Source organism: Giraffa tippelskirchi, chromosome 5 (genome assembly GCF_054371585.1).
Source record: "Giraffa tippelskirchi isolate mGirTip1 chromosome 5, T2T-mGirTip1v1.2.pri, whole genome shotgun sequence".
NCBI classification, from domain to species: domain Eukaryota; kingdom Metazoa; phylum Chordata; class Mammalia; order Artiodactyla; family Giraffidae; genus Giraffa; species Giraffa tippelskirchi.
The window spans coordinates 115652378-116805810 of NC_137279.1; the positions used below are offsets into that span (position 1 = coordinate 115652378).

Below are 1153433 nucleotides of genomic sequence, written 5' to 3' on the forward strand. Positions count from 1 at the left end.
CACACACAGTCTACATAGGGGCTGGTGTTGTTGTTCATTTGCATGATCGTGTACGACTTTTTGTGATCTCATGGGCTGTAGCATGCCAGGCCTCCCTGTCCCTCACTATCTCCCAAAGTTTACCCAAGTTCATGTCCACTGAGGCTCCCACATAAAAACACCCCCTCAATACCACAGCAGATAACTGTTTCATCTAAATTCATAGAGAAATAAAAAGTTAAATAAAATGAAAATTTAGGGGGCGGTCCTAAGATGACAGAGGAATAGGACGGGGAGACCACTTTCTCCCCCACAAATTCATCAAAAGATCATTTGGATGTTGAGCAACTTCCACAGAAGAACTTCTGAATGCTGGCGGAGGACACCAGGCACCTAGAAAGGTAGTCCATTCTCTTTAAAAGGAGGTAGGACAAAATATAAAAGAGAAAAAGAGAGACAAGAGTTAGGGACGGAGACCTGTCCTGAGGGAGGAGTCGTGAAGGAGGAGATATTTCCAAAGAGCAGGAAACCCTCTCACTGATGGATCTGTAGGGAGTTTAGGAGTCTCAGAAGGCAACATAACTGGGAGGAAAAAAAAAAATCCATAGAATACACGCCTAACCTCAACTCTCAGAGGAGAAGTAGCCCAGACGCTCACGTCTGCCACCAGCAAGTGGGGGCTGAACAGGGAGGCACGGGCTGCATTGCTTAGGGTAAGGACTGGCCTGAATGCCCTGAGAACAATCTGAGGGAGCTAATGTGAGATAGCAACCCAAACTGTGGGATAGCCAGAGAGAGAGAAAAAAGAGAGAGAGGGAGAACTTTCCTGTGAAAAGCTCTAACCTAAGGTGCAGCCTGGCCCGCTCACAGAGCAAAGGATTGAGCCAATTCCAGAGGAAAGCTAGCCAGCTGTGGACTGGCCCCTCCCCCCGATGGAGGCAGAGACGCAGGCAGGCGACAGCCAGAGCTGGAAGGCAAGGGGCAATCACGACCCCAGAGATGGCATCCTCTGCCAAACTGTGAGCAGGCTCCCAGTTGCTAACCAAGTCTTCCTGGGATCCTGGATGGTTGACATCTGCCAGGAGGGTTGCAGCCTGAGATCAGCTCGCAGAGGAAATGCATGGCACACCTGAGATGGTGCTCTCATGGCACACCCGGGAAACTGAGTGACGGGGACCAGGGAGGTGATTAAGATGCACGGTCCACCTGGGACAGTGTGCTCACCAAGCACCTGGTCGCCTGAGTTGCTCAGATCTGGGAAGGGCACAAAATGCACACCCAACCAAGTCTGTGCCTTTGTGGAGTACCCGAGAACCAGAACCTGAGCAGCTTAGACTTGGGAAGTGCACAAAATGCATGGCCTGCTTTGGACACCACCCCTGCAGAGCAACCTGGAGCCTGAGCAGTATAGACCAGGAAAGCACATGCCGCCATGAGCTGGGGCAAACCCAGTGTGGTCCATACACTGCGAGCACTCCCCACACATGCCAGTGATATTTGTTTGCAGTGTTCCTCCCTCCCTACAACACAACTGAACAAGTGAGCCTAAATAAAGGACCACTTTTGCTCCCTTGTGACACTGAAGAGACTTGGAATCAGAGGAAGCCAAAATAAACAAGGAAGAGGGGACTGTTCTGGAAGTGGCAGGTGCAATAGATTAAAACCCTGTAGTTAGCATTAACTAAGCATTGGAAGGGGCCTATAGACCTTGAGAAGAAGTATAAGCTGGAACAAGGAACTGAGCTGACCCCACATTGCCCTCAACAGCTCCAGAGAAATTCCTAGATATATTTTTACTATTATCATTAAAAGTTTTTTAGTTATTTATTTTTAAGTTCTTTATTACTCTTTAATTTTCACTTTTACAGCCTACTATTACCTTGCAAAAAAAAAGAGACACTATTTTTAAAGCAAATTTCATATATATATATATATTTTAAATTTTGTGATTGATTTTGATTTGTATTTTTAATATTGTAGTTTTGAGAGTCTACCTCTACACTAGATTTTTAATCTTTGCTTTGTGGTATTTGTTATCCATTTTGTACCTTTAAGAATCTAATCTTTAGTACCCATTTTTACTTAGGGATGTGATTACTGACTTGATTGCTCTCCCCTTTTGACTCTCCCTTTTCTCCCCAAGATCACCTCCATCTCCTCTCTCCCTCTTCTCCTCTCTGCTTAACTCTGTGAATCTCTCTGGGTGTCCTGGGCTGTGGAAAACATTTAGAGAACTGATTACTGGCTAGATCGGTCTCTCCCCTTTTGACTCCCCTTCTTCTCTTCCTAGTCACCTCTATCTCCCTCCTCCCTCTTCTCTTCGCTGTAAAACTCTGTGAACCTCTCTGGATGTTCCAGATTGTGGAGAGCACATAGGGAATTGATTACCGGCTAGATTGCTCTCCCCCCTTTTGATTCCTCCTCTTCTCCTCCTGGTCACCTATACCTCCCTCCTCTCTCTTCTCTTCTCCATGTAACTCTGTGAAACTCTCTGGGTGTCCCTTACTGTGGATAATCATTTCACCATCAACCTAGATGTTTTATCATTTGTGCTGGATGGATGGAGAAGTCTTGAGGCTACTGTAAGAATAAGACTGAAAGCCAGAGACAGGAAGCTTAACTCCAAAATGAGAACACCAGAAAATTCCTGACTCCAGGGAACAGTAATCAACAAGAGCTCATCCAAAAGCCTTGATACCTACACTGAAACCAAGTTCCACTCAAGAGCCAACAAGTTCCGGAGCAAGACATACCACACTAATGCCCCAAAACGCAGGAACACAGCCCTGAGCATTAAAATACAGGCTGCCCATAGTTACACCAAATCCACAGATACCCCAAAACTCACTATTGGACACTTCATTGCACTCCAGAGAAGAGATCCAGCTCCACCCATCAGAACACAGACACAAGCTTCCCCAACAGGGAAACCTTGACAAGCCACTTGTCCAACCCCACCCATAGGGAGCTACCTCCACAATAAAGAGGAACCCCAAACTTTCAGCCTACAGAATGGCCACACCAAACACAGCAATCTAAACAAAATGAAAAAGCAAATAAATATTCAGCAGGTAAAAGAGCATGATAAATGCCCACCAAACCAAACAAAAGAGGAAGAGATATGTAGTTTACCTGAAAAGAATTCAGAATAATGATAGTAAAGATGATCCAAAATCTTGAAAACAAAATGGAGTTACAGATAAATAGACTAGAGACAAGGATTGAGAAGATGCAAGAAATGTTTAACAAGGACATAGAAGAAATAAAGAAGAGTCAATCAACAATGAATAAATGAAATAACTGAGATCAAAAGCACTCTAGAGGGAACCAACAGTAGAATAACTGAGGCAGAAGATAGGATAAGTGAGGTGGAAGACAGAATGGTGGAAATAAATGATGCAGAAAGGAAAAAACAAAAAAGAATTAAAAGAAATGAGGACAACCTCAAGGACCTCTGGGGCAATGGTAAACACCCCAACATTTGAATCATAGGAGTCCCAGAGGAAGACAAAAAGAAAGGCCATGAGAAAATACTTGAGGAGATAATAGTTGAAAACTTCCCTAAAATGGGGAAGGAAATAGTCACCCAAGTCCAAGAAACTCAGAGAGTCCCAAACAGGATAAACCCAAGATGAAACACCACAAGACACATATTAATCAAATTAATGAAGATCAAACACAAAGAGCAAATATTAAAACCTGCAGGAGAACATCAACAAATAACATACAAGGGGATTCACATAAGGATAACAGCTGATCTTTCAATAGAAACTCTTCAGGCCAGAAGGGAATGGCAGGTCATACTAAAAGTGATGAAATAGAAAAACCTACAACCCAGATTACTGTAGCCAGTAAGGATCTCAATCAAATATGAAGGAGAAATCAAAAGCTTTACAGACAAGCAAAAGCTGAGAGAATTCAGCACCACCAAACCAGCTCTCCAACAAATGCTAAAGGATCTTCTCTAGACAGGAAATGCAGAAAATGTTTATAAACTCGAACCCAAAACAACAAAGTAAATGGCAACAGGATCATACCTATCAATAATTACCTTAAATGTAAATGGGTTGAATGCCCCAACCAAAAGACAAAGACTGTCTGAATGGATACAAAAACAAGACCCCTATATATGTTGTCTACAAGAGACCCACCTCAAAACAAGGGACACATACAGACTGAAAGTGAAGGGCTGGAAAAAGATATTTCAAGCAAATGGACAACAAAAGAAAGCAGGAGTCGCAATACTGATATCAGATAAAATAGACTTTGAAATAAAGGCCGTGAAAAGAAGAACACTACATAATGATCAAAGGATCAATCCAAGAAGAAGATAGAACAATTATAAATATATATGCACCCAATATAGGAGCACCACAGTATGTAAGGCAAATGATAACAAGTATGAAAGGGGAAATTAACAATAACACAATAATAGTGGGAGACTTTAATATCTCATTCACACCTATGGATAGATCAACCAAACAGGAAGTTAGCAAGGAAACACAAACTTTAAATGATACAATGCAACAGTTAGACTTAATTGACATCTATAGGACATTTCACCCCAAAACAATGAATTTCACCTTTTTCTCAAGGGCACATGGAACATTCCCCAGGATAGATCACATCTTGGGCCATAAATCCAACCTTGGTAAATTCAAAAAAGTTGAAATCATTTCAAGTGTCTTTTCTGATCACAATGCAGTAAAATTAGGCATCAACTACAGGAAAAAAACTATTAAAAATACAAACAAATGGAGGCTAAACAACATGCTTCTGAATAATCAACAAATCACAGAAGAAATAAAAAAAGAAATCAAAATATGCATAGTAACAAATGAAAACACGACAACTAAAACCTATGGGATTCAGTAAAAGCAGAGCTAAGGGGAAGGTTCATAGCAATACAAGCTTACCTCAAGAAACAAGAGAAAAATCAAATAAATAACATAACTTTACACCTAAAGCAACTAGAAAAAGAAGAAATGAAGAACCCCAGGGTTAATAGAAGGAAAGAAATCATAAAAATTAGGGAAGAAATAAATGAAAAAGAAACAAAGAAGACTATAGCAAAAATCAACAAAGCTAAAATCTGGTCTTTGAGAAGATAAATAGACAAACCATTAGCCAGACTCATCAAGAAAAAAGGGAGAAGAATCAAATCAACAAAATTAGAAATGAAAATGGAGAAATCACAACAGACAACACAGAAATACAAAGGATCATAAGAGACTACTATCAGCATCTATATGACAATAAAATGGGCAACTGGGAAGAAATGGCTTAATTCTTAGAAAAGTATAACCTTACAAAACTGAACCAGGAAGAAACAGAAAATCTTAACAGACCCATCACATGCACAGAAATTGAAACTGTAATCAAAAATCTTTCGACAAACAAAAGCCCAGGACCAGATGGCTTTACAGCTGAATTCCACCAAAAATTTAGAGAAGAGCTAACACCTATCTTACTCAAACTCTTCCAGAAAGTTGCAGAGGAAGATAAACTTCAAAACTCACTCTATGAGGCCACCATCACCCTAATACCAAAGCCAGACAAAGATGCCACAAAAAAAGAATACTATAGGCCAATATCACTGATGAACATAGATGCAAAAATCCATGAAAAAATTCTACCAAACACAATCCAACAACATTTTAAAAAGATCATACATCATGACCAAGTGGGCTTCATCCCCAGGATGCAAGGTTTCTTCAATATCCACAAATCAATCAATGTGGTACACCACATTGACACATGGAAAGATAAAAACCATATGATTATCTCAATAGATGCAGAGAAAGCCTTTGACAAAATTCAGTAACAATTTATGATAAAAATCCTCCAGAAAGCAGGCATAGAAGGAACATACCTCAACATAATAAAAGCCATATATGATAAATCCACAGCAAATATTATCCTCAGTGTTGAAAAATTGAAAGCATTTCCCCTAAAGTCAGGAACAAGACAAATGTGCCCACTCTCACCACTACTATTCAACATAGTTTTGGAAGTTTTAGCCACAGCAATTAGAGAAGAAAAAGGAATAAAAGGAATCCAGATTGGAAAACAAGAAGTAAAATTGTCACTGTTTGCAGATGACATGATCGTCTACATAGGAAACCCTAAAGACACCACCAGAAAATTACTAGAGCTAATCAATGAATATAGTAAAGTTGCAGGATATAAAATTAACACACAGAAATCCCTTGCATTCCTATACACTAACAATGAGAAAACAGAAAGAGAAATTAAGGAAACAATTCCATTCACCATCGCAACAAAAAGAATAAAATACTTAGGAATATATCTACCTAAAGAAACAAAAGACCTATATATAGAAAACTATAAAACACTGGTGAAAGAAATCAAAGAGGACACAAAGAGATGGAGAAATATTCCGTGTTCATGGATCAGCAGAATCAATATGGTGAAAATGAGTATACTACCCAAAGCAATCAGTAGATTCAATGCAATCCCTATCAAGCTACCAATGGTACTTTTCAGAGAACTAGAACAAATAATTTCACAGTTTGTATGGAAATACAAAAAACCTCAAATAGCCTAAGCAATCTTGAGACAGAAGAATGGAACTGGAGGAATCAACCTGCCTGACTTCAGGCTCTACTACAAAGCCACAGTCATCAAGACAGTATGGTACTGGCACAAGGACAGAAATGTAGATCAATGGAACAAAATAGAAAGCCCAGAGATAAATCCATGCACCTATGGACGCCTTATCTTTGACAAAGGAGGCAAAAATACGCAGTGGAGAAAAGACAATCTCTTTAACAAGTGATGCTGGGAAAACTGGTCAACCACGTGTAAAAGAATGAAACTAGAACACTTTCTAACACCATACACCAAAATAAACTCAAAATGGATTAAAAATCTAAATGTAAGACCAGAAACTATAAAACTCCTAGAGGAAAACACTCTGACATAAATCACAGCAGAATCCTCTATGACCCACCTCCCAGAGTAATGGAAATAGAAGCAAAAAAAAAAAAAAAGGACATAATTAAACTTAAAAGCTTTTGCACAACGAAGGAAACTATAAACTATAGCAAGGTGAAAAGATAGCCTTCAAATTGGAGAAAATAATAGCAAATGAAGCAACTGACAAAGAATTAATCTCAAAAATATACAAGCAGCTCCTGCAGCTCAGTACTAGAAAAATAAGTGACCCAATCAAAAAATGGGCCAAAGAACTAAACAGACATTTCTCCAAAGAAGAGATGCAGATGGTTAACAAACACACGAAAAGATGCTCAACATCACTCATTATCAGTGAAATGCAAATTAAACCACAATTAGGTACCATCTCACACCTGTCAGAATGGCTGCTATCAGAAAGTCTACAAATGGTAAATGCTAGAGAAAATGCAGAGAAAAGGCACCCTCTTACTGTTGGTGGCAATGCAAACTAGTACAGCCACTATGGAGAACAGTGTGGAGATTCCTTAAAAAACTGGAAATAGAACTGCCATATGATCCAGCAATCCCACTGCTGGGCGTACACACTGAGGAAACCAGAATTGAAAGAGACACGTGTACCTCAATGTTCATTGCAGCACTGTTTACAATAGCTAGGACATGGAAGCAACCTAGATGTCCATCAGCAGATGAACCGATAAGAAAGCTGTGGTACATATACACAATGGAATATTACTCAGCTATTAAAAAAGAATGCATTTGAATCAGTTCTAATGAGGTGGATGAAACTGGAGCCTATTATGCACAGTGAAGTAAACCAGAAAGAAAAACACCAATACAGTATACTAATGCATATATATGCAATTTAGAAATATGATAACAATGACCCTATATGCAAGACAGTAAAAGAGACACAGAGGTAAAAACAGAATTTTGGAGTCTGTGGGAGAAGGCGAGGGTGGGATGATTTGAGAGGATGGTATTGAACCATGTATATCATCATATGTGAAACAGATCTCCAGTCCAGGTTCAATGCATGAGAGAGGGCGCTCAGGGCTGGTGCACTGGGATGACTCTGAGGGATGGGATGGGGAGGGAGGAGGGAGGGGGGTTCAGGACACATGTACTCCCAAGGCTGATTTGTGTCTATGTATGATGAAAGCCACTACAATATTGTAAAGTAATTAGCCTCCAATTAAAATTAATTAATTAATTAAAAAAACAAAGAAAAGGTAGAGGAGTTATACCCAATTGAAAGAGCAAGAGAAGACCCTTGGGGGGAGAAACACTGAAACATAGATAATTAGTCTATGTGATAATGAATTTACAAAGCTGGTAATAAAAAATTCTTACTGAACTAAGGAAGAGGATTGAACTAAGCATGGATTATTTTAATAAGGAACTAGAAGCTATAAAAAAAGACCTAATTAAAAATAGACTATTTCTGACATAAAAGCACTCTAGAAGCAATGAAAGCAGACTAAATGACAAAGAAGAATGCATAAGTGATCCTGAAGATAGAATTTTAAAAAAATCTCCCAGTCAGAACAGCAGAAAGAAAGACAAATGAAAAAAATCAAAAGCAACACATGAGATCTCCAGGATACATTCAGTGTTTCAACATTCACAATATATGGTTTCCAGAAGGAGAAGAAAGAGAGAAGGGGATTGAAAATGTATTTGAAGACGCTATGGCTGAAAAATCCCCAAACCGAAAGAATGAAACAGATATCCAGGAATAGGAAACATAGAAGGTCCCAAACAAGAACTCAAACAGATCCAAACCAGACATATAATTAAATTTCAGAAGTTAATGGTAAAAAAAGAATTCTAAAAGCAACAAGAGATAAACAGAGAGTCGAAGACAAGGGAACCACTATAATGCTATTAGTTGGTTTCTCTGAAGAAATATTGCAAGCCAGAAAGAAGTGGCATGATATATTCAAAGTCCTGAAAGGGAAAATCTTGCAATTTAGGATATTCTCCCCCAACAAGATGATCATTTAGAACAGAAGGAGAGATAAAGAATTTCTCAAACAAGTAAATTAAAATAATTCAAGAGTCCTAAACTTATCCTAAAAGACATATTGTAAGGTCTTCTCTAAATGGAAAAGAAGAATTTATAGGAAAGGGAAAATCTCAACAGAAAAGACAAATATATACTAAGAATTGAAGATCATTTGAATAAGCCATAAGCAGAATAAAAACAAACAAAAAACTATAAAATCACCTACCTATAGCATATTAAAAAGGAGAGACATCACTTTGCTGACAAATGTCCCTATAGTCAAAGCTATGGTTTTTCCAGTAGTCATGTACGGATGTGAGAGTTGGACCATGAAGAAAGCTGAGTGCTGAAGAATTGATGCTTTTGAACTGTGGTGTTGGAGAAGACTATTGAGAGTCCCTTGGACTGCAAGGAGATCAAACCAATCAATCCTAAAGGAAGTTAACCCTGAGTAGTCATTGAAAGGACTAATGCTGAAGCTGAAGCTCCAATCCTTTGGCCACCTGTTGCAAAGAGCCAACTCTTGGGAAAAGACCCAGATGCTGGGAAAGGGCCCTGAGGGCAGGAGGAGAAGGGGGCAACAAAGGATGAGATGATTGGATGGTATTGATTCAGTGGACATGAGTTTGAGCAAACTCTGGGAGATAGTTAAGGACAGGGAAGTCTGGCATGCTGCAGTCCATGGGGTAGCAAAGAGTTGAACACAACTGAGTGAGTGAACAGCAACAACAAATAACTATGATAAACAGTAAAGTGATAAGTATGAGGATGTTAAGTAAGTATAATATCAAAAACACAAAATGTGGATGAAGTGAGTAAAAACATAGATCTTTCAGAATGTGTTTCAACTTAAAATGATTATCTATTTAAAGGAAGTAGATATGATTCTGGGTCAATATATATGAATCCCATGGTAATCACAAATCTAAAACAGTTTGATAGATACACAAAAACCAAAAAGAAAGGAGCTCAACAATACTACAAAAAACTCATCAAACCACAGTGGTAGAAACAAAAAGAAGAAATAAAGAAATAAGAACTACAAAAACAACAGGAAAACTAGAAATAAATTGGCAATAAGCACATACTTATCAATAATTTGAATGTCAATGGGCTAAATATTATAATCTAAAGACCTGGAGTGGCTAATTAAATAATTAAAAAAAAAGACCAGTCAATATACTGCCTATAAGAGACTGACTCATTTCAAGGCAAGAAACATGCACAGACTAAAGTCAAAAGGGTGATAATAGATATTTCACACAAACAAAAACAATAAAGCAAGGGTAGAAATATTCATATCATACAAAATAGACTTTGAAACAAAAGTTATAATGAAAAATAGAGAAGGATATTATATAATGATAAAATAATCAATACATCAATACATAAATATTACATTTATTGATATATATACACTTCATGGCGGAGCAAATAAATGTATAAAGCAAGTATTAACAGGCATAAAGGAAGAAACTGATAATGCTACAGTAATAGTAGAAGAGTTTAACACTCCACTGACACTAAAGAACAGATCATCCGGACAGAAAATCAAAAGGAAACAGGTTTTAAATGACACAATAGGTCACTGGACTTAATTGAACAATATACTAGTTGGGCTTAATTGTTGACCTCTTAGAGAAAAACCCAAATGAACTTTTTGGTCAACCCAATATCTACTGGACATTACATCCAAGAAAAGCAGAGTATACAGTAAGTCCCCTGGGCTTTCCAGGTGGCTCAGTGGTAAAGAATTTCCCTGCTAATGCAGGGGATGCAGGAGACACAGGTTCAGTCCCTGGATTGGGGAGATCCTCTGGAGGAGAAAATGGCAACCCACTCCAGTATTCTTCCCTGGAAAATCACATGGACAGAGGAGCCCGTCAGGCTAGAGTCCATAGGGTTGCAAAGAGTTGTACATGACTTAGCAACTGAGCCTGCAGAGTAAGTCCCTTACATACAAACCTTCAAATTGTGAACTTTCAAAGATGTGACTGTGCATTTGCATGTGGAATCATATTAGTTCACGTGTCTGGTGTACATTGTCACATGTGTGCATCCTCTACAAGTGGTTGTGCTTTTGTGTATTTTACTGTATAGTACTTTTTCTGTACAACATGAGGAGCTTACTAATGAAGACCCGATGGAATTGGAGGCCCAGAGAAAGGATGAAGAGAGACAAAAGGAAGAAGAAGAAACAGAACTAAGAGATTCATGATGCAGGAAATGGCAAGGGAATTTTCTTTATTTGAGGAGCACTGTTAGTTTTGAGTCACAGGAAGTGAATGCAATATGGTACACAAAGGTTGCAGCAGCCGTTTAGAATGCAGTACAGTGCTACCGTGTCATCTATGACAAGAAAAATAAAGCTACTACCAAGACATCACTGGATCATTTTTTTTCAAGAGGGTAGATAGAATTGAATTCAGCAAAGAAATGGAACCTGTGCCATCAACATCAGGCATAAGTGAAATTGCAGCTTGCTCTCCATCTCCTATTGCCAATGAACCTTCAGCTCTACATCTCCCACTTCCTCTCCCTCCTCCAATCAGTAACTCTTCTTGCCTGTTCACTCAGTGCCAGCCTGCATGCCAGCTGTTGTGCTGTACTACTGTACTTTTCAAGTTACTGTATTATAACATCTAAAATGTTTACTTTTGTTTGTTTTTGTTTTTTATTTGTGTTAAAGTATTATACAGCGTAATACTATATAGCTGATTATATTTGTTGGGTACCTAGGCTAACATTGTTGGGCTCATGAAGAAATTGGACTCACAAACGTGCTCTTGGAACAGAACTTGTTCATATGTAGGGGACTTACTGTACATTCTTTTCAAGTTTATATGGAATGTTCTCCATCACATAATAGGTCATAGAGCAAGCCTCAACAAATTTAAAAGGATAAAAATGATCTCAAGCATCTTTTCCAACCACAATTGTATGAAACTAGAAACAAAACAGGAAAAGAATAAACACATGGAGACTGAACAACATGCTATTAAAAACATGATCATCAAAGGGTCAATGATTAAATCAAAGAGGAAATCAGAAACTACCTTGACACAAATGAAAATGGAAACACAACTTCCCAAAATTTATGAGATGTAGCAAAAGCAGTCTTAGAATGAAGTTCATAGGGAAAGAAGCCTTCTTCAAGAAACAAGAAAAACTTCAAATAAGCAACCTAATCTACCACCTAAAAAAGAGATGACAAAAATACAGAGAACTATAAAAAAAAAGGCCTTAATGATACAGATAACCATTGTGGTGTAGTCACTTATCTAAAGCCTGATATCCTGGTGTCTGAGGACAAATGGGCCTAGGAAGTATTACTGCAAACAAGGCTAGAAGAAGTGATGGAATTCCAGCTGAGCTATTTAAAATCTTGAAAGATGATGCTGTTAAAATGCTGCGTTCAAAATGTCAGCAAATTTGGAAAACTCAGCAGTGGCCACAGGACTGGGAAAGGTTAATTTTCATTCCAATCCCAAAGAAAGCCTGTATCAAAGAATTTACAAACTACCTTGCAGTGCTCATTTCTCATACTAGTAAGATTATGTTCAAAATCCTTCAAGGTATGCTTCAGCATTATGTGAACCCAGAACTTCCAGATGTGCAAGTTGGATTTAGAAAAGGCAGAAGAACCAGAGATTAAATTGCCAACATTTATTGGATCCTAGAGGAACCAAGGGAATTCTAGAAAAGCATCTGCTTCATTGACAACACTAAAGCCTTTGGCAGTGTGGATCACAACAAACTATAGAAAATTGTTAAAAAGATGGGAATACCAGATCATCTTCCTGTCTCCTGAGAAATCTGTATGCGGGTCAAGAATTGACAGTTAAAACCTTACATGAAACAGCTGACTGGTTCAAAATTAGGAAAGGAGTACAACAAGGCTGTATATTGTCACCCTGTTTGTTTAACTTCTATGATGAGTACATCATGTGAAAAGCTGGGTTCAATGAATCGAAGCTGGAATCAAGATTTCCAGGAGAAATATCAACTACCTCAGATATGCAGAAGATACCACTCTAATGGCAAAAAACTAAGAGGAAATAAAGAGCCTCTTGATGAAGATGAAAGAGGAGAGTGAAAAAACTGGCTTAAAACTCAACATTCAAAAAACTAACGTCATGGCATCTGGTCCCATCACTTCAAGGCAAATAAAAGGGGAAAAATTGGATACAATGACAGATTTTATTTTCTTGGGCTTCAAAATCACTGTGGATGGTGACTGCAGCCATGAAATTAAAAGATGCTTGCATCTTGGAAGGAAAGCTATGACAAACCTGACAGTATGTTAAAAAACAGACATCACTTTGCTGACAAAGGTCCATCTAGTCAAAGCTATGGTTTTTGCAGTAACTAGGTATGGATGTGAGAGTTGGACCATAAAGAAGGCTGAGTGCCAAAGAACTGATGTTTTCAAACTCTGATGCTAGAGAAGACTCTTGAGAGTCCCTTGGACTGCAAGGAGATCACTCAATCATAAAGGAAATCAATCCTGAATATTCATTGGAGGAACTGATGGTGAAGCTGAAGCTTCAATATTTTGACCACCTGATGTGAAGAACTGACTCATTGGAAAAGACCTGTTGCTGGGAAAGATTGAAGGCAAGAGGAGAAGGGGACAACAGGGGACAAGATGGTTGGATGGCACTATTGATTCAATAGACATAGGCTTGAGCAAGCTCCGAGAGATGGTGAAAGACAGGGAAGCCTTGCGTGCTGTAGTCCACAGGGTCACAAAGAGTTGGACACGACTGAGCGACTGAACAAAGCAACGTGTATGGATATTAAAGTTGGACCATAAAGAAGGCTGAGTGCTGAAGAATTGATGCCTTCAAATTGTGTTACTAGAGATAGTTCTGGAGGACTGCAAGGAGATCAAACCAGTCAATCCTAAAGAAATCAACCCTGAATATTCATTGGAAGGACTGATGCTGAAGCTGAAGCTCCAATCCTTTGGTCACCTAATGTGAAAGCCAACTCATTGGAAAAGACCCCCATGCTGGGAAAGATTAAGGGCAGGAGGAGAAGGGGGCAACAGAGAATGAGACAGTTGGGTGGCATCATCGATTCAATGGACATGAGTTCGAACAAATGCCTGGAGATAGTAAGGACAGTGAAGCCTGGTGTGCTACAGTCAATCAGGTTGCAAATAGCTAGACAGGACTTAGTGACTGAACAACAAAAGAATTAGGAAAAAATAAAGTGCAAAGTTATCAGGAAGAAAGACATAACAACTATAGTGCAACTACTAATTAGCTATGCATAAGGCACTGTGCCTACACACGCATGCACAAACACACACACACACACACACAGACACTTATAATTTAATTCTTACAAAAAAACAACATTTCACATCTGTTTTATCCAGAAGGAAACTGACACACAGAGAAATTATGATCAAATTCCTAGGCTCATGTTCTTTTGTTTGTTTGGTTGGTTTTTATTGAAGTATAGTTGATTTACAATGTTGTGTTAGTTTCTCATGTACAGCAAAATGATTTGTTATGTTTTTTTCAGATTATTTTCCATTATATGTTATTACAAGTAATTGAACATAGTTTCCTATACTAGATGGTAGGATCTTATTGTTTATTTTATATACAGTAGTTTGTATCTGCTAATCTCAAACTCCTAATTTTTACTATCTCCCTCCCTTTTCTCTCTGGTAACCATAAGTTTATTTTCTATGTCTATAAGTATGTTTCTGTTTTGTAAATAAGCTCTTTTGTATCATATTTTCTTAAACATGATTTAATCAGTGCCTTCTAAAGCTATGAGTTAATGTTGAACCTTTATTCAGGAAGGAAGTAAACGTTTGTGGAATATTTTCATATACAATTATTTAAATAGACATTTCTTTCAAGACTTTGGTACTAGAGCAATATAAATATGCACACATATTCATGTATGTGTATGTAATATACATGAATGAAACTTTTATATCTATGCATATTCTTATGTCTCAACATGTTTCCAAGTGTCATAATCGTTAAAGTTTCAGGAATATGATAAAATATATCTTAAAGTCAATGAAGTACTAAAAAGAGACTAACTGACAATCTTTCTGGTTTATTGTTTCCTTGATGCATGAAACACTTTATGTCAGCTTTTTCAAAGAAAGGAAAAACTAACAATAATGTAATTTCCTAAATTCTCTTCAGTATTTGAAAATGAAAGCCCAGTTCCAGATAATGAAGTTGAGCATGGTGAGATTTAAATTCTATCCAAATAAGTTACATTAACTCACAGTTATTTATTCTAATAAAGGAGAGGGGTCCCTGGATAATTGAAATCCATAGATAATTGCTAAAACTGCATTTAGCAATATTTCTCAACCTCAACCCATACCAAATTTTTTATTGGCATTATAATCATGTAACAAAACTTTCTCATTTAAATTTCACTTCCTTTCTCTTTTCTTCTCACTTCAGTGAGAATAGAAATGCATAAGTTAATAAAGAGCAGAAGGCAAAAGGCACCTGTCTTCTATCTAGGGGCAAGTCAGAGATTGGATGCCAAGACCATTTCTAGTATTTAAAACAGTGATTAAACCAAAACCTTTTAAAAGTAGTTAGTGGAGTAATTTTGAAAACTTTATGAAAAAAAAAAAAGAATTTTACCTTTAACTGGTTTTTATTATCATTAGAGGCTAATCTTTATAATACTTCAACTTTGAAAAAAATAGTTTCATACTGGTATAACATAGGTTTTTATCAGGCAAAACGGTCCTGTGAACAGAATAGCATGTACATAAACTGTCACTGATTAGTCAGTAAATTTCTTAACATATCAACATCTCAATGTGGGTATAAGAGGGTAATGAATCCTATGGCAAATTTTCAAATGGGTATTATGCTTTGTTCAGCCATTTAAGAGTTGCAAGATATGTTGCAATACTGTCTGTTTGGCCTTGTGTTATAGTCACATCAAGATTTAATTAAATCATGCAATAAATATTTTTTCAAGAACCTATTCTGTTCCCAGAAGTAGACTGATGAATGAGAAAGTGCTTGCCTACCTCTTCCCAACTTGATGTATGTTTGGCCCTATGTTAAACAGATAACCAAAGGATACTAATGCTTGAGGTCAAAGTGGACTTCCTGAGAAATGATCTCTAAAGTCAATCAGGAAATACTTTGTTTAAAATCAATTTGTGTTGAGATCAACACAAATGTGTTATTACTCAAAATTGCTTTTATACTTTTTGTTTGTCTATTTTTTGGCCATACAGAGTTTCTTTAAATGAAAACTTAGACATCTTAGCAGTACAAAATCAGACACTAGAGATCTCCTTTTATTGAAACATGGTGGGTGGAGAGGGAATACTGGATCCTTTCCTCTTCAGCTTTTCATCCTTCTTTGTGTACATTTCTCCTTAGTAGATGTGTGGGTTGGGGTTAGAAAAGTCCTTTTATCACCTTTACCCTAGCTCACTCAGCAAATGTTCAAAGCCAGGAGAAGCAAGCTGAGAAGAACAGAGGCTACTGCCACCTCCCATTGTCCAGAGCAGTTGCTCAGGGACAATCCAGAAAAAGAGAACTCCAAAGCTTTCACCAAAGGAATTAATTCAGTAGAAAGTGTGAGAAATTTTAATACTAAGAACACTCTCAAAACAATGGAAATTTAGGTGATAAATAATTAAGAGGCTGTTAGCTTTGTGGGATCACCAAGCTAAACCATTGGCCAGCTAGTTTACCAGAGACAAGCAGGGATGAGAAAAGCCCTCCTGGAGTCAGAAGAAACTCGGCCTTAAAACTACACCTGCCCATATTTAATTGGATCAGGCTGTGGAATAGTTTATGTCTGAGGATATTGTTAAAAACAATAGAGAAATCAGTCCATAACTAGCAGAGTCTAAGAGCTGGGTGTGGTAACAGTAGAGGCAGACAGCTTGAGATTAGGGAAAGACAGATAACAGAGGCCCTGATCTCACAGTGATGTGCATTTACCCAGGGCCATACCTTAGGACCCTGGAAAAGGAAATGGCAACCCACTTCAGCGTTCTTGCCTGGAAAATCATACGGAGGGAGGAGCCTGATGGGCTACAGTCCATGGGGTCGCAAAGAGTCAGACACGACTGAGTGACTTCACTTATATCTTAGGAGGAGCAATTCAGAGATTTCACACAATGGTATTAATACATTTCATAAAAGTATTCTAACCTAGTCACTAAACAAAAAAGCCAATAATAATGAAAGCTAGCACTGGAGAGGGGGTTGGAAAGCAAAAGCTAGAGTTGCTGCAATATATTACCTAACTTGTCCAGTTGCCAACAACAAGAAATGATATATGAAAAGAACAAACAGATATGACCCATACCTAGAGAAAGAAAGCACAGAAATTTCATGTGAGAGGGGCCAAATATCATATTTAGACAAAGATCCTTCTGGAAAGAATCAGGTTCAATCTGGCTGGAATGGAAAGGCTTTCCAGAAGTTTAAGTCTACATACTCTTGTCCGCCACCGCAGAATTGATGCTTTTGAGCTATGGTGTTGGAGAAGACTCTTGAGAGTCCCTTGGACTGCAAGGAGATCCAATCAATCCAGCCTAAAGGAGGTCAATCCTGGATGTTCATTGGAAGGACTGATGCTGAAGCTGAAACTCCAATACTTTGGCCACCTCATGCGAAGGGTTGACTCATTGGAAAAGACCCTAATGCTGGGTAGGATTGGGGGCAGGAGGAGAAGGGGACGACAGAGGATGAGATGGTTGGATGGCATCACTGACTCAATGAACATGGGTTTGGGTGGACTCTGGGAGTTGGTGATGGACAGAGAGGCCTGGCATGCTGCAATTCACGGGGTCGCAAAGAGTCGGACACGACTGAGCGACTGAACTGAACTCTTGTCCAAAGACTTCTGGAAAAGGACTGGAATGACAGTAATGGAAAGACTGGTGTCTGGGGTAGTGAGTAACTACAATATGTTATGTGGACAGTTACTATTTAAAATGTTTTAAAAAATATTTTGTCTTTCAGATATTAACATGTATAAACTGGCTCAGATGGTGAAATATCTGCCTGCAATGCAGGAGACCAGGGTTCGATCCCTGTTGGAGGAAATGGCAACCCACTCCAGTATTCTTGCCAGGAGAATTTCACGGACAGAGGAGCCTGGTGGTCTATAGTCCATGGGGTCGTAAATAGTTGGACATAACTGAGAAACTAACACACATTTTTAATACAGGGCTTCCCAAGTTGCGCTAGTGGCAAAGAACCCACCTGCCAACACAGGACACAAAAGAGACATGGTTTGATCCCTGGGTTGGGAAGATCCCCTGGACTAGGAAATGGTAACCCACTCTGGTATTCTTGCCTAGAGAATCTCTCGGACAATGGAGGCTGGCAGGCTACACTCCATAGAGTAACAGAGTCAGATATGACTGAAGCAACTTAACACACACACACAACACACATTGATAATATAAAAGTATACAAATAACAAAACAATAAAGTACATTTGTGTATAAAAAGCCCATTTAGGTCCAAACTTCAAAAGGAGCTTGCATGGGTGCTCAGACAACTTCTGTCATGTCTGACTCTGCAACACTATGGACTGTAGCCCGCTAGGCTCCTCTGTCCATGGGATTCTCCAGACAAGAATACTGGAATGGGTTCCCATTCTCTTCCCCAGTGAATCTTCCTGATCCAGGAATCGAACCCAAGTCTCCTGCATTGCAGGCAAATTCTTTACCATCTGAGCCACCAGGGAAGCCCTCAAAAGGAGCCTACTTTATTCTAAACGCTAAATGAAATAATACATAGAAATATCGTGGATTGGATTAAATTTCATGATTCAAGAAAATATACTACTTTAAATTCTTGTCTTTATTATTACACATTGAATCCCAGATATGCTTTTCTAATTATATCAAGAATATAAAGCACATTTTGTGTTAATTTCTCACTTAAAACTTATTTTTCTTCCTTCCTATCATGGGATTGTTCTAATCAATTTTTCTCAGAACACTACATTAGATATTTACAGAGATACCTGTCATCTTATGCATTTGACAGATTTTCGGTAATATACTAATTGTGTGAAGAGACTATTTAATCAAAGAAAAATATGATGTTCTATAGGGTGTCCATTGCTTCATAAAAATGTCTGGTACATGAGCTGCCCCATGTTTAATGTTTTGTGATGAGAATACCAGATGTCAACTAATAAACTGATACAAAAGTTTCAAGAACACAAATTAAAAAATAGTTCTCAAGTTTTCCACAAGTGAGCAATTCAAAATTTAACTAGAACTATGAAGGCCATTCATTTAGGAATGGAATCATTGCATTCTCAGATGATCCCATGTGTTGCTGCAGAAAAGACTCTTTATGACATTTGCACACATATAAATGTTTCTTCTGTACACCCAGGTTTGATAAAACAGAAGCATAGACAATCTGAAAAACACATTTGGATATTCTTCTGTAATAAAATTATGTTTATAAAATGCAACTGTACTTTACCTGTTTTTTCCTTTTTTAAATCATGGAGATCTATACCACAAAGGTTAAAGATTTTAAATATTTAGCAAAATGTGTCTTTTAACCTTCTGTTTCTCAGAAGGCAATCCAATATATTCAATTCACTAAATTAATCCTTGGTGGCCACAGCAGAGTAAAATTTCATTTCTTTAGCATGCAAATTATGCTATTAATGTGTGGAAATATACAGCACAAAAGTCATTTACTTGACTAAGTGAATTTTGTTCTGAAAACTGCAATGTATTTCATATACAAGCAATAAAGATTAAAAGAAATTAAAATTTAATCTAACAGAAAATGCACATTAGTTTTGACTCTATGGATAAAAAATGCATTTTAAAAATTGTTTTGGACATGTTTTGGGGCTTGTCTTTTGGCATAAAATTGGCTTAGACTATGTACTTAGAGCATCCTGTAGGTTTAATGGATTTGAAACCTGAGTATAAGATCTTTAAATGATATTTGGGGTGTGATTTTGTTTTCTGTCCATAGATATTTCAAATTATAAACATATATGTAGCTCTACAGAATGTATTGTTTTTAAAAATAGCCTCTTCATTTTAGAATAGTTTTAGGTTTGCAGAATTACTATAAAAAGACTAAAGGGATCCTCATATACTGGATCCAGAGTTTCCCCTATTATTAACAACTTGGATTACTTGGTACATTTGTCACTATTTGTAAACTAATATTGATATATCATCATCATCATTATTATTATTACTAACTTAAGTCCATATTTTAGTTAGAATTTTTTTTGCTCAAGTTATTCCAGCTTTAACCATTGGGAGCTCTTTTAGTTGGCTGTGGGGCTCCTTTTATACAACCCCCTCACTATTTTCAACAGTACATGAACTGTGAACTTTGAGATGTTCAAGCTGGATTTAGAAAAGGCAGAGGAACCAGAGATCAAATTGCCAACATTCTTTGGATCATCAAAAAAGCATGAGAGTTCCAGAGAAACATCTACTTCTGCTTTATTGACTATGTCAAAGCCTTTGACTGTGTGGATCACAGCAAAATGTGGAAAATTCTTCAAGAGACAGAAACACCAGACCACCTGACTTGCCTCCTGAGAAATCTGTATGCAGGTCAAGAAGCAACAGTTAGAACTGGACATGGAACAACACACTGGTTCCAAATCAGGAAAGGAGTACATCAAGGCTGTACATTGTCACCCTGTGTATTTAACTTATATGCAGAGTACATCATGTGAAATGTCGGGCTGGATCAAGCACAAGCTGGAATCAAGATTGCTAGGAGAAATATCAATAACCTCAGATATGCAGATGACACCACCCTTATGGCAGAAAGTGAAGAACTAAAGAGCCTCTTAATGAAAGTGAAAGAGGAGAGTGAAAAAGTTGGCTTAAAACTCAACATTCAGAAAACTTAAGATCATGGCGTCTGGTCCCCTCACATCATGGCAAATACATGGGGAAACAATGGAAACAGTGAGAGACTTTATTTTGGGGGACTCCAAAATCACTGCCGATGGTGGCTGCAGCCATGAAATTAAAAGATGCTTGCTCCTTGGAAGAAAAGCTATGACCAACCTAGACAGCATATTAAAAAGCGGAGACATTACTTTGCCAACAAAGGTCCGTCTAGTCAAGGCTATGGTTTTTCCAGTGGTCATGTATGGATGTGAGAGTTGGACTATAAAGAAGGCTGAGTGCCAAAGAGTTGATGCTTTTGAACTGTGGTGTTGGAGAAGACTTTCGGGAGTCCCTTGGAATGCAAGGAGATCCAACCAGTCTATCCTAAAGGAAATCAGTCCTGAATGTTCATTGGAAGGGCTGATGCTGAGGCTGAAACTGCAATACTTCGGCTACCTGATGTGAAGAACTGACTCATCGGAAAAAACCCTGATGCCGGGAAAGATTGAAGGTGGGAGAAGGGGACGACAGACAATGAGATGGTTGGATGGCATCACCAACTTGATGGATATGAGTTTGAGTAAGCTCCAGGAGTTGGTGAAGGATAGGGAGGCCTGATGTGCTACAGTCCATGGGTTGCAAAGAGTCAGACAGGACTGAGTAACTGAACTGAACTGAACTGAACTGATTATTATTTTCTTTGGAGTGCTTGTTTTCTGGCACTAAAGATGTTCCAGGTTCATCTTAAATATTTCCTACCCCATTTCTAGAATCAATGCTTTTTAATGGAGCTCTGATTCTTCTCATAGGAAAATGGTATAAGAAACCAAGATCTGTACACTGAGTGTCTTTATCACTACTGAGTTCTTGTTGTTTTTAGGCCCTCTAAACTGACATGGATGTAGGTACCTATACTAACTCTCTTATACACACACATCTACAAATATTTCTCTGTAAATACCTACCTGTGTCTGTATTAAACCAAACATGAATTCACTCGAGTCACAGACTCTAATCTCTTAGCACATGGATCATTTTAACCTCCTCCCTTTGCTTACCCTCCCACTCAATAGCGAATAAAATTCCTAATGCTTTACCCACAAAAGAAGTAAACATCAAATTCTGTTGTATGGCTTTCAAGGTATTCTATAATATGCCATCAACCCATTACTTCAGAAACATTTGTCTCTGCATTTTTCAAAATAAACATTAAACATATAGCAACTGACTGCGTGAACAAGCCAACACTTCCAGCTCAACTTGAAAAGTTCTCTATGGAACTGGAACTCATCCTTCAAGATGTAAGTAATTTACGTATTAACTCACCTAAAAGCTAAAAGGTCATCTGTTAGCTCAGAGCTCTGTGGATAGGCTTAGGAAATACTGTGATGAACACTTAATCCCACTTATAAATTCACAGTTTAGTGGGAGAGGCCGAGAAATAAACAGTTGCAATGGATAAATATTTCATCAGAGGTTAATATAAAATCTTCCCTTGTCCCTATGATTGAAATAATTTCATCATTTCCTTTTGCTTATACTAATTTTAATTTTATTTATTTTAATTTATTTTGCAGTATGTTACACTATTTTCATAATGTATCAACATGATACATTAGTTTCAGTGTTATAACATTTATGCATATAGATAAAACAACTTATTTACTGGTTAATTTCTATAGCATCTAACATAATGTTTTGACAAGGTAACACCTCAAAGATTCACAGAATAAAACTTTAGTATTTTACTAGTATATAACGGTGGTTCTTCTTGAAATAATCTTTCTATTACAAAGAATGTGAAAAATTTTTGAAGCGTTTACATTTAAGACTATTTGATATAGCTTGTAAGTAGGTGTTTTATGTTTTGTGTTTCATAACTCCTTTTAATTAAAGATTAGGAGTTATTATGGCAGCATCATTAAACTTTCTGTAAAGGAAAAATATGGAATTATATGGAATAATAGCTCAAAAGTAAACTGCTTCTAAAGGATAATCTTAAAATCTAAATATACTTGGTAAATATTTATCATTCTTCAAAATTTTAATATACCTGCAAACAAAAAAAGGTATAATTTGATATGAATACAAAGGAAACTAAGAAAAAATTCCTTTGGTTAGAAGTGAGGAGATGTTATTTATATAAATTATGGTAATGGTTGAATATTTAAAGAGTTATTTCAATGCACATTTAATTACTGATTTTAAGATAACCATTAACATGGCTAGATATAGACCAATGAAGACTACAAAACAGTTTACTAAATATGTCTCATTTGCTTCAGTTTTCTTTTCAAAAAAGTAAAGCCCAGTTGTCTGCTTTGTATTGATTAAGGAAAGTAAATTTCCTGTCAAATGTTAAATATGTCTATATAAATTAACTTTTCCTATAAGATAACATTCAGAAAAGTTTACAAGGAACCAAACTTCTATATTCAGAATGACAGTGAGTGAGGCAGACTTTCTTGACTGAAGATGTTTATAATCTAAACATCAAATGCATGTGATATTTTTATAGAATGAAAAGAGTAGCTTTTTTCATTCATTTATTTACTCAGCATCTCTATTATATATAAGGCATGATGTTTTGTGAAAATAGATATATAAAGATGTTACCTCATCCTTCTCTTTCTCTCTCTCCTTTGCTCTCTTCTCTTCCTTTGATCAGAAAACACGCAATGTAATATTTGTTCCAGAATTTTATCTGGATATTTTCTTCATCTTTCCATTTTTATTTTGATGGTTGAAAGAGCCTTGTGTAACACCTGCCAATTTCACCTAGAATATTCTCTCCAGAGTGAAGGAACTTACAGCTAAGGCTGCCAAGCTGCTTGCAGATGCATTCCTTCAATTTCCCCAATTAAAGGTGTGCACCTTCCTGTGAAGCAGCCTGCATCCAATGTCTGTTTGTTGTGGGGACAACAAGTCCTGGACCCTGTGCTCTAATTTGGAAAAACTGAAGTGCCACCTCAGCTCCTGAGGTCTCCATGGAATTGCCTGAGGGCCTCTGGTGGGTTTGGAACTGGACCAGATCATCTGTCCAGTGTACTTCCTCTTAAAGATTAGAGGTTGGTATCTGAATCATTTTCTTCTCAGATGGGTCTTCATGTCGTATGCTAATTTTCTTATATTATACCCAGAAAATTAAATTCTATATCCCAAGAAATTTGGGGTTAATTAACCTCTGTTAAAAACAAAGACAAAAATGAATAAAACATGCAAAGCTTTCTCCAAAGCTTTGCAAAGTAGGCACTCACTGTCTTGTATCTGTTATTCAAGAAGTCACATGAATTATTCTTGCCAAAGCAAAAACGGTAATATCAAGGAGACTTATGTCTGTGTTAGAGCTAGATGGTTTGATATCTTTAAATACCAGGCTTTTGCTAACAGTGCTAACAAAATATTAGATGACCACCTAAGCAGACATTCTTTAACACATATATTAACTTTTATCAGTGAGAAAGGAAAGACAAAATGGATACATGTTCAAAGGTAGATTAATCATTATTTGTTGTGCTGTCAGATTAATCCATTCAAAAAGATAATCCATACTAATAACTTGTTTCATTTAGCTTTTTCACTATTTAATATATTTTCAGTTTCATTTTCACCCCATGTTTGTTACAAACTCTCTGTATATCTTATTATATTAATATATGCACATACACATGCCTATATTAAATATATATTATTTTTCTTAAGCAGGATATGATAAAGACAAAGTAAATGGTGGTAAGTTTGTGGTAGAAATAAAAATGTTAGAACATTAGAACACTGGCTATATATGATGGATATAATGATGGATAGGAAGTGAAGTCAGAGTTTAAATAAAGTATTTTCCCATGAAATACACAGATTGGTTGTCTGCATTTGATAAATATATTTTTATAATTGTTCAAATCATATTTCAAACTGCCTCTATGAATACAGCCTCCCTGGAATATTTTAAATCTTTCAGTGTGCTTATTAGGTGCATATATTATAAAGTGTGAAATGATTATTTAATGAACTTTCTCTTCTGCTTCAGCTCCTACTATGACGCATCCACCCACAAAACTATATTGAAATGAGAGCAATGTGTCATAAATACAACATTCCTAAAGACTATGATACAGTATAATTTTAAAACTTTAAATTGCTAGCAGATGATGAATGAGGTTCTAGATCTAAAAAAAAGACTTTGGCTGCTGTTTTGTTGGATGTCAATGTGTAGACTGTCTGATAGAGAACGTGGTGTTTCAGAAGTCCAGAGCTGCTGCATACAGCAGTGAGAATAAGATAGGAGGTGTTAGGAGACTCATAACTGCTGCATGGAGGGAGGTGAATTTCACTTATATACAAAATGGAAGTTTTTGATAAAAGGACAGGAACTATAAAATCTTCTAATCACTGCAGTGAAACTCAGAAGTTGCTGTTTGAGATATGTTAAAATCAAAGACCCATTAAGGAAAGGCAGAGAAGTATACCACTATATGAAAGAGAGAGATGCCACTTACTAATAGCAACTAGTAGCTAGAGTTTGGCAGAATGTATTAGAAGAAGAAAAATCTCAATAATGCAGTCAAAGGTTGCTGATTATTGTCTCTACCTCTACCCTCTAAATTTGTTACAGAAGTGGGGATTTCAAGGAATAAAAAGAAATATATAGGGGTTGGGACTTCCCTGGTTGTCCAATGGTTGAGGGTTGGCCTTGCAATTGACACGGGTTCAATTCCTGGTCAGGAAACAAAGATTCCATTCACCGTGGAGCATCTAAGCCTGCCTGCCACCACTGGAGAGTTGTGTGTCACAGTGAAAGATCCTGCATGATTCAACAAAGATTCCGAGTGCTGCAACTGAGACCAAATGCGGACAAATAAATAAATAAATAGAAGAAAAGAAAATATCAGTTAAAAAACAAATATATAGAGATAATTCTGAAGGTAGCCACTGGAGTGCACCTGAAGGCTGCACTAAGGTATTTTAATGGCCTATAGGTAAGAAGAGAATGTTGAATAGAAGCATCTTGCCTGTGCTTTGAGAGGTATATTGTTAATGACAGGACTGATGATTGTCTTTAAATGGTCCCCTCCCTGTTCTTTGTTGCTTTCATAGGAAGATTAATTATCACCATAGAATAAGGGGTGAGTTTGAGGATGGAAGGTGCATTTAAAATGGATAATCTACTTAATTCTATTAAATCTCTTATATTCTGTGTTTTTTTTCCCCCAAGCAAAACAAAACCAAATTCTCTAGGATAAAGAAGATATGATATGCATATACACAATGGGATACTACCAAATCATAAAAAATAATTAAATTTTTCCATTTGCAGCAAAATGGATGCTCTTGGAGGGCATTATTCTAAGTGAAATGAGTCAGAGAAAGACAAATACTCTACGCTATCTCTTATAAGTGGAATCTAAGAAATACAACAAACTAGTAAATATAACAAAAATGAAACAGACTCACAGATATTCAGAGCAAATTGGGGGTTATCAGTAGGGGAGGAGGAGCAATGTAGAGGTGCGGGAATAAGAGGTACAAACTATTGGGTATAAGGCTACCGGATGTATGGTACAAATGGGGTATATAATCAATATTTTATAGTAACTGTAAAGGGAGCAAACCTTTAAAAATTGTATAATAATATATATAGAAGAAAAATAAGTAAATAAAAATCAATGAAAGAAAAACCAAATATTTCAAGTTTACATAATAATATCCAAAGCCAAACAATGAACAAGACCTATTCTAGTTCAGAATGGTTAATGAGTTGAGTTTTCACTATAACTACTTTTGGCTTCCTCTAGAAAATAATTTTTTTTAAACATTAAGGATATAAAACTGAGAATATAAATTCAGACTGGAATGGTTCTCACTAATGAACAAATTTCTTCAATTAGATTGTGTCCTTGCTGACCTTATTACTGGACTTGGAGAATTAGGCATAGAGTAGGAAGAAAATTGCTGTTGAAATAAAATTGCCAATTTCTGTTATAACAACATGAAGCATAAAGTTACTGTAGTCCAGAATTATCTTTTAATTGTCTTTTAACAAACTAATACTGTACATTTATTACCTGCCAAACAATGTGATAGTTGCTCAGGATTAAAATGTAAATACGACACTATTTCCTGCCCTCAATCTGCTTATAATAGAGCTATAAAGTCAAGCACCTGTACAACAGCTCAGTAAATAAGGTCTAGGGTCCCTGTCACCTGGTAATATTGTGAACCTGACTGAAAAGATGAGCCAAAGAAACCTATAATTTTTTTCAAGCCATGGCTCTTGAAAATGATGAGTATATAGTCTGAGAAGGAAAGGATGCTGTCCATTACTAGCTTGAAGATCAGGCAGAAATAGACAAGATGAATAAGACAGGGACTTTCAATTTGACAATATGGTTTCATTATTTGAATGGGAGTAAATTCCAAGATTATTGGAAATACCTATATACTATACTACCAAACAAAATAATAAACTTTTTTTGAATTATATGATATTTGGTGCTATTCATGCTTAATGCTTCTCTCCACTAAAATAAAGACTGCATGTTGAGTACTGGGAGACTTGCTTTCCATTTCCCTTCTGTCAGCGTGATTAAAAGGTGAACACATATTATTTAGCCCCAGGCAACATCTTGCACAGGATCTCTGGCGTTCAGTAGGGAATTACTTTGCAGTTAATAAACTACTGAAAACATTTCTAGCCAAGCCAAATATTTTATCAAATTCATTTTCTTCTTTTAAAATATATGCTTATTACTTTTGGCACATGAGCAAAATGCCAATTTTAAAAAAGTCATTTAAAGTTAAAAATGGTTTGTAATCAAACATGGTTGGAGGGTGGAGGCATGGTAAAGAGAAAAGCATTAAAACAGCCCTATCCTGAGCAGACTCATGAGCACACACTTCTCACTGCTAAGTCCTCCCATGAGAGCCTGAATAAGCAAATGGCTTTGAATTTTACTTAGCAAGTTTGAGTATGTGTTTTTAAAAAATGGAACACTGATAATACTGATTGGAGAGAGTAATCAGAAATAGAGTAACTTGCTATTTTCTTTTTCCCAATGTGAATATTTTTGTTGTTTTCCATTGTAGAAGTACCTCATGCTAATTGCAAAAATCCAAACAAGTATGGAAAGAAAACTAGCTCCAGGCATTCAACTATGAACATTTGGATATGATTTACTCTATTGTGGCCACCCTGACCTCCTGCTCCTCCCAGAACACTCCACAAACTCCCAAACCTCAGGCTTTTTCATTTGAAATTCCTTCTGCATAGGATTCTATTCTCTGGAAATCTGGGGAGCTTGCTCTCTGCTCCCCCACTCCTTAACAGTTTTTCTCTTGAGACCATAACCACTCCAACTGATCTACCGTCATTCTCTATTCTTCTTACCCTGATGCACTTTGCTTCATAGCATTCTTTTCCACTGAGAGATCACACGTGATTTGCCAAAGTCCATAGGGCAGTTACGGAGAAGGCAATGGCACCCCACTCCAGTACTCTTGCCTGGAAAATCCCATGGATGGAGGAGCCTGGTAGGCTGCAGTCCATGGGGTCGCTAAGAGTCGGACACGACTGAGCGACTTCACTTTCACTTTTCACTTTCATGCATTGGAGAAGGAAATGGCAACCCACTCCAGTGTTCTTGCCTGGAGAATCCCAGGGATGGCGGAGCCTGCTGGGCTGCCATCTATGGGGTCGCACAGAGTCGGACACGACTGAGGTGACTTAGCAGTAGCAGTAGCAGTAGGGCAGGTAAGCAGCAGATTTGGGATTCATTTAGGCTATCTGTCTGCAGGGAGGGTACTTATAACCACTATATAGTGCTGGCTTCTCTATTAGATGCTCAGTAAATATGTCTGTAGGAAATTTAATATATTTCCAGACACACTTCTATATACATATAGTTTCATTAACGGAAGCACATGAAATATTTTATATTCTCACCTCTTAAAATATGTAAAAGTTAACAAATTTCTATGCCTATGTGTGGATATCTCTCTATATATCTAGATCTTTATATATCTATACATCATAATTACTTTAACCAATCCATTATTGTTGGATACTCAAGTGGTCTTCACAATTTCACAAGACTGTTTTAAATACTCATCTGATTATTTTCTTAGGGTTGATTTCTACATGTGAGATTGCTGAATTAAAGGGTAGTCATATTTTAAAGGTATTTTAATTATTTTATAGATTTATGTCCAGAAATTCTGAACTGACTTAAACGTTTACCAGTAGGGCCTGAGCGAGTTTGTTGTGTCCTGACTCTTGGCTCTGTCTTGCCCCTATGGCCAGCACTTGCTAGTTATAAGTGGGCGGCAGGTGGTCAGGCCTTGAACCCTAAACTGATGCTGCCTGAGTAAAATTCCAATCTTACCATATATTTGCTTTCTTAGCTATATAATTTTGGAGAAGCTATTTAAACTCTCTTTATTCTACTTAGAACTTTTAAATATTATAATATGTATATATGTATGCATATATCTAGTGCTTTCTTATGCATGTTACATGCTTTTGTTCCTTCAATTTCTTATGATATTTGTTTTCCATATACTTTTTCTTTTCTTTTCTTTAGTGGTGGGAGCTGTTCTGTAGTTTTAGTTTTTCTAATGATCAAATTTATCAAATGTCATGATTTCTGCCCAAGTATGAAAATTGTAACTCATAAGGATATTGGTTTTTTATTATTGTATTTTTCCCACCATTTTTGGAATATCCATATTTCTTGGAAATCTAGCCTTTACTCATAAATATATTCTAGTATAATTAAAAAAAATAATACTAGAGAAGTGTTTGCTATTTGTGAAAAAATCAAGAATTAAACAAATGTGTCAAAGAAAGAGTGGAAGTTATCTCCCTTTACCAATTCTAAGATTAATTGCTATTAATGACTTTTTGTGTATCCTTTGCACTTATCTGCATATGCAAATTCTATCCATTGTTCTGCAACTTGCTCCTTACTTAATGTATAGAATCCTTTCTCATAGCACATTGAGATATCACTTTTTCTTTTAACTGCTTATATAGATTTCTATAATATGAAAATATTAAAGTGTATTTAACTATTCATGGGCAAGAAGACCCTAGGTTGTCTCTAGTTTTTGCTACACAGTGCCACAATTTTTTACATATGTCCTTGCACATGTGTGCCAATATTTACAGAAGATAGCTACCAGAATAATCATCTCATTACTCAAAGGATATGCACTTTTAACAGTTTTGTAAAATGTGTCAAATTATCCCCAATTTACACTCCATCCATAGTTAAAATCAAGTTCATTTTTCACTCTTAAGTAAATGTTAGTTATTTATGGTCTGATTTTCTATCTAACATAGGTAACTAATTTTTCTTATTTTGAATATGATAGAAATTTTTCTTTATCCTTTGACATCCCAGATTACGTGAAGGTTTGTCCTAGATACGTGTCTCTAAGGGAAAGTTTTCCATGTTAACTATTTGATGTTTTCTCTTCTTCCATGATTTCTATTCTTTGTTTGTAGAATACTTACATTGCTTGTGAAATTTCTATTATTACAAATATTGGACCTTTCAGATCTACCCTCTATGTGTTTAAATTTTCTTTATAGTTTTATGTTAGTTTTATTTTGTACTATAGTATGGAAACAAATGGGCTTCCCAGGTGGCTCAGTGATAAAGAATCCATCTGCCAGTGTAGTAGACACAGGAAATGGGGGTTCAAACCCTGGTCAGAAAGATCCTCTAGAGGAGGAAATGACAATCCACTCCAGTATTCTCGCCCAGAAAATCCCATGGACAGAGGAGCCTGGCAGGCTATAGTCCATAGGGTCTGACATGACTGAGTGATTGAGCATGCATGTGGAAAAAAATAAATATTTCTTCTAGATTACTAATTGCATTTTAAGTATTATTTGTTCTTCAAGAAGTTATTCTCTAGGTAGAGATTTGAAATTATTTTAGTAATCAAGTTTTTAACTTCCAAAAACTAAAATCACATCTCTCTGTGTATCAGTTAGTGTTAGTTTTCTGCAATTCTATCCTCTCTGCCACCAAAATATGGGATGGAAATATGATCAGCTTAGAACAATAATGAAAAGAAAAGCTTTTATTTTCCAGTCTCCCTTGCAGCTTAAATGTTTAATGATCAGCTCTGTGAAAGTAAAAAGAGCTTTTTTGTAACCTTTGCTTATTCCATGGTAAAATTACCCAAGGAACCCCACTAATTCTCTGGCTGCAAAATCTATCCCTGAACTTGATCAAGAAACATGTTCTACATTATTTCAAGAGTTAATTTCACAGCATTCGCTGAGAACAAACATCACAGCCAAGCATATGGAAGACGGGGCTTGACATGAATGAACCACCTGCTGACTACTCTTTGGCTTACTTCACTCCATCCTGTAGTGGTGGATCTAGACCTTGGGTTCAGGTTTTCTAAAGGCAATTTTATTTTTTGTATTTGGTTGATGAAATTATTCTTTCTTTCTTTTTTTTGGTGCTCTAAGGTTTTGTTATTGACCCAATGCAGTTTCCTAAAATTTTCACAGTTTTTCTCAGAGCTGCTTAGAAAAAGGCCCCTTTGTTTTCCATTGAAACTGGATTATTTAATACTTATATTTTTTCTATTATTAAAATTTGTTTTTTTGTAGAGAAGAGGGATATATTTCCCATATGGAACTAGGATCAGGAAAATTTAAGAGTCAGACAGTGACATTTTAAAAAAAGTAGGATGCTGAATGGAATTTCATGAATGCAGTATTCAAGGAAAAAGATAGTAAAGTTATAAGTTTACTGTGAGACTACTCTGTAAGCTTCTTAGTACTTATAAACACTTAAGATTATATACTTGGTGAACACTTTACATGTCATTAATATTTGAGAATACCCTGTATTTCATAATATTTTTAACTGCTTGCCCATTTTGGAATTTTAGGCTGTTTATATTTCTGTTATTTGTTGTTTTATTTTTAAACAATATTATGATAAGTATCATTTTAACTAAAACTTTATTTACATATAAAGTTAATACGTTAGTATAATCTTGAAGAAATGAAATCAGACCATGAAATTCTACACATCAAATAAATATTGGTTTAAATACCTAAATTAACTGGGTAGTAGTATTTCAGATAGAGATGCTAAATGAAAAGGAATTGAATCAACTCTAAGAATCATCTAGGAGTTGACAGATGCAGTTTTAATTTCAGCTCCACTGTTTACTAGTTGTGTGAGCTTGGGGATACCATCTAAACTTTGTGTACCTCAATTTCCATTTCTGGAAAGTGGAGGTTGTAATGTCTTGCTCATGAGATTGCTGTTAAACAAAATCTTGTATGCAAATCACTCTGTGCTTGGCAAATAGTGATTCATCATTCACATTCAGGTATACAAATTGCACACTGAGGTTGTATAGTACACATCTATGTTGTCATATATGTGAACTCTGGCCAAAAATAAATGCTTGCTCTTTTTATTGATATGTTGTCATTATAGATACAAAAGGTTTTTAAAATTATTTTTATTGGTATCTGAGTTAAAACATTCAGTCAATTATCTCAGTCTTCTTTAAGCTATAGTTCAAATTAATTTATAAATTTATAAATCAAATTAATTTATAATTTGATTGAACTTAATCTTTAATTTTTTAAGAACAATTTTTGTTTTATGGTAACTGACCTTGTGCATGTTTGCTCAGCATTTTTTCAATGGAAATTTTGTATCTTCAGAAAAATTATTGTAATTGTTTCCCCCACTCTTTCGGGCTTCTCCAGATTGTTTAAGAGGGTTAGGTTGACTTTACAGATAATTATGCATTTTATGGATGATTATGTGAAAAAAATGCACTTTTTGAAAAAAAAATATTAACGCATGGTAACACTTGAGATGGACAAGGACATTTACACCAACAAGAATTCATATTATTATAGTGAGAGAATAGAAAAAGTAATCAGGCTATCACCTAGTTCTGAGGCAAACACTGACTACCTACCATATAGCAAGGTTTACTCTAGGGGCTGGTAAATATCCGGTCCCTAATCTTCTGGATCTTACATCTAAGAAAAGGGATAACAAGAGTAACCAAAAAACTTTCCAGACCCAAATGACTCCATTTCTTATTGAAGTCATATGTGAAAATTAAATTCTACTCATCAATTGGCTTCCCAAGTGGCTCAGTGGTAAATAATCTGCCTGCCAATGAAGGAGACTCGGGTTCGATTCCTGGGTTGGAAAGATTCCCTGAAAAAGGAAATGGCAACCCACTCCAGTATTCTTGCTGTTCTATGGACAGAGTAGCCTGGCAGACTACAGTCCATGGAGTTGCAAAAGAGTCAGACACAATTTAGCAACTGAACGATAACTCATCAATTAGAAGGCAATCAAATTAATGGCATGTTTAAACACTTACAAAGGGAAACCTGATAGTAAATATTCTTGCCCATTATCTACATGTGAGAAATAAATCACAAGCTTCTCCTTAAACTTTATATATTAATATATATTTCAGCCCTTAAAGGAACAGGCTTTATTGATTAGAACAGCACTGCTACTGTATTGCTTTCTACTGAAGTCTTTAGCATTCCTCAATCTGCAAAATGACTGACTAGAATTCTTACTTCTCCCTGAATATTATCCACATCACAAGGGAAAATCACTGTTTTTTGGCAATGGGGCAGAATATTTGAAATGTTTCATATTTATATATAAATAAAATTTATATTATATATTAAGTATAATGAATATTATGTATTAATATATAAAAATAAGTTTGTATGTTTCCATGCTCTGCAATCATGCTATATAACCCATTAAAATCTCTTTAGCTATCTTACATTTTAAGTCTCAGCTCCCTATTAAAATTTTTGTCATATCATTTAAATCTCAAAGATTGATCTCAATGAGAGAAAACATCTGCAAAGTCATTTAATTCTAGTATGATCTTACCATAAACGTGCATGGACATGGTAGTCTTTGAGTACAGCCTAATATTGGATTGACCTTTCAAGCAAATTAATTTCACTATTGGCATATATTGAACTGGCTGTAAGTGAAAGCCTTTCGGAGTATCTTCACATGTGTTGCTGTCAAGTCAAGTCTCTGTAATGATCTACCTGGCTCCTGTCCCCATCATATGCCAGTCCTGAGGACCTGAGTAAGAGCTCCTAGTAAAGTTTAAAAATGCTATAATTGGGGCTTGGCAATTTAGCATTTATTAATCCATGGTTTTGTTGACTGATATTGTAACTAGCTCAACTGGAATTCCATCACCTCCACTAGCTTTGTTCATAGTGATGCTTTCTAAGGCCCACTTGACTTCACATTCCAGGATGTCTGGCTCTAGGTGAGTGATCACACCATCGTGATTATCTGGGTCGTGAATATCTTTTTTGTACAGTTCTTCTGTGTATTCTTGCCACCTCTTCTTAATATCTTCTGCTTCTCTTAGGTCCATAACATTTCTGTCCTTTATCGAGCCTATCTTTGCATGAAATGTTCCTTTGGTATCTCTAATTTTCTTGAAGAGATCTCTAGTCTTTCCCAATCTGCTGTTTTCCTCTAATTCTTTGCACTGATCGCTGAGGAAGGCTTTCTTATCTCTCCTTGCTATTCTTTGGAACTCTGCATTCAGATGAGAATATCTTTCCTTTTCTCCTTTGCTTTTCACTTCTCTTCTCTTCCAAGCTATCTGTAAGGCCTCCTCAGACAGCCATTTTGCTTTTTTTCATTTCTTTTCCATGGGGATGGTCTTGGTCCCTGTTTCCTGCACAATGTCACGAACCTCTGTCCATAGTTCATCAGGCACTCTGTCTATCAGGTCTAGACCCTTAAAACTCTTTGTCACTTCCACGGTATACTCATAAGGGATTTGATCTAGGTCATACCTGAATGGTCTAGTGGTTTTCCCTACTTTCTTCAATTTAAGTCTGAATTTGACAATAAGCAGTTCATGATCCGAGCCACAGTCTGCTCCTGGTCTTGTTTTTGCTGACTGTATAGAGCTTCTCCATCTTTGGCTGCAAAGAATACAATCAATCTGATTTCGGTGTTGACCATCTGGTGATGTCCACGTGTAGAGTCTTCTCTTGTGTTGTTGCAATAGGGTGTTTGCTATTACCAGTGCATTCTCGTGGCAAAACTCTATTAGCCTTTGCCCTGCTTCATTCTGTACTCCAAGGCCAAACTTGCCTGTTACGCCAGGTGTTTCTTGACATCCTACTTTTGCATTCCAGTCCCCTGTAATGAAAAGGACATCTTTTTTGGGTGTTAGTTCTAAAAGGTCTTGTAGGTCTTCAGAGAATCGTTCAACTTGAGCTTCTTTGGCATTACTGGTTGGGGCATAGGCTTGGATTACCGTGATATTGAATGGTTTGCCTTGGAAACCTCAAAGGTGATGCTGTGAAAGTGCTGCACTCGATATGCCAGCAAATCTGGAAAACTCAGCAGTGGCCACAGGACTGGAAGAGGTCAGTCTTCGTTCCAATCCCAAAGAAAGGCAATGCCAAAGAATGCTCAAACTACCGCACAATTGCACTCATCTCACATACTAGTAAAGTAATGCTCAAAATTCTCCAAGCCAGGCTTCAGCAATACGTGAACCGTGAACTTCCAGATGTTCCAGCTGGTTTTAGAAAAGGCAGAGGAACCAGAGATCAAATTGCCAACATCTGCTGGATCTTCAAAAAAGCAAGAGAGTTCCAGAAAAACATCTATTTCTGCTTTATTGACTATGCCAAAGCCTTTGACTGTGTGGATCACAATAAACTGTGGAAAATTCTGAAAGAGAAGGGAATACCAGACCATCTGACCTGTCTCTTGAGAAACCTGTATGCAGGTCAGGAAGCAACAGTTAGAACTGGACATGGAACAACAGACTGGTTCCAAATAGGAAAAGGAGTACGTCAAGGCTGTATATTGTCACCCTGCTTATTTAACTTATATGCAGAGTACATCATGAGAAACGCTGGGCTGGAAGAAACACAAGCTGGAATCAAGATTGCCGGGAGAAATATCAATAACCTCAGATATGCAGATGACACCACCCTTATGGCAGAAAGTGAAGAAGAACTAAAGAGCCTCTTGATGAAGGTGAAAGAGGAGAGTGAAAAAGTTGGCTTAAAGCTCAACGTTCAGAAAACTAAGATCATGGCATCTGGTTCCATCACTTCATGGGAAATAGGTGGGGAAACAGTGGAAACAGTGTCAGACTTTATTTTTTGGGACTCCAGAATCACTGCTGATGGTGACTGCAGCCATGAAATTAAAAGACGCTTACTCCTTGGAAGGAAGGTTATGGCCAACCTAGATAGCATATTTAAAAGCAGAGACATTACTTTGCCAACAAAAGTACGTCTAGTCAAGGCTATGGTTTTTCCAGTGGTTATGTATGGATGTGAGAGTTGGATGGTGAAGAAAGCTGAGCGCCGAAGAATTGATGCTTTTGAGCTGTGGTGGTGGAGAAGACTCTTGAGAGTCCCTTGGACTGCAGGGAGATCCAATCAATCCATCCTAAAAGAGATCAATCCTGGGTGTTCATTGGAAGCACTGATGTTGAAGCTGAAACTCCAATACTTCGGGCACCTCATGCGAAGGATTGACTCATTGGAAAGGACCCTAATGCTGAGTAGGATTGGGGGCGGGAGGAGAAGGGGACGACAGAAGATGAGATGGTTGGATGGCATCACCGACTCGATGGACATGGGTTTGGGTAGACTCCGGGAGTTGGTGATGGACAGAGAGGCCTGGCGTGCTGCAATTCATGGGGTTGCAAAGAGTCGGACATGACTGAGCGACTGAACTGAACTGAACTGATTGTAACTAGTTCTTTTTTGTTATTGTTGCTTAATTTTTTTGCTTTGCTCTTTGAAGTTTTTCCCAGAGGGATTAATATTAACAGCTGGTATCATCTCTTGTCGCTCCAAGTCCTGAGACCTCTGTCTTCATTCCTTGTCTCAGGTCTTGCTCTTAAAACCCCATTTATGTCTAATCAATAAAGTCCTGTTTCTCACCATTCTCCCCTCCACCTCCCCAGCTGTCTGATCTTGTCCATAGTGATATCAATTTTCACATGTAAGCATACATCTCAGACACATATTGTTAACACATTCTGGTTTACTTTGGTCTCCTTACCTTAGTTGCCCTTAAGTATACACTTCACTTTAATCCTATTTCTAAAGCTTCTTTTTTTTTTTTTTCAAAGGGCCAGCTTATTGGGATATAATTTGTGCAGTGGACAGGCTGTAACTTGGTACTCAGTGATCTACTTCCAGGTATTCATGTCTTTGTGTAATCTCCTTCCCTCACTTGTGAGCTAGATGTGGCAACTTGCTTCTAATGAATAGAATATGACAAAAGTAAGTGGTAGGGAATCTGCTTGCAATGCAGGAGACCCACATTCAAACCCTGGTTCAGGAAGATCCCTTGGAGAAGGGAAGGGCAACCCACTCCAGTATTCTTGCTTGAGAATTTCATGGACAGAGGCTACAGTCCATGGGATCACAAAGAGTCATACACTACTGAGCGACTAACACTTTCACTTCAACAGGAAGTCATTACCAAGGTTAGACTTAAAAAACACTGTGGCTTCTGTCTTGAACTGATCTCTCCGTCTCTTGTTTACTCACTTTATGGAACCAGCTTTCATGCTGTGAGCTACTCTATGGAGAAATGCCCTTACAAGGAACTGAGGGAGGCGTCTGGTCAATAAGCAGTGAGGAATGGAATACTGCCAACAGCTATCTGAGTGGGCTTGGAAGTGGATCTCATCTCTACGTTGAGAACCTTGAGGTGACTGTACCAGCTCAGAAGTTAACATGCAACCTTGTGAGAGAGACTCTGAGCCAGAGTTACCTGAGTTTGCATTTCTGACCCCCAGAAATAGTGAGATAATGTTTATTGCTTTAAGCCACTAAGTTTTAGGATGCTTTGTTAGACAGTAATAGATGACTGGGATAGTTTTTTACAGTATAGTTCATTCACCTTTTTAGGTATACAGTTCTTTGAGTTTTGGCAGATGTGTACAGCTTTGTGCCCTCACCACTATCAAGATACAGAACATTTCCATCAACCTCACCCTGAATAGTTCTCTCTTGATGTTGTAGCCACGCGTTTTGGGAAACAAACTCACTCAGGACAATGCAGGTAGTGGAGTGCAGTTTATTACACCGGCGGGCCCAAGGCAGAGTCTTCTCTTAGCCAAGGACCCCGACCAGCATTTGTGAAAATCTTTTATACCCCATGTGTACGTGTCCGAACTCACCACCCCAAATTCCTTGAGACTTACGTAAACAAAGGAAGGGTAAATACAGTCACAATAATCTCATCATTTATGTGTTATGTGTTCAAACAGTTAAACAATTGGCCAATAATCAATAAGCCTGAGGTTACACTCCGATAGGTACAGAAAATTTATGGCCTGTCCAGAGACAGGGGTGACTAGTGTATGTTTTCTCTTAGGCAATGAGTAACCTGGATACGATCTTCAAGGTTCCCTTGTCCGTCGGGGGTCTTATCCTTTTATTGTCGTTTCCATAGGCACTAAGCACAGAGTTTAGAGTCCATTAGAGAGGTGGCCAAGCATGATCAGCATAAACAGGCCTAAGATGCAGTCCAGGTCCTATGAATTCCCTCTTCATTGATACTTTCTAATTGATCCCTTCCTGCCCTTCCCTCACCCCTGGGAAACACAGATCTGTTTCCTGTCCCTCTGATTTTGCCTTTTCCAGAATGTCATATAAATGGAATCATGTAGTAAGTAGCCTTTTGTGTCTGCTTTCTTACACTTGATATATAATGTATTTGAGATTCATCCAAGTTGTTGAATGCAGCAGTAAATTCCTTTTAATTGTTGGGTATTATTCCATTTTAGGGCTTTCCCAGGTAAAGAATCCATCTGCAATGCAGGAGCTGCAGGAGACGCAGGTTTGATCCCTGGGTCGGGAAGATCTCCTGGAGAAGGGAATGGCAACTAACTCTAGTATTCTTGCCTGGAGAATCTCATGGACAGGGAAGCCTGGTGGGCTACAGTCCATAGGGTTACAAAGAGTTGGACACAACTGAAGTGACTTAGCATGCGCACAAGCATTCATTCTATGTTTAGCACACACCCATGCATTCCATTCTATGTATATGCCACAAAAGATGTGCATATTGTCTTTCCCATTCTTTGTGACTTCATGGACTTGGCCCTCCAGGCTCCTCTCTCCATGGGATTTCCCAGGCAAGAATACTGGAATGAGTTGGTATTTCCTTCTCCAGGAGATCTTCTTGATCCAGGGATTGAACCCACATGTCCTTTGTTAACAGGTGCAGTTATTTATCTATTATCAGAAGATGAGCATTTGGGATACTTGGGTGATTATAATAAAGTCACTCTAAATGTTTATAAACACTTTTTTTTCGTGGGCATATACTTTTCCCATCTTGGTTAAACACCAAAGGTAGAATTTATATGGTTTCATGGTAAGTATAGGTTTAACTGTATAAGAAACTAGCAAACTGTTTTGAAAAGTGGCTGTAGTTTTCGTTCCTATCATTAATGTGTTAAGAGTTCCAACTGATTTGCAGCCTCAACCGAGACTTGTTGTTAGCAGTTTTACTTTTTGTTTTAGCCATTTTATTTGTAGAGATATTTCACTGTAATTTTAATTTTCATTCTAATGATTTATGATACTGAGCATATTTTCATGGGTTAATTTTTCATCCATATGTCCTCTTTGGTGAAGTTTTTTTATGAATGTTTTGCTCAATTTTTATAAGTTGAAATGAGAGATCAAAGAAAATATCCTGGACTTGTCCCTGGTCTTAGTGAGAAACATTTTTACTTTAATGGTAATTATGACCATAGCTGTTAAGTTTCTTTTGTACATGCTATTAATCAGGTTAAAGAAGTCCCCTTTAATTCTTAGATAGCTGAAATCTTTTCCGTATCATTAACGAATGCTGAATGTCATTAAGTGTTTTTCTGCATCTTTTGAAATGATCATATGATTTTTCTTCTTTAGTCTGCTATTAATAATATGGTGAATTAAATTGATTTTCAAATGCTGACCCAAAATTGCATTCTTGGAATGAACCCCACATCATCATGGTGGATTTGATGGATTCAGTTTGCTAATAATTTGTGGGGTACTTTTGAATCTATGTTTATGAAAGATACTGATCTATAGTTTTCTTGTAATATTTTTGTCCACTTTTCATATTAGTTTAAATTGATGAGTTGAAACTCACAAAATGAGTTGGAAAGTGTTCTTCCCTCTTCTGTTTTCTAAAAGAGTTTGTGTAGAATTGGTATTGTTCTTATGAGTAGAGTTATTGTCAGAGATACATCAAGACTTTTTCTGTTATTCTGCTTTTAGTCAAATGAGTCTTTGAGAAGTTATTTTTCCTCCATAAATACTCAGTTTCTTCCTTTTTGCTCCTTTCCTCATATAAATTAAGAAAATGTAGCCTCTCTCTGACTTCTCTTTAAGAAATCATCAATGTACTATCCTAACAATCCTCTAACCACAAGGATTTAGCCTTAGATTAGTGATACACATATGAACACACACAAACTTCTTGTTAAGTATTGCCATTCCCCTTTCTATAAAACATATTTATTTGAAGCACCTCCTTCTATTAACATGTTTGCTGTCAACTCCATAGCACCAAACAATGTTATTATGTAAAAACTATATTTGCATACTTGTGTTAAAAAGTTAAGCCACCAAATTTTTACTTACTCTTTGTGCAATGACATAAATATAGTTTAGGCTTAGTTAGAGTTAACTTATTGAGTTAGAACTCTGTGCCAGGCATTGTGCTAGGTGATGAAGATAAGACAATAATGATAGCCATGTTTTTTGCTGTTATGGAACTACAGGCAAGTGGGAAAGAAAATGGAGTTAAGTAACTCCAATTTGGCTTAGATCATCTCTACATTTTTTTAAATCCTAAGAATGTTGAAAACATTCTTTATTTTGATTTTCTGTCTCACCAGTTTTCTTATTTAAATTTAATTTGCTTCCAGGTGAAAAAATGGATGCTTTTCTTCCTTCCCTTTGAATTTTAATTGAATTTTTTGATTGGTCATTGAAAATTCAGCAAATGCATTGCATCTCATTTAGGATCCATGATGTTGTTGGCAAATGTGGCATAGAAGTAAAGCCATTTTTTAGTGGCTTCTACATTGTTGAATCTTAAAAGTCTCAGACACAGTTCAGTTTCACATTCCAGGAAGCATATGTACCTTCTGCTTATGCCAGCAGCTCTAAATAGCAGCATTTTATCTCTCTCTCAGTCATTATGTCCTTTCTTTCATTTATTGGTGCAAACATGAGTTTTCATGTTCTAAATGAGAGGATCTGAATTCTTCTTTCTTGAGCAATATTACTTAGCATTGTTTTAACTTGAAAAAGTGCACAATTCCTTTTTAAAGATTTTATTGAAATATAGTTGATCTACAATGCTGTGTCAATTTGTTAACTTCTGCTGTACAGCAGAGAAACTCAATTACACCTATATATTCTTTTTCATTTTCATTTCCATTATGGTTTATCACAAGATATCAAATGTAGTTCCCTGTGTTATACAGTGGGAACTTGCTGTTTATCCATCCTGTACATAATAGTTTGCATCTGCTAATCTCAAATTCTGAATCCTTCCCTGCTCCACCCCTGCTTGGCAACAAGCAGCCTGTTGTCTGTATCTGTGAATCTATTTCTGTTTCACACATAGGTTCATTTGTGTCATATTTTAGTTTCCACATATTAATGATATCATGTATTTCTCTTTCTCTTTCTCACTTCCTTCACTTAGTATACTAAGCTCTAAATTCATCCATATAGCTGCAAATGTCATTGTTTCATTCTTTTTAATGGCTGAGTAGTATTTCACATGATTCTTTTTGACATTTTACACAATCCAACTCATGCTCCTTGGTTTCTTAAAACTGGATTTTATTTCATTCCAAACTTATTGAAAATTTTGTTTTAAAAATGTTTAGTGTTTTTATTATAAAATAATACCCATAATATAAAATAGATGGTAGAAAACTTTATGCAGTTGAAAAGTAGTCCCTTCTCAAAACTACTTTTCAGTGGAGTACTTATAGAAATTAAGAATATTTAACAAAAAAGAAAACAACATATATACATGTATACACACACATACACGTATACCTATACACAGACACATAATCAAGTTTTCAGACTCTCAGTAATAGATATCATAGGGCAGTGATCACTGAAGAAGGGAAGTAAATGAGATTATATGATTGCCCTAGCCAACTGGCTAGAGCATTTCCAGGCCACAGCCTGGGAAGGAGACCATAAACAGAGACTGGTGGTCATCCTGAATCAAGGAGATATTGCTGAGAATTCAAGGAGGAAAAGGCAGGCAAAATATACAGAGAAGATAATAGAGAGAAGAGAAACTTCCAGAGAAAATTTAGGAAAACCTGATAATTTGCCCACAAGTTTGCTTCTGAGTACTTACGAACACAAGAGTGAGAAAAGGGTCACAGGAAAAGAACTGGAGGCAGAATTCCTAGGGCTAACATAAGACTAGATATATGACATGACCTAACAGTCAGTGGCAAACTGCACAATACATGGACCTGAAGAGTACTTAGGTGGTGCTGATTCATTAGTGAGATAAGACTAAAGACTACTTTAATCCAACCTAACAAAGCTTGAAAACTAGCTTTGAAAGGATCAACCTATTTCAAAATAACTGTATCTTAGAACACAACTCAAGTATGTATACAGGAATACATTTTTTTTTCTGAGTATAGAATTCCAGTTCTAAAGCTTAATAGAAAAGGGGCCCAGAACAAATGGATGAATTATAATTGGTTTAAATAAATCACAGAAATTCAATTTCCAATTTCCAAGCCTTCTTGTGTCTAGGGTTGGCAATGTAAACTAATTCTAGCCAATAATGTATAGGGGAAGTGAACTGTGAAGGGGCAGTTTTTCCCTGATAAAAATGTTTTCCCTGTTTTGTTCTCTGATAAAAGATAAGATTTGAATCATAAGTTTTTTCATGATTGTTTCCTGACTTTGAATATTCTAATGATATCTGACACTGTGGTAGCTATCTTGAAACCATAAGCTGATGAAAACACCCCCAATTTTTTTTAAATTTATTTATTCAATAATATTTGGTCTATGGAAAAGAGGAAAATTGAGTTGTCATTCATTGTAATGGGAATCCTATAAATGAACATATTTTCAATGATAGGTGAAGAGTTTAGTTTTAGACATTTTAAACATGTCTAGTGAAGCAGTGGGAAATATTAGACCTGGGGAGAGAGCCACTCATTTGAGAAGAATGTAAAAAGTATGAAATAAATACTTATCTAGGAATATGAGAAATTGAATAGATTAGGGAAATTCAGGATTATCTGAAAACACTAAGAGGCATTTGACCTTGGGGGTCATGAATTTGCATGAATATGGTTATAATGAATGACAATGGTTAAGGTTAAAGTTAATGAAGATGGAAGTCAGAAACTGAGGAAAATGGATGGTCATTGAAAAAGTAAGTTCAATGCTTTAAATTCCCATGGAAGTGAGACACTAAGATGGAGTAATAGGAGGTTATTTTCAGTGGCGTAAATGCTTGAAATTGAGTTTATGAATGGGATGTAATTATTATTAATATACAAGTCTAAGGAATAAACCATGGGATCAAGTGGCTGAAGTAGGATAGGAGATGAAATTTTTGGAGAATAAGAGGTCAAGGAACTGAAAGGCCAAGAGACTGGAAGAATTATATGAATGGATAATTAAATCACTAAGAATTATGATGAATGACAGGAGGCAGTGACAAAACCATCCCAAAGAAAAAGAAATGCAAGAAGGCAAAATGGTTGTCTGAGAAGGTTTTACAAATAGCTGAGGAAAGAAGAGAAGTGAGAGGTAAGGGAGAAAGGGAAAGATATACCCAACTGAATGCACAGTTCCAGAGAACAGCAAGGAGAGATAAGTAGGCCTTCTTAAGTGAACAATGCAAATAAACAGAGGAAAACAATAGAATGGGAAAGACTGGAAATCTCTTCAAGAAAATTGTAGATGCCAAGGGAACATTTCATGCAAGGATGGGCACAATAAAGGACAGAAACAGTAAGGATCTAACAGAAGCAGGGGAGATTAAGAAGAGGTGGCAAGAATACACAGAAGAACTATACAAGAAAAGTCTTAATGACCCAGATAACCACAGGCGTGTGGTCACTCACCTAGAGCTAGTCTAGCGGGCCTTGCTGCTGCTGCTAAGTTGCTTCAGTCGTGTCTGACTCTGTGCGACCTCATAGACGGCAGCCCACCAGGCTCCTCCGTCCCTGAGATTCTCTAGGCAAGAATACTGGAGTGGGTTGCCATTTCTTCCTCCAGTGCATGAAAGTGAAAAGTGAAAGTGAAGTCGCTCAGTCGTGTCCGACTCTTCCTGACCTCATGGGCTGCAGCCTACCAGGCTCCTCCGTCCATGGGGTTTCCCAGGCAAGAGTACTGGAGTGGGGTGCCATTGCCTTCTTCCCTAGTGGGCCTTAGGAAGCATTAATACAAACAAAGTTAATGGAGGTGATGGAATTCCAACTGAGCTATTTAAAATCCTGAAATATGATGCTGTTAAAGAACTGCACTGAATTGAAAGAGACGCGTGTACCCCAATGTTCATCGCAGCACTGTTTACAATAGCCAGGACATGGAAGCAACCTAGATGTCCATCAGCAGACAAATGGATAAGGAAGCTGTGGTACATATACACAATGGAATATTACTCAGCCATTAAAAAAATACATTTGAATCGGTTCTATTGAGATGGATGAATCGGTTCTATTGAGATGGATGAAACTGGAGCCCATTATACAGAGTGAAAAAAGCCAGAAAGAAAAACATCAATACAGTATACTAATGCATATATATGGAATTTGAAAGATGGTAACGATAACCCTATATGCGAGACAGAATAAGAGACACAGATGCATAGAACAGTCTTATGGACTCTGAGGGAGAAGGTGAGGGTGGGACGTTCTGGGAGAATAGCATTGAAACATGTACATTATTATATGTGAAACAGAACACCATTCCAGGTTCGATGCATGAGACAAATGCTCAGGACTGGGGCAATGGAATGACCCAGAGGAATGGGATAGGGAGGGAGGTGGGAGGGGGGTCCAGGAAGGGGAATACATGTAAACCCATGGCTGATTCATGTCAATGTATGGCAAAAACTACTACAATATTGTAAAGTAATTAGCCCCCAACTAAAATAAATAAATTTATTTAAATAAAAAAAAAAAAGAAAGAACTGCACTGAATATGTCAGCAATTTTGGAAAACTCAGCAGCGGCCACAGGGCTGGAAAATGTAAGTTTTCATTCTAATTCCAAAGAAGGGCAATGCCAAGAAATGTTCAAACTACTGTATAATTGTGCTCATTTCACATGCTAGCGAGGTTATGCTCAAAATCCTCCAAGCTAGGTTTCATCAGTGCATGAACTGAGAACTTTCAGATGTACAAGTTGGGTTTCAAAGAAGCAGAGGAACCAGAGATCAAACTGCCAACATTTGTTGAACCATGGAGAAAGCAAGAGAGTTCTAGAAAAATATCTATTGCTTTTTCAACCACACGAAAGCCTTTGACTGTTTGGATTAAACAAACTCGAAAATTGTTACAGAGATGAGAATACCAGATCACCATACCTGTCTCCTGAGAAATCTGTATGTGGGTAAAGAAGCAACAATTAGAACCGGACATGGAACAACCGATTGGTTCAAATGGAAAAGAAGTGTAACAAGGCAGTTTACTGTCATCCTGCTTATTTAACTTCTATGCAGAGTGAGTGCATGCTAAGTTGCTTTAGTCATGTCTGACTCTTTGCAACCCTATGGACTGTAGCCTTCCAGGCTCCTCTGTCCATGGGATTCTTCAGGCAAGAATATTGGAGTGGGTTGCCAGGCCCTCCTACAAGGGATCATTCCCACCCAGGGATTGAAACCAGGTCTCTTGCGTTATCTGCATTGCAGGCAGATTCTTTACTACTGAGCCCCTGGGAAGCCCCTCTATGTAGAGTATATTTTGTGAAATGCTGGGCTGGATGGATTACAAGCTGGAGCCAAGATTGCCAGGAGAAATATCAACAACCTCAGATAAGCAGTTCAGTTCAGTCGCTCAGTCATGTCTGACTCTTTGCGACCCCATGAATTGCAACACGCCAGGCCTCTTTGTCCATCACCAACTCCCAGAGTTTACCCAAATTCATGTCCATCGAGTCGGTGATGCCATCCAGCCATCTCATCCTCTGTCGTCCCCTTCTCCTCCCGCCCCCAATCCTTCCCAGCATCAGGGTCTTTTCAAATGAGTCAGCTCTTCGCATCAGGTGGGCAAAGTATTGGAGTTTCAGCTTCAACATCAGTGCTTCCAATGAACACTCAGGGTTGATCTCCTTTAGGATGGACAGGTTGGATCTCCTTGCAGTCCAAGGGACTCTCAAGAGTCTTCTCCAACACCACGGTTCAAAAGCATCATTTCTTCGGTGCTCAGCTTTCTTCACCGTCCAACTCTCACATCCATACATGACCACTGGAAAAACCATAGCCTTAACTAGATGGACCTTTGTTGGCAAAGTAATGTCTCTGCTTTTTAATATGCTATCTAGGTTGGTCAAAACTTTCCTTCTAAGGAGCAAGCGTCTTTTAATTTCATGGCTGCAATCACCATCTGCAGTGATTTTGGAGCCCCCCAAAATAAAGTCTGACACTGTTTCCACTGTTTCCCCATCTATTTCCCATGAAGTGATGGGACCAGATGCCATGATCTTAGTTTTCTGAATGTTGAGCTTTAAGTCAACTTTTTCACTCTCTTCTCTCTTTCTTCAAGAGGCTTTTTAGTTCTTCTTCACTTTCTGCCATAAGGTGATACGACAAAGGTCCATCTAGTCAAGGCTATTGTTTTTCCAGTAGTCATGTATGGATGTGAGAGTTGGACTCTGAAGAAACCTGAGTGCCGAAGAATTGATGCTTTTGAACTGTGGTTTTGGAGAAGACTCTTGAGAATCCCTTGGACTGCAAAGAGATCCAACCAATCCATCCTAGGGGAGATCAGTCCTGGTTGTTCATTGGAAGGACTGATGTTGAAGCTAAAATTCCACTACTTTGGCCACTTCAAGCGAAGAGTTGACTCATTGGAAAAGACCCTGATGCTGAGAAGGATTGGGGGCAGGAGGAGAAGGGGATGACAGAGGATGAGATAGCTGGATGTCATCACCGACTCGATGGACATGAGTTTGGATAAACTCCAGGAGTTAGTGATGGACAGGGAGGCCTGGCATGCTATGATTCATGTGGTCGCAAAGAGTCGGACACTACTGAGTGACTGAACTGAACTGAACTGAATGGCAGGAAATGAAAAGGAACTAAAGAGTCTCTTGATGAGGGTGAAAGAGGAGAATGAAAAAGCTGGTTTAAAGCTCAACATTCAAAAAATTAAGATCATGGCATCCAGTCCCATCACTTCATGACAAATACAAGAAGGAAAAGAAGAAGCAGTAACAGATTTGATTATCTTGGGCTCCAAAATCAGTTCAGATTTGTGAATGCAGCCATGAAATTAACAGACTCTTGCTCCTTGAAAGGTAAGTTGTGACAAACTTAGACAGCATATCAAAAAGCAGAGACATCACCTTACCAACAAAGATTGATAGTCAAAGCTATGGTTTTTTCCAGTAGGCATGTACAGATTGAGAGCTGGACCATAAAGAAGGCTGAGTGCCAAAGAATTGATGGTTTCAAACTGTGGTGTTGGAGAAGACTCTTGAGAGTCCCTTGGACTACAAGGAGATCAAACTAGTCAATCCTAAAGGAAATCAACCCTTAATATTCTTTGGAAGGATTGTTGCTGAAGCTGAACCTCCAATACTTTGGCCACCTCATGGGAAGAGCCAACTCATTGGAAAAGACCCTGATGCTGAGAAAGATTGAAGGCAAGAGGAGAAGGAGGTGGCAGAGGATGAAATGGTTGCATCACTGACTCAGTGAACATGAATTTGAGCAAGTTCAAGGAGATAGTGGAGAACAGGGGAGCCTGGCATACCACAATCCATGGAGTCTCAAAAAGTTGGACAGGACTCATAAAGTGAACAACAACAGCATGATGAATGACACTGGAGAGAGTGATCATGATTCAGGACCTGTGGATGATGGCGATCTGAGAGGATGCTAGTGGTGTAGTTTAATGGCATATAATTTAAAGCTGGGAGATTTAAAGAAGAAGGAAGGCAATGGTCATGATTCGCTAATGAACAGCAGGGAGGGCATCTAACAATCACAGGTTCAAAGTGTGAGGAGCATGGGAGAAATGGAGTCAGTACTAACAAGTTAGTGCAAAGAAAGCAGTCTTCCAAGGAGAGCAGATAAGGATTCAAACAACCAAAGGAAGGAAACATTTTAAGAAGTTAAAGTAATCTAAGGATTTTGATAATAATGATTTGATGATTTTGAAATGCAGAAAGCAGAGTGCAAGGATAAGTAGAGAAGGGGTAGGAAATAGCGTTGTATTAATCTGAAAATGGAGGAGTAGATTCATGGATTTAAAGCAGCCAGTCACTGTTGAGTTGCCGACCTATGTGCCTCTAATCCCCATTTGAAGTGACATTAAGCCTCATTAAGTGACATTTAAGCCTCTGATATTTGGATTTTTTGTTTCTTGTAAGCAAACTGATCCTAATATGGCACATATTGGTTGGTTTTTTTAGCAGGAGTTTGATTTGATCCAATACTTTTTAAAAGAACATTCTTGTGCTCAGTGGAGAATGGAATACATGATGGCCAAGATGGAGGCAAAATTACAAATGGCCAATAATTCATAAAAAAGATGCTCAAACTGACTTTTCGTTTTTATTGACTGCTTGTGCTGTTTTTGTTTTTGTTTTTGTTTTTTTTTTTATGCCATTCGCTTGGTGTGTTACTTTCCTAGGGTTTCTGTAACAAATTACCAACTCCGAATAGCTTAAAACAACAAATTTATTCTCCCACAGTTCTGGAGACCAGAGCCTGAAATAAAGTGCTGGCAGAGTCACGCTCCCTCTGCAACCTGTATGGCTGAATAGTTTCCTGCCTCTTCCAGCTTCTGTTATCTCTGGAATGGTTTGTGACAACATTAACTATAATCTCTGCTCCTTCTTTAATGCCCTAATCTGTGCCTCTGTGAGTCCCATGGTTCTTTGTCTTCTGAAAACACTAGATATTGGATTAGGCCCAAAGTCAACTTATACTACTTCATTATATTCTTTATTATTTTTACTGGACTAATTATCTTTCTTACTATTGTTTTATATATTCTTTAAAAATGTACATGTGCTACAAACATTTTTTAAAGTAGTCTTTATACCCTACTTAAGAAAAATAGCCACTGGAAATTGTTAATTTTTAATAAGTAATGGTCTTTTTAAAATTTATAGCAGTGAGTTACTTATAAAAATGTTTATCATTCCAAGATTATCTTTCAATCCCCCTGTTTTAATCAATCATATTTTTTTAATATTTAAAGAATTGATTTGTTATTATTTCAGAATTTGATTGGGATCTTAATTACATTGTCTTCCTTCATGCCCTTTATTAGCAAAGAAATCAACTTGCGTTTACTACCCAGTAATCAATGCCTGCTTCAGGCCAGAAAGATGCAGAATCAGGCCCTTTCATCATCTGCTCTGGGCCCCTAATGTTCTTTCTTTCTGCTTATCAGGAAGAGCTAAGTTATTTATGATATAGTCCCAAGAGCTTCTGAGTAAGTAGACTGGGAAATTTCTAGCCTATTCCTTCCAGTCTGAATCAGAGGCTCCTCCTGGGAGATTCAACTCTTGCAAATTTAACTTTTCCAAGTGTGTATGGAGACAGTCACTAAATAGGTGCACTTGAGGGATTTAGGGGAGGAAATAGCCTTGAGCAGAGGGGCAGGGCATGGAGTATAGAGTAGAAGAAACTCCAAGTCTCAATGCTCAGGAGAAAAGTGTTAGTGAATAGAGCATTCTTGAACCAATATGAATCAAGGAGTTGTTACTGTTTGCTCATAGATTTTTTTTTTTTTTTAATTTAAGAAAGGACTTTTCGTCTTATGGTTGGTAGCAGGTTTCCTTTAGTGGCCATAAATCTCTCCCAAATGCTAAGAACCTGTTCAAATTTGGCCAGCCAGCTGAGTAAAAAGGTCATCTTCTTGCCTAACGGCAGATGCTGTAGTTTTTACCACACAATTCCCTTTATGGTCATAATTGTCCCTTGCAAAAATATAGTGCTACAGCCGAACTCATAAAACTGCTGCCTCTGGAATAAACAGAAAAGGGCACATTCTCATTTCAAAACAACAAATGCACCAATAGAGTTTAGCTTCCATTTAAAATGGAAAGCAGTGACTCCACTAACAATGCAATAGTTTTGATAGACTGCTCATTTGACCTTTCAGTGCAGAGATGTATCTGTTTGCTTTTGTTTTGATAGGTGTATCTTTTAGATTATAGAGTCAGATTTGATTCTCACATATATTTACAGTTTCTACAGGGCAGCGATGCTGTCTTTTTGATTAATCCAGGACTCAGCACAGTTTTAAGTGTAAGGAGGAGCTTCATAATACATGTGTTTTCAGCATTTTCCATACTGAAAAGAAGCAAAAAGAAAAAGAAAGAAATAAACAGTGACTGGTGAAGAATGGGTGCAACCTCAACCTAAAAGAGAATTTAAAGTGACCTCCATGCTTTGAAGTTAGCAAGAACATGATGTGTGGAAAAAGAAAGGAGGAACAGCAAAAATCCACATATGTAAAACTATTTCTAAATCAGACAGAGTTTTAGTGGGTTATTAAGCAGAAAAATTGGCCAGAGGCCTCTTTTTTGATGGGCAAGTGGTAACTTTTACATTGTGGGATATGCAAAAGGAAATAAAAATTTTGAGAGGCAGGTTAACTGGGCGAATAGCCTTCTTTCCAAAGGAACCTGATCTCTAGGGGAAAGAACATACCATAGGTATGTAGCTACAGGGAGGAGAGGCCATTTATTGTTGTTTAGTCGCTAAGTCATGTTTGACTCTTTGCAACCCCATGGACTGTAGCTCAACAGGCTCCTCGGTCCATGGGATTTCCCAGGCAAGAATACTGGAGTTGGGCTGCCATTTCCTTTTCCAGGGGTTCTTTCTGACTCAGGGATTGAACCTGTGTCTCCTGCATTGCAGGTGGATTCTTTACCACTGAACTACCTGGGTAGCTACCTCACTGAGGCCATTAGACCACATGAAAAATACAAGATACTGTTTAGCTTTTGAGTTTTAAACCCTGTGGCCCAGCTGTACTTTGTTTTTTGTAACTGACTGTGATGTATAGGTGTTGAGAGCTCTAGAGTATGGATTCAAAACAATATCCTTAAATCTATGCATGTGAACCAGTTACTTGTTATTTGTTGTTAGTTACTCATTTATTGGAAGGCGGAGTCAGGGGAGGGGTGCTTCCCCAGTGGCTTAGCTGTTAAGAATCCACCTGCCAAGACTCTGTCTTAAAAAGCCTTTCATGATCTGTCATTTGTGTTCTAATCTGGGCTTTTCTCAGACCACATCTTCAGCTGTTCTAGAGCCTCCTTTCTATTCCCTACCTCCTTTCAACTCACTCCTACTTATTCACACTAGTTTCTCTTTCCCTGATACACTCTCCTGATCTTCTCATGACTGGTTCCTTTCTGTCATTCTGATTTCAGACAGACCGCACATCAAAAGCCGCTTCCTGTTCACTTCTATAATGTAAAGCTATTGTAATTTTAAATTTTAAGACTTTATGCTATTTGACATTTTCTTGTTAGTTTGTTTACTTGAATGTGTTTATCATTTATTTTCTCACTCCATTTTGGTAGAAAGTAAAATATCCTAAAAGCTAGACTAAACTTTGTCTTGTTGTTGGTTACCTCTTCCCTCCCCAGATCTCTTGTAATCACAAGCTTTCAGTAGATAACTTTGGAATGAATGAATAAGAGCATAGCAAGTAGCTTGAAGTGACTGTGGATTGGCAGAGCTGGCAATAATTGAACTTAAGCTCAAATGTAACAGAATAAATATTTGAAGGTAGTTGGCTAGAGTTCAAAATGCATTAACGATAGCAGGATGTAAAGCAGGACATTTTGATAGGGCCATTTTGATGCTCTAGTTGTTGTTTTTTTTTTGTTGTTTTGATGTGTTTGCATCAAAATGGTTCTGGCAAAATAGATGGAACAATGACAACTATATCAAATGACAGATATTCAGAGGCTTTTCTTCTCTTACAGCTGCAGGAGAAGTCCCTGGATTTTCTCTTTTTCCTTTCTCCATTTTGTTGTGGTGATCAGATAATGATAATTATCTCCCATTAAAGACATATTGCCAACATCTCTATTTCCAGTAGAGAGGATCTGGAGGACAGGAAAGGTGTGATTGATTTATGTAAAAAAACAAGAACATTTATTCCGAGGGCAAGGAGTCAGAGAAAGGGGGCTGGTGATCTGAGAGAGAGAGGAGGTTTAAGGAGTAGCAGCTGTCTGGCAAAGAGGATTTGGGGGGCATCATATGGGTAAACAGTACTGGTTAGGGTTTGGAGGGCTTTGTGTGATATTCCTCACCTCCTTCACCACCTCTTCAAGGTACTTCTGTAGAGAATTGTATGATTTTTTTTCAAGGCTACTGGAGTTAGATTTGTTTCTTTAGATGTGACAAGGCCAAGATGAGCCTCTAATCTGTTTTAAAACACAGACTCATTTGGGCTACATAGGTTGTTTGTTTTTATTAGTTCGTCAAGCTGCAACACATATCTCTGATCCTGACTTCTTTTTTAACCTCCATTTCTGACTCTCAATGAGCATTACTTTTTTACAACAAGAAAACAACCAATACCAGGAAAGCAATTTAGGAGTTTAACACCTGATATTTTTGTTATTATAAAAATATTTAACAAAATGCAATATATGAAGGCCATTATTATTAAGAGAAATGATAGAAATATCACTGAGAATTTTCTGTGCAATTTGATGCAGAGATAAGTAATCATATTATGACCCAACTCTCTCTCCTATTTCCCCATAAATCACCTTTCTCAAATAAATATTTTCAATGAAATAGCATTGGCCTGTTGACTGAAAAATATGCACAACCTAAAAGTTGAGAGTTATGTTTTATTTGGGGGACAAAACTGAGGACTTAAACCTGGGACACAGCACCTCAGATAACTTTTGAGAGGCTGCTCCAAGGAGGCAAATGGGAGATCCAAGATGTATGGGAGATTTGCAGCAAAAACCAGGTACTTGGAACAGTGATTATTGTCACTTAAGGAAAACCAGATATCTCAACTTAGTGAATGTAGTGCTTTTCTATGTATTGGAAGATACAAGAGTCTGGGCTCACTGAAATAATTCCTTTGATATGCACCTCATCTATCTGGGGCCAGTATCCTGTGTTTTGAGTCTCCTTAAGGTTATACCCTGAGGGTGACTGAAGCAGCTGACTGCTAGATAGAGACAATATCCTGCCTCCATCCTGTGGTCCCTCAGGGCTCACTAGATCCCTCACTGGGCAGCTGTAGTGTGATGGCTTGATGGTTGCAGCATCATTGTTTACTTATACGGCAGGCAATAGTTTTCATTGACAGGCCAAACAAGGAAGCTTACCAAAAACAATTTCCTGTATATATAGGAAAAGTATCATTATTAGGCTGGCTATTTATTATATCTCCAATATGAAGTGCAGTTTTTAAGTGAGAAATCAAAGGCTAAGAGATAGTTCATACAAGGTATATGTTACTATGGAGAGAGTAAGTAAACAGTTTATTTTGATTTATGGTTTTCCTGGGGGGGGGGGATATAGTGACGTGACTCCTGACTATATGTGGTTTGTCTGCTAGGTGTTTCTCACAAGTCATTTCATTCTTCAGCCCATTTCCTTCCACACCCACCCTGGCCTCTGCATTATTCCATTCTCCACCTTGAGTTGACCATAAAGTGGTGAGATGGAGTGAGGCTGAAGGATAAGGTAAAAAATAAATGTTTTCCAGAATCAAATAGTTGAAAGTTGGTATTTTCACTTATTTATCTCAAAATAACTCCCATCAAAACACTCAGTTAAAATGATCTTGTTGGAAAAACTTTGATATGAATAAATAGCTGTAACATAGAGTCTCTCAAAAATACCATGTTTCCAGGGGAAGGGCTGGGAAAGGTTCATAAAGAATCAGGATTAGATTTTAAAGGTACATTTGTGTTAGACTCTGGAGGGTTGAATGGAAAACTTGTGCATTTGGCCTTGAATTAGTAAAGCATAGGAAACTAGAAAAATTTCCTTTCAATTCAAGAGTGATAGGAATAAGGTGGCATTTTAATTGCCGTATTTAGTAGATTGAAGTCCAAAGTTAGTTTCTTGGGTATGGAAAACCTTACTTCAAAAAGTAAGAATAAATAATACAGCATTTCTGTAGTCACATAAATTTGGGAAATGCTGAGTTAAATGAAGAGAAGCATATATCTAAGCTACAGGGCTTCCAGAGCCTTCCAGAGACAGTTGATATTTCACATTAATATCCTAGACGAGGAGATAGACAGCATTTCTTCGACTTGAAGAATCAGAGATGTGAGAACACACTACAGAATGCAAATGATTTTGAGGGTAAACAGACTGGAAGCAGAGGGAATGGTGAATGGGTTACTCAGATAGTCCAGTGGGGAGATGATCATACCGTACCTTAAACATGGGAGAGTGATAGATTAGGAAAGAAATCTTCAATACTGTGGTCTATAAGAAGTGTTCCAAAAAGTCGGTATAAACTAGACATTGTTTAGATATCAATTATCCTTATCTTGATACAAGTCTACATGTCTACATTCTTATTTTTAATTAACCAATATTTCTGCCAATTGAACATTTCTACTTGTAATTAAAGTGGTATGTACCAAATGTATTATAGCTTGCTCTGCCTACTCTCTGACTATGTGATTTATCTATCTCATGCCTCAATCTCTCAAGTTCTAACATATCAGCTTCATTTTTGAGTTCTCCTTTTTACCACCTGAAAACTCACCAAAAACCTGTCCTTTAGGGAAGGAGAGAGTAAGAAGAATATAGAGAGTAGCATGGAAACATATACATTACCATATGTAAAATAGATAGCTAGTGGGAATTTGTTGTATGATGCAGGGAGCTCAAATTGGTGCTCTGTGACAACCTAGAGGGGTGGGATGGAGTGAGAGGTGAAAGGAAGGTTCAAGAAGAAGGGGACATTTGTCTACCTATGGCTGATTCATGTTGATGTATGGCAGAAACCAACACAATATTGTAAAACAATTATCCTCCAATTAAAAATAAATAAATTAAAAAAAAAACCTGTCCCTTTTACCTTAATTGTTGCTAATCTCTGTCAACTCTTCATCTCTTCTGACTTCCATTCAAATTCTATTTCCAAAATTATTTTCTTAAAGAAAGTCGAATAGCATCACCTCTATTCTGTGCTTGGAAATACTGTCCTTCCCTGTTGCCTAAAGGACAGAGCCAGTTTCTAAGTGGGGGCTTATTTGGTCCAGGCAAAACTCCACTCTTGCCATTCTTTGCTTATTTGGCTGAGGCTGTTCCCTGATACAATACAAGCATTAAATCTCTGTATCCTTGAAACATCTTGTCTCCTGCACTTGAACTGTCCTCTCTCTTCTCTATTTGGCAAAAGCTCACTCATTCTTTAAAGTTGTTTGCATCCTCTTTGAAATCAGTTTTGAAGATATTATATATGTATGTATGTATGTACATATATATGTATACATCTGTCCTGTCACTATTCCTCACATACTTCAATGTCACCATTTATACAGATAAAGAAAAACAATTTAGTCTTACCTTTGTTTCCTCTATTGAAGTCAGGTTTCTCTTCATGAGTGAGCATTTTCCCTAATTTTCTAGTGAATTTGTTGGTCTGGAAATGTCCCAAGACTTTCTAAAGGTTGAAATAAATGATTCCCATTGGTTCCCCCTTTGTCCTCTTATTCGTCAAAATACACACACCATTTAGTTAAATTTAATTCCATTTTTGGCCTATTTTACCTTTCTATAAAACAACTAAAAACTGCTTATTTCATGACTAATATTTACCACATAATTTACTAATTTTCAACTCTGTAGCAGCAAACCAGTTCCAAGGTCACTTTCCAAGTCTTTTCAAAACCCGAGATGGCGATGTGCCAATGGATTGGTACACTGTCCAATCCTAATGAAAGATTAAACATTTCAGCCAGCAATTCCAGTGTCCTCTGACTGCTTTAAAAACATTTGGTTGGATGCCATCTGTTCTTGGTGATTTATTTATGTCTTGTTTGTCAATTTTTTTCTAAAGCATCCTCTAGACTTATTTACTTATTGATCCATTCCTCTGGCCTATGCACTATGAAACTCAATATGAACGTAAAACAACTAACCTGTCCCCAGCACAGTGCTGGGTAATGTGAGAAATATAAAACATTTGAGCAATACAAAACCTTTGAGGTGTGCTCCTATCTCGAGGAGTTTGTCTTTCGCTAGGGTATTAATAAAAAGCAAAAACCACCACCACCACAACAAAATGGAGAACGTGCAACTCAAACAACCCAAGTACTATTAGTTGCAGGTATCAAATACATTAAGCTCCAGATTTTAATGTCTGTCTAGTTCCTTCTAGTGGGCCCTTTTCAGTTCTCTACCAAGCTCTTCCATTGCTCTGGAATTTCTAAAACTTTTCTTAAGAAGCAACCTAGATGTCCATCAGCAGACGAATGGATAAGGAAGCTGTGGTACATATACACAATGGAACATTACTCAGCCATTAAAAAGAATACATTTGAATCAGTTCTATTGAGATGGATGAAACTGGAGCCCATTATACAGAGTGAAGTAAGCCAGAAAGAAAAACACCAATACAGTATACTAATGCACACATATGGAATTTGAAAGATGGTAACGATAACCCTATATGCGAGACAGAATAAGAGACACAGATGCATAGAACAGTCTTATGGACTCTGAGGGAGAAGGTGAGGGTGGGATGTTCTGGGAGAATAGCATTGAAACATGTATATTATCATATGTGAAACAGAACACCATTCCAGGTTCGATGCATGAGACAAATGCTCAGGGCTGGGGCAATGCAATGACCCAGAGGGATGGGATGGGGAGGGAGGTGGGAGGGGGGTTCAGGATGGGGAACACATGTAAATCCATGGCTGATTCATGTCAACGTATGGCAAAAACCACTACAATATTGTAAAGTAATTAGCCCCCAACTAAAATAAATAAATTTATTAAAAAAAAAAAGTCTACTCATATTCTTTTCTGTTAGAATTCTCTTGAGTATTTATCACCCAAAAATGTTCTGAAAGAGATTTCACCATGGCCACTACTGTCAGTGGTATTGAAATTTTTGCCTCTCTGTCAGGCATAGCCAGCACTACTGATACTTCTTGTCTGCTCTACACTCTGGCTTGATGCTGCCACTTTGGTAGAAAAATGGGAAGGGTTTTGCTCTTCCTAAATCTCTGTTCCCTAAGCCCTGATGTGTGGCTGACTGCACATCTAGTTTTTCACTGTTGTGCTAAGTCACTCAGCCTTGTCCAAGTCTTTGTGACTCTATGGACCACAGGTATGCAGCTCCAGGGAGGAGAGGCCATTTTTGTTGTTGTTGTTGTTTAGTCACTCAGTCGTGTCTGACTCTTTGCAATCCCATGGACTGTAGCCTCCCAGGTTCCTTTGTCCATGGGATTCTCCAGGCAAGAATACTGGAATGGGTTCTCATGCCCTCCTGGAGGGGATCTTCCCAACCCAAGGATCGAACCTGCTTTTCTTACATCTCCTGCATTGGCAGGCATGTTCTTTACCACTAGTGGCACACCACTCTTTGTTAAAATAACCCCTTGTCTTCTGCCTCTCACCTATTTTTTTAGAACTTGAGGTGGCTGGATAATTGACTTCATTTTCTATTTTCTCAACTTGGTATCCTCTGCCTCTGATCATCCTCTTTCTTCCTCTTGCAACCCAAAAATAAAATTATTCATTCATATAGATTTATGCAAAGAAATGCTGAGAGCTATCATTGGTCCTACACATCCCATCTTTATTTGCTACCAACCAAATAAATCCATGGTGCATCTTAATTAATCCTCACAGCAACCCTACAGGGTGGGCACTATTATTTGTTTTATAGCAGAGTGTACTAAACTTTAAAGAAAACTAGCTCAAGGGTATACAACTAGTAAGATTCCATTACTCTAAAATGTTGGCAGCCTATTCCATGAGTGGGAAACTGCAGCAGTTTGATTACTTTGATTTGCATTCCTCTTTTACATATATAAAAAAGTAATATCTTGATTACTGGGAGACCAAAAAAAGTGGATTTAAGATATGATAGAACTTTAAGTTAAATTCACATTGACCAATTGGTCCCTCCTCCGAAATCTTTTTTTTTTTTTAATCTCTAATATAACCCTCTAAGTCAAATTTGAAATAATAAACAATAAGACTGCTGCTCAAATAAGGCATTGCCTGTTTCAGAACTTGTCATGTCTCAGTTTCTGATTGGCAAGTGAATCACAGCCAAGTACTTATTAGACTGTTAGGCTCCCTTCCAGCCCAGTCTTCAATTATCTTTGTTATTGTACAGCAAAGTACATTTGCTTGATGAAGTAGGGCTGATTTGCTTATTGTATGTCTCTGCATTCCCATTAATCTCTCCAATTCTGCAATTCGTATTGGTTTTGTAGTTATTAGTGTGAATTCATGAGAGCATGCTTTATTATTAGTGCAATCTCCTAGCAGTACCTAACCCTTTGGAATATGCAGAAAACATGACAAACTCCCAGTCTTGCTCTGAGGTCTTTATAGGCTGAGTATGAATGGCTACATTGCAGCACATAGCATGGGTGCTAACACTTTAACTGATGGGGCTAAAGAGCAAATAAAAATGTATTAATTTTCTTAGTCATTGAAACAGTCATCTCTTCCTTCTTTTCATCCCTGTGTCTTAAATGAGGTTTACAAATGTATATTTATGTGTTTATGGATTCTCAATTCTTCATTTTAGTCCTTTGGCATTTTGGTAGTGTATTTATTCCATGATGACAGTGGACCCAGGCTCAGTTTTACTGTAAGACTTTAATTGAAGAGCCTCTTGAGTCTCTTAGCAAAGTGATCCCTGTTAGGTGACTCACATGGACTCTCCAGTTTATAATTAAATCCTGATTAAAAAAGGTTATGATGTCTCTTTGGAAGATCCTAAACATTAGAAGTTCGTATTCTTTGACTTTGGGGATAACCCATCTTTTCCATTCACTGGACTTTCCTAGGCAGCTTCACACAGTACTTGATTTAGGGGAGATCTGGGTAGGGAGCTTGACCTCTCTTGACTACTACTTAAACAAAAAGGGAAGCAAGGAATTACAAAGATTTTCTATTGAATTTCTCTTCTTCTTAGTAATATATTATTTCCATAGGACAGTAGAACTCTTGCTTCCACAGAACTCATTTACTCTTGAAAATGTAAATTTAACACAGGATACAGGGATTCACACACTGCGTATAAAATTGTAGCATGTGAACAATATTAAAGTGGCAAGGTTACTGGAAATAATTTTTTGGACAGAATTGAAACATTTCTAAAGAATGGATTTTAAGAAGAGGAATAATGGGGGAAATAAAATGCTCTTCAGAGAAAGATGGTAGTAATCAAAGTATTAGTGCTTTTGTACATGGAAGTGCCTTCATGTTTAATCTTTCTGAAAAATATAGCTCCATTCTTTCCAGGTAAATATCCTGAAGTAAGGGAAACATATTTTTGGTTAATATCTCTTGTCCTTTATTGACTGATCATTTATTATCTTGTGTATTTTTGGTGTTGACTATTAAAACCTTTTCAGATGCCAATAGGAATGACCATTTCTCCATTTTTTGATTCAGGATTCTCATAGTCAATATTATGCAGAGATGCCCTGGGAGGTGAAGTATATTAATAATGATGTTTTATGACTGCAATTATTCTCGAGTTGATTATTCATTACTCATAGTGCGAAATCTGAGTGAAATTTAAATTCTCTTCCTATAGTTAAATGTTACTGTCAATTTAGTATTATAAATTTCTGCCAGATATAAAGTAATCATGCTTCATTTCCAATATTGAATTGTCTTTGAGTGAGTGATCATATTTCTTTACCAAGCCTTTTGTATTAATTACTAATATTTTCAGTCTTGTAGAGTACCATAAATCTTACTTGTTAAGTGAAAATCATGGTTAATTCTGAATCATTAAATGAAAACTGACGACTAAATCTTACTCAGCTTATGATAGTATCTTTCTAAATTCCATGTTTGCTCCAGTCTCCATTAAACCAAATGAATTTATACACTTGCTTCACATTTGTGTTTTAGCTTTTATCCTGGCTAATTTTTCCCGAATAGTTCTGTGTTTGTACCTTGAACTCTTTCAAAAGGTTTTAAAGCAGCTTCTTATTGGGTTCACTATGGCTTAGATAGCTCTGATTACTTTTCAAATCTTTATTCTTAGGAAAATCTGAATAACTTGATTTTTATTTACTTCTCAAAACACTTTTAATAGATTTTTATTTTGTTTGTTTTCTATACCAAATCATGTTCACATATTTGGCCAAAAACATTACACAGTGGTTATATAAGACATTCATTGCAAACACAAGGGAACATTTTAGTTGCACGTACCCTTTTTCTTAATTTTTTTTCTATTATAAGTAAATAATGCTCTGATGTATATCCTTATACATATTTTGGTGTATATTTCTGCTTATTTCCCTGAGATAAATATTTAGAAGCTGTATCACAAGGGAAACATTCTTACTTGGACAAATTTGTATCTATGCCAGTTTGATGTGTAATTCCATATATGTGTATGTGTGTATGTGTGTACATGTGCATGAGCATGTATGTTTCCATATATTGATTGAACACTGATGTTTCTTCAATTATGAATTGCCTGTTTATTCATTTCCTTTGCCTACATGTCTATTGGAGTTTTCATATCATTGATTGGTAAGTTCAGTTCAGTTCAGTCGCTCAGTCGTGTCCGACTCTTTGCAACCCCATGAATTGCAGCATGCCAGGCCTCTCTGTCCATTACCAACTCCCAGAGTCTACCCAAACCCATGTCCATAGAGTCGGTGATGCCATCCAACCATCTCATCCTCTGTCGCCCCCTTCTCCTCCTGCCCCCAATCCCACCCAGCATCAGAGTCTTTTCCAATGAGTCAACTCTTCGCATGAGGTGGCCAAAGTATTGGAGTTTCAGCTTCAACTTCAGTGCTTCCAATGAACACTCAGGATTGATCTCCTTTAGGATGGATTGATTGGATCTCCTTGCAGTCCAAGGGACTCTCAAGAGTCTTCTCCAACACCACAGCTCAAAAGCATCAATTCTGCGGTGCTCAGCTTTCTTCATCGTCCAACTCTCACATCCATACATGACCACTGGAAAATCCATAGCCTTGACTAGACGGACTTTTGTTGGCAAAGTAATGTCTCTGCTTTTAGATATGCTATCTAGGTTGGCCATAACCTTCCTTCCGAGGAGTAAGCATCTTTTAATTTCATGGCTGCAATCACCATCTGCAGTGATTTTGGAGCCCCCAAAAATAAAGTCTGACACTGTTTCCACTGTTTCCCCATCTATTTCCCATGAAGTGATGGGACCAGATGCCATGATCTTAGTTTTCTGAATGTTGAGCTTTAAGCCAACTTTTTCACTCTCTTCCATCACTTTCATCAAGAGGCTTTTTAGTTCTTCTTCACTTTCTGCCATAATGGTGGTTTCATCTGCATATCTGAGGTTATTGATATTTCTCCTGGCAATCTTGATTCCAGCTTGTGTTTCTTCCAGCCCAGCGTTTCTCATGATGTACTCTGCATATAAGTTAAATAAGCAGGGTGACAGTATACAGCCTTGATGGACTCCTTTTCCTATTTGGAACCAGTCTGTTGTTCCATGTCCAGTTCTAACTGTTGCTTCCTGACCTGCATACAGGCTTCTCAAGAGACAGATCAGATGATCTGGTATTCCCATCTCTTTAAGAATTTTCCACAGTTTATTGTGATCTACACAGTCAAAGGCTTTGGCATAGTCAATGAAGCAGAAATAGATGTTTTTCTGGAACTCTCTTGCTTTTTCGATGATCCAGCAGATGTTGGCAATTTGATCTCTGCTTCCTCTGCCTTTTCTAAAACAAGCTTGAACATCTGGAAGTTCATGCTTCACGTATTGCTGAAGCCTGGCTTGGAGAATTTTGAGCATTACTTTACTAGTATGTGAGATGAGTGCAATTGTGCAGTAGTTTGAGCATTCTTTGGCATTGCCTTTTTTGGGGATTGGAACGAAAACTGACCTTTTCCAGTCCTGTGGCCACTGCTGAGTTTTCCAAATTTGCTGGCACATCAAGTGCAGCACTTTCACAGCATCATCTTTCAGGATTTGAAATAGCTCAACTGGAATTCCGTCACCTCCACTAGCTTTGTTCGTAGTGATGCTTTCTAAGGCCCACTTGACTTCACATTCCAGGATGTCTGGCTCTAGGTGAGTGATCACACTATCTTGATTATCTGGGTCGTGAAGATCTTTTTTGTACAGTTCTTCTGTGTATTCTTGCCACCTCTTCTCAATATCTTCTGCTTCTGTTAGGTCCATAACATTTCTGTCCTTTATCGAGCCTATCTTTACATGAAATGTTCCTTTGGTATCTCTAATTTTCTTGAAGAGATCTCTAGTCTTTCCCAATCTGTTGTTTTCCTCTATTTCTTTGCATTGATCGCTGAGGAAGGCTTTCTTATCTCTCCTTGCTATTCTTTGGAACTCTGCATTCAGATGGGAATATCTTTCCTTTTCTCCTTTGCTTTTCGCTTCTCTTCTCTTCCCAGCTATCTGTAAGGCCTCCGCAGTCAGCCATTTTGCTTTTTTCATTTCTTTTCCATGGGGATGGTCTTGGTCCCTGTTTCCTGCACAATGTCACGAACCTCTGTCCATAGTTCATCAGGCACTCTGTCTATCAGATCTAGTCCCTTAAATCTATTTGTCACTTCTCCTGTATACTCATAAGGGATTTGATCTAGGTCATACCTGAATAGACTAGTGGTTTTCCCTACTTTCTTCAATTTAAGTCTGAATTTGGCAATAAGCAGTTCATGAACTGAGCCACAGTCTGCTCCCGGTCTTGTTTTTGCTGACTGTATAGAGCTTCTCCATCTTTGGCTGCAAAGAATATAATCAATCTGATTTCGGTGTTGACCATCTGGTGATGTCCATGTGTAGAGTCTTCTCTTGTGTTGTTGGAATAGGGTGTTTGCTATTACCAGTGCGTTCTCTTGGCAAAACTCTATTAGCCTTTGCCCTGCTTCATTCTGTACTCCAAGGCCAAATTTGCCTGTTACGCCAGGTGTTTCTTGACATCCTACTTTTGCATTCCAATCCCCTATAATGAAAAGGACATCTTTTTTGGGTGTTAGTTCTAGAAGGTCTTGTAGGTCTTCATAGAACCATTCAACTTCAGCTTCTTTGGCATTACTGGTTGAGGCATAGACTTGGATTACTGTGATATTGAACGGTTTGCCTTGGAAATGAACAGAGATCATTCTATCATTTTTGAGATTGCATCCAAGTACTGCCTTTCGGACTCTTTTGTTGACCATGATGGCTACTCCATTTCTTCTAAGGGATTCTTGCCCACAGTAGTAGATATAATGGTCATCTGTGTTAAATTCACCCATTCCAGCTGTGTCCAACTCTATACAACCCCACGAACTGTAGCCTGCCATGCTTCTCTGTTCATGGGATTCTCTAGGCAAGAACACTGGAGTGGGTTGCCATTTCCTTTTCCAGTGTTAGACCTGGTGTGGCAGTTCACAGTTCATCCTGGAGTCATGTGTCCTGCTGTTATGTATCAGCAGTTATTAAATTTATCTGTGAGTTCTAAATAGTTTATTTAATTTCCATGTTCTGGTTGCATAACTGATCTATCTAATAATATACTCCTTTTGAAGTCACAAATAAAGTTAGGTCAATAATTATTGTAACTATAAAAATATGAGATAGATCATTCAAATACAAGGCTTTATATCAACATAAACTTTTTTTTAAGAGTCCATTAGGAAAAGGACAGATAAATTAATTGTTGAATTTTTCACTTATATGCAGAGGGTCTGTATGTCTCGTTCTTCAGCATAGTTGCTCTTACAACACGTTTTCTTTGGTTTTCACAGCCTTTGGACATGGGACTGTGGCTGACAAAGCAGAAGTGTGTGAGAAGGGAGACAGTGAGATACAATGACCAGCTGTTCAATATAATGATACCACTGAAATGAATAAATCCATCCTCCTGTGGGAGACAAAAAAATACCTTGCTCTACAACAGTGATGTGTGTAGAGAAGAAATAGTCTGAGTGCTATGAATGTGATGACCAAAAGAGGGGTGAAAGCCACAGATGAATTTTCAGCCAGAGAAGACCCTCGCCCCCTACTAAGTAAATGCTGTATCAGCCTGGCCTCAGCATCCCACAGATGGGGCCTGCATTTCACTTACTGAAAGGGCAGCAATCACACTTCTCCCCCTAACAAAAAGGATAATTGGGAGGCCTGGAGGGGTGAGAGCAAGGAAGATTGTTCCAGTCAATCCTGGAAGTCCAATCAATCTAAACCAAAGGAAGTCACTTTAATCACCTCTATGATCTTCCTCACCTTACTCAGTACACTTCTGGCTTTTCAATTAGTATTTCATTTCTTTGGCAAATGATTCACTATACTTTTGCTGTTTTGTGAACCTATGTCCTTCTCCTCCAGGTGATCTTCCCACATCTCCTGAGTCTCCTGCATTGCAATTAGCATTTCGTTTCTCTCGCAAATAATTCACTATGCTTATGATTTACTTTTATGGTAGTCACTTATTATCAGTCTTGGGTCATGGTAACTCAGCAGAAATTCCAGCTGAGAGATTTCAGCATTCTCCTAATCAGCCTCCTGGCTTAACTTTACAAATTCATTCTTCACCCAGATACCGGTGGGATAGCTCATAAGAGCAAATGTGATTGTGATCTTATTGCCTGTCCTCAAGTCAAAATTCAGCTCAGAATAAAAGTCTCCTAATATTTACTGTGAGGAGAAATTTCACATTCCTCAACACATCCTCAGAAGTCTTTATGCCCAGGGTACCTCTTTCTTAGGGCTTCCCAGGTGGCTCAGTGGTAAAGAATTCACCTGCCAATGCAGGAGCACACGTTCAATCCTTGAGTTGGGAAGATCCACTGGAAAAGGAAATGGCAGCCCACTCTAGTATTATTGCTTGAGAAATCCAATGGACAGAGGAACCTGGCAGGCTACAGTCCATAGGGTCATGAGGAGTTGGACATAACTGAGTGGCTAAGTAACAACAACAACAACAGAATGGATTTAAATGACTTCAGACTGTGTTTTCGTAATGCCTTAAACCTTCCTCGTTTTACATTCAGCAATGATGAATAGCATTTGGCTATTTTCTGTCTCCCTCAGTAGACCACAGGTTCCCTGAGAATATGACCCATCTCTTGTGCCCATCACAGTGCCTGGCACACTGGACAATGAGCATCTCTTTGTGTTAAATGTTTCTGTTAACCTGGTACACTCTCACCACCCAGTGTTGGTAAAGCATTTGGGTTGATCAGTTAAATCTAAATCCACAAGATAAAAATTCCAAAGTTATGTTCTATGAGGTTCCAAATTGCCTTGCCACTGTATATCAAATAATTAGAATAATAAAAAAATCAATTTTTTCTGCAGTTCATTTTCCAATTTATCATCTATATGTCTACATGAGCAGGAGCTGAAAAACTATGCAGTCTGGTAGAAACTGTTGCCATCATGTCACATAATTACTTTTTCATAAGCTAAAAGTGTATCTTTTCCTTAATAAGATGAACGATAATCCTTGTATGGGTACATGCATCTGTTTATCTTTGTTGATGGTGATTTCATATGCATTGTGTTATATATTCCTCAAAATACCACCTTGAGGTAAATACTACAGTTTTTATTATCTCTATTTTATAGATGACACAACAGCACTCAATGTGCTTAATGTTTAGCCTGAGTCACCAGACAGTGAGTGACAGACTAGCTACATCCAGTTCACAAAGTGGAGTCTAGTTTATTTTCAATTCTGAGTTATTTTGAGATTCCTTGAGTTCAAAATGTAAAACAATTCACACTGTAAACCTCGTGTGAGGGCTTCCCTGATAGTTCAGTAGTAAAGAATCTGCCTGCCAATTCAAGAGACACAGGTTCAACACTTGGGTCGGGAAGATCACCTGGAGAAGAGAATGGCAACCCACTCAAGTATTCTTGCCTAGAGAATTCCAGGGACAGAGGAGCCTGGCAGGCTACAGTCCATGGGGTCACAAGAGTAGGACACGACTTAGTGACTAAACAACAAAACCCCATATGAACAAAACCCATATGTGTTTTCTTCACCACTGTGTTGCCCATCACTAGGCTCGACAAAGAGCAGGTACTTAGTAATTATTTGTTAAGATGGTGATGGACAGGGACGCCTGGCGTGCTGCGGTTCATGGGGTCGCAAAGAGTCGGACATGACTAGCGACTGAACTGAACTGAACTGAACTGAATGAATGAACCTATAATGGGAATTCTTTTCATTGCCTTTCAAGGATTTTGTGTTTGCACATGGCAAACAGAGAAGAGATGGAAGCTTCTAAGGCAGCTAATATGAAAAGGGATGCAGGATATTGAAGCGACTAGACAGACTAAGTGATGAATCTTGACTCGGCTATTTATTAGTTCTCTGTTTTGGATCATTATTTGAATTTTAAATCCCATTCCTATCATCAGGGTTTTCCATCATCTGGCCTGAACATAAAGACAGCATTACTTGCTTCATAGGGTTTTTATGGGAGGTAAGTGAAATAATGTATAAAAAGCATGTACCACAGGGTCTAGCATATTTAGTAGATGCTAGATAAATATTAGTAGCTCTCTTCCTGCTGTGAGGGAACCATGTTAATTCACAGCCATTTAGGTCAGCAAGGGAGTCAATCATTGAAGTTTTTTTTTTCCTAAATAGTCATTACATATTTATAATTCCAGACTGCTTGATTTACATGTACCCCTCTTAGCTGTTTCTAAGCAGTTTCAAGCTTTTACATACCCCCAGAGTTTATCTCATTCTGCTATATAGGTTGAAGATAAATTTTGAAATCATACCAATGTAATTCAGCAATCTTTCAGGCTAGTGGATTTAGTTGTGAGTTTTAGCCAGGAAAAATAACAACCATAGTAAAATGTTTTGTAAATCCATAACTGATTGGAGAGAGGATATTAGACGTTAAGCTTTTGATTTTAATATATCTAGGCATTAAGCTACATTTTGTATTTTGCTTGGTATGCTAATCCACATAGAAAGCATTACAGAAATTATTTCACGAAGTCCTCTCTAAATGATTCTTTTAACCTTATGAGTGCTGAAATGTGCAGTCTTGCCATCCATTCTAGCTACTTAAGGATTCAGAAAACAACATTAGTTTTGCTTTTAGACAAAAATTATTCTAGGCATGACTTGTGTCTAGGGAGTTAAGAAAACAGTGATACCATTTTTGGATTCCTTTACGTTGATATATTAAGTTAGTGAAATTAACTTACAGTTCGTTTGTTCCTTTTCTTCAAATACATTAAAAAAAATAAGTTGAAAAAAATATGTTCTTAGCCATTTCTACAGCTGATTATTGCTGCTTGTTAAGTTTGGGCAACTCCTTTTCCAGTGAAAATGTGTGTGGATTTCTGAAGCAATGCACAATCTGCATCAACTGTTTTTGTAAGTTTTTGCATGAGACTGACCTTGTTTTGCATAGTAGCTCTAAATCATTAGCTAAGTCATTTTAACCAATGAGTCTCAATTTTTCCATAGTCAAAAGCAGTCATTACTGTTTATCTAACCAGTTTGTTGTATGGATGAAATAATATATGTAGATCTCTTTATATGGAGCAGAAGCTCTATAAACATTAATCCCTTATCTTTAAGTATTCTTTAACCATTTTCATGCCACTGATGGTTTCATGTCTAGTGATAATACCACTTTGCATATGTATCACTTTCCAATTGTGCCAATCCCTCTCTCATGCAATCCTTTTTCCCTCATAACACACCTGAGAGACCCCTTCTGTTTGGAGGATGAAAAAATTTATTAAATTGTAAACTTCTTAGATGTAAAGGACAATGTCTTCTGCTCTTTTCTTTGTTCTTCAGGCCAAGCTTAGCCCAGTACTTGGCATACATTTGGGGCTGTATAAATATTTGTTGCACAGAACTGATTGATGTGAAGAATAGTAACTTGTCCAAGGTCACACTCAAGGTTTTGATGGCAAGATAAGGACAGGGTTCCTTTGACTTTTGGATTTTTCCGTTAGACAAGTGGTGAGCAACGTTTGAAATTTTTTTTTTTTTCCAACAGCGTCAATTCAGGGAAAATAAAAATGTTTATGTGTCACAAATTCCCAATTAAAATGAAAATAGCCTTATTGAGTCTCAAGGAAAAATATATTCGTTCTACTTAGATTACTTACTTCTGCAGTACAAAAGTGCCAATGAGAAATATTAGCACTCCTTTTTCACCACTAAAATGTTAATATCTGGGCATATTTGAGAAGGAGCCACCCAGAGGCCGCTTTCCAATCTTTTATCCTTTATATTTGCAGAGCACTTTAGAGTTCTCAAAGTGCTTTCGTAGGCATTATCTAATTACATTTTTGAAACAATCCCAGGAAGAGGTATTATTACCAACCACACTCTACAAGGGTGCACTGAAGTTGCGAGGAGGGGGAATGACTTGCCTAAGGTCACAGAGTAAGTGCATAAACAAGGCATTGCCTCCCATACCCTTTATCCTGAGGACTTGCCCCCTTTGCCTTTACTGGATACTAGGAGTTGAGACAAGATAGATTCCCCAACCCAAAACAAAACAAAGCAAAAAACACAAAAATCTGAGTATTTCTCTCTCAGTTCTGCTCATGAGGCCTTTTTATTAATCTAGCTCAGTACAGGAGCCTAAGAATGAGCCAATCCAAAAAAAAAAAAAATACTGTATTGACATGAAGGTTTTCTGCTCTAAAATCTTTGCTTTGTATGGGCAGAAAGGCTACAGTGAGAATTATACTATGAGCTACAAACTGAAGTGTGGGCTTTAAGCTGCTCCACATGACCTAGTTAGATGATTGATGCCACCAGGTCAGAGTTCTGTTCTGGTTTATGGAATGCCAGTGATCTGGTACTATCTTGACTTAAAATATCTAGAAATGATCGGTTTTGTTGTAGTCTGCACATATGATGAGGCTTTAGACATTTCTTTTACTAAATATGCATGTACTGATCTTTCCTTCCCACATTTATACATCTTTTTTTCCCATATACTCCTCATTTGATTTTATTTACTGTCAATTGAAGATTGCAGTAAAGCAAGCTTATTTAACCAGGTTGTCCACCGTGGGCAAATGAATAGAGGTTTCCCCCCCACAATTCCTCTTCAAGGAGTTCTCCAAGCAGTTACATATTTGTATAAAGTGCCAAGCCAGGAAAGTATGAAGCAAGAGTGGGAATGGGGTGGGAGAGGAGGTGGCATGGCTTTCTGATGCTGTTCCTGTCTCTCTTCATTCAGTCTCCCCCTCACTGGTCTCCTTCTCTATTTCTCTTCTATGGTTTCTTATTTGTCACCATCACCTGTACATGAACTAAGAATAAATTTGGAGGTTGTTTTTTTTTTAAGTTATTTTTCTTCTTTTGAGTCTACATCTGCTTCCTTTCTCATTTATATTTCACAGTTCAGTGTTGTAAGTGACATCATTTTCCAAATTCATTTAAAATGACAGAGTTGTCTACAGTTGTGATACTGATAAGATCTTTTGCAGGGAGAAGCAACATTTGCAGAAAGTTTTGTTGACCTCAGACAATTTGCCATTCTTGAAGAAATCCAGAGCTGCTACATATTTGATTTTCTGCTTTCTGACCCAAAAGAAATAATCATTGACTTGTTTTAGACTTGGCTGTGTTTGCCAGCTGATTGATGAAGCCCACATTTAGTGGACTTGCTGAGGTTTTCTGTTTGTTCTTTGAATAATGTTGCTGAAAGTGAAATGAGACCCTCTACAACAAATACTGTCTCAGTGGATGAGTGGATACATTTAATCCATGGTAGGGAAGTCACCTTCAGTTCAGTCGCTCAGTCGTGTCCGACTTTTTGTGACCCCATGAACCGCAGCATGCCAGGCCTCCTTGTCCATCCCAACTCCTGGAGTTTACCCAAACTCATGTCCATTGAGTCGGTGATGCCATACAGCCATCTCATCCCCTGTCATCCCCTTCTCCTCCTGCCTTCAATCTTTCCCAGTATCAGGGTCTTTTCAAATGAGTCAGCTCTTCACATCAGGTGGCCAAAGTATTGGAGTTTCAGCTTCAACATCAGTCCTTCCAATGAACACTCAGGACTGATCTCCTTTAGGATGGACTGGTTGGCTCTCCTTGCAGTCCAAGGGACTCTCAAGAGTCTTCTCCAACACCACAGTTCAAAAGCATCCATTCTTCGGCACTCAGCTTTCTTCACAGTCCAACTCTCACATCCATACATGACCACTTGAAAAACCATAGCCTTGACTAGATGGACCTTTGTTGACAAAGTAATGTCTCTGCTTGGGTATATGCAATTTTTTCTTCTTATATTTTCTTACTTCTGTATTTCTAGTATATTGTTTTACACTTTTTAAATAAAGAAAAAGAACAAGTGCAAAGATAAATCAATGAGTTCACTGAGTTGGAAATCTTCATAATGTGTAATTTGCAATTACTTTGTCACTTTTTTGATGTTTATTAGTTTCCATATTTCCAACACACTAAAAACCATGTAAACAAAATTTTGTTCAATGTGCTTTCTTTTAATGAGAATCAAAATTTCAAAAACCCATGCTTATGGCCAGAATTTTTCCAAAAGTTAATTCATATAAATAATGAGAAAAGCTTGTGCTTTCTTTCCTCCATATGGTAATTCAGTTTATTTTCAAAGATAGCATTCAGTCTAATGTTGTTCACATTTAACAAATATTTAGAAATCACCTAACTGCTCAAGGCACAATACCCTTAACTCTTAAGATACGATCCTTGTAGTTTTATGGTAGTTCCTTAACTGATTTCCTTTCATTTTGTCTCTCTATGTATCTAATCAATCCTCTACATTGACAATTCCTGTATGAAGCCATTTCTGTTTTCTCATCAAAATTATTTCAGCCTCTCTTCCTTCATTTATGGCATAACACTTATTCTTGTTTAATGGCATATGATACCTGCTATCGTTAGACAATGTATCTGTTACAGATAATGCAGGTGATTAATTACTGATGTATGGCACATACAGATGCAATGTGGTTACCCCTACATTCCACACATTTTTAAGATAAGCTATTGAGTATAACAAGCATGTAAAGAACTGCATAAATCACATATGCAGTTTCATAAATCACATTTCTCAATAAATTTTCACGTAGTGAACGTGTTCATATAACACCTTTCCAGAGCGATAAAGAAAAGCTTCCCAGTTCCCAAGTGGGGCCTTTTGCTCCCTGCCAGTCACAAGTGCCCTCACCGAAGGTAACGCTAGCCCACTTCTCTTCACCATAGATGAGTTTTAGTTTTGTGGCTGGATTCTTTCACTCAATGTTATGTGTGTGAGTACTGGCATTGTTAGTAGTTTATTCATTAGTGCTGTTGTTTAATATCACATTTTGTGGATATACTACAATTTATCTATTCATTCTGCTGTTCTTGAAAATTTGCTTTTGCTACTTGTTTGGTTTACTAGCTTGAGCTATTAGAAAGAGTGCTGCTATCTATATTCTAACATATGGCTTTCAGTAACCATTTAATAAGTACATTTTTGTTCATTCATTTATCCTTCCCTTGGGATGTTAAATTGCCAACATGAAATTGAGAGTTGTGTTGTATTTTTTTTTTTTTAAGAGAAATGTGTTTCTGAAAATATTTGAGTTTTGAAGGCAAGTAAAGGGAACTTCTTAAGCTGGTCCACTTTCCAGTTACAAACATTGGGACTTTTATGTCTGTTTCAAGTTCTGTATCCCAGAAGTAAGCATGCTAATTAATAGAGAGTATTAATTTTTAAAATTCAGTTCTCACTTTAAAACAAATAAGCAAACAAAATATTCTATAACATCAAAGAAAAAGAAAAATCACAAAATTTAAAGGTAATATGAATTCTTAAAGAGGGACTTTCATATGGATTCCTAGAAAGTTTTATAAAAACAACTCATATCAATGGCTAGTAAACTGAAGCTGGATCTTAACAATGATCCCAGAAAGATGGAAATAATTTCTGTATAAAAAATAAAATCAGCAATGAAAACGTTTAACGTAGTGTCATAGAATTAGCCTTGAAGAAAATCAAGTAAGCGAAATAGAAAACAGATTGGAGCAATTTTATTCCACTAGGAAATGGATAATAAAAATATACTGTGTAAGTAAGAGAAGTCCCCAGAGAAAAACACAGAACAAAGAAGGATGAGTAAATAAGCAAAGATGTAATAAATAAAATAAAAAACCTAGAACTAGAAGAAATAAATTTTCAATATTGGGAGCTAAGAGAAATTAAAAAAAGACCTAGTATGTTCAAAGTAGAATGTAAGAATATAAGCTACTACTGAAATACATTAACAATTTTAACTTTAATTTTCAATGCTAAACACAATGAAATAACATAACAAACAAATATGGATAGCACAATTTATTTAAATATCCTCTCCTGAATAAAACACTGGGAGATGTAATCTACAATCTTAAATGTAGAATTCCACAAAACGTTAAAAAAATGTAAAAAGAAAAAAGACATTGTTGTCTTGTTTATTTTTACATTTTTTTTAGCATTTTGTTCACTTAGAACAAATTCCTGTTTTATGTAAATTGATTGTCCTTTAGTCTTATATATAAAAACATACTGTATAGGGTATACCTAAATATGTCTCCAGAAATTCAAAAAGACTCATGGAATCACTGATGAACATGAAGAGTTAAATAATTGATTTTTCAAAGTTATAGGTACTATTTTGTACCAATAATGGAATATCCAGTAAATGTAGCTATTGTTTTTGAGAAGAAACAATTAGGTTTAGTTAAACCACATCGTTAAGATAGGAGAAAGACTAATAAAAATAAATTAGAATACAGAACATCAAAATGAAAGGAGAACTAGTACTGAAATCTTAACTTCTATAACTGCTGGATCAGAGTAAGATACAAAAGAAAAACAAATGACAATTAATGGACTCTAACTTCAAGATAAAATACAGATATATGGGAAGAGTCAGAAGGTAAGGGAGAAGCTATAAGCTACAAAAATGTTCAACTCTTCTTTTTTTGAAGGCAGCATGGAAAAAAGAATACCCTAGTATTTCAAAACTTGTAATACATTACAAAATAAGTAATTAGGTAATTAAGAAGAAAACAGTAAAATAAGAGCATAAAATAAGATTATAGAAGATGACATCTAAATAACAATTAGAATAATAAATTTGAATGGTTTGAAACCTCTATAAAAATCTGAAGGATCTTAAATTGAGTTGATGATATATACTGAAAATATAAAATAGATTTTTTTCTGAACTCTACATATAAACACCCATGGGGAGTGCTCCAAGCCCCACGCTGAGGTCCCTAGGTCAGTGCCTTCTCTGAGGTCTGCTATCGTCATAATCTGGGGCCCCAAGCACCAGCCTAGGTTAGGCAGACTCTCATTTGCTTCCCGTTGTCCTTTCTTTCCAGGGCCAGATTGATCTCCATCATGGACATGCCGGCCTAAGTAGGATTATACTTGGCGACTGCTATTTGTAAGGAACCATTAAAGAAAAGTCACTATTTCTTGAAATGGACCATTCAAAGAAGGTAAAGATCACTCACCTATAGCCAGACATCCTGGAATGTGAAGTCAAGTGGGTCTTAGGAAGCATCAGTAGGAACAAAGCTAATGGAGGTAATGGAATTCCAGTTGAGCTATTTCAAATCCTAAAAGATGATGCTGTGAAAGTGCTGCACTTAATATGTTAGCAAATTTGGAAAACTCAGCAGTGGCCACAGGACTGGAAAAGGTCAGTTTTCATTCCAATCCCAAAGAAAGGCAATGCCAAAGAATGTTCAAACAGCTGCACAATTGCACTTATCGCACATGCTAGCAAAGTAATGCTCAGAATTCTCCAAGGCAGGCTTCAACAGTACGTGAATTTAAAATTCCAAATGTTCAAGCTGGATTTAGAAAAGTCAGAGGAACCAGAGATCAAATTGCCAACATCCATTGGATCATCAAAAAAGCAGGAGAGTTCCAGAAAAGCATCTATTTCTGCTTTATTGCCTACGTCAAAGCCTTTGATTGTGTGGATCACAACAAACTGTGGAAAATTCTCCAAGAGATGGGAACACCATACCACCTTACCTGCCTCCTGATAAATCTGTATACAGGTCAAGAAGCAACAGTTAGAACTGAGGACATGGAACAACAGACTGATTCCAAATTGGGAAAGGAGTACATCACGGCTGTATGTTGTCACACTGCTTATTTAACTTATATGCAGAGTAGTACATCATGCAAAATGCCAGGCTGGATGAAGCACAAGCTGGAATCAAGATTGCCGGGAAAAATATCAATAACCTCAGATATGCAGATGACACCACCTTTATGGCAGAAAGTGAAGAACTAAGGAGCCTCTTGATGAAAGTGAAAGAGGAGAGTGAAAAAGTTGGCTTAAAACTGAGTATTCATAAACTAAGATCATGGCACCCTGTCCCATCACTTCATGGCAAACAGATGGGAAAACAATGGAAATAGTGACAGACTTCATTTTTGGGGGCTCCAAAATCACTGCAGATGGTGATTGCAGCCATGAAATTAAAAGATACTTGCTCCTTGGAAGGAAAGCTATGACCAACCTAGACAACACATTAAAAAGCTGAGATATTACTTTGCCAATAGAGGTTCATGTAGTCATGTATGGATGTGAGAGTTGGACTATAAAGAAAGCTGAGCGCTGAAAAATTGATGCTTTTGAACTGTGGTGTTGGAGAAGACTCTCGAAAGTCCCTTGGACTGCAAGGAGATCCAACCTGTCAATCCTAAATGAAATCAGCCCTGATTATTCATTGGATGGACTGAAGCTGGAGCTGAAACTGCAATACTTTGGCCACCTGATGCAAAGAACTGACTCATTGGAAAAGACCCTGATGCTGGGAAAGACTGAAGGTGGAAGGAGAAGGGGACAACAAAGGATGAGATGGTTGGATGGCATCACAAACTCGATGGACATGAGTTTCAGCAAGCTCTAGGAGTTGGTGATGGTCAGGGAAGCCTGGCGTGGTGCAGTCCATGGGGTCGCAAAGAGTTGGAGACAAGTGAGGGACTGAACTGAACTGATTCAAGGAAGGATTTTTGCTGGAACAGGTAAGACAAGATGAAAGCTTTAGCACTGGTAACTTGCAGATGAACAACATAGAATTTTTGCAAGTAATTGAAACCATTAGCCTTCTTCAAAACTTTTTAGCTTTTATCACTAGGCAAGAGCAAAGTTAATGGAGACAGTTTGCATGATATCCTTAAATATGAGACAAAGAAATTTACTGATAAGTACAAATTCTGGCAAAACATGCAGCAGAAACACTCAGAGAGGAGTTTTTCCACAAGCAGCTCCCCAGCTTTCTCCCCAAGCCCAAGCTTCTTTTCATTCTCTTCAGTTTCATATCCACAGCCATCAATTCCCCTTATGCTTTAGAACAGTTTCTGTACAGACTAAATGAAAAATATAATCAAAGGAAATCCTTTGCTATTCCCAATCTAGGCAATGTTAGCCAGCATGAGTACAAAGTGCCTTCAGTGACAAATATTAAGTCATGCCAGTTGCTAAAGAACATGGCACTAACTTTGACTTTTTTAACAATGATAGAGTAATGAAAGACATCAGGGTTATTCATAGGTTTATATCTTCCTTCACACAGGCAGTGTGTGCAGATGTGGAAAAGAGTGAGTGAGTTGTTGAATCTTGTCAGGCAGAAGTGAACAAATTAAGAAAACTAATCACTCAGATGAAATACAAAGAAAAGAACAAGAAAGACGATTGCAGCAGGTGATGCTAAGGAGAGAGATGCTGTCTGAAAGTTTGGAAACCAGGTTTGCTCCTCAGATGCCCAGAATTTGTAGCTGAAGGCAGATGTATACTAGCAGACACAGAGGCTTGTGATCCTCCTCCTTCTTACTTTGATTTTCACCCATTCAGTCAAAAAACCACATCCAACCCTTCTCACAGGGAAAGTGTATTTATGCCTTGATCTCAAGCCATGGGCCCTGCCAATTATGCTTTCACTAATGCCAGACTGAAGTATCCTGGAAGTGGAGCAGGATGAAACTTTGATTAACTCCCATTGGCTCCCACACACACATAAGGGAATATTCACATTCTAGGAATTTGCCACTACTGACATGTACCCATGGGGGCTCCAGGAACACTTAGATCTCCCAGATTCAACTAAAGAAGATGAACTCTTCACTCAGCACTGTTTTTTTTTTTTTTTAATTACTTATTCAGACAGTATTTTAAAACATATCCTGGGGGAGAATTGCTTTCTCAGACCCCTGAACTCTCCCAAGGAGAGTCCTTATGCTCAGAACTTGTTGGAACTTCACGTATGTGGGTCCTCGCCTTTCATCCCAGTATGCAGATGTCAAGGTGCAAACATGAATCAAATTGTCTAATTCTGATGTGATTCAAGGGTATCTGGTTAACTTTAGGCAAAGTAAATTATAAATTGAGAATTAGAGAGGAAGCACAAGAAGTCTATAAATGTTCTATAATTATAAATGAAAAACTTACCTCTTGCACTATGGTGCCTTGAAATTTACTTTTTTTCAAAAGAAAATGAGTTAAGCAGCAGATTTCAAAGAACTTTCTTTCCATAATAAGTCAAACTCATCTTTACCAGAAGAAAAGTTTTGATAATTCTAGGAAGACTGATTGGGACAAATCAGATGTGCCTTCTCTTGGTTTGTTGGATGTGACTTTGTGGGATCGAAAGAGAGGGCTTTATTTCAACTTTTTTCCACTAGCCTAATATTTATTGGCACTTAAAATGAATGCCTTGTAAGTAAGGTTGACATGTTAATTACCAGTAAGTAATCATCCAAATAAGTATGTCATCAAATAAATTACTTTTACTTTTGGAGGAGTACAGTGATTGCTGTGTTGCATTAGCCAATTCATGGTCTCTGTTCAAGAGTCCTAAAAGAAGGGCACACAGCAGTAACTGAGGACAGAAAGGAGTTATGTAGCAGACTCAGATTTTACAAGGAACAGATTTCAAACACAGTGGATCTGCTAAATGTTTAATTCATTTAGCTTTTCTGAGAAATCCTAGTGTTAATTCTAGTTGTGGAGGAAAGATATTTAATAAAATGTTTGAGAAGTAAAAATTCATTTTAAATCCAGGAAAAAAATAAACCTATGGCATACAGGTAAAAAAAAAGTACTCAGGGTCTGTATTTTTAACTTCTTAATATTTTTTTCCCCAAATACAGAGATTGAATCACCATTTTTCAGATTGGAGGAAAATGAAATAACTCTTTTGATCTGGGCTATAGCTCAACTTAAATTTAGGGAATATTAAACTAAACACAACTTTCCACCTTGAGTTCATAAAATTAGGAGTGAAAGAAGAAAAAAACTGAATGCTTCACTAAAAATCATAGACAAGTAAGGATAAACATAAAAGGAAGCAAATTGTCAACAGTTGTTTTCAGGATATTAGTCAAAGTGGATAAATTTGCATGTAAATATTGATCATATTACCTGACAAATTGCCTTTACATCACTTTGTAAAGTACAGTTGTGATAACATTGGACAATGTTGGTGTTCATTCTTATGTAGACTTTCAGAATACTTATTGAGGTTGTAACTCAGGAGATTTTAGTGGCACAGTAGGTTAAATGTATGGCATGAGTCAAAGGTACTAATTTTCTTATAATGTTGAGTATTTAAACTTATTAATATAGTAGATAACATTTTCAGAGAAGACTGGTGATGCTCATAGTTGCTATGAATGAAGATTACCAGCATAAGGTTTATACTAGCAAGATTCTATACATTTTATATTATTATATTTATTTTACAAATTTATTTTGAACATAAGAAATCCAACATGAAGTAGAGTTTTCTGAAAGCTGTGTTTTCCTTAGTTTGTGGCAGTTGCAGAAATTCTAGGAGTATTCATGAAAATGAATATAATAATATAAGAAATACAATAGTAAGAAATTCATTTTATGCATGAAGTTCTTAAGTTCTTTTTTGAATGATTGTCATGCTCAGTTTCATCAAGTTCAGAGCATAATTTAGGTATTGGAAGCATCACTTCATATCATCATTTGGTTTTAACATCTACCCTGAGTATTTCCCAGGTAACAAATATATTTGACACTGTCATATATAAATTTTTTTGCTTAATTGCATACTGACCTGCCATTCCTCCAGTGCTTTGTTTTAATATGTTCAGATTATATACAAATCATATCATTCTACCTAAGCCATACTGAACTATAGAATTCCAAAATACAAGCTATAAAACTTAATACAATATTTTAAAGTGATGATATGCTTTTATTTGTCACCTAGGAGGTTGGTTTGACAGGGCATTTGTCATAGAAAGTTTGAAAGCATAGGTACTTTAGTCCATTTATGTTTGATTATGTTCTTTACAGTCAAAATATCAAGTTAATTATTTTTGTTATGTGTTTTTTTATATCTGTTACTTAAATAATATTTTCACTCCATCTCTGCTAGTAAACATATATTTAGAGTCACTGTTAACTTCTTCCAAAATGTTTAAAAACATTTTAGGCACTATGTAATCTAGTGAATTAGATTTAACCTTGAATGCCTTTGTCTTCACATTTTTTCATTAAGGCTGATCAAGGTATATTTGGAGAAGTAAACCGTATTTTAAGAGGATAAATATAATCCTATAAATGTAGTAGGATGCAATGAATTTATAGAAAAGAAGTAGGAAAAAAGTTGCCTTTTGAGAATTAAACTAGTAAGATACACATATAAGGAGTGTAGTCAGAGGCTTATTGCTGATGTGAAGATGGAGAATACTTGAATATTTGCATGAATAAGGAAATAATTTGGATATGTGGTAGGAGGGGAGATATTACAGTGAATAATTGATAGCCAAGACCCTCTGGGAAAGGAGTCAGATATCTGTATTTTTAACAAACTCCCCATGTAATTCTTTAGTAAACTTGAATTTTGTATGGAATTTGAGTCTGATGTTTATATTTTGCTCAGCTCATTTTTTTTATTGTATTCCTGAATCTTTAGAAAATGTCTTGGTTTAGGAAACTTGTCTTCACAGAACTCGCTAGCTATGTCACAGAGCTTTTTCTTCTACCTGTGTGTTTATGTCTAGTGTTAAAAAAATTATATAAATATTGTAGCTTGCTTTCTTGGATGCTTTAGCTCCTTCAGCTTTCCCACAGATGGTTTCCCTTTCTTACTTCTCCTTAATGTGGATTTGTATTCTAGAAGGGAGCTCTCATGGGTGAGGTTGAGAGTTCATAGGGGACAAGTTGCTTCAGCCCCTCCAGTAATCTCACCTGGTACCCCTGGAGTTCACTCAACTGCTATTGTGGAGGAAGCTGCCTCATTTTTAGCTGTTGTTCTCAAATTGTCCTGCTGCATGTTCCAAAGAATATCTTTTGGCCATTTGGTGTTCTCTCATTTTCAGGTCAAACACCCCTTTGCTTCTATCAGATCTCATGTCAGTAATACACGTTTCTGGGTTGTTGGCAATTTGTGTCCCCCTGTGAATATACAGGGCTTCCCTCATAGCTCAGTTGGTAAAGAATCTGCCTGCAATGCAGGAGACCCCAGTTCGATTCCTGGGTCACAAAGATCCACTGGAGAAGGGATAAGCTACCCATTCCAGTATTCTTGGGCTTCCCTTGTGGCTCAGCTGGCAAAGAATATATCGGGGTTTCTAGGGATAACTCATAAAATAGTTTTGTCTTACATGTTTTCTGTGTGGTTTTGATTTTGCAGTTAGTTTGTCCTTTTGTGTGTGGGAATTCAAGATACAAAACTATGCATGATATTCTAAATTTACCTTTGTAAAGAGTTCTGCAGGTGATTCTTGTATACCACTACTTTACATCAGAGTATTTTAGCCTAGTACCCACCATCAACTAACCTCAGCCTGTGTTTTTCTTGCTTCCAACATATAGGAATGAAAATTTGAGTAATTATTAGTGGTAAATGTTTGCTTGTCCTCAAGTCTAATCACGGTCTAATTAGCAATGGGTGGTGACAGGAGCTGATACACATTTTTGTGTAAGATGAATGTTAAGATCAGTAGAGGAAAAGGAAATGGCTGTTTAACATTTATTATAACTTGCATTCACAGTTTTCTCTGAAATGTTAAAACATGTGACTAAAAATATAAGGAATACTTTTTTTCTCATGCTGTCGTCTTTGCTTTAACTCATCCTGTGCCCTATCACTTTGCTGACTGATGCCAACTTTGTCTTCACATGTCAATCCTGATCTCTCCTAGGAAATATCCTTGACATCTTCCTTCCCCTCAATCATGAGTTACATGTTTTCTCATTCACCCATCACATTTCACTTTTTTATCTTTCTTCAAATAAGACACTAAATTCCTTAGTATAGGGATTGTACTTTTCCCCTCTGTATCTCTACTACCTAATACAGTATTTTCCATGTAGAAGAAATGAAGAATAATGAATGAGTAATTTGGAAAAGACCCTGATGCTGGGAAAGATTGAGACCAGGAGGAAAAAGGAGTGGGAGAGGTTGAAGATAGTCAGATAGCATCACTGACTCAATGGACATGAGTTTGAATGAACTCTGGAGATAGTGAAGGACAGGGAAGCCTGGCTTGCTGCAGCTAATGGGATTGCAAAGAGTCAGACATGACTTAGTGACTGAACAGCAATAACTTATGAATGAATGAATATAAATCATAAATAATTTTACCACAATATTTATCATTGGTGATTTAATAATATCCCCCCAAGGGTACCTACTGCCTAATCTCTAGAATCTGCAAATATGTTACCTAGTATGGCAAAAGTGGCTTTGGAGATATGATTAAGGATTCTGGGACGGGAAGATGATCCTGGATGATCTGGGTGGGTCCTAAATATAACCACAATGGCCCTTTAAAAAGGAGATGATGATAAGTAGGAGATGTGATGACAGAAGGAAGAAGTCGGAGTAACATGAGGAAGGAGTCACAACCCATGAAATGCAGGCAACCTCTAGAGGCTAAAACAGACAAAGAAAAAGATTTCTCTCTGAAGACTTCAGGAGAAACATAGAAACATAGCCCAGATGACTCATTGATTTTAGACTTTGGAACTTCAGAACTGTAAAAGAATAAATTTCTATTGTTTTATGCCACTCTGGTTTGTGGTGATTCATTATAGAAGCAAGGAGAGACCAATACACTGTTATATTTCTCCTGTTGTTTCTGATCAATAACATATATACTCCTAGTTTATTGAATTAACTGACAATTGTTTGGGCTTCCCTGCTGGCTCAGGAGATAAAGAATCTACCTGCAATGCAGGAAACACAAGTTAGATTCCTGGGTTGGGAAGATCCCTGGAGGAGAGCATGGCGACCACTCCAGTATTCTTGCCTGGAGAATCCCAAGGATTGAGTAGCCAGGTGGGTTACTCTCTAAAGGGTTGCAAAGAGTCGGACATGACTGTGTGACTAAGCAAGCATGCACAACAATCATTTCATATCATGGGAAGAATATATTCTCATTTTTCCTGTGAGGTTCGGTAAGGTACATAAAGATAGATTCTAGTCCCATAAATATGATAGTCACCACCAGATTTTTTTTCCTTTGAAATGTTTTTGCTGCAAGCAAGCTTTTATTTTCTTCCTCACTGTTACTTTGTATTTTCAACCTCTGACCTTCAGAGACCCAGGCATCTCCCAGTATACATTAGACCATACAAGGGCACTTAAACATGTAAACACTGAAATAAGTCTCACTGCTAATCTTTTATCTAATGGCAGATTTCTTGGCTGTGAGTACTTTGATGGTGATGAAAGGAAATACTTTTTATTATTCTACAAGACACATTCCAACTTGAGAATCTCAACCTGCATTGGTTGTAATTGTAATTTAAAAAAAAAACTTGTCTTTTTTTCTTTTTTGATTGCAGGTACATTCTCATTATTTTGGAATACAATGCCACTCCAATTTCACCTTTCTCTTTGGCATACGTAATGAAAGAAAGAAAATGATGCACCTACTAATATTTTGTCCATGAGAAGGACATTAGTTTTTCCTTTTTGCTTTTATTATGTTATGAGCTATGTTGGAGATAATGGCTTACAGTGAAGCCATCTTCACTGTAATTCATCATTCTTGAGGGGGCAGGGGCAACATCCACTCTGCTCTTAGTGACTTGCTTCTAAATGACATGACCTTTTGTGACATGAAAAAGGAAGTTTGTTTCCAAGGCTTTAGAATTACATTTAGCAAGAAGGCAGAAAATGTACTTGTTGTCAGTGAGTAAATCAAGATGACAAAAAAAGAGATGTGGGACTGTTTAGGTTTCATCTCCTTTCTGGGACTCCCCTGGTGGATCATCGGTAAAGAATCTGCCTGCCAGTGCAGGAGACATGAGTTGGATCCCTGGGTTGGGAAGATTCTCTATAGGTGGGCATGGCAACATGCTCTAGTATTCTTGCCTGGGAAATCCCATGGACAGAGGAGCCTGGAGGGTTACAGTCCATGGGATCACAAAGAGTTGGATATGGCCAAGCAACTCAACACACATACACACACACATACACACACGCATCTCTTTTGGAGAAATGAGTTGAATGGTTTCTCACATAGTTACATGTCCCCAACCCTTTTACCTGTGGAATTACTAAATACCAAAAGGATCTTATGGTTTAGATTTCACATTTACAAGAGCAGCCAAATAGAACTGTTTGATTTAAGCCACTAATTCTAGATCCCTGGCTTAACTCTGAAAAAAAAGGTTTAGATACAAATCTGGTTTATAAATTATCCAGTTTAAATAATTGATAATTGACAAGGCAATTAAAACAGCTGGATTAGCTCTTATTTTAATATGTTAATCCTCCAAAATTTAAAATGCTTTGATCATTACATATGATAGACTCAGTCACGTTTTAATGCCATCAATCACAAGCTTTAAAATTCTTCATATTATTCATTTTTCAATTCTATTAATGAGTCTTCTGATTAGCCTCATTTTCCCTTTCACTTTTTTTGCAGAGTTTAAAATATCAGCAGTTATAAGTTATACACTTAGGACCCCAAAGTGAATCATTTGCAAGTGAGTCTTTTCACCATAAAGCTCTAAAAGACACCTAAAATTTAGATTCTGGAAGATTAAGTTTCAGTGATTTTCTTCAAGACAACAAATTGATTCTTCCTATAACTGCATCCCATCTTTGGACAATTTCTCACTGTTTTGTTTTCTGTTAGATTATATTCCTGTTGTCAAAGCAATGCCAACAGTCATATGCCTCCAGCTCACTATTTCATAGAAGGACCAGGAAAGGGGAAAATTAAATAGCTGGGAAGAATTGACTACAATTTACTGAAAAGCTACCTATTCACTCACATCTCTTTTGGTGTCTGACCTCATTTTTGTAACCCCTTGGGTTTCAACAAAATTTCTTATTAATTGAAACACTGAGATGATTATTATGTTAATTAGTCATTATTTTTAAAGAAGAAGTCTGATCCCCTTAGGATTTCTAGTGCACTCCTCTGAATAGATAAAGTATAATTATGCAGTATTTCTGATGAGAGAAGTATATGAGATAGAAACCATGGCCATCCTGATTAGGCTTCCTACAGTTCTACCAAGTTGACCCCTTTATCAGCCCTGTAAGATGTATTTGAGAAAGTTCACATTCAGCTCATTATTTACTCTTTAGGATGTTTCATTACACCCCAAAGTCAGACCCACCAGTAGCAGGTGAATTTAACAGATTTAACAAGTTTCTAAATTGGTTTGCGTTTATACAAATTGAGTCAAAGCAACCCAAATCCTTTCAAGAAAAACTAAAAATAAAGGAAGCATTACTTCCTCCACACTCCCAAAAAAGGGCATTTAAGATTAGAGGAGAAACAAATCTTTTTACTTAAGCTCATTCATATCGGGGCACTGAAAGTGAGGGATTTTATCTTTGGATGGCTAATGATTAAATTATTTTTTTCATGTGACCATTCTCTCAGCCTCTCAAGATGGAAAGCTGGATGGTAGAGCTGTTAAGGACTTTGGCGTTGGCATTAAACTCTGCCTGATCCAGGCTCCATCATTGCAATTTGGGCAAACTCCCTCATCTCTGATCCTTTCTGTTAAAAAAAAAAAAAAAAAAGTACCTCATTTGTGTATTGTGAGGATCAAATGACATAGTCCATATAAAGCACCTGGTACACTGGCAAAAAACAAGCACACAGTATATTAGATATATTTATTATTCATGGTATCACAATTCATGGTCATACACTGGCATTCCAAATCTGTTATCAGAATGTACAGTCAGTTCAGTTCAGTCACTCAGTCGTGTCCGACTCTTTGTGACCCCATGGACTGCAGCACGCCAGGCTTCCCTGTCCATCACCAACTCCCGGAGCTTACTCAAACTCATGTCCATTGAGTCGGCGATGTCATCCAACCATCTAATCCTCTGTCGTCCCCTTCTCCTCCTATCTTCAATCTTTCCCAGCATCAGGGTCTTTTCCAATGAGTCAGTTCTTTGCATCAGGTGGCCAAAGTATTGGAGTTTCAGCTTCAGCATCAGTCCTTCCAATGAATATTCAGGATGGATTTCCTTTAGGATTGACTGGTTGGATCTCCTTGCAGTCCAAGGGACTCTCAAGAGTCTTCTCCAACACCACAGTTCAAAAGCATCAATTCTTCAGCGCTCAGCTTTCTCTATAGTCCAACTCTCACATCCATACATGACTACTGGAAAAACCATAGCTTTGACTAGACAGACTTTTGTTGACAAAGTAATGTCTCTGCTTTTTAATATGCTGTCTAGGTTGGTCATAGTTTTTCTTCCAAGGACCAAGTGTCTTTTAATTTCATGGCTCCAGTCACCATTTGCAGTGATTTTGGAGCCCAAGAAAATGAAGTCCATCACTGTTTCCACTGTTTCCCCATCTATTTGTCATGAAGTGATGGGCCTGGATGCCATGATGTTAGTTTTCTGAATATTCAGAACAAAAATCCTAATTAGCTAACTCCTGATTCTGTTCTGAGGAGATACAAGTTCATAAAATAGGTAAAAGGGAAAAGCCACTGAATTTTGGCATTTTGAAGACAGGTTGAACTAAGGATTCCTTTGACTCATTAGTCCTTCCCACGATTTTAACATATGACTCAATTTACAAAACTCCAACTTAGGAGAAAACTTTTCTGGAATTAAACTGTTGTGTGGAAGTGGTACACCTCCTTTGAAAATATGTTGATATTACTTTTTTCTCTTGTTTTGATGGTGATTGTTCTACCAGGTTGTGGAAAAACCTCCATGAAGAATTCAAGTGATTTATTATCATATTTCTGACTCTCAATTTGCCTGTCTTTAAAACAGAATTAACTTTTTGTTCATTCTTATTTTAAAATGAGAAGGCTGATGGTTTGGAAGAAAATTAGCAGAGCAGGTTTTCTGAATCAAAGTGCTATATTTCTTTCAGTGTGAACACTCAGATGTGTGTAGGTAACCAGCTGGGTATCACAATGTCTCTTAATTTCTCCTGCATCATTCCTTGTATTTTTTATATAATCATTAAGATAAAAAGTTCTCACTGAGTAAATCATATTTTCATAAAGATAACTATCGTATTTTGATGGTTTTTTCCTTTGGAAAAATGTTAATAATATCTGGGTAAGAGGGTCTGAAGATTACACAATTCCAAGAAATTCATTTAATGTAGTTTATAAACTAAAAGAACAAAGAAGGAAACTTATAAAACTCTTTTGGAGCTAAATTTTTAAAGAAACTTGAATTGCTTTGTGAATTACTCTGATTAACATAATTTCATAAAGTAAAAGATTTGTACTTTTTCACCATCTGCTTTCAGTAGGACTTGAAACTGACATTTTTGACTCTCATTTAAGAATCTTTCCATAGTCTAGTGAAATATACCAAGTCATACATATATACACATTCTGAAAAATTCTCAGAGCTCAGAGTTTAATCTTGTACACCTAAATTTCACTTCCTTCTATATTTTCTATGTTCTTGATATTACTACCATTTCTACTATTATTTATTTTTTCCTTATTTAATCCTCACGTAAAATTTGTGCTAGACATTATTCTCATTTAGAAGATGAGATCAATAAAACTCCAACTGGTAGATAATTTGCCTAAAGTTATATAGCTACTAACTGATGGAGCCAGGCTTCAAACCTTCTAATTATAGTGCAACTTGGTTGCACTGAGTGGTACTTAGTTTGTGATATTTAGTTCATAGTGATATCTATGGTTCTGTATGTTGAGAATACTATTAGTCATGGAAGAGAAAGACAAGACATACAGAACTACTACCCTCTTCATCTAAAGTATGATGTAGATGATGTAACAGAGAAATCTCAGAGAGTTTTCATGGAGGCATTCAAAACATTTTCATACAGGAGATGGCAACTGGGGTGAGTCTTGACAAATGAGTGTTTACCAGTAACTCGATAGTTTCAGAAAAATTGTCTAAGGCATGGAAAAGTAATGTCCATCATGTTTTGAATGAGTACCACAATGATTTTTTAAAGTGTGTGAAGTTCATAAAGTACATAATAAATGCTCAATAAATGCTTAGCTATTATTTTCACTTTGAAATAACATGTGGGTGCAGCCACCAAAAGAGAAATAGATGTTTGAAAGCTCAGTTTTCTGTTTCATGCAGCCTTAACTATCTTAACAGTGATTCTGAAAATAATTTAAAAACAATAACAAGAAATGGTAAGATACATATATGAATACAGTTTTGAAGGATTCTAAACATTTATATAAAAATTCATTGCCAAAATACGACTACTTTCTGACATAGTCATCTTGAGTTACTACACATTTTTTATTTTTTTATTACCAAACTGATTGGAATTAATTTTGTTTGCTCTTTTTTCAGTTCCCAGGCATCAACATAATTGATACTGTGTTTCTGCTTCAGTTGATTAGTTTTTCTGTTTATATGCAATTTGGGGTTTGAAGGGAAGCAATGATAAGCAGATTGAATGTCAGTAAGTTTATCAACATACAACTTTCCTGTCTAAATTGAATGTGGAATGTAAAAAAATCATTAAAACTCACCTTTGAAACCTACAAATAAACAGTTCAGAAAAAATGTCTAATGAGACAGCAACAGATTTCTCTAAATACAACTTTAACCATTATAGTCTTTATTAAAATAAACAAACCAACTGACACATTTTCCTTTGAAACTATTCTAGCAAGGATAGATATACTACACCTGCAAAATCCTGATCACAAGAAGTATGTGGAATTCTTGTTTCCTAGAGAAGTGTTTTGTTTTGTTATCATCTTTCACTCTTTTAATTCTTTGTTGTACAACCTTCCCCAATCTTTCCTTCTGTTTTTAACACTCATCACCAAAACACTTGAAGTGCCATAGCATGCCCATGTATTCATCTTCAATGTGATTATTTTTGATGACTTCAAAAATCCAAAAAATCAAAAGTTTTTTCTTCTCATTTACTTTATCTCCTAAATTCTAATGAAATTTTTCAGCATTTCATATCTGCAACCCACTATCTTTCAGCTCATTGTCAAACAACAAATCAAAACAAAAAAACCCAAACCAAAACCTACCACTTTCAAGACTTGAACCCTGAGTTTTCTTTCTAAGGAATTCAACATGGTGATTATATTATTATTTGCCCTTCATAGTTCCTATTTCCCTTTAATTGCAAAATATTGTACAGTGGTAGCTGTTGAGTGATGCTATAAAAAACTGATTTAAATACGTTAAAAGACTTCACTATGGGCAAAGGGAATAGTGGAAATCTCTGTATCCTCCGCTCAATTTTGCTAGGAACCCTATGAAAACTTCCCCCCAAAAATAAGGATGAATTTATATGGTTTAACTTTATACAAGCTCTTTAAAAATGGCTCATCAACCCCTGTGTACATACACCTATAGCCTCGTAACAGTCTGTTACAGATTTTTTTTTTCAAATTATCTCAAGACCCTAAGCTATTTCCTGAATCCATAGAGAACATTGTGTATTGTGTCACTGAAAGTATTAAGACCAGCTGGCAATGTTTTCTCAAACCTCGCTTTTCTCCATCTTTCCATGCTTCTTTCTTCCTCCTCTTTCCCTTCTCGTTGTTCTTTAGTTGCTAAATCATGTTTGACTCTTTGAAACCCCATAGATGGTAGCCTATCAGGTCCATGGGATTTCCCTGGCAAGAATATTGGAGTGAGTTGCCATTTCCTCCTCCAGGGAATCTTCCTGACCCAGGGATCAAACCTGCATCTCCTGCATTGGCAGGTGGATTCTTAACCCTGAGCCACTAGGGAAGTCCACTCTTTCCCTTAGGGATTTCAATAATTCTCACAGTTTTAGTCTCCCTCAGAACAAAATGATCAACATATTTATATCTCAAACTGTCTTGTCCTCTAGGATGTCTGAGATCCAGAGTAAACTCAGTTGGATAGATCACCTCAAACCTTACATTTTTTAAAGATTTTTTTTTTTTAATATGGGCCATTTCTAAAGTCTTTATCGAATTTGTTAGCAATATTGCCTCTGTTTTATGTTTCATCTTTTTGATTGCAAGTAGAATCTTTAAGTTCCCCAACCAGGGATCAAGCCTGCACCCCTTGCAATGGTAGGTGAAGAGTTAACCACTAGAACGCCAGGGAAGTCCCAAACTTTACAGTTTTTAAGTGCCTCTATCACCATCCTCCCATCCTCCCAACCCTGCTCCTCCTCCTGCCTTATTTACCTCACCTAATGAAAGGACATAATATGCTCCAAGGCAAGGATCTTCCAGGTCATTTTGCCTTTTCAGTGTGTCCTAAGTGCTATGTCTAGCATCTCACCAAGATGCTGTGAGTTTTATGTGAGGAAAACAATGTGGCTTTCTTTAAAAAGCTATGAAAAAGATTTTTTCCTCAGTCAAGTCATAATATAGATATTCTAGAATAGGATTTAGAAAGTAATCTACAAATAACCTTTATTTCAAGTTTTATTAAGGTGCTAAAATATTTCAGGGAAGCAACAAAACATTATGTCAATCTTGGTCGATGGCTCAACAATGAAAGGCAGAAGAACGAGACATAACAGTTTTTAGCACCCTCTGTTGAAAACAGTGCCCAGCTCTGAACCTGAATATTTAAGAATTATGTCTCTAGTGAGAATGGGTGAATTATGCTCTCAGGGCTCAATTACACCAGTAATCAATTTTGTTTTAATAACGTTATTTGTTCTGATTCCATTTTCACCCAGCCAACTTCTGATTGTATTTTGGGTTCTTACATAGTTTTACCTGCAGATTCAGTTAAGACGATTTTTCAGTCTAAATAATACTTGCATTTTTCACTATAAATTAAAACAATGGCCTTCTGGCTTTATATTATAAGTTTGGTGAATGTTGATACTTTTCAGAGAAATTGGTCAACTTATTTTGTTTTTATTGGAATAATATATCTACACAAAATTATTGTATGGCTCCATGAGTTTAGACACTGACAATAACCAGTAACCAGAATCCTAATGAAAAAAAAGAAATGGTTAGCACCCTAAGCCCCACCTAACCTAAGTAAGGCTATGGACTGCTTACCTGGGTCATTGAAATGGACCTCAAAGTAATTTCCATTTCTCTTCATTGCTGTTTTCTAAACTATAATCAAGGAATTTCTCTGCTTAAAGACACTGTGCTTCCCAATTGCCTAATTTCTAAGGCTCTAGGAAGCCGTTAGAGTAATAAAAGTAAATACTTTTCCAGTTCCAAATCCCACTACATCTCTGTCTAAAATTGAAATTTTCTAGGTCTAGAGGTTCATCAGAAAAGCAAAGCAATGGGGATTGCATCAGGGTAGACAAACAGGAACTGCCACAAGACCAGTAATGCACTTTGGAATTATCGGAGATGCTTATGTGTGTGTGTGTGTGTGTGTGTGTGTGTGTATGTGAATATACACACACACACATATATACATATATATATATATCTGGCCCAATTTATATTTTTGAGTGCTTTCTTCCACATCTGACAGCCCATATGCCAGAAAATTATGTCGAGTTCTACTTTCAAAATAGATCCAGAATACAAACACCTCCCAAAGTCTCCACCGTTGTCACCTCAGCTACTATTCTATCTCACATGGGATATTGCAGTAGTCGCCACTCTTCAGTCTTTTAACACCGTAGTCAGAGTGATCCTTAAGAATATGTGAGTCAAATATCACCTCATTTTTGTTCTAAAAACCCTCCAGTAGCTTTTTATCTTATACTAAAATCCAAGGCCCTTAAAATAGCTCTCAAGTCACTAATCTGCACTGTCCAGCACAGTCACCTCCACACGTGGCTACTGAACACTCCAGATGTGGAGTCTAAATTGAGATGTGCTGTAAGTAAAAAATATATGCCAGATTCCAAAGACCTACCTGGTACAAAAAAAAAAATGTAAAATATGTCAATATTTGTAATTGATTGAAGTTAAAATGATAACACTTTTCATATATTGGATTAAGTAACATTTTACTAAAATATTAATTTCACATATTCCATTTTTCACTGTACTAAGTAGCTGAAGAAATTTTAATTACTTCTGTGACTTATGATATCCATTAGACAGTGCTGCTCAAAACAATCTGTGCTTCATTATCTTTCTGACCTGCTACTTCTTTACCTTTCTTACCAAACTGTCTTCCTTGCTTGTCTCTGAACTCATTTTGCAAGCTCTTGATTCAAGGCCTTTGTGCTTTAGTTTTCCTTCAGTCTAAAAGGTTCTTTTCCTAACATTTCATGATATCTTCCTCATTTCCTCTACCTCTTTTCTTTAATACTATCTTTTCAGTGAAAACTTCTATGACTACTTGATTTATAACTGAAGTCCAAGAAACTTTGTGTTTCTCTTCTCTGCTTTACTTTCCCCCCACAGATTTTGTCTTTATTGAAGTTTGCAGCAAACTTTACTCAAAGTTAAGACAAAAAAACAAAAAACAGGGGCTTTAAAATAAGGAGAAGTTCTCTCCAGGACTTCAGAGCATCTGAGTAGAAATGCAGGTGTGAGCTGATATTCAGTAGTCAACATGAGTGTGCCTTTATATTCAGGAGGAATGATTATGAATAACAGAAGCCCAGATCTTCATCTCCTGGGAAAGATAACTGCAAGAATGTCATGGTTACACCATCTAAGAGATGTCAAACAGGGGCACTTACAATGGAGATTGAAATTGAATTCAACCTCTTTTGGTACCAATGGACATGATAAATGGTGGATTATCAAGAGTGAGAAGCATTATCTGAGAGAATGGGTTGATTTAGATTGTTAATAATACTAGAGATCTCTACTCAGTGATCCTGACCTCTCAACACCAGAATAATAATACTAAGAGACCTAAGGAAGAGAGCATGCCTACCCACTCCAGGATTCTTGTCTGGAGGATTCCATGGACAGAGGAGCCTGGAAGGCTACAGTCCATGGGGTCTCAAAGAGTCAGACACCACTGAAGTGACTTAGCATGCACACACAGGGACCTAAGGGGACCATTGCTCTATGATGAATACTTTAATGATTAATATTTTCTTGCCTGTCCAGCATATTACAGGTCAACTGATAATCTGCAGCTTCACCTTTTCTCTTGGTCACTGCATGTGTCCCAGTACAATAGCTGGCTCACCAAGTGTCTCACAGTGGGAGCAGTGGTGACTACTTCTCCAACTTTATTAAAAACCAGAAGGAATTTGCTGCTCTTAGCCATTGTGTACAAAATCACTCTTTTTATCAGAAAATACATTACATGTTTCCCTTGAAAGGGTGGTGTTGGTGACATTGCCCCCAAAGCAGAGCTGGACAGAGGAGCCTGGCAGGCTACAGTCCGTGGGGTCACAAAGAGGCAGACGTGACTTGGCAAATAAGCATACAAAAACAGCTGAGAAAGAAAAATCGCTCATCTCTGGTTTAACCATGCGTTAGTGTGATTTCTGTTCACTACATACAAGCTTCACAAACCAGCAGATGTGGTCATGCTAACAGTGGGAAGAATAAAGCAGAAGTCTTCCAGATCTATGCTGGGTCATTTTATTGTAAATATTAACAATAGCACTTTATTAAAAAAATGAAAAATACAGAGCAGTTGCTAAATCAGGGCATATGAGTACTGTATCCAATTAGTCATTCACTATAAATACACCTGTGCTACATAACAAAAATGGAGGACACAAAAAATTCCAAATCTAAATAATTAATAATCATCAACAGAGACTTTAAAGCATTTTAAGATAAGATAAAATGACCAAACTAATGGGATTGCTCATTACATCCATTGATTACATTTGTTTCCTCTGGTCCATATTTAAGAACAAATAAGAGACTCTGGGTCAATCCCTGGGTCAGGAAGATCCCCTGGAGGAGCACATGGCGACCCACTCCAATATTCTTGCCTGGAGAATCCCATGGACAGAGGAGCCTGGGGGCTATGGTTCACAAGGTCGCAAAGAGTCAGACATAACTGAAGTGACTTAGCACTGGTGCACGCAGGGACAGATAGCTCCAGTCCATATTTGACACTCTCCATATCCAACATGTGCAATGTTATATCTGTTTACATAGCATCCCTGCCTACAAGGAATTTGCAATCCAATAATACAAGTAATTTTTACACATGTGAAACAACTTAATGTCAATACAAAGGGCTTTATTTCTCTCTGCTGTCAAAAAAGTAATCTTTGTCAAAAATGTGCTAAACATGTTTTAATTGATTTATCATATTTACCCACCTAGATTTTTCTATTTCCTAGAGAACTTCTCTTCTTCTTTAGAGCACCACACTTTTTAAAAAAGAAAAACCACAAACCAAAAATACTTTGTGCATTTAAAAAAATTATGATGTATTAAATATTGCTTTATAGTCTAGGAATGGACAGAAAGATGGAAGCAGAAAGACAGAAAGACAAACACAAAATAAAATATAAAGTGCTAAGATGTTGTAAGCTATGTTAAAATCTGGGAATCACTAGCCTGGAAAAGTATGGGTGGAATAAGAAGTGACTTTGGACAGCTTACTTAATACTTCTGACTCAGTTTCCATAAGGATATAGTATATGTATATGAAGTTGTTGGTATGAGAATAAAATAATATGATCTATGACTGAACACAAGCACGTGGAACACCATCTGATCTCTAGGAATCATTCTGTCAGTGTATATTTTTATTATTGTACTTATTGCTCATCCATTGGATGGGATTCTTCCCTGATTCTTCACCCTTTTTAATGCATACATCGAACAACTAACTTTTATCCTTGCTAATATTGTGACCACTAGAAATGATGCTACAGTGTCATAATGAAGGAGAAATTGCTCTTCACAGAGTTTCTGTTTACACAGAATCCCTGTCTCCAAGGAATTTGCAATCCAATCATACAAGTAATATTTACACATTTGAAACAGCTTTATGTCAACACAAAAGGCTTCTATGTACTTACCATGGATGGAATACATGGGAATAGTGTTTTTTTTTTCAAGTAGCAAGGTTAAGAAGTAGCAAGAGAATAAGAAAAAGAATATCCTTTACTGAGCATTTGCATGCATGCGTACCAAGTCCCTTCAGTTGTGTCTGACTTTTTCCAACCCCATAGATTATAGCCTACAAGGCTCCTCTGTCCATGGAATCCTCCAGGCAGGAATACTGGAGTGGGTTACCATGTCCTCCTCCAGGAGATGTTTCCAACTCAGGGATCAAACCCATGTCTATTGCAGCTCCTGCCTTGCAAGCAGATTCTTTACTGCTGAGCCACGAGGGAAGCCCTACTGAGCTGAAAGGGAAGCCCTATGTGGCAAAAAAAGTGCTAAGCTTTTAAAATTGATTGACCGCTGATAGCACACTGCATAAGAAAGCACTCTGATTCCTCCCATTTCATATATAGTGAAACTGAAACTTGAAGGGGTAAAATATCTCATTCACAGTCATGCACTGTGGAAAAACCCAGAAGTGAGCTCAGTTCTGACACCAGACTCCACTTTGCTGTCCATGATGTACACAGGGGACCTAGCATGGTGCTTAGAACACAGAGTATCAAAAAGCTTTACGGTAGAAGAATGAATGAATGGATAAATACAATGTGAAGTACCAGTTACAAATGTTTTAAGAATTCCAAGAAATTATTTCACTTAATGATTTAGTTAACATAGATTTACCAAGCATTTAACAAAGGCCAAGCATGGTAATAAAACCTTGGAATACAAGAAGGATGAGACATGATTTGTGTCTTTCATAAATTCATATTCAATAAATAAATACTTTGATAAGTGCCGTCACAGAAGGATACTCCAAACAATGTGGGACAGGTTTCTCTTGGCTCTATTGTGGTGGATAGAAAAGATCTTAGGTGATCAGAAGATGTTCCCCCAAGTAGAAGAAAAAAAAGAGAAATCCGACATAAAGAGAAAGAACTCAAAAACTAGGAATTGGGATGAGTGTAACTCCTTCGGGATAATAATCATCTCTGAGTAATTGGTATGTGAGTAGAGTAGGAAAATGAAAGGTTAAGGTTAACCAGATGTGAAGTTGGTCCCCTACAGCTGCAGCCCAGAGGAAACAGGAGTCTTAAGCATAGAAGGACTGCTTGGAAAGGGAAAGTCAATAAATGGAAAAAGACATAAGGTGTGTGTATTCTAGTAGACCACCTAATAGATAGAACAAGATTTCACCACCTCTTGCTCCTCTAAGTGTAAGCCTTGGCCAGGAACTGACTCTTTCTAGAGGAAGCACTAGTGTTTCCTTTAACTTAAGATAATAAGTCCGACAGTACAAGGGCCAGGACCCCTCTCCTTGTCGACAAGTCCTGCTAAGTCCCTTTGTGCTTCCTCAGAGCTGTGGACAATGGGAGGATTGTGAACTCATTACTAAGTTCTCCCAAGTGAACACTCTTCCAGGTGAGATCAATATACTATCTGCATATGGACCCTCAAGTCATCAGTAGCTGATGAAGCTAGAATGGCAGGTTGGTCATTTAATGACAGATGTTAACTTGGACATTAACATTAATACCCGTGGGAGGTGGAGGGGAGGTTCAAGAGGAAGGGAACATAAGCATACCTATGGTTGACTCATGTTGATGTATGGCAGAAACCAACACAACATTGTAAAACCACTTATCCTCCAATTAAAAATAGATAAAATAAAATTAATGGTGGTGGTAGATTAAAAAAAAAAACAATACCAATAACATGGACAGAATTGCGTACCCCCCAAAATTTGTATGTTGAAGCCCTACCCCCAGTATGACTGGATCTGGTGAAAAGGTCTTTGGAATATAATTAAAGTTAAATGAGGTCATAAGGGTGGGGCTCTCATTCAGTATAGAGAAGGCAATGGCACCCCATTGCCTGGAAAATCCCATGGACGGAGGAGCCTGGTAGGCTGCAGTCCATGGGGTCATGAAGAGTCGGACACGACTGAGCGACTTCACTTTCATTTTTCACTTTCATGCATTGGAGAAGGAAATGGCAACCCACTCCAGTGTTCTTGCCTGGAGAATCCCAGGGATGGGGGAGCCTGGTGGGCTGCCATCTATGGGGTCGCACCAAGTCGGACACGACTGAAGTGACTTAGCAGCAGCAGCAGCAGCAGCAGCTCATTCAGTAGGAGTGTGGCCTTATAAAAAGAGAAAGAGAGATCTCTCCACCATTTGAGAACCAAGACAGAAGGTGGCCATCTGCAAACCAGGAAGAGAGTCCTCATCAGAATCAACCATGCTGATATCCTTATCTTGGATTCCAGCCTCTAGCCTGTGAGGAAATGAGTTTCTCTTGTTTAAACTACCCAGCCTATGGCATTATGTTGTGACAGTCTGGGGAGACTAAGGCAATTAAGGATTAGAAATGCGGTTTGGAGGCACAGAATCAGTCACAAAGAGTGAAAAAGAAATGTAATCTAGAATTGTGAAGCAGCAGGGACTGTAAAGTGAACAAAACTTTCTAATACACATCCCCCATCCTTTTCTGAGGTAATTCATCCTTTGCCTACAATCTCTGTTAAGCTTCCAATGGAAGAATGTATTTTGAAAAAAAAAAAAACAACAAAAAACAAAGCACAGTTGCACTAAAAGGTTGAATATATTATGTTTTCCACAGCTATTTTAGAAATATGACTTAGAAATAAAAAAATATGACTTTTATTTTAGAAATAAAAGAGATATAGTCAGTGATAAGCAAAAAGGAAGGAATATGGTTTAGAAAATTCAGCCATTAGCTGGAGACTATTGTTGGGAAAAGGGATTTTAAATTCTTGAAATTACTTAAAATATTTTAAGACAAAAATAATTAACTTCACTTATAAACCCCTCTTGTTTGGAAAGCCCTCTGTTTGCCTTGTTTGGAAAGCTTAAGTGAATGAAGATCTTGACAGAAAAGAACTTTCCTTCTATTTAGAGCAAAAAGAATGCTTGCTTCTGTTTGAGGTTTATCAGTTCATTTTTACTAAAATCCTGTCTCCTAAAGAACATCATTCAAGCAGTTGTCCTCTCATTTTATCCTTAACTTTATACCCTGACATTTTCTCTTCAAATTTCAGCTGTCTGAAAACAATGCCACGATAAACCAACCTATTCACCAGATTTTGCTAGTCTTTCCTCTGCATCCGCAGCAAAGCTACTTTAAAACTTCATTTTTGTCTCTTTTGATGTCTCGCATACAGGGTTATCTTTACCGATTGACTAAATACCATATATATGCATTAGTATACTGTATTGGAGTTTTTCTTTCTGACTTACTTCACTCTGTATAATAGGCTCCAGTTTCATCCACCTCATTAGAACTGATTCGAATGTATTCTTTTTAATGGCTGAGTAATATTCCATTGTGTATATGTACCACAGCTTCCTTATCCATTCGTCTGCTGATGGGCATCTAGGCTGCTTCCATGTCCTGGCTATTATAAACAGTGCTGTGATGAACATTGGGGTACACGTGTCTCTTTCAAGTCTGATTTCCTCAGTGTGTATGCCCAGCAGTGGGATTGCTGAGACATATGGCAGTTTTCTCTCTCTGCTCTCTCTTCCCCAATCATGCCGTACACTCTGTTACCTGACTTCAGACTTGAAAATTCCAACACCCTTTCTCTGCACCAAGCTACTCCTAACATCAGTTCAGTTCAGTTCCGTCGCTCAGTCGTGTCCAACTCTTTGCGAACCCACGGACTGCAGCATGCCAGGCTTCCCTGTCCATCACCAACTCCCAGAGCTTATTCAAACTCATGTCTATCCTGTCGATGATGCCATCCAACCATCTTATCCTTTGTCATCCCCTTCTTCTCCAGCCTTCAATCCTTCCCAGCATCAGGCAGGGTCTTTTCCAATGAGTCGGTTCTTCGCATCAGGTGGCCAAAGTATTGGAGTTTCAGCTCCAGCATCAGTCCTTCCAATGAATATTCAGGACTGATTTCCTTTAGGATCGACTGGTTGGATCTCCTTGCAGTCCAAGGGACTCTCAAGAGTCTTCTCTCCAAAGCCATAGTTCAAAAGCATCAATTCTTCAATGCTCAGCTTTCTTTATAATCTAACTCTCACATCTATACATGACTATTGGGAAAACCATAGCTAACATACTAGATGCTCAGTCCAGACGATGCACTCCATGCTATAGTACCTGATCAATGTGCCGATTCTCAGCTTTAAAGAATTTCATCCTTAATAATGTTTCCTACACAGACTTCCTGCCCTTGTACATCCTGCCTTTTCACTCTGTTCCTGGGAGATTGTTATTTCCCAGAGGTATGCCTTTGGACTTCCCTTCTTATTCTATACATTATATCTGGGTGGTCATATCCACTCTCATGACATCAATGACAAAGCTAGTAAGTTCTACACTTAGCATGTTCTCTTCTGAAATTTAACTGTGTATTCACAACAGTCTACAGGGCATGGAATTTAAGTATTTGGGTAAACTTGAAACGATTACTTAGCCGCTTTAAAATTCCTTATTTGTAACATGGAGTAATAATAATAATAACATCACAGAGAAAATGAGGTAAAGATAAAAGTAGATTAGGATAGTGCTTGTTAGCCTGTATTATTCATTTTATTATTATTTTACAGCCCACAGTTTAATTAAATTCATCATTTCCACCCCACCCCCTAAATCCACCTTCTGTTTCTCTGAGTCTATATCTCTGTAAATAGTGAAAAAAGTAGTGAAAGTGTTAGTCACACAGTTGTGTCTGACTCTTTGCAACCCCATGGACTGTAGCTGACCAGGCTCCTCTGTCCATGAAAAAATTTTCCTCTGTCCAAGAATATTGAAGTAGGCAGCTGTTTAATAGTGGTATCATCTATATAGTGTTTCAAGTCAATGACTAGGGAATCATTCTGAATTTCTCCTTCTCCATTATCTTCTCCATCTTGCTAATCACTAATCTCACTGACATTTCTGGAATCCATCCTATATCCATTCTCATAGTCATTGCCTTGGTGCAATTGGTTGTCATTTCTCCCTGGGGAAGAAATGTATTTTAGTTTACTAAACTAAGTCTTTAGTCTTAATTTGATTGAATCTATTCTCCACATTGCTTGCAGAGTTCTCTTTCTAAAATACCATTGGATTCACTTTCTCTGCTTTAGGTAAATTCTTTTTTGACGCATTCCAATGTTCTGGATAGAGTCCCGACTTGGTATATCAGATAAGACCCTCCAGAACCTAATCCTAGCCAATGTTTCTTACCTTCTCTCCTATAAAATACCAATTCTTTATTCCTTTTGACATAATTCTTCTTTTTTCTAAAGTGTCAATTAATCATCCCCTGGCTAAATACAGTTCTCCCCCTCAATGTCTCTCTAACCATCTGAACTGGGAACATGGACTTTGGCCTGCCAGGCTCCTCTGTCCATGGGATTCTCCAGGCAAGAATACTGGCATGGTTGCCATTTCCTTCTCCAGGGGATCTTCCCCACCCAGGGATCGAACCCATGTATCCTGCATTGCAGGCAGATTCTTTACTGACTGAGCCACCAGGGAAGCCCTTTTGTATATGAGAGAGTCAAACTGTCAGTTTTGGAGAATCTGGGGCAGATTCCCCAGTTCATTAATAATGATAATATTCCTTCCAAATAAATTGAGTCCCTAGCCACTCAGAAGATCATTACACAAGATAGAGGATATTAAAGGAGAATTACATATAATTCTTTCTTTTCTTTTGACAAGGGAAAAAATATGTTGAAGTGACTGTCATATTATTTACAATATGGCATCTGGAGTAAGAATATTTAATTTTTTAATTTAAAATATCCCTTGGAAATATATAATAGCCTCTTACAAGTTTTTAAATAATTCATGATGGTAGACTTCAAAATTGTTTGCCAGAATAGTAATCTGCTTCTTTTCTTTTGTAGTTTTCTTTCAACTGAATAATATAAAGCACTTAACATACATTGGTTTATTGTAAAGTTGATTTTGCTTTAAAATAAAAATGTTGTACTATTTGGTACTAATTGGGACTTTTGACAGTCTCTAAAGACTGGCTTAAATTAAAAAAAAAAAAAAATCACTTCAGAACTTCATCTAAAGGTCCTTCTGTATCAGAGGTCCTGAACCCCCAGGGCATAGACTGCTACCGGGTACATGGTAGTTAGGAACAGAGCTTCACAGCAGGAGGTGGGCAGCAGGCAAACTGTGTTTACAGCTGTTCCCCATTGCTCCCATTATTACCTGATCTCCATCTCCTATCAGATCAGTGGCAGCATTAGATTCTCATAGGAGCTTAAACCCTAACCCTACAGTCAAGGCAGAATACTCTGAGATTGCCACAAAGTAGAAATAAAGTACACAATAAATATAATGTGCTTGAATCGTCCCCAAACCATCCTTCCTCTCCCCATCCCCTCTGCATGGAAAAATTGTCTTCCAGGAAACTAATCCCTGATGCTAAAAATGTTGGGGACTGCTGCTCTATATAATTCACATTGAGAACATGGAGACAGTATCCCTTTTTTAAAAAGTTTAGCCTAGTGTTATCTCTTTATAGGTGAAGAGCTGGGGTAATGAAGGGTCTTATGACAACCAATAATCTTCTGCTTTATTTTTTTCCTATAAGGATAAGGATGAACCATCCTATAAGGATGATTCAAGTGCATTAAAATTTTCTCCCTTGACCAGTGTCATAGTCTATTATTAGTCTTCTTCAGGAAGTCCCCTGTGTGAATTAAGTAAAACAAAACCAAAAGCAAAACATGCAAAGTCTGTGAATTGTACACAGTCTGTACACAGAGAGAAGAGGTCATTATCTCTATGCTAATATAATGAGAATTGCAGATCTTTCAAAGCAGGCTTTGTGATGTGGTTTCTTATATAAAAATATGAGCTGATGTTATGTGCTGATGTGATTCTGAATGTAAGTCAGGGACCCCACCATTCTATGAGCCTTTGACCCTGAGGGTTTGTCCCTCCTTGAGGCTTTTGAGAGCTCTTAACATGAAGGTATGCTTAAAACGAATAGAAGAGGCAATGGCAAGTTATGTCCACTCTCTGCTTCATTTCTAGTTTAGATTTATTGTAAAAAGTATTACTTGCTCTAGGAGTAAACCATAGTAAATACAACCTTGAATTGGGTTTGTCCTTTGAACTGGGGCTGGAGTTTTTGATTAATCAATCAAGAGTAACAAAATCTGCAGTATTTGGAGAATAAGATTTAAAGACTAAATACTGATATATTATTCTAGTTGTAAAACCTATTGTTTCAGATCCTTTTCCACTGTACACAACCAAATTCCAGAGGAAAAAAGATCCTGGGAGTTTCTCACAAAAGTTTCCCTTTTATGCTAATTATACATACATGCAAAAATAGAAAATTAATTTGACTCTTTTTCCATAAAAGAGATATATATTTAAAAAGCTATTCAAGACAAAAACCTTGGAACAAAGTTATCATAAAACAAACAAAAAATTCAGCTCAGTTCAGTTGCTCAGTCGTGTCTGACTCTGCGACCCCATGGACTACAGCACGCATACTGCAGTAATTCAGGCATACTATAATTAAGTTTATTTGGAAACCAAAGATAGTCTTAATAATTTTAATTTAGAATTATGCCTGTGTCATTTCCTTAATGTTTTTAAAGACTATTTCTTAACATATGTCCCCTTGCTTTTCAAGAAAAGGACAAACATAGGTTAAGGTTCTGGATCAATCACATTTATGAGTAATTTTGCTATTTGTTCAAATGTTTTTAATTGGAAAGTAGTAATTAGCTTACCTTCACTCATGGTAAATGTTCATTGTTAGATCTCTAAATGTTCTTTGGTATGATCACATATATATCTCATAGCTTCTTGGGGAGAAATTACTATAGTTATTTCTGAACAATGCCCACTGTGTGTGTGTGTGTGTGTGTGTGTGTGTGTGTGTGTGTGTGATTAAATAATGGAGGTTATATATACAGATGGCTTTTGTCTTGGAAAATTCAACTCTCATGCAATTAACCTGTTTGTGAGAAGGGTATTAAGAAGCTCAGCTCTCTGTGTGGCAGTTGTTAATCTCACTGCACATTCAGGAGACAGAAGTATTTCCAGCTCCCACTAAACATTGTTCTGGCTGAAACAATTTATTGCAAGAAACCTGATCATTCCATTTCTTTTTATTGAATAAGTACAGGATGGTTTTAGACTCCTATGAGGAGAAAGGAATTGGGCTTGTGATTCATATTATTTCTAAATTAAATATTGTATTAGCTTTTGTTTCTACTCAGGCAGAAATATTAACCTGGTAATCAAAATGTCACTATCATACATAGCTGGGGAAATAGATATTTTTATCTTTGTACATCATATCAAATGTCTGTGCAAGCACTGCATTGTGGAGAGGCTGAAAGGAGAAGCTAGGTATGGAAGAATCAGAGAAGCAATGCAAGAAAATGGAGAGTGGGCAAGGCAGGATTCTGGGTGCTGACTAGGATACTTAAAATCTTCTTTTGGCTCAAAAAATAATTTTAACTCACTTGACATTAGTTTCTTCACCTGTAAAATTAGGTTAATTTCAAAGCTCATTCCAGATTTAATTATTTTTTTAAAAAAATCATTAACATTCATATGTGCTTCTTATCACAGCTTTTTATTTGTAATCCAATTGTCCACTTCAGTAAATCAACATGATAATTAATTAAGAGATTTATTCAACAAGCACTTATTGAATGTTTACTATGTGCTGAGCAGTACAGAAGATACAAGGTGTAATAAATGAATCACACCTATCTGTCCATAAAACTTTCTTAAAAAGCCAAAAAGACATGGTTATTACTGTGAAAAGTACTATCTTGGAGACATGTGAATAGTGCTAAGGGTTTCTTTTTGAAGTACGGATGGGATTGTCTTAGGTGAGGACACATAAGCGCCATAGAGGAAATGACATTTAAGGTGAGTCTGGAAGGATGAGAAGGGGTTGGACAATTCAGGGACTAAGGAGAGTGTGAGAGTAGCATGAGCAAACACATGAGAATAGTTCAGGCATGCGCCAGGAAACCACAAAGTCCCCCATTACTTTCATTTCAGTTCAAAGAGCAGCCATGGCTTGGCCTGCATGTGCCAAGAATATACTCAGCCTTGAAAAGAGAAAAATGTACCTCTTGGAGCTGTAGTCCACTGGAGAAATGTCTAAACAGATCATTTCAGTGACAGGCATTGACTACTATGATAGAGAAGAGTGAGATGTTATAAGAGCACAGATATGGAACATCTTACCCAAATCTAGAGGAGACAACGTCTGAGCTCTGCCTTTTAAGATGGGGAAAAATTAGCCTTTCACAAAAATGGGACTAGAAGGAGCTAAGTAAGGAATAGCAGCTAGGAAGAGGACTGCCAGGAATTCGTTATTGTTAGATCACGAACTTAAAGATAGAGCATATGAGACGTGAGGCTGAAGAGAAAGAGAAGCCTCACATGCAATAAAATCACATATAGAGTTTACACTGTAGGTTGTAATGGAGCTATTGGGAGACTTTAAACTGGAGAATGACTTAGTAGGTTCTTTATCTTAGGGGTGTTGAAGATGACTATGAAGGGTTCAGACCTCAGGTGGAAAGCTCAGTTAGGGGGCTACTGTAATCAACAAGAGATAAAGTGAAAGTGAAAGTCACTCAGTTGTGTCCGACTCTTTGCGACACCATGAATTATTCAGTCCATGGAATTTTCCAGGCCAGAATACTGGAGTGGGTAGCCATTCCCTTCTCCAGGGAATCTTCCCAACCCAGGGACAGAACCCAGGTATCCCACATTGCAGGCGGATTCTTTACCAACTGAACCACCAGGGAAGCCCAAGAATACTGGAGTAGGTAGCCTATCCCTTCTCCAGTGGATCTTCCCAACACAGGAATCAAACCAGGGTCTCCTGCATTGCAGGCAGATTCTTTATCAGCTGAGCTACCAGGGAAGCCCATTAAGAGGTAAGGAAGGCTGGAAAAACTAGGTGGAGGAAGAAGGGGGAGAATTCAGTTCAGTTCAGTCGCTCAGTCGTGTCCGACTCTTCCCGACACCATGAATTATAGCACGCCAGGCCTCTCTGTCCATCACCAACTCCCGGAGTCTACCCAAACCCATGTCCATCGAGTCGGTGATGCCATCCAACCATCTCATCCTCTGTCGTCCCCTTCTCCTCCCGCCCCCAATCCTACCCAGCATTAGGGTCTTGTCCAATGAGTCAACCCTTCGCATGAGGTGGCCAAAGTATTGGAGTTTCAGTTTCAACATCAGTCCTTCCAATGAACACCCAGGATCGATCTCTTTTAGGATGGATTGATTGGATCTCCTTGCAGTCCAAGGGACTCTCAAGAGTCTTCTCCAACACCATAGTTCAAAAGCATCAATTCTGCGGCGCTCAGCTTTCTTCACCGTCCAACTCTCACATCCATACATGACCACTGGAAAAACCATAGCCTTGACTAGAAGTACTTTTGTTGGCAAAGTAATGTCTCTGCTTTTAAATATGCTATCTAGGTTGGCCATAACCTTCCTTCCAAGGAGTAAGCGTCTTTTAATTTCATGGCTGCAGTCACCATCTGCAGTGATTCTGGAGCCCAAAAAAATAAAGTCTGACACTGTTTCCACTATTTCCCCATCTATTTCCCATGGAGTGATGGGACCAGATGTCATGATCTTAGTTTTCTGAACGTTGAGCTTTAAGCCAACTTTTTTTACTCTCCTCTTTCACCTTCATCAAGAGGCTCTTTAGTTCTTCTTCACTTTCTGCCATAAGGGTGGTGTCATCCGCATATCTGAGGTTATTGATATTTCTCCCGGCAATCTTGATTCCAGCTTGTGTTTCTTCCAGCCCAGCATTTCTCATGATGTACTCTGCATATAAGTTAAATAAGCAGGGTGACAATATACAGCCTTGACGTACTCCTTTTCCTATTTGGAACCAGTCTGTTGTTCCATGTCCAGTTCTAACTGTTGCTTCCTGACCTGCATACAGGTTTCTCAAGAGACAGGTCAGATGGTCTGGTATTCCCATCTCTTTCAGAATTTTCCACAGTTTATTGTGATCTACACAGTCAAAGGCTTTGGCATAGTCAATAAAGCAAAAATAGATGTTTTTCTGGAACTCTCTTGCTTTTTCAATGATCCAGCGGATATTGGCAATTTGATTTCTGGTTCCTCTGCCTTTTCTAAAACCAGCTTGAACATCTGGAAGTTTACAGTTCACGTATTGCTGAAGCCTGGCTTGGAGAATTTTGGGCATTACTTTACTAGCATGTGAGATGAGTGCAATTGTGCGGTAGTTTGAGCATTCTTTGGCATTGCCTTTCTTTGGGATTGGAATGAAAACTGACCTTTTCCGGTCCTGTGGCCACTGCTGAGTTTTCCAGGTTTGCTGGCATATCGAGTGCAGCACTTTCACAGCATCATCTTTGAGGATTTGAAATAGCTCAACTGGAATTCCATCACCTCCACTAGCTTTGCTTGTGGTGATGCTTTCTAAGGCCCACTTGACTTCACATTCCAGGATGTCTGGCTCTAGGTGAGTGATCACACCATCGTGATTATCTGGGTCATGAAGATCTTTTTTGTACAGTTCTTCTGTGTATTCTTGCCACCTCTTCTTAATATCTTCTGATTCTGTTAGGTCCATACTATTTCTGTCCTTTATCGAGCCTATCTTTGCATGAAATGTTCCTTTGGTATCTCTAATTTTCTTGAAGAGATCTCTAGTCTTTCCCACTCTGTTGTTTTCCTCTATTTCTTTGCACTGATCGCTGAGGAAGGCTTTCTTATCTCTCCTTGCTATTCTTAGGAACTCTGCATTCAGATGGGAATATTTTTCCTTTTCTCCTTTGCTTTTCGCTTCTCTTCTCTTCCCAGCTATCTGTAAGGCCTCCTCAGACAGCCATTTTGCTTTTTTGCATTTCTTTTCCATGGGGATTTTCTTGATCCCTGTTTCCTGCACAATGTCACGAACCTCTGTCCACAGTTCATCAGGCACTCTGTCTATCAGGTGTAGTCCCTTAAATCTATTTGTCACTTCCACTGTATACTCATAAGGGATTTGATCTAGGTCATACCTAGATCCAACGGGCAGAAGGGGCAGTTTAACTAGATAAATGTTTAAGAATAAAATCAGGAGATTTTTTTCAACCAACTGCTTGTGGGATTGTGAGAAAAAGAGCCCCTCCCCACAAACATCTTTCCTCTTCTGGGTTGTTTTCATCCAGTCTGGTATCTCTTGTCTTTAAAAACTACCAATCCGGTGCTGTCCAATAGAACTTTCTGAGCTGATGCAAATTTTCTACACAGATGTCTAATATAATAGCCACTAGGCACATGTGCCACCAGCCCACCAAGCACTTGGCATGTGGTTAGTGGGACTCACTGAATTTTTTATTTTTTTATTATTCATTTAAATTTATTAATAAATAGCCATATGCAACAAGTGACTACCATGTTGGACAGCAAAATGACAATTTCTAAATTTCTGTCTCTAGCTTAGGTATTTCCTTTTAACATAAAGCAATCTCCAACTATCTACTCAGTATCCCCCCTTAGATTTCTAATGGACATTAGATTAGCAGTTTAAAATCCAACTTCTGCACAGAGAACGGACATGTGGACTTGGGGTGGGGAGGGTAAGGTGAAACGAATTGGGAGAGTAAGACTGACATATATACACTACCAATTATAAAATAGATAATATATAAGCTGCTGTATAGTGCAGAGAGAGCTCAGCTCTGTGTTTTCTGAGGACCTAGAGGGGTGAGATAGGAGGAAAGTGGGAGGGAGGTCCAAGAGGGAGTGGATATATGTATATTTATAGCTGATTCATGTTGTTAAGCAGCAGAAACTGACACAACGTTGTAAAGCAATTATACTCCAATTAAAAAAAACCTAAATAAAATAAAATCCAACTTTTGGACTTTCCCCTGAATCCTGCTTCTCCTAACATCTTTTCAATATCAATAAATGACAACCTGATTTTTGAGTTCTCCTTGGGTTCGTTCATACTCTAATACCCCACATCGTATCAGTGAATCAATCAAAACTTCATCCAGAATCTAACCGATTCTTCCCACCTGCACGACTGTCACTTAGTCCACAATAATAATGCCTCTTGTCAGGTTATTGCAATAGCCTCCTGACTAGCCTTTGATCTTTGCATTTTGTGGAAGTCTGGGTCATACTGTATTATTCTTTTACTCAGAATTCTTGCTTTAATGGTCCATGCAGTCTGGCCCTACATTTCCTGTCACCCCATCTTCTGCTTCTCCCCACCACCATGCTCACTCTGCTCTGGTCTCACTGTGTTTCCTTGCTGTTCTCAGGATACCCCAGATCCTGAACATGGTCCCACTGCTGTGCTTTGCACTCACACTCTCTGAGTCTGGGATGCTCCTCTCTAGGATATCTGCATGGCTTGCTTCTTCATCTTCTCCAAGGTCTTGCTTAAATACAGCTTGGCAGTAAGGTCTTCCCTGACAATCGCTGCCAATATCCTGACACTCTTAATCCACCCCATTCCCTCTCCCACTTCATTGTTCTCCACAGGGCTTAGAGTCATCTGGCACAACAAATATTTTGCTTACTTTTCTTCTTGACTTTGGTCCCCCTACCTCGACTGAAAGTCCCCAGCAAAGGTACTTTAATCTATTTTGTTCATTACCACATTCCCAGCACTTAAAATATTGCCAGAAACAGGGTAGATGCTCAGTATATTTATTAGTTACGTAACTAAGTAATTTTCAGATTTCAAATTCCTATTGAGTGGGTGTATCACTAAAATAGAGGAAACAGGAGGAACAGGCATGGCACATAGTAGGCACTCAATCAATAGTTGTTGACTAGGATTTTTAAATAAGTTAGTGAAAGTGGCATGATAAGATTAATCCTGTGTGTCAAAAAATAGAATAAGTGTGCTGGAGATCACTCTGAGAATGGGAGGTTTAGAATAGCAAAAATAAGGCAGAACTTAATTCTTTAGAGAGCAGAATCATTAAGGATTATTTTAAGTTGCTGAATGATACCTGTGGATTCTGGCTAAGCAAAAAACTGTGTTTGTATTCCCTCTTGTGACATCCAAATTAATCTCCACCAGAGATGGTCCAGTTCAGGCCTTCATCCTTTCTTATCAGCTGTAATCTCACAACTGATCACCGTGTCTCCAATTTCTATTCTTCAAATCCATCCTTCATCTTTTCACATATTGATGTTATAAAATATACATTGGTTCCTGTATCATTGACTTTTTGCCCTACTGACATTCCACATCTTTACATATAAACCTGTAGTCCATTGCCTCTGATTCTCTACAGGAAAATAACAGGATATACTGAGAGAAATTGTTAACATGGAATAAAGACTAGACCCTCATATAAAGACAGGGACTTCTCTTTACTTACTAATTTATATGAAAATGGATATTTACTTGTAAGGTTCATTCTCTCCAAAAACATGCTACCCTGATTTGCTATTCACTAGAAGTTCTTCAAGTGTAGGCACTTGTCAAAAGTCACCCATATTCTCTAATGATTTCACTTCATGATGACAAATGCTTGGCATTTGTAGCAGGGCTTTGGGGGATAGGTACAAGGTGTACCATTAGTGCATGTGTAACGGGTACCTTTGCCAGCTTCAGTGTTAAGGTGTTTCTAACACAGCCCTGTAATTAATGAGAATGCACTTTTGGGGGTGTGTGTCAGTAATTTGGCAATGACAGAGACATATACCTTGTTTGATGAACCTGAAAGTGAGAGGAGATGGGAGAAAACTTGCTAGAAAACTTATTTCAGTTGACAGTCTACCCTGGGTGACATTAATGAGGCTTTAAATATGTTAATATAAATCAGGATATAGCCAGAAGCAAGGCCAGGGCAGACTGAGAAAACTGTGAAATCAGCTGTGTTAGTGTCCCTGGGGCAGAGGAAGTAGTGATGTTGCTTTCAGCATAGAGAACATTGCCCACCCCCTTAGACAGTCAGCTAATGAAAAGGGGGAAATCCAGCATCTGTTATCATCACCTAACAAAGCAAACATCTGGGACATAGTGAGGGGAATTCGCTAGAGAAACCCCTAGGGACCTAAGTGAGAAGTCCAGGAGCCATCCTCCTTCTCTCACTCCCAACATCCAATCATTACTATACTCTGTAACTTTTTGCTTTCAATATTTTTCAAATCTGACCCTCCTCCATTCCTCCTCAAAATGTATACTCTTGGCACCCGTGAAATGGTCTTCTAACTGGTCATTTTGTTTTCAACATTTTCCCCATTGAATCTAACCACTAAAAGGAGACCAGATGGACTTGGCTTAAAAATTACTCAGGGGCAACACATTGACTTCAGCATAAAATTAATGCCTAATGTTTAGTATGCGCTTATGTTCCAGGCAAATAATGAGTCTATAAGGTAGGATTACTATCTCCAATTATAGATAAAGAAAATGAGTCACAGAGCAATTAGGTAAATTATCCATAATCTCAAATCTGTTAAAAGAAGTGCTTGGAATTGACTACAGGTAGTTTGTCTCCAGATCCCCTGTTTCTACACACTACGTGACAATCCTGTTGAGGACGGCAAATAGGCCTCTCATGATCAGGCCTCTGTCTGCCTCTCCTATTAAATGCCTGCATATCTCCAAGTGTGTGTGTGAAGTGACTTCGTGTCGGACTCTTTGTGACCCCACGGACTGTAGCCCATCATGCTCTGTGCATGGGATTCTCCAGGTAGGAATACTGGAGTGGGTTGTCATGCCCTCCTCCAGGGTATCTTTTCAACCCAGGGATCAAACTAGTATCTCTTATGTCTCCTGCACTGGCAGTCAGGTTCTTTACCACTAGCACCTCATGGGAAGCTCCACACATCTCCATACCCACCCTAAATCCCCTCTGCATTCACTGTAATTCCTGGGGCATACAGTGTGTACCTAAGGTACATGTTTTCATGTAAATTGTGATATTGCCCTAGGCTCTCTTCTTCCCTTTCTCTTTACTATCTGATTTATATCTTACGAAGTGTTACTTCTTTGAAGAAGTCTTCATTTTTACTTCTTCCTAAAATTGAATATATAGTAACGTGCCATGTTACTTAAAGTCCTAAATGCCCCAAATCAGACTCAGTCAGATAATTGCCTTCTTTAAAAGTGTATTTCTGAGCTTCTCCTAGATCCCTAGAGAAAAATCTCTAGAATTCTCATTTTAAACAAACTCTCCAGCTGATGCTTATTCACATTAATGTTTAAGAACTAATAGTAGTGGTTGTATATTTGGCTCTAGAATTAGGTGTATGTAAGTCCAATTCTCAATTTGATCACTTACTACATGACCAGGCGTTTGTTATCTAAACTCTGTAAACCTAATTTTCTTCAGCTCTAAAACAGAGCTGGGAACAGTGGAGAGAAAAGTGACAAAATGCATGCAAAGGGCTTTGCAAGAGGTTGTGGTACCCAGCAAATTTCAGTAACACTAGCTTGTTGCTACTCTTGTGGTTCTTTGTTCACTTGGCTAGTCTCTCTATGATGGAATTCTTTGTACTTTTACGCAATATCGCGGAACTTGTGTGTCTCCCACATTTGGACTGAAGAGTAGAGAGAAGTGAGTCTCCTTTTTCTCTGTATTCCCCAATACCTGGTGTAGTAATCCACTCGCTGGAAGTTTAATATGTTAGTTCAGTGCATGAGTAAATAATTTTTGAATGTCCTACTTTTGTTTAAAAACGAAAGAACTTTCTAATCAAAATTTAAAATAGAACCATGGGACAGAAGGTACCCAATTCTCTACAAATTAATAGGCCATACATTTTAAAACATGTTATATTTAATTTTATGGCAGCTTTGATATAAGATATATTCACTGATGAAAACACAACTTTATGAAAATATTTGTTCACTTAACACATATTTAAGGAAAGCTTACTAGGTGCTGAGTAATCTTTTTGGCGATGAAGATACGGTAGTTTTAAAAATACACACAAAAAAATCCTGTTCTTATAATGCTCATAGGCTGATAAAAGTGTTGGGAGGGAGAGAGGGCAGACAATACCTGTAAAGATATATAGATGAATAAATCACAGAGTGTTAGTTTTCGATTGCTATGTAACAAGTTACCACAAACTTAGTTAGCAACAACATGTACTTATTATCTTGCAGTGTCCTTGGGCAGGAGTCTGTGCCTCGCTTAGCTGGGTCCTTTGTAGGGTTACAGTCAAGGTGTTAGCTGGGTGGCATTCCTGTTTCGAGCTTGGGATTCTCTTCCAGGTCCAAGCGGTTGTTGGCAGAAGACTGTTGCTTGAAGCTGTAGGACTGAGCTCCCTATATCCTTGTTACCTGTCAACAAGAGACTGCTCTACGCCCCTAGAGGCTCCTACCGTTCCTTAACATGTGGTCCTCTCACAGCCTCTCACAAACTGGTAGCTTCCTTCTTCAAGGCCATCAGGAGAATTCCTTGTACCTACCTGTCTGCTGAGGAGTCCTAAATAACATAACCTACTCAAGGAAGTAACATTGCTTCACCTGTGTATTTTCTATCCTCTAGAAGCAAGTCACAGGTCCTACCTGAATTCAAGGGGTTTAGGGACTTCCCTGGTGGTCCAGTGGTTAAGAATCTGCCTGCCAATGCAGGGAACACAGCTTCAGTCCCTGTTACTGCAAGAGCCCACATGCCACAGGGCAACTAGGGTCCTGTGCCACAAGTACTGAGCCCACATGTCTAGAGCCTGTGCTCTGCCACAACAGAAGCCGCCACAGTGAGAAGCCCAAGCACCGCAACTAGAGAGTAGACCACACTTGTCACAATTAGAGAAAGCTGGCAAGGAGCAACGAAGACCAAGTGCAGCCAAAAAGAAGCAAATAACAAAATTCCAGAAGAAAAAAAGACACTTAAAGAAAAAGAGTAGGGATTTATTCTGGGAATCCCAGGTAGCACTAGCGATAAAGAACCTGCCTGCCAGTGCGGGAGACATAAGAGATGTGGGTTTGATCCCTAGGTCAGGAAGATACCTTGGAGGAGGATGTAACGTACTACATGATATCTATAGAGTTAATACTGCTATATAATATATCAAAGAGTTGTTAAGAGAGTAGATCCTAAGAGTTCTCATCACAAGGAGAATTTTTTTTCTTTTTATTGTATCCAAATGAGGGGATGGATATTAGCTAACCTATTGTGGTAATAATTTTACAATACATGTAAATCAAACCATCAAGCTATACACCTTAAACATATACAGTGATGTTATGTTAATTATGTCTCAATAAAACTAGAAAATAAACAAATATCAATTTTTATAAAGGGCAGGAGTGTATACTTGGATGTGATTCACTGGGGGTCATCTTAGAACTATGCTTACCCACTACAAGGGCTTCCCTTGTGGCTCAGCTGGTAAAGAATCTGCCTGCAATGTGGGAGACCTGGGTTTGATCCCTGGGTTGGGAAGATCAGCTGGAGAAGCGAATGCCTACCCATTCCAGTATTCTGGCCTGGAGAATTCCATGGACTGTATAGTCCATGGGGTTGCAAAGAGTCAGACAATACTGAGCAACTTTCACTTTCACACTACCCACTACATGGCATATCATTTGGTGATAAATGTTATGGAGAAAATTAAAATGAGGGAGACAGGATCTGTCAAGCTGATGTGTGGAGAGCAGATGTTGCCATGTGAATGAGAGTGGGTTGAGGAGGAAAAGTTCTCTTTGTTATTTTGGTGAGTGTGTATTTTATGCATCTTTGTAATAGCTTCTAACATGAATGATAAGTCAATTAAAAGATGTAAAGAACTGATTAAATATTGTAGCACTAAGTAAAGCTGAGTTAAAATAACTAGAATAGTTATATGACAGTCTTCTCTGTCCAGACAAATCTGAGAGCAGAAAAGTGGTGGCTCATACAATAAAATTAACGTTTCAGAAATCAGCCTCACACAAAAGGAGAAAAGTACAAATGAGAGCTTTTCTCCTCAGCGATTGCCATTCATCAGTTAAAAATGTGGCTTTCTTCTTCTATTACTTGTAATTCATCTCAAAAAGTTCTTTATTCGCAGGAGGAGCCCTGCTTTACTCATTCCTACTCACTGTGGGATTGGGTCCTTATGAGGTAGTTATTTTTCGTCAACAATTTATACTCCTAATTTCTTTCCTAAATATTATCTATCATTGGTTAAGCCACCAATCTTCGCAAAATTTATTTATATCCCAATCAAATGAGAATCTCAAAAGCCACTAGCATTAAAAGAGTGAACTTGTCTTCAGAGTAAGTTTTCTTTCTAACTGAGACAGGTGAAACCTAGATGTGACAGGAAATGTCTGAGCCATATGTTTCATGCTGAAAACATCAAAAAATGGCCAAAAAGCAATAATGACACACACGCAAGACTTTCATCCTTTTTTTTTTTTTAGGAGCAATGACTATTGTTTCCACTCTTGGTATTTTTTGTCATAGACTGTTCAGGCTGCCTTACCCAAAATACCATAAATTGGGTAGCTTGTAAACAACATAAATTGATTTATCACACTTCTGGAGACTGAGGATCTTATATCACAACACCACCAGACTCACCAGACTCACCACCATCATGAGGACCCACTTTCTCATAGAAGGCTGTCTCCTACTAGAACTTCACAAGGAAGTGGAAGAGCTCTCTTGGGTCTCTCTTATAAGGGCACCAATTCCATTCATGATATGATCCCCTTCCAAAGACCTCATCTGCTAATTGGGCTTTAGGTTTTTAGTATATGAATTTGAAGGGATTACAAACATTTAAACCACAGCAGTTTTCTTGTTCTTGGGTCAGGTAGTACAGATACTTTGATCTCTGTAGGAGGATCCTCCTGGGGATGAAAATGTGGATAAAAGAAGATGAAACTAAAGTCAGTTAATTTTGCTACCAATTATCAGTACCAATCAATGGCTAGATAAGGAGAAAGGTAACCCTAAAAAGGAATTTTGATTTTTATCTTCAACTTTTAGTTATCTATTGTCTGTTCACATTATAAAAATTAAATGAAGGGAATATTAATTGTTTTGTACAAATTCTGTGGTATTGCAGTACTCCCATTTACAATTCAGGAAGCAGTTATAGTGTAGGAATTTACACTTTTTCTTCTAAAGTACAACTTGGAAGGAGCATGTTTGATCTAGTGATTAATGTCTCCTTAAACATGAATTTCTTTGAGGTCTTAAGTTTATGTTCAAAATTGACATGGCTTTTTTATATAAACATACTTTCATAAACCAATGCCATATAAATGATTCAGCATCTCTTTATGGAAAAAAATTTGTTCACATATTGAATGCAGCACTTTCATAGCATCATCTTTCAGAGTTTGAAATAGCTCAACTGAAATTCCATCACCTCCACTAGCTTTGTTCGTAGTGATGCTTCCTACGGCCCACTTGACTTCACATTCCAGGATGTCTGGAAAAGGTCAGTTTTCATTCCAATCCCAAAGAAAGGCAATGCCAAAGAATGCTCAAACTACTGCACAATTGCACTCATCTCACACGCTAGCAAAGTAATCCTCAAAATTCTCCAAGCCAGGATTCAACAATACATGAACTGTGAACTTCCAGATGTTCAAGCAGGTTTTAGGAAAGGGAGAGGAACCAGAGATCAAATTGCCAACATCCACTGGATCATCAAAAAAGCAATAGAGTTCCAGAAAAATATCTACTTCTGTTTTATTGACTATGCCAAAGCCATTGACTGTGTGGATCACCATAAACTGCGGAAAATTCTGAAACAGATGGGAATACCAGACCACCTGACCTGCCTCTTGAGAAATCTGTATGCAGGTCAGGAAGCAACAGTTAGAACTGGACATGGAACAACAGACTGGTTCCAAATAGGAAAAGGAGTCCGTCAAGGCTGTATTTTGTCACCCTGCTTATTTAACTTATATGCAGAGTACATCATGAGAAACGCTGGGCTGGAGGAAGCACAAGCTGGAATCAAGATTGCTGGGAGAAATATCAATAACCTCAGATATAGAGATGATACCACCCTTATGGCAGAAAGTGAAGAAGTACTAAAATGTCTCTTGATGAAAGTGAAAGAGGAGAGTGAAAAAGTTGGCTTAAAGCTCAACATTCAGAAAACTAAGATCATGTCATCCGGTCCCATCACTTCATGGCAAATAGATGGGGAAACAGTAGCTGACTTTATTTTGGGGGGGGGCTCCAAAATCACTGCAGATGGTGATTACAGCCATGAAATTAAAGAGATCTTTACTCCTTGGAAGGAAAGTTATGACCAACCTAGACAGCATATTAAAAATCAGAGACATTACTTTGTCAAGAAAGGTCCACAGAGTCAAGGCTATGGTTTTTCCAGTAGTCACGTATGGATGTGAGAGTTGGACTATAAAGAAAGCTGAGCACCGAAGAATTGATGCTTTTGAACTATGGTGTTGGAGAAGACTCTTGAAAGTCCCTTGGACTGCAAGGAGATCCAACCAGTCCATCCTAAAGGGGATCAGTCCTGGGTGTTCATTGGAAGGACTGATGTTGAAGCTGAAACTCCAATACTTTGCTCACCTGATGTGAAGTGCTGACTCATTTGAAAAGACCCTGATGCTGGGAAAGATCGAGGGCATGAGGAGAAGGGGATGACAGAGGATGAGATGGTTGGATGGCATCACCGACTCAATGAACATGAGTTTGGGTAGGCTCTGGGAGTTGGTGATGGACAGGGAAGCCTGGTGTGCTGCGGTCCATGGGGTCATAGAGTCAGACACGACTGAGCGACTGAACTGAACTGAACTGAACTATGGAAAAAAATATTCCTCTATGTGTCTAGTCTCCTCTCAGTTCTGTGCTCCAATTCTGGCACTACTGATCACCAAATGTGTAGTGTTTTTACCTACACAAACAATTCTCAGATTCTTAGGACAGCAACTGAGTGTCCTAAAATTTAACTCAATTCCAAGTCTATCTGCCTAGAGATAGTATCAGATCCCACAGGTTAAGGGCTCAGTTACCCAAGACTACCCCTTCTCTTCAGATGCTAATTCCAAGTCCAGGTTGTCACTTGTGCTTCTGGCAGACCAGGTAGAAATCACAGGTTTCCATGACTCCTTCCACAGCTTCCATTAATTTGCTAGAGCAGCTCACAGTGTTCAGGAAAATTATTTCCTAGATTACTCATTTATTGTAAAAGGATATAACTCAGGAACACCCAGATGGAAGAGATGCATGGAGCAAGGTATGGAGGAAAGGGCACAGGGCTAGGGTTTCCACGGTCTCTGGAGACCACTCTCCCCAAAGCTCCATGTGTTCACCAACGCAGAATCTCTCTGAATCCTGTCCATTTAGTTTTTATGGAGGGCTCATTACACAGGTAATTTGATTAATTATTGACCATAGGTGATTTAATTCAATCTCTAGCTTCTCTCTCCTCCCTTGGAAATCAGGGGATAAACCTGAAAATCACAATCCTCTAATTTTGATTGGTTCCTCTAGCAACCAGTCCCCATCCTTAACTAGCCTAAGGGCTTTCCAAAAGTCACCTTATTAACATAAATTCAGGTATGGTTGAAAGTGGCTTAGTATGAAGAACAAAAGACACCTTCATCTCTTTCATCATTTTAGAAATTCCAATGGCTTCAGGAGCTCCATTGCCAGACATGGGGACAAAAACCAGATATATATTTTTTACTATAAATCACAATGGCACACACACATACACACAAATCAGTAGCTCTAGCGAAGATACTAAAGCATAAAGGACAACCAACAGAACAAGTACCGCTAGGTAATGCAGCCTTAGAAGAGCAAGAGTCTTCCCAGGCACCACTTTAATGACCAAATTTTGATAGCAAGTAGACAAACTTAGATATTTTGGACATAACCCTCTACCTGCCATTAGTTTTTTATTGGAGTATTTATGTGGTTATGTATTATTATCACTGTGTGTAGACTTATAAAATAAATGTACCAATCATTTGTATTCAGCATGAAAAATTAGATCTGTGAAAGCCTTTATGAGCAGAATTTGTTCAGGTTGTTAATTCTTTCTTTCCCAAGGAGTGAGTTAAAATGTATGAACACAGGTGATTTAGATGGTCTCTGGGTCTACTTTACTGTCTTTCCTTCTCTATTGTTCCCCCCCTTCTTTTCTCTGCTCATTATCTATATCTCACAATATTATCATCAACCTTTGATTTTATCCCATGAGTTGTGTTAGTATTTTAATAAATTTTGTTTCTGCAATTTCTTTTTTGTTCAAGCTTTTATTTCATTCATTGGATTCTTCTATTTGCATTTGTCCCATTTATGTCATCACTGTATTGAATTATGTCCTCAGTTATTTCTCTTTACTTCCTCAGTTTTCTTTTCTTCTTTAGTTATTTCTGCTCTGGTTATTTGTTACAAAAGGAAATTCTGTATTTGGTATTTACTAGTTTCTTATTTTTTTAAGGAAAATATCTTGATACATTAATGTACTGAAACACACTTAACAAATTCAATTGCAGTTTTAAAAATCATTAGCCTCTTTTCCTTTCTTGTATAAGTTGTATGCATTACAAAAGCTCAATATGTGGTAGGGATCTATTAGGAAACTTTACTAAACCTTCTGGATAGATGTGGCATTCATCCATTTACTTAACAAATGTACTATCATGTGCTTTGCTAGATTCATGGAGTTCTGCTGTGAAAAAAAATCATAAATAGCCATTTGTTTCATGAAGCTTACAGACTAGTGGAGAAAATAGATATTGGCCAAATCATTGAATAATAATTATTTGAATACAAATTTGTCAAGTGTTTCAGGGAATAAGACACACCCCTCCAGGACTACTTTGATCCTCATTTCAAACAGGAAAAAACTAGCCTAAACCCTTTTTTTCTGGCTTTTTTTTTAGACGTTGTAGCAACTTATAGGTCTCTTTTTTTAACACTTACTACAAACATAATTCAACCACTAATTGTGGAATTAGTTGAGTAATGGCTCTCTCTCCCCAAAACATAATTTCCAAGGCTGTAGGAACAGCATCAATCATATTCATTTCTACTCCCCAGTGTCTAACAATAAGGCCTCGCACTGAGTAGTTATAATAATAATGTTTGTTGAAGATATGAGTATTGTATTCTTTCTCTAAAGCAATCCTATGGGATATGACTTCAGATTGGCCTTTACTCTCTTGCCTTTTTAGGAACACATTTTGATGTCTGCTGGACGCACTGCTTTCCTAATGGTATAGCTGAATCTGGGAGGCAGGGTGTTAAATGACGCAATTTACTTATTAAGCAAATATTGCCTACTTATGGAGCTCAAAGCTGGTCTTAGAAGTTATGGTGAATACAAATAAATATAGAACAAAGGATCTTTTGGGAAGTCTCAGCTTATAGGCTTTGGCTGATTATTCTGTGTAGGATAGGTGGGAGGTTAAACATTCTGCCCCCTTGCATTTTGGAAATTAAAAAGACATGGATATTGGTTTAAAAGAACATCTTTTGAATTTTCAGACTCAAGATTCCTTTTCATTCTTAAAAATTCTTGAGAATATCAAAAGTGTTTTTGCTATACATCTTATATTTATAGACATTTTCTATGTTAGAAATTAAAACTGAGAATCGAAATATTAAGTCGTTAAAAAAACTGAAATAAATCCATTACATATTAATAGAAATAGTATATTTTTATGAACAATAATTGCATTTTTCCAAAACAAAATGAAAAGGTGGCATTGTTTAATCTTATTTGAGTATCCCTTTAATGTCTGCTTATCAGTAGACAGTTGAATACTCATAGAGAAACAAAGAATGAAACCTTTCAGTTTAAATAAATTAATTTAGAAATGCATGCTGATTTGTTCTGTTATCTAGTGATGCCCAATTGTCAAACAAAAAGTTGCTGTGATCACTGGATAACTGAAAGGAGCATGTATGAAGTGAGAAAATTACAGGTTTCACAGTCATATAAATCTACCTTCGAATTTCAGTTTTATGAATGCACTAGCAATATTTACTCAGTTGTTTTACCTCTGAGCCTTAGTTTCCTCATTTTTAAGAGGTGCAGTAATGCTTACATTAAATGGGACTTGATAAAATTAAACGAAATAAAGTATATGAAATGGCTGGCATATTGTCTGCTCTCAGACTATCAGTCCAGTTCAGTCTCTCAGTCGTGTCCGACTCTTTGTGGCCCCATGAACCGCAGATTGCCAGGCCTCCCTGTCCATCATCAACTCCCAGAGTTGACTCAAACTCATGTCCAATGAGTTGGTGATGCCATCCAACCATCTCATCTTCTGTTGTCCCCCTCTCCTCCTGCCCTCAATCTTTCCCAGCATCAGGGTCTTTTCAAATGAGTCAGCTCTTTACATCAGGTGGCCAAAGTATTGGAGTTTCAGCTTCAACATCAGTCCTTCCAATGAACACCCAGGACTGATCTCCTTTAGGATGGACTGGTTGGATCTCCTTGCAGTCTAAGGGACTTTCAAGAGTCTTCTCCAACACCACAGTTCAAAAGCACCAATTCTTCTATGCTCAGCCTTCTTTATGGTCCAATTCTCACATCCATACCTGACCACTGGGAAAACCATAGCCTTGACTAGACGGACCTTTGTTGGCAAAGTAATGTCTCTGCTTTTTTAAAATGCTGTCTAAGTTGGTTATAAATTTCCTTCCAAGGAGTAAGTGTCTTTTAACTTCATGGCTGCAATCACCATTCACAGTGATTTTGGAGCCCCTCAAAATAAAGTCAGCCACTGTTTCCCAATCTATTTGCCATGAAGTTATGGGACCAGGTGCCATAATCTTAGTTTTCTGACCGTTGAGTTTTAAGCCAACTTTTTCACTCTCCTCTTTCACTTTCATCAAGGGGCTTTTTAGTACTTCCTCACTTTCTGGCATAAGGGTGGTATCATCTGCATATCTGAGGTTATTGATATTTCTCTTGGCAATCTTGATTCCAGCTTGTGCTTCCTCTAGTCCAGCGTTTCTCATGATGTACTCTGCATATAAGTTAATAAACAGAGTGACAATATACAGCATTGACACACTCCTTTTCCTATTTGGAACCAGTCTGTTGTTCCATGTCGAGTTCTAACTGTTGTTTCCTGACCTGTATACAGGTTTCTCAAGGGGCAGGTCAGGTGGTCTGGTATTCCCATCTCTTTCAGAATTTTCCACAGTTTATGGTGATCCACACAGTCAAAGGCTTTGGCATAGTCAATAAAGCAGAAATAGATGTTTTTCTGGAACTCTGTTACTTTTTTGATGATCCAGTGGATGTTGGCAATTTGATCTCTGGTTCCTCTGCCTTTTCTAAAACCAGTTTGAACATCTGGAAGTTCACGGTTCTCTGGCTTGGAGAATTTTGAGCATTGCTTTACTAGTGTGTGAGATGAGTGCAATTGTGTGGTAGTTTGAGCATTCTTTGGCATTGCCTTTCTTTGGGATTGGAATGAAAACTGACCTTTTCCAGTCCTGTGGCCACTGCTGAGTTTTCCAAATTTGCTGACTGATTGAGTGAAGCACTTTCACCGCATCATCTTTCAGGATTTAAAATAGCTCAACTGGCATTCCATCACCTCCACTATCTTTGTTCATAGTGATGCTTCCTAAGGCCCACTTGACTTCATATTCCAGGATGTCTGTCTCTAGGTGAGTGTGAGTGATCATACCATCGTGATTATCTGGTTCGTGAAGATCTTTTTTGTACAGTTCTTCTGTGTATTCTTGCCACCTCTTTTTAATATCTTCTGCTTCTGTTAGGTCCATACTATTTCTGTTCCTTATTGAGTATATAGCATCTCATATATATATAGATAGATATACCATATAGTGTATACTATATGGTATATCTCAGACTATAGTTCTTTTTCCTCTTTCTCTCCCCAATCCCCAAATCGTTAAATAATTTAACAGAATTGAAGCATAATAGGCATTGTATTTGCAAGTATGGTTAATCATTCTGTGCATTAGACATGTTGACATTTATAAAATATTTTGTGTGATTTCATAATATAAATATTATGAACTAATGTCTGTGAATCTTTGGGAAATGTCAAGGATGGTACTGTGATTACTCTCAAGATGCCTGATATCCAGTTGAAAAGACAAGACTCACAGACTGGAAACCTTAGGAACCTATAAACCTATAAGCAAGTGGGAGTACATAGGACAAAGTACAAAGCTTATATCAGAGCTGAGGGATTATGAAATAAGGTAATTTAAACCAAAGATGGTCAGCCTCCAGAGATTCCACGGAGAATGACCTGAGTATATTAAACGTACACGCCCAGTCCAAATATATGTGTATTTGATGGGATTTTAGTGATCTGAATATGGCAGAACATCAGATGAGAACAATTCTGATTTTAATTTCTAGTACTTCCTTAGGAGTCATGTGATTTTTAGTAATTATGGGTTCAGAGCTTCATTTACTTACCTAATGGAATTGAAATAAAGGTTATTATGTGCAAAATAGTAATAATAATAATATGTATCCATTAGATTACTACAGAAGATTGCATGTTGTAATGAATGAAAGACCTCAGCACTGTGGTAGGCAGACAGTAAATACTCAATAAATATTAGATATCATCAGTATCATGTTGTGAGTATACATTCATCTTGGTGAGCATAGAATGGTAGCCATGTATCTTGAATCATTTATAGCAATCCTAATTTTGTTTTTAACTTTTGTCAGATGATATTCCAGATATCCCAGTTTTTGAAACCACTCACTACAATAAGATAGCTGAGAACATTTCATATCAAATAATGGAGCCACATGATGAATATGTTATTTTAATTATCTGAGAAGTTTGTTCTATTTTTTCATTCTGCAGTAAGAGGCTTCTGCTGCTGCTCTTAGCCCTTCCTTCCTTGACTGGATGACACTTGCCAGCTATGAAGGACATTTGCACATTATGCATGAGGGACTGAGTGAGGCTTTTAAGCTCTAGTGCTAATTGCTGCCAACATCTGTCCTTCATCACACTGTATTCCTAGCTCTGAAACAAGTCCCAATTTCTGCACATTGTCCTTGATCTTATCTTCCCCTTGAGTTTGGCACAGAGTTTCCCTCCCAAGTAGATATCTTAGCTATTGATCCTATGTATTGCAATATTATTGACTAAGTCTTCACAGCTGTGTATTTACCTTTGCTCTCTCTTGACCAAACTTCAGTTAGGCTTCTCTCCTTCCTATGGGTCCCCAAACTCATCTTGGCCCACAAGTCTGAGAAAGCACTAAAAGTTGAACCTGTTCCTTATTAGGTCTCCTGGGAATCAGCAAGGCACTTTTCCTGCCATAACCTATTATCATTTTTTCTTGCTTGTCCAAATTCCTTTGCTAAAATTCTTTTTATTTTTGCTTACCATCCCTTACCTTATGGGGACTTCCCTGGTGGCTCAGATTGTAAAGAATCTGCCTTCAATGTGGGAGATCCAGGTTCAGTCCCTTGGTCTGGAAGATCCCCTAGAGAAGGGACTGTTTATCCATTCCAGGATCCTTGCATGGAGAATTCCATGGACAGAGGAGTCTGGTAGGCTACAGTACATGGGCCACAAAGAGTCAGACACGTCTGAGAGTGAGTAACACACCTTACGTTATAAAAGAACAGTTTTTCTTTGTTGATTTTGAGATATTTGCAGATTTTTGAGATTGGAATTTAGTCCCTAGTGCAATAGTCTTTCTTCTCAATAAGGGTTCTTCCTGTCTAGGTTCAGATTGTCTTTATTTTGGCAAAATCGTGGTTCTGCTCTCCTGGGAAATTCCCCAATATTTTGGCTGATTCTTGACAATACCCAGCAACATTTTCTCACAAGTCCTGTTGTCTTGGCCCTAACTGGATAAAAGTGAAGTTAACTGGATAAAAGTGACTGGTCTCTCAGTCGTGTCAACTCTTTGTGACTCAGTGGACCCCAGAAGCCTTCCATGGTCCTTTGTCCATGGGATTCTCCAGGCAAGAATACTGGAATGTGTTGCCATTTCCTTCTCCAGGGGACCTTCTCCACCCAGGGATCAAACACAGGTCTCCCACATTGCAGGCAGACGCTTTACCATCTGAGCCACCAGGGAAATTACCCATTTTTATTGCAGCTCCCAATGTTTTGGCTGATTCTTGCCAAAAATACCCAGCAACACTTTCTCACAAGTCCTATTGTCTTGGCCCTAACTGGATGGATAAGGGTTATTAGATACAACATTTGTGTTAAATTTGGAGCATATTTCCTTTTAGACTAAGGAAGATCACCATCATACATCAAGCAAAAGTCTAAACATCTTCCCAAGTTTAGGGGAAAGTATTGTGTGATTCAATGAAAAGAACAACTGGCTGAGTATCAGGTGGCCTGTCAATTGAGTTAAGGCAGGGTTTTGTAGATTAATTTCCATACTGAATCTAATTAATATGTTGGTTCACAGGGTTAACATATAGGAATTACTGCTTTGTTTTTCTAGACCCATTGAGACTATTCAGTTCAGTTCAATTCATTTCAGTCACTCAGTCATGACCGACTCTTTGAGACCTCAGGGACTGCAGCACGCAAGGGTTCCCTGTCCATCACCAACTCCCGGAGCATACTCAAACTCATGTCCATGGAGTTGGTGATGCCATCCAACCATCTCATCCTCTGTTGTCCCCTTCTCCTCCCTCCTTCAACCTTTCCCAGCATCAGGGTCTTTTCCAATGAGTTGGTTCTTCGCATCAGGCGGCCAAAGTATTGGAATTTCAGCTTCAACATCAGTCCTTCCAATGAATATTCAGGACTGATCCCCTTTAGGATGGACTGGTTGAATCTCCTTGCTGTCCAAGGGACTCTCAAGAGTCTTCTCCAACACCACAGTTCGAAAGCATCAATTGTTTGGCGCTCAGCTTTCTTTATAGTTCAAATCTCACATCCATACATGACTACTGAAAAATCCATAACCTTGACTAGACAGACCTTTGTCTCTGATTTTTAACATGCTGTCTAGGTTGATCATAACTTTTCTTCCAAGGAGTAAGCATCTTTTAATTTCATGGCTGCAATCACCATCTGCAGTGATATTGGCACCCCCCAAAATAAAGCCTGTCACTGTTTCCACTGTTTCTCCATCTATTTGCCATGAAGTGATGGGATCGGGGGAGAAGGCAATGGCACCCCACTCCAGTACTCTTGCCTGGAAAATCCCATGGACAGAAGAGCCTGGTAGGCTGCAGTCCGTGGGGTCGCGAAGCGTCGGACACGACTGAGCGACTTCACTTTCACTTTTCACTTTCATGCATTGGAGAAGGAAATGGCAACCCACTCCAGTGTTCTTGCCTGGAGAATCCCAGGGACGGCGGAGCCTGGTGGGCTTCCGTCTATGGGGTTGCACAGAGTCGGACACGACTGAAGCGACGCAGCAGCAGATAGGATCGGATGCCATGATCTTTGTTTTCTGAATGTTGAGCTTTAAGCCATCTTTTTCACTCTTCTCTTTCACTTTCATCAAGAAGCTCTTTAGTTCTTCACTTTCTGCCATAAGGTGGTGTCATCTACATTTCTGAGGTTACTGATATTTCTCCTGGCAATCTTTATTCCAGCCTGTGCTTCTTCCAGTCCAGCTTTTCTCATGATGTACTCTGCATATAAGTTAAATAAGGAGGGTGACAACATACAGCCTTGACATACTCCTTTTCCTATTTGGAACCACTCTGTTGTTCCATGTCCAGTTCTAACTGTTGCTTCCTGTCCTGTATACAGGTTTCTCAAGAGGCCAGTCAGGTGGTCTGGTATTCCCATCTCTTTCAGAATTTTCCAGTTTATTGTGATCTCTACAGTCAAAGGCTTTGGCGTAGTCAATAAAGCAGAAAAAGATGTTTTTCTGGAACTCTCTTGCTTTTTTGATGATCCAGTGGATGTTGGCAATTTGATCTCTGGTTCCTCTGCCTTTTCTAAAACCAGCTTGAACATCTGGAAGTTCACGGTTATTGTCGAAGCCTGGCTTGGAGAATTTTGAAGATTACTTTGCTAATGTGTGAGATGAGTGCAATTGTGCAGTAATTTGAGCATTCTTTGGCACTGCGTTTCTTTGGGATTGGAATGAAAACTGACCTTTTCCAGTCCTGTGACCACTGTTGAGTTTTCCAAATTTGCTGGCATATTGAGTGCAGCACTTTCATAGCATCATCTTTCAGAGTTTGAAATAGCTCAACTGGAATTCCATCACCTCCACTAGCTTTCTTCGTAGTGATGTTTCCCAAGGCCCTCTTGACTTCACATTCCTTTGGAATGTCTGGCTCTAGGTGAGTGATCACACCATCGTGATTATCTGGGTCCTGAAGATCTTTTTTGTAGAGTTCTTCTGTGTATTCTTGCCACCTTTTGTTAATATCTTCTGCTTATGTTCAGATGGTCAACACCGAAATCAGATACATTATATTTGCAGCCAAAGATGGAGAAGCTCTATACAGTCAGCAAAAACAAGACTGGGAGCTGACTGTGGCTCAGATCATAAACTCCTTATTGCCAAATTCAGACTTAAGTTGAAGAAAGTAGGATTTGACCTAAATCAAATCCCTAACGATTATACAGCAGAAGTGAGAAATAGATTTAAGGAACTAGATCTGTTAGACAGAGTGCCTGATGAACTATGGACGGAAGTTCGTGACATTGTACAGGAGAAAGGGAGCAAGACCATACCCAAGAAAAAGAGATGCAGAAAAGCAAAATGGCAGTCTTAGGAGGCCTTACAAATACCTGTGAAAAGAATAGAAGCCAAAAGCAAAGGAGAAAAGGAAAGATATACCCATTTGAATGCAGAGTTCCAAAGAATAGCAAAGATAGATAAGAAAGCCTTCCTCAGTGATCAGTGCAAAGAAATAGAGGAAAACAACAGAATGGGAAAGACTAGAAATCTCTTCAAGAAAATTAGAGGTACTGAAGATAAAGAACTTTAAAAGGACTTGTGCAGGCACTGTTGTATTCAGTGTCCCTGACCCTGAAGCAGGCCACTGTTGACCCATGCCTCTGCTGGAGACTCCTGGACACTCACAGGCAAGTCTAGTTCAGCCTCTTTTGGGGACACTGTTCATTTCTCCTGGCTTCTGGTGCACACAAAGTTTTGTTTGTGCCTCCCAAGAGTCTGTTTCCGCAGACCTGTGGAAGTTCCGTAATCAAATCCCTCTGGCCTCCAAAGTCATAGATTCCCTGGGGGTTCTCAGTCCCTTTGCCAGATCCCCAGGTTGGGAAATCTATTGTGGGTCCAGGAACTTTCTTAACAGTGTGAGAATTTCTTTGGTATAATTGTTCTGCGGTTTGTGCGTTGTCTGCTCAGCAGCTCTATGGTGGGGCTAAAGGCAACCTCCTCCAAGAAGGCTTATGCCACATGCTGTGTGACCCATGTTTGCTGCAGCCCGAGCCCCTACCCCCATGTCAGGCCACCCATGCCTCCACAGGAGACACTCAAACACTCGAACGCAGGTCTGACTCAGTCTCTTTGGGGTCTCTGGGTCCTGGTGCACACAAGGTTTTGTTTGAGCCCTCTGAGTATCTCTGGTGGGCATGGGTTTTGATTCTAAATGTGATTTTGCCCCTCCCACCATCTTGCTGGGGTATCTCCTTTGCCGTTGGACGTGAAGTATCTTTTTTGGTGGGATCCAACATTCTCCTGACTATGGTTGTTCATCAGTGAGTTGCAATTTTGGAGTTCTCCCAGAAGATGAGCCCACATCCTTCTACTCCACCATCTTGTTTATTTTACAAAGTGTAATTTTATAAATTGTGTTTTACTATCCAACTAATTAGATTATAAGGAAATAATTGAAAGTCAAGTTTTGACTCCAATTCTATTAGCAATATTTCCCCCAAATTACATTATCATTTTACATTAGTAAGTTAGATAAAAAATTATTGCCCATTATCTTCACCTCATTACACAGTTAAAGTGAGAGACAAAATAAATTTCTAGAAGAAATAAAGCAGAATACCAATTATAACAATATATGATTTTCATAGTTTTATATCATTGCTTATTAGTATTTAGCTTTCATAGCTCATTAAGATACTGTTTGGATAATTTCAACTTTATGCTTAGAATCCTTCAAAACTCTTTTTTGTATTACCTTCAGAAGGTATTATTTCATTACCCTTAAATCCAGAGCCTTCTGCAAAAGGGACAAAAAACTTGTCTCTTTTGTGATATCCAATAGAGCAGACCACACAGAAGGCTATTAAATTTAAAGCTAAAATAATTAAAATTGAGTAAAATTAAACATTTTATTTCTCCAGGGCCCTAGTCACACTTCAATAGCTCAATAGTCTAGGTAGCCTGTGATTACTGTATTAATGCCAGATAGAAGATACTCATCACAGAAAGTTCTTTCTAACAGTCCTGCTCCACATTCTTTCCAGGTTTGTTATTTTCCATTCTCATCCAGAAAAATTCTGTTCTTGCCAAATTAGACCCCTTTCTATCTTCTGACAGGCTGCGCCTTGTTTGTTTTTAGCCATTTTGATCAATGTAACAGTATGACATGAAGTTCTTCTACTACTTCAAGATTTCATGTACTTATTCATATAAAAAATATGAAGTTTTCTTTTATTCCAAGAAGCCTGTTAGGTATTAGAGAAATAAAAACAAGAAACATAGTCCTTGCCATACAAGGTCACAGTCTAATAGGGGAGAGTGACAGGTAGGTGAGTGACTACAGATGGTAGCTGCCAAGACGGCAGTAGGCAGTGAGTATCATGGGAGAACATGAACACATCTATCAGAAGTGAGAAGAGAGTCGGGAAATGCTCCTGAAAAGATGGTGTATGATCTGAACTTAGAAGCATAGAAGAAGTTAGGAAGATGAAATGAAGCAGAATGGAGGAGAGTAGAGGGATCTGAGGAATATGCGCTAGCTGGGAATTTTACACTGCTTTCAGTAGCTAGATATCAGCATGCAGGGAGCTCACTACATTACAGCAGGCCACTTGGATCATGCCAGAGCTCAAATGCCATGCTGAGAATGTGGGCTCTACTTGCAAACCAAAAAACCGCTGACAGGTTGGATGCAGGCCTGTGATAGGATCAGATCTGTGTTTTTGCATAGATCACCCTAGAAACAAAGAGGAAAGAAGTTGAGTAGAAGCCATTTAGAAGACCTCTTCATAATCTAGGTGACAAGTAATAAGGGCATAAATTAGTGTAGTGACTGTTGTGCAGAGGGGAGATTTTGAGCGATTACAATGTGTAATATATTGGTAACAGTTGTTAGGTATTGGAATGAAGGTCCACTGGCAAACTTCTAGCAATTATGAAAAGTCCAAATGCCATCTTTAGATTTATTTCCCATCTAGGAATCTTTGCTTTTAAATGCCCACAGCACTTATTTACTCATATTTAGTAATAATTTCCACTCAGTTCTTCGACACCAAAGACTATAGTGTGCTTCCTAGTGTCCCTTATAGTGAATAACCCGGTTCTTTACTTTATTTTATACTTGATATATATTTGGTCACTCATAGACTGACTCCAATAATCCATTTAAATTAAATAAATGATTAAATTTGAATTAAATATTTACCTAATTTAATTAAATAACCAAATGTATGACTGTTTATTGAACCTTGATTTTTCCTATTAAGTTATATAAATTCTACTATTGGAAGAATCATATTTGTCTTGTTTACTGTTGGATTATAGTTCCTAAAATGGTTTTTGTATCATAATTGGGGCTTAATAAATATTTGAGGAATGAATCTGTAGTTTATAGCTGGGAAGAAAGAAAATTATCCTTTATGGACCTGGCATTATCCAATTATGTAGTTTTATAAATATTGTACATTTTATTTCTCAAAATATTATAAGTATTAGTAACACCAGGAAAATGAGTATATTAATTCCTTTTTACGATTGACAAAACCCTAGCTCAGAGAATCTAGATGACTTACAGTATAGCAAATGAAAAGCAGACCAGGAAATTGAGGGCAATTTTTTCTGTGTCCAAAGTCTACAGTTTTTTGCTATAGTAACTTGCCCTTTATCTTCTAAGCATGAAAATCCCATTTGGGAAAGGATATTTGTGTTGCATAAGTATCAGTGAGCATTAGATCTGCATAGTGGACTTAACAATCATTTACTCAGAGCTTTTAAGCAGGCAGGCATGGCTTGGGACCAAAAAAATCAATAATAAATGGTCTTTGTACTAAAGAGCACACACTACTGATGGAGACAAATGCTTATGCAAATAATTTTGGTTACACACACACACACAGAAATGGGTACAGTCACAAATGGGTACTCATATTCAAATTTCTATGGGTGTCCACAACATTGTAGGCTTAATTAATATAAAGCTTCTGAGAACATTGTGTTTCTTTTTTTTTTTTTTTAAGAAATAGGTTATTAATTTAAACCTTAAAGAATAAGAATTATCTAGTAAGGAATGGGTAAGTGAGCAATAGAAATATCTCAATACAAAGCAATACACAGTATTCAAAAAAAATTAGTCCAGTAGCTTAATATTCCACAGCATTTTGATAAATATTATGCAAGAAGTGAGATTAGGTGAAACTAAGGAAAGGTGATTAAGTTTTTCTTCCCCAACTACAATGCTTGAACTTAATTCTGTAGACAATTAGAAATAGCTACTTTATGCAATTGGGCCTTAGGAAGCATCATTATGAACAAAGCTAGTGGAGGTGATAGAATTCCAGTTGAGCTATTTCAAACTCTGAAAGATGAAACTATGAAAGTGCTGCACTCAATATGCCAGCAAATTTGGAAAACTCAGCAGTGGCCACAGGACTGGAAAAGATCAGTTTTCATTCCAATCCCAAAGAAAGGCAATGCCAAAGAATTCTCAAATTACCACACAATTGCACTCATCTCACACGTTAGTAAAGTAATGCTCAAAATTCTCCAAGCCAGGCTTCAGCAATACGTGAACTGTGAAATTCCAGATGTTCAAGCTGGTTTTAGAAAAGTCAGAGGAACCAGAGATCAAATTGCCAACATCCGCTGGGTCATCAAAAAAGCAAGAGAGTTCCAGAAAAACATCTATTTCTGCTTTATTGACTACGCCAAAGCCTTTGACTGTGTGGATCACAATAAACTATGGAAAATTCTTAAAGAGATGTGAATTCCAGACCACCTGAGGTGTCTCTTGAGAAACCTGTATGCAGGTCAGGAAGCAACAGTTAGAACTGGACGTGGAACAACAGACTGGTTCCAAATAGGAAAAGGAGTACGTCAAGGCTGTATACTGTCACCCTACTTATTTAACTTATATGCAGAGTACATCATGAGAAAAACTGGGCTGGAAAAAGCACAAGCTGGAATCAAGGTTTCCAGGAGAAATATCAGTAACCTCAGATATGCAGATGACACCACCCTTATGGCAGAAAGCGAAGAACTAAAGAGCCTCTTGATGAAAGTGAAAGAGGAGAGTGAAAAAGTTGGCTTAAAGCTCAATATTCAGAAAACAAAGATCATGGCATCCAGTCCCATCACTTCATGGCAAATAGATGGAGAAACAGTGGAAACAGTGGCTGACTTTATTTTTCTGGGCTCCAAAATCACTGTGGATGGTGATTGCAGCCATGAAATTAAAAGACGCTTACTCCTTTGAAGGAAAATTATAACCAACCTATACAGCATATTAGAAAACAGAGACATTACTTTGCCAACAAAGGTCCATTTAGTCAAGGCTATGGTTTTTCCAGTGGTCATGTATGGATGTGAGAGTTGGACTATAACGAAAGCTGAGTGTCGAAGAATTGATGCTTTTGAACTGTGGTATTGGAGAAGACTCTTGAGAGTCCCTTGGACTGCAAGGAGATTCAACCAGTTCATCCTAAAGGAGATCAGTCCTGGGTGTTCATTGGAAGGACTGATTTTGAAGTTGAAACTCCAATACTTTGGCCACCTGATGCAAGAGCTGACTCATTTGAAAAGACCCTGATGCTGGGAAAGATTGAGGGCGGGAGGAGAAGGAGACAACAGAGGATGAGATGGTTGGATGACATCACTGACTCAATGGATATGGGTTTGGGTGGATTCCGGGAGTTGGCGATGGACAGGGAGCCCTGCATGTTGTGGTTCATGGGGTCGCAAAGAGTCGGACACGACTGAGCGACTGAACTACTACAGCTATTAATACTTTATGCAAAGTATTTAAATAGTTCAATTTTATCCAGTGGGCACTGGTTGCAATTTAAAATAATGATGCAAAGAATGTTAAAATTTAAGAAAGGAGGTTTATCTAGGTAAGTATCCAAACTAAAATAATAGGCAATAATAGAGGCAGAGAGGAGGAGCTAGATACAAGAAACAGGAAAGAAATCTATTTATAAAATTTGATGGAGTATGAGAGAGACAAAGGAGGGTTGAAAAGTTTCCACATCCTAGTCATGAGGGATGGAGTTGATAGTGGTACCTTAACAGAAATCTGGAACAAACAGGAGACAGTTTCATCTGTCTTAAAAAATAAAATCAAACACATACAACAAACAAAAGGCACAAATACTCTCCTGATCTCATTTCTTCTTCTAGTTGCCACCTAATTTCACTGCTGCCCTGACTGCAAAACTTCTTGAAAGTGCTATGTAGAGCTACTGACTCCACTGCCTCTCGCCTTGTCCTCGGTTCCTCTTGTAGGGTCCCTGCCTTCACCATCTAACTGAGACTGTCCCTGGGTAGGTCACAAATAACTTCCACTGTGCCAAAATTGAATGTTTTCTTCACTTATCTGACCCAAAGCAACAGTAAACCAGTTCATTCTGTCTTTAAAATACATTTTTCTCTTAACTTTTGTAATACTCTACTGCTCTGTTTCCTTCTTAATCTCTGCTCCTAGTTCATTCTCTTGTAATGACTAAACCTTGGAGTGAACTTCTGCTGCATCCTCCCCTCCTTCTATATCAACATAATCTCCCTAGTAGACCTACCTTGTCCTAGCTCTAAATAAAAGTCCTCTGCAGCAACTTCTAAATTTACATCACCTGCATTGTGTTTTCCCTCAAATTCCAGACTAGACTTTTCCAAATTTTTGGCACCTCCATTGGCATATCAATAATAATTTCACACATTGTCAAATCAGATATTTGTTTCTCTGCCATTGTAACTACTCACCCATCCCCCGTCTTAATGAATTGTATCATCTGTCATACATTGATCAATCCAATGCCTTGATTCATCCCTTTCAATCACTCTTTATTCTTAATTTACCAGCAATTTCTGCCACTACCTCTGGATGTATCCCCAAATGTCCACTGCTGCCACCTCTCTTGGTACCATTCTAGTCTAGGAAATTATTGTTTTATCTTAAACAGTCCACTACAAAAGCCACCTAACTGGTGTTCTTGTTGCCACTCCTCCCTGATTGCAATTTGTTGTCCTCAAACAACTTGAATCTATAAAGATATAAATTCCATCATATCACTCCACAGGTTTTCACTAAACCCTCCTCACTCTGGCTTTCAAGCCTCTAGAGATCAAGCACACTCTCTGACTGCAATGGGCCTCATTATCCACTAGACTTGCAATCCAATAAAATCTCTGTCCTCAAATGTGCTCAGGTCATTTACAACTTGGAACTAGCCATTCTTTCTGCTTGAACTGCTCTTCCAGGCAACTTCGCATGGCTGCCTTCATCTTGTCATTCAATTTCAACTCAGATGCCACCTACTCAATGAAACCTCATTAGACTCCCAATCACTTTCTGTCACATCAGGTTAATGTAATCCTTTGCATAGCACATATCACAATCTGTTGGTTTCCATTGTTTATTTTGTTACACATTGTCTCTCCATCTCTGGCCTCACTTACTACACACAGACACAAACTTGAATGCAAACTACATGAGAATAGGAACTTTTTGTTACTCATTGCTGCATTGCTGAGCCCTTACAACAGAGAGTCTGATAAATGAAACTAAAGTGAAGGCTAAAGGTAGAACCTGGAGACCATGATAAAAAGACTAAAAGAAAAAGGCAAAGATATGAAAAAGACTAACGTAGTATTTAGTTAGGTGGAACATTATTAGGTAATAAGTGGCATGGGAACCACCAAAATAGAGAATTTTTTTTAAAGAAACCAATGCAAACCTCTATCAAAACTAGCAGAAATCCAGTAAGACAGGAACTGCAAGGAGTGTCCATTGGACATAGCAAAATCGATGGTCTGGTGTCTTGTAACACTGATCATAGTAAATTCAGAGAAGTGGAGACAGCTGAAGGCAGGTAGAATGCAGGTGCTGCAGGAGCAAATGGGAGAAATTATGGAGGAAAAGTTAAGTGTGATATTTTTTTCAAGACATTTGGCTGAGAAAGAAAAAAATGGAGTATCACTCGGGGAGATACTCTGGACAGAAAAATGGCATTGTGTCCTGAGAGAGAATTGAAGAGGAAATAATAGAAAGACCTTGAGGATTTAGGAGAGATGGAGCATAGTTCCAAAAGTGGCCAAGAAGAATAGGATTAAAACCAAAGCCGGAAGTTGGTCTCAAAAGTAACAAGGTGGATAAAAGATAGATGCTTTGAGTTTGAAGTAGTTTATGTTGAAGTTTTTAATTTTATTAAGTGGCAAGTCAGCCTTATGAAAAAGAGTTGAATATTGGATAGAATGTTTGTAAGGGGTGACAAAAATTTTGAATTTTTTGTGGAGAAACAGATCTGAACAAGATGAGTAAAAACATTTTAATATGGCTTAGATTGAGACCCACTGAATGTGAGAACCATCCACACTACTGTGATGTTAAGAGCCATCCACACTACTGTGATGTTAAGAGAAGCTCAGCATGCAGGCATAGAATTGGATAAAAGGGATTCGAAAATTGATTAAGAGCTAGAGGATTCCTGGGAAGTTCTGGAATCAGGATTCACGTACTGAAGGAAAATAGTTCAGATGGTGCATCATGTCATCTAAACTGGACAAAATAGGCACAGCCAGTAAATACCATTAATTACCACAGATTAGAATCAGATAGTTAAAGTATAAACTTAATTGTGGTTAGATAGGAGAATTTATAAAAAGTGGGTTTTTATTTATTTCTTTTTTTCCAAATAAAATACATTTCATTTAATGTATTTAAGTTAGTGATTTAATGTATTTAAGTTAAAGTATAATACCATCCAGGATTATAATAGCCATCCTGGTGGCTCAGTGGTAAAGAATATACCTATCAATGTACGAGATGCAGGAGATGAGGGTACAATCCCTGGGTCAGGAAGATCCCCTGGAGGAGGAAATGGTAACCCACTCCAGTATTCTTGCCTGGAGAATTCCATGGACAGAGGAGCCTCATGAGTTATAGTCCACAGGATCTCAAAGAGTCAGACATGACAGAGCAACTAACACTACCACTACAATATTAATGTTGCAATTATTATTCCTTTATGATGCATATTATAAATAAATGTTTATTATTAATATATACATTTAAACTTCTCAGTGTATCTGTCAGAGTCCCAACAAAATACACATGGTACAATTAAACTGACTTCCCTGGTGGCTCACCGCAGGAGACCCGGTTTCAATCCCTGGATCAGGAAGATCTTTTGTAGAAGGAAGCGGCAACCCACTCTAGTATTCTTGCCTGGGAACTCTCATGGACAGAGGAACCTAGAGGGCTACATACAGCACATGGGGTTGCAAAGAGTCTGATACAACTTAGCAACAAACAACAACAACATCAATGATGAAATTAGAACAATTTTAAAAAAAATTCAGTGGCAAAACTCACAAGAACTTGTTTTAAAACATATGCTAGGGCAGAGCCACAAGGGATTATGCAGCAAACCAGAGATGACTGTCTCTAAAGTGAAAGGAAGAGGGTAGGGAGACGTGAAAACAATGAACATTGACTGGGTGGCACAGCAAGTTTCCTGTGACCACAGAGCCTGCTGGGAATCACCATGGCTGAGGCCAGGGAAAGCAGAGAGACTCCAGGAGCCACTAATTTAGTCCATTTCTGCACTTTCTGGAGATTCTAGAGGTCCACTGTTCAGTCACAGAGATGGAAAGCAGATTGAAAAGCAGATTGGTGGTCAAAGGGCAAATCTACAGTGTCATTTTTATCTTTGCTCTTGCCTTTTGTCAAATTTATATGTCTAATTGGTTAAACTTCTTTATAGTTTCTGGTACTGATGTCACATTTAGGCTATTCTTACTTCAAGATTATTAAAAAAAATTTCCTCATTTTTTCACATTTATAATTGTACAGTTTCCTTTCTAGTATTTAGATATTTGATACATTCAGAATATGTTCCCCACTCTTTTCATGTTTCAGATGTCTAGGTATTTGAATGTGTATGTGTGTTAGTCACTTAGTCGTGTTCGACTCTTTTCGACCTCATGGATTGTAGCCCACCAGATTCCTCTGTCCATGGAATTCTCCAGGCAAGAAAACCGGAGTGGGTGGCCATTCCCTTCTCCAGGGGATCTTCCTGACCCAGGGATAGAACCCAGGTCTCCCGCATTGCAAGCAGAATCTTTACTGTCTGAGCCACCGGGGAAGCCCAGGTATCTGAATACATTATATTAAATTGTTTTCCAGAGGTATACTTGGATTGGATATTTTATTGTGGTGGAGTAATAACTCAAAGAATAGGAGCTAGAAGCAAGCATTAATTTTTTAAGCTGTGCCAAGGATAAGTGAGAGGTTCTGACAGAAGAGTTGAGAATCTCTGCTGTAAAATATATTATAAAATCATTATTACTGGAATCAGCAATATTTTTGGCTTTTATAAATATTATTTCCTTTGCCTAAAATGTGTTTCTGATTGCACCCACTAAATCTCCAACCTTTTTCTTTTTTAAGAAATTAATTCATTTATTTTAATTGGAGGATAATTACAGTATTATGATGGTTTTTGCCAAACATCAACCATTGGTCTCAGGTATATATGTATTGCCCCCATCCGGAACCCCCCTCCCACCTGCCTCCTTACCCTGTTCCTCTGGGTTGTCCCAGAGCAACAACTTTGGGTGTTCTGCTTTATTCATTGAGCTTGCACTGGTCATCTATTTTACATATGGTAAAGCACATGTTTCAATGCTATTCTCTCAAATCATCCCACCTTCACCTTCTCCCACTGAGTCCAAAAGTCTTCCTTATGTCTGTGTCTCCTTGTCTCCTTTGCTGCCCTGCATGTAGGATTGACAGTACCATCTTTCTAAATTCCATATATATGTATTAATATACAGTATTTGTCTCTCTTTCTAACTTAACTTCACTCTGTATAATAGGCTCCAGGTTCATTCACCTCATTAGAACTGACTCAAATGCATTCCTTTTTATAGCTGAATAATATTCTATTGTGTATATATACCACAACCTCCTTATCCATTCATCTGCCAATGGACATCTAGGTTACTTCTATGGCCTAGCTATTGTAAATAGTGCTGCAATGAACACTGGGGCACCTGTATCTCTTTCAATTCTGATTTCCTCGAGGTGTATACCCAGCAGTGGGATTGCTGGGTCATCTGGCAGTTCTATTCCCAACGTTTTTCTGCTATTGGATCTTGTCTTGTCCTTTTAGACTTATCTCAAGTGTCAGTTCTAAGGAAGTTGCCCCCATCTCCAAGAAAAGGCAACTTAAAGCAAATATACAGGGAATTGTTTCCATAAAATCGGGGGCTTGCCTGGTAGCTCAGCGGGTAAAGAATCCACATACAATGCAGGAGACTCCGTTTTGATTTCTGGGTCAGGAAGATCTGCTCGAGACGGGATAGGCTACCCACTCCAGTATTCTAGGGCTTCCCTGGTGACTCAGCTGGTAAAGAATCTACGTCCATAAAATCAATGCAAAAATCAATTGAGATTCCCAGATGCTCATTATCTAAGTGATGTTATCTGCCACATAATCCTCCCACTGCTCTTCCTACTCTGCTGCTGCTGCTGCTAAGTCGGTTCAGTCGTGTCCGACTCTGTGCGACCCCACAGACGGCAGCCCACCAGGCTCCCCCGTCCCTGGGATTCTCCAGGCAAGAACACTGAAGTGGGTTGCCATTTCCTTCTCCAATGCATGAAAGGAAAAGTGAAAGTGAAGTCGCTCAGTCATGTCTGACTCTTAGCGACCCCATGGACTGCAGCCTACCAGGCTCCTCCGTCCATGGAATTTTCCAGGCAAGAGTACTGGAGTGGGGTGCCATTGCCTTCTCCCTTCCTATTCTATCCCCCCATAAGTGCTTAAACTCCATGTCTTCTCACCTCAATGAATATACAAGATCATATATTCCAATTCCCATATGGTCACTAAAGTGTCACATCATATGACTTGTACTTACCTCTTTCACTTAATTTATCATTGCTCAAACACTGACTCAATCTGTTCTGGCCACACAAGCTTTTGTTCTGCTCCTTGACAGTGCCTAACTTTGTCCTATCTTACACTTATGCAAGAAGCTATTCTTTCTGCCTTGAATACATTTTTCTAACCTTCCTATGAATGACTCTTTCTTGTCATTAAATCTTAGCTCAAATATTATATTGTCAGTGAAGCTTTCCCTGACCATCCACCCTATCTTATCACTGAGGATAACATTAGCCAAATTACTTGTATGGCTTATGCCAATAAAGTTATGGCAAAATATGGATACTGATACAACATGTCTCATTGGTAAAGAATCTGCCTGCAATGCAGGAGACGCAGGAGACACAGGTTCCATTCCTAGGTTGGGAAGATCCCCTTGAGGAGGGCATGGCAACCCACTCCAGTATTCTTGCCTGGAGAATCCCATGGGCAGAGGAGCCTAGCAGGCTACAATCCATGGGGTCACAAAGAGTCATAAACGACTGAAGAGAATGAGCACACAAGCACGCAAAAACATATTATGTGTATAAGTGAGAAACGTAATTATAAAAAAACAAAAGCCTATAAAGGACTGACACAATGTAGTTAGATCTCCTTCACCTGATAGAGAAGTTTTACACCCAGAAATTCTGACTTATTTGGACTGCCTGGGACCTGCCAACTGATATTTTTGCTAAGCTATCCGGGCTGTTAAAATGAGTTGCCATTGTTAAGAGCCACTGACATACAGCAGTCTCTTTTTAGTTCAAATATAACTCAAAGACTTAAGGTATGTTTACATAATGTTCTCTGTGCTTTCTATTGACATTTTGTATGGGAATTTTTCAACATTTAAAAAAATCATAAAGTTATGCCCAGTTATAAAAACCTGATAATGAATACCAGACAGACATGATTTTTAAAGCCCTTTTGATTACATTCCTAATGTTATAAACTTCTAATTTTTCATTTAATCAATAATGAGCATAGTAAGAGATGTCATGTTTTTTCTTAATATTCTTTTGAGAGTTTAATATAAAAAAGTTTTCATAGAATCTTATCAATAAAGCATAATTATATGAAAGCAAAATATTTCTAAAGTCTTTTTTAATTTGTGTTCTGAAGTCATACATTTATAGTTTTTCTAGTTTTGTACATACATATGAAAAGATAATTTTACTTAAAACATTATAAATAATTTTAATATTTAATAGAGATTAATGAATAGCAATATCTTTTTTTTAAAATTATATTTCAAATATAATTCCCCAAGAATTCAAATAATATTCTCAAACAAAATGGTAACTCTTCTAGTTAATCTAAGTATTATTTTTTTGCATGCCCAGAGTGGGATGTTCTCTGGATGTTTTAAAAACTTGTGCCTCCTTTTTAGCTTACGTACTCAGGAATTTCCCCTGTGCTCTATGTGCTTAGCAATGGACTGCATTGTTTTCTTTAATGAACATTTATTGATCACATATCAATGTTGGGAGACTAGTCACTGGAGATCAGCCATGAAATATATATAGCTAGGATTTCTGCCCACTTAGGCCTTGTTGTTTGATTCAGTATTTCTTGAACATTTATTGTGAATATAAGGCAACTAGTCTAGTTTAATCTTGTTAAAATCTTATTTATTTATTTATTGATGTAATAGATCTGGCCCATAACCTAAAATTCTGCATTCTAACAAGCTCTCAGGTAATACTAATGTGCTGGTCTGTGGCTCACACTAAGTTGTAAGATTTTATCCTTCCTTGGTTATTTTTAAGCTTCAGAGACTCTTAATTACTTAATTGATACATGCCTATAGTTTTATTATGAAATACTCCATTTCAATCATATTTGATATATATCTTTTTTTTTTTAACCTCACATTATTTTGGTTGTAGTTCTGCTCTCTAACTCAGTTATAACCTGTTTGAGGCAGCAATCAAGTTTTGTATTTCCTTATCTCTCATAATGCCTGGTATGTCTGGGATTGTAGAAAATGATTCAATGAATACTTAAAGGATGATATTCCATGATTTAGGTTTAACTTCATAAAGGCCAAAGGGAGCATTATAAGATTTCTCAAAGACTCTAATATAACCATACTGAAGATCAAATGGATTTGGATATGGTAATCTTCCCATTGAAAGGTCTGCTGATTCCCATGTCACGCAAACCCCGTCAGTTCCTTCTTTGGTTCCAGCATACATTTCAAGCAGATGATATGCTCTGTGAGCAGCAGCAATTGCTATGGTACAAATCACCTCTCACTATCATAAGGTAGCACCAGCATAAAGAGAGAGTGCCCATGGACTAAAATACGTTTGTGGAAAGAAACCAGCTGTGTGTCTAACCTAGAGGAAATGTTCGTGGAAAAATACAGGTCTGACTATTTCAACAGTGCCTCTTCTGAACAGAAATGGGAATTGTGGACTTCATTTTATTAATTTAATTAGTCTTAAGCAGGGCATTAAAGTCCCCAAATGGTCAGAAAGCCATAGTGACTCCATGAGTATATGTCATAGCTCTGTGTGTGTGGCAAGTGGCTTTCAGATTTCAGGTTATTTCATCCCAGGGCTTTGGTTATTTATGACAGTAAGTAAGTGTGCATAAGCATACACTGTTATTTATTATATAAATGCCCATCAAATGCTATCCAGCATCCTCATTTTTACTGCTTTTTTTTTGGGGGGGGGCGGAATACCTTCTCTCAAGCTGACCTTACAGAAATGTATTCCTGTGTGTTAAACTGCCTTCTTAGAGCACTGACTCTTACATGCATAGAGTGAGATTTCTGTCATGTTGGAAAGAGGCATTTTCCTTGGTGACACAGAGCCATTCTCCATTCTCAAACTGCTTCACACACGCAGCTGCCTGCTGCTTTGCTCCTATTGCTGTCACCCAAGGAGTGCTGCTTCTTATTTCTCTAGCATGGGTGACTCAATATGACAATGGCAATGAGTTCTCAATACTGAATGAATTATAAAGAAAGCGCAGAAAGCCAAAACTCAAGAAGAAAGGTGTTGTTTGAAGGGTAGTGAAGCTTATTCTAAACCAGTGTTTGTTTGTTTTTAATCACAGATGAATAACACCAATAGCATCATCTCACACACTTTGCCTGCGAGAGTGGGTCTTGAGAGTTGAGTCAATGCTGAATACTTTATTTAGATTGCAAATTATCTAGCTACCTCAGCAGACTGCAAAATCAACTGGAAGCTTTTCAGGATTTAATTAAGTGGAACAAAAGAAAGTCCCAATAATAACAGTGTGAAACTGCCAGAGAAAAATTATGGATACAAAGGGAAAAATCATCAGTAATTAACCCCAATCTGCAACTACAGAGGAGACTCCAAAACAAGAAGGAAGCATATGCAAATAATACTAAATTTGCTTGTCTTGACTGATTTCATCATGTTTAATTTAACTATAAATTCACAAAAACAGTGATTCAATTGCTAGGGGGAAAATGCTCCATGTATTAATTCCCCAAACTTTAATAAAGGAGATGAGTTTAGTGTGAGCTTTTCTGCTTACTTCATGGTTGGCTTTTTACAGTATTACAAGTTATCATCCCCTGCTGAGATATTGTGAGGAAAAAGAAAAAAAAAAGATATGGTGTTTTAGGGTTGAAGAAAAGAGGGAATTTTGTGCAAATAGATCTGCTAAGAAACTCATTTCCCCACCACTTGCCAACCTGGAAAACTTGTGCCCTTTTTCAAAATTTAAGCTAATTTATCATCTTCTTTAATGACATCTTCCATGACACCCCAGGATTTGTCTGCTCTTAGCATTTTTGAACCATCTCTGTTAATTTGTGTTCTCCCATTGGCTTATGATTATTTATTATCTGTTGTGACTCTTTTTTTTTCAGCTCTTTTAGGGGGTAGTCTAGATCTCATATTATTCATCATTGTATTCCAGCTCCTAGTACAGTGCCTGGAAACATACTAGTTTCTTAATAAAAGATTTAGAATTTTAATTTCTGAGGTTTGTACTCCCATGCTATTAGGGATACTACAGATGCTAAAGAGTTAAAGTCATATAATAAAGTAACATTAATTACATATTAGAATGAGTTGATTTTCAATAAAAATTCAATATCACAAACAGACTGAGACTATGAGAAAATCATCTTGAAAATAAAAAGAAATATGCCATGAATTAAAGAAATCCTTGCTTCCTAAACACCTATAATATATTAACATTGCCAAGTAGATTTTGAGAGTTCAGTAAATATTGATTAATAGAAGTCTGTTGTCTGTTGTTGGAATAACATAATTATAGAGGTAAAGATAGTGGCTAGTAAAGTTTTGCATTCAGAATTTTGAGACTTAGGAAAGTTAAGTTGATTAAATGGTCCTGCAAATCATACAACAGGACATATAGTAAAGCTGTTTGTTGAATTATCAGTTTATCAGTTATCAGATTTATATGAAACTTTATTCATCATATATATGTATATATATACATATATATATCAGTTCAGTTCCATTCATTCGCTCAGTCATGTCTGACTCTTTGTGACCCCATGAACTGCAGCACGCCAGGCATCCCTGTTCATCACCAACTCCCAGAGTTTACCCAAACTCATGTCCATTGAGTTGGAGATGCCATCTAACCATCTCATCCTCTGTCGTCCCCTTCTCCTCCTGCCTTCAATCTTTCCCAACATCAGGGTCTTTTCCAATGAGTCAGCTCTTCGCATCAGGTGGCCAAAATATTGGAGTTTCAGGTTCAACATCAGTCCTTCCAATGAACACCCAGGACTGATTTCCTTTAGGATGGACTCCCCTGGTATGCACCCTCATGCTTGAAGAAATTCAAATTTTAAAACTTTTGGAATTATTATTTCAAAATTGCTTCCTAAAAATATGGGAAATGCAGAGTTTTATCTATTTGTTAGGTAAACTACAAATCGTGTAGATAAACTGGCTTTTATTTAGATGCCTCAACATGATGATGCACAAGAAGCCCTTTATATATTCCTGACTATAAAATAACAACTGTTATTTTCTATAAATTAATTCAAAGTTTATCATCCTAATGCCTGGATTGCTTGCTGATTATTTTAAGCTTGATTTTTCCTACAGTGTCAATCTACTGTTGGAATGTTATCTAGTGTTCAATAAACATATTTGTAATTTAAATAAATGACACATAGTTAGATCTTATAGTGACTCAAAGTATATATTTTTAAGTGGGGTGTTACTTTGAAAATAATTTGTTAAGCCATTGTTAAAACTGTTATTTTGAGAAATAAAAAGAATTTGGCCTAATGATTGTTTAAGCAAATTCCTGTGCTAATAACATTCTACATAGTAAATATCAGCTCTGAATGACATTACATATTTCAGTAAAAATAACCCCCTGGTAATTGATTCTTGACTCTTATTCTTTAACTTATTATGAATTGGAATTAGTCTCAGTTGTTTAATTTTCCTGCCTCTGTGCATTTGTTCAAGCTGTTCTCTCCACCTGGAATACCCTCCCTTCATGTTTCTATTTAAATACCTGCCATTTTTTAAGTTTCAGCTTAATTGTCATTCATACAGTGTACACCAGCATAGCGCCTTACCTTTGCAGGCATCCACTAAGCATCCATAGGCTTTCTGTCCTCCAGGAAGGATTTATATTCTGGTTGAAAGTTATTTCTCCTAGTATACATCTTAAATTACTGCACTGAACATTCACTTAATAATACAAATTCAACTAAATGTACATGGATGATATTGGAGATAAAGAGAGACAGAGATGCAGAGAGATACAGATATATACAGAGACAGGGAAATACTGATTTTAAATTGAAGATGATTTTACAGTAACCAGTCATATCCCATTCCTTTCAAAGCAAATGTCCTGTGAGTTCCTAGATTGTTTCCCTTAGCTATTCTCAATTACCTACATCTCAGTAAAATCTCACCACCATGCTGGGCACATTTAACATGACCCCCGTATACAGGCTTTTATTTAATTTGGTGATTGACCAATAAAATGATGGCTTGTTTCAACACTGAAGAGAAACCTGGCATAACAGCATTTAATGAACAACTCTGTCTCTTCAACAAAGTTTGTTTTCTGGAAATTTTTAAGATTATATACAATTTTCCTCTGACTCACTGACTTTTCTATTCTAACTTTCACCTGAAATGTGACTTCATTGTATCAGAGTTTACTTCCTCAAACCTTTACTATTGGTCTTAATAGTTATGTGACACAGGCAGAGATTTTTAATGTGTTATTGAACCTGGCTTTTTCTCTTGTTTTCTTGTGATTCACTATGAGAAGTAAAGGTTCTGAGAGCAACAGTTCCAAGAATAAACCATTGGAGCAGTCCTGAACTCACCTTATAGCCTGGAGTAGAGTCATCTGTCCCAGTCAAGTGCATCAGAATCATGGCCAATTGACTGTGGTATGCCATTGTTTCTCTTCTGCTTAAGGATATGATGGTGGTAGTGTTAGTACAATGCATAGGGTCTCTGCATATGTTAAATGAGTCACTATGAATCTCAGAACAATATCTGACCCAAAGTAAGTGTTCTATAAGTGTCACTCCTCATTACCATTATAAAGCATGGTTGATCACTTTGAGTATATCTCCAGGTGGCTCTAGTGGTAAAGAACCCACCTGCTAATGGAGGAGACATAAGAGACATGGGTTCAATCCCTGGGTCAGAAAGATCCCTTAGAGGAGGAAATGGCAACCCACTTCAATATTCTTGCCTAGAGAATTTCATGGACAGGAGAACCTGGTGCCCATAGGGTCGCAAAGAGTCAGACACGACTGAAATGATTTCACACACACACACACACACACACACACACACACACACACACACACTAAAACTTTATGAGCTAGATACTATCACTATATATAGCAGATGAAAAACTGAAGAACAGAGTTAATTGTTTTACCCACGGCCACACAGCGATTAAGTAGCCAGTGAGACTTAGAATGAGGGCTTATTGACTCTGGTATCTACTCATAACTGCTAAGTCATTTTCTTTATGTTTCTTTTGCTACTTATCACATGTATAACCTAAGGCAATGTGGAACAGAACCAGCTAACTGCCAAAATGGATGGGAACAAAAGGAAATGTTAAAGCACATAAAATGAATAATATCTCAAAATATTGTCCAACCACACTAAGATTGCTGAGTAACCATAATAATTTTTACTTTCATCTTGGTTCTAAGGGGGGATGCTACAATTTCTAGAAAGCCAGTTCTCATGAATTTCCTTTTTGAAAATGTGGTTCTCAGTGGCTAACACAGAAGACTGAGATATTCAGAAAAGAAGGAAAGCAAAGGTTTGTCTCTTTGCAAGCCAAATATATTTAAAATATTCACTTATTGCATATGTAGATTTTTCACAATATAATTTCAAGGCAAGTGAAGGGTCCTTTGTGGGAACGTGCATGTGTGTATGCATGCCCAGTCACTTTAGTCATGTCCAACTCTTGTGATGCTATGGACTGTAGCCCTCCAGGCCCCTCTGTCCATTGGGATTCTCCAGGCAAGAAGAGTGGAGTGGGTTTCCATGCCCTCCTCCTGGGGACCTTCCTGACCCAGGGATCTAACCCACGTCTCTACACTTCTCCTGCATAGGCAGAACCCACCTGGTATTCTAAATTCTAATGCTTTCTGTCCAACAGTGGTAGAGACATTGAATTTCCTTTTGGAATCAAGTCTCTTAATTTATGCAATCCAGTCCTTATCTAATGTCAAGTTTAGTAGACTAATATTCAGTTGACAGCTATTCTCTAAGATATCTTGTTTCCCCAAAGTCATTAGTGGTTGAATGTGGAAGGAAGAAAATATGACAGCATCTGAACAGGATTATAAGTATTTCCACAAGAAAACATCTCTTGTTGCATTTCAAAGTTATGCTGGGATCCCAGCAGAGTCTTATTGACCAATGGGATCTGACCAACCATTGGTAGATAAGAGTAGAACATTCTCTCTTGATAAAAGGGGAATAACCAGTTTTTCTGGCAGATGTTTTGACATGATGGTACACTAGAAAACTTTTGGTAAGCTTCTTTTCTAGAATAGAGAGCTCCTTAAAATTTTAAAAGACATAATCCAATGTTTATGACTCCTTGCCCAAGGCTTGAAATAGTGCTCACCTGGAGCCAGACCATGATTCTAGCTGACTGTACGTAAGTCGATAGGCAAAGAGAGACAATGGTCCCCAGTTCTTCCTAGTCAGCCTGTGAATTAAGGTCTTCAGTTGCCTGTAGAGAGATTTGTCCAACATTCACAAACACTGCTTACTATCTTTATATATTTGGATTTTAGGAGCTTTGGAAGGAATTTGGAAAGTGACACCTCACTCTAAGGATAAATGATCCTGCCATAGAACCAAAGAGCATGAATCTTCCCACATCAAATTCAGAGAACTAGGAAGAACTATCTTGGCAACATGTTGAGATTTCTGCCAGTTGAAGAGAAATCAAGATAGGAAAGTGAAGGGTAACAGAATATATCACCACAATATATGAGGTCAGAATATACCATTGCAAAATATGCCACTTTGGTATATTGATTATGTTGAGCTGTAGGTACTTGAAATACAGCAAATTCAAGGAGAGGCTCTCACTGAATTCCCTTTGTCTGCCTAAAGACAAGTCCTCTAAAAAGAAGTGAATTGTCATAAATCCTTTCTCTGGGAGTTTCATCAACCAGGAAAGATTTACTCGTCACAGGAGAGGAGACTAGAAGTCAACACCACACACACGACAGGCTTTGTCACACACTGTCATTCCTCCCATCTCTTCTTCTAAAGGCCCGTTCATCTTTCCTAAAAATCCTCTAGTTTCTTCTAAGAAGCTTGTAGCCCTCCTCTACTCTCAGTAGCAGATGGTATTTTACTCTGAAGTCTAAGCTACTTGCTGAGCTAAGCATTCTTCCCTTTGTATCTCTCGTGCATACATGAGGTATATGTGTTAATAAATTTTGTTTATTTTTCTCTTGTTTATCTTTTATTATAGGGGTCTCAGCTAAGAACTCAGAAGGGTAGATAAATTGTTTTTTCCTCCCTTACAAAGACATAGTCTATTACTCATCATTCCCTCCTCCCCCACTCCCCAGTGGTAGAATTAAAAGTGGTATTTGATCAGATCCAAGAGAAGAGGAACTGAAGGATGTGCATCTCCTTTGGCTCTCAAAATGCAATTTCCCTTTTGTTTGGAATGCAAATGTTTTGTTCCACTAGTTGGTTAGCTAGTTAGTTTTGAGTATGATATTGCTTATATGAGAAGCTGAAACTTATTCTAAATTCCCAGAAAAATCAATACAATCCCACCACAGCACATATTACAGCACCTCTTTGGCATTGAGATTTTTCAGCCACATTTTTCATCCTTTTCTGGAAAGTGGAAAAAAAAACACTGAAACCAAATTTTACCTTTTGGTGAGTATGCTGTAATTCTGCTAAGACATTTTGCTGTTAGTCTTTTGACCTAACATAATACCACAAGAGAAAATATTTACAAAATCTAGTCAAAGCAAAAAATATGAATGAGAGAAATAAATCTAACCTATGAGAAGATATTTTGAGTAGAATCTCTAATAAGTGATCAAATAATAGGTTTTTATATGAAATGGTCTCTATGACTGGGGTGGGGTGGGAATGATATTTGTAATAAGAATATTCAAGTTTGCAGGGAAAAGAGAAATTTTCAGAAAGCTTCCCCACTTAAGGAAGATTCCTATTAAATTCTAAGAGATTGTGGTTCTTTTGAATTGCCTTCATCCCCCCATGATAATAGAAATATGAACTCATTCATTCTGGCTTGATTCCCCTGGCCACAGACACTAGGAGAAAAACATTGTGGTAAGCATATGGAGGGCCACATCATCCTTGGGACAATGCTTTGCAAGTTGCTTCATTTACTTCTTTGCTGAATGCAGCAGTTGACCCTTGAACAACATGGGGTTAGGAATACTGACCCTCCTGGCAGTCAAAAATCTAAGTATCACTTATGTGCTTGTATGCTAGTCACTGAGTTGTGTCTGACTCTTTGCAACACTTTGGACTGTAGCCCACCCGGCTTCTCTATCCATGGGATTATCCAGGCAAGAATGCTGGAGCAGACTGCCGTTTCTTTCTCCAGGGGATCTCCCCGACCCAGGGATTGAACTAATGTCTCTTGTGTCTTCTGCATTGGCAGGTAGATTCTTTACCACTAGCGTCACCTGGGAAGCACAAGTATAACTTATAGTTGGCCCTTCATACCTGGTTCCTCCATCTCGATGGTTTCTCATCCTTGGATTCAACTAGTCACAGACTGGGTAGTCCAGTAGTATTTACCATTGAAAAAAATATATATATGCCTATAAATGGGTTAGCACAATTCATGCCCCTGTTGTTCAAGGGTCAACTGTATTGTGGACCCAGGTAAGGCTCTGAAAAGGCATTATGGGGTAGTATGCTCCAACAGCCCACCCAGTTCAGCTTACATCCTGCGAAATTAAAGTGATTATTGTGCTTCCGGATCACTGTAAGTGTGTGTGTGCTAAATTGCTTCAGTCATGTCTGACTCTTTGGGACCCTAAGGACTGTAGCCTGCCAGGCTCCTCTGTCCATGGGATTCTCCAGGTAAGAATATTGGAGTGGGTTGCTGTGCCCTTCCCCAGGGGATCTTTCCCACCCAGGGATCAAACCCACATCTCTTACATCTCCTGCATTGGCAGGCAGGTATTTTATCACTAGCACCACCTGGGTGCTCAAATCTATGATCACAGAGGGGACAGTAAGGAACTTTTACATCTGTAGCTTTGGTAGCTGCTTAGGGTCCTGAAACGGATACCCCATGGATATTGAGGCAGGACTATAAGACATTTTTAGAGGTAAATGACATTTAACTAAAATACATAGAAAAGTTATCACTACTTTAAGATGTATATATGCCAAATTTCAATCGTGTAAGAAAGTATGCTAAAAAATGAATCACTTGATCTTCTAACTCTGAAAGGTCTGGGATGTTCCTCTTAAAATTCCATTAGGAGTACATCCAAAAAAAAAGTATTTTCCCCTTCTAAGTAGGTAACCATTTAACTTCTGACATGAAATAGCTAATAACCATTGCTTCCTGTTAAAAAGATTGAAATCACTGTTGAAGGCATGGTTAATTTTTAATGTGCTTTCTCCAAAAGTTGGACTAACTTTTAAAAACCTAAGTCAGAAACTAAAATTGATGTTATCCCATGAATGGATGACATCAATTGAAATGTATTTTTTTCTTCAAGGAGATTGATGTAATCTTCTATTAAAGTGACCTTTGCTAGAAATGTTTCTCCTGTAATGATTTCCTGTCCTTTGGGTTCAGCAACCAGAACAGAAAAACTGGCTTAAGCCTTTCAGCTACTTGATGTCGAAGTGGGAAGAGAAGTTGATTCTGAAGGGAAGCAAGCTGAGGTGCCATGTGAGATCCTAACCCAATACAGCCTTCTAGCTCCTAACTCCAGAGCCCTCTTTGGCCATATCTCAGAGATCCCTGATAAGTTAATGGAATCTCACTTACCTTTCTATTGTGAAGCATGTGGGGCCATAAGTGCTACATTCTGAGAATTCTAGATGGATATGCTAATGTAATCTGTGTCAGTGGTGGTAACATAAATATGTACATAATGAGGAAAGGACTGTAATCTAAAGAAGAATTAGGAAAGGAGAATACTGATATCCAGATAGGAAAGGACAGTGTAGGGGGATGGAGTGGGAATATACACATACATCTTGCAATAGTCATTCTTGAATTTCTGTTTTGGAAATCAGAGTGAGAGTGTGTGTGTGTGTGTGTGTGTGTATAAATACAGTCTCCAAAGTCTAGATAACGCAAGAATTACAAAGAAAGAAAAGTAGAAGAGGGTCTTAGTCAATTCAGGGTGCTATCTACAAAACCATAGACTGGCTGGCTTATAAACAGCCGAAATTTATTTCTCATAGTTCTGGGGGTTGGAAGCCTGAAATTAGGGTGTCAGCATGGTTTAGTTCTGGGAAAACCCTCTTATAGGATGGAGACTGTAGACTTCTTGTATTCTCACATGGTGGAGAGTAGAGACCGGAAGAAAGCTCTCCATGACGCTCATCAGGGCACTGATTTCATTCATGAGGGTTTCCCCTTGTGACCTCATCTAATCCTAATTGTCTACCAAAGGCCCCACCTCCTGATACAATCAGGAGGTAGAGTTTCAAAATATGACTTTTGGGTAACACAAATATTCAGTGCACTGTAGGAAGAAAACTGTGAAAAAAAATCAAGTTACTTCTGGGGTACCACAGAGATATTTGAGGACCCAAGGAAACTTAAAATTTCCAGGTACACATTTGACTCAGTATTTTACATGACCCTGGGTTGCCACTCTTCCCTCTCCCAGATATTTTATTATGTTGTCTTCTATCTGTGACAAACCATCAACCTTGGCATTTTGGATATCACTGCAAAGCAGTTGGTGAGGTATTTCTCCAATAAGTTCAGTCTGACTAGCTCGTTCTGTAGAAGACAAAGAGTTGCTATTGCTCTCATTCTCTCTTCGATTTGTAGGTCAACTAGATTTAGTAGACACCAGAGAGATCTATTTGGAGGGTAGGATGCTCCCCACAAATGCATTTCTATTCAGAAAATATTATTCTCATGGATTGACTAAAAAGCCGAATACAAACCTTTAGCAGCAAATTATAAATTAGATGTACATAGGTAATATTATATAAATATTTTACACAGCCATAATTTTTCTGTTATATCTTTTAACCTCTATGACTTTATTTTAGTATTTTCTGCCTTCTACTGTTTTGATTGTTTTATTGCATGATCCATTGAAAATCACAGATACTACCTTATCTGTGAAAGAATTTTGAAGCTTGAACTGTTTATTAGGTGTTTAGTGGCATTTTCGTGGGGATAAGTTTGGTAAATGCAACCATTCAAGTTAAATGTTACACATTTAGAAATCACTTCTTAGAAGAAATAAATCATATCATCAAGGCATATTAAAAGAAAATTCTCTCATATACATAAATATTGTTCCTACATTTTCCACAACTGGGCTGTAGAACTTAGTGTGTAGACTCACTATTTACTAAGGATAAAATAATCTTGGAGTTGGAAATGAAAACTTCCCCACCCCCCCACCCACACAGATTTAAGCAGGAGAGACGGCTGTGTGAGGAGATGACCTTTCAGTTCAATTCAGCTGCTCAGTTGTGTCCGACTCTTTGTGACCCCATGGACTGCAGCACACCAGGCTTCCCTGTCCATCACCAACTCCTGGAGCCTACTCAAACTCATGTCCATCTCGTAGGCGATACCATCCAATCATCTCATCCTCTGTCATCCCCTTCTCCTCCTGCCTTCAATCTTTCCCAACATCAAGATCTTTTCCAATAAGTCAGTTCTTCACATCAGGTGGCCAAAGTATTGGAGTTTCAGCTTCAGCATAAGTCCTTCCAATGAATATTTAGGACTGATTTCCTTTAGGATTGACTGATTGGATCTCCTTGCAGTCCAAGGGACTCTCAAGAGTCTTCTCCAATGCCACAGCTTTCCACAAACAGCTCTGTCAAGGCCAAGCATATTACCGAAGCACCAAATTTGCAAGTTAGGAACATGCTAGGCTAACTTATTCATGCTGATGTATGATCTAATTTCAAGTTTTTCATTTTGTAAAAGTTCTTGTTTCAAGGAAAGCAATTCTCCCTGCCTACATCATATTTTTGTCTCTGAAATAAATTAAAAAAAATACATAATACCCTTGGAATGGAATTTTTATTGAGTCGAATTTGCCCTTCTTTGAACTACAGCTGCGCATCATCACTTATCAATAAATCATCCCAATGGCTTCCGTCACCCCCTCTCAGGCCAGAAAGTCACTTTCTCTGTTCTGACAAACCTCTTAGGTGACTTCTTCTTTAATGTATGTCAAATGTATCTGTGTATCAAATGATACTTCAAGAGTTCCAAATATCTCAGGCCTAAAAGCAGAATGGTGTTCTAAAATAGCTGGATTCTATTTTGCTTTACAAAAGGAAAAGGATACAACTTTAGGTCACAATATATACCCTTTGGGTGTTTTTACCTCTCTCCCTTATTAGATTATGAGCTTAAAAGTGTTAGGTCTCTGCCTTAATTTACTTTTAAACATGTTCCCTTGGTAGAGGGTTTTGAATGGAGCAGATGACCAACAAATTTTGAGTTGAACTTTGACACATGTTTTGCCTATCTCCTAGCCCCAGGAATATGGACAAAAGGAGGAGCATAAGAAAAGAAGATCTCACTCATAATATTATGAAATGTAAGGAAATAGGTTTGGTTTACCTTAGCTCTCTTCTCTCCATCATGCACACACACACACACACACATACACATGCACACACACACAAATGTGCACGTACGTACACACAGTATTACCATGTCCATTTTCACTTATAATCCAATATTAATATTAGTCAAAAGTTCTGTGCTTTATTGATACTTGATTTACTTTATTTAGGGCTTCCCTGGTGGCTCAGATGATAAAGAATATGCCTGCAATGCAAGAGACCCAGGTTTGATTCCTGGGTCAGGAAGATCCCCTAGAGAGGGGAATGGCTAACCACCCCAGTATTCTTGCCTGGAGAATTCCATCAATAGAGGAGCCTGGTGGGCCACAGTCCATGGGGTTGCAAAGAATTGGACATGACTGAGCCACTAACACTTTCACTTTATTTAAAATATGTGGGAAAATACAATATTATGTGGGACAATGATCAGGAACTTGATTTAGTAAATTATCTAATGTCTAATGTCAAAATTCTAAGTGGCAGATAGTAGAATTGGACATGCTGTCTTTGCCCTTTTTCTTCTCATCAATGAGTTCTCTCTCCTCCTCCTCCTTTGCCTCTGCTGCTCTCAAACAATTCCTCTTCTCCCAGCTGACCTTGTTCTGTCATTCACCACTATCACTTCCTTTCAAAATATTCCCATTCTAGTGTTTCTTTTTTTTTTCTATAAGTTCTCAAATCTCTTCTATCCTAAATTTGCCAGTCTTGACCTTGTACTTCCTTGTGGTTTCAGCCTCAGTGCCCTCTTCTCCTTCATGAAAACAGTCTATACTCTTTGTCCCCACTTCCTCATTCCCCATTTACAATGCAACTCACAGCAGCTAGCTTTCGTGCCAAACAAACTGAAATTACTCTGGCAAGGGTCAACAATCAATGGCCATGTTTCAACTTTTATGTTCCCGGAATAAAGGCCTACAGCAATAACTTTTATTGGATGGATGTATAAGCTCTTTGACTTTCTTGAAACTCCTAGTTTCCCTCTGTGAGATGAGTTATCCTCTCACTGGCTCTGACCTCTACTTCTGAGTTTCTTCCATGAGCAACTCTTCTGCATACCACTTAAACAGTGGTAATTGCTTGTATTCTGTTCTCACAGTTTATTACTCTGTGCACTTTGAATCTTAGTCTCCTTGGACACCATGCTCTTCTCCTTTAGATGGAACCCTCACCTTTTATGCATGTGAGAGACAAATGTATTTCTAGAGTTCCAATTGTCCGCAAGGCAATTGAACTTCTTTGGAGAAGGCAATGGCACCCCACTCCAGTACTCTTGCCTGGAAAATCCCATGGATGGAGGAGCCTGGTAGGCTGCAGTCCATGGGGTCGCTAAGAGTCGGACACGACTGAGCGACTTCACTTTCACTTTTCCCTTTCATGCACTGGAGAAGGAAATGGCAACCCACTCCAGTATTCTTGTCTGGAGAATCCCAGGGACGGTGGAGCCTGGTGGGCTGCTGTCTATGGGGTCGCACAGAGTCGGACACGACTGAAGCGACTTAGCAGCAGCAGAATTTAACTTCTTCCTGCACATTTCCACGCAAACATTGTAGAAATACTATTTAACAGGTTCTTCTTGAAAGAGTTTATGATTTTTGTCTTCCATATTCTCTTTCCTGACTCCCATACTGCAAAGTTTTGTAAAAAGCATCACCATCTCACCGGTCTTCCTATGTTGGAGTCACCATTGAATCCTGTTCTTTATCCACAACATCAGATCAATTTCCAAGTTTATTTGAGCTCTTCTCTAAATTGTTCTGAAATTTATTTCCTACTTTGCACTACACCCATCTAATATTAAGTTCAAGCAGGCTCTCATTCTCATTCTCCCCCCAAATAGTGGTATAATAAAATAGCCAACTAACATAACTTAACTTTCAATATGCTCCTTCCTTTCCACCTCAACAGCCAGTACTTCATCTTATAGCCAAAGTGAGATTTCCAAAAAGAAATTTGTCCATATCACTTTCCTTTTTAAAGCTCTTGAGTGGCTCCTTACCACCTTCAGGATGAAGTCCCATCTCTTTGGCTTGATATTAAAGATTTACATAAGCTATGTTGTTTATATTTCACTGTATTTTGCTGATTGGTATATCCTTAAGGTTGGTATTTCAGCTTCTCTATCTACAATGCATTTATCAAAATTTTTGCTTTTCTCAATTGTGTTCATCCTTCAAGTTTCAAGTTAGTTTTAAAATCTTCAGGAAGCCTGTGGCTCATCATAACTATCTCTATCTTGCCATCTTATAACATCTTAGGTTAAGATCTCCCTAATAGCTGTTCTACTCCTTATGAAAATAATTTAGGTATCTTTCTCCCCACTAGATGATAAACTCCTCAAGGCCAGAGATAATACCTGGTTTGTCTTTGTGTTTCTGTGTATCACATACTTCACACAATAGGCACCAATAAATGCATTGTGAACTGAATTGACATTTATTGTGTATATTATTCAGTTATTATTCATATCCTTTGATAGCTTACAGTGAATGGTGTTGGATTCATGATCTCCAAAGAAGAAGATTTAGCTTCGAGACCAGGGACCAGCCTTGATCACTCAAGAGCTTTTGTGTAGCAGAATTTTATTAAAGTATGAAAAGGGACAGAGAAAGAGACAGAGATATCAGAAGGGGGATGGAGAGTACCCCCACTCGCTAGTCTTATCAAGGCCTTACATACTTTTACCAGACCCGCTCCCACAATATACATCTTAAATTAACAAGATTAGAATTAACAATAGAAAGGTCTTACCAGACCCCCCTCTGCTTCTTAAGATAACAAGATTAGTCAGAAAACCTTCTTGTTAAGGAGAAACATGTCCTTGAGCAAAACACATTGTTATATTGACTAAAACAATGTAGAAAATGTCTTTTTCTCCTTGAGAGCCCCAGACTCCTTTCTCCTCAAGGGCTCCAGACCCCTTTCTCCTCCTCAAGGACCTTGGACTTCTTATCAACTTACCTAGGAATTGATTCTCTCACCTTCAGTGCTTCAGAGACTTTTGAAAATTTTTCTGACAACGTGTAACTAGGGTGGTGATTAAACCAGTCTTGCCTGATATAGCTTGTTCACTACAACTCTGTGGAGGAGATAATAGAACTTCTAGGTTGGAAGTGAGGGAAGTGAGTAGCAGAAATTTTAACAAATATGTTTAAAGTCACACAGCTAGTAAGTGGAAGAGCTTCAATTTGTACCCAGAGAGTCTGCCTTGCTCAAAACCAGATCCATACAAGAAAATAAATAGGCTTTTCATACACTTTATATATCTCAAGAAAATCAAGAGGACTTTTTAAATCATATTTGTTCTCATAGATATTCCTTTGGTGTAGAATCTAGATGGATTTCCTCTATTCTTTTGAGAATAACAAAACTGAATTTCAGGTAAACTGAAATCAGATTATAAACATGTTCAAGAAACAACAGTGAGTCAAAATTCTCACAAACCAGTCTCCTCTGGGTTTGACATCATGCCCAGAATATATTCCATATTGTAGGTGGTCATATTCCAATTTTGGAATGACATTATTGGATGACATAATTCATTCAAAAAAAATAGGACTCTTCCCTAAGCATAGTTGTATTTCCCTAAGCATTATCCATCCCCTCAGTATTGCAGGCAGTAATATAAAAAGATAAGTATAATTTGACTCAGCTGGAATATTCAGAAACAGTTTTGAAAAGTTTCCTTCTTTCCCTTGTATATTTATTCAGACACCTACTATGTCCATCTGCACAGTTCTCTCTGCCACCCCTCAGTGTATAAAATGGGACAATGATATATGTCTTTCAGTTGTATTAGGATAGGTACATGAGCTCACTTTTATATGGTTTCTGGCCCTTAACTTGGAAAAAATGAAGTGCTAAATACATGCATATTTCTCCCTCTCCCTCATTCACTTCCTCTTTTCCATTCCTGTCCTTTTTGGCTTCTACATTACTCACTAGACTATTGCCATAATGTCCTCGATGGATTCTCACTCTCTAACTCTTTTGCAATTCATCTTCCACTGTGCTGTCTGAGCACAAATTGAACTAATTATAAGGCAACTGGAAAGGTCAGGCTGCTAATCCCGAGAAATGTTTATTAATAATGAAATCTAGCATGAGATTTAATTTATACTTTGAATGTTGGAAGAAAGATAAAAGACATTTGTGAAACTCTAGTCCAAGCCATTTTCATGACATTTTAAAACATGCATTGTGGCCCAGCCTTAATCTACATCCAAAGCTTTCTTCTTAAGGACACAATCTCAGAACCTCTGACTGTATGTTAGACAAGAATTAGGATCACATTTCCCTCTCTTTGCTGAGGTAGAAGAAATGTGTAAGTCATTCCCAGTTAAATGATTATTTAAGATCAATTTGTTTATCTAAAAATTAAAAAAGTATATTATTGTGCATGATCTAGAGATCTCAGAAACAAGTTCCTAAATGATCATAAAATATTGTAATACTGTACAATTTTTTGTGACTGTGACTCATGCAGCAAAAACACCTTCATGTAGGGCACTTGCCAAAATGGATGGGGTTATTTTCTGTCTCACCCCTTGCAGAGTTCACTCCCCACAAAGATGCCTTTGTTTCCACAGGCAACAGGCTGCCTGTAGCACGCTGATTCTAAAGCACAGGACTGACTCCCATGCCCGGAGGTAAACAGTTGCCTGCTGCACTATATAAACACTAAGAGCAAAACTCTCTTGGTAAAAGACCTGACCAGCATGAATTGAGGGGTAACTACAGGCTGCTCCAAAAAGCCCACCTCCAACTGTTCCCTGATAAAGATTCCCAGAGAGAGTGCTATATGCCCTGTGGTTTCAATAATTTCTGCCATTTAGGGATGGGAGTCTTTTGACAGATGTTTGCAGCTTTTATATCAGTTTGAAATAGAATAGAGTGTCATTAATGTCATCAGTGCCCTTCAAATTCCAGGGAGAACGACATTTCTAGCAGATTTGTTTGTTTCTACATCAAGGTGAGTTGGAGGAATTTTCATCATTCTTTGAAACCAAGGCTTTGGGGCATATACATGTAACCGCACATCTTTGGCTATGAATAAATGAAAGACTAATTATTTTAACATGAACTTTCACAGTTTATCCTTTTTCTTTCTCCTTTGTGGGTCCAAATGTGTTCCATTATATGATATTAGAGCGTTTAATATTGGACATTTAATGATAATTACAAAATTCAGGTGTTGTCAGAAATATTGTAGACTATCTGAGTAAGAACTCAGTCAACCTGGCTGTTTTGCTTATTTTTATCTCATCAAAATGAGCAGATACAAAAGTTGAGATAATAGCTCTGGGAAGGAGAGATTCCCCAAGTCTAGAGGTATTAGGCTTTACATAATGTCTCTTCAACTCTAATTGCAGTTTTCTCATTTTCCAAACACTTTATCTCATGGAGAGGCACTGAGTAGTAAAGAATAACTTTGCAATGTTTTGATGGTTTATTTGTTCTGTGAGGACAAGGGGTTGGGCAGCTAGCTCACCATTATATTCCCATCCCCTTGCATAACTTTCACTTCATTCTGGCACATGGTAATACTTGCTGAAAGACTGATGCAAGTTAATAGAAACATTTACAGAAACCCTAAAAATATTAAGCCACACGACCTGTACTAGAGAGAAGAGACACATAAGCCAATACTCATAAGATCTAAGTGTTATGGTAGAAATACACATTCATCTAAGAGTCTGCCATCAATGCCTGAAACAATATCAAAATGGTGACCTGGTGTTCAGAATAATATTTTACTACAACTACTGAGCCCACTTGCTCCAATATTGGAGCCCGTATGCCTAGAACCTGTGCTCTGCAACAAGAGAAATCACTGCAATCAGAAGCCTGCACATCACAAGGGAAGAATAGCCTATTAACTTCTGGTGGCTCTATGAACACTGACTGCACAGCATTTTACACAGTGAGTTCTTCAGTTTCATCAGTGACAGGGTAAAATAGTGTGAATCCATTAGCCCAAATCCACCCTATATAATGGAAAAGAGTTGGAAAAGTGTTCCAAATACTTAATAAGTATTTTCTGTATGCCAGGTACAGTGTCATATGTTGCCTTTGTTTTATACAATATAAAGCAGTCTGTGTTCTAAATCAGATTATCAACCACACGACAGTTTAATCACATTTCTATATAAAGAAGAAAACATAAGTTTACAACAATTAGGAAATGTCTCATGCAAAATTTCTAAAGAGTGAGTTTGCTAGATGAAGTCATGGTGGTTGATGTTATTATTAGATTGCTTATCACCTAAAATATTTGTCACAAAAATTCAAATTTAGTCTGCAGGTGTCAGAAGAATATTTTATTTAAAGTTACAGTTTAACAAGATGATGTCTTTTGTAAGCATTAGGGCAACTTTTATTTTTCCATTGGTAAAACTAATTTCTTTTAGTTTACCAGGAGTGTCTATTAATATAATACATAATAGATGTTATTGTTCATCTCTTAGGATTTGTTCCTCAAGCAAATGATCTGGTTTCTGGTTATTCAGTAGCCTCCTCTTTTCCAACTATTGACAAGTTGATTTTATGATACCTCTCCCGGTACTCTTACAAAGATATATATTAACATCTCAAGACCAGATATTTTAAAATGTGTTCAAGACATGATTAATGTAAAGGAACATGGGTTTCAGAAGCAGATAGATGGGATTTTGGACTTGTTCTATAGATAAGTATTTATATTTACTTTGGGGATCCAGCTATCTTTTCTGGTTCTCAGTTTCCTCATTTGTAAACAGAGGTAAGAATTCCAATTCCTAGGTTTTATTCAGATTTATAAAGCAAATATCAAAATAGTTATAAAGAAAATATTTAAATGTTTATTATAATCCTTTACATAATTATCATTTTAATTCTTTAGTGATCCTTATATAGATAGATGATGGCAGTTCTTACAAGTCTGGGTTATCACAGTAAGCAGTGTAGCAGATTGCTGCTTTCAGTGCACAATGCACGTGGAGAATGAAATCCTAAGGCTGATCTCCACAAAGTAGACAAAGCACTGAAATATGTTTGTGTTCCTCTGTTTAGGCATCCTTTGCCTATGTACTCTCAAAAACCCTGCTTCACTATTGATTTCTATATAGCAAAACTGAATAATGAGTATTCATTATTGTATTTAGCACATTGCTAAATAAATTTATTGATAATATCTAATAAATAGACAAAAGCCTCTAGAATCTTAAGAGTTTTTATGTAATGTTGAATATTGAAACACTTTGACAGATGAATTGTGTAGCAATGAAAAGAGGATTCTGACTTGCTTTTAGTCAATTTTCCTAGGACTTCCCATTTCAATGAAACTTTTTAAAAAGATAATATTATACTCTTTTATGTGCCATTACGCATAACAAGCTATAATGGTACGTTGTTACACTGATATGTGAAAAGTGATCTTCTAACTGATGTTTATTAATTACCTATCATGTGCCAGGAGCTCTGCTGGGCACTGCAGAAATTATATTGCATGAAAAATGATACTGTGGTATCCACTGAAGCAGAGACCAGCCAGGGGTTTGTGCAGCACCAACCAGTTCTCCAGGCCACTATTAACTGGGCCAGAGGTCAAGAAACCAGGTACATGTTTGGCTATTTATGGTATATCTCAAAATTTGAAAATCTTAAAAGAGGCATCAAAATTTGGGGTTTGTTCAGATTGAGTCATGTTCATGTCACCCATGGAGGACCACAGATTGATCCAGGAAGATACCTGGAGGTCAGATCATCTTTTAGTTTTGCTGAGCTAAACTAGCCCACTTCCACTAGATCCACTCTTATATTTAAGCTGACTTAGAGCAAGCAGTTTCTTGTGATGCCTCTTCCCCACAAAATATACTATACCAATAGTATATTGGTTAATATAGTATGTTGGTCAGTATATAATATCACATATTACTATATTGATCAATATATTCAATAAGGTAGAATATGTTGTTGTTTAGTTGCTAAGTCATGTCTGACTCTTTGTGACCCCATGGACTGGGGTCACACCAGGCTTCCCAGTCCTTCAGTATCTCCTGGAGTTTTCTTGAGTTCATGTCCATTGAGTCGGTGATGCTACCTAACCATCTCATCCCCTTCATGGATCACAGCCTTGTCATGGCAAAGGGGCTTGCATAGCTCAATGAAGCTATGAGCCATCCCATGCAGGGCTACCCAAGACAAAGGGGTCATGGTGGAAAGTTCTGACAAAATGTGGTCAGCTGGAGGAGGGAATGCAACCATTGCAGTATTCTTGCCACAAGAACGCCATGAACAGTATAAAAAGGCAAAAAGGTAGACGCTATTGGCTAATAAATCAAAATCAGGAATGTACAACTTCTAATTTATGAGTTAGATAAATTTAATTTGATTATATTCACTCTTTATGATAGTGAAAATTTAAAAATATTTTCTCACTTCCTCTGTTTTTAGCACTCAATATCTTATATGTTTGTGGTAATGTCCTAGGCCTTAAAGGAGATTGTGAGCCTGACTAATACTGTATATATCAGAAAGTGTACTGTCCTTGTGAATTAAAACCCATTTTGTACCTGGAGGGATAAATGAGTACCAAGCTATTTACAGTGACTTCGTTTTCATTATAATTAGGAACTTGGTATCTCTTGACAGTAATACAAGTGGAAAAAATAAATGCCTTAAATATTTCAGCAAGATAATATTCATTGACCTTCTGTTTGTCTGTTAGTTGCTCAGTCGTGCCTGACTCTTTGTGACCCCATGGACTGCAGCCCACCAGGGTTCTAGGTCCATGGGATTTTCCTGGCAAGGATATTGGAGTGGTTTGCCATTTCCTTCTCCTCAGGTTATTATCAACCTCAATATAGTATTCTATATCACCCTCATCTACTCTTTTTCTTCACAGCACCAATTAAAATATGATTTCTATACATATCTTTCTTATTATATTTCTCCCAAAACTAGATAGCTGCAGAGGAAAAGGGACTTTGGTTTGCTTCTGTTTTTATCACCAGCATCTGAACTATGCCTTATACTTCTTAACCACTCAATCATTATCTGTTTGTTTCTTTGTTTTATTGAAGTATCAGTTCAGTTCAGTCGCTCAGTCGCGTCCGAATATATGAATGTGTGTATATGTGTGTGTGTATGTGTGTGTGTGTGTGTGTGTGCTCAGTCGTGTCTGACTCCTGCAACCCAATGGACTGCAGCTGTCAGGCTTCTCTGTCCATGGAATTTTCCAGGCTGGAAGTAGGTTGCTATTTTCTCTTCCAGGGGATCTTCCCAACCCAGGAATCAACCCATGTATCCAGCATCTCATGGATTGGAAGGTGGATTCTTTACCACTGTGGCAACTGTGAGGCCTATATATGTATTTTTCATATCAGTTCAGTTCAGTTCAGTTCAGTCACTCAGTCACGTCCTCCTCTTTGTGACCCCATGAATCGCAGCACACCAGGTCTCCCTGTCCACCTCCAACTCCTGGAGTTTACCCAAACTCGTGTCCATCGAGTCAGTGATACCATTCAGCCATCTCATCCTCTGTCGTCCCCTTCTCCTCCTGCCCCCAATCCTTCCCAGCATCAGGGTCTTTTCCAATGAATCAACTCTTCGCATGAAGTGGCCAAAGTATTGGAGCTTCAGCTCCAACATCAGTCCTTCCAATGAACACCCAGGACTGATCTCCTTTAGGATGGACTGGTTGGATCTCCTTGCAGTCCAAGGGATTCTCAAGAATCTTCTCCAACACCACAGGTCAAAAGCATCAATTCTTCAGCGCTCAGCTTTCTTCACCATCCAACTCTCACATCCATACATGACCACTGGAAAAACCATAGCCTTGACTAGACGGACCTTTGTCGGCAAAGTAATGTCTCTGCTTTTTAACATACTCACACCTATATGCATGTATAGCTGAACATAATCACACACACATATATAAATATATACATATATTTATATACATATGTATGGGCTTTCCTGGTTGTTCAATGGGTAAAGAATCCACCTGCCTTGCAGGAGATGCAGGAGGCACAGGTTTGATCCCTGGTCAGGAAGATCCCCTGGAAGAGGGCATGGTAATCCACTCTGGTATTCTTACCTGGAGAATCCCATGGACTAAGAAGCCTGGTGAGCTACAGTCCATTGGGTTGCAAAAGAGTTGGCCATGGCTGAAGTGTCTGAGCACAGAGAACATATATATGGGCTTCCCAGGTGATGCTAGTAGTAAAGAACCCACTTGCCAATGCAAGAGACATAAGATATGTGGGTTTGATCCCTGGGTCAGGAAGATCCCCTGGAAGAGGGCAGGGCAACCCACTCCACTATTCTTGTCTGGAGAATCCCATGGAAAAAGGAGCCTGGAAGGCTACAGTTCATAGGGTCACAAAGGGTTGGACATGAATGAAGCAACTTAGCATGCACACACACACACATACACGCACACGCGCATATATATATATGTGTGTGTGTGTGTATATATATATATATATATATATTTCCATAACAATAAAATACATTTTTATTTTAAAAGAGGAATGACAACAAATCTACAAATCTATACATAATGTCATGGACTCTTTAACTATAAGAAAAATCTCTACTCATTGGAAATGTTATTTGTTTATCCCACACAAACTGCATACACTGCAGTGTAGCAGGTCCTTGTCCCCATAGAGCTTATGATATAGGAATCTCTGAGTCCCTTTTCATTCTTATATTATCTGCAGATTCAAGAAATGTATATAATTGGTACCCAAACACTTTTACTTGTTGCCATTCAGTCTCTAAGTTGTGTCCAACTCTTTGTGACCCGGTGGACTGCAGCACTCCAGGCTCCTCTGTGCTTTACGATCTTTCTGAGAGTTTGCTCAAATTCATGTCCATTGATTCGGTGATGCTATCTAACCATCTCATCCTCTGCTGTCTCCTTCTCCTTTTGCCTTCAATCTTTCCCAGCATCAGGGTCTTTTCCAGTGAGTTGGCTCTTTGCATCAGGTGGCCAAAATATTGGAGCTTCAGCATCAGTTCAGTTCAGTTCAGTCCCTCAGTCGTGTCCAACTCTTCGCAAGCCCATGAACCGCAGCATGCCAGGCCTCCCTGTCCATCACCAACTCCCGGAGTCTACCCAAACCCATGTCCATTGAGTCGGTGATGCCATCCAACCATCTCATCCTCTGTCATCCCCTTCTCCTCTGTCCTCAATCTTTCCCAGCATCAGGGTATCTTCAAATGAGTCAGCTCTTCGCATGAGGTGGCCAAAGTATTGGAGTTTCAACTTCAACATCAGTCCTTCCAATGAACACCCAGGACTGATCTCCTTTAGGATGGACTGATTGGATCTCCTTGCAGTCCAAGGGACTCTCAAGAGTCTTCTCCAACACCACAGTTCAAAAGCATCAATTCTTCGGCGCTCAGCTTTCTTTATAGTCCAACTCTCACATCCATTCATGGCTACTGGAAAAACAATAGCCTTGACTAGATGGACCTTTGTTGACAAAGTAATGTCTCTGCTTTTTAATATGCTGTCTAGGTTGGTCATAACTTTCCTTTCAAGGAGTAAGCATCTTTTAATTTCATGGCTGCATTCACCATCTGCAGTGATTTTGGAGCCCAGAAAAATAAAGTCAGCCACTGTTTTCACTGTTTTCCCATCTATTTGCCATGAAGTGATAGGACCGGATGCCATGATCTTAGTTTTCTGAATGTTGAGCCTTAAGCCAACTTTTTCACTCTCCTCTTTCACTTTCATCAAGAGGCTCTTTAGTTCTTCTTCACTTTCTGCCATAAGGGTGGTGTCATCTGCATATCTGAGGTTATTGATATTTCTCAGCATCAGTCCTTCCCCAAAATATTCAGGATTGATATCCTTTGGGATTGACTGGTTTGGTCTCCTTGCAGTCCAACAACCTTTATTATCAGAGCTCAAAAGGTAGGTCTGCTATAGTTAAGTTAAGTGAAACCACGTATCTTATCCATAAGCACATACTCATTGAATGTGATTTAATGTAGTGTCTTTGGTGCTAGAAATTAATTAATCATATCTTGAGTTATGGAGTTCTTTCTAGTTCTAATATAATGAAAATATTTCTAGGGATGCATTTATTTGGTTCACAAGTACTTATTTATTTCTTAAAATACCTAAGATGGTATGTTAGATTACTTCTATCTTGTTTTCTTGGTGCCCTGAGTTGCAGTGAAAGAAGTCCTCTAATTTTGCAGGGTAAACCTTGTTGAGAGGCCATCAGTCTACACGGAGTAGAAATAGGTTCAGCTGAGCTCAGCCTTCCATTCCTTGCTTCCAAGATACTGGTCATGTGAGTGACAATCTTGTCTCCTCTAGACTAGCTGAGACCCTGATTCAGTACAACTAAGTGACCCCAGTATATGGCACATGGAAAAATAGAGTCACCCAATAAACTCTAAATTTCTGATCCAGAAAATAGTGAAAAACAGTCATATTTTTGTTGCTTCCAGCTATTAAATTTTTGAATATTTTATTGGGCAACAAAATATCACTGGAATATGAGTAGTCATTCAAATTAATATAGTTATATGTTACAGCAACTATAATCAGTGGAGAGAGAGAGCATTCTAAAAGAGATCATAATGGAGACCCCTAGGGTGGTGTGTTTGATTTCTTTTTGTTTGTTTTGCATAAGCAGTATCATGGTAGTAGTGCATATTTTGGAGAGGGGGTGATTGATAATGGACTATAAGATTGCTGAAAATAGTACCTAAATGGGAAGTAAGGGAAGATGAAAGTTAACATCACTCACTTCATAATTTTCTCTAATAATTTCTATTAACTCATACTATATAAGAAAATAGGTTTATTGACAATAAATTGGTATTTTTAAAATACCAATTATTAAGCTTTCACCATGTATCAGAAAGTAAAATAATGAGTATCCTATAGCTATTGTGCCTTTAGATTCATTTAAAACACTAATCTTTTGTGGAGGTAGAATTTAACTGATTTTTACACTTTATAGATGTTTTAAAGACTTAGAATAATGAGCCAGTAATTTTCTCAAGACATATACATAATTTGAAGGTGAAAAATCTGGGATTCAAGTCTAGCTCTTTGATTTAAATATCTTCCTTGAAAACAACTGCACTATTTTACTTTAAGAGGAACATAATGGTTATGACCATTATAACCTGGAACTAGGGTGTTTGAACAGTAACTGAATAGAAAAACTTTTTAAGTTGTTGTGTTGTCACTGAGAACCAATAAAAAGGTTTCTATGTTTTTCATTGAAGTGCTCTATCTTACTTTGAACTTTGAAGATGAAAATTTGGCTTTCACAAAACTACTAAGAGGCACACAGAGTTTCACACACAGAAACACATACACATACACCCTTGAGGTTTCCTCAGCAACTTTGCATCAATTTTTCTTTTAACCTAAGAAAAACCTTAAGTAAGATCTGAAATAGTGCAGCAGGAGCTCAAAAGAAAGGCAAATCAAGTAAACATTGTGCAATTGCAGGGCAAAAAGAAAGCTCTGAGTTGGCTTGTACAGAACTGGCTGTTGCAGTATTTCCTTGATTCTGAATATGTCAGAAGTTCTTCCAATTCTGATTGACTTTAAGTGCCTTTGGATACCTAATAACCTAATTCAATTCATTGTTCTATAAAATATTTACACCAATTATAAGTAATGGAAGATGTAACTAAAACATTAACAATTTTTGCAATTGGAATCACTTTTAGAGATCAAAGATTGATTCATCTTAAATATGATATATTTTAATCTGATTTATGGTGAATTAAATAGATCTGGCTTTTCTTAATGATATACTTTTAGAAGGCAGGGATGTGTCTAGTAATGCTTTAGTATGAGTCTTCCGTTGGGCTTCTTTACTTACTACTGAGCTTGATTTTAAAGTACTGTTTGAGACAGCTGCTGTAGAATCTAGTCTATTGTCAATGACATCTATTTTACTGGTTACCCTCTGAGGACATAGATTCCATACCTCTATGTCTGTGCTGCCAAAAGAGAACTAGAGTCTAATAAAATGTGTGGTAATGCCAACCCTATTTCATCTTTGATTCTTTCACTGTTATTAGAAAGTCTCATACATGGTTCTTCGTACTAAAAGGACATAACATTTTATTTCAAAGACTTTAACTTTCTAGGTGGTTCAGTGATAAGGAACCTGCCTGCCAATGAAGATGTAGGAGACACGAGTTCAATCCCTCGGTCAGGAAGATCCCTTGGAGGAGGAAGTGGCAACCCACTCCAGTATTCTTGCCTGGGAAATCCCCTGGACAGAGGAACATGGTGGGCTGCAGTCCATGGGGTCTCAAAGAGATGGACACCACTGAGCATATATGTACTCTGTCTATCAGATCTAGTCCCTTAAATCTATTTCTCACTTCTACTGTATAGTCATAAGGGATTTGATTTAGGTCATACCTGAATGGTCTAGTGGTTTTCTCCACTTTCTTCAATTTAAGTCTTAATTTGGCAATAAGGAGTTCATGATCTGAGCCACAGTCAGATCCCAGTCTTGTTTTTTTCTGACTGTATAGAGCTTCTTCAGATTTGGCTGCAAAGAACATAATCAATCTGATTTTGGTGTTGACCATCTGGTGACTTCCATGTGTAGCGTCTTCTCTTGTGTTGTTGGAAGAGGATGTTTGCTATGACTAGTGCGTTCTCTTGGCAGAACTCTATTAGCCTTTGCCCTGCTTCATTCTGTACTCCAAGGCCAAATTTGCCTGTTACTCCAGGTGTTTCTTGACTTCCTATTTTTGCATTCCAGTCCCCTATAATGAAAAGGACATCTTTTTTGGCTGTTAGTTCTAGAAGGTCTTGTAGGTCTTCATAGAACCATTCAACTTCAGCTTCTTCAGCTTTACTGGTTGGGGCATAGACTTGGATTACCTTGATATTGAATGGTTTGCCTTGGAAACAAACAGAGATGATTCTGTCGTTTTTGAGATTGCATCCAAGTATTGCATTTCAGACTCTTTTGTTGACTCTTGATGGTTACTCCATTTATTCTAAGGGATTCCTGCCCATAGTAGTAGATATAATGGTCATCTGAGTTAAATTCACCCATTCCAGTCCATCTTAGTTTGCTGATTCCTAGAATGTCGACGTTCACTCTTGCCATCTCCTGTTTGACCACTTCCGATTTGCCTTGATTCATGGACATAACATTCCAGGTTCCTATGCAATATTGCTCTTGACAGATTGAACCTTGCTTCTATCACCAGTCATATCCACAACTGTGTGTTATTTTTGCTTTGGCTCCATGCCTTCATTCTTTCTGGAGTTATTTTTCCACTGACCTCCAGTAGCATATTGGGCACCTACCGACCTGGGGAGTTCCTCTTTCAGTGCCCTATCTTTTTGCCTTTTCACACGGTTCATGGGGTTCTCAAGGCAAGAATACTGAAGTGGTTTGCCATTCCCTTCTCCAGTGGACCACATTCTGTCAGACCTCTCCACCATGACCCATCCATCTTGGGTGGCCCCACACGGCACAGCTTAGTTTCATTGGCTGTGGTCCGTGTGATCAGATTGGCTCCCTGTCTGTCATTGTGATTTCAGTCTGTCTGTCCTCTGATGCCCTGTCTCAGTGCCTACTGTCTTACTTGGATTTCTCTTACCTTGGATGTGGGATATCTCTTCAACGCTGCTCCAGCAAAGTGCAGACGCTGCTCCTTACCTTGGACTTGGGTAGCTCCTCTTGGCTGCCACCCCTGACCTTCGATATGGGGTAGCTCCTCTTAGCCACTCCTACACCTTTGCAGCTGCCACTCCTGTGCCATTACAAGACCATGCCCAAGAAAAAGAACTGCCAAAAAGCAAAGTGTCTGTCTGAGGAGGCCATACAAACAGCTGTGAAAAGAAGAGAAGGAAGAAGCAAAGGAGAAAAGGAAAGATATACCCATTTGCAGAATTCCAAAGAATAGCAAGGAGAGATAGAAAAGTCTTCCTTGGTGATCAATGCAAAGAAATACAGGAAAACAATAGAATGGGAAGGACTAGAGATCTCTTCAAGAAAATTACAGATACCAAGGGAACATTTCATGCAAAGATGGGCTTAATAAAGGACAGAAATGGTATGGACCTAACAGAAGCAGAAGATATTAAGAAGAGGTGGCAAGAATACACAGAAGAACTGTACAAAAAAGATCTTCACGACCCAGATAATCATGATGGTATGATCACTCACACTCACCTAGAGACAGACATCCTGGAATGTGAAGTCAAGTGGGCCTTAGGAAGCATCACTATGAACAAAGCTAGTGGAGGTTATGGAATGCAAGTTGAGCTATTTCAAATCCTGAAAGATGATGCTGTGAAAGTGCTGCACTCGATATGCCAGAAAATTTGGAAAACTCAGCAGTGGCCACAGGACTGGAAAAGGTCAGTTTTCATTCTAATCCCAAAGAAAGGCAATGCCAAAGAGTGCTCAAACTACTGCACAATTGCACTCATCTCACACGCTAGTAAAGTAATGTTCAAAATTCTCCAAGCCAGGCTTCAGCAATATGTGAACCATGAACTTCCAGATGTTCAAGCTGGTTTTAGAAAAGGCAGAGGAACCAGAGATCAAATTGCCAACATCCACTGGATCATCGAAAAGCAAGAGAGTTCCAGAGAAACATCTATTTCTGCTTTATTTACTATGCCAAAGCCTTTGACTATGTGGATAGCAAAAAACTGTGGAAAATTCTTAAAGAGATGGGAATACCAGACCACCTGACCTGCCTCTTGAGAAATCTGTATGCAAGTCAGGAAGCAACAGTTAGAACTGGACATGGAACAACAGACGGGTTTCAAATAGGAAAAGGAGTACATTAAGGCTGTATATTGTCACCCTGCTTGTTTAACTTATATGCAGAATACATCATGAGAAACTCTGGGCTGCAGGAAGCAGAAGCTGGAATCAAGATTGCCGGGAGAAATATCAATAAACTCAGATATGCAGATGACACCACCCTTATGGCAGAAAGTGAAGAACTAAAGAGCCTCTTGATGAAAGTGAAAGAGGAGAGTGAAAAAGTTGGCTTAAGGCTCAACATTCAGAAAATTAAGATCATGGCATCCGGTCCTATCACTTCATGGCAAATAGATGGGAAAACAGTGAAAACAGTGGCTGACTTTATTTTTGGGGGCTCCAAAATCACTGCTGATGGTGATTGCAGTCATGAAATTAAAAGATGCTTACTCTTTGGAAGGAAAGTTATGACCAACCTAGACAGCATATTAAAAAGCAGAGACATTACTTTGTCAACAAAGGTCAGTCTAGTCACGGCTATGGTTTTTCCAGTAGTCATGTATGGATGTGAGAGTTGGACTATAAAGAAAGCTGAGTGCCGAAGAATTGATGCTTTTGAACTGTGGTGTTGGAGAAGACTCTTGAGAGTCCCTTGGACTGCAAGAAGATCCAACCAGTCCATCCTAAAGGAGATCAGTCCTGGGTGTTCATTGGAAGGGCTGATTTTGAAATTGAAACTCCAATACTTTGGCCACCTGATGAGAAGAGCTGACTCATTTGAAGATACCCTGATGCTGGGAAAGATTGAGGGCAGGAGGAGAAGGGGACAACAGAGGATGAGATGGTTGGATGGCATCACTGACTCAATGGACATGGGTTTGTGTGGACTCCAGGAGTTGGCGATGGACAGGGAGGCCTGGGGTGCTGAGGTTCATGGGGTCGCAAAGTGTCGGACACGGCTGAGCGACTGAACTGAACTGAGCATACATACAGATAACTTTTTAGTGACCTTTTTACAATGGCAGATAGAAGAAAGTCTTTTGTTAAAGGTGACAAGAACATTAAAAACAATGATACCAGGATCCATTTATTAAGTAGCATAAAACAATGTCCCAGGAAAAAATTTCATGAATTCTACAAACACACAATATTTTTAAATTGTCAAGATTGATTATCTAATATCCAGCATTTAATTTTTACTTCTAATAAAAGTGCCTATGTATCAAGTGCTTAGGAGAAGCAAAACTGAGGATGAGGAACTATAAATACAGAAAGATAAAAACTATCCTGCTTAGTCACTCAGTTGTGTCCAACTCTTTGTGATCCCATGGACTGTAGCCTGCCAGGCTCCTCTGTCCATGTAATTTCCCAGGCTAGAATACTGGAGTGGGTTGCCATTTCCTCCTCCAGGGAATCTTCCTGACCCAGGGATTGAACCCATATCTCCTGCATTGCAGGTGGATTCTTTACCATCCGAACCATCAGAGAAGCCTCATAAAAGTATCCAATGCACCTTATTGCTACTGGTGACTATTAAGTGCTTTTTGCAACAGGTAGAACATAAATATGCATGGGGTAAATGGGTAACTCTAGGAAGAGTGTGGCTGATATTTTTAGACAGCTATAGAAATTCAACATTCCAAAATTAAATGCAGTAACACCAAGTGTTGAGCACAGTGATCGATGCAGCAAGTACTTAATTACAAGGTATTAGGAAAGCAGAATGTGCGGTGATGCTCCTGCTACAGACTGATTTCATTTGACACATGTAACAGGCAAGTGGACAGTCCTTTCTTATCAGTCAGTAATACGTGTAGTGTGATATAACTTTCATGTGGTAATGTAAAGGCTATAGATTCTGGAATCAGACAAGTTACATTTGAAGTTTGGCCAGGATCTCACTTCTGAGCTGTGTGACCTGGAGGATAGAAGAGCTGAGGAGAATTATTTAAAGGAACTATTTGGAGATACAAGAGACATGGGTTCAATCCCTGTGCTGGGAAGATCCCATAGAGAAGAAAATGGCAACTCACTCCACTATTCTTGCTTGGGAAATCCCAAGGACAGAGGAGCCTGGAGGGCTACTGTCCATGGGATCACAAAGAGTCAGATATGATGGAGCAACAGAGCACACATTCACAAAGAGGTGGACAGAGTTTAGGAAACCCAGGATAGCTTAGTACTCTTGGGCTCACGACAGGTAGGAGTTATTATCTTATGCCTGAAGGTATGGGAAAGGAGCAATTGGAAGAATTCTGAGGGCTATCTGAAAAGTGCCCTATGATAAAGTGACAGGGGTGACCCACAGTGACTCAGCAGGGAGGGTACAGAGAAAATATATACTGTGACCTCACTCTCCTACAGCTAGCCCTCACATCTCCTGCCAGTTTTCCATTGGACAAACCTTTCAGAAGGCAGAGGGTAAAGAAACACATCAAAGCAAGTTGTTAAAAGTCAGCTGCTCAGTAAGATGGAGGAAGAGCACAGACAAGTGACCAGGGAAGACAATGGCGTAAACCCAGTAGCCATACCTATGTCTGTGAACATTAAATCACCAAAGAGAAATTCTTCACCATTCAATTTTAGTCACAAGTATATCTATATTTTAGAATTCTTCTCCATCTTGACAAAGTCAGAAAAAGGAAATTACCAGATCTACCATGATTTCCATCTCAACTTGGTTGCCATCAGGAAACCCCGAGTAATTGTAATACAATAATAATATCAGCAATAACTCTGACTTATTTGTTTCCTGTTCCTCTTCATGCTTGTGACTTTTTCAAACATTTTCCACAGCTTAACTGCATTTGTAACCAGTGGCTCTATATTCATACTGACTGAAATCACTCACAGCTCCAGTGCCTCTTAGCTATGTGATCCTAGACAAATGACATGCTTTCTAAGTCTTAGTATTGTTGTTCAGTTGCTCAGCCATGTCTGACTCTTTGCAACCCCATAAACTGCAGCACACCAGGCTTCCCTGTTTTACTATCTCTCAGAGTTTGCTCAAACTCATGTCCATTGAGTAGGTGATGTCATCCAACCATCTCATCTTCTGTTGTCCCCTTCTCCTGCCCTCAATCTCTCCCAGCATGAGGGTCTTTTCCAATAAGTTGGCTCTTCGCATCAGGTGGCCAAAGTATTGGGGCTTGAGCTTTAGCATCAGTCCTTTCAATGAATATTCAGGGTTGATTGGCTTTAGGATTGACAGGTTTGATCTGCTTGCAGTCCAAGGGACTCTCAAGAGTCTTCTCCAGCAGTGCATTTTGAAAGCATCAATTCGGTGCTCATCCTTCTTTATGGTCCAACTCTCACATCCCTATATGACTACTGGAAAAACCATAGCTTTGACTAACGGACTTTGGTCAGCAAAGTGTTGTCTCTGCTTTTTAATATGCTGTCTAGGTTTGTCATAGCTTTTCTTCCACGGAGCAAAGGTCCTTTAATTTCATGCTGCAGTCACAGTTCCCAGTGATTTTGGAGCCTGCAAAGAGATCCAACCAGTCAATCCTAAAGGAAATCAGTCTGGAATATTCATTGGGAGGACTGATGCTGAAGCTGAAACTCCAATATTTTGGCCACCTGATGTGAAGAACTGATTCACTGGAAAAGACCCTGATGCTGGGAAAGATTGAAGGCAGGAGGAGAAGGGGACGACAGAGGATGAGATGGTTGGATGGCATCACTGACTCGATGGACATGAGTTTGAGCAAGCTCTGGGAGTTGGTGATGGACAGGGAAGCCTGGCGTCCTGCAGTCCACGGGGATGCAAAGAGTCAGACATGACTGAGCAACTGAACTGAATTGAATTTTCCATGAAGTCTTAGTCTGCTTATATGAAAAAGAAAGCTATCTTGATTTAACTGAGCAAGTGGGCTCCTTGCACACTGGGCAACGAGAACACCAAGTCATGAGGCAATGTTTTGTTGTAGAGAGGCAGGATGTGCAAGTAAGGTGACAGGAGGTGAGGCTGACATCTGTCTTCCCCACAGGCTCTTGAGTGGGATGCTGCTGTTAAGTCACTAAGTTGTGTCTGACTCTTTACGACTCCATGGACTATAGCCCACCAGGCTCCTCTGTCCGTGAGATTTCCCAGGCAAGAATACTGGAGTGGGTTGCGATTTTCTTCTCCAGGGAATCTTCCTGACCCAGGGATTAAACTCGGGTCTCCTGCATTGCTAGCAGATTCTTTACTGTTTGAGCCACCAGGGAAGCCCCTTGAGTGGGATACTTCTTGGAAAGTGGGGAGCAGGAGGGAGAGGAGTCTACAAAATGATTGGTGGAAAGTAATGGAAAGTTTGAAGAGTTCTCGGTGGAGGTACTCCTGTTCTTCATACCTCTTTGTGGGTCACGTGCAAATTTAGGGGCATTTAGTATGTCACATGGGCTTCCCAGGTGGTGCTAGTGGTAAAGAACATGCCTGCCAATGCAGGAGACTTAAGAGATGCAGGTGGATCCCTGGGTCAGGAAGATTCCCTGGAGGAGGGCAGGGCAACCAACTCCAGTATTCTTTCCTGGAGAATCCCATGGACATAGGAGTCTTGCAGGCTACAGTTCACAAGGTTTCAAAGAGTCACACAGGACTGAAGTGACTTAGCACGCAGCCAGAGTGTGTTACATATGGTGGATTTTTGGTCTGTAACATCTAAAATTCAGTCAGTCATTCTAATTCCTCAGTGCTTCTGTGCAATGCCCAGCCGAAGGGGCTGTCAGCAAGTTGCTTCTGTAATACTCTGCAAGATGAGCCTGGGGGAGGGTCTCAGCGAATCATTTTGTTTCTATCTTTTGGGCCTTGAGAATGTAAGGTCCCATGCATGGTTTCATTAATATGTCTTAAATATTTTTTCATGAAGATATATAGGAGGAACTCAATAAATATTAGCTGCAATTATTGCTTCTGAGAAGTTTTTCAGAGTAATTAATTCATAAATAATTAATATGAACCATTTATTTGTATAAATAGTAAAAAATTAAAATATGATCATATTTTCTTAATCTGAACCCCAAAATAATATCTTCCGTATAGTATTGTTGTGAATATCAGATGAGAAAAAGCAGAAAATTCTTTGTGATCTCTGGCACACTTCTAAATGCCAATTCTTATTGTTATTAACAGAAATAGACCTACTCTTTTGTCAATCAGTTCTCTCCAGTAGGAAGGGTGAACTGGCTGAGCTTTGATCATGTCTCAAAGGCTCAGCACAGTGTATCTTTTGTCCAAAATACCAACAGAAAGAGGAGTTCAGTTAGTCACCTACTTTATCACTTCTACTCTAGAAAATGAGAATTTTGACCAAAAAAGAGAGACTGAATTAGAAGCACGTCTTTGTAGACTGAGAATAGGATTGTAAGAATAAAGAAATGAGGATAATGTTTTATAAATGTACTTACCCAGAGATGTTTTTCAATGGTTAGAACTAAGAAAAGCAAAGTGCTTTTCCAAGGTTATATTTTAGGTGATTATGCCAGCAAAGAAAATGATAAAGGGCAATCTAAAAAACAGCAGGATAATAAGGGCATTTCTTTGGCATAGATATTAAATTCCAGTAGCAAAGCAGTTATGATTTACTATTGTCCCTTAATGGAAGTATTAAAATATGCATATGTTATTTATAATGTATACAAAGCCTTATAGTTTGTAATTTCCAAAGAGAGCCCATGTATTTGAGAAGAATAAAATCCTGGCCTAAACCAATCTATTCAAATACCCTTTCCTTATGATCTGTACTGGCACATATATAACTCCATCAAAAATACCTTGGTACGTATTTGAGACATAACACAGGTTCGTGTATATGTGTCTGTGTGTGTGTGCTTATATGTGCACATGCTGACATGTGCTACTGCAGTGCTAATCACTCTACGAATCTTTTAAAATTGAGGAAGATTTGGAAATTTTATGACCCAAATGAACATGGAGTTTTCTTCCAGTTTGGGGACTTTGAATGTGTGTATTTGTAGTTTGTCATGAGAGCTTCATGAGAGTGGTAGAATTGCAATGAAGCAGTTTCAGGAGTTCTTGGTTCTACTCCCAGGGCAGTTGTAGATGAGCACTGTGACCTTGGACAAAGTCATTTAACCTCCCTGGATCTCAGTTTATTCATCTGTAAAGCATTGGAGTTGAACTCTGTGATCTCTAAGGTCCTTATGAGAGGTAAAGTTTTATGATTCTCTGTGAGTTAATTATCGAGGTCTTCTGTGGTCAAGTTTGCATCCTTCATTTTTTCCAGCAGCAATAAACAAGAATGACCTCTGCTCTAAAATTAGAATATTCTGTAACTTACTAGAAATAGATGCATATATTCTAAGGAGAATAATGATTGCATCATTTGATCTAGGCTCAAAGCTGAAAAATTCAAAACAAAGCCTATTTACCATCTCCTTAAGTGTTTCCCTTGTTCAAAAACAAATCAAGACTGAGACTCATTATTCCCTATAGCTCAAAGCTACATAACACAGTGTGTGCTTTGGTTAATGCCTTTGCTGTAGTCTGACACAGTCTTTGGATCTGCCTCTGTTCCTTGTCAGTACCAGTGACAAAGCCTGCTTTTTTTTTTTTTTTTTTTTTTTTTAACACAGAGAGTGGATTTAAAAGAAAGGCATGACAGCATCTTTTCTGTGCTTAGATTTCTTTGGTCTCACATCATATCTCACTTCCCTAGTGTGAGGCCGCTGGCCTGTGTTCCAACTTTAATTCCCTCACAGATGTTAAAGAGACTAATAATATCCCCAGAGCCTGTCTCAGACAGAATAGCACAAGAGACAAAGGCTATCTTGGGGACATTTTAACCTTCATTTTCAGAACCATCACCAACTGCCTAGCTTGTGCACCACTCTCTCAGGGCTGGATTTGGATACTGTATTATCTATTACCTGGCACGTATTTAAGATGGTGCCCACTCAAGAGAGTTAGCCTTATGGTAGTGTGTGCTCTGCACTAAAAAAAAAAAAAAAAAGAAAAAGAAAAGAAAAGCAAGCCTTGAAAACTAAAGGAATTAAAGGGTTTAATTTTACCAGAAATGAAGGCCATTTCCAAAAAAGAAGTCTCTTCAGGGTAGGGAGGTAAATTAAAAGTCACTATGAATATATGTGGAGAAGGAAATGGCAACCCACTCCAGCATTCTTGCCTAGAGAAGCCCATGGCAAGAGTAGACTAGTGAGCTACAGTCCATGGGGTCGCAAAGAGTTGAACACTACTGAGTGACTAACACACCTCCTCACACATGGATATATATAGCCTTACATATAGCTTCATTTAGGTATTATATATAGACAGATCGGGTAGGTAATATAACACTGAGAGAAACAGAACTACACTTAAAAGTTTAGCCCTCAGCAAGATTTTTTTTTCACTTCCTTGAGCCTCAGTTTTCTAATTAAAAAAAAAAAAAAAGGAAATTATATAACCCCATATGGACTTTCCATTAGATTTCACTGAAATGATTTATTTAGAATCCCTGGAAAAATTGTCATGCTATTCATATGGTATTTCCTAAATATTCATTCTTTTCTCTTAGAAAACTATTATATAAAATAAGAAGCTGGCCATTTTCATGTTTCAAGTAATAGTGACCGCAGTTAACAGCAGCATAACAGATTTTCTTATGTCACAAAAAATCAGATTGCTAGGAGATTTGGCCACCTGATGTGAAGAGCCAACTAATTGGACAAGAACCTAATGCTGGAAAAGATTGAGGGCAGAAAAGATTGAGGGCAGGAAGAGAAGGGGGCAACAGAGGATGAGGTGGTTGGATGGTATCACTGACTCAATGGATGTGAGTTTGAGCAAACTCCAGGAGATAGTGAAGGACAGGGAAGGCTGGCATGCTGCAGTCCATGGGGTCTCAAAGAGTCAGACACAATTTAGTGTATGAACAAAACAAACAAAACAAAGGAGCTGGCATAGGTTCAGGAGCTCAATAATATCAGGGTTAGACTGTGTAGGTTTTTTGCTTTCTTCTCCTGATTACAGAATGGCCGTAATTTTCTGGTCATCTATATTTTAGATGAGAAGGAGAAAATGGTGGGACATCCTTAGTTAAGAAAGTATAAAAATTTGTGAAGTCCCACAGCAGATTCCCCTTTAACTTCATTGGTTAGACTGGGTTACATGGCCAGATCTAACCACAAGGGAGGCTGGGAGGTAAAGAACAGGATGTCATATTAGAATCAAACCAATAATAGCCAAATTCTGGGGCTAACAAAACAAACTCCGTTCTGGAAATAGGCTTCTTTCTGTCAGGATGGAAAACTACTATGGAGAACCTTTTGGACTTTTCTCAACAACACAAATATATAAAGACTACAAAAATAAAACATGGAAGTTAGGAACTAACAAAAAATTGAGAAATATTTGGGAAAACTGAAAGTTATCCTAAGCTGGTGTGAGCCTATTTAGTTCTTTGTGGAGAGATAGCTGCAGTCAAAGATGGCAACCAAGGTGTAAGCTTCCCAGATGGCGCTAGTGGTGAAGAACCCACCCGCCAGAGCAGGAAACATAAGAACCATGGGTCAGTCCCCGGGTCAGGAAGATCCCCTGGGGAACTGCAGTGTTCTTGCCTGGAGAATCCCATGAACAGAGGACTCTGGTGGGCTACAGTCCACAGGGTTACGAAGAGTCAGACATGACTGAGTGACTTAGCACACATACAAGAGGATAAGGAAGTAGAATTTCCATTTCCACTTTCCCCCTTCCCAGCAGTTCCTTGGGTTATCATGGTCCTCCTTAGTGAGAGGAACCAGTAGCAACAGCAGGTTTTGGGTGAGTAACGCCAGAGAAGCAAAAGTCTGGCTGGGTGGGGAAAACAGGTATAGGACTTCCTTCTTCCCCTTTCCTCAAAACCAAAGGTACTCTGATTGTAGCCTAAGGAAACTGACTCTCCCAATGTTGCATGTTTCTACAAGATCACATAGGAGTTAGTACCTTTCTCTAGAACCTTCCAGTCTGGATTTAAGTCTATTCAATCTTTTAAAAGTTACTAGGAAGGATACTAGGTAAGATTTGGCCTTTAGAAATTACCAAGCATGTTTTACCCAAAAGAGTAGCTACAACTCCCAGGAGGTCATGAGTTCATAGGTTAAAATAACTAGATATCTCTGGTTGGCAAACAACAAACGGAGCAATACATGTGACATAAAGCTGAATTATTAGAGCACACAAACAACAATTTAAAATAAGTATAATAAATGTACTCAAAGACAAAGCCAATTGGGGAAAGAACCAGAAGTCATATAAAGGATGACATGGGAATATTAGAAATAATAAATATAAACATTAAAATAATTGATTGAGTAGTGAGAAGGATGCATGCATGCATGTAACTCACTGCATGCTTCAGTCATGACCGATTCTTTGTGACCCTATAGAATGCCGCCAGGCTCCTCTGTCCGTGGGATTCTTCAGGCAAGAATACTGGGGTGGGTTTCTGTGGTCTCCTCTAGGGGATCTTCCTGACCCAGGGATTGAACCTGTGTCTCTTATGTTTCCTTGCTTTGGCAGACAGGTTCTTTACCACTAGTGCCACCTGGGAAGCTCCAATAAGTAGAATGGAGATAGAAAAAAAAATAAACTTAGTAAACTTGAAGATTGAGGAACTTTCTCAGAAGACAGGACAGAGACACAGAAAAAAAAAAAAAGCTAAGCAACTGTAGCAGGCAAAAGAGGTTTTGACGATGTGATTAAGAGTTTTGAGAAAGAAGACTGGAACAGGAGGAATCAACCTGCCTGACTTCAGGCTCTACTACAAAGCTACAGTCATCAAGACAGTATGGTACTGGCACAAAGACAGAAATATAGATCAGTAGAACAAAATAGAAAGCCTAGAGATAAATCCATGCACCCATGGACACCTTATCTTTGACAAAGGAGGCAAAAATATACAATGGAGAAAAGACAATCTCTTTAACAAGTGATGCTGGGAAAACTGGTCAACCACTTGTAAAAGAATGAAACTAGAACACTTTCTAATTCCATACACAAAAATAAACTCAAAATGGATTAAAGATCTAAACATAAGACCAGAAACTATCAAACTCCTAGAGGAAAACATAGGCAAAACACTCTCTGACATAAATCACAGCAGGATCCTCTATGACCCATCTCCCAGAGTAATGGAAATAAAAGCAAAAATAAACAAATGGAACCTAATTAAACTTAAAAGCTTTTGCACAACGAAGGAAACTATAAGCAAAGTGAAAAGATAGCCTTCAGAATGGGAGAAAATAATAGCAAATGAAGCAACGGACAAAGAATTAATCTCAAAAATATACAAGCAAATCCTACAGCTCAATTACAGAAAAATAAAGGACCCAATCAAAAAATGGGCCAAAGAACTAAACAGACCTTTCTCCAAAGAAGATATGCAGATGGCTAACAAACACATGAAAAGATGCTCAACATTACTCATTATCAGAGAAATGCAAATCAAAACCACAGTGAGGTACCATCTCATGCCAGTCAGAATGGCTGCTATCCAAAAATCGACAAACAATAAATGCTGGAGAGGGTGTGGAGAAAAGGGAACCCTCTTACTCTGTTGGTGAGAATGCAAACTAGTACAGCCACTATGGAGAACAGTGTGGAGATTCCTTAAAAAACTGGAACTAGAACTGCCATATGACCCAGCAATCCCACTGCTGGGCATACACACTGAGGAACCGGAATTGAAAGAGACACATGTACCCCAGTGTTCATCGCAGCACTGTTTATAATAGCCAGGACATGGAAGCAACCTAGATGTCCATCAGCAGATGAATGGATAATAAAGCTGTGGTACATATACACAATGGAATATTACTTAGCCATTAAAAAGAATACATTTGAATCAGTTCTAATGAGGTGGATGAAACTGGAGCCTATTATACAGAGTGAAGTAAGCCAGAAAGAAAAATACCAATACAGTATACTAACACATATATATGGAATTTAGAAAGATGATAATGATGACCCTATATGTGAGACAGAAAAAGAGACATAGATGTATTGAACAGTCTTGGACTCTGTGGGAGAGGGTGAGGGTGGGATGATCTGAAAGAATAGCACTGAAACATGTATATTATATGGGAAACAGATCGCCAGTCCAGGTTCGATTCATGAGACAGGGTGCTCAGGGCTGGTGCACTGGGATGACCCATAGGGATGGGATGGGGAGGGAGGTTGGGGGGGGATTTCAAGATGGGGAACACATGTAAACCCATGGCTGATTCATATCAGTGTATGGCAAAAACCACTACAATATTTTAAAGTAATTATCCTCCAACTAAAATAAATAAATTTTTAAAAAAATTAAAAAAATAAAAAAGACAGTATAGGAAAGAAAAAAAGAGTTTTGAAATGGGAAGTTTATCCTGGATTATCAGGGTGAGTCAAAATATGAGGAGGGAAGCAGAAAGAGATTTGAAGAGGCCATGCTGCTGACCCTGAAAATAGAGGAAAGGACCAAGAGCCAAGGATGCAAGAAATGAAGCTCCAGAGGCTGGAATAGGAAAGGAAGCAGATTTTCCCCTACAGCCTTCAGAAGGAGCACGGCCCTGCCTACCTCTGTGGTTTTGGCCCAGTGAAATACATCACAGACTTCTGACCTCCAGAACTGTAAGATAATTAGTCTGTGTTGTTTTAAGCCACTAAGTCTGTGATAATTTGTTAGAGGAGCAATAGGAAACTAATACAGATTTATCCAGGGTTGAGGTAGGAATATTAACATCTTGAAATTGGAAATACAAGAGGAAAGTAAAGGGACGAAGGATAGAAAATATTTGTAAAAACAGGAAATATTTCTAAAATAATGGGGAAAAATCTTCACAGTTAAATATAAAAATTCTCCAATTGAAAGTACTTATAGAACAACAAAAAGGAAAGACAGAGAAAGACCGATATTAAGAAATTGTAAAAATGGAGTATGTATTTGGTCATAAAAAGGCAGTGCTTCATCAGATTCCTGAAGTCAATATCCTCTAAGTTACAATAAAATTAGAAATTGATATTTAAATGATAGCATTAAACAGGTTATTTTTGGAAACAAAGTATCCTACTAAATAATACTTAGCTTGGAAAAGATTCCATGCAAAGGCTTTAAAAATTAGTTATATGTGGAATTCTTTGATATTAAAAAAGTTATGTCAAATTCTGTGAGACATAGCTAAAGTCTTTATGTGAAAACAATACCTTTAAATATGTTTAAAATGTATTTTAAAATATGTAAAAATGTTTAAAAATATGTTAAAGCATTTAACAAAAGAAATTAGAAAGTAGAAGAACAAGGAAACAAGAGAAAAGAGTAAAGATAAAATAGAAATCAATAAAATGGACAAAGATCAGAAAAAATTAATTAAAAACTGGTTCTTTGTAAAGATAAGCATATCTCTGACAAAACTAAATAAGAAAAATTAGAATAGGTGCAGATAAACAAAACCCTGACACCAAATATTTAAAAGCAAACAATGTTATCAATAACTACATAATAATAATTTAAATTTTATAAGCTTAATATAATTTGATTTCAAAAATCAGATAAATATAACAAGAAAAGTAAAGATGCATTTTGTTTATTAAAACAAGAAAAGTTCTAGATAACATATTAGCTAAGGGAATCCAGCTGTGTGCCTTAAGAATTAGCATTCCATGATTGTCTTCCTTGAGTTGCCTCAGAAGAAGGCACTAAGACAAAGTTTCACTTAAAAATAGGACCTTTAAGGGGCTTCCCAGATGGCTCAGTGGGTAAAGAATCCACCTGCAATGCGGGAGACAGAGGCAGATGCAGGTTTGATCTCCAGGTTTGGAGACTGGAGGAGGGCATGGCAATCCACTCCAGTATTCTAGCCTGGGCAATCCCATGCACAGAGGAACTTGGTGGGCTATATTCCATGGGGTGGGACACGACTGAATCAACTGAGCTCACATGATGGCAGGATATTTAGGAGGTGAGGCTGGGAAATGTTGGTAGGAAAGTAAGAAAGTGATTCAACGAAGTGAAAGCTGCTAATAAAATCTCGTTAGAGAGCAAGTCACTTCTGTGGGCTCCTGGCATTATTTCAGCAGGGAAACCTTAGGACCCACCTGACAGAGATCAACCTCATCTGCAAAGTGTGTCAGTTTGGTCCTTTGTAAATGAGTCTCCATCATTCACTGATTGAGAGCTACTCTCTGTAATTAAGTCATTACCAAATAAATCAGTATGTTGCAGCCTTAAATATTACCTGAAATAGTCTGAATCAGTTAATACAATTCAAAACATATCATTCTTTCAGATAACATCTGAGAAAAGAAAAAAAAAAGTGCTTTTCTTCTATACAAAGTAAGCATGCAAAATACATATACAAAGAAAGTTTTCTTCAGTTTTCAACATGATTTTATTTTCAGTCACTGTAAGATGTAATTGAATATTCAACTTTTTGTGGAGTTTTATTTCTGAAGAAAAGGATGCTGTTGGCTTTTTGTAGGAGAATGTTCCCTGTCCTTTTCTTAAAAGCAAAATTTAAAGTGTCATCTTAATGTTTTTACTTCTTTCAAGTGAAATTTGGTTTAAGGGTGAGAAGTTGAAGAAAGAAAAAAACAAAAATCTCTCTTCAATACACATGCACACACAATGCAGTCTTTGAATTAAGCTGCTAGAATGCTCTCTTCTTATGGAGATTGCTTAGGGCTAGGTCTATTTTCCCTGCAATGCCTCATTAACTCTAAACACATTTTTCCCTAGATAAATTTAAAAGCTCATCCTAATTAGACTTCACTGGGGTGGTCTGAATTATTTGATTCATTCAGAAAGACGATAGCAAAAAAGATTTCCTTGGGCAGCTATCATGAATGAGACTGAGGATAACCATGGTGATTTTAAGCCTTGGATAAGGTTTCATGGAATTTTCAACAATACGGCCTCAACATCAGGCAATAAATAGTACTCACAAGCAATCTTCTCTTCCATCTTACTAAGTGCTTTTGTAACTGTAACACTGTTTTCCTCTTGCCTGGACTCATTTTGTCCCTGACACCTCTCAACCCTATCAAGTCCTTCAAAACAGCAGGTAAATTAATTATTTAAAGATAAGTGGACTTGCAATTTAGGATGACCTAATTCTTTAATTTTCTATCAATATTCTTCATGAACTTTCTCCTTACCTGGACTACTGCAATGACTTTCAGTCTATCTTTTACAGTGATGGCAGAGCTTTTCCTCTAAAGCTACCCATTCAGGACATCCACTCTAGGTGTTTCCAAAGTTCTTTGTCCTTCATGCACCATCCTACATTATCTTTTAGTTTCTATTTATTAAAATGCATCCACTATATATTTCTCTTTTCCAGTTATGTAGTCAGAATATAGCAGGTGGGATGTACAGTGCATAGCAAGGCATATGGAAAATAGAGTTTTTAAATGATTAAATAAATGAATTGACCACATCACCAGATGGTCGACACCGAAATCAGATTGATTATATTCTTTGCAGCCAAAGATGGAGAAGCTCTATACAGTCAGCAAAAACAAGACTGGGAGCTGACTGTGGCTTGGATCATGAACTACTTATTGCCAAATTCAGACTGAAATTGAAGAAAGTGGAGAAAACCACTAGACTATTCAGGTATGACCTAAATCAAATACCTTATGACTATACAGTGGAAGTGAGAAATAGATTTAAGGGACTAGATCAGATAGACACAGTGCCTGATGAACTATGGATGGAGGTTCATGACCTTGTACAGCAGACAGGAATCAAGACCATTCCCAAGAAAAAGAAATGCAAAAAAGCAAAATGGCTGTTTGAGGAGGCCTTACAAAACTGTGAAAAGAAGGGAAGTGAAAAGCAAAGGAGAAAAGGAAAGATATTCCCATCTGAATGCAGAATTCCAAAGAATAGCGAGGAGAGATAAGAAAGCCTTCCTCAGCAATCAATGCAAAGAAATAGAGGAAAACAACAGAATAGGAAAGACTAGAGATCTCTTCAAGAAAATTAGAGATATCAAGGGAATATTTCATGCAAAAGGCTCAATAAAGGACAGAAATGGTAGGGACCTAACAGACGCAGAAGATATTAAGAAGAGGTGGCAAGAATACACAGAAGAACTGTACAAAAAAGATCTTCATGACCCAGATAATCACGATGGTGTGATCACTCACCTAGAGCCAGACATCCTGGAATGTGAAGTCAAGTGGGCCTTAGGAAGCATCACTATGAACAAAGCTACTGGAGGTGATGGAATTCCAGTTGAGCTATTTCAAATCCTGAAAGATGATGCTATGAAAGTGCTGCACTCAATATGCCAGCAAATTTGGAAAACTCAGCAGTGGCCACAGGACCTTGGAAAGATCAGTTTTCATTCCAATCCCAAAGAAAGGCAATGCCAAAGAATGCTCAAACTACCACACAATTGCACTCATCTCACATGCTAGTAAAGTAATGCTCAAAATTCTCCAAGCCAGGCTTCAGCAATACGTGAACCGTGAACTTCCAGATGTTCAAGCTGGTTTTAGAAAAGGCAGAGGAACCAGAGATCAAATTGCCAACATCTGCTGAATCATTGAAAAAGCAAGAGAGTTCCAGAAAAACATCAATTTCTGCTTTATTGACTATGACAAAGCCTTTGACTGTGTGGATCACAATAAACTGTGGAAAATTCTGAAAGATTTGGGAATACTAGGCCACCTGACTTGCCTCTTGAGAAATCTGTATGCAAGTCAGGAAGCAACAGTTAGAACTGGACATGGAACAACAAACTGTTTCCAAATAGGAAAAGGAGTACGTCAAGGCTGTATATTGTCACCCTGCTTATTTAACTTATATGCAGAGTACCTCATGAGAAATACTGGGCTGGATGAAGCAGAAGCTGGAATAAAGATTGCCAGGAGCAATATCAATAACCTCAGATGTGTAGATGACACCACCCTTATGGCAGAAAGTGAAGAAGAACTAAAGAGCCTCTTGATGAAAGTGAAAGAGGAGAGAGAAAAATTTGGCTTAAGGCTCAACATTCAGAAAAGTAAGATCATGGCATCTGGTCCCATCACTTCATGGCAGATAGATGGAGAAACAGCAGAAACAGTGGCTGACTTTATTTTTCTGGGCTCCAAAATCACTGCAGATGGTGACTGCAGCCATGAAATTAAAAAACGCTTACTCCTTGGAAGGAAAGTTATGACCAATCTAGATAGCATATTAAAAAGCAGAGACACTACTTTGTCAACAAAGGTCCATCTAGTCAAGGCTATGGTTTTTCCAGTGGCCATGTATGGATGCGAGAGCTGGACTATAAAGAAAGCTGAGTGCCAAAGAATTGATGCTTTTGAACTGTGGTGTTGGAGAAGAAGACTCTTGAGAGTCCCTTGGACTGCAAGGAGATCCAACCAGTCCATCCAGAAGGAGATAAGTCCTGGGTGTTCATTGGAGGGACTGATATTGAAGCTGAAACTCTAATACTTTGGCCATCTGATGTGAAGACGTGACTCATTTGAAAAGACCCTGATGCTGGGAAAGATTGCAGCAAGAGGAGAAGGCACGACAGAAGATGAGATTGTTAGATGGCATCACCAACTCGATGGACATGGGTTTGGGTGGACTCCGGGAGTTGGTGATGGACAAGGAAGCCTGGCATGCTGTGGTTCATTGGATTGCAAAGAGTCGGACACGATTGAGCGACTAAACTGATCTGAACTGAAACACTGGTGTTGGACAGGGAGGCCTGGTGTGCTGAAGCCCATGGAGTCACAAAGAGTCAGACATGACTGAGAGAACTGAAATGAACATATTTCATTAGTATTTTTCCATAGATGACAGAATATAGTAAAATATTCAAAGTAAGACCTCAAACTTCCTTTAAAGTAAAATTATTATTACTTCTCAGGCATGTTTTTGATTAGTCTTTCCTCAAGTGATATGTTCTAATGGCACTCAGCTTTCATGTAACAGGTCCTTCTGTTTCTCTTCTTTCTACTTTATCTTCACATTTTATTATGAAAATTATCAAAAACATAAAGAAAAATTGTAAGAAATATCATTGAATACTCATATTACCTCTTGCTTAGGTTTCACAATCAATAATTTGTTTTGTACCACATATCTATTCATCTACCTACCCTCATGAGCCCATTTATTTTTAACTATTTCAAGGTAAATAATGACTATCACTATACTTTATATCTAAATTCTTCAGCATGCTTCCAAGTTAAATATTTGTGGTTTTTTTTCTTTTACATAAAATTAATACAGATGGAAAAGCAAAAATCTTAAGTATAACATTCAATAATTTTTAAAAATTTTACTGAAATATTGTTTATTTATAATGTGTTTAATTTCTGCTGTACAGCAAAGTGACTCAGTTTTACATATTTAAATATATGTTACTTTTCATGTTTTTTCCATTATGATTTATCATAGGATATTGAACTTAATTTCCTGGATAGTATAGGACCTTATTGTTACCATTCAATAAATATTGGTGAATACATACATCTGTGTAATTTAAAATTATGAAGATACCAGCCCACAATTTTCTCTCAGGTCTCTACTCAATCAATCCCAACCTTCTCCCCTTTTAGCTACAATTACCATTCTATTTTATTTCTTTTGTCAGGGAAGTTTGTAATTTCCTCAGTTCTGTCTCACTGCAGCAAAAATTTGAAGGGACGAATGGACCAGTGTTACAGCTCAGTTTAGGTCGTGGGAGTGTGTAATTTCCCCAGTTCTGTCTCACCACAGCAAAAATTTGAAGCGATAGATGGGCCAGAGTTGCAGCTCAGTTTTATTTGGTAAGCAAAGGAAAATACATCCTCAAGGCATGAGGGTGGGCTGATGCAAAAGATACAAAGAGAAGAGAGGCCAGTGGTTCAATTTTGGCTTCTCTTTTTATATACTTTTTTCTCCTCCCCCAAGCCTACGTAAATTGGGCTAGCCAGGAGGGCTATTTGTCTCACCTGAGGTTCTCACTCTGGTCCTCAGACCTTCCTTTGTTCCACTTTTGTGGGCTTTTTCCTTTCTTTGTCTTTTACCCACCACTATTTTGGACTCCTTTTTCCTATTCTAACTACCTAACATTCTCCCCTCAAGAGATGGGAATAGGGGCATCATTGTCTCTCTGGCTACTTCCTGCTGAACTGGGACAGAACAGGGCATTGGCCTCCCCCTGTTCCTAGTCTCAAGCCTTAGAGTCCTTATACTGGTGTCCATCTAAGGGTGATAATTTCCACGGTTGGCTGTAGTTTTATATATCTTTGTTGAACCAGCACTGCATGTTTTAGCTTGTTGACCTGGGCAGAGAAAAAATGGGTTAGACAATTGGTAATACATGGAGCAATCATAAGCAGCATCAATATGGTGATAACAAGGATTAGTAGGGGCATTTGCCAACTCCAAATTCCCTCTCGCCAGGAGAAGGGTCCCCCAAAGAGAACCTGTAGCCACCCTGAGAACTCTCCAGCTCATTCTTTGAGATTCTGTAGGATCTGAATGTTTTTCTTGAGGACAGGAAGACTTTTTTAACTTGGCCTGAGGTATTTACCCAGAAACAACACGTCTCATTCAATATGGCTCAAGTCTTTCCTTGTTCAGGAATCAGGAGATCTATCTCCTATTTTGTGTTGTCCCTGCCAAACTGTGTTGGCTCTTTAGAGCTGTCCTGAGAAATCTTATCCCCACAAACTTAATTTTGGGGGTATTTCTTAGAATGACACTCATTTGTAGTTCTGAATAGGAATCAGGGATCCCCCAGGGGTCACAGGTATATTGAGTGTCCTCTTCTGTTTTCTTCCATGGCTTGACTCATGAATAGTGAATCCAGGAGTCGTGTCCTGGTACCTTGACTGCTGAGGGGGTAGAAAGTATTACAGGGTAGGGGCCCTTCCATATGGGCTGGAGTTGAGCCTTTGGGACCCATCTTTTCAGAATTTAATTAGGACTTGCATCCCTGGAGCATATAGTGGTGGCTTTTAGAATTTTGGGGGTCCTGTCAACCACACCCTACAAGTGTGTATCTTGTTGGAATTGCCCAATGGCCATGGTATAAGATTGGAGGGTCTGAGCCTCTGGATCTAGGAAGAGGTCATTGACATAAACAAAAGGTCTCCCATACAGCATCTCATAAGGACTAGGACTGACCTGTTTCTTAGGGGCAATATGGGTGCAGAGGAGAGCTGCTGGTAAAGCCTCCTTTCATCCCAGGGAAGTCTCCTGGGTTATTTTTTTTTAATCATTGATTATAAGAATTGCTTGGCTCTTTCTACTTTTCCTGAAGACTGAGGCCTCCAGGCACAATGCAGATAATAAGTAATGCCTAATGTTCTAGAGACCCCTTGGGTAACCTTAGAAGTAAATGATGTCCCATTGTTACTTTGTAATGACCTGGGCAGAACAAATCTCAGAATAATTTCATGGAGCAGTGTTTTACAACCTCCTAAGCCTTCTCAGTCTGGGTGGGAAAGACTTCAATCCGTCCTGTCAATGTATCTATCATGACTAATGGGTATTTATACCCTTGAGAAACTGGCATCTGGAAGAAGTCCATCTGCCAGTCCTCTCCTCGGTAGGTCTCATATTGTTGGATGGGCTAGACCAGCTGGGGTCTTCGAGCTGCTTGGGGGTTGTTTAATTGGCAAGTGGGACAAGAGGAGACCACTTGCCTTATAGTCATTTGGAGGCCTGTTCCTCTGAAGGATCTTTCTAGTAATCTTTGGAGTGCCTTTTCCCTAAATGAGTAGTGGCATGTAAGAAGTTAACTAACTTCCACTGGAGGTTCCCAGGCAGGCAAAGGAGTCCCTCCTTGTGGAACCACCCCATATGATCTTCTTCAAAGCCCTCACTCTTAGGTTTAAGAGTCTCATCTTCAGTACATGAAGGAGTTTCTGGCAAATTAGTCTGTGGAACTAGGGTGGCAACCCCTATTAGATCATTGTTCTGTAATGCTGGTCTCTTAGCTGTCTGATGGGCTGCTTGGTTCCCTTGTGCCATTTGTGTGCTCCCTTTTTGGTGGCCTTTACAATAGGAGACTAAAACCTCAGTGGGCAGAAGAACTGCCTCCAAGAACCTAAGGATTTGATCACCATGTTTGAGGACCCTCGGGTGGTCAAGAGGCCTATTTCTTTACAAATAGTAGCACGTGCATGTAGCACCAGAAAGGCATACTTGGAGTCAGTATAAATGCTACTCTTTTTCCTTTTCCCAGCTCTAAAGCTTGAGTCAGGGCTATGAGCTCAGCCAATTGGGCTGAAGTGCCTGGTGGCAAAGGTTTAGCCTCTATGGTCTCAAAATTGGAGACTTTTGCATTTCTGGCTCTTCTTTTTTCATCCAAGACAAAGCTGCTTCCATCAGTGTACCAGATTCTCTTAGGATTGGTTAGAGGATCTTCTGTAAATCACTCTTGGGGTTTTGTCCAGTGGTCCAAGGTTTCTAGGCAAGAGTGAAAGGGGAGAGAGCCCTCAGGCGTAGGCAGGAGGTAGCTGGGTTAAGAACCACACAAAGGGATATAGTCAGGCCTGGATTTTCCATCAGCATTACTTGATATCTGAGGATCCTTTGATCAGACATCCATAAATGGCCGCTCCCATTCAGGAGTTGTTTCATTTGATGGCTGGTAAAAATAGTTAGTTTGCCCCCAAGAGAGAGCTTTAAAGCATCTTCTATCAGGACTGCAATAGCTGCAAGATTTCAAAGGCAGGAAAAGTTCTCTTTCCAATAAGGGAGTAGGATACTCAGGGACCACCAGAAACTGGTGGGAAAATATTTGTCTGTCCCAACAACAAAGTGCTCAGGTGAATTTTTTGTAATTGCTTTTTCTGTAGCACCAAAAATGGCACAGGTTTGGGAGGAGAAGGCTCTGGACTAGGAGGTCAGGACAGAGTAGGTAGCCCCTGTGTCAACCAAGAAATTCTCAGACTTACCTGCCACATCCAGTTGCACCCTGGGCTCCAGCCCCATGATGGTTATCTGTGACAGGTGGGCAGGCTGGAGTGGGCCACTTCATTGTGAGGGAAGGCTTGGCACTTGACCTTGCAGCTCTTGGGTCCCGAGGGCAGAGTGCCGGCCAATGTCCCAGTTGATGGCATTTGTAGCAAGCTTTTTTAGAAGACTTGTCATGTGTTGACACTGTTTGGCCCAGTGTCCTGCCTGTCTACAGATAAGGCATTTGCATCGTGCCTTGTCCTTCAAGGACTCAGGGTTTGCCATAGGGTTTCCTTGGAGGATGGCCAGGATCTGGGCATGCCTTGTCTCTTTCCTTTTCTCCCTCTCCTGGGCCTTGGCTTCCCTCTCCTGTTCTCTGTTTTGAAAGGTATTGGTGGCTCTCTGAACCATCTCATTAAAAGAGGCAGTAGGGTCCTGCTGCTGTAAATGTTGTAACTTTATCCTGATGTCTGATGTGCACTGGGACAGGAATCTGTCCTTTAAAATCACCTGTCCCTCGTAAGAGTCTAAGTCCAGATTGATAAACTATTAGAGGGCCTCTTTTAGCCTTTCCAGAAAGGCAATGGGATTCTCACTGGGCTCCTGAGTTATTGCTGAGACATGGGCATAACTGATTACTTTTTGCTGACCTGATTTTAGTCCAGCCTTTGCACAGGTCAAAAAATGATTCCTTTTCCAGATGTGCTCAGGGTCATTATAATTTCAATTAGAATCTGAGGAGGGGACTGAAGTTTCCCCTACTGTGTATTTATCCCTTGACATGTGAAGCCCTGTGGCATAGCTTTGGGTTTCCTTTAAGACCCTAGCATGCTCAGGGTCAGGTAAAGTTTGACTAAATATAACCATGATATCCCTCCACATCAAGTCAAAGGCCAAGGTAATGTGTTGGAATGTATCTATATATTTGCCTGGGTCATCTGTATAGCTTCCCAGGTCTTGTTTGATTTGTTTTAGTTTTAATAGGGAGAAGGGCTTATGGACCCGGGTTGGTCTGAATTCTCCTCCAGTTTCAACTAAAGGACATACTCGAGTTGGCTTTTGTGGAGGGGTGTTCCTGGACATGGGCATATATTTGGATACAAGGAAGGAGCACCAGGGCAACTTAGGAGCCATGGGAGGTGAGCCATCAAGGGGGGCTTCCTTCTCTTGGTTGTCTGTGCCTAACACCATTTGCCTAGTAGGCTCACTTTAAGGGCACACAACAATCCCATACTTAAGACAGAGTTCCTTCATATCTCTTAGTCAGAAGAAAATTTGGATATTGGGGACCTCTGTCCATTTCCCTTGTCTTTTGCAGAATAAGTCCAGCTGCAGAATGATGTTGTAATTTAAACTCCCATCCTCAGGCCAGTGATCCTTGTTCCCCAGAGGGTACCATGGTCATGCAGTGGCACAAAATAATTTTAAGTGACTTCTCCTTAGGGTTAGAGGATCAAACAGTTTCCAGTTATCAAAGACATCTGTCCTTGCATCTCAAGGGCATCTGTTGGGGAGTGGATTGGTTATTTCTCATCTGAAAGACAGCAATGACAGCAAGGAAAAGAAAAAAGAAAAAAAAAATTAGTAGGCCTCCTTCTATTTCCATTGGGCGACTTCCTTAGGGATGAGTCTTTTTGAAGCTTATTCTACTCAGTACTGTTGCAACCTGAGAGTTAGGCATCCCTGGATCAGGCTGCATATCCCCAGGCAGGCTGAGATGTGACAACCTCCTGGAGGTCGAATCCCCGGGCAGGTCGAGGCAGGTCGGCCTCCTAAGAGTTGGGTCCCTGGGCAGGTTGAGGCATGTTGACCTCCTGGGATCCCTGGACTGGTGGATCCCTGAGCAGGTTGAGGCATGACAACCTTTTCAGGACCAGATCCCTAGGCAGGTTGAGGCAGGTCGATGTCCTGGGACTCCCAGACTGGAGTTGGGCATCCCCAAGGTCTCCAGCATGACCAGTGCTGGGTAGGATTAAGATGTTGTAATCTTAACTCATTGCTGGTTTGTCCGCTGTGGATGGGAATAGTTATCATGATATAAAGCAATATAAGCCTGTGCCCTGAGACTGGGAACATGGTGAAACAGCCATAAGCCTTATCCTCTTATAGCTTTGAGGGAATGTAAATCACTGATTTCCTCCCCTAGTCCTCTATAAGAGCAGTTTAGGGTGTTTCCATTGGTAAACATTTCATTGTCATAAATCCACTTTGGGTAATAACAGAAGTAATGACAAAGGAGTGAGTTATCTGGTCCTGTTAGGGGCATTAAGAGTATTTTAATAATAAGTGGGGTGGAGCTAAATTGCCTACAAGGGGGCAGGGTCCTGGTTGTAGGAGTTACTAAGTAGCTTAAGAACAAATTGATGAGGCAACAAACCAGATGTTCCATAAAAGTGGAGTGGAGATTTGATCCAGGGATATGTTTGTAACTTTAGGAGAAGGGTAATAACGGTTTGAGCCCAAACGGTCTGCAGAGTTAACTCCCAAAGTGGCAAACATTATCCCTGGAAGCCCAATTGCCCTTGAAGTGATGTCACCAACAGATGTACTTCTAGGAGGCGTTATGTGCCTGTCACCCACCTTAGCGAGTTCACTGAGAGATGCTCTTGTTGCACATGTTGTGGGAAAGATGGTAGATGAAGGCCTGAATATCTAGAGGGATTGGATATTATACAGTATTTCCCTCCCAAGGGTCAGCTATTTTCTGGTTGTCTCTCCAGAAGATTGTAGAGGCAACATTGTGGGCCCAGACGGGCCTCAGGAAAAGAGCATGAAACAGGAGGGAAGGGGACAGGGCACAACTTTTGAAAGAATGACATAGCCCAAGGGAATAACATAAACCAATTAAAATCAAATGGGTCCAATATGACTGGTCAAATTCAACTAAACCTTGATTCTCAATCTGCAAGCTAAATGACACACCCAGAGGTGCCAGGACAATTCCAAGGCACTGTCAAAAGACTGAAGAGTGGATGGTTCCCCAATTTTTGGAATGATCTTCCCACTTATTAGCATATGAAATCACCCAGCTTGCAAAAACTAACCCACCACATTCCATGGCCACTGCACTCCCCTCTGTGATGGCCCACATTCTATGGTCTGTGCTTCTCTCTGAATCTGAGGATGAGATGGTTGGATGGCATCACCGACTCAATGGACATGGGTTTGGGTGGACTCTGGGAGTTGGTGATGGACAAGGAGGCCTGGCGTGCTGTGGCTCATGGGGTCGCAAAGAGTCAGACACGACTGAGCGACTGAACTGAACTGAACTGATACCATAAAAATCATTATTTAATTGGAAAAACTTGGTATGAAGCTGCAAGTTTCAGAATTCTAAAGATGACGTTATCTTTCTCTGTAAAAATTTTAATATAAAGTTTTTAATCATTAAAACATATTTGTTACTTAAAACTGCAGCAATAAATAAATTTATAATAAATAAAAAGCAATAAATTGTTGATTATTAATTTTATTATATGATCAATTAATTTTATTAAAATCTATCACAATAAATTAAATGCCATTAACGTAATATTTAGCAACACAAAAAGATTAAAACTTATCATCTTTGCCTTTATTCTTTATAATAATAAACCATTATAATAACAACTCAAATTGAATTTGATTGTCTGAAGGAAAAACAAAAAATATAAAATATGGTTTGTAATGACCATTTGTAAGAGAAAGATTATATATCAATGAAGAGTCACTCAGAACTGTTTTACTTTGCTGCATCTGATCAGCTTTTCCTTAATTTTAACCAATTTTCTAGCAGTGGTCTTCTCACTGAATTCTTCCGCAAGTATTACCGAGTAACTATTAAGTGCAAAGACAACAGGGAGAAGCAAAAATGAAGTTATTATGTTGTTGAGCTTCTCTTCTGGTGGGAAGAGAGAACCAAATAGATATTTAAAGGGTTAGAGAGTCTCATGAATAATTCAACAGACAGAGTGCTGGAGCTGGTAGGTGAGTATGGTTTCTAATGGAGTGGCCTCTGTGATGGGGTGGCATTTGAGCAGGAATCTGAATGATGGAAGAGAGAAGCCCAGGGAATATAATTGGGAAGAAGACATTTGTCTTTTGTACAGATACTAATTCTGGTTCTTCCATTTATCTTTATCTGATTGCCATACCCATCAGTTTTCTCTAATATTTTTTATCCTAAATGAGTATAAATCTTACTACTTTACTACTTACTACTTTAATTACTACTTTAAATATGAAAGTGAAAGTCACTCAGTCCTGTCCAACTCTTTGTGACCCCATGGACTGTAGCCTACAGTCCATGAAATTCTCCAGGGAGGAATAGTGGAGTGGGTAGCCATTCTCTTCTCCAGGGGATCTTTCTGATCCAGGGATCCAACCCAGGTCTTCTGCATTGGCAGGTAGATTCTTTAATATCTGAGACATCAGGGAAAAACCAACTTTAAATATATTTCCATTGTATTCTCACTGTTCATCTTCAACTAAAATTATCTCTATGTTAGCAGAAGAAATCAGTGTTTGAATTTGGCTTAAGTTTAAATAACCTTATTTAGAAATGCAGACATGTAAGATGCCTTCTGGTTAGGTTGCTGCTGCTGCTGCTGCTAAGTCGCTGCTGCTGCTAAGTCGCTTCAGTCGTGTCTGACTCTGTGCGACCCCATAGACGGTAGCCCACCAGGGTCCGTCATCCCTGGGATTCTCCAGGCAAGAACACTGGAGTGGGTTGCCATTTCCTTCTCCAATGCATGAAAGTGAAAAGTGAAAGTGAAGACGCTTAGTCATGTCCGACTCTGTGCGACTCCATAGACAGCAGCCCACCAGGCTCCTCCGTCCATGGGATTTTCCAGGCAAGAGTACTGCAGTGGGTTGCCATTGCCTTCTCCGCTGGTTAGGTTACTGAAGTTTAATTTTATTCTTAGAAATTACCACTGTAATATTATATTCTTTACAGTAAATAGTACTGTATTTTGCTATGTCCTGTTCTTAGCTGGGAAATTATGCACTTGTTGGTTTAAATCTGTTTTATATATTAAATAGTAATGCTAAAAAGAAATCCATAAAATAAAAAACCCAAGCTAAACCATCAGCAATGAGAAAAAAAGGTAAAATTTTTAATAACAGGCATAAAATTGTATAGATCTAGTTTATTAGGTTTAACTGCAGGCTTTGTGCTTTAGAAAACCATTTGTACAATAAATAATTCATATATTTTCATTTTTATATTTTTTGATGGTGCTATCTGGGGCTTATAAATAAGTATGAATATATAACATTGTTATTTATACTAAATGAAAATATGGGTATATGGCTCAAGTTATAAAATACCAATATAAATCATTTATACATTTATACAGTTAGGATAAATACCAACATTTATTTTTTGTACCTTTTCTCTTTTTTAAAAACTGTTCTTTTATTGCATTTATGCTATACCACTTCCTTACCTTCTTCAGAGTAAACAAAAACTATATTTTTCTAGAAAATCTTTGCAACACAATATATCACAACAGTATTTTTCCCAGTGTGTATAATAATCACCTTTTTATTTGACCTTTTATAGCTACTCCTAATTTTGTGGCTTGCCAAGTTTTTAAACTATCCATCCATGTGTCAGCTGTAACATTACCTTTTCATAGCACTTGTCTAGGTTATCATCATGTATTATGTTTTATTCTTCTTCCTGGGCCATATTCTCTCTTTTTATTAACCTTTATTCTATTTTTTAAAACTAATATTTATTGGGGGTATAGTTGCTTTACAATGCTGTATTAGTTTCTACCGTACAGCATTAACCAGACATACACATATACTCTCTACCTTTTGAGCCATATTCTCTTACTTTAAATTTCCCCCTAGTCTGGGGCATCTTTAACCATTACATTAATGATTCTAGCTGTTAAATCTGATGATACAATCCTTCTAATCTATTTGTATGGGTTGATATGTCCTGCTGAACCTGGAGTACTGGACTTGGAAGTAGAAATCAGAGTTAGGTTACTGGGTTGTATCATCATTTACTATTCTGGAATGATATTGGAAAAGTTACTTCATCTCTGAGTCTGGTTTTCTTATCCTTAAATTATTATACCAATTCCATCTTACTATTATGAATATACAATTATACAATATGTTTGAAAGTATATAAACAGTAAAATGCTAGGTCAGTTATTATTGACTTCTATTATAAAACTTCAGTAAACATTGGTGTTATTATTGACTTCTATTATAAAACTTCAGTAAACATTGGTGATCAGGGATATTATGTAGGTAAGAGTTAAAAGAAAGCTGTGATAACTTCAGAGACCTTAAGTGCATTAAAAACCCAGCCAAAGATTATATTTAAAAACTCAGTTTAATATGTTGAAATACATTGGATGGGAAAGAAATCAGCAAATGCCTTTAATCTATCCTTATATAAAGTTGATTAAATTTTTAGAAAGGTTGTGAAAAATATTTAATAGAGTACAGTCATGTCTGGGCTTCCCAGGTGTCTCAGTGGTAAAGAATCTACCTGCTGATGCAGGAGACACAGGTTTGATTCCTGGACCAGGCAGATTCCCTGCAGAAGAAAATGGCAACACACTCCAGTATTCTTGTAGGGGTAATCTCATGCCCAGAGAAGCCTGGTGGGCTACAGTCCATAGGTTCACAGAGTCAGACACAGCTAAGAGACCGAGCATGCAAGGTTTACCCTAGTATCGGTGAACGGAATAATCTCATATTATAAGCAAGCTTTGAAGCATATATATGTGAATTATAGTCTCTATCCTTGTTACTCAAAGTGTAATCAAGGACAGGAAGCATCAACACCTCCTGAGAGTTTGTTGAACATGTGGAATCTCTGGTCCCACCCAGACCTAGTGAACCAGAATCTGCATTTTAACAAGATACCTGGGTGACAATACACTGTTTCAGAAGAATGGGCCTACCTTTTATTTGTTAATAATAAATATCTTCTAAATGTCTTCCCCAGGAAGTGTCATGATACAATTCAAAGGAGAATTCATTTGCAAGATTCCAGGAGGAAAGTGACTACCTCCAGTAAAGAAGTTAAAGAAAAAAGTGTACATGATATGATCTTTATTCTGATGTTGGAATTTAGTCAACTAAAAAATACTTTTTTTAGAGCCATAAAATTTAGGGGTGGAAAATAGGCCCAAGTATGGTAACATATGAGGAGGACATGGCAACCCACTCCAGTATTCTTGCCTGGAGAATCCCATGGACAGAGGAGCCTGGCGGGCTACAATCCATGGGATTGCACAGAGTCGAACACGGCTGAAGTGACTTAGCACACACGCATGCATGCATGGTAACATATAAATAATAGGGTTTACTTAACCCTATTATAACAAAGATGGGAGAGAAAAGAGGATAAACTGAGAGCAGTAACCCTCTCACAGCAGTGTTGCTCAAACTCTGATGGCCAACTTGCTCAGACCTTGCTATACTCCTACTGAATCAGAATCCCTACTCTGGCGGGGTGGGGGGGTGGGGGTGGGGTGGCGTGGGTGGGGAGTTAACTTATAAGGTTATATTACTATAAAATGGTTGGTTATTTGACTTTTAAAAATCCTTTTTAGGTGATTCTAATTTACATTTTAAAACAATTACTTAAAAAATCTAAAATAACATGGCTTTATTTTATCTGTCTCTGCAACATGCTATATAGGTGCATAATTAATTTTAAATTTTTGACATTTTCAACTTCTTTAGTTCCATTGCTGGTTTACTAATAAATATTTTTTTGGTTTGCTTTTATTTATGTGTTCTTATTTTTTCTTTTTTTAAAAAATGTATTTTTAATTGAATGACAATTGTTTTACAAAATTGTTCTGGTTTCTGCCATAAATCAACATGAATCAACTATAGGTATTTATGTGTTCTCATTTTATAAACTTATTTTTCTGACCTTATTTTATTGGAGGACCCCTTGTATGCTATTATGTTGTATATGGATAATATTTAAAATTATTACATAATGCTTAATGAATCAGAAAATAGATTCAGATAAAATAATTAAAATACCTTAAAATTGCCTTTAATAAATGAATTGAAATTAGGAGATGTTTTATCTGAAAGTTCAGATAGTAAACAATACTAATTTATTAATCTTATCCAAGGTTAAGTAAAATGAATCTTGAATTATGTTTACCCATAAATCAGAATAGAATAGGAGGAGCCAGGGGTGGGTTCTAGGAGGTGAAAGGATGAAATGGCAAAACCATGTGGGAACAGAACCTATGGTCCTAAGGAGGGTTTGTATGAAAAGATAGACTCTGATATTAGATGGCTTATCACAAACAGTGGATCTGTTTATGCAGGTAATAAGTAGAGTTTTTTTCCTCTCAAATGGAACCAACAAAACAGATCTTAGCAGTGGAAGCACTAGAAGACAATACCATGAAGAGCTAGAATAGAAGAGAAGAAATGGGTGATGGTTCTGCTCTTCAAGAGAGTTCTTCAGGTGACTTCAGCTATACCTGGGAATTTAGAAGGGATTGGTCTGAGTTGGAGCAATAAAAAGGAAGGCAAGACTTAATTTTACATATAACCAAGGAAGGAAACAGAATACTAATTTATGGCTAAAGTTAAGATAGAAAATGTACCCAGAGAAATGTGAGGTATCCCTCACCAATTTTAGGTCTAATACACTATATCCCCTTTTATGTTACCTATCTTTGTTATCTGAGATCTCCATTTTCAAAAGTTACTACGTATAACTGAATCACTTTGCCGTATATCTGAAATTAATACATCATTGTTAATCAATTATACTCCAATATAAAATAATTTTTTAAAATATATGTACAGATAAATCAGAACCACACAAAGTTACCATGGAAATATTCACATCCTTTTAAAAGTGATTGACTCTAGGTGACAGTAGATTGTATAAGTTTGGAGCGCTGTACCTGAAGTGGATGAATTAGTTTCTTTTTGAAATATTTGGATGGGAGACTAAGGAACTCAAGTAAAAGTCTTTTCCACATAGCTACATATACACCTGGATTTTGTGGCAGCCATATCTTTCTCCATGAGAACTTGTCGGCAATAAGAAAAAAGATAATGATTTGGAGAGGAGTGCTATAATGGTTAATTTTGCTTGTAATTTGACTGGGTCAAAAAGTGTCCATATGTTTGACTAATCATTATATAATCTAGTTGTGCCTGTGACTATTTCCTGATAGATTAGCACTTTAATCAGTAGACTGCGTTAAGGAGATTGCCCTCTCCAATGTGTGTAGGCAACTTGAGGGCCAGAGTAGGACCAAAAGGCAGAAGAGGGAGAATTCGTTCTCTCTGCCTGTCTGCTTGAGCTGAGGTGACAGTCCTCTCTGGCCTTCCAACTGACTGGGACTTATACCATTGACTTTCCTAGTTCTCAGACCTTTGCATTTGGACTAGAACTATACCACTGACTCTCCTCAGTCTCCAGCTTGCAGGTGACAGATCATGAGACTTCTCAGTCTCCATAATCACATGGGCCAATTTACATATATATATGTATTATATATGTATATATATTTGATTCTGCTTTTTTCTGGAGATCGAGACTAATATGAGTATTATAAAAATAAAAATAGAATCTTTTTCAAACATGACTTTTGCTCTTTCCTTGTGCAAAAAGTGAAGCTAACTATGACAATTTCTCACATATCAGTTTTACGTTTTCTTTTCCACATATGGTATCAACTACCCATTCCTATACACATACACACACATAATCTTCCAGAATTTGTTTTGTGATCAAGTAAGAGAGGTCATCATATTAACAAGCATATAATATAATCTACAAGTGACATAATATATATGAAAAACAGTTAAGTATATATTTGGAAGCAAAGAGAATAACAGTACATGGGCTCAAATATACATTTGAAAATATATTAACACTTTCACTTTGAAAATAAATACAGTAAATATAGGTAAATATACATTTCTGAAAGCCATTCATATATGCATTTGTAAAAAAAAGTATTCATAGTATTTATTCAGAGTTTTTAAATTTTAAACTATGTATCATGAATTTAAGTATAATAGAGTGATGGCCTTCACTGGAATGCAGAAAAAAGAAATAAAGAATTCCCTTATTTCCAGTTTGTGATTCCATCTGTTTCCAAAATGTGGACAGATTTACTTTAATAGATTTTGGGAGACTTTTTAGTCTTTCTTACCTAGAATTTGTTTCAATCACTATGACCCAAAAAATCTTTAAAAGTATAGAAGAAATACATGGTCTGTTGTCAAAGATTCAGAGGTCCAAGTCAGTTAGGATGCAGAGTTCTGAATAAGAGGGCACAAAGAGTCTCAGAATTTGACTTTAAGTTCCATAAGGTCAGAGGCAGAGTTTGCCTTGTTTTCTGTTATGCCTCAACCTATATTTGAGATGGAGTATGTCTTCCAAGACGATTTTTCATTGGATGAGCTATGTTCAACATAAATCTCTGTCCTGAAAATCCATAGGGTTTATTAGAAACTCAAAGTCCTAGCAAGGACTGTCTTCAAACATAGTTAAAATTTTTATTATCCCGTTTATAACATGCTTGCAGGAAATGATCCTAAAGAAACAAAAAAATCATTGTGGGCAAAGAATACATGCACATTTAATTTGAGTTTACTTTGTTTCTACTAAAGAAGCAGCAACCAGTATGATAGATAAGTTTGATCACCAAGGGAATAACACTGAAAAATAGTATTCTTCTATCTCAAGAACATTCAAGTGGAACTTTAATTATAGATATTCCAGTGATAATTAATTTGTTGTTGTTATATGTTATAAATCACCAAAATACAGGAAAAGTCTTAAAGCCATGTTGAAACAACTAAAAATTTATTACACTTCAGATAACTTAAAGGGAAATGTGAATTTGACTCATTACCAACGTATCTTTTAACAAAATCGTTCATTCTTCATTCACTCATTTATACATTCACTAAATATTTACTGTATAGCCACTGTGTGTTAATTAACATAATTATTTTATGGAAGTTAAAACACAACTATGTGTGTTTGTGTAAGGAAAGTCAGAGTGCATGTCTAAACACCTTCTCTCTGAGATATACTATGACTGCCTGAAGGTTCAGCCTCTAGTGCATCGTGTGTGAGAGGAGCTCTGCAAGATCAGTGCTTTATCTTAGTTTCATTACGCACTGTAGATAGGGCACAAGGATGGACTGCATGGTGTCTCCAGGTGTAGATATGTTTGGAAATTATTTCCCAATTCTGAAAATACTCCGCAGAACTCCTAATAGAGGTATCAATTCTGTTATGGTATGGGCTTCCCAGGTAGTGCTGGTGGTAAAGAACCCACCTGCCAATGTAGGAGACATAAGAGACACAGGGGGATCAGGAAGATCCCCCTGGAGGAGGGCGTGGCAACCCACTCCAATATTTTGTCTAGAGAATCCTCATGAATAGAGGAGCTTGGTGGGCAACAGTCCATAGGGTCACAAAGAGTTGGACATGGCTGAAGCGACTTAGCACATCTGTTATGGTATAATGTTGGACTTGCTCAAAGGGTGAAGATCATATGGATTCTTTTATCACCAACAGTTTTGAACTATGAGTTCTGGAGGACTTGTGTCCCTTTTTGGATTCTTATCTCTAATTTTAATAAGTATAAATGAAAATAGCTACTCATTTAAAAAAAACTAACAAAACCTCATGCTGATAATGGTGACAGGGTACAAGAAGGGGACAGAATTTTTAAATGTTACAGATTTTGGCATTAAAGCACTCTTCGCGTGACATTAATCCTAGCCCAAATGTGTAGACAGAAAGACTAAAGTTCTGCCTGCAATTAATTGGATGTATAGATGACTAAAGAATTATAAACATGACCAAGTCTCAAAAGATCCCACCTCCCCCCCAATTGCTTCTGAAATGTCAACCCCAGGGGCATCATCTTGAAGAAAAGAGTGATTTAAAGGATTGTCTAGGTTGCTCATGTGTCTGTATCATATTCAGAGTTAAAATCGTAATAATTTCAAATATATGCTTGTGCTAATCACTGATACATAACATATTATTTTTTTTAAAACAGTCATGGCAAGAATATGTTGGATTTGGAAAGTAAGATTTTAGTTTTTATCTGCCACTAATTGATTTTACCCGAACACTGCAAATTGCTGATGTCTCATAGATTGAATTAGGTGGATGGAATATGTCTTGCCTAAAGTCTCTTTCAGCTCTGATGTTTCTGTTTCACAACTGCCATTAATAATCAAGTATCTTAGGAAATAATTACCACCAGGCTCTTTCTATATCCTTTTACTTTTTCATTCACTTTTAAGGAAAGATTTTTTAAAAGTATAATAAAGATAGAAAAATATATGCAAATCTCAAGTATCAAACTTGATGCATTTTCATGAAGCAAACATAGTCATGAAAACAGCAACAGACTAAAAAAAAGAAAAAAAAGAAAATTACCAGAAACTTGGTGTCTGCTTTGTGTGCTATTTTAGTCACTATAACTGGAATAGACACTACTCTGACTTATAACCCAAACTTCTAAAAATATAGCTTGATTTGCCTATTTATATAAATGTTGTCATCAAATGTGATTTAAATTACATCCAATCTATAGGTCAACTCAGAGGATATTGAGATCTTACCACTATTGAATCTTTTAACCCAGGAACATGATATAGTTCCCCCATTTAATTAAATCCTTATTAATTTCTCTTATCAACCTTTTAAATTTTCATGTATTGATTTTGCACCTTTTTAGTTAATGTTATACCAAATCACTTCTTAATTGTTGATGTTGTCATAAATGGGATTTTTAAGTAACTATCTTCCAATTAAAATAAATCAATTAATTAAAAATAAATATAATTAAAACACACAAAAAGTAAAACTTAAATTTGCTTATTGCTAATATATAAAAATACAACTGAGTTTTAAAATTGATACTGTATGCTAAAATCTTACTAAATTCACTTATTAGTTCTAGTAGTTTATATGTAGACTCCCTGAGATCATTTACTGATATGACCATGTTGTCTTCAAATAATGATAGTTTTACTACTATTTTAATCTTTAAAATTTTCCCCCTTTTCTTGCTTCATAGAACTTTCTGAGACTTACAGTAAAATGTTGACTAGGTACGGTAAGATAAGACATTCTTAGCCTGTTTCTGATCTTAGGGGGAAATAATTTAGCCATTTCCTATCAAGTATGAGACTTGTTTAGTCACTAAGTTTTGTCTGACTCTTTTGCAATCTCATGGACTGTAGCGTGGCAGGCTCTATGCATGGGATTTCCCAGGCAAGCATACTGGACTGGGTTGCCATTTCCTTCTCCAGAGGATCTTCCCAACCCAGGAATCAAACCCCCATCTCCTGCATTGGCAGGAGGATTCTTTACTATTGTGTCACCAGGGAAGCCGAAGTGTGAAGTTAGTTATAGAAAACCTATAACAAAACGTACCAAGTTCAGGAAATTTTTTTACTTTTTTCTAGTGTACTGATTGATTTTATTTTTTATTGTGACTGCTTAACTTTGTCAAATGCTTCTTAATCTATTCACATTAACATTTCTCATAGTTATTTATTATAATGATTTACATTGATTAATTTATGAATTTTGAATCAGTCATTCTTAGCATAAGTTCCACTTGCTAGATTAATTTGTTAATATTTTGTTAAGGAGTTTTGTTTTAATGTTCATGAGAGATGTTTTCTTGTAATACCTGGGGTTTGAGTTCAAGGTATAACTAGCTTAATAAATTGGTTGGGAGGTGTTATCTATTCCTCTATTTTCTGAAATAGTCTTTGTAGATTTTTTTCTTAAGTATTTTGTAGAATTTACTGTGAAAAGTGAAAGTGAAAGTCGGTCAGTCATGTCCATCTCTTTGCAACCCCATGGACTATACAGACCATGGAATTCTCTAGGCCAGAATACTGGAGTGGGTAGCCTTTCCCTTCTCCAGGGGATTTTCCCAACCCAGAAATGGAACCCAGCTCTCCCACATTGCAGGTTGATTCTTTACCAGTTGACCTACAAGGGAAGCCCAAGAATACTGGAGTGGGTAGCCTATCTTTTCTCCAGGGGATCTTCCTGACCTAGGAGTCGAACCCAGGTCTCCTGCACTGCAGGCAGAGTCTTTACTAACTGACCTATCAGGGAAGCCCTAGGACTGGGGTTTTCTTTTTTTTTTTTTTTTTAATAAATTTATTTATTTTAGTTGGGGGCTAATTACTTTACAATATTGTAATAGTTTTTGCCATACATTGACATGAAGCAGCCATGGGTTTACATGTGTTCCCCTTCCTGGACCCCCCACCCGCCTCCCTCCCCATCCCATCCTTCTGGATCATCCCATTGCCCCGGCCCTGAGCCCTTGTCACATGCATCGAACATGGAATGGTGTTCTGTTTCACATATGATAATATACATGTTTCAATGCTATTCTCCCAGAACGTCCCACCCTCACCTTCTTTGTGGGAAAATTTTTATGTTAGAAATTCAGTTGGTTTATTCAGGTGCTTTAATTGATACTGATTTTCTCAGGTTGTCTATTTCTTTATATCATCGAGCTTTGATAGGTTTTTAATTTCCAGACATTTGTGCTTTTAACTTAAATCAAATTTATTAATGCAAATTGTTCATAACAGTCCTTTCTTTCCTTTTCCATCTCGATGTAGTTCTCTCTATCTTTCCCAATACTAGATATTGATAGTATTTTTCTCCTTGATCCTTTGACTTATTTCACAAGTATTGCTCTTCTCTTCCATCTGTCAGAGCACCGAGGGACTATATCTCAGCTCTTCACAATAAGAACTTGTGAGGATCCTGAAAATAAAACCCACAAAACTGTGGGGACCCCAAGGTTGTAGCCCTAGGAGTTTCTCATTCTCCCATCAGTGCACACTCAGCCATCAGCAATTCATCAAAATTACAATCTATGTGTCTTAGTGCACTCTGCTCCAGACAAGCAAAGCTTGATTGTGACTCTATGGATTACCCTTTATCTCCAGATTGTGGGGTGGCAGTTTGCCCTGACATCTCAGTTCTCTGGGGAGGCCAAGTAAAGTTACTACGTTTCAGTTGGTCCAGCATCATATTTTGTCATAAAGATGGAGGTGATGACTTCCAGGCTCCTGAAGTCATCAGGAGCTGAAACTGGAGGTCAACTTAGTAAATTCAGTTTCCTTTTCAGTATCATTACTAACCTTTCAGTTACACCATTTAAAAACTACTTTTTATTTCGACACCCATCTTTAGCTTATCTCAGTTATTCATAAGTATGTTGTTATATTTTTCTTTATATGGTTATCTTTTAAAGATACTAAAATAAGAATTTTTTAAAAATATTTGTCCACATTTTTAATTGTTCCTTAGGTTTTTAAATTTCTTTGTTTAGATTCATATGTCCATGTACCATATTCCTTTTGCTAGAAAAACACTCAAAATATTCTTGTAATTCCTATCTGATTGCTACACACTATCTCAGCTTCTAGTTTTCTGAAAAAGTTTTAATTTTTCCTTGATTTCTGACAAGTTTATTTTCGGAGTATACAGTTATAGGTTGATAGTTTTCTCTTTAATTATTTAGACATTTTACTTTTTCTTTTCTTTTTTACAACATTCAAGGTGTCACCTAGTTCTTTATGAGATGTCTGTTGGTGTTAACTTTACTTCATTACAATAATAGTTTTTCTCTTCAAGATCTTTTATTTCCATTGGATTTTAGCATATTTGTGTTTTTATTTGTATTTTTACTGCTCAAGTTTCTCTGAGAATCTTGGATTTGGGCTTTTTCTTTTCTCTTTAAATTAATTTTGGAAAATTCTCAGTCATTATCTATTCAAACATTTCTTTTGGCCTGTTCTGTATTTCTTCTAGGGGCTTCCCATGTGGCATAGTGGTAAAGAATCCACCTGCCAGTGAAGGAGACACAGGAGACACAAGTTTGACTCTTGGGTCAGGAAGATCCCCTAAAGTAGGAAGGGCAACCCACTCCAGTATTTTTATCTGGAAAATTCCATGGACAGAGGAGCTGGCAGGCTACAGTCCTTGGGATTGTAAAGTGTCAGATGCGACTGAGCACATGTATTTATTCTCTGACTGGGAGACTGACTACTTGTATTTTAGACTCTTTGATAATATCTCACAGATATTGAAAGCCTGTTTCTGAGTTTGGTTTATTTTTTCTTCTGGCTTAGTTTGTATAGTTCAGGTTGACCTATTTTTCAGTTTTACTTGTTTTCTCTGTTATACATCGCCTACTCTTAAGCTTCTTGCAGGGACTTTTCATCTCCAATACCTATGGGTGGTTCTTTTTCTCATTCTTTTTTTTTTTTTTTTCTTTTTTTAGCATTTTCTTTTCATCTCTGTATTGAAATCCGCCACTTCTCACACATGTTGGTCACCTTTCCCATTAGAATCTTTAACAAATTTTTCAGAGTCATTTTAGAGTTTCTTTTTGATTGCTCCAACTTCCTAGCCATATCTGTTTCTCTTTCTGTTCACCACTTCCTCTCTTGACAATGGATTGTTTTCATTGCTACTGTTTTGTACGTTTTATGTTGGGTATGACGAAACATTAGAGGCAGAAGTAAATAGTATTTATGTTCAGAAAGGGCAATGACTCTTATTCTTTCAGGCCATTTTTTTTTTTTTTTTTTTGCAGGGAGTGGGGGCGGGGAAACTCAAAATCAATCTAATCAGTAGCTGAGCTGTATTTAAGTGTTTCTCAATTATTGACAGGGAGTTTCAGTGGTGGGCTTGTGCTTTCTTGTTCATAGTCTATACAAAAAGGGCTTTCTCTCTTGATCTGCTCTGTGTTCCAATCTCAGCTTTTGGCAGGCATTGTACACAACTTCCTTTGAGAGGTTCTCTCATTCTTAGTTTTCCCTAACTTTTTAAGGTTATCTGTTGCTGTCACCTGTAGCTCTGTACTAAGGTTAATGGTCAGGGTGGGAGTCGAAAGTTGGTTCTCTTGCTCAGTCTCAGTGGTGGTGTTGGCTCAGGATTCCTGTCCTCCATCTTCTTGCCCCCAGTGTAGCTGGTGCTCAGACATTTCACTGTGTCTGACTCTTTGCAACCCCACAGACTGTAGCCTGCCAGGCTCCTCTGTTCATGGAATTCTCCAGGCAAGAATACTGGAGTGGGTTGCCATTTCCTCCTCCAGGGGAGTTTCATGACCCAGGGATTGAACTCAAGTCTCTTGCATTTCCTATATTGCAGGTGGATTCTTTACTGCTGAGCCATTAGGGAAGCTCCTGCCTGAAATCTGGTATAAGTCTGTACCTTGTCTCTCTTCCTCCTCCAGGTTTCATGTGGATTTTCTGCCTTTTTTCCAGTTGTTGTTACTGTGCAGTCACTAAGTCATGTCTAACTCTTTGCTACCCCATGGACTGCAGCATGCCAGGCTTCCCTTGTCCTTCACTAACTCTCAGCTTTGCTCAAACTCATGTCCATTGAGTAGATGATGCCACCCAACCATCTCATTCTCCTGTCACCCCCTTCTCCTCCTAACCTCAATCTTGCCCAGAATCAAGGTCTTTTTCAGTGAGTCAGCTCTTTGCATCGGGTAGCCAAAATATTGGAGCTTCAGCATCAGTCCTTCCAATGAATTTTCAGGGTTGATTTCCTTTAGTGTTGACTGGTTTGATCTCCCAGAGTCTTCTCCAGTGGTGGACAGCTTTTTCTTCTACCTCTTTCTTAGCTCCGCCAACTTGTGCCTAGGATCAAGGAGCTTTCAGTCCCCCAGCAGCAGATGGCTTTTATTTCTACTACTTTTCCAACAGCAGTGAATATTTTCTTGGAAGTTGGAAAAAGAGGCATCTTTTCACTTCTCTAGTGTCAGATGGCTTTTCGCGTTCCATGAAAGAAACTTCTGTGCACCACTCAGGTGAGTGTTGTGTCTTTGTCTATCCCACAGTCTTTCTTGTAATCACCAGTGGAAACCAATGGTTAATATTTGGTCATTAGCTGTTAACTGACTCCTTTTTCTCCTTTTTCTTTTTATTGAAGTATAGTTCATGTTCCATGCAATGGACATGAACTTGGGCAAACTTCGGGAGATGGCGAGGGACAGAGAGGCCTGGCATGCTGTAGTCCATGGGGTCGCAAAGAGGCAGACAAGACTGGGCAACCGAACAACAACAACACAGTTGATCTAAAATGTTGTGTTAATTTATGCTGTACAGCAAAGTGCTCCAGTTATACATATATATGTGTGTGTATATATATACACACATTCCCTCTTAATATTCTTTTCCATTATGGTTTACCATAAGATATTTAATATAGTTCCCAGTGCTAAACAGTAGGATCTAGTTGTTTATCCATTCTATATATAAAAGCTCATATCTGCTAACCTCAACCTCCCACTCCATCCTTCTTTAACCCCCACTGCCTTGGCAACCAGCAGTCTATTCTCAATGTAAACTGATTTGTTTTGAACATGGAACTCCCAAACTGCTACTTTGGCCTTTGGTGGTCTTAAAGAATTCGATAAAGTTTCAGTTATTTTTATGCTATCTACTTTTATGACTCCTTGTCATTCTTCCCATACTCCACTAAGGGGTAAAACAGTTCATATACTAAGATGTCTGTCTCTACTTGTCTCTAATAAGATGGTCTTGTTACACTGAAGAAGTCACTTCATCTGATTATCTTGTGACTATAGCTCCCTTTGTATTTAAAGTTATGATTTTTTAGAGTATCTTGTCTTAATCATCATTAGAGAGGGCAGAGATGTTAACTTGTGATTTTTTACATTCTAATTCATTTGTATCTATAGGACAGCTTTCTTGAATTCCAGCAAATATTTAATTTGAAGCCCAAGCCAGACTTCAACAGTATGTGAATTTCCAGATGTTCAAGCTGGATTTAGAAAAGGCAGAGGAACCAGAGATCAAATTGCCAACATCCACTGGATCATCGAAAAAGCAAGAGAATTCCAGAAAAACATCTACTTTTGCTTTGTTGACTATGCCAAAGCCTTTGACTGTGTGGATCACAACAAACTGTGGAAAATTCTTCAAGAGATGGGAATATGAGACCACCTGATCTGCCTCCTGAGAAGTCTGTATGCAGGTCAAGAAGAAAGTTAGAACCAGACATGGAACAGTTCAGTTCAGTTCAGTCACTCAGTTGTGTCCAACTCTTTGCGACCCCATGAACCGCAGCATGCCAGACTTCTCTGTCCATCACCAACTCCTGGAGTCCATCCAAACCCATGTCCATTGAGTCGGTTATGCCATCCAACCATCTCATCCTCTGTTGTCCCCTTTTCCTCCTGCCCTCAATCTTTCCCAGCATCAGGGTCTTTTCAAATGAGTCAGCTCTTCACATCAGGTGGCCAAAGTATTGGAGTTACAGCTTCAGCATCAGTCCTGCCAATGAATATTCAGGACTGATTTCACAACAGACTGGTTCCAAATCAGGAAAGAAGTATGTCAAGGCTGTATATTGTCACCCTGCTTATTTAACTTATATGCAGAGTACATCATGTGAAATGTTGGGCTGGATGAAGCACAAGCTGGAATCAAGATTGCTGGGAGAAGTATCAGTAACCTCAGATATGCAGATGACACCACCCTTATGGCAGAAAATGAAGAAGAACTAAAGCGCCTCTTGATGAAAGTGAAAGAGGAGAGTGAAAAAGTTGGCTTAAAACTCAACATTCAGAAAACTAAGATCATGGCATCTGGTCCCATCACTTCATGGCAAATAGATGGGGAAACAATGGAAACAGTGAGAGACTTTATTTTTTGGGGGCTCCAAAACTACTGCAGATGGTTACTGCAGCAATGAAATTAAAAGACACTAGTTCCTTGGAAGAAAAGCTTGACCAACCTAGACAGCATATTAAAAAGCAGAGACATCACTTTGCCAACAAAGGTCTGTCTAGTCAAAGCAATGGTTTTTCCACTAGTCATGTATGGATGTGAGAGTCAGACTAGAAAGAAAGCTGAGTGCTGAAGAATTGATGCTTTTGAACTGCAGTGTTAGAGAAGACACTTGAGAGTCCTTGGACTGCAAGGAGATCCAACCAGTCCATCCTAAAAGAAAGAAGTCCTGAATATTCATTGGAAGGAGTGATGCTGAAACTGAAACTCCAATACTTTGGCCACCTCATGTGAAGAACTGACTTATCGGAAAAGACCCTGATGCTGAGAAAGATTGAAGGTGGGAGGAGAAGGGGGCGACAGAGGATGAGATGGTTGGATGGCATCACCAATGTGATGGACATAAGTTTTAGCAAGCTCTGGGGTTGGTGATGCACAGGGAAGCCTGGCGTGCTGCAGTCCTTGGGGTCACAAAGAGTCGGATATGACTGAGTAACTGAATTGAACTGAACTGAACAATAGATAATTTAAAAAATGTAATCTATAATTTTAGTACCTTCTTTATAATTATCATAAGTTAAAATAAAAATATGAATTTAATTTAACTGCAAGTAAACAATCAGTTGGGGCTTCTCTGATGGCTCAGACAATAAAGAATCTGCCTCCAAAACAGGAGACCTGGGTTTGGGTTTGATTCCTAGATCGAAAAGATTCTTTGGTGGAGGAAATAGCAACCCATTCCAGTATTCTTGCCTAAGAATTTCGTGGACTCCCACCTGGTGGGCTATAGTCTATGCATGGGGTTGCAAAAGTAGGACATGACTGAGCGACTAACATTTAACACTAAATAATCAGTATGCTTTTATGTTTAATAATTTAATAATATTACTGAAACTAACAAATATTTTAAATGTAATTAGAAACAAACTTTTAAAAATTACAATAATTGATGATTTAATGACTAGAATAAATTTTCAAAACATGCAAATCCCCTTTTGTGTAATTACCTGGGCTTACAATGAAGAGTTATGATGGGAAATAATTTTTCTATAATAACTTCTGTTTTTCTTAGTAAGACATTGTTATTTGTGATGCTCATGTAATTATATGCCACTGTAACTCAAGTATGTAATGACATTTCTCTTTGAAAGCATTTAAATAACTCAGGAAATTGCCTTACTGTTCTGTTTCCTGACTTAAAACCCACTTTTGCCATGTTGATTTTATTATACAATCTGTCTCAACTCATCCAGGCAAAATATATTCCACGAAATATAATGTGCACTGAATGTTATACTGGTTGATAGCCATATAATTGCATCCATTCTTGCATTTATATTTGTACATAGACATTTAGCATACTGTATATAAACAGTCATGTTTATAGATGTGCATGCAAATAATGTCTGAATAAGGACTTATACATTCATTTTCCTTTCTTTAATGATTTCAGTTGATTTTAAAATCAGACATTTCATGAATTATGAGTTACTTATGGATTATAAAAGGAGGGATGGAAGAACAATAACTCCATAAAATTGTAATATGTAATTAGTTTAATTAGGAAGTAAAAAAAAAATCAGAACTTCACCTTCATAAATGAATTGTTGTTAGTTTTTACTCCATAACACATGAACATATTGCCTACCAATAACAGTTTGAAGTAATACAATTTCAAGTGACCATACAAATTCATGTTTTATGGCAGTGACAAAGTTATTTTCACTCAGATGGCACTAATTGTATATAAAAAACACTTTGAAGCAAGTGCTCACTCAATCCCTTTCCTGTTGAGCTCAACAACTGCTATTGGCCAAGAATGTGGATTATGTTACATGGGGTCAGGGCCTTGCTTTTCCTCATTTTTACTGTGAAATTATTTTTTGAATAATGTTTCTACCTTCCCATCAAGGTGAGCATGGAGACCATGATCTTATGCTGTTTGTCAGTTCCTTTGCATGGGTCTATAGAAATAGTTTGCAATACCAGTGAAAGCATATTTGCTTATTTAGTTAGTAAACTGACACAGACTCAGAGAAAAGTAGAAGGTACACATGTTAACAATGCTGCAAAATCAAGCATTGTCAGGAATGCCTTTTCCATTCTGGGAGGAATATCCCTCTCTTCTCAATTCTATCTTGAAATTTTGACATATGTACCATGGCACTTAGACCTGAACCCTAATATTTTGATTACATATCATTTGATTTAAAATATATTTTGAAGTAGCGGTGATTCTTTTCTTGTGGTGGTGGTTTGGTCACTAAGTCATGTCTGAGTCTTTGATTCCCATGAACTGTAGGATTTCTCAGGCAAGAATACTGGAGTGTGTTGCCATTTCCTTCTCCAGGCGATCTTGCCAATCCAGGGACCAAACCCACTTCTCTTGCCTCTCCTGTTTGGCAGGCAGATTCTTTACCACTGTGCCACCTGGGAAGCCCCTCTTTTCTTATACCTACAAATATTTACTGATAAAATGTTTAAAGAAGACTAAGGATTTCTATTTTGTGTCCTTGATGTGTATGTATTAATGGGCATCTTTTTAAAAGTTCTAAAGCAGAGATGAAGTTAACCTCATAATCAATTGCTGGTCATTTATAAATACTCATTCACATACTCCTTCTCTTCTCAATTCTATCTTGTGTTTTCTTTATTTTTCATGTGAATTTACCAATTCAGTGAGATCAAGCAAAGTGAAGATGGCATTGTACTCTGTCATTAACTGATATATATGAGATTAAACTGATATGTATAAGATTAAACATTTGTCCACTGCAGGTATCATATTCTTTATCTGTAAGGCTGCATATCTAAAGACAATTCCAGTGGTTATGGAAATGAGGTAAGCTGGGTCTCAGACAGGCATGTGAAGTTAGCTACCACCTCTCCTTTTAAAACCAAGTGTCTGTTCACATCCACTGTTTTATATGGTTTCCAAAGGGAGAAAATTAGTAGTACCATGTCTTCAATCCAAGATTAGATACATTAAATTTGTCTGAGAACTTGGAATGGAAAGAGTCTATCATCAAATGAAATCTGGAGTTTTGCAAGGCACTATGGAGAAGGAAATGGCAACCCACTCCAGTATTCTTGCCTGGAGAATCCTAGGGACGGCGGAGCCTGGTGAGCTGCCGTCCATGGGGTCGCACAGAGTCGGACACGACTGAAGCGACTTAGCAGCAGCAGCAGCAGCAGCATTGTCCTTTGCGGAGAAGGCAGTGGCACCCCAATCCAGTACTCTTGCCTGGAAAATCCCATGGACGGAGGAGCCTGGTAGGCTACAGTCCATGGGGTCGCTAAGAGCTGGACACAACTGAGCGACTTCACTTTCACTTTTCCCTTTCCTGCACTGGAGAAGGAAATGGCAACCCACTCCAGTATTCTTGCCTGGAGAATCCTAGGGACGGCGGAGCCTGGTGAGCTGCCGTCCATGGGGCCGCACAGAGTCGGACACGACTGAAGCGACTTAGCAGCAGCATAGGGTCTGCAAGTTAAAATTTGTTGCAAAGGAAGAAGAAAAGCCAACCAAAAGAGAGAGTTTAGGTGGTTCTGAGATCTGAAGGACAGCTAATTCAAGAATCCTTCCAATTCCTCATAAATTTAGCTACATACAAGACACAGAGGACAGATAATATGGCTCTCTCTCTGAAGTAAGAAAGATCTAGTTCTAGCAAGCCCACTCTGAGTGTGGGCACATAAAAGACTGACACATCTTCTCTTTGCCACAATCTGAGAATCCACCAGAATGCCATGGGTTTTTAGTAATGCAGTGGAACTGTAGAAATATACAACTTCTCAGTGACAAAGGACTAGATGGCATGCAAAAGTCAGCTGAGTGAAGTAGAGATTTAGAAGAATGCTGTTCAGGTTACAGAGTGGCAGAAGCCAGTGATGAGTACCAGCTTAAACTCTTATGTGATGGCCTAGAAGACAAGCCTTGTGGTATATTGGTGAAGAATACATTGAGTTTTGTCACCATGCACATGGGAGCTTGGAGCCCTATAATTTGGCCATTAGACATTTTGTGACCTAATTTGTATCTGTAGGTTAGAGAACACTGCAGTTACATTCTGTGTATCTCATCTTCACTATGCACTCCCAAACCAGAAACTTTTTTGTTAACCTTTTAAAAAATAAACATTTTTGCACTAACAAATTTGAAAAGATCTTAAAATTCACACTTTTCCTTCCATAGTCCCAGCAAACAAATGACACTTTAATGAGAAATATATGGTGAGATTGCACTGATTTCTTTAGAAACTTCAAAGTTCTATATTTCTATCTAAGATATATAGCAGTGTTAAATTAGGCAAGGAGGCCATTACACTGAGATGGTTCTAGTGCTGTAGTGACTGACATAAGCAAACTGAACGTAAGCCTTATAAATGCCTCAAGGTTATGAAATCAAAACTCAAGGACAACCAATCACAAGCAGCCATTGGTTATTGTTTAGATCATAGCCAGTCTCATAATTTTCTTTCTGAGCTTATGCACTTTCCCTATCTGAGTCTTTCCCTTAGCTCCTGTCTGTGGAGCACTCCTAACCACTTTTGGTTTGGTGCTGCCCAATTCAAATAGATTTTTGGTTAAATAAACTCTTTAAATCTTTAATATGTCTCAGAAAGAAAAAGAAATGAGAAGAGGAGTTTAGTTGGCCATGCCTTTCACAGTATGAATAAAGGAGATAAAAAAGTATGGCAAATGCCCCTTTAGATCTTCCTTAAGTAAACCAGAGGCAGAAGCTGAGGGTTGTCATATACCATTTAAATTGATTTTAAAAAATTAATAGCTTCTGTCTTTCACCCATTTTTTGATTGGGTTGTTTATTTTTCTGGTATTGAGATACATGAGCTACTTATATATTTGGGAGACTAATCCTTTGTCAGTTGTTTCATTTGCAATTATTTTCTCCCATTCTGAGGGTTGTCTTTCAATCTTGTTTATTGTTTCCTTTGCTGTGCAAAAGTAGTTAGCAAGTGGGAAATTATTGTGTGACACAGGGAGCTCAACCCAGTGCTCTGTGACAACCTAGAGGGGTTGGATGGGATGGGAGATGGGAGAGGGGTTCAGGAGGGAGGGGACATATGTATACCCGTGGCTGATTCATGTTGATGTATGGCAGAAACCAGCACAATGTTGTAAAGCAACTGTCCTCCAATTAAAAAAAAGAGAGAGAGAGAAAAAAGAATGCAAATTCTAAAAAAAATTAAGGGTTCCCATACCACTCATCCTAAAGTCCAAAAGACTTTGCAGATATGGAATAAAAGCATTTATAAAACGAAAAATAAGTATGCCCCTGGTGGGGGCCGGGTGTGCAGTTAACAGCCATAAGTTGGACAGTCCCTCCTTTTCCTGGTGATAACACAGTGTTCCTTCAGGGGCTGGTGGCCCCACTCATCCATTGAGTATCCTTGTGGCCTGTTGTGGCATCATAATAACCCCACATTTTCTTCACAGCTTCTGCAAAGTTTTTCTCCTTCATATTTTTTCCCTTTCTCTTTAATGTCCAGGAAACATTTGATTCCCAGAAAACTGCACTGTAGTCCCTGATTTAATTTCTTGTGGTCCAGATGGAGGTGACTACACGTAACCTGAATTTTTTTTTTCCAGCCCTGAGATCAGTTCCTTACTGCTTTAGAAAAAGCCATAAAATTGTTTTCCTATTATTTTACTGTAGTTGTTTTATCTTCCATTTGTTTTACATTTTGCTGTCATATTTTCAGCTGTTTACACACAGTGGTTTATTTCCTTCTAAGTAAACACATTTCTGTGGGGCTTCTCAGGTAGCTCAGCATTAAAGAATCTACCTGCAATGCAGGAGACCCCAGTTCGATCCCTGGGTTGGGAAGACCCCCTGGAGAAGGGCATGGCAACCCACCCAGTATTTTTGCCTGGAGAATCCCATGGACAGAGGAGCCTGGAGGACTATGGTCTAGAGAGCTGCAAACAGTCAGACACTACTGAAGTGACTGGGCATGTTTTTCACATATACACAGTAATACAACAGAGAATATGCTGCAATCCATGGGGTCACAGAGTCAGACACTACTGAGCGACTGAAAAACAAAAAGTGTACACATCAGAGAAATCCAAAAATATATTAACTTTGGGCATTTGAACATTAAAATATCAGGTTATCTTCATTCAAAGAATAAAACAGAAAGTTTATCCATCAGAAAATAATGATTTCTTAAAATAGTGGATTAAAAAATACAAAAGTTAAGGTGATTAGACAGTGATAGATGCATAGTAATTATGCCAAATATTGATGGCCAGGAAAGACAGGTTGTATTGTGTGGCTTATGTAAATCTCTGTAAAAGGACAAAAATATGAATAGCCTGAGATCACCTTATTTTACGAAGCCCAAGCTGCATGGAAAATCCCTGGAGAAACCATAGAGAGAGAAAAGGGGACAGAATGCAAGAGAGTTCATGTAAGTTACTTAGGTTTGACAGTTACATAGCCAACATGGACAGCAAAGTCACCTGACTAAAATCATATGGATGGGTATATAAGTATTGGCACTGAGGCTCAACACCATGCCATCAATTTCCAGAGATTAAATGCTTCACTTCTAGGCTGTACAGGGAAGTTTCTCAACTACAAAATGGAGTTAATAATTGTATATATCTGACCAACTTATTATAAGTATTTAATAAGTTATACATTTGAAGCATTTAGAATAGAGCCTGATACATAGAAATGAGCATATAGGTTACTCTGATTTTTTTAATAAATTAAGCAAATATTACAAAAAAACAAATTTTAAGATGTAATTTTTATTCTGATCTAGATTTGTTTAAAGTTATATTATGAACATATCATCTTAAAGTAATGAGCCAAATTTAACTAATCATAAGCAACAAGGCTTGTCATGAAAGTATGAAGCCTATCATGCCAAGTATAGATTTTGAGATCAAAGGGTAAACCACTAAAAATGAGAGTAAATGATTCCAACATATGCTGATTACTTAAAGGACATAATTTTAGAAATGTGTTTTCTTCTAAATGACATTAAATTAGGTCTAACTGCTTATTCAATTAAGTTTAAATTTATTTTGAAGGTAATGATATGCTTTTACATCATAATTTGATAAATTCTTAACAGCTTTCCTGGAAAAATATGTGCCCACATTCCTCCTACATATTCACTTATGTTTTAGAATTTTAATAGTAGTTTTAGAAATTTTTTTTCTTTAAAGATATATCAACTTAAATCCATTTGGAAATAACCCAATGAAAATCCCCCTTTCTTTAATTTATTTATATACTTTTCTCAAAAAAAAAGTAGTTACACATATATATATGGGATGTCCCAGTGGCTCGGCAGTAAAGAATCTGCCTACAGTGTAGGCGATGGAAGAAATGCAGGTTTGATCCCTGGGTCATGAAGATCCCCTGGAATAGGAAATAGCAATCTATTCCAGTATTCTTTTTTTTTTTTTTTTAAATAAATTTATTTATTTTAGTTGGGGGCTAATTACTTTACAATATTGCAGCAGAGGAGCCTGGCAGGCTACAGTCCAGGGGGCCACAAAGAGTTGGACACAATTGAGTGACTGAGCACCTTGTATACCACACACACAAGAACACCACTTTAGATTATTGCTCAGTCATAAAAATGAATGACATATTGCCATTTGGGACAACATGGATGGATTAGAGGGTATTATGCTAAGTGAAGTAAGTCAGACAGAGACAAATGTTATATTTTCACTTATATGTGTAATCTAACAAACAAAGCAAATGAATAAACATAACAAAACAGAAATAGACTCATAGAGCCAGAGAACAAACAGGTGGCTGTGGTAGGGGAGAAGGCTGGGGTGGGGGATGAAACAAAAAGTTGAGTTAATGAATACTAATTAGTTTGATTGTAGTCATTATTCCACAATGTATGTATATAGAAAACCAATCACATTGTCCACCTTAAGTATATACAAGTTTTTCAATTTTACCTCAATAAAGCTAAAAAAAAAATTGTATACTTAATTTTTGCACACTTTAAAGTATATAAATTTTACATAAAATAACTGTGATTATAATGATCATATGGGGGGTGGGTGAAACAAAAACTAAAGAGGATGATGACTGAAGTTTGATGATACATATGTGGAAGTGTGATGCCCTATTAAGTTTATCTTGCATGTCTTTGAAGTTTTCCTTAATTAAGAGGCCACAACCTTAATTCAAATTTTCCACGCAAAGCAGAGTCAGCATAATTATCATAATCTTATTAGAACACGACTTAAAATCAGGAAAAGTACATGCTTTCTTGATATTGATGCCTTAAAGAAATTGGATAAATAAAAAGGATATGTGTGATATATTTGGCAACATTTTCAGTAAATTTAACAGTATGTCTTTAATAGATGTCTTAACCTTAATCTCTCTAGTCAAACAGATGGCAAAAAAGCAGTTCTTAAAGGTAAAAGAACAACTGAATAATGTTGATGGGTGTTTCTCTCCAACTAATGAATTTTTTCAACTTTGTAAAAAAATTAATTTGCAAGTTTCAGTAATTTATTAAAAATATCAGTTGATTCTGACCACCATTCTACTTTGTCATAGCAACATCAAACACTAACTCAGAGATACAAGAGGGTTTTACATTCTTCAGGCAGTCATGGAGTTTCCTCATCAGAGGTGAGCCACAGGGTGCAGCAGCTAATTTTTTCTGACAAGAACTTTGAGTGAGGACAGTCAGCGTATGCAGGCAAGAGTCTAAATGTCTGCTTTGCTTCACTAAGTGATTGAAATGGGGGGTGTGGGTGGGCATGACATTCTCAAGGAAATTAGCGCAATTAGCCAAATCACATACTGTTCTACTACTTCAGAGACATGGCTTTAAATACTTATTAAAAAGGAAGGAAAAAGAAAGAAAGGGAGAGGGAGGGAGGGAGGAAGGGAGAAAGAAAATGAAAAGGAATCTGACCATAGACCAGACCGTAGGATGGGGATGGCTAAAAGGCAACAAATCCGAGGGCACGTACTACGTACTAAAGGGTTTTTTTTCTACTTACCTTGGAGATAATCTCATAACAATTATTCAGTAGTTCATCCTTGTTTCACAAAACTCAGTAAAATTTGAGTCCTGATTAAGTTATGAGATATGTAGCTGAGAGTGGATGGTGGCAGTGGGTGCTTCAGCCCCACCTGACTGCAGTTGCTGTACTCAGTATAAGAAATTTATGGTAACTCTTCCAACCCACCTGTCAACTTACCCAGCTGTGAAGAAATTATAATTACCTGTTAAAAAGATAGCTTTGATATTTTCAGAGAAAGACCCTCCCCCATCACATTCTTTAATTGCTTAAAATTCTTATGCTCATCAGTCTGTTGAATATGGGCTCTGTTATAAACACAATAACCTTTGATTTTTTTTTCTCTTTTTTTCACACTTAGCAACTGATTGCATAAAAATTAGGGTAACTCATTTTTACAATCTAAGAAGAAATTAGCTTTATTCTAGTAATTCTCCTGGGCTTTTCTTTTGGAATAATTTATTAAACTTAATTCTCAGTATGGTGATCTTTTGTTCTAGTATATTTATTCATTAGTCAGGCTTTTCACATTTCATTGTTCTTGGGTGAAATTATATTTTGGAATAACTTTAAGTAATTGGTTGTACATTTCTACATTGTTACTTCTGTATTAAAGCATTAGAAAATTAGTTTAAAAAGAGATATTTATATTACTGATGGAGAGGGGCTCAGTACTGAATTTAGTATTAGAGTAAAATTAATTAAGTCAGAAAATGGTGAGCAATTACGTATAACAGCTTTATCATTCTCTGACCCCCAAAGCATTAAATTAAGCATAGACATCTGCTATCTTTATCAAGAAATATTGACAGGACCTCAGTTTTTGACTTTGCATAAGATGACTTCCAGAGGAGGCACACTTGAGAATATCCAAGCCCCGAGGTCTTTATTTCTGCAAAGTTCAGGGGTCAATGCTTTTCCAGACACGTTCCCATTATTCAGATGTCATATAAAGTCTATGTCAAACTGATGAGGTTGAGAACTGACCCTTCATGACATTCTCTCATTGATACAACTTTGGCCTAAAGTGAAAAGCATCAATATATGGATTGCTAAAGATCCACACAAGAGCTAGAACAGTTGAAAAAAAAAAAAAAAACAGCACCCACGGAGAAGCAAAACAAACTCTGACTGCAGACCTGACCTATGCCAATACCATGCTAAATATACCTATCTTGAGGCTCTCCAATATTATAAGTCCACCAACAGCACTGTATTTAGTTTCATTCTTAACTTATAACTTGCCATGCCTCCCAAGTAAATTTCTTTCCTCTAATAAATAATTTTATGTTTATAATTAAGACACACCTCCAATATTATCTACCAGTCCTCATTCTTGTTTGGAATTTCCATTATTGAGAATTATTTTCACATATAATTGAAAAAAAATTAAAGTGTTAGTTGTTCAGTCATGTCCCACTCTTTGTGACCCCATGAACTGCAGCCCATGGGGATTCTCCAGGCAAGAATATTGGAATGGGTTGCCACGTCCTCCTTCAGGGGATTTTCCCAATCTAGGGATTGAACCCAGGTCTCCCACATTGCAGGCAGATTCTTTACCATCTGAGCCACCAGGAAAGCCCAAGAATATTGGAGCTGGTAGCCTATCCCTTATCCAGGGGATCTTCCAACCCAGGAATTGAACTGGGGTCTCCTGCGTTGCAGGCGGATTCTTTACCAGCTGAGCTACCAGGGAAGTCCAAACACACAGTGTGCTACATTGGCTGGGAAATGAACCCTAGCTTCCAAGGTGGCAGGCAAGAATTCTACCACTGAACTTAAAGAACTTATTAAAATGAACTCTATGATCCTTGAATTGCAATGTGTTAAACTTGATTGTCATCACAAGAGTTTATCAGAATGGTTATTGCATTTTAGTACACCATCAAATGCAGGGAATTTATCATGGGAGATGAGAAAGAGGTTCAAGACTTTATTATTGCATTGAGGGCCAAGAGGTGTTCATTAGAGTCAAGTCTCAGCTGTTAGGGTGACTTCCCTCCCATGTGGAAGTTGAAAAATATGAAAGGTGATTTCATAAAGGTGAAGAAAGACTATTAGAAACACATTATTACACTTTTGGAGTAGTATGATATCTTCACAGCCATATCAAAATATCAAAATAATTTATGATCTTTGTTTTTTCCTATCCTAAAGCAGAATTATTTCCAGATTTCTCAGGAAACAATTCACTGGTTTATGGATTATCCTATCTCTTTGTTTCTGCCTTCATCTCTTTCCTCTTTTTGTTTTTATTTCTCTTTGGGTTAGCATCTCCTCTGAAGAGTGGCAAAAAAGAGAGAGAAGGCCATGTCAGAAATTTCCCTCAGGTAGACCTAGGAAAGGCGAATTTATGAGACTTTTCTAAGATATCAAATTGAATAGAAATAGAAATGTAATTATAATTGTATCTAAGATCTAGAAGGAAGTATGTTGATGTAACCTAAACTCCCACCTAATATTCTCATTCTCTTTTCAATCATCACTTTTTAAAAAGCTCTCAAGTCTAATATTTCCCAAAGCAGTAAATCCATCACTCTAATAATAATAATATTAATGATGAAAATAAGAAGGATAAAATAATACACCTACTATTTACTAAGTATTAACTGCATACTAGATACTGCATTAGGTGATGAACATAATTTTTATGAGGTAGATGTATGGACTTCCCAGGTGGCCATAACCTACTAGGTTATTTACCTAGAACCTAGGTAATGCAGGAGATGTAAGAGATACAGGTCCAGTCCCTGTGTTGAGAAGATCCCCTGGAGAAGGGAATGGCAGCCCACTCCAAAATTCTTGTCTGGAGAATCACATGGACAGAGAAGCATACATGCATGCTATTATTATGCCCCTACACACCTCTATTCAATAGAATATTTTTATTTTATGCAAAATAACCACAGAGAATTTCATTTTTATATGAACTAGCTATATGCTCAGAATGACTTACACATTGGTTGTAACTCTTTATGCAAATGTACTGTAATCCTTCTCCCAATGACATCACTTTATGATAATTGTTGAGAACAAGTATCATATCCCCCCAGTTTTTCCTTTTAGCCTATAAACATTCCCATTTCTTCTTCCCTTTGTATCATTCTTCACTTACGTGTCTTCTTTGAGATTTCAATATTTCCTTTATCGTGTACATCCCAGAACCGAACACAGCGTTACAAGTAGGATCATATAATTGTCTTCATTTCCACTCTGTTGTCTAAAAACTGGCTTTTCTACAGTTGCACAATGTTCCTTGTAATGTTTCGGGGGATTCTTTGAGGTTTGGGAGCAAGTTTTAAGACCTGATTATTATTCTACTGTTGCTTACAATATCAAAATATTGGAAATCCTTAATCTTAGGGAATTAAATTAGTAATTATAGCTATGGAATAATGTATTGTTTAAAATAATGTTATGAAAAACTTGTGTAAAGTACATTTATTTAAAAATGCATAACGTTTGTGTTGGAAAAACCACTCTCCGTGTTTCTCCTTTCTTCACTTATTCACAATACTTCTAACATCAGATACCAATTAATTCTCTAGGATGCCAGCCGAGTATCCCACAGTTTAACTCAATTTGATACCATCTACCTGAAATCCTGTCCCCTAGGTTAAGGACTCAATCCTACATGACTGTCCCTCTACTTTAGATGTCCATCACAAGTCTCAGGTTGTAACCTGTACTTCATATTGACCAGCTATAAGCTGGGGTTTCTATGACCTCCTCCTGGGGGTTGATCACTTGCTAGGATGGCTCACATGACTCAGAGAAACACTTAACTTTATCAGTTTATCATAAAAGGCTATAATAACGATCCTGGAGAAGGAAGTGGCAACCTGCTCCAGTACTCTTGCCTGGAAAATTCCATGCATGGAGGAGCCTGGTAGGCTACAGTCCATGGGGTCGCAGAGTCGGACACGACTGAGCGACTTCACTTTATTTCTTTCTATAGTTCCTTTTGGAGAAGGAAATGGCAACCCACTCCAGTGTTCTTGCCTGGAGAATCCCATGGACAGAGGGGCCTGGTGGGCTACAGTCTATGGGGTTGCAAAGAGTTGCACATGACTAAGCAACTAACACACACACACACATAATAAGGATCCAGGTGAACATCCATGTGAAGTAATACAGTGGGCAAAGTATGGCTAAGAGGCCAGGGCTTTCATATCCTCATGAGTGTGTCTCCCTCAGTACCCCCATGTGCTCAGCAGTCTGGCAGCTTTCTGAACCCCAAACTTTGGGGATCTTTATGGAGCTTTCATCATGTAGGCATGATAGATCATGAACTCAATTTCCAGCTACTCTTGTCTCTTTACAAGATTCTAGGTAGGGCTGAAACTTCCAAACTTCTAACCGTGGCTCTGTCTTTCTGGTGACCATCTCCTGTCCTGGAGCCTTCGTTAGAACAGCAGACACTCCTATCGATCACGTGACTTCAGGAGATTTAGGAGCTCTGTGCCAGGAATTAGGGACAGAGATCAATATATCTATTTTCTATTATTTCACATTTATATCTTATTTAAACATTTAATGCTTTATTTAAATATTTAGATCACATTTTATTTCAGTCACTGCTATAGCCACTTTACAAATACACATTTGGTTTAGCCCCCTGACAGCCCAGTAAGGTGAGTAACGTTAAAAGTTTCACTTCAGAGATGACAAAGCTGAGGCCAGAGAAATTAAAACAAGTGTTCAAGGTCACATAGCTTGAGTGGCAAAGCTAGGATTTGAATCCAGTTTGGCTCTGAAGTCCACACTTTTAACAACCACATTAATTTTCTTCACAAACTATCAAGTGGGAAGAAAATAAGTTGTACACTATGATTACATGATCTGGCAAAGAAAACAGGGCTCCAGATATTTTAAATCAGAGTCATCGTTGTCGCTTTTACTCTAAAACCACCTACTAAGACAGCCATCCCACTCTTTTCGGAAGTTTTTACAATATGTACATGGGTTAAAATTTTCAAAAGGGGGAAAAAGAGATAATCCATTGGTGATTTTGTTGTAGCCACGCGTTCCGGGAAACAAACTCACTCAGAAGGACAATGCAGATAGTGGAGTACAGTTTATTACACAGGGGGGCCCAAGTAGCCAAGGACCCGGACCATTTTTTGTGAAAACCTTATATACCCTAAGTGTATAAGGTTCCTGGAAACTATTCTGAACAAAAGAAAAAGATACAATCAAAGTTAACCTATTATCATATGCCTTAAGCCCAGGTAGTTAACAGTGGACAATTATCAATTAACAATTATCAATAGGCCTGTGGTCATACCCCAATAAGCATAATAGAATGTATGGTTCTATTTTGTTACATAGAAAATTAGGGTATTCTTTTAGGTGTCAGGGAGCCTTGGGGCTCTTCCTTGGGGGGGGGGCCTGGTTTTCTAGTTGGTATGTAGTTTCCATAGATACTGGACATATAGCTCAAAGGCCACAGTCTGGCCCAAGATGGAGTCCTGCTTTCAAGATAGAGCCTGTTCTGTTTCCTCCTTCAATATCATTTGAAATTAAAGTGAATAATAGAAGGCATATAGGAATCTTACATTATTTCTTACAAAAGAAAGTTATTACCTACTTTGCATGTAACAAAAAATTAGAGTCAGTTGTTTAGTGATAGACTCAGTAATTAAACAAAAACTAAAGGACAGAAAGTGGGAGTATCCTAAGCTTTTTATGTTGACTGGAAAGAAAACACAACAGACAAAATCTGTTCCATGTGATAGAGAAGGAAATATATTTAAATAGAGTCTTATTGTGCCCTTTGTTCAGTTAAAATAATCAGCTCACTGAAAGATGCTGTGTGACTCACTATGTTGTATTTAGTTTCTTATCAGTACAGACTAATATATTTCAAAGCACAACAGCTCAGTGAACAAGTATTTTTATACAAAATAAAGTTGCTTTGTGTCTGTGTAATATTATTTTTAAGCTTATGGTTCCTTTTTAATACAAAGCACGATAAAAAGGAAACAAACAGGGAGCTACTTGGCAGTTCAGTGGTTTAGACCTCTGTGCTTCCAATGCAGGGGGCCTGGGTTTGATCCCTGGTCAGGGAACAAGGATCATACATGCCACGGGGTACAACCAAAAAAAAAAAGAGGAAACAAATTTTATTCCACATTTCTGTTTAGGAAAAAACAATACTAATTATATCACTAATGTAAGAGATAATTTTAACTATTGAATGCATTCATAGTCACATTTATAGTATTTCCTGTTTCTCAATTCTCAGCAACACATGTTAGGTAAATAGCAAATACCCATCATTTTAGGAGTTATGATTCGTCAATACTTATGAGTCCCCAATTACTTTTGTGTATACAGTCTGACATTCCTTAGACTCCAACAGTTGTGTGGTCAGAGGCAAGGTCACTATTCAGTTTTCCTCTAGGACCACAAGATTAATAGCCCACATCTCTCCAGCAGTCCCCAAGGAGGGAGGCTGCACCGCTTCTGCTCAGAGCCTTTGCCTGCCCTTTTCATCTCTTGTGCTCGTGCTCTGGCAGTTGCTTAATAAGCTGCTCTCTTTCTGCTCATTTCAGGATATTCTTTTTACAATTTGCTGAGCAATCTCTACAACTGTTCTCCATATGATCCATGAATTTCTTGCCACCTTCTACGTTCATCACCATTTGGATCATGAGACATCGCTTTCTCTGCAGTGACACCCTGGGGGAGGAAGGGTCCTCATTCCTCTCGTTCCCCTCCTTGCTGGTAGAAAATCATCTTTCCTGTGTCCAATTCTCTTAGGTAGGGTTCCCATAGCTGAGCTGTTTTGTGTCGTATGTGGTATGTATATGTGCATATATATATATGCTTAGTGAGTTTGTTTGCTCAGTCGTGTCCAACTCTTTATGGTATATGTATATATAGTTATACCTATAATATAGCATATGATCAGTCTATTGTATTTGTATTTAAATTCTACCACAGTCTTTTATTCCAGGAGAGAGAGGTACTCAGCGATAGAAGACAGTGTTGGAAAAGAAAAACTCATAAGATAAAGATAGAGCTACTAAATAGTATTATTATTTCATACTATTAAAGTGGTGCTGTTTGCTTAGCATTGTCTTAGTTGCTACTGAGCAAACAAAAGAAATATAGGGGCAGGTCTTAAAACTTTATGGGACCTTCCATCGTATTGAGAAGATAAGATTAGCCATAGAGCAATAATCTACACTTTTGGTTCTAAATATGGATAAGCATCAGGATTATTGGGGAGCTTCTTAAATGCAGAAATGCACACACATGGTCCCCATTGTTGTTATTTTTTTAGTCACTAAGTCATGTTCAACTCTTTTGCGACCCCATGGACTACAGCCTGCCAGGCTCCACTGTCCATGGGATTTCTCAGGCAAGAAAACTGGAGTGGTTGCCATTTCCTCTTTAAAGGGATCTTCTCAACTCAGGGATCCATCCCCTGTCTCTTGCCTGCAGGTGGATTCTTTACCACCAAGTCACCTGGGAAGACCATGGACCCCATTAAGACACACTAATCTGTATGTAAGTTACAGCAACTTACAGAAGATTATGGATGATGTATAAACTCACAAGAGGTTTGCCTTTCTTCTCAGTACAGAACAGCTCCATCATAATACATAAATATAAATAAATGTGGTTGAAAGAGTCAAACACTTATTACGAGGTTAATAAAATGACTGTCAGCCATTGGCCCTCAAGCTGGCCTGCTGGAATTCCTGAGTTCCATTTACAATACTTCAAGTTTTATTCTATTGCTGGCTATTCAGTGCCTTCTAGTGTTTCTTGTGGGTGTTGCCATAATTGTAGGAAGGATCCAGGTTCTGGGCCGGTTGGGAGTCCTAGTCATTAGCAGACATTAGATGTTTCCATGGAGTGGAAACTTAAGTCTCACTCAGGAAGATTTAGGCTAGGAGGATTTGTGAGAAACCAGGTTCTACCATTTTTACAATCCCAGCTTCTGAAAACAGAGTTTCCTACCCTTTCCCCCTTCATGCCTAATCTGTCTATCTCTACCCTCTCACCACACACAGGGGGTAAGTTAAACATGTCCCCATTTGAGAAAGTGGGGGCTGGGAGGCAATTAGGCACCAATTGTCTATGACCTCTCATCTGAATTACCAGTTATATGAAAACTTGTATTAACACATATGTGTTAAGTATTACTGTAGTTTTATTATAATTATAGAGAATTTTGCTTGCCTAAAATTCTTTAAATGTTTATTTCATATCAATATTCAAATATGCAAATATAAAAAATATATAGTATAATCATATATATGTGTGTGTGTGGACATACATACACACATTTAAGAAATTTTTTAAAAAATTCGTCCAAATAATTTCAAATGGACATTTGCAATAATGACTCCAAATGAATTCTAATAATTGAATCATGGATGCCTAAAACATGCTTTCTTAAAAAACAACTGGCATCTAAGCAGAAATTCAGGTGTAACAGCCAGGATCACTCATAGAGTTTTTATCTGTTTTGAGTTTATTAAATAAAAACATATCTATTGTCCCATCCCATACAGACTCAAGCCGCTCTTTAGGATGAGTGATTAATAAAAGCTTTACCTAAATCCATAAAGAGAAATTGAGGTCAAATCCTAATCTGAACACAAGCCCTGTTTGCAAATTAGAACTCAAATCCTAATCCTTCTGAAGCTTGTCCATCACAGCTCGAAATGGCATTGTTGTTCTGATTTAAAATCTAGGCTCTCACATCTTTAACAAGTGATTGCTATTTCTTTGTATCATTAAACACAAAAGCTTTTAAATGATTTTTACCTAAAATGTACTCATAAACAGAGCTGAATATTCAGCTTGTCTTAAAAATGGGGAGGGATATGCTTTAAAATTCAAGCATTTAACAGAAAACATAGTTAAAGTATTTTTAGTTCAATATGACTCAATTTTCAGGTACAACTTTCAGAGATGAGCTGGAACTGATGCAATGATGTAAGGCCAGACATTTATATATATGATCTCCCTAAATTGATGGTAATTCTTAAGAAGGCTTATCAATGAAGATTAGGTTTGGCTAATAAAAAAATGAGATGTGTCTTTTTTTTTTTTCCTGTTGATTAAAACACAGAGATAGAAAATTCAAGACTGAGAGAATGGTTCCAGGTAATCTCCAGCTCAATTACTCCACTATCCCTTTAGGCTGCTCCTGTTTTTGTGGTTCAAATTATCTGCTAGAACCCCAGTCTCCCATTCACATTCCAGGCGGCAGATGCAGAAATGGAAGTGGAAGATAAAAGGATATACACCTTATCTTTGAAAGTAAGCATCTCCCAGAAGCATTACTTAACAATGTAACCCTTCCATTTATGTTACCAATTCATGGAGTTGTAACTAGTGACAAAGGAGGGTGGGGATTGAAACAGGAAAGCCATGTGCCTAGATAGTTATCATTTTTAATTAAAAAATAAGGAGAAAATATATGTATAGAGTATAACCAGAAGCTTCTCTTACTGAAGTGTGGTGTAATGGTTTTTGGGATAAATAAAATTTTGCCTGTGAAATTAAGATCCTAATATTTGTGTTTCCTGGGCCTGGCTTGATGAGCCTGGCAGGTACTGCATTTTATCCACAGTCTTGGACTAAGAATACTGGAGTGGGTTGCCATTTCCTTCTCCAAGGGATCTTCCTGACCCAGGGATCAAACTGAGGTTGCCTTCATTGCAAACGGATTCTTTACCATCTGAGCCACCAGGGAAGTCCATTTTGTTGGAAAATATATATACTGGACAATATTAGACAAATGAGGACAGATGGAAACCTTAGAAATAATGGAGAACCTAGAATACTATAATTTTAGAGTAAATATTTGTGGTTACACTTCAACTGGGCAGGATTCGGGAATAAGTTGCAACAGGAGACTCTAACAGCCACAGCAAAGAGAGTTAGTATTAAAAAAAAAAAACTCTGAAAAATAGAACCAACAAAATATTATAAAGGCATTCTGTGACACAGGCATGAACTGACTGCAACTGTAATAGCTCCCCAGACTATGTTTCTATAAGTTTGATAAAACATGGTGAAGATTTTTGCCTCTTTTTATTTTTTTGTCTGCTTTCTTTTTGTGCAAAGGCAGGGGGCGGGGGGCAGATTATATTAAGCAGCCAGTCTTCAACATTGCCAGAACCAAGAAACAAGTTGAACACTGCAGCTATAACTTTAGAACCAAAGGAAAGCCTTTATATGTTTGAATTACAGTAATGGTGGGGTGAAAGGCAGGGATAGTCACTTCAGTTGGACTAAATGATATAAAAATATATACATTTATACACATATAAATGTATACATACACACATATATATATTACCATACACATATATATGTATATAATATACATATACTGATCCATATAATATACATAACTGATCTGTTAGTGATTACTAATTATTTATGACCAAAATTTGTGAGCAAATCTGATGTAATTTTTAAAGAAGGGCTTCTTTATGATAATAATTCATTTTACTTATCATCTACTCTTTATTTCTATGCTATTAACGTCTCCCACAAACACTGAAACCCACTCTGAAAATCTAGCATCATAGAATGAAAAAACTGTGGTGTTTAAAATAATGACTTAAAGGAGGGAATCTGGTGCCAATATGTACGTTCTTATAATTATCCCAGAAAAGTTCCTAAGGGTTCTAAACTGCCTGAAGTTTCATTAATCTGGGCTAGGCTAAATTAAACATAAGATAGTTCAGCTGTGTTTGTTTTTAATTTGCAAAGGAATTTAGTGTTCCCAAAAGTGAGGAACTAGCAAACCAAGCTTCAATCAATCAGGAATATTTTGGGCATCTCTGCCAGTAGCATTAATGGGAAAGACCTGCTGTTATAACCCACAGGGTCTTTGGCAGGTCCTGAAATAAGAAAAAGGGAAATTTAAAAGAGAATATGAAGTCTAAAAAGCTGGCCAAAGGAATAAGTGGTAAAACTAGGATATGAAAGATTTAACTAAGTTGAGAGGGTTCCAGAGTTGAGGGAGACTTACATCAGAGAGTGAGAAGGTTTCAGTGAAATATTATTTTATAATTAACCTATAATTGTATTTATTTAACACAGATACATAATTAAAAATTTCAAGTCATACTATAAAACCTAATAAGAGTAAATTTCCATTCTCCCTGACCTCTGTCATGTTACCCATCAACAGATTTTAACTTGTTTTGTGTTTTCTTGTTATTTAGTACTCTATTTCTAAATATTAATACTAAACTTTTACTTCCTTCTTAGCTCTTAAGTGTTAGACATTAGCCAACTACAGCCTTTTATAGAAACTAACAATTTTCTTCACCACCTGCCCCACTCTTTGGGAGAGCTACAGCTAGGGATTTAGTTAAATACTATGATTTTGTAAATGGAATTCACTTCTGAACCAAGTAATACAGTATGTTTTATTTTCTTATGCATGTTATTGTTTTTCTACCAACTAATATTTGCATTTAAAAAATCATTTAATTTTTATTTACAGTGAATCATCCATAATGCTCAGACTCATGGGTTATACCTATCTCAATAATATTTTCCAAATGGTCCAATACATGAAATAATTCTTCAGTTCTATTTATTTATCTAACAATCTGTTTTTCTATAGACATCTGATGCACTCATGAATTTACCGTGGTTTCTAGGCCTGCTGCACAGCTATTATCCTGAGACTTCTTTTACTACTATCCTTTGTTGGATAGTAGTTGGATATCCTTTGCTCTTGATTCTGGTTTCCCCAAATCTTCTTTCATTTATATTCTTGTGTTGAGGTAGCGTGTCTTCAAGGAGAGCTTCCCAGGTGGCACTAGTGGTGTAGCACCTGCAAGGTTTGATCCTTGGTTTGGGAAGATCTCCTGGAGGAGGGCATGACAACCCAGTCCAGTATTCTTGCCTAGAGAATTCTACGGGCAGAGGAACCTGACTGGCTACAGTCCATGAGGTTGCAAAGAGTCAGACACAACTGAAGGGACTTAGCACACACGTACACATGTATGTCTTCCTGGAATTTCCTAAATAAGAATGTGTGGATGTTTAGCTAAACAAAACAATAAAAATGCTACAATTCTGAAGCTATAAAAATACTTTCATTCTACCCACATACTTAAATGTTAGCTTGGCTTCTAAAATCAGTTTAGTTCAGCTGCTCAGTCGTGTCTGACTTTTGCGACCCCATGGATTGCAGCACGCCAGGCTTCCCTGTCCGTCACCAACTCCCAGAGCTCACTCAACTCCCGGAGCTTAATCAAATTAATGTCCATTGAGTGGGTGATGTCCACTGAGTTGGCTTTTAAAATATTCTAAGTTAAAAATATTTTTCCCTCAAATTTAGGAAAGCATTGCTTTATCTTTTTTTCTACTGTCTTGTTTATAAACTCTGATGCCATTCCAGTTCCTGACGCTTTATATGTAAACTCTTCCCATCCCACCACCAAATCTCTTATGATAATTGTCATAACAATTGATTCTGATTACTTACTCTAAGATAGTACTTCATGAACTTTGTGTGCCTTTTAATAATAATTTAATCCTCACAATGGCCTTAGGTGATACATATTATCAATGTCAATCACACGTTACTGATGAGGAAACTGAGCACTAAGATGCCAAGTGAATTGTCCAAAGTCACGCATCTGACGAACGGGGCGATGGTGATTCCAGGCTGTCTGGTGCTAGACTCCATATGCATAAGCACTCTCCCTTTCTTTTTCATGTGTTCTGAAATGAGTACTTGGACTTTCAGTTTGGAGAAAACATTCAGTTATGGGAAACAGTTGTATGATTGGTTTTCTCTGATTTCTTTTTTTTCTATTCATTGGATTTTGAATACTCTCAATTAAATCTCTAATTAAATATTTTATTTTACTTTAAACATTAAATAATAGATTTATACTGCTTTTCAGGAAATTCTATGAATGATCCAACATTTCCATTTTCATTATTGTTAGTAGTCATAGTACTTAATTTCAGTGATCCTGTTTTTAATATGCAAGCATCATTTCCTGTTTCCTGGTTACTCCTTTTACTTAAAAGCACCTTGTTTCATTGATGGATTATCTTCCTTTCTTTTAGGATACAAAGTAGACATTGAGGTTTCCTGCTCCCTACTTTGTTTCTGTATCCCCAGAGTTACTTTTTTCTATTGTGTGCTTTGGTCTCTCTTTTTTTAGGCTAAAATCTTTCCTCAAATGATCAGAGCTTGTTGACTGTTACCATGAATGACCCAAGAAGGGAACTTCCAGTGTTGCTAATTGGGAGTAATTGAGTTTTTCAAGGTAAGCATTCTTCAGTCTCCTGCTTGGGGTTCTAAACCTTGAAGGAAGTGTTCTTTTAGTTAGGATAAAGGATAGACATTCCGAGGGTTCCACTGTTCAACACTAGACCTTTCTATATTCTAATTTCAGCCTCATATCCCAATCCTCTGCTGAGCCTGGAGTCCTTGAGACCAAAGTCTGTCAGTGTTGTTATTTCCAGAAACACCACACTGTTTCAATATGTATGTTTTGAGGGGTGAGGAAGTGAGTATTAGTCACCTGACTGTATCTACATTTTTGACTGATTTCTCTGTTTTGAGCTTCATACCTATTTCTTGTACTGGGATTCTAGTCACAGATTATTTCTTGCAGATAACTTCCTCTATAGAAAATTAGACTGTGGCTTCGATGGCTACCCACTCCAGTATCCCTGTCTAGGAAATCCCATGGACAGAGGAGCCTGGTGGGCTACATCTGTGGGGTCACAAAGAGTTAGACTCAAATGAGTGACTACCATTTCACTTTCACTTTTCCTCCTCTATGCTGCTGCTGCTGCTGCTGCTAAGTCGCTTCAGTTGTGTCTGACTCTGTGCAACCCCACAGACAGCAGCCCACCAGGCTCCTCCGTCCCTGGATTCTCCAGGCAAGAATACTGGAGTGGGTTGCCATTTACTTCTCCAAAGCATGCATGCATGCTAAGTCACTTCAGTTGTGTTCCACTCTGCAACCCCATGGACAGCAGCCCAGCAAGCTCCTCTGGCCATGGGATTGTCTAGGCAAGAATATTGGAGTGGGATGTAATTTCCTTCTCCTTCCTCCTCCATGGTAAGGCATCTTTCCATTCCTTCATCTGCTTTCTAACCCATGAAGATTTTTTTGCACTCCTTTATCCATTTTTATTCCTCTTTTCTCTCTCCTTTTTTTTTAAACTTTTATTTTATACTGGTGTATAGTTGATTAACAATGTTGTGTTAGTTTCAGGTGTACCATAGTAGGTCAGTTATACATATATATGAATCTATTCTTTTTCAAATTATTTTCCCATTTAGGTTGTTAAGCAATTGTGAGCCGAGTTCCCTGTGCAATACAGTAGGTCCTTGTTGGTTATCCATTTAAAATACAGCAGTGTGTGCATGCCCCTATTCTCTTTAATTTCTTTTATGAATTGATTTGTTTACCAATTTAATATTGTCTTTCCTCTTAGCTTAGTGGAATTTTAGGAGAGAGTAGAGATAAATGTTAAAAAATCAATGTATGTTTTCAAAGTTTGTATATTTTTAATGCTGATGTGTATACTTCATGCAGGTAAAATAACAAAGTGTATAACAAAGTACATAAAAGACATGTAATTAGAATCTTGGGCTCATGTTGCTAGGTAATAGATGATTAAAATAGTAAAACCCTCCACTATTTTTTCTTCTTTTTGTAAACTAGTTAATAAAGATTTCATAGGGGCATGGATTGGGACCTTTGTTATGGGGACAATGAGTGATACAACCTGACATATATCAAAATGTACTGGAGCAAAGGAAGAGAAATGGGCCACCAAGGAGGACAAATTGTAAGAAAATAAGATGATGTCTTATCAGAATGGATGAAATTAGGGGAGAGGAGTGCAAAATAGAATGAGAATCTTGATGCCAATGGCTACTAATATAAAATTCCATGACTTGAGCAATCACTGTTAGGAAAAAGCTTAACATATTTATTAAATTCATACTCACCATTACTGATACCATGTTACTAGCAAGTTCTCCCAAGCATTGCTCTTTTGTCTCTTATTAATACATGTCCCAAGATTTCTCTGAGTTGTCCTCTTTTCCCCCTAAGTCATGAATATCCAATTCGAGAGTGAAAGAATTGGTCAAGATAAGAAGAAAACGTGGTCAAGGTGCTTAGCCTTCTTTATGGTCTGACTCTCACATCCATACATGACTACTGGAAAAACCATAGCTTTGACTATACGATCCTTTATCAGCAAAGTGATGTCTCTGCTTTTTAATACACTGTCTAGGTTTGTCATAGCTTTTCTTCCAAGGAGCAAGTTTTTTTTTTTTTTTAATTTCATGGCTGCAGTCCCCATCCTCAGTGATTTTGGAGCCCAAGAAAATCAAATCTTTTACTGTTTTCCATTGTTTCCCCATCTATATGCCATGAAGTGATGGGACCAGATCTTTGTTTTTTGAATGTTGAGTTTTAAACCAGCTTTTTCACTCTTCTCTTTCACCTTCATCAAGAGGCTCTTTAGTTCCTCTTCACTTTCTGCAATAAGGATGGTGTCACCTGCATATCTGAGGTTATTGCTGTTTCTCCCAGTAATCTTGATTCCAGCTTGTGCTTCGGCCGGCCTGGCATTTCACATGATGTACTCTGCATATAAGTTAAATAAACAGGGTGACAATAGACAGCCTTGACATACCCCTTTCCCAATTTTGAACCAGTCTATTCCACATTTGGTTGTAAATGCTGCTTCTTGACTTGCATACAGGTTTCTCAGGAGGCAGGTAAGGTGGTCTGGTAGTCCCATCTCTTTAAGAATTTTCCACAGTTTATTGTGATCCATACAGTCAAAGGCTTTAGTGTAGTCAATGAAGCAGTCTTTTTTTTTTTTTTTTTTCTGGAATTGTCTTGCTTTTTCTGTGATCCAGTGGATGCTGTCAATTTGATCTCTGGTTTCTCTGCCTTTTCTAAATTCAGCTTCAACTTCTGGAAGTTCTCGGTTCACATACTGTTGAAGCCTAGCTTGGAGGATTTTGAGCATGACCTTGAGCATGTGAAATGAGTGCAATTGTGTGCATGATTACAAAGCAACTCATTGCAGTGTCAGGCATCAAACTCTGTTCTTTTAAACTTTAAGTTCCTTTATTACTATATACCTTGACCCTTTTCATAAATATTACCAATGAAAATTCATTTTGATTTTTAATATGTACCAATTCTCTTAGTTAAAACTCAATGTACATTCATTTGTGGGACTTTAATTTGGCCTTTCTAAATGAAACTGCTATTAAAAAACTTGCCAATACAAAACAAAACAATGACATTCCCTTGTGTGATATGCCTTATTGGGTGCACATTAACATTTCTGATTTTCTATGCATATTTTCTCCTTATTAAAAAATGTATGCACAGCTAATGTTTACTCAAGAGATGAATTATTTTGCAAGTGAAGAATTATCATTGTTATATTCAGTCACATTTCAACCTTACCAGCACCAAAACGGAGTCTTTGCTAGAAACTCTTTTGCAACAATGTTTTTTTAAAGCTCTCCAGCCAGCTTTAGTGATTGTAAAATATTTAGGTATTTTTTAAATGTTGGAGACCAAATAGAATAATGCATGAAAGCAATAAATAAATAAGCAGACAAATCACATCTAAAGACCAACAGATAGTGGGGCTTTTACAAAAGGATCGACCACAGAGGTTTTAAAATCCGTTTGATGGTTTTTATTTGTGGTGGAGAGATTCTTAAACAGATGAACCTCTGCCCTCAGAAGAGTACAGAGGAAGCAGTGAGGAAGGGTATTAGCAAACTAGCGAGACATGGTGACCACAATTATTGAGCTTTCTGGAAGGAACATATAGTGAAATTACTCAATCTGGCCATGCCCCAAAACCCAACTTATCTGTGGGCATGCCTTCCCCCAAGGGAAATTGCGTTCTTGAACGATCACATATTTTCTGCTCATCGCTGTCAGCAACCTGAAGAGGCTCCTGAAAGGATGGCTGGAAGAAGCACTCTTAAAGGGGTTCTATGAAACCACTTATCAGGATGGAGTTGGGTCACACTGACACAGTGCTCTTTGACTGTAGATATGTCCAACTGTTGAAGAGTTTACAAGAAGGCGCCCTTTAGATTTTGAATTTCTTTCTCACTCTCTTGCCTTCTCTTGTGGCAATGCTTTTTGTGTTTTTCAAAAATATCCACATTGACATTTATATGGATATCCGTGAGTTTTTTCGAGTAAGTAGTTTTCTTCACTTTAATCATTTTTATTTTCAAAAAATTTCTCATATGTCAAATTTTTGATGCACAATTTTCATTGATTACTAATTCATTTGGCAAACATGCTACCTTAGCCTTCACATTAATATGTTCATTGAAAATGACATAGAAGTAAGGGCATTTAGACCTACAGAGAATTAATTAGCATGTAATTCTCAGTATATCATCTAGTGTTAATTAGCAGTTAAACCATCTTCTTGTGCATGACCTGCTGATTTCAATACAGTGTTCTATTTTGGAGGCTCTAGGGGAACAAAACTTGAAAGGATACTTGGTCATCTTTTTTTGAAAATGAAATATGGAATCACAGTTTCAATTCTCCTGTGCTTTCTTTAACTGCTATATATTTTCTTCATTTTGTTCCTTTCTTAAGTCTAAGTATGAAGTATTTTGTCTTCTCTTTCTAATAATAACACAGGAGTCAGACCATTACTAGTTGTTAAGAGGGAAATAAATATTCACATTTAAGCCATTTTAAAAGTTAGAACTTTTTCCAGTTTTTCTTATTCACAAGTCTCACAAGAATGTTGAATATGATTGCTAGATAAATTTTTGTTTGAGATAATTTTACTGTTGTATGTTTTCTCATGTTTTTACACATATATGTTTTAGGGGCATACAGCTTTTTGAAGCAAAGAAATTTATAGAGAATCAACAAGTCATCAATATCAAATACTTAATTTTTTAAAAAAAATTATTGTTAATGTGGGCAGTGTGTATCTGAGAAGTTTGTTTATGTACATAGAGAAATAAAATAACCCATTTGAACAATTGCTATGGAAGTAAAAAATTTTAGCGCATTGATATTTATTCATTATAATAGATAACAACAGTGTAAGAGTGGTTGACCTACTCAAGTCATTCAAATTTACCTTTGAATGGCATAATTAACTATATCTAAAATACCAGAAATTAAGAACTCTTTAAAAACTGAAGAAATAGCATTTATGTCTATTTGAAAAGTGCTAGCATGACACCCAGACCTGCTGCCTCAGCATTCATGGGGTATTTTGTCCTCACTAATCTTCCTCCTTTGAATTGAGGCATGGTCCTCCCAATACTGGAGCCAAATCCTGGTGTCTGCATCTGTTTCTTTGATGACTATCACTGTGGTTCACAAATGTTTTAGGTTGATAATAAGATCAAGGATGCCAAAATACATTATTTAAAAAAAAAAATTCTATGACTTTTGGATATATAATCCTATTGAGAAGGGTTTCATTATAAAATTATCCTCTTCACTCAGAAGAACAACTTAGTGTCTGGACTCTCCACAAAGCATTTTTGCACATATTACCTCATTTGATCCTCACAGAAACTCAGAGCAGGTATAATTACAGTCATTTTACAAATGAAGAGAGAGTCTCCGAGAAATTCAGTCATTTCCCAAGGTAGTAAAGCTAAATAGGCGGTGCTGAAATCAAAAACAACACTTAGGGTTTCGATTTCTAGAACAAATTCCCTTCCCATTTTATTACTCTTCAGGATGTAGACCTCAAACTCTGTTTTTTAACTGACTTCCCTTGGGCTGGAGGACTTGGGAAAAAATAAGGCAATAGAGGGGGAAGGAAATGAAGAGCAGAAAGAAAGCTGATCTAGAATGAATTTAACACAAAGTTTCCAATCACATGACATTTCTGCATCCCAGGGAGAAGGAGGGGTTTTGTTCCTTCCAAGACCATTTCTCCATTTAGGATAATGTTTGCTGTGGGTTTGTCATATATAGCTTTTATTATATTGAGATATGTTCCTTCTATTCCTGCTTTTTGGAGGGTTTTTATCATAAATGGTGTTGAATTTTGTCAAAGGCTTTCTCTGCATCTATTGAGAAAATCATATGGTTTTTATCTTTCAATTTGTTAATGTGGTGTATTACATTGATTGATTTGCAGATATTGAAGAATCCTTGCATCCCTGGGATAAAGCCCACTTGGTCATGATGTATGATCTTTTTAATATGTTGTTGGATTCTGTTTGAATATACAAGCAACTCCTGCAGCTCAATTCCAGAAAAATAAATGAACCAATCAAAAAGGGGCCAAAGAACTAAACAGACACATCTCCAAAGAAGACATACAGATGGCTAACAAACACATGAAAAGATGCTCATTATCAGAGAAATGCAAATCAAAACCACAATGAGGTACCATTTCACACCCATCAGAATGGCTGCTATCCAAAAGACTACAAGCAATAAATGCTGGAGAGGGTGTGGAGAAAAGGGAACCCTCTTACACTGTTGGTGGGAATGCAAACTAGTACAGCCACTATGGAGAACAGTGTGGATTCCTCAAAAAACTGGAAATAGAACTGCCATATGACCCAGCAATCTCACTGCTGGGCATACACACTGAGGAAACCAGACTTGAAAGAGACACGTGTACCCCAATGTTCATCACAGCACTGTTTATAATAGCCAGGACATGGAAGCAGCCTAGATGCCCATCAGCAGATGAATGGATAAGGAAGCTGTGGTACATATACACAATGGAATATTACTCAGCCATTAAAAAGAATACATTCGAATCAGTTCTAATGAGGTGGATGAAACTGGAGCCTATTATACAGAGTGAAGTAAGCCAGAAAGAAAAACACCAATACAGTATACTAACACATATATATGGTATTTAGTCAATTGGTAAAGATAACCCTGTATGCGAGACATCAAGAGACACAGATAAATAGAACAGTATTATGGACTCTATGGAAGAGGGCAAGGGCGGGATGATATGGGAGAATGGCGTGGAAGCATGTAAACTATCATATGTGAAATGAATCGCCAGTCCAGGTTCAATGCATGATACAGGGTGCTCGGGGCTGGTGCACCGGGATGACCCGGAGGGATGGGAGGTGGAGGGAGGTGGAAGGGGGGTTCTGGAAGGAGAAAACATGTACACCCATGGTGGATTCATGCCAATGTATGGCAAAACAAATACAATATTGTAAAGTTAAAAAATAGAAAATAAACTAATTTAAAAAAAAAATAAAAAAATAAAGAGTCAAACACTAAAAAAAAAAAAAAAAAGACCATTTCTCATATTACTTCTATTTTTTTTTTTCCTCTTGGCCTCTCCACTGTGAAGCATGTGTGCCCTATCTTCATTCCTGGCCAGGGGTCCAGGGATTGAACCCGTGCCCCCTGGAGCGGAAGCATGGAGTCCTAAACATCGGAGCACCACAGAATTCTCATCTCATATTACTTCTTAATGGAACTTTTAAAAAGAGCTAAAATGTTTTTATCTTCATTTTAGAATTTGAATAGAAATGGTTCCTGACTCAGATGAGGAACTGATGAGACTGAGGCTTAATATCCTCAACCACTAAACATTTTAAAACTGATTTCCTATGTTGCATATTTAGATTAACAAATGTTTAAGGTAAGGACCTGGAAAATATTAAAAGTGCAATATTTTTATAAGCAGTCCCATCACTTTGAATCAGTTAGAAAGGTGAGTTAAATGTAATGCAAATTCTTTACACATCAGACTTCATATTTTTAGAGCTCTCTTATAGGGACAGAATAAACGCTCAGAGCACTGGCTCTGTACTCAGATGACAGAAGTTCAAATCCATGTTCTGTCAGTTACTAGATTCTTGACTTCCAGCAATACGACTGATGTCTCTGTGTCTTAGTCTGTTTTAAAAATTAAGTGAGGCAGTGTGCTTGCAATTAAGCAAAAAACACTGGCTATTACGCTTACCATCAAATATTCAAAGAAAATAAAGTGCCTGGCATCTTATGTCATCTCATAATAGGGGTGTTCTAGAAAAGGCACTCTGTTCTTTATTATTTTATTAGTTAACTTTGTGTCACCATGGTTTTCATGTTTCTATATAACTCTTAGATGATTTTTACCATATTAGTTTAAATGTATATATACTTACATTTTTGTATTTATATATTACATGGGTAAAGACACATTTCTGCAACATTTTTCAAAGTCTTTTAAAGTAAGGAAACCATGGAATTTCATCAATTTGCCAGTCATTTGGCTATAAAATACCAAATAATTGATTTTATTTTTTGAATTGTGCTTCATAAATGTAATTGATATTTTTTCTTTTTACCTTATAATTGAGTTGACTTGTTGATGTTGGCATTTTATTCAAATAGCCCAAGTTGGACATTTTTGGAAATTGCTTATTGTCCAGCCTCTTGAAGTACCATTAACACATTTTTTTCTGACAGTGCTTTGAAAATATTCATGCAGCTTTCAAAAATTCTTAATTTATTTCCAGATAGGATATCATATATTGGAAAGATCTGACTCAGCATGAAATATTTACAGTAAAAATTATTTTATCCTAATAAGTGTACTTAAAATGTGTTTGTGCAGAAAATTTCTTCCAGCTTTATTTCTATTATAGCTTTTTTATTCAGCCTCTCACCTTGAACACAGGGAGTTTTATGAAGAACTGTGTTATCACTTCGATTTCAGAAGTTAAACGCAAATTTCACAGAGGTGGTCCTCTCATATCCCTTTTCTCTTCCTTCCCCTTAAGGAAATTATTTTAAAAATGTTTGGTAACTATTTCCTCCTCACAACTCAGAGTCACCCTGGTTTAGTCCTTGGAGAAGAGGACATGTTATTGAACATATGATTACAAAATCTTAACACAGAAGCTGAAAGAATTCAATCTGATTCACAGTTTCCAAATTAAATATTGCACATATCTAGAGGAAACTGGAGATAGTAACTTTTATCTCTGTCTTCCTCTTGCGTCTATTGTCTTTGAATTATTTCAGCCAACTTTTTATTCCTTTCAAGTCCAAAGTTCCAGTGAGATCTATTTCTTGCATGGTAGTAGCATAATAGGGTTTAATGAAGTGGCCTGCAAGTCTATAGGAGTCATAAATTTAAACTGGTTGGCTTCTTTATTAAGTCATGGTAGGGGAAGTGGTGATAAGGAAGTAATTCTTAAAACATAAACTTCCTTCAGTGGTTTCTGAAATGAGTTGTTTTATAAAGTTGAAAACAATGTTTTACATTTCTTGCTGTATTGGGTGACAAGGTAAACTGTAGTATATTATTTGATATGGATAAGTTACAAGGGATCTTTCTCTTATTATAAATGCCTGAAGGAGGTGGTCTACATTTGTTGAGATAGCCTCAGGGCTTTCTCCTGAGATACCTCAAAGAGTTTGCCAGGATGTCTTTATTGAAATAATAAGTATTTGGAGAAATCTATCTTTCTTTGATTTTATGATTCCTTATCTTTTGGAGTTTTATTTAAAAGAGGCCTCTTTAAAATTATAGACATGTTCTTTTTAAAATGATGGCATTTCTTTTTCATTCATTTCTGTACATTTAATATTCTTTGCTTAAGCAATATGTGGTGGGAACTTTGTCAGGGACTGGGGGAAATAACTTGAAATGGAAAGAACCTGCTTTCAAAGTATTTACCTATGACTATTAAGTTGCAAGCAAGATATAGCTGGTGATCACTTTCATTTTTCTGTTTCATGTCATACAATCACGTGATAACTTTTAGTTTCTTTTGGTCTTCAAGGAAATTAACACATTTATATTCTGGGAAGATACAATTCTCTTCATAGAATCCAAATTGGTATGTCTTGCATTACCTGGGTAATTCTTCTTTCATCCCAAGTTTAAAACGCAAATTGTCAGTTCATTACTTTTTTAACCCCGCGTTAACAAATTTTTATTGTGAAAAAATACACTTGGTATGAAATTTACTACTTTAACCTTTTCTAAAGGCACAGTTTAGTGCCACTTAATATTTACAATGTTATACAACCATCACCAGGCTTCCTTGGTGACTCAGTGGTAAAGAATCCGCCTGCTAATTCAGGAGACATGTGTTTAATACCTGGATCAAGAAGAGCCCCTGGAAAAGGATGTATTCTTTCCTGGGAAATCCCATGGACACGAGAGCTTGGTGGGATACAGTCCATGGGTCGCAAAAGAGTCGGACACAACTTGATGACTAAACAACCACAACCATCTATCTAGTGCCATACTATCTTCATCACCCATACTCATTAAGCAGTCATTCCCCATTCTCCTTTGCTCCCAGTCCCTGGCTACCACTGATCTGCTTTCTGTCTCTGTAGATTTGCCTATTCTGGATATTTTATATAAATAGAATCATCCATTGTGCGGTCTTTTGTGTCTGGCTTCTTCACTTAGTATGCCGTTTTCAAAGTTCATCCATGAGGGAACTTATACCACTATTCTTTCTTATGACTGAACAATAGTCCATTGTATGGCTATACCACATTTGGTTTATTCGTTCATCAGTTAATAGACATATAGCTTGTTTCCACCAGTTACTCTTTGTTTTTTTGGCTGCTCTGAGTTTTCACTGTTGAGCGTGGACGATCTCAAGTTGCAGCGAGCAGGGGCTGCTCTCTAGTGCGGTGTGCGGGCTTCTCATTGCAGTGGCTGCTTTTGTGGAACACAGGCTCTAAGGTGCATAGGCCTCAGTAGTTGTGATGCACAGGCTTCGTTGCCGTGCAGCATGTGGGATCTTTCCCAACCACGGATCTAACCAGTGTCTTTTGCATTGCAAGGCAGATTCTTAACCACTGGACTAATAGGGAGGCCCTCCACCAGTTACTCTTATAACGAACTGTGCTACATACTCAAGTAAAATTTCAGTATATTTACTTGCTTTAAGTAGTATGCAAATAATAAAAATTCATTTGAAATCAGATAGAAATGTTTCTTATACTGTATCATGGACTATTTTATCTTCTTTCAAGGCTTGTAATTTAATGTGGTGTAAGAAATATAGACTTGGTATTTTAACCAGTGGGGGCTGCTATGCCTCTTTCTTATAATGTCCTAAGTTACTTAGGTAGTAGGTTCTTTTTTTGTGTGCTTCTTTTTTTAATTTATTTAGCTTAATGGGAGACTAATTACTTTACAATATTGTGATGGTTTTTGCCATACAATGACATGAATCAGCCACAGGTGTACATGTGTCCCCCCTGTCCTGAACCTCCCTCCTACTTCCCTCCCCATCCCATCCCTCTGGGTTGCCCCAGTGCACCAGTTTTGAGTGCCCTGCTTAATGCATTGAACTTGGACTGGTCATCTATTTCACATCTGGTAATATGCATACTTCTATTGAAAGGCATCCTGGTAGACAATTAAAATCAAGCTATAATGGAAAAGTCTTTTCTCATCAGATTAGTGATATGCCTCTTCCTCTTACAGCATTGGAAAATAGAATAAAAAGAGATTGCATGATGTCTCATAATTTCAAAATATTATAAAGTGAAATTTGAATTCATTGTTTTGATTCTGAAGATTCCACAGCTCTTGGAAGTCAAGTTGGCAGCTTCAGTTATAAAGCAATGACTTACCCCTGGCCTTGTGTGTTACATGTTTTGAAAATGAAGGTCAGGATTCTGAGGTTGCCCCTCCTCTTTCAGAAAAGCATAATGAGATCTTTCACTCTACTACAGCAGCCCCTAGAGGCAAGCAGATGAGACCTCAGTTTAATGTCTCAGCTGAAGGGCAGACAAGCAGAGCCATCACTAATACCCAGCAAGCTGAGAACTCTGCCTTGGTGGTGCAGTTAAAACCTCAGCGACAGGCAGCAGCAGTTTTTAATTTATAAGGATGAAAATGGATTGAGACTTTTTTTCTGGGAAGAAAATAAAGTCATAATACATTTTTCAAGATATGCTTAGTTGCACTTAAGTGTCCCTCAGGGCATTCCATTAATGAGGAACAGAGATTACAAGAAACAGATATAGATATGTAACAGTGTTGAACTAACATGTTTTTCCTTTCTTTAAACCTGAAAAAGCACATAATGTCCTTTCAGTATATTTGAAAAACATTTACTTAAAGTTAAATCTGTTACTTACAAAGCCATAATACTATGTGAAACCATATGGTACACTGTCTATCATGGTAATTACAAATCCTGATTTTATAGCACCCTAGGGATATCATAAAATTTGAAAATTATTTTTAATTAAAAATGCATAGTAACTTCAATGTAACACATTCTCTATAGACCAGAATTCCTCTTAAAATAGATTTACTTTAGCCTCTGCCTACATGGGTTTTGTATCAAAATGACTTCATGTTAGATGCATTTATTTATAGAAACAATTTAAAGAACTGGCATTGAAGCCTGTATTAAATCATTTATTCATATGTTCTTTAGAACTGAGATAACTACAAAATCAAGTAGCATACAATAAGATATGTCAAGTAATAATGATATGTTAAATAATAAAGATATATCAAATAATATGAAATTATTGAGGATAGTTGGGGCTAGGAATCATATATTTAATTTTGTATCCTTTTTTAAAAAAGTTTTTTAATATCTGTCTCTCAGATAATATTAGAAATTTTATGTATTCTCAGGAAGAGAGTGAAATTGTAAATCACATCAATTGTGTGTGTGTGTGCATTTGTATATACACATTTTTCTGTTCAACACACTCAAAACCATTCAGTTTTATTAATTAACATATATTAAGTTCAGAATAGTCTAAATAAAGAGTTTTAAAATCTCTGTGTGATCCTTGATCAAAAGACAGATTATAAGCATTCAAGAGACATTCTTTTTCTTCTGATATAATGATCTGAGAATTTTACTTTTCAAAACAGAGGCTAATTATTTAGTAAACATAAAGGTACATCAATTTTATGATCTTTTATACTTTTCTTCAATATCTGTGAAGATTCCTTTACGAAAACCATGTCAGCTAATATTGATAACCTCTATCTACTGCTATTATGAAGAAACACTTGGATTTTAACAAACTGCCAACTTTTTATCCTTGTAAAGCAATTTGCAACATTGTATGTGTAGTATACAAATACATATACATCTGGTTAAAACCAGAATACTAGAATTTCATTCTCCCTTTGCATGAAAACCAAGAGTCCTCTTGGAAACATTCTTCCTCTTATCAGGTCAATTTTAATTTTAAATGTGCATTTAAGTTACAAAAAATGTGTAAATTTTTGGTTTATTTGGTCCACCTCTAAGACACACCAAAGAAAGTCCTTCAACTTTCAAATGATATGAAAGAATCATCAATAGAATGAAAAAAACAACAAAAACTGAAACTGAAACTAAGAGATATCATTTGTTATAATAGTCAGCCCTGAGGTAAACGTTTCTTTTACAATACTAATGAGTTAAAGAAGAAAAACTTTTCTTAGTATGTATCTCAACTTATCCATTTATTAAAAATGAAAAAAAAAAAGGCCTGACAATAGCCAGGATATAGAAACAAACTAAATGTCCCTCAACAGTTCAGTTCAGTTCAGTTCAGTCGCTCAGTTGTGTCCGACTGTGACCCCATGAATCGCAGCACACCAGGCCTCCCTGTCCATCACCAACTCCCGAAGTTTACCCAAACCCATGTCCATCGAGTCAGTGATGCCATCCAACCATCTCATCCTCTGTCATTCCCTTCTCCTCCTGCCCGCAATCCTTCCCAGCATTAGGGTCTTTTCCAATGAGTCAACTCTTCGTATGAGGTGGCAAAAGTATTGGAGTTTCAGCTTCAACATCAGTCCTTCCAATGTACACCCAGGATTGATCTCCTTTAGGATGGATTGATTAGATCTCCTTGCAGTCCAAGGGACTCTCAAGAGTATTCTCCAACACCACAGTTCAAAAGCATCAATTCTGTGGCGCTCAGCTTTCTTCACCGTCCAACTCTCACATCCATACATGACCACTGGAAAAACCATAGCCTTGACTAGATGGACCTTTGTTGGCAAAGTAATGTCCCTGCTTTTAAATATGCTATCTAGGTTGGTCATAACCTTCCTTCCAAGGAGTAAGAGTCTTTTAATTTCATGGCTGCAATCACCATCAGCAGTGATTTTGGAGCCCCCCAAAATAAAGTCTGACACTGTTTCCACTGTTTCCCATCTATTTCCCATGAAGTGATGGGACCAGATGCCATGATCTTAGTTTTCTGAATGTTGAGCTTTAAGCCAACTTTTTCACTCTCCTCTTTCACTTTCATCAAGAGGCGCTTTAGTTCTTCTTCCCTTTCTGCCATAAGGGTGGTGTCATCTGCATATATGAGGTTATTGATATTTCTCCCGGCAATCTTGATTCCAGCTTGTGCTTCTTCCAGCCCAGCGTTTCTCATGATGTACTCTGCATATAAGTTAAATAAGTAGGGTGACAATATATAGCCTTGATGTACTCCTTTTCCTATTTGGAACCGAGGATGGATAAAGAAGTTGTGGTATATATATACACAATGGAATATTACTCAGCCATAAAAATGAATGAAATCAGATCATCTGTGGAGATGTGGATGGACTTAGAGACTGCCATACAGAGAGAAGTTAAGTCAGAAAGAGACAAACAAATATTAACCCATATTAATATGTGGAATCTGTAAAAATGGTATAGATGATCTTATTTGCAAAACAGAGACACAGACACAGATGTAGAGAACAAATACATGGACACTAAGGAGGAGAGGGGTGTTAGATAAATTGGGATATTGGGAATGATATATATACTTTATTGATGCTATGTATAAAATAGATAACCAGTGATAACCTGGGCTTCCCAGGTGACGCTAATGGTAAAGAACCTGCCTGCCAGTGCAGGAGATGTAAGAGACACGAGTTTGATCCTTGGGTTGGGAAAATCTCCTGGAGGAAGGTATGGCAACACACTCCAGTATTCTTGCCTGGAGAATTCCATGTACAAAGGAGTCTGGCGGGCAACAGTCTATAGGGTTGCAAAGAGTTGGACATGACTGAAGCAATTTAGCATAGCACAATGAGAACCTATTGTATAGCTCAGGAACTCTATTCAGTGTTCTGTGGTGACTTAAATGGGAAGGAAATCCAAAAAAGAAGGGATATATGTATAAGTACTACTGATTGACTTTGCTGTACAGTAGAAACTAACACACACTCCAGTGCTCTTGCCTGGAAAATCTCATGGATGGAGGAGCCTGGTGGGCTGCAGTCCATGGGGTTGCTAAGAGTCGGACACGACTGAGCGACTCCACTTTCACTTTTCCCTTTCATGCACTAGAGAAGGAAATGGCAACCCACTCCAGTATTCATGCCTGTAGAATCCCAGGGACGGCGGAGCCTGGTGGGCTGCCGTCTATGGGGCCGCACAGAGTCGGACACGACTGAAGCGACTTAGCAGCAACAGCAGCAGAAACTAACACAACATTGTAAAGCACAACTGACTTTGTGTGTTGATTTTGTATTCTTCAACTTGCTCCATTTTTTTATCAGTTTTAACAGTTTCTTGTGGTGTCTCAGATTTTCTATACATAAGATCGTGTTATCTGCAAACGTAGATAATTTTACTTTCTTCTGTTCAATATGGATGCCTTTTATTTCTTTTTCTTGACTCATTGCTCTGACTAGAAGTTCCAATACTATGTTGAATAAAGGTAGCAAAAGTGATCATTCTTGTCCTGTTTTTTGACCTTAAAGGAAAATATTTCAGTCTTTCACTGAAGATGATGTTGCTGTGGGATTTTCATATATTGTAATGTTTGTTATTTTAACTACAAAGTGTGTGGTAATTTGCATGTAATAATAGAAAACTGATATAATAATTTAAAATGCTATTCAAATAAAACATAGTTAGAGGTGGACCATATGTGTCTTGTTATCTCTTCTCTAGTACAAGATCCAAAGAAGAATTTAAATAGGGGAAATGTCACAAAATAATATATTTCTAAAGAGAAATAACTTTGCTTTCATGTATAAGAGTCAACTTCATCTGTGCACTCAGAATATCCAGTATTATGTCTCCCAATTAGGTTAGTTTAGATGAAACATCTTACTATAATCTATCTATTCTACTCAGTATCTCTACTTAGAAAGTAGAAACTTTCAATACTGAAAAGTCATGTATATTGGTCTGAGTTTGGCTATCTAGACACTAATATCCTGCTTTTTCTATCTTTCAAAGAGTTTAGTTTGAGATTAAGACAGAATAACAGCATAATGTGTATATATACAGATACACAATCTCACTGTGAAAATATAAACTGTATTACAAGTGCATAGACATATTTAAAAGTGGAATTTATACTTTCTCTTTTCCTCTCTCTCTCTCTCTTGATTTAAAATTTCCTCTTCTTCCTAATTACTCACCAAAATATTTACATTATATTGTTGGTCTGTTCAAGATCTTTAATAAGATATGATGAAAATTCAGGAAATATTCTTATTACTAAATAAATATAATATGTTCTTTTAAAAGGACAACCATTAGACTAAATTATATGGAATAGAGAAAAAGTGTCATGAAGATTTCATGGAAAATATAATTTAATATTTATTAACTAAATCCTAGGCTTCTCTGGTGACTCACTCAGTAAAGAATCCGCCTGCAATGCAGGAGACCCAGGTTCAATCCTGGGTTGGAAAGATCCCCTGGAGAAGGAAATGGCAACCTGCTCCAGTATTCTTACCTGGGAAATCCCACAGGTAGAGGAGCCTAGTGGGCTATAGTCCATGTAACCGCAAGAGTCAGAGATGACTTAGCAACTAACCACCAACAACTAAATCCTGGGTTTTCTTTCTTGTCTCATTTATAACAACTGCCTTTTAAATTTATGGTTTCTAATATGGCTGAAGCCACAGCCTTTTGTCTCTAACCATATCACCCTTAAGAATAAGGACTCGGTCAGATTACTTGGGCTCAGATCTTAAACACATTATATATTTGTTTTGTAAATTTGAATGAGTTTTGTAATCTCTCTGCCACTCTTGTTCATTTGAGATTTCCAATTTGCTGTAGAATATTTACTTTAGAGTATCCATATCAAAAAAGATAAATCCTATATTAAATTTTCTTTAACCTGATTCAACATCCATAAGATCCATTTCCATGCATGTTCCCCAGGTTTATGACAAATCAGCAAAATTTGCAGTCATTTCAATGTGGCTTTCTCCTTCTTATAAGCCATATTTAAAGTCCTGGTCTCTGTGGCTACAGTCTGATTATAAATCTGGAAGCAATGGGAGGTTATGGGGTATGTTATGAAGAGGATTAGCAATTCCCAGTAATTCAACTATTTCAGGATTGTCCTTTACAGTTTCCTTAGGTAGGATGAGACTAATTTTTTTGAACAAGGACAGAAAATCTGCTTATACAGGCAAGGGAGACTCAGAAGTATTTAGGTATCAAGCTCCGCAGCTTCATTAGAATCTGTTCCATAGAATTCCATCCATATTTTCAGATAAAACTTCTTCCTAATGAATGTCCTAACTTTAATATAAGAGATTCTTTGAAGTTATAAATTTAATTTGATTTCTAATTAGCCAAAAAACAGTTTTAGACTTTGGGACTGTTTTTCAGGAATTTCAGTCCTCTAGCTATAGAAGATAAAAATTTATTTAGGACAGATTTGAAAGTGTTCATCTCTCTTATTCTTGACTGAAAAGTTAAAACTTTGAACTCATGTGTACTTCTCCCAAGTCTTCATGAACACTTAGAAGCAACCAGCCAACCTTATTGTACTCTTTATTTTTATAAACTATTCTGCTGCAAAAATTACATGGTCACCCAATTCCATCTACAGACATTTGATTACAGATGTCTCCAGGTGATATTTTAAGTAACCACTTTGCCATGTCTACTTTACCACTGTCCATGGGATCATCAATGTCTTGAAGTACAATTATATCAAATGACCAATTCTAGAAAGCTCAGAGCCATTTCAAAGAATAATTTCATAAGATTCTTCCTCCCTAAATCCCTATCTGGTATGAATTTCTCTATCATTTAAGGTTCACTTAGGGCAGAAGAACAACTCTAAGTGACACAATAGAGGATCAGTTGTAAGGAGAAAACTGTAGGAAGTTGTGGCTACTGTGGAAAGTATCTGATGAGAACGTGAAGTTACTGTAGATCAGGAGGATCAGCAGTCAAGACGAAAAGTGAGGCATGATGTAGAGGAAAGAAAAAAACAACTGTAACTCATGAAAACAAACTATCTGCTCATGGCTTCTCATCTTGATGATGTAGTGATATGCAAAAGAGGCTGATGCTCTTACCTGGCCCACAGTTTGAAAAAGCTGAGGAGTTTTACCTGATGCTCTTCACCTGACACACTGGGATCTAGAATCTCTGCAATTCTTGCTGTTGCCCCACACCCTCTTCTGTAAGATAGAAGATCAGTGACAATGTGCATGAGCCCCACTGACCTTTAGAGAGTGATGGCTGCTGCTTCATTTCAGCTCTGCATATCTCACAGACATGTCTCTTGTGGCCAAACCTAAGCTGGAAAGGAAAAATCAGAGAATGTAGTTCCATTTAACTAAGTTGATGATGTACATAGCTATCATAGCAGGAAGTTATCATTATGTGAAGCCAAAGAATTCAATAACTTTTCAAACATTTCTGAAATCAGTCTCCTCTGCTCTCATTATTCCATGGAACTCATCATCTCAGCCCTTCAATCCTTCAATTTGTGGAGAACTGTATTGCATTTTGACCTGTTACTTAAAACTGCTAACATTTCATATCTTACTTATGGGTTTAATTTCCATCATGTGTGCTATTATTTCTCTTGGTCAGGTTCCCTTGTTTCTATATTTAATATTTTGTTTGCATATAATAGAGCCCAAATTTGTGAAAATTGTGAAAAAATAAAACAGGACTAAAAATAAAGACTATATAATTTAATAACAATTTTACTCATGCCATTTAAGTTCTAGGATTAAGGTTTTTCCTTTCAGGTACTCCATGACCTAGCCAGATAATACTAACAAAACATGGGGTCTGACTAGATTTGGAAGTGTTTCCATAATCTTGCAAAGTCTGAAAGATCTATCATTGGAAAAAGTTCTTAAAATAGGAAAAACATATTACCTAGTGCCGAGTGAATTTGACATAAAAACTGACATTTAAGAACTTGCTCTGCTGCTTTACTTTCTCCAGAAGTTTTTTGTTTTTTTTTCAAAGTAGCAGGGGACCATCTCTGATTATGGTATCAGTCAACATGAAAGCTATGCTTTAAAGGAAACCATGTCTTGTTACAATTGTTATCAGTGTTTCCTGCCATTACTACACACCCAGGATTCTCAATGAGTTTATTTAATGTGAGAAGCGTGATGTTGCTGACTCTGAAATGGTAAATAAATTTTAATGAAATAGCCAACTAGCCATTTAAAAAGTTTGTATCCTGGTCTAATGGGTTTAAAGCATGTGCATATTTTAACTTGCATTCCATATTGTCCATTTTTGTGATGATTAAACAGTTGTTACTACAGAATTAACAAACAGATTAAAAAGTAATATATCTGCTAAAAGACATTATTGATTCCAGGCATCCAAACTGAACAGAAAAAAGTAAAATTATCTACGTTTGCAGATAACATGATGTTATGTATAGAAAACCCAGGAGATACCACAAGAAACATCCCTATACTCATGAGGTGAAAGACTTAAGAAACTGATACTCCTCAAAGCTATCTAACAGATTCAATGAAATACCTGTTGAAACTCTAATAATGTTTTTAGTAGAAAAAGAAACCCTTCCTAAAATTCATGTGAAATCTTAAGGGAACCCAAAAAGTCAAGATAATCTTGATAAAGAACAAAGTGGCTGTCTCATAGTTTCTAATTTTAAAACTTACTACTGCTGTTAGTGCTAGTCGTGTCAGACTCTCTGTGACCCTATGGACTGTAGCTGCCAGGCTCTTCTGTCCATGGGGACTCTCCAGGCAAGAATATTGGAGTGGGTTGCCATGCTGTCCTCCAGGGTATCTTCCTGACCCAGGGATCGAACTCGTGTCTCTTATGTCTCCTGCACTAGCAGGGGGGTTCATTACCATTACCACTAGTGCCACTCAGAGCTCCAGTAATCCAAACGGTGTGTTAGCAGCATGAACATAGATATACAGACCAACGAAATAGAATATGTAGTCCTGAAATAAGCCCTTACATATATGGTCAAGTGCCAAAGACATTCAGTAGGGACAAGATACCCTTACAACAAACAGTATTGGGAGAACTGAATATCCACACACAAAATAATGAAGTTGAAATGTTATATACATCATATACAAAAGAGTTTGTGTTCTCAATAAGCTAATTTATAAATTTTACACAATCCCACCCCAAAACATCAACAAGTTATTTTTTTGTGGAGCTAAACAAATTATGAAGCAAAGCAAACTTGCAAGAAAAGATAGGATAACACTGAGGGGGGAAAAAAAAGCCCATGAGGGAATATACTCTTCTCAGGCATTAACATACAGTAAAAATTCTATAATTACAACATTGTGGTACTAAGCATATGAATGGGCAAACTTTGTGTTAGAACAGAATCGAAAGTTTAGAAATAGATAAAAACACAGTTTAAAAAATAAATATGAAAAGTCCCTGAAGTATAGGAAAATACACAAAACTTCACTTGTAATCAGAGAAATGAAAATTTAAAAAACTGTAATATCATGTCTCACCTATCGAATTGCTGCAAATTTAAAAGAATAGCAACATTTCTGTTAGGCAAGTCTGTGGGAAAGCAGGCATTTTCATATAATTTCTGGTAGCCATGAAAATCAGTACAAACTTTGCGGAATGGAACCTGAAAGTCCATACTGGTAGCAGTCAATCAACCAATAAACATAAATAAATAGAGTAGGAAAGCTTTTCCTTACAGTAGAATGTCAACTAATAAATGTGTGCTCAGTTGCTCCGTCGTGTTTGATTCTTTGCGACCCCATGGACTGTACAGCCTGTCAGGCTCCTCTCTCCATGGAATTTCCAGGCAAGAATACTGGAGGGGGTTGCCATTTCCTATACGTATATGTATTTAGTGTTTATGGGAGACAGAGTGTGGGAGAAGGGGGGACACATAGGGAGAAGGAAGGGATCCATGGAACACAAACCTGGGCTGCATCAGGAGGACTTCAGTGGAGCTAATAAACTTGAAAATTGTAAGAAAGGGGCCACTAGTTCTAGGAGGCTAACGCATACAATTACCTGTAAAAAGATTTTTTAAAAATTCAAACTAGTAATGTGGCAGTAAAAATAGGACGGGTGTAAAAACAAGGCTGATTGTTTTCAAGTTATTAACAAGGAAAAGGGGTAATACTAATGAATACTTGGAATAGGAGAAGGTAGGGAAATGATTTGAAAAAGAGAGAGATCTATTACACAAATTTTGAAAAAAAATTAGTAAGACCAAAGTTTACCTTTTAATATACCAAATAGAGAAAATTTGGAAATCTAAAACAAATTTCTAGATCTGTTTTGGAGGGGATTTGTCTCTGGGAAGAATTTACATTAATTAAAAAGGGATGTAACATAATTTTTTTTAAACTTTCTATAGTTGAAATTTTTAAGACACATCTCCTCTACTATTTAATAAGCTCCTTAAATCTAGGCTTTATTATACATTAAATTAAGTCCATTCTCTAAAACATGCAAAAAAAAGCATATTTTAATATTTATATAGGGTTATTTTGCTCACAACCCTTCTTCATTATCTGCCAGACTGCTGAAGTAGAAGAGAAATTCCTTTAAATCTTAATATATAGATGTATGTTTTTATGTAACTGTAAGATATAATCACTTAGTTTTATACCTGTATAATTATGAAAAATCACATACACCAATGGGTGGTTTCCATCCTAAAGTACAGTGATAACTTGTTTGCCATGCTCCATTAGTGAATCTATGTTTAAGCACTAGATATATTCAAGCAGAACTGTTTAAAAGTTATGAGAATATTAATGTAGCAGATAATTCAATGTATACAGAATCTATTAATATGTATAATTAAGATATAACATCATTAGAGTATACTATGAAATTATAATATCCTGTAATCATCCTGAAAGGGACTTCTTGTCATGTTGTATTGCTTAATTACAGCCAAGTAGTTCATATAACTTGAAGTTGCAATGATTAAAACAATTAGTATAGAGCTAGACCAAGTTATAAAAGTTGTAATAAAAATATTAACAAATCTAAATATGAGCATAAGACTAGATTTTAACATGCAACATTTCTTTGGAAATGGGTTGAATTTATTATATTGCACTGTTCTCAATTAGCAAGAGATGGCAGTTCTCCATTCCACTTAATAGCTGTTAAATGCATAATATTGGAAAATACTTTTATGTACTTTAGAATTGCTAAATCTAAATGGAAACTTATGAAAGGAAACATATCAATAAATTTACAAATTATGTCTCTTAATGGCTGTGTATTTTCTAGGCCTCAATGTCCTGATGTGTAAAATGGTGCTCATCCATGAAAGATTTTATCATGAATATAAATTACATACATATAGTTATGTACATAATTATATATTAATATAGTATATATCTCAGTATATGTATATGACATAATAAAGAGTGAGTGTAAAACTATTATACTATAATTATTATAATTGCTATTAATATTACTACTATTATTACTGATTTATTATCCTTTGTTCCTTTACACATTTTATTTGACTATCTGCTTAGAACTCAGAAAAAGACATTTTACTGGCTTACTGATTTAATACATCAGGCATATGTTCCTTCCTTTACAAGTATTATGACTAATGGAATATGGAGCTTGGATGATCCTCGAAGTTGGGTCTATAAATGGTGTGTGAACTAAATGATTATGGAAATAGTTTTTCTTCATTTGTGTCATCGTCCATTTTATACAAAAGAATAGGAAAGCTCACATATTCCACCATTAGTCTTTACAGAGACTCATGCCTAAGCTAACACATGATGTTTAGAATGTATCTTATTTTTTAGAGCTTTTCAGAAAAGGAGATTCTATGAATCTCAACAATTAACTCTTCTCTCTCCTATATCGTCAGTTTTTCTCTTCTACTCGTGATTTTGACAAGCGTGGTTTCATGGAGTTGTGGAGGTAAAACTATGATCAGAGTGGATTCAAGAGAGAAGGGAAATAACAAATTCCTAATGTGGAAGTGTACGTTTGGGTAAACTTGTTGTAAAGTAAAAGATTAGAAACACGGGGATAGAGAAATGCATCGAGTATGCATAGAGGTCTTATTAGTTTGTCTGTTTGCTTTTTAATATGTTTGCCTTCACTATAAGTCTAGAAGAGACAAATCCATTTGATATGGAAGGTTTGTCTGGAAAGGTCTGAGGGAGAAAGTGTCTATCAGAGTAGCCCACAAGAATGAAAAAAAGAGGAGGTTTATATGCCCAGCTCTTTCCCATTTCCCACTGGTCAAATTATTCTCTAAGAGCTTTCCACTACCCCAGCATTTTGGAATGGTACCAACAATTCCTTGAGTTTGTTGCTCAGGAAACCAGATTCCTGTCCTGAGATATGAAGCTCCATCCAAGACTCAGAGAAGGGGTGAGTTGGAGTATTAGTAAGAAGGAAAGGTAAAGAGAATCTCAAAAGTTGCAAAAGTTTAGGGCCCAAATAGTCCGTCACACTCAGCATGCCTAATTCTCCTTCCCTGCGTTATTTTCTCCATAGCACATATTGACTTGTTGGTTGTCTACTAGCCTGTCCTAGAACATACGCTTCACAAGCCAGGGGTAGAGGTCCATTATTATTTGTTCCTGTTTTTGTTTCCGCTTCTCTATCTCCAGTTTTTCAGCGGGCTTCCCAGGTGGCACTAGTGATAAAGAACCCACCTGCCAATGCAGGAGACTATGAGAGAAGTAGGTTCGATTCCTGGGAAGATCCTCTGGAGGAGGGCGTGGAAACCCACTCCAGTATTCTTGCCTGGAGAATCTCATGGACAGAAGAGCCTGGCGGGCTGCAGTTCATAGGGTTGCAAAGGGTTGGACACGACTGAGCGACTTCTCCAACTCCTGTTAGATGTTAGGCGCTCAGGAAATATTCATTGAAAGAATGAAACTCTCTAGGAGATTCAGTTGAGCTTGTCCATACCAGAAAGGATATATCAAAGCAGCAAGTCACACGCAGATGAACTGTACTAGAGTCAGACCAACAATCCCAGGCAACCAACTAAAACACAGCCCTCCTCCCTCAGATCTTCAAATTTAATGTCCACTTACCAATTCTGACAGTATTTAGGATTCACATAGCACAAGTCCTTGGAAAGGAAAAATCATAAAAAAACAAACCATTCCTTTTTTGTTTGGGCCTGAAAGATCTGAAAGAGATTTTGAGTATTTCTTATATTTTGGGACTTAGAGATACAGAAGTAAATTTCACTTTGCTAATTCTTTATGCAAGTGGGCCTTAAGAAGCACTGTTGTTAATAAAGCTAGTGGATGCGATAAAATTCCAGCAGAATTATTTAAATCCCTGAAGGAGGATGCAATCAAGATTTTGCATTCATTATGTCAGCAAATCTTGAAGACACAGCAGTGGTCACAGGACTGGAAAAGGTCAATTCTCATCCCAATTCCCAAGAAGTGTAGTGCCAAAGAATGTGCTAACCATCAGACAATCACACTCATATCCCATGCTAGTAAGGTCATGCTTAAAATCTTGCATGCTTGACTTCAGCATTATGCAAACCAAGAACTTCCAGATGTCCAAGCTGGATTTAGTAAAGAGGAACCAGAGATCAAATTGCCAACATTTGCTGGAATATAGAGAAAGAAAGGAGATTTCAGAGAAACACCTATGTTTCATCGACTATGCTAATGCCTTTGACTGAGAAGATCATGAGGAACTATAGAAAGCTCTTAGAGAGATGGGAGTACTAGACATCTAACCTGTTTCCTGAGAAACCTGTATGTGGGTCAAGAAGCAACAATTAGAACCCTGTATGGAACAACTGATTAGCTCAAGATCAAGAAAGGAGAATGACAGAGCTGTCTGCTGTCACCCTGTTTGTTTAACCTATATGCTGAGCATATCATGAGAAATACCAGACTTAATGAATTACAAGCCAGAATCAAGATAGGTGGGAGAAACATCAACAACCTCAGATATGCAGATGATAACACTCTAATGGCAGAAAGTGAAGAGGAACTAAAGAGCCTCTTGAGGGTGAAGGAGGAGAGTGAAAGAGCTGGCTTAAGACTAAATATTACAAAAACTAAGATCATGGCATCTGGCCCCATTACTGCAATGCAAATAGAAGGGGAAAAGGTGGAAGTAGTGACAGATTTCTTCTTCTTGGGCTTCAAAATCACTGCAGATGGTGACTGCAGTCATGAAATCAGAAGACAATTGCTTCTTGGGAGGAAAGTGATGACAAACCTAGACAGTGTGTTGAAAAGCAGAGACATTACTCTGCTGACAAAGGTATGTGTAGTCAAGGCTATGGTTTTCCCAGTGGCCATGTAGGGTTGTGAGAACTGGATTATAAAGAAGGCAGAATGCCAAAGAATTGATGCCTTTGAACTGTGCTGCTGGAGAAGACTCCCGAAAGTCTCTGGATGGCAAGGAGCTCAAACCAATCAATCTTAAAGGAGATTAACCCTGAATAATCACAGGAAGTATTGATGCTGAAGCTGATGCTCCAGTATTTTGGTCATCTGATGTGAACAGAGGACGCATTGGAAAAGTCCCTGATGCTGGGAAAGATCGAGGGCAGAAGGAGAAGAGTGAATCAGAGGATGAAATGGCTGGACAGCATCACTGATGCAATGAACATGAACTTGGGCAAACTTCAGGAGATGGTGAGGGACAGGGAGGCCTGGTGTGCTGCAGTCCATATGGTTGCAAAGAGTCGGACACTACTGGGTGACTGAACAACAATAACAAATCTCTGAAACATCAAACAAATGCTTTAAATGCATTCAAATGTGACAAAAGCAATTCCTCTCTAAACAGTTCGCTGTGTCTGCGCTCAGTTGCTCAGTTGTGTCCAGATTCTTTGTGATGCCATGGACTATAGCCTGCCAGATTCCTCTGTCCATGGAATTCTCCAAACAAGAATACTGGAGTGGGTTGCCATTCCCTTCTCCAGGGCATCTTCCCAACCCAGGGATTGAATCCACATTTCCTGCATCTCCTGCATTGGCAGGCACGATCTTTACAACTGAGCCACCAGGGAAGTCCAGTACTGAAAATGAAAAATTTATTCTGGTTTTAGCCCAGGTGAGTTGGTCAGAGCTGAAAATCCCTGTTTTCTTCCAAGCTGTGTCTGGACTTTGAATTTAACTGCACGCATGACTGAGATATTTGGGTTTCAGTTCCAGACCACTGAAAAAAAAGTGAATATCACTATAATATGAGTCATACAAATTTTTGGTTTCCCAGTACATATAAATGTTTACACTGTACTATAGTCTATTAACTGTGCAATAGCATTATATATAAAAAGCCATGTACATACTTTAAAAATAATGCTGTTGTAAAAATGGCATCTATGGATTCACTTTATGCAGGGAAGTCACAAATTTTCAGTTTGCAAACAACCCACAGTATCTGAAAAGTGCAATAAAAACGAGAGATGTCTGTATAAAGTATTTGTCACTATCACATATGAGGCAGCCATAGGAGCAAATATCTACCCATTTTGGCTTGAGGTTGCACATTACAGACAAGAGGATTTTATTTCCTTTAACAATATACAGTGGTAAAAGGAACTATGGGAATTCTTCCAAATTGATTATTTTCATAGGCCTCTGCGTCCCAACTTAGACACCAATGGAAAGATATATTTACTTTAATGAGAATATGCTTTCCTATAGTGAATTTTTATAGCAAGAAAATGGAGATGTCATTGCTAACAGGGGAAAAAAAAAGACCTCTGAGATCTCAGCTCATCCAGCTCTCTTGATTTGAGATGCCATTAACCACTAAATTAATGCAAATATAGCTTAATGAAATGTTTCTCATACTGTGATCATAAAACATCCCCACAAAACACCACTCTGCTCTTAATAAATAGGCAAGCCAATCCAGACTACTCTACATATTGATCTTGAAAAGAATATGAGTATTTCCCACAGATTCCTCAAATGCTCAGATCAACACAAGCCTCAAAGGTCAGTCTAATTATAAGATGAATTTGGATTGATTTGCAATTATCTGTGTCAGATGGAGAGCAACACATTCAATGATGATAATTCTGGTTACAGTGAGACCATATGACAGGATACCAGATAAAAGCTATCTTAGAAACTGTGTTCACTGCATGGCACATAGTGTGGGGCACTCGCTAAATGAAAGTTTTCTTCCTACTCTCTTGGACCCAGTTTCTGTGGGCATATACAAAACAAGTGACACCTAACCTGTGCATCGCAGACCAATATACTACTAGTATTTAGTGCCAGCATTTAGAAACCTTCATAACAGTTTGATATTGTTACACTATATAAATGCATATTTTTCTACTAATTTTCCAGCATTTTATAAAAGGGTTGGAACGCACAGAATTCTACATAAGTTTGGAGACTACAATGTAATAATAATTCTTAGTCAAAGGTAACGAGAAATACTGTCTTAGGGTTTATGTTCGCTTTGAGGGAAAACTGGAATGCACTTACTGAGTGTGACCCAGAAATGTTTGCCTAAAATGTTCTGTGGAATACGAGGAAGGAGAATGGAAAAAATTAACCTTGGCCCCCAAAAAACATTATTTGGAATTAGATGCATAAGACTCTTAAGATCAAGCCAAAATGACAAGAGGTAGTGATATTTGAAGAATAGACACTTGAAAGTTATATTTTAATTTTACAAATATTTTTAATGTATGGATTTTTGGAATCAAAAGAGTAGAAAGTAGTGAACATTAGATTGAAGGAAGAGACCATTATGATAGGTTTTAATATATAAATAGTATCAGAATATAGAAACCATGTCATCTTTTTAGAGTATCATGAGTGTTATTAGCCAGCTGTTCAATTCACCAGCCCATAAAAACCAAGTATATTGGGGATTTCTGAAACCTTAACAAAGTGTTTTCGGCAAATGAAGAAGTATTAAAGTTGAAAAAAAGTCTAACAAAGTTAGTTATAACCCCCATAGTGGGGATGATTTTCAGAAAGTAGAAAAAAGAAACTTTGAATATTTAGTTCTCTATTGAGGTAGATGGGTATGATAAAAAGAAGATACTGAATCTGACAATGTCTCTGTCCACCACGGACAGTCCTTTTATCCTTCAAATTTCAGATCAAATGCTATCTTTTGTGAGAAACCTCCTCATAATAGCCTAGACAGACTGTTTGCCCTTTTAATATACCTACATTTTATCAACTATCTTATATTATAATCATTTATAGATTTTTTAAAAAGAAACCCAGTCTGTAACCTAACTTCAGGTAGGCAGATTTTCTCTTTTCTTATCTTTATAGTTATATTTCTGCAATCTGGGAATTTCCTTAAACTTGGTACCTATTAAATAACTAACAAGAGGATTCTAGGTTCTGTAGAGCAAGAGTCATACATGAGAGTAGATAAATGACAATAATATTAATGATGATAACGATGGATAACATAATCAATAGTTACTATATGCTCATGTGCATGCTAAGTGGCTCAGTCATGTCTGACTCTTTGCGACCCCATGACTGTAGCCCACTAAGCTCCTCTGTCCATGGGATTCTTCAGGCAAGAATACTGGAGTGGGTTGCCATGCCCTTCTCCAACTATACACTAGACACCGTTCTAAACATGCTACAAGTATCAATTCATTTAATCCTCTCATCTATGAGTGACAGAAACTCAAAGTAACTGTGGGTTAAACAAAAGAGAAAATAACTTCTCTCATATAAAAAAAAAAGCCAAAGACGAGTAGCCTGCAATAGCAAGGTACTGTAATGAAGAGGTTAAGTCAGCCCTCCCACAGACAACGGACAAAATCTTGAGAAAGATAGATTGTTTAAGACAATTGCATAAAGACATGAGGAAGTATTTGAAAGCACACATAAGCCAGAACAGGGTATACTTCTGAAACTCTTCAACAAGAAAGGATAAGAGGAAGATAACAAGAAACATAATGCAAGTTTGTGACTTTCCTGTTCAAGTGCATCCTCCAACCCTGGTGTTTACAGAGGACAAAACTGCAGATTTATTTACTTGAAGTGGAAGAAATGAATTTTAAAGTTGAAAAAACAGGATGAAAATTAAGAAAGATATTTTGAATATGAGAGCTGCCAAACAGCTGAGATCCCAAATTGAAAACCCTCCACCCAAATACCTGACTGCTACACTACGTACACAAGAAAACTGCTGGGAATTGAGTAAAAAGAAATGAACAACAGCAACAGAAAAAACAACAACAACAACAATAAAACAGGAAGAGATTGGAAAGGATATCAGTTGGAATTAGTAAATTGTTTCATTTTTTTCCTTTTTCATCTATTTTTCTTTTTAACTGAATATATTCCTCAGCTGTTTGCAACTTGGTCAGAAGAAAGTTGAAGTTGAAATGGCTTGAAGTATAGGAAGACAAAAGCGAAGGCTAGCAGAGGAACCAGACCATTAGAGCAGATTTCCAAGAAGTAAGAAAATCACAGACATGGTGAGACCTGAAATTTAAATATATAATCTACCCAAATCCTTCATGGACCCCAAATTATGAAAACCTAAGGGGAGTTTTTGCCAACAAAGGTCCATCTAGTCAAAGCTTTGGTTTTTCCAGTAGTCACATATGGATGTGAGAGTTGGACTATAAGGAAAGCTGAGCACTGAAGAATTGATTCTGTTGAATTGTGGTGTTGGAGAAGATTATTGAGAGTCCCTTGGACAGCAAGGAGATCCAACCAGTCCATCCTAAAGGAAATCAGTCCTGAATATTCATTGGAAGGACTGATGCTAAAGCTGAAACTCTAATACTTTTGCCACCTGATGTGAAGAACTGACTCATTGGAAAAGACCCTGATGCTGGGAAAGGTTGAAGGCAGGAGAAGAAGGGGACAACAGAGGATGAGATGGTTGGATGACATCACCAACTCGATGGACATGAGTATGAGCAAGCTCAGGGAGCTGGTGATAGACAGGGAAGACTGGTGTGCTGCAGTTCATGGGGTCACAAAGTGTCAGACATGACTGAGTGACTGAACTGAACTGAACTGAAGGGTAGTTTACCAAGGGCCCAGTCTAGATAAAATAAAATAAATATGCAGCTGAATAACTGAGCAGATATATCAGCTACCGCACACTGTGGAAGAGAGTTTACAGTTTGAGTCTATGTGAATTAATCACCACTGGAATTAAACAAACAAAAAGTCAAGTCTTCTCTAAAAAACACTGCAGGATATATAGTTACTATTTACCTGCAACACCCAGTTTTCTGCCAAGAATTATTAGACAACCCCCACCCAAAAGACCCTAAAAGTATTATTCCTATTACTTCAAATCAGTTACTATGTTTGAAAATTTTTATATGGTTATAATAAGGAAACAGATGGGAAATCTTAACAGAGGAATTTAAATAATTTTAAAAATGAATTTTTTAAAGATGAAAAGTATAATAACTTAAATAAAAATGTATAGAATGATCTTAACAGTGGACAGGAGTCATCAGAATCAGTGAAGTTAAAATTAGAGAAATAAAAATTACCCAATCCAAAGAATGGAGATAGAAAGATTGGTGAAAAGTCAATGGAGCCACAGAATTCTGAAGAGTAAAAATCTAACAGTATTATATACATGTACTTGGGGTCCTAAGAAGAGAGGAGACTGAGCATGAGGCAAAAAAGAAAAAAGAAAAAGCAGAGATAATAAATGGAAAATTGACAAATAAGATTGAAAACATTAATTTATAGTACCCAGAAATCCAATGAACCCTTATCAATATCAATAAAAACAAAACTTTCCCAAGTACATCAGAGTTAAACTTCTGAAAAGCAAAGATAGTGAGACCCATTCTTGAAAGCAGATAAAAGAAAACATTTTACATAACAGGGGGGTGATAATATGTTTAGTAAGTGACTTCTGTTTGGAATCAGTGGAGATCATAAGATATTAGAATAGCATATTTAAGATAGTGGTGATGAAGAGAAAGCCTGTTAACAAAAATTCTATATCCAGAAAAACTATCCTTCAAAATAAGTTGGACATAAGGCATTTTCAGATAAACAGAAATGGAGAATAAGTGCTGGAGAGAGACCTTTGAAGTGATAAAGGAATTCTTCAGATTCAAGGGAGCTGGGAACACATAGCAACCCATATTTCCAGGAAGGAATGAAAAAATACCAGAAATATTAAATATATGAGCACACACACACAAAAAAGAACTAGGAAGACTGACGTTTCCTCAGAAATTTAAACATAGAATTACCATATAACCCAGTATTCTACTTCTAGATATGCACCTCAAAGAATTGAAAACAATTACTCATACAAATACATATGTACCTATGTTCATAGCAGCACTAGTCACAAAAGCCAAAGGTAGAAAAAAAACAAATATTCATCAATGGATGAATGGATAAACAAATTGTAGTACATATATACAATGGGATGCTAATGCATAAATAAAAATGAGTGTAGTACTGATACATGATATAGTATGGATGAATCTCAAAAATATACTCAATTAAATAAGTCAGGCACAAAAGGTCATAAATTTCATGTATGTTTCCATTAAATGATATAGCCAGAATAAGTACATCCATAGAGACAGAATGCAGATTAGTGATTGCCAATAGATTTTGGGGACAACGAATGAGGAGCACCTGCCTAATGGGTATGAGATTTCCTTTGGGCATGATGAAAATACTTGGAATAGATAGAGTTGGCGGTTTCCCAATATTATGAAGGCACTAAATGCCACTGAATTGTTCATTTTAAAAACAATTTTATGTTATATGAATTTCACCTCAAAAAATATAGAAGTCTACAGTATCTCTAAGGGCTTCCCAGGTGGTTCAGCAGTAAAGAATCCGCCTGCAATGCAGGAGACAATGCAAGAGACACGGGTTTGATCCCTGGGTCAGGAAGAGCCCCTGGAGGAGGACATGACAACCCACTTTAGTATTCTTGCCTTGAGAATCCCACGGACAGAGGAGCCTCTCACGCTATACTCCATACAGTTGTAAAGAGTCGGACATGACTGAAGTGACTTGGCGTGCACACACACAATATCTATGAAGTGTTGCCTTATTATTTTTTAATTCTTTAGCATATCTATTAGAGTATGCTATTAAAGAAAAACATACAACGTTATATTGTTAGGTTTATAACATTTATATCTGTATTATATATGACAACATTAGCACTAAACATAGGAATAAATGGAAGTTTCCTACATTTTACTTGAAGTAAGTCCCAAATAATTCTGGTTTGTAATAAGAATATTTATTTTATTACCTATACCAATGGTTCCCAAACAATTTGGTCTCAGACTTTCTTTACACCATTCAATATTATTAAGAAACTCAACAAGATTTTGTTTACGCAGTTTAAATCTATCAAATTGAGCCTACTGGAAATGAAAATTCAGGAAATTGAAATTCATTTACTTACCAGTTTATTTCAAAATAGCAATAATAAACATACTAATTGCAAACACAGAAATATTGGGTCAACCAAAAAATTACTTTGGTTTTTAATGTAAAAAGACATTTTTCATTTTCACTAAGAACTTTATTGAACAACATATTCACTGTTTTGTTCCACTACCTTCTGCCATTTTCCAGGCAACTTCATAATTCCATTTTCCCAAAACTTTCTATCTTCTTGAGCAAAGAACTATTTCAGGTGCCTTTTACAATCTTCCAGGGAATTGAATTTTTTTCCATTAAGAGAATTTCGTAAGGTCCAAAAAAAAGGATGTTTGAAGTTTCAATGATGTCTGGTAAATATGGTGAATAAATCAGAATTTTCTAACCAAGTTGTAGGAGTCTTTGCCTAGTCATCAAAAATATTTGGTCTTGTGTTATCTTGGTGGAAGATTATGCATTTCATGTTGACTACTTCTGGACACTTTTCATCTAGTGCTTTCAGGTAGTCTTGTTGTGAACAGTACTTGTTGGAACTGATTGTTTTGTTTTCCAGAAGAAGTTCATAATAGAGGACTTCCTTCCAATCCCACCATATACACAACACCACTTTCTTTGGATGAAGACTTGTCTTTGGTGTAGTTGGTGGTGGTTCATTTTCCTTGCCCCATGATCTCTTTCATTCCATATTATTGTCCAGTATACACTTTTCATTGCTGTCAAATTTGTTTTAAAAATGAAATGTTTTCATTATGTTCAAGAAGAGAGCCCCACGTGGAAATGTGGAAATATGGTCAAGAATGTGTTTTTCACTCACCTTGTGTGGAACCCAAACATCAAAGATATTAACAGAACCATGCTGGCACAAATGATTTCCAGTGCTTGATTTGGATATTTTAGTATGTTGGCTATCTCCTACATGGTATAACATTGACTGTTCTCAATTAATGCCTCCGTTTGGTCACTATCAACTTCAGTTGGTCTGCCCAACCTTGCAACATCATCCAGTGAAAAATCTCAAGCAGGAAATTTCACAAACCATTTTTGACACATTTAATCAGTCACAACACCTTCTTCATACACTGCACAAATCTTTTTTGCATTTAAGTTGCATTTTTACCTTTCTTGAAATAATAAAGCATAATATGCCTAAAATGTTGTTTTTTCTTTCATCTTCAATATTAAAATGGCTACAGAGAAATTCATCTATTTTGATAAGTTTTTTTTTCAAATGCACACTAATATGACAGCTGTCACAATAGAATCTAACAAAATTGTTTCAAATAAAGTTAAAGACACCTCAGCACTACTAGAGAAAAACATATGTCTGCTCAAAGCCTTATACTTAGAATGTTCATAGTAGTTTTAATCATAATAACCAAAATCTAGATACAACCATTTCATCAACAAAGAAATGGGTAACTAACTTCTAGTATATTTACATAATGAAATACTTTTCAGGATTAAAAGGGACATACTACCAATGCATGTAACACCTACTAATACATGAAACTACATTATGCTGATAACCTCCCTAACTGAAATTGTATATGCAAGGAAGACCTATTGACTAATATTAGTAATTGTACACTGATAGCTCAAATGCAGGTTCTTCTTGGGTCAATAAAATGTAATATTCTGATCTAAAATTTAAGGAGAAATTCAGTATAATCAATGTATACATAGAGTTTTGCAATTGTCTCCAAAGTAGAAACCCATGCCCCAGAATTTTATAGGTAAAATCTTGCAGTTGTTGCTGATAACATCTGAATTAACAGTGACTTCTTTACACCTTTTGAAGCACAGCCATGGTGGAGCAGTTCTGCATGTTGACTTTTAAAGATATATGTAAGAGATTATTACATATCTTGGTTAGATGTACCATTTTAAGTTCAGTGTTAATATGTACATACATTATGTCAGAGAATACAGTATGGTAAACAAAAGTACCCACAAGCAGTAGCACAGTTTTTATGATCTTTGCCTTCACAGGATAACACAAAGATATTCTTAAAATTGCTGCCATAAAGCTAGAAGAAAGTTTTTCAAAGATCAGCTATTGAGTCCATACTGCATGTGTCATTTATTTTACTTCAACACAGAAATTGTATTTGAAGTCATAAACTGGTGACTTATACCTAAGGTGATTTAATGACCATTCCAACTCGTCTGGTGTATATATGTATATGTACCTTGGGAGAGATATCTGGGTGGATTGGCTGTGGAAATCTTTAAGACAAAGGGGAAAAGGCAGGAGGAGCTGGACACAGTAGAGAGGAGAGCCAGAAAGAGACATGTGGTTTAGGATTGGAAGGCATCTGAGTGACGTAGAGGTTTTGCCTACCGGGTGCCATATGTTGTATACTATTTTATTCTCTTCATTTCTATTCAGAGTTCTTTTTCATTCAGGAAAATGGAAAAAGTTCCAGAATTTAAAAAAATAAAATGGGAGACAAGCAAATGTAATACATTTCTAAATGTTTTACAGCTTCCATATTTGAAAGCAAAAAAGAGGGAGACAAAGAGAGGGAGAGAAAGAGAGAGAAGAAAACATTCTTAGAACTTCGGAAATACTTGAAAAGGTATTTTTCATGCCTTAATAGTTTGTAAACCATAAACTTATGGCAGAATGGAAAAATATATTCATAGGGGAGAGGAAATTTAGGAATTATTTTCTTAAAGGGGGGAGACAGTGGAGAGAAATCACTCTGTATATAGCACATACTGTGAAACAAAGACCAATAACCTTACAATCCAGAGGAAACCTAGAGGTCTATGTCCACTTTCAATGTCACTCTGAGATATTTAGCTTTACAGTGCTATTGAAGATACTGTTAAAAGAAAACCTGCGGCATATTAAAAATTTTAAGAGCTTATTTGAGCAAAGCTTGATTTGAATCCAGTAGAAGCCAGTCTAGCAGATGGTAAGAAGCTTCATGGGGCTGTACAAACTGAAAGACTTTTATAGCCAGAAGAAGCAGAAAGAAGGAAGTCATACAAGGCAAAAAAAAAAAAAAAATGGAATAGTTACTGCAAGATTACCTTCCTTTAGTAACTTTTCAATAGACAGGGGATCGATCAAGCAAATTATCTCACTAGTGCTGATCAGGTGATTCCTGGTTGACTGGTTTAAGATTCTGTTTCTGGAGCACTGAAACTGTAATTGAGTTTGGTTTGACAACATGGGGCTTAACATAAGTGATTCCATTTTGGATCTGTTTTCTTGTTTTTAACAGTATTCATGCATTTTATTTTTTCTTAGATTTAAGAGTATGGTGCCCCAGGGTCAAACAGAAAACCAGATGTTAGGTTTTCCTTACTCTGATTTTAACTTATCCCACAGAGATAGTTTACTTACTTTTCAAAGACTTACTGTGATCTCGACATTTGATAGATAAGATTAGATACAGATACAATTGTGATTTGTGGCTAATAAGCTTTTTTAAAAAAAAAAAAAGGTCTAGGATTTAGTAAGTTGAACAGCTGATACATGCCCTTATGAAGAATTTTTATTAATGACAATTAAGTCTAACGTACTTAAATCTGTAGTTAAAAAGAACTTTTTGTTCCAGATTTATAAATAGATTTTTTTTATTAACAATTCCTAAGATATTCTGCATTTCTTTTGCCTCTGTGTGGGAGGACAGCGTTTTTGTTTTGTTTTGTTTTGTTTTTTTCAGATAAAAAGAATATAGTTATCATTACAGGAGATACAAAAATCTCACAGATGGAGAGAGGATAGAACCCACCTGCCGATGCAAGAGACGTAAAAGACACAGGTTCGATCCCTGGGTTGGGGAGATGCCCTGGACAAGCGCATGGCCACACATCCCAGTGTTCTTGCCTGGGAAATCCCATAGACAGAGGATCCCGTTGGGCTACAGTCCATAGGGTCTCAAAGAGTTGGGCATGACTGACGCAACTTAGCACAGCATAGCAAAGTGGGATGTGGTGGAAGGTGTGAGCGAGGTTCAAGAGGGAGGGGACAGAGGCATACCTATGGCTGATTTATGCCGATATATGGCAGAAACCAACACAATATTGTAAAGCAGTTATATTCCAATTAAATTTTAAAAAATAAAGTGAGTAGATAGACGATGGATTGCTTTATTACTGTTATCTCAAGTGAAGTCTTTCCACTGTGGAGGCTGAGTTCAAGTCTGCCATCATTTGCATCCAGTTGGTAGTCCACTGACTATTTTCTTCAGACGAGGCAGCTGGTATTTTACAGAGTAATTCCCAGGAGATGCCAAATAAACAATCAGAGTAGGATTAGACTCAGTAATGGCTAAGGAACTGACCAGGACAATAGCATTTCAAATGAAAATGCTATGAATGATCAGCATAATAGTAGATTCCCTACCATTTAACAACAGGTGTATCAATGAAACTATAACAAGTTCCTGTTTGGGGTTCTTCCTCTAAACAAGGTGCCTTCGTTTTGTCAATAGGATTAACTCAAACTAATTCAACTTTTATGCTGTTTTAATAGCTGTGGAAGGAAAAAAATCAGTGTAGTGGAAATAATATGAGTTCTGAAAAACTTGGTTCCCAATCCTGGCTCCACTCTTTCTTAGCTCTGTACCTTGGATATTGAGAGCTTCTCAGACGGTACATTGGTAAAGAATCCACCTGCCAATGCAGGAGACGCAAGAGACATGAGTTTGATCCCTGGGTCAGAAAGAAAGATCCTCTGGAGTAGGAAATAGCAACTTGCTCCAGTATTATTGCTGGGAGAAACCCATGGACAGAGTTAGACATGACTGACCATACACACACAGCACCTTTGACATTTAGTTTACTTCTTTGAACTTCACTTTCATTTCAAGAAAATTGGAATAATAATAAATACAGAACTTGGTTTCAGGGAATATTATGTGGGAATATCAAGATAAAGAGTTTAACATATTAACTGACTCTCAGATGTTTCCTGACGCTTAGAAGTAATTGCTGCTGCTGCTGCTAAGTCGCTTCAGTCGTGTCCGACTCTGTGTGACCCCATACATGCCAGCCCACCAGGCTCCTCTGTCCCTGGGATTCTCCAGGCAAGAATAGTGGAGTGGGTTGCCATTTCCTTCTCCAATGCACGCGTGCATGCTAAGTCGCTTCAGTCGTGTCCGACTCTGTCCGACCCTATGGACAACAGCCCACCAGTCTCCTCCATCCACGGGATTCTCTAGGCAAGCATAATGGAGTGGGTTGCCATTTCCTTCTCCTTAGAGGTAATTGATCTTATATAAATTATCTGCTTCTAAGACCTTTAAAAAAAAAGCTCAATTTTTCTAAAAGAAAATTTTTACAAAATTCCAAGACCAATATGTAAACCAGATCTACTCACCCACCTTTTTTGTGTCATCATCTGAGTTTAAAAGAGTACTAAAAGACATGCCAGGCACTTTATTTTGTTGGGGGAGAGTGCAATTTCCTCTGTTCTGCCTCACCGCAGCAAAAATTTGAAGCAACAGATGGGGCAGTGTTATAGCTAACATTTATTAGGAAAAACAAAGGATAGTACAGTATCGAGGAGTGAGGGCAGGTCGAACCAAAAAACAAGAGAAGAGAGGCCTCAATCCTTCTAGGCGTACTCCTTTTATACATTTGTCTCCTCCCCTCTGAGCCTGCCCTTTGGAAACTGGGCTAGACAGGGGGGCTGTTTGTTTTCCCTGAAGTCCTCACTCCAGTCCTTGAACCTTCCTTTGCTCTATTTTTGCGGGTTTTTCCCTTATTTGTCTTTTAGCCACCACCATTTTGGACTCCTTTTTTCTATTTCAACTACCTAACATTTCCCTCTCAAGAGGTGGGAGGCCCATTTCTTTGGGACTAGGGGCTTCGAGGTTTCTCTGGCTACTTTCTGCTGAACTGGGATGGCGAGGAGCATTGGGCCTCCCACTCTTACTAGTCTCAAGCCTCAAAGTCCTTATAGTGGTGTCCATTTAAGGGTGAGTGATATTTTCCATGGTTGGCTGTAGTTTTATGTATCCTTGTAAACTGGCACTGCATGTTGTAGCCTGTTGACCTGGGCAGAGATAAAATGGGTTAGACAATTGATAATACATGGAGCAATCATAAGCAGCATCAACACGGTGATAACAAGGATTAGTAGGGGCATTAGCCAATTCCAAATTCCCCCTCTCCAGGAGAAGGATCCCCCAAAGAGAGATTGCAGTCACCCCAAGAACTCTCCAGCTCCTTCTTTGATATCCTGTAGGGTCTGAATATTTTTCTTGAGAGAAAAATATTCTTGAGACTTTCTTTAACTTAGCTGGAGATATGTACCCAGAGACAACACATCTCATTCAAGATGGCTCAAGTCCCTCCTTGTTCAGGAATCAGGAGATCTGTCTCCTATTTATTTTGGAGTACAATTCCTGCCAAGCTGCGTTGGCACTTTAGAGCTGTTCTGAGAAATCTTATCCCTACAAACTTAATTTTGGGGGTGTTCATTAGAATGGCACTCGTTTGTAGTCATGAATAGGTATCTGGGATCTCCCAGGGGCTCACAGGTGTATTGAGTGTCCTCTTCTGTTTTCTTCCATGGCTCGACTTGTGAATAGTGAATCCAGGAGTCGTGTCCTGGTACCTTGACTGCTGTGAGAGTAGAAAGTATTACAGGATAGGGGCCCTTCCATGTGGGCTGGAGTTGAGCCTTTAGGGACCCATCTTTCCAGACTTTAATTAGGACTTGAGTCCCTAGAGCATACGGTGATAGCTCTTTAGAATCTTTTGAGTCATGGTTGACACCCCACAAGCGTGTATCTTGTTGGAATTGCCCAATGGCCATTGTTTAAGACTGGAGGGTCTGAGACTCTGGATATAGGAAAAGGTCATTGACATAAATGAAAGGTCTCCCATATAGCATCTCATAAGGACTAAGATCAACCTGTTCCTTAGGGGCAATACGGGTGTGGAGGAGAGCTCTTGGTTAAAGCCTCCTTGCATCCCAGGGAGGTCTCCTGAGTTATCTTTTTTGTTGCTGATTTTAAGAATTGGCTGGCTCTTTCTACTTTCCCTAAAGACTGAGGCCTCCAGGCACAATGGAGATTATAAGTAGTGCCCAGTGCTTTAAATACCCCTTGGGTGAACTTAGAAGTAAATGATGTCCCATTGTCACTTTGTAATGACCTGGGCAGACCAAATCTCGGAATGATTTCATGGAGCAGTGTTTTTTTACCATCTCCTCAGCATTCTTGGTCTGGGTGAGAAAGCTTTCAATCCAGCCTGTGAATGTATCTATCATGATGACCAGCTACTTATACCCTTGAGAAACTGGCATCTGTGTGAAGTCCATCTGCCAGTCCTCTCCTCGATAGGTCTCATATCATTAGACAGGCTGGGCCAGTTGGGGTCTTTGAGCTTCTTAGGGGTTGCTTAATTGGCAAGTGGGACAAGAGGACACCACTTGCTTTATAGTCATTTGGAGGCTTGTTCGTCTGAAGGACCTTTCTAGTAATCTTTGAAGGGCCTTTTCCCCTAAATGAGTGGTGGCATGTAAGGAGTTAACCAACTTCCATTGGAGGTTCCAGGGCAGGAAAAGGAGTCCCTCCTTGTGGAACCATCCCTTATGATCTTCTTCAAAGCCATCACTCTTAGGTTTAAGAGTCTCATCTTCAGTACATGAAGGAGTTTCTGGCAAATTAGTCTGTGGAACTAGGGTGGCAACCCCTATTAGATCATTGTTCTGTAATGCTGGTCTCTTAGCTGTCTGATGGGCTGCTTGGTTCCCTCGTGTCACTTCTGTGCTCTCTTTTTGGTGTACTTTACAACGGGAGACTGAAACCTCAGTGGGCAGATGAACTGCCTCCAAGAACCTAAGGATTTGATCACCATATTTGATTGGGCACCCTCGGGTGGTCAAGTGGCCTCTTTCTTTCCAAATAGCAGCACATGCATGTAGTACCAGAAAGGCATACTTGGAGTCAGTGTAAATGGCTACTCTTTTTCCTTTTTCCTGCTCTAAAGCTCGAGTCAGGGCTATGAGATCAGCCAACTGGGCTGAAGTACCTGGTGGCAGAGGTTTAGCCTCTACGGTCTCAAAATTGGAGACTACTGTATATCTGGCTCTTCTTTTTCATCCAAGACTAGCCGAGGTTTCTAGTCAAGACTGAAAGTGGAGAGAGCCCTCGGGGGAAGGCAGGAGGGTAGCTGGGTTAAGATCCTCACAAAGGGTTATAGTTGGGCCTAGATTTTCCATCAGCACTACTTGATATCTGAGGATCCTTTGATCAGACATCCATAGATGGCCTCTCCCATTCAGGAGTTGTTTCACTTGGTGGCTGGTAAAAATAGGTAGTTTTCCCCTAAGAGAGAGCTTTAAAGCATCTTCTATCAGGACTGCAATAGCTGCAAGATTTCAAAGGCAGGAAAAGTTCTCTTTCCAATAAGGGAGTAGGATACTCAGGGACCACCAGAAACTTGTGGGAAAATATTTGTCCATCTCAGCAACAAAGAAGTGCTTGGGTGATTCTTTTTGTAATTGTTTTTTCCTGTAGCACCCCAAATGGTACAGGTTTGGGAGGTGAAGGCTTTGGAGCAGGAGGTTAGGACAGAGTAGGTAGCCCCTGTGTCAACCAAGAAATTCTTGGATCTACCTGTCACATCCAGTTGCACCCTGGGCTCTAGCCCTGTGATGGTTATCTGTGACAGGTGGGCTGGCTGGAGCAGGCCCTTCAGTCCTGTTGAACCATCATGAGGGAAGGTTTGGCACTTGACTTGTGGCTCTAGTGTCCCGAGGGCAGAGTGCTGCCCAATATCCCAATTGATAGCATCTGTAGCAAGCCATTTTAGGAGACTTGTCATGGTTTGGGCACTCTTTGGTCTCATGTCCTTTGTCTCTACAGATTAAGCATTTGCCCTGTGCCTTGTCCTTCAATGACTCGGGGTTTCCCATAGGGCTTCCCTGGAGGGTGGCCAGCATCTGGGCATACCTTGTCTCTTTCCCTTTCTCTCTTTCCTGGGCCTTGGCCTCCCTCTCCTGTTCTCTGTTATAAAAGATATTGGTGGCTCTCTGGACCATCTCATCTAAAGAGGTAGCAGGGTCCTGCTGCTGTAGCTGTTGTAACTTTATCCTGATGTCTGATGCACATTGGAACAGGAATCTGTCCTTTAAAATCACCTGTCCCTCATAAGAGTCTAAGTCTAGATTGGTAAACTTTTAGAGGGCCTCTTTTAGACTTTCCAGAAAGGCAATGGGGTTCTCATTGGGCCCCTGAGTTACTGCTAATATTGGTCATAGTCCCAACACTAATAGGCTTCCTTCTATTTTCATGGGAGGATTTCCTTAGGCATGAATCTTTCTGATGTTTATCCTATCCAGTACTGTTGCAACCTGAGGGCCAGGTGTCCCCGGGTCAGGGTGCAGATCCCCAGGCAGGCTGAGGCATGACAGCCTCCTGAAAGTCGAATTCCCCAGGCAGGTCAAGGCATACTGGCCTCCTGAGAATTGGGGCCCTAGGTAGGCTGAGGCAGGTCGACCTCCTGGATCCCTGGACTGGTGGATCCCACAGCAGGTTGAGGCATGACAAACTTCCAAGGACCAGATCCCTAGGCAGGTCGAGGCAGTCTGAGGTCCTGAGACCCTCAGACTGGAGGTGGGCATCCTCAAGGTCTCCAGCACGACCAGTGCTGGGTAGGATTAAGGGGTTGTAATCTTAACTTATTGCTGGTTTGTCCACCACGGATGGGAATAGATACCATGATGTAAAGGAATATAAGCCTGGGCCCTGGTAAAACAGCCATAAGCCTTATCCTCTTACAGCTTTGAGGGAATGTAAGTCACTGATCTCCTCCCCTAGTCCTCCATAAGAGCAATTTATGGTGTTTCCAATGGTAAACATTTCATTGTCATAGATCCACTTTAGGTAATAATGGAAGTAATGGCAAAGGAGTGGGTTATCTGGTCCTGTTAGAGGTATTAAGATTATTTTATAATAAGCGGGGTGGAGCAATGTTGCCTACAAGGGGGCAGGGTCCTGGTTGTAGGAGTTAGTAAGTAGCTTAAGAACAAATTGATAAGAGGCAATAGACCAGATGTTTCATAAAAGTGGAGTGGAGATTTAATCCAGGGCTATGTTTGTAACTTTAGGAGAAGGGTGGTAAGGGTTTGGGCCAAATGGACTGCAGGGCTAAATCCCAAAGTGGCAAACATTATCCCTGGAAGCCCAATTGCCCTGGAAGGGATGTCAACAGATGTACTTCTAGCAGGCATTGTGTGCCTGTCACCCACCTTAGCAGGTTCACTGAGAGATGCTGTTGCACATGTTGTTGGAAACATGGAAGATGAAGGCCTGAATATCTAGAGGGATTGGATATTATACACTATTTCCCTCCCAAGGGCCAGCTATTTTCTGGTTCTCCCTCAAGAAGATTTTAAAGGTAACATTGTGTGCCAGGACTTGGCTCAGGAAAAGACCATGAAATAGGAGGGAAGATGGCAGGGCACAACTTTTGAAAGAATGACATAGCCCAAGGGAATATCATAAACTGATTAAAATCAAATGGGTCCAAGATGACAAGTCAAATTCAACTAAACCTTGATCCTCATTCTGTAACCTAAATGACAGACCGAGGTGCCCTAATTGTTGGAATGATCCGCCCACTGATTAGCATATGAAATCACCCAGCTCACAAAAACTAGCCACACCACATTCCATGGCCACTGCACTACACTCGCCTCCTCTAAAGCTGAACAAAGCCACCTCTTACCTATTGATGTGTCTCTCACTGAAATTTCGCAATGAGACATCAAGAACCTGAGCTTCATTAGTTCCTAAAGCCAGGCACCATGGTTTTGGTCAGGCTCAAGTCCCAGTCGGATATCACTGAGTGACTAAGCATAGCACAGAATCCCTGCCACGTGGGTTTGAGTCCCAATCTTAGGTAAACGGTTTCAAACACAACTTTCAGAAATGGAAAGATGATGACCTGCCCAATACTTTGTAAGCAGTGGCATAGATAGAGACAGGAGCTGAAGGACAGGAGGAAAAAGCAGTGAGAAAAACATGCCAAGGAAAATCCTTCATAACCTGCCAGAAAATCTGCTAAATACCTGACCTATGCTCACAGTTTTAATTGGCCTGATCCTTGGCACAAAGAAGATTAAGGACAGAAGAACCCCCACCCACTTGGGCAACAGCTACTAGAGTGCAGAGGATAGTGGAGCCTTCAGGACACACTGGGGAGTAGCTTCTCCAGAGCCCCTCAATTGCACCCACTGCCACTCGCTTGTTCACGGGGGGTTCGAGGAAACAAGAAATGACAGATTGTAAAGGAATGAAGATTTTGTCAGCCATATGTCTTTCCAGCCATAGGAGCGAGGACCTCCTAACTTAACTGGAGGTTTTCTGGAATCTGAGACTGAGTCGCGTGAGCTTTCTGCCACATTTGCTTTTGCTGTCCTGGGTGCCAGCATGCTGGGCTTCTTGTCACTTTCACTGTGCTGTGTTTTCTTTGCATTCAGCTTCCGCCGCAGGAGCTTACATCAGATTGGGCTTCTGCTGTGCTTGGCCTCTGCCTCGCAGGGGCTGGGCTGAGGTTGTTTCAGCAGGGTTAAGCCCGAGTCACAGCACCATAGATGTCAGGGGAGTTTGTAATTTCCTCGGTTCTGTCTCGTTGCAGCAAAAATTTGAAGCGATGGATGGACCAGTGTTACAGCCCTTGGACGGATCAGTGTTACAGCCCCATGTTGCAACTCAGTTTTATTCAGAAAGCAAATGAAAAGACAGCCTCTAGGCATGAGGGCAGGCGGACCCAAAAGACACCAAGAGAAGAGAAGCCCCCGGCCCAATTTTGGCTCCTCTTTTTATATGTTTTTTCTCCTCCCCCTAGGCCTGCCCTATGTTAATTAGGCTAGTCCCAAGTGCTATTTGTTTTACCTGAGGTCCTTACTCTGGTCCTCAGACCTTCCCTTGTTCTATTTTCGCGGGCTTTTCCCATCTTTGTCTTTTAGCCACTGACATTTTGGACTCATTTTTCCGCTTCTAACTACCTAACAACTTGCAACATGAGAAAATTGAGTTCTTTAAATTTAAAAACAGATCTACAAATTCCCATAGATGGTCTCTTATCCTTCAGTTCAGTTCATCCTTTTGTCCTGCAATACACTTGTGTTCTATCTTACATTAATTTAAATACTCTCTTTTAATTTAAAAAGGGTCAAAAGTAACCATCTTTCTGAGAATAATCTCCAAGTATATTTGCAAACCAAATGAGAAAACTGGTTTATAAAACTCTTATAAACTTTAAAACACCAACATATAATGTGGTTTTCTTTCATTTATATTTTACTATTATTATTGCTGCATATAGGCATGAATTCTGTAGTCAAATGCCAGTGTCATGTCTGCCATCAACATGATGCACATTTATCTTCATGAGTTTCTCTACTTGTAAAATTAGCAAATAATGCATCCCTATTGGATTCTTATAATAAATATAAAATACTCAACACAGTGCTTGGAATAGAATGGACATTACAAACATGCATGCATAATTTCACTGGGCACTCAAAACTATTTAGATAATACTTTATCATTGAAACCTATCATATAAATAGGGAGCAACATGACAATCCTTGTAATTTCAAAGAAAAATTAAGATTATATCTTATCTGCTCCATGATGTTCAGGATAATTACATTGCTATCACTAAAAATAGGATGAGCATTTCAGCTCAGTGTTCTGCCCCTCTAATTGAGAAATTCTTGGTTTTGAAGGCTCAAGGATCTCTGCAGATCATGTAATGATATAACAAAAGAGATGAAAACCAATGTTTAAGAATGGGAAAAGAGAATTACTTACAGCTAATGTATACGCTTAGCTGGCATAGGGCATACTCTGTGCCATTTCCTCTTCTAAGTGCTTTATTTCTATTGCATTCTTTAAGTGTTCATACACCAAACAACCCTCAGAGGAAATTCTCATTAATGTGATAATAATTTTACATATATAGAAATGGAAGAATAGAGAATTAAAAACCGGACCTAGATTATATAGCTGGAGGGTAGAACAGTCAGGATTCTAATCCAAGGTGTCTGAATCAAGAGATGGCTGTGATGGTAACCATTACATTAACTTGCCTTCCCAAAGTGAGAGCATTCTTATAACAGTTTCAGTTCAGTTCAGTTGGCCAGTCATGTCTGACTCTTTGAAACCCCATGGACTGCAGCACGCCAGGCTTCCCTGTCCACAAACAACTCTTGGAGCTTGCTCAAATTCATGTCCGTTGAGTTGGGGATGCCATCAAACCATCCCATTCTCTGTTGCCCCCTTTTCCTCCTGCCTTCAATCTTTCCCAGCATCAGAGTCTTTTTCAATAATTCAGTCTCCGCATCAGGGGGCCAAAGTATTGGAACTTCAGCTTCAGCGTCAGTCTTTCCAATGAATATTCAGGACTGATTTCCTTTAGAATTGACTGGTTTGATCTCCTTGCAGTTCAAGGGACTCTCAAGAGTCTTCTACAATACAGTTGAAAAGCATCAATTCTTCAGTGCTCAGCTTTCTTTATAGTCCGACTCTCACATCCATACATGACTAGTGGAAAAACCACAGCTTTGACTATACGGACCTTTGTTGGCAAAGTAATGTCTCTGCTTTTTAATCTGCTGTATAGGTTGGTCATAGCTTTTCTTCCAAGGAACAAGTGTCTTTTAATTTCATAGCTGCAGTCACCATCTGCAGTGATTTTGGAGCCCCCCAAAACAAAGTCTGTCACTGTTTCCATTGTTTTCCCATCTATTTGCCATGAAGTGATGGGACCAGATGCCATGATCTTAGTTTTTTGATTGTTGAGTTTTAAGCCAGCTTTTTCACTCTCCTCTTTCACTTTCATCAAGAGGCTCTTCAGTTCCTCTTCACTTTCTGCCATAAGGGTGGTATCATCTGCATATCTGAGGTTCTTGATATTTCTCCCAGCAATCTTAATATAGAAATTCACTCATAATAATATCAAAGTAGGTATTTACATAATTAAAACCACTGAATACTGGATCTTTAAAATTATCAGACATGAATTTATTAATCTCTTCTTAATTGTCCTTTTTAGTTCAGAAGTTTTGTTGATATTTCTTCCACTACTTTTACAATAGAGAGGGATGTTCTCAAAAATTTTTTAACAGAAATTCTTTTCTGAGCTGGAACATACCACGTAATATCTTTATCCTTTCATTTGTTCTCAGAAAGAGGACAAAAATTCTTGTGGCCTAGAAGCCTCAGGAAGGAAAGAGGAGGTCCTCAAAGGTCATTTTACTGATTGAAATACCCTCTGGCAAGCACACAGACATCTCCACTTCAAACTTTCTCCTCTTAAACACCCTTGAGGTGGTAGGAAGGATGATTTGGAGCCTGGGAGGAAGATAATCTAGGTTGTTCATTCGGCGCTAGAAGCATTTCTTTGGATTAGAGCTGAATAATAAAATAAAGTTGCAAGGAGACTGTAGTCTCTGGACGTTGATGATAATGTGAATAATTTAAATGTTGTAAGGGACTGAGTCTGGTGTTAAATAATACAGGCCCTTTTGGGCCTACATCTTTTTCTGTTCTTGTACTTTCTTATTGTTAGGGAGAGAACATAATTTAGCAGGAAAAATTAACCCTGTGAATCTGTAATGGATAGCATTATACACATTTAACTAGAAACATATTTCTAAGTTATTTCTTCTTGAGTTATAAAATTGTTTCATGTGAATCATTATATATTCTAATGCACTTTGTAATATTTGTAATAGATTCTGAAAAGCACCATATTTTGTTACTTATTGACACATCTTGATGCCAGCAATATATATTTGGTTTAATGGGTAACCTCCAGGGAAACATGACCAAAAGAGGGAACTTGTACTTCCTTTCCCACTCAGTTTTCTCTCACTCAGTTTTCCCCATCATAATTAAAGCTATTACAATTCACTATGTAATTTTTGCCTCCATATGACAGAGTTATCTTTGATTTTCTTCTTTGTTTCCAATGCCATTTCCAATTCATCAGCAAGTTTTCATATCTCCATGATCTCTCTGGCTTCTTCTTACCACCATCTTCATTATCACCATAGTCATGTCACTAAACTCTGTGTTTTGGCTTATTCTATAGTCCCCCTGCTTTCTCTCTTACTCCTCCATATCACACCAAGTGTGATCTACTATACATAGATAATCCTAAAGACACCACCAGAAAACTACTAGAGTTAATTAATGAATTTATTAATTTTGTATCCTTCAACTTTACCAAACAGAAATCTGTTGAATTTCTATACACTGACAATGAAATATGAGAAAGAGAAATTAAGGAAACAATCATATTTATCATAACATCACAAAGAATAAAATCCCTGAGAATAAGCCTACCGAAGGAGGCAAAACCCTGTACACAGGAAACTATAAGACACTGATGAAAAAAAAAAATTGAAGACGACACAAACATACAGAAAGATATATTATGTTCTTGGATTGAAAGAATCTATACTGCTAAAATGATCATACTAACCAAGGCAATCCACAAATTCGATGCAATCCTTATCAAAATATCAATGGCATTTTTCAAAGAACTATAACAAATCATTTTAAAACCTAAATAGAAGCACAAAAGATCCTGAATCACCAAAACAATCTTGAGAAAGCAGAACAGATCTGAAGGAATCATGTTTCCTGACTTCAGACTATACTACAAAGCCATATTAATGAAAACTGTATGATATTGATACCGAAAAGGAGACACGTAGATCAATAGAACAGAACAGAGAGCCCAGAAATAAACTCATGAACTTGTGGTCAATTAGCCTATGACAAGGCAAGAATAAACAGTGGAGAAGACAGTCTCTTCAATAAATGTTGCTGGAAAACTAGACAGCTACATGTAAAAGAATAAAATCAGAACAGTCTCTAACATTATATACAAGCCTGTGGAGAAAAGGAAACCCTTTTGCACTGTTGGTATGAATGTAAATTGATACAGCCACTATAGAGAACAGTATGGAGATTCCTTAAAAAATTAGGAATAAAACTACATAAAACTACTACAATCTCATTATTGGGCATACACCCTGAAGAAACCATAATTGAAAAAGACACATGTACCCCACTGTTCATTGTAGCACTATTTACAATAGCTAGGACATGGAAGCAACCTAGATGCCCATCGACTGATGAATAGAGAAAGAAGCTGTGGTACCTATATACAACAGAATATTACTTATCCATAAAAAGGAACACATTTAAGTCAGTTCTAATGAGGTTGATGAACTTAGAGTCTATTATACAGAGTGAAGGAAGTCAAAAAGAATAACAAATATCATATATTAATGCATATATATGGAATTTAGAAAGATGGTACTGATGAACATATTTGCAGGGCAGCAGTGGATATGTAGGCATAGAGACAAAGAGAACAGACTTGTAGACACAGTGGGGGAAGGGGAGGGTGGGAAGAATGGAGAGAGTAGCTTTGAAACATATATATTACCATACGTAAAACTGGATAGCCCAGTGGAAATGTGCTGTATGACACAGGGTGCTCAAATCAGGTGCTCTGTGACAACAGAGAGGAGTTGGATGGGGTGGGATGTGGGAGGAGGTTTAAGAGGCAGGGGACATATGTATACCTATGGCTGATTCATGCTATTTATGGCAGAAACCAACACAATATTGTAAAGCAATTATGCTCCAATTGAAAATAAATAAATTTAAATTAAAAATTAAAATAAACTCAAAATGGATTAAAGACCTAAATGTAAGATTGTATACTATAAAGTTCCTAGAGAAAAACATATGCAGAACATATTTGGACATAAATCATAGTAATCCTTTTTTAGGTTTGTCTCCTAAAGTAAAGGAAATGAAAGTAAAAATAAACAAATGGAGCCTAATTTACACCCTGATGGATGGAAAAAGATATTTGCAAATGACAGGACTCATAAGAAGTTAATATCCAACACATGTAACAGGTCATACAATTCAATATCAAAAAAAATAAACAACCTGATTAAAGATTGGCCATAAGAACTAGCTTTTTGCATTCTATCAGGTGGTGTATGTCTTTGACTTGTTCCATTAATGATAAATTCTCTTTAGTTGCTTGATTAAGTTGTTTGTCATGCTTATCCTCACAAAAGTTTTCTATTCCCTTTGGGTATGAATATGGGCAGGTTCTTGAAGCTATGTAGATAGTAAGTTTTTAATTAATAATTCATTTATTTAAATCAGATGGATTCTGGTTTCCTATTTTATTCAGTTGGCTTAATCTATTTTTATCATTATTTATTTTGATGCCCATATTATCCTAAATGTGGCCAGTAAAAGCCCTTTCTGTGCCTGTGTGTGTGCTCAGTTACTTCAGTAGTGTTCGACTCTTTGCTGCCCTATGGATCATAGCTTGCCAGGCTCCTCTGTCCATGGGATTCTCCAGACAAGAATATTGCAGTGGGTTGTCTCCTCCATGGGATCTTCCCAACCCAGGAATCAAACCCAGGTTTCTTAAGTCTCCTGCATTGGCACTCAGATTCTTTACCTCTAGTACCACCTGGGAAGCCCATATTACCCTAAATATAGCCAGTAAAGCCCCTTCTAGTTAGTTTCTTTGTCTTTTGGATATACCCACAACATTCTTTGAGTACTTCCTTGCATTCTGGCACTATAAGATAGTCCAGAACATCTTCCGTTGCTTCAGCACTTAAATCAATCATTTCTCTAAAAAGACCTGGTCCATTTTAGTGGAAAAAAATAAATAATATTTAGAAAATATCATTGCTTTTAAGTTACTGCCGCTCTTAGTGGATAGAATACAAATATATGTGTGTGTTTATGTGTAATATATGCACATATATATATATATATACACAAATTCACAAACTTAAACACACATTTAAATCTATATTCATTTTCAAAGTTACTTATATATTAGAAACCATTAGTTCACACCTGTATCTCTATTCCAATCTAATATACCAGTTCACTCTAGCTTTTTGTCTTCTTCTATGTTTGTAACTCCTTTCTCCAAAGCAAGAAACCTGGTTTTCATTGTCCTTAATATATTTATATAACATATTACTTAATTCATTTTCTTAATTCTCCTATTGTCATGAGTTTCTATTACTGCTACACCTGCCCAGGTTAACTGCTCTCAATCACTCTTCCACTCCAACATCTCTTCTGAATATGACCTTGACATTTCTATTACCTAACCCACCATTATTAAAAGAAGAATTCATCTATCTTTCTATATATAATGTGATATATATATAATAATTTATATTAACATTTAGATTCTGCTACATTCTATAAAGGAGTTAAAGATGACTGAAGTGTGATGATTTGGAAAGAGTGATATATGAATTAATTTTGGAGAATATGTATCAAAAACATATTTTTGAACTGATTCATTATAAAACATGTTCCAAATATAGTCAGACATCTGTGTCAAGTGAAACCCACAGGTAAAAGAGAAAGCAAAATAAATAAAACAATTTTAACATAATTAAAAAAAAAAGGAAAAGACTTGTCATAGGAAAGAATCATGCAAGTCTTGGGATGCAAGGATTGCATATGAGGACACGTTCTCCTAGACATAAACCTATAATGCTCAAGAACATATTAAGGCCTCAAAGTGTCCTGAACATTAGCAAAAGTGGTCCGATATGCAGAGACTTTGCAAGAGACGTAAGTGGAAGAGAAGGATAGAAAGAAGGTTGGTGTCCAGAAGGCTGGTGAACTCTTCTACAGCTGATCTTTGAACCTAGGTCTAGTTGCTTTGAAGCTCTAATAACATTCAGGGGCATAGTGAAAAAAGAAAGCTAACAAAATCTAGGCAAGAATTTGGTTCTCGTATTTGCAGACTGAGTAAAGAAATTACAGTTAATCCATGAACTGGCAAATAAATCCAGCTATAGATATAGGAAACACATATATGAAGAAAAGAGAAGAGTGCATTTCATAAGTAAGCAGATCACCAAGGGTGATGGCCTAGACTCCCTGGATACCAGACTGTAAAGGAGCATGATTTGTTCTAATTCCTACCTACTTTTGTGGCTGATGTTCTGAATATTCTTTCAAGGTTGGTTAGGATTGGCTCATACACTGGATGGGGCTATGTCTGCAGTTGATGGTTTCCTGAATTTAGACAAGCAAACTGGGAGGGTAGTAAATGTCACATCTCCACAATCCATATGTAAATTAAAACAAAAAAACACTGTATGGATTTACTTTTGAATTGAGATTTGCTCCTGAACCTAATTACTTTATACTGCTTTTAAATTTTGTTTTTACTTTTCGACATTTTAATTATATGTTTTTCCACATATTTGATGAACTATGTACAATAAATGCTTTCAGTGATATCAGAATCACCAGAAATTTAATCCTAGCTAACTTAACTTTTTTAAAATATGAGGAAATGGCAGAAAATGTGATCTTTCAAAAAAATAGAATAACCATTTCCAAAATATATTTATTTCAATCTGACAAGGAAGGTTGGCTCTTCTTTTTAAAAGCTTCATTGAAAGATTTATGACTAATATATTTGAAACACAAGTTATAGTCATGTGACTGCCTGCTCAAATGATGGTGGTGTGGAGTGAATATTAATGTTCAGTTTTACTAGGACAGATAAAACTCACACAACCTTATGACAGAAATAATTACTCTCCACTTATATATGTGCCAATATAGAATAAACTTCCACTGCTTCAAAATGAAAGGTGAAATTAAGTAGCTCCACATTTGTTAGCTGAAAATTCACATCTACTACCTGCTTCCAGGTATTAAGTACAGTTTAATTCAAGTCTTTAATCACCAGATTTCCCAGATCCTTATTTCCCTTTCACTAATTGAGCTTATAGTTCTTGTAAACTCAGGTAAAAATTCTCTTAAATTACATATTCTTTTCAGCAAGTTTCCTAGATTCCAAAGATAAATTTAGTCTTAAATATATTCCATGAGAAGGTACTCCAGTTTTACCTTGTTTAGTTAGCATCTTGTAATCCAATGTTTTCATTTCCTCCTTTGACCCAAGGAGACTGAATCATGTCTAATATTTGGAGACAGATATTTGGTGCAGGAACAAAAGAGAAAATCAAATTTGGGGTCATATTAATTTTTTTAAAATTTACTTCCTAGAAAGCTGCTCTCTGATTCTATTTCAAGTTATCTGAATCTTGGAATTAACTGTTAATTGGAATTTATAAGCAACTGAATGAAATGGTAATTAACATTTATTGAAAATCAACTGTATAGGTTCCAGGTTCTAAGTTAAACCCTGAATAATTCTTAATGTCTTCACTACAATCTCAAAAGAAACTGACATATTTACTTCTGATTTGTAGAATATTTAAAACAAAGTATATAATAATTTTCCCCTACTGATATTGGGTATGAAATTTTTTCTTTAAAAAGGCATAAAAAGCAGAAACAATAAAGGAAAAGATTGATAAATTAGCCTACAATAATCTAAATAATATTGCAATGAATTAAATCACCACAAATTAATTTAAAAGCTAAATCACAGCTGAGAATATGTTTATAACATCTAAAGTATGTAAGGGCTTAATACTGAGACTATTTAAGAAGATTCTTAAAACTAATAATAGATGACTAGCTATTCTAATAAAAAGATGGACAAAGATTTTGATCAGAAAATATACAGAAGAAACTGAAATGGCCAGCAACCATATGAAAATATGCTCAATTTTACTAAAAATTAAGAAAATGAAATAAACAATAACATTGGTAAAGTTAATTTACATTTGATAACTTAGTATGTTGATAAGTGCAATCTGAAAGCACAATTTGGAGCTATTTATTAAAGTTGAAGATACATATCCCAAATGATATAGCAAATCTACTTCTAAGCATTCATCACAGGAAAATTTTATCACATATGCAGAAAATGTACAAGGATGTTTGCTGGCAAACTTCTTTACAAAACCTAGAAACAATCTAAAAATCTATCAGTAGAACAGATAAACATTTATTCATAAAATGTAGTTATTTATAACAGTTAAACAAGAATTAACTAGATCTATGTGATTAACTGTGAATGGATATTTTAAAAACATAAAATATCCTTTATATAATTTTCAACCAAGGAGTGAACTATATATAGCTTATGGATGCAGAAACATGTAGAAAAGATACAAAAAAAAACATACATAGCAATTAAATTAAGTAATTAATGCTAGCTGACATAACATACATAGTAGAAGTTAATTTATCATTCTTACAAAGCCCCACACTGGCACCCTTGGTGAGTAGTCTTCTCCAGGTGATGATTTAGGAGAGAAGCCTGCCATTGCTTTATATGGATAACTGATAAATACAACACCAGATTCTTACATATTACTTATTACATGCCAGACATTTCTAAGGCATTTCATGTTTTAATTTATTTATTCCTTTTAACACTGTTAGGAGGCAGGTAATATTTTCAAGCCCATCATCTAGATGAGAAAACAGGACCACAAAGAGATTAAATAATGTGCTCAAGTTCACTGAGCTGGGATTTTTAATTCATACTGTCTACCTACAAAGTCTATGTGCTCAAATATGAAGATATCCTGTTTACTGCTGATATACTTACTACTCACCATGATTCATATTCTGTCATGACATATAATCATTGTATGGATAGGAAAATCCCCAATAGAATCCAAAGCCACATACTAATCTTTTTTCATAAGTTTTATTGAAATTCTCCCTTCCCAATGGTAATGGAGATACAAAAAGCATAGATTAAACTTGATGAACTGTCAAAAAGAAAGAGGGGCAGCAGAGAACAAAAAGTTAATATTGGATAATTAAAAGCAGTTAAGTTTTACTTTACATTTAGTTAAACTGATGCAGATGACATGATCCTCTACATAGAAAACCCTAAAGACTCCACCAGAAAATTACTAGAGCTAATCAGTGAATATAGTAAAGTTTAAGGATATAAAATTAACACACAGAAATCCCTTGCATTCCTATACACTAACAATGAGAAAACAGAAAGAGAAATTAAGAAAACAATTCCATTCACCATCACAACGAAAAGAATAAAATACTTAGGAATATATCTACCTAAAGAAACAAAAGACCTATATATAGAAAACTATAAAACACTGGTGAAAGAAATCAAAGAGGACACAAATAGATGGAGAAATATACCGTGTTCATGGATCGGAAGAATCAATACAGTGAAAATGAGTATACTACCCAAAGCAATCTATAGATTCAATGCAATCCCTATCAAGCTACCAACGGTATTTTTCAGGGAACTAGAACAAATAATTTCACAATTTGTATGGAAATACAAAAAACCTCAAATAGCCAAAGCAATCTTGAGAAAGAAGAATGGAACTGGAGGAATCAACCTGCCTGACTCCAGGCTCTACTACAAAGCCACAGTCATCAAGACAGTATGGTACTGGCACAAAGATAGAAATATAGATCAATGGAACAAAATAGAAAGCCCAGAGATAAATCCAAGCACCTATGAACACCTTGGAGAAGGCAATGGCACCCCAATCCAGTACTCTTGCCTGGAAAATTCCATGGACATAGGAGCCTGGTAGGCTACAGTCCATGGGGTCGCTAAGAGTCGGACGACTGAGCGACTTCACTTTCACTTTTCCCTTTCATGCACTGGAGAAGGAAATGGCAACCCACTCCAGTATTCTTGCCTGGAGAATCCCAGGGACGGCAGAGCCTGGTGGGCTGCTGTCTATAGGGTCGCACAGAGTCAGACACCACTGAAGTGACTTAGCATGGACACCTTATCTTTGACAAAGGAGGCAAGCATATACAATGGAGAAAAGACAATCTCTTTAACAAGTGGTGCTGGGAAAACTGGTCAACCACTTGTAAAAGAATGAAACCAGAACATTTTCTAACACCATACACAAAAACAAACTCAAAATGGATTAAAGATCTAAATGTAAGACCAGAAACTGTTAAATTCCCAGAGGAAAACATAGGCAAAACACTCTCTGACATAAGCCACAGCAGGATCCTCTATGACCCACCTCCCAAAATATTGGAAATAAAAGCAAAAATAAACAAATGGGACCTAATTAAACTTAAAAAGCTTCTGCACAACAAAGGAAACTATCAGCAAGGTGAAAAGACAGCCTTCAGAGTGGGAGAAAATAATAGCAAACAAAGCAACTTTGTCTGATGCTTCAACAGACAAAGAATTAATATCAAAAATATGCAAGCAACTCCTGCAGCTCAATTCCAGAAAAATAAATGACCCAATCAAACAGTTGGCCAAAGAACTAGACAGACACTTCTCCAAAGAAGACATACAGATGGCTAACAAACACATGAAAAGATGCTCAGCATCACTCATTATCAGAAAAATGCAAATCAAAACCACAATGAGGTACCATTTCACGCCAGTCAGAATGGCTGCTATCCAAAAGTCTACAAGCAATAAATGCTGGAGAGGGTGTGGAGAAAAGGGAACCCTCTTACACTGTTGGTGGGAATGCAAACCAGTACAGCCACTATGGAGACCAGTGTGGAGATTCCTCAAAAAACTGGAAATAGAACTGCCATATGACCCAGCAATCCCACTGCTGGGCATACACACTGAGGAAACCAGAATTGAAAGAGACACGTGTACCCCAATGTTCATCACAGCACTGTTTATAATAGCCAGGACATAGAAGCCACCTATATGTTCATCAGCAAACGAATGGATAAGGAAGCTGTGGTACATATACACAATGGAATATTACTCAGCCATTAAAAAGAATACATTTGAATCAGTTCTAATGAGGTGGACAAAACTGGAGCCTATTATACAGAGTGAAGTAAGCCAGAAAGAAAAACACAAATACAGTATACTAACACATATATATGGTATTTAGTTAATTGGTAAAGATAACCCTGTATGTGAGACAGCAAAAGAGACACAGATGTATAGAACAGTATTATGGACTCTATGGGAGAGGGCGAGGGCGGGATGATATGGGAGGATGGCATTGAAGCATGTTAATTATCATATGTGGAACGAATCGCCAGTCCAGGTTTGATGCATGATACAGGGTGCTCGGGGCTGGTGCGCAGGGATGATCCAGAGGGATGGGATGGGGAGGGAGGTGGGAGGGGAGTTCTGGAAGGGGAACACATGTATACCCATGGGGGGTTCATGTCAATGTATGGCAAAACCAATACAATATTGTAAAGTTAAAAAATAGATAAATAAACTGATTTTAAAAAAAGTTAATATTGGATAATTAAAAGCAGTTAAGTTTTACTTTACATTTAGTTAAACTGAAAGAAAGGATAGACTTGTTGAATGGTTTGATGATGCTTCAAGCATTCAATATTATTAGATATTCAAAGTAAAGAAAATATAAGATAAACATCTCACTCATTTTGGAATGGTCATGTACACACTGCTATATTTAAAATGGATAACCAACGAGGACCTATTGTATAGCACACGGAACTCTGCTCAATGTTATGTGGCAGCCTGGGTGAGAGGGGAGTTTGGAGAAGAATGGATACATGTATATGTATGTCTGAGTCCCTTGGCTGTTCACCTGAAACTATCACAACACTGTTAATCAGCTATACCCCAAAACAAAATAAGTTCAAAGGAAAAAAAAAAGTTTCACTCATTATCCTGCATTGGTTAGCCCCTTTTCCTCCCAAGGAGGACATTTAAATGGCTTGAGAGTTGCTGAGACGCAACTAAAACTTTGAATAAATTGTGATCACAGAAAAGAAAAATGTCTGCTACATAATTAGAGCTAGTGAGGCTTAAATTCCTTTGGATTTTGCCTCAGCAATTCTTTACCTATACCTCTTTTTCTTCTTTTACTTTGACTGATTAATTTACAGTCTGCAGTTTGTTTTCACTCATTAAATACTTTCTATATATTTCTGAGAGTTGATTAAATTTTGTCCCAATCTACAGAATAAGCTGTTACTTCTCATTCCTCACTTTCTCCCATTTTAGAAAGACCTGGGGAAAGATTTTGCAATTCTTTTGCATGGTCATTAATACATACATCATCAAACATGGCTTCTGATTGAAAACATCTATCAGGCTTCCCAATCAGAGGATCATTTGCCGAGCATTTTCCTCTGACTCTGGATTCTGTAATCAATATCTGTAATTGATATTAGATACTGAAAGGAAAATATTGATTACAGACATTGAAAGGATAATAAGGAAAACTTTGAATGAATTTAAGGCAAATAAATTTGATAATTTAGATAAAAATGGATGTTTTATATAACTTATTTGAAAGCTCACTTTTTAAAAAGATAACATGGATAACATTAATAAATAACATATTTATTAATATTCAAAAACTTGGGGCCCTAGTTTTAACACATCCCATGAAGAAAAATTCATGCCAAGATGAGTTCATTGATAAACTGTACTAAATTTCAGTATTTTTATTTCAGTATTTTGTCTTTTAATAAAAAGGAAGAGAACTTCCAGGAATTATATTTACACAGAATTAATGGATGATTTTTTAAAAGCTACACTTAAAAAAATTCCCCTATATTTCAATTATTTCCAGGTAAATCATCTATAATACATAAAACCTTTAGACATTTTCTGACAGTGATTTGTTGAGTCTCCTTTGCCCATCTGCACAAGGGACATCATGACTTTATTTTTAACTGTTACTTTTGCAAAAGATAAATATTTTACTCAATAGATCATTTCTCTAAGGAATTAGACAACATATATAAACATTCTTCAGGCAGGAGTGAAAATTCCTTCCTTGCATCTTTGATTCAAGCTTTATTGCTTATTTACTTAGTCTGATGGGAATAAGCCTTTTCCTTTATGTTTTAAAGAAAGAGCAAAAAATTTTTAGCTTACTTGGAAAGAAAGGCATTTTCTTTCACATTTGTGTAGAAAGAAGCTTGTGAGGAGCAGGGCATTCCCTAAGGGCTTTTAGGGAGATCATAGACATGTCAGTGCCTGGGAAGGGAGAGCTGAGTGCTTACCAGGAGAGTGGGCTGTTTGGGCACAAGTTTGAGAAACAAAGTTATGAATTGGTTGCAGATAGAAGCTGGCAAGGAGGAAAAGCAGAATTAATTTATATCGACATTTCAGGTTATCCAAATACCACAACAAGACCATTAGTATTCTTTCATGGCCATTGGGGAGGCAATGTCAGGGTGAAATTTGACTTAGGCTAATCATATTGATTTTTTGGTGTGTCCTTTAAGTATGAGAGAAAGGAAAGATTACTTCTGCCATGGTTATATTCATAGAACACAGGAACTTGGGTATGAAGTTGCTTTCTACTTCTTTGTTTGAGTTTTACATTATCATCATTCAGAAAATGCTTTTCCACTTCATCTGGTTTTAGTAACTTTACCTCATTTTCTTGTTTTCCATCAGGGTTATTTTCTAAGTTATGATTAAATGTATATAGATTAAATTTGATCACAGATATTAATTGAGTGCTCCTGTGTGTCTGCACTATGCTAGGCACTGAATATACAAATGTAGAAACTAATTCCGCCCTTCAGGAATTTACAATCCACTCAGAGAGAAAAGGTAACAGCTGCGCAATGTGAAGTAAGGTAAAGTGCTGTGAATATTTCAAAGGACAACAGTTGACTTCCAGCCTGGTGAATTGGCACCCGTGCTGAAGGAGGGAAACACACTGAATTGCGGTTGGGAGGTGTTGTTGTTGTTGTTTAGTCACTCAGTCATGTTCAGCTCTTTGTGATCCCATGGACTGTAGTTTGCCAGGCTCCTCTGTCCATGGGATTTCCCAGGCAAGGATACTGGAGTGGGCTGCCATTCCCTTCTCCAGGGGATTCTCCTGACACAGGGATCGAACCCATATCTCCAGCATTAGCAGGTGGATTCTTTACCACTGAGCCACCAGAGAAACACTGGAGAGGTGGATGAGACCAAGAGAAGAAAGTCACTGCTGTGTCCTCTGGGTCCAGATGCCAGACCTCAGAGTCCCACAGCTCCTGATGCTGAATTTATGTCACTGTATGATGCAGCCAAAATACTCTAATTTTCTCCTGAGGTCTAGGGAGACCACCTGAAAAGCACTGCTTATGCATTCACTCAACCATTTCTTCCACTTCCATGAAATTCCTACCCCTTTCCCAGAGTTTACCTGGGAGAACAAGTTCACAGGTCAGCCCTGCAGTCAGAGCCATCCTAGAGGTATGTCTCATTCATAGTTAGTTTCTTCCCTTATGCTATTTGCTTCCAGCACAGAAGAAGTCTATTTAAAGCATCTATATCATGACACTTCTAGACTTAAATTTAGAAAAATTAAAACCCTAAGCTTACAAAGCAAATTTATTTCTTCAGTTTCCTGAAGCAATAAATGCACCTGATTAAATAATAGGATGAGAGAACATGATATTATAAGAATGTACTCAGTCGCTTCAGTCATGTTTGACTCTTTGTGATCCTATGGACTCTAGACCTCCATGCCCCTCTGTCCATGGGATTCTCAAAGCAAGAAAACTATAGTGGGTTGCCATGTCCTCCTCCAGGTGATCTTCCTGACTCAGGGATTGAACCCACACTCCTGCACTACAGGTGGATTCTTTACCTACTGAGCCAGCTGGGAAGCCCCAGAGGTTAATGTTTCAGAAAATGATCTCCTTACACATCTTTAGGTGGGATGAGGGGGACTGAGAATTGCCCTGGGGTGCTAATATAAATTTCTTCACTGTTAAACTGGGTAGATCATGGGAAGTAAAGGTATAAAGAAAGTACTCTGAAAGCATCTAAGTGTGGCATGTATGAGCAGGGAAATAGAAGAGGTGCTCAAGAATGACTTCCTGGAGGAGGTTGCATTTAATCTTATTTCCTCACTGGACATATGAGGAAACAGGCTCAGAGATCACTTCTTAAGGAAGTTTGTGTTTTTCTATCTCAATATAAAGATGACTTTACATTGTTGAGACAACAGTAGAACTTGATGTTAGTCAAAAACAAATATTTTCCAAGTTCTTAGAATATCCTATCCTAGACAAAGATTTTGGGTCTGTCTGTAGTGACATACAAGCAGACTAACATTAATTAGTCTATGCCAGCCTAATTGTTTTTCCCCCAAATCCCCACTGGCTGTTTTGGAAAGAGGATCTATTTAAATGTCACACATTATTTATCCAAACAAAGATCATAACTCTGCCAAGCAGAAATGAAAACACTATTGTTTCCAGATGCACAAAATGAAAGCTTTCCATGAGAAATTTTGCTCTCTAATTACAGGTAATTTTATTATAATTTTGTTTAGATCATTGTGGTGTCAGATAGAGTTTCAATATTTGCTAAAATCACTTCGAATGCACTGGCATAGCTGATGTCCCTGCGATGCATTTCCTTTTTAAAATCAGTGTTTGCTTTTCAGAGCTTATCTACAATAGTCACAGTCTTTATTTCACAAAGCCATTAAAGCAAAGGCATTTCAAAGGGAAGGCAGCTATAATAGCAGGGACCTAGATTTTTATTAGCATAATTTACAATTATTTTTCAGTTCCCAAAAAAGAGGCATTTCACAGCTATTCCAACATTTCTGCCTCCATAATATAATGTACCTAGCTCTATTATAACATTTTACCAGGTTGTGCTACAACTGTTTATTTACATTTTTATTCCCCTTACCCGGCTGAAAGCTTCAACACAGGCAAGAATGGAATCCTATTTCCTCTTTCAGTCCCCTCTCCCAGTGCCCCAAAGAGTGCTGACCATATTGTTAGGGCTCAAGAAAGATGTTTCTGGATTAAATAATAATAGACTCATACATTAAAGTATTGGAAGTCATGCATTTGTGTACTTAAAGTGAAGCTTTCATTTCCTGAAGTGTGCCTAATCATGTAAATTTCAAAATCTGCTATATAAAAATTGGCACAACTGAGCTGATAAAGTTTAAGTTGCTTTAGCAAGAAGAGTAAAATAATCTTGCTTCTTATAGAGGGTTATTCATGCTTCTATTTTCTACGAATTGAATGTTCATAGAAAATTAGTGATATTGAGATCCTATGTGCAGGTAAATTTCCTAGTGTTTATTTAACACTTTTGAAAATCTCTTTATTTTAAATACAAGGACTTCTGCTGAAAAGTTTATTATGATGGTGATCTTAAATCATCATCTGCTCTAATTTTCATTGACTCAATGAATTCTTTTGGATTTTTACTATACTGTATTTAATGATAAAAAGATCAATGCCTTACTGCCCTCAAGGATCTCAAAATCTAGTTTATCAGTTTGGCATACCACAAATATAAAAGTAGATGGGTGAATATTAAAGTAGAACTATAAATACAGTTCTGTGTGAGCATAGCAGTATGATAAAACTTGCAATAGAAAAGGATGTAGGATCAGAAAAGACTGCACAAAAAGCTAAAACTGAACCTTATCATTTGCTCTCCAGAGATTCTAATACTCCAACTTGACTTCATAGTTGGTAAGTGATATTTGAATCTATGCAAGTCTGGCTATAAAGACCATTCTTCTTCTATTCTGCTTGTCCCACTGTTCCCCAACCCCATAATATAATGACTATTTCAAAGCTAATTCAATTTGATACACAATTCATACCGTGGATGATCGTCTCTTTATGTGATATGTTTTCTTGCCCACATTTTCCCTGTTATGGCCTTAAGTTAGCAACTCCATGCACATGTGGCATTACAGCCCTGATGAAAATGATGAAAACATGATGAGGTATGATAAGCACATAATAGTTCCCAAGAAAAGAAAACAACCGCATAGTGCTATAAAATTCAGGTGAACAATAGATGTTTATTTATAATATATAACTTCATTATATTACAAAACAAGTCATGTGCTATTAAATGGAAATGTATTATATGAACCACGAGCGAAAACTTTCTTTCCAAGTACCCAAAATATTATGAAGTTAACATTCTCAGGCATATGCATGATAGAAAATTATTATTTAGAAAGCTAGACTGATACGAAGGGCAAGTAATACTGATTTTCATCTTTGAAAATGACGGTGAATTTAGAAGTCCCACGGAAGTTTGTAAACATTAAAAGCTTATTTGTATTGCAAAGCCTGTTGTCAACAAACCATTCTATTCTCTCTCTTGTAAGAAAAAACTCTCTTTCTTTTCTGCCAAAGTTTTACTTTGTGATTTTAAAAGTGTTATACAGAAAGTGTTGGATATTTTTACTAGCCCATAATGGAAAATTGACCAAAATTGGATTCTAACCAACTTCTAATTTCAATATCCTGCTTTTTGTTTTATTATATGTTCTTTTCCAATTACTTGGTTGGTAAAACCTTGAGATTAGAGGAGTTATGAAACCTGAAATGATCTTCTAGCTGGTTCTGTCTAAAACAAAGAAATTATTTGAAATGACAGACCTTTACACAAATGTAAATTTTCATTAAACATTAACAAAGTAAGCATTTATTGAATCAACAGATATATTTTGTAAAGTAGGTCCTATAGTTTATCTTTCAAAATGGTATTGCCTCGTGGGTGGACCTAGAGATTGTCATAATGAGCAAAGTAATCAGACAGAGAAGGAGAAATATCATATGACATCCCTTGTATGCAAAATCTAAAAAGAAATTATGTAAATGAACTTATCTATAAAACAGAAACTTTTTATTTTAGAACAGTAACAGACTTAGACAATCAACTTATGGTTGCCAGGGGGCAAAGGATGGGGGGACGTTAGGGAGTTTGGGATGGACATGTATGAACTGCTATATTTAAAACAGATAACAATCAAGGACCTACTGTATACCACATAGAAATCTGTTCAATGTTATGTGGCAGCTTGGATGGAGGGGAGTTTGGGAGAGAATGGATACATGTATATGTATGACTGAGTCCCTTTGCTATCCACCTGAAACGATCATAACATTAATTGGTTATACTATAATATAAAATAAAAAGCTTAAAAAAATAAAATGATGTTCCCTTCTAAGTTTGTATTCTGTTAAATATATTTCCACTTACTCTTTAAAGGCTGTGATGGACTGAATATATTTTTCCTCCCGCCAAATTCATATGTTGAACCTCTAACCCCCAAAGTGATGGTATTAAGAGGCAGAGCCTTTGGGAGGTGATTAGGACTAGATGAGGCTGTGAGTCACGAATCCTTAATGGGATTTAGTTCAGTTCAGTCACTCAGTCGTGTCCGACATTTGCAACCCCATGGACTGCAGCACAACAGGCTTCCCTCTCCATCACCAACTCCCAGAGCTTGCTTATACTGATGTCTATCGAGCTGGGGATGCTATCCAACCATCTCATCCTAGGTCGTCCCCTTCTTCTCCCACCTTCAATCTTTCCCAGCATCAGGGTCTTTTCCAATGAGACAGATCTTCGCATGAGGTGGCCAAAGTATTGGAGTTTCAGCTTCAGCATCAGTCCTTCCAATGCATGTTCAGGACTGATTTCCTTTAGGATTGACTGGTTTGATCTCCTTGCAGTCCAAGGGACTCTCAAGAATCTTCTCCAACACCACAGTTCAAAAGCATCAATTTTTCAGCAGCCAGCCTTTTTATAGTCCAACACTCATATCCATACATGACTACTGGAAAAACCATAGCTCTGACTAGACAGATCTTTGTTGGCAAAATAATGTCTATGCTTTTTAATATGCTGTCTAAGTTGGTCATAGCTTTTCTTCCAAGGAGCAAGCATCTTTTCATTTCATGGCTGCAGTCACCATCTGCAGTGATTTTGGAGCCCAAAAATATAAAGTCATTCACTGTTTTCATTTTTTTCCCCATCTATCTGCCATGAAATGATGGGACTGGATACCATGATCTTAGTTTTTTGAATGTTGGGTTTTAAGCCAACATTTTCACTCCTCTTTCACTTTCATCAAGAGGCTCTTTAGTTCTTCTTCACTTTCTGCCATAAGGGTGGTGTCATCTGCATATCTGAGGTTATTGATATTTCTCCCAGCAATCTTGATTCCAGCTTGTGCTTCAGACAACCTGGCATTTTGCATGATGTACTCTGCATATAAGTTAAATAAGCAGGGTGACAATATGCAGCCTTGACGTACTCTGTTTCCAATATGGAACCAGTCTGTTGTTTCATGTCCAGTTCTAATTGTTGCTTCTTGACTTGCATACAGATTTCTCAGGAGGCACATAAGGTGGTCTGGTATTCTTATCTCTTTCAGAATTTTCCACAGTTTGTTGTGATCCACACAGTCGATGGCTTTGGAGTAGTCAATAAAGCAGAAGTAGATGTTTTTCTGGATCTTTCTTGCTTTTTAGATGATCCAGCAGATGTTGGCAATTTGATCTCTAATTCCTCTGCCTTTTCTAAATCCAGCTTGAACATCCAAAAGTTCACAGTTCGTGTATTGTTGAAGCCTGTCTTGGAGAATTTTGAGCATTACTTTGCTAGCATGTGAGATGAGCTCAATTGTGCTGTAGTTTAAACATTCTTTGTCATTGCCTTTCTTTGGGATTGGAATGAATGGGATTAGTGTTTCCATAAATCCTGAGAGCTTGCTTCCTTATTCTATTCTCCACTGTGTGAAGCTACAAGAATTTGGTAGTCTGCAACATGCAAGAGACTCTCATCAGAACTCTGAACAGTGGTGGCACTGATCTTGGAATTCCAGTCTCCGGAACTGACAGAAATAAACCTCTGTTGTTGATAACCCACCTATTTTAAGATATTCTGTTATAGCAGCTCAATCCAAGACAAAAACCTTATGGTCAAAAGGGAGGAAAGCTTTTGTAATACCCAACACATTTTTGTCAGATTTTCAAGCCTTTCTTGTCATCTCGAAGCTGAATAAATGATACTGGTCATGCTGCCTGTAATGCCATTTTCCTCCAGGTAAAATCCTCATTCCTTGAGGCTCAGCTCACAGTTTTGTACAATGTCAGATCTCTGCTTTCTCAGGGCAGGTTTAGTTTCATCTCTCTCCTGGCTTCATTGCACTTGGTATCAATGAGTATTATAATTCATCTGTTTGGCTGAGTGGTACTGCACTGAACAAGCAAAAACTCTGAAGTCAGAAAATTTTGGTTGTTCAGTTGGTGAGTCATGTCTAACTCTTTGAGACACTATAGACTGCAGCATACCAGCCTCTACTGTTATCCACTACCTCCCAGAGTTTGCTCAGATTCATGCCCATTGAGTTGATGATGTCATCCAACCATCTCATTCTCTCTTATCCCCTTCTCCTCCTGCCCTCAATCTTTCCCAGCATCAGGGTCTTTTCCAGTGGGTCGGCTCTTTACATCAGGTGGCCAAAGTATTTGAGCTTAGGCATCAGTCCTTCCAATGAATATTCAAAGTTGATTTCCATTAGGATTGATTGGTTTTATCTCCTTGCAGCCCAAGGGACTCTCAAGAGTCTTCTCCAACACCACAGTTCAAAAGCATCCGTTTGACTAAATGGACTTTTGTCAGCAAAGTGATGTCCCTGCTTTTTAATACTCTAAGTTTGCCATAGTTTTCCTTCCAGGGAGCAAGCGTCTTTTAATTTCTTGACTGCAGTCATCATCCACAGTGATTTTGGAGCCCAAGAACATAAAATCTGTTACTCTTTTCACTTTTCCCCTTCTATTTCCCAGGAAGTGATGGGACTAGATGCCATGAAAAGCCTGAGTGCAAATCACAGCTGCACTGACTGTTGCTTATGCATGCTATTTCATCTTTCTTGGGCTCGAGTCACTTACTGGGCAAAAGGGCACATATACCTACCTTATTAACGGGTAGCAGTGAAGCCAAAATAATCTATATACCTGATCCAGTTGGCATGCAAACACTAAATAAATGTCATTTTCCCTTTATGTTTTTTTCTCTGTCACAGCTATAAAGGAATTCCTGCAGGACACAGAATGCTGTTTACTTGTATGTGTAACCTCAGCATCTAGTACTATGTCTCATATAGGCTCAATGAGTTTTAATTTCACATATAATAAAATGTACTCTTGGCAGATAACCTGGTAATGTTTAAGGAGGATATAGTTTCTTGTGGTAGCAATACTTTTCTTAAAGGAATTTCATTTAATTTCCTGGGTAAATGAGGCTGCAAGGGATTCACTTAACAATAGAAGTTAATATCTCCTTCCTCCTTGTTGTCTGCCCACCAGGCATCTCTCCTTGAATGAGCCCTTTAAAAAAATGCTATTGAGGGAGCATCTCATAAGCAAGGCTACCTTTCTCTTTCTCTGTAGTAATCACTTTTCTAATAGCAATTTACTCTCAATTTAAAAGAACTGATGAGGAACATTTTTATCTTGAACCTACAAACTAAATCAGGCCTCAAACTCATTGTCAGCCTTTTTTAAAAAATAAATATTTCACTACTGATGAGCTAGTGGGCCCAGACTACCCTATAGAACAGAAAGTAATAGTACTTATTTCCTTAAAGAAAGAGAGGCAACCTCAAAAGAGAAGACTTTTAAAGGATATGCACTTATTTTTTATCCATAAAATGTTATCACTAGAAGATAACTTAGATCCTTCATTTTACAGATAAAGAAATACCTAAAGATGTGCAAAAGATTTCCCAGGATATTTATACAACTGGCTGTCAGAGGGACCCCTGAAACAGAAATGTCTGGAGTCTCAGATCAGTTTTCATTTACTGAAACTCTTTTGACACCTTCTAAGTTTCCACTATGGACTTAACAGTGGAGCTTCAGTAAAATATTATTATATCAACAGTATATATATATATATATCATTGTTGTTGTTCTGTTACTAAGTCATGTCTGACTCTTTGCAACCCTGTGGACTGCAACACTCCAGGCTTCCCTGTCCTCCACTATCACCTGGAGTTTGCTCAAATTCCTGTCCATTGAGCTAGTGATGCTATCTAAACATCTCATTCTCTGTCACTCCTTCTTTTGCCTTTAATCTTTTCCATCAGGCTCTTTTCCAATGAGTTAATTCTTTTCATCAGTAGGCCAAAGTATTGGAGCTTCAGCCTCAACATCAATCCTTCCAATGAATATTCAGGGTTGATTTCCATTAGAATTGACTGGTTTGAAGGGACTCTCAAGAGTCTTCTCCAGCACCACGATTAGAAAGCATCAGTCCTTCACTGCTCAGCCTTCCTTATGGTCTAACTGTCACATCCAGACATGACTACTGGAAAAACCACAGCCTTGATTATATGGACCTTTGTTGGTAAAGATATATATCATATGTACACACATATATGTACATATATTTGTGCTTTCCTGGTGCCTCAGACGATAAATAATCAGCCTTCAACGCAGGAGACCCAGGTTTGATCCCTGGATCAGGAAGATCCCCTGGAGAAAGGACTAGCAACCCACTCCAGTATTCTTGCCTGGAGAATTCCATGGACAGAGGGGCATGATGGGCTACAGTTCTTGGGATCACAAAGAATCAGACATGACTGAGTGACTAACAATTTCACTTTCTTTCATATGTATATACACATACACATACACACACATATATACATACTTTCGTCTTTCAAATATAGTCATTTTTCTCTCCCTCAGAAAACTTTCCTTTCCAATTATATATTCATTGGACTGATGTTATAAATGTGTCTTTATTTGCTGTGTGCACACATTGGAAGTATAGCAGGGTTAAGGCCTAAGAATGCACTATTTTTGGAAAGCTAGCATGAGATAAAGCAATTGGTCTTGGAAAACCCATAATTATTAGGAAATAGATAATTCACATACCAATAACAGTTGAATCGAATAAGGAAGAGAGAAAATGCATTTGTGCCCAATTGGTAGTCTTACTGTTTAAACTTGCAGAAATCAATCTACAGGAAGAGTTACTGTCTTTAAAATAATGTTACTTTTAAAATTTGGAAAAGAAATGCATGTGATATTAACAAATGGTACAACTCTCTTTTGGGGGCATTGCTAATGCTATAACCAACTCTCTTTTTTCTCAATCTGAAATTGCAGTGTTTCATTTTAGGACATATTTTGGCCACCTGTCTTGTGTTTCAGGTCATCTTATGTTCTAAGACTGTGCCAGTCAAAATGTCCAAACACCAGCAGAATTGGTATCGCCAGAAATAGGTTAGAAAGGTAGGACCTAGGACTTCCCTGGTGCTCCAGTGGTTGCAGGTCTCATCCCTGGTCAGGAAACTAAGATCCCATATACTGCAGGGCAACACAACTTCTGAGTGCACACTCTGCAGCCTGCCCACCACAAAGAAGAACATTCTAGAGAGTCTGTGTGCTACAACAAAGAACTGACACAACCAAATAAATATTAAAAAAATAATAATAATAATACAGGCAGAACCTAAGGCTCTACTTCACACCTACTAACCCAGAAACTTCATTTGTTACAAGATTCCAGGACATCGTATCATTTGAGAAGCACTCCTCTAAGAGCCCATATACATTTTTATTTTCAATTGCAGCATTCTCAATCTCCCTCTCAGACTGATAAAATGATTTACTAATTTACTGAGCCATTTCTAAGGTTTTAAGGAGACACAAAATGTTAGGAGCAGAAGAAAACCTTCAAAAAAGGAAAACAAGTGGTGTTTTCTGATTTCTTCCTTGTGTTCCACCCTTTATGTCCCTATAGTTGGTCTAGAATGGGCCACTAACTGTGAATTACTGACATACAGAGATACATTTTTGAATAGTGGTGCTGGAGAGTACTCTTGAGAATCCCTTGGACAGCAAGGAGATCAGTCAATCCTAAAGGAAATCCACCCTGAATATTCATTGGGAGGACTGACACTGAAGCTGAAGCTCCAATAATTTAACCAACTGATGCGAAGAGCTGACTCTTCGGAAAACATCCTGATGCTGGAAATGAAGGCAAAAGGAGAAGAGGGGCAACAGAGGATGAGATGGTTGGATGTCATCACCGACTCGATGGACATGAGTTTGAGCAAACTCTGGAAGATAGTGAAGGACGAGGAAGCCTGGTATGCTACAGTTCATAGGGTCTCAAGGAGTCGGATACAACTTGGCAACTGAACAACACCACCTTTGGCACTGAACTTATTTCTCTCAATCTTTTTCCCGCTTTCATTTTGTTTGTGAAAAAGGTTAAAAGTGGTTTCCATATGCTCTGCTTTCTTTATAAACCTTAAAGATAGTAGTTACTGGGTTTTGCCACTATGAATCAGGCAGTTCCTTACATCACCATTAAATTTAGCTGGAGGTCCTCACCTTAACATGTGAAGTAAAATGTAGGCGGCTGAACTCAGAGCTTTACCAAGTGCATGGACTAAAAGTGAGGAAAACCCCATTGAGACATATATTTATATTTTAGTCTATAATACTCAAACTTAGACTCTAAAGTGTTCAGTGTTTATTCTTTTATAACAGAAGTATCCTTTAGTATATTTTAAGTCTCAGACAGAGAATGCCCACCTTTCATTGCAGTTATAGGATAGTGTTATCTTTTGCCATAAAACATATAGATTTTAAAATACCAGGATTAACAATTTGAAAGTGGTGATGAGTATCATAAGAGTCATGAGATTCTTTAAGAATCTTAACTCAGTTTAGAAAATGGACCATGAAAAGAAGATTATTTAAAAGAAAAGCATAAAATTACATTGCTAGTCTAACAGTGCTAAATTTGACTCATGGTATTTATTATCCTTCCCAGATAATTGTTATGGGTAAGGGCTGATCAACTCTTTCATTTTGAACCTACCACTTACTTGCTATGTGATACATAGCTAATGTGATATATATATATACACACTAAAGATATCGAAAGTAAGAGTGAATTATATGATATAATTAAACATTATAATTTAATTTAATAAAATTTTCTTGCTCCTGATACCCTAATTTGTAAACTCTCCGCTTGTGACACTGGCAATAACCATTTTGACACTTCAGAGAGTTTTATTCATTGTGAGGATCTTTCCTCCTCTTTGTAGAAATACAGGCTGAGGCACTAATGATTTAATTAAATGCATTGCTTTTCAAATAGTCAAAAATATTGTTTTTAATTCAATCAATTCTAAGCTATTCCTCCCTGTTAGATTGCGATTTGGGGGAAAAAAAACGTTATAACCAACAAGCTTCTTCCTTTTCACACCCTTAAAATATGATAAGACTTTTTAATTCCTTCTGTCTTAATTTTATGCTATACAATTATCAAGTTTCTTTAGGAGCTTATTCACATATATATGGATACAGTTCAGATGCAAAGTTATCTCATTGGTAGACAGACATTATGAAAAACTCATCTTTTATCTTCACTAGTGCAGGGGTATTTCCAGGCTATCAGAAGAGGGACCATTTCACATCCAGTTGATACAGAATCATCTTAGTTCCTTCCTTACATTAAAGCCTCAGCATCTTAACGGAAGCAGAAATATATTTCTGAAAAGAGCTACAATTTCCTCTGTTAGATTTTAAATGTTTTATTTAAAGTAGAAATGCCCCTTTTGTTTATGTATTTAAAATCCAAGAATCATTGTAAAATATCCAATACAAAGTAGAGATTCAATAACTGATGAATAATCAAATCCTTATGATACAACCAAACACATAACTTCACAGGAGAAAATCTAAATTGGCTCCAAAGAGAATATATTGCCATTGGTATGTCTTCAAAATTGAGTCTGCATCACAGTGGCCTGAAATAATTGATTAATTCCCATAATCTGATGATACTGCCTCTGCAGTTGCTGATATATGTATTTTTAAACAGCAGAAAGAAAAACCATTGGTTAGCATCTATTTTTGTCTAAATTAACTTCTTAGGGATCATGCAACAGCACAAAATATTCAAGCAATGATTTATGTCAAATTTTGAGGTCATTCCCTTGTTGCAATCTTGAAATACAGGTGATCCTAAAATATCTGGGGACTGGATTTACATCAGGACAATGCAAATACTATAATTTAGCATTGAAAGGTATTAACATATTGACTGATTATAGCAAAAAAAAAAATGCTATTTGCTTATCTGTAATAGAAACATTTGTTAGCAACAATTATTTCAATTGTTACTAAAAATTACTTAAAATTTAAAAATTATTTCAATAGCAAGAGACACACAAATGTCTGCATGTATGTATAATTAATATAGTAAAAATCAGGTTGTCCTTTCTCTAATCATACAATACATTCTGAGAATAGAACTTTTCAAATGTGGATTCATATTGGAATCACCTGAGAAATTTAAAAAATATAGATGACTGGATCTCAAGTCAAGAAATATTGATTTGTTTAGGCTAGGATGTGTTTTGGACATTTGCATTTTTAAAACCTTCCAGATGATTCTAGTATGCACCAGGATTGAGAACTATTGCTTCAACACATTATACTTTTATTTTATTTTATTTTTTTAAATTAGTTTATTTATCTATTTTTTAACTTTACAATATTGTATTTGTTTTGCCATACACTGACACAAATCCACCATGGGTGTACATGATTTCCCCTTCCAGTATACTTTTAAACACTTCTACATTATGACCAGGACATTAATTAAATAGTATTAGTGATATCACCACATAGAAAGATATTTGGATTCATAGGAATCCCAAATTAAAAAGACATTTAGGTACACATTTTATTCCTAGGAAGATTTTAAGAAACAAAGAGGTATAATTGTGGCACTTTCTCACTTACAATTTAATTGAAATGCCAAACGTGAATGTGGCCATCTAAAAAATATGTGTGAGGCCCCATCATTTTAGAATAAATAACCCTGTCAGCTTTCCTAACACTGCCTGATGTTGGTCATATAGTTAATGATGATTATACGTGTGTGCTGGTGGGAAGTAAAGGTTTACTTGAAGGAGAGGTTCTCCACAGGCTGTCTTCCCAGAGAGAGTTCATGTCCTGCAAAGCAGGTTAAGCACTGAATCCGCTCCAAGGAAACTGGTCAAATCCTCAAGGCAACAAAGCCAGGTAGAAAGCTGAGGCTGCAGATCAGACTGGAAATCCTTGACTACCCAGGTCCTAGAGTTGCAACTGCAAGCCTTTGACCCCAGTAGTCGCAGATCACAGCCCGCTCAGGAATGTTATGTCCTTGACTGGAGGTGAAATCACGAGACTTTGACCCCAGACCATGATCATGCCAGAGGAGGGGTTGACAAGTACCAAAGCCTGCAGACTCAAAAACCTCGCATCTCAGGGGTTGAGGCCCCTCTTCTTTTTTTCTTTTTTTTAATTAAGTGCTTAAAAAAAATAGAGTATAATTGCTTTGCAATACTCACTTTCTGCTGTACAATAATGTGAATTATTCACAGTCCATGGAATTCTATACAGTTCATGGAATTCTCCAGGCCAGAATACTGGAGTGGGTAGCCATTCCCTTCTCCAGGGGAACTTCCCCACCCAGGGATCGAACCCAGGTCTCCTGTATTGCAGGCAGATTCTTTACCAGCTGAGCTACCAGGGAATTAGCTAGCTATGTGTATACATCTATCCCATTCCTCTTGGACCTCCCTCCCATCCCGCCTCCACGCTAACCAGTAAGTCATCACAGAGCACTGAGCTGAGCTCCCTGTGCTATACAGGGAGTGCTTCCCACTAGCTATCTATTTTACACATGGTAGTATATATATAAATATGTCAATGGTACTCTCTCAATCTGTCACACCCTCTCTCTCCCCACCTGTGTCCACAAGTCTGTTCTCTGTATCTGTGTTTCTATTCCTGCCCTGCAAATAGTTTCATCAGTAACTGAGGTCCCTCTATTGAAGCTGGATTTTGGAGCTCTTTGCAAGCCTATAGACTGTATGCCGCCAGGCTCCTCTGTCCTTGGGATTGTCCAGGCAAGAATACTGGAGTGGGTTGTTATTGACTGCTCCACGGAATCTTCCCGACTCAGGGGTCGAACCCACGTCTCTTGGGTCTCCTGCATTGGCAGGCGGGTTCTTTACCACTAGCGCCACCTGGGAAGCCCAGAGACATAACAATAAATAAGTGCTATGTTTGCCTTCTGCAGCTTATGTCTTAGTAGGCGTTTGTGTGTGTTTTCATGAAAAACTGCTTTAAGGTAGGCTGTGTTTGGCTGTTTATTTTACATAGGTGGCATGGTGAAACAAACATTTGGAGTCCAAAAACCCAGGAATAGAATAGAATAGAATAGAATAGAATCTGCAGTGTATTCCACACATCATTAACATGAGCTCTGTGGTCCTTGGTTTCCTCTTCTATTAATTAAAAATTAGCAAAATGATGAATAAAATCTGTCCTTCTTTTAAGAGCTGACAGTTCTACCCAGTGTCTATCTAGGATGGGATGGTATCTGCTTCTGCTCGCTGGCCCACAGTTCTTTTGGCTCACTGACCTGGATAGAGAAACAGCTCTTTTTTTTGACCACTGTTAATTACCCTTTATTAATTGTGAAATTTAGTGAGGAATCAGCAGGGCAGTAAGAAAAAGGAATCATGATGGAAATAAGAGAAGGGCAGACTTTGTCACTGAACTTAAGTGCAAGGCTTTTTTCTCCTTGAAGTGGTGACAGTCCAGATTCAAAGTCAAGCTCCTACCTGAGGTCCTGGCTCCCTGAAGTGACAGGAAATCCAGCTAAATGACACTAGAGCAAATCTAGTATTTCTGCAAACCCTTTCATTTTTATTTCACCCTGTAGATATCACAAAATAGACATCTGGGAAATTTTTACTTTATCCCCAATAGTACATGGGAGTACTTCATAATCAATACATTTTACAAAGAAAATAATTATTTTCATTATTAAAAAAAATAACTTTGCCAACCTAGTAATTTTATTTTGTAGACCAAGTTTTGCCTTCTTTCATGGCAATGTTCAATGTATATACTAAAGAATTAAAATTTAAAGGTACTATTTTATTTCTTTAAGATTATAGCCTTTAAAAACAGTGCAAAATAGATTTGAACCTTTGGTTCTGCATCAATTAAGTGGGATAATTTTAAGCAGATTAATTTATCTCATAAGATTTAATTTTCATTTGCAAAATCTAGTTAATATTTTCTTCATACTGTATTTTTGGTATCAGATAGGAAACAGAATACAAAACACTTAGCACAAGGCCTGTCATGTAGTAAGATATTTATAATTAAAATTATATAATTCAATATTTTATCAACTATTATATATGTATGCCACTGGTATTATAATTACGTTCATTATACAGACCACTTTACCTGCCTCTTGAGAAACCTGTATGCAGGTCAATAAGCAACAGTTAGAAGCAGACATGGAACAATAGCACACCTCACCTTCCCACCTCTCTCCACCCATGAGTTAACAAGCTTTCCAGATACAGGGAGGATTTCATGAACACAGCCAAAAGTGAGAGGTTCAGGAGTTACCCCAGTCACATTAACGCTCCCTAAGATGAGGTCTAAAAGAGTAACTGGGAGTTCCTCAAATCAGACAAACGCAGCTCACAAAACTAAGCAGGTCAGTCACCATTCTACAATACTTCTCATCTACTGGCGGAGCTGGGACTGCCAAGAGACAATCTGAAGCCACCAAAGACAGAGAGCTACCCAAAGAGGGACTGTTCTTTTTCTAACTGACATGAATTTCAGGGGACTAGTTCGAGTGAGATAATTCGGACCTAACTTATGGGTGCTTATCCTGTGCCTTATCTTTCTATTCATCATTTTTATTCTCAAGTTTTGCACACAAGGTGTTATAGCATCAATTCAATAAATATTTTTCAAAAACTTATTACATACCAGGCACAGAAGCTATATTGTATTCTTTATTAGTTCTTGTTTGCACTATAGAATTATATACCATTCTTAGATATAAGAAGAAATAGAAAATCATAGAGTTTTCAATCTTCCAACTTACCTTCATATTATAATTACATACATTATACAGACCACTTTACCTGCCTCTTGAGAAACCTGTATGCAGGTCAAGAAGCAACAGTTAGAAGCAGACATGGAACAATAGACTGGTTCCAAACTGGGAAAAGAGTATGTCAAGGCTGTATATTGTCACCCTGCTTATTTAGCTTTTATGCAGAGTACATCATGCAAAATGCCAGGCTGTCTGAAGCACAAGCTGGAATCAAGATTGCTGGGAGAAATATCAATAACCTCAGATATGCAGATGACACCACCCTTATGGCAGAAAGTGAAGAAGAACTAAAGAGCCTCTTGAAAAAGTGAAAGAGGAGAGCGAGAAAGTTGGCTTAAAACTCAATATTCAGAAAACTAAGATCATGGCATCCGGTCCCATCATTTCATAGCAAATAGATGGGGAAACAATGGAAACAGTGAGAGACATTATTTTCTTGGCTCCAAAATCACTGCAGATGGTGAATGCAACCATGAAATTAAAAGACGCTTGCTCCTTGGAAGTAAAGCTGTGACCAACCTAGACAGCTTATTAAAAATCAGACATTACTTTGCCAAACAAAGGTCTGTATAGTCAAAGCTATGGTTTTTCCAGTAGTCAGGTATGGATGTGACAGTTGGACCATAAAGAAGGCTTAACACCGAAGAATTGATGCTTTTGAACTGTGGTTTTGGAGAAGACTGTTGAGAGTCCCTTGGACAGTAGGGAGATCAGACCAGTCAACCCGAAAGGAAATCAACCCTGAATATTCATTGGAAGGACTGATGCTAAAACTGAAGCTACAATACCGTGGCCACATGATATGAAGAGCTGACTCATTAACAAAGACCCTGATGCTGGGAAAGACTGAAGTCGGGACTAGAAGGGGACCACAGAGGATGAGATGGTTGGATGGCATCACTGACTGGATGGGCATGAGTTTGAGCAGACTCTTGGAGTAGGTGATGGACAGGGAAACCTGGCATGCTGCAGTCCATGGCGTTGCAGAGAGTTGGACACGACTGAGTGAATTAAGAACATTATACATATAAAAATAGGCAAAGATCAAGAAATTCTTGAAAAGAATAATAGGTTGTTCCTTTATTTTTCCCATTTATTTATATCATTATTTCTTAAAAAAAAAAACAACTATTCTGGGCTAAACTGTGCCCTAAATACTTGTAATATACATTTGTAAAAACATGAAAATTATGGAAACTCTAACATTAGATCTCAGTAAGTCAAGGATTCTTAACATAAATTGAGGTCCAGAATCATTAAACTGCTTGCCCAAGTTTTACTGATTATAATTAATTTTACTATTAATTTTCTTTTCACAACTTTTTATACTGTTGTGGCTTGATAAATCAATTAAATCCTTTAAGTTTATTTGGCATTTTATTTGGCTTCATTTGGGGAATTCTATTTATTGCATAGACTTTTCTTTTAGTTTCCTGCCTGAAACCCATCCTTGGTTATGTTTTTTAAATTATGGGGGGAATTTTGTGTTTGTTGCTTTTGTTTTTCACTACAAATTTGAAGTCATCAAAGATGCTCATTGAAATCAAGCTGAGTCAGAAAAGATTTAGCACCGCACACTGGTTATACTGATACAGGACAATTGTAAGTTAGTATTTGACGAGAGAATGGCCTATATGTCATGGGGGTATTATTCCTGCATAATAGAAGCAAATGTACCTTGAAGCTAATTTAAATTCTCCCTCACCCCTGTCATCACTCTAGAGACAATCAGGAATGGCTCTTAGCAAAATAAAACTGCTTTGGAGTCTAAGAATAACTAGAGAACTGAGTGGCTGCTGAAGACTAATGATTTATATACACAGTAAAATTACCTACCTGGGGCTATTAAGATAGAAAAGGAAAATGGAACATGACTGTTATCATTACTTTATTATTGTACATTTATATTTTTTCTACTTGAGTATAAGAGTGCATAAAACCAAGTCAACTGAACAAAATGCCCATTCTTTCTACCACTAAGGGTAAAGGAAATTAGCTTTTTTTTCCAGCTAAATATCTGTCCATCATACCGAAGCTCTGAACATACAGCATTTTAACTGCAATCTCCCTCACAGGGCAGGAGATATATTGTAAATTATGCCATCAACATTTTTAGCATCTTCTATAATCTAGTCATTTGAAATTGGGTAGATTAGATAATTGGTTGTTTGGCTTGGCTCAAAAGTTTTAAAATAAAAAGTCCTGTCTTTATATGTTAGTGAAAATAAGATGTGAATTCACAGTTGACAATGTAAGCAAGTGGCTATGGGTCTCATGAATTTGGGAAGAGAGTAAAAATGCTTGATTTAAATATATACATTGTATGTAGAACTAGAATCAAGACTTCTTTTCTTAGTTTTCTTCTGTAGTGAGCCTATAGTTTACAGAGCACCCCTTTCACTGGTATAGAAGGTGGGAGAGGAAGGTACATAAACCCATTGTATTTATTCATAAATATCAGGTCAATTACAGGGCTTCCCTGGTGACTCAGTGGTAAAGAATATGGCTGCCAATGCAGGAAACACAGGTTCCATCTCTGGGTTGCAAAGATCCCCTGGAGGAGGAAATGGCAACCCACTCCAGGATTCTTGCCTGGGAAATCCCATGGACAGAAGACCCTGGCAGGCTATACTCCATGGGATTGCAGAGTCAGACACAACTGAGTGACTTGGCACACACGCACAGGTCAGTTAAACAGTGAATTCTGAAAGACACATGATAACTGCTCAGTTGGAAAAAACAAAAACAAAAACAAAAACTTAGTTGAATAGAAGAAACAGGAGGTTAGCAAACAGGAGTACTGCTAAGGTGTATTGCTCAGCCCAGACTTTCTCTGTGACGTAAGGACTCTGTGCCATAGATCCTCCAAATGTAATCTAGAAAAGAAGACTAACAACACCCCTCTTACCAATTCTATATAATTATTTGGATGGGGGGAATTATCTCAAAATCTCTGTTATTACAGGAATTTTAACTTTTTCCCCACTTTTATATTACTCAGGTAACAATAGCATTTCATGAGGAAAAACTATTCTATTACATTGCTGTTTTCAGTTTGATGTCAGGGAGAAATCCATAACTCATGTTATCAGACAGCAACTTTTACTCTCTCTTTTTGAAGTGAATCTCAGATACTGTATAGTTTGAAGGAAAGCTGCTTTATGTCTTTTAGGAAATTAGTATCTTATGTCATAAGGATAAATGTTAATTTTCTTTTATCTTTTCATGTTTCCTTCTGCTTGGAGTAAATGGAATAGAGAAGAATGAGAAAAAAATGAGAAGAAAATTTGTTTCTTTAGACATATAGTTTAAATTTACTAATCAAGCCCCCAATTTTATCAAAGAAATTCTGGAGAATGTTGAAACAAAATTTCTAAATTCAGCTGATTCTTATAAGACAGTACAGGTTTTGAAACTTAGTAAGAACTTATCTAAAGATTCAAGTATTTTACATATTTCTATGCTGAAGATACACATGTACATACATATAAATATTTACATGCATGTGTGCATGCTCAGTTGCTCAGTCATGTCCAACTCTGCGACCCCATGGACTGTAGATAGTCCGCCAGGCTCCTCTGTCTATGGAATTCTAGAGGCAAGGACACTGGTGTGGGTAGCCACTTTATTCTCCATGATATCTTCCTGACCCAGGGATCAAACCACAGTCTTCCACATTGCAGGCACATTCTTCACCATCTGAGCCACCATATAAATACTTGGTTCAGTTCAGTTCAGTTCAGTCACTCAGTGGTGTCCGACTCTTTGCGACCCCATGAATTGCAGCACGCCAGGCCTCTCTGTCCATCACCACCTCCCGGAGTCTACCCAACCCCATGTCCATCGAGTTGGTGATGTCATCCAACCATCTCATCCTCTGTCATCCCCTTCTCCTCCTGCCCCCAATCTTACCCAGGATTAGGGTCTTTTCCAATGAGTCAACTCTTCGCATGAGGTGGCCAAAGTATCGGAGCTTCAGCTTCAACATCAGTCCTTTCAATGAACACCCAGGATTGATCTCCTTTAGGATGGATTGATTGGATCTCCTTGCAGTCCAAGGGACTCTCAAGAGTCTTCTCCAACACCACAGTTCAAAAGCATCAATTCTGCGGCGCTCAGCTTTATTCACCGTCCAACTCTCACATCCATACATGACCACTGGAAAAACCATAGCCTTGACTAGATGGACTTTTGTTGGCAAAGTAATGTCTCTGCTTTTAAATATGCTATCTAGGTTGGCCATAACCTTCCTTCCAAGGAGTAAGCGTCTTTTAATTTCATGGCTGCAATCACCATCAGCAGTGATCCTGGAGCCCAAAAAAATAAAGTCTGACACTGTTTCCACTATTTCCCCATCTATTTCCCATGAAGTGATGGGACCAGATGCCACGATCTTAGTTTTCTGAACGTTGAGCTTTAAGCCAAATTTTTCACTCTCCTCTTTCACTTTCATCAAGAGGCTCGTTAGTTCTTCTTCGCTTTCTGCCATAAGGGTGGTGTCATCTGCATATCTGAGGTTATTGATATTTCTCCCGGCAATCTTGATTCCAGCTTGTGTTTCTTCCAGCCCAGCGTTTCTCATGATGTACTCTGCATATAAGTTAAATAAGCAGGGTGACAATATACAGCCTTGACGTCCTCCTTTTCCTATGTGGAACCAGTCTCTTGTTCCATGTCCATTTCTAACTGTTGCTTCCTGACATGCATACAGGTTTCTCAAGAGACAGGTCAGATGGTCTGGTATTCCCATCTCTTTCAGAGTTTTCCACAGTTTATTGTGATCCACACAGTCAAAGGCTTTGGCATAGTCAATAAAGCAGAAATAGATGTTTTTCTGGAACTCTCTTGCTTTTTTGATGATCCAGCGGATATTGGCAATTTGATCTCTGGTTCCTCCGCCTTTTCGAAAACCAGCTTGAACATCTGGAAGTTCACGGTTCACGTATTGCTGAAGCCTGGCTTGGAGAATTTTTGAGCATTACTTTACTAGTGTGTGAGATGAGTGCAATTGTGCGGTAGTTTGAGCATTCTTTGGCATTGCCTTTCTTTGGGACTGGAACGAAAACTGACCTTTTCCAGTCCTGTGGCCACTGCAGAGTTTTCCAAATTTGCTGGCATATTGAGTGCAGCACTTTCACAGCATCATCTTTTAGGATTTGAAATAGCTCAACTGGAATTCCATCACCTCCACTAACTTTGTTCGTAGTGATGCTTTCTAAGGCCCACTTGACTTCACATTCCAGGGTGTCTGGCTCTAGGTGAGTGATCACATCATCATGATTATCTGGGTTGTGAAGATTTTTTTGTACAGTTCTTCTGTGTATTCTTGCCACCTCTTCTTAATATCTTCTGCTTCTGTTAGGTCCATACCATTTCTGTCCTTTATCGAGCCCATCTTTGCATGAAATGCTCCTTTGGTATCTCTAATTTTCTTGAAGAGATCTCTAGTCTTTCCCAATCTGTTGTTTTCCTCTATTTCTTTGCACTGAGTGCTGAGGAAGGCTTTCTTATCTCTCCTTGCTCTTCTCTGGAACTCTGCATTCAGATGGGAATATCTTTCCTTTTCTCCTTTGTTTTTTGCTTCTCTTCTCTTCCCAGCTATCTGTAAGGCCTCCTCAGACAGCCATTTTGCTTTTTTGCATTTCTTTTCCATGGGGATTGTCTTGATGCCTGTCTCCTGTACAATGTCACCAACTTCTGTCCATAGTTCATCAGGCACTCTATCGGATCTAGTCCCTTAAATCTATTTGTCACTTCTACTGTATACTCATAAGGGATTTGATCTAGGTCATATAAAGGTTTACATATACATTAATCATTCAATTTCCAAGTATTTTTTTAAAGGTTAGAATTGAACATAATTTAGTTATTGATTATTTGCCCTGTAACTTCACTATTTTGATATTTGAAAGACTAAAGATCTCTTTAAGAAAATCAGAGATACCAAGAGAACATTTCATGCAAAGATGGTCACAGTAAATGTGAGAAATGGTATGGACCTAACAAAAGCAGGAGACACTAAGATGAGGTGGCAAAAATTCACAAGAATTATACAAAAAAGATCTCCATGACCCAGATAACCACAGTGTTGTGATCACTCACCTAGAGCCAGACATCCTGAAATGCAAATTCAACTGGGCCTTCGGAAGCATCATTATGAACAAAGTAATGGAGGTGATAGAACTCCAGTTAAGTTATTTCAAATCCTAAAAGATGATGTTGTGGAAGTGCTGCACTCAACATGTCAGCAAATTTGGAAAACTCAGCAGTGGTCACAGGACTGGAAAATATCAGTTTTCATTCTAATTCCCCAAAAAGGCAATGCCAAAGAATGTTCAAACTACAGCACAATTGCACTCATCTCACACGCTAGCAAAGTAATGCTCAAAATTCTCCAAGCTAGGCTTGAACAGTACGTGAACTGTGAACTTCCAGATGTTCAAGCTGGATTTAGAAAAGGCAGAGAAACCAGAGAGCAAATTGTCAACATCCGTTAGATCATCAAAAAAGCAAGAGAGTTCCAGAAAAACATCTACTTCTGCTTTATTGACTATGCCAAAGCCTTTGACTGTGTGAATCACAACAAACTATGGAAAATTGTTAGAGATGGGAATACCAGACCACTTTACCGGCATCCTGAGAAATCTGTATGCAGGTCAAGAAGCAACAGTTAGAACTGGACATGGAACAACAGACTGGTTCCAAATTGGGAAACAAGTACGTCAAGGCTGCTTATTTAGCTTTTACGCAGAGTATATCATGCGAAATGCCAGGCTGTTTGAAGCACAAGCTGGAATTAAGATTGCTGGGAGAAGTATCAACAACCTCAGATATGCAGATGACACCACCCATATAGCAGAAAGCAAAGAAGAACTAAAGAGCCTCTTGATGAAAGTGAAAAAGGAGAGTGAAAAAGTTGGCTTAAAACTCTTCATTCAGAAAACTAAGATCATGGCATCTAGTCCCATCACTTCATGGCAAATAGATGGGGAAATAGAGGAAACAGTGAGAGACTTGATTTTCTTGGCTCCAAAATCACTGCAGATGGTGATTGCAGCCATGAAATTAAAAGACGCTTGCTCCTTGGAAGTAAAGCTATGACCAACCTAAACAGCTTATTAAAAAGCAGAGATATTACTTTGCCAACAAAGGTCTGTCTAGTCAAGGTTATGGTTTTTCCAGTAGTCATGTATGGATGTGAGAGTTGGACTATAAAGATATCTGAACAACAAATAATCGATGCTTTTGAACTGTGGTGTAGGGAAAGACTCTTTAGAGTCCCTTGGACTGCAAGGAGATCAAACCAGTCAGTCCTAAAGGAAATCAGTCCTAAATGTTCATTGGAAGGACTGATGCTGAAGCTGAAACTTCAATGCTTTGGCCACCTGATGTGAAGAACTGACTCATTAGCAAAGACGCTGATGCTGGGAAAGATTGAAGGCAGGAGCAGAAGTGGATGACAGAGGATGAGATGGTTGGATGGTATCACTGGCTTGATGGACATGAGTTTGAGCTGACTCCAGGATTTGGTGATGGACAGGGAAGCCTGGTGTGCTGCAGTCCATGGGTCGCAAAGAGTCAGACACGACTGAGTGGCTGAACTGAATGTAAAAATGCCCATAAACATGTAAGGCTATTTTCTAACAAAATAATAATTCAAGCTGAATTTTTACATGGTTCTTGAATTGACTTGAATTGACCCTTCTTACAAAGGGTCTTTGGAATCATATTCTACAAAATACTAGTGCCCACTAGGACTGCCACTCTGGCATGGTTTGTTTCTTGGACATTTTTATTTTTCTCTCTCTGTAACCCGTCTTGGCCAGAGTTACATATGGATTATTCCTTTTTGCTATTCATACAAAAGTTCTCACCTGAGTTCCTCACTATACCACCTAATGTTGCCCTACCTCTACATAGCGATTACAACTATCTGAAAAAAAAATAGCTTAGTTATTCCTATGTGCTCGTGTTCATGCTCAGTCACTTCAGTCGTGTTTGATTCTTTGCGACCCTATGGATTATAGCCTACCAGGCTCCTTTATCCATAGGATTCTCTAAGCAGGAATACTGGAGTGGGTTTCCATGCTGTCCTCCAGGGGATCTTCCTGACACAGGATTGAACCCGTGTCTTCTGCATTGCAGCCAGATTCTTTCCACTGAAGTTACTCCTTCATACCAACAAACATTTGCTGAATGTACAATTGTTGACTATTATGTGGATTTTTGGGTCATCTTTCAAGTAAGAATAGTGCTAATGCCGTATGCTACAATTTTCTACCCATCCTTCTTTTTCTTGTTTTGTCTGTCTCTTTCACAGGATTCTGGACAAGGAAATGGAAACTCACTTCAGTATTCTTGCCTGGAGAATCCCATAGACAGATGAGCCTCATGGGTTACAGTCCATTGGGTCACAAAGAGTTGGACATGACTAAGCGATTGTCACACTTCACGTCACAGGATTTAACATTTTTGAGATTAACAACTTTAACTTATCTTGTTCATAAAAGTTATATATCCTGCAAGGTCATAGGGACTTTAAAAATTAAATAAATCAATAAAACTTAGTCCAAATTAATGTTTCAAATATTGAATTGCTCATCTGTTAAATTTCCATAGCAGAAGAATTCACCTGGTTGAATTGCAATAATACTTCATTTAATTAATAAGCAAATTTTATTGAATACGAGCTATATCAGAAACTTTAGAACTGAACAGGAAACAATCTTTGTCTTCAAAAACTCTGTAGCATAGTGAAATAAAATATGTAACATACCTAGGATACTCAGGGATTTAGTAGGTATTAATATATGCTAGTTTCCTTTTCTTCGTTCAAATGACTCCATAAACCTACACTGTTTATGGGGCTATTAACAAGACACAATTAACAAATTTGTTGGTGATTATTATTTACTTATTCACATTCACTTAAGTTTGGCATTTAGCCTAAGCATAAGCCATCTGCCTGTATTATATTAATACATGCTTACATGTATAGAAGCCCAGAAGAAATGTGAGAGATCTCATTTAATCTGGCTTTAGAAAGAATACCAGCCAAATTCTCAAACATGCAATCATACTCCTGAGGCTTTTTTTTTTCTCATAAATCACTTGATAAAATATATTATATAGACCTAAGTAAGAAACGGACTTCCCTTGTGGCTCTGCCGGTAAAGAACCTGCCTGCCAATGCAGGAGACCTAAGGGACATGGGTTCGACCCCTGGGTTGGGAAGATTCCTTGGAGGAGGCAATAACAACCCACTCAAGTGTTCTTGCCTGGACAATCCCAAGGACAGAGGAGCCTGGTGGCATACAGTCTATAGGGTCGCAAAGAGTCGAACACGACTGAAGCAACTTAGCACTCACTGTCATATTTCTAGCATAGTCTCAGGCTCCAAAACCCAGCTCATTAGAGGGACCTCAGTACTGATGAAACTATTTGCAGGGCAGGAATAGAAACACAGACACAGAGAACAGACTTGTGGACACAGGATGGGGAGAGAGAGGGTGTGACAGATTGAGAGAGTGCCATTGACATAAATATATATATATATATTTACTACCATGTGTAAAATAGATAGCTAGTGGGAAGCTGCTGTATAGCACAGGGAGCTCAGCTCGGTGCTCTGTGATGACCTAGGAGGTAATGTGGAGGTGGAGTGGGAGGGAGGTCCAAGAGGGATGGGATAGATGTATACACATAGCTAGCTGATTCCCTGGTAGCTCAGCTGGTAAAGGATCTGCCCACAACGCAGGAGACCTGGGTTCAATCCCTGGGTCGGGAAGATACCCTGGAGAAGGGAACAGGCTACCCACACCAATATTTTTGGGCTTCCCTGGTGGCTCAGCTGGTAAAGAATCCACCTGCAGTGCGGGAGACCTGGGTTTGATCCCTGGATTGGGAAGATTCCCTGGAGAAGAGAAGGGCTACCCATGCCAGTATTATGGTCTGGAGAATTCCATGGATGTATAATCCATGGGGTTGCAAAGAGTCTGATGTGACTGAGCGACTTTCACTTCAATTAAGAAATAACGCAAACCAGAAGTAGCCTTAGGGATGAATGCAAGGGAAAGGGTTGCTTTGAGATCAGGTAGAGGGAGGTGAAAGGAAACGAAGTGGGTGTTGAAATGTGATGAGGTAAAGGAGAGGGAAAAATCAAGAATGAAATTTTTATTTCCTAGGTAGGCACAAAAGTGATTACTAATACAGTTCACTGTGAGACTGAAACACGATAAAGACAAATTCAGAGTTGTGAGAAAGGATGAGCTCACTCAGAGGAACCTATGTAGACTAAAAAGAAAGGGAACAAAAGTAATATTTTGATTTACACCAGCATCTAAGAATGTCTGGAATATGAGTAGCCTCCAGCCTCAGAAACAAAACATTGGTTGAGGAGTGTTGAGGGAGTTGGAAAGCAAATCAAGAAAAAGTGGTGTCTTGAAAGCCAAAGGAAGAGAAAGTTTCAAGACAGATTGTTTCTAGTATAACATAGCACTGATATATTACGAAAAGTGAGTCACTGAAACAGCTCATTCTAAAGTCACTGATAAATTTACAAATATTCAGTCCAATGGCCACCTGGATACACAGATTATTCCATTTGTGTCCTATTTTCTCAATGGCTCAGCAGTTAAAGAATCTGCCTTCAATGCAGGAGACACAGGAGACATGAGTTCGCAGGACTATGTTCAGGACTCTGGGCAGGTTCTTACATTCATCCTTCAACTCCTTGTGACTATGGTGGTAGGTGCACATGAGAGCTGATGTGAAAGGTGGTCTTTGGTAATTAATGGGTTAGGATGCCTTGTGTGATGTCAGCCAGAGACCTTAGAGACTGGGGGTTTTATTGCTTTGTCCATTTGTTTTGTCATTAAGGAGAAAAAGATGTTATAAAACACGCACTTAGGTAATGCCTTAAATGCAATCCTTTACAAAAGATGGTGGCAGCCTTTTCAGTTGCTCACAGTTAGATTCTATGATGATCTTTAAGGGTGAATTGTTAGAAGCCTTTCCATGTGGATATTTTAAAAGGTATAATTGTTTACCTCATTATGAAAGGCATAGTATTCATTTATTTTATGGTTTACTTTTTCTCTTTTTTCTTTTATCACATATTACAAGCCTAAAGAGAATCATCTTTGAGTGCCTTTTAAAAAATTTCCTTTAGAAAAAGGTTCTTTTTTGTCTTTCATCATAGACTTTTGACATAAAGAAAAAATATCATTGATTTTTTTTTTCCTTAGCAAACATTTCTTTTAATGGAAACCTTAATTTGGCATAGATTTTCTGCTTTCCTGTTTGCAATTATTTGTGTTAATGCAAGCACAAAAAACAAGCATGTATTTATTTTCTCATCCATTTTATTTCCATTGCACTTCAGTAATTCCAATCTAATATCAAATGAAGTATTCTCCTTGAAAATGACTTCTGAGATTGTTTTTTTTTTTCCCCAGCATAGATTTGGTCTATCCAGGAGATGATCAAAAGATACTTAACTTCCTTGTTTGAACGTCAGTTTTTGTTTCCTCAAAATGGGAATAAGGATATCGTCTACTGAGTTAGATTGTTGTGAATATTACTATGATCATCTGTAGAAAGTACTCTGCACAGTGTATGGCACGTTATGAACATCAAATACACATTAGATATACTACTATTTTTTCTCAGAGTGACACATAGTGCACCCTCTCTGCCCCCTGACCTTATCCTTTTTGGGTGTGTTGTAATATATTAACATGGCCTTCATAGCTTGTGCTGTATTCTGATATGGTGTTACTATATCTAGTAGTCTATTTTCAGGCAAATGCTGCAGTAGAGTGACTCCACATAAACCTGAGATATCCCCTAGATGAATCCGTAAACACAGGTCAGATCATTACTTCAGTGCTTTTCTTTGTTCCCAAATCCTTGTTCTGTAGGTTTCAGTAGAATCAGAATGGAGAGTTTTGTAACATGAAGTCAGAGCAAGATTTCCTAAAGAAATTGTGGAAATATATTGCAAATGGAAGATGACAACAAGGAAAAGAATGTTTTATGAAATGATTGCTTGAAAATGTAAATGATTTGAAAGATACTATATATTGATAAAATATGACATATAATGAAGGCAACAATAAATTCTATAATGACTTTATAGTTTAAAGTGACACATTTGGATATTCTAATGGCCTGAAGGAGTTCATATATTTCCAAAGTGCCCAAGCTCCCTCATTGACATTACTGATTCACTGAAGAAAGTGCCAAAAAAGACAAAAGAGTCAATGGTACTATTGGTAAACCAAACTCTTTCTCTCCAAATACAGGAGAATTTTAAATGAGCTCCACTGTATTTACTCTTACTAGCGAGAGTGGAAGGCTATTGTGATGAAATACAGCCCCTCAATAAAACTATGTCCCCAGCACTTTTGCTCACAACCAAATGTTCAAAACTACAGCCTTAAAGTACCAGGCTTATCTATTACTTGGCTACACATTTATAACATATTACCCTCATAAAGCTCAAGGAAATAAAAATACATTTCAGCTTTGCACTGTGGAAACCTCAGCACTGGCATTAAGATCTTAAGTTTGCATTTAATATTTCTTCTGGATGTCTGAATTGGACTGGCCAGCACTGTTTTTATGAGATAGAGTTCCCTTTCTCAATTAGAACATGGGATGCAAGTCTCACCTCTTATGGTGCACAGGTGAATATATGTGCATGAGTTCAAAGAACTTGTGGTTTGGTGTCCGCTTGACATTTTATTGTGTTATCTTGTTTCTTTCTAAATTGTCATTGTTGTTAAACCCTGAGAAATATTTAGCTTGGCAAATCCTTGCCAACATTTGATGATGAATGCCATCCAGGTTTAATATGTTCATTTTATTGACTGCTGACATTAAAGAATAAGGGCTAGAGTGCTAGAATATGACATGTTAGATGCTCCTAAAACTGTGTTTTTTTCACAGTATCTGATAGATTTTATAAGTTTTGGTCATAAAGATATCAATTTTATTATTATTACAAATAGTTTGAAAAATACACATCAATTTATTTCTAGGTGACTTTCTTCTGTACACTTTTCTAGAAAAAAAGAATTATTAGAAAATCAATGGCACCATGAGAGAGATATTACTGAATATTTCAGGAAGCATTTATGTTTATCAATGGAATACTAGTAATTCACACTGTAACACCGCTATGTACTATATTTGTATTCTATAGGTTCTATAGGTTGAGAAATGTGTCCTCTCGAAATTTTTATATTGAAGTTCAAACCCCAGTCCCTCAGAATGTGGCCTTATTTGGGTTCTTCCACAAGCTAAAAAATGCTAAAGATTCCCAAAAAATTACCAGATGCTACAGGAGACACAGGAACAGATTCTTCCTCTTAGCCCTCAGAGGGTACCAACACTGGCTAAAACCTTGATCTTGGATGTCTAGTCTCCAGAACATTGAGACAATAAATTTCTGTTGTTCTAAGCCACTCAGTTCATGGCACTTTGTTACAGCAGTCCTGGCAAACTAATACATTACACAATCAGAACACACCAACAGAAGCATAATCCATTCCAGCCAGGAAGTGGTCACATTAACCCATTACTGTTCTGTCCGATGGGTGCCCCTGCTTGAATAGTTACTAAATTTGTGAATATCACCCCTGTTACTACTGTCTCAGGAATAATCTTCATACAAGATACAAGATTACAGTTAAACTCTGATGCTGGCCTTCAGTTTCTGAATTCAAAATAAAGGGATTTGAATAAATACATTTTAAGCTGTAGTGGAATTCTGAAATCCTCTGAATGTTACAATCCCAGGAATGGAAAGAACTAGTATTTCCATGTTACAGATAAGACAAATTGAGACTCAAAGCTGTTGAGATGGATTAAGTTCAAATGGCAAGGAAGTATCAGAGGAGGAATTCAGTTTAAGACTTAGGACTCCAGTGGTTTGGCTGTTTGCCACTCTGTCCTCCAAATGGTGACTTGTCATACAGGCATTGACTATGCAGTAAAATATAACATGGATATAAAGTAAAGCCTAGTCAAGTGGGTTTATTAGTTACTGTTAAGAAAGTGTTATTTTGTTTTTTATTAAGGGATAGGTGTTTCAATACCCTGTAATCGTAAGCTTTATTGTAATGTTGCTATATGATGGATGTCCTTGAAAGAAAGGAACTGCTCAAGCAAAGCCTGCTGAAAATCAGCAAACTGTACTTAAGGATTACATCTATGGCTGTAAATAGATTTTTAGAGTTCACAATTTATTTGTGTGTTTTTATAGCAATCAATAGGAAGCCATCTATAACAGTTAGGTGTTCCCATGCTGATTACTGTGACAGCTCCTGAATCACTGCTAGGAAATTCAATGTGTTAACAGGTTATATTGGCTAGCTAAACACATCACTTGAATAGACTAGAAAACAACAGTAGAGGGTCAGTGCAAACAAAACAAAACAAAACAAAAAAAACAACAAATGTCTAGTTGAATAGTGAATGAAGGAGGAATAGAGGCAGTATCTAAATTTCTTTTAAGGAGTAGGACTCTCCAATGGTACTATAATAATATTTAATATCTTGTCAAGGAGACACATTAACAAAAATTCCAGGTCTGCCCATTGAGATTCCGGTTTGGTAGTTATTGTGGTTTTTGACAGTGGAAAGAGTAGTGATGGCCCAATGACATTCCCACATACCACTCTCAGTAAGTGAAAGGCCATGAAAGTTCATTAGTCCATTGCCTTATTATGAAGAAATGGGTGTTCACTGGGGCAAATCAAATTTCATGTAAGATGTCTCCAGTTTAAATTAGAATTCTGGGAAAAAATGATTCAGTGATTGCAATTTTCTTGATTAGAATTTTAGGAAGTACTCTCTAAGCTGGCTAGATCTAAACTACAAAGGAATTTATATTTTAAATCAACACCTTGGATCCACTTACAAGTAACCTTAGCATGTTTATTCCAACAGGTGCTATCAGCTAAACCTAAGTGACAGAGCAGCTCCCACTGGATTCACATTCACTTTGCAGTGGTTTACAAAGGACACCTTCCAGGGATGAAAGCTGCAGTGTAACTAATCTAGAAAAAGTTTTCTAAAAAGTGACATTTTGAAAGTTCTTAACCAGGACATCACAAAATAGTAGAAATAATTTAAAAATAATATTTTACAATAATAATTATTTTTAAAATAATATTATTTTTAAAATAATATTATTTTTAAAATAATAATTTAAAATGATAAAGAGATCAGAGACAAATTAAAACTCAAATATAATAGTATGTTTGCATGTTTGTTTTAAAACTTATTTGAAAAAATCTTTAAAAATTGTGATGAATACATTTGCATATTTAGAATTTTAAAAAAAGAAAATTTAGATATTTAGAAGAGAAATATATTTTGATGTTTATACATGAATACTACTTATTTGGAGACTAATAAAGGGAAGCAATGTAATTGTTTTTTTTAAAGCATACAGCAGGAAGGTAGATGGGTGATTTAATTTGATGTTTTTATTCAAACACATGGAAATGCATGGGAGCTTTATAATTCAAAATGATTAAAATATCAAAAAAGAAACCACCATTTTAAACACAATTTAATTGATGATTTTCTATTTTGGAGAAACAGAGTTCAGTTCAGTTCAGTCGCTCCGTCGTGTCCAACTCTCTGTGACCTCATGAATTGCAGCAGGCCAGGCCTCCCTGTCCATCACCAACTCCCAGAGTTTACCCAAACCCATGTCCATCGAGTTGGTGATGCCATCCAACCATCTAATCCCCTGTCATCCCCTTCTCCTCCTGCCCCTAATCCTTCCCAGGATCAGGGTCTTTTTCCAATGAGTCAACTCTTCGCATGAGGTGGCCAAAGTATTGGAATTTCAGCTTCAACATCAGTCCTTCCAATGAACACCCAGGATTGATCTCCTTTAGGATGGACTGGGTTGGATATCCTCGCAGTCCAAGGGACTCTCAAGAGTCTTCTCCAACACCACAGTTCAAAAGCATCAATTCTGCGGCACTCACCTTTCTTTACCGTCCAACTCTCACATCCATACATGACCACTGGAAAAAACATAGCCTTGACTAGACGAACCCTTGTTGGCAAAGTAATGTCTCTGCTTTTAAATATGCTATCTAGGTTGGTCATAACCTTCCTTCCAAGGAGTAAGCATCTTTTAATTTCATGGCTGCAATCACCATCAGCAGTGATCCTGGAGCCCAAAAAAATAAAGTCTGACACTGTTTTCACTGTTTCCCCATCTATTTCCCATGAAGTGATGGGACCAGATGCCATGATCTTAATCTTCTGAACATTGAGCTTTAAACCAACTTTTTCATTCTCCTCTTTCCTTTCATCAAGAGGCTCTTTAGTTCTTCTTCACTTTCTGCCATAAGGGTGATGTCATCTGCATATCTGAGGTTATTGATATTTCACCCGGCAATCTTGAGTTTAGCTTGTGTTTCTTCCAACCCAGCGTTTCTCATGATGTACTGTGCATATAAGTTAAATAAGCAGGGTGACAGTATACAGCCTTGACGTACTCCTTTTCCTATATGGAACCAGTCTGTTGTTCCATGTCCAGTTCTAACTGTGGCTTCCTGACCTGCATACAGGTTTCTCAAGAGATAGGTCAGGTGGTCTAGTATTCCCATCTCTTTCAGAATTTTTCACAGTTTACTGTGATCTACACAGTCAAAGTCTTTGGCATAGTCAATAAAGCAGAAATAGATGTTTTTCTGGAACTCTCTTGCTTTTTCGATGATCCAGCGGATGTTGGCAATTTGCTCTCTGGTTCCTCTGCCTTTTCTAAAACGAGCTTGAACATCTGGAAGTTCACGGTTCCCGTATTGCTGAAGCCTGGCTTGTAGAATTTTGAGCATTACTTTACTAGCGTGTGAGCTGAGTACAATTGTGCGGTAGTTTGAGCATTCTTTGGCATTGCCTTTCTTTGGGATTGGAACAAAAACTGACCTTTTCCAGTCCTGTGGCCATTGCTGAGTTTTCCAAATTTGCTGGCATATTGAGTGCAGCACTTTCACAGCATCATCATTGAGGATTTGAAATAGCTCAATTAGAATTCCATCACCTCCACTAGCTTTGTTCGTAGTGATGCTTTCTAAGGCCCATTTGACTTCACATTCCAGGATGTCTGGCTCTAGGTGAGTGATCACACCGTTGTGATTATCTGGGTCATGAAGATCTTTTTTGTACAGTTCTTCTGTGTATTCTTGCCACCTCTTAATATCTTCTCCTTCTGTTAGGTCCACACCATTTCTGTCCTTTATCGAGCCCATCTTTGCATGAAATATTCCCTTGGTATCTCTAATTTTCTTGAAGAGATCTCTAGCCTTTCCATTCTGTTGTTTTCCTCTATTTCTTTGCATTGATCGCTGAGGAAGGTTTTCTTATCTCTCCTTGCTATTCTTTGAAACTCTGCATTCAGATGGGAATATCTTTCCTTTTCTCCTTTGCTTTTCGCTTCTCTTCTTTTCCCAGCTATTTGTAAGGCCTCCTCAGGCAGCCATTTTGCTTTTTTGCATTTCTTTTCCATGGGGATGGTCTTGATCCCTGTCTCCTGTACAATGTCACGAACCTCTGTCCATAGTTCATCAGGCACTTTCTCTAGTGGACTCAGATCAGGACTCAGATCTAGTCCCTTAAATCTATTTGTCACTTCCACTGTATAATCATAAGGGATTTGATTTAGGTCATACCTGAATAGTCTAGTGGTTTTCCCTACTTTCTTCAATTTAAGTCTAAACTTGTCAATAAGGAGTTCATGATCTGAGCCATAGTCTGCTCCCAGGCTTGTTTTTGGTGACTGTATAGAGCTTCTCCATAAGCATCTTTTTTAACCTTTGTTTTTATAAAAAGGGAGATAATGTGCATTTTAGGTATGGAAAGTATTTTGATATTACAAAACTAATGAAAGAAATGCACCATTTAATTTATATTAAGAACAAATGGAGGATATTAAAGTATCTTTTGCAAAATGTTATGTTTTCTTATCAATTGTGGTATTTATACATCTTATTTCTATTTGAATTATCTGTAAATTATGAGCAAAAAATCCACATGTCAATTTGTAATCATATTAAGTTATTGAGTTCCTTACTAGTGTGATTTATCTTGTTATAATCTTAACTTTCCCATTATTATTTTGTAGATCTTTATATATATATATTTAGGAAATGGAAATAAAAAGCTGTAGAAACATTTAGAATCAAAAATGTATTTGTATGTATAGAATACTATATTATGACTTTTTATAAATTATGTATCCTTTAGTAATTTTTAAGAAGAGTTAAGAGCTGAATTTTTAAAAACCTGGTTATTAGGTTCTATAATCCCAATTCATTATGGGTTTTGAATTTCAACAAACCTCAAGGAAAACAATGTTTCATCAGCAAAATTATTGCATCTTAAGGCAATATTTAATTATTAATCTTATAAGGCTTCTATTTTGGTTTCTTTAGCTGCCTTGGTAAAGAAAGTAATAGCGGGTACGCTAAAACTGCAGAAAAAGTGTAGAGTAGTAGTAAAAGTCACTCAGTCATGTCTGACTCTTTGCAACCCCATGGACTATACATAGAATTCTCCAGGCCAGAATACTGGAGTGGATAGCTGTTCCCTTCTCCAGGGATCTTCCCAACCCAGTAATTGAACCCAGGTCTCCTGTACTGCAGGCAGATTCTATACCAGCTGAGCCATCAAGGAGGCCTGAAAAAGTACATAAACTGGATTAAATGAAAAAAACAAACAAAGCCAGCCTGGCATTTTAAAATTCATTGGTCTTTGGGAAAGTCTGAACTGTCTTCTGAATCAATGCTTTTAAATCAAAGTCTGAAGTGAGAAATTCTTTTTGTCATTTGAAAAATTGTGCTGTGAATTATTGCCATTAAAAAATGTTGCTTCTGATATGAAAATAAACTTTAGACAATCCTGAAAGAATTTTCTGGCATGTTTAAAGTATCTTGAAATTTTAAATCATTCTAGGAAGTACTTTAAAATGCTTAAATGTTAATTTTTAGAGTCAAAGCAGTCTGCTCATTAATGTTGTATTTATGTTTTAATTGTAATTATATATGAGGCTTTAGTGGTTGGAATCCATTTATATAACAACACAATGTTATATCATAGAGTTTGCAGAATAAATAGCACATGGGTTATATCTCTAAGAAACAATGATGGTTTGAGTAACTTAACAATAGTAAGGTCAATAACCAAACTAATGATGATAGTTTATTTTTGAGTGCTTAATCTGTGCTATGCTCTATGCTTAGCAGTTGATAAAGACAATCTCATTTTTCCCTCACAACAAATCCCTGACCTATTTACTACTATATCACCCTCTGTTTTACATTGGAGCAGGAGGTTCCTTGAGGTCACACAAAGTTAAAAGATTTTCTTTCTTGCCCTCATTTTTTAAAAATGTTCAAAACCTAAATATTGAGAAAACTGGTACAACTGAAACATCTGTTGGATTTTAAAGCCTGTATTCAGAAGTACTATCCTTTTGTTGTTGTTGTTTAATCACTAAGTTGTGTCCGACTCTTTGTTTTCCCATGGACTGTAGCCCACCAGGCTCCTCTGTCCATGGGATTTCCCAGACAAGAATACTGGAGTGGGTTGCTATTTCTTCTCCAGGGGTCTACCCAGTCCCTTATGTCTCCTTCACTGGCAGGCAAGTTCTTTGCCACTAGCACCACCTGGGCAGCCCCAGGGATCCTTTACAATCTCATAAGTTACTGTACCAAAATTATCCTACTTTACTTGGCCTTTTAAGTTTATATTGAAAAGGTATTGAGAATTTATCAATGCCTATTTCAGCCACTCTCTGATGGAAAGGTATATATACTTTAGGAAGCTCAGTTGTCTTTGTTTTAGTGATACAACTGTAAACAGTTCTTTTTTGAAGAGTCTTCAAGGATTTGAATATGCTTTGCCTTGAGAGTGTGGGTATGTAGCTGGAGGACAGGTGATACTACTGTACTAATCCTCCAGTTCTTATAGGTGGGACGTGAAACACTAACAGCTTGAGAAAATTGTTACGGGATCTGCTTCTTATCATTAAAAACTCTCATTTATTTTACAAAGTTTTCTACTTTTAGTTTTGTGTATCTAAGAAAAATTACTAACACTCTGTCTACAGGGATAACAGTCCTTGAGTAATTTTGTAACTGCCATTGGTTCATGTTTTATCATTATCATCATTATCATCATCATCAATGTGAGGTATGGTGTTTCTTCTCATTCTTAATCACAGGCACTATTATCTGATGGAAAGAAAACAACTGGGATTAAAGAAACTGAAATCCAGTCTCAATTTCCTTTCTCTTTTTATGACACTGCATTGCCTCAGGATACATCTGTTAAGACATTTAATGTGATATTTCATCTCTTTTCTAAAATTCCAATGTAAATTTAGCATTATCTATAGTATCTCATGAAATTATGAAATAACAGATCAGTTATGTTAATTGACCTTCTCCAAACTATATGATTCTCTAATCGTATTTTCAGTGGCTGATTTATAAACATAAACATAAACATTTGTTTTACAGCCTAGACAGTTACTACTGACTGAGACCTAGTTTTTTTCTTTTTTCTTTTTGTATCTAAAAATTTGCTGGTTGTGATTATTTGACTTAGGTTTTCAAAGTACAACATTAAATTGATGGTGACATTGTCTGGGGCTTTTTTTTTTTTTTTTTTTTGCTAAGGAGAGAATATACGGACAATGGAGGCAAAGAGGATTTATACAACAGCAGCAATTTTTATCTGGTTTGATATTCCCTGCATTCAAACAAAGAGAAATGAGTTGCACTTTACTGTATTAGAAGACACCATCCCCATAGGTGTGGATAAAAATGTTAAAGACTTTCCACTTGTACTTTATTTGGAATTATTTGGCATCAGAATATTGAAACAAGTGAGAAAAACATTAAGTTTGGAATATGGTCCCTACTCTGCCCTTGAATTTCATATTCAATACTCCTTTCTAAAAGCTCCCATAAGAGACCATTTCCATATTATTTCTCTTTATGTTAAACTTGATAGTCAAATATGACTATTTGAAGTCTGATCTTCAAATATAAGAACCCAACCTGGAATTTCAAACACAATTGTATAATAATCTTTGGGCAGAAGAGAATGCAACAAACTTCCAATGAATTGAAACACCTGTTTCACAGATATCCCATGGAGGACAAGACATCCACATGTGGGCCATTCAACAAATTTAACAAGACCTAATGAACCTTGAAACTGTAATTTAATTCTTAATTTCTGTGAAGTAAATTTAGTAATGACTGATAAGGACCATCATGATCCACACTTAGAGAGTCATTAACAGGGAAGTGGAAACACCTGTCCTTTTATGTAAGACGCTTAGCTCACTTTAGCATCTGAAACTGCTGTCCCTTGTACAGGAACAACAACAAAAAAATAATCTTAAAAACAAAATTCCATAATACATGGAATTTTGCTGTTTAAAATCAAATTCCACAGCTATGAGGTTAAGACTGACAAATGCCTTATAATTTGTTGTATTGCCAGGGAAGAGAAGGTCTGGTGTGATCTATATAACCTTGGGCGATTGCTTGCATGCATGACAGTAGTTACACACAAAGGTGTCTTTGCTTTGTACAGTTGAGTTCCAGAAGAGACTACTTTCTTGTATTGGGCTTCCTTTGTTAATATTACAGTACAAGCTCTGACGTTACTGTTTTAGTGTAAGAATTTTGTTTTTGTTTTTAAATAAAGACACTGGTCATATCTTGGTGTTAACTAAGACTATGATTGGATAAGTCGGAGACCAAAAAATTTCCAATTGAATGTAATATTTGTTAATAACATGCAATAAAAATGTTACAATACCCATTTTCCTCTCCAATTTTCTTCCCATCATGACTTCTCATTGCCATGAAGATGCTTCATGGAAGTACTAACTGATGAAAATATTTGCTGTTCTACTTGCTCTAATACACTTTTTAATAAGTAAACACCGATAAATTAAGCACCCAGGGATACTCTGAAGGAGGAAATTTGTCACAAAAGCTGCAACGATAGTGTGTATTACTGGAAGGGACAGAACTCTAAAATTCAAGACTTGCTTCTCCCATTTCCCAGCCTTCTAGTTCAGTGACACCACTTGAAGAGTAGGTGGCAGGAATGAGTTGATATCCTTTCCAATTTTTAATTTCTCTGTGACTCAGTTTCCTCACTTATAAATAATGATTTGCTCAACTCAAAATTCTAGGCTTTCTGCTCTGTTTCACTGATCTATTCGTTGATCTTTATGTCAGTATCAGGCTCTCTTTCTCTTTTATTGAGCTAAAATTGTCACGTACTATTATATTAGCTGTTAGTTTAAAGTATACAACAGTACTCACAGAACACTTTGGTAGGGAGCCAAAGCTTGTGTTTCTGAACAATTTCAGGTCATCAAACCAGTGCTGAGTCTTGGGGTACCGGCAGAGCTGTGGCTCGAATTCCCAGGGTTCGAGGTGGCGGGACTCACCGTTCTGGTCAGGGTGCTTTTGGAAATGTATCCTTTGTTGCACCACCTAGACTGGTCAGCTGTAGCATTTGGCAAACTGAACCTGGCTTATTCATTTTAGTGATGTGAAAATATTTGTGCTCAAGACACTAATATCCAGATTAAACACTTCTCAAACAGATTTGATATTTGGAAGATTTTTTTCTGTTATTCTTAAAGTCTACAGGCTTGGCATTAAAAGGTTTTGCTTGCAATGATGTCGTAATTTGCGTCTTACTCTGTTCTCAGCGACAGTTGCCTGCTGTCAGTAGGCTGGTTCAGAAGGGTGACGAAAATTCTTACTGAGCAAGGCATAACCTGTTTGTAATTGCTAAAATTTGAGAAATGTGATTCTTAACTGGGAAAATAGATGTGTCGTGGGGGCCGCATGTTTGCACCAACCAAGACCTGGCGACGTTGGCACCGCAGAGTGAATACAACGCAGAAGCGATATGCCATCTGCTCTGCACTGGCTGCCTCAGCCTTACCAGCGCTGGTCATGTCTAAAGGTTTGTGACACTTTATTTTCTAGAAATCCTGTAAATCTTTCTAATATCTGAAGCTGATGGCCTGTGTAAATTCTCTTCATCCTAGAGTGTCTGACTACATTTCCCTCTACTAAATGCTAGTTATAACCACTTCAGTCTAACAACTCAGTGAATACTATGTAATGAGGTAATTTTTACATCATTTGTCAAAATGATGAGATTCCACTTCATTGGTCCGTGTTTCTGAAACACATGATCTTCGTGGTAATTCTGATTTGGAAAAAAATAAAAAATAAAAAAAAAAAAATAAAGTATACAACATAATGATTCAATATTTGTATACACCAACACATAATAATGGCAGAAGCGAAGAGGAACTAAAAAGCCTCTTGATTAAGATGAAAGAAGAGAGTGAAAAAGCTGGCTTAAAACTCAGTATTCAAAAAACTAAGATCATGGCATCCAGTCCCATCACTTCATGACAAATAAAGTGAAATTAAATTAAAAGGAATTAAAAGACTCTTGTTCCTTGGAAGAAAAGCTATGACAAACCTAGACAGTGTATTAAAAGGCAAAGACATCACTTTGCTTACAAAGGTCCATATAGTCAAAGCTTTGGTTTTTCCAGTAGTCATGTATGGATGCGAGAGTTGGGCTATATAGAAGGCTGAGTGCCGAAGAATTGATGCTTGTGAACTGTGGTGCTGGAGAAGACACTTAGGAGTTCCTTTCACAGCAAGGAGATCAAACCAGTCAATTCTAAAGGAAATCAACCCTGAATGTCCATTGGAAGGGCTGGTGCTGAAGCTGAAGCTTCAATACTTTGGCCCCCTGATGCGAAGAACCGACTCATTGGAAAAGCCCCTGATGCTGGGAAAGAATGAGGGAAGGAGAAGAAGGGGACAACAGAGGATGAGATAGTTGGATGGCATCACCGACTCAGTGGACATGAGTTTGAGCAATCTCTTGGAGATAGTGAAGGCCAGGGAAGCCTGGCGTGCTGCAGTCCATGGGGTAACAAACTGTTGGACATTAATGAGTGACTGAACACCACCACCACCACATAATCACCACAATAAGTATAGTTATTGTCAATCACCATACAAACCAACAAAACAATTTTTTTTCCTTGTGATGAGCATGTTTAAGATTTACTCTCTAAGCAACTTTCAAGTATACACTATTAATTACAGTCACACTGCTGTACTTTGCATCCCTGTGACTAATTGATTACAAAACTGTAAATCTGCACCTCTTGATTCCCTTCACCCATTTCACTTCTCCTCTTAACTCTCCTCTTCTTTGGCGTCTATGAGTTTTGTTTTGTCTGTTTGGATTCCATATATAAGTGAAATCATACAGTATTTGTCTTTCATCATCTGATTTATTTCATTTAGCATAATACCCTCAAGGTCTACCCATGTTTTCACAATGGCAAGATTTCATTATTTTTTATGACTCAGAAATATATATATGTACATATATATCACATCTTTATCAATTCATCCATAAATATTCAGGTTGTTTCCATATCTTGGTTATGGCTACAATGAACATAGGGATACATATATATCCTTTCAAATTAATGTTTCCATTTTCTCTGGATAAATACACAGAGTGGAATTGCTGAATCATCTCATGGTTGTTTTTTTTTTCTATGTTATTAACTGTATAATAAGATTTTTATTTGAAATTTTCTTGCATCCTTAGAATAAATCCCACTTCATCATGCCGCATGATTCTTTCAGAGTTCAGTTTGTGAATATTTTATTGCCAATTTTTGCCTCTATGTTCATTGAAGATACTGGCCTATAATTTTCTTTTTTGTGGCATCCTTTGTCTTGTTTTGGTAACAGGGTAATACTGACATTGTAAAATGAGTTTAGAAGTGTATCCTCTAAATTCCTTCATTTTTTTGGAGGAGTTTGGGAAAGACTGATATTTAGTATTCTTTAAATGTTTGGTAGACTTCACCAAGGAAACTCTCTGGTCCTGGACTTTCATTTGTTAGGTTTTTGATAACTCCTTACTAGTAATTGACATATTCAGATTTCCTCTTTCTTTGTGATTCATAGAGCATAAGATTATGTTTCTAGAAAATTATTCATTTAGTCTCGGTGGTACAATTTGTTAAATTATAATTGTTTATTATAATGTATTATGATCCTTTGTATTTCTGTGGTATCAGTTGTAACTTCTACTCTTTCACTTCTGATTTTATGCATTTGAGTTTTTTCTTTTTCCTTGGTGACTCTAGCTAGAGACTTGTCAATTTTGTTTATATTTTCAAATATCTAGTTTGGTTTCACTGATCTTTTCTATTGAACTTTTGGTCTCTATTTCCTTTATTTCTACTATAAAACTTATTTCCTTCCTTCTACTAACGAGGCTTCATTCATCCTTCTTTTTATAGTTCTTTTATTGGTATAATTAGATTTTATTTGAAATGTTTCTTGATTCTTGAGGTTGATCTGTATTGCAATGAATTTCCCTCTTAGAAGTGTTTTTTATGCATCCCATAGATTTTGGCATATTGTATTTCCATCTTCATTTGTCTCAAGGTACTTTTAAATTTCTCCTATGATTTCTTTACTGACCCATTGGTTGTTCAGTAGCATATTATTTAAATTCCACATACTTTTGATTTTTCCAGTTTTTTTCTTGTATTTTATTTCCAGTTTTATACCATTAGCACTTTACTAATAATGTGCCTTGGCATGGATCTCTTTTAGTTCATCTTATTTAGAACTTTCTGGACTTCCTGGACAGTCCTGTGGGACTGCGACCGTAACCCTGCTGCCTTCCAAACAATGTGATTTGGAGGTATCCCCTGGGTGTCAGTTGCAAAAATGAATGATCCAGATGAGTGTACAAGTTCCTTTCTGGGAGGACCTGGCAAGCTGTAGTGAGGCTGAGGAAGAGTGCAAAATGGCTATTTGGCTTACTTTCCAAGAGAACTTCTGAGGCCCTAGTGTAGCAAATTTGAACTTTTTGACTCTCAGCTGGAGATTCAAGTATAAATAATTTTTCCCCCAGAAAAACAGGGGATGGATTTCGATGTGCTGTCTGTGCAGCACCCTGGTGGTGGCAGCCTCCTTAATCTGTGTTTCTGATTGTTACAGTCCCTTGGGACTCAGGGATAAAGGAGGATGTCCTGTTTGGACTGAGCACATCCACCAGCTTTAGTGGGACAGTGGAGCAGGCGGGCACTACATGCAACTATACCTATGAGATCTAGCAAGATAGAGGGAGAAGTAAAACTGGCATCTGCCAGCACCTCCGTCCTGGAGAGGCTCATTAGTTCCTACCACTCCAGCAAATGCTTTAAGATTAGAAATGAGTCTCCCAATCCAGGCACCTTTCACATATAGTCTAGGTACTTTTCAGACTGCTGTTTTTGCACTAGTCCCTGGAGCAGACGTCTGTGCACAAGTTCTTTAAGAGGAGTATCTCAGTTCTTTATAGCCCTTTGGGTCTCCTGGATGAGAACCTCTGTTGGTTTTCAAAGACAGACATTTCTGAAGTTCTTCTTTCCGGTGCAGATTCCAAGGACTGGGTTGCATGAAGTGGGGCACAAGCCCCTCACTCTTTAGAGAGAAGCTCTGGATTTGGGAAATCCCTCCCAATTGTGGGTCACCATGCCAGGGATGGGGTTTCTGTTAAGGCCTCATCTCTGCCTCTCTTACCTGTCTCAATGTAGCCTTTCTACCCTTTGTTGTGAAGGAGCTGTTCAGCTAGTCTTCAGGTCTTTTTCAGAGGGAACTGTTAAACAGTGTAGCTGTAGAGTTGTCTGTTCATAGAGGGAGGTGAGTTTCAAGATTCTCCCATGTCACCATCTTGCACTATCTTCCTTCCCAGGTTCTCTTGATCACTGTAGCTTTGTTTACATGTCCTGAAATCAGTTAATGTGAACATTCCAATTTTGTTCTTTAAAAAAAATTGTTTTGGCTATTACATTTCCTTTGTCTTTCCACATACATTTTAGTTCACCATATTGATTTCTATGAAATATTCTGTTAATATTTTGACAGATTTTGTCTAATTTATAGAGCTAATTGAGGCAAGTTAATATTTTAATGGGCTTCCCTGGAGGCTCAGATGGTAAAGAATCCACCTGCAATGCAGGAGACCCAGGTTTGATCTCTGGGTTGGGGAGATCCCCTGGTGAAAGGAATGGCAAGCCACTCCAGTATTCTTGCCTGGAGAATTCCATGGACAGAGGAGTCTGGTGGGTTACAGTCTATGGGGCTACAAAGAGTCAGACACGACTGAGCATGATATCTTAATACCAAGGCTTACAATTCATGAACACATAATTTCTCTTTATGAATTTAGGTCTACTATGGATTTTTTCAGTAGTGCTTGTGATATCACCATACTGAATTTGCATACATTTTATAATGTTTATATGTCTCATAATTTTGGTGTTATAGTAAATGTTACTGATTTTTACTTTAATTCCTGACTATTTATTGATAGTATATTGACCTTGTATACTGAAAACTTGCTAAATGCACTGATTAGTTCTGGAAGCATTTTGGAGATTACTGTTTTGTTTTGTTTTGTTTTTTTACATAGATCATGTCATGTATGAATAGAGGACATTTTATTTCTTCCTTTTAAATGCCTATGTTCTTTTTAATTAGCTTGTTATACTAGCAAAGAAACCCTGTACGTTGTTGCATAAAAGTATTGGAAGCAGTTATCTTTCTTTGTACCTGATGCTGGGGGAAAAATATTCAGGCTTTCACAATAGTTAAGGGTAGCAATGGATTTGGTGTTTTTAATTTATTTATGTTTAATTGAAGAATAATTGCTTTATACTATTGTGTTGGTCTCTGGCAAATATCAACATGAATCAGCCATAGGTACACCTATGCCCCCCTCCTTGAACCTCTCCATAAATCCCACCCTGTCCTTCTTCCCCACTCGCCATGTCTGTAACTCTATTCTCTATTTGTCTGTGACTCCATTGTTGCCCTGCAAAACATTTTATCAGTACCATCTTTCTAGATCCGATACATATGTGCTAGTATATGATATAATTTTTTCTCTTTCTGACTTACTTCACTCTGTATAATTAGCTCTAGGTTCATCTACCTTATTAGAACTGACTCAAGTGTGTTTCTTTTTATGACTAATATTTCACTGTAATATGTACCACAGCTTCTTCATCTGTTCACCTGTCAATGGACATCTGGGTTGCTTAATGGATTAGTTTTTGATACTGTTTCTATTCCTAGTTGGTTGAAATGTTTATCAGGAATGGATTTATTTTGCTGTTCTCACTAATTTTGTTTTTACATATGACATAAACTCACAACATACTGCTACTCTTTGGGCTTTAGTTACTTTTAGAGTAACTGCTGCTGCTGCTAAGTCGCTTCAGTTGTGTCCGACTCTGTGCGACCCAATAGACGGCAGCCCCCAGGCTCCGCCATCCCAGGCAAGAACGCTGGAGTGGGTTGCCATTTCCTTCTCCAATGCATGAAAGTGAAAAGTGAAAGTGAAGTCACTCAGTCGTATCCGACTCTTAGCAACCCCATGGACTGCAGCCTACCAGGCTCCTCCGTCCATGGGATTTTCCAGGCAAGAATACTGGAGTGGGTTGCCATTGCCTTCTCCTTAGAGTAACTAAAAGTAACGAATTTAAGTAACTAGTTTTAATTTAACTAATTAAAAGTGAAGAAAAATCATTTATATTTACATTCTTTTAAAATTTATCCAGCATTATTCATATGTTTGTGTAGATCTAAGTTTCTCTTTGGTATCATAATAGTAGGCCTGATAATTTCCTTAAGCATTTCTTGTAATGCAAGTCTGCTGGGTAATGAATTCTCTTGCATGCATGCTTTGCTCAGTCACTTCAGTCAAGTCCAACTCTTTGTGGCCCTATGGACTATAGTCTGCCAGTCTCCTCTGTCCATGGGATTTTCCAGGCAAGAATACTGAAGTGGGTTGCCATGGCCTCCTCCAGGGGATCTTCCTGACCCAGGAATTGAATCTGTATCTCCCGTGTCTCCTGCTTTGCAGGTAGATTCTTTACCACTGAGCCACCAGGGAAAGCCATGAATTCTCTTATTTTTAACTAAAAAGACTTTCTTTTCCCTTCATTTTGGAGCCTATTTTCACCAGCTGCATAATTCTTGGATAACAGTTCTATCTCTTAACCTTTTAAAATGCTTCTCATTGTCTTCAAGGTTATAGAATTTCTGATAAGTAATTTCCTGTGATTCTTCTCTCTTTCAGTATGCGGTGAGATTTTTCTTTCTCAACAATTTAAATATGACGTGTATATGTTTACCTTTGTCTCTTTTTTAAATGTATCTTGCTAAAATATATCTGCTGGAATTCCCCATCTGATCCCATATTTTGGTCATCTTTCATTCTAGAGTTTTCTGCATATTACTTATAGCTATTTTAAATACTTCTGCTGATCCACCATCTGTGTCATTTCTGAGTTTGGTCTTTTGGATTGCTTTCTCTTTTGACAATGAGATGTTTTTCCTTGGTTTTTTTTTTTTTGTGAGTGTGTCTCTAAATTTTTGACTCAGTGCTAAACATTATGTATAGGAGAGTAAGCTCAGGAAAATAGTATTCATGTTCGATAATTGCTATACTTGTGCTAAGCCATCAATGGGAGAGTCAATACGGTTGGGAGCTAAGCTAGGTTTGTGTTTGATGCTGTTACCTTATTGCCAGTCAACTATGCAGTGCAAATTCTTTCACGATTACCAAGTATTTAAGGGGAAGGTTTGCTACAATATTTCTACTAAAAACCTCATATTTAGTACTTAGGCACTATGCTTTGGAGAGGGAGTTCTTCACATTTTTGCCCTCCGATAGCAGTAGACTGTTACTTCTTTTTACTCAGTGCTTAGAGGTCTGGTATTGGAGTAGGGGGTGTTTTCTGTTGTCCTGGAACAACCTTAGTCTTAGGCTGGACTAGAGAGCCTTGGGTGTGGGCCTTTCTCAATGATCTGTCCCTTGGACCAGTAGCAGTAGACCTCTGACAATCTGAGTTCAAGACTCTTCCTGTTCTTCCTGCAAGGGTAGAGGGTTTAATTTCTTTTCTCACTCCCCAGCTACACTGGACATTACCTGTTCCCTGGGGGAAAGGGAGGAAGCAATAGTTTCTGCTGCCCTTCCTCTCTAGCTTAATCAGATGTCATTTAGGAGAAGACACTCTGAGGGTTCACACCTTTCCTGAAGTTGGAGTCCTTCCTGTTCTCTAGGACTTGTACCACTGTCTTATTCCTAATCTTTCCTTGAGTGCCCAGTAGAGATCCATGCAGATGAGCCTATAAGTGGTCTAATCTCCCCTCCCCTGTGTCTATGGTTCCTTGGGTTTTATATTCTCATGATAGTCAATACAGATTTCATCAATTAGTTAACATTTTAACCTGAATTCTCACTCACTTATGTGTCTGGCTGATCATTCGCCCATGGTCTATGACAGATCATATAGTACACAAGCCCTGTTTCCTCTTGTGAGATCCTGACTTTCTTTAGATTACACAGTATTTTGTTTGTGACCTCATTCCTCTGAAAGTTTCAAGGAAAGCCATAATTTTGTAGATTATCTGGTGTCTTTATAATGCATGATTCTTCCCAGCTTTCTACACCCCAGTCACTTAGAAGACTCTGCTGTGCTTTTCAGAGGATTTCTTTTAACTTTTTAGCCTCTAGTTCTGAATTGCTTTCAAATTTTATAAATGTCTTAATGAAAAAGCAGGCCAAATAGCAGTTTCAATTTTATGCCTCTCCATTTTCAGAGATTCTGGCTGCTCAACTGTCTTGTTTCCGAGACTTTAAACTAACAGAATTGCCACAAACTCTGCTGGTTTTTCAAATTAGATGTTGATCTTCTTTTTCAGATTCTCAGCCTCTTGTCTGGTACCCAGAAGCAACAAACATTCCAAACAGAATGGGCCTCCCTACTGTGTGATCCTGGCCTTTCAAACTGTGTCTGTGTCTTCAGTTCTCACATGCTTCATTGATTTATTTAGTACTTATTTATTTATAACATTTATAGTTTATACATGGAGGCATTAGTTTGCCATAAGCCATCCCATTGTAGTTAGGAGCAGACACCTGTTTTTTTTCTGTTTTAATAAATAACTGTTCTTCCCTATTTTTTCATTAATCTATCCATTTTATAATGCACATAGCATCTTAAACAGTTCATTTAGTATAATCTGGCAGTTCCATTTTGCCCCTTTATGGTGTATTATATGCAAGTGTAAGGAAAAGACTACCCCATAAACTCTATTGGCTAATATATTATTTTTCCTCCTATGGAACAATCTAGATGTAGGGTCCTGGTCAGAGTGGCTCTGTCCTGCTCCACAGGAACATCAACATACTCTGTTGTTCTCTACCTGGTTCCTCCACCTGCTAGAATACTGTTCTACTCTTTATAGTCACAAGTGGCTCAGCAGAAAATTAGCTTTCAAAGTCTGCATGCTGCTGGTGTAGTTTTTGAGGCTAGGACTGCTTTAGAGGCAGAGCAATCTGAGGCTTTTTGTAGGCAGGGCTTATGTTTCCTTTGACAATAAAATCCCCTAAAATCTTAATTGGTTTCTGTTTGCTTGTTTGTTTTTTTCCTTCTTCCAAATCTCTTCTGAAAATAAGCCCAAACTTGTCATAATTCTTGAGCTTGGCAAAGATTGTACTTGTTGGTCTTTGTTGCACATTTCTTTCTTCCTCAACTTAATATTGACTAATCTGTGGCACAATGAAAAAAAAAATTGGCTGGAAGCAAAAGGAAGTTTCTCTTAACTGGGTTGTTTCCTCTTCAATCTTGTTTACAAATTCTATAATTATTGTCTGACTTCAAGAACTGTAGAATTTTACTAAAGCAACTATCAAATATTATCATTGTTACTGTTGCAAGTTCCCCCTAGAATAAGTGATAGGCTTGGTGGGAATAAGATCTACTCTCTATCAAGAAAGGCAATAATTTTATCAAGAGCCTCCTCAGTTTTCCCTGCTGCAGTATCTATTTTTACCACCAACAGTCCAACCTGTGAGACAATTCTACACATTTTAGGTTTATGCTTCTCTAGTCCTCCGCCTTCACGTGAAATTTTCTGTACCAGTAGTTTATAACACATTATTCACACATATACATCCCTTCCCATGCAACCATATAATTATCATGTTAAAAATGAAGTAAGAACTATAAGTGACACCTTAACAGAAACTTTACTAGGTAAAGAACTTTAGAACAACCTTCTTATTAGAATAACAATGTCAAGTATGAATAATAAAAATAGTTTTCATGCAAGAATGGATTTCAGAAGTCAGGAAATGTAAATCTGGAAGATGTGATGTATTTCCAACTACAGTAGAATATTTTTTTCTGTCTCATTTAACTGTTCTGGATGTTGAATAATTTATGAGTTAATTCTATGTTAATGAACAAAATTGGCTTATTGACACTCTTAAGACTTAAAAGTCAATACTGAGAAAATAGTAACATATTTTCAATCAAAACAATGGTATTTTAAATTTGATTATTGATTATTTTGCCCTGATAGGCATTTTAGGTTAGGTCTTGTGGTAAATGCCCACAGTTACATGTACCTTTCTTCCAGGCATGATTTGAAATTTAATTATAACAGTTGGTACAGGGCTTTTTTCATAAATGTGCAACTTTAGTCAAATTATTAAACTGATCACCAACTGGTTTATAATGCTTTGGTTCCTAGACTAATGAACCATATATCCTTGTCAATTTCAGTAATGTTTTGACAGTTTTTGCCTCAGTGCCTTTGAATTACAAGTGTGTACAGCTGCATTGCTAACTGCTACAATAGGTCTCCCTCTAAGGATATGGTAGGTCATGATTTCTGATTTTGAATTTTTTAGCCAGGCAATAATATTTCTTTATTCCATCACAAAGGAATCAAAACAATGTAGTTTTATGATCATCATTAAATACTTAGTTCATTAGAAAAGTCTAAATAAGTAATTTAAATTTTAAATGCATGGCAAAATAGGTATCTTTAAAAATAAAATATTTATTGCACATGAGATAGCCTATATAGGTTCACATAGCCTTTTATGCAGTTGCAAAATCTACAAAGGTCTGAGAAGCAAAATATTTAAATAACTCATTTGACAGCAAAATCTGTTCTGAACTGAAGTGAAATTATTGACTTTGTTATACTCACTATGGTTTGTTAAAAAATATTTATGTGTTTGAACATGGGACATTGCTATAGACTCTGTTGTGGGTGATTTAATATTCCATAAATATACATTATTGCTTTAGCTAAAATAAATATATATGTATATGTATGAATGCATGTATATATATAGGGGCTTCCCTGGTGGCTCAGCGGGTAAAGAATCTGCTTGTAATGCAGAAGATCCAGGTCCGATCTCTGGGTTGGGAAGATTCCCTAGAGGAGGAAATGGCAACCCATTCCAATATTCTTGCCTGGAAAATCCCAAGGACAGAAGGGCCTGGAGAGCTTTAGTTCACAGGGTTGCAAGAGTTGGACACAAGTTAGAGACTAAACTACCACTATGACATCATGTATGTATATATACATATACACACATATATGCATATATATATAGTTAAATATAATATAGTTCAAATTAGTTTGAACCAAAAAAATTTGTCATTATTCATATACCAAAAGTTAGACAGAGGCATTTCATATAGTTCAACAGTGCAATTCAATCTATTATGTTCCTTGATTACTTAAATATACTTATTAGCAAATTATTTTACAATATGTATGGATACAGATCATAAAAACTACTGTTAGTAAACTTTATATTAAAGCTACTCACTTTAAAGAGAACTCTTAATTCACAAATAATTATAAACTGCTTTTCCATTTATAGCACAAATCCTCCATCTAAATTCCCTTTTGTACTTCTACTCACTATACAATTTGATTATTATTTTCTCTAATGTTTGTAACCTCACTGCACCTACTAATGACATTATGCCATTCAGGCTTAAAACCTTAGTCAGACTTGACACTAGCTTCTTGTCTGCTACTTGTAGCCTAGTTTTTCTTGCAGTCTTTCTCACATTTTGTCTTTTGCTTAATTAATCTGGTTTGCTCATTAATCTAGTTCAGAAACTTTCAGGCTCATACCTAGAATATTGTAATAGTTTCCCAAATTGACCTTGTTATATTTAGTTCTTTCACATTACAATATACCCTATCCATATTTACTTGCTTAACAGAATTTAATAATTCAATTTTCTGTTTATGTTTGAAGTCTGTAACTTTGCAGCTAATGTTCTCTACAATTTAGTCATAATTTTATATAAAAATCTTATGTCCTTTAGCATGGTAGTAATATAAGGGAATTTCTTAACTAAATAAAGTAGTTTAACAAAAATTTACAGCTAAGACCATATATGCTGTGTACTTAGTTGCTCAGTTGTGTCCAACTCTTTGCTACCCCACGGACTGTAGCACACCAGGCTCCTCTGTCCATGGGGATTCTCCGGGCAGGAATACTGGAGTGGGTTGCCATGCCCTCATCCAAGGGATCTTCCCAACCCAGGGATCAAACCCAGGTCTCCCACATTGCAGGCAGATTCTTTACTGTCTGATCCACCAGGGAAGCCCATATTTACTGGTGAAAGATTAAATGTCCTTCTTTAAGATCAAGAAAAAGGCAAAGCTGCTTACTGTTACTACTTCTATTTAGCATAATATTGGAAGTTCTAGTCAGTGCAATAAGGAAGAAAAAGGAAATAAAAAGCATACAAATTAGAAAGAAAGAAATTAAAACCTTCTCTACTTACAGATGAAATAGTTATTTATGTAGAAAATCCCAAATAATCTACAAAAAAACCTTCTAGTAATAGTGAGTGACTCATCAAAGTTTCATTTTATAAGACTAACATACAAAATCAATAGTATTTCTATATAAAAGTACAGTATCATTTATAATTATACACCCAAAATATAATGACTAAAATATAAGCTTAACAAAACATGTACAGGGTATGTATGCTGAAAACTAAAAAATGATAATGAAAGAAAGGAAAGAAAATCTAAATAAATGGAGAGACCTATTTGATTTATAGATTGCAAGACTCAACACAGTGAAAATATTAAATCTCCCATTAATTTTAAAGCAATTCCTATCAAAGTGCCAGCAAGACTTTTTGTAGATATAACAACCTTATAATAAAATGAATAGCTAAAACAGCTTTGAAAGAGAAACAAATGTGGGAGAGACTATTTTACCTAACTTTCAGTTCAGTTCAGTTACTCAATAGTGTCCAGCTCTTTGCAACCTCATGGACTGCAGCACGCCAGGCTTCTCTGTCTGTCACCCATTCTCGGAGCTTGCTCAAACTCATGTCCATCGAGTTGGTGATGCCATCCAACCATCTATTTCTCTGTCATCCCCTCTCCTCCTGTCTTCAATCTTTCCCAGCATCAGAGTCTTTTCCAATGAGTCAGTTCTTCGCATGAGGTGGCCAAAGTATTAGAGTTTCAGTTTCAGCATCAGTCCTTCCAGTGAATATTCAGGACTGATTTCCTTTAGGATTGACTGGTTGGATCTCTTTGCAGTCCAAGGGACTTACCTAACTTTCATACTTGCCATATAGTCTACAATCAAGACTTCACATTAGTAGCAGGATAGACAGATCAATAGACATAAGAGAGAATCCAGAAATAACCCACACAAGTATGAACAACACAATTTTGACAAAAATGCAAAAGGAATTGATGGAGAAAGGATACTGTTTTTAAGAAACGGCACTGCATTAATTAGGCATCCATAGGCTGAAAAGGACTTCCCTGGTGGCTCAGACAGTAAAGCATCTGCCTACAGTGCAGGAGACCCGGGGTTCAATCCTTGGGTCAGGAAGATCTCCTGGAGAAGGAAATGGCAACCCATGGATGGAGGAGCCTGGTAAACTACAGTCCATGGGGTCACAAAGAGTCCAACACGACTGAGCAACTTCACTTCAGGCTGAAAATATTAACATCAGCATAAACCTCAAACACTGTAGAACAAATAATTTGAAATGGATCATGGACTTCAGTGAAAATGTAAAACTATGAGACTTCTAAAAGAAAACATAGGAGAAAATCTTTGATACCTAGAATGTGATGAGGCCTTCTTATTATATGTGAAACAGAACACATGATCCATAGAAGAAAATAATGAATAAATTGAACTTGATAATAACTGAAAAAAAGACCCAAGTAAGAAGGCAAGAAGATGAGCTACAGATTGGGAGAAAATATTTGCAAACAGTATATATGACAAATGACTCATATCTTGAATATATGAAGAACTGTCCAAACTTAATGGTAAGAAAACAACCCAAACAAATAATGGGCAGTAGAAGTGAACGGACATTTCATCAAAGAGGATAAATAGATGACAAATACACACAAGGAAATACATTCAACATTATTAGTAATTAGGAAAATGAAAATGAAAACCACAATGAAGGATTATTGCACATATATTAAAATAGCTAACAAAATATAACAGTAATAATATCGAATGCTAGACAGTATGCAGAACATTTAGATCTATCACACTGTGCTGTGAGAATGTAAGAAGGTATAGCCATTCTGGGCATGGATGCAACTATAAAACATAACACAAGAGATTTCTGTGTGGGACAGTTTTATTGTGGTGATGCTTACCTGAACCTATACACATGTGATAGTTGTGGTGGTTTCAGTCACTAAGTCGTGTCAGACTCTTGCAACTCCATGGATTATAGCCTGCCAGGCTTCTCTGTTTATGGGATTTACCAGGCAAAAATACTGGAGTGGGTTGCCATTTCTTTCTCCAGGAGATCTTCCTGACCCAGAGATTGAGCCTTGGCCTCCTGCATGGCTGGCAGGTTCTTTACCTTCTGAGTCACTAGAGAAGTCCCACACATACGCGATAAAATTGTTTAAAACTATATACATTTATTGGAGAAGGAAATGGCAACTCAGTCCAGCATTCTTGCCTGGAGAACCTCTTGGACAGAGGAGCCTGGAGGGTCCATGGGGTCACAAAGAGTCGGACACGACTTAACGACTGAACAACCATATGCGTTTATAAACACTCACAAATGAGTAAATGTAAAACTGGAGCAATCTTGAATATGTTTCCTAGATTTTTAATGCTATTACTTTCTTGAATTTGTTCTTTTACTATAGGTATGTCAGATATTACTATTGGAAGAAACTGAGTTAAGAACACACGGCACCTCTCTGTGTTGTTCTTGCCACATTATGTGAATTTTTAATAATTTTTAAAGGAAAATTTCTTCTTATCACTTGTTAGAATAAATCATCTGCTTTTCAAAAATGACTTATTTACTTCTACAAAAAGAGTCGATTGCTCTCTATAGTACATTCTGACTGCACCATGAAATATAATGAAGGGGAATTAGGGTCACAGAGATTTGGGTTTAATTACCAGATCTTCTACTTTAACTCTTGATTTTCCAAGTACTCATCTATATAGTGGGACTTTCCAGGTGGTGCAGTGGTAACAAATCTGCCTGCCAATACAGGAGACACAAGAGATGTGAGTTTGATCCCTGGGTTGGGAAGATCCCCTGGAGGAGGAAATGGCAATCCACTCCAGTATTCTTGCCTGCAAAATTCCATGGACAGACGAGTCTGGTGGGCTACAGTCCATAGGACTGCAAAGAGTTGGACAGGACTGAGAGACTGAGCACAGCAGCATCTGTAAATTGGGCTGAAAATAATATATTTAACTTGCAGGGATTTGGCTAAAAAATAAATGAACTGATGTAATATACCTACTGCTGCTGCTGCTAAGTCGCTTCAGTCATGTCCGACTCTGTGCGACCCCACAGATGGCAGCCCACCAGGCTCTGCCATCCCTGGGACTCTCCAGGCAAGAACACTGGATTAGGTTGCCATTTCCTTCTCCAGGGCATGAAAGTGAAAAGTGAAAGTGAGGTCGCTCGGCCATGTCCGACTCTTTGAGACCCCATGGACTGCAGCCTACTAGACTCCTCCTTCCATGGGATTTTCCAGGCAAGAATATTGGAGTGGGGTGCCATTGCCTTCTCTGAATATACCTACTACAATGGCTAATTATAATTTTTTATACTTCTCCTATTTTCCATAAGGCATTCCTCTATCCAAACCTTTTCTTTCCATCTAAATGTATTGAATATATTATATACATTAGAGCTAAGAAACTTATTTTTAAAATCTCTGCATTCCCCACTACCTCTATTGTATATGTGAAATGAAGAAGTGAGTGAATAATTCTGTGAACCTACTACTATGTTATAATCTAAAGTCTGTTAAAAATTGAGATTTGGTAGAATTGAACTTTAGTTAGGGATAGTGGTGGTTTAGTCACTAAATTGTGTCCGGCTCTTGCAACCCCATGGACTGTAGCCCACCAGGCTCCTCTGTCCATGGGATTTTTCCAGGCAAGAATACTGGAGTGGGTTGCCATTTCCTTCTCCAGGGGTCTTACTGATCCAGGAATCGAACCCACATCTCTTGCATCTCCTGCATTGGCAGGCAGATTCTTTACCCACTGGTCCACTAGGCAAGCCCTTAGCTAGGGATACAGGATACAAAAAGATCATTAGCTTTCAAAGCAAGTATCTGTCAGTAATGCAAGTAATTTAGCATCCTTACATTTATTTAAGTGTAATTAAAAAAATATATATATATATATATATTTAACTGTGCTGGGTCTTTCTTGCTCCTCAAGGGCTCTCTCTAGTTGCAGTGAGTGGGGACTACTTTCCAGTTGTGGTGTGTGGGCTTCTCAGAACAGTGGCTTCTCTTGTTGTGGAATATGGGCTCTAGGGTATGCACTGGCTTCAGTAATTGCAGCATGCAGGCTCAGTAGTTGTTTTACATGTGCTTAGTGGCCCCACGGCATGTGGAATCTTCCTAGACCAGGGATCAAACTGTGTTCTCTGCATTGGCAGTCAGATTCTTAACCACTGGACCACCAGGGAAATCCTATTTAACTGCATTTTTTTGGGAAAATGTACATAGCCATTCCAAAACATTTGTTGGCTTTCTGCCATAGGGTGTTATTGAGCGCTGGAGATACAGTGGTAGAAATGATGGACCTTCTGTATACGGTTTTCCAGATATTTTGACTAAGGAAGTCGTCAGGTTCAACTGACTCTTAAGACACATAAGAACACTCACCAAGGATTTACATAATTTACTCAGGGGAAACCTAACTAAAAAGGCTTAAGTAGGAGGAATTAAATTCAAATAATAATGGTGTAAAACAAAAGATGTCTTAGGACCTGTGTTAGAAAAGGAAGGTACAATCTAAAGACAGTCACAATTTAACTCTTAAAATGCTGTAGCAAAGCAAAACACCTCTGAAGGGTTACTCCACCTGCAGGCTGACTATTTGCACTCTCAGTGGACATGAATTTGAGCAAACTCCTGAAGATAGTGGAGGACAGAGGAGCCTGGCAGGCTACAGTTTGTGGTGTCACAAAGAGTCAGACATGACTTAGTGACTGAACAGCAACAACAGCATGTTCATAACTAGTTGGTTTATGGTAAAGTTGGTTCAAGATCCTGGTGTCCTTTCTCTTGCTTATACCCCTTTATTATCTCCCCAACTTCCAGTTAGATAACTTATCAACTCTAAGAGCTATTTGGAGGTGATTTCACTTCCATCTTTATAGTTCCCATTAACCTAACTTTTTTTTATTGTCTGAGTGTTGACCTAGATTACTTTAAAGTTGCATCCAGGATGTTTAAAAATGCACAGAGATGAGGTACAACCAATTCAGGCTGGAGGTTCTTTCTTGGGGTAGGGCAGAGGATATAAACATCTATAATATTTATTGGGTAAACATTTCTGAATTAAATATATCAAAATGTTAAGATTTATAAAAGCTGAATGAATATGTGGTGTTGATTATGCTATTTCTTTACTTTTTTGTAAGCTTGAAATGCTTCAAGGAAATAAGATTCTCTGATTTGCTTCTAAATGTACCTGACAAGTGCATGTCTCTTTATGTGTATACTTGACAATATTGTTAAGTAGTATCATATAAATAGAATAATTTGTAAAACCTTGGACAGTTTACTATGTAAGGCACCAAAGTGTAAATCATTTTTTAAATAATAGAATTTATTCATCATTGAATCTACCTAAAACAAGGCATACATGTAGACTGACATGCTCCACAGTAGGCACATCAGGGCAATTATGTGATGTTTGTACTTCTATCTCATGGTTTATGTTAGATATGCCCTTCTTATTATGAAGTAAATAAGAACAATCCATGAAAAAATATTTTGAATTAGGTATGTCATTCTTATGAGAAGTCGCATGATTTTATGAATACTTTGTTGTGCTTCCATTATCAATTTACTGAGAATTAGAATATTACATTCTTTTAGAATTTGCTGCATTTTTAATTTTTTCTAATTGGAATTAGTTGTTGCAAAAGGAGAAAATGTTCAAAAGATATAGTAACAAACATTTTGTTTCACTTACTACTGGAATTTTGACAAGCTGATATTAAGATGAGCTAAAATTGTTGGTAATATCTCTGCAATAACAGCTGTGCTTACATTCTGTGTAGGAGTTGGAACTAAGGGTGAACCATAGAGCTCAAGAGTGCCTCTGGAGAAGTGGTTGGGGGTAAAAAGATATAACCAATTAAATAACCATCTTGTTGATGTCATTGTAATTATAGCTGCTGCTAATCTTAAAAAATATAGTTTTTCCATTTATCATTTAAGTCAAATCCCTCTGTCCTTTGAGCTGGATTAAAGACAGCAGCAATAATTTGAATGAAACTTAGGATATCAATATATAGACCCACACAGAAGACTAAAGATAAGATGGTTCACAATGTTGGTGATAGCAGTTGGCATCATATCCTTCTACACACCTACCAGGATAGCTAAACTTTAAAAAGTCAAACAAATAAAGTTACATGATCAATAATTATTGATGAGCATATGGAGTAACTGAAACTTTCATTCTGCTTTTGTCATTCTAAGTCAACACAACTGCTTTGGGAAAATGTTTGTCAGTGTCTATTAGAGCTGACCATATGCATACCTTAAGCTGCAATTCCACTCCTACTCAGTAGAGTATGTGCACGGAAAAAACATGTACAAGAATGTTCATCATAGCAGTACCTGTAAGAACCCAAAACTTGAAACAACAGTTGAATGCAGAATCTGTGGTATATTTATATTCTACAGTAGAATATCAAAGGACATTCAAAATGAATAAGTTATTGCTTCACGCAACAATAAGAGCTACTCATATAAATAAAACAGTAAGTGAAAGAAGTCAGAACACAAGAAGGTAATTTGGATATATTAGTTTTCCATCACTGCTAACAAATTAGCACAAACTTAGCAGTTGAACACACTATGCATTTATTATCTCACATTTTCCATAGGTCAGGAGTTCATGAGTGAGTAGCGGGGTCTTATGTTCATGGTCTCACCAGGATAACATCAATATTCACTGGTATTGCGATATTATATGAAGATTAGGGTCCTCTTTCAACTCATTGAGGCAGTTCTTTGCAATCATAGGACTGAGGCCTATGTTTTCTGGCTGCCTGATGGCCAGGGTATGCTCTCAGGTCCTAGCCACATGGCCTTCTCATAACATGGTAGATTACTTCTTCAGGCCAGGAGGAGAACATCTATGGCTTTGAAACTCTCTCTCTCTCAGGAAAGGCCCAGCCACTCTTAAAAACTCACTTGATTACCCCATTTGGATAATTCAAAGTTATTAATTCATAATCTAATCACATGAATGGAATCTCTCTGTATTCACAAATTCTTGCTTATACCCAAAGGGGGACATGGAGATCATACACATCACGGAGAATAACTCTTGGAAGCCATGCTAGAATTCTGCTTCTTTGTATTGTATAATTCTGCTCATATAAATTTCAAAGGCAAAATATTGGGGAAAGAACTCATACCAGTGTCCATCTTTAGGGGAGGATAGTAATGGTTGGGATAGAGTTCAAGGAAAGCTTCTATATAATGTCTCCTATATTATAATCTTCTGATTTTCTGAACTGCTCAATTATGACTTGATAATTTTGGCATATATAAGTTTATTTAATTTTTTATTTATAAAAAGCATTACTGCTTCCCTTCTTTCCAAGGATATATGTAGGTAGACATGTACAGAATATAACAGAACTCTCAGTCAAGAGTAAGTGGTGAGAAATTACTTGTATGCTAGGAATTATTTGATGATGTAGCTCTGATTTGTCATCTAACATATGGAGTAGTCAGTCAAAATATTTTTTGTCCTCTGTCAAAAAAAAATCAAAACAAACGTGTTTTTATTCTAAAGAGTAAAATTTATATGTCCCTCTTTCAGGAATCATTCTTTGCTATGCATAGTCAGCAAGAAATAGAACAAATATTGCAAAGAAAATTGCTGTGCCACTGTGCCAATTTGGACATAATTCAATTGATGATTGACTTTCAGCCTCTAAAGCCCTTTCCCTCCAAAAAATATGGCTAATTTTATCTTACTGGTGAAAATGGGGAGGAGGGCTAGTTAGTAAGTGACTTCCTGATGATCGTTTGAGACTTTTTCAGTTCAGTATATGGACATTCATATATTATACAAATTCCAATGTCTTTGTATTGTTTTAAATAGTACAGTTTATTTAAAGCAACTTTATTTTAACTTAACCTTGCAAGAATACAATTATCTCATATAAGTCAGTAACTTTTGAATACCAGCTCCTAAACTGTGATGAGTTTAGCCATATATATGTTCTGTAACCTACTAATTTGTGATTTCCCTCTTAGATTTTGTACCATTAGGAATGAGTCATTTCCTAGCTCATTGTCACTCTCTAATTATTTATATCCTGATTCTTGGTGATTTCAATTAATGTGTAGGTAATACTTCACCCATATGGCCTCAAGTTCCTTAAAATAATCTGTTATTAATAATCTTGTCCTCCACCATATCTCCGATACCCACTCTCTAGATACAATTGTTACCAATAATTATACATCCTCTGCAACATCACCTTTTCACAGCTCACTCTCTGACCATTGCCTCCTGTCTTGGTTTGCTCTGTTTCCTTTATAGGACTCTTCCTACAAATCATTACCCTACAATTTTTTGACGTTATCAACTTTTCACTGTTTATCATCTTCTTAATACCTTCTCTCTTTTGTGTAAATTTTATGTTCAATCATTAAAATCATGATTTGCATATTTGCTCCTTTTATGTTTTATCACACTGGCATAAGTCTAGTTAACTTCAACTCACCATCAGTTTTCATTCCAATCCCAAAGAAAGGCAATGCCAAAGAATGATCAAACTACCGCACAACTGCACTCATCTCACATACTAGTAAAGTAATGCTCAAAATTCTCCAAGCCAGGCTTCAGCGATACATGAACCGTGAACTTCCAGATGTTCAAGCTGGTTTTAGAAAAGGCAGAGGAACTAGAGGTCAAGTTGCCAATATCTGCTGGATCATCGAAAAAGCAAGAGAGTTCCAGAAAAACATCTATTTCTGCTTTATTGACTATCCCAAAGCCTTTGACTGTGTGGATCACAATAAACTGTGGAAAAGGAAGGCTGAGCACCAAAGAATTGACGCTTTTGAACTGTAGTGTTGGAGAAGATTCTTGAGAGTCCCTTGGACTGCAAGGAGATCAAACCAGTCAATCCCAAAGGAAATCAACCCTGAATATTCATTGGAAGGACTGATGCTGAAGCTGAAGCTCCAATACTTTGGCCATCTGATGCAAAGAACTTACTCCTTAGAAAACACCCTGATACTGGAAAAGACTGAAGGCAGGAGGAGAAGGGGACAACAGAGGATGAGATGGTTGGATGGTATCACCGACTAAACGGACATGAGTTTGAACAAGCTCCAGGAGTTGGTGATTGACAGGGAAGCCTGGTGTGCTCAGTCCATGAGTCACAAAGTATTGGACATGACTGAGCAACTGAACTGAATATATGTAGAGTTGGCTCATGTTGACATTCTAAAAATGACAAAAAAGCAATCTCTTTGTAATACTAAATGCAAAATATTTTTAATTATGATTAAAATAATTTTCAAATGGTTTTATAAATAGATAGCCCTGAAAACAATATTTAGAACAGTGACAGTAATACTCAGGATATCATTCCAGGCACTCTGAACACTCATCTACTTACAGATCATCATATTATAAGAAATACTGGGTTTGACAGCATTGCTCACTGGTTCTCTACCAATGTATTTGTAATATTTATGTGTACCTTTCAAATTTGCTCCCTACTCTGGATTTCTTAGGAAAAATACACATCTGATGGTTAATAAAATTCATTCTGCTTTCCATTTATTAGAAGCTATACTAGAAAAAATTTATTGAGCACTGAACTACATACTTGATACACTGTTATAGAAATGACTCCTCATTGTGCCTAAAGAAGAGAATGTAACACTAATTGCAGCATGAATTAATTCTTGGGGAAAAAAGGAAAGGAAAATGATGGGAAACAATTATTAACTTGGAGTGGTAATGATGCTTCTAGTCCGAAGAGAGAAAAGTCCCAGAAACTCTCAGTATTTATTATTAAGTAAAAGAGTGTTTATTTGTTCCCCAGGCTTTATTCCTGTAGAGATCTCAATGGAGACATCATAAAATGATGCCTTTAAATTATGATAACTAATTATAAGTTAATTTCAGAAAGCAAATTTGGGATCAGAGGCTGTGCATTATTTGTGTCTCTACACTTTAAAACAAACATAAACCAGATAGCTTTTTTTCAAATGTGGTATCATTTATCTCTTGGTTTATTTGAAAATATAACCTTTATTTTAGGTTAATTTTAGATTCACAGGAAAGTTACTGAAGTAGTTCATAGAGTTCACATACACCTTTCACATGTTGTTAACATCTTACACTAGTATGATACAAATCACATAATTAATGAACCAACATTGATGCATTACTTCCTAAGTTCATACCTTATTCAGATTTCCTTAGTTTTTACCTTTTTTTTTCTGTTTCAGGATCTTATCCAGGATACCATATTACATTTCATCATCAAGTCTTCCAGTATCCTGTCCTTTATGACACTTTTTCTGACTCCTTGCTTTAGATGACCTTGAGTGTTTAAAAGAATGCTATTCAGGTATATGAAGAATGACCTTTAGCTGAGATTTGTCTAGTATTTTCTTATAATTAAACATGAGTTATGGGATTTAGGATGGGGGAAAGTGCTGTTCTTTTCATACTATATGAAGGATAACATTTTTGTTATTATAATTTAGGCTAAACATCATCAGTGGACTGAGAGATTGTCTCCACTGTGAAGTTGTTCTCTGCAACATGATATGCACAGCTCATATGTAGGGGTAAAGAGTTACATTCCACCTCCTGGTGAGACCATACTAACATAAACTATTTGGGATTATTTTGAGCGAGAAATCTATTACTCTCCCATTTATAGTTTCAATCATTTCATTGGCATGGAATTCAGGATACCGCTTTTTATATTTAGGGTTATAATCCAATACAGGGCTTCCCAGGTGGCAGTAGTATAAAAGAATTTACCTGACAATGCAGGAAACACAAGAGACGTGGGTTCAATCCCTGGGTTGGAAAGATCCCCTGGAGTAGGAAATGGCACCCTACTCTGGTATTCTTGTCTGGAAAATTCCATGGGCAGAGGAGACTGGTGGGCTACAGTCCATGGAGCTGCAAAGAGTCGGATGTGACTCACCATGCAAGCACACACACCCACCACCGCCCCCCCAATATGATGCTATACTATTTATTTCAGTTTTCACCACTGGAGTTTGTTCAGTCAGCTTCTTCATTGCTTTGACATACTTCAATAGCTTGTTCCTTTTTTTGAACACTTTCTTATTTTTGACATATATCCAAGATCATCTTGTGTATTTCCTGTTCTGGTATTAGACTCAGTCATTTCTCCAAGGAGCTCTAATTTCTTTTATTGGAGAATGGTATTAGAAACCAAGATCTGGGCATTGGGTATGCTCATTGCTACTTGGGTGTTGTTGCTTCCAGGGTCTCTTAGCCACAGATTTTAGAATTATATGTGGAATTATATTACATATATATATATATGTATGTATATATATATATATAACTATTTCTATACTTATCTATCTGTATATATATTACACTAAATATAAGTTCAGAGTAATATCACCAGCTCTAATCCAGTAATACATGGCTCACCCTAGCATTCACCCCTCACTTATATTACATATACCACTACAGCAGTGAGACATCTGGCTCCTACCACCTGCGATTATTTACTGATTTATTTTATCCCAGAATACAACTACAGTGGTTCCAGAATTGTTAACTCGTATGGCATAAGAAATAACTGACAACTAGATGACAGTGCACGTGCACAGTTGCTGTTGTCTTCAGTGTTATATAGTCTCCATGAATTTCTAGTTACTTAAGTTAGCCTTTATTTTCCCCTACTTCATCAATGAGGTGATGTCATATAATTGCAACAGGTTATTTTGTCACAGTCTGCATTTCATCATGAGATCTTCTGATCTAATTTATTTTTAATTTGCAAGTATCAGTTTAATTTGTATACATGAATATCTTTGTGCTTTAAAGTCTTATGGGGTTTAACAAATGTACAACATATGTATACTATCATAGAATCATGCAGAATTGTTTCACAGTCCTTAAAAAAAATCAATCCCCAAAACAGTACTTCAACCCTTCAAAACTACATCTTATGCAAACTCCCAGAACTCACTGATGATTTTTCCTTCTACATAGTTTTACCTTTTCCAGAATAGCATATAAATTGAATACTACAGTATTAACAGTTTTACACTAGTTTCTTTCATTTAGCAATATTCATCCAAGTCATTGTTTGGATTGATAGTTCATTCCTTTTTCACACTATGTAATATTCAGTTGGAGAAGGCAATGGCAACCCACTCCAGTACTCTCGCCTGGAAAATCCCATGGATGGAGGAGCCTGGTAGGCTGCAGTCCATGGGGTCGCTAAGAGTCGTGTGTTTGTATCACAGTTTTTTGTCCATTCACTGGATAAAGGATATCTTGTTTGCTTCCTTTGGGGGGGCAATTATGAGTAATGTGGATGTGCATTAGTTGCTCAAGTTATGTCTGACTCTTTGTGACATCATGGACTGTAGCCCGCCAGGCTGCTCTGTCCATGGAATTCTGCAGGGAAGAATACTGGAGTGGGTAGCCATTCCCTTCCCTGGCGGATCTTCTCAATCCAGGGATCAAACCCAGGTCTCCTGCACTGCAGGCAGATTCTTTATCATCTTGGTCACCAGGGAAGCCCTTAATTATGAGTAAAGCTGCTATAAATATTTGTTTGAAGTATTTCATTTCAAATACATTGTATAAATAGCTAGTATTATGATTGATGAATTTTATTTTAAGATTTTGTTAGGGTTCTAAAAAATCTGCCAAACTGTCTTTCAAAGTGGCCATACCATTTTGCATTCCCAACAGCAATAAATGAGTATTCCAATTTCTCCACATCCTTGTCAGCAATTTGTATTTTCAAATTTTTGAATTCCATGCATTCTGGTGGATGTATACTGTTACATTGTTATTTTAATATATTGTTAATCTAATGAAAAATGATATTGGGCATCTTTTCATATGCTCATCATCTATCTAGCTTCTATTTAAAAAATTAAAACTTTTATTGAGGTATAGACTCATAACTTTACACTAGTTTCAGGCAGACTACATGATTTGATATTCATTTATACAGCAAAATGATCACCATAATATATTTATTCAACACATTACCATATGTAGTTAAAAGTTATTTTTCTTATAATAAGGACTTTTAAGAACTTAGCAACTTTCAAATATGCATTACAGTATTATTGTCACAACTGTGGTTGTACATTACACCCCCATAACTAAATTATAAGTAGAAGTTTGGACCTTTTGATCTTCACTCTATTTGCCCACACCCTATTCCCCAACATCTAGTAACTATCAATAACTGGGTATATGAGCTTAGATTTTTTTCTTTTTCTTTGGTTTTGTTTGTTTGTGTTTTTTTTGTTTGTTTATCTTCTATGTTGAAATATTTGTTGTGATCCGGTGCCCGTTTTTTAAATTACAGTTTCCTTATTAAGTTTTGAGAGATCTTCGTGTATTCTTGATAAAAGTCCTTTATCAAATACACAGTTTGCAAATATTTTTCCAAGTGTCTTTCACAGGGCAAAGTTTGGATAAAGTCTAAATTTTCAATTTTCTCTTTCATAGATTATACATTTAATGTTGTAGCTAAAAATGGATTCCAATATCCCAGGTCACTCAAATGTTCTCCTATGTTTTTTAGAATATTTTAGGCCTATAATCCATTTTCATTTAATTATTTTGAAAGGTATAAGATCTAGGTTGATTTTTTTGCATGTAGATGTCTAATTTTACTGAAAAAATTTCCCTTTCTCAGTTGAGCCTGATCAACAACCAGTTGACTGTATTTGTGTGGAACTATTTCTGGCCTGTTTGTTCTGTTCCATTAATCTACATGTCTAGACATTCACCAGTAACATTGTCTTGGTTACTCTAGTTTTGTATTATGCCTCAAAATTAAGCAGTGTGGGTCTTCCAATTTTGTCCTTTTTAAATACTGTGTTGGCTCCTCTACGTCCTTTCTTGTGTAAATTTTCAAATGTTTCTTTTATACCTGTTTTTAAAAGTGTGCTGAAATTTTGATTGACAATGTACTGAATCTGTAAATAGTGTCAAGAAGATTTGACATTTTAACAATATTGAGTCTCTCAATATATGAATACAGAAAATCTCTCCATTTACTTAAATCTTTATTTCTTTCTTCATACAGATTTGATTCCTTTCAAGTTAGATTTATGCCCATGAACTTTATTCTAGATGTTGTTTTAAATCATTGTTTTTTTTAATTTTATATTCCAATTATTATTTGCTAGAACATAAAAAAAATGGACTTTGTATAATAACCTTGTATTCAGTGACCTTATTATACACACTTATTAGTTTTCTTAAATTCTTTGAGCTTCCCTACATAGACAATCATATCATCTGCAAATAAAGATAGGTTTACTTGTTTCTTTGAATTTATATTCCTTATTTTTTCTTATCTTATTTTATTACATACGACTTCCAGTTTATGTTGAATAGAAGCGGTAAGAGAGAACATACTGCTTATCTTTTTCATATTTGGCTGTGCTCTGTGGCTTGTGGGATCTTAGTTTCCCTACCAGGCATCAAATCTGGATCCACAGCAGTGAAAGCGCCAAGTCCTAACCACAGGACAGCCAGGGAATTCCTATGTTGCTTAAAATTTGAACTTGATATGAATATATTCAGTCTATCCTTATTAAGTGTGGTATTAACTATAGATATTTCTGTATATATTCTTTATTAGTTTAAGAGAATTTGCTTCTATGCATAGTATTTTGGCCAGTTTTTATCATCAATAATAAATTTTTAATGCTTTCTCTGCATCTTACAATGTGATCATTTGTTTTTCCTTTTTCAGCCCATTAATATGATGGATCACAATAATCTGAGTACAACTTTTCATAATTTCTATCCCTTTAAACTTATTAAAGTGTGTATTATGCTCAGATGTCATTATTGGTAACTGTTCCATGTTTTTGAGAAGAATGCAAATTCTGCTAATACTTCTATCAATTAACTATTCTGTAATTATCAATTAGATCAAGCTGCTTGATAGTGCTATTCAAGTCATCTATTTGCATACTGATTTTCTGCCTACTTGACCTATCAATTACTAACAGAGAGGTGATGAAATCTCTTAACATAATTGTGGATTTGTCTATTTCCCCTTTTAGTTCTATCAGTTTTGCCTCATGTATTTTGGTCCTCTGTTGTTAGGTGCTTACATATTTAGGATTGTTACATCTTCTTGAAGAAATAATCCTTTTGCCTTTTTATGACTCTTTTATCTTTTTTTAATCACTGATAATCTACCCTGCTTTGAAGTCTTCTTCAGATTACTATAACTATTCCAGTATGATTTTAACTGTATTTTCAAATTATATATTTCTTCATATCTTTAAAGTTATTTAAAATGAAAAATATTTATAAATGTTTTAAAGTATGTTTCTTGTAGATAACATACATTAAAAAATAATATCATATGTGAAACAGAACACCATTCCATGTTCGATGCATGAGACAAGGGCTCAGGGCCAGGGCAATGGGATGACCCAGAGGGATGGGATGGGGAGGGAGGTGGGTGGGGGGTCCAGGAAGGGGAACACATGTAAACCCATGGCTGATTCATGTCAATGTATGGCAAAAACTATTACAATATTGTAAAGTAATTAGCCCCCAACTAAAATAAATAAAAAAAATAAATAAATTAAAAAAAAACAAATTAATCTCAATAAAAAAAAATAATTCCATTTTCTCTTTTATTTTCAGTTTCCATCTCTCTGCTGACATGAACCATTTGGTCTTGCATGTTGCCTACATTTTCTATTAAAGCTTCTATTAATTAGCTACTTTAAAATCTCTGTTGTTGGATACTTCCAATATTGTGTCATATCTGAATCTGGTTTGGGTGACAGCTTTATATCTTCAAACTGTGTCTTTTCTTGTCTTTTGGTATGTCTTGTAAATTTTAGTTGAAAGCCATATATGTATGTATTGAAGTAAATGGGCTTCCCTGATAGCTCAGCTGGTAAAGACCACCCCTGCAATGCAAGAGACCCTGGTCCAACTCCTGGGTCAGGAAGATCCCCTGGAGAAGGGATAGGCTATCCATTCCAGTATTCATGGGTTTCCCTGGTGGCTCACATGGTAAAGAATCCACCTGCAATGCGGGAGACATGGGTTCAATCCCTGGGTTGGGAAGATTCCCTGGAGGAGGACATGGCAACCCACTTCAGTATTCTTGCCTGGAGAATCCCCATGGACAGAGGGGCCTGGTGAGATACAGTCCATGGGGTTGCAAAGAGTCAGACATGACTGAGCAACTAAGCATACAGCACAGCACACATTGAAGTAAATAGGTCTTTAGTTAAACATTTACATTCACCTTACTAAAAATTTAGCTTAAAATTCCTGTGGCATTCTTATTTTTGTTTCTCCTTTTTACCTTTGGGACTTCTGTTTGTGTGCTGCTCTGATGAGCTCTGTGTCTTAAAACTCCTTTAACTGAAGTCCACTGGAAGGCTTTGTGGTGTAGTGTTAGAGTGTCAGAGACTGAAGTAAGTGTTCTATAATCTTCTGATTGAGTCTCAGTTTAGTGGGCCTGTATGTTGGGCTGTGGCTCTCACCAGTGTGTCTGTACCTCTAGGGATTTGACCTTTTATCTGTTCCCTGGCCCTTACTCTATTCTTAGGCTACAACAGTTCCAATATATTTTCTTGAAATCCTCTCCCCTGATTCTGTGTCTTTTGTCTTTGGGTTTATCCTTAAGGCGAGAAAGATAACCAAGGGAGGGTGAGTCAAGTGGAAATCCTTCTCCTGGGATCCAGGATCAGATAAAGTTTTTATATTATGCTCTCTCAAAGTATTTTTTTTTTTTCTTTTAAGAAAGATCTGGGAGAGTTTCACAGTGGCTTCTCTTCTGCTGTCTTTGTCAGGGTTATTTGTTTGTTTTCCCAGATCTTCACTGTGAGAAACAAATAGGGTGCCTAGGGGGAAAGACTGAAAAATTATGTGGATCCTAAGATTGTGGCCCTAGATGCTTCAAACTCTTAAGCTAGTCTAGTTCACACTCAGCCTCCAGTAATTCATCACATTTACTATTGAAGTAAGTTAGTTTTTTTGCTTATAATATCTACAGTTTCTGCTCCAAGGTGAGCAGATCCAGGGTGAATCATTCTGTCTATTCATATTTAGCAATGCCAGTTTGTTCTGCAACCTCAGTTCTCTGATAAATTCAAGAAAGTCACTGATTTTACAATTAATCCAAGTTTTTTTTGCTTATATTAAAGTCAGAGGGACAGTTTTCAAGCTCTCTTCATATCAGAGATGAAAATACATTTTCTATTTTAATCTTGCTTTTTGGCAATGCAGTTTTGGTCATTCTAAGTCCCCCTTTTTCGTAGGTAACTGTTAATAATACTTGTTTGGTTGGATTAATGAGAGCAAAAGAGAGAGGGAAGGAGAGAAAAAGAGAAAAGGGTATGCATCTATATCTTTATAAGAAATTTTTTGACATGCCAGTATCGGAGAAGGCAATGGCAACCCACTCCAGTACTCTTGCCTGGAAAATCCCATGGACAGAAGAGACTGGTAGGCTGCAGTCCATGGGGTCGCGAAGAGTCGGACATGACTGAGCGACTTCACTTTCACTTTGCACTTTCATGCATTGGAGAAGGAAATGGCAACCCACTCCAGTGTTCTTGCCTGGAGAATCCCAGGGACTGCCGAGCCTGGTGGGCTGCCGTCTGTGGGGTCGCACAGAGTCGGCCACGACTGAAGCGACTTAGCAGCAGCAGTATAGGAAATCATAAAAATTATGATTAAATATTTTTGAATGCTTACTATATGTTTGCCATTCTGCTCAGTGTTTTCCTGTGCTATTTCATTTAATTCTTACATTAACTAAGGGGGAGTTAGCACTATTACAGTTCTATATTATAAACAAGAAAATGAAGCTTACAAAAAATCAATAAGATTTTCAATGAAGTACAACTAGAAGTGGTATTATGTGTTCAAATCCAGGATTATCTAACTCCATGTGCGTGCGTGCTCAGTCGTTTCTGACTCTTTGCAACCCCATGGACTGTAGCTCACCAGGTTACTCTCGGAATTTTCCAGACAAGAATACTGAGGTGGGTTGCCATTTCCTACTCCATGGGATCGTCCCAATCCAGGTATCAAACCCACATCTCCTTGCATTTGCAAGTGGATTATTTTACCACTGAGCCACCTGGGAAGCCCACCTAACTCCATAGCTGTGCTTCTAAACCTCTTTGCTCTACCATCTACTGACACCCTCACCAATCTCTGAGAATTTCTCTTTTAAAAGGAGTAACATAAGAAACATATATTTTAGTTGTACTTTTCACTTATTTTCTGTGTGACACTGATCTTTGGTTTTTCTTCCCTGTCTGACCCAGAATAGGTAACTAGCAACAATTCATGGAAATGGGTTTCAGTGGAACTCATCTACATTTGTGGTGCATAAAATGAAAGGAAAAAATAATTAATATCATGTCCTAAAAATGTGCCAAACAATTAAGATGAGAAAGTAGTGGGATCCAAGTGGATTATTTTGAGACTAAATACAAATACATCCAGGAACATAGGTGTTGATATGGGAGGCAAGAATTTTTGAAAAATCAAGGTACTTGAAACAAAGAATAGCAAGGTGAGCAAAAAAAAAAAAAAAAAAAAAAAGATAATGTGGAAGAAATGGAGAGTGAATTTTCAAGATTTCTTTTTAAAAAAGATGTACCTATATGATATTGCATAGAGTATCATTTACTCAGGTAGGCAAATACTTACACTAGAGTGTGGGTAGTAGCCATTGTCAAACATTGGTGGAAACCCATTTATGCCTAGTACAAAACAGTTACATGATTTCTTTCAAGTTTTAAATGTTTTATGTCTTTTCAATTGTGTTTAAATGAGTATTTAATTTTGGATGCATAGGATGTTTTTGATTGAAACAGGTGAATGGTTTTCCTGCTAAGTGATGAGATCTGCGATACATGTAAAAAATTAAAATAGAGTAGAAATAAGTAACTAATATAACTATCTCTCATGGTTATAGATTTTAACATTAAGCTGTCAGCCAAATTAAGAATAAAACAATTAATAATGTTCTTTTATTATTAAATTTATTTTTAGTTACTGCACTTTATGTTTCATTTAGCTACTGTGTAATTATATGTTCATTCTAGGATGCTCTTCTACACTTTCTTTTTTGTCTAAAAATTGTGTGAATTTTCTGACACCTACTACATTTAGAAATATATTTTCCAACTTTTCTAGAGTTAAAAATGGGGAAGGTCTTCATGAGATCAAAACTCAGATCTACACTTGTAATAAAAAGTATGTTAGAACACAATGTTGTGTTTATGACACATCTATTAACCCTTAACAGCAGGAAGCAAGGATTGATAAGTGTTGTCTTTATTTTGTAATAGAAGAAACTGAGATATAGAAATAGTCAGCTATTTAAGGTTTATATAGGTAACCTGTGCACAAAAAATACTGTTTTTGAGCTTCATGATTTGTACAGAGCATTCCCAGGAGGCTCAGTGGTAAAGAATCTGCCTGCCAATGCAGGATCCAGGTGGGGAAGCTCCCCTGGAGAAGGAAATGGCAACCCATTCCCATATTCTTGCCTGGAGAATTCCATGGACAGAGAAGCCTGATACACTACAGTCCATGGGGTTGCAAAAAGTTGGACATGGCTTAGCGACTAAACAACAAATAACTCAATTTAGTACACTTCTTTGTGGCTAATTTTATCATTATTTCTAAAACAGTATCAAAGAATGCATCTCAGAATTCTTTGAGTGCTACATAAAAATACTTCTCAATTAAAGCTAATAAAAATCAGTTTTTATATCTTTTAATATCTGAATAGCTACAGAGAACTAGAATATGTATGCTTTTAAGGCCCATCTAATCTCTGTTTACTACTGCATTTGTTCCCAGCTCTATTGTTGCTTAGTAATTGTTAGCCAATTAGAAAAGAACACAGATGATTTTATGTGTAAATGATGCACTACACAAAGGATTTTGCAGTGGTTCTAGACATTAGATTTGGTGCTAGAAATGATGCTTAAAAAGTTAATAAGAAATGCCAAAGGGAAGTGATTTACTCTTCTCTTGAAAGGATTAATATTTTTGTTGAAAATGACATTTGCTATTAGTAAAATATCACCCACAGTGTTATGGTCATCTAATGTTATTACTTTGAGGTTTCATCATTTGGCTTGACTGTATTTAACTTGTTAAAATATTCTGATTTTAAAATTATAAAAGTATGATTATGATAAGGTGCATGCATGCATGCTAAGCTGCTTCGGTTATATCCTACTTTTTGCAACCCTATGGAATGTAACCCACCAGGCTCCTCTGTACATGGGATTCTTCAGGCAAGAATACTAAAGTGGGTTACTAAGCCCACTTCCAGGGGATCCTCTCAACCCAGGGACTGAATCCACATTTCCTGTATGTCCTGCATTGTAGGCAGATTCTTCACCACTGAACCACTGGGGAAACCCTATTATAAAGTATTTAATCTAATTTTATATTTTTATTTTCATATTTATATTTAAATATATACTTTTTGTTTATACTTAAAATTTTACAATAAAATAATTTATCACTGAAGAGTTTATGATTTTTCCCCTTGATAAATATTTAAATTTGAGGAACACAGCTATTTAGGAAATATGCAGGATTCAGTTGTGTGATGGAGCCTATTACCATTCAATTATCGGTTCTATGAGAACAGTGATTAAAGATACAGTAGTTTCTAGCACATGTATTTTATAACACATCAAAGTATTTGTTTTTGGCTTTTGATGGAACAAAACACACACAAAAATGCCATCAGGTCAACGGCCTAGTAATTAAAATCTTATTTCTATTTTTGCATTCAAAATAGGAGGAAAACAGTATTTCATTAGTAAATCAGAGCTGTCAAATGTGAGAGAAGCTGTTCTTCAGATCTCAACTGTTAGCACTAAGTTGAATTCAGTCACATATATTAGTTTTATTTTGAAGTGTCTAATGTGTGGCTAAAGATTCTAGTTAACATGAAGACTGTTGTAGAAGGGACATGGACTAGGAAAAAAATAAATTCATCAAAGAAAAATTATTGGACAATTCAGGTAGCCATTTTCACCTTCAACATAGGAGTATTTGAAACAGTAGATTGTGATTTATTTTCAATTTCCAACAAATATATTAACCATAGTTTTCTTTCTTATTCGTATGACAATATGTACCAACATTGTTTAAAGTGTTAAACCATTATGGTGCTTAGGAGTACTTCAAATTTACCTACATCTGATCTCAGTTAGGTCTTCAGTGTGTTCAGCAGTCATTGCATCTACCATGAGTGGCCTCCTAACTCTTTACATGCAAATCTATTTTCAAACCTTTTGTCAGTGCTTTTCAACCTTGGCTGCACCTCACAGTCACCTGGGAGGTTTTAAAAAATTGCAATGCTTCAATACAATACAGATCAATTAAATTTGTAAATCTGAGAATGGACAGCAGTCATCAGTGGTTTATTAAACTCTCCAAATTGTACTAATGTACAATCAAGATAGAGAACTACAGCCCAAAGCCATACTATTTCCTGTTTATGGAAGATTTGTTTCCATCTTTTAAAAGTGAGAAGCACCCAGACACCATGAACTTTTAGTGTCTGTTGTCAATCCAGAACAAATATTCTATGTTCATTATTCCACTTTCTTTGCTTCATTCAGAGTGTCGTGTGTACCTTAAGAAACTTAGTTCTGTATCCTGGCTCTTGATCCCAGTACTCTATGTCTGGCCTTCCCTGGTGGCGCAGACATTAAAGAATCGGCCTGCAATGCAGGAGAACTGAGTTTGATCCCTGGGTCAGGAAGATCCCCTGGAGAAGGGAATGGCTATCTACTCCAGTATTCTTGCCTGGAGAATTCCATGGACAGAGGAGCCTTGTGGACTACAGTTCATGGGGTTGCAAAGAGTTGGACACGACTGAGCAACTAGCATGTCCACTTTTTTTTTTTTTTTACTCCTTAATACATCAATTAGTTCCTCACTCATTTGCAGTTTTCCTTTGTGTGGAAAATTCTCAAAGAGATGGGAATACCAGACCATCCGACCTGTCTCTTGAGAAACCTGTATGCAGGTCAGGAAGCAACAGTTAGAACTGGACATGGAACAACAGACTGGTTCCAAATAGGAAAAGGAGTACGTCAAGGCTGTATATTGTCACCCTGCTTATTTAACTTATATGCAGAGTACATCATGAGAAACGCTGGGCTGGAAGAAACACAAGCTGGAATCAAGATTGCCGGGAGAATTATCAATAACCTCAGATATGCAGATGATACCACACTTATGGCAGAAAGTGAAGAAGAACTAAAGAGCCTCTTGATGAAAGTGAAAGAGAAGAGAGAAAAAGTTGGCTTAAAGTTCAACGTTCAGAAAACTAAGATCATGGCATCTGGTCCCATCACTTCATGGGAAATAGATGGGGAAATAGTGGAAACAGTGTCAGATTTTACTTTTTGGGGCTCCAAAATCACTGCTGATTGTGATTGCAGCCATGAAATTAAAAGACGCTTACTCCTTGGAAGGAAGGTTATGGCCAACCTAGGTAGCATATTTAAAAGCAGAGACATTACTTTGCCAACAAAAGTCCATCTAGTCAAGGCTATGATTTTTCCAGTGGTCATGTATGGATGTGAGAGTTGGACGGTGAATAAAGCTGAGTGCTGCAGAATTGATGCTTTTGAACTGTGGTGTTGGAGAAGACTCTTGAGAGTCCCTTGGAGTACAAGGAGATCCAACCCAGTCCATCCTAAAGGAGATCAATCCTGGGTGTTCACTGGAAGGACTGATGTTGAAGCTGAAACTCCAATACTTTGGCCACCTCATGCGAAGAGTTGACTCATTGGAAAAGACCCTAATGCTGGGTAGGACTGGGGGCAGGTGGAGAAGGGGACGACAGAGGATGAGATGGTTGGATGGCATCACTGACTCGATGGACATGGGGTTGGGTAGACTCCGGGAGTTGGTGATGGACAGGGAGGCCTGGCGTGCTGCAATTCATGGGGTCGCAAAGAGTTGGACATGACTGAGCAACTGAACTGAACTGAACTATGTCACTTTTCTCCCAAATGCTTTCCTATCTAAAATGTAATAACTGATAATTTTTTAGAAGTTGGTGAAAAGGTGAGCTGGAAATAAATTGACCCAATAGCAAAACAGGTTGACAAGAAACTTTATATGTCTCAGTGAAAGTATAGGATTGTAGATAAAATATTTCCCACGAACGTTTTTACCCCATTCTGTTCTCATGCAAGTTTGCGTTTAAATAACATTGCATACATAGGGCAAAAAGGACAAATGGAGAAAGCAAATATATATTCATTGATTAGGTCTAGTAGTTTTCTGGTGGAGTCGTTAGGGTTTTCTATGTAGAGGATCATTACTAGAGCTAATCAAAGAATATAGTAAAGTTGCAGGATATAAAATTAACACACAGAAATCCCTTGCATTCCTATACACTAACAACAAGAAAACAGAAAGAGAAATTAAGGAAACAATTCCATTCACCATTGCAACGAAAAGAATAAAATACTTAGAAATAAATCTACCTAAAGAAACAAAAGACCTATATATAGAAAACAATAAAACACTGATGAAAGAAATGAAAGATGGCACAAATAGATGGAGAAATATACCATGTTCATGGATCAGAAGAATCAATATAGTGAAAATGAGTATACTACTCAAAGCAATGTATAGATTCAATGCAATCCCTATCAAGCTACCAATGGTATTTTTCACAGAACTAGAATAAATAACTTCACAATTTGTATGGAAATACAAAAAGTCCTCGAATAGCCAAAGCAATCTTGAGAAAGAAGAATGGACCTGGAAAAATCAACCTGCCTGACTTCAGGCTATACTACAAAGCTACAGTCATCAAGACAGTATGGTACTGCCACAAAGACAGAAATATAGATCAATGGAACAAAACAGAAAGCCCAGAGATAAATCCACGCACCTATGGACACCTTCAGTTCAGTTCAGTTGCTCAGTTGTGTCCGACTCTTTGTGATTCCATGAACCACAGCACACCAGGCCTCCCTGTCTATCACCAACTGCCAGAGTTTACCCAAACTCATGTCCATCGAGTCAGTAATGCCATCCAGCCATCTCATCCTCTGTCATCCCCTTCTCCTCCTGCCACCAATCCTTCCCAGCATCAAGGTCTTTTCCAATGAGTCAACTCCGCATGAGGTGGCCAAAGCATTGGAGTTTCAGCTTCAACATCAGTCCTTCCAATGAACACCCAGAACTGATCTCCTTTAGGATGGATTGAATGGATCTCCTTGCAGTCCAAGGGACTCTCAAGAGTCTTCTCCAACACCACAGTTCAAAAGCATCAATTATCTTTGAGAAAGGAGGCAAGAGTACACAATGGAGCAAAGACAATCACTTTAACAAGTGGTGCTGGGAAAACTGGTCAATCACTTGTACAAGAATGAAACTAGAACACTTTCTAACACCATACACAAAAATGTACTCAAAATGGATTAAAGATCTAAATGCAAGACCAGAAAATATAAAACTCCTAGAGGAAAACATAGGCAAAACACTCTCCAACATAAATCACAGCAGGAACCACTATGACCCACCTCCCAGAATATTGGAAATAAAAACAAAAACAGACAAATGGGACCTAATTAAACTTAAAAGCTTTTGTACAATGAAGGAAACTATAAGCAAGAAAAGACAGCTTTCAGAATGGGAGAAAATAATAGCAAACGAAGCAACTGACAAAAAATTAATCTCAAAAATATACAAGCAACTCCTGCAGCTCAATTCCAGAAAAATAAATGACCCAATCAAAAAATGGGCCAAATAACTAAACAGACATTTCTCCAAAGAAGACACACAGATGACTAACAAACACATGAAAAGATGCTCAACATCACTCATTATTAGAGAAATGCAAATCAAAACCACAATGAGGTACCATCTCACGCCCATCAGAATGGTTGCTATCCAAAATTCTACAAGCAATAAATGCTGGAGAGGGTGTGGAGAAAAGGGAACCCTCTTACACTGTTGGTGGGAATGCAAACTAGTACAGCCACTGTGGAGAACAGTGTGGAGATTCCTCAAAAAACTGGAAATAGAACTGCCATATGACCCACCAATCCCACTGCTGTGCATACACACCAAGGAAACTAGAATTGAAAGAGACACGTGTACCCCAATGTTCATCACAGCACTGTTTATAATAGCCAGGACATGGAAGCAACCTAGATGTTCATTGGCAGATGAATGGATAATAAAGCTGTGGTACATATACACAATGGAATATTACTCAGCCATTAAAAGGAATACATTTGAATCAGTTCTAATGAGGTGGATGAAACTGGAGCCTTTTATACAGTGTGAAGTAAGTGAGAAAGAAAAACACTAATACAGTATACTAACGCATATATATGGAATTTACAAAGATGGTAACAATGAACCTATATGCGAGACAGCAAAAGAGACACCGATGTAAAGAACAGTCTTTTGGACTCTGTAGGAGAAGGCAAGGGTGGGATGATTTGAGAGAATGGCATTGAAACATGTATATTATCATATGTGAAACAGATCGCCAGTCCAGGTTCGGTGCATGAGACAGGGTGTTCGGAGCTGGTTCACTAGTATGACCCTGAGGGATGGGATGGGGAGGGAGGTGGGAGGGGGATTCAGGATGGGGAACACATGTACACACATGGCTGATTCATGTCAATATATGGCAAAAACCACTACAATATTGTAAAATAATTAGCCTCCAATTAAAATAAATTTAAAAAAAAAGAAAGCAAATAGCACATTGGGTCCTACCTTGGAAATTACTGAGGTACTTACCAAATATATATATACATACATGTATATACACACATGCATATATATTCACACACATGTTTTTATAGGTGATAAATATATGTATAGAAAAAAAAATATATATCACCTTTCACTTTTATTTATCTAACTTTTTCAATATTTTCTCAAGAATTCCCAATATTAAATTTTCTTCCTTTGGAAAACCTGGAGAGGTTATTTATGTTAAAAATGATATATATTGAAATTTATACCTTAGCCTTTTCTTTTTATTTGCCTGATATATATTCTCTCATATTTTAATTTTCAGTCTGTCTCCATTGTGGACCACATATGCCAAGATTTTTATTTATATTTTGATCCAATCTGAAAGCCTCTTTAATCTTTATGCTATTTAGATATATTTTAAATCTCTGGTTGTATTAGAGAATAACTCTGCCATCTTATTTATATCTTATATTTGAAGTATTTTGTTTTCCCACTTTTATCTCTCTTTTCCTGCTTTCCAGTGGTTTGGATTTCCTTCTGCTGGTTTAAAAGTTGTGCTTTCTTTTTCAGATTTCCTTCTTAGCCTTTGTCCTAGTCTTTAACATTTCTACTGCTGCCTCCTCCTCTACATGAGTATTAATTTCTGTTCCTTTTAGCATATGGCAGATGAAGTGTATGGCAAACTGAAATTTCAAAAACTTAGGTTTTGATATAGAAGATTTGTTGTAGGATCTTTGTGTGGTTGAATTTCAGTCATGTTATACTCAAACCCTGAAGTAGATGTTAGGGAGCCTTGCATTGCAATATATCATAAATAATATATATATTTAAATAATATATATATTGAAATTTTAATGTAGTTTTATTAAGCATGTCACCCACTTAGTCACCTAGATCCTGTTTCTTAAAATGTCAATGTGCAATAAAGCTAGCTATTTGCTAGAGATGTTTGGGAATTAATGATATTTTGCTATTATACAAGCCTGGCACATAGTAAGAATTAAATAAATGATGATAATGGTAATTTGTACTATTGATATGTCATGGGTTATAGTTTTGTTTTTGTTTGGTTTGGTTTTGGTAGTTGCTGACTTTTTCCCACTCAATGTAATGTGTTCTGAGAATCAGAGAATAAATATTCATGGAAGGGGCTAGTGGACAGCATTCCTCCTCACTTTTGATTCACTTAGAATTCACTGGAAGATTAAACATGCAGTTTACAGATTATGTGTTCCAATGTGAAACCTAGAAAATAAAGTTGGCAAGCACATACACTACTGTAGATGTCCTTTTTTTTTTTTAGCCAATGATAAGTGGTTGTGAGTAGATACTCTGCCTTCATAAATTTTTAAAGAGATCAGTTTACTTGATAGTAGTTTATTCTTGAAGCAGGCTGGCATTTATCACATTGTGGGCCTCTTTCTCTTATGATGCCTTTCATAGTGTATATATTTTTGGAATCCGTGTTCTGAAGAACAAGATAAACAAACTATCATCCAGGACATACAGTGCTTTACATAAACAGTATAAATCTCTTGTGTTCTCCCATAAATATTCCTCTGTGACTGAGTTGTGGAATTTCCTAGAGCAGAATGTGCTTTTGGTAATTGATGCTCCTCGGCTGACATCATTATTCAAATGAGTTTATAAGCAGAAAATCTAAAATGCCCATTGACATGTTTCTCTGATTTGGTTGATGGAAAGAAGACTTGAACAATTAAAATGGCTAGATTGTTTCAAGATTTCCATGAGAATTTCACTCCCTTCCCTTCCTGTTCAACTCGTCCATCCACCCCAAAACTTAACCCCCATCTTCAAGTAGTTTTTACCAGGATGGAAAAAAAAAAGTATATTTCAAAATTATATTTTGTAAATTTATGGGTGTTTCTAACTATTAGAGACATGCTAGTGGGAGAAATCCAAGTATATGGGATCTGTGTGTTTCATATGTAGTCGATCCTAATTATCCAAAGTTTCCATATTAGCAGATTTGACCACTCTCCCAAACTTATGTTTAACCTCCAAATCAATATTCATGGTGCTTTTACAGTCATTTCTAGACATGTAGATTGGCAAAAAATACGAACTACCCAACTTTTTACATTCCCAGTAAGGTCAAACAAGGCAACACCCGGTCTTCTGTTCCAGCCCTTATAAATGCTCTAATACTTATAAGTCCTCTTAGTTCCTTGTCCTTCACATTTTTGTGCTTTTTGTTGGTGCTTTTGCTGCTTAAAATGGTCCCAAAGCATAGTATCAAAGTGCTTCCTAGTGTTTCTAAGTGCAGGAAGGCTGTGATGTGTCTTGCGAAGAAAATATATGTTACAAAACTTCCTTCAAATACGAGTGATAGTTCTGTTGCCCATGAGTTCAATGTTAGTGAATCTACAATATATACCAAATAAGGTGTCTTCAAAAAGAAACACACATAAAACAAGAATGTTTTACTCTGTGGATGAAAATGTTGTGATCACGGCCTTGCAGGAATCTAACCCTGTATTTCCCCTAGGAGTCATGGTCCACTGTATGTGACAACTTTATAGACCTAACTATAGCAAATACTTAGACTTGATTGTATCCCCATTCATGTTATCCCCTGTATGATTTATCTTTTTATCCTGTATTTGAAATATACTCCTTAATATATGTTTCAAAATAAAATTTGTAAGATTTTGCCTTGAATGGCCATGATCACTATTTAATTTGTTTTTATTATAACATCATTAGCAGGCGATAGAGTTTTATAACCAAAGCAACAGAGATCACTGTCTACTCAGGTTAATCCTGGCTCCCATTGTATTGTACCCTGTTATATAAACCCACCTATTGTTTTTAAATCTGCATATTCACATATCTCATTTGTATTTTCACATATCTTTCTGTCCCAGGCATACTAGCCTAAATCCACTAATTTGGTACATTCTACTTCTAACAACATTAGTTAAGGTAGATTTGAAATCATACATAGGTTTGGTGGTATGCTAATTTAATGACTCTTTCTTTCCCAATATGAGACTAGAAACCCAAATTCTAAGCAGGCCCTGTGATCAGGGTACAAGCATATGACCTAAGGTCTGTCCATAGTTGTAAATCAATAAGACTGCAGTTTAGAAGTAAGCTGTTTCAAAAATCATTATGCATGGAGCTTCCATTTTTGAGGCTATATGTGATGGCAGAAGGTTTGGATGTTTGGCGGTTGCAATTACAATGCCAATGGCTGCACTTTACCGATGGCTGTAAAACAAAGTTCCTGGAGCAAAGTTGTATGAGTAGGCAGAGACAATAATGATTTACTGATAGTTCACACAAATAACAGATTTGTTATTGAACTAGATCTTTGGTCTGGTTTTGGGCTTTTATCTTGGACGTTTGCTTTAAAATTAGTTTGAGAACCTTCCTATTGAATCTATGAATTGGCATATATCATTTTATTAAGCTTTATTTATGTAAAATCAGTTGAGATTATCTTCTCCTGCTTGTAACTATGAAAGTACTGACTCATAGATTATATTAGTTTTCTAATGCTATCCTAACATGTCATCAAAAACTTAGTGGCTTAAACAACACAAATTTACCTCACAGTTCTACAGTTAAGTCTGTCACAAAGTTTCGTCAAGCTAAAATCAAGATGTTGGCAGGGTTATATTTCTTTATAGAGGTTTTATTGTTGTTCTTGTTGTTTAGTCACTATGTCATGTCCAACTCTTTGTGACCCCATAGACTATAGCCCACCAGGCTCCTCTGCCCATGGGATTTTCCAGGTAAGAATTCTGGAATGGGTTGCCGTTTCTTTCTCCAGTGGATCTTCCTGACCCAGGGATCAACCCCACACCTCCTGCATTGGTAGGCGGGTTCTTCACCAATGAGCCACCAGGGAGGCTTTTAGGTTGTTGGCAGAATTCATCTCCTTGTGATGGTAGAATGCTGAGGGGCATTCCCAGTTCCTAGAGACCACCCGTGTTCCTTGGCTCTTTTCTCCCTTCCATCATCCCCAAAGCAGTAATGAAGTGTTGAGTCCCTCTTACCCCTTGAACATGACCTGCCTCTTTTCTCATTATCACAAGGTTGCATGTTACAAGGTTAATTTGCAAAAGTCAATTGCTTTATTGATAAAAAATTAGAATTTAAATACACAATACTGTTTATATTAACACCAAAACAAAATACTTAGGCATACATCTAGCAGAATATGTATAATATCTATATGAGAAAAATTATAAGATCTATATGAGAAAAATTATAAAACTTCATAAAAGAACCTAAAGAAGATCTAAATAAATGGAGAATTATTCCATGTTTATGGATATGAAACTTAATATTTCCAAAATCAGTTCCTCCCAATTGATCTATAAATTCAGCAATCCTAATCCAAATGCTGGCAAATTGTTCTGAGGATACTGATAAACTCATTTTTAAGTTTTATATGTGAAGGCATATATAATCAACATGATATTAATATCAGAAGACTGACACTACCTAACTTAAGGAAATGGCAACCCATTCTAGTATTCTTGCCTGGGAAATCCCATGGAGAGAGGAGTGGGGCGGGCTATAATCCATGGGGTCATAAGAGTCAGGCACGACTTAGCGACTAAACCACCACGACCATTAAGTTATGGTAAATGAAATAGTGTGCCATTGGCAAAAGAATAGACAAATAGATCAATGGCATGAAATAGCACAGAAATAGACATACAAATATAGTCAGCTGATCTTTGACGATGGAGCAAAGGCTATTTATTCAATAATAAAAGGATAATCTTTTCAACAAATGGTGCTGGAACAACTGGACATCCACATGCAAAAAAATGAATATAGACACAGAATACACATTAAAAAAAAAAAACTCAAAATGAATCATAGATCTAATTGTAAACTGAAAAGCTATAAAACTCCTAGAAAATTACTTAAGAGAAAATCTAGGATTTGGTGATGAATTTTTTGATACACCAAAAGTAAAATTCATGTAAGAAGAGTATCATTAAGTTGGACTTCATTAAATTTTAAAAATTATGCTGTGTAAAATACACTACTAAGAGAACAAAAAGACTGGCCACACAGACTGGGAGAAAATCATCTCAAAAACATATCTGATAAAGAACTGTTACCCAAAATATAAAAAGGAGCTCTTAAATCTCCATAATAAGAAAAAAATAAGCCAATTGAAAGACCTTAAGCCAAAGACCTTAAGACACATCTTACCAAAGAAGATATACATATGGCAAATAAGCATATGAAAAGATGCTCATCATCACATATTATCAGGGAAATGTAAATTGAAACAACAAAGAGATACCAATACATACCTATCTAAATGACTAAAATGCAAAACTAAATGCAAAACACTGACACCAAATGCTTGCAAGAATGTAAAGCAGAAATTGCATTCTCATTCATTGCTGATGAGAATGCAATTTAGTACAGCCATCTTGGAAGACAGTTGGCTGTTTTTTTATAAAGCTAAGCATATTTTTTTTCTATAAAATCCAGCAATTAAACTCTCTGGTATTTATTCAAATGAGTGGAAAACTTACGTCCACGCAAAAACCTGCACACAATTTTAGAGTTTTAGTCATGATTTCTGAAACCTGAAAGCAACCAAGAAGTCCTTCAAAAGATGAATGAATGAATAAACAAATCATGGGGCATCCATACAATGTAATATTATTCGCTGATAAAAAGAACTGAGCTATTGTGACATGGAAAATCACGGAGGAAAATTAAATGCATATTAATAAGTACAAAATGCCAATCTGAAAAGGCTACTTACTGTATCATTCCAACTATATGGCCACCTAGAAAAGACAAAAAAATAAAAAAATAAAAATTCTCTTTTGTAACAAATACATAATAAAGAATGATAAATTAAAAGCTTAACTGCTTAATAAACTTTGATTTTTATGTCAAATAAAATAGCATTAATAAAGAGGCAAAATAAAAATATTTTCATTGATAAAAGATTAGGGAAATTTGCCACCAGTTTCCTCAGTCAAGGAAACACTAAAGATTAGATTTTACAAAAAGAAAATAACAGAAGGACAAGAATTTCAAGAAACCTTAGGTATTTTATTTAAGAGATTTAGAGTCTAAAAGATTAATGAAAATAGGCCATTGTTGGGAACTAAGCCTCATGAAAAATAACTGTTAAGAGATGTAGAAATGGAGTGAAGTAGATCAGGTAATAAAGATTATACACTAGTGCATAAGAATCAGTTATTTCATATTGATGACATTGTTCTATATGTTTTAACATCCAGCATTTTTTAAAAACTCATTTTGGTTCACCAGTTGTGAATGACTGCCTCTACGTATAGGTGATATAACAACCCTCCTGTATTTTCCAAACTAACTGCATTAAAATTCTATCTATTAAGGTGTAATAAGCCCTAAACCATTAATGGCCAGCAATCCCAGAAGCACCTTCTCATCCCAGAAGTTATTTACATACTGGGTCACACCATTCTTCATTAGCATCTTTCCAGGTAGTAGTATTTAAAATTGAAGTTCCATTTCAAAGTGTAAGAGTTCCTTACTTAAATCGTTATTTTTTAAAAAAACACATGTATAAATAAAGCACTCTCTTTTCTTCCCTGCAAATTAATTCATAGTGATATTTCCTTCTAGTTAGATATGCTGATATTTTTTCGATCCTTTTTTTCTCCTTTTAGTTATTTCAACCTGACTAAAATTGCACTCTGCCTGGGCTATTTAGCCTTTAAATGTTAGTAGATAGCTGTCATTTATAGTTCTCATTTAGCTAAGCCACACCCATTGTGGTTTGTTTCAGTCTTTGTCCATAAATCAATCTCTCTGCCCTTAGTCACAAAACTGTCACCTGCTTTCTAGTTTGATGGTTTTTCTCACTGAGTTCAGAATAGCAACTCTCAGTACAAAATTGCAGACTCACTTCAAAAACTTACCCCTGGCTGCAAAGGACATGACAGTGTAACAGCACTGCAGAAAGACCCTTAGTCTAGTAAGTGACATTTCTGCAAATCGTTGCCTGACCTAATAAGCAAATCAGTTCTTGGTGGGCAAATGGGAGTCAGAAGGAAGGACTGTAGAGAAGAATGTTATATAGTCTTATACTAGCTTGTAAAATGATCCTTTAAGCTAATAAGAGAAAGATTTATATATTATTTCTTCTCCTTTTTATTTTTGTTGAGTTTTAGTGCTATAAATCTAATACTAATGAATAGCTTATGTTTTTGCTGAAGTTTATTTAACTTTAAATGAAATATTCCATCTTATTACAGTGAAACTGAAGCCTTTAGGAATCAGTATATTCAAAACTCTATTTTTAATCATATTATGTAGAATTTCTTCTTTCATAATCAGGGGGTTTTTCATTGATCATACCTCATAAAAAATACTCATATAAATTTTTAGGAATTCAATAACTATTAATATGTTATTGGATTTAGAATCAAATATTCCTCCATGAGGCAGAGGAGAGCCTGGGATGTTTCCTAGTCTAATGTTTAAGAAATGTAGGAAGATGGTTAGGTTCTTGCCATCAGTTAACCTTTTTGTGCTCTATCTATTCTGGACCCCAGTGAATATCTTACATTGCCCTCCCTACTCTTTCCAAAAAAACTCCTTTCCCCAAACAACAGCCCTCCCATAAAAGAAGTATTTCTCCAACTTACCTTCTCCCTTCTCAACATATTGTTTGCTTATTTACCATTAATATTTATAGGTGGAGTGTATATTTTTTTCTCTCTAGGATTATGATGTTTTGCTTTAACAGTATTCCCCACCCCACCTTACTCATTTCAAACCTAGCTAAAATTACACTTTCTGCTGGGTGGCTCAGCCTTTGAATAATAGTGGAAAGCTATCTTTTACAGTTCTCATTTAGCTAAGCCACACCTATGGTAGATCCAATCTTTGTCCATAAATCAATCTCACTGCCCTCAGAAAAATGCTTTTCTTGTATCACCTGCTTCTTGCTGAGATCAGAACACCAAGTCTTAATACAAAATTGCAGTGCTCACTTCAAAAACTTACCACTGGCTGCAAAGGAAACGGTATAACAGTAAGAACTTCAGAAAGATCCTTAGAAAGAAGACCTGTCCCTTCAGAGCTACTGTTCTTGGAACCAACGGTGAGTGAAAGTTAAATGAGTCAGAGGAGATATAAACAAAGGGTAATTGACAAGAGAGGACCAAAAGTATTTTCCTCTGCTCTGCTGCCGCTGCTAAGTCACTTCAGTCGTGTCCGACTCTGTGTGACCCCATAGAAGGCAGCCCACCAGGCTCCCTGGTCCCTGGGATTCTCCAGGCAAGAATACTGGGGTGGATTGCCATTTCTTTCTCCAATGCATGAAAGTGAAAAGTGATAGCGAAGTCGCTCAGTCGTGTCCGACTCTTAGCGACCCCATGGACTGCAGCCTACCAGGCTCCTCCATCCATGGGATTTTCCAGGCAAGAGTACTGGAGTGAGGTGCCATCGCCTTCTCTGTTCCTCTGCTCTACCCCTCTTCTTTGGAGCCCATTTCTTCCCATCCTGGGAAGAATCTCATTACCTAAATTAGAAAGTGAGGGGTCAGATGAAATTGACCTTGATTTTAGTGACAGTATTTTCTTTGTTTTGAAATACCAGCCAGGCTAAGGTTTATTCATGCTTTCTGTCCTATAACATGATCCTTAGCAGGACGCCAAGCACTAATTTTCAGGAAGCAGTCTTCAAAATCAGAAGTGATACTGAGTCCTAGCTTTGCAAATAAGAATATCTGTGTTTGTATATAAATCATTTATTTCCTGTATTTTTCTTGTTCTATATCACAGGTCTCAAGTTATCGGTCAGGAAATCTAAATGAGTGAGAAAGGATAGTAATTGTATAATTTAAAGTGGTCAGTGAATCCATATGTGCCCCAACGCTCAAGTGTATACTGAGTAGAGAAAATATCTTGAAAATGTGTGTGTAAATTTAATAACACTATAGAAATCATACTAGATTTATAAATCTTTTTTTTCTAAATCAATGGAAATAGAAAACACAATTTTTGGTTTGATGTTATTTTTAAAAAGGTTCTCAATGTTCATACAATTTTGAAATCTCCAAACTAGGTGTTCTTCATAGGTCTTTCCTGTCTGAAATTACAGGATTCACTGACACTCAGTAAACTGATTGTTTTGGACAAATATATGAGTTGAATCCACCCTTGACACTGCTAACACATCTATCCAAAAAATGCATAATTTTCATTACCATTTTATTACCTTTGTCCAGTAAAGCACACAATGAAAACTCTTGCCTATTTATTAATCTTTTCTATGTAATGTTTTCTGGGACTGTCCAGCATTTCCTGTGACACTGCTTGAAGCTTTCTTTATTTTTCCTTGTAATGCCAATGAATTGCTGTCTAAGTGTCAGGTCCCTGAGGTTTGTACTGGTTTTGACATCCAAACACTTGACTTTTAAATGAGTTCTAATGCAGACAATGTGTTCTATCCCTGGCCAACCCTACTCTTTCAATAGCAGTTACATTAACAGGTACTGCAGGGCATCTAAGTGGATGCCGTGCAGTAAACAGAATAGGGATGGACCACAGCAAGCATGGCCTTAAAGTGAAACTGGATCAGAACACTTTGAAAAGTCACTTCTAAGAATGATGCATCACTGTTTTTACAAGTCTGGAAGCCATAGCAGTGCACTCACTATCCTAAGCTCTAGTTATCTGAGATGAGGCATTTGAAAGGAATTTTGTCCAAAAATTTAGAAAAAAGAGAGCCATAATAAGATATCTTCCCTTTGGTAACTCATATGTGTACTTTCAAAAAGCAAACATATATTTTCTACTCTTCATCAACAGTAATTCCCTTATTTGTGTATTTAGCAATGCAGTGTGTGTGTGTGTGCGCGTGTGTGTAGCTACTGTGCCCTTATCACTACACCAGTCATCATTATGACACTTTATCTTAGTTTTTTATATGGTGTCTTCTTATCTTCCAGGAATTTACAACCTACCTGGGGAGATAAGACTTATGGAATGTGACTTGCCAAATGCATTCATGGGCTGGGAAACAACCAAAGAAGCTACCAAGGTGCCAAATTTACTCTCAGAAATAGCATTGCATTACCTTGAATGAAGTGGCCCAGGGTGTTCTGTAGGGAGCAAAATTTGAAATCTGGCTAATTTTTTTTAACCAGAAGAATAATGAGTAACTTCATTACCTTTTTATTCATGAAGTTTTTTAATTAAGAGAAACTTCTTTGACTAGAAATTTGTTTCAAAATAAGGTATTGGCAAAACATGATTTCTTGAAGAGAAAAACAATAGTGAAATCCAAACAGGTGGATTTATTAATATCCTTATTCAAAGTAAAGCCTCTTAACTAAATACAGTAGCCAGAAATTAATTGTATAACAGAACAACAGATGAGGATATTAACTCATCAATGATCTATTTAAATTCTCTTCCTAGATATCACCATTGGCTTGAGATATTCTGTAGCATAAGGCCTACCTATCTATCATCTATCTATTTATCTATCATCCATCTATCATCTATCTATCTTCAGTTCAGTAGTGCTATGAATAATGTGAAGAAAAACAATTAGTTAAAATTGTCAATATTCTTAAACTACTGGGACAAAATATTATTTTATGTACATGTTTAATGACTTATTTGGGGGGTGCTGATTGATAACTGGAGTACAAAAGTAATCAGTAGCAAATTACCACATAATAATTAATAGTAATGGAGAGGAGGGGTGTTATAGAAGTTGACCACAACTTGAAACCTAACTACGAGGAAATTTCTGAAGTGGAAAAAATGATCATGATCTAAGATTAAACAAGTGCACAGACAAGTGAATCGTTAGGAATGCTCAGATAAAAACAATGCATGTCAGAAATGACAGTCTCTGAATCCAGAGCCTCTCCGCTAGCCAGACTGCTTGCTCATTCACTGTGTCACCCACCAGGAGGAAGCTTCCCCATGTTGTAGGATCTGAACTAAAGACTCTGGGATCTAAGTAAAGAATTAAGAGTCTTCTGGATTATAAGAACAGAATGGACCTGCTTTATAAATCACAACCCAGAACTGCTTCTGGTAAAGTTTGCACAGTAAGAAAAATGTGACCAAGACCACCTCCAGATATGATAATTTTCTAGGAGGACTTGTGAGACAGCATAGAGTCATAATCAAGGCTATAGCTTACTACAGTAAAAAAGAATACAGAGAAAACGCATAGGAGTGAAGTCTGCGCTAAACCCAGCACAAGTTTTCAGAGTTCTGCCCCAATGGCATTACACAGGATGCACTTACTTCCCTCAGCAAGATGCTGTGGTAACACATGTGAAATGTTAACCTCTCAAGCAAATTGTTAGTTTAAAAAAAAAAAAAAAAAGCTTATTAGTAACTCCCTGCTCTGGGACTTTTATTGGGGGCTAGTTACATAGCTGCCCTTTGCCTATCATGAACCAAAATTCTAGAGTCTCAGAAAGAAAGCAGGTATTTGATATAAACCACATTGTTTGTCCAAACATTTTAGGAACAGTGAGCCCCTTTTAGCAGGTCTGAGCATGGTGAAACCTTCTGGAAATCCTTGTCCCCAGATGCCAGATAAGGACCAACTTTGTAAACAGGCCTTCCAGAGAATAACAGTCAAGCTTGCTGTGTTAACTCTTTCCTGCACATCTCCTTAGCAGAAAGTATACTTTTAGGCTATATAAGCTAAATGGCATTTTTCAAATATTTCCTTGTCAAGAAAATGATGTTTGAAAATCCACTAGAGTAAATAAATTGTACTGTTCAAGGGGCAACCAGTCTGGGCTCTTTCCCCTTTGCTACCAGCTGCTCAGAGGCCCAAGGGTGCTACCATATTAGTGTACCCTAAATCCATTAGTGTCACACTGGGAATATTCTCTGCCTGAAGGGAAATATTGAATTTGTACACAAAATGACCATGTAGGCAAAAGTTCTTTGTAACCTCATTTTTAATATTGAAAAACTTGAATGACTTGAAAGTCTAAAAATTGGAAAAATGAATTACTGTATTACATTAATGCATTATAGCATATTTCCAAAAATAAAAGCAAATGGTCAAAAAGCACATGTATCAACATGGATCTAACTTTCACAAATATAAAGTTAAGTGAAAATGATTGAATTGTGAAATGTTACTCTTTAGATACAGCTAGTATACTTGCAAAAATATTAGAGACTGTTTTTGAGGTACAGGGGAAAATTAAACACCAAGTCAAGGTAATTATTATTTTGGGGATAGGCCAGAAGAATGAGATCTGGGAGAGGCCCATAAGGATGTCAAATGCATCTATAATCTTTTATTTCTTAAAAAATTCTGAAGCAATTATGCAAAAGTGCTAATATTATTATTTGATAAAAGTGGATGGTAGGGACATAAATATCTGTGGTTCTGTTCTCTAGGTCTCTCTTTTGTTAGAAATGTCTTCTAATACAAATTCAAAATAGATTGGAGCACCTATGTCTCCACTCATGTTGAAAGCACTTTAGCCTATCTCACTAAAGATAATTTGAAAGGCTAATTGAAATTCTCCACAGTAGTCTTTGACACAAAGTTATTCACATTTGTAAACACCATAGACGATTTTAGAAGGATTCTAGCTGAGTTAGAAAGTATATTCTCTAGACCTAAATATAGAAACAGTTTTGATTACACAGGGAGAAAAAAGCAGAAAATCTTACCAAGGTGTTTTTTTGCTCTGAGTGGCTACTTGAATAAAGATACCTCTTATTAATCTAATTTTGTCTTTAATGAAACATAAAGAATTGATAAGGGAACTTCTGAATCCTCAATTTCCATACATCCACCCCTTGTAATAAATGCTAATCCAGCAAATGCCAGATGCTGCTACTTTGAAAGGGATTTTGTCTAGAATACTTTCAGCCTTCAGTGCTGTAGTGCTTCTGTCCCCATGCAGCACCTTCACCCTTGCTCTTCTGTGCACATATTCACCTTCTCTGTCACTGTTAAGTCAGATCATGAGGCAAAAATAGTCATAGAAATAGCTGTAATTCTTTGAGTTCTCACAATGTGCAAAATATAGTTTCAAGACTAATAATTATTAGATATTCTTAAAATCTCCACTTTGATCTCCACTCAAACAGAACTCTTGATACACGATCCCTCTCTCCCAGCACTGACACTTACTTCAAAGCAAAAACTTCTCATTCACACTTCCTTCATACCCTATATATAATCTATTCATGAGACTATTCTTTTAGTTCTGCCATCCAGTTATCTTTCTAAACTTTTCCTTCCCCATTAGTTTACATTTCTGCTCCAGTCTAAGCCATAATCACTGCATGGGCCACTCCTGTATCTTCCACTATTTCTCTGCATTCACTCTTGACTTTCCAATGTTCCATTGTTTACAAATAGTCAAAATGGATGTTACATCACTTTCTGCTGAAGGGACATACCTTCTCCTCACACAGAATAAACACTTAAGTTCTTTTAAGGGCCCCAAAGGACACCATATTATTTGTCACCTGACTTTTGCTGATCACATCACTTATCCTTCTTCTTGCTCAGATAATTTCAACAACTGGAATTTCAACACACACCATCTCAAGGTCTTTATACCTTATTTTTCTTCTGCCTAAAAAAAATTTCCTGTTTTTGCACGGCTTGCTAATTTGGAGTTGACTTTCTCAACAAAATTTTACCTTTAATTGTATTGATAGCACTTAAACTGACATATCTCTTTTGCTTGCTGTCAATGTCCCTCACTTGTACATAGTTTGTGTAAACTGGGTGTTTGTTGATCAGCATTATATTCTAGAACCTAGAATAGTGTCTGTCAAGAAGCAGGGTCTCAATCAGTATTTGATGAAGAGGTGAATTAGCAACCTTGAGAAATGCATTTTTATAATCTCAGTATCACAGGTCAGAAAATAAGCACTGAATGAATAAATAATTTATCCAAACTGGTACAACTAGCCAATGGAAGATCCAAAATTTGAACTCAAGTTCTGAGCAAACACTACTGTCACAGAGAAGAATAAACCTAACTCCATGTTGGATCTATTTCTTTAGTTCTAACCCTTGCGCTCTGTTGCCTGTGATTAATCATGCTGACTCTGTACCTCTGTGAAAGAATGTTGAATATAGCATGAAATATACTGGACCACCCATTCTCAAGGCTTGAACTTTGAAAAGTGTAACATATAGAAATAAAACGTTGCAGAATAAAGAGTAACATTTGTCTTGTTGGAGGTTTACAGGATCATCTTGACCAGATTTACTTGGACAGCTGCAAGAACAAAGGATTCCGGCATCAAGAAGTTTGCAACAACCAGTCACACTCTCTCTTTTAGTAGAAACAAAGCCTGAATTCTAACTCAAGTAAGATGGTTCTTTGGTTCACAAGTCTACCATCTTGATTTACTAGCTTTCCAAATAAAGTTGCTATTCTTTTGTCCCAAGGCTTCATCTCTTGATTTATTGGCTTGTCATATAGCAAGCAGTATGAGCTTGAACTCTAACACTACTGCCTATAGGAGGAAACAGATGTATAGAAAAATGATTGTTTTTCCTGGAAACTAGGATCCTGAAAGCTCAAATATTGAACATTTTCATGTATCACCAAGTTACAAGCTAGCTTAGACTAATACAAGCTTCCATGTATTAGCATAAATTCTGTGTTCAGCTCTTAATGCAATCCCCTTGTGCATCAGCCTGATCACTGTGGGGTAACAAACACTCCTCTTAAGAAAATGAAAAACAAATTCTAGCACCTGTATATGCCAAGAAATCTACTTAGTTTCCTTCTCCCTAACCTATTTCCAGATCACAGTCCTGAAAAAATTACTGCTCCAGTGAAAATACCAGACTAAAGGAAAAACAAAAAGTGTTTTTTCCCTCCATCGGTGTTTAGGATAAGACTGGATGAATCTACCCATCACAGACCTTCTCAAAGATGTGCTTCTTCATAGTCAAATAAGTCTTCATTTTACCCAATTATCTCCTAAGGTAAGAGTAGGGCCTTAGTGCAATGAATCTTAAGAGAGGCTGCATTGGGAGGGTGTGAGAGTCTTAAGGCTGAGAGAGACAAATACTCCTATTACCTGGGCCTTACCCTGTCCAGGGTCTTTCCAGGGGGCACTAGTAATAAAGAACCTGCCTGCCAATGCAGGAAACATAATGAGACACAGGTTTCGATCTCTGGATTGGGAAAATCCCCTGGAGGAGGGAATGACAGCCCACTCCAGTATTCTCGCCTGGAGAATCCCATGGACAGAGGAACCTGGCAGGCTGGAGTGCATAGGGTCATAAAGAGTTGGACATGACTGAAGTGACTTAGCATGCATGCAAAGGAAAGAATTGGGTCTTCTCTGGTGACTCAACGGTAAAGAATCTGCCTGCAATGCAGGAGACATGGGATTAATCCCTGGGTGGAGAAGATTCCTTGGAGAAGGAAATGGCAACCCGCTCCAGTATTGTTGTCTGGGAAATCTGGTGGTCTACAGCCCATGGGGTTGCAAGAGTCGGAGGTGACTTAGCCACTAAACAACAGGGAAAGAATTAGGGATGAAGAAATCTTGAGCTCCTCCCTGTGGTCAGCATCTGCCATTAACTAATCATTCTCAATTTAATGAGAAAAATGAAATTGAGTAAAGAGTGTGAATTATTTTTGTCTTAGATAAGTGTGCTTTGGGAAAATGCAAGCATTCAAACCATAGAATTAAAGTCAAAACAGTCTTATCAACCTGTTAACAGTCTATCTAAATTTTAGTTTAAGCAATGAGCAGAATATAATATTCTCAGGAAATTCAGACTTACCAAGCCAAAACTATAATTAACACTTGATGCTGTCTCTCTATTCACATGTATCACTTCTAATCCATACCTTAGGCAAGTAATTTGGGTTTTATTATCACCTTCTTACAGGGAGCAACTCAGAATAAAAGAGTTTAAGTAACCATTTCAAGGTCACAGCATCAGTAAGTATCAAAAACAGGATTTCAATCCCGGTCTATCTGATCTCAAAGCCCTGTACTCTTTTCCACTATGCCATGTGACCCCTATTATGTTATGACAAATGTCTCAGTGCTAACAAAATTAAAAATATATCATTGGTGTTTCATATCTCAGCTTAGTTATTATTGCTGATGCTGTTGCTATTTATGTGAGGATGGCTAAAAGTGGAAAAATAATGAGTCACAGTATATACATCACCGTTGCTAATGTAGTCACTGTCTCCAGAGCCTGTCACCATTTGTTGCTCTGCCATTTTCCTTCACCAGCTGTCCAGGGCCTTTGCACAAAATGAGCCAATCTATATCTGATTGCTAAATTCCCAAGTTAGTTGGCTGCTCTTGCCCTTCAGTATCCTGCAGTTATGCCTCAGTGCTTGAGGTTAGTATCTTGTATGCATTGTAGATCATCTATGCAGCCTGCCCAGAGCTACTAAACAGGCCACCGTTTGAAGCACTGAAGCAGTAATCTGAAAAACAGGATCAGGGCTCCATCAAAGATTTAGTGATCTTCCAAAGGTACTGGATATAATTTGCTGGGAAAATTTGCCTTGTTCTGTAAGAAATCAATTCCTGTATTAAAATACAAAAATAGGTGGTTTAAATATTTTAAATGAATTATTTCATCCTTAAAATGTATTTTCCCCCAGACAGAGTTGACTAAATATTCAAGGAGTCACATATGCTGACAGTATGACATGACAATGTGATGTTGAACATGCTGATGGTCCTAGTAAATAGACTTTGTCAGTAACAAAGTTCATTCACTTAATTCTCACAGGGTAAGAAAATGGGTAATATGTGGTTGTGACAGTCCTAGGAGGAGGACACTTTCCCCCAAATGACCTAGCACTGTGACTTCTTGAAATCTGAAGAGCAAATGCCAGAAAATTGGTTCATTTGCATCATTGCACAGTGTTTCAATATGACACTTGCTGGTCCTGTTTGCTTGCTGGCTTTCTTATACTGTAGATCATGTGTTGTGCATTTTGCCATGCACATCGTGCTTGAGTAAGGCCAGGAAGCAGCTAGGCAAAGAAACATCAGAGAACTTGGCGAGTCCCACCATACCTGTGTGTCTCTTAAGGCATTTGGTGTTTTTCTGAAGCATCTGAGCTAGAAGGGAATTAAAGCAGCAGTGCCGCTGAGATTGGGCAATTTGTAATCCTTGCTGTGAGTTATCACAAATGAATCTAATTCCTCTGTGGGTCACCTAGGCTGTATTTCACCTGAGTTATGAAAATAATCATATTGAACCTGCTAGAATACAGACTTTTATGTGGATTCTTAAGCTTTAGGATTTTGTTAGTCTATCACAGAGTTCATCAAGTGCTTTCTTTCTGGGACTTGCTTTGCACAGTGCTGGATGGCAAAATTTGGAGATTAATTTGAACTCTAATGAAAATTAGCTGTGCTGTTTGGTTTCATGTTGTGATTGTCATCGTGGAGGTCAGTGCTAATGAAGTGTCAGGCTCTCTTTGACAGTTTGCATACAGGCACAGTTTGCTTAGGACTCAGCAATGCCATTCTCAGAAGATGAGGAGGTATTGAACTGTCAAACGGGGCTGCCCAGGTGACAGCTGATGCATTTTACATCAGCTCCTCAACAAAGTGAATAGGCTTTTCTCCTCTTCTCCCACTAATAGTAAAATAATTTATTCTACCAAAGTTCCTAGTATGTTTATGGCACACATTTTTCCACCAGACTTTTCTGAAATCCTTATGAAAAGAAATGTAATCTCTTGTGAGCTTTAGGAAACTTTATTTAATAAGAGATAAAATATTAGTGCTACAGTGTTCTTGACTACAAGTATTTATGTGGATACAGAATTTTCTGAAGCAGGAAAATATAGGTAAATACAGATGTTCACAAAAGTGTAATTGTTTGGTTGTGACATAATTCCATATTAATAATTTTTTACAAATTTATATGTCAAATAAATTTCTGTTATTCCTTACTATGAATGTTTTAATGCTTTGGAAGCATAAATATTATTAATAAGAGTAGAAATTAAATTTTGTTCAATGCTTACTTTATATTACCAAAAACAAAAACAGAAAACACTATACGAAACAATTCAGAAAAATATTCAGGCATTCCTAACTGATTTTGTGTGTATTTTATTTCCACCTCTAAGCATAAATTTCTAGACAATCTACATATGGGGCTACAAGTCATCTCACAGACTAATTTGTAATATGCATTTGGAAGATTCTTTTATCATTGGGGGAAGATCTCTTTAGAGCTTTAGTCATTAACCTTTCCTTATGGAAAAGGAAATGGCCACCCACTCCACTATTCTTGCCTGGGAAATCCCATGGACAGAGGAGCCTGGTGGGCTACCATCTATGGGTTGCAAAACAGTTGCACATGACTTAGTAACTAAACAACAACAACCAGAGATAAAAGTCCTATTTGCAAAGAAAATCATTATTGTTTGTAATAATTTAATAAGTATATGTACATAAGTAAAGGTATTTTAGGAAATCTATGTGATCAGTTTCTAAAAGATTTAAATGTCATACATATATTTAATTACATTAATCTACTAATTTAATATATATTTTGAATTATTAGAAATAGACCTGTGATTCCTCAAATTATGTTCATTAGACTAGACAAGACACTACAATTCCATTTAGACACAAGATTAATAGCATTTACTCTGAAGTCACTTAAATGGTATTCTCTTTATCCTCCAGGCAGTCGGGAATACAATAGAAATAGAGATGATTGACACTTTTCCCTAACCTCTCTGTCCTTTCCTCATGAAAATGCTTAGCTGCTTCTGAGAAGCACAGCTGTTGGACAAAGCACAGGGTCCAAGGTTGTGCCTTTGGGAGGGCTAACAGAGAAATTTAGCCAATCAAAAAGCAGGCTGGAAAATGTCAGATGAGATATGCCAATCACCATAAAAAGGTGATGACCCAAAGAGGTGATAGTGCCAACTTGACGTTGAAATCAATCTATAAAGCACAATTCTATTGCTACTGATTTTACTTGCTTATTTGTCTTTGTATCGGTGGAAACAGTTGCAGAAAATATGAACTGATATAAAGTACAGAGTTAATGCTTCAGAAATGGTGAAAAAAAATCCTTTGTTAAAGAGAAGGTAAATTTTCTTTTACCCAAAGAAAAAGCCTTATTGTATAAGTGGAAAAGAAAAATAATAACGTCAAAACATGAATATTTCTATGAAAGAAAAAATGTCCCACATATCTCTATCCTACCTTTAATGCAACAGAGTTATGTTACATAGCCTTTAACATAAGAGTTCAAATTTATTTTAAATATAGGAAGGTATTTTGTCTGATAATGTTAACAATTAATTCAAAACAGACATTACTGTATGTTAAAAATTAAAAAACAGAACATCATAATTATTGAACTAATGTAATAGCAAACTAATGTCCAGTGAAGAGATAGTTTTACCCTAACTTAACTTGCATTTAATAATTTTCCAATGTGACTTTATTTTTTAATCATTTTTTAAACATTGAAATATAGTTAATTTACAATGTTGTGTTAGTTTCAGGTGTACAATAAAGAGATTCAGATATATATATATATATATATATATATACACACACACACATATATGTATATATGTATAGGTATGTATATATGTATATATACATATATACATATTCTTTTTCAGATTCTTTCCCACTATAAGTTATTAGGAGATATTGAATATATACTTCCTATTTTCCTGTGTAGTTTCCCTGAGTAGGTTCTTTTTGTTTACCTGTTTTATAACATGGTAGTGTGTATATTTCAATCCCAATCTTTTTTTAATAGAAAAATGTTGAACTCATGGCTACTTACCACACTTGTTACTATATTTACATTTTCACATTAGCTGCAAAACATCCTGGGCTGTATATAACATTACCAATTACATTGTTGGTGGGTTATATAATCTGCCAATTACAACTAAAAATAAATGCCAGGTGTTTTTTTCCCCAAGTCATTAAAATGTGCATGATGGGCTGGAACTGACCTTGGAGCTGTCTGACTAACATTCAACATAAAAATCACAAAAGAAAGGAACAATAACAAAAAACAAACACATGGACAAAAAGGAAAAAAAAAAAATAGGGGGGTGGGCAATAAAGAGAAAAGTCAGTGTATGGCTGACTTTATTCTTCCTGTTTGTCTCTCCATGAGCTCTTCTTGATTTTTGTCTTATAGTTGCACTTTGTCCAGCAGTAGAACATATTTTGCGAGGCTATGTTGTAACACAGTATAGGAAAATGTATTTTCTATCCAAAAGAAATAATCTGAATTTAACTTGTGGAGGAGGAAAAATAATTTTCCCTCTACTCTTCTAAATTCTTTCCGGCCCCCCTCCCACACTCACGATAAAATGACAGATTAACAGGGGAGAAACAAATTTAATAATATGTATATATCCTGTTCACATGAGAGATACTCAGGAAAAATGAGCAACTCCTGGAAACTGTGGAAACCTTCACCTTAAATATCATCTTCAGTTAAAAACAAAAGGAAATGTTGGGAATGGGTAGTCAGCTATGTGTAAGTTAACTGAAGATACACAATAAACAAGTGTACGTTTATTATGCAATGTAGTCTCTGCCTTCTCCGTTAATAAGTTTTTCTTTTTTTTAATTTATTTTAATTGGAGGCTAATTACAGTATTGTGGTGCTTTTTGCCATACGTTCAAATGAATCAGCCATGGGTGTACATGTGTTCCCCATCCTGAACCCCCCTCACCTCTCTCCCCATCCCATCCCTCAGGGTCATCCCAGTGCACCAGCCCTGAGCACCCTGTCTCATGCATGGAACCTGGACTGGCGATCTGTTTCACATATGATAATATACATGTTTCAGTGCTATTCTCTCAAATCATCCCACCCTTGCCTTTAACAAGTTTTTCAAAAGAGTTAGTCATCCCGTGTTCTTCTTTGTACAGTAAAGGAGACACCCTTACAAATGGAGATTTTCCTTATAAATATAAATGTCTCTTACAAAAGGCTAACTTCTACTTGGTTTCCAGAGCTTCTGTGTCTGCATGCATGCTAAGTCACTTCAGTTGTGTCCAACTCTAGGATCCTCTGAACTGTAGTTTCCAAGGCTCCTTTGTCCATGGGATTTTCCAGGCAAGAATACTGGAGTAGGCTGCCATTTCCTTCTCCAGGGGATCTTCCCAGCACAGGGAAGACACACAGGAAACCGTCTTTTGAATCTCCTGCATTGGCAGGCGCGTTCTTTACCACTAGCACTATCTGGGAAGCCCTAAATGTGCCATGTGCCGCATGTGCTCAGTTACCCAGTCACGTCCGACTCTTTGATGCCCCATGTACCGTAGCCCACCAGGCCCCTTTGTCCATGGGGATTCTCTAGGCCAGAATAATGGAGTGGTTGGCCATTTCCTCCTCCGGGGTATCTTCCTGACCCAGGGACTGGATCCATGTCTGAATTGGCAGGTGGGTTCTTGACCACTAGCATCCCCTTTTCTGTGTCTCCTGTTTCTTAAAAACAATCAGTCTAAAATAATCATTATGCTTAAGATGCACATTTGCGGGTGACAAATTCCACTCTCTTTCTCATTAGATGTTAGAATGTTTTCTCCTAAACATGAGAAGGAAAAAGAAGAGTAGAACATCTAGATGCTTTTCAGAACAAATTTACCAATTCAAAATGTGAGAAAACTAAAATACTCCAAATTTATGAGTATTAAATGTTGTTATGTTAACTATAGATTTTAGATTCTTAATTACCTTCCAGGAAATTTAGAATCTCAGTCAATTTTTTAATTCACCTCAATTTTTGTTATGTGATGGTCTCTTCTTTGGCCTATGTGAGGATACCAAACTAAAAATGCTCAGCAGGAACTTCCCTGGTGGTCCAGTGGCTAAGACTCCATGCTCCCAATGCAGGGGGGCCTGGGTTTAATCCCTGGTCACGGAACTAAATCCCATAGTAATGAATTTATGTCCTCAGTGATGTCTGACTCTTTGTGACTCCCCCACCAGGATTCTTTGTCCATGGGATTTTCCAGGAAAGAATACTGGAGTGGTTTGCCGTTTCCTTCTACAGGGGATTTTCCCCACCCAGGGATCAAACCTGAGTCTCCTATAGCGGGAGACTGATTCTTTACTGCTGTGCCATCAGGGAAACCTAAAGTTCATTTCAAGATGAATAGATCCCATATGTTGCAACTAAAACATCCTGTGTGCCATTTAGCCAAACAAACAAATATATATTTATTTGTTTTATTTTAAAAGTCCTTTGCTTGTAAAAAAAAAAAAAAAGAAAGAAAGAAAGAAAAAAAGCTCAGCAAATAGTGGCCAGGTACAATGGACGATTGTGTGAATGAGCTGTGATGCTGGGTATGAAATATGTAGTTCAAATCCATATCTAAGCCCATATAATTTACCTTCCATGACTCCAGCAAAAATACCAGCCCTTCTGTTGCAGCCTTTCATATGCCTGATGCATATGAGGCCAAACAAATCTAAGCATCAGAGTATGGAGCAGAGAAACTTTTATTTCAAGGATCAATCAAGGAGAACAGGTGACTCATGCTTAAAACCCCCCAACTCCCCAAGGGTTTTCAGGAAAGAGTTTTCATAGGCAAAATTTAGGATGAGGCTGCAGGATGTGTGACTTTTTTCTGATTGGTTGGTGGTAACAGGGTAATATTCTAGGAACCCTGTGTTCTGCCTGAAGGTACAACCTCCTCCTGAGTGGGGGCCTTAATTCCTGCTGAAGAATTTGAGAATATTATTGTGTATATACCCTGAGGAGGAATCAGGACTCTGCTTTAATTGCTGCACTACTATGTCTTAACTGCTCCTCCTTGGTTTCTTCATTCCCTTCCTTCCCTGATTAGCAATTCTTTGAATCCACTCTTTGGAATTTAGGAAGGTCTAGGTGGCTGGAGCCTTTTTTCTACAAACAAAAAAGGGAGACATGGAAATGCTTTGAAGGTTTTGTATCAGGAGGTCTGCACAGGGTCCTGCTGGGTTTCAGGTGGCGGGGGAACATGTGATTCTCTGTGTTTATTGAAAAATAGGGCCTCCATAGTTCCCACTTGTGCTTTCTTTAACTCTAGAAGTGAACGTTTTAGATCTTGTGAGGACTCCACATTTTGCACTCTTTTGCAGGATGCCACTTGCATGCTTGGTTAAGCCATAGGTTGGAGTCTCTATTGATATTAAAATAAGATCCTACTCATCAATGGCCAGATCCTCTGAACTGGCTATACTTAAAAGTGTTAACTGTCTTATTGGTACTGCCAATTAAAAATTGGCATTTGTCATCCACATCTACACAGATTAAATCATGAACCGCTGCAGCTGTGACCTTCAACACACCCTGAAAGGGATTCAGGGTGGAGATCAGAAATGAGGCACTCTGTGCTCTGGGAAAAACTGGCAGAACAGGCCTTTAGATAGTTATATATTTTCAGTAGAAAAATTTAAAAGCTCAATTCTTGCATCTCATATCTAGAAAAAAATCAAAATTATTAACAGTAACATCTGCTCTTGGTGACTGGCAGCAAACTTCTGCCAAAATGTGTGCTTTATGGCATGTACACCCTCTTCACTAAAATAGTATGTAGCATCTTCCCCACTATCACTTTGGAGCAGTTTCTCAAAGCTATCTAAAATGCTCTCTCCTAGGCTATAATCCTCATTTTGCATCAAACAAAACTTAACTCACAATTCTCACATTGTGCATTTTTTGAAGTCAGCAACACCTTTTATCTCCAACTCTCCAGCTCCCAGTGCCTGACCCTCCAAAAGATCTTTTTGGTTTCTAGTTGTATTCGGCCTTGCAGTCATGTCCGAGTCTTTACGAGCCCCTTGACTGTAGTCCACCAGGCTCCTCTCTCCACAAAATTTTCCAGGCAAGAATACTGGAGCAGGTTGCCATTTCCTATTCCAGGGGATATTCCCATTCAAGGGACTGAACCATGTTCCTGCATCTCCTGCATTGCCAGGTAGGTTCTTTACTTCTGTGTCACCTGGGAAGTGCCACCTGGATTCTTGGTCGCTGGTCTAAAGCCCCCCATGTTGGAAATTGAGTCTCAGAGCACTAGTTTAGTTGGCTTCAATGAAATGGGAATTGATAGAAAAATCCTGGCTCCCAGAAACATGTAATTTGGGAAGAGAAAAGATAAAGAGGTGGGAGATGAAGAACCTCTTATTCCCAGGTGGCCATGTAGTCACTCAAAGCTGCCTCTCAAGGTGAAAATCAAGGTGGGGGAAGGACAAAACCTAGAAGCTCATTAAAAGCAGAGGATATGGGACTTCCCTGGTAGTACAGTGAATCCACTTGCCAATGCAGGAGACACGTGCTGGATCCCTGGACCAGGAAGATTCCACATGCCACAGAGCAACTAAGCCTGCAAGTTGCAGCTACTGAAGCGTCATCCCTCAAGGGCCGGAGAGCCACAACTACTGTGCCCATGTGCTGCAACTATTGAAACCCGTGCACCTCGAGCCTGTGCTCCACAACATGAGAAGCCACCACAATGAGAAGCCTGTGCACAGCAAGGAAGAGTAGTCCCTGCTTGCTGCAACTAGAGAAAGCCTATTCACAGCAGTGAAAACCTAGCACAACTAAAATTAAAAAAAAAGAAAAAAAAGAGCAGAGGGTGTAATGTGAAAGAACTGCTTCTATCTCAACCTTTTTTTCTTAAATGTAGGACAGTTCTATTTCCAAGGCCCAGTGCATGCTCAGTTGTGTTTGAGTCTTTTGTGGCCCTTGGACTGTAGCTCTCCAGGCTCCTCTGTCTGGAATTTTCCAGGCCAGACTATGGGAGTGAGTTGCCATTTCCTCCTTCAGGGGATCTTCCCAATCTAGAGATCAAACTTGTGTCTCCTGTATTGCAGGAGGATTCTTTACTGCTGAGCCACCAGCGAAGCCTAGGAGGAAATATAAGGGACTGCAAGGTGAGCGTTACTGTTTGTGCCAGGTGTTTCTGATAAATTTCCTTCCTGACCTATATCTGTAGGTCCTGAGACTTTGGAAACAGAACTGTCCTACATTTAAGAAAAAATTACAAAAAAAATAAAATATTTTAAAAATAATAATTACCCAATATATATCTGCCTGCAGGTAAAGAACGTGCCTGCAGTGCAAGAGACACAGGAGACAAAGGTTCGATCCCTGAGTCAGGAAGATGCCCTGGAGGAGGGCACAGCAAAGTAACCCACTCCAGTATTCTTGTCTGGAGAAAACATGGACTGACAAGCCTGGCGGGCTACTGTCCATAGGGTCACAAAGAGTTGGACATGACTAGTGACCAAGCACATGTATATGAGCTCAGTGACTCTTTCATGCCTGACTCTTTGAGACCCCATGGATGGCAGCCCACCAGTCTCTGCTGTCCAGAAAATTTTCCTGTCAAGAATACAGGGTTTGGTTGCCATTTCCTACTCTAGACTTCTAATAATAGGCATATATGCTTAAAAAACTCCTTCTTGGAAAACACTCTAGTATGTTCTCTTTGTGATAGAGATTTTTCTACCTCCATTGCCTGTAGAACACAAGAGCCATCTTTTGAAATGCAAACTTCAGGAAAATAACTGTCTTTAAAAAAAGAAGAAGAAGAAATGGGAGGGGGAGGAGGTATTGGAAATTGGATAAATGAAAAATCTTAAGTGTGTGTATGTTTGCTATGTGTGTCTATCTATGTATGCAGTAGATGGGTAATATTTTTTCTACCTACATACAGAACTGCCAAAATCAATTTATAAAATGCCCTATTTAGTTCATTTGAAGGGAATGTTTGTAAGAATTGAGCATTCTAAAACTGTTAGTTTTTCTCTTGTTAAACTGTTTTATGTCAATTTAATTATTCAGTTCATTACAGTTCAGTTCAGTCGCTCAGTCGTGTCCGACTCTTTGCGACCCCATGAACCGCAGCATGCCAGGCCTCCCTGTCCATCACCAACTCCTGGAGTTTACCCAAACTCATGTCCATTGAGTGGGTGATGCCGTCCAACCATCTCATCCTCTGTCGTTCCCTTTTCCTCCTGCCTTCAATCTTTCCCAGCATCAGGGTCTTTTTCAATCAGTCAGCTCCTCGCATGAGGTGGCCAAAGTATTGGAGCTTCAGCTTCAACATCAGACCTTCCAATGAACACCCAGGACTAATCTCCTTTAGGATGGACTGGTTGGATCTCCTTGCAATCCAAGGGACTCTCAAGAGTCTTCTCCAACACCACAGTTCAAAAGCATCAATTCTTTGATGTTCAGTTTTCTTTATAGTCCAACTCTCACATCCGTACATGACTACTGGAAAAACCATAGCCTTGACTAGACTGACCTTTGTTGGAAAAGTAATGCCTCTGCTTTTTAATATGTTGTCTAGGTTGGTCAAAACTTTCCTTCCAAGGAGTAAGCGTCTTTTAATTTCATGGCTGCAATCACCATCTGCAGTGATTTTGGAGTCCAAAAAAATAAAGTCAGCCACTCTTTCCACTGTTTGCCCACCTATCTGCCATGAAGTGATGGGACCAGATGCCATGATCTTAGTTTTCTGAATGTTGAGCTTTAAGCCAACTTTTTCACTCTCCTCTTTCACTTTCATCAAGAGGTTCTTTAGTTCTTCTGCCAGGCAAAAAACCTAGAAAGGGAGAAGAAAAAATTTGCCTCCTCTACAGTGCATTTTCCACCTTCTCAAGGACAACAGTCCTACAATTGTACCCTCTGACTCTTGCATCACCAATTCTTCCATGTTTACTGTATCATTTCAACATCTCCCAAATATGCTACAGTATTTCTCAATTTAAACAAAAATGGACCTCACATCCCTTTTAGTTACTGTGCCACTTCTCTGTTCCCATCTGCAGTGAAATTCCCAAGTGAACATATTTTATTTCTATTCAATATCTCTTGCACTCACTAATGAGGTTTTTTTTCCTCATTAGTGGTTACTCCATTATCAATGACCTCCAGATATTAAACACAATTTTTAGTTCACCAGTAATATCTTCCTAATGCAATCATAAGTAATTGATAGAATTGATTCTACTTTCCTCTTGAAACACATTTTTTCCCACTTATTTTTGATATATCATTCTTATTTTCTTTCTACCTCATTGTACGCTTTTCGACTTCATTGCTGGTTCCTCCTCCTTCTCTTCTTGCCTTCTCAGTTTTCAACAATATTGGTCCCAGTCTTCTGAACTTTTCTCCTTTATGTACATTTACATCCTAGGTAATATGATAATCTTCCATGATTTTCAGTTCAGTTCAGTTCAGTTGCTCAGTCTTGCCCGACTCTTTGCAGTCCCATGGACTGCAGCACGCCAGGCTTCCCTGTCCATCACCAACTCCCAGAGGTTGCTCAAACTCATGTCCATTGAGTTGGTGATGCCATCCAACCATCTCAACCTCTGTCATCCCCTTTCCTCCTGCCTTCAATCTTTCCCAGCATCAGGGACTTTGCCAATAAGTCAGTTCTTCCTATCAGGTGGCCAAAGTATTGGAGTTTCAGCTTCAGCATCAGTCCTTCCAATGAATATTCAAGACTGATTTCCTTTAGAAAACAATGATTTTAAACAATATTTATTCTGACGACAACCAGAATATATACAATAGTATGTATTCAACTCAAAACTCCTAAATTCTAAATTTGTAAATAAGATTCTCTACTCAGCATTTCTATTTCAATATCTGCATTTCCAATGTAATATATCCCCAAATGTGTGTGTATCTATCTATCTATCTATCTACATCTTGATTTCTCTTGTTGAAAGTCTTTCCCAACTGCAAAAGAAGTCATTTCCATTATTTCAATTATTGTAGCCAAAAATCATGGAATCCTCCAACAATTATATACTCCTATACTCCAGGGTTTTGTTTTGTTTTTTTTCAGTCTTTACCTCCTGTCATTTCTTTCCATTGTCACTGCTGTCAGCCAGATCTAAACATTCATTACCTGGGCATTTGTAATAGTTCTTTAATTGTTCTCCTTGATCCATTCTGGCCCCATCCTCTCCACTGTTTTGTCTCCTCAAGGCAGCCATATTATATTTTAAAAACATAAATCAGATCATATAAATGTGCATCTCAGACCTTTCCATTCATCTCATTCAGAATAAGAGAACTTATGCTGGTCTACAAGATTGTACATGATATAGGTCCTTGAGAACTCTCTGATAACCATCTCCTACTTCTCTCTCCTTTGCTCATTCTGCTCCAGCCATGATGACTTAGTTGATATTCTCCAAATATGCTCAACCTGTTTCTGCCCTAAATTCTTTCATATCTACTGTTTCATCTTGTTAGGTAGTTAGAATAGGAAAAAGGAATCCAAAATGGTGGTGGCTAAAAGACAAAGAAGGGAAAAGCCCATGAAAATAGAACAAAGGAAGGTCGGAGGTCTGGATTGAGGACCTCAGGTGAAGCAAACAGCCTCCAGGCCAACCCAATTTACATAGGATAGGCTCAGGGGGAGGAGAAAAAACATATAAAAAGAGGAGCCAAAATTGAGCCTCAGGCTTCTTCTTTTCGATTGGCCAGCACACATGCCTCAAGGATGTATTTTCATTTGCTTACCAAATAAAACTGAGCTGCAACAGAGCTGTAACACAGAGCTGTAACTGTCTGTCACTTCAAATTTTTGCTGTGGCGAGACAGAACCAAGGAAATTACACACTCCCAGGACAGTCTGATATAATATTCTCTTGCAAAGTGTTTAGCTTTCATTCACTTTCATTGGGTCTCTGAACAAATGTCACTTTATCAGCAAAGTCTTTATCATACCACTTTATATAAAATTACATCCTGTAACTCTCTATTCTCCTTTACCATGCTTTACTTCAAAGCCCTTATCGCATCTTATATATCATGTAGTCATTTGTTTACACCTTTATGCCAGTCTCTTCAATACACAAACACAACAGACTAGTGACTTCGCACTTTGTTTCATTCCTATAAGACTCAGTTTCTAGGGCAGTGAATGGTGCATGATAAATGACAGATGCTGAAAGATGAATGGATAAGTAAATTGAAGAGGGAATTCTTTAGGGTACTACAAGAGATTTCAGGCTTTATTAAATATTTGCATAATAACTTTCTTTGGGTACAATTTTTCCACCAACAATATATCAATACAATAACATGTCAAAATGTGTAAAATTAAATCTCTACCAAGTCTAAAAGGACATTAAAACCTGAAGGAAAAAAATTATATTTTAAATATATATATTTAGGACTATATACTACTAATTCCATGGGGTATATGTGTTTGAAAATTCTATGAGTGCTTTTGGAAAACATAATTTTGAATTTTTTTTTCTTTTTCTTTTTTTTGCTACAGGGCTTGCTATTGATGAATCATTTCTCTTCTAGCACTTCCAAACTATCTGTGTAACACTCCAGGTTAGATTTTATTATGGTGTTTTTAGTAACACCCTTTAATTTTAGAAATAAATGAGTTTAATTTGAATATTGCTCCCTTTATCCACCACCTCCCTTTAAGTGACTCTGATTCTCCATGATTGTAAAACCAGTATTAATTAGAGTAGAACTGCCATAAAGTCAACCCTGTTCATCAGTACTTTATGATGTAACTTATAAAAGGAATGAAAAATAAATGCACTGAAAATAGCTAAGGATTTAGGTATTGTGTAGATAGTTTTGAATTCTCTCTTATTTTCTTGTGTTTATGATTTTATTGTGTGCTCACATCTGTGAGAACTGTTGAAAGAAAAGTTCAAAGACACTGATGTTAGATTGAAGATCTTTACATCCTAGGTGACATCATTTACATGTTATGTGTGTATTGGGATCTATTTTTCCCAGAAGACGTGTGCTTGATTTTTCTTGGTACTCTCAGAAGTACCATCCTAATTAGATGGTTAGTGGAGGTAAACATTCAGGCTCTAAATGCAGAAGAGTGAGTGTGACTAATGCCTTTGAAATTCTAGGGAGGAATTTTTATTTATTTATTTATTTTTGATCCACTATCCAGAGCCCACAAGAAAAGCTATCTATTTCTGTTCTGTATAGTTCTGTTAGATTCAATATTTCTGAACTAACAGATACCTAGATTTTCCTGGGTCCAGATTTGTGAGGATTGGTTTCTCCTTTGTCTCACCAACTAATTTAAACCCTAGGTTCAGCCTATAATACCTCCCTCTCTTGCCCTCTCTACAGTTTCTAGACATGAAAGCTATAAGCACCAAAGCTTAAAACTATCAGGGTATTTTGACAATTCTCCCACTTAGTACTTTCCTTGATGGGTGTTCTTCCTTCATCGTTAGCTTCAAATGATTCTCCTACTTCCTGGCAGTCTTTTTCATTACTTAAAGATAATATTTTTTAAACTTTTGAATATCTTTCTCCTGCTGGTGCTCAGTCATATCTGTCTCTGCAGCCCCATGGACTGTAGGCTGCCAGGTTCCTCTGTCCATGGAATTTTCCAGGCAAGAATACTGGAGTGGATTGCCATTTCCTATTCCTGGGGATCTTCCCAACCAAGGATTGAACCCATGTCTCTTGTATGTCTTGCATTGGTAGGTGGATTCATTATCACTAGCACCACTTGTATATCTTGTGCATGCTTGGCCGCTTGTGTCCAACACTTTGTGACCCTGTGGACTGCATCCTTCCAGGCTCCTCTGTCAGTGGGGATTCTCCAGGCAAAAATACTGGAATGGGTTGCCATGCCCTCCTCTAGGGGATCATCCTAACCCAGGGATTCAACCCAGGTCTCCTGTAGTGCAGGAGGATTCTTTACCATCTCAGCCACCAGGGAAACTAAGAATATTTGAGTGGGTAGCATATCCCTTTTCCAGGAGATCCTCCTGACCCAAGAATTGAACTAGGATCTCCTGCATTGCAGGTGGATTCTTTATCAGCTGAGCTACCAGGGAAGCCCTTGTATATCTTATAGGCAGTGAATTAGGGGATCTCCAATCTAATATATTACTCTAAAACAGAAATCCCTTCTTTAATTCTCCCTTTAAAACACTTTATTTTTGTATTTGCATATGCTTCTCATTAATAAAGTAAATTGAAGTGAAAGAGAAATTAGGATAGTTCTGTCTCGAGTTCATTTTCTGATAACACCATTTTTCCTTTTCCAGGAAGAATGATTTTTGAACTGCATGTTATATTCTAAAGCCACTAACTGCAGGACACATAAGAAAAATTCTAATTGCTGCAATAACGTTGATGGCCATTGAACTGAGAAAATTCCTGTGACTGAGGATAAATGGGGAATCCAAAATAAACTGAGGAAAAAAAAACAATAGACAGTGACTCTTAAGTAAATCATTCATTATAAGTAGGAGCTCTTTGAAACTTCTGGCTTACATAATAAAATCCTCTAATATACCAGACATTAGACACAAGATAACACAATTACAATTTAAAAGGTTCATATAGATGGAATAACTATCCACTTCTCTTATATGGATTTACTACAAATCACATTAAATAATTACAAATGTTCCAATTCCCAGAGTAGGACCAATTATACCTTTTTAATTCTGGAAACTAAGTAAAATTAGCTTTCCTTAGATCTTTTTACAACCTTTGAAATATACTAATTTTTATTCCACTGGTGAAGTAAGAGTTTCAGATATTGACCTCTTGTAGTTCTCATTTTTAATTTCTGTTCTGCACAAAGATATTAAACTACAGGGGTAAGTTATAACTACAATTAAAGTAGTTTGTTAACTTAAAAGCAAGGTTGATACTAGGCTGATATTAACCTATGAACTTTAAAAGAACTGACAAGATAACGAAACTATAAATTCCTGAGGACATACTAAAAGGGTAGGGTAAAACTTTAGAATTTCTTACCTATTCTATGTACTCTAAAATATTAGTAAATTACTAAACAGTTATAGACACATATATTATTTAAAGTTTTGAATATATTTCTTACAACAGAAAAATTCTTTGCTTTATCACAATAATATTATTCTCTTTCAAAGATCATTTAAACAATGACATTAATAATTTATAAATGTGAATCATATCATCATATATATTTCGTTTTCTTTCTTTTTCTCTACCTATCTCTATTTTTCTCTATATATATGCTATTAGGAAATAGATATTTCATACCATTTGTTCTTTCATACAATTTCATGTATGCTATATGTTAAACAATGAAATTAAAATATTCTATAACACTATATACAAAAAATAAACTCAAAATGGTTTATAAGACTAGATAGTATAAAATCCCCAAAGGAAAGCATAGGTAGAACATACTTGGATATAAATCACAGTAATTTTTTAGATCTGGTCCTAAAGTAAAGGAAATAAAAGCAAAAATAAATAAATGTTATCTATTAAACTCAATAGCTTTTGCACAGCAAAGGAAGCCATCGACAAAACAAAAAGACAATCCATTGAATGGGAGAAAATATTTTCAAATGATTTGACTGATAAGGGATTGTTATACAACATATATAAACAGCTCATACAACTCAACAGCACAAAACAGTCCAATGAAGAAATGGACAGAAGAACTGAATAGACATTTTACCAAAGAGGAAATTCAGATAGCCAACAGGCACATGAAAAGATGCTCAGCATCTCTAATCATAAGGGAAATGAAAGTCAAAACCTCAGTGATCTCACACCTGTCAGCAGAATGGCTAGCAGTAAAAAGAACACAAATAATAAATGCTGGTAAGGATGTGGATCAAAGGAAACCCTCTTATACTGTTGGTGATTTAAAGTAATGTAGCCATTATGGGAAAAAGTATGGAGGTTTCTTACAAAATAGAACTACCATATGATCGAGCAATTACACAGCTGAGTATATAACTGGAAAACCAAAACCAAAATTCTAGTTTGAAAAGATACATTTAGTCCATGCTCACCACAACTAAAGAAAGTGCACACACAGCAATGAAGACCTAGTACAGCCAAAAATTTTAAAAAGCAAAAAATTTAAAAAAATCCATCAGCACTTGTTGACATTAGTTTAATATATATTTATTCTCATCAGTTTTCACTGTGTTCACTAAAACTATAATTAAAAAAAAAACCACAATTATTTCTATTTCCAAAAATTCTAGGCAGTTTCAAAGAATATTTATGGAATTTCCAGTTCCTGCTGGAGAAGGCAAATGGCTGTGAATCAGAATCCAACAAGTCAAAGTGATTTTATTTATGCCTTTCTTTGCTGCAATAAAAGCAAATTAAAGAGCATGGTGTCTAAAACAAGTTCTAGATTATATCTGGGAATTTCCCCTTCAGAACTGCTAAACCAATTTAGTGTGAACTTCTAAGATCTTAACTTAAAGGCTGCAGGCTACCACCATTCTATATGGTTCTTCATGTGGACTTAAGTTCCAATAGTGTATTTAGTCAAATTTCCATAGAGCAGCCATACCTGATCCTTTTTCTTTCTAAGTCCTGATTAGTCTCATCAATATGAGAGTGTGGGGTGTGCTGTGGAAGGAGAATTGCTTAAAGCTGCAAAAAATTCAGGGTTATTTACTAAACATTGATTTAAAAATTATTCCTATATGAATTGATTCAGGCGTTTCTGAGACTACATGCTTTGCTAGCAGCCAACCTCTGTGCACATGGCTTCTTACAGTAACTCTTTCACTTTGAATGCAAAGTCAGACCTGTTTCCTTCTTTGAATCCTAACCACATTGATTTTAGGTCATACGATTGTTTGAAAGAAGAGAGACTTTCAAATAAATAGAAGGGTTTATGGTCTGTGGCCTGAAATGATCTGACTTGTGAATCTTGGGGACTCCTACTTAGGCACTGTCAGGTTTTTACCTCTGAAGATATTCACAACAATGTCTTGTTGATGGTTTGCTCTCAAATACGGTTCAGCACTGTTTTTCTCCAGTTTCTAGTATAATACCATTAGACTAGTAAGAAATTGGCTTTTACCTTGGTTCCAAAAGATGGTTGATTAAAACTAAAACACCACCCTCAGATACATTGATATTTTCAATGTATCTTACTGTCTGTGGCCAGTATTCAGTTCAGTCACTCAGTCTTGTCCGACTCTTTGTGACCCCATGAACTACAGCACACCAGGCCTCCCTGTCCATCATCAACTCCCACAGTTTACTCAAACTCATGTCCATGGAGTCGGTGATGCCATCCAACCATCTCATCCTCTGTCATCCCGTTCTCCTCCCGCCTTCAATCTTTCCCAGCATCAGGGTCTTATCAAATGAGTCAGTTCTTTGCATCAGGTGGTCAAAGTATTGGAGTTTCAGCTTCAGCATCAGTTCTTACAATGAATATTCAGGACTGATTTCCTTTAGGATGGACTGGTTGGATATCCTTGAAGTCCAAGGGACTCTCAAGAGTCTTCTCCAACACCACAGCTCAAAAGCATCAATTCTTTGGCACTCAGCTTTCTTTACAGTTCAACTCTCACATCCATACATGACTACTGGAAAAGCCATAGCTTTGAATAGATGGACCTTTGTTGGCAAAGTAATGTCTCTGTTTTCTAATATTCTGTCTAGATTGGTCATAGCTTTTCTCCCAAGGAGTAAATGTCTTTTAATTTCATGGCTGCAGTCACCATTTGCAGTGATTTTGGAGCCCAAACAAATAAAGTCTGTCACTGTTTCCATTGTTTTCCCATCTATTTGCCATGAAGTGATGGGACCAGATACCATGATCTTAGTTTTCTGAATGTTGAGTTTTAAGCCAACTTTTTCACTCTCCTCTTTCACTTTCATCAATAGGCTCTTTAATTCTTTGTTTTCTGCCATAAGGGTGGTGTCATCTGAATATCTGAGGTTATTGATATCTCTCCCGGCAGTCTTGATTCCAGCTTGTACTTCATCCAGCCCAGCATTTCTCATGATATACTCTGCATATAAGTTAAAAAGCAGGGTGACAATATACAGCCTTGACATACTCCTTTCCTGATTTGGGACCAGTCTGTTTTTCCATGTTCAGTTCTAACTGTTGCTTCCTGACATGCATACAGGTTACTCAAGAGGCAGGTCAGATGGTCTGCCCACCATCTCTTGAAAAATTTTCCACAGTTTTTTGTTGTCCACACAGTCAAAGGCTTTGGCATAGTCAATAAAGCAGAAATAGATGTTTTTCTGGAAATCTCTTGCTTTTTTGATGATCCAAAGGATGTTGGCACTTTGATCTCTGCTTCCCCTTCCTTTTCTAAATCCAGCTTCATCATCTGGAAGTTCACAGTTCATGTATTGTTGAAGCCTGGCTTGGAGAATTTTGAGCATTACTTTACTAGCGTGTGAGATGAGTACAATTGTGCGGTAGTTTGGACTTTCTTTGGCATTGCCTTTCTTTGGGATTGGAATGAAAACTGACTTTTTCCAGTCCTGTGGCTACTGCTGAGTTTTCCAAATTTGCTGGCATATTGAGTGCAGCCCTTTCACACCATCATCTTTTAGGATTTGAAATAGCTCAACTGGAATTCCATCACCTCCACTAGCTTTGTTCGTAGTGATGCTTCCTAAGGCCCACTTGACTTTGCATTCCTGGATGTCTGGCTGTAGGTGAGTGAACATACCATTGTGATCATCTGCGTGCTGAAGATCTTTTTTTGTATAGTTCTTCTGTGTATTCTTGCCACCTCTTCTTAATATCTTCTGCTTCTGTTAGGTCCATGCAATTTCTTTCCTTTATTGTATCCATCTTTGCATGCAGCCAGGTAGAATTGAGAAATTATCTAGGCAGGCATCACATTAGTTTTACCTATTAAAACAGTAACAAAAAGGCCTAATAGTGTATGAAAACTCTTTGCCCTCAGAAACTGGTATAAAATCTAATCTCCAACTCATAGCTTCAGAAAGTATTTAGATTTCTCCACACACTCACAGTGTGTGTCAGTCTGGTATCTGAGTCAAGTCTTAAAGCATTATGTTCCAATATTATTGTTATCACAGTGATATCCCCATGGTATTGCTGGACTCTCTCATGTTGTTTAGAATCATAATCATATTATATCTTATATATAAAGTCTGTAGTTATAATAAAAACAAAATTCTGGTTTATGGTAGTAACTTTAATAGCAGGTCCAACTGCACTGTTGGTCAACATGTGTTAAAACGGTTCTAAAATATAATCAGAATAAAAACCTAATCTGAGTACAATATAACAATCAAAGAAACACACTCACACAACAGATAGCATATTAAAAGAAATTCCAAACTTCCTTGAATTTCTTGAACAATTATTCATGAATCTAGCTAATTAACTAGAACACTTTTTTTTTTAATGTTTCTTTCTCCCCACCATTTTCTTGTGAACATAAATCATCATATCAGGCAGTTGGTACTCTGTGGATGTCAGATCCTTCTCCTCCTTTCTTGTGACCTTGATCTTTAATAATCTGATCTCCAGCTTCTCTAAGAAATTTCTTAGCTTAGATTGAGGTAATTGGAATATTTAAGAGAAGTTAACAAACGAAGATTCATTCCTTTGGACCCTGTTTCTTTTGGTATATGAAAATGCAACCTCAGAAATTACTGTAATTAAAAAATATTCCTCAGCTCTTTTGAGAACTAATTTTATGAAAAGTCAATATATCTATATGAATATCTTTTCTGCTTCTTGAGAAAACTATATTTGAAAACAATATGCCTTTTTCACTTGATGGCAGTGATAGAAAAATCTATGTAATTAGTCCTTTTGAGATTTTTTTACAGAAAATGAACAATTTCTCCTAACCAGCTAGTATTACTTCTTACTAATAAATAATGAGAATTTTGTAACTAATTATATTTTCATTTATGCTTGCCACTCTAGGAAATACAGAATTAACTTTTATGCTTAATAGCAGCAATTATGCCTAACCTACTTTTTTTTTTTTTTTTTTTACAATACTACTGTCTACCCTCACTTTAAAAAATGTGACTCTTTTAATGGGATAATTTAATTAATGGGTTATGAGATTATCAGTGTGTATATGTTTCTTGCAAATGGGTGGGTACAATTAACTAGTTAATTAAACTATTATATAAAAGAATATACAGAAAATCTTATACAAGTTTTTGGTTATACTCCACTTAGTGATGTCCTTTCCATGAACATATGTTTTTGACAATTTTCTCTCTACAACTTAATTTTGAAACAGAATAACAATAAGATAATGTTCTTTTCATATTAAGTGACATCGTTTTTCAACAAATTTTTTGTACATTTCAATTTATATCTAAATCTCAATATACCACTTATTTGCTGCTGTAATATTGCAGCGTTTCAGGGAAACATTTGTTAGGGTAGGTAATTCTTCAAAGTATTAAGAATCAGCAGAAAGCATAAGAAAAATATTTTGGGGGCTAGGTGTAGAGTTCTGAGACATCACATTAAAATTGTGATTTGTTTTAAAAATGATAAATTGAGCTTCATCAAAATTTTAACAGATTATGCTGTAAAAGACCCTATCAAGAGGCTGAAAAGACAACCTACATACTAAGATAAAATATTTGAAAATCATATTCAATAAAGGTCTCATATGTAGACTTTAAAAAGTACTCTCAAATCTCAATAGCAAAAAAGTATATCTAATTATAAAGTGGGCAAAAGGCATCAATAGATATTTCACTGTAAAAGGGATATGGAGGGCAAATACATAAAGAGAGGGTCAACATCATTAGCTATATAGGAAAGGCAAACTACAGCTACAATGATATATCACTAAATATCTCTTAGAATGTCAAAAATGAAAACAAAACCAATAGTGATAATATTAAACAGTGTTGAGGCTGGGGAGAAATGATCTTTCACACATTGCTGGTAGGAATGAAGAATGGTACAATCACTCTGGAAAACAGTTCAGTAGTTTCTTTTAAAACCGAATATACATTTTCAAAATAAGTCAGCAATCATACCCTATGACATCTATCCCAGAGCAATAAAAACTTATGTTCACACAACAACCTATACACAATTGTTCATAGTGACTTTATTCATAGTAATCTAAAACTAGAAACAACTCAAATGTCCTTGAATAGCTGAATTGTTAAACCAATTCTGTAACTATAGAATATCATGCAATGGAATACTACTTAGGAATAAAAGCACTGAATAAATAAAAAGTATTGACGCATGCAAAAACCTGGACAGATCTCAATGGCATTAGGCATAGTGAAAAAAGAAAAAAATTCTCAACAAGTTACATACTGTATGATTCAACTTTTAAAATGTTCTCACAGGGAGAAAAATATTACTGAGATGAACCCCGGATGGAGAACAGACCTCTAACTCCACTTCATCATTAATTCTCATTATCCTATTTTGCCTGATTTCTTAGCACTTCAGAATGTTCCAGAAATTTACCTTACAGTTTCTCATATCTGTGAAACATTGAGGGCCACCATCTATGACAGGAACAATTTACAGACTGTTATTTGGGTCCCCATGATGGGGAATCTTGTCCTAGATCTGTGAGAAATTGGAAAGTGTATCTCATTACGGCACATGATTCAGATCATGTGTACCTATCTACCATTAGCTTAACAAGTGTTGAGGGTCTATTGCATTTCAGGCACTGTATTGTGAATTACTGATACCAACATTATTTGGGCAGATGCCTTCGTATCAGTGTGTTCAATGCCTAAAGGCAGACTCAGAGAAATAAATAATTACTTATTGTACTCTTTAATGAGTATTACCACATTCAGTGAGAGAACTGTAGGGATAGTGAGCAAACCAGGGGAAGAAGACAAGAGTTATAGACAAGTCAAGGGAAAACTTTGTCTCTGTCTTTTTCACAATATTCACATATGCCATTCCCGACATCTCCAATAGGAAAAGTAGAGAGATGTTTCTTAAGTGACTTCAGAGTATCGGCAAGTACACTCTGCATTTGTAGCAGCCTTAGGTGACCTTAGTCACACTAGAGTACAATTATCAAAAAAACATTTCCCCAATACTGCAGGTGGAAGAATACAAGATATCTATTTGTTCCAGTTAGAATTAAGGGTGTGTATATATTTTATAAGCTCAGAGAAATGGCCAAGATAATTCTGGCTCCCTGTCTGTCCTAGTCTGGATGCACAGTAAATTCTGCACTTTGATTTATTATAATGCAAGTATAATGGTCAAAAGATAGAAGATTTGTTTTAGTTCTTCTACCTTCCCAGTTACCCAAGGCTTCCTGTTCTTTATGGGAATAAAATTTAAATGAGACAGTGGAAGTGAAGGCCTGCATCATTAGCTCTCAGATTGCAGAAAATACTTGCTAAATATAATTCATTTAAATAGATTCAGAACAAAAAAGTCAGAGCACAACTCTTAGGTATAGATCTTCAAATAAGGAACCAGAAAGCTGAAATTTTAAGAGCTGAACTAAAAAATAAATTATATAAAAAAAGAAAATTAAAATATGCCAATAATGTTGTAACTCCAATGAGCATTGTCAAAGAATAAGAAGAAATGACACATATTATAAAAGGTTATTTGGGGCTTCTTTTAAACTTGCAAACCCGTTTAACTCTGACTCATCACTATGGTAATAAAATTTGAAATTTAGCAGAGTATCTTCTATTCTCTCTCCCCTCTCACTCTCTCTGCCTTTTTTCACTTTCTATTTCACTTTTCACTATCATGCACTGGAAAAGGAAATGGCAACCCACTCCAGTGTTCTTGCCTGGAGAATCCCAGGGACGGCGGAGCCTGGTGGGCTGCCGTCTAAGGGGTCGCACAGAGTTGGGCACGACCGAAGCGACTTAGCAGCAGCAGCAGCAGCAGCAGCAGCTTACAACAACTGGTCCTTGGTATCACTGGTATCTTTAAACCTTCGATTCTTCAACTTCATCCTTTTACTTCCAGTTTACCCCAACCTACCTTTCTGTACCCTTCCCCACCTTTACAGTTGTACTGCATTTGTAACATTGTTCATAGAATCTCTCACTTTCCTATTATTCTCTGTCACCCATCTTGCCCAGTCCACCCATAGGGGTCACCTCCACACCATACAACATAGGTTGAATTTCCCGACATGTTACATATTCCTGTGATATCTTTCTCAATTTGTCTGGAGTTTGTACACTGTCCCTGGAGCTGCTGGTTCACACACAGCACCAGAAACCTACCTACCCAATTTGCGAGCTTCTGAAACTATGTCTCCTGACTTCTCTACAGCATTAGACATGCTTTGTCTCCATATATCTGCATTTTCAAAGTCTTCCCACCTATAACATCAGTGAGTCTTTACTGTTCTGATTGATCTTTTAAAATATTCTTCATTAGATCTTTTTTCTCTCCTCTAGTCTTAGGTGTTGATATCTTCAAGGTTACAAGCTAAAATATTTTCTTACTCAAATATCTTTTCATAAATTATCTCATTCATCTTCACCTTTAATTCTGACTTTCAAATAGATGATAATGTATGCAAGTCTAGGATGAGAAAATCAGTATATCATCTGAGAATAATTTACTCCATTGATTGTAAGGATTAATTGTTTGAACAATTTAACCTAAAAGAGGACAACCATTATCTCCTTAAGCTATATAATTTTAAAATACTTATTCTTTTCCTTAATAACATTTTTTTTCCCCTTCTGGTATCTGATTGCATTTCCCTGGCTACTTCATATATTTTTCTATCCAGTTGTACTTTGGCATCCCTCAATTAAGATCAGCATCAGTTCAGTGTCCCCCTAAAATCAGCTCCTCTTTCTGATTTTTTTGTTGTTGTTGTTGGTATTTGCTTTCTCTTCTAGTCATCCAAGATGAAAATGTGGACTCATCTTTGGTTTAATTCTATTCTTTATCTTTTTAGCTAGCTATTGTCTATTAACTATTATGGATGATTTGTTTTCACTTTGTTTTACATATCATAAAATTTTATTCCCAATAATTAGGCTTCTTTAAGCTTTTCTTTATGATTCCACTGTTTTTTGATTGTTTTCCTTTTCCTATTTTCTTACCCTCCTATTTATCTTGGGTACTCTCTCTAGATCTATTTTCCTTAGCAAAATGTGCTCTCATTTACTCCAGAACTCACCAACAGGACAGAGGATGAGATGGTCGCATGGCATCACTGACTCCATGGACATGAGTTTGCATAAACTCTGGGAGTTGGTGATGGACAGGGAGACCTGGAGTGCTGTACTCCATGGGGTTGCAGAGTCAGACACAACTGAGCGACTGAACTGCTAATCTCATTTCCTCAAAATTTTACTCAAATTCTATTTTCCATATCATTTTTGTTCTTTATTTTGCTCTTAGTTTCCATATTCTTGAGGTATATCTCTCCTTTAAAATAAATAGTATGATGTTTATTTCTTTTTAAAGAAAATATTTATCAGGTTTCCTTTATTTTTTCTTTGAGTAAATGTCTTATTACAACAGACTGAAAACTACATGAAGATAAAGATAAACTCTCTTATTTATATATCGCTTATAGTGCTTAATAACGCAATTTACTAATATAGCATAATTTTAAAATTTTGGTACACATGAAAACTCCTTCTCAATTTATAAATTAATAAAAATATGAAAGTGCTTGACTTTCCTGATTTCCTAGCTATACAGTGTTTGCTTCTGAATGGAATGGAGGAAGGGTAGAAATGCAGGCCACCAAAAATTCAGTGATGGGCAAACTTGAAATATAAAGGAAAAGGAGAAGGAAAAGAAAAGAGAGGGAAAAAAATGGGAATACAGACACAAACATGTCAATTCTACTGATTAACATGTTCCCTAGTTGTAATCACTATCCCTCTCTGACATTCCAGAAAGGTGATATATGATTCAATGTACTTAGTCTAGAACAGTAAAAGGAGAATTTAGGAAATAATGCTGGAGATGATGTAGCTTGCCTCCAGCATTTTATGAGAGCATCTATTCATGTCTGCTTGGGCTTGTTGAGTAATATCCATTCTGTCCTTGAGTCATAGATCAAGGAATGAAATTTTGTTATACTAGTCCTGTCTGGTTCTCTACAGATTCAAGAATATCTGGAAACTTCTTAGTGCAAGGTGGTTATATTTATCAAATCTGCTATTTCAACTGAAGTTTGTTTGTTTTTTCACAATGTTAGATAAATATTAGAAAATGAAAAGGAAAACTATAAAGAGTGAAGAATTATGACAAGAATAAGAACAAAATATAAGTGAGAATATACATTTTCTAAGTGGAGTGAAACTCAAACACCATTCAAACCAGTTCAATCATTTAGTTCCCTAATTATCCTCATTTCTCATCCACTATTGTTTCATACCACGATTGCTTAAATAAATGCATATTTAATTGTTAGAGAAGAAAACTTGAAAGTCAAGCTTAAGCCTTTATTATAATTATGTTTAAACTATTCCTATTCCAAGTATCCTTCTACCATTTAGAAAACAATTTTGATGTGTACAGAAATACAGTATCAATATAAAAAAGCAAAACAAATTATTTGTGAAGAGGATAAATGTAGGTACATATCAAGATCCTATATAATCATCAGTGTTTTTATCTCATTCTTTCAGTCAATGGATATTACCTTTGTGATACAAAGAGGGAGAAGCAAAAACCATGCAGTTTTTCAGTGACCCTTAAACTTTCCCTCTTGGAGATCCTAGAGAAGAAATACTGAGGCACTGGGGAACGTTAATCCTAGAAGAGACCATGGAATTCACCTAATTTTTCCTCCAAATTTACCAATAAATGAAAAAATATAAATGTATACAATTTTGCCTCCTACTTTCCAATGTTTATACTACATTTCCATTTCTTTTTTGTAATTGTTGTCTCAGCATGTTTAAGACAATGTTAAATTATGGTAACTATATATACAACAATATGTATAAATGAATATATATGCATACTATATTTATATACATTTTTAAATCCTATTAAATGGCATTTCAACATCTGTTGAGATTTTTTCTCTTTTTAGTCTATTAACATTACACTAATTGTAAAACATGATTTAGAAGAGTTTCAGTATTCTCTGTCATGTCCTTATCCCTCTTTTTCTTATGTAACTATTAGAAACCAATTGTCTGAGTTATTTGTCAACCTATATTTTCATTCCTGCACTGATGTGAATATTGCCTAATGTCAAAACACGTGAGGAAGATCCAATAACTACTGAGGGTCTTGCATCTTGATCTCCTTGGATTTGCTAACATTTCATCCACCACTCTTCAGATATAACCTAGACTTTGTTATCACCAATAACAGCACCTCATTCAAAACCTTGATTTATTATCTGCTGATTACCTCAGCATCTTCCACTATCCTTCCAGTTCAATATTTCATTCCAGCATTTCTTCAATCTCACTGAGAACTTCTGATCTCAAACCTGCCACCTTTAAGTCTTTAATCCTTTTCCCTAATAACTCAAGTTCTATTTTTCTTCTGGCTCAGATTCCATGATTCATCGTTGTAACAAGTATCTTATAAATGTCATTAAATCCCATATCCTTCTATAATATTTGCCTGGAAAAATGACTCTAATAAATCCCAAGTATTTAATCATTGCATGTCTTTTTAGGAGCAGTTGAACACGTTGGGTGAATATTATATTAACTGAGTACACTTTAAATTTAGGATCATACATTTCAAATGAGTATCTATGGTAGCTGTTGAGATGCGCAAGTTCATGAAACCTAGGAAGGTGGTGCTTTGGTGGCTGGGATTGATTGCTATCTCTGCAAAGTGACAGCTGCCATGGGCAAGAAGAAAATTGCCAAGAGGTCAAAGATCAAGTTTTTTTGAAAGTTTGTAATTATAATCAACTCATGCCCACAAGGTATTCTGTGGATATCCCCTTGGACAAAACTGCTGTCAACAAAGATGTCTTCCTGCTCTCAAATGCAAGGCCCGAGAAGAGGCCAAGGATAAGTTCGAGGAGAGATAAAAGACTGGCAAGAACGAATGGTTCTTCCAGAAGTTTGTGCTTTTAGGCCTGTTTAATATTTTCATTAAAATATTAAAAATAATTAAAAATTAAATGAGTATCCACATTATCCAACAATCCTACTAATCCAACTAATCCAAGAATAGTTATCTTAAACAGTGATTCAGCAACTCTTTTCCATACAACTTTACAACTCACCTTCTTCTCACTCTGAGCTGATGATCTTGCTTTTTACTTCATTATAAAAAGTACAGTAAAAACTGTCTCATCTTCTTAGAAGCCTGCCTGCATATGAATATTTGCCTCCTTCCTTCAGTAAAAGTTTCTGTCCCTATCCTAGGCAACTCCATCTCTCACATATGCACTAGATACCATAAACTCTTGACATGAAAGAAATTTTTCCTGAAATATTCCCTTTCCCTCCATCATCAGTATTCCCTTTCTACTGGATTATTCTTATCAACATACATACAAGCTGTAATAGTTCCCATTTTAAAACAACTAATCAGAACTCAAAACAATGACAACAAAAACATATTATTACCTTCTGATTCATCTTCAGATTTTCCTTCCCCATTTCCTTGTTTACTATTTATTTATCACAAAAGTTTTTGAAACACTTGTCTGAGATTCTTGAGTCTGTTTCTTCACATTTCATTTTCTCTTTAACCCACTTGTTATTCCAACAATTCATTGAAATTATTAAAGTTGAGTTCATCAACCTCTTCCACTCTTTCAGATTCAGTGATTTTCTGGTGACAATCTCTTTATGAATCATTTGACACTTTTGAGCAACTCCTTTTTATAAAATTTTTATTGGAATATAGTTGATTTACAATGTTGTCTTAATTTCAGGTCTACAGCAAAGAGATTATACACACACACACACACACACACACACACACACGTATACATATATATATGGGGTCACAAAGAGTTGGACATGACTTAGTGACTGAGCATGCACACACACATACAATATTCAATTATATATATGTACCACATCTTCTTTATCCATTCTTCGGTTGATGTATATTTAGGTTGCTTCCATGTCTTGACTATTATAACCAGTGTTGCAATGAACATTGGGGTGCATATATCCTTTAGAACCATATTTTTCTCTGGATATGTATGCCTGCGAGTAGTATTGCTGGGTCATATGCTAGCTCTTTTTTTTTAGTTTTTTAAGGGATCTCCATTCTGTTCTTCATAGTGGCTGTACCAATTTACATTCCCACCAACAGTGTAGGAGGGTTCCCTTTTTTCTATACCCTCTCCAGCAATTTATTATTTGTAGACTTTTTGATGATGGTCATTTTGACTGGTGATACCTCATGGTAGTTTTTATTTGCTTTTCTCTAACAATTAGCAATGTTGAGCATCTTTTCTTGTGCTTTTTGACCATCTGTATGTCTCCTTTGCAGAAATGTCTATTTAAATCTTCTGCCCACTCCTTCTTCTTGATATACTTCCTCACTTGAATTTTATGATAGCACTGTCTCCTAATTATCCTCTTTTCCTTCTCAGTCTTTTATTGTCATTGCCGTCATTGTCATTGATATATATATATATATATATATATGTATATACTTTTTTTCCTTAATCTCTAAATGAAGCATCCCCCAGATCTTGTCCTCAATACTTTTCTCCTGCCTATTTGCACTCTCTTTCTACGGAAACCATATTAGCCCTATGGGCATTAAATTCCATTTATTCATTGAGGACATCAAAATATAAACACTTAGATTTCCTTTTACCTGAACTCCAGCTTCACATATTCAGTTGTCAGTTTTATGGCTTAAGATTGACAGACTTAACAAGGGATACTTATTTCCCAGGATTAAAGAAATCAATCCTGTTTCAGTTGTCCAAAACACAGTGAATTTATCTTTGTGTTGGATTTCACTTAAATTTACTCCTTTGAAATCATCCACAGAGAAAGAGATACAAAAATTTTATAATACTGTGTTGACCCTATATAGTTCTGCCCTTAGACTGCTTTCTCATTTACCTTAGATTAAATCAAGATGAATCATTGAATAGTAATGCTTACAACAGTCACAAACCACCAAGGTTCACTCAATTGAATTTTTAATAAGTAATTCTTAAAACCTAGTTCAGAAAACCTCTGATAACATATTCTGAACATTAACAAATCTAAAATTTAATAACTACTTATTTATTCAAAATTCACATTGGTTGTAAAATAGATGGGGCTATAGGAGAAGTCCTATTTAAGAAAAAATAACCTGAAAATAGTGTTGAATTATGGTAGGAAACATTGGAGAGAGAGATCAGCTCATTCAGTTCAGTCACTCAGTCGTGACTGAATCTTTGCGACCCCATGGACTGCAGCATGCCAGGCTTCCCTGTCCTTCACCAACTCCCAAGCCTTGCTTAAACTCATGTCCATGGAGTTGGTGATGCCATCCAACCATCTCAACCTTTGTCGTCCTCTTCTCCTACCTTCAATCTTTCCCAGCATCAGGGTCTTTTACAATGAGTCAGTTCTTCTCATCAGGTGGCCAAAGTATTAGAGTTTCAGCTTCAGCATCAATCGTTCCAATGAATATTCAGGACTGATTTCCTTTATGATGGACTGGTTGGATCTGCTTGCACTCTAAGGGACTCTCAAGAGTCTTCTACAACACCACAGCTCAAAAGCACCAGTTCCTGGGTGCTCAGGTTTCTTTATAGTACAACTCTCACATCCATACATGACTACTGGAAAAAACCATAGCTTTGACTGGACGGACCTTTGTTGACAAAGTAATGTCTCTGCTTTTAAATATGCTGGCTAGGTTGGTCATAGGTTTTCTTCCAAGGAGCAAGCCTCTTTTAATTTCATGGCCACACTAACCATCCACAGTGATTTTGGAGCCCCCCAAGATAAAGTCTCTCACTGTTTCCACTGTTTTCCCATTTAATTGCCATGAAGTGATGGGACCGAATGCCATGATCTTAGTTTTCTGAATGTTGAGTTTTAAGCCAACTTTTTCACTCTCCTTTTTCACTTTCATCAAGAGGCTCTTTAGTTCTTCTTTGCTTTCTGCCATAAAGGTGGTGTCATCTGCATATCTGAGGTTACTGACATTTCTCCCAGCAATCTTGTTTCCAGCTTGTACTTCATCCAGCCTGGCATTTCACATGATGTACTCTGCATATAAGTTAAATAAGCAGGGTGACAATATACAGCCTTGATGTACTCCTTTCCCAATTTGGAACCGGTGTGTCGTTCCATGTTCGGTTCTAACTGCTGCTTCTTGACCTGCATACAGATTTCTTAGGAGGCAGGTAAGGTGGTCTGGTATTCCATTCTGTTTAAGAATTTTCCACAGTTTGTTGTGATCCACACAGTCAAAGGCTTTGGCATAGTCAATAAAGCAGAAGTAGATATTTTTCTGGAACTCTTTTGCTTTCTCGATGATCCAATGGATGTTGGCAATTTGATCTCTGGTTCCTCTGCTTTTCCTAAATTCAGCTTGAACATCTGCAAGTTCACAGTTCACATACTGTTGAAGCCTGGTTTGGAGAATTTTGAGCATTACTTTGCTAGCATGTGAGATGAGTGCAATTGTGTGGTACTTTGAACATTCTTTGGCATTGCCTTTCTTTGGGATTGGAAAGAAACCTGACCTTATACAGTGGAAGTGACAAATAGACTCAAGGGATTAGACCTGATAGAGTGCTTGAAAAACTATGGATGGAGAGGGATGGATATTTACAAAGCTATTGAATCCAATAGTGAGGTCATAGAAATATTTTTAAGAATGTGGTAATTACTTATCCATTAACTTGGTTAATGATCTGTCATTGAGTTTCTACTATTTGTGTCAGAGTGTGCCACTCAAGTTGTACTACCAAGGACTGGATTTGATGCTTGGCCAAAACCTCAAATAAGTTTTCAAAGAAATTAGTTAACTAAAATATGTTAAATGAATCCTTTTCTAATTACCAGGGGACATCAGGTTGGAGGTGTATGGGTGTTCAGTGTGTAAGGAGTCATGTTTTTCCAGTTTCTTAAGTGGAAATGTGCTGGTATTGGTGGTGATGAAATTCTGCCTCCCTGGGTAAGATCTTGCCAGGCTATGAGAAGCAGAGACTGGGGGCTTAAAAAACATCCTCTTACACTCCAACTGTGTCATCTTGAAAGTCCACTGCTTATTTGCCAACTTGCCTTTTTCAAGCCAGAATACTGGATCTAATATCTGGATTTTAAATGTAAGCTGTTATGCCATCAGCATTATACAGCTTCATTGCTCAGGGTTACATAATGATGACTAAGCATTCCATATACACGGTTGCATCAGGACTATATAAAGATGGTCTGTCTGTACGCTTACATAAGCAGTTATTTATAAGGCCTAGAAGCAACTGATCATGGCATTTCTTGGCAGGGCTTCCCTTAGCTAAGCATTTTAGAAATACACAAACAATTAGAATATAGGTACTAAATTAATGCTTAGCAAAGCAAGGATTGAATAATACATATAGGAAATACCAAAGTAATTTTGAAGTAAAGCAGACATATTCAATGCATGTTTGTTCTCTTAATTTGGTATTATGGGGTTCAGAAATACAGGCTATGTTGTATAGAAGGGGAAACTTTATTATTGAGAGAGAGTAGATATCAATGCAAGTTTTGAGACTAGTGCTGCTTGCTGAGATTTAAATATATTTTATGTCTAATGTATCTACAAGTCTGAATTAGAAAGTCTCCCTGAAATTTGATTACATGACTATAAAACTGATATATTAACAGATATAAGAATCAATAACTCCTTTTCACATAAGAACAAATAATATGTGTGAATAGCTGAGTACTATACTTTATGTTTGGAGTTCTATTTCACTGCAAACAGTCATATATCTAGACAGTATTTCAAAGTGCTGGAACTTGCCATTCAATTATGAAATTAGTTGATATTGTAAAAGATCAAAAAGGAATTCTCAGTCAAGAATAATCTAAATAGTTCCTTCTTTATTTTGTGTTCAATAAAATATCTTAAGTACCCAAAACTGTGCAAAATATTTAGCTTTCCTTGTTTTTGTTTTTGAGCAGTAAATACAAGTAGTTGAAACATCAGAGATACTTAGTATCTTTGTAAAGGAAATTTTCCATTTTTATAGTTGAATAGAATTCAAGAAGTTTCAATTTACACTTAGAAGAGAATCTTTTGTCTCCGTCCCTCTATCTCCCTCTCTTTCTCTCCTCCTTCACACACACACAATTTAGGAGGAGGCCAGAGACTCCTCTGACATCCATATCATGACAGACTGAATCAAGGACTATGATTCCATGGTTAATTCATGGATCAGGCTGGGTCTGTGGTCTATAGGTTTTATAAGTTAGACAAAGACAGTCTAGCACCAGACCTATCTAAAGACTAAGGAGATTTGAGATACTGAATTTTTTAAATAGTAAGTCCATCTATTTTTTAGTTTTATGTTTTTGAAATAAAAAAACATTTAAATTAATTAAAATGCCTTTTCATCAACTAAAAATAATAACAGCTTCTCTACTTTGACATCTTAATAGAATAGATTGTGGCTAAAGAGTTCTTCAGTAAAATACCTTTAGGTTTATAAAGTGAACTGAACTTGAATATGGTGCTTTGAAAGTTTCCTTGGTGGCTCAGATGGTAAAGAGTCCACTTGCAATGCAGAAGACCTGGGTTTGATCCCTGGATTGGGATGATCCCCTGGAGAAGGGAATGGCCACCCCACTCCAGTATTCTTGCCTGGAGAATATCCATGGACTGAGAAGCTGATGGGTTACAGTCCACGGAATAACAGAGTGTCATATGTGACTGAATGACTGCTGCTGCTAAGTCGCTTCAGTCGTGTCCGCCTCTGTGCGACCCCATAGACGGCAGCCCACCAGGCTCCCCCGTCCTTGGGATTCTCCAGGCAAGAATACTGGAGTGGATTGCCATTTCCTTCTCCAGTGCATGAAAGGGAAAAGTGAAAGTGAAGTCGCTCAGTTGCATCCAACTCTTAGCGACCCCATGGACTGCAGACTACCAGGCTCCTCCGTCCATGGGATTTTCCAGGCAAGAGTACTGGAGTGGGCTGCCATTGCCTTCTCCGGACTGAATGACTACCACTTGACTATTTATGTGTCTTTTAGAATTCAGATTGTTAGTATTCTAGATAAAAATATTTTTATCAATTATATTTGTTTGATCTGTTGTTTTCTGTTTGTGAGTATATTATCCTGTTTTGATGTCTGCATTTTATTAGCTTCACTGACTTAAAATTCAAATACATAGGTAGTAAATAACTATTGGATTATCTGTTCAACCTGTAACTCCTTCTACTGACCCACTCTGTGACTAGATATGGATATTGACAACCATGTTTTATTTATTTATTGGCTGCACAGCATGCATGTGGGATCTTAGTCCCCCAACCAGGGATCAAACTCATGCAATGTACGATGGAAACATGAAGTCTTAACCACTAGATTTCAAGGGAATTACACAATGTTTGTTTATATTACTTATCTCTCCCCATAACTTTTTGAGCTTCCCTGGTGGCTCAATGGTAAAGAATCCGCCTGCCAATGCAGGAGACGCTGGTTTGATCCCTGGGTTGGGAAGATCCTCTGGAGAAGGAAATGGCAACCTACCCCAGTATTCTTGCCTGGGAAATCCCATGGATAGAGGCCTGGTGGTCTATAGTCCATGGAGCTGCAAACAGTCAGACATGACTTTGTGACTAAACAACAAACATAACTTTTTGGATACATTCAGATTCTCTCTCCTGAAAACTTAGAAATGGGATTCAAAATTAGTCATTTTTCTTGGTCTCTGAAATTAGGGCAAATAAAGTCTAGTGCTGAGACTGCCTTTGTGAGTCTCAAATTATGAGGTGGAAAATAGTGGACTTCACATGGCTGCCTAAGTAGAGACAATATCTTCCAATCTCTCTTATACCAAATGTGGCCATGTATTAAATTGTCACCATTGAAATGTTTACCTTTGTCTTATGACATTACACTATTTCTGTCTCCATGCATTCCAGAGTGTTGGAACATAAAAAAACCTCATAATCTAGCCTGAACTTCAGAAGATAATATCAGAGGGTATACAGAAATCAGAGTTTTGAAAGAATCTGGGTCTTTGAATGAGTGCTGCCTTCAGACACTCACTTTGGGACATTTATATTTGAGAGGAAAAAAAAATCTTTTTTTCTAAGCTCCTTCACTTTGGGCCTCTTTTTTTCAATAGCAGTTTAGCCTTTACCCTAAGTAGGCCAAGCAATGAAATAATACTAGATAGAAAGAAGAAAATGAAGCAAACTGATGGAGAAACAGAAGCTAACAAACATATGAATCCAAAGGGACAGTCTAAGAGATACATACTCACTTCTATTTTTCTTGTTTCTTATCTAATTTTTGTATCATGAATTACTGTATTCTAACAGAACTGTTTCCCAGGGTTAGGCTCTGTACATTATAATAAGTTCTTTTTTGATTTAAGCTAGATTGAGTTTTCCTTCTGATAAAGTCATTTCTAATTCAATACTTGATCTGGTCTGAGATTGCAAGTAACATACCCCAGAATCATGCCTGAATGAGTAGTAGAGAGAAGGAAGTTTCCTCTATCCTGGCTTATTAAACTGACTCAACATATACATTATGCAAGTGATTTTCTATTGCCTTTGGCATCCAGATCATATGCTCTCATAAAATAACATTTTAGGGGACTTAGAAGCCAAATATAATTAAATTGTTTTGATTAGATTTCTACATAGTAGAAAAGGGTCCAATTAAAGTCCCAAGCTCCTTTGGCTGGAAGTAGAGAGAAAGAAAAACAGATTGATGCTCTGGAGTTACTGAGATCCAAATTAATTACATGGATAATAATTATAATTATAGAGACAATTTATATGCCTGATTCCTGGGAGCCAAGTCTTTTGTATTCATTGTCTTATTTAATTTTCACCAAAAATTTAAAAAGATAGATTCTTTTATCATTTCCTTAATACATCTGAGTAAAATGAGGTCTAGAGTGTTAGGAAATTCGCTCAAAGTATTACAAATTGATTTTATTCCAGTTCTGACTTATGCAAACATTATTACACTTTTAACCATTATGCTACATTGAACATGGTCAAGAAACTAACCATTTGTTGTTGAAGTGACTGCATCCTCTCCTTCTATTTGTGCTTGTGGCACAGGCTGATTTCTGAAAGAAAAATGAGTGAAATTCTGGAGATATTCATGGGAATGATTATGAAAAGTGGTGGAACCATGAAACAAGAGCCCCAAACACTTTCTGCAATGATGTTTAACTCCATACAGAATGTGGACACTAATCCACATTCTATTATTAAAGCACATTCTACCATTCTGCCTTACCACTCTCCAAGGCTATTTTAAAATATCAACTCTGTTCTAGCTAATCATTTTCCATATAGATTCCTAGGCTACAGTTATTAAGAATCACTCAGAGAAGTTTCCAAGTACAGTTTGGTTTTTATCCCATTAAAAAAAGTGCCAAAGTATTGCTAAGAGAGTAAATCTGAAAAGTTCTCATCACAAGAAGAAATGTTAGTTATGTGAGGTGACTGATGTTAACTACACTTATTTGGGTAATCACTTCACAATGTGTACATGTATACCATTGTTATATTTTATACCTTGGATTAATATAATATGTCAATCATATCTCTATAAGACTGGAAATAAAACAAATATTATTGTACATGGACTTTGCTTGATTCACACCAAGAGAACAGAAAATCTAGGTTATTCAGGCTATTCCTAACCTGATTGATGAGTAAAAAGAACATCAAAGCAGGGTGGAAGCTGCCTACTACAAACCCTTTGGTGTTACTGTGCCTCTTCACTGACAAAGACTAGATAAGGGACATTTTTACCAATTGTCAGAACACAGATCAATCAGATTTGCTGATCAACAAAATTATTCCCCCAAACAAACAGTTGTGTCAATATAATGAGACCCATGTGAGTCACAGTTTCTATCACTTATCTCATTATATCTCCCTGTTCAGTTCAGTTGCTCAGTTGTGTCTGACTCTTTGTGAACCTGTGGACTGCAGCACACCAGCCTTCCATGTTCATCACCAACTCCCGGAGCTTGCTCAAACTCATGTCCATCGAGACGGTGATGCTATCAAACCATCTCATCCTCTGTCATCCCCTTCTTCTTCTGCCTTTAATTTTTCCCAGAATCAGGGTCTTTTCCAATGAGTCAGTTCTTTGCATCAGGTGGCCAAAGTATTAGTTTCAGCTTCAGCATAATTCCTTCCAATGAATACTCAGGACTGATTTCCTTTAAGATTGACTGGTTTGATCTCCTTGCAGTCCAAGGGACTCTCAAGAGTCTTCTACAACACCACAGTTCAAAAGCATCAATTCTTCAGCACTCAGTTTTCTTTATAGTCCAGCTCTCACATCCATACATGACCACTGGAAAAATCATAGCCTTAATTAGATAGACCTTTATTGGTAAAGTAATGTCTCTGATTTTTAATATGCTGTCTAGGTTGGTTATAGGTTTTCTTCCAAGGAGCAAGCGTCTTTTAATTTCATGGCTGCAATCATTATCTGCAGTGATTTTGGAGCCCCCCAAAATAAACTATCTCACTGTTTCCATTGTTTTCCCATCTATTTGCCATGAAGTGATGGGACCAGATGCCATGATCTTAGTTTTCTGAATGGTGGGTTTTAAGCCAACTTTTTCACTCTCCTCTTTCCCTTTCATCAAGAGGCTCTTTAGTTCTTCTTTGCTTTCTGCCATAAATGTGGTATCATCTGCATATCTGAGGTTATTGTTATTTCTCCCAGCAGTCTTGATTCCAGCTTGTACTTCATCCAGCTTGGCATTCTGCATGATGTACTCTGCATATAAGTTAAATAAGCAGGGTGACAATATACAGCCTTGATGCACTCCTTTCCTGATTTGGAATGAGTCTGTTGTTCCATGTCCAGTTCTAACTGTTGCTTCCTGACCTGCATACAGGTTTCTCAGGAGGCAGGTAAATTGGTATTATATTCCCATTTTTGAGAATTCTTGAAGAACTTTCCACAGTTTGTTGTGATCCACACAGTCAAATGCTTTGGCATAGTCAAGAAAGCAGAAGTAGATGTTTTTTCTGGAACTCTCTGGCTTTCTTGATGATCCAACAGATGTTGATAGTTTGATCTCTGGTTCCTTTGCCTTTTCTATAACCAGCTTGAACATCTGCAAGTTCATAGTTCACATACTGTTGAAGCCTGGTTTGGAGAATTTTGAGCATTACTTTGCTAGCGTGTGAGATGAGTGCAATTGTGCGGTACTTTGAACATTCTTTGGCATTGACTTTCTTTGGGATTGGAATCCTGAAGACACTGCTGAGTTTTCCAAATTTGCTGGCATATTAAGTACAACACTTTCACAGCATCATCTTTTCGGATTTGAAATAGCTCAACTGGAATTCCATCACTTCCACTAGTTTTGTTTATATCATGCTTTCTAAGGCCCACTTGACTTCGCATTCCTGGATATCTGGCTCTCGGTGAGTGATCACACAATCATGGTTATCTGGGTCGTAAAGATCTTTTTTGTATAGTTCTTCTTTGTATTCTTGCCACCTTTTCTTAATATCTTCTACTTCTGTTTGGTCCATACCATTTCTGTCCTTTATTGTGCCCATCTTTGCATGAAATATTCCCTTGTTATCTCCCTGTACACTGTAAATATCTTAACTAATGATCGCTATGTGTTGCTGTTCTATCAGTTTTATTTGTTTCAGCTTTTGAAATGGAAATTGTTATTGTGGTTTGGCTGTCGTCTCTTCTCTTGTGTTTTGTATATATGGCACAAAAAATATCTGGCTATTGGGGCACAGTTTATCAAATTTCTAAAAATCTACTAAGAAAAGAAAAAATAATCTGAAAAGACTGCTCTGAAACAGATATCCTTCATAACCTCCATCCTATCTTAATAGGTGTATGGTATAGACTGTGTGTTCATGTATATTGCACACTTAAGTTTAAATACTCATTTAAAAGATTATGGTAGATGGATAGTGAATAGTTCTCAGCAGGATCAGTTTTAGTTCATACCAGAGAAGAAAAGTTCCAGAAACAGAAAAAAATGACCATGTTTGAGTGTAGAAATTTGTATGTATTTCACAGAAGTCAAGAGTTTACTGGTGTAAAATCCTGCATGAGATGTGATGAAACCAAACTTGAGCCCTCTGGCACAGCCTACCCACAGGCAGGGGTATCCCTCCTCTTCTCAGTCCCTTGCCAGGCACCATTGTTCTAGAAGAAATCACTCCTCTCCCAGATCCCTTGGCTTCCTGGGGAGCTCCTTAGGTTTGTAATCTTTATCGATGACATAGAGTTATTCATACATACTGATACTCAGTGTGGAGTTGCTGACTTTCCTCCCTTCAATGGGACATCCTTAAACATAACCAAAATATCCCAAACTAACTAAACATCAGGCAGTTATATTATTTTTAAACTTCTTTAAGAAGTTAGAAAATTGGTAGAAAAAGCAATCCATTAACTAAACTGCAACTTATAAAATTATTTTAATAAATATCAGAGAAGTTTCCATCTTAGCTTCTATTCTTTGGTGGAAATTATCACAAAAACAGAATATTGCATTGCAAAAATTGCTTCCAATTTTGATAATTGCTTTAAAAGCAATAAAATAATATACCTCTATAAAAAGAGGTGATTGGTGTAATAGAAATAGTGCTTATATCACTATTGAATTTAATATTTATGTCACTATATTGCTAGACCTAACTGTTAACCCCAAAAGACACTTTACTCAACTGATTGTGCCCTTCCTTAGAAATTTTCTTTTTTCTTTTTTTACCTTGAGTTTCAGGTTATCACAGTTCCTTTGTTTCCCTTTTCACCCACTATTAAATCCTTTTCATTCTCCCTATTATTTTCAGTACTATATCCCCTCTAATTTGACAACTCTGACAATAAGATTTATAGCACATTACTCAATCCCACAAGCCATAGATGGTTAGGCAGAGGCCTTTGCCAGACCCTAATTCAATCATTCTGTCTTAATCCCAAGAATTTAGAATTCATTCTTAAATTAATTTTTACTAGCTGTTTATCAGAACTAAAGCTTCCCATTTTGGGGCCACATTTGGCAATTGATAGGAAGAATTTTGAGATGGCCACAAAGATTCCCACTCCCTGATGTTAACACATTGTATAATCCCACTAAAGTTCTAGAGACGGACATGGCAACCCACTCCAGTATTTTAGAGAATCCCATGGACAGAGGAGCCTGGCAAGGTACAGTCCATAGAGTCACAAAGAGTCAAACAAGACTGAAGCGACTTAGCACGCACTAAACCTCAGTTCTTGGACTTCATTCTTCTTTCTAGATATACTCACTTGGTGATCACTTTCTGTCTTAAGGCTTCATATGTCATCAACATGATTAGTTTTCCAAAATATATATCTTCATCCGAAATCTTTCTATGAGTTCCACTTTTTGTATGTGCCTCCTTCACATTTCCACTTATATGTCTGATAAACATCTCAGATTTAACATAACATAAGACTTCTGATATCCCATACTCTTCACCATCACAATACATGGAAATTCATTTTTCCCATTGTTTAGACCTCAAACTTCGGTGTCATTTTAACTCCACTCTTAATCTTACATATCCAAAAGCTACACATAAATCTACTTGGCTTTTCCTTCAAAATGGATCCAGACTCAGGCCACTTTTCATCACTCCTATAGCTACCATCTTGTTTTAAGCTGTCATCATCTCTCAGCTGGCACCTGCAATCATTTCTGAACTGGTATGCTTTATTCATCCTATACCAGCTTAGACCCTCCCTTTCCAAAGTCAAAGTCTTATAAATTCCAACCAACATGGTCTGGTTTTCCATTATCTCTCTGATTTTACTTCATATTACTCATGCTTAAATAATTCCTGTACAGCCACATTGGCCTCTTTGTTTTTTCTTGAATATGTTAAATATGTTTCCTCTTTAAAATTGTTGCCTGAATCATTTCTCTTCCTCAGAATGTTTCTCTCCAGATAATCTACTTCACCTCCTTCAAATGTCATCCTCTCCTCAGAGTCTATCCTGACAATCCACTATGTTCATATATTACTAAACTTAAAATTTCCATTGCCTTACTTTATTTTTCCATTACTCTCATTGACTTCTAAACTACAGTATACTTAGGTATGTGTCAGACATTAGTTATTATCTGTCTTTGTTCACTGAAGTGTAACCTCCACAACATGGACATTTCCTTGTTTTGTATTTTGTCTTCAATGTCTGTAACAGGGCCTGGCAATAGCTGGAAATAACAACTGTCTGACACATAAATTAAACCATAGCTAATTTTCCTTAAAATTCTTCTACACAAGTAAAATTATATATTGCTTAAATTGAGAAAAATAAAAACCATCCTAGGCATTTCAAAAAAAAGTGTCTTAATCCATGGAATTAGCTGATAGGTGACAAAAGGACTGAAGACTCAAAGAAGAGATGGTATAACAACCTAGAAATTAGAACAGCAGGAAGCTTGAGAGACAAATAGAAGAGGTACTGTTATCAGATTCCAGAAGCTGCTCTCTCTAAAGGGAACTAGAACCGCAGTGAAAATAAGACCTGACAATAACTGGGACTACAGAAGCTGGAGGCCTGGAACTGAAGACTGAAGACCAGAATATTCCACTTTCTTATTCACAATGATTGCTTTGCATTCTCATCTTATATTTCTCCTGGATGCACATGACTCAGATTGGACTAATCAATGTCATTACTGGATATTTCCAAAATAACTGGGAGAGTTATTCTCTCTTCTTGGATGTTGGCTTAGACAGCTGGATACAGCTTTCCCACCACACTGAAAGAATCTATCTCAGAATAACACCAAATAAAGAAAAGTGGAGAGATGGATGGACAGATACTGATGACATTGTTTAACCATATGAACCTTGTGGTTTCCCAATCACACTAGCCAACAAATTGTTGTCCAGTATTTTGTCCACCTGATGTGAAGAGCTGACTCATTGGAAAAGACCCTGATGCTGGGAAAGATTGAAGGCAAAAGGAAAAGAGGACAACAGAGGATGAGATGGTTGGATGGAGATAGTGAAGGACTAGGAAGCCTAGAGTGCTGCAGTCCATGAGGTCACAAAGAGTCAGACTCGACTTAGAAACTGAACAACAACGACAAGTTGTTTTTGTTCTTGAGCTGTTTGAATTGCATTTTTGTCACGTGCAGCCTGAGTCCTAACTAATACATGTGGGTACCCTAAGTTTTAAATCCAAAAATGTTCACTGAGATATTGTTATTCAAGTTAAAAAATATTAATGATTTGAATTGTTTTAATTCATGAGTTATTTAATAAATTGTGTTAAAGTTAGACTGTGGAATGTCATGAGTCTATATGTGCTGCTGCTGCTGCTAAGTCCCATCAGTCGTGTCCGACTCTGTGCGACCCCATAGAAGGCAGCCCACCAGGCTCCGCCGTCCCTGGGATTCTCCAGGCAAGAACACTGGAGTGGGTTGCCATTTCCTTCTCCAATGCATGAAAGTGAAAAGTGAAAGTGAAGTCGCTCAGTCGTGTCCGACTCTTAGCGACCTCATGGACTGCGGCCCACCAGGCTCCTCCGTCCATGGGATTCTCCAGGCAAAAGTACTGGAGTGGGTTGCCATTGCCTTCTCTGAGTCTATATGTAGTGACATGTAAAAACAATAATATACCTATTAAATAAAGAAAAGAAAAGTGGAAATGAAAGTGACTCAGTCATGTCTGACTCTTTGCGACCCCATGGACTGTAGCCCACCAGGCTCCTCTGTCCATGGAATTCTCCAGGCAAGAATATTGGAGTGGGTAGACATTCCCTTCTCCAGAGGATCATCCCAACCCAGGAATCGAACCTAGGTCTCCTGCATTGCAGTCAGATTCTTTACTGTCTGAGCCACAAGGGAAGCCCATTTATTATTCAATAAAGAAAACAATTGCCAAATATAAGTGTGATCCTACTTATACATGTGTGAACACATATGTAAATGTATAAAGTATTGCTGCTGCTGCTACTAAGTTGTGTCAGTCGTATCTGACTCTGTGAGACCCCATAGATGGCAGCCCACCAGGATCCTCTGTCCATGGGATTTTCCAGGCAAGAGTACTGGAGTGGGTTGCCATTAGTGGTTATTATGGCAGAAGGAATGGGATTGACATTAGTTTTGAGATGAAACAAAATTTTCATAATTTATTATTTATGCTTGCATTTTTTTTCTTTTAACATACTCCTAATACTTTTTAAATGATATCTTTGAGCATCTGAATTACTCCAGCTCACAAGGCCAAGTATTCAGTAGATACATAAGAGATGTTTATAGATACATGTATTTAAGGGTATAGTGGGCAGAATGATCTCCCTGCCACCACCAAGATGGCTACTCCTTATACCATGCAATCTGGGAATATGTTAAATGAGACTTGGTAGATTTGATTATGGTTAAAAACAATATAGGAAGATTAGCTTGGCTTATCCAAGTTGACAGAATATCGTAACATGATTTTTTTTAATCTTTTAAAAAACTTTTTATTTCATTTTGAGTATAGCTGATTAACAATGTTTTGATAATTTCAGGCAGACAATAAAAGGACTCAGCCATAGATATACGTGTATCCATGCTCCTCCCAAATTCTCCTTCCATCCAGGCTGCCAAGATTGAGTAGAGTTCCCTATGCTATACAGTAGGTCCTTGTTGGTTATTAAATACAGTAACATGGATTTTTAAAAGCAAAGAATCTTTCTCACCCACAGAGAATCAGAGAGAAGGCAACATTATTAAAACTAGCCATTACTGCTGGAATTGAAGAAAAGGAAAGGGGCATGAACTGAGGAATGTGCACGATCTCTGGAAGGTAGGGGAAAAAAAAGAAAACAGATTATTCCTTAAAATCCCCAAAAAAGAATGCAGCCATGCAACCGGATCTGATTTTTGCCAAGTCAGACCAATGTTGCACTTCTTACCTACAAAACTATAAGATAATAAAACTGAATTGGTTAAGCCAAGTTTGTGTCTAATTCTTACTACAACAATGAAAAAATCAATAAAAGTTTTTCAGAATTTACTATAAATTATATTAAAACTGTAGAAACTATCTTGACACTATCATCACTTCATTTATTATCTATTTTGTGCACCTTTTATGTGCCCAGGCCCTCCATATATCTCATTATTATAGAAAATCAACATCTGCAGAAAAGATGGACTCTGTTCAGTTTGCAGACTAACACAAACACACCATACATGTTGAAAATGGATGATTCATCTTGGATATTTAAGTAATTAAATAGCTTACATGTTTGAACTTTAAGTTGTAGAACATTTCATCAATAGGAAGTCAAATAAGAAAATGCCTTAGATTTAAAAATGGAACAAGGCCCAGATGGATTCACTGAAAGGTTGCAGTTCTATAAAAGTTCAGACACAGATTGTGAACTAGATATAAGGGAGCCATTCAACAGAAATTAAAAAATGCAAAAAATAACAGTTTCAGCTCAGTTCTCTTGTGAGCAGGAAATTGTTCTTTAAGTAACTAAAATAACATGAGCTCAGGGAAGAGAAAATTAATTTCACAGCTGTATTTATAATGAATATAACATTGAAAAGAATGGAAATAAACCAACGGCAGATGACTGTATAACAGGTTGAGATCGCGACATAGAAGGATACATGCATAGTGACATACCTGTCAAAGTTTCACTTATAGATTTATTAATTAGATGAAGCAGGTGAGAAAGACTTGAAAGAGATAAAAGATAACGCTTTCCTTTTATAGTGACAGTGTTCAAGTAAGGATATTAGATGTGATTGTAATAATGATAAGAATGAAGACTACTGCCTACATCTTCAGATACACATGATCAATGTACACAAAATTAAGAAATTACACATCTTAATTACTGCTGGAAAGGAAGCATAATTAATTAGCAAATCAAATGCTGAGCATACATTCATGATACAAGCAGTTGATTTCCTGCTATTGTACTTTAAACTTTAGTATGTAATTTGAGCATATAAAAGAGCTTGGCTCTATCATTATTTCCCACTACAAGGTATTATTCTGCATGTTAATAGTTCATAGTTATTATTTTTCTACTATTTCATTGCATATCACAGAGCTTCAGAAATATGTGTGCTATTACTTATTAGCCATTTGAAATTCCAGGAAGTCACACTCATTGTCTTCAAGGAGCTCAAAGCTTCAATTAACTTTTCTTTCTGCTCCTCATCTTTTCTAGTCTTTCTTACCTTAAGTACCTAATCCCCATCACTTCCTCATATAATTACACTCTTCTTTTTCAGAACTTGGCTGTCTACTCTATTCTCCTTCTCTTCCTTTTCATGTTCTTTCCCCCTTTACTTCCTCCTCTTCTGAGTTTGAGCATTTACCAAGAGTTAGATACTATGCTAAGCCTGGAGGATACACAGATGAATGATAACTTCAATGAACTAACATTCTTTGCCAAGATAGGCTAATAAAATCAGAAATTATAGTGGATGGTGAAAAGTATCATAAGACAAAATGTTATAGGAACACAGAAAAGAGACAGCATAACTATGGGAGTCAGGTAAAGCAAGAGAGGGGGTGATGCTTGAATTGGGGTTTAATCCACAATAAGGTGTATATGTTACTCTTAAATTCTTAATTTATCATTCCCTCTCCTTTCCTACTATATATAAAAGAGATAAACAACATGGACCTACTATATAGTACAGGGAACTATACCCAGTATTCTATAATAACCTACATTGGAAAAGAATCTGAAATATATATAACAAAATCACTGTTCTATACATCTAAAACTAACACAATATTGTAAAGCAACTATACCTCAATAAAAATTAATTAAAAAACAACGGGTTTCCCTGGTGGCTCAGAGGTAAAGAATCTGCCTGCAACGTAGGAGATGCAAGCAGGAAATGTGTGTTTGATCCCTGGGTCGGGAAGATCCTCTGGTCAAGGAAATGGCAAACCACTCCAGTATTCTTGCTTGGAAAATCCCATGGACAGAGGAGACTGGTGGGCTACAATCTAAGGGGTGGCAAAAGGGTCAGACATGGCTTCGCAACTGAACAACAACAACATCAACAACAAAAGCAATAAGGTTTGTCAGGTGAAAAAAAAGTGTTTTCACATCTGGGCACGTGTATGTGTGTGTGGGTGTATGTGCACACACACACGTGTGCATGTGTGTGTGTTTATCTCAGAACCCTAAAGGAATTAGATACCAACACTTACAAAAAATTGACTTTTGATAGCTATATCACTAAAATTATGGTATATATTCTGAATGTAATGAGGTCGATGAAGAGTCTGAAAAAATACTCTGGCAATCAGTTCTTTTAACTGCTGCTTTCTAGCCTGCTTGTTCTAGTAGGTGATGAATTCTGAATGCTGAATTCATGGTTGGCAACTTGCACTTCCCCTAGTTTTGTCTGGAAGTTTGACTCTAACCTCATATAGCTTAATATAATATTTTCAAATAATTATGGCATGATAAAATTAGATAATACATATAAAATACTCAGCACAGTGCTTCACAAATGTTAGCTCTTACTCAGTAAAATATCTTAGAGGAAGAAAATTTAAAACATGGAATAGGAAAGAGATGATGGTTTAAACTTTTAATTTTGAATATAAAACTTCACCATTTAACTCATTCTCATACCAACAAAAGCTTCTATATTGTTACAAAATACACAATTATCTCTCACTATTGTGGTATTAAAGCATAAAGTCCTCTTTTTAGGAGTTTGTTTCTAAAGAAAAACTGGAAGATAGGTTGATTCTACAAACTGAATAGACCAGGTGAGGATGAAAATTTGGGGTGAGGTAAAATGTGGATTAAGATTTTTTAAAAATAAACAAGGCTTGTGTATTGACAGAAGAAAACAGCAGGTCTTTGAGAGATTCAATAATTAGGGACCAAACAGATCATTGTTCCAGGAAGATCCAAGAGGAGATATTAGGTGACATGATTCAGGAAAAATTTTTTACTAGAAATCTCTTACTCTTGGATGGCAAGGAATTCACTTGTCTCTTAATTAGGGGAATATGTCCTGAAAAATTTATTGAGCTCCTACTATAGGCAAGATACCTAATCCATATGGGACTCAGATTCTATATTTAAAAGTTTACTTAACTAACACAGTATAATTCTGAAGACAGAAGGCGCCAAATAAAACTTTAAGCTGATCCCACTTTCACTTGTGATATTTCTAGTTGGGAATATTTTTATTTTATATAAAGCTTTATTTTATTGACTTTACTTTGAAATTAAGAATTCTGATATCATTTACTTGTTTTCGACAATTACCGATCTCTTTAGTCTTGATTGTTTTAGTACCACCTTTAAAATTCTTTCTAAAACAATTTCAATTGCCATGAAGAATTATATAGAGCTAAAATAGGAAATTAATCAAATTTGTTCAGGTGAGTGTACTTGCCCCTGCTTTATTCTGCAATATTCCTTCTAAGCTATTTCTCTCATGCTAATTTGGGGAAGAGTTTAGACAAAGTTAATTTTTAACATTATTGCATCCCAGGTTTTCTGCCTCCCACCTCAGGTCTCTGTTGTGTTTTATGCTCTGGAAACACCTGTTTTTAAATTGTTAAAGTTGAAATTGTACATAAATTATTTCATTTATACACAATCTATGTCTTCTTATCTCTGCATTAGTTCTCAATTTTTGATCATCTGTTAACTTAGTCATGATGGAAATTACTGAAAAATAAAAGTAGAACGTCAAATTCATAAATTCTTCCAATGTGGCAGTAATATTTATAATAATACATGAAGAAATTTAAGAAATTTGGAGTCTAAAAAACCGTTAGGTAACATGTAACAATAAATGTATTCTGATGGAACCAGCAGCCTCTGCAAGACAGAGGTTGCCACCTCACGGCCTGTGACTCAAATCCTGCCATATATACTATAGGTTAATTTTATAGAATGCTTTAAATCCATTTGAGTTACATGCCAAAATTTTGAAATCTGAAGTTCATATGCAATTTTGAGCTCTAGGAGCTATCCACACGTGGATCTGTATTTGCATGGCTAAGACTGGCTGGACCAAGTTTGGAAGATGAGTTCTATAGGTTGCCTCTGTCAGTACCCAGCTGGCTTGTTCAGGACATCAGAAAAAGAGGAGGGCAAAAAAACAGCTTATGCATAGCTTGTAGGACCTACTGAAAAGTTGTTCGCTGCACTATGCTATTGTGCTATGTGTAACAGGGAGCTACTAAAGGATTTTAAGCAGACAAATGGAATAAAGGAATTTTTAGTATTGGAACAGTCATTTTGGTTGCTGTGTAGCCCCCAACCTCCAGGATCTAATGCCTGATGATCTGCAGTGGAGCTGATCTAATAATAACAGAAATAAAGTACACAATAAATGTAATGCGCTTCAATCATCCCAAAACCATCCCTCACCCCTGGTCCATGGAAAAATTATCTTCCATGAAACTGGACCCTGGTGCCAAAAAGGTTGGGGACCACTGTGAGGAGAACAGATTTACAGTGATAAGAGTGGAAGCAACAAAGCCAGTCAGAAAGCTACTGAAATGTTCCAGGAAAGATATTTTGTGAGTGATGGTGGAGATGAGAAAAACTGACAAATTTGGAAAAAAAAAAATGACACAAATTATTAGTGTCCAGTGAACTGAATAGGTGGGATTTATAAGAAATAGGTTCTGAAGGAAATTTTGCAGTGATGAGGCTGTTTGCTGAGTTAGGGAATGCTGGAGAACACCCAGGTTTGGCAGATTTTAAATATGTTTGAGGGTATGTTGAGGTATCCTACTGTACATGAGAGATTTTGACTGGAGGTGCCAAGATAAACGCTATGGATTGAAAGGAGAATGGGAGGTCTGTAAGGTGGCAGTAGTCAGGAAAAGTGAATGAGAGGGAATGGTTAGGGAAGTAATAACATCAGGACAATGAACAAACATGGAAATTAAGAGAAGAAAGCATATCAATAAGGAGGGAATTTTAAGAGTGGCAAATGCTTTAAAATATCATGTAGAATCAAGAATGAAAACTGTTCATTGTGTATATGGACACGTAGGGCATTGGTAAAAGTGGATTTTTTGCAGTCTCTCTGTGTGTTGTGGGTGGGGGGATTTGAGGTATATATCCATAAACACTTTATAATTAACTTTAAAACAAACCTTGAAATTTATATTATAAGGTTCTAATATTAGTTCTCAGTTTATCCCTCAAAAAGAAACGATTAATCTACCTTAGTATGCTCCATTTTGAATTGTTTTTACATTTGACCTCAGGTTGACAAAATTAAATAGACCATAACTTTCAGAATCAGAATATTGGTTTGTTCCCAAGTAGAATCCTTATATATTAATTTATTTCCTTGTTTATCTTTCTTCATCTCATTTTTCTTATTCCCATTTTTACCAAAAATTCACAGAAAACTCATGTATGTCTTAAAATCATTTATATCTCTATTTAAAAAATAATGTTCTGCATGATCTCATGTCTATAAAATTATATTAAAGGCACTGTAACTGTGTTTTATTTTTTGTCTTAATATTGGCCTTTGACCCATCTTCAGATTCTTGCTGGTATCTGTGCATGCTAAGTTGTTTCAGTCTTGTCCGAGGCTTTGCAACCATATAGACTGCAGCCGGCCAGGTTCTTCAGTGCATGGGATTCTCCAGGCAAGAATACTGGAGTGGGTTGCCACGCCCTCCTCCAGGGGATCTTCACGACCCAGGGACCAAAGCTGTGTCTCTTACGTCTCCTGCATTGGCAGTCAGGGTCTTTTCCACTAGTTTCACCTGGGAAGTCCGTTGGTATCTGTAGACGCAATTTATTTTAACTGCTATGAGATATTGTTTCTTTATATTCCATTTTATCTAGCCATTAATTTACTGCTGAACACTTAGACTGTGTTCTTCTCTTTGCTATTACAAAATACATACAGAAACACATACACATACAGTCATGAACATCCTCATATGTGTCTATTTACTTAGCTTAAATTTTGCTAGGCTGTGTAAATACTGGGGCATAGAGTTCCTGGCTTGTAAAATATGCATAATTTAAGGTTCACTTAAACACTTGCAAAATTATTTCGAGAATGGCTGCATTCATTTTCATAAACTTTCCTGTGCGAGAACCTGACGATCTTTATCATAATTTGGAGAATATTTGTATGTTTTATAATTCAGAATTTCTCATGATTTACTTTTTTTCAAGTCTGTCTTGAAGATTTTTCAATAGATGTTTTTCCAAGGATATGCTCTGAAAAAAATCAGATTTAATACGAACAATTATTTTCATCAAGAGTTCTTAGAGCTGTCTCTTTTATTTTACAAATGTATTTATTAGTTTTAAGTGTTTATCACTTTATTTTACTTTTAGACATTTTATCTATTTTATTTAAATGTTTTGTGTTCTGCTCAGGACTTCTGTATGCCATGTAGTTAGCGGAAGTGTTTATTATGATGTCCTCTGAAAATAGATTGGAGAAGAGAAGAGTGTGAGAGTTCTTGAAATAAAGGGGAAAAATTGGTGGATGTTTTCATTGAACTTTATTCATTGCTTTTATTTTTTTGTCATAAGCTGTCAGAAGGAGAAAGGGTACAAAGCATGCCATTAAGCTCTTGGTTCTAGAAGGGTCTCTCTGTATTGTCTGCTGAGAAATCATTCTTATACTAAGGAATAGTCTGAAATTGATTTACTTTCAATAAAAATTGTATACATCTCCAGTTGAACAACCATAACACAACATACCCATAGATGGAAAACTGAGTTCATTTACATTTGTTTTTATGAGCTTCAGAGAAATATTTGTTGGATGAAAGTATCTCTTTTTTTTAACTCTCAGAGGTGAAAATGTTTTTTCAATTGTTTCCCTTCAATTTTAGCAGAATGAAATAAAGCATAAAAGATATCAAGTTTTTAAGGAATCTCCATACTGTTCTCCATAGTGGCTGTACTAGTTTGCATTCCCACCAACAGTGTATGCCATACGACCTAGCAATCCCACTGCTGGGCATACACACTGAGGAAACCAGAATTGAAAGAGACACGTGTACCCCAATGTTCATCGCAGCACTGTTTACAATAGCCAGGGCATGGAAGCAACCTAGATGTCCATCAGCAGACAAATGGATAAGGAAGCTCTTTTACATATACACAATGGACTATTACTCAGCCATTAAAAAGAATACATTTGAATCAGTTCTATTGAGATGGGTGAAACTGGAGCCCATTATACAGAGTGAAGTAAGCCAGAAAGAAAAACATCAATACAGTATACTAATGCATATATATGGAATTTGAAAGATGGTAACGATAACCCTATATGCGAGACAGAATAAGAGACACAGATGCATAGAACAGTCTTATGGACTCTGAGGGAGAAGGTGAGGGTGGGACGTTCTGAGAGAATAGCATTGAAACATGTATATTATCATATGTGAAACAGAACACCATTCCAGGTTCGATGCATGAGACAAATGCTCAGGGCTGGGGCAATGGGATGACCCAGAGGGACGGGATGGGGAGGGAAGGGGGTGGGGGGTTCAGGATGGGGAACACATGTAAACCCAGAGCTGATTCATGTCAATGTATGGCAAAAACCACTACAATATTGTAAAGTAATTAGCCCCCAACTAAAATAAATAAATTTATTAAAAAAAAAAAAGACATCAAGTTAAGATGCAGTAAGGAACAGTTTTGCCCAATTTTTCCTCCCAGCTCTTACTGAAATTACTAATAGAATGTTCAAATTTGAAAAAAAAATCCCTCAGCTCTGCTGTAAATATATATATAGGTATAAAGAATAAGTATGAGATTAGAGTATATTGAACTAGGCTTGAGAACATCTTACACCTACTTCTTCTCCTAAGAAACAAACCATTCTGGGGAGGCTGTGAGAGAACACCTAAGCAGAATAACACTAAAAATTTCTGATTTGTAGTGGGATATGGAAACAAGGGAAGCCTTGAATTAAGATATGGAACAAAGGAAGTGTATGCTATGGTTTCATTTTTTTTCTTCTTATCCAATGTAGTATTTGAAAATAGTGATGATGATTATATATCCTTATTGGTCAGTGGTTAAAAACAAAAGACAGTCAGGAGTACAGGAAGAGGTATGACTAGAGACAATAACAGGTAGGACCTGCCACAAGGTTGCCTAGTGACATTAGGTTGTGCCCAAACAGAATGACAGAAATAATACTGAGTATCTTTGCTGAGGTTCACAATTTCCAGAGAAGGAAAGATGCAGATATGAGTTTCCTCTGTTAGGTTACTCTAGGTTTTCTACTTATGGACCTCAGGTAGCTTGATCTCTGAACTGATAATACAATTTTATATCAACTACCTCTCCAGCTCACATTTCTGTTTTGGTGGGACCTAGGTGAGGTTTATCTAATAAGATGAGAAAAAGCAGTCTTTGGCTTTTGACAGATGATTTAATGACATAAACAAGAAGGAGAAATTATATTTGTTATAACGCCAGTCAAGTCACATAACATTAAGATTTTTCCTTGTTCTAGGTTTTCTGTAAGTCTGGATATAGAAACTTATTTTTAAACCTTAGAGGATAAGTTTTTGGGGATGGTGGGTTAAAAGTTCCTTGACTTTTTCAATATAAATTAATTCAAAGATAATAGATTAGCCTATTCGCCACACCAATACAAAAAACCCACGCACTAATTTTATAAAATCTCTGAAATCAATCAGATCCAAACATCCTTTTTGTGTGGGAATTTTTACAAAAGAACTTTGACTTTATTGGTGGTAGTTCTGGAGGTTCAGATGATATATTTGAACATTTTCTCCTAGTCCCAGGAAACGATATATTCATGTCTGATTCTGAGTGGTATAAGCCCGTAAACTACATGTGTGTCATTTTTCCCTGCTAGTAGAGACTGGCTTTTATCTCAGAGGTTAAAAATTCTGAATATGCACCTTCTTTTTCTTGTGGCTAAAGCACGTAACGGAACCAAATCCTGACCAGTGGTACCTTTCTGGGCAACTTTTGGGAAGTGTTTTTCTTAAAAAAATAAAGATATTCACCAAAGTGTCCCCTTCCTCATGGTAATCCATAATTGTTCCTATATGTGATACTCACAACTGTTGCAGTGATGTTCAAAAGGAGAGACTTCTCTAGCACATGGGAGACTGTAGAGCAACTGTATGCCTGATATATGATTGAGCATCTGTACACCTCAGGAAATTCTCTGCCCTCGTCTTTTTGACACACGGTACAAGACATAACTATGTGCTAGTTTTCTGGTCTCTGATGATTCTCTGCCCTGATGTTTACGCTGGAGAAGATGAAGAATTGTTCTAGTTTTCAATACCTTCCGAACGCATTTTCACTGTAGCACAAATGTCCTATTCATCAATTACTGGTTTCATAGTTGTGATTTCTTGATTCTGTCATCATAAGCAAAGAGTTTACATATATATTAAACTCAGATGGTGCACCAGCTCCGAGCACCCTGTATCATGCATTGAACCAGGACTGGAGATTTGTTTCACATATGATAATTTACATGCTTCAGTGCCATTCTCCCATATCTTCCGCCCTCACCCTCTCCCATAGAGTTCACAATACTGTTCTATTTATCTGTGTCTGGAGGGAGGTGGAAGGGGGGTTCTGGAAGGGGAAAACATGTACACCCATGGTGGATTCATGTCAATGTATGGCAAAACAAATACAATATTGTAAAGTTAAAAAATAGAAAATAAACTAATTAAAAAAAAAAAAAGAAATCCCAGGTAAACTCAGATGGTGTGTATATATATATATATATATACTGTGCTTAATCACTCAATCATGTCTGACTCTCTGCTATATAACTAAGATGGTAAAAATCTGACTGCAATGCAGGAGACCCAGGTTTGATCCCTGCTTGGGAAGATCCCCTGGAGGAAGTGATGGCAACTCTCTCCAGTAGAATTCCCATGGACAGAGGAGCCTAATGACTTACAGTACTTGAGGTCGCAAAGATTTGGACGTGACTGAGCAACTAACACTTTCACACTTTCAAAATCTATAAATAACAATATGTAATGATAATTTATATTTATCTGATATTAGGATTCCATGTGTATATGGAATATGTATATGTATATGGAATTATAATATCTGAAAATATGATAGGAACTAAATTTGAAAAAATAAAAATATTAACATATAAACATTTATATCACAGCTCATGTTTTGTTTAACTCAAATTTAGTCTCATACTTTTACATCTATAAACCTGGAAAACTTTCTCAACTATAGCCAGGTAAAAATCAGGGTAAATTATTCACTGTAGGTTTTCAGAATGGTGTCAAAGTTTCATGAACCTACATGTGATAAATACTTGAGACAGAACTCTGCATCACTGTGTTTGTGATGCAGATTCTAACAGCAATATACCAGAAGATGGAAAGAAGCAGGAGGGTTTTTCTACTTGGTGCAAATGATATCCCTAAATAGATCTTTCTAGTAGTAATATTATTAAACAGAGAAGAAAAAAAAAACCTCATTTTTAGCGTGTGAAAAGATTCCACAATTACAAAAGGAAAAAAAAAAGTACATATAGTTATAGCATTCAAGAATGAAGCTTTGAAAGAAATCTTACTGTAAGAAAAAGAATAAATGTTAGAATATATCTGTGTTTTCAATATAATGCAATATAACTTGGATTCTCTGTAACAAGAAATGAAATGTGGAATGATAAGACAAAAGACATATGACAAAAGTTCTGGCTGAGAGTCAGATTGAAATAAAACAGAGATGGATGAGATAGGGAAATACTGAAATCAAATTAAATATAGCAGCAGGGAGAAAATTCTCTTATACTACAGGAAGAAGAAATAACAGAGAATATGAATAACAGTTCTTTGTGCTGTAGAAATTGACATGAAGAAAAGATATGTCCCAGAATAGGGATAGTGGGGCAAAAGGATGAAAATAAGAAGCAGAGAACACATGCATGGAGCACCAAGAATGGAATTAAACTTGGAGATTCTTGCTGCTCTCTAGAAGCCCTCAGAGCACAGTGGAATGGCAGCTACAGTAAAAAAAAATACAACAGAGGAAAGAAAAAGCACATCAGATGTCTGCAGACAGAAAGGGTTCAACAGGGCCTCAGGGAAGATTAATGCAAGTGTACCAATGTTTACGTCAGTTATGGTGATTTTCTGTAAATTTCAAAAATAGAAAAATAATTTTGCAAAAAGCTAAGCAGAAGTTTTAAAACAAACCTGAAAGATATCAGTTTACCACAAAAAATGAGGGCTTCTTTTAATATTCTCACCTATAATATTAAATGACAGAAGATACTAAATTAATAATTCATCCATTTTGTTTTGAGGAAAATATTTATGACCCAAGAATATCATTCTCTGAATACTTCTCAAGTGACTACAAAGAATGAAAGAGTATTAAACCCTATCATTTTTTAATTCAACTTAAATATATATATATGTATATATGTGTTTATATATATAGGTTTATATATATATAGTGTAAGCCTTATACAAGTTTTAAGATCAGTTCAGTTCAGTCGCTCAGTTGTGTCCGACTCTTTGTGACCCCATGAATCGCAGCACACCAGGCCTCCCTGTTCATCAGCAACTCGCGGAGTCTACCCTAACTCATGTTCATCAAGTCAGTGATGCCATCCAGCCATCTTATTCTCTGTCGTCCCCTTCTCCTCCTGCCCCCAATCCTTCCCAGCATTAGGATCTTTTCCAATGAGTCAACTCTTCGCATGAGGTGGCCAAAGTATTGAAATTTCAGCTTCAACATCAGTCCTTCCAATGAACACCCAGGACCAATCTCCTTTAAGATGGACTGGTTGGATCTCCTTGCAGTCCAAGGGACTCTCAAGAGTCTTCTCCAACACCACAGTTCAAAAGCATCAATTCTGTGGCACTCAGCTTTCTTCACCATCCAACTCTCACATCCATACATGATCACTGCAAAAACCATAGCCTTGACTAGATGGACTTTTGTTGGCAAAGTAATGTCTCTGCTTTTAAATATGCTATCTAGATTGGTCATAACTTTCCTTCCAAGGAGTAAGCGTCTTTATATTTCATGGCTGCAATCACCATCTGCAGTGATTTTGGAGCCCCCCAAAATAAAGTCTGACACTGTTTCCCCATCTATTTTCCATGAAGTGATGGGACCAGATGCCATGATTTTAGTTCTCTGAATGTTGAGCTTTAAGCCAACTTTTTCACTCTCCTCTTTCACTTTCATCTAGAGGCTCTTTAGTTCTTTACTTTCTGCCATAAGGGTGGTGTCATCTGCATATCTGAGGTTATTGATATTTATTGATATTTCTCCTGGCAATCTTGATTCCAGCTTGTGCTTCCTCCAGCCCAGCGTTTCTCATGATGTACTCTGCATATAAGTTAAATAAGCAGGGTGACAACATACAGCCTTGACATACTCCTTTTCCTATTTGAAACCAGTTTGTTGTTCTATGTCCAGTTTTAACTGTTGCTTCCTGTCCTGCATACAGGTTTTTCAAGAGACAGGTCAGATGGTCTGGTATTCCCATCTCTTTCAGAATTTTCCACGGTTTCTTGTGATCCACACAGTCAAAGGCTTTGGCATAGTCAATAAAGCAGAAATAGATGTTTTTCTGGAACTCTCTTTGCTTTTTCGATGATCCAGCAGATGTTGGCAATTTGATCTCTGCTTCCTCTGGCTTTTCTAAAACCAGCTTGAACATCTGGAAGTTCATGGTTCACGTATTGCTGAAGCCTGGCTTGGAGAATTTTGAGCATTACTTTACTAGTGTGTGAGATGAGTGCAATTGTGCGGTAGTTCGAGCATTCTTTGGCATTGCCTTTCTTTGGGATTGGATTGAAAACTGACCTTTTCCAGTCCTGTAGCCACTGCTGAGTTTTCCAGATTTGCTGGCCTATTGAGTGCAGCACTTTCACAGAATCATCTTTCAGGATTTGAAATAGCTCAACTGGAATTCCATCACCTCCTCTAGCTTTGTTCGTAGTGATGCTTCCTAAGGCCCACTTGACTTCACTTTCCAGGATGTCTGGCTCTAGGTGAGTGATCACACCATTGTGATTATCTGGGTCATGTACATCATTTTTGTACAGTTTTTCTATGTATTCTTGCCACCTCTTCTTAATATCTTCTGCTTCAGTCAGGTTCATACCATTTCTGTCCTTTATTGAGCCCATCTTTGCATGAAATGTTCCCTTGGTATCTCTAATTTTCTTGAAGAGGTCTCTAGTCTTTCCCATTCTGTTGTTTTCCTCTATTTCTTTGCATTGATCACTGAGGAAGGCTTTCTTATCTCTCCTTGCTATTCTTTGGAACTCTGCATTCAAATGGGAATATCTTTCCTTTTCTCTTTTGCTTTTCGCTTCTCTTCTTTTCACAGCTATCTGTAAGGCCTCCTCAGACAGCCATTTTGCTTTTTTGCATTTCTTTTCCATGGGGATGGTCTTGATCCCTGTCTCCTGTACAATGTCACGAACCTCCATCCATAGTTCATCAGGCACTCGGTCTATCAGATCTAGTCCCTTAAATCTATTTGTCACTTCCACTGTATAATCATAAGGGATTTGATTTAGGTCATACCTGAATGGTCTAGTGGTTTTCCCTACTTTCTTCAATTTCAGTCTGAATTTGGCAACAAGGAGTTCATGATCTGAGCCACAGTCCACTCCTGGTCTTGTTTTTGCTAACTGTGTAGAGCTTCTCCATCTTTGGCTGCAAAGAATATAATCAATCTGATTTCGGTATTGACCATCTGGTGATGTCCATGTGTAGTGCCTTCTCTTGTGTTGTTGGAAGAGTTTGTTTGCTATACATGTTTTAAGAGCTCTAAAAAAGGCAGTTATAGTATGGCATTTGTTTTAGGATGGATTCAAATCATCTATAAATATAATTAAAAGAAAGTATTACAACTATTGTTTTCAAAACACAGTACAAATGTCCTTTATTCCCCCTACTTCTTTATCATTTGTCCAAATATTGAGCCTCTATTGAACTCTGATCTCCTCTGAAACGTTTGCTGGTGTTCATTTTAGTGAAGGCTGTTTATTTTCCAATAGAGAGAATATCACAATTTTATTTAAAAATTATCTTAATAACCTCCTTAATTTCACAAATGTCTCCTCCAGCCCAGTGCTCTTGAACCTGCATATAATAGCCTCAGACTGCTATTATGATAACATCAGAAACCACTAGCTCCTATTTCAGACATTGACACCTACTTCTACTATCTCCTTCATCTTGTCTTGCTATGATCTTGGTGGCTTTGTAATCTGTAATGATTACTCAGCAAATACCTTGATCTCTCAAATCTTTGGCTTCTTTATCTGAAGAGGTTTTACCAACACTTTTCTTCTACCATATGAACTCTCACTGCTCTAATTGTGAAAGAAAACGTTTCCATGCTTAGACTCCACTGAGTTATGATTTTATATCCTCTAAATTTATAAAAGTTATGGCAAGGATGTAAAGTTAACAAAAACTCTTATAAAACTAGAAAACAAGGTGAAATAGTTGAAGCATTTCACATTATTTTGAATCTATGGCTATCCTATCCTACGTGTATATACTGGGAAAAGCTTTTCATACATGTCACACAGTAATAACTATATTGTGTATTTTTCACTAAAATATATCCTGGAAACAGCCCAAATGTTCACTGTAGAAGACCGGCTAAATACATTGCAGTATAATGCTTGGCAACTAAATGCTTACTTTTAAGATAATTGTCCACAATTTACCACTTTTTTTTTTCTGTAACACATCACATGTTACATGTCTTTTGGTTTCTTGATATATTAAGCCAGCTATAAGAACTGGATGATTTGAGGGTATGAAGAAGCTTTATCTCAGCCAGTGTAGAGACAGAGCTTATCTCTGTTCCATGGCACAGTCTCTCTCTTTGGCCTCAGTTCTACATGGCAGTCCCAACTAAGACTCTATAATCTGTAATAATAACAACTCTTATCATTATTTGTGATCTGATGTGACAGGGACCAAAACTTAAAGCTTCAGTTGAAAAAATAACTATGTAAGTGGTGAAACTTCCGAATATCTCTGATGCTATGATTAGACCATTATTTGGGATAAAGTAGGACCCCGAAACTTGGGACATGGACATTTGGGAAGAACTGGATGAAGCTGAGAACCTGGACCCCCAACTTCCTCTTAATTTTCCTCATCAGCAGAAATGTCATCCTTGACCACTGTCTTTGGAGACTAGCCTGAATGACTGCAATCACCTGGCACGAGACAACTGCCCTATCAGAAAGTATCTGTCCTTTTAAAGACTCAACTTGACATTACTAATTTTTATTGTCAGGTTGCTGAGATATAAGTTTTCCAGGTGGCGAAGTGGCAAAGAATCTGCCTACCAAGGCAGGAGATGTGGGATGCGTGAGTTCGATCTCTTGGTTGGGAAAATCACCTGAAGTAGGTATGTGGAAATTAATTCTTAGGGTTTTAGTCTTAGGAGGATAAATTATAACATTGGATCAGACCAACTTTATTCATATGAGAGCATTTAACATGAGATTTGGATTTAATGCACTAGCCTCAAGATGCTAGTGATCTTAGTTGGCTGATTGAAACCTGGACTCAATAATAGCAATACCAGTGAAGTTGACATACCAGAACATAACATTTCTGGCCTAATGTGGAGGGAAGAATTATAATACTCAAGAAAATGAAGATGTTGGAGTGGATTATTACGTGCCATTGTTCATCCTAACCTGAACTGTGTCTCTTGAGAGGGCTTAGAAGCCAACTTATTCACAGAGACAATGAGAAAAGGCACAACAAAACCTGGTTTCTCAAAAAGTTATTTTGGTGGCTCTGTTGGCAACTGAAGATGCCACTAATGACATAGACTTCAAGAGCTTCAATAATTCTTTCATGTAAATGCTAAGGAATTAGTTGGAAAGGAATGAGACTCTCAGATATGGGATGGAAACTTGAAAGATAATTTTATTTTTAAATAAAATAACAGCTCTTTTACTGGACCTTCATATAATCCTACTATTTGGCTACTGAGTCACACATGATTATGCAACTTAAGCTGCCCATTTGAACTGAGCACTGTGTGATGTGCCAAGCCACAATGGGTGAATACAGAAGCAACCTCTTATTAAGTGGATATAGTATATATGATATAGTACTTGAACAGGTTCTGAACACATAAATACATTTCATTGGTAAGTAATTCAGGCTTTAATAATACCTACTCCTTCACTAATTTCTGTGCCTTCATGGGGAATTATTTATTATCAGTTGATGGAGGAAGAAAAATATCTCCATTATGGTTTACAGATGGAAATGCTGGCACCAGAAAAAGTGGTCTAAAATTACATTACTACTTATTCAGGGGTGATCCTGAAAGACAGTGGTAAATAGGATTTGTTCCAGTGAACAATAGTTCAGACAGTATATCTAGTATATCTCATTGTCTGCTTTGCCTGAAAGAAGTGATAGCCAGAGCAACAGATTTTCATGGTTCATGGGCCATGTCAATTTTATGACTCATCAGGGACTGGAGATAAACAAGATTTGGTGATAAGGAAATATTTTTAAAACATTATGTAGATTTATTTCTCTGAATGGTCAAGAAATGTTTGTGAGTATAATTTTCCTCTGTTAGTTCTCATCAAAAAGTCTGCTGAAAATGAGTTTTCCATAACCAGATAGACAAAATGGTCCATTTCTTTGAGGTCTATCACCTTAGTACCCTATCTGTCTACAAAGTGGTCATGGTGAAAAATTTGTTACGCACAGGCTCAATAACAGGGTTCCCCACTCCTCAAGATAATTTCACTACTCACATCTACGTATCAAAATGCTAAAATCAAAGGTCGTTGCTGAGCCCCTGATATGGTCCTTCCATAAAGATATCAGTTAGACTCTTACTGAAAAATTACGGAGGGGAGAGGGGATATAGATTTTATTTCCCTCACTGTAATGCTTCTGCAGTGACACTATTCATGGTTTTAGGAAGCCATTTACAATCTTGATACCACAAACTACATTGCTTTAACCAAAGTGTACATTTCATAAAACACAAACAAACCATAGCCAAAAACAAAAACAACCAATGCTCATGGATCATGGACTTCACTCATCCTATCTATCAAATTTACCATAACTAGTGTCAGCAAGCCTGATATAATTATGGAATAGTTTATTAAGGATTCAGTTATGGCACCTGCTGAGAAAAAAATATCCAGTGAAGTTTGGGTACTATCGTATACAATACAGTCTACGCTTCAAAACAATAACATTTATAGTGTTATTTCTTCTAGCGCAGAAAACACAGGCCTGAGTCCTAAAGAATGGAATGCAGGTGATCCCTCTTTCTATATTATCTATTATCTTACAAAACTTTTGCTTTCTTTTCCCACACTCTTGGGCTTTTTTTTTTTGCCTATAAGTCATATCTTAAAGGCAGAAAACTTTCAAACTGGAATACAACATTGGTTTTCTTATTTTTAGTTGAAACTGCCAATAGGCTATTAGGGTGATTGATTAAAATACCAAGTGGAAATAGGCTTCTGATATTCAGTGGAGTGTGGGCAAACTATGAATGGAACATAAATGCTTTACTGGACACTTTTTGGTAAGTGTTACATGCTAATAGAAAAACAGTAATCCAATAAACACAAAATCATAAAGGACTCAGAGTCTTCAAAATTGATTTAAGTGACACCATCAAGTAGAGTATCCTAACCAGTTGGGAAGTTAGCTGTGGGTGATGGAAAATGGTGTCACTAAAAGATCCCCTTCATGGATCATAGCCTTGTCATGGTGGAGGGGCTTGTTTAACTCAAAGAAGCTATGAGCCATGCTGTGCAGGGCCACCCAAGACCAACAGGTCAAAGTGGAGAGATCTGACAAAATGTGGTCCACTGGAGGAGGGACTGGCACACCACTTCAGTATTCTTGCCACGAGAACCCCATGAATGGTATAAAAAGTAAGAGAAAGGAAGTAATAAATATCAACTACAATCTGTATTTAGGTCTCTCTCTCCCTCTCTCTTTTTTTTTCCCAATGTATCTATTACCTCTCTACTCAAACATATAAAAGAAAATACCGTGGAGAAAAAACATCAAAGTTTTAAGAGCGTTTCTCCCTGAACTAAGGAGTTATGAGCTATTTTTCTTTCTTGTTTATGTGTTCCTAAGTTTCCAAATTATCTATGATTCATGTCTGTGCTTTCCATGTTTTAGTATATATTTCTACTGACAAAATAAGAAAAATAAGTTAAAGAGATAAACAATGTATGATTTCCCCTTTTAACCTCCTAGTTGATAATGGATTTTCCAGTTTTCTTCAAAAGGAACAGAAAAACAGAGAAAAATATACCAATAGATCCTATGAGATTCTGTTGATTTAATCCATGCTCCTTTGTACGAAGTAAATGTCAGCTAACTTCACTTTGCCAGATGTGAGGCATTTATCCATGAATGTTTGCTCGTTTGACAATATTAGCTCTGGCTTAAGTCAAATGTTACTTATAGGGGACGGGGAAGACACTGATATTTAAAGCAAAGTGAAAGTGAAAGTTGCTCAGTTGTGTCCAACTCTTTGCTACACCATGGATTATATAGTCCATGGAATTCTCTAGGCCAGAATACTGGTGTGGGTAGCCTTTCCCTTCTCCAGGGGATCTTCCCAACCCAGGGATCGAACCCAGGTCTCCCGCATTGCAGGCAGATTCTTTACCAGCTGAGACACAAGGGAAGCCCAAGAATACTGGAGTGGGTAGCCTATTCCTTCTCCAGGGAATGTTTCTGACCCAGGAATCAAACAGGGGTCCCCTGCACTGTAGGTGGCTTCTTTACCAACTGAGCTATCAGGGAAGCCTTCACCAATATTTAAAGCATCCTCACCTATATATGCCTCACACACACACACACACACACACACACACACACATCCTCCCACACACACACTTTTCTCTGTATTTGTATCCAGATAGTATCCAGCACTTGCTTTCCTGCTTCTGCTCCAAACAGGATTTTGAGGGTCTTTCTTGCAAATTATTCTGTATAGATACTACCACCTAATTAGTGGTGATGATCATCACACTATGGTAGTGTGAACAAACACCGGATTTCCAGATTATAGATTAGGCCACTATATTTGAAAGTTTTCCCTCTCACATTTCTGTACCACTCCCACTCTACCCCCATCTAGAAAACTTAAAAAAGTGCCCCATGGGCAGATGAAGCCTCCAGAACTCTTTTGATTAGTATACTTTGAAAATGATGTTGCTCCACTGTTTCCACATTTTTAGCCACCCTTATGCTGAACCCTCTCTTTCAGCAAAGGGTCAGTCCAAGTACATTCTAGGTGATTGACATTATTATTGGTCCTGGACAAAGCATGGCTCAGTAGGCAAGAAACCAAGCCTTCAAAGAGATCTCTCATTTGGTTTTTTAAAAATAATACTACTGGTACATCTATAGCAATAGCTTTATATTCACGCCCATGCATTCATTATTAAGTCTTGTATTGCATATTGTTCATGAATAAAATTTATTTCTCCTGTCTTCCTTGAAGATTTTTAAAGAAAATTTAAGATGGCCACTCCAAGTTATTTTTCATGAGAAGAAAATCTACATTCATGTTGTACCTACTCTTTCCCAAGCTTTAGCATAAATTTCCAAAATGATACTTTAAGACACATAATATAAATTACATTTTCACTTGAGGAAGACGTGTGCCTATATAGCTCAAGAATTCCTATCACCATAAGGAAAATTTGGATATCCATCATCTTAATTTATGCTACTACATACAGATTTAAGGTACTAGAAAGACTGAGGTTAAAATTAAAATTGAAACAGAGGCTTTGTACATGCAATAGTAGTCTGTTCACTGGTTGAACGAGTAATCAAATATGCACTTTGAGACCAGATATATCTGAGTTTGAATATTTTCTTTGTCAATGACTAGTGCTATAAACTTTGATAAGTTACTATATTTTAATTGGGACAATAGTAATTAATATAATTAATTAATTTATATTTTAACTAGGGCAATAACAATCACCTTACAGAATTTTGAGAAGTATTAAATGAGGTTATACATAAAACGTTACTATCTTGTGAAAAGGAAAGAACTCAATAAGTAGTAGTTTCTCTCTATTTCCATGAAAGAAATTTAAATATTAAGAGGATGGCAATTAGAGCACTTTATGTGCTCATATCATACCCTATCACTGTGATTCTTTGGTAATCTAATTTAAAACTTTTGATTTTAGAGATGGTGAAAGGATTGAATGAGTTTTGATATATAAAGAAGAGTGGCCGGAGTGTAGTTATGGCTATTATTATTATTTTATTTAATGTACAAAGGGAGCCCTCTCCACTAATGGAATCTCTGTGTAGCTATGTCTGTGAATTTGGTAACATATGAAGAAGAACGCAATACATTTCCCAATCCCTTTGCTAAAGTAAACTAAGAAACCAAACAATATTTGTACATGATCATGTCCCATAATTCAATCCTAATACTTATTCTTGGGGAACTAACTCATGAAAGAACAAAACTGCCCTGTAATTACACATGCTTGTGTACATGTGCCTGCTTAGTTGTGTCTGACTCTGTGACACCATGGACTGTAGTGCACAAGACTCCTCTGTCCATGGGATTTTCCAGGCAAGAATACTGGAGTGGGTTGCCATTTCCTACTCCAGGGGATCTTCTCAACCCAGAGATTAAACTTGAATCTCCTGTGTCTCCTGCGTTGGCAGGCCAATTCTTAATTGCTGAGCCAACTGGGAAGCCCCTTCTGGGACAAAAAAAATAGCATAACCACAATCAGCAAAAACAGCCATTACCTCTTTAAGTCATCAGCACAGTACATCCTCCTCATTTTGGAATTTCCATAGTTGTGTCTAAGATGTCGATTTACTTTGCTTCAGTTCATTATTATTAATAGCTCAATTATCTCTCACTCTTGTCTTTCTGTCTCTTCTCTCCACTCCTTTTACTCACAGGGAGACAATTTCTCAAGAATTTCCTGAGCCTTGTTTCTTGCCTAAGAGCTATACTTTAGTCTGCTCACCTCTGAAAAGGTGCTTTCTAGCCTTCGATAAGCTATAATCTCTGATAGCCTTCTTTAATAAGAAGGCTTTTATCCTTCAGCTAAGTAAGTTTTCCAAATATCTTATTTTTATTTGAGAAATCCTTAAGGAAGTATCTTGATATTATTTTACATACCAATGAAAAAATATCTTGTAAAATTATTTCTTTTCTAGCCTTATTTTGAAAATAAGGATTGCAAATACATTGTGAAAAGGTAATAAATATGTGTGTATGTTATGTATGCATATGTGTGTGAATATAATATAGTGACTATAGAGCCAATAACCCTTAGAAACATTTTTCTCTGCCTTTTAAGGCTGCTTGACTAGTTAAATATATTTTCTAGGTAACAACACACATTTCCAGGAATGGATGGGGATGATGGAATTTGCAATATCTTAAAGGTGGCTATTGCGAACACTCATATGTATGCATGTGTGCATAGCTATACATATACATTTTATTGTACATTCCTTACTTCAACCTAATATCCAACCATGTCAAATTCTTGGCTGGCTATATTAGGTGAGAGGGATGAAATTGGTGACTGAAGTCTTGATCATAGAAACACAACACTCTGAGGACTTCAGGAAAGCTTTTTACTCAGCTCCCTTCTTCAGGAGTTTACATTCTCTGTTTCATCTCTGGGATTGAGTTTAGTGACAAGCACACACTCAAAGTTTGTGAGAAATGTCATGGGAACTGCTTAACAACATTCAGATGAGGAAATGGCATTTGAGTCCCCAGCATCAGACCTGCCTCTTTCATATTAGAAATCTTAATCAGGTAGACTTATAGGGTAGTTGGGAAAAAGCCCATCTATATATCTGCATCCCATTTTTGAATCAAATCTAAAGGTTAGACACCTGAATAATTTTCATTTGATTGGCATGCCTAAGGTAGTAAAATGGCTAGATCTTTGAAACAATATGTAGAACTTATATTTTTCTGTAATTGTTGTACTACATGGACCCGTTTTATAAATTATATTTTGGTTACAGTCCTGTTTGTGTTTTTCATCATTTTACTCAATATTAAGTAGCCAGTACATTTCAAATTATACCATTATAGAATTTTTTGGTATTTTATGAAACAAAAATTAAGCATTTGACTATGATCTGTAATCAACATCAAAGTTGCATTATAATTAATACTCTGTGCTTGAAATGGGTATAGATTTGATTGCAAATTATATGTTATTTAATTGAAATGCTGCAATAATCCTTCCACTATTAAATATTTCTAGGATTCCAAATCTACCTGAGATGCATAATGTTATGAGCAATTCAGACATTTTCTGTTCTATTCAATAGTAAATAATTCATTCAGGAGTGTGAAATTAATAGATACAAGAAATGAATATAAAAGTAAATGACTGAATTGGAAAAGTAATAAAAATGTAATCACTGAACCTGTGAGGTAAGGTACTTTGTAATGTTAGCACTTTGAATTGTTAAACTGTAAAATAATTCCATTTTGCATGATATTTTTAAATTCACACAAAAAATTGATTTACATTTGAAATATTTGCAGTACAAAGAACCTCACCCTCTAGACAAGATGTTTAAGGTTAAATATAATAGAAACATAAATCTTCCTAAGCCTTATTAAAGGAGAAATATCTGCAGTATCTGAGTTAGATTTCTTTCAACCAAAAACTCCCATTCTGAAATGCTAGCATTCTGACACAGTGACAAATTGCTTGAACAAATGCTAAATAGTTAAATGGACAGGTGATGGATAGCCTCATAAGCCTTGCAGGGCAGCCTGTGTAAGATACTAATTGGTTCTGTGGAACTGGTTTTAGTCAATAAATTCACTTGAGAGTTTTTTTGTGTGTTAGACATCCTTAAAGAATGCATGCTGTAGGTGACAAAACACTTGCAACACATTAGGCCACCAACAACTTTATTATACCCAGTGTGCATGATATCTCTTTTCTTAAATAAGGCCTATATTCAAATAATAAATATTCATTATTAATGCCCAATAGTGATATCCTTTATGAGTTCTCAATTTTACTGTTTGACTTTTGAGACTACCTATTTTTCTTACAAAAAAAAATTCCATAATTTTTTTCTTATTCTAGAAAGCAACCCAAATTAGGCTTTTCAAATAATAAGTTAAGTGATATAGTTTTTTAAAAATTTTCCTATAGGATCAGAATAAAAAGATTATTTTTTCCTTTCAATATATGTAAAATATTACCAGATCTAAGTTTTTAAGGGCAAGTTGATTTTCTTTTCCTCTTCTTTTTAAAAATACTCATGATAAAATTATATAATATGTGTCAAATTTATTTTTCAAATTTCCAGAATCTTGACTAGTGGATGGAAGGAAAAAACAAAGAGGGAAGGAAGGAAGGAAAGAAGTGAGAGATAAAAGGATTAATTTCCAATTGTGGGCTTGGGAAGTCACTAAGAAACTAAGACTATACATTTTGGATTGAGAGATAAATACTAACAAACCAATCTGTTCATTCTTTGCAACTGCTCCAGACCTTTTTTATACAATAACAGAGAAAATCAATTACCAATTCCAGTAGTTCATTGGAGAATGAAAGTTCTTTTGAATATCAAATCATATTTCCACTTTTGAAAAATTACAAACATCTCCAATCCCTCCTTCAAGACTGAGCTAGTACTATAAGTTGGAACATTTCCTCTACCCAAAGATATCCCGTCTCTAAACAAAGAAGAAATGAGATGCTCTGTAGACAATAAGCCAACAGTCTATGCAACTGGATTGCCTCAATGTAGACTGAAGTTTAAGATTTACTGTTTCCTCATACTGAGGGCCTCAGTTTCCTCATACACAAAACTGAAGTAATATTAGTATTGGACTCATAAGTTCACGATTAATTTATATATAAGTCAATTACACTAGCATCAAGAACAAAATAAGAACTCAAAAATTTCAATTATAATTATTACTGCTATCATTATGTATATTTTTTCCTATTTAACAAACTTAGCTTTATAAACCTTCTGTGAAAAGAAATTTTTAACGTGGAGATTTAGGTTTTTTATTATTATAGTCATTATTAAGTAAAAAGATGGAGAAGGAAATGGCAACCCACTCCAGTGTTCTTGCCTGGAGAATTCCATGGACAGAGGAACCTGCCAGGCTACAATCCATGGAGTCACAAAGAGTTGGACACGGCTGAGTGACTAACAACAACAACAAAGTACAAAGAAAAGTAAATAGGGAACAGAATATGTATTAACATATATCTAATTTCAATTGAATATCTTTGAAAAATTATTTTTCTGTTTTAAGGATACTTTCAGCATGCCCAATATTTTCTCTGTATGCATGAGATATAGCAAAATCTATGCTTGCTAACCGTGGGTTGGGAAGATCCCCTGGAGAAGGAAATGGCAACCCATTCCAGTATTCTTGTCTGGAAAATCCCTGGATGGAGGAGACTGGTAGCTCAAATGTGATCACAGGTGGTCCATGTGGTCACAAAGAGTTGGACATGACTGAGCTATTTCACTTTCACTTTCATGCTAGCTAAGAAAAATGAGTTTATCTAATTAGCTTAGAAATTTCTGGTAGCATGTTCAATTAACCTGGTAACACATTCCCCTGACCTGAATTAACCTGATTGCTGCTTTTATGTTGTGAATTTTATTAGGAAATCATAGCTTTTTTTCTGCTTTTCATGAACAGCCTAAATCTAACCATAGCCATAATGCAAGTAAAAGAAAATTTCCTCATTAAAATTGTCAACCTGAAATAAACAAAACAAAAATGTATGAGTTCAAAATACATTTAGCTGTCTATAACATCAAATTCAAAAAGAACCAATCCTGACAAATAGGAGTCAATACTTCTCACATATGAAGGAATACGAAAGTATGCAGCTTGCAACATTAAAAAAAAAAAAAAAGATGGCAGGGTAGAAGAAGGTGCACTTATCTGTTCCTATGACAGCACCAAAATCGCAACTAGCTGTTGAACAATCATTGATAGGAGGACTGGGGAAACAGACTCCACTATTATGATACAGTGTTATTAACTAAAGTACAGATTTGGTTCAAGTTTCACAAAATTTTATGCTTGTGTCCATTATTTTTTTCATATCTTATTCAAGATTCTACATTGTATTTAGTTGCACTGAGCAGCTTCAGCTGCATGTAACAAGTTCTGATAAATTCTCTTTTAATACAAATATTTTTTAAAATTTTCCTTCTTATGGCTTCTTAGATACACCTGTCATTTAAAAGCAGATATTTAATTTCTGAATAAATGGGATCTTAAAGTATCTTTGATATTAATTTCTCATTTAAATGCTTTCTTCTCTGTAAACACCCTCTGTGTTTTTGTCTTTTAACTTTATTGAAACTTTCAGTGGCTAAGTCAAAATCTCTCTTGGTAAATGTCATATTACACTTGAAAATATGTAGGTTATTTTCAAATATTTTTGATATTGATTTCTAACATAATTTCACAGTGATAAGAGAATAGACTCGTATGATCTCAATATATATAGACCATGAAATTTTGTAGCTTGTTTTATGTCCCTGGATATGTTCCAGTGTCTCTTGATTTATACTCTACGGGAACTTTAATAGAATTTATATCATGCTGTTGTGTGAAAATTGTATAAATCTTAATTATGTTGAATTGGTTCACAGTGCTTTTCAGTCTAGTATATCCTTCTAATTTTCTGTCTATTCATTCTATTAATTTTTGAGAGTTTTATATTGAAACTCCAACTAAAAATCTTAATTTACTTAAAAATTAACTGTAATATACAGTAGAACTATATGTAACTTTTTTCTGTATTTTCCAAGTCTCCTGAAAATGTTATCACACTTTCACAATTTAAAAAATAAAAAAAGAAACTGCCACAAGAAATAAATAAAGAGCTAAATTTTCTGTCTATGCATGGTGACATGTTAACTAGACTTATTGTGGTGATCATTTCACTATATACATGTATTGAATCACTGTAGTGTACATATGAAACTATAATAATGTTACATGTCAATAAAAATTCTAAAAAAAATAGTTCAAGAATATTGGTCTCAGAATCCCCATGTTTCTCTTTTCTTTTCTGTCACAGTGACACAAAGGTTGTAGCAACTCTAGACTTCATGTGTGGGTTTGAAAGAGGAGGACAGACATGATGACACCAGCTGCATTTATTTCTATTTTAGGAAATGCAAAGTCATTCTTGAAAGTGTTCAGTACCTTCTGCTTACGTTTCATTGATCAGATCTGTGTCACATGGCCATGAAAATGAAAGTCACTCAGTCATGTCTGACTCTTTGTGATCCCATGGACTATACAGTCCATGGAATTCTCCGGGCCAGAATACTGGCGTGGGTAGCCTTTCCCTTCTCCAGGGGTCTTTCCAACCCAGGGATCAAACCCAGTACCTCTGCATTGCAGGCAGATTCTTTACCAGCTGAGCCACATGGGAAGCCCATCACATGGTCACAGAACTGGGAAAAATGAATTATGTAACCTTTCCAGTCTTGAAATTGGAAGTAGCAAGAAAGAGCAGCTGGTCTGTATTTGGTAAACCAATAAACAATATCATCACAAAAATATTATTCAATTTTTTTAAAAAAACCTTATGATTATATTTGAAAAGAGTTTTTTTCCTCTTGTCAAATTGAGTTTTTTGAAAAATTATTGTCATCCTTGGTCTGTAGTAAATATCAATTTTATTTGTACTTTCATATATTTAAAACATTTTAAAAAGGTTAGATGAAACTGAGGGTAGTTTCTTAACCTAAAAATTAAATGACCAAGTAGACAATATCAGAAAAATCATTATTCTTATACCACAGTTAATCAATAAGTCCACTAATTTATATGTAATAGATTGAATGGAGAAATTGCATATCTGACTTGCTAAAGTGAATGTATTGACAAATTGAATTGTTGTGCTTTGATGTATAAAATTGTGAATTAATCTTTTCATTATTCACAAATTTCTCAAGAAAGTCTTATATGTCTGTTATTCTTTGAAAACTTTCACAACCCTTTCTACCAGAATACCATGTAAAATCACAGAATTGTACCTGGGGAAGTAAAAGTGTAAAAAAGTAGAGTATCATAAAGAAGGCTAAGCATTCAGATTAGAAATATTTCTTCAGTAAATGGAATTAAATGTATATGAACGCAAAATCGGGTTTGTATCATTAGTTTCTGACATATATCCATAATAAAATAATTTGGGAATTAAGACTAAGGAACTTCATTCTAGCAGGAGTTGGAGATTATATGATTTGGGGTTACAAATAAATTATAGCCAGTAGCAGAATTTACAAACGTTGTATTTGCAAGAATGGAATTGAAAATAATGAGTGACTGTGCCACAATTTGTTTACTCATTTACCCATTGATAGATGTTTGTGTTGTTTTACTGATTTTTGTTATTACAAATAATGTTACTGTGAATATTCATGTACAATTGTTGGTATGAACATATGCTTTCTTTCCTCATAGGTGTATGGTCCAAGAGTGGAACAGCCAATCAGATAGCACATGTAGGTTTAACTTTTAAGAAACTGTCAAATGGTTTTCCAAAGTTGTATCATTTTACATTTTCACCAGCAGGGTATGAGAGTTTCAGGTGCTCCAGGGCATTGCCAGCTCTTGCCTCAATCAGTGTTTTTCATTTTACCCATCCTTGCAGGTGTTAGGTTGCCTATTTGAAGTTTCATTTGCATTCTCATAACAATTAATGACACTGAGCATGTGTTCATGTATTTTTGCTACTGTTACTCTTCTCTGTTGAAGTGCCTTTTCAAATTCTCTGCTCATTTAAAACTTTTCTTACTGAGTTTTGAGAGTTTGCTTATATAGTATGGATACAAAAATATGCTTAGTAAGTATTTTCTCTCAGTCTTTGGCTTGTCTTTTTATTTACTTTCAAAAAGTATCATTTCGTATTTTTAGGAAGTCATTTCATCAATATTTTCCTATAATGAATTATTTGGTGCTGTATCTTAAGAATCCTAACATAAACCAAGGTTAAAAAATGTATTCCTGGGCTTTCTTGGTGGCTCAGTTGTAAAGAATCCACCTGCCAATGCAGGACACAAAGGTTTGATCCTTGGTCCAGGAAGATTCCACATGCCACAGAGCAGCTAACTCCATATGCCACAACTATTGAGCCTGGGCTCTAGAGCCCGGGAGCCACAACTAATGAGTCCACGTGCCACATCTACTGAAGTCTGCATGTCCTAGAACCTGTGCTCCACAGCAAGAGAAGCCACTGCAATGAGACGCCTGTGCACTGCAACTAGAGAGTAGTCCCTGCTTACCGCAATGAGAGAAAAGCCCACACAGCAAGGAAGACCCTGCAAGCCAAAATTAAATAAATAAGCAAAAATTTGAAAATGTACTCCTATGTTTTATTTTAGAATGTTTATAGTATTAGGTTTAACATTTACATGTATGATTAACTTAGGTTTAATTACAAGATACAAGTTGAATTTAATTTGTATTAACCCTTTTTTAAAATCAGATTTCCAATTGTTCCAGTATCATTTGTTGAAAATAGTTACCTTTTCCTACTGAATTCTGGTAGAGTATTTTCAGAAATAAATTGTTCTTGGGAAAGGCTACCCACTCCAGTATTCTGGCATGTCTTGGGAAAGGCTACCCACTCCAGTATTCCGGCCTAGAGAATTCCATGGACAATGCAGTCTATGGAGTTGCAAAGAGTCAGACACGACTGAGCGACTTTCACTTTCACCTTCATTTTATTGCACTTTGTAGATACTGTGTGACAGCTCTATGTCAAGTAAGTCTATTGTCTATTGGCACAAATTTTCCAACAGCATTTTCTCATTTCCTGTCTCTCTTTTAGTAATTCTCCTAGTATTTCAAGCTTTTCATTATTATCATATTTGTCATAGCAATCTATCATTTGTGATATTTGATGTTACTATTGCAATTATTTGAGGTGGCACAAATCGCTTCCATATAAGATGGCAAACTTAATCAACAAATGTGTGTGTTATGACTGACCAGCTATTCCTCTACCTCTCTCCTTCTCCTCTGGCCTCCCAATTTCCTGAGACCCAACATTATTTCAATCAGTCTATTAATAACCCTACAATGGTCTCTAAGTATTCAAGCCACATCTCTCACTTTAAGTTAAAAGTTAGAAATTATTAAACTTGGTGAGGAAGAATTGTTGAAAACCAAGATGGGCTGACAGCTAGGCCTCTTGTGCCAAACAGTTAGCCAAGTTGTGAATGCAAAGAAAAAGTTTTTGAAGGAAATTAAAGTGCTACTCCAGTGAACATACAAATGATAAGAAGTGGAACAGCCTCATTGCTGATATGAAGGAAGTTTTAGTTGTCTGAATAGAACATTAAACCAGCTACAACATTCTCTTAAGCAAAAGCTTAATCCAGAGCAAGACCCTAACTCTTTAATCTGATGAAGGCTAAGGGAGGTGATGAAGCTGCAGGAGAAAAGTTTGAAGCTAGCAGAGGTTGGTTCATGAGGTTTAAGGAAAGTTGCAATCTCCAAAACATAAAAGTACAAGGTAAAGGAGCAACTGCTAATGTAGAAGCTGTAGCAAGTTATCCAGAAGATCTAGTGAAGGTCATTAAAGAAGGTAGCCACACTAAAAAACAGATTTTCAATACAGATGAAACAGCCTTTTGGGGAAGAAAATGTCATCTAGGACTTTCATAACTAGAGAAGAGAAGTCAATTTCCAGCTTCAAAGCTGTAAAAGACAGGTTGACTTTCATGTTAGGGACTAGCAACTAGCACAGCTGGTGACTATAAGTTGAAGCCAGTTCTCATTTACCATTCTAAAAATCCTAGAGTCCCTAAGGAAGATGTTAAATTAACTCTGCTTGTGTTCTATAAATAGAATAAGCCTGGATGACAATACATCAGTTTACAATATCATATACTGAATGTTTTAAGCTCACCCACTATTGAGACCTACTGTTCAAAAAAAAGAAACTTTCCTTCCAAAATACTACTGTTCATTGACAATGCACCTGGTCACCCAAGAACTCTGATGGAGAGGCACAATGAGGTTAATGTTATTTTCATGCCTGATAACACAACATCCATATTCTCACGCCATTAAGGGCATTTATGATTCATGGGGAAAAGTGAAAATATCAATACTAATGGGATTTTGGAAGAAGCTGATTTCAACCCTCATGGATAACTCTGAGGGGTTCAAGATTACAGTGGAGGAAGGAACTGATGATGTGGTAGAGACAGCAAGAGAACTGGAATCAGAAGTGGACATTGAAGATGTGACTGAATTGCTGTAATCTCATGATAAAACTTAAATGGGTGAAGAGTTGCTTCTCATGGATAAGCAAAGAAAGTGGTTTCTTGAGATGGAATTTATTACTGATGAAGATGTTATGAAGTTGTTGAAATGACAGCAAAGTATTTAGAATATTACATAAACTTAATTGATAAACCAGCAGCAAGTTTGAGAGGATTGACTTTTGATTTTGAAAGAAGTCCTACTGTGAGTAAACTGTCTCAAATAGCCTTGCATACTACAGAGAAATTGTTCATGAAAGCAAGAGATAGATCTTCCACATTAAAGATCTATGTGACAAACGTCACTGCTATCTTATTTTAAGAAATTGCTATGGTTACCTCAACCTTTGGCAACCACCACCCTAATTAGTCACAGTCATCAACACTGAGGAAAGATCATCCACCAGCAAAATGATTATGACCCAATAAACACTCAAATGATGGTTAGCATTTTTTACCAATAAAGTATTTTTAAACTAAGTATATTATTTTTAGACATAACTGTATTGCACCTTTAATGCACTGCAGTATAAACACAACTTTTATATGCACTGGGAAGCCAAAAAAATTTTGTGGCTCACTTTATTACAATATTTACTTTATTGAAGTGGTCCATAAACAAACCTACAGTGTCTCTGAGGTATGCCTGTATACAGATCTATCACTAGATTCTCTATTCTGTTATTTGATCTATTTGACTACATTTAAGCCAAAACCCACATTTTTTTTTTTAATAGTGTTGTGGCTTTATTCCAGCTCTCCAATTTTTTCAAAATTATTTGAGCTATTCAAGATCCTTAGTATTTCCATATGAATTTTAAGACAAAAGTGTAGATTTCTACAAAAAATTCTGCTATGATTTTTATTAGGATCGTGTTGAATCTATAGATATAATCTAGAGACACATTTTGGAAAAAAAATGATCATCATACTGAGTGCTCTGAACTAGAAACATGATAAAATCTATTTAATTGGGCCTTCTTTAAATTGTGTTAGTGATGTTTATAATTTTAAATTTATAACCTTTACCCATGTTCTGCTAGATTTATTCCAAAGTAATCATATTTCTCAGCTTCCCAGGTGGCTCATCAGTAAAGAATCAGCTTGCAATGCAGGAGCCACAGGAGACAAAGGTTTGATCCTTGGGTCGGGAAGATCCCCTGGAGGAGGGCATGGTGACCCACTCCAGTATTCTTGCCTGGAGAATCCCATGGACAGAGAAGCCTGGAGGGCTACAATCCATGGGTCCAGAAAGAGTCGGATACAACTGAAATGACTTAACACACATGCAGAATCATATTTCTATTCTATTGAAAATGTTACTTTTAAATGAAATTAAATCATGACTACAATCATGATGTCTTATCGTGCAACCTGGCTAAACTTGCTTATTCTAGTAGCTTTTCATAAATTTGCATGTCACTTATTTTATGCCTTATTTCACTGATTAAAATCTTCAGTACAATGTTGAATAGGGGTGCTGAGAAGAGTCATCCTCTTCTCATTCCCAATTTTAGGGGGAAAGCATTTCATATTTTTAACATTTAGCAGGATATTTAACATTATTGGTGCATGTATGTGCTAAGTCGCTTTAGTCATGCCCGAATCTTCGTGACCCTATGGAGTGTGACCCATCAGGCTCCTCTGTCGATGGGATTCTCCAGACAAGAATACTGGAGTGGGTTGCCATGCCCTCCTCCAGGGGATCTTCCTAACCCAGGAATCCAACCTGCCTTTCTTATGTCTCCTGTATTGGCAAGCAGTTTCTTTACCACCAGCACCATCTGGGAAACCCAACATTATTCATAGGTGCCCATTATCAGAAAGAAGACATTCTCTTTCATGCTTAGTTTTTCAGGATTTTTAATTTATTTAGTTTTTACTTTAAATAAGAATGGATGTTGAAAAGTCCCACCTGGTCATAATGTTTTATTCTATTTATATATTGTTGGATTGAATTAGCTAGAATTTTCTTTACAAGTTTCTTTAGAAGTTTTGCATCTATGTTTATAAAAATTATTGATAAATTATACTTCTCTAAACTTACGAACTTTGATCTCGAAAATAGTCTTTTAAGAGAATGAAGCTACTTGCTCTTAAAGCCACAGACTAGAAGAAAATAATTTCAATTTAGATACTGGATAAGGGACTTATATCCAGATTATAAAACGAACTCTCAGAACACATTAGAATGAAAACAAAATGACCCACTAAAGAGTTTGGTGCACCAGGATGACCCGGAGGGATGGGCTGGGGAGGGGGGTGGAAGGGGGGTTATGGAAGGGGAAAACATATACACCCATGGTGGATTCATGTCAGTGTATAGCAAAACAAATACAATACTGTAAAGTTAAAAAAATAGAAAATAAACTAATTTAAAAAAAAAAGAGTTTGGCAGAAAATCTGAACAGACATCTTATTTAAGAAGATGTCAGTTCAGTTCAGTTCAGTCACTCAGTCGTGTCCGACTCTTTGCAACCCCATGAATCACAGCACGCCAGGCCTCCCTGTCCATCACCAACTCCCGGAGTCTACTCAAACCTACGTCCATCGAGTCAGTGATGCCATCCAACCATCTCATCCTCTGTCGTCCCCTTCTCCTCCTGTCTCCAATCCTTCCCAGCATTAGGGTCTTTTCCAATGAGTCAACTCTTCGCATGAGGTGACCAAAGTATTGGAGTTTCAGCTTCAACATCAGTCCTTCCAATGAACACCCAGGACTGATCTCCTTTAGGATGGACTGGTTGGATCTCCTTGCAGTCCAAGGGACTCTCAAGAGTCTTCTCCAACACCACAGTTCAAAAGCATCAATTCTGCGGCACTCAGCTTTCTTCACCATCCAACTCTCACATCCATACATGACCACTGGAAAAACCATAGCCTTGACTAGATGGACATTTGTTGGCAGAGTAATGTCTCTGCTTTTAAATATGCTATCTAGGTTGGTCATAACTTTCCTTCCAAGGAGTAAGTGTCTTTTAATTTCATGGCTGCACCATCTGCAGTGATTTTGGAGCCCAAAAAATAAAGTCTGACACTGTTTCCACTGTTTCCCCACATATTTCCCATGAAGTGATAGGACCAGATGCCATGATCTTAGTTTTCTGAATGTTGAGCTTTAAGCCAACTTTTTCACTCTCCTCTTTCACTTTCATCAAGAGGCTCTTTAGCTCTTCTTCACTGTCTGCCATAGGGTGGTGTCATCTGCATATCTGAGGTTATTGATATTTCTACCAGCAATCTTGATTCCAGCTTGTGTTTCTTCCAGCCCAGCGTTTCTCATGATGTACTCTGCATATAAGTTTAATAAGCAGAGTGACAATATTCAGCCTTGACGTACTCCTTTTCCTATTTGGAACCAGTCTGTTGTTCCATGTCCAGTTCTAACTGTTGCTTCCTGACCTGCATACAGGTTTCTCAAGACACAGGTCGGATGGTCTGGTATTCCCATCTCTTTCAGAATTTTCCAGTTTATTGTGGATGTAGTGGTGACAAATAATTATATGAAGAGATCTGAGAATCTCTTATAATTACTAATTGGGAAATGCCAAATAAAATATAATGAGAAACCATTACACACCTCTTATAATAGAATTTTAGAAATTTACCAAGCCAAGTACTGGCAACTATGTGGCGCGAATGGAGCTCTCATGCACTGCTAGTGGGAATGTAAGAAACAATTCTGGAATCGGTGTGGCAGTTTCTTGAAGAATTAATAACATAACCACCAAATGACTCAGCTATTCTGCTAGCCATTTACCCTAAAGGAATGAAAGTGTATGTCTATACAGAGCTTTGTATCTGTGTATCTATTCAGCATATTTATTCAGAGTAGCCTCAAACTCAAGACAATCCGAAAATCCATCGACAGCTGAGTATATAAACAAATATGGCATATCCATACAAAGGAATGCTCCAGGGTAACACAATAATAAGCTATTAAAAAACAGCATGAGTAAACCTCAAAATAATTATGCTGAATGAAAGAAGACATGTAGCTGTGGTACATATACACAATGGAATATTACTCAGCTATTAAAAAAATACATTTGAATCGGTTCTACTGAGATGGATGAAACTGGAGCCCATTATACAGAGTGAAGTAAGCCAGAAAGAAAAACAACAATACAGTATACTAATGCATATATATGGAATTTGAAAGATGGTAACGATAACCCTATATGCGAGACAGAATAAGAGACACAGATGCATAGAACAATTTTATGGACTCTGAGGGAGAAGGTGAGGGTGGGACGTTCTGGGGGAATAGCATTGAAACATGTATATTATCATATGTGAAACAGAACACCATTCCATGTTCGATGCATGAGACAAGGGCTCAGGGCCGGGGCAATGGGATGACCCAGAGGGATGGGATGGGGAGGGAGGTGGGTGGGGGGTCCAGGAAGGGGAACACATGTAAACCCATGGCTGATTCATGTCAATGTATGGCAAAAACTATTACAATATTGTAAAGTAATTAGCCCCCAACTAAAATAAATAAATTTATAAAAAAAAAAAAAAGAATACATTTCTATGACTATATATTTAAATTTTAGAAAATGCAATTCTCTCACTATAACCTATAGTGAGAGGAAATGGGTCAGGGTTGCCCATGGTGGGGAGGAGGGGCTTGAGAAAGGGATTACCAAGGAACATGAGGAAACTTTCAGGGGTAATGGATATGTTCACTATCATTATTGTGATAATGGTTTCAAGGATGTATAATATATATATATATATATATTCCAACATATCAAATTTGTATATTAAAATTATGAGTTTATTATACATCAAGTATACTATAATAAACTGTAAAAAGCAAAATTAAACCAAAAGATTACACGGCTTAAATTTTCCACTTTCATAAATACTAGTAACCCAAAGAATAAACTTTTAATTATATGTAAAAACATAATGAGAACAGATGCACTATAGACATGAAGGGTCAGATGCAGGAAACTCAACTTCAAATTTGATGAACTCATTACAAACAGGAACTTTCATTACTAGTCATCCAATTATTGTTTCAGTTTTATTTTGCCAAGTAGTTTAATATTAGTGATCTTTTTCTTAATTATTTCTGCTTCCTCATTTTATATAGTGACAATATTTTCTCAGTTGTCTGCTATATACCGCTACATTTTTATTTGACCAGTATTTCATGTATATGGAGAATGATAGGGTCAATAACATTTTGACTGCCTCGCTCCACATAGTTGTTCCTCGGTGCTTCATCCTTGCCCTCTTCCCCTGTTCTCTCCATACACAAACAAAACAAAAGATTTCTAATCAGAATTTTCATATTGCAAGATATAGTATTTTGTTTTACTGTTTTGTGTGGCTACTGATTATTAAGCATCAAAGCCCATATTTGGATGTGCAATTACATCCCTGGCTCCACTGAATAGACAGTAAACTTTACAGTGACAGGAGCACAATTACTCATCTTTGTAACTCTTTTGCTTGATACAGAGACTGGCACATAGTAGGCATTGTTAAATATTGATTAAATGAATGAGTGAAAAGAATTTTAGCATTCAGTACTGGAAAGAAGCTAATAGAACTGATATTTCCACATTGCTGCTGTCATACATTAGTAGAAGAGGAGTCACAGAATAAGCATTATGTCAAGGTAAACAGACAATGGTAAGGTGTTCACCTGCCTTTTAAGTACTATTTGAGGATTTGGACAGAAACAAATTCTTTCCTATTGATCTAGCATCTCCACTGAGTACACTGTAGGAAATTTTACAGACATTGTTACTGATCCATGCACTCATTCTATAAGATAGGTATTATTTCTATCTTAGCCTTGAGGAAAATGGATCTTGGAGAGGTAAAATGAATGGACCAAATATGGATCTTTTGAGCATGTGCTCTTTCTATTTTGTATTTAAATTAAAATATAAAATGATAAAGCTTATATCAGGTACATTTACTAAGTAACCAGGTAATCTGCAGCATAAGATATTTTCCAGTGTCACACATTGGACAAATTAATTTTTTTCAAATATAATTACATTCTGGTTACAGCCCAGCATTTACGGGAGCAAAACATTGCCCTATGGAAATTGTCATTCATTATTGGTTCACTCTTTGACATCAGATATTTGTTAGGACTTCTTGGATCTCAAATTCCATACCTCAAAGCAAAGTACAATAGGTGCTGTTCCATTGATCTGAAAAACCTCCTTGTACAAGTACAGTACTTCCCAGGTAGGGTAAAGTGGCTTGAGTGAGAATTCCTAATTCCTTGGCTGATTGATGCATCTTGCCAAAAATCTATTAATCCTGGCTGCCTCCCTTCTTGCAGCTCCTAAATTGCAGGCCCATATCCAGAGCATTTTTCTCCTGGCAATTGACTGATATGATACTATGCTTGAATATTAAAGAACTAACTAATCTTAAATAAATGAACATCATATTCTTTGCTAGACTCAAAGGTAAGAATATTGCCTTTTACTTCAAAACCACGTATAGAACATACAGTTTTATAAAAATACATTTTCAGCTAAACCGTTTTATGCATGTTAAAGATGTATAGGATTGAAATTTTAGATGGTGAATTATATTAATGTGACTCAGAATTGAAAATAATAAATGTCAATAATAGCAATCTATTTTCATCAAAAGTATCTTGAGTTTAAAATTCACTAGAATAGGATTATTTTTCAGTTAAATATCCATATAATTTGATTTGATGTCAAAGTAAAAGCACACTGCTGACTTATGTGTATGCGTTTTATATAAATAGGAGCTTTATCCTGCAATTTAGCCACTAAAGACATACAGTAAATTGAATTGATTTGTAGTTGAGTTTTCAGATTTGCTTCTTTTGTTTCAATGCTGTGATCAAATTGAGGACATATTACAGGAGATAAAAGCTAAGCTGTTAAAGAAGATGAGCTGGATTTGTAGCCAACTGAGAGTCCGTAGTAATGCTATGTACTTTCCTGCATTTAATCAGACTTTGTGGCTCCACAATACAGGTCCCAGGTCTCTCAGGAACTATCTATAATGAATATTTTATTTTATTAATACTAAGAATTGTGGCCAAACACCAAACTGAACAAACAACTCTTATGTGATTTCCAATACAACACTCTATATTTATGTGCCACAAAATCCAAAGGTAGACTTATCTAGAATATTGAACTATAAAGCTTAACTACTGAATTAAATATAGCCAAGAGATAGAAATTGTCTAAATTAGTAAAATAATCTTGTAGAATCATTTGCTTTAGTTTTTATTTTTACAAACTTTTGTCTGTATTCTGAACATAATTTTAAAATTCACACGCTGTAACATATACCACAATCTGTCCATGTTCAATGCTAGCAGCTAATTAATGCTTCTTTTACAGTGAGATATAGTGCATTATTTCCAATTAGTTTTTGTCAAATGGGAAGAGGAAGTTTCAATAATGCTATTGTTTAAGTCATATTATAAAGCTTTTTCCCTTATAAATTCATAACTGTTTCACTCTTATACCACTTTATTTAATAATTGAGGTAGACATATAAAACTAAACCCAAATAAGTTAAGGAATCCTGAAAAACTATAATTTTACACAAAAATGTAACAAATAAAGTTGGGCACATTCAATACGTAGCCTTTATCCATGGGGAACAATGTTTATGGGTTTTTCTTGAGATTAAGTTTACACTGGACATTAACCAAACTCTTCAATTAATGTTAAGCTTTGCTAGGGATATGTATGAAAATTACCTAGAGTTTACCATTCTTTTTCCTTCCCACAAATTTCTATGCCTTTTGAGTAATAATTGCTATTAATTAAGAAAAATCACAGTATGCTTACATTCATGTCAGTAATTTTCAAAGGAATTTCAAGTGAACAAAAAATGAATGTAAATAACTAAAAATGATGACTTTTAAAATGATGAAGGTTGAAAACTTAAAAATCTAATACTGTTACTACATTCATGGTAACTTACTTTTTCTTTTCTTCCTGGTCATAAATGCTTAAAGAAAAGACAAAATTTTGTGGTTTTTTTTCACTTTGCTTAATTTTAGCTTTCTACTTTTTATTAAAAGCCGCCTACAAAATTATAGTTTATATACAAAAATATTCTCTAAAAGGTAACAAATGACAAATTTAATATTTTCAAAGGATATAAATATATTTGTACATTTCTTTTCTACTACTGAGTGGAAAAGTCATGCTAAAATCCAACAAATTGTCCATACAGTCTTCATCTTTGTTTTCTAGCTAACATGTTTAGGGTGTTATAAAAGGAATTACATAAAATGAAGGGAGTAATAAGACAATAAATGGTGATGAAATGCTTTGGAAGAAAAAGACGATCTAGAGATATTTTTTTTTTCTGTGCTGGTCATATCTAATTCCTGTTCTTAATTATCCATCAGATTTACTAAGTTCTGCCTATATCATGCTACATCAGAAATCTAAAAGAAATAAAATTAGTTTCTGTCATGGTCATTTTTCTTTAACATTTTGCTCTTTATAACTGGAGTGTCTCTTGAGAATGCCAAGCTGAGTTTACTCAGGAATATTTCTTAAGAGATATTACTGATGTCAGTACAGAAATTTCAAACACTGTGATGCTAGTCTAAATATCTCAAAGTCAAGATGAGTAGATAAAGTGTATTTCCCCTCTAGACCATGCGTTCTTTGAGGACAACTGTTATCTCAATCCCCTTGACCCTTTAGCTTAGATCAGAGTATCCAAAATGTGCCAGGGACTAATGTTTGTTATATTGACTTCAAACTGCAGCTTGAGAAATGAAGTAGTAGATAGCAAAGAGTGAATGACAAGTAGATTGCAGTGTAAAAGGGTGTGTGTGTTGTGTGTGTGTGTGTGCACACATGCTCAGGTGTATCTGACTCTTTGCAGCCCCATGGACTATAGCCCGCCAGGTTCCTCTGCCCATGGAATTTTCCAGGCAAGAATACTGGAATGGGTTTCCATTTCCTTCTCCGGGTGATCTTCCTGATCCATGGATCAAACCCCCATCCTTGTGTCTCCTACACTGGCAGGTGGATTCTACCACTAGTGTCACCTGGGAATCCTATAAAGTCTTGAGGCAGGGCTAATAAAACCAAGAAGCTGGAATGACATGAAGAAACTGGCACTGCAGCAAGGTATGAATGCATAAAATTTTTAACTTTGAATTCAGACAGTAGTATCCCTGCTACTAGGCAATGATGGGATGTTTCAGTAAGAGCTTCTGATTCTGTGTTTCTTTATGCAGTAATTACTAATCAGACTATGATTTCTCTAATTTTCATCACCACAAATCCCCATCATAGTCAAGTCAGTTATTACAGCTGATCTCATAACCCAACATATTTTCTTCCCATCCATCTCTCTTTCTTACAGAAGCTAGCAGCTTGTTCCCATCCTCCAGCCCCTTTTACAAATTGGGTATGCAGTAGAGTTTGTGTATGAGCCTCAGAAAGAAAAGGGGATAGAGGTCCTGTGAAATGATTTGAATTTCTCCATGATTTGGTTTAAGCAAAACCCACTGTTATCAAAGAGGCTAAAGTGATCTCTTAAGAGAAATGGAGTAGCCCTGAGTCAACAAGCATCCAAAATGCAGTACTTGGGTGATTTTCAAAAATTACAGAATGATCTCAGTTCATTTCCGAGGCAAATCATTCAACATCACAGTAATCCAAGTCTATGCCCCAACCATGAATGCTGAAGAAGCTGAAGTTGAGTGATTCTCTGAAGACATTCAAGACCTTCTAGTGTTAGTGATCAGTCATGTCCAATTCTCTGTGACCCCATGGACTGTAGCCCACCAGGATCACTTGTCCATGGAATTCTCTAGGCAAGAATATTGGAGTGTGTTGCCATTCCCTTCTCCAGGGGATCTTCCAGATCCAGGCATTGAACCAAGGTCTCCTGCATTGCAGGTAGATTCTTTACCATCTGAGCCACTAGGGGAGACCCTCTAGAACTAACACCAAAAAAGAGATGTCCTTATCATCATAGAGGATTGGAATGTAATAGTAGGAAGTCAAGAGATACTTGGAGTAGCAGGCAAGTTTGGCCTTGGAGTACAAAATGAAACACGACAGAGGCTAACAAGAGTTTTGCCAAGGGGACACACTGGTCATAGCAAATACTCTATTCCAACAACACAAGAGAAAATTCTACACTTGGACATCACCAAATGATCAATACCAAAATCATACTGATGATACTCTTTGAAGCTGATGACAGAGAAGCTCTATATAGTCAGCAAAAACAAGATCTGGAGCTGACTGTGGCTCAGATCATCAGCTCCTTATTGCAAAATCCAGGCTTAAATTGAAGAAAGTAGGGAAAACCACTAGATCATTTGGGTATGAGCGAAGTCAAATCCCTTATGATTATAGAGTGAAGGTGACAAATAGATTCAAGGAATTAGATCTGGTAGACAGAGTACCTGAAGAATTATGGACAGAGGTTTGCAATATTTGGAGCAATACGTGAACCATGAACTTCCAGATGTTCAAGCTGGTTTTAGAAAAGGCAGAGGAACCAGAGTTCAAATTGCCAATTACCGCTGAATCATCGAAAATGCAAGAGAGTTCCAGAAAAACGTCTATTTATGCTTTATTGACTATCCCAAAGACTTTGACTGTGTGGATCACAATAAACTGTGGAAAATTCTGAAAGAGATGGGAATACCAGACCATCTGACCTGTCTCTTGAGAAACCTGTATGCAGGTCAGGAATCAACAGTTAGAACTGGACATGGAACAACAGACTGGTTCCAAATAGGAAAAGGAGTCCATCAAGGCTGTATATTGTCACCCTGCTTATTTAACTTATATGTAGAGTATATCATGAGAAACACTGGGCTGGAAGAAACACAAGCTGGAATTAAGATTGCCAGGAGAAATATCAATAACCTCAGATATGCAGATGACACCACCCTTAGGGCAGAAAGTGAAGAAGAACTAAAGAGCCTCTTGATGAAAGTGAAAGAGGAGAGTGAAAAAGTTGGCTTAAAGCTCAACATTCAGAAAACTAAGATCATGGCATCTGGTCCTATCACTTCATGGAAAATAGATGGGGAAACAGTGGAAACAGTGTCAGACTTTATTTTTTTGGGCTCCAAAATCACTGCGGATGGTGACTGCAGCCATGAAATTAAAAGATGCTTACTCCTTGGAAGGAAGGTCATGGCCAACCTAGATAGCATATTTAAAAGCAGAGACATTAATTTGCCAACAAAAATCCATCTAGTCAAGGCTATGGTTTTTCCAGTGGTCATGTATGGATGTGAGAGTTGGACGGTGAAGAAAGCTGAGTGCCGAAGAATTGATGCTTTTGAACTGTGGTGTTGGAGAAGACTCTTGAGAGTCCCTTGCAAGGAGATCCAATCAATCCATCCTAAAGGAGATCAGTCCTGGGTGTGCATTGGAAGGACTGATGTTGAAGCTGAAACTCCAATACTTTGGCCACCTCATGCGAAGAGTTGACTCATTGGAAAAGACCCTAATGCTGGGTAGGATTGGGGGCAGGAGGAGAAGGGGATGACAGAGGATGAGATGGTTGGATGGCATCACTTACTCGATGGACATGGGTTTGGGTAGACTCTGGGAGTTGGTGATGGACAGAGAGGCCTGGTGTGCTGCAGTTCATGGGGTCGCAAAGAGTCGGACACGACTGAGCAACTGAACTGAACTGTACCAAAACCATAGCAAAGTAAGAGAAATGCAAGAAGTCAAAATGGTTGTCTGAGGCGGCCTTACAAATAACTGAGAAAAGAAGAGAAATGAAAGGCAAGAGAGAAAGGGAAAGATATACCTATCTGAATACAGAGTTTCAGAGAAGAGCAAGGAGAGATAAGAAAGCCTTCTTAAGTGAACAATGCAAAGAAATAGAGGAAAACAACAGAATGCGAAAGACAAGGGATATCTTCAAGAAAATTAGAGATGCAAAGATGGGCACAATAAAGAACAGAAACTTCAAGGACTTAACAGAAGCCAAAGAGATTAAGAAGCAGTGGCTAGAATACACAGAACTATATATATATATATATTTAAAAAAGGTCTTAATGACCCAGATAACAACAGTAGTGTGATCACTCACCTAGAGCCAGATATATTGGAATGTGAAGTCAAGTGGGTCTTAGGAAGCATTACTATGAACAGTTAGTGGAGGTGATGAAATTGTAGCTGAGCTATTTAAAATTCTGAAAGATGATGCTGTTAAAGTACTGCACTTAATATGCCAGTAAATTCGGGAAATTCAGCAGTGGCCACAGGACTAGAAAAGTTCTGTTTTCATTCCAATCCCAAAGAAAGGCAGTGCCGAAGAATGCTGACACTATCATATGTTTGCACTCATTTCACACACTAGCAAAGCGATGCTCAAAAACCTTTCAAACTGGGCTTTAGCAGTATGTGAACTGAGACCTTCCAGATGTACAAACTGGATTTAGAAAAGGTGGAAGAACCAGAGATCAAATTGGCAAAATCTTTTGGGTCATAAAAAAGCAAGGTAATTCCAAAAGAAACTTCTGCTTCATTGAGCACGCTAAAGTCTTTGACTTCACGGATCACAACAAACTGTGGAGAATTCTTAAAAAGATGGGAATACCAGACCACCTTACCTGTCTCCTGAGAAAACTGTGTGCAGGACAAGAAGCAGCAGTTGAACCAGACATGGAACAACAAACTGATTCAAAATAGAGAAAGGAGTATATCAAGGCTATATATTGTGACTCTGCTTATTTAACTTATATGCAGAGTACATCATATGAAATGCCAAGCTGGATGAGTCCCAAGCTGGAATCAAGATAGCCTGGAGAAATATCAGCAACTTCAGATATGCAGATGATACCACTCTAATGACAGGAGGGAAGAGGAACTAAAGAGTCTCTTGATGAGGGTGAAAGAGGAAAATTTAAAAAACTGGCTTAAAATGCAACATTCAAAAAACAAATATCTTGGTATCCAGTCCCTTCACTTCATGGCAAATAGATGGGAAAAAAAGAGGAAATTGCGACAGATTTTATTTTGGGGGGGCTCCAAAATCACTGCAGACAGTGACTGCAGCCATGAAATTAAAAGGTCCTTGCTCCTTGGGAGAAATGCTATGACAAACCTAGACAGTGTATTAAAAAGCAGAGACATCACTTTGCTGACAAAGGTCCATCTAGTTAAAGCTATGGTTGTTACTGTAGTTATGCACAGATGTGAGAGTTGGACCATATACAGAAGGCTGAGAGCTGAAGTATTGATGTTTTCAAATTGTTGTACTGGGGAAGACACTTGAGAGTCCCTTGGACAAGCAAGGAGATCAAATCAGTTAATCCTAAAGGAAATCAACCCTGATCATTCACTGGAAGGACTGATGCTGAAGCTGAAGCTCCAATACTTTGGCCACCTCATGTGAAGAGCTGACTCATTGGAAAAGACTCTGATGCTGGGAAATGCTGAGGGCAAGAGGAAAAAAGGGGTTACAGATTATGAGACAGTTGGATGGCATCACTGACTCCATGGACATGAGTTTGACCAAACTCCAGGAGATAGTGAAGGACAGGGAATCCTGGCATGCTGCAGTTGACGGGGTTGCAAACAGTCAGGCATGTCTTAGTGACTGAACAATAATTTATATATAAATAATATTATTATGTATATATTAACATACAGTATATATTAATACACATTGATGTGCTGAACATTAGGACCTTGTTTTGCTAAAAGTTGTAGAACAAGCTTTATTACCAATTGCTGATTTTATATCAAGAAACCTTGCTAATCTGTTTTATAGGTTCTAGTAATTGTTGATCTATGGGACTATCTATATGGGCAAGTATTTAATATGCAAATAAAGACATTTAGTTTTCTTCCTTCCAAACTTTACATTCTTTCTTTCTTTTTTTCCCTTTATTGTGCCTTTTAGAACCTGCAGGACAATACTGAATAGAAGTGGCGTTGCTAGAAATCCATTTTCAGTTTTTATTTTTAATAGGTAATGTTTCTCATACTTCTTTGAAAATAAATGTGCAGCGATATATTTGAACAATATACCCAGAGGTATTCCCACCTATTATCATTGGTTGTTCGCTAACAAGATTTTTTAAAATTCTAGGTTGTTGTTGAGTTTTATTGATGTCTCTTTCATTTATCAAAATACTTATATATTTTTTCCTTTTTAAAAAAATGGTAAAAGTGTCATGATGCTTGATTATAATTTTACACATACATACACATGTCTCTTCATTTTTTATACACACATGAATTTATATGCTTGTAAACACACATAGAACCATTCAACTTCAGCTTCTTCAGCATTACTGGTTGGGGCATAGGCTTGGATTACTGTGATATTGAATGGTTTGCCTTGGAAACGAACAGAGATCATTCTGTCATTTTTGAGACTGCATCCAAGTAATGCATTTTGGACTCTTTGGTTGGCCATGATGGCTACTCCATTTCTTCGAAGGGATTCCTGCCCAGAGTAGTAGATATAATGGTCATCTGAGTTAAATTCACCCATTCCAGTCCAGCTTAGTTCACTGATTCCTAGAATGTCGATGTTCACTCTTGCCATCTCCTGTTTGACCACTTCCAATTTTCCTTGATTCATGGACCTGGGGATACCAGAGCACCTGACCTGTCTCTTGAGAAACTTGTATGCAGGTCAGTAAACAACAGTTAGAACTAGACATGGAACAGACTGTCTCCAAATAGGAAAAGGAATATGCCAAGGCTGTATATTGTCACCCTGCTTATTTAACTTATATGCAGAGTACATCATGAGAATTCTGAGCTGGAAGAAGCACAAGCTAGAATCAAGATTGCTGGGAGAAATATCAGTAAACTCAGATATGCAGATGACACCACTCTTATGGCAGAAAGTGAAGAGGAACTAAAAAATTTCTTGATGAAAGTGAAAGAGGAGAGTGAAAAAGTTGGCTTAAAGCTCAAGGTTCAGAAAACTGAGATCATGGCATCTGGTCCCATTACTTCATGGGCAATAGATGGGGAATCAGTGGAAATAGTGTCAGACTTTATTTTTAGGGGTTCCAAAATCACTGCAGATGGTGATTGCAGCCATGAAATTAAAAGACGCTTACTCCTTGGAAGGAAAGTTATGACCAACCTAGACAGCATATCAAAAGGCAGAGACATTACTTTGTCAACAAAGGTCCATCTAGTCAAGGCTATGGTTTTTCCAGTAGTCATGTATGGATGTGAGTGTTGGATGGTGAAGAAAGCTGAGTGCCGCAGAATTGATGCTTTTGAACTGTGGTGTTGGAGAAGACTCTTGAGAGTCCCTTGGACTGCAAGGAGATCCAATCAATCCATCCTAAAAGAGATCAATCCTGGGTGTTCATTGGAAGGACTGATGTTGAAGCTGAAACTCCAATACTTTGGCCACCTCATGAGAAGAGTTGACTCATTGGAAAAGACCCTGATGCTGGGAAGGATTGGGGGCAGGAGGAGAAGGGGACAACAGAGGATGAGATAGCTGGATGGCATCACCGACTCAATGGATATGAGTTTGGGTAAACTCTGGGAGTTGCTGATGGACATGGAGGCCTGGCGTGCTGCGATTCATGGGGTTGCAAAGAGTTGGACAAGACTGAGCAACTGAACTGAACTGAACTAAACACACGTATTTCTGCATTTGGTCTTATAAAATTTTGTTTATAATTTTTGCATGTATATTTATAGGTGATATTAGTCAGTTTGCATTTCTTCTTGTATCTATGCACACCTTTGAAATTACCTTTACTATCCATATAAAGGTGATTTGAGAACTTTTGTTCTATGAAAAAGTTTAAATAATTCAGAGATTATATGTTTAATTAATAGTGGTGATATTTGACCTGTAATGTAGATAAGAGATGGCAACCCACTCCAGTACTCTTGCCTGGAAAATCCCATGGACGGAGGAGCCTGGTAGGCTGTAGTCCGTCAGGTCACTAGGAGTCGGATACGACTGAGCGAATTCACTTTCACTTTTCACTTTCATGCATTGGAGAAGGAAATGGCAACCCACTCCCGTGTTCTTGCCTGGAGAACCCCAGGGACAGGGGAGCCTGATAGGCTGCCATCTATGGGGTCGCACAGAGTTGGACACAACTGAAGCAACTTAGCAGCAGCAGCAGTAGATAAGAGAAGAAAAAATATATATGAATACTACAGCATAAATCCAGAAATCCATCAGCCTTCACCTTCTAACCAAGGAAATATGTTCTTAATGCTACCAGCAGCTTGTGTTTATAGGTGTTGGAATTTTGGTTAAACTCAAAATGAAATCTGTGCTTTGTGGAAAACTAGTGTACTTAGTTGAATGCCTGAAGAAAATTGTATTTAGAACATCCTGAGCTGAGAGAGACTGTTGTTCACACAGGGAAATATATTGAGGAAATGAAGAAATCAGGTACTTTATATAGGACATATTGCACATGTTTGTACTTTTGTGAATTCTCATTACTTTAAATGGTAAGTGGAGTTTTGAGGCCTCTGGGGTTGGTTATTATTAGTTTCACGTCTAAACACTGAGAAGAAGAACCCATGTAGTATACTCCTAATTTAGTGTGGCCTAGTTCAGTGCTGTCATCCTTGGAGTCAACTCACTAAAATGGTTTAAAGAGGCATTCGGGATAGCCAATTCCAGCCAGATACTTTTAGCATTCCCATCCAGAACAGGCTCTTAATGTCTCCTGTTAACCTCTGCGACTACTCCTGAATTGAAGACTTTTTCTCAGTTTATGCACACACCATAGGAAGTGGTCCCTGACAAATGGAAAGTGGAGCTCAAATACCCCCCAGCCTCCTGGACCCTTTAGATTGAAGTTGGAGCAACGCTGAAGCACTTTCTACTCTGTCTTCCAAAGTTCCCCAAGAAGACTGGCCACAGTTTTCCGTAGCATTAACCTGTTCAATATCATACCTTTATTTTTTGGAGGGTGGGGGATGTGTAATAATGTCTTTGTTTTTCCAGCTTCCTATTTTGCATTTCTTCGAGTCATTTGCCAAAACAAACTATATCCTCCCAGTATTAGTGTATCCTCCCACAACTCTTACTCTGTAGCTTCTTTTATGTATAATATTCAAATTACTCCTGAACTCCAAGGCTGACTACATAAATTCTGAGGCTCAGTACAAAATTAAAATTCAGAGCCCTTTGTTCAAAAAGCTAAAAAAAAATCCCTTTAAAGTTACTAAAATGTAAAACCTTTTCCTTTATTCCTGCCAACTCTCTCCCAACCTGTTAAGGTGCTTTTTATCTGCAATTTAATTTTGCAGAATGCAGACTCTCCGAGGTACCAGAGAGCCTCACCCTGTGATTCTGTAAGTTTAGCTCATAGCCACAGGCTGCTGGATTCCTCTTCTCCCCACTCACTGACATGCTGTACCCTAGCTGGTGTGGAGAAGTCGGTCCCCCTTTCTCATGAACTGGCTGTCCCAACCCATGGTAGATGGGCAGTCCCCAAGGAATTGCAATCTCTGTACCAAGACCCACTGGCTGCCTGGATTTGGGATTGGCTAGAAGCTTGCTCCCAACAAAGTACCCATTAAACATACTGTGGTGTTGCAAGCCCCAGATAGGGATGGGCACAGCCATACCCATCTCAGAGATGCCTTGAGGTATGCAGCGAAACTTGGCTCACCTTAAACCTATGCTTAGTCTCCTACCAGGAGTGGAAGGCAGTAGCAATGGCTGGATGGATGTAGGGAAGGGAAGGTCAGACAAGGCCTGGGACACCAGGGGGCAGGAGGTGGCAGGTGTCACTGGGTAGGGGTTAGTAAAGAGGAAGAGGCTAGAAGGGACCCTGGTGCTAGAAGATGATGGAGTTGGAAGTGATGAACCCTTCCTGGGATGGCAGGAAGTAGTAGAAAGTGAGACAGTATTTGAGCTGAGACCTCAGGCTACTGGCACACGTTCTATTGCCTCATAGATAATATGTGGACTTTTGCGGACTTCATTCACAAAATACAAATTCAAAAATCAAATTGTTATGAATTTAAAGATGGTAGCTGGAGAGTATTCTAAGTCCCAAGCATAGACCCTTCCAGCAGGAGGCTCTGTGCTGATTGACTGGTCTCAAATCCATGGCATCGACTATGGTGAGACAAATCCTAGACCTCACTCTCCCAGCAAACTGTATTTTGATCTTTCCCAATCCTGTCACACTGTTCACATCTATCACCTTACAAATCCTTTACACTGACCCTTCTGCATTTCCTACTTCCCAGTGGCCTTTAAAGAAAAGATCGACATGGTATTTAGTTTAAATTACTTACTTCCAAATCACAGTCATATCACTTTACTTCTTCTCAAGTGCACAAAACTTCCTTGTAACACTGTGTTCCCTTTCTACCTCTATTTATCAACAAATGTAAAAAGGATATTCACCCACTGCCTTAGTGGATGTGGGCATCTAATTTATACTTTCTTTCTCAATACACTTCCTGACATTATCCTTAGTGACTTTAATGTGTCCAATAACATCACTATAATGCTAAATTTCTTTAATTATGTTTCCAATGACTACCTTCTTCAGTCCACAGCCAAGTTTCTGAGGCTAATCATTAGAACAATGCTCTCACAATCATTCCTATTCTCTTTGAGACCTTGAGTGGTTATTACCACATGGCGCACTGCAGACATGGTGGTGGTTCTCTGGGTACTGACTCATCATTCAGAGGACCCCATGTGAGCCATCACTGGTAGCACCTACAAGATCAGGTAAGCAGGGTTACTTCTGAGAGCAGTCAGTGAGACTGAAAATCCAGGGAGACTTTTAGAAGATGGAATTTCATCTGAGTCTTCAAGATAATTCCTCTATAGACAAGATCAGATTCTAGGGGAATTCATAACTTCATAAAAAGTCACAATTTATAACCTTCACTTTTACTACTAAATAAGGTTGGAGACAAATGGGAAACTATGCTAGCTGGCTGGACTTACTACAGGTTAGTGTCATCTAACTTCATCTCTATTTTCATTAATATTTGGCAATACTTCTGCTCATCTATAAGAGATTCTTTGTGTCACTTCCAGGTTTTTCCAAACTTTCCTGCTATCACTTCAAACCTCTTATCTCTCAGTTTGCCTGGCTAACTGCTTTTGGAATCACTTCAACCAATAGCCCACAGACTCTCCAGCAACATTCATGTGCTAGTCACGGCAGCCACCATTCTGCATTGACTGATTTTTCCATGCCTTCCAATCACTCAGTGGAGTGAGTCTTTATGCTAACAGTTAGTAGTGTTTATTAAATACACAAGCTTCCTTAATTCAATTATTTCCCTTCTGATTACCAAAAAGATTACCTCCAGTTTTATTAAGGAAATGAAGAGCAGGTAACTGAAGGTGGCCTAGCTTTGTCCTGCAATTTCAAATCTTTATATTTCTTTAGCTGCCTTCTCTTCCTCTTTTAGATTAACTATTCTACAATGTGGACTTCCCAGCTGGTGCAACGGTAAAGAACCCACCTGCCAATGCAGGAGACCTAAGAGATGAGGGTTTGATTCCTGGGTTGGGAAGATCCCCTGGAGGAGGGCATGGCAACCCACTCCAGTATTCTTGGCTGGATAATCCCATGGACAGAGGAGCCTGGTGGGCTACCGCCCAGGGAGTCACAAAGAATCGGACTAGACTGAGCGACTGATCATACACACACACACACACACACACACACACACACACACACACTCTCTCTCTCTCTCTCTCTCTATAGTGTCCTATCACTTGTGACAGCAAGTAACCTCTAACTTAGCCCTGTAGGAAAGATTACACAGACTGTATATAGCATGTAGCAATTAGTTTCTGTTACAGCAAACTGACCTCCCCATAGGTCAGCAATATCAATTTCAGAGTATAATCTGGGTTATTACTCCACAAGTTGGGTGAATTAAAACTAAAAGTACAGGTTTTTTTTTTTTGCAATGTGATTTGAACATTTTTTTTGGCTACCATAAATTATAAACCAAACTGTATGCTATTAAGCAGAGAACTAAAGTTCATTCCATGTATTAGAAGAAATAAATTTAAAAGAATTCTATACTATTAAAAAATATTGAATGATATATCTTTAGTATAAAGATTTCTAGAACATTATTGTGGGCATCTCTTATGTCACAGTACCTAGATCTTATTGCTATATTTTTTATTCCAGTTTTACTTACCAGAAATTATTAATTAATGCCTGAGTACATTCATTACTATAGTTACTGCAATGTTATAATAGGATGCTCTTTATAGGATTCTCTTTATACTTTAAATGGAATATTATCTAAATTTTTTTCCTACTTGCTTTTATTCATATGCCCTACTATCAGGCAACACAGATAGACAAGGTATATATAACTGTTTTGATCATCAAAGGTGTAGTGCAAACATATGTTAAAATTTTCTCTTTTATCTCCTACATTCCCTGAAGTGAAATGCTAAAGGTGATAAAGTGAGAGAGAGAAACTTGATAATAATAGGAACTCAGGAAACAGAGAAGTTCACACTCTTCCACCTTCAGGTTGTAGCACTTTTAGCTTGAACTGTTAATTGCTCTTACAGCTTAACTCCTTAGTGCCAGAAAAGAAAAAAAAGTAACATATTTCCATGGAAAATAATTATCATTGTGTTTATAAAGCAAGCAGGATTTCCATTTCAAAAAGTTTAATCAATTTTCATTCATGAAAATAAATGCAAATACCCCTTTTTCTAGGCTTCCAACGTGGCTCAACAGTAAGGAATCTGCCTGCAATGCCAGAGATGTGGGTTCAAATCCTGGGTCAGGAAGATCCCTTGGAAAAGGAAATGGCAACCCGCTCCAGTATTCTTGCCTGGGAAATCCCAGAGAAAGAGAAGCCTGGTGGGCTAGAGTCCATGGGGTCACAAAGAGTCAGACACGAATTTGTGACTAAACAACAACCCCTCCTTCTGCCAAACAAGTAGTCTGAGGCATATTCGGAAACAGTTTTAATATTTGTCCCTTAGAGCTATTAGAGAAATGTAAGTAATGTGTATGTTTCTCTCCCAAAATTATTTCCATGCAAACTGGAAATATAAATAACTTTTCTAGCATAAAGAACTTTTTCACTCTTGGAAATGAAGTATAAAAAGCTTAAAAATGTCTTTGAATAGGAAATAAATTTCTTCAAACAACAGCTTTGATTTTATCCATTATTACATCATCATTTCATTCTCATCAAAAGAACCAACCACTTTCTAGTTCCAATTTGTTCCTTCACATCTGACTTCCTTCCCGCTTCAAAAGATAGCAGTTAGGGCCACCAGAGCCCTACTCTGCCTTCTCTCTACCAGGAAGACAGAAACCGGCCTAGAGCCTTGACAGTCAGCTTCACAAAGGCCAAAGTCAAGGCTCTTCCAGTTCTAGTTCCAGTTTGTTCCTTCACATCTGACTTCCTTCCCACTTCAAAAGATAGCAGTTAGGGCCACCAGAGCCCTACTCTGCCTTCTCTCTACCAGGAAGACAGAAACCGGCCTAGAGTCTTTACAGTCAGCTTCACAAATGCCAAAGTCAAGGCTCTTCCAGATGGCCAACTGAAGCGGTTTTAGGTAAGACTGGGAAGAAAATTTAAGGGCAGTATTGAAAATTATGTAATGGAAGTCTAGAATTTTAGTGTACACATTTTCATATTTAGCACCTCTTGAAAGGAAATTTTTATAACAGGACTGCTTTATATTTAGATCAGTATTATCATTGGTTGCCTTGTCTGGTTCTAATCCTCTGAGGGTACTCTATAAATAATAGTGACACAAAAGCCTCAGCATCTTTTGCAAAAGTGAATGTACTTTGGTATACAAAGATGTAGCTGCAACTGGTCCATTCTTACTAGAACTCTCACTGTGCCTATTTTTAATGTGTTCCTGCCTTGTGACTCTTACAATAAAAAGTAGAAGGAAATAACTTCTGTAAACATAAGTCCATGATATTTGCTCATTTTTACCTTTGAATATTTGCAACATAATAGCTGCAAAGCCTTTGACTATGTGGATCACAATAAACTGTGGAAAATTCTGAAAGAGATGGGAATACTAGACGACCTGTCCTGCCTTTTGAGAAACCTGTATGCAGCTCAGGAAGCAACAGTTAGAATTGGACATGGAACAACAGACTGGTTCCAAATAGGTAAAGCAGTATGTCAAGGCTGTATATTGTCACCCTGCTTATTTAACTTATATGCAGAGTACATCATGAGAAATGCTGGGCTGGAAGAAGCACAAGGTAGAATCAAGATTGCCGGGGGAAATATCAACCTCAGATATGCAGATGACACCACCCTTATGGAAGGCAGAATGTGAAGAAGAACGAAAGAGTCCCTTGATGAAAGTGAAAGATGAGAGTGAAAAAGTTGTCTTAAAGCTCAACATTTAGAAAACTAAGATCATGGCATCTGGTCCCATCACTTCATGGCAAATAAATGGGGAAACAGTGGGAACAGTGGCTGACTTTATTTTTTGGGGATCCAAAATCACTGCAGATGGTGATTGCAGCCATGAAATTACTCCTTGGATGCTTACTCCTTGGAAGGAAAGTTACAATCAACTTAGACAGCATATATAAAAGTAGAGACATTACTTTGTCAACAAAGGTCCATCTAGTCAAGGCTATGGTTTTTCCAGTAGTCATGTATGGATATGAGAGTTGAACTATAAAGAAAGTTGAACATCGAAGAATTGATGCTTTTGAAGTGTGGTGATGGAGAAGAGTCTTGAGAGTCCCTTGGACTGCAAGGAGATCCAACCAGTCCATCCTAAAGGAGATCAGTCCTGGGTGTTCATTGGAAGGACTGATGTTGAAGCTGAAACTCCAATACTTTGTCCACCTCATGAGAAGATCTGATTCATTGGAAAAGACCCTGATTTTGGGAAAGATTGAGGGCAGGAGGACAAGGGGACGACAGAGGATGAGATGGTTGGGTGGCATCATCGACTCAATGGATATGAGTTTGGGTAAACTCCGGGAGTTGGTGATGGACAGGGAGGCTTGGTGTGCTGCGGTTCATGGGGTCGCAAAGAGTTGGATACAATTGAGCAACAGAACTGAACTGAAATGAAATGAAATTTTGTTGAGTGAAAAGGACCATTGTGCCCTGACATTGGTCTGTGACTTCTTGTCACAGTATTTTAGGTAAATAGGTTTAAAAACAAACATCTCATATTCTTTTTCTTGTTCTTTTTATTATTACTACTATTATTTATATTTTTCTACCCCAAAGTAATATAATACATTGTTCAGTTTCAATTTTATATATCTTCCCAGAGCCATTAATTTACTTAATTTACAAATACTTATTAAGAATCTGCAAATAAAATGCTTGGGGAATATAGCCTAGCCCTCAAACAGCTTACAGTCTAGAGGAGAAGATGTGAATTAAACCATCACCTAATTTATTTTAGCCATAATAAATTTTATGAAGAAATAGCTCAGGTACCATGATGCCATTACATGGGAGAAAAGTACCTTCATCTTATTATATTCTTATTAAATAGATGCTGCTTTAGTGGGCAACATTTGTCATTGTTTTGGTTTCTTATATTCTGGGGTACAAATTTCCAATTTAAGTGCTGCTTATGTCCGTTTCTATAAGATTTTGTTAACAGACTGTTTTAAAAACACTGAACAAAAGAGACTTTTTTCAATGATGCCATCCACAGTGAAGTGAGGCACTTAAGGCAGATATTTTATTTTTATATGGTTTAATATTTATCTTTAATTTCTATTTTTCAAAGTTCTAACAAATATAAATAATAAATGCCCTTAATGTGATATAGTAATTTATAAGAAATATATAGTTGATCTTCCTCTTCTAGCACAAAGCTTCTAAAACCCTTTGGATTTCCTAAATGATGAAAGAGAAAAAAAATTTTGTTATGTTAATGAGGTGACTCTTGGAATGACCCCAGTAATTAAAATCATCAATTATGCATCTTTTCTGAAAACTAAAACCTACTCTTATCATAGCAAAGATGCTCAGGTTTCTCTATAGTTAGACTATTTGCAGATAACAAAATCTGATCTTTACCTAATTACCAACAAACTATAATAAGAGACTCAATTCTTAGGCAGGTTGATAAGAAGTCCAGGGGGTACCCGAGGAGAAAGGGGTGTGGAATTCTCAAGGAGGAGGAAAGGACAAAATTATTTTATTTTTATTTTTTTCCTCTACATTCCTTAGTCTTAGTCACATAAAAGTTTTTTATCTTTAAGCCTGGAACTGATTATTAGAGAACAAACAACTCTGTTTAAATTGTCTACTAAGGATTATATAACAATAATGTATCCTGCTTGAGGACACTTTCTGGGAAAAACCTTCTGGTTAATCCTGTTATCTTAAAATGTAAATGATGGGAGTGGGTATAGAAGATCCTTACAACCTGCAGACATTCTTTTGATTCATTGTAATAACTAACTATAACATATATAACTCCATTGCTAACACTAGTGAGGGGGTACTCTTTCTGCCCCCTTCTGATGTCTATGTCAGAAGCTTTTTCTATCTCCTCTATATTTTAATAAAACTTTATTACAAAGAAGCTCTGAGCGATCAAGCCTCGTCTCTCAGTTCACTTCATTCGCTCAGTAGTGTCCAACTCTTTGCGACCCCATGAATTGCAGCACGCCAGGCCTCTCTGTGCATCACCAACTCTCGGAGTTTACCCAAACCCATGTCCATCGAGTCAGTGATGCCATCCAACCATCTCATCCTCTGTCATCCCCTTCTCCTCCTGCCCCAATCCTTCCCAGCATCAGGGTCTTTTCCAATGAGTCACCTCTTCGCATGAGGTGGCCAAAGTATTGGAGTTTCAGCTTCAACATCAGTCCTTCCAATGAACACCCAGGACTGATCTCCTTTAGGATGGATGGGTTGGATCTCCTTGCAGTCCAAGGGACTCTCAAGAGTCTTCTCCAACACCACAGTTCAAAAGCATCAATTCTTCGGTGCCAGCTTTCTTCACTGTCCAACTTTCATATCCATACATGACCACTGGAAAAACCATAGCCTTGACTAGACGGACCTTTGTTGGCAAAGTAATGTCTCTGCTTTTAAATATGCTAGCTAGGTTGGCCATAACCTTCCTTCCAAGGAGTAAGCGTCTTTTAATTTCATGGCTGCAGTCACCATCAGCAGTGATTTGGAGCCCCCCAAAATAAAGTCTGACACTGTTTCCACAGTTTCCCCATCTATTTCCCATGAAGTGATGGGACCAAATGCATTGATCTTAGTTTTCTGAATATTGAGCTTTAAGCCAACTTTTTCACTCTCCTCCTTCAGCTTCATCAAGAGGCTCTTTAGTTCTTCTTCACTTTCTGCCATAAGGGTGGTGCCATCTGAATATCTCAGGTTATTGATATTTCTCCCGGCAATCGTAATTCCAGCTTGTGCTTCTTCCAGCCCAGCGTTTCTCATGATATACTCTGCATATAAGTTAAATAAGCAGGGTGACAATATACAGCCTTGAAGTACTCCTTTTGCTATTTGGAACCAGTCTGTTGTTCCATGTCCAGTTCTAACTGTTGCTTCCTGATCTGCATACAGGTTTCTCAAGAGACAGATCAGACGGTCTGGTATTCCCATCTCTTTCAGAATTTTCCACAGTTTATTGTGATCCACACAGTCAAAGGCTTTGCATAGTCAATAAAGCAGAAATAGATGTTTTTCTGGAACTCTCTTGCTTTTTCAATGATCCACTGGATGTTGGCAATTTGATCTCTGGTTCCTCTGCCTTTTCTAAAACCAGCTTGAACATCTGGAAGTTCACGGTTCATGTATTGCTGAAGCCTGGCTTGGAGAATTTTGAGAATTACTTTACTAGCATGGGAGATGAGTGCAACTATGCAGTAGTTTGGGCATTCTTTGGCACTGTCTTTCTTTGGGATTGGAATGAAAACTGACTTTTTCCAGTCCTGTGGCCACTGCTGAGTTTTCCAGATTTGTTGGCATATCGAGTGCAGCACTTTCACAGCATTATCTTTGATTATTTGAAATAGCTCAACTAGAATTCCATCACCTCCACTAGCTTTGTTCATAGTGATGCTTTCTAAGGCTCACTTGACTTCACATTCCAGGATGTCTGGCTCTAGGTGAGTGATCACAACATCGTGATTATCTGGGTCATGAAGATCTTTTTTGTACAGTTCTTCTGTGTATTCTTGCCACCTCTTCTTAATATCTTCTGCTTCTGTTATGTCCACACCATTTCTGTCTTTATCGAGCCCATCTTTGCATGAAATGTTCCCTTGTTATCTCTAATTTTCTTGAAGAGATCTCTGCTACTGCTACTGCCATGTCGCTTCAGTCATGTCCGACTCTGTGCGACCCCATAGACGGCAGCCCACCAGGCTTCGCCGTCCCTGGGATTCTCCAGGCAAGAACACTGGAGTGGGTTGCCATTGCCTTCTCCAGTGCATGAAAGTGAAAAGTGAAAATGAAGACGCTCAGTCGTGTCTGACTCTTAGCGACCCCATGGACTGCAGCCTACCAGGCTCCTCTGTCCATTGGATTTTCCAGGCAAGTGTACTGGAGTGGGTTGCCATTGCCTTCTCACAGATTAATTCATTGAATTCTCACAGCACCTGCATGCTGCTGCTAAGTCGCTTCAGTCGTGTCCGACTCTGTGTGACCCCATAGACGGCAGCCCACCAGGCTCCGCTGTCCCTGGGATTCTCCAGGCAAGAATACTGGAGTGGGTTGCCATTTCCTTCTCCAGAAGAGATCTCTAGTCTTTCCCAATCTGTTGTTTTCCTCTATTTCTTTGCACTGATCGCTGAGGAAGGCTTTCTTATCTCTCCTTGCTATTCTTTGGAACTCTGCATCCAGATGGGAATATCTTTCCTTTTCTCCTTTGCTTTTTGCTTCTCTTATTTTCCCAGCTATTTGTAAGGGTTCCTCAGACAGCCATTTTGCTTTTTTGCATTTCTTTTCCATGGGCATGGTCTTGATCCCTGTCTCCTGTACAATGTCATGAACCTCTGTCCATAGTTCATCAGGCACTCTGTCTATCTGATCTAGTCCCTTAAATCTATTTGTCACTTCCACTGTATAATCATAAGGGAAACTAAGCCATGCCATGTGAGGCCACCCAAGACGGATGGGTCATGGTAGAGAGGTCTGACAGAATGTGGCCCACTGAAGAAGGGCATGGCAAACCACTTCAGTATTCTTGCCTTGAGAACCCCATGAACGGTATGAAAAGGCGAAAAGATTGGACACTGAAAGATGAACTCCCCAGGTCGGTAGTTGCCCAAAACGCTACTGGAGATCAGTGGAGAAATACTTCCAGAAAGAATGATGGGATGGAGCAAAAGCAAAAACTATACCCAGCTGTGGATGTGACTGTGATAGAAGTAAAGTCCGATGCTGTAAAAAGCAATATTGCGTAGGAACCTGGAATGTTAGGTCCGTGAATCAAGGCAAATTGGAAGTGGTCAAACAGGAGATGGCAAGAGTGAACGTCGACATTCTAGGAATCAGCGAACTAAGATGGACTGGAATGGGTGAATTTAACTCAGATGACCATTATATCTACTACTCTGGGCAGGAATCCTTTAGAAGAAATGGAGTAGCCATCACAGTCAACAAAAGAGTCTGAAATGCAGTACTTGGATGCAATCTCGTAAACGACAGAATGATCTCTGTTCGTTTCCAAGCAAACCATTCAATATCATGGTAATCCAAGTCTATGCCGCAACCAGTAATGCTGAAGAAGCTGAACTTGAACGGTTCTATGAAGACCTACAAGACCTTTTAGAACTAACACCAAAAAAGATGTCCTTTTCAGTATAGGGGACTGGAATGCAAAAGTAGGAAGTCAAGAAACACCTGGTGTAACAGGCAAATTTGGCCTTGGAGTACAGAATGAAGCAGGGCAAAGGCTAATAGAGTTTTGCCAAGAGAACGCACTGGTCATAGCAAACACCCTCTTCCAACAACACAAGAGAAGACTCTACACATGGACATCACCAGATGGTCAACATCGAAATCAGATTGATTATTATTCTTTGCAGCCAAAGATGGAGAAGCTCTATACAGTCAACAAAAACAAGACCAGGAGCAGACTGTGGCTCAGATCATGAACTCCTTATTGCCAAATTCAGACTTAAATTGAAGAAAGTAGGGAAAATCACTAGACCATTCAGGTATGACCTAAATCAAATCCCTTATGATTATACAGTGGAAGCTGCATCTCTGGCCCTGGGTTGAATTCTTCTCCTCCGGAGGCCAAGAATACTGGCTTCTTTCCTGGTTTAGCAACATTTCATATAAGATGTTCCATCGTAGAAGGTCAAGCTCTTGACTGATATGCAACTTGGTGTCTCGCATAGTTTCCCCAAATCTTTCTCTCTACTCATTACGAATGTTGTTGCCCCAGGCTCTTACCTTTGCCCAGTGGAAACTATCCTTCAATTGCAGAACCAAACCTCAAAAGGAAGGAACTAAAGGGAAAAAATCCAGCTGGAACTTAAGTCACCATCTTGACTTCTAGTCAGCCCGAGGATTATTATACAGTGTAATATGTTATCATGCTACTGGCAGACTAGATAGCAAACACCAGATCATAGACAGAAGAACAGGTAGCACTCCAGGTACAGGGAGAACCTCACCTTTTCCAAGAAAACCAATACATACGCCTCCCCCTCATTAATGCTACGTTTAAAAATCTTGCCTTGGGAACTTCTTGGTGGTCCAGTAGCTAAGACTATATGCTCCCAATGCAGGGGGCCTGGGTTCAAACCCTGGTCAGAAAACTAGATCCCCCCCGATATGCCACAACTAAGAGTCCACAACTAAGAGTTCTCAAGCTGCAACTAAAGATCCTGCATGACAGAATGAAGACTGATGATCCCCATGGGCCTCAACTAACACCCGGAACAGCAATTTTTAAAAATTTAAAAAAGAAATCTTGCCTTGGTTGCTCCCCATGAGTAGTTGATTGGCAAACCAAGTCCCTGATTCTCCACTTTCTGGCCTTTCAAGAAAGCTTGTGCTGTTTCCGTCTCCTCACTGGTTTTGTTATTGGTTTTGTACATTTGGTGGTGCAGACAGTAAAGAATACACCTGTAATGCAGGAGACCTGGGTTGGTTCCCTGAGTCAGGAAGATTCCCTGGAGAAGGAAATGACAACCCACTCCAGTATTCTTGCCTGGAGAATTCCATGGACAAAAGAGCCTGGAGGGCTACAGTCAGTTCAGTTCAGTTCAGTCACTCAGTCATGTCCAATTCTTTGTGACCCTATGGACTGCAGTATGCCAGGTCTCCTTGTCCATTACCGACATCCAGAGTTTACTCAAACTCATGCCCATTGAGTTGGTGATGCCATCCAACCATCTCATCCTCTGCCATCCCCTTCTCCTCCCACTTTCAATCTTTCCCAGCATCAGGAACTTTACAAATGAGTCAGCTCTTCGCATCAGGTAGCCAAAATATTGGCGTTTCAGCTTCAACATCAGTCCTTCCAATGAATATTAAGAACTGACTTCCCTTATGATGGTCTGGTTGGATCTCCTGGCAGATCAAGGGACTCTAAAGACTCTTCTCTGACAACATAGTTCAAAAGCATCAATTCTCCAGCACTCAGCTTTCTTAATAGTCCAACTCTCACATCCATACATGACCACTGGAAAAATCAAAGCCTTGACTAGATGGCATTACTTTGTTGGCAAAGCAATGTCTCTGCTTTTTAATATGCTGCCTAGGTTGGTCATAACTTTTCTTCCAAGGAGTAAGTTTCTTTTAATTTCATGGCTGCAGTCACCATCGGCAGTGATTTTGGAGCCCCCCAAAAATAATCAGCCTCTGCTTCCACTGTTTCCCCATCTATTTCCCATGAAGTGACTGGACCATATGGCATGATCTTTGTTTTCTGAATGTTGAACTTTAAGCCAACTTTTTCACTCTCCTCTTTCACTTTCATCAAGAGGCTCTTTAGTTCTTCACTTTCTACCATAAGGGTGGTATCATCTGCATATCTGAAGTTATTGATATTTCTCCCGGCAATCTTGATTCCAGCTTGTGCTTCATCCAGCCCAGTGTTTCTCATGATGTACTCTGCATATAAGTAAAATAAGCAGGGTGACAATATATAGCCATGACATACTCATTTTCCTAATTGGAACCAGTCTGTTGTTCCATGTCCAGTTCTAACTGTTGCTTCCTGACCTGCATACAGGTTTCTCAAGAGGCAGGTCAGATGGTCTAGTATGCCCATCTCTTTTAGAATTTTCCACAGTTTATTGTGATCCACACAGTCAAAGGCTTCGGCATAGTCAATAAAGCAGAAACAGATGTTTCTCTGGAACTCTCTTGCTTTTTTGATGATCCAGCAGATGTTGGCAATTTGATCTCTGGTTCCTCTGCCTTTTCTAAAACCAGCTTGAACATCTGGAAGTTTACAGTTCATGTATCGCTGAAGCCTGGCTTGGAGAATTTTGAGCATTATTTTGCTAGCATGTGAGATGAGTGCAATTGTGGGGTAGTTTGAGCATTCTTTGGCATTGCCTTTCTTTGGGATCAGAATGAAAACTGACCTTTTCCAATCCTGTGGCTACTTCTGAGTTTTCCAAATTTGCTGGAATATTGAGTGCAGCACATTCACAGCATCTTATTTTCAGATTTGAAATAGCTCAACTGGAATTCCATCACCTCCACTAGCTTTGTTCATAGTGATTCTTCCTAAGGCCCACTTGACTTCACATTCCAGGATGTCTGGCTCTAGTTGAGTGATCACACCATTGTGATTATCTGGGTCGTGAAGATCTTTTTTGTACAGTTCTTCTATGTATTCTTGCTACCTCTTAATATCTTCTGCTTTTGTTAGGTCCATACCATTTCTGTCCTTTATTGAGCCCATCTTTGTATGAAATGTTTCCAACAACACAAGAGAAGACTCTACACATGGACATCACCAGATGGTCAACACCAAAATCAGACTGTTTATATTCTTTGAGCCAAAGATAGAGAAGCTCAATACAGTCAGCAAAAACAAGACCGGGAGCTGACTGTGGCTCAGGTCATGAACTCCTTATTGCCAAATTCAGACTTAAATTGAAGAAAGTGGGGAAAGACACTAGACCATCCAGGTATGACCTAAATCAAATCCCTTATGATTATACAGTGGAAGTGAGAGATAGATTTAAGGGACTGGATCTGATAGACAGAGTGTCTGATAAACTATGGAGGGAGGTTCCTGACATTGTACAGGAGACAGGGATAAAGACCATCCCCAAGAAAAAGAAATGCAAAAATCTAAATGGCTGTCTGAGGAGGTCTTACAAATAGCTGTGAAAAGAAGAGAATTGAAAAGCAAAGGAGAAAAGGAAAGATATACCCATTTGAATGCATAGTTCCAAAGAATAGCAAGGCGAGATCAGAAGTCTTCCTCTGAGATAAATGCAAAGAAATAGAGGAAAACAATAGAATGGGAAAGACTAAAGATCACTTCAAGAAAATTAGAGATACCAAGGAAACATTTCATGCAAAGATGGACTCAATAAAGGACAGAAAATCAAAGTAGCAGGTACATTGATAAGCTTAAATACTTTTATATAGCTCTTTCTTTCCTGATTTGTAAATAAACGAACAATTATAAAACTGATTTCAGATGACAGCACCAGGCTTCAATAGAAATTATGTTTCCATGTTAATACTTTATTATGGATTTTAATAGAATTTGTTAAAAAAAATCTCATTATGAACAAAATAGAATAAAGAATTCTAGCAACAAAGAGGTCAAACAATCATTGATTAGTTTTAAATTACTGCACTGGTCCTTAGGAGAGGTTAATATTCTGAAGTTAATATTGTATGCTGGCCTTCAACTAGTTCTGGGTTCTGCACTCCAAGGTTGAAATATGAACATCTTATTTCCAAAATATGATAGATTGTACCACCATCTGGGAGGATATTATATAGCTCTATCTCGTTAACATCAGGCTGGGACATGAGATTTGCCTTAGTTCATGATATGAGAATCAAAGTGCCACATGTCTCTTTTGAGCATAACATTTAAGATTTATCAGGTGATTTGGCTTTGCTTTCTTCCCTCTGTAAAAGAAACTTATGTCCCAGGTAGGATCTTCTTCTTTGGCCTAGATCCCAGAAAGAAGAAGACATCTGGAGCAAAGTCATAGATGACTGAGAGCCAGCATGTTTTAAGAACAAGAAATAAACCTCACTTGTTGTAACTCATTAACATTTGAGTGATGTTGCTACCATAGAATAACCTACTCTATCCTAACAAAAATACTAAAACTTGTCAGATTGACCTTGGAGCCTAGCATTAAGAAAAAAGGAAATCATTATAAAAGGCTGGGAAAATGGTGACTGTACATCATGCATTTGAAGAGCATTTACTAAAACCATTCCTCAAACTAGTTGAAAGAAAGATAAAAAGTCTATGGCTTCAGGTAAACGTTGTGAAACAGAATGGTACTAATATGTATTGGTGATTATTGACTGTACTTGACAAGATGCAATGACAAAAGAGATGACCAAAGGAAAGAATTATCTGGTTTAAAACTGTGGAATACAGAGAATCCAGAAATTCTGGGATTTATAGGGTGAATGCAATGGCAACCCACGCCAGTACTCTTGCCTGGAAAATCCCATGGACGGAGGAGCCTGGTAGGCAGTCCATGGAGTTGCAAGGAGTCAGACACGACTGAGAGACTTCACTTTCACGTTTCACTTTCATGCATTTGAGAAGGCAATGGCAACCCACTCCAGTGTTCTTGCCTGGAGAATCCCAGGTACAGAGGAGCCTGGTGAGCTGCCGTCTATGGGGTCGCACAGAGTGGGACACAACTGAAGCGACTTAGCAGCAGCAGCACATGGTGAAAGAAAGGGGTAACTGTTTCTCATAAATAACTAGTAAAAGATAAAGCTGAGAATTGCTTTAAATGGAAAAAAGCAGTTAAAACAGCTTTGAGGCAGTTCTTTGCCTGTGATAACATCTCTGACTATTTTAAGGTACTGCCTAGTAGACCACTTAAGGTTGACAAAATGGCTCAAGGGAAAAAGAGCAACAAAGGAGGAACTCTCCTACTTGTGTTTGATAAGCTCACATATAGGTAAGATGTCTAGAGAGACAGGCATGTCTGAAAAAGTTATGATTGTGGTTTTGCACATACAACTGACTGGAAGCAAAGAGATTAAAACAAAATTATGAGATAGTTGGATTTCAGAAGAGCTATCCACCTGAATCAAGCAGCATGTGATTGCTTGCGACTTAAAATACATTCCAGGTCTCTAACTTTCTCTGAGTGGGAAGCAGGATAAGAAAATTGCTTGGTGCCCAAGATTGGCATATTCTCTAATGCTTTTTAAATATGTGGAGAAGAATGTTGATAGAAAAGTAAAGACTATTCTAAGAATAAATGCAGGGCCATGCAGAGCAATAAACTGAGGAGCTATCCCAAGGAAAGCATCAGCTATCTCAAGACAGAATTCCTTAACACTGGAAAAGGAATATTTCCCTTGGTTCCTTGAAACATTTGCCTAAGGAAGTTTTTGAAATTGCTATGGACCAGAGTAGATACTATTGCGAGATCCTAGACTTTCAGTCTCCGTCACAATTGGATGGAACTTTGGGGAGAAACAAGTGTGGCTGAGGAAGGGAGAAAAAAAATTATTTGCTTGCAATTAACAGGATGAATTATCTGTAACCAAGATCATACAGTTTTGTCTAATTACTTGCTGTTCCCCCATAAAGGAGGTTATCTTCCTCCAATCTATTTTCACAGACTTTTGTGATGGCCTTGCTTTGGCAGGAAATGTGAGTGGAAGAGACAAATGCCACTTCTGAGCAGGAGCTTTCACAGCTACCACACAGGACCAGATTGCCCTTTTCTGTCTGCCATGAGACTAGTGTGATGCTCCTTTGGCCTTTATTCAAGAATTCTTTTAAAAGCCCCATGTTGCAGTCACATTGAGGAAGAGCCTGCAACGTGCTCTAAGCAACACCTCTTTGCTTATTTCTACTATGCTTATCATTGTGGGAGACAGAAAATAAATTTACAAAAACAAACGCTACCAATAGTATTTTATTGGAAATTTGAGGTTGTGTGCATTTTCTGCATGCCTAATACAAATGATATGATTGGCTTATCCAAATCATAAAAAATGGAATCCTTATATTAAAAGATGCAGCAAGAGTTGTGTTAACTAAAGGAATCATTGAATCCTGCACCATTCAAAAAGTCTTAAGCAAAACACAAATGTTTTAAAAGGAGTTTCCTTTTTTAAATTCATTATTTTTGCGTGTTGGTTGGTGATTATTAAGAAAACAAAGGTATGTTTGTTCTTTTCCTTTTCAGGCTGCATAAGAAGACAATCACCTTTTTTCTTTATTTAATTGCTTAATGTTAAAGTTTCCCTATGAATCTGAATTATTGAATAATTAAACCTACTTAAAGTTCTGAAGGGAGGTAATACTGACGAGTTAATTGGTGTGTTCTCCTTCTATTTAAATCTTTGCCAGGCTTTCTCTTTAAATACCCACATTAAGATGACTCCAAAGCTGTATAAACCCTGTTGTTTTTAATAATAACTGAGGAAATGTTTTTAGAGTGCATGCAGGAAAATAAAACCTGATAAACTTAATCTGGACAAATACATAAACAGACTTGCTTGCAGAATGTATCTTTTCTATATAGGTTTAGATTGGAAATTACATCACAGCTCTTAGGTATTTATAAACTAACAAAAAAGATCCCTTTTTATATAAATATGACTTTTTAAGAAGCCAAGAGAGAGGCTGTAGGGATAGTTGCTCCCAAAGTCTGCAATAAATCCACAATTAGAAATCTGTTAGCTCTGTTAAATTTGTTTATAGCCTAACAAGAGCAGCCAACTTTATATACGGATGTCTCTTCATCTTCTGTGTTCACGTATCTACCTTTCATTCTTTTATCATTACCTCTTCTTCTGAAAGCTAATATTTTGCTAATATAGCATATCTTTAGTACCTAGGTTTAAAATCTGATAAACTAGAAGTTGAAGCAACACTGGGATTCTATCATAGATATATATTTGTTTAGGGTTTATGTCAAGGAATTCTTATAAACAGATCCTTCTAGATTGTGGTTGTGGAAACTAGTACTAACTCAAATATTTTTTATGAATTCAAAATTCTTTCAGTGTGAAAAGCAGCTATTGAGGACACTTCTGTTTACTTTTATTGTAAATTTTTATATTTATTTACATATTTGCATCCTTTGTGCCATTTTATTATTTCTTTCTTGAAAAATTATGTTGACTGCTCTTTTTACAAAGTGGGCAGGGTAACCTGTGTTTTCTTTTCTCAATTCACTTCCAGATGATTGACTAAAAGGATAATTTAAAAAAAATTTTTTTGGGTGATTATGGGGGATCATCAATAATTTCAAATTAAATGTAAACTTCCAGAAACCATTTTAGATATTTCTTCTAAAGTAGTAAGTAGGTTATAAAGCAAATGCAAATAAAAAGAAATACTGACATCACATAGTACCTAGTAGTATTATAGTGAAAGTTGCTTGAGTGCTTGTTTTAGATTACATTGTAAAATAATTTCCTTGAAATTTTCAAGTTTATCAACAAGAAAAAGAAGGCAAATGAGATGAAGACTGAAAGACAACATTATTTCTGCCTTATCAGTAAATAGGTTTGCACATTCAAGGTAAAATATATGGGGCAAAATTATTTTTTCCAGCAATTACAGTGTCTTAAAATCATAACATTATTTTTAGTGAACGTGTCAAATGTTGGAGCATACTTTTTTTTACAAGACTGAAAATTACTTACCTCATCTTCCAAAAGTATCTGTGAAATTTTCTTTCACAGATACTTTTGGAAGATGAGGTAAGTAATTTTCAGTCTTGTAAAAATCTGAGGGGTTATTCAAAATAACTGTGAAAAAATTATTTTAGCAGCTATGAAAAGAAAATAATGATATCACACTAAGTTTACAGCTTCTAAATTTGATATTAAACTATATTTAAAGTAATTATTATGATCTGAAATAATGACTTACTACATTTTTTGTTTACAGTTAATGAGTTGCCATTGAATTTTAATCAAAATATTAAAAATGCATCTCTAATAATAATGAATGTTTGTTCAATATTTGAGCTCTGTAATTTTACTTAAATTAAGATATTAATTGCAAAGTTATTCATAAAGTGTCATTTATTGACATTTATTTTCATATACATTTTCATATACATAGATGATAATAGATGACAGATGGAATTCTGGCATTTTCATATGGATTGTAAGAATGTGTGTGTGTGCTCAGTCATTCAGTCATGTTTGACACTTTGTGGCCCCCAGACTCCAACCCATCAGGCTCCTCTGTTCATGGGATTTTCCAGACAAGAATACTGGAGTGGGTTGCCATTTCCCACTTTGAGGTAGTTGATCAGATTATGTTGCCTACCTCGCGGAGACAGAAGAAAGCACTGCAAGGTAGATAGAGCCCACAGCCAAGCAACCATATAAAACATATGGTTCAGGAGCTCAATATATACTGCAGCCTTAACTTTAGTACCCGGATTTTTAAGCTTCCTCTTCAAAACTTCAGTATAATCTGAGGATTCAAATTCAGAGTTATTTCTACTTTCGTTCTTGCTGAGAAAGAGTAAAAATTGCTAATCTCACTCAAATTTTTACCAGGTTTGTTCAGATTCATTTTTTTCTATCCTTCGTACTAAACTTCATCCCTTGAGGAGGGGGAAAAGGTCTGTGAAGCATGCAGCATATCTATCCTTGTGTTTCTTGTAATAAAATGGTGAAAACTAGAATGTGGAATCAGAGACTATGACTACTGCCTCAGTTTCCTTCTTTATCCTTTATTAGCATAACTGAAGGGTAGCACAAATTGAAGCCTGTAAGTTTTTACTGTGCTTAGTCGCTCAGTCGTGTCTGCCTCTTTGTGACCCTATTGACTGTAGTCTGCCAGGTTCCTCTGTCCATGGGGATTCTCCAGGCAAGAATACTAGTGTGGACTGCCATGCTCTCTTCCAGTGGGATCTTCCCAACCCAGGGATTGAACCCAGGTCTCCCACATTGCAGGTGAATTCTTTACTGTCTGAGCCACCAGGGAAGCCCTGGTGTTTTTTACTATGTTTTTACTATGTTGATAAAAACCTTGGGACTGAAGTCAATAGTTTAGCATTCAGTGAAATACTAATTGCTAGTGATAAGATTGTTGTTATTGTTGTTTAGTTGCTAAGTCATGTCTGACTCTTTGCCACCCCATGGACTATAGCCTTCCAGGATCCTCTGTCCATGGGATTTCCTACGCAAGAATACTGGGGTGGGTTGCCATTTCCTTCTCCAGGGGATTTTCCTGACCCAGGGATCGACCCATGTTTCTTGCCTCTCCTGCACTGGCAGGTGTATTCTTTACAGTCTGAGCCACCAGGAAAGCCTAGAACAAGACAAACTAGGAACTAAAACCACTGTCCAGAAACATGGACAGGATTGGACAGGATTGATACTAGGCACTGCACGGACCATAACCTTGTCTTCAGAGTCATTTACTTTATGTTTTGGTCCTGACCTTTTGACACACAGAAAAACAGTGAAACCTCTCCCAAAACTATATCCCCAGCCTGCTCATCCTTCTTACATGTTCATTCTTTGGTCACAGTAGTGGCAGGGTGAGATGGGGAAAGGAGGAATAGGCTCTAGGTAATGGATTCAGTCAATAAAACTCATTATTAAATGAATAATGTTTGAAGTCTTCCTTTCCCTTCTCTCTCTCTCCTCTCCCATATGTCTATAATATCTAGAAAAACATACTGTTTTCCAAAATCTATTACACTGGGAGCCTAAAGAAATTCTTCTTTGTGTGAGAGGTTATATTCCAGTAAAGGAGACATTAACAAAATAATCACAGAATACAAAATGTATCTGGTAAGTTGGATTGGTATTCATAAAGTAGAAATGAGGATCTGACATTGTTGGGCCCTCAGGGTGGGGAGCAGCAGGAGATAGAGGGCATGATTGAATATCAGTGTCTTTTTTTTTTCCCCCAAAGAATGACTTTTAAACTAAGATCAGAAGGAATGGTTGCTTTTATTATCTGAGTATGAAAGACAAAAGTATAAACTTACTGAAAACTGCTTTTCCTTTACATACAAAGAGTTATTTTTAATCTGGTAATCAATAGTTTGCTAATGGATTTAACTATGAATTCAGTATCAGGAAAACTACAGAAAACAATTAAAACTTAGTCTCCGTTTCAACAAGTTTGCAAATTAATGAAGGTGCTAAAATAGATATACATTAAGTCTATATTAGTGTTCATGGACAAGTTTGGGAATGCATATGAAGGAACTCTTCATTGTCTAAATTCTTTAAATTAATACAATACTCCCACACTGATTTATAATACTTTGTCCTCTTTTAAACTTTAGACATTGAAATTCAATGAAAAATAGAATTCTTGAGAAAACACACACACACCCATACACATACACCCATGAACTTCAGAACTTCAGAAATTCTTAAAATGCTTTAGTAATGTTCTAAGACCTTGTTGGTTGCAGTTGTTCAGGTTCTCACTTAAAGTCCAACAAATGTTTCCTGATATAGGATAATGAGCCACCACACTTTTACAATGTTTTCTGATAGAAAGCACACCTATGTACCGTTTTCCTAATGTTGTATGTTATACTTCTTTCTCTGTATGATACAATTTTATCTAATGAAAACTCCAAATAGATCATTTTTGACTATAGAGAAAGTAGAAGTATTGGAATTCATTTTTAAGTTTTGAACTTTAATGAATCATGATTGACTCCTAACAGAATGCTTGTTGTCTATAACTCTTCCTTGTTGTTTTTTTTAATTTTTTAATTATTTTACTTTTAATTGGAGAATAATTGCTTTACAACATTGTATTGGTTTCTGCCATATATCAACATGAATCGGCCTTAACTATATGTATGTCCTCTCCCTCTTGAACCTCCTTCCCACCTTCCACCACATCCCACCCCTCTAGGTTGTCACAGAGTTCTTCGGTGTTTTAGACTAAAGATATTTTCAAGACTCTAAATGATCTTTTTTTCCCCCAACAATGACTGCATTGAGAAAAGTAATGTAATCTCTCTTTGGTCTTTATTCTGCTTAATTTCCTTTTTTAAATTTTGGCTACATCTAATTTATACTTCAATTTTAATAAATTTTTAAAATTCCTTACTGTTTGGAAAGTATAGAGAAAGTACAACTAGTTTTGTTGTTAGCCAACTGGTTATGTAACTAATTAATTTCATAAAAATATGTTCGAAGAATAAAAGATGAAACAGAGTTTGGTTAATCAGTGCCAGTTTACTTGTCTGTGGAGAAGCAAGAGAGGAGCCTATGGACACAGTTAAATGGTTTTCAAAGGTGTTCTTAATGTCAGATGTCTCAAAACATACTTCAAGTTGTAAGTAAAGAATTATATTGTTAATTCACTATTTTAGAGCTTTTTTCCTGTCATCATACTCAATGTTGATTTACTTAACCAGAAATTGAATGATGTTCAGTTTTAGCTCTTTCTGAAGATATGTCTTTTCTTTTTGTTTTGCTTTTTTATGAGCTACATTGTCTTTTAGCCTAGTGCTGCTGGTTTAGCTATTAATTTTTCAGAGAGAAAATTTTCTAGAAGTACACCTACTCTTACTCATTTGAATAAGTCCCCAAATCTATCACCTGACAGACTGTAAACCAAGTTTTGATCATTTTAGTTTCAAATAAAGGACTTCACCCAGTTGGTTAATGCTGCTGCTACTGCTGCTGTTAAGTCGCTTCAGTCGTGTCCGACTCTGTGCGACCCCATAGAAGGCAGCCCACCAGGCTCCGCGGTCCCTGGGATTCTCCAGGCAAGAACACTGGAGTGGGTTGCCATTTCCTTCTCCAATGCATGAAAGTGAAAAGTGAGAGTGAAGTCGCTCAGTCGTGTCCGACTCTTTGCGACCCCATGGACTGCAGCCTACCAGGCTTCTCCCTTCATGGGATTTTCCAGGCAAGAGTACTGGGGTGGGTTGCCATTGCCTTCTCCAAAGTTGGTTAATAAAGGTATCTAAATAAATGACTAGTATGTTTAAACATTATGCATGTATTTCTGCAAAACATTATTTGATGTTTGTGAGTATACACTGTATTTAAAAGATATCACTGCTTCCATGAAGCCAATCCTTGACAATACATAGATTTTTCCAGTTCTTTTTGTCTCTATTCTACTCTAGAAAAACCTATCAAGAGAACAGAAGTAAGGCAAGTCAAGAAAACTACAAAAACAGACAGAAAATGTTGGCACACAGTAGACCATCAAGCCATTGAAAGATCCAGTGAAATTCAGCTGCAAGAAACTGAAGCCATTCTATCCATCTTAATGAAGAAGTTTAAACACAGGAAATTAGTTTCTTTCAAAAATCAACTGGAGGACAGCAAGAGGCATTGTAGGCTGACTTTCCAGAAATTACTCCACCGTTCCACAAGGTCCAAGTAGAGAACTGATATTTCTGCCACTACACAAGTGGTTATTTGGGGGCTTATGATAGAAGCTTTGACTCAGAGAGCTTCTTATGCTTGTCAAGTGGAAGCCATCCCACTTCTGCCTCCTATTCCTCAACCTTTTAGAAAGAAGCTGGAAGAATGCAAATTATAAGCTCTGACATATAGATAGGCACAGTCAAAGGAGATCATGGCGACTCAACATATCCACTACATACTCATCCTTCTTACTCTTTTATAACTGGACATTCTATTCAGAATATTTTAATCCTTTTCTCATTTTCATGTAAACTAAATTGTTCTGAGCTGGAATTTTGAAGCCCATCATATATGTTAGAAAGTGAGCCTACTTATAATTAATTAACTGGGTCTTCTTACAAATTTGAAAGACATAGGGTTTAGTAACTGTCTTTAATTTGTTTTTTGAGTACTAGAAACTAACAGTCAGGTTACAGTGTTATTTTTCCTTAGGAAAATCTGCAAGTCACTTGAGTCATTTCTCAGTTACATAATGACTATATTTCTAATCATCTTACATTCTATTCATTTGGTTCATAACATTTCTATTGAACTCACAGTTTATGCATTGGAAACATTTTCATTGATCAAGGTTCTATTCTCTTCATTATTCCCATCTCTTTTTTCTCTCTCTAAATCCACGACAAATAACAAGGGAACAATCCAGGACAAATTCAGAAAATAAATATTTATTTAATTAGTACACCATAGTGCTTTCAGACATACAGATATGTATAGTGTGCCCTCCTACCACAAAGTTGGAGTTTAACAGAAAGTTTAAATGTCATGATACTGTAGTACAAAATATAAAAGTGCATGTATAAATTACAGTTGTTTCTTCCACTTACTTTCTCATCCACACTCTGTGCCTCTTTTGCCTCATTTTAAAGATCTTATTCCTGATCTTTAAAATGCTTTAATGTAATATGGCAGTCAGGACAATTAAATTCAGCCATAAGCAATAAAACTGCTTAAATTCAGTTCCATAGCAGAGCTGCAGACAATAAAGATGTTTGCAGATATGTCTTAGAATTCTCCCTTACTGATATTCAGATACCAAGTGCCATTGATGTTTCTTTTAAAACACTGTCACATCTGTATTTTTCCTCTTTATGCATCAATACCAGAGGCTTCACCTAAATGACTCTTTAAGCTCCACTTTTCCCAGCTTTCAATTTCTGTGTATATGTATGTATCTGTTTCTGTTTTTCTCTGCTCATCTTGTCTCTGACTATAACTCTTTCTTCTCTCTCTTTCTGATTCACATTGTAAGTCCTTGTCAAAAATAATCTTGATCAAATAAAACTTTCTGACATCTCCATGCTTAATACTTTTTAGTAGTTTGCTCTTCTCCCTTGGATCAAGTCATAGGCTTATAAAAAGGATATATTAAAATTACTTATCCTGTACTCTCAATTTGCAGATGAAGGAATAAGCTTCAGAGAGTGATTTTTATATACACTTAAACATTTTGTGCTCTCTATATGTCCATTCATTCACCATTCATCAAATATTTATACAGTGACCAGATTGATTCAGCAAACAACCATACATTTTCATCTTGTTTTACACAGTGCCTAGCAGTGAACTTGACTTCTGCAATGTGTGCAAACAATATTGATTGGATGGATAAAGGAGTGTATGGTTGGACGAGTGACAGAATGATTGCAAAATATTCTGGGAATCCAAAAATTACAACAGTCTTTCATTATAATTCATCATTAGTGACTTTTTCCAATTTCAAAATAGAAGACAGAAGGGTTGGAAACTTCCTTGGAAAGGTTAGATTACTAACTTCAAAGCTGTATTGGTAGAGCAAACCAGCTTTATATATTTCAGGTTGGTTTAAATAATTTAATGGAATTTACAAACTAATGTCCTCCAAGTCAAACTTTAGTGCTACCAGTGCCCATGACGACCTCTGTGTTGCCCTGCAAAGAGACATTTATAGCATATATCTGAATGCAGAGTTCCAAAGAATAGCAAGGAGAGATAAGAAAGCCTTCCTCAGCGATCAATGCAAAGAAATAGAGGAAAACAATACAATGGGAAAGACTAGAGATCTCTTCAAGAAAATTAGAGATAACAAGGGAACATTTCATGCAAAGATGGGCTCCATAAACGACAGAAATGGTATGGATCAAACAGAAGCAGAAGATATTAAGAAGAGGTGGCAAGAATACACAGAAGATTTGTACAAAAACGATTTTCACGACCCAGATAATCACAATGGTATGATCACTCACAGTCAGCTAGAGCCAGACATCCTGGAATGTGAAGTCAAGTGGGCCTTAGGAAGCATCACCACGAACAAAGCTAGTGGAGGTGATGGAATTCCAGTTGAGCTATTTCAAATCCTGAAAGATGATGCTGTGAAAGTGCTGCATTCAATATGTCAGCAAATCTGGAAAACTCAGCAGTGGCCACAGGACTGAAAAAGTTCAGTTTTCATTCCAATCCCAAAGAAAGGCAATGCCAAAGAATGCTCAAATTACCACACAATTTCACTTATCTCATACGCTAGAAAAGTAATGCTCAAAATTTTCCAAGCCAGGCTTCAGCAATACGTGAACCGCAAACTTCCAGATGTTCAAGCTGGTTTTCGAAAAGGCAGAGGAACCAGAGATCAAATTGCCAACATCTGCTGGATCATCGAAAAAGCAAGAGAGTTCCAGAGAAACATCTATTTCTGCTTTATTGACTATGCCGAAGCCTTTGACTATGTGGATCACAATAAACTGTGGAAAATTCTGAAAGAGATGGGAATACCAGACCACCTGACCTGCCTCTTGAGATATCTGTATGCAGGACAGGAAGCAACAGTTAGAACTGGACATGGAACAACAGACTGGTTCCAAATAGGTAAAGCAGTATGTCAAGGCCGTACATTGTCACCCTGCTTATTTAAATTATATGAAGAGTACATCATGAGAAACGCTGGGCTGGAGGAAGCACAAGTTGGAATCAAGAATGCTGGGAGAAATATCAGTAACCTCAGATATGCAGATGACACCACCCTTATGGCAGAAAGTGAAGAACTAAATAGTCTCTTGATGAAAGTGAAAGAGGAGAGTGAAAAAGTTGGCTTTAAGCTCAATATTCAGAAAACTAAGATCATGGGATCCGGTCCAATTACTTCATGGGAAATAGATGGGGAAACAGTGGAAACAGTGTCAGACTTTATTTTTGGGGGCTCCAAATCACTGCTGATGGTGACTGCAGCCATAAAATTAAAAGACACTTACTCCTTGGAAGGAAAGTTATGACCAACCTAGACAGCATAATAAAAGCAGAAACATTACTTTGTCAACAAAGGTCCGTCTAGTCAAGGCTATTGTTTTTCCAGTGGTCACATATGGATATGAGATTTGTACTATAAAGAGACCTGAGCGCTGAAGAATTGATGCTTTTGAACTGTGGTGTTGGAGAACTCTTGAGAGTCCCTTGGACTGCAAGGAGATCCAACCAGTCCATTTTAAAGGAGATCAGTCCTGGGTGTTCATTGGAAGGACTGATGTTAAAGCTGAAACTGTAATACCTTGGCCACCTGATGTGAATAGCTGACTCATTTGAAAAGACCCTGATGCTGGGAAAGACTGAGGGCAGGAGGAGAAGGGGACGACAGAAGATGAGATGGTTGGATGGCATCACCGACTCAATGGACATGGTTTGGGCGGACTCCGGGAGTTGGCGATGGACAGGGAGGCCTGGTGTGCTGCGGTTCATGGTGTCCCAAAGGGTTGGACACAACTGAGCAACTGAACTGAACTGATAGCATGTATTACTTGTATCCAATCATAAATACAAACTTACTGAGTGGGTATATTAGCGGATAGAAGATTCCCAAATTTTTGGAGCTTACATTATAATACATACAATAAACATAATAAAGTATTTAATACACTATCTTGGAAACTAATACCTGCTAGAAGAAAAAGAAAAACTTAAAGCACATAAAGTAAGGTTGATTGGGTGTTCTGGGCAAGTGAGGGGGACAGATTATGCCATTAAACTATGCAGTGGGAACCAGCCTCACTGAGAGGTTGAGGCATGAGAAGAGGCTTGGAAGAAGATGATGTTTCTAGCAAAGAAAAGAGTTGAACAAAACTTGAGGCAGAATTTTGCATATAATATTTGTTCAAAAAGAAGGATGTCAGTGTGGTTGGAGCCAGGGAACATGGTACTAAAGAGGTCAGAGATATTAAGATGACATTTGATAATGTGGTGTATTACATTGATTGATTTGCGGATGTTAAAAAAACCTTGCATTCCTGGGATAAAGCCCACTTGGTCATGATGTATGATCTTTTTAATATGATGTTGGATTCTGTTTGCTAGAATTTTATTAAGGATTTTTGCATCTATATCAAAGAGGACACAAGCAGATGGAGAAATATACCGTGTTCATGGATTGGAAGAATTAATATAGTGAAAATGAGTATTCTACCCAAAGCAATCTACAGATTCAATGCAATCCCTATCAAGCTACCAATGGTATTTTTCACAGAACTAGAACAAATCATCTCACAATTTGTATGGAAATATAAGAAACCTCGAATAGCCAAAGCAATCTTGAGGAAGAAGAATGGAACTGGAGGAATCAACCTGCCTGACTTCAGGCTCTACTACAAAGCCACAGTCATCAAGACAGTATGGTATTGGCACAAAGATAGAAATATAGATCAATGGAACAAAATAGAAAGCCCAGAGATAAACCCACGCACATATGGACACCTTATCTTCGACAAAGGAGGCAAGAATATACAATGGAGAAAAGACAATCTCTTTAACAAGTGGTGCTGGGAAAACTGGTCAACCACTTGTAAAAGAATGAAACTAGAACACTTCCTAACACCGTACACGAAAATAAACTCAAAATGGATTAAAGATCTAAACGTAAGACCAGAAACAATAAAACTCCTAGAGGAAAACATAGGCAAAACACTCTCCGACATAAATCACAGCAGGATCCTCCATGACCCACCTCCCAGAATATTGGAAATAAAAGCAAAAATAAACAAATGGGACCTAATTAAAATTAAAAGCTTTTGCACAACAAAGGAAACTATAAACAAGGTGAAAAGACAGCCTTCAGAATGGGAGAAAATAATAGCAAATGAAGCAACAGACAAACAATTAATCTCAAAAATATACAAGCAACTTCTGCAGCTGAATTCCCGAAAAATAAACGACCCAATCAAAAAATGGGCCAAAGAACTAAACAGACATTTCTCCAAAGAAGACATACAGATGGCTAACAAACACATGAAAAGATGCTCAACATCACTCATTATTAGAGAAATGCAAATCAAAACCACAATGAGGTATCATTTCACACCAGTCAGAATGGCTGCTATCCAAAAGTCTACAAGCAATAAATGCTGGAGAGGGTGTGGAGAAAAGGGAACCCTCTTACACTGTTGGTGGGAATGCAAACTAGTACAGCCACTATGGAGAACAGTGTGGAGATTCCTTAAAAAACTGGGAATAGAACTGCCATATGACCCAGCAATCCCACTGCTGGGCATATACACCGAGGAAACCAGAATTGAAAGAGACGCGTGTACCCCAATGTTCATCGCAGCACTGTTTACAATAGCCAGGACATGGAAGCAACCTAGATGTCCATCAGCAGATGAATGGATAAGGAAGCTGTGGTACATATACACAATGGAATATTACTCAGCCATTAAAAAAAATACATTTGAATCGGTTCTACTGAGATGGATGAAACTGGAGCCCATTATACAGAGTGAAGTAAGCCAGAAAGAAAAACAACAATACAGTATACTAATGCATATATATGGAATTTGAAAGATGGTAACGATAACCCTACATGCGAGACAGAATAAGAGACACAGATGCATGGAACAATTTTATGGACTCTGAGGGAGAAGGTGAGGGTGGGACGTTCTGGGAGAATGGCATTGAGACATGTGTATTGTCATATGTGAAACAGAGCACCATTCCATGTTCGATGCATGTGACAAGGGCTCAGGGCCGGGGCAATGGGATGATCCAGAAGGATGGGATGGGGAGGGAGGTGGGTGGGGGGTCCGGGAAGGGGAACATATGTAAACCCATGGCTGATTCATGTCAATGTATGGCAAAAACTATTACAATATTGTAAAGTAATTAGCCCCCAACTAAAATAAATAAATTTATAAAAAAAAAAAAAAAAAAAGATGACATTTGAGACATGGAATAGACTCCTGTTGAGTCTATTCTATCCTGTTGAGCCTTGAAGAAAATTTTAAGTGCTTCAGCTTTTACTTTGAGTAAAATAAAGAGTTCAGGGTTTTTAACATTGTTCGGTTCTGTTCTGTGATATTTATTATGTTGCTCATTCATTCATATACTCACTCATCTTCCATACACATGTGTCCCAAATTGAAAGACTGAGAAGAAAGGAGAATTACAATAATCAGTAAGTTTGAATAAAAGAAAATTGTAATAAAGGAACTGAAGTGTTAGAAGGATAAGAATGGGGTTAAAGTGAGGTTTGGAATTTATGATTTCTGAAGTGAAAGGGTTTCAGTGATAATAAGAAATCTTTTTTTTTTTTTTCCTGTTGCTTCAAAGCTGAAATTGCATTAGAGTGCTAACTCATGCACAGTGCTAATTTAAAGTGAGACTGATCTCATCTCTTCTGTTTTCTTATACTTAAGTAGTTTGTACATTTAACTGAATTGGATCCAACTCAATACATTTACTGAAGCTGTGTGATATAATGGTTAAGAGTTTCAGTTTCTCAAGTAGGTATGTGCGTATATTATGAGTGTGTGTGTGTGTTCAGTCACTCTGTCGTGTCTGATTATCTGTGGCCCCATTGACTGTAGCCTGCCAAATTCCTCTGCCCATGGAGTTTTCCTGGCAAAAATACTGGAGTGGGGTGTCACTTCCTACTCCAGGGGATCTTCCTGACCCAGGCATCAAACCTGCATCTCTGGCATCTCCTGCATTAGCAGGTGGATTCTTTACCACTAGCGCTACCTGGAAAAGCTATGACAAACCTAGTGAAAGTGAAAGTGAAGTCATTCAGTCGTGTCTGACTCTTTGTGACCCCATGGACTGTAGCCTACAAGATTCCACCGTCCATGGGATTTTCCAGGCAAGAATACAGGAGTGAGTTGCCATTTTCTTCTCCAGGAGATCTTCCTGATGCAGGGATTGAACCTGGGTCTCCCGCATTATAGGCAGATGCTTTACTGTCTGAGCCACCAGGTATTACTTTGTCGACAAAAGTCCATCTAGTCAAAACTGATTTTTCCAGTAGTCATGTATGGATGTGAGAGTTGGACCATAAAGAAAGCTGATCACTGAAGAATTGATGCTTTTGAACTGGGGTGTTGGAGAAGACACTTGAGAGTCCCTTGGACTGCAAGGCGATCCAACCAGTCCATCCTAAATGAGATCAGTCCTGAATATTCATTGAAATGATTGATGCTGAAGCTGAAACTCCAATACTTTGGCTACATGATGCGAAGAGCTGACTCATTTGAAACGACCCTGATGCTAGGAAAGAAAGAAGGTAGGAGAAGAAGGGGATGACAGAGGATGAGATGGTTGGATGGCATCACCAACTTAATGGACATGAGTTTGAGCAAGCTCCGGGAGGTGGTGATGGACAGGGAAGCCTGGTGTGCTGCAGTCCTTAGAGTCACAAAGAGTTGGCCATGACTGAGCAACTGAACTGACAGAGCACCACCTGGGAAGCCCTCTCAAGTAGGTATGCTTCGTTTTAAATATTGATTTTTTGATTATTGGCAATGTAACTTTGCTGGGTTACTTGACTATTCTGTGACTCTGTTTCCTAATCAATAAAAGTGGATAGTTATAGTATCTATCTCACCAGTTTTTGTGAAAATAAAATAATTAAATACTTGTGAAGGGCTTAAAACAGTGTATTTCTTTACTGAAATAATGACATCGATGATATAGATGACCATAATATTTCCCCAATGAGTACTGCAAGGGTTTCAGAGATTCTTTAAGGAATTGTCCCTATCTTCATGATATTTTAAACTGTTGCCTCATTGAAAGTTGCCTTATGTATGATCAATTGTCTTATATGTATATTCTGTTTTCTTAAACAGATTACATGTTCCAACAGGCTAGATATGTAGTAACTAAAAGAAAAAATTCTGTATTTATGTATAACTATTATATTTTCTGTTACATATTATACATTCTTATTTCCATTTTATATTTATACTCTGGAAAATACATTAGTTATACATTGGATTTCTATTAACTCAATCACTTTATTTCTTTGATGGTTGTTATCTACTCATAAGCTGAATTGTATTCTCACTTATGAATATGATTGTATGATCAAATATGATATCAGAAATAGAAACCAAACTTAAGTGTTTGGTTTCCTGGATACATTATAATTTGTCTTCCTTATAAATGTCTTGTTCTATCAGGGTCCTTGCCCTGGGAATTAATCATCAGATCTCCTCAAGCAGACATGTTATTGTTCATTGCTTTTAAATGTTAAATGGTGAATTTTCTCGGGCTTTCTAGCAGCAGTATCTTCATCATAACTCTTTGCTCTATAATTATCTAATTTTTTCATAAGCATCTTCCCAATTGAGTCAATAACCTCCTGTTTTTTCAAGGTCTATATTCTTTAGGGATATAACTACACAGTTATATATAGATGATATGTATCTTGATATTTCTATGTTGATGACTACATTCTCCTTTTACTTACTCTCTACTCTTCAGACTTAGAAAAGTATGATTTATCCATTATGGATCACAGGCAGCAACACAATAACAATCATGTTTGTGTCACGATTTGGGCCACATGGATAGCAATACTTAATATCTCTTCCAGTCCAGTTAGAATATGGAAATGTCACAAACACACTGGTAACAAAAATAATATTATGCCTAACATGATACCATAGTAGTTTGGCAATCGACATTTATGAGCTGTGCCAAATGGCAGTTTGGAAATGTTAAGAGCCTCTTAACAATCTTAAAATTCTTAGTTATTTGCCATCTGAGTCATTTCTAGATTTTAGTAGTGAGACACAAGATTTAAATGTATCTACTTATTCAACAAATCAACAAAAAATATGTGTTAAAATACCACGTTTCTTGAAAAAAATTTAGGCTCAATATAAACTAGTATGTGTTTTTAACTGTCTCTGCATAAGAGAAACAAATAGAGAAAGACAAATTTAATGATACATGTGCCATTTTAAATACTTGTTTAAAAATAGAGTCTGGTTCTGTGACTTAGTTTTGTGAAAAAGATTCTACTATTATGTTTGGATAGAAGGGAACATTAAGCATTATCTTGCCAAGTGTAACAAGCACCTAGAAGAACGTGTTGGGCAAAGCAGGAGCTCCATGAGCATTTGTGAAAAACTGTGTGAATTCTAACACAATATGTACTTCTTCTCTGCTTCATATGAGCAATGTATGTTTGATTCATGTTCTTATCTCATAAATACTTTGAATCCAGATTGCTTATAAACTATAGTCTACAGCAAATTTTTATTTCAAAAAATTATTTTATTTTATTTTTTTTAATTTATTTATCTATTTCTTACTTTACAATATTGTATTGGTTTTGGCATACACTGACATGAATCCACCATGGGTGTACATGTGTTCCCCTTCCAGTACTCCCTCCCACCTCCCTCCCCATCCCATCCCTCTGGGTCATCCCGGTGTACCAGCCCCAAGCACCCTGTCTCATGCATCGAACCTGGACTGGCGATTCATTTCACATATGGCAAAAAAATATTTTATATTTATGCTCTTGTGTGCATTTGTTGCTTTATTTTATTTCAGTTCAGTTCAGTCGCTCAGTCATGTCCGACTCTTTGTGACCCCATGGACTGCAGCACACCAGGCTTTCTTGTCCATCACCAACTCCCAGAGCTTGCCCAAACTCATGTCCATCGAGTTGGTGATGTCATCTAACCTTCTCATCCTCTGTCTTCCCCTTCTCCTCTTATCTTCATTCTTTCCCAGCATTAGGGTCTTTTCCAATGAATCATTTCTTCGTATCCAGTGGCCAAAGTATTAGAGTTTCAGCTTCAGCATCAGTCCTTTCAATGAATATTCAGGACTGGTTTCCTTTAGGATTGACTAGTTGGATCTTCTTGCAGTCCAAGGGACTCTCAAGCGGCTTCTCCAACACCACAGTTCAAAAGCATCAATTCTTCAGTGATCCGCTTTCTTTATGGTCTGTCACATCCAGACATGACTACTAGAAAAACCATAGCTTTGACTAGATGAACCTTTGTTGGTAAAGTAATGTCTCTGCTTTTTAATATGCTGTCTAGGTTGGGCAAGTGAAGAACTAAAGAGCCTCTTGATGAAAGTGAAAGAGGAGAGTGAAAAAGTTGGCTTAAAGCTCAACATTCAGAAAACTAAGATTGTGGCATCTGGTCCCATCACTTCATGGCAAATAGATGGGGAAACAGTGGAAACAGTGGCAGACTTTATTTTTCTGGGCTCCAAAATCACTGCAGATGGTGATTGCAGCCACAAAATTAAAAGATGCTTACTCCTTGGAAGGAAAGTTATGACCAACATAGACAGCATATTAAAAAGCAGAGACATTACTTTGTCAACAAAGGTCTGTCTAGTCAAGGCTATGGTTTTTCCAGTGGTCATGTATGGATGTGAGGGTTGGACTATAAAGAAGGCTGAGGGCTGAAGAATTGATGCTTTTGAACTGTGGTGTTGGAGAAGACCCTTGAGAGTCCCTTGGACTGCAAGGAGATCCAACCAGTCCATCCTAAAGGAGATCAGTCCTGGGTGTTCATTGGAAGGACTGATGTTGAAGCTGAAACTCCAATACTTTGGCCACCTGATACGAAGAGATGACTCACTGGAAAAGACCCTAATGCTGGGAAAGATTGAGGGCAGGAGGAGAAGGGGACGGCAGAGGATGAGATGCCTGGATGGCATCACTGACTCAATGGACATGGGTTTGGGTAAACTCTAGGAGTTGGTGATGGACGGGGGGCCTGGCGTGCTGTGGTTCATGGGGTCGCAAAGAGTCAGACAGGAATGAGCGACTGAACTGAACTGAACTGAACTAGGTTGGTCATAGCTTTTCTTTCAAGGAGTAAGAGTCTTTTAATTTCATTGCTGCAGTCACCATCTGCAGTGATTTTGGAGCCCACAAAAATAAAGTCTTTCACTGTTTCCCCATATATTTTCCATGAAGTGATGGGGCCAGATGCCATGATCTTAGTTTTCTGAATGTTGAGTTTTAAGCCAATTTTTTTGCTCTGCTCTTTCACTTTTAACAAGAGACTCTTTAGTTCCTCTGTACTTTCTGCCATAAGGGTGGTGTCATCTGCATATCTGAGGTTATTGATATTTCTCCCGGTAATCTTGATTCCAGCTTGTGCTTCTTCCAGCCCAGCGTTTCTCATGATGTACTCTGCATATAAGTTAAATAAGCAGGGTGACAATATGCAGCCTTGACGTACTCCTTTCCCAATTTGGAACCAGTTTGTTGTTCCATGTCCAGTTATAACTGTTACTTCATGATCTGCATACAGATTTCTCAGGAGGCAGGTAAGATGGTCTGGTATTCCCCTCTGTTTAAGAATTTTCCACAGTTTGTTGTGATCCATGAAATCAAAGGCTTTGGTGCAGTCGATAAAGCAGAAGTAGATGCTTTTCTGGAACGCTCTTGCTTTTTCGATCATCCAATGGATGTTGACAATTTGATCTCTGGTTCCTCTTCCTTTTCTGTACTTCCTACTTTCTGCCTTTTCTCCTCAGTTCCTCTGCCTTTTGTTATTTAACATATATGTATTGAACATCTACCCTGTTCTGGTACTGTACATATTTCTAGAAGCCTTTGCTCTCCTGTAGCATATGATTTAGTGATGCATAGAGGCAATAACACTACAGGTTAAAAGTGTTAAGATAGGCTTATTAAGTAGTGCAATGGCAGTATATGGGAGGGCCAGATAATAAAACCTGGGAAGGTAGACTAGAAAGACTTCTTAAAGAAAATAACAAAAGCACTATGATGGGAATGACAAGGAGGTGTAAAACAGTTTTTAGGAGAGACTGAGATTATGGTGCTGATACCAGCTACTGAGATCCACTGTGTACATTGCCTCTCAACTCTGGGATCAGTGACGTGGAATTAATAGCTTGAAAGAAACCATAGTGGAAAACAGCTTTTTGTTTATTGTGAAATAAGCAGAAACCTGATCACAAAGTAGCCAGTAAACCACAAAATGTACTAAGTACCTTACATAAAACACATTTGATATATTTTGAGAAAAATTCATAATTTTGTGTGTGTGAAAAATAATATGTTCAATAGAAAGTGAATTTTCTGTAACTTTCATGTACATACTATTCCATTTTTTTTCCCCTAAGGAGAAATGCAGTGTTGTATTAATATCTCCTGTATGGTGAAGTGAAACTGTTGGTCGCTCAGTAGTATTTGACTGTTTGCAACCCCATGAACTGTAATCCACCAGACTCTTCTGTCCATGTAATTCTCCAGGCGAGAAAACTGGAGTGGGTAGCCATTCCCTTCTCCAGGGGATCTTCCTGACCCAGGGATCACAGCTGCATCTGCTATGTCTCCTGAATTGGCAGGAGGATTCTTTACCACTAACACCACCCAGGGAGCCCATTGTACCTCCCATCTCTTATGATAGGGAGCTGCCCTTGGAACAGTGTCTTTATTATTTCTTATTAAGAGTTTCACTATTGGAATTTGTTTAACTTTCTGAAAATAAAAATCATTGTTATTATCATTGTCTTTTTGTCTTCATATCCATGAACAGAAGGATCATATCCTTCTGTTACTTGCTCCAAGGAATAATTCATTGTTTTTACATACACTCCATTTTTATTTCTCTTCTATTCCTACTTTCCCATACAGATAGTAAACAGCGATGAGATTACTTAACTTTATCATTGCCATGACAAAGTCTGGAACCAGAAAATCCTGCACAGGGATAGCTTTGCCCAGAAGAATGTTTGTTTTTCTATAATTTATTATAGTCATTCTCAGGTAATCTGAAGTTGTTTACTATATGGATGAAATACCACAGACAAATGCAGATTGTTATTTTGGGATAATTTCTTTTTATTCTGATTTGACCAGGATGAGTTCCAGTCCAGAGCCTATACCATTCATGGGACCAATTACTTTTTGAATAATTTGGACACCCCAGTGATTAACCTAAAGTTTATATTTATTCTATTAATAAAAGAGAACAATATCCTAGAAGTCATAAGAATATGTTTCCCTGAATTTACCCTTCCCTTAGAGGTTTCATACCTTTTATTCTAATACTTTGGAAATAATTTTTTGTCCCTTATTTGTATGTGTTTGAGGAGTTGTGTTTTTCTTTTTTTTTTTTTTGTTCTTTACTTGTTTGCTATTGGAATTTTCCTCCATTCCTAATAATTTACACTTATTTATTTGTATTAATTTGAATTCTGGCTTTTAGAATTTGTTTATAAGCTTCAGTATTTCTTAATTTTAATATTTTATGACACTTTCCACGTATTTTTCTTTTCCTTTTTTTTTTTTAAGTTTTGTAGATATTGCATGGCCCCAATCACAAGTCTCCATTTCTCCTATATTGACAACATTTTCAGGAAGGCATAAACACAACAAATAAGATTATATTCTAAGCCTCTTTTGTATTTAAGGTTAGACATGTGTCTAAACTTTGGCCAGTAGAATGTAACTCAGATATTATGTGCAATTTATAGGGACTTCCCTAAGAGACATTATTGCATGCCCATTGCCCATTCTAATTCATTAGTATTTCCATCCTACTGTTGAAATACAGATGACTCCTAAGACATTAAGATTTTAAGGAATAGACGAGTGATGAATTTCGTGGAGCAGACCCACTATACAAGCCATTGACTGTGTACCTCCAGAATAAACTTCCAATATGTTCGATCCACTGCTAAGTTTTTTCCTGACATTCAAACCTAAACACTGTTTTAATAATACAGGTGGTTAAACATATTTTTTTCATTTATGAGTATGTTCCTTTGTATTCCCCTTAAGACCCTCCACCTTAGTAGAAACATAACTTTAAAAATAGTAAATTATTGCATCATTAGAGGACAAAGATTCAGTGAATGAGAAAAAGAAAATAAAATAGTAAGAGAAAAGACCACCTACTGTTACAGAAGTGGTGAGAGAAAAATGTTGCAAGCAGTGAATAGTTGATAGTATAAAATGCTTCAGAACAAGTGAATCTGAGAAATGTACACTGAATGTGGAATTATGAGGTATTTTGTAATTTTCAATGCTGCAATTTTAAGCTGTGTTGTAGCTGTTGCATGTTAGCATCGATACCCTGTTCTAGTCAGTATATACAGTGTATAATAAACTTTCCCATTTTTATTCACTTTACGTTTATAGTACATAAAAATGTACTATACCTGTACCTTTTTTGATATCCATAAGCAGATTTTTGTATACCTATAGTTTTTACAGAAATTGCTATATCCCCTTTTCCCATGGTTTTCTGTAAATAGAGTATACATTCCCCTATTTTTGATGTTAGGTTTAGCCTTGGGGCTTGCTTTGGCTAATGGACTAGAGTTAAATCCTTAAGAGGTGTCATGTGTTTCTACTCACATATATTGCACTTTCCCCTCAGAAATGAAAAGAGCCTGGCTTGAGCTGTGAACCCAATGCACAATCTGAAGCAGAGCCACCCCAGTCAAGCCACAGATACTAGAGAGAACTGACTATAAGTCATAAGGTTCTGAGATTTAGAAGTTGTTTCTTACACACCATTATCATAGCAGTAAAGTAGTATACATTTGGCAAATACTTATCTAAGTAATGGCGATACAAATGGTGAACAAAATGGTGCATATATCTTTCAATAAACTTCTTGGTGAAACTGAAAAAAAGTATTTCATTTTTACTTGAAAAATGAAGGAAATTTTTGGTCAGGCCAATACATGATGACCAGACTGTACTAATGACATAAGTTGCCACAATGCCAAGAACTGGTCTCAAGAAAATGGGGACAAACTGACCCTGGAACTGAAGACTAAGTGTACTTAATTAAGATGATGCTGATCAGATCACCTCATGACCAATTTTGAGATGACTGTCAGAGCTGACTGTACAGTTTCTGCATGCAGCCTTTAGCCTAAAAAAGCTCTTGCCCCTCTTCTCGGGGGTGAGGATGAGTTAGCCTTTGGACAGACATAAATATACAAACACACACACACATATATATGTATATACATATACACACATATATGTATATACACATGCATATGTACAATAATCTGTTTAGTTGCAGAGGGCTCTGCAGAAGCAGATTGCATTTGGTTTAGTGAATCACTGTTTACATTTCTAACAATTTTTAGACAGTGGGTTCCATATTTTAATTTTGCACGGAGCATCACAAATTTTGTAACCATTTCTGACTACATACACTAACCAGAGAGGTTAAAAAAATGTTTCAATCTTACTCTTCTGATGATAAGACAGATCCATAGATGTTAAGTAAGTTGTGTGAATTTCCATATACTGTATAGCAAGTGGTAGAGTAGGATTTATAATTCCAGATTTAGTATTCTTTTTATTACTCCATTTTATTTTGATCTTTTTTTTATAAAATTGGTCATTTTCAAGTTTAAAATAAAATTTTCAGAATTTTATGATGTGTCTGTTATTTTTCAAGCTAGGAACTTTAAGACAGGTCATGTATAATTAAAAATACTATTCTTTATTACCATTATGTTAGAAGGGGGAAAATTCTCTCTTTAGAAGCCATAGCAGTCACTTGAAAAAGAACCTGGATTGGTTCACTTTGGTCACATGCCCATCCTTGAGCTCCAACTCTGAATAGCACATTTTTATTAACTAGTTTCCTGGCCAATCCCTAAACTGGAAGTTATGCAAAGTACCACTCAAATCTTATGAACTAATATGGAGGACAACTAGTTCCCCAAAACCACAGTTGACAGGCTGATACAATATTTCTACTAAGTAGTTAAGATGGAATATTAAGCCATATTTATCATATTATAAAATCCATGTTATTTTTAAAACCACAATGCAGATTTCTGGGGCTAACTCTATGCTAGAACTACCATCTCATGTTTTAATATATTCTTAGTGATATGATGTGGAATGATCTGCCTGTGTTAGAAAAACTCCTTACATATAGTCATTGCTGAAATGTGATATCTCATAGGACATTTATTAGTAGTTATTGTTAGCAAATAGGCCATCCTTATACCTTATGGGTTTCTATGTGATTTGAGGCTAGTCATTTGTAGATTGCATAGTTTATGATGTTTCTTTGTGTACAGAGTCTGTGATCATGGCCAAAAGAAAGATGGTATTGCAGAAATGACTGAAAAAATTAACTGTCATCCTTACCTCTCTGCTTTATACCAACTTCTATACTAGCTAATTTTTGCATTATTCATTGTAATTATACTATTCTAAACTGCATGTGGAAACTAGATGTCTTATTTATATCATGAAATATTTTGGTTCAAAGCATTCTTGTGGGTTTTCCTTTCTTCAGTGTATCTTATTTCTTGTAATTTTTAGTGAAATATATAACCTTATATAGTCATTTCCTGGGTAGAAATATATATATATATATATATAGTGGACATTTTAAGTGAAATATTACTTTTTATATATAATCCACTTATACTGAGACCAAGCATTAACACAAATAAAATATGTTGATAAAACCAGGGACAAAGTTATTTTAAATTGAATTTAAAGCCTAACCAGAAAAAAACATTTTTCAACATATCACAGCTAGAACCAGTCCTGACTTGGTCCTAACGAACTTCTGAGTAGTTACGTTTTTGATTTTTGATTTTTTTAAATCAGAACAACGTCTTTGCCATCCTTTCCAAGGAGTTCAACAACAGAGTAGAATAACTATCCTCTCAGTTCAGTTCAGTTCAGTCGCTCAGTCGTGTCCGACTCCTTGCGACCCCATGAATTGCAGCACGGCAGGCCTCTCTGTCCATCACCAACTCCCGGAGTCTACCCAAACCCATGTCCATCGAGTTGGTGATGCCATCCAACCATCTCATCCTCTGTCGTCCCCTTCTCCTCCTGCCCCCAATCCTACCCAGCATTAGGGTCTTTTCCAATGAGTCAACTCTTCGCATGAGGTGCCCAAAGTATTGGAGTTTCAGCTTCAACATCAGTCCTTCCAATGAACACCCAGGATTGATCTCTTTTAGGATGGATTGATTGGATTTCCTTGCAGTCCAAGGGACTCTCAAGAGTCTTCTCCAACACCACAGTTCAAAAGCATCAATTTTTCGGCGCTCAGCTTTCTTCACCGTCCAACTCTCACATCCATACATGACCACTGGAAAAACCATAGCCTTGACTAGATGGACTTTTGTTGGCAAAGTAATGTAATTTAACCTATCCTGTAGGTTAAATAAAATTTTAAACTACTTTATCTTCTTACAATGGAGTTTACTATTGGTACTTTTGAATTTAGTATATACATTCTTTCTCTATTTTTGTTTTTATTTGGATGGAGAAATGTAATAAGCTTAACAACAACAACAAATGAATGAAAAAAAATTCTCCAAAATACCCTTTTACATAGGTTGGACAATGTGACAGTATTGAAATTTCTGGAAGTCTTTAAAAGTGATTTTCTCATCTGGAAATGGCACCCACTTGCGCTTCCTGCAATATGTACCTAATGGTAAGTGTTCCAGTAGCCATACTGTGTACTTGAAATTGAAAACTATGGCAATCAGAGAGAAAACAAACAACAAACTCCCCACCCACCACCACCCCATCGAAACTTTAGTCTTTCAAGTGTTTTCAGAACCACCAAACTAGCCCTGGACTAGCTACTTCTGGAACTCTTTTGCATGGGATTATAAACTCTTACTATAAACTGAAAGCCAAAGTACTCCTTTATTTACTTATTGAATGAAATCCCCAGGTTATAAATTTGTTCTCTTTGTGTATTTGAGATTCTGTTTTCTTCTTTTTAAATATTCAAATCCTCTCTCCACGCTAACATCAACATAATTAATTATTATGTTTCAGTTCTTTTCAAATTTGCAATATTTTTCTTAGAATAGAACTCATGTAAATGGATTGGAGAATGTAAATTATCCAAATGGATTGAAGCAACACTAGTTAATTGATGCTTTTAGTAATATAGTTTTAAAGCACAGAGATTCTTTAAATATACTTATGGGTTGATATAGCACTTTTTAAAAACCCATGTATTTAGGATTCATATATAAAATCTAAGTCATGGTTGCTATTTACAAAGAAAAGTGTGATGGACTTAAATCTAGATATACGAGTGAAATAATAGTGATCAGCCACTGACAGAGTTCTGCTCTCTGAAGCATACAGAGTCTCAGTTGTGCTTTACCCACAGCTCTTCAAAAGATTTTTGATCCTTAGATAAAGAATTTGTTAATACTTTAAAGTTTTAAACTTAAGATCTATAAAGATTTTTCTTTTTCTGAGTCTCATATGTGATAGTTTTACTTAAGCAAGAAAATTCCTTCAGTATTGAGACCAACAACTCACCCCAGGCATTTTTGGCATACTAACATTACACCAAAAAAATAAAAGAGATGTCTGGAAAAAATGTAGCTTGGGGCTGGTGCACCAGGATGACCTGGAGGGATGGGATGGGGAGGGAGGTGGGAGGGGGGTTCTGGAAGGGGAACACATGTACACCCATGGTGGATTCATGTCAATGTATGACAAAACAAATACAATATTATAAAGTTAAAAAATAGATAAATAAACTAATTTAAAAGAAAAAAAAAGAAAAAAAGGATATAATGCAATGAAAGAAAAGAAATGACCTAAAGACTGGGTATTTTATGAATTAATACTGAGGGAGATTTAATTCTTTTCCTGTCCTGAAGACTTCTATTATTGCCCCTTCATAATATTGCCTAACTCAAGGTGTAAATTTAATTTCATGCTCATCAGAAAGGATGTTCTTAATATCTCTTAATGGCAATGGATTTGATTTTTTTTTTTCTTTTTTGTCTCATTGCATGCTGGTTTTGCCTTTTTTCTGGAATCTATCTCATTTTAACTTACATCATTGACACCTGTGATTTTATTGGATTTTAAGTTTTCTGAACCCATCTACATGTTATTCTTCCTTGTAAATCCTCACCATTCAGCTTCTTTCAATGGCAGCTGCTCAGTTGATATGCTTGAGAACATACATGAATGACTAGAAGAAATCTCACATTATAATTGCATCTAGAGAGGAAAGTATTATCACAGCACCTAAGGCCAAGAGAGATTATGAAGTACACATATCCAAGGACTTGGCGTTCGTAGCTCAGGTGCTTCCTTAAGACATCTAATAGCTACAATTGTTCTTTCCACTGGCACCTCCATTGCCTGAGGGATATGAATAAAGGACAAACATTCTTTTGCTTGATCATTATTCTATAGACCTATAAGATTACTTCTTTAAAATGAATATTCCTGGGAATAGTCACCCTTCAATTTTGATTCAATTACAGGTATCACCCGCTTTTTGAAAGGCCTACATTAGTATTTATTTCTTTCCACATACCCAGAGAAATCCAAAATGGATTTTCCCTTTTACAAAAAACAGTGAAGAGTGAAAATGGCAGTCAGATTATTTTGCAGCTTGCAAGAACCCCAAGCAGCAAGAGTGGCACCACCAAGCTCCTTTCCTGGGAACTGTAGTCAGCATCTCATCCATAGCTTAATGAAACATCAGTAAGCATCTGTATTTTAGCTTGATGTCTCCAAAGGTAATTGCTTCTTGTTTGAACAATATTCTGCTTACCACTGATGTCATATTAATGCTCTACTTTTTGGATAATGGGGAATCTCTCTATTATGAAGTGAAGCCCTGGGATCTGAATTGTTAAAAACAGTGTAGACAATATTGATGTAGGTGGCCCAGACACTATCTTTTGGGAAACATTGTTCTAATTATTTTCTTCCTCATATGGTTGGTTGTTAGCATCTAAACATATCCCAGAACCCCTTTACATCAGTTACTGCAAAAGAAAAAGAAAATAATTAAAGAAAGGATGTATCCTGCAAAACTCCAGTTGTAATGGTAGTAAAATTATTTGACAAGAACTCAAACAGAAATTATCATTTCTTACTATTAACCCAGCTACAAATGAATCCCACCTGTGAACAAGGTATTAGTTGCTCAGTCGTGTCTTAACTCTTTGAGACCCCACGGACTGTAACCTACCATTCTCCACTGATCGTGGGATTTCTCAGGCAAGAATACTGGAGTGGATAGCCATTCCCTTCTCCAGGGGATCTTCCTGACCCAGGGATGACCCAGAAGACCTTTCCAGGAGACCTTCCCAGGAGACCCTTCCAGACCCAGGAGACCCTGGGTCTCCTGCATTGGCAGGCAAATTCTTTACTGTCGGAGCCACCAGGGTGAACAAGGTAGTGCATCTTACTATTATTACTAACATTTCATAATTCACAGCTTTATAGATGAGAAATGCATGACAGACAATTCTGGATATGTAGTTGAAACAATCATGACCAACCACTGGCATTCATATGACTCCAACTCAAGATGCCCAATAATTTCAACATTATCATAAATTTTTACTGAGAATTAGAAAACACAAACTTGTTTTAAAATGACATTTCTTTATTTTGTGAAACCTAAATCCTCTATAGGAATATTGCAAATAACAGAATTTCCATTTTTGCTTCTTATATAATAATTTCATATACCACAATTCAATATTAAAAATTAGAGGATATTAAAGCAAAAATCCAGTATATGCTTGGTAGAAATTGTTTTTTCAAAATCCAACACAATGTATTTTATTTATTTATTTTTATATTATGATTTACATACCATTTTGGGGGATCTTTATTTAATTTTTAAAATTCTCATTGTATAGGGTTACATTTTGTTTTAAATATTATTTCTCTTTTCTGACGTTTAATTATTGTCAGTAAAATTAAAATTTAATTAGTATCTCATTGGTTGTACTAAAATATTAAATTTATTTTTCTATCTGTATCTTACATAATGCGATTTATCAGAAAGTTAGATCATTTTCCATGTGAAAATATAGTCTATTTTAAAAGGTATTCTATTTAACACTGATATAACATTTGTGGTATAATCTTAGTAATATATTTCATGATAATAATTTTTATGTCACATATATTCATTTAAAAAATGTACTGAGGATTTCCCTGGTAGTCCAGATGTTAAAACTATGTTTCCACTGCAGAGGGTGCTGGTTAAATCTTGGTTTGGGAACTAAGATCCCATATGCCACTGGGTGCCACCAAAAAAAAAAAAAGGGTTCTGGTAAAGTTGTACTATGGGATAAACTGATTTCTAAACTGTTAATCCAATGACTGCATCATTTAAGTAGTTATTATTCTTCCAGCTAATAAATTTTTGTTCAATATTGTTTTTAATCCATAAATTATTTCCTATACAGTCATGCACACATGTGAGAGTTGGACCATAAAGAAGGCTGAGCATCGAATAATTGATGCTTTCGAATTGCGGTGCTGGAGAAGACTCTTGAGAGTCTCCTGGACTCCAAGGAGATCAAACCAGTAGATCCTAAAGGAAATAATCCCTGAATATTCATTAGAAGGACTGATGCTAAAGCTGAAGCTCCAATACTTTGGCCAACTGATGTGAAGAGTCAACTCATTGGAAAAAGACTGATGCTGGGAAAGATTGAAGGCAAAAGGAGAAGGGGGTGGGAGCAGATGAGATGGTTAAATAGCATCACCAACTAAATGGACATGAATTTGAACAAGCTTTGGGAGATAGTGAATGACAGGGGGACCTGGTGTGGTGAAGCCCATGGGGTCACAAAGAATCTGACATGACTTATGGACTGAACAACAACAACAAAGGAAGTAGGAGTTAGAATTTGAATCCAGCCAGCCTAACTCAATGGACTTTACTATATCTGTAACGACAATGGATATGCATGTAAATGTGAAGTCAAGCAGGCCTTAGGAAACATCACTACCAACAAAGCTAGTGGAGGTAATGGAATTCCAGTTGAGCTATTTCAAATCCAAAAAGATGATGCTGTGAAAGAGCTGCACTCAAAATGACAGCAAATTTGGAAAACTCAGCAGTGGCCACAGGACTGGAAAAGGTCAGTTTTCATTCCAATCTCTGAAAAAAGGAATCCCAAAGAATGCTCAAACTACCGCACAATTGCACTCATCTCACACGCTAGCAAAATAATGATCAAAATTCTCCAAGCCAGGCTTCAAAAATACATGAACTGTGAAATTCCAATGTTCAAGCTGGTTTTAGAAAAGGCAGAGGAACCAGAGATCAAATTGCCAACATCCACTGGATCATCAAAAAAGCAAGAGAGTTCCAGAAAAAAATAATCTATTTCTGCTTTATTGACTATGCCAAAGCCATTGTGTGGATCACAATAAACTGTGGAAAATTTTGAAAGAGAAGGGAACACCAGACCACCTGACCTGTCTCTTGAGAAATCTGTATGCAGGTCAGGAAGCAACAGTTAGAACTGGACATGGAACAACAGACTGGTTCCAAATAGGAAAAGGAGTACGTCAAGGATGTATATTGTCACCTTGCTTATTTAACTTATATGCAGAGTATATCATGAGAAATGCTGGGCTGGAGGAAGCACAAGCTGGAATCAAGACTGTCAGGAGAAATATCAATAATCTCAGATATGCAGATGATAGCACCCTTATGGCAGAAAGCGAAGAAGAACTAAAGAGCCTCTTGATGAAAGTGAAAGAAGAGAGTGAAAAAGTTGGCTTAAGGCTCAACATTCAGAAAACTAAGAGCATGGCATCCAGTCCCATCACTTCATGGCACATAGATGGGGAAACAGTGGAAACAGTGGCAGACTTTATTTTTCTGGGCTCCAAAATCACTGCAGATGGTGACTGCAGCCATGAAATTAAAAGACACTTACTCCTTTTAAGGAAATTATGACCAACCTAGACAGCATTTTAAAAAGCAGAGATATTACTTTGCCAACAAAGGTCTGTCTAGTCAAGGCTTGGCTTTTCCAGTAGTCTTGTATGGATGTGAGAGTTGGACTATAAAGAAAGTTGAGTGCCAAAGAATTGACGCTTTTCAACTGTGGTGTTGGAAAAGACTCTTGAGATTCCCTTGGACTGCAAGGAGATTCAACCAGTCCATCCTAAAGGAGATCAGTCCTGAGTGTTCATTGGAAGGACTGATGTTGAAGCTGAAACTCCAATACTTTGGCCACCTGATGCAAAGAGCTGACTCATTGGTAAAGATCCTGATGTTGGGAAAGATTGAAAGTGGGAGGAAAAGGGGACACCAGAGGATGAGATGGTTGGAAGGCATCACTGACTCAATGGACATGAGTTTGAGTAAACTTCGGGAGTTAGTGATGGACAGGGAGTCCTGACATGCTGCAGTCCATGGGGTCACAGAGAGTTGGACATGACCGAGTGACTGAACTGAACTGAAATGAGCTGAACACTGGCTAAGATTAAGCAAATACTGCCCAAGTTAGGTGCATGCAAATCTCTGACTTCAAATGAAAACAATGCTGATCCAAAAGATTTAGTTCCCTGATACAATTTTCTGATTCAGTGAAATGGATATTTATTGGCTGTTTTAAAATATCTTCTTTGTTTTAACATTTGAATTTAAGGTTATATATTTTCCTAAAAACTTGCATTTTATGAATAAAACACACTTTATATATTATTTCCATTATTATTCCACTCAAAATAACAATGGTTAATACTGTGATTTCTTCTTTAATCTATGTATTTCTTAATTGAAAATTTTATAGGGAATTTTATAATTATTTCTTTGGTACTGTTTTTAACTTATTTCCACTGTGGTTAGAAAGTACACTTTGTATAATATTAATCCTTTGAAATTATTTGAGACTTGATTAATGGCTGAAGATATGCTTATTTTTTGAAAATATTCCAAGTATACTTGTAAAGTATGTGCATTCTGACTTCTGGGAAACATTTTCTTATAGTTCTCAATTAGATCATTTTTGTTAATCAAGCTTTTCTAATTAATAAGTATGCCAAATCTCATACTATGAATATAAATTGGTCTGTTTCCCCTTTTACTTGGATCTGTTTTGTTCAATCTATTGAGAGTGTTTTTGATTGCATATAAATTTATAAATTTAACTTTTCCTAATGACTGGATCCTTGTATTACAATGAAATGTTCTTCTTTATTAGAATAATTTTTGCTTTAAAATCTACTTTTCTGATATTATTATAACTTTTTCACTTTGATAAATTGTTTAGTGGTGATATTTTTAAAATTTATTCATTTACTTGGGGTGCAGTATGGAGATTCCTTTAAAGAAATGAAAAATACAGCTAATATACGATCCATAAATCCCACTTCTGGCCATATATCTGGAGAAAAACACGGTTAAAAAGGATACATGCACATCAGTGTTCACTGCAGTACTGTTTTTTTATAGCCAAGACATGGAAACAATCTAAATGTCCATTTACATATGAATGGATAAAGATGTGGTACATATGTACAATGGAATATTACTCAGTCATTAAAAAGAATGAAATAATACTATTTGCAGCAACACAGAAAGACCTGGAGATTATCGTGCTAGGTGAAGTAAGTCAGACAGAAAAAGACAGATAACATATGATATCTCTTACATGCCAAATCTAAAAAATAAATGATAACATATGAACTTATTTATAAAGCAGAAATAGACTCACAGACTTAGAGAATGAACTTAAGTTTACCAGGGGGAAGAGTGGAGGGGAATGATAGATTGGGAGTTTGGGATTGACATGTGCATACCACTATATTTAAAATATATAATCATCAAGGACCTAGTGTATAGCATAAGGCATGTGTCCATGCTAAGTTGCTTCAGTCATGTCCAACTCCTTGTGACCCTATGGACTGTAGCCCACCAGGCTCCCCTATCCATAGGATTCTCTAGGCAAGTTTGCTGGGTTGCCACGTCCTCCTCCAGGACAGCATAGCAAACTATGCTCAATATTCTGTACAAACTGTGCTCAATATTCTGTACTAACCTAAATGAGAAAAGAATTTGAAAAATAATAGATATATGTATATGTATAACTGAATCCCTGTGCTGTACATCCCTAAAACGAACAGAGCATTGTTAATCTACTATTTTTTTTAATAGTGACTATTGATTTAAAAAAAATAGATTCATATATCCAAGTTTTTCCAAATGTTTTTACTTCAGTGTTTTCTAAAAACCAAATCAAATGCCAAAAAGTATATATATATACTTTTTGTGTATATATATATATCTATTGTCATATATATAGTTTTCCTTAATATCTGTATTCTAAATAAAAACTAGTTCATTTTATTAGGTAGAATTGATTTGGATTTAAAATAAAAGCATATATATTGAAAAATTCCATATGTCTGAATTGAACAACTTCTCTAATTCTTTTGTTAGCTTAGTGTTATTTTCCTCAAATTCAAAATGGTGTTGCCTAAACTGAAAGCCATGCTAACTTTAGCAATGAAAAACAAAACAAAACTCAGAATCTTTCTTTTTGCTGTTTTACAGGAACAAAAATCTTTTATATGTAGATTCATGCTAAAAGGAATACACAGAATCATTATTATTCCCTATATTATGTACTGTTTCCATCTCAACGGTGTATCTTATATTACACAACTTAAATTGTCCAGCTAGATCACAATAAGCACCATTCATTGGTGCTTCAGATTTTCTTGTTTGTATGCAGTGTGATGTCAGTGAAAAAATATGAATCACACTGATTTTTTGGTCTGTGGTTACTGAATAACTACAAACATTCATTTTATAAAAATTCGTGAACTTGAATTAATAGCATACTAAATCTTTTAGGACTCTTCATAACTCAACCTATGAACATGGACAGTAGATAAGCTATCAATAAATAGATTGCCTATCATTTCTATCAATGGTTCCAAAAACTTGATTTTTCATGGTATTTATATATATATGTATATATTTTTCAGTATATATATATATATATATATATATACACACACATATATATATATATTCAGTGTATAGAAAAATATACTGAAAAAAATTAACAACTACACCCCCGCCATTTTTTATATTTTTTTACTTCATAAAATTGAGTACAAATATTTTCAGTATGGATGATACAGTGGAATAAAACAAGGTAAGCATTTGTCTCTTCTTTTAAAATTCCAATAAATCTAGAACACAATCTTCAATCTAGTAGTAATTTTTCTTCAATAGACGTAAATGTAAATTTGAGAAAAAAATTCAAACATTAGTTGGTCAATGTCTCTTAGAATGCATAATTAATCTAAGTCTAAAATATGTAAACTTAGAAATTCTGAATCAATTGATCATTGATATTACTAGAAAATGTTGAATTATGTAAGGAATTTTTTGTTAACTGAAAGTCTTTCACTTTTAAAAAATATATATATTTTTTTCTTTCATAATTTCAAGCAGAAATTTCACAATAATAATTTATTTTTGTCCTCTCTCCATATAATCATAATATTTTATTATTTTGAATGAGTTTTGAAGGTCAAACATTTAAATGAAAATTAAACAACTGGATATGCACACAGCAAAGCTATTGCCCGAGATATCTGGTATACTCTTACAAGGAAGTTTTATGATTTGTATTGTTTATCTCAACCTATGTTTTACCATATCTTAGATGTCTGCTATCTAAAATTATTTAACTTGGTCCACGATCTGCCCTTCTGCTTAGGAAACAATAATTAGTGTCTTTCTGAAACAGATTCATATTAAGTGTCCCCCAAAAACTTCAGTATTAAATCATAAATTTTATGCATTTATGTTTCAGTTCAGTTCAGTCGCTCAGTCGTGTCCGAATCATTGTGACTCCATAAATCGAAGCACACCAGGCTTCCCTGTCCATCACCAACTCCTGGAGTTTACCCAAACTCATGTTCATCGAGTCGGTGATGCCTCCAACCATCTCATCCTCTGTCATCCCCTTCTCTTCCTGCTCCCAATCCTTCCCAGAATCAAGGACTTTTCCAATGAGTCAACTCTTCGCAGCAGGTGGCCAAAGTATTGGAGTTTCAGCCTCAACATCAGTCCTTCCAATGAACACCCAGGACTGATCTCCTTTAGGATGGACTGGTTGGATCTCCTTGCAGTCCAAGGGACTCTCAAGAGTCTTCAATACCACAGTTCAAAAGCATCAATTCTTCCGCACTCAGCTTTCTTCACAGTCCAACTCTCAGCATTTATGTTTAGTCTTAGATAAATTTGTCACATGAGTGAAAATACTGATTTCAGTGAGTGTGGAAATCTAATAAACCCAAGATTTGAGAGTGAGGATATTATGCAAAGTAAATTAAATAAGGGAAGCTTATATCTCTCAATGGAGTTATTAAGTCAAATTTTTAGAAAACACTCAAAATGCCCACATCTCCTTACATATTTTTAAAACACAAAAAGTGAAAGTGTTAGTCTCTCAGAATCCCTTGGATTCTCCAGGCAAGAATACTGGAGTGGGTAGCCATTCCCTTCTCCAGGGAATCTTCCTGACCCAGGGATCAATCCCAGGTCTCTGGCATTGCAGGCAAATTCTTCATGGTCTGAGCCACAAAGGGAGCCCTTACAACACAAACAGCTATTCTAATAGCACCAAAGCCTCTGCACTCTGTATTCTGCTTCAATGTTACCTGTCTTCCCCACTACAGCTTGACTGAAAACTATTGACTTTTAATTCTTTTACTTTCCTTCTTCTGCGAATCTAAACTTAATCAACTCACCGCTTCCCTCCAGCCTTTCCCCTTCCTCCACTAGTTTTTCATTGGTTATGAAAATTCAACAAGGATAGTCAATTCCCACAAACCTGGGAGTTCTTTTCCTTGGGATGACTTTGCTTGGATATTAATGTATTATTTTTACAGTTTAAATTTACAGTTTGTGCTTATATTTATATTTCCAATTTTTGAGAGAAGTCTCACTGTAATTCTCCAAGTAATGACAAAAGGCCTAAAAACAAGGATATATACAGGAAATTTAACATTTCTCTGCAAGTGCTGTGTCCACAGAATAAACGTGTGAGATCTGAGAAGTATTTGAAGGTATCAGTTGATCCAACTCATTGTCTTCACTTTCACATATTCCGCCTTTACCTATGAAACTTTTAGAGTGAAAGACCCTTAATATTAATTCTCAGGATTGTGGTTTCTGATACATGAATGTGGACAAATGATCAGAAACTGCCTCTCAGAACTTCCATAAAAATTTAAAACTACACAAAATTAAGTAAAACAGAATTTGTTCTAAAGTGTTGATTTTCTCTTTTGTTCCCCTCTTTGAATACCACATAAGCATTATTTACGGTAGAGACATAAGTTTAATGAAAATTAGTCTTCAGGAGGAATTCAAACATGCCAGATTATCATTCATTGAATTTATATTATAACCTTGTAATAAGAGCTAGTTCTCAAAATTCCAGGTTGGTTTTATACTAATTTTCTTTTCCAATATACCTAGTCATTTAATAAGTGATTATACTGTGACAAATAGTATCTTTTTTAAAATCAAAAAATAACATCGTGATTTTTTATTAAGAAAAAACATATTAGATTCATCATCTCCTGGGTTATGGAGAAATATGACAATATTTCCATACTCTTTTTTTATGAAAAAATATTACACTAGCAAAGTTTAACACCTTGGTTTCTTGGCCAATCAATTTTGAGATTGTTTCCCATACAGTCAGTGTTTTGTTTCTAAGCTGTTTTACTGCAGCAGGCAGGACATCTAACGGAATGCATTGCTTCACTGAAACAGCCTGGACTTTAATTCTGTAACAGTCCTGTTACATTACCATCTTTCAGGAGGCCTGTCACTAAGCCATGGCAGTAGGAAAGAGGAGCAGGAAAGGAACATTAATGAAGGCAGTTGTATTCTGGTGATTTCCCAAGAGAAGACAAACACCAATCTACTGAAGGACTTTGGCTGCCAGCAGGTAAAATCAGGACATTGCCTTTATTTCCAGCGTATTAGGGATGTTTCAATTCTGCCTTCCTCAGCTCAATGGAGAACATGCTGACAGACCCTGACCTTTCATCAGTGGAAGCAGGGAATCTGAAGGTTATTTTAGGACTACCTAGCAACAAATTCATAAGCCTGACAATTCCTAAGAATTAAGTTTGTGGCTTCCTCATTAGGGAATGTGGTAATCTATTTGCTTCTGTTATAATTTCAGGAAAAAAAAGTGCCTAAGTTAACATATTTGTTAGTTTTTTTTTTTTCCCTTTTGTCTATTAAAAGGAGATGGTTACTCTTACTTCAGAAGAAAAGTTTTCCCACATTTCTGGTGTTCATTGGCCCATTTTACAGTCCATAAGAAATGTATACATGTCATCTAAAACCTCAAGATGCAAACTGGCTTTTACTCATTTGTGCAACTGGGTACTGAGGCTTATCAGTCTCCAGCCAGCTTCTTGTCCTATTGTTCACCTGTGAGCATTCTTCCCTCCTTTCACGCTGAAGTTGTCCTTGCATCCATCCTGTGCTTTTCACACCTTGGTGATTTCACCCATGCTGCTTCCCTGCATGCAACATTCTCATCCATCTTTGGCCCTCTGCTAGACCACTCTATGGCTCCTCCAGTAAATGCTATAATTAACTGGATCATATTTTTGTCTCCAATGCATAGCACACCTGCTGAAATGTAGTAGGCTCTCATTAATTATTTAAATAAATGCACTAATGGTGATTTGTTATTTAATGTTTCCTAAACAAAAGAATAATGTGTATAACTTTTTCTCCTGAAAGTGGGCCTCATTTAATAATTTAATGGTTAAGTTTTTCTACAAAAAGATTTTTAGAAAAAAGATCTACATATTTTTATTTCCATATAAATATTACGCCATCTAAGTTTTAGAGAGATTTACCTCCATTACTTAAACCTTCAATTATACAAAAATATTTATATACTATTTATTTAAAGGTAATGTTATATACTATTTATTCACAGATTTTTACCAATTTTTTACTGCCTTATGTCCTCTGTTTCATGTTTTCAAGACAACAGCCTCAAATTCCTTGTATCTTTTATCCAATTACCCCAATTGGCAAAAACCCATGAGTTAAATCTGACTCTGCTAACACATCCAATCGGCCTACAAAACCATCATGTGATCTATTTGATCAATGATTTCACTCTTTTTCTCTATTTCTCTATGTCCTGTGATTTTTGTTCATCTCTTTTCACCCCTCTCTGCTGAATGATTGGGGCTTCCCTGATAGCTCAGTTGATAAAGAATCTGCCTGCAATGCAGGAGACCCCAGTTGGATTCCTGGGCCAGGAAGATAGGCTACCCACTCCAGTATTCTTGGGCTTCCCTTGAGGCTCAGCTGGTAAAGAAACCGCTTGCAATGTGGGAGACCTGGGTTCGATCCCTGGGTTCAGAAGATCCCCTGGAGAAGGGAAAGGCTACCCACTCCAGTATTCTGGCCTAGAGAATTCCATGGATTGTATAGTCCATGGGTTGGCAAATGGTCAGACATGACTGAGCAACTTTCATTTTCACTCCTGAATGATTTACCCTGAGCATGGAAATATGCTTATCTCTTTTATCTCTATAAATATTTTTCTACTCTATATCCTTTCCTGCTGTTAATTAATTTCTTTTCTTTCCCCTTTTCCAGTAGTCATGTATGGATGTGAAAGTTGGACTAGAAAGAAAGCTGAGCGCCAAAGAATTGATGCTTTTGAACTGTGGTGTTGGAGAAGACTCTTGAAAGTCCCTTGGACTGCGAGGAGATACAACCAGTCCATCCTAAAGGAAACCGGTCCTGAATATTCATTGGAAGGACTGATGCTGAGGCTGAAACTCCAATACTTTGGCCACCTGATGCGAAGAATCAAGTCATTGGAAAAGACCTTGATGCTGGGAAAGAATGAAGGAGGGAGGAGAAAGGGACAACAAAGGATGAGATGGTTGGATGGCATCACTGATTAGATGGATAGGAGTTTGAAGAAGCTCCGGGAGTTGGTGATGAACAGGGAAGCCTGGCGTCCTGCAGTCCATGGAGTCATAAAGAGTCGGACACGACTGAGTGACCAAACTGAATGAAGAACCCCTCAGTAGTTATCTATGTTCACAAATTCAATTCCTTTTTTTCATGCACTCTAGAACCTACTCTAGTCAATGTTTTCCCCACACCACTAAGCTGCTTTAGTCAAGGTCACCAGTGACCTCCATTTTCGTGATTATAGAAGTTAATTCTCACTGCTTACTCAGTGTTCATTATAATTAACCATTGGTGAAATTTAACTTACTTCCTCCTTAAGATAATTTGTTCATTTGACTTTTATAACACCGCATTCCTGGTTTCCAAAAGGGATGCATTTGCCCAGGTGCAGAGAGAAAGATTATGCATAGTCCACAGAGAATTTAAAAATAATAACACAACTTACTGAAATGTTCTGTTTTTACTATCATAATTCACCAACAATAGTTTTTACTGAAAAAAAAGTGCATTTTGTTATGCTGATGTTTAAGAACTGCTAAGCAACTGAGCACAGCATAGCACATAGTTATTGCAGAATTTTAATAATTTAATCTTCAAGTTAGCATCTTTTTTGCCTGTGACTCACACCATGTTACCAGTCTTCTTTTCAGAGTAAGCTTTGATGATTCAGAATTGTTTGAGCTCTTTTCTAGCATGGTATGTATCTCCAACTCCTATGGATCCTGTCTTTATAAACAATGGATTCAAATAGGAGTGATGCTTCAGTCACTGTAAAAGTGTGGAAACTGAACATGAATTGCTTGGATTCTATTATTATTATTATATCTGGATTGTTAATTTGTGTATATAATTTAAACCAATGAGATAGCTAGGAAACTTCAATGTGTGATGTTTTTGTTCACTCTATGTGAGTTTTAGGTCATAAGGGAAATAGTCCACTGGGTTTTAATAATTTCTTTGAAATTTGAACAATTTAGAATTTAGACTTATTTCAATAATTTGCTTTAAAAATAAAAATTAAGAGAACTGTACTATTAGAAATTATTGTGATAGACCAATATGTCTTCCCTTTTTCCAAAAAAAGTTATTAAAGATGATAAATTAATTTCATTAGTTGTAATATAAAATTATTTTTACTTTTTTCTGCTTATTGAAACTGACTACTTTAACAATAAAAATTTATGATCTCTAGAAGTTCAAAGTCAAATATCAGCAGAGTCAGCTCCTTCCAAGGGCTGTGAGGGGAAGATTCGCTCCAAGCCTCTCTGTTTGGCTCACAGATGGCTGTCTTCTCAAGGAGGATGTGGGTGCATGCTAAATCACTTCAGTCATGTCTGACTTTTTGCAACTCTATGGACTGTACCTGTCAGGCTCCTCTGTGCATGGAATTCTCCAGGCAAGAATACTGGTGTGGGTTGCTATTTCCTCCTCCAGGGAACCTTCCCAACCAGGGATCAAAGGCAGGCAGATTCTTTACTACTAGTGCCACCTGAGAAGCCCTCCCAGGAGGACATGTTATGTCATCTGCCTACAAAGACAGTTTTATGTCTTCCTTCCTGATTAGCATATACCATTTGTGTCATTTTCCCGCCTTATTACCAAAAATTTCAGTATGTTGTTGAAAAGAAATGGTGAGGGGGGCATCCTTGACTTGTACCTAAAGGAAAACTTTAGGTTTCTCATCATTAAGTTTGATGATAACTGTAGGTTTCTTGCAGACTTTACCAAGTTAAGAAAGCTCTCCTCTACTTCTAGTTTCCTGAGATTTTATCATGAATGGGTATTGGATTTTGTCAAATGCCTTTTATATACTTATTGATATGATCATGAGATTTTTTTATTCTTTTAGTCTACTGATGTAATGATTATATTTATTGATTTTTGAATGTTGAAACAACTTTACATACCTGAGATAAGTCCCACTTGGCCATGCTGCATAATTATTTTCATACTTTTTTGGATTCAATTTATTAATATCTTGTTGAGGATATTTACATTTATTTTCATGAGGGATATTAGTCTGCAGTTTTCTGGTAGTATCTTTGTCTGGTTTGGTTTTGGGGTACTGATAGCCTTATAGAAAGAGTCAGAAAGTATTCTCTCTGCTTTTATCCTCTGAAAGAGATTGTACAGAATTGTTATAACTTCTTTAAATATTTGGTTAGAATTCAAAAGTGAACTCATTTGTGTTTGGTACTTTCTGTTTTGGAAGGTTATTAATTATTGATTAGTTTTTAATATATAAGACTACTCAAATTAATTCTTCTTGGGTGGCTTTTAGTAGCATGTGTCTTTCAAGGAATCGGTCCATTTCATTTAGATTATCAAATTTGTAGGCATGGATTGTTCATAGTATTCCCTGATTATCTTTTTAATTTCCATGGGGTAATGATGCCTTTTCTTCAGTTTCTCATATTAGTAACTTGTGTTCTCTTTTTTCTTAATTAGCCTGCCCAGAGTGTTAATGATTTTATTAATCTTTTCAAAGAATCAGCTTTTGATTTTGTTGATTTTCTTTATTGTGTTCTTGTTTCAAATTTCTTTGATTTCTACTCTAATTCTTACTTATTTATTGCTTACATTGGATTTAATTTGCTCCTATTTTTCTAATTTTCTAAGGTGGAAACTTAGATATTTGGTTTTAGATCTCTCTAGCCCAGGTCACGGAGAAGGCAATGGCACCCCACTCCAGTACTCTTGCCTGGAAAAACCCATGGATGGAGGAGCCTGGTAGGCTACAGTCCATGGGGTCGCTAAGAGTCGGACACGACTGAGTGACTTCACTTTCACTTTTCCCTTTCATGCACTGGAGAAGGAAATGGCAACCCACTCCAGTGTTCTTGCCTGGAGAATCCCAGGGACGGCGGAGCCTGGTGGGCTGCCGTTTATGGGGTCGCACAGAGTCGGACACGACTGAAGCGACTTAGCAGCAGCAGCAGCAGCAGCAGCAGCCCAGGTCAGTTAGACTTCGCTATGGCAGGTTAGACTCTGGTTAACTAGTTTCTCCTGAGGGCAAACCTTGTTAAGAAGGACAAGGTGCTCTGAATTATTTCAAAATGATTCCTTTCCCTCTCACTGCTGGAAGGTCAAGGAGATTTTCCTTTTATATTTACTATGGGAACCTGGTTAAACTCCTAGAGATAAATTTTAAAATATTGAAGGGTTCCCCTATGACTCTTGGAACTAATAAGTAATTACACCAAGGTTACTGAATACAAGTTTAATATACAAAAGTCAGTTGTTTTCCTATACAACAAAAAGAATTTGAAATTAAAAACACAATACCATTTATATTAGTATCATTCAAAATGAAATACTTAGGTATAAATCTAACAGACTATGTGTAAGATCTAATAGGAGGAAAATAATAAAACTGAAATACAAAATCAAATAAAAATAATAAATATAGAGCTACTCCATGTTTATTAATAGGAAGACTCTGTATTGTCAAGATGTCTGTTCTTCTTGAGTTGCAGATTCTATGTAATCCCAATCAAAATTCCAACAAGTTATTTTATGGATATAGATAAACCTAACATTTATATGGAGAGACAAAAGACCCAAGAATAGCCAAAATGACATTGAGGAAAAAAACAAAGTTGGTGGACTGATAATACCATCTTAAAGACTTATTATAAAGCTATAGTAATCAAGACAGTGTGGTAACACTGATAAAACAGACAAAATAAGTCAATAGAACAATATATGGAACTCAGAAATAGGCTTCCCTGGTGGGTCAGATGGTAAAGAATCTTCCTGTAACGCAGGAGACGTGAGTTTGATCCATGGGTTGGGAAGAACCCCTCGAGAAGGAAATGGGCAACCCATTTCAGTATTTGTGCCTGTAGAATCCCCATGGACAGAGGAGCCTGGCAGGCTACAGTCTATGGGGTCGCAAAGAGTTGGACACAACTGAGTGACTAAGCACATAGCACACAATTTTATATTTGGTGAAGGACAAAGACAGTGCAATGGAGTCAAGACAGTCTCTTCAACAAATGACGCTGGAACAATGGTTCATCCACTTTCAAAAACGAAACAGACCTAACAACTTTCACAAAAATGGACTCAAAATGAACCATAGATATAAATGTAAATAGAAAAGTAATGAAATTCCTAGAAAACAACATATGTGAAAAATCTACAAGACCATGGCTATGACGCTAGCTTTTTAGATATAAAACCAAAGGCATATAAAAGAAATAAGTTGGGCTTGATTAAAATTAAAAAAACTTCTGTTATGTAAAAGAGAGTGTCAAGAGAAGTCAAAGATGAGCCACAGACTGAGAGAAAATATTTTCAAAATACACTTCCGAACAATGACTACTATAGAAAATACACAAAGGACTCATGATATTAAAATAAACAGCCCCCTTTAAAAATGGGCCAAGGACCTTTAATAGACATCTCATCAAAAAAGATGTAGAGATAGCAATTAAGCATATGAAGAGATGGCCCACATCATACCTCCTCATCAGACAGTTCACTTCAGTTCAGTCGCTCAATTGTGTCCAACTCTTTGCGACCCTATGAACTGCAGCATGCCAGGCCTCCCTGTCCATCACCAACTCCTGGAGTCCACCCAAACCGATGTCCATTGAGTTGGTGATGCCATATAACCATCTCATCCTCTGTCGCCCCCTTCTCCTCCTGCCTTCAATCTTTCCGAGCATCAGGGTCTTTTCAAATGAGTCACCTCTTCGCATGAGGTGGCCAAAGTATTGGAGGTTCAGCTTCAACATCAGTCCTTCCAATGAACAACCAGGACTGATCTCCTTTAGGATAGACTAGTTGGATCTCCTTGCAGTCCAAGGGACTCTCAAGAGTCTTCTCCAATACCACAGTTCAAAAGCATCAAATCTTCAGCGCTCAGCTTTCTTTATAGTCCAACTCTCACATCCATACATGACTGGAAAAACCATAGCCTTGACTAGATGGACCTTTGTTGACAAAGTAATGTCTCTGCTTTTTAATATGCTGTCTAGGTTGGTAATAACTTTCCTTCCAAGGAGTAAGCGTCTTTTAATTTCATGGCTGCAATCACCATCTGCAGTGATTTTGGAGCCCAAAAAAATAAAGTCTGCCACTGTTTCCACTGTTTCCCCATCTATTTCCCCATCTATTTCCGATGAAGTGATGTGACCAGATGCCATGATCTTAGTTTTCTGAACGTTGAACTTTAAGCTAACTTTTTCACTCTTCTCTTTCACTTTCATCAAGAGACTCTTTAGTTCTTTGCTTTCTGCCATAAGGGTGGTGTCATCTGCATATCTGAGGTTATTGATATTTCTCCTGGCAATCTTGATTCCAGCTTGTGCTTCATCCAGCCCATCGTTTCTCATGATGTACTCTGCATATAAGTGAAATAAGCAGGGTGACAATATACAGCCTTGACATACTCCTTTTCCTGTTTGGAACCAGTCTGTTGTCCTCATCTCAAATATAAATTAAAACAACCATGAAGCACCCCTACACATCTATTGGAATGGCTAGAACTCAGAACACTGACAAATGTTGGTAAGGATGTAGAGTGAAAGGAACTCTAATTCATTGCTGGTGGGAATGCAACGTGTTATAGCTACTTGAGGAAACAGTTTGACGATTTGGTACAAAACTAAACATATTCTTAGCATATGATTCAGCAATCATTTACTTGGCATTTACTCAAAGGATTTGACAGGTTGTGCCAACAAAAAACCTGAACACAGATGTTTACATCAGCTTTATTCATAATTGTCAAACCTTGGAAGTAACCAAGATGCCCTTCAGTAGGTGAATGGATAAATAAACTGTAGCATGTCTAGAAAATAGGATATTATTCAGTGCTAAAAAGAAATGGAGGAATCTTAATTAATACTATTAAGTGAAAAAAGTCAGTATGTGAAGTTTACATATGTTGATTCATACTATATAACATTCTGGAAAAGGCAAACTGTGGAGGCAATAAAAAGGTCAGCGGTTTCCAGGAGTAGGGGTTTGGGGGAAGATGAATAGGCACAACATAGATTTTTAGGTCAGTGAAAATACTCCGTATGGTATAATAATGTTGGGTATATGACATACTTTTTTTCAGACCCATAAAATGTCAAAATCAATCCTCAGGTAAACTATGGACTATGGGTGATGTGTCAATGTAGGTTTATCAATAGTAACAACTTTGCCATTCAGGTGAATGATACTGATAATGGGGGAAGCTATGCACGTGTGGGGGTATAAGGAAAACCTCTGTTCCTCTTTCCCATTTTTGTCATAAACCAAAATTTCTCTGAAAACTTAAAGACAAAATAAAATTATCCACTCTGGATATCAAGTATGCCAGGTATGCTGTTACACAGTAATCTGATTTTGTACTGAACTCACTGCTTTGACCTCAACCTTATGTTTTTAAATACTTCTATGCACTGTCTTGCAAATGTGTATCTCTAAGCCCAACTTCTATCCTGAACACTAATTTAATAATTTCAAATGGCTTCTGCTATACCACTTGAATGTCTTATAGATGACACAAAACTAACAGGTCCAAAAATGAACTCCCAATATTCCCCTTGCACACTTGATTTTCCCTCTTTGATCCTCGTCGTAAATGGCAACTGCATTCTTCCAGTTACTCAGGTCAATTTCTGGAGTCATGATTTATTCTTTCTTTTTGTTCTATACCATATATGGACTATTAGAAAATCCTGTTACTTTTAGCTTCAAATACATCGAGAATTCGACCATTAAACCACTGTTAAAACCATGATGACAATGATCATCTTTGTGCTTGAATATTTCATTAGATCCATATAACTTGCCTCCTTTCTTATACTCTTACCTTTTTGGCCTAATCTCTTCAAAGCTGTCAGAGTGATACTGTAAAATATTAGATACACATGAAGTTTCTCTCTCAAAATATTCTAATGGTTTCCCATTATTCTTAAAAGTAAAAACTACTGTTCTTAATTTACGATGGTCTATACGGTCCTGAGGTGTCTCGTCCTTATTGCTTTCCTCTTGCTTCTTAATTATTCTCATTGCCATTTACTGTTTCATGTTTGTGTCTATCTTTGCTTATCCTTAACGTATCAGGTATGCTCTCTCCTTAGGAATTTTTCCCCTGGTACTTCATAGCTTACAAACCTTTTTCTCCAGATATCCCAATAGTTTCCTCCCTCTCCCATATTTTAATAAGATGTTCATGAACAATCCATTTACAACAGTAATATTTCCTTTCATATCTGCTGCCCCCATGGTGCTCTATTGTATTATTTTACTATATTTTATATAGTAATGATTTACTATGTAGTTTATATATTTATCTACTATTCTATTTCCACAGCAGCCTCGCTAACCTCCAGTGAATGGAAACTTCAGGAATATTTTGGTTGTTTGTATTTTTTTTTAATTCCTTCATCTAAAAGGGTTTATCTAGCACATTACAAGTGCTCAATAAATATCACTGAATTAATTGAAAAAAACCTGAAAATTTAAAAACAAATATCAAAGTTGTAAATAGATCTCAGTTTGTCACATACCAAAGCAAAAAAAAAATGACAGAGATTTTCATTAAGGTTAATACCAGCTGATATAACAAATATACCTGAACTGTCAATAGCTAATCTTTGCTTAAGTAGTAGTTTGAAAAAATATGTTCTAAGTCAGCATTTCTTCTCCAAATCATGATTTAAGGATTCTGACTCCTTCTACAGTGTGGATGAACCATTGTCATATGCAGTTTCTAAGATTATATGGGGAATTGTACTCATTCTAGGAACATTCTGGGTACATTTTAAGTAAGCCTTGAATTGGCTTACAGCATTTTTCAAACATATTCTATGGGCTAGCATTCAGTCTGTTGGCCGCATTAGCTATAAGACCAGTTAGAAGAGGAAATGAGATTGATCAATAACATTCTCTGATACAGCAAGTAATGAAAAGCACAAAAGAAACTTAGGGTGTCTGATTAAATTTAAATCTAATAATACCCATTATATTGCAACATATCATTAAGCCATAATTATATACATGTCTTAGATGATTTTTCTAATTATCAGTGCTTAAAATAAATAATTTTGGCTATCTTGCTTATCCCATGCAAAATTCAAGGAGAACATGTTTAGTAGGAATCTTACCCAACCAAATATTTTAATTGTTGCATTTGGTGTTGCTTTATGTTTACCTAGCAGGTGGATTCTTGAAACTAATGTAGTATTATGTTCTTACAGATGTTCTTGCCAACCTGAGCATCTGGTTTTGTGAACTCCACTTTTAACAAAAATTTCTCAGACTGAGAGTTATGCTCAAGTGCACAGTTGGCATTCAGAGAAGTTCTAATGAAAACATACATTAAGGCTAAAGAATGACTCAGAATTAAAAGGTTCACAGATTCAACCTGGGGGAAAATGATATCCTTTGAGTTTTCTAAGTATTATAGGGATTATCTAAATTTAAACACTCTATGCTGGCTTTCCACAAATTATGTACCATACAGCAGTAGTTATGAGACATGACCAATGTGGGAAAAGCTCTGCACCAATAACAAATATGTTTAGAAATATTTTATTCAATAGTTTCACTCTAGGAACATCAAAATAAAAGTTGACACAGTGAAGTCACTAGGATACCCTTGACTTCTATTTAGTTATATGTTAAGTATGTTCCTCACATTGTTTTAATCGTGAAACTATTTTCTCACATCACTACCTATTTTGTTAGTTTCCTAGAGCTGCCATAGCAAAATACCATAACTGGATGTCTTACAGCAACAGAAATTTATCATCTTACAGTTCTGTAGACTAGAAATCTGAAATCAAACCACTGGCAGGGACACACTTCTTCTGAAACCTATAGGAAAAAGATATTTTCTAGCCTTTTCCAGCTTTTAGTAGCCCAAGACATTTCTCAGTTTTTGTGGCAGCATAACTCCAATCTCAGTCTCCATCTTCACTTCTTCAAAATACCCCTTTTAATCATACTGGATTACAACCTAGCATCTACAAATCTACATATTTCCTGAGGAATACAAACTAGAATATATTATGCTACCTAATTGCATATCTTAAATATCTCAATAGAATATATATGTTGCATGACTTTTTAAAAACTTCTAGTTACAAAAATATCAGTGCTAAATACAGATCAAGCTAATAATTGTTCCATAACCACAATTTATCTGAACTATCTCCACTGTCTACTCACTTACTAATATCATTACTAAAAATGACTCAAAATTTATTACCTGCTGATAATTGATTAGCAATATCTATATAAAACACTATAGCAAATCATATCCCTTTGTACTATACAATCTAATGTTATGACATAAGCTTCATACTCAGTCATTAACATGTGAAAATGTACATACATTTTAATCTTCATCTTGAGTCAAAGCCTCTTATATACTAGGATGTTAATACGTATATTGGGTCACTTGTATATTGAGTCACTTTGGGCCAAATTGTCCTTGAATAATTTAGTTAATATCTTTTCCCATATACCTTTCAATCTATAGCAACATATGCACATTGAAACCCCACTCACTATCCAACCCTTACTGAAATGCTATCCACGAACATGGAATATCTCCCTATTTAGTTCTTTTTCAATTTCATTCATCAGAGTTTTATAGTGTCAGGCACAGAATTTTCTTGCCACTGTAATTCTGTCATGTAAGTTAGGAACTGGACATGAAGAAGAAAATAACTTTTTTGTACTTTTTCTAAAATCTCAGATACCAGCTCAGTACTACTTCACTATATTCATGTGTTATCTCTTCCAATCAACATCTTGTTTGAGCCATGTCTTTATCTTTTTCTTATATTTTTCTTGCTGCTTCCTATAATTTCTGTCATCGCACTTAAGGTTTGGCTTCATGAATATGATAGGGAAAAAATTCTGTGCTGAACTGTATCCAACATAGAAATTTATAGTACCAAAATTTAACAGAAACATTAACGCATTTTGTTCCAAGATTCCAGAAACTACCCCCATATTGGGAGGAAGACTGGCTGCAAAATTTCCCTTTTTTTCCGTGTGTTTTTACCAATATTTGCAACAATTGCAACTGGTGAAGCAAAGACAAAACAAGGATATCCTCTAGGAATTATGAACTGCATATGTTCTGAAACTGCATTTTCACTGACCTCAGACTCTATACATCTTTATTCAAGTTCATCAAAAGCTACATTTCTTGGTATTTGAACTTCAAAACTGTCCTCACAGCTAAGAACTAGCTCAATAGGTTTTCCCTTTTTTAACTCACCCTAACTTATTCTATCCATGAAAGATTGAAAAATTTCAATGTGATGAGACTGTTGTAAATTTCAAAAAGAAAATTAGAATTAATATTTTTCAATGTATGTTATACTCATTTTCATTATATAGTTTTAAGATAGTTAATAATCATCTGCCTTGTCCCTTGTACTCCAGTTCTGTCATCTGATTCCTAACCTTTTCACTTTCTCTATCTTGAACAATTCTAATAACCTAATGATTTCATTAGTTCCACCAGATGTAGAGTAATACCTTCCCCCTCACCCACTGTTTCCCTATTTTATTCTTTCACTTTAAATAATGCTTTAATTTGGACTCCCCAGAAGTAGAGCCAGAGAGGAAGATCAGTGTGAGAGAGATTAATCTGTAAGTGTTCCCAGGGGAAAGTGGTAGGAAAATGGGGAAGTGGGACAGAGAAAGGAGGAAGTCCAAGTAAGGGCACTCCACTAATCTATGTTTATGAATATTACTTTTAGTTCAATAATATAGGAAATTTGAAGATGGTATGTGTTACAGCTCAGACTTCTCTTTATTAGTGTACAAGAAACCTGAAATATTTACATCTCTTAATCTTTCAGTCATTAGTTAAATGCTACCTCTGGGGAAATAGTAATTCCCAGGGATTTCCAACTCTTCTTGAATGCAGCCAAATGGATATGTGAAGCCCAACAACAAAGAGCTGCAAGTACTGCTGTTGGGAGTGAAAGCATACTAATTCAGGCAAAGACTTCTTTAAGGTGCCTTATACCACTCTTAGGATTCCATGTTATAATGCTCCAACTATTTGTTCGAACCTTCATATGATCTACCTCTCTCTAAAAAAGCTGCTATACCTTCTAGATATAATGCTGTCTTTCAATCTGAATTATGTAGTGTAGTGTGTATTAAAAACCCACTGATGGCAGATCTAATCTATTCCTCATACCAAGCAGTTAGTTTTCAAAGTCAAATCATATGGCCAGATAGTACACTCTGTGCCCAAAATAGTATGTAACATCTAAATATAATAATAAGAATAATATAGTACCCTGTGTTCATGGAGAACATTAAATACCTGGTTTTCCTAAGGGGAGAAACATTTTAAAATCTAATACTCTTTTGATGTATACTTTAGACTTGTTTATTCAAAACCAACTTTAATCCTTACTTTTAGGACAAATTTAAATTATACATATTCACATACAAACATATGCATCCCTGCATATATTCTTATATTAATACATAAATCTGTATTAATATAATTAATGTAATATAGTTCTAAGTCGTGTCCAACTCTTTGTGACTCCATGGACTGTAGACTGCCAAGTTCCTCTGTCCATGGGGTTCTCCAGGCAAATATACTGGACTGGGCTGCCAGCCCCATCTCCAGGGGTCTTTCCAACAGAGGGACTGAACCTGGGTCTCTTGTATTGTCAGTTCAGTTCAGTCGCTCAGTCGTATCCGACTCTCTGCGATCCCATGAATTGCAGCACGCCAGGCCTCTCTGTCCATCACCAACTCCTGGAGTCCACCCAAACCCATGTTCATTGAGTCAGTGATGCCATCCATCTCATCCTCTGTCGTCCCCTTCTCCTCCCGCCCCCAATCCTACCCAGCATTAGGGTCTTTTCCAATGAGTCAACCCTTCGCATGAGGTGGCCAAAGTATTGGAGTTTCAGCTTCAACATCAGTCCTTCCAATGAACACCCAGGATTGATCTCTTTTAGGATGGATTGATTGGATCTCCTTGCAGTCCAAGGGACTCTCAAGAGTCTTCTCCAACACCACAGTTCAAAAGCATCAATTCTGCGGCGCTCAGCTTTCTTCACCGTCTAACTCTCACATCCATACATGACCACTGGAAAAACCATAGCCTTGACTAGACGGACTTTTGTTGGCAAAGTAATGTCGCTGCTTTTAAATATGCTATCTAGGTTGGCCATAACCTTCCTTCCAGGAGTAAGCGTCTTTTAATTTCATGGCTGCAGTCACCATCAGCAGTGATTCTGGAGCCCAAAAAAGTAAAGTCTGACACTGTTTCCACTGTTTTCCCATCTATTTCCCATGGAGTGATGGGACCAGATGCCATGATCTTAGTTTTCTGAACGTTGAGCTTTAAGCCAACTTTTTCACTCTCCTCCTTCACCTTCATCAAGAGGCTCTTTAGTTCTTCTTCACTCTCTGCCATAAGGGTGGTGTCATCCACATATCTGAGGTTATTGATATTTCTTCCGGCAATCTTGATTCCAGCTTGTGTTTCTTCCAGCCCAGCGTTTCTCATGATGTACTCTGCATATAAGTTAAATAAGCAGGGTGACAGTATACAGCCTTGACGGACTACTTTTCCTATTTGGAACCAGTCTGTTGTTCCACGTCCAGTTCTAACTGTTGCTTCCTGACCTGCATACAGGTTTCTCAAGAGACAGGTCAGATGGTCTGGTATTCCCATCTCTTTCAGAATTTTCCACAGTTTATTGTGATCCACACAGTCAAAGGCTTTGGCATAGTCAATAAAGCAGAAATAGATGTTTTTCTGGAACTCCCTTGCTTTTTCGATGATCCAGCGGATTTGGCAATTTGATCTCTGGTTCCTCTGCCTTTTCTAAAACCAGCTTGAACATCTGGAAGTCAACGGTTCACGTATTGCTGAAGCCTGGCTTGGAGAATTTTGAGCATTACTTTACTAGCATGTGAGATGAGTGCAATTGTGCGGTAGTTTGAGCATTCTTTGGTATTGCTTTTCTTTGGGATTGGAACGAAGACTGACCTTTTCCAGTCCTGTGGCCACTGCTGAGTTTTTCAAATTTGCTGGCATATCGAGTGCAGCACTTTCACAGCATCACCTTTGAGGATTTGAAATAGCTCAACTGGAATTCCATCACCTCCACTAGTTTTGTTCGTAGTGATGCTTTCTAAGGCCCACTTGACTTCACATTCCAGGATGTCTGGCTCCAGGTGAGTGATCACACCATCGTGATTATCTGGGTCATGAAGATCTTTTTTGTACAGTTCTTCTGTGTATTCTTGCCACCTCTTCTTAATATCTTCTGCTTCTGTTAGGTCCATACCATTTCTGTCCTTTATCGAGCCTATCTTTGCATGAAATGTTCCTTTGATATCTCTAATTTTCTTGAAGAGATCTCTAGTCTTTCCCAATCTGTTGTTTTCCTCTATTTCTTTGCACTGATCGCTGAGGAAGGCTTTCTTTCTCTCCTTGATATTCTTTGGAACTCTGCATTGAGATGGGAATATCTTTCCTTTTCTCCTTTGCTTTTCGCTTCTCTTCTCTTCTCAGCTATCTGTAAGGCCTCCTCAGACAGCCATTTTGCTTTTTTGCATTTCTTTTCCATGGGGATTTTCTTGATCCCTGTCTCCTGTACAATGTCACGAACCTCTGTCCATAGTTCATCAGGCACTCTGTCTATCAGGTCTAGTCCCTTAAATCTATTTGTATTGTAGGCAGATTCATTAACACCTGAGCCACCAGGAAAGCCCATATTAATACATATATACATATCCTTATAATATATTCCCATATTATTATGTTATAATCCTAATATTAACATGTATACTTATATATGTATATATACATATATTAATTTAAATAGTCATATATATTTGTGTGTGTATATATACATATACACACACACATATATATCTATATCTATATCTATCTATCTATCTATATATATCTCACCCTACATATAGTCATCAAGTTAATCACTTAATACTGATCTGAAAGGTGGTAACACTATAGATCTGACTTGGTACAGATGGAAGAAATTTTCACAAATTGAAGTCAGGATAAGTCATTCAGGCTTATACATGATTTAACTTAAGTTTTAAGCTAACCAAAACAGCCTTTTTGTGGTCTGTTAAGCATGCATTATATATCTGCTTTAACCAGTAAATAAAACAAAGCATTTAAGACTCAGAATGGAGTTCTGTGGTTCAGGCATTCAAAATGCATCTGGGTGGTCACTGTGGATGTAGTTTCAGATATGTTCCTGTATTACCGGGAATTTGAATTTTCTAAACTGTATCAGACTCAAGGATATTACCAGCTTTTCTTAAAACAGTGTCTGCTAGCAGCTGCAGGGTCTTACTTCTTGCCAGCTCCAAACCAAATTCTAGACAAACAATTTATGTAATTTTGTGGGTTTTGCCTTTATAAGTCTCATTCATTTTGTAGTCCAGTATAATACAATTCAAGCGCTTCTTGAATTTTTATTTCCCAGGCTATAGTTCTCAGTTTGGCTCAGAAACACTTTTTTATTCCTATTATAGATTGATTTATATACTTCCATTGACAGTTCTAACTACAAGACGTACAGATGCATTGTGAAAATATGTATTTTTATTTTAAAGTAAATGTTTGCAATCAAAAAAATTATTGCTTTAAAATATCATACTTAATTGATTAATTGGAGATATAAACATAATTAATTGGAGACATAAACTACATTTTTTAAATAGATAATTTCTTACGCCTTTTTATTTTTTTGAAAGTCTATAATCATTTTGCACGTGTTGAGAGGCACATAATTAAAAGAAAAAAACTACCACGAGGCAACTTGTCCTCAGAAACTAGATTTTCTATATAAATAGTACTAAATAACATTTTGTATAAAGGATGTGATATTGAGATTTATAACAATAAATATATAGTTGGTCATCATCCTTGTTTCTGTTTCTGACACACAACTTCTAAAACCCTTATAATTTCCTCAGTGATAAGAGCAAAATGTGTCTTTTGTTATTTAATATGGTGACTTTTGGTAAGCACCTAAGCTTGTTGCCTGGCGGGTTACAGAGTCAACCATGTAATTAGCGGGTTGGAACCTTCTGTCTTCAGTCCCACCCTTCTGACTTCCAGGGACAGGTGGTAAGCTGGAGGTTAGATCAATTACCAATAGCCAATGATTTATTTAATCATTATTACAATGAATCCTCCATAAATACCCAAAGGATGGGGTTATGAGAGCTTCCAGTTGGTGAACAAGTGGAGATTTAAGGAGAGTGATGCACTCAGAGACAGCATGGAAGCTCCATACCTTGCTCTGTGCATCTTTTCCATCTGGCTCTTCTTGAGTTGTATGCTCTTATAATAAACTAATGATATAGTTAGTAAAATGTTTCTTTGAGTTTTGTGAGCCAATCTAGCAAATTAATAGAATGAGGAGAGGGTTAGTGAAAAACTCTGATTTATAGCTTATTGGTTAGAAGCACAGGTAACAGCTAAATGGCTGGGAGGGGGCAGTCTTGTAGGACTGAATACTGAACCTATGAAATCTGATGCGATCTTTAGGTAAATAGTGTCACAATTGAGGTAAATTATAAGACACTCAGCTGGCATCGGGTAAAGTGACTCTACTCCTGTATGTTGAAATTGGGTCAAGGAACCCACACAGAAAGGGTAAAATAGTATTTCTTACACATTTGTATTTAATGATAAAACAAACTTGAGAACAAGCAGAAATGGAATGCAAACTGGTTAAAGAATTGTATTATATTTTGCTTGCTTCCTTCCATCCAGAAAGAGAAAAGAACAAAATTTGTTATTCTTCTGTTCTAATCATTGTTTTATTCTCCACTATATAAATAGGATATTTTAGAGTATTCCTCAAATTTTGTAAAACAAAATATTTTGTGACATCAAAAGATCCCTATATAAAAGAATGCCTGGTTGTGGCCCATGCACTTGTTCTAATAATTGGGTGTTGAGATATGATGCCTTTAATAATCCTTGTAATTCTGATACTATTTTAGACTTGTATCCTCTGCAGAGGGATAAATAGGTATTTGAGCAACAAAGTTATATGAAAAATGTTGTATGTAGACCTGGTAAAACATGTACTATTTGCAGGATGACACTTTCTTGGAGAATTCTTTTCCTTAAACTATAAAAGATAATATCTGTGTTTGTATTGTTCCTTATGACATGATGGTTGGCCCAGTATCATTCCAACCCAAGAGCTCCTACTCTTCCTGTTGTGGTTAGAATCTTCTGTGGTTGGAGTGCCAATGTCTAATTGGGCATTTATTTTCCCAAAAAGGGGCCACACATCTAAACTAAGACCACCTGAAAGCTAGGCCAGGACAACCTGGCCTTCATCATCACATTTAATCATTTTTCATCTGTTCTCACTCTCATACATTTTATATCCATACGTTGCCATCTATCTATTCAAGCTCCTATTCATTTCTAAAGATTTCCCAATTTCTCCTTGAATTTTTCTTGATTTTTTGTGTTATTTTCCACCACTTATTTTGCTTCTCAACTCTTATTTTCTATAGAGCTATTGTTTCTCTTTCTCAGTGTGCCTTTATTATTCCTAGAGATAAAGAACCCCTACTTACTTGTATAGCACCTATCTGAGAAGATTATTAATAAATACTTTTAGAACTGAATTATCAAGAGTGTTCTTCAGTAAGTTGGGGGATAGGAGATGTACAGGAAAGTAAGTCTGCATCCTTAGAGACTACCTTGGTTACCATCCCTTCATCCTCTCCTGTGTTATTCCAGCAATTTTATATATTATTTATCTGTATTGATGCTCTGTGAAGACAATAGAGAGGAATTCATTATGCTTTCAAGGCAGGACATAGTGCTAAATGTGGTTACAGGTCACCAATTTTTCCATTATTCTTGGGAGCTCTTAATTGCACACACTATTAGTATCATTTCTTTTCAGGCAATAAAAAAATGAGTCTTCATAAAAGCGAAGCATATCAGTCCATAAATGTGTAAATTGTATATGCTGCTTAATGTAGTGTTGCTGATGTAGCCCAACTGGGTTTATGACATGCATATCCCTCACTCACTAACAAGGCTGGAGGAATCCATGAGTACGTGTTTCTGACTCTTACTATTTCCCTTAATGTATGAATAGAGCCATGGTCTTGATGAGGTTTCTTTTTTCAAAACTAAAACCTGGTTTTCCAAAATATAAAGGCTAAAAGGAAATATTTTTACCTATTTTTATAAAATTTTTTACTGAATTTAAAACTTCTGTAGGTTTTTATTGGTAAGTTAATAGTAATTTGAAAAAAGAATTGAAATCTGTTAATAGGGCATTTATGAGCAACTAGTTTATAATTAGTTATACACCTATTAATCTGAGTCTCTTATGAATGTTCACCAGATAACAACTTAATTGTAAATTCTGCTGTTAATATTAAACAGCCAAGATAACAGTGTTCCAAGAGAGATGTTTTTACTCACATTATAATCATAACCAATTTCACTGAATAAGTAGTTATATGCATTTCTAATAACATTGCTATTTTCCTAAGAAATGAAGGGCAAGAGAATATAAAGCCATAGTACATATTTTTAAACATAATTCGTAAAACCTAAATTCTGTATGGAACTTGTGCCTACATTAGATTTATCTGTGCACCTGATACTCCATAAATATGTGCTGCCTTGCTGACTGACCACAAGCACTTGGGATAAATCTTAAGAATGTCGGGAAGCAGTTGATCATAAAACATAGATAAATTATTGAAATGTCTGAAGGTTAAACTCACTTTCCAATAAAATGGAAAAGGTTCATATAAAAAGTAAAATGTGATAATTTAAAGCCATTTATTTTCTTTATAAGAACTATGGAAATTCAATGAAAAAATTGGAGATATATTTCAGGTGAAAAAATGAGAATGTTCCTGTGGTTTCTAAAAAAGGAATTTTTCTTTAGAACACACTCCTTTTTATTTGAGAGAAAGAGATTTGTCTGCTTTTAGTTATAAAATGTGCCCTCTGCCATTCCTTTTAAAAGGCACTGAGTGTCCCCTCTTCAAACTCAATCACAAGAACTGCTAGAAAGTATTATTGTGATGGAAATAATTGTTTTGTTTTTCCCACAGAAACAAACTCATTGACTACATGCCTTGTTTATTAACAAAGGGAAAGCTTCTTTATGGATATAAATTTACTTCATGAGTGGGGAAAAAGGGCTGTTTTGATGCTCATATAGCAACACTGTGTAACATTCACAGTACCTAGTGAAATGATTTAAATGATAGAGCTGTATACAATTTTGTTGAAAAGATTTTAATTTATAGAAAGCTTAGGCCTAAATTGTAATTGATAATAAACATTATGTGACACTGTAAATATTTATGGATACTTCCATAGTTTTATCTATTTTAAACAAATGTAAGTATGTAATGATTAGATGCTTTATATTGAGGGTAAACATTGAATGAAACTAAATTATCTAAGAATAAGCTATTCCTTGTCTGCGTGTGTATTAAATTGCTTCAGTTCAGTTCAGTTCACTTCAGTCGCTCAGTCGTGTCCGACTCTTTGCGACCCCATGAACCGCAGCAAGCCAGGCCTCCCTGTCCATCACCAACTCCCTGAGTCCACCCAAACCCATGTCCATCGAGTCGGTGATGCCATCCAACCATCTCATCCTCTGTCGTCCCCTGCTCCTCCTGCCCTCAATCTTTCCCCAAATCGGGGTCTTTTCAAATGAGTCAGCTCTTCGCATCAGGTGGCCAAAGTATTGGAGTTTCAGCTTCAACATCAGTCCTTCCAATGAACACTCAGGACTGATCTCCTTTAGGATGGACTGGTTGGATCTCCTTGCAGTCCAAGGGACTCTCAAGAGTCTTCTCCAACACCACAGTTCAAAAGCATCAATACTTCGGTGCTCAGCTTTCTTTATAGTCCAATTCTCACATCCATACAGGACCACTGGAAAAACCATAGCCTTGACTAGACAGAACTTTGTTGGCAAAGTAATGTCTCTGCTTTTTAATATGCTGTCTAGGTTGGTCATAAACTTCCTTCCAGGGAGTAAGCATCTTTTAATTTCATTGCTGCAGTCACCATCTTCAGTGATCTTGGAGGCCAGAAAAATAAAGTCAACCACTGTTTCCACTGTTTCCCCATCTATCTGCCATGAAGTGACGGGACCAGATGCCATGATCTTAGTTTTCTGAATGTTGAACTTTAAGCTAACTTCTTCACTCTCCTCTTTCACTTTCATCAAGAGGCTCTTTAGTTCTTCTTCAATTTCTGCCATAAGGGTGGTGTCATCTACATATCTGAGGTTATTGATATTTCTCCCAGCAATCTTGATTCCAGCTTGTGCTTCATCCAGCCCAGCGTTTCTCATGATGTACTCTGCATACAAGTTAAATAAGCAGGGTGACAATGTACAGCCTTGACATACTTCTTTTCCTATTTGGAACCAGTCTGTTGTTCCATGTCCAGTTCTAACTATTGCTTCCTGACCTGCAGGTTTCTCAAGAGGCAGAGAAATTTTCAACCAAAAATTGCTCCAATATAAGGATATCCAGAGCATTATGCCTAGAGTCCTATACATATTGATAATGCTGCCATCTTGCTCAGTCTTGGTAGAGACAATGGATCTTATGCTATGAGATGAGAACAAGTGAGAAATCTGCAGTTCACTCATAATACTACCTGGTGAGCCTGTGTGAGGTTGTGAAATTACAAGTGGAAACCAGGAGGCTTGTGCTGGATCATGTTTTGCAACTAACATTGACGTAAACTTAGAAAAGTCACACTTTTCTTCTTTGGGTTTCTATTTTCTCATCTTTTATATCTTTGGGTTATTATATAATCTCTGACTTATACATTGTGTACAAATCAAAATGTGAGGGCTTCCCTTGTGGCTCAATGGTAAAGTGTCTGTCTGCCAATGTAAAGGACCCTGGTTCAATCCCTGATCTAGGAAGATCCCACATGCTGTGCAGCAGCTAAGCCCCGGTGCCACAATTACTGAGCCTGTGCTCTGCAGCAGGAAGTCATCGTAAAAGATGCTTGTGCACCATGTTTATAGAGTAGTCCCCACTCACTACAATTAGAAAAAAGCCCCTGCAGCAATGAAGACCCAGCACAGCCAAAACTAAGTAAATAAATTTTTTAAAAAAGCAAAATGTGAAATTCATTGACCAGAACATAAATACATATATGTTATGTTTATACTTAATTTCCTAGCTCTAGGCTAGGAACTGCTAATAATACATAATTCAAAATACTATCCCTCATGATAGACTTTAAGCCAAAGAAAGAATACAGAAACTACTCTTGTGTATTATAACTTGACTTTGCTTTTAACTGATTTAAACACATATGACAATTTATAACTTCTTAGGTAATCTCTCCTTTTCACCTTCTAAACTTTCAGTTGCAGACATGAAAAATGTTGAAAGAAGGTTGAATTTATTTTCTATTCAAGTATTTTCAAACAGATTTTACTGAAAAAAAAACTTTCATGTTTTAGTGTATAATAGTTGACCATTCAGGAGAAGGAAATGGCAACCCACTCCAGTACTCTTGCCTGGTAGGCTGCAGTCCATGGGGTCGCAAAGAGTCGGACACGACTGAGTGACTTCACTTTCACTTTTCACTTTGTTGCATTGAAAAAGGAAATGGCAATCCGCTCCAGTGTTCTTGCCTGGAGAATCCCAGGGACAAGGGAGCCTGGTAGGCTGCCATCTATGGGGTCGCACAGAGTTGGACATGACTAAAGCGACTTAGCAGCAGCAGCAGAAGTTGACCATTCTTACCGATGGTTTACCCACCAGCACATATCTTAGGAGAAGTCCAGCTGTTGAATTAAAGCCATAGTATTTTTAATAAAGCCTGTGAGCCAAAAAAAAAAAAGCAACTGAGATATTACAGATTAATAAGCGAGAAAGAAAACTAGCTAATCTGATCACACGGACCACAGCCTTGTCTATCTCAATGAAACTAAGCCATGCGGTGTGGGGCCACCCAAGACGGATGGGTCATGGTGGAGAGGTCTGACAGATTGTGGTCCACTGGAGAAGGGCATGGCAAACCACTTCAGTATTCTTGCCTTGAGAACCCCATGAACAGTATGAAAAGGCAAAAGGATAGGACACTGAAAGATGAACTCCCCAGGTCAGTAGGTGCCCAATATGCTAATGGAGATCAGTGGAGAAATAACTCCAGAAAGAAGGATGGGATGGAGCCAAAGCAAAAACGATACCCAACTCTGGATGTGACTGGTGATAGATGCAAAGTCTGATGCTGTAAAGAGCAATATTGCATAGGAACCTGGAATGTTAGGTCCATGAATCAAGGCAAACTGGAAGTGGTCAAACAGGAGATGGCAAGAGTGAACGTTGACATTCTAGGAATCAGCGAACTAAGATGGACAGGAATGGGTGAATTTAACTCAGATGACCATTATATCTACTACTGTGGGCAAGAATCCCTTAGAAGAAATGGAGTAGCCATCATGGTCAACAAAAGAGTCCGAAATGCAGTACTTGGATGCAATTTCAAAAACGACAGAATGATCTCTGTTCGCTTCCAAGGCAAACCATTCAATATCACGGTAATCCAAGTCTATGCCCCGACCAGTAACGCCGAAGAAGCTGAAGTTGAACGATTCTATGAAGACCTACAAGACCTTCTAGAACTAACACCCAAAAAAGATGTCCTTTTCATTATAGGGGACTGGAATGCAAAAGTAGGAAGTCAAGAAACACCTGGCGTAACAGGCAGGTTTGGCCTTGGATTACAGAATGAAGCAGGGCAAAGGCTAATAGAGTTTTGCCACAAGAACGCACTGGTAATAGCAAACACCCTATTCCAACAACACAAGCGAAGACTCTACACGTGGACATCACCAGATGGTCAACACCGAAATCAGATTGATTATATTCTTTGCAGCCAAAGATGGAGAAGTTCTATACAGTCAGCAAAAACAAGACCGGGAGCAGACTGTGGCTCAGATCATGAACTGCTTATTGCCAAATTCAGACTTAAATTGAAGAAAGTAGGGAAAACCACTAGACCATTCAGGTATGACCTAGATCAAATCCCTTATGAGTATACAGTGGAAGTGACAAATAGATTTAAGGGACTAGATCCGATAGACAGAGTGCCTGATGAACTATGGACAGAGGTTCATGACATTGTACAGCAGACAGAGATCAAGAAAATCCCCATGGAAAAGAAATGCAAAAAAGGAAAATGGCTGTCTGAGGAGGCCTTACAGATAGCTGGGAAGAGAAGAGAAGCGAAAAGCAAAGGAGAAAAGGAAAGATATTCCCATCTCAATGCAGAGTTTCAAAGAATAGCAAGGAGAGATAAGAAAGCCTTCCTCAGCGATCAGTGCAAAGAAATAGACGAAAACAACAGATTGGGAAAGACTAGAGACCTCTTCAAGAAAATTAGAGATATCAAAGGAACATTTCATGCAAAGATAGGCTCGATAAAGGACAGAAATGGTATGGACCTAACAGAAGCAGAAGATATTAAGAAGAGGTGGCAAGAATACACAGAAGAACTGTACAAAAAAGATCTTAACGACCCAGATAATCACGATGGTGTGATCACTCACCTGGAGCCAGACATCCTGGAATGTGAAGTCAAGTGGGCCTTAGAAAGCATCACTACGAACAAAACTAGTGGAGGTGATGGAATTCCAGTTGAGCTATTTCAAATCCTCAAAGGTGATGCTGTGAAAGTGCTGCACTCGATATGCCAGCAAATTTGGAAAACTCAGCAGTGGCCACAGGACTGGAAAAGGTCAGTCTTCGTTCCAATCCCAAAGAAAGGCAATACCAAAGAATGCTCAAACTACCGCACAATTGCACTCATCTCACATGCTAGTAAAGTAATGCTCAAAATTCTCCAAGCCAGGCTTCAGCAATATGTGAACCGTTAACTTCCAGATGTTCAAGCTGGTTTTAGAAAAGGCAGAGGAACCAGAGATCAAATTGCCAATATCCGCTGGATCATCGAAAAAGCAACAGAGTTCCAGAAAAACATCTATTCCTGCTTTATTGACTATGCCAAAGCCTTTGACTGTGTGGATCACAATAAACTGTGGAAAATTCTGAAAGAGATGGGAATACCAGACCATCTGACCTGTCTCTTGAGAAACCTGTATGCAGGTCAGGAAGCAACAGTTAGAACTGGACGTGGAACAACAGACTGGTTCCAAATAGGAAAAGTAGTCCGTCAAGGCTGTATACTGTCACCCTGCTTATTTAACTTATATGCAGAGTACATCATGAGAAACGCTGGGCTGGAAGAAACACAAGCTGGAATCAAGATTGCCAGAAGAAATATCAATAACCTCAGACATGCGGATGACACCACCCTTATGGCAGAGAGTGAAGAAGAACTAAAGAGCCTCTTGATGAAGGTGAAGGAGGAGAGTGAAAAAGTTGGCTTAAAGCTCAACATTCAGAAAACTAAGATCATGGCATCTGGTCCCATCACTCCATGGGAAATAGATGGGGAAACAGTGGAAACAGTGTCAGACTTTACTTTTTTGGGCTCCAGAATCACTGCTGATGGTGACTGCAGCCATGAAATTAAAAGACGCTTACTACTTGGAAGGAAGGTTATGGCCAACCTAGACAGCATGTTTAAAAGCAGAGACATTACTTTGCCAACAAAAGTCCGTCTAGTCAAGACTATGGTTTTTCCAGTGGTCATGTATGGATGTGAGAGTTGGACGGTGAAGAAAGCTGAGCGCCGCAGAATTGATGCTTTTGAACTGTGGTGTTGGAGAAGACTCTTGAGAGTTTCTTGGACTGCAAGGAGATCCAATCAATCCATCCTAAAAGAGTTCAATCCTGGGTGTTCATTGGAAGGTCTGATGTTGAAGCTGAAGCTCCAATACTTTGGCCACCTCATGCGAAGGGTTGACTCATTGGAAAAGACCCTAATGCTGGGTAGGATTGGGGGCGGGAGGAGAAGGGGACGACAGAGGATGAGATGGTTGGATGGCATCACCGACTCGATGAACATGGGTTTGGGTAGACTCCGGGAGTTGGTGATGGACAGAGAGGCCTGGCGTGCTGCAATTCATGGGGTCGGAGAGAGTCGGACACGACTGAGCGACTGAACTGAACTGAAGCGAGAAAGAACTCATGAGTAAATAAGTTTTAACTTTTATATTCCTAAAAGGTCACTGGCAATTTATTTTTGAATCTTATTCTGTTTAAGAGCATGATAGATAAAAATATTTTCAACTGTAATCTGTCTTGATTCTTTCCCATAATATCTATAACTGTGTTAAGAAGTAAAAATTAGCCTAGATGATACTATATTATTTTATAAAGAATTGACCATACAAAGATTTTATATGTAATTGAAGATACACTGACACATATTTAGAGACAATGACCTGTTAAGAAGTATACCTTAGGTCCCGATATTTAGTTGTTTTTTTCACCTAAAGATATTTATCTTTTCCAGGTTAGTCATAGGAATGTAGTTGAAACTTATAAATATATTTTAATAATAACCAATATTTAAGGGCCTAATATCAATCCCTGAAAATGAGTCCACAATTAGGATAGCCAGAATCATATGCACATACATAAATAAGAGTTATTCTTTCACAGTAGTATCTATTCAGCACATCTCTGATTTCTGAGATAAATATCCCTTTGTTTGTTAAACGTCCTTCAACTGGAATATTCCCCCAAAGACTGACTTTCAATAATAATGTTTTATACCAGCTAATCAGTTCAAGTATATTTTTTGATCTATGGTCATTTCTCTGAGAATTCAGAAAGAAGATAGAAAAGACTGTACTGTCATCATGTGCTGGCAGAAACAGAAAACCCAACGCAGAGAGTCAGAGAAGAATGAAGTAGATGCTAAAAGGGGAGAAGAAATCAGATGGCAAGAGTTGTTCTTCCTTTCGTTTCATGTATTCTCTCTCCATTCCCATAATAAACTTGATTATCTTTTGCTTAAGCTAGTCTCAATTGGTTTCTCTGACTCATAAGCAATCTTCCATAATAAATGGAGTTTCTAACTAAAATTAATAATGGTGGATTAGAACTTTATTTCTAGAGAAGGAAATGGCAGCCCACTCCAGTATTCTTGCCTAGAGAATCCTGTGGACATAGGATCCTGGGGGGCTGCTGTCCATAGGGTCGCACAGAATCGGGCACAACTGAAGTGACTTAGCATGCATGCATGCATTGGAAAAGGAAATGGCAACCTACTCCAGTGTTCTTGCCTGGAGAATCCCAGGGACAGAGGAGCCTGGGGGGCTGCTGTCTATGGGGCCACACAGAGTTGGACACGACTGAAGCGACTTAGCAGCAGCAGCAGCAGAGCTTTATTTCATTGGAATACAGTTACTTAGATGGTCCAAGATCCAAAGGAAACTGTGTAGTCCAATCTCCTTTATCCCACAGACCAATAAAAGCAGGTCTTGAAAGAGGTCTAATTAATCCTATAGAGAACAAAAGCAATAGTCAGTTCCACTTAAGGTTCCCAAAGAAGAACATTCTTTTGGCCTAGGTATCCTCCCTCCATAGGTATTGCAGGGATGCCTCCCTTTGAACCAAGGTTTGCATAGATATGGTCCACAATTTTAACTTCTTTTTCACAGAGAAAGCAAAAAGAATTGACTTATTCTCAAAGTCTCATTCAAACAAGATATGCATTACAACCTGCCAAACCAAACTGAAATATCACTTACTATAGTGTTTTCTCCCCAACTCTTTTTCCTGAAAATTGTCAGTAGTCCTTATCACAAATGTTATTAATATCAGAAGGAATACTTTATCCATGCACTTATTTATTTTAAAGCTACAAATATATGTTGTTTCAATTTGTTCAATGAGAAAATAATTGAGTATAGTGTGAAGTGAAAGTCACTCAGTGATGTCTGAGTTTTTGTGACCCCATGGACTATACAGTCCATGGAATTCTCCAGGCCAGAAAACTGGAGTGGGTAACCTTTCCCTTCTCCAGGGGATCTTCCCGACCCAGGAATCAAACCCAGGTCTCCTCTCCCACGTTGCAGACAGATTCTTTACCAGCTGAGCCACAAGAGAAGCCCAAGAATACTGGAGCAGGTAGCCAATCCCTTCACCAGCGAATCTTCCTGACCCAGGAATCGAACTGGGGTCTCCTGCATTGCAGATGGATTCTTTACCAACTGAACTACCAGGGAAGCCTATAATTAAATATACTAAATGTTTAATATTAGTGCCAGTAGTCAGAGTGTTGTGACATTGATATTTCACTTGTTTATTTTCAATACACTTTCAGTTCATAAACAAGCACCACTTTCTTTTCCTTAAAAGCACAGTTTTGAGAAATTCTTAATTGAATACCACCAACAAAACAGAAATATAATACAATTAGCTTCTGTACTGTATAAATTAAACAAAGTAGTTAAAGAAGTCTGCTAATCCATCATAAAGCGAAAAAAAGTAAGCTAAGAAGGAGAACAACTCACAGTATGATATTACTAATAATCACACACATGAGTATAGGCATATATGCAAATTTGTATGTATAAAATCATTATAGTAAATATAAATGAATGAATACAGTTAATAATAAAAGCTAATGCTAAGTATTTTATACAAACTAGTCACTATTCTAATATATTGAATATTTTACTTCTCCAAGCAAACCCATCATATAAGTATTATAATTATTCTTATTTCTAAAAAGGAAATCATAGCCTAGAAAATTTAATTGAATTTGTCCAAGGTCACAAAACTGAATCCAGAGAACATTTTGTTGATGACCATTCTATTTTGTCTCATAAAAATATAGACAATCACAATCTAGATAAAACAATATCCATAGATGGTCACTTAGGTTGTTTCCATATCTTGGCTATTGTGAATAATGCTACAATAAACATGGGAGTGTGGTATATTTATATGATGGAATACTATTTGGCCATGAGAAAGAAAGAAATTCTGCTATTTGCAACATAGATAGACCTTGAGGACATTATGCTAAGTGAGACATAAATCAGATAGAGTAAGACAAATACTCTATAATATCTTTTTTATGTGAAATCTAAAAGACCTGAAAATGTAAAGGAAGAGAGTAAAAGAGTGGTTACCAGGGGTTGGGCCATGGAGGGAATGGGAAAGATGTTAAGGGTACATACTTGTAACCAGTAGATCACTAAGTCTTGGAGACTTAATAAACAGTACAATGATTACAGGCAACCAACATGTATTATCAGCATTAAACTTTCTAAGAGATTAGGTTTTAATTGTTCCCAAGGCAAAAAAAAATAAACAGTACAATGATTACAGGCAACCAGCATGTATTATCAGCATTAAACTTTCTAAGAGATTAGGTTTTAATTGTTCCCAAGGCAAAAAAAAATATGACAATTATATGAAGCAATACAGGTATTAGCTAAAACCACTATGGTAATCATACTGCAATATAAATCAAGTCAATGTTGTACATCTTAAACTTTCAGTGTTGTATGTAACATATAACTCAATTAAAACAGACAAGTAGCAAGGTGCTCTTTAAAAGATATATATGAAACAAAATTACCTATACTATATCAAAATAATAGGTGGAAGAAAAAATGTCTAGTAAACAGTAATAGAAATATACTTCAGCAGATTTAACAGACTCTAGTAGCTTTTAGCACCAAATGGATTAAAGCTCAAATTAAATCCTCTGCATGGCTTACCTCTTCTCACACCATTTTATTCCACATTTCCTATGGCTCAGTCTAGTTAAGTCATGTAGCCTTTCCATTACTGAAACTTTCCTTTAAGCCTACCTTCCCCAAACCTTTGTGGTTACTGGAATACTATTTGCCAGTAACTGACATAATTTAATCTATCAAGCACTCTCAGGATTATATTCCACAACATTGCCTCAAAGTGGCTTGCCATCACACACTATTTCTTTATCTAGCTTTATTTTTCCTTATATTATATTTCACTATACAATATTACAAAGTAATCAGTTTTAATTTTCATTGTCTGTTTACCCCAGTAAAAGGTAAGTTAATGTAAGCTAATCCTTCTTTTAAAAATATTTGTATAAATATTTTTATTATAGAAATAAAATGAAATGTTTTTAACAGCAAAAAGAACAATATACTAGGATGCTAGTAAAATTACTATCAGAGATATTTTTAAATAATGCTAATAATTAAAAAGAGAAATTGGCAAATCCAGTCATAGTGGGAGACTTTCCAAGCATTTGTCTCAGAGACTGATAAAGCAGTTGAAAGTGAGTAACGTAACAGAATAGCACTACAAAAAATCACTTAAAATGAGTTGTTAGATAAAGCCTTGCAACTGTAATGAGGCATTATGAGTTGAACAGAAAAATTTTAAATTTTGATTTTATGTCTGTGTCTGAATACATTGATATATTGATCCTAGTCTTGAAAAACAGAGGAAACATATTCTCTTAGTGCTTTGTGGAATAGGTCACAAAGGATTTTCAAGCAAACAAAAATCAAAAACGGGCCTTTCATGCAAATTTCACTCTCCAAGTATAATTCAATAAAGTTATTATTGATAACTAATAATAAAACAATATCCCAATCTCTGTCTCAATGCACTTAGAAATTAAGAACACATATATTGTATACCCTATAATTCACAAAAGTGTACCTATTTTTTTCATAGGTGTCCTGGCTGGCCTTTAATCAAATTTCTACTTGTATTTCTGCCATATGTGGTATGTAGCTTCTTCATTGGTTGATGCTCCATTTAAATGCTTTTCATACTAGTTAAGGTATTTACGTTTTGGACACAGTCACAAAGACAGATTAAAAGCCCAATATATGAATAAACAACACAAAATAAAAGATCTGATTTATTTTGGAGGGAAAAAAAAAAAGATAGCAGGGAGGATCAAGTTGCACATATCACCTTGAAGTAATACATTTCTCGTGAAATCTCTTGTGTGTTTACTTTCACACCCCCCAGAAAACTGTACAGAATAGAAAGAAGTGCATAAGGAATAAAAATGACACCTATATTTAACAGAAAACTCTTTGCTAGTGCTGCCCTCTTAACACAAGAAGATGGGTGAAGCATTGAGGTCTAACTTTATTATTCTTTAATCAATATTTCAGTTAGTAAAGTGGAGTTGAAGAATAAAAAATAACTCTGAGGTCACAACTATTTCTCATTTTAGAGTTTCTCTTGCCCTGTTAATTGCACATTGAATAATCTACTAACACTTTTTTTCCTCCTAATTCTCTTATATAGGAGTAAACAATACTATATACTATGATCTTTTGATCAATAATTTATGAAAATCTAAGCAACATAATACTGAATTGAATATTATTCTAAAATCATTACTAATGTAGATGAATACTGTAAAACAAGCAGTTTTAGGGTGGAGCCTAGCAATCATTGTTTTAGTTTTCAGTAAAGAAGAAAACTAATTCTGGGTGATTTGTGATCATGTAACCAGATGGAGGAGCCTGGTGGGCTGCAGCCCATGGGGTCACTAAGAGTCGGACACAACTGAGCGACTTCACTTTCACTTTTCCCTTTCATGCACTGGAGAAGGAAATGGCAACCCACTCCAGTACTCTTGCCTGGAGAATCCCAGGGATGGTGGAGCCTGGTGGGCTGCTGTCTATGGGGTCGCACAGAATCGGACACGACTGAAGCGACTTAGCAGCAGTAGCAGCAGCAACCAGTTACTGAAGTCTTTGTGGAAGGGGGGGTTTCCCCATAATTTTTAATAGAAACACACAGAAACACACACAGACAACCACACACAATTTTCTGGCTTTTTAAGTCTGTGATGCAATCAAGATCTATCGTGGATCCCAGATTAGGGTCTTTGTTAGATGCGGTCTTATGTCAATAAAATGTGTCACTGTTGTCTTAATAATTGCCTCAAAAGTAATAAATGATTGTTACTAGTTTTACCACTAATTCCAAACAAGACCATTCAAATGATCATGTCTAACATAAAAGTGCTAATTTGTGAATTTGAGTAGTTCGGTTTCAAATTGTGGAGAACAAATTGCATTTCACAATAAGAGATCTTAGTACTAAAATGATGGTGATAAAAAATTAGATGAATTGGAAAGCTTGAATTTAATAATTGAACGCAGTCACCCTATTGTATCTTTTATCTGTAATGTAAATTCTCACGTGTAAAACAAGTTTGGCAAAGGTTGAATGATAAAAAAGATATTGAACAGGAAAATCTCAATTTGGGGAAACAATCACTGGTTTATTGGTAGTTTGTATTTTTTTTTTTGGAAACAAGTGAAGAATTAAGAATTTAACCAATTGTGTGTGTGTGTGTGTGTGTGTGTGTTGGTGTGTGTGTGTGTGTAGTCTTTTCTAATGTATATAAATGCATTTATATCCATTTGCTTATTTTTAGGAATGATCATATTGTCTATAAAATGACTCTTTGGAACAAAAATTGTAAAATATATTTATATACAATGAGTTACTTTAGGTTATTTATTTTCTCTTTTGAAATTAATGGTGGTGGAAAACAATACTCATGGTTCCTTTTTAAAAGTTACTATGTATTTGATATAGCCTCTATTATCTGAGTTCAATGTTTTCACTGATATAACAAAATTTACTATTACTAGTAATTACTTCATGACCCTCAACTGAAGTTTTAAGATTTATATATTTAGTCTTTGGGTACTGATATTAGGACTTATTTTCTTCTTTTAACTGATATAACAAAATGTATTATTACCAGTAATAACTTCATGACCTTCATTGAATTTTAAGGATTTGCATATTTAGTCTTTCAGTACTGATATTAGGACTTTCTATAGAATTAACTATCATGAAGTAGTTCCACCTCTTGTTTTTATAGTTGAAAAATTAATTATTTTGGACATCCTGATTGCTTCTGGAGTGAGTGTTTTACTTTTTATTTTTTAGGTATTTAAAAGATCTCATTAAGAATTACTCTAGATGGATAAAAATTACAATTTTGAAAAAATAAACAGTAAAAATTGAAATTATTAGTGAGCTAAAATAATTAAATGCAATAAAATGTTTATTATTCTATATAATAGCCAGATAACATAGGAGGACCTAGTGAAATCTGACCTAACAGCAATAGAATATGACTGAACAAAGCAGGTCATTATTCTGAAAGTGAAAATGTTTATTCCCTTGTTAAAAAAGATGGCATTTATAATTTTTCAGTCTCAAACAATATCAGATTCAGCATACTAATTAAGGAAAATTAAATCAGCTCTGAATTTAATGGCAGTGAATTTAATGGCAGCAAGCAGCAGAATTTTCTTAATATTATTAAATATATTAATACTATTATGAAAGAAGTTTACACCATGGGACAAACAGTGGAAAGTAAAAATTCATGAAGCTCAAACAATACCACCATCATCAAAGATTTGTAGTGAATTATTTCCTAAATTTTCTATGCAAACACAAAATGTAGGTAACTATATTTTATAAATGATTGAAATAAGTGATATTTCCCTGCTTAATCTGGATATTATGTAAAAAAATTATGTATTATTATGAATCAGATGTTTTTAATTAAAATATATTGGAATATTTTTCTACATACTTACTTATAACCCACTTTACATTTATTTTTACACCCTCCAAACACTGCACTGTTACTATAATATATATAAATATATACTTGGCTATAAGAAACAAAGTCATAGAAATTATTCATGCTTATTTTTCTCTATGTATTTGTTTTTGATTAGAAAAATATAAACTTCAAACTTTTGATTAGAAATAGTATAAATTTCTAGATAAAGAAATATCTATGTTCAGATATTCATTGCTGCCTATGCCCCCTAAACTGTGTCATCCATTAATACTCTCAGTAGTAGTATGAGTGTGCTTTTTCCCACATACATTGTGTAACAAGAAGAGTCTTAATACTCCAGTCAGATAGATACAAATGGTACTATCATTTATGCTTTTTAAAATTATTTATTAATGATATTGACCAACTTTCTTGGTCAATGCATTTTTAAATTCATTCATGCCTAAGTCTTGGTAAGCCTATTCTAAACAATTGAACTTTACAGCGGACATATGAGAGTAGCTAATTTAAGCTTTTTGAATATCTTCTGATTAAAAGTAATTTAGAAAATGCAAAAATCCTGGGAGAAAAAAATCGCTGTTCAAAATTCCAGAAATAAAATGTAACCCTGATTAAAATATCATATATTTATCATTAGCCATTTCTTCCCTACGTACACCCTGACAGTCTCTTTGTTCACACATTCCCACACCCATATCCATACATGTCAAAGATACAGCAGACTTCATAATGTAGAGACACCATTACATTATGATTTTTTAATCTTCTGGTATTATAATTGTTCAAAACTTATTTTAATAAATGCATATCACATTCTATGGCTGCATGATAGTTTATTTCTTATTGTAGAATATTTAGCAGGCTTCCAGTTATTTACTATAGTAAATCACTATTGTAAGCATATTTGATCATATCTATAAAAAATACATTGGCTTCTGCTTCTAGTTTTCCTTTTATTTTTAGCTGTTGTTAAGATGTTAGTTTTATTCTGCAATATTTTGATAAGTTGCCTTGCAGGTATCATAGAGTAAGCTTACAGCTCTTTTTAGATAGGTGTGGGCTTCTCCTGCATACAGGGATCTCTAATAGGGAAACTGGATACAGGAAGAAAGTAAATCTGGTTTTAGAGTGGAGGGAGAACACATTTTTCAGAATGATGCTTTTGAATCTCTACTTTAAAAATATAATCATACTTGAGGGAAAGGAAGACCTTACTTCCTGGTGGTAAGAGAAAAGCAAATTTCCATATTACTTTCTACAAAAATATTGTACAATTTTAGTTTTCTGCCTATAGTGTTTAGCTCATCTGTTTTTACCTCTTCAACATTGCATAGTATGCCTGCATTTTATTTAATTTTTGTCAAATTTAGAGTTGAACATTTTATAATGGTTACACTTACATAGCTTTAATTGCTTAAGGTTATGAATAATATTCTCATGCTTAACAATTATTTATAGTTATTTGATGGGTTGCTTGTTCTTGTTCTTTCCCCACTTTTCCTTTTTATTTTACATACACTCATTTATACAGAGGTTAACTTTTAAAAACTGATTTAAATGCAGCTTACCAAAAATGTTTGCTATTGTATTGAATTCACTTTTACTTTACATGTCATTATTCTAACTTTTCAATATAAAATATGTAGCTTTTAAAATGTTTGGTAATATGATTCTAATTATAATATAATACATATCTATTGGTGAAATTTGAAAAAATATAGAAATATAATGAATGGAATAAGGTATGGATATCACACAGTACAATCTACTCTAAAAGTGTGGTAATTTGTTGTATTGTTTCATGTATAAATGTATAGGTAATAATATAAGCAGGTAAATTAAGAGAAATATGAATGGGAAGTCAAAAGTATTAGCCAGGTTCTCACATATACAACATGCCTTTTAGTACTGGGGTCAATGAAATGCATATTCAGAAGGGAATGCCAAGCACCCCTCATAAAATAAAACAACACATCCTTTGACAGACTTTTATTATTTATCTATCAATGAACAAGATTAATAATCAACTAGTGAAGTCAGTGTCAGCTACAATTTTTGGTATTTATGAGGTCCTCATCTACAGTTAGCACTTTCATGAACCTCTTCCCAAGATGAGTAGGATATATAAATTCTACCCAGTCTACACACCTTCTCTTACTCAGGTGACAGCTATGACACCCTAGGGAGATCACTGGACTTTACTTTTGTTTGAGTTTGTGGACTGTCTCCTCCAATTACCAAGATAAACAACGTTCAGAATTTGTATTTCTATAAACTCAAAATACAGTCTGCCCATAGATATATTGTGAAGATAAAATATGATCATGTATATAATTAACATAATGTGAAAATTTTAGTTTTATGAAAAAAGTAAATACAGACAGATACATATAGGAATGAAGCTAATTAATCCAGACAGCAGGAAATGTTTATTTTTTGTGAAGACATATAATTGTGATGTCCATACTTCAAGATCCTTAAGGGGTACAATATAATAAGTAGGATGTTCAAAGAGTAGGTTTATCAAGGCCTTTGAATAGTTAACAAAGCCAGCATCAGTAAATCCTACCTTTCAGTTCAGTTCAGTTCACTCAGTCATGTCCACTCTTTGGGAGCCCACAGACTGCAGTATGCCAGGCTTCCCTGTCCATCACCAACTCCTGAAGCTTACTCAAACTCATGTCCATTGAGTCAGTGATGCCATCCAACCATCTCATCCTCTGTCGTCCTCTTCTCCTCCCACCTTCAATCTTTCCCAGCATCAGGGTCTTTCAAATGAGTCAGTTCTTCAGATCAGGTGACCAGCGTATTGGAGTTTCAGCTTCAGCATCAGTCCTTCCAATGAATATTCAGGACTGATCTCCTTTAGGATGGACTGGGTGGATCTCCTTGCAGTCCAACGGACTCTCAAGAGTCTTCTCCAACACCACAGTTCAAAAGCATCAATTCTTTGGCGCTCAGATTTCTTTATAGTCCAACTCTCACATCCATACATGACCACTGGAAAAATCAAAGCTTTGACTAGATGGACCTTTGTCGGCAAAGTAACGTCTCTGCTTTTTAATATGCTGTCTAAGGTGGTCATGACTTTTCTTCCAAAGTGCAAGCATCTTTTAATTTCATGGCTGCAGTCACCATCTGCAGTGATTTTGGAGCCCAGAAAAATAAAGCCTGTCACTCTTTCCACTGTTTCCCCATCTATTTGCCATGAAGTGATGGGAGCGAATGCCATGATCTTAATTTTCTGAATGTTGAGTTTTAAGCCAACTTTTTCACTCTCCTCTTTCACTTTCATCAAGAGGCTCTTTAGTTCTTCTTCACTTTCTGCCATAAGGGTGGTGTCATCTGAATACCTGAGGTTATTGATATTTCTCCCAGCAATTTTGTTTCCAGCTTGTGCTTCATCCAGCCCAGCGTTTTTCATGATGTACACTGCACATGAGTTAATAAGCAGTGTGACAATATACTGTCTTGACGTACTCCTTTCCCAAATTGGAACCAGTCTGTTCCACGTCCAATTCTAACTGTTGCCTCTTGACTTGCACATGGATTTCTCAAGAGGCAGGTCAGGTGGTCTGGTGTTCCCATCTCTTTAAGAATTTTCCACAGGGTGTTGTGATCCACACAGTCAAAGGCTTTGGCATAGTCAATAAAGCAGAACTAGATATTTTTCTGGTACTCTAGCTTTTTCAATGATTCAACGGACATTGCTAATTTGATATCTGGTTCCTCTGCCTTTTCTAGATCCCGCTTGAACATCTAGAAGTTCATGGTTCACGTACTATTGAAGGCTGGCTTGGAGACTTTTGAGCATTACTTTGCCAATTGTACCTTTAAGGTGGTTAAAAAAACAAAAAAGAATGCTTGGAAGGCAAGAGTTTGGTTATGTCAGGGGCGTGTAATCTCCTCGGTTCTCGTCACAACAAAAATTTGAAGCAACGGATGTTCCAGCCCTCGGCCTCGGGGTGTCACAGCTCGCAGACAGCCCCTGTTACAGTTCTCAGCTCTTGGACAGACCATGTTATAGCTCTCAGACAGATCAGTTTTATTTATAAATAAAGGAAAATACAACCTCGAGGTTTGAGGGCATGCCGACCCAAAAGACGCAAAAAGTACAGAGAGAGAGAGAGAGAGAGAATAAGCATGAGTGCAGCAGAGAGAGAGACCCCTGGCCCTTTCGCTCCTCTTTTTATGTTTTTTCCTCCCCCTGGGCCTGCTTTGTGTAAATGGGGCCAACTGGGAGTGCTGTTTGTTCTACCTGAGGGCCTCACTCCTCCTGGGACCTTCCTTTGTTCTATTTTTGTGGGATTTTCCCTTCCTTGTTTTTTAGCTACCACCATTCTGGACTTCTTTTTCCTATTCTAACTACCTAACAATTACAAAAGGAATTATTAATCGCTGTAATCGCTGAAGATGAAAGGACCAGAGGCAAATTATCATCATGCCCTTGCAACCATACATTGGAGGTTATTGGGACCATTTCAAAAAAGAAATGATTATGGTAAACTGTCAGTGATAACAAAATAAAGTTAAAACAAGGAAGAAAATGGGATCAAAAGAGTAATAAGTTAAGATTTAAAATTTGTTAAGTGTATAACTGCTATTAAAACTTAATTTCAGTAAATCAAGCACAATAAAAAAAGAAATCAGTAAAGCTTCTCAAAAATTTAGAGTAGCATGTAATAACCAAGCGAAAAAGACAATATAAAGTGAGCTGAAGGGGAAAAGAGTCAGGTACCTTGTTTGCATTTAGTAATAGACTTTTAAAATTGAGTTCTAATTTTAAAAATTCATCATGTCACATAAAGTTGTAAATTTCTATTTTATTTTAAGAAAGTGCAAAAGTTATTTGATTTTTGAAAAATTCATGAAAAGAATAGTTATGTTTTACCCCATAGTTTGTTGAAAATAAGAGTTTCAAAAAAAAAGACAAAGAAATATAACTTCTAGAATATGTCTTTTTTTAAATAAAATAGAATTTTTTAAAACTGTGAGAAAGAAAGAAAAAAAAATGTGGTATTGTTACTCTCAAGCCTTCCCTTGATCTTATGAATGCAGCCTTTCCAAATGGCCTGGGGTGACGGTTGGCATTTTATCACAGTTAAAAAAAAAAAGAAAGAAATATGTCAGAACCCAACATTTAGGCTGTCTTTTTGTGAGTTCTAGAGACTTAAATAAAATAACACAAATGAAATTGGTTCTTTGTTTTAAAATCAAATTATATTTACTTTATTGAATTTGTTGATTCTTTACTCATTTGAGCCACAGATCTTGTTTGCAAAATCAGCTTCACCATTGCAAATTTACTTCAGAGTTGCTTTATTTCAATACTACTTGAAAGGTATATGTTTGGAACTATATACTGGTGTTCAAGTTTATAATCACAAGTACCAAATACAGTATTTAAATGTTTAGAATTAGTTTTAACTACTTAGAAACACATTTTCTTATGAAGGGACAACCAATCCTATTACTTTCCTGATAAAGAAACACACTCACACACACAACACACACACACACACACACACAGAGTCTTACATATCAATGTGTAAAATTAAAAGTTTTTGGTGGTTATAATACTTATAATATCTTTTCTTGCTATGATGTTATTAAAACAAAAACAATAGAATACAGCATGCAATTTAACTCAGCAATTCTAAAATTGCTCATGAATATAAGTACATACATACAAATTTTAAAAAAATACGTCAACCAAAATCTAACAGTTCTACAGTGAATCATCCCATGAAGTCAATAAAGGGCTCTCCTTTTTTCTTTATTTGTAGTTTTCATAATAATTATCTGAGGTAAACTAGGCTATTGCCTGTTTCTGATTTAAAAAGCCACAATTCTTAAGCAATTGGACAAAGAGATGCTAGCTTCTTAATTACAGGTAATGTTTCAAAATACTTCTTATAAACTTATTTACATATGAATCCAAAGTAACAACATGCAAATGAATCTGTTTCAGGTAACAGCTATCTCCATTTTGTGTGTGTGGGATTTGGGGGGGGAGAGGCAGTGGCTTTGGTTTACTAGCAGCTTTGTTCAGACTACGGAAGATTAAATGTTGGTATTTCATAATTAGAGATGCTTCTCCTTTTTTATGGAAAACCTCATGATTTTGAAAAACATTTTCAAAATGAGTTACAGCTGCACAAACAGACAATGTAATAGATTAGTATCACGTTTTATCCCACTTTATATTTTCTGTTTAGTGGGATACGAAGCAGATCAAAGAAGGTAGTCTCTATTCATTAGTTTTTACCATCCTCTGCAGACTATTTTTTCAAAAAGAGAGAAATGGGGCATACATCTCCGAAGGTGACTGGTGTATTATCTGGGTTATCACACTGTCTAGAATCTTATGTTAATTTCTATAAGATATATAAATATTGTACCATAAAATAAATAATGTGTAATAATTGGTAGAATAACATTCACTGTGCCAGTTTGGGTCATTTTGCACACTCTTCTAAGAAGGTTGTGCTGGGGACTACTAATTTAAATATAAACAATTAAAAACATACTCTTCTCAGTAGAAGTACGTCACAAATGTGGGGGGATACTTTTAGTTTATATCATCTTTAAATCAAATTAACAAGTCTTATTGATCAAGATAATAGCATGCAGGGAAAAAAAAAAAGGGGTTTCTTTTCCCTGAGCAAATTCTTTCACTGCATTTTCCAAACTTGGCATGAAAGTCAAAGGTCCACAATATCTGGCATATATTCAAAATTTTATTTAATTTTTCAAAATTAACTAACCAAAAGCATTTGCTAAGGGCTACCCTAATGGCTCAGATGGTAAAAAAAAATCTGCCTGGAATGTGGGAGATCTGGGTTCAGTCCCTGGGTGGGGAAGATTCCCTGGAGGAGGGCATGGCAACCCACTCCAGTATTCTTGTCTGGAGAATCCCATGGACAGAGGAACCTGGTGGGCTACAGTCCACGGGGTCACAAAGAGTTGGACACAGCTGAGCAACTAACACTTTCACTTTTCATTTTTTCCTCTGTGCTAAGCACTGGACTAGGAACAGGGAACTGAGAAGTGAACATTATTACCAAGCTTACCTAATGAACTAGATTCTCATGCAAATTACAGTACAATGTGCTCCGGTTCTAATAAAGGTTCCTGCAAGTTGCAATGAAATGCATGTGGGTACAAGTATTAGTTCTCTTAGAGGATTTTGGGGAGTGATAGTCAAAGGATTTATAAATGCAGCCTCAAATCTTGCCTAAGAGGCAATTGTTACTTGTCAACTGGTTTGACTCAAAGTTGAAGTGTATTTACTACACCTTTTCTGCTGGTAAAGATTATATAGAGGCTAGAAGTAGAAACCAAGAATTAAGATGATAGTACTATAGTGAGAAAACTTCCAGTAAATTTAATAATGAGGAAGTGCTCATAAATGTTGAAATCTACAGAGATGTTAGATCAAAACTTTAAAGGGGGCACTGTATACAGCTAAAACAAATGGGAAGACTTTACAAGCACACAGTCTGCAGAATGGAGGCACCAGTGAGAATACAAAGGTTAAGAAGTGCAGATTGTAACAGTTCAATTTGAGACCCCTTAGACTGTAGCCTCTATTCATGAAATTTTTCCAGGCAAGAATACTGGAGCGGGCTAATTCTAATTTGCATGAGAATCTAGTTCATTAGGTAAGCTTGGTAATGTTCACTTCTCAGTGCCCTGTTCCTAGGGAGTTCAATTCCAGGTCTGTCCCCTTTCTTCCTTCTATTTGTAATCTTTAATCATTTATTTGGAGGTAAAAATATTTTTCAGTATGTTTTAGAGAACTGTGTTGCTGCTATGCCATTGAAATTAAATTTAAACAGTAAAAACCTAAAAATTTATTTTGAAGGAAAATAATTTACGAGCGATTATCATATAATGGAACTAAAAACACTTTTGAAAATAATCAGAGATTAAAGATGTTGTATAACACATAACTATTCTACCTTTAAAGACTCCAGATCAATCTCTGAGTTGGGAAGATCCCCTGGAGAAGCAAATGACAGTCCATTCCAGTATTCTTGCCTGGAAAATTTCATGGATAGAGGCAACCATCTAACGGGTCACAAAAGAGTCAGAACAGGACTGAGCACACATACATTCCATCCGTAAACTGTTATTGTTGCACTGAGAAAGTTTTCTGTTTGAGCTCTGTTCAAGCATGAGAAACACTAACAGGAAAGAGCATACCTAGTCCTTAAGAATTTATGTGTAAAGTTGTATAGATTCAGATACCAAAATTATATTTTAATGGATATATTTTGTGTGTATACAATGAAGAACGAAGATCAGGTACAGTGTCCTAATAAGAATGAAATTAGGAAATTTGAAGGGTAAATAAAGGACTTTTAACAAATTAAGATACATAGATTGGATGATGATAGGAATACAAAATATGCTGTCAACTTGAATTATTTGTAACACATGGGTATTTAGGGAGGGCATTTTTTCTCCTGTAGTTAGGCAACTCTCAGTGCCCTTTACAAAGGTCAGCAAGTCTCAGGAAGATGGATTATATATAGGTAGAACAATCTGGCATCTATTATGTTAAATTCCTGCTAACACTAATAAGATTATCTCTGCCCTTTTCCTCCATTTCTAAATAGTTTTGGCGATCTCATTTTAGAAAAGTATTTAGTATAGTTTATATGCCAAGATTATTCCCTTTTCCTGTTATCTGATAATAAGTTAAGATATTTTATAAGAAATATTAGTTAGAACAAAGCCCTTTTGGAAACGAAGAAGGTACTAGAGTATAAAGGGCATTTCTCAATTTGTAACTAAACTCCATTCCATTTTAGTTGGAAAAACACTAGTACAATAAAAATACTTACTACATAGTAATCAGTCCCCTTACAAACAAAATAAAGTACATTATCAATAATATCTGGCTTCCCCAAGTGCTTCCCTACTAGGTGAGCCCTGTCATAGACTGCTGACCATGCTGTTATCTTTTCTGGGCTTTCAAGGTGCTTTGCAGAATACAGAACAATGTACCACTTGTAAAAGTAGCCTGTTTACTGAGTGAGAACTAAAGTGATGACTATTTTCTCTTCATGCAAAGGCTTGTATGAAAGAAAACTGTCATGAAAAATTTAGTTAGTAGTTAGACCAAACTGGTACAATCTCATTTCACTTGTGTTTGCAGACGTAGAGTGGACAGAACATTTATTGTCGGGGCACAGATTGATATTTGAATGAACATGAGTGGAAAGATATCTTTCACAGAACACACATAATAAATGATGATGCTGTGCATAAAATAAAATGAGAAATAGCAAAGATTATACTTAATTTATTCCAAGTAGTCTCTTCAACAAACTTAAAAATATCAAGTGCTAGTCTATTCATTAAGAATATTACATTTCCTAATAGTAACTAGTTTGTTGGCAGCAATCCCTTGAAAACAAACAAAAGCTTAATTGTATTATTTATTAATCATTTAAGATAATAGTGAAAATGGTAATGGATATATTAACTTCTTTACCATCTGAGCCACCAGAGAAGCCTTTATATTACCTTAATTAAGAATTATTCTGAATCCGAATTTCTCAGTTATATATTTTAAAAATTTTCAAGAGCACATTCTGCTTACATCCCTATGTCTTCCACTTACAGTTTTATAGTAAAATCGTATTTTCAAACTAATTTCGAATCATACTTTTGGAGCAAAGAGTAACAACGTCTTGGTTTTTATGCCTCTGATTTCTCCATATGGAAAGTAGCACAACACAAATTATTACAGTGATATAGTTTTAAATAGACACACCTTTATCATCAAAGTAATACACACTTAAGAGCAAAACAAGTACATAAAATGCACTAAAAACCCCACTACCCATAGACTGATATTCTTACTCTGTGTAACCCAATCTAGGCATTTTTCTATGCCGAAGGTGAAAACTGAATCATTCAACAAATTTCTGTAATACTTTTTTTGCTCCTGCATTGTTATAATAGTTTGACATGTTCTTGTGTCATAATGTATTTAATCAAATTCTTAATGGAAGTGATGGTAGCTTTTAAATCTGGATCTTTATAAACAGCTTTGTGAGATGCACTGTTGTAGCAACATCTATTCTTTCACCCTCTGAAAAGCCTTTGGGAGAGTGTACAAATGGCCTTCAGAAAATCTTACATGTGAATTTTTTAAGCAGTTCAGGTAAGTACTTTGTACTTTCAATAAAAATTAGGAGATTTCTTAACCTAATTGTACCACAAATGAGTTGTGTGACCTTGGGCAATTCATTCAGTCTTTCCAAGGTTTACTTTCTTCATCCAAAAAAGAAAATGATATACAAGGCCCAGGATTAAATTTATGTAATTCAATTTTGAAATAAATTTAAATAAAAAAGGGAAGTATTAAATGCCTTGAATATCTTTTGATGATGCTTCCCACCATCTTCTAGAGAGGCCATTTTCTTCCTTCTAATACCTAATGCTTTGTGGCTCAGAAGGTAAAGTACCTGTACAAGAAAGTACAGGTACTTCTTACATGCATTAATTATCCTATTGAACATATTAATAATTTTGTTTTAATTTGCTTTTCTGATTTTAAAGAGTATATAATTTAAATAAACTTAAATAGATATTCATAAAAATAAAATTATCTTCCAAGTTACTTCTCTGTGCTTCTACTGGCATATTCATCATTTTCTAATGAATTTGTAAATGTCCTTTATGTATTTTAACAGAAACTGATTTCTGCAAAATTTCTCATTATGAGCTATGTGAGATACTCAATATTGAATTAATAAAATTTGCATTTTTAAAGAATTAGCCATATAACTGATCAACTTAAATGTTACATGAAACTTCTTACTATGGGTGAGTTAACATTAACTTGAAATAATGTAGTGATTTTCTGTATCATATAGCATATTATTTAGGCAAATAATAAAGCTGAATAAACTATAAAATATAGATGTTGAAAATGAGTCACTTGTGGTCTTACAAAATAAGTTTAAAATTAACAAAGATTATGTTTAAGAAGAAAAATAATATCATGCTAACAAAGTAAATTTAAAAGAATAATTAATAAATAGTATATTATGAGAACTACAAACTGGAAGAATATAAAGCTTGTTGGTCTAGTATTTGGGATAGAAAATAATATTTATGTCATAGTGGACCATAACCTTGAAGTGTTTCAATGATAAGCAATGGTGATGAAAAAGCATGATATTTCATAGCATTAATGACTTATGTAATAGGAAATTGATTTCCTAACACCTTTCCCTTGCATAGTGTCTTTTTCCTTAGATTGAAAGAGAATCAATATGTGAATATCTGAGTATATGAAAGGCAGCCAAGTGCAAAGAAAACATTATTCAATTAGCAATTAGGAGACCTGATTTCTTAACCTAATTGTACCACAGAAGAGTTGTGTGACCTTGGGCAAGTCATTCAATCTTTCTAAGGTTTACTTTCTTCATCCAAAAAAGAAAATGATATCCAAGGCCCAAGACTAACTTTATGTAATTCAATTTTGAAATAAATGTAAGTAAAAAGGAAAGTATTAAATGCCTTGAATATCTTTTGATGATGTTTCCCACTGCCTTCTATAGAGGCCATTTTCTTCTTTCTAATACCTAATGCTTTGTGGGTCAGAAGGTAAAGAATCTGCCTGCAATTCAGGAGACCAGAATTCAGTACCAGTCGAGAAGATCCCATGGTGAAGGGAATGAATGGCTACCCACTCCAGTATTCTTGCCTGGGAAATCCCATGGACAGAGGAGCCTGGTGAGTTACAGTCCATGGGGCTGCAAAATAGTCAGACAAGATTTAGTGACTGAACAACAATAACTGTTCTTACTGAATGCTCACAAAACTCTAGAAGGTCAGTATTGCTCCTGTTTCATTTTATAAATGAAGAAATCAACCTAAGAGAAGCTAAACAATTTGTCCATCTTCACAGTGTTAGTGAGCAGTCAGACTAAGATTCAAAGGCAGGCAGTCTAATTCCACAATCTGTGACTTCAAATATCACCTACACTTGCATCAATATGTATTTTTACTCAAATAAACTTGGAAAACACTGGCTTCAACAGAGCAAAATCAGTTGAATCCAAGATGTTTTAGAATAGTTAAGATTTGTTTTGATATTCAAGAGAGAATTATGTGCAGAGCTGCCTACATTTTTTTTTTTTTTTGACTATGGAATTCCTATGAGAAGGAATACTGAACATGTCAAAAGCAGTAAAGTTGGAAAATGCTAATTTGAGATATCCAATGGTAACTTCACCCAGGAAGATCTTTATAAAAAACAATTCCTTAAATAATTTGGAGAAGTATTAAAGATGAAAAATCTGTCTATGGGATTTGCTTTCCCATAAGACTAAATTTCATTTCCCATGTCCTTTTTTTTTTTTTCCTTTTTAGTACATTTTAATGTAAGTAATTTTACCAATGCATTAAAGATATGTTACTGGGAAAATGGGCTTCAGAATGGTGACTGTTCTGAAAAGATGTGAATATTTTTATACTAAGAGCATTCTTTCCCAGCAGTTTTGCTTAGGACATTGGGAGAACATTGTTTACCATTTCTTAGTAGTTCTGAAATTCAAACACTGATTGTTTGAAAAATATTTTCTATAATACATTATGTCAATGTATAGCAAAACACTACCATATTGTGAAGTAATTAGCCTCCAATTGAAATAAATAAATTTATTTAAAAAGGGATAAAAATAACCCACAATTTACAGCATTATTCTGTGAATGTCTAGGTATGTTATTTATATTCATCAAATAAGCAAACTATAATAAAACAAAAATCATAATTATTCCAAATTAGATACTTCATCATATTTAATCATCTGAGGTTTTCTAAGTATCACTTTAAAAAGAAATTTACAAAAAAGTCACAGAAACAACAACAAAAAAGAATTTATATCTCCTGAGACTTACAAAATATATTTAATCTCAGAAAAGACCCCAAAATTCAAGTGCAGGGAACAACATAATACAGTTAATCCTCATTATTCATAGATTCTATACTTGTAAATTAGCCTGCTCACTAAAATGTACTTGCAACCCTAAAAGCAATACCTACAGGTACTTTGTGTTACTAGCAGACATGCTCAGAATGGAGAAACTCAACTCGTTCATTCCCAGTTCAGGTTGAAGGAGATGATGCTCTGCCTTCTTGTTCCAGCTCTCACACTGTAACAGTACCCTTTCCTTGATCTATTTATTACCAATTAAAAGAAAAAAGGAGATGGAAATGGCAACCCACTCCAGTATTTTTGCCTGGAGAATCCCATGGACAGAGGAGCCTGGTGGGCTACAGTCCATGGGGTCGCAAAGGGTTGGTCACAACTGAGCAACTAACATACACACTAAAAGAAAAAACTGTGCCTTTGTTGGTGATTACACTGCTTAAAATCCCCCAGAAGTGTACTGCTAAAGTATGGTCTAGTATTCCTGAGTGCAAGAGGGCTGTGATACGCCTTCTGGAGAAAATACTCCAGATACTTCTCTGATATAATTTTAAAATGTGTAGAAAGAAACCTTGCAAATAAAAGCTGAAATACTTTTTTGAGCCATAGAAATCACTGTTCTGGGTTCCTAATAGAAAAACAAAATGCAGCATCAAATGGGGTGACTAGATTGTCCCCACTCTAAAGTGACTTGTTTATAGTGAGGACTGAGGAACCAAAGTTCCACTTTGCAATCTCAAAGGAGAGTAGAGAAAGAGAACCCATGACATAAAAGTCAAAATTCTTCAAGCAATGGGAGTAAAAAAAGACCCTCCAATCTCCTAAACTAGATTTTTGGACAGGAAACTGCCAGAATGGAAGAATATGACAAGATGGGTCTTGAGCATGAATTGCCCCAGTTAGTGAGCATTGCCACAGAAAAATTAAGAAGGAGCTGAGTTTATTCTTTATTCAAATATAACCATAAAGTTTATTCTCATTCATATGATATACTTAACTCATTTTAGTGAGTACTATAGCTAAGGAAAGCTTGTAAAATCTAGGATAATAGCAGACATATGAGAAGACATACCAGATTTGATGTGGTGGATAGGCTGCTATATATATGATCTAGTATTATACATACTTCCTTTGTAGCTCAGTCAGTAAAGAATCTGCCTGCAGTGCAGGAGACCTGGGTTCGATCCCTGGGTTGGGAAGATCCCCTGGAGAAGGAAATGGCAACCCACTCCAGTATCCTTGCCTGTAAAATCTCATGGACAGAGGAACCTGGTGGGCTGCAGTCCATGGGGTCACAGAGAGTCGTGCACAACTGAGCGACTAACACTTACTATTATACATACAAACTTTAAAATGAGAAGTTATTTGGAAAAGCAGATCTCTAGTTCAAGAGAAAGTGGTATAGATTTTTGATGATTATAGATATAGCTATAGAGAAAGCAAGAGAATTTCAGAAAAACATCTGTTTCATTGACTATGTGAAAGCCTTTGACTGTGTGGATTACAACAAACTGTGGAATGTTCTTAAAGAGATGGGAATACCAGATCATCTTATCTGTCTCCTGAGAAACCTATATGCAAGTCGAGAAGCAAAAATTAGAACCTTAATGGAACAACTGATCGGTTCAAATTTGGGAAAGGAGTATGACAAGGCTGTATATTGTCACCTTGTTTATTTAACTTCTATGCAGAGCACATCATGCAAAATGCTGGACTGGCTGAATCACAAGTGGGAATCAAGATTGCCAGGACAAATATCAACAGCCTCAGATATGCAGATGATATCACTCTACTGGCAGAAAGTGAAGAGGAACTAAAGAACCTCTTGATGAAAGTGAAAGAAGAAAGTGATAAAGTTGGCTTAACACTCAGCATTTGAAAAACTAAGATAATGGCATCCAGTCCCATTGCTTCATGGCAAATAGAAGGAGAAAAAGTGGAAGCAGTGATAGATTATATTTTCTTGGACTCCAAAATCACTGTGGGCTTCCCAGGTGGCGCTAGTGGTAAAGAACCCACCTGCCAATGCAAGGGCCATAAGAGACGGAGGTTTGATCCCTTAGTCAGGAAGATCCCTGGAGTAGGAAATGGCAACCCGTTCTAGTATTCTTGCCTGGAGAACCCAAGGACAGAGGAGCCTGGTGAGCTACAGTCCATAGGGTTGCAAAGAGTCAGATATGACTGAAGCAACTCAGCATGCAAAATCACTGTGGACGGAGACTGTAGTCATGAAATTAAAAGACTCTTGCTCCTTGAAATGAAAGCTGTGACAAACCTAGACAGTGTATTAAAAAGCAGAGATATCACTTTGCACACAGACAAAGGTCCCTATGTCAAAGCTATGGTTTTGCCAGCAGTCATGTATAGATGTAAGAGCTGGATCATAACGAAGGTTGAGCACTGAGTAACTGTTCCTTTAAATTGTGGTGCTGGAGAAGACTCTTGTGAGTCTCTCGGGCTGCAAGGAGATCAAACCAGTCAATCCTAAAGGAAATTAATCCTGAATATTCATTGAAAGGACTGATGCTGCAGCTGAAGCTCCAGTACTTTGGCCACCTGATGCAAAGAATGGACTCATTGGAAAAGACCACGATGTTGGGAAAGATTGAAGGCAAAAGGAGAAAGGGGTGGCAGAGGATGAGATGGTTAGATAACATCACCAACTCAAAGGATATGAATTTGAGCAAACTGTGAGAGATAATGAAGGACAGGGAAGCCTGGCATGCTGCAGACCATAGGGTCGCAAAGAGGTGGACATGACTTAGGGACTAAACAATAAGATATAGCTATAGTATAGCTACAGAGAATTATAGATACTAAATATACATGTGGTCAGTCAGTCAGTCATGTCTGACTCTTTGTGGCCCCATGGACTGTAGCCTACCACGTTCCTCTGTCCATGGAGTTTTCCAGGCAAGAATACCAGAGAGGGTTGCCGTTACCAACTCCAGGGAATCTTCCTGACCCAGGGATCAAATCCGCATCTCTTATGTCTCCTGCATTTGGCAGATGGGTTCTTTACAACTAGCACACCTGGGAAGCCCTATACACACACTTATACTAATATATATTATTAATTACATATATATTTAGCATATATTTATATTATATATTATCTACCTATCTATCTATATATATTATTCATACAAACCAAGTACATAGATTTGGTAGTTAGCAACAAATAGGGGTTATTGAACACAAAGCTGCAGTTGAAACACTAAGGCAAACTGCAAAAGAAATGGGTGTTAGTAGCAGTTAACTAGAGGAATGTCCACTCCTAGGGAGTTATAGAAGAAAATTAACAAAACAGAAGATGTCATAATGCTGTGAAGAAAGTAAGACAGAATATAATGATGTGACCATTGGGACTGGATGTCATTACCAATGTGATTTTCATATCAGCAGAGGTAACAGGCTGAAACAAGGTATGTTATATTTAAGGCAATCAGTGTGCATCACAAAAATGAAGCTGAAGGAACATTATGTGGAAAACTTTTGACAGCAAGGTGGGATGAGAGCGATGAGAGAAGCAGTGAAACTAGCCTTCCTCAAGCTTCTACATCCTACTGACTTAAACTTTTAAAGAGAATTTCACGGTGCTTGGGACTTGAAAATACTCAGCAGATTTTATTTAAATAAAATATTTAGGCTCAAGTAAAAAAAAAAAAACAACCATGTGATCTGTATATTATCAATTTCTTACTAACACAGGAAGAAAAACTGAGACAATGACTTTAAGAAACCTGTATCAGGATACACAGTACAGACTCAGGTGTGAATACAGGCAAATTCAGATTCGAACTGTGTATATGTGGCTGCGTTCCTTCACTGTTCACCCTAAACTACCACAACATTCTTAATTGGCTATACCTCAATACAAAATAAAAAGTTTAAAGAAAAAAAAATGTGACGTTTGAGCTCTAACTCTGCTATAATGCCTAAATATCTAAATTGGTAGTATGGAAAATTCCCTCTCTAAAAAATGATTTGTTCATTTATCTAAACAGACTATATTTTTTAGATTAGTATTAAGTCACAGCAAACTTGAGGGAAAAGTATAGAAATTTTTTTATATACCCCCTGTCCCTACACATACGTGTGTGTGAGTGTATTAACCACTCAGTCATGTCCACCTCTTTGCAACCCCATGGACTGCAGCCTGTCAGGCTTCTCTGTTCTTGGGTTTCTCCAGGAAAGAATCCTGGAGTGGGTAGACATTCCATTCTCCAGGGGCTGTTCCCGACCCAGGGATCAAACCCAGGTCTCTTGCTTTGCAGGCTTCTTTACTGTCTAAGCCACATATATAGTTTCCCTAATTACGATTAATAGCAGAGTGGTAAAATTGTTACAGCTGATGAACCAACATATCATTATAATCCAAAGTTCACAGTTTACATTAGATTTCACTGTTGGTGTTACACATTACATGTATGTGTTAGGTCACTTCAGTCATATCCAATTCTTTGCAACCCTATATACTGTAGCCTGCCAGGTTCCTCTGTCCAAGGGATTCTCCAGGCAAGAATACTGGAGTGGGTTGCCATGCCTTCCTCCAGGGAATCTTCCTGACCCAGGGATGGAATACAAGTTTCTTTTTAAGTCTCCTGCATTGGCAGGCGGGTTCTTTTTCACTAGCCCCCCCTGGGAAACCCTACACATTGTGTGGGTTTGGACAAATGTAAAATGGCATGTATCCACCATTATAGCATCATATAGAACAGTTTCATCGCCCTAAAAATTCTTTGTGTTCCACCTTTTCTTCCCTCTCTTCCCCTGAACTCCTAGCAACCACTGATTTATTTACTGCCCCATAGTTTTGCCTTTTCCAGAATGTCATATAGGTGGAATTATATACTATGATTACACCCACTAAGTTTATATCCACTATGTAGACTTTCCAGATTGGCTTATTTCACTTAGTAATACCCACTTAGGGTCTCTCCATGTCATTTCATGGCTTGATACCTTTGAAAAACATTCCATTCTTTGGATGTACTGCAGTTTATTTATCTATTTACCTTCTGAAGAACATCCTGGTTGCTTCCAGGTTTTGGCAATTTTGAATAAAGGTGTTAAAAATATTTTTGTGCTGTTTTTTGTGTTGATATAAATTTGGAACTTCTTCAGGTAAATGCCTGGGGCACCCCCAGTGGCTCAGATGGTAAAAATATGCCTGCAATGCAGGTGACATGGGTTTGATCCCTGGGTCTGGAAATCTCCTGGAGAGAGGAATGGCAACCCACTCCAGTATTCTTGCCCGGTGAATTCCATGGACAGAGGAGCCTGGCGGGCTACAGTCCATGGGGTCACAAAGAGTCAGACACGACTAAGTGACTACACTTTCTTTTCTTTCTTTGAGGTAAATACCAAGGAAAGGCGTATGTTTTGTTTCTTAAGAAATGGCCAAATAGTCTGCCAAAGCTGCTATACCATGTTGTAGCCCCAGTAGCACTGTGAGAGTTCCCATTATTGCACATCCTAACCAGCATTTAGTGTTGTCAGTTTCTTGGATTTTGGCCATTCTCTAATAGATGTGTGGTAGTATCTCATTATTGTTTTAATTTGTATTTCCCTTGTGACATATTATGTGGAACATCTTTTTCATATGTGATTCATCATCTTTATATTGTCTTTTGTAAAGTGTTAAGGTCTGTGGCCCATTTTTAAATCAAGTTGATTGTTCTCTTATTGCTGAGTTTTAAGAGTTCTTTGTGTATTTTGGATACATATCCTTTATAAAATATATTTTGGAAATATTTTCTCCCAATTCATGGTTTGTCTTTTCATTCTTTTGACATAGTCTTTGGCAGAGTGGGCATTTATAATTTTAATCAAGTCTAGTTCATCAATTCCTTCTTTCATGGATTGTGTCTTTTGTGTTGTATCTAAAGTCATCAACAAATTCAAGGTTGTCTAGATTTTTTCCTGTGTTACCTTCTGAGAGTCTTATAGCTTTGGTTTTACATTTAGGTTAGGTCTGTTACTCATTTTGAATTAATTTTTATGTATGATAAAAAGTCTGTTTAGATTAATTTTTTGCACATACATGTCCAGTTGTTTCAGCACCATTTGTTAAAAAGATTATCTTTGCTCCACTGTATTGTCTTTGCTCCTTTGATAAAGATCAGTTGTTGATTTTAGGTGATTCTATTTCTGAACTCCCTGTTCTGGTTCAGTAATTTGTCTATTTCACCAATGTCATAATGTCTTAATGACTATAGCTTTATAGTATGTCTTGAAGTTATATAGTTTCAGTCCTCCAACTTTTTCTCTTTCAATATTATGTGGTTATTTTGGCTCTTTTGTCTCTTCGTAAAAGTTAAGAACTAATTTGTTTATATCCATAAAATAAGTTGAATTTGATTGGGATTCTCAGAATATATAGATCAAAGTTAGAAAGAACTGACACTCACAGTCTTGAGTCTTCCCATCCACAAACAATTATGGAATATTTCTACATTTATTTATTTCTGTGATTTCTTTCATCTGTGTTTTGGAGTTTTTCTCATATACATTTTGTACTTTTTTTTTTTAGCTCTATATCTAAGTATTTAATTTTGGAGGTGCTAATGCAAATGATACTGTGGTTTCAATTTCAAATTATCTTAGTTCACTGCTAGTAGATAGGAAATCAAAGGATTTTCATGTATTAAACTTGTAACCTGCAAACTTGCTATAGTCACTTATTCATCCCAGAAGGACTTTTTTATTTTGTTTTTCCACTCTTTTGAATTTCCCTTGTAGTCCAGCATACATCTTTGAACAAAGTCTGTTTTGTATTTTTCTTACTAATCTTTATACTTCTGATTTCCTTTTCTTGTCTTACTGATTAGCTAGGACTTACAGTACAATGTTGAAAAGGTGAAGTAAGAAGGGACATTCTTATCTTGTATCTATCTTAGTGAAAAAACTTCTAGTTTATCACTAATTATAACATTAGCAGTAACTTTTTTGTAGATATTCTTTATCCAGTTGTAGAAGTCCCCTTCAATTCTCAATTTACTGAGAGTTTTTATCTTGAATTGGTCTTGAATTTTGTCCATTTTTCTGTATCATGTAATTTTTCTTTTTTAAGTTTTTGATCTGTTGAATTATATTGATTTTCAAATGTTGAACTAGACATATTTGGGATAAATCCCACTTTTCCATGGTATATAGTTCTTTTTATACATTGTCGGATTCAGTTTCTTTTTTTTTTTTTTGAGTTTTGTTTTTTTTTTCCATCTATGTTCATGAGAGATATTGGTCTGTATTTTTCTTTTCTTGTAATGATTTTATCTGGAATTGGCATTAGCTATGGTTCTCATAGAATGAGTTAGGAAGTGTTACCTATGTTTCTATCTTCAGCAATAGATTGTAGAAAATTGGTACAATCTTCCTTTACATGGTTGGTAGACGTCACCAGTGAACCAATTTGAGCCCTTTGTTTTCTCTTCCAGTAGATTATCAATTATTGATCAATTTATTTAATAGATAAAGGTATAATAACATTGTCTATATCTTCTTATATAATTTTGGCATATTTTCATCCCTCTTTTGTGGTGCCCCAAGGACAAAAGGACAAAGTGAGCAAGAGGGATCTTAGAAAGCAGGAACAAAAAAAAAAAAAAAAGACCCTTATCATCCTTCATTCCCCCATGTTGTAACTACTGAAGAATTTTATACCCTCCTGACCTATGTAGCCTGCTTCCTCTCCTACCCCATATAAGGAGAAGGTATTTGCCTTACTCCTCTCCCACCTAGTATACATACCTCATCCCATCAGCAGATAACTCACAAGACCCCTATCCCACTCCTTGAACCCTGGCTATAAAAACAGACCAAGGACCCATGTTCAAGGCCGGCTCTCCCAGACTATCAAGAAGCCGGGCCACTGTGTTGGCAGCAACTCTCCCCTCCCCCACTCTAACAAACCGTATTCTTCTTTCATTCTGCCTCTCGTCTGAAATTCTTTTCCAACCCCTCCATGATCACAACATCTTATCTCTGATAACATTCTTTAGTTGGTAGTGTACTTTTCTGAAATTAATATAGCTATTCCTGCTTTCCCTGGTTAGTTTCAACATGGTATTTTTTAAATCAACTTTTACTGTATATGTATCTTTATATTGAAAGTGGGTTTCTTGAGGACAACATATTTGTGGTTACTCAGTCACTCAGTCGTGTCCAACTCTTTGATACTGCGTGGACTGCAGCACGTCAGGTTTCCCTGTCCTTCACATCTCCAAGAGCTTGCTTAAACTCATGCCATTGAGTTAGTGATGCCATCCAACCATCTTGTCCTCTATTGTCACCTTCTGTTCCTGCCTTCAATCTTTCCCAGCAGCAGAGTCCTTTCAAATGCGTCAGCACTTCATATCACATGGCCAAAGTATTGGAGCTTCAGCTTTAGCATCAGTTCTTCCAATGAAATTCAGGATTGATTTCCTTTAGGATTAACTGGCTTGATCTTGCAACCCAAGGCAAAAGTCTTCCTGGTTTGAAAGCATCAATGTTTGAAAGCATCAATGCTTCAGTGCTCAGTCTTCTTTATGGTCCAACTCTCACATCCACACATGATTACTGGACAAACCATAGCTTTGACTAGATAGACCTTTGTTGGCAAAGTAATGTTTCTGCTTTTTTAATACACTGTCTAGGTTTGTCATAGCTTTTCTTCCAAGGAGTAAATGTCTTTTAATTTCATGGCTGCAGTCACCAACTGCATCCAAGTAAACAAAGTCTGTCACTGTCTCCATTGCTTCCCCATCTATTTGCCATGAAGTGATGGGACCAGATGCCATGATCTTAGTTGTTGAGTTTTAAGCCAGCTTTTTCACTCTCCTCTTTCACCTTCATCAAGAGGCTCTTTAGTTCCTCTTTACTTTCTGCCATAATAGTGGTGGCATCTGAATATCAGAGGTTATTGATATTTCTTATTACTCATTTTAGTAGTGAATAATTTACTTTCATTTGTGTTTTTACAACTAGACTAGTTTTTGTAAATGTACAGTTTTCTGACTTTTATATGTAAAAAGCCTACATATCCACAAAAGCAATGCCCTTTTTTATATTTTTCATTATAAAACTCATTTTGACATGGTTAACTTTAAAAGTTTATTCTTAAAGAATTTATTTCCAATTACAGAATAAATGTAAGCATTCATTTTAATGGTATTTGTGTTTTAAATCAAAAGTACTGAGTGTCCCCTATTATTATGTCTGATATCTTACCATTCACATTTTAAGTATTCAACCATCTGTTTAAAATACATATGCAAGTCAAAACATACATTCCTTTGATATATGCAATTATACATTTCTAGGACAGGAAGCGTCATTTATAAATGCTTCCCATTTTATGAAAACTTATTGCACAATATAAAAGTAATATTCTTATAAGTCAGAAAAATTAGAAGCATTTTATAAAGCTATACAAGTATCTAGCACATTCCAGTTTAGTTTAGTTGCTCAGTTGTGTCTGACTCTCTGCAACCAACGGACTGCAGCATGCCATTGGGTTCCTTGCCCATTCAGGCTTCCTGGGCCATCACCAACTCCCGGAGCTTGCTCAAACTTATATCCATTGAGTCGGTGATGCCATCCAACCATTTCATCCTCTGGCATCCCCTTCCCCTCCTGCCCTCAATCTTTCCCAGCATCAGGGTCTTTTCCAATGAGTCAACTCTTCGCATCAGGTGGCCGAAGTATTGGAGTTTCACCTTCATCATCAATCCTTCCAATGAATATTCAGGACTGATTTCCTTTAGGATGGACTGGTTGGATCTCCTTGCAGTCCAAGGGACTCTCAAGAGTCTTCTCCAACGCCACAGTTCAAAAGCATCTGTTCTTCGGTGCTTAGTTTTCTTTATAGTCCAACTCTCACATCCATATGTGACTACTAGAAAAACCATAGCTTTGACTAGATGCATCTTTGTCAGCAAAGTAATGTCCCCACTTGTTGATGTGCTGTCTAGGTTCATCATAGCTTTTCTTCCAAGGAGCAAGCATCTTTTAATTTCATGGCTGCAGTCACCATCTGCAGTGATTTGGGAGTCCAAGAAAATAAAGACTTCTCATCTCTGACACCTAACTTCTCTTGAATATTAGGCAGTGGGGTGGGTTTTCTTTGTATCAAACTAGCTAAGCTGGAACCACCTTTTCTGGAATTCCCTTCCATTTTTATTTCTAATTTTGATGAGCCACAGATTTTTTTTTTTTTTGATTATGAGAAAAGAAAAGCAGAAAAGAAAAAAATGGGCATTCATTTTTACATAAAAGAGTTGGTGCAGGGCCCAGGGACCTACTCCACACATTTCACACATTATTGTTTTTCTGCTGGCTCACTTCGTTGGTGCAGGGCAGCAGTTAGGACTGCAGGTTTTCCAGCTTCACCAGTCCTTTCTTCGGCCTCACCTACACCTTGGTCAGTCAGGTGCATATACAGTTGGCATCAGCCTTTCATACAGATCACCTCAATCATCAGGTTTTCGAGTTCAGAGGTGATCATACACTGACATGCCAACGATTTTGTCCACTGTGGTAGATTTCAGCTTACCTTTGTAGGTTCCGAGATAGTAAAGAATCTGCCTGCAATGCAGGAGACCCAGGTTTGATTCCTGGATTGGGACGATCCCCTGGAAAAGAGAATGGCTACCTACTCCAATATTCTTGCCTGGAGAATTCCATGGACAGAGGAACCTGGTGGGCTACAATCATGGGGTTGCAGAGTCTGACACAGCTGAGCAACTAATACTTTCACTTTCCCCCATTTCATATTTACTTTTCTTCTGGACCATCTTATCTTGTGACCATCATCTCCTAGTGATTATGCTTCTCCACTCAAAGCTGACTAAAAGAAGCAGATTCAAATTTGGGTGATATTTTCTGCCTCAGCAGTACTTTAGCTATACCTTTATCTCAACATTTACCAGGTTATTCTGTACTTATTTGTCTCTCCCACTGCACTGAGGGAAACAAGATAGAGATTTTATTTATATATCTTTTTTATTGTAATAGACCAGTTCTGGGCCTTATTCATTAAAATACTTAATAAATTCAATGAGACCCTTTACAAATTTATGCTTACTTAAACATTTATTGACTATTCCAAAGCCTTTGACTGTGTGGATGACAACACACTGTGGAAAATTCTTAAAGAGATGGGAATACCAGACCACCTGATCTGCCTCCTGAGAAATCTGTATTCAGGTCAGGAAGCAACAGTTAGACTGGACATGGAATGACAGACTGGTTCCAAATAGGGAAAGGAGTACGTCAAGGCTGTATATTGTCATCCTGTTTATTTAACTTATATGCAGAGTACATCATGTGAAACGCCAGGCTGGATGAAGCACAAGCTGGAATCAAGGTTTCCAGGAGAAATATCAATAACCTCAGATATGCAGATGACAGCACTCTTATGGCAGACAGCGAAGAAGAACTAAAGAGCCTCTTGATGCAAGTGAAAGAGGAGAGTGAAAAAGTTGGCTTAAAACTCAACATTCAGAAAACTAAGACCATGGCATCTGGTTCCATCACTTCACGGCAGATGGGGAAGCAATGGAAACAGTGACAGACTTTACTTTTTTGGGCTCCAAAATCATTGCAGATGGTGACTGCAGCCATGAAATTAAAAGATGCTTACTCCTTGGAAGGAAAGTTATGACCAACCTAGACAGCATATTAAAAATCAGAGACATTACTTTGCCGACAAAGGTCCATCTAGTTAAAGCTATGGTTTTTCCAGTAGTCATGTATGGATGTGAGAGTTGGACGGTGAAGAAAGCTGAGCACTGAAGAACTGATGCTTTTGAACTGTGGTGTTGGAGAAGACTCTCGAGAGTCCAGTGGACTGCAAGGAGGTCCAACCAGTCAGTCCTAAAGGAATGCAGTCTTGAATATTCATTGGAAGGACGGATGCTGAAACTGAAACTCCAATACTTTGGCCACTTGATGCAAAGAACTGACTTATTTGGAAAGTCCCCGATGCTGGAAAAGACTGAAGGCAGGATGAGAAGAGGACGAGAGAGAATGAGATGGTTGGATGGCATCACCGACTCAATGGACATGATGAGTTCGAGTAAACTCCAGGACCTGGTGATGGACAGGGAGGCCTGGTGTCCTGCAGTCCATGGGGTCACAAAGAGCCAGACACGACTGAGGGACTGAACTGACCTGAACTTAACATTTCTAAGAATTTTTTTTTTTAATTAAGTACTTTAAGGAAGTCTGTTGTTATAGTTTTTATCTTCATGGGTTCTTGTATGTAATAGCAGTAAGGTGAGCTGGTGTTTAATTATAAGGTAGCCCTTAGGTCAATTGCTGATGTTTTTAGTAAAGACTATTTTCATGTCAAACCATCTGTGAATCCTAGCTTTCATCATGCAAGGACTGTAGCTTTGTTCTTGATTACAGTTGGGGATTAATGATATAATAGGCTATATCATCCTATAAACCTTCATCTATTAATCTATTATAATCCTTGCTTTTATTTTTATGACCAAAGAAGGTTTCAAAGCCTGTTCTGTCCTGAATACACATGCCAACTCAGTCACTGTTATTCTGTTATTTAGGGCAAGATATACAACTCAAAGTGTATCAGGGATAATATCTATGTTATAAACAGGGTTATTATAAGGAATAAAAGAAAATATGGAAATAAAACTCATACACAGTCCTTAGCACATAGTATTCATCCAATGAGCATTACCTATTACTATTATTATCAGATTTACTTTAAGAAAATAGAGTAATAGCTGAACAATTTATAGGTGCCCATGCAACATCATAGTTTAATTCATTGCTGATATATACACTTGGGTATAATAAAAAAAAGTTCATTGCTCGGTTGAAGTTATGAATTTTTCATATCTGTTACCAGATCCTACTAAATTAAGAAATCACTTCTGACTACAAGCTAAGCAATTTTTAAAATTGCTATTCTTCCATTGCTGACAGTATACCAGCAATATATGCAAATTCTAAAAATAAAATTCTCAACATTTGTATGTATAGCCCATGAAATATTATTTATAATAAGAACTTGACTCATTGTCTTTCAATGCACTATCTCTTTAAAAAAAAAAAAATTCCACTGTAAGGTAGATTGTGGAATTTCTTTTAAATTTAATATTTCTGTATGTGGCATTCCAAATAAGTTGTAATTTAATAAAAAAATTTCCAAGGAGGAAATACCTATTTTTAAAATAGTCATACATAGTGATATTATATTGCTACTTGTTTTGGTATCCATTGAAATCTGAATCTAAATAAATACTGATGATGGTATCCTGTTCTCAATAATATAGATGCTCATTTTGTAAACTCCACAATATCTACCAAGAGAATCATGTATTGTTGTTAGGACACTAATATATAACTAAAACAAACAGCAATTCTTTCAGGGGTTTCCGTAAATCTCATGCAAGGACTGCCATTCATCATTACCATTTGTAAACAATAAACTGTCAAATGTGGGGGAAAATGGTGGTGGTTTCATCATGTGATTTTTAAGAACCAATATAATCCTTTTTAAAATGTATTACATGTTATGTGTGATGAATATTATTAATAATAATTTTAATACAATCTGTATTGTGACACTATGGCACACTTATGGTAATGTGATTAAAAGTGACCAACTAATTGACATTATATAATACCTTCCTGGAAGGGACATTACCTAGGAGAGGGGATTTTAAAGGGAAAAAAAAAATCCTGTAAGTAAGAAATTGTTATGGTCAGAATATTCGTATTAAAAAAAAATCTAAAATCTTTTCTCTCTATGATTAACAGTTGAGGCTTCCAAATTCAGCTCATCCTTATTATTGTTAAATACCACCTGAGAATCCACCATGCCATTTCTCTCTCATCTGTGAGCTCAACATTTACGTGTATCATCATTATAATTCTAACTAATTAGTTTATTTTAATTATAATCAATACACTAAGGAGACATTTGAGACAGCTGATATGATTTATTAGCAATTCTAAATGCATTTGTCCTGCTTTTGGCAGTTGTGCTACCTCTGGAATGCCCCGGCTTGCTTGGCAGCAGCCTGTCAGGGTCATTATGATTGCTGTTTGCAGAGACATTAGCTGACAGTTCTTCCTCCACTCCTTATAAATGTAACCCCTGCCATGTAATCACACCCACAAGGTCTTGACTTAGTGTTCACCCATAGCATCATCAAATATTAGAATATGTAGCATAAATATATTATAGCCATACATATATATGAATCAAACATAACATCATATGTAGATGACAAGATGTTTATGTGATAGCCCCTTTTGAAACGCCAAGCTACATGAGGCTATACAAGTGCCTGTGTTGGCAGAAACCCTTCTCTTATTATGTTAAGTATACTTGAGGGTTCTTAAAAACTGATAAAGTGGAAAATAATCTCAGAGGCATGAGAGGATTTTTCCCAAGAGTAATACTAAAAAAATCAGTGATTCTGAAATATTCTAGGCTTTGTGTTGATATAGGAATTTCCTATATTAAGTTATTAACAAAGACCTGCACTGGATACATTCAAATGTATAACTTTCCTCTGATGCTGCTCTAGCATATACTTATATTTTAAAGCTCTACATCAGGAACCTGACCCTGTTTTTATTGATAAATGTTTTATTCTTCTCTCATGAATTATTCAAGTGTTGTGCCAGGCTAGCTTATTCCCAGTGAGTGAAAGGAGATCCTCACATCATACACCATCTTTGCTTTTAATAAAAACCAAACTCTTTTTTTAAGCGATTGATAAAATTGTTATGTATTTTGGTGACCTAACATTCTTTATTGTTGAGATAAACATCATAACTTGAAAAGTATTTGATTCATCAGATCAATCTTAAGTGAATTAATTTTCTCAAGCTATTGGTCAACACCAAAAGTATGGCTCCATTAGAAATATGTAACTTGTCACGCTGATATGCTGGAATCAGTACTGCTCAGAGAAGAAAAGAGAGAACTGAAACCACCAAAGACTGTGTAATTGCATGATAAGAAAGAGACAGAATGATCTTCCCAGGTGATAAGGGTTGAAGTATGCCCTGGAAGAAGGCACTGATCTCTGGCCTCCTGACTGAATGTATATTAAAATGAGAGATAAAAGTTGTCAGATAAGATATATTTTAAGAAGAAGAAGAAAAAAAGCCAAATCAGCTTTAAAGAAATTACAGTCAACCTGATTAAGCAACTGACTTTGACTACAGAAAATATCTGATACTAAGTTAAATAAATGTGAATATTTTACCATGAAACTGGAGGAAGGGAAACAGCCAAATGCATTTTTTTTTTTAAAGGGAAACACTCTGTATTTTAATTTCTTCATCTGTATATTTGGTTTACTTTTTTACTGACTTTAGACTATCAAAAATGGATGGAAACTTTAAAACACTTCTAATTTTATGGAAGAGAAGACTGAAGAATCTATATGATAATCCCCCAAACCTATTTATTATAAGGGGTGCCTAGATTAGAAGGATGTTTTCAGCTTCAATCCATGCTAAACAGTCTCTATGGTGTTTTCTTTTTTTAATGTGACTTTTCTCTTAAATGTGTATTATCTCTGCCTTGCTTTAATATTTAATATATATGCATTTGGGACTTCCATATGTATACAATGGGTTTATTTACTTTAAAGCCATTACATTTTATAATTTTTAAATGAAATAATTTGGTATATATAAAGAATCAGAAATATAGTTAATTTCCCAGGATAGTATAAGAATAATTTTCCTAGGAAATATCTACAGTTCCATGTATTCATAGTGCAAATATTCCTTAACATTAAAAATGTTTGAGCTCCAATCACTTATCTATATAGAAAAATTCAATATATCAAAACCTATTTTCCTATTGATAGTGAAAGTGCAAGTCGCTCAGTCATGTCCGACTCTTTGCGACCCCATGGATTATACAGTCCATGGAATTCTCCAGACCAGAATACTGGAATGGGTAGCCTTTCCCTTCTCCAGCATCTTCCCAACTCAGGAATTGAAAGGGGGGTCTCCTGCATTGTAGGCGGATTCTTTACCAACTGAGCTATCAGGGAAACCCATTTTTCTATTAACTCTCTTTAAACAGACACATTTACTCTATATGTTTACCAGAATAGACAGAGTGTCAGCCTTTATTTTCTGTAACTCATAAAATCATTTATATTACAGGTTGCATTAAATATTTTCTAATGTACATGCGGTCATCTCCTCCATACTCTTTCTCAAAGAAACCAAAATCTCCTTAGAGACATAGGACTGCTCTCCTTCCACAATTTCTCTAAGTGATGCAAGCCACTCTTCAGAGAAGGAGGAGGGTGAGCAGGGGGAGAAAGAAGAGGAGATGATGAGAGAGGGCAGTGGATGGTTGCTCAAGACTATACTGAGGATGATGTTATTAACTGGCTTTGAAAAACAGTGTTGTGTTCATGTGCTAAAGCCATTACCCACTTTTCCCATATTAGCCGAATTTGCATTTGAAGGGGCTGAGTCTATCCCAGTCCCATGTGATTTATGATTAAATTCTATTTAATCTAAATTAACTATGCTAATCTCATTCAGGCTCCTATTTTGACTTCCACAGATTTGAATACCTTGCCTCTGTGGGCCTGCTGGGAAATGTTTCCTTACTCATAAAAGAAAGAGCATAAGAAGGTATAATCAACGTTCCCCCAATAAACATATTAGGACCTGCTCCTAGATTGTGGAGTACACATTCATGTACATTGTCATGGCAGTGTGGGAATAGTCATGAAAACAGAGTTTGAATGACTCTTTGGGTAGATGGATTAAATGTGTATGTTTGATAATACTGTTGAGTTCCTAGAATCAGCTACCCCTGGGGCAAATAGCATATGGTTTTTAATTGTGAAAAATAATATACACTTCATATTTTAAGATAAAACATCAGATTTTTAAAATATTTTATTCTGAAAATGTCTTAACTGATTCAAAGTCTAAGGCATTTCAATTTGATTTTGTAGGCATGAGATAGCAAATAAGTTTTATACATGGAGAAACGACCTATAAGGACATGCCAGACAGACAAATCTGGCAAAGTATATGTGAAGAACTGAGATGGAGATAGAACAGGAGATTTGTCATTTGGGTAAGAGAATATTATCTGATGCCAATGCAATTTTTTTGTTAATAAGGTTTGTCATTTAATAAAAAGTTCCAGGCACAGGAGAATACCAGACCATTTGGACAAAAAAGAAAAGAAAAACAGACTAAAAGTACACTGACAGGTGAGTCAGTTATTTAAGTTAGGATAGAAGGACTCTAAAAAGTTTATTCACAAAATAGGAAAATATATAGATAAAATGAATGAAAGTAACAAAGAATTAAAATTCACAAAAATAAGCAATTCATCTAGAACTGAAAAAAAAAATGAATTTAAGAACAGTTTGGGTAAGTTTAAATACAGATTAGACATAACAGAATATAGAACTAGTGAACTTTTTAATAGACATGCAGAAATTGAAACACAGAGAAAAAAATGAACAGAAAAAAATATGAGACAAAATTTAAAAAGCTAACAAAAAATTACAGATCCACATGAAGTGGGAAAACATAATGAGATTAAAAATATGAAAAAGATAAGGCTAAGTGTTTGTTAAAACTGAAGAAACATATCAACTCACTGATTCAGGGAAAGGTCAGTGAACCCCAAGAGGTATTTCTGGACAACTACATCTAAGCATAACGTTGCGAATCTGATGTAGGAGATAAATGGGTCCCAGAGTGAGCAGCTGACGTTGGTCTCTGTGGACCTATACTCCCAAGATGAATATAACAGGAGAATAATAGGAGAGACTAAGCCCTACTCAGATAAAAGACCACATATTTCTCATTCTCAAAGTCGAGGAGTCCTTTCTGACTAAAAATCTCCTTGGAGGTCAAAAGGGGAGTGGTGTCAAGTTAACCATAGGTCTCTTTGTTAGAATCCATCTTGGCTAAGAGATGTGGGCCCACACATGGGAGGATCCTGGGATGCATCAAACAGGGACTCAGACCCAGGGAAATCAAAATGATTGGCCAAAGGAAACCCGGAAGAAATGCCCCATATAAGTGATTTAAACTACCACGAAGACGCGACTCTCTAAGTCGGCCCATGTGTCTATCCACGAGTACTGTACTCCTTTTCCTTTAAATAAACACTTTGTTTCACTGCTCTCTGTCTTTGTGGGAGTTCTTTTCAGTAAACCTGAAGGGCTGGGAACGAAACCCTGCTTCAGGTTGCTGCAGGTCAAGGCCATTCAAGATCAAAACTGCCAAATGTCAATGATGATGAAAATAAAATCTTACAGTAACCAAAAAAAAAAAAAAAGATACACTATCTCCAAAGGCATACAAATAAGATTTACAGCTGACTTTACAGTAGAATATGGAAGCCTGAAGACAACTGAATAACTTATATGCTGAAAAATACTGTTAACTTGAAATACACACCAAATATGGCCTTCAAAAATAAAGTATCATAAAGGTGCTTTCAGACAAATACAAACTAAATTTATTTCAGGCCTACTAAATGTTATAATACTATTCTCACTTTCCCCAATCATATGATATAGACGTCTGCAGAAACGAAGTTTACTCAGGCATCAGAACCCTAAACCAGGCTGATGTTAAATCTACAAATTATCTATCATAAGCAAGGCAAAATGAGATTTAAGGTTCAAGTTATCTTCTACACTTAGGAATCAGAGGCTCTGGTGCATTCAAACTCAGGGTTCAAAAGCTCAGGACCCTGGCCATGAACTCACTTAATACTACCTTCTGTGAAGGAGAGAATACCCTTTGAAAACTAACTGTTCTGTTAGGCTTTGAGTTTCTTTAGGATTGAGAGCATATCATACCTATGTATCAGGTAAATGGCATTTTGGACTGTCTGTAAAAGACTATGGGATGACACAGTAAATGAGGAAGAAGATAAGACTTCCTTGACAAATCACAGAGATTAAGACTGCAATGGAACATTTACTATTCCTAAATTAACTGGGACAATCATCATGATGCAAAAACAGAAAATTCTTGGGAGAGAAGGATAAGAGGCTACAGCTTCTTGCAAAGAAATCCACAAGTCACATGCATAGAGCACCTAAATCTATGGATTTAATTTGTTTACAAAATATATATATTGCAGAAAATATAGCCAAAGTGAGAAAATGATTATAAACAAGCAAAAAATCCATTTAAAATTCACTACTAAGAAAAAAACTCCTACTAACATTTGTTTAAGCATCTTAGATAAGTGTTTTTAAGTACATATGTACTTATTTTAACTTTTGTTTTTACTGTATGGTTTATACCTCTTTCCCTCTTTTTTTATTTTATTAGCAGTCACTTTGATAACTTTAAATAGCTTTTCTATTTTTGTCATTATTGTTTCCTCACTGTTGTGTCTGACTTCTTTGCGACCCAATGGTCTGCAGCCCGGCAGGCCCCTCTGTGCATGGGATTTACCAGGCAAGAATACTGGAGTGGGTTGCCATTCCTTCTCCAGGAGATCCTCTTGATCCTGGGATTGAACCCACGTCTCCTGCATTGCAGGTGGATTCTTTACCACTGAGCCACCAGGGAAACTCAGCTTTTCTATTACTATGTGTATAATTGCTATAATTAGTTTATTGTTAAAGCATTATTAAGATACAAAGTCATAATGCTTAGAACTTGGCAATGTAACTGCTTTGTGTGTATATGTATTCATGAAGAATAACTAGTATCACTGGTAGGCTTATTCTGGTGTTGAGTGTGGAACACGTCTACATTTTTTTTTTTTTTTTAGATGAATGTTTTCCTTAAGCGCTCTCATCTTACAGTCTGTGTATTGAGAAATCTGTTCTCACCCAAATAAAAGCTTGACCTTTGTCCTTGGCTCCTGGAAGACAATTTCTAGACCCTTGAAATTTCCATAATAATAAGAGTGTCTTTGTTATTCATGTGGGCCTCTATGACCATACCTGATATTTTATGCTAACAAGGTGATTCAGGTTGAGCCACTCATACCCATTAGTCTTAAGGTAGATACTGGGCATATAAAAAGATAAGCATTATAAGTATCATTAGGAGAATATGGATAATAGGATTTTGGTGCCTTCATCAGATTTTTCCAAGACCAAGATACTTTTATGTTGATATCTTGGACTCTAGGAATAAAAATTGTCCATATGCTTATGGAACATACAACTCTGTAGAACTGGGTTCCTTTTATTTTGTGAAAGCTGTTACTCTCCTCTAGAAAGATTTTGATTTAGTAGTTTGTTTTTAATTCCCTTTTGTATTGTATTTGGTAAGACATCAGTGCAACAAACAGGTTTCCCAGGTGGTGAGTGGTAAAGAAACCGCTAATGCAGGAGACTCAAGAGACCTGGGTTCAATTCCTGGGTCGAGAAGATTCCCTGGAGTGGAAATGGCAACCTGTTCCAGTATTCTTGCCTGGAAAATTCCATGGACAGAGGAATCTGGTAGGCTATAGTCCAGGGGGCCACAAAGAGTCGTCACAACTGAGTGCAGCATTAAGTTCCTAAGTTAGTGAGACAAAAGCTACTGCTGCTGCTGCTGCTCAGTCGCTTCAGTCATGTCCAACTCTGTGTGACCCCATAGACGGCAGCCCACCAGGCTCCTTTGTTACTGGGATTCTCCAGGCAAGAACATTGGAGTGGGTTGCCATTTCCTTCTCCAATGCATGCATGTGTGCTACGTTGCTTCAGTCCTATGAGACCTTATGGACAGCAGCCCACCAGGTTCCTCCACCCACAGGATTCTCTAGGCAAGAATACTGGAGTGGGTTGCCATCTCCTTCCCCCAATATAAGGTAGTACTGTGTTCTGTTGGAATCTGAATTCATTCATTGAGATATTTATTTTCAGATTATCAAAAGTTCATTTTCACCTAACATTTAAGCATGATAGTTTGTAACTTAAAGGATTCCAGGATGGGAATTGAGCATTTTCATTCTTAAAAGAAAAAAAATTTATTTTAAAAATTTATGTCAGTTAAATTCCACTTCAGCATTGTGGTTTAGTAAATTTCTTTTGCTCTATGGAGGAAAGAGTGTTAAATTTGATATTTTAAAATACCTTTCTCCATGGTTAAACATGATTTCTAAATATTTTTACTTGGATTTCCTTCTGGTATGGCCAAATATTTAGCTTCATGTTTACAGTTCCTGATGTTTTCAGAAAAAAACAAAATAAATACATTCCCCCACCCCACCAAAATAATAACCAACTATAGTGCAACTAATCAATCAAACATACTTTAGTAATAAAACCTTTGGAATCAAAGCTCTCATAAGCATTTCAAATTAGTAATATTCTGTGCAGATGGTCATACAATAACTTTGAAAGAATAAAGCATCTTGAGGGAGGTTCATATGTGTTACTTTCTTTGGCTCAGCCCTATGATGAAGCACAAGCTGGAATCAAGACTGCCAGGAGAAATACCAATAACCTTTGATATGCAAATGATACCACCCTTATGGCAGAAAGTGAAGAAGAACTAAAGAGCCTCTTGATGAAAGTGAAAGAGGAGACTGAAAAAGCTGGCTTAAGGGAACTCAAACAGGGGCTCTGTATCAGCCTAGAGGGGTGGGATGGGGAGGGAAATGGGAGGGAGATTCAAGAGGGAGGGAACACATGTACACCTATGGATGATTCATGTTGATGTTTAACAGAAAACAACAAAATTCTATAAAGCAATTAGCCATCATTAAAAAATAGATAAATTTTTTAAAAAATTAAAAAGATAAAAGTTGGCCTGAAACTCAACATTCAAAAAACTAAGATCATGGCATCTGGTCCCATCACTTCATGGCAAATTGATGGGGAAACAATGTAAACAGTGAGAGACTTGATTTTCTTGGGCTCCAAAATCACTGCAGATGGTATCTGTAGCCACGAAATTAAAAGACACTTGCTCCTTGGAAGAAAAGCTATGACCAACCTAGACAGCATATCAAAAAGCAGAGACATTATTTTGCCAACAAAGGTCCATCTAGTCAAAGCTATGGTTTTCCCAGTAGTCATGTACGGATGTGAGATTTGGACTATAAAGAAAGCTGAGCATTGAAGTATTGATGCTTTTGCACTGTGGTGTTGGAGAAGACTCTTGAGAGTCCCTTGGACAGCAAGAAGATCCAACCAGTCCATCCTAAATGAAATCAATCCTGAATACTCATTGGAAGGACTGATGCTGAAGCTGAAGCTGAAGCTCCAATACTTTGGCCACCAGATAGGAAGAACTGACTCATTGGAAAAGATCATGAAGCTGGGAAACATTGAAGGCAGGAGAAGAAGGGGACAACAGAGAATGAGATGGTTGGATGGTATCACAGACTCAGTGGACATGAGTTTGAGCAAGCTCCAGGAGACGGTGATGGACAGGGAAGGCTGGCATGCTGCAGTCTATGGGGTCGCAAAGAGTCAGACACGACTGAGTGACTGAACTGACGGACTGGGCTTTGCCCTATGCATCTCTTCCTTTGCTAACTTTTCTGCAGTCTTTTCCTATTAGCAGCAGCGATAATAGCTTTCAGTTAGTTCTATCTTCCTAGTGAATTATCAAACCTGAAGTTGGCCTTGGACGGATCCTTCCTTCTAACTTTATATTTGGGGCCTAATTCCCTACAATGGAGGTCCTGGGCAGTTGGCAGTCAGGGAGACTGTGCCCTCAAGCTCACTGTTTGCCTAACTTGGGGCACTGCTGCATCCATTGTTTCTAACCAAGGAGTTGGATTGATTTAAATGATTACTTGGGAATAATAATTTTAGGAAAATAGAAAAACAATAATTTTATGTTTAAATGTGTCCTTTAAAAACTAAAACATGTGATTTATTTTCTGCAATCTAACTTTTAATGTGGGGCAAATGTTACAGTACTTATTATAGGCAACCATATGAAGCTGGAATAACAATCTTGGGGTTGAGGATATTTAGTGTACACGCTAAAATAAACTTTAATTCATAATTTTCCCTTTTTGTTTCCTATCTGTGGTCTCACTCCAAACATAGTAAACTTTTTTCTCCCCCCAAATGTAATAAAGTTTAAAATATATTAAGGATAATATGTGTGTATGCATATATATATGTGTGTGTGTGCGTATATACATATATATATATATATATAAAGTTCCATGAACCACTTGGACCACAGTTTTGAGGCAGGTGCTCAGAGAGGAAACCCCTCGAAATCTGCATGATAAGGTATCTGAAGAAAATTTGAAAAGTGCAAGTCAGAGGTTCGTATCCTGGAACATTTACCAACCATTGTTCTCCCACCTGAGACTGTTCTTTAAACCGTTCTCTATTCAGGAGCCTCTGAACAGTTTTGAGTTTGTGTTCATGAAAATGTATGTAAGATAAGAGTAAGCTTTGATGGTTCCTTTGGATGATCAGTGGCAATGCATAAGGTTGGCATAAAGATGGAGGTGACACAGTGAGGAAAAATGACTTGTCATTTTCTTTGTAGGTCTTTATATGAAATCAAATATATGTAACAAATTATAATAAATCACTGCTGTGAGACTTTTTTAATTACCATTATTTAGACATATATGCCTTCATATGTGCCATATATATGCCATATATTGCATATATATACATCATATATGCCATATGCCTACAAGTCTTGTTTTTATTATATCACTTACATATATTCTCTTATATATCTCATTATATCACTTACATATATACATATAACTCATTCTCTTTTGTTCACTGTATTGATTTTTTAAGAAGAAAATAGCCCCAAAAAATCAAGTCAGTAAGATTTTAATAACATCACAATCTTTAGAAAAAGGAATGTAAAATATCAATCCCTCTCTAGGAGTTTTATTTTTAAATAACAAACATTCACTAACTAGCTTTTCTTCATGTTGGAAATATTAGATTTGACTTAATGATTGTTCTTTGTTCTCAGTCATTTATAGTAAGCAAGACCAGGAATAGAATGGTATTTGCATCAAATGCATTTAAATTAGTAAACAAAGCAATTTACATATTTTTATCTACCATGTAATCACTCTTTTTCCTGTACATTATTCTTATGGGAGAATGTTGCTTTAGCATATTATTTCTTTAAATATTAATCAAAGTCTCACATTAAAATCTTCCTATGTCTCTCATTCCACCAAGTTAATTTCTTAAAACAGTCATTGTTTGTGATATAGTAGGAATATTAGACTAAATGATAGAATATTTGGTTGTAGGTGATTAATCTCCCTAAACTATTTTTCCAGATCTATAAAATATTCATTCAAATACTTACCTGAAACCTAGATTTACTGTGAAATCAAGTTTAATAAAGTGTAAAAGCTCTTTTTAAACTGCTGTAAGTATCGTTTTATAAAACTTCCAATTTTATATTGGAGTATAGCCAATTAACAATGTTGTAATAGTTTCAGGTGAACAGCAGATTAAGCCATACATACACATGTATTCATTCTCTCCCAAATCCCCTCCCATCCAGGTTGCTACATAACATTGAGTAGAGTTTCCTGTGCTATACAGTAGGTCCTTGCTGATTATTCATTTTAGATATAGCATAAACCACCATAAATATCTTAAAATAGCATCAATGGTTTTGTCAAATTATACCTGTATAAAAAAAAGAAACAAAAACATTCCCCCTTGATCATATATGTAGTATCTTAACTCCTAATCCTAGCATATAAGACATTGTAAAATCAGACTCTACTTAATACTCAGTAGAAAACTATTTTTTCAACATCTCCTTCATTCATCTATTCATTCATCCACCCATCATCTGTATATTCATAGAACAAATAATCTTTAAGATTCATTTATTATCTCAAGGTATACAATAGATCCAAGAACTCTAACTGCAAACAATGTATTGTTTCTGTTTCAAAGATACACTGGTCTTGAGTGGATGTATCAGTTATCTACAGCAATGGCAATGCTACCTAATAACCAACCTCAAAGCCTTTGGTGGCATACCTACCATAAATATTTTAGTTCATTACTCTGTAAGTCAATAGGGTGACTAATGATATGAGCCAGGATTAGCTCATCTCAGCTGGCACCTCCCCTATGTTTGTAGCTATCTGGAAAGTGACCTAGGGAACAGCTGCTCTAAAATGACTTTAGGTAGGACAACTTGTCTATTCATCATGCCATCTCTCATCCTCCAGTGGACTCGGCTGATCTGGTTGTAAGAGTCTAAATAGATACACAAGAGAAAGCTATCCTGGGCATGTCCTCATGGTGAAGGCAAAGGAGTGAAATGGAGGAACTGTTCAGGAAATGTGAGAACAGGGTTAGAACTGACATACTTTCACAACAGCCTCATTCTATTCATTAAAGAAGTCATATAAATATTATTTAAACGATGGGGAAGTAGACTCCCTTCTTGATGGAAATTGCTGTAAATCATATTTAAAGCCTGTGGATACAGAGTGGGTGAATTTTGTAATCAACCCCCCGCATTAAGAGACACAGTAAATGAATACATAATATAGTAGAAAGTGAAATGTTAGTCCCTCTGTCATATCCAACTCTTTGCGACTCCATGCACTATAGCCCGCCAGTCTCCTCTGTCCATGGAATTCTCTAGGCAAGAATACTGGAGTGGGTTCCATTTCCTTCTCCAGGGGATCTTCCCAACCCAGGGATCGAACCCAGCTCTTCTGCACTGAAGGTACATTCTTCACCATCTGTATCACCAGGGAAGCCCAATATAGTAGAAATAACTCATACTCTCTACAACTTTTGTCTCCAACTTTATCTTTTCTCTTTGTCCAAATTTTTCTCAACGGCATTTTAAACCATTAATTACTCTCTCCCTTCTTTCTTCTTTCCCTCTCTGTTGGCAGCTCATTGGAAAACTTCAAGTGTCTCCTCTCCTAAAATAATCTAGAATCAACTTTTCTTCTTCAAGCTCTCACTTTATACCTTTCCCTCTACACGTCTTCCCTTGTAGCTCAGATGGTAAAGATTCTGCCTGTAATGATGGAGACACAGGTTTGATCCCTTGGTCAGGAAGACACTCTGGAGAATGAAATTGTAACCCACTCTAGTATTCTTGCCTGGAGAATCCTATGGACAGAGAAGCCTGGGAGACTACAGCCCACTGAATCACGAAGAGTAGGACACGACTGAGCTACTAACACTGCTATCAAACACTAGGAAATTGTTCTTGAGCACCCATTCCTGATATTCTAAGTGAGATTTTTTAGATTTGCTTTTTCTCCTTCCAAACCACATATTGCCTCTCAACCTTTGCCATTTAACTTCAGTCCCTACCCCTCTACTGATAGTATTTGCAGTGATTCCCACACCTCAGTCTAGGGCTTATGACCTTATTCACTGGCACGTTGACTTTCCTGAAACTGCATCTTTGGTTCTCTACTGCCTCTTATCCCAGGAGCATTAATTCTCAATCTATTGCTTGCCTTTCCTTTATTTTCCAAGTGAACAGAAATAACAAAATGCAAGAGGAAACAAGCACAGAAAATATAGGTGATAACTAAAGTTGGTTTCAATTTACTGTGCATATTGACATGGTTTTTCAAGTATTTGAACCTAGTACACATCAAATATCTTAAGGTTAGTTTTATTAAAAACTAAAATCCATCTTTTACAGTTATGTGTTAAAGATTTTTAAACTAAAAATATCTGGAAAGGAAATTTTCCCAAGAAGAACAAAATAAACATTCTGATGCAGAGATTCAGCTTTACCTTGGAATACATATTCATTTGGCCTTCCCTGATGGCTCAGATGGTAAAGAGTCTGCCTGCAATGTGGGAGACCCATGTTCAATCACTGGGTCAGGAAGATCACCCTGGAGACAGAAATGGGAACCCACTCCAGTATTTTTGCCTGGCAAATCCCATGGATTGAGTAGCCTGGTGGGCTTTACTCCATGGGGTTGCAAAGAATCAGACACGATTGAGTGACTAACACTACCACTACTATATATTCATTTGGTTTAAGAGTTAAGTATCCTGGCATGATATCCCTATTTATTATAGTCAGTGTATCTTAATTTTATTCCACCCTTAATACACCTACTATATCCAGCAAGAATGAGCAAATGCAAAGAAAAAAGAAGAATTAAAACCTTGATGCTAATTTTATGGCATCATTATATTACTTCCTTATTGTACATTAACTAGATTTTGCTCATTTATTTAGTTTAAAAATATATATACTGCAAAGTGCTATTTTATCTTCTCATTTTAAAAGCAGTAAAATTTCCTACTGGGAGAATAGTTGGTAAATTGCGCTGGGGGCTCCCTAAACAGTATGTTTTGGTAACATGTGCTTCTACCAAAAGTCTTTCATAACAAATTTATTGTTTAAGCCTGGAGGTGTCTAACTATTCTCCTTTGAGATTAGCACACAAACTGTTTTTCAGTCTCAACCATTTCTTACACCTATGATTTGTTATAGATGTTTTACTTTAGTCTTTTTAGATATTTTTGAATTGCCAAAAATAACAGGTGAACATAATTACAAGTGTAAAATTTTGTAAAGAAACATATATTAGCCAATGATTTTGAGCCAAAGCTTTTCATGTTCAGTCAAGTTATTGTTGTATTTAATATCTTTAGAAAGATATTTTCATACAGTGACATAAAACAATTTTAAAAAATGGCCATGGCTTTGTACTGTAAAACAGTTTTCACAGTGGTTAAAAAAAAATAATAACTTTATTCTCCCCAAGTAATCAAGACACATCATCCTCACCACCAGGTATATTATTCACAAGGCTTTCAATAAGTAAAGTGGTTATGATGATTGCAGATGATTATTTTTTTTATTCTAAGATTTCCTAAGGACTAAGCCTGAGGAGCAAAAAAAGGACAGTTTCCCTGATACTTTAATGTGTTCTGCAGCATATATAAAGATTGAAAACATAAAATTATTAATTTTGGATAAAGGATGAGAGAGTTATACTTGAATCATTGTTGATTTGAATTGTAGGACATTTTATACAGAATGGAGTTTTAAATTGAGTTCCAGGTGCTAAACTATACATAAATAAAACAAAGAAATAAGCAAAATTCTAATGATTGAAAAAGATATGCTTACAGTTAGGTTAAAAAATATCTGATTGTTGCCTGGAGAAAAATTCACAATGTAAGAGCTATGAGTTGAATTTATTCAGTGTTTTACTGATGACTATAGCCAGAGAGGCAAGTTTTCAGGTTGTTCTCAGGAACTACACTGAAGGGGCAGGAGCCAGCATACATGTGAAATCTTTGGTTGGGAAATACAAGTAGTCAAGCATATATCTTGATAAAAGTTTGCTGCTAGTTGTATGGATGAGGTAACTCAGTTAGTGATTTTTAGTGCTTATCTATGTATAGAAATATGCAAGAATCTGAGGTCATTGAAATTCTTCCTTAAATAGGCATTTCAACTATCTAGGGCCCCATATCACTAATACTTCACCATGAATTCTTTTTGAGAGTACTTATAAGTCAGTGACTGTAGTGGCTAATGACTAACTCCTTGTATAATCTGAATGGCAGGCAACATTCTTTGCTTACAAAAACATTATGAGTTTGTGGTGGTATGGTGGTTTTCATTAAATGTTCAATGGATGAATAAATGAATGCAGCCAATATTTGCTGCTGCTCAGTCGCTTCAGTCGTGTCCGACTCTGTGCAACCCCATAGAGGGCAGCCCACCAGGCTCTGCCATCCCTGGGATTCTCCAGGAAAGAACACTGGAGTGGGTTGCCACTTCCTTCTCCAATGTATGAAAGTGAAAAGTGAAAGTGAAGTCGTTCAGTCGTGTCCGACTCTTGGCGACCCCACGGACTGCAGCCTACCAGGCTCCTCTGTCCATGGGATTTTCCAGGCAACAGTACTAGAGTGGGGTGCCATTGCCTTCTGCAGCCAATATTGAGGAAAATGTGAATACTGATTCTAACAGCAAGAGATAAAATTGTTCATTATTGAACATGTTTGTATTCTTTTAATTGAAAATTAAAACAGACACATGCACTGAAGTTGGAGGTGGATCCATTTAGACTTGGAAGTCTCCAGATTAAAACAAATAATAAAGTGCAATAATTTATAATAATATTGTTTCATTTGACTGATCCTCAGGAGAAGTATATCCTCTAGGACCAACTGCTCATCTTCTTTCTGTCTCTGTGTGTATGTGTGTGGGTGTGTGTTTGTGTGTGTTAGTCGCTCAGCGTTGTCTAACTCTCTGTGACCCCATGGACTGTAGGCCACTGGGCTCCTCAGTTCATGGAATTCTCCAGGCAAGAATACTGGAGCGGGTAACCACTCCCTTCTCCTAGGGATCTTCCCAATCCAGGGATTGAACCTGGGTCTCCCACATTGCAGGCAGACTCTTTACCATCTGAACCACCAGGGAAGCTTAGTATATTTACTCACCTCCTTGTTTTTCTGAGTCTTCAGCTCATAAATAATTTTCTAAAGCTTCACTTGTTATTGCCTTACTCTGCCTCATTTAGAGCATCAGTCCTCCTGATTCCAATAATATTCTTGACTTCAATCTGTTCAGCACATCTTTATCTAAATAACACTCTAATTTTTCCTTGCTTAATCTTGTGCTTGCTTGACCTTCCTCGCAATTTAAACTAAACTTTTTATCTGAGACTGAGTTGCTATTTGCTACTCAAAGTGTGTTCCCAGATTAACAGAACTAACATTATCTGGAAGCTGACTGGGAATAAAAGAATTTTAGGTCCTATCCAAGACCTATTAAGTCAGAATCTATTTTCAAGGATCTCTGTGTAATATACCTGAATATTAAAGTTTCAGAAGCACTTAACTATGAGTTTGTTGGCTTAAACAATTGTAATAGTTTTTCTGTTCAGTGAGTTCAGTTCAGTAACACAGTCGTGTTCGATTCTTTGCGACCCCATGGACTGCAGCACGCCAGGCCTCCCTGTCCATCACCAACTCCTGGAACTTACTCAAACTCACATCCACTGAAGCGGTGATGCCATCCAACCAACTCATCCTCTGCATCCCCATCCCCTCCTGCCTTCAGTCTTTCCCAGCATCGGGGTCTTTTCCAATGAATCAGTTCTTCACATCAGGTGCCCAAAGTATTGGGGTTTCAGCTTAAGCATCAGTTCTTCCAATGAATATTCAGGACTGATTTCCTTTAGGATGGACTGGTTGGATCTCCTCACTATTTAAGGGACTCTCAACAGTCTTCCCCAACACCACAGTTCAAAAACTCAATTCTTCAGCACTCAGCTTTCTTTATAGTCCAACTCTCACATCCATACATGACTACTGGGAAAACCATAGCTTTGACTACATGGATCTTTGTTGGCAAAAATGTCTCTGCTTTTTATTTTATTTATTTATTTTTTTATTTTATAAATTTATTTATTTTGGTTGGGTGCTCATTACTTTACAATATTGTAATAGTTTTTGCCATACATTGACATGAATCAGCCATGGGTTTACATGTGTTCCCCTTCCTGGACCCCCCACCCACCTCCCTCCCCATCTCATCCCTCTGGGTCATCCCATTGCCCCGGCCCTGAGCCCTTGTCTCATGCATCGAACATGGAATGGTGTTCTGTTTCACATATGATAATATACATGTTTCAATGCTATTCTCCCAGAACGTCCCACCCTCACCTTCTCCCTCAGAGTCTGCTTTTTAATATAATGTCTAGGTTGGTCATAACTTGTCTCCCAAGGAGTAAGTGTCTTTTAATTTCATGGCTACAGTCACGATCTGAATTGATTTTGGAGCCCCCAAAAATAAAGTCTGTCACTGTTTCAACTGTTTCCCTATCTATTTGCCATGAAGTGATGGGACCAGATGCCATGATCTTAGTTTTCTGAATGTTCAGCTTTAAGCCAACTTTTTCACTCTCTTCTTTCACCTTCCATGCCAGTACTCTTGCCTGGAAAATCCCATGAACAGAGGAGCATGGTAGGCTACAGTCCATGGGGTCGCAAAGAGTCAGACAAGACTGAGCCACTTCACTTTCACTTTCACTTTCTTCAAGAGGCTTTTTATTTCTTCTTTGCCTTCTGCCGTAAGGGTGGTGTTGTTTGCATATCTGAGGTTATAGATATTTCTCCTGGCAATCTTGATTCCAGCTTGTGCTTCATCCAGCCCAGCATTTCTCATGATGTACTCTGCATAGAAGTTAAATAAGCAGGGTGACAATATACAGGCTTGACGTACTCCTTTTCCTATTTGGAACCAGTCTGTTGTTCCATGTCCAGTTCTACTTTTGCTTCCTGACCTGCATACAGATTTCCCAAGAGGCAGGTCAGGTGGTCTGGTATTTCCATCTCTTTCAGAATTTTCCACAGTGTGTTGTGATCCACACAGTCATAGGCTTTGGCATAGTCAATAAAGTAGAAGTAGATGTTTTTCTGGAATTCTCTTGCTGTTTTGATGATCCAGCGGACGTTGTCAGTTTGATCTCAGGTTCCTCTGCCTTTTCTAAAACCAGCTTGAATATCTGGAAGTACATGGTTCACATACTGTTGAAGCCTGGCTTGGAGAATTTTGAGCATTACTTTACCAGCGTGTGAGATGAGTGCAATTGTGCGGTAGTTTGAGCATTCTTTGGCATTGCCTTTCTTTGGGATTAGAATGAAAACTGACCTTTTCCAGTCCCACGGCCACTGCTGAGTTTTCCAAATTTGCTGGCTTATTGAGTGTAGGACTTACACAGCATTATCTTTTAGGATTTGAAATAGCTCAACTGGAATCCATCACCTCCACTAGCTTTGTTCATAGTGATGCTTCCCAAGGCCCACTTGACTTCACATTCCAGGATGTCTGGCTCTACGTGAGTGATCATACCATCGTAGCTATCTCGGTCATGATGATCCTTTTTGTACAGTTCTGTGTATTCTTGCCACCCCTTCTTAATGTCTTCTGTTTCTTTTCCAGTGGTCATGTAAGGATGCGATAGCTGGACTACAAAGAAAGCTGAGCGCCAAAGAAGTGATGCTTTTGAACTGTGTTGTTGGAGAAGACTCTTGAGAGTCCCTTGGACAGCAAGGAGATCCAACCAGTCCATCATAAAGGAAACCAGTCCTGAATATTCGTTGGAAGGACTGATGCTGAAGCTGAAACTCCAATATTTTGACCACCTGATGCAAAGTCCTGACTCATTGGAAAAGACCGTGATGCTTGGAAAGACTGAAGGTAGGAGGAGAAGGGGACGACAGAGGGTGAGATGGTTGGATGGCATCACTGGCTCAATGGACATGAGTTTGAGTAAGCTCTGAGAGTTGGTGATGGACAGGGAGGCCTGGCGTGCTGCAGTCCATCAGGTTGTAATGAGTCGGATATGACTGAGGAACTTAACTGAACTGATACCATTTCTGTCCTTTATTGTGCCCATCTTTGCATGAAAAGTTCCCTTGGTATCTCTAATTTTCTTGAAGAGATCCCTAGTCTTTCCCATTCTATTGTTTTCATCTATTTTTTTGCACTGATCACTAGGAAGGCTTTCTTATCTCTCCTTGCTATTCTTTGGAACACTTCATTCAAATGGGTATGTCTTTCCTTTTCTCCTTTGCCTTTTGCTTCTCTTCTTTTCATAGCTGTTTGTAAGGCCTCCTCAGGCAACCATTTGGCCTTTTTGCATTTCTTTTTCTTGGGGATGGTCTGATCATTGCCTCCTGTACAATGTCACAAACCTCCATCCATAGTTCTTCAGGCACTCTGTCTATCAGATCTAATCCCTTGAATCTATTTGTCACTTCCACTGGATAATTGTAAGGGATTTGATGTAGGTCATACCTGAATGGTCTAGTGGTTTTCCCTACTTTCTTCAATTTAAATCTGAATTTGGCAATAAGGGGTTCATGATCTGAGCCACAGTCAGCTCCCAGTGTTGTTTTTGCTGACCTCCTTCGAAAGGTCTCATGTTTGTACTGCTACACTTTGTGCCCCCAACCCTGCAGCAGGCCAACGCTGACCCTCACCTCCACCAGAGACTCCTGGACACTCATGCACAATTCTGGGTCAGTCTCTTGTGTGGTAACTGTTCCTTTCTCCTGGGTTCTGGTGTGTACAAGGTTCTGTTTGTGCCCTCCAAGAGTCTGTTTCCCCAGTTCTGTGTAAGTTCTGGCAGCTCTATGGTGGGGTTAATTGTGACCTCCTATAAGAGGGCTTATGCCATACCCAGGTCTACAGCACCCAGAGACCCTGCCCCTGCAGCTGTCCACTGCTGACCCATACCTCCTCAAGAGATACCCAAACAGTTCTGTCTCAGTCTCTGTGGGGTTTTTCTGTTAGGTGATCAAAATCATCTTGTGTTATCTTGTATTATTTTTAAATTTTTAATTAACTTGCAATGTATCTTCAATATACAAAGCAATTAATGAGTAACAGACAAAGAAAAGAGAGAGTCTTACATGATCTTCAGAAATCAAAGAATGACAATAGAGAATATATAAGTTTCTGTTCTGGGTGCACAGCTGCTTTAAACATTTTATTAGGAACTTGATGTCATAGGTGTATTTTTTTCATTAATCCATTCATTATCTCATTCATTCATTTAAACAGTATTTCAATAAATATTTCCCTAGAATCTAGTGTGTGTTAACTCTGTGTCCTTGATAGCTCTTAGTCTAATGAAGGTAAAAAAATAGTGATTCATATAATTTTTTTTCTGTGCTATTGTCAGACAGCTAAATTCTTGAGTGACAGTTTGAAAACTAATATAACATTGTATAGTAAACAGGAAATGCATCATATTGAAATAATAAAAACAACAATAACAAGAAAAAAAATTATTTTACTATCAGTCCTTCCCTGTCCTGATTTAGTGGGTTTTCTTCATAACTGACTTAAGAGTTAACATAGGTGCTTTTATTTCATAGATTAATATTCCTTAGCAATCTTCAACTGATGAGAAAAAAATAATAAATTAAATGGATAAAGAAATAAAATGAAAATCACCAAGAATTTAATGTCTTCTCAAAAAGCATCTGAAAGGATCACTTCATTTTGTTTTGTACACTCATTTGACAGCAAGCTTTATTTGCCAGGCTTCTCTGTCTATGGGATTCTCCAGGCAAGAATACCGGAGTGGACTGCCATTCTCTCCTCCAGGGAATCTTTCCCTACCCATGGATCAAACCCACATCTCTTATGTTTTCTGAATTGGCAGGCAAGTTCTTTACCATTAGTGCCACTTGGGAAGTCCATGTATACATGCTAATGATAATGAAATAAGTAAAACCTTATTTTCAGGTAAAGAGGATACATTTATATGTCCCAATATGATGTATTCTGTTTATTTGTATAACACAGAATATGTGTGTGCGAGTCAAAATAACAGAGAAAGAGAGAGAATGTACAAAAGAGGAGGTCTAGAGAGAGAAGTCTTAATAAGTATAAATATATATATATACATATATATATTATATATAGTATGTTTTTAACTACACATGTATTACTCACTACTTTCCCAGGCTCTAGAAACTTCACAAGTATTATCTCACTTTACCCTCACAAGGAACCCATGAGATAAATAATACCATCAACCCTGTATTTCAGATGAGGAAACTGAGGCTCAAAAAGGTAAAATAATTCAGTAAACGTCTTTCAGATATTAAATATTAATCCAGGATTCAAATTTCAGATGCATGAGATTCCAAAGCTTCCTCCCCATGGGAAGGTTGAATTAATTGTATTACTCCTTCTAGCATGATATACAAACTCCTCATTTTTCAGACTGAAGGACACTGAGCTTCACACAGATGGCTCTATGATTAGCAGCAAATTGGCTTTTAATTGGAAAGTAAAAAAATGATCCTTGAAATTCCATGTAGAAAAATCACTTAATATCAGTCACATTGCTCTCTGGCAAGAGTTAATGAATTAATTATATTTACATAAGCAAAACAATGAAGCAGAAAGTAACTCTTCAAATTAAAAAAAAAAAAAAGATAGCTTTTAAAATATATTACCAAAGCAGAATCCTCAATGAGAAGATGATCTTGAATACTCCTAAATCAGCAAGTTAAAGAATCTGCATTCATGTGTCTATCACACTTAACCTTTGCACCCATTCCTTTTACTTATGTAAAGGTGAAGAAGAAACCACTAATTAGAAAGAAACAAAGTACTGAAGACTTTAACTGAGCATTAAAAAACAAAATAGACAAGCAGAATAAGGAAACTGCCATGGGTTATATTTGGAAATTTATGTGTAAGGTTCCTGCTAGTAATATCAACAAACGAAAAAAAAAAAAGATTTGAGAACAAGCAATCTATATAGTAAGGGTGGATAAATAATCACTTGTATAGCTTGTTAATAGCCACATAGAAGCTTCCCTAGAGTACGAGAATAAATGTGACTGGAATATGGCATACCAAATATTCTTTTGGTATGGTCACTTACTGTGACTGAGAGAGACAGTTGGGAGTTGAGAGAGCGTGGAGGATTGGATTATTGAGAGAAATTTAACCAAGCACAAAGGGATAGTAGAATTGTACCTGTATGAGTTCCCCTTCTGTACGAGGCACACATAATGTATTTACCACAACCGAGTGAGCTTGCTTAAGAGCCATTTATGATGTGTAATGCTCTGTGTCCTCTGTTTGAACGGAGGATGACAGGTTAACTGAATAGTGGCAGGGCAAGCGATCAGGGTCACGCAAGATGGCTAGTGTACATGATGGCTAAAGACAGTACTTACTAAAAAGCTTTTAGACACAGGTACAATTTCAAACAGTTATTTTAGAAAAGTATTCAGTCATCTCTTCTGAGGCATACAGAAATTTATTAGCTAAAAATTTCAAAAGGAAAATTTTAAATAGTGAATCAGTCTTGTGGATTGGACAATTAATGAACAACTCAGAAAAATTAAATACTTGCTTGTTCAATATTAACTATCTCAAAACCATTATAGCTCTCTGTGGTGTATTGACTCACCTTCTGGGATCAGTTGTATTAAAGCTGAAAAGCATGTGTTTTTTTCTATGAAAAAAATCACTTCATTTTCTTTTATATATTTGTCCCTATATATAGAGTTAAAATATACACATGGGGGTGTGTACTTTAGACTTTTGAGAAAAATCATTAAAATATAAAAATAGTGTGCAACATTACTAGTATGAACCAATTGTCAATAACTTTCAATTCAATACAGTTTTAAAATTATTTGTTCCTGCCACTTCAAACGCATTAGTTAATCTCTAAAACCCCACTTTATGGCTTATTTTTGTGTTCATATTTATTATCTACCAGTATAAATTTAATATTTTATTCTAAAAGTTTTCATGCCTATTTTTACCCTTCAGGTATATACTTATTCCTTTCAACTGAAATCCATTTTACTTTTTGGAATGGCACAGTAAGGACAAACAAAAATTCAGCCTTCCATACAAGGAATGAAAACACTGCCCAAAATGGTCAGCATCAACTTTTTTTGCATCCCAGCAATTCACCAAAGTATTGATGCAATCTTAGCATTATTTTCCAAGGAAAATAATGAGCATGAGCAGAAGAGCAAGTTTTGTGGATTTTAACTTGTCCTTTTCCCATCCATTTCTCTGTAGCTCCAGGGTAGACTTGAAAACCATTCATCATGTAACCAAGTGAGCTCTGAACGTCAGGAGTTTAGCAGTAACTGAAGGATGCCAAATGGGTTGGAAGATCCTCAGAGAACTGTTATCTGACCTGCATACTAGCTCTCTGGAGAAGACCCACTCCCAGGCCTTCTCTTTATTTGATAGGATTCAGAGCACACTCAGTAAGGAAAGGGTCCTGTCCCCAGGGTGTTGTTTAAAAACAAACAAAAAAGCAACAATGGTTTAACATTGCAGCTGCCTAAGGAGGCAATACCAGTTGGACAAACAAGAAACTTGGTCAAACTTAAAAGGAAAATCTGTAAAATTAGCTATATGTAAAGGCTTTGAAAAGCTATAACATACTCCTAGGATCTGAGGCTTCCCAGGTAGCACTAGTGGTAAAGAACCTGCCCGCCAATGCAAGAGACACAGGAGACTCAGTTTCAATCCCTGGTTGGGAAGATCCCCTGCAGGAGATGGCAACTGACTCCAGTATTCTTGTCTGGAGAATTCTTTGGCAGAGGAGCCTGGCAGGCTACAGTCCACAGGATTGCAAAGAGTCAGACACAACTGAAGAAACTTAGCACACGCACTCCTAGGATCTAGAAGGACATTCTGGTGTGCAAGTGTGTGCATACACAGGAAAGAAACATCTCTTACTACTTGTTAACCTTGAGGCCCTGAATTAGGAAGTGAGAGGTAAGGCAAAGTTTCAAATTGCTAAAGTGTTAAAGTTGTGCCCCAACATATACAGAAAATCCTAAGGAAAGGATAGAGCCTTATTAGTTCAATGCATTTAAGGAAATATTTGCTCAATCATTAGCTGACCACTAACCTAACTGAGCATATATTTCAGTGGCAACACAGGAAAAAGAATTCAGTGGGATAACATATTCAAAGTGCTAAAAGAAAAAGAAAGTCAAATAAGAATTCTATAAACCACAAAATTATCTTCAAAAATGAAAGCGATATTCAGACGTTTCTAGACAAATGCTGACTGTCAGTAGCAGTCATGCTCTACAAGAAATACTAAAAGGGGTCTTCAGGTTGAAATGAAATTACATTATACAGTAACTGAAATCTGTGTGTACATACACATACATTCACAAAATTAAAATATCAAAAAAGGTAACAACAGTGTTACATATAAAAGACAGTACATTTTTATTTGTAAACTCTTTGCATATCCGATTTAAAAGGCACAGAGATTTAATGATTAAACTATTTTAATGTGTTTGTAATGTAGAAAGATGTGATTTATATGATAATAATAGCACAAGAAGAGTGGAAGGGCCAGAAATATATTGGACACAAATTATTATACAATGTTGAAATTAAGTTGGTAGTAATTCAAATGATATTGTTTTAGGTTAAGATGTTGCCTTATTCTTACCAGGTTGTCATAACAAAATACCATAGATTGAATTTCTTAAACAATATAAATTAATTTTTTGCAGTTCTGGAGGGCAAGAAATCCAAGATTAAGGGACTGGCAAGATAGGTTTCATTCTAAAGTCTCTTCTCTTGGCCGGTAGATGGCCACCATCTTGCTGTGTACCTGCTTACGTGCATGAACAGAGAGAATAAGTTCTGGTGTCTCTTCTTATAAGGTAGGGCCCTCATGACTTCATCTGAACCTAATTATCTCTCAACAACCCACCTCCTAATACCATCGTGTTGGGGTATGGGACTTCAATATATGAAACTGCTGAGGTGGGAAGAACATAGTCCACAGCAAATATTAATGCAATCCCCAGGGCAACTAATAAAAATAATGATAATTCAAATAATAAAAGACACAAGAAGGAATTTAAAAAAAAGTACTGCTGCTGCTGCTGCTAAGTCGCTTCAGTCGTGGCCGACTCTGTGAGACCCCATAGACGGCAGCCCACCAGGCTCCTCCATCCCTGGGATTCTCCAGGCAATAACACTGGAGTGGATTGCCATTTCCTTCTCCAGTGCATGAAAGTGGAAAGTGAAAGTGAAATTGCTCAGTCATGTCCGACTCATAGCGACCCCATGGACTGCAGCCTACCAGGCTCCTCAGTCCATGGGATTCTCCAGGCAAGAGTACCGGAGTGGGGTGCCATTGCCTTCTCTGAAAATAAAGTACTAGAAAATATTTAATACTAGAATGACATACCACTTTGCACTCACTAGGATAACTAAGAACAAAAGGAGAAATAACAAACATTGGTGAAAGCTTTTTAGAAATTAAAAATGTTCATATTGGCATTATTCCTAATAGTCAAAAGTGAAAACAATTCAAATGTCAACTGATGAATGGATAGACAGAATGTAGTGAATCAATAAAATGGAATGTTGTGTGTGTTAGTTGTTCAGTCATGTCTGACTCTTTACGACTACATGGACTGTAGTCCATCAGGCTCCCCTGTCTATGGAATTCTTCAGGCAAGAATACTGGAATGGGTTGTCGTTTTCTTCTCTAAAATGGAATATTACACAGCTTTAAAAAGAATAAAGAAATTATATACACTATAACATGAATAAATCTGGGAAACATTATACTAATGAAATAAACCTGTCATGAAAGGCAACATATTGCATAATTCCATTTATATTGTGTGCAGAATAGGGAAAACAGGAGACAGAGGATAGATTTAGTGGTTACCAGAGGCTGGAGAAAAGAGAGAGTGGAGAGTGACTATTAATGGCTATAGAATTTCTTTCAAACATAAAGAAATATTGTAAAATTAGATAGTAGTGCTGGCTGAGCAATTTTGTGAGTATAATCAAATCCACAGAACTGTATACTTCAAAAGGGTAAATTCCATGGAATTTGAAATATATAAAAAACTTTCTTAATCTGTCCCCAAAGATATTCTTCTTGGTAAAGAATTTTCCCTTTTGATTTTCTAGTCTCAAAGATCCAAGGTGGGGAAGGAGTTGGGGTGGATTCAGCTCAAACTCTCATTACATTTACTGTGGATAGAAAGTATTTACTCAGAGACAATCAAAGGAACACTTGCAAGAACTTAAAATTTATACATCTCTGTTCTACTTGCTTCGCAGAAATAAATGATACATGTTGTAAAGCCTGTATATGAATTACTATAATATCAGGCAGATATAGTGAAGTCTATAAAAGCATACAATGTTATCCTGTAGGAACTCAAAAGAGTGAAAACTCCAATCCATTTAGTGCTTTAATTTTTTTTACATTAAAAAAAAACAAGGTGGCTGTCAAAGCTTCTTCTCAAAGTCTGTGAGTCTATTTCTGTTTTGTAAGTTTATTTGTATTATTTCTTTTTAGATTCCACATGTAAAGGATGTCATATGATTTTTTTCCTTCTCTGTCTAACTTATTTCACTTAGCCAGGGGGAAGGATGGGGAGAAGAGACTGTCTTTTGCTTTGCATTTCTGAATTTCAGCTTTATTTTTTTAATTTCACACTATATGGATTTACAGAAAACAGGAATATATATAAAAGTTCTGCTTAAGCTTTTAAAATACATGATTGATGGCCGATTCCTAAGCCCATGGAACTTTAGCCAACCAGACCTAGAGAACTCTGCTTATCAGCTCTTCACTTCTACCCTCAGCTCTGCACACAATTACTCTCACAATTACTTTACTGTCTGCAGACATCTGCTTGTTGACTTAACCAGTGAGTGGTTCACTAATTAGGGCAGGCCTTTAAGGACTGATACTAAAATTATGCAATTCTGTTCCTTATTTAAAGCACCACAGGACAAAATTCTCCTAGAAATTTGGTTAAAAAAATAAAAGAAGAAATTTCTCTTAAATAATGGACATTTTTTGTTATAAGGAATAAGGATATATTGTACAGCACAAGGAAATATAGTCATTATTTTGTAATAACTTTAAGTGGAGTACACTCTATAAACATACTGAATCACTGTTGTATACCTGAAACTAATATGACATTGTAAATAAGCTATGCTTCAATAAAAAAATTAAAATAATAATATTTATTAAGCTTTTTATCATTGGGTATCTTAAATGATTGGTGGTACATTTATAACTCACCTCAGATTTCTACAAAACTATGGCCTTACTCCTTATAATTCTTATTATTTTACATTTCTTATCCATCTTGTATATTACAATACCTATACCTAACTCTTGACACCTTAGCCTATACCTACATTCACTTCTATTTTCACATCTGCACATTCTCCCATATCTATATCTGTACCTATATATCATCTATATATCTATCTCTGTTCCTATTACTTTTACTATTTCCATACCTGTACCTATGCCTATAAATTTATATCTATCTGAGACTGAAGTGTTCTTCATGGTTTGACTACAGTTTTGCTTCAACCTAAGAACTAATGGGGTAGTAACAATTGGCATGTATTAGGACAACACAACATTTTACTTACTAGTTGACCTGAAGATTTGCAATAGGCAATTAATTTTATATTTCTTGTATTAATTTTTAGTAAGTAAATGTATCCTCATCCAAATTTCCTTTTGCAAAATTGATTATTTTTTATCTGACTTGCATATAAAACCAGAAGTAATATTGGAGATTCTGGTGAGCTGCTGACAATGTCTTGAAGAATTAAAGGATCCTTAGAGATCCAGCAAAAGAAGAATGGAGACCGGGAATAAACACATAGTAGGCAGTTTTTTGACATGGGTATTTTTTCTTCTCTCTGATGTATATGCCTAATTTATACAATAGTGATACATTCAGTTCAGTTCAGTCGCTCAATCGTGTCCAACTCTTTGCAACCCCATGAATCGAAACAAGCCAGGCCTCCCTGTCCATCACCAACTCCCGGAGTTTACTCAAACTCATGTCCATCGAGTTGGTTATGCCATCCAGCCATCTCATCCTCTGTCGTCCCCTTCTCCTCCTGCCCCCAATCCTTCCCAGCATCAGGGTCTTTTCCAATGCATCAACTCTTCGCATGAGGTGGCCAAAGTATTGGAGTTTCAGCTTCAACATCAGTCCTTCCAATGAACACCCAGGACTGATCTCCTTTAGGGTGGACTGGTTGGATCTCCTTGCAGTCCAAGGGACTCTCAAGAGTGTTCTTCAACATTACAGTTCAAAAGCATCAATTCTTTGGTGCTCAGCTTTCTTCACAGTCCAACTCTCACATCCATACATGACTACTGGAAAAACCATAGCCTTGATTGGGCAGGGCTAATTTCTTCTAGATTTATTTTTCTTCCTTCTATCTTTTTCTTAAACTTCTTACCTCTCTGTAGAATGACTGAAAAGGTAAACTGTTACATCATCAGAGGAGTTTAATGAACAGCAAACCTATTGAATTTAACTAACCTGAGTGCGTAAGCATTTTTTCCTTTCTTTGAAGAACATGTTAGAGAACTAACGAATGGCAAGCATGTGCACCGTGTTTAATCAGGTCCCTGGTGAGTAATTTAAAAATAATAAACTTTGCATAAACATAGGTGATTATAATTACAACAAAAGCCAGGAGAGGCCATACTACTTCCTACTTCCAAAACCACTATGAGATTTCTTATTGCCAAGCTAGTGTTTAGTGACATTTATTATTTTGGGCATTTTAAATTTCAGCTATTTTGTCTAGTGTACAGTGACATTTTGTCATGGTTTTAATTTGCTTTCTCCAGAAAACAAATGATGTTAAATTGGCCCTGAATATTCATTGGAAGGACTGATGCTGAAGCCAAAGCTCCAGTATCTGGCCACCTGATGCAAAGAACTGACTCATTAGAAAAGACCCAGATGCTGGGCAAGATTGAAGGCAAGAGAAGGGGACAACCGAGGATGAGATGGTTGGGTAGCATCACTGCCTTGAAGGACATGAGTTTGAGCAAGCTCTGGGAGTTGGTGATAGATAGGGAAGCCTGGCGTGCTACAGTCCATGCAGTAGCAAAGAGTTGGACATTACTGAGAGACTGAGCTGACTATACCAAATGGTCATTTCTATACTTGTTTTGTTCAAGCCTTCCCTCTCCCCCTCCCCTTTTTATTGAGCTGCTTTTTTTTCTTTTTAGTACTAAGTTCCAATTTATTCCTTTTTCTTCAGGTACTGTTATAATTTTCAGATGAAATTATGTTGTTACATTTTAGCCATCTAGACATTGAATTTACTCTACCTCCCTAAAAACATGCAAGTGATTCTGAAACTCCAGGTCAGAATGAGAATTAAAATTTTCAGCATTATAAAGATTTTACAGTATTATAAGGATTCACCTGTCAACTCCTTTCCCTGGCTCTCTCTTTCTTTGCTCCAACTGGGATGTCCATCACCTCTGACCCATGTCCTTTCTGTGGCCTTTGAAGTGGTCCCACTACCTTGTCTCTTGCTGTTTTGGTCTGTCTTTCTCAATTATATTGGAGTGATTTATCATAACATAAATCTCCACCAGCAATTCTTCTTCTTTTAATCAGTCACAGCTCCTTATTAGCAGTACCATTTCAGTGGCACTGAGCCAGATTTAACAGTTTTATCTTGTTCATTTCTAGTATATGGGATGTAACACCTGTGAATGCTAGGGGCTGATGGCCAAAGGGATATTCATGTGGCTGCCCCCAAGATGCTCAGTGAGAGAACCATAGCCCAATGGTGACACCAGCCTGCCATCACTTAATTCCCTCCATGTACCCCCTCTGTCACCAACACACTCCCAACCATCACTGCTCTATCTTTAATATTTGATTTCAGAATTTGGAAAACTTTACAATTTTTTTAAATTTTATAATATGCAATAACCAAAAGTAATTAAGTGAGTGTCTCTTTTGTGTGAGGCATTAGTGAAGTGAAGTTGCTCAGTCTTGTCCAACTCTTTGCGACCCCATGGACTGTAGCCTACCAGACTCCTCCATCCATGGGATTTTCCAGGCACGGATACTGGAGTAGGTTTCCATTTCCTTCTCCAGGGGATCTTCCCAATCCAGGGATCGAACCCGGGTCTCCCGCACTGTAGGCAGATGCTTTTACCATCTGAGTGAGGCATTAGGGTTAGGAAATAAAATCTAGGGAAGACTAAGATTATAGCAACTCAACGAAGGTAATGCAGATGCAAGAATATGTACAGTATGTTTGAGAAAAATACTGAATAGTATTTGGAACATTCCCAAATTTTTTCCACTTTGCAACTGGACCATTTGACACTCCTGTACCCATGCTTTGACTCTGATTTTTAGCTTTATCCAAATTCCCTTCTCTTTTACAGCAAATTCTACAAAACAATCAAATCTCCTTACAACAGTTTCCCTGAATCTTTCCCATGCTAAAAGTTATTTGATGTCCCTTCTAGACATTGTGAGAGTTTATTTTTATATTTATCTTTTGTCATTGTTTCCTTTCTACCATGACTTACACTATTCTGTGCTTTTATAGACTCTCCCACTTGATCTGGACTCCACATACTTTTATAGCATAGGAACTCAACAGAGGTTACAATTTCGTTGAACATGAAATATATGACCTTTGGTATGAAGTGAGGAATAAAATTCAACTTTTCATAAAATAGCTCTTTAGGATGATAAATAGGTTTATCACTTTCATAGAATACTGATCTGTAATACTGTGGTATATAGACACTGAAGCAGAGAAATATTTCATTCATTCATATATAGTTTCATTCAATAAGTAGTCATAAAGAGATTACTATGTATCCACCACTTTTAGGCCCAGGACTCAAGTGATACTAAGGACTGCATTGAATCCTCTCAAAATTTATATGTTGAAACCTTAACCCCACAATGTGACTATATTTGTAGTAAGGAAATAATTAAGGTGAAATGGAATCATAAGGGTAGGATCCTGACCCAACAGCATTAATGTCCTTATAAGAGGAGACACCAGAGAGGTGTCTCTGTCTCTTTACCTTGTGGTGACACAGGGAGACAGCAGCTATTTGCAAGCCAGGAAGAAAGCGTTCACCAGGAACTGTATCAACTGGCACCCTGAGCTTGAATTTTCCAGCCTCCAGAACTATGAGAAAATAAATTTCTGTTTTTGAAGCCACACAGTCTATGGTGAGCAGACTAATACAAGTGGTAAGCAAGAAAAAGTCCTATACACATCCTAGTGGGAGAAACTAGTGTGAATGTTATTAGAATGAATTATGTATGAGTGCCAATTCCCCAACTTAAGTCCTTATTAAAAGCAATAAAGGAATGAATCAACTGAAAGAAATTTTAAAAGTTTATAGATATCTCAGAAAAGAAAAATAAGGTAGTTAACTTGAAAGAAGAGAAAACTATCAGAGCACTTCTTGAAAGAGGTATGAATGAAGAGAAGACTCTAATATTTGAAGAGGTCTGGGAACCATTGCCTATTATGAGAAGATGAAATTGGGAGACATAACTAAATCATTTTTGGTCAAGTGCTAAGATAGGGAGAAATATAAAGGGACTGTCCTGAGCTCCATAGGAAGTTTCCCCAAAGGTTGAAGGGAATGAAGAAATGAGAGAAGGCTGCTTTAGGATCATTGAAATGGTTTGTCTGATTCTGGTTTCTGATTTCTGGAAGAACAGTTGCTTTATTGCAAGGCAAGGCAAAGGCCTCAACATTCAAGAACAGTAGAGCAGATGGTAGAGAAACTACTTTTCAGACAATAGCACATATGTGTGTGCTGATGGGGTTTTGGAAGTATTACTCAGAGAGTAGCAGCAATTCTGTGTAATCTGAAAAGCTAGATAGACCTCCTATTATCCTGGACCTTCATCCTATATTTAGGACATTATGTCCAAGAGAAGTCAAATTTACAATTATTTCAAAATTAAAGAATGGTTAGCATCTATGTAGTAGATTCTGTTTGGTCGTTTGGTAGCATGGAGAGTTAAGAGGGCAGATGGTATACAAAGAGAACATGAGAAATTTAACCTTAACTTTAGTAATTATTAACCTAAGGATCCATGCAATTATCATAATAGTAGGAAGAGCTAACATTTGTTGCACTTTCACTGTTTGTCAGATCCTGTGTTCTACATAAATGATCTCAACTAATTCATTCCTTTGGAGTGTTTATGTGATATTTGTCTTTTCAGCATTTGCTGAAAAAACAACATAGAATATTTCATAAACAAATTGTGAATGACTCTATTTAAACCGAAAAGGATATTCACTCATGGAAAGACTCAGACTTTGTTATTGGCTCTCTATTCTTCAATAGGTCTATCATTTACTCAAATAAAGGCAAAATTAGCACAATCGTCAGATTTTTAATTGGCATAGATCTGGGTGGAAGAGGTAATACAGTAATAAGAGAGTGATCTTGAAGATGATCTACCTAGCTCTTAATGATGAGTTTAAACAAATAGGTCCAAAATTAAATATATTTTTATTATCATCTGTTTTATCATTCTTCTTACTTGGAGGGTAAATGCATAATTATTTCACGTATTTTGTCACTTTCCACACACAAAGATGTTAATTTAGCAGTTTTAATTGAGGAGCAAAGAGACCATAGATATATTTATGGAACTCTAAGCTGGGATATCACACTAAGATGAATATTTTGAAGAAAAATAATCTGGTTACATAATTCTTAATTCATTATCTACATTCAGACTCTTAAAGAATTATGTCATCCACGATTAAAAGAGATTTGAAAGATATGTTTTGGAGATAGCTATTGGCAAACTATTGTGAGTCAAATAATTCCCAAGTGTAAAGAATAATGGATGCCTGACCTTTATCTCAAGATTAGTGAGATAAGCTTCAAGAGAATTGAGTGGAGAACTTGGCATGTATGTACTGAAGTTGGGATGATAAAGAGGACACTTTGACTCCTGCAATTAAAAGGGAAGAAGTGGGATGACTAGGCCTTCAAAATGTGGGAGCAAGGAAGGGATAACTGAATTGGGCCCAGCTTATATTTCCCAATTTGGACAAAAGATATATTTCCCAGAGATGAAGTATGGGCCACATGAGTAAGACAGGTGGCTTTAGGTTTTCTTGGATCATGTCCAAGAGGGCTGCCCATGGGCTGGAAACCTCAACAAAGAGAAGTCATGGTTATCAGAAGATTCTTTGGGGCTGCTAAATAAGTAAGCAGCAAAACAGAGGAAAGTGCAAAATCTCTATCAAGAGGAAAAAAATATGACAGATCACAAGGGACTGAATCTCTGAAGAAACCATATGTGATAAATTGCTTCAAAAACCTTTGACAATTTGTCACAAGTCCCTATAACCACACCCTTAGGTAATCCTTTCTCATGTGGACTCTGTGCTTGGTCACATGATTTTTTGTTTGCCAATGGAATAAAAACAAAAATGACACAGGCAGCAATTTGAAAACTACTGTGCATCAGGGATAGCCTTCCCTTTTCAGGTTCTTTGTACTCTGCCATGTGAAGAAGCCATATTACCTTCTTGAAAGATGTGACATTAAACACAACCAAGCCTGCTGTCCCAGGTTATACTAAACCTACCTCCAAACAAATGAGTAAGGCCTTCTGAGACCATCCAGTCCCAGTGTAGCCATGATCTGATTTATGAGCCAACCCAATCAAGAGAAGAAAAGTCCAGCCCACTCAGCAGAAGTATATAGCTGACCTGTAGACTCATGAAAAATAATAAAAAGCTGCTGTTTTAAAACACCAAGTGTTGGGACAATTTGCTCACAGGGAAAGTTAGTTGATAAACCATAACCGTCCCATCTGAAATAAAGGAAGCTTTAAATATTAGCCAGGTCTAAACAGCTTAGTGTCAGCTCATGGCACAAGCAGTGATTCAAGAATTTTGCTGTGCTTCCTTATCATTCTTGACTCTCTTCACTTTCCATTCCAGAGAGTTCAGAAACATCAAAAGTGAGCTGGGAGGGAGAAGGAGAGAAGGAGCAGATCCCTCCATGAGCAGCCCCCTCCACCAACTGCACGTCTAGAGGCTGGAGGGAATTAAGAATTGGCTTTAAACACATCAAATGGTTAGAGTTTTGAGTATTATATAGGAGTGAACAAAATAACTTACTGTTCAGCAGCTCTCAGTGAGGATGATGAAATTAGGTGTTATTTGAAAACGGCATGAAACAGCCTGAATTTTCATCCAGGAGCAAAGAAAAAAGCTTCTTCAATACATTTCAAGAAATGATTTTTTTCTACCCAGTGAAAGCTCTTTTCCTGATACCCTGATTATTTACAGATCAATTAGATATCCAGCAATTTTTAGTAGCCATATATATGTGTGTGTGTGTATATATATATGTGTGTGTGTGTGTATGTGTATATATATATATATGTATATATATACATGTATATATATTTGAGGTTTAGTTGTAAAACTCTAAATACCAATATCATTAAGGATTCTTGGGAAATGTATGGTTTTAAAGATAATTTATAAGCTATAGTTTCTTTAGTGTTCTGTTTTGAAATGTATGTACCTGCCACGGAATCAGTGAACCTCGAAAAGCTTTCTTCCTTCGTAGATTCACTGCTTTACCTTACAACAGAGTGACAACTTAAATGTCCTTAATGGCATTATGCTTCATTGATTCTGGAAAGAGATGAGCCTTAGTAACACTAATCCTTTTCCACACGGCATAATTATAAAATGGATGGAGTCTTACTCACATTTTCTATCTGAAATTTAGACACAATTAGCAAGGTAAAGAATAAGTTATTTCACATTTTGTGTGTTACACTATGAATTCTATATCAGGATATACTTTATTTTTACCCTATTATTCCCTACTCAAGGAAAAAAAAATGAGCACTGTTCACCAAATGTATTTGTTTATTAACAGCTGAAAAAACAATAATCACAGAGCTGAGCTTCATTTCCTGTGTATGTAGCACACCTAGTATGGAATCTTGATTTATGTGGAAGTTTTCTTTATTTGAAGAACTACAAGAATCGTCTTTTCCCAACATTTATAACCTGATGGAATTATCTGAAATAGAAAAATATGTTGCTCTCTAAAAAATAAAATCTTTTTGTCTTCACCTGTGATGAGGTTAGATGTTGCCATTTTTACTGTTAAAAGGAAAACCTTAAGTCAGATGTGTTTTGAATGAATTCTTGATTCACAATGGAAGTTGCTCACAGCTAAAATGAAACATGTGATACATCCACTGCTGTTTGTTCTCTCAGATTTCTAAATACAAAGGCAAAAAGGACAGAAAACACTTTGTGTTTGGTATAACCTTGAGAATCAATCCTAACAGTTAAATGTCAAATTGCTGAGTTACTTGCTCTTATTATCTTCCAACTATTCCACATTCTTTTAATTGATTTGATGTTGTAAAGATAAATGCCTTGGGTTACATATAACACAGAATGCAGCACAACATAATGCAATTTCATACATAATCTTCTGTAATTGCTTATTACACATGGCTGTACATGAAAGATAGAAACAATAATAGAATAAGTGAAAAATATTTAGGCCAAACCTTATTACTGAAATTATATTGTGAAAGATCCTGAGATAGTTTTTGATCTACCATGTCCAGATGTAAGCAATGAGATGATCAAATTTCCCAGATCTCCCTGGTTTTACATTACACACAGTAGGGGATAACTGGCAAAGGGACTCACGTAACCAATAGTTAGAAGGAATTCTGGGCATTTTAAGAAGGCAAACAACTAATTCACAGTGAAAGTTCTTACATAAGGAGTAAGACATCATTAAATTGCCTGAAGACCTGCCACTGTATGAAAAAAGCAAAGTATCAAAATTGACCTTGCTATCAGTATGAGACTCGACATACCTTAGGCATGAAATGGATGTCAGCTCTTTGAAACACAAATAAGTACACAGGTAGTTTAACATCATTTTGTTGTTGTTGTTGTTGTAAATCATATCTGACTCTTTTTTGACCCCATGGACTGTAGCAGGGGCTTCCCTGGTGACTCAGTGGTAAAGAATTCGCCTGCAGTGTAGGAGACACAGGAGACGTGGGTTTGATCCCCAGGTAAGGAAGATCCCCTGGAGGAGGGCATGGCAACCCACGCAAGTATTCTAGCCTGGAGAATCCCATGGTGAGAGGAGCCTGGCGGAATATGGTCGATGGGGTCGCAAACCGTCTGACACGACTGAAGCAACTAAGCACACGTGCACGGACTGCAGCCCTCCAGGCTCCTCTGCCCAAGAATTTCCTTTTCCAGGGGATCTTCCCAACCCAGGGATCGAACCCATCATCTCCTGCATTGGCAGAAGGATTCTTTACTCCTGAGCCAACAGGGAAGCCTTAACATCATTTAGCCAGGACCAAATTTTGATGGAGAAAGGGTGGTAAAACACATTCATTTAAGTTGAACATAAATTTTTATTAATTATCAATGTTCAACAAAATACACAGTTCTAAAAGCATGTAATGCCTTATTAATTTTTCACTGTTATTGCTCTCATTACATTGCCAACCTCTGAGGATTCTGTATTCTGCAGATACAGCTTAGTAATGATCTAACTCTTCTAAATTGACAAATTATCAGATTTGACTAGAGAAATTAAGAGACTCATACAAAACTAATTCTATGATGAGTTCATAACAGTGTTACTACAGAATTGAGGATTTTGTCCCTATCTGAGGCTGTCAAATGTTTCCTAATGGTAAAAAGGTTGGAGGGCATGAATCCAAGGACTACAAGGGGATGATCTGAATAACATTTCTATGAATGTGAACTTTTAAATTTCTAGTTATAATAAGACAGATTATTAAAGTTTCTTTAATTGCAACTCACACTGCTTTAAATAAAATTTGTGTTATAAATTCCCTTGAAAAAACTCTCACACATACATAAACAATTTCCTATCTGTTTCATTGATTAAGTGGTGCTGCAATCAAATTATCAAGATCAGAAAATGAATGTGCAACTCGCTCGGTCATGTCCAACTTTGTGATTCCATGGACTGTAGCCCACCAGGCTTCTCTGTCCATGGAATTCTCCAGGTAAGAATATTGGAGTGGGTTGTCATTCCCTTCTGCAGGGGATCTTCCTGACCCAGGGATCAAACCTGGGTCTCCTGCACTGCAGGTAGATTCTTTACCATCTGAGCCACTGGAGAACATTGAGTTAAACTGGCAGGAGTTGATACTGAATTCTTAAAAAAAAAAAAATTCTTTGTACCTTTATTGAGATATAATTGATATATAATAAGTTTAAGGTGTACAATTTGATGATTTGATGCACATATATATTGTGAAGTGATTGCCACAATATGGTTAAATAACACATTCATTAGTCTATATAGTTGCTTTCTTTCTATTTGCCAGCGAGAACATTTAAGATCTACTCTCTTAGGAACTTTCAAGGATAAAATGTAACTGTTAACTGTAATCATCATGCTGTACATTAAATCCCCAGAATTTATATATCTTATAGCTGAAAGGATGTGAAAAGATATCCGTAAGTCATTTGTATATCTTCTTTGGAAAAATGCCTATTAAGGTCACTTACTCATTTTTAATTGGATTATTTCATTCCTTTGCATGGGGATATACAGCTGTCTAAAGTTCACATTTTGAAGAGATTGTCTTTTCTCAACTGAATATTCTTGGCTCCCATGTCAAATATTAGTTGGCTGTATATGCATGAGTTTATTTCTGCGCTCTCAATTGTGTTCCATTAGTCTATGTGTCTTTTTAAATGCACATATCTTTTTCTATCCTTTTACTCTCAGCCTATATGGCCTATATGCAAAGCAAGTCTCTTATAGGCAGCATATCATTGAATGTTGATTTTCTTTTAGTCCATTCAAGGTTTTAATGTTTTTATTAGATAATTTAATTTCTTTACAGTAACAGTGATAGATAAGGACTTACTGTTGCCATGTGACTCACTGTTTTAAGACTATTTCAAATAATCTGCCTTTGAATTAATTTATTCTTCTGCTTGTCTGAGCCTATTATTAAAGCTCTTTAGTAAATTTTTCAATTTAGTCATTGATTCTTCAGCTCTAAGAATTCTGTTTGGATTTCTGAATGAACTCTATTTTTTTTTTTGTTCAACTTTTTTCTTTTTGTGTTATTTTCCAAATTTCGTTCAGTTTTCTCTCTGTGTGTTCTTATAGTTCACTAAACTTTAAAAGTATTATTCTGAAATCTCTGCCAAACAGTTCATAAATATCTGTATCTTCAGGGTCAGTTATTAGAATTTTATTAGTCACTTTGATGGTTTCATGTTTGTGTCATTTTTTGTGATCCTTGTATCCCTGTGCTAGTATTTACACATTAAAGTAAGTGATCTCTTCTTCCAAACTTGCAACCCTGAATTCCAAGTTTGTTGTTGTTAGTTGCTAAGCCATGAATGACTCTTTTGCTACCACATGGACTGTAGCCTGCCAGGCTCCTCTGTCCATGGAATCTTCCAGGCAAGAATAGTGAAGTGGGTTGCTATTTCTTTCTCCAAGGGATCTTCCCGACCCAGGGATCAAACCCACATCTCTTGTGTCTCCTGCATTGGTAGGCAGATTCTTTACTGCTGAGTCACTGGGGAAGCCCAAATTTCAAATTTAGATTTAGGATAATCCATTTCTTTTTGTTCATATCAGTTCCAGATTGAAACATAAACACACATAAAATATAGAGCAACAGTTTTCCATTGCTTTATATATCAGTATAATTAAATAAAAATGCCCAAATTGCTGTTCCCACATATGTCACAGTTGAGTTACATAGTTTTATAAATTCAATAAATAGATTTCATGACAAAATGAATTATTTTCATCCTATGATTCTCTGAATGGTCACCAGTGAACTTGTCAATATCTTTTTGCCTCAGTAAAATACATGAAAACAAAGTTTTCAAAGAGAAAAAACAGTGACCTATTCACTTCATTGTAATTTAAACCTTCAGGTAAACTCAGTTTCGAAAAACTCATTGACTTGGCAATAGATACTTTTTATTATTTATTTTGTATTTATGGCATTTCATATTCAGTACCACCACCTATTTTCCAGAGCCTCATTTCCCTTGTATCATTGTCTCTTGCAAATGTCCCTTTACCTGTCTCTCACCATCACTGCTAACTCTTCTTATGGAGTACTGTTATATGAATATTGTCAACAGGGCATTCCTACATCTCCAAAGTAAAATCCAAACTCTTGAGTGATAGTCAGAAGTGGCTCCAACATAATTTGTTGTCCCAATCTTTTCTCAGATATAGCTATATACTCTAATGCTCCAATCACCAATTTCCTGAAGAAAAAAAAGATGTCTATTTTCTGCCATTTTATGATCTCCTACAGCAATTTTCAGTCTCTCTCCAAACATTATAAAGATCGAGTTTGCCATGTCTCAACTCAATTCCCACTTACCCACAAACTTTTCCCTAGTTATTCAGTATATGCAACTCCTTCTCTCTGAAGATCTCTTAAATATTCAGCAACTACTCAATGCCAGGCTCAATATTAGTCATTGTGGTCACTTCTTTTATGGAGATTTTTGGCTGAGTGTGGGAAAAGACACAAGTAAAGATATAATAAAAATATAATACAGCAGGTTATGGTAGCAGTCCAGGTTGGTGTGAGAGTATAAATAGGCGATGCTGACATAATAAAGGGAGAGAAAGGAAATCCTGGAGACCTGTTCTGAGTCTTGAAAGATAGGGAGTTGGTGAAGTGAGGATAAGAAAGGTATTCAAGCTATGCTGTGCTTAGTCGCTCAGTCAGTCATGTCTGACTCTTTGTGACCCTATGAACTTTAGCCTGCCAGGCTCTTCTGTCCATAGGGATTCTCCCAGCAAGAATACTGGAGTGGGTTGCCATGCCCTCCTCCAGGGGATCTTCCTAACCCAGGGATCAAACCCAGGTCTCCCACATTGCAGGCAGATTCTTTACCATCTGAGCCACCAGGGAAGCCCAAGAATATTGGAATGGGTAGCCTATCCCTCCTCCAGGGGATCCTCCGGACCCAGGAATTGAGCCAGGGTCTCCTGCAGATTCTTTACCAGCTGAGCTACCAAGCAGGACACCTATTTTCCACACTTGGAAACAAGTCCATGTACTAGGTGTATTGTTTATTATGCACTAAGCATATATACTTTTCATTCATTCAAGACATAGGTGTTGAGTATATATAAATATGAAACTTTTGGCTGCAAAGAACAAAAAATTCTCTTGATGGGTTTCAAGATTTTTTATATAAAACAAGATTTTTGAAAGTAATATAGCTTCAAAGTGGACTAACTTGGTGGCTTTAACAGTGTTAACCATTACCAAGATTCATTCCACCCTTCTATCCTGCCATTTCTGTTTCACTCCCCTTAGGGACTCAAAAAGGAATCAGAGGAGATACTGTTTCTTTTCATGTATCAAATTTTAACAGTAAGGGACTTTTTTCTTTAAGTTCGCAAACAGATTTTCAAGTCTTAGTGGGGAGAATGTGTCACATGTCAAACCCTAGCCAGTCACTTGCAAGGGGAGTTGGATCATGATGATTGATTTAGATCAACTAATAATTATCCTCAGAGCTTGAGAGGAATGCAATTCCTTGAGTCTTGTGTATATGTAGGGCCTACCTAAACCAAACTGGACTCTGCTAGTAAGGACAGCTATCTACAAGACCGACTATTTGCCATGCGTCGTGTATAAGGCTAGGAAGGTAATGTTGAACAAAATATATCATTCTGACTTTAAGAGTCTTTGAAAATGCTGAGTATATTATTTTAAAGTCACACAAGTAATGACAAATAACAAATTTTTATTTTTTAAGAAAAATGTACAGGGAGATATAAAATAAGATATAAGATATAATGCTAGATTTTATTTAACATGGTGTACCAAGTAAAGTTTCTATGATGAAATGCATATGATCTATACTTTGAGATCTAAGTCAGAGAAAGGAAGCAAAGAGAAGACAATTTAAGGGAAATTATATTCCTAGCAAAGGAAAGAGCATTTGCATAGGCTATGAGGCTAGTTTTAGTATAGCACCTTTGAGGAATGGAAATTCAGTGTGAATTCAAAAGATGATGATGAAAGAGCTTATCAATAAGATTTTGTCCTTTTCTTCTAAAAGCCTTTCATTTGTGATCTCACCCTCATTTTACCTATGCTATATTCAAGCATCAAGATGATAAGGAAATGGGAGTGTGAATTGAAGAAACTCTACTGATAGCATATCAGATTCCTTACCATAATAGTTAATATACCTTGTGCTGAGTGTCAACCTTTCACTGCTCATTAATTACTCACCTGTAAATCAGTCTTTGCTGTGATGCTTCTGGGAACATAAAATACCACAACACATCTGTTATTCTCAAGAATGTAGAGCAGGACTTCAAAGCCCAAAATTTAAATAGGTCACACCTCTCTAAATATTGTTTGGTATGATTAAGCTATAGGAGCATTTCCTGATTTCCTCATGCCCCAGTGTTGGCTGGGGCAAGTGGGGTGAATAGTAGAACTGCTGTTTTCTACTGTGGATGTTGACCAGATATCAGCAAAAAGAGTATTACTGTGCTTTCAATTAAAAAAAAAAAAGATAAAATAATGGTAAAGTTAATATCAAAACATTTAGAATATACTACAAAGGTTAAATTTTAAGAAAAAAAAGTTTTCAAAAGGAAGAAATGTATAATTTCAAACTAAGGTAAAACTGCTCGTCTATAAAAATACTGCAAACAAAATTCATCTTAGTTTAAACATAATGGGTCTGAGGTTGCATTAATATATTCTGATCCCTGATTTTTAAATCTAATATTCCCAGTAGAAAAAAATGTGTGTGCAGATTATTTAAAAAGTAAAAATTTTCTCAAATTATTTTGTCTTCTATTTGCTTAAATTTTCTCAGCTCATGCACAAAGAATTTGAGTTCATTTGAGTTCATTTGAACTCAAATTCTTTGTGCAAGGTACAAAATTTCAAGTAATTTAAAATGGAAAGGAAAGAAGAAAATGAAATCCTCTTTAGCATTATTAGAAGCTTACAGTAAAAGAACTAACAAAGGAAGAAGAAACAGAGAGAGATAAAGAAAGGATTAAAGAGAAAAATCCACAGATAAAGCCATATTAGTGTCAAGCTTATTCCTGAAATGAGAGTTGACACATCAATACCATCTAGAAAAGGTAAAGGTAATTTTAGTATCTCTAAACATACAGAGGCACTGCTTGAACAAAAGCTGGAGATCTATATCAAGAGTGTAGCTGCAGCACTTTGTATGCATTGTGAGATTTTTTTTTTTTTTTAAATAAGTTGATCTGAACAAGGCCTGCCAGCTATTCACAGTCTCTGTTACCTGAGTGTTACTTTGAAGAGTAAAATAGGTGCTTGGAAGTGTTGGTTTCAGAAGACATTTTATAGCGAGGTTATCATTTAAATGATTTTTATTCTGCTCTCAAAAAAAACAGTGATACATAGTAAGTGGTTGAAGCAAAAAAAAAAAGATAATGAAACTTAACTATCTTTACTGAAGACAGGTATAGCCAAAATTCAGCTTATTCCACTATATAACCTTTGATTTTTATCTCTAAATTTTCTTCTTTGTTTCATTAATAATGTCTAAATACATTATGAAAAGTCAGTCCAATCCTGATTTTAGTTCTGCTCTTATTATTTCTTAAGTCATAGCAATGCTTTTTAAGTAGCTCTGTGGTTATCCTGGTAACTTTCAGCTTTCACCATGTTGAATAAGCAGTTCACACAAACCACATTCCTAACATGCTGGGCTACAGGATCTACTGCTTTATACTATTAAGTGTATCGGTCAAGGTACAAAGAAAAGCAGAACCAAGATGAATAATATAAAGTAAGTGATTTATTACAAGGACTAGATCTTAAGGAACTGTTGGACTTCGTGGACTGGTTTCTGTGGCCAAATATCTGCATGTATACTCTTCAACCTGAGTCACTATAGCTTAGCCAGAAAGTAATAAAAAGAGCAAGCTGGATATGGAAAAGAATAAGGGGGAAATGGAACCCAAAAGGACACAATAAAACTCACAATTGTCTTGCACTACCTCCAACTTTGATGCTACAGGTGACCTGTTAAGAAAGTTCCTGCCCCAACATCAAAAACAAAACAAAAGAAAAAAAGAAAAGAAAAATAACTCAATTAAAAAATGGGCAGAGGATCTGAATAGCAATTTTATAAAATCGACATGCTGATGGTCAACAGGCTCTTGAAAAGATGTTCAACATCACTAATCATAAAGGGCCAGCAAATCAAAACCACAATGAGATATAACCTCACACCTTCCAGAATGATTATTGTCAAAAAGCCAACAAATAACAAATGCTGACAAAGATGTAGAGAAAAGGAAACCCTCATGTACTAGTGGTAGGAATATAAAATGGGGCATCCACTATGGAAAACAATATGGATATTCCTCAAAAGTGAAAAATAGAACTACCAGATGATCCAACAATTCCACTTCTGGGTATTTATCCAAAGAAAGCAAAAACACTAATCTGAAAATATATATGCAAACTTGTGCATAAATACAAAGTCACTATGTTGTATAACAGGAACTAACACAGTGTTGTATGTCAATTATAATCCAAAAACAAACCAAAAGAATACATCTGTGGTTACCAGAGGTGAGGGGTGGGGAGAGGCAGAACTGGATGAAGGCAGTTAAAAGGTACAAACTTCCAGTTATAAGATAAATAAATAGCAAGGGTATAACATATAGCATGATAAATATAATTAACACCAGTATATGTTATACATAAAAGTTATTAAGAGAGTAAATCCTAAGAGTTGTCATCACAAAAATTTGTTTTCTAGTTCTTTAATTTTGTATATACATGAGATGATTGATGTTCATTAGATTTATGGCTCAGCTGGTAAAGCCTGCAATGCAGGATACCTGGGTTTGATCCATGGTTTGCGAAGATCCCCTGGAGAAGGGAATGGCTACCCACTCCAGTATTGTTGCCTGGAGAATTCCATGGACAGAGGAGCCTGGTGGGCTACAGTCCATAGGGTTGCAAAGAGTTGGACATAACTGAACAATTAACACTTTCAAACTTATGATAATCATTTCAAGACGTAAGTCAAGTTATCATGCTATATACAAACTTATACAGTACTGTATGTCAATCATATATAAATAAAACTGGAGATAAATAAATAAACAAATAAATAAATCAAGTTGGTCACTTTCACCAGGGAGCTATACACTCTCTTAGGACAAGTGCACTTGTCTTAGGACTCAGAGAAGTTGAAGGAGGAGATTTGGCAGAAGCTGAAGGTCCAGAAGCTGAAAGTCCAGATACTGCCTTGCACCAATGAGATGAGCTATAGCATCAGTGTCAGTGCTAGAGTCATTGTGGCACCTTACAAAGGTCTTCAAAGTGTAAAGAGACACAGCCGCTGTTTCTCTTTGCCTTTCCCAAAGCATTTGAATGCATCTTATGACAATGCTAACACAAAACCACACAGTGAAGGAAATCTGGGGAAACACAGTTCTAGCTTAGCTAAACTGATACAGCACTAATTCACTCAAGTCCACTTCCTGGCAGATATGCATACTTTTAATTTCTAAATAAAGAGAGGAACAAACCATGATTTTGCCTAACATGCTGAAAGTACTCATGCAGTAGAAAATATGCTAAGCGTGCCCCCCAAAAAGAAGCAGTTTCTTTCCAAAATAAAGTTTTTCTAGATGAAGATAACTTTAGGCATCTTATAACTTAAACACTGAGGTAAACTACTATTAATACATCTTATTTTAGATGGTAGGGGAAAGATGGAGAAATACTTGATTCATTTATGCACAAGATATAATATCAAAATGAGGAAGAAATATTCATAATTATTGCAATGCCTGATTATGCAACTGCTCATGGTCAAATTTCTTGCTTAAGCCATACCATATTCCCTTGGCTAGTCATAGTTCCTTACATGGTTGGTTGTCTCATACCTTCATTCTTGAAGAATCTGGGTCATTTGTAAGATTAGATTGTAACAGTTGTCTAATTACTTTAATCAGAAAGAGGCTCTGGCGGTAGCAGCCCTGGGAGGCACCACGTATGGCATAAGTCCTCTTGGAGGAGGTCGTCATCAGCCCTACCATAGAGCCCTGAGCAGAAGACCCACAAACTGGAGAACAGTTGTTCCAAAGAAATTCTCACTTGTTATGAAAGTTCTAGGACTCACAACATATTTCCCAACCTGAAGATCCGGCAAAGGGACTGAGAATCCACAGGGAATTTGACTTTGGAGGTCAGTGTGATTTGATTACAGAATTTCCACCGGACTGGGAAAACGGACTCTTGGAGGGCACAGACAAAGCCTTATGTGTATCAGGACCTAGGAGAAAGGAGCATTGATCCCACAAGAGACAGAGCCAGACTTGCCTGTGTGTGTCCAGGAGTCTCCAGTGGAGCTGTGGGTCAACAGTGGTCTGACATGGAGTCAGGGCCACTGAATACAACAGTGCTGGTATAAGTCCTTTTGAAGGAGGGCTCCATTACTGCCATGACCCCTAACATAGTTTGGCCTCAGGTCAAACAACAGGGAGGGAACTCAGCACCCCCATCTACAGATAATTAGATTAAATCATTACTGAGCATGGCCTCACTCATCAGAAAAAGATTCAGATTCCCCCAAAGCCAGTCTCTCCCATCAGGGAGCTTCCACAAGCCTCTTATCCTTATCCATCAGAGGGTAGACAGAATGAAAACCACAACCACAAAAAACTAACCAACTGATCACATGAATCACAGCCTTGTTTAACTCAATGAACCTATATGCCATGCTGTGAAAGGTCAACAAAGACAGGACAGGTCATGGTGCAGAGTTCTCACAAAACATGGTCCATTGGAAAAGGAATGACAGACCACTTCAGGCAGGTAGGTGCCCAATATGCTACTGGAGAAGAGTGGAGAAATAACTCTGGAAAGAATGAAGAGACAGAGCCAAAGTGAAAACAACACCCAGTTGTGGATGTTACTGGTGATGGCAGTAAAGTCTGATGTTATAAAGAACAATATTGCATAGGAACCTGGAATGTTAGGTCCATGAATCAAGGTAATTGGAAATGGTCAAACAGGAGATGGCAAGAGTGAACATCAACATTTTAGGAATCAGTGAACTAAAATGAACTGCAATAGGTGAATTTAAATAGGATGACCATTATACCTACTACTGTGGCAAGAATCCCTTAGAAGAAATGAAGTAGCCCTCATAGTCAAAAAAAGAGTCTGAAATGCAGTACTTGGGTGCAATCACAAAAATGACAGAATGATCTCTGCTCATTTCCAAGGCAAGTCATTCAATATCATATTAAACCAAGTCCATGCCCCAACCACTAATGCTGAAGGAGCTGAAGTTGAATGGTTCTAAGAAGGCCTACAAGACCTTCTAGTCAGTCAGTCAGTTCAGTTGCTCAGTTGTGTCTGACTCTTTGTGACCTCATGGACTGCAGCATGCCAGGCTTCTCCAGTAGTATATTGGTTTGGGAAAGGAGTACAACAAAGCTGTATATTGTCACCTTGCTTATTTAATTTATATGCAGAGTACGTCATGCAAAATGCTGAGCTGAATGAAGCACAAGCTGGAATCAAGATTGCTGGGAGAAATATCAATAACCTCAGATATGCAGATGACACCACCCTTATGTCAGAAAGTGAAGAGAACTAAAGAACCTCTTGATGAAAGTGAAAGAGGAGACTGGAAAAGCTGGCTTAAAACTCAACATACAAAAAACGAAGATCATGGCATCCTGTCCCATCACTTCATGGCAAATAGATGGGGAAACGGTAGAAACAGTGACAGATTTTATTTTCTTGGGCTGCAAAATCACTGCAGATAATGACTGCAGTCATGAAATTAAAAGCTCATTGGAAGAAAATTATGACAAACCTAGACAGCATATTAAAAAGCAGAGATATTACTTTGCTGACAAAGGTGCATCTAGTCAAAGCTATGGTTTTTCCAGTAGTCATGTATGGATGTGACAGTTGGACTATAAAGAAAGCTGAGCACCGTAGAATTGATGCTTCTGAACTGTGGTGTTGGAGAAGACTCTTGAGAGTACTTTGGACTGCAAGGAGATCAAACCAGTCAATCCTAAAGGAAATCAGTCCTGAATATTCATCGGAAGGACTGATGCTGAAGCTGAAGCTCGAATACTTTGGCAACCTGATGTGAAGAACTGACTCACTGGAAAAGGCCTCGATGCTGGGAAAGGCTGAAGGAAGTAGGCGAACAGGATGACAAAGGATGAAATGGTTGGATGGCATCACAGACTCTATGGACATGAGTTTGAGCAAGTTCTAGGAATTGTTGATGGACAGGGAAGTGTGGTGTGCTGCAGTCCATCGGGTCATAAAGAGTAGGATGTGACTGAGCAAGTTAACTGAACTTAATCAGAAAACATGGAACTCAATATTGTAGCAGTGGGAAGCTAACATTTTCTCAGGAAATGAGAATAAGAAAGGACACTTATTTCCCAGACTTGTGAGTCTTGGCTATGGTTAAAAAAAATAGTTATAAGTTAATCACTGATTTAAGGCATATGTTCTACTCTGGGCTACATAACTATAGTGTAGAATTATAACTCAGACTTCAATAGGCCACTGAATATCAGGCAAACTATTTCAAGATGATGTGTAAAAAAGTAGAAGTAGATTAAACGAGCATGATCATATTACTGCCTTTTACTTGCTATAAAGTGGTATTTGAAGATGAGTTAGGCATCCTTTAAGCCCACAGATTTTGGCAAACGCATTATAGGTAAAGAAGGCAAATCCAGATGCCAAGTATCCGTTTCTGTGAGAAAAATAACAGTGTCACTCCTTCCATGATAGATATAGCCCAATGTAATTAACATGACACAGTGCCTGGTTAATTCTTTGAGGAAATGAAAACATCATGAGATTCTGTTGGCCTCTTCTTTTACCAAGCAGGCCACTTTGCAATGTTTATTGTCAGATTAGCTTCATTAAGTGAAAGGCTATGGTGTTGAACCCACAATTAAGCTCGATCTCTGATACTCTGAGCACTTTATTCATGAGCTCATTGGAAAAAAAAAAAAAACTGGGTTGGCTGGAGGGAGAGCCACTGAATGAGTCTTCTAATATACCTTAATTATAAACGCCTTAATTATTCTCTTCTGCTAAGAGACTGATCTTTGGTCAGCCTTCATGAGTGGCACAAACATCCTCATATCCTTGACCATTCAGAAATGTCTATCCACATATATATTTCCTCAGTCATCCACCTCACCAATTTTCAATTATCTTCTTTACAATCTCTGACCATTCATCCAAACCACCAGCCACTGTTTATGAATATCTGTATATCTCTAACTCTAGCTATCTCTTCTTTTAGGAAAAATTAACAATGCAGCACACTATTTGAAGTTCTGTCCAGTGGAAGAGTTTGCCTTCATCACTCTCTTTTAAGACCACCCTAAAGTTGGGCTGCAGACATATATTTTTGGACAGGGAGGCCTGGCATGTTGCAATTCATGGGGTTGCAAAGAGTCGGACACGACTGAGCAACTGAACTGAACTGAACTGAACCCTCCATTATCATTTGTAAATAAAAACTCATATTTTTTCCTCATTTAACTGGATAACATAGAATACCCTAAGAGGCCATAGTGTAGGCTGAGAGATAGGAAGCAATGTAACAGGGCCTATTTGAGATGGACTTAAACTAAAACTCTCTTTCTAACCGACTTCCATAGTTCCCAACTCTGTTGGTGGACCATGAAGATTTAGGTATTAATGTCAGATCAAAACATGTTTAGTGATCACCATAAATTATGATAATTTCTCTACTCCATATAAAGACTGGGAGAAATGGCTTCAAGTAGCATAGGAGAAGGCTAGGAGGAAGAGAACGTTTTAGCTGTGTAGCACGGTCTTTCCTCTAAGCGACTGAACCTCCATTTGATTCAAAGAACACTGGCACTGTGAAATGGTACAATCAGGGAACTGGTTGAGTAGCCAAAATTCCCTACAGTGGTGATTCAAGTCATATTTCTATTCACTAGACCTAGAGCTTTTCAACTCACACAAATCAGTGAAATCTTTAACAGGCTGTCTATCTGTGGAAACTTGGTACATTAGTCAATGCCAAATATATCTGCAGATGAGACTATTTTAGATTATTCCTTTGACTCTGTTTATCCATAAAATTAACAGCACCTATGTCTTTGATGATTTAGAACCTCCACTTGGCTATAGTCACTTTGGAATCTCATCATCCCTATTGCATACAGGGATTGTGGTTTGACAGTAGCATTTCTCATATTTATTTATATGCTACAGAGAATAACCACAACAGCTCTTCAAGAATAAAGAGCTATAACACAGCTCTTCAAAGTTCCCCTCATGAAGGAGTGTCTTCTGGATCCTTCTGGGGTATAAGCTAACAAACTAGTAGGCAAATTTTACATGACAAATTTTATTTAGCATGCCAGTCTCCTTAAAACCTTGGGCAACTTCATCTACAATATACCCCCAAAAGTTCTGGCATTTCCTTTTTCTTTAGGGTAAGCCACATTTACATCCACAAATCAGTCAACATGAAACAGAGCCACTACTTTCTGTTTGAGCTAACTGATTCAGTTGAGAACCTCATATCAATAAATTTATCCCAAGCAAACATTATATTCTTTCCAACTGAATCCAGGACCCTTAGGAAAAAATTTCCACATATTCTCTCCCATAATTTTTTTTTGTCATAAGTGTCTGTCATAAATTGGGAAAATAAAACAATTAGATTGGTGTGGATTACAGTACCAATGGTTCATACTTTGTAATTAATTCTCCAGGACCAACTGGACTTAAGTCTAGTTATATATCTAGAAGCTATGAACTTCCTGAAGAGGATCAACAGTCCCTTAAAAACATACAAGATCTTCAGGCATAAGAAGACTAACTTCTGACAAAGAAGGAACAGCTATTCTTACAATGAAATGAGGCTCAGTAGAAATTAAGAGATTAAGTCCCCCAGCTTCAACAAATTCTGCCTGTATGTTCCTATTCCAGTTTTCAGAAACTAAGTCCTTCTCAATCAATTACATCTAATATAAGGGATCCTATTACCAGGAGAACTCAATTTCCATTGCAAGTCAGCTATATACCCTGATCTCATGATTTCATTTCTACAAGTTCTCCACTGTATTTATAACCAAACAACCAACTCAATTTTATTGTTTATTTTCACTAAAATATTTCAAGGCAGCCACTACTTGTCATGCACTCTTCCTCTTTCCAGGTGTCTACAGGTGATAATTCTGGGTAACTGCGTCATTACGGCATGACAAGACTACCAGAGTCTACAGATGGAAACAACGGCAGTTGGAAACTGAGGCAGTTTGGAATAATCACGCTTTACTGACTTTTTTCTGACAGGTAAGTGGGTAACGGAGGTAGAAGCCTTTCTGAAGAACAGAACAGAATTCCTTATTTACGATTATTCATTGAGTGGAAAACTGATTTATTTTTCACGAAAATAGAGCACTCAGATAGACTACTGATTAATTTGTTTCATCAGCTACAGAGATCAAACTCTCAGCATTTATTTTTACACCAAAATAAAATTATCTCTTTCATGTGTTAATTTTTGTGTCAGCTTAGTCTAAATGCCTTAAGAAAAGTACATCTTGTATCTTTTACCAGTTAAGAAAAAAAGCGGCTATTTGGTCCCAGTTAAATCTGACAAGAAAGAGGCTGATTAGGAATGTTACAGGGCACCTGCTGTTTAAATCGGTTCTACTGAGATGGATGAAACTGGAGCCCATTATACAGAGTGAAGTAAGCCAGAAAGAAAAACAACAATACAGTATACTAATGCATATATATGGAATTTGAAAGATGGTAACGATAACCCTATATGCGAGACAGAATAAGAGACACAGATGCATAGAACAATTTTATGGACTCTGAGGGAGAAGGTGAGGGTGGGACGTTCTGGGAGAATAGCATTGAAACATGTATATTATCATATGTGAAACAGAACACCATTCCATGTTCGATGCATGAGACAAGGGCTCAGGGCCGGGGCAATGGGATGACCCAGAGGGATGGGATGGGGAGGGAGGTGGGTGGGGGGTCCAGGAAGGGGAACACATGTAAACCCATGGCTGATTCATGTCAATGTATGGCAAAAACTATTACAATATTGTAAAGTAATTAGCCCCCAACTAAAATAAATAAATTTATTAAAAAAAAAAAAAAGAAAAACTGTGGATTCCTATTGCCTTGAGTCATGCAGTCAGTAAACACTTGTGGGTTTTTTGTTTTTTTTTTCCATTTTTTTTAAAGACAACATTTAGAGAGACCACAGATTTTAAAACTTCAGAATGGTCATAATTTAAAAGGGAAATAAAACACTACCACCAACAACAACAAACAGTAACAAGATTGACACCAGTCAGGAAAGTCTTCAAAACAGAACAGTCTTTTGGCAGCACTGTCAGTTTTCTTGTTCTGAAATAAATGGGGGTCTACTGCTGAGATGGCAGAGAAACACTTCATTACCCCCCTGAGTCCTGGATGACTGACTAAATAAATTGATAATAAATTGATTACACTGGATATTTCTCTGTTTACAGTTAAACATAGTGAAATGCCAGCTAGGCAATCTTTGATGCAGCCAGCAAAGTAAGGCTAGTTTGGGACACAGAGAAATTCTACTGCCTGTGGTTACTCTCCACTGGTTCAGAACAGAAGAAATCAGTTAGGAATCACAGAGGGAAACTGAAGTACTAAATTCCATTTGGTTTCAAAGTTGGGGGGGAAAAACAGTGTTAGTTACCAAGAAAGGAAGAGCATATAGAATTCAGAGTGGCTGCACCAAAAAAGACTTGGGAGATTACTGAAGCTGATAAAGATGAGGGCTTCCCTGATAGGTCTGTTGGCAAAGAGTTCTCCTGCAATGCAGGAGACCTCGGTTCAAACCCTGGGTCAGGAAGATCCACAGGAGAAGGGATAGGCTACCCACTCTAGTATTTTTGGGCTTCCCTAGTGGCTCAGCTGGTAAAGAATCTTCCTGCAATGCAGGAGACCTGGGTCTGATCCCTGGGGTCCATGGGGTTGAGCCACTAGGTACCCTTATAAGGATATTTTGCCCAATTTAGTGGAGGGGTACCTAATTTCAAGATTTCTAAGCTAAAAATAAATTTAAATTTTAGTCATATGAAATCAAATTAAACTACTAGAAAAAATTATTTACGATGATAGAGCCCAAAGAATGAATACATTAGAAATAGTTGAATAAACAGGTGGGTTCATGGAAGAAATAATTTCATATTTTTTTGACAAGTAGACAGGTAGTCTAAATGTTAAGGTCACTGACTTTAGGGTCAGACTAATTTGAGTTTGAATCCTAGCTACATACCTCCTACTACCTACATGACCTGAGCAATTAACTTCCCTACTTCCTGCTGAAAATACTGGTGGTTACTGGTTATATGGCCCATTAAGAGTTATTGTAAAAGTTAAATAATCAAATGCATAAAAGGAACTTAACTCTGTATTCACATTGAATACACTCCTACCCTCACATCTGTTTGGTCCCAAACCTTAGTATTTACATATAGGTTGATCTATTTGTCTTCCATTTGCTACTAAATGAGATGATTTCTTAGTTAAAATTTTAGTAAATTATAGATTGATGTTATACTGCATCCTAGTAACATTAAGGCATTAAACATTAATAATAATAAGTACTAATAAATAATAATTAATATATAATAACAATAATAATTGGAGGCACAATCATCTAACAGGCAGCAAGTTTGCAGAATCAAACTTTTCAAGAAATCATTACTCCTTACTGGTAATGAACTCTACCATTATCTCAGAAAACTCCCTTCTCTTCTCTCCAGAGGACACTTTATGTCTTTTCAGTCAGGGAATTTCTGACACTTCAAGAAAATCTCTTCAATTTTGGTCTTCTCTTTATGGGAAATGATTGTTTCAAATTATCTGTGCTGGGATGTAAAATAAGTTTTTAATTAATTTTTGGAATAAATTCTTGCAGGCCCACAGTGAATAAGTCTCAGAGAAGGTACTTGTGTAAGAAATACTGATGAGACTCCCTGGGCATCTGCATATTTACTGGATTAAGTAGCTAGGCTTCAAGTATTTCAGATATAAATACATAATAGTATCTAAATAGCATTATTCAACCCAGAACTTTAACATAGCAGAAGGTATTACTGACAAATACTGTGTTCATACTTAGTAATAAAACCATAAGTTGGTACTACGTATAAATACATAGCTCAGTTGGTAAAGAATCCACCTGCAATGCAGGAGACCCCGGTTCAATTCCTGAGTTGGGAAGATTCCCTGGAGAAGGGATAGGCTACCCACTCCAGTATTCTCAGGCTTCCCTTGTGGCTCTGGTAAAGAATCCGCCTGCAGTGCGGGAGACCTGGTTCGATCCTTGGGTTGGGAAGATCCCCTGGAGAAGGGAAAGGCTACCCATTCCAGTATTCTGGCCTGGAGAATTCCAGGGACTATACAGTCCATGGGGTCTTAAAGAGTCAGACATGACTGAGTAACTTAATATATTCTACATGCCGGGTGCTAAGTCACTTCTGTTGTGTCCAACTTTGCAACCCTGTGGACTGTAGCATGCCAGGCTCCTCTGTCCATGGGACTCTCCAGGTAAGAATACTGACTGGAGTGTATGGCTGTCCTCCTCTAGTGGATCTTCCCAACCCAGGGATTGAATCTGCATCTCATTATGTCTCCTGCTATGGTAGGCAGGTTCTTTAACATCCTACAGGGCTGAACTGTCCTATATGGCAGCTACTAATCCAGTGAAGCTACTGAGTACTTTTGAAATGTGGCCAGCTCAATTGACATGCTCTTTAAGTATAAAATACACTTCAGATGTTGAAGACTAAAAAAAAAAATTCCAATAATTTTTTTAACCATTTATTACATGTCGAAATGGAGAAGGAAATAGCAACCCAATCCAGTGTTCTTGCCTGGGAAATCCCATAGACAGAGGAGCCTGGTAGGTTACATTCCACAGGGTCACAAAGTGTTGGACACGACTGAGCAAATAACACACACACACATGTTGAAATAATGATTTCATCATTTTGAGTAAAAATATATTGTTAAAATTAACTTTTCCCTTTTACTTTTTCTATGATATCAGTTCAGTTCAGTCGCTCAGTCCTGTCCGACTCTGCGACCCCAAGAAGCGTAGCACGCCAGACCTCCCTGTCCGTCACCAACTCCCTGAGTCGACCCAAACCCGTGTCCATCGAGTCGATGATGCCGTCCAGCCATCTCATCCTCTGTCATCCCCTTTTCCTCCTGCCCTCAATCTTTCCTAGCATCAGGGTCTTTTCCAATGAGTCAGCTCTTCGCATGAGGTGGCCAAAGTATTGGAGTTTCAGCTTCAACATCAGACCTTCCAGTGAACACCCAGGACTGATCTCCTTTAGGATGCACTGGTTGGATCTCCTTGCAGTTCAAGGGACTCTCAAGAGTCTTCTCCAGCACCACAGTTCAAAAGCATCAATTCTTTGACGCTCAGCTTTCTTTATAGTCCAACTCTCACATCCATACATGACCACCGGAAAAACCATAGCCTTGACTACATGGACCTTTGTTGGCAAAGGAATGTCTCTGCTTTTTAATACGCTGTCTAGGTTGGTCATAACTTTCCTTCCAAGCAGTAACTGTCTTTTAATTTCATGGCTGCAATCACCATCTGCAGTGATTTTGGAGCCCAGAAAAATAAAGTCAGCCACTGTTTCCACTGTTTCCCCATCTATCTGCCATGAAGTGATGGACCGGATGCCAATATCTTAGTTTTCTGAATGTTGAGCTTTAAGCCAACTTTTTCACTCTCCTCTTTCACTTTCATCAAGAGGTTCTTTAGTTCTTCTTCACTTTCTGCAATAAAGTGGTGTCATCTGCATATCTGAAGTTATTTATATTTCTCTCAGCAATCTTGATTCCACCTTGTGCTTCCTCCAGCCCAGCGTTTCTCAAGATGTACTCTGCATATAAGTTAAATAAGCAGGGTGACAATATACAGCCTTGATATACGGCTTTACCTACTTGGAACCAGTCTGTTGTTCCATGTCCAGTTCTAACTGTTGCTTCCTGACCTACATACAGGTTTCTCAAGAGGCACGTCAGGTGGTCTGGTATTCCCATCTCTTTCAAGATTTTCAACAGTTTACTGTGATCCACACAGTCAAAGGCTTTGGCATAGTCAATAAAGCAGAAATAGATGCTTTTATGGTACTCTCTTGCTTTTTCGATGATCCATCGGATGTTGGCAATTTGATCTCTGGTTCCTTTGCCTTTTCTAAAACCAGCTTGAACATCTGGAAGTTCACAGTTCACGTATTGCTGAAGCCTGGCTTGGAGAATTTTAAGCATGGCTGCTGTTAAATTGAATGTTACATATGTGACTATCATTATATTGAATAGTTGTTCTGGAGAAAAAAATGTGGAGTCTAATAGCAATCATAATTTTGCATTCATTTAGGGATTTAAAACACTTAAGTAGTATAGCTAAGAAAGGTAGTTCTGGTGTATGATTTCTTCAATTCTCTCTTTCTAACCTGAAAAACCGTTGCTTCAAACTTTCCTATTATTACATTACCTTTAAAAGGCTGTATTTTTTTTCCTGAAAAATGGGTAAAGAAAAAAATTTAAAAAATTTTAAACTTTACTGACAGTGTAAGCTATTTTCTACTTGAATAGGCGCTAAAAACTTAATTCCCCCATTCAAGAGTACTATGACGTTTCTATAAAATAACAGTTAAGTTTTTCTTGGTAGATGAAACTTAGGAAGTCTTCTATTTACTGTTTCTGTCATCATTGTTATCACCACAACTGTGAATACTATGATTATTCACAATAATATCTGTCATGTATTAGATATATAAGAACTTACCGTGCTAAGCACTTTAAGTCTATTATCTCACAACAATATTGTAAGGCATTAAGTCTATTTCACAGGAAAATAAAACAAATACTTTGCTCAAGGTCACAAAACTAGTAAGTAATAGAAACACGATCTGCTGTAAAACCTGTACCTTTAACAACTACGATTTACTGTCCAATATTAGCATGGCAATAAAAGTGCTATTTGAGATACCACTCTAACTTTTGAGATGGAATAATCAAATTATCAATTGTACTTATGTTTCCATTATGAATGCCTGACTACATATCATAAAAAACAATGTTCTATTTCTACTGCTTTATGAAAAATGATTCTAATTATTTAAAATATATTTATGTTAACTCTTCTGCTTAATTCAAGTATTCACCCAGCCAGTATATTTTGAAGGCAGCACTAGGGCATTTTGGATATACATTCAATTTCTAGAGAAGCATGCTTGCTGTTGAAGTCCCTACTCAACCTGTTGAAGTCCCTACACAATCCTAACAGCTCCTCCCCATTCATTCTAATGACAAAGAACTCTCCCATGCATTTCCACGTAGCTTGGTAGAGGATAAGGTAGAGAGCAGAGTGTGTCTATGGTTGAATACCATTGAACATATGATTCAAATATTAACATTTAACTAAAACCTTATAGTCACATCCTTGTCATTACAGTTTAATACTCCCTTGTGTATAGCAATCTACAACTCTCCCCCAATCTCCCACCCTCTAACAGATATAATGTTTCTCCATTTCCATATTACAAAGTAGTATCAGTTAGATCCTCCTGGAAATCTCCACTTACAAATTTAGGTATTCATTTGTTTGCTTACTTTTGGTTTTTAAACCATTACAGACTAACAGAAACTTCGCAAGAATTGAACATTTCTGTCAGACACCTTTCCTGAGTCATTTGTGTGTAATTTGCTGATTTGATGCTCCATCACGCCTGAATATTTAACTAGAAACTTCTACATTTAAGGTGACTGTCTATAAAACCACAGCACAACTATCAAAATCTGTTAACTAGCATTACACATAAAGAAGATTATTTTCTAAAGATGAGGACAACCCAGTATCTCTTCCATCTCACATGATCTTCTTACAATGTGAGTTTCACATTCCTCGGGGAATGTATGGTTTTGGTCTGGAGGAGGAGGAAGCAGGGGAAAAAGTCTTTATTTCCTCTCCTTGTATTTGTATAGGCTCTGTGACTTCTGGATGAGAGATCTTTCTGATTCTCCAGGTACAACTGCTATTAGGATCGAGCCACTGTGCCATGAGGAAGTGAAAGCATGGACGTGGAGAGTCCACAGTGAGGTCCTGGATCTGAGCTAACTCAGAATCAACCACCAGAAATGTGAATAAATAAGCCTTCAGATGATTCCTGCTACCAACCAGCAAATCTTTTTAGCTGAAACCCCTGATACCATGGAGCAGAAAGAAACATCTTCACTGAACCCTTTTTAAAGGAAAAAGGGTATTAGGAAATCCATAGAATCCATGATCATGATAAAATCATTATCATTTTATGGAAAAATAAGATGTACAGGCTCATTTTTCAGTTCCCTACTCTAGCCTTAGAATCAATCACTTCTCCAAGGAGATCTATAAACTTTTAGTGGGAAACAGTGTTTAAAAAATGTTTGACCACTAAGTGTGTTTGTGTTTTATGCTAACCTACACGCATATCTATTTCCTGGCTTTGGCAATTTCAATTCCCTACTAACGTATTTCTCCACTATTAAAACAATAGGTGTGTATGCATGTATGTAAGATAGCTTTACTTTTTCTCTCTAGGAAATAAACAGTCTTTTTTCATAAATGTACATTTCCAATCTTTTTTCCCAACTTTGTTATTCTAAAGCAATAATTCTGTTCATTTATTAATTTATAGACATCATAATTCTGTGCAGGGCAAATACATATACACATACACTCACATACACATTTTATGCCACAGATAGCTTTACTAGCAAACTAAACAGTTAAGTACATTCTGAAAACTGAAATACCATGAGAGTCAATTGTGCAAATCTGTTTTTCTATGCTAAATGACCATACAAAACCTGAATTACAACAATATAGAATGATTTGGAATTATATTTAGACAGTCCCCTATGTCAACAGGAGAGAGTTAGATTTAGTCGATGGAATTTTAATTTTCATTAAAAATGCAGGTTTTTAACTAAGCCACATTTTCTAACAAAATTCAAGATAGGGTTATGAATATAGACGAACCTTGCTGAAAATGATATAAATAGTCAAAGACTAACGAGTAGAATTTTATGTCAAAAATAGTGTTAGGTAAAGGGGACACAGATTTAATATACATTCCCTATCTCAAGGAGTTTACTGTCTAGTGAAAAAAAGAAGCTGTATAACTAAACAAAGTACCTTATGATGAAGGCAATAGTAGTGACGCACATACAGTGGCTAGATGTGCAAAACTTCTCCCACCAGTTAGCAGGGAAAGTGTTTGATGGGAAGGAACTCCTACCAAACTCCTTGAAGCAGATCAGACAAAATCCACCTGCAGAACACTTTATAAGTAGATTTTGGGAGTATTTTTACCTCAGTGAACTGATATAAACACAGCTAAGTTGCAGAATCAGAAATATGTTCAAAGCAGCCAAGTTCATAACAAGAAGAATAATGTCAATGTCTGAGCTAGTCTCTGAAGAGCTGTTGTTTTCCTATATTTAAAAACCAGAGCTTTTAATCCCTTCAAATCATGACTGTGAATTTAAGAAGAGAGAAAGAAAAAATGGCATCATTTTCTTACCCTGAACACAGATATTATGCTAATAATTTACTCTTATCTTGCTAACATGATAAGTCTTCAGAATATATCATTTAAGGAAAACATACTTAATTAGAAATATATTTCTACACTGGCAGAGTGTGTGTAACATACTGTGTTTTTTTAAAAAGAAAGTCAACAAAATTTCTCATGCTGGTTCTCTGTTTATGGAACAAGGTGGAGAATTATAATTAACAAGTCTTCTTTATCCACATTTTTTAAAAATGTCACATTTCTTTAAACCATTTATGAATTACTCATTACTTCAATTTTGTCTGTCTCTCAGGAGTGTTGACTATATTTAGACTGACTATGTTTTAGTGCATTTTAAGATATTAAAGATAAGTAGGAAGCCAAATAATGTCTTCTACATCAAGTTAAGTCATAAATTTATTCAAAGCTGTAGATAACTTCTATTTTAAATTAGTTGTTTCATTTCATTATACTGAGTTCTAGGACAAACATCATTGGATATATACTGTAAACATTTACATTTCTTCACAATAATGGGAATCAAAATGCTAAATCCCTTTGTATGGCTCTAAATATTTGTCCCCATATGCTAGTAAATACACTCAAGGACAAGAGCAATCATTCTCAGTGTTCACAATTAGTAAGAGTTGATTAATCTAGAAAATAGGTATTTCCTATGTACAACAAGACAATGTAGAAACAAAAAAAACCTGAATATGCCATCAAGTTTTTCCCCATACACATATATAAATATATATAGATATATATAGTTATAATAATATATTAAAATATATATAGATATATAGTTACATGATAAAAATATATTAAAATATATTTAATATATTATATATATCACAAGTGTTCAGGACCTCAAAGACAGCTCTAATTCTTGCTACTTGTAAAGGACATGGTGAAATGGGAAGTCAGGATAACGTAAAGTCCTTAAAATTCAGAGTAAAGGGACTTTAGTCACCCTCAGAAAGTAACTCGCACTCCATGAAATGTCCTGGCAAAACAGAAAGCTCTTTTCCTTCTCCTTTTAATCAGACAGCTGATTAACACTGAAATTTAAAAATCTCTCTCTGATTATAATACTTTATAATTACAGCTTTGTTGTTATTGTTGTTATTCCCGGTATACTCAAGCTGTTCTTTTAATAAGGTTCTTCAGTCTTAAGCCACTATTTTGTGTTTTTCCCCCTAATCTGCTTAATCCAATTAAATTTTACTTCAATTTCTATTTAGAGTAAACTTTATGGAGTACTACTTCATCTCAATCTTCCTGAATTTTTATAAATCAGTACAAGATCAAAGATAAACAGAAATATTTGAAAGGAAAGAAAAAACATAGCATCTGAAGACTGTACCTTAAAATATAAACTTACAACAAATAAAAGGAGACAAAGCTCTGATACAAAAATATATTCAAATAATAGGAAAAAAATGTATAAACTGAACGCTATGGACACATGAATTTCAGCAAATGACAGAAAACAAATTAAGAGAGAATAAGAAAATTTGAATTAGAATATAATTAGGATATGTATCCTAGTCATATCTGGCTTACAGTTTCATCAGATGTTTACAAAGAAGGGTTTGAGCATTTTACACATAAAATCTCCTAACATTAAAGCTAAATAAGTATTTGTAGTTGCTATTATGTGATGTGCATGAAAGTGTCTATATATATTTCTGAATATATGTTACATAGTATATAAATATACAGTATAAGCAAACACTTGAATAAATAAATACACATAATACAGATATCCTTGAAATCTCCTGAATTATTTTCCAATATAAGCAAGAAGAATTTTTGAATCTGACAGACTCTGTAGCCATTTTCATATAAGATATTGAGGCCAGGGCTGGCAGGCCAAATAAGTAGCACTTCTTAAAGACTATCACTGCCCAAGAGCACTTTTGTTAGTTTGATATCATGCTTTTTATTACATATTTTTATGATATAGCTTGAACTTATTATGTTGCAGAATCATTTGGCAAAACATTTGTTCTCCATTTGCTGGTATAGTTGCATAATCCAAAAGCTGAACATGATATGCTTTTTTCTTAGCTGGTCTGAAAATCAGTCATAAGCTAATCAAAGAACTTTATCTCATAAACATCAAAGTTATCTGTTTTATGTGCTTTTACTTGCACTGGTCATTTAAGGGCTTAGACTACATTTAAAACATCTTTTTATACCCAGCACTGGGCATAATACAAAAAAAAATTAGGTCCCCAAAAAATGTTTGCTGAAGACTTAATTGAGAACCAAGTTGTTGGTTCACTTTTCTCCATATATCATTTTAAAATCAATACTACATTGATTTGAAATTGAATAAAATAAAATCATACACAATACAGATATTATCATAGTAAATGATTAGTTTTTCCTTGATTTTTTTCTATCATTATTATAATAAAGATACCAATTGCTATTGAGTATCTATTCTCTGGAAGGTCTTACTTTGCTTGCTGACCTACAGTGGACAGAATCTTGAATCTGTACTCAAAGAGCTCACAAGCCGTGTGAGAGCAATTCTAGCACAATATTTTACATTCTGAGATGGAGGTAAGGACATAGGCACAAAGGAAGTGCTCAAATTCATCTCTGTAAAGGGGATTTAAGGTCAGTTTTCAAAAGAAAATAATATCTAAAATAACATGTCTTTCTATGTCTATCCTCAGGGTCTAAAAAAGGTCAACAATTAAGAAATATTTAATGACTGCTTAACCTAAAATGATACTTTGACAATATAATATAATTTCACTATTATTCCCTGTGATGTCCTTCTTGACTAAAAAAAGAAAAGATATCTTCTCCTATACTTGAACAAACCAGGGATTATTCAGACTTAAAACAGCATCATCTGTCCTTCAACTATTAATATCCTTTCTTAAGGTAAAAAAAATTTTGTCAAGTAGGATGGAATTTGAGGTTTTTTTTTTTTTAAAAGGACTTCTTAAATGATTAGAATGAAATTAATCTGAATGTGCCATCATATAAAAATTGCCTTTCAGAAAGTTAACAAAAATGTAAATAGGATGGTATTTTGTTAATCTCATATTAAGGAAATAAATTTAAGTAAAATTGAGAAATAACCCTGCCCTCTAGTGGTGCTTGATAATGGTTAAAAATATACTGAAACACCATCATGTTGCTACAGCAAATCTTACATTTACACAAATTTGAGTAGAAACATTAAAACCTTCTATTTTACATGAAAACATTTACATGTTTAAACTAATGATTTGGGATGTTGTTGGAACATTTCAGTCCCTTCAGAATTTAGTAAAACAAATTGCCCTACATGAAAAGTGTCACCATGTCTCTGCTTGTGAATGGTATTACCAAGATTGAATTAGATTCTCGGATGCAACCATCTTCCCATTTGAATTTTGATTAAAAATTCACTATCTAAGAAAAAAGTTTACAAAGTCTCACAGTTTGTTTTTCAACCCCTTAACCAATTTACCTTGCCATCCAGTTCTCCACATTGCTCCGAGAAGCCTTCTTCACACTGTGTCTCAGCTTGAGAACTGGTAAAACCATGGCTCTCTTTACTGGCATAGAGCTCTGAAGATCTGTAAAAAGAATGTAAATTATAAACTTAGTATTTTCTTTTTTATCATTGCAATCTCTATATACTTGATTACATGTTAGATGCCATCTAAAATGCATTTCTCCCATGGGCTTTTACTACAAGAAAAGCAACATTTTTTTTTTTCAGGCAAACATAGCATAATTGTACAAACAGATTATGTTATAAAAGAAAAGACACATATACTGAAATACAAAGACAGAAACAGAAATCTAAAGTATCTGCACTTTTTAAATCAGCACATATTTTACCTTTGACTGTCATAAAAACATCAGAGCTAGTCTCTAGTTGTGGAATCAAATTAAGAACTATTTGTTATTTTAGAATAACTAAATCAATCACTCCATTTAAATGAAATAAATGTTCAAAGAGATCTACTGATTTAGCCAAGGTTGTATAGTTGATTTGTTGCCTGGTTCACTCAAAGCATTACATATATACATATAAAGTTCATTGCTCAGTTGTGTCCGATTCTTTGCAATCCCAAGGACTGTAACTCACCAGGCTCCACTGTCTATGGAATTCTCCAGGCAAGAATACTGGAGTGGGTTGCCATTTCCTTCTCCAGGGGATCTTCCTGACCCAGGGATTGAACCTGGGTCTCCATACACATAATCTTTTGGTTGAACGCTACTTTCAACTTACCACCATACCTACAAGTATGATTTTCTATGGTTCAGAATTGTGTCATATCCACATTCTCATCCCAAGAATCTCTGACTCTGTTGCCTCACAGAGCAATTGATAAGGAAGATGGAAGGATTATTTTGGAGTAGGTCCAATGTAATCACAAAGTGACTATTAGGGAAAAGCGGGAGGATCAGAACCAGAGAAGAAATGGTGACAAATGACAAGTGCAGGGGAAAGAGAGAGAGAGGGATATGGAAAGTACTGCTCCTTGAAGATAGGGTCATGAGCCGAGGAATGTAGGAAGTCCCTCAAAACTGGAAAAAAGAAATCTCACCTCAAGCATTCAGAATGAACGTGGTCTTGCCAACCCATTTTAGACTTCTGACCTGAAGAGTTTAAGATAAATCTGTGTTGTTTTATACCAGTAAAATTTGCTGTAATTTTTTACAGAAGTAATAGAAAACTAATACAACCCTAGATTACGAATTCCATGACGTCTGGAATTATTCCTTCTCTTTTACTTAGTCCATTGATCGTCAAAGTATGGTGCCTGAATTCAGTCTCAGCATCATCTGTGAGTGTGTATGTGCATTAGTAGCTCAGTCCTATCTGACTCTTTGCAACCTCATGGCCTGTACTCTGCCAGGCTTCTGGGGACTTACTAAATGGTAACTAAACCATTCCAATCTAGAAAAAACTACTCATAGACACCAATACAGGGGCTCAGAAATCTGTGTTTTGAGAAGCCTGCTAAGTGACGAATGCTAAGTTTGTGAACCACTGACTTATAAAAAGTATTTCCTTTACAGAGTAGAGGAAAGAACACAGAGTAAGGAGATAAATATATATTTGGATACATAGAATTACTGAATTTTATATCTAACAATCAATACCTTGGCTGTCACTTCTCAATATTGTTAATTGATTAATACAGTTTAAGTATTCCAAAAGACTTCTTAAATGAAGAAATAGGAAACATAAAAATTCCCCTCTCTACCATGCACTTTCCCATTAAGAAGAAGAAATGGGACAAAGAAAGAAGTTAAATCTGGAGCAGCTGGTGGAATACTGTAAATACTTCCTGATCTACCAAAATGAGACTGGGAGATAGGTGAGAGTGGAAAATTTTTTTCATTAATAATATGTGTATTAAATGCATCAAATTAATAAATTAAGGTTTCAAAGAATAACATAGTTCTATTTTTGGTTCTTTTTAAATATATAGGTATATGTGAAAATACTCTCTATGAAACACTCAACCACACAGAAAGAAACAAGAAAACTAAAAATAACTCATCCCAGTCATCACTTTCCCAGAATCCTCACTCTGGCTGTAACCATCCTTAATGGTTTTACAGTTTTAAGTGCATGTTAAGGATTATGAATTTATATCAAAGGTCACTCTTAACACTCACTAATCCTCCCACCTAAAGGAATGCACTCATGTTTGAAGATTTATTATCTCTATAAAGGTAATATAGCTATTGTGCATGAATAAAATAATTTTATAAGGAAATAGAATGTTTATGTGTATGTTTATATGTATAAAATAAAATATATTCACACAATACAATATATGCATATTATATAGGGCTTCCCAGGTGGCGCTAGTGGTAAAGACCCCGCCTGACAATGCTGGCAGGCCTGGCAGGGTACAGTCCATAGCATCGCACAGAGTCAGACATGACTGAAGCAACTTAGCCTGCAAGCATGTATATGTTATATATACATTTCTTTGTCATAAAGCTCTATTTTGCAGTATTTAGGTACATCTTATTTGTTTTATTGACTACATATTTCTCTAAATATTGGGCATCCTAAAATGTTTTATTAATGATTGCTGCGCATTTTTACTTATGATTGATGCACATTGGAATGTTCCAAGTTTTCAGAACTGTTGTACACACACACGTATGTACAGATATACATATACATTTCCCCGGTGGTTCAGATGGTAAAGAATCCGCCTGCAATGCAAGAGACACAGGTTCGATTTCTGGGTTGTAAAGATCCCCTGGATAAGGGAAAGGCAACCCACTCCAGGAGTCTTGCCTGGAGAAGTCCATGGACAGAGAAGCCTGGCAGGTTACAGCCCATGGGGTTGCAAAGAATCAGCCACAACTGAGCAACTAACACCTTAACTTTTTATACCCTAGTACAATTACATATTTCTATAGAACAGACTTATATACAAGTGTTTGAGAGTCAAAATATACTCTTATTTAATATTTGACTGAATATCACTAAACTGACTCTCAGAAAGACTTTATAAGTTTGCACTGACACAAAAGAGATAATGAAAATGAAAGACAATGGCTTATGTTTAAATTTAGGTTTAGATAGTGAATCTTAACAAAACTGAAATGTATAAATGTTTTTTCTATTTTTAAAGCACACTTCAATGATTACTTCAGTAATGTGTATTTTTAAAACTTTCCATATTTTATAAAATCGTATTTTGGTAGACTTTACAGTAGGAATGACATCTATTAGGATAATATCTTTATCCCTGAAATCCCCCAACTGTCCTAGTACCAGTACCACTTTGCCAATGGACTCTAATGTGTCAGTGAATGTTGTTATTATTATTGTGTCTGCTCACTGCATACTTTCTAAAATAATTCAAAATGGGTGCATCTACACAATCACATAAATAAATATAATTCCTCTATACACCTCTGACCGGTGTGTAATAAAGTACAAAATGCACCTTCAAAACCCAGAGGACATAAAGGAAATGTAATGTTGGATTAGATGAACTGCTAAGTGCTTAATCTGACGTTACAATTTAATTTTCAAATGAATGTTAAATGAAGGGTCTAAACGGATGGTGAACAAGAACATTAGAGTATTTTTAATATTTAGACAACAAAGATTTTTCTGTACATTATTTTGAATGCTATTTTGGAGAAATCATGGTAATTCTTCAAATAAATTAACTAATTAATTAATTTATATCAATATCTGCAGAAGGGAAGAATCTTGTCTTATAAGTTGTATGCATATTCAATATATAATTGCAAGATGAATTCCAATCAATGAAATATGTTACCAAATTCTAAACTTTATTTGAATTAAAATAGGAAAAAGGTACATTTTAAGATGGGAAAAATTTGTAACTTTTTTTTAATTTAGTCATTTAACGTTTCCCATTATAGACATTTTCCATGACTGCAGGAACCTTATTATTCTTGTTCAGTGATGTTTTATCAATGCCTAGCACATAATATGTGTTTAATAAACACCTTGAATAAGTGGAGGGTTGTATGCTCCAATAGTAACAGAGTACAATGGTCTCACCATTTTCTTACTAGTACTAACTATTATTATTAATGCCAGTTAATTTAGCAGATGGGAGATTAACCTAATCATATTTTTATTTGGAGTACTGGTGAAGTTGAACAACTTTCCATATGTTTATATATAAACATATTGCTCATGTCAAATTGTTCATATGTTTTGTCTTTATCTACTAAAGCTGTATTTTATTTATTTTTATTTTTAATTAGATTGATACTTGTCTGTATTAAACAAATTAGCCACCTATTGTTTTGAGCAGTCTGCTGTCCTTTAGTAAGTAAGGTATCTCTCTCACTGAAAGTGTTTTTAGTAATTACAAAATTAACACTTTTTACCCAGGACAGATGTCTAACAAGTCTGAGTTTAGGAAGAGGAGTACATGAAGGTTAGGTAGATATCAAGCTTCTTTTCTCCCATGCATTCCTAAACAGGACAAATAATTTACTCTTTTATATTTTGTAAATTAGTTTTAAGGGCCAATGAAAATATATAAAGCTGCAATGTAAAACCTATTCTGCAAAGGTGGAAGTTTCTACTAGAATATTTTGATCTATAAGTAAACTGAAGGCATTATTTTTTGTCAGATAAAAACACCTTGAGAAAGATGAGATCAAAATGAGGGGAAAATGCATTTTAATTACTTGGATTCTGCTAGATATAATGAGAGCTTCACTTGGGAAAGTCAGCCAATATTTTACAGAATGTAGAAATGCAATGAAATTTACACTGCCATAGATATGATTTAAAACTGCTGAGAGCCTTAATATGAAACCAAAGTAGATGCTATTTGGAAAATGGGCTATTTCAGGAAGATCTTTCTGGCACAATTAGGAGCCATTATTTCCTATTCCTTCAGGTTTGATTTCATTAGTAAAGTGAAATTCACATTGTGTTAACACATTCAAAAAGGTGGGGAACTGCTTAGGAGAGTAAGAAGTAAACACAATCCATCTGTTCATAGTCATATTTTCTAAATAATTTCATCCATAGTAGTATGTGCTAAGTTGCTTCAGTTTTATCCAACTCTTTATGACCCTATGGACTGTAGCTGCCAGGCTCCTCTGTTCATGGGATTCTCCAGGCAAGAATACTAGAGTGGGTTGCCATGCCCTTCTCCAGAGGATCTTCCTGCCCCAAGAATTGAACAGGTGTCTCTTATGTCTCCTGCTTTGGCAGGCAGGTTCTTTACCACTAGCACTACCTGGGAAGCCCTACCCATAGTAGTAGTCCCTAAGAAATCCTAACTGTATTTATCTTAACTGCATCTTCAAAAACTCTTTGGAAAGAATTTAGTCTAAATAGATCCAATTTTATGAATCCCTCTATTTTTTATCCTTAGGAAAAATAAGTATACATTTCAATAAACATTTCCAAATAGAAGAGGAAGGACAAACCCCATAAAAGTTAGTAACTTCCATTTTTCAGTAGTTTGCATATGTATGTTTAAAATCTAGTGAATATCTGGTGAGCAGTGTGACACATTAATGTACTGATAAATGATGCTTAGGATATCAAAATTCCTCCTAAAGGGAAGTTCTGGAGAAGGAAATGGCAACTCACTCCAGTATTCTTGTCTGGAAAATTCCATGGACAGAGGTGCCTGGCAGGCTACAGTCCATGAGGTCTCAAAGAGTCAAACATGGCTTAGTGACTATAGAGCAAATGGCAATTTAGCACCATTTTGTAGAAGGAAAAGCAAGGAAAGGAAGAAGAAATATTATATTGGCAGTGTGGCAGTGACAGAGGAAGGGGCAAATAAAAATAAGCTGGAATTTTAAGACACTTGTAAAACACACATGTAAAACAATGTGCTCTGGACTAGTCAGTGTGTAGCAGTTCAATCACTGACTAAGCTCTATTTTTCTGACTTTCTGAGTGGCCAGGGCCAATCTTCATTAGTCATTGTGCTCAATTCATTTATTCAAAAATTACTACATATCAATCAGTAATTGTGGGCCTTTATTTTGTCAAGTGGTACAGAAAGAAAAGACTAGATACATATTCATATTCAGATGTTTTAATTCTTTGACCCAAAGCAATTTACCTAATCCTTCAAATATCTTTACTCATGTGTGAAATAAGGAAAATTGTATCTTCCTTATAGGAGTGGTCAAAAGATTTAATGAAATAATGCATGTTAAACATTTAGCACAATACCAGGCATATGGCGACAAAAAAGTAAATGGTAGATTTTAGATGATGATGATGATGTTATGTGCTTAGGGATTGAAAATAAATAATTTACTGAACTTTCTCCCAGGCTGTAATTCATCTATCCATTCCCTTAACACTGTCTGTTGAAAACAGGAGGTTTAAATTATTGATTAAAACTAATTTATCAGTTTCCTTTCCATGGACCATGCTTTCAGTGTTATATTATTATTTATGTATTAAGTATTATTCAGTGATAAGTATTATTTGCCTAAGCCAAAATCACAGATATTTTCTCCAATATTTTTTTTCCTACAAGCTCTGAAATTTTAGGTATTATATTAGATCTATGATCCATTTTCAGTTATTTTCTTTATATGGTACAAAGTTTTTATTGAAACTTATTTTTAAGCATATGAATATCCAATTATTGTACCTATGTGTTGACAATAACTTTTATCACTTGATTGCTTTTGCACCTTTGTTGAAAATTAGTCATTCATATGTAGGGCAATTTATGTACTCTCTATACTATGTCTCATTATTCAATTTGCCTATCTTATGCCATTAACGCTGTCTTGGTCAAGGAAATTTAAAACAAATCTTGAAATCAGGTAGCGTTAGTTTTCCATCTTACTAGTTTTGGTTATTCTTGCTTATTTTCATTTACATACACATTTTAGAATCAATTTTCATCAATTTCCAAAACTAGACTTTTTTTTTTAGAGTAGTTTTAGGTTCACAGTAAAATTCTCTATATATTCTCTGCCTTTGCACATTGACAGGCTCTCCCATTCCAGCATGCTCCACCAGAGAAATAGTCACCATAGATGAACTTCAGCTGATATATTGTTATCACTCAGAATTCACATATAGTTTACATCAGGATTAATTCTTGGTGTTATACATTCTATGTGTTTTGACAAATGCATAATGACAGGTATACACCATTGTAGTATCACACAGAACGGTTTTACTGCCTTAAAGTCCTCTGTGCTTCATCTATTTCCCCTACTTTCCCCATAACCTTAATCCCGGGCAGCCACTGGTCATTTTCTGGTCGCCGTGTTTTTCCCTTTTGTACAATAGCATATAGTTGGAATTATACAATACACAGTCTTTTTAGATTAACTTCTTTCATTAAAAATATGCTTTTAAGTTTCCTCTTTCTTTTTATGGCTTGTCACTTCATTTCTTTTTAGTGCTGGATAATACCATTTTCTTGATGGAATATTTAACCATTCATGTATGGAACAACACCATAGTTGCTTCCAAGTTTGGCAGTTATAAATAGAATTTCTACAAGCATCTGTGTGTAAGTTTTTGTATGGACATAACTTTTCAAATCATTTGAGTAAATATGGGGTAAGAGTATATTTAGTTTTGTAAGAAACCACCAAAATATCTTCCCAAGTACCTGTAAGTTTGCATCCCCGCTAGCAACAAATGAGAGTTCCTGTTGCTGCACAAACTTGCTAACACTTGGTATTGTCAGTGTTCTGCATTTTGGCATTTCTAATAGGTGTAAGATTGTATCTCCTTCTTGTAATTTGCATTTCCATGATGATATTATAGATGATGTGGGACAACTTTTTATATGCTTATTTGCCATCTGTAGATGGCAGTAGTGGTAAAGAATCCACCTGCCAATGCAGGAGATGTGAGTTCCATCCCTGAGTTGGGAAGATCTCCTGGAGAAGGAAATGGCACCTTACTCCAGTATTCTTGCCTGGGAAATCCCATGGACAGGGGAGCCTCAAGGGCTACAATCCATGAAGTCACAAAAAGCTGGACACAAATGAGCATCTCAGCATATCTTCTTTGGCAAGGAATCTGTTAAGAACTTTGCCCTAATTATTCATCAGGTTGTTTGTTTTCTCATTGTTGAGTTTTAAGCATTTTTCGTACATTTTGGTCAACAGTGCTTTATCAGATATGTTTTTTTTGCCAATATTTTCTTCTAGTTCGTGGCTTGTCTCCTAAATCCCTTGTTAAGTGTCTTTCACATAGAATAAGTTTTTAATTTTAATGAAGTTCAGGTTATCATTGTTTTCTTTCATGCCTCTGGTGTTGTATCTAAAAAGTCATCACCAAACCCATCTAGATTTTCTCTTCTGATATCGTCTAGGAGTTTTATAGCTTTGCATTTTACATTTATGTCTAAGGTCTATCTTGAGTAAATTTTTAAAAATATAAAGTTTGTGTCTAGATTTACAATTTTTTCTTTTTTTTTTTTTACAGTTGAATGTCCAGTTGTTTGAGCACCATTTGTTGAAAATACTATCTTTACTCCATCGTATTGCCTTGTTCCTTTGTCAAAAATCAGTTGATGGTATTTAGATGGGTCAATTTCTTGGCTGTCTATTTTGTTTCCTTGATGTATTTCTCTATTTGTTCACCAATACCATACTGTCTTGATTCCTACAAGTTTATAGTAAGTCTTGAAGTCTCTACTGAGACTTTTACTGAGATTGAATTGTATCTATCAATTAATTTGGAAAGAATGGATATCTTGACAATATTGGGTCTTTAGACATATGAACTAGCTACAGTCCCATTTATTTAGATCTTTAAGAAAATTCACTGATATTTCATAGTTTTCAGTGTACAGGTTGTGCACAACTTATTTTGGATGTGCAAACATGAAATATGTTGAAGTTAAGTCTGATTAAAAAAAAGCAATACCTATACACTGAAAATGGCAAAACACTGCTGAGAAAATTTAAAGAAGACATAAGTAAATGGTGATATTTTTACATGTCCTGGTTTAGAAAACTCAATAAGCATATTTTTATACTATTGGAAATTATTTTTATCTCTAATCATTCATTGCAAGTATAGAGACATACAGTACATTTATGTATGTTTCTCTTATATTTTTATTATTTCTAGGAGCTTTTTGTAGTTTTCCTCAAACTTTATACCTAGCAAATAATGAAAAATTTCTGAAATAAACAGCTCTATCAATGGGTTTATTGACTAATAAAGGATCACATTATTTTGGAATTAGTAAAAATTTGTCATGATTAGAGAAAGCATTGAATCACTAGTTTTGACAGGGACAAAAGGGCTTTACTATTTAATACATGACATGCAGAACTTCCTTGGTGGTCCAGTGATTAAGAATCTGCCTGCTAATGCAGGGGACACAGATTCAATCCCTAGTCCAGGAAAATCCCACCCACTGTGGGGCAACCAAGCCTGTGCCCCACAACTACTGAAGCTTGTGTGCCTAAAGCCTGTGCTCTACAACAACAGAAGCCACTTCAATGAGAAGCCTGTGTACCACAACTAGAGAGTAGCCACAGGCAAAAATAAATAATAAATAAATATTCCTTTTAAAAATGATATGCAAATATGTCTAGAGATTCTACTTAAATGTATATTACTGAAAAATAAATAAGAGTAATATCTTAGAAAATAGATGTATACAAAAACCTCTCAAGGGGACTCTCTTTACAGTGGCAATTTTCCAACCACTATAGTACTGGCCTTGAAAAGATGATTTCTCTAGGGAGGAATGCCATGTCTGTTGGTGTTCAACTTGATAGTATTTTAAAATCTTTTAGTAACCAGTAATTATTAAATTAATTATATTAACTGTCTAGAGTTGCTAAAAAACAACTATTATTAAAATTAATATTAGTACTTCAGAGAGTTGCATAGTTTAGAAGGAGCTATCACGTATATAATCACTTCTTACTATCACAAAATTAAAGTTGTTAAATTAATTATTAGTTGTTAAAGGTATTCCTTTATACAGAGGAGAAAACTTTTGTTTACATTATTTGTCTAATATTACATATCATATGAGCCATAGCCAGTACCAAGATCCAGGTATGTTAAGAAAATACTTTTTGATCATGATGACAATGATAATTTCCTTAAAACAAGTAAGAAACAAATAAAAAATGAATATGAACAATATTTTTCACTAAAGCACACCTTCCAAATAACACACATTTTAATAAACTCATGTTTTTTATTTGGTAACACCCAAACAGCCCAAATGTAGACCTCAAAGGAAAATGTTTATTTTACTGGCAAAGAATTTATAAAAGCACAGTTTGTTCCAGTATTTTATGTGAAGTAAATAGCTATGTCTAGCTAAGATGGCCCACAATTCCAAAATAGAAACAGAATTGTTTTCATGGGATATCTGCCATGGGCACCCTTCTTGACTGCTTGTTTTTTGTACTACACTACTCCAAGTGTTTTCAGTTAAGCATTATTGGCAAAATGTGTTGTTTCAATTTCTCCCTCCTTTGGATACTATAAAATGCAGGAACCTGAAGCCTTGGCCCTCCTCTGTCTATAAGTAAATCCTCAACAAGTCAACTTGGCTTTCCTGATGACTCAGATGGTAAAGAATCTGCCTGAAATGCAGAAGCCCTGGGTTTGAACCCTGGTTTGGGAAGATCCACTAGAGAAGGGAATGGCTACTCACTCTAGTATTCTTGCCTGGAGAATTCCAATGGTCAGAGGATCCTGATGGGCTACAGTCCATGGGGTCACAAAATTGGACACGACTGAGCGACTAACACTTTCACCTTTATTTTGGTTATTATAAAATATAGGAATTGATATTTATCTGAAGCATCGGCCCTACTCTGTCTATAAAGAAATTGTTATCAAGTCACCTTATCAGTGGATTCAGACTCAATATCCAGTGTAATGTGCAATTAGTCTTCTGATCATGAATTTAGTATCTGCTGTGACTGAAGTAACTGCTGGTCTTCTATGTGCCCACTGTAGGCACTTCTGACCTATTTTCATATTGGTCTGATTTATATTGCTGACCTTCTGCCTCAGTGCCACACTCAGGTCTTTTAATGAGACTTTTAACCTGACAGGTGATGAGGGGAAGTGCCTTTTATATGTCTTGGTACAAGAGAAAGAGTATCTCCTATGCACTTCTTGTGATGAGAGCAGTTAATGAATAAAGATATCACATTTTCAGAATGGGTTTGAGAAGTTATGATTCAAGCTATGTGACATTCTGTTAAATCTAGAAAAGAATTCCAAAATATGGAAAATGAACAGGAAAGACACAAATATGGCATAAGTAAAACAGCCTGTAAGACTTTCTGAGCTAAAGTTCTGTTGCCCATTTTCATATATCCCCTTAAAGTGGAAAAGTGCATTCCTGAGTGACAGTCACTCAGTTGTGTCCAACTCCGCAACCCCATGGACTATGTAGTCCAAGGAATTCTCCAAGCCAGAATACTGGAGTGGGTAGCCTTTCGCTTCTCCAGGGGATCTTCCCAACCCAGGGATCGAAACCAGGTCTTCGGCATTGCAGGCGGATTCTTTACCAGCTGAACCACCAGTGAAGCATGCATTTCTGTAAGAGGACCAATAATGGGGTAGAAAATAGGTTCCTAGTACTTGGAGACAGATCTTTGACTACCTGATCTGTCTCCAAGCTGTTATCAAGTTATTTGGGGGGGGGATGCTCTATAAACTTGTATTTTTCAAAAAGAGCTTACCAAGAATAGGATTTCAAAAATTAAAGTGCAATAATAAACATGCAAAAATTAGCTAGGTCCATGTAGAAAAGATATGCTATATCCCAGCACTGACTACTTCTTCAGTTAGTTGTCAAGCTACAAAAATGTCAAGATATAAAAGGAAAGCTGTAACCTGAGCACTTTCACAAATTCAGAGAGAAGAAAGCACAATCAGTGATTTTCCATTCTACTTTTCAAAGTTGTCAAAGTCTTATTTGTTGGTTTGCTTGTTTTAGACTTAAAATAATAAGCTTATATTCATTTTAATCACACAGGCAATGCACAAAATGTATCCTTGTAAATAATCTTAAATATCATGGCCAAAGCTATATTTTTTATGCAGTGAGATATAAGATAATTCTAAGAGCCTTAATCATGTAAACAAATTTTCAACTCTTTCCTACTGCTAGATTAAGCATAACATGTAAAAAAATCTGTGAGAATATAAAGATTTCTGCTTATTTTATTAAAAATGGAATGCTTAATGTTATCAAATTTTTCTTTGCATCTAAACTTTTTAGGCTTTGAATATTATGTGGACAACTCTAAGACCAGAAAAATTTTCAGCCCTATCCCTTCTTACCTGGACACCCACGTAAACATATCTTCTTTTTAAAAGTCAGTAACTTACAAGGAGATGTATTTAGTGTCAATCATATTAAACCAAATTTTCCTGGAACTTTCTATGTCCTTCTAGTTTACAAATATAATTTTTCTTAATTTCAATAAAACTTTCTCCAATCATATAGCAGATTACATTTTTGTTCCATGCACTGGGGATTTCAATTAATCTTTCCTTGAATGATTGTGCCTGTCTTCTATATTAAATTTTTTGTGAATTGATGTAATCTCTTTATATTTTCTTGTCTTTAATTTTCAGTTAACTCAAAGATTTTCCTCAATCAGTAAATAAAAAGTCAGTGGAGTTTATTGCCTCCTTTTAGTTTCTTTTCTTTTTTTGTTCTGGTTCTATATTAATGGTATTTTTGTCTTCATCTTGTTTCCTGTTTTTCAATTTACATTTTAATCTCATTCTGTTGTTTGAATGTATAATGTCTCAGCTCTCCCTTCCTCACAAAATCCACTATCTCATTAAGTAATTCTATATTATGACGTTAGCACTAGGGAATTTTCTTCTGTTTGTTGAGTTACATATTATTTTATGATAGATATTTGCATCTCATTTTTAGATATCCTTTCCCTTTTCTTTAATATATTTGCTGTCACCTTATACCTTTCCCTCTTTTGAGTCATATGGTTTTCTTTTATTCATGGAGAGTTCAATTCAGATTATATACTGGCTTTGATCTATGGATGGCTTTTTCTTCTTGAACTTTCCACATTATTTGAGATGTGTTTGTGTTCACTTCTTATTTACAAGCTGAGAATCTACTCTGTCCCCTAAACCAAAGACAACTATGGAGAAGGACAGAAGTCAGCTAGAGCTAGCGGTGGACAATAACTATGTTGTCTTTTCTAGGATTTCATTAAATATCTTTTCCTGGGTTTATTCCACCTCAGTTCAGTTCAGTCACTCAGTAGTGTCCGACTCTTTGCAACCCCATGGACTGCAGCATGCCAGGTTTCCCTGTCCATCACCAACACCCAGAGCTTGCTCAAACTTATGTCCATTGAGTTGGTGATGCCATCTTATTCTACCTAGAAGAAGTTATCTTATTCTACCTAGAAGAAGACTATTTTATTCTTATAGAGAAATACTCTCAGGATGGGGATAACTCTTTCAATTCAGGATGAAACTACTTCTATATAATCTCCTTCTTCATTTTGCCTATAACATTACAACCACAGTTTTTCTTCTGCCATCATATGCATTTAACCAATCTATCAACTTCTATTAGAAGATACATAAATGTAGCAACAATTTTGTAGATCCTCTTGACATATCAATTCCATTTTTGATAAGTGGGAGGTTTATAAAAAGTGTCACTATTATGTGTTAGAATCTTTCTTCTCTTTTCGTTGGACTTTTGCATCTTAAAACTTATGGCATAGGGTTGAGGTATTTTTTCTTGTTTAATAATAGCTGCTGCTGCCGCTAAATCACTTCAGTCATGTCCAACTCTGTGCGACCCCATAGACGGCAGCCCAACAGGCTCCCCCATCCCTGGGATTCTCCAGGCAAGAACACTGGAGTGGGTTGCCATTTCCTTCTTCAATGCATGCAAGTGAAAAGTGAAAGTGAAGTCGCTCAGTCGTGTCCGATTCTTTGCGACCCCATGACTGCGGCCTACCAGGCTCCTTTGTCCGTGGGATTTTCCAGGCAAGAGTACTGGAGTGGGGTGCCATCGCCTTCTCTATTAATAATAATAGCTAGAGTCTTTATTTTTATTTTTCATATCTGAATTATTTAAGTATATGTGGTGTATTGAAAATCTACAACTTGACTTCCCACTATCAACTTTACTTAGAAATCCATAAAGAAAGATGAGAAGTGAGATTAAATTTGCATGAAGCTTAGTCATCATCTTCTTATTCAAAGATACAATGTGTGCCAATTTCATAGCAATATTTTCTATACTTCCTGCACTCTATAAATAAACTACTATTTTTAGAATTTAAAATGTGCTATACTTTAAAGAGCCTCTTGATGAAGGTGAAAGAGGAGAGTGAAAAAGTTGGCTTAAAGCTCAACGTTCAGAAAACTAAGATCATGGCATCTGGTCCCATCACTTCATGGGAAATAGATGGGGAAACAGTGGAAACAGTGTCAGACTTTATTTTTTTGGGCTCCAAAATCACTGCTGACAGTGATTGCAGCCATGAAATTAAAAGACGCTTACTCCTTGGAAGGAAGGTTATGGCCAACCTAGATAGCATATTTAAAAGCAGAGACATTACTTTGCCAACAAAAGTACATCTAGTCAAGGCTATGGTTTTTCCAGTGGTCATGTATGGATGTGAGAGTTGGATGGTGAAGAAAGCTGAGCATGGAAGAATTGATGCTTTTGAACTGTGGTGTTGGAGAAGACTCTTGAGAGTCCCTTGGACTGCAAGGAGATCCAATCAATCCATCCTAAAAGAGATCAATCCTGGGTGTTCATTGGAAGGTCTGATGTTGAAGCTGAAACTCCAATACTTTGGCCACCTCATGCGAAGGGTTGACTCATTGGAAAAGACCCTGATGCTGGGTAGGATTGGGGGTGGGAGGAGAAGGGGACGACAGAGGATGAGATGGTTGGATGGCATCACTGACTCGATGGACATGGGTTTGGGTAGACTCTGGGAGTTGGTAATGGACAGAGAGGCCTGGTGTGCTGCAATTCATGGGGTCGCAAAGAGTCGGACACGATTGAGCGACTGAACTGAACTGATACTTTAAAAAGCACGACTCACTAGATTAAAAGTTCAGCTCAAAGAGGTCTTTCTTGAAATATTCATTGATCATGCACATTGACTGATTAATACACTATGCTTCATGCTTAAAACACAAAAGGAAAAGCAGGAAGAAGAAGGAGAAATAATGCAAAGGAAAATTTGTAAAAGATCTAATTGGGATAGAGACTATTGATTCATTTCCAGGAATCATGGTCTACCTTACTGATGGAACATCAATCTATCCCTCTAACATTTTTTTAGCTGCAAGATGGTTACCCAAATAAAGCTATATTTTCCAGCATCTTATTGTAGGTAGATGTAGGTATGTGGCCAAGTTTAGGTCAATGGGATGCCTATGCAACTTTCAGATGGTACTATTTGAAAATGAAAGTTTCCTTTTCTCCATTTATTTCTCCTTCCTCAATGGAAAAAGGAGGAACAAAAGCACCACCATGAACCTGGACATGGAAGCCCAACATACCAAGGATGACAGAGCTGCCTCAACAGCCATGTAAAGTTCATCTCTGGACTCCTTCATGTGAGAGACACTTCTGTCTTCTTAAGTACCATGTATTCTTGTTACAGAGTGATTTTATTAAACACAGGAGTGTTCTTGTCACAAAAATCTAGTCTCTATCCTTACTAGAGTACAATGTGTGTTAACATTTATTCATTTACAAATAATGGAAATCCACAAAAGAATATATTATGATAGCAAGAAAGAATCAGAAAAATACATAATTATAAAGTTACTGGTGTGTGCATGTATGCACATGAGCGTGTATGCACTTGCTCAGCTGTGTCCAACTCTTTACAGCCCACCAGGCTCCTCTGTCCTTGGGATTTCCCAGGTAAGATTATGGAGTGGGTGGCCATTTCCTACTCTGGGGGATATTCCCAGCCCAGAGATTGAATCTGAGTCTCCTCTACTGGCAGGCCTGTTCTTTACCACAAGCGCCACCTGGGAAGCCCTACAAAGTTATCTAGGTTCCCATAGAAAAGAAATGAAAAAAAAAAAAAAGGAAAGATCTATTTTTTTTTCCTTGCTCCATTCTTCTCTCTTTCCCTCTCTTTAGTATGGGCTATATTTTACAGGATCTTAAAAGTTATGGTAGAAATTAGGTGAAAGTAAAATAGGAAACCATTGAAAAATTCAAAGTAGGATATTGAACAACCATGGTAGCAGTAGAAAACAAGAGAAATAGATTCATTTGATATTTATGTTGGATGTTAAATCTATAAGGTTATAATGAAAGTGAATTTGCAAGAGAATTCTCATTGTCTGTTGAAAGACTGGACATATTAGGGCATAAACACTCTAAAGGCAAAGATCATTCTTTTGTTTAAAGCTATTACCTAGCACCTAAATCAACGCCTCTTATATAGCAGGCACTGAATTAATACCTATTCAATGCATGAAATAAGTGGTACTATTCACTGAGATAATAACAACTATGGATTTGGATAGTTTCATGTGGAGCATTTGGACACATTAATTTGGAAATGTTTCTGAATCTTCATAATGGAGATGTGGATTCATCAGAGTTGAGAAACAGAAAGGGAGAGAAGCAATACAGATAGAAGATAAAGATTTACAACTTCTGTATACAGGTGTAACACAAAGCCATGAGTAAAGATAAGAAGGCTCTACATTCTCCCCAAATGAAAAATAAAGAAGCTTATGGCACTGCCTGAGAAATCCCATGGCCTAGAAAGATGGTAGATAAGAAAAGTTCAAAAGAATAGCTTTATCAAGAAGTTATTGCCTCCACATGTCCTCAGCATACTAAAACCATCTACCTGTGAATAAAAGGCCATGTGGGCCATTAGAGAACTTCCCAGTGGCAGAATAATAGAAAATGACAAGAAGAAGCAATGTATGGGCTTTCTTTCCAAATTGTGAGTAGCTAAGTTTGGTTCCTGAGCAACATAATATGATGCCTGAACACATATGAGAAGGATTTAGAGTTTTAATCAAATACAATTTACAGCAAAATTATTGTGCATATTTAATAATGTGACTAATCCTTATTGCGCTTCATGGTAATTAGGCACAATGTTAAGCAGCTTGAAAAAATGAATGTGATTAGCATGATGCTAATATAGCTAAACTCATTTTTTATTGTCAGCTGAAGAATAGAAAGGCAAAAATGTGGAAAGGAGGATGCTTTTTGAGGCCTCTTTGAAACTCTTTTATTAGTAACCTGGTAATAACCTTCTTTGCAAAGCAAAGCTCCTCAATCAAAAGCCTTGCTAATTGCCTTACAAGAAAAGCCAGTAATAGTTGGACTCTGAGCTTCATTTCCTGACTTGACGTAAACTCTGTCATCTCACTGACAGTTAAAGATGCTTCAAAGATGAGAAGGAAGTAGTTTTCTAGAATTTACACAAACTGGCATCAAATAAGAGGTAGGTCAGACCAAGGAAGTCCAGGAAAAAGCCAAAGGCAAAATCGGAAAGACATCATAATAAATGTAAATGTTAGATTGAAAGAAAGATTGTGAAAGAAAACCAGAAATGACTTTTCTTTTTTGTCTTTCACAGTGCAATCAAATCTACTTCTTCTTTTTTAGGAAAATCAGAGAAATTTCCATAGCTTCTATATACACTTTTAAGATAACATAAATTCCTACAGTCATTTGCAGTCACAAAAGTAGTGTCATTTCAGTAGTTAATAGTGCCAGTCCAAATGAATAATTAAAGTTTATAAACTCTAATGAAAAAGTGCTTACATCTCAACTTGGTCTTTGGCAGAGTACACTCCTTTAGTGGAAAAAGGAGTTATGACAGGCCTCTTTCTTTCCAAAATTTGTTCTTCTATACTCTGTCATTCACATTGCAAACTCTGGTTTCTACTTCTTCATAATTCAGAGAGAAAAAAATGAGGATGCTTATTGGGAGCCAGAAAAGTTCTTACTTGACTAAAATAGTCATGATGTAACAGTTATTTTGTTCTCTGAACTTATTATTGTATTTAGGATCGAATCTATCTTTGTTTTACCTTTTTGTCTTCCTATTTCCATACTCAGAAATGCTACCAACTCCCTTATCAACTGTCATTTTAATTTAGATCACTGTTTTTAGGGAGTCATTTCATAATGACAGGAGAGGGTCCTTTAATTCAGAGGACACAATAATGCTAAATAGTTGTATGCCTAATAAAGAATGAAACAAAAACTAATGACATTGTAACTCATCAAATAGAGTTGGATATTTTAATATTCCTCTCAACAACAGATATGATATCAAGCAGAAAATTAGTAGGTATAGAAGACAAAACAAGAAAAAACAAACAAAAACTGTTAGCAAACATGACCTGAATAACATTTACATAACAACATAAACATCTGAAACTAACATAATATTGAAAATCAACTATACAAAAAAATAAAAAATATCCAATGAACAATCCAAAAGGGAATTTAAGAAATAATACCATTTATAACAGCATCAAAAAGAATTATATATTTAGGATTAAACTTAATCATGGATGCAAAATGTACAAACAAAAACTACAGAAATTTAATTATAGTATTAAAGAGCTACAAATAAATGGAAAGGCAACTCAGATGGAAGTTAATATGTTAAGATGTCAATACTACACAAAGTGATATACAGATTTAACATAATCTTTATCAAAATCCCAACAGTGTTCTTTTGAAGTAACAGAAAAAAATCTAACCTAAAATTCATAAGAAGTCTCAAGGGTTCCTGAATTGCCAAACAATCTTGAAAAAGAAAAAGATAGTTGGAGGACTCACACTTCCTGATTTCAAAATTACAAATCTACAATACTTAAAATCATGTGGTATTGTCAATAAAACAGACATATAGACCAACAAAATAAAAATATATTTTCACACATATGGTTGAATGTTTTTGATAAAGATGTCAAGAGCATATAGTGGGAAAAGGACAGAGTTTTCAACAAATAGTGTTGGAAAAACTGAATATCTAAATGCAAATAATGAAATCGGACTCTTCTCTTACACCTTACAAAAATTAATTCAAAATGGATCAAAGACTCAAATTACAGAGCTAAACTTACAAAACTTAGAAGAAAACACAGGAATAAGTTTCATGACACTAAATGCAGTAGTGATTATGTGATACAAAAGTATAGGCAATAAAAGTAAAAATAGCTAAATTTGATGACACCAACATTAAACACTTGTGTATCAAAGGACACAATAAAGTGAGAAGGACATAAACGAAAGAGGGAATATGATTTGTGACTTACATACATCCGACAAGGGATTAATATTCAGAATGTGCAATGTGTCATAGCGTTAGTCACCCAGTTGTGTCTGACTATTTGCGACCCCACGGACTATAGCCTGCCAGGCTCCTCTGTCCATGGGATTCTCCAGGCAAGAATATTGGAGTGGGTTACCATTCACTTCTCCAATAAAATGTGTAAAGAATTCTTAATCATAAGAAATATAAATCAAAGCCACAATGTGATCACTTCACACACATTACGATAACTATTATAAAAAAAAACAAAAACCAACAACAAAATAATAAATGTCAGTGAAAATGTAAAAAAAGTGGAACTCTCACATACTACTGGTGTGAATGTAAACTGGTGCAGTCCCTATGGAAAAGAGTATGGCTGTTCCCCAAATAATTAAATAGGGAATTTCCATATGATCCAGAAATTTTACTTTTCAGTGTATATAACCAAAAACTTGAAATCAAGGTCTTCAAGAGATAATTGTATACCCACTTTCAAAGCTGCATTATTCATATATCCAAGGGGTTGAAGAGACCCAAATGTCTATCTGTGGATGGATAGAAAACAAAACGTGGTGTATAATACAATGGAATGAGATTCAGACGTAAAAAGGAAGCAGATAATGGAAATTTTACTAAGGAAAACAAGCCAGTCACAAAAGGAAGAATACTCTATGGTTCCATATATATGAAGTACACAGAGTAATCAAATCCATAGAGACAAAAACAGATTGGTGGTTACCAAGGATTGGTAGGGGTTGGAGTATTGCTGTTCAATGAATATACCATTTAAGGTATGCAAAATGAAAAAGTTTTGGAAAGTGACTGCACAACAGCATGAGTATATTTGATACTACCGAACAGTAAAATTGAAAATAGATAAAATGGTAAATTTTGTAATGTCTCTTGCAGTCCAACAGACTCTCAAGAGTCTTCTCCAACACCACAGTTCAAAAGCATCAATTCTTTGGTGCTTAGCTTTGTTTATAGTCCAACTTTCACATCCATACATGACTACTGGAAAAACCATAGCTTTGACTAGACAGACCTTTGTTGGCAGAGTAATGTCTATGTTTTTTAATATGTTGTCTAGGTTGGTCATAGCTTTTTTTCCAAGGAGCATGATTTTAATTTCATGGCTGGTCACCATTTGCAGTGATTTTGGAACCCCAGAAAATAAAGTCTGTCACTGTTTCCACTGTTTCCCCATCTATTTGCCATAAAGTAATGGGACCAGATGCCATGATCTTAGATTTCTGAATGTTGACTTTTAAGCCAACATTTTCACTTTTCTCTTTCACATTCATCAAGAGGCTCTTTAGTTTTTCTTCCCTTTCTACCATAAGGGTAGTGTCATCTACATATCTGAGGTTATTGATGTTTCTCCCAGTAATCATGACTCCAGCCTATGCTTCATCCAGCCAAGCATTTCTCACATATAGTCTGCATATACGTTAAATAAGCAGGGTGACAATATACAGCCTTGATGTACTCCTTTTCCGATTTGGAACCAATCTGTTGCTACATGTCCATTTCTAACTGTTGCTTCTTGACCTGCATACAGATTTCTCAGGAGGCAGGTAAAGCGGTCTGGTATTCTGATCTCTTGAAGAATTTTCCACCGTTTGTTGTGATCCATGCAGTCAAACGCTTTGGTGTAGTGAGTAAAGAAGTAGATGCTTTTCTGGAACTCTCTTGCTTTTTCAATGATCCAACAGATGTTGGCAATTTGATCGATGGTTCCTCTGCCTTTTCTAAATCCAGCTTGAACATCTGAAATTTCACCATTCATGTACAATAGAAGCCTGACTTGGAGAATTTTGATCATTACTCTGCTAGCATGTGAGCTGAGTGCAATTGTGTGGTAGTTTGAACATTCTTTGGCATTGTCGTTCTTGGGATTGAAATTAAAATTGACCCTTTCCAGTCTGCGGCCACTGCTGTGTTTTCCAAATTTGCTGGCATATTGAGTGCAGCACTTACACAGCATCATCTTTTAGGATTTGAAATAGCTCAACTGGAATTCCATCACTTCCACTAGTTTTGTTTGTAGTGATACTTCCTAAGGCCCACTTAACTTCGCATTCCAGGATGCCTGGCTCTAGGTGAGTGATCACACCATCGTGGTTATCTGGGCCATGAAGTTCTTTTTTGTAGAGTTCTTCTGTGTATTCTTGCCACTTCTTAATATCTTCTGCATCTGTTAGGTCCATACAATTTCTGTCCTTTAATGAGCCCATCTTTGCATGAAATGTTCCCGTGGTATCTCTAATTTTCTTGAAGAGATCTCTAGTCTTTCCCATTCTGTTGTTTTTCTCTATTTCTTAGCATTGATCGCTGAGGAAGGCTTTCTTATCTCTCTTTGCTATTCTTTAGAACTCTACATTCCAATGGGTATATCGTTCCTGTTCTCCCTTGCCTTTCGCTTCTCTTCTCTTCATATCTGTTTGTAAGGCCTCCTCAGACAACCATTTGGCCTTTTTGCATTTCTTTTTCTTGGGGATGGTCTTGATCACTGCCTCCCGTACAATGCACAAACCTCCATTCCTAGTTCTTCAGGCACTCTGTCTACCAGATTTAATCCCTTGAATCTATTTGTCACTTCTACTGTACAATCTAGTAAAGTAATGCTCAAAATTCTCCAAGCCAGGCTTCAGCAATACGTGAACCGTGAACTTCCAGATGTTCAAGCTGGTTTTAGAAAAGGCAGAGGAACCAGAGATCAAACTGCCAACATCCGCTGGATCATTAAAAAAGCAAGAGAGTTCCAGAAAAACATCTGTTTCTGCTTTATTGACTATGTCAAAGCCTTTGACTGTGTGGATCACAATAAACAGTGGAAAATTCTGAAAGAGATGGGAATACCAGACCATCTGATCTGTCTCTTGAGAAACCTGTATGCAGGTCAGGAAGCAACAGTTAGAACTGGACATGGAACAACAGACGGGTTCCAAATAGGAAAAGGAGTACGTCAAGGCTATATATTGTCACCCTGCTTATTTAACATATATGCAGAGTACATCATGAGAAACACTGGGCTGGAAGAAACACAAGCTGGAATCAAGATTGCCAGGAGAAATATCAATAACCTCAGATATGCATATGACACCACCCTTATGGCAGAAAGCGAAGAAGAACTAAAGAGCCTCTTGATGAAAGTGAAAGAGGAAAGTGAAAAAGTTGGCTTAAAGCTCAACGTTCAGAAAACTAAGATCATGGCATCTGGTCCCATCACTTCATGGGAAATAGATGGGGAAACAGTGGAAACAGTGTCAGACTTTATTTTTCTGGGCTCCAAAATCACTGCTGATGGTGATTGCAGCCATGAAATTAAAAGACACTTACTCCTTGGAAGGAAGGTTATGACCAACCTAGATAGCATATTTAAAAGCAAAGACATTACTTTGTCAACAAAGGTCCATCTAGTCAAGGCTATGGTTTTTCCAGTGGTCATGTATGGATGTGAGAGTTGGATGGTGAAGAAAGCTGAGCATGGAAGAATTGATGCTTTTCAACTATGGTGTTGGAGAAGACTCTTGAGAGTCCCTTGGACTGCAAGGAGATCCAATCAATCCATCCTAAAAGAGATCAATCCTGGATGTTCATTGGAAGGTCTGATGTTGAAGCTGAAACTCCAATACTTTGGCCACCTCATGCGAAGGGTTGACTCATTGGAAAAGACCCTGATGCTGGGAAGGATTGGGGGCAGGAGAAGGGGATGGCAGAGGATGAGATGGTTGGATGGCATCACTGACTCGATGGACATGGATTTGGGTAGACTCCGGGAGTTGGTGATGGACAGGGAGGCCTGGCGTGCTGCGATTCATGGGGTCGCAAAGAGTCGGACATGACTGCGTGACTGAACTGAACTGTACAATAGTAAGGGATTTGATTTAGGTCATACCTGAATGGTCTAGTGGTTTTCCCTTCTTTATTCAATTTAAGTCTGAATCTTGCAATAAGGGGTTCATGAAATGAGCCACAGTCAGCACCTAGTCTTGTTTTTGCTGACTGTATAATGTTCCTACACCTTTGGCTGCAAAGACTATAATCGATCTGATTTCAGTATTGACCATCTGGTGATGTCCATGTGTAGTGTCTTCTCCTGTGTTGTTGCAAGTGGGTGTTTTCTATGACCAGTGTGTTCTCTTGGCAAAACTCTGCTAGCCTTTGCCCTCTTTGTTTTGTACTCCAAGACCAAATTTTCCTGTTACTCCAGGTATCTCTTGACTTCCTACTTTTGCATTTCAGTCCCCTATAATGGAAAGGACATCTTTTTGGGGTGTTCTAGAATGTCTTGTAGGTCTTCATAGAACCATTCAACTTCAGCTTCTTCAGCATTACTGGTCGAGGCATAGACTTGTATTACTGTGATATTGAATGGTTTGCCTTAGAAACGAACAGAGATCATTCTCTCGTTTTTGAGATTGCCTCCAAGTACTGCGTTTTGGACTCTTTTGTTGACTATTATGGCTACTCAATTTCTTCTAAGGGATTCTTGCCCACAGTAGTAGATATAATGGTGATCTGAATTAAATTCACTCATTCCAGTCCATTTTAGTTCACTGATTCCTAAAATGTCGATGTTCACTCTTGCCATCTCCTGTTTGATCACTTCCGATTTGCCTTGATTCATGGACCTAACATTCCAGGTTCCTATGCAATATTGCTCTGTTTACAGCATCGGACTTTACTACTATCACCAGTCACATCCACAACTGGGTGTTGTTTTTGCTTTGGGTCCATCTCTTCATTCTTTCTGCAGTTATTTCTCCACTGATCTCCAGTAGCATATTGGGCACCTACCGACCTGGGGAGTTCATCTTTCAGTGTCCTATCTTTTTGCCTTTTCATACTGTTTATGTGATTCTCAAGGCAAGAATACTGAAGTGGTTTGTCATTCTCTTCTCTAGTGGACTACATTTTGTCAGAACTCTCCACCATGATCCATCCATCTTGAGTGGCCCTACATGTCATGGCTCATAGATTCATTGAGTTAAACAAGGCTGTGGTCCATGTGATCAGATTGGTTAGTTTTCTGTGATTTTGGTTTTCTTCCTGTCTGCCCTCTGATGGAGAAGGATAAGAGGCTTATGGAAACTTCCTGATCAGAGAGGCTAACTGAGGGCGAAACTGGGTCTTGTTGCAATGGGCCAGCCCATGCTCAGTAAATCTTTAATCCAATTTTCTATTGATGGGTGGGGCTGTTTTCCCTCCATATTGTTTGACCTGGGGACAATCTATGGTGGAGGTAACGAAGATAATGGCAACCTCCTTCAAAAGGTCCCATGCAGGCACTGCTGCACTCAGTGCCCCCAGTCCTGCAGCAGGTCACCATGGACCCACACTTCTGTCGTTGACTCCTGGACATTCACGCAAAAGTCTGGGTCAGTCTCTTGTTGGGTCACTGCTCCTTTCTCCTGGGTCCTGGGGCACACAAGGTTTTGTTTGTACCCTCCAAGAGTCTATTTTCCTAGCCTGTGTAAGTTCTGGCAGCTCTACGGTGGGGTTAATGGCGACCTCCTCTAAGAGGGCTTATGCCATACCCAGGTCTACTGCACCCAGAGCCCCTGTCCCTGCAGCAGTCCACTGCTGACCAGTACCTCCAAAGAGACACTTGAACACAGTTCTGTCTCAGTCTCTGTGGGGTCTCTGGGTCCTGGTGCACACAAGGTTTGTTTGAGCCCTCCGAGTATCTCTGGTGGGTATACGGTTTGATTCTAAATGTGATTTTGCCCCTCCTACCATCATGCTGGAGCTTCTCCTTTGCCTTTGGACACGGGGTATCTTTTTTTGGTGGGATTCAACATTCTTTTGTCAACAGTTGTTCAGTAGCAAGTTTTAATTTTGGAGTTCTCACAGGTGAAGATGAGCGCATGTCCTTCTACCCAGCCATCTCGGAGTCAAGTTGTGAACTTTAGTCAGGCAATGATTTCTTAGGTACAGCACCAAAAGCATAATTTATAAAAAACAATATACTGAAGTTTATCTGAATTAAGAACTTCTACTCTTTAAATGATACTGCTAAGAGAACAAAAAACAAAGCATAGACTATGAGAAAATATATTCTAACCTAATATATTCCAATTATAAAGGTCGTATTTTCAAAATATATATAGAACTCAAAATTCAAAAAAAAAAAATGAAGGCATACAAGCCAATTAAAAGTGGGCAAAAAAATTAAACATTTAATCAAATCAATACATGGATGTCAAATAATACTAAAAGATGTTCCATATTAGCTATAAAACAGCAATGAGATATCTCTAAAAACATAATAGGTCTAATACTAAAAAGACTTGACCACACCACATGTCACCAAGAATGTGGAACAACTGGAAACCTCATATTCTTCTGTTGGAGTGGTAAGTAATTTGATGGTTTCTTAAAAAAAGTTAAATTCACACCAACTCTGCCATTCAGTCCTTCTACTCCTTGATGGAATGAAATGCTCAGCAATTTGCTTCATGCAATAAAATGGGTGAACTTCAAAGTAATTATACTGAGTTGAAGATGCAAGATAAAGTATATACTGTAAGAATCCATTTATATAAAATTGTAAAAAAATGCAAACTAATCCATAGCAACTGATAGTTGCCAGTGATCAGAGTGAGTTGTAAAAGGCAGTAAGGAGGAATATGAGAAAAACCGGGGTTGACGGGAAAGTCCATTATCTAGACTGTATACATATATCAGACTATATACTAAAACATGTACATTTATTTTATGCATTTATAAATTCATATTTTAATAAGTAAGAAATAAAGACTTCTTTCAGATAATCAAACATTAATTGAACTTATCAGCAAATATGCACTACAAAAATTTAAATAAAGGATTTTTGCAAAAGAAAAATAATAACAGAAATTTGGATTTAAATGCAGTAACACTAGAAATAATAAATGTGTGATAATTTTTTTTCCATTTAAAAATCTCTTTCTTTTAAAATGTAATTCACTGGATAAAGTGAATTTTTGTAGATATATGACATATGTAGAAATAAAATACATAATAAAAATAGCACAAAGGATGGGAGTGGAAAATGGAATTACAGTGTCATAAAGTCCTTACACTATAATTGAAGTGTTATAGTATTATTTGAGAGCAGACTGATAATTTTATGATGTACATTATAGACCCTAAAGCAACCACCAAAAACAAAGTGCAAAAGAATTTGTAGTTAATAATTAATAGTTGAGATAAATAGACTCATAAAACTAATTAGTCCAAATGAAGGTAGGAATGGAGAAGAAAAGCACCAAAAAATGGATAGGAAAATAATATTTAGTGAGATACAGGACTAAATCCAACTACAAAAATCAAATTTCACAAACAATTCAATTCAAAAGTAGAGACTGATAATTTTTATTTACAAATGAAGATCCAACTATATGCTGTCCACAATAAATCCATACTAAATACAACTTTGCAGTTAGGCTAAAAATTAAAAGATGAAAATATATAACATGAACATTTTTCTTTAAAAAATGGATAAATTACCTATATCACTATCAGGCAAAGTAGATTTTAGAACACGGACTATTGCCAAGATTTGAGATTTGTATTTGTAGTTCCTGAAGTCATTAAACTTAGTGGCATTTTACTGAATTTTAAGGGAGTTACAGTCCCAGACATACATTAACCTGGAAATGTAAGCCTAGTATAGCTCACCCCTAACAAAATCCCCAGTTCTTAAATAAACAAGAACAAGATTTCTGCTAAAAGGTCACTGGCTCCACTTCCTTATCTTAGATATAGTCATAGATAAATTGAGCAAAAAAAAAAAAATTTTTTTTTTCAGAGAATAGAAATAGAGGTAAACGTATATAGAACCAAGAATTCATGCCATGGCCAAGACAGGGAATAGCTGATAGCCCACTCCAGATAAACCTGAAATAAGCTACAATCCTGCCTGCTGTATATCTTCTATTCTCCTTCAAATGGTATTTGATACTCTTACCTTGCCTGTCTGTTTTGTTGCTATTTCCCATGATCATATATTGAAGGTATTATGAGTGAAATTTTACTATTTAGCCAAAGGTTTATGGACCATGATAAATAACATCCATACCCGATTTGAGAAAAACATACTGATTGAGCGTTCTAGATTCAGAGAACACATGTCCCATGACATCAATTTGGGGTCTAGCAGATGATGAGATACAGCGTCATCTACTTTTGGGCATTGGTGAGGGCATTTTTCACTGTGTGTGGAGTAATCATAACAATAATGATATCAATAGCAACTATAATTTACTGAATAACTATTATTTGCCAGGCATGATACCAGCCTTTCAAGTTAGATCATTTCATTTTGGCCTTCAGGCAATTCTGAGGTAGATACCATTATTCTTTTTCCTGCAGATGTTGGCTCGGAGGGTAAAGTGTCTGCTTGCAATGCGGGAGACCTGGGTTCAATCCCTGGGTCGGGAAGATCCCCTGGAGAAGGAAATGGAAACCCACTCCAGTATTCTTGCCTGGAGAACCCCACGGACGGAGGAGCCTGGTAGGCTACAGTCCACAGGGTCGCAAAGAATTGGACACGACTGAGCGACTTCACTTTTCACTTTCGCAGATGTTTAAACAAAGTCTCAGATCAATTAAAAAAAAAACAAAAACTAGCACCGAGTATTACAGTTAGGAAAATGAGGTGCTGAGGTGGTTGGAATATGAAGCCAAGCACCTCGATTCTTAGATGTCATACCATATATAAAATAGGCATGAATGTTGATTCCTTTCTACTAAGCTAAAGTAATGATGATTTAATTAAGATGAAATACATTTTGACCCCTCTCAAGCCTCATGTGGGTTTTCCTGGTGGCTCAGATGGTAAAGAATCTGCCTACAATACAGGAGACCTGGCTTTGATCCCTGGGTTGGGAAGATCCTCTGGAATAGGAAATGGCAACCCACTCAAGTATTCTTGCCTGGAGAATTCCATGGATAGAGGAGCCTGGTAGGCTACAGTCCATGGGGTTGCAAAGAGTTAGACACAACTGAATGACTTTCACTTCACTTCAAACCTCATGCAGAGTAAGGCTTTAATACAAAATCAATAAATGGTTATTAAATAAATGAATTCATTGCAAATTCAATATTTATAAATCAAAAGCTTCAAACTACAGTTGGACACATGGTTTTAAGATTTGAGTGTGAGCAGTAAACAATAGAGATATAATAGAGACATGAAGACATAAAAGCCAAAACACTATTTTTTGTCCTCATTTGTAGCCCAAAAACTGATACAAAGAAAGATTATTTTATTTGAAATTTGACTTTTTAAATTTAGGCCAACAGTCAAATAAATGAGCAAAGAAGGTTTTGAAGCCAAATGTGGCCTAGATTTTTTTTTATTATTATTTTTAAGACATAGCTTTCCTTCTCTTTATATTTTTTTCTTTTTTCTTGACCTGACTTAAAACTCACAGCTTCCACATCCAGAATAGATAAAATAGTATGGAACAGGCATTTACTTATGAAACAGCTCCTCACAAGTCACGATTAACCTCAACCACAGATTTTGTTTCTAAGTTATGCCCTTTCTTCCCTGTGTCCAATCAGAAAGGACATTTCTGAAATTCTGTTCACTGAGGGCTTACATTTTGTGGTATTTTAAAATAAGTATCAGTTGACCTGATTTTTCAAGATATATGAAATTCTGGCAGGTTATGCTATGTGCACTTTTGTAAAATCATGGTGTCTAAACTTTATAAAACTCATTTATGTGCATATTATTTCATAACCTGAGATGACCTAGACTGACTAAGCAGTCACACTTAAATACTGGGATTATTCTATTTCTTGATTGTTCATTATTAAGCATCTATTAGGTATTTAATATGATTCACATTTATAAGAAAAAATATTGACCCCAATTTCTGTGAGTTTGAGTTTGAAGTGGAGATAAGACACACAGTGTTTGCTACAAAAACAATGGTAGATTCAGAAAGATCTTTGAAATAGAATGAGACTAGGACTGGCCAATATTAGGCAAATGCAATTGAGTTCAGGAGTTCTGATTTTAGAGTAAAAAGTATTACATAAAATTATCTGGCTATAGGGCTTAAAGGAACAAAATAATGTTTATTCCATATTTAAGTATGTCTATATATCTTCATTATCATCATAACAATCATCTTCATAAACTAACATTTGCTGAACACTTGGAATATTCCAGGCCCTGCTCCAAGGGTTTTTCATATATTAATTCATTAATTCTTACCAAACTCCAGTAGGATAAATGTAAACATCATATCTATTTTAGGGATGAGGAAGCTGAAACAAGTGAGAATAAAAGAACTTCTCCAAAACCACACATGTAATAAGTCATGGAGGTGGATTTATATACTTTATGACATCCAAGTGGACCACTGGAGTGTATGCGTGTGTGTGCACTGTTTAGGATATAAATATACAGCTTAAATGTGTGTGTGTGTGTTTTTTTAATTTACAAAATGCACTTCTCTGTACCTTAACCATGTTGAAGTGCTTACCATGGCTCAATGACAGAATGCACTTTTGAATTCTGTACTTGACCGCTTATTCGTTGTGTGTCTGTGTGTTGGTTGCTCAGTCATGTCCAACTCTCTGCAATCCCATGGACTACAGCCCACCAGGCTACTCTGTCCAGGGAATTCTCCAGCCAAGAATACTTGAGTGGGTTGCTATTCCCTTCTCCAGGGGATCTTCCCAACTCAGAGATCGAACCCAAATCTCCTGCATTGCAGACAAAGTCTTTATCTTCTGAGCCAGCCTAGTTAAGACAAGTTAATTCAACTTTCTGCTCTTCAGAAAGTAAGTCAATGATAAAATACAAACCGCATAGGGTTTTGAGAAATAACTGACTTTGTATAAATAAAAGCTCTTAGGATACTGCGTGGGACACAGCAAGTGCTCAGTAAAGACCAGTTCAACAAAAGAGTCCAAAATGCAGTTACTGGGTACAATCTCAAAGACCACAGAAAGATCTCTTGTTTGTTTTGGAAGGGAGGCAAACCATTCAATATCAATGTAATCCAACTCGATGCCCCAACCACTAATGCCAAAGAAGCTGAAGTTGAACAGTTCTATAAAGACCTACAAGATCTTCTAGAGCTAACACCAAAAAAAGATGTCCATTTCATCACAGGGGACTGAAATGAAAAAGTAGTAAGTCAAGAAATACCTGGAGAACAGGAAAGTTTGGCCTTGGAGTACAAAATGAAGCAGAGCAAAGGCTAACAGAGTTGTGCCAACAGAACACACTGGTCGTAGCAAACACCCGCTTCCAACAAACAAGAGGCAAATCTAGACACGGACATCACCAGATAGTCAATACCAAAATTAGATTGATTATATTCTTTGCAGCCAAATATGGAGAAGCTCTACACAGTCAGCAAAAGCAAGACCAGGAACTGACTGTGGCTGAGATCATGATCTCCTTATTGAAAAATTCAGACTTAAATTGAAGAAAAGATCTCCTTATTGAAAAATTCAGACTTAAATTGAAGAAAGTAGGGAAAACCACTAGACCATTCAGGTATGACCTAAATCATATCCCTTACAATTATACAGCAGAGTGACAAATAGGTTCAAGGGATTAGATTTGATAGACAGACAGCCTGAAGAACTATGGACGTAGGTTCATAATATTGTACAGGAGGTGGTGATTAAAACCACCCCTCAAGAAAAAGAATGCAAAAAGGAAAAATGGTTGTCTGAGGAGGCCTTACAGATAGCTGAGAAAAGAAGAGAAGCGAAAGGAAAGATATATCCATTTGAATGCAGAGTTACAAAGAATGGCAAGGAAAGATAAGAAAGTCTTCCTCAGCGATCACTGCAAAAAAATAGAGGGAAGCAATAGAATGGGAAAGACTAGAGATCTCTTCAAGAAAATTAGAGGTACCAAGGGAACATTTGATGCAAAGATGGGCACAATAAAGGACAGAAATATTATGGACTTAACAGAAGCTGAAGATATTAAGAAGAGGTGCCAAAAATACACATAAGAACTATACAAAACAGATCTTAATGACCCAGATAACCAAGATGGTGTGATTACTCACTTACAGCCAGACATTCTGGACTAACAAGTCAAGTGGGCCTTATGAAGCATCACTACAAACAAAGCTAGTGAAGGTGATGGAATTCCAGCTTAGCTATTTCAAATCCTAAAAGATGATGCTGTGAAAGTACTGTACTCAATACGCCAGCAAAGTTGGAAAACTCAGCAGTGGCCACAGGACTGGAAAATGTCAGTTTTCATTATACTCCTAAAAAAGGCAATGCCAAAGAATGTTCAAACTACCATACAATTGCACTCAGTTCACACACTAGCATAATAATGCTCAAAATTCTCCAAGTTAGGCTTCAATGGTACATGAATTGTGAACTTCCAGATGTTGAAGCTGGTTTTAGAAAAGGCAGAGGAACCAGAGATCAAATTGCCAACATCTGCTGTATCATAGAAAAAGAAAGAGAATTTGAGAAAAACATCTACTCTGCTTCACTGACTATGCTAAAGCCTTTGACTGTCAATTATATCTCAATAAAACTAAGAGAAGAGGAACAAAGAAAAAAAGAAACAGAAGTATACCTAAGGGATATGATGAGCTCAGTTCTAGACCACTGCAGTAAAGTGCATATTTCAATAAAGAGAGTCACATCATTTTTTTGGTCTCAGTGCACATTAAAGGTTTTTTGCACTATGCTATGGGCTATTAAGTGTGCAGAAGCATTATGCATTAAAATGTGTTAAAATTATGTGCTAAAAATACCTTAGTTAAAAATACTTTATTGCTATAAAGTGCTAACATCATCTGAGCCTTAAACTAAGTGTAATCTTTTTGTTGGTGGAGGGTCTTGCCTTGATGTTCATGGTTCTGACTGATCAGAGAGGTAGTAACTAAAGGTTGGAGTGGCTGTGGCAATTTCTTAAAATAAAACAGTAATGAATTTAGCTGTATTGACTGACTCTTCCTTTCATGAACAATTTCTCCATAGTATGCAGTTGCTGTTTGATAGCATCTTACCCACAGTAGGACATCTTTTAAAATTGGATTTAACCCCCTCAAAGCTTGTGCCTGCTTTATAAACCATTCTAAATTCTTTATTGTCATTTCAACAATCTTCACTGCATCTTCACCAGGAGATGAAGACAAATTGAAGATAAATTTCTTGAGATAAATTCTATCTCAAGAAGCCACTTTCTTTGTTCATCCATAAGAAGCAACTCCTCATCCATTCAAGTTTTATCATGAGACTGCAGCATTTCAGTCACATCTTCAGTCTCCACTTAAAATTCCAGTTCTCTTGCTATTTCCACCACATCTACAGTACTTCCTGCACTAAAGTTTTGAACCCCTCAAAGTCATCCATGAGGATTGGAATCAATTTCTTCCAAACTCTGCTTATGTTGATATTTTGACCTCTTCTCATGAGTCATAAATGTCCTCAATGTAATCTAGGATCACAAATCCTTTCCAGGTTTTCAGTCTACTTTGCCCAGATCCATCAGACTAATCACTATCCATGCCAGCTATAGCCTTATGCAACATACTTCTTAACAGATTATTGACTGGGGGACTTCTGTAGAAAATAATACCTGCGGCTGGCAATTTGTTTTGTAAGTGAATGTTGAAATGTCTCTGGTCAATAACATTTTGGGTAACAAAGGACATATTAATAAGTCTCTGGTCAACAAGTTGTTGAAAATCTTAAGTTGAAAACAGTACGTTGTTGATACAACTTGAAAATCAAAATTACTCTTTGATGCATGGGCTGCAGAATGGATGTTTTGTTAGCAGGTTTAAAACCATAATCTCATTGCACATCTCCATCAGAGCTCTCGGGTGACCAGGTGCATTGTTAGTGAGCAGTAATGTTTTGAAAAGAATCTATTTCTGAGCAGTAGATCTCAACAGTGACTTAAAATATTCAGTAAATCATGCTGTCACAGATGTGTTGCCATCAAGACTTTGTTGTTATAATTACAGAGTATGAACAAAGTCATTTTAGTGTAATTCTTCAGATTTCCATAATGGTAAATGGGCTTCCCTTGTGGCTCAGTTGGTAAAGAATCCGGCTGCAATGTGGGAGACCTGAGTTCGATTCCTGGTTTGGAAAGATCCCCTGGAGAAGGGAAAGGCTACCCACTCCAGTATTCTGGCCTGGAGAATTCCATGGACTGCATAGTCCATGGGGTCACAAAGAGTCGGAAAGGACTGAGTGACTTTCACTTTCACTTTCAAATGAACACCGGCTTCAACTTAAAATCACCAGCTACATTAGCCTCTAATAAGAAAGTCAGCCTGTCCTTTGAAGCTTTGAGGGCAGGCATTGACTTCTCCTCTCTGGCTATGAAAGTCATAGATGGCATCTTCTACTAGAAGGGTGTTTCATAAACATTGAAAATCAGTTGTTTAGCATAGCTACCTTAATTAATTATCTCAGCTAGATTTTCTGTATAATTTGCTGCCGCTTCTATATCAGCACTTGCTACTTCACTTTGCACTTTTATGTTTTGGAAATGGTGTCTTTCCTTAAACCTTATGAATCAACTTCTGCTAGCTTCAAACTTTTCTCCTGCAGCTTCCTCACCTTTCTCAGCCTTCATCAAATTGAAGAGAGTTAGGGCTTTGCTCTGGATTAGGGGTTTTAGTTCAGGGGAATGTTGTAGCTGGTCTGATCGTCTATCCAGACAACTAAAATTTTCTCCATATCAGCAATAAGGCTGTTTCATTTTCTAATCATTCATGTTCACTGGAGTAGCACTTTTAATTTCAAGAACTTTTCTTTTGCATTCAAACTTGGCTAACCTTTTGACAAGAGAGACTTAGGTTTCAGTCTGTCTCAGGCTTTGACATGTCTTCCTCACTAAGCTTAATCATTTCTTCATTTTGATTTAAAGTGAGAAATATGTTACTCTTCATTTCACTCACACATTTAAAGGGCATTGTAGGCTTGTTAATTGGCCTAAATTCAACATTATTGTGTGTTAAGGAATAGGAAAGCCCAGAGAGAGAGAAAAAGAGGGGGGAATAGCCACTCAGAGGAACAGTTCAGTTCAGTCACTCAGTGTCCGACTCTTTGTGACCCCATGGATTGCAGCAGGCCAGGCTTCCCAGTCCAACACCAACTCCTAGAGTTTGGTCAAACTCATGTCTACTGAATCAGTGATGTCATCAAACCATCTCATCCTCTGTCATCCCCTTCTCTTCCTGCCTTCAATCTTTCCCAGCATCAGGAATTTTTCCAATGAGTCAGTTCTTTGCATCAGGTGGCCAAAGTATTGGAGCTTCAGCTTCAGCATCAGTCCTTCCAATGAATATTCAGCACTGATTTCCTTTAGAATGGACTGGTTGGATCTCCTTGCAGTCCAAGGGACTCGCAAGAGTCTTCTCCAACACCACAACTTCAAAAGCATCAATTCTTTCTTTGATGCTCAGCTTTCCTTATGGTCCAATGGTCACATCCATACATGACTACTGGAAAAACCGTAGCTTTGACTAGAGGGACCTTTGTTGGCAAAGTAATTCCTCTGTTTTTTAAAATGCTGTCTAGGTTGGCCTTAGCTCTTCTTCATAACTTAACGAACGTTTTTTGTGTTTTCACTGTTCCTCTGCCTTGCCAAACAGTATGAAAAGGCAGAGGAACAGCGGAAACACACAAGACATTCATTAAGTTTGAAGTCTTATATGAGAGCTCTCCAATTACAATAGTAACATTGAAGATCACTAGTGATCAGAGATCACCATACAAATATAATAAAATTTAAAATATTACAGGAATTATCATAATGTGACACAGAGACATGAGGTGAATAAATAATGTTAGAAAAATGATACAAATGTAAGGTTGCCACAAAATTTCAATTTAGAAATGCAGTATCTACAAAGCAAGGTAAAGTGAAGGGCAGTAAAATGAGGTATGCAGAGGCCCCTGTTTCCCCAAACACACACACACACACACAGTTCTACTTAACCTAGAGGTATGTGTGTGTGTGTGTGTATATATATATATATATATATATATACACACACACATCTGAGTAGAAACCTAGAAATCTTTGTTTCCTTCACCAGTTGAATATATCTATACGGTCATAGCTTGTTATAAAAAGAAATAAATGAATCCTTCAGCTCTCCTTGCCTTCATGAGTTGGACTGGGGTAGAAAGGAATCTAACACTTTATAAGAAAATATTTTCTCATGTATCTTTTCTCTCATTCCCAGTACGAAGAGAACAGAAAACATTCTGAATTTCTCTGAACTAGCTGCATACAAATTCCACTTCTTTCTCATTCCCTTTTACTAACAAGGCAAACAGACTTTTCTATAATAACACTGTCACGATTTATTTCATTTCCAACTACACAGACTTTTTTTGACTAATGTCAACACTGTAGAAGTCTAGGTTCTACCTATAATTTAAACAAATATATACACACATAAACATTCTCAGCTTCATATTATCCTGACATTTGCGTGTGTTTGCATGTAAATATTCTCATTTTGATTTCTTGGTCAAAGCTCTGTGTAACCAATCACCTGCCTAATTCCAAATTCAGCTTCTGTCATTCTTCCTTCACTGGCTATGCCTCAGTTATATCCTTCAATGTCCTTTCTATCATGAGTGCTTAATATATGCTGGTCTCTTTTTCTGGCATACTCCCCATTTTATTGTCAAAGAATTCCACATTCAGATTTCCAGCATAAATAAAATTTCCCTAAATAAATCATTAACATGTAAGTTTTCTGTAATTTGTCTCTTAGCACCTTATCACAAATAAAAATGTATTTGTTTATTATTATTTCCCTTTTTTCACAACTAGACGGTAAGTCCTGCATCTTTCTATTTGAGAATAATATTTCCAGAATCCAATTTCCATGTCTTTTGTATTGAGAATAATCTTCCTAGAATCTACCATAATGCTTAATTCTCAATAAGCAATTTTTGAATGAATGATTCTCTTTCTGAACTAGACAAAATAAAATAGTATCTTTTAAATGGAAATTGAGGAGAAGGCCTCTAGATAAAATTTAAAAGAATGATTTTTTACTAAGCTAAAAGAATATAAATTATTGGATGAATATTCTTGCCAGTATAGCTTCAAACAGAGAGAGTCTAACATCTATATTTGACAGGCTACTGTTCTGAACACATATTACTTTGATCAGACTAATAAAAACAGATAAATATAGTCTTTGCCCACACAAACAAGGCATATTTTATTCCAGAAATTAGTTTTTCACATATTTGTATAGAATTATTTCCTGAAGAATTTAAGTATAAAAAACAAGGTATGCCAAATAATTATCAACTGGCATTTTATCTATGTCACTGATGTGTTCAGCAGCATAACAATAATCCATAAGGATTATCCATGCCTATTTTTAATCAAACAATCAAATAAATCCTAATAATGTTATTACATTTAGTGAAATACATTTCAGGAACAAAAAATGCTCCAATAGCACAATGCATTAATTTTCTACCGAGGTAGCCAGGAGACTTAGAAATCAAACGTTACATTTCATCTTCGTGTTAAAAGCCAAATCATTTCAAGGCTAACCCAATCATTTCTGTTTCTCTTAAGAGGAAACTTGAATCTTTAGGGTTTTCTATGTAGAGGATCATGTCATCTGCAAACAGTGAGAGTTTTACTTCTTCTTTTCCTATCTGTATTCCTTTTATTTCTTTTTCAGCTCTGATTGCTGTGGCCAAAACTTCCAAAACTATGTTGAATAGTAGTGGTGAAAGTGGGCATCCTTGCCTTGTTCCTGACTTTAGGGGAAATGCTTTCAATTTTTCACCATTGAGGATAATGTTTGCTGTGGGTTTGTCATATATAGCTTTTATTATGTTGAGGTATGTTCCTTCTATTCCTGCTTTCTGGAGGGTTTTTATTATAAATGGATGTTGAATTTTGTCAAAGGCTTTCTCTGCATCTATTGAGATAATCAGATGGTTTTTATCTTTCAATTTGTTAATGTGGTGTATTACATTGATTGATTTGCGGATGTTAAAGAAAACCTTAAAGATTCTACCAGAAAATTACTAGAGCTAATCAATGAATATAGTAAAGTTGCAGGATATAAAATTAACACACAGAAATCCCTTGCATTCCTATACACCAATAATGAGAAAACAGAAAGAGAAATTAAGGAAACAATATCATTCACCATTGCAACAAAAAGAATAAAATACTTAGGAATGTATCTACCTAAAGAAACAAAAGACTTATATATAGAAAACTATAAAACACTGATGAAAGAAATCAAAGAGGACACAAACAGATGGAGAAATATATCGTGTTCATGGATTGGAAGAATTAATATAGTGAAAATGAGTATACTACCCAAAGCAATCTATAGATTCAATGCAATCCCTATCAAGCTACCAATGGTATTTTTCACAGAACCAGAACAAATCATTTCACAATTTGTATGGAAATATAAGAAACCTCGAATAGCCAAAGCAATCTTGAGAAAGAAGACTGGAACTGGAGGAATCAACCTGCTTGACTTCAGGATCTACTACAAAGCCACTGTCATCAAGACAGTATGGTACTGGCACAAAGATAGAAATATAGATCAATGGAACAAAACAGAAAGCCCAGAGATAAACCCACGCACCTATGGACACCTTATCTTCGACAAAGGAGGCAAGAATATACAATGGAGAAAAGACAATCTCTTTAACAAGTGGTGCTGGGAAAACTGGTCAACCACTTGTAAAAGAATGAAACTAGAACACTTTCTAACACCATACACAAAAATAAACTCAAAATGGATTAAAGATCTAAACGTAAGACCAGAAACTATAAAACTCCTAGAGGAAAACATAGGCAAAACACTCTCCGACATAAATCACAGCAGGATCCTCCATGACCCACCTCCCAGAATATTGGAAATAAAAGCAAAAATAAACAAATGGGACCTAATTAAAATTAAAAGCTTTTGCACAACAAAGGAAACTATAAACAAGGTGAAAAGACAGCCTTCAGAGTGGGAGAAAATAATAGCAAACGAAGCAACAGACAAACAATTAATCTCAAAAATATACAAGCAACTCCTGCAGCTCAATTCCAGAAAAATATATGACCCAATCAAAAAATGGGCCAAAGAACTAAACAGACATTTCTCCAAAGAAGACATACAGATGGCTAACAACCACATGAAAAGATGCTCAACATCACTCATTATTAGAGAAATGCAAATCAAAACTGCAATGAGGTACCATTTCACAGCAGTCAAAATGGCTGCTATCCAAAAGTCTACAAACAATAAATGCTGGAGAGGGTGTGGAGAAAAGGGAACCCTCTTACACTGTTGGTGGAAATGCAAACTAGTACAGCCACTGTGGAGAACAGTGTGGAGATTCCTCAAAAAACTGGGAATAGAACTGCCATATGACCCAGCAATCCCACTGCTGGGCATACACACCGAGGAAACCAGAATTGAAAGAGATGCGTGTACCCCAATGTTCATCGCAGCACTGTTTATAATAGCCAGGACATGGAAGCAACCTAGATGTCCACCAGCAGATGAATGGATAAGGAAGCTGTGGTACATATACACAATGGAATATTACTCAGCCATTAAAAAAAATACATTTGATTTGGTTCTATTGAGATGGATGAAACTGGAGCCCATTATACAGAGTGAAGTAAGCCAGAAAGAAAAACATCAATACAGTATAATAATGCATATATATGGAATTTGAAAGATGGTAATGATAACCCTATATGCGAGACAGAATAAGAGACACAGATGCATAGAACAGTCTTATGGACTCTGAGGGAGAAGGTGAAGGTGGGACGTTCTGGGACAATAGCATTGAAACATGTATATTATCATGTGTGAAGCAGAAGAGCATTCTGGGTTTGATGCATGGGACAGATGCTCAGGGCTGGGCGGTGGGATGGCCCAGGGGGATGGGATGGGGGGGTGGGAGGGGGGTTTGGGATGGGGAGCACGTGTGAACCCATGGCTGATTCATGTCAATGTGTGGCGAAAACCACTACAATATTGTAAAATAATTGGCCCCCAACTAAAATAAATAAATTTATTAAAAAAAAAAAAAAGAGGAAACTTGACTCCTGAGATAGTCCTGCTGACTGATTCTCAGGCTAACATTTTTACATTGCTTTTATTGTTATTAAAATTTAAGTAAGTTTCACATGTGCAGTATTTGGTCTTTAGAGTTTTAAATTATTTTCAGGTACCAAAACTCTTTCTTTCCCCCCTCCTTAAGGATTACCAATTCTATATTCCCCTGGGTAGTATGCCTTTATCATCTCTGCTTTTAATTTTATCCTTTTACATCCTGAAAGGATGATTTTGTGTGTTTATTTACTTACTTATAAAACCTAACAGATATTTTGGTACTAAACACAAGTAATCTCCTTCCTTACAGGAAATTTCTCTTCAGTAACTGCCATTACTAGAGCCCTTCACTAAACACTCTACACAGAAAAATCTCTTGACCTTTTCACATTTCTTCCTTTATTTGGCAAACTGTGATCTATTCATGCAAAGGTGGAACATCATCAGATCTAAGAGTTTTATTCCAGGATCCTAAAAATTTAGTTAAAATAGTGTTTTTATAATTTCTTGAATTCATGTCAAAGAAATTCATGATTCATACTGTTTCTATTTAAAAGCATGTAGGAGTTTACACAAATTATTTTTGAAAGGAGGTTAAAATATCTTCAGCTCAAGAGAACTTGTTGTCCATTTCCTCTATCAGCACTGCTGTAGTAACGATAGCCCAAATGGGAATGAACATCATTAGCCTAAACTGGTCCAGCACTATGGACAGTGGCCTAACAAGAAATGATGTTTCCTCAAGCAAAAATAGCAGAAAAGGCAATCTGACTTTTTGCCCTTTCAAAATGTTCCAAAATGATCCAGCATCCTATCTTTTCTCTCACTTCGCAATTGCAAATTCCTTGTTATTTTATTCCTCAAGCAGAGTAAATGGTGAAATTGAAATAGGCTACCTTTCTAATCAGACTCAAACTTGTTTTGCTTTTTTATTTTAATTTATTTTTAAATTCCATAGCAACAAAGGCCATACAACCATGAGTAAGAATGTTATTTTAATTTGGTCAAAGTTCTGTAATTTCCTATTAGTCCATAAGAGAATTTTTTGTCTACTAGAACCTCAAAGTTATACCTGAGAACTAGAAAACTTTCACAGTAATACATCTATGACTGTACAATATTTTTTCTTGGCATTTAAATGTATTTTCTGACCTAAAAGCTTTTATTAAATATTAGACTATTCACCTGGTCAGTGTACCTTTAGATCTATAGAAAATCTTATCCTAGGTGAATGACAATTCTAAGTTTATCCTCTGTAATTTACTAAATACTTTGAACTAAAAAAAATTCAGCCTCTCCAATCATGATACAGGAAGACTCAGAGTACAGATGCCAAGGCACAGTTACTGTACAAGGAAGCTATTGCTCAGACTCTAACTGCCTGTCACAAATAATGTAGGGCTCCTGGTTCTCCATGTCTATAAGTTCTGGAGCTTACTAAACCATTCCTTCATGGTAATATCACAAAAATTATGTGACCTCTCACCCATAATAAGCCACTAGACCTCATCTGAGAATACACCCTAAGGAAACATTACCCTAATCCATTTTCTATTTAACAGATGGGAAGTATTGTAATCATTTCTTACTATATAAGGACTTAATTCCCATGTTCTACTTGGACCTCTGAAAGATTGATTCCAGTGGGAATGGAGAATTTGCCAAACTAATACACTTCCCTATGTCAGTAACCAAAGGTTTGATCATATTCCATCATAAATACTCCCCAATCTCAACAGCTTAAAACAAAAGTGTATTTCTCCCCTTTATGTTTTGTGTCTACTAAAAGTCAGTAATGGGTGGAGGATGGGCAGCTTCCTAATCACCCATCCTTGAACAAAACTGATAGAGAAGCCTCCATCAAATGTTGTTGAATGCCATTCCAGAAGAAATGTTATTCCAGAGGTCTTTAGTTTAAGTAAATTCCTGACATGAGAATGTCATGCATCACTTATGCTTATGTAAAAATCATGGGCTAGAACAACTCAATTGTTCCCGCTCACGGATAAGCAGGTCCAAAAATTAAATCCCTGCATTTTCCCCAAAAGGGAAAACCGATATTTGGTAAACAGTATCTATTATAGTTCTCCTCTCTGGCTATCAAAAGATCCACTTACACTCCTTCCCACACTCAAAATGTGCTACCCTTCCCTCACTTTTCAAGGGACCATCCAGTTCCTGCATCAAGCCAGAGTCAAGGAAGTAGGGGAGATAAATGCTAGTTTCTACATGAATTCTGGGTATCATATCCAGAAGGTTGTCAAAAGTTGTTGAGATTTTAGGTCACAAAAAGCCCTAATCCCATTTATGTGTGTGCGAGTTTTTTTTTTTTTTTTTTTTTGGTGCTTTCCACAAGCTTAGCCAACTTCCTACTAGAATAGCTTCTACTCAGTTTAATGTGGTAATAATTTTGCAAATTACTTTTCTTTATGTTTTTGGAGATATACCTCTCTAGAACTTGGAAAAAAATATCCTGGCACATGGGCCTATCAGCTTTTAGAAGGAAAGCCATAATTCCTTCCCCTGAAAGAATTTCCTGGACATTACCTCACACAATTAAGAGGGCTTAGTAATGAGAATATGAGTGTGAATACAACTAGTGATCTCAATCATGCAAAAGGGTAAGTTCTAAGTAGACTTTGTTGCTCAAAACCTTTTCAGTTTTATATTTTACACATTGGAGATGAGAGCAGTTGTCTCCTCTAATTCAGCCGCCAAATCTCTGAACCCTCTATTTCTTTTCATTTTTCTTTGTAACAACAGCCAATTATTTCATGTTTGTCTCTTCCTAGTAGTACTTTGTAAATATAGCCAATACCCATGAGCAAAGGCTACTAGCCTTCTATTTTCTAACCTCTTATTTTAGAATATAACTCCTTAAGCACATTATTTCTTTTTAACACCATTTCAGGCAACATGTTTACCAAGTGTTTTGCCACTGCATTAAAAATCCCATTCTCCAATTCTCTAATTATAGCTTTTGCCCTGCTTACCACACGGTCTATAATCGATGCTATTACAGCAGCATTACCCTGTCTCAGTACCAATCTCTGTATCATAAGGATCAGCTGAATCATGCTATGTACTAAGTCACTTTAGTTGTGTCCGACTCTTTGTGACCCTATGGACCTTAGCCTGCCAGGCTCCTCTGTCCATGGGATTCCCCAGGTAAGAATACTGAAATGAGTTGCCATGCCCTCCTCCAGAGGATCTTCCTGACCCAGGGATCTAACTCATTTCTCTTACCTCTCCTACATTAGCAGGCAGGTTCTTTACCTCTAGCGCCACTTGGGAAGCCTGAATCGTGCTATAGTAACAACAACAACAAAAAAATTCAAAATCTTACTAGCTTACACAACACAAATTTATTTGTTGATTACACTATACTTTATCAAAGATGGAGAGAGAATTTTCTCAGGATGATGGAGTAGGCACAACTTTAAACATTGCTAGTTATCATGGCCAAGGAGGGAAAAAAAGGTTTTGGAAAGAATAAAAAAATAATAATTAAATGCTCAGTCTGGAAGTATCATTCTCATTAGCTATATTCAATCACATAGTTACAAAATTTTATAACAAAATAAAAAAATGCACATCTAATATGTGACTAGAAAGGAGGAGAAATTGAAATATTTGGCCAATAACCACAATCACTGGTAGGACATACTCTTCAAAATGATCTAAAGTGGACTGGTGAAAAACTATATATAACAGTATAAGTGCAAAGTATATAATTTATGGGCATAAAATTTAAGTTAAAACTAAACACATAATGAATTGGAAACATTAGGCTACTAACTCTTACTGAAACTAAAATAGACTTTTAAATACTAACTTTAGGCATTAATTGAAATTTCTCAATTGAATGATGAAAAATTACATACTTCCTCCATTTAATGAAGTCTTATTGAATTATAAAAACCTTTCTTCCAGAAAGCAATGACTATAGAGTAATAAGTCAGTTTCTATATTTAGAAAAATGTAAATATGCATTGCATATGTATTACATATGCCACTTTATTCATGACTCTTAATATAGAGCTTTTAGATATTTTACAGAGATATTCAATGTTACTGAGATGTATTTTAAATTAATTTATTTATTAAAAATTTATATTACTTATTATAAATAAAACAACTATTGTAAATAAAGTTCAAATTTGGAGATTAGTTGAATAAATGTTAAGAAAAAGGTAAACTATTAAATATATCAAAAAGACTGTATTAGTTCTCATGCAATGCATAAATCATATTAAGTTCTTATCAACTTTCGAAACAAGAATACTTTAAACTGTTTGTTGTTTCTGTGCTGTGCGCTGTGCTTAAGTTGCCCAGTCATGTCCGACTCTTTGTGACCCCATAGACTGCCGTATGCCAGGCTCCTCTATCCATGGGGATTCTCCAGGCAAAAATACTGGAGTGGGGATCTTCCCAACCCAGGGATTGAACCCAGGTCTCCCATATGGCAGTCAGATTCTTTATCAACTGAGCTACCAGAGAAGCCTGAAATGAAAAGTGAAGGTGTGCTGTGCTTAGTCGCTCAGTTATGTCCAACTCTTTGCGACTCCATGGACTACAGCCTGCCAGGCTCCTCTGTTGTTTCTGTAAATGCACATTAACACTTAATCTCATATTTACACATTAGAGATCTGCATTTAATATCAGCATTCATCTTAATATAAAATGAGTGTCATTCTTTGGGGGTGCAGAACTGTGATTTGAACAAATGTATATATGAATTTTGTCAGTACTTTAATGTGACCAAATCAGTTCATTCTAGTCTCTCTCTGTTGAGGTACCTCAGCTCTCTGCTTCCTCTCTTCTAGCCCTACACATTCTATCTGGGAAATAATTCCTATTCACCTGTGAGGATCCTATTAATAATTCTTTATTTTCAATCAAGTCTTACTTTAGAGTATTCAGGTGCATATGTCATATAGCAACGATTATTTCCTGATGTAGAATGAATACTTTAATTGAGAAGAAACCTATCACTCCAACTTCATAGACTTTTAGACATCTGCCACATGCTGTAGAAATCTTATTTTGGAGGATTAAAGTTTTTTTAAAAAAATGGTTTATTTAGATATTATATATATAATATATATTGTACATATAACTATATATTTTCTATGTACTAAAATTACTTTTTATAATTTATATAAAAATAAATTTGTATTTTAAAATTATAATTTTAAAAATCTTTAAAAATTTTTCTGATACTTTTCTGCTATTCTGTTCCTTGAGTTTTGTAGCTGCTTAAAATTAGTCATATGCTCCAAAGAAAATTATTAATCTAGTCATGAAAATGACTTCTTGATTTATGGGTTCAATGGATTCTTGAATGTTAAATGACACAATACTGTCCATTAAAGTTCTTGAGTACATGATTTTCTTATTGCTCTATTCAGAAATTTAAAGATTAAACTCTTATGAAATACTTGCCTTTTCTGGGCACCTTTGTGACATCAGCATCTTCATGCACATATGAATGTTGTTGTTATTGTTCAGCCCTTCATTCATGCCCGACTGTTTGCTACCCCATGGACTATAGCACGCCAGGCTTCCCTGCCCTTCACCATCTCCAGGAGCTTGCTCAAACTCATGTCTATTGAGTTGGTGATGCCATCCAACCATCTCGTCCTCTGTCGTACCCTTCTACTCACTGATATTTAATGAATTGATATTAAATAAGGATTGCCCCTACATATTTTTAAAATTATGAGGTAAGGGTGATCATCAGGAAGACACAAAAGTCTTCTTTGGTCACTGTTAAGCATTTTATTGATGTAATCTCCACCTCAATTTCAATATATAGGTTAATACACAGCTAATAAAAAGGAAAAATACTTCTTTTCAGTCATTATTTGTTTACTGATGACTTATTTATTTTCCAGGTACACAATCAGTAAAATCCTTGTCCTTAGATAATTTACCTCACTGATTACAAACATGTGCAAAGAATTCTAGAATGTAGAGTTTTCTTAGTAATTTCTCTTTTTCCTCTTTGACTGAACATGAACTCTTTTGGTAAAGTAATAAAAAAATAAAGTTGTTTAACGACAAGTGATATCAAGGATGTGAGTAAGCAAGCAAATCTATTACCTTGTTTATCTTCCTAGTACCTCCCAAAGACTAACAGATACATAGACACATAAGCTGCCCCATCTTGCACCTATTAGGTTGGTACAAAAGTAACTGCAGTTTCGGACCATGAATTTTAAATTATTATAAATAGGCTCAAACACATCTTTGTTAATCAAAATGGGAGCCATTGCAATCAACACAGTTGTGTCTATGAGAAATAAGTTTGTTTTTCTGGTAGCATAAAAATCCATGCTTCAGGATTTAACAAACTCTTAGAAATCATTTTTTTGCATTCTGCTGGTTGTGGAAGCATTTTCCCTGCAAAAAGTTGTCAAGATGCTGGAAGACGTAGTGGTCAGTGAGAGGTCAGGTGAACATGGTGGTTGAGTCAAAATTTCATAGCCGAATTTAGTCAACTTCTGAAATGTTGGCTGTGCAACTTGCAGTTGGGCACTGTCGTGGCGAATTGGGCACATTCTATTGACAATGCCACCTGCAGGCACTGCAATTTTCGGTACATCTCATCGATTTGCTGAGCATATTCCTCAGAGGTAATGGTTTTGTCAGGATTCAGAAAGTTGTAGTGGATCAGATGGGCAGCAGACCACCAAACAGTGACCATGACCTTTTTTTTGGTACAGGTTTGACTTGGGGAAGTGCTTTGGAGTTTCTTCTCAGTCTAACCACAGAACTGGTCATTGTTGATTGTCATCACATGTCACAATCTGATCAAGAAATGTTTTGCTGTTTCTGTGTAGAATAAGAGAAGATGACATTTCAAAACAAAATTTTTTTTTTTATTTTCAGTCAGCTCACAAGGCACTCACTTATCAAGCTTTTTTACCTTTCCAGTTTGCTTCAAATGCCAAATGACTATAGAATGGTTGACACTGATTTCTTCAGCAACTTTTCAAATAGTTGTAAGAGGATCGGCTTCAATGATGGCTCTCAGTTCATCGTTGTCAACTTCCAATGGCTGATCATTACACTCCTCATCTTCAAGGCTCTTGGCTCCTTTGCAAAACTTCTTTAACCACTACTGCACTGTATGTTCATTAGCAGTTCCTGGGCCAAATTTGTTATTGATGTTGCTAGCTGTCTCCACTGGAGAAGGAAATGGCAACCCATTCCAGTATTCTTGCCTAGAGAATCCTGTGGACAGAGGAGCCTGTCGCTGTCCATAGGGTTGCACAGAGTTGGACACGACTGAAGCGACTTAGCATGCATGCATGCATTGGAGAAGGAAATGGCAACCCACTCCAATATTCTTGCCTGGAGAGTCCCAGGGACAGGGGAGCCTGGTGGGCTGCCGCCCATGGGGTCGCAGAGTCGAACATGATGGAAGCAACTTAGCAGCAGCAGCTGTCTCTGCTGCTTTACAACCCATTTTGAACTTGAATAAAAAAATTGCTCAAATTTGCTTTTTGTCTATCATTTCTATAGTCTAAAATAAATATAAAATAAACAGCATGTAATGTTGTTAGCAAAAAAATAAAGCAAGAAGTGTGCATTAAAATGAATGTAGAAACATAATCACATTTACTTAAGAAGGTCTTCCAATATCAAACCGCAAAGTTCAACAATGTAAAACTGCAATTACTTTTGCAACAACCTAAATTTCAGTGTGAGTTGAGTTACTTCACTTTATACATAAATAGCACTGGGGTTTATTTCCATTTGTTTATCTGCAATGACTTTAGAAAAAAAGTCTCTGTGAGATTCTGGAATTAATGTCTGCTTCTAATCAAATTATGTTCTTAAATATTTTGTATCCTGAGTTTCTATAGAAAGTAGCTGCACAACTAATTTAAAAAAATGAATTTTCAATAAAACTATTGACATAATTCCATGTACCTATATTTCTTCTTTTCATATTTTATATAAATGTTCAGAATTTATGTTGAATATTTTCATTTTACAAACACAACCAAATTTATTGTATTTTATCATTCATTCACTAATATCTATTAGCTCCTTTAATGAAGTCAGACACCATGCTAGGTACAGTACATAGAACTGTGACTTAAGTTGTCACAGTTTCTGTCCTGGCAACAGAAACATATAAAATAACAAGTAACTCAATTAATCCGTATTACCATCTAACCTTCACTTACGTTCAGAAACAACATCAGCGAGTGATGGGAACACTGGTTCTTTGAATTAGTTATAAAAACAGATCTTAGCTTTGATATTAGGTTCCTCATAGATAAATATTTATCACTGTATTACATTTTACACATATTATTTGTATTTTTGTTTTAATTAATTCAATATATATACAATACTATAAAACTAATGAATATAGGTAAATTTCTGTTTATAAATTCATAATGAGAAGTTATAAAGTTCACTGATATAATTTTGATGGTTCTGAATAAAATATTCAATATTCATTTTGAGGGGATTAAGCATATATCTTTTTCTTGTAAACAAAGTAGGGTTGCACATTATTTTCATGTTTTCAGTAGACGATTGCAGAAATTTACATGCTTCAAATGTTTCTATAATTATATATTTGGGAACTCACACTAATTTTCCAGAGTGAAAGTAAAGTGAAAGTGAAAGTCACTCAATCGTGTCTGACTTTTTGCGACCCCATGGACTATACAGTCCATGGAATTCTCCAGGTCAGAATACTGGAGTGAGTAGCTTTTCCCTTCTCCAGGGGATCTTCCCAACCCAGGGATCAAACCCAGGTCTCCCACATTGCAGGCAGATTCTTTACCAGCTGAGCCACAAGGGAAGATCAAGAGTACTGGAGTGGGTAGCCCATCCCTTCTCCAGCAGATCTTTCTGGCCCAGGAATCGAACTAGGGTCTCCTGCATTGCAGGCAGATTCTTTACCAACTGAGCTATCAGGGAAGCCCCAATTTACCACAATAATTGATCTTAATTTCACTTTTTAGTGAATAAACACAAATTATATTGGACAAGATCTCAGTGTGAAGATCAGTAAGTCTCAGTTCCATACTACCAAGAGCTAAAAAGACAGAGAATTTTGGTAAAAGTCTAAACATCAGTCTGAGAGGAATGACAACCTCTAGATCACTTACAAAATATCTTTTTTTTTGATGGCAAATGAAAGTGAATAATATTGAGGGATGATAGGAAACTTGCAGCCTTTCAAGGGCAACCGATTGGTATCGATGTGGGAGAAACGTAGGGACCCAAGGATATAGACAGCAGCAGAGCAGAGTGGTTGAGGTATCACCAAGTAACCACACAACACAGAGTGAGACAGGCACATGCTGCAAATAAAGCAATCAAGCAGTAGTTTAAAGTAGGGTCCACAATATAATACATAATCCAAAAAGTCCTATTGAAATATTATTGGATGAAATAACCTACAGAAATAGGACATTAATCAATCTATCTATCCATCTCTAAGTCTAGAGGTATATCCTCCCCACCACACACACACATACACATATACCATAGCAGTGTAAGAAGAATGCAAGGGAAATCAATTTCCTCCCCTTAATAGAATATAAGTTTGGTAAGGGCAGAGCTGTTGCATACTCCAACTATTTCTAGTTCCCCACTAGCCTAAACAGTCCCTATCTCACAATAAGCTATTAAACTATTTTTTAATGAATGATCGAACCACTTTTGTTTCAAAAGACTGGAGAACCTAACAAGTGTCTGTAGTTTTGACTGCAAGGCTCAAGGGTAGATGCTCCAAGTCTATAACATAGAAACACTGATTTGTGACTAAATTGTCTATCATGTGGGCAACTCTAGTTGAGCAAGGATTTGTTTCATATACGTTCTATGTAGTAGATTGTAAAATATAACATATAGATAATATTTATACAAAGTAGTAAATCATATCAAATCTGTTAATTCAAAATTGTTTAAATTCAGATTTTAAAATATTTTTCTCTAGTAAAATCATATAATTAGGAGATTACAGAGTATAATTAGTAAATATTTGACAGAAGAAAAGCCTATGCAAAAATTCACTAAGGCAGGATTGGAAGAGAGGGTAATGACAGAAAAAGAATCAAGCTTCATACTTTTGTCAGAGCTTCTTCAATGGTAGGAAATGAAGTTATGCCTTGCAGAACTCTAATTTATTATACTAATTTCCACTGAACTTAACTGTCCTTCCTCTATATTTTTAAAATTAAAACAAACACATTTAGATCCAATGAATACTCTAAATTATTCATTCTATTAGTAACCAGGTAAATAGCTGCTGTTTAAGGTTTATTATAGGATTTTATATATATAATAATAGAGATACCAAGAAAATTATCTATTTTCCATTTCAAATACTCTAACCTTATTTTCATCTAATTTGTTTTAACAATTGTCTGAATGTCCAACAGTTGGTGATATGAAAAGCTCTGATCTTGGCCTGTTACATACAGACATATGACGTTCAGACCCATAGAACAAGAAAGTGTGTCCAGTTACTCTACCATATTTATCTCCTATCCATACACAAACTGGTCAAGGCACCCTTGGATGAATTGCTTAGATAAAGCTTCTGAGAAAACGGAGGTGTGGCCAAAATAGCATAGCAGTATTCATACTGTTCAGAAGACATGAGGATCTATTACTCAGTATGATGTAGCTGTAATGTGATAAGGGTAGCAACTTGGCACGCTTTTCGTAGGAGCTGGTTTACAAGAAGTAACCAAAACTTCAATTAGATGTTTTAACTCCATAGGCCATTACCATTTCACTTCAATAGACAATATGACACAAGCTCACACTCTAGTCTCCAGCCACCCTTGAATCTGGAATATAAGAATAACTTTCCTTTCTCTGTGCAGCATTCCCTCACCCTGAAATTTCACTCACCATTAATGTTATGACATTGTTTGTATCCTTTTGATACCAATTATCTGATTATTCCTTTGACTGTGGATCATCACATGAAAATCTTTCTGTCCCACTATATTTTAGGCTCATTATTGGAGTATCCCATTCATTTTCTATAATTTTGAAACATTCGGATATTCCTGGCACATGTTTTCTCAAAGTTTATTAATGATGAAATGTGTTTTTAAGTTTATAATTAAAAATTTCAGTATTGAAGTATAGGTATATCACATAAAAGTGATATTTAGAATCAAGAGAAGTACTTCGTTTACATACATATTTGAAGATATATCTATTTATGTATTAAGATTTTCAACATAAACTGCTTTTTTCATTTCATACATGCTTCATATTCATTTCATTTACATGTTTCAATATATCATTTTATAATATTGGATAATTATTTCCCTGTGTCTATGTATTTTTATATTGAATAAATATAATCTAACAATGTTACATATTAAAAGCATAATAAAAAGCAGAGACATTACTTTGCCAGCAAAGTTCCATCTAGTCAAGGCTATGGTTTTTCCAGTAGTCATGTATGGATGTGAAAGTTGGACTATAAAGAAAGCTGAGCACCGAAGAATTGATTCTTTTGAACTGTGGTGTTGGAGAAGACTCTTGAGGGTCCCTTGGACTACAAGGAGATCCAACCAGTCCATCCTAAAGGAAATCAGTCCTGGGTGTTCATTGGAAGGACTGATGTTGAAGCTGAAACTCCAATATTTTGGCCACCTGATGTGAAGAGCTGACTCATTTGAAAAGACCCTGATGCTGGGAAAGATTGAAGGTGGGAGGAGAAGGGGACAACAGAGGATGAGATGGTTGCATGGCATCACCGGTTCAACAGACATGAGTTTGAGTAAACTCTGGGAGTTGGTGATGGATAGGGAGGCCTTGTGTGCTGCAGTCCATGGGGTCACAAACAGTCAGACACGACTGAGCGACTGAACTGAACCGGAACCAAATTACAGACCTGTGACAAGAGGAGTTTCATTTAATGAAGTCATACATTTCATACTGCATTGATACAATATGCTATTGTTTACTCATTGTTTTATCAAGGGATATTTTCCCCATACAGTGTTTTAAAAACAACAGACTTTGCAGTTTTTTAAAATAAATGAATCAATATTTAACCCTAGTTACAAACATTAAAATTGGGTAGCCTTCTAGTCAGTGGCTCTGACTAGGAAATATTAATTAATAGCCAAAATTTTCCATGTTTTCATGAGAATGTTATATTCTTTTCAGCCATAAATTTTTAGAGTTCACAGTAGCATATTTAACCATTTTCTCTTTAGTTTTATTTCCAAAAGTAGTTAAATACGTGACAGTTTTGTCATTTCCATTTCTGTTCTTGGTTTCATCACTTGGCAATTTGTATGGATTACCCAGCCTTTCCCCAAAGAACAGTGAGGCTTGAATATAAATTAAGTCCCAGAGCATTCCCTTTCAAGTGCAGGATCACTGGGTTAATCTCTACATGAAACAGTCTGGTTGCAGAATGGAAGAATTGCCATGTGGACTAAGGTTGGCAAAGTCAATATATTATAGGGGATTTATCATGACACTCCTTTCAAAAGTTTCTTCATGAGAACCCTGTGCGGTCTACGCTAATCTAACGACTTTGATTTTCTTTGAAATGTAATTGAAACACAGCTTTATCTTGTATCTTTATGTTTTCTGGCAAACAAAGAACTAAAGAAACTGATCCCTTTGGACCACTGTGTTTGGCAATAGACAGATTAGACTCAAAGTAGGCACACTATTTCATTTTAGTGTTTGTTTTATTTTAGATAATAATTGCATGATGACAATAAGTGTCATATAAATACTGCAATTAAAGGTTAAAGGAATGGTTATACATTTTCAACATAATAAACCTACTAAACTTAACTGATAAATGATGCGGGATATATCAAGTCTTTCTTTCAAAATCTCTCTATCCCTAGATATGAATGTTTAAGGAAGCATGAGGATTATATATAACATATTTAAAAGATATATTAAGATGTAATCTGAGGAATATAATAGTATATTTAGAAATCCCTCTTTGAGCTAGATGCTCACTATTTTTCTCTGTTCATACTGGTAATATTGTTTACAAAAAGGATTAGTTGTTGTACAATCTAGTATTTCTAGAAATCTTTTAATGTTACTAGGTTAAGGTAGTATCTAATAATAACTAAAAAAGTAATGTGTAAGTTAATAATAAAACAGCCTTGGCCTGAAATACCCAGGTTACTATTTGTTTGCCTATTACCACTGAAGTCCAAACAATATATCTAATTGGCCCCCAACTCAGAGAAGATTCTCTAAGACATAGCATCACAGAAAGTTTTTCATCAATGGTTAAAACACTAATTCACATGACAAAAGGAGATTATCAGAGGACTATTTTTTTCAGGTTTAATAGCTACTCAGTATGGTTTTCACAAATAAAAGTTTAAAATAAATCTTTATTATGGTTTCATAATGTTTTAGTGATATTACAATATTAGTATATGAAATGTATAAAATGCACAGAGAATAATTACAAATTTAAATTATATTTATAAAGTGAATACGATAATTTAAACCTTACAACTAGAGTATTTACCCATTTTAATAAATAAATCTAATTATAATTTTGTTGCCTAAAGAAAGACTATCATATCAGATTAGTGTTATATAAAATAGTTGTTTTGCCAGATATGCAAATCAGGATGGTGAGAAATGTAGCTCCCAAAGGCTGAACACTGATCAATTGGATACCTCAGATGAGAGGTAACTAGTAAGAATCCCACCTCCTTCAACTCTTGTGTGGAAGGCACCAAAATTTCCAGTTGCAAGGTTTCTACAAAATCCCACAGCACAAAGCAGACATCCAATCTGCAAACTGCTTTTTTTGGTCACTTCTCATGAAAGAGTAAGCCAAAGAGCGATGGTTCACAACTTTTCTTGCCTCACTTCCATTTCTCTTTATCTCTTTCCTTTTCTGTACTATGCGTCCCAGATCGAATATCAGCTTACATCTGTGTGTCAAATTTGGTACCTGGATGATAACACCCTGAAAACTGGCAAACTTAGAGCAATCTCTCATTCTATACATAGATCTGTTATTTCTTTTATGTCTTTCATGTACTTTCCAAATTAGAGCATTGTTATGGGGTGGATTACATCCCCTAAAATTTAAATGTTAAATCTCAGTACTTCAGAATGTGAGCTGACTTGGAAACAGAATCTTTGCAGATGTAATTAGTTAAGATGAGGTCATTAGGTCCTAATACAAAATGGCTGGTGTTCTTGTAAAAAGGGGAAATTTGACAGACGTAAGGCTGAACGCTATGTGCAGATAAAGGCAGAAGGGTGATACCTCTGCAAGCCAAGAAACACCAAAGACTTCCACCAAAAGTTTGGGCAGAGAAATGGAATATATTTGTCCTTACCACCCTCGGCAGGAACTAACCTTGCCAACATCTTTGATCCAAGACCTCTAGCCTCCAGAAATGTGAAACAGTAGATTTCTATTGTTTATGCCAACTAGTTTGTGGCACCACTTTGATATGGCAACCCTGGGAAACTAATGGAATACTTTATATTTCTCTTTAATTAAAATGTTCAACAGGATATCCAATATTGTAAAGAAGAGCAAACAGATAGTAGGAATCCATGTGTTTTATACCTGGTCTAACTAGAATGTCTGTTATCCTTACTAACTGAGTTTTGTCATAGAGTAGGAAAATCAATTCTCTACCTCATAGTTCTAGAATTTTTAATCTTAGTTACATTTTGAAAATTTTCAGATGATATTTTTGAACAAATATTGAGATTACAATGTGTTATTTTCCTCCTTCAGAATACTGTTATGCTTACATTAGTGAGACTGCTGCTGCTGTTTGTTTGCCAATTTTGTGTTCTACTCTTTGTGACCCAATGGACTTTATCCCCACGAGGCTCTTCTGTCCATGGGATTTTCTAGACAAGAATACTGGAGCCACTGGGGGAAGCCCATATTAGTAAGCCTAAATATACATAATTACATACAGCTGCTGCTGCTGCTAAGTCGCTTCAGTCGTGTCCAACTCTGTGCGACCCCATAGACGGCAGCCCACCAGGCTCCGCCGTCCCTAGGATTCCCCAGGCAAGAACACTGGAGTGGGTTGCCATTTCCTTCTCTAATGCATGAAAGGGAAAAGTGAAAGTGAAGTCACTCAGTCGTGTCCGACTCTTAGCGACCCCATGGACTGCAGCCCACCAGGCTCCCCTGTCCCTGGGATTCTCCAGGCAAGAATACTGGAGTGGGTTGCCATTTCCTTCTCCAGTGTATGAATGGGAAAAGTGAAAGTGAAGTCGCTCAGTCGTGTCCGACTCTTAGCGACCCCATGGACTGCAGCCTACCAGGCTCCTCCGTCCATGGGATTTTCCAGGCAAGAGTACTGGAGTGGGGTGCCATGGCCTTCTCCAATTACATATAGCAATATTATATAAATAATTAACACTACTTTTTTTTTCAGTTCTTAGAATAAGTCTTGCTTGATCATGATAAAAAATTTTAAAATTTATATTTGAATCTTTCATTCATATTAATAAATGAAATCAGTTTATTTCCCCCTGGTAGTATATTTGTCTGGATATAGTATCAAGGGTTATACTTACTACACAAAATGAATAGTTGAGATTCCTCATTTTTCTATTTTCTGGAACAAATTTACTTTACAATTTCATAGAGCTCATGTTTATAATCATCTTGGCCTGGGTTGATTTGTATTTATTTATTTATTTAAATATTTATATTTCCTTTATAGGATTTTTTCACTTTATATTTTCAAGGAATGTTTCCATCGTATCTGTATCTTCAAATTTATTGGTACATTGGTGGCTCATATGGTAAAGAATCTGCCTGCAAAGTGGGAGACCCAGGTTCGATCCCTGGGTTGGGAAGATCCCCTGGAAAAGGGAATGGCAACCCAGTCCAGTACTCTTTCCTGGAGAATTCCATGGACAGAGGAGCCTGATCTACTACATTCCATGGGGTCATAAAGAGCCACACATGACTGAGGGACTAACACACACACGTACATACACACATATTATTTAAGGAAATTATTTCATAATTTGATTAAATTTTATTGTAATTATTATGATTTATCTATTTTTAATCTGAATTCTTTTAGGTAACTTTTATTGCATAGAAAATCCCCTCAAAATTTAGTGAATTAAAATAAGCACCATTTATTTCTCTCAAAAATCTGTTGATCAGCTGTGGGTTCTTTGTACTAACGTGCAATATAGTATTATGTTATCTGTCCATCCAGTCAAGGCTATGGTTTTTCCAGAGGTCATGTATGGATGTGAGAGTTGGACCATAAAGAAAGCTGAACACCGAAGAATTGATGCTTTTGAACTGTGGTGTTGGAGAAGACTCTTGAGAGTCCCTTGGACTGCATGGAGATCCAACCAGTCCATCCTAAAGGAGATCAGTCCTGGGTGTTCATTGGAAGGTCTGATGTTGAAGGTGAAACTCCAATACTTTGGCCACCTGACGCAAAGAGCTGACTCATTTGAAAAGACCCTGATGCTGGGTAAGATTGAGGGCAGGAGAAGGGGACGACAGAGGATGAGATGGTTACATTGCATCACCGACTCAATGGACATGAGTTTGGGTGGACTCTGGGAGTTGGTGTTGGACAGGGAGGTCTGGCATGCTGAAGCTCATGGGGTCGCAAAGAGTCGGATACAACTGAGTGACTGAACTGAACTGAACTGGAAATAAAATACTTTACATTTTTATAGTAAAATATTAAATGCTATATGGCCTATTGTAATTTCAGTTTTAATAAAATGTTAACACTAAATAATTAAAGTTACTTCATAAAAAAGTGATCTGCATCAATCTAAAATTAACACTTGTTTTGTAGATTCATTAATCCTACACAGATATCCTCTGTCATTGATGGCAACAGACCTGAAGAATCTATTTTCTAATTTCATTTTTTGATATACTAATGAATGTCAACTTCAAAGTTGATTTTTCACTTTGTGGTTGTACATGCGTTTTGGCATTAAACACTCTCTGTGTCTTATTCATGTTGTTGTTGTTGTTGCTGTTTTTCTTATTCAGTCATGTCTGCCTATTTGTGACCCCAGGGACTGCAGCATGCCAGGCTTCCCTGTCCTTCGCCATCTCCCAGAGCTTGCTCAAATTCATGTCCATTGTGTCAGTGATGCCATCCAACCATCTCATCCTCTGTGGTCTCCTTGTCCTCCTGCCTTCAGTCTTTCCCAGCATCAGGGTCTTTTCCAATGAGTCAGTTCTTTGTATCAGGTGGTCAAAGTATTGGAGCTTCAGCTTCAGCATCATTCCTGCCAATGAATATTCAGGACTGATTTCCTTTAAGATAGACTGGTTTGATCTCCTCGCAGTCCAAGGGACCCTCAAGAGTCTTCTCCAACACCACAGTTCAAAAGCATCAATTCTTTGGCACTCCAACATCTTTATGGTCCAACTTTCACATCCATACATGACTATTGGAAAAACCATAGCTTTGACTAGACAGACCTTTGTCAGCAAAGTAATGTCTCTGCTTTTTAATTCACATTGTGCTATTAATAGGTACGAGACTGCCTCTGAAGTTAAGACCAATGAACAATGAGTGACTATACTTGCTTAGTACCTCTCAGTACATGCCATAGTCCTTCATTTATATAAAATTATAGTATTTATCAGGAATAATATTTATTTTAACTGGTGTATGCAGGCGTGTTAAGTCACTTCAGTCATGCCCGACTCTTTACAACTCTATGGACCATAGCCTACCAGCCTCCTCTGTCCATGGGTTTCTTCAGGTAAGAATACTGGAGTGGGTTTCAATGCCCTCCTCCAGGGGATCTTCCTGACCCAGAAATCGAACCCTTATGTCCTATGTTTCCTACATCAGCAAGTGGGTTCTTTACCACTAGCATCACCTGGCACAAGTTTTTTTCTTTTTCCCTGTGGGGTCATCAAGCTTAAATCCAGGTCTGTTTTCTTGTGTGGACCAATTATTGTTGAGACGTAATGCCTGAAATCATATCACATAGAAGGCTATATAGAGAGAACAAATCTACTGCCCCAGAAAAACATTTTATTTTGATTAAAATTCTACTGCAATAAAACATGGTTAACACATTTGTGATTTCATTGAAGAGAAAATCAAGAAATTAAAACTGTATCATACTTAAAGCCAAGATCCATTTACCTTTCACATTTTAAAAATGTTCGCTAACACATTTACTAATTGTTTCAACATTTCTTCTTATGCTAGTTAATTTTCCCCAAATATATCAGTCTTTATATGTGATATGACATTGTTGTCACAATGTTGAAATTCTGGCATCATAGCAGATGGCATCAGTTTAGTGTGTCACCAGCTTTAATATTTAATTCAGTGAAAAGTCAAAGAGTAAGGATGAAATAAGATGGATTTTATATTTTGCTAAAAAAAGCCAAGCATAATTCACTCTAACTTTTATAAAGAATTAAAATTGTCGCCATGAAAAAGACCTAATAATTTTCTCAATTATGAAGATTTCATATTGTCTGTTGTAAAATTCTATGACTAAAGTAAAAATCTGTTTGTTAATTCCAATTACATATTATCACTTGAAAAGCATGCATTATAAACTGTTGGAAACATAAGATATTCTTAGTGAATGTATTCCCTAAAACTGACGAGTATTTACCAATATGATTGCCAGGAGAAATATCAATAACCTCAGATATGCAGATGACACTACCCTTATGGAAGAAAGTGAAGAAGAACTAAAGAGCCTCTTGATGAAAGTGAAAGAGGAGAGTGAAAGAGTTGGCTTAAAGCTCAATGTTCAGAAAACTAAGATCATGGCATCTGGTCCCATCACTTCATGGGAAATAGATGGGGAAACAGTAGAAAGTGTCAGACTTTATTTTGGGGGGCTCCAAAATCACTGCAGATGGTGATTGCTGCCATGAAATTAAAAGACGCTTATTCTTTGGAAGGAAGGTTATGACCAACCTAGATAGCATATTTAAAAGCAGAGACATTACTTTGCCAACAAAGGTCCGTCTGGTCAAGGCTATGGTTTTTCCAGTGGTCATGTATGGATGTGAGAGTTAGATGGTGAAGAAAGCTGAGCGCCGAAGAATTGATGCTTCTGAACTGTGGTGTTGGAGAAGACTCTTGTGAGTCCCTTGGACTGCGAGGAGATCCAACCAGTCTATCCTAAAGGAGATCAGTCCTGGGTGTTCATTGGAAGGACTGATGTTGAAGCTGAAACCCCAATACTTTGGCCACCTCATGCGAAGAGTTGACTCATTGGAATAGACCCTAAGCTGGGAGGGATTGGGGGCAGGAGGAGAAGGGGACAACAGAGGATGAGATGGTTGGATGGCATCACCAACTCGATGGACATGGGTTTGGGTAAACTCCAGGAGTTGGTGATGGACAGGGAGGCCTGGTGTGCTGAGATTCATGGGGTCGCAAAGAGTTGGACATGACTGAGCGACTGAACTGAACTGAACTGAACACTGATAAAAAGTGAAATAATAAAACCCATGTAGTTCTTAAGCAAAAAGTTATATTTCTTAAATAGTACTCTGAGCAAGTAAAGGCTTAAGAGGGAGGAGTCAAAAAGATAATCTATTTTAGTACAAAACTTTACACGAAAAGTTATCATTATCATGGTGAAAAATGTCAAAGTTCATGCTGGCCAATATTCAATGCAACTGCTTCAAAAGACAAATAAATAAGTTTTAAAACTCTATTTTATCAAGAAGGATGGGACATATGTTTACCTATTCATGTTGATATATGGCAGAAACCAACACACTGTTGTAAAGCAATTACCCTCCAATTAAGAATCAATGAATAAATAAACTACTTTCAAAAAAACAAAACTGAAGAACTGTGGAATCAATCAAAAACCAGATGAACTTAAAATAGGGAGTTATTTGCCTTTTCTAAGCATAGGTTGAATTGAAGATCTAGCTTGGCCCAGGCAAAGTCTTTACTGTTGGGGCAAAGAAAAAGCAATGAGGTTTTTGCAGCTGAGTACAGTTGGTATGATGGACTGCAAGCAAGCAGAGCCCCAAATTCAGCTCGGCTTCTAACCATGACTTCTGGGAGTAGCTAGGAAGACTAGAGAGCTGAGCTGTCTAACAGTATTTAGGAGACAAAGTTTCAGTAGAAGGAAGAAATCTACCATGAAAAATAAAATTTCCCTTTATCACAGTTGAAGCTTTGTGGGACTGCAGGACAAAAAGCTAAGCACAAAATCATCATGGGTAGAACTGAAACTCCTGTAGTCTCTTAGGTCTAATGTGTCAGATACCCAGGAGGGGGTCTTAAAAATACCAGAAGAGGGACTGCCCTGGTGGTCCACTGGTTAAGACTCCAGGCTTTCACTGCAAGGGGTGTAGGTTCCATTCCTGGTTGAGGAACTAAGATTCTACATACTGCATGATGAAGCCAAAATAAATAGATTGAATTTTTAAAAATGCCAGGAGAGTCACCCTGAAGAACAAAGTGAGCTGGGTCTTACCAAAATAGCAACACAACTCTGATTGAATCAAAGTGAGCAGGTTCTCAGCCTCAAAGGAAAACTGTCTCTAGCAGAAAATATTGTTTCCCACTTCTATGGTTCTTCGTCTAGCCACATAATTAAAAAAAAAAAAATCACCATACATGTAAAGAGTTTAATAATCTGAGCAAAAATCAAAAGAGAGATAAAAAGAGAAGCAAATGCAGGGATAATCTGGACAAGAAAATTTTCTTTAACTTATGATTAATACTTAAAAAAATAGGAAAAAACTGAAAAATACGAACACTGATAATTTCAACAGAAAATTAAAACAGATTTAAAAAGCCAAATGGAATTTTAGAACTACAAAATACAATTAAGCACTTGAATTTAAAAGCAGAATATAGAATTAGTAAACAGAAGATATCTCAATACAAAAAATATAAACATAAGCACTGAGAGGAAAAAAAAAATGGAATAAAAAATAAAGAATGGAGCAAATAAAAAACCCTAATTATGACTATGATACTGTGTTGTGCTCAGTCGCTCAGTCACTCTGTCATGTTCACGACCCCATGGACTATAGGCCACCAGGCTCCTCTGTCCATGGGGATTCTCAAGGCAAGAATACTGGAGTGGGTAGCCTATCCCTTCATCTAGGAAATCTTCCCAAACCAGAAATCGAACTGGGGTCTCTCACATTACAGGTGGATTTTTTTTTACCAGCTGAGCTACTAGGGAAGCCCCAGTCTATGACTATGGAAGTCAGAATAATTACTTAGCTCTGAAGATGTACTGATTGGAAAAGAAAAGGAAGAATCTTGAGTGGTGTGGGAAATGTTCTGTGTATCCATCTGGTTGGTTATTGCAAATGTACTACCATATAAAAAAAACTATTTGAGTTGTACGTTTAAGGTTTATGCATTTTATGTATATTATGAGTGCTTTCAGTTTGTGGAAATTCATCAAGTTGTACAGTTGTATGTTCACTTGTATGTAATCTCATATCTCAATCTCATAACATGTTAAAACATATTTTAAGGATAATTTATTTCTAACACAGGTATAGTAAACAGGATGGATTCAACGAACAGATTTCTTAAGTACAAGTACCTCTTGTAGAGGAAGATGAGTTTTCTGTTCCTGCATGGTTTCAGTTTTCAGTTTTGAAACTGAAGAGAAATGACCAGAATTTGCCATTTCCTAAAGTATTATGGATATGTGTTAACAAGCTATCATATGTGGTATATATTTATATGCTACTTTCTTCTAAATATTTAACAGATTAATAAATGCTGTTTATGACATGATGCTTTCAGTTACTTATTTCAAATATACAGAAAACCTGGGTATATAAATTACTCCACTGGCACTGTCAATGTGGGTCTTTCAACACACCCTCTGTAGCCTGCAGCACTACAGGGAATGTGGTAATGGGTCCCGTCTGTCAGCACTATCTGATATTCATGTCATTTTAGTGATAGGTCCACCACCTCCTCTTTTGGGGGAAGACTACTTTTAAGAATGACAAAACGAAGGGTTTGAAATGTGATAGACCACTTTATAATATGGCTTCATGAATGACTGTGACTAATAATTTATGTCACTTTCTGACATACTTTTAAAATACAACTGTTGGAAATGCTAATAATTCAATTCGGTTGAGAGTATTTTCTTCTTTTCAAAGAAGTACTACACTTGATTGAGACATACACAAAAGCTATATCCTGAAAGGTTATCTAGTAGAATAATCGGATTTGCTTTAAATGACTTGTCATTACTTATGAAGGAGAGAGGTAAAACATTTAATGAACTCAGTATACTAGACAAGGTGAACAAGTCAATTTAAAATATTCAAAAGTAGAATAGACTAGTGATTGGTCTTTTTCATACACCACTAATCTAAAGTCCTTTAATGAACCGTTTGTGTATTTAGATACAGAATAGATGACTGGCTGTATACTAGTGATTTGGGGTTGAAAAACATACATTTATAAATGTATGTACACACTGTGCATTAATCACCCTACATTAGGTTCTGATGTTTGCGTTCTAGTATTTGGCACTGGAGCACAGCTTTATTTTTCACTCATAATCTGTAAGTCCTTAATGTCTGTATATTAAACATTCTACTTGTATTCTAGAAGACAAAAGTTATGAGTCATCTCACACTAGCTGCTGCTGCTGCTTCTAAGTTGCTTCAGTCGTGCCCGACTCTGTGCGACCCCATAGATGGCAGCCTGCCAGGCTCTGCCGTCCCTGGGATTCTCCAGGCAAGAACATTGGACTGGGTTGCCATTTCCTTCTCCAGTGCATGAAAGTGAAAAGTGAAAGTGAAGACGCTCAGTCGTGTCAGACTCTTCACGACTGCATGGACTGCAGCCTACCAGGCTCCTCCGTCCATGGGATTTTCCAGGCAAGAGTACTGGAGTGGGTTGCCACTGCCTTCTCCGTCTCACACTAGAGGTCTATATAAAGTTGAGTAAGGGAGCATGAGGTATGGAAACACAGGACAGATATTCAGCTAGGAGTACATTAGACATTTGTGCTGTTTTGTGATCTATTATGGGTGTTACATAAAAAGGTTGGTTCTTCAACTTTTCCAAATAATATGTCAGAATACCTCAGAACCAAATACAAGGAGTATCCCTAAGTCCCTGTCCTTCCAACAGTCATCTTTTGAGAACAGAGAGGTTATAAACAGCCCTTTATGCATTACTGGCCATGTATCTTGAATCTTGTGACCCTGTTGTCATGTTCACAAAGCACTAGATGAAACATTCTTCTCGAATATTAAAGGCATTCCTTGATGTTTTGGTGTCCTGTCTAGAGAAATCAGTCCCTTAGGTTGTGTGTATATGTATGTGTGTGTGTGTGTGTAGGTGTATCAGATTTGTTCTGTTGAAAAAAAAAAAAAACGGCTTAAGGAGGCTTCAACCTCAGGGAAACGGATGGCACACTTAATCAGATGTCTGGATATCAGTGATTCCAGGACTAATCAAGAATAGCACTGAGTCAAGTATTACAGTTAAGAATAGCATTGAGCACATAACTATATTTAGCATTGCCTCCACATCTTCAGCATATTGTCTTTAAATCTAAGGCTTGAAACCTCATGGTTTAAGACTGTTGTCATAGTTTCAGGCATTATATCGTTCCAAGAATACGCAGAAAAAATGGAAGGGAATAGGAGCAAAGCAATTTTTCCTCATGACATTCTCAATTTTTTCAGGAAATAAAACCTTTCTCAAAGCTCTCTAATAGGCAATCCCTAATTTCTCACTCACAATTGATTTAATTGGGAATCAGACATGCAGGACTGAACTAAAACAATGATGAGTAATAACCACAGCTGAACATTGTTGTCTAAACCAAATAAAGCTACTGTCAGTAAGAAATGTGGCTGATGGCTATCAAGTAGACAATCAAAAATGTCATCATCTCCCACAAAATATCATTATATTACAATAAAACCTATATCGAAAAGTTTAAATGCAAAGCTAAACAGATAATACAGTAGAAGGAGAAAAGTAGTTAAGAAGTCCTGAAAGAAATAATAGCAGACAAAGGAAGGAAGAGTCATGAGTGTGGCAAGTTACTAGACCAAAAAGCAATAGATGTCTGATTTAAAAGCATCAGCAAAATTACTGGCTTACTATATCTTCTGTCTGGGTCATTAGAGCTGCTTATGGGTCACTGGAGCTACTTTTATGTTTTGAATGGTGATAAACGATTTTCCAGTGCTCTTGGATATCTTTCCCTTTTGATACACTGTTGGTTTTCTCTCTCCCTGACTTCACCTGTATTCTCTTAAAACAAATACCACCACCTGAATGACATGAGAATACCCGTGCCTTTTGAAAACTAAAAGCACACATATAGAGGGGATGATTAGACTACCGTTCTCACAAAAATCATTCATTCAATGAATATTTACTGACTCCTCATTGTGTGCCTGATATTGTATTTGACTCATTGTAAAGGATATAAAAAGACGAAGTCTTTGGCCTCATAGGACTTCATTCTATTCTAGGCGAGACAAATTCAAGAATGCATATAAATTAGTAAAATGCTTTTTTGTGGGTGTGATGTTGAAGATGACAATAATTATTAATGTTATGTTCTGGAAAAGATCCTATGCAATTTTCTATTGCATTTAATTACAATTTTAATATAGGCATCCTGTGTTCCATTTTACAGATGAGAAAATGAGGCACAGATGAAACACTTAAAAATTAATAATTAGGTTAAGGGAAATTTCAGTGAATGCTGAAATAACCATCAGCATGCGTATAAGAGAAGGAAATGCACAAAAGGATAAAAGATAATCTGGAGAAAGATTTATTAGACAGAGAGAAGAGAAGGACTATTTCCTATTCACCTGCAACACATGGCATTTTGAAGATCAGTTAGGAACCAAACTAGTGAGCAAGAATAAGAATGTAAAAGAATAGATCCCACAGTTATGTAGTGAGAGCTTTTATGTAAAGCTTCATAGACCATAAGAAGAGGTTTAGTGTTATTCTGGGAGCAGTGGGAAGTCATAAATTGGTTTAAAACAGAGGATGATGTGATTAAACTTCTTAAAAGATCATTCTGGCTGCTAGGTGGATAACAGAGTCTAAGGGAACCAAATTGGAGTTTTTTTAAAAAACAGTTATTATGGTACTCCTGGCACTGGGTGATGGTATAAACCCAGATGGTTACAGAAAAAGTGAGGGCATGTAATCAAATTCAGCACATATTTGAAGACAGCCTCACAAGTACTTGTTGACAGATTGAATATGGAGTAGAAATGAAGCAAGGATAATTCTTAGCTTTGTGCATAACATAAGTCAGTGAATAGTAGCCCCTTTTACTGATCTGAGGATACTAAGAAGAATCAGTGTTACTTTTTTTTAAGTGTGAAGAGTTAGTGCATAGAATGACTACAATTGAGAATTCCTTTGGAGATGTCTATTAAGGCTCTAAGCAAAAATGTCAAATATACAAAAAAAAATTCTTTCTTGAATCAATAAGATAATTCCTAGACCTGATTTCTCACTATAGATAATATTACCCATTTTTGTTTATTCATTCACGAAAAAATGTACAAACTGTTTTAAGTCCTGGGTAATGGCTTCAGATACAGTATTTTCAACCCTCTCCTCTCCACAAAGCTTCATCTTATCAACCGTCTAGAGTACATCTTCGGAGAAGGCAATGGCAACCCACTCCAGTACTCTTGCCTGGAAAATCCCACGGACGGAGGAGCCTGGTGGGCTGCAGTCCATGGGGTCGCGAAGAGTCGGACACGACTGAGAGTCTTCACTTTCACTTTTCACTTTCATGCACTGGAGAAGGAAATGGCAACCAACTCCAGTGTTCTTGCCTGGAGAATCCCAGGGATGGAGGAGCCTGGTGGGCTGTCGTCAATGGGGTCGCACAGAGTCAGACACGACTGAAGCGACTTAGCAGCAGCAGCAGCAGAGTACATCTTTACTAAGATAATTTACTAATAATGTACGAAGTTAGACCTCTCTTTCCTAATTTAGACCCTCTCTTCTGTTTTTCCAATGGCCATATTGAAATTTACCCAAGCCCTGTGATGCTAAAAAAGAGAATACGCTAAGACATTCTCCCACAATCCTGTGTTTCAGGAAATGGCTTACTACACAGAACCACCCTTCCCCATATGACCTACATGAGATTCACGGGTGTCTCCCCTTGTGTACCTATGACAAGGCTAGACACTGACCCTCCAAATCTCCATGTATTGCCTCATAAATAATTAGCTGAACTGTTTGGTCCCCATTGATCAGAATAAAATGTTTATTACCCAAACTTTGGTTAAGATTTTCTCCTTCCCCAGGTCCCTGAATTCTTACACCCTCAGTCTGAGCCAGCATACAGACACTTCCTAATAGCCTCTTCCAAGAACAGACTTATGTTAGACTAAAACATTCCCTGATCTATTATCCTATCATGCCACTCTTTCATCCTATTCTCAGTTCCTTCTAGCCTTCTTCACTCCTCTCTATACAGTAAAGCCCCACTTTACATTACTCTTCAGACCTTTTCAGAGCTTATGTCCAGTGTTCTCCCTAATCCAATTGTACTCCCTCTATTTCAACAGTCCCATCCTCCTCATTGCAATAATTATTTCAAGCAGCATCTCTCCTTACAAAGTCTGGATTTGTTTGTTGGATACTATACATTCTGACTTCAGTCTAAAAAATTCTGAGCAGTCTTTGACTCATTATCCTCTCAACAAAAACTTCTAAATACTAACAAAATCCTATCCCACTTTTTTTTTCTATAAAATGCACTTCTCTTTACCTTTTGTTTATCCACAAAGCTTGAATATTACTGTCACAACACAAAAAGCCACAAAACAGGGAGTCAGTCACTTTGAGTGTAATCATTTCACTCATTGCTCAACACTGCCCAGGGATTTTTCCTTAAGACCTCTACCTCTTGTGCTCTTATTGGCTAAACATAAAATCTTCAAAAAGAGCAACAACAACAATATCAGACTTTCTACCATGTCAAGCAAGAGGTCCAGGGAAAATAAAGCAGGTGGGAAAAACTACTCTAGACCAGGATTTGGGTAATAGGTAAAGAGAAGCAGACTCAGGATATAAATTAAAGCATCACTGAAATGAATAACCACTGAGTCTAGAACGAGTAACAGGAAAAACTGGATGGAATAAATAGAATTTGAGAGTATGAAATTCCAGTTAAAGAAGGAACATTGGACACATGTACACCCGTGGCTGATTCATGTAAACGTATGGCAAAACCCACCATGATATTATAATTAGCCTTCAGTTAAAATAAGTAAATAAATTTTTTAAAAAAAGAAAATTATTTTTAGAGTTTTCTTGAAGGAAGGTTAACCAAGATAGTGACATAGGAGGTTCCTGAACTTTCCTCCCATGGACATATCAAATGTAAAGCTACATACGAAACAATGACCTCTGACAGAAATTGAGAAACTAACTGAACAACTCCTACATGTTGGGTGAATAAGAAAATACCCACATCAAATTGGATAGAAAAGGTTGAAACACACTGTTGCTATAAACCCTAAGCCTAGTCCCAGGTTTACAGCCACTCAGGGGACAGGTACCTGGATTACTGGGCTCTAACATCTAACATGGCTTTCATTCATGAGTCTCAAGGACTATAGCAAACTAAGAAAGGTTTCTTAACCAGCTATCTCCCCAGGGCTTAGCAGAGAGGGAATAGATAAAAACACCCATCTCCCAGTCTTTCCTTGAAAGGGGTCAATCTGCAAATAGTGCAGGGTCAATCTCCCTATAGTGCAGGCTGTCACCTGTATCTCCCTGGAAGGAGTTTGTGACACACCTGTGCTGCAGCTTTTGCAGATGAATATCCAGATCAGTTGGCTCTTACAGCCAATCGGGCTTCCATTTATGAAACCCACAGGACAGTAGCAAATGAAATAGTACTTAATATGTACAAGTGTACCCCCACCCCTGTGGCTATACACTCAGGCTCAGAACAGAAGGAACAGGCAAAATGTTTCATCTCCCAGTTCCTCCTGGAAGGCATTTAAACCTACTATCCCAGTTGCTGCCTGTGGGTCTGGTTTCCAATAAGTCTGCATCTAGCAGTGACTATGATTCTTCCCTTTGGGACACTGACAGGTCCTGGCACATCCTCAACTACTGGGGGGCACTAAGAATAAAGAATGTATCTGAGACAAAGGACTGAGAATCAACCAGGTACTTGGGTTGAGCTGACTGACAAGGTTCATCCCCTACATGAGAAACAGCATCCCCCGCCCCGCAGCCCAACAAAGACTAACATTGTTTTTTCTACTGCACAGAAACCAACAGAAAGTCAAGGAAAATGAAGACACGAAAGAGCATGTTCCCCTCAAAAAAGAACAAGATAAATCTTCAGAAAAAGATCTTAATGAAACAGAAATAAGTCATTTAACTGATAGAGAGTTCAAAATATCAGTCATAAATATGCTCACCGAGTTAAAAAGAGCAATGTATGAACAAAATAAGAACTTCAACAAAAAGAAAATATTTTCAAAATACCAAATAGGAATCACAGCACTGAAGAAAACAATAACTGAATTGAAAAATTCAGTAGAGGGCTCAATAATAGACTAGGTAAATCAGACAAAAGACAACAATAAGTCCATCCTATTAATAATTACCTTAAGTGTAAATTCCATAATGAAAACATAGAGTAGCTGAGTGGGGAAAAAAATATCAGCTTATGCTGCCTATAAGAGACACACTTCAAATTTAGGGATGCACATAGATTAAGAGTGAAGGAATGGAAATATATTCCATGCAAATGGAAACCAAAAGAAAGCAAGGGTAGTAATACTCATATCAGACACACCAGACTTTAAGTCAAAAACTATAGCAAGAGACAAACAAGATCATTATATAATGATAAAGGGATCAATTCATCAAGAAGATATAACATTAATAACTGTTTCCCCAATATACGTGCATCTAAATATATAAAGCAAGTATTAACATATATGAAGGGAAAATAGACAGTAATCCAATAATAGTAAAGAACCTAGATACCTCTATTTCAACAATGGCTAGATCATTCAGCCAAAAATTCAATAAAGAAACAATGGACTTGAAAGATACATTAGACAAGATAGTCCTAACAGACAATTACAGAACACTGTATCCACCAGCACAAGAAAACAGGTTCTTCTCAAAAGCACACGGAACATTCTCCAAGATAGATCATAACAACACACAAAACAAGTGTTACTGAACTAGAATTTAAAATGCTTAGAATCTTATTAAACTAGTTCTATGGAACTAAGAACTGTCTAACAGATATACAACATGGACAAAACTTTAGCTAGACTTACAAAGATAAAAGAGAGAAGATGCAAATAAATAGATTATAAATGAAAGAGGAGACATTACAACTGATACCACACAAATACAAAGAAAGGATAATAGGCAATCATTATGAAAAAATTATAAAGCAACATATTGGACAACCAAAAAGAAGTGGATAAATTCTTGGAAACATAAAACCTACAATGACTGAATTGGGAAGAAACTGAAAATCTGAAAAGACCAATTACTAACAAGGAAATTAAACATGGTGAATAATACCAAGAATTTACATAAGAACTAATGTCAACTTTCTCAAATTGCTCCAACAAATAGAAGAATAAAGAATACACCTATGCTCATAGGCCATCATTACCCTGATACCAAAGCAGACAAAGATACTACAAAAAAAAAAAAAGAAGAAAATAACAAGACAATATCCCTGATGAACACAGATGCAAAATGTTCAACAAATATTAGCAAAACAAACTCAACAGGATATTAAAGGAATCATACAACATGGTAGAGCGGGATTCATTCCAAGGATGCAAGGATGGTGCAGAGGCTACAAAACAATCAGTGTGATACGTTACAGTAACAAAGTGAAGGATAAAAATCAATGATAATCTCAATAGATGCACAAAAATTATTTCACAAAATTCACCCTTCTTTCATAACAAAACTCTCAACAATATGGCTATGGAAAAAATACCTCAACATAATAAAGTCTATATACAACAAAACCACAGCTAATATCATACTCAATAATGAAATGTTAAACCTTTTCTTTCCTAAGACCAGGAATAAGATTGGGACTTTCCTCGTGGTCCAGGATGTCCACTCTTACCATTTTTATTCAACCTAGTACTGTAAATTCTAGCCAGAGCAATTAGGCATTAAAAAGAAATAAAAGGCATTAAATTAGAAACGAAAAAATAAAACTTTTTCTATTTGCAGATGACATTATATACAGAAAATCAGAAGACTCAGTTTTTAAAAACTTAGAATAAAAAATTCAATAAAGTTACAGAGCACAAAATTAATAAATAAAAATAAGTTGCATTTCTATACATTAACAATGAACTTTCAGAAAGAGAAATTAAGAAAATCACATTTACAATAGACTCAAAAAGAATAAAATATTTAGGAATAAATTTAACCAAGGAAGTGAAAGATCTATACACTGAAAACTATGACACTAATGAAAGAAACTGAAGAAAACACAATTAAATGAAAATGCATTCCATGTGGCTAATATATGAGAAGGACAAACATTGTTCAAAAAGTGTATACTACACAAGTGATCTACAGATTTAAAGCAACTCTATAAAAATTCCAATGACATTTGAAAAAACTCCTAAGTTTTATATGGATTTCCCTGGTGGCTCAGATGGTGAAGAATCGGCCCACAATGCAGTAGACCTGGGTTCAAACCCTGGGATGTGAAGATCCCCTGGAGGAGGAAACAGCTGCCCACTCCAGTATTCTGGCCTGGAGAATTCCGTGGACACAGGAGCCTGACAGACTATAGTCCATGCAGAGACATTACTGTGCCGACAAAGGCCCATCTACTCAAAGCTATGGTTTTTCCAGTAGTTATGTATGGATGTGAGAGTTGGCCCATAAAGAAAGCTGAGCAGTGAAGAATCAATGCTTTTGAACTGTGGTGTTGGAAAAGACTCTTGGGAGTCCCTTGGACTGCAAGGAGATCAAACCAGTCAATCCTAAAGGAAATCAGTCCTGAATATTCATTGGAAGGACTGATGCCGAAGCTGAAGCTCCAGTACTTTGGCCACCTGATGTGAATAACTGACTCAATGGAAAAGATCCTGATGCTGGGAAAGATTGAAGGCAGAAGAAGGGGACAACAGAGGATGAGATGGTAGGATGACATCACTGACTCAATGGACATGAGTTTAAGCAAGCTTTGGGAGTTGGTGATGGACAAGAAAGGCTGGTGTGTTGCAGTCCATGGGATTGCAAAGAGTTGTACACAACTGAGGGAATGACTTGAACTGAAGTTTTATAGGGAACCACACACACATACACAAAACAAGTAGTCAAAGCAATCCTGAGAGAGAGAACAAAACTGGGGGCCTCACACTTTCTGATTTCAAACTGTACTACAAAGTTACAGTAATCAAAACAATTTAGTATTAGATAAAAATAGACCCATGGATTAATGGAACCAGATAGAGCCCAGAAATAAGTAAACCTGTGTGTATATGGTCTGTTAATTTTTGACAAAAGAGTCAAACATACAGTGGAGAAAAGATAGTCTCTTCAATAAATGATATTGAGAAAACCAGACTGCCATATCAAAAAAAAAAAAAGAATGAAATTGGATGCCAAATCTTACATCATATACAAAATTCTACTCAAAATGAATTAAAGATGAAACCATAAAACTTACAGAAGAAAATTTAGGAGGCAAGCTCCTCAACAGTGTTTCTGGCAAGGACTGTTTTATTTGATACTGAAAGTAAAAGCAACAGAAGTAAAAATAAACACGTGGCACTACATGAAACTAAAAAGTTTCTGCACATCAAAGGGAATTAACAACAAAACAAAAAGGCACCTATGAAATCTAAGAGAATATTGCAAATGACATATATATAAAGGTTTAATATCCAGTACTGGCAGGCAGATTCTTTACCACTGTTGCCACCAACACATGCAGCCTTAAAAAAAGGAAATTCTGTTCTTTGCACGGCATGGATGAACCACCTCAGTGGCATTACAGTAAATGAAATAAGCCAAACACACACACAAAACTACTGCATGATATTACTTTCAGGTGGAAATCTGAAAAAAAAATAAATAAGTTGAACCCACAGGAACATAGAGCAGAAAAGTGGTTGCCTGGGGCTTGGGGGTGGAGGGAAAATGGAGAGATTGGTAAAAAGGCACACATTTTCAGTTATAAGATTCCTAAGGTCTGAGAATCTAATGTAGAGCATGGTGACTATAATTGATAATACTTTATTATATAATTGAAAGTTACCAAGAGTAGAAATTAGATATTCTCACAAAAAAGTGACAGAGGTGTTAATTAACTCAATGGGTGTAATCCTTTCACAATGCATAAAAATATCAAATCATCACATTGTATACTTTAATCTTACAATTTCATCAATTAAATCTCAATAAAGCTGAAAAAAAAGGATAAGTTTTGGATAACCCAGATATTAAGTAAGGTACCTCCTAAGTACCTCCAATTGATAAAGTTGGAAGACATAGATATGAAAATATAGTGAGGCAGTAGAATTGGAAGGACCTTTCCACAAGTTCACACTTGTTCAAGCATGAGATATAGAAAAGGGAGATCTGAAATTATTTTAGATTTCAAGCTTCCACAGACACACAAGGTGGTATAATTTATTAAACTGATATTTAGAAAAAGAAACAAACTTTGGAGAACTGATAATGTGTGCAGTTTTAAACATACTAAAGTAGTGGGAAAACTAATCTAAAAGGAAAGTTTCATTTATAATTATGAAGATCAAAGAAGCAGCTAAGACTGGAGATTTAGGTTTTTTACTTATCACCATTTTTAGCTATAACACAGAAATTGGTTTAAAATTCTGAGAGTGGATAAGAAAGACAAGAGGTAAGACTACACTGAAATGTTTTTGTGACATCTCACGGGATTGTTGTTATTATTCAGTTGTTAAGTTGTGTCTGACTCTTTGCAACCCCATGGACTGCAGCATACACATCAGGCTGCTCTGTCCTCTACTCTCTCTCAGAGTTAGCTCAAATTCATCCATTGAGTTGGTGATGCTATTTATTTATTTATTTAACCATCCCATCATCTGCTGCCCTCTTCTCCTTTTGCCTTCAATCTTTCAAAGCATCAGGGTCTTTTCTAATGAGTTGGCTCTTAGCATCAGGTGGCCAAAGTACTGGAGCTTCAGCTTCAGTGTCAGTCCTTCCAATGAATATTCAGGGTTGATTTCCTTTAGGAATGACTGGTTTGATCTCCCTGCTGTCCAAAGGACACTCAAGAGTCTTCTCCAGCACCACAATTTGAAAGCATCGATTCTTCAGCACTCAGTCTTCTTCATGGTGTAACTCTCACATACACACATGACTACTGGAAAACCCACAGCTTTGACTATATAGACCTTTGTCAGCAAAGTGATGTCCTTAATCTTCTCCTTCATTAACCTGCCTATTGTTCAAGTCAGTTATATTAATTCCAATCAGGAAATATATAATGCGGTCATTCTGTGCCAGGTGCCATTCTAAATTCTGAGGATACAATTGTAAAAAAAATATAGACTCACTGCCTTTCCTCTGAGTCTATAGAATTCTTTGAAAACATTTCTTTGTATTCATGATGATGGTTTCCTACTATCTAGAACATATAATTTCAACCTCTACTTTAGGCATTTAATTATCTACATGAATTGAATAAATCATTATTTATCTCTAATAGGCACATATATTTTTTGTTCCCTCAATGCAGTTTTACCCTTCTTCTGGAAAGAGCACAAGTTTTACTTAAAATCTCTCCCCAACCCTCAATGTATATGTTTACTTGATGGAAGGGTAGAGTATTTACCCTACCTGCAGTTCACAGTGGGGATGTAACTGAAAGCTGACCCATCTGAGCCTTATATATCAGAGAGCACAGTTCAGACGGGAACAATAGGCCCTAATCACACCATTCAGACCTGAAGAGCCTTCTGCAGAAGGAGCATAATATTGGAGGAGGTCATGGTATACTAGGGAAGAACAAATCTGATTCCATAAAGGATCTACTTCTTTTAATCTTTGTATTTCATTGCTTTTGCTATAAGAATGTTGTCTGCAGCTTGAAATACACAGGGTAGCCCATTTTCAAAGCTCTGATCTTTAAAGGTATATAACACTTTTCCAGTTATACAGAAATAAAACACTGCAAAACAGAGAATACCATTTGCCTTGTTGGAAGCTTATAGGAATATTGTGACCAAACCTGCATGAACAGCTGCAAGAACAAAGGATCCCTGCATCAAGAAGTCTGTAGCGGTCAATCACACTCCCTTCCCTTTCAGTATAAAAAAGTTTGAATTCTTAACTCTGGAAGATGGTTCTTTGGGATATTAGTCCACCATCTTCTGGATCTGCTGGCTTTCTGAATAAAGCTGCTACTCTTTGCCTCAACAACTTGTTTCAGTATTTACTTGTACAACAAGCATCATGAGCTTGGACTCATCAACAATGGAGAGGATGTAACCACAGACTGATCAATGACATGGACCTGGGCAACCGGGGGTTACTCAGCCCCTCCCCTGTCCCTGGAACTTACATTCTGCTCATTATTCCCACAGATGGAACCATTTTCAAATATTCAGCCTTGAGAGAGTGAGATATTGTTGAGACCACCTGGATGATATATGTGACTGAACTTAGTTAAGTCTGTGGGCAGGTATGGAGATCCACTCTTCTTGAAGCCGCCCAAAACGAGCTGCAATGCATAAGTTTCCTTGCTTATTAAATGTGCCATCTACAAATCTGAAATGGCCTTCCTCACTGATCTCTCCTTCCCTTATGTGTATGAAGTCTTCAGTTTAGTTGCTCAGTCGTGTCCGACTCTTTGCAGACCCATAGACTGCAGCACACCAGGCTTTTCTGTCCATCACCAACTCCCGGAGCTTGCTCAAACTCATGTCCATCAAGTTAGTAATGCCATGCCACCATCTCATCCTCTGTCATCCCCTTCTCCTCCTGCCTTCAATCTTTCCCAGAATCAGGGTATTTTCCAATAAGTCAGTTCTTCGCATCAGGCGGCCAAAGTTTTCGAGCTTCAGCTTTAGCATCAGTCCTTCCAATGAATATTCAGGACTGATTTTCTTTAGGATTGAAGTGTATGTATGCATCTATGTATGCAGTCTAGTTCGTGATACAAAAGGAAATCTTTAGAAAAGATCATGTCCCTTTTATAACTGATGTTGCTATGGGACCATGAATATAGAATATAGGCTGAAGCTGCTAGGAGCTCAGTATGCAGTGTAAAGAAAAGAATCTGCCTGAGATGGAGCAAGTGGACATTAGCAACAGGATATAGAGGCTACATAATGTTTTTTCACTGAATCTAGCTCTACTTGAAACCATTTTGCTTTATAAGTGTTTCTAAGTAGGTTGAAATAGGGATTTCGTTATTGTAAGCAAAATCTTCCACTCTATTTTGTAGCACAGGTTTACCAGTATAAATTATGGAATCAGATGTTATATGATCTAACTTCTCTTGTTTTTAAATGAATGAAGATGAGTAAGTTGTTTACCTTTTCTATGGCTAGGTTTTCTTATCTGTAAAATGGGAATGATAATAGTATCCACATCCAAAGATTGGTATAAGGACTAAAGTGGATAATGTGCCCTTCTATCAATTAGCTGGCGCAAAGATAGGCAGAACAAAGTGTAAAGATGGTTTTTATCATTGCCAGGCTTCCCCAGTGGCTCAGCTGGCAAAGAACCTATCTGCCAATGCAGGAGACACAAGAGACTCAGATTCGATCCCTCCAAGATCCCCTGGAGAAGGAAATGACAACCCATTCCAGTATTCTTGGGTGGAAAATTCTATGGACAGGGGAGCCTGGAAGGCCACAGTCCATGGGGTGTCAAAGAGTTGGACACAACTGAGCGCGCATGCACACACACAATCATTGTCATTTACATGTTTTAACCTTTAATGCAAAAGGAACAACTCAGTTTCTGGGATTTACTTGCCTGCCTCAATGCGTTTAGTGTGTTTAACTTAACAATATTATTCATGTAACAAATATTTACTACACTCTTATGTGTCAAATGTATTGTATTTTACCAATCATAAAAGGATGAAAATATGTGATTATTGTTTTTGACATGTTCAAATCAAGCTGCAATGCAGTATGAAATGCAATTCATATGAAAAGCAGCATTCATGTAAGAGTGTGTTTATACCTGTGTGTATAAGAACAGACATATGCAAGACAATAGAGGAATGAAAATACAGAATATGGAAGTAAAGCAGGGGCAAAAAGTGGACTATGCCACTGAAAAGAGAGGACTGTAACCAGATAGAAAGTGAGGTTGAGGGAGCCAAGTTTGTTCAATTTGCTCTGAAATAAATTATACCATGAACCAGTTGTTAAAAATATATCTATAATTATTATGCAGACAGAAACCTGTTTCCCCATTACAAATAGAGGGAAGGTAACTGTGAGGAATGTGTAATAAGGTAGAAATGCTGAATCTCTCCATTGCTGTCTGTAGAGCTTCTCTACCTCACATCACTACAAGACTATACACAATAAGCTCCATATCATGAAACAGTAAATTTCTATCTTCTATGCACTCTTGCATTTTTTTAGCTTGTTCTATTGTCAAAAGTCTCAAAGACACAGATGAAATGAAAGAATGGGAGAGATTCATACACATTTGTTGACAGAAACTATGTCTCCAGCCCCAGACTCCAAACATTGTCTGCAGCTTTCTAGACCTGTAGTTGACACCTTCTCTTCCTGAAATATTCTCCCTCAGATATTTGAGATGCACACTCCCTCTGTTTTAAAATATTTTCACCTTAGAGATAATTTTCATCATCATCTTATCAAAAATGGTACCACCTACTGATATCTTACATTTTATTCCACTTTATTTTCTTCTAGAACTCTTATAAACTTTTCATGGGAACACAGACATTGTTTTTGTTTTTTCAAAATTCTAACACCAGGTTTTAAACACCATACTTATTCTGGACACTTGTGACATATATGGGAAATGCAATAGCTGCTAAAAAAATATTTATTAAATGGATAAGTAAAAATGAAATTAGGTAAAATTAATTTTAAAATCATTTTATCTTGAGATAATTATAGACTCACATGAAGTTGTAAAAATAATTAAATTTATGTTTAGCCAAAACGCTATTAATTAATTAAATTTCCCACAATGGAAGGTAGTCAGTTTTTATAATATTATCTGCCCCCTTCAAAACTACTGAAAGGAACACTGCTCTGCCAATCAGTCAAGCTGAATATATTGTCTATTTTTCTTATGTTATGTACATGCTTTGTACAATTCATAAAATGTAATAATTTTTAATTATAAGAAACAAATTACACATCAAATAACACACACAAAAGTAAGTGAAAAACTTTTCTATTCTTTCATTTTTATATGGTCATATTTTATAAAGACTCAAAGAAAATCATGACATTACAAACCCATCAGGTCACATCATTTTCAGATTTTTTTTCTTGTATATGACTATTACAGATATTTTAACTAAAAAAAACAGAAAAGAAATAGAAATTATAAAAATAGAAAAAATTCTCAAAATATACATTATAAGGATGAGATCTGTTTAAAGTAAAACTTTACTACCTAATGATTCAAATTGATTTCTTTCTAGTATGCTCCCTTTATTTATTCAACACATATATATTGCACACTTAAAATATGCCAGGAAATATTATAGGGATTTTATGACTCAGAAAACAAAGGAATCATCTTGCTTTCATGAATCTTAAATTGGAGATGGTAGACACATACCCAGCATACACATGTCCACATATACAGTCACAGACAAATCAATAAAATATGTAATCTAACAGTAATCTATCGATAAATCTGTGGAGGAATAGAAAGCAGGGCAGAAATAAAGAATGACAGGATGATGGGGAATGGGCAGCTGTAATTATAAATAGTTAAATAGTATGGTTAGAGAAAGTCTTCTTTGAGGTGATTCAAAGACGGGAAGGAAGTAATCAATGAACCACAGTCGGTGGGAAGAGTAGGCCAGACAGTAGTGACCCTGAATCAGTTACATGCCTGTTGTGTTTGAAACAGTGGAAATGATATAGGGGTAGGGAAGCAGGTGGTTTGGTTAGATAGGAAATAGAAACTGAACAATTTAGGGCTTTGGGCCAATGTGAGGCCTTTGAATCTGATGGAAGGGATCTGAGTATTCTGAGCAGAGGAGTATTATGCCCTTTCTTTTGCTTCTGTGCGATCACTCCAGCTTGCCAATAGGGACACAGGGGCAAAAGCAAGACCAGTTAGAATTGAGTTGTAAACTACTCTCAAACCATCATCAACCTGTAAGAGTTGAGAAACAAAAAATAAAACCTTTTCAATACCGTTTGTATGGAGAACAATGAGTATCTTGGGAAGCTTTAAGTGACTACTAAGTAGCTGAAAAAAATTTCCCTGGAAGAATGCTCCAGGCTGCCCCTTTCATCCTTGCCCTAACTCTCTAACTATATAAAGCTTCACACACATCCTCCTTAACTATGTGTAAAATACTTGTATTTCTTTCTTTCTCGCCACTGTGTTCACCTTTTTGTTTAAGGGAGCATAACTGTTAAGCTTCTGTTACGCTTTTCATCTTTCAAAGCTTTGTGCATTAAGCATAATCCATACTTTGTATCATACATCAAAACACTTAATGTACAGTACTGAATTACAGAGTTAAACATAAAAAGAACTTCATCTCCACTTGATGTACAATATATGCTAAATTTCCATTTGAATTAATGAAATTCACTAATGAGCTCTGTGAAGAGATAATTTTCAAGAGCTAGATTTATCAGAATATGTATATTTATATATTGCTTAATTGATTTATAAAGTGCTAAAATTGAATACAAAATTTTTACTATTTCAATGTAAAATAGAGTATCTTCAGGTATAGTATCTGTAAGACTAATTGTTAAATGTCTGGCTTTTACATATATGACTCTGATTTTTTAAATTTTTTTCCTAAACATCCATTTAGTGTTCACAGTCCTCAAATACTCTCTTTAACAGTGTTTCAATTTCAATGTTTCCCTTCTAATGCCAGACCATTTTGGATGTCTATCCAAATATAAGGCATCTTATTAGATACCATGGGAGACTTAAAATAGAGAATATTTGTCCTGATGGAATTTGTAATCAGTTATTTTAATGCAAATTTGGGCACATAACAGTTATCTTCCAGTTATTGGTTTACAAATTTTGCTAGTAAAATAATAACTGAACTAGACCTGAAGAAAGAATGAGTTCAATAATCACAGATAGAATGTGCCCATCTCCCATCATCCCCCACCTTAAGGATAACCTATCCCTTTGATAGCCTGTTTCAAATCATGTGGCTGTTTTTCGAAAGTCAAAAGCACTGTGTATTTGTAATTCTTAAAACAAATAATAAGGCATTTTTTTAATTTAACACACATTTTTGTAGTGTTTGGGCCTCCCTGAGGGCTCAGATGGTAAAGAATCTGCCTGCAGTGCAGGGGACCTGAGTTTGATCCCTGGGTTGGGAAGATCCCCTGGAGAAGGGAATGGCTACCCACTCCAGTATTCTTGCCTGGAGAATCCCCGTGGACAGAGAAGCCGAGTGTTTATTATACACTAAACACTAGTCTATGAGTTTCATGTACATCCACTCATTAAATACTTATAACAATTTTCTGAGGTAGGTAGGTACTATCTTGATCTCATCTTACAGATAAGCTTATTCTACACTTGCTTCCTGCCCTCCATACACACACACACAGCACATTATCCACAGCAGTGAGCCACTGGGATCATATCCCTTACTGGCTTTAAACCCTCCAACTGCTTCCCAAGCCAACCAAATGATAGTGCAAATTCCTTACTGTGGTCTCTAAAATATTACATAATCTGGTTCTTGACTGATTCTCTGTTCTATTATTCTCTTGACTCCCCATGGTCTGGCCGCATTGATTGCCTTTCTGTACCTGCACACACCAATCTCATTCTCCCCTTAGGGTTTTTGTACTTACTCGTTCCTCTGCTTGTAAATGTTCCTCACAGTGTTGTCCTGGTTGCTGCACTGGTGGCTTTGAACTGGAGGTCCTTCGGTATGCAGTTCAAGGGCATCTGGACCTGTCTGGTCCAGGAGTAGCACGGAGGTGACCCTTCTCTGGCACCACAGCCAGCAGAAAATATTTTTCATCTACTACCCCGACACTGCCTGGGCCCTGGCGTCCTAGAGTCTGACTTTTATGACTAGGCTTTGCCCTTCCCGGTGGAATGCTGATGTAGAACTTCGTTACCTGGGATAAAGATGCTGGGATGGCGCAGCTGATGGACCATGACCTCTGGAAGCTCTCACAGTCAGGATGGAGGAAGCACATTTAGGGACCCAAAGTCAACTTTCGGTAAGAGAACCTAAGGACCGCTGGCTTCAGTCAGAGGCTGCCCCAGGATCAGCCGTAAAGTGGTATTGAGAATGGTCTACCAGCCCTAGAGGACCACCGTTGCAAGCAGGGCTCAGCCACCGACCCTGCCTGGACCACGCCTGCCTCTGGGGAGCAGCAGGTGAGCTCTCAACCTACCGTCCCCACAGTGCTGTCCGTCTCTCATAGGCACAGGTAGCCGGCTGCTTCGCATAAACCCTGTCTGGCTTCCCAGAGACTTTGGTAAAAAGTGTGACGGCCTGGGCACATCTGTCCTAGGCCAGCAGGTGGAGGTAGCCTTCCCCTCACCCCGCAGGCCTCTGCTGAGCTTGGAAGAGCCGTATGGACCGGAGGCAGCACGCCTTCCTCGTGGTCAAGTGGTCCGCTGCGCATGCGCCACCTTTGAGCGCGGTGGGTGTGTTTGCCCTGCGGGAGGCTGATATGACTGAGAAGCGAACCAGGAACGCCCATAAGTCTCTCTCCTTTCTTCAAAGGAAGCCCAGGTAACCTGCCGCCGAGACTGGCAGCGTTGACCTTCAGCCAGGACTGAAGGAAGGTAAGTCCAACCTAAGCGGCTCTTTTCCCAGCTTCAAAAACTCACACTTCAGCAAGTGAGTCCTGCTCAAGACTAGTTGTGATACAGTGTGCGTCAGATCAGATCAAATCCCTTTTTCACTGAGGCCATTCCTTTGGGCCATTTAATTTCTTCCCCTCCACCTCCTCTAGTTTTGTAATAGATCTTGTTTATTTTATTCCACAAGGTCCCTTTGGCCGTGAGAGCACCTGGCAAAGAGTTAGGCTCTTGGTTAAGTAATGACTAACTGAGTGAATATATGAAGTAACTTCAAATTTATTTTTAAAACTTTAAGTTTCTAAACAACTTCTTGCCATTCATAGACAGAAATTTTAAATGTTTACTTGATTTCGGACCATTGTTATCAGTTAACGTGTTCGCCAAGAGTTGGATGCGACTAAACCACCACCACACATGTATTACTTCTATGGTTTAGTTTAGTCTCTAAGTCGCAGCCAACTCTTGCGACCCCATGGACTGTTGCCCTCCAGGCCCCTCTGTCCATGGGATTCCCCAGGAAGCATACTGGAGTAGGTTGCCAGTTCCTTCTCCAGGGGATATTCCAGAGGGAGCTAAAGATTACCCTTTGTTCAGCAAGCATTTTATCTATTGGAGATAATAATGTAATCTTTAGCTAGAAAAGCACTGAGGTAGATTTTCACCTGAAATATTCTTCTAGTAAATAGTTTTAAAATATTTTAGAATTTTACTTGAATTGGCAGGAGGATTCTTTAACCACTGAGCCACTGCAGAAGCCCAATAAATGTGTATCTAACACTCATTAAATAAATGGTTGTTGCTTCCATGCACAGTGCTATGGTCAATCTCAATAATGTAATTTTTAAAACAGTAATGTTAATCGGGTGTTATTATATATGAAGAAACTGAGGTAAACTGTTGTTCAAGAGGCCACAAAGGAATAGGCAGAGTTGATAGTATAGGTATTTTAACCTGCTTGCTGGGAAAGATTGAGGGCAGGAGAAGAAGCGGACGACAGGATGAGATGGTTGGATGGCATCACCGACTCAATGGACATGGGTTTGGGTGGACTCTGGGAGTTGGTGATGAACAGGGAGGCCTGGTGTGCTGCAGTTCATGGGGTCGCAAAGAGTCAGCGACGGAGCTGAACTGAATTGTCTAAATGACCCCACTAGAATTTCTCTTCAGTGTAAATATTCACTATCAAGGTTTCCAATAATAAGAGGGAAGAAACTCTGCATTCTATTACAAGTTAACCACTAAAGGGATGTTGTTTGCAAGCTTAAATTATACATAACTGCCCATCTCTGGGACTCCTACTTCCCAGGTGGCAAGCATTAAGCTGAAATACCTTTTTTTTAGCTTATAAGAAACATCCTGACCAGGCTCACCTGTGAATGGCTACAAGCAGAAAGATATTAACACATCTCATCTAGCATCTGGGTTTCCCTGATAGCTCAGCTGGTAGAGAATCTGCCTGCGATATGGGTAGACCGAGGGGTCAATCCGTGGTTTGGGAAGATCCCCTGGAGAAGGGTAAAGGCTACCCACTCCAGTATTCTGGTCTGGAGAATTCCATGGACTGGACATGACTCAGTAACTTTCACTTTTCTGAAGTCTGGTCTTAACTTTACTCCCTCCCTTTTTAGTGTAAAAGAAGCCTGAATTCTAACTCAGGAAAGTTGGATCTTTGGGATTCTAGTCCACCATCTCCTTGATATGCTGGCTTTCCAAACAAAATCACTCTTCCTTGCCCTAGTAGCTCATTTCTCCATTATTGGTCTGTTGTGCGGGAAGCAGTATGAGCTTGGACTTAGTAATGATAACTTGCTTTTATGATTGGCATCAGTGTCCTAAGTAAAGGCCCTCAAATATGAAACATGTCTGTGAGTGGACTTGATACATATCACTTGCATGTGCTGTGGCAGTTACTGACTGAGATCCTTGTTGTATAATGCCCTTATTTCCTAGAAGGGGCCTTCAAAGCCATGTGTTACAGATGGAGTATCCTCAAGAAGGTATAAAGCTGCAAACCCACATCTGACTTTACTCTAGCAAAAAATAAACCTACATTCTGTTATATGACTATGATCTCTTGGTAAATTTGTTGTCACAAAACCACAGCATACATAGTCTGTTTTATTCCCATAACACTGGTAAATTTTAGTTTGGAAAATATGCAATTACTTTCTAAAATCTGTTATGTCTAACTGATAGAGACAGGTAATAGCACAAAGTATAGTTTTTGAAAATACATAATTATTTTCCAAAATCTATGAAATGCCTCTCCAGTAGAGCCATATACTAGCAGACAAATTAGTGAACAGTGCTCTCTCTCTCCCTCTCTCGTTATTTATATTTTTATATATATATATATAAAATCTCCATCCTTTTTACTCACAGCCTCTTGGCCAAAATTAGTGCCTACCTGCAAGTGCAAACACATCAAGAATGTAATGGTGAGCTCTGTCTCTAAGAATTCTAACAGTAAGAGTGTTGCATTCTCAGAGGAAATACTATGAAACAAACATTGACCCTAATTGTATTTCAGTAGGCATAAAGCCTTCAAGTAAAATTCTAAAATATTCTAAAATTGTTTACCAGAAGAATATTTCAGGTAAAAATCCACCTCAATGTTTTTCTAGCTAAAGATTACCCTTTGTTCAGCAAGCATTTTATCTATTGGGGACAATAATGTAAAGATCTGGGTAGAGAATTAAAAAGAATACACTTCAGTAACCACATTTCTATTGACAGAAGTAATTGGAAGGTTGCAATGAAACAGTTCTCATAATTATGCAAGTCATTATAAGTCAACTTGGCTTGGAATTTGCACACCTAAAATAATAATTTTATGAATTTAATTATTACCACATGAAAGAGTACAAAATTGTCTTGCTTACTAGAATCATATTTACACCAGTATAAAACAGTTTATCTCAATTTTGGTATTTTTATGGTTGTTTAATATATATTGAGTATCTATAATGAACAAGTTTTAAAAATCCAATATTGTAAATTTCTTTGATAGTATCAGCAGATGCCATTTTTAAAAATTAACAATTTGTTCAATGGAGTAAAGACAATTTAGGATGCTGTATAAAAAGAGAATGGATAATTATTTTCATCAGTTAGGGCTGCTGTAACAAAGGTACCATAGGCTAGGTGGCTTAAATAACATTTATTTCTCACAGTTCTAGAGTCTGAGGTGTCCAGGTGCCAGCAGATTTAGTGTCTGATGAGAGTCCTCTTCCAGTTTCATAGATGGTGTTTTCACTGTGTCCTCCTCACATGGAGGGAGAGAGCTCAGGACTCTTAAATCTCCTTAAAATGGTACCAATTCCATCATGAGGGCTTTACCCACCCTAACATCCTCCAAACTTAATTACTTCACAAAGGCCCCACCCACTTCTAAATAATCTCCACATCGCATTAGGTATTGGGCTCCAACAGATGAATGTCTTGGGGGACACAAGATTTCAGTCCAGAATGATGCAACAGTATTGGATTACTTTGCTTTCTCTTTATAAGAACAAAGTTAAAACAATTCTATATTTCTATTCCTTTTAAAAACAAAAAAACATCACAAATTAATTCATTGCCATAGCCAAGATATACCAAAGATAACATAGTAATTAAAGTTTGTATGGTATTCTAGATCAGAAAAAGTACATTAAATAATATCTAAGAATTTCTGAATAAAGTGTGGACTTAAAAATAATGTATTGATGTTGGTACATTAATTGTGACACATGTATAATAGAGTAATATAGTAATGGAGGAAACTAGGTGTGTAGTATGTGGGCACTCACTGTATTATAATAATTTTTTGTAAGGCAAAATATTTTAAAATAAAAGTTTATTTGAGAAAGCAACTCATAATATAATCCTGAAAATAATGTTTTTTCAAAACAACATAATTCTTTCTTTATGAAGGCAAATTTTGCCTTTTTCTACCTGAGTATTATGTTATGATGTTTTTGATAGTAATCCTTTATATTGCATAATTCAAAAACCCATAAGGTAGAACAGAATTAGAAATCTTATCGAATATAGTGAAAACAACAATTATGGATATAATATTCCCTGTATACTTCAAAGTGATATACTTGAAAAAGTTACGTGCTGTAACTTTGGCATATGTACAGTTTGACCACGGATATTAGACTGATATTTTCTTTCCCCCAAGAAAAACCTCAAAATGCTTTCACATTGATTGTAAAATATGTCAAATAAAGAACAAACAGTTATCAAAGGAATTATATGATTGAAATGTGTTGTTGGGGAAATACAATTAAAACTAAATCTCCTATCATCCCTGATAACTTCCACAAAACTAGAAGAGAAAGAAACAGTTTCATTACTGAGTAAACATTGAATCAGAAGGTGATGCCTATCAGAGGCAATCTACTAAGGAGACTGCAAAGACAGAAAGACATCTCACCCTTTAAATAGTCAAGTATATACCCATCATCTACTTGTTTTCAAGATAAACAATATATAGTCCTCAAGTGAGAGGATTTGCCAATATCACCCACCACACATATTCATCCTAAATTCAGCTAGTAACTGGATGACAATCTGTGTTAGTTTATTGGTTTTCTCCAAAGGAAACATAAACTCCTATCTGTTTGACAGGAGATAGTTATGGAGTAAGGTGCCCACAAGTTTAATTTTCAACCCTATGATAGAAATAGAAGTAGGGGCAGTATGTTCTTGATTTTGTTTTGAAGACATATTTCTCAGGTTCTTGACAAAGATATTTCTGGGTTACAATGCTCTAAGATTTGTCCTTAGAGGTTTTAAAGGTATCTGAATACATTTCAAAGAGATTACAAGGGGAAAAAAAAAACGTAAGTTGTTAATTTTTTTGAAGTAAATCCTCTAAGAAAAGTGAGAAAGTAAAGTGTCTTCTCTAAGTTTCAAAAGGGAGAATAAAGCCTCTTATTTTTTTTTAATTAATTTATTTTTTATTGAAGGATAATTGCTTTACAGAATTTTTACTGTTTTCTGTCACACCTCAACATGAATCAGCCATAGGTATATATATATCCCCTCCCTTTTGAAGCTCCCTCCCATCTCCTTCCTCATCCCACCCCTCTAGGTTGATACAGAGCCCATGTTTGAGTTTTCTGAGCCATACAGCAAATATTTGCCCTTACAGTGTCTACATGCACTTCAGTCATTTGAACTATCACTCAGAAATATCAGTGGAAACTCAGAAATAGACCCAGAAAATGAATGCACCTAAACTGACTTTGGAGAAGAAATAGTAGAGAGAGCCAAATTATTTAGATGTTTAAGTTACAATAATATGACTATTTTAACAATATATCGAAAGCCAAAATAATTACCTCTTAAGTACGATGTTCTTGAAAACATGTAATTATTATACAAATTATTATTACCCTAATATTCTAATTATAAGCAGTTAAGCTAAGTGAGATTTCAATACCAGAAGTCCTTAACTGAAAAGTTCCACTCCTGTTAAAACTTTTTGTAAGCTCATTTCAAAGTAGAAGATATCTACAGGACACTGTATACTTTGCACATTCACATTTTACATTTATGATCCACTGGAACTTGAACAGGAATGCTTTTCCCATATAAATATTCAAATGATCCCATCACCACATATTGAAAAGAATATCCATTTTCTCACTCACTGCATCACAGTGATAGTTTTGTCATTATTCAGTTTACCATATATAAGTGGTTCTGTTTCTGGGCTACAGTTTATAATGAATCTTCATGTCTGGCACTGTAAAGCCTCCAAGTTAATTGTTTTTCAAGCTTGATGATTCTAGGTTGTAATGATTCTATATCATAAAGGTTCTGTGTTATAACAATTACCATATTTTTCTCTTTTCTGTCTGTTTCTTTCCTCAATGAGTCAGTGTTACAAACAGTTGTTTTGCTTGCAGTAGGAATAAGAACATGGAGAATGTTGAGGGTTGTTAATTGGTCTTTGCTAATCCTTCCTATGCATGTGTATTCTATTATTTGATTAAAGTGTTTATGAGAATAAGACATTTTTCAAAACTGTGCAGAGAAATAACAAGATCCCTCCATAACTTAATTTTAGGTAGGCTCCTCTAAGACCTCTAGGCCTGGACCTTGGCCTTTCATCCTTGTTGGACCTACATGGCCCAGTTTTAGCCAGAATCCTCCTTAGGACAGTTTAGCCAGAAACCCCACCCTTGATATCTTACCTGATGAAATTCTTCATGCATACCATACCTCAGGTGATATGTGACAACCATGGCCTACCTTTAATAAGAATCCTGTTTAAACAGAATCCTCACCCCTGCTCTGATGATTCCTCTTAGAAATTTTCCACCCACTGAGTCCCATCCCATTCCTTTCTTTTCCATGTTGTATTTGGATTGAACTAAATTCTATATTGAGATTTCTTTTGCCCAAATACAGTAGTTGCTGAATAATATCTGTTTTTATCATGGTCCAGGTGGAGAAGAGGGTGGCAGAGGATGAGATGGTTAGATAGCATCACTGACTCAGTGGACATTAATTTGAGCAAACTCCGTAAGATAGTGAAGGACAAGAAAGCCTAATGTGCTGCAGTCCATTTGGTTGCAAAGAGTCGGCTATGAGTTAGTGACTGACCATATACACACAGCTCTGGTTACCTTGAACAGTAGTGGTGCTATGACTTGGATAGGATGAACTTCACCATTTGACACCAGGGCCTCTCACCCAGGAACCCAAATGCTTGCCTTTGAAGACTTTGTCTTCACTCCTGGCTGATTGAGCAGGGATCAGTTGGTGAGTCTGTCTCCTAAACCAGTGCTCTGAATGATAGTCCACTGAAGCACAGTAAAGACAGATTTTGATTCCTAAGATTCCAGTTATTCTCTGAAGATGGATTAGAGGTCCAGGCTTCCTTGTTTGAAAGGTACCTACTGAGTTATAGAGAAGTCTTTCTTGCTAGCTCTTTGTTTGGTGTGGTGATTCACACCGTGACTCGTCGATTGGAAATTTTTCCTGGCTCATTGTTTCAGGTGACATTTCATTTCCTGACTCCTTGGTCTGGAAAATTCTTTCTGTCTATTTGTCACATGTGGGAACTCACACTCCAGCTCCTGTTCTGAAGTTTTCCTATCTCTTTGTGAGGCCTCTTTGTTCTCTTGGTCCTGCTTTTACCATGGAAATGTCTCTAGTAACTGAAAACCCCATTCTTAAAACCATATTGACCTCATGCACCATCGGCTTTTTCCCTTTGTTGTTGATATAACTTTACAAATGATAGCATGAAACGTCAGTAATCTCTTTGGGATTTAAGATCTCCCAAAACTGGCTCCACGAGGAACTTTCCCTTCCCATCTTCTGTTCCTCTCTCCTTTTATCACCTTCCGTCTTCCCTTAACCTCCCTTGAGTTCTCTGTTATATCCTGCTTCAAACCTCTAGCTCCTCCATCCCTTTGTCAGACTATTCCTTTCCCATCATTATACAACCCCTCAGTTACTGGCCAACATCATATCTCTCAAGAAACTAAGGAACCCCCCAAAGCAACTTTTTGAGGATGAATGAAACAAAAGGGAAAAAAGATTACATAGACACACACTGGGTACCTTATTTGTTCATATGAGCTTTGGAAACATCCAAACAGCTATTTGTTGTTCCCTTAGTCTCTTACCTAAAACAAAGCCCACAGTCTCCAAAAGATTACTTATTAAGGTAAAGAAAATCTTAAAAATCACCTTCATAAATACTGGTAAAATGCTGTAGCTTTCAGATTGAACAGGTACTCTTAACTTGTTCCATCTGCTATAAACACAAGAAAGAAAGAGAAAGTGAAGTTACTCAGTTGTGTCCAACTCTTTGTGACCCCAAGAACTGTAGCCCACCAGGCTTCTCTGTTCATGGGATTCCTCAGGCAAGAATAACTGGAGTGGGTTGCCATTTCCTTCTCCAGGGGATCTTCCCGACCTGGGTCTCCTGCATTGCAGGCAAATTCTTTACCAGCTGAGCCACCAGGGAAGCTCCAATAAACGCAATTCACACACAAACATAAAGTAAAGAAAGGATAAGAGTATATTACTCTGTTCATCTAATGAATTATTAAAATTTTATTTAATTAAAAAAATGGAGTATACCTACTTTACAATGTTAGTGTCTGCTCTACAATGTGTATCAGCTATGTATATATACACACACATACACATACACACACACACACACACACACACACACACACACACACACACACACACACACACACACACACACACACACACACACACACACACACACACACACACGCTCTGAGGAGTAATGCTGGAGAAGCTGAGTTGAATGGTTCTATGAAGACCTAGAAGAACTTCTAGAACTAACACACAAAAAAGATGTTCTTTTCATTGTAGGAGACTGAAATGAGAAGTAGGAACTCAAGAGATATCTGGAGTAACAGGCATATTTGGCCTTGGAGTATAAAACAAGGCAGGTCAAAGGCTAACAGAGTTTTGCCAAGAGAATGCACTGGTCATAGCAAACACCCTCTTCCAACAGCCAAAGATGGAGAAGTTCTACACAGTCAGCAAAAGCAAGCCCCGGAGCTGACTGTGGCACAGAGCATGAACTCCTTATTGCCAAATTCAGACTTAAATTGAAGACAGTAGGGAAAACCACTAGACCATTCAGGCATGACCTAAATCAAATCCCTTACCATTATACAGGAGAAGTGACAAACAGCATCAAGGGATTAGATCTGATAGAGTGTCTGAAGAACTGTAGACAGAGGTTTGTGACATTGTACGGGAGGCAGTGATCAAGACCATCCGCAAGAAAAAGAAATGCAAAAAGGCAAAATGGTTGTATGAGGAGGCCTTACAAATAGCTGAGAAAAGAAGACTGGCTGAAGGCAAGGGAGAAAAGGAAAGATATACCCATTTGAATGCAGAGTTCCAAAGAATAGCAAGGAGAAATAAGAAAGCCTTCCTTAGTGATCAATAAAAACAAATAGAGAAAAAAATAGAATGGGAAAGTCTAGAGATGTCTTCAAGGAAATTAGAGATACCAAGGGAACATTTCATGCAAAGACGGGCACAATAAAGGACAGAAATTGTATGGACCTAACAGAAGCAGAAGATATTAAGAAGTGGCAAGAATACATAGAAGAACTATACAAAAAGATCTTCATAACCCAGATAACCATGATGGTGTGATCATTCACCTAGAGCCAGACATCCTGGAATGGGAAGTCAAGTGGGCCTTAGGAAACATCACTATGAGCAAAGCTAGTGGAGGTGATGGAATTCCAGTTGAGCTATTTCAAATCCTAAAAGATGATGTTGTGTAAGTGCTGCACTCAATATGCCAGCAAATTTGAAAACTCAGCTGGGACCACAGGACTGGGAAAGGTCAGTTTTCATTCCAAGGCAATGCCAAAGAATGTTCAAACTACTGCACAACTGCACTCATCTCACACGCTAGCAAATTAATGTTCAAAATTCTCCAAGCCAGGCTTCTATAGTACATGAACCGTGAACTTCAAGATGTTCAAGCTGGATTTAGAAAAGGCAGAGAAACCAGAGATCAAATTGCCAACATCTGTTGGATCATCAAGAAAGCAAGAGAGTTCCAGAAAACTATCTACTTCTGCTTAATTGACTGCCAGTTGAAGGCAGGAGGAGAAGGTGATGACAGAGGATGAGATTGTTGGATGGCATCACCAACTCAATGGACATGAGTTTGAAAACTCCAGGAGTTGGTGATGGACAGGGAGGCCTGGTGTGCTGCAGTCCATGGGGTCACAGAGTCAGACAAGACTGAGCGCCTGAACTGACTGACTGACTGACTAAGCCAAAGCCTTTGACTGTGTGGTTCACAAAAAGCTGTGGAAAATTCTTAAAGAGACGGGAATACCAGACCACCTGACCTTCCTCCTGAGGAATCTGTATGCAGGTCAAAAAGCACCAGTTAGAACTGGACATGAAACAACAGACTGGTTCCAAATAGCGAAAGGAGTACATCAAGGCTGTATGTTGCCACCCTGCTTATTTAACTTATATGCAGAGTACATCATGCAAAATGCCAGGCTGGATGAAGCACAGGTTGGAATCAAGATCTTTGGGAGAAATATCAATAACCACGATATGCAGATGACACCAGCCTTATGGCAGAAAGTGAAGAAAAACTAAGGAGCCTCTTGATGAAAGTGAAAGAGGAGAGTGAAAATGGTGGGTTAAAACTCAACATTCAGAAAATTAAGATCATGACACCTGGTCCCATCACTTTATGGCAAATAGATGGGGAAACAGTGACAGACTTGATTTTTTGGGCTCCAAAATCACTGCAGATGATGACTGCAGTCATGAAATTAAAAGAAGCTTGCTCCTTGGAAGAAAATCTATGACCAACCTAGACAACATATTAAAGCAGAGACATTACTTTTCCAACAAAGGTCCATCTAGTCAAAGCTGTGGTTTTTCCAGTAGCCATGCATGGATGTAAGAGTTGGACTATAAACAAAGCCAAGCACTGAAGAATTGATGCTTTTGTACTGTGGTGTTGGAGAAGACTCTTGAGAGTCTCTTGCACTGCAAGGAGATCCAACCAGTTAATCCTAAAGGAAATCAGTCCTGAATATTCATTCGTTGGAAGGACTGATGCTAAAGCTGAATCTCCAGTACTTTGGCCACCTGATACAAAGAACTGACTCATTGGAAAAGACCCTGATGCTGGGAAAGATTGAATGCAGGAGGAGAAGGGGATGACAGAGGATGAGATGGTTGGATGGTATCACCGACTCGATGGAAATGAGTTTGAGTAAGCTCCGGGAGTTGGTGATGCTCAGGGAAGCCTGGAGTGCTGCAGTCCATGTGGTTGCAAAGTGTTGGATATGACTGAGCAACTGAACTATATGTATACATATATCCTCTCCCTCTTGAGCCTCCCTCCCACCCGCTGTTCCACCTGTCTAGGTCATCACCAAGATTAGCTCTCTGTGCTATGCAGCAACTTCCCACTAGCTATCTGTGTTACATATAGTGATGCATACATGTCAGTGCTACACTCTCAATTCATCCTTCCCTCTCCTTCCTGCCTTGTGTCCACGAGTCCATTCTCTATGTTTGTGTCTCTGTTCTTCCCTGGAAATATGTTAATCAGTACCATTTTTCTAGATTCTACATATATGGATTAATATACAATATTTGTTTTTCTCTCTCTGACTTCACTCTGTGATAGACTCTAGGTTCATCCACATCACTACAAATGGCCTTCTTTTATTCCTTTTCATGGATGAGTAATGTTCCATTGTATATATGCACTACATATTCTTTATCCAGTCATGTGTTTATGGACATTTAGGTTGCTTCCATGTCCTGGCTATTGTATTTAATAATAGTGCTGTAATGAACATTGGGGTACATGTATCTTTTTGAATTATAGTTTTCTCAGAGTATATGCCCAGTAGTGGGATTGCAGGTCATATTGTATTTTTATTCCTAGTTTTTAAGGAACCCCATACCATCCTCCATAGTAATTATTATCAGTTTACATCCCCACAAGCAGTTTCAGAGGGTTCCCATTTCTCCACATCCTCTCCAACATTGATTGATTGTAGATTTTCTGGTGATGGCCGTTCTGACAATATGAGGTGATACTTCATTGAAGTTTTTATTTGCATTTCTGTAATAATGAGCGATGACACACATCTATTCATATGTTTGTTGACCATCTGTGTATCTTCTTTGGAGAAATGTCTGTTTAAGTCTTCTGCCCATTTGTTTGATTGGGTTGTCTGTTTTGATATTGAGCTGCACGAGCTGCTTGTATATTTTGGAGATCAATCTTTGTCAGTTGTTTCATTTGAAAATATTTTCTCCCATTCTGAGGATTACTTTTTCATCTTGCTATCTTGTTTATGGTTTCCTTTGCTGTTCAAAAGCTTTTAAGTTTAATTAGGTCCCATTTTTTTTTAATTTCATTACTCTAGGAGGTGGGTGAAAAAAGTTACTGTGATTTATGTCAAATAGTGTTCTGCCTATGTTTTCCTCTAAGAGTTTTATAGTGTCTGCTTTTACATTTAGGTCTTTAAACCATTTTGAGTTTATTTTTGTGTATGGTGTTCACAAGTGTTCTAATTAAGGGCAAAAGGGATGACAACTCAATAAAATTAAAAATGAAAAAGGAGAAGTTGCAACTGACACCACAGAAATACAAAGAATCATAAGAAACTACTGCCAGCCACTATATACCATTGAAACAGACAACCTGGAAGTAATGGCCAGATTCTTAGGAAAGTACAATCTTCCAAGACTGAATCAGGAAGAATTAGAGAACATAAAGGGGCAAGTAATAAGCGCTGAATTTAAAACTGTGATTAAAAATCTTCCAAGTAAAAACCCAGAGCCAGATGGCTTCACAGGTGAATTCTATCAAACAGTTGTGCTGTGCTGTGCTTAGTTGCTCAGTCGGTTCTGACTCTTTGCAACCCCATAGACTGTAGCCTGCCTGGTGCCTCTGCCTGAGGGAATTCCCCAGGCAAGAATACTAGAGTGGGGTGCCCTGACCTCTTCCAGAGGATCTTCTCAACCCAGGGATCAAGCCCAGATCTCCCACAATGAAGGTGGATTCTTTACTGTCTGAGCCACCGTGGTTAAAGAAGAGCTAACACCCACATCCATTATAGGGGACTGGAATGCAAAAGTAAGGCATCAAGAAATACCTAGAGTAACAGGCAAATTAGGCCTTGAAGTACAGAATGAAGCAGGGCTAAGATTAATAGAGTTTTGCCAAAACAACGCACTGGTCACAGCAAACACCCTCTTCCAACAACACAAGAGAAGACTCTACACATGGACATCACCAGATGGCCAACACCGAAATCAGATTGATTATATTCTTTGCAGCCAAAGATGGAGAAGTTCTACACAGTCAGCAAAAGCAAGACCGGGGGCTGACTGTGGCACAGACCATGAACTCCTTATTGCCAAATTCAGACTTAAATTGAGGAAAGTAGGGAAAACCACTAGACCATTCAGTCGTGATCTAAATCAAATCCCTTATGATTATACAGTGGAAGTGACAAATAGATTCAAAGGATTAGATCTGATAGGCAGGGTGCTCAAAGAACTATGGATGAAGGTTCATGACATTGTTCAGGAGGCAGGGATCAAGACCAACCCCAAGAAAAAGAAATGCAAAAGGCAAATGGTTGTCTGAGGAGACCTTACAAATAGCTGTGACTAGAAAAGGAAAGATATACTCATTTGAATGAAGAACTTCAAAGAATAGCAAGGAGAGATAAGAAAGCCTTCCTCAGAGATCAATGCAAAGAAATAGAGGAAAACAATAGAATGGGAAAGTCTAGAGATCTCTTCAGCAAAATTAGCGATACCAAGGGAAAATTTCATGCAAAGATGGGCACAATAAAGGACAGAAATGGTATGGAGCTAAGAGAAGCAGAAGATATTAAGAAAAGGTGGCAAGAATACACAGAAGTACTATACAAAAAGATCTGATGACCCATATAACCATGATGGTGTGATCACCAACGTAGACAGACATCCTAAATGCGAAGGCAAGTGGACCTTAGGAAGCATCACAACAAACAAAGCTAGTGGAGATTATGGAACTCCAGTTAAGCTATCTCAAATCCTAAGAGATGATGCTGTGAAAGTGCTGCACTCAATATGCCAGCAAATTTGGAAAATTGAGCAGTGGCCACAGGACTGGAAAAGGTCAGTTTTCATTCCAATCCCAAAGAAAGACAATGCCAAAGATGCTCATACTACTGCACAATTGCACTCATCTCACACACTAGTAAAGTAATGCTCAAAATTCTCCAAGCCAGGCTTCAATGGTACATGAACCATGAACTTCCAGGTGTTCAAGCTGGATTTAGAAAAGGCAGAGGAACCAGAAATCAAATTGCCAACATCTGTTGGATCATCAGAAAAGCAAGAGAGTTCCAGAAAAACATCTACTTCTGCTTTATTGTCTAATCCAAAGCCCCTGACTATGTGGACCACAACATTCTGTAAAATTCTTAAAGAGATGGGAATACCAGCCCACCTGACCTGCCTCTTGAGAAATCTGTATGCAGGTCCGGAAGCCACAGTTAGAATTGGACATGAAACAACAGACTGGTTACAAATAGGAAAAGGAGTACATCAAGGCCGTATATTGTCACCCTGCTTATTTAACTTATATGCAGAGTACATCATGAGAAACGCTGGGCTGGAAGAAACACAAGCTGGAATCAAGATTGCCGGGAGAAGTATCAATCACCTCAAATATGCAGATGACACCACCCTTATGGCAGAAAGTGAAGAACTAAAGAGCCTCTTGATGAAAGTGAAAGAGGAGAGTGAAAAAGTTGGCTTAACTCAATGTTCAGAAAACTAAGATCATGGCATCTGGTCCCATCACTTCATGGGAAATAGATGGGGAAACAGTGGAAACAGTGTCAGACTTTATTTATCTGGGCTCCAAAATCACTGCTGATGGTGATTGCAGCCATGAAATTAAAAGACACTTACTCCTTGGAAGGAAGGTTATGACCAACCTAGCTAGCATATTTAAAAGCAGAGACATTACTTTGCCAACAAAGGTCCGTCTAGTCAAGGCTATGTAGCCAGTAGTCATGTATGGATGTGAGAGTTGGGCGGTGAAGAAAGCTGAGCGCCGCAGAATTGATGCTTTTGAACTGTGGTGTTGGAGAAGACTCTTGAGAGTCCCTTGGACTGCATGGAGATCCAACCAGTCCATCCTAAAGGAGATCAGTCCTGGGTGTTCATTGGAAGGACTGATGTTGAAGCTGAAACTCCAATACTTTGGCCACCTCATGTGAAAAGTTGACTCATTGGAAAAGACCTTGATGCTGGGAAGGATTGGGGGCGGGAGGAGAAGGGGAGGACAGAGGATGAGATGGTTGGATGGCATCACCTACTCAATGGACATGGGTTTGGATAGACTCCGGGAGTTGGTGATGGACACAGAAGCCTGGCGTGCTGCGATTCATGGGGTCGCAAAGAGTCGGACATGACTGAGTGACTGAGCTGAACTGAACTGTTGTTCCATGTCCAGTTCTAACTGTGGCTTCCTGACCTGCATACAGGTTTCTCAAGAGGCAGGTCAAGTGGTCTGGTATCCCCATCTCCTTCAGAATTTTCCACAGTTTATTGTAATCCACACAGTCAAAGGCTTTGGCATAGTCAATAAAGCAGAAATAGATGTTTTTCTGGAACTCTCTTGCTTTCTCGATGATCCAGCGGATGTTGTCAATTTGATCTCTGGTTCCTCTGCCTTTTCTAAAACCAACTTGAACATCTGGAGTTCACGGTTCACGTATTGCTGAAGCCTGGCTTGGAGAATTTTGAGCATTACTTTACTAGCGTGTGAGATGAGTGGAACTGTGTGGTAGTTTGAGCATTCTTTGGCATTGCCTTTCTTTGGGATTGGAATGAAAACTGACCTTTTCCAGTCCTGTGGCGACTGCTAAGTTTTCCAATTTTGCTGACATATTGAGTGCAGCACTTTCATAGCATCATCTTTTAAGATTTGAAATGGCTCAACTGGAATTCCGTCACCTCCACTAGCTTTGTTCATAGTGATGCTTCCTAATGCCCACTTGACTTCACATTCCAGGATGTCTGGCTCTAGATGAGTGTGAATGATTGCGTAGAGAAGCCAAATATGTTTTGTTCAGTTAATAAATATATATTTAATAATCATATTCCCTTTGTCACTTTGATAACGTATACCATGAGGAAGTGTAAACATACAGAAATTGTGATATACTATCTTTGTAACATTTGCCAGTCTGCTACAAAATCCTAGTATGTGAGAGACATTTTACAATTATCTACTTCCTGTAACTTTCTGTACAAAGAAGTTACTTGTGGTTTTAGAATGAGACAGAAGAAAATATGGGGGGAAAATAATCCCTAAATGAATGTGAAAAAATAATGTTGTGGAAGTTTTGTGGCAAAGGACTCTTAGAAAAGGGTCAAAAGGTTTTTTCTTTTTTGTTTTGTTTTAATTTTTTATTATTTATTTATTTTTGGCTGCACTGGGTCTTTGTTGCTGTACACAGGCTTTCTCTAGTTGTGGATAACGAATGCTGCTCTCTAGTTGTGGTGTGGGAGCTTCTACATTGCAGTGGCTTCTCTTGTTGCAGAGCACGGGCTCTAGGGTGTTCAGGCTTCGTTGTGGTGCACTGCCTCGGTTGTCTGGCAGCATGTGGAATCTTCCTGAACCAGAGATCAAACCTATGTCCTCTGCATCAGCAAGTGTATTCTTATCCACTGGGCTACCAGGGAAGTCCTGTTTTATTTTGTTTTAAGTGAGTTAAGTAGTGGACTGATACAAAACTAGAGTTTGGTTTTCTCAATGTAAAAACAGCAAAGTTTTTCTTGGATTGTTTGCCTACTATTAATAAAAGATGATGAAATATTTTTCTATCGCTTTTTAAGTAATCTGTCTACAAATCCAAGATTTTATATCTTATTAGAATATTTTTCCTGTGATTTGTGTTAAACTTTATCATGTTCTCAGTTATTTAAGATAAACTAAATATTTTTTCATAGTGATCTGTGATACCATTTAATAAAGTATTCAAAATTTTGACATTTTTACAACTTTCCAAAATCAATTTCTAAATTAACCTTTTTTGTTCTCAAACTGACTTTTAAATCTCCCAGAGAGCTCTTGGAAAAATCTAAAGGATTTTTTCCCTTATATTTTAAAAAAAGAGATTCTAAGCTAATTTGGTTTATTTGATATGTCGAATTACATAAAAAGGCATTATCACATAAGAAGGGGTGCCTTAACCTACCCCAGATTATATTGACATAGGTAAACATTAGTAATATAAGTATTTTAGAAACTGTATGAATTTCATCGAAATTTGTCACTACCCGTGATAGTTTGGGTAGGATGTTATCAGTCATAATTCAAATTATTATTTTTAAATATTTTATGTCATGGAAATAACCAGAATTTTTTCTCCCGTGAACTCTCAAATCTTTTGACATGGCCATGGCCATTTTTATTTGTCACCTGCAAATATTCTCTGTCTTACTCTGATTCTCTTTGAATGAATTTGCAATCAGTTAAGGCCAGAATGCTTCCTCTTCAACAGCAAGTGACTTTCTCAGGGACCACTGAAAGGACTATGACAGATATCTGATACACAGCCTTCTGACAGCATTGTTTAATCTTAAAAGCATACCACTGGACTGAGTACAGATTTCCAGAACTCTGTGAAGAATTAATGGAATCATAAAACTGTTAATCCAAGATCAGGCAGAATAAGAATAAATTACATGCTACTGAATGGACTAATAAAAGATGATTACAGTTTTTCTTTGAGATATTGCTAGTTCTTTAATGTCCTATTTTCTGTATATAAGACATCCTGTTCCGCAGGAGACCCCGGTTCGATTCCTGGGTCAGGAAGATCCACTGGAGAAGGGATAGGCTACCCACTCCAGTATTCTTGGGCTTCCCTTGTGGCTCAGCTGGTAAAGAATCTGCCTGCAGCACAGGAGACCTGGGTTTGATCCATGGGTTGGAAAGATCCCCCTGGAGAAGGGAAAGGCTACCCACTGCAGTATTCTGGCCTGGAGAATTCCATGGACTATATAGTCCATGGGGTCACAAAGTCTCAGACATGACTGCATGACATTCACTTTCACTTTTCTCTTAAAATCTAAAAAATCAGTAGATTATACTTTTATAAACAAAAATGAAACATTTATCTTTCACTCTGCTCCTCCAGAATTTGAAAACTAGAATGAAGTATTCTTCTTTTCATTAAAAATATAATTATTTGTGAAAGTTCAATGGGAATCTCTCTTCCTTGTAACAGGATATAATTGGAAATATCAATTATATTGCCAAAGTTTTCCTGAAAATAATGCAAAGATCCGGATCTGACCAGATAGCTTTAAAGATCAAAGGTTGATTTTATGGAACCAATGCTTATAAGTCCCCTTTGGAAAAACTGGCCTGGTACCTGGCTTATAGGATTCCTAGACTTAGAGGTTAATACTGAAGGTTACCTCCTCACAGGCCTGGGAAGGTTAGGCTGTTTTGGGATCTCAAGGAAAACCAAATACACCCAAATGTGTAGGTAATGCAAAGTCTGGTCGTGAGTTCTTGATGTGGTGATCTAGGCTTAAGAGGATTTTAAAAGTCTAATCTGAGACTGAAAAGTTTCAGCAAAGCAAACTTAAAAAGGCATATCTGGTCAGTTACCATTCTTGTTCCCCTTGTCTAAAAAATCAGGCCAAATCTGATGAGATCACACTTACTTGGTAAACAAGAATCAAAAGAGGGGTGGCTATGGAGAAATTTTTTTTTTTTTAATGATTCAATGGGAAACTATAAGACACTTATGTAGATTATTAGGTTATAATTTTGTTCATTTTCTCTAAGGTACTTTTTTTCCACTTCGTAAACTATATTACTTTCTATTTCTTTTTTTACCTGTAAGTTGACCTGGTACTAATTCTGTTCAGTTAAGTTTAGTTGCTCAATTGTGTCCAACTCTTTGTGAACCCATGTACTGCAGCACTCCAGGCTTCTCTATCCATCACCAACTCCTGGAGCTTGTTCAAACTCATCTCCATTGATCTTAGTTTTTTGAATATTGAGTTTTAAGGCAACTTTTTCACTCTCCTCTTTCACTTTCATCAAGAGGCTCCTTAGTTCCTCTTCACTCTCTGCCATAAGGGTGGTGTCACCTGCATATCTGAGGTTATTGATATTTCTCCTGGCAATCTTGATTCCAGCTTGTGCTTCATCCAGCCCAGCATTTCTCGTGATAGATTCTGCATATAAGTTAAGTCAGCAGGGTGACAATTTCAGCCTTGACATACTCCTTTCCCATTTTGGAACTAGTTGGTTGTTTCATGGCTGGTTCTAACTGTTGCCTCTTGATCTGCATACAGATTACTCAGAAGGCAGGTAAGGTGGTCTGGTATTTCCATCTCTTTAAGAATTTTTCACAGTTTGTTGTGATCCACACAGTCAAAGACTTTGGCATAGTCAATAAAGCAGACGTAGATGTTTTTCTGGAACTCTCTTACTTTTTCAATGATCCAATGGATGTTGGCAATTTGATTTCTAGTTCCTCTGCCTTTTCTAAATCCACAATTACTAACTAATTTTGTTAGTAATTATTAATAGCATTTCCAATTTTTCTCTTATTCCCATCATATGGCATCCCTGAGAATTAAAGCTGCCTTTTTCCTGAAACCCTGTAAACTGAAGCTGAATTGATGAATTAAAAAAAAAAAAAAATCACAAAAACTGATCCTTTATGAGCAACCTCAGTCCTCTTTCTGTGAAACACTCAGAAAGTTTGTTGGAACACGCAGTGCCATCATCAAACACATTCAACTGCACACCAAGGATATCCAGTGAACTGTCGCTGCCATCCTCACTAACTCCACCAAAGATGCTTCCAACCCAGCATCTAGAAACTTCCCGATTGACTGCCCTCAGGACTCAGAAGCTAGGGGTCCACCTATTAATCTCTGACTTAACTTCAGGCAGGCTCCTCAAACTCCTCTAAGTCTTGACTTTGGCATCTGTCCTGTGGGGCATACATGGTTCAAATTTAGCTGATTTCAGTACAGCCAGAAGCCCCCACGCTTCATGTCTGATCAAATTCCACATCTCCCACCATCCTCCATGATATCTGATCACCTTTGCCTATCTTTAACAAGAATCCTGCTAATCTATTTAACTGAAATCTCTCTCCTAAACTTGATATTTTCTCTTGATTTTTCATCCAGTTATTACCACCTTGCTTGGTTACATTTCCTTTTGTCCATGTCATATATGGAATTGAATTCTATCCTGAGGTCTCTTTCACTTGTTGTGATACTTCCGGAATAAAACGATTTTTTTAATCACTCTATCTATTGTTGAGTTCCAGTTTTCTTTAACAATTATTAGCCATATATACAAAAATCATTTTAGCAATAAAAAATAATTAAGATGCCAAGTGAATGATATAAAAAGTACTAATTAATTGAATTTGAGCTAATTTATTTAGATCTAGAAAGCTAAATATGATTTTATTTATTTATTTATTTAAGACAGATTGTAATATAAATTTGGAGATAAAAGTGAAGTGATGCAATCAGGTGAAACTTAAAAGACTGGCCTAGCTGATACTACAGCTTTTGTAATGGACATAATGTTATTTGTGCTAATAAGAGTTGAGATTTATTGAATAAACTCTTCTAAGTACTTTGCAGGTATTATGTCTTTTCATCCTTACAAGCACCTTATGCAGTAGAGACTATTATCCCCATTTTGATATGATTCTAGATATAGATTTTAAAATAAAACTCAAATCAAAATGGAAAATAAAACATTAAAGTTCATAAACCAAGTACCTTGTGTATGTCAGGGTTGGAGAGAGGTCTGGAATGAGAGAGAAACCATGGTTTTAGAAGGCAAGTCCTAAGTGCAGAAGTGACACATTCTAATGCAATTGTAATTTTCACAATCAGATAATTCATTTCAAAATATCTCGTTATGAGCTTGTCTAGCTTGTTGTAAGCCAGCTCACTTAGAAAAACAAGTCTCCATTTGGTGTTTTTCATCTCATTAATTCTTGTTTCATATAAACACATTTCCCTGTGGCCATGGAGGTGTTAACAGCTCCTGCCAGCACCAGCAGGATATTGCAATATTCCCTATACTTTTATCCATCCTAAAAATAATTTTGTAACTATTCCCTCCACATTGTGGGACGGGGGCAGGATAATGACTAGGCTGTGGTAGAGCCCATTTCCTGAGCCTTAGAACTCTTTTATAGTGTGCCAGGAAAGTTCCAAATTTTTACTTCATTAACTGTAGGTCATATTGAGTCCAGGCCTTAATAGACTAACATAGTTAACATCTCTCATAATTATGTCTCTCCCAGGTGTTCAGTCCAATCCATTAAATTCAAAATTCTGGATAAGGTACACTAATGACAAGGAATGCTGCCAACTGAGCCTTCTATTTTGTCCAACTTGCTCTCTCACCCTTATAATATCCTCACTTTGTACCTCATATTCCTAAGAGAATAGATTTGTGAAATCCTGTCTTTCCTATATAGGCTATTTCCCTACATAGGCCTTTATCTGTCATGCTAGGGTATTCTGGGAAGAATATCACTGAAGGCTTGGGGGCAACGAGAATGGTAATGGTAGATTCTGAGGAAAACAATCTTCAACTTTTGGAGAAACTGCTCCAGATGAAGTTATGGGAAGTCTTTCACATAGAAAAGGACTGGTTCCTTCAAAAAGAGGAGGGATATCCACCTCTAGTGGCAAGGGAGGCTTGGGGGAATTTGTGAGTTTGGTACTCTTGGCCTTATCTATGTCTGCCTAAATTTCCTCACCCCATGTTTTAGGGTCCTATTTCTTCCCTACTCGCATCCTTATTTTAGCACAGGAGACTTGGAATGTGGAGTGGGGGGGCATTAACTGGCAATCTAACTCACTCTCTCTTACTCTCAGATTCAGCCTGACATTCCTTTCCTGGCTATTATAGGAGATGAAGAACTTTTAAATTTCCACGGATTTTTTAAATTTTTCATGGTTTCTCTTTTCTTAATATCTGATTAGAAGTCTGTTTTTCCAAGCCTAGTAGACCAAAAACTAAATTCTTCCTTGAGTTCTCCCTAAATCAGTTTTAAAAAATCACTGAAACATTTGTTAAAATGAGTTTGGTGTTATCTTTGACTCCTAAACCTATATCATATATCATTTCAGCAAAATGTATTGATTACATTATCTGAAAATATTTGAATGAAAAGAAGCTGACTCAAACCATTTACTGATTTCTCCACTACTTCAGTCTAGTGAAAATCACCACTGAAATAACTTTCTCACTGTTTTCACTGCTGTCAATCTTAGATGCTTGTAGAATATTTTACAGTCAATGTGATCCTATAAAAATATAAGTCATTCCATGATTTCCATTCTTAAACTTCTACAAAGACTTCCATCACATGTAAAATAAAATACACATCCTTACTATGGCATATAAGGCCCTAAAAATCTAAAATGTGGTTTTCTTTATATACTGATTTTCTACTTCTTTTATTTCACAAGTTCTGCTTTTGTCACACTAGCCTTCATTTTCCTTGACCTCTACCGAGCTGACTTCTGTCCCTGGAACCCTGCCACTTGCTTTGCCTTGAATTCTCGTTCCCCAGTTTTTCAAAGGCTCACAAAATTCATTCAAGTCTCTGCTGAAATTTTACCTTCTCAGATAACCTATCCCTAATCAATATATGATTTTATACATTATAATTTTATATACATAAAGAATATAGGAGAATATGTAATCCGTGCCTGCGTGCTATGTCACTTCAGTCGTGTCCAATTCTTTGTGACCCTATGGGCTATAGACTACCAGACTCTTCTGTCCATGGGATTCTCCAGGAAAGAGTACTGGGGTAGGTTGACATTTCCTCCTCCAGGGGATCTTTCCAACCCAGGGATCAAACCCAAGTCTCTTACATCTCGTGCATTACCATGTAGGTTCTTTATCATGAGTGCCACCTGAGAAGCCCTATGTAATCAGTAGTTATATATAATATATATGTTTAGTAATTATAAGGTACACATTATGCATATAACATGATTATTTACTCTATTTATATGATTATAATATATTAAATAATTTATTTAGCTAATACACATATATCAATATGTATGGTTTATTTATACATAAAATGTATAATTTTGTATATTTTTATACATATATAATCTTATATATTTAAGGGCTTCCCTCGTAGCTCAGTTGGTAAAGAATCTGCCCACAGTGCAAGAGATCGGGTTTGATCCCTGAGTCGGGAAGATCACCCGCAGAAGGAAATGGCAACCCCTCCAGTTTTCTTGCCTGGAGAATCCCACGGACAGAGGAGCCTGACAGGCTAGTCGATGGTGTCACAAAGAGTCGGACAAGACTTAGCAACTAAACCACCACCAAAGGGTATAGGAGGATGTATGTATAATAATAGTTATTATAGTAATAATTATTAAGAGAGTATGATATGACCAAGTGATCTAAATAGTAACTCTTAAATTTTTATTAAGATTTCATTGTTATAAAAGATAATTTTATAAAAATATTCTCATTAAACATATAGATATAAAGCACATTTTTTTCCTTACAAAAATTTTTAAAATAATTGGTATAAGTGAAAGAGTCTGTAGACTATAATTCGATACCTTTGAAATAATTTGATAAATATATCTTAATTATATTCTAATTATTTTTCTCTAATAATTTATTCTTGTTTTTTAATTGAAAGCTCAGATACTTTTGGTTCTTCAAAGCACTAGGTTTTTTTTTCAGTAGGTAAAATTTACATTGAAACTTAGGTGGGGAAGAGTCTTGTTGGCACTGAATTAGGTCCATTCTTTTACTTTAGCCAAATGTTTCATATAACTTCTTAAAGTGGTGTGAGGCAATTGCAAGGACAAATTTGCTTTATTCACTTAAACTTCCTGTTCCAGAGTTTATAATTTATTTATTTGTTTTGACTTTAAGTAGAAAAAAATAAACAAGAGAAAATATGCAAGGTAAAATATAACAATAATTATGAAAACTTTATTTAAAGAAGTACATATTTGGCTTAACTGTCTAGACTTTACTTAAACTTTTGTACTCTCAATTACTGTGAACTTTAATTCAGTCTATAAATTCTATCACAAAATTCTGTCACTTTTAGACAAGAGTATCTTGTCTTAGACTTAAGTTTTGTTTGAAATTTAGGAGTGTATCATTTCAAAACTGTTTCAGAAATGAAAACTCTTTGAAACTCTTCTCTAAAAGACTTATAGTCCCCTAAAAAAAGTGGGAAGGGAATATAAACTCATTTAATCAATTTTTTTTTTATTTTTTTAACCAGAAACTTAAATTGGTTTCATCATAGTTGGAGATATCTCTCTTATGAAGTGACTACTGGGGAAGATAATGGCATTTGTTTCTCATAGGGTTATATTTATTTCCAAATTTAGAAAATAAGTGAAATGATAATAATACTCCTGCCATTTAAATGGCAGTGGTATAGATGTTGAATTACGGTTCCCTTTAAGGCAGCAATTGGAAACTAACCTATTAAAATAAAGAGTTAACTGGAAGCTCTGTGGTTTCATAGATGCCTATGTCTTCTTTCTATTGTTCTAATTTTGTAACAGCAAGTATCAAGAGGAACTGAATTTTTACCTGGGTGGTGGTAGTGACTCAGCCTTGACTAGTTAATGTGAAGTAGGCAGGCATTCAGCTCAGATGCTTTTTTCATTATATTGTGGGCTATGCAGTGCTCTGACTCACAATTTCTTTCTGTAAGGGTAAAATGAAGGTAATTATACTCATAATTCCCATCACTTCTAATTCCATCAGCATTAATAGTATTTGCTTGGTTCCTTATTAGTATGAAATCACTGGCCTCTATACTGTATACAAACAAAATAATAAAATGTACACAGATATATTCATAAGAAAGCTGATTTATGGAAAATATTTAATGACAGCTAATTAAAATAGAAAAGAATGTTCTTATCCATGTTCTTTTCATAATTTACAAACAAGATTGTAGCATCAAAAGATCTATTACCTATGTTAACAACTTTTTGTGTAAACATTTTATTCATTTATTACCTTTCTTCCTATTATTTTATTGTGCAGATGAAATATCTTTCTCAGAATAATATATATGGTTTTTATAGAAAAGTACTATGTCTATAATATATATATTTATAGTAATTTTTCTTTTCAAATCTGAAAGACATTTCAGAGACAATTTGTAAACTATAATTTCTGATGATTAGAAATTTATAACATATATATAATGAATCTAGTCTATGACAGAAATATTCTACAGGTTAGTCTTTTATTTAAACTCATTGCATTTGCCAGAAAAAAAAAACTTTTTCCAAATTATTAACAGATAACAATTTAGAGTCAATCATGTTAATAATCTGAGTCACACATTTATTTACTGGTTTAAAGGAAACAAAGTTTTCTGATATATTAACCCAGTCTTTTTACATTACAATATAATAAAATAGTATCTGCTTAAATGGCAAACCATCCTCCCACCTAATCTTGTTAAAGTCATATATTTTAACCAGTTCATTAGTTACTCATATCTAATAATTGTATATTAATAGAATAATTTTTAAATGATACTCTGGGGCATAAATATATATCCCAGAAAGATTTTTGCTTTGAATTAAAAGTAACCAAACCACATTGATTATATTATTTATTGTAAAAAATAATTATCTTCTATCACTAGGAAACATTCATCTCAGTGTCAAACTTTAGTGGTTTCCCAAATAAAAAATTACCAGAAATTATGTACATAATGTAGGCCAGTGTATATGCTGTATAATCCTATCTCCTATAGCTTTTGTCTTCTGTATTATTTTAAGATGTACCATGCTTTTTTTTTATAAATAAGCATCTAAAATATGGATATTTCTTTTCTGAATGTGTGATTAGTTTCTTTCTAGCCAAAGGAGATTACCCCCATGATCAAATTCCATCATTTTTCTGTTTTGGGATTCTGCCTGAAATATGCTTATTTTTATTTATGAAAAATGTGCCTGAAGATCTGCAAGTGCAATTTTGAAACACTTATATAAGCATATTTTTTTCTAATTTAAAATTGAGCTTACAGCTAGAAATAGCAGAACAAATGGAAGAAATAGCATTATGAATTTGTAAATGCTGTGAATTCAATAACGTGGCTAAGAAAATGAATGACAATACTTTGGCAATATTTTGTTGAATATCATTCTAAGAGTAGACAGAATATGTTCATTAAATAAAGCATATATATATGGAATATATCATTCTAAGTTTTTCTCTAGACATACAAGTGTTAATATAAAACATTGGAAACTGAGGTTGCATAAACTGCATATATTAACATGATCCCATCATTTTTTTATTTTTATTTTTTCAATGATATGCCAGTTATTGATTTATTGTCCCTCAGCTATAAAGTCACCCTTTTTGCCTGCTCTGTGAAAATGAATCTGACACTTCTAAATATTTTCCTGTTAACACCTGACACAAGATCTATCAGTAGAGAGAAAAAGACATTGGAGAATAAAGGTTTGATTTCCTGTCCCTGTTGCGCTCATTTGGCACGCTCCTCCAAGTGTGCTGGACTTGCTCTAACACGAGGCTCCTACAGTGCTTACGGTTTTCTCCACCACCTGATTCCTGCTTTGCATGGAAGCCAGCAGCATCTAGCAACCAACAGCTTTCCTCTGATACCCTGGTGAGTTACTTCCCCATAAATAGCTTTCACCACACCCTGAGGAGCAGATTTCTGGCAGGATCATCACCATAGCAATTTCTCTGCTCTTCGATGAGCCATATCTTTGCCTTCTCCAAAACCCAAGGCCCATATGTGTGTTTTATGATGGGGTGCTATTTCTTCGATGCTCTGTCTCAGCCCTAGAAGTAATACCTGTTCTTTTATCTGTTATGCCTGTAGTCAGTGTATTTACTAAAGTGAATGTGAAGTTGCTCAGTCGTGTCCAACTTTTTGCAACCCCATGGACTGTAGCCTACCAGGCTTCTCGTCCATGAGATTTTCCAGACAAGAGTACCAGAGTGGGTTGCCAGTTCCTTCTCCAGGGGATCTTCCCAACCCAGGGATCGAACCCGGGTCTCCTACATTGCAGGCAGATGCTTTACCCTCTGTGCCACCAGGGAAGAGTCTGGAGTAAATGTTAGCTTGTGCAGCTTGGTGTGACTGTATCAGTTAACTTGATTGGTGGACTGAAACTTGGACTCAGAAGTAGATTACAGTTAATGAGACTCAATTACCAGAGCAACTCGGCATAATTTGGAGGAGGAAATGCAGAAGCTTGGGGGATGGGTAGGGGTGGGTAGGATAGTTGGAGGGGATTTGTCACATAATAATACTCAATTGTAAATGTGGCATCTTCACAGAAACAAATTAACATAGCTGTTATTTTAGTTTCCTTGATCTACTCTAGCAAACTACCAGAAACTTAGCAACTGAAAACAACATGAATATATCTTCTTACAATTCTTAGGATCAGAAGTTGAGAATCAGTCTCAGTAGGCTAAAATCAAGGTGTCTGCAGGCTATATTCTCTCTGAAAGCTTTAGGGGAGAATCTCTTCCTTTTCTTTTACATCTTCCAGCAGTCACCTAGATTTTTTTTGGTATATAGCCCTTTTCTCCATCTTTAAAGCTACTGTATTACATCTTTTCCCCAGTTGAGCTTCTACTTCTGTCATCACATATTTTCTCTGTTTCTGATACCTCTTTCACCCTCTTATAAGTATGCTTGTGATTACATTGGACCCATATGAATAATCCAAGATAATTTTCCCATCTCAAGATTCTTACACACCTACAGCGTTCTTTTTGCCATATAAAGTAAGCAATTTGTAGGTTCCAGGGTGGAGACTTGGACATCTTTGAGGGACCATTATTCAGCTTACCACAACATCTGACATTTGGCATGCATCTACTGACCTGACTGATCCTTTTTTTGTCTATATTAATTTGAAGGGCTTACCAGAGCAGTTTGCTTTTACCTGGAAGGGTCATCAGTGCTGTTCCAGAATGTAGTTTCAGAGCTATGCTAATTTTTCTTCTCCTTGAGATAATAGAGCCTATAGATCTTTTTTAAAAATTTTATGTATTTTTTAATCGAAAGATAATTGCTTTATGGAATTTTATTGTTTTCTTTCAAACATCAACATGAATCAGTCATTGGTATACATATGTCCCCTCCCTCATGAATTTCCCTCCCGTCTCCCTCCCCATCCCACCCTTCTAGGTTGATACAGAGCCCCTGCTTGAGTTCCCTGAGTTATACAGCAATCCCCACTGGCCATCTGTTTTACATATGGTAATGTAAGTTTCCATGTTACTCTCTCCATACATCTCAGCCTCTCCTCCCAACCCCCCACCCCATTTCCATAAGTCTGCTCTCTATGTCTGTTTCTCCATTGCTGCCCTGCAAATAAATTAATCCGTTCCATCTTTATAGATTCCATATATATATATACATTAGTATATAATATTTATCTTTCTCTTTCTGACTTACTTCACTCTGTATAATATAGCCTATAGATCTTGATCATCTTCACAAAACATCTAGGTGATTCACTACCCTAGTGGCATTGTACTGATGGGATCTGATGAGCAGGAGTAGCATATAGAGTTTGCATAGGAGAGGATAAGAAGTGATATATACTCCAAATTTCATGAGCCTGCCTATTCAGTGTACTGATACTTCAGTGGTCTGGAACATGTCAAGATACCCCCTTTAAAGAGAACAACCGGCTGCTGCACCTTTCACCATCTAATATGAGGAAAGAGGCACAATACTTGATAGGTCATTTTGGATTTTTTAGGTAATATATACTCCATTTCAGTGTGTTACATTGACTTATCTGCAGAGTTACTCATAACATTTCCATTTATGAATGGGTACAAGAAAAAGAGAAGACACCATAGCATATTTAGGCTTCAGTATAAGCCATTCTTGGACCTTATTATTTAACAGATCTAATAATGTTTGTAATATAAACTGCTTTGGCAGTTTGTCTTTCAGGGATTTATTTTTTCCATTTCATCTAAATTATCTTATTTATTGGCAAAAGAATATGTTGACCATTTCCCTATTATTCTTTTGAAAGTGTGAAAGTGTTAGTCACTTAGTCATGTCCAGCTCTTTATGACCCCATGAACTGTAGCCCACCAGGTTCTTCTGTCCATGGAATTCTCCAGGCAAGAATACTGGAGTGCATTGCCATTCCCTTCCCCAGGGAATCTTCCTGACCCAATGATCAAACCAAGGTCTCTTGCATTATAGGCAGATTCTTTACCATCTGAGCCACCATGTATAAACTGTAATCATTTTCACCTATCTCATTCCTGCTACTAGTTAATTTGTGTTTTCTCCATTTTCTTCCAGTCCTCTAAAGTTTCATAAACTTTGAACTTTGTTGATTTTCACAAAGAACCACTGCTTTCTCTGTTTTTTGTTTGTTTCTTGCCCCAATCTCATTGTTTTCTGTGCTGATCTTTAGCATTTATTTTTTCATATTTATTTTTGGTTTAGTTTACTTTTCTTTTTATACTTTTATAGATGGAAGCTAAGATCACTAATTAAGAGTCAACCTAAGATCTTTTCTAAGATAGGGATTTAGTACCATAAATTTTTCTCTATACACTGGTTTAGTGGCATTCCACAGAATGTGATGTGTTATGTTTTTATTTTCATCTAAGTAAAATAAACTTTCTGACTTCCCATTTGTTTTCTTGATTGATCTACAGTGTTGGAAAGTGAAGGTGAAAGTTGCTTAGTCGTGTCTGGCCCTTTGGGACCCCATGGACTGTATTCTCCAGGCCAGAATACTGGAGTGGGTAACCTTTCCCTTCTCCAGGGGATCTTCCCAACCCAGGGATTGAACCCAGGTCTCCCACATTGCAGGCAGATTCTTTACCAGCTGAGCCACAAGGGAAGCCCAAGAATATTGGAGTGGGAAGCCTATCCTTTCTTGAGCAGATCTTCCTGCCCCAGGAATCAAACCAGGGTCTCCTGCATTGCAGGCAGATTCTTTACCAACTGAGTTATGAGAGAAGCCCATACAGTGTTGGAGGAGGCCATCAATAAGATTTAACTTCCAGTTAACCCTCAAGCTGAGCCTGGGCAATCAGAGGCTCCCCATAGCTCCTCTTGCAATGTGTGTTCACTTGCTTTCTCTGCTCCCAGAAGCTGCTCCAAGGATACAGTCTTGAAATAGAAATGTGGTGTTGAGGCTTTCTGGACAGTTATATGACTGAACCTAGTTCAGTTCTTCTGTGCATATGACTGAACATAGAGAAGGAATATATATAAATTCTAAGATGAGAGATCTACTGAGCCACACAAGATTAAGCCTTTTAAGTTGTTTTGCTTACTAAAATTGCCACCTATATTCTGGGGTGGCATGCCTCTTCAGTCTTTCCCTGCCAGTTGAGTAGAGGGAATGGTTTCAGATTACACACAGTAACTCCTGAAGAGATCATGAAGCAACATGTGGGTTATTATCAAATTTCCAAACATTTGGGGATTTTCCAGAGATCTTTTTTATTGTTGTTGACTTCTAGGTTAATATTGTAGTGTATTGTTATATTAGTGGAAAATACTTGGTATGATTTGTATCTTCTAAATCAGTTGAGATGTCTATTACCCAGAATATGATAATCTTCATAATATTACATATGCACTTGAAGAAAGTATGTATTCTGTTTTGTTGGATGGAGTGTTCTGTAAATATCAACCAAGTCAAGTGGTTTTAAGTCAAGTTATTTGTGTCTCATGTCACTAATGATTTTATCTATAGTTCTATTGGTGAGAGACTACAACTTTACATTTTCCCATTTCCTTTGCAGTGTTATCAAATATTGCTTCATGTGTTTTGAAGCTCTGTTATATACATAAATGTCTGGGATGGCTAAGATTTCTTAATGATTATGTACTTCTGCCTTCTATCACTATGACATTACCTTCTTAATTCCTGATATTATTATTTACTCTGAAAAATAATTTGTCTGATATTAATATAGTTCCTCCATCTCTCAATTTGTGTCATGTGGTATATCTATTGCATCCTTTTACTTTTATTTATGTGTACCTTTATAAAGAAAGTGGGCTTTTTGAAGATAGCATATAGTTGGATCATGCTGTTTTATCTACTCTACAATCTCTGCCTTTTAATCAGGGTGTCTGTACTATTTTAAATTTAATGTGATTATTAATAAGGTTAAGTTTAGATCTATTACCTTGCTATTTATTTTCTATTTGTCACATCTATTATTTGTTCTCTGTGATGGTTAAATTTTCTCTGTAAACTTGGTTAGGCTCTGGTGCCCAGTTGTCTGGTAAAACAATGGTCTAGATGTTGTGGTGAAGGCATTTTTTTAGATGCAATTAACATTTAAATTAGTAGACTTTGAGTAAAGAAGATTACCCTCCATAATGTGGTTGGGCATCATCCAAATAGGTGAAGTTCTTAAAAGAAAGACTGTAGTCCCCAGAAGAGTAAGGAAATTTTCTTTCAGATTGCCTTTAGACTCAAGACTGCAGTATCCACTGCTGCCAAAATTTCCAGCCTACTGTGGCCTGCTCTGCAGACTGCACACTTGTCAGGCCCCAGAATCATGAGCCAAATTCTTAACATAAATCTCTGTCTATCCCTAATCTAAAACAAATATATTTATTTTATCTTTTAGATAATATATGTACATATATAGTGCATATACATACACACATTCTCCAGGGGAACTTCCCAATACAGGGATTGAACCTGTCTCCTACATTACAGGCAGATTCTTTACCATCTGCACCACCAAGGAAGCCTATATATATATATATCTCCTGACTTCTTTTTCTCTGGAGAACTCTGACCTACATTGCATTTTTCCATTTTTTGCCATAATGTGGCTTGTTTTTCATGGTTCAATTTTAATACCAGCAATTGAGTTTTAATTAAATGTTTGCTTTAGAGTTTATGCTCTATATCTCCAAGTTATCATAGTCTACCTGCAAGTGATGATATATCGCTTCATGCTTGTATAAAGCCCTTATGAGAATATAATTCCAGTTCTCACTTATTGGCCTTTGTACTATTTTTTCCTACCTTTTACTTATACATTATAAGCCTCATATAGCATCAATATCGTTTTTGTGGAAACCTTCAATAATTCTTAATTAATTTACTATAAAATTATACTACATATATTATACATAGTACATATATAATATGTATTATATAAATTATATAACACTATAAATTTACTATAAAATTATAAGTAATTTACTATAAAAATGTCTTACATGTACCAACATGGCTACCATTTGGGGAATTCTCCATTCTATTATATATATCCATGTAGACCCACATTTCTATCTGGTATCCTCTTCTTGCTGTGTGAAGAATTTCCTTTAACATTTGTTGTCATAATGCAGGTCTACAGGTGATGAGGTTTTTCATCTTTTCTGTCTGGAAACTATTTTATTCCACTTTAAGTTTTGAAAGATATTTTTACTGAATGCAAGTTCTAGGTCTATAGGCCTTTTTTACCTTTCTAGGACTTAAGTATGTAGTTCTACTCTCTTTTCATTTTCTCCAACCAGAAAAAATACTGCCGTCATTATTTTGTCCCTCTGTACCTGATATGTTTTCTCTATCTACTTTAGAATATTTCTCTTTATTAGTTGTCTCAACAATTGTATTTAGTGTGTCTTGATATAGTTTTATATAGTTTTATTCATTTGAAAATTTGGGGCATTATATCCAGAAATATTTTTTGTTTGCGCCTTTTTCATGTGGGAACTCTAATTATATATATATTAGGTCTCTTGTTGTTGTTGTTGTTCTTAAGCTTACTGATGCACAAATTTTTAAATGATTATTTTCCTTGTCTTTTACTTTGGATAGTTGCTATCACTGTCTTTAAGTTTCACATGTTTTGGTGCAGTGCAGTGGTTTAATCACCATTAATCTCATGCAGCCCTTTTATTATTTCTGATATTATAATTAAGAAATTCAATCTATCACCTAGCTTTTCCCTAATATTCCCCAGAGAATAAATTCATTAAAAAGTTTGAATACCCTTTTTTTTAAATTAGTTTATCTATTTTTTAACTTTACAATATTGTATTTGTTTTGCCATACATTGACATGAAACATCCTTGCCAATTGTGGTTAAGTTTCATTGCCTTTTCCTTTCTGATTACAGGTTATATTTTTCTGGGTCTTTTCATGTCTTACAATATTTGGTTGGCTCCCAGACATTGTGAATTTTACTTTGTTGGGTGCTAGATATTTTTGCATTCCTAAAAATATTTGTTAGCTTCCTTGGGAGGCATATTTAGGTAGCTTTCAAATGGTTTGATCTTTTTAGGTCTTTCTTTTAAGATTTGACAGGAAAGAACTAGAGCATTTGGACTTGGTTAATTATTCCTCATTACGGAGGCGAGATTCTTCATAGTATTCTACCCAACTCCTGTGGATGATGATATTTCCAGTCTTTCTAGAAAGCAGTGCACTATTCTTAGTCCTTATATGAGCAACGGGTACCATTTCCATGGCCTGGAAATTCTTTTAATACAGTAAACTGGGCAATCGTAGGATTCAACTCATTTATTTCCCATCATTTAGCAATCAGTGTTTTTTTATTGTTATCTAATGACCAGTCTCCACTGTTTCATAGGTTTTGTCTATTTTCTTAGTTGTTTAAAGTAGAAGGGGAAATCTAGTTCCTGTTACTCCATTTTGATTGATAAAAGGACAACTCATTTACAAAATAAAGTTTCTGTTTCCCTGAAAAAGAATGCAAAAACAAAAATTATCCTAGTTCAAGTGTAAAATATACTTAGCAACATTATTAAATTTGCTAGAGCCGCTGATTATTCAACTGTAAACTTAAGCAGGAAGTCATCTCCCATTTACCGTTTACCATTTTAAGTTTAGGCTGCTCTGGTGACTTAGACGGTAAAGAATCCGCCTGCAACATGGGAGACCTGGGTTCGATCTCTGGGTTGAGAAGATCCCCTGGAGGAAGGCATGGCAACCCACTCCAGTATTGTTGCCTGGAGAATCCCCATGGACAGAGGAGCCTGGCGGGCTCCAGCCCATGGGGTCACTGGACACGACTGAGGGACTACGTACACACACTGTAAGTTAGTTGTTCCTTTCTTGTGGCCCTCCAGCCCTCCTCAGAGTTCTATAATAGAATATAAATTACATGAGTGAGCAAAAACAATTGTGACTTCTTTTTGTGATTTTAACCCTTCAACTTCCTCCTTGGACAAAGTAAATGTCAGCATGTTTTATGAAATCACAATTATATGTCTGAAAGAGTGATTTTTCTGCGATACCCTTTTGAGAGAGTGGATGTATTTGTACCTCTTGGAAGCAGCTTAAATAAATGGCCATTCACAATATGTGGTTTGGATTTCTCTCCTCGAAGCTGGAAGAAGGTAGATATCACAGGAAGCTCAAAGAGACATTTTTTTTTAAATTGATCCTTAGAGGAGGAGGTAAATTCCCTTGAGTTTGAAACACATGTGAAAGGGGACTCTGTGAGTTAAACTCTGATGAAGTTTCAAAACTCCAGAAACAAAGAATATACACTTCAAGGAGTGTATGCACTTCAGTAGGGGAAAAATAGGATCTTAAAAAGGAAAGAGATTTGTACTAATACTGAATTTATCAACAATACTGCATTATAAGAAACTGTAAAATACCATCTATAGACTATTGAGAAAAAAGACTGATACCAGAATATTACAGTCATTAGAAATAACATACATCCATTGGAAGGAGCAGTGACGTACCTTTGGGACATCTGACATAATGGAATGAGTTGCTCAGTAAATCTCTCTGAAAACAATGCTAAAACTGGATGAAATGATGAAATACAAATATATATTCAAGTTCTAATAGTTGACGTGCGTGCTAAATTGTTTTAGTTGTGTCCCACTCTGTGCAACCCCATGGACTGTAGCTCTCTAGCCTCTGTCCATGGAATTCTCCAGACAGGAATACTGAAGTGGGTTGCTGTGCCAAGGAATACAAATTGAGAATTGTTGATGCAGGAATATTATTAAACTTCTGGTTAAATAAAAACAGTGTGAGAATGCAATATTCTTACTAAAGACTATTTGAAGTGAAAGTGTTAGTGGCTCAGTCTTGTCTGATTCTTTTCAACCCCATGGACTAGGGCTCACTGTCCCATCAGGCTCCAACTGTCCATGTGGAATTCTCCAGGCAAGAATACTGGGTTGGATAGCCTTCCTCTCTCCAGGAGATCTTCCCGACTGAGGGATCAAACCCCGGTCTCCTGCATTGCAAGGCAAATTCTTTGCTATCCGAACCACCAGGGAAACCTTAAGAGACTTGTTTTCATCCTCCCAGCTCCCTTTCAGCCATTGAAGTAGTACTACCGAAGACCAGCCATGTAAGACAACAGCTTCACCACCAGAGGGAGCCCGATTCATTTGCAGAGGCATGGGCATTAAGCTAGTAATGTTAGTGATCTCAGGACAAATAAATGTAAAAATCTGCAATCCATGAGGCAGGGCTTTGATCCTGGTTGAGGCAAGCAATGGACTAGCAGACTAGCTAGAAATGTAAATGAAAGATCCAGGACATAAAGTGGCCTTAAGGGTCATGGTAAGATTACCATTTATCCAGTAGTTGATTGGAAGACTGCATTTTCAGGAGAAAATGGAGAGGATCTCACTTAACCATATATTCCTGACTAACTGTGAGGATCTCAGAGAACATATAAGATGGTCAGCTAAAAGTAAAAGTGAGACACATTTGAAAAGTACCTTGAATATCACCACCTGCCCACCCATGGGCATGCAAACATATAATATCCGTCAGCAGAGGGTATAAGCATTTCACACCAGAAGTATTTGAGCACAGCCTCTGCCCAGTGACTACTTGAATTTAAATTTTTAAAAATCTGATTAGAGGCATCTGTGGCCAAATAACATGAGATTTCACAGATCTAGTTCAGTAAAGTTATTAAATAAAAACAACACTGCAAAACCCAGTAACAAAAAAAATAGGAGAATAACCAGAATGCAAAGTTGCTAAAATATAACATCTAAATTTTCAGTTATTCAACAAAAGTTAGTAGTAATGCTCAGGCAGTCACATCTCACTGTTTGCAACCAAAATTCTCCTGGCAAGAATACTGGAGTGGGGTGCCATTTCCTCCTTCACAGAATCTTCCCAACAAAAAGATCAAAATCACATCTCTTATATCTCCTTCCCTGGCAGGTGGATTCTTTACCAATCATGACACCTGAGAAGCTCCAACAAAAGTTAAGACATTTGCAAGGAAACTAAAATGTCTAAAACACATTCAAGTAAGGGCATTCAATGAAACTGTTTTATAGTGAAGTTAACAGATTTTTTAAATCAATATTATAAAGATGTTGAAAAAACTAGTGTAAGCCACCTTCAAAAAATTAAAGAAAACCATGATAATAACGACACCACACATACAGAACATAAAATAAATTACTAAAATAAGCAGAAGAAAATTCTGGAGTTGTAAAGAATAAAAACAAAAGACACAATTCTCTTCAGTTCAGGTCAGTCGCTCAGTCGTGTCCAACTCTTTGCGACCCCATGAACTGAGCACGCCAGGCCTCCCTATCCATCCCTAACTGCCAGTCTACCCAAACCCATATCCATTGAGTCGGTGATGCCATCCAACCATCTCATCCTCTGTCGTCCCCTTCTCCTCCTGCCCCCAATCCTTCCCAGCATCAGGGTCTTCTCAAATGAGCCAACTCTTTGCATCAGGTAGCCAAAGTATTGGAGTTTCAGCTTCAACATCAGTCCTTCAATGAACACCCAGGACTGATCTCCTTTAGGATGGACTGGTTGGATCTCCTTGCAGTCCAAGGGACTCTCAAGAGTCTTCTCCAACACCACAGTTAAAAAGCATCAATTCTTTGGTGCTCAGCTTTCTTTAGAGTCCAACTCTCACATCCATACATGACTACTGGAAAAACCATAGCTTTGACTAGATGGACCTTTGTTGACAAAGTAATATCTCTGCTTTTTAATATGCTGTGTAGGTTGGTCATAGCTTTCCTTTGCAGGAGTAAGCGTCTTTTAATTTCATGGCTGCAATCACCACCTGCAGTGATTTTGGAGCCCCCCAAAATAAAGTCAGCCTCTGTTTCCACTGTTTCCCCATCTATTTGCCATGAAGTGATGGGACTGGATTCCATGATCTTAGTTTCTTGAGTGTTGGGCTTTAAGCCAACTTTTTCACTCTCCTCTTTCACTTTCATCAAGAGGCTCTTTAGTTCTTCTTCGCTTTCTGCCATAAGGGTAGTATCATCTGCACATCTGAGGTTATTGATATTTCTCCTGGCAATCTTGATTGCAGCTTGTGCTTCATCCAGCCCAGTGTTTCTCGTGATGTACTCTGCATATAATTTAAATAAGCAGGGTGACAATATACTGCCTTGATGTACTCCTTTTCCTATTTGGAACCAGTCTGTCGTTCCATGCCCAGTTCAAACTGTTGCTTCCTGACCTGCCTTCAGCATTCTCAAGAGGCAGGTCAGGTGGTCTGGTATTCCCATCTCTTTCAGAATTTTCCACAGTTTATTGTGATCCACACAGTCAAAGACTTTGACATAGTCAGTAAAGCAGAAATAGATGTTTTTCTGAAACACTCTTGCTTTTTCGATGATCCAGCAGATGTTGGAAATTTGATCCCTGGTTCCTCTGCCTTTTCTAAACCCAGCTTGAACACCTAGAAATTCATGGTTCATGTATTGCTGAAACCTGGCTTGGAGAATTTTGAGCATTACTTTACTAGTGTATGAGATTAGTGCAATTGTGCATTAGTTTGAGCATTCTTTGGCATTACCTTTCTTTGGGATTGGAATGAAAACGGACCTTTTCCAGTCCTGTGGCCACTGCTGAGTTTTCCAAATTTGCTGGCATATTAAGCACAACACTTTCACAGCATCATCTTTTAGGATTTGAAATAGCTCAACTGGAATTCTATCACCTCCACTAGCTTTGTTCATAGTGATGCTTCCTAAGGCCCACTTGACTTCACATTCCAGGATTTCTGGCTCTAGGTGAGTGTGAGTGATAACACCATCATGATTATCTGGGTTGTGAAGATCTTTTTTTACCGTTATTCTGTGTATTCTTGCCACCTCTTAATATCTTCTACTTCTGTTAGGTCCATACCATTTCTGTCCTTTATTGAGCCCATCTTTGCATGAAATGTTCCCTTGGTATCTCTAATTTTCTTGAAGAGATCTCTAGTCTTTCCCATTCTATTTTTTTTTCTCTATTTCTTTGCATTGATCACTGAAGATGGCTTTCGTATTTCTCCTTGCTATTGTTTGAACTAGATGATCTCAAAAGCAGATTTGAAATGGCAGAAAAAAGAACCGGCATATTTCAAGAGAGAGAAATAGAAATTGTCAAATCTAAAGAATAGCAAGAAAAAGAGAAAGAAAATGTTTTAGAGATTTATGAGACAAAGAACCTTATTTTAAAATTGAGAAAAGTATATGAATTCACTGGAGGATAGACATTTTACTGGAGAATATGTGTCAAGTGTAATAAGGACATGAAAAATGCTCAACACCAACAGTCATTAAGAAAATACAAATTAAAGTATAATGTACAATCATTATATTAATATACCCACAAAATGACTATAATAAATAAAAAGACAAACATAACAATGTTACGATGCTGTGGAGAAGCTACAGTCCTCAAGCATTGCAGTTAGGAATATTAGGTGGTACAGCCATCTTAAAGAACAATTTAATATTTATTAAAAATATTAAACATAAATTTACCATATAACCTAGTTATTTCATTGTTGGGAATTTACATATAATGAACAAATGTATATCTACACCAGATTCTTATACACAAATGTTCATAATGGCACAATAGAATTTGAAATATCCAAATGTCCATAAACTGGTGAATTGGTAGAAAAACTAGTATAAAGAAAGAATGTTATTCAGCAATAAAAAGGAACACAATATGCATTATTCATCATACTGTATTGATGAATCTAAGACAGTATGCCAAGTGAAAGAAACTGGTTGCAAATCCTGTTTATTGTTTAATTCAATATATGAAACATCCAAAAAAGAAGTTCTATCTAGACATAAAGCAGAACAGTGATGTCAGGTTGAGGATAGAACCAGGAACTGACTACAGGGCAGGAGTGAGCTCTTTGGAGTGATGGAAATTTTCTGAAACTGAATGGTGAAATGGTGAAGATGGTTTCACAACTGTGCAAGTTCACTAAATAAACTCATCCTCTGCCACCCCATTTGTCCTCCTGCTGTCAATCTTTCCCAGCATCAGGGTCTTTTCCAGTGAGTTGGCTCTTCACATGAGGTGGCCAAAGTATTGGAGCTTCAGCATCAGTCCTTCCAATGAATATTCAGGACTGATTTCCTTTAGGATTGATTGGTTTGATCTCTTTGCAGTCCAAGGGACTCTCATGAGTCTTTTCCAACACCACAATTCAAAAGCATGAATTCTTCAGCATTCAGCCTTGTTTATGGTCCAGCTCTCACATCTTTACATGACTACTGGAAAAACCATAGGCTTTCACTATATGGACCTTTGTCAGCCAAGTGATGTCTCTACTTTTTAACATGCTGCTTGGTTTCATTATAGTTTTTCTTCCAAGGAGCAAGTGTTTTTTTTTCTTTCTTTCTTTTTTTTTTTTAATTTCATGGCTGCTGTTACCATCCCTAGTGATTTTGGAGCCCAAGAAAATAAAGTCTGTCACTGTTTCTACTTTTTCCCCTTCTATTTGCCATGAAGTGATGGGACCAGATGCTATGATCTACATTTTTAGAATGTTGAGTTTTAAGCCAGCTTTTTCACTCTCCTCTTTCACCCTCATCAGCAAGTTCCTTACTTCCTCTTCAGTGGAAGCCCCAAATAAGACATAAGAATATATAATTCTAAAATAGTTTGCTTCACTGAAATTGTCTGTACATGTATCAGATGCTTTCTAGTGAGCACAAAAATGCTGATATACCAATGCAGATTTGTGAGCTAATTGAATTTAGTAGATTAACCTTTTATGATAGAACTGGGAGTTCTTAGACTGAAAAGATTGTTCAACATTAGAAATTAAAATACACAGTTCACTTCATAAAATGATTATTTTTAAAATAGAATAATTAGTGAAGCCTTCATTCCGTATTCCATATATGTGCTGTACTTAGTCGCTTAGTCTCATCCGACTCTGTGTGACCCCATGGACTGTAGTCCGCCAGGCTCCTCCGTCCCTGGGATTCTCCAGGCAAGAATACTGGAGTGGGTTGCCATGCCCTCCTCCAGGGGATCTTCCAAACCAGGGATTAAACTCAAGTCTCCCACACTGTGGGCAGATTCTTTACTGTCTGAGCCACCAGGGAAGCTCATTCCATATATAGTGTATCGTTAACAGGTTCTTTAGGAATAACTTGTTTCTAAACACAGGGAGCAAATGGATCATTATGATATGACAAAAGCTGTAGCTTCTTAGGCTAAAGGACCTAGAAAAAAACATATTGAGAATGATTTCAGGCAATCACCAATTCTGTATCCAATAACAATAGACCCTGGTAGAAACATACATCTTGCTTCAAGCTTTAGGCTGAGGATGAAATACACTGAATTACAGCAGAGGAGAAGAATGGAATCTACTGAAATTCCTTAATCTCAGCTTCACACCTAAGTTTTTCCATAGATTTTTACTGAGTTTACGAAACCAACATTTTAAAATCATTGTATTGGTTATCTATTGTTGAATAACACATTTATTCAAAACTTAGAGGTTTAAAAAAAGCACATTTATTATCTTCCAGTTTCTAGGAGTCAGGAATCCAAATGTGACTTAGCTGCGTGCTTTGTGTCAGGGTCATTCCAAAGCTAAAGTTAAAATGTTGGTTGATCTATAATCTCATCAGAAGGCTGCTGCTGCTAAGTCGCTTCAGTCGTGTCCGACTCTGTGCGACCCCATAGATGGCAGCCCACCAGGCTCCTTCATCTCTGGGATTCTCCAGGCAAGAATATTGGAGTGGGTTGCCATTTCCTTCTCCAGTGCATGAAAGTGAAAAGTGAAAGTGAAGTCGCTCAGTTGTGTCTGACTCTTCGTGACCCCATGGGCCGCAGCCTACCAGGCTCCTCCGTCCATGGGGTTTCCCAGGCAAGAGTACTGGAGTGGGGTGCCATTGCCTTCTCCCATCAGAAGGCATCAGAAGGCACAACAATCTTATTATGTGGTTATTGTACCTTGGAGGTTGTTGTACTGAAGGATACAGTTCCTCACTGACTGGTGGCCAGAGGCCACCCTCAGTTCCTTGCTATATGGGTCTCAGCATAGACAACTCACAGCATTAACACTGGCTTCATCAGAGAAAGCATATGGGGAGGAAGGTGGAAGGGGTTTCTGGAAGGGGAAAACATGTACACCCATGGTGGATTCATGTCAATGTATAGCAAAACAAATACAATATTGTAAAGTTAAAAATAGAAAATAAACTAATTAAAAAAAAAAAAAGAAAAGGCAGAAGAGTGTGTGAGCAAGACAGAAGTAGTAATATTTTATAGCTGTCTCTCAAAAGTGACATATTTGCCTTTCTCGTTTTTTAAAAGTGGATCACTAAGTATGGCCCACACACCAAGGAGAGAGGATCACACAAGTGCATTAATATCAAGAAGCAAGAATCATTTGAAGCTATTACCACAGGCACCCATGATAATTATTAATAAAATCTGTAAAATAAAATGAAAAAATCAGCTGTTAAGCAAAAATCTATAGAAATGATACAGCCTATACATAAATCAAATGAAGAATATTCTGGCATAATTTGTAGAAGTCAATTTTCATATTGATTAGAATATTTAGTTTCATCACACGCATATAGAGATCCAATTAATAGTTAAAAAATTTATCATTGATTTTCTTGAAATATTTCAAATATCATGCTTCCACCATGACTTTTCCCATATTATTTTCTTCTATTTGACTTTATCTAAAAGACTTGTACTATGGTTTCTTGAGATCTATAATTTTTTTCAATGCCCTATTAACCCATCTTATGTTATAGCACTTGTGTTTACAAATGAGCATGCTTGATCAGAAAAGTTGCACTTCAGTAGTCAGTCTGTTTTTCTCTATACTTTTAAAATATAATTCAGGATTTCAAAATTCAAATGAGAAAAAATGTTAAATTAGTATAGAGTGATTTGTTACTTTAAGCTTATTTAGGTTTCAGGAAATTAGGTGGAATGTAGCACTTTAAAGTAAAAATTTAAAGACTAAGTATATAAATTTAAACTTCATTTCTTAAACAACAACAGCAATAAATAAATATTCAACACATCATCTCCTAAAGGCATAATATGACTGTGTTATTCCCACAGCATCAATCCAAAAAGAAATACTTGGTTTCCTATCACATCCACGGGGTATTATGATTTTCATTTTTCACACTCTAGGAAAAAGTTATTGTAAAATCTTATTAAACATTTGTAGAAATATTATGTTTGTAGATGAATGATTTTATCAAGTAATCTTGGAAACAAACCTTTAGGGAGAATCCCAAAAGAAACACTTGTGTTTTATTCTTCAGTGAAAAAATATGGGAAAATTTGTATCTTATTAGTAAAAGTAGATTAGGAATATTAATTTAACTCTTGACAAACCAGTGAACATAAAAGATGGTTTTTAATTTACTTAAAAAATCCTTACTGACCTTCCAAGTAAAACACACTTACCTAGGCAACATATTATACAGTGATAATAAAGACATCTCTCTGTAGTCCTATGGAAAATGTAATAGATCAGTAGAAAATTATTTTTTAAAAGCATGCCGTATATGTGCTTCCTTAAATATATAAAATATGAAAATATTCATATAGTATATTAGAATAATGGCCTCAAGATTTTGCTAAGTACCCTTGAGTTTATATTTATCAATGTTACATGCTTGTTAAAAGGTTTAAAACTAAGTTTTATACATTTAAAAATATATTTTGAAATCAGAAAAAATTTAACTCTAGTAGTTCATTTTAGGGGGAATAAGGTTTTAAAATTGTTAGCCTTTATTTACACTGAGATCTTAGTGGTGTTTACATTTTGATTTAATAAAATTATCTTACAAAAATTTTTACATCTGTTTTTCATACATTTTTAACAATCATTTAAAATGAATTTATGTTACTAAAACTACTTTGCTTTCTTAAATGGAATATTTAGATGCTTTTTATCTATAAATTTACAATTATATCAATATAGCTGTAACAATATAGCTGCATGATTTTATTGGACTTTAATTTTCTTATTTCTTAATGGATGCACATTCTGAATGAATAGCAGAAATATTCTATTGTGATCTGTCTAGTTTTATGTGAATTCACTTCAAAAAGTACATCTGGATTGCCAATTTCAAGGGCATTAGCTGATATTGCCTTAGAACTAGATTAGATCTGACTTTAAAAGTGGTATTTTTGTTGTTGTTGTTTTAATTTATTTATTTTAATTGGAGGATAATTACTTCACAGTATTGTGGTGGTTTTTGCCATACGTTGACACAAATCAGCCATGGGTGCACATGTGTCCCCTCATCCTGAACCCCCTTCCCTCCTCCCTTTCTACCCCATCCCTCTGGGTTGTCCCAGAGCACCAGCTTTGAGTGCGTTGCTTCATGAATTGAACTTGCGCTGGTCATCTATTTTACATATGGTAATATACATGGTCCCATGCTATTCTCTCATGTTATCCAACTCTCACCTTCTCCCACATAGTCCAATAGTCTATTCTTTACATCTGTGTCTCTTTTGCTGCCTTGCATATAGGATCATTGTTACCATCTTTCAAAATTCCATACATATGTGTTAATATTCTTTATTGGTGTTTCTCTTTCTGACTTTCTTCACTCCATATAATAGGTTCCAGTTTCACACACCTCATTAGAACTGACTCAAATGTGTTATTTTTATAACTGAGTAATATTCCATTGTGTATATGTACCATAACTTCCTTATCCATTTGCCTGCTGATGGCTATCTAGGTTGCTTCCATGTCCTAGCTATTGTAAGCAGTGCTTCAATGAACATTGGGGTACATGTATCTCTTTCAATTCTGGTTTCCTTGGTGTGTATGCCCAGCAGTGGGATTGCTGGGTCATATGGCAGTTCTATTTCCAGTTTTTTTTAAGGAATCTCCACACTGTTCTCCATAGTGGCTGTACTAGTTTGCATTTCTACCAATATTGTAAGAATGTTCCCTTTTCTCCACACCCTCTCCAGCATTCATTGTTTGTAGACTTTTTGATGACAGCCATTCTGATTGGCGTGAGATGATACTTCGTTGTGTTTTAAATTGTACTTTTTTTAAATTAATGATTCACAGAGGAAATCTGAATGTCTTTTGTAGTAAAAAATCTTATAACCACTTAGGTAGTTTAGATAGTCACCAAGTGACCAATCGTGGTAGGTTAGACATGGGGGGTATTCACCAACACAAGTGACTGTCTATATGTTCATTCTTGATTTTTTGCCCACAAAGCTAATCCAGCTTTGTTCTACCTCTGCAAGTTAAGAGCTACTGCAATCTCAATGGTCCTGCTCCACTGTAACAGTGAATTTGGCCTAGGAATGTTTTATTCTTTTCAAACGATGAGAGAAGCTAATCAGTTGAGGATCAGAACAGCTGTTTTGGAATCTGGAGAAAACTATGTTTGTAGAAACCCTAAACAGGAGGAAAAATGTGATGAACATGCAGAGATGAGTTTCATCAATCATTGGTAATTTTTTTCTGTCACCTGAGTGCTATGGAAGAGCTGATTAGCTAAACAAAAACTGTTAGTTATTACTAACATGTAATATTACATTAATTACGGAATACCTAGAAGTTCCCTGATACAGGAGACATGAAGAATCAACATAAGACACAGAAGAGATGGTATTCAAGGAGTCTCAATATATATTCCTGAACAAATTAATTTTGTTTAAAATTTATAAAGATATAAGATTATGTTTAAATTATTTGCTTAGAAATTAGAAAAGATTTAGAATACATTTTTAAAGGAAACAAGAGGTAAATGTCTGGTGTTAATGAAATGGGCAACAAAGAAATCCTGAACTCAGTGATTGAATGAATGGATCAATAAGATTAAAAAGAGAGAAAAAAAAAAGATATTTTAGAAATTTAAAAATGTCAGCTATAATAAGAAAAAGAATAAATATTATGGTAAATCAGAAATCCTAAAGGAAACTATTGATATCTTAGCAAAAAATAACAAAATTTACCCAAGAAATACCCATACTTAACCTGGTTATTATATTTGGAAAAAAAAAAAAAGATTCAAAGTTAATCTTTTAAAATAGGCATTGGGAACAGGCATTTCCAAAACCAAGTTCCAGCTACCTAGTAAAGCACAGATAATACAATGTCATTTCAGTAATAAAGAACATAAATATATGCACAAGCCAGTCAATATTAGAAAACTAATATGTAAATGTAATAGTGAAACTGATATACTAAATTAGAAAAAAAATGCTTATATTTTGCTTATGACTATAAATGTAAATATTTTAATTAAACATTAGGAAATAATTTACAAAAACAATATACTATTTTATTAGCATAAACTTCTAGTAAGACCCTGCAAAATACAGTAGCTCAAAACAATAAATGTTTATTTCTTTTGTTTTAAATGTTACAGTAAATGGCTCTTCTAGTGACACAGCCTAGCAGGACACTAATGCTCTTCATAACACAGGACTTTTGGTATTTACCAGCTATTGCTATTTGCAGCCAGTGGAACAAAGAAAATCAAGGACAAGATTCTTGGTTTTTAATGAAATCAACTGAAACTTAAACATGTCATAGTCCATTATCCTGAATTCTGCCATAAAAACACAGTTAGCTGAGGGAGGAATAAAAACTGCAGTGTTTTATCTAATGACCATTTTTACAACATATGTTGTAGATTCTACTACCAAAAGAAAAATAAGTAGATATTAGATACTCTGAAAATTATTTTCTGTTAAGAAAACTGAGTAGATTTTATTCCAAGAAAGCAAAAGGAGTTTAAAATCTATTAAAACAATCTGTTACACTCTCAAATTGTGTGTAGGGAAAACCAAAGCCATGTTAACTTCATGACCAAGCATCTCATATAGGCCCTTAGTGCCAAAAGGCATCTTACTATATTTTACTAAACCATTCACTCTCTACTCCCATAGGCATTTTATAGTTTGTACTCTCTTCAAAAACCTCTTAACACATGCTTTCATTTTAGATATCGATAAATTTGCTCTTTATTTAATTGATAAATCACATCACCAGCAATTTCTCAGCTACATATAACTGAACCACATGTACTGTACTCTCTTCCCATTATAGCATATGAACTGTCCGTGTTCCCCAAGGGCAGCACCTCATTTGCCTTGAGGACTATGCTTTTTTCATTATTATCTTATTATCCAACATCATCACATTTTACTTCTCTATAGGACCCTTTCAACAGCAACAGAACATGCTGTTATTATTTTCCAACTAACAAAGTAAATCCTCCCTTTAACTCAATTGCTGTTAGTTACATTTCTCTCTTATTTAAAGTAAAACTCCTCTTTCTCTAGAGCCAACCCAGTCAAGTCTAGAGTCAACCTTCTATCACTAGTACACTAGTGAGTCAAACTATGATCTCAGCATCACATACTCTGATCAAATTTCAGTCTTTTTCAGCAGCATTTAATACAGTAGATCACTCCTTCCATTTTAAAACACTTCCTTCATACCCCTTCTGAATTTTCATTCTCTCCTGATTATCCATATAACCACTAGATATTCCAACTTCATCTTCTTTATCAGATCCTTCTTTTACCTGCTTGAAGTGCTTTTTTGTTTGTTTGTTTGTTTTGAAGTACTATGTCCTGCCATGTTTTCTGTCTATATGATCTCCTTGGATTACTTCTAATTACCTAAATACTATCCTAAATATTATCTCTATAGGACTACTTAAGGTCTTAATTTTCTTGGATTCCAGACTTGTATGTGCAACTTTTATTTGTGACCCCATGGACTGTAGCTCACCAACCTCCTCTGTCCATGGAATTCTCAAGGCAAGAATGCAGAAAGTGAAAGTGAAGTCGCTCAGTTGTGTCCGACTCTTAGCGACCCCATGGACTGCAGCCTACCAGGCTCCTCCATCCATGGGATTTTCCAGGCAAGAGTACTGGAGTGGGTTGCCATTGCCTTCTCTGAAGAATGCAGAAGTGGGTTGCCATTCCCTTCTCCAGGGAATCTTCCCAACCCAGGATTTAACCTGAATCTTCTGCATTGCAGACAGATTCTTAACTGTCTGTATCACCAGGGAAGCCATGTATTTTCAACTGCCTATCCCAGTAATTCCCCTTGGATTTTGAATAGGCACATGATCCCAAAACTAAATTCTTTACATTTTTTAAACTTTCTTCTTCACCTGTTCCCCAAGGCCAGTGGATATTGTTTATTTACTCAGGTGTTGACCGAACCAAAATTTTAGAATCATACTTCTTTTCTTTCTTTCACCTCATCAAATCTATCAGCAAATCTTGTTGGTCCTGCCTTCAAAGCCTGATGACTCATCAATATTGTCTCTTCTGCAACCTTGGAATACATTAGTATCATCATAACCTCTTGCTCAATACTGCAATGGTCTTCCACTTGGTCTTCCAGCTTCTGTTCTTACTGGCTTATAATAGAGCAAACGATTCAGGTAAATCAGATATATCAGAATTTTCACTTCCTAGAAGATGGACTATTTGGGAGTAGATTAATGCATCAATATCATCACCTAGAAAAAAACAGGCAAAATAACCTCCAAAATTATTTGAAGGCAACAGAAATGTCTTGAAGTAGTCTAATATTCTAGAAATATGAAATTTTCATGCCAGTAGATTTTAGACAGTTTTCTAGATAAGCAGTTACCATTTATTGGTACAAGCATAAAGCTCTAGCAGAAAGTCACCCCGGGAGACAAAAAGGTATATCTCTTTTTCTTTGATATTAAAGATTACTTCCCATGTATAGTTATTACAAAATTACTGGCTATATTCTCTGTGTTGTACAATACATCCTTGGGACTATCTTATACCAGATAGTTTGTACTTTCCACCCCTACTCCTATACTGCCGCTCCCCCTCTGGTAACCACTAAATTGTTCTCTGCATCTGTGAGTCATATATCACATATATGTGGAATCTAAAAATACAACAAACTAGTGAATATAACAAAGAAGCAGACAAGTAGACATTTTGAATATTAGGTGAAAATAGAGATAAGATTAGAGACATAAGATGATCAAATATAAATAGAAGGTTAATAGAAGATATACAAACCAAATAGAGAGGAAAAAAGTAGAACATCACAGAAGAGTATATGACAGCCAAGTATGAAACATTTAAAAATATCTGTCTCATAATTATGATTTATTATTTTCCTGCCACACAAATGTCCTTGCTTTTCTTGAAAATTACCATAGTCCCCACCATAATTTAAAACTTTTGAATGTTAACTACATTTTTCTTTAATGTCAAGAAAATTACAAGGATATTGACTATCATTGTTGTTTAGGATGTACTAATGAATGCTGCTGCTGCTGCTGCTAAGTCGCTTCAGTTGTGTCCGACTCTGTGTGACCCCACAGACGGCAGCCCACCAGGCTCCGCCATCCCTGGGATTCTCCAGGCAAGAATACTGGAACGGGTTGCCATTTCCTTCTCCAGTGCATGAAAGGGAAAGTGAAAGTGAAGTCACTCAGTCCTGTCCGACTCTCTGCGACCCCATGGACTGTAGCTTACCAGGCTCCTCCGTCCATGGGATTTTCCAAGCAAGAGTACTGGAGTGGGGTGCCATTGTCTTCTCCAACTAATTAATGCAGTTAGACAAAAATAAGAATCATTTATACAAATATTGCATATCAGAGAAAATTATCTCCTTCGATGATAACTTGCTTACACATTTAGAAAGCCTGACAACAGATAAAATATTCTATGATTATTATTCAAAGAGTTGTCATTACAAAATAAATCAAAAACTTATAAACTAGTACAATTCATACATTTTATTTATAGAGGAAGGATTAAACAATGGACCATACTAGACCAAGTACTTTCTAGGTACCTGCAAAACATCAGTAAAGTATATAAAGATCCCAGCCTCCTTGCAACTCACACTTAAGGGCTTGAAATCAATAGAAATAATGAATAAATTATAGCACACATGAGAAAGTGATAATTGTCACAAAAAAAGGAAATTTAGAAGTGGATTGTTACAAGCAGAATAACAATTATATCACTTCCCTACAATCCATCCTCTCTATTCAAACTTTAAAAGAGCTTTCTCAAATGAAACATGGCTATATGAGTCAATTGCTCAGAACCCTTCCTCAACTTTCAGGTTGTTAGCATGATCTAAATTGTGCTTCATGATTTTGCTTTAGTGTGCATATTCAGAGTCATCTCTAACTACTATCCACAGGTGATGAAATAACTTAGAGATACTGAAATTCTTCCGTTTTTAAATTATTTTGTTATCTTGAGGACTAGATAGCTCATATTTGAACTACAATATCCTGCCAAGTTTTATTATCTTTTCTGAAACCTTTTGTGAGCTTTCCCAATAGAGGTAATCAGTATTTCAATTTCATCTATGATATACATATGTATATAATTATATGCATTGTATGTTTTTGTTTAACTTACTTCACAGAAATCATATATTTATATAATATATAATTATGATACCATTGCCATTTATATATATATATTATAATGTTTCTTTTCTAGGTAGTGAGAACTTGAGGACTGAGACATTGCCATTTGTATCAAATTTTTGTCTCACAAGAATAGAAGACATTTGGTATATCACAATTATATCAGCATATGCTTGAATGACTGTCAAATAAATTAAAATGACATGAAAAAATGATTTAACTATGGACTATGAAACCTTCGTTTCAAAGGGTCATCTGTAGCTATTCAGAGAACACCAAGTATATTTCAGGAATGAAAAATAGAAAAGGAAAATGCTATTATTGAATCAATTGCCTACAACTATTTTGGTTTGTGTTCTTAACATGATATGGCACATAGTGCTAAGTAAATATTTTTTTAAAGAAATCATTTATTTATGCAGAAGACTATTTGATGGTTTACAAGGTTTAGAAGGAGTGGCATTGGCAAGTAGCAAAATTTTCAAATGAGCAGCCCATATTTCAGTAACATATAGTGTTTGTGAATATAATATTAGAAAATTTCTTTAATTTTAATGAGGTATTGATATAGATACAAGCAAACTATCCCACGTACATAATATTTATAATTTTTTAGACAGAAAACCAAAAGTCTGATTAAATATAGAACCTAGAAATATTATAAAAATTGTTCACAGAATAAAGTGTCAATATCCAATCAAGCTTAAATCTCATGTAAAATTTAGAGAAAGTATTTTTATTTTCCTTAGATCATGAGCAAGTACTTTTTTTACTGTTGAGTATTCTTTTGTTACTGTTATCTTCCAGATACCAAAAAGATACAATTTAAATTTTCTCCTTAGCCTTTGGAAATGGGACATGAGAGTACACATAGCTGCTGCTGCTGCTGCTGCTGCTAAGTCGCCTCAGTCGTGTCCGACTCTGTGCGACCCCACAGACGGCAGCTCACCAGGCTCCGCGGTCCCTAGGATTCTCCAGGCAAGAATACTGGAGTGGGTTGCCATTTCCTTCTCCAGTGCATGAAAGGGAAAAGTGAAAGTGAAGTCGCTCAGTCGTGTCCGACTCTTAGCGACCCCATGGACTGTAGCCTACCAGGCTCCTCCGTCCATGGGATTTTCCAGGCAAGAGTACTGGAGTGGGGTGCCATTGCCTTCTCCACACATATCTAGTAAATATTATATCTTATTCTGTATGGTATGACATATGTTTGCAATGTGAAATTTTAAAATATTCAAACCATCGTAAGAATAACTAAATAGTGTTACTTGATATGATACATAACAGTTCCACTGGTCATCATATTTTATAGTTTACTTAAAATTTTTCAAGAGAATGTTAATCTAAAATGTTCTCAAAGGGGAGTTGCCTTTAGAATCAATCTATTTTAACAACAGTCTTTGATGGATCTGACATTTATACTAAAAGTGTGCCAGTTTTATGATTTTATCTAGCTGAATATAAGTTATAAAGAACAGAAAAGAGCAATCAACAATGAAAAATAATTTTAGGAAAATGAGTTTACAGCTTAAGTAAATAAATTAACATAAATCTAAAGCTTAAAAAGCTAAACAGTTCTGAAGAAATAAAAAAAAAATGAAGCACTCATACATGATGCTTTTTCTAAATAAAAACTGTTGAACACTATGCAGTATGATTAATTATTTTTATTCATTTTATATTATGATTCCAGGCAAGTACATATTTTATTCTTTCCGTGGTACATGGGAACAATCATCTGATATAGTTTTTAATGACTTAACTGACCTTCCCCGAGGGCAGAATCGGTGGGTGTCAATTTAATAGTATGTGGAAAACTTCACTGGATTCTATCTTTTCACTCCATATACATTACTATTTAAATGAGAAATGTTTTTCTTGTTTAATAAAAAAGTAAGTATTCTTGATATGATCGATTTAACAGATAATAATAGCAGAATTTCTTCATAGCCAGCCTTGATCAAAGCCCAAGGCATGTAGATATGGATTAGCTACATGGAAGAGAAAGGCCGTATCCAAAGGGTGTAAAAAGCTATTAATCTGGATAATCAAGGTTCTGCTACAGAGTCAATGCACATATTCATTCCCTAAACATGTTTTCCTCTTCTAGTATCCATTATGTTTGAGTCATATCTCTAATTATAGGCACAGAATATGGGCAGAGATGAAGCTCTTAAAATGTTCAAAAACACAGGTTGACTCAAAAATATACAAGCAACTTCTGCAGCTGAATTCCAGAAAAATAAACGACCCAATCAAAAAATGGGCCAAAGAACTAAACAGACATTTCTCCAAAGAAGACATACAGATGGCTAACAAACACATGAAAAGATGCTCAACATCGCTCATTATTAGAGAAATGCAAATCAAAACCACAATGAGGTATCATTTCACACCAGTCAGAATGGCTGCTATCCAAAAGTCTACAAGCAATAAATGCTGGAGAGGGTGTGGAGAAAAGGGAACCCTCTTACATTGTTGGTGGGAATGCAAACTAGTACAGCCACTATGGAGAACAGTGTGGAGATTCCTTAAAAAACTGGGAATAAAACTGCCATATGATCCAGCAATCCCACTGCTGGGCATACACACCGAAGAAACCAGAATTGAAAAAGACGCGTGTACCCCAATGTTCATCGCAGCACTGTTTACAATAGCCAGGACATGGAAGCAATCTAGATGTCCATCAGCAGACGAATGGATAAGGAAGCTGTGGTACATATACACAATGGAATATTACTCAGCCATTAAAAAACATACATTTGAATCGGTTCTACTGAGATGGATGAAACTGGAGCCCATTACACAGAGTGAAGTAAGCCAGAAAGAAAAACAACAATACAGTATACTAATGCATATATATGGAATTTGAAAGATGGTAACGATAACCCTATATGCGAGACAGAATAAGAGACACAGATGCATAGAACAGTCTTATGGACTCTGAGGGAGAAGGTGAGGGTGGGACGTTCTGGGAGAACAGCATTGAAACATGTATATTATCATATGTGAAACAGAACACCATTCCATGTTCGATGCATGAGACAAAGGCTCAGGGCCGGGGCAATGGGATGACCCAGAGGGATGGGATGGGGAGGGAGGTGGGTGGGGGGTCCAGGAAGGGGAACACATGTAAACTCATGGCTGATTCATGTCAATGTATGGCAAAAACTATTACAATATTGTAAAGTAATTAGCCCCCAACTAAAATAAATAAATTTATTAAATTAAAAAAAAAAAACACAGGTTGAGTATTGAATGGCCTTTATCCTCCTTGGCTACAACAAGTAAAGTAACCAGATTTTGGTGATTTCTTTCTTCCTTCCCTCCTTTTATCTTCCTTCCTTCCTCACTTTATTCCTTCCTCTTACTTCTCCTTTTTCTTCCTCTTCTTATTCATTCTCTCTTTCTCCATTCTTAGATGATTCAATATTCAGATATACTTGGAAAAACAACTGGTTGTTTCTATGCAACAGATACATGTGTGTGTGTGGATACATCCATATACGTTCATCTACTTGAGATGCTGAAAGTTTATTGAAGGTAGCATCACTAACAGTGACATGAATATTTCCAAAATAAAATTTTTGAAATTTTTATTTTTCATATTCATATTTTTGTTTCTATCAATATAAGTAGCAGAAATTTTAAAATTGAGAGTTATAGGTTCTAAGTATATCAACATTTTGGTCAAAGAAATATTTTTAAATATATATTTGGGAATTATATGAAACATTTTAGGAATAGATGGAAATTAAGTAACATCTAATTTTATATAATGGCTATATTTATTAAAAACATAACATTTATGAGAAATGACACAGGTATTCTTAAAAATATAACTACAAAGATTAAAACTATTTGATTGGAGAAAAATTTTACTATTTATAATTTCATTCCATTTACCCCTTTTAGCAATTTCTTAATTGTAGTATGCAAATTTATTAAAACTTTTCTGAAACATGAAAGCTACTAACAGCATCACTCCTTTATATTTTTTCAATTTTAAAATGAGATAATTATATCATCTCTTGAAATGATGGCTTAAGAAACCAATTTTATCTTGTCACTTTGGTAGGGAAGCTGCAGTGGGAGAAAATTACTTTATGATAGAAATATTCAGGAATTGTTCCAGCAGAGTGTATTATGCCACATTTATAGCCTTTTATTTTAGGGCATGTGAAACCTTCCATGTGTTCTGTAAAAGATTTTGTACTGTTTAACTTGTGTGACTTGCAATTAATCTCAGTGTAACAGAACAGCAGGAAATATTTCTGAGGTTTAAAATTGTTTTATTTTCTCAGTTTTCTTTACAATGAGTAATCTGGAGGTGTCATAAGAAAATTAGTTTTCCTAAAATTATAATACAATATTCTTGCAACTCCTGGCACTTTAGTAACAGTTATTCTTCTGTAGGTTTTTTTCAAAGTTATTACTGTGGCAAGGTGATCATTTTACTCTCACAGTAAACTGTAATTTTATTGCTGTCATCAGCTGTATCCTACTGCCTTATAGGGTGTCTCCACTGCCCCTTTACTGAACCCTCAAGATCAACATGTTTCCTAATTTCTAATAGTCTTAGAATTTAGTCAAACCATTTCTCTGAGCCTCATTTTTTAATATGTGAGATAAATAATAATCCTAGTGGAGTTCTCATCTTTCTCCTAGCCCTAAAATTATATGAGGTTTTTGTGAGTGTTCAGTCTGGACTCCCCAAAGACAAACTCCTTCTTATGTCATCTTGAAATGACACCACCACTTATCCATTATCCAATTTATGGTATTCACACTTATATTCAAAGTATATCCTTTTTTACCCTTACTCTTTCACACACACACACACACAATTCATATGTATTTTATGCTTTTTCGTGTCTGTTCCCCATTCTCTTCTCACTTTGGTTGCTCAATATAGACTTTTATTAGGTTGTTAAGTTGATTCTGAATTCCTGGGAATATCTTCCAAATTCTACTCCTTTCTAGGCTCTTCCTATCTAAGGCAGGCTCTTCCTGCCTTCTCACAAGTCTGCCAGTCATAGTTAAATGAATTGCTGAGCCCTCTGCATACCAAATTCCTGACCCTCTGCATATCCCTCTACATGATAACACCTAACATTCAAGATCTGAATGATTGTTTCCAACCCTAGCTCTATTGCTTATCACATAAGCATATAAAACTCTGGTCCAACTGAACTGAACAATGCTTTCATCTTTAAAATCATTTTCTGTGGGGTCTGTTACTACTTTGATGTTGCTTAGTTTTATTTAATTTTATTTGCTTTTTGTGCTGTGCTCAGTCACTCAGTAATGTTTGACCCCTTATGGCCCCATAGACTGTAGCTTGCCAGGCTCCTGTGTCCATGGGATTTCCCAGGCAAGAATACTGGAGTGGATTGCCATTTCTTCCTCCAGGGGATCTTCCTGACCCAGGGATTGAACCTGTGTCTCCTGCTTAACACTGAGCCACCTGAGAAACAAAAATAAGCAAATGGGGCTGCATCAGGCTAGAAAATTCTTGTATATTGAAGGAAACCATTGACAAGATGTAAAGGCAATCAACTGAATGGGAGAAAGTATTTTCAAAAGATATATCTGATGAGGAGTTTGTTGTTTTTTCCTTTGTACAGGTCACTTGAATTTATTTTTTTATTGGAGTATAATCGCTGTACAATGTGTTCTTGTTGTTGTTCAGTCGCTCAGTCTTGTCTGACTCTTTGTGACCCCATCAACTGCAACACGCCAGGCTTCCGTGTCCTAGAGCTTGCTCAAGCTCATTTCCACTGAGTCAGTGATGCCATCCAACCATCTCATCTTCTGTCATCCCCTTGTTCTCCTGCCTTCAGTCTTTCCCAGAATCAGGTTCTTTTCTAATGAGTGGGCTCTTCTCATCAGGTGGCCAAAGTATTAGAGCTTCAGTTTCAGCATCAGTCCTTTCCGTGAGTATTCCTTTAGGATTGATTTCCTTTAGGATTGACTGATTTGATCTTCTTGCAGTCCAAGGGACTCTCAAGAGTCTTCTCCAACACCACAGTTCAAAAGCACCAATTCTTTAGTGATCAGCCTTCTTTAAGGTCCAACTAACTCTCACATCCATACATGACTACTGCAAAAACCATAGCTTTGTCTATATGGACCTTTGTTGGCAATGTAATGTGTCTGCTTTTTAATACTCTTTCTAGGTTTGTCATAACTTTTCTTCCAAGGAGCAAGTGTCTTTTAATTTCATGGCTGCAGTCATCATCTGCAGTGATTTTGGAGGCCAAGGAAATAAAATCTGTCACTGTTTCCGTTACTTCCCCATCTGTTTGCCATGAAGTGATGGGACCAGATGACATGATCTCAGTTTTTTGAATGTTGAGTTTTAAGCCAGCTTTTTCCATCTCTTCTTTCACCTTCATCAAGAAACTCTTTAGTTTCTCTTTGCTTTCGGCCATAAGGGTGGTGTCACCTGCATATCTGAGGTTATTGATATTACTCCTGACAGTCTTGATTCCAGCTTGTTCTTCATCCAGCCAGGCATTTTGCATAATGTACTCTGCATATTCTAATCCATTTCACATGGCATTTCACATGACGTACTCTCAATTCTAAATTCAATTCTAAATGAAATCAGTCCTGAATATTCACTGGAAGGACTGATGCTGAAACTGAAGCTCTGATAATTTGGCCACCTGATGCAAAGATTTTAACAAGTAGTACTGGGAAAACTGGTCAACCACCTGTAAAAGAATGAAACTAGAACACTTTCAAATACCATACACAAAATTAAACTCAAAATGGATTAAATATCAAAATGTGAGACCAGGAACTATCAAACTCCTAGAGGAAAACATAGGTGGAATACTCTCTGACATAAATCATAGCAAGATCCTCTATGATCCAGCTCCCAGAGTAATAGAAATAAAAACAAAAATAAACAAAAGGGACCTAACTAAACTTAAAAGCTTTTGCACAGTGAAGGAAACTATAAACAAAGTGAAAGCAGCCTTCAGAATGAGAGAAAATAATAACAAATGAAACAATGGACAAAGAATTAATCTCCAAAATATACAAGCAGCTCAATACCAGAAAAATAAACGACCCAATCAAAAAATGGGCCAAAGAACTATACAGACGTTTCTCCGAAGAAGACAAACAGATGGCTAACAAACACATGAAAAGATGCTCAACATCACTCATTATCAGAGAAATGCAAATCAAAACCACAATGAGGTACCATCTTATGCTGGTCAGAATGGCTGCTATCAAAAAGTCTACAAACAATAAATTCTGGAGAGGGTGTGGAGAAAAGGGAACCCTCTTACTCGACCACTGGAAGTGAAAACTAGTATAGCCACTATGGAGAACAGTGTGGAGATTCCTTAAAAAACTGGAAATAAAACTGCCATATGACCCAGCATTCAATCCCACTGCTGGGCATATACACCAAGGAAACCAGAATTGAAAGAGATACATGTACCCCAATGTTCATTGAAGCACTGTTTACAATAGCTAGGACAAGGAAGCAACGCAGATGTTCATCAGCAGGCGAATGGATATGGAAGCTGTGGTATATATACACAATGGAACATTAGTCAGCTATAAAAAAGAACAAATTTGAGTCAGTTCTAATGAGGTGGATGAAACTGAAGCCTATTATACAGAGTGAAGTAAGTCAGAAAGAAAAACACCAATACATTATATTAACACATATGTATGGAATTTGGAAAGATGGTAATGATGACCCTATATGCAATGCAGCAAAAGAGACACAGATGTAAAGAACAGACTTTTGGACTCTGGGAGAAAGTGAGGGTGAGATGATTTGAGAGAATATCATTGAAACATGTATATTACCATGTGTGAAATAGATGACAAGTTCCAGTTCGATGTATGAAACAGGGCACTCAAAACCAGTGCTCTGAGACAACCCAGAGGAATGGGATGGGGAGGGTGATGGGAGGCGGTTTTGGGATGGGGGGACACATGTACACCTGTGGCTGATTCATGTCAATGTTTGGCAAAAACCGTTACAATATTGTAAAGTAATTACCCTCCAATTAAAATAAATAAGTTTATTTTAAAGAAAAAAAAAAAGAACCTGATGCTGGGAAAGATTGAAGGCAGGAAGAGAAGGGGACAACAGAGGATGAGATAGTTGGATGGCAAAACCGACTCGATGGACATGAGTTTGAGCAAGCTCCGGGACTTGGTGATGGAAGGGAAGCCTGGCCTACTGCAGTGCATGGGGTCTCAATGAGTTGGTAACGACTGAGCAACTGAACTGAACTAGACTCTGCATATAAGTTAAATAAACAGGGTGACAATGTACAGTCTTGACGAACTCCTTTCCCAATTTGGAACCAGTCTGTTGTTCCACATCTGGTTCTAACTGTTGCTTCTGGACTTGCATACATATTCACAAGAGACTGGTAAAGTGGTCTTTTATTCCCATCTTTTTAAGAATTTTCCACAGTTTATTGTGATCCACACAGTCAAAGGCTTTAGCATAGTCAATGAAGCATATGTTTTTCTGAAATTCTCTTGCTTTTTCTTTGATCCAACAGATGTTGGCAATTTGATATCTGGCTCCTCTGCCCTTTCTAAATCCAGGTTGAACATCTGGAAGTTCTCAGTTCACGTACTGTTGAAGCCTCACTTGGAAAATTTGAGCACTATTTTCCTAGCGTGTGAAATGAGTGTGCTTGTGCAGTAGTTTGAACCTTCTTTGGCACTGCCTTTCTTTGGGATTGGAATGAAAACTGACCTTTACCAATCCTGTGGCCACTGCTGAGTATTCCAAGTTTTCTCGCATATTGAGTGCAGCACTTTCACAGCATCATCTATTAGGATATGAAAGAGCTCAACTGGAATTCCATCACCTCCACCAGTTTTGTTCATAGTGATGCTTCCTGAGGCCCACTTGACTTCGGACACCAAGTTGTCTGGCTCTAAATGAGTGATCACACCATTGTGTGTGATCCATCGTGGTTATCTTGGGTATTAAGATCTTTTTTTGTGTAGTTCTTCTGTGTATTCTTGCCACCTCTTCTTAATCTATACAATGAAGTGAAGCAGCTATATGTATACATATATCCCTTCCCTCTCGGTCCTCCTTCCTATCCCCTTTTCCACCTATCTATGGTCATCACAGAGCACTGAGCTGTGCTTTTAATATTCAAAATATGGAAAGGACTCTTACAACTCAATATAAAAAGAAACAACTTAATTTTTAAAAAATGTACAGAGGACCCAAATAGACATTTGTGAATGAAAACAGACAGATGGCCAACAGACACATGGAAAGATGCTTCATATCACTAAACAACATGGCTCTGCAAATCAAATCAAAGTGAAAGATCACTTGACACCTCTCAATTTGTCTATCATCAAAAATACAACAAATAACAAGTGTCAGCAAGGATATGGAGAAAAGGGTACCATCGTGCACTTTTGGTGGGGATATAAATTGGTACATCCACTATGGAAAATAGTATATAGGTTCCTCAAAAACTTAAAAATTGAACTACCATATGATCCAGCAATTCCTCTTATGTATATTTACCCTAAGAAAAGAAAGACACTAATTAGAAATGATATATTCTCCCCTATGTTCATTGTAACATTATTTACAATATATGATATCTATGTATATATGTATGTGTGTATATATATATATATATATGCCTTAATCTATGTCTAGAAATAGTCCTCTTATAAAAAATAATAGCAGAACATAGTACCTTTTTTCCACAAACATGCTAAACACCATTGAAATGAATGACTAAGATTGCTTCATAAAGTTGTTTGTGTTTGCAGAAATAACTTAATTAAGTTTGCAAACCTGACAGATGATTGTAGTAGTGTGAGATTTAATTGAATTATTAAACTTGTTTTACCAGTTCTGTATGAAATCAAGATTTATTCATACTTAAGCTACCTGGTTAGGACCTCATTTGATATTTGAATATTGTGCAAATAGTCATCATTTCTATTTATTTTCTTTGAAGAAAAGTTCTCACCTCTAGGCAAAGTTGCAATTTAATTCTGACTTTATTGAAACAAAAAGAAAACATATACACACACACATATAATCTTTCACGTACCTTTATGGAGAGAAATCTAAGTTCTTTGGTTTATTTCTTTGTCTTATAAAACACGTATAAATACATATATACGTGCAACTGATTTATCATTTGGTGTGTTTTAATATCTTTTGTTTTTAAAAATATATATTCCAGGCATGATTTAATATTAATAGTATTTTTGGAAAAGTGTATATTATGTATATTAGAATTATAGAGTAAAATTAAAAAAAAAAAACTTAGCCAAGAGAAATAGCAATAGATGAAGAGTTTGAAGGAGATAAGCGTTTTTAAACAATTAAAACTCAGGTATCCTGCATGAACAAAAGCTGGTAAAAGATGACAATTTTTATTAAAAGACATATAAAATACTATGTGAGGACTGATAATAATTGTTCTTGGTCTATATTCAAATGTGTCTTGGCATTTTACTTCATGTACATGGAATCAATGGGATATTAGAGACTGGCTCTGGACCATGCAAAACAATGCACTCAGTTAAATGAAAAAAAAAGCACCTAATAGAGGAAAAGCATGCTCAGTTATACTGACTCTCTGCGACACTTTGGACTATAGCCCACCAGGCTCCTCATTCTATGGGATTTTTCAGGCAAGAATACTGGAGTGGGTTGCCATTTAATTTAGGAAAAATACCATCACTCAGATTGGTCATTTTTTGTTGTGTGAAAAACCATTGAGATAATTAGCTGAAATTTTCAAGTAAACAAAATACTTCATCATTGTGAAAGCATCATCAGTGTAAGTAAAATATCAACTGGAAAAATTAGTCTCATATGAACACTGGACTTTCCGGTTCTGGCACTTATGAGTCACTTTTACTAAGTCATTTAAGTTCTTTCATACTCAGTTATCTCATCTTTAGAATGAAATACCTAAATCAAAGAGTGGTGTAACTTTAAAGTGAAATACATTGATTACAAGTGGACATGAAATCCACCACCTACACCTAGTAGAAATTTCCTCATCCCTCTCCAGTCCAGGGTCTCTTAGTCAAACACATGATTTGACTAAATTACTTTCATCTAACTTTTATGTTTTACTATTCTATGCCACTGGAGAACATCACAGTGTTTAAAAAATTCAGAGAAGCAGTACATAATAGAAACCAATCTAATTTTAAACTGGGATTCAGTGTGAATTAAATACACTTTTTTTGATTTGTCTAATTCATATAGTGCATCAAATATCTTGTTTAGCATAAAAAATCCTGAAGTCAATAAACACACATACATTTTTTAAAGTTCCATATTGAGAATTATGTGAACTAAATTTACCACATGGAAGATTTATTCAATAATACCCCAAAATTATTTACAGATTATATATGATGTGTTCAGAACAGTACTAAGATGTAAAGATAGACTAAAAAATCATTATGCTTATGCTATTACATGACAAGGAATAAGATTCTAAATTTACAGCATGTTACATTCCTGTGTGTGTGTGGATTGGGGGAGTGCTGTTGCACAGGGCAGGGTGATCACTAGCCCATATGATATGCCTTTGTGTAAGTGAGAAAAGGATACTTCTTCCTCCATGAGTACTCATTCTTGAGCCACAGAGTAAGGCTTGGTGAGCTGAGTCCCAGCTGCATTTTACCTCCTAATTGTGCCCTTGGTTGGAACCTTTGTACAGTGTATACAAAGTGCAGGAGAGCTTTGTGGTCCTAGATCAGGGACTGTAACCCAGTTTTGTTTTGATGATAGCACTGAAAATTTTGCCTCTGTGCTAAACTAGTAAATTAAGCTATGGATAAAGACAGTGAAAAATACATTGCCAAGAGGAGTTTGAGAAGTAATGGCAGAACTGTCACTCTTAGGTTTGGTATTGCTTCCCTCTTCTCATAGGGTAATGAGTACCTATAAGCCTGAGTCCAGGAAAATTTGGATGCAAGCAAATTATCCCCCTTCCCTATCATTGTGTTTTCTTCCTAAATCTACTGATTGCCTGATTCACATTCTGTCCACATCTCATTCCCTAAATTTATGTTTTTCACATTATTTTCCCTGAATAAATCTTTCCTCAAAACATTCAATAAGACTTTCCAAATAAAGTAAATGAGAGACATGAATGCGTACTAAGTTGCATCAGTCATGTCTGACTCTTTGAGACCCTATGGACTGTAGCCGGCTAGGCTCCTCTGTCCAGTGGATTCTCCAGGAAAAATACTGGAGTGTGTTGCTATGGCTTCTTCTAGGGGATCTTCCTGACCCAGAGATCAAACCAACATATCTCAAGTCTCCAGCATTGGCAGGCAGGTTTGTTATCACTAGCACCACTTGGGAAGCCCAAGAGAGGAACCACTAGCCCACAGTTCAGTTCAGTTCAGTTGCTTAGTCGTGTGCAACTCTTTATGATCCTGTGGACTGAAGCATGCCAGACTTTCCTGTCCATCAACAACTGCCAAAGCTTGCTCAAACTTATGTCCATCGGGTTGGTGATGCCATCCAACGATCTCATCCTCTGTTGTCCCCTTTTCCTCCTGCCTTCAATCTTTCCCAGCGTAAGGGTCTTTTCCAATGAGTTCTTTGCATCAAGCGGCCAAAGTATTGGAGTTTCAGCTTTAGCATCAATCCTTCCAATGAATGTTCAGGATGGATTTCCTCTAGGATTGACTGGTTTGATCTTCTTGCAGTCCAAAGGACTCTCAAGAGTCTTCTCCAAAACCACAGTTCAAAAGTATTAATTCTTTGGCACTCAGCTTGCTGTATAGTCCAAATCTCACACCTGTATATGACTACTGGAAAAACCATCACTTTGACTAGATGGGCCTTTGTTGGCAAAGTGAAATCTCTGCTTTTTAATATGCTGTCTAGGCTTTTCTTCCAAGGAGCAAGCGTCTTTTCATTTCATGGCTTCAGTCACCATCTGCAGTGATTTTGGAGCCCAACAAAATCAAGTCTGTCACTGTTTCCATTGTTTCTCCATCTGTTTGCCATGAAGTGATGGGGCTGGATGCCATGATAATAGTTTTCTGAATGTTGAGCTTTAAGTCAGCTCTTTCACTCTCCTCTTTCACTTTCATCAAGAAGCTCTTCAATTCCTCTTCTCTTTCTGCCATAAGGGTGGTATCATTTGTGTATCTGAGGTTATTGTTATTTCTCTGGACAATCTTGATTCCAGCTTGTGCTTCTTCGAGCCTGGCATTTTGCATGCTGTACCCTGCATATAAGTTAAATAAGCAGAGTGACAATATACCAGCTTGACGTACTCCTTTTCCCATTTTGAACCAGCCCATTTTTCCATGTCCAGTTCTATCTGTTGCGTCTAGACCTGCGTAAAGATTTCTCAGGAGGCAGGTAAGGCATCCTGGTATTCCTATCTGTTGGAGAATTTTCCGCAGTTTGTTGTGATGTATACAGTAAAAGGGTTTGGTGTAATCAACAAAGCAGAAGCAGATGTCTTTCTGGAATTCACTTGCTTTTTCTCTGATCCAGTGGAAGTTGGCAATTTGATCTCTGGTTCCCCTGCCTTTTTTAAATGCAGCTTGAACATCTGGAAGTTCACAGTTTACATGCTGTTGAAGCCTGTCTTGGAGAATTTTGAGCATTCTTTTGTTAGTGTGTGAGATGAGTGCAATTGTGTGGTAGTTTGAACTTTCTTTGACATTTCCCTTTTTGGGGATTGGAATGAAAACTGACCTTTTCCAGTCCTGTGGCCACTGCTGAGTTTTCCAAATTTGCTGGCATACTGAGTGCAGCACTTTCACAGCATCATCTTTTAGGATTTGAAATAGCTCAACTGGAATCATCACATCCACTAGCTTGTTTGTAGTGATGCTTCCTAAGGCCCACTTGACTTCACATTCCAGGATGTCTGGCTCTAAGTGAGTGATCACACCATCATAGTTATCTGGGCCGTGAAGATCTTTTTTGTATAGTTCTTCTGTGTATTCTTGCCACACCTTCTTAATATCCTCTGCTTCTGCTAGGTCCATACAATTTTTGTCCTTTATTGAGCCCATCTTTGCATGAAATGTTCCCTTGGTATCTTTAATTTTCTTGAAGAGGACTCTAGTCTTTCCCATTTTGTCATTTTCCTCTATTTGCTGATCACTGAGGAAGGCTTTCTTATCGCTTCTTCCTATTCTTTGGAACTCTACATTCAAAGGGGGTATATCTCTCCTTTTCTCCTTTGTCTTTTGCTTCTCTTCTTTTCTTAGCTATTTGTAAGATCTCCTCAGACAACCGGAGAAGGCAGTGGCACCCCACTCCAGTACTCTTGCCTGGAAAATCCCATGGATGGAGGAGCCTGGTAGGCTACAGTCCATGGGGTCGCTAAGAGTTGGACACGACTGAGCGACTTCACTTTCACTTTTCCCTTTCATGCACTGGAGAAGGAAATGGCAATCCACTCAGTATTCTTGCCTGGAGACTCCCAGGGACGGCGGAGCCTGGTGGGCTGCCGTCTATGGGGTCGCACAGAGTCGGACATGACTGAAGCAACTTAGCAGCAGTAGCAGCCTCAGACAACCATTTTGCCTTTTTGCATTTCTTTTTCTTGGGTACGGTCTTGATCAGTGTCTCCTGCACAGTGTTACAAACCTCCGTCCATAGTTCTTCAGGCACTCTGTCTATCAGATTTAATCCCTTGAATCTAATTTGTCACTTCCACTGTACAGTTGCAAAGAATTTGATTTAGGTCATACTTGAATGGTCTAGTGGTTGTCCCTTCTTTCTTCAATTTAAGTCTGAATTTGGCAAAAGGAATTCATGATCTGATCCACAGCCAGGTCCCAATCTTGCTTTTGCTGACTGTATAGAGCTTCTCTATCTTTGGTTGCAAAGAATATAATGAATCTGATTTCGGTATTGTCCTCCGGTGATGTCCACGTGTAGAGTCTTCTCTTGTGTTGTTGGAAGAGGGTGTTTCCTATGACCAGTGCGTTCTCTTGGTAAAACTCTGTTAGCCTTTGCCCTGTTTCATATTGTAATCCAATGTCAAATTTGCCTGTTACTCCGGGTTTCTCTTGACATTCTGCTTTACATTCCAGTCCCCTATGATGAAAAGGATATCTTGTTTTTGGTTTAGTTCTAGAAGATCTTGTAGGTCTTCATACATATATTGAACTTCAGCTTCTTCAGCATTACTGGTTAGGGCATAGATTTAGATTACTGTGATATTGAATGGTTTGCCTTGGAAACGAACTGAGATCATCCTGCAATTTTTTTTAATTCAGCTAGATTTTTCTGAATTAATTATTTTTTAATTGAAAAATAATTGCTTTACAGAATTTTGCTGTTTTCTGTCAAACCTCAACATGAATCAGCCATAGGTATACATATATCTCAACCCTTTAAAAGCTCCTTCCTATCTCCCGCCCCACCCCACCCCTCTAGGTTGATACCAACCCATGTTTGAGTTTCCTGATCCATACAGAAAATTCCCGTTGGCTATATATCTTACATATGGTAATGTGATTTTCTATGTTACTCTTTCCATACATCACACCATCTCCTCCCCCTCCCCATGTCCATAAGTCTGTTCTCTATGTCTGTTTCTCCATTGTTGCCCTGTAAATAAATTCTTCAGTACCATTTTTCTAGATTCTGTATATATGCATTAGAACACAATATTTATCTTTCTCTTTCTCACATACATCACTCTGTACAATAGGTTCTAGGTTCATCCACCTCATTAGAACTGACTTAAATGTGTTCCTTTTTATGGCTAAATAATATTCCATTGTATATTTACCACACCTTCTTTATCCATTAATTTATCAATGGACATCTAGGTTGCTTCCAAGTTCTAGCCATTGTAAAATAGTGCTGCAATTAAAAATGAAATACATGTGTCTCTTTCAGTTTTGATTTCCTCAGAGTATATGCCTAAGAGTGGGATTGCTGGGTCATTTGGTGGTTTTATTCCTCGGTTTTTAAGCAATCTCCATACCGTCTTCCATAGTGGTTGTATCAATTTACACTCCCACCAACAGTGCAAGAGTGTTCCCTTTGCTACACACCCTCTCCAGCATTTATTGTTTGTAGACTTTTTAATGATCGCCATTCTGATGGGTGTGAGGTGATATCTCATTGTAGTTTTGATTTGCATTTCTCTAATAAAGAACGCTGAGAAGGCAATGGCACCCCACTCCAGTACTCTTGCCTGGGAAACCCCATGGACGGAGGAGCCTGGTAGGCTGCAGCCCATGGGGTGGTGAAGAGTTGGACACGACTGAGCGACTTCACTTTCACTTTTCACTTCCATGCATTGGAGAAGGAAATGGAAACCCACTCCAGTATTCTTGCCTGGAGAATCCCAGGGACGGAGGAGCCTGGTGGGCTGCCATCTATGGGGCCGCACAGAGTCGGACATGGCTGACGCCACTTAGCAGCAGTTAGTTCAATCGCTCAGTTGTGTCCGACTCTTTGCAACCCCATGAATCGCAGCACACCAGGCCTCCCTGTCCATCACAAACTCCTGGAGTTTACCCAAACCCATGTCATCAAGTCGGTGATGCCATCCAACCATCTCATCCTCTGTCGTCCCCTTCTCCTCCCGCCCCCAATCCTTCCCAGCATTAGGGTCTTTTCCAATGGGTCAACTCTTTGCATGAGGTAGCCAAAGTATTGGAGTCTCAGCTTCAACATCAGTCCTTCCAATGAATACCCAGGACTGATCTCCTTTAGGATGGACTGGTTGGATCTCCTTGCAGTCCAAGGGACTCTCAAGAGTCTTCAGCAACACAACAGTTCAAAAGCATCAATTCTTCAGCGCTCAGCTTTCTTCACCGTCCAACTCTCACATCCATACATGACCACTGGAAAAACCATAGCCTTGACTAGACGGACCTTTGTTGGCAAAGTAATGTCTCTGCAGCAGCAGCAATAAAGAGCGATTTTGAGCATCTTTTCATGTGTTTGTTAGCCATCTGTATGTCTTCTTTGGAGAAATGTCTATTTAGGTCTTTTGGCCACTCTTTGATTGGGTTGTGGTTTTTCTGGCATTGAGTTGTATGAGCTGCTGGTCTATTTTGGAAATTAATCCTTTGTCAGTTGTTTCATTTGCTATTATTTTCCCCCATCTTGTGTTGTCTTTTCACCTTCTTATAGTTTCCTTTCCTGTGCAAAAGCTTTAAGTTTAATCAGATCCCACTTGTTTACTTTTGATTTTATTTCCATTACTCTAGGAGGTGGATCATAGAGGTTCTTGCTTTGATTTATGTCATCAAGTATTCTGCCTATGTTTTCCTCTAAGAATTTTATAGTTTCTGGTGTTACATTTAGGTCTATAATCCATTTCGAGTATATCTTTGTGTATGGTGTTAGGAAGTGTTGTAATTTCATTCTTTTACAGGTAGCTGTCCAGTTTTCCCAGCACTATTTATTGAAGAGGCTGTCATTTCCTTAATGTATATTCTTGCCTCCTTTGTCAAAAATAAGGTTCCCATAGGTGCGTGGGTTTATTCTGGGATTTCTATCTTGTTCCATTGGTCTATATTTCTGTTTTTGTGCCAGTACCATACTGTCTTGATGACTAGAGCTTTGTAGTATAATCTGAAGACAGAAAGGTTGATTCTTCCAGCTCCATTCTTTTTTCTCAAGACTGCTTTGGCTATTTGGGGTCTTTTGTGTTTCCATATGAATTGTGAAATTTTTTGTTCTAGTTCTGTGAAGAATGCATTGGTAATTTGATAGGGATCACATTGAATATGGAGATTGCATTTGGTACTATAATCATTTTCACAATATCGATTCTTCCTACCCAGTAACATGGAATATCTCTCTGTTTATGTCATCTTTGATTTCTTTCATTATTGTCTTATAATTTTCTGTGTACAGTTCTTTTGTCTCCTAGGTAAGTTTATTCCTAGATATTTAATTATTTCTGATGCAATGGTAAATGGGATTGATTCCTTAATTTCTCTTTCTGATTTTACATTGTTAGTATATAGAAATGCAAGTTGTTTCTGTGTATTGATTTTGTATCCTGTACCTTTGCTACATTCACTGATTAGCCCTAGTAATTTTCTGATACTATCTTTAGGGTTTTCTATGTACAGTATCATGTTATCTACAAACATTGAGAGTTTTACTTCTTCTTTCCAATCTTGATTCCTTCTATTTATTTTTCTTCTCTGATTCCTATAGCTAGGACTTCCAGAACTATGTTGAATAATAGTGGTGAAAGTGGACATCTTGTCTTGTTCCTGATCTTAGGGGGAATGTTTTCAGTTTTTCACCATTGAGAATAATGTTTGCTCTAGGCTTATCATATGTGGCCATAACTATGTTGAGGTAGGTTCCTTCAATGCCCATTTTTTGAAGAGTTTTAATGATAAATGGGTGCTGAATTTTGTCAAAGGCTTTATCTGCATCTATTGAGATGATCATATGTTTTTTATCTTTTAATTTTTAATATGGTATATCACATTGATTGATTTGCATATATTGAACAATCCTTGCATCCCTGGGATAAACCCAACTTGATCACAGTATATGAGCTTTTTAATATATTGCTGAATTCTGTTTGCTAAAATTTTGCTGAGGATTTTTATATCTATGTTCATCAGTGATATTGGCCTGTAATTTTCTTTTTGTGTGTTTTCTTTGTCTGGTTTTGGTATCAGGGTAATTGTGGCCTTGTAGAAGTAGTTTGGAACTGTTCCTTCTTCTGCAGTTATTTGAAAGAGTTTTAGAAGGATAGGCATTTTCTTTTCTCTAAATGTTTGATAGAATTCCTCTGTGAAGCCATCTGGTCCTGGGCTTTTGTTTCTTGGGAGATTTTTGATAACAGCTTCAATTTCAGTGCTTGTAATTGTGTTGTTCATAATTTCTATTTATTTCTGGTTCAATCTTGGGAGATTGAATTTTATCTAAAAATGTGTCAACTTCTTCCAGGTTATCCATTTAATTGCCATATAGTTTTTCATAATAGTCTCTTATAATCCTTTGTATTTGTGCATTGTCTATTGTAACCTCTCCTTTTTCATTTCTAATTTTGTTGATCTGGTTCTTGTCTCTTTTTTTCTTGATGAGTCTGGCTAAATATTTGTCAATTTTGTTTATCTTCTCAAAGAACCAGCTTTTAGTTTTATTAATCTTTACTATTTTTTCTTTCATTTCTTTTTAATTTATTTCTGCTCGGATCTTTATGATTTCTTTCCTTCTACTAATTTTGGCAGGTTTTTGTTCTTCTTTTCCCAGTTGTTTTAGGTGTAATGTTAGGTTGTCTATTCAATGTTTCTCTTGTTTCTTGAGGTAGGATTGTATTGCTATAAACTCCCCTCTTAGAACTGATTTTGCCACCTCCCATCAGTTTTGAGTTGTGTTTTTGGTCATTTGTTTCTAGAAATTTTTTTATTTCCCTTTTGATTTCTTCAGTAACCTGTTGGTTATTTAGAAACATGTTGTTTAATCTCCATGTGTTTGTGTTTCTTACAGTTTTTTTCTTGTAATTGATATCTAGTCTCATAGTGTTGTGGTCAGAGATGATGCTTGATATTATTTTAATTTTCTTAAATTTATTGAGGTTTGATTTGTGACCCAAGATGGGGGTCTGTCCTGGAGAATGTCCCATGTGCACTTGAGAAGGTGTATTCTTCTGCATTTGGATGGAATATACTGAAGATATCATGAGATCCATCTCATCTAATGTATCATTTAAGACTTGTGTTTCCTTATTAATTTTCTGTTTTAATAATGTGTCCATCAGTGTGAGTGTGGTGTTAAAGACTCCTACTACTATTGTGTTACTGTCAATTTCTCCTTTTATGTCTGTTAGTGTTTGTCTTATGTATTGAGGTGCTCCTGTGTTGGGTGCATAGATATTTACAATTGTTATATCTTCCTCCTGGATTCATCTCTTGATCATTATGTAATGTCCTTCCTTATCTCTTGTAATCTTCTTTAATTTAAGGTCTATTTTGTCTGATATGAGGGTTACTACTCCAGGTTTCTTTTTCTTCCCACTTGCATGGAATATATTTTTTCATCTTCTCACTTTCAGTCTATATGTGTTTTTAGGTCTGAAGTGGATGTCTTGTAGACAGCATACATATGGGTCTTGTCTTTGTATGCATTCAGCCAGTCTGTGTCTTTTGGCTGCAGCATTTAATCCATTTGCATTTAAAGCAATTATTGATATGTATGTTCCTATTGCCATTTTCTAATTGTTTGTGGTTGATTCTGTAGATCTTTTTTCTTCTGGTTTATTTCTTGACTATATAAGTGCATTTAACATTTGTTGTAAAGCTGGTTTGGTGGTCCTGAATTCTCTTAACTTTTGCTTGTCTGAAAAGCTTTTTATTTCTCCATCAATTTTGAATGAGATCCTTACTGGGTATAGTAACCTTGATTGTAGACTTGGCCCTTTCCATACTCTAAATATGTCCTGCCATTCCCTTCTGGCCTGCAGAGTTTCTGCTGAAAGATCAGCTGTTAATCATATGGGGTTTCCCTTGTATGTTATTTGTTGCTTCTCCCTTGCTGCTTTTATCATTCTTTCTTTGTGTTTAGTCTTTTTTAGTTTGATTAGTATGTGTCTTGCCATGTTTCTCCTTGAGTTTATTCTGTATGGGTCTTTTTGGCCTCTTGGGCTTGATTGACTATTTCCTTTTCCATGTTTGGGTAATGTTCGACTATAATCTCTTCAAAAATTTTCTCACACACTTTCTTTTTATCTTCTTCTTCTGGGATCCCTATAATTCGAATGTTGGTGCATTTGATATTGTCTCAGAGGTCTCTGAGACAGTCCTCTGTTCTTTTCATTCTTTTTACTTCTTCTGCTCTTCAGAAGTTATTTCCACCATTTTATATTCCAGCTCACTGATTCATTCTTTTGTTTCAGATATTCTGCAATTGATTCCTTCTAGAGTATTTTTAATTTCAGTAATTGTGTCATTTGTCTCTGTATGTTCATTCTTTAATTTTTATAGGTCTTTGTTGATTGATTCTTGCATTTTCTCTATTTTGTTTTCAAGGTTTTTGATCATCTTTACTATCATTATTCTGAATTCTTTTTCAGGTAGTTTGTTTATTTCCTCTCTTCAGATAGTTTGCCTATTTCCTCTTCATTTATTTGGACTTCTTTCTTTCTAGTTTGTTCCTTCATTTGTATAGTATTTCCCTGCCTTTTCATTATTTTTTTTTAACTTATTGTGTTTGAGATCTCCTTTTCCCAGGTTTCAAGGAAAGTTAAATTCTTTCCTTGAAGAAGGTTGAATTCTTTCTTCCTTTTGGTTTCTGTACTCCTAAGGTTGGGCCAGTGGTTTGTGTAAGCTTAGTATAGGGTGAGATTTGTGCTGAGTTTTTGTTTGCTTGTTTGTTTTTCCTCTGTTGGGCAAGGCTGAGTGAGGTGGAAATCCTGTCCACTGATAATTGGGTTTGTATATTTGTTTTGTTTATTGTTTAGGTGAGACATCCTGCACAGGGTGCTACTAGTGGTTGGGTGATGTCAGGTCTTGTATTCAAGTGGTTTCCTTTGTGTGAGTTCTCACTATTTGATGCTCCCTAGGGTTAGTTCTATTGTAGTCTAGGGTCTTGGAGTCAGTGTTCCCACTCCAAAGGCTCAGGCCTTGGTACCTGGTTGAGAACCAAGATTCCACATTGGATTGTTATGGCATTAAGTGAGACTAAAACAAATATCCAAAAAGAATAAATCAAAGATGAACCCCAGACAAGTGGCAGTTACAAAATCAGGCAATTGATAATTAAAATAATGAATATACATATATACATATGCACCCATAAGCAAAATCAAAACAGTCCAACAAAAATAAAGTAAAGTAGATTGACCCAGCGGACTGAAGAAATCAAAAATTATATTTACCAATTAAGAACAAAACTAACTAAAGCACAAAGTAGAAAACAAAACTAAAGCAAGGTGCCAAGTGGGGAATAAAGTAATGAAAACAAAACTAACAAAATATGTTGAGAGGAAAGGAAAGAAAGAAAAGAAAAGAAAGAATAGATATGCAAAGTTAAATAGAGGTAGATGAAGAAAGTTTACATACATTAAAGATAACTGCAAGGGGAGGGGAACAGTAGGAAAAGCAAACAAAGGAATAAATGTAGAAAAAATAATAATAGGTTTAAAAAAATTAAAATTAAAGAGAAAAGAAAAAATAAAGAGAAAACTCCACAGAACTGCAGAAGCCCAATATAGAGGCAGAGGTTTATAACAACAATAAAAAATATGACTAAGAAAAAAAAAACATATCAAAAGCTTAATTGGATTTCTTTGTGCCAATAAAATCGACAACTACAATAGAGGGGGGAAAAGAAAAATCTGAAAGAATCTATAGAACAAGTAAAAAAACTAAGAATAATACATGTTTTTCTTGAGTCACTGTTGTCAGAGTCCTTTCCCTTGCTGGGAGTCACAGTGCCCCTTACCTCCCTAGGATGCCCTCCAACACTGTGCTGATCTTTGAACCTGCTGTGGGGCAACTCAGATTCTAATCTGGTCTACTCCTGTGTGTTCTTGCCTCCAATGTCCAAAACTATCAGAACTAGTGTGTTTTCTTTAATGGGAGCTCTTAATGGCCTTTTATATATTCCATAGACACAGAGTCTGCCAGGTTGATCGTATGGATTTAATCTGCACCTTGTACAGCTGGTGGGAGTTTTAGGTCTTTTTCCTTAGTCACACTGCCCCTGAGTTTCAGTTGTGGTTTTATTTCCACCTCTACATGTGGGTCATCCACTGAGGTTTGCTCCTGAGGCTGCCCTGGAGGTCTTGGGTTTGTCTCTGTGAGGGCCAGGTGTGGAAGTGGTCCAGCTGCTTGGGTCTCTGGGGTTCTGGCAGCACCAGGTACTCAGGAGGGTTGGCGGCTAGGGCAGCAGGAAATACAGTGCTCTAGAAGGGTATGGCAACCATTATTGGGCAATAGGCTCCAGTATTCTTGTCTGGAGAACCCCACTCCCTGACAGAGAAGCCTGGCAGGCCACAGTCTACAGAGTCACAAAGAGTTAGACAGGACTGAGTGACCCTGCACACATAAAGGCAAGACTTCTTTTGCCTGTGGCAGCTCTGCACCAGTGAGAATTGAGCGTGAAGGTAGCACAGCTGCTTGGCTTGCCAGGACCCTGGCAGCGCCAAGTGTGCAGGGATACAGACTTCCTCTACTACAGGAGTTATGGCCCTATCAGAGTCTTTTTCTGAGCCTCTTGTAGCTGGTGATCAGAAGGCCTCTTTGGCTAGTCTTTCTCCATAGCTCTGCCCATTCAGGCGCTTAGAGGGCTCCTTTGCCTGGGGTCCTTCTTTGCTGTTCGATGTATCAGGCACTTAAAGGGGCACCCTGGGTGGGTCCTACTCTGTAGTTCAGTGCATCAGGCATTTGATGGGCCAGCCTCTCTATTGTTCAGCTGCCATGCTGGAGTGTGGGGAAAGATAGGCTATGGTGATGACTCCATCCACTACGTGTGACTCAGCAGTATCATCTTGCTCCATGGCTACCTGGCTTTCCTCCACCAGCATTTCCCACCCAGATCTCCTCCCTCCCATTCCTTCAATCCATCTCTCCACAGTCAACAGCAGCCCTCACCCTGGGATTGCTCCACAATCCCTAAACTCCAGCTCCCAGCCGCTGCACCTTCTAGGGGACTAGCATTGCTGTCTGGGGTATGTATGGCTGTGACAAAGACTGTCTGATTCTCATGCTATTGATGCTGCCACTGATCAGCTGTTTCACTCTCAGCCTTAAATGTTTCTCCTCTGACTCAGACAATTGCCCTGGTATGGGGATTGGACCCCTGCTTCAGTTCCCCTACCCACCAAGGGTAGATCCAATCCTACTAACACTCCTGGTTTTTCCCCCTAGTTCCTTCATCCTACCGAGTTTTGCATGGTTCTATCTATTCTTTTCCACTGGTCAGGTACTCCTGTCCATTCTCAGCTGGTGTTTTGCATGCACTTCTGTGTCTGAAGGTGTATTCCTGATGTATCCATAGAGAGAGATGTACTCCATGTCCACCTACTCCACCACCATCTTGTTCTCTCCATTCTGTCATATTTGAGATTGCACCCAAGTACTACATTTTGCACTCTTTTGTTGACTATGAGGGCTACTCCATTTCTTGTAAGGGACTCTTGCCCACAGAAGTAGATATAATGGTCATCTGAATGAAATTTGCCCATTCCAGTCCATTTTAGTTCACTAATTCCTAAAATATCACTGTTCACTCTTGCCATCTCCTGTTTGACCACATCTAATTTACCTTGATTCATGGACCTAACATTCCAGGTTCGTATGCAATATTTCTCTTTACAGCATTGGACTTTACTTCCATCACCAGTCACATCCACAACTGGGTGTTGTTTTCCCTTTGGCTCCATCTCTGCATTCTTTCTGGAGTTATTTCTCCACTTTTCTCCAGTAGCATATTGGGTACATACTGACCAGGAGAGTTCATCTTTCAATGTCATATCTTTTTGCCTTTTCATACTGTTCATGGGATTCTCAAGGCAGGGATACTGAAGTGGTTTGCCATTCCCTTCTCCAGTGGACCACATTTTTTCAGGTACCATTTGTTTATTTATCTGCTCCCCTGCCCCCAGGCAACTCTGGGACATCACCAGGGCACCTCAGACAGAAACACACTGCTCCAGAACTGTGGATTCCTTTTATTTGTTTCACAAAAGATCCATGTATCACTATTTCTCTCAGACTCTGATTTTGTCTTAGGAGATCTAAAAATATATATTTAAGCTCAAGGGTTAATGGTTTCCCTCTACCTATGTATTTTTTTTTTTTAATGTTTGCACTGCCTTAGCCAGAAAGAGTAAATCAGGCACCACAGGGGAAAAATAATTATATATCTTTTCATTGTATATATTTTTATAAGGAGCTATTCGTGCTGATCCTATTTAGAAGCATTTTTCCATAATCTCGTCCTAAGGACGTTAGTAAAATGCTCAGACCTGTGGTTGATCAAGTTAATATCATCAAGTTTGAATATCCTTATCTAAAAATGGATTTAATATCTATCTATTTATCTATCTAGCAGGGCTGTTACAAAACCTGCATGTAATACACATAAAAGGCCTACTACAAAGCTCTCAGGAAAAACTAGTAATAATTGTTGTGGGGTATTGTTGTGGGCTCATTAAACGTCCTTTCCATTGGAATTCAAAAATTTCCTCATCAACTAAAATAACACACACTGAGTAGGATACTCATGGACAGTAGTTGAGATGTTCTTTGACTCCAAGATTGCCAGTTACCCAAGAACCATTAAGTTTTCTAATTATGGAAATATTTTGTTCTCCCTTGAGACATCTATACTCAAAGGAGACTTGAGAAGGCAGTGATATGAGAGCTATTTTCATAAATATTTTACAAGCATGACCTTGAAATATGTTAAGCAACTACATGTATTAAAAGGTGACTTCCAAAATTCATGGCCCTTTCAGAAAACTGCTTTTTGCAAGGCATTGTAATCTTACCGAAAATAAAACTACCTTCAGGAACACAAGAATAAGCAATACTTTGGAAATAAGAAACATTACTCACTACCATTCCTTTTCTCAAACCACATAATACGTGTCCCTAACATAGGTTTCCCAAGTTCAGGTAAAATACATTTTGAGTAATTAATCCATCCCAAAGCCAAAATTTATGGGAACAGTTTATGCTTTCTGATATAATAGGAACTGGCAGCCATTCTATAATTAAAATTTGACAAGTTTTGTTTTATTTTCATTGTCATTATAATAGTGACAATCAAAATCCACAGCTGGGAATGGCTGAATTACTTTGCAATAATGTAAATGTTACTTTCCAGGAAGTACAAGTGACAAATATTTTTTAAAAAATATCTAAGAACAGGAAATAAGCTGCTATTTCAATTTCCAGTGGGATGGTAGCAAGGAAATCCGAGTATGTTAAGCAAATTCTTCTTTTTGTTCATTTTCTTCTTTTTATGCAACTAAATGAACACATAGATTGATTCCCACTTTCATGCTTTAAAAAAAACAAATAAAATATTTTGTCTGTTAACCTGTTAACTCTCATTTGTAACGAACTTGCCTGTCAATGCAGGTTAAATGTTAGAAATGCAGGTTCAATCCCTGGGTCCAGAAGATCCCTGGAGGAGGGTATGGCAACCCACTCCATTATTCTTGCTTGGAGAAACCCATAGACAGAGGAACCTGGTGGGCTATATAGTCCATGGGGTCACACAGAGTTGGACATGACTGAAGTGACGTAACACACATGCATACAATGCAAAGTTTAATCTGTGTGATGTTCTTTTGGTTGCAGATGGGTATATATTAGTATATTGAAGGACAAGGCATTTGCAAAGAAAATTCTAAGAGGAGCTTATGAATAGCCAGCAATTTAAGGGAACAAGTTAGTGGGGAAGCACACATGTGGGGTAGAATTAAAAAACAGAGCTGGCATTAAGAGGCCTAAATTTTGGTGACTCGAAAAGTAAAGAATCTGCCTGCAATGCAGGAGACCCTGGTTCAGTCCCTGGGTTGGGAAGAGAATGGCTGCCTACTCCACTATTCTTGTCTGGAGAATTCCATGGACAGAGGAGCCTGGAAGACTACAGTCAATGGGGTTTCAAAGAGTGGGACATGACTGAGCGACTAAAACTATCATTTTCAAGCTCAGCCTCCTCCTGGTATTTTTATAACACTTACATTATACCTTTTGTAGTTGCCCCACCATTCTTATACACTCTGTTTTTTTCAATCTTTTTTTTTTTTTCTCTTATGATTGCTTTCGGTTTGAGAGGTTTCTGCTGAGACATCTTCAATTCAGTTGCTTGCCTCAGGTGTGTCCAGTCTACTAATAAGTGCACCAAAGACATTCTTCATTTCTGTTAGTGCTCTTGACCTCCTCTAGCATTTCTTTTGAATTCTTTCTTAGAATTTCCATTTCCCTGCTTTCGTTACTTATCTGGTCTTTTATTAGTCTGGTTTATCTATTAGAGCATATTTCTCATAGTCGTTTTAAATCTCTGGATTGATAATTCCAATACCGGTACCATATCTCAGTCTGGTTCTGATGCTTACTCTTCTCTTCCAACTGTGTTTTCTTGCATTTTAATATGTATTTATAGCTGGACATGATGTACTAGGATCTGCTGGAAATAGACCTGTAGTAATTGGTAGTGAGGTGCAGGGAAGAGGAAACATTGTACAGTCCTAAGAGTAGGTGGCGGTCTTTGAATGAGCCTGTCCTCTGAACCTCACATGTGCTTCTCTGCACCAACCTGTCCCACTTAGGTGGGATTGGATGGCTAGATCCAGCTGACATTTGGTATGTACCTTTCTCTAGATCAGCTGGCTTTGATTTCATTAGATTAGGCTCTAGCCTGGTATGTACCTTTCTCTAGATCAGCTGGCTTTGATTTCATTAGATTAGGCTCTAGCCAGCTGGTTTCTCCTGAAGGCAACCCTTGTTAAAAGCAGAGTGCTACGGCAGATTTCAAAATGGCTTTTTCCTCCTCTGCCTGCCAGACAGAGATTTTTCTCTGATACTCATTCTGAGGACCGGGTCAAACTCCTGGAAGTAAATCTCATGAAAATGTTTAGGGAACCTGCTAGATCTGGGTCCCCAGGAGTTTTTAACCCTCAGACTTGTCTGCCTGGAGCCTCCTTCAGTTCAGCTGCATTTCAGGTTTTCTTTCCTCATCAGCGATTCCTGCCAAGCTTTCAGATATGGTGTCTCTGCTCCAGTAAGTTGTGATTTTCTGTATTCACTCCATTTGGGGGACAGTGGTTTGCCCTGTGACTTCATTTCTCTAAAGCAGGGATCCCCAACCTCTAGGATCTAATGCCTGATGATCTGAGGTGGAGCTAATGTAGTAATAACAAAAATAAAGTGCACAGTAAACGTAATGCACGTGAATCATCCTGAAAACATCCCACCACATCTGTGGAAAATTGTCTTCCACTAAACTGGTCCCTGGTGCTGAAAACATTGGGGACCACTGCTCTAAAGGATTTAAGAGGATTGTTGATTTGTCCATTTGTTCTGGTTTTTACTTGTTAGGACACAGTGGTGATTTCCAAGCTTCTTGTATGCAGTAAGTACTAAAGGCTGAAAGTTCAAATATCCTCTGGTGGTGTCCACTGCCTCACCAGTAAAATAGAGAATGGACTAGTTTTTCATACCCTGATTTTACTTCAGTGGAGACAGGAAGCTATTCTTAAAAAGTGACAGCATTACTATTTTGCTTAGTTTTTTCTCTCCTACCTGAGAATTACTCAAACATTACTGAACAGTTGCTCAAAAGTTCTAGTTTCACTTTCAACACAAAGTATTTCATTTGTTTCTACAGTAAATATTCTATATTTATAGGCAGTCAACTTTTGCTCATTTTTTAAACCAGAGAAGTTTGCGATTCTAATGCTTACATTTATTCAACTCATTTTGTAGCTGTGGAAAGCTAGATAAAATAATAATAACTTATATACATTTAGCACTTTACCAAGTACTGGGTGCTTGCTAGGGGCTAAGAGTGACTAATAATGAACTGGCCCAATGTGTTTAGTAAGCAATTTTTTTTTCACCATATGCTTCTTTGAGTTAACCGTTAAGTTTCAGATAATTTAAATGCAATATTTACATTAAACCTTATGTTAACAAGTCTTGGAATGTGGGCTATATATTGATTAGGAACAGCTCGGTAGTGTAAGTAGTTTTTTTTTTTTTTTTTTTTTAATTAAACCCGCTGGGGTTTATAATGGAGTGATCCTTTCACTTGCCAATATTCATTGAATAGATTGAAATACACTTTTAACTAAAACCACTCCGTAATAAAACAAATATGCTAAAATATGTAGTCTGAAAAAACTTTAATGTATTTCCGTAGTCCTTAATATGTTGCAAACATCATGTTAGCTAATTAGGTTGTATGGACCCCTACCTCAGCCGAGGCCCCCTGCCTATGTGGGGAAGGTATTTTTTTCTGAGTTCACATAACCAAAGATGAAACTGAAGCTGAGATTGAAGCAGCACAAGCTTTATTCTATGGCCAGAGGATGGAAAAACAGGAAATAAGTCCACAAGTCAACTTTTTGCCTTAATGGTGAGAGAGATTTGCTTTTAAGATGCAGGGACAATGAGGAGCGGAATGTGACTAATGATAGGGTGGTGGTGGTTTAGTCACTAAATTGTGTCCCACTCTTTGCAACCCCATGGACTATAGCCTGCAGGGCTCCTCTGTGCATGAGATTCTCCAGGCAAGAATACTGGAGTGGGTTGTGATTTCCTTCTCCAATGATGAGAAGGCACATGCATTACTTTTTTTGGGAAAGAGGCACAGCTTTCCTGGAAATAGGGTGCCCCATTTCTATCCTTTTTTTGTTCTGTGACTTCCAGTCATGGCCATGCATATGTGTGTCCTGCAGTACTTAGGGTAGGAGAATCAGTATAGAATGAGACTGGGGTCTGTTGGAGGTCAGATTTGTTGCCATCTTGGTTTCAGCTGATTCTATCCGGTTTTGGTTTTTCTCTTCCAATAGGTTCCTTTCTTTGTGTCCAGACCCTGTGACTTAAAGATGCATGTTAGTTCCTGTTCAAGGGAGAGATTGGTGGGTTTTGAGCAGGGGACTGGTAGCAACCCCAGTAACAATTATTGACTCATTATCTCAACCCTTCCCCCTTATTGCTTAGCGTTCATTGTGCTGCTCCGAAGAGAGTGAATTATTAAAATATATGTAATATGCTTCTAATGATGTTCCAACAATTCTAAGCTAGAAACACGTTTGTGTGCCTGCAATATTTAGGTGGACGCCATGAAATTGAATTTATTTAACCATTACTGATGAATTTTGTCAAACCTCACAATTTATAGTTTAATGATGTTTCTTCCCCACAAGAGATTTCTACAGTACAAATACAGAGGTAAAATCATTTATTTTCAATGGGATAAACTGACTTTATAGGTTAATGTGCTTTCATTGTAAAGGTAAACTCTATCCTTTTAGTCAATTAACTTTTTCTCCTTTGTTCAGAGTCCAGAAATAAGAAGTTACTTTGTCACTTTATCCAATCTGAGAATTTCTCTGGAGTTATAATTACTATGGTGAGAATTTTAGATTTATTGCACTTTATCTGTCTAAAAGAGGCAACATGGTATCCAGTACAAGTGGAATTTTCTGTAATGGATTTTATCAGGTGGTCAAGACCTTTTTAAAGTAATAGAACTAAGGTCTTGGTGTTCATCTGTTACAGATAACTGCACTGAAAGGAAAAGAAGTTTTGATTAATACTCTTTTACAAATACAGCAAGATTGTACTTTTACTGTAAATGGAGAAGCTAAAGATGGGGTCTGAATGTGCAATTGTAATGAGAATTTAGCATATACCCTAGTTCAGGCATTCCACATTTCACACCTGATTCTTAACTGGTTTATTGCCACTAAAATTCATCATAAATCACATCGACATATTAATTATTTAAAATTACTACCATGTGTCTGAAAGATCAGATTTGAAGGCTTGCATCAGGAGTCCAGACACTTGCACTTGGCATTTATGGATAAAAATCTGTTCCTCAGACTCCCTAAACTTTTATCCTATTGTCTTCCCAAAGTTACCTATTCTGTCATTTAGCTCACTGGAAATGTCATACTCATCCTTTTCCGATTACTTAAATATTATCCTTCCTTCAAAATTGAACTTAAGTTCATCCTGTCCTCCACAATTCTTTACTGATGACCTCAAGTCACACTGAACTCCAGTATTACTTCTCATCTTGATCAATCTCCTTTGGCATTTATTTTATATATCCTTAGATTATTCGCATGCAGCAAAGGTTGCATACACTTGTCAATAAACCCAAGTCTGTTGTTGATACTAGTAGGGAAAAGCCAAGATATTAAAAATTCACTATTCAATAGAGGAAATGTCATTTAAATCTTTTTCTCTTAACCCGAAACTGATATTTTTCATAATAACATTATTGCATAGTGATAACAATAAGTATAGCTAGAAAACTTAACTCAAACAGAAAATTCATTGGTATTTATTGAAGAAGATCAAATAAAGAGCTATACAACCAAAAAATTAAATAATGATGAAGATACGAGTCCCTGTTAGTTCAGTAGTTAACACAGACACTTTAAAAGCAATCTGGAGAAGAGTAGTTCCTGAACATAAAGAAAACACCAAGCTGAAATAGGTGAATGCTTTAGAATAGGCATAGCAGGGTTATCAGCTATTTTTAAAACTGAAATAGAATGGTTCATTTTACAGCTATTTTTATGATTAATTTTAAAAGACTTTGGTTTTTTTTTTTTTTGGAATATAATTTCTTTGCAACAGTTGGTTTCTACCATACAACATGAATCAGCTATATGTATACATATACCCTACCCCCTTGACCCGCTTGACTACCCCTTCCCCAGGCATTGCAGAGCACTGAGCTGAGATCCCTGTGCTATACAGCAGTTTCCCACCAGCTATTAGGTTGGTACAAAAGTAATTTTACACATGATAATATCAATTTTACACACATGGTTGTGTATATATGTCAGTGCTTCTCAACTCATCCCACCCTCTCCTTCTCCACAACCTCCCCCCAACATGTCCACAAATCTGTCTCTATATCTGCATTTCTATTCCTGCCCTGAAAATAAGTTCATCAGTACCATTTTTCTAAATTCCATATATGTGCATTAATAAATGACATTTTTCTCTTTGTGACTTATTTCACTGTGCATGACAGACTCTAGATTCATCCACATTGCTAAAAATGACCCAATTTCATTCCTTTTTTATGGCTGTAATATTCCATTGTATATATGTACCACATTTTACCCATTCATATGTTGATGGACATTTAGGTGACTTCCATGTCCTGGCTATTGTAGATAACATTGGGGTACATGTGTCTTTCTGAATTACGGTTTTATCAGGGTACATGCCCAGTAATGGGATTGCTGGGTCATATAGTAGTTTTATTACTAGTTTTTAAGGAACCCCATTCTGTCCTCCGTAGTCGTTGTATCAGTTTACATTCCCACAAGCAGTGCAAGATGATTCCCTTTTCTCCACACCCTTTCCAGTATTTATTGTTTGTAGATTTTTTTGATGATGGCCATTCTGAACAATGTGAGATACCTCATTGTAATTTTGATTTACATTTCTCTAATTATGAGTGATGTTGAGCATCTTTTCACATGTTTCTTGGCCATCTATATGTCTTCTTTGGGAAAATATCTGTATAGGTCTTCCACCCATTTTTGATTGGATCATATATCTATCTATCTATGTGTATATATAGATAGATAGATAGATAGATAGCTTCATGAGCTGCTTGTGTATTTTGGAGATTTATCCTTTGTCAGTTTCTTCACTTGCAAATATTTTCTCCCATTCTGAGGGTGTCTTTTCGTCTTATATATGGTTTCCTTTGCTGTGTAAAAGATCTTAAGTTTAATTAGTTCCCATTTGTTTATTTTTTATTTTCATTACTCTAAGAGGTGGATCAAAAATGATATTGATGCAATTTATGTCACAGAATGTTCTGCCTATGTTTTCCTCTAAGGGTTTTATAGTGTCTGGTTTTACATTTAGGTCTTTAGTCTGTTTTGAGTTTATTTTTCTGTATGATGTTAGGAAGTGTCCTAATTTCATTCTTTAACATATAGCTGTCTAGTTTTCCCAGATTTGTAGTATAGTCCAAGTCAGGGAGCCTGATTCCTCCAGCTCTGTTTTCTTTCTCAAGATTGCTTTGGCTATATGAGATCTTTTGTGTTTCCATATAAATTGTAAATTGTTTTTAGTTCTGGTGAAAAAATTATCATTGGTAATTTGATAAGGATTGCATTAAATCTGTAGATTGCCTTGGGCAATAGAGTCATTTTTAAAGTATTGATTCTTTCAATCCAAGAACATGGTCTATATCTCCATCTGTTTGTCATCTTTGATTTCTGTCATCAGTGTCTTATAGTTTTCTGCATACAGGTCTTTTGTGTTCTATTTTCCAGCGAAGTTGATCTTTGTTTATTTCTCAGTCATAATATATAATACTCTTCACTAAATAAAGATGAACAAAAAAATCCATCAGTCTTTCAAGATAACTGTTTTCATATTAATAACAGTAATTATTAACAGTACAACTTTTAAAATAGAATCTCAAAGTTCACAGTTGCTTGGAAATAGGCAAAATGACTTTAATATCCATATTAATAAAAATAACATAAAATATATAAATAATTTAAAAATTTTACAATGAAATATGACTCAGGTACTTCTGAAATATATTTTTTAATTATTCAGGAAATTATGTGTTAATAACAGTTTTTTGTGAAGTATTTGAAAAGCAATATTTCACAAATCTATTTCATAAACTTATAGAGATGAGCATAATATTTTTATGCAGTTACATGATACCTTAATGATTGAGGAATATAACTGAACTTCAAAAGAATGTGGTGTCAAGATCAGTTACAGGAGAATCATGAAATATGATCCATTTAGATTATCAGATGAGAGCATTTCAGTTTATAGGAATAGTTTAATCAAAATTAGGCCAAAGTGAACATATAGTATGTGATCAAGATGTGAGAAATTATAGACAATAATTGGCATAATTAAGGAAAAACACAAAAAGAAAGATCATTAGCATTCAGGGAGTGATATTTTAACATGTTGAAATAAACAGTGAAGAGTTATTATAGGTTGTGAATGCAATGAATTTAAGAAAGCATATTCTAAAAATCATAGTTTGACAACCAAATGTAAATTAGACTAAAATGGAGGTGGAATCCCCCAAAACAATGAGGTATCAAGGAAGATAATACAAGATGGAAGTGTTGAGAACTGGGATAGTAGTGATAGGATGAATAACATATTCCAAGAATAAAAATATTACAAAGAATAAAATTTAGTAAATGCAGAATGGCAGGAAATAAATACTAATTATCCAATGGTCTATATGTTTACAAAGATTACATGTAAAAATTGAATTTGTCCTTGGGAATTTTGTGGAACAAAAAAATCATCTCAAATGCAGACATTAAGTTTGAAAGTTTAAAGTGACTATTGGATATCCAACAGAAGTGATGTAAAAGAGGTACATTTTAGTGACTGAAATGCATTTTAATACAATTTTACAAATTTTATAATGAAAAGCTATATGAAGCAGGCTTAGCGGGATTTTCCAGTGATGTGATTTAGTGAACAAAGAAAAATAAAAACCCAAAGTGGAAAAGAATATACATGGTATGTTTTCTGTAAGTAAGAAGTGAAAATAAAATGGACATATAACTGGTTATCATTATAAGAAGAAACATTAGAAAGACAAATCATAATACAAGGAATGGGGTAGGTATGGGGTCATGCTTCTTGTTCTCAGTCTCTAAATCTTGTCAGGCTCTTTGTAACCCCATGGACTGTAGCCCAACAGGCTCCTCTGTCCATGGAATTTGCCAGGCAAGAATATTGGAGTGGGTTGGCGTTTCCTTCTCCAGGGGACCTACCTGAACCATGTCTCCTACATAGGCAGGGAGATTCTTTATCACAGAGCCAACTGGGAAGCCCCTAGGTTTCGGATAAATGGACACAAAAGTGAGTGATCAGCTATTTTTCTAAGTATACCTTTTTATACAACTTTCACTTTTAAAATCATGTTAATATTGTGCCTATAAAATAAATCAGTAGATTGAGGAAAGAGGGGGAAACTAAAAGCTAAATATACTAAATATACTAAACTAATATATACTAAATATACTATTTAGTATAACTAAATATTCTAAAAAGTATATTTCAAATGAATACCCTAACCACATTGAAGGAGAAAAAGGAAGGGAGACAGGGAGGAAGGAAGGGAATGACAGAGAGGGAGAAAGGGAAGAAAGAAAATAAGCAGATAAGACAAAACTTAGATAACTTAGAAGCACATATATACTATTTGATTGAATATCTTGAGTCTGGTTGGTAGGCTGTGGGGATTAAAGAACAAAATGCCAAGAAATCCTGACATCTTTTTAGTAGATATGCTTATGGTAGTGGTAAGTGGAGAAGCAATTCTGAAACCAATTTCAATGAAATATGGAATTAATCAAATGAATAAATGTGCTGATGATGGTGGTTACTGGGATCTTCAATTCTCAGAGTAGAAGAAAGAAAAGTCAGAAAGGAAGTCCCAGTCAGATATCTATAGAATAAAAGTGATCCCAGTATACAGGCTCACAATTCTGGGTTTCTTTCTTCTCCAGACTTTGACTCAATAATGTTTTCTCATTAACTCTCCTATGCCTTCAAACAGATATTTTTTTTCCTATTCAGTCCAGATTTTCTAGTCATTCCCAATGGGAGATTTTGAATGTGACTTGTACTCAAAAGGAATCACCCACATTTATTTGTTTTAAAAACGCACACACATTCTGTGAGGTTTTTTTTCATTTGTTTGTTTTGTTTTTTCTGGAAAATTTTTACCAATACACATGCATGCGTATTTTACACAGTAGTAAAATGGAGAAAAAAAAAAAAGTACAGAATAGGTAAATGTATCAGTTTGTATTTCATTTAGAAGCAAAAAATAACCTATATTGTTGTAATCTATAACATATATAATCTATATTGTTATAGTACATTATAACTCTGTTCTTGTACTTTGGTCTTTCTACCTATACTTTTCCTTTGGGAAATTATTCACATATGGAGTTGGACCAGAGATATCTGCTACCTTGTCCAAAGCCGAACTTTCCCCCCATAAAACCTGACATTTTCATTATTTATTTATGCAAAAGAAGTTACTCCAAAGCTTAGAAGCTTAAAGCAACAAACATTGTCTCATGGAAGAATGGGTCAGCCTAGTGTTTCTAGTACAGGTTTGTAGTCAAGATCTCACCTGGGACTACGTTCATCTGAAGGCTTAACTAGAGCTGGAAGACTCATTTCCAGGAAAGTTCACTGACATGTGTTGCAGGTTCACTCTTGATGAATGCCCCAAATTCCTCCCAGTATATATTTAATGCTTTTCTATAGGGCTTCATGTGTGCCCTCATGACATGATGTTTAATTTCCTGTGGTGTGAGTGTTTCCTGAAAGAATAAGGCAAATACCCATAATGTCTTTTAAGAACTAACCTTGGAAGTAGCAGTGTCATTTCCACAATATCCTTCTAATTGCACAAGCTAGCCCTTCTCATATGGGAAGAGTTTACACATCACATTTATATAATAATCAGAGATCACTGGGGAACAGCCTGGAATTTGGCACCACACCTCTTTTAATTACAATTTTTCCAATCTCAGTGGCCACCCATCCATCCCGTTATTCAATCCAACAAAATTGGGTTTATCTTTTACCAGGCTTCTCTGGTAGCTCAAATGGTAAAGAATATGCCTGTAATGCAGGAGACTTGGATTCGATCCCTGGATCAGGAATATCCCCTGGAAAAGGAAATGGCAAACCTGTCCCGTATTCTTGCCTGGAGAATTCCATGGACAGAGGAGCCTGGAGGGCTACAGTCCGTGAGGTCACAAAAGAGTCAGACATGGCTGATCTTTTACTACTTTATCTTATATTTCTAGATCAAATAAGATGATGATATGATATTGACAAGATGATATTATGAGAAGTTCAATTTGGGGAATACATTTTCCACTGTATACCCTACACTTTAAAAAATAAACTACAAGTTAAATAAGATACATAATGTAGAGTTTATTAACAAAAATGAGTAATAATAATAGTTATTAGTAACCTTTATTAGGCCTTTATATTACAGCAAGCATAAAATCTATAGTTCAGTATTTAAAGCATTACCCCTTATAATTCTGATAAAGACCATGGAATATGTGTATTCATATTTTAAAATGAACTAGCTCAGTCTTCTAAAAGTTAACTATTTACTTATGATCATATAACTATTAATAAAAGATTAAAATAGCTTATTTCCTTCCAGTAATGAGCAAAATCTACAATAGGGAATAACTAGAAAACTTGAATTAGATGGAAAGAAAAAATAATTTGGAGGTATTGGAGAGCTTCCCAAAGAAAGGCAATGTCAAAGAATGCTCGAACTATCGCACAACTGCACTCATCTCACGCTAGTAAGGTAATGCTCAAAATTCTCCAAGCCAGGCTTCAACAGTACGTGAACCATGAACTTCCAGATGTTCAAGCTGGTTTTAGAAAAGGCAGAGGAACCAGAGATCAAATTGCCAACATCTGTTGGATCATCGAAAAAGCAAGAGATTTCCAGAAAAACATCTATTTCTGCTTTATTGACTTTGTCAAAGCCTTTGACTGTGTGGTCACAACAAACTGGAAAATTCTTCAAGAGATGGGAATACCAGACCACCTGGCCTGCCTCTTGAGAAATCTGTATGCAGGTCAGGAAGCAACAGTTAGAACTGGACATGGAACAACAGACTAGTTCCAAATCAGGAAAGAGTATGTCAAGGCTGTATATTGTCACTTTACTTATTTAACTTATATGCAGAGTACATCATGAGAAACGCTGGGCTGGATGAAGCACAAGCTGGAATCAAGATTGCTGGGAGAAATGTTAATAACCTCAGATATGCAGATGGCACCACCGTTATGGGAGAAAGCGGAGAAGAACTAAAGAGACTCTTGATGAAAGTGAAAGAGGAGAGTGAAAAAGTTGGCTTAAAACTGAACATTCAAAAAACTGTGATCATGGCATGTGGCCCCTTCAATTCATGGCAAATAGATGGGGCAACAGTGGTTGAATTTATTTTGGGGGGCTCCAAAATCACTGCAGATGGTGACTGCAACCATGAAATTAAAAGATGCTTGCGCCTTGGAAGAAAAGTTATGACCAGCCTTGACAGCATATTAAAAAGCAGAGACATTACTTTTCCTGTAAAGGTCCATCTAGTCAAAGCTATGGTTTTTCCAGTAGTCATGTGTGGATGCGAGAGTTGGACTATAAAGAAAGCTGAGTGCCAAAGGATTGATGCTTTTGAACTGTGGTGTTGAAGAAGACTCTTGAGAGTCCTGTGGACTGCAAGGAGATCCACCCAGTCCATCCTAAAGGAAATCAGTCCTGAATATTCATTGGAAGGATTGATGCTGATACTGAAACTCCAATATATTGACCACCTAATGTGAAGAACTGACTTATTTGAAAAGACCCTCATGCTGGGAAAATTGAAAGCGGGAGGAGAAGGGGACAACAGAGGATGAGATGGTTGGATGGCATCACCGACTCAATGGCAATGAGTTTGAGTAAACTCCAGGAGTTGATGGTAGACAGGGAAGCCTGGCATGGTGCAGTCCGTTGCATTGCAAAGAGTCAGACATGACTGAGTGACTAAACTGAACTGAATTGGAATGCTTAAGATTAAAAAAAAAAATTACTAGACCAAAGTCTTACAAAATAAAAATTTTAGGCTGTATTTTGGGGCCCCGTTTACTCTATAGATTTCTGATTTAAACTATTCTAATTGAGCAAAAGGTAACTAAGAAGCTGAGCAGTTGAACCGAACTGCTGACAGATACGGCAGATAGGAAATAATATTTGGATATCAGAGTCTAAAGGATAGGGGAGAATCCCTGGTTACCATGTTTGATTGGGACCAAGTAGAAGTATATTCTAAGAATAATGAAAACTGGAACTAAGTTGGCTACCACAGGCCCTGAGACTCAGCTTTAAATTATCTTAATGGAAAATGTATAAATGGATCTGGTATTTGCTAGTGCCTTTTCTGAAAGAAAAAACAATCAGACTGAATTTAATCCCCCAATTTTTTACTCTGTTTGGCATTTAATCAAAAATCTTTGAGTGCACAGGGAATCAAACTGATGTAATTAAAAATATCTAGAGAAGTAGCAGACAACAGAATTAGATGTTGAGTCACCAAATGCAAAATAACTGAGGCTAGAGGGACCAGTATTTCTGTAAGAGAAACTGGCTGTGATCATTGGAACATGATACTACATGAGATTAAATATTTTGAAAACCAATGAAGCTTAGAACTATATATACTGAAAGAAAAAGAAACAAAACACTGTCTGTACTAAAGGAGGCAATATTCTTCCGGATATAAAACAACTTCTGGGCCAACAACTTTGTACAGAAAAGAGGTGGGCTAAGAAAGCTTCATATTCAAAAGATGTACCACATTATCTAGTGTTCCTTTTAGGACCGACCAAGGAAAATAACAGAAAAGATTACCTTGGTTACAGGATCTAGTTACTGGAAAAGACTTGACTGTGAAGGCTTTCCTGAGGAGCAGTGATTAATTGCAACCCTTTGGACTGCAGCCCAGCAGGCTCTTCTTTCCATGGGATTTTTCAGGCAACAATACTAGAGTGGGTCATTTCCTTCTCTAAGGAATCTTCGCAATCCAGGGATTGGACCTGTGTCTCCTGCATTTCAGGTGGATTCTTTACCCACTGAGCCATCAGGGAAGCCCACCCAGAGAGAGAAACTGGAGTTTAAAATGCTTGTCAGATTTTCAAGTTTGTTTTCAAAAAATTTTGGAGCAAAAATTACTATGTGGAATGTATTCTTCTCCCTTTGGAATGGGAAAGTTTACTGTAGCAATTTTGTCCCTTTCCATCATTGTGTCTGCATGTTTGTGCTTGGAGGTGGGTGACTGTATCTTCTATAGAACTTAAAGCTTGAAGACATGATTCAGTTAGATTTTTGTTGGCTATGATAGAGCATGGACATTTTATTAATAGTGGAGAGAGGTAAGAATAACTATGATGAAAGGGACACATTATATATGTTGAATTACTGACTTGAGTTCTTTACTCATCCCTGTATCCTTGTCATAAAACTTGGCAGTTCTTCACACTACGAAGTGTACTCTATTACCCACCCCCCAAACGTTTGGTTTTGACCCTGTGACATGATTTGACCAAATCATGACTTTTAATAACATGATATGAAGAAAAGTCTAAAATGTGTTTCTCTAGTAGGGCTTGCCCTCTTGAAATTCTGCCATTGCCAAGTGATGAGTGTTCCGTATGTAGTTGTTGCTCCTGCTTAGACAAGAATGAACTCACATTGGCATAATTGAGTCTAACATGCAGTGAGGAGCCAAAATCAGCCAGGTACATATTTTTTAAGAAAATCCACATAGTCAAACCATACTCTTATCAGCTAACCCTCAGCTATTCCTTAGATGTTTATGTGAGATTAAATGATTCCTGTTTTAAGTCATGGGCTTGGAGTAATTTGTTATGCTGGTACTATGCCAATAGCTAGAAGTGATAAATATTTACTGCATGATTGTGTTATGTAAAGTTTAAAGAAAAAACAAGCTGTAATGCTAGAAGAAAAAGAGAGGTTACTGTTATTGAGAAAGGCACGGCGCCTTCTAGGGTGCAGGAAATTTTTCTCTTTCATAACCAGGATGATAGTTATATGGGTATTTTTGATAATATATTTGGCTGCACATTATAATTTGCACACTTTCCTTTAAGTTTATGACATACTAATATATCTTTTAAAAATCCTGTTGTCTTTATTAATATGACATATATAGATCAAAGTTATAATATTTGGATATATGTGTGTGCTAAGTCGCTTCAGCTGTGTCTGACTCTGTGTGACCCCTGCACTGTAGCCTGCTAGGCTCCGAGTGGTTTGCCATTCCTCCTCCAGGGGATCTTCCCAACCCAGGGATTAAATCTGTGTCTTTTACATATTCTGCATTGGCAGACAGTTCTTTTCCACTAGCACCACCTGAGGATATATAGACATATTAAAGAATAAATTTATTTAAAGTTTAAAAGCAGATATTTAGGTATGGTTAATTTAGGTGGCCAGTTCTTTGTAAAGCCTAGACATTTATAGGTAGAGTTTATAATAATATAAGCCTCATGATGAATAAATATTGTATGATACTCCCGGCATACCTCACAACACGTACAGGAATACTTAAGTAAATTTATTATTGTAAAAGTGAAAAGTGAATGCAAGTAATTGAGGGAAAGAGTCAATGATTCTAGAAGTTTTTTTTTTTTTTTTTTTTTTTTTACCTACAACAGGAAAAAATTAAGCAGACTTTTCATAAGGTATTGAAAATCAGATGGTTGGCAGATTCTCTCAATAGATGCATATCAAATATCTAAATTGATTTTTCATAAAGACAGTTACGAGTTTGGGAAGGGATGATGAGGCAATCATTAATTTTTGTCCAATGGATTTGCTATTATGACAAATGATGTTGAGCTTGACAAGAACATTTGGTAGTGTGGTAGAACAACCTTGAATCATTCAACATCAAGAGAGAGTGAGAGAAGTGAAATTGGTTGTAATCAGTTTAGAAGATAATTATGAAGAAATATATTATAAAGACTAGTATAGAATGGAAGTACTAACTGGAGAATGATAATGGGGAAAGTAAGGCTTTTCCTAAAGAAGTGCAGTGCTCAGTCACTTCAGTCATGTCCAACTCTGTGTGACCCCATTGACTGTAGCCCACCAGGCTCCTCTGTGCATGGGATTCTCCAGGCAAGAATACTGGAGTGGGTTGCCATACATTTCTCCAGGACATCTTCCCAACCCAGGGATCAAACCTCTGTGTCTTATATCTCCTGCATTGGCAGGTGGATTCTTTTACCACTAGAGCCACTGGAAAGCCAGGGAGATATTAAATACTGCTGATATAAATAATCCAGGAAAAGATCAATACTAGTGATAAAGAAGAAAGAGGCAATCATCACCCTTGGGATGCCCTTAAGTAGAAAAGAGAGGAATGGGATTTGTCCAAAAGTGGAACATTGAGAGTCATCCTTTCTAAGAAAAGGAATATCAGAGTATATGTTTAAAGATGCAAATGCATTGATATAATTTGTGGAGAGATTTGGTGGAAACCATCTTCTAATTATTTATATCCTCTTGTTGAAAATTTCGGAGAAGGCAATGGCACCCCACTCCAGTACTCTTGCCTGGAAAATCCCATGGGTGGAGGAGCCTGGTAGGCTGCAGACCCATGGGGTCGCTAGGAGTCGGACATGACTGAGCGACTTCACTTTCACTTTTCCCTTTCATGCACTGGAGAAGGAAATGGCAACCCACTCCAGTATTCTTGCCTGGAGAATCCCAGGGATGGCAGAGCCTGGTGGGCTGCTGTCTATGGGGTCGCACAGAGTCGGACACGACTGAAGCGACTTAGCAGCAGCAGCAGTTGAAAATTTGATGCACCTTTATTGCTTATGAATGAAGAATGGGGTTATCAAATTTTAGAGAGAGGATTTTGTACAAGAGTGAATGTGTTCAGTAAATATTACAGAATTGGATAGTAGTACTAGGTGTCTATTTGATGTTGGTGGTCATAAAAATAAAGTAAGATCAGTCACTGAGATTGCAAATTTTTCCCAGCTGTGTGTAGCTATCTTGGGAAGTTGTAAAATAGAAATTCAAATTTAGCAGACTGGTGTTTTGCCAGGCCAGAATAACAGAGATAAAAAGGAATAAGGGTGCATGCAAACAACTGAATATATGGCAATTTTGTGTAGGCTGGATAAGGAGAGATGTGAGGATTTTATGGGGCTGTGGTACCTGGAAAACTGACAAAATCGATCAGTGAAGATTGCGAGTGGGATGACTATGGCTAGGAATAAGAAAGGGAGTGTGGCAGAGAGTTTTTAATGGTGTCCTTGGAAATTATATGTTGGAGGGACTTACTGTTAGTTGTAAAGGAGAAGCCTAAGTTAACAGCAGAGAGTGAGCAGATGGAGCACATGACTAAAGAGAGGAAGCTCGGTTTCTAAGAGGAAAAATTATTGACAATTTATTTTATATATTATTTAATAATCAAGGATTATAATAAAATTGAGTAAAAATGTGAGGCTACAATCTTCAAGCATTATTGATTTCAGTCAGAAGGAAAGAACAATCATCTGAAGGAAGAAAGAAGATATCATAGCAGGTGAAATCCAGAAGGTACAGTGAATAAAACGGGAAAATGGAAAGAGGTAACAACTGGTAATAGAGTGGCATTTGAGCAAGTCTAGCAGTGAAGATCTATTTGATGACCTTGGTAGGAATTGTCCTGGTAGTATCTTAGGCGAATTGGGTTGGTATTGATGTGGGTATTTTAAGAATGGACTTATCTCCTGACACATGGAGCTCTGTGACTCCCTTTTTATTTATCATGAAATAAAATGTTTTGTCATTGCCTTTAAATTACGTATAATCTAGTTTAGAATATAGAATATAGATTATGCATTTAAAAAGTACACAAATGTTACCCATAAATTAAAATAGTATTAAAAGGTGAATTTAAACCACAGATCAATAAAATGCCAACACTGTGGTTACATAAGGAAGGATTTTTTTTAATCCATGTATCTCTTTTCATCTCCATGCCCCAGTGTTATTTGGCCTCCCATCATCTTTTTCTAAGACTACAACTGTTTTTCAAGTGATCAGTTGTATCAGCTATTGCCTGTTGCTGTTGTTGTTTTTACGTCCTCACTGAAACTAGAGAAATCTTTCTGAAACACAAGTATAATTATATAGTATTTCCTGCTTGAAAGAGTTAAGTGACTTCCCATTTCAGTTCAGTTCAGTCACTCAGTCGTGTACGACTCTTTGCGACCCCATGAACCTCAGCACGCCAGGCCTCCCTGTCCATCGCCAACTCCCAGAGTCTACCCAAACCCATGTCCATTGAGTCGGTGATGCCATCCAATCATCTCATCCTCTGTCATCCCCTTCGCCTCCTGCCTTCAATCTTTCCCAGCATCAGGGTCTTTTCAAATGAGTCAACTCTTCGCATGAGGTAGCCAAAGTATTGGAGTTTCAGCTTCAACATCAGTCCCTCCAATGAACATCCAGGACCGATCTCCTTTAGGAAGGACTGGTTGGATCTCCTTGCAGTCCAAGGGACTCTCAAGAGTCTTCTCCAACACCACAGTTCAAAAGCATCAATTCTTTGGTGCTCAGCTTCCTTTATAGTCCAACTCTCACATCCATACATGACTATTTTAGGGCAAAAATCTTTCTTTAAACATGACTCAAAAATCTTTGCAAGAGTTTACATATATTCATTGCTCAAATCCCATCTTTCTTTCCATGCTAGGTCCCTCTAACTATAGAAAATCTACACATGATTACTTCTGTACCCCTTACCCCCTTCCTCTTCAAATAAACATCTTCATATCTTTTTTTTTTTTTTTTTACATCTTCATATCTATACCCAACTCCAGTCATCATTCCCAAAGAGAAAACTTTCTTGTCCTTCTTGAGTACCTCACTCACTAATAGATGCTGATATGGCACCAAGTGTCTCTCATTCATGGCACCAGCTACCTTTGCAATGTTACACTTACTTGAAGAGCTATTTGATTAATACCAGTTTTCTTTTCCAGGCTCTAAAGTCTAGGATAACTCTTGCAGCTTATGCTTCTTTTTTTGAATTATTTAAAATTCCAGGGATGAATTTGGCTTATAGTTATTAAACCAATTAATTGCTTAATCTTTTTTCCTTAAAAAAAATCTCTGAAAATATAGAATTCTGTAAAAGTTTAGGGGTTAGAACTAGGGTATATTTGCATAACTATTTGAGAGAAGAAAGGAAACACAGGGAACTCTGCAAGAGAGGAAGAGAAATATTAGAGAAGGAGATTTTAGGAATAATATGGTAGGCTTCTGCATTTGAAAAATGGTCAACAGAGAGAACAGATAATAAATAAGAAGGATCAATTTTGTTGTGAATTCTACTTTTTTTTCCTGTTAGTAAACAAACCATAACTTTGCTTTCCTCACATCTCACATTTCCAAGATGTGCTGCATATTGAAGAAAACAACCTACTTTAATGGGTCTTAGAGGTTGCCTGCTTAGTGACTAGAAAATTCACTTAGAAGAAGTTTTATGTGCCTAGGATTTAGACTTGTTCTCCTTTAAATGGTGCATTGGCAGTAGCCCTGAGCCTTGAGTTCTGTTCAAAGTGCAGCCTTGGGGGCATTAGAGCCAAGGCACAAGGTCACACTGTTTTTCATTCACAATTCCCTTTGTTGTATGTGTTTCAGATTTCCTCTTCCTCATTTTCATTTTTCTAAAAGTCTCCAGTACACTCACTTTGGAGTTCTCCTAGTATTTGAAAATATACCAAGGAAATACAGCTCTTTGAGGAAATTTCAAATTATTAGAGGTAAACATACACTCAAAACAAGATTGTGTTCTCTCTTGTAGTTCTCAGATTAAACTTATCCTGTGCATAATCCCTTATTGGTTATGAAACCAAGCTTTTATAATCTTGTGACAGAGATCAGGAACCCATGTGGCATTGATTTGCAGATATTAGTTTGTATGTCTCTGGAAAATCTGTCTTAGAAATACACAAGTATTCTTGTAAAGAGTGATTAAATTTGAGTACACGTTGGATTTTATGACTGCTGGAAAATTTCTATTCAAAAGCATAAATTGCTCAACAATGTGACCTTGTTATTAACTTTTGTACATCTTCTACATCACCTTATGAAAAACACTACTTTTCACTCTTTGATATATTTACATGTTTATTTATACTGAGCCTTTTAGTTTCTCTTTATCTGTAAACAATGCATACATTCCTCCATTTGTAAAGGAAATTATAGATAGACTTGATATATAATTGTTTTTAATAGTCAAAGATAAGAACTATGTATTTAAGGCAAAAACTGTATAATTGTTTTTAATATTTAAAAATAATTATATTTTAAGGCAAAACTGCAACAGCTCTTTGTAGATTGAACTGAGGTTGAATTTTGTGTTATCAAAATTGATGGTAATTAAAATAGAAATGGCTGTTCATCTCACACAGAGCATGAACTAAGAAATATAAATTCTAGCACTTACAATATACTTTTAGGGGTTTTAAGTGGTTCGAGCTGCCTGCATTTTTGTTCAAAACATCTGGGGACTCTGGTCAGAAATTACACAACATGTTCATTTATAATGTTGGTGTTTTATCCAAGGCCCATATATATTTACTTTATTTTTTTCTTTCTTTATATTGAAAATTCCTCTTCATATTTCCCCAAATTTCATGTGGATGTGCATATTTACCTTGGAGGTTAAAACACATTTATTCAAATATTCAATAACTGTACTGTTCAGATAAACTCTGAGAGCATCTCAGTATGTGTTGTTGGAAGGAATCAGTGATGTACAGGAGATATTCACACCAGCATGGGAGGCTGACTGTGACCAAGTCTTCACAACACTGATTTAAGTGCCTTCATGTTAGTGGCTTGAAATCAGATCTGTGGAAGTAATTATACTAAATTACAAATTAGTATATGTATACAGGTCTAGCTTTTTCTATCTTTTCTATTTGTTTCTTCTGAGAATCTAAAAACAATGTGCAGGATACTCATAGTTAATCATTTATATGCTCATTTGGGATTTTTAAAAATAATAATTTGGGGAAATAAACATTTTGATTCCTATGACTGCTCACTATTCCCGCTACTAATCCTAATTTCTTAATACAAACCACTCTCATCTCTTACCTGGATTAGCCTCTATTGGATTGGTTTTTACCACTCTTCAAAGAACAACCAGAATCATCCTTTTAAATAGAAATATGATTCTTCCACTTAAAAATGTCCAACAGTTTCATAACTGAGAGTGCAAACTGAAGTCCTCATTATGGCCCAAAATATTTTTGCATAGTCTAGCCTCTGATAAAAACAGAGATATTACTTTGCCAAAAAAGGTCCGTCTTGTCAAAGCTATGGTTTTTCCAGTAGTCATGTATGGGTGTGAGAGTTGGACTATAAAGAAAGCTGAGTGCTGAAAAAGTGATGCTTTTGAACTGTGGTGTTGGAAAAAACTCTTGAGAGTCCCTTGGACTGCAAAGAGATCCAACTAGTCCATCCTAAAGGAAATCGGTCCTGAATATTCATTGGAAGGACTGATGCTGAAGCTGAAACTCCAATACTTTTACCACCTGATGCAAAGAACTGACTCATTTGAAAAGACCCTGATGCTGGTAAAGATTGAAGGCAGGAGGAGAAGGGGATGACAGAGGACGAGATGGTTGGATGGCATGACAGACTCAATGGATATGAGTTTGAGTAAGCTCCAGGAGTTGGGGATGGACAGGAAGGTCTGGCGTGCTGCAGTCCATGGGGTCGCAAAGAGTCGGACACCGACTGAGCGACTGAACTGAACTGATCTGAGCCTCTGATAATTTGCTTACCTTTACTCCTATCAGTTTATACCTCGTTTGTTATTTTCCAACTATGTGGCCTCTGGACTTTTCTTCAAAACAAGGAGCAGATGTCTTCCTCAATGCTTTTTTCCATATGTCCTATAACTTACTCTTTCCTTCTTTTTTTTCTAAATCAAAAGTCTACCTTCTTAGGGCCTTCCTTAATAATCCCACTTGATTAACAAACTACTCATTAACTATTTCCACTTTGATGTTGATTTTGGTTTATAACTCTTCACAGTTATTACCTGGTGTCCTATTATATATCTGTTTGGTAGTAGTCTATCTCTCACTTCTATAATTTAACCTCCCCCATGAGCAACAACTCACTTGCTTTGTTCACAGCTCCAATATCAGAATGGTGCCTAACCTATATTCAGTTCAGTAATAAAAGCAAAAGAGGATAACAAAACCAAAAGATTTCTGCTATTTTTCTTTACTAGGTAAATAATTGTAATCAACTTTAATAACTCACTCCACAGGAGCAATATTGGAGGGTGATTCAGTGAGTAACTTCTGAAATCAAGATTTACAGATCTACTTTTGGAGCAGTATAGCTTCTCCTTTCTATTTTAGTATTCATTATGTCCCATGACACTGTTATAATATTTGCAATGAGCCATGTTTAAATTTGAAATACTGCCTGTGATCCATGACCTGTTGCTTAGACATTATGACAAATACATTGTTCAACAGAGCCTACAATGTTCTGTTTACTTTGGGAATATTTTAGTTCCTTTAATGCAATTTAAAAACATTTATTAAAATGTTGTACATCTTTCCCTGAGACTATTACCTTTTTCTAAGAATATATTTCGCATGCATTGCTAAAACTTAAAGTGTAGTTTAAAAGTCCTTCCATTTTACTTTCCTTCCATCACCTGTGTAAGAACCCTGATATATATATATAGGGAGGTCTGGGGGTTTAACTTTTAGTGAGCTTAGGTATCAGAATAGAAATAATGTCTGTACAAAACCAAATATTTGTTACTCTAGGTTCTGCATCATAATTAAAATACAAACAGGTTTTAAAAAATAGTCGACTTGATGAAAACCCACTACTTCAGAATCAATAGCTTCTTTGAAGCCACAGTAACACTTAAATATTTGTTGAGACTAGAATACAAAAATTAGGCTGGTTGGAAAGCTAATTATACTTGCTCAAAATAGAATTTGGAGTTTGCTCAAGTAAAATTACAAAAGGACAGAATTGTGCTTCTCACAGAGATTCAGTTCACTGGAATCACCAAAACTAGGCAACTGTTAGAATATTTAGAATCCTGAGATAATAAGGAATCCAAGCATTGCTTAGACTGTCTTATATTGTCATTTTCTCCCACACATCTGTGGGTGTGTGGTGGAATGATAGCAATTATAGCTTTAATGAGAGAGTCTAATTCTTCCTCTTTGCAAATAGAAAGTTAGAATTGACCAGGAATATTACATATTATTTTTTAAAGTCATTTGATGTGTTTCTTTCTGGTTTAAGTCCTTTTGCCATGACATAACCAGTATGGCTATGCTGTACACAGTTGCAGTTGTGCCCACACATCAGTGGTTGGTCATCCTAGATTTTAGGTGCCATGAATATGGCCAACTGAGAACTGAAAACTGGCCCTCTGTGAGTAGGAAGCCACATTTCTCTTGATCTTCCCTGTGTTTCTCCCAGCCTTGTCATCTGCCATTTCAAAATTATGCTGAAGCTCTAACCAGCAAGGCAGAGAAAGCTAGTCAGACACCTAGCTAGATCCCACTGCCCACTCTTTCATTGAACCAGGATTCAAACTGCCAGATATTTCTATCAGGATTTTATATTCATTTTCCTGTTGAGGAAAATTTGTAAAGCTTATAATTTAGAGAAAGCCATACAGTTTTAAATGAGGGAAAAAGACTAATGATTATGTGGTTTTGTTTCCTAAACCAGTGTTCTTTCAGTGAAACTCACCATGTAACTTTCCCTGGACTGAGTATAACTGTCAGATTTCAACACAGGTTTTTGACTTCTGGCTCCAGTGCCAGTGTGTGAAGGCATTACAACTCATCAAATGTGCTCACATACAAAAATCTGAAGAAACTGAAAATGACTTTTTTTAAAACCCATCAGAAAAGTGAGGTTGCAGGGCAAACTGCATCCCTGAAATCTGGAAAGACAAGCAAATCCAGAGAGTTAAAAACAGCTGGACTAGCTTATGAGTAAAAATCTTCAAGGACCATAGTCTTGGGAGGCTCCACGTTTTGTGGGTTTTACTCTCAGGTACCCCACCATGTTCTTATAGTGAACAACCAACAAAGATCCTTTGGTGACTTTAGCAGGAGTAGAAGAAAAGGAACCATTGTGAAATATTCTCACACAATTACCGATCACAGTAACCTACTCTACCAGTCTGATGCCACGTGAAGGAGAGGGGCATTTCTCTCACTTCAGCTCCTCTAGCCTTCTTGTCTCGTCTAAGAGAAGCAGGGCGAAGAAATGCTTGTGAAAATCACAACCCAGTTTTTTTAAGGAATCTCCATACTGTTCTCCATGTGGCTGTATCAATTTACATTCCCACCAACAGTGCAAGAGGGTTCCCTTTTCTCCACATCTTCTCCAGCATTAACTGTAGATTTTTTGATGCTAGCCATTCTAACCAATGTGAGATGATACTTTATTGTAGTTTCAAGTTACAGTTCTCTAATAATGGTCATGTATGGATGTGAGAGTTGGAAGGTGAAGAAAGCTGAGCACCGAAGAAATGATGCTTTTGAACTGTGGTGTTGGAGAAGACTCTTGAGAGTCCGTTCAACTGCAAGGAGATCCAACCAGTCCATCCTAAAGGAGATCAGTCCTGAGTGTTCATTGGAAGGACTGATGTTGAAGCTGAAACTCCAATACTTTGGCCACCTGATATGAAGAGCTGACTCATTTGAGAAGACCCTGATGCTGGGAAAGATTGAGGGCAGGAGGAGAAGGGGATGACAGAGGATGAGATGGTTGGATGGCATCACCGACTCAATGGATATTGGTTTGGGTGGCCTCCGGGAGTTGGTGATGGACAGGGAGGACTGGCATGCTACAATTCATGGGGTCGCAAAGAGTCAGACACAACTGAGCAACTTAACTGAACTGAAGAATGAGATGAAGCAAGCATCAATGCTAGGCTTATGGTACAGGTTTTGAAATTTTCAGACAAATTTAAAATTGTTAAGAAATGTAATTCAAAAAAGTAGATAAAATATAATAACTTATGGGTATTATAAGTCAAGAGATGGAAACTCTGAAAACAAGTCACAAGAAAGTTCTAGAAATCAAAAACTGTAATAAAAATGAAGAATTCCTTTGGGTTCACTAGTAGATTGGACAGAACCAAGGAAAGAATCAGTGAGCTTGAGAACAGATCAACAGAAAATTCCTATACTGAAATGTGAAAACTTTTATTTTATTACTATGGAATAAAGGGGACGTGACAGGGGGAAACAGCTACTACCTTCTGCTACTTAGATGCTTACAAGTGGTGATACAGGCTGATACAAAAAGTAATAACTATAGTGCTTAAATATAGAAAAGACTAAGAAATTAAGGACTTACACATCTTTGCAACTGTATTTTTAAAGCTTTTTATTTTGTATTGGGATATAGCTGATTTACAATGTAATAGTTTCCAGTGAGCAGCAAGGAAGGTAGCCACACATATACAATGTATCCATTCTCCCCCAAACTCTGCTCCCATTCAGTCTGCCACATAACGGTGAGAGGAGTTCCAAGTGCTATACAATAGGTCCTTGTTGGTTATGCATTTTAAATATAGCAGTGTGTACATGTCCTTCCCAAACTCCCTGTTTTCCTCTCCTCCAATCCTTTCCAGCAGCAACCACAAGGTAATTCTATAAATTTATGAGTCTGTTTCTGTTTTGTAAGTTATTTTGTATCATTTCATTTTAGATTCCACATATAAGAGATGTCTAAGATATTTATCCTTCTGTCTGACTTATGTTACTCAGAATGACAATCTCTAGGTCCATCCATGTTCCTGCAAATGGCATTACTTCATTCTATTTAATGCCTGAGCAATATTCTATTGTGTATAGGTACCATATCTTCTTTATCCATTCCTCTGTCGATGGACAATTAGGTTTCTTCCATGTCTTGGCTATTGTAAATAGTGCTGCAATAAATATTGGAGTGTATGTATCTTTTCGGATCATGCTTTTCTCGGGATATATGCCCAGGTCGGGGATTACCAGGTCATATGGAAGCTCTATTTTTAGATTTTTTAAGGAACCTCCATTGTTTTCCAGAGTGGCCATACCAAGTTATATTTCCATTATTCTGGGAGACAGGTTGAAAAATATACTGCTGCGATTTATGTCAGAGAGCTTTCTGCCTGTGTTCTCTTCTAGAAGTTTTATAGTGTCCAATCTCACATTTAGGTATTTAATCTATCTTGAGCTTATTTTGGTGTATGGTGTTAAAGAGTGATCTAATTTCATTTTTAATAATGTAGTTGTCCAGTTTTCTCAGCACCATTTGTTGAAGAGACTTTCCAACATTTTGTAATCTTGGCTCCTTTGTCATAAACTAATTGTCCATAGGTGCATAGGTTTATTTCTGGTTTTATATCCTGTTCCATTGATCTATATTTCTGTTTTTGTGCCAGAAATAAACCTATGCATCTACAGACAATTAATCTGTTTTAAAGGAGGCAAGATTATACAAAGTTGGAAAAGCAGTTTGGTAACTGTAGCTTTGTAGTATTGTCTACAGTCAGGGAGCTTGATTCTTCCAGCTATATTTTTCTTTCTCAAGATTGCTTTAGCTACTCAGGGTCTTTTGTGTCTCCTACAAATTTTAAGATTTTTTTTTTGTTCTAGTTCTGTGGAAAATGTCATTGATAATTATATATAGGGATTGCATTGAATCTGTAGATTGTTTTGGGTAATATAGTCATTTTGACAAAATTGATTCTTCCAACCCACAAACATGGTATATCTTTCTATCCGTGTCTTCTTTGATATCTTTCATCAGAGTCTTATGGTTTTCAGAGTACAGGTCTTTAGTCTTCTTGTGTGTGTTATGTGTGTGTTAGTTACACAGTTGTGTCCAACTCTTTGCAACCCCATGGACTTTATCCCGCCGGGCTCCTTTGTCCATGGGATTCTCCAGGCAAGAATACTGGAGTGGGCAGCCATTCCCTTCTCCAGGGATCTTCTCCACCCAGGGATCAGACCCAGGCCTCCTGCACTGCAGGTTTTCTTAGGTAATTTTATTCCTATTTTATTCTTTTTGATGTAACAAATGAAATTGTAGTAAATGGAATTGTTTCTTGAATTTCTATTTCTGATCTTTCATTGTTAGGTTATAGAAATGCAACAGATATCTGTGTGTTAATTTGTGACCTGAAACTTTACCAAATTCATTGAGCTCTAGTAGTTTTCTGGCACTGTCTGTAGGATCTTATATGTATCTGCAAACAGTGTCATCTTCAAACAGTGACAGTTGAACTTCTTTTCCAGTTTGTATTCCCTTTACTTCTTTTTCTTTTCTGATTGCCATGGCTATGATTCCAAAGCTATGTTGAAGTGGTGAGAGTAAACACCCTTGTCTTTTTCCTGAACTTCGAGAAAATGCTTTCAGCTTTTCACCATTGAGTATGGTGATAGCTATAGGTTTGTCATGTATAGCTTTTATTGTATTGAGGTATGTTACCTCTATGTCCATTTTTGGAGTGTTTATCATAAATGGGTACTGAATTTTGTCAAAAGATTTTTCTGCATCTGTTGAGATGATCATATGATTTTCATTCTTCAGTTTGTTGATGTGGTGTATCACATTGCTTGACTTGTGGCTATTGAAAAAATCTGACATCCCTGGAATGAATCCCATTCATTTTTATGATCTTTTTAATGTATTTTTGGGTTCAGATTGCTAGTATTTCATTGAGGATTTTTGCATCTATGTTCATCAGTGATGTTGGCCCATAATTTTCTCTTCTTTTTGTGGTATCTTTGTCTGGTTTTGATAGCAGGGTGATGGTTGACTCATGGAATGAGTTTGGAAGTTTTCCTTCCTCTGCAGTTTTTTTTGGAGCAGTTTCAGGATAGGTGTTAACTCTTCTCTAAATGCATTATAGAGGTTGCCTATGTAGCTACCAGGTCCTAGACTTGTGTTTGTTGGGAGTTTCTTTTTTTTTTAACTGGAGGATAATTGCTTTACAATATTGTGTTGACCTCTGCTATATATCAACATAAATCAGCCATAGGTGTATATATGCTCCCTCCCTTTTGAGCCTTCCTCCCCACTCCCACATCCGTTGGGAGTTTTTTTAATCAGTTTCAATTTCAGTGCCTGTGATTGGTCTGTTCATATTTTCTATTTTTTTCTGGTTCAGTCTTGGGAAACTACCTTTCTAAGAATTTGTTCATTTCCTCCAGGTCGTCCATTTTATTGGCATGGAATTGCTCATCGTAGTCTTATGATCCTTTGTATTTATGTGGAGTCAGTTGTAACTTATTTTCATTTCTAATTTTATTGATTTGACTCATCTCCCTTATTTTCCTTGATGAGTCTGGATAATATGTGTGTGTAAGTGTGTGTGTGTGTGTGTGTGTGTGTGTGTAAGTCTCACAGTCCTATCTGATTCTTGGCAACCCCAACCAGTCTCCACTGTTCATGGCATTATCCAGGCAAGAATACTGGAGTGTGTAGCCATTGCCGTCTCCAGGAGATCTTCCCAACCAGGGATTGAACCTGGGTCTCTTGCATTGTGGACAGATTCTTTACCATCTGAGCCACCAAGTTTTATCAATTTTTGCTTATCTTTTCAAAGACTTGGCTTTTAGTTTCATTGACCTTTGCAATTGTTTTTTTTGTCTCTATTTAATTTATTTCTGCTAGATCTCAATGATTTCTTTCCTCCTGGTAACTTTAGGTTTTGTTTGTTCTCTTTTCTCTGGTTATTGTAAGGTTAAATTGTTTGAGATTTTTCTCGTTTCTTGAGGTAGGATTGTATTGTAATAAACTTCCCTCCTAAAACTGGTTTTGATATATCCCATAAGTTTTGGGCCATTGTGGTTTCATTTTCACTTGTCTTTAGGTATTTTTTTTTTTTTTGTATTTCCTCTTTGATTTCTTTAGTGATCAATTGGTTGTTTGCTAGCATATTGTTTTTTATAGTTTTCTTTTTGTTTTAGTTCATTTCTAATCTCACAGCTTTGTGATCAGAAAAGATGCTTGTTATGATTTCAGTTTTCTTAAATTTGTCAAGTCTCCAGCTGGCTGGAGGAAGCATAAGCTGGAATCAAGATTGCCAGGAGAAATATCAATAACTTCAGATATGCGGATGACACCACCTTTATGGCAGAAAGTGAAGAAGAACTAAAGAGCCTCTTGGGGAAAGTGAAAGAGGAAAGTGAAAAAGTTGGCTTAAAGCTCAACATTCAGAAAACTAAGATCATGGCATCTGGTCCCATCACTTCATGGCAAATAGATGGGAAACAGTGGTTGACTTTATTTTTCTGGGGTCCGAAATCACTGCAGATGGTGATTGCAGCCATGAAATTAAAAGACACTTACTCCTTGGAAGGAAAGTTATGACCGACCTAGACAGCATATTAACGAGCAGAGCCATTAGTTTGTCAGAAAAGGTCTGTCTAGTCAAGGCTATGGTTTTTCCAGTGGTCATGTATGGATGTGAGAGTTGGGCTCTAAAGAAAGCTGAGTGCAGAAGAATTTATGCTTTTGAACTGCGTTGTTGGAGAAGACTCTTGAGAGTCCCTTGGACTGCAAGGAAATCCAACCAGGCCATCCTAAAGGAGATCAGTCCTGGGTGTTCATTGGAAGGACTGATGTTGAAGCTGAAACTCCAATACTTTGGCCACCTGTTGTGAAGAGCTGACTCATTTGAAAAGACCCTGATGCTGGGAAAGATTGAGGGCAGGAGGAGAAGGGGACAACAGAGGATGAGATGGTTGGATGGCATCACCGACTCAATGGACAAGGATTTGGGTGGCCTCCAGAAGTTGGTGATGGACAGGGAGGCCTCGCATGCTGTGGTTCATGGGGTTGCAAAGTGTTGGACACGACTGAGTGACTGAACTGACTGACTTGTTGCCAGCATGTGGTCAGCTGGAGAATGTTCCATGTGCCCTTGAGAAGAATGTGTAGTCTGCTGCTTTTGGATGGAATGCTCTATAAATATCAATTAATCCATACGTCTAATGTGTCATTTAAGGCCTTTGTTTCCTTATTTTCTGTCTGGATGATCTGTCCATAGATGAAAGCAGGGTGTTAAAGTCCCCCACTATTATTTTATTACTGTTAATTTATCCCTTTGTGGTTGCTAATATTTTCCTTACATATTGAGATGCTCCTATGTTGGATCCATATATATTTATAATTGTTATATCTTCTTGGATTGATCCTTGATCATTATGTAGTGTCCTTCTTTGTCTCTTACAACAGTTTTGCTTTAAAGTCTATTTGGTCTGATATAAGTATTGCTTCACCAGCTTTCTTTTTATTTCCTTTACATGGAATACCTTCTCCCATCCCCTTACTTTCAGTCTGTAAGTGTCTCTGGGTTTGAGGTGGGTCTCCTGTAGACAGCATATGTAGGGATCTTGCATTTTTATCCACCCAGCTAGTCTATGTCTTTTGGTTGGTGTATTTAGTCTAATTACATTTAAGGTAATTATTGATATGTATGATATTATTACCATTAATAATTGTTTTAGGCTTATTTTTGCAGATATTTTCTTTTTCTTGTGATTCTTATTGAGGGAAGTTTATTTAGCATTTGTTGTAAAGCTGGTTTGATGATGCTGAATTCTCTTAACTTTTGCCTGTCTGTAAAATTTTTGATTTCTCCCTCAAATCTGAACTAGAGACTTTCTGGGTAGAGTTTTCTTGGTTGTGGTTTCTTCCCTTTCATTAGTTTAAATATATTATGACACGCCCTTCTGACTTGCAGAGTTTCTATTGAGAAATCAGCTGACAACTTTATGGGACATCCTTTGTGTATTATTTGTCATTTTTACCTTGTTGCTTTCAATATTTTATCTTTGTTTTTAATTTTTGTCAGTTTGATTACTATGCCTCAGTGTGTTCCTCCTTGGGTTTATCCTGCCTGGGACTCTCTGTGATTCCTGGACTTGGTTGACAATTTTCTTTCCCATGTTTCCAGCTATTGTCTCTTTACCTATTTTCTCAGGTCCCTTCTCCAACTCTTCTCCTTCTGGGACCCCTATAACGTGAATGTTAGTGTGTTTAGTGTTGAACCAGAGGTCTCACGCTGTCTTCATTTATTTTCATTATGTCTTCATCCTTGTAGCTATGGGTTTGTAGTTCTTTACGCTTCTTCTGTCTACCCTCCATAAGATGAGGCTATCTAAGAAACTTGTGTAAACTTCCTGATGGAAGGGACTGGCTGTGGGAAAAACTGGTTTGCTCTGTTGGGCAAAGCTATGCTCAATAAAACTTTAATCCAATTGTCACATGCCATTGCAGGAGACAGGGATTCAATCCCTGGGTCAGAAAGATCCCCTGGAGAAGGATATGGCAACCCACTCCAGTATTATTGCCTGGGAAATCCCATGGACAGAAGAGCCTGGCAGGCTACATCCATGTGGTCACAAACAGTTGGACACAACTTAGCAACTAAACAAAAACAGCCTTCTAAAATAGAAAACACCTGGAAGGGAGGCTCAAGAGGGAGGGGATGGATATATGTATACTTATAGCTGATGCATGTTGTACCAAAAAAAAACCAACAACACAACATTGTAAAGCAATTATCCTCCAGTTAAAAGTAAAAAATAAAGCGAAGTGTTGATTTACAAAAAAGAAAAAATACAACTCTTAGCTCAGGTAGGTTTACTAGTGAATTCTGCCAAGACTTAAGAAAGATGCCAATTCTTTGTAGTCGCTCCCAAAGCACAGAGACAGAGAGAATGCTTCCTCATTCATTCTGCATGGCCAGCATTATCCTAAAACCAAAATCAAAGACATTACAAGAAAGGAAAACTGTAGATGAGTATCTCTCATGAATATACATGTAACTGTCCTCAACAAAATATCAGCAAACCAAATCCAACAGTGTATGCAAAGAATTATACACCATGACAAAGTGGAATTTATCCCAGTTATGTAAGGGTGGTTCAACATCAGAAATTGACTACTATAATCCATCACATCAACAGACCAAAAAAAAAAAAAAATCACACAATCGTATCAATAGGTGCAGAAAATGCATTTGAGAAAATTCTACAGCCATTCGTAAAAAAAATAAAACCCTCAGTAAATTAGGACAATCAAGGAACTTACTGGAGTTGAAAAAATTTTTACAAAAATCTACAACTGAAATAATAGGTACTGGTGAGAAACTTGAAGGTAGAAGGAAAGGATGACTTCTCTTGCCACTCCTTTTTAACATAGAACTGGAAGTTCTAGCTAATGCAATAAAAGGAAAGGAAATAAAATGTCTGCATATTAAAAAGAAAGATGTTGAACTGTTTTTCCCTACAGACGATATGATCATCTATACAGAAAATCCAAAAGAATCACCAAAAAACCTCTTAGAACTAATAAGCAATTATACAAAGGTTGCAGAATACAGGTCAGTGCACAAAAGTCAATTGCTTTCTTATATACCAGCAATGAACAATTAGAGTTTGAAATTAAAAACACAATAACATTTAAATTAGCACCCAAAGTATGAACATTCAGATATAAATCTACTAAAATATGTAAAAGATTTGTATGAAGAAAACTATAAATGAAATTAAAGTACAGCTAAATAAACGGAGAGATATTCCATGTCCATAGACTGAAAGACAGTATTGTCAAGATATCAGTTCTTTGCAAGTTCATTTGTAGATTAAATGCAGTCCTAGTTAAAATGCCAACAAATCATTTTGTGTGTATTGAAAAAAAATAATTCTAAAGTTCATATGGAGAAGCAAAAGACACACAGTAGCCAAAATTATATTAAAGTAGAAGAACAAGATTGGAGGAGTTACACTACATAATTTCAATACCTATTATAAAACTATAATAACCAATTGAGTGGGATGTTGGTTAAAAAATATTGGGGGAAAACGATGAATGGAATAGACTATAGAGGCCAGAAATAGACTTGCTTCAATACAGTCAGCTTATTTTTTGATAAAGGAGCTAAGGCAATACAATGGAAAAAAAGATTTTTTTACAATAAATTGGTGCTTGAACAGCTGGACAATCCACATGCAAAAAAAAAAAAATGAATCTCAACACAGACCTTACTTCACACATAGTAATTAAAAATTAATTATAGACCTAAATATAAAATGTAAAAATATAAAATTCCTAGAAGATAAACATATGAGAAAACTTAGATGACCTTGGGTATGATGGGTTTTTTTGGATACAGCAACATAGGTACAATCCATGAAATAATCAGTGTGCTTCAACTTATTCAAATTTAAAACTTTTGCTATGCAATAAACAATGTAAAGATAATGAGAAAAAAGCCACAGATTGGAAGAAAATCTTCACAAAAGACACATCCAATAAAGGACTGTTTTCCAAAATACATTAAGAACACATAAAACCCAATAAGACAACAGACTATCCAATTAAACACTAGATCAAAGAGCTTAACAGACACCTCACCAAAAAAGATATATAGACTGCAAAAGATTCACTAATCACATGTCACTAGGAAAATGGAAATTGAACCAGTGAGAGACTACTGCACTCCTATTAGAATGACCAAATTCCAGGACACTGACAACACCAAATGCTAGTGAGGGTATGGAGCCACAGGAACTCTCATACATTGCTGGTGGGAATGCAGTCACTTCGGAATACAATTTGGAGATTTCTTACAAAACAGAACATCCTCTTATCATGGTGCTCACTGGATTTATTCAAAGGAGTTGAAAACTTAGTTCCACACAAAAACCTAAACATGGATATTTTTAGAGCAGCTTTATACATGATTGTGAAAACTTGGAAGCAACCAAGATGTCCTTCAGCAGTTGAATGGATAAATGAATGTACACATCTAGAAAGGAATATAACTCAACCCTAAAAATAAATGAGCTATTAAGACATGAAAGTGCATGGAGGAAACCTAAGTGTATATTATTAACTTAAGCCAAATATGTAAAAGCTACACACTGTGTGATTCTGGAAATGGCAAAAATTACAGAGTAGAGAGATCAGTAGTTTCCAGGGGTAGTTGGGAGGAATAGAGGGATGAAAGAGCATGGAGGATTTTTAGGGTGAAAAAAAAACATTCTGTATGATACAGTAATGATGGATGCATTTGTCCAAATCCAAAGAAGGCACAACTCCAAGAGTAAACCTTAATACTTGCTATGGACTTGGACCTAATGTAAGCTGTGGATTATGATGTGTCAGTGTAAATTCATCAGTGTTAACAAATGTGCCAGTCTGGTGAAAAATGTTTCTAATGAGGGAGGCTTTGTGTGTTTAGGGTAAGGGAAATATGAGAAGTCGCTGTATCTTTTTCTGAATTTTTCTCTTAACTTTAAACTGTTGTAAAGAAAAAAAAAAGTCTGTGTCTTAAAAACAAAGAAAACTCACTGTAAACTTACCTGTAGAGATGTTAGCAATTCCCTCCATGGCAAAGTGCCTTACCTGTGGCATTCTACTGGAAAGCTGCCAAGGGGAATACCAGAGAAGTTTAGTGACTGATGGGTACTGCTTCTTACTCCTGTATGAAGGAACCAGATTAAGGAGAACAAGTCAGTGGTTTCTGAGAGCTAGTCTTCCCTGATAGCTCAGCTGGTAAATGATCTGCCAGCAATGCGGGAGACCGAGGTTCAATCCCTGGGTTGGGAAGATGCCCTGGATAAGGGAAAGGCTACCCACTCCAGTGTTCTGGCCTAGAGAATTACATGGACTATATAGTCCATGGGGTTGCAAAATGCCAGACAGGACTGAGTGACTTTCACTTCACTTTCTTTCATATAAAATATAGTGTGCTGAAATCAGGTACTAGAGAAAGATATGTTGTTCCAGAAAACTCATGGGTGAGAGAATCAGGCACTTTCTTGATCTAGGTGCTGGAAAAAAGTGTGCTAAGCTGTCCGCTAGAAATGGACATAAATCTGTAAACTCAGAAGCCTACTTCTGGTAACATCATACTGTAGAAATCTGGCAAGTGAGACAAACAGCTGCCAGGAAGAGAACACCCCTTCCTCCTCCTGTGTCTCTCCACTGCCCTCTACTAATATTGCTTAACACAGTGCTAGGTGGCAAAGGAGTTTTTGTTTCGTCGTTCAGTCATGTCTGACTCTGCAACCCCATGGACTGCAGCACACCCGGCTGGAGATATTTACATAACTACCTCCTTTATCACAGAACAGTCAAAAAAGGGTGCTTCTGGGTATGAGAGATAATAAATTTAAAACACACAAACATTGTTATAGTGTTCTTAGTATGAATTATTGCATATTAAATTCTAAAGTGCCAAAATAGTCCTCCATTGATTTCAAAACATGCTCTAATGGATAGGTCACTGACTTCAGTGTTACTAATCACACACCCTTCAGCAGGTTCTTCTCTAAGCTTCAGTTCCTAATATTCAAGATGAGGGATATTATTATGTGTTATAAATTTTTGAGAGCTATAGAAATAAGTTATCACTTCTTTAATCATTATTATTGGAACAAATAAGGGAACATCATGATGGCTCTTGTAAAAACTTTGATATATGAAATAAATTAGATGTGTTTCTTTAATCCTGCTTTGGATTTTAAAATGTCCTATAGATATAAAGGAACTAGAGGACATCTTGAGCTCTTTCATTCCTTTACAATATTTTTTTCCTATTAGATGTTTTCCTAGGATAAATGTGAAATTAATTTAAAATTGTGATTTTGTTTCCTTTATGCATACATGCACATGTGGGTGCTTACAAATATACACAAATGCCACCCTCTGTGTGAGTGGCAGAGGGAGAAAAGCATACATGCACTATAAACTTTTACCATATTTAGGTGTAATTTCCAGAAAAAAATCACATAATAATTGTGAGGATAGTTATTTTTTTTTAACATTTTTTAAATTGAAGTATAGTTGATTTACAATATTATATGTTTCTCAAGTGTAAAGCATAGTGATTCAGTTATATATTTTATCAGATTATATTTCATTATAGGTTATTATGGGATTCCCTAGTGGCTAAGACAGTAAGAATCTGCCTGCAATGCAAAAGACCCAGGTTTGATCCCAGGATTGAGAAGATCCCCTGGAGAAGGACATGGCCACCCACTCCAGTATTCTTGCCTGGAGAATCCCATGGATGGAAAAGCCTGGTGGGCTATAGTCCATGGGGTCACACAGAGTCAGACATGACTAAGCAACTAACACACACACATAGGTTATTATAACATAGTGAATAGAATTCCCTATGCCATACAATAAATCCTAGTTGCTTATCTATCTTATGTGTAGTGGTTGGATCTGTTAATCCCATACTGCCAATTCGTCCCTTACTTTCTCCCTCCATCAGTAACAGTAAATGTGTTTTCAGTGTCTCCATTTCTTTTGTATATATGTTGACTTACATTATTATCTAGATTCCACATATAACTGATATCATATAATATTAGTCTTTCTCTGCCTGATTTAACTTCACCAAGTATAATATTTCTAGATTTGACCATATACTGCAACTGCTGATATTTTATTGTTTTTCATAACTGAGAAATATTCCATTGTACATATATACCACATCTTCTGAAGCCAGTCATCTGTTGACAGGCACTTGAGTTGTTTCCATGTCTTAGCTATTGTAAATAGTGCTGCTATGAATGTGAAGGTGAATGTATCTTTTCAAATTAAGAATTTTTGTCTTTTCATATACATATTCAAGAATAGGATTACTGTATTATAGGAAATAGAAAGTGAAATCACTCAGTCGTGTCCGACTCTTTGCAAGCCCATGGACTGTAGCCTACCAGGCTCCTCAATCCATGGAATTTCCCAGGCAAGAGTGTGGTCTGCTTCTCAGACGGGGACCAGGTGAACAGGAGTCGATGAAAAGAAAAAGAGAGAGAGAGAGAAAGAAGGATACGGGGAACACAGGTCTCTAGTGGAGCAAGGGTATTTTATTAGCAGAAATACAGGGTGACATATCTTTGGTGAAATGATTACACAGAATGAAGTGCCATTGATTGCAACAAAAAATGGGTGGTCTAATACATACAAGGTTGTTGATGCTGAAAGAAATCACAGAAGGGAGTAACTAAAAGGAATCCAAGTAGATACCCTGTCTCATGATCTCAGTCCTGAGAGCTGCCTGCAGTTCTACTCGTTCCAGAATAGGAACTGATAAGGAACAGAGAATCAAGGAACAGAGAATACTTGCGAAATGGCACACAAAAAAAGAAAAGTGCAACATATTAGACTCCTTAAAGTTAAACGTCCCCTGACAATTCCCCCTTTTTTATTATTTTTGGGGGGTGACTGTCGATACTTTAGTGAAAGAGGCCCTGACAAAATGAGTTTGTTTAGTTTGATTAACCTTAGTTGAAAGGCATCAGTATAGTACATATATAATCATTAGGACTATTATTAGTGTTACAATTTCAGATCCAATATTATGCATAATACTTTGTAACCATTTTCGAGGGTCTAGCTCCGATAGTTAATCAACTGGTTGTTCAGCTAAAGTTTTTAGATTATAAGAAGAAGGTAGATTTTTAGAGAAGGCTTCAAAGATTTCTTTTTGTAATAATTGTATATTTAAGGAAGCATTATCATATAAGTCTTGTAAATGAAATTTGATTTGTTTCCAATTGTAAGCAGTATAGTTGAACCAAACAGGGGTAATATAAAACTGAGTAGAATTCCAATCACATTTTAGCACAGTCTGTTTTTGTAAATCTATTTATTGATCTCTGACCCATTGGAGGGCTATTTTCATTTTCTGTATTTCATCTTGAATTTCTTCATTTATCTGAGCCCAAATGGTCCACATAGCATGAGCATCTTTAGTCCAGTTTTGGATAAAACTGTGTGTTTGAACTGAGGTTTGTAAGGCAACGCTGGCAACAGCAGCAGTAGTATAAATGGCTGTTAATCCAAAAATGCTAAAAATTAGCCATCCAATGAATTGTTTAGATTGTCGAAGTAATTTAGTAAGTAACCAGGAAGCAATTCCGGTCATGGGACTTTCTTCCTAGGGTCGTTGGAGATCTATTGGCAACCATAGGTTACATCAAGATCGAACAATCAGAAGGGATTCATTTTTCATAGACATGGAGTTAAGACAGGTATATAGTTTGCAGTTTATATAAATTACAAAATGTAAGTCTTATTAAATTGCAAGTTTCCTATAGTTACAACAAAAGGAAGGGGAACACAAGCTTGTATAAAATATGAATGATTATAATGAAAGGAATAATGACTAGAATTGCGACTAGTCCCTGTGAAATATCCAGTCCAAGTTGCAAGTTCTTCGGTGCTTGCAGCAAGCTTCCAAATGTCCCATTGTTCAGGCCCTATCGGTTTATTGAAGACGATTCAAGGGCGAGGGGGTGCCACTCCACCATCATGTCAGCCAAGAAGTCCTTTGTCATGGTAATGTTCCATCGTAATATTGGTAGTCTTTTATGCTACTTGAGTAGCATGATCACATTTAGTGCCGTTAGTATCATCTGAACAGTCAGATAACCACATACCATGGGGTCCCCAATTGAAAATTGGCCACCAATATTAACTTTCCTGATTTGGCTTGACATCTGTCCCAATGAACAGGAATACATTTAAAGTTCTTATAAGTAAACCCTTTGCATAATGTTTTTTGTCCTTTCCCTAGAGTTTCAGTAGTGTTGACATGTTTCTTATAAAAATAAAGGGCAGTAAATAATCCAAGCAATGTCCGAAAGTTCTTTTTTGGAGTCAGGACGAAAGCCCATGTTTGTTGGCTAATGTTTATGCATAATTCTGATGGGTCCATGTATAAAGGAAGGATTTCATAACCTAAAGAAATATTAATTAGTTTTCCTTTTCCTCAGGATGTGAGGGCCCCTCCAGACTCCAAGGAAGAGGCATATGTATTGAGTCATTAGTGGATATGATTGTTCTTATGTCTGTCTATATTATAACCTGCAATAAAAAGGGGGGTTAGGTGTATAAGCCCAATAAGTGTGATTCATTAATTCAGCTTGAGCAGGGGGAGCAGAAGCAAGCAAAGCAAGCATAGCAACAAAACTATTTTCTGGATTCCGAGGCATTCCCCGTTGAGAAACCAGATTTTCAGCTTGATTAGTAAGGGTTTTTATCTACCCCCAGGTAGGGAGATCATGAGGTAGATGACTTTGAGTGCAGTGTTTTTTGGAAATCTCTAAAGCTGCCATGGCTTGTATTGAAATTTCCTCTTTCTGGGGATTTTGCCATTTCCTCTCTATCTTGAATGCCAGTGGTTTTCCAAGGGTAGATCTTCCGAAGAGGGAAGCAACTGACTCCATAGGATCCATCTGGAGAAATATAAGCATACCTTTTTTCCTGTAATATTAATTTTCTAGATTTTCATTGTTTAGTTAGCCCATCTTGATACCAAATGGGCAGAGGAGGAGAAGTGTCTTTCAGTTTCTTCACATGTTTTTCTGTTTTTGTCAAAAATCTCTTTGCAGTAAGTTTAAAAATGTAAAACAAATAAAGCTATATTAACAATAGTTATAGGATTAAAGAAAATATTGCATTGGAATTTAGTAAAGTCTGCTCTGGATAAGGAAGATAGAAGTGTTCCTATGTATTCCCCCTTTTTAAATTTTTTTTTTTATTTGTAGTTTTAGTGTGTGATGTGTTTGGTTGATTATATCTTGTGTTTGTGGATTATAAAGAATATATGTAATATGTGTAAGAGAAAATGATTGTAAAAATTGTTTGAAATGCTTAGGAATATAGGCAGGGCCATTGTCTGTTTTTATAGAACTAGAAGTTTTCATAATAGCAAAATAAGTTAATAGATGAGTTATAACATGGTGTGTAGTTTCACCTCGGAGAGGTATGGTCCAGATGAAAGAAGAGTTTGTGTCAATATAGACATGTAAAAAAGAAGATGGAGAGAGTTCAATGCAATGAGTTATATCTATTTGTTATAATATTTATTATAATTGTTGTATTTATTAGGTTGTAATCCTTGAGGATTGGTATTTTGTGGAAAGGGTCGAAGGTGTAAGGGTTTACAAGTAGAGCATTTATTAATGATTTCTTTAGTATGGTGCTATGGATGAAGGTGGATAATTTAAATAAGAGCATATAATTTATGTTGTTGCGTAGAATGTAATTTAGTATAAAAGATTTTATATTCTTTAAGAGACCAGAATAAGGCTTTGGTGTTTTTAGTCTCATCGATATAGAAAATATCAGTTTGAGGTATAGGTTGTGAGTTGATGACATGGGCGATAATAAATTTAGTATTTTTGAAGAAATTTTAAAGTTTGTTAGAAGGATAATGAAATGAAATCTCTCCGAAATATTTCAAAAAGGCTATTTGGAAATCAGTAGAAGTTTGTAATGTGTTCTTGAATTAAGATTTATTGATAGGTATAATAATTTTATGAGGATAAGAGCCAATTAATGTTTTAGTTCTATTTCTTTTATAGATAATGATTAGAGCAATTAAATCAAGATAGGGTGTAAGTGATTTTGCCTCTCTAAAATGGGTATAGATCCATTTTATTGGGTGTTCTAGTTGAGCAAGAAGGCCTGTGGGGGAATGGAGAGAAGGGAGTACAAATAATTTTAGAGGTAAATCAAGTCTAATTCATGTCAGAAATTGTTGTTGTAATTTATTTTGTATTAAATAAAGTTGTGTGTGTGTGTGTGTCTCTTGAGGTAATGAACAAGGGCTATTTAAATTGGGATTTCTTTTCAAAGTATTAAATAAATTAATCAGTTGATAATTAGCAATGTCTAAAGAAGATCTAATCCAATTAATATCTCCTAAAAGTTTTTGAAAATCATTTAAAGTTGATGATTTATCAATATGAATCTGTGTTCGTTGGGGAATAATATGTTGTTTATTAATAATGAATCCTAAATAATGATAAGGTGTAGAGGTTTGAATTTTTTCAGGGGCAATAAGTAATCTAGAGTCTTTTAAGTATTGTTAAGTTTCTAAAACAGATGGAGCGGAAAATAATATATCTTCCGTATAATGAATAACAATAAAATTAGGAAATTGTTTTTTATAGGTTTAAGGGCTTTGGTTATATAATATTGATATATGGTAGGAGAATTCATCATTCTTTGAAGTAGTATAGTCCATTGGTATGGTTTATGAAGACTGGTGTGATTAGGATAAAGAAGAGAGAAAGCAAATCTCTCTTGGTCTAGAGGATGTAAAGGTATACTAAAAAAGCAATCCTTTAGGTCGGTAATAATAATATGCCAGTTTTAAGGAATACTAGTAGGTGCTCGGATTCCTGGTTGTAATATATCTGTAGGTTTTATAGATGCATTAATTTTCTTAAGATCTGTCAAGAGATGCCATTTGTTAGAATTCTTTTTTACAACAAAAATGGGAGAGTTTCAAGGGGAATAAGATTCCTCAATATGTTTTAATTCTAATTGTGTATCTATAAGTTCTTTAGCAGTTTGTAATTGTTTTGTCTAAATAGGTTTGTCAGTATTTTAAGTTATTTTAATAATTGTTTTGTTTGTTAAATGAGCAATGGCCCCTAAAAAAATGTGGAATGTATATTTGAGTTTATTATTGTATAAGTAAATCTCTTCCTATTAGATTAAGAGGTGCATCTATTATATAAGGTTGTAATGTAGCAGGTTGGCCTTTTGGTCCCTCATAAGGATAAACTGAATATTTTAATAAATTTTTTGTATTTTGGTTTGAGAAATTTTTGTAATTTGGTAAGAAATTTTTTGTATAGGCCAAGATTTAGGTCATAAGTGTTTGGAAATAATAGTGATGTTAGACCCAGTATCAAGGAGACTAGAAAATTTTTTATCATTAATTTTGATATTTATATTTGGTCAGGCATATTTAGATATCAATGATATCTATAAGGATTGTTTTTGATCTGTATATCCTAATTCATTTGTCTATATATCATTAGAAGAGTTAATAGAAATATAAGGTCAAAGAAGTAATTGGGCAATTTTATTTCCCTTATTAAATTGCCATAGTATCTGAGATGATATCATAATTTGAATTTTTTCTCTTATAATTTGAATCAATTATTTTAGGGTGAATGGTAATTCCCTTAGAAGTCAGGTTAGATGGGTCAAATAAAAGGCTGTAAGTTTATGGAGGTAGGGGTTCAAAAAGTCCAGTAGGTATTTTAGAAGGGATTATTTGAGGGAAAAGATGGAGTTTGTCCCTGGTGTTTGTTGAAGGGAATCTGGGGAGTCCTTAGCTTGGAGTTTCTTAAAATAGGCCTTCTTTCAATATCATATTTAGATTGATATTTTTTGGCCTATTTCTATGCCTTTTAGGGTAATTTCCTTTTAAATGGGTTTAGTCCTCATATGTAAAATATTTTTTATTTTCTTGTTAAAAGTAGTAGCTATTGTTTCAGTTAATATTTGTATTTATTTATTTATTTATTTTTATGGTGATAAGCCTTCAAATAATCAATAATAGTCCTAGTCTCATGAATTGAAGTGATAGCTTTTTGACATTTTTTATTTTCTCAAGACATATATTTTGAGATAACTTTGGCACAAGATTAGCCAGGGAGAACAGGTTCCAGATAATGTCTCTGGGCGAGATATATTGTTGCTGTGTAATCAGGGGTACAAGTCTTGAGATATAATTTCCCAGTTAAGATTTGTTACCATTATAATCATTAACATAGAGCCTAAGAAAAGCATTCCCATGAGTAAGACATTGTGCTGTGTAATCATTAGTCCTGGACCTAAAGAAAGGTCAGTTTTTTGGAAAAATATATTATTTCATAAGGCTTAAGGAAAGCATGAGTGAGAATGTTTGCTTCCACTTTATAGGGCCTTGTACTGTCTGTTTAAGCTTTAACTCTTTCATTTCTTCCTGCTTTTAGGAGAATATGGTTGTTAGGGAAAAGGGTAGAGAAATCATTTTGTAACTTTTTCCTGTTGGAAAGGGGTATAGACCCTAACTTGTTGAGGCAATATATTTTCTTTATCCTCACACTGAGGATCTCTGATCTAGGGGCCCCAAGCGACAGCTGGAAGAGCCTGTGGCAATCACAGGAGCTTGCATAATCATTTGTAACTTAAATGCCTCAAACCTCTTAGATGAAAATTCATTATATAGTTATAGATATAAAAAAGCAAACAGCAAGAATAAGATGATTACAATTATTACAGTCAAGATAGCTTTCCACCATTTGGAAAGAAGCCTCTATTTGCTGATGTGAAATGATGAAGTAGAAAAATGATGAGGATTTTAGCCTTTTGTCCCATAACCCCACACTTACCAGACCTCAGTGGGTCTCCTGACCTTGATAGGTCTCAGTCACTCCATCCTTGAATACCTTTTGTCCCTGTTCGGGCACCACTTGTGGTCTTCTTATCAGACCGGGACCAGGTGAACAGGAGTCGATGAAAAGAGAGAGAGAAAGAAGGATGCGGGGGATCCAGGTCTCTAGTGGAGCAAGGTTATTTTATTAGCAGAAATGAAAGCTTATATATCTTTGGTGAAATGATTACACAGGATGAAGTGCCATTGATTGCAACAAAAAATGGATGGTCTAATACATACAAGGTCATTCATGCTGAAAGAAATCACGGAAGGGAGTAACTGAAAGGAATCCAAGTAGATACCCTGTCTCATGATCTCAGTCCTGAGAGCTGCCTGCAGTTATACTCGTTCTGGAATAGGAACTGATAAGGAACAGAGAATCCTTGAGAAATAGCACACAAAGGAAGAAAAGTGCAACATGTTGGACTCCTTAAAGTTAAACGTCCCCTGACACAAGAGTACTGGAGTGGATTGCCATTTCCTTCTCCAGGGGATCTTCCCAACCCAGGGATCAAATCCGGGTCTCCCACATTGCAGGCAGAAGCTTTACCCTCTGAGCCACCAGGGAACTCTATATTTTTATTATTTTTAGGGAACTCACATATCATTTTCTGTAGTAGCTGCATTAATGTCCATTCCCACCAACAGTGTAAGAGAGTTCCATTTTCTCTACACCGTCACCAGCATTTATTGTTTGCAGATGTTTTGATGGTCATTCTGCCTGGTATGAAGTGATACATCATTGTGATTTTGATTTGCATTATTCTAAAAGTTAACATTGTTGAGTATATTTTTGTGTGCTTGTGGGCCATCTGGATGTTTTCTTTGGAGAAATGTCTATTTAGGTCCCCTGTCTATTTTTTGCATTGGGTTGTTTGTTTTTTCAATATTGAGTTGTTATGAGCTGTTTGTATATTTTAGATGTTAACCCCTTGTTGGTCATGTCATTTGCAAATATTTTCTCCCATTCTGTCATTTGTTGTTTCATTTTGTTGAAATTAGGCTGTGCAAAATATTGTGTTTCATTAGGTCCCATTTATTTAGTTTTGTTTTTATTTCTTTTGCCTTCGGAGACTGATCTCAGAAAATATTTCTATCATGTATGTCAGAAAATGTTTTGCTTATGTTGTCTTCTAGGAGTTGTATGGTAATCATGTTTTCTATTAAGTATTTTGAGTTTATTTTTGTATATGGTATAAGTGACTGTTTTAATTTCATTGATTTACATTTAACTGTCCCACTTTTACAATACCGCTTGTTGAATACACTGTCTTTTACAAAACCACTTGTTGAAGACACTGCCTTTTTCTCCATTGTATATTCTTGCCTCCTTTGTCACATATTAATTGCAGTGAGTACATGGGTTTATTTCTGGACTTTCTATTCCATTTATCTGTATGTCTGCTTTTGTGCCAATACCACGCTGTATTCATCTCTGTAGATTTGTAGCATTATCTGAAATAAGGGAGGATAATGCCTCTAGTTTTGATGTTTTCCTCAAGATTGCTTTTGGGCCTTTGGTAGTTTCATATAAATTTTAAGGCTTCCCTGGTTGCTCAGATGGTAAAGAATCTGCCTGAAATGCAATAGACCTGGGTTCAATACCTGGGTTGGGAAGATCCCTGGAGAAGGTAATGACTACCCATTCCAGTATTCTTGCCTGGAGAATTCCATGGATGAGGAGCTTGGCAGGCTACAGTCCATGATGTCACAAAGAGTAGGACATGACTGAATGACTGACACCAAATTTTAGGATTATTTGTTCTACTTCTGTGGCAAATGTCATGGGTGTTTTGTTAGGGATTGCATTAAATTTGTAGATTGCTTTGGATTGTATGTCCATGTTAATGATAACTCTTCAATCCAAGAGCATGGTGTATATTTCCATTTCTACTAAATCATGAATAGCTTTTATCATTGTCATGTGGTTTTCAGCATGTAGTTCTTTCATCTCAAAAAAATAAATGTTTCATCAGAAAAAAAAATGTTTATTCCTAAGAATTTTTTGATGTGATTTTAAACATGATTTTTTTTTTTTACTTTCTGATATTTTATTATTAGTGTAAGAAAATACAACAGATTTCTTTATGTTAGTCTTCTATCCTGCTACCTTGATGAATACACTTATTATTTGTTGTTCAGGAACTAAGTCGTGTCCGACTATTTGCAATCCCATGTACTGCAGCATGCCAGGATTCCCTGTCCTTCACCATCTCCCAGAGTTTACTCAACCTCATGTCCATTGAGTTGGTGATGCCATCCAACCATTTCATACGCAGTTGTCCCCTTCTCCTTCTTCCTTCAATCTTTCCCAGCATCATGATCTTTTCCAGTGAGTTGATTCTTTGAATCAGGTGGCCAAACTATTGGAGCTCCAGCTTCAGCAGCGGAACTTCAAATGCATATTCAGGGTTGATTTCCTTTAGGATTGATTGGTTAGATATACTTTCTGTCTAAGGGACTCTCAAGAGTCTTCTCTAGCACCACAAAAGCATCAATTCTAGGGGTTCAGGAAATGGAAACCATCTCCAGTATTCTTGACTGGAAAATTCCATGGACAGAGGATTCTGGTGGGCTACAGTTCATGGGGTCGCAAAGAGTCAGACGTGACTGAGCAACTAACACATTCATACTTTCATCATTTTTAATGGTCCAACTGTCCCATCCATACATGACTACTGGAAGAACCATCAGTTCAGTTCAGTTCAGTCGCTCAGTTGTGTCCGACTCTTTGCAACCCCTTGGACCACAGCAAGCCAGGACTCTCTGATCATCACGAACTCCCGGAGTTTACTCAAACTCATGTCCATCGAGTCGGTGATGCCATCCAACCATCTCATCCTCTGTTGTCCCCTTTTCCTCCTGCCTTCAATCTTTCCAAGCATCAGGATCTTTTCAAATAAGTCAGCTTTTCACATGAGGTGGCCAACATATTGGAGTTTCAGCTTCAACATTAGTCCTTCCAAAGAACATTCAGGACTGTCCTCCTCTAGGACAGACTGGTTGGATCTCCTGCAGTCCAAGGGACTCGCAAGAATCTTCTCCAACACCGCAATTTGAAAGCATCAATTCCTCGGCACTCAGTTTTGTTCACAGTCCAACTGTCACATCCATACATGACTACTGGAAAAACCATAGCCTTGACTAGACGGACCTTTGTTGGCAAAGTAACGTCTCTGCTTTTTAATATGCTGTCTAGGTTGGTCATAACTTATTTTCCAAGGAGCAAGTGTCTTTTAATTTCATGGCTGCAATCACCATCTGCAGTGATTTTGGAGCCCCCCCAAAATAAAGTCAGACACTGTTTGCACTGTTTCCCCATCTATTTGCCATGAAGTGATGGGACCAGATGCCATGATCTCAGTTTTCTGAATGTTGAGCTTTAAGCCAACTTTTTCACTCTCCTCTTTCACTTGTCAAGAGGCTCTTTAGTTCTTCACTTTCTGCCATAAGGGTGGTGTCATCTGCATATCTGAGGTTATTGATATTTCTCCTGCCAATCTTGATTCCAGCTTGTGCTTCCTCCAGCCCAGCGTTCCTCATGATGTACTCTGCATATAATAGCTTTTAGTATATGAAACTTCATTGGCAAAGTGATGTCTCTGCTTTTTAATAGGCTGTCCAGATTTGTCATAGCTTTTCTTCCATGGAGGAAGCGTCTTTTAATTTCATGGCTGCATCTTTTAATTTCTGTAGTGATTATGGAGACCAAGAAAATAAAGTCTGTCACTTTTTCCATTTTTCCCCTATTTGCTATTGTTGTTGAGTTGCCAAGTTGTGTCCAACTCTTTCCTAACCCTGCAGCATGCCAAGCTTCCCTGTCACTCACCGTCTCCCAGACTTTTTGCCTAGGTTCATGTCCATTGCATTGGTGATGCCATCCAGCCATCTCATCCTCTGTTGCCCTCTTATCCTTCTGCTGTCAATCTTTTCCAGCATCAGTGTTTTTCTGGTGAGCTGGCTGTTCACATCAGGTGGCCAAAGTATTGGAGCTTCAGCTTCAGCCCTTCTAATGAGTTTTCAGGGTTGATTTCCCTTAAGATTCACTGGTTTGATCTCCTTGCTGGCCAAGGGACTCTCACGACTTCTTCTCCAGCACCACAGTTCAAAAACATCAATACTTTGGTGCTCTACCTTCTTTATAGTCTGGCTCTCACAACCATATGACTTTTGGAATGACCATAGACAAGACTATATGGAACTTTGTCGGAAAGTGATGTCTTTGCTTTTTAACACGCTGTCTAGGTTTGTTGTAGCTTTCCTGCCAAGAAGTAATTGTCTTCTAATTTCATGGCTGCAGTCAAAATCTGCAGTGATTTTAGAGCCTAAGAAAAGGAAATCTGTCACTGCTTCCACCTTTCCCCCTTCTATTTGCCATGAAGTGATGGGTCCAGATGCCACGATCTTAGTTTTGGGATTTTTTTTAGTAGTTTTCAGCAGGCTTTTTCATGCTCTTCTTTCATCCTCATTAAGAGGTTCTTTAGTTCCCTTCCGCTTTCTGCCATTAGAGTGATATCATCCGCTTATCTGAGGTTGTTGACATTTCTCCTGGCAATCTTGATTCCAGCTTGTAACTCATCCAGCCTGGCATTGCTCATGATGACCTCTGAATATAAGGTGAATAAACAGAGTGACAGCAGACAGCCTTGTCATACTCTTTTCTCAACCCTGAACCAGTCAGTTGTTCCATACAAGGTTCTATCTGTTGCTTCTTGACTGGCATACAGGTTTCTCAGGAGACAGCTAAGATGGTCTGGTATTCCCATCTCTTTAATAGTTTTCCACAGTTTGTTATGATCCACACAGTCAACGGCTTTGACATAGTCAATGAAACAGAGGTACATGTTTTTCTGGAATTTCCTCGCTTTCTCTTTGATCCAGTGAATGTTTGCAGTTGATTTCTAGTTACTCTACCTTTTCTAAACCCAGCTTCAACATCTGAACGTTCTCGGCTCACGTCGTGCTGAAGGCTCTTGGACCTCTGTTGCCTTACTAAATTTCTTTCTGGATAATCTGTTGATGTCAGTGGGGTGTTAAAAACTCCTACTGTTGTATTATTGTCAAATCATCCCTTATGTATGTTAATATTTGTTTTATATATTTGAGTACTTCTCTATTGGGTCATGTTTTGATCCCTTTATCATTACATGATGCCCTTCATTGTCTTTCTTTTTGGCCTTTGTTTTAAAGTCTATTTTGTCTGATATGAGTATTCCTACCCCCCACTTTCTTGTTTCCATTTTCATGAAATAACCCTTTTCCATCCCATCACATTCAGCCCCAGAAAAGTGAGTCTCTTGTAGGCAGTATATTGTAGGTTATTTTTTAATCCAGTCTGTCACTTTATGTCTTTTGATGGGAGCATTTAGTCAATTGACAGTTAAAGTTATTATTGATAGGTATGTACTTATTGATATTTAATTAACTGTTTTCCAGTTGTATTTGTAGGTTTTTATGTCTTCTTTTTTTGTTATTCCTTTTTTGGTTTGATGATTTTCATTTGTATTATGCTCAAGTTTCTTTCTATTTGGTTTTTGGAATATTTTATATATTTTTGACTTATGGTTACCATGACATTCAAGTATGTTGATCCATAACTATATCTATTTGCTTTATAGTCATTCAGATTCAAGCACATTCTAAACGTTCTAAATTTTTGTATTCCCCTCCCTCACATTTTGTGATTTTGATGTCCTATTTTATGAGCTTATCCTTTTACTATTAATTTTCATTATAGTTACTTTGATATATTTTTTCAATCTATGTATTGGTATTTAAGTGATATTTAATATTTTTATATACCTGCTGTTCCTATTGTGATTTTTCCTTTCTATAGATTCTTGCTTCATTACTTTTTAAAAAGATCCTTCAATATTTATTTTAGGGTATCTTTCCTATTGCTGAATTATTTTTGGTTTTGCTTATCTGAGAAATGCTTTATCTCGCCTTCTCTTTTAAATGATAATCTTTCTGGGTAGAGTATCCAAGGATGCAGCTTTTTCCCTTTCACAACTGTATTATGCCGCTTCCTTCTGTCCTGCAAAGTTTCTTCAAGGAAATCAGCTGGTAGCCTTAAATGGATTCCCAGATATATAACTTTTTCTCTTGCTGCATTTAGAACTCTATTTAACTTTGCTATTTTAATTGTGATATGTATTGATGTGGGCCCATTTGAGTCCATCTTGTTTTGGACTGTCTGTGCTTTCAGTACCTGAGTATCCATTTCCTCCTTTATGTTTGGGAAATGTTAAGCCATAATTTTTCATTAAACATTTGATCCCCTTATTTTTCTCCTCTCCTCCTCTATTATGCATAGTTGGGCATATGTTATATATCATCCTACAGATCTTGCACATTGCTCTTTTTTTCCTTCTCTGTCTGCTATTCTGATTGTGTGATTTTCATTATCCTGTCTTGCAGATCACATTGTTCTTCTGTGTCAAATAGCTTGATATCCACTGTTTCTGGATTGATTTTTATCTCAGCAATTGAACTGTCTATTTTTGAATTGTTTGTCTTTATAGTTTCTAGTTCCTTGTTACACTGATCTGCATTTTCTATCAATAATCTTACTTAATTCCTTTAGTATTTTTATCACCTCCTTTTTGATCTCAGAGTATAATAGATTGTGAGGTCTGCTTTATTATTTATTCTTTCAGCTGATTCTTCTTATTCTTTTAATTTGGGTTAGTTTCTCTCCCTTTTCATTTTACTTAACTTTCTCTGTCTCTATGAATTTAGAAGAAATAATTATCTGCTATTGTCTTGAAGTGGTATTATTACGTGAGAGTGTCTCTGTCTAGACAGTTTGTGTCCAATATTTTTGGTTTGAAGGCTGGTTTTGGTATGGATGCCAGCTACATGTTTCCTCGGAGTGCATTAATCATTATATCCTTGATGGGATGTGTTTGGTGTTGGGGTATTTAAAGCCTGTGCAGGATGTGAGAAGGGGCTTCCTCTCTGTTCTATGGGTGTTGCTGCCCTGTCAGGGGGCAGGGTCTTCTCTACAGTTCAAGTAGAAGCCCTAAGGATCAGGTTTGATCACATTCTGTTGCCCTTGAGTGTGTGCCTTGACCCACAGAAAGTGATTGCTGAAGCAAGTGAGGTCCACATTGTCATGAAGGACCTATGTGCGACTTAGGCAGGTGTCCATGGTTCCACTCAGTAGGAGCCCAAAGTCTTGTCCCTTTTCCTCCTTTTCTGTTATGTTAATTCCAGATCTAGTGCAAGGTTGTGATGTGGAGGAGGCTAGTGTTAGGCATCAGGGCTTTGTGGCTGCCAGAATTGATGTGGTTTGCACTGCAGCTTGAGATCTGGGCTGCCTCTGCAATAGATTTCTCCCAGGATCCATCTGCCCCAGATCTAGCACTAAGCTGCTGTTTGGAATGGAAGAAATCTAGGTGATCTCACTGGGAAAGGAACCACTGTGTACTCCTGCCCAGGGCCTGCCTGCTAGAGATTCAGCACTTAGCTGCTGCTTGCTCTTATGGCTCTGTTCCATGTGCATGCTGACAGTGGCCTCTGTGACTCCTCCAGGATCATACTTTAGGTGCTCCTATCTGCCACTGCATAGCTAGACCAAATCTTTGCTTCTATCTCATGCCATGCTGTGGCCTGCAGTGAGTGGAGCCACATTGTTTGCCCCTCCAGATTGGAAATGGTGACAAGGCTGCTTCTACCCTTGTACCCCACCAGTGCAAGGCTCTTTTTACCTTGATTGCTAGCATGCCAGCCTGCTTGTGGTCGAGTCTAGGCTTTTCCAGTCCTTCTGTCTGTCTCAGGGGATTTCTCAGCAGACAAGGAAGATTCTCTCCTCTGTTCATAACCCCAGGACTGGAATGCCTAGCTTTTGCCTTGACCTGCACACTCCCAGGATGACCATCCACCCATATGGACCTTCTCTTCCTTACAAACTGCCTCCCACTCACAGAGGTCCATGTTGCAACCCAATGATTTTTCTTTTCTGTCCTTCCTGGTTACATGGGGAACTTCCTTTCCAATTTGTTTTCTGTGACAATTGTTCCACATAGAGATGTATTTTTGATGTATTTGTGGGAGGAAGTTACCTCCACGTTGTACTTCACCAACTTGAACTCCCACTTCAAGAACAGTTATTTTTGATTTCACTCAAGTTTCAATGTGATTTCCTTAATGATTCACTATAAAAAAATGTTTTCCATTGATTTGAAAGTGTTTTAGATCATTTATGGGAACTATATTAATTTCCAAAAATTGTATGTTAGTCACAAACACTGAATTATTTCAGATGACCTATTAATGTTTATAAAGATAGATGATATTCACCTTGACATAATTGTAGGATTAATTGCATTATTTTCCATTTTTTTTAAATTAGTTTATTTTCTGTTTTTTAACTTTACAATATTGTATTTGTTTTGCCATACATTGACATGAATCCACCATAGGTGTACATGTTTTCCCCTTCCAAAACCCCCCTCCCACCTCCCTCCCCATCTCATCCCTCCAGGTCATCCAATTTGATACTTTTGTTTCCTTTCTTTCCAAGTTTTGTTGCTCTGTTTTTTAAACATTCTTTTAAATTGAAGTCTAGTTAATTTATAATGTTCTGTTAGTTTCAGGCACACAGCAAAGTGATTCAGTTAGCTATATATAACTATATTCACAATTTTTTTAAGATTGCTTTTTATTGTGTTATTACAAGTCATTGAATGTATTTCCTTATGCTATATAGTAGGTCCTTGTAGTTCATCTATTTTATATATAGTAGTGTGTATATATTAATCCCAAACTCCTGATTTAACCTCTTAACCCTCTCCCCACCCAGCATTTCCCTTTTCAACCATGAGTTGTGTTTACTGTGTCTGTGAATCTATTTCTCTTTTGTAAATAACTTTATTCGTATTGTTTATCTGTTAAATCCAATATTTATTTAACTCAAATTACGCATAAAATATGGATTCTATTTACATTTATATTTGGTAGTTTTTCATGTGTTTTACTTCTTGTTTTTCCTCATATTTAGAAAAATATATCTTTATCTCTCGTTGCATGAAAGTGAAATTCTCTAGGCCAGAATACTGGAGTGGGTAGCCTTTCCATTCTCCAGGGGATCTTCCCAACTCAGGGATCCAACCCAGGTCTCGCACATTGCAGGTGGATTCTTTACCAGCTGAGCCACAAGGGAAGCCCAAGAATCCTGGAGCGGGTAGCCTATCCCTTCCCCAGTGGATTTTCCCGACCGAGGAATCGGACTGGTGTCTCCTGCATTGCAGGCAGATTCTTCACCAAATTAGCTGTCAGGGAAGCCCCTCTTGTTATATATCTGTTTTATATTCTAATTTGTGTAGAAATAATTTTCACAAACTGTTGGAAATATTTTGTTATTTTAAGTACTTAGTTCTTCAATTTCATTTAAAATGCTATTACTTCTTTCTGTATTAATTTCTACCTTCTTTCCTTTCTTCCTTTCCTACTCTCTCCCTTTCTCTTTTCCTCCCCTTCAGTCTCTCTCTCTTTCTTCACTACTTCCCCTCTATTATTTTATAAAGGTGGGGATTTATTTTCTTTTACTTTTCTAACGTTTTACAGTTAGAAAAGTAAAAAATATTCTAACTATTTTTGACATAATTTTTATTCATTCTTTCATATTTAATGAATCATTTAATGGTAAGTGATGATGGTAAGTGTGTGATTATAGCTTTGTTTCCCTTAATAATTATGAATCTAATTATTTAATAGGCATTATCCTATTATGCACACTACTTTTACATGTAGTGTTTATTTCATCTTTGATACAGCACATATTTTAAAATTTATTTTACTTGATGTATAGTTGATTTACAATGCTGTTAGTTTCTGCTCTATAACAAAGTGATTCAGATACACACACACACACACACACACATATGTATATTCTTTTACATATTGTTCTCCAATATGGTTTATTACAGGATATTAAATATAGGCCCCTGTGCTATACAGTTGTTGTTCAGTTGCTTGTTGTTCAGTCACTAAGTTGAGCCTGACTCTTTGTTATGCCATGTACTGCAGCACATCAGGCTCCCCTGTCTTCCACTATCTTCTGAAGTTTGCTCAAATTCAGGTCCACTGAGTCAGTGGTGTTATCTAACCACCCCCTTCTCTTTTTTGCCTTCAATCTTTCCCAGCATCAGGATACTTTCCAATAAGTAAGCTCTTCCCATTGGATGGCCAAAGTATAGGAACATCAACTTCAGCAACAAACCTTCCAATGAATATTCAGGGTTAATTTCCTTTAGGATTGGCTGGTTTGATCTTGTTTCAGTCCAAGGAACTCAGTGTTCTTCAGCACCACAATTCAAAAGCATCAATTCTTTGGCTCCCAGCCTTCTTTATGGTACAACTCTCACATCCGTACATGACTACTGGAAAAACCATAACTTTGACTATACAGATCTTTATCAGCAAAGTGATATCTCTGCTTTTCAATATGCTATCTAGATTTGTCATAGCTTTCCTTCCAAGGAGAAAGTGTCTTTTAATTCCATGGGTGCAGTCACCATCTGCAGCAATTTTGGAGCCCAAGAAAATAAAATCTGTCACTGCTTCCACATTTTCCCTGTCTATTTTCCATGAAGTAATAGGACCAGATGCCATGATCCTAGTTTTTCGAATATTGAATTTTAAGCCAGCTTTTTCACTGTCCTCTTTAATCCTCATGAAGAGGCTCCTTAGTTCCTCTTCATTTTCAGCTTCTAGAGTAGTACCATCTGCATTTCTCAGGTTATTGATATTTCTCCCAGAAATCTTGATTCCAGCTTGTGATTCATCCAGCCCAGCATTTTCCATGATGTATTTTGTGTATAAGTTAAATAAGCAGGATGACCATATACAGCCTTGTTGTAATCCTTTTCCAATTTTGAACCTGTCTGCTGTTCCATTTAAGGTTCTAACTGTGGCTTCTTGAACTGCATGTGGTTTTTCAGGGGACAGGTTAGGTGGTCTGGTACTCTCATCTCTTTAATAATTTCTCACAGTTTTTTGTGATCCACACAGTATAGTCAATGAAGCACAAATCTGTGTTTTTCTGCAACCCCGTTGCTTTCTCTATGATCCAGTGAATGTTGGCAATTTGATCTCTGGTTCCTCTGCCTTTTCTAACCCCGGCTTTAACATCTGATATTCTCAATCTACATACTGCTGAAGCCTAGCTTGAAGGATTTTGAGCACAGCCTTACTAACATGTGAAATGAAAGATGGTAGTACCAAATAGCAGGACCTTGTTTATCCATTCTATGTACAATAGTTTGCATCTGCTAATCCCAAACAACCAATCCATCCCTCCCTACCCAAACCTTGGCAACAACAAATCTGTTCTCTAGGTCTTTGAGTCTCTTTCATTGGTAAGTACATATATGTCAGACTTTAGATTCCACATATAAGTAATATCATATGCTACTTTCTCGTTCTTGCTTACTTAACTTAGTATGATAATCTCTAGGTCTGTCCATGTGGCTGCAAATGGCATTATTTCATTTATTTTTATGGCTGACTAGTATTCCACTGTATACGTGTGCCTCATCTTCTTTATCCATTCGTCTGTCAATAGATATTTAGGTTGCTTCTATGTCTTGTGCATTAGAGAAAGCAGGGGTCACAGAAAACACCCTCTTCCAACAACACAAGAGAAGACTCTACACATGGACATCACGAGATGGTCAATACCAAAATCAGATTGATTATATTCTTTGTAGCCAAAGATGGAGAAGCTGTATACAGTCAGCAAACACAAGGCGGGAACTGACTGTGGCTCAGATCATGAACTCCTTACTGCCAAATTCAGACTTAAATTGAGAAAGTACGGGAAACCACTACACCATTCAGGTATGAGAGAAGAGAGACAGAAGGAGTTCAGTCATGTCCGATTCTTTGTACCCCATGGACTGTAGCCTACCAGGCTCATCTGTTCATAGGATTTTCCAGGCAAGAGTACTGGAGTGGGTTGCCATTTTCTTCTCCAGAGGATCTTCCCGACCAAGGGATCAAACCAAGGTCTGCCGCATTGCAGGAAGACACTTTACTGTCTGAGCCACGAGGGAAGCCTAAGTCAGGTTTGACATAAATCAAATCCCATAAAATTATACAGTGGAAGTGAGAAATAGATTTAAGGGACTAGATCTGATACACAGAGTGCCTGATGAACTATGGATGGAGGATCGTGACATTGTACAGGAGACAGGGATCAAGACCATCCCCAAAAAAGAGAAATGCAAAAAAGCAAAATGGCTCTGTGAGGAGGCCTTGCAAACAGCTGTGAAAAGAAAAGAAGTGAAAAGCAAAGGAGAAAAGGAAAGATACACTCATTTGAATGCAGATTCCAAAGAATAGCAAGGGGAGATAAGAAAGCCTTCCTCAGTGATCAGTGCAAAGACATAAAGGAAAACAATGAATGGGAAAGATTAGAGATCTCTTCAAGAAAATTAGAGATACAAAGGGAACATTTCATGCAAAGATGGGCTCAATAAAGGACAGAAATGGTATGGACCTAACAGAAGCGGAAGATATTGAGAGGTGGCAAGAATACACAGAAGAACTGTACAAAAAAGATCTTCATGACCCAGATAATCACGATGGTGTGATCACTCACCTAGAGCCAGACATCCTGGAACGGGAAATCAAGTGGGCCTTAGGAAGCATCACTACGAACAAAGCTAGTGGAGGTGATGGAATTCCAGTTGAGCTATTTCAAATCCTGAGAGATGATGCTGTGAAAGTGCTGCACTCAATATGCCAGCAAATTTGGAAAACTCAGCAGCGGCCACAGGACTGGAAAAGGTCAGTTATCATTCCAATCCCAAAGAAAGGCAATACTAAAGAATGCTCAAACTACTAGACAATTGCACTCATCTCACATACTAGTAAAGTAATGCTCAAAATTCTCCAATCCACACTTCAACAGTACGTGAACCGTGAACTTCCAGATGTTCAAGCAGGTTTTAGAAAAGGCAGAGGAACGAGAGATCAAATTGCCAACATCCACTGGATCATCAAAAAAGCAAGAGAGTTCTAGAAAAACATCTATTTCTGCTTTATTGACTATGCCAAAGCCTTTGACTCTGTGGATCACAATAAACTGTGGAAAATTCTGAAGGAGATGGGAATACCAGACCACCTGACCTGCCTGTTGAGAAACCTATATGCAGGTCAGGAAGCAACAGTTAGAACCGGACATGGAACAAGAGACTGGTTCCAAATGAGGAAAAAGTGTACGTCAAGACTGTATATTGTCACCCTGCTTATTTAACTTATATGCAGAGTACATCATGAGAAATGCTGGGCTGGAGGAAGCACAAGCTGGAATCAAGATTGCTGGGAGAAATCTCAATAACCTCAGATATTCAGATGACACCACCGTTATGGCAGAAAGTGAAGAAGAACTAAAGAGCCTCTTGATGAAGGTGAAAGAGGAGAGTGGAAAAGTTGGCTTATAGCTCAACATTCAGAAAACTAAGATCATGGCATCCAGTCCCATCACTTCATGGCAAATAGATGGGGAAATAGTGGCAGACTTTATTTTGGGGGGCTCCAAAATCACTGCAGATGGTGATTCTAGCCATGAAATTAAGAGATGCTTACTCCTTGGAAGATAAGTTATGACCAACCTAGATAGCATATTAAAAAGCAGAGACATTACTTTGCCAACAAAAGTCCCTCTAGTCAAGGCTATGATTTTTCCAGTGGTCATGTATGGATGTGAGAGTTGGAATATAAAGAAAGTTGAGCACTGAAGAATTGATGCTTTTGAACTGTGGTGTTGGAGAAGACTCTCTTGAGAGTTCCTTGGACTGCAAGGGGATCCAACCAGTCCATCCTAGAGGAGATCAGTCCTGAATATTCATTGGAAGGACTGATGTTGAAGCTGAAACTCCAATACTTTGGCCACCTGATGTGCAGAGCTGACTCATTGGAAAAGACCCTGATGCTGGGAAAGATTGAAGGAAGGAGAAGGGGACAACAGAAGATGAGATGATTGGATGGCATCACTGACTCAATGGACATGGGTTTGAGTAAACTCTGGGAGTTTGTGATGGACAAGGAGGCCTGGTGTGCTGCAGTCCATGTGGTTGCAAAGAGTCAGACATGACTGAGTGACTGAACTGAACTGATGTCTTGGCTGTTGTAAACAGTGCTTTGTTATTAGATGCTTTAAGTTACAATTACTGGAAATCAATATTTTTAGGAAGACTGCTTTGAAATATTAAGGTGAATAAATCTACCTCTAATAAAAAAGTAATCACTTAAGTATTTTAAATATATTTGCATAATAAAACTCATTTAACTAGTGGCATTGAATTCAGCTAATACATTTACATGTTTTATCGTTCATTAATTTCTGCATACGTGCCATAAAATTCATTAAAAATTAGCAGGTGGATGCAATTAGCCATGATCATGAAAACACATTACCAGGAATGCTATGCATTGTTATTATGAGAATGGAAAGCTTAATTGCTCACATCAAAATAGGTGATAAGCTGGTTATATGTAGTTTTGCCATGTAAAATGATAGAAAACAAGATTCCCTGAAGTTCATTGGCATTTGAGTGGAAAATACCTATCTGAACACAAAGCATAAAAATTCATTATTTTCACAAGAAGGCAAATGACTCTTAATTCAGCCTGATTAATAAAAAGAGTTGATGTTGTAAAACTAGTTCCTGCACAACTTGTCATAATCTGTATTTTGACTTCCTAAGTCATTGAAATTGAAGAGTAAAATATTACTATGTTATATGTATGAAGTCATTGATTAATTGACCTTACTTTTTCTCCCTCAACCCAGTCACAACTCACCTTCCACCTTAGCTCTAGAAATACAAATCCGAGTGCAATTCTTTGCCTATACTACAGGAAATAACACAACTGATCTCTTGGTTTACTTTGAAGAACTGCTCATTTTGAGAATACTTAAAATAGTCAATACAAAGTCCTTTCCTATTCTTCTAAAATATTTATAAATTACACTGACATTGTGCTGCCAAAATTTCTAATCAATCACCACAAACTGAATATGGCCTCTGAATGTTTTCAGCAAGTTAATTCATTTGTCTTTCTATTCATGCATCAAAATATCTATTAAAATTTAATATGAATCAGAGTACAGTAGTGAAAACAAAAAGCATCTGTTTTCAGAGGATTTATGTTCTTAATGGGGTGCCAGACAGTAATAGACAAGATATAAATAAATGAACATAGATTCTTTTAAGTGGTGATTAATGGAAATAAGTGAATAAAGATCAAGGTAAGAAGACGCTAAGTGAGTAAGTAGGGTTCTATTTTTGATGGAACAGTAACTGAAGTTGCTTTTAGTAAATAGGTTTTTTAGTAAAGACTAGGAAAAAATGAGGGAATGAGCCTAATTCCTATATAAGGGAAGAACAGATCAGGCGGGAGAACAGTACAAGAGCTCTGAGATGAACCATGCTTATGTATTCAAGAAACAGAAATGAGGCCAGTGTGGCTGCAGAGGAGACTGGGAGGAGATGACATCAAGGGATAAAGGAGTATTTGGGAGATCATGCAGAGTTATGAATTTTATTATGAGTTGTATGAGAAGACACTGAATTACTTCAAGGAGAAGAATGTAGGTTTTAAAGGGTCTTCTTTTTGTTACTGTGTGAACTTTAGCAGCCAACAGTGGAAGCAAGAGGCTATTATAATAATCTAGATGGGAAATACTGATGTCTCAAAGTCAGGTAGAAATACTGATGTCTCAAAGTCAGGTAGTAGTGGTGGAACTAGTGAGAAATTGTTAGATTTTTGCTTTGTGATGTTAAGAAACAATAGCTTTTGTAAATTTAGAGCCAGTAGGTTTGGATGTGGAGCATGACAGGAGTCAGGATCTGAGGCCTAAGTGACAGTCAAAATAGAGTCATTGTTGTATGAGGTACTAAATTGTTAGGAGATAAACACTGATTAACTTATTTAAACTGAACGCTTGGTAACAGAAATTGTAAATATTTGTTTTGGCTTAGTGTTAGTTGCCCACTGGAGAAGGGAATGGCAGACCACTTCAGTCCTCTTGCCTTGAGAACCCCATGAACAGTATGAAAAGGCAAAATGATAGGATATTGAAAGACGAACTCCCCAGGTCAGTAGGTGCCCAATATGCTACTGGAGATCAGTGGAGAAATAACTCCAGAAAGAATGAAGGAATGGAGCAAAGGAAAAACAATACCCAGTTGTGTATGTGATTGATGATAGAAGCAAGGTCCGATACTGGCTAATAGAGTTTTGCCAAGAGAACACGCTGGTCATAGCAAACACCGTCTTCCAACAACACAAGAGAAGACTCTACACATGGACATCACCAGATGGTCAACACCGAAATCAGATTGATTATATTCTTTGTAGCCAAAGATGGAGAAGCTCTATACAGTCAGCAAAAACAAGACCAGGAGCTGACTGTGGCTCAGATCATGAACTACTTATTGCCAAATTCATGCTTAAATTGAAGAAAGTAGGGAAAACCACTAGACCATTCAGGTATGACCTAAATCAAATCCCTTAGGATTATACAGTGGAAGTGAGAAATAGATTTAAGGGACTAGATCTGATAGAGTGCCTGATGAACTATGAACGGAGGTTCATGACATTGTACAGGAGACAGGGATCAAGAACATCCACATTGAAAAGAGAAGCAAAAAAGCAAAATGGCTGTCTCAGTAGGCCTTACAAATAGCTGTGAAAAGAAGAGAAGTGAAAAGCAAAGAAGAAAAGGAAAGATAGTCCCATTTGAATGCAGAGTTCCAAAGAATAGCAACGAGAAATAAGAGAGCCTTCCTCAGTGATCAATGCAAAGAAATAGAGGAAAACAACAGAATGGGAAAGACTAGCAATCTCTTCAAGAAAATTAGAGATATCAAGGTAACATTTCATGCAAAGATGGGCTCAATAAAGAAAAGACCTTCACGACCCAGATAATCACGATGGTGTGATCACTCACCTACAACCAGACAGCCTGGAATGTGAAGTCAAGTGGACCTTAGGAAGCATCATTATGAACAAAGCTAGTGGAGGTGATGGAATTCCAGTTGAGCTATTTCAAATCCTGAAAGATGATTTTGTGAAAGTGCTGCACTCAATATGCCAGCAAATTTGGAAAACTCAGCAGTGGCCACGGGACTGGAAAAGGTCAGTTTTCATTCCAATCCCAAAGAAAGGTAGTGCCAGAGAATGCTCAAACTACCGCACAATTGCACTCATCTCACATGCTAGTAAAGTAATGCTCAAAATTCTCCAAGCCAGGCTTCAGCAATACGTGAACCGTGAACTTTCAGATGTTCAAGCTGGTTTTAGAAGAGGCAAAGGAACCAGAGATCAAATTGCCAACATCCGCTGGATCATCGAAAATGCAAGAGAGTTCCAGAAAAACATGTATTTCTGCTTTATTGACTATGCCAAAGACTTTGACTGTGTGGATCACAATTAACTGTGGAAAATTCTGAAAGAGATGGGAATACCAGACCACCTGAGGTGTCTCTTGAGAAACCTGTATGCAGATCAGGAAGACAGTTAGGACTGGACATGGAACAACAGACTGTTTCTAAATAGGAAAAGGAGTACGTCAAGGCTCTATATTGTCACCCTACTTATTTAACTTCTATGCAGAGTACATCATGAGAAATGCTGGGCTGGAAGTAGCACAACCTGGAATCAATATTGCCAGGAGAAATATCAATAACCTTAGATATGCAGATGATACCACCCTTATGGCAGAAAGTGAAGAAGAACTAAAAAGCCTCTTGATTAAAGTGAAGGAGGAGAGTGAAAAAGTTGGCTTAAACTCAACATTCAGAAAACTAAGATCATGGCATCCAGTCCCATCACTTCATGGAAAATAGATGGGGAAACAGTGGAAATACTGTCAGACTTTGTTTTTTTGGGCTCCAAAATCACTGCAGATGGTGATTGTAGCCATGAAATTAAAAGACGCTTACTCCTTGGAAGGAAATTTATGACCAAGCTAGATAGCATATTAAAAAGCAGAGACATTACTGTTTCAACAAAGTTCCGTCTAGTCAAGGCTATGGTTTTTCCAGTGACAGTTGGACTGTGAAGAAAGCTGAGCGCCTAAGAACTGATGCTTTTGAACTGTGGTGTTGGAGAAGACTCTTGAGAGTCCCTTGGACTGCAAGTAGATCCAACCAGTCCATCCTAAAGGAGATCAGTCCTGGGTGTTCATTGGAAGGACTGATGTTGAAGCTGAAACTCCAATATTTTGGCCACCTGATGTGAAGAACTGACTCATTGTAAAAGGCCCTGATGCTAGGAAAGATTGAAGGCAGGAGGGAAAGGGGATTACAGAGGATGAGATGGCTGGATGTCATCATGGACTCAATGGACATGAGTTTGGGTAACTCCAGGAGTTGGTGATGATCAGGGAGGCCTGGTGTGCTGCTATTCATGGGGTCGCAAAGAGTCGGACACTACTGAGCAACTGAACTGAACTGAGTGTTAGTTGCTCAGTCTTGTCCAACTCTTTGCAACCCCGTGGACTGTAGCGTGCCAGTCTCCTCTGTCCTTGGGATTATCCAGGCTAGAACACTGGAGTGGATTGCCATTCCCTTCTCCAGAGAATCATCCAGAGCCAGGAAGCTTTTGGCTTGGGAGACTGGAAAAAAATTAGTGAGGCACACTAAGGGGAGCATGAAATGAGAAATTTTGGGAACCTCTTGTATGTGCTGATGGGAGTAGGGAGGGCATGACCAATAATTAGGGAGAAAGTACAAACAATTACAGGAGAAGCATATGAATACCTGAAAAATAAGGGAATCCAGTGAACAAATGCAGGATATATTCCTAGATATGACTACCAGCTCTTTATTCTTTGAAAAATGTGACAACTGAAGTCTGGGGCAGTGGATGGCTTTGTATGTAGGAGTGGTGGATATTCTGTTTTGATAGCTTTTATTTTCATCACTTGAAAATGAGGAATAAGGAAAATATCATGAGGCACGAAGAGACATAGGTGTAGAATGATCAGTGAAGAGATTATGAGAGTGAACTAGCTGGGTAAAAAGCAGTAGTTTTGCTAACCAACACCAATGGCCACCTTCATGTTATTGTCCATTGAGTTAAACTGACACTAGAATATGTAGTTTTATATTTATACACATGGGTTAGCTATTTAGGTGAAGATAGGAAACAGAGTGTTGGACTCAGGGTTTACATTTCATATGCAATGGAATGTATGTGTCTCCAGAGAGATAAAAGTATATATAAGGAGTTATTAAAGAGATGATTGGTTCAATATAAATCAGATAAACAGTGAGTTGAGATCACAGGCAAAATAAGAGTCAATGAGAATTCTGTAAGATTAATGGTTTAAATAAGTTAGTAGATTTTTTTTGAGTAGTAATATTAGGGTGAATGAATTAGAAAGGTAGAATGTGTTAGAAGTAACTATCAGTATATCAGAATTACCAAGAAATAAAACAATGATGTAAAGAAAAAAAAGCAACAGTAAGGTTTTTGTTTGAATTTTTACTTCTAATAAGACTAAGTTGGTAAAATGAAATTAAAAGACGCTTACTCCTTGGAAGGAAAGTTATGACCAACCTAGATAGCATATTAAAAAGCAGAGATACTACTATGTCGACAAAGGTCTGTCTAGTCAAGGCTATGGTTTTTCCAGTGGTCATGTATGGGTGTGAGAGTTGAACTATAAAAAAAGATGAGCGCTGAAGAATTGATGCTTTTGAACTGTGGTGTTGGAGAATACTCTTGAGAGTCCTTTGGACTGCAAGGAGATCCAACCAGTCCATCCTAAAGGAGATCAGTCCTGGGTGTTCATTGGAATGACTGATGTTGAAGCTAAAGCTCCAATACTTTGGCCACTTCATGCAAAGAGCTGACTCATTTGAAAAGACCCTGATGCTGGGAAAGATTGAGGGCAGGAGGAGAAGGGGACGACAGAGGATGAGATGGTTGGATGGCATCACCGACTCAATGGACATGGGTTTGGGTAGACTCCAACAGTTGGTGATGGACAGGGAAACCTGGCGTGCTGTGGTTCATGGGGTCGCAAAGAGTCGGACACGACTGAGCAACTGAACTGAACTGGAGTGGTAAAATACTGAAGAAATGAGAAATGATGTGGCAATTTATAAAGAAATGAAAAAAGCAATGGATGTTATTATTACCATGAACTTCAAATGAAGGAAAGAATTTTAAAGAAGTTGTAATTATTGGGAAGTGGCAATGAGGAGAAAGGCAATTAGATAAGCTGTCTCTAGGAACAATGTAAGCTTAGGGAGAAGGAGAGGAAAAAAAAACAACTATTAATCAGGAAGGTGAGGAGGAATCAAGCAACTCTAGAAAAGATGGGTTGTTATCAATTAAACAAGAAGATTAATGGAATATCAACAAGGATGTTATTGAGAGAGGAAATTTTGAGAATTGGAGATTCTGAGTTCCAGTTTGAAAGGATTAAAGGCTGGGAAAGATGTGTGAGATTAAGTCTATCTAAAGTCCAAAGGATTTTAGTGTCTAGGTGATGAAGCATGAAGATGAATGATGACTTGGGAATCGGATTTTCTGTAAATCTTGGGGTTTTTTTAATAGTTTTAACAATCTTGATCAAAATGAATGTATCATCCAATGGTGTCCAGAGGGACCTGTGATTATTGTCCAAGGAAGTGAGGCTAGGGTCTCCAGAAACATGTGAATTATGTTGGTCCCTGATTCAAGAAAACTATTGGTAATATTGAGTCAACAGAAGTGTTTTGGTACTGGAAGGATAACTTAAGAGTGATTAGAATTTTTTAACTCGAAATAACACATATTTTCCATAAATAATACTTAAAGTCATATTCAAATTCCAACTCTTAGACCCTAGGAACACCTAGTACTTTTATTTATGTTCCATTTTATTTATAAAGAACTCTAAATCTAAAGTCCCTTCAGGGGATTGATACATTGACTATGCCATGCCATGATAAGTCGCCTCAGTTTTGTCCAACTCTGTGCAATCTTATGGACTGTATGTAGCATGCCAAGCTCTTCTGTCCATTGGATTCTCCAGATAAGAATACTGGAGTGGATTGCCATGTCTTCCTCCAGGAGATTTTCCTGACCCAGGGATCTAACCCGCATCTCTTAAGTCTCCTGCACTGGCAGGCAGGTTCTTTACTAGTATTGCCACCTGGGAAGCTCATATTGAATACAGAAGGAAACTAATATAAATATCTTGTTATATACAGTTTGGAAGAAAATGTAAAGTGTTTTAATGAACATTTCTTCATAGAGGATATCCTAACAACCAAGGGTACCACACAAACAAATTCCATCATTTTCCAAAGTGCTTTAACCAACATCAAAATGTGTTGACCTGTTTACTTTTGGTGTGGCACTTGTTGAGCTCTTTTCTCTTGCTAAGGAATAATTGAGCTAAAAATAATCATTTGTTTTATAACTTAATTTCCTCCTTAGATATCTGAGTGATCTGAATTTTCAAGTAAACTAACATTTATAACCATCAATTAATTTACAAATAGTGATCCTAGTATTCCTCAGTTCTTTGGAGATCAGCCATCTGACCACATCAGGCATATGAAAAAGTACCAAATTAAAATATTAAAAATAAAATTTAAATATTCAGCAGTAATTAATCTGAGAAATGCTGGGGATATTTTTTCTCTCAATATGATCGGTCACCTTAGCAACTAGAAAAAAAGGAACAATCAGTTTGGCCATGGCTGATTCATGTCAATGTATGGCAAAACCACTACAATATTGTAAAGTAATTAGCCTCCAATTAAAATAAATAAATTAAAAAATATATATTTGAGCCACTCTAAGAAAAACATGAGAGAAGTAAACTGAAGCAAGTTCATAGAAAATGAGAGCAACGAATATGGAAAGAAATGCAGTGTAGTAGCTATGGGTACAAGAGAGCTGTCAGAGGTTCAAAAAAATTATGATTGTGTGCTCTTACAGTACCTGAAAAATAAAAATAAAATCTTTAATTTATCTACTGAGATGAGATTTGTTTCCAGAGTATTTACCGAGTGATTTTTTTATCATAGAGAAAATTTCATTCATTTTAATGATTGTCAGATTTAATAAATAAAAAGTTAAATTTGAACATCAGATAAACAAAAATTTTCAAGTGAAAGTGTGTCCCCTACATTATTATATTCACTGTTATCTGAAGTTCAAATTTAACCAAACATCCTAAATTTTAGCTGTTGATCCTAGTAATAGTGTTGCTGCTGCTGCTGCTGCTAAGTCGCTTCAGTCATGTCTGACTCTGTGCGACCCCATAGACGACAGCCCATCAGGCTCCCCCGTCCCTGGGATTCTCCAGGCAAAAACACTGGAGTGGGTTGCCATTTCCTTCTCCAATGCATGAAAGTGAAAAGTGAAAGTGAAGTCGCTCAGTCATGTCCAACTCTTAGCGACCCCCTGGACTGCAGCCCACTAGGCCCCTCCGTCCATGGGATTTTCCAGGTAAGAGTACTAGAGTGGGGTGCCATTGCCTTCTCTGAGTAATAGTGCATATGTATATATATATGCTGCTGCTGCTGCTACTGCTAAGTTGCTTCAGTCGTGTCTGACTCTTAGTGACCCCATGGACTGCAGCCTACCAGGTTCCTTTGTCCATGGGATTTTCCAGGCAAGAGTACTGGAGTGGGTGCCATTGCCTTCTCTGTCTCTCTCTGTCTCTCTGTCTGTCTGTCTGTCTGTCTTTCTCTCTCTCTATATATATATATATATATATCCACAAAACGTCAGAGTAACTAAGTCCTTTGAGTTATTATAACCCCAGAGATAGAATTTACTTAGTCTGGTTTTACCTATTATGACTTTTCCACGAAAATGCTAGCAGTGGCAATTTATGTTACCCTAGTGTCATCAGATGAACAGTGGGAATAATACCAACTTCACAGATTTGCTGACTAGATTATTAGAGACATATATGTAAAGCACTTAATGTCCTTAATAAACAGAATTGTTATTCAAATACACCTCAGGCTTAACTGCAGATTTACCCTTTGGCATGACATATGGATTGATGATTCGGACAGTAAACCACAGAACATTGGGATCATAAAGAAACTTAGAAAAAGGCACAGCAAATTCTTCATTTAAGCAGAAAATAAACTGAGACAGGATAAAAGAAAAAGTTCACTTAAAAGAACGTATACTATATTTAGGTATTTTAATAAATATTATAATCAAGAATCCTTACAAATAAATGTGTTCTAGTCTTAATTTTCTTTTGAAATTTATATGATACTTATGGTGGTTAATTTTGTACCAGCTTGGCTGGGCCACAGTGCCCAGATATTTGGTCAAGTATTATTCTAGATGTTTCTGTGAAGGCTTTTTTCCCCCCAGTGTGATTAACATTGCTTTGAGTAAACTAGATTACCCTCCATAGTGTGATGGGCTTCTTCCAATCAATTGAAAATCTTAGGAGAACAAAGAAAACTCCCTTCAGCAAGAAGAAATTCTGCTAGTTGATTGCCTCCAACAATAATTCAGTCCTCAGTCACATGAGTCAGTTCCTTTAAAGAAATCTACCTTTCAGTGAATCTTGATCACTATCATCTCTATCGCCATCCTCTTATCTGTATCTATATATATATTTATTCCTTTACCTTTTCTTCTATACCTGTATCTATATCTTGTTGTTCTTTTTCTCTGCAGAATCCTAATACACAGTGCTTAATGTTTTTTCATTTTTTTTTTTTTTACAAATAAGAAGTGGTGCTATGTAAATACATTTTATATTAAACCATTATCTAAACATGTGGAATGAAAGACAAGTAAGGGTTAACTAAAAATAAAAGTAAATATTTTCTACCCTAGTCCATATATGTCTTTTAATGTGCAGTATGAGAGTTACAACTGAAAATTATCCAAGTGGGTTCTCCCAATGTTTTCAAAGTGTTGCATCATCCAGTAAGTGCCATTGTTTTCATTATTTCAGGAGATTAAAAAATTAAAACCTAACTTACATACCAACAGTTATTAATGAAATATTCTTTTTTCCTTTCGGCTTCTCACCTATTCAACAATGAACATACTTGGAACGTAATATATTAATGGTAGACAGATTGCAGTTATCCTAGCTTTTGGTTTCATTCAACCCCATCTAATTGGAGCCCCAGGCTTGGATCTCTCACAAACCACATCATGTACAACACTGTTCTGATAGATAAATAAGTAGGAAAAACAAAAACAAGACAGGCAGACCAGGTTTTAAGGTGGCAGGCTGAGAGAGTATGACATCCAATAGCCTGAAGCTCCTAACTGTGATGAAGGCTGTGAAGAGGTGATAATGCTCCTTGTTCTTCATGGCAGATACATTTAGATAGGTCCTTCCTAGAGGCCAGAAGGGAGATTTAAAATTAAATGGCAAACAGCTACTACCAGTATGAAAGTAATATTCACCACAGCTCTGCACAGAGTCTTGATAACACATGTATCTCTAATCTGGGGTTCTGAAAAGCCCTAAACTGGGAGAGAAAATTCACTGTGAGCAGGTCGCTAAGTGCTGTGAACAAATAGCTCTAAAACTCTGGATAGGAGCTGCGAGGCAAACCAGCACACAGAAAGTATTCTCAGGGAATCTAGGTCAGCCCAGAGGTAGAATTAGATTCAGAGGGGGAAACAGGTTATGATATCATTGTTTATAGCATAGATGACAACTGTACAAATAGAGCCTCGTTTGTGCTCAAATTATTTTAAGGATTTGGACATTCCTTTAAAATCTCTCTACAGATTTTTTTTTACTACAGGAAAATTTGTACTTCTGCGAAGTTCACAGTATTTGCTAGCCTCCCTGCTGATGGTAGGTGCTGAGGATGTCTAACATTAGTACATCGGGCTGTAATAAAAAATGCATGAGAACACTGGCTGTCAGAACACTAATTTGGAAATGTATCTCTACCCTGTTTGTACACATGAATTAATCAGCAGAAAAGATTAACTACATGCTATTTGTTAGCCATTAGCTTGTTACCAGTCAATGAGCGAGGTGACAAAAATGATGTTGTTTTTGCATTTTTACGTTATTCCTCTAGGAGTCAATGGAAAATATAGAGTTTAAAGAAATGTTATTTTCAGTCTCAATGAAAAAGAATGGAACTTTAGCAAGTGCACTCATCAGGCAATGAGGATATGTACTGTAGTTTATGAACTTCAGTTTTAAAGAAATTCTTTGAATTTTTTTCCATACATACTCTTTGAGGATTTGAAATAAGTTACCAGTGGAAAGGTTCAGATGCTTAAGGCCCTTAAATAGACTTTCTCCTTCACATATGTAGTTAATTTAAAATAATGGCATAACTACATTTACCATTTAAATGCTTGGGATAAATTATCCATTATCTTTACCACCCATTCTTGTTAGTGAATAAACTGTGTCTTTTATTCTTTATCTTTTATTTCTTCAATTAGGCAAGTTGATATGGCATGGTGGTTCTGAGCAAGGACTCTGGAATATAAATATGTGGCTTCAAATCTGGATTCCAGAACTAGTTATGTAATCCTGTTCAAATTAATTCATGTCTTTAGTCCTTTAGTTTTCTCATCTATAAATTGAGAAGAACAAAAAAAAATGCATGTAGTATATGAACACTAAATAAGTTATAAACATTTAGATTAAATCCTGGCATATAGTGAGCACTTTATACATATTAGGCTTCCCTGGTAGTTCAGATGGTAAAAAATCTGCCTGCATTGCAGGAGACCAGGTTCGGTCCCTGTGCCAGGAAGATCCCCTAGAGAAGGGAATGGCTTCCCATTCCAGTATTCTTGCCTGGAGAATTCCATTGACAGAGGAGCCTGGCAGGCTACAGTCCATTGAGTTGCAAAGAGTCGGACAGGACTGAGACACTAACACTTTCAACTTTATACATATTAACTATAATTACTACAGTCTGTTTAATTTATTCTCTTATATGTTATTGGCATTGTCAGATCTCCATTATCTTGCATTTAAGTTACTGCAACAGCCTTCTACTCAATATCTTCCTCTAATTTTCATCTACCTCAAGTTCAAACACACTGCTGCCAGCATGATCATAAACCAAACAGAACTGTTTGTGTGATTCCTATGAAGAAAATTCTTCAATTTTCTCAACTTCTTCAAGAGGAGGTCAAATTTATTTTTACAACATTTATGTCCCTCTGTGAGTTGACAGCTTCCTGTCTCGTTAGGCTCATCTATTTCTGCTTGTCATCTTGAACTTCATGTTTTAGCCACATAGAACAATTTCCGTCTCCTTAAACACATTCCCATTCTCCGTATAAGAGTGCCTTTGCACATTATACTTAATCTTCCTATTATACTGATTATTTAACAGTCAAATTAAATTCATCTTTCAAAATGCAGTTATCCAAAAATGTTACTAACTTTCCCCATCCAACTTATATTTTATGTTTTATGACACCCCAATTTCAATATATTTTACTTGTTCAAAGTATTTTAAGTTGCACTGAAATTATGTATTTGCTTATTTTTTAAATATATTTATTTATTTGGTTGTGCCAGGTCTTACTTGTGGCATGCAGAATCCTTAGTTGTGGCATAAAGACTCTTAGTGGCAACATGTTAGGTCTAGTTCACCAAATGGGGATTGAACCTGGGCCCCTTGCATTGGGAGCACAGAGTCTTAGCCACTGAACCACCAGGGAAATCCCTTTATTTGTTTCTTAGCATTGTTTTTGAGCTATCTCATAGGTATTCTGAATTTCACCTTAGAATTAGCAGAATTTACACTGCAGTGCTCTGAACATGGGCTTTCCAGGTGGCTCAGTGTGAAAGAACCCACCTGCTGATTCAGGAGTCGAAGGAGATGCTGGTTTGATCACTGGGTCAGGAAGATCCCTGGAGGATGAAATGGCAACCCATTCCAGTATTCTTGCCTGGAAAATCCCATGGACAGAGGAGGTCAGGAAGGCTATAGTCCATGGGGGTTGCAAAGAGCCAGATGCAACTGAGCATGCATGTATGGTCTGAACATAGTAGATCCTTCATAAATATTTGTTAGGAGTGATACAGTTATTTAAATTGTGTTTTCTTGAACCCTCGTAAAACCTTTGCAGTATGAGATAAACCAGTGGGTAAAAGCAACTTATTCTGAAAGTTACATATTAACAGTATGGACTAATAGAATCTAGACCATAGAGTAGTAATTGAAAGATAGCACTTGAAGAATAGGTCTTCCCAAGTGGCTCAGTGGGTAAGAATCCACCTGTAGTGCAGGAGACATGGATTTGATCCCTGGGTCAGGAAAATCCCCTGGAGAAGGAAATGGCAACCCACCCAGAATTCTTGCCTTGGAAATCCCATGGACAGTGGAACCTGGAAGGCTATAGTCCATAGGGTTGCAAAGAGTTTGACATGAATGAAGCAACTGAGCACGCATGTGTGTGTGTGTGTGTGTGTGTGTGCACACACACGAAGAATAAATTAAATATGATTCAACCTTGCTGTATGCTTGGGTGAAGAAAAAGGAAAAAAGAAAACTCATAAGCAATTCAAAAATACAATTACAACTACAATCAATTCGAAGTGCAGTTACAAATATACTTCTTTCAAAAACCCCTCATTTTGTACATGCTTAATTTAACCTTGAACTAGTCTTTATTTCCCTGCTGCAGGCTGGGTACAGAATTGTGTAATATTGTTTTAATTTAGTATTATATGTCAAAGATATTTGTAATCCTTTAAATAGTTGTTGAAAACCATGATTAAAATGCCTTCATAATATAATTTTGTAAAACAATTTATACAAGTGTTGGGAAAAATAATGCCAAAGACTAAGAGGACAGAAACTTGTCCTTTATAAGAACTGAATTGTGAAAAAGAAAGACAGTCACCAGTCAGCAGTACCTTCCCACACTGAAATGTGGACCTTCTGTATAAACAATTAATAACCCCCTGAAAATTACTTCTGAGACTGGGAGAAGGGCAAGAGCCTTGTGACCATAGGTAGGAGATGTAAGAGAGTATATCACCAAGGGCGAAATATGGGAAAGGGAGATATGAATTTGTACTTATAATAATTAAAAGCTACTTAAGTGTGGTGGGCATAACATAAGTCACATGATTTGTGCAGTAAATACCTCAGATCTGTAACTGGTATAGAGTGTTTAAACAGGAAGGCAAATGTAAAAATATCTGCGATAGTTATTTTACTGTGAATTGAAGTTCTATATATTATGGAGACTGGTTCCTTTATGACAGTTACTCTTGCATTGTTTTGTGCTTTTAGAAAGTAAAATAAGTATAAACATCATTTTACCTAAATTTTGACTGGATTACTGATTAATTTTCTCATGAATAACTTGTAGTAAAATAACTAAATGGGTAATGTGATTTTTTATAGCATCTGTTCAGTATAGACAAAGGACAATTAAAAAGAATTTTTTAATATGTTTTTGTTTTTCACAGTATATACTATCAGGATATGCACTAACTTCAGTAAAGTCACTTCATATTTTGGACTGGAGTGGGTAGCCTATCTTTTCTCCCACGGGTCTTCCTGACTCAGGAATTGAACCAGAATCTCTTGCATTGCAGGTGGATGCTTTACCAACTGAGCTATCAGGGAAGCCTGGAATATATTACAGTATTGTTAAATTATCCATTTCATTTGAGAGGATATGTTTTTGTTTGCAACATGGTTTGGATTTTCCTTCCTTCAAATATATTCACTTCTGAGAAGTTTTCAGTGCTTACCTTTTTTTAATTAAATGTATTTATTTAGGCAAAATTTGCTGAAACATAAAATATACTTGATTGTATGTTTAGTAAAAGTTTTAATTTATTGAGAAAAACACACATATTGATGTTTAGGAGAAAGATAGAAAACTAAAATAGAACCTACTTTCGGATAGTTTTTGTTTTCTTTATACTATTTTGTGTTTTGAATATACGCATTAATGTCTTAGCTTATAACTAATAAAACTGTCATTTATTAAGCATAATTTATACCATTAGGTAAACAATTATGTACAATTAGAGTGTACAGTCTGAGTTTTGACAATTATATATGCCCATGAAACCATCAGCACAATCAGCATAAAAGCATTTTCCTCTCTCCTAGAAGTTTCCTTGTGCCCCTTACAGTCAGTCCCCCTTTCTACCCATGATTTCCAGATCTGTTTTCTTTCATTACACATTAGTTTGAATTCTATAAAAAAATATAAACAGAATTATACAGTTTGAACTCTTTTCTGTCTGGTTTCTTTCACTGAGCAAGAGCGTAAGCATTGGCATAAAAAGATCCTAAGTTGAGTAACAGCCAGGTCTTTCATTAATGTGTAATCTAAGGTATGTCGGTAAGTGCTTGTGGGCCTGAATTACCTTACCTGTAAAGTGGTAATATTAATACTAATTTTCAAAGGCAACTGAAATGAAGTCATATGAAAAATGTCATACATTATTGGAGATATTGCATGTTCAATAATATGATTTGCTTAGTAATTTTTAGTTATTTTGTTTATGCTCATTTCCTGTTTTATGTATTCATCCAATATCTCTTATAAACATAGATTTGGCTTCTGAAAAATCCAAGTTGGTCCTATTATTTTGTCCCAAAGACTAGTCTCAATTGAAGGCATAATTTTCTGAAACACTTTCTAGATAGAACCATGGACAGCTGAACTTCTATCCTGTATTAGACAGGGTTCTCTAGAGAACTGAATCAGTATGATGAAGATACCTGTGTGTTACATAATATGGACATAGGTGTAGATATAGGCATAGTTATAGATATATAGCTACATATATTCGAGATTTATTATTATAAGGAATTAGCTAATGTGATATGGAGTCTGAGAAGTTCTATGAGAAGCTGAAGACCCAGGAATGCTAGTAGTGTAATTCAGGCTGAGTCTGAAGGTTGGGTAGCTGATGATATGAATGCCAGTCCAATGGCCAAACAAGATAAGAGGCCCCAGCTCAATAAGTGAGAGACGGGGGAAAGGGGCAGATTCTTCCTTCCTGTGCCTTTTGTTCTATTCAAGCTGTCAAGGGATTAGAATATGCCCACTTATATTGGGGAAGACAATCTGCTTTACTGAATCCACCAATTCAATGCTAATCTCTTCAGAAACAGACACAACTCCCAATAATATTTCCCCTGGGGTCCCCATGGCCAATCAAAATGACACACAGAATTGACTACCACATTCCCTGTTTTCATTTCACTAACTGTTTCAACTGAACCATTTTCACTGTCCAATTTATCGTTTCCTTTAAGGAGAAGAGTTTTCAAACACTACCACTTTCAACCTGTCAAATACCTCATAAAATAAAGGCAGTTTATGCCATGCACCCAGAAGGAAGAGGACAAAATGGCAGATTGGGAACTACGAACTGATTCAGCATCAGGGACTCCTCATTAAGAGTACCGCTGCGCTGTGCTGTGCTTAGTCTCAGTCATGTCTGACTCTGTGCGACCCCATGGACTGTAGCCCACCAGGCTCCTCTGTCCATGGGGATTCTCCAGGCAAGAATACGGAGTGGGTTGCCATGCTCTCCTCCAGGGAATCTTCTCAACCCAAGGTTCAAACCCAGGGATCAAACTCAGGTCTCTCGCATTACAGGTAGATTCTTTACCATCTAAGCCACCAGAGGAGCCCAAGAGTGCTGTTACTGAAGACTAACTGGTCACCAGCAAAGATCAAAACTGAGCCCTCAATGGTATTCTCCTTTGAGGGAAGAGGCAGCACTGGACAGTGAGTCAATTCATCTCGGTGTTTCTGCTCTAGGCAGCAGCAAACATTCATCTTTACTGGAATTGCACTTATACCAGATGGTGGCATGCTTTTCTTGCATGTAGTACCTTGATGGCACCACAATCCTAGGGCTTTACCATGTTTTATTTACTGACATGAAATATGCATAATGTTGTCTCAAAGAAACACATTTCACAGTGAAAGAGGTGTGACGAAGAATCCATATCCATGATATTCACTACCACACACTGTGTCATATAGAAGCAGACAACCTGATGGAAATTTGAAATTGCCTATAGATGGTGCCATCTTGGTTTGCTATACTTCCTTCCAGATGGTATATAGCATATTTATTAAACTAAATATCATATACTGCTATGTCCCCAAAAGCTAGAACATATGGTCTAGAAAACAAAATGTTAGAAGACCACTCCCACCACTACTTCCACTAACTATCCTGTAGAATTTGTTCTTCCTATATCATTACTTTAGGAATGTTTTATTATTGGTTTTACATCCCAGGAGTAGGAGGCTTCTAGATTACTGAACTTCATATAACTGTGACCAGGGTATTTTGGGCTTTTTATGCCAATAGACTATAGTCACAGAAATGAGGTAACATACTCAAAGATGTATTGATAATTGATTGTGTTGAGAATTTAGGGTTGTTGCTATATAATGTCGTCAAGAAGCAATAGGTCTAAAATTCACATAGATGTCTTTTGGTGCTTCCATTCCTGGTGATAACACTGAATAGGACAGTGGAGCAATTACATCCTGATGTGGAGAAGAGTAAGGGCTCAGACCACTGTGTAGTTGAGGTCTGTGTTACAGCACAGGTGTAGTGTTGGCCCAGCTAAAGTATTTGGCAACAGTAAGAAAAACTTGGAGGCAAAGGAGATGGACAATTATCATCTTCAGAAAAACTACGAGTGGTCACTGCAGCCTGTTCCACTAACCTCTATATTTCTCATTTTTTTGTTTTCTTATTAGGACATAGATATTCAGTCCATATATATTACTTATTTAAAAATTTTAACATACAACAGGGGAGCACCACATTAAATAGTGAGTGCCAGGATTGACTTGAAGAGAAAGGGAGAGGAGTGCTCTGTGGAAGAAAGATTCGAGACCTACAGAGCAACCAAATTTCCTGTTTGTTTCTGGAAGTCAAATGTCATGGCTTTCTGATGCAGGAAGTCTGTTTCATATGTCATTTATATGTCATTTATGAAATGTATTTCTATCATTTCTATCAGTGCTATTTTTTGATGATTTCTTTTTCTGATACAGTGTCGCTTGTTCTTTTGTGAGTTCTCACTAAGAAGAGACATATGAACATAAAAGACACAAACTTCACAGCAAACCATCTGCAGTATACCTGTTATATCCAGTTTTTACTTGCACATTTTCACACTTTCTTCAGTTCTGATCTAGAACAATGTCCAGGACTCAACAATAAAAAGCTGTTTCTGCTCTCTGGGTATACCTACTATTTTCATTTCATGAAGGTGGACAGGATTGAGCCTAAATAATGAGTTTAGTTCCTTCTGTTAGTCAATCTAATGACCTCCCTGTAGAAAATAAAGTTATCTAATGCTAAAAATCTAAATAAGCAAAGGAACTTTTTTAAATTGTATTTTTCCCTATTTTAACATCTCATTCAGTAGTAGAAATTTAGGGCATTATTGCTAATTACCAGAGTTGACAACCTCTCACATAAGGATTTCATGAGGTGTTTTTAAGGCATGAGATTAAATGTGTGAGAAGGTGTGAATGAAAGCTATCAGGGATTATATAAAATATCTGAGAAATAATGAGAAATACATTTATTAGTTCAGAAAATCAGTTTATAAAACTTACTGGCAAGTGTTTTGACAGACAGTAGAAATTATGCTTAGAGAATTAATAGCATTTCCAAATTTAGTCAGAACACAATGCCTCTCTTTAATGTCTTAGTAATATACTCCAAAATTTTGAGACCAATGTATAGGATAAGGAAACTACATTTACTTTGAATTAGTGGGACAGTTTTGCATTAATTTAATGTCAGGAATGTCAGCAACTAGCTGCAAAACAATGTAAGGAAGATTTTCTATTAACCTACTGAACTGAAATCATCAATTTGAAATTTGCTAATGATGGAGTAACCATAAGCTTTTAATAAAGAATAAGGAAAAAAAGAATCATCAGAAGCAAGAGTGAAATCATTACCTAACTGAAAATTTATGGAACTGTTCAGGAAGACTGCATACTAACCATTCTCTTCCCAAGTTTTATGCTTCTGTCTTAACAAGAGAATTTATCCTTGTATTAATGGTTAATCCCTTCACAGCCCATCTGAATCACTACCACCCTTGCCTTCTCAGGAATCATTCACTATCAAATATTACCTTTTTCTCCTATATATTCTTATTCCTTCTCTCTATTATACCCATTAAAAGACTATATAAAATTTTCTTCAAAAAAACAGCTCTTTAAAGCTAATGTCTTATTCTCTCCTTTCCCATCACAGCCATTCTCCTAGGTTTTTCTTACTTGCCATTCACTTTCTAGTCACCCCAACAGAATGTCTGTTCCCATGACTTAAATGACACAGCTCTAACTAATTATCAGCAAATATATATTAAATGCTTATGCTCAGGCAGACACTGTGATAGGGTTGGGAAATACAGCTGTGAACAGGACAACTAGTATGGGACAGAGAAAAAGTAGACAAATACTGATATTTACAAATAGTGATAAATTTTAAAGAAAAGTGATTTGGTGTAGAATGGGGTTACTTACTTAAGTAGCAAGAGAAGTTTTTGTTTGTTGTTAATAGATGACAAGCTGAGATGTAAATTCAGTCATATCTGAGAAAAAAAAAACATTCCTGGAAAATACACAAGCATGACAAAAACTGTAAGGTGAAAAAGAGTTTGTTGTGTTCTTGAAAAAATTTTTAAAAGGCTGATAGCAGCAGAGTTTCGTGAGTAAGGAGGACACTAAAAGAGAAGAGATTGCGACTAGTCAGGCTCTAGATCAGGAATGCTTTATAATGCTTGTTAGGATTCGAGGGTTTTATTTAAGTGTAAAGAAAAGTCACTGAAAATGTTTTAGGTAGAGAAGAGATAGCATGTGATTTTGTCTTCTAAGATGTTGAATGGAATGAAAGGGTTCAGAGGGCAAGGGCAGGAACAAGGAAGGACAGTTAGAGTGGCCTAAGTGATAAAGAGAGTTTGAACTAGGACAGTGGTCAGCTGAGTCAGAGACAGGGAGAGATGCAGATACTTTTTGGAGGTTGAAGAGCCAGAATTTCTTAAAGAACAAGGACTTAAGAACCTAAAGCCTGTTTTGTGGAGTGACGTCAGAAAGAGAAAAACAAATATTGTATATTAAGTGATGTATATGGAATCTAGAAAATGGTATTTATGGACCTATTTGCAGGGAGGGAATGGAGGCACAGACGTAGAGAACAGACTTGTGGACACTGGGAGAAGGAGAGGATGGGGTAGATAGCTGGTGAGAAGTTGGTATATAAATAACACAGGGAACCCAGCCTGGCACTCTGTGATGAGGGGTGGGATGGGGGAGGCTCAAGAGAGAGGGCATATATGTGTAATTATGGCTGAATCACGTTGTTGTACAGTAGAAACCACACAACATTGTAAATCAATTCTCCTCCAATTAAAAAAAATATTAAAAGAAGTAGAGAAAGGATCAATGAGTACACCCAGATTTCTGGCTTTAATAAGTGAGTGGATGATGGTGGATGAATGGTGACGATTCAAGTGACATGTCTCAGGGCTGGCAAGGAAAGAAGTCAAGAATCCTGACAAATGACCTCAAACAAACACAAGCCAATGAATATTTGTAGAGTTTCCCTTTTCACCTGATCTCACAGACCTTTGACCCAGTTAATGACTCCCTCTTTCAAACACATTCCTCTTTTAGATTCTTAGAAAAAGCATACAGTTCTTTGTCTTTTCTTCTGACCTGCCAGGCTTTGGATTATTGGTTTTATCTGAAAATCCTCTTTGTTTCTAAGAGCTCTACATTTTGAGGTTTCACAAGATTCTGTCCCAGGATTTTTCTTTTTTTCTTCTTATACTTGCTTAGATGATGTAGCCTCCATCTCTCTTACAGTTCACATGCTGACAGATCCCAAATTTATATCCCTCAGATGTCCATTTTAAATCACAGATCCCTATGTCCAGCTGTTCCCTCAGTAGACCTATTCTGATACCTGAGAGCCTTCAACCTCAGTGCATTCAAGACAGACCTAACAACCTGCCCTTCACCTAGAATAAATCCTCATACTTCTAGCTGTTTATATCAGGAATTTAGAACTTTTATCTCTGTTTTCCAGATCATGCTTCCAATATTAACAAAATAACTCAAAATATATTATTTGCTAAACTCTATCATTAATGATGACTTAAGTGACAAATAGAACATTGAACCTGTGCTTATGGATCTTACCAACTAGTGAAGGACAATATGTTAAAAATAAATAAGTGCATTTATATATCTTTATGTAAAGGGATAGGCTGTGCCTTTTGAAATATTGTAAGATGACCTAAGTTAGACTGGAAAGATTCAGCCTAGATTTCTCTGAGGAAGTGCTATGTTAGCTCTATTTCTTAATTTTTTTTTTAAATCAGCACATATCTTTCCACATTCATCAGGTAAGTCACCATCTTCTATTGCATTTTTCTACTGCACTTTAATGTTATTTCTGCATCTCTTCTTCTCTCCTACATTCCAGCTTGTACTCAGGAAATAATCTTATAAAGGCAATAAGAATCCCCACAAATATAAAATTTTATTTCCTGATAACTTAAAACTTAGTAAAGAATTTTCTTTAATCTGATTTTGAAAATCAAGGTTTTTCATACCTTAATTTCAGAAATGTTACTCCAACTAATTACATTCTTTCATCATCTGTAATCTCTCTTGGCACATTTCTGTTCCACGCTGGTCCTTCTGCACCTGGATAACTAACTCAGCCTTTGAGTCTGATATTTCCTTAAATGTATGTTCCCTGATCTCACAAGCTATATGCTATCCCTGCCCAAAATATATGTGCTCAGGCCATTGGGCTTTATCTTCTTGCAGTCAGCACAATTGTGATTCAATAATTATTTATGTAATTATTGGCTTAGTGCTATCTTAACTGATATATTATAAACTCACATAGGGCAGGAAATGTAATTTTTTATCATTATTTGTATCTTCTGTGTTTAGAATACTGATCAGTTATCCTACAGGACTCAATAAATGATTGCAATGAATGAATGTTTCATGTTTAGAGTCAGCTACAGCTGCATCAGATTCAGTGCAGTGATTAAATATGTACAAATTGATCACAGTTCATTGAATATATTTAATGGAAATGACCAACTAAAATACACAGATAATAATTTGATATTATATAATTTATTACCAAAAGATCCCTAATGTGAGACAAATTGTAACTGATTATTCTTTAAATTAGTCAAATTAAATTTTGTAAAAATTACTTACTGATACTTCAAATCAGTATTTGAATTTCACATTAATATTCAAATATTTATTTTCATATTTGCTCCAACTCTGTTAAGATGAACATTGTCCCACAGTCAGAGAAAGTGGACTGATAAAATCCAGTAACTATTACTTTTAGGTATTGCAAAACCTGGTGTTTTCAATTTACATAAGGCTTCATTCATTTATTAGATATTGACTTGAATATATTATAGATTTATACAATATCTTTATAACTTTTCTCCTATAATACATAGTAACATTATGAAGGCTAGGTATCTGTTGATTCTTAGTAATTTGAAAGAAATTCTAGACGTGCTCATGGGTACAAAAAGTTGAGATGTTAATGAAATAATAAAGAACTTTCTTTGTATAAATTATAGGAGTTCTAAAATTCTGTCATAATTTGGTCTGACTTCTTATAATGTTTCATAATAGAAAATATAAATTTTTGCATACAAGTTGGAGTCATTTGATATAGTGATTACTAGTACTATTCCATGAATTAGTTCTAGGCAGTTTATCTGAAAATAGCCTGAGGAGCTTTTAAGATATATATATATATATGTTAACATGCCCCACTCCTAGAGATTCTAATTAACAAGATGAAAGAAGAGCCTACATTTTTTTTTTTTTAATTTTAGCATAAAGCTCCCAAAGCAATTCTCAAAAGCACTCAGCTCATCCAAGTTTGAGAATCAATACTACAATTCAGAGGTCACAGACTGGCTGCCAGTGGGCTGAGTCCAACTTACAGAAATGAGCTCTTTGACCCATGGAGTGTTTTAAGATGTTTTGAATCAACATAAAATACTCACATTTACAGCTTCTCTTGGAAAAGTCTGATGAAAGAAAATCTGCATTATTGAGTGTACAGCAGTGTACTACATTTTTTTAGCAACTGCTTCCTTTATATAAAATATTTATTCCTTCATTTGTTTATTCAAACTAATATCTATTTATGGCCAATTTGGATAATATTTTCTAGTTGCTCAGAAAATTAAAATAAACAAAATAGACAAACTGTATAGTTATTGGAATTCAAACTCCTAAGGGAAAAACAGAAAATTTACATGCGCTCTTTGGTTCAAGATTGTCCCTATCAGTCACTGTTCTCCAAGACAATACAACAGTGTCTTCTTGCCCATTTATCTCCATGCACATCTACATATTTTTGAGTAAACACAATTTTCGCTCTTCCCTTTTTACTTTTATATTAGTTAGAACAGGGCCACTTTCTATGAGGAAAAACAAAATATTCGGTGACCTAACCCAAAATAATTTGATTTTATAAATTTTATGTTATAGTTCAGTGTGTATGTTCTTCTAAGTGGTGATTTATGAGATAATTTTCCTTTCATCTTGTGACTTTTAGATCCCCTGAGATTTCAAGATCATCTGTGACCACTTAGTGGAAGGGAAAAGAAAGGGTGTGTATAGTACATGCATTTTATAATTCTGTATCTATGTAATTCCATGACCTAGAAGTGACACACACCATTTCTCCTGACACTCCTTTGCTGTAACAACCCCATGTGCCACCCAGATGCAAGGAGAGGGCTGAGAAATGAAGTCCCTGCATGCAGCTCCTTCAATTCTAGTATGAAAGAGAGAATAAGAGTATTTGTTGGAGAGATTGTCTTTGCCAAACTCTCAAAATTTATAAAATGGCAGGTGTACCTAGAAGACTGTATAGTTCAAGAAAACAAAAGTGAATATTTTATTTTGTTTTATTTAACATGCAAATAAAGAGAAGCTAGATAGATAGCCCTGCCTAGTCAATGCCATACATCTGTGTTACAATCTTAGTAACCATATGAAATTGAGTTTGACTTCTGATTTAGCCCAGACCTTAATTTTAGGAAAACGGAAAAGATCACAGAAGACAACAAGATTTTCATAAGGCCACTGAATGAATTAACAGCGGAACCAGAAAAAAACATGAAATGTCTACTAACTTCAAGTTAAGCCCTATTTCTATTACACTTATATTCCTCTCTACCATTATATGGCTGTATAAAATATATAGAAGTGTATGTGCAAGTCTACACATATATTCTCTTTCTCTTTATGCATTAAAGATTTTTAATTGTATGGTAGGGAGCTAACAAAAGCAGAAGATATTAAGCAGAGGTGGCAAGAATACACAGAAGAACAGTACAAAAAAGATCTTCACGACCCAGATAATCATGATGGTGTGATCACTCACCTAGAGTCAGACATCCTGGAATGGGAAGTCAAGTGGGCCTTAGGAAGCATCACTACGAACAAAGCTAGTGGAGCTGATGGAATTCCAGTTGAACTATTTCAAATCCTGAAAGATGACACTGTGAAAGTGTTGCACTCAATATGCCAGCAAATCTGGAAAACTCAGCAGTGGCCACAGGACTGAAAAAGGTCAGTATTCATTCCAATCCCAAAGAAAGGCAATGCCAAAGAATGCTCGAACTACTGCACAATTGCACTCATCTCACACGCTAGTAAAGTAATGCTCAAAATTCTCCAAGCCAGGCTTCAGCAATATGTGAACCATGAACTTGGAGATGCTCAAGCTGGTTTTAAAAAGGCAGAGGAACCAGAGGTCAAATTGCCAACATCTGCTGGATCATCGAAGAAGCAAGAGAGTTCCAGAAAAACATCTATTTCTGCTTTACTGACTATGCCAAAGCCTTTGACTCTGTGGATCACAATAAACTGTGGAAAATCCTGAAAGAGATGGGAATACCAGACCACCTGAGGTGTCTCTTGAGAAACCTGTATGCAGGTCAGGAAGCAACAGTTAGAACTGGACATGGAACAACAGACTGGTTCCAAATAGGAAAAGGAGTACATCAAAGCTGTGTATTGTCACCCTGCTTATTTAACTTATATGCAGAGTATATCAAGAGAAACACTGGGCTGGATGAAGCACAAGCTGGAATCAAGATTGCCGGGAGACATATCAATAACCTCAGGTATGCAGATGACACCACCCTTATGGCAGAAAGTGAAGAAGAACTAAAGAGCCTCTTGATGAAAGTGAAAGAGAGTGAAAAAGTTGGCTTAAAGCTCAACATTCAGAAAACTAAGATCATGGCATCCAGTCCCATCACTTCATGGGAAATAGATGGGGAAACAGTGGAAACAATGGCAGACTTTATTTTGGGGGGCTCCAAAATCACTGCAGATGGTGATTGCATCCATGAAATTAAAAGACGCTTACTCCTTGGAAGGAAAGTTATGGCCAACATAGCTAGCATATGTAGAAGCAGAGACATTACTTTGCCATCAAAGGTCCCACTTGTCAAGGCTATGGTTTTTCCAGTAGTCATGTATGGATATGAGAGTTGGACGGTGAAGAAAGCTGAGTGCCAAAGAATTGATGCTTTTGAACTGTGGTGTTGGAGAAGACTCTTGAGAGTCCCTTGGACTGTAAGAAGATCCAACCAGTCCATCCTAAAGGAGATCAGTCCTGGGTGTTCATTGGAAGGACTGATGTTGAAGCTGAAGCTCCAATACTTTGGCCACCTGATGTGAAGAGCTGACTCATTGGAGAAGACCCTAATTCTGGGAAGGATTGGGAGCAGGAGGAGAAGGGGACGACAGAGGATGAGATGACTTGATGGCATCACTGACTCAATGGACATGGGTTTGGGTAAACTCTGGGAGTTGGTGATGGACAGGGAGGCCTGGCGTACTGTGATTCATGTGGTCGCAAAGAGTTGGACATGACTGAGTGACTGAACTGAACTGAAGTGAACTAAATTGTATCTTCATAGTATTTCTCTTTCCTCTGGTAAGAGCACTTACTTTGTGAAACTTTACCTCCTATTTTCCATGATTATTTTGGAACAACAATTGGTGTACCCTGCTATTATCCCCTCAAGACTGAGCAAATGACACAATCATAGTACGCATCCATTGCAAGGAACCTGGCCCGTGAAAATGCAAATTACACACAATGGACAAATCAGGTATCTTCCTTGGAAACAGCGTGGAACAATGGGAGGGCTGCCCATTCCTTTACCCTTCCCTTCTTTTTGATGAAGATACAGATTTAAAGAGATGGAGATACCAGACCACTTTACCTGCTTCCTGAGAAATCTGTATGCAAGTCAATAAGCAACAGTTAGAATCGGACATGGAATAGACCAATTCTAGGTTGGGAAAGGAGTACATCAAGACTGTATATAGTCACCCTGCTAATTTAACTTCTATGCAGAGTACATCATGAGAAATGCTGGGCTGGATGAAGCACAAGCTGGAATCAAGATTGCCAGGAGAAATATCAGTAACCTCAGATATGCAGATGACACCACCCTTATGGCAGATAGTGAAGAAGAACTAAAGAGCATCTTGATGAAAGTGAAAGAGGAGAGTGAAAAATCTGGCTTAAAACTTAACATTCAAAAAATGAAGATCATGGCATCCGGTCCCATCACTTGATGGCAAATAAATAGGGAAACAATGGAAACAGTGACAGACTTGATTTTCTTCAGCTCCAAAATCATTTCAGATGGTGACTGCAGCCATAAAATTAAAAGATGCTTGCTCCTTGGAAGAAAACCTATGACAAAGCTAGACAGCATATTAAAAAGCAGAGATTACTTTACCAACAAAGGTTTATCTAGTCAAAGCTATGTTTTTTGCCTGTGGTTGTATGGATGTGAGAGTTGTACCATAAAGAAAGCTGAATGCCAAAGAATTGATGCTTTTGAAATGTGATATTGGAGAAGACTCTTGAGAGTCCCTTGGACTGCAAGGAGATCCAACCAGTCAATCGTAAAGGAAATCATTCCTAAGTATTCTTTGGAAGGACTGATGCTGAAGCTAAAGCCCCAAATCTTTGGCCACCTGATGTGAAGAACTGACTCACTGAAAGGGATCCTGATGCTGAGACAGACTGAAAGCAGGAGAAGTGGATGACAGAGGATGAGATGGTTGGATGGCATCACCAACTCAACGGACATGAGTTAGAGCAAGCTCTGGGAGTTGGTGAAGTACAGGGAAGTCTGGCGTGTTGCAGCCCATGGGTTTGCAAAGAGTCAGACATGACTGAGTGACTGAACTGAAAGATTTGGTATCACTCCATTATTTTCTATAATATTTAGAGTTAAAGAAGTCTCTCCTTTCCAAGTAAGTCAAGGACTGATGATAACCATTTGTCTGAAATGCACTCATCCTCTAAAATCATAGAGCTATGGCATTAGGAAAATGGCCTAAAAGAAATAAAATGGACCAGAGGGGTCATATGGATGGGAGTAGTGGTGTGAGCACATTTACATTTCTGTGGTTCATGTGACAACTTTGTAGGAGTTTCCTGAATGTTAAATAGTCACTGCTAAAGATGATTGGGATGTCAGCTGTCTTCCTGTAGCTCCCCACAATTTCAGTTCAAGAAAGCAGTTTTCTGGAGAAAGGGACTCCAGAAAAAGAGACTGTGTGGTAGATGACAGGAGAAGTGGGGGAAAAACAAGCTAAGCCTAGTACAAATCCTCCAAATTAGAGGACTGGCTGGAGATAGCAGTCCAAAGAACTATTAATAACAAATACGTCTTCACAAGTGAGTCAGGGTTCAGGTGCTTGCCACATAGAGGAAACATGGGCTAGACAGAAAAGGAGAAAACATCAACAGAAAAAAAGGCAATAAGACTTAGTGTATGATATTTTTCATAGAGCATAATAAGATAAGCAAGTAAAGAGTAGATAACTAATCACAATGGGTAGCAGTAGGTTAAACAAAAAAAAAAAGACTAGTACTTCCTTCAGGATGCTGAAGCTGAAAATTTAACCATACTATGTGCTGTGCTGTGATTAGTAGGTCAATCATGTCTGACTCTTTGTGACACCATGGACTGTATGTAGCCCCCCATGCCAGGCTGCTCAGTACATGTAAAGTACTTTGAAAAATGATCTGCATCAATACTCTAAAATTGTTAAGAAGCTAAATTAGCTGGACAAGACTGGCAAAATGGGTTTATATTTATTATTAAAGTTTTATTATAAATTTTTATAAATTGATATACAAAATAGGTTTACTATCGTCACATACAATTATATAAAGGTCTGCTGCTGCTGCTGCTAATTTGCTTCAGTTGTGTCCTACTCTGTGTGACCCTATAGACAGCAGCCCACCAGGCTCCCCCATCCCTGGGATTCTCCAGGCAAGAACACTGGAGTGGTTGCCATTTCCTTTTCCAATGCGTGCAAGTGAAAAGTGAAAGTGAAGTCGCTCAGTTGTGTCCGACTCTTCGCGACCCCATGGACTGTGGCCTACCAGGCTCCTATGTTCATAGGATTTTCCAGGCAAGAGTACAGGAGTGGGGTGCCAATGCCTTCTCCAATATAAAGGTCTAAATATGTATAAAATTTTAATTCATAGTTCTCATACTTTGGCAAAATAACAGATATTAACAGGCATGTTTTTAGAGTCTTGATAGAACATTGAATATTTTCTCAGATGAAACATGAATTTAGAATTCCTTCTCTACCATTCTTTGTCAAGGATTACCGTAAAGTGGAATCTTTCCAACCCTTAAGACAGAAGTGCTTGAAAATTACCTGAGTAAGTTTTTGTTCATGTTTGTTTCTTCTCTTGTTGCAAGCAGTTTTGGTATAAGGGCAGTAATACCAGTGTTCTCAATTATTCCTGTTCTTAGGTTTCTCATAGTCCATCAGAAACAATGGTACAATAAAGTCTTGATTGATAATCCAAAATAAGAATGTCTTTGATACAATTTGACAGCACTATCCATAGTGGTTACTGTGACTAGATAGCAGGAAGTTGAGAACAGACGACGCAAGAAGAGAGAAACACCAACAATCTCTCTTTTGCCCTCTGTTCTGGTATGCTTCATGGGAGAAAGAGTTTCTAAGATTGCTACAATCCTAAACCCTACTGTACTATAGTGAGGCAATTTTGAGGTTTTTCTATTGACTGCTCTTTATTTCAAGAAATAAATAGAACATTCTAAGTTACTTCTATATATATTTTTTTCTATGTCTTTTCCAGCTATGGTCAGGGAAAAAATATTTGAAGGAGCTTGAAATGGCAAGAGTTATCAGATTATCTGATTCTGTGGAGGTCTGAATCTTTCAAAGTCTTTTGTTATTGTCCTTGGCATATGACCACCACCTTCTATCTTTAAAGGCTGGTTGAGATTTTCTCATGTCCCATGTCTTTCTCTCTCTCTCTCTCTCTCTCTCTCTCAGCCTGCTGGGTAGGATACTCAGTTTTTAAAAATTTGTGATTAGACTGAGCCCACCCTAAGAGTTAGGTTTAATCTCATCAATGTCTTTAATCTTAATCTGCAAAGAATCTTTTGCCAAATAAGGTAATAAATTCAGGGGTTCTTGGTATTAAGATATGAATATCCTTGGAGAGCTATTATTCTGCCTACGACAGCCAAGCCCTGCAACATGAATTAGTCATGTGATATGTTTTTAGTAGATAGAACATAAAGGGAGTCATGGTGTAACACTTCTGGAAAAACTCCTTAATGGGAAAAGACTGAGGTTTCATGGATCATTTGCTTGATTCTGTACCATCCTGCCACCTGAAGCATGACTGAAGTGAAGTGAAGTGAAGTCGCTCAGTTGTGTCTGACTCTTTGCGACGCTCTGGACTGTAGCCCACCAGGCTCCTCCATCCATGGGATTTTCCAGGCAAGAATACTGGAGTGGGTTGCCATTTCCTTCTCCAAGAGATCTTCCCAACCCAGGGACTGAACCTTGGTCTTCCGCATTATAGGCAGAAGCTTTACTGTCGGAGCTGCCAGGGAAGTCGAAACATGACTAGTGTAAGCCAAAACTCTGGCAGGTTCCCTGATAGCAGGCAGACAAGTGTGCAAAAGAGAAAGATGGGATGAATTACTATGCAGTATCTAAGCTGCCTACATCCAAACTTCTTTTATGTAAAAGAAAAATAACTCTTAATTTATTTGCTATCCCTTTATTAGATTCTGCTAATAGCTTTGGGACAAATTCCTAACCAATATGCTTCATCAAAGTAAAGCTGGCTTGATCGTTATAAAAGAGAAAGATCTATGTTGATTGCAGAATGGGCTTTCTATTAATGACTGAATTAGATTATCCATTCAGCAATCTTATTCACTGGTGGCATGCAGTCTTGAACCAGTTGAATTGACAAACCATACAAACCTAGATAAGGTAAGTTATCTAGAAAGACAATGCAGAATTGATGTTCTGTTAATGGCTTAACTGTAATTAAAGAAAACAGACATCAATATAAATGTCAGTATAAAAGCAAATGGATTTTGCTGCTGGAATAGTATGGTAATAAATTATAATTGTGATTGCTTCTTGAATCAGCAAATCTTTCATGCCATAAAGAAATATTAACATTTTTAATTTGTCACATATACACTGAATTTTACGGCTAAATTTGAAAACCATTCTATTCTCAAGTAAAATACCCAATAAATTGCATAATATTAAACATAGATAACCCTAAAAGAAGTAAAATATCTTTCAGAGCTAAGTTTAAAATAAAAGCTAACAATATTTCTTTTAGGTTAATCAAGGCATCAAATCTCTGTATATTGTTCTTTATTCATAATCCTCTCTAGAGTACAACCATGTGATTTTTGCATTTACTGTTTTACTGTATATTGTCACATTTTAAAAAGAATCAAAAGTTACATAGCTACTAGTTAAGCCAAATTATTTTCTAATGGTATTAGATGAATTGAGATTATAAGTGAACACATCACAGTACTTGTGCTTATTTTTCACATTTTCAGAGGAAAAATTTTCTGCTTATTTTAGATATGATGTCAAGTCTTAGAAGTATGTGCTCTGTGAACCATTTTTGATAAGCACAGCACTGTGTCAGTTCTATATCTTGCATTGTTTTGCTACACCATTGCACACACCATGAATATCATCTGTCCTAAGATGCTTGGTCTAGTAACACTGTTATTTTGTTATGCATTACTAAATATAGTTTCATAGCTTGTTTTGTGTATCTGTTCTTTTTTACCTCTTTTATAACTGAAATTTATGTGTTAGATAAAATTTTATATGATACATACTATACACTAAGTATAATACTGTGCATTAAATTTTAATACTGTACATTAAAAAATATGTACAATCTTGGGTTCTCTATTTAGGAAAAAAAGTTGCAGGGAAAACATAATGCTACTACTGTGGGTGGCACGGTGGCCTCTCCCAAGAATATATTCTCACACTAACCCCTGGAATCTGTGAGTGTTACCAGATTTGGGCAAAGGAATTGAGGACAGACAGAAAAGGAGAAAACAAAGGGACACAGAGGAGAGGGCAGTGTGAGGACAGAGGCAGAGATGAGAATGATGCATCTGAAAGCTAAGGCATGCCAAGAATTGCCACCAGCCACCAGCAGCTTTGAGAGAGGCTTAGAACTCATTCTCCCCCTGAGCCTCTGGAGGGCACACGTCCCTACCAACACCTTGATTTCGGAATTCTGGCTTCCAGAACAATGGGAAAACAAATTTCTATTGTTTTAAGTCACGTAGTTTGTGGTGGTTTGTTAGAGCAGCTGCAGGAAATGGATATGGCTATGATTTTCAAATAATTTTTAATCCTTACTATTGCTCAGTTTTTCATTTTTTTCAAATTAGTTTGCTAAAGAAGATTTAGATAGTTTGAGGAAAGGAGTATTTGTAACTGAATTTATGATAAGTACATGAAAGATTAAGGAAATGAAAAATAAGACAACTATTAATTTCAGGGACAAGAAGTTGCTCAAAAAAGGGTAAGATAATCAAATTCTATGAATCTAAGTTGCAAATCACATTTATGTAGTCTTAATAATATAAACTTTAATATTATAAACTAAGTAACTATTTTCAGCCTATAGACTATAGATACCATATTAGTGTGTGTGAGTATGAATGCACATGTGAATGTCTGTGATGGATTTGGTGATGCAGTGTGTTATATTAAATAGATAAATGTTTACCTTCAATTGTAGGAAGTTAAAACATTTCTAAAACTGATGGTTTTAAGAAGTATTCATGTGATAATTTTATTTAGATATATGGAGGTTCAAAAATAGAAAAAAAAATCAATGACAAAATAAAAGAGTGAAAAGTGTTTGGCTCTGAGGCATCAACAGTAGAGTGATATGGAGACCAGAAAGCTGTTATTAATAACATGTGGAATTTTTTTCTCTTGAAATCAATGACAAAAAGTAGATAAAACAATTCTTCATTAAATTAATAAGTGAAAAATAGTATACAAATGAAAATCAACACATTTATCAGTAAGTTACTAGTAACAATACTGAATGTCTAAAATAATTTAGGCACTGTTCTACAGCCTTTATACAAAACCTATACAAGACCTGGTTTTTAAGGAACTCATATTCTCCCTTAAGTGCTAATGAAGCTGATGTAATAAAGAAAGAAAAAAAAAAAACTAGAAAAAATGTGCTGTGAGTTTTACACAAAGAGAAAACAAGGCAGAAAGAAGAAATGTAGTAGTATTGCTACTAAATGGAAAACATGCTGTTATAAGAGGGGTTATGGTTGATTTATAATGTTATGTTAGTTTCAAGTATACAGTAAAGTGAATCTGTTATGAATATCCACTTTTTAAAATTATTTTCTAATTTAGGCTACTATTAAGTAGAGCTCCCTGTGGTATACAGTAGGCTCTTATTAGTTATCTATTTTATATATAGTAGTATGTATGTGTCAACCCTAATCTTCAATCCCTCCTGCGCATTACCCACCAGTAACTATGAGTTTATTTTCCACATCTGTAATTCTACTTCTGTTTTGTAGATAAGTCCATTTGTAGCCGTTTTTTAGATTCCACATATAAGTGATATCACATGGTATTTGTTTTTTTCTTACTTCACTTAGTATGATAATCACTAGATCCATCCATGTTGCTCCAATTGGCATTATTTCATTTTTTTACGGATGAGAAATATTACATTGTATATATGTACCACATCTTCTTGATTCATTCTCCTGTCAGTGGACATTTAGGTTGCTTCAATGTCTCAGCTATTGTAAATAATGCTGCAGTGAATATCAGAATGCATGCATTTTTTGAACTTTGGTTTTCTCTGGATATATGCATAGGAGTGGAATTGCTGGATCATATGATAGCTCTATTTTTAGTTTAAGGAACATCCATTTCATCTAATATTAGTGCTTCCTCTTCTCAAGTGAACAAAGCTAACTGCAATTTACCCCTCAAGGTTTCCCTGAAAGTTTACAAGCTTTCAGCAGACTACAGAGTTACAGTGGTTACATCAGATTCTGACAGTGAGATTGTTAACCAGGTAAGGAGATATTCTTGGTGTTTTTAACTGTATTCTCTTACTCAAGAAGGTATTTTTATTTTTTATTTACTGTATGTGTTAAACTTTATTTTTATTTACATTGTTTGTTAAATATTCTTTTCTATGTTGGTTTATCATAGGATATTGAATATAGTTCCTGCGCTATACAGTAGAACATTGTTGTTTATCCATTCTATATATAATAGTTTGCATTTGCCAACTGCAAACTACCACTTCATCCCTCCAACCCCCTCAGTAACCACGAGTCTGTTCTCTTTGTCCTGTCCAGTAAGTCTGTTTGTTTTGTAGATCGGTTCATTGTGTCCTATTTTAGATTCCACATATAGGTAATATCATATGGTGTTTGTCTTTCTCTTTCTGACTTATTTTACTTAGTTATTTAACGTTGCAATTTAATAGCTTAGTTGGAATCATGCTACCGCAAGTGGTGTAGCATTTGCAGTAGCTGAGTTTTTTTATGGCTGAGTAGCATTTCATTGTATTTATATATACCACATCTTCTGTATTTACTCATCTGTCAGTGGACATTAAGGTAGTTCCCCTGGCTTGGCTACTGTAAATAGTGTTTCAATGAATGCAGGGGTACAGGTACCTTTTTGGGGTTAGTTTTGACTGGATATATGCCCACGAGTGAGAATGCTGGATATATGGTAATACTATTTTTGGTTTTCTCAGGAACCTCTCTACTGTTTTCCATAGTGCTTGTAGAAACATTTCCACCAACAGTATATCCTCTCTGCCATTTGTTATTTGTAGTTTTTAATGATGACTATTCTGATGGGTGTGAGGTGTTACCATGTTGCTGTTTTGATTTGCATTTAATAATTAGTGATGTTGAGCATCATGTGTCTATTTAGTAATGTTTATTTAGGTCTTCCATTTTTTGATTGAGTTGTGTTTTTCTTGTTAAGTTATATGAGCTGTTCGTATATTTTGGAAATTAAGCCCTTGTCAGTGCATCTTTTGCAAATATTTTCTCTAATTTTGTAGGTTATCTTTTTTTATGGACTGCTTTGCTGTGAAAAAGCTTGTAAATTTGATTGGGTTCCATTTGTTTTTGTTTTTATTTATACTGCCTTGAGAGGCTGACCAAAGAAAACATTGGTACAATTTATGTCAGAAAATATTTTGCCTATGATCTCTTCCAGGAGTTTTACGGACGTCTTTAAGCCATTTTGAATTTATTTTTATGTATGGTGAGATGGTGTGTTCTAACCTCATTGATTTACATGCAACTGTCCAATGTTCCCACAACCACTTGCTAAAGAAACTTTTTCCCATTGGATATTTTTGCCCCCTTTTTCAAAGATTAATTGACCATAGGTTTATTATGGGTTTTGATTACTGAAGTTTGTACTACTATCTGAAGTCTGGGTATTATGTCTCCTGCTTTGTTCTTTTCCTTCAGAATTATTTAGGCAATTCTGGGTCTTTTATGGTTTCATATAAATTCTAGAATTATTTGTTCTAGTTCTGTAAAAAACATCATGGGTAATTTGAAGGGATCCTATTAAATCTGTAGGTTGCTTTGGGTAGTGTGGCCATTTAACAACATTAATTCTTCCAATCCAAGATTATGGGATAACTTTCCTTTTCTTTGAATCACATTCTATATCCTTTATTAATGTTTTATAGCTCTCAGCATATAAGTCTTTTACCTCTTTGTTCAGATTTATTCCTAAATAATTTATTTTGGGGGAAGTAATTTTACAAGGTATATTTTTTATATTCCCTATCTGATATTTCATTGTTAGTATAAAGAAATACCAATTTCTGTATGTTAATCTTGTACCCTGCTACCTTGCTGAATTTGTTTATCTGCTCTAGAAGTTTTTGTGTGGTCTTTATAAAGCTTTATATATGTGTATATATATATATATATATATAGAGAGAGAGAGAGAGAGAGATAGTGTGATGTCATCTGTATATAATAACAGTTTTACCTCTTCCCTTCCAATTTGGATAAACATTTCTTCTTCTTGTCTAGACTACTGTCTCTAGTACTTCCAATAGTACGTTGAATAGAAGAGGTAATAGTGGGCATACTTCTTTTGTTCCCAATTTTAGCAGGAAGGTTTTTAGCTTTTTTAACCAATGAATATTATATCAGCTATGAGTTTATCATAAATAGATTTAATTATTTTGATATATGTTCCCTTTATACCCTCTTTGGTAAGCGTTTTTATTATGAATGGATGTAAGAATTTTGTCAAATGCTTTTTAAACATCTATTGAGATGATAATTTTTTTTTTCTTTACATGATATATCATATTGATTGGTTTGAGTATGCTGCTCTATCCTTCTGAACTTGGGGTGAATCCCAGGTGGTCATGGTATATAATCTTTTTTATGTGTTGGTAGATTCAGTTTGTTAGTATTTTCTTGGAAATTTTTACATCTATATTCATCAAAGATATTCGACTCTAATTTTCTTTTTTGGTGGTGCTTTGTTAGTTTCGATATCAGAGTCACGGTGGCCTCATAGAACATTTGTGGAAGTGTTCCCACCTCTTCAATCTTTTGGAAGAGCTTGAGAAAGATTAGATAAATTCTTATTTGTATATTTGGCAGAATTTGCCTGTGAAGCCATTTGGTCTTAAACTTTTTTTTGTAGAGTGTGTGTGTGTGTGTCTGTGTTTCCGCCTCCAGACTCAATTTCACTTCTAGTGATCAGTCTGTTCAAATTATCTGTTTCTTCTTGATTCTATTTTGATGGGCTGTATGTATCTAGAAACTTGTCTATTTCTTCTTGGTTATCAAATTTTTTGGCATATAATTGTTCATGGTATTCCCTTATGCTTTTCTTTCTTTGGTGTATTTGCAGTATCAGTTGTTATGTCTCCTTTATTATCATTATTATTATTAGATTTGTTTGGCTTTTCTCTTTTCTTTTTGGTAAGCCTGGCCAGAAGTTAATCAATTTAATTTATACTTTCAAAGAACCAGCCCTTGATTTTATTGATTTTTTGTATTTTTTTTTAAATCTCTATTTTCTCTATCTTTATTATTTCACTCCTTCTTTTTTTATTTTTCTATTTTAAGTGGTAGTTTAGGTTATTTGAGATTTTTCTTTTTGAGGATGGCCTGTATTGCTATGAACTTCCTACTAAGAATAACTTTTGCTTCATCTCTTAGATTTTGTATGGTTATATTTTCATTGCCATTTGTCTCAGTGTATTTTTTGATTTCCTCTGTGATTTCCCTGTTGATTGATTTTTTTTTAGTAGATTGTTTAGTCTCCATGTAACTTTTTTTGTGTGTTTTCATTTATTTTTCTGAGGTTGATTTTTATGAAAGTTTCATGCCATTGTGCTCAGAAAAGATACTTGAGATAATTTTTGTGCTCTTAAATTTGTTGAGGCTTGTTTTGTACCTGAGTATGTGGTGAATGCTAGAAAATGTTCCATGTGCACTAGAAAAGAATGTATGTGTGTTTTTTTGGATATAATATACTGAAAATATCAGTTAAGTATAACTGCTCTTCTTTATCATTTAGGATATCTGTTACCTTATTGATTCTCTGTCAAGATGACTTGTCTATTGATGAGAGCAGGATGTGAAAGTCTCCTACTACTATTGTATTCCTGTCAATTCCTTTATGTCTGCTAGTATTTGTTTTACATTTTGGGGTGCTCCAATATTAAGCACATATATGCTGATGAGCATAAAATCTCTTTGTATTGATCCTTTCAATAGTATAGTGTCTTTATTTTTCATTATGGCCTTTCTTTTAAAGTCTGCTTTATCTAATGAGTTTTGTACCCTCTGCTTGCTTGTCATTTCCATTTTCATGAGATATCTTTTTCCATCCTTTCACTTTCAATCTATGTATGTCCTTTACCCTAAAGTGGGTCTCTTGTAGATACCATATTGTAGGCTACTATTTTCTTATCCAATCTGCCACTGTATGTCTTTTGATTGGAGCATTTAGTCCATTGATATTTAAGGTAATTAATTGATAGGTACATGTTTATTGCCATTTTAAACCTTGTTTTTCTACTAATTCTGTGTTTCTTATCTGTTTTTTTTTCTTTTTGTGGTTTGATAATTTCCTTTTATTTTATGCTGTGTTTCCTTCTTTTTGGGTTTTGTGAGTCTGTTTTGTGTTTTTGATTTGTGGTCACTCTGTTTTTTCAGTATAGTAAGGAAGGCAATGGCACCCCACTCCAGTACTCTTGCCTGGAAAATCCCATGGACAGAGGAGCCTGGTAGGCTGCAGTCCATGGGGTCACTAGGAGTCAGACACGACTGAGCGACCTCACTTTCACTTTTCACTTTTATGCATTGGAGAAGGAAATGGCAACCCACTCCAGTATTCCTGCCTGGAGAATCCCAGGGATGGTGGAGCCTGGTGGGCTGCCGTCTATGGGGTCGAACAGAGTCGGACACGACTGAAGCGACTTAGCAGCAGCAGCAGCAGCAACCCCTTCTTAAATCTACTTGCTTTAGACTGATAGTCACATAGGTTCAAACACATTCTAAAAAAGAAATAAATTTTTTAAATCTTTATTCTAGTAGGTATTTTCAAATATTATTTGAAGGACTGTTTGATAAAATATAGAGACAATATATAGTCTAGAGCTAGAAGAATGATGTTTAGGGCAGGTAAATACAGAATCAAAAACAATGACTTTTTTATTTATCAAAATTAAATTTCAGGCATATAAATAATTTTGAAGAGTTGATTATATATAAGGCAGAATTCTATGAATTTAAAATTCAGAATAATCAAGACCAGTCATACTTGAATTATTTGTATCACAATAGCTTTTAGAGTAGAAAGCCAAGCATTAATATCAGACTTTATATGAAAATATTCAATATTAAACATAAGAAGTATCAATATATTTCTTTTACCTATATTTTTATTATGTTTTATCTGTGACCTGATTTCTCCTATGTTCCTAAATCATTTAAATTTAATATTTCAAAAAGAATATATGAGTTTTTTTAACATTTTTAATTGAAGTATAGTTGATTTACAATATTATATTTGTTTCAGGTATATAGCATTATAATTAGATATGTCTACAAATTATACCCCATTAAATTTTATTATATAATAATGCTGTAATTCCCTATGCTATACAATATATCTTTGTTGCATATCTATTTTATACATAGTAGTTTGCATCTCTTAATCCTAAACCCCTAATATTTCACTTTTCCTCTCCCCTTTAGTAACCACAATTTTCCATGTCTGTCTATTTCTGCTCTGCATCAATATTAATGTTTATTTTTTTAGATTCCAAATACAAGTGATATCACACATAATTTACCTCTCTGATTTATATCACTAAACATAATATTAAACATAATATTAAACATAATATTCTCTAGGTCAATCCATGTTCATTTCATGGCTGAGTAATATTCAATTGTGTATGTGTGTATATATATATATATATGTATGTATATATACACACATATATACACCATATTTTTTATCTATTCATCTGTTGTTGGCATTTGGGTTGCTCCTGGATCTTGGCTATTGTAAATACTACTGCTATGAACACTGAGTTGCATGTATTTTTCAGATTGCTGTTTTCATTTTTTGCAGATAACAAACCAAAAAGTGGAACTGATGGATTATGAGCGTTTTATCATATTTTAGTTTTTTGAGAAAACATTGTACTGTTTTCCCTACTGTCTGCACCAGTTTACATTCCCAACAACAGTATATGAGGGTTCCCTTTTCTACGCATCCTCTTCAGCATTTATTTATAGACTTTTTAATGACAGCCATTCTGACCAGTGTAAGTTCATGTCTCATTGCTGTTTTGATTTTTATTCCTCATAATTAGAGACATTGAGCAACTTTCCATGGGTCTGTTAGCCATTTGTATGCCTCTTTAGAAAAATGTCTATTTAGAAATTCTATACATTTCTTGATTGGATTTTTTATATTGAATATTATCAACTGTTTCTATATTTCAGATATTAACCAATTATTGATCATACCATTTGTAAATATTCTCTCCAGTTTCATAACTCATGTTTTGATATTGTTGGTTTCTTTTGCTGTTCAGAAGCTTTTATTTAATTAGGTTCCATTTGTTTATTTTACTTTTATTTCTTCTATCTATCTTACAAAAATATGTGATTTATGCCAATTCCATCTATATTCACTTCTAGGAGTATTATGGGTCCACTCTTTATATCCTGGTGAACCTGGATAAAAGTTTATCAATTTTATATTTGTTTGTTTTTTAAGTGGTCCTTGGTTCCATTAATCTTTTATAGTTTTTTTTTTAATTTGTATTTAATTTCTTCTCTAATCTTTGTTATTTCCTTCCTGCTTCTGACTTTGGTCTTTATTTGTTTTATTTTGTCTAATTATTTTAGGTCATAGGTTAGGCCTGTATCATTACTTCCCTCTTAGAGCTACTTATGCTATAGCACATAGATTTTGAAGTGTTGAGCTTAAATTTTCATTTATGTAAAGCTATTTTCTCATTTTTCCATTGACTAGTTGGTTTTTTAGTAGCATGTTGTTTAGTCCATATGTGTGTGTTCTTTTCCCATTTGTCTTTCTGTAGTTGATTTCTAGTTTCACACCACTGTTGTTAGAAAAAATGCTTAATATTATTTTGAGCCTCTTAAAGTTGTTGAGATTTATTTGGTCGGCTGGCATGTGGTCTATCCTGGATGTTTTATGTGCACTTGAGGAGAATGTGTATTCTTCTGTTTTTGGATGTAATGTCCTTTAGGTACCTATTGGGTTGCCAAAAAGTTAGTTCAGATTTTTCCATACGATGTTACAGAAAACTCAAACTTTTTGGCCAGCCCAATATTATGTCATTCAAGACCATTGATGCCTTATTGATTTTCTATCTGAATGATCTGTCCATTGATCTCCATAGGATGTTAAAGTCTACAGCTGTTATAGTGTTACTGTCAATTTCTCCCTTTATGTCTCTTGGTATTTGCTTTATATATTTAGGTGCTCTTATATTAGAGGCATGCATGTTAATGAATGTAATATTCTTTTCTCATATTGATTTCTTTATCATTGTGTAGTGGCCATCTTTCTTTTGTTAGCCTTTAAAAGCTTATTTTCTATGATATGAGTATTGCTATCCTTGCTTTCTTGTCATTAACATCTACCGCTCACTTTTAGACACTGTGTCTTCAGCCTGAATTCTCTTGTAGATAGCATATTAAAGGGTCTTGCTTTTTTTTTTTTTTTTTTTTTCAATCCAAGCAGCCTCCCAGTGTCTTTTCATTGGAGCATTTAGTCCCTTGACATCAAGTAATTATTTGTGGGTGTGTACTTATTGCCATTTTACTACCTGTTTTCTGGTTGTGTAGTCCTCTGTTCATATCTTTTTTGCTTGTTTCCTTAAGGTTTGATGATTTTTTTTGAATACTATGCTTGTGTTTCTTTCTTTTACATTTTTGTGTACTTATTGTAGGTTTTTGATATGCAGTTATCATGGGGCTTGTGTATGTTGACCCATGATTATATCTACTTGTTTTAAATTTAAGTTCAAACATATTCTAAAAGGTCTACATTCTATACTCCCCTCTCCCACATTTTGTTTTTGATATTATAGTTTACATTTTCATGCTTATCCCTTCATAGTTTATTGTATTTACATTTGCTTTTATACCTCTTTGTCTTCTGTCTTTTATCTATGTACTGGCTTAAGTGCTATTCCAAACTTAAAGTATATTTGCTATTCTTAGTGAAATTTTCCCTTTCCTATATATTATTACTTTATTTTTTTCATTTAGGGAAGATGCCTCAACATTTCTTTTAGGATGAATTTAATACTGCTGAATTATTTTAGTTTTTTCTTCCCTGAGTTTTATTTTGTTTTGATTTTTTAAATCTCTCTTCCTATTCCAGGTGATAATTTTGCTAGGTAGAGTATTTAGGTTATAGGTTCTTTTCTTTCACCTTTTTGAATACATCATGTCATTCCCTCTGGCCTGCAAATTTCTGCAGAGAAACAAGTGATAGTCTTAAAGGGATTCCCATGTATAAAACTCTCTTTTTCTTGTTGCCTTTAGAATTCTGTTTACCTTTTCCATTTTAATTATGATATGCCTTGGTGGGTATCTATTTGAGGTTCATCTTATTTGGGACCTTCTGTGCTTCCTGAACCTGGATATCTGTTTCCTTCTTCAGGTCAGGGAAATTTTCAACCATAATTTCTTCAAATACACCTTGGATCCCCTTCTCTGCTTCTCTGCCTGTAATGCAATGTTGGAACACTTACATGTTATTTCAGAGCTCTCTTAGGTTGCTCTCATTTAATTTTTTTTTCCTGTCTGTTCTGCTGAATGGTTGTTTTATATTTTTCTGTCTTCCAGCTCCCTTATGCATTCTTCTGTATCACTTTGTCTGCTATTTATTCCTCTAGTGTGTTTATTTCAGCTACTGAATTATTTATTTTTGATTACTTCTTTTTTATATCTTCTAGTTCCTTGTTAAAATGTTCATTGTTTAGTCAATTATTTTTCCTACTTCTGTTAACAGTTTTACTACCAGTGTTTTGAATTCTTTACCTGGGTAAAGTGTTTAACTCATTATTTGGGTTTTGTTCTTTCAATTGAGAGTAATTCCTTTTTCTTTTAACTTCCTCTGCTTCTATGCATTTAGGTTAAACAGTTACTTATGTTGGTCTTGATTGGGGGTTCTCATGTGGAAGTGTCCCTGTGCAGACCGCACATGCCCAGTGCTCTTGGTGAGAGGTTTGGATTTGAATTGGACAGCAGTTAATAAGTCTTTCTCAGATGTGATGGCAGCTATCATTTTGGTGATGGATGTGGCTGGAAACAGAGGAACTAGAGCTGGACTGAATTTTAGCTAAGACTTCCTCTCTGCCTAGTAGCTATCATAGACCCATAAGGGGCAGAATCTGATTCCAAGTTGCTAGAATAGAAGCCCTGAAAGTTGGGCTCAGCTCTTTTTTCCGCTAAGTGGACGATTTTCCCTCTTCCCACGCCAAGACCTTTGTTCCAGAGGAGGGGAGTGCAGAAGTAAGTGGGATCTATGCATACACATAGGTCTGATGTGTTGCCTATGCAGTCATCTGTAGCTCTGCTCAGCCATAAGCCACAGTCCAAGTCTTTTCTCCAGTTGTGACTGGCCTAGATCCAGCGCTGCTCAGTGGTGTGGTTTGAGCAGAGCTTGGGCTAGGTCACCCTGGGATGAGCTGCACACAGAATCAGTCATAGGAAACCTGGCAGCTGCTAGAGCAGACAGCCCAACATGACTATGGAGCAGGAAACTCTCACAGCTGCTCACTGTCCCCTGCCTTCATGTGGAATCACTGCACAGGGAAGCCAGGCCTCTGTGTTGTTTGTGTGTAGGGGAGTAGTAAGCTGTGGCACAGTGGCTGCTGCTAGAAATTGGGCTCCTGTGGAGTGCCACCTGAGTAAGTACCAAAAGCCACCACCATCCTACCAAGGCTTTTCCCTGGGACGGGGCTACCTCTTGAATCCCAAGATCCAAGGTCAGGTCTTTCCCCTGGCCCTGGCTGCCTCCAATCCAGCACTGTGATGTGGAATGGACTGAACAGGGCCAGAGTGTTCACTTGGCTCCTGCTGGGGTATTTGGCAAGGCAATTATGGGAAACCCAGCAGCCACTGGGGCAGAACTCTCTTTGCCCTGTCCTGAGGGTTAGCCAGCATGTACATGATCCTTACAAATGGAGTCTAGACTTGTCTATCCTGTCTGTCTGTCCCAGTGGTTCTCCACCTAGCCAAGGGGCTTTTCTCCCCTGTGGATGACCCCAGGTTTGGAACACCCAGTCTGAGTCTCGGCCTGCCCACTCTCCAGGGCAAATGTGCAATCTTCATTTTCCTCTGAGTCCCCTCTCTGGGACACGGGTCTTGACTTGATCGCTTATCTTCCCTTCCTACCTGATTACATGTGTATCCTTCTTATAGTCTTGGTTGTACAGGAGTCTGCCTGCCAGGTACCAATTGGTTTTCAGTGAGTGAGAAGTGTTCCAGATGTAGATGTATTTGTGATATATTCATTGGAGAGGTGAGTTGTACATCCTATTACTTTCCACCTTGGTCTCTGCCATAGGTGTATAATTTTAAAAGTTAGTAGACTATAAGCATTACAATAAATAACTTGAATAACTTTAAATTGGTATTTTAAATATGGATGATTTTAAGCATATTTCATAAAGGAACACAAATGTACTAGTTTCACTGTATCTGACACTTTGAACATGATCCCAATTTGGGATCTGTGATCATCTGGGTCACTGTTTGTCTCTTTAATCTGGAAAATAACTGATAGATTTGTCACTTGCCATAGATAAACAGGTGCATGAAACCCTGTCATTCTCAAATGCTGCTGTCTCTCCTTTCCCACAGTCAGCCCTAAAAGGTTAACTTGAGAAAATACCAGGGCAGTTGTAACATTTATCTATATTTCACCACAAACTGTTTAATTTAATGTTCAACTAAATTTTTCCCTATCTCTACTGGCATTTCCTGAATAGTACCAAATGTGAAATATAATGATTGTAAATCAGACCAGAAAAAACGGGATGGAGTTTTGCATTAACTTAATCATTGATAAAATTTGTCTAAGTGTACACTATACAAGATTATCAATGAACATTTAATTGTTTGATCTTAGCATTAAATATTAAATATAATGGGTTTCATTTCATTGTTGTCTAATATCTGATTAAACTAGGATTTCTTAATTCATTCTAGCCTGTATAATGCTGGGAAAAAGATTTGGAAATAGCTTTTGGTAACTTCTGCTACTAAAATAGCCCTGCTTTCTCTACAAGTTGTAAAAATAAATAGCTGACATTCATGGGTCATGCTAACTCACCATATGTCTTCTGAAATGATCCTTTGAGAAACTAGACAAAGCAGGCATGCATTTGGTTTTTAAAAGAAACATAATAATTGATTTAAATTAATTTTGCAAATTATTTTCCTGATTTACATTTTCTAAGTGATCTATTTCAAGAGATTTTCAAAGAAAATACTGTTACATAAAATTCTTCTCAAATGAAATTTATTTTTTACTGACTTTTTCAACCCAAAGTCCAGATAGGCTATAGAAGGATGAGTTTTTCATCACCACTCCCTCAAAGCAATCACTTCCATTTTTAAAACATACATGTATCATAGGGGTTGTATTCATTTTCTAGAGCTGCCATAACAAGGTACCACAAACTTCACTGCTTAAACAACAGGAATCAATTGTCTCTCTCACACTCTTCTGGAGGCAAGAAGTCAGCAAAACTGGTTCTTTCTCTGTGTTGTGGGGGAACAATCTGTTCCAGACCTCTCTGTCTGACTTAGAGATGGTTGTCTTCTCTTTGTATAACTCCTTACTGATGTGCATGTCTCCAAATTTTCCCTTTCCATTAAGACACTTGCCATATGGGATTAGGGCTCTCACATATTAACCCGAAGATTATATTTCCAAATAAGTTCATATTTTGAGGCACTGAGAATTAGGTTTTAAAAATATGAATTTAGGAGAGGAATACACAATTCAATTCATAACAGGAATAAAATAATTATTTAAATTATTCTGGAAAATGTTCAACAGATATTTTCATCTTTACTCATAAAAGTAGACAGTGTTATAGTTTTTTACCACAAAGAATTCTGATTTTATTGAATATTACTGGTATATTTCTATGAGGCAGTGTACCACATAAAAATGTATCAATAGCTCTTATCTGCATCTTTAGAGATAACTTATTCCATTCTTCTCCCCTAGGCCATCAAATAAAAGATAGGAATGTGAATGTTCAACACAGGCTCAACTAATTTGTCAGTTTATGTATTGTGAAAAAGTATTTGTTGAATTATTTTTTGTTTAATATAAAAATGAAAGAAAAGATTATTAAATTCATAAAACTAAAAACAAGCATTAAGATCAATATTACATGTGGATAAAGAAAAAATAAAACATTTTGACTAGGAATTTAAAAATCAAAACTGTATAAAAGTGTTATTACTATCACTGAGGCTATATATTTGCAGATAAAAATGATTTGTTAATGAATCATAACTGTCCTAAAAACTAAGGGTAGTGTGATTAAACAATCTTATAATGCCATAATAGTTCAGGTATAATATGAAACAATATATTAGATCCTATACTACAGCACAACTTGTCCATTGTTTTATTTGAAAACAAAACATGCCTGAAGACTTTAAATTCTCTATTACATAATTGTTTATCATCACCCATCAATTTCTATAACTAAACAATACTTAGAGGGTTTTTCCTATGTGTGATGAAAATGATAGCATCTTAGTTGAATGTTCTAGAAAAAGTCTGTTATGCACATTTTTTTAACTGGCAAAGAATGACATAATTTTGTTGAGTTTATACCCAGGACTGCTAGTGCACCTTCCTCAATTTAGGCAGCTAAATTTTCTACATCAATTGACTCTAGAGAGCATCGAAAGGCTAATTAAAGCACTTGAAGTGAGGCTCTATGTCCTCCAATCCTTTGTTCACCAATTTATCTGTGTCTTGATAGACTAGTAAAGAGAAGACTTATAAACAAGTAACTGGTTTCTCAACTACATAGGCACATTATAATGTTTATATGTGAATTGAAGTATTCAGCAGCATTCCTCACCTTGGTTTATTGTAAATAACAAAATCTTTACACAATATGCTTCTAAAGCCTACTGTTTAAGAGAATGCTAACATACATGGACTTTAAGAAATACCACCAGTAGAGTAAAATCCAGTTTTGTAAATGAATTATTTAAAATAAAACTTTTTGCATTACATTTTAATATGAATAAATGCTTTGGTTTTGCTGTTTAGGCTGTGATACTCTAAAAACTTTGTGTGTGCATGCTAAGTCACTTCAGTAGTGTTTGACTCTTTGCACCCTATGGACTGTAGTCCACCAGGCTCCTCTGTCCATTGGATTCTCCAGGCAAGAATTACTGGAATGGGTTGTCATGACCTCCTCCAGGGAATCTTCTCAATCCAGGGACTGAACCCACATCTCTTATGTCTCTTGCATTGGCAGGTGAGTTATTTACCACTGGCACCACTTGGGAAGCCCATATGTATGTGCTCAGTCACTTCAGTCGTGTCTGACTCTTTTACAACCCTATGGCCTGTAGCCCACCAGGCTTCTTAGTCCATGGGATTCTCCACGAAAGAATACAGGTGTGGGTTGTCATGCCCTCCTCAAGGGGATCTTCCATACCCAGGGATCTAACCTGTGTCTCTTACATTTGTTTACCTATTAATAGTTGCCTCTTAACAGATCTGCCATACTTTCTAATCCTTGATTGCTACTTACTCTTCTTATTTTCAGTTTTTTTGAGGGAGAAGGCTCAGTTTGTGTTTAATTGTTTATTGTTTCCTTCACCGTACAAAATCATTTGAGTTTAAGTAGGTCCCATTTAGTTTTGTTTTTATTTCCATCATTCTGAAAGATGGATTGAAAAAGATACAGCTGCAATTTATGGCAGAGTCTTCTGCCTATGTTTTCCTCTAGGAATTTTATAGTGTCCAGTCTCACATTAAGGTATTTAATCCATTTTAAGCTTATTTTTGTGTGATGTTAAAGAATGATCTAATTTCATTTTCTTACGTGCCGCTGTTTGGTTTTCCCCAGTTGTTGAAGAGACTGTCTTTCCAATATTGTGTAGTCTTGCCTCCTTTGCATAGATTGACTGTAGCTGTGTGGGTTTATTTCTAGGTTTTCTATCTTGTTCCATGGATCTATATTTCTGTTTTTGTGCCAATACTACACTGTTTTGATGACTGGAGTTTTGTTGCTGTAGTCAGGGAGCCTGACTACTCCAGCTCCATACACAAAAATAAGCTCAAAATGAGTTAAAGACCTAAATATGAGACCAGACACTGTAAAACTCCTAGAGGAAAACATAGCAGAACATTTTATGACACAAATCACAGCAACATCTTTTTCAATCCATCTCCCAGAATAATGGAAATAAAAGCAAAAATAAGCAAATGGAACCAACTTAAACTCAAAAGCTTTTACATAGCAAAGGAAAAAACAAAATGAAAGGAGAGCCCACAGATTAGGAGAAAATACTTGCAAATGATGTGTGTGACCAACAAGGGATTAGTCTCCAAAATTACAAATAGCTAATGAGCTTGTTGAATATCATCAAAACAAAACAATTCAATAAAAAAATGGGCAGGAGACCTAAACAGATATTTCTCCAAAGAAGACACACAGATGGGCGAGAAGCACATGTAAAGATGCTCAACATCTCTAATTATTAGAGAAATGAAAATCAAAACCACAGTGAGATATCACCTCACACCAGTCAAAATGGCTATCATCAAAAATCCACAAACACTGAAGGCTGGAGAGATGAGTAGAGAAGGGAGGAACCCTCCTACACTGTTGGTGGTAATGTAAATTGGTACAGCCACGATGAAGAACACTATGGAGGGTCTTTGAAAACTAAAAATAGAGCTAGAACATGACCTTGCCATTCCACTCCTAGGCATACATTCACCCCAGTTTTCACTGCAGCACAATTTACAATAGCCAGGACATGGAAGCAATCTAAACATCTATCAACAGAGGAATGGGTGAAGAATATGTGGTACATATTTCTTTATCCATTCCTCTGTTGATAATAATACTATTTGTAGCAACATGGATGGACCTAGAGATTACCATACTAAGTGAAGACAAATATCATATGATGGCATTCATATGTGGAACCTAATTTTAAAAAATAATACAAATGATTTTATTTACAAAACAGAAACAGGCTCATAGATATCTAAAACAAATTTATGCTTATCAAAGGGGAAACATGGGTGGGGAAGGATAAATCAAGACTTTGGGGTAACATATGCACAGTAATATATGATAGATAACCAACAAATTACCAGCACAGGTTAACTCTACTTACTATTCTGTGATAACCTATGAAAAAAGAATTTGAAAAATAATATATGTCATGTATAACTGAATCACTTTGCTGTGTACCTGAAACTAACACAACATTGTAAATCAACTATAATACAATTAAATAAAAGATGGTATTGGATTTGACTCCAATTTGTTAAACTCATGCCAGTGAAGACAACTGACTTTTGGAGAAAATATGATGATTTTGCAAGCCAGTGTATAGTGAGAACAAAGAACTGAAGGTACAGTGTAGGAAAGACCAGAAGCTGCACTGACTACAATGTTTAGGAAACTTCCCTATCTGAGACTCTGTAACAAGCTGAGAAAAAAATCGATAAATATGGGATAATGACCAATATTTAATACATCAATAAAACCTCCACGATTTAAGTAATCCTCCCCTTGTAATAGGAAAGTCTCTGTACTTAACGCGACAATGGAATCACTATGCTGTGTTTTAAATTTTCTTTTGTAGAAGATTGTGAACTTTAAAGAAGTGAAAAATATCCTCATTGCCTGCCTTGGAGTTCAGAATGCACAAAGTATTTGTGAAAAGAATGCAGGCATTCATGTACTTCAAGTATTATAAGCATGGATAATTCCTGATTTTGATATAGACTCACATGATAAACAATCTCCATTACTGGGGAAAATAAATCTCCATTTTCTGTCAAATTTAAACTTTTGAAAATGGCACTTAAAATACTCAATTCTTTGTTTTAAAATAAATTATTGAAAAGAGTTAACCCAAGTTTAAAAAAAAAAAAACAGTCAGCAAATTCAAAGTAAATGCGCTTCTTGGACTAATTAAATACAAACTGAGCCTTTTCCCTCAAAAATTTGAAAACAGCAAAAGTATCAATCAAGGATTAGAAAGTATGGCAGATCAGTTAAGGGGCAGCTATTAACAGGTAAACAAATGTAACATTTGTTGTGCTTAATCAGTTCTAAATCCTTTCACAGATAATTTTTTTTTTAATCCCCAACAGTGCTGTTGATAGTATTAATAGGTCCCTCAAGCAGAAAGAATCCTTAGAAAATGCAATTTGTACTGAGATTATATTTGCTATTAGCAAATAATGAAGGGAAAAAAATCTTATTATTTACCACAACCACCCCTGTTCACAGACTTCCTTGATAGCTCAGTTGGTAAAGAACCCGCCCGCAATGCAGGAGACCCTGGTTCTATTTCTAGGTCGGGAAGATCCCCTGGCGAAGGGATAGGCTACCCACCCCAGTATTCTTGGGCTTCCCTCGTGGCTCAGCTGGCAAAGAATTCACCTGCAATGTGGAAGACTTCGGTTCAATCCCTGGGTTGTGAAGATGCCCTGGAGAAGGGAAGGGCTACCCACTGCAGTATTCCGGCCTGGAGAATTCCATGGACTATGTAGTCCATTGGGACGTAAAGAGTCAGACACGACTGAGCAACTTTCACTTCACTTCAACCCTGTTTCCTCTACACATAACAAACAAAAATGGGCTGATGTATTCTTCGATACATTTTTTATAAAAAGGAATAAAATATATTTCTGTAGAAAAGTTTAAATAATGATAGTTCAATATTGAGGAGTTAATATTAAATTTGTTAACTTTGTGGAATATTTTGAAATGACAAGTATGTGACAAGCATCCTGTTAGGTAGCCACTGGATTCAATGTTAAGACACCGTGGCTGAACACAAGACATCTATCGTGTGTGTGTGTGTTTGTGCTAAGTCGTGCCTGAGTTTTTGTGACCTCATGAACTATGGCATGCCAGGCTGCTCTGTTCATGAAATTTTCCAGACAAAAATACTGGAGCAAGTGGATATTTCCTACTCCAGAAGATCATCCTGACCCAGGGATCTAACCCATGTCTCTTGCACTGGCAGGCAGATTCTTTACCAGGGCACCACCTGGGAACTCCCATAAAGGTTATTTCAATAAATAAATCTAACTGTTAACTTAGAAGAAATTATAAGGAACTATAAGACCAGCCAACATTCTGGTAAGGATAAGCCTTCTAAGGTCTCAGTTCAGTTCAGTTCAGTCTCTCAGTCATGTCTGACTCTTTGCAACCCTATGGACTGCAGCACGCCAGGCCTCCCTGTCCATCACCAACTCCCGGAGTTTACTTAAACTCAAGTCCATTGAGTCGGTGATGCCATCCAAACATTTCATCCTCTGTCGCCCCCTTCTCCTCTTGCCTTCAATCTTTTCCAGCATCAGAGTCTTTTCAAATGAGTCAGTTCTTCGCATCAGGTGGCCAAAGTTTTGGAGTTTCAGCTTTAGCATCAGGCCTTCCAATAAATATTCAGAACTGATTTCCTTTAGGATGGACTGGTTGGATCTCCTTGTAGTCCAAGGGACTCTCAACAACCTTCTCCAACACCACAGTCCAAAAGCATCAATTCCTTGGCACACAGCTTTCTTTCTAGTCCAACTCTCACATCCATACAGGACTACTGGAAAAACCATAGCTTTGACTAGATGGACTCTGTTGGCAACATAATGCCTCTGCTTTTTCATATGCTGTCTAGGTTGGTCAAAACTTTTCTTCCAAGGAGGAAGCTTCTTTTAAATTCATGGCGGCAGTCACCATCTGCAATGATTTTGGAGCCCAAAAAAACAAAGTAAGACACTGTTTCCCCATCTATTTGCCATGAAGTGATGGGACTGGATGCCATGATCTTCGTTTTCTGAATGTTGAGCTTTAAGCCAACTTTTTCACTTTCTTCTTTCGCTTTCATCAAGATGCTCTTTAGTTCTTCTTCACTTTCTGCCATAAGGCTGGTATTATCTTCATATCTGAGGTTATTGATATTTCTCCCAGCAATCTTAATTCCAGCTTGTGCTTCATGTGGCCCAGCATTTTTCATGATGTACTCTGCATATAAGTTAAACAAGTAGGGTGACAATACATAGCCTTGACATACTCCTTTTCCTATTTGGAATGAGTCTGTTGTTCCATGTCCAGTTCTAACTGTTGCTTCCTGACCTGCATACAGGTTTCTCAAGAGGCAGGTCAAGTGGTCTGGTATTCCCATCTCTTTCAGAATTTTCCACAGTTGGTGGTGATCCAGACACTCAAAGGCTTTGGCACAGTTGATAAAGCAGAAATATATGTTTTTCTGGAACTCTCTTCCTTTTTTGATAATCCAACAGATGTTGGATATTTGATCTCTGGTTCCTCTGCCTTTTCTAAAACCAGCTTGAACATCTGGAAGTTCATGATTCATGTACTGTTGAAGCCTGGGTTGGAGAATTTTGAGCATTGTGCAATTGTGCAGTAGTTCAAGCATTCTATGGCATTGCTTTTCTTTGGGATTGGAATGAAAACTGACCTTTTCCAGTCCTGTGGCCACTGCTGAGATTTCCAAATTTGCTGGCATATTGAGTGTAGAACTTTCACAGCATCATCGTTTAGGATTTGAAATAGCTCAACTGGAATTTCATCACCTCCACTAGCTTTGTTTCCTAAGTGATGTTTCCTAAGGCCCACTTGACTTCACATTCCAGGATGTCTGGCTCTAGGTGATTGATCACACCATCGTGATTATCTAGGTTGTGAAGATCTTTGTTGTATAGTTCCTCTGTGTATTTTTCCCACCTCTTCTTAACATCTTCTGCTTCTGTTAGGTCCACACCATTTCTGTCCTTTATTGTGCCCATCTTTGCATGAAATGCTCCCTTGGAATCTCTAGTCTTTCCCATTCTATTGTTTTCCTCTTATTTCTTTGCACTGATCACTGAGGAAGGCTTTCTTATCTCTCCTTGCTATTTTTTTGAACTCTGCATTCAAATGGGTATATCTTTCCTTTTCTACTTTGCCTTTCACTTCTCTTCTTTTCACAGCTATTTGTAAGGCATCCTCAGTCAGCCATTTTTCTTTTTTGCATTTCTTTTTCTTGCAGATGGTCTTGATCCCTGTCTCCTGTACAATGTCATGAACCACCATCCATAGTTCATCAGACACTCTCTCTATCAGATTTAGTCCCTTAAATCTATTTCTTACTTCTACTGTATAATCATAAGGGATTCGATTTAGGTCATACCTGAATGGTCTAGTGGTTTTCCCTACTTTCTTCAATTTAAGTCTGAATTTGGCAAAGAGGATTTCATGGTCTGAGCCACATTCAGCTCCTGGTCTTGTTTTTGCTGACTGTATAGAGCTTCTTCATCTTTGGCTGCAAAGAATATAATCAACCTGATTTTGGTATTGACCATCTGGATGTCCATGTGTAGAATCTTCTCTTGTGTTGTTGGACGAGGGTGTTCTCTATGACCAGTTCATTCTCTTGGAAAAACTCTATTAGCCTTTGCCCTGCTTCATTCTGTATTCCAAGGCTAAATTTGCCTGTTACTCCAGGTGTTTCTTGACTTCCTACTTTTGCATTCCAGTTCCCTATAATAAAAAGGACATCTTTTGGGGGGTGTTAGTTCTAGAAGGTCTTGTAGGTCTTCATAGAACCGTTCAACTTCAGCTTCTTCAGCATTACTCATTGGGGCATAGATTTGGATTACAATAATATTGAATGGTTTGCCTTGGAAACGAGCAGAGATCATTCTGTCATTTTTGAGACTGCATCCAAGTACTGCACTTAGGACTCTTTTGTTGATTATGATGTCTACTTCATTTCTTCTAAGAGATTCTTGCCCACAGTAGTAAATATAATGGTCATCTGAGTTAAATTCACCCATTCCAGTCCATTTTGGAGAAGGAAATGGCAACCCACTCCTGTACTCTTGCCTGGAAAATCCCATGGACGGAGGAGCCTGGTAGGCTGCAGTCCATGGGGTCACGAAGAGTCAGACACAACACAGCGACTTCACTTTCACTTTTCACTTTCATGCATTAGAGAAGGAAATGGCAACCCACTCTAGTGTTCTTGCCTGGAGAATCCCAGGGACGGCAGAGCCTGGTGGGCTGCCGTCTATGGGGTTGCACAGAGTCAGACACGACTGAAGTGACTTAACAGCAGCAGCAGCAGTAGTACATTTTAGTTCACTGATCCTACAATGTCAGTGTTCAGTCTTGCCATCTCCTGTTTGACCACTTTCAATTTGCCGTGATTCACAGACCTAACATTCCAGGTTCTTATGCAATATTGCTCTTTACAGCATTGGCCTTTGCTTCTGTTACCAGCCACATCCACAACTGGGTATTGTTTTTGCTTTGGCTCTGTCTCTTCATTCTTTCTGAAGTTATTTCTCCACTGATCTCCAGTAGCATATCAGGCATCTACCAACCTGAGGAGTTCATCTTTCAGTGTTCCATCTTTTTGCCTTTTCATACTGTTCATGGGGTTCTCAAGGCAAGAATACTGAAGTGGTTTTCCATTCCCTTGTCCAGTGGGCCACATTTTGTCTAAGGTCTCAGGGGCAGACTATTCCAAGGTGAGAATAAGCACATGTAAAAGGACTGAAAGTGTAAAAAACACAGTGTTTACAGAACATTACATGATTGAAAACTTAGGGGCCTGGCCAGTGGTGAGGCAGAAGAGTAAAACATCCAGGTAGTAGAAGTTCTTATTAGCTTTGTTTAGGAGTATGGACTTTATAGGTTTTAAAGATATCAGTCTGCTTTCAGTTTGAAAAATGGATTAGAAAGGGATAGTGACAAGATGTCGAGAATCTGGCTTCTCGTATATGGTAGTTGTGACTGGCAAGGAGAAAGCTGAAGCAGAGAAGACAAAAAAAAAAAAAAAAGAATATAAAGAATGATCAAATCTCCATATTGGATAGTTTGGTAGCTGCGTCTCATATTTTCCCCACAGGTTTTCCTTTTACATTAATACACATTTTTATAAAGGGGCATAGTTGTATATGTATAGTTGTATAACATGTTATATTAGTTTCAGGTGTATTGCAAAGTGATTCAGTTATACATGTATCTGTTCTCTTTCAAAAATCTTGTCCCATTTAGGTTATTACAGAATATTGAGCAGCATACCCTGTGCTATACAGTAGGTCCTTGTTGGTTATCCATTTTAAATGTAATGGTATGTACATGTCAGTCCTATCCCTCCCCCTCACCCTTTTCCCCTGGTAACTATAAATTCACTCTCTAAGTCTGTGAGTCTGTTCCCATTTTGTAAATAAGTACACTTGTATCATATAATTTTCACTTGTACCTTTTTTTAAGATTTTGTATATAAGCAATATCATACTTGTCTTCGTCTGACTTACTTCACTTAGTATGATAATCTCCAGATCCCTCCATGTTGCTGCAAATGGCATTATTTCATTCTGTTTAACAGCAGAGAAACATTTCACTATATGCATGCACCACATTTTCTTTATCCATTCTATCTGTTGATGGATAACAGAGACTACAACTGGCTCTGTTTTAGAGACAGTAAAACTGAAGTCCACATTGTTTATCAACAGACCCAAAGAAATCTAGACACTGAATTAAAATTTCTAAACTTTATTGTACAACATAGCAAATACTAAAAATAAAAGATTAAAAAACTTTCAAACCATTTTCATTAAAAAGACTAATGTTTATGAGCATGAACTATCACTTTAATCTTGTGTTAATAGCATTTATGGGCTTCTCACATGGGTCAGTGGTAAAGAATCTGCCTGCCAATGCAGGAGATGCGGGTTGGATCACAGTGGAAAGATCTCCTGGAGAAAGAAATGGCAACCCACTCCAGTATTCTTGTGAAGAAAATCCCATGAACAGAGGAGCCAGGTGGGCTATGGTCCACAGGGTCACAAGAGTCTGACACAACTTAGTGACCAGAGAGAATCCATAGAATGAAAAGAGGGCCTAGGGAAGAATCCTATAGATGGCTTATAGTTGTATATCATCTTTGTTGCCAAACAGTGTTAAGTCAAGAGGAATGTGAACATGTGACTATATTAGGCCCTTTGTAATTTGAATATATGACAAAATATATATTCAGCACACTGAGTCAGTTCTATAAACAAAGTATACATTTATACAAAATTCTAATAGAATTTTTTATTTTTTTGTTAAATAGACAAAAACTAAAACAACCATAACACATTTAAGATTTCTGACAACATGGATCACTTCAGGGAAACTAATGTGAACACTTACCATGAAAAATATATATGGAATTTATAAAGATGGTAACGATGACCCTACATGTGAAACAGCAAAAGAAACACAAGGAACAGACTTTTGGACTCTGTGGGAGAAGGTAAGGGTGGGATAATTTGAGAGAAGAGCTTTGAAACATGTATATTACCATATGTGAAATAGATGACCAGTCCAAGTGAGATGCATGAAACAGGGCACTCAAAGCCAGTGCACTGGAAAGAAAAAAAAAAAAAAAAACACCCAGATGTCCATAAGTTTTTCTGTGGTCAGACTGATATAAGTTTCGGAGTTTAGAGGCCTTTGCCTTCAATCTCTTACTGATTTTGTTCTGTAAACTCAGGAATAAAATCACCATGATGAGGACAATGAAAGGAAAAAAAAAAAAAAGCCAGTGCACTGGGACAACCCAGAGGGATGGGATGTGGAGGGAGGCGGGAGGAGAGGGTTTGGGGACCGGGGGACACATGTACACCCGTGGCTAATTCATGTCAATGTATGGCAAATCCATCACAATATTGTAAAGTAATTAGCCTCCAATTAAATAAATTAATTTTAAAAAATAAATGCCATATATACAGAAAACTATATATATATAATAACTACATATAGAAAACTATATAGAGAGAGAGTTGAAGAAATTTGAAGGGAGCTGTAGTAATAAACACAAGAATAGGCCTGTCTCATTTTTATAAATCTCAGCTAAGTTCATGATAAACTGGAATATTCTAAAAAGATGCTTATGCTGAATGTTTTGAACTATATTTGTGAAACTGTTCATATATATTGTGTTTTGAATTTTTAAAGCCCTATCCCTAAAAATATGTGTCAGTCACTCATCTGGATATGCTCTGTCTGATACAGCTATAAATTAGTAGGATCAATTTTTGAATAAGTATTGTGTATTTTTCTCTGCATGTACTTCTCTATCTAGGAGAAATAAATTCAATTGATTTTACCTCGAACTGTGAGACTTTTGATTGAATCAGTTTGATTTAGTTGTCCCTATAGAACCTTCATAGAGTTATCATAGTGCTTGGCAAGTGCATGGAAATGAAAGAAGCCCGGTGTGGCTAGAGTTTGCAGAGAAAAGAGAGAACAGTAGGCATAATACAGATATTCTGATAAATTAACAAATTAGATACATATTTAGGAGCTAGAAACGACAAGATATATTAATGATTTGATTCAGAAGTTGAGAGAAAAATACTCGGAATAACTTTCAGTTTTCTGGTGTGAAATAGGTGGGCAGAATGTGTCACCAATTTGGAGAAAACTATTTCATACAGTTTCAGTGACATAAGCAAATTATAATTTCTACTTCAGACATTTTAAATGTGGATGCTTCCAAAAACCCAGGAAAGATGCAAAGTAGGAATTGGAATGTTTGTCTGGAGCTTAAAAGCAAGGTCTATATATGTACTTAAGAGTTATTCACATATAAATATATACTGAAGAGCTGATTGGAAGACTGAGCTTACAAAAGAAAACAGCCTAGGATATATCCTGAAAAAAAAATATAGAACAGAATTATGCTGAAAAAGATGATTGAAATATTTATTAGTGAGATAAAAATTGTTAGTGAACTTAGGCAAACACAATACCAGGAAAACCAAGAGATAGAGTATTTCAAAACAACACATTTTATAATTAAACAGTATTAATATTTCAATAAGATTAAAGTTAAAAATACATATTTGCTTAGTAGAGTTGGAGGTCGGAATACGTAGATTGAGAGAAATGATAGTCAAGGTTGCTGCTGCTGCTAAGTCTCCATCAGTCGTGTCCGACTCTGTGTGACCCCATAGACGGCAGCCCACCAGGCTCCTCCGTCCCTGGGATTCTCCACGCAAGAATACTGGAGTGGGTTGCCATTTCCTCCTCCAGTGCATGAAAGGGAAAAGTGAAAGTGAAGTCGCTCAGTCGTGTCCGACTCTTTGCGACCCCATGGGCTGCAGCCTACCAGGCTCCTCCATCCATGGAGTTTCCCAGGCAAGAGTACTGGAGTGGGGTGCCATTGCCTTCTCCGATAGTCAAGGTTAGAGTTTGGAAAATTGACAGGAATTCAGTTGTGAAGTCAGTGGGTTGTAAAAAACTTTTGAAAAGCTTAACAATTAGAATAAAACTGAAATGATGATGCAATGAGTGTTCTGCAAACATATCAAAGGTCTCAATGAAATTCAGACTAATGTTGCTTTTATTGTTGTTGCTGTTTTAAGTTTGTTTGCTATTAAAATAGCAGTTAATGGTCAGTTTGTCTATTAATCCCAATGATGCTTTAAAAGTTCAATGATCGAATACTCAGAAGACTGTGGGAATAAACAAAGGGGGAATGTTTCTAATGTAAGAGGATATGTGATTCATAATACAGGTGAAACATTTGCCCTTTGCTAGAAGGGAAAAGATTCTATAACAGAAAGGAGGAAAAGATGGGTGCAAATAGAAAACAGATTTGCTCATTTGTGAATAGTAAGGCTTCTTTAAACTCAAAACAGCAAGAGGCAATTCTATCAGCTATTCTTGATTATGTTTGGGAAAGAAAGAAAAGAACCTTAGAAAATAATACAATGTAGGAGACAGGAAACAGAGCAGAGGTTGATGCAGGGTGTGGGGAGGATCTTAGGTACTGAGTTGTAATTAATTATATTACTGGGCCAAAAAAAGTGCCCCAGAAAGGAATGGCAGTCATGAATTTATGTCATGAGCTAACATACAGTTGTAAGACTTTTCTCCATCAATGCTGAGCTACAGAATGGACAAAATTTCCATACATTTATTTACTGAAGGCTGCAGTTTGTAAGAAGAATATATTGGAATAACACTGGAGCTGAGTGGGTGAGTATATTAACAACAAAATATTTTAATGTTGATGCATAACTTAGCTACATAATTAAGAGAAGCAAAAAGGCTGATGAGTGCAGAGAAGTTGATACTATTCAATGACTTGGATCTTTTTATGAGATTGAAGGTAACCAGGTACAATGAAGGATTTATATGATTTTGGTGAGATTATTGGATATATAAGTATTTGATTTGATTTTTAATTATGAAAATATTAAGAGGTAAGGGTAATTAATAGGGATGGATAGCTGAGATAGATGTAGAAATGAGACCATTAAAAGAATGAGACTCAAGGTCTCAGGACAGATCATACACATATATATAGAGGTCATCCAAAGGTGATAACAGGATACTGATGCTATGACAAAGAATGTGAGCAAAAAGAAGCTAAAGCTTTCAATGAGTAACATGAAACTCATCAAAGTTAGGTAATTTAGTATGTGACTACAGAAACACAGAAAACTTACATAGCATGGGATTTACATTCCAATACCAATTTTCTGACAAAAACTTAATATCCAACTTTACTCCTGACATCAACTACCCAGAGTTAGCATCAAATAACACAAGTTGAATCACACACAACATTCTTAAATTCCGATACTATACAGACTTTGTGTCAGATCCCACAAGTTGAGAGTCCCAAGGTCCCCTGAAAGTCTTCCCTTATTTCAGACACCAGCCACAAGTGGGATCCTCAAGCTACCCCCATCACTGCTTGGCTTAGCTATAAATTCAGGGGTTCCCATGACACCTGTTCAAGTTTAGTGTGTTAGAATGATCCACAGAACTTACTGAAAGCACTATACTTACAGTTTTATCATGAAGTATAAAACACAGAATAGCCATATAGAAGAAACAAATAGGTCAAGGTCTTGGGAGGGAGGGAGCAGGAGCTACTTTCCCTGTGGAGTCAGGGTGAGCCACTCTCCCAGTACATAGATATATTCACCACCCAGAAGCTCACCAGTGCTTGTGGTTCTGAGTTTTTCTTCAGGTTTCATTACCTAGGCATTAAGATTAAGTCGTTGGCCATATGACTGAACTCAATCTTCCCTCCTTGGAGTTTGAAGGGGTGATACTGAAAGGTTAAACCCTCTAATAGTGTGGTTAGATTTTTCTGGAGACCATCTCCCATCCTAAAGCTGCTGGGGCTCCTCGGGAGTCACCCCCTAAGAATAATGAAGCAGTCTTATCACTTAGGAAACATAATTTTTCAAGCTCTGTGCTAGGAACAAAGACAAAATATATATATCTGGGAGTTGGTGATGGACAGGGAGGCCTGGCATGCTGCAGTTCATGGGGTCGCAAATAGTCGGACATGACTGAGCAACTGAATATATATATATATATATATATATATATATATATATATATATAATTTGTACTTCAGGAATAAAAGAAGTAAGATTTGGGGGAGTGATGTTTGTTTTTTCCTTTTTTTTAAAATTTTAAATTAGTTTATCTATTTTTTAACTTTACAATATTGTATTTGTTTTGCCATACATTGACATGAATCCACCATGGGTGTACACGTTTTCTCCTTCCAGAACCCCTCTCCCACCTCCCTCCCCATCCCATCCCTCCAGGTCATCCCGGTGCACCAGCCCCAAGTGCCCTATATCATGCATCGAACCTGGACAGGCGATTCATTTCACATATGATAATTTACATGCTTCAATGCCATTCTCCCATATCATCCTTCCCTCACCCTCTCCCACAGAGTCCATAATACTGTTCTATTTATCTGTGTCTCTTTTGATGTCTTGCATACAGGGTTATCTTTACCGATTAACTAAATACCATATATATGTGTTAGTATACTGTATTGGTGTTTTTCTTTCTGGCTTACTTCACTCTGTATAATAGGCTCCAGTTTCATCCACCTCATTAGAACTGATTTGAATTTATTCTTTGTAATGGCTGAGTAATATTCCATTGTGTATATGTACCACAGCTTCCTTATCCATTCATCTGCTGATGGGCATCTAGGCTGCTTCCATGTCCTGGCTGTTATAAACAGTGCTGCGATGAACATTGGGATACACGTGTCTCTTTCAATTCTGGTTTCCTCAGTGTGTATGTCCAGCAGTGGGATTGCTGGGTCATATGGCAGTTCTATTTCCAGTTTTTTGAGGAATCTCCACACTTTCTCCATAGTAGCTGTACTAGTTTGCATTCCCACCAACAGTGTAAGAGAGTTCCCTTTTCTCCACACCCTCTGCAGCTTTTATTGTTTGCAGTCTTTTGGATAGCAGCCATTCTGACCGGCGTGAAATGGTACCTCATTGTGTTTTTGATAGGAAAGTTAGTCAGAAGGTTATTTAGGGATGTCCTTTAATACAATCCACAACTAGTAATACTACTGTATTTACTCAGCACTCACACCATTCTTTTGTATAAATTTTATGGTATGAACTAACTGACAATAATGAGTAGCTTAGCTCCTTTGAATAAGAAAGGAGATAATATTTAGTGAACATTAATTGAAGGAATTTGTAGATGTTGGCTCATAAAATTTTCAGTGAAAATGTATATGGGTAGAAATTGAGATTCAAAGATATAAAATCAATATTAAGTAATCATGAACTGAATGAACTTTATTCCTGACCCCAGAGTCCATATTTTTCCATTAGTTCCTTAAACTGAAGCACAGTAGAATCATTAATGGGATTTTCTTTTTTGAACAAAATTTCTGTAGGAGAAATTTCCATTTTATTTTTTATCATTCTCCACAGTGGCTCCATATGCAGCTGTTATCCATAGGCCTCTGTAATCCACAACACTGATCCCTATGTTGAGTAGATATTCTAGTTAGAAAGTATCTTATCCCCATTTCTGCTTTCTCAATCTATGTGTCTTTAGATTCATCTCATAATATTGGGTATCGGTATGGTACAATAGATTCAATTTTGGGAACAATAACTCACTATGTGTGTTTTGTAAGAAGCTCAGGCAAGAAAATTTTACTTTAGTAAAAAGAATAGTATTCATTTGTATTGTTACAAATTGTCATTACATTTTTCTCCATCATTTGTATTAGCATAAGAGCACTTAAAACAGATTTGTCTCTCTATCATTAAATTCAGGTTAATGGAAAACCAAAAACTGTCTGACCTGCAGAATTTAAGTTTTACATATTCATTCCTTTTATGTTTCTTATAGTCATGAAGTGTTTCTGAAAATTTCCCTGGCAATTGTTTTCTATGTTGTCCATTACGATCCAGTAATGTAAATTTTGATATCTTCTAGTAAAAAAAAAAATCCCTTGGTGTTTCCTCTAGAGTGACTGGCCTCACTCTAAAATTGCCACCGAGAGCTTCCCTATAGTGACTGGTTCATGGATCTTGCCAACAAGTTATATGTTTAAAAAAATGAGCAATGATAGATGATGCCCAAGTCATGTAGAGTCAGCACTTGCAACTGTTTGACTGTATGGTCCATTTTAAGTCATATAACCCACAGAAAATCACAGAGAAAATCACTGCAGATTTAAAATAAAATATAACTAGACAGTGGTTTGCAAAAAAAAAAAAAGAGGTTTTCTTTTTAGACTTCAGAACCACTCCAGGCCATGTAAATCCAATGCTATGGTTCTTTCTTCCCTTAAGGCATGACATAATTCATATTCCTGTCTTTTACCCTTGCCCCTTCCAGTGTCAGCTTCATAATGTAAGTTCACAAAAAGATGACAGGATTTGTACTTTTTCTCAGCCTCTTGACTTATCAGATGATTCCTGATGAAAAGTTACACCAGATGAAAACTTGCTTTGAATATTTTTCTATTTCTGTAATCCCCTAAGAGTTTTGCTGTCATATTTGTCCCGGGCCAATAGGCACCTTACTAGATTATGACTGATTGTGAAATTATGACAAGAACACTGTGAAGTTGAAGTGCACTCCTTAACAAAATACTTAATTGGTATCTCACTGCTGGAACTACATTTTGATATAGAATTTTGATCATAATAAAGACCATAATGCTCCTAGGAGTTTATAGTTGTAGTGCAAAATTTTAAAAACTAAACCTGCCTTTTTCTCTAGAAATGTTTATGTATAGATTTAACATTTTAAGTTTCTCAAAATTAAATGTAATAGCATGTAATTAAACAAGCCCCCCAACTATAACACAAAATAATGTAAATGCTGAATATTGCTTAATAGAGCCACTGATCCACTTCTCAGCAAAGACTGACATAAAACAACTATATGTTTAATACTTAAAACATATAGTTAAAGCAAACAGTAATCTCAGCTATTCCCTTGTTGAGGATAGCATCCACTTATTGAGATAATCCATTTAACATGAACATCTACAAGAGTTAGCATTTATTTCCATACTCAAAATTAATACAATCATTATTCCCAATAACTAGCAAATATTTATTGATAATAAAATATATGTGTAGTATCTAGCAACTGATTCAGGAAATCCTTGTTAAGGCACTATTATATAAGGAGAAGTTAAGAGAAAGATGGTAGTAATCATTTTTCTGCATGTATGAATCTAGCAAGTTTGCTAAAACCCTATTTTAGCCATGATAGACAACATATTCCTAGAGTCAACAGCTGCCACAGCTTGTTAATCTGCAGTTTCTGGAAAGGAGGTCAATAGTAGACTTAAAACAGTAACTCTCTGTCTCACTAGTTTCCTATTTACAGACAATTTTGTTATGAGTGGGTCATTCTAGAGAATTATCATAGACCCTATACCTCCAACCACTTAACTATTTTTTCAATAATTGAATTCCCTGTATTAAATTGATACTTAAAATATCTGTAGTAGTATTTGTTAACAATAACTGAAAGATCAGAAGAGAGTACAAATGAGTTCTAATCACCTAACCAAGCTCTAAAATGGTATATCATTAATGTTGCATTTTCTTGTTCCTTTCTGCTACCTGTATCATTCCAAATAAAATTTTGATTATAGGAGAAAAAAATATGTGTTTTCTCACTTTTCTTTTTACTTACACTGTGTTTCCTACAGTGTAAGTTTGACAAACCATGTATTTTCCTATGCTACATAAATTTTCTTTAAAAATCATGTCATATAGTTATTTTAATATAATGGCTATTTATCAGTCTTTGACTAATTGCAATACATATATTCTTATTTTTGTGGAAATTCCCTGTGTGTGCTGAGTCACTTCAGTCATGTACAACTCCTTGTGACACCATGGACTGTAGCCTGCCAGCTTCCTCTGTCCAGGGGATTTTCCAGGCAAGAATACTGGAGTGGGTTGCCATTTCCTTCTCCAGGGGATCTTCCAAACCCAGGGATTGAAACTTGCATCTCTTACTTCTCCTGCATTGGCAGGCAGGCACTTTACCACTAATGCCACCTGGGAAGCCCAAGGTAGAGCTGCAAATCCTTTACATTCTATAGCAGGAAATATTCCTCCCTGTGTGGGTGTCTCATAAAAAAATCACGAACCTGCTGCAACTACCAACCAAAGTGTCAGGTCTTTCTTTCTCCATTGATCCTGATAGCCTGATCCTTAGTTCACAGTTTAGTTTCTGCCAAATTGATGCACAACGATGCACTCTAAAGCTTTGAGGAAGTGAGTAGAAGATGTGAGGAAAGTTGAAAAATTATTTGTCACTCAAAAAGTAGTGTCACCTTCCTGTTGATATTAGATCCAACTGGATAACTCTGAACAGAATGTTCCTATAAAATTACTTTGGCTTAGTTTTCTGGATTCATGCATACTTGTTTTCCAATCCTGACTCAGTGTGTTTTTCCTTCAGTTCTCTATGGTATCAGGTATTTTTCAGATGAACTTATTTTGTTCTGAAGTTAGCCAGAATCCATTTGTGTTGTTTGAAACTTAAATTAGTACCCAATGCATCTGGAGTGAAGAAAAAATTCTTGAAAGGAGAGTGACTATTCAAGAGAAAATTGTAAACTAGGAAAAATATTAGATAATGAGTGGCTCAGATGGTAAAGAATTTCCCTGAAAAACAGAAGACCTGGGTTCAATCCCTGGGTCAGGAAGATACCTTGGAGAAGGGAATCACAATCCACTCCAATATTCTTGCCTGAAGAATTCCATGGACAGAAGAGCCTGTTGGGCTATAGTCCATGGGGTCACAAAGACTTAAGCTGAAGAAAGTAGAGACAGCGACTAGACCATTAAGGTATGACCTAAATCAAATTCCTTATGATTATACAGTGGAAGTGAGAAATAGATTCAAGAGATTAGATCTGATAGAGTGCTTGAAGAAATATGGATGAAGATTTGTGACATTGTACAGGAGGCAGGGATCAAGACCATGCCCAAGAAAAAGAAATACAAAAAGGCCAAATGGTTGTACAAGGAGGCCTTACAAATAGCTGTGAAAAGAAGTGAAATGCAGAGGAGAAAAGGAAAAATATACCCATCTGAATGCAGAGTTCCAAAGAATAGCAAGGAGAGAAAAGAAAGTCTTCCTCAGTGATCAGTGCAAAGAAATAGAGGAAAACAGTAAAATGGGAAAAACTAGAGATCACTTCAAGAAAATTAGAGATACCAAGGGAACATTTCATGCAAAGATGGGCACAATAAAGGACAGAAATGGTATGGACCTAACAGAAGCAGAAGATATTAAGAAGAGGTGGCAAGAATACACAGAAGAACTGTACAAAAAAAGATCCTCATGACCCAGATAATCACGATGGTATGATCAGTCACCTAGAGCCAGACATACTGGAATGGGAAGTCAAATGGGTCTTAGAAAGCATCACTACAAACAAAGCTAGTGGAAGTGATGGAATTTCAGTTGAGCTATTTCAAATCCTAAAAGATGATGCTGTGAAAGTGCTGCACTCAATATCCCAGCAAATGTGGAAAACTCAGCAGTGGCCACAGGACTGGGAAAGGTCAGTTTTCATTCCAGTCCCAAAGAAAGGCCATGCCAAAGAATGTTCAAACTACCTCACACTTTCACCCATATCACACACTAGCAAAGTAATGCTCAAAATTCTCCAAGCCAGGCTTCAACAGTACGTGAACCATAAACTTCCAGATGTTCAAGCTGGTTTTAGAAAAAGCAGAGGAACCAGAGATCAAATGTCCAACATCTGCTGGATCATCGAAAAAGCAAGAGAGTTCCAGAAAATATCTCCGTCTGCTTTATTGACTATGCCAAAGCCTTTGACTGCGTGGATAACAACAAACTGTGGAAAATTCTGAAAGAGATGGGAATACCAGACCACCTGACCTGCCTTTTGAGAAATCTGTATGCAGGTCAGGAAGCAAGAGTTAGAACTGGACATGCAACAACAGACTGGTTCCAATAGGGAAAGCAGTAAGTCAAGGCTGTATACTGTCACCCTGCTTGTTTAACTTATATGCAGAATACATAATGAAAAACACTGGGCTGGATGAAGCAGAAGCTGGCATCAAGATTGCTGGGAGAAATATCAATAACCTCAGATATGCAGATGACACCATCCTTATGGCAGAAAGCGAAGAACTAAAAAGCCTCTTGATGATGAAAGTGAAAGAGGAGAGTGAAAAAGTTGGCTTAAAGCTCAACACTCATAAAAGTAAGATCATGGCATCTGGTCCCATCACTTCATGGCAAACAGATGGAGAAACAGTGGGAACAGTGGCAGACTTTATTTATTGGGGCTCCAAAATCACTGCAGATGGTGACTCCAGCCATGAAATTAAAGGACGCTTGCACCTTGGAAGAAAAGTTATGACCAACCTAAACAACATATTAAAAAGCAGAGACATTGCTTTCCCAACAAAGTCCATCTAGTCAAAACTATGCTTTTTCCAGTAGTCATGTATGGATGTGAGTTGGATTACAAAGAAAACTGAGAGCCAAAGAATTGATGCTTTTGAACTGTGGTGTTGGAGAAGACTCTTGAGTATCTTGGATAACAAGGAGACCCAACCAGTCCATCCTAAAGGAAATCAGTTCAGAATATTCATTGGAGGGACTGATGCTGAACCTGAAACTCCAATACATTGGCCACCTGATGTGAAGAACTGACTCATTTGAAAAGACCTTGATGCTGGGAAAGAGTGAAGGCTAGAGGAGAAGGGGATGACAGAGGATGAGATGTTTGGATGGCATCACTTACTCGCTGGACATGAGTTTGAGTAAACTCCAGGAGTTGGTGATGGACAGGGAGGCCTGGCGTTCTGCATTCTATGGGGTTGTAAAGAGTCAGACACGACTGAGCGACTGAACTGAACTGAGGGAAAAATACTTAGAAAATATAAATATCAATAAGCAATAAAATACTTTTCAAATATTAGTTGGGGTAGATATTTTTAAGTTAAATATTTCCTTATTGTATTACTTCACCCCTGTTGTTCTATTAGTATACAATTACAGGACAAAAGTTTAACAATAAATAGATATATTCAAAGTTTATCTGTAAACACTAAGAATCAAATGTTCAAATACCTACACTACCTAAGGAAATCTACAGATTCAATGTAATCCTTATCAATGATCAATCGTATTTTTCATGTAAAATTTGTATGGAGACATAGAAGCCAAAGAATAGCCAAAAGAATCTTGAAAAAGAAAAACAGAGCCAGAGGAAATCAGGCTCCCTGACTGTAGACTGCTTTATAAAACTATAGTCACCAAAACAGTATGTTACTGGCTCAAAAATACAAATATAGGTTAATGAAACAGGATGGAAAACCCAGAAATAAACCCACACACCTATGATCAATTAATCTACAACCAAGGAGGTAAGACTGCCTGCTACAAAGTATAATTATAATACTCTTTAACAGTATACACAAAAATAACTTCAAAATCAATTAAAGACCTAAATGTAAGGCCAGATATTATAAAACTCTTAAGAGAAAACACAGGTAGAATGGTCTTTGACTAAAATTGCAACAATATCTTTTTCAATTAATCTCCCATTATAATGGAAATAAAAACAAACAAATGGAACCTAATTAAATTCAAAAGCTTTTGAGAAGCAAAAAAAAAAAAAAAAAAAGCCATAAACAAAATGAAAAGAAAACCCACAGAATAGCATAAAATATTTGCAAACGATGTGACCAACAAGGGATTAGTCTGGATTAGTCTCAAAAATTTACAAACATCTCATGGGCTTTAATACCATAAAAATAAAAACCCAATCAAACAATGGGCAGAAGACCTAAATAGACATTTCTCAAAAGAAGACACACAGATGGACAATAGGCACATGAAAACATGTTCAGCACTGCTAATTATTACACAAATGCAAATCAAAACTATGAGATATCACCAGTCAGAATGGCCATCATCAAAAACCCACAATCAAATCCTGGAGAGAGTCTGGAGTGAGGCGAATCCCACACTGTTGGTGTGACTGTTAACTGGTACAATCACTGTGGAGAACAGTATGGAGGGTCCTTAAAATTTAAAAATAGAGTTATCATATTATCCAGCAATCTCACTTGTATATATCCTGAGAAAATCATAATTTGAAAAGATACATGAACCTCAGTGTTGACTGCAGCACTGTTTACAATAGCCAAAAAATGGAAGAAACCTAAATGTGGATAGAGGAATAAAGATGTGATACATATATATAATGGAATATTATTCAGCCAGTTAAAAGAATTAAACAATGCCATTTGCCAGCAACATGGATGGACTTAGAAGTTGTCATATCTAAGTGAGGTCAGAGAAAGAGAAATATCATGTGATACAAATGAATTTATTTACAAAACAGACTCACAGACTTAGAGGACAAATTTATGGTTACCAGGGAAAAGGGTAAGGGGGATACTTAGGGCATTTTTGACTGACAAGTACATACTGTTATATTTAAAATGTAAAACCAACAAGGACTTAACTGTATAGCACAGGTAACTCTGTTCAATATTATGCTACAACCTAAATAGGAAATAATTTGAAAAAAAAAAATATATATATATATACATATAACTGAATTATTTTTCTGAAACTTTGATAACAAACTATATACTCCAATAAAAAATAAAAAGTTTTTAAAAATGTAAATGGAGGAGTGGTGGATTAATAAGGTAAAGTAAGAGGATATGGAACTTACCTCTCCCAGAACCACATCAGAAATATATCGACACATGGAAAAATTCTCACAGAAACCTGGAAACTGGCAGAAGATCTCATATGCAAAAAAAAAAAAAAAAAGTCTGCAAGAAAGATCTCCATGTAACTGGGTAGGATGAGGGGGGAAAGGCATTGAGTGGGAACCTATGCCCTTGGGAGGGATCTATAAGGAAGAGAAGGTCCTTACAGCCAGACCCTCCCACTGGTGAGGGAAAAGATTGAATCACAATCTCCCCATTCCAGTCCCAGTGTCTCACATGGAGGATACAAGCAACCTTGCCTGCTGGAAAATAAACTGCAAAAGGACTGCAGAAGCCTGGACTCACTTGCAAGGAGTGCACACATACTGGCTTGCTGACAATTAGGACAAAGAGTGTTTGCACTGGTGGCTGCCACCTCAACATACTTCCCAGTCTGAAGGCACAAACTCACTTCATACTACATTCTGGCATGAAATCAGGACAAAGACTTGTTCTAGCTGTGCAGAGACAGATGGGGTCACCTAAGTTGTGATCTGGCCACAGAAATGACTGTCAGCGCACACCTGGAGCTGGTATTTCTAGCTGGACAGACACTGTCAGTGCACATACCATGTGGCACCACAAAAAACTGCAATGGCTAATCGCTGAATCTTTGCTAAATAGACCCTGGGAGAGAACTCAGTCTAGCTACACAGAGATAGACAGGAGGGCCTGGAATGTGATATGAGTGAAGCCAGAACTAAAAATGCAGTGGCTAGGTACTGAATCTCCAGCAGACAGACCTCAGGTAAGGGTATGCAGTGATTCACTCCGCAAAGGAGAGTATCCTGGCTCTGCCCGCTGCACACCACAGCTTAGTGCTACATCTGGGGCAGAAATCTATGGGAGCTGTCTACCACGGAGACAGTACAGATCTCAGGCAACAGCGCAGCCACTTAAACTCCTATATTGACAATGTCTTGACCCATAGCCAACTCCACATCACTGCCCTGTACTAGATCTGGGATGAACACAAAAGAGAAAGGAATGTTACCCTGAGCTGCTTCTGAATGGAACTTGGGACACCTACATAGTGGTGCTTAGGTTTGCTGTAATCTCATGGGCCTCACTTGCTTCAGTAATCATCCCTCTTGAGGCAGGCAGAGCACATACTCAACAGCAATGGAACCTGATCAGACCTGACCCTCCCGGCTTCTACTTCAGCAACCAGGTATTAGCTCAACCTCTGACACGCAGTGACAGCCATGGAGCAAAGAGGAAGCTCTACCTCACATATAGTACAGACTCTAGATACAACAACATCAATCACACTCTGTCTCAAGGGGACAAAAGCCAGTACACTCTGAGGAAAAATATGGGTAACACCCATAACAAAACCAGACCTCACACCAAAAATATTCAACACACAGTCAAAAAAGGGAGGCTCCCACCTAAAAGCATATCTTCACCCACAGTAGATAATTATTCCCCTAAATTCACAGAGACAGAATAAAGTACAATGAAAAATCAGAGAAACTACTCCCAATTGAAAAAAAAAGAAAAGATTTCACCAGTCCAGTAGACCCCCCAGTTCAAAACAGAGATAATAAATTGCTAAAGGAATTAAGAAAGATTGTTCATAGAAATGCAAATCGCTGTAAGATGTAACTAAAATCTATAAAGATGAACAAATCAAAAATAGAAAATTCACTTGACAAGATTAAAAACCAATGTAAGAAAACCAGTGAAAAGTAAACTAAATGATGAATAAAAACATGATCTGGAAGATAGAATAATGGAAAATACCTAATCAGCAGAGCAGACAGACAAATGAAAGGGGAAAAAAAGTAAAATATGAGATCTACAGGATAGTATAAAGTGTGCCAACTTACACATAATATGAGTTCCAGGAGGAGAGGAGAGAGAGAATGAATCAAAAACGTATCTGAATAAATTACGGTTGAAAACTTCCCATACCCAGGTACAGGAAGCCCAGAAGATCCAAACCAAGGAAAACCCAAACAGACTCACACCAAGATATACCATAATTAAAGTGACAAAAGTAAAAGATAAAGAGAGGATTCTAAAGAAAGCAAGAAAAAGGACGAGTTTCTTATCAAGAAACCCCCATAATGCTATCAGTTGATTTCTCTGCAGAAACTGCAGGCCAGAAAGGAATGGCATTGAAAGTTCTGAAAAGGTAAAACCTGCAGCTTAGGATACTCTACTCAGCAAAATTAACATTTAGAATAGGATATACAAAGAATTTCTCAGGCAAGCAAAAACTAAGAGAATTCAGCAATAGGAAACCTGCTTTAAAAGAAATATTGAAAAATCTTCTGTAAATAGAAAGAAAGCAAGAATCTAAAGGAAAGGAGAATCACAATATGAAAGACATATGTAAAAGGCTGAATATCATTTCCATGAACCAGCATGGAGATTTAAAAATAATAAAAACAATTGTAAGAGTGATTATAACTATAATTAACAGTAAAAGGATAAGCATGAAGAAGTAAAGTAAAAGATGAAAATCATAAACTGTGAGAGAGGGATATATAAAAAAAAGTAGGTCTTTTAATAATTTTTTGGCCATGTCACATGGCATGAGGACATCATACTTCCCTGATTAGTTATCAAGCCCATCCTCCCTACTGTGAAAGCAAGAAATCTTAACCACTGGACAACCAGTAAGTCCCAAAGTTACATCTTCTAGAATGTGTTTGAACTTTAATGACTATCATTTTAAAGTAAATAGATATAGGTCAACATACTTCAACTTGATGTTAACCACAAATTGAAAACATGTAATAGATTCCAAAAACCAAACAGAAAGAATTCAAGCATACTACAAAAGTAAATCATCAGATCACAAAAGGAAAAACAACAAAATGAAGAACTACAAAACAACTTAAAGACAAGAAATAAAATGGCAGTAGGTATACACTTTACAATAATGATTTTGAATGCTAAAGGACAAAATGTTATCATCAAAAGACACAGAGTTACAGATTATATTTAAAAAACTTAAAAATGCTGTCCACAAAATACTCATTTCAGAGTGAAACATACAGACTAAAAGTGAGGGGATGGGAAAATATACTTCATGGAAAGGGAAATGACAAGAAACTGGAGAAGGTATATTCACATCAGACAAAATGGACTTTAGAGAAGTACATTAAAAAAGGACATTATATAAAAAGTATCAATATAAAAGAGGCTATAATACTTATTAACATATGTGCACTCAATATGGGAGCACCTAGATATATAAAATGAGTACTAAGAGAAATAAAGGAAGACATTGAAAATAATACCAGAGGTCAAGTTGCCAACATCTGTAGGATCATAGAGAAAGCAAGAAAATTCCAGAAAAATATCTGCTTCATTGACTACACTAAAGATATTTACTGTGTGTATCACAACAAATTATGGAAAATTCTTAAAGAGATGGGAATACCAAACCACCTTGCCTGCCTCCTGAGAAACTTTTATGCAGGTCAAGAAGTATCAGTTTGAACCAGACACGGAAAAATGAACTGTTCAAAATTGGGAAAAGCATACGTCAAGGCGGTATATTGTCACCCTGCTTATTTAACTTATATGCAGAGTTTATCATGTGAAATGCCAGACTGGATGAATCATAAACTGGAATCAAGACTGCTAGGAGAAATATCAATAACCTCAGATATACACATGAAACCACCCTTATGGCCGAAAGTGAACAGGAACTAAAGAGCCTCTTGATGAAACAAAAGAAGAGTGAAAAAGCTTATTAAAACTCGACATTCAGAAAACTAAGATAATGGCATCAAATCCCATCAATTCACGGTAAATAGATGGGGGAAAAGTGGAAACAGTGACAGACTTTATTTTTCTGGGCTCCAAAATCACTGTAGATGATGACGGCAGCCATTAAATTAAAAGATTCTTGCTCCGTGGAATAAAAGCTATGACAAAGCTAAACAGCATATTAAAGAGTAGAGACATCAATTTGCCAAAAAAGATCAATTTAGTCAAAGCTATGGTTTTTCCAGTAGTCATGTACAGATGTGAGTTGGACTGTAAAGAAGGCTGAGCACCAAAGAATTGATGCTTTTAAACTGTGATGCTGAAGAAGACTCTGGGACTCCCTTGGACAAGGAGATCAAACCAGTCAGTCCTAAAGGAAATCAATGCTGAATATTCATTTGAAGGACTGATGCTGAAGCTGAAACTCCAATAATCTGGCCACCTGATGCAAAGAGCTGACTCACTGGAAGAAACCCTGATTCTTGGAAAGATTGAGGGCAGGAGCAGAAGGTAGCAACAGATGATGAGATGCTTGATGGCATCATCATTCAATGGACATGAGTTTGAGCAAATTCTGGGTGACGGTGAAGGTCAGATAAGCTTGGTGTGCTGCAGTCCATGGGGTTGCAAAGATTCAGACATGACTGAGCAATTGAACAATAATAGAAGGAGATTTTAAGACCCCACAAATATCAATGGACAGATAATTCAATCAAAATCAGTAAGACAACACAAGTGCTAAATGACACAGTTAATGAGCCAGACTTAATTGAAATTGACAGGAGACTATATCAAAAATAAATAAACCAGTATATACATTCTCTTTAAAAAACTGGGAATAGAACTGCCATATGACCCAGCAATCCCACTGCTGGGCATACACACCGAGGAAACCAGAATTGAAAGAGACGTGTGTACCCCAATGTTCATAGCAGCACTGTTTACAATAGCCAGGACATGGAAGTAACCTAGATGTCCATCAGCAGACGAATGGATAAGGAAGCTGTGGTACATATACACAATGGAATATTACTCAGCCATTAAAAAGAATACATTTGAATCAGTTCTATTGAGATGGATGAAACTGGAGCCCATTATACAGAGTGCAGTAAGCCAGAAAGAAAAACACCAATACAGTATACTAATGCATATATATGGAATTTCAAAAGATGGTAATGATAACCCTATATGCGAGACAGAATAAGAGACACAGATGCATAGAACAGTCTTATGGACTCTGAGGGAGAAGGGGAGGGTGGGATGTTCTGAGAGAATAGCATTGAAACATGTATATTATCATATGTGAAACAGAACACCATTCCATGTTCGATGCATGAGACAAATGCTCAGGGCTGGGGCAATGGGATGACCCAGAGGGATGGGCTGGGAAGGGAGGTGGGAGGGGGGTTCAGGATGGGGAACACATGTAAACCCATGGCTGATTCATGTCAATGTATGGCAAAAACCACTACAATATTGTAAAGTAATAAGCCCCCAACTAAAATAAATAAATTTATTAAAAAAAAAAGAATGTATGGAATGTACTCTTGGGTAGACCACATACAAGGACACACAACATACCTGAACAAATTTAAGAAGACAGAAATCGTATAAAGCATCTTTCCAGATCACAATAGTATGAAACTAGAAATCAACCACACACACAAACACAAACCTGTTGGGGGGCAGGGAACACACACACACACGGAAAATAAACAACATACTACCCAGAAACTAATTGTCAATGAAAAAATAAAAGAAGAAATCAGAAAAATGAAAAAGACAACTTTACCATATCAATGAGATGCAGCGAAAGCAGTTCTAAGAGGAAAGGTCATAGTGATACTGGCCTTCCTTAAGAAACAAGAGAAATCTCAAACAATCTAGAATACAACCTAAAAGAATTAGAAAAAGAACAAACAAAACCTAAAGTCAGAAGAAAGAATGAAACAATAAAGATCAGAGAGGAAGGGAATAAAACTTACAATAGAAAAGATCAAGAACAGCAAGATTTGTGGTTTGAAAAAAATAAGCAAAATCAACAAATCTCAAGCCAGACTCACCAAGAAGAAAATAGAGGACCCAAATAAAATAGAAAATGAAAGAGGAGAAATAACAATCCATACCATACCACAGGAATACAAAAATCAAGAGAATACTATTACCAGTTATATGCCAACAAATTTGACAACCTAGATGAAATGGACGTCTCCAGAAACATACAGCCTGCTAAAACTAAGTCAAGAAGTATCAGATCATTTGAACAGCCCAATCAACAGAAGTGAAACAGAATTTGTAATTAAAAGAACAACAACACAAACTCTTCAAACAAAAGTCCAGGACCAGATGGCTTCACTGGGCAATTCTAACGAACAAACAAACAAAAAAATTGAAAAGGAGAGAACATGCCTAAATGCATTCTGTGAAACCATCATCACCCTAGTACCAAATAGGTGGTGCTAGTGGAAAAGTATTTGCCTGCCAATGCAGAAGACATAAAAGATGTGGGTTCAATCCCTGGATCAAAACTCCTCCCTGGGGGAGGAAATGGCAACCCACTGCAGTATTTTTGCCTGGAAAACCCCATGGACAGAGGAGCCTGGCAGGCTACAGTCCATAGGGTTGCAAAGAGGTGGACATCACTGAAGCGACAGCATGGAATACCAAATACAGTCAAAGAAACTACAAAAAAGAAAATCACAGGTATCTTTGAGGCATATGAATGCAAAAATCTTCAACAAAGTATTATCAAACTGAACCAACAATACGTAAATATCATACACCATGATAAAGTTCAATTCATTCCAGAGTCACAAGAATGATTTAACATATGCAAATGAATGTGATAGCCACATTAACAAAAGGAAGGACAAAAATACATGATCACTTCAATTGATGAAGAAGCATTTAAGAAGATTCAACTTCTCTTTATGATAAAATCTTTCATCAAAGTGGTTACAGAGGTAAGATATCTCAACATAATAGAAACAATTTACAACAAACCAACAGTCACACAATACTCAACAGTGAAAATCTGGAAGCCTTCCCACTAAATTCAGGAGCAAAACAAGGATGCCAACTCTCACCATTTCTAGTCAGCATAGTATTGGCAGTCCTAGCCACAGAAATTAGAAAAGGAAAACAAAGTATCCAATTTGGAAGGGAAGAGGACACATAACCTTCTCAAATTTCAGACCATATTACAAAGCTACAGTAATAAAAAGAGTGTGGTGCTGGTACAAAGCAGAAATATAGAATGATGGAACAGATAGAGGGCCCTGAAATATCCCCATGCAACTATGGTCCATTTACCTATGACAAAGGAGACAATAATATTCAAGGGAGGAAACACAATCTCTTCAAAAGCAGGGAAAGCTATTTTTGTTGAGAAAGCTGGGCAGCTACATGTAAATCAATGAAATTAGAACTTTCTCACCCCATGTATAAAAATAAACTCAGAATGGTTTAATGATCTAAATATAAGACATGCCACTATAAAACTTCTAGGTGAGAACATAGGCAAAATTTTCTTGGACATAAATCTTAGCTATTTTATTAGCTTGGGACCTATCATACTTACAAGCTTTTTCACAGCAAAAGAAATCATCAATAAAATAAAAAGACAACCTATAGAATGGGAGAAAACATTTGCAATGATACAACTAATAAGGGGTTAATATCCAAAATATACAAACAACTCATGCAACTCAATGCTGGAAAAAAAAAAAAAATCAGAAAATGGGCAGAAGACCCAAATAGACATTTTCCCAAAAAAGACATACATATGGTATATAGGCACATGAAAAGATGTTCAACATAGCTAATTATCAGAGAATAATTAGCAAATAAAAACCACAGTGAGATAGTCAACATGGCTATCATCAAAAAGTCTATAGGAACTTCTCCAGTGGTACAGTGGATGCGAATCCACCTGCCAGTGCAGTAGACGTGAGTTCAATCCCTGATCTAGCATGCTGTGCAGTAACTAAAGCCTTTGTGCCACCACTACTGAGACTGTGCTCTAGAGCCTGCAAGCCACAACTACTGAGTCCACATATCTGGGTCCTGTGCTCCACAACTGAGAAGCTCTATAGTGAGAAGCCCATAAACCAAAAGGAAGAGCAGCCTCTGCTCACTGCAACTAGAGAAAGCCTACATGCAGCAACAAAGACTCAGGGCAACCATAAATAAATTAATTTTTGTTTTACAGTATACAAGTCATAAATGCTGCAGAGAGTGTGAAGAAAAGGGAATCCTTCTACATATAAATGGAGTGTAAACTGGTGGGGCCACTATGGAGAACACTATGGAAATTCCTTTAAAAAGGAAAAATAGAGCTACTGTATTATGCATCAATCCCAATCCTGGATATATATCTGGGAAAAACAAAAACTAATTCAAAAAGATACATACACTGTAATGTTCATAGAAGCACTACTTACAATAGCCAAGACATGGAAGTAATCCAAGTGCCTATTAATAGAAGATTGGCTTAGCAAGATGTGCTGTGTGTGTATACATTTATGTATATAAGTATATGTATATTTATACACTTCTTGGTCATAATAAAGAAATAGTGCCATATACAGTAACATGGATGGATTGAGAGAATATTGTACTTAGTGAAGTAAGTCAGACAGAAAACAAATATGATACCAGTTAAATATGGAATTTTAAAAATAACACAAAAGAATCTATATACAAAATAGTAACATACAGATAGAGAAAACAAATTTATGGTTAATATAGGGGTGATAAGGTATAATAAATTAGGTGTATAGAATAAACAGATACAAAGTTCTATATGTAAAACAGATAAGTAACAAGGATTTACTGTATAACAGGAAATCATATTCAGTATCTTGTAATAACTTATAATGGAATATATATATATAACTAAATCACTTTGCTTATACCTGAAATTAGCACAATACTGTAAATCAATTATGCTTCAAAAAAAACCCTCTAAACCAACTATGAATAAAGGGAGAACATCCTAAACTTGATAAAGAACATTTATAAAAACCCTACAGCTAACATCATACTTAATGTTTAGAAAGAAGAATCTCTCTTGCTAAGCCACAGATATCCCCTCTCACCACTCTTTTCAACATTGTGCTAGAAGTAATAGCTAGTACAATAAAAAAGACAATAAATATTAAACATATTGGAAAGGAAAAAATAAAAGTGATTTTGTTCATAGATAACAATTGTTCATGTAGAAAATCTGAGTTTAAAAATAACTCTGGAACTATAAGTGATTACAGAAAGATTACAATATACAAGGTTAATATATGAGTCAACTGCTTTCATAAATACCTGCAATGTATAATAACACATTACCATTTACAAAAATAACACTTAGGTATGAATCTAAAATATGTACAATATACACATGTAGAAAACTTCAAAATTCTGATTAACAAAATCTAGCAAGATATCAATGGAAGAATATTAGGAATTTGAGTTGGGAGACAATAAAATTAGCTGTCAATTCTACCCTACTTGATCTATAGATTCAATGTAACCCAATCAAAATCTCAACGAGTTTACTTATCTATATCAACAAACTGACAATAAAGTTTATATTGAAACGCAGAAGACCCCAAATAGCCAACACAGTACCAAAAAAGTTGGAATGATGCAACCCAACCGGAAAGCTACCATAACAAAGACAGCATATATTAGAAAAAGAACAGACACAAATGTCAGTCGAACAGAATAGAGAGCCCAGAAATAGTCACACAAATATAGTCCACTGATCTTTGACAAAAGAGCAAAGGCAATTCAATTGAGAAAGAATAGTCTTTTCAACAAGTATTGCTAGAACAACTAGACATCCATATGAAGAAAAAATAACCTAGACATAGACCTCATACATTTCATAAAAATTACCTCTAAATGTCTATATGTAAAATGCAAAAGTATAAAAATTATAAAAGATAACACAGGAGGAAATCTAGTTGACTTTCTGTTTGGCCATGAATTTTTAGATTCACCTACAGCATGATCCTTTTAAGAAAAAAAAGTATATTGAAATTTATTAAGATTAAAGACCCCTGCTCTGTGAGAGACAATGTTAAGAGAGTTAAAATACAGGGGGAAGGTCTATGCAAAATGTGTATCTGGTAAACAACTTGCATCCCAAATATGCAAAGAATTCTTTAAACTCAACAATAAGAAAGAACCCAGTTTTTAAATAGGCAAAGGATCTGAACAGACACTTCACAAAGAAGATATGAAAATGGAAAATAAGCAAGTGAGAAGATGTTCAGTCCCAGGACCTGGTTTCACCCACTGGTGGATAGAAACCATCTCCAGGATCTCCTGGACCCCAACTTCACTCACTAGTGAGCCAGCACTACCCCCAAAGCTCCCTGGGATTCTGCAGTGAAGTTCTTCATGACCAATCCTGTCAAGGATTCTCTGCAAGGCAGGGCCTGGCAACCAACCAACTTGACCGGAGACCCATCAAGCTTACCACACCATCCACAGTAGTAGTTTATAATTGAGAGAGATTGGAAACATGACTGTCCATGAACTGAGGTTTGGTTGATTTGGTACATCTCTGCGATGAAATACTAGTTAGCTCTTAAAAAGAAGGCATAAAAGTACTGAAGGAAGAAACTGCCAAATAATAATGTACTACTGGAAAATTTTCCTTCAGAGTTAAAGAAAGATAAAGACTTTTCCAGACTAAAAAAAAAAAAAAAAAAAAGCTAGAAATCTAGTGGAGTACATTATCACTAGATTGGCCTCACAAGAAATGATAAAAGGACTTCTTTAAGCTGAAGTAAAAGAGCATTGATTAGTAGTAGGAAAACATATGAAAGTGTAAATCTTACTTGCAAAGGTAAATATTTGGTAAAAATCAGAATGATTTAGTGTTGTAAAGGTGGTAGGTGAATCACAAAGCTTGTATGAAGGCTAATAGATGAAAATAATAAAAAAGCAACTATAACTACAATAATTTGTTAATAGATATACAAAATATACAGATATAACCCATGACATCAAAAATATAAAATGTTGGGGAGGTAGAGGAAAATATAGAGATATTTTTATGATGTATATCAACTTAAAATAAACTGTTATAAAAAGAAGGCAGCTTATATGTAGAATGACAACCAAAGCATTAAGTAGGAATAAAGAAAGATGCTACTGTTTGGGTAAAATGAACAAAGGAATATGTATATGTAAGTACTTGTATAATTATAGATTATCTTTACAAGAATACATACATACAAAACAGGTAAAACTGGTTCCTCCAAGAGACATAAGTTGAACTTGAAATTTTTGAGATCTTCTAATATGTACGTGTATTAACTTTTCAAAAATAAGCTTTACTTTTTAATTAGGTATCTAAAAAAAAGTAAAGGGATAGGAGGAATTTTATTTGGTTTAAGTTTCATAATGACAATAGTTTTTCTGTAGTAGCCATTATTTTATGAATTAACCTCAACTTTAATTCATGGCTATGACATTATACATTGAATGTATTAACATACTGGTGAAGGCAAATATAATAAATGCTAATATTAATATGAGGTAAAACAGAATTGAGTAAAAATCATTAAATTGAATAAATATCATTTTTGTGGTAATAAAAGTTACAATCATCAGTGAATATATAACTATCATGAGTTTAATGCATAAAAATCACATCATTAATATATATTAACTACTAAAATGTTAAATTTGCAAATGATCATTTATTTTTATTAAGATCAATCAAAATACTTTAAGTACTAAAATTACTAAGTGATTAAATAATATGTACAAAGTATAAGTTCAGTTCAGTCACTCAGTCTTGTCCGACTCTTTGCTACCCCATGGACTGCAGCACACCAGGCTTCCCTATACATCACCAACTCCTGAAGCATACTCCAACTCATGGCCATTGCATCGGTGATGTCATCCAGCCATCTCATCCTCTGTCGTCCCCTTCTTCTCCCACCTTTAATCTTTACCAGCATCAGGGTCTTTTCCAATGAGTTGGTTCTTCACATCAGGTAGCCAAAGTATTGGAGCTTCAGCTTCAGCATCAGTATTTCCAATGAATATTCAGGACTGATTTCCTTTAAAATTGACTGGTTGAATCTCCTTGCAGTCCTAGGGACTCTGAAGAGTCTTCTCCGACACCACAGTTCAAAAGCATCAATTCTTCAGCACTCAGCTTTCTTTATAGTCCAACTCTCATATCCATACATGACTACTAGAAAAACAGTAGCTTTGACTAGATGGACCTTTTTTAGTAAAATAATGTCTCTACTTTTTAATATGCTGTCTATGTTGGTCATAGCTTTTCTTCCAAGGAGCAAGTGTCCTTTAATTTCATGGCTGCAGTCACCCTCTGCAGTGATTTTGGAGCCCCAAAAATAAAGTTTTTCACTGTTTCCATATGAAATACATATTTCCATATATATTTCGATGTGAAATACATATTTCTATGTGAAATATATATCATATCAAATACATATTTCAGTATATTTCAGGGTGTTAAATGGAAATAATCTCATAGAATAATAAAAATGGCAAAATAACTATAAGTCATAAAATGAGGAATAAACTCCAAGAGACTCAACTCTAAAGCCAATAACGTGGAGAAAGAGATAGGGAGAAATAAAGGAAGAATGGGGTTGGGGAAAGAGAAAGACTGACACAATTATGTATTATAGAAACTGGTGATACATAAAACCAAAAGACAGAGAAGAAAAGTACTTTTTGGGCCTTATACTCTAGTGGGAGAAGAAAGGCAATAAAACATAAGCAATTACATATAATATATATGAGCTAGTTTCAGTTCTATTATATAAAAGTGAAAGTCACTCAGTCGTGTCCAACTGTTTGTGACCTCATGGACTATACAGTCCATGAATCTCTAGGTCAGAATACTGGAGTGGGTAGCCTTTCCCTTCTCCAGGGGATCTTCGCAACCCAGGGATCAAACCCAGGTCTTCTTCATTGCAGGCAGATTCTTTACAAGTTGAGCCACAAGGAAAGCCCAAGAATAATGGAGTGCATAGCCTATCACTTCTCCAGGGGATCTTCCCAACCCAGGAATTGAACCAGGGTCTGCTGAGTTTCAGCCGGATTCTTTACCAACTGAGCTCTCAGGGAAGCCCCCAGTTCTATTATATAAAGGAAAATAAATCACAGCAAGGAACTAGAAAGTGGAGAGTGCTGTTGATATTTTTGAAGAAGTGTTTAGAGAACTCTTCAGTATGTTTGGAGAGTATTGATGGCATTTTCTGAAGAAGTAAGTCCTGGGCATATCTGTGAGATAGGTTTTACAGGAAAGAAAACAATTACATGAGAAGGTACTTTACATGGAACATGAAAAACTGGACAGTAAGAAAGCAACTTTAGCTGGAGAAGTGTTAGCAAAATGGAGGATATTAGAAGATGAAGGCATATATTTAACAATGAGAAAAATTATGTAGGGACTGATAAGTCAAAGTAGGAAACTTATGTTTTATTATTATTTAGAAGGAAAGCCATGAGAAGGTTTAAAGAATAGGGATGACATGACTTAACTTATATTTTCAAAAGATTTGTAGGATCAATGGTAGAAAATACTTTGAGAACCAAGAACGGAAATATGGAAACATTAAAATTGCAGGATTTTATGTGAGTTATGAAGGTTGTGTGGGCTGAGGTGGTTATACTGTAAGTAGCAATAAGAAATTGAATTCTGGATACTATATTAAGGTAGAGCTGGAAGGCTTTTATGATGAAATGAAGATGAGGTAACAGAGAAGTTCAGGATGGTTTTAAAAGTTTTTTCTAAGTAACTGGAAAAGGTGAATAGCTATCTATTAATATGAGAAAGGCTAAAGAGAACAAAGTTTTAAATGAGAGAATTAAGAACCTGGTTTTAGACATGTTACATATGAGATGCCTTTCAGACTGCCACTAACTGGACAAGGACATGGATCCACTCACCAGCAGACAGGCTGCCTTAAGACCCCTTGAGTCCACAGCCAACCGGAAACAACTCTGCCCACCAGGGGATCCAGGACCAGGCCCTCTATGCCAGTGCTCAGGTACCAGATCCAGGACCCTAGAGCCCTGCAGCCAAAAACCAGTGGACACAGAGCCACCCCAAAGTGGGCATGCACCAACTCCAGAACTGCCAGACCCTCCATAGTGAGCTTGCTTTAGCATGAAGACCATCCTCATACACCTGGTGAACACCAGCCCCAGGAAAACCATAGTTCCAGAGCCTGCAAACCTAGCCAATCCACCAGCAGGCCAGCACCAGCCCCAAGGCTAGCTGGGCCATCACCCTGCCCATGCCCAGAGCAACCAGCCCTGAGACTAGCTGGGCTCCACCTTGCCTACTAGCAGGCTTTGGGATATTTGAACCTGCAGCTCTGTCAGGAACTGGCCACAACCACCAGTTCTGAGATCTCTGTCCCCTGCAGCCAGACCCCAGGTCATGGATCTGCCTGCCACTGGGCCACTACTAGTCCCAGGACCTGGCTTCACCTGTTAGTGAGTGGACATCGTCCCAAGGATTTCCTGGGCCCCTACTCCACCCATTAGTGAGCCAGCACTATCCCTGAGGCCCACTGGAGTTCTGCAGTGAACTGCTTCATGACCCAGCCCTGCCAACCAACCACTAGCAATCTCTGCATAGTGCAAGGCCTGACAACCAATCAATTTGAGCACAGGCCCATCAAGCCTATCAGACCACTCACAGTAGTCAACTCACCACAACAGAAGGACTCAAGCAGTCCAATATAGTTCCAGTGACTGAGGGGAACGTGCTGTGGGGATACGTAAGATATCTCATACAAAGGGAGACTTCTCCAAGGTCAGGAAACCATATACAATTACAACCAGACACAAGGAAATTTAAAAAAAACAAACAGCAAATTAGGCAAAATGAAGTGATAGAGGAACGTATGCCAAGTGAAGAAACAAGATAACCCCCCAATCCCTGTAAAGAACTAACTGAGGTAGAGATATCCAGTCTACCCAAGGGAGAGTTCAAGGTAATGATCTTGATCAAAAAATTCAGGAGAAGAATGGATGAACAGAGAAAGAAGTTAGAAGTTGTTTTTTGTTGTTGTTTTTGTTTTTACAAAGGGTTAGAAATTCTATAATAGATAACACACACAGAAAGCAAAAGCAATTCAAACACAACACTAAAGATAGTCATCAAATCAGAAGGGAACAGTGCAAAAGACAAAGAAAGGGGGAAAATCTACAAAAACAAACTAAAAACAACTAAAAAAAAAGGCAATAAGTACATAAATATCAATAATTATGGACTAAAGACTCCAATCAAAAGACACAGAGTGGCAGAATGGACACAAAAACAAGATCCATATAAATGCTGCCTACAAAAGACTCAGTCCAGATCTAAAAACACACACATACTGAAAGAGAGGGAATAATAAAAGTATTCTATTAAACTAAAAATCAAAAGAAAGCCAGAATATCAAGACTTATATCAGACAAAGACTTTAAAACAAAGATTGTTACAATAGACAAAGAAAGAGTACATCATAATCAGAGGATCAACCCAAGAAGATATAATAAAGTTAGTTATATATGTATGCAAAATAGGACCACCTAAATACATAAAGAAAATATGAACAGACTTAAAGGGAGAAACTGACACTAACACAATAAATAGGGGCTCTAACACCCCACTTACATCAATGAGCAGATCAAGATAGAAACCATCAGTAAGGAAAAGCTGGCTTTAAATGACACATTATACCAGGAAAAGAATGGATGTATACTGAAAATTTCATCCAGAGAAAGTAGATTCTCTTCAACTGCACATGGAACATTCTGTACAATTTATCATGTGTAAGACTGCAGAAAAAAAAAAAAAGTCAAGAGAAATTTAAGAAAATTAAAATCACATGAAGCATCTTTTCTGATAACAATGCTATAAGATGAGAAATCAACAAGAAAAAAAAAAACCTACAAAAAACTCCAGACACATAGAGGATAAAAAAGATCCATCTCAAACTATTATAGAAAATGTCAAAGGAAGGAATGTTTCTGAACTCATTCTTTGAGGTTAGCATCACCCTGATACCAAATAGGTAAATACCACATACACATACAAATCACAAAAAAAGAAAATTACAGTCTGATATCACTGATAAACATAGATGCAAGCATCTTCAACAAAATATTAACAAACTTAATCCAAAAATTATTTAAAAGAATCACACAGCCTGAGCAAGTGGGATTTTTCCAAGGAATGCTGGGATGTTTTAATATCAAAATAAATCAATGTGATACATCACATTAACAAATTTGAGAATACAAAACACATGATCTTCTCAATAGATGCACGAAAAGTTTTTGACAAAATTCAACATTGATTTATGTTAAAATTATTCTCTAGAAAGTGGGTATAGAGGGAACATACCTCAACATAATAAAGATATATGATAAGCCCACAGCTAACATCATACTCAATGATTAAAAGCCAAAAGCATTTCTTCTAAGATTAGGAACATTCAGTTCAGTTCAGTCGCTCAGTCGTGTCTGACTCTCTGTGACCCCATGAATTGCAGCACACCAGGCCTCTCTGTCCATCACCAACTCCCGCAGTCTACCCAAACCCATGTTCATAGAGTCGGTGATGCCATCCAACCATCTCATCCTCTGTCGTCCCCTTCTCCTCCCGCCCCCAATCCTACCCAGCATTAGGGTCTTTTCCAATGAGTCAACCCTTCGCATGAGGTGCCCAAAGTATTGGAGCTTCAGCTTCAACATCAGACCTTCCAATGAACACCCAGGATTGATCTCTTTTAGGATGGATTGATTGGATCTCCTTGCAGTCCAAGGGACTCTCAAGAGTCTTCTCTAACACCACAGTTCAAAAGCATCAATTCTTCAGCGCTCAGCTTTCTTCACCGTCCAACTCTCACATCCATACATGACCACTGGAAAAACCATAGCCTTGACCAGACGGACCTTTGTTGGCAAAGTAATGTCTCTGCTTTTAAACATGCTATCTAGGTTGGCCATAACCTTCCTTCCAAGGAGTAAGCGTCTTTTAATTTCATGGCTGCAGTCACCATCAGCAGTGATTCTGGAGCCCAAAAAAGTAAAGTCTGACACTGTTTCCACTGTTTCCCCATCTATTTCCCATGGAGTGATGGGACCAGATGCCATAATCTTAGTTTTCTGAACGTTGAGCTTTAAGCCAACTTTTTCACTCTCCTCCTTCACCTTCATCAAGAGGCTCTTTAGTTCTTCTTCACTTTCTGCCATAAGGGTAGTGTCATCTGCATATCTGAGGTTATTGATATTTCTCCCAGCAATCTTGATTCCAGCTTGTGTTTCTTCCAGCCCAGCGTTTCTCATGATGTACTCTGCATATAAGTTAAATAAGCAGGGTGACAATATACAGCCTTGACGTACTCCTTTTCCTATTTGGAACCAGTCTGTTGTTCCATGTCCAGTTCTAACTGTTGCTTCCTGACCTGCATACAGGTTTCTCAAGAGACAGGTCAGATGGTCTGGTACTCCCATCTCTTTCAGAATTTTCCACAGTTTATTGTGATCCACACAGTCAAAGTCTTTGGCATAGTCAATAAAGCAGAAATACATGTTTTTCTGGAACTCTCTTGCTTTTTCGATGATCCAGCGGATATTGGCAATTTGATCTCTGGTTCCTCTGCCTTTTCTAAAACCAGCTTGAACATCTGGAAGTTCACGGTTCACGTATTGCTGAAGCCTGGCTTGAAGAATTTTGAGCATTACTTTACTAGCATGTGAGATGAGTGCAATTGTGCGGTAGTTTGAGCATTCTTTGGCATTGCCTTTCTTTGGGATCGGAACGAAAACTGACCTTTTCCAGTCCTGTGGCCACTGCTGAGTTTTCCAAATTTGCCGGCATATCGAGTGCAGCACTTTCACAGCATCACCTTTGAGGATTTGAAATAGCTCAGCTGGAATTCCATCACCTCCACTAGCTTTGTTCGTAGTGATGCTTTCTAAGGCCCACTTGACTTCACATTCCAGGATGTCTGGCTCTAGGTGAGTGATCACACCATCATGATTATCTGGGTCGTGAAGATCTTTTTTGTACAGTTCTTCTGTACATTACAAGGATCCCATCTCTTGCCACTTTAATTCAATGGAGTATTGGAAGTCTTAGCCACAGCAACCAGATGAGAAAGAAATGCAAGGAATCCAAATTGGTTAGGAAGAAGTAAAACTCACTATTTGCAGATGACATAATACTGTATGTAGAATATACTAATGAAGCCACTGAAAAACTACTAGATATCACAAATGTACTTGGTTAAGTTGCAAGATATAAAATTAACACAGAAATATTTTGCATTTCTATACACTAACAATAAACTATCAGAAATAAAAATTAAGGAAGCAATCCCATTTACAATCATATCAAAAAGAATAAAATACCTAAGGAAGAAATTGACCTAAGGAGATAAAAAGACCTATATTCAGGAAACTATGACACTGATGAAAGAAAGTGAAGATGACACAAATGGATAGATATACCATGTTCATAGATAAGAAAATTAACATTGTTAAAATGAACATACTACCCAAGGTAATCTATAGATTCAATGCAATCACTATCAAAATAACAATGGTATTTTTCACAGAGTTAGAACAAATAATTTCAAAATTTGTATGGACATGCAATAAATCCTAAAGAGAAAAACTATTTTTAGAAGAAAGAATAGAACTGGAAGTACCAAACTCTTTGACTTCAGGCTATACTACAAAGCTACAATAACTGAATCACTATGATACTAGTACACAAACATATATACAGCTCATTGGAACAGGATAGAAAGCCAAGAAATAACAGGATGGCACAGGAGTAAGTGGACATGGAGTACATCTCTCTCCACAGATACATCAGGAATATGCCTTCAGACACAGAAGTGCATGCAGAGCACCAGCTGAGAGTGGACAGGAGCACCTGACCAGTGGAAGAGAATATATAGATCCATGCAAACCTCGGTAGGATGAAGGAACTAGGGGGAAAAACAGGAGTGTTAGTAGGACTGGGCCTGCCCTCAGGAGGTTGGGGAATTGAAGCAGGGGTCCGATCCTCATATCCAGGCAATTGTCTGAGTAAGAGGAGAAACATTTAAGGCTGAGAGTGAAACAGCTGATCTGTGGCAGCCTAAATGGAATGAGAATCAGACAGTCCTTGCTGCTGCCATACATACCCTGGACAGGGATGTAGATCCCCTGGAAGGGGCAGCAGCTGGGAGCTGGAGTTTAGGGATTGTGGAGCAATTCCAGGGTGAGGGCCTCTGTTGACTGCAGAGAGACATATTGAGGGGGTGTGAGGGAGGAGATTGTGGTGGGAAATGCCTTTGGAGGAAAGCCAGGCAGCCATGGAAGCAAGGCAATACTGTTGAGTCATGCATAGGGGGTAGAGCCACCAACATAGCTTCTCTCCACCCACAGGCCAGCATTGGGAGCTGAACAATAGAGAAGTCAGCCCATCAAACACCTGACACACTGAACTACAGAGTAGGACCCCACCCAGGGTGCTCCTTTAAGTGACTGATGCCCTAAACTACAGAGTAAGACCCCACCCAGGGTGCCCTTTTAAGTGCCTGATGTGCTGATCTACAGAGTAGGACTCCAAACGGGGGTGGGGTGGGGGGGGTGGGGGAGGGTGCTCCTCTATGTGTCTGACCTGCTGAACAACAGAGAAGGTCCCCAGGTAAGGGAGCCCTCTAAGTGCCTGAACAGGCAGAGCTATGGAGAAAGAATGGCCAAAAAGGCCTTCTGATTGCCAGCTACAAGAGGCTCAAAGAAAGACTCTGATAGGGCCATAACTCCTGTGGAGGAGGCAGTCCATGTCCCTACATGCTTGGCACAGCCAGGGTCCCTGCAAGCCAACCAGGGACCTTCACACTCAACTCTCACTGGGGCAGAGCTGCCACAGGCAAAAAAGTCTTGCATCTATGTGCACAAGGTCGCTTTGGCAGTGTCTGACTCTTTGCTACCTTGTAGACTGTGGCCTGCCAGGCTTCTCTATCAGGGAGTAGGGGTTCTCCAGGCAAGAATACTGGAGCATATTGGCCAATACTGGTTTCCATACCCTCCTAGAACTCTATATTTCCTGCTGCCCTAGCTGCCAACTACCTGAGTACCTGGTGCTGCCAGAACCCCTGCAACCCAAGCAGCTGCACCACTTCCACACCTGGCCCTCACAGGGGCAAACCCAATTCTCCAGGGAAGCCTCAGGAGCAAACCCCAGTGGAAGACCCACATGCACAGGTGGAAATAAAACCACAATTGAACCCAGGGGCAGTGTGACTAAGGAAGAAGACCCAAAACCTTCCCACCAGCTGGATAAGCTGCAGATTAAATCCATACAATCAACTAGACAGACTCTGTATCCATGGAATATATAAAAGGTCACTGAGAGCTCCCACAAAAGAAAACACACTAGTTCTGATAGCTGTGGACATTGGAGGCAAGAACACATAGGAGTTGGACCAGGTTAGAATCTGAGCTGCCCCCACAATAGGTCCAGAGGTAGTACCATGTTGGAGGATATCCTAGGGAGGAGAGATGGACTGTGAATCCCAGGGAGGGAAACGGCCCTGACAGCCGTGACTCAAGAAAACCATTTATTAATCTTATGTTTTGACTTATTCTGTAGATTCTTTTGGATTTTTCTATCTTTATCTTTCCTTTTTTTCCCCTTCTGTTGTAGTTGTTGATTTTATTGGCACTATGAAATCTAATTAAGGTTTTGAGTATTTTTTTTCTTTTTTTTCTTTGTCACATTTCTTATTGTTGTTATAAACCCCTGCCTGTACGTTGGGCTTTTGCAGTTCTTGGGAGTTTTCCTTTTTTTTTTTTTTTCTCTTTCTCTCTCTTTTTCTATAAGTTATAATTTTTTAAACCTTATTATTTATATATGTTTATTCCTTTGTTTGCTTTTCATGTTTTCCCCATGCAGTTATCTTTAATTTATATAAATCTTTATCTACCTCTATTTAACTTTGCATATCTATTCTTTCTTTTCTTTCTTTCCTTTCCTCTCAATATATTTGTTAGTTTTATTTTCATTGCTTTATTCCCCAATTGGCATCTTGCTTTAGTTTTTTTTTTTCTAATTTGTGCTTTAGTTAGTTTTGTTCTGGTAGACATAATTTTTGGTTTCCTTTGTTTGCCAGGTCAGTCTATTGTACTTTATTTTTGTTGGACTATTTTGATTTTGCTTATGGGTGTATATGTATAAGTGTATATTCAGTCACACTTTTTACTGTGTTTTTTTTGCTTTTATTTTATTTTATTTTTTATTTTTTAATAAATTTATTTATTTTAGTTGGGGGCTAATTACTTTACGATATTGTAAATAAACAGACCTAAGGACACATATAGACACATATGCAAAGGGGAAGCAAAAGAAAGCTGGAGTAGCAATCCTCATATCAGACAAAATAGACCTTAAAATAAAGAAGATTACAAGACATGAGGAAGAAACCTACATAATGATCAAGGGGTCAATCCAAGAAGAAGACATAAACAATTGAAAATATCTATGCACCCAACACAGAAGCACCTCAACACATAAGACAAACACTAACAGACATAAAAGGAGAAATTGACAGTAACACAATAATAGTAGGAAGCCTTAACACCACACTCACAGCAATGGACAAATCATCAAAATAGAAAATTAATAAAGAAACACAAGTCTTAAATGATATATTAGATGAGATGGATCTCATGATATCATCAGTGCATTCCATCCAAATACAGAAGAATACATCTTCTTCTCAAGTGCACATGGGACATTCTCCAGGATAGACCACATCTTGGGTCACAAATCAAACCTCAGTAAATTTAAGAAAATTGAAATCATATCAAGCATTGTCTCCAACCACAACACTATGAAACTAGATACCAATTACAAGGAAAAACCTGTAAGAAACACAAACACATGGAGATTAAACAATACATTCCTAAATAACCAATAGGTTACTGAAGAAATCAAAAGGGAAATCAACAATTTCTAGAAACAAATGACAATGAAAACACAACTCAAACCCTATGGGAGGTGGCAAAAGCACTTTTAAGAGGGAAGTTTATAGCAATACAATCCTACCTCAAGAAACAAGAAAAACATCAACAGACAAACTAACTTTACACCTAAAACAACTGGAAAAAAGAACAACAACAACAACAAAAGCCAAAGTTAGTAGAAGGAAAGAAATGATAAAGATCCAAGCAGAAATTAATGAAAAACAAATGAAAGAAACAATATTAAAGATTAATAAAAATAAAAGCTGGTTCTTTGAGAAGATAAACAAAATTGACAAAACTTTAGCCAGACTCATCAAGAAATAAAGAGAGAAGAATCAAATCAACAAAATTAGAAATGAAAAAGGAAAGGTTACAACCGACAATGCAGAAATACAAAGGATTATAAGAGACTATTATGAACAATTATATGGTAGTAAAATAGATAACCTGGAAGAAATCAACAGATTCTTAGAGAAGTTCAATCTCCCAAAACTGAACCAGGGAGAAATATAAATTATGAACAACCCAATTACAAACACTGAAATTGAGGCTCTGATAAAAAATTCCACCCCCTCCAAGAAAGACCCAGCACAAGATGGCTTCAGAGGAGAATTCTATCAAACATTTAGAGAAGAGCTAATGCCTATCCTTCTAAAACTCTTTCAAAAAACTGCAGAGGAAGAAACGCTTCCAAACTCTTTCTACAAGGCCACCATCACTCTGATACCCAAACCAGACAAAGAAAACACACACACACACACACACACACACAAACTATAGGCCAATATCACTGATGAACATGGATGCAAAAATCCTTAGCAAAATTTTAGCAAACAGAACTTAGCAATTCAAAAAGCTCATACACCATGATCAAGTTGGGTTTGTCTCAGGGATGCAAGGATTCTTCAATATATGTAAATCAATCAATGTGGTACACCATATTAACAAACTGAAAGATAAAAACCATATGATAATCTCAATAGATGCAGAAAAAGCATTTGACAAAATTCAGCACCCATTTATGATTAAAACTCTTCAAAAAATGGGCTAGAAGGAATTTACCTCAACACAGTAAAGGCCGTATATGATAAGCCTACAGCAAACATTCTCAATGGTGAAATATTTAAAACATTCCCCCTAAGATCAGGAACAAGAGAAGCCGTCCACTTTCACCCCTATTATTCAACATGGTTCTGGAAGTCCTAGCTATAGCAATCAGAGAAGAAAAAGAAATATAAGTAATCCAGATCAGAAAAGAAGAAGTAAAGCTCTGACCATTGCAAATGATATGATACTGTACATAGAAAAGCCTAAAGATAGTATCAGAAAATTACTAGAGCTAATCACTGAATTTAGCAAAGTTGAAGGATACAAAATCAATACACAGAACCCACTTGCATTTCTATATACTAACAATGAAAAATCAGAAAGAGAAATTAAGGAATCAATCCCATTCACCATTGCAACAAAAAGAATTAAATATCTAGGGATAAACTTACCTAAAGAGACAAAAGAACCATACACAGAAAGTTATAAGACACTACTGAAAGAAATAAAAAATGACATAAACAGATGGAGAGATATTCCATGTTCATGAGTAGGAAGAATCAACATTGTGAAAATGACTATACTACCAAATGCAATCTACAGATTTAATACAATCCCTATCAAATTACCAATGGCATTTTTCACAGAACTAGAACAAAAAATTTCACAATTCATATGGAAACACAAAAGACCCCAAATAGCCAAAAGAGTCTTGAGAAAGAAGAATGGAGCTGGAATGGACCTTCTTGACTTCAAATTATACTACAAAGCTACAGTCATAAAGACAGTATAGTACTGACACAAAAACAGAAATTTAAACCAATGGAACAAGGTATAAAGCCCAGAAATCAACCCATGCACCTTTGGGTAACTTTTTTTTTTTACAAAGGAGGCAAAAATATTCAATGGGGCAAAGACAGCCTCTTCAATAAATAGTGCTGGGAAAACTGGACAGATACATGTAAAATAATAAAATTAGAACACTTACTAATACCACAGACAAAGATAAACTCGAAAAGGATAAAGATCTAAATGTAAGCCCAGAAACTATAAAACTCTTAGAGTGAAACATAGGCAGAACACTTGATGACATAAATCAAAGCAAGATCCTTTATGACCCACTTCCTAGAGTAACGGAAATAAAAGCAAAAGTGAAGAAGTGGGACCTGATTAAACTTAAAAGCTTTTGCACAGCAAAGGAAACTATAAGCAAGGTGAAAAGACAACCCTCAGAATGGGAGAAAATACTAGTAAATGAAACAACTGACAAAAGATTAATTCCAAAATATACAAGTAGTTCATACAACTCAATGCCAGAAAAACAAACAACCCAATCAAAAACTGGGGAAAAGACCTAAACAGACATTTCTCCAAAGAAGACATACAGATGGCTAACAAACACATGAAAAGATGTTCAACATTGCTCATTATTAGAGAAATGCAAATCAAAACTATAATGAGATATCACCTCACACTGATCAGAATGGCCCTGATCAAAAACTCTATAAACAATAAATGCTGGAAACACTGTGGAGCAGAGGGAACACTCTTGCACTGTTGCTGGGAATGTAAATCGACATGGCCACTATGGAAGATGGTATGGAGATTCCTTAAAAAAATGAGGAATAAAACCACCATATGACCCAGCAATCCCCCTCCCAGGCATATACCCTGAGGAAACTAAAATTGAAAAAGACAAATGTATCCCACTGTTCACTGTGTCACTATTTACAATAGTTAGAACATGGAAGCAACCTAGATGTCCATCGACAGATGAATAGATAAAGAAGTTGTGGTATATATACAGAATGGAATATTACTCAACCACAAACAGGATCACATTTGAGTCAGTTCTAATGCAGTGGATGAACCTAGAACCTATTATACAGAGAGAAGTGAATCAGAAAGAGAAAGATAAATACCATATTCTAACACATATATACAGAATCTAGAAAAATGTTACTGAAGAATTTACTTACAGGGCAACAATGGAGAAACAGACATAGAGAATAGATGTGTGGATATGGGGAGAGGGAAGGAGAGGGAGAGATGTATGGAAAGAGTAACATGGAAACTTACATTACCATATGTAAAATAGATAGCCAATGGGAATTTGCTCAGGAAACTCAAACAGGGGCTCTGTATCAGCCTAGAGGGGTTTGGAGGGAGCTTCAAAAGCGAGGGGATATATGTATACCTATGGCTGATTCATGTTGAGGTGACAGAAAACAATAAAATTCTTTAAAGCAATTATCCTTCAATAAAAAATAAATTAATTAAAAAAAAACAAGAAATAATCTCATGTATGTATGGTCAAATTATCACAAAGGAGGAAAGAATATACAACTGAGAAAATAAAGTCTCTTCAATGACTGTCGTTGAATAAACTGGATAGCTACATGTAAAAGAATGAACTTAGAATAATTTCTCCCACTATATATTTAAAAAAAAAACCTCAAAATTGATTTAAGACCTAAATTGAAGACTAGAAACCATAAAACTCCCAGAAATAAACAAAGCCAGAATAGTGACATAAACTGTGATATTTTTTTTTTTGAGCAGTCTCATGGGCAAAAGAAATCAAAGTAAAAATGATAAATTGGACATAATTAAACTTAAATACATTTTCACAGCAAATGAAACCACCAACAAAATAAATGGACAACCTCCTGAATGGAAGAAATTATCTGCAAATGATATAACTGAAAAAGGGTTAATATCCAAAATATATAGACAGCTCAAAGAACTTGACATAAAAAAACCTAATTAAAAATGGACAGATATAAATATACATTTTTCCAAAGAAGACATACAGTTAGGTAATGACATGAAAATATTCACAACAATCATAAGTAAAATGCAAAGCACAATAAGATTTCACCTCACACCTGTCAGAGTTATCATCAAAAAGGCTCAAAATAGCAAATGTTGGTGAAAATGTGGAAAAAGGGAACCATGTTCACTATTGGTAGGAAAGTATATTTGTACAGCCAATGTGGAAAACGGTATGAAGGGGTCTCAAAAACTAAAAATGGGACTTCCATAAAATTCAGCAATTCTGCTCCTGGGTATACATCCAAAGATAATGAAGACACTAATTTGAAAAGATGCATCCACCTACTGTTCATAGAGTTCACAGAGGTATTATTTATAACAATATCAAGATATGGAAGCAACTTCAGTGTCCAACAATAGATGAATGAATTAAAAAAAAAAAAAGCCTGGCACACACACACACACACACACACATGCACACACATTAGCATACTGCTGCTGCTGCTGCTGCTAAGTCGCTTCAGTCGTGTCCGACTCTGTGCGACCCCATAGACGGCAGCCCACCAGGCCCCGCCGTCCCTGGGAGTCTCCAGGCAAGAATACTGGAGTGGGTTGCCATTTCCTTCTTCAGTGCATGAAAGGGAAAAGTGAAAGTGAAGTCGCTCAGTCGTGTCCGACTCTTAGCGACCCCATGGACTGCAGCCTACCTGGCTCCTCCGTCCATGGGATTTTCCAGGCAAGAGTACGGGAGTGGGCTGCCATTGCCTTCTCCAATTACTAATCGGCCATAAAAATGAAAATTTTACATTTGCAAGAATGAATATAACAGAAAAGAAACAGACTTTAAGGTGAATGACTTAATCTACATAACACAATATGTATTGTCTTTCTTGATGATTATTACTTGCCTAAGATTGTATGAGGCACAGAGCTAAAGGTTATTTTTTTTCCATGTGACAAATGCCAAGTTTGATCAAATGTATCTGATTAGAGATACATTTAGTAGGAAGAGATGTAAATAAGGATGAGGCATGCATTTTCTGTAAGTAAAAAGGTATCACAACTACCCAACTGTCAAATAACATGAGAACTAAGATTTTTATATCTTAGTGTAATGATCCATTAAATACTGTGCATTGATTTTCCATATTAGCAAAAAATACTCTCCATTTTGATGCTTACAAATACTAGATGCATTTTATTGAGTTATCTTTCTAAATCTACTTACTTTACTATTTCAAATGGAAGCACAAACACCTTTCTTGAACCTATAATTTGAGTATTTGCATCTAATTGGTTGCAGTTGAGTAAATATGTTTGTCCTTATAGTGTTAAACACATAAGCAGCAGTGTTTATGCTATGTAAGTGTGATTAACTTGTGAAAAATTCATCAAGTGCCCTGAGATATGCACAGCTTTTTTAAAATTATGTATAAAGTGTTGAAGAATAAAAATGGTCTGACAAGCAGGCAGCCCACAAAGAAACTGACACATCAAGGGAAGAAGATCAAACAGCAATATAGCAGGCATATTCACACTGTAGACTTCAGCGCCTGGCCCTACTCCAAAAGGGTTGAAAGAACAAGTAGACAAGAAATATAGAAAAAGAATAGAGACATGAATTTCAAGGAGGAGAAATGAAAGACCATTTGACATTCAACAATTTTTTTTTAATTTTACTTTTTTGACAGTCAGTAAACTCACCTCTGCTTAACTTAGCTAACTGAGTGCAACTACTGTCTTATACCTATGGAAAGCAACCAAAAAGAACACATCAAAAAATTTTCTGCTAATTAATCTGAATATCTGATGTCAGTTTTCCTCAATTTCCCCATATATAGTGTAATGCTGAGAAATATGTAAGCAAGTCTAAATTCAGAATGTCAGTTTACAGCTATTTTTTAACATTACTGTCAATTTACAGCTCTTTGTTTTTTAACATTATGTAGTATATTTTAAAAACTTTCTTATGATGCCAAAACTTACGTAAGGGTTATATAAAATTAACCATTGCATGTAACATTTTGCTTTTTATTTGCTAATCATCCATTGTTTAAATTTTATTATTCAAATTTATTTGTTTTAGTTTTAAAATTCAAGCCCATCAAACATCTATGTACTACTAACCATTTTGAATTTTGTTATTTAAAAACACTTTTGTGTAAAAGAATACAAATATAAATATTACAGTAGAAAAAGTAACCAATGACATAAAACCACACCAAAGTAAAAGTGATAAAAACTGGAAACATACTGCTCTTTATGAAAGCTTTTTTTTTTTTTAGTAATAGTGGAATGAAAGTGAAAGAAAGTGAAAATCACTCAGTCGTGTCTGACTCTTTGTGACCCCATGGTCTAGACAGTCCATGGAATTCTCTAGGCCAGAATACTGGAGTGAGTAGCCTTTCCCTTCTCCAGGGTATCTTCCCAACTCAGGGATCAAACCCAGGTCTGCCTCAACTGCAGGCAGTTTCTTTACAAGCTGAGCTACAAGGGAAGTGGAATAGTGGAATAGTGGTTTTTTAATCCTGTGGAATTGATCACATATAAAGATCTCTCAGTTGTCATCTTTTATATATAAATCTTAAAGAAATACTATTTTCTAGGTAAGGGATTTGTGATTATTAACTGTAATAAAGACAAGGGGATAATTATCATAATTTCTGTATTTAAGAGTAGTATGTGCTCTTTATATTCCGACAAATGCTGACAAGTTGCTCTCCCACAAGGTGCTACAGTGTTAGAACTCCTTCCACTGGACAGAGATGGGCAAGTAGCTACATTTGAATATAGATGTAATTTGCATGATTTTGAAAATTTTTAAATTTCTGAATATTTTCATATTTTTATTGGAAGTTTGTATTGTTTTTGTTAAATGTATATCCCTCAGCCATTTATTCCAATAGATTTGTTTCTACTCTTTCTAGATAATGTTAAGTAATTGGGGAACCATCTCCCATTTTCAAAGATTTGCTTCAGATCATTTCCTATTCGTATCATTCATTTTCCTCAGTGCTGTTTTGTCAAGTTTCACAAAAAAAAGACGTCCTCTATATTGTTTGTTTTTGTTCTCCATTAGTGTTTTCACTAACTATAAACACACTTTTTCTTACTCTTTTCTTACCTGAAATTTCTAAACCCATTATAACCCATTTTCTTGCTATACTTTTGACCTCCTGTTTTTCCTTTGTGAATGATGTCACTGTCTCTTCTACAATGATGTGACCTCCTTGTTTCATCTTATGTAATTTTTGCTATAATAGAATCTAAAGCTCACTGAACACCTTTATATAAATTTTGAGAGAACACTTTGATTAAATTATTGAAGTTACTTTCAGTCTTTGGAATAAGGACATACCTATGTTCCCCTATGCTTGGTAACCAACTATACAAGACTGTCTATGAAAATGGTAGAGAAAAAAGCTTCTACAACTTCACTGCGTTTAATATCTTTTTAAAATCCCTGCTGTAAGTATAAAGTCTAAAATGGTTTTTAAATATTTTCTTACCTAAGTTTATTTTTCCCTCTGTAAATTATATTTTTATTTCCTAAGATACCTTTTTATTATACATTCATCTATATTCAATTTCCAGATTTCCTCACAGCTAATTTATCTCCAAAAGTGTGCCTTTATTGATTAAAATCTCTACCTAATTTCAAATTTACATCTGCTTCCAAAACTATTTGTTAGCTAAGAGTTTTAATTATATTAAAAATATCCATTCTGGAATCTGATGTGCTATTTTTATGATTACTATGTATTGAGCAAATGTTATATTTTACTAGATATTTGCTTTGTTGTGGTCAATACTGCAATTTTATTATGCACAAAAGATATAAATCAGTTAATGTGTATTTTCAGGCATCTTAAAATATAGAAACTAGTAACATGTTTATAAGCACATTATTATTTAAAATGTGCATTAAGCTATAACTCTAAGAAATGGCAATAGAGCTGGCACTTCTCTTGAAGGTCCTCATTACCTAGTAAAGAACCCACCTGCGAATGCAGGTAGACATAAGAGATATGTGTTCAATCCCTTTGTCTGCAAGATCCCCTGGAACAGGAAATGAGCATACCACTCCAGTATTCTTGCCTGGAGTATCCCATGGACAGAGGAGCCTTGCAGGCTACAGTTCATAGGGCCACACAGTCAGACACGACCAAAGCGACTTAGCACACATGTATATCTTCTACATAGTTCACTTAAGAAACTTGGGGATAAACACATCTATCTCTCCATTCCTGTTTACTCCTGTCCTCTCCAAATACAACTTCAAGCTCAAATTTCTAATGAGGGATGCATTTTCTGAAGACTCAGTATTAACATGAGGGGTATACATGGTTAATCTATTGGGAGAAAATGATATTTTGCTTTTTTTTTTTTTGGATGGTTTCTTTTCATATTACTTGATGGGAATATCCAGTCTCCCACTTTTTTTTTTTAATAAATTTATTTATTTTAGTTGGGGGCTTATTACTTTACAATATTGTAGTAGTTTTTGCCATACATTGACATGAATCAGCCATGGGTTTACATGTGTTCCCCATCCTGAACCCCCCTTCTGCCTCCCTCCTCATCCCATCCCTCTGGGTCATCCCATTGCCCCAGCCCTGAGCATTTGTCTCATGCATCGAACATGGACTGGTGTTCTGTTTCACATATGATAATATACATGTTACAATGCTATTGTCCCAGAACGTCCCACCCTCACCTTCTCCCTCAGAGTCCATAAGACTGTTCTATGCATCTGTGTCTCTTATTCTGTCTCGCATATAGGGTTATCGTTACCATCTTTCAAATTCCATATATATGCATTAGTATACTGTATTGGTGTTTTTCTTTCTGGCTTACTTCACTCTGTATAATGGGCTCCAGTTTCATCCATCTCAATAGAACCGATTCAGATGTATTTTTTTAATGGCTGAGTAATATTCCATTGTGTATATGTACCACAGTTTCCTTATCCATTCGTCTGCTGATGGACATCTTGGTTGCTTCCATGTCCTGGCTATTGTAAACAGTGCTGCGATGAACATTGGGGTACCGGTCTCCCACTCTGACAGCCTCTTTAGCTTTCCCACTGCAGTCTCTTTTGGTTTTCTCTAAAAATGTAAGGACTTCGCCAAAAAAGGTCCGTCTAGTCAAGGCTATGGTTTTTCCAGTAGTCATGTATAGATGTGAGAGTTGGACTATAAAGAAAGCTGAGTGCCAAAGAACTGATGCTTTTGAAATGTGGTATTGAAGAAGACTCTTGAGAGTCCCTTGGACTAAAGGAGATCCAACCAGTCCATCCTAAAGGAAATCAACCCTGAATATTCATTGGAAGGACTGATGTTGAAGCTGAAACTCCAATATTTTGGCCACTGATGTGGAGAGCTGACTCATTTGAAAAGACCCTGATGCTGGGAAAGATTGAAAGCAGGATAAGGGGACGACAGAGGATGAGATGGTCGGATGGCATCACGGACTCAATGGACACGAGTTTGAGTAAACTCTAGGAGTTGATGATAGACAGGGAGGCCTGGCATGCTGCAGTCCATAGGGTCACAAAGAGTTGGATACAACTGAGTGACTGAACTGAACTGAAAAATGTAAGGAGCACAAAAATTATTTCTTTACATAATGTCCCATTTGTTTCCATTGTTTCTATTATTATCATACAGATCAACAGATTGTTAAATATATAACGTGCTTTTTATGTTGGTCTGACTACCTATATTTACTAACATTATAACTTAGGTATATTAAAAAAGTATGTAGGTGTTTTTTAACCTCCAAGATACTGTTTTTTTCAGAAGCCTTTTCTGAATCTACCATGATGTTTGAGAGACATGTTTTCAACTGCCCATCACAAGAGCCCACATTGCATCCTGTTCCCTCTCTAGAACTCTCTGTACAAGTCGGCCTTTGTGAGTCCACTAATACCCTCATCCACTCTCTAGTAAAGGATAAACTATTATCTCCATTTCACACTATCATTTCCATGGGGAAGCCAGAACTACTTGCAGTATTTCAGGAATTCTCTATTATATAACTCCATCTTTCAGTGTAGAGGACATGCACTGTCTCAGGTTCCTTTGCAAGAGGTTTCAGATATGTCATCTTGATTCTGTCGTTTGCACTATATCTAATCTTCTATAGAGCGGCAACAATATTTTCATGGATCAGTTCTGTCGTGTAACTTCTGATGATATTTGCAGCTGTGTAGCCTTCAATTCTGGCTCTTCAGCCCTGTTGGCAAAACTCAATGTGTCATTTAGTAAGGCCATTTTCTGTTTCAATTAGCCAGAATTACATTAAATTCTCTTTTGATAAAATATGTAATTTTTTATTTTAAATATTAAAAATTATTATATTATCACCACTGATGCTGAAGCTTCAAAATTTTGGCCACCAATGCAAAGAACTGACTCATTAGAAAAGACCCTGATGCTGAGAAAGACTGAAGGCAGGAAGAAAAGGGGACAACAGAGGATGAGATGGTTGGATGGCATCACCCACTCGATGGACATGAGTTTGAGCAAGCTCCAGGAGTTGGTGATGTACAGGGAAGCCTGGTCTGCTGAGTCCAAGGGGTTGCAAAAAGTTGGACATGACTGAGTGACTGAACTGAACTAACTCACTATGAAGAGATACAACTTCAGAAGACTTCTATTTTAAATGTAAGTTTTTATGTTCATAACAAAAAATTAATACAGTATATGTAGATATATGAAGTTCTTTATATGTGTTCAGAAAAGTTATAAATATATCTCTATTAGAAAAATCTTTCAGAATTAATACGCTAGTATCACAAGCAGGAAGACACAGAGTCTTAATATTTGGACAAGTGGTGGTGTATAGGAAATGTACTTTACAATACAGAGGGAAAATAATATATTTTGCTTTTAATTCTATCACTCTTATGCTCTACGTCTTTGAAAAGTCATTTAATAATTTTTGGTCCTATTTATTTCCCTATAAACTGATTGAGTTAGATGACATCCTTATAATAGTCCTTCCTTTAAATGTTAAGATGTTAATACAAATTCCTAAAATAAATTTAACATTAAACACTGAATATATTCAGAATTTTAAAACCAAATTATTACAGTGAATATTTATTTATATTATGTAAGTCTGAAATTATAGAGCTCTCCAAAGAGCTATTTGGGGAGTGGCCATCTGAGATGAAAGAAAGAGACTTTACCTTAGTAGTGGCAGAGCATGTGGGGCTTTATTAAACTTCCAAAATTCAAAGTCAGTTGATTTTAAAACTCCTCCCTCTGCATATTTATTACTATAAAACTTTTAGTTCAACTTTAAGAATAGAAAAAAAAATCTGGCAACTGCTCTTGGCAATATTAGTGGGGTAGATTGTCTCTTTATTCAATTTCACATTTCCCATCTGCACCAGTTTCTCATGTGACAGTTCCTCTCCATGGGATTCTGGCAACTCAACCAACATCCGTTTTTCTAAGTATTATCACTGGAGAAATGAAATGAAAGAAAAGCTCATATCTTTAATTTATATCAGCTAAAATGGATGTTTTAGTTAATATTCAAAGACTAAATAAGACAACAGTTTTTGACCTAACAGTATGAATATTTTGGCTTTTCCTATATCCTACAAAAGAAGTCTGAGCAGATTGAAGACTCTTTCTTCAATTCATTTTTCTTAGGAGAAAATAAACTCCCTAAAATAGGCACAAATATTTTTTTCCTCCCCAAGGTTATCCTTAATTTGCTGATTTTGAGCCAGGAACCACTGAACTTCCCAGTTGTGGTCCTCATTTCTTTTTTACCAGATGAGACATGAAGCACAATATGATTTACTTTCTTTAGCCCATTAGATGTTTCATTTCTCCCAATCCCAAGTCTTTCATGTGCCCAACTTTTGCTGTTTCAGAGTATCAAGAAAGCAAATATATCACCAGCCTAATGTATATAATACTAAGAAAACTCAAGCAAATCTTACAAGCAAACGTAACTACCATAGCAGACTACATCCTAAGTTAACTCGATTCAACAGTGGTAGTACCACTACCTAGAGGGCATTTTGGATGTTTTCAGGGGCATTCATGGCTTCCACAATAAGACTGGCCATTGTAACTCACTATTAATGGGAGAGAACTGAGAAATTAGATTTGCTGTGTACTGTCCATTGTCAATTAACATCCATTCCCATTCCCACTCTCTGTACTTTTCCCACTGTTGGCCCTCTCCCAGTATAGCAGGCGTTGGAAGGATTAAATATATAGATTTCCCTAAAGATGGATTTGGATATTTTAATTTAGATTAATCCAAATAGAAAAAGGAGTACATCAAGGCTGTATATTGTCACCCTGCTTATTTAACTTATATGCAGAGTACATCATGAGAAATGCTGGGCTGGAAGAAGCACAAGCTGGAATCAAGATTGCCAGGAGAAATATCAATAACCTCAGATATGCAGATGACACCACCCTTACAGCAGAAATTGAATAAGAACTAAAGAGCCTCTTGATGAAAGTGAAAGAGGAGAGTGAAAAAGTTGGCTTAAACTCAACGTTCAGAAAACTAAGATCATGGCATCTGGTCCCATCACTGCATGGCAAATAGATGGGGAAACAGTGGAAACAGTGTCAGACTTTATTTTGGGGGGCTCCAAAATCACTGCAGATGGTGATTGCAGCCATGAAATTAAAAGATGCTTACTCCTTGGAAGGAAAGTTATGACCAACCTAGATAGCATATTAAAAAGCAGAGACATTATTTTGCCAACAAAGCTCTGTCTAGTCAAGGCTATGGTTTTTCCAGTAGTCATGTATGGATGTGATAGTTGGACTATAAGGAAAGCTGAGTGCCTAAGAATTGTTGCTTTTGAACTGTGGTTGGCCACTTCATGCAAAGAGTTGACTCATTGGAAAAGACCCTGATGCTGGGAAGGATTGGGGGCAGGAGGAGAAGGGGACGACAAAGGATGAGATGGCTGGATGGCATCACCGACTCGATGGATATGAGTATGGGTAAACTCTGCGAGTTGGTGATGGACAGGGAGGTCTGGTGTGCTGCAATTCATGGGGTCGCAAAGAGTCGGACACGACTGAGTGACTGAACTGAACTGAACGGAATCTAGTGAAATAATCTTGCTACAGATTTGGAAGGTAGATATAAAATGAATGCCATCTTCCTGTGCCTACTGCCATTTGCTGCGGTTTAAGCAAGTTGTCATTTTCTGCATCAGGTACTATTGCCTAAAGGTTTCTGTTAAGAAACAAGGAATGTAGCTCTGTTCCTCATATGACTCTCTGGGGTCTGCTGTGGCCCTGCTGTTGTTCACCAACCTAGGTGAGAAGGGCTCCAGTGGCAGCCTTGGCAATATGAACACTATGATAGGAAATTATACATTTTCCTAGGAAACATTTTGATAGGCCCAAGCTAGAACTTCAACTGTTCTGCAACCTTTCCAATAATTTTGTAAACTATTAATTCCCTATATTAAATTCCTTACTGTTGATAAGACTCGGGTAACCATATTGCTTGTCAGTGCAGTGCGTGCATGCTCAGTCGCTCAGTCATGTCCACTCTTTGGGACCCCATGGATTATAGCCCACCAGGCTTCTCTGTCCATGGGGTTTTCACGGCAAGAACAGTAGAGTGGGTTGCCATTTCCTTTTTCAGGGGATCATCCTGACCTAGGGATCAAAGCCAAGTCTCTTGCATCTCCTACATTGGCAGGCAAATTCTTTACCACTCTTCCACCAAGTAAGGCCAATACTGAACCTTCATTCCTTCATATTACATATGGCAATATTTATCATGGTTTATAGAATGAAGGATTCTTCTGTATTCCATGAGATATCTGGATATTATCCAAGGTATTCATTTTACATTTTAATATGTTTATATTTGATTCATGTGAATCCCTAGAAAATACAAATCTAATATATATAGACATAAAGCAAATTAATCATTGCCTGGGACTCCAGGGTGAAGGGATAGTTGGAAGAGAAAGGGCACAAGAGAATTCTTTAGGGCAATGGAAATGTGCTATATCTTGATCATGGTGGTAGTTACACAGGTATATTCATTTGTCCACATCTAATGAAATGGAGAGTTAAAAATGGATGCATTTTACTCTAGGTAAATTAAACCCCCATGAAGTTGATTTTAAATAATTAACATTTGTTTAAATTGTACAATTTACAAAAATATGTTCATATGTAAAGTCTGCCTAAAATGATATGAACATAGAACTCTGTTCAAGCCATATAAAAAACTATTTTTGCATAGTTTCATTATATGAAGAATTTTGCTACAGTAATGCTACCTTGACTGAGAGCTGCTTTTTGTTTGGAACTTTTCCAAAATTATTTTACTCTTTCTAAATATCACCTCAACAATGCTAACATATTTGTCAATACAACACCCTAAAGAGTTTTCATAACCATAGTGATTTTAAATAGATGTACAAACACTTGATTATGACATTTGGCCTCCTAATGTAATTGTGCTTGTCCCTTTATATTATTGAATTATATAATACTGCATTTTAAATTACTTCTTGATTTGTTAGTCCTTTATATTGCAGCAAATTTTTGAGATTTGTTGCTATACTGCGGTAAGAGATAGAAATGTGGTTAGGCTCCTAATCAAATCACTCATTCATTTACTCATTCATTATAAAACATATTTTGTATTCCTACTTTGTAACAGGTAATGTTGAAGCACTGGGAATTCTGAAGTGATTAAAAAAAAAAAAGTACTTCCTGGCTGCATAGATTTCTACCTTCTAGTGGGATAGACCAGTAATAAAAATTGATAATATCAGATACAGATAAAAGCTGCAAAGGAAAACAGAACAGTTGCCCAGTGTCTACTATTTAAAATCTAGACTGTGTTTGATAAATTTCTTCTAATAAATATTAATTTATTAATTAAATAAATATAGTATTTCTTATATTCTGGAGTAGTAGAACAGAATAAGAATGTAAAAAATATTCAGAATAAGAATGCAAAAAATGTCACTTACCTCTAAAACAAAAGAATACATAAAATAACAACAAACCTTTATTTAACTTTCATCTGATATTCCTTGTCCTGGGTTGCTTTCTCCAGGAAGCAGATGCTGACATGGTATTAGGAGTTTGATATGTGTACTAGAGAATGATACCTGTGAAATAAAAGGGAGAAAGCAAGATTAGGCACCCCCCTGAGAAAAAAGCCACCAGATAATAATATCAAAACACTGGAACAAATATTACCAGGTAGAGGAGTCTCAACTTGGGCAGGAATGGCTTAGCCTAGGTTTTACCATTTTACTCAGTCATTGGCTAAGGCCCACTCTAAAAATAATATGATCTTGTGTCAGGATACATTTAACAGGAGGCTTCCTGTGTGCTGTTTTCAGTCTTGCATGAATTCTATGTTCCTTAACAGCACCTGAATACAGGTGCCAGAGAGCTGGCAAGCTGGCTTTCGGGGATAATAGAAATTCATGTATCTCATTCGTATGGAAATTCCATATGGTGAACAGCAGCCATTTACAAGTCTCCTCCTTTCTGATATGTAAAGTAACTTTTACAACCCCCTCTCTAAAAAATAATTCTAGCCTCCGGCTTTCTAGATGACTCATTAGATCTTTGATCCCTATCTCTGCTAAAAAGGGCTATCTGGTAAGAGAGTATATATATGCCCACAATATGTTGAATAAATGCCTTTGTTCCACCAGAGCGCTAGTCACTGTGTCTTTCTTCCTTTTCTCTCTCTCTCTCTCTCTCGCTCTCTCCCTCTCTCCGTTTCAGGCTGCTTCCACGGAGCACAGGTGTCCACCGTGTCTACTTATTTGCCCGGGCTTTCAAGACCTCTTCGAGAGGGTACCCTGAGCCTACGTAGACGGTGCTAGCTCTTTGTCCTAGAGTTATATTGGCATACTGTGTAAACCAGGGAATATCAGCCTCTTTTCTTCCTTCTTTTCTTATCAGTCGACTCTGTACCCCCAAGTTCCAGTCCATTAAAGGACCACAACAATCTTGGCTTCAGTTCTAAGGTGAATTAGAAGAAGCTCACAGCTGGAGGCTGTGAGGTAAACATACTTCTCACAGCTGGACAGCAAATCATTTCAAGGGGAATCTGAATGGGGTGTCCCTCACTCTGCCAAAGTCTTCTGTAAAATTAGGAAATTTACAGCACTGTACCTGCCAATAACCAGGATTTTTCCTCTTCATCTGGGCTTTATGATGGACTGAGTGTCAATCAATTATGCTTAAACATCATCAATGCCTAATTGAATGAGTCTGTATCCATACTCTGTCACTGTCATGAGCAGGTTGACATACATTTGTAACAGATAACTCTCTAAGATTCATGGCTTCTTCAACTCCCACTTTGTCAATCTACTACTTTTCTCTCTGTATTTCTCTACCCCAAATATCCTGTATATCACTATCTTTGTTCTGAAATTGTTTAGGACCCTGGCAGGGGAATTGTTCCCAGATGTCCCTGGTAGAGAAATTCAATAGATTCCCAAAGCAAAAGTACTGTTTTCCTTACTTACTAAGTCTGAGGGCCTGGGAGGTGGTGAAAATTAAATAATCATTTTCCACCTTATCCACTATGAAACTTTGCCTTCTATCTTAATTCCGGCACTGAATAACCTTTGGCATACCAATGGCAGCAGAAACATTTCTTTCAGGCAACTCTTTCTGTTCTAGGTGTCTCTGACCCTATTTCCCTGAATATTCTATTTTTATTTCTATTTTTCTTTCCTTTCCAGCAGGTCAAGTTGAATTTTCAAAACTTTGATGTATTTTTTTTTTCTCCCCTACCATATATAGACCTAACACAGTCTCTTGCCGCTTTTAAATGAAAGATCTAAATCTATCTTTAAGCTGATTCTATTGTTCCCTGAATTTCTGAATTCATCTCTTCTTACCTCAAGTATTATTTTGCCCTGCATCAAACTCTGAGTGTTTCTAGTCAAGTGACCATAATCTCATAATGAACTCTTGGCATTTCAAGTTGAGAATTGGAACCATTTTTTGTATCTCTGTCTCTGCCTCTCTCTCTCTCTCACATTTCTCTCTTAATGAAATTGGGTCTGTGAAAGCTTCATTCAGATGTTGCTTAATGTAAATCTAGATGGTACCATTTATTTTCTATATAATGCTCCCAGCATTTTCTTCCTATCCTCTTCTTAATAAATTTTACCCCACTACCAGAGAAAAAGAAAAGAGAAGAGGCCATTTTTTAGAGACTTTTATCTGCCTTCATCATCTAACCAACAAACTTATCTAATGGTGAATCTTCAACAGAATTTACTATGTTGTTTATTAAAGATGCACATAACGTGTCCTTTTACCAGACTTACTGAATTGGTATTTTCACAGGTAGGGCTTGAGAGACTGTATTTTTTCAAAGTGTCCCCATTTTTTTTCCTTGACCTAGACCATCATCTAAAACCACCCAGCTGGGATGAGGTTTGGAAAGGTACCCAAGCTCCCCTTAGAGGCTAAAGATATTACCCAGCCATACATTCACATCTAGAACACACTCTATTTGCTCACTTTTAATATGATTCGGTATTCAGTATATTATCATGTTATTTGGATCCTCATAGCCCTTGACTTATAAATGAGACTAGACCAGATTTGAGGGGATCTATACTGGACAGGTGTGTGCTTTAGGGCAGTGATGATTTCACAGATCACTTGGGAAATTATCCTTATTTTACTATATCTTAGGTGAGTCTATGTAACATGGATAATATTTGTTCCTTTAAATTTGAAATAACCTATAAATCTGGTCTTAATTTTTCTATAAGGACACCAATTTTTAAAATACCTTGAGTTTTACTAATCAAATATGAGCAATGCTTTCTATCGAGTGTATTTTTTCCCACAGAAAGTTTAATAACATTTGTGTTATCTAAGTTTTAAGAACCATTGTCTTATAAAATATTTGTCACTACATATATGTTTAACAGAAAACCTCTCCTCAAACTGGTTCAAACAAGGAGCATCTCACATACCAGGAAGTCTAGTGGTATATTTAAACTCCAGGGACAATAGAAGCTTGATAATATCATCAAGGAAAAGGTTTTATTTCATCTTTGTGCTCTGAATCTTAAAAACTGGCAACTGGGAGCAGTTGCTCCCCAGCTTGGATGCTTCCTTATGCACCCTCTAGGGAGATGGGGGAAACAATTTACCCAAACATGCAATGAAAAATCTTCCTTTCACTCTAGTTGAGCCAGATTATGTCACTTGCCTGCTACTGATCCAATAATAGTTGATGAGAAAATGAAACATACATGAATTGACAATCAAGATTATTCATTAGATGTAACTATGTATACAGAATCATTTAGGAAGGGAAAAGAGGGAAGCATGTTTTCTAAGCAACCTAATGATTTCTACAATATTACTTTTGAATATTTGGAACATTGTATAAGAACATTTTCTACCACAGATATTATAACCATTTTTCCAAAGGTAATTAATTATTAATTTCAAGCACCTAAGAGTTGGTTTCAAGTAGTAAATTGTTATCATATACTGCAATTTTCTTATTCTTAATATATAATATTAACCTCTCAAACTGCTCAAGGACAATTTCAATTGTTGTTAAATAGTATGTTTTCCAAGTTATTAATACAGAAGGATAATTTTCTCTTGTTTTTAAACAAAATAATAAATGTTAAAATTAAATACCTTCTGTGTAATAAGTACCATGCTGAAAATATTATTTCTATTAATCCTATATCAACCATGCTTAGTGGTATTATAATATCGATTTTCAGATAGGAACTGAAAGTAAACAGATTATGTAACTTTCCCAAGCTCACATTGTCAATGAGGGATAGGTTTGGAATTTGAATACAGGTCTTGTCTGACTCAAAACCTATGTAGGACAGAAAAAGATTTCTTCCTTGAATCTTAGGTTCAGTGACTGGGGTTCATGAATCAAAAGACAAGGAAAAAAAAAAAAGAAAAAAACACTTTATTTTTCTACATATTCAACATGCATACTTGGGCAAGTGATGAGTAACTTAAAGCATTGGCTAGAATATAAGGCTTATATACAATCTTAACCAAGGACAATAAATTTGTGAAGTGACAAGACAAGGGAAAAAAGGATGTGGGCTTCCAGGGGTGGTAAATTTTAGGAAGGTAAATATATGAGAACATGAAATGTTAGCTTCATGAATCAAGGTAAATTGGACATGGTCAACCAAGAGATGGTAAGAATAAACATCGACATCTCAGGAATCAGTGAGCTAAAATGAACAGGAATGGGTGAATTTAATTTGGATGACCATTATATCTACTACTGAGGACAAGAATCCCTTAGGAGAAATGGAGGAGCCATTATCATAATCAACAAAAGAGTATGAAATGCAGTACTTGGGTGCAATCTCAAAAATGACAGAATGATCTTGGTTTGTTTCTAAGGCAAGCCTTTCAGCATCACAGTAATTCAAGTCTATGCCCCTACCACTGATGCTGAAGAACCTTAGGTTGATCAGTTCTATGAAGACTCAGAAGACCTCCTAGAACTAACATCAAAAAAAAAGATGCTCCATTCATCATTGGGGATTGGAATGCAAGAGAAGGAAGTCAACAGATACTTGGAGTGACAGGCAAGTTTGGCCTTGTAGAATAAAATGAAGCAGGGCAAGGACTAACTGAATTCTGCCAAAAGAATGCACTGGTCATAGCAAATACCCTTTTCAACAACACAAGAGATGACTTTATACATTGGCATCACCAAATAGTCAATAGTGAAATCAAATTGATTGCATTCTTTGCAGCTGAAGATGGAGAAGCTGTATACAGTCAGCAAAAACAAGACCTGGACCTGACTGTAGCTCAGATCATCAGCTTCTCATAGCAAAATTCAGGCTTAAACTAAAGAAAGCAGGAAAACCCCTAGGCCAGCCAGGTATGACTTAAATCAAATCCCTTATGAATATGCAGTGGAGGTAATGAATAGATTCAAGGGATTAGATCTAGTTAACAGTGTGCCTGAAGAACTATGGACAGAGGTCTGTAATATTGTACAGGAGGCAGCAAACAAAATCATCCCCAAGAAAAAGAAAAGCGACATGGCAAAGTGGTTATCTGAGGAGGCTTTAAAAATAGTTGAAGAAAGAAGAGAAGTGAAAAGCAAGGGAGAAAGGGAAAGGTATATTCAACTAAACATAGAGTTCCAAAGAACAGCACGGAGAGACAAGAAGGCCTTCTTCAATGAAAAGTGCATAAAACTAGAAGAAAACAACAGAAGAGGAAAGACTAGAGAGCTCCTCAGGAAAATTGTGGATATCAAGGGAACATTTTGACCAAAGATGGGCAAAATAAAGGACAGAAACAGTAGAGACCTAGTAGACACTGAAAGAATTCTTCCTTCGAAAGAATACATGGAAGAACTGTGTACAAAAAGATCTTAATGAAAAAGATTATTATGATGATATGGTGAGTCACCCAAAGCCAGACATTCTGGAAAGCGAAGTCAAGTGGGTCTTAGGAAGCACTGCTGTTAATAAAGCTAAAGGATGCCATCAAAGTGTTAATGTCAGCAAATCTGGAATACTCAGCATGGGCCTCAGGACTGGAAAAGGTCAATCCCCATCCCAATTCCCAAGAAGGGAAGTACTAATTCCCAAGAATGTGCTAACCATTGGACAATTGTACTCATCTCCCATGCTCATAAGGTCATGCTTAAAATCTTGCATGCTAGGCTTCAACAGTATGCAAACCAAGAACTTCCAGATGTCCAAGCTGGGTTTAGAAGAGAAAGAAGAACCAGAGATCAAATTGTCAACAACATTCACTGTATCATAGAGAAAGCTGGGGAATTCCAAAAATCTACCTCTGTTTCATTGACTATACTAAATCCTTTGAGATGGGAATACCAGACCATCTCACCTGAGAAATGTGTATGTGGGTCAAGAAGCAACAACAACAGTTAGAACCCTGTATGGAACAAATGATTGGTCCAAGATTGAGAAAGGAGTATGACAGGGCTATCTGCTGTCACCCTGTTTGTTAAATATATATGCTGAGCACATCATGAGAAATGCTGGGGTGGATGGGTTACAAGTTGGAATCAAGACAGGCATGAGAAACATCAACAACCTCAGATATGTGGCTGATACCATTCTAATGGCAGAAAGAGAAAAGGAACTAAAGAGCCTCTTGATGAGGGTGAAGGAGAAGAGTGAAAGAGCTGGCTTAAAACTAAACATTAAAAAAACTAAGATCATGGCATCCAGCCCCATTACTTCATGGAAAATTTATATTAAAAAAAAAATAGAAGGGGAAAAAGTGAAAGTAGTGACAAATTTCCTGTTCTCGGGTTCTAAAATCACTGCAGAAGGTGATTGCAGCCATGAAATCAGAAGGTGATTGCTTCTTGGGAGGAAACTAATGACAGAGTGTTGAAAAGCAGAGACGTTACTATGCCAACAAAGGTCTATATAGTCAAAGCTATGGTCACATATGGTTGTGAGATCTGGACTGTAAGATGGGAGAATGCCAAAGAATTGATGCCTTTGAACTGTGGTGCTGGAGAAGACTCCTAAAAGCCCCTTGGATGGCAAGGAGAACAAACCAGTCAATCTTAAGGGAAATCAACCCTGAACACTCGTTGGAAGGACTGATGCTGAATCTCCACTCCAGTCTCCACTCCAGTATTTTGGTCATCTGGTGCAAACAACCGACTCATTGGAAAAGTCCCTGTTGCTGGGAAAGATTGAGGGCAGAAGGTTAAGAGGGCATCAGTGGATGAGACGGCTGGATGGCAACACTGATGCAAAGGACATGAACTCGGGAAAACCGGGAGACAGTGAGAGACAGGGAGGCTTGGTGTGCTGCAGTCCATGGGGTTGCAAAGAGTCAGAAAAGACTGGGTGACTGAAAAACAAATGTATGGGGGAAACTAATGGAAGATAATAAGTGAGTTATTAAGGTTTGTTTGTGCAGACCCAACATAGTCCTGACTTTTATCTCAAGTGATGTTTGTTTTTTTCCCCCTCCTCCAAGTATGGGAGAAGAGGTGGGGAACTTCTTCATAAAGAAAAATGTACACCCTGCCCTAAGCAGAAAAGGGAAAACATATCTGCTGTTTCTCAATTGCCTTCAGCTCAAAATAATCCAAGTAACATATTGTAGAATGGCATATTCTGATTCCCTCCACTCACAAACTTCTGGGCTAAACTGTCTCTCATGTACACACACAGAAACTTCAGTAGATTGAAACTTTCACTAAATTGAAAAAAAATGAACTTTTTCATTTATTTTGCATTTCCAGAGTTCTATTGACATTTCTGTTGCAAGAAATGCTACAGAAACATGTAACTTCAGACTAATATTTATTCTTTCTTGGAGGATCATTGAAGGAAATTTTATTTACACTTTCATTCAAAAAGTTGACAAGGATTTATTTAAATAAGGTTTTCTTTTTATTATTTTTGCCAGCAATACAATGTAATCCTCTTAAAAGAAATGAAAACATACTTAGTATTATGCAGCAAAGTTTAATGGACAGTATCAAATTACCCACAATTCGCTCATGTACTGGGGCTTCCCTAGTATCTCAGCTGGTAAAGAATCCACCTGCAATACAGGAGACCCCAGTTTGAATACCTGCTCCAGTATTCTTGGACTTCCCTGGTGGCTCAGCTGGTAAAGAATCCACCTGCAATGCCAGAGACCTGGATTTGATGCCTTGGTTGGGAAGATCTCCTCAAAAAGGTGACAGCTACTCACTCTAGTATTCTGGCCCAGAGAATTCCATGGACTGTGTACTCCATGAGGTCACAAAGAGTCAGGCACAACTGAGCGACTTGTACTTCAGTTCAGTAGCTCAGTTGTGTCCAGCTCTGCAACCCCATGGACTGAATCACGCCAGGCCTCCCTATCCATCAGCAACTGCTGGAGTCTACCCAAACTCATCTCCAATGAGTCGGTGATGCCATCCAACCATCTCACCCACTGTCGTCCCCTTCTCCTCCCACATTCAATCTTTCCCAGTATCAGGGTCTTTTCCAATGAGTAAGCTCTTCGCATCACGTGACCAAAGTATTAGAGTTTTGGCCTCAACATCAGTCCTTCCAATGAACACACTGGATTGATTTCCTTTAGGATGGACTGGTTGGATCTCCTTGAAGTCCAAGAGACTCTCAAGAATCTTCTCCAATACCATATTTCAAAAGCATCAATTCTTTGGCACTCAGCTTTGTTTAAAACCAACTCTCACATCTATACATGACCACAGGAAAAAACATAGGCTTCACTAGACGGACCTTTGTTGGCAAAGTAATGCCTCTATTTTTGAATATGCTGTCTAGGTTGGGCATAGCTTTTCTTCCACGGAGCAAGAGTCTTTTAATTTCATGACTGCAGTCACCATCTGCAGTGATTTTGGAGCCCAGAAAATAAAGTCTGAAACTGTTTCTACTGTTTGCCCATCTATCTGCCATGAAGTGATGGGACTGGATTCCATGATCTTAGTTTTCAGAATGTTGAGTTTTAAGCCAACTTTTTCACTCTCCTCTTTCACTTTCATCAAGAGACTCTTTAGTTCTTCTTCACTTTCTGCCATAAGGGTGGTGTCATCTGCATATCTGAGGTTATTGATATTTCTCCAGGCAATCTTAATTCCAGCTTCTGCTTCACCCAGCCCAGCGTTTCTCATGATGTACTCTGCATATAAGTTAAATAAGCAGGGTGACAATATACAGCCTTGATGTACTCCTTTTCCTATTTGCAACAGTCTGTTGGTCCATGTCCTGTTCTAATTGTTGCTTCCTGACCTGCATACAGATTTCTCAAGAGGCAGGTCAGGTGGTCTAGTATTCCCATCTCTTTAAGAATTTTCCACAGTTTGTGGTGATCCATACAGTCAAACGCTTTGGCATAGTCAATAAAGCAGAAATAGATGTTTTTCTGGACCTCCCTTGTTTTTTTGATGATACAACAGATGTCGACAATTTGATCTCTGGTTCCTCCGCTTTTTCTAAAACCAGATTGAACATCTGGAAGTCCACGGTTCACATATTGTTGAAGCTTGGCTCGGAGAATTTTGAGCATTACTTTACTAGTGTGTGAGATGAGTGCAATTGGGTTGTAGTTTGAGCATTTGTTAGCATTGCCATTCTCTGGGATTGGAACGAAAACTGACCTTTTCCAGTCCTGTGGCCACTGCTGAGTTTTCCAAATTTGCTGGCATATTGAGTGCAGCATGTTCACAGCATCATTTTTTAGGATTTGAAATAGCTCAACTGTAATTCCATCACCTCCACAAGCTTTGTTCGTCATGATGCTTCCTAAGACCCACTTCACTTCACATTCCAGGATGTCTGGCTCTAGGTGAGTGATCACACCACTTGCACTTCACTCATGTATAATTATTTGTATCATGTATTATAACTTTTCCCCTAGTACTATATTCATCTTTCTCTTTAAAATTCCCACAATTAAATGTCTAAACATTTTAATATCTCTTTAACTTATTTTACATTTGTACTCCAAAATAGATAATTTAAATTCTCTAGCAATATAAGTGCATATTTCACAGTACAGTAAATGAAAATCAGAATTTTAATTGTTCTGTATTTTCCAGTTTGATGTATTTTAATATTATGCCTGCTCACACTTTTATTGGTGAAGCTGAACTGTTCAATAATTGAAATTAAACAAATTTAGTTTTAATCTCTAAAAATTAAATATGCTACTCATTTATATTTCTGATTCTGTGATTATTCTTCAGTTCAGTTCAGTTCAGTCACTCAGTCATGTCCGACCCTTTGGGACCCCATGAACCACAGCACTCCAGGCCTCCCTATCCATCACCAACTCCCAGAGCCCACCCAAACCCATGTCCATCGAGTCGATGATGCCATCCAGCCATCTCATCCTCTGTCGTCCCCTCTCCTCCTTCCCTCAATCTCTCCCAGCATAAGGGTCTTTTCCAATGAGTCAGCTCTTTGCATCAGGTGGCCAAAGTATTGGAATTTCAGCTTCAACATCAGTACTTCCAATGAACACCCAGGACTGATCTGCTTTAGGATGGACTGGTTGGATCTCCTTGCAGTCCAAGGGACTCTCAAGAGTCTTCTCCAACACCACAATTCAAAAGCATCAATTCTTTGGCACTCAGCTTTCTTTATAGTCCAACTCTCACATCCATACATGACCACTGGAAAAACTATAGCCTTCACTAGACGGAGCTTTGGTGACAAAGTAATGTCTCTGCTTTTTAATATTCTGTCTAGGTTGGTCATAACTTTCCTTCCAAGGAGTAAGAGTCTTTTAATTTCATGACTGCAATCACCATCTGCAGTGATTTTGGAGCCCAGAAAAATAAAGTCCGCCACTGTTTGCACATCTATCTGCCATGAAGTGATGGGACCGCATTCCATGATCTTAGTTTTCTGAATGTTGAGCATTAAGCCAACTTTTTCACTCTCCTCTTTCACTTTCATTAAGACGCTCTTTAGTTCTTCTTCACTTTGTGCCATAAGGGTGGTGTCATCTGCATATCTGAGTTTATTGATATTTCTCCCAGGAATCTTGATTCCAGCTTGTGCTTCTTCATCCAGCCCAGTGTTTCTCATGATGTACTCTCTGCATAGAAGTTAAATAAGCAAGGTGACAATATACACCCTTGACGTAATCCTTTTCCTGTTTGGAACCAGTCTGTTGGTCCATGTCCAGTTCTAACTGTTGTTTCCTGACCTGCATACAGGTTTCTCAAGAGGCAGGTCAAGTAGTCTGGTATTCCCAACTCTTTCAGAATTGTCCACAGTTTATTGTGATCCACACAGTCAAAGGCTTTGTTATAGTCAATAAAGCAGAAATAGATATTTTTCTGGAACTCACTTGCATTTTCGATTATCCACCGGATGTTGGCAATTTGATCTCTGGTTCCTCAGCCTTTTCTAAAACCAGCTTGAACATCTGGAAGTTCACGGTTCACGTATTGCTGAAGCCTGGCTTGGAGAATTTTGAGCATTACTTTACTAGCATGTGAGATGAGTGCAACTGTGTCCTAGTTTGAGCATTCTTGGCATTGCCTTTCTTTGGGATTGGAATGAAAACTGAACTTTTCCAGTCTTGTGCCCATTGCTGAATTTTCCAAATTTGCTGGCATATTGAGTACAGCACTTTCACAGCATTATCATGAGATTTACTTTTTCTCAAAAGAAAAACAAATCATGCAGAAATATGTAAGCAAAGACAATATAATATTTTCATACAATAAGAAAAATTAGGAACACTTTTGCTTAATCAGTAGATAAAGGATTGAAAACTAAAATGTAAAATTTAGAAATATTTATTGACTTTGAAACATCTTCAACAAAATACTAGCAAATCTAATCCATTTCCACGAAAGAGAAATTTTATATGATGTGAACTTTTAAACCAACTGGGATTTATGTAGTAATATAACACTTTATAGCAATAGAAAACAAATATCATCATCATTTCAATTGATCTAAGAAAAGCATTTGAAAATATCTAACATCCTTTCATGATAAATACACTCAATAAACTAGGAATAGAAGGGAAACTTTTCAGTCTGATAAAGAGTATTTACAAGAAAACACACAGCTGCATCATACTTAATGGTGAAAGACTAGATGATTTCCTCCTAAGATCAAGAGAAAGCAAAGATGTCTGCTCTTGTCACTTCTATTCAACATTTTGCTTAAAGTTCTAGCCTGGACATGTAGCCAAGAAGAGTAAGTAAAGACATCCAGATTGGAAAAGAAGAAGTAAAACTATCTGTCTTCACAAGGACATGATCTTGCACACAGTGTGAACATAAATAAAGAAAAAAACCTCATTTAAAATGGAGTCAGGAAGTTCTGAAGGGAGAGCTCTCCTGCACCAGCCACTTGGTGCAGTCTCCATAACCAACAGGAAGAAGGATGGTAAGGATTATTTTGACAAGGTCTGTTTGTATAAAATTCTCTCAGTACCAATTTCTTATCTATGATGATTAACTGAATTATTTTGTTCCACAGCAGAAATTAACACAATCAATCTATCAAATGTCAATAAAAATAAATATAAAAATTAGAAAAATAATAATGCTGTTTTTCTTCTGTTACAAGGGAGGCCATTTTTTCAGATAGGAATTTTATCTCCTGCTTTTAAGAAAAGGAAGGATTCCTCCCTGCTCCAGCAGGAATGTACTAACCACTGCTTATTGCCAATGAGAAACCTCCACAACCTGGAACTCCTTTCTTCTTCACTGAACTTTTATTTAAAACAGCCCTCCCCAGTTTCCTCCAAAAACTTATTAAAAGCTGCCATCCTTGTCTCTTTGGACTTGAGCATGATTCACCACCATAACTTATCTGTCCTTAACGGCAATTCTCTTATCCCCAAATAAACCTACTTGGCTAATAAAGTAACAGATTATTTTTGAGATTGACAATAGAAAGTCCTATGAAATCCTCTAAAAATATTAAAAACTAATAAATTCGTTCAGCAAGGTTGTAAGGTACAAGATCAGTACACAAAAATCAATTGTATTTCTATACACTCAATGATCCAAAATGAAATTTAGAAAATTCAATTCACATAGCATTAAAATATAAAATTCTTATGAATAATTATAATCAAAGAAGTGCAAAACTTATGCTCTGAAAGCTATAAAACTTTATTGAAAAAGATTTTTCAATATTTAAATAAATGGAAAAATATCCCATGTTCAAGAGCTGGAAAACTTGAAATTGTTAATAAGGCAATATTACCCAAGCTGATCTACAGAACTGACATCATCCCTATGAGGAATCCCAACTGCCTTCTTTATAGAGATTAGCAAGCTGACTCTAAAAGTCATATATAATTACAAAAGACCTAGAATAGTCGAAACAATCCTGAAAAAAAGAAAAATAAAATGTGTGGTCTTGGACTTTCCAATTTCAACACTTAGAACAAAGCATCTTACTATAGATCTTAAAAATTACTGCAAATCAAATCAGTATAGTGTTTGCAAAGGCTAGACAATATAGATGTATAAATAGAAATGACACTCCAGAAATAAGCATGTATGTATATAATTCTGGACTCTCATTTATAATGGGATATTATTCAGCCCTAAAAATGAAGAAATCACTGTCTGTAACAACATGGATGGACTTTGAAGGTATTATGCTAAGTAAAACAAGTCAGAGAGAGACACATATTGTATGATCTTACTTATATGCAGAATCTAATAAGCAAACAAACAAACTCATAGAAAGATCAGATTTGTGATTACCAGAGGAGGAAAGTGGGAAATGAGGGGAGTGGGGATTAGGGGAAGGTGGGCAAAAGGTACAAACTTCCAGTTATAAGTAATAGGGACATAATGTACAACACAATGACTATAGCTATCATTGCTGTTTGATATTTGGGAAAGTTTTCAATAGGGTAAATCCTAAGAGTTATCATAAGGAGATTTATTTTTCCTTTTTTCCTCTCTTTTTATTGTATCTATATGATTGAGAAGATAGATGTTAGCTGAACCTATGGTGGTAGTCATTTCACAATATATGTAAATCAAACCATCATATTATATGCTTTTAACTTATACAGTGATATACATCAAATATTTCTCAATAAAACTGGGAAAGGATGGGCAAAAATTCTAAATAGACATTTCACTGAGAAAGAGATACACTTCACTAATAAGCAGATGAAAACATCCTAAATGCCATAAGTATCAAGGAAATACACACCAAAACTATGAGGCACTACTTCTCACACACTAGAATGGCTAACATAAAACAACAAATATCAGCATGAGTGTGGAAATACTGAAACGCTCATACACTGTCAGTGAAAATGTAAAACGGTATAGCCAATTTGGAACACAGTCTGGCAGTTCTTAAGATGAGTAGACACAGAGTTATACGATCTAGCAATTCTATCCCTAGGAATATAACCAAGAGAAATGAACATATGTCAAACCAAAAATTTGGACATGAATGATTCAGTTCAGTTCAGTTCAGTCGCTCAGTAGTGTCCGACTCTTTGCGACCCCATGAATTGCAGCACGCCAGGCCTCTCTGTCCATCACCAACTCCCGGAGTCTACCCAAACCTATGTCCATCAAGTCGGTGATGCCATCCAACCATCTCATCCTCTATCATCCCCTTCTCCTCCCGCCCCCAATCCTACCCAGCATTAGGGTCTTTTCCAATGAGTCAACCCTTTGCATGAGGTGCCCAAAGTATTGGAGTTTCAGCTTCAACATCAGACCTTCCAATGAACACCCAGGATTGCTCTCTTTTAGGATGGATTGATTGGATCTCCTTGCAGTCCAAGGGACTCTCAAGAGTCTTCTCCAACACCACAGTTCAAAAGCATCAATTCTTCGGCGCTCAGCTTTCTTCACCGTCCAACTCTCACATCCACACATGACCACTGGAAAAACCATAGCCTTGACTAGACGTACTTTTGTTGGCAAAGTAATGTCTCTGCTTTTAAATATGCTATCTAGGTTGGCCATAACCTTCCTTCCAAGGAGTAAGTGTCTTTTAATTTCATGGCTGCAATCACCATCAGCAGTGATTTTGGAGCCCAAAAAAATAAAGTCTGACACATGAATGATTACAACAGCGTTATTCTTACTAGTCCAAATTTGGGGACAACCCAATGTCCATCAACAAAGTAATGGATATAAGAGTGGTCTAGTCATTCAATGGTAAGTCATAAAATGGTAAATTTTGTGATTACTAATTACTCAGTCATAAAATGGAAGTGATAAATATATTCTACATGGATAGCCCTTGAAAACATTAAGCAAAATGAAAGAAGTCTGTCACAAAAATGGTACACTATACAACATCTTTCATAAGAAAGTTCCAATGAAGAAATTCTGTAGAGACAGAATGTAGCTTTATTGTTGCTTAAGGCACTGCTTACGGGCTTCACAGATAGCTCAGTGGTAAAGAATCTGCCTGCAATGCAGGAGATGTGGGTTTAATTCCTGGGTTGGGAAGATATTCTGGGGAAGGATATGGCAACCCTCTTCAATATTCTTGCCTGGGAAATCATACAGACAGAGGAGCCTGACAGGCTACAATCCATGGGGTCATAAATGAGTTAGACACAGCTTAGCAACTAAACAACAAAAGTGCTGCTAGAGGGTATTAAGGGTTCAGAAGGGTGATTGGTAAAAGGTAAGGGGTTTCTTTCTGAAGTGATGAAAATATCCTAAAATTGACCATAATGATGGTTCCACATACCTGTCAATGTAAGAAAAACCACTGAATTGCATACTTTATATATGTACATCTATAGTATATATAGGTGTATCCATATTTTCATGCACAGATGGGCACAATAAAAGACAGAAACAGTATGGACCTAACAGAAGCAGAAGATATTAAGAAGAGGTGGCAAGAATACAAAGAACAACTAACTATACAAAAAAGATCTTTATGACCCAGATAACCAAAATGGTGTGATCACTCACCTAGAGCCAGCCGTCCGGGAGTGTGAAGCCAAGTGGCCTTAGGAAGCATCACTGTGAACAAAGCTAGGGGAGGTGATGGAATTCCAGCTGAGCTTTAAAATCCTAAAAGATGGTGCTGTTTAAAGGCTGCACTCAATATGCCAGTAAATTTGGAAAACTCAGCAGTGGCCACAGGACTGGAAAAGGTCACTTTACATTCCAATCCCAAAGAAGGCCAATGCCAAAAGATGTTCAAACTATCACACAATTGCACTCATTTTCTGTGCTAGCAATGTTATGCTCAAAAATCCTTCAAGTTAGGCTTCAACAGTATGTGAACTGAGAACTTCCAGATGTTCAAGCTGGATTTAGAAAAGGCAGAAGAACCAGAGATCAAATTGCCAACATCCACTGGATCATGGAAAAGCAAGAGAATTCCAGAAAAACATCTATTTCTGCTTCATTGACTACACTAAAGCCCTTGACTGTGTGGATCACAACAAACTGGAAAATTCTTAGAGATGGGAATACCAGACCACCTTACCTGCATCCTGTATGCAGGTCAAGAAGCAAGTGTTAGAAATGGATATGAAAACAATGGACTGGTTCCAAATTGGGAAGAGTACATCAAGGCTGTATATTTTCACCCTGCTTATTTAACTTAAATGCAGAGTACATCATGCAAATGTCATTCTGGATGAATCACAAGCTAGAATCAAGATTGACAAGAGAAATATCAATAACCTCAAATATACAGATGACATCATCCTTATGGCAGAAAGTGAACTGGAACTAAAGAGCCTCTTGTTGAGGGTGAAAGAGGAGAGTGAAAAACCTGGTTTTTCACTGCTGGCTTTCAACATTCAAAAAACTAACATCATGGCATCCAGTCTTATCAGTTCATGGCAAATAGATGGGGAAACAATGAATACAGTGACAGACTTTATTTTCTTGGGCTCCAAAATCACTGTGAATGGTGACTGCAGCCATGAAATTAAAAGACGCTTGCTCCTTGGAAGATAAGCTATGACAAACCTAGACATTGTATTAAACAGCAGAGACACTACTTTGCCAACAAAGGTCCATATAGTCAAAGCTATGGATTTTCCAGTAGTCATGTATGGATATGAGAATTGGACCATAAAGAAGGCTGAGTGCCGAAGAATTGATGCTTTCAAACCGTGGTGTTGGAGAAAATTCCTGTGAATCCCTTGGACTGCAAGGAGATCAAACCAGTCAGTCCTAAAGGAAATCAGTCCTGAATATTGATTGGAAGAACTGATGCTGAAGCTGAAGCTCCAGTACTTTGGCCATCTGATGTGAAGAGCTGACCCATTAGAAAAGACCCTGATGCTGGGAAAGATAGAGGGCAGGAGGAGCAGGGGACATCAGAGGATGAGATGGTTGGATAGCATCACTGACTCAATGAACATGAATTTGAGCAGCTCCAGGACATGGTGAAGAACAGGGAGGCCTGGTGTGCTGCAGTCCATGGGGTTGTAAAGAGTCGGACATGACTGAGCAACTGAACAGTGACAATCCATAGCATATGAATTCTATCTCAATAAAACTATTTAAAAAGTATTTTCCTCTGAAATCAGAATATGTTCCTAATGAACGGGTAAGGCTAAGTTTTAAGAATTCTCATCTTTTGGCAAAGAAAATGTTGTTGTTTCCAAAGATGCCATCCCTGACCTTAGGTCCCTGGTTGCTATTCTTAGAAGTTATTACCTTGTTTCACATTTCTAAAATCTCTATTTATCAAAGAACTTAGACTTTATTTATGTACTTGGATAAAAACACTGTTATTTATAAAATTTTATGGTTAATGTATCATGATCACATAAAGCTATACTGTAACATGAAATATTAAATTAAATTATGTGTATGCATTTACCTCATTTTGTAGGAACTATAAAATAAGACTGCAATAATATGTCTTAAAATATTCTAATATATTAAAGGATCAATAAACAAAAACATGGAGCGAGCAAGCCATATTATCATTCATTTAAAAAGAACAAAACTAGTACTTTCCCGATTTAGTTCTCACACTGACTCAATCTCATTTTAATTAGTAATATTTTACATTCAATTCTTCTAATATAAGGAACACCAATATATATGATATTATGAAGCCAAATAATTTAGGTGATTAACTATATACTGCATATTTACGCAGATATTTCGTAGATTTAGCATAAAAAGACAGAGAAGATTCATTATCTCTTTTATTCCTCACTTTAGTAATTTTAGCAACCTGGGGTATCAAGCACTACTGCTGAATGAAGAGTTGTTTCCTTGGTGAGGTGACAGTAATTCATTGGAAGTTAATTTCTATGGTCTATAGACTTGTTGCCCTCTTTTGGTAAAGTTTTGAAATACAAATATATAGATGCCAGTAACACATATGCTCTCTGCTTTTGACAAAGATTATTGTCTTTTTTCCAGCTTTAAGCCTTCAAAATTATACATCTCAGGAAACAAAAAGATTGACTTCCAAAAATATTATTGATATAATACTTAATGGTTTGGAACAGCAAATTTAATTAACCTCCAATATTAAAAATGACTCTGAAATGATAAAAATATAGCTGAATAATTTTCTAATTTTAAGTGTTATGAAACTTAATATCCCTCCTAAATTGTGAAACTGTATGAACTTAATCATCCATTGATTATTCATAAAAGCAAGGAGAACGCTAAAATTATACTTCCATTGTCTTCCTAGAAAATGATCAATATTAGTTTTCCTATTTGGTACAAATGGCAAGTACAGTCTTTGACCTGTCAAAATTTTTAAGTTATATCTTTTTATTGTGGAATTAAAATAGCTCATTTATTTTGGCTCATTTCAAAAATGTCTAATTCATGTTTAAATTTCATTTATTAAATGGAGATTCTGATTTCATAATTCTTTATTACTTCTTTATTGAACATTCTTTCAATTACTGAACTAATAGTTTGAGATATGTATCTCTAAGGTAAGAATTTATTTCCATGCTAACCAAGGAAATTACTGTCCTTGACTTCACATTATAAAATACTCAGCTCTGCTAGTTTCTTGGATGCTTGACATTAAAAAAAACATCTTCAGGAAAACAGACACAGTAAATTACACTGCAACTGAATCCTGTTTTCTTATGCTTTATGAGTAAATTCTAATTTGAATTCTCAAAAAAAAAAGTTTTTTCACTTTAAGCAATGCAAACTGAAACAAATTGAAACGGTGTGTTTTGATTCTGTGGCACATTATAAGAATCCATTTTCTTCTTGTCTTGATGCAAAAAGCATTTGTATGCTGCTCATTCTATGTATTTAGTTTTTCTAAGTAATTGCTTTATTTTCTAGTTTGTTCACTTAATTTTATATGCTTCTGTTTTACAATTAGAATTTTTAACTAGAGCATAATAAAATTATTCCAAAGAGCACTAATCAGAGAAATATCTTTTAATTCAAAAATTTAAATACATGTGCATGATTATTTTTATTTATATGCAAAATAGCTCAAAAATCATATATAAATTAACTGCTAGAGTATTTATCATAGCATCAGAGGATAATGATATACTCTAAGTGGTCTGATTTATATTAATAAAATAATATAAATCTTTAGCTTAAGTGTAATCTGATGCTGACTGCCTGGAATCAAAGCCTGTTTCTTCTACTTTATGACTTGGTAACCTCAGGCAAGTTAGTTAACCTGTCTGCTCAATTTCCTGGTGTTTAAAAGGAGGATAATAGTAATCAGGATTAGCATAAAGATTCAATTAGATTAAAATATGTAAAGTGATTATCAAAAGGTCTTACACAAAATAAGTTCCAAAAATACTAGCTATTATTTTTAAAGCAATAAGACTATTTATGCATATTAATTTTTAAACACTGGGTAATACAGTTATAGAAGAATTTGAAAAATGAAGGCCTTATTCTTAGGGGATGACTTACCACATTTTTAATTTGTTCTAGGTTAAAGAGAAAGAAGCAGTTTTATGTATATTAAAACTATGTAATGGTCAACTGACATTTAAACTAATTAAAAGATTCAAGGAGAAATCAGTGTGAAAAGGGAAAGATCATTTAAATAATGTATTAACAAGATACTGAACTTGAACCAAAATATGCTTCAGACTCATACTCAGTCTCATGATTTCCTAAAAAAAACACTGAAAAAGGAACAGATATGAAAGAAATGTGCCATGGAATTTTGTACTCTAGGATGCATTGGCTGTTACTTCTCAAGAAATACTTTTACAGAAAATAGTAGTCACAAGGAGGAAGCTGTTGGATTGTACCTTGTGTATGGAAAAGTTTTCTACCATTTCAAAGTTGGACAGCATTCTTTATGGGCCACGATGTTCACCAGCTTGGATTTACATGTCAAATGAAAAGCAATGATTTGTTCAACTTGAGAAATGATTGCCATATTGTCATTGCAGAATCTCTTCCTAAAAGAATATTGTAAAGAGGAAGAAGAGGAAAAAAAAAAAAAAGAGGAAGGAGAGGAAGCCTCTGAGGCAAACTGTAATGTAAAATAAATGATGCCATGTGATTTTGGTCAAATTATTGAACCTCTGTGTTTATTGGTTTCTTTCTATATAGACTGGGGTAATGATACCTATTTTGTAGATACCTGGTGATGATAAGAAATTAGACAGAGGGAGAAGGGTGAAAAGAGAAGATTTTCAATAATTTTTAAAAATAAAATTAAAATGAGAGAAATATTTAAAGTTTAATTTAAAGTGAGACTTCCCTGATGGCTCAGACAGTAAAGTGTCTGCCTACAATGTGGGAAACCCGGGTTCAAACCCTGGGTTGGGAAGAGCTCCTGGAGAAGGAAATGGTAACACACTCCAGTGTTCTTGCTTGGAAAATCCCATGGATGGAGGAACCTGGTAGGCTACAGTCCATGGGGTCGCAGAGTCGGACATGACTGAGCGACTTCACTTTCATTTTAAAGTATATATGAAGAGGGAGAGGAGAGAAAAGTGAGGAGAGAGGGGATAGGAGGAGGAGGATAAACTCAGAGGGCAAGGGAGGGCATGCACGAGGAAAAGAATACAGGTGCTGGAAATTTGGATAATAATACATACATCAAAATGCTATTTAGGTTAAATAAGATGGCCTTCATAAACAGCTCAAGAACTTCTCCAAAATGGCATATTAAACACACCTGGTGGCTTCTCCTGCCTAAGCAAAATACATAGAACCAAATTTTTAGTGAACCAAAGAAAGACCAAAAAATGCAGATATTCTGACTGTACAATGCTCTTCTCTCTCAAAGCACAATACATAATAACAATACAAACTTGGTTCAGTTTTGTTTTGTTTTTTTTAAGAATGCCTCCAAATTTTGTGTCCCTTGTCCAAAATTGACAGGTACTAGGAGTTGTTTTGGTGTGGTTTTCTTCCATTATTATTTGAAAATTATTTGTGTTGTTCCTTTTTTGGTCTGTACATTGTGAAATGATTTTTTTTTCTTTTTTCAGTTGGACCCTCTAAGTATTTAATTGATGAATTCATCCTATCTGTCTTTATTGCAATTGTGGAATATGTATATTCATTTCTGATTTCTCATTTTTGCTTTTCCATACCATTATTTAAAGTTTTACATCTTCTCCCTGCTTGCATCAGGATCAGTTCAGCTATTTTTTCTCTGTTATTCCATTTATTGCTATTTTATTTTATAGTCTATTTGAAGAACAATTCATTGGAAACTAGTGCATTACACTTTATTTTTGATCATTATATTCACATTTTAATTTAGTTCTCTAACCCTAATTGTCATCCCTCCAAAAATTAAAAAAAAATCATAGATGGCATTTTTTTTCTTTATTTTTTCTAACTTACCTTGTTCCACTGTTTTAACTACAAAGTCTGATTTTGTTTAAATATTATTTCAGAAGTTCCACAAGTGGTAAAATTTCAACAATTCCTTGAATGTCTGAAAAATATTGCAGTTGCTAAGGATTTTTGCTCTTTTATTTGAAAATATCTAAGTATATGTATCATATATATGACATATAAAATATATATGAAAGTTATATTATGAAATTTTAAAACAATATATACATGGAAAGACTATATGCTAAATACCCAACTTCAATACTTATCAATATTTTAGTAATCTTGTTTCCTTTATTAATCTCTCATTGACCCTACATATCCTCCAGACAAATTTCTGGAGTATTTTCATGTATTTCCTGGACATCATGTCATTTCAGTTATCATTGTGGCACTGTAAGTGATAAGAATTTTTTTTTACATAAATACAGTCACCTGGACATTATCACACCTAATAAAATTAATAATTATTTAATATCATGTTTTATGCAGTTTATATTAAAATTTTCTAAATTGCTTAAAAGTGCCCTTTGACATGTGAATTTTAGAATTAAAAAACAAACATGGTCGAACACATTGCCATTGGGATTCTGTTGCTTAAGTCTTTCTATTATTCAATTAGCCTTTCTTCCATTCTGTTCTATTTATTTGCTAAAGGAACTACATGGCTTGTCCTTGAGAAGGTTTTACATTCTTTGAGGTATAATTTTAACATGTTGCTCTGTCTCTTTTATTTCCTATAACCTGATTTATATACTTTCTATTGTATCACATCACAAAAAACATGTCTGGTGACTTGCAGTTACTGAAACCAAGATTAGTTTGTAGGTGTAGTGTTATCAGCTTCATCACCCCATTATGAAACAAATGGTTTTAGCATCTGTTCATGATAACTGCAAATCTAAATGACAGTCTGACCAAATGTTAAAATCTGGAATTTTTTTTTTTTTTCTCAGAATTCTGAGACTATTTTCAATTGAAAAGAAATGAATTCAATTCTTATCCTTATTTTTATTTGTAGAGATTTTTAAAGTCTATTTTTAATATTCTTGGTGCTCTAAGATTCAATCATGTGCCAAGATGTGAATCACATAATTTTTTTTTTTTCATTTGTTGCTATCTGACATTAAACCATTTGTATCTTTCTTCTATTTGGGATGATTTTTTTCTTTTATTTCTCTGATACTATACTACACCATTTTCTCTTTCTTTTTTCCTAGAGTTTATATTTTATTGTCTCCCTGTGCTACCTACACAAAGAATTCCTATATTTTATTCCCTGGAATTATTTTTCACTGATATAACCTTTATTATCATTGTTGTTATTATTATTTTTTAATGATGATGATGGTAGCAAATATTACTCTACTATAAGAAAATCAGCTCATATATTCTAGGATTTCATATTTCTTCTTACTATAGTATATTACTCATAGAAATAGTAGATAATATAACAAAATTATATGATATATGTTGTTTTGTAAGTTTTTCCTTCTATATTTAGAATACAAAATGGACTTCAGTACATTTTTTACTTTTGTGTCCTCACAAATTAATCTTAGCTGTGGCGCATAGTAAAAATTCAATAATATCTGATTAACTTTACTAATTTGATAATCAGAGATGGTTGGATGGCATCACTGACTCGATGAACATGAGTTTGAGCAAGCTCCGAGAGTTGGTGATGGACAAGGAAGTCTGGCATGCTGTAGTCCATGGGGTCACAAAGAGTCGGAAATGACTGAGTGACTGAACTGAATTCTACTAAATTTTGGGGACATTCTCAGGAGTGTAAGGAACTAGACATTATAAATAGATAAAAATAAGGTTGCAACTAGTAAAATGACACGTTTAAGGACAGTATTTGTATCTTGGAGCTTAAGGCCAATTTTACTATGTCTTGGTGGGCAACTAAAACCCAAGGTTTGGTAGGAGTTGCCTAACCCTGAATTATTGGTCCTTATTTCTTAGTTTGACAAGGCTAGAGACCAGTGAGGGAGGAAAAAGTTTTCACAGGATGAAAAATCCAAGTCCTTGGGAAGACCATTTAAACTAACCAAACTCCAGGGTTTGGGTGGCGGGGGGTGGTAAGTTCCAGCTTGTTCTTTTTAGGGGTATTATTGGGAAGGAGAAGAACTGCTTCTGGTTTAAGTATCAAATACCCTTCACATGATGTAAGCCAGCTCACTGAGGCTAAGGATTTATTTCAAAAGACTTCAAATAATAGAAAAATCAATAATAATAGCATATGTTTGCAAGGGCTTTTCTTCTGGTTATTTAGGGACTGGGAAGATAGCTTAATGGCTGTGGTTAACAGAGGTGTCTGATTAAGAATGAGTGGTGGCCCAGATGGTAAAGAATCTGCCTGCAATGTGAGAGACCCGGGTTCAATCCCTGGGTTGGCAAGATCCCCTGGAGAAGGAACTGGCAACCCACTCCAGTATTCCTGCCTAGGAAATCCCCATGGACAGAGGAGCCTGGAGGGCTACAGTCCATGGGGTCTCAAACAGTTGGACACAACTGAGCAACTAACATGCACACACAGACATATTCAGTCTGTCTTTTCTTCCCCTGAGACATGTCCTGAGGGCCTGCATTCTGTAGAAGCAGGGAAGCAGAACAGAATATTGCAGACTTTGGCATAGGATTCCAAGCTACTTGAGGCAGCAGTACAGGACCTGGAAAGAATGAGAAAGTCACCTTTCTCATTGCAAGAAATATTCTAATATTCCTTACAAGAAAGAAATAATCTTGCTTCATCAGGATAGATCACTGGCCTGAAATTAGGAAGAGAAAACTAGTCCATTGACAGAGATTGAATTTAAGCCACTGATCAACTGAATCCTGATTATTTGACAAGCTAGTGGAGCACTACCGCACATATCTCAAAAACTGGATAAACATTCATTCTATGATTGCTACAAAGTGTACAGGATTGTACAATCCTCATTTTATATGCTTTGTAGTACAGGTGCATGAATTTGATTCTTTGTAGTAGAACAGTTTCCTAACCACCAAGCCTTAGAATATACTGTAGCCAAATAGGTGTTTTAGAATACCTGAGCATCTGTTAAGGTATTTACTGCAAGTGTTGGAGGGATGAGACATGTATATAAGATGATTTCAAAAATAAGATAGTTTGAAGATTATTGAACATAGCAGTGAAACAGAGAACTCAATTTGGTAACTATTAAAATCAAAATTTATGGAAATTAATTACTGCAGACTATCAAAGAAGGGAAGGAATACTGCACCATGTGTGAGGAGAGGAATCTAAGTTGGCTCCTGAAATGTGGTTCAGATTTACACTGGTTAGAAGGAGAATGGAGATGATGGGGGCATATGGGGCAATTATTAAAGGAAGACAGCTAAAAAGTATGTTCAGAGGATGTGGTTTAAACATATTAGCTTAAATGGATAGCATATTTTAGGGTCTAAGGGCTCTGAAAGATAATTCAGTCTCCATTTTTGAAAGCCTTGAATGTCAGGCTAAGCATGAAATTTATCCTGTAGGCAGTAGGAAATAACAACACATTTGAGCAGGGTCATGACATAATAGAAGGTACATTTTAGTCATACTGACATATCAGAAGTATGAAAAATCAATTACAAGATGGTAAGAGAATGGTTCTTGAAGAAGAATGGTTTTAAAGAAGAATGAAAGTCATCCTAGAAAGGAATTTAGCCTGTACAGGATAAATAATTAAAAAAAAAAACAAACTGCCAAATAAACATTCAGGCATGCAAAGATAACATAGTAAAGTGGAAAGTAAAGAATGAGGAAATGATCTTAAAATTATGATTGATACAACTTGATCACGCATTTAACATTTTAGAAAAAGTAAAGGATAAAAATTGGATCATTTCAATCCAGAAATACATAATTACTTTTTAAAATTAAAAACACACTATGATTTTAGTAACAAGCTTTGTTATCTCCCAGTTTAAACTCTATCTGTATCTTGCAAAAATACAAAGATAGCTCTGAATACCCCTTACCTGTGATGGGGCTTGCTTCTATGTTTGATATGCATAGAGATTCCTTTTCAATAATTTGTGTGGTTTCAAGAAAGTAAACATCATAATCTTATGTTGAGGAAAGAAAAATTATGTTTTCATTATTAAGAAAATACATTCCTTAAGGAGGTAAAGACTATTTTATTGAGAAAACACAATATATTTTTTTAATTTGAGGTAAAATGTTACTAAAGAACGTACCTCAAAGTGAAATTGTTATTTGCTCAATCGTCTCCGACTGTTTGCAACCCCATGGAGTGGAGCCCACCAGGCTCCTCTGTCCATGGAATTCTCCAGGCAAGAATACTGGAGTTGGTTGTCATTCCCTTCTCCAGAGGATATTCCCAACCTAGGGATCAAACCCTGGTCTCCTGCACTGGAGGAGGAATCTTTACTGTCTTAGCCACAGGTGGGGGAAAACTCTTTGGGTTACAGATTTCTTTTTCTATTGAGGTCTCCCTAGGATTGTCAGAAGACATGCAAAGTATGTTGCCCAGCTTTATTTACTGTATGGCCCACATGGACAAAAAAGCAAATTGCACTAAAAAATATAAGCTGCTCAGGATTCTCAGGACACTTTCAACGCATAAGTCACATTTCTCTCTCCTGATTACAAGCTAAATCTTTCCCAGTACCATTGTCAAAACTGTCTTGTCATGATACCCACAATATACAGGCGATTTCAAGATTGCTAAATTATATCAGAACATACCTGTAGGTAGTACATTAGTAGGGAAGCCCAGAATGTATAATAAAGCTGCCAATAGTTAAAGTCATGCATAATTCAAGAATGCCTTCCCCTTCTACAAGCACTTTCCCTTCAGTTGAGCCCTGTGATTGCTTCATCCTCCATTTTTGCTGTGCAGCTGTCATTAGTTGGGTATCACTCTTTGCTAAAATATGTCATACTTGGTAAACATATTAATCCCCTAAGTCAACTCTCAAAATATGTCCATATAGTCATTTTGCATGATGTTTATGATTTTGGTTCAAAATGGCAATTCAAACACATATTTATTTCTTCGGCCTTTGAAAATTCACACTGAAATGATAGAATAAAAGATAAAGGAAGCTTGTAATCCATTTTAAACAAACAAAACTAAATAGTATGCGATGAGATCCACAGGTTAGAGGCCTATGTATTGGACTTTTTTTTTAAGATAAAGGCAAACTAAAATTCAGACGAAGATCAGGAGTTCAGTAATTTTTGTACATGAGGAAAATAACTCTTAAGTAAGTTGATAGCTCCTCAGCAGAACCACAAATTACCTATCTATCTGTGAGGCTAAGATACAGTTAAGGAAACTTGTAGTACAATTTGTGGAAATAAGGCAAACTCTCAATTATGTGACACTTTTTGAAGAATTCAAAAATACATAGACACACCAGGGCTTGGGATCAACTCATTTAAACTCAATGTCCATTCAGAATGTGTAAAATATGGAGTACAGCAAATTATTCCCACTGAAATCTCCATGGGAGGACAGTCATGCCAGCTAGAGAAGTGGAGATCATAGCTCAACTAATTTCTGATTGTCACAACAAATATGGAAAAGGAAACCTCTAAGATGGTTGTAAATACTTCTATTTTCCCTGGCATTATATCATTTCTCATTTGCCACAGGTTATTGGAATCACTTATCAAATATAGAACATCCTGAGATGGCTATGAGCATAAATTTTGATCCAGCCAATAGGCAGATAATTCAACCCCCAAGTGAATTTAGGAATACAGAATGCCAGTGCACTTCATGGTAAATTTAGTTTGACACACACAATCTGTGTGTGTGTCATCTGATCTTTGACGGGAATCCTGCTAAAGAATTAAGAGTGCATGTGTGACAAAAAATATTTTTCAGTAGGTGTAAAATTACCTCTCTTTATCTCCCTAATCTTCATATCTATTGAACTTTCAATATAGAAAATAAAAATAAAATACAAATATTGTTTTTGCTTTGTTGGAAACTAAAGCAAGGTACATGGGGGCCTACATTAAACACAAGCTTTACAGACTAAACTGTATCTCCCCAAGATCCATATGCTGAATTTCTTAACCACAGTGTGACTCAAGGTACATGGGGGCCTACATTAAACACAAGCATTATAGACTAAACTGTATCTCCCCAAGATCCATATGTTGAATTTCTTAACCAGAGTGTGACTATGTTTGGAGATAAGGCCAAATAAAAGGAAATAATAAGAGTTAGGTGAGGTCATAAATGTAGGATCTTAATCCTATCAGACTTGTATCTATCAGGAAAAGGAAGAGACCATGCCCACTCAGAAGGAAAGCAATGTGAAGGCACTGGGAGAAGGCAGTTAGCAATCCAAAAGTGACTTAACTAAAAACCAATTTTTTTGGCATCTTGATCTTGGATTTCTTGCTCTAGAACTGTAAGAAAATCAACTTCTATTATTTAAGCCACCCAACCTTTGTTGTTTTGTTATGGCAGTCCAAGCAAACTAATAGGCCCCCTTCAGAAATGATATTACGGAGAAGGCAATGGCACCCCACTCCAGTACTCTTGCCTGGAAAATCCCATGGACAGAGAAGCCTGGTAGGCTACAGTCCATGGTGTCTCTAAGAGTTGGACACAACTGAGAGACTTCACTTTCACTTTTCACTTTCATGCATTGGAGAAGGAAATGGCAACCCACTCCAGTATTCTTGCCCAGAGAATCCCAGGGACGGGGGAGCCTGGTGGGCTGCCATCTGTGGGGTCGCACAGAGTCGGACACGACTAAAGCGACTTAGCAGCAGCAGCAGCAGAAATGATATTAAGAGTCCAGAGCCAGGAGACAAATTGAGATGGTGGGCTCAGTCATATCTGACTCTTGGTGATCCACTGGCCTATAGTCTGCCAGGCTACTCTGTCTATCGGATTTTTCAGGCAAGAATGCTAGAGTGATTAAGATTCCCTTCTCCAGGAGATCTTCCCAACCCAGGAATTGAACCCATGTCTCCTGTGTTTCCTGCATTGCAGGCAGATTCTTTACATACTGAGTCATCTGACAAGCATCATCAAAAATTATGACCTTTCAACATAATTGAGAATGTTAATATTTAATAAACAAGAGAACCTCAGACTGACAATGAGTGTAAATTTCTATAATATGTCTGTCTATACCAAGCAGGATGAAAAGCTAAAAATGACATTTCCCAGAATGTCTTGCAGGCTACTCTTCATGGAAATTAGGATCTGGCAAAGAGATGGGTTATTTAGAAAGCAGAGTTGAGGCAGAGGTCAGCCCCATGCTGTCTCAGCTCTTTTCTACCATCCATCTGACCATGGAAACATTGAGTTTTTCTGCAACAGTGTTCCAAGGTCAGGGCACAAGTATTATGAGTCTAAAGAAGCAATTGCGGGAGTGGGAGCAACAGCTCCTGATCCCTAAATTGCAGCCTTGATGGAGTGTTTTTGAGGATGACAGTCACAAGGGAAGCTTCCTGGTTATGTATCCACTGAATAGTAGCAAATGTAGTGACTACCTTTCATTTCAGTCATCCCTGTGGCTTTTTCTGGGAGTCTTTCCTTGAAAGCTGAGACTACTTAGATTTTTTTTTCAGCCCTAACTTTATTGAAATAACTTACTCTTTTTATTCATGGATGGATATACTTTTCATGGAACTAAGATACATATAATTTGTGAGACACTTATTAAGAAAATACAAAATTGTATCTATGAAATTAGGTACGAAAGTAAATTACTTAGAATAAGATAAAACCAGAAATTATTAACATTAAAAGCTAACAAGTACAATGATCATAACCAAGAATAGAAAAAAAATAATTTTTAAGAAAATTCAAGCACTTAATACATGTAAATATTGTCTTTATTTTTGGAAGCACACATTTTGATTACCTCTTGTGACATTAGCTTTGTAAGATTTCTATGGACATAATAGACAAAGAGAAATTTCTCATATGGCTCTTTGAATGCTTTTTTGGTAGCTATATGCACGCAGCATAATTTCATATAAAGATATAGCCCCTGTATTACTGCTATAGCTTTGTGCCCCCACAAACAGGAGTTCTGAAATTCTTTTAAATTCTGTTTTGAACAAATTCCATTAAAAAAGAATTTATGTGTATATATGTGATATCTATATATAAATGTGATATATATGTAAAGAATGTGATATATATATATAAAGTGATATGTGATATATATATAAATGTGATATATATAAAGAATGCCTCACAAATTTTTGTGCAAGGTTTTATTGTATCATTAAATTCTTTCATTCTTGCTCTTCTACTTCTAAAATAATATTAAAAGCATTAACATACTATCTGGCAGAAAGATTGTGGTGGTTTATGGTACAAATCAGCAGCAAAGAGGTATTGTTTACCATCCTCGGCTACACTGAATATCATCATACTCTTTAGTCTTCAAGATAGACTAAACAAATTTTTTTTTAATTTCAAGTGTTAAATTATGTTATATATATAATGTGTGTGTGTTAGTCACTCAGTTGTGTCTGACTCTTTGCAACCCCATGGACTGTAGCTGCCAGGTTCCTCTGTCCATGGAATTCTCCAGGCTAGAATATACTAGAGTGGGTAGCCATTTACTTCTCTAGGGGATCTTCCCAACCTAAGGATCGAACCTGGGTTTCCTGCATTGCAGGCAGATTCTTTACCATCTTAGCCACCAGGGAAGCCCTAAAAATGTATATATGTGTATATAATCTAACTTATACAAACATGCATGCATAGCATTTATAATTTTAAAAGTTGTATTATCAAGTATATTTCTGACAGGAGAGAACATTTTTGTTTACAATTGATGAGAAACAAATCCCAATTATACTTTTACACACAACGACTGAAAGACTTCTGGGCCTCTACATTTCAACCATTGTTTTAGCTTGTTACTGACATTTTTGTAGTGACAGAAACCATAGTACTTATTCATATCCTCATATAAATACTGACCCTGCACTTTCATAATGTGGTGATAGGACTGTTCTTAGAAGCCATTGCTAAACTAGAAGAGTTAGTAGTAATTTAACTTGGAAATGAACCACATAAACATATCCCACTAAAGTTAAATTCTAGCGTCTTGAATTCAGCTTTTCCATAGATAGATCTCTATGTTCAAGGAGGGGAAAGAAGGGACTACAGAGAGAGGCAACAGTATTAAAATGTATATTAAATGCATTTATTTGGAAAAAAATTAAAGCTATTTGACAAAGAGAATGTAATGTAAACTTCTCTCCCAAAGTCTTACAATCGGTACAACTGCGGGCTTCTGAAACTTATTTGCCTCCTGGTAAATTTACCTATGTATATAGTCATTCTTTCTGCTTAAAATAGTCAGTGGTTTTACTTTCTTGAAAATGAACCCTGATTCTAAGAGACACAGGTTTATTATATATATCTTGTTCAGTTGCTAAGTCATTTCAGACTCTTTGTAACCCCATGAACTGCAGCATGCCAGGCTTTGCTCCATCACTATCCCTCAGATTTTGCTCAAACTAATACCCATTTAGTCAGTGATGCCATCCAACCACCTCAGCTTCTGTCGCCCTTTTCTCCTCCTGCCCTCAGTCTTTCCCAGGATCAGGGTCTTTTCCAATGAGTTGGCTGTTCGCATCAGTTGGCCAAAGTATTGGAGCTTCAGCATCAGTCCTTCCAATGAATATTCAGGGTTGATTTCCTTTAGGATTGACTGCTTTGATCTCCTTGCTGTCAAGGGACTCTCAAGAGTCTTCTCCAACACCACAATTCAAAAGCATCAATTCTTCAGCAATCAGCCTTCTTTATGGTCCAACTTTCACATCTGCACAGGATTACTGGAAAAAACATAGCTTTGACTATAAAACTGTCAGCAAAGTGATGTCTTTGCTTTTGAATATACTGTCTAGGTTTGTCACTTCCTTCCAAGAAGCAACTGTCTTCTAATTTCATGGCTGTAGTGATTTTGGAGCCCAAGAAAAGAAAATCTGTCACTGCTTCCACTTTTTCTTGGGACAAGATGCCATGATCTTAGTTTATTTTTATCGTTGAGTTTTTAGCCAGCTTTTTCACTCTCCTCCTTCACCTCATCAAGAGGCTCTTTATTTCCTCTTTGTTTCTACCATTAAAGTGGCATCATCTGCATATCTGAGGTTGCTGAGTTTTCTCCCAGCAATCCTGATTCCAGCTTGTAACTCATCCAGTCTGGCATTTTGCATGATGTACTCCACATACGATGTAGTCATTTTGAAGGGAGATGAGATGGGACCTGTGTCCTGAGGAATTGTATATACTGGCTCATGGAACAAGTGAAGAGACACTAAGGGAAGATGCTTCCCAGGTGGCACTAGTGGTAAAGAACCCGCCTGCCAGTGCAGGAGACACGGGTTTGATCCTTGGGTTGGGAAAATCCCCTGAGGGGGGCATGGCAACCCACTGCAGTATTCTTGCCTGGAGAATCCACATGGGCAGAGGAACCTGGTGGGCCACAGTCCATGGGGCCACAAAGAGGTGAACATGACTGAAGCGACTTAGCACAGCCCAGCACTCCAAATATAAATTAGATAAACAGGGTTACAATATACAGCTTACTCTTTTCCCTATTTTGAACCAGTCAGTTGTTTCAGTAAGGTTCTAACTGTTGCTTTTTTATCTGCATACAGGTTTCTCAGGAGACAGGTAAGATGGGTCTGGTATCCCCATCTCTTTAAGAATTTTCCACAGTTTGTTGTGATCAACAGTCAAAAGCTTTTGCACAGTCAATGAGCAGAAGTAGATATTTTCTGGAATTCTCTTGCTTTCTCCATGATCCAATGAATGTTGGCAATTTGATCTCCGGTTCCTCTGCCTTACACTGGTTCCTGTAGGTCTTGCATTTCAATAAAATTAATTTTTAAAACACCTATGGCTATCTCAATTAGAATAAAAGCATACTCCTTTTTCTATTCTTTTTAACTGGAGGATGATTGCTTTACAGTATTGTTTGGTTTCTGCCATACATCAACATGAATCAGCACAGGAACACATATATCCCCTCCCTCCTGAATCCCCCTCCCATCTCCCACCCTACCCCACCCCTCTAAGCTGTCACAGAGCCCTGGGTTGAGCTCCCTGTGTCACACAGTAAATTCCCACTTGCTATCTGTTTTACATATGGTATTATATATGTTTCCATACTCTTCTCTCAATTCATTCCACCTTCTCTTTCCTCCACTGAGTCTGTAAGTCTTTTCTCTATGTCTAAAAGCAATCTTTTCAGCATGGCCTGGAATGCTCTGTCAGATGTGTCCTATTCTTTTCCAAACTTGTGTTTGGAAACATGCTTACTATACACTACTAACATTGATCTTCCTTCTCTTGCTCAAATTTGGCAAACCAATTCCCACCCAAAGAGCTATTATTCCTAAGAACCACAGTCGTATTTTTCCAGTAGAGTAGTTACCAACCACTTGTGGCAATTTGATTTTAAACTAATTTAAAAAGTTAAAATTTATTTTTTCAGCCGAATTGCCATATTACTAATGCCAATTGTTACACGTGACTAATGGTTTCCATTTTAGACAGCATGTTTTGAACATTTTCATCCTTGCCAAATGTCCCACTGGACAGTGTTGTCCTCAAATGTTCTGCCAGATATTTTCATGCTGATTCACTGCAATCACCTCCCATGAAGTATATTTAGTTGCTGTACTTATTGCTGGCATCCCTTCCAGCCACTAGTTTTCAAATAACGTTTTTCTCTCTTTGCCATTTATTACTATCTAAATATTTATTTCCATATATCATTATTTGTATATTAATTTATCACTTTTTATTTTGATTAGTGGATATGCATGTTTCCATATGAGAGATATATTTCCAGCATATTCATGATTATTGCCTGGTACATATCAATATGTACAAAATTATTTGTGGATAACTAAAATAATGAAAGAAAAATGAATCAATTTATTATCTTGTTACTTATAAATAGGAGATAATGCTTTCAGACAAAAAGAACATGGCAACTAATAAAACTGAGGTAGTGAAGCACATATCTGGTACTGCAGAAAACTGAACCAGCCTAAAGAGTTTGTTAAATAGCTTAAGATGTACATTATGAATTCAAACTCAAACTTGAGGCCGAGAAAATATATTTTAAAAAAAGTAAAATAAATTATTAATTATATTCATCCCCAAATTACTTTTGTTTTATTAATTTTATCTGACAAACTTTTTACAAAGCCTATGATTCTTTTCCCACTGTTTGGTAATCATCAGCAAACATTTTCTGTATCATTGATTCAATACACAAAATTAAATGCATGAATAAATTAATCTTCCCTTGTTCTATTACTAAATAATACACACTTAAATATTACTAGAATAAATTATATTTTTTGTTGTTGTTCACTCAGTTGTGAGTGACTCTTTGATACCCCGTGAACCAAAGCACGCCAGCCCTTGCTGTCCTTCACTATCTCCTGGAGCTTGCTCAAACTCACATCCATTGAGTCAGTGATGCCATCCAACCATCTAATCCTCTGTTTCCCTCTTCTCCTCCTGCTCTCAATCTTTCTCAGCATCAGGGTTTCTTCCAGTGAGTTGGCTTTTTGCAATAGGTGACTAAACTATTGGAGCTTCAGCTTCAGCAATCCTCTGTTTCCCTCTTCTCCTCCTGCTCTCAATCTTTCTCAGCATCAGGGTTTCTTCCAGTGAGTTGGCTTTTTGCAACAGGTGACTAAACTATTGGAGCTTCAGCTTCAGCATCAGTCCTTCTAATGAATATTCAGCATTGATTTCCTTTAAGATTTATTGCTTTGATCTCCTTGCTGTCCAAGGGACTCTCAAGATTCTTCTTCTACACCACAGCTCAAAAGCCTCAATTCTTCAGCACTCAGGCTTCTTTATGGGTCCAACTCTCACATCCATACATGGGCTTCCCTAGTGGCTCAGATGGTATAGAATCTGCCTGCAATGCAGGAGACACTGGTTCAATACCTGGGTTGGGAAGAGTCCCTGGAGAAGGGAATGACCAGCCACTCCAATATTCTTGACTGGAAATTCCATGGACAAAGAAGCCTGATGGACTCCAGTTCATGGCACTGCAAAGAGTCAGACACAATCGGGCAACTATCTTCATTAGCTCATTTAAAAGAAAATGAAATTGTCCCCAGTTTTCGTTAAACTTTCATTTTAGGATAAGATGACTCATATTTAGTCTTTGCTATAAAAGAGACACCGTGACTAGGCAATTGTTTGTTTATACACTTTATTTACTATTTTTTCCTGTGTTCCTTTCTGTATTTGCCACATAATGGTATGTTTACTACCGTTCAAGCCCACCACTAAATACTACCTCCTCAATGAAACAATACAGGCAGAATGGACTTTTTCCTTCATCAGCACACACAGAAAAAAATTTTTATACCTGAATTTATGTCCTTAATATTTACTTATTTAATGGTAAATATTACTCTAGATTGTATGTCATTTAACAGTAGTGAATATGTCCTACCAATCTATTTATTTTTCATGATCTGCACGTAGTAATAAGTCTATAATAACTTTTGCTATATCAAATACTAGTGCATTAGTGCTATAGCAAATAGGTGTACACAGTTTTAAGACAAAAAATTATAAGGAAGATAGCTTAATATCTAATAAACATTTTACTACATGATGTATTTAATTATATATTTAATATCTATTGCATGTGAAAGCTCTCAATATGTTCATTAATACAATTTTCTTTTCTTCAGAAACATCAGATATTGTATTTCCTTGATAAATTTTAAACAAAGGGAATTGTTTATATATTTCCTAATTATAGACGCTTAATACCATGAACTGTATTAATTTGTCACTGAAAGACAGAATAAAATTGCCTATCAGCTCTCTTATTTGTGGGAAATGCTATTAAATAAACACTTAGGATACAATATCAATAAGGATATTAAGTACATAGACACCCTCAGCTTGCCAAGTTATTGCATGAGAAACATAATTATGAAAATAACAATGTTCATGTCATCCATGGATAAAGGAACATAAGAATTCCATGTATTGCTATTTTTATGATTTTCCAAATATAAGCCTTATTTTAGTTTTGGTGATCACTGAATGACATTTAAAAATTTTTAATTAATAGAGACCTGAAATCCAATGTAGAATTTATAATAAAAATCAAATCAATATTTTTAAAACAAAAAGAAAAAATCAAAAATTCAGAAGTTATTTTCATTTTTACATAATATTTGTTTGTAGTAGGCATTTGTTATAAAAGGAAGTTGTTACTATCCTCAACTTTGCAGCCAATGTAACTGTAGATACAATTTTATCATGCTTTTATTCTTCTGATAACACAGTTTCTACCACAACTACTTGCTTGTATTTCCCAAGTCAATTATTTGCTTGGCACATCATACATTTACTACTTTCAAATCCCTCAGCACACAATTCTTCCAGGGTACCTGACACTGGTAATCCAGTACTGAAAGCTTTCCTTATCACTGGCTGAAGGAGATGGATAAGGGGAGAGGAGCTGAAGTAAGACTAATCCTGAATTCATTCATCTTCCCACCTAACAAGATAGTCTTTTTCTCATGAGTGCGTTAATAAATGTGATTTTAATAGGGGCATTCTGTCCAGACAGAGATAAAGAATATGCTATTGTTTTTAGTCTGGTTTAGATAAGTACAATAATTATCAAAATTATAAAGTGATTAGATAGTAAAAATTGATTTACAAGCCACAAATCTCCTATTTTTATAATATCTAACAGTAAGTCCACAATTAAGTGTTCAATGAAAGGAAAAAAAATTAAAGAGGAAATTTAGGAAGAAAGAAAAGAAAATATGACATATATTTAAGCTAATTTCATGAAATATTTTGTTAATTCCATATGAAAATAATTATTGCTAATTTCTTCATAATAATTGTTAAGTACCAAATGTGTTTAAGAGGTACTGTAATTATGATTAGTCATCACTCTCACACAAATCTTTGCTTGTCTATTTGTAGTCAGGGTGGTGAAGATAGCAAAGCAATGTAAACTCTGGATATTTTTCATAGAGGTCAAGTGAAATACATCTCCACTAACATCCAAATTGTGTTTTTAAGCTTGAATAAATATTTTAAGTCATCCAAATATTATACTTCTTACAGGAAATGTCATATGACTCAGACTAAATAACAACATGTTACTGCTGCATGCTTATTCACTGTTAGAAACTAAAGAGTTAAGAAGACCTAATTAAAATACCTCTCAGTGTGGTATCTTCTGAAGTACTTTATATAGGTCATAAACTTTGCACTTAACCCACAATTTAAAATCTATGTGTCATCATGCAAGTGTGTTTGCCAAAACACCAAGCCAATTCATGGCAAGGATATTTTAGATGGACACTAAACTGTTTTTGGTTTTTGCTTATATTTTTTGCTATTATAAACAATGTGATGAACATTCTTATGCATGTTTGCTATACCATATAACAAAAAATTTCTATAAATCATAAACCAAAGAGTGACATTCCATGTAAATTATACACATGTTCAACTTTATGAGGTCAAATTGTTTTCCTAAGTGTCTACACAAATTTATATTTCTATCAATGATGTAGTATACAAAATTCATGGGGATCTATAATTTCACTAACATTCAGTTTCATGAATGTACTCACTTTTTGTCAGCTGAATGGGATTAAAATTATATCTCATTTTAGTCAATATTTTTCTGGTTACCAGTGAGGCTAAATGTTTATATATTTAATCAATAAAATTTTTCTACTTCATGAAATGACTGTTCTCAAGTTTTGCTCATTTTACTGTTGTATTTTTAAATTTTGATTTACACAATTTTTAAAATATTTTTGATGTTAATTTATTGTCAATTTATGGTGTTTTGAAGCACTCTATTTCTTAACTCTAAAATACTTCAACTTTTAATTATTTAAAAAAAATTTTCAATAATAAGAAAACTGAAAATGTGTCCAATACAGGGGTGTAGGAAAACCCTGAGTTTACTTTTTTCTGTGGTCATACCACAATTACAGCTATTTCCAGAGCACCTATCTATGAGAATGACCTAAAAACTAGCAGAAAAGATTCTCCACAGCTAAAGATATAAAAAAGGAACCACAGTAATATGAGTAAAAGGGGCAGAGATGTGGTATAGTCAAGACCACATCCTCAAACTGGCAACTCACAAAGGATAATCACAATTGCAGTGGTTCTTCCCAAGGAGTGAGGAATCCAAGCTCCACATTGGGCTTCTAACCCCAGGGTCCTGTACTAGGAAGCTGAGCCCTCAGAACATCTTGCCCTGAAGGCCAGCGGGGCTTTCATATGAGGGAGCTAAAGTGCTGTGCTAAACAGAAACTTCACTCTTAAAGGGCATATGCAAAATCTCACATCCTCTGATCCTAGCACAGAGGTAGTAATTTGAAAGGAGTCTGGGTCAGAAATACCTGCTGATCTTGAAGAGTCCCCTGGAGAAGCAGGAGGCAATCAGTACTCCTCCTGGGGACACAGACATTTATGGTAGCAATTTTGGTAGGCTCACTCTACTACAAGGACACTGGTGCTAGAAAGCACCATTTTGGAGTCCTCTCTCTAGCCTATTAGTGTCAATGACTTAACACATCCACTAGCAGGCTAGCAGTAGCCCCAAGATGACCAGAACTGCAGCCAGCTGTTGGAGGATCAGCTCTTGCCCACCAGAGGACTGGCAGTCACTACTTGAGGTAGGGCCTGGCAACCAACTGGGCCAGAGGCCAACCAGCATGCAACTGTGCCCATTGTAGTCACCCTGTCACAACATAAGGGCCCATGCAGCCTACATGGGGGCACACCAGAGCATAAATCCATGGTGAACAGAGGAGAGTGTGTTGCTGGGTCCCATTGTACATCTACATAAAACCACTCCTCCAAAATTGGGAAATGTAACTTATTACCTTATACATAAAAATAAACAGAGAATGAGGCAAAAGAAGAATATGTTCCATATTAAGAGATAAGACAATATCCTAGAAGAAAAAACAAATTGAAATGGAGATAAGCAATCCACCTGATAAACAGTTCAAGGAAATGATTAAAAAAATGCTCAATGAACTCAGGAGAAGAATATATGAATATAACAAGATGTTTAATAAAGAGGCAGAAAATATAGCAGATCGTTTTTTGGGGAGCCAAATTGCCTGTTGTGTCCAACTCTTTGCAACCCCTTGAACTACAGCCTTCCAGGCTCCTCTGCTCATTGGATAATCCAGGCAAGAATACTAGGATGGGTTGCCATTCCCTTCTCCAAGGGATCTCCCTGACCCAGGGATTGAATCAAGGTATCCTGCACTGCAGGTGGATTCTTCACCACTAGCACTACCAAGATCCAAACAGAGCTAAATAATACTTTAATTGAAATTTTAAAATATGCTAGAAGGAATCAACAGTAGACTAGAAGACAAAGATGAACAGATCAGTGATATGGAAGACAAAGTAGAGGAAATTATCCAAACTGAACTGAAAAAAACTTTTTTAAAAAATATCATAGTTTTAAAGACCTCTGGACAACATCAAACATGCTAACATTAGCATTACAGGAATCCTGAAGGAAAAAGAGAGAGAGAGAACACTTCTTTGAAGGAACAAAAGCTAAAAAACTTCCTAACCTCGGGAAGAAAACCAGGCATCTAAGCCCAGGAGGCACTTAGAGAACCAAACGAGATGAAACCAAAGATCTCCATATCAAACACATAATAATTAAAATCGCAAAAATTAAAAGATAGAGACTCTTAAAGTAGTGGGAAAAAAGCAACTAGTAACATATGTGGAAATTCCCAAAAGACTATCAGCCAACTTTTCAGCATAAACTGTATGAAAGTGATGAAAGGGAAAAACCCACAAATAAAAATACACTACCCAGAAAGGCTATAGAGTATTCTGAATTCAGAATTCAATTCAGAATTCATTGAGAATGGAAGGAGAAATGCTTTTATAGACAAGCAAAAGCTAACAGTTCAGCACTACTAAACCAACTTTACAAGAAATGTTACAGTGGCTTCTTTAAGCAGGAAAAAAGACTACAACTAAATAAACAAAAATTATGAAAGAAAAATGTCTCACTGTTAAAGACAAAATACAGTAAAGACAGTAGAACAACTATTTTTAAAACCAGTAGTAATACAAACATTTACAAAGACAAAAGTAGTAATACCATCTTTATTTACAATAAGTAGTAAAGGGATACACAGAAAATGTAAAATATGATGCCAAAAACATTAACTATATGGGCAAAGTAAAATTTAAGGAGATTATCTATCTACCTATCTATCTATCTATGTATATATATATCATGGTAACAACAAACCAAAAATATATGGTAGAAACACAGAGGAAAGAATAAAGAATCCAAACACCACTAAGAATAACTATCAAAACACAATGGAAGACAGCAAAAAAACCAAAAAACAGAAAACTATAAAACCAGTCACAAAGCAATTAACAAAAGTACAGTAGCTATCAATAATTACTTCAAGTGTAAATGGATGAAATTCTCCAATCATAAGACAAAGTGGTTGATTGGATTAAAAAAAAACAAGACCCATAAATATGCCTTCTACAAGAAATTCACTTTGGATCTAAAGATACACACATTGAAACTGGGGAATGGGAAACATTATTCAAGATGGAAATGAAAGAAAACTAGGGTAGTAATAGTTAAAAGACAAAATAGACTCTAGAACAACAGCAAAAGACAAAGCAAGATGTGTCATAATGATAAAGGGATCAATCCAACAGGAAGATACCACAATTGTAAATATACACAAACCCCAAAAAGTACACCTATATACTTAAAGCAAATATTCATAAACATTGAGAAATTGACAGTAACACAATAATAGCTAAGAATTTTAATACCCCACTTATGTCAATCGACAGATCATCCAGACAGAAAGTCAATACAACCGATTTTAAATGACACATTACATCAGGAAAAATTAATAGATGTATATAAAACATTCCATCCAAACTCAGCAGAATATGCAGTCTTTTCAAGTGTACATGGAGACTTCTCTATGACAGATGAATGCTGAACCACAAAACAAGTTTCACTAACTTTAAACATATCAACAATGTGAGATTAGAATTCAACTACAAGGGAAAAAAAAACCTGCAAAAAAACACAAACATGCAGAGGCTAAACAGTATACTACTAAACAACTGATAAGTTACTGAGGAAATCAAAGACAAAATTAAAAACAAGATGGAGACAAGTGAAAAAGACAACAAAAGGGTCCCAAATCTATGAGACAAAAAGCAAAAGCAGTTCTAAGAGAGATGTTAATAGCAATACAATTCTACATCAGGAAACAAGAAAAATCTAAATAATCTAACCTTAAACTTGAAGGAACTAGAAAAAGAAGAAGAAACACAAAATTAGTACAAGGAAAAACATAAGATCAGAGAAGAAGTAAATAAACTTACCTAGAAGAAATAGATAAATTCCAAGAAATGTACAGTTTCCTAAGATTGAATCAGGACAAACAGAAAATATAAACAGGTCAATAAACAGTTTGAAATCTGAATCAATAATGAAAACTTCCCAACAAAGAAAACTCCAGGACTAGAGAGCCTACATAAGGTATGAGAAACAGCATAGATTTTACATTCATTAAAGGATAATAAGTAAATGTTACAAACAACTTTAAAGAATATATTCTACCATTTAGATAAGATGGGGAAATTCCTTGAAAGATCCAAACTACCTGTGCACTTACTAAGAAAAAATATATAGCATGAGTAGCCTCATATCTACTATAGAAATTGAAATTTTAACAAAATCCTTCATACTAAGAAAACTTCACACCTAGATGTTGCCACCAGTTGATACTGCCAAGCATTTGAGGGATAAACAGTATGAAATCCATGCAAATTTTTCCAGAGATGAAGAGGAAGGAATACTTTGTAAGTTATCCCAAAATGTCAGAATTACCTAGATACCTACCAAACAAGAAAAGTAGACTACAAACTAATATCTTCATAACACTTTTGCAAAATTTCTAAAGATGTTCTTAACATCTTTAATGAACCAATGCATAAAAAGGAAATATATTTGGAACTGGGATTCCTCAGAGAATTGGTATGTTTGTTTAACATTTAAAATCAAGAAATAACAAATGACCAAAAAAAAATACAATCGACTATGTTGAAAACTTACAAAGAAAAACCATATGCTCCTCACAAAATATGTAGAAAAGAAATTTTTCAAAATCTAACATTCATTCCTGATAAAAGATCTCAGCACACTAGAATTTGAAGTGATCTTCTTTTATATGAAGTGATCTTCTTTTATATGACAACAACAACAAAAAAATCTGTGAGTTAAGATCATACAAAATGATAAAGGATTGAATGTTTTTCTCCTAAAATAACAATATGAAAAGGGTGCCTGCTCTCACCACATCTATTCATCAATGTACTGGAATTTCAGCCAGTGCAGTAAAGCAAGAAAAAGAAAACAAGCATCTGATTTGAAAGAAAAGCATTAAACTATGTCAACGTACCTATATGATTATCTGTGTAGACAATCCAATGGAAGGTATAAAAAAAATCCACTAGAACAAGTAATTATATTTAGTGATGTTGTAGAATATAAAGTTAGTTTATTAAAGTCATTTTCATTCTATTTACTACCCAAAAACATTTGGTAATCAGAATTTAAGAAAAATAATACCACCAAAATAACCTCAAAATATAAAATACTTATAGATTAACCTGAAATACTTAATGATCAATTGATTAGAACTGAAAAGATAAGTATGCAAAATACAATAACCATTCCTGATCAAATATTTATACAAATTAGAAGGGAACTTCCTAAACAAGATAAAAAGCCATGTGAGAAATCCACAGCTGCCACTTTATTTATTTAAATAATTTCTTTAATTTATTTAAATAATTAAATTTATTTAATAGTGAAAAACAGAATGATATTACCCTAATAGCAAATAAGGATATCAACTTTCATGATGTCCATTGATCTAGTCACATGTGTATGCACATATGCACATAAATTATGTTACCCACATCATATGTAACATGAACATAATGTATGTATTATATATGCATATATTATAGAAAATGTTTCCCTGGTGGTTCAGATGGTAAAGGATCTGCTTGCAATGCAGAAAACCCAGGTTTGATTCCTGGGCTGGGAAGATCGCCTGGAGAAGAAATGGCAATCCACTCCAGTATTCTTGCCTAGAGAATTCCATGGACAGAGGAACCAGCAGGCTTCATGGGGTCACAAAAAGTCAGACACAATTGAGTGACTAACACTTTATGACATAAAATTTATAACTGATATTTGATCAATAACTATAATCTAAGAAATATGATTTTGATTCCACTAATAATAATAATAAATTCCACTAAGTAATAATAACTATAGATAGTAAGTAGATACATGGACTTAGAAAAAAGCAACCATGCTACAAAATATTCTTTCTGTATACAGTGTTTGGGGCTTCCCAGGTGGCTCAGTGGTAAAGAATTGCCTGTCAAGCAGGAGAGACAGTTTCCATCCCTAGGTCAGGAAGATCCCCTGGAGGAAGAAATAGGAACTCACTCCAGTATTCTTGCCTGGAAAATCCCATGGGACAGAGGAGCCTGGCATGCTACAATCCCTGAGGTTTCAAAGAGTTGGACATGACTGAGCACACACACATACAATTTTTAATTATTATGGTACTTGGAGTCAAAATACTGAGGCAAATTGATAGCAAAAATGAAAGAAACACATCAAAATATGTCTTTCTCTATAAATATATTAAATTCTTTGGCATAAATGTCAGAATGATTGAAAGGATAAATTGTACAAAAAATTCCTCTGAAGTATCAATTTATCTCATTTAATGCATTATTTATACAAAATATAATTTTTAAGGAACTAAGCACAGTAGGGAGAAATGCATATAAACTACAGATAATGGCATGTGTGCAATATTGTGACCGGTTTTTTGGCATTCAGAGATTTAATTTCCTGATTTACAAGATTACCTGGCAATTTATTACATGAGTTTTATTTGCTACATATAATTTGGGGTTTTTTTAATAGATATTACGTGGCACAAATAAAGACAAAATTGCATAATTGAGTACACAACTTTCAAGTTATGGAAACTCGAGAAAATATTCAGTATGCTTAAATATGTGTAATTTATTGGTATATTACAAGAAACAAACTCTATTCTTTGATAACAAAAATTGAAACTTTTGGTTCGGTTCAGTTCAGTTGCTCAGTTGTGTCTCGCTCCTTGCGAGCCCATGGACTACAGCACACCAGGCTTCCCTGTCCAATACCAACTCCTGGAGCTTACTCAAACTAACACCCATCCAGTCAGTGATGCCATCCAACCATCTCATCCTCTGTTGCCCCCTTCTGCTCCTGCCTTCAATACTTCCCGGCATCAGGGTCTTTTCAAATGAGTCAGTTCTTTGCATCAGTTGGCCAAAGTATTGGAGTTTCAGCTTTGGCATCAGTCCTTCCAATGAATATTTGGCACTGATTTCCTTTAAGATTGACTGGTTGGATCTCCTTGCAGTCCAAGGGACTCTCAAGAATCTTCTCCAACACCACAGTTCAAAAGCATCAATTCTTCAGTGCTCAGTTTTCTTTAGAGTCCAACTTTCACATCCATACATGACTACTTTGGTTAGCAAATATTTTAAAATTACTGTAAGAATTTCTCACAAAGTTTCAGTAGCCTAAAAATTAATCTGCTTGGATATTTGAGTAAGTAAAGGTAAATTCATCTGATGACATTACTTAAATCAGATATTAAAATTTTTGTTGAAGTAAATTGTAAATATTTATTGCTTTGGTAACCCTGATATTTATGTTTAAGCACCTTGTTTCTGTAAAGAAACCTAACCGGTACTAGGATTATTTGGCAGAAAGACTAGGCAATCTGAAGAACTAATGTAATGTTGTTGGGAAAATGACAGATAAAGAAACAAATTGGAGCTGTCAGCATGGTGGTAATAATGCAACTGCAAACTCAAATGGAAAAGGTCAGGTAAGACTAGCAAATAAGGGCACAGAATAAGTCTTATTCAGATTTAGATACATTAAAGTGTCACTTAGCACAGCTGGAAACATGCTTTGATGTAAGGCTACAAATACTAGAAAAAGACAAATGATAAAAATTTACTTGGTCATGGTGGAAAAACCAAAGTACTTTTTTTTAAACTAAAAAAAAATCTAAACTTTTTTGCTTTGGATCATCTGTAGCTTTGCTCTTCACAGTTTTAAATAGACAAGGATATTCAAAGAATGAGTAGTATAATAGATTATAAAGCCAGCAGTAAAATTACTTAGCAATACCTAAAGCTACAGGTATTGCTATAATTATGTTGGTGGTAGAGCAATGCTTGTTGTTGTTGTTGTTGTTATGTGTGTGTGTGTGTGTATTTCTGAGGGGTCCATGTGAAACCTAAAAAGTAATTGCCAGGAGTAAAGTAAAAAGCCAGAAAGAATCAGTGTTCACGTTAGTAAATATAACATTTAAAACTTTAAGGGTATTTTCTAGATTGTGCCTTTTCTTTTTGTCAAAGTGATAACTTTTAAATAAGTACTGTTATTCTCTGTATTAATGGTTAAATTAATAGTTGTCTTTGTGGTTAGATAAGGAAGAGAAGAATATGAAGACAAAGATGAAAAAAGCCATTTTACTTATCATGATGTAATAACTTTCTTAATTTTTAAACTTTAAAAAAGTAATATATTAATTCAACTTATTGAGACATTGGTTTGCTGGTTTGTATTGCCTTTTTCAGTTACTCCAAAAATGTTATAATCACCCACAAGAAAGATGCTAGGAAAATCTTTGGTAGTCGATATTAGTGATAAAGGTAGAATAGATACTACTTTTTGAAAAATTAAAGGGCTGTTAGAGAAACTATAATGAATTTAGAAAAAAAAATTGAAAAATGCATCGTAATGCAAAAGATAACTAAGCATGTTAAAGACAAAATCTGCAAATAAAAATGCAATTTTCTTAAATATTTTCCTATTAATTTTTAAGCAATCTAAGTTTGTTTAAGAGTTGCTTCAGTTGTGTAAGAGCCATTCTATTCCTATTAAGGAATTCCTGTAAAGGCTCAGTTAAAGTGCTACATTCAATATGTCAGCAAGTTTGGAAAATGCAACAGTGGTCACAGGACTGGAAAAGGTCAGTTTTCATTCCAATCCCAAAGAAAGGCAATGCCAAAGAATGCTCAAACTACCACACAGTTGCGCTCATTTCACATGCCAGCAAGGTAATGCTCAAAATCCTTCAAGTTAGGCTTCGGCAGTACATGAACCAAGAATGTCCAAGTGTACAACGTGAATTTAGAAAAGACAGGAATCAGAGATCAAACTGCCAACATCCTCTGGGTGAGAGAAAAATCAAGGGAATTCCAGAAAAAAAACATCTGCTTCATTGACTACTCGAAAGCCTCTGTGTGGATCACAACAAACTGTGGAAAATCATTGAAGAGATGGAAATACTGGCCCATCTCACCTGTCTTTTGAGAAACCTGTATGCAGGTCAAGAAGCAACAGTTAGAACCTTACATGGAACAGCGGACTGGTTCAAAATTGGGAAAGGAGTACATCAAGGCTGTGTACTGTCACCATGCTTGTTTAACTTATATGCAGAGTACATCATGCAAAACGTCAGGATGGATGAATCATAAGCTGAAATCAAGATTGCTTGGAGAAATATCAACAACCTCAGATATGCAGGTGATACCAGTCTAACGGCAGAAAGCAAACAGGAACTAAAGAGCCTTTTGATGAAGATTGAAAAGGAGAGTGAAAAAGCTGGCTTAAAACTCAACATCCGGAGGAGAACAAGATGGCATAGTAGGTGGACGTGGAGTACATCGCTTTCCAGGGATACATCAGAAATACACCTTCAGACGCAGAAGTGCATGCAGAACACCAGCTGAGAGCAGACAAGAGGACTTGACCAGTGGAAAAGAATATATAGACCCATGAAAAACTCTGTAGGATGAAGGAACCAGGAGGAAAAACAGGAGTATTAGTAGGACTGGACCTACCCTCGGTGGATGGGGGAACTGAAGCAGGGGTCCAATCCCCACAGCGGGGCAACTGTCTGTGTCAGGGGAGAAACATTTAAGGCTGAGAGTGAAACAGCTGATCTGTGGCAGCCTAAATGGAATAAGAATCAGACAGTCCTTGCTGCAACCATACATATACCAGGCAGGAACACGGGTCTCCTGGAAGGGGCAGTGGCTGAGAGCTGGAGTTTAGGGATTGTGGAGCAATCGCAGTACCAGGGCTGGTGTTGACTGTGGAGAGACGGATCAAGGGGATGTGAGGAAGGAGATCATGGTGGGAAATGCCTGTGGAGGAAAGCCAGGCAGACATAAAAGCAAGGTGATATTTCTGAGTCTTGCCTAGTGGGTGGAGCCAACACCGTAGCCTCTCTCTCTCCACACACCAGCATCAGCAGCTGAGCAATAGAAAGACTGGCCCATCAAAGGCCTGATGCACTGAACTCAGAGTAGGACCCCAGTTAGGGGTGTCCCCCTATGTGCCTGACGTGCCAAACAACAGACAGGGACCCCAGGCAAGGGATCCCTCTAAGTGCCTGAATGGGTGGAGCTACGGAGAAAGACTGGACAAAGAGGTCTTCTGATCGCCAGCTACAAGAAGCTTGAAAAAAGACTCTGAGAGGGCCATAACTCCCGCCACGGAGTCAGTTTGTGTCCCTGAACACTTGGTGCCACCAGGGTCCCACCAAACCAAGCAACAGCACCACCTTCACATTCAACTCTCATTGGGCAGAGAGGCCACAGGCCAAAAAAAAAAAAAGTCTTGTGTTTATGCACACAGGGTTGCTTCAGTCCTGTCCAACTCTTTGCCATCCTGTGGACTATGGCCTGCCAGTCTTCTCTGTCAGAGAGGGGATTCTCCAGGCAAGAATACTGGAGCATATCGGCCAATACTGGTTGCCATACCCTTCTAGAGCACTATATTTCTTGCTGCCTTAGCTACCAACCCTTCTGAGTACCTGGTGCTGCCAGAAGCCCTGCAACCCAAGCAGCTGCACCACTTCCACGCCTGGCCCTCGCAGGGGCAAACCCAAGCCCTCCAGGGCAGCCTCAGGAGCTAAACACCAGTGTATGACCCACATGTAGAGGAGGAAATAAAACCACAGTTGAAACCCAGGGGCAGTGTAGCTAAGGAAGAAGATCCAAAACCTTCGCACCAGCTGTACAAGCTGTAAATTAAATCTACATAATCAACTAAGCAGACTGTGTCTATGGAATATATAAAAGGCCATTGAGAGCTCCCACAAAAGAAAACGCACTAGCTCTGATAACTGCGATCATTGGAGGCAAGAACACACAGGAGTAGAACCAGATTAGAATCTGAGCATCCCCCACAGCAGGTCCAGAGATCAGTACAGTGTTGGAGGGCATCCCAGGGAGGTAAACTAGACTGTGATTCTCAGCACGGGAAAGGACTCTGACAGCAGTGATTCAAGAAAAACGTTTATTAATCTTATTTTTGACTTGTTCTGTATACCCCTTTGGATTTTATTGTCTTTTTCCCTTTCCCGCCCCTCTATTATCGTTGTTGATTTTAGTGGCACTAAGAAATCAAATTAAGCTTTAGAGCATTTTTTTTCCTCAGTTACATTTTTTATTGTTGTCATAAACCTCTGCCTCTACTTTGAGCTTTTGGAGTTCTGTGGAGTTTCCCTCTGTTTTTTTTTTCTTTTCTCTTTTTTTTAATTTTAATTTTTTAAACCTATTATTATTTTTTCTACATTCATTCCTTTGTTTGCTTTTCCTACTGTTCTTTCTACCTTGCAGTTAATCTTTAAGGTATATAAATCTTCTTTATCTACCTCTGTTTAACTTTGCATATCTATTCTTTCTTTTTTTTCTTTCTCTCCTTTCCTCTCAACATATTTGCTACTTTTATTTTCATTGCTTTATTCCTCAGTTGGCACCTTGCTTTAGTTTTGTTTTTCAGTTTGTCCTGCAATTACTTTTATTCTGGTAGATATAATTTTTGGTTGCCTTTGTTTGCCGGGTCAATCTATTGTACTTAATTTTTGTTGGACTGTTTTGATTTTGCTTATGGGTGTATGTGTATATGTGTATATTCAGTCACACATTTTATTGCTGTTATAAACCTCTGCCTCTACATTGGGGTTTTGCAGTCTAATGGAGTTTTCCTTTTTTCCCCTTTTTCTTTCTTCTTCCATTTTTTTTCTTTACTCTTTTTAATTTTTAATTTTTTTAAACCTATAATATTTTTCTACATTTATTCCTTCATTCGCCTTTCCTACTGTTCTTTTCCCCTTGCAGTTAATCTTTAATGTATATAAATCTTTTTCATCTACCTCTATTTAAGTTTGCATATCTATTCTTTCTTTCTTTCTTTTCCTCTCAACATATTCATTAGTTTTGTTTTCATTGCTTTATTCCCCACTTGGCACCTTGCTTTAGTTTTGTTTTCCAGTTTGTCCTTAAGTTAATTTTGTTCCTAACTTGTAAATATAATTTTTGATTTCCTTTGTTCACCAGATCAATCTACTGTACTTTATTTTTGTTGGACTGTTTTCACTTTGCTCATGGGTGTATATGTATATGTGTATATTCCATTATTTTAATTATTATTTGCCTGATTTTGTAACTGCCATTGGTCTGGAGTTCATCTTTGGTTTCTTGTTTTTGGATATTTGTTTTATTGTACCTTAATGCCATAACAAGCCACTTATGGAATCTTTGTTCCTGAGCAGAGATCAAGCCCTGAACCTTTGGAGTGGGAGCACTAACTTCAAGACCCTAGACTACCAGAGAACTAACCCTAGGGAATATCAAATAGTGAGAACTCAGACAAAGGAAATCACTTGAATAAAAGATCCAGCATCAACCAACCACCAGGAGCACCCTGTGCAGGATGCCTCATCTAAAAAACAAACAAAACAAAAATACAAACCCAATCATCAGCAGACAGGAGTACCATCTCACTCAGCCTTGCCCATCAGAGGAGAAACAAACAAAAACTCAGCACAAATCTCACCCTATATGAAGCTCACACAAACCACTGGACCAACCTTAGGAGGGCAGAAACCAAAAGGAAGAAAGATTTCAACATTCTTCAAGGAAAGAATTCAACTTTCCTTGAATCCTGGGAAAAGGAGACCTCAAACAAAATAACTTTAAAAAAAGTGAAAAGGCAGAGAAATACTGCACAAATGAAGGAAAAACTAGAAACCCAGAAGTCCAAACAAATGATGAAGAAATGGGAAAATCACCTGAAAAAGAATTCAGAATAATGATAGTAAAAATGATCAAAAACCTTGAAAACAAAATGGAGAAAATGCAACAATCAATTAATAAAGTCCCAGAAGAATTAAAGAATAAGCATACAGAGACAAACAACACAATTACTGAAATTAAAAATACACTAGAAGGAATCAATAGCAGACTATCTGAAGCAGAAGAATGAATCAGTGAGCTGGAAGATAAAATGCTGTAAATAACTTCTGAAGGGAAAAATAAAGTAAAAAGAATCAAAAGAGCTGAGGACAGTCTCAGAGACCTCTGGGACCATATCAAATGCACCAGCATTCAAATTACAGGGGTCCCAAAAGAAGAAGAGAAAAAGAAAGGGTATGAGAAATTTTCTGAAGAGATTATATTCGAAAATTTCCCCAACATGGAAAATGAAATAGCCAGTCAAGTCCAAGAGGCACAAAGAGTCCCATACAAGATAAATCCAAGGAGAAACATGCCAAGACACATACTAATCAGATTAACAAAGACTGAACACAAAGAAAGAATATTAAAAGCAGCAAGGGAGAAGCAACAAGTAACTTACAAAGGAAACTCCATATGCTTAACAGCTGATCTTTCAGCAGAAACTTGGCAGGCCAGAAGGGAATGGCAGGATATATTTAAAGTACTGAAAGGGAAAAATCTACAACCAAGATTACTGTACCCAAAAGGATCTCATTCAAAATTGATAGAGAAATAAAAAGGTTTTCAGACAAGCAAAAGTTAAAAGAATTCAGGACCATTAAACCAGCTTTAAAACAAATGTTAAATGCACTTATTCAGTCAAGAAATAAAACAGAAGAAAAAAGATCCACAAAATCAACCACAAACAATTAGAAAGTGGCAATAGTTACATATATATCAATAATTGCTTTAAATGTAAATGGATTAAATGTTCCAGCCAAAATAAACAGACTGGCTGAATGGATACAAAAAAAAAGACCCATAGGTATGCTGTCTACAAGAAACCCACTTCAGACCTAAAGACACATATAGACTGAAAATGAGAGGATGGAAAAATAAATTCCATGCAAAAGGAAGCAAAAGAAACCTGGAGTAGCAATCCTCATATCAGACAAAATAGACCTTAAAATAAAAAAGATTACAAGAGATAAGGAAGGACACTACATAATGACCAAGGGATCAAGCTAAGAGGAAGACATAAAAATTGTAAATATCTATGCACCCAACATAGGAGCACCTCAATACATAAGACAAACACTAACAGACATAAAAGGAGAAATTGACAGTAACACAATAATAGTAGAAGACTTTAACACCTCACTCACACCAATGGACAGATCATCAAAAGAGAAAATTAATAAGGAAACACAAGTCTTAAATGATACATTAGATGAAATGGATGTCATGGATATCCTCAAGACATTCCATCCAAATGCAGAAGAATACACCTTCTTCTCAAGTGCACATGGGAACTTCTCCAGGATAGACAACATCTTGTGCCACAAATCAAACCTCAGGAAATTTCAGCTCAGTTCAGTCGCTCAGTTGTGTCCAATTATTTGTGACCCCATGGACTACAGCACTCCAGGACTCCCTATCCATGACCAACTCTCGGGGATTACTCAAACTCATGTCCATTGAGTTGGTGATGCCATCCAACCATCTCATCCTCTGCCATCCCCTTCTCCTTCTGCCTTCAATCCTTCCCAACATCAGGGTCTTTTCAAATGAGTCAGTTCTTTGCATCAGGTGGCCAAAGTATTGGAGTTTCAGCTTCAACATCAGTTCTTTCGATGACTATTCAGGACCGATGTCTTTAGGATGGACTGGTTGGATCTCCTTGCAGTCCAAGGGACTCTCAAGAGTCTTCTCCAACACCACAGTTCAAAAGCATCAATTCCTCACCACTTAGCTTCTTTATAGTCCAACTCTCACATCCATACATGACTACTGGAAAAACCACAGCCTTGAATATACAGACCTTTTTTTGTCAAGTAATGTCTCTGCTTTTTAATATGCTGTCTAGGTTGGTCATAACTTTCCTTCCAAGGAGTAAGTGTCTTTTAATTTCATGGCTACAATCACCAGCTGCAGTGATTTTGGAGCCCAAAAAAATAAAGTCTGCCACTGTTTCCAATGTTTCCCCATCCGTTTGCCATGAAATGATGGGACCGGATGCCATGATCTTAGTTTTTTGAATGTTGAGCTTTAAGCCAACTTTTTCACTCTCCTCTTTCACTTTCATCAAGAGGCTCTTTAGTTCTTCTTCACTTTCTGCCATAAGGGTGGTGTCATCTGCATATCTGAGGTTATTGATATTTCTCCTGGCAATCTTGATTCCAGCTTGTACTTCCTCCAGCCCAGCATTTCTCATGATGTACTCTGCATATAAGTTAAATAAGCAGGATGACAATATACAGCCTTGATGTATTCCTTTTCCTATTTGGAACCAGTTTCTTGTTCCATGTCCAGTTCTAACAGTTGATTCCTGACCTGGATACAGATTTCTCATGAGGCAGGTCAGGTGGTCTGGTATTCTCATCTCTTGAAGAATTTTCCACATTTTGTGGTGATCCACACAGTCAAAAGCTTTGGCATAGTCAATAAAGCAGAAATAGATGTTTTTCTGGAATCCTCTTGCTTTTTTGGTGATCCAGCAGATGTTGGCAATTTGATTTCTGGTTCCTCTGCCTTTTCTAAAACCAGTTTGAACATCTGAAAGTTCATGGTTCAGGTATTTTTGATCCCTGGCTTACAGAATTTTGAGCATTACTTTACTAGCATGTGAGATGAGTGTAATTGTGTGGTAGTTTGAATAAGACTACAGCAAACATTAGTCTGAATGGTGGAAAACTGAATGCATTCCCCCTAAGATCAGAAACAAGACAAGGGTATCCTCTTTCACCACTATTATTCAACAAAGTTCTGGAAGGCCTAGCTACAGCAATCAGAGAAGAAAAAGAAATAAAAGAAACCAGATCAGAAAAGAAGAAGTAAATCTCTCAGTGTTTGCAGATGACCTGATACTCTACATAGAAAATCCTAAAGATAGTTTCAGAACATTACTAGAGCTAATCACTGAATTTAGCATAGTTGCAGGATACAAAATCAATACACAGAAATCACATGCATTTCTATATACGAAAAATCAGAAAGAGAAATTGAGAAATCAATCCCATTTACCATTGCAACAAAAATAATTAAATATCTAGGAATGAACTTACCTAAGGAGACAAAAGAACTGTACACAGAAAATTATATGACACTAATGAAAGAAATCAAAGATGACATAAACATATGGAGAGATATTCCATGTTCCTGGGTAGGAAAATATCAATATTGTGAAAATGACTATACTACCAAATGCAATCTACAGATTTAATACAATCCTTATCAAATTACCAATGGCATTTTTCACAGAACTAGAACAAAATATTTCACAATTAATATGGAAACACAAAAAAACCCAAATAGCCAATGCATTCTTGAGAAAGAAAAATGAAGCTGGTGAATCAACCTTCCTGACTTCAGATTATACTACAAAGCTATAGTCATAAACACAGTATGGTACTGGCAGAAAAACAGAAATATAGACCAATGGAATAAGTAGAAATCCCAGAAAGAAACCCATGCACCTTTGGGCACCTTATTTTTGACAAAGGAGGCAAGAATATACAATGGGGCAAAGACAGCCTCTGCAATAAATGGTGCTGGGAAAACTGGACAGCTACATGTAAAAGAATGAAGTTAGAACACTTCCTAATACCATACACAAAGATAAACTCAAAATGGATTAAAGACCTAAATGTAAGACCAGAAACTATAAATCTCTTAGAGGAAAATATAGGCAGAATACTCGATGACATAAATCAAAGCAAGATCCTCTGTGACACACCTCCTAGAGTAACAGAAATAAAAACAAAAGTAAACAAGTGGGACCTGTTTAAACTTAAAAACTTTTGCACAGCAGAGGAAACTATAAGCAATGTGAAAAGACAACCCTCAGAATGGGAGAAAATAATAGCAAATGAAACAACTGACAAAGGATTAATTTCCAAATATACAAGCAGCTCATACAACTCAATACCAGAAAAACAAACAACCCAATAAAAAGTGGGAAAAAGAACTAAAAAGACATTTCTCCAAAGAAGACATACAAATGGCTAACAAACACATGAAAAGATGCTCTACATCGGTCATTGTTAGAGAAGTGTAAATCAAAATTACAATGAGATATCACCTCATGCTGGCCTGAATGCTGCTACTGCTAAGTCACTTCAGTCGTGTCCAACTCTGTGTGACCCCATAGATGGCAGCCCACCAGGCTCCACCGTCCCTGGGATTCTACAGGCAAGAATACTGGAGTGGGTTGCCATTTCCTTCTCCAGCATGAAAGGGAACAGTGAAAGTGAAGTCGTTCAGTAGTGTCCGACTCTTAGCGACCCCATGGACTGTAGCCTACCAGGCTCCTCCGTCCATGGGATTTTCCAGGCAAGAGTACTGGAGTGGGGTGCCATTATCAAAAAGTCTACAAACAATAAATGCTGGAGAGGGTGTGGAGTAAAGGGAACACTCTTGCTCTGTTGGTGGGAATGCAAACTGACACAGCCACTATGGAAGATGGTGTGGAGATTCCTTGAAAAACTAGGAATAAAACCACCATATGACCCAGAAATCCCACCTAGGCATATACCCTGAGGAAGTCAAAATTGAAAAAGGCAAATGTATCCCATTGTTCACTGCAGCACTATTTACAATAGGTAGAACATGGAAGCAACCTAGATGTACATCAATAGATGAATGGATAAAGAAGTTGTGAGATATATATATATATATACAAACACCATGGAATATTACTCAACCATATAAAGGAACACATTTGAGTCAGTTCTAATGAGGTGGATGAACCTAGAACCTATTATACGGAGTGAAGTGAGTCAGAAAGAGAAAGATAAATACCGTATTCTAACACATATATATGGAATCTAGAAAAATGGTACTGAAGAATTTATTTACAGGACAACCATGGAGAAACAGACATAGAGAATAGACTTATGGACATGGGGAGAGGGGAGGAGAGGGTGAGATGTATGGAAAGTGTAGCATGGAAACTTACACTACCATATGTAAAATAGATAGCCAACAGGAATTTGCTGTATGGCTCAGGAAACTCAAACAGGGGCTCTGTATCAACCTAGAGGGATGGCAAGGGGAGGGGGATGGAGGGAGTTTCAAAAGGGAGGGAATAATATATGTATACCCTATAGCTGATTAATGTTGAGGTTTGACAGAAAACAGCAAAATTCTGTAAAACAATTATCCTTCAATAAAAAATAAACGAATAAAAAAAAAAACCTGAAGGCTAAAAAAAAAAAAAGACAAAAAAATAGGAAAACCTCAACATCAAAAAAATTAAGATCAGGGCATCTGGTCCCATCACTTGATGACAAGTGGGTGGAGAAACAGTGATAATTGTGCCAGTCTTCATTTTCTTGGGCTCCAAAATCAATGTGGACAGTGAATGTAGCCACAGAAGAAAAGCTATGACAAACTTAGACATTGTATTAAAAATCAGAGACATCACATTGCCAACAAATGTTAGTAAGTCAAAGCTATGATTTTTCCAGTAGTCACAGACATTTGGAACAAAAAGTAGGCTCAGTGCTGAAGAACACTGATGCTTTTGAATTGTGGTGCTGGAGAAGATTCTTGAGAGCCCCTTGGATAGCAAAGAGATCAAACCTGTCAATCCTAGAGGAAATCAACCTTCATTCTTTTCAAGGACTGCTGCTGAAGCCCCAATACTTTGGCCACCTGATGGGAAAAACTGACTCATTAGAAAAGACCTGATGCTGGGAAAGATTGAGGGCAGGCAAAGAACAAGGTGACAGGGAATGAGATGGTTGGATGGCATCACTGAGTCAGTGGACTTGAGTTTGGGCAAACTCTGGGAGATAGTGAGGGATAGGGAAGCCTAACATGCTGCAGTTCATGGGGTTGCAAAGACTCAGACATGACTTAGCGACTGAACAAGAAAAAGTTAAGGATCAAAATGATGATCTCTCTTAATAAGATGCCATTGGTTTATTGCTATTCTTCTGATCCATGTGGTTGTTGGCTGGGATGCTAGAGCAACTGCAGTCTTAGACTCAACTGTGGGTTCAATTACCTGTGTTGTTACCTAGTGGAAAAACCTCATTTCCCACACAACACTCTATCTAAAGAATGAGACCTCTTTTATGTGCGAAGAATTCCTACTTTGCATTTTATTCTGTTGTGTACCAAAAAAAAAAAAACTAGAATAAAATGGCATGGTTCAATTAAGTGAAACTAACTTGTCACTTTGAATAGCATTCAAGTATTGAGGTAAAATGCCAGCATTGGCTCCCCTGTCTATATTTGAAAAGAATTGTAGTTTTATCTGAAGTTGGTTTCCTCCTTCCACTTTTCATCATTCTCTCCATTGATATTCTGACTGGATTACCTTATCCTCTCTTCTCACACAATAATATGAGATGACCGAGGGAAATCTTTTTCTTTTAAGCTCAATATCCTACTGCTGCTTGCTACAGTTGAGATTTAAGTGTGAAAAAGCACTAGTATCATGGAGATGGGGCAGGACTGTCAATGGTTAACCACCCATTAGTAGGTTTATCTGGCAGGTGTTTGTTTTCATAGAAGCTGAGTTTTATTTATTCTTGACTCAGTGAGCCTGTGATACTTAGAGACATTTCAGGGAACTTAGCTCCCTGCTGTTCAAATGGCAGGGCTCAGTAAATGAGTTCCTTAGGTAGATGTAGCACATGCTGCTTTAGATTGCATGATTATACTTTAAACCTTACCAAAAAAAAGGTATTAAAAAAAAAAAGTCACAGGACTAGGCTTTCAGATAAAAATGAGCATAAGTAACTCACAGGAAAACCTAATAATTTGTGGAGCTTTATCACAAAGACATTTAGGATCCTTAACTCTTTCACTTGTTTTTCTTCAGAGTATAGGTGGTTTACATGCTAAAATCCTTTCACTTTTTAATACTTAATATGTCATGCTCAGTTGCTTTAGTCATGTGCAATTCTTTGCAATCCTATTGTCTGTAGCCTGCCAGGCTCCTCCGTCCATGAGTTCTCCAGGCAAGAATACTGGAATGGGTTGCCATGCCCTACTCCAGGGCATCTTCCTGACCCAGGGATCAAACCCATGTCTCCTGTGTCTCCTGCATTGCAGGTGGATTCTTTACTGTTGAGCCACTGAGAAAGTCACTTAGTGTTTAGTCTCACCACATTTGGGTGTTTTAGGACATACTAATCTACTCAAAATTAAACAGGATCAATTAGATATCATGAGACTATTTAAACTTGATGTTTGATGGTATACAAATATGATCTGAGAATAACTGAATCAATAAGCATGCTTTAGCACTGCTTCAATTAAAAAGAAAAAGATTAAATACATAACTACAATCAGGAGAAATATAAGCATTTATGACGTTATGGCTGAGAGTGGGGAATTACATCCAAGAATCCAACTGGAAACATTTCCTTAATAAAAATCAGAAAAGTACCTGAAATATACATATATTTAAATATAGGCCATCTTGCCTCACTGACAGAGGAGGCAGAATACTATCTTTACATGGAGAAATAAGTAAAATCAGGTGAATCACTTCATATTAAAAAAAATTAAACCAGTATTGTTATGGTGTAACTAATATTTAAGAAACCACATGCATTCAAAGTGTTTGATGTTATGGCATATGTATATACCCATGAAACTATCACTACAATATAAAGATGCTGAACATGAACATCACTCCCCCCCCTCTTTTTTTATGCCCTAGGTAATCATTTCCTCCCTCATGTCTCCATCTCTCCTGCTACATCCCCAGGAAACCACTGATCTTCCTATCACTGTATCACAGTATGCATTTCCTAGAATTTTACACAAATAGAATCATACATTCAGTACTATTTTGTCTGGATCCCATCATTTAGCATAATTATATTTCACATACTCAACAGAAGTGTTTGAGTCTCTCCTCTCCAACAATTATTGTAGTCAATCTTTTCAATTGTAGCTATTCAAGTAGGTGTGTTACCACATCTCATTGTGGTTTTAATTTGTATTTTCTTAATGACTAGTTCTACTGAGCCTTTTTTATGTGCTTCTTTGTCACTGAACATATATCCTCTTTTATAAAATATCTTTAGGTACTGAGGATACAAGTCTTTTATCAGACAAATGATTAGTGCTTTTTAAATCTTTGGTTTATCTTTCATTCCTCTAACAGTATCTATTGAAGAACAGGAGGTTTTAATTTTGATGAAGTCTAATTTTTCAATTTATTATTTGCTTAATCCAACCTAAGATCAAAAAGGATGCTTCTGTGTCTCTTCAAAAGTTTTAGAATTTTAGATTTTACATTAACTTCAATGTTTCATTTTGAGTTAAAAAAATTTGTATGGTTGGAGGCAGAGAACAAAATTTACTGTATTTCACACTTTGCAAAAGTATATTTATTGAAACAATCTCTGTCTTTTACTTGAACTGAGATGACTTATATTTAATGTAATTAGAAATATGATTAGGTATAAATCTATTATCTTACGTTTTATTTTCTGATTATCCTAGCTCTTCTTTATTTTTCCTTTCACTGTTTCCTTTTGGGGGAGAATAACTGAATAAATTGTATAATTTCAATCTCTGGCTTTGTGGCTCTTTTTGTTTTGTTATTTTAGAGATTACATTATGATTTATACATCTTTATTTTACAATTTACATTAAAAGGATATTATAACACTTAACCTATAGTTCAGTAACTTTATACTGGTATACTTACACATCTCCCCACCCAAATTACTGGTTGTATCATACACTTCACACAATATGTTGTTATTGTCTGCACTTAACTAGTTCATTATAGTTTACAGATATTTAAATTTTGAGAAAATTTCATAATTTACCAGTAAAGTCATCATTTCTGACTCTAAGAATAGATTCATACACCTATCAAGTATCATTTTGCATGTTCCTGAAGGTTTTTTTTTTTAACCATCTTAAACTATGGGTATGCTCATGATATATTGTTCCAACTTTGAAAGTCTGAAAAAGTCATTATTTTGCCTTCATTTTTAATGATTTTTTTCCCAGTATAAAACTTCATGTTGACTTTTTTTTTTCCCAACAGTTTAAAGAGACTGTTATCCTCTCCTTTTGCTTGCCTAGCTTCCACTGATAAATGTGTTGTCACTTTCATCAATGTTTCATTGTGGTTCTGTCTTTGGATGCTTTTAATATCTTTCTCACAGATTTTGGGCAGTTTCATTATAATGTGTCTTGCTGTGTTTTTCTTAAAATTTATCTACTGTTTGAAGTTTGGCTTTCTTGAGTCTCTATGTTTATGTTTTTATCATATTTATGATATTGCCAGCTACATCACTTTTAGAATGTGCTCCTTCTCTTTCAATTCAGTTCAGTCGCTCAGTTGTGTCCAACTCTTTGTGACCCCATGAACCGCAGCACGGCAGGCCTCCCTATCCATCACCAAATCCCAGAGTCCACCCAAACCCATGTCCATCGAGTCGGTGATGCCATCCAACCATCTCATCCTCTGTCATCCCCTTCTCCTCCTGCCCTCAATCCTTCCCAGCATAAGGGTCTTTTCAAATGAGTCAGCTCTTCGCATAGGATGGCCAGCGTATTGGAGTTTCAGCTTCAACATCGGTCCTACCAATGAACACCCAGGACTGATCTCCTTTAGGATGGACTGGTTGGATCTCCTTGCAGTCCAAGGGACTCTCAAGAGTCTTCTTCAACACTACAGTTCAAAAGCATCAATTCTTCTGTGCTCAGCTTTCTTTATAGTCCAACTCTCACATCCGTACATGACCACTGGAAAAACCATAGCCTTAACTAGACAGACCTTTGTTGAGAAAGTAATGTCTCTGCTTTTTAATATTCTGTCTAGGTTGGTCATAACTTTCCTTCCAAGGAGTAAGTGTCTTTTAATTTCATGGCTGCAATCACCATCTGCGGTGATTTTGGAGCTCATAAAAATAAAGTCAGCCACTGTTTCCAATGTTTCCCCACCTATTTGCGATGAAGTGATGGGACCAGATGCCATGATCTTAGTTTTCTGAATGTTGAGCTTTAAGCCAACTTTTTCACTCTCTTCTTTCACTTGCATCAAGAGGTTCTTTAGTTCTTCTTCACTTTCTGCCATAAGGGTGGTGTCATCTGCATATCTGAGGTTATTGATATTTCTCCTGGCAATCTTGATTCCAGCTTGTGCTTCCTCCAGCCCATCGTTTCTCATGATGTACTCTGCAGAGAAGTTACATAAGCATGGTGGAAATACACAGCCTTGACATACTCCTTTCCTATTTGGAACCAGTCTGTTGTTCCATGTCCAGTTCTAACTGTTGCTTCCTGACCTGCATACAGGTTTCTCAAGAGACAGGTCAGATGGTCTGCTATTCCCATCTCTTTCAGAATTTTCCACAGTTTATTGTGATCCACACAGTCAAAGGCCCTGGCATAGTCAATAAATTAGACACTATAAGATGTTAAGAAACTTCCACCCTTGCCATGGTGAATGAATGGGCTTGTGTAACACAATGAAACTATGAGCCATGCCATGCAGGGCCACCACAACAGGTAAAGTGAAAAATTCTGACAAAATGTAATCAATTGGAGGAGGAAATGGCAACCTACTCCAGTATTTTTGCTTGGAAAGCCCCATGAACAGTACAAAAAGGCAAAAAATTATGACACCAGAAGATGAGCCTCTCTGGTCAGAAGGTGTCCAGTATGCTACTGGGAAGAGCAGAGGACAATTACAAATAGCTCCATAAAGAGTAAAGCAGCTGGGCCAAAGCAGAAACGATGCTCAGTTGTGGATGTGTCTGGTGCTGAAAGTAAAATCTGATGCTGTAAAGAACAATATTGCATACAGAGCTGGAATGTTAGGTCCAAGGACATGGTCAAGCAGCAGGTGGCAAGAGTAAACATCAACATCAGTAAACTAAGATGGAAGTGAATGGGTGAATTTAATTCAGATGACCATTATATCTACTACTGTGGACAAGAATCCCTTAGAAGAAATGGAGTAGTCCTCATAGTCAACAAAAGAGTCCAAAATGCAGTACTTGGGCACAATCTCAAAAATGACGGAATGATCTCAGTTTATTTCCAAGGCAAACCATTCAAAATCTCTGTAATCCAAGTCTATGGACAAACCACTGATGCTGAAGAAGGTGAAACTGACTGGTGCTGGGAGTACATACAACATCTTCTAGAACACCAAAAGATGTCCTTTTCATCATAGGGCATTGAAATGCAAAAGTAAGAATTCAAGAGACACTTGGAGTAACAGGCAATTTTGGCCTTGGAATACAAAACAAAGCAGAGCATAGGCTAACAAGAATTTTGTCAAGAGAACACGCTGGTCATAGCAAAAATCCTTTTCCAACAAACCAACAGATAACTCTACATATGGACATCATCAGATGATCAACACCAAAATCAAACTGATTATTTTCTTAGCAGCCAAAGATTATATAGAAACTTCTATTATATGGAGGCTCTAAACAGTCAGCAAAATCAAGACCTGAAGATAATTATGGCTCAGATCAAAACTCCTTTTAGCAAAATTCATACTTAAATTGAAGAAATTATGGAAAATCACTAGGCCTTTCAGGTATAACCCCTTATAATTATGCAGGGGAAGTAACAAATAGATTCAAGGGATTAGATCTGGCAGACAGAATGCCTGAAGAAATATGGATGTAAGTTCATAACGCTGTACAGGAGACAGTACTGAAAACCATCTCAAAGCAAAAAATGTGCAAGAAGGCAAAGTAGTTGTCTGAGGAGACTTTACAAATAGCTGAGAAAAGAAGAGAAGAGAAAGGCAAAGGATAAAGGGATATGTTCAACTGAATGCAGAGTTTCAGAAAATAGCAAGGAGAGATAAGAAAGCCTTAAGTGAACAGAGGAAAGCAATAGAATGGGAAAGTCTAGAGATCTATTCAAGGAAACTGGGGCTATCAAGTTAACATTTCATGCAAAGATGGGCACAATTCAAAATAGAAATGATAAGGACCTAACAGAAGCAGAAGATATTGAGAAGAGGTGGCAAGAATACAGAGAACTGTACATAAAAGGTCTTAATGACCTGGATAACCACGATGGTGTGGTCACACACCTAGAACCAGACATCTTGAGAGTGTGAAGTCAAGTGGGCCTTTGGAAAGATTACTACAAACAAAGCTAGTGGAGGTGACAATTCCAGCTGAGCTATTTAAATTCCTAAAATATGGTGCTGTTAAAGTGCTGCATGCAGTATGTCAGCCAATTTGGAAAACTCAGCAATGGCCACAGGACTGGAAAAGGTCAGTTTTCATTCCAATCCCAAAGAATAGCAATGCCAAGAATGTTCAAACTACTGTACAATTGAGCTCATTTCACAAGCTAGAAGGTTATGTGCAAAATCCTCAAGCTAGGCTTCAGCAGTGCATGAACCGAGAACTTCCAGATAAATAAGCTAGGTTTTGAATAGACAGAGGAACCAGAGATCAAACTACCAACACTCGTTGGATCATGGAGAAAGCAAAAGAATTCCAGAGAAACATCTATTTCTACTTCATTGACTATGCTAAAGCCTTTGACTGTGTGGATCACAAGAGACTGTCAAAAATTCTTAAAGAGATGAGAATACCAAAACACCTTATCTGTTTCCTGAGAAACCCACATGCAGGCCAACATACAAGAGTCAGAATCAGACACGGAACAACTGACAGGCTCAAAATTAGGAAAAGAGTATGTCAAGGCTGTATATTGTCACCTTGCTCATTCAACACATATGCTGAGTATATCATGAGAAGTGGTGGGCTGAATGAATCACAAGCTGGAATCAAGATTTTCAGGAGAAATATCAATAACCACAGAAATGCAGATGATACCATCCTAATGTCAGAAAGTGAAGAGGAACTAAAGAGTTTCTTGATGAGGGTGAAAGAGTAATATGAAAAAATTGACATGAAACTCACACTCAAAACAACTAAGATCATGGCATCTGGTCCCATCGCTTCATGGCAAATAGACTGGGGAAAAGTGGAAATAGTAACAAATTTTCTTTTCTTGGGCTCCAAAATCACTGTGGATGGTGACTGAAGCCATGAAATTAAAAGATGCTTGCTCCTTGGAAGGAAAGCTATGACAAATCTAGAGAGTGAATTAAAAAGCAAAGACATTACTTTGCCGACAAATGTCTATATAGTCAAAGCTATGGTTTTTCCAGTCGTCATGTACAAATGTGAGTGTTGGACCATAAAGAAGGCTGAGTGCTGAAGAATTGATGCTTTAGTATTGTGGTGTTGGAGAAGACCCTGAGAGTCCCTTGGATGGCAAGGAGAGCATACCTGTCAATTCTAAAGGAAATCAACCCTGAATATTCATTGGAAGGACTGATGCTGAAGCCCCAAAACTTTGGCCACCTGATGCAAAGAGATGACTCATTGGAAAAGACTTTGATGCTAGGAAAGATTGAAAGCCAAATTAAAAGGGGCAGCAGAGGATGAGATGGTTCGATAGTATCACCAACTCAATAGACATGAATCTGAGAAAACCCAACCCCAGGAGAGAGCAGAAGACAGAGAAGCCTGGCATGCTGCAGTCTTTGGAGTTGCAAAGAGTCAGACACAACGTAGCAACTGAACAACAACAAGAAACCATATCATTAAGAATTCCACAGGCCTGGCAAGAAGTATTAGATGAATATTTGACTATTATATCTCAACTGAATATAAGAAGACTATGTGTATTGAATGTACTGCTAAAGAATTAAATGAAATAAGTTAAAGAAATAAACTAGCTCTGATTATGCTAAAGTTCAAACTCTCTATTTATAATAGAGGGCCATTTAAAATACATATACCAAACAAGAGGTGACTTAATACATTCAAAAATAATTCTAGTAATTCATTGGAAACAGTCTGTAAAACAGAAATAATGAATATCAGCTTGGGCAGAAGGATAAAAATGAATAAAAACTTAATGGCATACTTATATTTTTCTTATCATACACCTGATACAATCCATCAGGAAATTCTTTTGATCCTTCCTTAAATATAACTAGATTTCAACCATTTGAAATATGTAGTTTCACAAATGATCTCCCTATTTCTGCTCAGCAGCTAGACACACCATTTTTTCAATATGAAGGCATTTTAAAATTCTACATCCTTATTTTCCACACACAATTCATTTAGAGTTAAAGTCAACATTTTTACATTGGCCTATAAGACAGGCATACAAAGCAGGCTATGGATCTGGTTCTCCATTACCTCTTTGACATCATATTTCTCAGCTCCCCAGCATACCTCCCTCTGACACCTCATCTAAAATATATATTCTTAATATCACTTACATACATCCTCACCCAAATTTCTTCTTTTCAAGAGACCTATGCTGCTATCCTATTTAAAAATTTTCAAATAACTCTCTATTGTTTCTATAGAATATGTAAATTTGCAACTTTCTAACATACTGTAACATTTTTCTTCACCAGGAGGGGGATTGTCTTTTCTGCTTTGTTCACTAATATTTTCTTTACCAGGCACTCAGTAAGTGGATGAATAAAGAATAGAGTCTCCTAAAATACCAAGCTTTCCATCTTATGATGCTTTCAGAAAAGTTTTTACTTGTCATCAGAAAACAATTAAAATGTGACTAAAGAAAAGAATAAAAAGAGATAAAAAAAACTCTGTTATACAGTTATAAAGAACTCTGAAAAATTGATTAAATCTAAGAATTAGTATTAGAAAACAAAAACAATGTGCAGAAAGTTCATAATTGAATTTAACAAAAGTTGATACATATGATGCAGTCAATATTCAATATAAAGTATATAAAAGGTGTAAAAAATAAAGATATGGGTATAAATGGTAAACCCAAAGTCTGAAAATAAAACTTAAATATTAGCACAAAGAGACTAAGTGTACTAATAGCTTAAAAGTATATAAAAATAAAGAACACTAAAACAGTTAAATTATTAAAATTAAGAATTTAAACAATAATAAAATAAGTCAAAATAAATAAAAATTATTTGCATTTAACAGCGTAGATTTTGTAGTCAGAGAGATTGTGTTAAATACAAGGATTTTAATCTCCCAAGCAACAGACCTAATTTTTTGAGCCCTGGGTTTTCACATGCAAAGTGGGAGATATACATTTTTAATTCAGAGATTATTAGAATTAAGTAAGAGAATGTATCTTAACAATGCAGCACAGAACATGGCACATAGTAAGTTGTCAATGAATGATATATCTATAAAGGCAATGAGGAGTGGATTCTATAAGAGATGCCAATACTCACATTTTGACATACAGAAATCATGCAAGTATGTTAACATGTTAAACTATATGAACAGTTTATGTAAGTTTATACAATAAGTATATATAATATGGGCTTCCCTGGTGGCTTAGTAGTCAAGAGTCCATCTGCCAACACAGGGGGCACAGGTTCAAACTCCAGGTTAGGAAGATACCCTGGAGAAGGAATTGGCAACCCACTCTAGTATTCTTGCCTGGGAAATCCCATGACAGAGGTTCCAGACAGGCTACAGTCCATGGAGTCCCAACAGAATGGGACATGATTTAGTGACTAAACAACATCATATATACACATAATTTAAAGCTTGAAAATAAAATTTAATTATTAGCAACCAGACATTAGGACCACTAATAGCTTTAAAATGAAGAACAGTGAAATGGTATTTGCATCTTATTCCCTGCACTAAAGTAACATCATCAACTGTCAAGAGATGATCTAATGTCCATACTCAACTTCAGCACTTTTTACACCCAATAATAGAAAACATTCTTCATGCCTCCAGGCAGTTTCTTCCCATTGACACATATGTGCTCCTTTTGAGTTCACTGCCCTGTCCTATTGCTTAAGCACTCCTTTATTTTTCTCCTTTAAATAGCTACATATGCTGGGCCATTAGATTATTTCCTGGGAGGACTATCACTGCCTCCAGCAATCCTCTAGTAGGATTCTTAGCCTTGTCTCCAAGTTAGAATTGCCTAGGGAGCTTTAAACAATCAAACAAAAGAAACAAGCCACAGAGTACCAGGCTGCACCATAGGTCACCTGAATCAGAATCTCTATGAATGGAGACCAGGCTTATGTTTTATAACTTCTCAGATGATTTTCAAAATGCATTGAGAACTACTGCTTTGTATCATGTATGAACACTGTTGATGGTCTTTTTGACATTTGACTTTAGGTTAACTATTACTGTTTCCCTCTTAAGATATCTTTGTCAAAATTTGTATATAGTTTCTATATTCTTAGAGTATGATGGAAAATATTGCACAGCTCAATTCAACCCTCAAAGGCACAGCAGAGCAAATCCAACCCATTACCCATGGCGTCTCTTTCTTCCTCAAATAGAGTGAGCCATCACAAAATAGCTCCAAAATACAAGGCTTTTATTGATCATTTCATTCCCATGCCTATAGTCCTCTGGCCTTTGTTGCACAATTTCAAGTCATAATTTTATTCAAACTCAACATGTGAATATATGAAAGATAAAAAATCAGAGGTCTATGTGGAGAAACTCTGAAAAATTATTGAGAGAGAGGAAAAGTTTTCTCTCTATGGATATTTATCTGAGTCACAGGAAATACAGCAAAATGCCTATTTGCTGAACCACTCATTTCCTATTAAGACAGATATTTATGTCCATATATATGTATATGCAAATCTTTAAATATGACAAATAAATACTGATCCATAATATGGACACCGTCCATAAATATGGACACGACTGAGCAACTGAACTGAACTGAATCACAGCTATAGAGAATCAGAAACTGTAATTTAATTGGATGATTTCAACATTTTAAAGAGCTCAACTATTTTTTCAAGCATAATTTCTCAACAAATAGAGCCAAATGATTTTTAAATAGCAGTAGAAGAGTCTGGATTCACTTTTTGTAGGATTCACCTTCTGAATCATGTTATCCTAATTTCAACTTACAGCCCTTCCTAAAGGTTACTTCCTAAAGGTAAGATACATCTGTAGCTTCATAGAACAAAGATTCAGAGCCCAAGGCTTCATGTGGTGATATTTAGTCTTGTCTTGGGGTTTCTTAACAAGAGCACTTAGGCACCATCATAGATTAGATGAGAAAGTGAGAAACGATAGAAACAAACTGTCAATATTTAATGCTCACTTCCTTGATTTTTAGCTCTTTAAAAGCTACTTCTGTTATTCGAATGTCCACCAGGACAACGTCATTTGAAATAGTTACACTGAAAAGTATTTCAAGATATACCTTTTATTGCATGAGCAACTCACTTAAGTGCTTGCTTAAGTCATTGGGAGGATTTAGATGCTGAAATAGACCACCTCAATATTTTCTTAACAGAGAGTAGGGAAACAAATTCCCATAATTACAGCCCTGTTAGCCAGGATACTGAAAGCTGAAATCATCTTTCCCAGAAGATTCATGATAAAAGTAGAAGCAATTATCAAGAAAATTTCAATAACACTGAGAGTCTCTCAACAGTACTGATAGAAAAACCAACTTGATTTAATTCTCATAACTATTGGAAAGGTTGGCTGGTGAGCATAGGGTTAGAGGAGATATGCTATAGATTTCTTCAAAAGATTAAGGTATGACTGATATTGCTTTAACTAGGGTTCATAGCCAGGTAATAAAAATACTACTTTAAAATGCTTCAAGTTTATAGTTAAAAGGAAGACAAAAGCTAAAATGTCACTACGCAACCCATTCCATGTAGTCTATGTTCTTTATTTCCAAGAGTAAGTCTTCAGAAAAAATTATTTTGAAGTAAATAAAGAAGCTGCTTCAGGACCAAAACATTTAGATTTAATGTGCTCTGAGTATGTGTGCAATTTATTCAAACGAGTGCTGTTATTTATCTTTTACAACTTTGTTCTGCAAACACTGCACTCAATTACACATTTAAATATTTTTTGCTGTATTATATGTGAGGATTTTAGGACAGGATTATGAGTAGCTTATGAAACTTATTAATTAAGGGACTATGGCTCAAAGGTTGACCTCTCTGATGATAGCTTTACAGAGAACACTTGATCTATGAATCTAATCTATATTGGCTATTATAAATATTGGGTCACAGACCAAAATAGCGTGAATGCAATTCCTGGATAAACTCATTAATGGCAAATAATTTGTTCACAGGTTGGTAAAAGCAGAATTAGCTTTTTTCATAGCAGACAATCACTGAAGTTTTATCTTTCACTCAATAGGAATATCCATCGCCCTCATTTAAGAGCTAGTTACCTAAGTATTATAAATGCATGTGTGTTAGTCACTCAGTCATTTCTGACTCTTTGTGACCCCATGGACTATAGATTGCCAGGCTTCACTGTCCTTGGAATTCTCCAGGCAAGAATAATGTAGTGGGTAGCCATTCCCTTCTCCAGGGGATCTTCCCAGCCCATGGATTGAATCCTGGTCTCCTGCATTGCAGGCAGATTCTTTACTGTCAGAGCCACCAGGGAAGCCCAATAAATCACAAGGTAGTTTTAACGCAATGTCATAAATACTTTTGAAATTTATCCGATTTTTGCCATTCTTACTACCATTATCTTCACCCAGTTAAGTTAGTTACACCTGGGCAACAATTGGTTTTTACTCAATTTCACCATATTTTTTTTTCTATCATTAAAATAGAAATTTTCTGTCATTAAGCGAGCTCACTTCCAAACTATTCTCCACAAGGTAATCAAGGTAGACTTCCAAAATGCAAATTATCAACATTCCCCGCCTCTATAGGGGCTTCCCAGGTGGTGCTAGCTGTAAAGAATCTGCCTTCCAATGCAGGAGATACAAGAGAGGCCGGTTCTATTTCTGAGTTGGGAAGATCCCCTAGAGCAGGAAATGACAATCCACTCCAGTATTCTTGCCTGGGAAATTACATGAACAGGGGAGCCTGGTGGGCTACAGTCCATGGTATCACAAAAGAGTCAGAAATGACTGAGCAACAGAACACTCCCCATTATATGGTTCACTCAGTCCCTATTCCCCTTAAAATGAAGTTATTAACCCATAAACACTATAAACAAGGGTGTACACAATTGATCTAGCTTGTTGTAGTCTCTAGCCTGAGCTCTTGTACTTGCCCTTTCTCAGAGTACACATTAACCACAGTAAATAAGTTTTCAAATAGAGTATAACTTCCTTTCAAGGGCATTCCTTCATCTCTGCTAGTACCAAAGTGCCCACTGGTAGCCAGCAAGTTTCTTTAGTAAATGGGAGTTAAATATCATGCCCTAAAGATATTCTTTCTTGATTATTATAAGTTTTTTTTGTTTTATTTTATGTTTCCTACATTTTATCCCCCATAACTTTATATTTTATTGTTATTACCTTTATAATGACCATTTATTTTCTATGAATTATACCCTTTGAAGGCCAAAATGATACTACCTTCTCTCCAATCTACTCCAACAGCTGCCACAATTACTGAAATCTAATACACATTTCCTAACAAAAAAGAGGTAAGCGGCCACAGGCGAGGCCCAAGGTCTAGGCAGAAAATCTGCCCAGCTCTGAAACTTACCTTCAGGAATGTTTTCTTATGCTTATCATCCTCTGAGATTTGAAGGCAGCCTGGACAGAGATGCCAGGTCAGGAGAGTCGAGGTTACCCATGCTCGTCTTCCATTTTCTGTTTCTGCAGAAGCCCCGGCCTCTGCCTCCGCCCCTACAGGCTCCTCCTCCAGGCCAGGTGTGGCAGCTTTCCTCAGTGTACCCTGACTCCTTGAATCAGATTCACCTGGGATGTTTGCTAAACTCAATCCCTGACCTTATTCTCAATCTTCTAAATCAGACTCTCTGAAGAGGACTCTGGAATCTGAATTTTAGATAGATACCTCAAGTGATCATTAAGCATTCCGTATTGGGAGGCGGGGGTGGGCGGGGCGTGTGGGCAGAGGATGCTTATCATATAGGAGAATGAAATAGCTTCCACTTAGTTTGAAAGAAAATGGTATCCTCAAAACAGTGCCAAGATTTTACAGCCTTTGGAGGAATCCTTTAAGGGTAAAATATTGAGGATTACAGGGAATTCTTAAAGAATGAGGCAGCTAAGAGTGGAGTTGAAAAAAGATGAGAATAAAAGAAAGTAGAAGGATAAATCAGAAGAGAAGAAACACTGAAGCATATAAGCAACAGTAGAGTGTTAGGAATATTTTACTTTCCCACTTTCACAAATAGAGTATATATATTTTAAATCTTACCTCCTTGGAATTACATTTATTTAGGTTTTACCTGTTCCCTGGCTAGCTTACTTGGATTTATACACTTATAATTTATAAAAGGTGAATGAGCTAATAATTCTTGGCCTCACATTTGCATTTCACTAATCATCCATATTAATCCCAAGTAATACATAGTATATAAATTTTTCTGAAGATCTACAAACCAGTGATATTGGAAGAGCACTTTTTTTTCATGGTCTTTCTTATTTTATACCACAGGCAACAGTCTTTTGTTCCTACATATAAGATTGACCTTGTACAGAGGGAACATAAACAAACTTAAGTGACTATTCAGGAAGACACTTTTTTCCAAACACCATAGCTTCTAAAGATCAGTAAGTAAGAAGTGACTACTAATTTCCTCAGGTCATTTCATTACGTCAGCTCCATATTTTAACACAGCATAATCAAAATAAGACAGAGTTTTATTCTTTCCTGTCTTCAAAGGAAAGGGTAAGAATAAATGAGCAGTAAAATTTTTTAAGAGAGATAGAACACTGCTTTAAGCTTGAATAATATGCAGCTTTATTTAATGAATTTCCAGAATATCAAATAAGATTAAAGTGATATTGGAGATGTGGGGGAGGGAGTATTCTCTCCACAGTCCTGACCTCCTGAGCATAGAGGGAGAACTGGGCTGACTTGATAGCTCAGTTGGTAAAGAATCTGCCTGCAATGCAAGAGACCCTGGTCGGATTCCTGGGTCGAGAAGATGCCCTGGAGAAGGGATAGGATACCCACTCCAGTATTCTTGGGCTTCCCTTGTGGCTCGGCTGGTAAAGAATCTGCCCACAATGTGGGAGACCTGGGTTGGAAAACCTGGGTTCCATCCCTCTGTTGGGAAGATCCCCTGGAGAACGGAAAGGTTACCCCCTCCAGTATTCTGGCCTGGGGAATTCCATGGACTGTATAATCCATGGAGTTGGACAGGACTGAGTGACTTTCATTTTCTTTTCACTTTTCATGCTTTGAGCCAGATGATGAATACCTGAGGCAAAAACTTCTCCATGATTTTTTTTTTCCTTCCTTCCTTTATGCCAGTCTCAAAAATTATTTCCAGTTCATGCTCTCCTCAGGACATTCACAGCTGCTGAAAGTACTGCAATAGGAAGTCTTTACTATTCTTGAAAAATAACTCCTCAACTATGGAGAATATTGGCCAGTTGTTGAGCATATTGATGCAATCAGAGTGACAAAAGAAACTCTGAAAGAAAGATATGAAAGTTTGGAATTTTACATGACCTTTCCTTTCAAGAATCATAGGAAATGTGAAAATGTCTGCACATAATTTCTAACATCTCTACAGATTCACAAGAACAGAGATAAAAATCTTGAAATCTCTGAATTTTTCAAAGTTTTGTATTCCTGTATATATATATGTGTGTGTGTGCGTGTGTGTGTGTGCATGCGCGGTTGCTCTGTGGCTACTCTGGCGTTTATAAAACACAGGCTAAAATGTTGACCTGAATTTTCTAGCAAAACACCCATGCTGTTTCGAGCCAAGTTGCTTCAGTTATGTCTGATTCTTTGCTACCCTATGGACTGCAGTCACCCAGGCTCCTCTGTCCATGGGATCCTCCAGGCAAGAATACTGGAGTGGGCTGCCATTTCCTTCTCCAGTGCATGAATGGGAAAAGTGAAAGTGAAGTCGCTCAGTCGTGTCCAACTCTTAGCGACCCCATGGACTGTAGCCTACCAGGCTCCTCCGTCCATGGGATTTTCCAGGCAAGAGTACTGGAGTGGGGTGCCATTGCCTTCTCCGAAGATTATGTTAGGTAGTTAGAATAGGAAACAGGAGTCCAGAATGGCGGTGGCTAAAAGACAAGGAAGGGGAAAACCCAGGAAAATAGAACAAAGGAAGGTCTGAGAAATGGAGTGAGGACCTCAGGTAGAACAAACGGCACTCCTGGCTAGCCCAATTTACATAGGGCAGGCCCAGGGGGAGGAAAAAAAAAATATATATATATATATATAAAAAGAGGAGCCAAAGGGCCAGAGGTGAGGGATGGGGGGCCGTCTCTCTCCCACGCGGGGTCATTCTCTCTTTCTCTCTCTCTTCTTTTCTCTTCTCTTCACATCTTTTGGGTCAGCATGCCCTCACACCACAAGGATGTATTTTCCTGTATTTTCTAAATAAAACTGACCTGTCTGAGAACTGTAATATGGATTGTCCTAGAGCTGTGATGCGCTGAGGGCTTTAAATCTTTGCTGTGACGAGACAGAAACGAGATTACACTCCCTTGACAATTATTATACACATCTATCTTTATTTTTTTTACAAACACACACACAAAGCCTATAAGCATTTTGAAATCCTAGTCCCAAATGTACCTTTTGTTAACATACTGATGTTTAAACTTTCAGCTTTCTTTTTTTGAACTGGTGAATGGGTTTTAACTCTATTCAGCAACTTGCTTTTAAACATTTCATAATTTTGTAATTTTAACTGTTCTTCAAAAAGCTCTTTCAAAGTCTTTTCCATAATTATATCACAATTTATTCAATCAATTACTTTATAATAGAAATTTTATTGTTTTCAATTTTTACAAATCTTGCTGTGTAATGCCTATATTTATACATATATCAACCATTTCTTAGAATAATTTATTGAAAACTGACACATTATACTCAATTACCCTTCAAAACATAACTTCAGTTTGAACTTTCAGAAGTACTGTGTATTTCCTTCTAGACAATGAAAATTAACCAGAAATATACATATACAACACACATGCACAAATGATGCCACACCGTTGAAATCTGCCTTTCTGTAAAATCACTACTTTTATTTGTAAATATCTGCATACTAGTGATAAAAATGGTTTCTTAAGTGTCTATCATGAAAAAGTTAGTATGTAAAATAATTGAGCATAAAAAATCTTCACCATTACCTACTCTGTGGCTTTACAGATGTTTACTCACAACACATTGCCTTTGAGTTTTAGGTAATCTTTTCCTACACATATTTTATCTACTTTATGTAAACAGATGTATGGATCTTTCACTCCTTTGGCTTGACCTTTAGAATGCTCTTTTCTCCTGGAAGTCACATTGATATTAAATAAGTAATAAGTTCACCCTTGTTTTCTTCTAATTTTATTGATTATGATTCATGCAAAGCAAGAGTTGTGATTAAATATAAAGAGTAAGAATTGCCATTCTTTCAGAGTACCTACAGGTAAACAATGATCACCAGTAGCAGTAACATAATTCCTTCCCTCTGTGGTATAGATTCATGTGTTTACAAAGTAGATAAATACTTGTCAGAAAGGGGAGCACAGAGTAACTGAAGAAATCAGATTTCAGAGAAGGTCAGTATAACCCTAAAAATAAATGCCATAAAAAATGAGCCTATTACTGTTAGACATAGCAGAAAAATTAAGGATGCAAATAACTGGTAAGTTCTAAATTAGAGTATGAGTGAACCACATTAACCTATCTTCTCTCATCTTATTTTGGTAAAGGTATACATTCAGGAAAAATCAGGATTTACAAATGGACTCAGTAGTGTGTTAGGAATGCAAGCACTTATTTAGTATAGGTATTGTTCTGTTTTCAGTGTTAAAAAAAAATAGGTAGCTAAGCTAAGCTATGAGATAAGGGTGGAGTTCTAACTCACCTTCAGCTAGTCTTGGTGATGGTTCTGGCTTTGTCAAATTAGAGCATTACTTTTTGGTACAATCACCAGAGTGAGTAACCTCAAGACTGTGGAATTACTTGCTTTCAGATCAATTGAATATTTTTGGCATATGTAAGAGATATTTTGAAGTTGTTTTTAGAAATATTTTGAGATGTACATTATGCAAGGAACTTTAGTTCCAAACTGAGTAGACTGAGATTGCAACTGAAATCAGAGCAGATGAATTCAATACTATTCAGGTAACATATATTAAATAATGCTCAGATATTTAAAAACTGTATTGTAAGCTATTAATAGGTATGGAACCTGGGAAAGTGGTTCATTAAAGTGGCTCAGAGGGTAAAGAGTCTGTCTGCAATGCAGGAGACCCAGGTTCAATTCCTGGGTTAGGAATATCCCTGGGAAAAAAGAATGGCTACCCACTCCAATATCTGGCAGGCTACAGTCCATGGGGTCACAAAGAGTCAGACATGACTAAGCGAGTAACACTTTCACTTTTTCAAAAGTAAAGATAGAGTAAATGTATACCTTTACCAAGAAGACAAAAGACTTCCCTGGTGGCTCAGATGGTAAAGCGTCTGCCTACAGTTCGGGAGACCCGAGTTCAATCCCTGGATTTGGAAGATCTCCTGGAGAAGGAAATGACAACCCATTCCAGTATTCTTGCCTGGAAAATCCCAAGGATGGAGGAGCCTGATAGGTTACAGTCCTTGGGGTCGCAAAGAGTAGGACATGACTGAGCAACTTCACTTCACTTTAAGAAGACAAAGGTATTTTTGAATGGTCTGGAATACAAGTAAAAAGAAGACAAATTGTTTCATTGTATTTGAAGTTTTGAGCAAGATGACGTGCCCTTTTCCAATATATTGTGGACATGAGATACAGTTAAAATATGTTGAATGTAAATGCATGTTTCTTAAAAAAAAAAAAAGGATGTATCTAGATATTAAATGAGGTGAAAGAGAATCAAGGAGAGCATTATCTATCACTGAATACAGTTATTCAGATGTGGTATAACTTTTATTATCTTATCTGTGCTTTGATTCATCTTTAATTATTTTCTCCCATAATCTCCTTTGTCCCCATGCCCTGGCATCATACTCTGTAAAAAGTTCAATCTTAAATCTATCCAACCGTCTACATTTTTTTTTTCATGTATAAACCAGGTATGGTGACAATTATTGGAGAAAATGACATAAAATTTAGAAAAGTGAAGTTCTAAGCAGATGCTTATATTAGTCAAGATTCTTCAGAGAAACAGAACCAAAAGCGAGTGTGTTTGTGTGTGTATGGAGTAGATAGATAGGTAAGTAGATAGGCAGGTATAATGAATTGGCTTATTTGATTATGAAGGCTGAAAAATCCCCAAATCCACAACTGACAAGCTGGAGAACCAGGATAGCTGATAGTGTAACTGCAGTCTGAGTCAGAAGGCCTAAGAAGAGAAAAGCTGATGCTGTAGTATCAGTCCAAAGGCCAGCAAGCTCAGGGCTCAGGAAGAACTGATGTTTCAAGTCAAGTCTAAAGGCAAAAAAAGAAAAAAAAAAATCCAACTCAAAGGCCAGAGGAGTTTCCTGACCCACATTGGCAGTGACAATCTGATTCACAATCTACCAATTTAAATATTAATCCCATCCAGAAACACTCTTATAAGCCCACACAGATTGTTTGACCAACTGTGTGGGCAGCCTTGGCCCAGTCAAACTGACACAGAAAATTAACTATCACAAATCTACACCTTGTCAACTGGTATCCATATACGTCGACTTAAATCATATTTAGTCTCAAAATGATGACAGTAACAAAGCCATAATTCCACCTAACATGATACAACTAGCTAGTATACAACTGTTAACACACGTCCACAGAAGAAGAGGTAAAGCCCTTGAGTGATGTTTATTCTTCTAATTCATCTGTATCTTAAAGACTATGATGTAAAATTAACACCTAAACACCATGGTATAAAGTCGTGTGTGCTCAGTCACTTCAGTCGTGTCTGACTCTTTGTGATCCCATGGACTGTGGCCCACCAGGCTCCTCTGTCCATAGGATTCTCCAGACAAGAATACTGGAGTGGGTTGCCATATCCTTCTCCAGGAAGATGGAATAAAGTCAATACATCTTATATTACTTGATAAAGGAATAAGAGAGGGAAGAAAAATATATTACACACATACAGATATGCAAACATATTCATAACAACATAAGCCAGAAATATTCATGACAACTACAGTCATTAGTTCTTAACTGGTCACATGATCACAGCTGGTATTCATAATTACCTTCTGGCATTACCTACCTATTCTGTATTTCCTTTGCCTTCAACATGCATCTCAGCTGGTCAATGTCCTTTACCTGGTGGGGTGATACAAACCTCCGTTTCTGAAGGATCTGGAACATTTAGAAGTCTTGCCTGGATTGGACTGTTGTAGTTTTCTATTGACCTTAATCACAGAGCATGATAATACTGAGACACTTTAAGGGATCTCCTGAATTCTAAACATACTCTTTCTTACCTCCATTGTGGAATAATAATACAATTGTCCCTTATCTGGATCAATCACCCTAGCCAGCACCATAACTCATTTTTTTTTTCACTGTTGATTCAGAGGCATTTGATACCAGAGTGGTCAGGTTGCACTCTTAACTTCCAATTCAGTAGAATCATTATTGTCCTCTGGTAGAAGCATTACTCCTCTGGAACTAAGACCTCTAGACCAGCAAAGTGTAAAGTCATAGGTTCAGGAAGCAAAAATTTTTCTAGTGGGTCAATAGGAGTAATAGTGAATGTTTCTACTTTAATTTCTTCCCCTTGATTCTTGGACCTATGAATAATGTGTATAGAAGAAACAGACCATATATTGAATGCTAATCCAAAGTAGCATTCTTTGAATGCTACTTCTAGAGAACTTTGTCCCAGCTCTGGAAGGTATTTCCACCTAACTGGTGCTAGGTGGGAACCCAGGTCACTGTGTCTTCAAGAGGCAATTCTATCAAGCCAGCTACTTTAGGAAGGTGAGGAATATGGTAAGACCAGTAAATTCCATGAGCCTGAGACCTTTGCCATACTTCATTTGATATGAAAGGAGTTGTTTTGGTCAGAAATGACTTCCTATGGAATACCATGTTAATGGATATATTCTGTGAGTCCACAGATGGTAGTTTGGGCAGAGGCACTGTGTGCATGGAAGGTAAATCTGTATACAGAGTAAATGTCAATTCCAGAAGAACAAAACCCTGCCCCCTCCAAAGTAGAAGTGATTCAGTGTAATAAATCTGCCATCAGGTAGCTGGTTGATCAATCTAAAGAATGACGCCATATTGAAGATTCAGTATTGATCTCTGCTACTGGCAGATTGGCACTCAACAATGCTATACTCAGGTTGAACTTGGTGAGTGGAAGTCCATGTTGTTGAGCCCATGCAAAATCTCCATCCCTGCCACCTTGGCACTTTGTTCATGAGTTCATTGAGTGATGACAGGGATGGGTAGGGAAAGAGGCTGACTGATCATCCTATCCACTTTATTATAACTGTCATCTTGAAGTCACCCTTTGGTGAACACTCACATGGGACACAATTATGTCCAATTTCTTACTCATTCATAGAAGTATATTAACATTTCTCTTTCCCAAATTTCCTTCTAAACAATTTTGCTATCATGTCCCTTCCAAGTCCCTGACCATCCAGCCAAACCACTGGCCATAGTCAATGAAACAGTATAAAATTTTACATTGGGCTATTTCTCCTCTCAAATGAAGTGAACAACCAGTGACATAATTCCAACTTAAAAATGACAGAAATATCTGTCTCTCAAAACAAAACTTTGAGTAAGTAAATCATTACAATTTTACATAAAGGCTTATTATACAAGAGTGAAATAGTTCTATACATATACATATTGATATTAAAATATTTTTATATTTTTCATATAGAGAAAGTGATTTATCAATACTTCTTATACTTGTTTTTCATATGACTCAAAAATTTTAGTAATTATGCAATTACAATCAGAAATAAAAATTATCCCATAAACCTGTTATTTCCCCTTCACTTCTCTTCTCTCTCCCTCCCTCTTCAAGTCACACCTGACTTTCTTAAATATATTTTACATATCACTGTTTTTACTACATTTCCAGTCACTCTCAGTCCTACAACAATCTGACCTCTACCCACAAAAATCTCTGAAATTTTACTCTACACAGACACCAATAACTTCTTGCCATTAACCATTCAAGGGAGAATTTGTAATTTACTTTATCTCTTACTAGCAGTCAATACTTTGTGAATTCCTCATCTTTAAACTCTATATTCCCTTTCTAGGAAAGCACACTTGCTTATTTGCTTCCTATGTTCTCTCCATTTCATTTCAGGTCACCTACTAAACTCTGCTTTTTATTCTTACTAGATTTCTCTCAAATTCTGATTTCCATTTCATTCTAACTCTCTATACTTTTGTTGAGTGCTTTACACTCATCATTTGCAATAATTTCTAACTATATATGATTCTTCCATATCGCTAATCCTTGGCCTTCCTATTGAATTTTGGATCCTGAATAGTTCTGTGTTTTAAAGGTATATTTGGTCCAAGGACACCTCAAATTCACTGTTTTTCCAGAACTGATGGCAATAACTTCTGTCTGCCACTTTACTTTCTGTCCAAAGCAGTAGTTTCTTTCAAGGTCCTAGCCTCAGCAAATGTACACACCACTCATTCAGCTATCTTTGAGAGAAACATGGAAATAATCCTTAACTCTTCTTTCTTCCTTTGGTCCCTTAAAACAACAACACCAAGAAAAGCTTCTATTATAGTCTCAGGTCATAGTCCTGTCTCCATTAAATCATTGATCCCTTTAACTCCAATTTTACACATTCTAATTGTTTATCCACCCTACTTTTTGAAAGTTTTTCTTCAGATTCAATTATTTAATGCCATCTATCACATCATGGTGGAAAGGTCTAACAGAATGTGGTCCACTGGAGAAGGGAATGACAAACCACTTCAGTATTCTTGCCTTGAGAACCCCATGAACAATATGAAAAGGCAAAAAGAGCTCATGCTGACTACAGTCTGAGGAAATGGCGAACCAGCTTCCTTATCCATTCATCTGCTGATGGACATCTAGGTTGCTTCCATGTCCTGGCTATTGTAAACAGTGCTGCGATGAACATTGGGGTTATCAGGTGCAAGGCTGCAGTTGCCTGGGAGGCTGGGAAGCCTCTTTCTATAGAGGAGGTAGAGGTTGCACCCCCAAAGGCTCATGAAGTTCGAATTAAGATTATTGCCACTGCAGTTTGCCACACTGACGCCTATACACTGAGTGGGGCTGATCCTGAAGGGAATTATCCAGTGATCTTGGGACATGAAGGTGCTGGAATTGTGGAGAGTGTTGGTGAAGGAGTTACTAAGCTGAAGGCAGGTGATACTGTCATCCCACTTTACATCCCCCAGTGTGGAGAATGCAAATTTTGTCTGAATCCTAAAACAAACCTTTGCCAGAAGATAAGAGTCACTCAAGGAAAAGGATTAATGCCAGATGGCACTAGCAGATTTACTTGTAAAGGAAAGACAATTTTACATTACATGGGAACCAGCACGTTTTCTGAATACACAGTTGTGGCTGACATTTCTGTTGCTAAAATTGATCCTTTAGCACCTTTGGATAAAGTTTGCCTTCTGGGTTGTGGCATTTCAACTGGTTATGGTGCTGCTTTGAACGCTGCCAAGGTGGAGCCTGGCTCTACTTGTGCTGTCTTTGGCCTGGGAGGAGTTGGATTGGCAGTTATCATGGGCTGTAAGGTGGCTGGTGCAACCCGGATCATTGGTGTGGACATCAATAAGGATAAATTCGCAAGAGCCAAGGAGTTTGGGGCCTCTGAGTGTATTAACCCCCAGGACTTCAGTAAACCGATCCAGGAAGTGCTCACTGAGATGACTGATGGGGGAGTCGACTATTCCTTTGAGTGTATTGGTAATGTGAAAGTCATGAGAGCAGCGCTGGAGGCCTGCCACAAAGGCTGGGGCATCAGTGTGGTAGTGGGAGTAGCTGCCTCTGGTGAAGAAATTGCCACTCGTCCGTTCCAGCTAGTCACGGGCCGCACGTGGAAAGGCACTGCCTTTGGAGGATGGAAGAGTGTAGAAAGTGTCCCAAAGTTGGTGTCTGAATATATGTCCAAAAAGATAAAAGTTGATGAGTTTGTGACTCACAGTCTGCCTTTTGACCAAATTAATGAAGCCTTTGATCTGATGCATGCAGGAAAGAGCATCCGAACTGTTGTAAAGCTTTAAGTTCAAAAGAGGAAAATTTTTCCATCCTTGTAACTAAGTCTTGTGGTCTGATTGGAGCAGCCACATAAGCAGAATGGAGCTCTGTCAAGTTCACAGCTTCTTAGATCTTCATTAACCTACTCTAAGCAATAATGTTTTGTGTGTAAATTCCTACATGTCTAATCAAGAATAAGGCTAATACTGTCATAAATCTGTTTTCTGGTCTCTTCTTCACATAAATAATTGCTAGCTCATTAAGGAATATTTTTAGCATAATAAAAGGAATGCCCGTATATGTGTGGGAGCTGTCAAAAAAAAAAAAAAAAAAGAAAAGGCAAAAAGATATATGATCTTTTTAATATGTTGTTGGATTCTGTTTGCTAGAATTTTATTAAGGATTTTTGCATCTATGTTCATCAGTGATACTGGCCTGTAGTTTTCTTTTTTTGTGGCATCTTTCTCTGGTTTTGGAATTAGGGTGATGGTGGCCTCATAGAATGAGTCTGGAAGTTTACCTTCTTCTGCAATTTCCTGGAAGAGTTTAAGCAAGATAGGTGTTAGCTCTTCTCTAAATTTTTGGTAGAATTCAGCTGTGAAGCCATCTGGTCCTGGGCTTTTGTTTGCTGGAAGATTTCTGAGTACAGTTTCGATTTCTGTGCTTGTGATGGATCTGTGATTAAGATCTTCTATTTCTTCCTGGTTCAGTTTTGGAAAATTATACTTTTCTAAGACTTTGTCCATTTCTTCCAAGTTGTCCATTTTATTGGCATATAGCTGTTGGTAGTAGTCTCTTATGATCCTTTGTATTTCTGTGTAGTCTGTTGTGATCTCTCCATTTTCATTTCTAATTTTGTTGACTTGATTCTTCTCCATTTGTTTCTTGATGAGTCTGGCTAATGGTTTGTCAATTTTGTTTATCTTCTCAAAAAACCAGTTTTTAGTTTTGTTGATTTTTGCTATGGTCTTTTTTGTTTCTTTTGCATTTATTTCTGCCCTAATTTTAAAGATTTCTTTCCTTCAACTAACCCTGGGTTTCTTCATTTCTTCCTTCTCTAGTTGCTTTAAGTGTAGAGTTAGGTTATTTATTTGATTTTTTTCTTGTTTCTTGAGGTACACCTGTATTGCTATGAACCTTCCCCTTAGTACTGTTTTTACAGTGTCCCATAGATTTTGGGTTGTTGTGTTTTCATTTTCATTCTTTTCTATGCATATTTTGATTTTTTTTTATTATTTCTTCTGTGATTTGTTGGTTATTCAGAAGCATGTTGTTTAGCCTCTATATGTTGGAATTTTTAACAGATCATACATCATGATCAACAGATCATACATCGTGATCATACATCATGATCATACATCATTTATCCCAGGAATGCAAGGTTTCTTTAATATCTACAAATCAATCAATGTAATATACCACATTAACAAATTGAAAGATAAAAACCATATGATTATCTCAATAGATGCAGAGAAAGCCTTTGACAAAATTCAACATCCATTTATGATAAAAACCCTCCAGAAAGCAGGAATAGAAGGAACATACCTCAACATAATAAAAGCTATATATGACAAACCCACAGCAAACATTATCCTCAATGGTGAAAAATTGGAAGCACTTCCCCTAATGTCAGGAAAAAGGCAAGGGTGCCCACTCTCAACACTACTGTTCAACATAGTTTTGGAAGTTTTGGCCACAGCAATCAGAGCAGAAAAAGAAATAAAAGGAATCAAGATAGGAAAAGAAGAAGTAAAACTCTCACTGTTTGCAGATGACATGATCCTCTACATAGAAAACCCTAAAGATTCTACCACAACATTACTAGAGCTAATCAATGAATATAGTAAAGTTGCAGGATATAAAATTAATGCACAGAAATCCCTTGCATTCCTAAACACTAACAACGAGAAAACAGAAAGGGAAATTAAGGAAACAATACCATTCACCATTGCAACGAAAAGAATAAAATACTTAGGAATATATCTACCTAAAGAAACAAAAGACTTATATATAGAAAACTATAAAACACTGATGAAAGAAATCAAAGAGGACACAAACAGATGGAGAAATATATCGTGTTCATGGATTGGAAGAATTAATATAGTGAAAATGAGTATACTATCCAAAGCAATCTATAGATTCAATGCAATCCCTACCAAGCTACCAACAGTATTTTTCACAGAACTAGAACAAATAATTTCACAATTTGTATGGAAATATAAAAAACCTCGAATAGCCAAAGCAATTTTGAGAAAGAAGAGTGGAACTGGAGGAATCAACCTGCCTGACTTCAGGCTCTACTACAAAGCCACAGTCATCAAGACAGTATGGTACTGGCACAAGGACAGAAATATAGATCAATGGAATAAAATAGAAAGCCCAGAGATAAATCCATACACCTATGGACACCTTATCTTTGACAAAGGAGGCAAGAATATACAATGGAGAAAAGACAATCTCTTTAACAAGTGATGCTGGGAAAACTGGTCAACCACTTGTAAAAGAATGAAACTAGAACACTTTCTAACACCATACACAAAAATAAACTCAAAATGGATTAAAGATCTAAACGTAAGACCAGAAACTATAAAACTCCTAGTAGAAAACATAGGCAAAACACTCTCCAACATAAATCACAAGAGGATCCTCTATGACCCACCTCCCAGAATATTGGAAATAAAAGCAAAAATAAACAAATGGGACCTAATTAAAATTAAAAGCTTTTGCACAACAAAGGAAACTATAAGCAAGGTGAAGAGACAGCCTTCAGAATGGGAGAAAATAATAGCAAATGAAGCAACTGACAAAGAATTAATCTCAAAAGTATACAAGCAACACCTGCAGCTGAATTCCAGAAAAATAAACGACCCAATCAAAAAATGGGCCAAAGAACTAAACAGACATTTCTCCAAAGAAGACATACAGATGGCTAACAATCACATGAAAAGATGCTCAACATCACTCATTATTAGAGAAATGCAAATCAAAACCACAATGAGGTACCATTTCACGCCAGTCAGAATGGCTGCTATCCAAAAGTCTATAAGCAATAAATGCTGGAGAGGGTGTGGAGAAAAGGGAACCCTCTTACACTGTTGGTGGGAATGCAAACTAGTACAGCCACTATGGAGAACAGTGTGGAGATTCCTTAAAAAACTGGGAATAGAACTGCCATACGACCCAGCAATCCCACTGCTGGGCATGCACACTGAGGAAACCCGAATTGAAAGAGACACGTGTACCCCAATGTTCATCGCAGCACTGTTTATAATAGCCAGGACATGGAAGCAACCTAGATGTCCATCAGCAGACGAATGGATAAGGAAGCTGTGGTATATATACACGATGGAATATTACTCAGCCATTAAAAAGAATACATTTGAATCAGTTCTATTGAGATGGATGAAACTGGAGCCCATTATACAGAGTGAAGTAAGCCAGAAAGAGAAACACCAATACAGTATACTAATGCATATATATGGAATTTGAAAGATGGTAATGATAAACCTATATGCAAGACAGAATAAGAGACACAGATGCATAGAACAATCTTATGGACTCTGAGGGAGAAGGTGAGGGTGGGACGTTCTGAGAGAATAGCATTGAAACATGTATATTATCATATGTGAAACAGAACACCATTCCAGGTTCGATGCATGAGACAAATGCTCAGGGCTGGGGCAATGGGATGACCCAGAGGGATAGGATGGGGAGGGAGGTGGGAGGGGAGTTCAGGATGGGGAACACATGTAAACCCATGCTGATTCATGTCAATGTATGGCAAAAACCACTACAATATTGTAAAGTAATTAGCCCCCAACTAAAATAAATAAATTTTAAAAAAATCAGGCAAAAAAAAAAAGGAAAAGGTAAAAAGATAGGACACTGAAAGATGAACTCCCTAGGTCGGTAGGTACCCAATTCACTACTGGAGATCAGTGGAGAAATAACTCCAGAAAGAATGAAGGGATGGAGCAAAAGCAACAACAACACTCAGTTGTGGATGTGACTGGTGATAGAAGCAAGGTCTGATGCTCTAAGATCAATATTGCATAGGAACCTGGAATGTTAGGTCCATGAATCAAAGCAAATTGGAAGTGGTCAAACAGGAGATGGCAAGAGTGAACGTCAACATTTTAGGAATCAGTGAATTAAAATGGACTGGAATGAGTGAATTTAACTCAGATGACCATTATATCTACTACTGTAGGCAGGAATCCCTTAGAAGCAATGGAGTAGCCATCATAGTCAACAAAAGAGTCAGAAATGCAGTACTTGGATGCAATCTCAAAAATGACAGAATGATCTGTGATTGTTCCCAAGGCAAACCATTCAATATTATGGTAATCCAAGTCTATGCTCTGACCAGTAAGCCTGAAGAAGCGGAAGTTGAACCATTCTATGAAGACCTAAGGACCTTTTAGAACTAACACCTTAAAAAGATGTCCTTTCCATTATAGGGGACTGGAATACAAAAGTAGGAAGTGAAGAAACACCTGGAGTAACAGGCAAATTTGGCCTTGGGGTACAGAATGAAGCAGGGCAAAGGCTAATAGAGTTTTGCCAAGAGAACGCACTGGTCATAGCAAACACCCTCTTCCAACAACACAAGAGAAGACTCTACACATGAACATCACCAGATGGCCAACACCAAAATCAGATTGATTATATTCTTTGCAGCCAAAGACGGAGAAGCTCTATACAGTCAGCAAAAACAATACCGGGAGCTGACTGTATTTCAGATCATGAACTCCTTATTGCAAAATTCAGACTTAAATTTAAGAAAGTGGGGAAAACCACTAGACCATTCAGGTATGACCTAAATCAAGTCCCTTATGACTATACAGTTGAAGTGAGAAATAGATTTAAGGAACTAGATCTGATAGACAGAATGCCTGATGAACTATGGATGGAGCCACATGACATTGTACAGGAGACAGGGATCAAGAGCATCCCCAAGAAAAAGAAATGCAAAAAAACACAAAATGGCTGTCTGAGGAGGCCTTACAAATAGCTGTGAAAAGAAGAGAAGAGAAAAGCAAAGGAGAAAAGGAAAGATATAAGTATCTGAATTTAGAGTGCAAAAGAATAGTAAGGACAGATAAGAAAGCTTTCTTCGGCGATCAATGCAAAGAAATAGAGGAAAACAACAGAATGGGAAAGATTAGAAATCTCTTCAAGAAAATTAGAGATGCCAAGGGAACATTTCATGCAAAGATGGGCTCAATAAAGGACAGAAATGGTACGGACCTGACAGAAGCAGAAGATATTAAGAAGAGGTGGCAAGAATACACAGAAGAACTGTACAAAAAAGATCTTCATGACCCAGATAATCACGATGGTGTGATCACTCACCTAGAGCCAAACATCCTGGAATGTGAAGTCAAGTGGGCCTTAGGAAGCATCACTACAAACAAAGCTAGTGGAGGTGATGGAATTCCAGTTGAGCTATTTCAAATCCTAAAAGATGATTCTGTGAACGTGCTGCACTCAATATGCCTGCAAATTTGGAAACCTCAGCAGTGGCCACAGGACTGGAAAAGGTCAGTTTTCATTCCAATCCCAAAGAAAGGCAATGCCAAAGAATGCTCAAAATATTGCGCAATTGCACTCATCTCACATGCTAGTAAACTAATGCTTAAAATTTTCCAAGCCAGGCATCAGCAATACGTGAAATGTGAACTTCCAGATGTTCAAGCTGGTTTTAGAAAAGGCATAGGAACCAGAGATCAAATTGCCAACATCCGCTGGATCATCAAAAAAGCAAGGGAGTTCCAGAAAAACATCTATTTCTGCTTTATTGACTATGCCGAAGCCTCTGATTGTGTCAATCACAATAAACTGTGGAAAATTCTGAAAGAGATGGGAATAGCAGTCCACCCAACCTGCCTCTTGAGAAACCTGTATGCAGGTCAGGAATTAACAGTTAGAACTGAACATGGAACAACCGACTGGTTCCAAATAGGAAAAAGAGGACATCAAGGCTATATATTGTCACCCTGCTTATTTAACTTATATGCAGAGTACATCATCAAAAATGTTGGGCTGGAAGAAGCACAAGCTGGAATCAAGATTGCCAGGAGAAATATCAATAACCTCAGATATGTAGATGACACCACCCTTATGGCAGAAAGTGAAGAATAACTAAAGAGCCTCTTGATGAAAGTGAAAGAGGAGAGTGAAAAATTTGGCTTAAAGTTCATCATTCAGAAAACTAAGATCATGGCATCCGGTCCCGTCATGGCAAATAGATGGGGAAACAGTGGAAACAGTTACTGACTTTATTTTTTTGGACTCCAAAGTCACTGCAGGTGATGATTGCAGCCATGAAGTTAAAAGATGCTTACTCCTTGGAAGGAAAGTTATGACCAACCTAGACAGCATATTAAAAAGCAGAAACATTACTTTGCCAGCAATGTCCATCTAGTCAAGGCTATTGTTTTTCCAGTAGTCATGTAGGGATATGAGAGTTGGACTATAATGAAAGCTGAGGGCCGAAGAATTGATGCTTTGAACTGTGATGTTGCAGAAGACTGTTGAGAGTCCCTTGGACTGCAAGGAGATCCAACCAGTCCATTTTAAAGGAGATCAGTCCTGGGTATTCACTGGAAGGACCCATGTTAAAGCTGAAACTCCAATACTGTGGCCACCTGATGTGAAGAGCTGACTCTTTGGGAAAGACCCTGATGCTGGGAAAGATTGAAGGCAGGAGGAGAAGGGGACTACAGAGGATGAGATGGTTTCATGGCATCACCGAGTCAATGGACATGAGTTTGGGTAGACTCCTGGAGTTGGTGATGGACAGGGAGGCCTGGCATGCTGCAGTCCATGTGGTTGCAAAGAGTCTGACACGACTGTGCAACTGAACTGAACTGACTGATCACATCAAAGTTTTGGTCAAGAAAATGGATACTAGACATCATTTTAGGTATTTCAAGTATGAAATCATTTAATATTGGAGTTGGATGTTCAACAAAATTTTTATAATGACAAGAGTGGAAAGATTAGGGAAATCTTTTTCCTAACTACAGGATTTTTGTTAGCTTTTCTAGAATCAGGGAAGTTGCAGGAGTTGCAGGAAACCACACAGAATATTAATTCTTCTATCTAATAATCTGTATTCATTTTTCACTGAACATACTGACAGTAGTTTTTATAGTAAGCTCATTTCCCACTTTGTTTTCACATATTTTTTTTTCTGTCTTCATGAAAACCATCTTACCAAATATTAGCTTACATGAAATTTCTTTTAAAATAATTTTTCTGAATCTTCACTATTGGGTTCTCCTACTTTGGGTGTTTCTAAAACTCTACAGTTACCTTTTTAATAGCACTTTCTATCATATATTGTAATTAGTCTTTTTCCCTGAGGTTTGCTCCAAATGGATTACTCGTCCCTTAACAATAGGATTATTTCTTTGCACCATTTCATGTCCAGTATCTTGTTCATATAAGGCATTCAATTATTATTTGAAACAATGAATAAATAAGTTAATTCTGACAACGTGTCTTTAGTCTTAATATTAACGTAATTTTATTTTCAGAATTTTAAAGTTAAAATAAAATTTTAGCTAAAATTTAGATAATCATTTGGCAGATATTTGTTTATATAGAAACTCTCTTATATATGTGCCATTTTGTGTCTTCATTGTACAACTATTTTAAAAACAGCAGGTTTTGTATTTATTTCTGTTCAACTTTGCCTACAAAGCCCCTCTTTATACCACAAGATTGCCAAGTTCTTTTAAAATAAGATCAAATGCACTTTTTTTTTTAATGCAGTAAGTATCTCTTTACAACCATGATGTCATCTAAAAATTCAATAAGAATGTATTTTAAGCCATCATCCCAGATGCTAATGCCATTATGGTATGATATAGGACAGGTTGGTCAAGCTGATGTCCAGCATGACCTTGCTGCACTCCCTTCAAATCTTACCTAAAACTTTAAATAATACATGAATCATGAATCAACAGTTTGATTTACAAGACCTGATTCGAAGAACTGACTTCTTGGAAATGACCCTGATGCTGGGAATGATTGAAGGCAGGAGAAGAAGGGGCGACAGAGGATGAGATGGTTGGATAGCATCACCGACTCAATGGACATGAGTTTGAGTAAACTCTGGGAGTTGGTGATGGACAGAGAGGCCTGGCATGCCACAGTCCATGGGGTCGCAAAGAGTCAGACACGACTGAGTGACTGAACTGACTGATCTGCATTTACCTCTACTCTTTCTATCAGGAGCCCTGTAATCCTTAAACTTTCATATTCAGGTCCCTTGTACATGGATATTTATCAAAACATGTATCACAGCATCCATTTTGGGGGAATCTTCAATAGAATTTGCATTCCAAACAGGCAGGATGTTTGAAATTGTGATCATCCCTGGTGGTCTGTACCAGATTTCTGCCTCTCTTCATTTAACAAGTTGAAACATGGATACAATTGGAAGGTGTTTCCTGCCCTTCTCCTTTATGATTCTGCCTTAGAAGACCATGTCTACTGGTATCTCTAAACTGTGAAGTCTACTGGGATCAATTATGTTTATCTATGAGTTAGACTTCAGCAAACTTGTGCTATTGCTACAATTATATATAAAATATATAAATCTTGAACAACTTTATGTTCTATTTATACATAACAATAATGGAATATACCTATCGTTTGTGCTGCCTTTAATTTTAACATCCAAGTTCCTTTATTTCCCTCATGTTTGACTCTTCATTTCATGTTATCTTCTGTATTTATTTTCACATATTTTTATAATTTTATAACGTTCTAATTACTTTGAAATATTTTTAAAGTTTCGTTTTATTAATGTTTTATTTCACTGATTTTCATTTATCTTTACTAATTTTGTCATCTCTATTTTTCATTTTTAAAATATCTCATTTTTTTTTACTTTTATGTTTTCTCCTATCTTATTGTTTGAATGGTTGCTCTCAAATTTTATTTTCTTAAAAACCTTTTAAGTATACATATTTAGGCATTTTATAAATAATCACTATTTTCAAAACTTTTCTTTTGTCCAGATGTTTGCTCCTGAATTTTCCAAACTTTGGGAAATCATCTTCCTACTTAATACTAAAATAAAATCTGAATATTTTTATGTGACCTGGGAATAATACCTGAATTCCATACTACAGAAAAACTCATAGTTCCCCAAGTATTTCTGAGCATGCCACATAAGTATATATTTAAATATATTACAATGTATACATCCATCTCTCTTTTTGTGTGAAGCTTTTTAGTTTGATGTAGTCCCACTTGTTCATTTTTGCTTTTGTTGCTTTTGATTTTTTTGTGTCAAACCCAAAGAAAACCTATTTCTAAGAACTTACCATCTATGTTTTCTTCTAGAAATTTTATGGTTTCCTGCACTACAGAATTTACCTGACAGCCTAGGTCACTGTGCATAGGACTTCTAATAGTCACTTTTTTCCCTGGCCTCATTAATGCCAGAGTAGAGGTTAGGGCAGGAGAACAGACAGAAACAGTTTTGTTCAATTATCTGTTTATAAAGACATTAAATCAAATGAGGAAATTAAGGAAATCAATATTGAATTCAGTTGCTCCTTGGGTATGTTATGAGAATCTATGTCTTTAATAATCAGTTGTCAGTTGCTTTTAAAAATACAGTGTGATGACCAGGCAAATAAAGATATTTTTCAAGATTATCTCTATTAAATCAAAGTAGGATAAGATGTTCATGTCTGGTGGGAATGTTACCTCTGATTTTGTAAACAGCATGGTAAATATTGTTCAATAAATTTGAAGAATGTAAAAGATGTATACCTCTGTAACCATTGGATATAAGAGACTTCTCTGAAGAATACCAACTTCCTTCTATCAAATATATGTTTCCAGACATGCTGAGATATAATATTCATTTAAGAATCAAGATTTGTATTCTAGAACTGAGAGCTATTTGATGTAGATGAACTAAACAGTTGAAACAAAATTTGGACTATTATTAACAAAACTATGTATCCTTTGCTTTATTACTCTGTATTATTGGAGGAATCTGTATATTTAAGATGACTATTAAGTTGTACACATTCTTTGAAAGTATTCCAAGTTCAGCTAAGATTATCATCATGAGGAAACTTTTTCTTTAAAGATATCAAATCTAAAAGCAATACTGATACTCATTCAATTAAATAAATGCTAGTCATTTAAATTATTTTAAAAGAGTGAGGCTATTCAATCAAATTGAAAGCAAGGTAAAAGCCCTCCAACCATCACATTTTTTTCATGCAGTTTTAGGGGATTGAGGGGATAGTAGACAGAATTAGAGCTGCTTTCAAAGATTTGATATTAAACACAGTTTGATTTCTCCTAGAGAGATAAATTATGAGCTCATCACAAATTGGATTAGCACATGAGTATGTAAGGCCACCTGACAGGGAGGGAATGTGTCCAGCTCAAGGAGACAATGGTGTCATCAGTAGAGTGGCTATTGCTCTGGCAGATGCAGGGCTGTGACTCACTTCCATAGCCCTGAGTTGAAAGGAGCAAGTCAGACTCCAACAGGAACTGTAGCTCTCTAAACAAAAAACTTCCCCGGCAGCCAAAACACGCAACAATGCCAAGCCTCAGGCTTGCTTCATACCTGTAGATCTTGTTAATGTTTCATCAGTTTAAGCTCCAGATTACCCAGGGAAACTACTTGATTTGCTCTGGCATTTCTTCAATTCCTGACAGGTTTAGGTTTTAGTACCTAGGCATGATAGAAATAATCACCTTCAAATGCCCAGTCATAAATAGTTGTTTTGAAATCTTAAAAAGTTTTTCATTTATTCTCTCATGATGCTATTTAACTATATCTGCAATATATCTTCTTTCACACCTTTCTTTTCACACTTACAACAACAGATATACACCTTCATAATCTTTTATCTAAAGAACTGTTGTTCTTCCAGGCTCTGTTTCTTAACTTTATTAACCTAAATTCAGTATGTCACCAGATTTAGGTTCTTAAAATGCAAATCTGCTCATGATGTCAGAGCAAATACAGTATTGTTGTGATACCTATTTAAAATAGGCAAAATTTCAAATTATTGTTTGACGTATAAGACTGTTTATTATTTGACCCTAATTTAACTCTGGGGCTTCTGAAGCGGTTCAGTGATAAAGAATCCCTCTGCCATTGCAGGAGATACAGGTTCCATCAATAGGTCAGAAGATGCCCTGGGGAAGGAAATGGCATCCTACTCCAGTATTCTTGTCTGGAAAATCCCATGAACAGAAAAGCTTGGCGGGCTACTGTCCATGGGGTCGCAAAGAGTTGCACATTACTTAGTGACAGAGGAAGCAAGCAATTAAACTTTATTAATTCTGACAAGAGACTCACAAATACCTCAAATTTTTATAAATCTTTCTTTTAGGCTTAATCCTTCCTAGTTTCAGTTTTGCATTTGTGCTAGTTCTTTTTCCCAACTGGAATGTATTTCTCATTGTCTCCTAATAAAATCTTATGTTCTATTAGGATTCACTTTTAAGAGCAATATCCCTGGAAACTTCTCCTAAATTTTTCAGAGAGATTATTATTTTACTTGCCTGTTAAATCACATAACTTTATATTAATATATATACATATATATAGCACATGTATGTATGCATATTTAACTCTTATCATATGCTATTAAAATTTTTTACATGAACATTTTTACCACCTAATATTTTATCTCATGAGCTAGAACTATATTTATGTCTTCTGAATTTGAAGCATACAAGAAATCATGCTAATTATTATGTATTATTATAAATACATTGTCTAAATAAATATATTCAACAGACTGAATTAGACCATTGAAATGAGTCATCAATCAGTGCAGATTTAAGGGTCTGTAAGTGGGGAAATTCTGGTTATGGGACACATTCTAATATATGTATATGTTGTAATTGAGCATTACGTCTAGCGCACCTTTACTTCTCTGTCTCCATGTAATAAAATATAAAGGTCTTGATGGCAATGACTGTCTTATTTATCATTGAGTTCCTAGTGCTTATAAAAGAGGTATTAGGTATTGGTATTCATTCATTCATTCATTCACTGAGAAACTATGTATTGAACACCTGCTATGTGCAAAGCATAACCCCTCAGTGCAGGGGGGGATAGAGGGAGCAGTGAGATAGAGATAGAGTAGATGAAGATCCTGTCTGGTGAAGCTCAGTATAATGTACAATAAAAGATGAAGATAAGTAGTATCGTGATGATGGAAGCAGGGTTGTTATTTTAGAGATGAGGTAAGAAAAAGCCTCTCTAATAAGGTAACAAGCCAAAAAGAGTTGAAGGATCAAGACAAGTAGATAATTTAAGGAGATACATTTCAGCGAGAGAGAGAGAGGCCACTGAGAAGCCCTGAGGTGGGAAAGGGCTAGGGAGGCTCAAGGAATGTCTGAAGGCCTGAGTGGCTGGTGTGGGTGATGGAGGAGAAAAGAAGGGCTGAGTTTAGAGCTGATGTAGGACCCAGATCATTTATGTCTTTTGGATTCACTTCTATTCCCTCTCCATTTATTCCAAAGCAATCCCAGTGATGTTATTAAAATGCAAATTGGAATATGTCATGATCTTATTTCAATTTTTTTTTTTTTTGGCTTCTCATTACTTAGAGAAAACAGAAAGACCCTTAATATTCCCATAAAATCCTGCATAAATTATCCCCAGTTTGCCTCCAGGGGCTGGTATTGCCACCCTTGCTTTCAGCTCTCTCCTCCCAAACACTTTTCTGTCTCATAAATGTCGTTTTTCACCCCACCTCAGGAAAGCTGCCTGAATTACGTCCTCAGTCTGGAACCCTTTCTCGTTTCACAGTTTCCTTCTTTCACTGGCTGTTTCTTCTGTATCCCTCAGATGTCATCTTAAATATTACCACTTTGGACAAGCTTTCCCTAGTTACTCAGTTTATGACCACCTATTACCCAATAACTCTGTATTTAATTATGTGTTAAATGTTGATTTTTCTCACTAGTTCATAAACACTGTAGAAGCAGGGATATTATCTGATATAGGATATTACCTCAGTATCTACCATGATACAGGTATATATACTGAATGCTTGATTATGCTTTTGGTTGGATAAATAGATGGATGAATGAATGAATGATGTGTTTTTGTTAATTAAAAAAAAAAAATCAAATTAGGGACTTTCCTGGTGATCCAGTGGCTAAGACTTTGCACTCCCAATGCAGGGGGACAAGGTTTAATCCCTGGTTGGGGAACTAAATCCCACATGCCAAAACCAAAATTACCACATGCCACAATGAAGATAGAAGGTCCCACGTGCTACAACTAACACCTGGTAGAGCCAAATAAACAAATAAATAAAATAAAATAAAAAATTAACAAACAAATGCCAGTTGTGCTGTTATATAGTGCTAGCAGGAGTTTTCTAGTAAATTAATTCTCAAATCTTGACCCTTGGAATGAACTTTGATTTCTCTCACACTACTTTTGTGATTCCATGGAAAGGGAAGATCACACAGGTGCTCTGAAGGGCACAAGCTGTAGTTATACAAATAATAAATATCATTATTATTAAAGACTTGTTTTATTTTTTAAAAACTTTCATTAATCAGCTGATGATTTTCTATAACTTAAAAACATAGTTATTATACTCATATACCAGTGTTTATGACAAGAAAGTTGTACACAATAATCGATCCTATTTCATTTCCTCAGTTTATGACTTATAGCAAAAAAATCTAAGATTTTAAAACTCAGAAGAATGAATACAGCAGGTAGTGGCATGAGCAATGATTAATATTTTCAAATACTGTTTTGAAAATAATATGTCAAATGCTCAAACCACACAAGTACAAAATAAATATCTGTAAAATGAAGGAACATTTTAAATCATTTAATTAATTCTATTATCCGTTCTTTGAATTTAATTTCCTCAATGAAAATGTGATTATGCAGGCATGTACTTCTTTTATCTAAGACAAAAAGACTTGTGTTGTTGTTAAAGTAAAGGCTGCTTGATTCAAAATAGAAAAATCAATGATATTTTTCATGGATATACTAAAATGTTTAAAACAACTGATTAGGTTTTTCTTTGGAGAACTCAGAAATCTACTGCACTCCATTTGTAAGAATTCTGATGCTAAGGTCTATTTTCTCTTAGTATTTTGCAGACAATTTATCCATAATGACCCCAGTACACAGTGATTTACAGACTCACTAGTTTTATAAATTCACAATAATTTCACACAGATTCACACAATAACAATATTATCAGTCACCCCTTCCTTGGAGAAATATTTCAAGAAAAGCAACTCAATAACTTTAATGGATATTTCTACCACCATTGAGAAAACTGTTATTGATTTCAAATGATATATACTCTAGTCCATATCTAATCCATCATTACTAGCTACAGTCTACAGATTTATAGAAATAAATAATCTGAAATTATCTCAATGGGAGACAAGATATGCCCATATCTGTATAAATTCTGAGGGCAAGCAAGTGTCAATAATTCCTTTCTTCTAAAATCATATATTCTGCATTTTATTAGAAAGGCATATTATGATGAAGTTTTCCCATAGCTTTGTTGAAGTCAACTGGAAGCCTACTTTTGTTCTCTTGGAAAATTTGTGCATCTGAGTGGAAAGGTGGGGGTGGCTACTCAAATACAAACTAAGCAGTATATCTATTAATAATAAAAAGAGATTGAGAAGTCACTTTTCACTGTACGAATTCTTGATTTTTTACAATAAGAATAGCCTCTAGTAAAATAGGAATAGTTCTCATTTATGCAGAAAGCAGATACGTTGCCAAAAAGAGCTAAATCATTTCTTTATTTCCTTATTTCATATAAAAATTTTCATCTGCTACTTTCTTTCCCTTGTGCTTCCCAGTCTTGTCTCTGGTTAGAACAATTTCAACAAAGGAAAGAACTGTTTAAATTTGGCAATAAGAAGGGTTTTTGAAAGTTGCAATACTTTTTTTTTTTTTTTGACTATCAATCCTTGGAATGTTTCTTGATTCTATATCTCTACATTTCTGAACCACAAAAGTGACTTTATTCATATATCATTTTTCCATTTGTACTAGGAAATGTTTCAAGATTGTCAGGGATTTTTACTTGAATTCTCTTTCATTTATGTGTTCTTTGCTTCTGGGTGATAGGGATTGAAGTTTTCTTATTTATTTTATAAGTAAATCTACATGAAACATAAATCACTCAGGGCATTTGGTTTGTATTAAGCCTGTGAGTTGTTCAAAATCTTAATTTTACTTTCCCCTGAACTGTCCACAAAAAGCTATTTCTAAACAAAAAGGCACTGTTTCTCCAAAATAAAAAATTTCTATTTGTATTCCCATATCTGCTATTATCTCTTGTGGCTTTCCAAAGGTCTAAAACTCTTTGAGATACACTGACATTCTGTAACTCATCTCAGCACAAAGGTCACTCTGATAAAATGAAGATCTTGCTCCTTTTAAGATATATGCCCTCAAATTGTAGGGACAAGATCAGGGTCTAGATATGCCTTATTGGGATTAAAAAACCACTTGTATCCATTATCATCAGAGCCTGAAGATGCTTCGTGGTAGAAAATAAGTAAATAAATAATGTGGATGGATGCTTTAGGGACAATCTCTAGGCAGGAGTAAAAATGGTGATCTCTGCCATTATATGTTAGATTTAAGAGAAAATGTCAGAAATGCTTGTGTTTTCCAATATTTTAAAGCTTCAACTTAACCTTACATGTGCATTGTTTTACACAGATGCACCACAAACAAAAGAGATGGAAGTGGCACTGCTCTTAAAAGTGTGTTCTCCCACTCATTTGCGTCTTTCTTTGTCTTCCTACCACCCTTCCCACAACCCTCAGGCTTGTTTTGCAATAATTTATCTAATCCAAACCCTTTATTTTGCCATGAAAACATGGAAGAATTACAAGACACAGTTAAGTTCTCACAAAGATGGGAATACCGTCTTTTCTCTTTAAACCAGATCAAAGTAATCCATAAAAATCAAACAATGAAACAATTAAACAAAAAACCAAGACAAAAAAATCTAATACCTGAGCATACAACTTTAAAGCTGAACTGTCTGAGTCACAGTCTTTACTCTGCTACATACAGGTGGTATGACTTTTAACAGTTTACTTAGGTCCTCTGTCTCAATTTCATAATATGTAAAATGGAGTTAATAAAGGGCTTAATTTATACTGTTGCTGTGAAAATTAAAGATCAATATTTGTAAAGTTTTTAGAATATTATCTAATATATATTAGTATTATACAGCATTTATTAAATACATTTATATCATAAAATAAAATAACAGAAGTGCATTCATTATATATGTCTAGTTTAACAAATATAAAGCAAACACCCATGTGACTACATAAACAAACCAAGTCTTCCACCCCAGAAAAATGGCCCCCCACTTCCACCAGAGTTTCAAAGGCAAATTCCTCTCTCTTCCTTGAAAAATTCCATGAAAAATAGTCAGGTATAATCCATTATTATGCCTTCTTAAATAATCAGTTTCTTGAAAGTGAGTCACTCAGTTGTGTCTGACCCTTTGTGACCCCATGGACTGTTAGGCTCCTCTGTCCGTGGAATTCTTCAGGCAAGAATGCTGAAGTAGGTAGCCATTTCCTGCTCCAGGAGATCTTCCCGACCCAGGGATGGAACCCAGGTCTCCCACATTGCGGGCAGATTCTTTATCGTCTGAGCATTCAGGGAAGCCCAAGAATACTGGAGTGGGTAGCCTATCCCTTCTCCAGCAAATCTTCTCAACCCAGGAATCAAACCAGGGTCGCCTGCATTGCAGGAAAATTCTTTAACCAGCTGAACTGCTAGGTTCTTGCTGCATTGTATTTTTGCTACTTGTGTATGTATCTCTAAACAATATGGTCAATTTTCTACTTCTGAAATTTATATAAATAGAATTAGATTATATCATTATTTTGAATCTATCTTAGGTCTTGAAATTTCATTCAGGTGCACTCTGCTTATTTTCATTACCATAAAATATTTGATGATTATATTCCATTTATTTATTAATTTACCTATTGTTGTCAGATACTTGCGCTGTTTCCAGTTTTGCTGTTATAGATAAGGCTGCCATGGATTTTTTTGTCACGTGACACTGGTTTATATGAAAATGAATGGGTTCTCTAAGCACAGTGGTATGCATATTTTCAACTTTATTAGGTAATAAAAGTTTTTTTGAAAGTATCTGTACCAATTTACCCTTTCAAAGGAGATAAATAAACGCTGTTATTGTTTCACCTATTAGTAACTGACTGCTCCATATACATTTCTCTAAAACTTGACTTAACATCACAATAGTGATTTATCATCTCACATTTTCTGTGGATCAGAAATTAAACAGCTGTTCAGCTGGGCAGTTCTGGCTCCGTCTTTCATTAGGTCGCAATGAAATGTCATTCGGAACTGTAGTCTCACAAAAGCTTTTCAAGCCTTAGAAGATTCACTTCACACGTAGTTTATTCAAGTGGCAGGCAAATAGCAAAATGTCTCACCTCCACTGGGCCTCTTCACAAGGCTGCTCTGAATGTCCTGCGAATGGCATGTAGACCGGTTTGCCCCAGAATAAATGATCCAAGGGAGCAAGACAGAAACTTCAATGCCCTTTGTAACCTAGTATCAAAAGATGCACACTGCTTCTGCCTGATCATATTGGTCACATAGGCCAGTCTTGACTCAGCTCGGAGGGCATTTGGAAATGGTGTTAATACCAGGGAGTAGAGCTTATTGGGCGCCATCTTGGAAGGTCGATTCCGCACTCCACATTCTTCTAACATTTAATACTCTCAGGCATTTAACATTTTTTGTAGCTTTTATTTGGATTTTCCTGATTACTAACAAAATCAACTATTTTTCACATATTTATTGGCATTCTTACTTCATGTTTTGTTAAGTATATAATGTTTTGTTTCTTTTTCTTTTATGGCCAAAAATAATTTGTCATGTGACAAAAAAGACTTTAAGACTCTAGGCCAGTCCCTTAAAATAGTGTGACAAGTTTAAATCACAATCTTTTGTCTCAAAGCGTGGATTGATATGCAAAGATTTCTAAACACATGGTAAAATAATATTTCTAGTAGCTTCAGGGCTGATGAAGTTGTCAGCCAAACCCAAATTTCTTTATGCTGATACTTGAATTAAAATATCATTGAATTCATATTCCCTACAGGCATTTTATGTAAAAGTTTGGGAATAGAGTAAGAAAAATAGAAATCCAAAGACTTGCAATAAATAGATAGATTAAAAAAAATAAAAAACTTTTAGCATATAAACAATAAGCTGCACTGAGCTTTCCTTGAAAACAGAAGCATCCTGTCTTATCTCAGTATGCAATAACTCCTTCATCCGTGAAAATTACTTTGCAATGGATTTACAAATCCAATTCTCCTCACTCCCCACATTCACAACCCTTAATTTTCTGCATACCTATTTCTAGAGGTAGACTTCAGTTGTTTTGGGGAGAGTGCTGGATGATGACTGTCTTTTCATGTCTCCTCCTACTGGCACTATAATGTTCAAACATTCTGATTCAGGCCAGCAACAGCAAAAGGCTCAGGGGCATATAGAATCCATATGCATTCTTTTCAGGCAACTTATAATAAATGCTCATGAGGCCGTACATGTAGTTTGAGGGAGAGAGATTAAGGCAGCAGCTGGCAGTGCACCAGGAAGGTGAATGACAGGCTTACACACCACATGCCTAAATCTGGGCTCATATATATCACTTCTATTAGATGGTTGATATTTGATGGGCATGATTTAATATCTGGTTAGGGATAATTTAAGGAAGAGCAACACAGGTTTCATTGTCTACTAGTGTCTTATCATCAGGAATTCCATCCCTATCAGTGCCAGATATGGAGATTCTTCTCAAAGTAAAATTTTACTTCCTTAAGAGGGTATTGAAATGTTGAAAAATTCTTAAGCACTACTGCTACAACTCTCCTACTGGGGAATGGCACAATTTCCAGAATTTATATGAATCTACTGTAGACATTCCAAGCAGTATTGGAGCCACTGAAAACTTCGGGTAAGTGACAGAGATGATTATTTGTGTGTCTGTTTAGATATACGGAGATGGGCAGAATCTGGCAGAAAAACAAGTTCACAAAAAGTGGAAGGGCTAAATTTAGTTATTCCAATAAAGAGAGAATATTTGGTCCAGTGCATGTAGGTTTTCTGCTGAATCCATCTATCTATGGCAGTATCCAACTAAAGAGTTATGATGGGATTAGTACAGAATTTTTCGAGGCTTCTGTGATGAGATTAATGTCTCAAATATTCTAAGGAATATGGGATTTCTTTTCATTTACTATTTTGGTTATCAAGCTCCAGGGATTTTCATTTGATTTTTTTTTTATCATAGTATCATTTACTCAAGGGGAAAATGTGAACTTTCTCTCAATTCCAATTATATACTTGGTAACAGGAGAAATAGCAGACAAATAATGTGGGGCATATAGTCAAACAGATTTAGATTAAACCTGTGCCAGCTGATTCTTAAAACTGATACCCTGGTGAGTCACTGTAAAAAAACTATCTTCATGAAGGAATTACCACTTACAGCCATTGTTGAATAACTTCTACAAGATCTAGGTACTTTTCTTTTTTCAATGCACAGTTACTCTAGTAATTGGTCACATTGGGGAGTATTAAATGAATGATTCATAATAAATATCACAGGGTATCTCCTTAAGAGCATTAAGGCTCCACTTCATTCAAGAGGTTCTGAGGTGTGAAATAATTTAAGTATGAGAATTGGATGACTTTTTTTTGAAGATGAAGTTAAGAGATATTTATTCATCTCCATCCCAAGAATTGTCCCAACACTAGACAATTCTTGACATTAGACCATTGTGTCTACCATATTAGCCAATCAATTTTACTCTCAGTTATGTGGCTTTTGTTGGCTTCTATTCCCAAGAGATCCTCCCATAAAGAGAATATTTCCATGACATTGTCTCCCACCAGGAGAAACTGTTATTAGATAAGATTATTTTATTTTATTAATTAAATATGTTGAGCAGTTATATTAGTTTTCAAAATTAGCTATGTAGATTTTGTATTAGAAAACTAATGACCATAAACACAGAAGCTTAAAACAGCAAAAATTTATTATCTTATAGTTTTGTAGTTCAGAAATGTTAGATCAATTTCACCATGCTAAAAAATAAAGGTGCTAGCAGAGTCACACTTCTTTATGGGGGCTGGGGAGAATCTGTTTCTTTGCCTTTCATACACCTACAGGTTGACCTCATCCCTTGGCTGATGACTTTCATCCTCCATCTTTGAAAGCCAGCAACTGTATCACCCTGAATTTATTTGCATAATCACATCTCCCCTTAGCTTGACATTTCTGTCTTACTTTCTCAATAAGGGCCCTTGTGTTTACATTCGCCCTACTGGGATAATCCAAGATAATCTTCCTATTTTAAAGAGTGAAGACTGATTCGAACGTATTCTTTTTAATGGCTGAGTAATATTCCATTGTGTATATGTACCAGTGCTCGGGGCTGGTGCACCGGGATGGCCTGGAGGGGTGGGATGGCAGTGGGGGAGGTGGAAGTGGGGTTCTGGAGGGGGAAAGCATGTGTACCCATGGTGGATTCATGTCAATGTATGGCAGAACAAATACAATGTTGTAAAGTTTTAAAATAAAAAATTAAAAAAATTAAAAAAAAATTAAATTAAATAAAAATAAATAAATAAAAATAAAGAGTGAAGAGTGAAGTCGCTCAGTCGTGTCCAACTCTTTGTGACCCCGTGGACTGTAGCCTACCATGCTCCTCCGTCCATGGGATTCTCCAGGTAAGAGTACTGGAGTGGGTTGCCTTTTCCTTCTCCGGGGGATCTTCCTGACCCAAGGATCAAACCCAGGTCTCCTGCATTGCAGGCAGACGCTTTACACTCATGTCATTAAAATCTTATTTTTCATCTGCTACCTTAATTCTCTTTTGCCATATATTGATAGTTTAATATATTCAAAGTTTCCAGGATTAGGATTTAGACATCTTTGTTGGGCTCTTGAATAGCTGTGTTAGTCAAGCAGTTATCAAGCATTCAATAATTTTATTATATATATTTCCAGCTTGATGAGTATAATTGCAAAAAAAAAAAAAAGAATTTCACGAATAACACCTGTCTTTGATGTTAAGAACATAATTCACTTCTGGCAGTTTCCACATGGAAACATTATTGCACGTGGTAAGCCTCTTGAACATCTCATGTGATTGGATTGCTATTTGTTGTAAAGCAATGGCCTGTATTATCCCAAACACTGATATCAATTCTTGTACCCCAAGTCAAGGGAGCATATGCCTCCTTTATCCTCTGAATTTTACCATGAAAACTGTGGGCACTGTATTCAATATATTCTTATTCTTTCTCCTCTCCACTATGGTCTTTCTCTAGCCATTATGGGACAGAGGTAAACAATCTTTTTTAGGCATATCTAAATTATATTGGCCATTCTTCTACTATATAGTCAATCCACCAAATCCTATTTTATCCCCCATGTTTCTCCTATTAATTAGTTATTTGATCTCAGAAGTGATGTATTATTCACCTTTCTAGTCATCCGGCCTAAAATTGCAGGCTGAAGATAACAGGCTTAATTTCTGCAAAAGAATAAATCAGTTACAGAATTTTTTAATAGTCAACACAGAAGTGGTATAGTAAATTGATATGACACAAGATCATTGATTATTAAAAAAATGGAAGTTTATATTGTTTTTAAAGTGTTCTTTGAAATTAGATAAAATATTTTTAAATAATTGAGAAGAGGGAAGATAACTTCCAGGATGGAATAATGCTCTCTAATTTGTATATAACTTTCTGAAACGAATTCTTTGTGACACCTACTGTTTCTACCTGACATATGTTAATTTTAGTTGATGTTGGGGTTAAAGATTTTAAACCTTCTTTGAGTAAAATATCCTTATTCTGAAATTTGTATAACCAGGGTTTCATATAAATAAGAGTTATATTCATCAGAGGGAGAGAAATCTCAAAATTAGAATGTTATTATTGACCAAATTTATACTGCTATTTCTAAGTAATTAAAATTGATCATGTTTTGGATCAAATGAACATTTTGCAAATTATTTCTTAATGGTGCTGGAATGCAGATATAGCCCATGTAGTTGTTAACAGAAAACCACTGATATCTTCTATCAATATGCTGTTTGCATTAGCTTTGAATTTCAGATATTTTAAATCCTTTACTTATATAACTTGTCAATAATTATTTGGTCATACAAATGATACTCTAAGAATTGGGCTTTCCAAGAAGAATGTAAGTGACTGCCATTTTATAAAAGATTTCAGTAAATACCTCCAGGACCTTCACTGAAATTCCATTTGGACTATATATAATATATATTTCTATATATACTCATTGGGACAAAATAAATATTTATTGAATTAAAATGAACTCTTAGTTTCCTCTCCAGAATGTAAAAAAGTAGAAGGAATTCCCACTCTTACATAAAGAGCTTCAGAAATCATTCAGTTTATAAGGACAGAAGAAAAATAGAATCATAAGATAAGGACAAGATGACTATATAATGTCATTTTGGCCAAGGAGTTTCCAAAACGATACACTTTTCATTACTATTGCAGTGAATTATAATGTGGCTTGGTATAGAATATCATGTCATAATCCTTTTTTTTCCCTTCTATACTCACTTCAGATTTTGCATGTGTGTGTGTATGTGTGTAGAGAGAAAGAGAGAGCACCCATATATATGTTCCATTTTGCTCATACATATATATGTGTATGTGTATATATATATATATGTATATATATATATATACATTGCATATTGCATTTCAATTAGATTTTTTCCAATTGTAGCAAAATTACATAATTTTAAAGTCTTCTGCCTTAATTTGTTTTGCAATGATAACATGAATTGATAAGTTTTTATTAATTACTCTGGCTTCTGAAGAGGCATTTTGGTATAAAGAATCCATTTATCTTATATCAATAAAATGAATTTCTTGATTATAACTTTTACTCCTTTACTTGGTTTATTGAGTACTTCAATTGCCTTTATGTTATAGAGTTTGGATATCCTCAAAATCTTTTCCATATTAATTTAGAAAAACACATTTGATTGAAATGGTCTCAATAATTAAGCAGAATGAATAAAAAATGACGTTTGCATCATTCTATAATAGTAATAATATGAGGTTTAGAAATTTAGCTTCTTTTTGAATTGCTACTTTCATTCTTAGAGTATCTTTTTAAAATAGAAATTCATTTACCTCAGTTATTATTAATTATCATTGTAAATGGAACTCCATTAAAGAACACCATCCCTATTGTAACATTTTTTTTATGAGAAATTGTAAAAATCATATTTGCAGTATTAAAATAGATCTGAATTAGACAGTCTTTAAATTTTTAACCTAAGCACATTATCACTGATTGTTTTCTCACCTAAAGCATTTGCTAATTCAATTCAGACACTGAACTGAACTCCCCTCACCAAATCTACAAATCTAGAATTTTATACCCAGCTAAAAACATGCCTCAAAGTTAAACCCAAGTACTAATACCCTCAGACAAAAGCTAAAATAACTGGTCACCAGTAGAATAACACTACCAAAATGCCAGTTCTTCAGGCTGAATAAAAATATTCTCAGATGGACTGAAGGAGTTATGAGGGGAATTAAGATATGCAAAAATACAAACAGATGAATAAACACAAAAGAGGTGCATTTTTTAAAGCAGTAAATCTCAAATTTTAACATGTATCAGAATCACCTTTAAAACAGGTCCCTGTCAAAAAAAAAAAATCTCTGGGTTCAACTTCTGAATAAATAAATACATATCCATACATGTGTGTGTGTATAAAATGAAATGTAAGAAATCATCCAAAATATAATATTGCTAGTGATGAGAGCTGCAGTATAAATGCAATGTCAGTATCAGTAAGACGTCCATTCCAACAATGAAGTTTACATATCTAAAGGCAAATGATTGATTCTAATTATCAGTTAGTCAATAAACCCACAAGCTATATATTTTTAGTTCAAGTGAAGAAAGTTTATGGAAAGCTGGTCTGTTCATGTTCTGTAATCTCTTTGGAGACAGAATAGTTTTATAATTCTGGATATCACCCATATCTTCTTTTCATTTGAGACACAAGAGAAATAGCATAAAAGTATCCAGAAAACATATTAGTTGATATTATTATCAGTGTGGCATAAAGTATCCATTTTCAAGTCTTAAATTTTGTTGCCTATTAGAACAACATTCAATTAGTTATGCACATTAAATTTAACCATACGTATATTTTTTCTCATTTTCTATTTTCTTTGAAAATAGGATTTTACTTTTGTGAAAACAGCATGCTTTAAAGGTTTTCTATCCCAAAATCCTTTAAATGATATATATGACACCAACTGTATAGAATACATGCACATTACATTTCTTTAATTATTTTTATATTTATAGATGGAAGTGACTACACAAGAATTGAACAGGTTTTTCATAATATGATATTTTATTAAAGAAATATTATTCTGATGTAGGCCCACATATAGTCCTGAAGTTCACAGTAAAAACAAAGGAAAGTTGAAATTGGCAATATTTAATGAAAGTTTACTTTTTAGAATTTAAAATATATTATTATCCAAGTTAATCATCTTATTAATACTATGATGTTATACTGCTATTATTCTAATTCTATTGATTGAAAAATTGAGCATTAAATATTAAGTAAATTTTATCAGAGCTAGAATTTTGGTACATGCTTCCTTTACTTCCTTGAATGATAGAAATTATTTAGAGTGAATTTCAAGATCCCTGAAATTCCATGTTATTTTTGTGAAATATTTTTAGAAGTATAAAATTATGCAATCACTTATAAATAAAAACAAAATTAAAGAAAATATATCTGCCTTTTTTTTTTTTGGTATAGCAGTATCAAACTGTGTGTATGTGTTTTTCTTTTTTTTTCAAGACCAAAGAATTTAAAGAAAAAAAACACATTATACATGGAAACATCAAAGTGCTTTTAAGAAAATGAATTTATAAGTTCTCATACTGTCTTCTGGGATTGGTGACTCCTATCAACTTTCATAAAGTCAAGCTGCAGTGTAGAGTAGTGAGCCACTGACTGTGAAGTCACATTACCTTTTCTCTAAGGAAGTTCATAACTTGCAATACCTTTTGGATTTGTCTGTAGGTAAAGATATCACATAAAATTTCAGTGGCAATATATGAAATTAAAATGAAAAGAGAAATAGTTTTGAAATTAACTTTAAAAATAGTTTCTGTAATGAATATTTTATGGAAAGCAGTTCCACCAATTAGCTCCTAGGTGTGCAGAGACTTGATAGCTGGATGTTGCCTGAGGCACTTATGACTTTAGAAAAATAAATCAGCTCTGAAGAATTCAGAGGACAGGTTTGAACATGAACATAGATTAACTTGCACAAAAATGAAAGGATTGAAGTATGGAGTTCTTTAAAAATTTGCAATGAGATTGTAAACTCAATTCTCAATTGCTCAGTCTGTGTAATTGGTTGGATATTTGCATACAGGAAGACTTGGAACCAGATGTTGATCTTTTATTCTCACCTTATGGATTCTATCCTCCCTTTGAATTTATTATTGGCTCCTTCAAAGTAAATGTTTGCTGGGGCTTAGGTTAGAGATGAAAATCTGGCACATAATTATGTTTGTTAATCTTGCGACCAGAAGATTTGGTAAATGGTTTGTTTCTTATTTGTGTCTTCTCAAAAAACAGTAGCTTTCATTGGCTTTCATTCCAATAACCACAGAAGTGATTTTAAGAGAAACCATAGAAGCATAGAAGCATTCTATAATTATGTAAACCTTTTAAATGTTTTATATAACTTGCATCATGTTCCAAAAATTGCCAGCCTAGTGATAAGCAAGGTGATGAGATTGTTTTTTCACTGTTACATTGGAAATGGAAGAGTTAGCCATTAAATATTTCTATTTTATGTAAAATTAGTTTTGGTGTGTTAGAATTCCTATTCTCTGAAAATATGTAATTAATATAACTTTCCCTTAATCTTAAATATCTATTTTCAAATATGTATTTTCAATATAAATTATAATTTAATATTCTTTTTTTGAATGTAATAAAAAAAAGTTTATATGTAATCAACTTGGTACTGACCATTTGGTGATGTCCATGTATAAAACTGTCTCTTGTGTTGTTGAAAAGGGGTGTTTGCTATGACCAGTGCATCCTCTTAGCAGAATTCAATTAGCCTTTGCCCTGCTTCATTTTGTACTCCAAGGCCAAACTTGCCTTGGAGTATCTCTTAATTTCCTTATTTTGCATTTGAATCCAAATCAAAGATGGGATCAAAGATCCAATTCCAATCAAAGATGAACAGGACATCTTTTTTTTGGTGTTAGTTCTAGGCGATCTTCTAGGTCTTCATAGAACTGATCAATTTCAGCTTCTTTGTCACTGGTGGCAGGGGCATAGATTAGAATTACTAAGATGTTGAATGGCTTGCCTTGGAAACAACCCGATATTATTCTGTTGTTTTTGAGGTTGCATCCAAGTACTGCATTTCAGACTCTTTTGTTGATTATGAGGGCTACTCCATTTCTCCTATGGAATTCTTGCCCACAATAGTAGATATAATGGTTATCTGAATTAAATTTGCCCATTCCTGTCCATTTTAGTTCACTGAGTCCTAAGATGTTGATGTCTATTCTTACCATCTCTTGCCTGACCACGTCTAATTTACCTTGATTCATGGACCTAATGTTCCAGGTTCCTATTCAATACTGTTCTTTGCAGCATCAGATTTTACTTTCATCACCAGACACATCCACAATTGAGTGTCATTTGTACTTTGACCCAGTCGCTTCATTTTTTCTGGGGCTATTAGCAGTTGTCTTCCACTCTTCCCCTGTAGCATATTGGATGCCTTCCAACCTGGGGTACTCATATTTAGGTATCATATCTTTTTGTCTTTTTACACAGATCATGAGGTTATCACAGCAAGTATACTGAGGTGGTTTGCCATTCCCTTCTCCAGTGGATCACTTTTTGTCAAAACTCTTCACTATTACCCATCTGTCTTGGGTGGCCTTACATAGCATGGCTCATAGGAAAGGCAGAGGAATCAGAGATTAAATTGCCAACAATCGCTGGATCACAGAGAGAGCTAAGGAATTCCAGAAAATCATCTACCTTTGTTTCATCAACTATGCTGAAGTATTTGACTTTGTGGATCATAACAAACTGTGGAAAGCTCTTAAAGAGATGCGAATACCAGACCATCTTACCTGTCTCCTGAGAAACCTGTATGCAGTTCAAGAAGCAACAGTTAGAACCCTGTATGGAACAACTGATTGGTTTAGGATTAAGAAAGGAGTACAACAGGGCTGTCTGATGGCACCCTGTTTATTTAACTTACAGGCTGAGCACATAATAAGAAATTCTGGGGTGGATGAGTTATAAGCCGGACTCATGATAGGCAAGAGGAACATCAACAACCTCAGATATGCAGATGATACCACTCTAACGGCAGAAAGTGAAGAGGAACTAAAGAACCTCTTGATGAGAGTAAAGGAGGAGAGTGAAAAAGTCAGCCTAAAGCTAAATATCAGAAAAAAAAAAAAACAACTAAGATCATGGCATCTGGCTCCATTAATTCATGGCAAATAGAAGGGGGAAAGGTGGAAGCAGTAACAGATTTCCTCTTCTTGGGCTCTAAAATCACTGTGGATGGTGACTGCAGCTGTGAAACAAGAAGACGATTGCCTCTTGGTAGGAAACCTATGACATATCTAGACAGTGTGTTGAAAAGGAGAGACATCACTCTGCCAACAAAGGTCTGTAAAGTCAAAGCTATGGCCTTCCCAGTGGTCACGTACAGTTGTGAAAGCTGGACTGTAAAGAAGGCAAAACACCAAAGAACCGATACCTTAAAACTGTGGTGTTGGAGAAGACTTCTGAGAGCTTCTTGGACAGTAAGGAGATCAAACCAGTCAATCTTAAAGGAAATCAACCCTGAATACTCATTGGAAAGACTGATGCTGAAGCTCTGGTATTTTGGTGACTGATGTGAACAGCTAACTCACTGAAAAAGTCATTGATGCTGGGAAACATTGTGGGCAGAAGAAGAGGGAGTCTGAAAATGAGATAGCTGGATGGCATCACCAATGCAATGGACAGGAACTTGGGCAAACTTCAGGAGATGGTGAGGGACAGGGAGGCCTAGCGTGCTGCAGTCCACAGGGTGACAAAGAGTCTGACACAACTGGGCGACTGAACAACAACATTCTTGGTAGTTTACACACTGCTTACTAATTTGCAGCATATTGCCCAACTCCAAGAAATATTACTTAACCGTGATTCAATGTGAACAGTATTCTAAAGTAAAACCACAAAAAAATAATGCCCCTTTTTTGTGAATTTTATTGGAAAAGGACATTGAAAAACGATGGGGAAAACTATTAGAAAGATAAAATCTACAAAAATATTTGTGAGATTCCCCTATTTATTCAGCAGTTATTTCCAAAACTCTGCCATGTACCATTTAGGACATGAAGAGCTGGGAATACACTGAGAAAATTACACAGTCCCTGCTCCCATAAAACCCAAGTCTGATAGGAGAAAGGCATTAGTTCAATAGTCATATATAAATACATAATTTCTTTTTCTAGTAAGTGCTAAAGTGTAGAATCAGAGACAAATGTTAGACACAATGATATACATTAATGCAATCTGATAAATAAAATTGTTTCTTTGACAAAATGGCATTTAAGCTAAATACTCAAAATGGCATTTGAGTATTAAGGGAGCTACTCATGTGAGATTGCTTTTCACCAACTTTGTACAAATATCTTACACAGAAGTGAGCTTAGAAAGGTAAAAATAATTTCATGACTAGAACACGGGAAATAAGTGAAACTAATGAGCAATAAGAAGCGTGGCAGCTGTGACGGACTGCGCAGAAGCCTGGCCGAGAGGAGCTACCCCACAGCCAAGGCCGAGGGCGGCAGCCGAGAGGAGCTACCCCGGCCCGGAGGACGGCAGCGGTGGCCGAGAGGAGTTACCCTACGTCCAAGGAGCAGCGGCTGCATGGGCACAGGAGGGCCGAGAGGAGTTACTCCACATTCAAGGTCAGGAGGGGCTGCCGTGAGTAGATACCCCTTGTCCAAGGTAAGGAGCAGCGGCTGCACTTTGCTGGAGCAGCCGTGAAGAGATACTCCACTTCCAAGGTAAGAGAAACCCAAGTAAGATGGTAGGTGTTGTGAGAGGGCATCAGAGGGCAGGCACACTGAAACTATAATCACAGAAAACTAGTCAATCTGATCACCTGGACCACAGCCTTGTCTATCTCAATGAAACTAAGCCATGCCGTGTGGGGCCACCCAAGAAGGACGGGTCATGATGGAGAGGTCTGACAAGATGTGGTCCACTGGAGAAGGGCATGGCAAACCACTTCAGTATTCTTGCCTTGAGAACCCCATGAACAGCATGAAAAGGCAAAAAGATAGCACACTGAAAGATGAACTCCCTAGGTCCAATATGCTACTGGAGATTACTGGAGAAATATACCAGAAAGAATGATGGGATGGAGCCAAAGCAAAAACAATACCCAGCTGTGGATGTGACTGGATATAGAAGCAAAGTCCGATGCTATAAAGAGCAATATTGTTTAGGAATTCAGAAAGTTAGGTCCATGAATCAAGGCAAATTGGAAGTGGTCAAACAGGAGATGGCAAGAGTGAACATTGACATTATAGGAATCAGCGAACTAAGATGGACTGGAATGGGTGAATTTAACTCAGATGACCATTATATCCATTACTGCGGTCAGGAATCCCTTAGAAGAAATGGAGTAGCCATCATGGTCAACAAAAGAGTCCAAAATGCAGTACTTGGATGCAATCTCAAAAATGACAGAATGATTTCTGTTCATTTCCAAGGCAAAACATTCAATATCATGGTAATCCAAGTCTATGCCCTGACCAGTAATGCTGAAGAAGCTGAACTTGAACGGTTCTATGAAGACCTACAAGACCTTTTAGAACTAAAACCCAAAAAAGATATCCTTTTCATTATAGGGGACTAGAATGCAAAAGCAGGAAGTCATGAAACACCTGGAGTAACAGGCAAATTTGGCCTTGGAGTACAGAATGAAGCAGGGCAAAGGCTAATAGAGTTTTGCCAAGAGAACGCACTGGTCATAGCAAACATCCTCTTCCAACAACACAAGAGAAGACTCTACACATGGACATCACCAGATGGTCAACGCTGAAATCAGAATGATTATATTCTTTGCAGCCAAAGATGGAGAAGCTCTATACAGTCAGTAAAAATAAGACCAGGAGTAGACTGTGGCTCAGATCATGAACTCCTTATTGCCAAATTCAAACTTAGAATGAAGAAAGTGGAGAAAACCACTAGATCATTCAGGTATGACCTAAATCAAATCTCTTATGATTATACAATGGAAGTGACAAATAGATTTAAGGAACTAGATCTGATAGACACAGTGCCTGATGAACTATGGACAGAGGTTCATGACATTGTACAGGAGACAGGGATCAAGACCATCCCCATGGAAAAGAAATGCAAAAAAGCAAAATGGCTGTCTGAGGAGGCCTTACAAATAGCTGTGAAAAGAAAAGAAATGAAAAGCAACTGAGAAAAGGAAAGATATTCCCATCTGAATTCAGAGTTCCAAAGAATGGCAAGGAGAGATAAGCAAGCCTTCCTCAGCGATCAATGCAAAGAAATAGAGGAAAACAATAGAATGGGAAAGACTAGAGATCTCTTCAAGAAAATTAGAGACACCAAGGGAATATTTCATGCAAAGATGGGTTCGATAAAGGACAGAAATGGTACGGACTTAACAGAAGCAGGAGATATTAAGAAGAGGTGGCAAGAATACACAGAAGAACTGTACAAAAAAGATCTTCACGACCCAGATAATCACGATGGTGTGATCACTCACCTAGAGCCAGACATCCTGGAATGTGAAGTCAAGTGGGCCTTAGGAAGCATCACTACGAACAAAGCTAGTGGAGGTGATGGAATTCCAGTTGAGCTATTTCAAATCCTGAAAGATGATGCTGTGAAAGTGCTGCGCTCAATATGACAGGAAATATGGAAAATTCAGCAGTGGCCATAGGACTGAAAAAGGTCAGTTTTCATTCCAATCCCAAAGAAAGGCAATGCCAAAGAATGCTCAAACTACTGCACAACTGCACTCATCTCACACGCTAGTAAGGTAATGCTCAAAATTCTCCAAGCCAGGCTTCAGCAATACGTGAAATGTGAACTTCCAGATGTTCAAGCTGGTTTTACAAAAGACAGAGAAACCAGAGATCAAATTGCCAACATCTGTTGGATCATCGAAAAAGCAAGAGAGTTCCAGAAAAACATCTATTTCTGCTTTATTGACTATGCCAAAGCCTTTGACTGTGTGGATTACAATAAACTGTGGAAAATTCTGAAAGAGATGGGAATACCAGACCATCTGACCTGTCTCTTGAGAAACCTGTATGCAGGTCAGAAAGGAACAGTTAGAACTGGACATGGAACAACAGACTGGTTCCAAATAGGAAAAGGAGTACGTCAAGGCTATATATTGTCACCCCGCTTATTTAACTTATATGCAGAGTACATCATGAGAAACACTGGGCTGGAGGAAGCACAAGCTGGAATCAAGATTGCCAGGAGACATATCAATAACCTCAGGTATGCAGATGACACCACCCTTATGGCAGAAAGCGAAGAAGAACTAAAGAGCCTCTTGATGAAAGTCAAAGAGGAGAGTGAAAAAGTTGGCTTAAAGCTCAACATTCAGAAAACTAAGATCTGGCAAATGGTCCCATCACTTCATGGGAAATAGATGGGGAAACATTGGAAACAGTGGCAGACTTTATTTTTGGGGGGCTCCAAAATCACTGCAGATGGTGCTTGCAGCCATGAAATTAAAAAAGGCTTACTCCTTGGAAGGAAAGCTATGACCAAGCTAGATAGCATATTTAAAAGCAGAGACATTACTTTGCCAACAAAGGTCCGTCTAGTCAAGGCTATGGTTTTTCCAGTAGTCCTTTATGGATGTGAGAGTTGGACTATAAAGAAAGCTGAGCGCCGAAGAATTGATGCTTTTGAATTGTGGTGTTGGAGAAGACTCTTGAGAGTCCCTTGGACTGCAAGAAGATCCAACCTGTCCATCCTAAAGGAGATCAGTCCTGGATGTTCATTGGAAGGACTGATGTTGAAGCTGAAACTCCAATACTTTGGCCACCTCATGCGAAGAGTTGACTCATTGGAAAAGACCCTAATGATGGGAAGGATTGGGGGCGGGAGGAGAAGGGGGCGACAGAGGATGAGATGACTGGATGGCATCACTGACTCGATGGACATGGGTTTGGGTAGACTCTGGGAGTTGGTGATGGACAGGGAGGCCTGGCATGCTTCGATTCATGGGGTCGCAAAGAGTCGGACACGACTGAGCGACTGAACTGAATGAGCAATAATATTCTAGAGGTAGATAGATTCTAAATGAAATAAGACACAGAACCATAATAAAGATTTAGATCCTTACCAGAAGAGCAGTTGGAGACAATGTTTTATGTCAAGATCTAAATAAAAAATCTGTCTTTATGAACCCTTCACCAAACTCTTACTAAGCTCTTTTTTATTATATCTTTTAAGACATTTTGCTTCATATAGATTCATCATGAGCAAGGTTCATTTCTGCTAAAATTATTCCTTATCTTTAATATCAGTTAAGGTTTTTATCTTCTTCAGGATGGGAATACAGCTGGCTATGAGAAGGAGAGTAAGTCTTTTAATCTCATTTGCAAGCATTATTAAATTATAATCTCTCAAAATTTACTATACTATCTTTAGTTCCACACCTTAAAACACTACGTTTAAAAACTATTTCGTGCATATAAATAGAGTTATAACGTTGAAAGTTCAATGTCAATAGTTATGATACAAAGAGTATCACAGTTGATTGTAGAAGAGAAGTGAAAGTGGTATTGGCATATCTGTTTTCTACATGATGAATTTCAGCAAGAATATCATTGTGGTTAAAACTGTGACTGATACTCTGCATCAAGAACTAGTTTTGCCATTTCCAGGCATAGCCTAATGTACATATTCACTAACTCAAAAATATATATATTTTCCACATTATGCAGATAAGAAAACTGACTCAGAAAGTTTAAACCAAACTTTTCCCCAAATCAGAGTGTTAAAGAATATCAGTTTACACATGCTGAAAATAAATAATCTTGACTCAAATTTCCTGCATTAATAGTTTTGTTAACATTTGGCAATTTACCTTCCTATCAGTTCTTCTATTTTCACAATTGTAAATTCTAATAATATCATTGAAACTATAGGATCTCTGTGAAGAAATGGTATTATAATATTAGAGTGTTTAAAGAGTGTTTTATTGCTACCATTATTGCTATTATTTTTATTAGTGATGATAGACGATATTCCATTGTTTATGTTGCAGTGTGAAGTATGAGGTGAGAAAAAATAAAGGGAGATATAAGAGATTGATACTTGCTCACCCCAATTGATTTCTTTTTTCTATACACGGAGATAGGTCATATTCCTAAGTACCCAAGTATCCCATGTAGATAAGCGACTATAGCCAATGAGGTGTGGGCAGAAGTGACATATTTCCCTCCTTGCCAATTTCTAACAAATGATTATCTATGTTCTCTCTTATTTTACCAACAGGATGATAATGATCAGGGTGACTTTGGAAGTAACATGCTGTAAACGGAAGACCCTTATCACCTTGAATAAATGTGTCTTGGTTAAGATGAGCTAAAAATACACATTATATTTGAGTAATAACAATTTTAGAGTCTAAAGTCTCCTGATTTTCTCTCATCGAAAAATGCCTTTTTATAAAATAATTTTGAGCATGTCAAGTGTATGTTAGAAGTCTAGAAGGCTACCAAGTGGAAATGCTAGATATAACCCTACCTAAGAGAAAGCTATGCAGACAGAGTGTTTATTCAAGAATCATATGTCAGAAGGCACAGAGTTAAAAAAAAATCAAACTCTTGGAAATTGTTTTCTACTATATTTTTTAAAAGCAGTATATAAAAATAGAAGAGTTCATTACAGTAACTACTATTAGGTTGACATGTCTGAAATTAATAGTTGAGGCTCTTTGAAGTCTTGAATATGTTTACTGACTTTTTCTCCTATAATTAAAATCCCTAAATATATTAATAAAAAATTTAAGTGTTTAATTTTAATGAAATTCAGCTAATCAGTTATTTCTTTTATGGATCATGTTTTTGGCATTCTGTTTGAGAAGGTATCACCAAAACCAAGGTCATCTAGGTTTCTCCTATGTTGTCTTACAGGAATTTTATAGTTTTATGTTATAAATAGGTCTGTGATCCATTCTGAGTTAATTTTTGTGAAGGCTATAGCACCTGTGTCTAGATTCCTGATTTTGCATGCAGATGTTCAGCTGTTTCAGTACCATTTGTTGAAATATGCTTTCTTTCCCTCTTTGTCAAAGATTATTTGACTATATTTATGGGGATCTATGTCTTGGTTCTCTCTTCTGTTTCATTAGTCTGTCTTTTTTTTTTTTTCCTGATATTACAACACTGTCATGATTACTATAGTGATATAGTAATTCTTGAAGTCAGGAGCATATGTCCTCCAACTTTGTTGTTTTTCTTCAAAATCCAGAATTGCTGCTGCTGCTGCTGCTAAGTCGCTTCAGTCGTGTCCCACTGTGCGACCCCAGAGACAGCCGCCCACCAGGCTTCCCCGTCCCTGGAATTCTCTAGGCAAGAGTACTGGAGTGGGTTGCCATTTCCTTCTCCAAGGCATGTAAGTGAAAAGTGAAAGTGAAGTCGCTCAGTTGTGTCCGGCTCCTAGTGACCCCATGGACTGCAGCCTACCAGGCTCCTCCATCCATGGGATTTTCCAGGCAAGAGGACTGGAGTGGGTTGCCATTGCCTTCTAATGTTTATCTGCTGCTGCTACTGCTGCTGCTAAGTCGCTTCAGTCATGTCCGACTCGGTGCTACCCCATAGACGTCAGCCCACCAGGCTCCACCATCCCTGGGATTCTCCAGTCAAGAATACTGACTGCTAAAATGGTGGCAAGAATGTGGAGAAAGAAAGCTCGTGCTTTGCTGGTGGGAATGCAAAATGGTACATCTTCTTTGAAAGATAATATAATGTTTTTTGAGAAACTAAACACTTTTACCATCATATCCAGCAAACACGCTCCTTAGTATTAACCCAAAAGCATTGGAAACCTGTGCCCACAAAAAACGTGATATTTAAAATATATGCTAATACTTACAAAAATTAATGTTATAGAAGCTTTATTCATAAATGTCAAAACTCAGAAGCAATATAGATGCCATTCAGTAGATGAATGGATTAATAAGCTGTTGTATTATCTATTGCTGGTAAATTTAAGGTTAGTTGTGAAAGAATTCAGAGACCAGCAGAGAGGTTATTTAAGCAAGTGAAAGTTCATTTAAGCAAGGATATGCTCTCAGAGGGCCTTCCCAGGTGGCTCTAGTGGTAAAGAACCCATCTACCAATGCAGGAGAGGTAAAGAGACATAGGTATGAACCCTGAGTTGGGAAGATATTCTGGAGGAGGGCATGGCAACCCACTCCAGTACTCTTGCCTGAAGAATTCCATGGACAGAGAAGCCTGGTAGCCTATATAGTTCATGGGATCATAAAAGAGGCACATACAACTTAGCAACTAAACAACAACAACATGCACACTTTTTAAAGATGCAATGCTATTGCACACTTAACAGAATACAATATAGTAAAACATAACTTTCACAGGCAGTGGGAAACCAAACCTTTCACGTAACTCGCTTTATTGCAATATTCACTTTATTGCGGTCGTCTGGAACTGAACTCACTATATCGGAGGTGTGCCTGTATAATGTACATACTTCCTATGAGACTGGAAGCTTCACACTGATAATGAAACAGGAAGGAAGGAGGCAGGGCACAAATCTTTTTAAAAAATGACATAGTCATAGGACGTAACCAAAACTGGTTAGAACCAAGTAGGTCCAATATTTGACCTCCAGTAGACCTTGAGCCTCATTATATGCACACTGTAATACATTAGCATCTAAAGGACACATCTACGAGTGCCATGACAATTCTGAGGCCAAGTATAAGTGGCCAAAAAGTGGGTGGTGGCCCAATCCCTGGAAATACCTACCCTTTCCTCAAAATAGCTGGAATAATCCTCCCACTTATGCTCCTATGAAATTACCCATCCCATAAAAATCTAACCACACCATATCTCCAGGCCTCACACCTTCTGAGATGGCCCACACTCTTTCTGTAGAGTATGTTTTCCCCAAGGTTGTTCTCGCCTTTTGAGTCAGATCACATTCTATCTATGGAATGTGAATCTCTCTTAATGAATCCACTTCTTACCTGTCACTTTGTTTCTTACTGAATTCTTTCTGCCGTGAGACATAAAGAACCTGAGTTTCATTAAGCCCTGAGACCAGGTGTGTGATATTGATTAAAAGACAGTGGGTTTGGACTTTTCTGGTGGCAGTGTGGTTAAGAATCTGCCTGCCAATGCAGGGGACACAGGTTCAATCTCTGATCTGAGAAGATTCCACAAGCAGTGGAGAAGCTAGGCCCATGTGATCCAACTACATTAGCCTGCATCCTGGAGCTCACACACTGCAACTATTAAGGCTGCATGTTGCAGCTACTTAAGACTCCACACCTAGAGCCTTTGCACCACAACAAGACAGGCCACTGCAATGAGATACCCGCACACAGCAATGAAGAGTAGCCCCTGATCACCACAACTAGAGAAAGCCCATGCAAAGCAAAGGAGACCCAGCACAGATAAAAAAAAAAAAAAAGATAGTGGTAAGTCCCAATCTGAATTTTGACTAGGTTCATGTTCTAGCCTATGGGATCCAGTCCTGGCCTGTGGATTCAAGTCTCACCTCAGTTGTGTGGCTTCAATAAGGCACAAAACATGGAAACTGTCAGATTTCATTTTCTTGGGCTCCAAAATCAATGTGGATGGTGACTGCAGCCACAAAATTCAAAGATGCTTGCTCCTTGAAAGAAAAGCTATAACAAACCCAGACAGTGTATTAAAAAGCAGAGACATCATTTGGCCAACAGAGGTACATATAGTCAAAGTTATAGTTTTCCCAGTAATCATGTATGGATGTTAGAGTTGGACCATAAAGAAGGCTCAAAAGTGAAAGTGAAAGTCACTCAGCTCTGTCCGACTCTTTGCAACCCCATGAATTCTACAGTCCATGGAATTCTCCAGGCCCGAATACTGAAGTGGGTAGCCTTTCCCTTCTCTGGGGGATCTTCCCAACCCAGGGATCAAACCCAGGTCTCTCACATTGCAGGCTGAGTCTTTACTAGCTGAGCCACAAGGGAAGCCCAAGAATACTGGAGTGGGTAGCCTATTCCTTCTTCAGTGGATCTTCCTGACCCAGGAATCTAACTGGGATCTCCTGAACTGCAGTCAGATTCTTTAGCGACTGAGCTATCAGGGAAGCCCAAAGAAGGCTGAGCACCGAAGAACTGACTCTTTCAAACTGTGATGATGGAGAAGATTCTTGAGAGTGCCTTGGACTGCAAGGAGATCAAACCAGTCAATCCTAAAGGAAATCAATCCTGAATATTCATTGGAAGGACTGATCCTGAAACTGAAGCTCCAATACTTTGGCCACCTGATGCAAACAGCCAACACATTGGAAAAGACTCTGATGCTGGGAAAGACTGAAGGCAAGAGGAGAAAGGGGCGACAGAGGATGAGTTGGTTGGATGGCATCACTGACTCAATAGTCATGAGTTTGAGCCAACTCAGGGAGATAGTGAAAGACAGGGAAGCCCAGCATGCTGCAGTTCATGAGGTCGCAAAGTGTCAGACACAACCAAACAACAATTCTAAGTACAGTGCTTGAAAACTGTAGGAATTAAAAGAAAGATAGTTCAATGAATAAACAAAAAATCTAAATAGAGAGGAATCAAAATATTCCATTGAAGTAAAAAAAAAAGTATGCTTGATATAAATATTTGCCAAAACTAGTAAGTAAAGTTGTATTATGTTTTGTTATTCTGAAATTAATTTAAGTGAATGAGGCAAGGTGAAAAACAATTCATGAAATCCTAAAGAAATTAAAAATGACATAATAACGTTTGCTAGAGTTTATGAACATAATGGCTTTCATGTGTGTACATTTTTCAAATTTTATTTGTTCTTTTAAATTTCTATTATTATTCAGGGTTCATTGTACCATTTAAATGCATGTTACATATTTTTAGTTGTATGTACATAAGTTAACATCTCTAAAATTTCTCCTATAATAAAAATGCTTAGACATATATAAACATAGTTTATCCAATGACTTGATTCTAATTTCAACTTCAGCAGTTACAATTATTCCTTTGCATGCCTGCTCAGGATTCATAGGCAGTGAATTCAAGCAATTAGAATCCTATAATGGAAACTTGTGCATACTCTCTTACACCTATCAAATAATTAGCATAGTTAAGCAATTTTGTGAATTTTCATTCAATGACTGTTCCTATAAATTTCTAATCTTCTAGTAAACTATTGCTTTCAGGATAGATCATAAATCTATATTTTCTAGTCAGTCTTTTATTTTTTTTAAATAAGTAGCCAATAATTTCTACCCTCTGTTGTTTGCCTAATATATTTAGAGAGAAAGTAGGGAAACAGAAAAAGGCAAACAAAATTTATTTATATACTATATATAAGAATACAAAAGTATTAAATGCTTCTCTAAAGCTGAGTTAGATGCATAAACTGATAAGGGTTTGTGGGTAGAAATTTCGATTTTTTTCAGTCCTTTCTGTCTTGTTAAAGTGGTGATTTTCATACTGCTCAACATCTTATTTTATTAACTTAATACATAGACCTTACTACTTGAAATGTACTTTCAATCTTCAGGTCTCTTGTATTGTTTGAAAAATATGTTTATATTAGTATGTAGCATTTACTATTTTAGGCTTCCCTGGGCTCAGTTTGTAAAGAGTCTGCCTGCAATGCAGGAGACCCAGGTTCAATCCCTGGGTTGGGAAGATCCTATGGAGAAGGAAATGGCAACCCTCTCCAGTATTCTTGCCTGGAGAATTCAATGGACAGAGGAGGCTGGTGGGCTACACTCCATGTGGGTCACAAAGAGATGGACACAAAGCAAGAGAATTCCAGAAAAACATCTACTTCTGCTTTATTGACTAAGCCTAAGGCTTTGACTGTGTGGATCACACCAAACTGTTGAAAACTCTTAAAGAGACAGAAATACCAGACCACCTTACCTGCCTCCTGAGAAATCTGTATGCGAGTCAAGAAGCAACAGTTAGAATTGGATACGGAACAACGGACTGGTTCCAAATTGGGAAAGGAGTATGTCAGCGTTCTATATTGTCACTCTACTTATTTAACTCATGGGAAATCCAGGGCTGGATAAAGCACAAGCTGGAATCAAGATTGCCAGGTGAAATATCAGTAACCTCAGATATGCAGATGACACCATCTTTATGGTAGAAACTGAAGAGGAACTAAAGAGCCTCTTGATGAAAGTGAAAGAGGAGAGTGGAAAAGCTGGCTTAAAACTCAAGTTTCAAAAAACTAAGATCTTGGCATCTGGTCTCATCACGTCATGGCAAATAAATGGGAAAACAATGGAAACAGTGACAGACTTCATTTTCTTGGGCTCCAAAAATCACAGCAAATGATGACTGCGGCCATGAAATTAAAAGATGCTTGCTCTTTGGAAGAAAACCTATGACCAATCTAGACAGTATATTAAAAAGCAGAGACATTACTTTGCCGACAAAGGTCCACCTAGTCAAAGCTGTGGCTTTTCCAGGAGTCACGTATAGATGTGAGAATTAGACCATAAAGAATGCTGAGAGCCAAAGAATTGACGCTTCTGAACTGTGGTGTTAGATAGAGAAGACTCTTGAGAGTCCCTTGGATTGCAAGGAAATCAAAGCAATCAATCCTAAAGGAAATAAATCCTGAATAATCATTGGAAGGACTGATTATGAAGCTGAAGCTCCAATACTTTGGCCACCTGATGTGAAGAACTGACTCATTGGAAAAACCCTGATCCTGGGAAAGACTGAAGGGGGAGAAGAGGATGATTGAGGAAGAGATGGTTGGATGGCATCACCGACTCGATGAACATGAGTTTGAGCAAAGTCCAGGAGTTGGTGATGGACAGGGAAGTTTGGCATGCTGCAATCAATGGGGTTGCAAGAGTCGGACACGACTGAGTGACTGAACTGAACTGATTTACTGTTTTAAAGTCTTTATGTTCTACTATCCTGATTAATATTGAGTAGATTTTAAAAGACATTGTGTTATTTATGCTAGTAATAAGATTTTAGTTCGGAGATATAAATTTTATACTTTCAGAATAAATTATAAAAATTTCTAGGAGTAATATGGTTAAAAGAATAGAATGCAGTATTTGTGTACAAGCTAGTTGATTTTAGATGTGTTCAGAGTTTTAAACAATAAAGCCGTTAATGTTTTTTACAAAAGATAAACATGAAGTTTGACATGACAAGTAACTTCAGATTTTTATTTTTAAAAAGAACAATTAATGTAAAAAGTATAATTTGATTATTTTTGCCTCATTTAACTGTACTGGTAAGCTTGATTAAAAAAGCACAATTTTAAATATTGTTTCATAGAAGACAAGAGAGACAAATGTAACCAAATGTCATTTTATCCATGTGCTCAGTTGCTATAGTCATGTCCAAATCTTTGAGACCGCACAGGCTGAAGCTGCCAGGCTCCTCTGTCCATGGAATTTTCCAGGCAAGAATACTGGAGTGGTTTTCCATTTCCTATTCCAATTTTATCCATATATATTGCCAAAATGTAATCCCTTCATGGAAGCATTTTTTTTCTGAGAAGCTGCCTTTAGTAATAAGTTTATTGTTTTTTTCTAAGTGCTGTAAGCTAGATCCATTATTATATATAATTATAATGTAGTCTCACATTGTATTTAGATCAATAGTTTCAAAACAGTGATCAGTTTTGGACATCAGGTGGGCCCAAGACTTTCAGAAAAGAATCATTAAGAACCCCTCCCACCTTTCTGTGTTCCAAAGGAGCAAACTGTTTTCATATACTCTAAGAACTAACCACATCCATCCTTCTGGTAAGACTCACTGTCTACTCCTCCCTATAGCTACCCTGAGAATCATGGATGACTACTTTGGTGCTAAGCCTATTAAACTCCTTTTATCTGAGAGGTTCATCATTAATAAATATTCTCTATATTGCAATAGCCTGAATAAAATCAACTCCTCACTGTCAAGTACATATTGATTTTGCAAAGAGAAAGACAAGTTACAATATAAATAAGAGGCATATTCATTTAGATAATAATTCTCATAAACTTTCATATATCTGTACACATATGCACACCCAGACACTCAGTTTAAGGTAGCTAAATACATGAAGACAGTGAATAGAAATAGGTAGTTTCAATTTCTTCAACTAATTATAATTTTTAAGAAGTTCCAAGAGAAAAACTCCTTGAAATCTTAGAATTTTTCCCTTTGAATTCATCCAAAATCATTTGCCTTTAAATTGCTAGAGTCACAAAAAAGGTAAGGTAAAAGGTAGGGTTCTAATGAATAACCTAAATTATGAGTAACAAATTCAGATAACTGTCTACCTAAAAAGTTACTTTATTTATTTTTTTTTCCTGCTGAAGGCATGTAGAAATAAGGATCAGAGTTTGCACAGTAACAACAATAACACACTGAAGTCATACTGAGGAAATTAATTTCATCCTACTAAAGAGATTAGAGGGAAGACATGTGGGTTTCCTAGTCAACCTTTGTACTCAAACTTTAAATTCCAAAAGAGAAATGTTGTGTCTCATACCGTCCTCTCTACTAGCAACCACAGTATTGGAATTCAAGTTGCTAATTTTTTAAAATTCTCTTTTCAAATAGTGATGGAATAAGATGAAGTAAGGTTGCAATAAAAATAAATATAGGGACAAAAATATGTATGTAATGTAGAAGTCTGCACAACTACAACCATCTAGAATAGAAGGGGAAAGGGTTTCAAAGATCCAATAGACTTAAAAATCAATTACTATGTTTTCAATCAATTCAAATTTTTGTTCCCTTAGTCATATATTGAAATGATTTAAATAATTAAATGTTTCTTATAGTTGGCAAAGCAACAATAGATATAAAGAACAGTGAAACAATAAACAGTACATAGAAATCACTCTTACAGACAAACTTCTGGAAATGATATCACCAAATGAATAGACTATACCAAAAAAATTCCTAATAATTATTGTTTGAAAGTAAAATTCTTAACATTAGGAAAGAAGCACTACCAAATAAGATACAAATATATTCATTTACATTCTTCAATGAATATAAGAAAGTCATTTTCTTTTTCCTATCAAACTAGACATGTATTTACATATTTATTGCAAAGCATTGCACTTATACAGGATTTGACTAACATAGTAGCCACAGGAGGTATAGTCCTTGTAATATTTTAAAAAGACAAGTGGGAATACAATATTAAACAATACATTCTTTAAAAAATTTACTGGAAATCTATTAAATCCAGTACATTGCAGTAATGTAGGGAAGTGTCAAAGCCTCAAGTTAGAATCTTAAGTGACCACTCAGTTATAGGTTGACCCATGGCACTGACTGCACCTAAAAGTCTATACAGCAACTATTGTCCTTCACTATATGCAGAAAACACCTTGAAAGTATGTGACCCTATTTAAAAAATCTGTACAGTTAGAGAAAAAAATTAAAGTTTTATATCCTAAAGCCCCAATATTCATTTGCAGTTGTAGAATGTCCTTTTAGAATGAGAAATAGTAGGGCTGGTAAATTGTGACATTGTTCTATCATATTCAAGCAAGTGTTATTAAGATATGTATAAATTTTCTATTAGATACGTCATCCAATTGCTACAAATAAGACTAAAGCTTAAACATTTTGTTAGGAAACACTGTAGAGTTTCACAGATAGAGAGAACTGAGGAAAGTTCAGGAAAAATGAGAGGATAAAGGATAGCATATATAAATGGCAAGGAATTAGGGAATTGGGGCAAGTGAATATAGCTAAATTGCTTGATTGTTGCAGGTACATATTTGCCTTAGTGGAATGAAAACACACCTCCAGGATAATACAGACGTTTACATTTTTTTTTCAATTTTCTCGTATCTTATTTCAATGTTAATTGCTTATCCATTTCAAATAAATTATGCTCAATGGAGCATTTTATTTTGATTCAGATTTTACAATCTGGTGCTCATTATGTAAAACATGCAAGTCACAGCCTTGTCCTTCAGAAATCCATAAGGGAAGAGATTTCTGAAAGGAAATTTCTTAAGTAAAATATAGATAAAAGCAAACAAGCAAAATTTATGATTTTTGTTAAATACATGCAGCTTTCACTTTGTATGGTAATGTAGGATCATAAAAATGTAAACACTGAAACTATGCAAAGCAATTTTAATAATCAGTGGGAAGATTATTATTGTTCCATGACCCTTAATAAATTTTTGTTAAAACAATAAAAATTCCTATACTGTTGGTTATAAATGCATTATGGAAATGAAAAATACAATAAAACTAGTGTTTGTGTTCATGCTAAGTTTCTTCAGTCGTGTCTGACTCTTTGCAACCCTATGAACTGTAGCCCTTCAGGCTCCACTGTCCTTGGGATTTTCCAGGCAAGAATACTGGAGTAAGTTGCCATACCCTCCTCCAGGGGATATTTCCAACCCAGGCATGGAACCCATGTCTCTTAAGTCTCTTGTATTGGCAGATGGGTTCTTTACCACTAGCCCGGCCTGTGAAGCAATACACTGCAATTTAAAACACTGGAAACAAAGAGACTAAAAATGTTTTATTTCATTATTTTAAAAATTTATCAAGAATTGTACAATGATTGCTTTCTTCTTGCAGTATAACTTAAAATACTAAGCCAATATATTTTCTATGCTTTAGCAAAATGTCATACTTCTTTCTAAGTTTGAATCAGCTACAGATATTTTGTCCTTTGCACTTTGAAAAAAAATACTGAGTTGTAACTAACATAATATTGTGTGAGTTTTTAAGGTGCACATTGTATTGATTTGATACACTTCTGTATTGCAATATTATTACCACAATGGCTTTAGCTAACACCTCTATCACATCACCTAATTATCCTTTGTACTTTCTTAAACAGCATATATGTAGAGGTAATGGATATTTATTTTTACTTGTGCTGAATTAAATGCTTTGTTAGTTTCTAGTGTATGGTAAAGTGATTTAATTATACATACACACACACACATATACACACACACACACATATATATATATATTTCAGATTTTTTTCCATTATTGGTTATTACAAGGTATTGAATAATTTTCTATGTCATACAGTAGGATCTTATTGTTTAACTATTTTATATAGAATAGTGTATATCTTTTAATCTGAAACTCCTAATTTATCCCTTCCCCTCCCCACTCCACTTCAGTAATCATAAATTCACTTTCTATATCTGTGAGTTTGTTTCTGTTCCATAAATAAGTTCATTCATATCATTTTTTTAAAGATTCCACATAGAAATGATATCATATGATATCTGTCTTTCTTTGTCTGTCTTACTTCACTTAGTATGATGATTTCTAGGGATTATTTTGTTTTTTTTATGGATGAGTAGTATTCCATTGCATATGTTTTTATGCCACATATATAAAGAAGGCAGATCATCTTACTTATTAATCCAGTGATGGATACTTAGGTCACTTCCATGTCTTAGCAATTCTAAACAGTGCTGCTATGAGCATTGGCATGCATACATCTTTTCAAATTAGTCTTTGTATATTCTGGACATATGTTCAGGAGTAGGATTGTTGGATTATAAGGTAGCTCTATTTTTATTTTTTTAAGGAACCTCCATAATAGTCTCCATAGTGGCTGAACCAATTTACATTCCTAACAACAATGTAGGAGACTTCCGTTTTCTTCACACTCTCTCCAGCATTTATTATTTGTAGACTTTTTAATGATGGCCATTCTGACTTGTGTGAAGATGTGATACCTCATTGTAGTTTTGATTTGCACTTCTCAAATCACAGCAATGTTGAGTACCTTTTCATGAGCTTGTTGGCCATCTATATGTCCTCTTTGGAGAAATGTCTGTTTAGATTTTCTGTCCATTTTTGATTGGGTTGTTTTCTTTTTAAAAAATACTGAGATAAAGAGCTATTTGTATATTTTAGAAATTAATTCTTATTGGTCTCATGATTTGCAAACATTTTCTGCCAGTCTGTAGGATATCTTTTTGTCTTGTTTATGGTATCCTTTGCTGTGCAAAAGCTTATAAATTTGATTATGTCCCATTTGTTTATTTTTGCTTTATTTCTTTTGCAGTGGGAGACTGGTCTAAGAAAGCACTGCTGTGATTTATGTCAGAAAATGTGTTTCCTGTGTCCCCTTCTATAGTGTCAGCTTATATTTAAGTCTTTCAGCTACTTTGAGTTTACTTTTCCTTATGATGTGAGGGTGTGTTCTAACTTCATTGATTTATATGTTGCTGTCCAGTTTTCCCAACTCCACTTGCCTAAGAGACTCTCTTTCTCCATTGTGTATCCTTGACTCCTTTGTCAAAGATTACATGTATAGGTTTGTTTCGGGAATCTCTATTCTTCTCCATTGATCCATATATCTATTTTTTTTTTTTGCCAACATTGTGTTGTTTTGATTATTGTAGCTTTGCAGCATTGCATGAAGTCTGAGAGGGTTATTCTTCTAGCTTTGTTCCTTTTCCTCATGACAGCTTTGGCAATTCTGGGTCTTTTGTGGTTCCATACATAATTTTTAGGGTTATATGTTCTAGTTCCATGAAAAATATAATGAAATATCTCTGAGAGATATTCTATTGTGAATTTTTGTTTGGTCATTTTCACTTATTTTGGTTCATTTTCACTCTCTCACCAAAATCATTTTCCTCATTTATGTTGAAAGTTCACCTTCACTAGCATGTTGAGAGTCTCTTGAATGGTGGCCTTCACATACTGTTCATGGGGTTCTCAAGGCAAGAATACTGAACTGGTTTGCCATTCCCTTCTCCAGTGGACCACATTTTGTCAGAATGCTCCACCATGACCCATCCATCTTGGGTGGCCTACATGGCATGGCTTAGTTTCATTGAGTTAGACAAGGCTGTGGTCCATGTGATTAGATTGGTTAGTTATCTGTGGTTGTGGTTTCAGTCTGTGAAAGAGGAGAGTGAAACAGTTGGCTTAAAGCTGAACATTCAGAAAACTAAGATCATGGTATCCAGTCCCAGCACTTCATGGAAAATAGATGGAGAAACAATGGAAACAGTGGCTGACTTTATTTTGGGAGGCTCCAAAATAACTGCAGATGGTGACTGTAGCCATGAAATTCAAAGATGCTTGCTGCTTGGAAGGAAAGTTATGACCAACCTAGGCAGCATATTAAAAAGCAGAGGCATTACTTTGCCGAAGGTCTGTCTAGTTAAGGCTATGGTTTTTCCAGTGGTCATGTATGGATGTGAGAGTTAGACTATAAAGAAAGCTGAGTGCCGAAGAATTGATGCTTTTGAACTGTGGTGTTGGAGAAGACTGTTGAGAGTCCCTTGGACTGCAAGGAGATCAAACCAGTCCATCTTAGAGGAGATCAGTCCTGAGTGTTCATTGGAAGGACTGATATTGAAGCTTAAACTCCAGTACTTTGGTCACCTGTTGCGAAGAGCTGACTCTTTGGAAAAGACCCTGATGCTGGGAAAGGTTGAAGGCAGGAAGAGAAGAGGACAACAGAGGATGAGATGGTTGGATGGCATTACTGACTCAATTGACATGAGTTTGGGTAGACTCCAGAAGTTGGTGATGGACAGGGAGGTCTGGTGTGCTGTGGTCCATTGGGTCACAAAGAGTCGGACATGACTGAGCAACTGAACTCAACTGAATGGTGGCAGTGTCAATACTGTTATGGACAGTTATTTCATCTATATTATAAAGAAAGAAAATTTATGTTTTATGGGAAGACAAGACAGTTTAAACATAAAAAAATTTCTCCGCCCTTTGCTCTCCTCTATCCTCCCACTGTGCCTTATGTATCTGTGTTATGCATCAACCAAATCTCCTCTATCAGCAGAAATGCCTGCTCAACTATAAAGAACAACATTCTCCTAGCATCAACAAGGCAGCTCCTTAAAAGATAACATTCCTACTTGATCTTGTAAGGAGTCACAGTGTTGCTTAGATATGTACTATGAAAACTGTCAATAATACATCATTTATCGTACAGTTCTCTCTCTCAAAAAATTTGACTTCTAACAGGTAGAATAGTTCTCAGAGTTTTCTGAGGTGCTAGTCCCAGGTTAAAATCCTCAAATTTGGATCAAATAAAATTTTCCCCTTCTTTCTTAGAATGACTGATTAATTTTTTTTCAAGAGTATCTTCTTTATTATATACCTAAGTATAATATTTCTATATAGATATTACTACCTAAAATTTATATATATGTAGCTATGATACCTAGAAACTATTAATATGTAATATCCACATGTTATATATACATAACTTATATGCGGAGTACATCATGAGAAACGCTGGGCTAGAAGAAACACAAGCTGGAATCAAGATTGCTGGGAGAAATATCAATAACCTCACATATGCAGATGACACCACCCTTATGGCAGAAAGCGAAGAACTAAAGAGTCTCTTGATGAAAGTCAAAGAGGAGAGTGAAAAAGTTGGCTTAAAGCTCAACATTCAGAAAACTAAGATCATGGCATCCGGTCCCATCACTTCATGGGAAATTGATGGGGAAACAGTGGAAACAGTGTCAGACTTTATGTTTTTGGGCTCCAAAATCACTGCTGATGGTGATTGCAGCCATGAAATTAAAAGACGCTTGCTCCTTTGAAGAAAACCTATGACCAACCTAGACAGCATATTTAAAAGCAGAGACATTTCTTTGCCAACAAAGGTCTGTCTAGTCAACGCTATAAAGAAAGCTGAGTGCCAAAGAATTGATGCTTTTGAACTGTGGTGTTGGAGAAGGCTCTTGAGAGTCTCTTGGACTGCAAGGAGATCCAACCAATCTGTCTTAAAGGAAATCAGTCCTGAATATTCATTGGAAGGACTGATGCTGGAGCTGAAACTCCAATACTTTGGCCACCTGGTGCGAGGAACTGATTCATTTGAAAAGACCCTGATGCTGGGAAAGATTGAAGGTGGGAGGAGAAGGGGATGACAGAGGATGAGATGGTTGGATGGCATCACTGACTTGATGGACATGAGTTTGAGTAAGTTCCAGGAGTTGGTGATGGACAGGGAAGCCTGGCGTGCTACAGTCCATGGGGTCACAAAGAGTCGGACATGACTGAGTAATGGAACTGAAGTTGAAAACTGAACCATGTTGTTGGAGGATGGGTGTTATTTTATCTAAACCCTGGTAGCTGAACTGTGTGCATATCAGAATTAAACAAAGTGAGGGCCACCTTACTTAAAACCTGTACATCTTTGAGAACGTTAATGCTTCATTTTTTAATAGGAGCTTCTTTTATTTAAACTTACTTCCCTTTGTGCAGGAAAGGATTAACTCAGCAGCCCTGGGTTGTTTGAATTCTGTATATTCACATAAAAGACTTGCTGGTCAGCTCATAGTTACCATTACAAGTGTGTATTTTATGCCTTTGGTCCTAAGAGAAAAGTTTGATTAAGTAGTTTATTCTAACAATGTGATTTGTAGTATTTCACCTATTTTTGCTCTGGGGGGCTTGAATCTGAGTAGCTAAAGTCAGTCATGCAGGTGCTACATGCCTATGGTACTGACCTCCAATATCAGCCCTGGACACCAAAGCCTGGGTGAGCTTCCCTGGTTAGCAACACTTTGCATGTGTTGTCACACATTTTTGATGGGAGAATTAAGAATTAATTGCATTAGAAGAGACTTCCCTGGTGGCTCAGATGTTAAAGCATCTGCCTATAATGCAGGAGACCCAGGTTTGATTCCTGGGTCAGGAAGATCCCCTGGAGAAGGAAATGGCAACCCACTCCAGTATTCTTGCCTGAAAAATCCCACGGACGGAGGAGCCTGGTAGGTTACAGTCCACGGGGTCGCAAAGAGTTGGACATTAAAAGAAGACACCTGGAAGCTTGTTCCTAGTATTTTTCTAGACACTGCCTGTATGTCTTTTCTTTTTGCTAACTTTAATTTATATTCTTTCACTGTAAAAAATAATTATAAACCATTAGTGTAACACCATTTTCTGAGTCCTTCTGGTGAATTATCAAGTTTAAGGGTGGTCTTTGTGGCCCTTGATACATCTGTTTATCTTAAACCTCAAGACATGCAATCCTCTTCTTAGACATACTTTAATTTATATAGAGAAACAAATATTTTTAAAGAGGAATAAAACAGCCATGATCTTTGCCTGCATGATGATTTATCAGAGGAATAAAAACAGGTAACAATCAAATGAACAAAATATTATTTGGGGTTTTATTTAGAGCTATAAATAATAGCAAGCAATGATATAATTTTAGAAAGGAAGGTAAGATTTAAGAAAGTAACATGTGAGCATAAACTGGATGAACTATGGAGACATAAGGTACATGAACAATAACTGAAACATCTCTGAGGTGAGGATATTAAGAAGGCCAGTGTAGCTTAAGAAGATATAGTGAAATGACTGAGAGAAAATATTTTTAGAAAGGTAGCTATAGGCTAATCTATGAAAGGCTTAGTATGGTATGAAAAAGGCTGTTTCCTATGTATAAGAAAATTACAACCTAATCTACATTTTAAATATATGACTGTGATCACTTATTTGGAATAGACTGAAAGGAGAGAACAGGGTATAAATATGAATATTAAAGAAAATTAAGTGAAGATATTAAGCAATATCTTACATGAGTCCATAGCTTGGAATATGTCAATAGATATGTATATTTGAAAATATTTACCTTATAAATTATAATAAAGTATATGGGATTAGTTTAAAAAGCCTCCGGAATAGTTGTAAAGGGTCATGAATAATAAGTAGAGTTGCCCAACATTTAAAAGGTAGAAAAGAGATTTACATGGAGTTTTCCAAATGGTAAGAGGAAAATCAGGATTGCATGGAGAAATATTCCCAAGAAATAGGCAAGACCAACTATACAGAATATTTTAAAATACAAAATATGTTAAAGACTGATACATGGTTATTAACATTAGACTTACACAGAAGTTGTTGGAAGCTTGAGAAGAACTGTTTCAACCAAGTAAGTGCCTGAGATTTGGGTTGAAAATTGTATAATAGAGGAAAAGTTGAGATGGAAAAATAAGTTTTAGAGTTTTGCTACAATGCAAGGCCAAAGGCTTAGTAGATAGAGAAAATGTGGTCAAAGAAGGTTTTTCTTTATGGACCAGGGAAATCACAACATATTTATATATTAACAATGAATCAGTAATGAAGAAAATTGATATTGCAGGAGAAAGCATTTCCTACTTTATCTTTTAATCACTCTCAACAGATAATCTCCCTTATCAGCTAAACATTTATTCATTCAATCAACAAATATTTCCTGAGCACCTGATCTGTGCTGGACCCTGTTCAAGGCACTTAGGATATATCACTCAATAAAACTGATAAGAGATCTCTTGGTGCTTTGAACAATAAGCAAACTTAATAAATGGATTAAAATATATTGTTTAAAGGGAACAACTATATGAATAACAAAAGGAAAAATGAAACCAGGTAAGAGAAATCAGAAGTCTGAAGAAGGGAGGTATTAAATAGTGTGGTTAATTATAGTCTCTAATAAAAGGAACATTTGAGCGAAGACTTGAAAGAGGTGGAAAAATTAGCTCTGAACATAAAGGCAGATTTCTATTGAATATACTGTATGAGGAAAATGCGCCTAGACTTACTGGAGGAGACAGGGTACCTGGAGCAGATGAAGAGAGAATACTACAGAGTAGACCACCATAAAAACTGTGATATTTATTCTGCATGACACAGAGAATCATTGCAGAAGGAGGACAAGATCAAATTTAGATATTATAAAGGAACGTTCTGCATGCTGCAGTGGAATCTGCCTCTCTAGAATAATAACATAAACAGCAAGAACCAATTAGAGACTATTACAGTAATCCAAGTCATAGATGATGGTGGCTTGCTCTAAGGTTAGCGCAGTGGAAGGAATAAGAGGTGGTCATATTTTAAGTGTGTTATAAAAGGGGAACCATTACAGTTTTCTGATGTATTGAACTTAGATTGTACAAGAAATGAGGAGTCAAGGATGACTCTAGTGTTCTTCATCTGTGCAAATACAAAGACTGAGTTTTGGTAAAATGAGATGAGGAAGGCTGTGGACAGAAAAGGTTTTCAAGGTGAATGGTCACAAGTTAGGTTTTTGATTTTTAAGGCTGAGGTAATATAACATCCATTCAAACAGAAAAGTTGAGAAAACAGTTGAATATAAGAGTTTAGAGGTTTTGAGAGAGATTTAGGCTGGGGAAAATAGCAATATGGAAGAGTATCTTTAATTTTCTGTAACCACCAATTATTGGCATAGGACTCTTCCTTTTTCCTGTTATGTAAGGAATGACAAGACCTATTCTTTCTAACATACCTGACATCCCAATCCCACTCTTCTTTTTAGAACATTACTATGCCATTTATTTCACTTCTTCCTTTTTTCCTGCAGAACCCAATCTCCTTCATTGCAGGCAGATTCTTCACTATCTGAGCCACCAAAGAAGCACTAAATATCTTCAGGTAGAGGTTAAGGTTGGTAAAAGACATTGACTGGACATATAGCTGGTTTCTTGAATCCAGTGACAACAACAAAATAAACTAGAAAATAGGGGAATGATGTTCCAGCCACAGTGCAGTTAGGAAAAATGTCATGCTCCCCAGTTATGGTGTGTGAAGCATACTGAGAAATAATTTGAAACAGAACTTAGAAGAGGAAAGATGCTTAAAGTTGACACATACGTTCTCATATCTTAAGCAAGGTAAGATCTTTTTCTTAAAAGTACAGACACTCTTCTTAAAGACTGTTTCCAATGGTAAGGGTTTGTCTTTTGATCAGGAAACGTCCAGTGCATTACAGGATGTTTAGCTTCCTGGATCCACACACTAAATCACCCTTCGACTGTCACCACCAGGAATGTCTCCGAGGATTTCAAGATTCTTTTGGAGAACTGTCTTCTGTACAACCCTAGCTGTGAATTTTTTTTTAGGGGTATTTGATTTAGGCTCATAAGTAAGCAAGTCAAAATAAGAAATGGCCTTAGTTTCAACTTTAGGTTTGATGGAACCAAAGGAGAAAGTGTGTAGAATACCATCTTTATTGTAAATAACTTCAGCTACTAATTAAGTGAGATTACAGAGATTGTAGCTTGCTGAAGGAAGATGTGATCACAGAAAGCCCTTATATAAGGTATTCACTATAAAACATACCAATGAAAATGGAAAAACAATGATATAACATATAAAAATATTACTAGTTATTATTTATGAATGTTAGTGTTTATAGGGCATTTAAACTTCTCTATAATTTCATGTTTCTAAAATTCTACAGAATGTATTTTTTTCCTTTACAAAAGGAAAGTCAAACTAGCACTAGAAATAAAAACAAATCCAGCAAACTAACTTGTAAATTTAATGATAAAATATCTGTCTTTCAAAAGCAATCACAACTACAATTTTCATTGTTTGCAATATATAGATTGAACTTTTTTGCATTAAAAAAAGCATACTTTAGCCTTAATAACAACAATAAAAGTAAGAATTGCCACATGAAGTAAGTCATCTAAAATAAGGATTGAATAAACATGTTACTGAAAAAGATTATCTGATAATAATGAATAAAATGACTAAATTTTCAGTTGCTATTTTGCTAGAATGTAAAACAGTTTTAATTAACAGACTGGCCTTGACACAGGAATACTATGACAATTAAGTCAAATGATACTGTAATAAAGTTAAAAATATTTTAAAAATCATTTTTAATATTAATAATAATATTCCTATTACAAGTATCATATTTTTCTAAGTGTTAGGGCAACACCAGAAATTATGTTTAATGGCATTGATAAGCATTAAGAAAATAGTCAATGGATTTACCAGTCTTATTTGTATTAATCATATAATTTATAAATGGTAATACTGAATATATTTCAGATAAAGTATATTTATGGCAAATATTTTATATGTTGATTTTTAACAAGATTGTTAACCCAAATTTGTTTTTAGTGAATAAAGATATTGTATCAGGGACAAGAAATTTACCTTTATCTTTCTAGGTTCTTCTGGCTGGTCTAAGAATTGACAAGAAGTAGATTAATAGGAGAAAATAAAACAAAAGTTTAATAACATGTGCACATGGAAGAGAGCCATAAACACTGAGTAACTTGCCAAAATGACAAGCTCTCACCTTAAATACCATCTTCAGCTAAAGGCAAAAGACATTATGAGTAGTGGTTTGGAAACTCAAAGGGAAGGAAGGCAATTGATAAGGAGATGGAAAAGCAAATGTTTGTTGGGCCATGCAGAGACAATGGGACACAGAATGGAATTTTAAGACTCTGCAAGTTTCCCCCCTTTCTAGATTTCCCGGGTGGCTCAGACGGTAAAGCGTCTGCCTACAGTGTGGGAGACCCGGGTTCAACTCCTGGGTCGGGAAGATCTCCTGGAGAAGGAAATGGCAACCCACTCCAGTATTCTTGCCCAGAAAATCCCATGGATGGAGAAACCTGGTAGGCTACAGTCCATGGGGTCACACAGAGTTGGACACTACTGAAGCGACTTAGCAGCAGCAGCAACAGCAGTTCATACTACAGTTATCCACGGTGATGGCTACATTCCATCCACTTCGATTGGAACAAGTCTTCAATCTACACTCTTTTTAGGCAGATAGGAGGAAGGTCAGAGAGTCTTTCTGATTCTTTTGGATCTCAAAAATAATCAGTTTAAATTAATTATCATGTCAAAGAGACATATTCTGGGTGTCAAATTTTGTGTCTCTACATCAGAATAAAAACTCATTTCAGTCTACATGAAATTTAATTTAACTCCTCTTTTTGTGGGGCTTCCCTGGTGGCTCAGACAGTAAAGAATCTGTCCACAATGTGGGAGGCCTGGATTTGATCCTGGGGTCAGGAAGATCCCCTGGAGAATGGAACGTCAACCCACTCCAGTATTCTTGCCTGGAGAATCCCATGGACAGAGCAGCCTGTTGGGCTACAGTCCATGGGATCACAAAAGAGTCGGACACGAATGAGCGACTAACACTTAGAGAACTCAATGAGACCATATTTACAGAACTTAAGGATACGATAAAGAAAATGACTGAGAAACTGGTGAGTGCAGGTATGACATAACTAGCAGTGTACTGACATTTCATTTTTATCATAGTTTTAAAACCATTTCTCTCTGACTATAGGGTTAAAGGTCTGCAATAAACTAAAAGAAAAGAAACAGAGAGACAGAGAGAGAGAGCCGAAGACAATATTGTTTACTGAAATCGGAGAGATAACATGTATTTTAATTGCTACTGTTTGGTCATTAAGTCCGGAGAAGACAATGGCAACCCACTCCAGTACTCTTCCCTGGAAAATCCCATGGACAGAGGAGCCTGGTAGGCTGCAGTCCATGAGGTCGCTAGGAGTCAGACACGACTGAGCAACTTTACTTTCACTTTTCACTTTCATGCATTGGAGAAGGAAATGGCAACCCACTCCAGTATTCTTGCCTGGAGAATCCCAGGGACGGGGGAGCCTGATGGTCTGCCGTCTATGGACCACAGAGTCAGACACAACTGAAGTGACTTAGAAGCAGCAGCAGCAGCAGCAGGTCACTAAGTCATGTCCAACTCTTTGCAACCCCATGGACTGCAGCATGCCAGGCTTCCCTGTCCTTCACTATCTCCAAGAATTTGCTCAAACTCATGTCCATTTTAATCTTAGCATCATGAAATGAGTTGAGAGCTCCCATATCCATTGTCATTCACAATTTGTGAAAACATCTGTCAACAACAGTGCCTGCCCTTAGAGTTTATCTCCTCTGTGAAACTTCAAGAATATTTTATGGAATACTTAAGAGATCAAACACCCCTTTCTTTATTTCTGTCACCATTTCCATATTTCTATTTTCACTCTTCTATTTTACTGCAGATTGTCATTTCAGGATACCTGATACGGCTGGGGAAATATGCACTCATCTACCCATACTTTTCTCCTCTGTATAAAGGTCAATAGGATAACAATTACATTATCAGAGGCGAGTTTATAGGGAACATAACCACCCAGTTTAGCAGCCAAACCAAGACACATATGGGACCTCACTGCAGTAGGCATAAGGTGACTTTTTTCAGAAAACTAAGATGTTTCTTCATTATATTTCAGTTCAGTTCAGTAGCTCAGTCGTGTCCAACTCTCTGCGACCCCATGAATTGCAGCACGCCAGGCCTCTCTGTCCATCACCAACTCCCGGAGTCTACCCAAACCCATGTTCATCGAGTCGGTGATGCCATCCAACCATCTCATCCTCTGTCGTCCCCTTCTCCTCCCGCCCCTAATCCTACCCACAAATTCATTATATTTAGAGGGCATTAAAGAAAAAAAACTACACAGCAATTACATAGTTTCTTGTTTCAATATGTCATGAGAACCTCCAATTGGCTTCAATCCCAAGGGTTGAGCAACAACCCACAAATATGCTTTATATTCAGTTGTAAATACAAAATCTATAAGACAGGATATTTGAGTATATATTCTACAACAGGAAAAAGAATTCTGCCCCTCTAGGTTACACTGAATTTAAGTTAATAATTGTGATATATATAGGTTATATTGGGCTTCCCAGGTAGCTCATTGGATAAAGAATCTGCAATGCAAGAGACACAGGAGATGCACGTTCAATTTCTGGGTTGGGAAGATCCCTAGAGGAGGACATGGCAACCCACTCCACTATTCTTGCCTGGAGAATCGCCATGGACAAAGGAGCCTGGAGGGCTATAGTACATGGGGTCGCAAAGAGTTGGACATGACTAAAGCAACTTTGCATGTAGATTATATTATATAGAATACATGAACCATAAACTTTCATTATGGAACACAGGTGAGCATATTACATTGAGATGTTCTGCAAAAAAGTGAAGTTATTCAATAGTTTTGTGATGGACAGTACTGTCCCTTTTATTATTGTAAATGCATAGAAGTATGGCCATGCACTTGGAACCCCAGAGTTGAAATAAAGATTATTTTAAGCTGAAGGCATTTGAAATTCAATAAATAAAGAAAAAGTCTTCTCAGAATTTCCTTCTTCGACTAAAAGTAGCAACTTCTGGGAAATGAGTGATTTTACAAGGAAAACAATGTTATTTGGAACCACTCTGCTACAGAAGCCCACAAGGCATATGCCCAATAAACCATTTGCCCTAAATATAATCCCAGAAAACCAATTCATGGATCTCAATGTCACTTTTCCCTTCCTAAGGGACGTTTTGAGGTATGGCAATTGGACTTTCTCCAAATTCTACCATCTCAAGGAGATAAATATATTTTGGTAATAATCTGTATTGTTTTCACCTGGGTTGAAGCTTTTCCCTGCAGGAGAGCAATGGCTTTATCAGTAGGTAAATGGTTATTGGAAAAAAGAATTCCTGTTTGGGGGATACTTTCTGGGTTGCCTAGTGATTGAGGGATACACTTTACTGCACAAATAATTAAATCCATTTGTGATATTTGACCAGTAATAAAGCATTCTCACTGCACTTATCATCCCCAATCTTTAGGAATGGTAGAAAAGTCTAATGGTACTGTCAAAACTCAATTGGTGAAATCAATTACAGAAAAAATGCTGTAAAAAAAACACAAACACATGGAGGCTAAAAATATGCTTCTAAATAACCACTGGATCATTGAAGAAACCAAAAAGGAAATTAAAAAAAAAATACCTAGAAACAAATGACAATGAAAACATGATGACCCAAAACTATGGTATGCAACAAAAGCAGTTCTAACTGGGAAGTTTATAGAGATACAATCTCACCACAAGAAACAAGAAAAATCTTAAGTAAGCAACCTTACCTTACACCTAAAGGAACTAGAGAAAGAAGAACAAACAAAGCTCAAAGTTAGCATAAGTAAAAAAATCATAAAGATCAGAGTAGAAATATATGAAATAGAAATGAAGCAAACAATAGCATAGATCAATGAAACTAAAAGCAGGTTCTTTGGGAAGGTAAATAAAATTGATAAACCTTTAGCCAGACTCATCAAGAAAAAAAGGGAGAGGATTCAAATCAATAAAATTAGAAATGAAAAAGGAGAAGTTACATCTGACACCACAGAAACACAAAGGATCATAAGAGACTACTGCAAGCAACTATAAGCCAAAAAAAAAAAAAAAAAGAAAAAGAACAACAACAACCTGGGAGAAATGGACAGATTTTTAGAAAGATATAACATTCCAAAATTATCCAGGAAGAAATGGAAAATATGAACAGATCAGTCACAAGTAATGAAATTAAAACTGTGATTAAAAATCTTTCAGCAAAGAAAATTCCAGAATCAGGTGGTTTCACAGGCAAGTTCTGCCAAACATTTTGAGAAGAGCTAATATCTATCCTTCTCAAACTCTTCCAAAAAACTGCAGAGGACGGAATATATCCAACTTCATTCTACAAGGCAACAATCACTCTGATACCAAAACAAGACAAATATATCACAAAAAAAGAAAATTACAGGTCAATATCACTGATAAACAAAGATGCTAAAATCCTTAACAAAACACTAGCAAACGGGACCCAATAACACATCAATAGGATTATACACCATGATCAAGTAGAATTTATTGAGGGATGCAAGGATTTTTAATATAGGCAAATCAATGTGATCTACCATATTAAAAAATTGAAGAATAAAAGCTATATGATCATCTCTATAGATACAGGAAAAAGCTTTTCACAGAATTCAACATCCATTCATGATAAAAAAAAAAAAGTGGGCATAGAAGGAACCTACCTCAACATAATAAAGGCCATATACAACAAACCCATAGAAAACATAATTCTCAATGATAAATGAACAAAAGCATTTCCTCTAAGATGAGGAGGAAGACAAAGATGTTTACTCTCTCCACTTTTATTCAACACAGTTTTGGAAGTTGTAGCCACAGCAATCAGAGAATAAAAAGAAAGAAAAGGAATCCAAACTGGAAAAGAAGTAGAACTTCACTGTTTGCATGTGACCTGATATATGCATAGAAAATCCTAAAGATGACACCAGAAAACTACTAGAGCTCATCAATGAACTTGATAAAGCTGCAGGATACAAAATTGATACACAGAAATCTCTTCCATTCCTGTATAATAATAACAAAATATCAGAAAGAGAAATTAAAGAAGCAATCACATTTACCACTGCAACAAAAAGAATAAAAATACCTAGGAATAGACCAACTTGAGGAAACAAAATACCTATACTGAGAAAATTATAAGATACTGATGAAAGAAATCAAAGATGATACAAACAGATGGAGAGATGTAGCATATTCTTGGATTGGAAGAATCAATATTGTGAAAATGACTATACTACCCAGAGCAATCTACAGATTCAATGCAATCCATATCAAAATACCAAGGGTATTTTTTTCACAGAATTAGAACAAAAGAAAACTTTACAATCTCTATGGAAACACAAAAGACCCCAAATAGCCAGAGCAACTTTGGGAAAGAAAAACAGAGCTGAAGGAATCAGGCTCCCTGACTCCTCTTTAAGAATTTTCCACAGTTTGTGGTGATCCACACAGTCAAAGGCTTTGGCAGTGAATAAAGCAGATATAGATGTTTCTCTGGAACTCTCCTGTGTTTTTGATAATCCAATGGATGTTGGCAATTGATCTCTGGTTCTTCTGCCTTTTCTAAATCCAGCTTGAACATCTGGAATTTCATAATTCACGTACTGTTGAAGCCTGGCTTGGAAAATTTTGAGCATTATTTTACTAGCCTGTGAGAGGAGTGCAATTGTGCAGTCGTTTGAGCATTCTTTGGCATTGCTTTTCTTTGGGATTGGAATGAAAAACTGACATTTTCCAGTCCTGTGGCCACTGCTGAGTTTTCCAAATTTGCTGGCATATTGAATGCATCACTTTCACAGCATCATCTTTTAGGATTTGAAATAGCTCAACTGGAATTCCATCACCTCCACTAGCTTTGTTCATAGTGATGCTTCCTAAGGCCCATTTGACTTTGCATTCCAGGATGTCTGGCTCTAGGTAAGATATCATACCATCGTGATTATCTGGGTCATGAAGATCTTTTTTGTATAGTTCTTCTGTGTATTCTTGCCACCTCTTCTTAATATCTTCTGCTTCTAATATCTGTTAGGACCTAATATCTGTTAATTTCTGTCCTTTATTGAGTCCATCTTTGCATGAAATGTTCCCTTGATATCTCTGATTTTCTTGAAGAGATCTCTAGTCTTTCCCAATCTGTTGTTTTCCTCTATTTCTTTGCACTGATCACTGAGGAAGGCTTTCTTTTCTCTCCTTGCTATTCTTTGGAACTCTGCATTCAAATGGTTATATCTTTCCTTTTTTCCTTTGCTTTTCACCTCTCTTCTTTTCACAGCTATTTGTAAGGCCTCCTCAGACAGCCATTTTGCTTTTGCATTTCTATTTCTTGGGGATAGTCTTGATCCCTGTGTCCTAGAGCAATTATACTGTAAAAAAAATTAAATTAAAAATTGATTGATAAAACTCTCAAGAGGCTTTTCAAATTTCATAGCCAAAAGCTTCTTGGTGCTTGTCCATCTTATTCTACTTCTTTTGGCAGATATCAGTTGTCTCCTTTTGAAATAATTTCAGGGCTGTGTATATACTTTGATGAAGACATATATGAACCAGCATTCAGTTCAGTTCAGTCTCTCAGTCGTGTCTGACTTATTGCAACACCATAGACTGCAGCATGCCAGGCTTCTCTGTCCATCACCAACTATTACATTATTGCCAAGGACCTATCAAAGCACTGAAAGAAAATAAAAAATGTAGTAACTAACTCATTTCACAGCAAGCTCTCAGGAGAGATGAAGTCTTTAAGGACCATGGGTTATGGCCTGGAGATTTTTTCTGTTGCAAAAGACATAGATAAATGATTCTTTACAACCACAGCAGAGAAACAGCTGCAAAAAGAATGAAGAGGCTGTGCAAAAGCAGAATCGTGGATCAGTTGTGCATGTGTCTGGTGATGGAAGTAATGTACAATGTTGTAAAGAACAATATTGCATAGGAGCTTGGAATGTAAGGTCCATGAATCAATGCAAATTGGACATGGTCAAGCAGGGGATAGCAAGAGTGAACATCGAGATTTTAGGAATCAGTGAACTAAAACAGGCGGGAACGGGAGAATTTAATTCAGATGGCCATTACATCTTCTAAGAATCCCTTAGAAGAAATGGAGTAGCTGTCATAGTCAACCTAAGAGTCTAGAATGCAGTACTTGGATGCAATCTCAAAAGATGACAGAATGATCTCAGTTCATTTCCACATCAAACCATTCAGTATCACAGTAATCCAAGTCTATGCCCCAACCTTTAATGCTGAAGAAGCTGAAGTTGAATGGTTCTATGAAGATCTACAAGACCTCTTAGAACTAACACCAAAAAAAGATGTCCTTTTCATCATAGGGGACTGGAATGCAAAAGTGGGAAGTCAACAAGTATCGGGGATAACAGGCAAGTTTGGCCTTGGAGAACAAAATGAAGCACGAGAAAGGCTAACAGAGTTTTGCCAAGAGAACACACAGGTCATAGCAAACACCCTCTTTCAACAACACAAGACACAACTCTACACATGGACATCATCAGATGGTCAATATCAAAATCAGATATATTATGTTCTTTGCAGCCGAAGATGGAGAAGTTCTATATAGTCAGCAAAAACAAGACTGGGAGCTGACTGTGGCTCAGATCATCAGTTCCTTATTGCAAAATTCAGGCTTAAATTGAAGAAAGAAGGGAAAATCACTAGGCCACTCAGGTACAACTTAAATAAAATCCTATGATTATACAGTGGAGGTAAGTAATAGATTCAAAGGATTAGATCTGGTAGACAGAGTGACTGAAGAACTATGGACAGAGATTCGTAATATTGTATAGGAGGTGGTGACTAAAATCATCCACACGAAAAAGAAATTCAAGAAGGCAAAGTGGTTGTCTGAGGAGCCCTTACAAATAGCTGAGAAAAGAAGAGAAGCAAAAGGCAAAGGAGAAATGAAAAGAAAGATATACCCAACTGAATGCAGAGTTCCAGAGAATAGAAAGGAGAGATAAGAAAGCCTTCTTGAGCAAGCAATGCAAAGAAACAGAGGAAAACAATAGAATGGGGAAGACTAGATATCTCTTTAAGAAAATTGGAGATACCAAGGGAACATTTCATGCAAAGATGGGCACAATGAAGGACAGAAACATCAGGGACCTAAGAGAAGCAGAAGAGATTAAGAAGGTGTGGCAAGGATACACAGAACTATACAAAAAATGTCTTAATGATCCAGATAACCATGATGGTGTGGTCAGACATCCTGGGGTGTGAACTCAAGAGTGAGCCTTAGGAAGTATAACTATGAACAAAGCTAGTGGAGGTGATGGAATTCCAGCTGAGCTATTTCAAACCTTAAAAGATGTTATGTTAAAGTCCTGTACTCATTACGCCAGCAAATTTGGAAAACTCAGCAGTGGCCACAGGACTGCAAAAGGTCAGTTTTCATTCCAATTCCAAAGAAAAGCAATACCAAGGGATGATCAAATTACCATCCAATTGCACTCATTTCACATGCCAGCATGACTATGCTCAAAATCCTTCAAGCTTGGCTTCAGCATACGTGAACTGAAAACCTCCAGATGTAAAATCTGGGTTTAGAAAAGGAAGAGGAACCAGACATCAAATTGCCAACATCTACTGGATCATAGGAAAAGCAAGGGAATTACAGAAAAACATCCACTCCTGTTTCATTGACTATGCTAAAGCCATTAACTGTGTTAATCACAACAAGCTGTGGGAAATTATTCAAGAAATGGGAATACCAGACCACCTTACCTGTATCCTGAGAACCTGTATGCAGAACAAGAAGCAACAGTTAGAAACAATCATGGAACAATGGACTGGTTCCTAATTGGGAAAGGAGTACAGCAAGGCTATATATCATCACCCTGATTACTTATCTTATAAGTAGAATACATCATGCAAAATGCCAGGCTGGATAACTCACAAGCTAGAATCAAGATTGACAGAAGAAATACCATCAACCTCCGATATGCTGATGATACCACTTTAATAGCAGAAAGCAAAGAAGACTTAAATAATCTCTTGAAGGTGAAAGGGGAGAGCAAAAAAGCTGGCTTAAAACTCAACATTCAAAAAAACAAAGACCATGGCATCCAGTCCCATTACTTCATGGGAAATAGATGAGGAAAAGGTGGAAATAGTGACATATTTTATTTCTTGGGCTCCAAAATCGCTGTGAATGGTGACTGTAGCCACAGAATTAAAGATGCTTGCTCCTTGGAAGAAAAGCTATGTCAAACCTAGACAGTGTATTAAAAAGCAGAGACATAACTTGGCAACAATGGTCTATATAGTCAAAGCTGTGGCCTTTCCAGTAATCACGTATGGATGTGAGAATTGAACCATAAAGAAGGCTAAACACTGAGGAATTGATGCTTTTGAACTGTGGTGCTGGATAAGACTTTTGAGAGTCCCTTGGACAGCAAGGAGATCAAACCAGTCAATCCTAAAGGAAATCAACCCTGAATATTCATTGGAAGGACTGATGCTGAAACTGAAGCTCTGGTACTCTGGCCACCTGATGCGAAGAGTCCACTCATTGGAAAAGACCCTGATGCTGGGAAAGATTGAGGGCAGGAGGAAAAGGGGGCGACAGAGGATGAGATGGTTGGATGGCATCACTGACTCAATGGACATGAGTTTGAGAAAACTCCAGGAGACAGTGAAGGACAGGGAAGTCTGGCATGCTGCATTTCACAGGGTCGCAGAGCCAGACATAATTTAGTTACTGAACAAGAACAACAGCCATATTGGAAAGGGCTATATCAGGTCTTATTTATAAATCTCAGGGCTGCAAAACTTAGAGGAATAAGCTCTTGGTTTCACATTTTTCACCTGAAAAAGGTCTCCTCTTCTGAATGGACTCAGTTCAGTTCAGTTCAGTTGCTCAGTCATGTCCGACTACTTGCGACCCCATGGACTGCAGCATGCCAGGCTTCCCTGTCCATCACTGACTCCCGGAGCTTGCTCAAACTCATGTCCATCAAGTTGGTGATGCCATCCAACCATCTCAACCTCGGTTGTCCCCTTCTCCTCCTGCCTTCAATCTTTCCCAGCATCAGGGTCTTTTCAAATGAGTCAGTTCTTTGCATGAGGTGGCCAAAGTATTGGAGTTTCAGTTTCAGCATCAGTCCTTCCAAAGAATATTCAGGACTGATTTCCTTTAGGATTGACTGGTTGGATATCCTTGCAGTCGAAGGGACTCTCAAGAGAGAATGGACTACAACCCCTATCTCTGACATCTGGCTTCAACTAACTAAAACCTGCACTACCAGAACAGGACAGGAAGAAAACAAGGAGAAGTAGACAGCTGACCCAGGATTAAGGACCAGGTCTTTATTTCAATTACTTTGATAATTGCTCACACTTCTGCTAATGAACCAAATATATTTTTTCTTGGGCTTAATCATATGTAAAATGATTGATCAAAAATCAATCCAATTGCTGGGTTTGTGACCAATTACCAATGTTCAGCACTTCTGATTACTCTGGTAGGTTTCACGTCTCCAGGGTGCAGACTGGCTAGCTGTTAGATATTTTATATCAGAAGAAAGAAATTCTAGTGCCAGGTGAGCCACCACCAGTATCATTAGAAAGGACCCTCTTAACTTGGCCAATTAATGACATGTGTCCTGAACTTTGCCATAACTACTTGTTTTTACTGAATGTAATTCAAACCCAATCAGTAGTGTGCTGCAGCTAAACCTAAAAACATAATAAACTAGCCCTGTGGTGGCATTATTCCCCAGTTGCATGATGGATTTATTCTGCTGACTCTGGGATATGGCCACCCACATATGAAGGTCTTTCTCTGCTGGGAGCAAACCAAACATACCAAAGAAAATCAACCCAACAATACTTTGTAAATTAGTGTGGATAGCACCCAAAAACTGTCAATAGACTGTATCTTAGAGGACAAGTTATTGGTTTGGAACTGACTGGTTAAGATGACCAGGGACATAATGGGTAGCTCCTAAAGGGACCCAGTGGATTTGGGGGAAAAAATTATGTCCTTGGCTTCCCCAAGGTGGTTAGATAAACACGTGATTCGTTCTCTTTCATATTCAAGGACACCTTGGAAACAATCTCTGCCAATCTGCCTTTAATGTGAATATGCTGGATTGGATCAGGTTTCTGATGGTATGATCATTTGGCCACATATTTCTTCCTTTACATGTAATAGAAGATGTCATTATTCAAATAGAGGTTTTAACAAAATTTACTCAGCAAGCTTAGAATGACAGCAATCAACCCATTATCTTGCTCAGTTTGGAGATCTCCATGATAATAAAATCAGTCCTTCAGACTTGCATGGCCTTGTTATTCTGCTTCCCAAGGGAGATCCTGTGTCATAATACATATTGACTGCTGTGTTTTTAAACCTGATTAGTCTTCTAATGTAACTCATCTTATGATGCATGTGAAAAATCAATTTCCACTGTGAATAATCCTCTTCCCAGTTTAGAAGAAACACTGGGAGAATGGTTTTCTTTAAGAGGATCTTGGCTTAAATTTTTACCAATGACCCTATTACTCCTACTGGCAATTTTGTTGACTGTTTCTATAGCTTACAAAGTGATTACTTCTTATCCTTTGCACTCTATATCACCTACTCCTATTAAGATAAAGATATCTAAACAACTTGAAACTATTGATCACATCTATAGTTCTCTATAAAACAATAAACATGCACAATGCACAAGCAAAGAAAAACTGGCGTAAGTCCTACTAGACATTCTGGAATTGACTATTAGTCTCTGACATGTATCTTTCCAGTGCAACCCCTCTAAGAGAAAATAAAGAACTAGTATACTGAAACCAAGCATTATTCGAATCAGTTCTAGTGAGGTGGATGAAACTGGAGCCTATTATACAAACTGAAGTAAGCCAGAAAGAAAAACACCAATACAGTATACTAGCACATATATATGGTATTTAGTCTATTGGTAAAGATAACCCTGTATGTGAGACATCAAAAGAGACACAGATAAATAGAACAGTATTATGGACTCTGTGGGAGAGGGCGAGAGCGGGATGGTATGGGAGAATGGCATGGAAGCATGTAAATTATCATATGTGAGGCTAACGCCAGTCCAGGTTCAATGCATGATACAGGGTACTCGGGGCTGGTGCTCTGGGATGGCCTGGAGGGATGAGATGGGGAGGGAGGTGGAAGGGGGGTTCTGGAAGGGGAAAACATGTACACCCATGGTGGATTCATGTCAATGTATAGCAAAACAAATACAACATTATAAAGTTAAAAAATAGAAAATAAACTAATTAAAAAAAATAATAAACATGGTGGAAACAAGGGGGGTAAGCAACCCTGCTGGAATCAAGGGACCAAATACTCAATTACTTTAGCCTTCTACCAAAAAATGAATGATCAAAACGGAGAACTGATGAAATAAAATTATTTTAAAGCAGGACAGGAAAAATTTTCAAATAAAATTTTATCTGAAATTTGTGCTACCACCCCCTCCCCTTTAGTGTACATTGTCTATTTGCATTATGCATTATCTGGATCTCCTTAGGAGACACAGGATTACCTGCTAGACTGGGATGGGGGGAAAAGCAATTTTACTTTCTCCTGGAGCCAGCAAAGTAACTCTTTAGGGGTTAAGATTCCTTCCTTAGTCCTCTAAGGTGACCATAAACTCACCTGGTACATGCATATCTGGACTATGGAAACTGTCAATGTTTCTTTGATATTAATATATTAAATAATCATTTGTCTTGAAAGCTTTCATAATTGTGCTTTGACCTCTAACAGGCAGACCAGTTCCTAGAGCTTTTTAAAAGACTATCTCCTAGATTATAACCCTCAGATTGGCTAAGATAAAATTCTCTATTTCTTTCTTAGATTAGCTATTATTGTTTTTCATCAACATGAAACTACCTAAATCCATTCTCTCGGGGAGTATTATGACCCAAACTTTGACAGACCATTCATATCAATCTAGACCAATATTATCACAAATTTTCTTTTCTACCATCTGTTCTAAAAACACTTTCATCTTTCTTAAGGATAGCACTGGCGACCCACTCCAGTACTGTTGCCTGGAAAACTCCATGGATGGAGGAGCCTGGTAGGCTACAGTCCATGGGGTCGCCAGGAGTCAGACACGACTGAGCGGCTTCACTTTCACTTTTCACTTTCATGCATTGGAGAAGGAAATGGCAACCCACTCCAGTGTTCTTGCCTGGAGAATCCCAGGGACAGGGGAGCCTGATGGGCTGCCATCTATGGGGCCGCACAGAGTCGGACACAACTGAAGCAACTTAGCAGCAGCAGCAAGGATATATATGTGTTCTTCCCATCAAAGTCTTTTCTGGCCACTCCCTTCCTCCACTAAGTTGGGTAAGTAAGTTTTTAATTGTAACCACTTAACTACTTCTTTTGTTGTCTCTTATAAGCACTCAAAATAAACATTTTTCTTCTATGAATCTGTCTTTTGTTAGCTTAATCTTCAGGTGCTAGAACTGAATCTAAAAGAGAAAAAAATTTCCCTCCCCTACAGAGGGCCCCTGAAACTCACATTATAGTGGTTATGGGTATAGTGTTATTATAATACATCTAGAAACTTCTCATGTGAAAAAAAGTAATGCAAATAATAATGTTCATTTTACACTGTTAATGTGAGGATTAAACAAATTTAGAGTGTTTGGAATGGTGACTGACAAGTAGCAACCACTGCATAATTTTAAAGTTCTTATGTCAAAAATTATATACATCACATGGGACTTCCCTGATTGTCCAGCAGCTAAGACCCCATGTTCTCAGTGCAGGGAACCTGGATTCCATCCCTGGTCAGGGAACTAGATCACATACACCACAACTAAGAGTTTGCATGCCACAACTAAGACTCAAGGCAGCCAAGTAAATAAATATTTTAAAAAATTATATACATCATTAAATACTTTTAATCATATGACAAAAGTTGACATATAATTTGGTAGCTGTGATTCTGAAAGCAAAACTTGTCCCCCCAAAATTGTATAAACCATACCAAGAAGGGGACCATGCAGATTAGATACCCATGGGATGAATAATCCCAACATTTTTAAAAAATGGCAGTTACTAAACTTGTTTTAGATTAATCTCCAGATGTAATTAACCAGAGTAAGATGAGTAAATAATTTAAACATTTTTGTACCTATAAATGGAAAGTAAATTTAAATAACATTTTAGGTCCTTTCCAAATTCATAATCCTATAATTAAAAATATATATATTTTAATGCAATAGACTTCTAAGTATCTTTTCAGTGTGCTTTTAAATGCAGAGCAAAAACAAGTGTGTAGCTTTTTCATAATATATCTTTTTTTTTATTTCTAAAAATGATATAAGATCACATTTAATTAGAAAAGAATTAGTTTCATATACCTAACACTAGGCATTTATGAATAATTCTCAAAGGATATTATTAACGCTTCTGCTTGTGCTTGAGACAGTGGGTATAGATTGTAAAAGCAATTTAAAATGACCACAGAGGTTAAAAGGATATGTTCAGTTCAGTTCAGCCACTCAGTCGTGTCTGACTTTCTGCCACCCCATGGACTGCAGCATGTGAGGCCTCCCTGTCCACTACCAACTCGCGGAGTTTACTCAAACTCATATCCATTGAGTCGGTGATGCCACCCAACCATCTCATCCTCTGTTGTCCTCTTCTCCTCCAACCTTCAACCTTTCCCAGCATCAGGGTCTTTTTCAATGAGTGGACTCTTCGCATCAGGTGACCAAAGTACCAGAGCTTCAGTTTCAGCATCAGTCCTTCCAATGAATACGCAGGGTTGATTGCCTTTAGGATGGACTGGTTGGATCTCCTTGCAGTCCAAAGGACTCTCAAGAGTCTTCTCCAACACCACAGTTCAAAGGCATCAATTCTTTCGTGTTCAGCTTTCTTTATAGTCCAACACTCACATCCATACATGACTACTGGAAAAACCATAGCCTTGACTAGATGGACCTTTGTTGGCAAAGCAATGTCTTTGCTTTTTAATATGTTGTCTAGGTTGGTCATAGCTTTTCTTCCAAGGAGTAAGCGTCTTTTAATTTCATGGCTGCAGTCATCATCTGCAGTGATTTTGGAGCTTCAGAAGTCTGCCACTGTTTCCACTGTTTCCTCACCTATTTGCCAGGAAGTGATGGGACCAGATGCCATGATCTTAGTTTCCTGAATGTTGAGTTTTAAGCCAACTTTTTTTACTCTCCTCTTTCACTTTCATCAAGAGGCTCTTTAGGGCTTCTTTGCTTTCTGCCATAAGGGTGGTGTCATCTGCATATCTGAGGTTATTGATATTTCTCCCAGCAATCTTGATTCCAGCTTGTGCTTCATCCAACCCAGCATTTCACATGATGTACTCCGCATATAAGTTAAATAAGCAGGGTGACAATATACAGCCTTGACGTACTCCTTTTCCGATTTGGAACCAGTCTCTTGTTCCCTGTCCAGTTCTAACTTTTGCTTCCTGAGCTGCATACAGGTATCTCAAGATGCAGGTCAGGTGGTTTGGTATTCCCATCTCTTTCAGAATTTTCCACAATATGTTACATTTTCCCAAAGTAGATCATCAATATGGGAAGTAATGCTTGATGATTAAATATGGACAATAGGACAAAAATTAGTGATTCCATTACTAGGCAGCAAGATAAGGTTTGTTGTCAAGTTTTTCTGCCCTTAACTTGCTGAAGAGTAGCTAGACAGCCATTATTACAAAGCTTATTTTTTTTCCCCCACAAATAAAGACATTACCTATCTAGAATACATACTGTCATTTGCTTTTGTCATTTAACGAGTGCTCGGCAGAGAATTTAATATAAAATTTTTATTAAAAGGCAATTGTGATTTAATAGCAAAGGAAATACTGGGACTTCATAGAAAGGAGAAAAAAGAATTCTAATCCTCCTTAGGGGCAGTCCAGATACATTATACTCTCTCATAGTTCATTCTTCCTTTTCCATGCCTTCCTCATTTATATCCTTTCCCACTGGGAGGGAAGAACATGGAAATATTTCTTTTTTAATCTATAGTCAAATAGAATTGCTACTGTTGCATTAACTTATCTTCATCTTGTCAAGTATCATCATCTTTTAAAGTTCTCCCAAAGATACTGCAGTTTTCTACAACTTGCCCAAAGATTTTTATTTAGAAACACATTTACTTATTTTTAATTTATTATTTACTTATGTATGTATTTATTTCTAGCCATTCTGAAACTTAGATTACTCTGTTATTTCAGTAACAACTTACCTTACTATATTTAATATAAAAATCATAATTAAAATATATAACTAGCTTCTCAGTAATTTTTAAAAACTTTTAAAAAAATCAACATAAAACCAACGAATGGAATAATAAGGGACATTATTTCATCCTGGCTTAGAAATTCATGTTGAGTCCTTTATGACAATTTTATATAAAAGATACACATTAAAAACTTCCTGATACAGTGCATCTGAAAATAATGGATACATTTTAAAAACTTTTAAATGAATTATATGCATTAAATTTTTTTAAATTAATAACTAGATAGGAAATTAAGAAAAACTTTCAGAGTCCATACAATATGGGACATTATAAGACAAGATAGCTATCAAATACTGGAGCCGGAATATGCCTCTGGTTCAGCTGTCAGTCTCTAACGGCCTATCACTTGGAAACAAAAGGCAAAGTTTAGGATTTATGCAGAATGGGACACCTGACTAGAGAACACTATATAAACTCAGAATTAAGAAATGTATACTTCTCTTACAGAAGATTATATTGAAACTCTTATTCATCTAAGAATTCTGAATAGGTATACATTACACACACAATTCTAACAACAAATCTACCCTCACATAAATTTAAGGACAACATTTACACAACCACTGGGTTTCCCTGGTGGCTCAGATGGTTAAGAATCTGCCTGCAATGCAGGAGACCCAGGTTTGATCCTTGGGTCATGAAAAGCCCCTGGAGAAGGGAATGGCTACCCACTCCAGTGTTCTTACCTGGAGAATCCTATGGACAGAGGAGCCTCTTGAGTTACTATGTTTGAAACAACTGCTCAATGGTTATATAATTTAAGTGTACTGTTTGGTCATCACCCAGAAACTTATAAAAACAGAAATAAAAATATATTTATAAAAAAAGTATTTTTAAAACTTCAATGATTTTTACTAGATTCTAAAACATAAATCACTGAAAAATAAGAAAACAAGATACCACGAATGACCATAGAGAAAAAAAGAAGAATTAGACTCACATTAGTAGAAAATGCTAAAATAACCCCAATACAGAAGCAGTCTATGTTAGGATCTCTGGAGAAGCAGGTCCAATAAGTGGCATATGCACATATTTCAATACAACCAATAGATACATACTGAAACTATCTTCTCTGTATGCAGATCTATTCAGGGTACCCTCAAGAACACAATTAAATATGGATCAACACATATATATGAGGAAACTACTTGGGGCCAAAGAAACAGACATCTGAATTGATTAAAGGTAATACGCTCAGCATTTCCATAAAGTTGATAATAGTGACTTTTCCCTCTAGCCAGATAGGATAAACTCAAAATTTATAGGACATTGGGTACAATTCACAGACAGTTCTGTCCTCAGTATTGGAGAATAATTAATTTTATACTGAGTGCTCTTCCAGTCTGGCATAATAAATTTAAAAAATAAGACCCAACAGGATTAAACTTCTAAGCAGCTCAATTATATTTTAGCACAAAGATGAAAAATGTTTATAAGAATACAAAATTATCCAGCTTCAAAGAAAAAAACCAAAACAAAAACCCAACACTTTCAGGCACTGAACACAAATTATCAGGCATACAAAGAAACAGGAATATATTTTCCATATTGATAAGAAAAAAATCATCAATCAAAGCATCTAGAATTGGCACAGATGTTAGAATTATCAGGTTAGAAGATTAAAGCTATTTTAAAACTGTATCCCAGATGCACCAAAAGCTACATAGAAAATATTTAAAAGTCTCAAATAAAATTGCTAATAATGAAAATTCAATGTCTGTGATTTAAAAAAAAAAAAAAAACTGGCCAGGATTAATGACATATTAGACACTTCAGGAGAAAAACATTTGGTGATACTGAAGACAAAATAATAAAAGATATCCAAGATAAAACACATAAAAAAGTATTTTAAAATAACAATCAGTCAATAAGCAGAGAGCTGCATCATAACTTTGAAACTCTGTATACTTTCAAATCTCAAAGAAGAGATGAGGGGGAAACTGAAAGAAAAACACTCGTAAATTTGATAAAAACTATGAAACCAGAAAATCCAAAAGTCCCCAAGGAACCAAAACACAAATGAAAAAAGAATGTAACTATATCAAGGTACATTTAGTCAAACTACTTAAAGCAGTGATAAAGAAAATTTCTGGAAAGCAGCCAAAGAGAAAAGACACCTTTCATACAGACAAATAGAGAAAGATAACAGGCTGGGATCTGGGACACTTTACTACAGTGTTTGCACCCAGAAAAAAATAACTCCTCCAGCAACAAAATATGAAGAAACTAAAAACAACTGCATGCACGTTCAGTTGGGGCAAATTATGAAAAAGATACAAAAAGATCAAAAACCCACCTGCCACTCTTGAGGAGCTGGAAGCAAAAGCAGGGGACTGAGCATGCACCCTGCACACAACACCCCCAAGAGGGTGGGCAGACCACGAAAGCCACCCGTCTGCCCTGACCCATGCACCCATCCCGACCCTCACATCATATAAGGAATCAGCATGCCCTGCCCCCGCAGGGAGAGAGCAAGGGAACCTATTACTTGTTTTCACTCCCTCATGCTGCAGCCTGAGTTCCAATAAAGCCTTGCCTAAATTTCTTGTCTAGCCTTTTATCAATTTCTATTCATTAAGGAGGCCATAAACCTTGGTCGATAACAAAACCACTACTTATGCACAGATATATTAAAATGCTAAAAAGAAAATCTTAGAAAAATTTTATGTCAAAAAAACTGACAACCAAAAATTGAAGTAGATCAGCTTCTTGAAAGACAAAAACTACCAAAACTGATAAATAGGTCATTTGAACATCTTTCTACCAATTAAAGAAATTAAATTATTAGGTAAAACCCTTTCCATAAAGAAAATGACAGGTCTAGATGGCTATGCTGATAAATTTTGTCAAATATTTTTTCAAATGACAATTCCACCCCAAATTTTATTGAAAATCAAAAATGCAGAAATATTTTCACATTGTTTCTACAAGGCCAGTAACAATCTGATATTAAACCCAGAAAAGACATCACAAAAAAGTATAGACAAATATTCTAGATCAAATTATAAGTAAAATCTTAAACAACATGTTAGTAAATATTATTTCAGACTATTTTAAAATTATAATACATCAAGAGCAAATTGAGTTTAGCTCAACAGTGCAAGAGTCATTTAACATTAGAAAATTGCACTGTAATTCACTGTATAAAGATCTAAAAGAGAAAACAGTCTACTTATCTCAACATACACACATAAGTGGTCCATATCCTCCTATATTCATTCCTTATAAAAACTCAGCAAATTAAAATTAGAAGAGTGCTGACTCAGCCTAATAAATGTCATCTCTGAAAGGTCTTCAGGTAAAAATATATTAAGGATGAGTAACAGAATATTTTTTAACATGAAGATCAAGACAAGGATGTTCCCTCCCAGCATTTCTATTCAGCATTGTATTAGAGGTTTGCTGTTTGGGCAACAAACTTGCCTAACCACAGATTCCAAAAATGTTATGCTATTTTTCCCTAAAATTTGTAGCTTTATGTTTCACATTTAATTTCATGATCTATCTTGAGTTAGCTTTTTATAAGATGTGAGGTTAGGTTATACTAGTTATAGTCCATTCTCATCACTATATATGAGATTATATAACTTTCAAATCAGTTGAGAGAGGTAATATGTAAAAGTAAAAAATCATTACATTAAAAAATAAAGCAAGGCAAGGGGAGCAATTGAGAGAGAGAGAATGCATGGGGGAAAAAGTATTAAAAAGTCAATTGAAATAATTCCAATTATAACAATAAGCATAGTAACAAAGGGTCACAAACATCTTTTAAAAATGTAAATATACGACACATGCTCCCAACTAGAATGCTGACAGAACCAAATTAACAGCAGACAAAATTTAAGGCAAAAATATTATTAGATATAAAAGTTGTCACCCTCACTCATAAAGTTCTAATTCAAAGAAAATATAAGAAATATTCAAATGTGTATATTCCTAATAATAAATACTCAAAATAGGCAGCATATATGGTTATGTTTCAAGAGCAAACTGAAAAATCTAACACCATAAATTAAGATTTTAACATTTTTCTCAGTAGATCGAGTACATCAATAATATCAATAATTGATCAACAATAATATCAGTAAGATAGCATAATAAATAAGTAATTAATAATTATTATTTAATAATATTAAATAAGTAATATAAATAATAAAATAAGCAAGAAGTAATAAATAAATAATATCAATAATTTATCAAGTACATCAATAATATCAGTAAGCATATAATTCATAAACAAAGATACAAACAAATACAAAGATGCAAACAAAGGAGTAAACAAATTCAGTAGCTGGATATTTGAAAATACTAGTAAAATTTACAAACCTTCAGAAAAACTGATCTCTCAATAAGAATGAAAACATATATTCTTCTAAAATGCTATTAGATAAATATATATATTTATATTTATGGATTTATTATGGAGAAAATATAAGATAAACTATTAGATAAATATATATATCTATGGATTCATTATGGAGAAAATATAAGATATTATGAATAACTATCAAAATAATTTGAAAATGTTGGAAAATGAGCAATTAATCTATGGGAAAATTTTAAAAGCTAAATATGTTTCATTATACAGATGATGTCAGTCAGATTGTATTCCTAAGAATTTGTAGTAAAAAAAAATCAGAAACCAGAAAACTTTGAAATACATATTTTTTAAGATTATAATAAGAGGATGAGTTTCCTATAAATTATACAAGCCAATATAGCCTTGATGACAAAACAACAACAAAAAGACCAGAGAGATCAAGAGAAGTAGAGAAATGATTATTTTTTAATAATACTCAGTAACACTGACGTGAGATGCTAAACAAAATAAAAGCAAGTGGACACCAAAAAAATACTACATGGTAATCTAGCTGGGTTTAAGTTTAGGAATGTATGCTTAGTTCATTGTTGAGAATCTGGATTATCTCTGCTGCTGCTAAGTCGCTTCAGTCGTGTCTGACTCTGTGCGACCCCATAGACGGCAGCCCACCAGGCTCCGCCGTCCCTAGGATTCTCCAGGCAAGAATACTGGAGTGGGTTGCCATTTCCTTCTCCAGTGCATGAAAGGGAAAAGTGAAAGTGAAGTCACTCAGTTGTGTCCGACTCTTAGCAACCCCATGGACTGTAGCCTACCAGGCTCCTCCGTCCATGGGATTTTCCAGGCAAGAGTACTCAAGATTAAAAACAAACATACATTTTTTAACCAATATAGAAAATAAAATAGATATTCAACAATCATTCACAATAAATTCTTTTCATAAATTGATCAGATATGGTGAACTTTTTATTTTGTTAACAGTGCTCAACAACAAAAGACAACCTAGAAAGCAAAATTATAGTAAACATACACTACACAACCACACAGAAATACATGCACACCTGCACACACATATAAACTAACTACAAAGAAATTAAGAAAAAAAATTATGAACTGGAAGAAAGTATGTGGAATACATCGCATGTAGAAGGAGTAGATATGCAGTAGATATGAGTAGATATGCAGTAGATGTGCAGTAGAAAGAGTTCCAACAAGTGATTAGAATAAGACAAAAAGCTTCTAAGAAAAAAAATGAAAATGTATGAAATAAACACAGAAAGTCAATATTAATAGTAATTAGTTATGTAGCACAAAGACCGATTAAGTATTAATAATACAGGTTTTATAAAGATTATAAATGGCCTTGCATGTATTTGATGACAAGTGGATTAATAAATTGCTTTTGTGGGAGCATGGGATTGTCAGAAAACCAAGAGAGGAAGAATAATGCATGAATGGGTTTTGGAATGTTTCAGTGATTTTCTGTATCAATTCTGGTGATCTTATGCCTTGCTGCTCTTACTGTTACTGAATAACACTGCTTGCTGCTCAATTTTATACCAATCTTGCATTCCTGCATAAACCCCACTTGGTCCTGAACTATAAGTTTTATATGTTGCTGGATTTGTTTTGGCTAATCTTCTGTTAAAAATTCTGAGGTCTATGCTCCTGAGGTTCATTGATCTGTAGCTTTCTTGTCTTGCATTCATTTTCTGTTTGATATTTATATAAGCACAGTACTCATAATATTAGTGGGGAAATGTTCCCTTCCTTTCCATTATCTGATAGAGTTTTATTAGGATTAGTATGATGTTCTTCTTAAGTATTTGGTATAATTAATCAGTCAATACATCTGAACCTGCAGAGATGCAAAGGAATGAGGGGGGGTGGGTGGGGGGTGGGGAGGAAAATGCACACACACACATGTAAAGTTTCTTAATTAAGATTTTCTCAATCACGATAGGACCACTGATGACATATAGCTAGCTACATGTAGCACCCCAGGAATTCCTTGCCCAGCCTCACTGGCATGTACAGTTCACCATTCCTTATTAGAGTTAAGAAAACTCTGTGCAGGATCTCTGTCTACATAGATCCCTTCTATTCACTATATTCCACCAATTCCAGATGCCTCAACTTTACTGAACTCTAATCTCTATCTCCTCACTTCAGTGAGACCATTCTCTGGGGCTTGTTTCCCACAATTTATGCTCTATAGGGGAATCTGTCCCCTAGCAAAAAACAATAATGATCATAAGGCTCACAGCATCCATGTTCCTCTATCAGAGATCCCAGTTCTTTGGATACATGCTGTTCAATATATGTGTGCATGCTAAGTCGCGTCAGTTGTGTCTGATTCTTTTCCACTCTATGGATTGTAGGCTGCCAGGCTCCTCTGTCCATGGAATTCTCCAGGCAAGAATACCGGAGTGGGTTTTCATGCCCTCCTCCAGGGGATCTTCCAGACCCAGGGATTGATTAACTCCATCTAAATCAAATCATACATATTGACATCTTTTCTTATTATTTATTACAGATGGGAAAGTAAATAGCATACAGTGTGTTTTTACCTGAGGTTTTCTGTATCAGTGGACCATTTCTTCACCCTGCTACACATCTCCAGGAATGTAACTAAAGATCTCACCAAGGGAATGGATTATATTTTGTCATTTCCTTAGTTTGAATTCAGTCATAAGACTTGCTTAAGCCAACAGCATAAGTTGAAAATTACAGTGCGACACTTTAACTGATCTTGTATGTTTCTATGAGAAGAACACGCTCTTTTCATACCTTGCTGGTCTCAGAAAATGGATGCAAGTCATGTAGAACAGAGCCTCCAGAGTTAAAACACACTAACTGGGTTCATCCTGTTTCAGGCAACATGGCCATAAATCCATGAGTATGTTGTTGTATGTCATTATGCACAGTCCATATCTGAAAATTGAAAAGTTATGCTTCGCTTATCTTGAGGATGGAGTAGCTTCATAAATTCTTGGGACGTCTTATGCACAGGTGATTTGACCCAGGTAGTTTTCATATGTTTTTGAATATTTCTTTACTTTCTAGCACTATAAGATGCTTCAAGTTCATCTTGTATATTTCATGTTTGGTGCTACAATTAGTCATTTTGCTAAGAATACCTGATCCTGAAAAATGGTATTAGAAATCAAGATCTGGATACTGTATATAGTACTTGTTGCTACTGAAATCTTTGATTCCAGGTTTTCCCAGAGAGAGCAAGAAAATATATGTGTGATATAAACCTGCATATAGACAGGTATGTGTAAATATTCTGTATGTAAACATCCATATCTATATTAAGTAAAACATGAATTCATACAAATGTGTCCAACTCTAATATATTACCATATGGATCATTCTAGGCTCCTCCCCTGGCTTATATGTGAGCCATCTTGTCAAAGAGAGAAACTTGCCTACACATGTTTCAAATAGCTATCTAAATACTTAGGAATGTGAATGCATGACCACATGATAAAACTATTTTAGTTTTGAAAGAAATGACAAACTATCTTCTAAGGTGTTCAGTTTCTCAACATTATGATCTTAGCTGTAGATTTCAGAGATGTTCTTTATAAAGTCAAGGAATTTCTTTCTATCATCAATTTGATAGAGATTTTTTTCTTTGATCACGAATAGGTGGATTCTTCGTTGTTTTGGTCAAATACTCTTTCTACAGCGCTTGATATGATCACGTGATTTTTTTCTAAGTATTTGATATGGTGGATTACACGAATTGACTGTTCACTGGAAAGTAAGTCTCTGTTATGAAGAAGGCATTGGACATACTACACAATGATTACTTTTCTCCCATTGGCAAGTTCATAAGGAGTTACTTCTTGGATCCATACAAGAACCTGATGGGGTTCCTGAAGGTAAGGCCATAAAAGCACAGAGACCCTTACAAGACTGTGATCACCTGGGTACTTCCCTGGCCTCCAACAAGGCATAAAAATTACCATTTAAATAGTTTTCTCTTTTGATGACTTCAGGGGCATCTGCTCCAGCTAAGTAAAGTTCACCTGGGACTTTAGATGCCACTCTGTTTACGGATTTTGGTTGCAGTTTGCCCTGAAACCTAAGTTCTCTGACAGATCCAATAAAAGTCATTGATTTTCAATTTGTCCAAATTCTTCTTGTAAGATTTTGAGTAACTATTTCCAAATCCTGTATATGGCAGAGCCAAGCTAAAAGCCCAAGATTAACCTTCCTACTGCTGAAGGAAGATACCATTTTACATCTGATTCTCCAGATTTAACTTATTTCCTAGAGAAAAGTTTAGGAAAGAAAAGCCCAGAGAGTTCTCACATTATCAATAACCTAATTATAGATGAACAATAATCTTTATCTTCACTGTAGCCATTTTAGTATCAGGAATTTCACAGATAAACATTGGTTCAGTTCAGTTCAGTTCAGTCACTCATTGGTGTCCGACTCTTTGCGACACCATGGACTGCAGCACACCAGGTCTGCCTGTCCATCACCAACTCCTGGAGTTTACTCAAACACATGTCCATTGAGTCAGTGATGCCATCCAACCATCTCATCCTCTGTCGTCCCCTTCTCCTTCTGCCCCCAATCCTTCCCAGAATCAGGGTCTTTTCCAATAAGTCAGCTGTTCGCATGAGGTGGCCAAAGTATTGGAGTTTCAGCTTCAACATCAGTCCTACCAATGAATATCCAGGACTGATCTCCTTTAGGATGGACTGGTTGGATCTCCTTGCAGTCCAAGGGACTCTCAAGAGTCTTCTCCAACACCACAGTTCAAAAGCATCAATTCTTCGGCACTCAGCTTTCTTTACAGTCCAACTCTCACATCCACACATGACTACTGGAAAAACCATAGCTTTGACTAGACAGACCTTTATTGGCAAAGTACTGTCTCTGCTTTTTAATATGCTGTCTAGGTAAGTCATAGCTTTTCTTCCAAGGAGTAAGCATCTTTTAATTTCATGGCTGCAGTCACCATCTGCAGTGATTTTGGAGCCCCCCAAAATAAAGTCTGCCACTGTTTCTTACTGTTTCCCCATCTATTTGCCATGAAGTGATGGGACTGGATGCCATGATTTAGTTTTCTGAATGTTGAGTTTTAAGCCAACTTTTTCACTCTCCTCTTTCATTTTCACTGAGAAAGATTGATTACTCAGATATTTTGAGTAATATTGGATAAGGCTACAAAACTTTGTATTACCATTAAAAATTTGCCTTAAAATATAATTAATTTATGTTAACTTTTTTTGATTAGCAGATAGTACAAGATCCTAGATGGGAATGACATACTTTCTGAACTTTACATTCATAGCATTAAATATAAGATATTTTATGGCACTTACTTAGTACGAGAGTATTGCCCTGCCAATAAAATCTATTCATTTTATTATAGCAATTCTAGTTGTCAAATGTATTAATATATCTACTTGGCATATGACTCCAAATTCTCAACATTATGCTTTTATTGAACAGAATTTATGATCCCCTTCTATGTTTGATGAAATTAAATAAACAATTTCAAGATGATTCACTATCAAGGTAGAGTTATTATTTTGTGGATATGTGCATGTATGGGACGTTTAGCTTAAAATAACGTTTAAAGACTGCTATGAACACAGGCAGTTTGGGGGCATGCTTCACCTAATTCAAATATAAGATAGCATGTAGCAGCCTCTATGAATCAATTCTTATAGTTGCTAAGCAGTATCAAGGGACAATATTTTATACTTATAACTGGAAAAAGCTTTGGTCAATGCTTGACATTGTGTAGCATTACTCAGCTTTATCTGATTATTGTTTGGAATTATATACATTTTCCTAGTTTGCTGGCACAACATGAACCAAATAAACTTGAAATTTGCATACAGTGTGAGTTCACTGAAATATCTGCCATAATAATGATGAAACTCTATGTTCAATACTTCCTCTTGTCTTGAATAACAAAAATTTTTCAGTTACCCAATGCAGTCATATCTTTAGACAAATAAGTAGATGAAAATAAACCCATATCTACCTCACTTTACAAAGTACAAGTATTACTTTAAAGTTGGTAACTGTATATATGAAAATGAGTATATTTTGCATGGGTAAGTTCTATATTAAAGAAAACCAGGGAAAATTCATGTTTTGAAATGGAGAACCACCATTTAAATTGGAGAACTCTTATCATTTAGCTAACCTATTTTGACTTGTAAAAATCACCAACATATCCAAGAACAGAAACAATATTATTTTTCTTCTTGCTTTATGCAGTAACTCTCATCTACTGTTAAGATAAGTATCTGATGAATTAACACAGTTTAACAAATATGCCCAGTACATTAAGTTGAATAGAAAATCTATGGCATTATACTGGTTTACAATCAGATATTAGGGAAAGATGCACACTTATGAGGAGAAGGCAATAGCAACCCACTCCAGTACTCTTGCCTGGAAAATCCCATGGACGGCGGAGCCTGGTAGGCTGCAGTCCATGGGGTCGTGAAGAGTCGGACACGACTGAGGGACTTCACTTTCACTTTTCACTTTCATGCACTGGAGAAGGAAATGGAAACCCACTCCAGTGTTCTTGCCTGGAGAATCCCAGGGACGGGGGAGCCTGGTGAGCTTCCATCTATGGGGTAGCACAGAGTCGGCCACAACTGAAGCGACTTAGCAGCAGCACACTTATGAAACACTTATTGAACAAGCTAGTTCCATATATACACAAACATATATTTAGCATTACAAATAATGCAGTAACTATAGAAATAATCTATAAGTGTGTAAAATTAAAATTGTTCAGTTCAGTTCAGTTGCTCAGTCGTGTCCGACTCTTTGTGACCCCATGAACCGCAGCACGCCAGGCCTCCCTGTCCATCACCAACTCCTGGAGTCCACCCAAACCCGTGTCCATTGAGTCGGTGACGCCATCCAACCATCTCATCCTCTGTTGTCCCCTTCTCCTCCTGCCCTCAATCTTTCCCAGCATCAGGGTCTTTTCAAATGAGTCAGCTGTATTTATTCAGCAAGTTATTTAAAAGCATGAGCAAATACAGAAATCTCTCTCATGTTTCTGACATTCAATACATACTGCACTCCAGGTAAAAGAAGAACTTATAACTCTCCTTACAGGTCATTTAATTAGGCAGAAGGAACTTTACCTTTGATTATAGTTTGTGGAGGATTTGTAATTTGAATGCATGAAAAATGCAATGCTCTGTGTCCAGTTGCTATTTACCAAGTGCTATTGCTTCCTTCTATTAACTTTCTAGGTCTGGATGTACTATTTCATAGTTTATCTACCTTACACAGAAGGCTTGCTGCAAAATTAGGAATTCTAGTCACCAAATGAATGTATAAAATTAATTAATGATTATGCAAATTTGGCAGAGTGGACTCTATATACTTCTCTTCTTCCTGAATGTTGTAATAGGGTAAATAAGCTAGTGGAACATGGGAACAGAAAGAAAATATACAAATATACTAAAGACTTTTAGCCAAAAATCAACAGGGAAATTTATATTGGATAACAGAATGTTAAAACAACTTCTGTCAAAATTTAAACATTCGAGCTATCACAATTATTGGTAGCAGTTTTGAAGAAACTAAAATAATAGGAGATTATAATTGGTCAAATTGCTGGGAGAGACAAATCATCATAATGTGAATGATATCACTGTATATGATAAAAACAAGAATAACTTATAAAATTCCTAGAATTATTAAGACAATTAGGTAAGATGACAGGTAAAAATAAGTATAGTAAAATACTCAACAAATGCATGAAAAGATGGTCAATATCACTTATTATTAGAGAAATGCAAATCAAAACTACAATGAGGTATCACCTCTCACCAGTCAGAATGACCATCATCAAGAAACTCTACAAACAATAATCACTGGAGAGGGTATAGAGAAAAGGTAACCCTCTTATACTGCTTGTGGGAATGTAAATTGATACAGCCACTAGGGGAAATAGTATGCAGGCTCCTTAAAATTTAAATATAGAACTACCATATGACACAGCAATCCCACTACTAGGCATATACCCTGAGGAAACCAAAATTGAAAAAGACACATGTACCCCAATGTTTATTGCAACACTATCTACAATAGCTAGAACATGGAAGCAACCTAGATGTCCACTGACAGATGAATGGATAAAGAAGTTTTGGTACATATATACAATGGAAAATTACTCAGACATGAAAGGAACACATTTGAGTCAGTTCTAATGAGATAGACTAACCCAGAGCCTATTATACAGTGTGAAATAAGTCAGAAAGAGAAAGAGAAATATTGTATACTAATGCATATATATGGAATGTAGAAAGATGGTACTGAAGAATTTTATTTGCAGGTCAGAAATGGAGAAACAGACACAGAGGAGTGGGAAGGGGAGGGAGACAGGAGGGAGGTATCTGTACTATTTTACACTCCCACCAACAGTGTGCAAGGGCTCCAATTTCTTCACATCCTTGTAAACACTTCTCATCTTTAGTTTGTTTGTTTCTTGATAAGAGCTATCTTGATAAGTATCCTGTGAAGTAATATCTCATTATTGACTTGATTTTCATTTCCTTGATAATTACTAACATCAGCACCTTTTCATGTATCTGTTGGCCATTTGCACTTCTTCTTTGGAGAAACGCCTTTTCAAGTTCTTAGTCCATTTTTAAATAGGATTTTAGTTTTGTGTGTGTTTTTTTTCTAGTGAGTTATAGGATTTTCTTATATATTTTGGACATTAACCCTCTATAAGATATATGCTTTACAAATATTTTCTCTCTTTTTATGGGTTGCCTTTCATTACTTGCTTCATTTGCTATACAAAAGTTTTTTTTTAGTTTGATGTAGTCCCATTTGTTAAATTTTTGTTTTTGAGGTCTGTGCTTTTGCTGTCATATCCATGAAATCCCTGTCAACAGTAATATCAAGAAACTTTCCCTCTATACGTTCTTTTAGGAGTTTTACAGTTTCAGAATGTATATTTAATTTTTTTACTCATTTTGAGTTGACTTTCATGTATAACATAAGACATTTCATTCCTTTTTTGTGTGTGTGAATATCTTATTTTTCTAACACAAAACATTTCACTCAACAGAAACAGAATATATTGATACATTCTTTTCAAGCACACAGGGAATTTTCTCCGGGATAGATCACATATTAGGTTACAAAACAAGTTTTTACAAATTTAAGGATGAAATCACACTGAGTATTTTTTCTGACCACAATAGAATGAACCTAGAAATCAATAGCAGAAGGGAAACTGGAAATTCACAATATTTAGAAATTAAACAACACACTGAGCAACAAGATTGGATCAAAGAAAAAATCAAAAGCAAATTAGAAAATATCCTCAGACAGACAAAAATAAAGATATAATATAACAAAACTTATGTGATATTGATGGGAAGAGCTGACTCATTAGAAAAGACTCTGATGCTGGGAAAGATTGAAGGCAGGAGGAGAAGGGGACAACAGAGGATGAGATGGTTGGATGGCATCACCGATTCAATGGACATGAGTTTGAGCAAGCTCTACGAGATGGTAAAGGACAGGCGTGCTGCAGTCCATGGCATCACAAAGAGTTGGACATGACTGAGCAACTGAACAATAACAATGAGATGTTGAAAAGAAATTACTAAGATAAATTTATTACAAAAATGCCTATGTTATAAAAGAAGAAAGATCTCAAACAGCCTAACTTTATACCTCAATGAGCTAGAAAAAGAACAAATTGGGCATATATATATATATGAAAGATTCATATAAATATGCTAGTGGCCCATACCCCCAAATGGTATTTAAAATGTGTGTGAATCTTTTTGCTTTATGTTAAATTGAGCATGTTATAAACATATACTGTTAGGCTGAATGTGTTAATGCCTTTAAAAAGTTAAAACTGTGATTTGTAGGCAAATAAGAAAGTAGCTCAGATGGTAAGGAGTCTGCTTTTAATACAGGAGACCCATGTTTTATCCCTGGGTTGGGAAGATCCCCTGAAGGGGGGAATGGCTACTCACTCCAGTATTTTTGCCTAGAGAATCCCATGGATAGACAAGCCTGGCATGCTATAGTTTATGGCATCACAAGCACACAGATGCATGCAAAAAATAGGATTAATGATAGATTATGTGTGATGTTCTATAAACTTAATGATACCTCATAGAATTTGCTGATATATTAGTGCCTTTGTTGAAGACATGTGAAGATAAAGAATCTACTCTTATTTTTAATTATATAGTATATATGTGTGTCTATATATGTAGCATATGTAATATACATTTAACATATTACAAATATTTGTATTTAATATACCTTAATTATATGAAAAATTATTTCCTTAATTAAAATGCTAGTCTAAATATTATCATGAATTATTTATTAAAACCTATAACTACAAACAACTTCTACATTACTTTGCCTAATTAACTGCCTGATTATCTGGTTATAGTATTACAATGTAAGAAGCTATTATAATAACATCTCAATGGTATGTGAAGTGAAGTGAAAGTCACTTAGTCGTGTCCAACTTTTTGCAATCCCATGGACTATACAGTCCATGAAATCTTCCAGGCCAGAATATGGGGGAGTGGGTAGCCTTTCCCTTCTCTGGGGATCTTCCCAAACTGGGGATGGAACCCAGGTCTCCCACATTGCAGGAAGTTCTTTACCAGCTGAGCCACAAGAGAAGCCCAAGAATACTGGGATGGCTAGCCTATCTCTTCTCCAGCAGATCTTCCCAACCCAGGAATCTAACCAGGGTCTCCTTCATTGCAGGCGGATTCTTTACCCACTGAGCTATCAGGGAAGCCCTGATATATGGTATATATATGGTAAATATATGGTATCTCAATGGTATAGATCATGCATATGTTATTTTCTTTTACATGTCTTAGAATTTATCAAACTGTCTTATACATAATGGTTGCCCATTCATCTCATTAATTGGTGTAACTATTATGATGTTTGAGAACTAGCAGTCTTTTCTCTACTCTAGCCATGCTCTTCTGTGGCTTTTTTTTTTTTAAGATGTGTGTGAGGATATTAGTTTTTCGGGGCAACAAATGATCTCTAGTGATACTAGAAACTAACGATCTTAAGAAAAGTATAAGGAACTTGGATGCTCTTTCAAGGTAAGGATAAAATGTAGTCAAGTCCATTAAAGATATAGCACATAAATAAGTTTAGAAAAGGATAATGTCAACTCTCTTCTACTTCTGCACTCGAAAATAAGAACTGTCCTAATGGGAGATTGAATTAAGATATGTGAAATAAAATAAACAGATTGTTTTTCTGTAATTTAAAATGCTTTAGTGGCCTGAGATGAAAAACAAGCAAACCTGTGACCACACACTGAGGAATAGCAATCACAAAACAGGGGGAAGTCCAATTACGGCGTCCTGGAACTATGAACTAGAACACACACTTTAGATGATAAACACTGTTAAAAAATAAAATTCAACTGAATAAATTTTAAAGACCCTAGTGGCTTTATTCAACAATTCATGAATCAAACAGCATTCAGTCTACAGAGAGAAATAAGCCCCAAAGAGCTATACAAAATGAAAGACTATTAGAGGCAGAAGGAAGCAAAAACAGAGACAACGCTTGGTAATAATATGTGTTTAGTCGCTTAGTCATGTCCAACTCTTTGTGACCCCAAGGACTGTAGCCCACCAGGGGGATTCTCCAGGCAAGAATATGCGGGTGGGTTGCCATCCTCTCCTCCAGGGGATATTCCCAACCCAGGGATCAAACTCAGGTCTCCTGCATTGCAGGTGGATTCTTTACAGTCTGAATCACCAAGGAACTCCAAGAATACTGGAATGTGTAGCTTATCCCTTCTCCAGGGGAACTTCCCAATCCAGGAATCAAACCAGAGTCTCCTGCATTTCAGGTGGATTCTTTACCAGCTGACCTACCATGTAAGTTCAGTTCAGTTCAGTTCAGTCGCTCAGTCGTGTCCGACTCTTTGTGACCCCATGAATTGCAGCACACCAGGCCTCCCTGTCCATCACCAACTCCCGGAGTCCACCCAAACCCATGTCCATCGAGTCGATGATGCCATCCAGCCATCTCATCCTCTGTCATCCCCTTCTCCTCCTGCTCTCAATCTTTCCCGGCATCCAGGTCTTTTCCACTGAGTCAGCTCTTTGCATGAGGTGGCCAAAGTATTGGAGTTTCAGCTTCAACATCAGTCCTACCAATGAATACCCAGGACTGATCTCCTTTAGGATGGACTGGTTGGATCTCCTTGCAGTCCAAGGGACTCTCAAGAGTCTTCTCCAACACCACAGTTCGAAAGCATCAATTCTTCGGCACTCAGCTTTCTTTATAGTCCAACTCTCATATCCATACATGACTATTGGAAAAATCATAGCCTTGACTAGACGGACCTTTGTTGGCAAAGTAATGTCTCTGCTTTTTAATATGCTATCTAGGTTGGTCATAACTTTCCCTGCAAGGAGTAAGTGTCTTTTAATTTCATGGCTGCAGTCACCATCTGCAGTGATTTTGGAGCCCAGAAAAATAAAGTCAGCCACTGTTTCCACTGTTTCCCTATCTATCTGCCATGAAGTGATGGGACCGGATGCCAATGATCTTCGTTTGCTGAATGTTGAGCTTTAAGCCAACTTTTTCACTCTCCTCTTTCACTTTCATCAAGAGGCTCTTTAGCTCTTCTTCACTTTCTGCCATAAGGATGGTGTCATCTGCATATCTGAGGTTATTGATATTTCTCCAGGCAATCTTGATTCCAGCTTGTGCTTCATCCAGCCCAGTGTTTCTCATGATGTACTCTGCATATAAGTTAAATAAGCAGGGTGACAATATACAGCCTTAACGTACTCCTTTTCCTATTTGGAACCAGCCTGTTGTTCCATGTCCAGTTCAAGCCCCTTTGCAATAAGAGTGCTTCATTATTTAGGAAATGGCAGGGATCTATCAAGCAGATTACCTAACTAACTTTTCTGATCAGGTGATCCCAGATCTATTTAAGATTCCATTTCTGGGAGAGGTGAACTATAATTAAGTCTCTGATAATATGAAGTTTAGCATAAGCTCCATTTTGGACCTGCAGTCTTGTTTTCAACAGTAAGAATCACATAGAATTTACTGAATATCACTTAGGATTCTTATTAGTGCATACCTATGAGAAAAAATTGACAAAAACTTTCTCTTGGACAAATGATCCCTTACAAACTGAGATGGCATGTTATTGTTCAGTCACTCAGTCATGTCCAACTCTTAGCAACCCCATATACTGCAGCCCACCAGGCTCCTCCATCCATGGGACCCTCCAGGCAAGAGCACTGGAGTGGGTTCATAGTCCTCAGTAAAGTCCCGAAATAAAATTTAACTCACAACTTTTAGGCTGGCTGCATGTGTGTGTATGTGTGTGTTTAGTTAGTTTTTATATAAAAATAATTTCATATATGCCACATTATTTAGATACTTGTGAGTTTTTTCAAATTTAATTTGTAGTAGATTTTAAACCTCCACTGCACCAATGCCATCCCACTCCAGTACTCTTGCCTGGAAAATCCCATGGACGGAGGAGCCTGGTAGGCTACAGTCCATGGGGTCGCTAAGAGTCGGACACGACTGAGCGACTTCACTTTCACTTTTCCCTTTCATGCACTGGAGAAGGAAATGGCAACCCACTCCAGTATTCTTGCCTGGAGAATCCTAGGGACGGCGGAGCCTGGTGGGCTGCCGTCTATAGGGTCACACAGAGTCGGACACGACTGAAGTGACTTAGCAGCAGCAGCAGCAGCACCAATGCCATACTCCCTTGTTTATCATACATATGTTGCTCTGGTTGCAGTATGACAAAGCATCCCCAAGGAAACTGAGAGGTAATCTACAGTCAATGTTTCTATCAGTATTCCAGAAACAGATTTAATGAAAAAAGTACAGGTTATACACATTGCACTGGAGGTGATTGGGTAATTTTACTCATTCATGCTCTCAAGAACAAATTTTCTTACAGTCTCAAACATAATATGAATACACAGCTGTTAGAATTCTTGGTAGGGTAAGGAAAACCATGTTTAAGCTCAGAAGAGCTGATTGCCTGACTAAGTAGCTGTGTATATTTTGTAAGGATGATATCTAGTATTGTACTTAATATTTTTCAAGTTTGACACAAAATGATGGGGATTCTATCCTGAAGGCAATCATCTTCCAGACAATGTATCAGTGTGAACCAAAATACTGAAAATGTCAGTATTTCACATATCATTGATTCTTAACATTTCTAAAGCTGTTTTTCAGTGTCCTGTGGCTATAGGTAATAAAAAAAAAAATCATATCCTTTTTGTACTACTTTTCCACGTCTTAACATCTTATGATTCAGAGCAAGGAACATTGTGCTATTTTTGTTTGTTGTTTTGTTTTGAAGTCCATTTCATGGCCATTAGAATTGGTCATTTGTGATTTGACTAACTCAATATAAAAAATACATTCAGTACTGGACCTTCCAAACTAAAAGTGAAATTATCAAGCTATAAATATACTGGAGTGGATTGCCACTTCCTTCTTCAGGGGATCTTCCCAAACCCAGGGATCAAACCCACATCTCTTATGTCTCCTGCATTGGCAGGCAGGTTCTTTACCACTAGCACCACCTGGGAAGCATAAATATAAAAAGGATTGGCTAGACGATATTCTCTGCAGCAATGTGTTTTTCAGAAAAGAATCTGAAATAATAAAAAATCTTCATGTAAATTTATTTCATTATTGTCTTCAATATTTCAAACCTCACTGTATACATGCTCTTTGGAGGGTTATCCCACTGTACTGAGTCTGTGCCATATATATTTGACTTGCTGTTACCAATGAGAGAACAGCAAATTTCATGAAGGTACAGGTTCAAGGAAGCAACTGTATGTTTCCACTATCACTCTTGATCCTCTATGTTCTCCTTGAACACTTGTTTGAGAGCACTCTCTCTCAGATCTTTTTCACAACCATGGGAACAAGCCCTAGGTAGTCTGTTGAGGGACTAGAGATCACAAAAACCAAAGATGCATTTTTTTCAGCTGAGGCCATTTTAGGTCAGCCAGTCCAGATCCAACCAATCTGGTCACCTCAGACACATGAGTAAACCTACCCAACGTTTAGTCAATTCTGGCCCAAATCATCAGGACCATCTGACTTACTTATAGATCTATGTAAAATAATAAATAGCCAATTTTAAAGACACTAACATGTGGTGTGTTTGTTATTGACCAAAAAAATAATTGATACAGACCCAAATCTAAATAACTGATTATACCAGAGTATATATCTAAAATTGAATACTACAAACTATCAAATATGATAGGCTTCCCTGTAGCTCAGCGGTAAAGAATCCACCTGCCAATGCAGGAGATGTGGGTTTGATCCAGGGATCAGGAAGATTCCCTGGAAAAGGAAATGGCAATCCACTCCAGTATTTTTGCCCACGAAATCCCATGGACAGTGGAGCCTGGAGGGCTATAGTCCATGGGGTTGCAAAAGAGTTGGATATAACTTAGTGACTGAATAACAATATCAAATATGATGTATGTATTTATATGTACACACACACACATAGGAGCATATGCTAAAAGATACAGAGGAAGTTACTATCAGTGTTGTCTCTGGGTAGAAGAATTAAAAATGAAAATTACTATCCAAATCTTGCTTCACTAAGGATGCTTATCAAATGAATCATACCTGGAATACATATGACTTCTCTATCTCTGATTATGGAATTATCTTTGGTTTCAAATTTCTGCCTTTCTTTGATTTGTCCATGTAATATGTTGAAAAAGTAAGGAATCATTCATATAATATAAACCTTGGAACACACTTACACGGAAACTTATACCATATCAGAATCCCACATATTTGAAATACTATTAAGGTATTTATTTGATTTAATGCACTGTCTGAAACATTTCAAGTTAAATGTAGGTTAAAAAGGATTAAAAATTTAAGCAGATTACATATATATAACATGCATGTCCAAAATTCCCTCTCTAAAGGGTATAAAAACATTACCTTCCTCATATACTTCCTTTGAGGGATAAATTAAAAATATGAAAGGTTCTTAGGACAGTGATTACTTAATTAAAGTTAGCTTTTTTTAAAAAAAAATCATGTGACATTCAATAATGCAGTTAGGAAGGATTGATATGTAAACCATTATTATAAGTGACATTTTTTTACCTGTGAATCTGGTGGAATAAGATCTCTAAGAAGCCATATATAGACTGATAACAGATAATGCCAAAAGTTAGAACTTGGAAGGGCATCAAAATGTAAAAGCATTCACAAGACAGATAATTACTCCAGTCACTTTAGTTTTGAGATGAACCTGATCCTTAGGATAGTGAAGTGATCAAAGTCGCTCAGTCGTGTCCAGCTCTTTGCGCACCTATGGACAACACAGTCCATGGAATTCTCCAGGCCAGAATACTGAGTGGATAGCCTTTCTCTTCTCCAGTGGATCTTCCCAACACAAGGATTGAACCCAGGTTTCCCATTCTGCAGGCGGATTCTTTACCAGCTGAGCCACAAGGGAAGCCCCTTAGGATAGTAGCCAGTAACTACCTGATTGACTTAGTTATTTGCAAATACTACTGATGTTGTGAATATACTTTAAAATCTTTTGCACATGCTCACACACACACACACACACCTGATCCAACAGCATGAATCAGGATACTTTGACCTTTGTATATGGTTGCAATATCTAGATACCAGTGAGTCATTTGAGAAGCCTCAGCTTGGGAAAAAGTCAAGCTGTGTGATACAGATCCAGTCGTGGAGCAGATGTAGCAATTTCTTTGAAGTAGAGAAGGAAGAGAAAATTAGAGTGGTTTTATGCATAAATAGAAGTTCTAGCCTTGAAATAACTTTTTGTACCAAGAAGTGGTATTTTTTTTACCAGAGTACCTGATACCCCAGCCTTGAGCACCAAAGGAATAGCAAAAATATATCAAATATGAATATCTGTTAATAGTCACTTCATATTCCTGAAGAAACATAGCAGAACCAAAAAATCATTTTCTAAAGAAATACCTCTCTACCACAATAGCCAAATTGGTTCATTTTTTTAAAACTGCTTAAACAAATAGAATAAGACCATATTGAAATAGAATCATGAAATATTAATTTGTCTAACACTGTAAAGATTATTTCTCAAGGACAGAATATAATTACCTATTCTTATTCTTAGTGTATGTTTCTAAAACTTCACATTGTAAGTCTTGAGTTCAGACGAAGTAGTACAAGAGGAGAACTTTGAGTGTGAAAGACCAAAGGAAAAGATGGATGAACCAATCACTGTGATGTGAACTGTGTGGATTCTGTATTAAATGTGGGACATAAGAACAGGGAATCACACATATCAACGGTGAGGTAGTGCCAAACAAAGGTAACATTAGGAGTGGTGAAACTTCCCAAGGGTAAACAAGACTGATAAAGGGAAGCAAAAACATTGAACACATGTCTTAGGCAGCTAGTGTTTTTTTGAAAAGAGGCATGTACACCCTTATGCATATACATATTCTGAAAATTTTTTATGTACATATGTATGTGTGCATAAATATATATGTGTATGTGTATATATATATATATACACATATAGATATGTATATATTCTCTTAGGCATATCTGGGATTATGAGTGACAAACAAGAGTGGTAACAAATCCAGAATGAAGGATGGAGTATGACTGTCCTTTTATGACAATATTATATAAATGGAAAAGGAAGTTGGAGTTGGCTGGGTAAAGAAAAAGGGATGAAGACAATTGCCTCTCATTAGAGACATTTTATTCCGACAACTAGGGCTGTCATGCCGATGACAATCATTTTACAGTAGCTTTTACTAATCAGAACTGATTAAAACTTCCTCAGATTACTTAGTCAAGGGTTATATAAATGTACTGGGGTGAAAAATGAGAAATTAAAGTTTTTTTTCAGGTATTATAGTGGTTAATACAAAGTATGATGTCAATTGGCTGTTTTTGTAGAGAGAAAATATTTGAAAGCATTGAAAATACTTGATGGCATGAAGTTTTTTTCTGATATTGTAGATACCACAATTACATTTACAGGTAACATGGATTCCAAATTTCTATTTTTTTTTTTTATTTGAACAGGTTTTAAGTATGTAGGCCTTGCATACTTTTCACATCTACAGCAATTAAGTGAAGAGAAAATAAATATCATAAACTTTGGTTTAGCTGTTGGCAGGTTTTTAATCTGATTTTTTTCAGAGGGATAATAGCATGATACATGGACATTTCTTTTCGAAATTAGTTTATATAGGAAAGCAAAGTTGATTTTTCACAGAATATAATAACAGTTGGATTCCAAAGTGCTGTCAATAACAGATTTAAGAGGTATATGCAAACACTTTCTGTCAACTTCTGTGGCTTTTTTTTTTCTATTTCAAGTTAAAATCATAAATTTAATTCTCTTAGGATATAAAACAATGATAACTACATTTGTTTAGTTTATGCCTGCAGTATATTTTTATTTATTTTGAAGTGCTGTAATAGTATTAAAAATAATAAAATATGACTTTTTTTTGTTAGGCTCCAATTTATTTGCTGTACTTCAAAAAACTACTTGTGTATATTTTGAAAATGAGAAACTGAGTTTTTCTCTTTTTTTTGGTTTTTATTAACATTATGTAATATAATTCAAGTGATTTATTGTTTTACGGTCATTTAAAATTTCAAGTGTCAGTATATTGAGAGATAGAGAGCAATAAAATCCTAGCAATTTACACCCCAATTTCCAATGTTCACTTTATCTTCATTTCATTATCATAACCATCTAAAGCTTTAAATGTAATATTTTGCATATACTGTGTGCTAACCAGGCATTGTGCTAATCATGCTTTATATAAATTAGAACAGTCACCTCTTACAACATGACTGAAATGAGGGGATCTGAATTTGAGGAGCTCAGCATTGTTATGCAAGATGACATGGTTCATGACCAAACTTGAATTAATAAATCTGGACTGACTTACTCTCAAGGGCCAGCTTTTTTATCAACATGTATTATCATTACATGTCAGGTTGGGATGTTTGTAAAGATAAATGTTTAACTGGTAATTTTATGAGCACTACCTATAAATAGGGTCTAATATAGAACAACCTTTCTTAATATGATATTTTAAAGTTATTGTCCATGTAGACAACATGTCAGTATAATACAGTGCCTATATATATCAATATACTAGTTTTAAAGACAGACTTAGATATTCTTGGTTATGTCTCTAGCTTCAGGACGTTTCTACTGTTCATTTGCTAACTCATGTCTGACTCTCTGTGACCTCATAGACTGTGGCATGCCAGGCTCCTCTGTCCTCCACTATCTCCCAGAGATTGCTCAGATTCATGCCTACTGAGTCAGTGATGCTATCTAACCATCTCATCCTCTGCTGTCCCCTTCTCCTTTTGCCTTCAATCTATCCCATCATCAGAGTTTTTCCCATCATCAAGGTGTACATACTAGCTAGTAAATGTGTTCATATACACAGTGGAAATGTCAACGTACACAGTTTCTTCAATATTCCGCTTTTCTAAAAGGAATCCAGCAAGCACAACTCTAAGTCTACTTAACTGGCATTGTATTTTAATCCCTACTGGCTATGTCCCACTTGGTTGAACTCTTGTATTATGTAATAAAGTTCTCACCATATACTACTATTAGAGTTAGTATGGCAACAAACTTCACTCACTTTTCAGAACTACAGTTTCTAAACATATTCTTACTAGACTGTCCTCTAATTTCAACCTCTCTCAAAGTTTTCCCAAGATTCATCTCGAATGCTTCAGGAGAAAGAGACCATTTTATGAATACTGAAGATGATCACATGGACCACAGCCTTATCTAATTCAATGAAACTGTGAGCCATGCATGCAGGGTACCCAAGATGAATGGGTCATGGTGGAGAGTTCTGAAAAAAACATGGTCCACTGGAGAAGGGAAGGACAAACCACTTCAGTATTCTTACCTTGAGAACCCCATGAACAGTGTGAAAAGGCAAAAAGATAGGACACTGAAAGATGAACTCCCCAGGTGGGTAGGTGCCCAATATGCTACTGGAGATAAGTGGAGAAATAACTCCAGAAAGAATGAAGAGACAGAGCCAAAGTAAAAACAGTATCCAGTTGTAGATGTGACTGGTGATGGAAGTAAAGTCCAATGCTGTAAAGAGCAATATTGCATAGGAACCTGAACTGTTAGGTCCATGAATCAAGGCAAATAGGAAGTGGTCAATCAGTAGCTGGCAAGAGTGAACATCGACATTTTAGGAATCAGCGAACTAAAATGGACTGGAATGGGTGAATTTAACTCAGATGACCATTATATCTACAATTGTGGGCAAGAATCCCTTAGAAGAAATGGAGTAGCTGTCATAGTCAATCTAAGAGTCTGAAATGCAGTACTTGGATACAATCTCAAAAATGACAGAAAGATCTCTGTTCGTTTCCTAGGCATCCATTCATTATCACAGTAATCCAAGTCTATGCCCTGACCAGTAATGCTGAAGAAGCTGAATTTGAATGGTTCTATGAAGACCTACAAGACTTTCTAGAACTAACACCCAAAAAAGATGTCCTTTTCATTATTGGGGACTGGAATGAGAAAGTAGGAAGTCAAGAGAAACCTGCAGTAACAGGCAAATTTGGCCTTGGAGTACAAAACGAAGCAGGTCAAAGTCTAACAGAGTTTTACCAAGACAAAGCACTGGTCATAGCAAACGCCCTCTTCCAACAACACAACAGAAGACTCTACACATGGATATCACCAGGTGGTCAATACCGAAATCAGACTGATTATAATCTTTCCAGACAAAGATGGAGAAGCTCTATACAGTTAGCAAAAACAAGACAGGGAGCTGACTGTGGCTCAGATCATGAACTCCTTATTGCAAAATTCAGACTTAAATTAAAGAAAGTCGGGAAAACCACTAGACCATTCAGGTTTGACCTAAATCATATCCATTATGATTATACAGTGGAAGTGACAAATAGATTCATGGGATTAGATCTGATAGACAGAGTGCCTAAAGAACTGTGGACAGAGGTTTGTGACATGTACAACAGACAGGGATCAAAATCATTGCCAAAAAAAAAAAAAAGCACAAAGGCAAAATGGTTGTCTGTGGAGGTTTTACAAATAGTTAAGAAAAGAAAAGATGTGAAAGGCAAAGGAGAAAAGGAAAGATACACCCATTTGAATGCAGTGTTCCAAAGAATAGCAAGGGGAGATAAGAAAGCCTTCCTCAATGATCAATGCAAACAAATAGAGGAAAACAATAGAATGGGAAAGACTAGTGATCTCTTCAAGAAAATTAGAGAACCAAGGGAAAATTTCATGCAAAAATGAGCACAATAAAGGACATAAATGGTATGGACCTAACAGAAGCAGAAGATATTAAGAAGAGGTGGAAAGAATACACAGAAGAACTATACAAAAAAAGATCTTTATGACCCAGATAACCATGATGATGTTATCACTCGCCTAGAGCCAGACATCCTGGAATGCAAAGTCAAGTGGGCCTTAGGAAGCATCACTACAAACAAAGCTAGTGGAGGTGATGGAATTCCAGTTGAGCTATTTAAAATCCTGAAAGATGATGCTGTGAAAGTGCTGCACTGAATATGTCAGCAAATATGGAAAACTCAGCAGTGGCCACAGGACTGGAAAAGTTCACTTTTTATTCCAATTCCAAAGAAAGGCAATGCCAAAGAATGCTCAATCTAATGCACAAATGCACACATCTCAAACACTAGCAAAGTAATGCTCAAAATTCTCCAAGCCAGGCTTCAACAGTACGTGAACCATGAACTTCCAGATGCTCAAGATGGATTTAGAAAAGGCAGAGGAACCAGAGATCAAATCGCCAACATCCACTGGATCATCGACAAAGCAAGAGAGTTCCCGAAAAACATCTTCTTTGGGTTTATTGACTAGGCCAAAGCCTTTGACTGTGTGGATCACAACAAACTGTGGAAAATTCTTAAAGGGATGGGCATACCAGGCCACCTTATCTGCCTTCTACGAAACCTGTATGCAGGTCAGAAAGAAACAGTTAGAACTGGACATGGAACAACAGACTGGTTCCAAATAGGAAAAGGAGTGCGTCAAGGTTGTATATTGTCAGTCTGCTTATTTAACTTCTATGAAGAGTATATCATGTGAAATGACAGGCTGGATGAAGCACAAGCTGGAATCAAGATTGCTGGGAGAAATATCAATAACGTCTTCATGCAGATGTCACCACTCTTAGGCAGAAAGAAAAGAGAAACTAAAGAGCCTCTTGATAAAAGTGAAAGAGAAGAGTGAAAAGTTGGCTTAAAACTTGACATTCAGAAAACTAAGATCAGGTCATCTGGTCCCATCACTTCATGCCAAATAGATGGGGAAACAGTGGAAACTGTAAGAGACTTTATTTTTTTTGGGGGGGGGGCTCCAAAATCACTGCAGATGGTGATTGTAGCCATGAAATTAAAAGACGCTTACTCCTTGGGAGAAAAGTTATGACCAACTTAGCATATTAAAAAGCAGAGACACTACTTTTCAAAAAAGGACCATCTAGTCAAGTCTATGGTTTTTCCAGTAGTTATATATGGATGTGACAGTTGGACTATAAAGAAAGCTGAGTGCCTAAGAATTGATGCTTTTGAAATGTGGTGTTGGAGAAGACTCTTGAGAGTCCCTTGGACTGCAAGGAGATCCAACCAGTCCATCCTAAAGGAAATCAGTCCTGAATATTCATTAGAAGGACTGATGCTGAAGCTGAAACTCCAGTACTTTGGCCACGTGATGCAAAGAACTGACTTATTTGAAAATACTGTGATGCTGGGAAAGATTGAAGGCGGAAGGTGAAGGGGACGGCAGAGGATGAGATGGTTGGATGGCATCACTGACTCAATGTACATGAGTTTGAGTAAGCTCCAGGCACTAGTAATGGAGAGTGAATCCTGGCGTGCTGCAGTCCATTGGGTTGCAAAGAGTCGGACATGACTGATCGAATGAACTGAACTGAACTGAATATGTGTAGTATATTCTCATTATTGATTCCAAACACTTTATAATTTCTGTCTTCTCTGACATTGAGCTGACTACCACTGTCCGTTGGCCTTCCTAGATTTTCTCTGCCAATGTTTGCTGGGGTCATTTCCCCTCAGTCCAGTCAGCGGATGAATTTGATTCTTAAGTTAAGCTATGTTGTCTGACTTACCTCTGTTAGTAATAAAGGAGACATTTTTTGCTTCTCTATTTAATTTGTTTTATTCCTCAAATATTTAGAACTGGAATTAGGAATATGGGAAGATACTTTTTGAGGAGTCCTGAAATCTCAAAATGCATCATACAAAATAATTTGAAGGATATTTAATAAAATTTTTAAGCTTATTTAAAAAAACCAAATAAATGAAGACATAAATCTTAAATTTTTTAAAAGATCGTCACATGGCAGAACTTAACTGACTTGAATTTTTGAAAGATTAAGACTAGTGAAAATTTTTGTGACTGATATGTCCACACAATGTACAACTTAATTTAAACTCTAACTGTGGAATTCACTATAATTAATATGTTTTGCTTTAGCAGGGGAGATAGAGTTTGGATTATTTAAACAGAGGACTTCTAACCAATAACTAGGTATTTGGTGGCATTCAAATAAATGTTGTTCACTGAGGACAGATCATAAAAAGACATGCATAAACAATAATATTTAATCTCTTAATTCATTTGTTTGAAAAACATAAAAACAACCATAGAAGTTGTTGTACTACTTAAACTAAAAGATCCTTATTTGTAGGAACCATATCATCTCTATCTCTATTTTTTCAATGCTGCGAAAGAATCAAGAAAATACTTGTAAAGCATCTGCTTAACTCAACTGTACTTAAATATACAAAATTAGCAGTTTGCATTGTATTTGTGAGAGAAGACAGATCTAAAAAGCTTTATTCAACCAAAATTCAGGAATTCAATCCTTTCACAATGGTCTTTTAACTATAAATTTCCCAAATGAACATCTTCCAGGATAACTAGTTAACTTAGATTAATTAAAGGAAGAACATTTAGTATTTAAAATAAATATGTGTTTTCTATGGTAAAAATTCACAGAAATCATGTATATATATATAAAGGTTTAAACTAAATACTGCAAAACATGTCAGGGACTAAAATGTTAACTTCTAAGATAGTCTCTAATAGTCTAATCTTCAGTGACTTCAGTGAGTATTTGAATTTTTTTCATTGACTAACCAATCTCATCTTAGTTGACTGAACACTGTTACAACAGAATAGAAAAATTGTCAACAAGAGTGCTGGAGACTAAATTCAGACAAATTTGATACTATAAACTTTGATTTCTTTATATGTTGAGTTTCACCAAGTTTTTCTTAAATAAAAAATTCACAGTCAAGGAGACATTCGTAGCCTGGCTCCAGTTCCTCTTCAGTTTTCATGACCACTTTTTAAAATTCCCACATAGTATTTAGGACTCTTAATATGTGCATGTCTATACTTAATCTCTGATTTCCTTTTCTTCATTCTCACTCTCATGCTAAAGATACACACACACAAAAAAAAATTGATAATGCAAACTTCAAATCCTTCTCACTTAAGAGAAACATTTAAAGTAGCAATGTTTTCTTTTAAGTATAAACTTTTTATACACTTCCTAAAATGCTTTTGAATATCATCAGTCAAATTTCTATCATTCAATTATAATATTTTATTATACTAGGTAGAATGGCCACCATAATATTTATTTAGTTGTAAGCACATATATGTTCATTCTAGTAAGACAAAAAATGTTCAAACTACCCCACAATTGTACTCATCTCACACAATAGCAAAGTAATGCTAAAAGTCTCCAAGCTAGGCTTCAATAGTATGTGAACTGAGAACTTCCAGATATTCAAGCTGGATTTAGAAAAGGCAGAGGAATCAGAGGTCAAATTGCCAACATCCACTAGATCATAGAAACGCAAGAAAATTCCAGAAAAACATCTACTTCTGCTTCACTGACTATGATAAAGCATTTGACTGTGTGGATCACAACAAACTGTGGAAAATTCTTCAAGGGATGGAAATACTAGACCACTTTACCTGCCTCCTGAGAAATCTGTATGCAAGTCAAGAGACAACAGTTAGAAGCAGACATGAAACAACGGACTGGCTCCAAATTGGGAAAGGAGTGTGTCAAGGCTGTATATTGTCACCCTGCTTATTTAACTTCAATGCAGGGTACATCATGTGAAATGACAGGCTGGATGAAGCACAAGCTGGAATCAAGATTGCTGGGAGAAGTATCGATAACCTCAGATATGCAGATGACACTGCCCTTATGGCAAAAGAGAAGAGGAACTAAAGAGCCTCTTGATGAAAGTGAAAGAGGAGAGTGAAAAGTTGGCTTAAACCTCAACATTCAAAAAACAAAGACCATGGCACCTGGTTCCATCACTTCATGACAAATAGAGAAATAATGGAAACAGTGAGAGACTTTATTTCTTTGGGCTCCAAAATCACTGCAGATGGTGACTGCAGCCATGAAATTAAAAGACGCTTGCCCCTTGGTAGAAAAGCTATGACAAATCTAGACAGCATATTAAAAAAATAGATATAGACTTTGCTGACAAAGGTCCATAAAATCAAAGCTATATTTTTTCCATTAGTCATGTATGGATGTGAGAGCTGGACCATAAAGAAAGCTGAGTGCTGAAGAATTGATGCTTTTGAACTGTGGTGTTGGAGAAGGCTCTTGAGAGTCTCTTGGACTGCAAGGACATCAAACCAGTCCATTGTAAAGGAAATCAATCCTGAATATTCATTGGAAGCACTGATGTTGAAGCTGAAACTCCAATACTTTGACGACCTGATTTGAAGAGCTCACTCATTAGACAAGACCGTGATGCTGGGAAAGACTGAAGGCAAGAGAAGAAGGGGACAACAGAGGATGAGATGGTTGAATGGCTTCACTGACTCAATGGACATGAGCTTGGGCAAGTTTTGGGAGTTGGTGATGGATAGGGAGACCTGGTGTGCTATAGTCCATGAGGTCGCTAAGAGTTAGACAGGACTGAGTGACTGAACTGAACTAAAGCACATATATAGGTACTAATAACGTCTTGAAACCTATTTAGAATAAAAAATATTTTTGATTGCCCTATCTATTAAGAATTCTCTTGATTCTGTATATACAACAATGTATGACATGTGGAAAATGTTAGATATTTGGTAATTTACTGAAGGCATCTTTAGCAGGACCTGTTTTATATCACTGATCAGTTTAAGACAACTACTAAGCAGAAGACACTGTAGTAGGTAGCCACACAGAAATTAGCACTGCACAGCCAAATTTTTAGAAGATTTTATATCGTACTAAGTCTCATTTCTTACACTTAATCATCTCAAGAGAAAAACGGAATTTGTTATGTTATTATTAAAACAGTGCTTTTAATATATTTTGCATATCCAATATTTTTTCAGTATTCTGACATTTATTTACATATTAGATATTTTAAGTTATGCCCTTTGCTTCAAAGCCTTGGAACACAAGTTTGATAAAACTTTCATTAAATATTTAAATAAGGAGAAAACACAATCAAACAGCAGTATAATAACCAAACAAAAGAGCTCCCAGCATAAAACCACAGATCTCACTTATTAAACAGTCTCCTTATATTAGAATATTTTATTTAGAATAAAAGTGTGTGGTGTCTTCAGCATTATGTATTATTAATGCTAAAATTCAGTACAATAAAATCTGAATTTTGTGCAGGGGATGCTGTATTCAATAATTAAAGAAGGAGATCAGTTTGCCAATCCTTGGCTTACCTTTTATCCAACTTCTTAAATAATTCAGGTACTTTGCTAACAAAAGCTGATTTATAGTTAGCTAATTTGTATGATTCATTCTAAGATGATGAAAACTTGTTGAGTTACACACCCTTTAAGATAGAGTTTTACATGTATACAGTAAATTACTTTTACTAGCATTATTCTTTGGTGTGCTTACCAAAAGAAAGACTATGCAACTAAGACAAATGAGTGAAAGATGCAAAGTCTACAACATTGTAAAAAAATTCTACACAAATGACATTCTAACATGGACAATAGATATATTAGAAAAGAATCACATTTTCCTTAAGCATTTTTGAATTTTCTTATAAACTTCTAGAATATATCCTAGCATACAGTAGATCTCCAGTAAATGTTGACCCTTCTGCATTGATACAGGAAGGCATTTTCTGAAAGTCTTGCTATTTTAATAGTTTGTGCACCATCGCTGTTTCACTTGATATTGTTACATTTAAGGTTTTTGCATAGATAAGTATATGAACTGTATTCAGTATTTGACTTAAGATTTTGTTTAATTTTATTTTATAACAAATAAGCTACCTTTAATTATTTCTCCTGATGCAAATATGAGATATTTGATAAGTTATATTGGGTTATTTTGCTCCTGATTTAACTATAGTGGCTCCAAATATAAAGATTATTTCTGAAAAATGTACTCAATACTATTTTAAAACTGATAAATGTTTGGCTATTCATTCTCTGATAAAAGATCTTTTGGTTTGAATACAAGAAAGTCATATCCAGAGTCAAACCAACTTAGAGACCATGTGTACTTTGTAGTCTAGAAAGGATCCCTCACTTTATCAGGAACATTTTGGGACCTAATATCATATGGTCAAGGGACCTGATTTGATTTGGGGAACAGTTATGATTTGCATTCAAACAAATTTAATGTTGCCTCATGCAGTATCTTCATTTCTATTCCTTTTATAATCATTTTGGCTATTGAAACAAGGAACCCTGGACTGTAGTTAGAAAAACTGTAAGCTATGATCCCTTAGCTTTCTATTTCCAATGAACAAAACAGTGTGTAATTTGTTATAATCTTAATTAAAATAAACTTCCTTTTGCTGTAAAGATTGTATAATTTTCTTTCTTTCAGAAAAGTTTTATAATAAACATATATTTCCCATTCATGTCTATCAGATTTTAAACTTTATAAAGTATTGCCAAACAAAAAAGAATCATGGAAAAATCATTGCTTAATTTCACTTTATGCTCTAAGCTGAAAAAGACTATTCTTTAACTTGCCAATAAAACCTAAGCTGTATTTCAAAACAATTTCTCCCAGCACAAATCAGAATCCTTTGTGAATTTATTTAGATGCAAGAGAAAATAGCTTCCTTTCAAAGTTGAAGATATTGAAGGTTTTTTTTAATAAAGTAAGATTAATTTTGTAATGCAGTTCTATAGGAAAAAGGAATAAATGGAATGCAACAGGCCAGCTAATCACTTCTTGGATAAAGATGACCAATTTCCAAGTTTTAGCTCCATTTTGCATAGATAAGATATTAATATTTATTTTAAATACCCTTTAACATTTATTAAATTTTCATACTACTCAATGACTTTATTTTTTGAGGCTCCAAAATCACTGCAGATGGTGATTGCAGCCATGAAATTGAAAGACACTTACTCCTTGGAAGGAAAGTTATGATCACCCTAGACAGCATATTAAAAAGCAGAGACATTACTTTGCCAACAAAGGTCTTCCTAGTCAAGGCTATGGTTTTTCCAGTAGTCATGTATGGATATGAGAGTTGGACTATAAAGAAAGTTGACTGTAGAAGAATTGATGCTTTTGAACTGTGGCGTTGGAGAAGGCTCTTGAGAGTCCCCTGGACTGCAAGGAGATCCAACCAGTCCATCTTAAAGGAGATCAGTCCTGGGTGTTCATTGGAAGGACTGATGTTGAAGCTGAAACTCCAATACTTTGGCCACCTGATGCGAAGAGCTGACTCATTTGAAAAGACCCTAATGTTGGGAAAGATTGAGGGCAGGAAGAGAAGGGGACGACAGAGGATGAGAGATTGTTGGATGGCCTCACCAATTCAATGGGTATGGGTTGGGTAGACTCGGGCAGTTGGTGATGGACAGGGAGGCCTGGCGTGCTGCGGTTCATGGGGTCGCAAAGAGTTGGACATGACTGAGTGACTGAGCTGAACTGAACTGAACAAGCACTATTTTAATTATCCAGAAGCATAATTCTTATTTATCCTCCTGAAGCTTATATTCTAAATTTTTGTATGATATTCTCAATATTTGTAGTGAAAGGCCTAAGGAGAATTTCCTTGCTGTCTCTATTTTCCCTGCATGTCGTTATTCCTCCCTGCTTCAAACTGACCAGTGAAGGGAAGCGGGAGACAATGGGTAAATCCCTTCATTGTTGGATTCCCCCTCATATACAGACAAAAGCATAATATCTTTAACCAGAAATGAATTACCTTCTCCCTTTGAGGACAGATCTATGGGTCTCTTAGCCTAGCACAGATTCCATCTCCAAGAGTCCCTATTATCTACACACCAGGAAGCTAGGAAAGTGGACATGCTAAAGACAGATACCCAGAAATCCCTGAAAACTTGAATAAAAATGTGGCATATGAAGACAGCAGGACAGGGAGAAGATACACTACGTACTTCAAAGATGCAAACAAATGAAGTAAGGAGTTCAACTGACAAACATCAATGCAGAAAAGGAAACGTGGTTTCCTTCCTCAGTGTAAGGAAGATCAGCTCTTCCTATTTGCATCATCAGTGAAGCTAATGCCATTGAGAAGGTTGCCAGGCCTTTGGGGTAAGTCACATACCTTTCTTGTCAGCTGACATTACTTTTTAAGGGTTCGTTTCCCTGTGCACCGGAAATTTGCAAAAGTCCTCTGCAGCATGCTTTCAGCTCACTGCCTCATAAACAGGGGTATACACTGACTACTGCATGGAATTCTACAACCAGAGATTTTGCCCTTGATAGAGCAAGCACATTGGGGTCTGGAAGATCACCACATCAAGGAGTATACTAGCCAACGGAAGCTGACTTTCTACCAACTTCCACAATTATTGAACAACTGCAGGCGTTAGAAATTCATCAAGATGGGTTGCTAAAGGTAGGATTTGAAGCCTCTCCACTGAAGATGAGCTTGAAGGAGTTGAAGCCATGTACCCAGAAGACAGGTGAATACCCCACTGATTTACATCAGCAGACTGTTGAAGCTTTTTCAGTAGTCATTGGCAGGGACCCCGGGGGCAGATCAAATCTGCACTCTAGTCCTTAGCAATCTTTGGCTGGTTCTGTCACCAATTATCTAAACTCAAATTAAGAAAAAGGTGGTAGAATGGCAAGAACAGAGTGTTACTCAAATTTTAATAGCAGCTATTCAGTTTGGGGACAATCTAGAGAAAACCAGAAAGAAATTAAAGAGTACAATGTTGGCTGCTTAGTTAAACTCATTACTAATGGGAATAATTCTCACTTTGCTCAGCCTATAAAAGGAAGAAAGGAGACCATATATCATTAATGCAAAAAGCCAGCTCACTGGCTTTATAAGAAGAGACTCTGGGGGATGCAGGAACTGCAATCACATGAAAATCAGGAAAGCCCAGAAAGTCAGGGAATGGCTGTCTTAAAATGAACAGACTTAGGGCACCTCAGAGGTGGGAACTGGTGATATTGGTGCTACTTATTCTGAAACTTACTCAGAAATTTCTCTTTTCATTTGGTGACGGATCAATACTAACTTCTGGTATTTCAGGTCAGCCTCTACTTTCTTTTCCTCTGCTTTTACCAGCTAGGTCTTCTTACTGAGAAATGTGTGTTTTTATTTTCTCTTGATCTTCTTGTAAATTTAATTGGAGAGAGACTTACTATATAACTTGAAGGCTAGTCTGTCCTATACTTCAGATAGAAAGTCTGTGGGGTTCCTTGGGGAAAAGGTGTTAGCATTAGTTAAATATGTGTCTTCTGAAAGTAAAAGGTTATGATAGAAAGTGGCAATCTTGTACCAGCCTGGAAAAGCATCCTGAGTTACATTGCTTTGGGGTTATGACAGAGAGTGGCACTCTCACACGCCTTGCTGGAAAAGCACTGCAATCTGAACAAATCAATACATCACTTTGAATCCCAGTGAATGATGAGACTTATTTAATTTAAGATATAGACAATAAAAACAGTTTACCAAGATAATAATCCATGGTCATGTGTAAAATAATATCTTTCGTCAATGTATCAATTCAAAGAAATAAAATGATAATAAATTGAAGATAATTTAAATAGGACACTAACCCATAATATTATATTTTCAATAAAAGGGGAAGATAAATTTGGTAAAGTTAATTAACCATTATAAGATTTGTACAAAATCTTCCCATTAATCTGTGTAGCTCCCAACTCTGCAAACATTCTATTGACTTGGGTAGCACTGTCTGCAAAATATTTCTCTGTAATTTACTGAGGTTCTGACTTTTCTCTATTTCTTCATGCTCTGCTAGAGGAAGGATCTAAATTATAGTTTACTTTTACTTATGACAGAGTCCATATTACATCAAAGGGTTTATGTACTTTCCTACATGTTTTTCTAGTCACTTACAGGAGAACTCAAGAGAAATTTGTCCCACCAAAGGGACCTGTAAGTGTTCAAAATGTAGATGACTTGCTGGTGGCCTCAGCAACTTGAGAGTACTGCAAAGGTGATACTGTAGCTTCGCTATACTCTTTGTTCGCAGTCCAGAAGGCTTCACCAAACAAATTGAAATATTGCTCCACTGGAGTCTAACACTTACAGTATTTGTCAGCTGCAGCTCACCGAGTTTTAAAATCTGTAAGTCAGCTCATTGTGCAGATAAGGAACTACCAAAAAAAGAATGAAAACTTAAAAAAAAAAAAAAGAAAACCAAACAAATGCACAATGTATCTGGGGTACTAGTACAACATTGTAAACAGTGGGTCCTAATATTGTAAACATTGGGTCCTAGCATTTGAAGAGAAAACAAAACCTCTGATAGAACCATTGTGTGCTAATTATGGAGATCAACATGGTGAACTCCTGGGAGCAGAGATCACCAGGTTGCTTAAGGAGAGGTGAACAGACCCAGGTCGGAAACAGAGCAAGTCAAAGCTCCTGTGGCTGATCATAGTACTTTGTACCTCATAATCTCCTAACCCCTATTTTGTCCCTCCCCATTTCACTCCACCCACTGGTAACCATTACTTTGTTCTCTGTATCTGTGAGTCTATTTCACTTCTGTTATATTCATTTGCCTTATGTTTTTAGATTCTACATATAATTAATAACATACAGTATTTGTTTTTCTCTGATTCATTTCACTAAGCATAATGCCCTACAGGTATTATATACATGACATTTTCTTTATCTATTCATTCATTGATGAATACTTAGGTTGCTTCCATCCTCTGGCTATTGGTAAATAATGCAGCTATGAACATTGGGGTACATGCATCTTTTCAAATTAGTGTTTTAATTTTCCTCAGATGTATATACCCAAGAGTTGAAATGCTGGCTTATATAAGAGTTTCAGTTTTAGCTTTTTGAGGAACTTCCATAATGTATTCCATAGTGGCTACATCAGTTTACATTCCCACCAACAGTCTACTAGGGTTCCCTTTTTGCCACATCTCCACAAACATTTGTTATTTGTAGTCTTTTTGATTATAGCTATTCTGACAGGTGTGAGGTGATATCTCATGGTGGTTTTGATTTGCATTTCTCTGATGATTTGGTGATGGTAAGCATCTTTTCATGTGTTTATTGGGCACTAGTAAGTCATTCTTGGAAAAATTTGTTCAGATCTTTGGACCATTTTTAATTGAGTTGTTTTAAAATTGACTTGTGTGAGCTGTTTATCTAGTTGGATATTAATCCTTTATCAGTCATATTATTTGCAAATATTTTCTCCCATACAGGAGGCTGCCTTTTCATTTTGTTGATGGTTTCCTTTGCTATGCAAAAGAATTTAAGTTTAATTAGGTACCATTTTTTAATTTTTGCTTTTGTTTCCTTTGTCTTAGAAGATAGGTCCAAAAAATATTGTTAACAATTTATATCAAAGAGTGTTCTGCCTATGGTCTCCGATTATTGACAAAGCAAAAGGGGGACTATTTCTATTAGTAATTATTGATAACAGCAAAGTAAAAGTAATTAATCTGTGTCCAGGTACTCAAGCTCTATATTTGACACAAAAAATTGACATCTTTTGGAAAGATGATGTAGAAAGGAAAAACATCTGATTAATACACAAACGGAAATCTGGCATTTATAGATAAAGACTTCAAAAAAACAGGTCCAAAGGCACTCAATTAAACTTAGGATGCAAATTCTCTTCAGTCTCAATACTAATGGATAAAACAAAGGTAAATATTATTTAGTTAGCTGTTGTAATAGTATAATTACTGATTTAGACCCAATGTCAAAACAAAAACAAAACAAAAGCCCAAAGGCTTTGCCCTTAAGACTTAAAGTAAGAGTATATATAAACACTGGAAATTCAACATGTACCTTTCAATAAGTGCTTCAATAAGATTTTAAATATTAGATAATGGCCTTGGATACCATCCTTGTATTTCACATCCAGGAAATAGTAAAACTACTGGAAATGATAGAATAGTTACTAAAACATTAAATTGTCATATTAATGTGATGACAGTTGTGACTGACACTCAAAATTTATTGAATCTTGCAAGGGCAACGTCTAGATAAAAATTTAGACTTTTAGGCTCCATAGTTGAGCTATTCCTTAGGTTTTAATAAAATAGGACTTTATAAGGAATCACCAAATGATATTTCGCTAGTTACCCATTTGAAAATGCAAGCAAGAAGGACAACACAATTGGTAAATTAATGTATGGCTAAGAAAAAACATTTATAATTTGCTATTTGGGAAACTAACTCCACTATTCACCATTGGCATGATATATTCAAAGGTCAATTCCTGAAAGCAAATAAAGTACCAAGTTCTAAAAATTCAATAATTCTATTACTAAATTGTTATTTTGACAATTGCTTTGCTCTATATTTTACTGTGTACTGGCTAGGTATTTAGACTGCTGTAACTTGCCCAGAGACAGATACGAAGAGCAATGAAAATCATTAGAAGTTGAACTGTTACTATCTTATAGTAAGACAGGGAGGAGACTGTAAGGGCAGATGCAAACTGCCAACTTTAGAACTAAGGGATGTCCTTCCCAAGAATCTGGGTACCATCTCTTTGAAGTGTAAACAACAAGAAAGCGTGTCTCTCCCCACTTCTGTGAGAGAGTGGGAAATTAATTTGAGTAGGAGCCTTCCTCCAAGTTGCAAAGCCACCTCTTGACATACTGAAATGAGAAGTTTTTGTTTCCCTTAGATAAAGCCAAAAAGGTAACAAAAATGATCACTCCAATCACCAAGTGAATTTAAGATGAACTATGCAAGACAAATGATGTTGTCAAGTTCTCTCATTTGAAGATTAATTACTGTTTATCTTGAAAACATGTATGTAATGGGGTATATCTGCTTGGCTATATAAAGGGGAAGATTTCTTTCTGTCTTTGTGATCCTTTAGTGGGTTGCCCCTGATGTCCATCACATACTTTCTTGTC

General features: G+C 36.8%; 1 protein-coding gene, 2 long non-coding RNA genes, 2 other non-coding genes and 3 pseudogenes across 8 annotated transcripts; 5 read left to right on the plus strand and 3 right to left on the minus strand.

Annotated features, from left to right (window-relative positions):
* Positions 1 to 53030: 53030 nt before the first annotated feature.
* LOC145505260 (BRISC complex subunit Abraxas 2-like) lies at positions 53031 to 76244 on the plus strand (annotated as a pseudogene).
* Positions 76245 to 185514: 109270 nt separating this feature from the next.
* Positions 185515 to 728114, minus strand: LOC145507884 (uncharacterized). The gene is made up of 7 exons (XM_081495372.1): positions 727350 to 728114; positions 647938 to 648046; positions 418143 to 418204; positions 372037 to 372061; positions 248928 to 249003; positions 188663 to 190197; positions 185515 to 186037 (listed from the first exon to the last, which is right to left on the minus strand). The coding sequence occupies exons 1-6, from the start codon at positions 727520 to 727522 to the stop codon at positions 190187 to 190189; spliced, it is 456 nt and encodes a 151-aa protein (XP_081351498.1). The 5' UTR covers positions 727523 to 728114; the 3' UTR covers positions 185515 to 186037; positions 188663 to 190186.
* Positions 328450 to 328548, plus strand: LOC145508096 (small nucleolar RNA SNORD16). Its single transcript, XR_014055358.1, has one exon. It is a non-coding gene; the product is annotated as a small nucleolar RNA SNORD16 (small nucleolar RNA).
* LOC145508092 (small nucleolar RNA SNORD18) lies at positions 328934 to 329005 on the plus strand. The gene has a single exon (XR_014055354.1). It is a non-coding gene; the product is annotated as a small nucleolar RNA SNORD18 (small nucleolar RNA).
* On the plus strand, positions 504298 to 528201 carry LOC145505825 (uncharacterized). The gene is made up of 4 exons (XR_014053306.1): positions 504298 to 504645; positions 514523 to 514624; positions 516441 to 516698; positions 527618 to 528201. It is a non-coding gene; the product is annotated as an uncharacterized LOC145505825 (long non-coding RNA).
* LOC145507840 (ubiquitin-like modifier-activating enzyme 5 pseudogene) lies at positions 537689 to 538277 on the minus strand (annotated as a pseudogene).
* An 81947-nt stretch (positions 728115 to 810061) lies between the features above and the next one.
* On the minus strand, positions 810062 to 972901 carry LOC145507885 (uncharacterized). 3 transcript variants are annotated; one of them, XR_014055227.1, is made up of 7 exons: positions 972763 to 972901; positions 965187 to 965291; positions 837336 to 837454; positions 826705 to 826900; positions 823610 to 823806; positions 813475 to 813667; positions 810062 to 810656 (listed from the first exon to the last, which is right to left on the minus strand). It is a non-coding gene; the product is annotated as an uncharacterized LOC145507885 (long non-coding RNA). The 3 variants fall into 3 exon arrangements; XR_014055226.1 differs by lacking the exons at positions 823610 to 823806; positions 826705 to 826900 and adding an exon at positions 812102 to 812162 and having other exon boundaries at positions 837379 to 837454; XR_014055225.1 differs by lacking the exons at positions 823610 to 823806; positions 826705 to 826900 and adding an exon at positions 812102 to 812162.
* Positions 972902 to 1043825: 70924 nt separating this feature from the next.
* Positions 1043826 to 1045262, plus strand: LOC145505088 (alcohol dehydrogenase class-3 pseudogene; annotated as a pseudogene). The gene has a single exon (XR_014052829.1). The product of XR_014052829.1 is annotated as an alcohol dehydrogenase class-3 pseudogene (transcript).
* Positions 1045263 to 1153433: the final 108171 nt, after the last annotated feature.

Bases quoted from the DNA above. Each gene is read 5' to 3' on its own strand.
- LOC145507884 (XM_081495372.1), bottom strand. From the start codon at position 727,522: ATGAAAAATATTTTCTGCTGGCTGTGGTGCCAGAGAAGGGTCACCTCC. The intron at 648,047-727,349 runs GTAAGTACAAAA...TTCTTTTTACAG, and splicing joins ATTTACAAGCAGAGGAACGA to ATCTTCAGAGCTCTATGCCA. The intron at 372,062-418,142 runs GTTAGTTTCTTG...TGTCTTTTCTAG, and splicing joins AGTCACTTCAACAACAAATG to GTGGCCATATAGTTGGAATG.